This window comes from Ictidomys tridecemlineatus, chromosome 7 (assembly GCF_052094955.1).
Source record: "Ictidomys tridecemlineatus isolate mIctTri1 chromosome 7, mIctTri1.hap1, whole genome shotgun sequence".
Lineage (NCBI taxonomy): Eukaryota > Metazoa > Chordata > Mammalia > Rodentia > Sciuridae > Ictidomys > Ictidomys tridecemlineatus.
The window spans coordinates 138,706,002-139,697,959 of NC_135483.1; the positions used below are offsets into that span (position 1 = coordinate 138,706,002).

The window sequence follows — 991,958 nt, forward strand, 5'->3', positions numbered from 1 at the left end:
AACTGAGCTATCTCTCCAACCAACAGGCCCTACTTTTTACAGAAGGGACAAAGAACTTGACTGGCCCACAGTTGCACAGTTTTTACACAGGACCGATATTTGAAAGCAGACAGTCTGATTCCAGAGCCTCAGCACACACACACTCCATTGTTTTCTCAACTCCAGGATTCCACAAATCTTTGATTTTTAGAATTTTCGCTTACACGATGTAATTTAGATATACAAAAACAAGTTTTTTGAAAAAAATAAAAAGGCAAACGCTTCAAATGAATAGACAGCCATTGGAAAGGCTGGGATACAAATGCCATCCATAAATATTTAAACGTTTACCCCAACACGAACTACCAGCTATCCCTCAACACCCTGCGGAACGTTTTAACCCAATCTCCTTGGAGTGAGGGCGGGACTTTGCGGGCCGTGGGAGCCTGCGACCGTAGCGCATGCTCAGAGCCACGGCTCTAGCTCGCCCGAGGCCACGCCCACTCCGCCCGCAAGGGCTGCCGGGACGGCTCCCATCTTTGAGCGCTTTGAGCCAGCCGGCGGCGCTGCGAAGTGGAGACCTTCGGTCGTTGTTAGTGATCTTGTGGCGCGCTTACGGGGCCCGGATCTTAAAGGTGAGCTTTTCGATAGCTAATGGGAAGGTAAAAAAGAACCTGCATTACGTGATGCAAGACGGCGCGTCCTCCTTCCTTGCTGCCGCCCGCGGGACGCATGTACACCTCGCCTACTGCACGTTCGGGCGGAGCGCCGCGTGGGCCGCAGCCGGAGGCGGCGTGCTGTGCTACGAGTCGAGGGGGCGCGGGCCGCGACTAGGTTACCCTGCCGGCCCGGGCGAGGAATGCGGGCGCCTGGGGTTCCCCACGTGCCCAGGGGAGCCTGTGTTCCCGTGAGACGCGACTCTGGTGAGGTCTTTGAGTCGAGGCTACCCGCATACTCCCTGCGTTCTTTCGGTTTCTTATCTCCACCAGTTCTCAGTCCTGCCCAAGGCTGATGCTTCAGCCACCTCTGTAAATTTCTAGGTAGGTCGGTGTTGGGTAAAACACCAAAGGGTTCCATGGAGTCTGTGGGGACTGACTGGAAGCCAAAGAAGTTGGGGCCGCAGATGCAGCCTCGACCTGTGTCTCTTGGGCTTTAGGATCCTCCTTCCTTCCCAACAGAGCTGCTTCTGTGTGAAATGGGAGAGCGTGGGTAGTATCTCAGTTCTAGTTGTACGTTCTGGAAAAGTAGATCTGATGAAACGAAGTTCCACAATTGGGTAGGCCAAAGTAGCCTTGCAGGGACTAAATAAGTTCGTTTATCTCATCGTTTGCTTTTTTGAGAGGCCCTAGATCACGGTAATGTTAGTAACTTGACCATTGTAGGTGGTGGTATGCAAACCAGGGCATAATATCGCGTGAATTCTGTAGTGGGCCGTAAATATTCCCATTGCGTGATCTTTCATTGGGTACCCGGGTTATTGAATAACAAATTTAGTGTATCTGGTGATGTCTTCAAGAAGTATATCATCAGTAGCTCATTACTAGATTCAACGTAAAGTCAAAAGACTTGGTTTGTGATTTCTAGCAAATCACATCACATCCTTCTTTTTCCCCCCCTGTAATAATGTCAGGATGTGAAACAGGAAACTGATTGTAAAGTTAACTAATATGTTAGTGAATTGTAAGACACCACCTCTCATTCTTCACCCACCGCAAAGTGGTTATAGCGTATCCATGTTCTCAGATTTGCATACATTTCTTAATATAGTGTCTAATCTAACTCCCGATTTTAATATTTGAAAATTTTACCGTAAAGTTATGATATCTAACTTGCTGATAACGTTTTTATAAGTCATCCATGGCTAATTTTAAAAGAAGCTACACCAATCAAATAGCAAGGAGAGCCATAGTAATATACTGACAGATTAGCTGCATATACTGATCTGTTTAAAGCCATCAATGGTTGGGAATTTTCCATCTCTTATTCCAAAGTATAGCTTTGTTCAGATATTTGAGAATTGAGTAGAGAAATTGAACCTGTGAACTTGGAAAATTCTTGACTTTAAGAAAACAATGGCATATTAATTTTTAAACAATTTTTCTGGTCTTAAGTTTTATGTTAAAAGAAATAATCATTTCTGCCGATTTGGGAAAATTTACAGATAGCCACAATGGCTGAAAACGGTGATAATGAAAAAATGGCTGCCCTGGAAGCCAAAATCTGTCATCAAATCGAGGTATGATTCTTGTGCTATTAAACTGCAAAAATAAGTTCCTTAAAGGGAAATTTAGGGCCTGAAAATAACAAGAAGGATATTTAATTCAATACATGTCTTCTCTTTGATTCTTAGAATTAGATGAATGTACATTAGTGTGCAGTTTTATTTGGGTGAAGCCAGCTTAGGAAACCCAAGAATTACAAAAATTTCAAAACATAACATTATGGACTGGTGTTACTTAACCAATTTTTACTGGGAATAATAATAGTATCCTCCTCATAGGGTGTTAATCTTACCCTTTTGAAGTAATCAAGGTTAAAAGCCTTTGATATGGGTTTGGGTTTGTACTTCAGTGATAGATTGCTTGCCTAGCATGTGTGAAGCACTGGGTTCGAATCCCAGCACCACATATAAATAAATAAAATAAAATCCCATTACAACTAAAAAAAAAAAAGCCTTTGATACTTTGCTCCATACTCACAATAATGTAATGGGGAGCTGTGATGACTGGGGATTGAACTCAGGGGCACTCGACCACTGAGCCACACATCCCGGCCCTATTTTGTATTTTATTTAGAGATATGGTCTCACTGAGTTGCTTAGTGCATTGCCATTGCTGAAGCTGGCTCTGAACTTGCAATCCTGCTTTTGCCTTCCCCTGCCTCCGCCTCCCAAGCTGCTGGGATTACAGCCGGGTGCCACTGTTGCCCATCGAATGTAATTTTTTTAATGGACTTTAGAGCAATGTTAAGTTCACAGCAATTTGTATGAAAATACAGAGATTTCTCAAACATTCCCCACCGGTGTGGTACATAACTAACACAATTTTTATTTCCTTCCTTTTCCTCACACCAATCATGGGATGTGTTTTGGGGAATAAATTTTTTTATGCCATCAATATTTTATTATTCATTTCCCCTCCTTAATATGTAGGATCTTTCTAAATTTATAACATTTTTATGATTTTTTGTTTTGTTTGGCTGTAGATTGAACCAGGGTCTCAATGCAGGCTAGGCAAATGCTGTACCACTGAGCTATATCCCAGCCTTTGTAAATTTTGATTTTGAGATGAAGAGTTTTCTTGTGTTGCCCTGCTGGACTTTAATTTGTAATCTTTCTGCCTCAGTCTTCCCATTAGCTGGAATTAAGGCATGTGCCATTGTGCCTGTCATGCATATTCTTCATGTGAATCTTAGTAGACATGCTTACTGATTACTGTTAAGATGAAATTCCTATTTTTAAAAAAGTTTTAATATTTCCAGTTAACATCTCTACCAATGTTTAAACCAATGCTAGGTTTTCTTGGTTTTTTAGAATTTTATCCAGTTGGTGGCGGGGGAGAATTTTAATCAGTTTGTTAGGGGGGAAGTGCTATCTGTTTTTCATTTTGTTTCTTGGCTTTATAATGAGGTCGGCTTTTTTATGTTGTAATACATATGTACTTTTCTTTTTGGTTATACATGACAGTAGAGTGTTTTTTTGGGGGGGGGTTACTGGGAATTGAACTCTGGGGCACTCAACCCCTGAGTTGTATCCCCAGCCCTATTTTGTATTTTTATTTAGAGAAGGGTCTCAGTGAGTTGCTTAGCACCTCCTAAGCCACTGGGATTACAGGTGTGTGCCAAGACACCTTGCTAGAATGTATTTTGAGGTCTACATACATGGAGTCTAATTTTTTCCATTCTTGTGTACATGATGTGATATATATACTCTTTAAGTTGTAGATGGACACAATGCAATTATTTATTTATTTATTTTTAAAGGTTCTGTAGTTGTTGATAGACGTTTATTTTATTTATTTATTTATACGCAGTGCTGAGAATTGAACACAGTGCCTCACACTTGCCAGGCAAGTGCACTACTGCTGAACCACAGCCCCAGCTAAAGGTTTTTTGTTTTTTTTTTGTTTTTTTTTTTTTTTTAAGTTGTAGTTGGACACAATACCTTTATTTTACTTTATTTATTTTTATGTGGTACTAAGGATCGAACCCAGTGCCTCACACATGCTAGGCAAGCATTCTTCCACTGAACTACAACCCCAGCCCACTTTTTGTTATTTTTCTAATGTTGTTATTTCTCTATAACTGTTCATTTTTTTCACCACCATTCCCCTTAATTTATAAGAACCTTAAACTACTTTTTCTCTCATGCTACTTTTGACATTCCAAATAGCCATTACTGGGTATTTTTTTTGTTTCGTTTGGTACCAGGGATTAAACCCAGGGGTGCCCCACCTTTTTTATAAATATATATATATATATATTTTAGTTGTAGGTGTACATAATACCTTTATTTATTTTTATGTAGTGCTGAGGATCGAACCCAGTGCCTCACATATGCAAAGCAGGCACCCTGTCACTGAGCCACAACCCCAGCCAGTAATTGATACTTTTTAATTTTCTTTTTATTAATTTGTATTAAAACATTTCATTATTGTAAATTTAGGAAGAATGGTTGTTGCCCCTTTTAAGTTATGACATGCATTTTTAAAGAATGAAAGTTGGTAGTATAATGGTAGTTAAAAAAAAGATTCCAGGGTTGGATTAAGTATTATACAGTGCTCCAAAATCTAAAATGTATTATGATTATCTTACAGTATTATTTTGGAGACTTCAATTTGCCACGAGACAAATTTTTAAAGGAACAGATCAAATTGGACGAAGGCTGGGTACCTTTGGAAATAATGATAAAATTCAACAGGTAAAAAAAACCTTTTTGGTTTGTTTGCATTTTGGAGATTGAACCTAGAGCCTCCTACATGCTAGGCAAGCCCTCTATCACTGAGCTATTCCCTCAGCCCTAATGCCTTTTAAAAGTCATCTAGGTTCTCTGTTAGTAATGAGTGCTTCTACTAAATCTTAACGTTGTTATATATATATTCTTCAGGTTAAACCGCCTAACAACAGATTTTAATGTAATAGTGGAAGCTTTGAGCAAATCTAAGGCAGAACTTATGGAAATCAGTGAAGACAAAACTAAAATCAGAAGATCTCCAAGCAAACCCCTCCCAGAAGTAACCGATGAGTATAAAAATGATGTAAAAAACAGATCTGTTTATATTGTAAGTGGGTCTTAATGCATTTAATATAATACATTTATTTAGGAAGAAAACAGTGGTGTGGATAAGGGCTCAAGATTCAGTTACCTCACTTTCTGTATGTCCTTTGGCAGTGTTCTTAACCTCTCTCTACACCTTATTTTCATAAATATGGATAATAATTTCTACCTAATTGAAATATTGAGTTAAATAAAAAAAACTCATACATTCGATAAAATCTTTGACATATTCTAAGTGCCCAGTGCATATCATCAACTATTCTTACTTGTCAACACCTAAAATCTACAGCAACTTTCTTTAATATGTTGATTTTAAATACTTTATTCTGTAAATTTTCAGAAAGTTACAGAAGTAGCTTGAACAGTATAAAGTATAATGTACCATTATTGAAATTTAGCAGTACTTAACATATGAATAATGGTTGTTTTTTTTCCCTCTGTGCAAATTTAAAACCTATATCAGGTGAATCACTTTCATTGCACTGAGTAAGGCTCATTTGATTGAGACAGGAAGAGAAAGAGATAATGTGTATCCTTGCTTCATTACCAATCAAAATTTTGGGGGAATTGTTCACTTTTCACAGAAAGGCTTCCCAACTGATGCAACCCTTGATGACATAAAAGAATGGTTAGAAGATAAAGGTCAAGTGCTGAATATTCAAATGAGAAGAACATTGCACAAAGCTTTTAAGGTATGATTGTATGATGATAAGACTTCTAGTTGTAAAATATATGGGGCATAACTTTAAAAGAAATCTTTTTTTCCCTTTTATTTATTTTTTTTTTTAGGGATCAATATTTGCTGTGTTTGATAGCATTGACTCTGCTAAGAAGTTTGTAGAGACCCCTGGACAAAAGTACAAAGATACAGATCTGTTAATACTCTTTAAGTACGTAATTTCACTCTTTTTTCTTCTGGCTTCTCAGTTATTTAGAATTGATTGACAAACTAGGATAAGGATCATAACTAAAGTCCCCAGTTAATATTTGGTATTCTTGGGGCTGGGGATGTGGCTCAAGCGGTAGCGCGCTCGCCTGACATGCGTGCGGCCTGGGTTCGATCCTCAGCACCACATACCAACAAAGATGTTGTGTCCGCCGAGAACTAAACAATAAAACATTAAAAAAAATTCTCTCTCTCCTCTCTCACTCTCTCTTTAAAAAAAAAAAAAAAAAATTTGGTATTCTTGAGAATCCTTTGAGAAATGCCTAAATTTTTTTCAGTGAGAAGTACACTAGTCCTTTCAGAGTATAAGACTGTTTATTAGTACCTTTTCATTATTAGAAACTAATAAGGAAAGTTAACTTTTAGTACTTACTTTGCATCTAAAATTTATAATCAGGCTGAATACTAAATTTGGACTTTTTGTGTGAGTGAAGAGTAAATCACTGTTTTATATTTAATAGTTTGTATAAAAATATGTTTTTATAAGGAACAAAGGATAGAGACTTGAATCACGTTCTTGTGTATGTGCGCATGTCTTTAAAATGAGAATGAACCAGGGCATTTTCATGATAAAGTTGTAGGGCCATAGTGCCTTACTTTTGCATTACATAGTCTTCTAAATGCTGGTGTTAAACCTGATTGACTGAGATCCACTGTGATAAAGCATACTATCAGTGTTACATAGTCAAAATTAAATTTTTAACATGATTTTCATAATTGCTGGGTGTTGTTTTGGGGTACTGGGATTTTAGGTTTTTCGCCTTTTGTGAAATTAACACTACAGAAAACTGTGAAACATTATTTACATGACTTCTGATCTTTTTTTCTATTCATGGAGGGGTAAGTGAAAACCAACACAAGACAGGAGAGTGGGATATTGGGTTTCTTTGGGAGTCATGAAATGTCTAAAATTAGTGATGGTTGTAGAATTCTGAGTATGCTACTAAATCATTGAAGGTACACTTTCAAAGGGTTAATTTTATCATAGTAAAGCTGTTATTAAAAGAAATAAAACCTTCCTATACGTATTTTTAATTTTTAGATGATTACCTTGATAGAAAATGTTTGTGACATTCCTTGCTGTGCCATGTCTTAAATCATTCAAAATAATTTGCAGTCTTACCTTTGTTCTCATGACCTTAGCCTTTGTGTTATGTTCTTTAGGGAAGATTACTTTGCAAAAAAAAATGAAGAAAGAAAGCAAAATAAAGTGGAAGCTAAGTTAAGAGCTAAACAGTAAGTATGTTGAAGTATGACATATCTGAATTACTTAAAGCTTTAAAATAGGCTTGAAACACAGTTTAAGTGTCTTATTATATTGGAGGCCATATTACATTGTAGTCTAGCATTGGATAATCAGAAAACCTAAGGACCGGCTTTGGTAATCAAGTAGCTTAGTGGTCATGATTAGGTTATTCATTTTTAATTTTCTTATTATAGTGGGTGGGAAAATTATAATTAAATCATGTTTATTTGTAGAGAGCAAGAAGAAAAACAAAAGTTAGCAGAAGATGCTGAAATGGTAAGTGTAAAGTACTGATATTTAATATATCTACTAGTTAGAATAACTTTTAAAAGTCTTGAAAACGGTGTAAATGTGTGTGATGCTGGGGATTTAACAGGACATTGCACAATCTAAGCTCATGCTCTGCTACTGAGTTACCCACCATGTCTGAGGCTTTTTTAAAGAAAATATGTTTTGGTTATCATTAAAGTGATATAGAAATAATATTACCTAAAATTACTGTCCTGAGTTTAATAATCGGATTTATATAGTTTGCAGTTAAATGTCACTTATAGAAGAAATTAAATTAAAATCAGAAGCAATTTTAAAGAATAACAAAGGATGGGCTGGGGATGTGGCTCAAGCCGTAGCGCGCTCGCCTGGCGTGCGTGCGGCCTGGGTTCGATCCTCACCACCACATACCAACTGAGAACTAAAAAATAAATATTAAAAAAAATTTTAAAAAAAAGAATAACAAAGGAAAATACACTTAAACTACATTAAAACAGCATTTTGGTTTCTGTTGTAGGCATAGAGTGGTTTGAGCCATTTCTGATAGGTGGGTAAGAAACTTTTTTGATTGCCTTTTGTATTTCTTTAGAAATCTCTAGAAGAAAAGATTGGATGTTTGCTGAAATTTTCAGGTGACTTAGATGATCAGACCTGTAGAGAAGATCTGCACATCCTCTTTTCAAGTCACGGTGAAATAAAATGGATAGACTTTGTCAGAGGAGCAAAAGAGGTTTGGAGATATTCAAATACTTTTTGGTGCTCAGTGAAAGTCCATAGAAGATAAAGTTAATAGAAAACTATTTTTAAATTGTGTTGATTAAAATACTTAAATGATTTATTTTTCGTTTTGTTATTCCTATCAGTGATGTTATGTCTGATTTTTTTTTCTGAATAGCTTTTGGTTCAGTAAAATTCATTGAATTAGTAATGGCATAAAGGAATTACAGGGTAGGAAAAAGTTAGTATGAACAAAAAAATTTAATTAGGGGACAACAAACTAAGGGTGTGATTTTTATTTTCTGTACTTGGTTAGGGAATTATTCTCTTTAAAGAAAAAGCCAAGGAAGCACTGGAGAAAGCCAAAGATGCAAACAATGGTAACCTACAGTTAAGGAACAAAGAAGTGACTTGGGAAATACTTGAAGGAGAGGTGGAAAAAACAGCTTTGAAAAAAATCATAGAGGACCAACAGGAATCCCTAAACAAATGGAAGTCGAAAGGTTATTTATTCTGATATTTCCTTTAACAGTTTGGTTATTTTACTTATTTTAGTAAGTGTTCAAAAACACAACAGACTCAAATTATTTTCTTTACCAAGTTCTCAATTATGCCTCTACAGGTCGCAGATTTAAAGGAAAAGGAAAGGGTAATAAAGCTGCCCAGCCTGGTTCTAAAGGAAAAGTACAGTTTCAGGGCAAAAAAACGAAATTTGATAGTGATGATGACCGTGATGAAAATGGTGCAGCAGGTAAGTTTTTTCTAAGTCCTTTGGTAGTTCCATGAGAAATGTGTACTTTATGAGAAGTTACTTGTCAGAGATGTGGTTTTTTAACTTCTGTATGAGTGACATTTTTGAATTATGGTGTAACTCTGTCGTGCTGTTTTACAAGTAGGAGACAGGCTAGGATATTTTATTAATAATTGTGCTCAGCATTAAAACAGCAGTTGAATTTATTAAAAATTTCTTCTAATTATTTAGGAACAGTGAAAAGAGCAAGAGAAGAAACGGACAAAGAAGAGCCTGCATCAAAGCAACAGAAAACAGAAAATGGTGCCGGAGACCAGTAGTTCAGTGAATACATTTTTTTTTTTTTTTTTAATTCATTGTAGTCAGGTTTTAAGCTGCTTTTTGTCTTTGGAGGCTTTTAAAAAGAAAACCGAATTAGGTCCACTTCAATGTCCACCTGTAAAAAGAAAAATTTTTGTTGTTTAACTTGTCTTTTTTTTTTTGTTATCAAAGTGAGGTTTTTTTGTTTTTGTTTTTTTTTAAATGTATAGTTCTGTTTGTGTTCAGAGGATTCAAATATCAAATGGAAGATTCTTCCACTCAATTGCCTTTGTAATATGAAAATGTATTAGTACAAACTAATAAAATATATGCTATATAAAAAAGAACAAAAACTTGTTAGTTTTCCTTTTTGTATCCACAAAATGTTTGAGAAAGAACTTTAAAAAATTTGAGTATTGGCTGTTGGTTATGGGCCTTTCCCACAGTTAATTTATTTCTTAGGCTGGCTTTCTGTATTTACCCAGGCAACTTATATAACGGTGCAAACAATTACTTACTGCAAAGGTTTTTCCCTTCACTCTGTTGGTCTTTCTAGCCATCATCTTTCCTTCTTGCAGTGCTGGGGATCAAAGCGAGGACCTCATGCATGCTAGGCATTCACTCTATCTGATTGAGCCATTCATTGAGCTATACTCCCAGCCCTTCAAAGCTTTTCAATACTGTATGTAGATAGGACTGAATCAAGAGACTTACTGATTTCTTTTTATGAAAGTTGTATAGTGCTGGCAGGTCATATCGAAGTTCTAAAAAACAACAGGTAAAGATAAACATGTCATTTCCAAACATTTACCACCCTTAACTATAAGCAAAACTAAGAAAGTTCGAAATGCTGGTAAGCCTAATGACGTTACTTTAACTTCTCCATGTACTGAATTGATGTTTCCCCAAGAGTGACATGGCAAACTGGCCAAGGCATTTCTGGTGTTGTAACCCATTTGTACCACAATTTCATGTTAAAGGGGAAAGGTTAAAGAAATAACAAGTGGAAAATAAATATAGTTTCATAGATGACTGGGGCTAGGATTGTGGCTTAGCAGTAGAGCGCTCGCCTAGCACAAGCAGGACCCGGGTTCAATCCTCAGCACCACATAAAAATAAAGGCATTGTGTTGTGTCCATCTACTCCTAAAAAATATTTAAAAAAAAATCTATAGATGACTTAAGTCATCTCATAATGATGATGCTTAATTCAAAGTTTTCTTGTCTAGATTTTAGTAATGGCAGATATTTTTCTACTAATTTCTAAAGTACTCATATTTTTCATATTCTAAATAATTTAAACGGTACACTTACTACTGATCTGTTTTAGAAGGATGGGAATCAGTTACCTATCCTTCAAATTTTCCAATACATATTTTAACCCTAGAATCAGCTTTTTTGAGTTTTAATGTGCAATCAAAGCACTTGGGGATCTCATTAAAATGCAGATTCTAACTCAGTGGATCCTGAAATTTTTTTTTAGCTTTCAGGGATGTCAGTGCTGATGGTCTGAACACCAGGTGTGGAGCAGCAAGGCTCTGGCATATTAAAATACTGTGGCATAGGGGCTGGGGGTAGAGCACCTGCCTCACCACATAAAAATAAATATATTGTATCCACCTACAACTAAAAAAGTATATATATGTTACTATTTCAAAAATGCTCTATATTGTAATACCTTAAAACTTCATGAGGGACAATAATACCTAATATAGTAGGAAGACTGATCTTTTAATTATTTCATTACTAATTATAAACAGTAACATACCTAGTTAGATATTTTAATACCACAGGACCAATTCATGGTAAGTTTATTATTAGGGAAAAAACATGTTTCACTGAACTTTTATTTTGTGCTGGAGAGCCAACTAAGGGCTCTGCAGATGCTGGGCAAGAACTCTACCATTGCACCCAATGTAGTGAAAAATGTTATCAAAACAACTGAGCCAACCTCCTTGGCAACTTTTCTCAAAAAGGGATGGAGATGTAGCTCTGTGGTACTGGGTTCAAGCCCCAGTATTGCCAAATATTGCCAAAAAAAGAAGCATGAGCTCATGGTATAGATGTTTATAATCTATCTCCCACCAGAAAGAAAAAGGTCAATATTATCTTACTCTATGTAATTAGAAAATTAAAAAAAAAAAAGTTAACTAGGAAACAACCTGGTGGCAATTTCCACAAGTGGATTTCAAAAATTGGTTTTATCAACTCCAAGCCCATGTTTTTACCCACTGAATGATATAGTCTGTCTGGGCCTGGAGTTACAAATTACCTGAGGTCTAATAGAAATTTTCAGTAAAATGGATAAACTGTGACAGACAAAATCAATTACCAATCATTCATATTTTTCCACACAGAAAAACATTCTATAATATATTTCCTTAGCACCTGAATAAAAATTTTGGTTAGGTTATTGCATGTTGGCCCTTTTGGATAATCAGGGTTAAGATTCATCTTACCTGCAATGATATCTATCTTGATTTTCCATTCTGCAGCTTTCTTTTGAACATGCTAAACATAAATAACATTTTTATGTGGGCTTATTTTTAAGTAAGACTTAAAAACTGCTTGTTATTAATATTAGATTAAGTTTTAAGCTTAAAATTTCATTAGAAATTAGACTGAGGGCTGGGGATGTGGCTCAAGCGGTAGCGCACTGGCCTGGCATGCGTGCGGCCCGGGTTCGATCCTCAGCACCACATACCAACGGAGATGTTGTGTCCGCCGAGAACTAAAAAATAAATATTAAAAATTCTCTCTCTCTCTCTCTCTCTCTCTCTCTCTCTCTCTCTCTCTCTCTCTCCTCTCTCACTCTCTCTTAAAAAAAAAAGAAATTAGACTGAAAAGTTTCAACTAGATGAATATTTTGAAAATCAGTAATCAAGTCATTTCAATATATTTAACAATCAGCCAAATTACATAAATTCAAGTGAAAAACTTTAAGAAAAGCATCAGAATACGTGATACACTCATGATTTCTCATCATTGTCTCATCAATATAACTACTTATCCTGGAAACTATTCAGCAGAGAGGTCCATGTCCATGGGCAATTCAGTGGCAGTATGGCGTAATAGTTCAGAGCATGGTCTCTAGAACCAGGCTGCTTGCATTTAAACTACAGAACTACTACTTGCTAGCTATATAACCCTGAGCAAATTGCTCATTCTGTGCCTCAGTTTCCTCATTTGTTAACGAGGCTAGTGTTTTTTTGTTTTGTTTTTGTACTTGGGATTGGACGCAGGGATGCTGAAGCACTGAGCAACATACCCAGCCCCTTCTTACATTTTATTTAGAGGCAGGGTCTAAGTTGCTTGAGGTTAGTGTTTTGAACTGTAACAGATGTGTTAGAGCTTTATAGGTCTAAAATTCTTGAACCACTTCACAAAGAATTATTAATTTTTAGTTGCTAATTTACTATTTAAAACTGCTTTATTCAATTAAGGCTTTTTGGACACAATATGTATTGGCACTTGCTTTCATATATTGATTGAGATTTACCAGTAGATATGTTATATTCTGTTGACTGCTTACATGTACCACTGTTCATTGTTAGCAGTGTATTTCTGCTTGGCTGTCGGATGTTGTACTTTTAAAAAGGTTATTATGGGTTGAGGTTGTGGCTTAGTGGTAGAACGTGTGCCAAGCATGAGTGAGGCAGTGAGTTTGATTTTAGCACCACATAAAATAAAAAAGCATGGGGCTGGGATTGTGGCTCAGTGGTACAGCACTCTCCTAGCACGTGTGAGACCCTGGGTTTGACCCTCAGCACCACATAAAAATAAAAAAGATATTTTTTAAGTAAATAAAATAAAGGTATCGTGTACATCTACAACTAAAAAATATTTTTTAAAAATGGGGGGGCTGGGGTTGTCACTCAGCAGTAGAGCGCATGTGCAAAACCCTTGGTTCGATCCTCAGTACCACATAAAAATAAATAAAGGCATTGTGTTCAACTACAATTAAAAAATAAATATTTTTTAAAGAAGGGTTATTAGATTACTATGTCTCTAGAATTTTTTATTTTCAACTGGGTTCTTTTTTTTTTTTTAAGAGAGAGAGAGAGAGAGAGAGAGAGAGAAAGAGAGAGAATTTCAATATTTATTTTTCAGTTTTCGGTGGACACAACATCTTTGTTTGTATGTGGTGCTAAGGATCGAACCCGGGGCCGTACGCTTGCCAGGCGAGAGCCCTACCGCTTGAGCCACATCCCCAGCCTCAACTGGGTTCTTATGCACTGTTCATGACTAAAATATTTTTCCTACAAGGCTATTTTAAAATCTCTTCATAGAAACTATTTAAATAATAACAGCCAACACACAGCAATTAGATATGCAAGACTCTGATCTAAGTGCTTTGTAAATAGTAACTCATTTAATGTTCATAATTATACCAATTATAGCATACTGAGTTCTTTACACCAAAGAGTATAGGTCAGCATAGTTGAGAAAACAAGATCAAGTGGCTTTACCAAAAACATACTTAAGATGCAGCAGAACTTAGATTTGAATCCAGTCCAATCTGGTTCCAGAGTCTCAGTTTTTTCTTTTTCTTTTTTTTTTAATATATTTTTTCAGTTGTTGATAGACCTTTTTATTTTATTCATTTATTTATATGTGGTGCTGAGAATCGAACCCAGTGCCTCATACACATCAGGCAAGCGCTCTACAACTGAGCCACAATCGCAGCCCCTCAGTTTTTTTTTTTTTTTTTAAAAGAGAGAGAGAGAGAGAGAGAGAGAGAATTTTTTAATGTTTACTTTTTAGTTTTTTCGGTGGACACAACATCTTTGTTTGTATGTGGTGCTGAGGATCAAACCTGGGCCGCATGCATGCCAGGCAAGCGGGCTACCGCTTGAGCCACATCTCCAGCCCCCCTCAGTTCTTTCTTAATCACTAAGTTATATTGACAAGGAAAAAGGTACCGCCCCTCCCCCTAATTTCTGTAATACATCTTTCACACTCCCCACATTATGTATTGGCAAAAAGAATAGTGAAATATGTGGTTTCTGAACTCAGAATTCTTTTGCTTGAGGCTTACCATTTTTGAAACTAGTTATACCATACTTCTCCTTTAACTGCATGAGCCCACTGGGAGAAGAGGCATTAATCAACCAGAACGTACCCAGGCAAACCAGAACATATGGTAATCCTAGTTATACCATACTTCTCTACTCCCGAATTGTAGTACCTTTGCTAGTAACAGTCCTGTTTGAACAAATCTTTGATGAAAGAAGGTAGTAATAAATAATAGCTAATTAAAGGGAAAATTTAGTTACTAAGAGCTAAATGTCAAAAGGTCAGGAGAAACAGGCACTGTGGTAATTTAGCATCCACAGCAAGTCCTTAAAACACAATTTTTTAAAAAATGACCTAAAATATCATGGTGATGTGAACTTACCTCTCTAGTTGAAGATTTGTGTAAAGAATATACTGCTGTTCTTGCCATTTCCAAAGCAGTCTTTAGAAAAGCCATATCTGTTCCTATGAAAAGAAAAAGAAAAAAAAACCCTCTTATTTACATTTTGTACCTTTTATCAAAGCAGAAGATTAGACAAATAGAATTTAGAAACTTTTTCCTAAACTCCAAAACAGGCACTTGAAATTCTTTCTGCATCAAGTCAGGGTACAAATAAATATCAGAATATTTTATTAAAGTTGATAAAATAAAACCAGAATTATATTGTCTTGGCTAAAAAATAAAGCTAAAGTAAAATTTTAATATTATATCCCATTCTAATGAGTCAAAATCCAGAATCATCTTGGTGGGGTAGGGGTACTTTTTAAAGTATGCATGTGTTTTCCTTCTCTTATTGATTTCCTACCCTCCTTGCCCATAGTACACACAAAAACAGTGAGTCACTGTTATCAATGAGCACATTCTGAAACACTCATGTGTGTTTAAACATTAAAAACAGGTTTGAGGGCTGGGGATGTGGCTCAAGCAGTAGCGCACTCGCCTGGCATGCACGCAGCCCGAGTTCGATCCTCAGCACCACATACAAAGATGTTGTATCCGCCGAAAACTAAAAAATAAATATTAAAAAATTCTCTCTCTTGGGCTGGGGATGTGGCTCAAGCGGTAGCACGCTCGCCTGGTGTGCGTGCGGCCCGGGTTCGATCCTCAGCACCACATACCAACAAAGATGTTGTGTCCGCCGAGAACTAAAAAATAAATATTAAAATAATTCAAAAAAAAAAATTCTCTCTCTTTAAAAAAAAAAAAAAAAAGATTTTGAAGTAGACAATACAACTAAACTGTGCCTGATCTTCTGACCTACAGAAACTGTGAGTTAATCCACATGTGTTTGAGATAATGCATATTAAAAAAAAAAAACAAGTTTGAGGGCTGGGGCTATGGCTCAGCAGTAGCGCACTTGCCTGGCATGTGTGAGGCACTGGGTTTGATTCTCAGTACCGCATGTAAATAAATTTAAAAAGGTCTCTATTAACAACTAAAAAATATATATATTAAAAAGAAAAAAAAACAGGTTTGAGTGGCTGGAGTTATAGCTCAGTGATAAGAATGTGTGTTTAGGGATGGGGTTGTGGCTCAGCAGTAGAGCACTGGGTTCAATTCTCAACCACATAGAAATAAATAAGTAAAATAAAGGTATTTGTCCAACTACAACTAAAAAATACACATTAAAAAAAAAAAAAACACCAGAATGTGTGTTTACCATTGGTGAAGTTTTGTGATCAATTCCCAGCACTACCCCTGAAAAAAAAAAAAGGCAGATTCAAAAAGTACAAAATCCTTTATAAGTTTCAAAATCATTTTTAAGGGCCAGACAAATCATCCCAAATATTAATCATAAATGATGAAAATTTACTTAATACAAATTTGTAAAAATAAAGATTAAAAATTCAATTCCTAAATAAACTGAAATTTAAGTTATAATACCTATACAGGTAGAAGATTGGTTTATTTAATGATCAATGATAAAATCACTTAGTCCAGTTAATAGTAAAATGTTCTTTAAAACTTGCTTTCCTGTGAATACACTAGTACATCTAATTCTTGTTACTAACCTTTATTATTTTTGGTCCCAAACGGAGGATTCATTATTACTGTATCAAAAGACTTAGACATTCTGTTGGATAATGAGCATACATCACATTGAACTATATCCACATTTGTTAACTCAAACTCTTCCACATTCCTATTAAATATCTCCAATGCATCTTCATCTATGTCAAATCCAACACACAACCTATAAATGCAAAACACAAAGAATGGCATCTTACAACTGCCACAACAAAACAAAAAGTTTTTACTTATGCTTTTTAACTCAGTTAACAAAAGTTAAGAGTGGGTGTAGCTTTTCAACAGTATGATTTCCCAATGCAGCCAGGGTTGGAAACTCAGATGTATATAAAAGGGACTGCTGCTCTTATACTTTAAAAAAAAAATTATTCTAATTAGTTATACGTGATAGAAGAATGCATTTTGACACACTGTACACAAATGGAGCACAACTTCTCCTTCCTCTGGCTGAACATGGTGCAGAGTCACAGAGGTAGCGTAATCATACATATAGGATAATAATGTCCATCTCATTCCACCGTCCTCCCTAACCCCATACCCTTTCCCCTCCCCTCTGCACAATCCAAAGTTTGCTGTTATACTTTTTATTTATTTATTTTTTGGTACTGGGGATTGAAGACAGGATGCTCAACCACTGAGACACATCCCCAGCCCTTTTTAGAATTTTGAGACAGGGTCTAAGTTGCTGAGAACCTCACTAAATTGCTGAGGCTGGCACTGAACTTGCAATCTCCTGTCTCAGCCTCCTGAGCCTCTGGGATTCAACCATACTGCCTATATTTATTTACATCCTATAAACAAACAAATATATAGTTTTTATATTCTGTACATTCAAAATATACTCAGTATTAGATTATTGGTCCCCCATCTCATTGTTTAGAGTCCCATGAATATAATTCAGTTCATCTTATTTACACTTATTAAGGCTGCCCCATACCCAAATAGTATAAGTTGGATCACTTACCCTGCTCCTAACATTGCAGTTCCGATGCTAAGCACTCCACAACCACATCCTAGGTCTGCAACCACTTTATTTTCAATGTCATCATATGTGTTATGGATTGTATAAAGCATACATGCTAAAGAACAATTTTAAAACATATTAGGGAATAAGTAGGGTATGACTCATTTAATTTGTACAAATCAGTGTACCATGTTATTAAAAAAAAAAAAAAAGATTACTTAGTATGTAATAAAAAGCACCACAAAGGAGGATAACACTTATTAGAGGTTCCCAAAAAACTGTCTCTGGTAACAATGCCAAGAATGACAAAACTGTCACTAGTATCTCAAGTAAAATGAGAAAAATGCTTTATTTTTCCTCAGCCACCTATTCAAAACATTGTTCTGTGTGTGTATGTGTATCTATTAGTTTTTTTCTTTGATGCTGAAGTAGTTTATATAAAAGAATAGTACAAGTAAATAGAGTTATAAATATCCTTCCTTGTCAAAATGTAAGTTTGGCAGCCCTGTATCAGTCAGCTTTAAAAGTTTACTAATGTGGGAAGACTACAAGTCTAGGAACCAGTAATATCAAACAAGCATTAGCATTAAAGGGGCACAGAACTTTTTTGTAAAGTTTGTCATCAGAACACAGGTATCATAATCTCCCACATCCTATATATATGTGTGTGTGTAATGTTCACACATGTGTATACAGATATATATACACACACACATAGATATATATATATATCTTAAGACACATATCATAATCTACAAATGATAACTGATAAGAGAACTAAGGAACAGGGCAGAAGGTTGCTGAGAAAGAGGTTTTTCAAACACAAGGTTAACTGTAGGTTAAGCATGAATAATACCACTTATATCTCTCTGTGGATATCTGACCTCAGCAAGGGCTACTGGCAATCCCTAGTGGCTGAGGTTCCAGAGATTTTATTAAAAACACAATTATAGTGCTATTTCAGACTGAATGTGTAATTACTGATGTGGGTGTGATTACTTTGACGCTGGTTTCTGAAAAGAAGCACACCTGTGTGCATGCTACAAACTAGGTGTGAAATAACTTATTTTTAAAAAATTGCATTTCACAAAAAAACTAAAACCCTACAGAAGACTATAAGGAGTCATTATAAACTGAGAAAACTGATCTTAACCTAGACAGTTTAAATTAATTTGTATTGGCATATTATAATTTTACATGATAGTGGGATTCATTTTGACATATTTACATGCACAAAATGAAGAAATTTGGTCAATTTCATTCCCCAGTTTTGCACAAAAGTTTTGTGTGGATTTTTGGTTGGGACTATGCCAACATCTTAGAGTTAACTGCAGGTATGTATACATTCTTTATCCTTCTCATTGGCAGCTTAGAAATAACTATTTTGGAACTGGAAAATAGTCCCCCTTGCAAGTGTTCCCAGGAAATTAATTTTCCTAAGGTTTCCCCACCACTTTATTATATTATTATTAAATATGGATCTTTCTATATTCCCTTCTGTACTCTATGTCAACTGCTGGCATCAAGAAACAGTGCTAAGGGGCTGGGGATGTGGCTCAAGCACCACATACAAAACAAAGATGTTGTGTCTGCCGATAACTAAGAAATAAATATTAAAATTCTCTCTCTCTCTCACTCTCTCTTTAAAAAAAAAAAAAGCCACAGGAGGTCTTTGACCTCCATGGCTCTAAAAAAAGAAAAAAGAAACAGTGCTGATTCTCGAGTAATGTGTTAAAATTAAAACGTGTCCTCACCTCTTTATACAGTCATACTCTGATTTTGCTAAATTCAAGTCCTTCCACTACCAACTCTAGTATTCATTTGTAGGGCAGAGGATTGCATCAGAATCTTGCAATTCCAATCCCTGACAATTCATTCTAAGAGGAAAATGATCCTTACTTAGCAAATATTTACTGAGCTCCTAATTAGTACAGCAACTTTTTTTAGGCACTGGGAATTCGGGGGGGGGGGTGTGTGTGACAAGACTAAAAAATTCCTTTATGAAAGAAACAAACAGTGTTAAGAAGCACGCGGAAAACAAAACAGGAAAAAAGTGTGTGTTTAGGACCGGCAGGGGACTGTCTTTAACTGCGGTGTAAAGGCCTCTCTAAAGTGACACGCGATCTTAAGGCGGAATTTCTCCAGACAGTCCCTAACCAAATTACGTTTCTTTTTTTCATCAAGGAGTAAGCATGTAAGGCTAACCCCAGAAGCTAGGGCATGGTGAACCAGCCGCCCTACCTGCAATGTGCGGCCTGGTCGGATATTGTTCTAGAAGTAGCTTAGGCTTTTCGAATCCATCCACTTGTTGCAGGCGACTCTCTAGTTCCTTGAGCCTTAATTTCTTCATTTTTCCCCCCTCTCTTACATGTGGGCTTACAGGGTTCAACCACACCAGAACTGCAGGGAAATCTAACCCGGATCTTTCCTCCCGCCACACACTTTCTCAGTGTCACAAGCTGAGGGCGGGGCAGGAAACGCGGGACATAGGGCCAGCCTCCAACCCGCCTCCCGGGTGTCGCGCGCCGCCCTACAGCCTCTGAGAGCCGGCGGCGATAGCTGGAGCGCGCGTGCAAGATGCCTGGTGCAGCAGCGACCCTGCACCTCAGGAAGCGAACGGCGCCGGAAGCGACACCACGCACACGCGCACGCCTCCGTCATCCGGCGTCGGGTTGCAATCTCTGCCCAGCGTTGGGGTTCCGCTGGCGATCCTGCCTCTTCGGCCTCGGGAGAACCGAAGAACCACCTGAATTCGCATATCGCTAGTCAGTCCTCGCGTCTGTCGTGTGCTCAGAACCCTCAGGCTTTGCCTTGAGTACCTACCAGCCTCTAAAGATGTGGAAAGAGGGTGAAAGTGAAGCAGGACAGAGGGTGAAAGTCACAGTTACTTTGTGGCCCAGTGTGACCCTTTTGCTTGTTTTCTCCCAAGCTCCCTCTCAAAAAGCGGCAGTCTCCACTTCCGTTGCTTCCTTCTCCATTCACATGTCCTACTTTATTGTAGCGTTTCCCTCTTTTTAGGTCACCTGTGTCACTTATCTCAACCATCACAGGAGTGGTGATGTCAGAGAAGCCAAAGAAAGTTTAAATGAAGGAATAAGGTCGTGGTATCTTTTGCAGGAAAGAGGTCAGGTGTCTCACAGAAGGAGCAGAAACCACTTTGTAGTGGATTGTGAAGAGAATGGAAGTTTAGGAAGTAGAAGTTGTAAAGGTGAACAGTTCTTAAAAAGTGCACCCATGAAAAGGAGAGTGAAAATGGCTGACGCTTAGCAAGTTTGGGGAAAGGCTTTACTGGTGGTGTTAGTAGATAACTTTATTTACCTACTGGGTGTGCTGGGGTTCAACTCAAGAGCCTTACACTTGCTAGGCAAGCGATCTACCACTGAGCTACACCACCAACATTATTAGAGTTTCTCTAAAGATAGGAGAAGAAAGGAACATATCTAAATTCTAATAGAATAGGGACAATCGAAAGGGAGGGGATATTGGATGGAGTTGGGATTCTCAGATCCAGTGCTTAAATAAAAGGGTTGCCCCACTAGTGGAGTGACCCTGAATCTTGTACAACCAGAGGAATGAGAAGCTGTGCTCCATATGTGTACTGTATGTCAAAATGCATTCTACCGTAAAATTAATTAATTGATTGATTAAAAAAAAGGATTGCCCTTAGCCAATGGAATGACATTTTGTTATTAAAGGAAGAAAAAGGGAGTAAAGGGATGATGATTGAGTTGATAAATGGTGTCTGAGACTGCTACTTCCTATGAAAAGTAGAATTCAGTTACTGTTATGAGGATTAAATGAGTTTGTACATATAAAGTTCTTAGTAGATAAAGGCAATACACAAAGTTCTTTGTCATATAACAAACGCCCAATAAAATGTTAACTGTTTTTGCTCTTGGTGGTGTTTATTGATAGAATGGTGGTGGAGAAAGAGATAATTGAAGCTAGCCATATATTCAAAAGTAATGGGTCCCCCACTTTTTTTCTTTTGTTTATCCCAAAGATGCAGGTTGATTTGTTATTTTTTCTACATTTTTTATTGGTGCATCATAGTTATACATAATGATGGGATTTGTTGTTACATATCTGTACATGCACACAATATAAGAATATAATTTAGCCAGTATTATTCTCCTGCACTTCCCCCCTCCCTCCGCACTTATAATTCTTTTGGAGGTTAATTGCAATTTAGAATCTTAAACTACACCAATGAATCAATAACTTCTCATATTGTTACATTGCAATCCCTTAGTCTGTCTTGGTCTTTGAATAAATGTTTTACTCATACATGATTTGTAATATCATGTATTAGTCATTTGGGAAAAAAATTGGTTCCCTGAATTTTGAAAGTATTCCATCATGTTTCATTGTACAATACCAGAAAATCACATTTATTAATATCAATACTGATCTCCCCCAGAAAAGGCTTTAAATAGAGGGAAGACTGTTAAACTCAAGATGGAAGATACATTTTCCAAAACATTAATACAGCTTGAGGTTTTTTTTTCCATTGGCAAAAAATACAGTCTAGTGTTTTTCATGAAGTGACAGTTGTATTTATTCCACTTTTCAGAAAATGCCTGTCATATAGCAAGACTGAAAAAACATAGTTTGTCAGTCATGCTGCAAGGGTCCAGCGAACCTTGGAGGAAGAGACCACCAAGAGACTGACTCATGCAAACGCAGAAGGGGGTTTATTGATCCAGCGCGCTGGGGCTCCGTGCTCACTCAAGAAGGGAGAGTAGCCCAGAGCCCAGAGCAGGGGTTGAGTAGTGCTTAAGTACACTTTTTGGGGAGGGCGGGGACTTTACATATATCACAGTCTTCTTTAACAAATCACCATACACCGCGGGAAAATCAAACAACAATTCTTAGACTTGATTAGTACATTCATTGGTGGGAACAGGTCAGGCTGGAGTGATAGGTCATTCCTAAGGAAGGGGTTACATTCAAACTGATTGGTTCGGACCCTGAATGCCTACGTGCTAAGCTGCACAGGGTCCTAGGATATTAATCAACTAAATGGTCAGTGGGGCATTGTCTTAACTGCCAAGGTCTCGGCTTGGCACCAGAATCACGAGGCACTCACAGCTTTGTAGGTTCAAACAGCAATTCTTTATTCCAGCTCTCACACCACCTCCACACAGGTCCAGGGGCAAAACGCGTTCTGCTGTCTCCCGCACCAACAACCTACTCCACGAGGCTCTCTCCAAATCCCATTTTTATCTCACGAGAACTCAATGGGAACAAGCAGCAGGAACACCCTAATCCCAGCAATAATCTTCAACTGCCAACTTCCCTAAAACCCATTATCTTAAACTGGCAACGCCTTAAACTCAAGGAGCCGGTTACTTCCTCAAACCTGATCAGCTCTAAACCCGGATCTGCCTTGGTCCTTGAGCAAGGTCACCTTATTAAAGTATGCATGCAATGTCCCATCGAATGTCCTCTAAGCAGCATGGGGTACGCTTGGCAAGGAAATTTCGATGCGTCATTCCTACTTGGTAATGGCCCTCAGCACTTAACTGCCTCAGGAATTTCAGGTTCTGTGTGCAGTTCAGAAACTTTACAATACCTAGTCCTTTACATTTCAACTCATGCTTTGCAGCTTAGAAGCAGCTTTACAATGCCTGGTCCTTCACATTTTAACTCAGGCTTTGCAGCTTAGAAACTTTACCCTTTCAATGCTTTCAAATAAAATTGTGTTTCCTTAAAAAAAAAAAAAAGCCAACTCTAGTAAATGCTAAAGATTATACAGGCACACAACTTTTAGAATCGATCAAATTAATTAAATTATCAAATTTGCAGGATCCAAAACAAAAACTGGTTATGTTTCTACACATTAGCATTTAGCAATATGAAAAGAAAAGTAAGAAAACAATTCTATTTACAATAGCTTAAAAAAGAATAAAATACTTAGGTATAAGTTTAGCCAAGGAAGTGAAAGACTTGTGCACTAAAATCTACAAAACATTGCCAAGAAAAAAAAGAAGAAGAAGAAGAAGAAGACATGAATAAATGGAAAGATATCCCATATTTATGGATTGGAAGAGAATATTAAGATGCCATTACAACCCAAAGAACAGATTCGACACAATTCCTATCAAGATCCCATTGTTTTTGTTTTGTTTTGTTTTGTTTTTTTAGAAATGGAAACATTTGTCCCAAAATTTATATGGAATCCTTAATAGATCTGAAATAGCTAAAACAGTTTTGAAAAAGAAGAACAAAGATTGAAGACTTATACTTTTCTAAATTCAAAGCTTATTACAAAGCTACAATAATCAAACTAGTGCACTACTTGCATGAGAAGAATACATATATACCAGTAGAATAGGGAGTCCAGAAATAAACACTCATGTATTTGGTCAATTGATTTTTGACAAGGATGTCAAGACCATTCAATGGAGAAAGATAGTTTTTTCAACAAATGGTACTGGGAAAACTGGATAGCCACATGCAAAAGAATGATGTTGCATCTTTAACTTCCACCTCATGTAAAAGTTAACTCCAAATGATTGATGGGGCTGGAGTTGTGGCTCAGCACTGGGTTCGATTCTCAGCACCACATATAAATAAATTAATAAATAAAATAAAGATCCATTGACAATTTAAAAAATATTTTAAAAAGAATGGATTGATGACCTAAAGTAAAAAGGCAAAAGTATAAAATCTTTGAAGAAAACATAATGTTAAATCTTTATGAAACTGAAAATGACACTATTTCATGAACACAAAACCAAAAGCATAAATAACGAAAGAAAAAGTAGGTAAATTTGATTTTATCAAAATGAACAACTTCTGTACACCAAAGGACACTATCAAAAGAGTGAAAATACACCTCAAAGACTGGAAGAAAATTCTTGCAAATCACATGTAGTGCATATAAGTGATTGCTACCAAAATATGTAAAGAACTCCTGCAACTCAAAAACAAAAATACAACCTATATCCAAAATAGACAAGGAGATTGAATAGACATTTCTGCCAGGAAGATACACACATGGTCAATAAGCACATAAAAAGAATGCGCAACTTCATCAGTCATGAGGGAAATAGAAATTAAAATCACAATAAACTAACACCCACTAGAATGGTTATTATCAATAAAATGGAAAATAACAAGTGTTGGAAAGAATATGAAAAAACTGGAACTCTCATGCATGGCTGGATTATAAAATGCTGCAATTACTGTGAAAAACAGTTTGGTAGTTATTCATAAAGCTAAAGAGTATTATCATATGATTTAGCAATCCTACTTCTATGTATCTACCCCAAAGAACTGAAAGCAGAACTCGAACATACCAACACTCATAGCAGAATTATTCACAATAACCAAAAGGTGTAAACAACCAAAGTTGTGTATCACCAGATGGATGGATAAACAAATTGTGGTACTATATATACATAAAATAGAAATATTATTCTATTATAAGATGGAATGAAATTCATATACATGCTACAACATGGATAAATTTGTAAAATACTGTGCTAAGTGGAATAATAAACACAGAAGGACAGATATAATCATATATGATTATAATCATATAATATATGATTAAATGGAATCATATAATTATATTGTAAGGGTCCGGCGAAGTGTTGGAGGAAGAGACCACAAGAGACTGGCTTCATGCAACAGGCAGGAGGGAGTTTATCGGATCCTAATTCAGCACACTGAGGCCCAAGGCTCACTCAGGAAGGGAGAGTGGCCCAGAGCCCAGAGCAGTGGTCAAGCAGAGCTTAAGTACACTTTTTGGGGAGGGTGGGGGGCTTTGCATACATCAGAACAAATCATCATGAGGTGCAGGAAAATTGAACAACAACTCTGAGACATGATTAGTACATTCATTGGCAGGAACAGTCTGGGCAGGGGTGATTGGTCACTTCTAAGCGGGGTACACATTCAAACTGATTGTGAAAGGGTAAAGTTTCTAAGCTGGAAAGCTTGAATTAAAATGTAAAAGATTAGGTATTATTAAGTTCCTCTGTTACACCCAGAACCTGAAATTCCTGAGATAGTTAAGACAACACCCTACTGGCCATTTAGCCTAGGGCCCTGTACAGTTTGTCACAGGGCCGAACCAATCAGTTTGAATGTGTACCCTGCTTAGGAATGACCAATCATCCCCGCCTGCCCTGTTCCACCCAATGAATGTGCTAATCATGTCTCAGAGTTGTTGTTCAATTTTCCCGTGCCTCATGATGATTTGTTCTGATGTATGCAAAGCTCACCGCCCTCTCCAGAAAGTGTACTTAAGCTCTACTTTACCTCTGCTCTGGGCTCTGGGCTGCTCTCCCTTCTTGAGTGAGCACGGAGCCCCAGCGCGCTGGAATGGATCCCCAATAAATCCCCTTTTGCCAATTGCAAGGAGCCAGTCTCTTGTGTGGTCTCTTTCTCTAATGCCCCGCAGGTCCCTTACAATTGGTTTTAGGGCCTCAAGGACTACTTGACAAACTACGCAGAGTCCCAGGTTATTAGACAACCAGGGAGTCAATGAGAATATTTAATGGGCAGTTCCAGTATTGTCCTAACAGCTACAGGGATTACAAGTTCTGGGGGTAGCAGAGGAATTTTAACAATACCTAGTCTTTTACTTTTTAACCCAGGCCTTGCAGTTTAGAAACTTTACAATGCCCAGTCTTTTACACTTTAACTCAGGCTTTATGGCTTAGAATCAGCTTTGAAATTTTACCTTTACAATATGATTCCATTTATATGAAATACCTAGACTAGATAAATACATAGACAAAGTAGAATAGAGGTAGTCAGGGTTGAGAGTGAGTGGGTTGGGGAATCTATAATTATTGCTTAATAAGTAGAGAGTTTCTGTTTGAAATGATGAAAATGTTCTAGATATTGATGGTGATGATCATTACATAACATTGTGAATGTACTTAATGTCACTTAAATTGTGCATTTAAAATGATTAAAATGGTAAAGTGCCGCAGTCTGGCTGGGCACAAATCATGGAGCCGCCACAAAGCACTTGTGTGTTCAAACAGGAAACTTTATTGCCCGAACTCCACCAGCACTCCACACACTCTCCTCGGGAACTCTCTCAGCTCTCCCCAGGGCTCTGTCCCTACCCACTCAGACCCGCGAGAAATCCACAGGAACTCCAAAGTAGAGGGTGCCCGAGGCAGCAGGAACTACCCTATTCCCAGAGCCACCCTATTGCCAGACCAAGCAGGGGTCCATATACAACTGAATACACAGGTTAACATAACCATCATCATCTCAATGGCTTGCTGGGTCACCTCTCAATCACTCCCTTCTGGCAGAATGCCATATGTCATCCCGATTTGGCTGTGGCCCTCAACAGTAAAGTTTATGCTATGTATATTTTCCCACTGGGCTAAAAGTTTGTATCCCCTCAAAATTCATGTGCTGAAACCCTAGCACCCAAAGTGATAGTATTGGGTGGGGGGCTTTGGGAAGTAATTAGCTTAGATGGCTTAGATGAGGTCACAAAGTTGGTGACTGCCTGATGGGATTAGTGTCCTTAGGAGAGGAGAACTTCCTTTCCACCCTGCCCCTATCATGTAAGGACACAGGAAGAAGGAAGCCATCCAAAGCCAGGAAGAGGGCCTTCATCATACCTGAACCCTGATCTTGGACTTTCCAGCCTTCACAAGTGTGAGAAATAAATGTCTGTTGTGTAAATCACCCAGTCAACGGTATTTCGTTACAGCAGCTCCAGCTAACTAAGATGGTCAGAATTTAAAAATTTAAAGCTAATAGTTTAGTTTAGCACTTTGCCCATGTACTTTTTCCTGGAGACTTCTAAGATACTTCAGTTTATAAATGAAGAGCTTTATGGGCAATTACTAACTCATTACAAATATTAAGAGGGCTTGTTGTGCTCGAATTCAGGACCCCCAAAGACCACCAGAGACCCAAGATCGATGTAAGCAGCAAAGAGGTGTTTATTGCGAGCTAGCTTGGTCCTCTGCGTGTACACACAGCAACTGGTGATGCTGAGAGGCTCCGAGCGCAGGGTTTGCAGCATTTTTATACATTCTTTGGAGAGGGCAGGGACTTCACATACATCATAGCAAATCATCACACACCGGGGGAAAATCAAATAACAACTCTAAAACATGATTAGCACATTCACTGGCAGGAAAGAGTTGGGTAGGGTTGATTGGTCAGTATTCGTTTGAACTGATTGGTTTAAGCCAAGAGGGGTGTACGTGCTGAACTACATGGTTTCCCAACATGTTATCAACCACCATAAACTGGGAGGGTCATCAGGCATCCCAGGTATTTCCCTGTCTCATGCTGATTGGTGGCTGCTAGGGGGTTGCTATGGATCTCCACCTAGCCTGACTGAGTCAGGGACACCTGGGGCAGCAGATCTCTCCTGTTATTTGTAGATAAATAACTTAGCAGAGTGGGAATGTGCTTAGGAGTGCTCTGTGGTTTTTTCCAAGGACAAAGGTCATGTCCCTTTGTTGGACAGGCTTTGCTCTGAGATAGAGGAGAGGCTGGTTTTTCAGGCTGGGGTTATGGCTCAGTGGTAGAGCACTCGTCTCGCATGTGTGAGACCCTGGTTCGATCCTCAGCACCACATAAAAATAAATAAATAATACAGGGGCTGGGGATGTGGCTTAAGCAGTAACTCACTGGCCTGGCATGCGTGCGGCCAATGTTCGATCCTCAGCACCACATACAAACAAAGATGTTGTGTCTGCTGAAAACTAAAAAATAAAATAAAAAAATAAATATTAAAATTCTCTCTCTTTTAAAAAAATAAATAATACAATAACGATATTTAAAAAAATATTAAGAAGATGTGGGCTGGGACTGTAGCTCAGTGGCAGAGTGCTTGCCTAGCATGTGTGAAACACTGGATTCAATCCTTAACCCAACATAAAAATAAACAAAATAAAGGCATTCTGTCTATCTACAACTACAAAAAGCTTTTAAAAAATATTAAGAAGATGTGTCCTCATGGATTGAAATGCAATCAAATTAATATTTTTTTACTGTTTTATTGAGACCATTTTAAAGTGAAACTGCTTATTTTTCTTCCAGTATTTAGCAGACAAGTGTAAGGGACCGGCGAAGCGTCAGAGGAAGAGACCACCAAGAGACCACTCATGCAATTGGCAGAAGGGGATTTATTGATCCAGCATGCTGGGGCTCTGTGCCCACTCAGGAAGAGAGAGCAGCCCAGAGCCCCGGGCAGGGGTTGAGCAGTGCTTAAGTACACTTTTTGGGGAGGGCGGGGACTTTACACACATCATATGTAAAGGAAAAATTTCTAAGCTGATTCTAAGCTGCAAAGCCTGAGTTAAAGTGTAAAAGACCGAGCATTGTAAAGTTTCTAAATTGCAAGGCCTGAGTTAAAAAGTGAAAGAATAGGTATTGTTAAAATTCCTCTGCTACCCCCAGAATCTGTAATCCCTGTAGCTGTTAGGACAATACTGGAACTGCCCAGTAAATATTTCCACTGTTTTTCCACTGGTTGTCTAATAACCTGGGATTCTGTGTAGTATGTCACGTAGTCCTTGAGGCCCTAAAACCAATAAGTTTGAATGTGTACCCCGCTTAGAAGTGACCAATCACCCCTGCCCAGACTGTTCCTGCCAATGAATGTACGAATCATGTCTCAGAGTTGTTGTTCAATTTTCCTGTGCCTCATGATGATTTGTTCTGATGTATGCAAAGCCCCCCGCCCTCCCCAAAAAGTGTACTTAAGCTCTGCTTGACCACTGCTCTGGGCTCTGGGCTGCTCTGTCTTCCTGAGTGAGCCTTGAGCCCCAGCATGCTGGTTCAATAAACTCCCTCCTGCCAATTGCATGAACATGTCTCTTGTGTGGTCTCTTTCTCGGACACTTCACTGGACCCTTACACATAGTCTCCTTTAACAAATCACCATCCACCTCGGGAAAATCAAACAATAATTCTTAGACTTGATTAGTACATTCATTGGCCGGAACAGGGCGGGCGGGGGTGATTGGTCACTCCTAAGCGGGGTACACATTCAAACTGATTGGTTTTGGGCCCTGAATGCCTACGTGCCGGGCTACACAGGGTCTTAAGTTATTAAACAACCAGAGGATCAGGAGGAATATTTACTGGGCAGTTCGGGTATTGTCCTAACAGCTACAGGAATTTCAGGTTTTGGGTGTAGCGGAGGAATTTAACAATACCTGGTCCTTCACTTTTTAACTCAGGCCTTGCAGCTTAGACACTTTACAATGCCTGGTCTTTTACACTTTAACTTCAATTTCTTTTACTCTTACACATGTACAATGACAACTGCTGTTGCATTGATTCATACCATATTAAAAGCAGTTTTATTCAGCAGTGCTTTTGCAAAATCAGTGCAAGTGTCAATGCTATTGTTCCAAGATAAATCACAAGATTAAAAAAGGTATTCAGGGCTGGGGATGTGGCTCAAGTGGTAGCGCGCCCGGGTTCGATCTTCAGCACCACATACAAACAAAGATGTTGTGTCTGCCGAAAACTAAAAAAAAAAATATTAAAAAAAGTTATTCAATACTCTGAGCATTTCAGCATGAAATAAGTTTATTGCCAAGCATTCACATTTAAAAAAAGAACTGATACTTATTTGGTGCTGAATCTGGAGAAATAAGGAAAATTACAAGTTCAGCCATGTATTATAGGACTCATTCTTTTTCTTTTTTTTTTTTGTCATTTCAAGAGACTTGACTTTACTGGATCATGTATTATCAGTGAAGCCAGATTTGAGGATAGGTAGTTAGTGTAGCTAGGTCTAATATCGAGTAAGATAAATAAAATGGAGGCTATTATAGAGAATGGAATCCAAGAAACCAGAGCAGCACTTGGGGAAATTGAAATGTTAATGTCTCCAAGGCCTGGGAACCCAGCCTAAGGAACTGTTAATGAAACAGCTCCCAGCAAACAGGGAAGTGCTAATCAAAAGCTGCCCCAGGCCCTTCCTGCCCAGATTACTCCTCTGGCCAACCTATATACCACCTATTGGGTCTTCCCACCTGCATTCTATCACTGAAAGATAAAGGGAAACAAAGGACAGGAGTGTGACACAGCTGAAAGACCTTAGCTATGAAAAAGGGAAGACCTCCCCCTTCCAGAATTCTTCCTTTCGGGTCCTCGGGTCCTCGGGTCCTGGGGAGAAGTCTTTTCTGCTGTCCTTTAATAAAGGACACTTATTATTATTCCACTCTACACTTGTCTCTGAGTGCTTCTCTAGTTTTATACTTCAGCATTCAGGGAAGTAAGGACTCATCTCTGGTACAGCGGTAACATCAGTATAAATAAACGCTTTATAGACTCATATTCATTGCTATCTTAAATAAGGCAGTGCCTGGTCAATCACAAAACCCTGGCTTGGTTTCTGAGCATTTTACTGCTATATACAGCCTTTTCATGCAAGTTACACAATGAGTTTCTAAAGCTCTCACACTACGGGCATGCCCTTGCTACTGCCTGGAACAAGTTTACTGCCTTCAGCCCAAGATACTGGTTGAAGGACGATTTATTATTTTTATTTACAGAAATGCAAAAGAGTACATTTTCCCCAGTTTAATGGTGAGTTCTTTATTCTTTGTCTTTTCCAGCTTGGCAATGTTAGCCACAGATTTTGGACCCAGGATGTTGCCTCCCCTGTGGCAAGGATCTCTCTCATCATATCTGTCATTGTAGTTGGTTCTGATAGCTTCCACTAACTTAGCCAGAGCTCCTTTGTCTTCCGAGTTAACCTGTGTGAAGGCACGTCAGATGTCCCAGGCAGCCTAGCCTTCCTTGATGCTGCAGTAAGGGACTCCCTTCTTGAGACACAGGGCAGGCAGGAAGACAACCAGCTCTATGGGATCCACATCCTGTGTGATCACCACCAGCTGAGCCTTCTTGTTCTTCACCAAGGTGGTGATAGTATTGACCCCTGCTCAAAGGACAGGTGATCTCTTTGTGGGGACATTCCCTTTGCCAGCAGCCTTCTTTTAACCCGGGGCCAACAGCCTCTGCTTCTTTTCCTGCTTGGTCTCGGATTTGTAGTTGTGGGCAAGCTTAAGCAGCTGGGTGGCTGTTTGGCTGACCGAGGCCTGGGTGAATGTAGCTGGATGTAGCAGGGCTATTTCACAGAGCCGGTAAGGTCCCTTTTGGGCTGGATGTCCTGTTCGATGCCGAAGTTCTTTGGCCTCTTCTCCTACAGCGGGTTCACTACCTTCTTGGCCTCTTGCCTCTTGACCACAGTGGGGGCCGGGGACACCTTCTTCCCCTTGGCCTTCTTTCCCTTTGGCATCTTGAGCGACTGGAGGAGAGCCGAACTCATACTTAAATGTAAGAAATGTGAAAAAAAAAAAGCTATGAGTGAAAGAAAAGTGACCACAACACTCGGAGCAACCAAAAGATCTTTATTGCAGTAGTGCAACAAAGAGAAAAGAAAGAAGGAAAGAAGGAGAGAGAGAGAGAGAGAGAGAGAGAGAGAGAGAGAGAATAGGAGAGATGAAGAGGGAGAGAGCAAGAGCAAGAGAGAGAGCGTGCACAAGAAAGACAAAGAGAGAGACAGAGAGAGAGAGAGAGAGAGAGAGAGAGAGAGAGAGAGAGAGAGAGAGAAAGAGAGAGGGGGGGCCTGGCAGGAGGGAGTTTTTATAGCCCAAATCTAATGGGGCCTCTGGGTCTGCAAGCTGCGTTGTTGGCTCAAGGTGGGGCTTTGAGCGGGGTTGAATGTTCAGACTTGAGGCAAACAGGTGATAAAGGACCAGATAGAGGGGGGGTTTGAGTGCGTGGGCTATCTTGCAGTCAACATCTGTTCAGCCTGCCCTGCAGACCACACAGTTCAGCCTGCTCTGCACCCAACAATGAGTAAATTCTATTTTAGAATTAAGTATAAAATCCTTAACAGTTTTAAAAATAACATTTTAAATTAAAACCTTTAAAAATGTTTTCAAATTTAAATAATTACTACAAAATGATACAGATAGTATTTTTTTTTATATTTTTGCTAGTGGACAGTGAAAATTTGAGGATTTCAAAATAACAATTTAGTTTATGATAACAGCAGATATAACTGTATTGAACCAGTAAAAATATGATAGATATACTAAGAACAAACTGAATTCATCTCTAAAATTGCACACATTTAAACCCTAATCCTATTATTTATTACCTCAGTAAGGTCTAAAAACCACAAGGAAACAAAAGAAGCACTTTCTATTAATTGTGAGAATGATGATATTATTTTTTATTTTTTTATTTTTTTTTAAAGAGAGAGAGAAAGAGAGAATTTTTTAATATTTATTTTCTAGTTTTTGGCAGACACAACATCTCTGTTTGTATGTGGTGCTGAGGATCGAACCAAGCAAGCGAGCTACCGCCTGAGCCACATCCCCAGCCCGAGAATGATGATATTAAAACACATCATGTAGCATCTGGAAAACACTGTCTGCTTCCAAAATCATGAGAATAAAGAAAACAAATAAGGTTTTAATATGATTATGAAAATAATCCTGATTTGGGGGATTTCTAGAAAGGGATTTGGTCTAGAAAGGTCTGCAAACCATACTTTACAAAGTGGTTAATGAATATTCATATACAGAAATTCATATTTGAAATTTGTAAGATAGTGTATTAGGGACAAGAAAATAATTAAACACGTTTCAAGAAACTCAAAGTTATATTATTAAGTAGTATTTGATTAATTGTTCAATCAGTGTGACGGTGCATGAGCTGGGAGTCTGGAGAATTCTCTCAGGTACCCTTACAGCAGAAAACCCAGTGATCATTGCCCAAATATCCTCTATGTTTTTTTTAGCCTCTAGCCCCAGTTACTTGGGAGGCTGAGACAGAGGACTGTTTGACCCCAGGAGTTCAAGTCCAGAGTGGGCAACATAATGAAACCTGATCTCAAAAAAAGAAAAAGGTTTCTTCATTTCAAGATCATAAGTAAAGGGGCTGGGGATGTGGCTCAAGCGGTAGTTTGCTCCCCTGGCATGCGTACGGCCCGGGTTCCATCCTCAGCACCACATACAAAAAAAGATGTTGTGTCTGCCGAAAACTAAAAAATAAATATTAAAATTCTCTCTCTCTTAAAAAAAATTATAAGTAAAATAATGATAACAATATTATTATTGTTATCTAATGTATTTTTAGATTATTATACAATTAATAATATGCTTTCTCAATTTGTAGGCTACACGTCAAGAGTATTATATTTAATGTAAATGGTGCCCCCTGAATTCTTGTTCTTTTTTTTTTAATGTTTTATTAGTTGTTGATGAATTTTTATTTATTTATATGTGGTGCTGAGGATTGAACCCAGTTCCTCACACATGCTAGGCAAGCGCTGCACCACTGAGCCACAACCCCAGAATAGTGTTACCCCAGCCCTGAATTCTTGTTCTTATTCTTTTTTTGTGTGCTGGAGATTGGACTTAGGGATGTTTTACTGCTGGGTTACATCCCCAGTCCCTTTTTTTTTTTTTTTAAATTTTGAGACAGGTTCTCATTAAGTGGCTGAGGCTGGTCTTGAACTTGTGATCCTTCTACCTCAGCCTCTCAAATAGCTGGGATTACAGGCATGTGCTACGACACTCAGTGCCAGATGAGTTCTGCCATACCATGTTTCCCAATTTTGCCTGATCCACACACTCATAAATTTCTACAAAATTCCACCATTTGTCGTCAGTTTCTCCTCAACTCTGTAACAACACTGACAACAAAAAAAGTTTAAATACCATCCCTTTTTCAGTTGTAGTACATGTACAAAAAGCCAAACATTTGCCAGATTTCCTGCCTGTACTTCTCATGACCACATGGAACCTATTCAAAACTAAAGAATTATTAAATAGAACCAATAATAAAATGAATAAAAAAATCTAGATTGAATAATGGGCAAAAAATTGGATCAGTGCACACTGTATGCATATATGGAAATATCACATCGAACCCCATTAATAGTACATCAATATGTGTTAATAAAAAAATAAAAAATAAAATTCAAATATACTCAAAAACTAAAAAATGACAAAAATGTGAATAGATTTTTCCAAAGAAAATACATAAGCACCTATTAAACATATAAAAAGATGCATAATTAGTTATTAAAGAAAGGCAAATTAAAACTACAATGAGATACATACCATTAGAATGGCAATTAAAAAAAAAAAGAGAATAACAAATACTGGCAAGGTTACAGAAACCCAGGAACCCTTATACATCACCTGGGGAAATATAAAATGGTACAGACTATTTGTTAACCGTTTGGCAGTTTCTTAAAAAGTTAAAAATAAATTTACCACAGAGCCCTGCAATTCTAATCTTAGGTATCCACCCAAGATAAATTAAAGTCTATTTCCGTACAAAGACTTTCCACATAAAGACTGAATATTTACAAAAGCCCTTTGTTAATATTTATAGGTAAATATTCCTAGTAGCTTTATTCATAATTGAAAAAAATTGGAAATGACCCAAAAGCTTATCAACTTGTAGATGGCTAAACAAAATGTTGCATAGTCATCTGATAGACTACTATTCTACAATAGAAAATAACTTAATAATGATATATGCTACAATATGGATGATCTACAAAAATAGATAAGTGAAAGACTCATATATACTATATGAGTCCATGTACAAGAACTGTTCAAAAAAGCAAATCTATAGAAATTAGATTAGTGGTTTTCTGGGCTGGTGGGTGAGAAAAGGGAAAGACTGACTATAGTACTAGGGATTTTTTTTCTTTCCAGCATATTAATATTAGGCTCTTTTTTAAAAAATAACTTTATTTTGTTTATTTATTTTTATGTGGTGTTGAGGATCGAACCCCGGGGCCCTGCGTGTGCTAGGCAAGCACACTACCACTGAGACACAACCTCAGCCCCCAGGGATTATTTTAAAAAAGGTGATGGAAATGTCCTGAATTTGGATTGTGGTGATGGTTACAACTACTTAAGTTTACTGAAAAATCACTGAATTATCTAAAAGATGATATTATACTTCACTAAAACTAAATAATCAGAAATATTACTAAATAATTACTACCAAGAGATTATTTACTAGTGATTTTCTAATAATCACTCTTTACCAAATATTCACTAAATAATCAGAAATATTGCTTATTGTTTGAAATGAATGAAATAATCAACTTCTGTCCTGGTTAAAAAAATGTTACTGCTTTAACTTCCAAATTCAGTAAGACAGGCTCTCAAAGTTTTTTGCTTCTCCCAGGATTTGGGGGCTTCTATCATTTTTTAAAAAAATATTTATTCTTAAGTTATAGGTGAACACAATATCTTTATTTTACATTTATGTGGAACCCCCCCGGATCTTACCTGTGCTAGGCAAGCACTCTACCGCTGAGCCACAATCCCAGCCCAGGGTTTCTATCATTTGGACCCAGGAAGCCTGATAAATTTTTTTTTCAATGAATTGGTGCAACATAAAAACTATTGTAAATTACCAACCCCTCAAATCATTGTTCTGTGTCATGGGGAATTCCTAAAATGATCATATTTTCATGAAAGAAAGCCAGATTGAAATTCAACTGAAAACTCTGCACTGGTTTAAATGCTATACCTCATAAAATTATATTTAAGAATGCTACTACTAAAGACACTGTATAAATAATGATGCATTGCATGGCTGTTACAGAAAGCTACAAAATAATATCTAAATACTATATATTTGTATGTATTCCAATTTCATTAATATGGAGAAGAACCTTGTAAATATTTCCATGTTGGTTTTCCAAATTAAAATAAATCACACAGAGGAGATAAAAGTTACAAATGGCATATAATGTAATTTCTTGCAAAATTAGAATAAAGACCCTTAACAGAAAACATAAAGCAGGTCCAAAGTTGCTTTTGTATTCATTAGAACTCTGAGTTGCAAGAGACAAAAATCCAACTTCAACGAGTTTAAGTCAAAAAGAGGATCATATTCAATTACATAAAAAGCAAAGCAAGGGGGAGATGATTCCAGATACATCTCCATTTTGCTTTCACTAAGCATCTGTTTGTCTCCAGAACATCCTCTGTGCATGCACCTCTCCCAATCCTTGTTCTAGGCCAGGTCCCCCAGAACTTCACAAAGACAAGTTTTTTTTTCTCTGTCAGCTCCACTTAAAACTCTGGGGAAAAACTCTGGCCAATCCAGCTGGTGGCCCACGCCATCTCTATTACCAGAAGGGGGTGAAGTAGATAGCTGCTGAACACATAAATATACATGATGCTCACAACAGTATTAATTTCTAAATTTCTGTCTGGTTTCCAAATATAGATCACATCTTTTCCATGTGCATGGTAACCTTAACAATGGCAATTGTTGACATTCCTACCATATAAAATATTGTTCCTACTATGTACAAAGTATTTTGCCAGCTGATCACATTTAAGTTTCACAATAAATCTGACAGGTAATTATGATTATCCTAATTTTTCAGGCAACAGTGATAGCGTTTAAAAGAAAAGAAAGAATTGTGAAAGAAAATAAATTCATCGTTCCTGATTGCACCTGTTTCCCTCCCTCCCTTTTCCCCCTTTCTCTTCCTCTCCCTTTCAGTCCTTTAAGATCTCTAAACTATACTTACTGCAATTATCTCATTTGTTTAATATTGAAACAGGACATTTTTAGTAAGTTTCTCAACTCATGCTTTAGAAAGATTTTTGAGAAAAAAGCATGACAATGCATAAGGATTTGACCTATATTAACTCCTCTACAGACTAGACTAGTCTGTGCAACATATTCAAGATTATAAATGTTTAACAATCCTCTGGAAATTTTTTTTGGTAGTGGGGAATGAATTCAGGGGCGTTTAACCACTGAGCCAAGTCCCCAGCACTGCATCCCCTTTGTATTTTCTTTAGAGACAGGGTCTCACTGAGTTGCTTAGTGCCTGGTTAAGTTGCTGAGGCTGACTTTGATCCACAGGCCTCAGCCTCCAGAGCCATGGGGATTACAGGGATGCCCCACCACGATGACTGAAATATTTTTTTTTTATCATTTAATATCATCAAATTAGTTGTCCTAATTTTCTTTTCCTCTCTGTTTAAAACACACTAGGAATTTTTCTACTAAAGTTCAGAAGATTTCCATCTTATCTTATTCATGCAACAAATTGGTTTACCAAATGTTTGCTGGGCTGCTATCAATTGCTCCCTGTTGCAGCTGGAGATAGTACTGAACGTGTTGCTTACTGTGTTTTTGGGCACATAAGTCATCTCTTTAAGTTTTTGTTTCCTCTGAGAATACCCACTTCATAGGAGTATTGAGAGGATTTAAAATAAATAATATGGGCTGGGGATGTGGCTCAAGCGGTAGCGCGCTCGCCTGGCATGCGTGCGGCCCGGGTTGGATCCTTAGCACCACATACCAACAAAGATGTTGTGTCCCCCGAGAACTAAGAAAAAATAAATAAATATTAAAATTCTCTCTCTCTCTCTCTCTCTCTCTCTCTCTCTCTCTCTCTCACTCTCTCTTTAAAAAATAAATAAGTAAATAATATACAAGGAATTGGCAAATATTAGATATTCAAGAAGCATTATCTATTACTGTTCTCTTTTTATTTTATTTTATTTTTAAATTTTCAACGGATCTTTTATTTTATTTATTTATACTCAATGCTGAGGATCAAACCCAGGGCCTCACACATGCCAGGCAAGCACTCTACTACTCAACAACCCCAGCATCTGTAATTGTTCCCTTAAACAACTTTGATTAATATTTGAGCACTTATGGGCAATGATAATGAATATTCACTCTTTGCCTTCAAGAAATTTACCAGTTAGTGCACTGGGACTGACATTTTTACAGTTGAAGGCAGTTATATTATTAAAAAGAAAGTTAAGAGGTTTTTTGTTTTGTTTTTTTTTTTTTTTTTTATAAGAAAGGAAATGACCTGACCAATCATTGCCAAATTAGGGGAGGGGGTATAGATATAGGGTAGGAACCAGGAATGATAAGGACCCAGAGGAAGGATTTGGTAGTACATCTTCAAAAAATAGTCATCAGGCCCACTGTTCTCTTTACTATGATGAACCTGGAATACTATTAGCAGATAAGAATGGACATGTGAAATAAATATGAGATTGGAAGATATGTAATGATGGTGGGTTTTGAGAGATGATTTAAATTTGATTTTGGTTTCCATTAGAAATTTTGAACAAGAGAATGACAGCAATAATACTTTTTAGTTTTCTAAAGAATGCACTTCACAAGATTAACCTGGAAATAGTGTGAGGGTAAGAATTGATTCAGGCAATAATTAGGCGACTGCTTCAATAATAGTAGTCAACAGAAACTTAGGTTTTGCAAACGGTAATAAACATCACAAAACAATGCAGGTGCCTAAAATATATCCGGAAGGCATACATAATCTTAAGTAAATAGGAAAAATTTGCTTTTACTAAAGATTTTCTTTAATGTCAGTGCCTTATTTCAGCGACTTTCATCTTTGAAAGTTGAGAACCAAGAGACGTGGGAAGGAACCCAGGCGGAGCCCAGGAGAAAGGGGTGGGAAGAAGGGACCGTAACCTCAGGGGGTGTGTGCAGGGGCGGGGACCCAGGCGGAGGTGCGCGGCCGCTCCGGAATATCGCGAGAGTTGGGCGGGCCGAGCATTCGCAGCAGTCAATTCCCCCACCCTCCCGGGAGGAGCCGCCGGCCCTGGACTCTCCAAATTCTGAGCTCTCATCATGGCGGCGGCGGCGGCCGCGGCGGCCGTCGGGGGGCCGCAGCAGTCCCAGCCCGAGCTGCCCGCGCCGGGGCTGGCCTTAGATAAGGCGGCCACTGCAGCGCACCTCAAGGCTGCCCTCAGCCGCCCGGACAACCGCGCAGGTGCTGAGGAGCTGCAGGCGCTGCTGGAGCGAGTGCTGAGTGCCGAGCGGCCGCTGGCCGCGGCTGCGGGCGGTGAGGAGGCGGCGGCGGCGGCCGGCGGCGGGGGCGGTCCGGGGGCGGCCGAAGAGGAGGCCCTGGAGTGGTGTAAGTGCCTTCTGGCGGGCGGCGGCGGCTACGACGAGTTCTGCGCTGCGGTGCGGGCCTACGACCCCGCGGCGCTCTGCGGCCTGGTCTGGACAGCCAACTTCGTGGCCTACCGCTGCCGGACGTGCGGCATCTCCCCCTGCATGTCGCTGTGCGCTGAGTGTTTCCACCAGGGAGACCACACCGGACACGACTTCAACATGTTCCGCAGCCAGGCCGGAGGCGCCTGTGACTGCGGAGACAGCAACGTGATGCGGGAGAGTGGGTGAGTGGAGCCCTCCCCTTGGCGAGGCGACCCCAGGCGGGAGGCTCTGCTGGCAGCCCTGCTGGGGTCGGGGAAGGCCTGTAAGGGGGAATTGGGAGCCGACCCTGAGCTGTCAAGGCAAGGGTGTGGGGGAGGGCACAGCCACATGGGGTTGAGGTGACTGAGCTGTCAGTGGTGGAAAGGGGGTGGGGAGGAGGGGAGAGCATATTTAGAAAACCGGGCTGTGGATTTTCTGCAAGGGATAAGGAGAAAAGAGCCAGTACGTGAGGTAGAAGGGGAGGAAGAAAGAATGGATACTTGGGGAATCTGGTATGGAGCTGTCAATTATGTACTTGTGGGAAAGGCTGCAAAGCTGTCTGCCAGGTTCTTGAGAAGAGACTTAGGAAGTGATTTGGATTGACTGGGAAAGGGGTGATGTTGGGGACTGAATTGGGTCACAGGATGATGAGAGCTGGGGAGGTGGACTTGCAACTGCAGGAAAGGACGCGCGGGGAAAATCTTCTGAACTGTCAGTGTGTCTGTCAGTAACAGCGAAGGAGCTCTTGAGCTGATGGGGGTTGAAGGAGGAGGGAAGGGGAGGGGCCTGCATGAAAAGTGACTGTTGAGCTGTCAGTGGAGTATTTGTGTGCTGGAGTGACATCTAGAATTAGGGCTATTGAGCAGTCAGTTATTGAATACCCTTCATACCAGAAGAACAAACAAAACCTTGAGCAAATTAGGAATCAAGTGTTAACTCTTCCCCAGTTAAGGGCACTTTAATCACCAAGTAATTTATGAACGTCTGTCTAAAAGGAGATATTCGACAAATGCGTCTTTAATAGGATCATATATATTTGACAGGAGTTAGTGTTAGGTGCTGGGACTTGTGACACCACAACATTTCAAAGTTTGCAGTGAGTTGAAGAGTTAATACAAATAGGATTTTGGTGTGGGACATAATGTCAATGTCAGGAAAAATCCTGAGATAAAAGGAAAAACAGTGAAAAAGAGGAGATTTTGGCTGGGCAGCAGTTTAAAGAACATTATCAAATTAGTTATTCAAGTTTTTCAATTTTCAGGTCTTAATAGGCTGTTTTTTTTTTTTTTAAGAAATGTTCACTTTTTCTTCTTTGAAGTACTTGAAGTACTGTTATTCCAAAGTATTTTTACTTATTATGTGCAAGTTAGGCTCCTTGGATATTAAAAATGAGTGGAACACTGACTTACCCTTTAATCCACTTATACGTGAGCATAAAGTGATAAATTCCTTAAGTAGCAGCCTGGGAATTACAGGAGGAAGAGGAGACTTCGGTGTGGGTGTAAGAAAAAATCTTCAGAAAGGAGGTGTTTTGAGCTTGCTAACAAAAACAGCAACAACAACTACTGTTGAGCCAACATTTGAGGCCTGAAAATGTATGCCTGACACTCTAAAAACATTTTTAAAAGTTTAATGTTTGAGGGGCTGGGATTGTGGCTCAGAGGTAGAGCACTTGCCTAGCATGTGGGAGGCCCTGGGTTTGATCCTCAGCACCACATAAAAATAATAAAATAAAAGTATTGTGTTCAACTACAACTAAAAAATATTTTAAAAAAGTTTTAATATTTGAATAATATTGAATAAACTATTAACATAACTAAAAAAGTAAAAAGCAATACTGTAATAAAAATATACACAATTTGAAGTTTCCCTTCCATCTGATCTCCTATCTGCCCAGTTCCTTCTAATTATTATTAGATTGTCTTAGTGTAAAATGGAGATTAATGTTTCCTAATTTTGCTGTCATTTTTTATGGAAAGGGTTGTACTGTTCTACATCTTGCATTTTTACCTTTTTTTAAAACATGTCTTTTCATATTAGCAAATCAGTGTTCTCATTCTGTTCTGTAAAAACTGCTACATAGTGATCATGCCATGAATTTGCCACTCTTGATTTAGTCATCTCTCTTTTTTAAAATATTTTTTAGTTGTTGATGGACCTTTATTTTATTGACTTGTATGTGGTGCTGAGAACCCAGTGTCTCACTCATGCTAGGCAAGCGCTCTACCGTGGAGCTACAACCCCAGCCCCTAGTTATGTCTTTTGATGGCATTTGAGTTTCCAGTGTGAAATAAAAAATATGGTATGCCTGTCTTTTCCCACTTGTGCAAGAATATCAATGTGATAAATTCTCAAAAATGGGATTTCTAAATTGCTCTCCATGGGCTTATTACTAAGCAGTATATCAGGCTGTTTATTTTCCAGCAGCCTCATTAATAGATTGTTATTACACTTTTTAAAAAATCCATTTGTTTGTTTAAAAGTTGTCATATTTTAACTGCTTTATGTAATTTAATTCATTTTATCTTCAATTTTGAGACAATTGCTGTTATTATTCTCATTGTACAGAAGAGGAAAGTAAGGGCACAGCATTTAAAACTTGGACAAGATCATACGTTGGGGGCTTAGTGGTAGAGCACTTGTTTAGCATGTGTGAGGCACTGGTTTGATTCTCAGCACTGCATATGAGTTAAATAAAGGTCTATGAACAACTAAAAGTATATATGAAAATAATTAAAAAAAAAGATCATACATAGGTAGGAAAATAGATGTACTGGCTCTAGAGCCTGACTGCTCATTCACTTTTCTCTACTTTTTTTTGGGGGGTGGGTGAGTCAGGGGGTTCTGGGCTCTACCACTGAGCATACTGCCAGACCCTTTCTTATTGGTTCTTTTGTTCAATACTGCGCATTTAAAAAAAAATAAACCATTAATTTTAAAAAACCTTTCTTTTCTCCTCTTCATCTTCCTCCTTCCTCCTTCTCTTTTTAAAAGTTTAATGTTTGAGGGGCTGGGATTGTCAGAGGTAGAGTCTTCCTCCTTCCTCCTTCTCTTTGAGGAACATCAAAACATAGGAGTTGGAGCACTCCTTTACTGTTACTTGGACATTTTTACTTCTTACAATAGGTTAACATTTAGAAGACCCCCAAACAACATCACAGTAGGAAATAATATTGATTCTTTCTTGAATTTTGGAATATAGTGGTCATTATCAGGTTGTCTTAAATGATACTCTAATCTGATCTAATTCAGTGCAGGAATGGAAACATGTCACTGAGTTTCTTTTTCTTTCTATTTTCTTGTGGTGCTGGGGATTAAACCCAGGGCCTTGTGCATGTGAGGTAAGCACTCTACCAACTGAGCTATATCCCTGCCCTGTCTTTGAAGGTACTCATATAGGTTTAGGACATCCTGTAGATAGTTTACATCCTGAGCTCATGATAATTGCCTTACTGAGATTTCACAGAATTTATTTTTCCCTAACCTGTCAGCATTCTATGAGATGATAAATAGTATTTTATGATTTATTTTCTCCATCAGACATGTAGAGTTATTCCTCTGTATGCCAGTGTTTGCCATGTCTGATTTCAGAAAGGGCATGATTGAACAAAAAACAGTATTGTGGAACAATAAATAGTATTATGTGATTATGCAAAAGTTTTTCAGCTCCTTGGGTTGGATAGAGTAATTCTTCTATGCTGTACACCTAATCTGCTTTAAGAGGTAGATGGTGTTGGCCAAAAGTGCAAGGTAAAATGATGCTTCTGAAATCTTTTTAGAATTAGAAATTAATAAATTATCACTATTCTAGTAGGCTGAGGCAGGAGGATTGCAAGTTCAAGACTAGCTTCAGCAACTTATCAAGGCCCTAAGCAAGGCCCTAAGACCCTGTCTCAAAATAAAAAGATCTGGGATGTGGCTCAGAGGTTAAGTGCCCCTGAGTTTGATCCCTGGTACTCCCTCCCCCCCAAAAAATCAAATTATCACTGTTCATAGTAAGAAAAGTGGACTGCCCTGGCCTGGACAGATTTATTTAACTTTTTAAAAAAAGTTGCAGTATTCTACCTTTTTAAAAGGGCTATACTTTAAGTTTTTTCTTTTTAAAAAAAATTTGTGACAGGACCTTGATAAATTGCCCAGGCTGGCCTTAAACTTTGAATCCTCCTGCCTCAACTTCCCAGGTAGCTGGGATTATAGGCGTGCATCACCACACCAGGCTAATTTTCAAATGTTGATGCAAAATTTGACTATTTTCATATTCTGTCCTGTCATATAGATATTTTTTGCCTCCTTGCTCTTTAAAAAATAGGGACTGCCAAAGCCAGTGTAGTTTCTTGTGTTTAATAGATGCCAGTAAATGTTGAATCAAATTAGGCTATACCTAAAAAGTTGTTCTAAAATTACTTTGCTGTGGCTATTTGAGAGGAGGTATTAATTATCAAACTTGGGGCAACTTTTTTCTGAGCGCTTCAGGGATAATTTTGTTTTTTAATTTCGAAAGTAATACATTTTTGTAACAAAATAAGTGGATAAAATAAAAAAAAGTTTTTTTCTCTATTCTCCTTTTTTTAAAATTTTTTTTTAAAGAGAGAAAGAATTTTTTTTTTTTTTTTTTTTGTGGTGCTGGGGATTGAACCCAGGGTCTTATGCATGCTAGGCAAGCACTCTACCAACTGAGCTATATCCTCAGCCTGAGAAAGAATTTTTTAATATTTATTTTTTAGTTCTTCAGCAGACATAACATCTTTGTTTGTATGCGGTGCTGAGGATCGAACCTGGGCTGCACGCATGCCAGGCGAGCGCGCTACTGCTTGAGCCACATCCCCAGCCCTCTATTCTACTCCTTAATGACAGATTTTCTTTACTATCCTTTGAGCTTAGTTATGCATTAGAAGATGTTGATTAGAATTTATCCAGCATTTTAAGAGATTTTGCTTTTGTGGTGCTAGAGATTGAACCCAGAGCTTCAGGTATACTAAGCAAGCACTGTACCACTGACTTGCGTCCCCAGCCCTTGATGGTTTGTCATGGGAGGTTTTAGGTTGTTTGGTTTGTGACAGTGCTAGAAATGGACGTAGTGAATGTCTGGTTAGTGCCATTCTATTTAATATCTTGTTCTTGTCCTTTAACATATTTATTGGGCACTGTCTCATATTTGTACACATAGAATTGTTTCATTTTCCTTTTTAAAGTTACATAGTATTCCATTGCATTTATATTATTCTGTGATTTATGCATTCCTTCCCTACTGATAAGATATTTACATTGTTTTTAGTCTGGACCTTTGGTAAACATTGTTGTAGTTAATATCCCTGTATATGCTTCTTTGTTTGTATTTGTAAGCATATATGTGAGGATAAGTTCCCAGAAGTCAGATCTCAGTTAAGTAAAATGTGTACTTTAGCTGGGCTTGATATATACCTGTGATCCCAGCTGCTCAGGAAGTTGAGGCAGGAGACTCACAAGTTTGAGGTCACCCTGGGCAAGTTAGAGAGATCCTGTCTTAAAATAAAAAAAAGGACCAGACAGGTAGTTCAGTGGTAGAGTGCTTTCTTAGCATGTATGAGCCCCTGTATTCAATTCCCAATGCCACTTAAGGGAAAAAAAGAAAGAAAGAAATGGGGGTGGAGGAAGCGGAGGGGGGAGAGGGAGGAAATTGTTTATGTTAAACTTAAATAGAGTCCTCCAAAAAAGTTTACATTCTCTCCCACAAAGTATAAATTTGTTTCTTTAAATCTTGACCAATATATATGGTATTATCAGTGTTTTTTTTTTTTTTTTGTGTGTGTGTGTGTGTGTGGTGCTGGGGATTGAATCCAGGGCCTGTACATGCAAGGCAAGCACTGAGCTATATCCCCAGCCCTATCAGTGTTTCTTTGTAGGACAGTTTTTATTTTTCTGTATAGAAAACTCAACAGTGTATATATATAGTTTACTTTAATGGGAGGTTGTTTATCTTTTGCCTTTTCCAGCTTAACAGTGTGAGCCACAAATTTTGGGCCCAGGACATTGCTTCCCTAGCGATGGTAGATTTCATCATTATCCGTTATTATACTTGGTTCTTATAACTTCCATCAGTTTAGCCAGAGCTCCTTTGTCTCCTGAGTTAACTTGTATGAAGGCAAAGATGGTACGCATCTTGATATAAATAAGAAGTCCCAGTCTACCCTTCCTTTTGATGATGTAGTAGGAAGCTCCTGTCTTATAACACAGGAAGGCAGGAAGACAGCTAGCTCTACCAGGTTCAAGCTATGTGTAGTCAGCACCAGCTAAGCCTTCTCATTCTGCACTAAGGTGGGGAAGGACAGGTAGTCTCTTGGTTGGGACGTCCCTTTCGTCCACCGCTTCTCCTTAGCATGGCAAATGGTCTCTGCTTCTTCTCTTACTTTTTTTTTTTAATATTTAAAATATATTTTAGGGGCTGGGGATGTGGCTCAAGCGGTAGCTTGCTCGCCTGGCATGCGTGCGGCCCGGGTTCGATTCTCAGCACCACATACAAACAAAGATGTTGTGTCCGCCAATAACTAAAAAATAAATATTAAAATTCTCTCTTTCTCTCTCTCCCTCTCTCACTCTCTCTTTAAAAAAAAATATATATATATTTTAGATGGACACAATACCTTTATTTTATTAATTTATTTTTATGTGGTGCCTAGGATTGAACCTGGTGCCCCAAGTGTGCTAGGCAAGTGCTCTACCACTGAGCTCTAACCCCAGCCCCTCTTCTCTTACTTTTTATTTGGTCTGTAATTATGAGCTAATTTAAGCAGGTGAGTGTGTCCATCCAAAGCCTGGGTGAACTGGTTAATCTCCAGAGGCACTTTCAGCCTCTTATAGAAGATAGCCTTTGCTGCTGCAGCCAAATGTAGCAGGGTCATTTGAGAAATGGGCCCTTTTGAGTTGGATATCTTTTCCAATGCCACTTTTGGGCTTTTTATCAAATATGGGATTTACCACCTCTTGGCCTCCTGGTTCTTCATGACAGCAAAAGTGGGGCAACCTTTTCCTCCTTGACCTCCTTTCCTTTAGCATGTTAGGCATCTGGAGAAGGAGCTGATCTTCCTTAATCTCATAAGACAAAATGATATCTTGTTTCAACTATCACCCCCACCCCCATCTCTTCCCAGATTGGAGTATTTAGAAGCAAATATCATATATTGCATAATTTAATTTATAAATATTTCTCAGTAAAGGGATGTGAACTGTAAAATAAAACATGACTCATGTGTCCATTGATGAATGATAGAGAAAAGAAAATGGGATACACACACACACATACACATACACACACACACACACACACACACACACACACACACAGTGGAGTATTTATTCAGCCCCTAAAAAGGAACAAAATTCTTTGGTGCACACCTGTAATCCCAGCAACTCCTGGGGTAGGAGGACCACTAGGGATGAATGCCCCTGGGTTCAATCCACAGTATAGGGAGGGAAAAAAAAAAGGAACAAAATTCTGACAAATGCCATCCAATAGCATGCATAAACCTTGAAGACATTATTGTACCTGAAATAAACCAGTTGCAAGAGGACAGATATATGCTTCTATTTATATGAGGTAGCTGGGATAGTCAAAATTCATAGAGACAGAAAGAATAGTGATTATCAGGGGCTAGGGGACAGGGAGAAGAGGGAGTTATTTATTTTTATTATATGGTACTGAGGATGAACCTAGGAGTGCTCTATTATTGAGATACCCCCGACCCAATCCTTTTTTTAAATTTTGAGATAGGGTCTTACTTAGTTGTTGAGTCTGGTCTTGAATTTGCAATCCTTCTGCCACATTCTCCTGAGTTGCTGGGATCACAGATATGTGCCACCACACCCACTGGAAGTTATTGATATATTTTCTTAAAATAATCATAATTCTTTTTGCCTACTTGTCTTTTTTTCCTGTGGTTCTGGGGATCCATCCCAGGTCTTCATGCATGCTGGATAAGCACTCTTAACACTGAGCTACAACCTCAGCCCACAATTTATTCACTCATTCATTCTTTTCTTTTTTTGTCTTGAGCCTGGGATTGAACCCAAGGGTGTTTAACCATTGAGCAATATCCCCAGGCCTTTTAATTTTTTATATTTTGAGACAAGGTCTCCATAAGTTGTCCAGGCTGGCCTCAAACATACAGTCTTCTGTCTCAGCCTCTTGAGTCACTGTTATACAGGCATGTGCCACAAAACCTGGCCCACAGTCAGTTCTTCTTCTTCTTCTTTTTTTAATATTTGTTTTTTTAGTTGTAGTTGGACACAATACCTTTATTTTATTTATTTATTTTTATGTGGTGCTGAGGATTGAACCTAGGCCTTCGCAAGTGGTAGACGAGTGCTGTACCGCTGAGGTGAGTGCTCTACCGCTGAGCCACAACCCCAGCCTGCACAATCAGTTCTTATGTAATTTAATATCTAGTGAATGTTCAGATTTTCCCAGTAGTCTCATAATTGATTTCTCAGAGTTGATTTGTTAGAATCAGGATGTAGACAAGTCTTTTATTGTATTTGTTGTTATATCTCTTAACATTCTTCATTCATAAGTTTTCTCTCCATTTAAAAAAAATTCTCTGCAGTTAATTTGTTGAAGAAACCCACATTTTGTGTTTTACTGATTGTGTCTTCGTGATATTTAGGATATTCTTCTGCTTATTGTATCCTGCAAATCAATAGTTGAATTTAGAGACTTGATACAATTTCACATTCTTTTTTTTTATTTTAATTTTTTGGGTACTGGGAATTGAACTCAGGGGTGCTGAACCACTGAGCCACATCCCCAGCCCCATTTTGTATTTAGAGAGAGGGTCTCACTGAGTTGCGCAGTGTTTAGCTTTTGCTGAGGCTGGCTTTGAACTCTCGATCCTCCTGTCTCATTCTCCCAAAGCAGCTGGGGTTATAGGCATGTGTCACCGTGCCTGGCCAATTTCATGTTCTTTTCTTCTTTTTTTGTGAAAACACTTTTAGTAGTTTTAAAAAATATTTTTAGTTATGAATGAACACAATACCTTTATTTTATTCATTTATTTTTTTATGTGGTGCTGAGGATCGAACCCAGTGCCTCACACATACTAGACAAGTGCTCTACCACAGAGCCACATAACCTCAGTCCTTTTTAGTAGTGTTTTATACTTACATTCTATCATATTAAATGCTACATATTAAAAGTTTGTCTCAACTATAGTAGATGTTAGATTTGATCAGTGGGTTTTGGTTTGTTAACCTGATAAACATTTGTTACAAAGTTCCACATGATGATAAAAATTTTAGCAGTTATTAATTATCACTGTCCAGAATCCATTATTTTATTAGGGGTTTCAAAATGTGATTTTCTTTTTTTTTTTTTTTAATTATTATTATTTATTTATTATTATCTAGATGTAATTTATTTTTTTATTTTATTTTTTTTATTGATTGTTCAAAACATTACAGAGCTCAAGACATATCATCTTTCATACATTCAACTCAATTGGGTTTTGAACTCCCCAAATACATAATACAGACTCACTTCTGTTACATACTCACATTTTTACATAATGGCATATTAGTGACTGTTGTATTCTGCTACGTTTCCTATCCCTTACTATCCCCCCTCCCCTCCCCTCCCCTCCCATCTTCCCTCTCTACCTCCTCTGCTGTTGTTCAATTCTCTCCCCTTTTTTTCCCCCCACCCCCTTGAAAATGGTGATTTTCTAGTGGCTTCATATTTTAATAAGAATTCTTTCTAAAGGAACTCTATATTTAGTGTCAAGAATCACCTCTACTCATGTATCTCTAGACGTTTTGCAGAGATCTTTGGAAGGGGAGTACTGTGGTCAAACAAATTTGGGAAATTCTACATGCTGGTATCTTCATGGATCTCTGCAATGCAGACATCTTTAAGAAATCTTGTATCTGTAACTTTTTATAATCTAAGGTATGTTCATTAAATCCAAGCAACCACTGATTTCAAGTCATACCAACTTGGAACTTTTGTTTACCTGAGTATCTTGCTGTTTCCACAGTATCAGTATGTCTAAAGTTGAATCAATTATATATCTTTCAAAATAACTCTCTGTAGATTTTCTCTTCTTCTTAAAGACAAAATCACTGTCTTTCTTTTTTTATCTCATGACTTGGGGAAAACAGGAAAATGGATATTGGCTAGATATCTAACAACGGCTGCTTAGCGTCATTCTTAATTCTTTTCTTTATGCTTGCTTGTTATAAAAATCTATACTTTTGCCTCATATTTGTTCTTTTCATTCTCTGCTATTACCTTCATCCAGGACTTTATTCCATCATAGCGTATTCCTAAGTTGCTGTTTTTTTTTGTCACTCATATAAAATTGTGCTAGTTATGTATATATATTTTACTTAAAATAGCATTCCATTGTTTATAGTCTAAAGTTTAGAGCCCTTAACTAGGTGTCAAGGTTTTCCTCAACATGGTCAACTCTATTGCACCTCTGTTGCTCTGTGGAATCCTCTCCATTATTTTTTAGCTCAGCATGTATTCCTGCCTTTGAAGTCTCATGTTATATTTTGTTCTGTAAAGTGCAGTTTGAGTTTTACTTTTATTGAGAATGAAGTTCATCTGTAGAGGCAGCATTCCTATTGCACAAATATAGTATAAAACCACAGTGTAGTACTTTTTTCTGACCTAACATTTTTTTTCATTTGTCATTTATACTTTTACAAATAGTGAACTTTCAGTAAAGTGTTGGTAATGAAGACTTGTGGTTTGCCTACTCTCATTTTTATCCAATGAAGACCTGTGCTTTGCCTCTCTCATTTATATTCTCTTCACATGTATTGAGATTTCAACAAACTGGTCAATTCTGCCATATTTTGTGGTTATTAGTTTTATAGGGAGGGTGTTTCTTCCCCGTGAACCTGTAATTTTCTTTTTTTTTTTTTAAATAGCTAAATTTTTTTTTTTTTTTTTTTTTTTAGAGAGAGTGAGAGAGGGAATGGGAGAGGGAGAGAGAGAGAGAATTTTAATATTTATTTTTTAGTTATTGGCAGACACAACATCTTTGTTTTGTATGTGGTGCTGAGGATCGAACCCGGGCCGCACGCGTGCCAGGTGAGCGCACTACCACTTGAGCCACATCCCCAGCCCCTGTAATTTTCTTTACAGTAATATCCATCTAACTCTCAAGTCACCAATTCAAAGGAACATAACACTTCTTATGATGTAAGAACTTGGAGGAGGAAGAGCTGAAGAAAAATTCCCATTTCTCTTTTCATTATACTTTTTTCATTGTTAGTTTCATTGAAGACTGTACTTCAGCTGGCAGTATAATTTTAATCATCTTCATTATAATGAAGTTTCACTATAACAGAGTAAGTCTTGTTAGGCTGAATTATTGTTTTCTTATCTTTCATTAATATAAAACTACTAATTCTTAATTTTTATTGCTGTGCTGGAGATTGAACTCAGGACCTTATTCTAGGTAAATGCTCTGTCTCTGAGCTATATCCCCAGCCCTATAAATCTCTTTAAAACTGTTAAATGCCAGGTGGTAATCCCGGTGGCTTGGGAGGCTGAGATAGGAGGATTGCAAGTTCAAAGCCAGCCTCAGCAAAAGCGAGGCACTAAGCAACTCATTGAGACCCCGGGTCTAAATAAAATACCAAGTAAGGCTCTGGAGGTGGCCCAGTGGTCGGGTGTCCCCTGAGTTCAATCCCCAGTACCAAAACCAAAACCAAAACAAAACTGTTAAATTATGAAATGAATATATAGAAAAATTCAAACATAATGTAACTTATACATTTATAATTACCACTGAAATTTAATAGATTTAACCCTTTGCCATGTTTGTTTTAGAGCTGCTTTCAATTAAAATAAAAATAATTAAAGCCCAATCAGAGTTACCCTTCCTTTCTTTTTCTTTCCCCAGGAAATTTCATCATCCTGAAATTCCTATGTCATATCCATATGTGTTTTTGTGCTTTTACCACATGGAAACGATCCACATTAATTGTTTTATTGTTAAAATATTACATGAATGATTTTATATTATGTGAATCTTTTTACGATTTGCTTTTTTTCACTTACTATGTTGTTAATAATAGACAAGTTTCTTCATTTCTAACTACTCTTAAGTATTTAATGTTACGACTAAACCATAGTTATCTGTTTCTTTGTTGAGGGACAGTTAAGTACTTTTTTTTTTTTTTTTTTAAATTATTGCTTCCAAAAGGGCTCTACTGAACAACTTTGTATAGAAGCTCCGGTTAGATACGGACTGGAATCACATTGAATTTCAGGACAGGTGACATATATAAGGTTGTTGGAACACTATTTGAAACAGGGAAAAATTGGTAACATTGAGATTAGTGAACAGTGGTTTAATCATGCAATTGAATATAAAATATATAAATTGACATTTATTTTAGCTTGTGTTGCTATACCTCAATGCCCAAGGTGAGGTAATTTATATAGAACAGAATTTATATTTATTTCTTAGTAAGTGGAGTCTAGGCAGGCCAAGATCAAGGTGCTGGCATTTGGTGTCTGGTGAGGGTCTTCTTATTGCATCCTTATACATTGGAATGGGTAAAAAGTGTAAAAGGGTCCTATACTATTTCCCTCCAGCCTTTTTATAAGACTGAGACATCATGACTTAACCATTTCCCCCAAAGCCTTACCTTAATAATCACAATGGGGATCAAGTTTCAATATGAATTTTGGAGGAGACACGTATTAGTTCATAGCATTCTACTCCTGGCTCCCCCAAATTCATGTTCTTCTTAGTAGAATACACTTATTCCATTCCAACAACAACTCAAACAAGTTATATATTTCTGTCATACAATGGTGAAATAGACACAAGACAGACATTTTCAATCCAAAAGAGTCAAGAAGAAAGATCTAAAGTTGAGTCCAAAATTCAGCAAGGTAAACATTAAGTCTTAAGGCTTGAGAACAATCTTAACTCCTTGTTCTGCCTTTTGGACAGACAGGGGTAGAAGTTAGGTCCCCAATGCTCCTGGCAGCCCTACCCATGGCTTTTTTGGGTACAGTTCACACAGTTCTCTCATGGTTTGGGGTCAGGTATCTGTGTCTCTTCCAGGCTGGAGTTAAATACTGATGGAGAGAGCTTGCTTATGTTTTATTAACTTTTCTCTGTTCTCAATTTCATGGATATCTTTTGTTATGTTCATTCGTCATTTTGCTTTGGGTTTAATTTTCTCACCTTTTATAGTAGTTTCTTTTCTTTTCTTTTCTTTTGGTATTGGGGATTGAGCCCAGGGCTACTTTTCCATTGAGCTACATCCCAAACCTTTTTTTTTTTTTTTTTTGAGACAGGGCCTTGCTAAATTGTTAAAACTATCTTAGAATTTGTGAAATCCTCAGCCTCCCTGGTTGCTAGGATTACAGGTGTGCACCACCTTGCCTGGCTCTTTCTGGTTTCTTAAGGTGGCAGCTTAGATAATTTATTTGTGGTCTTTTTCTCTAGTAGATTTTAATGTTATAAATTTCCTTCTAAGCATAGTATGAGGCATCACATTTTTTAAATATGTTTTCACTTTTATCCAATTCAAAATAGTTTCTGTTTTCTGTGATTTCCTCTTTGGTACTTGGATTATTTAGATGTTTTGGGGATTTTACAGATTCTGTCTACTAGTAATTTCTAGTTTAAATTGGTTATTGTCAGAGAACATGCTTAAATGAATTCATTTAAAATTGTTAATGTTTCTTTTCTAGTTTAGAATATAGTCTGCCTTGATGAATAGTCCATATGCACTTGAAAAAAGTGTGTATTATTTTGTTGTGGATGTAGTGTTTTATAATAAAGTTGGTTGATAGTGTTGTTCAGGTCTAAATTTAGGAAGACTTTTTTTTTTTTTCCTCCTCAGTGCTAGGGATTGAACCCAAGGCCTTATATGCTAGGTAAGTACTCTACCACTGAACCCCTACATTCTGTTTTTCTTTTTTTTTAATATATATTTTTAGTTGTAGATGGACTCAATACTTTTATTTTGTTAATGTTTATATGTTGCTGAGGATCAAACCCAGTGCCTCACACATGCGAAAGGGGTACTCCACCACTGAGCCACAACCCCAGCCCTTTTCCTTCTTTTTCTTTTTTTCCCCCTGAAACAAACTTTTTTTTTTTTTAGTGATACATGACAGTAGAATGTATTTTAACATAAATACATGGAGTAAAACTTCCCATCTTGTGGTTGTACATCTCGTGGAGTCATACTGGTTGTGTATACATTTATAAGAACATAGGAAAGTTATGTCCGATTTCTTCTACTGTTTTTCCCATTCCCATACTCCTTCCTTCCCCACCCCCTCCAATCCAGTGAACCTCCACTTCCCCATTTCTCCATTGTGAGCAGTATCCGCATGTCAGTGACAAAATTCCACCTTTGGTTTTGGGGGATTGGCTTACTTCGCTTAGCATGGTAGCCTCCAGTTTCATCCATTTACTGGCAAAAAAATGCTGTAATTTCATTCTTACTGATGAGTAATATTCCATTGCATATATGGACCATATTTTCTTAATCCATTGTTCTGTTGAAGGGCACCTAGGTTGATTCCGTATCTTAGCTATTGTGAATTGAGTTTTTATGAGCATTGATGTCACTGTCATATGCTGATTTTAAGTCCTTTGGGTATAAACGAGGAGTGGGATAACTGGGTCAAATAGTGGTTTCAGTTCAAGTTTTCTGAGGAATCTTCATGCTGCTTTTCAGAGTGGTTGCACCAATTTGTAGTTCCACCAGCAATGTATAAGTGTACTTTCCCCCCTATATCCTCGCCAACATTTATTGTTACTTGTATTCTTTTTTTAAAAAATGTTTAGTTGTAGATGGACAAGATACTTTTATTTTATTTATTTATTTTTAATGTGGTGCTGAGGATCGAACCCAGTGCCTCACACATGACAGACACTCTACCACTGAGCCACAACCCCAGCGCTGTTACTTATATTCTTGATAACTGCCATTCTGACTGGAATGAGGAAAATCTCAGTGTAGTTTTAATTTGCATTTATCTAATTGCTATAGATGTTGAAAACATTTTTTCGTATATTTGTTGACCATTCATATTTCTTCTGTGAAGTGTCTGTTCAGTTCCTTAGACCATTTACTGATTGAATTATTTTGTTTTTTTTTGGTGTTAAGTTTTTTAGTTCTTTACATATAATGGAGATTAATGCTCTATTTGAGGTACAGGTGGCAAAGATTTTCTCTCATTCTCTAGGCTCTCTCTTCACATTCTTGATTGTTTCCTCTGCTGTGAAGAAGCTTTTTAATTTGATACAATCCCGTGTTTTTAAATTTTTTTTTTAGTTTTTTAGTTATAGTTGGATGCCATACCTTTATTTTATTTATTTTTATGTGGTGCTGAGAATTGAACACAGGGCCTCGCACATGCTAGGCAAATGCTTTACTGCTAAGCCACGACCCCAGCCCCTCCCCCACCCCGTGTTTTGATGATGGAGACTTCGGCCTACTTTTTCTTTTAGTAGGTGCAGGGTCTCTGATCTAATGCCTAGATCACTGATCCACTTAGAGTTGAGTTTTGTGCAGAGTGAGAGATAGTGGTTTAATTTAATTTCATTAAAACCATTTTATTACATATGGATTTCTAGTTTTCCCAGCATCATTTGTTGAAGAGGCTGTCTTCTCCAATGTATGTTTATGGTGCCTTTATCTAGTATGAAATAACTGTATTTTTGTGGATTTGTCTCTGTCTTCTATTCTGTACCATTGGTTTTCATGTCTGTTTTGGTGCCAATACCATGCTGCTTTTGTTACTGTAGCTCTGTAGTATAATTTAAGATCTGGTATTGTGATGCCTCCTGTTTCACTTTTGCTAAGGATTGCTTTGGCTATCCTGGGCCTCTTGTTTTTCCAAATGAATTTCATGACTGCTTTTTTGTATTTCTATAAAGAATGTCATCAGAACCTTAATAGGAATTGCACTGAATCTGTATAATGCTTTTGGTAGTATGGCCATTTAAAAAAATATTTTTATTAGTTGTTGATGGACCTTTATTTTATTCATTTATATGTGGTAATGAGACTTGAACTCAGTGCCTCACATATGCTAGGAAAGCATTCTGCCACTGAGCCACAGTATGGCCATTTAAAAAAAATTATTTTTATTTATTTTTTATTTTTTTAAAGAGAGAGAGAGAGAGAGAGAGAGAGAGAGAGAGAGAGAGAGAGAGAGAGAGAGAGAGAGAGAGAGAGAGAGAGAATTTTAATATTTATTTTTTTAGTTCTCGGTGGACACAACATCTTTGTTTGTATGTGGTGCTGAGGATAGAACCTGGGCCGCATGCATGCCAGGCGAGCGCGCTACCGCTTGAGCCACATCCCCAACCCTAAAAAAAATTATTTTTAGTTGCAGATGGGCATGATATCTTTATTTTATTTATATATGGTGCTGAGGATTGAACCCAGTTCCTTACACATGCTAGTCAAGTGCTCTACCACTGAGCTACAACCCCAGTCCAGTATGACCATTTTGACAATATTAATTCTGCCTATCCAAGAACATGGAAGATCTTTCCATCTTCTAAGGACTTCTTTAATATTTTTGTTTAGTGTTCTGTAGTCTTCAGTGTAGACATCTTTCACCTCTTTTATTTGATTGACTCCCAAGTATTTTATTTTTTTCCTTGAGGCTATTATGAATTGGGTAGTTTTCCTAATTTCTCTTTTAGTTGATTCATCACTGATATTTAAGAATGCAATTGACTTATGGGTGTTAGTTTCATATCCTGCTACTTTGCTGGATTCATTTATGAGTTCTAGAAGTTTTCTGGTGGAGTTTTTTTGGATCTTCTAAATATAGAATCATGTCATCAGCAAATGTGGTGCTGAGGATTGAACCCAGGGCCTCCCACCTGCTAGGTGTGAGCCATAATCCCAGCCTATGATGTTAAAAGTTTTTTGAGTTCTTTATGTATCCTGGAGACTAGAGCTCTGACTGAGGTGTGCGTGGTAAAGATTTTTTCCCATTCTGTAGGCTTTTTCATCATGTTATTAATTGTTTCCTTTGCTGAGAAGAAGCTTTTTGTTTGCATCCATCTCATTTATTGATTCTTGATTTTACTTTTTGTGCTTTAGGAGTCTTATTACTACATGATGAAGATTTGGGCATACTCTTTTTTCTATTGGTCTCAGGGTCTATGTTCTAGTGTCTAAGTCTTTGACCCACTTTAAGTTGATGTTTGTGCAGAATGAGGGATAGAGTTTCAATTTCATTCTGCTGCATATGGATTTTCAGTTTTCTTAGCAGTCCTTAGGAGCTCAGGAAGGCCCTGCCATACCTTGTGTCACTGCCACTTGCTGAGCACTGGGACACCACCACAGCATTAGCCACCAGCCACTACCCTTCATCACCCCAGAGATGTGGATTCCCACTCAAAAATGTAAAATTTTTAATAGATATATTTTTGACTTTACTGCCATCTTTTCTCTTATTATGTTAATGTAAACAGAACTAGCAGTCATGTAACCATTTAAATTCATTTGAAAGGTGAGAGGAAGGAATTATGTACAAATGCTTGAGAGAAGGGTACTCTCATTCATTAGCTCTAACAAAATACCCAGATTGGAAACAGGTAAACAAGGTTCATGGAGAAGAGCTGGGCAAGAGGCAGACAATTTTTGAGAACTTTCCATTTTGTTGAGCTGCCGCAGTCTGGCTGGGCACAAAATCATGAGCTACTCACAACCTTGTAGATTCAAACAGCAATTCTACACACATGTTCTGGGGAAATCCACACTTCCACTGGGCTCTGCATCCCAAAATACTCTGAATTCCGCGAGAACTCAAGGAGCGGGTGCCTAGAGGCAGCAGGATACTCCCTATTCCCAGCAGGGTCCACCTTAAACCTGTAACTGTCCTAAACCCAAGGAGAGGGATACTCCCTATTCCCAGCACAATACACCCTAAACCTGGACCCACCCTAATCCAGCAGGATCCTCCCTAAACCCGGATCCACCCTGGTACTTGAGCAGGGTCACCTTACTCAAACAAGCCCATTTCCACAATGGAGAGACCTCCCTCTAAGCAACATGGGGTAGGCTCACAAGGAAATTGACATGCGTCATTCTTACTTAGCTATGGCTCTCAGCATTTAGCATTGACTTGTTTATTATCTAACAGGTATTTTTGTCAGGGAGTTAGAAGATGTTAGTACATGTGTATACATGTTAGTGTGTGTGTGTTTTTTTCCCCTAAAAGTGACTTAGTTTTTTTGAAATCTACATTTTTGTGTATGTGTACAAGGAAAGGAATGATAAAGAAAAGAGAAAGACAAACCTGTATCAGAATTCTAGACAAAAAGATGCCCTGAGCATACATTGGTCGTTTATTTATTTATTTTTTTAGCAATGAAAAGCTATAAAGTACACATTCTTCTTTGTCTTTGAAACGATTAATGTGTTGCCATAATTTTGGTAATTATATTTTCCCTCAATTATCCATTCTATAATTACATATCTTTAAAAAAGAGGGTTAAATTTTTATAAACTGGAACTTTAAAACTGATAATTTTGACCCTTTTCTACTGAGAAAGTGGAAAAAGTTTATTTGTAAAGAATACATATAAACACACATGATATAAATATTCATGTTAGCTGAGCATGGTAGCACATGCCTGTAATCCCAGTGGCTCTGGAGGCTGAGGCAGGAGGATCACGAGTTCAAAACCAGCCTTAGTAACAGTGGGGCACTAAACAACTCAGTGACCCTGTCTCTAAATAAATACAAAATAGGGCTGGGGATATGGCTCAGTGATTGAGTGGCTTTGAGTTTAATCCCTGCCCCTCCCCCAAAATATGTAATAATGTAAGGGTCCGGCGGAGCGTCGGAGGAAGAGACCACACAAGAGACTGGCTTCATGCAATTGGCAAAGGGGATTTATTAATTCAGCATGCTGAGGTTCCAGGCTCACTCAGGAAGATAGAGCAGCCCAGATCCCAGAGCAGAGGTCAAGCAGAGCTTAAGTACACTTTTTGGGGAGGGCGGGGGGGGGGGGCTTTGCATACATCAGAACAAATCATCATGAGGCACAGGAAAATTGAACAACAACTCTGAGACATGATTAGTACATTCATTGGCGGGAACAGGCTGGGCAGGGGTGATTGGTCACTTCTAAGTGGGGTACACATTCAAACTGATTGATTGGTTTTGGGGCCTGGATGCCTATGTGCCGAGCTACTCAGAGCCCTTAGCTATTAAACAACCAGGGAATCAGTGGAAATATTTACTGGGCAGTTCCAGTATTGTCCTAACAGCTACAGGGATTACAGGTTCTGGGGGTAGCAGAGGAATTTTAACAATACCTAGTCTTTTACTTTTTAACTCAGGCCCTGCAGCTTGGAAACTTTACAATACCCGATCTCTTACACTTTAACTCAGGCTTTGCAGTTTAGAATCAGTTTAGAAATTTTACCCTTACAATAATACAAATTACATAAATATTTATATAATTTGTGTATGTGTTAGATGCTTTTCTGATTCTTGAAATATGTGGTTATTTTAGTTGTCCTCTCCTTGCCTTCCTATCTCCAAACATATCTCAGTAATTTTCAGTGGACCCCCAGAACCTCCCTTCCCCTGATTCATTTTGCCTCTGCTGTTCTTAGAGTCCAGGACATTTAAATTTGATACTAGTGAAGTCAGTAGGAGGGTTTTTGGAGGGCTGGTCATGTTCTATTTCTTGATCTTGAATCAGTGGTTACTTGGGTATGTTCATTTTCTGATACTTCATTGAGTTACACACTTACCTTTTGAAGATTTCATCAATTATGTTTCAGTGAAAAATTTTGAAAAGATAATTCAAACAAAATTTGGAGAGGCCATGTTATCTACTATTTCTTTCACTTCATTTGATCATCTGTAACATCCAACCCCATTAAGGAATATTTAACCTTTTTTAAAAAAATAATTTATTTCTTCTTTTTGTGTCTTGAGCCCACAAACATTGTTATTATATAAACTAGCAACGCAAGATTTTTGTATCAGATACAACTACAACTCAAGTTTAGGATCATCCTTATGGGACTAGGTGCTCCACACATAGAATTAAGAAAAGTGTCTCTTGCTTAGGGCCTTCCACACAGTAGGCACTCTATAAATGTGGAGGGAGAAGAGTGGATCTCAGACTTACCTGTCCAAGGTCACATGGACAATTCAGGACTTAAACCCAAGTCAGTTCTGAGGTAGGTCTGTTATTTACAGATTTATTTTAATTATTCAAGAAATATTTATGAACATCTGCTTTGGGACATCTGTGGTATTCCTCCTGGGTTCCAAGGCCCAGCACAACAAAATCAATATTTAACCTTCTTAATCTTGCAAAACTGTTAAGTATCCTTGAAGAAAGTATATGTGACCTCTGAACTACTAATGTTACCACACTACTTCCTATCACATTTTTTTTTTAGTTATACATGGACACAGTAGCTCTTTTTAATTGACTTCTTCTTTTTTTAATATCTTTATTTTATTTTTATGTGGTGTTGAGGATTGAACCTAGTACCCCGCACATGCCAGGCGAGTGTGCTACCGCTTGAGCCATATCCCCAGCCCTTGAATTGATTTCTTTCCTGTGCAGAAAGTGTACAAGTGAGCATTCTGTGTCTTCTCGTCTTTTCTGTTTACTTTCCTGTTTTTCAACTGTCAAATCTTTCATTGTATTTTTTTGTTTTTTTATGCCTAGTATGTTTCCCCATTCTTCTATTCTGACTTTCCTTCCTTCCATTTTTTGTCCTTCATATTTATGCTTATAAGGCTCTTTCCATTGTCAAAATTATCTTAGATCACCACTGGCTCACTAATCTATCTTACAGTTCAAGTTCTACTTTATCTTTGAGGACTTTTATAGAAATGGTAGCATTTAAAAAGTTCCCTTTCTTTTATTTAGATATTGTGTTTTCCAGGTAGAAGAAATTCTTAAATTCCCTTTACATCGTTTAGACTTTCAAGTGTAATGTTTTCTAAACTTTTTTGTAATATGGTGGATGTAGAAAATGATGTTTGGATCACCCTGGGACAACTGTGGAGGCTGCTTAGGCCCTGCTCCTTTATCTGGCTTGAAGACTATGGAAGTCTGTATCTACTGACCTAACAATTTGAAGCTCCACCTTAAGGGTTGATAGACTTCAGTGGAGTGTGAATACTTTGAATATTGTATTTTCCATGTATGTATATATTTTTCCTTGAGAAGGAATTATAATCTTCTTTTGATTCTCTTCTTCTTTCCTCTTCCCCCCTTTTTTTGTGGTCCTGGGGATTGAACCTAGGGCCTTGAAGTTGCTGGGCAAGTGCTCTACCACTCAGCCCTGGCCGCAGCCCCTTCATTAGATTTTTTTTTTTTTTTTAAAGAGAGAGTGAGAGAGAGAGGGGGACAGAGAGAGAGAATTTTAACATTTATTTATTTTTTCTTAGTTCTTGGTGGACACAACATCTTTGTTGGTATGTGGTGCTGAGGATCGAACCCGGGCCGCACGCACACCAGGCGAGCGCGCTACCGCTTGAGCCACATCCCCAGCCCTTCATTAGATTCTTAAAGTGGTCTGTGAACAAAAAAAAAAGTGTTAAGAATTTATACTTTGAACTTTGGAAGTAGAGCCACATGTATAGCACAACTTGTTTGTTTTGGTTTAAATTTTTCCTTTTTGATTAAAAATTATACATGTGCTTTGTTATATAAAACTCAAACATTACTCGTAGAATTAATGTAAAAAGTGAGCCATATCCCAGTTAATTTCCACCAAATCCCACACACATTTTCAAAATATTTTTCATTTTACATCCACTAACATTTTTCTTTGTCCTTCTTTCTTCAAAAGTTTCTTTATAAAAGATATTATAATGTATATACTACTTTACAACCCTTCTCAATTTATTTTGAATACTTCGGTGCTTGTTGATCTACCTCATTATTTTTAACAAGTGCAAAGTATTTATGGATCTACCATAGTTTGGTTAATTTTTCTTTTATCAATGAGCTCAGGAGTTGTTTCTGCCTTTTGTGTATTGTAGACTAGTATAATGAACATATTTTTTTAAGTATATTTTTGCAAATTTAGAAGTATTTCACTAAAATAAATTTCTATACGTAGAAATAGGTGGTTAATGTTATAAATATTTAAAAATTTGGCCAGGTATGGTGGCGCACACCTATAATCCCAGCAACTTGAGAGGCTGAGATAGGTGGATCCCAAGTTCAAGGTCAGTTTCAGCAATTTAGCAAGGCTCCAAGCAATTTAGTGAGACCCTGTATTAAGATAAAAAGGGCTGGATAGGTAGTGTAGCTCATTGGTAAAGTGTTTCTGAGTTCAATCCTCAGTACCTCCCAATTTTTTAAAAACATTTTTAAATTTTTTCTAGTTATACATGACCAAAAATTTTTTAAATAGACACTGTCAAATGTCTATTACAGTACTAAAAGAAGGACCTGTTTATATTCCCATGTATATTATAACAAAAATTTCTGAAGATGTTTTCCAGTCAAAGAATTAGGTAATTCTTTATTAACCCGCACGATGAAAGATATTCTTATGCTGTGAAAGATTTTAAACAGACATGATATTGAACCTTTACATATTCATCATCCAGGCTCAACATTTATCTAGATTTTTGCCTCATTTGCTTCAATTACCCTCTTTTCCTTCCTTCCTTCCTTCCTTCCTTCCTTCCTTCCTTCCTTCCTTCCTTCCTTCCTTCCTTCCTTCCTTCCTTCCTTCCCTTCCTCCTCTTCCTCATCGTCTTCCTCCTTGTTCTCTTCCTCTTCCTCCTCTTTTTTGGTGTTCTTGAGAGTTGAACTCAGTGCTTTACCACTGAGCTTCATCCTCAGACCTTTCATTTTTTTGAGACAAGAATTTTTCCAAGTTGCTTAGGTTCTCACTAAATTGCTGCAGCTGACTTCAAACTTATATTGTCCTGCCTCAGCCTCCCAAGTCATTACAGGTGGGCACGTCCTTTTTCCCTTTCAATAAAGTGTTTATTAATTTATTTATGGTACCAGGAATTGAACCCAGCAGCACTTAACCACTGAGCCACATCCTTAGGCCTTTTTTATATTGTATTTAGAGACATGGTCTCACTAAATTGCTTAGGGTCTCCCTAAATTGCTGAGGTTGGATTTGAACTTGGGATCATCTGGCCTCAGCCTCCAGAGCAGCTGGGATTACAGGTGTGTACCACCATGCTTGGTTCAATAGAGAGTTTTTTTTTTTTTTGAGAGAGAGAGAGGTTTTTTTAATATTTATTTTTTAGTTTTCGGCAGACACAACATCTTTGTTTGTATGTGGTGCTGAGGATCGAACCTGGGCCGCATGCATGCCAGGCGAGCCTGCTACCGCTTGAGCCACATTCCCCAGCCCTCAATAGAAAGTTTTAAAGCAAATCCCCCAACTCATGTTATACCATTTCAAAAAAAATTAGTTTTTTAGTTCAGACGATTTCAAACATATTTAAAAGCAGTAAACACAATCTGCCTATTGAGTATGGTCTTTGTAATATTCACCATTTTAGACTTAAAGCCAATTTTAAACTATACTCTTTTAAAATGATGCCCCTAAAAATCAGAAAGGAGTACTTTATTGATCTTAATATTGGCTCACATTCTGTTTAAGGAGCATGAGACAATGAAACATTTCAACAGTTAGTAATTCATAGCTGGTGTTGGTTTACTCTTACCTACTTCCCTTTATGTCACCAGATTATTTTGAAACAAGTTGAATATATTATAATACTTCATTTGTAAATATTTCTCTCCCTTTTTCTATAATTTAAAAGACAAGGACTTCCCTTTCAGTGACAATCACAGTGCTACCCTATTGTCACACTTGCACAAAATAATTTCTTAATGTCATTAAATATCTATGAACTTTTTTAATATAATCACAGTGCCACCATAATACCTAATAAAACCAAGTGTAATGAACTAGTGCCCTGTTCATAGTCAGATGTCCCTGACTGTCTAAAAAAATGCTTTTTAGAGTTGATTTGTTAGAATTGATTCATGCGTTGCATGCCATTATTGGATCTCTCAAGACTCTTTTTAACCTGGACTAGCCTTCCTACTCTAGTCCTCTGCCATTGACAGGTTGCAGAAACTGAGTCAGTTATCCTATATGTAATGTCTCACATTCTCTATTTGTATTTGTTCTTTTTTTCTTTTTTTTTTTGTAGTGTCATTTAATTTTCTGCTTTATCTCCCATATGTCTTGTAAGTGGAAGTTGGCTCTAGAGACTGGGTGTTATTCAAACTCAACTTGTTTGAGAAGAGTATTTATGTCATAAATGGTGCTGTGTGCTTCACGTGTCTCACAGTGTCTGATTTTTCACTTTTGGTGATAGTAAGATTGAGAAGGATATAATAATTTGATCTCTAAGTGGAAAATATCCCATCAAGAGTCATTTATTTTGGGCTGGGGTAGTAGCTCAGTGGTAGAGCGCTTGCCTTGCATGCATGGGGCACTGGGTTCCATCCTTAGCACCACATAAGAAAAATAAATAAAATATTGTGTCCATCTACAACTAAAAAATAATAAAAAAAGAGTCAGTTATTTCAGCAGATACCACAAGATGTTTTTTCCTAGTTATTCACTTTGTTTTAATAATAAAATTAATTGCCTTTATTAGAGAACTGGAACATCTTTTCATATGCTTATTGGCTAATCAGAATTTATTTTGTGAATTGTTCATGTCATTGTGTGATTTTTTTTTCTATTGAATTGCTTTTGTGTTCATTTTTTTTTGTGTGTGTATTTGTGTGTGTGTGTGTGTGGTGCCATTTTTGAGAGGTTTGTATCATAAATAATAATCTTTTGTCTGTTTTAGATAAGTATTTTTTCCTGTTTCTTATTGTTACATAGAAGCTTTTGATTTATATAGACAATTTTTGTTCTTTTATAGCTTTAGTTTCAAGTCTTACTTAGATATGCTTTCTCTGAGATAATGTAGGAGAATAGTTAATTTTCTTCCAGATTCCTTTCTTTACTTTTGATTTTTGTGTGAGTGGGGGTTGGGGTGCTGGGGATTGAACCAGAGCCTTGAATATGCTAGGCAAGCACTTTACCACTAAGTCACACCTCCAGTGTGATTTTTTCCACATTTGATTTTTAATGTATTTGAAATATATTTTGTATATGGTGTAACATAGTAATCAGATTTACTTCCTGTGTTTAAAAGTGAATTTTTCCTTAAGCAACTTTATTTATTTTTTAAAAGTACCAGCTTTTTGTCAGTTTTTTGAATTGTTTCTTTTGTTTCAATTTCATTAATTGAAGCCCTGATTTTAATTATTCCTGCCTTCTACTTTTGGTGTTGATTATTCTTCTTTTTCTAGGGCTTTAAGATGTAATGTCAGGTCATTTATTTGTAGATTTTTTATTCTTTTAATGAATGAGCTCAGTGCAATGAACCTTCCTCTTAACACAGTCTTCATAGTGTCCCAGAGATTTTGATATGTTGTATTAGAGTTCTCATTTACCTCTAAGAATTTTTTTTTATCTCCTCCCTGATGTCTTCTGTTATCCATGCTTCATTCAATAGTTATTGTTTAGTCTTCAGGTATTCGAGTAGCTTCTATTTTTTATTTTATCATTGAGTTCTAGTTTAATTTCATTATGGTCTGATAGAATGCAGGGTAGTATTTCTATTCTTTATGTTTGTATTGGCTAAGACTTGGTTTGTGGCATAACACGTGATCTATTTTATAGAAGGATCCATGTGTTGCTGAGAAAAAAGTGTATTTGCTTGTTGATGGATGAGATATTCTGGGGGCTGGGGATGTGGCTCAAGGGGCTGGGGATGTGGCTCAAGTGGTAGCGCACTCGCCTGGTATATGCACGGCCTGGGTTCGATCCTCAGCACCACATACAAACAAAGATGTTGTGTCCGCCGAAAACTAAAAAATAAATATTAAAAAAGAGAGATATTCTGTATATGTCCTTTAAGTCTAAATTATTGATTGTATTATTGAGTTCTGTGGTTTCTTTGTTTAGTTTTTGTTTGGAAGATCTATCCAGTGGTGAGAGAGGTGTGTTAAAGTCACAAGGCATACAGTTAAATGTCTGTTTTAACTTAAAAGATATAAATATATATGTTTATTTTTTATCTATTCATTAATACAATAAGTTAGAAGTAATTGATATATGAATTGAAAATGTAAATTCTTTGGAATGATCATTGTATTTTTATAGGTTATAAAGGAAAGAAGCAACAGTACTTGAAAGTAATAAATTGCAGTTCAAAATATAAATTCTGTGATGAGATTTTCTTTTGGAACATAACCAGTATCGTCTTAGGAAAAATATCCCTGAGTGCCATTTTTTTTTCTCAAGGCCAATTAGAACTATATTCTTTTGGGACCAGTGTGAGGCTCAGTTGTAGAGTGCTTGCCTATCATGCATGAGGCTCTGGGTTTGATCCTTAGCACTGCAAAAAGAAAAGGGAGCAACTTATTCTTTTAACTTGGTGCCTTAAAAATCATGAAGAAGGACCATATTGACTTTATTGGCCAGTATTTTGTTTATGAATATTGGGAATGGAAGTAATATATTGTTGACCAGTTGGATATCACTGTTAATTTTTTTCTTTTTTTTTTCATTACAGGTTTTGCAAAAGGCATCAGATTAAATCAAGTTCAAATATTCCCTGTGTTCCCAAAGACTTATTGATGATGTCTGAATTTGTTCTTCCAAGATTTATTTTTTGTCTTATTCAGTACTTAAGAGATGGCTATAATGAACCAGGTATGTTTCAAACTATTCCTTGCTAGTACTCTTTATAAGTTCCTAGTTCACAAAGTTTTACATGAATAATGTGATGAATTTTTTTAGACATTATTGTTTTTGTTTACCATTATAAAAGAGATGACTAAATACAGAGACTGAATAAAAACACTAGAATAAATGATATTACTATAGATACCTTGTAGTAGTCATGGTTTGGTGTCAAAATGTTTTTGATCAAACTTATTTGACCTTTTGCAAATGAAGAAGTAGTCTATTTTATGGGGTTAAATTCACTTTATTTGTAATCATATTAGGATAGAGCAGAATTAAGATGCCCTGGAAATGTTTGAATTTAATTTATATTTTTAGATGATAAAAGCATTGTATTTTTTTCTTTCTGGTAGAAGTCTATATATTGTAATTTTTATTCACCTTCATATATTTTATATAATAATTTATAAAAGGGTCACATTGCTCATTTCCATATTACTGGTAAAATGTGTGGGTATACGTATCATGTTAGTATTAAAAAGAGAAAAGAAACATTCAAATTATGGGTATTCATTAAAGATTTTTTGGGTGCTGGGAATTGAACTCAGAGGCACTCAACCACTGAGCCACATCCCAGCCCTATTTTGTATTTTATTTAGAGACAGGGTCTCACTGAGTTGTTTGGCACCTCACTTTTGGTGAGGCTGGCTTTGAACTCTCTATCCTCCTGTCTCAGCCTCCTGAGCCACTGGGATTGCAAGCGTGGGCCATCATACCTGGCTCTTTTTAAAAATATTTTTTTGGGTGTCAATGACCTTTATTTTATGCATTTATATGTGATGCTGAGAATTTAACCCAGTGCCTAACACATGATAGGTAAGAGCTCTACTACTGAGCTACAACCCCAGCCCGCTACAATCTTGATTAATACATTTTTGTTAAATATTTAGATTTTGTTATCTATTAAAGTTCTTAGTCTGATGTGAATTAGAGATTATCAGTGATGTAAAATGAATTTATTAACTTTTAATGTCTTTTATATACATTTTTTAAAATTAACTTTAACTTTTTTGTTTATTTTATTTGCTGTGCTGGGGATTGGACCCAGGACTGAGCCATATCCAACCCTTTTAATTTTATTTTGAGGCAAGGTTAGTAAGTTGGCCAGGCTGGCCTTGAACTTATTATCCTGCCTCAGCCTGTTGAGTCTCTGGGATTATAGGCATGTGCCACCATGCCTGGCTTGTTTTTCATTAAAAAATATATATTTTTTAATGAAAAAAATATTTTTTTTAATTGGTGCTGGGGATTGAACCAGGAGTATACAATCTTTTGTTAAGTACTTCTGCTTCTCTCAGAATATATATCTTATAATACAGAAAAATATTATTTTGATTTAGTCCCAGACTACTGTTTCTTTGAGGTAACAGAACCAGATACCAGCTACCAGCTGGGTTATTGAGATTTCCTTTATTTTTAATTTTTTTGATACTGGGAATTGAACCCAGGGGTGTGCTACCATTGAATTACATTCCCAGCTTTTTAAAATTTGAGATAGGTTATCACTAAGTTGCTTGCATTTTTCTCATAAACTAGTTAACAGATTTTTTTGGAATTTACCTTTTATATTACCAGTGTTCTATTTCGGAAATGTAATAGGTTTAAGTAATTATGAGAACCTTAAAATTTAGTTTAGTCAATGACTACTTCACATAAAAGTATACTATTGGTGATATTTAGCAGTTAAAAAGGTAGATCACATAAGTATATAGCTGTGATAATCATCTGTTACCATTATTTGAAAACACGAATGAGTAGGAACACTTTTTGTATAAAGATGAGGAAGAGCATGAGAAGAAGATTAACAGGGATGAGAGGTGGGAAGGAAAGGGAGAGAGAAGGGAAATTGCATGGAAATGGAAGGAGACCCTTCGGGTTATACAAAATTACATACAAGAGGAAGTGAGGGGAAAGGGAAAAAAAAAAAACAAAAACAAGGGGGAGAAATGAATTACAGTAGATGGGGTAGAGAGAGAAGAGGGGAGGGGAGGGGAGGGGAGGGGAGGGGGGATAGTAGAGGATAGGAAAGGCAGCAGAATACAACAGACACTAGTATGGCAATATGTAAATCAGTGGATGTGTAACCGATGTGATTCTGCAATCTGTATACGGGGTAAAAATGGGAGTTTATAACCCACTTGAATCAAAATGTGAAATATGATATATCAAGAACTATGTAATGTTTTGAACAACCAATAATAAAAATTACAAAAAAAGATGAGTTTCATAAATATGGGTTTGTGAAATTTTCCTCTATTTCCTCTTTGTACTCAGCATCAATTTCTGTATAACAAACAAACAAACAAACAAAAAAAAACCAAAAAAAAAAAAAAACCCAGAAAAAGCAAAACAACTCCATTATTTTGTATAGAGATCACTATAAATTAATAGAAGGTAATGGAAGTTAAAGGATCTTGTGGTTTTACAGTTGCTTTGAGTTCTTTTTCTCTTTTCACACCATAATCCTTTGACCATTGTTAGAGCTTGTGTCAGAGACTTTAGAAACCAAGAGCAAATATTAATTAAATATCTGTAAATATATATAAATCACTGGGGCTGAGTATGGTGGTGCATGCTGATAATCTTAGCAGCTCAGGAGGCCGAGACAGGAGGATCTAGAGTTCAAAGTCAGCCTCAGCAATGGGTGAGGTGCTAAGCAACTCAGTGAGACCCTGTCTATAAATAAAATACAAAATAGGACTGGAGGATGTGGCTCAGTGGTTGAGAGCTTCTGAGTTCGATCTCTGTTTCCCCCCACCTCCCCAAAAAAAGATCACTGGAAAGAGTATACAAATTAATAGTATACAATATTAGCTTCCCATTGAGAAAGTAAGGTTTTAGATGCTAAATAAAGAGTGAAATTAATGTCACCTTTCCTGGACATACAGGTGCTCCCTTAGCTTCCTTATATGTGTTCTTCTTTTAATCAATTATGGCTCAATGCTAAAGATTTCTATTTATTTCTTCCTTTTAGATATCAACTTCTCTAAAACATCTTTTCTTTTTATATTTAATATTCTGTGTCATTACTGTCTAAGATTTTTATCTCTCCCTTCAGCTATACTAGGCATTTTGCCTGCTGTGTTATATATATATATATATATATATATGTATATATATATATATATATGATATTTTTACACACATACACATATATGTACTTTTTTGGTGTGTGGTACTGGGTATTAAACACAGGGTTGTTTTCACTAAACAATATCCCCAGCCTTTTGTAGTTGCTGAGGCTGGCCTTGAACTTGTGATCCTTCTGCCTTAGCCTCCTGAGTCTCTGGGATTATAGGTATGTACCACCATGTTCTTCCTTTTGTTATCATTGATTGTACATATACATATACAAATTTTATATGTATACTTATATCTGTGCGTATATATGTATACACACATACACATATATACATTTTTTTTTTCCTTTTAGCAGCTGATGTATCATCAGAAAAAGACCTTAACAAAGTCCTTCAGCTTTTGGAACCTCAAATTTCCTTTTTAGAAGACCTAACTAAAATGGGAGGAGCAATGAGGTCTGTTCTTACCCAGGTTTTGACAAACCAACAAAACTACAAAGATCTAACTTCTGGTGAGTAAAATGTTAGATGAGAAATTTATAATTATGTTACTATAAGTATACATTTTATAACTTAAAAGCAAAATGTGGATTTTTCATAGAAAACTTGAAGTTAAGAGAATTCATAGATGAGGAAGTTGAGCTCCAGAAAAATTAAATGATCTATTAAAGATCTCACAACTAATTTATTTTGAGAAGCCCAAGTCTTTAAACATTTGATGTAACATATTTAAAAAAGAAACCTTTATTTTATTTATTCATTTTGTGTGTGTGTGTGTGTGTGTGTTGCTGAGAATTTAAACCAGTGCCTCACATGTGCAAGGCAAGCGCTCTGCCACTGAGCCCCTTGATGTAACATATTTATAATTATGCTTTACTGCCCTGTTTCCCAAAAGTAACAACCACTTTTATGTTTATAGTTTTGGTATTTTATTTTATTTATTTATTTGTTTTTTTTAGAGAGAGAGAATATTTTAATATTTATTTTTTAGTTTTCGGCAGACACAACATCTTTGTTTGTGGTGCTGAGGATTGAACCCGGGCTGTGCGCATGCCAGTCGAGCGCGCTACCGCTTGAGCCACATCCCCAGCCCCCTAGTTTTGGTATTTTAAATTTCTGGATTATATGGACTAGGATTTTATTATAATAAGGAGTTTAAATTATAAAACTTGGGATTACTGAATGTTTTATGTATCTGGTATACTGTAATAAGAATAGTTTAAACACCTTTAGTTTGCCCCAATTATTGTACAATAAATGCATCAATTATTTCAAAATCTTGTTATAAATATTTTAAACAGTGCTTTTTCTTACTGTTTGTGAACAACATAATTTGAAAATTAAAGTTCATCATGTTTTTTTAAGTGGTAAAATTTTCATGTGTATTGTTTACCATATTAGATGCTTATCTGATACACTTAATTCTTCAATACTTCCTTTTGACTGCTAGTACTGGGGATTGAATACTGGACCTTGTGCTCATGAGGCAAGCCCTCCACCACTGAGCTACACCCTCAACCCTTTAAATTTTTTTTTTTTTTTAAATTTGAGATAGGACCTTGCTAAGTTGCACAGATGGGCTTCAAAATTGCAATCCTCCTTCCTCATCCTCCCAGAAACTGGGATTACAGGTGGGGTGGCATCACTATGCCTGGCTAAGTCACAAAGTTCTTATTAGGCACCCACAAGGTGCTTGACTCTGGACCAGGCACTGGAGTGTGGGGTAGGGAAGGTAATAGTAAACTTTTATTATTCTATCCTTGCTCTTATAAAACTGTGGTCTAGTGAGTTAGGTTTCATTAATTAAACTAACCTCCTCTCTCAATTGTGTAATTATAAACTATAATAAGTGCTGTGAAAGTGTTGGGCAAGTAATCATGAAAGAAAGATCCAGTTTCACTGGTGGTAGAGGCGTGAAACATCACTGCGGAAGCAGTATTTAAAGTAAAACCTGATGGTTGAGAGGGAGTCATTTAACTAAAGGATGAGGGGAGTTGAGTATAAAGCCATGGAGTTGGAGTCCAGGTAGATGACATCTGTTTTTGGCTACTGGAATGGCTCTTATGTCATAACAACATAAAACTGGACAAATGATGAGGCAGCTGTTTTCAGGCTGTGGATAATAGGTAGCCCATGACTGTAAACTCAGAAGGGAAAAAAATGAGATGAGCCTCATGACAGCTCTGGGAATAACTTCCTGATTATAGAGAAACACTGGTATTGAAGCAGAGCATTGTGATCTTGTTAAGAATGCAGAGATTAAGGTGTAGGACAGCTGATGTCATTGGAAATTATGGAGTCTTGGGGTAGAATGCTGAGATATAGTGGGGGCAGACTTGTGAGGAAGTCCTGGAAGTGCTTAGCTAAAGACTGGATTGCATATTTACAGGATGAGACTACTTAAACCTACATTGATTACTATGGGATTAAAAGCAGAAAAGAGATAATAGAGGTCATGCAATGTTGGGGGACATTGGAGTTTCAGTTCAACCAGACCTCAGATATTTAGCAGAGTTACCAGTAGGCCAAACCTTGGTGTAAAGTCTGTTTTAGACAAGCCTTTAAGAAAGCCTATATTTAGCTGGGTGCAGTGGCGCATGCTTGTAACCCCAGCAGCTCAGGAGGCTGAGGCAGGAAGATCTAGAATTCAAAGCCAGCCTCAACAACGAGTGAGGTGCTAAGCAACTCAGTGAGACCCTGTCTCTAAATAAAATACAAAATAGAGCTGGGGATGTGGCTTAGTGCCCCTGAATTCAATCCCTGGGACCCTGCCTGCCCCCCCCCCCCCAAAAAAAAGAAAGCCTATAACTCTTATCAGGATTTGCAAGGAAGGAGGAGTTTAGAGGTGATTCCTGTGACTCAAGAGGGCCTTCTGAGCAATTAGGCTTTTCATAGGTCTGCTCCTTACTGAGCATGAAACCAAGCCTTCATGCATTTTTGGTATTCAATCTTAAACCTTACTACATTAATATAGTATGGGATTAAAAGCAGAAAAGAAATAATAGAGGTCATGCAATGTTGGGGACATTGGAGTTTCAGTTTTGTATTCAATCTGTGATTGAATTGTCTTCTAGAACAAAATTTAATATTCTTTAGAGGAAGGAAATAGAATCCAAAATGTTCTATAATGTGTCATGAGAATATCCAGAATATAATAAAAACTGATGAAAATATAGGAAAACAAACTGTGCTATAGGCAAGAAAAAAAAATAGCCACTAGAAATTGGGTTTATCTCATAAAGATATGTGAGCAATTATTACAAATATATTTACCTATTTTAAATATGTTCAAGATATTTAAGGAAAATATGTTCGAAGAATTAAAGGAAATGTGTAAATTAATGAGTGAAGTGATAGGAATCTTAGTACAGAATGTAAACAAAAAGAACCATTGGCTTAGTAGCAGCTTTGATAGGGTAGAGAAGTCAGTGAATTTCAAGATGAATCAATGGACTAGACAGAAAGAAAAATGATTAAAGAAAATATACAAATACAAAGAAAATCACATGTAGATCTTTCCTAGATTCCAGGCAAAAGGACGAGTGTCTGGAAATATCTATGAATGGAAATGAGCCTATTTTTAAGGGACTGTAAAGGCCAAAGTGGTTGATGTGAAATGAATAGGGGGGATAGTGTTGCAAATAAGACTCCTACATTAGACTAGATCCAGATCAGACAGGTTCTCATGGTCCATGTAACATTTTCTATTTTGTTCTGAATGTGGTGGGATGTCATGGAAATATTTTAACCTTAAGAGTGAGATGATCAGATATGTATTTTAAAAAGGTGACTTGTTTTGCCAACAATTAATTGGAAGGTATAAGAAAAGCAGCTCAAGGGGCAGAAGTCTAGGGTAAAGACGATGGTGGCTTGTGCTTGAGTTTTGGTGATGAAACTGGAGAGAGGTGAAGTTCATATCTGGACATCTGTTATTTCTTATCCTAGAAAATGGTTTGTTATTCAGAAATTATCAACTATTGAGAAAGAGAACAAACAGGTTGTTCTTAATCATTGGAGGAATGTATATTTTAGGAATATTTTGTGATAGTTTTCCTCTTTTGTTTAAACAATTTTTAAAAATATTGTTTTAGATATTGATGGAAAAAAGTATTCATTTATTTATATGTTGTACTGAGAATCGAACCCAGTGCCTCACACATTCTAGGCAAGTGTTCTATCATTGAGCCACAACCCCAGTCCTAAAACAATTTTTAAAAATTCTTATTTCCCAGGGGCTGGGGATGTGGCTCAAGTGGTAGGGCGCTGACCTGGCATGCGTGAGGCACTGGGTTCGATTCTCAGCACCACATAAAAATAAAAATGAAGATATTGTGTCCACCTAAAACTAAAAAATAAAATATAAAAAAATCTTATTTCCTGAAGTTAATAGCAACAATTCTTAACTTTTAATGATGGAAATCAAATTAGGTTTTAATTCAGAAGCTTTGAATTTGCAGTCTAGATTCCCTTCTGTGTGAAACTGGCTAGCTATATTATCTTTCTTTCTTTTTTTTTTTTTAAAAAGAGAGAGAGAGAGAGAGAGAATGTTTAATATTTATTTTTTAGTTTTTGGTGGACATAACATCTTTGTTTGTATGTGGTGCTGAGGATCGAACCTGGGCCGCACGCATGCCAGGCGAGCGCACTACCACTTGAGCCACATCCCCAGCCCCTATATTATCTTTTCTTTAAAAAATATTTTTTGTTATACAAGGGCACAATATCTTTGTTTTGTTTATTTATTTTTATGTGGTGCTGAGGATCGAACCCAGGGTCTCACACGTGCGAGGCGAGTGCTCTACCACTGAGCCATAACCCCAGCCCCACTATATTGTCTTTTTAAGCCTCAAGTTTCTTACTTAAAAAAAAATGGTGGTTATATATTTATTTTTCTCAGGGTTATTGTGAGGGATTGACTTAGATGAACATTTAGCATTATTGAAATCAATATGTGGCTTGTATTATACAGCAGATATTTAGTAATTTCTTTTTTTCCTATGAAGCTGGGGATCAAACCCAAGGCCTCACACATACTAGGCAAGTGCTTTACCTCTGACTGAGCTATACCCTCCAGGCCTGAATCATTTCTTATACAGAACTCTGAAAGTTCTTTGTTCTTTCTTTCTTTCTTTCTTTCTTTTTTAGTTATAGATGTATATATAATTTTATTTATTTTTATGTGCTGCTGAGGATCAAACCTAGTGCCTCACATGTGCAAGGCAGCAATCTGCCACTGAGACACAACCTCAGCCCAAGTTCTTTGTTTTTCATAAACTAATTCTTTATTCTTCATAAACTGGAATTGAAGGAAGAAATTCCCATTTGTTAAGTCTGTGTTGGAGTTTTAAAAAAAATTTTATTTTTTAATCAAGGGCAGACAGAGATTGAAAATTATAAAACAAAACAAGAATAAGGAAACCAAATAAAAGAGAAAAGCTCAGCAAATATTAAACTAATTTATATAATCAGAGAGACAGTTTAAGATGCATAATCTACTCTGAAGAGGTGAATGCCATGGAAATTTGCCTTGATGTAGAAAATAATTGCTTCACTTAAAAAACTCTTAATTATCAATCTGTTTTTCTTTTACTATTATTCCACCCTTCGTAATACATTAAAAAGCAAAAACAAAAGAAAAAATTGGCAATAATAAGCTGAAATGCTTAAATGAAAGTTTTGGGATTGTGTGATTGTAGAACTTAAACCTTTACGTATTTTTGGAAGTAAATTGTTTTTATTAATATTTCAATAGAAACTATACTTCTAATTCCTTAAATGTGATTGACACAGGAATTAGAATAATTTAATTTGTAGTATTTGAAAATTCCATTCAGGTATTATCTCTTCAAAAGAAAAGCTTTTTCTAGGTATTGTGCTTTGAATAAGTTTGAATGCTTGGAATTACAAGATCACAGATTGACAGACCATGTGGTGAAGTCTGCCACATAATTTTCATCTGTTGTATTATCTGCTTCTCTTCTCTCCTCGACTCGACTCTTCTCCTCTTCTTCTTCTTCTTCTTCTCCTCCTCCTCCTCCTCCTCCTCCTCCTCCTCCTCCTCCTCCTCCTCCTCCTCCTCCTCCTCCTCCTCCTTCCTCCTTCCTCCTCCTCCTTCCTCCTCCTCCTTCCTCCTCCTCTCTCTTTTACACTCTCTCTAAATATTGGTACTGGGGATAGAACCCAGGGGTGCTTTACCATTGAACTACATCCCCAGCACTTTTTATGTTTTATTTTTGAGACTGGGTCTCACCAAGTTTGCAGTGTTGGCCTTGAAATTGGGAATTCTCCTATCAGCCTCCTGAGTGGCTGGGATTATAGGCATGTGCCTGGCTGTTTATTTTTCTTTACCACTGATTTTAAAGTTCTTGGAGGTTAGAATCATGCTTCATTATTATTTTTTAAATTTTTTTATTCTAATTTGTTTTTAAAAAATTTTTTATTTTGCTATATATGACAGCAGAATGCATTACAATTCATATTACAATGTAGAGCACAATTTTTCATATCTGGTTGTATACAAAGTATATTCTCTCATTTATTTTGATGCCAGCTGCTATTTTCCTATTTGTTACAAGTATCCTGTGCCTTTTGGAATTATTAATAATAAACACAAGAACAAAAATATTATCTGAAGCTATTTTATATTGTTCCACTTCCAGTAGAATATTTTATCATGTGTATATTAATTAATGAGATGACTGTATTTAGATTTTAAATGGAATATATATACATATATATATATATATATATATATATATTTTTTTTTTTTTGTTTTAAATATTAGGTCCTGGAGAAAATGCTTGTGCAAAGAAAAGTCATGAAAAGTACCTTATCGCTTTGAAGAGCTCTGGACTCACATATCCTGAGGATAAGCTTGTATATGGTATTCAGGAGCCATCTGCTGGTACTAGCACTCTGGCAGTTCAAGGTTTGTATAAGTATTTAGTTTGAGCAGTAGTGACTTTTCTGTATTAAAACAAAAATAACAGTAATAAAACCCCTGAAATGTTCATTATTGAACAAATTTATTTTGAGCTAAAACAGTGTCATTTTTTTACAAGAAAACTATTATAAATTTAGAAGCAAGAAAGAATAAATTGGCTAAAGAAAAAAATTTTTCTTGAATGGAATTTGGTTACTTTTATAAGGTTCTGGTTCTAACTCATGAGAAATGTACCACTTGGTATTTAAGAGTGTCCCCAAACTTTATTGGCTTAGTATTTTAATAAATCATGGTTTAAAACTAAAAAAAAAAAAAAAACACCATTTGTAATTATTAAATCTGAGATTTTCCATTGAAGTATTAAACCTATTAGGCCCAAATTTATTTAAGATAAATGTTGACCTTTGCCAAGATAACTGTTAAAACGAGGTGTCTTAATACAACAAAACTTAGCTTTTTGATATTTATATGTCTCAAAATAATTTTAAAGTAAATCAATATATAACAACTATGAAGGGCAACTTTTTTTTCCTCCCTTCTAAAGGTTTTGCAGGTGCAACAGGAACATTGGGACAAGTAGATTCTTCAGATGAGGTGAGACTTAAAGTTTAAAAATTTAAAAAATAAAATGTAAAAAGTTATAGAAGTATAAAGATTTGTGTATATTATTTGATTTAAATCCCTCATTTGGTTAGACTAGAACATGGAACCTCAGAGTGATTTTTTAGGAAGCCTGACCATAAAATTACTTAGTAATAGGGCAAGGACTACAAGTAGAGTTTTATTTCTTGTTTCTAATTAATTTCTCTTTTTACAGTTTAAAAGTGGGAGATGTAAAGTAGAAGGAAGACCAGTTGAGTAGAGAAAGGGAATAAGGGGAAGGAGGAGGGAGGGAATAAGGAGGTACTGGGGAATGAAACAGACCAAATTTATATTGTTATATTGTGTGCATGTATGAATATGTAACAGTGAATCCCACTAATATGTATAATTATAATGCACCAATTAAAAAAAGAACCACCCTAAAATAAATAAAAGTAGGAGATGGATTTTTCTCCTAAGAAAATATCCCCAAATATATCTGTGTACAATGAATTTTGTATGTTCAATGAAATTGTCTTAAAAAATTTAAGTCTAGAATAAATTATTAAAAGAATATGAATTTGGGAAAAGGGAGGAACTATGGAATGAAATTTACAAAATTATGATATGTACATATATGAATATACCTCAAGTGAATTCCATCTATATGGATGTCTATAAAGCATCAGTTAAAAAAATAACACAAAACCAGTAGAATAGAGGAAGGTCAGTAGAGGAAGGGAAGAAGAGGGGGAAAGAGAAAACTACTGGGGACTGAAATGGAGCAAATTAGATTCTGTGCATGTATGATTATGTCAAAATGAACCCCACTATTACAAATAACTGTAATACACTAATAAAAACGTTTAAGAAACAGAATATGAATTGTAATCATTTTTCTAATCTTATAATAAAGGTAATGCCTTACATGAACGATTACTTAAAAAAAAGTGCTATATTTGGAAGTAGATCGTCAATTAAAAATTTTGGTTTTATATTGTTGGTTAATAAATATTTCTAATAAATCCTTTATTATCATCTCATTTTGTAAGTACATGAAAAAATTGCTTTATTACTTTTGTTTATAATCTGTATTCTTAAAAAATTATAAAGTTTATATATATTTCTATGGAATAATACTTTTAATGGCTAAAAATTAAAAAAATTACATTTAAGCACACACAAGTACACCAAATGCTTCTTTTGGAAGGATAGTTTCTGTTATAGAATCTTGTAATTAATTTAATGCCTAGGATTTAAATTTTATATGAATATTTTCTCTCAAAAAATCCTCCCCAAAATGCAACATTTGAAGCTTCAGTTTGGACAATTTTGAAGAATTTTCATCAGTTTGGACATGCAGTTAGTATGCCCTTAGGAATTTGATTTTGAAATTAGGCTTCCTGAGTTTGAATTCTGGCTTCTGTACTAATTAGTATTGTGATCTTGGGCAAGTGTCTTAACCTCTCCATGCTTAGATTTTCTCATCTGTAAAATGGAGATACTAGTTTTTAGTTCATAGGAATATTAAGAGGGTTGAATGGGTTAATACATTAACCATTTAGAGCTGGGCAAGATAGGGCATACCTGTAACTACAGCTTTTTGTAGTTTTTACATTTATCACGTTTTCCAATGGAATAAAAATGAAATCATTTGGACATTTGAAAATATAAGAATTTGAATCACCTGTAATCCCAGTGACTCAGGAGACTGAAGCAGGAAGATTGAAAGTTTGCGGCCAGCCTCAGCAATTTAGTAGGGTCCTAAGCTTTAACTTGGAAACCCTGTCTTAAAATGAAAATGGCTGCAGATGTAGCTCAGTGATAAAGTGTCCCTGGGTTCAGTCTTCATTACAAAAAAATAAAAATAAAAGGAAGAAGAATTTGAAGTACAGTATTTAACTGGAAGTTGATTGAAGGGACATGTACTTTATTTTTTATATTTTTTTAAGAGCATCATTAGGATCATCAATTTGTTTCCTTTTAGTGTGCAATTAGTTCTTCATGTATTCCTCAAGGCATTACAATATATACCCTGAAAAGAACTTGAGCTTTAGAGTCAAGAAGACTAAGTTTGAATTTTTGCTCATAATATCCCTATGATTTTTTGCAAAGTCATTTAACTTCTGAACATTAATTTCTTTGTTAAAAGACGGTAATTCTAATGTTAGCAATGGTCCCTGTTATTGACCAGGCATATATGTGGATTTTTATGTATGTTTTCTATCCTATTGTCTTTATGTATATAAGGGATTCAAATATTTGAATTTTTGAGTTATTATGGATCACACTATAGAAATTTCTGCTGATATTTCTTTTTTCTTTTTTTTTTTTTTTTAACATTTTTAGTTGTAGATGGACACAATACCTTTATTTTGTTTAGTTTTTTTTTATTGGTGCTGGGAAATGAACCCAGTGCCTCATCCATGCTAGGCAAGTGCTCTACCACTGAGCCACAACCCAAGCTCTGCTGATATTTTTAGGAACTAGTTACTAATGCATGGTTTAAAAACAATGAAGTTTGCTTCCAAATATAGATTAAAATTACTGATGTAATGTGAATACATTGTAGTTGTTTTGCTGGACAATTCAAATAAAAGTTTTTTCTCTACCCTTTCTAATAGAGGCCCCTCCTTTAGTTAATAGTTTGAATGTCTTTGACAGGCCCATTTCTATGTAGTTAAATAACTATTTTTACAAAAATGTATAGTGTGTGTGTGTGTGTGTGTGTGTGTATGTACATGCATGTGTGTAAGTAATACTGTAAAACAGTATATTGTTTTGTGACCTGCTTTTATTTACTATGTTATATAAATCCATCTTTGTATACTATTCTTTCTGTTTGCTAAATAACATTGTAAAATATGAATAAGCCACAACTTATCCATTTTCTTAATTTCCAATTTTCACAAAAAATATAATGCTTTAATTTCTTTTTGTGTAGATGTACAAATAGTTCTCTAAAATGTGAAATTGTAAGGTCATGGCATATAACATATCTTAAATTTTATTAGGTTATACTTTTTCTGATTATAAAAGTTACACATGCATTTAAAATGAAAAGTGAAAGACCAGTCATGTTTTAGTGACAATGTCAGGAAAATTTCTATTTTAAGATTATGGCTCCGCACAGTGGCAGCATACCTGTAATCCCAGGGGCTTGGGAGGCTGAGGCAGAAGGATCGAGAGTTCAAAGCCAGCTTTAGCAACAGTGAGGTGCTAAGCAACGAAGTGAGATCTTGTCTCTAAGTAAAATACAAAAAAGGGCTGGGAATGTGGCTCAGTGGTTGCGTGACCCTGAGTTCAATACCCAGTAAACACCCCCGCCCCCACAAAAAAAGATTGTGATCACAATTTTCTGTATAAAATATATATTCATGTTGTATTGATGTATATACTGCAAGATGTTTGCTTTATGGCAATCGTGTGATGTAATGAGCAAAAATGAGATTTAGGAGGAGCAATTAAAATGTTATAAAAATTATGAATGCTATAGTTAAAAGGGACCTGGAAATTTTTCATGTCTAATTTTCTTATGGATGAGGAAGCTGAATTCTTTAGAATTAATCAATTCACTCACATAGTGAATTTCATGTAGTGAGTGGTAGCACTGAAACTAGATACTAAATCTCCTAATTGCTGGTCTAGTGTTCTTTCTGAAAAGTGAGTCAATCACTGTTCATTTCTGTTACTATTAAAATAACTAGACTATTGTATGCAGTAAATTTTTTGAAAACTTTATGGCTTAAAATTATCATTTTATTTTGCTCATAATTTTATGACTTGGGAATTTGGGAAAGGCAGCTGGATAGTTCTCTCTTGGGATATCTTATGTGATTGCAGTTGGTTGTTGCCTGCATCTGTGATTATTTCAAGGCCAAACTCAGATGGAGGTCTAAGATAACTTACTCTCAGAGTTGACAGTCACTGCTGGCTGTCCAGAGGGAGCTCAGGTGACTATTCATCAGTGTTTACATCTGGCTTCTCCAGCATGGTAGTCTTAAATTAGATGTCTTTACATAGTGACTGACTTCTCCCAGAAAGATCAGCCCAAGACAAAACCTGTAGAGCCTTATCTAAACTAGCCCTGGAAGTTACATTGTGTTACTACACTGTATTCTATTAGTTATAAGTGACTACAGTTAGCCCAGATTTAGTGGGAGGATATATAGATCCTACTTGTAGATGGGAGGAGTGCCATAGAATTTGTAAACATGTTTTATAACTTCCACAATCACAGTGTGACATTAGCTATTCTTTTCATCAGATTCTCTTGATATCCAGTAATGTCTAGTGATTATAGCTAAGTAACATCCCAATGATTGATTTTCAATTATTCTATTTCAGGGGCATTTTTCTCCTGAGAAAAACTATACCTAATTATGAAATTATAATGTAGCGGGATGGGGTTGTAGCTCAGTGGTACAGCATTTGTCTAGCATGTGTGAGGCACTGGGTTCGATTCTCAGCACCACATAAAAATAAATAAATAAAAATAAAGGTCCATCAATAACAACAACAAAAATTAATTACTTGGGGCTGGGATTGTGGCTCAGCAGTAGAGCGCTTGCCTCGCATGTGGAGACCCTGGGTTCAATCCTCAGCACCACATAAAAAAATAAACAAGTGAAATAAAAGTGTTGTGTCCAACTACAACTAAAAAATAAATATAAAAAAATTTAAGAAAAAAAATTACTTAAAAAATAATGATGTAGCCATTAATATGGACATATAATGACTATTGAAGGATTTTAATGAAAAGAATAATGGCTGCTATTGTACATTGAGACAATGAAAACACATATTTCAGACTGAAAGATATTTAGGTAGTTTATTTTTACCATTGTAAAGTAAAAAAGGAATATTATAAAATTTTGCTGTGTTTATTGCAACTAAAGGAGTAAAACATACTTTTGAATTTAATAATGAAACTAACATTATGTGATTTGTCTACTTGTCATTGTTGGGGTCATCTGTTTCCTCTCAGCTTTTGTTTCTTATTTCTTAATGAGAGATATTATTTGATTAGGACTGATGGCCTACATGGAAAAGAAATTTCTATTTGGGTTAGGTATCATAAGCAAGAAGTGTGTTAATTGAGTATTTCCTGTAGAGGGAAACATAAAATTTGCCACTTAGCCAATTAAAAACTAATGACATTATTTTAAATTTGTATTGTACTTTTATTCTTTTCAAATATTTTTCACATGTATTACTTTAAAATGATCCTCAGCACCACATAAAAAAATAAACAAGTGAAATAAAGGTGTTCTGTCCAACTACAACTAAAAAATAAATATAAAAAAATTTTAAAAAAAATTACTTAAAAATAATAATGTAGCCATTATTAACTATTTAATAATACATTATTAAATATGTGATTTTTTATATTTAAATATGTAAAATGATTAAATATGTAAGCATCAATAAAGAATGGAGTATACAGATTAAGGAGAAAAAAGTTGAAGGGATAAGGTAGATAGAAAGATAAAACTATTTTATGTGATTTAAAAATTTCATTAAGGCTTTGAAGTCAGCCTGCCTGCCTGCCTCTCTCTCTTTCTGTGTTTCTTTTCAGACACTTGTAGGCACAAATGGCATGTTAGTATTTCTACTTGACATTTTTTGAAAAACTGGATATGACTTAAAGACTAGAATTTCTGCACCTTTACTGTGTAAGACCCATGGGATTATGAACCAAACCCTTTTTGTGTTTTTATATACTTGTAATTTAACAAGTAAATGAAGATAGGATGAGAAGAGGACAGCATCATCTTAATTGCTAAAAAAAAATGTAGAGGTAATTGTAATAATTAAAAAAGTATTTTAGGACCTAGGAATGTAGCTAAGTAGTAGATTACTTGTCCAGCGTGTGTAAGGCCCTGGGTTCCATCCCCAGTACCAAAACAACAACAACAACAACAAAACAACCCTCTCCCCCCCACCCCAAGCAAAGCAAACAAAAAACAAAAGAAAGAAAAAAAAAATAAGTTGGAATTTCGAATTGGAAGAGACTCTAGATATAATCTAATCCCAATACTTCATTTTTAAAATGAAGAAAGATTAGAAACTATTAACAATAGAAGATTTCTTTTTATTTTGCAGTTTTATTTGAAGGAGTATATATATCACAGTCTACTTAATTTTATTATACAAGTTGTGTCATCTATTGGTCTCTGCTGTCCCTAGAGGAAAAGAACATTATGTACTCAGCAGTGCTATTTATACACATTACATTCTTCATACGATTACTTCTTATTCTTTTTTTGTGTAGCTCATATGAAATAAGAGGAGAAAATATTTGTGTTGTGTGGAACCAGAAAGAAAATATACTAAGAGTACATCTTAACTATGTGAATTATTTTTAAGATTTAAATTTATATCCTTATTTGTTTTAATTTATAACCATAATCCAAATCAAAAGTAAATTACTTTATATATAAGTGGGTCTAATTAGAAAGTTTCTTAGAAGGAATAGGATCTTTTAGGTAAAGAACTTTTTTAAAAAATATTTTTGTAGTTGTAGATAGACACAATATTTTTATTTTTATTTATTTATATATGTAGATGTGGTGCTGAGGATTGAACCCAGGGTCTCATGCATGCGAGGCAAGCACTCTACCACTGAGCTATAACAATACCCAGCCCCTAGGTAAAGAACTTTTCAAGAGAAGATTATTCACTGTGATATTTTTCCTTTAGCAGTATCTATTTGTCTGTGTGCAATGACCAGATCATTAATTTCTGTAACTTTGATGTATTTAGCTATTAATATAAGTGAAATAATTTAAAACACTTTTCTCCTGGGGAACTAAGACCAGGTGAATGAATGTTCATTGTGAAAAAATTGAAAATATAAAAAAGTACAAGGAAGAAAACATTTACCTTCAGGCCTACCATACAGAAATAATCATTGTTTATTAATTTTGCTTGTTTACTTCTAGTCTTTTTTTCTTGCATACTTTCACATAATTGAGAGATAATCATTAGCAAAATAAAATAAGTCACTGTGTAGATATGCTCTGAATATTCTCACCTTTATTAAAGACAGAATCCAAAAGAACAATTAAAACAAATTTGCTAAATATTAGCGAAGGTAGGATTATTGAAATTGAAAATTGGAGATGTTTTTCATAAATGAATAAGAAATAAAATAGCTTTACTTCAAAAGATATAAGGTTAAATTTTAATTTGTAATCATAAATTACATTAATGGGGAGGGATGAGGTAGAAAATCACGTAAACTTTTGGTGAGAAAGGTCTTAGACATATCTGATATATTTCTTTTCCAGTGCAGGAATTGATTTTACAACATTCCTGACAATTGGTAAGCTTCTCTGTAAACAGTTCCAGTGGTAGTGAGCTTACCTAGTTTATGGGCCAATTTGTTCCTTTGTTTAACAGTTCTTATTATTAGTAATTTCTTATCAATATTATATAATTTCACACATTTTGTCCTCTAGAGAGATTTTTATTTTAATTGCCATATGATATCCCTTTAAATATCTACCTTTATTTAATATTCTCTGTTGTGCATAGCTTTTTCTTTTCATCTATTTATTTTTTCATCATTCATTTCCATTTAAAATCTATGATCTGGTTCTGTGCACAGTAAAGAGACATCTTTTGATAAGAATACTGTGCCTTCATTTAGGCCTAAAGTTTTTTGCTAGTCTGTTAGTAGCTATTTTAAACTGTTGGCAGGAGCCACAGTGGTCAAATAAAATGCCTAGGGTGTTCACTCCCCTCCCCTTCCAGTTTACAACTAACAAGTTAAAGCTTCCTTTGTTCTTGTAAAGTTGATTTTAAAGTCTCAGATTACAGTGGTTTACTTAAATCTTTTTTTTTTTTTTTTTTTTTTTTGTGGTGCTGGGGATTGAACTCATGGCCTTGTGCATGTGAGGGAAGCACTCTACCAACTGAGCTATATCCCCAGCCCCTTTACTTAAATCTTTAAGTTTTATTTTATTCCAGTTTTTCAAGATCTCTTTTGGATTTTATTTTTATTAAATAGTCTCATTTTTTTTGAGTATTATTTTAATCGGCTGTGAATTTACCTGACTTCTTTTTATGGGGTTTGTATTTTTCATTTGCCTAATAATTCATCAAAGAAAAAAAGGACTAATTTGAATTGAGAAACTCTTTATTGTGGTCATGATAACTGTTTTGCTATAATGAATATATTATATAGGGATTTTATAGACTGGTAGTTGAATATGTTTTTCTTGTCTCAGGTCTAATTGTCTCTTCTCTAAAATAATTTGCACCTATGTCCATAGTTTGTCCCAGAAACACTTGCAGCAATGGTGCCTTGCCCCCAGGGACTAGTAAAATTCTGGAAGGGGGCTGGGGTTATGGCTCAGCGGTAGAGCACTCTCCTTGTGTAGGCAAGGCCCTGGGTTTTAAGAGAAGATGAATAAGTAAATAAAGTATAGCATACCTGCTGTGTGTGTGTGTGTGTGTGTGTGTGTGTGTGTGTGTGTGTGTATATATATATATATAAAATTGTGTCCAACTACAACTACAAAAAATAAATATTAAAAAAAAAGTCTGGGGCCTGTACAAATGCTGAGTCAGGATTGTACGCATTTTATTTCGTCTTATCAGTTAGACCCTCTTTTCCCAGTGTCCTGTACTGTTTCCTCATAGATAAATGGGAAGAACTTCATTTCCCAATAATGAATTTGAAAGGATGGAAAATTGTGGTCATGATGACTTTTTTTGCTTTGATCTTCCTTAGTGTCTGAAATTCCAACCTTTGGGAGTTAATTCTGTTCTATCTCAAAATAAAAATATCATATTTAGATGGCACAGTAGTCCATCATCTTGAGTAGTTTGTTGTGATTGAGATTAGAAATCAAGGCAGTATTTCTTAATAAATATTTATTAACTTAAAACTACAACCCATATTGTTGAATAAATAGGAAATAAATATTTAAAAATGATGATAAAATGAGCTATAACTCTGTCACGTAGAGTAACTCATTATAAACATCTGCATTCTATTTTAAGTTCTTAAGGAAAAGTACATAAGGACTTATACCTTAATTTGTAGTCTAGAACATTTCACTGTGCACTCTGAACATCAGGCTAGGTGCTGTCACAGTATAACAGAATAAAGAATCCTGGCCAAGAGGGGACAAGATGTAGTCTACTCTCAGAGATACTCAAACCATTTTGGCAAAACCACATTTGTCACTTTGAAAGGGAAGACAATTAAAAATATTTCAGAGGTCAGCATATCAGAAGAACTTCATGAATATAAACAAACAAATAAATATATATATACACACACATACATACATACACACATATACACACATATATACATACATACATATATATATGTATATATATAAAACATTTGCATTCTAACAGATCTTAATACATAGACTATTTTAATGGTTTCATGCTGTAGTCTTGTATCATTTTTTTCCACCAATGATAATTTTGACTATAATGAATATGTTAACATTTTATTTGTGTAGATTACTTAAATGATTTCTTATTCCATATGTTATTTTACATAATATGCTTTTTTCACAGTAATGCTTTTTGAATGTCATCTGGTAACAATGAATATAGAGTTCTAGCATTGTTTTTTCTTTTATGGTGCAGGTGTGCTATATTTTATTTACTTATTCATCTTCTCTTAAAAGCCAGAGATTGTTTTCTTTTGCTTTTATACATAATATTGTTATGAATAGTCATGTACATACTTCCTATTCAATTGTCTCATTACTTTTTTAGGAAAAATTCTTAGAATTGGAATTTCTGTGTTAAAAAGGAGTTTTGACATATATTATCAACTTGTCATTCAGAAGTCTGTACTATATACTTTCACCATCAGTGTGCAAGAGTACTAATTTTTCCACCACCATAGATGAAGATAATCTATTGTCCTAGTTGTGTTTGCATACCATGATATTAAGTCCAATCCAGTGGTCCATGTCTCCAGATTTTTGTCTTTGTATCTTAGTTCATGCTCTTTCTCCTCTTTATCTTCTCTTCTTTCTCCTCTCCTATCCCCCCAGCCCGCATCCCCACCCCCCTATCCAGGGATTGGACCCTGGGGTGCTTAACCATTGAGCCACATCCCCTCTTTTTTTTTTTTTTTTTGATGGTAAGAACTGAATCCAGGGCCTTGTCTGTATTAGACAAGCAATATACCACAGGCAAAAAACTGCCATCTCTTTTCTTCTCGGAATGACTTTTCCTTCTTTTACTTGGCTACTTCTACTTGTTCTTTAAGACTAGAAGGCCAGAAAATTTATAAAACTTCATATTGCCATGGCCATTACTGGATTAAGGATACTTTTTACAAGGGAAGTTTATTTTTGAAATTTATGATGTGATTCTAACCTGGGACTTAACATATTTTTTCCAACTTTGTCTTTTGTCTCAGGTCTGGGAGAATAGTTTCATAAATTGCTATTAGTTGAAATCTTAAATCTGAATTCTTTGGGCCCTGTGGCATGATATTCACATTTTTCTGTCTGTCAAGAATCCAAATTTCATTCTGCTGAATTTCTCCTGGGGCAAGGTTAGAGTGGTAGAGGAGGTGGAGAGTGTAGTTTGATAGTCTTGCTGCCAGGTTGATAGCCATAGAGACTGGACAACGTGAGGGATTAACAGGGCAGGAATATTAAAGTGCTCAATAAATGCTGAATAAATAAGCTAAATGGTAGCTCCAGAAAACCTAGAGAATAACCCTGAGGAATGATGTTGGATTTGACAGAAACCCTCTTAAAGGATATGAAGTATAGGCCAAAGAAGCAACTCCAGTAAATCAAGCTGTAGCAGGAAGCTCAGACTACTTTTCTACTTTGGAGGTTTAATCAACTCTGATTGAGAAAGTATTTGGAAGTTTTTATTACAGTTCTAACCTGCCACCAGGTTAGAACTAAATCTATTCCAAAATATTAACACATATGTCTTATAATACCAGTTGACTGATATGCATTTGAAATATAGGGAAAGGAAGTATAAAATGAAAGTTTTTGTTTTATATGTAGAATTCCTGATTTAGGAGAGATGGAATATTGGGGTAGAATCATAACCTGTAGATGAAGAGGAAAATCCTGAGCTCTATTATAAAGATATTAGAAGCCTTTCCAATAACATTTTAAGAAAATTAGAAGTGAGCCCTTATACCTAGAACTACCTCCCTAAATAGGTGTACCGGTAGCTTTATATGATTTTCACAGTGGCAGGCTCCTGCATCTGCTTCTCTTCCTTATGTGTTGTCTCATCTGGCTGATGCCCATTTTGCTGTTGTGCAGTGTCAGCATCCTCTGAGACAGCCTGAACCATGTCAAGGTGTTTGCCTGGGCATACAAATGATCTCCCCAGGTACCAGTTATTGTTTCTATTATTTCTTTGGTTACAAACTTGAGTAGGTTGTGAGTGGTTTTCCCCTCACCCTTTTTTCTCCCATAATCCTTGTTATTTTAAGTGTGAGGTTTTTCAGGAATGCATGTATCACATGTGAACAAAAATGCCTATATTTCCTTCTTTGTTTTTTCCTAGGCGTATTTTGATTTATTATTATTATTCTATTATTTTTAAACTGTCAACTCCAGCTTATAATGCGTTGTGTTTTTTTCTTTCAGAATTTGATTTTTTGAATTCATTTTGTCTCAAACTCTTTGAAGCTTTTATCCTATTCATTACTTTAGTCCTCTCCCTTTTTCTCTTTCTTTCTATGGTAAACTTTCTCCCTATTCTCTTAACTTCTGAGTGTAATTATTGTCATGTATATGAGGTTAGGAAAATTTTTATTTTGGCATTTTGGGGTGCTTAAGAAGCTTCAGTTAGAAGCATAGGTTAAGTTTAAGAGCTTTTGTATTTTTAAAAAAATATTTATTTTTTAGTTGTAGTTGGACACAATACCTTTATTTTATTTATTTATTTTTATGTGGTGCTGAGGATCGTACCCAGGGCCTCACATGTGCTAAGCAAGTGCTCTACTGCTGAGCTACAACCTCAGCCCTAAGAGCTTTTGTATTTTAACACTAAGAATATTTCACTATATATTTAAATAAAATTAGCATAAAAAGATTTTTTATAGTAAATACATAAAAGTGAAATATGTTTAATAGTGTATAAGCATGCATTTATTATGTTTAATTATGTATGTGTATAAGCATGCAAATATTATGTTTTAAGCACATTTGTATTTATATAAAATGTATAAATTTATGAATATGACTATTTATAAATCTAATGCTTTTTTCCCCCTCCAGGAGGATCAGGATGGGAGTCAAGGCTTGGGCAAGAGAAAGAGGGTAAAACTGAGCAGTGGCACCAAAGGTATAAATAGAGTATAATTGGTATAAATTGAGAGAGTGTGTTTATGTGTGTGTGTATTCTGTTTTTTCCTTGAGCAAAATGCCCACCCCCCAAAAAAATCCTTAATCACTAAGAACACTTGATGGTTACTAGAGCCATAGTGACATCAAAGTTTTTTTTGAAGGGACAGTTATATTGTTAGATTTATTTAATGATGGAGGAAGTGTTATTAGGAGGTAGTTGCAGGGACCTCAAAAGCAAGTAAAACTCTATTAGGATTTAGTTCATTGTTTGTTATCATAAAACGAGCATTATGTGAGTCCCCAAATAGAAGGTTTTTTTTTTTCATTAATTAATTGATTTGGATCCAGTGTTTTTGGTGTAGAGTTTTAGTTTGGTTTTCATCTTTTTATAATCTGTAGTATGCATTTTCTAAAGTGGAAAGGAGGAGCAAAGGAGAAACGGGGGAGAAATACAGAAACACAATGTACAATGGCAATGAATGAATAGCATTAAACACATAGTAAAGGCTCATGAAAAACTAAACGTGTTTAGTCAAAGCAAGAGGTAGATATGCCTACAGTAAGGGAATAGATTAGTAGTAATAATGGGTAAAATATTTATTGGCTTTTCTTTTTTGGGGAGGTACTGGGGTTCAAACCCAGGAATGCCCTACCATTAGGTACATCCCTACCCCTTTTTATTTGAAACTAAGTTGCTGAGACTGTCCTAGAACTTGTGATCCTTCTGCCTTAGCTTTCCGAACTGCTGAGATTACAGGGTTACCATACTCATTAAATTGTTTTATATGTGCTAGATACAATGCTAAGCACTTTGTTGTATTATTTGACTTAATTTTCAAAGTAACCATTATGAAGTAGGTTTTAGTATTACTTCCATTTTATGAATGAGGAAATGGAGGTATGTTAGAGATCTCAGCTAATAAGAAATAAATCCTTAATTCAAATTCTAGAGCCTAAACTTTTAACCACTGTTTTTCTTGACTCATTAGTGGGTAACCTGTGCTTTGAATTTTTGCCAGGGATGTCTAAATTGTAATATGATCCATTTTCTGGGTTAATGCGGTCTATTATAGAGTCTCTAATGGTTAAAATATGATTTTGATGAAAAGAGTTCTTTCTTTTGCTGTTGATTAAGTGTATTGAGACATTTATAGGACTACCTGGAAAGGTGGAAGCAGTGGGCATTTTCATTATAGGCTCTTCTTCTGAAGAATGATTTCTGAAGTTTAGTGGGTAGTTTAGTTTTTATAAGAATTTGATTCAACATTTGCATGTGAACTGAAATAAAATATGTAAAGAAAGGCAAGAGGCCAAGTACTAAGTCACAGTCTATATTCATAGCCTGAGTTTTAAAGATGAAGAAACTGAAGCTTAGAATGTGTTAACTAACATGGTTAAGATTACTGAAAAAGAGTTAGTGAGGTTGCAGAGGTTGGATCCTCAGTCTAGTTAAGACCTTGCCTTACTTATGCATTTACACTGCACTGATTGTTTAGAAATATCTTTTTACATTTTAACTTAAGGCAGATTAGGCATTGTTAAAAGTCATGACAAGATTTTAAAAGTATATGATCAGATAAGTCATATAAGAATTTTTTCTTTTTAATATCTTTATTTTATTTATTTTTATGTGGTGCTAAGGATTGAATCCAGGGCCTTGCACGTGCTTGGTGAGCGCTCTTCCGCTGAGCCACAATTCCAGCCCCATCATAGAAGCGTTTCTAATCACATTCCATAATATTACACATAAAACATATAACACATGCTTTAAAATCTTGTGAGACAGACATCACCATTTTAAGAAAATCAACAAAGACATTGCATTTTTTTCCTTCCTGAAGATAAAGAAATTAAATTCCTCATAACTGCAGTTATTCTCATTTTAAGAGAAGTCAGAACTTTTTGGGGTGCATTCAGATTGATTGTTGATTTAAAACAAAGTTAATGTATTTTCCTTCTAAGTACATGCCAATTAGTAATGATGGTGGCTTCAGACTTTTCATTTGGCTAATGCAGGCTTGCAGACATAACTATGAATTCTAAGATTAATAGCACTAGTTGTGTTCAGCTTTGTGAATATGTTAAGGAGCATTTATTTAGGAATTTTTTTTTAATTTGGTAGTCTGAAATTTTTAGTCATGTAGGTGCTAAGTGAATTGTGGGAATTAAATAAGGTATTGAAATGTGCTGTTGATTATACTCTGTTTTTAAGTTATAATTCTTTTATTCCTGTTATCTGATTCTCTTAGGTCCTACTTTTATTACTTTTTAGCTTTGAGTCGTCAGTATAGATCCTTGAATATATTTTGCCTCATTTCTTGCAAGCTTAGTTTATTTCTGTTTTTAAATCATTATCACACCAATGGAATGAATGATGGTGTTTCAGGAGGAAAAGATTTCTGTTTTACAAGAAGAAAATTCTGAGTTTTGAAAAATAATTACAAAACTCTAATTGTATTTACACCTAATCCTTATTACATATTGCTTATACTGATTGTACCAGAGGAATTTATTTCCAGAACATACAAGATTTTTTTGGGATTTGTTTTCTTCTTTAGTTATTAATAAAGAAATAGGGGTAAAGTCATATCTAATATTAACCAATTCAAGATTTAGTAAACTCACTGTGTTTTATAAAAGAATCAAGTGATGGCATATTGAGCCTACATTGTTACTCTTTTAGACCTATTACCTGAGGAGATGTGGTGTGGACATTATTGTTTAATAATAGAACTATGAACTAAGATAGTGTTAATTGAGAAATTGCTACAAGGTTACCCTGTAAGATATTTGAACTGTGATGTATAGGACTATACTTGACTATTTTGAAGTGTATATTACTGACACCCCCACTGCCCCAATCTTCCATCTAATTCTGCACAGTTGACATTTGTTGTGTCCTTATCATTTTCAAGGAAAAAAATTAGCAAAAATATGAGTTAGAGAAAGTGAAAGAGATAGTAAAAGTATTAAAACTATCCAGTTCATCAAATACTTGTTGAGATTTTCTTTTGACTAAGCATGGCAAGGATGTAGAAATTTTTATTCATGTAGGTTGCTAAGTGAATTGTGAGAATTAAATAAGATACAGAAATGTGCTGTACCTAGACTTCATAGAGGGCCACTTGTTCTTAGAAATAGGCCTTCTATTTAATCTGCATTTGAATATCTTTATAAATAAAGGGCATCAGTTACCTTTTCCCCTGTATGTGAAGAAGAAAAGTACACATATCTAAAATTATTTATACGTTTTTGGATATATTCTTACCAGAGAAAAGTAATATACTAGAGGAAGCAGCACATAAGGAGTTTCCTTTAGTAGTGATATTAGTGTCTCATTTATGGGAATTCTTTTAAATAAATAGATGAATTATTGAATTTTATAAAGAAGATATATATCCTTTTTTTAGAAATGAAATATTTTGGTGTTATTATGTCCTAAGCAATATTTATTTTTAGCTTAAAATTATTACTATTATTTTAATTAAGTATTATTGAATAGTTACAGGCTGAATATCCCTTATTTGGATTCATTGGGACCAGTTTCAAATTTTGGTATTTTTCAGATTTTGGAATATTGGCATAAAATTTACTAGTTATATGCTAAAAAATGTGGAGCATTTTTAACTTTTTAATATTTTTTTCTTAGTTGTTGATAGATCTTTATTTTATTTATTTATGCATGTGGTGCTGATAATCAAACCCAGTGCCTCACACATGCTACTGCTGAGCCACTGTCCCAGCCCTAATTTTTGATGAGGAATGCTCAATATATATTTTGAATCTTTGTAGAAATTTTAGATAAATGGCCTGTGTTTAAGGACAATTAATACTTATTTTATTACTAATTTATATTAAAATAAAGAGATCAAGTGTTTTGTTATTTATATGATTATAGAAACTTAATATTGGTATTATCACTGCATTATTGAAAGGGTGTCCTTAATTTTTAGATACTTTCAGGTATTTGTGTTTGATGTGCTGTTAATTATAGTAAGGATTAAATGAATTTTCTTTTTGTTAAGCAGATCAATCCATAATGGATGTATTGAAGCATAAAAGTTTTCTAGAAGAACTTTTGTTTTGGACAATAAAGTATGAATTCCCTCAGAAGATGGTCACTTTCTTACTCAACATGCTTCCAGATCAAGAGTATAAGGTATCCATAATTTTTCTTTCTTTTCTAAACTTTGCTTTGTCATCATTAAATCTTTTTTTAAAAATATATTTCTCAGGTGAGACTTATTATATTATAGATCTAAGGATTGACATAACATAAGAAAACATTTGCTTATTCTCTTGCTACTACAGGGTCTGCACAAAACGCACACAGGACCTTAGGTTTCTTTTTAAAATTCAAAAAGTCTTTGTAGAACTTGAAGGGAATGCTGGGGGACAAACATTAAAAACACAAATGTAGAGGTAAATATGTAGTTAGAAATTATTCTAAATTCTCTGAAAGAAAGGTATAAAATGCTATGATAAAGTTTAATGGGGTAGCTGAATTTAGACTAGGAAAAGCACAAGGTTAATAGTTGGTGGCCACAGTTGTTAAAGAGAATAGTTACTGACTCAGGTATGAATGAAGGTAGAAGTTTTTAGTTCCAGAGGGTTTGAACTCATCATTTAGTATCGTGTGGATGGTAATGGCAAAGTTACATACCTCAATGTATTAAAAAAGAAAGCATGGTATAGTTGTTATGGTGTCTTTATTTCTTCTTAAAAATTATGACAGAGGAAATGTACATCCTGCATATGAAGGAAATAAAAGTAAACTAAATAGCACTTTAGACATTTAGTCAGATCATTTTCTGCTTTAATATCAAATAAAAGTTTTTACTTGTGTAGTAATCACACTGACTCACTTGTTTAATAGTATTAAATTCTCTATGTGGTTTGTGGCTGAGACTTTAGATTTTGTTGTCAAAGTAGGCAGCACATAGCAAAGACATATCCTTAGACCTTAGTAAATTGATACTTGTAAACAAAACGAAATTCTGTATTCTTAAACCATAGTGTTTGCAATTGCTTTAAAAATTAATTTTTTAACCATCAGAATATTTGCTGATATTTTGAAAAAGGGAAAATCTGACTTAGGACTACCATCATCATTGAATTATTTTTTAATTACCTTGGATTTCATCACAATTTAGTAATAGCTTTAAAATATTTTCAACATTATATTTGTATTTTAAATTCAGTTAAACTAATGTATTGTTTTCTTCCCTATTTACAGGTTGCTTTTACAAAAACTTTTGTTCAACATTATGCTTTCATTATGAAAACACTGAAGAAAAGTCATGAATCAGACACGATGTCTAATAGAATTGTGCATATTAGTGTTCAGTTGTTCAGCAATGAGGAGCTAGCTAGACAGGTAACAGAAGAATGTCAGCTCCTGGATATTATGGTCACTGTACTATTATACATGATGGAAAGTTGCCTTATTAAAAGTGAACTACAAGGTAAACTTCTTGACCTGTCATATATTTCTCTATCTCTGCCTGTTCTTTTTTTTAAACATTTATTTTATTTTTATGTGGTGCTGAGGATCGAACCCAGTACCTTATACATGCTAGGTGAGCGCTCTACCGCAGAGCCACAATCCCAGCCCTATCTTTGCCCATTCTTATTTCTCAGTGGTCCTTCATTTTAACTTCTCTTACATAATTTATATTACTTGAATATTTGTATGTACTGGGCACTGTGTTGAATATTCATATAATATCTCAGTTAAGCTTCTTAACAACTCTCTGAGATTGGCATTATTATCATCACTTTAAAGATAAGTACATTGAAGTTTAGGAAAATTAAGACATTTGCTATAGATTATACAGCTAGCAAATGACAGAGCCAAGGAAGATTTCTTGTTTCCTGAGGTGAGAACCTTTGCTTTTCACCTTGGCACAATCACATGAGAAGACGTTGTCTTCATTTATTTGTCCCTGGAGCTAAACTTAAAAACAAACAAATAATAAGCAATATCAGATTAAGTCATAGGACCCACCCATTCTTTGGGGAGGAGAGATTTTTTTTAGTTGAGCTTTGCCTTGTTCCACTGTTGTACCTTTGTTCATATTAGCTTCTATTTTCTCAATATTCTCACAGTCTGTATTCAGATATGACATTGTATCCTAAAAATTGATATATGCTCACTGTAAGACTTAATGCCTTATATGTAATAATAGCTGGCTAATTATGATAGCTACCATCTTTTGAACATTCTCCATCTGTCAGGCTCTTTTTTCAGTACTTTTATGCTTTATTTTGTTTAACTGTCATTAATTCTATGAAGCAAATATTGTTGACTCCATTTTATAGATGAGGCAACTGTGTCTTAGTGATTGAAGTCATGGTCTCTGTCATATAGTTCTAAGTGATAAGGTTGAGTGTCTGACTTAAAAGCCCATGCTCTTTCTACCCATGATATGATTTTGCCTTCTTTGTGCAGGTGTAGTGGGAACATAATGTATTGTTTATATTAAGCAATATACCTCTTTACTTTTTTAAAGAAAAATTTAAAAGCTACTTTACATTATAGTTTTTCTGACTTTATGTAGCATGACCTTTTCTTTCTTTCTTAGAGATTTAACTACATTTGTTGATTTTTCTTTTTGAAATAGTATCTGTCATTAATTGTATTAATGTTATATAGGATTATATTTAGAGAAAGGCTTCAAATATAGAATTTTTAATTCATAAACTAGAAAACTTTTAAAATAGAAGTATCTGCTCTTTAAAAATTTTATTGATATATTATAATTATGCATTATAGTGGGATTCTTTATGTCATCTATGTACCTGGACATAACATAATTTGATCAGTCTCACTTTTTACTATCTTCCCTTTCCATCCCCACCTCCTTCCTTCTGATCTACTGATCTTTCTTCTAGTATTATTTCAATCAATATATTATAATTATATATAAGTGAGGTTCATTGTGATGTATTCATATATGGACATAGCATACTTTGATAGATTTTCTTCCTCAGTACTTTCCATGCCCTCCTCATCCCTCTTTCTCATTCCCTTTTCTCTGTTGGTCTCCCATATGTTTTGTGAGGTCTCCTTTTTTCATTCCCTACCCTCACCACCTCTAGGTTCTTATAAGAGAAAACATTTGACCTTTGATGTTCTGAGCCTGGCTTATTTCACTTAGCATGATGTTCTCCAATTCTTTTCATTTACCACTAAATGATATAATTTCATTCTTCTTTGTGGCTGAGAAAACTCCATTATGTAAATATACCATGTTTGCTTTATTCATTTGTCTGTTGCTGGGCTCCTAGGCTGGTTCCATAACTTTGCTGTTGTGAAGTGTTCTGCTGTACACTTTGGAATGTGTGTATAACTATAGCATGCTAATTTTAGTTCTTTTTGATAAATACCAAGGAGTGGAATACCTGGGTCATATGGGTGGTTCCATTCCTAGTCTTTTGAGGAACATCAATACAGCTTTCCACAGTGGTTGTACCAATTTATAGTCTTACTCCCAATCTTTGCCAGCATTTATTGTTATTTGGATTCTTGATGATTGCTATTCTAACCAGAGTGAAGTATCTGCTTTTTAAAAAAAAACCTTTATTTTCTTTATTTATATGGGTGCCAAAGATTGAACCCAGTGTCTCATAGGTGCTAGGTGAGCACTGTACTGCTGAGCCACAACCCCAGTCTAGTATCTGCTGTTTTGAAAAGAATCTGAGTCTTTTTTTTTTTTGACTAAGTAATTTAGTTGTTCTTAAGTATGGTTTGCATTTGGTCTTTAAGGAAGTATGTTTGGGGAAAAGATGTGTGAGTTTGCTTCTTCTTCTTTTTTTTTTAAATCATCAGCTTTCCTGAGAAAGTTTTTTATATCTTTCAGACACTCATTAACCCATCTCAGTTTACCTACATCAATTTGGTGTTCACTCTCATCATTCTATTGAAATTGTTATGTACAAATATTGTCCAGGACTCAGGTGGTCACGTGTTAAATATATTACAGTAGATTACATTATCTCCAAGCCAGTGTCTAAAAACATCCTCAACATCCTTCAAACTTTGCTTTTTTTCTCTTTAAATAGTAGCATGGCATTTGATAATATATATGTATTGCTTTTCTAAAAGCACCATAAGTGTTCCCTATTTTTACATTAAGGATATCAGAATGATCCTCAAATATATTGTGTAGCTACAGATATTACAATAGGATTCCTGTTTTTTTTTTTTTGAGAGAGAGAGACAGAATTTTTTTTTAATATTTATTTTTTAGTTTTTTTGGTGGACACAACATGTTTATTTTATTTTTATGTGGTGCTGAGGAATGAACCCATTGCCCCACGGATGCCAAACGAGCTCACTACTGCTTGAGCCACATTCCCAGCCCCAGGATCTCTGTTTTTAACATTAAAAAAAATTTTCAATAGCTTCTTTGTAGACTTTGCTTAAAATGTGATTAGATAATGTTTTGTTTTGTTTTATTTTATATGATATAATATTATTTTAGATTTTATTTATTTTGCAGTGCTGAGGATTGAACCCAATACTAGGTAAATGCTCGACCACTGAGCTACATTCCTAGCCTCTAGGCAGTATTTGAACATTTGATCTATACTGTTAGTAAATATTGAGCTGATGCAATGAGAATTTACGTGACTATAGCAATAGCTAGACTAAAAGGAAAAAGCCTTCTAGTGGTACAGGATCCCTACTCACTGCCTTTACTTAGTTATATTAATTTTTATACTCCATGGTAATTGTGAATCCAACCATAACTCATGATTTGCCATGCCCCTGAATTTTACAATTTGTCTTATGAAACAGTTTGTATAAAATGTAATTTAAAACCATGCATCACATAACTATAGGAATATCTGTAGATACTGAAAATTCCAGATTGATCTTCTGTCTGGCTGATAAAACTAGTTGTTGGAATATTTTTGGATGTCTTTAAACACTTCAAATGCACAAACTAGTTATATCAAGCTTTTTTAAAAACACTTATTCTATGTGTATGTGCATGAACATATGAGTGTGTGTGTTTTTTTTTTACCACTGTTTAACCATCTAAAGATACCCTAAAAACCTGCAAGTCATCTTTACTTCTTTTTTATTTCTTGTAGATACAGCAAACATAATCAACTCTGTCATTTTAACTTTCTAAATATCTTTATAGCCACTTCCATTCATTTCTGTTTTTATACTACTGTTCCACAGTTCAAACCAGTGTCATCTCCAGATTTCTTTATTTCTACTCATCACCACTCTCCTGTAGTTCCTTTCGTGCTATGCAACTAAATCATGTTTTCTCTCTTACCCCCTCCCCAATGGCTTGCTGTTCTTGTCACGATTACTCCCAATGTTGCTGATGTGTCATTCTCTAGCCTCATTTATATTATCCCATCTTCTGCATGTTCAAATGATTCTACCCTTCTCTGAGATTATTGCTCCTTTACCTGAACACCATTTGTTCCTTTGTGTCTAGTTTAGTTGGCTCATCCTAATTCTTATTACATTTTATAGGTCTCAGTTTAAGCATCACATACTCAGGATAGTCTTTCTTGAATTGTATACTAGCTTTATTTGTTCTTGAGATTCTTGAATTTTCCCTTTAACATCCCTTACCACACACTTGTTTAGATGTTAAGCTCAGTGGACAAAGATGTAATATGTATCTTGATTTTTTTTGGCTTTATTCTTAGAGATTAGTAGAATACCTGACCCTTAGTAGTTTCTCAATAAATATTTGTTGATGAGTGAATTTCATTTAACACTGAATCATTGCTTTTATCTGTAGTGAGGAAAGTAACAATTTTGGTAAAAATAGAAGTTCTAATTATCTCATTATAAACCCAAAGGCGTTTTTCACAAGAACACAGGAGTATTTAAAGCAGTGTCAGGAGAATAGTGATTTTGATCAGTTATATTCTGCTTATTCATCTTCTGATTTCAATTACATAGGACAGTTATCTCTCTCTCTCTCTCTCTCTCTCTCTCTCTCTGTGTTAATCCCAACATCCTTTAGCACTGTCCCATCAATATCACTGATTCATTGGCTCAAAGTGGCAGTATAAGGAGGTTGCTTTTCAGAATCTCAGGTGTGGATAATTTGAGAAAGGGTCCTACCCTCACCCCTACCCCCTCCTTTATTTGTTAAATTACCTTTTTTCATTCATTGAGAAGTACTAAAAGATAGCATACTTCGCTTCACTGGATTTTGTTCTTCAATATTGTTTAATTTAAGGGCTGGATAAAACAATTCCATGGGCTAAAATATAAACTTAATGTGTAGAAATTAAGAAGTGCATTGGAGGACCTACTCACTGATGAGTTTGACAGTAGGTGGATAGTTGAAAAAGTTGGTTAAAGTGAGGAATCATTTAAAAATGACACACATGAAGCTGGTGTGGTGGCATGCTTTAATCTCAGCTTTTCTAGGAGGGTGAGACACGAGAATTGCAAGTTTAAGGCCAGCCTCAGAAATTTAATGAGACCCATCTCAAAATAAAACATAAAAAGGGCTGAGGTAAAATGTCCCTGGGTTAAATACCCAGTACAAAAAACAAAAGCAAACAAATAAAAATATGTACCTTAAACATCATATTTTAACTTGAAACACAGAAATGCATTGTTCTTTCTTCAGTCTTTTAAATTTGGACAAAACGTTTTCAGGATAGTTTCTTTGACTGGAGTTTTATCTCATCTTTTTTGTATGTACTATATCTGTATATCGTCATATGTGAATTCCAGTTTCAGTTCCTTAAAGTTAGAATGTAAAGGTCGTTGTGACGCAAACTGAGTGTAAAATACATCTAGGCTTTTATGATTTTTCTGCTATAAGGTTTTTTCCCCTCCCCCATACTTATTGCCTCTCAAAAACATGTGATCCAGTTTCTATAATACCTCTTAAAATGTATTTATTGATATTTCATTAGTTCATGCACTTTTGATTTAGATTTTATACTTATGACAAAAAGAATAGTTAGCACAAACAGAAATAAAAAAAACATTCCTCATTTTGTGGACTAGGAAATAGATAACTATTCTTGAGCCTTCTGTGTCTGATGTGTATTAGTATGTTTTATAGTGCTAATAAATTTTAATGATAAAGATTTTTGTGCAGTCTAGTTGTTTCCCACCGAAACAATGTATTTAAAGTTTGAGGATCTTTTTTTTTAAAGACTTGAGAGGTTTACAGATTTTTTGGTCTTTTATCTTTGAAAGATTGTTTGTTAAGAAAGTTGTATTTATGTATTCCTTGACTAGAAGAAAGCAAATATGTATCACTTGAATCATTTAGATTTGATTATTAAGGTAGAATGAGATTAATCTAGGGATAAAAATCTTATTGATAAGGGCTGAAAATATTATTAGAATAAAAAATATTTTATGAGCATATGGTTAGCTCAATATGCAATAATAATTACTATAAAAATGTACCAAGTTCTTTATGTTAACATCTCATTTAATCTTTTAAAATATATATTTTTTCCCATTTTACAAATGAGGAAGTTGGTTCAGAGAGTCCAACACACTTAGAGCTAAATAGGTACTAAATGGTAGGCTGGGATTTGAATTTAGATGCTTCTGATTCTAAGATGTGTAACATTCTGTATCATTGGCAATTTTTTTTAAAGTTATTTATTTTGGGGCTGTATGTGTCTTTTTTAGATGAAGAAAATAGTTTACATGTGGTGGTGAACTGTGGAGAAGCATTACTGAAGAATAACACTTATTGGCCTCTTGTTAGTGATTTTATTAATATTCTGTCTCATCAAAGTGTGGCGAAGAGATTTTTGGAGGACCATGGTCTGTTAGTTACGTGGATGAACTTTGTATCTTTCTTTCAAGGTATGAATTTAATCTTTTTGTTAAATTTTTTTTTTTTTGGTTCACAAATGTCTCATGCTAAACTATTAAATAGTATTTAACAATTGAAATGTCTCATTATTTTAATTGTTATTTATAAGAACTTTTATAAGTTCATAAAAACACCAGGGAGTTAAGAAAAAGTGTTGAATTATTAATAAGGAAACAATTAAAAAGGAAACTCTTTTTTTTTTTTTTTGTGGTGCTAAGGATCGAATCCAAGGTCTTCTATATGCTAGGCAATTCCTCTACCACTGAGTCACACCCTCGCCCAAGAGTGTAATTTTTTTTTAGCATCTCAAACCATTAATCTAGAAATGTGAAATTTAGTCTTCCATAAAAATTTCAACTAGCATCAGTTAAGATTCTTCCTTATTTAAAGATACCCATTTGTTATATGAGACATTCACAAAGTGTTGTCCAAGAAAACATAGTTTGTGAAAAAACTTTAAAGTTCTAGATTATTTCATTTTAAGTAATTTATTTCTGTATGTATTATGCAATTTTTGTAATTGTGTGTGTCAACTTGTGTTGGGTACTAGGAAATGTTTTACTTGCTTTTTAACCTGAATTCTTGCTTCTGTTTGATGAGACCTATGTATGCTTTAATTTTTGTAAGGTATGAACTTAAACAAGCGAGAACTGAATGAGCATGTGGAATTTGAATCTCAGACCTACTATGCTGCCTTTGCTGCTGAACTTGAGGCCTGTGCACAGCCAATGTGGGGGCTCTTATCACATTGTAAAATTAGGGTATGTTGGAAATATTTTTGGTAATTTCTGTATTTGTTTTAAAAATAACTGTATAAGAAAAAGATTTGTGAAAAAAATGGCATGTTTATTTGCATATAATGTACAGGGTTTAATTCTGTTTCAAGTTGAATTCGGCTTTGTGAAAGTTGACTTGAGACAATAATTTTTATTCTTAGGTTGAATTTAATTTATATTATCTGATCTTCTCAGCCTGCCCCTATTTTGAATAGTCTTTGAAACTTTGTAAGTCTCTACATTCACTTTTATTATTTCTTTTTTACTTATTATCAGCTGTCTAATGCTGCTTATCTTTCAAAGGGTAAGGATACTCCTTGGTAAAATTTACAATATTCAGATTCCAGGCACAAAAAAAATTTTACACAACTTCCAGTTGTTGATATTATATATCAAGTCACTGGTTTGACGGGTCCCCAGAATTCTTGAGTAATTCAGAAAAATGAAGTCTTCTAATCCTATTAAAATAAAGACTTGACTAAATATTTGATATATGATCCCATGAAGTCCAGCTTGTTAGCCTGTACTAGTAGCATGCTGGACAAGATTTCATAGTGGATATATTTTAAAACCCCTTGGTTCTAGTCTTGGTTTTGCCTCTTTCTACTTGTGTGATTTGGTCAACCCATTTAAAACTATTTGAACTTCTCAGTTTTCTTATCCTTTCAAAACAAAACAAAAGCAAATGGGACAAAAAGCCTGTTCTTCCTTATAGGTAATTATGAAGCTCTTTTTATCTATCTTTTAAATGTGTGTTTTCCTTCAAGAAGATTTATATTTTTCTCCCAGGAGTTCAGCTACTTTCTAAATACAAAAGTCTCACAACTTTGCAACAGTCTAATTAGATTCAAATTTCTAACAGGTTAGGTTATTCGTGTAGTTTTCCTAATAGGTACGTGAATTTTCTCAGATTCCAATTAACTTTTTTTTTTTTTTTTTTGCTGTTAGTAGGGATTGAATCCTGCGCCACATGCAAGCTAAACAGGTGCTCTATCACTGAGCTATATCCGTTGCGGTCCCCACCCCCATTAACTTTTTAAAACCATTTTTTCCATACTGTAGTTCCTTTTGTGTCCTTCATGTCCTTTGATGGAGTTGTTTGGTCTAGAAACCTCCCCTTGCTGTACTAGCTGTGTTCAACTTGTAGTCACATACCATGAATTCATTCTTTCCTTTCAGATGTATCTCCCTCTGCTTCTTTTTTGTTTTTATATTTTAAAAATTTAGGTTATTAAGATAATTTCTTACCTTGTTTCCTGCCTCTAGAGTCTTCCTACTGTTATTCATCCCAATATTTTTTTAAAAAATTTTTTAAGAATTTAATGTTAAATACAGAAAAAATAAACATTACAGCAACCAGGTTTGCTTGTTATAATAATTTTAAACACACATCACCAATAAGTATTTTGTGTTTATGTGTGTGTGTGTGTGTGTGTGTATGTATGTGTACATACATACACACACACACACACACACACACACATGTATATATTAAGCTATCTCTTGCCTTCCTGTGGAATAACTTCACAGTCTCAGATCTTCAACCAGAAAAAGATGATTTGTGCTGGTAAAGCAATATTCAGACCCTATCTGATCTCATGATTAGCATACTTTAAAATTGTAAAAAGTTGTTCCAAAGTGGGGAAATAAGTTTAAATGAGAGATGGCCAGGACCTCTCAAGAGTAAATCCCTGTCCAAAGGTGCTGGCCTAACTATCTTTAGGACTATAAAGACAACTATAAAGCTAGGAAAAGAAATACCTTTACCTTCAGTGTATTTGCTTGGTTCAAGCTTTGATCTGCACATTTATAATAAAGGAAGTAAACAAATATAGAAATAAGGTTTCTATAAACAAAATGGTATTTGGCTGTGGTACACCAAAGGAAGTGAGAATAAAACACCTAAGTTAATTATTCCCAAATGACAACTTTGCCATTATTACTAAAAACTTCATATGAGGTTTCTATTCTAATAGATTGCAGCTTTAAAGAAGCCTTATTCATATTTCCATTTAGAATCTTAAGATCTTTTGATACACTCTCTTAAGATCTTTTGATACACTCCTTTAATGAGAAGTCACATACTATGAGTACAGCATTAAACTAATAAGATGGGTTCTCATACCCATCTTGAATTATTTGAGGAAGTATTGTGATTGAAAATAATCTTTTTCCTGAGACAATCATGTTGCAAAATTGCACAAGACAATACAAATTTTCCCCATAAATGAAAGATGGGAAAACCTGATTATGAGGAAAACATTTGTTTCTCAAATGTTTTTCAGTCACTTTCTAAGCTTCAACTATTTAAAAGATAAGAATCAAATTTAAGATATGATCATTTATTTCTCTAAAGTAAGAGAATATAAACATGGTAAATTATGGTTAGTTTTAAACACTTTTTATAGGAAGTAATTTACAAGCGGAAAAACTAAGGCACAGAAAATTAATCAAGTTAAGTTTCACGGTTGAACTTAATATTACAGTAGAAATAAAATTTAGGGCTCTGATTCTCAGGTTAGTGGGTAATGAGTAATATCTTCCCAATAGGTAAAAATAAATTTTCTTTATTTCTTTTGGTGGGTAATGAGAAGTAGTCTTTTTTTGAAATCTATTATATGAATTTCCTTGAAAATCTTTGGCATATTTAAGTTTTTGGAGGCTGAGGTTTCTTGGAATTTTCTCCCCAGAATATAAAATGGCAGGGAGCTAGCTTTTAAGTTAAACAAAAAAGATTAATGACCTGAGTTAATTCTATATTATAATCAACTATACAGCCTTTGAGTCCTGTGAAGCATAATAGAGGCCACTACACTAGACCAAATTCACACTTATGCTTTCTACCATGAAATTTATATAACCAGGACTTATGTACTTAAGTAATAAACAAGATAGATGTTTCAGTCTAATTTTTCAAAAGCCCAACTATTTAAACATGTCAAACTTACTACAGAGGATCACTAACATGTTTTGTATGGTATGAAGTTAGCCCCAAATTCAAGTATTTATAATATTCATCCCAAATGAAAGCCTCTCTGTACTGGCTGACATGTGAAATGTGAAATTTAAATAGATCAGATTGACCTTTTTCCCTGCATGTATGTTTTTGAACATTAAACCTCCAATCTTATAAGTTTGTACTTTAAGAGCCCAGGCAGGTTTAAGGAGTCATAATGTAATAGTATAGAACATAGCACGTAAAAGATAATTTTCAAGTTTCTTTGTTTTTAAAGTGCTCCATGTGCTATATTAAATCATCTTCAGGTGATAGAAATCCATTACAACTAGTAATAATTTACAAAAAAGATCAGTTAAACAAGAATAAGTTGTTCAGGTATGTATGAATACATAGATTAAGACTGCAAAAACTCCTTAGCATAATCAAATCCAAATAATACAAAAATCCACTAACATACACAAGAGGGATGGCAAAGTTGTTAAGGAGGAATGTCAGAGTGTCAGATAAATTTTAAAAGGTAACTAATGTATAAAAGCAATTATGACTATTTCAGTAACAAATATTTGTCCAACAAAACATAAATCAAGTCTGTCCAACTGCTTAGAAGCTATATAATCATTAATTTTTTTCTTGAGAAATTTTATGGCTAATAGGTTGCTTCATCCATGTTGTCGTCACTTTCTGCACCAAAATCATCTCCATCTTCAAAATATGAATTAATGTAGCCATTTTCCTCCTCTTGCTCTTCTTTAGCATACTCCTCCTCTGCAGCATCCTCATTGTCATTGTCATCATCATCACCTTCTTTACTTTTCTCTTTGCTTCCTTCTTTTTCTTCATTTTCCTCATCTGATTTTTCACCATTACCTCTCTTTTCCAATTCCTCAATTTTTTTCAAAACATCTGCAGTATTAGCGAGTAAAGTACCTTTGTCAGTATCTTTTGCCTTTTTGGATTTTGGGTCTGCTTTTTTGCTTTTTTTCCTGGGCATCATCTCTCTTGGGAGTCTTCTCCAATCTGCTTTCCACTCTTCTTTGTATACCTTCATATACCTTTTACTATACCTTTCAATATCTTGTTTTTCTTCAGGTGTTTCAATAAAATAAAGCATTCTTTTCATTGTTTCTCTCAATTCCTGTTTCAAGGCCAGCATATAATCTTCCCCTTCTCCTGTTTTCGGTGGCACTGGTTTATAATCTGTATCAGGAAATAGTGGAGGTGGTTTCAACACTACATCAGGTAACTTTTCACCTCTGCTAAATCCAACAGCCTCAATATTAAAGGTATAGGCAGCGCGACCTCTTCCTTTATTCCCAGCCATCAGAACTAGTTATGCTACAAGAATGGCAAGCTGATCACTTGTTCTCGAGGTTTGGGCAAAACTGTGCGCCAAAGTGCGGGCCGGCAAGGAAGGGGTGCGGGTAGCGGACGCCAGCAGGTTCCACCTTGGAGAAGAGCACATCGGCCCATTCTGAGCCTACAGCTAGCTCCGCCCATCTATTCATCCCAATATTGAAGTTATTTTTCTAAGCTCTGCTTATCTCTCATTTGCTTAAAAGTCTTTCAGATTCTCATTTGTTTAGAGGGTAATGTCCTAAGGAGTCATTTAAGATCTTCCATAATTTACCCTCAGTTTACCTTTTTTTTTAAACATTTATTTTTAAGTTGTAGGTGGACACAATACCTTTTTTATTTTATTTTTTTGTGGTGCTGAGGATCGAACCCAGTGCCTCACGCATACTAGGCGAGTGCTGTACCCCTGAGCCATAACCCCACCCCTCAATTTATCTTTATAATTAATCTTATATCACTTCTTATTTATTTATTTATTTTTGTTGATTACTACTTATTTATTTATTTTTTTGTTGATTACTATTCTATTATGCAATGTCCTTTCTTGATTCCTGTGCTTTTGGTCAAGCTAGTCCCCCTTTATGCAATATGTTCGCTTATTTTTTTCCTTTGCCTAGTGCTTTTCTTGCATTAGAATTATCTGGGAAGCTTAAAAAAATACACATGCCTAAGACCCATTATTAGAGATTTTGATATGTTTCATATGCAGTGGGACCTGATAGTGATTCTAGCCAGAATGAAGTACCACTAGTGCTAGCTTTTCAGAAATTCTATTCATAAGACCCAGCTGCTCATTAGTCAGAGTTGTGATTCTATTCACAGTGTTTTCATAGTACCTCATTTAATCTCCACTGTAGCATTTATAAAACACTGTGAATTTGGTTTGTTCATTCTAAAAAATATTTATTGAATGTGATTCTATATTAGATACTTCTAGATACTTAAATTTTTGGTATTAATAGACATGGATCTTGGTTTTGTGAAGAAGTTTTTCGGGGAGGTAGACCTTAAGTAAAAAACACAGCTTTACTTTTTTTTTTTTTTTAAGTTGTAGATGGACACAATACCTTTATTTTATTTGTTTCTTTTTATGTGGTACCAGGGAATGAACCCAGTGCTTCACGCTTGCAATGCAAGCTTACTCTACCACTAAGCCCCAACCCCAGCCCACTGCTTTACTTTTATATGTACTTCTATAGGAAAATAACAGGTTGCTATGAGATAGAGAAATGGGTTAGGTCTGAGAGTTAGACAAAGCCTTTCTAAGGAAAGAAAGTGGCAGATCCAGCTTTGTGAAAATAAGTGAGGTTAGCGGTGGTAGTGGGGAAGGTAGAATAGAATAGCCTACCTCTAGTAGGAAAACGATTGATTCATATAAGGAGCTATATAATCTGTAACTACAGAATAGATAAAACAGTGATGGATAGGCAAGGACCAAGTTATTATTTTGGTCCTTGTAGATCATGTTGAAGAGTCTTTGATTTGGGGCTGGGGTTGTGGCTCGGTGGTAGAGTGCTTACCTTCCACATGTGAGGCACTGGGTTAGATTCTCAGTACCACATAAAAATGAAATAAGAGTCTTTGATTTAATTTTAAAGGGAAGCCTGTGCTTTTTTTTTTTTTTTTGGTGCTGGGATTGAATCCAGGGTCTTAAGCAGGCTGGACAAGTGCTCTACCACTAACCCACACCCTAGCCTATGAAGATTTCTTTCTTTTTTGTTTTTTAATATGGGGATCAAAAGGGTCACTTTACCATTAAGTTATATCCCTAGCCCTTTTAATTTAATTCTTTTTTTTTTTTTTTTAGTTGTAGATGGACACAACTTATTTATTTATTTTTTAATGTGCTGCTGAGAATTGAATCCAGTGCATCACACATGGGAGGCAATTGCTCATCCACTGAGCTACAACCTCAGTCCCTTTATTTTTTATTTTACGGGAGGGTCTTGCTATTTTGCTGAGGCTAGTCTCAAACTTGTGATCCTCCTGCCTCAGCCTCCTGTTACTGGGATTATAGACATGTATCACCCTTCCCTGGCGCCTGTGAAGGTTTTTAAGTAGGGGTTCACTGTGATCAAATTTATACTTAAAAAGTCATTCTGATTGCTGGTGAAGGTGGGGTTGGGAGAAAAGAGCAGTGGGTAGCAGGAACATTAGGAGTAACTGACCAATTAAGATGCTACGATAAATCCATCTCATTTATATGTGTAATCTAAGTAAGACTTAACGAAAGTGGAGAGTAAAATGGTGGTTACCAGAGGCTGGATGTAAGGGAGTGGGGAATGGGGGGATTTTTACCAAAGGGTACAAAGATTCAACTAGACCAGAGGAATAAATTTTTGAGATCTTTTGCACATCATGGGACCATAGTTAGTAATTAGGTGTGTTTCAGATTTTCTAAACAAATAGATTTTTATATGTTTTCAGTACAAAAATGTGTCTGAGATGTTAGATATGTTAATTAGGCTGATGTAATATTTCTATAGTGTACACATATATCCAAATATCACATTGTAGCTCCCCAAATGTATATATAATTATTATTTATTTAAAAGATGCCTGGTGGGCTGGGGATGTGGCTCAAGCGTAGCGCGCTTGCCTCGCATGCGTGCAGCCCGGGTCGATCCTCAGTACCACATACAAACAAAGATGTTGTGTCTGCCGATAACTAAAAAATAAATATTAAAAAAGAATTCTCTCTCTCTCTCTCCCTCTCTCCTTCTCTCTTAAAAAAATTAAATTAAAAAGATGCCTGGTAATAGTCTAAACATGAAATGTTAAACATAAACTTGAATATAAACATTGAGATTTGATTTCTTTTGAAAAGTTATAATTTGGAGGTAGGATCAATGAACTTGATGTGATGGGTTGTATGTTATTTATTGTTGAGGAAGAGAAACTTTTGGGTAACTATGTGTGGGGTAATGTTTGTAGAAGTAGAAGAGACTATTAGAAAAGAAAGTTTAGAGAGGTTCAAATTAATTTTAGATATGTTAAGTTTGAGAAGCCTGTGAAACATTCAAGTGGAAATTATGAAGTGACCATTGTAAGTCTCAAGCTCGAAAGATAAGTCTGGATTGTTTATAAATTCTAGATTCATTGATATATAGATGATATTTATCACTAGGGAATGGGATGAGATCAAGTAGGAAAAGAAGAGACATGAACTCTAAAGAAAAAATGACATTTAAATATCAGAGAGAGCTGGGAGCAGTGTGCAGGCCTCTAATCCCATTGGTTTAGGAGGCTGAGGCAGGAGGATAGTGAGTTCAAAGCCAGCCTCAGCAAAAGAGTGGCATTAAAGCAAGTCAGTGTGATCCTGTCTCTAAATAAAACACAAAAATAGGGCTGGGGGTGTGGCTCAGTGGATGAGTGCCCTTGAGTTCAATCCCAAGTACCCCCAAACAAACATACAAACAAATATTTATGGGAGAGGGATAGAAGAAAAATCAGAAGAATGCAGTATCCTGCATACCAATGGAAGACGATGATTCAGGAAGGTGGTTTGACATGATACTGATATAAAGAGATCACTATTTTAGGAAAATTATTCTGACAACTGTGTTTAGGATAAATTTGGATTGTGAAACTGGGATAATTTCTGATAATGAAAAACCATTATTTCCATGCAGTAGTTAATATTTCAGCTCTGAAGGCCCAGATTATAATGTGCTATGGTTCCCTTAACCTAAGAAGTTAAGAGGGCAGTGAGAAAACAGACTTATATTGTCCTGACAATATCTCAGAGAATAATTTCTTTGTGAAAGGAGCATCTAGATCCTAAAACAAACTTTCTCTTGAGCAGCACCCACACTATACCAGGCATTGTACTTGACACTTTACATATATTCTCTTCTAATCTTTACAGTATTTCATATGAAGTATGTACCATCATGCCTTTCTTTCAGAGGTAAGACAACTTGTCAAGTTCATATAGCTATAAGTGAAAGTTGAATTTGAAATCTGTCTGATTTCATTAACCACTTCGCTATACTTATTTTGTAAGCAAGAATTTCCAGAGCTTTTTAGAAATAGTGCTGACAGGTTTTAGAAATGAAAACTAGAAGGTTATTTAAAGTTTAAAATGTATTTTTCTGTTCATATTCTCCCCTGTAAAATATGAAACTAAAGGAATAAGCAACATAAAAGGAAATTTCATGTGATTAACTCTGTGCGATTGCCCTGAATACTATTTGAGTCTTAAAAACATTAAGTTCTAGTTAAAAAAGTAATAGTATCCAGGTATTTCAGTTGGTGGAGCATCACTTTTAATAACAGCCTAATAAAAGCATATTGACTAGAGCATGACACAGTTTTAGAATTTTATTAATTTTCTGATGGGAACAAATAAGTTGGAAAATCTCCATCTAGTGGCAACTTTCAGTTACTGCAGACTTTATAGACATCAAATACTGTCTTGACTTCTTGGAGCAGTTATCTACTTGGTATCTCATAGTGTTAAGATGTAACAGAATATTTAAAAATACTTTATTAGAGTATTATAATTATACATAGTATTTGGGTTCATTTTGACAAAATCATACGTGTGCAAGGAATTTGATTTCAACTTCCATCTCTCTTCCCATTTCCTCCCCTCCTCACTTCCTTTAGTCTGCCTTTCCACTCTACTGATTTCCTTTTACTTCTTTCTTCATTTATTTTTAATTGGTACTTTCTACATATACCTAAAGTGAAATTCACTTTGGTACAAATAATATGATTTTGTTAAATTCATTCCTTATTTCTTTCCCATTCCCTTTTTCCCTCCCTCCCTCTTGTTCTCCTACTCCACTGAACTCCCATGTGTTTTTATGATATCTATTCCCTCCCCAGTTACTTTTTTCCCATTGTTTTGCTTTAACTTCCACATGAGAGAAAACATTTTGGTTTTCTGAGTCTGACTTATGGCACTTAACATATTTTCTCCATTTCTAGCCATTTATTGGCGATGCTATCATTTCATTTTTCTTATGAAAAAAAAAACCACTGTTGTGGGTTGGGGTTATAGCTGAGTTGGTAGAGCGTTTGCCTTGCATGTGTGGGTTCAATCCTCAGCACCACATGAAAGCATATAAATAAAATAAAGGTATTATGTCTACCTACAACTAAAAAAAATATAAAAAACACTATTATGTATGTATAACACATTTTCTTGATTCATTCATCTATGATGGGCATCTGAGTTGATCCATAATTTGGCTATTGTGAATTGTGCTGCTATAAACATGGAAGTGGCTATATTGCTATATTATGCTGATTTTAGTTCTTTTGGATAAATACTGAGGAGTGGGATAGCTGGGTCATATGGTGGTTCTGTTCTAGTTTTTTTTTTTTTAAAGAAATCTCCATATTGCTTTCTAGATTGTACTAGTCTGAAGTCCCACCAACAATGTGCAAGTGTACCTTTCCCTCCCACACCCTCATGAGCATTTATTGCTATTCTTGCTCTTGATAATTGCCATTCTGATGGAGTGAAATGAAATCTTAGTCTAGTTTAAAATTTTTTTTTTTTTTTTTTAGTTTTAGATGGACACAATGCCTTTATTTTATTCGATTATTTCTATGTGGTGCTGAGGATTGAACCCAGTGCCTCACACATGCTGGGTACTCTACCACTGAGCTATAACCCTAGTCCCTTAGTCTAGTTTTGATTTGCATTTCCCTGATTACTAGAGATGTTGGGCATTTTTTCATGTATTTGTCTGCCAGTTGTGTTTCTTCTTTTGAAAAATTTCTGTATATATTTTTATTGATTTTATGCTTTGATGACCTGTCTTCTGGTGATAAGGGTGTGTTGAAATCACCCATTATTATTTTTTGGGTCTATCTAGGATTTAAAGTCAAGGAGTATTTTTTTTTTTAATAATGTAACTGGATGCATTGATATTTGAGGTACATGTAAGGTCAGACAGTGGTGACCAAAAGGACAGATTTAAAATGGCTGCTGAATGAGGCTTTATTGAGATTTTGCTCCCAGGCAAGACCCTTAGACCAACAGGGTGGGTCTGAGGAGAAGCACACTGGGCCTCTACTGGACTGGAATTTTTATTGGGCTTAGAGCAGGAAAGGAGGGCTTGGGACAGGAAAAGGGGTTTTTAGAGTCCCATGTCCTACTGGAGTTGTTGTTGGTGGGGGGCTGGCTAAGATCCAGGATTGGTCAGGAGACCCCGATGATTGATAGGTGGTTTTGTCAGCATCTGATTGGTGTTTCTGTGTCGCCCGGATTGCTTGGTGCTTTGTTCCTTAGCCATCTCCATTGACCTGACAGTATATATATTTGCTACTGTTTTATTTTCTTGTTAGATTGTTCCCTTTACCAGGATGTAATAGTCTTCTTTGTCACTTCTGATTAGTTTTTATTTGGAATTCAGCTTTGTCAGATATGAGAGTAACTATTCTAGCTTGTTTATGGACTCCATTTGTGTAGAATATTTTTTCCATCTTTTGGCCTTCAGCTGTGAATATCTTTGCCTATGAGATGAACACCTCTTGCAAATAGTGTATAGTTGAATCTTGTTTTTTGTTCCATTCTGCTAATCTATGTCTTTTAATTGGGAAGTTGAGACCATTTATATTCAGTGTTATTATGGATATGTGTTGTGATTTGCTGCCATTTTGATTATTTTATTTTGTTTTGATTTTTGTTTAGAAGATTAGTCTTCTCTTGATTTTTATCTATTTGGGAATATTGAGATTTTTTTTTTTTCTTTCCAAGCTCTCCTTGATTTTAGTGTCTGAGTTCAGAATCAGAAGTTAGCCTTGTTGGTTTGCCTCTAAATATTTCTCTCTGGCAGCTTTTAATATTCTTTCCTTATTTTCTATGCTGGACATTTTGATTATGATGTCTTGGAGATTTTTCTTCTGATCAGGTCTATTTGGAGTTTTATATGTTTCCTGTATGTGAATGTCATTTTTTTTCTGATATGGGGAAAATTTTTTTGTTATTATCTCATTGAAAATGTTCTTAATGACTTTAACCTGCATCTCCATGTTCTCTTCTATCCCAGTGATTCTCAGGTTTGGTCTCATGATGTTGTGCCAGAATTCTTGTATATTCTGGTCATATTCTATCATTTTTTTCTTTTGTTGTATTTTGTCTACTCAATCATATATTCTGTCTACAAGGCCTGAGGATCTATCTCAAGGTCTGAAGTTCTGTTTACATAATCTAATGTGTTAGTGATACTTTCAAGTGAATTTAAAAAAATTTTTTTAAAACATGTTGATGGACCTTTATTTTATTCATTTATTTATATGCAGTGCTGAGAATCGAACCCAGTGCCTCACACATACTAGGCAAGTGCTCTACCACTGAGCCACAACCCCAGCACTCAAGTGAATTTTTAATTTAAGTCATTGTGTCTTTCATTTTCAGGAGTTCTGATTGACATATATATATAATTTATTTATTTATTTTGGGTACCAGGCATTGAACTCAGGGGCACTTGATCACTGAGCCACATCCCCAGCCTTATTTTGTATTTTATTTAGAGACAGCATCTCTCATTGAGTTGCTTAGCAACTCGCCTTTCCTTTGCTGAGGCTGGTTTTTAATTCTCTTGATTGCCCTGTCTCAGACTCTCAAGCTGCTGGGATTACAGGTGTGCTTCACCCCTTCCGGCTTTCAGTATTTCTATTTCTTTAATGAAATGTCTTAGATCTTCTTTTACTTCATGGAATATTGTAATAATCAGTAATTTCCCCCCCCCTTCATTCAACATTTTAATAATCAGTTTTTTTAAAAATAATCTTTCTCTGGAATTTCATCCATTTCCATATCTGTAGGATTCTTTGTTGGGGGATTATTAATTTTGTGCGGAGATTTGTTTTCCTGTTTCCTTATGTAGGGTATTAATGTAGGTGAATTCTCCATCCTCTTTTATATGTTTGTCTTTATATTAGTAATAGTTCTTTTTTTATTCTAGGATTTCTCTATGCTTTTGGTATATGAGTAGATGTTGGCAGTTGGGGGAACCAGAAGTTCCCCTCTGATTGTTCCTTCTTGGAGCTTGGTTTTTGGTTTGAGGTATTTATCTCCCCAACTCTATGAGTTGAAGTAATGTTTAGTCTCAAGGGAGGCTAGATTATGTGTGGAGTAAGTTTGTCTGTTGTTTGGATTATGAGCATTTCTTGGTAGCAGGATCTTTATAATCTTGAAGTGTCTCAATCACTTTCCATCCCCTTTTAGAAGGAGGGTTAATCCAGGAATTATACTAAAGTTGGTAATAGATGTCCTTTTTTTTTTTTTTTTTTTGGGGTACTTAGGAGTGAACCCAGGGAAGCTTAACTACTGAACTACATCCCTAGCCCTTTTTATTTTTTGAGACAGGATCTCAATAAGTTACATACAGCGCGCTACCGCTTGAGCCTCATCCCCAGCCCCCAGACATAGAGTTTTAAGATAGATGTCTCCTCTTCAAGTTGCTGAGACTGGCTTTGAACTTGGGATTTTTCTGCCTTAGCCTCCTGAGATGCTAGGATTATAGCCATGTGCTAGTACACCTGGCCAGACATAGAATTTTTATTTATTTATTTATTTATTGTAGTTTTCAGTGGACACAACATCTTTGTTTTTATGTGGTGCTGAGGATCCAACCTGGGCCTCATGCATGCCAGGCGAGCGCGCTACCGCTTGAGCCTCATCCCCAGCCCCCAGACATAGAGTCTTAAGATAGATGTCTGATATTTACTTTGACATCTGTAATCTTAATTGTCTCCTATATAGGAAAGGTGAGGTCAGCATTTAACATCAGTGACAGCAATACACAACTATGAACCAGATCAGGTATTTAACATCAGGTATCTAATATGTTCTCTACTGTATTAATAATTACATCAACATCAATGGGGTATGATTTACATAAACCATGTGATTGTATTAGTTCGATCTCAGTTTCTTAAGAAAAGGAAAACAGGTGGAAAGGTGAGAAAAAGTTTGAAATATTAAAAAAAATGCTATTAGAGGAAAGGGAGGTAGTTAGCAGATGTTGGCTCACTGAGAAACAGTTTTCCTGTTTTGTAAGTCAAATACTGATGAGCTGCTGGAAAGTACATCCTTCCTCTAATGTGCTATCCTCTCTCTTCACAGAATATTTTTTATGGATCATTTCATTTGTATCTTTAGAATAGTGCTGGGAGGCAAGTAGTAGTATACCCATTTTTAATTTTGGAGAAACTGAGAATCATAAAATGTACATTTGCTAAAGGTCATAAAACTATTAAGTATAAGCCACCATTTTTTTTCCCCCAGGATTGGTGTGGTGGTAATGGGAAGTTGGGAGACATACTCTGAATGTAAAAATATACTATAGAAATGGAATTAACTGGTCATCTTAAAATAGTCTTGGTACCTACTTGTCCAATTGTTCTCCAAGTGGGTTGTACCAGTTCATACTTGTGCTAAGAGTGTAGAATGGAACACTGTTAACTCAAATCCTTGACATAATGGGAGAATATTTGGTGTTTTCTTCTTTCTTTTTTTTTTTAATCCATGAATGATTTGGCCCTTTAATTTGGTTAGGACAGATTATTTATGGTAACTTATAAGTACACTTAAATTTTTTAAATTGAGAGTTGGGGAATAGAATGTATAAAATAATATTTCTATGAAGATGAATTTCATACAGAATAGACTGAAACAGAGTGAGACTGTCAGCGTTGTGACCAGATAAGTGATGCTTGGTCTGGTTGGATACAGTAACAATAGTTGAGAACCTATATGATAATATTATGGAAGAATCAACAGGACATGGAACCAAGGGAGTAAACGAGAAGTAAAAAATGAACTTGAGGCCAGTGCAGTGGTGCATGCCTATAATCCCAGCTGCTTATTAGGAGGATGAGACAAGATGATTGAGAGTTCAAAGCCAGCCTCAGCAACCTCAAGGCACTAAGCAACTCAGTGAGACCCCCTGTCTCTAAATAAAATACAAAGTAGGGCTGGGGGTGTGGCTCAGTAGTTGAGTGCCCCTGAGTTCAATCCCTGGTACAAAAAAAAAAAAAAAAAGGTGAGTCTCAGTTTTTCTGTGTGTGGGTGTGAATAATTTACTTACATAGCCCATGAATTTAATGTGTTTGACACTACAATTTTATTTTATACATTGATGCCCCCCAAATACTTCAAAATAATTTTTAAAATTCGGATATAATTCATAAAAAATGCCATTTTAACCACTTTAAGCTATATAATTCAGTGGTTTCTAGTGTATTCCCAAAAGTGCGCAACCATTACTACTATTTTCATCATTTATATCACCCCCAAAAGAAACTTAATACTTCCCAATTCCAACCTCCTCTCATCCCCTGGAAACCATTTATCTACTTCTGTCGCTATGAATCTGCCTAATCAGGGCATTTCATGGGTGGCCTCTTGTGTCTGGGTATTACTTAGTGTAATTTTTTTAAAATCTTTTTTTTTTTATTGATTTGTTAAAAAATAAATAACAGCGGAATGCATTACAATTCTTATTACACATATATAGCACAATTTTCATATCTTTGGTTGTATATAAAGTATGTTGACACCAATTCGTGTCTTCATATATGTACTTTAGATAATGATGTCCATCACATACCACCATCTTTGCTAACCTACTCTTCCCCTCCCCTTCCCTCCCACCCCTCTCTGCCCTATCTAGATTTCCTCTGTTCCTCCGGTGCTCCCCCTCCTTACCCAACTATGAATCAGTCTCCTTATATCAGAGAAAACATTTGGCATTTTTTTGGGGGGGATTGGCTGACTTCACTTAGCATTATCTTCTCCAACACCATCCCCATCCATTTACCTGCAAATGCCATGATTTTATTCTCTTTTATTGCTGAGTAAAATTTTATTGTATATATATATGCCACATTTTTTTATCCATTCATGTATTGAAGTGAATCTGTGTTGGTTCCACAGTTTAGCTATTGTGAATTGTGCTGCTATAAACATTGATGTGTCTCTGTAGTACACTGATTTTTAGTCCTTTGGGTATAGACAGGGGAGAGGGATAGCTGGGTCAAATAGTGGTTCCATTCCCAGATTTCCAAGGAATCTCCATACTGCTTTCCATATTGGCTGCACCAATTTGCAGTTCCACCAGCAGTGTATGAAAACCTTTTTCCCCACATCCTCACCAACACTTATTGTTGTTTGTCTTCATAATAGCTGCCATTCTGACTGAAGTGAGATGATATCTTAGAGTAGTTTTGATTTGCATTTCTCTAATTGCTAGAGGTGATGAACATTTTTTTCATATGTTTGTTGATTGATTGTATATCCTCTTCTGAGAAGTGTCTGTTCAGTTCCTTGGCCCATTTACTTAGTGTAATGTTTTGAAGGTTCAACTATATTGCAGCATTATCAACAATACATTCCTTTTTATGGCTGAATAGTAGTCCATTATATGGATATTCCAGATTTTATTTGTCTATCAGTTGATAGACATTTGGATTTATTTTGCATTTTTGACTACTATGAATATAGCTTCTGTGAGCATTTGCATATAATTTTTATGTGAACATGTTTCCAGTTCTCTTAAGTATAGTATGTACCAATGGAATGCTTATTTATATGGCAACTCTTATATTTAACTTGCTGAAGAATTGCCAAAATTTTTTTTTTTAGCAGATGCACCATTTTATATTCTCATCAACAATGTATGAGTTTTCTAATTTCTCTACATTCTTATTAACACATAGTTTTTATTTTACATTTTAAAAATTATGGTCATCTTAGTGGGTATGAAGTGGTGTGTGTGTGTGTGTGTGTGTGTGTGTGTGTGTGTGTGTGTGTATTTGATACCAGGGATTGAACTCAGGGGCACTTTACTACTGAGCCACACCCCCAACCCTATTTTGTATTTTATTTAGAGGCAGGTTCTCACTGAGTTGCTTAGCACCTTGCCGTTGCTGAACTCTCAATCCTACTGTCTCAGCCTCCTCTGGGATTATAGGCATGTGCAACTGTGCCTGGCTTTTGGTTTTAATTCACAGTTTTCCATGGTTTTAAACATATTTTCATGTACTAATTAACTATTTGTATATCTTCTTGGGAGAAATGTCTATTCAAATCCTTTTCCTATTATTTATTTATTTGTCTATCTACCTATCTATCTATTTATTTATTTAGAGAGCCTTCTCTTGATTTATGTTTTCATTTAATTTAAAACTTTCTTATTTCAGTGGGTCCATTTTACCATAAAACATTGTAAGTGCCTTTCATAGTACCTTTATTTCTAATGGCTCATACCTATCATTTCTTCTTCCAAATTATGTTGTAAGCCAAGATATCACAGGCTAATTACAGTATTCATGTTTTGCTTTCCTTTTTTAATTTTATAAAATGTGCACTTTAACCATTTTTAGGTTTATAGTTCAAAGTATATTCACATTGAATAGTCATCACCGTTGGCTAGTTTCAGTACATTTTCATCGGCCCAAAAGAGACTCTCTGTCAATTGAACAATTACATTTACCAATTTGTTTTTTAAAAATATTTTTTATTTATATATGGACACAATATCTTTGTTTATTTATCTTTATATGGTGCTGAGATCGAATCCAGTGCCTACATGTTCGAGGCAAGTGTTCTGCCACTGAGCTACAACCCCAGCCCCATATTTACCAACTTGTACCATTATGGGGGTTTCTTAAAATAGAACCTAATTTGAGTCCATTTAAATTTTTTTTTATTTAACTGCAGGCTAAATTTACTTAAATCAGGACTGACAAAAACTATTCTGTCAGCCATCATGATCTGAATTCTGGTGTATGATAACAGTTAAATATGGTACACATTAAAAAGCCATGAGAAATTTCTGTTTTATGATAAATTTGGCAGTGGCTATTATTTATTAGTAACTTTTTGGAGGTAAGTTATTAAGTCTGCTTTTTCTCCTTTCTCCTTAATGCCAGTGAAGATAATTTTTGCTCCAGGGATGTACATTTTGGGATTCTCCGAATACTCCATCAGTGTATATCCTCTTTTCCTTTATTCTTATTGGTGGCTGAGTGAGAGAATCCAACAGCCTGACCTGTCTTCAGCCCAGACAGTTCATGGAGATTTGACACAGTGTTTTGCTTGACTCCCTTTTCTCTCAGAGTATCACTGGGCACACTTCTAAACAAAAATCTTCTTACTTCTCACCATCATCCATTTTTAATTCACTCTCTTGTCACTAGTGCACTGAAGGTTCCTGCTTGGAAGTCTAACGTCTTGCTTTCTCTGTTTATCAACTTTGACTCATTTTTAGGATATGTTATATAAAAGGAAGCAAAAATTGTATTCTTTAATTTTCATATTTGTCTTCACCCTCACTCCCAATCTCCTTTCTGAACCTTGGGCATGTAGGAGTGTGTATAAGTGTATTTATGAAGAGGAGTGGAATTGTCTTTTTTCTTTTCCTGTCATTATCTTTTGAAGGGATGATTTCTTGAATTGCCAAATATAATGGTTATCTTGAAAATATATGCATTTTACCATATCTGCAATGTATACCGTTATCATGCATTAAATATAATTTGGTATTGAAATATTTACATTTTATGTATTGTAAAATTTACATATTATTTTAGGAAACTCAAGAATATACCCGAAATGTTGTAAGATATTGCCTTGAAGCCCTTCAAGACTGGTTTGATGCGATAAACTTCGTAGATGAGGTATGTATATTTTTGATGTATGCAAAAGCATTTAAGAAAAATGTTAAATCTCCTTTCACATAAAAAATTAAGAATTTTTTAATGGAATAAGGAAAAGAAGTCAGAATTAACATAATATTATTTCTCTTTAAAAGGGGTAAATTAAAAGGGGATACTAGTTTTTGACGTTTAGAAAATTCCAGAATGTAGTATTTATGTCTGCTTCTTTCTTAGAACAGGCATGATTTCTTTTTATGTTATGTGTATGTGTGTCATTATTTCTCAGAAGTGAAGATTAATTTCAGTTGAAGAGATAAAAATGTCAGTGCAAATTTGAATAAGATAGAGGAGATAAAAAAATATTACTTTTAGTTGGACAGTATTCTTTTTAGAGGTTGAAAAGATACACTTGAACAAAGGTAATTTTTATTAATAATAGAGAAGAGTTGGCACAGGACATTTTATGTGTGAATTGAATAAGTGATTACTTTTATTAGTAAAGTTTACCAGGAGCCCCTTTTATTCATCTTATGAAGTAGGGTCAGAATATGTTATATACAGAGAAACAAATATGTTTAGACAGCACTGCCCCTCACCTCCCAATCTCCTTTCTGAACCTTGGCAAGTAGGGGTGTGTATATTTGTGTTTATGGAGAGGAGTAGAATTGTCTTTCTTTTTTTTCTTTTCCTTTTTTTTTTTTTTTAATTTTGACACAATCACAAATTTATTTGGAAGTTGATAGTGGAAATAGGTTTCTTTTATAGAATCATTGAACAATTAATTTGTTGACTTGACACCCTATGACTTCCAGGCACTTTAGTGTATATTTCCTACAAAGATATGTTCTTCTATAACCAGACTACAACTGTAAAATTCAGTACTATATTATTATCATCTAATCACTTATATTTTAGCAGTTGTTCAGTGATGTCCTTTATGGCAAAAGAATTTGGTTCAGAATCAAATTTTGCAATTTGATTTCCTGCCTCTGGTCTCTGGTCTCCTTCTGGAATACTTTCTCAGTTTTTCTTTTCCTTTTTGTTTCCTTCCTTCCTTCTCCTTCTCCTTCTTCTTCTTCTTCTTCCTCCTTTTTTTTTTTTTTTTTTCCACTTGTATCTAGGATTGAATCCAGGGGCACTTTACCATTGAGCTATATCTCTTCAGTCCTCTTTTTAAATTTTTTTTCTTTTAGTTGTAGTTGGACACAATATTTTATTTATTTATTTATTTATTTTTATGTGGTGCTGAGGATCGAACCTAGTACCTCACATGTGCTAGGTGAGTGCTCTACTGCTGAGCCACAACCCCAGCCCCTCAGTGCTTTTTTAATTTAAATTTTTTTTTTTTTTTTTTACACTCAGGACTGAATCCAACGGTGCTTAACCACTGTGCCACAACCCCCTTTCTAATATTTTATTTGGAGACAGGGTCTTGCTGAATTGCTTAGGACCTTATTAAATTGCTGAGGCTGGCTTTGAACTCACAATTCTCCTGCCCAAGCCTCCCAAGCTGCTGGGATTACAGGAGTGTGCCACTGTGTCTGGCCCTTTTTTAATTTTTTAAACTTTGAGACAGGTCTTGCTAAATTGTTTAGGGTCTTGCTAAAGTTGCTGAGACTGGGCCCAAATTTGCAATTATCCTGCCTCAGCCCCCCAAGTCAAGGAATACAGCTGTGCACCACCATGCCTATCCTGAACTGTGACATTTTAAAGAATGTAGATCAATCATTTTGTAGAATGTTCCTCAGTTTGGGTTTGTCTCATGATTAGATTCAGATTATATATCATTTTTAGAAATATGACATAGTGAAGTTGTAGTCTTTTAATTGTAACTGGTAACTTATGATTTATGTTAGTCCTGATGATGTTCTCTTTGATCACTTGATTAGAATGATGCCTTTGTCAGCATGAGGTTACCTTTTCTATTACTGTAATTATTTTATTTAATGGTTTTTAATCCATTAGTGTTATTATTTAATGCTGAAATTCTTTTAGATTTGGCCAGAAAAACCCCATTCAAGTTGGTTTCTGGGTCTGTTTGCTTGTTTCACAATTCTTTGAGTAATTACATTCTTTGTGTCACAAGATGTTTCAAGCGCACACTATAGATTCTATAACCCATTTCTGGAATAAGTAATTTATTTAAGGTTAACCTGATTACTTTTAGTGGAGAACAATATTTAAAAGCAAAAACTGGGTGCTAGATGTGCTCATTATTATTGGAGTGTCAGTCTTCTCAGGCTCTCATAGTAAGCCCCGGTTAGGAGTATGGTGTATATTATGTATACACACACATACATATATATTTACTTCTATATTTATTTTTCTATGTGCAGTAAATGTTATGAATTCAAACTGATACTTTATATCACTTTTTTGTTTGTTTTGGTATTAGGGATTCATCCAAGTGTTTTATTCATGCTAGATAAATAATCTGTCACTGAGCCCTCAAGCAGATATTTTAAATTTCAAAGGTGTGGGAAGGCTATACTTCATGGTAGGGTGGTTGCCTAGAAATGCACAAGACCCTGGGTTTAATCCCTAGTACCCACCCCACAATAAGCTAAATAAATAAATGGAAAATAAAATTCTACTATAATACCATAGACCTTTTTCTATTTATGCTCCAGCAATAAGAAACCTCACTTCCATCATCATGTATTCTCTCCTGGGGGTGTCGTATGACTTTATGACTATTCAGGTCTTACTTCCTATGTCAGGCCATACTCCATATGTTAATTAGCACCCCACCTCCCTTTTCATTCTAAGCAACCTCTGACATCTCAAGCCCTCTTCCTTTGCCTGCGTAGTTGTTCTGAACTTGGGCTCTGACGTCCCTCTTCAGGCTCCTCACCTATTCTGTCTATTTTGCCTGCCTGCAAAATATGCCTGTTTTGTCCTGCCCACTCTTAGCCTCCCAGTGGCATTAAGAGTATATTGTTTAGGAAGGAAAGAGCCCTCTTTATCTTTTACTCTGATCCTTCCTGCCCCAAATTACATTATCTTCCACCCCAATCCACCCTTCGTCTAATATTTGTGTTTACTCTTAACCTTCAGCATGGATCATCTGGATTTTGTCCTTTTGGATTCTGAGTCTCTCTTTATCACATTACCTTGATTCTTGCCCTTCAGTAATTGTTGCTCTTTTAAGTTTAAACTTTATTTCAGTAATAATGAGTGAATCTCCCTAGAACACTGTCTAGTTTCTAGAGAGCTTTATCCTTTTTTTTTTTTAATATTTATTTTTAGTTCTCGGCGGACACAACATCTTTGTTGGTATGTGGTGCTGAGGATCGAACCCGGTCCGCACGCATGCCAGGCGAGCGCGCTACCGCTTGAGCCACATCCCCAGCCCCAGCTTTATCCTTCTTTTAGCCTTCTGTATTCTTTATCTCTTTGTAGGATTAATCCCTCAGCTGAATTTTTGACTTTTTTCAACCTAGTTCTTACTGGTATTTGCAACTTTAGAAACTATTGTTGAAATGGCAATAACACTGAGACAATAGGAAGATTGAAGTGGGGGAAAGTTATATTATACACAGGATTATGTAGTAAATGACATGAAGTTAATTCATAGTTGGATTCAAGAGTGGAGTTAAGGATAATTAGAATGATTTGTGATATACAGTGTATCTGAATTCAAGGAAATAGTACATTTTTCACACAAATATTTTTAGGAAGATATTGAATGTAATAAAGAAATTAAATTGAATTTTAACAGAAGAGAAAATAAACATAGAACACAAGAGATCAAAAAATGAATTGTTTTCATATAATGTTTAAAAGCTTTTATTATCTCTCATTTGTAGGTATGTAGTGTAGATACAGAGATATTAAATGACTTGCCTATAGTTATGTAGTAAATTGCTAGTGGTCTTGGATCTAAACCTCATATTTCTTAATTGTTTGTTTAATAGTGTTTCAGGTATGCCAGTTTTTGAGAACAGGAAGGTTGGCATGTGAATTGTAGCTCTGCTGTATACAGTTCAGTTAGCTATGTGACCTTAAACACATTTTTAAAAATTTTGTTTTTTATGTGTATGTTTTTTAAAAAAATCTTTTTAACATTGCTCAGTTCATTTTTCTTATCTATTATCATAACATTAACCAATGAGGATTGACTAAGAGACATATTACATGTATGATAATTATTAGTTCTTCTGTCCTTGTGGATGGATGTCAGAAGTTATTATAGTTAAGACAGTAAAGATTAAGCAAAAATATATATTGAACTCAATAAGCTGAATCAAGTAATTGTATAGAAACAGGATAAAGTAATTTTTCCTATAAGGCAGACCATTTAAGAAACTTCAAATGTGAATATTATGTGGGGTGGTGATTATGAGTATGTAGCAGAGATGTGTGACTAGAGTCCTCTGATAGAAGGATATTAGAACATTTGTTTAGCAAGTATTTATTTAATGTTTGCTTTTTTGTAAACACTGGGAGACAGTGATGAAGCAGACCCTGATTTAAGTATATGGAACATAAGTAAGTGGTTAATTTGATTTGTGTTTATGTGAAGTTGTGAGCGGGTATTGTGGGAACAACAGAAGGGAGCTTCTGATTTACCTTGTAGGACTCAATAGCAAAATCTTAAAGATATGTTAATTCGGGGATGGGTTGGGAAGAAGGGCTATATAGCATTCAAGGCAGAGCAATAGCATAAACTAAGGAACAAAAGTGCTCTATGTGTGTAACAAGAATTGTAATGCATTCTGCTGTCATTTTTTTTTTTAAATATTTATTATTTATTTTTTTTAGTTTTTGGCGGACATAACATCTTTGTTTGTATGTGGTGCTGAGGATCGAACCCGGGCCGCACGCATGCCAGGCAAGCGCGCTACCGCTTGAGCCACATCCCCAGCCCCGTCATTTTTTTTTAAATCAATAAAAATTAGACAAAGGAACAAAATTGTGGTGACTTAGGCAGCACTGCTTATGGTACATAACTTTATGTGACATGAGATGAAACTGGGAAGGTAAGCTTTGTCTTCTCAGAATTTGGAAGGTTAGGGTTGGGGTTGTGGCTCAGAGGTAGATCACTCACCTACCATGTGTGAGGCCCTGGGTTTGATCCTCAGCACCACATGAAAATAAAATAAAGACATTGTGTCCACCTATAAGTCAAAAATAGATAATAATAAAAAAAGTATTTGGAAGGTTATCACAAGGCTAAAACATTAAGGAGTCACTAAAAGATTGTGAGCTGAAGTTCAATATTGAATTAATAAGACTACTTTCTGTCAGCATACACAGGTTTAACTAGAGAGAAGTTATGTTAGTCAAAGGATTCGTTTGAATGCAAAGATAATTTGAAGCAGCTTAAGTTAAAGGAGGGATAATTTATAATGAGTGCATAGGGGTGTCTCAGGGATCTTCGGGCCTCTGGAGCTCAGGAATGGATTGGAATGATGTATAGAAACCTCTTGCCTTTTCTTTGCTACATGCATCTGCTTCATTTTTTCCTCCCTCTCTGCTTCCATGTTCATGTGGTGAAATATTGTCTTCTTACATTTGCCTAATGTTGCAATTTCAGGTATATACTAAGGCTGTTTTGTGAATGTCTCTAGGTCCCAGTTCCAAAGTGTTTTAAGAGTGAGGGAAACTCATTATTCTGGTTGAATTGGGTGTCTTCTGCCTGTTTTGAGTTCAGTCAAATGTGGGTATTATAAATTTGACTTTCAGTCCCCAATTCCTGTATGTGCGGTCATGGAGACTGGGTAAAGGGGGTGTGGATATGTTTTGAAGAAGATGGGATGGATGGTCATGAGTAAAATAGACACCACAACAGATATCTTACAGAGGGTAAGAGTAGAAGCAGGAGCTACTGCTGAAATCTAGGCATGAAACATTGAGAGCTTAAGCTAAGGTTGATTAGATGCAGTGTAGAAAGAAGAGAAAGTGGATTTGTGAGATACTTTAAAAATCAAATAATCATAATTTGATGCCTTGAGGAGGAGGATTTTGAGAAGGAAGGAGTCTACTTTTTAGATTGTTATTACAGAGAATCTGGAGAAGAGACATTAAGTAGGATTGAGTTTTAGGGCAAAGATGCTGAGTTTGGTTTGGACACTGTATTTATAAACCCTATGGTATATTAAGTGTTGATTTCAATAGACACTTTATTGTGATTTCTGCTGAGACTTGGAAATTATCTGGGTAGATTTAGTGGTGAAAGCTTTGAATCTGGATAAAGTCATCTGTAACAAGAACAGTAGGAAGTGGAAAATGGAATTCAGGGACCACCCAGTATATATACTAGGGGTGAAAGAAAAGGAATTTATCAAGTGACCAATCTGACAAAGAGGGAGCATGAAATTTAACACTACAGAAAAATATGTTTACAATATGCTAAACCCCTCAAAGATAAAATAGAGTCCATGGTTCACAGCAGTGTGTATTAAGTACTGTGTCATTTTATTTCTTTCTTATAATCATTCTATTGTTTATTATTCCCACTTTACAGGCCAGGCAACTTATTAGGCACAGAGAAATTAAGTTGCTTGCTTATATTTTTGTGGCTCTAGGTGGTAGAGTTAGGGTTTGAATGTATACAGACTAGGCCTTAAGAGTGTTCTTAATGACTGTGCCTAAATGCCTTTAAAGAAAATTTTGGGAAATTTTGGTTTAACTAGTTAGTTTAGAATGTGTTACTAAAATAATTATGGTAATCAAGGGCAAATTTTTCTTTAAAAGAACACTTTTTTTATATCCTTCACATTTTGAAGAGCATGTTATTCTCATTAGTTTTAACAAAGATAATAATTTCATATTATGACTCTTTACAACATATATAATGTTATTTTATTGACACAATGTTCTGGATTTTTTTTTTTTTTTGGTATTGGGAATTGAACCCAGAGGCAATTTACCACTGAGCCATATTCTAAGACCTTTTTGTTTTTAATTTCGAGACAGAGTCTCACTAAGTTGCTGAGGCTGGCCTTGAACTTAAGATCCTCTTGCCTCTTGCCTCAGTCTTCCAAATTGCTGAGATTACAGGTGTGTGCCACTGTATCTGGCTCTGGGTAAAACTTTTTTTAAATAGGAAAATACTTAGTGAAAATTGATAAAAGCATTAAGAACAAATAATACCTTTTTAATTTTTCTTATTTGTATAAGAATGAAAAGTATGGTGTGCTTTTGCCCTTTAGTGATATCATGATCCATTGGAGTCACAGATTTAAAATAAAAATTTTATAATATTCACAGGCTGCCAAAAATTATTGACATATTATTTATCAAGTTTTGTTATGGAGGCTGATGTGTTTGACCTATATAAGGGTTGAACTGTACAAGGAGTGTCTCACCCAGCTGGTGAATAAGGAATCAAGGATACTCTGCATCTGTACTTCAGTTTAGAGTTATCTAGTCCCCTCCCCTCCCCTCCCCTTCCCTCCCTTCCTTCCTTCTCTCCCTCCCTCCCTCCCTCCCTCAAGGGCAATTGGCAACTGAGCCACATCCCTAGCCTTATTTTGTATTTTATTTAGAGACAGAGTCTCACTGAGTTGCTTAGCACCTCACTTTTGCTGAAGATGGCTTTTAACTTGTGATCCTCCTGTCTTAGCCTCCTTAGCCACTGAGGTTATAGGTGTGAGCCATTGTGCCCAGCTGTCCGGTCCACTTAATACTCTCTATAGCAGTGAGGTCCAGACTAGCTCCTCATTTTACCAGTTTTAAGCTTTAGGAAGTGACTTATATTTTCTAAGCTTGAATCCTCTATTGTTGAGTTGAAATATCAATAGTTCCTATTCTATAGGATTATTGTGAGAATTAAATGAGGTATTGTGGGTAAAGTTATTAGCATGGTGATGTAACATATAATAAGTGCTCAATGAATATTAATTGAGTATATTATTCTTATTACTATCAAGTTTATAATGCATGTAATTGAAGAGTCCCTAAATGGACTAATGTAGAAGGTAATCTGTTCCATTTCATTTTTATAATGATTATTTGCTTTAGCTTAGGTTAGAAAAAAATCTGTGATAGATGCTTCAGAAATTTCAAAGATGAATAATATATACTTTCTGTTAAGGACTTAGGTGTTTAAAATTGTAATAATTCTAACTGTAGTGACTTTTAAAGCAATAACTTCTAAAATTTTAAGTTTTGATAAAATTTAGGGATAAATTCAGTGAAAGTATGATTTTAACACTTTAAAACCTTCTTAGAACTTCTTTTAAACATTCTTTGACTTGAGGATTTTGTTCATTCCAGCCAGCACCTAACCAAGTCACTTTTCATCTGCCTCTACATCGTTACTATGCTATGTTTTTGAGTAAGGTAAGACTCCCATTAAACAAATTTGTTTTGTTTTAAAGTTGTTATTTTTGGAGAAATATTGAATTACTATTTTTTTTCTAAATAATTTTTAGGCTGTAAAATGTCAAGAACTAGATTTGGATTCTGTTTTACCAGATCAGGAGATGTTAATGAAACTAATGATTCACCCACTCCAAATTCAAGTATGTATTCAAAATTTTAAATATTTTTGAATTGGATTTTTGGGCTAAGTGATGCTTTTTCTTATTTTGTTAGTGTGCCTTTATCATTGTTACTATAGCCAAAATGTTTGAAAACATGAAAAAAAAAGAATTCTTGTGTTTTTGCCTAATTCAGATGTTTTTAAAATTTATTTTATGAGATGTAGCTTTAATTTCCCTAGGAGTTTTTTTCACTATATTTAACTACAGAGGAATTTAAACATATTTACCATTGTTTTGGAAGTCATGGGACCCAATAGGTTCTAACTTTTGGGATTCCTAACATTTTATTTTCTTCACAGTTTGGGGAAATTTCCTCACTCGCCTTCAGTTTCCTCATCTGTAAAATGAGATGAGAAAGAAGAAAGAAGTATTAGCTTTAGTAAGCAATAAGATTTCTTTGAGTTCTCACACTATAATTTTCTGGGCCAGTCTTTTATATACATTAGAGGGACTTGCATCTCAATTTATTTTTCCTAGCTATTGTAGATTGTTAATCATTGAATTTCAACTCCAGGGGTTAGGGACAGGTAAAAGGTGATGTTATGACTGATTAGTTTTAGTAAACATTGGAAATAAATATATGAGGAGTTTTGATATAGTTCAGTGAAAGTATGTTTTTGACACTTTAAGACCTTTTTAGAACTTCTTTTATACATTCTTTGACTCTAGGATTTTGTTTATTCTAGCTAGCACCTAACCAAGTCATATAAGGAATATAAGAAAGAAAATTTATTCTAATATCCTTTTATAAAAACCTCCAGTTATTTGGAAGATGAGTTGTTCAAAGGTTGAGTTAGGTTGAATTAAAGATGTAGGTTGTATTAGTTGATTTTTAAATAGCCAAGTTTCTTTTATGCTAATTCCATTGTGTTTCTCTGAGCTTCATGTATGTGTGCATTTTTTGAGGGAGAAATTAAGTGAAACTGAACATTAACTTCTCATGAAAGATTTCAGTGAAAATATTACAAATATATCTAGAAGTCATCTTTGAAAACTAACTCACATATAAGCTCCAAAAAAGGTGGCTATATAAAACATAATATTTATTTTAAAAAATTAAAAATATGTATTTGGGCTAAATAACTTTTTATCCAACAACTTTTTTTTTTGAGGGGGGATTTGTTTTTGTTTTCTGCCAGTACTGGATATGGAACCTAAGGTCTTGCACATTCTAGGCAAGCTCTGTGCCACTGAGCTGCATCCTCAGCCTTTAAACTGAATATCTTTAACCTTAGAATGCCAGGTTTATATTATGATTAAATCATAAAATATTTAAGAATGATTATTTAATATGATTTTATAAAGATTGAATTTAGGGCTGGAGATGTGGCTCAAGCGGTAGCGCGCTCGCCTGGCATGCGTGCGGCCCGGGTTCGATCCTCAGCACTACATACCAACAAAAATGTTGTGTCCGCCGAGAACTAAAAAATAAATATTAAAAATTCTCTCTCTCTCTCCTCTCTCACTCTCTCTTTAAAAAAAAAAAGATTGAATTTATGTGATTTATTTTCTAAAGTACTTATTTTTTATTTTATTAGGCAAGTCTTGCTGAAATCCACAGCAATATGTGGGTACGAAATGGCTTGCAAATCAAAGGACAAGCCATGACTTATGTCCAGTCTCATTTCTGTAATTCCATGATAGATCCTGACATTTACTTATTACAGGTAAAGTCACCTTGATAATAATATTGTGTTTTGAAGTGTCTAATTTATACCTGTGGAATTTTAATTTATAAAGGTAACAGAGTGATGATATGGAGAGGGCAGTACCAATGAAAGAAGTTATTACTTACATTTTTAAGGAAAGAGTTCATACCATACCACATGGGGCCACAAAGGAAAGCATCAGGTTTTGGTCAGGAGGTAGAGGCAGGAGTGAGAGGATCTAAGCCAGTGCCTTGTTTTGGTTTCTACAGGAAAGATAAGGCAGGGCAGGGAAAACGGTTTAGACTTGAATAGTTTGAATAATTCTGGTGGTTTTGTGGCATAGTGACTGTACTTGACTTGTATGTATTCAGCTCTGGGTTGTTTAGGGGAAAACCTGTGTTGGTGTGTAAGTTAGATAACGTGGGTTGGATGGCTTACATGAGGTATGTTAGCAAGTAAAGTCTTACTATGTTTAGGAATTATCCTTGGGAGGGGCACTCTCTTCCAGGTCAATAATTCCCCAAATTCCACAATGTCAAAACAGGGAAAAAAGAGTAAGAAGTACACAGTATATTAAGATATAAAGCTTTTTCTTTTTTTTTTTTTTTAAAGGTTTGTGCTTCTAGACTTGACCCAGATTATTTTATATCATCTGTCTTTGAACGGTAAGCATAATTTTATTAAAAAAATATTTAGAATATATGTTAATTTTGTTTTAACTTCTAAAAATTTATCTCAAATATTTATTTTTATAGATTTAAAGTGGTAGATTTATTGACAATGGCATCGCAACATCAAAATACAGTACTTGATGCAGAGCATGAAAGATCGATGCTAGAAGGAGCTCTTACATTTCTTGTGATTCTTTTGAGTCTTCGTTTACATTTAGGTAAAAACTACTAGTATTAGCAACACTTAAATTATTAGCTATTTTATTCCCTTTCCTTCCTTCTCCATGTGGTAATAATCAGCTTATGGAAAAAGGAAAGGATACAGATATGTTTAAACATACTTTCAAACTCTTGATATGTTGTACAATTGATATATCTTTTAGAATAGCCTTTAATAAATTCCTTTGGGGGCTGGAATTGTAACTCAGTGGTCCAGTGCTTACCTAACACATGTGAGGCACTGGGTTTGCGCCTCAGCACCACATAAAAATAAATAAATAAAGTAAAGGTATTGTGTCCATCTACAACTAAAAATATTTAAAAAAATTCCTTTGGTTAAGGAACTCCTTTGATTTGCAAATAGCAGGGTAGTTAAAATAGTTAAATTTGGGGCTTTGCATCCTTTACTCTTAATTTGAAGCATATTATATTTGGTAAAACATCTGGGTAAAATGTTTATTTTTTATTATTTACATTCAGATTTATTAATTCTATTTTTAATAATTTTAGGAATGTCTGATGATGAGATTCTCAGGGCAGAGATGGTAGCCCAGCTATGTATGAACGACAGGACACATAGTTCATTGTTGGACCTCATATCCTTTTAAAATGTTTAATGTTCTGTTAGTTGTATTTAAAATAAAAATTATTTTTTATGAATTAAAGATATATTAGTATTTTAATTAAAAATGCTTTTTTTGGAGTTGAAAAATGATATAGGAAAAGAAGGATTCCATTTGTTTGCTCAAGTATTTGTTCAGGGATGGTGACAGGTATTTTTAACCTATTATTACCTCTTAGGAGTCTTTCCTCAGTCTTTAGGATGGATCTTAGGGATAGTGGTTCTGGACTCTCCAGGAACTAACATTCTAGAATAGCATTAGGAAGCTGCGTATTTTTAAAAAGGTAGATAGTTAGCTTCATCAGTGTAGCCAGGCTGGAATTCTAGTTCACAGTGGTTTACTTTGTAATTAACCATTACCAGGGTTTCAAACATTCTGACTTTTTTTGGATTGTTGTTAGAATTCAATCGAAAAAGAAAAAAGATTTTCAAATCTGTATATTCTTGTCTGCAAACCAGAAATTTATGGTTGTTTGCATAGGACTGAGTATACAATCGGCACTTTTTTTTTTAAGTTAATGAACATTTAGACATAGATTATAATAATATTTTGTGAGGAAAATACTTGACTAAATTTAGTATTTTATCTTATGATTTTGTCTGGAAGAATTGATTGAAATTTTGGTTTTGTGAAATGATGCTTCCTTAGAATACTTATTTGATTTCTTTGATTTTCATAAGTAACATCAACTTGATATTTGATTTCATTCATCCATTGTAGACTGTGTATGTATCAGTACTAGTTCAGGGCAAAAACATTTTTTGTAACTTTGAATTTAAGAAAAATTATATACTTCAATATGAAACAAAAAGAATCTTTGTGTTTTACTGCTTTCCTTCTTTGATTAAACTTGCTTTTCATCTTTTTCCTTTGGGAAAATTTTGTGTTTTTAGAAAAATAATCTCTTTGCTCATAAAAATATTGATTAATATTTATAACATATTCTTTCTGGTTTCTAAGGAAAGGTATAATATTTGCAAAATGATGAAAATGGAGATCAATTAGATTTTTTTCTCACTCTTTGAAATTTGATGAATTTATTTGGGAGGAAATATACCTGGGAACTACTTCATCATGCAGTTTACTGTTTGGCTCTAGATTTAAAATATTAAAAAAAGAAATCACAATTAATAAAAATAAGTTGTTATTGGAAAGCTATGAAGCCCTCTTGTGGCCAATTTTATATATTGCAGCCAGTTATTTTCCATTGGAGTAAAATTAATTAGGAAACTATAGTATTTTGGAAAGGCTGTGAAGCTGGCTTTTTTGGATGAATTTTTTTTTCTTGACACATACATTATATTCCAGAAAATCCCAACCCCAAAAGTGGCATTATCCCAGGCAGTTACAGCTTTGAATCAGTTTTATCAGCTGTAGCTGATTTTAAGGCTCCTGTTTTTGAACCTGGAGGTTCTATGCAACAAGGCATGTATACTCCCAAAGGTATGTTTATATAGTATGTATATACATAAATTCCTTCAATTATCAATTCTCTGGAGGTAAATTCTTTTATGCACTGAAAGGAAATGTTTACCTTTTATTGATTCAGTTTTGGTTTTCTCAGCTTTCTTACGAAATTTGTGTATTTTATGGTAAAGGGTAATATTGTTTCCATTTATTTACAAATTTTTGGTTTTATGTTATAATCAGGCTTCTTAGATGACTCTTAAATTATAAAAGGAACTTTAGATATGAACTCTTTTTATAAGTGACTATAAGCAAAATTAAACAGAAATTATAAAATAAAAGTATATACTTAAAAATATCTTGAATGTTTTCTGATTATTTTGAAATTTTTCTTAGTTCCCAATTTTTAGTTTGAAACAGTTCAAATTAAAATCTATATAGAATGCTGATAAAATTGGCAAATTTGAACCTATATAAATATAGAAACTCTTTATTTACATGACTGGTTTTCTAAGGTTTTTCCGCTAGATTCACAGATGATATGCTTGACAAGAGCTTGACAGGTTAAGTTCTGACTCAGTGTTTTCTTCTTTTTTTTTTTTAACTTTCAGATTTTTGCTTATGTTAAAATTTTGAAGGGAGTAGCAGTTATATGCTCCTCAACATTCATTTTCTAAGTGAAAAAGCAAACTTTTTAAAAGTTTTACATAGTATATACTGTATTTGGCAAAGCAGCAGAAAAGCCTTGTAGTGAATTTTTTCAGAGTATACAAGAAACAAGAAGATTCTAGAGTCTGTGGTTGGAATGTATTCCATTAAAGAAAAAGCAGTAGTTATTTATAATAAAGAACTCTGTGTCATCCATTTAGGTGGATTCAGGAATAAAGTAGCATTTTGGTGTAGAGCAGTGCTTATGAAAGTGCAATATGTATATTACCTTTGCCAGCCTTATTTGCAGCCATTGTTAAAGACACAGGTTCCTGTATCTCATCCCCTATCTGCTTTCATCAGAATCTCTGGGGAAAGAACCTGAGAAACTGCTTTTTAAACATGCTCTGTAGATGGTTATAAATCCCACTTGAGTTTGAGACAAATTAGGGACAATGGTTAATAGTGTTAGAAAGTTGAAATTAGTTTAAGCTCTATGTCATGTTTTCAAGTGTTAAGAATTTTGTTAGATAGAATGAAAGGAAAAAAAATCTTAACTATGAAAGAGATACTCTCAAGGAAATGATTTCTGAAATTATTGTTTTCTTACATGTGTTAACTTTCTTTTTTAAACTTTACCTCATCCTAAACATGATGAGGTTATTAGTGAGGTTATAGGTTTTTATTGGCAGCTTGCAATTTTAATATACACTTTAAAAATAATTACATAATTATTAAAATAAAAGCCTTTATACACTTAACATTTGAAATCATCTTATATCCCACCAGTAGTACACATAAAACATATGGGACAATGGTTCATAATTATACAGAAGGTAAGGAGAAAACTATTAATTTTAGCAAAGGGACAGAAAATCTTTTATTAACAAAAAAGATAGATAAAATAAGAGTCTTGAAAATCAATAGCTCATTAACATTTTAATCTGATTTCATGGTTTTACCTTTGGGCACTTTTTAAGGTCTTTCTTTCTAATAGGCATCTTACAAACAACAACAACAACAACAACAAATGAACTAAACTTTTATGGTGGGGCATTGTTATATTGCAAAACTTTTGCTCACTAGTATTTGTAGAGCTTAAGAGAACATAATGCTGAAATTGTGATTTTTGACTTAGAGAACTAATTATAACATCAAGTTTATTAAGGCAAATAGTAAAATTGATCTATTTCATTTTTAAAAATTTAAAATATACTTAACAAATGTAAGAAGTCATTAGAAATTGACTTTATTTCTAAGAAATCAGTGTTCTGTTTCTACTTTTTTTGAAAAATAGCTGAAGTCTGGGATCAGGAGTTTGACCCTGTCATGGTCATTCTTCGAACAGTTTACCGTAGAGATGTGCAGTCTGCAATGGACAGATATACAGCATTGTAAGTCCATCAAATTGATTAGTCTCACAGTGGAATATTTTGTGTTTATCTGAAAAGATTTCAGTTATAACCCATATAATATATTCTCATTGAAGTATACTCTCAAATCTTAGAGGAGAAAAAATTTTAAGATTAAAAAAAATCAGACTGAGATTATGTTCTCAATGTTTGATGTTAATCTCTTCAATTTATAGAACATGATTAGTAAATAAAAATATTACATATTTAGTTGATTTTTGATTAGTAGATTTTGAGGTGTGGTTTTATGTTGTTCTATTTTGAACCAGTAGAGGAGGCACAAGTTAAGAAAATAAAATTGACATCAGAGATGATAATAGTTGTCTATGAAAAAGTGTGAAAATATTGCTATGTGTTTGACAACTGAGAAAACAGATAAAGCAAAATATATTTTACTTATACATTTTTAAAATAAAAGTTTAAAATGATGACTGCGGAAAATAAAATTTTGAAGAATATCTTTTTAAAATTTGATTTTATACTTTATTATAAACTGTAAACTATTTTTTTTAAAATTTTTTAAAGAGAGAGAGAGAGAGAGAGAGAGAGAGAGAGAGAGAATTTTTAATATTTATTTTTTGGTTTTTGGTGGACACAACATCTTTGTTGGTATGTGGTGCTGAGGATCGAACCCAGGCCACACACGCATGCCAGGCGAGCGTGCTACCGCTTGAGCCATATCCCCAGCCCTGTAAACTATTTTTAATGTATTATTTCTACCTCTTTTTAAATCTTAGTAGTTAATATTATTGCTCACCATCAGTGTCTTTTATCTGTGCTTTTCTAAAGCTTAAATTAAACATTTTTAAAAATAAGTTTAAAATTATGCAAATGTCTTTGATCTTGAGGAAATATTCAGATAACTATCAAAGTATCATCATAGATACTATATGTAATTGAAACTTCTCCTTTGCCAAGATTTGCAGTAATAGATATATGTTGAATTTCACAGACAACTAATCTGAAGAAAATTGTGGATTGTGGAATTTTACTGTGCTCCCCTTCCCTCTAAACAAAATGAGAAAACCTAACAAAACAAAACAGAAACAAAACTCAGCGTAGCCATCAACGTCTCTCTTTGCCTTTTCTAAAACCCTTTGGACAAGTTGTCCGAGTTCTCTCTTCTCTGCTCTCTTAGCCACTTCTTTTTATTCTTTTTTTATGTGGTTTGTTAATAATCTATTTGCTTCTAGGCTTTTACTAAATTCTTAAATCTTTGAGGGAAGTTATATCTCAGCACTGGCACATAGTAGGCATTTAGAGTTTATTTGTTGAGTGAAATAAATTTAAATAATATGAATGGAAAAATGAGTGGGAAGATGCTTTTGTGTTGAATACCTAAAGTAGATTTCAAAAATTCCTAAAGTGGACTTCATACACTTCTCAAGTTGCTCTGCCTTTTTTTCAGGTTATTGTTGTTGATTAGTCATTTTGAATATATAAATATAAAGCAAATTTAATATTATCTTTTACTTTGTAGCTAACAGAAATTTGAACTGGGTTTGGGCTGAAACTTCCAGTGCTTTGAAGGAATCATTAAATTATTAATATAAACAATTTTAAAGGAAAAATTTTATTTAACAATACCCATTTATTTATTGTTTATTATATGTCAGGCACTCTGAAAGGAAGACAATTTTATCTTTTATATTTTACTTAGCAAACTTTTCATTTTGTTCTGAGCAGTTTCTTTCTTTCGTGTAGAGTAGTGTTTCTGAAATAGTGACAATTTTTGTCTCCCAGGAAACACCGGCATTGCCTGAAGAATGGTAGAGTTGCTGCAGACAACTGGTAGAGGATAGGTCTACTCCACAATCAACCTTGCCTTAAATGTCATTAGTGCTAATATAGTTTAGATGTATGTTGTGTTTAGAGGAATTCTGTGCTTTCTAATCTGTTTTGTATTATTAGTTGTTAAAATCTATATCATATTTTGGTTTATAGCTACTTTACATAATCCGATAAAACTATATCCCCAAAGATGTTTTTAGTCCTTATTTTCTATGTTGTTCTTTGTGATTCTTATTTCTCTCAGTTCCCTCAATTAGGTCTTTGAGTTCTTGTTCAATTTTTTTTTTTTTTTGGTAATTTCTTAGAAGTGCTCTGTTTCTTAGCAATTTGGACATCTGTTATTTTTTAAAAGAACTGTGTATTGAAAGCAATAAAAATAGATGACAAAATATATTAACCTTTTAAATTCTATGTGAAAACCATTATATTCATCTAACAACATTTTATTTACTTATGTATATCCATGAAGGAAAATATTTCTTTCTATGTAAAACTTGAATTAAAAAAATATATATTTTTAGTTGTAGTTGGACACAATGCCTTTATTTTATTTATTTTTATGTGGTGCTGAGTATCGAACCTAGTGCCTTGCACGAGTTAGGCAAGCGCTCTAACACTGAGCCACATCCCTAGTCCAAAACTTTGAATTTTTAAAAATTGAATTTTCAAATATTTATTTTTATATGAAATATAAAATGTGATATTGTTGTTGTCTTATTGACTATTCATTTTTGAGTATCGAGATAAAAAGTTGCTTAATTGACTTTGCTGGGTTAGTCCTCTTTTATTTGCAAGAAGACAATAGAAAAACCTTTTGAAGAATACTAGTTTAAAATGGTTGAGTAGATTTAAACTATTGTATCCTTAGAATTTAAACTTTGTGCTAGGTAGTTTGTTGGCAGTCAGTAAATATTTATTAAGCGCACAAAAAGTAAATTTCTTTTTGTGCCGAGAGTTGAAATTAAAAACTGTTTGCCTTATGTGATATTTATGTGTTTAGAATCTTGGGGTCTTATTGTTGGGAATGGCCTTCAAGACCTAGTGCAGATTCCATAAAAGTGTTTTGTGAGCTCTGGCTGAAAGAGGGATGGGGCAATAACAAGAGAAGGCTCATCCTGCTTCCCTCATTGCTTACCAGATACCCTTTAATGTATAGTTAAGCTCTTAAAAAGAGAACAAGCAAGATAACAGCAAACAGCAACAAAGCAAAGCAACAAATGGAAAACTATCCCTACATTGTTATATTTTACGTTATAAGGCCATTGCAGCCCAGAGAAGTTCAATGAAATACGTTCATTAATGGCAATGTTAGAACTATGATCTAGGCCTTTTCAAAAAGATAAAAATGATTTTATACATGGACTGTCTTAAATTCAACTGGACAGTAATTTTTTTTATTCTATAATTTCTTTTGTTTTCCATTTCTCATCTTGAAGGTTAATGGCTACTGCCCCATGCTTGAAAGTATGATGTATGACTTTGTATATATCATTTTTGTCTCTAACTGGTCAATAATTAGGCTTTGGTTTGAATCACTTAATTTTTTTTCTGTCATGTAGCATATAATTTGCATTATTCCATTAATGCTTTTGAAAAGAGCAGTCAAAATGATGTATTACCTGCTCCTTGAAAAAATATATAACCTTTGTGTTTTAACACTTTAATAATCTAGTGCTGCATAAAATTTAGGAGCTTTAGTGCTTAAAGCAAACAAAGAAAATAAAAACTAGGAACTGCTTTTCTATGCTAAATGAAATACAGTAGTTAAAATATTTCATCACGAGATATTATAATTGTTTTGAAAATTATGCCTATATATGACCATTGTAACATTGTATAGAAAGGAGTTTTTTAAAAAAATGCAAAGTTAATTTTTTGGCGTCTAGTTTATGAACCATATATGTAATTGATTTCTCTGATACGAGAATGGTAGTTTTTAAAGATTTGTTTTTCTCCCACCTACATAGTGTTTCTTTCCTCAAAGACACATTATGTATTGTTTGCTCTCTAGTTTCCACATGAGAGGCATTAGTCAGAAGTCTGATAATTCTGGTGCTTGTTATTAAGAGCTGTTTGTGCTGGTCAAACTTGTAGAAGCTGAAATTTAATTTAGTGGGATTTAGTTATGCAGGTTTCTTGGGATCCCTTATGTTGTCTCTTTAGATCTTCTTGTTCTGGTCAGATTTCTCAGAGAAGTGTCTTAAAATATTTCCCAGAAGGTAATAGTTTGGCTATGTGTGTTTTGTGAACTGAATGGGAGATGAGGCCTTAGGTGGTCTGAATCAAATATGCATAGTATGATTTTAATCTTCCATCTTCATACCTATGTTTGGTGCTTTGTCCTCTTCAGAGACAAGTTGTCTAGGCAGAATTCTATTGCAGTGGTGGAGTGACAATTTGCATTCAATTCTTCTTATTTTTGCCCTTCCTCATCTCTCCATTTACACTTATCGAGGTACCAGGAGCTGCTGATTTCTTTGCCCATTTTTAAGTTGGATTGTCTTCTTATTACCGAGACTTAAAAACACTTCATGTATTCTGAATACTAGACTTAACCCGATATATATGATTTGCTGCTGTTTCCTACCATTTTGTGGATTGATATCTAAGGCTGTACATTTCTTTCCAAACACTTCTTTGGTCATATCTCATATTTTTTTTCTATATTGTTAGGTTCTACTTTATTCTTTTGAAAAATTATTCTCTATCCCCCAACCCCGACTTTGGTATTGGGGATTGAACCCAGGGGCGCTCTGTCATTGGACTACAACCCCACCCCCAATATATTTTTATTTTTTTTCCCTTTTTTTCCGGTTATTGGGTATTGGGGATTGAATTTAGGGGCATGTAACCACTGAACCACATCCCCAGGCCCCCCCCCCCTTTTTTTTTTTTTTTAATTTTTGGTTTTGAGACAGGGTCTTGCCAAGTTGCTGAGCTGGCATTGAACTTGTGATCCTCCTGCTTTATCCTCAGGAGTAGCTAGCATTACAGAGTTCTTAATTTTTAAAAGTTTCTGCTAGGATTTTTAACAACCTCTGAATTTCTAACCCATAGTGTTTTTTTGGGGTGGGGAGTGCTGGGGATTGAACTCAGGAGGCACTTGGCCGCTGAGCCACATCCCCAGCCCTATTTTGTATTTTATTTAGAGACAGGGTCTAACTGAGTTGCTTAGTGCCTCATTTTTGCTGAGGCTGGCTTTGAACTTCTGCCTCAGCCTTCTGAGCTGCTAGGATTACGTGAGTGTGCCACCATGCCTTGCACCCATAGTATTTTAAAATGTCTACATTTTTGTAGTTGTGGATTATCTTTTTAAGTTGGTTTCTAGTTTTATTTATTTTGTGACAAGTGATTGTGGTCTGTGTATCAGTTCTTTTAGTCATTGCTGAATTTACTGTGTACTCTGGCATTTAACAAATTTTTATAAATTTCCAAGTACACTTAAAATTATAAATATTCTAAATACATCTAATTGGTGAATGTTATTTATGTGTTCCTGCCTCATGTTTGTTGATTATATTGTTAAAATTTTTTACTAATTTGTTTTTATTGGCCTCTAGGCAGGAGTTAATATTCTCTAAAATAGTTGTGGGTTTGTTAGTTTCTCTGTGTCATTCACGTAGATTTTTCCTTTTGTGTTTTGAGTCTGTTGTTGTCTGCACACAAGTTTGCTAATTATTTTCTTCTTGGAGAGCCTATCATTCTTCTAGCCCAGAAGAGAAAAGATTCTTATTTCTCCTTGTGAGTTATCCTTTTCATTGAGGTTAAAGACTTCTTAGGATCTCTGCTTTGGGGGGAATCTCAGTTTCATCTCTGAGCTTGTGTGTACCCAACACTGATATCAGTAATGAGAATCAGGGCCAAGTCCAGTTTTCCTGATGTTGAAGATTGAACACCAGAGAAATGCCAGGCAATCACAGAAAGCAAGTTTTTTTTTAAAGGATAGAACAAAGATATACTTCACCAAAGAGAAGGGGATGGAGAGCTAGGTATCCAAGGAAGTAGGGGTGTCTTGCCCCTTTTATACATTTTAGATTTTCTTTGTTCTTGTGTTCTCTCCTCCCTCTATTCTGCCTACATGACCCAAAAGGTGATCCAGAGGCCTGAAGAAGAGGCTCTGGGGTAGAGGCAGGAAGGGAGTCACCCTGGGGCTACTCATTAATTTCTTACTGTGAGGAATAATTCTCTGGAGGCAGGTAACCCTGGCAACTGGTGGAAGAGGGGGAAGTGCTCAGGAGGTATTAACATTTTATTTCCTTTTGTCTGACCCCATCATTAATTACCTACAGTTCTTTTGCCTGTAGGCCTCAACACCTTGTTCTCTGCCTAATCAAGGACTTTAAAACCATTGGCACAATGGTAGTGCTTGTTGTTAATTCCTTCTTTTTTTTTTTTTTTTCCTGGTTTCTGGGAAGTTCCATTTTTTTTTTTTTTTTGGTGAGGTCTTAAATATATGTTCAAAAGAATACATTTTATATTTCATGCAGCTCTTCCAGCCAATGGGAGAGTCTTCAGGTTATCTATTTTGATTATTTGTTAGAACTGGAAATTTCTTTGTCTGAGTACTTTGCTTTGTCATCTTTTAGTTAGAATTCTTTTTTTTTTTTTTTTTTTTTGATACAGAGTCACACTGTTACCCAAGTGGTTGGTCTCAAGCTCCTGGGCTCAAGCCACTCTCAGTAGCTAAGACAACAGGCACATACCACTGTGCCCATTAACATTTTTGTATTCAAATTTCTTTCTAGTGTTTGGCTTAGCTCTTTCTATTCATTTTTATCCAATAAGAAAAGCAAATAGTAATGCTCATTGTGTGGAGATTAGATTTCTGTTTGGCATCTTAAAGCAATTATGATTAAAAATAGTACTGCATACAAAAAATGTGACAGATATTGATAAATCACTATTTAAACCACAGTTTAATTCTGAGTCTGTCATCTAATTTTGGTTTTATTTTTACAGTTTAAAACAGAGTGGGAAATTCCCTGGAAATCCCTGGCCACCTTATAAGAAAAGGTCATCACTTCATCCTAGCTATAAAGGTCTCATGAGACTTTTGCACTGTAAAACTTTACACATTGTGCTATTCACTCTACTTTACAAGGTACAGTAGTAATTTAAGATTACTTAATTAAGTAATTTAAGACTTAGGTTAGAATTTATTTTCATAATTTTTGAAAAAAAATACTGAAGGGTAATATTTAAATAAAAGTAACACTCATAAAGCAAAGCATATTGATGAGTATGATGTATGTAAAATGTATATGGGTATGTTATAATAGTATGTGTGTGAATTCGAAGTTGAAAATAATGAAATAGCTACACCATTTTTCGTGGTGTATTTAGCTTCAGGTATACTTATTTAGCTTCAAGTATAAGTGTTAGGTTTTAGCTTCTATAGAACAAGAAGTGAATGATGCAGAACAAAGAAATTATGGAATGAGCTAAGGAACCAAACAACCCATAAACCCACTAGAATGATGTAATTAAAAATGGCAATTACGTGGGCTAGTGACCTTAGTTTATGGTGCTTCTTTGTGTTTTTTTTTAACCTCTGATTAGGAGTATGATATAGAGGGATTTGAGTCATATCTCTGATGTTTCTGGTAGACATCTTAGCAACCTAAACTATGTTTTCATGTTATTTAGAATTTGTTTTATTCTAGGGTTTTCTTTTCTTTTCTTTTTTAATATTTATTTTTTAGTTGTAGTTGGACACAATATCTTTATTTATTTATTTATATGTGGTGCTGGGGAATGAACCCAAGGCCTTGCCCATGCTAGGCAAGCACTCTATGCTGAGCCACAACCCCAGCCCCTATTCTTGGGTTTTCTCTGGCACAACTGGCTGATTTATTTTACTAACATTTATTATGTACTAAAAAATTTTATGAAATGTGACATTTTTAGAAAGTTGTATATATATATATATATAAACACAAACAAATATATAACTTATGATCTAACTTAGATAAGAGATGAAAGAAAATAACTATCCCCAGCTTTTAGATAAAATAAGTATTAACATCTATAAAATATAACTGTAAACCATGATAAATGCTATGCAATTAGATAAAATGAAACCTATCATTGCTATTCCTATTTAAAATTTGAAAAATTAAAAATTTAAAGAAATTTAAAAGAAAACTACACATATTTGTAATATAGATTTCCAATTGCTTATGTACAAATATTTTTAATTAAGAAAGTATAAATTTAATTAGATATGTTAGTCTTTCTCCTAATGTTTGCTTTGCCCCTCGTTAAGTCTCACTCATGACCAATTTTTATTTTACTTTTAAAAGTTATGCTGCTTTCGGCTGGAGTTGTGGCTCAGTGGTAGAGCGCTTGCCTAGCATGTGGGAAGCCCTGGGTTCGATTCTCAGCACTGCATACAAATAAATGAGTAATAAAAGGTCTATTAACATCTAAAAAAATTTTTAAAAAAGTTATGCTGCTTTAATTAAGATTTTAAACTAGTGCTTCAATAAATGCCTGGAAAGGTTTATTTTAACTACTTCCCAAGAGGATTCTTCAGTAAAATGATTTAAAATCTCTTTTTCTTCATGAAAAAAACATTAAATATCTTTTATTGAAAAGCTATTTGTATTTATTTTACAAATAACATACATTATTTGAAGGTATTTTTTTAAAAATTAGTTTTTTTTACTTAGACAGGATAGCGGAATGTGTAACTCATATTACATATATAGAGCACATATTTTTTTATATCTCTGGTTGTATACAAAGTATATTCACCTCAATTCATGTCTTCATACATGTATTTTGGATAATAATGTCCATCACATTTCACCATCATTTCTAACCCCATGCCCCTCCCTTCCTTCCCACTCCTCTGACCTATCTAGAGTTCTCTATTCCTCCCATGCTCCTCCTCCCTACCCCACTATGAATCAGCCATCTGGTATCAGAGAAAACATTTGGCATTTGTTTTTTTTGGGGATTGGCTAACTTCACTTAGCATTATCTTCTCTAACTCTATCCATTTACCTGTAAATGCCATGATTTTATTCTCTTTTGTTGCTGAATAAAATTCCACTTTTTTTTTTTTTATCCATTCATCTATTGACGAGCATCTAAGTTGGTTCCACAGTTTAGCTATTGTTAATTCTTAGTGCTAGATTTTCTTTCAAGTACTTTAAATGTACTTGTAGACATAAATCTAGCAAAAATTCTTATGGTAAAAGTTCTGTTATTATTCATGTGTTTCAATATGATCACTGGGCTCAGAAGTTAAATAACTATTCCAAATGGAGAATTGAATACTCTTATCAATAATAATTAATAATTAATTTCACCTTACCGCAAGTAATTTATGTTCTTTTGAGTTAACATTTTTTCAACTTAAAAAATTTGATTAATGTAAATGTTTATTACAAAATAATAAGGTATTGCTTTAGTTTTCCAAGACTGTTATAAGCAAATTTAAAAAATTTTAAATGTATTTGTAATAGCTTTCCCGACTTCAGCAAGTATAATAAAAAAAATTTATCTGATATTACATTATCAAATCAAGTTTCTCTACATCAGTGATAGTAAACCACTTTCATTCCTTGCCATGTTTAATACTTACAATAAAGAAGAATAATCTTTTTTTTTGTAGCCCTTAGAAAATGAATTTCCTCCCTTAGTCTTTAAGTTATTCTTTTAAAACTGTAATACTGCAGAATTTCACGTCAAAATTCATTTGCATTTAGCTGTTTCATTACCAAGAGGAGGCAGTATAATAATGATAGGCAATGGCCTGGGAGTCTCAAATCTGTGTTCTCATGTTGCTTTCACTAGCTGGGTGTGTTGCTGTGTCTTGGTTTCCTCTCTACAATGTAGTGGTTTCGAAAGGATGACCTTATTGACTCCTAGCCTTCAGTCCCATCTTTTTCTGCTCCTGCTTCTCATACCATAGGTGCCACTCACCGACTATTTGTTGAACAATAATTGTTAGATACTATGCTAAGAAAATGACAGATGTTATTCATGTAATCTTCACAATATTTTCTGGACAATTTTTCCAGATTTAGAAATGAAAACTAAGGCCAGAATCTGTTGGTATAAGTCAAATAGTGATGGATAGAATTTGTGTTAAAAAATCAGTTTTTAAAAGCTTTTGAAAAAGCCTACGCTCTTCACCATTTATCACAACACAAGAGATGAATGGAAAAGCCCTCGCAGTAGTCAAAGTAAGCAGTAGAAAGTCAAAGCAGTAGAAAGTCTATTACAGTAGATTGGGTCTTAAGTGATGAAGTCCTCCTTTCCTAGTCCTTTCAGCTATTTGTGCAATTTCTGTGAGGCTCTGGTTACCCTGTCCTTTGCTGTCTCATTCACTGTTGACATTGGCACTCACTTCAGAAACTTTTTTTTTTCTGTTAGTATCTTTATTGTTTCCTTTTGTGTACATTCTATAGATTTAATTTGCAGTTCTTTTTATAATTTCTCAAGATAATTTTTAGCTTTTAAATTTACAACCTTAAAATATATTTATCATAACATTTAATACATTTAAAAAAATTGTTATTTTAGCTATATCCACAACATCTATTTATTTATTTGTTTATTTATCTATCCATCCATCCATCCATTCATCCATCCCTCCACCCATCCAGATATGTAATTAGAACAAAATGATAGCTACCAGCTCATTTTTGGGGTAGTATTTTAGTTGTTTTCTGATTAGTGGTCACTTATATCACATTAAGTTACTGATTGGTATGGCTAATCCTGAAATCTTGTGTCAGATATGTTAAGTCTTGTATAATTCATGTATAAGGTCTGACTTATCAGATTTTTCTCAGGGAAGCCTTTGTAACCACTCCCATTCCCTTTGTTTGTTTATTTATTTATTGTATTGGTGATTGAATTCAGGGGTGCTCTAGCTTTGAATTACATAACCAGCCCTTTTAATTTTTTGAGACAGGGTCTCACAAACTTGCTGAGGCTGGCCTTCAATTTGTGATCCTCCTGCTTCGGCTTTGCAAGTCACTGAGATTATATGTGTGTGCCTCCATGCCTGGCTTCCTTTTATCTTTCTCAACATATAAACCCCACATTGACATATGCATTTATACATCTCCACACAATACTCAGAGGTTCAGACCTTTAATTCTAAGAACATTAATGTTTCATAAGCATTTATTGTGCTCCCAATTATATGCTAGGTATTATGCTAAACACATTGGCATTTGCATAAATAATCTATTTAACAAATTTATTTATGTGATATCCTGGTCTTCAGGAAAAGAGTGTCAGAAAATTAGGATATTAAGTATTTTTGTTAAATTATTTTATTAAGCCAGGAGTGGTGGTGTCATCTATAACTCTAACTACTTGGGTGACTGAAGCAGGAGCCCATGAGTTCAAGACCAACCTAGGCAATATAGTAAGGCTACCATTTAAGAAAAATATTTTATTAAGTAATGGCATATGGATATTAGTGATTTTAGTGAGTTATTTAATGAGTTAATCTTTAATCTGCAAGATAGTGCTAAAGTACCGGGTATTCTATAGAGGAAATGGCTTTTTGATTTTAGCTTATTTTCTTACCAATGTGTAATATGTGTCTGATTTTATGTATTTAGTTATGTCATTTCATCTTTATTAAAATTTTTTGTCTTTATGTGAAATGTTCTGTGGAAAGAGACAATTTTGAGATAATTTTTTTCTTTTTTAAAGATTTTGATGGATCATCAAAATCTGTCAGAACATGTACTCTGCATGGTTTTATATCTGATTGAGTTAGGACTTGAAAATTCTACTGAAGATGAATCAGATGAAGAGGTAAGTAATTTCTTATATTTAAAAATTTTTAGATAGGAATAAACCTTTCTCCGGCTGTAGGTAATTGTTGCCAGGCCAGTGTTTAAATGAAGTATATTTATGAATTCCTTATACATAAATAAGATCTTCTGAAGAGCTACTTTTATAGAAAACACCTTTTGGATTTTCAAATGTATACTGTCTTTTAGTACTTTTGTTGATACTTATGGAAATACTTTCTTATGGAATTATTGGAATTGAAATTTTTCATTCATATCAAATTGGTTTATGTACTTTTGGTGTTATGGTGAGAAATTGGCTGCTGGGAAATAATCATTAAGTTAGAATTTCACTCTAGATAGTCTAATAATTTGATTAGGGATTATTTTTGAGAATAAAAGAGTTCACAATGGCCTAAAGTTATTCAAAGAGAGGTAGATGTGTATATTTGCATTAACTGGCAGCCTGGCTTTATAGAAAAGGGAAAACAAAAATCACTTTGAAGTATTTGGGTATGTGAGTATTTGATTAATCTGGTTAATTTAAAAAATTCCTTGTACTTTTTAAAAACAAGTAATTTAAGATTAATTTTAAAGAAAATTTGCATTATTGATTCTAATAAAATTATTAGCATAATTATTGTTGAGAACCGTATTATTTCTGAAAAGATATTAAGGTAAATTATTAAGTATACAAGTTGTTAATGTATTATTGGATTTTAGAATTATTTCCAACAAAGCAATTCTTACACAAATTATTTTTACAAACATAAAATGATGTAATTTTCCAAATGTAAAAGACAAAAATCTACCTCTCCACAGGAAAAATATAGCACAGCATAACAGCCTCTCTCCCAAAGTAAACTAAATAGTACTTTGTAGTCCAAGGGGAATCAACATATATTCTTTTGTGTGTATTAAAAGATCATTAAGATTCCTCTAAGACTATGCCATATTTTTGGTTAATGTTTTAGACGTTCTTCCATAATTAGTTCACGGTAGCATTTAATTGTATTATGAGTTATTACTAATGGGTGATGACAAATATTCTGAAATGTTAAGTGTTTCCAGATTGACAAATATTTTCTTTAAATAGTTTGCTGATTTCACTAGATTTAGCCCTATTAGTATTGAGAAATGTATTATTGTATTTCATGTTTCAATTTGGTTTTATTATTTAAATTTAAATTTATTCACTTTTTAATTTGTGGATTTAGGAGTTTGACAGACATGGATGATTATTTGGTCAGTTACATTTTTATTGTATCTTAGATCTGAAGTGACAAACATTCATATTCTTTATTTTTTATATTTTAGACATCAGTGGGTGGACCAGAGCGTTGTCATGACAGTTGGTTTCCTGGAAGTAACTTAGTATCTAACATGCGACACTTTATAAACTATGTTAGAGTGAGGGTTCCAGAGACTGCTCCTGAAGTGAAGAGAGATTCACCTGCAAGCACTAGCTCTGATAACTTGGGTTCTTTACAAGTAAGTGTGAAATTAAGGAGGTGGGTGGGAGAAAAGGAAAGGAAAAGTTTTATGTTTAAGTGTTAAGATATATTGTTTAGATCCCCTATGATGTTGAAAGAAAAAAAATGTAATTATAGGTAACTTTACATTGTCTTCTATTTCCTCTGATATATCTAAGCAAAGTCTGTCTCACTAGTCTTTTTCCTTTAACCTGCCAGAGTTCACGACGACCTAAAGTTCTTCAAAGAGAGGTAGATGTGTATGATATGTGTATTAACTAGCAACTTGGCTTTAACTGGAAATGGAAAAAATTCACATTGAAAGTATTTGTGTGTTTGTGTGTGTGTATTTGATTAATATGGTTAAATTTTTGAAAAGTTTCTTTGTGTGTGCTTTTTTAAAAAACTAAAGTAATTTAGGCTTTTTTTGAAAAAATTGATATTATTGATCTCAAAAATAAAATAATATTGAGCATTCAATAGTGTATTTTTCATATTAGTGTTAGACATGTTTTGAATTAATGATAGGCAGCATATTTGGGTCTGTATTACTAAGATCTTAAAAATGACTGTTTTCTAAAAAAATAAATTTAGTTTTTGGCAGCATGCCCATTTAAAAATATTTTTTTGGCTTCTATGAGAATTAATCAACTTTGATAAAATAAGTACATAAAATCTTAAACTAAATATATTGTATATTTAGATTCATTTTGAAATACAGCTGCCATTGCATGTAGCTTAATTAATTTTAAAGAGCAAAAAAAAAAAAGTCTTGAAATAACATGCCAAGTAACTAAACTTGAACAGTTACATTCCTTTAATCTAGATTTTTGTGAGAAGACAGCATTAAAACAGATATTTCTCAGAGTAGAGTCTAATTGTAAGAACTTTTTTTCATAGCATGTTTTTGCTGTGAGCATCATAAAGGATTTTAATTAAAACCATAAGAGTAAGCTTTTGCCCTCTAATGCTGGCAGGGAGTACTTTAACAAACAGCTTGGATGTTAAAAAATAATGTATACTATAATTTGACTTACAAAAATTCAACTGATATTGAAGCATCCTCTCTGTGCTCAGTTTAAAAAACTAATGAAGTCCATTAAACTGACTCATATCTTAATTAAAAGATGAGTTCTAAGAGCCCTAATGCAACTTGGGGTTTAGCAAAAAGACTGTTTAGAAGATAAGTAATTGAGAATAACACTTAGTTAAAAAAAACTTCAAATAATAAATCACAGTGATATTCAAATGTAAAACAAAATCAGTTTGATCTTTCATCCTTATATTGTAGTTTAATAACTTTAAGCATTTGTTAGAAGTAATTTTCAAATTTTTGAAGTTCCTTAAAAGTGAAATTAATTACCAGTTCAGATTCTTTAACTTAGAAAATTAAATTAACTTATAATTTTCTTAACTGGAAACTGTAGCAGTCTTCCAGAAGTTAGTAAAACATAATTTTCCTTATGAATGCTGAATAGAACAGATTTTCTTCCATTAAACAGGAGAAATTTAATTTATGATTTTTTTCTTTAACATGGGTATTGGTACTACTTAAGATTGTTTCCCCCCCACTGATTGATAGGCTAAGGAGGTTTAGAAAGTGATGTTATTTCTGATAAGTCTTCTTTTTTCTTTTCTTTTCTTTTCTTTTTTTTTTGAGAGAGAGAGAGAGAGAGAGAAAGAATTTTTTTAATATATATTTTTTTTAGTTTTCTATTTGTATGTGGTGCTGAGGATCGAACCCAGCGCCGCGTGCATGCCAGGCGAGCGCGCTACCGCTTGAGCCACATTCCCAGCCCAAGTCTTCTTTTTTCTTATTGGTGTTTCCAGATTGAGTGGAACTCAATTTATTTGAGAAAGAGAGGTGAAGAAGGATCAGATTTATTTAAGAGTTAATCAGTGTAATAAATCTCTTGATGAAACTTTGAGCATTCCCTTTGAAAAATATATTAATGTATTTTTAGAGTTGATACTGAATAACTTCTCTTGATTTTTCTTTTTTTCTCATGTCTACTGGTAGAATTCTGGTACAGCGCAAGTTTTCAGCTTAGTAGCAGAACGTAGAAAGAAATTTCAGGAGATCATCAATCGTAGTAACAGTGAAGCAAATCAGGTGGTTCGTCCCAAAACTTCAAGTAAATGGTCTGCTCCTGGTTCAGCTCCCCAGTTAACGACAGCCATTTTGGAAATTAAAGAAAGTATATTGTCTTTGCTAATTAAGCTTCATCACAAACTCTCAGGAAAACAAAACTCCTACTATCCTCCTTGGCTGGATGACATTGAAATTTTAATTCAGCCAGAAATTCCTAAATACAGTCATGGAGATGGTATAACTGCAGTAGAAAGAATTTTACTAAAAGCTGCATTGCAAAGCAGAATGAACAAACGTATCATTGAAGAGATATGTAGAAAAGTGACCCCACCTGTACCACCCAAAAAAATCACTGCAGCAGAGAAGAAAACCCTGGATAAAGAAGAAAGGTAACTTTTATTTTCAATGTTTTAAATATGTATGGTACAGTTGAAGATTTGATTGTTTTTTTCTCCTTTTACATCATCTGAGACCTGATTGTTTTAGCAATAACAATAATTGCTGATTAATTTGTAAGACAAATGAAATTGAACATAGCACTTATATGCGTAGTATGATGTGTTACTAGGGGGTGAGAAGATGAGTTTCTGACCCCACTATGAAATTACTACTTTAAACTTGTAGGCTTCTTCAGAAAAATTACTATAATTCTTATTGTTATAAGAATCTAATAATTCTGTTGGTATTGTGAGAAAGTATTATCAGTTCAGTGATAAATGAGAATAGAAAAAAATTGGAAGACTTTTAAACATTTCTCAAAATAATAAAAATCTAATTACTCTTGTTCCTTTATAATTTTTATCAATATATAACTACTATTTATTAAAAAGGTAATGTTTTTAAACACACTTATGCCTTAGCTTTTGGAGTTTTAGGTTGCTTCTAATTTGCTGTTGAGTCATAGTATTTATAAATCTTTTCCTTTTGCTTTATCTTTGACTTTCTTCCTTGGAATGATGTTTTTATAAGTGGAGTTTGTAGGTAATGAACTGTGGTATGGTTCTTGGCACATGCTTCTTGCTAAGAGCTATATTCAAGTTATGTTACTATGCATTATTACCAGCTGTTTTCCAACAGACTTGTTACCATTGCCTACCTTGTTTGTCAAAAACATGACAAATGACAAGATGAATCTTGAGAGATTGCAACTCAGTGTGATTGTCAATCCTTTAGACCGGATTAGTATTTATTAGAAAAACCAAAAAAACAAAAATAACTTCTAATGAATACAGAGAAGACTAAAAGGACCAGATTATTAAAACATTTTTTTAGATGAAATTCAAGATGCGATTGCTTACTTACTTTTTGAGCTTTTAAATAATATTCATTGGTTTAATTTCTCTAAAACAAATTTGTCTACTAAAGCAATAAAGCAAAAATTAAAAAAATAAGAAGAAAGCAACAAAGGAAAATTATAGGTGAAATATATACTTTCCTTTATAGAGTTGAAAAGGATCATCTCAATGTTATTTTATTTTAAAAAAATATTTATTTATTTTTTTTTAGTTATAGGTGGAACCAATGTCTTTATTTTACTTTATGTGGTGCTAAGGATCAAACCCAGTGCCTCATGCATGCCAGGTGTGCACTTTACCTCTGAGCCACAACCCTAGGCCTCAATGTTATTTTAATCAAGAACCTTGCACTTTTGTCATATCCTCTTTCATACAGATAAAAATCATTCTTGGCACATTGTTAAATGGACTACTGTTGTGAGCTACATGAGCAACACATTACTTTTTTTTAGTTGTAGATGAACACAATATCTTTATTTTTATTTTTTTATTTTATTTTTTTTATGTGGTTCTGATGATCGAATGCAGGGCCTCATGCGTGCAAGGCAAGCACCCTACCACTGAGCTACAACCTCAGTCCTCCTGCAATACATTTGATAGTTTGAAGTGTTTTTTAGAGGTATTTTCTGGAGTTATTTTCTCTTCTGATTACTTTAAAAATTAAATATAGATATTAGGGGTTGATTATCAGTGGAAGCCAGCCTCAGGTAGATTTTATACTAGTGATACATTTTCCATTCATCAAGTATCATTCAGGATCTTCTCTGGATAGGAACTATGTCCAACGTTGAACTCCCTGACCTTGAGGAATTAATACTATAGAGGGAGACAGACTAGTAAACAAATAGTTGTTAGTGTAATAAATACTGTGTTAGGTGTACAGGGTATTAATGGGAATAGCAGGATATAAAAAGCTAAGAAGGTAACCAGATATAATAATTAATTTGGTACTTAAGGTGTAAATGGTTACAGAGAAACCATTGAAAGATTTTTTTTTGTTTTTAATAAAGGAGTTAATTTTCTTTCAATCCTATATAAAACAATAGCAATTAAAAACTTCATTTTTGAAAGTAAAATATTTACATATGAACAAGTAACTGTGCAAAATTTACATGAAAAAATGGAAAGACAGGGATTTTCCTAAAAGATAAAATAAAAGGTGTAACCATTGAAAGATTTTAAAGAAGGGAATAATATGTAGTGTAATCCCGTGCAAATTGAGTTGAATGTGGTCAGACTGGAGATTGGGCTACAGAGCTATTTAAGAATCTAGGAGAGCAGGTGTAGTAAGGGTAAATATAAAAATAGGAGAAGATGTATATAAGCTATTTAGCAGCTTCAGATTGTTAGACTTTGTGATCAATTTGATGTGGGAGATGAGGGAAAATTTATGATTTATTCCTAGAGTTGTAACTTGGATGATGTTCCTGTTTACTATGATAAGGAGTTATAATAGAGTGCTAAAGCTTTGCTGTAACATTGATAATTCAGGTCATTACTGAGTTTAGGAAGACATCTGGGTGAAGATGCCTACTTAGATAAAGAGTTTGTGACTTAGGGGACAATTCTTATCTAGAGCTACAGATATTTTCATAGAGGTTAATAGTGGAAATCTTGTATATGGGAAAGAATGCATATAAAATAATAAAACTGAATGTCAAACTCAAGGAAAAAACATTAAAGCAAATGCTTGAGGAATGGGTACCTACAATGTGACTTAAAAGGGATGGCTAGAGTGAAGTGGTAGGAAAACTGGGATGAGTGGCATTAGAGAAGGCATCATAGGAGGAAGCTTAGAAAGAAGAAACTTAACAAGATTGTTTGCTGCTGCAAGAGGTCAGATAAGATTGGCAGCCCATTAGATTTGCTGATTAGGAGGTCATCCTTTGGATATTACATTAGGAGAAATATTAGTTATGTATGTAGTTGTACTTCATTTCTGATATTTTAAAAGTCAGTTACAGGGCTGGGGTTGTGGCTTAGAGGTAGAATGCTCACTTAGCATGCATGAGGCTTGATCCTTAGCACCACATAAAAATAAAGGTATTGTATCCACCTATAACTAAAAAAAAATTAAGTAAAAAAGTTACAGAAAATTCATATTAAGATATACATAGAAGTCTATAGGAGATTAAAAATTTAGAAGCTTTTCTGTTTCTTTTTCATAGAATTGTACTTTCAGATATGACTTATAAAGAACTAACATAGTTTAGGTGTCAGCTTACTACTTTTTGTATTAGTAACTGCCCAGAATTTAATACATAGCTACTGTTGATACAGTTAGAAGGTTGGAAACAAGGTTAAGGTTTTTTGTTTGATTTTTTTTTTTTTTTAACAGTACCAGGGATTGAGCCCAGAGGTGCTCTACCACCGATATACATCCCTAGCCTTTTCATTTTTTATTTTGAGACAGGGTCTCTCTAAGTTGCCCAGGCTGACCTCAAACCTGTGATCCTTCTGTCTCAGCTTCCCAAGTTGCTGAGATAACAGACATGCATCACCATGCTTAGCAAGACTTTTATTTTTGTTAACTTCTTCTAAATTAATGGTCTTTCCTTTCAATTATGTGATTTATTTGAACATTCAGTGGATCAGAGTTTATTTTATGTGGTTAATGGTATCTTGTAATTATTATTAATAATAGATGTAATATTGGAGGATATAATTTAGATACTATATGAGGCCCTAATGCTCTTGTATTAAATAATACTCAAAATTTTAGACTTTTTTTGTGATAGGTTTTGTTTCCTTTGAGCAGTAGTGATATTGACATGTACTTGAAATGAATTATGTAGCAGATAGAATGAAGATGAATTTGAATCTTGCTGTGCTTCTCATTTGTCCTTTCTCTATTTTGGATTATGTTTCACAATAAAGGCAGATCAGTTTATAAACACTTAATGATGATTCATTTCTATGTGCCTCATCTATAGACAAACTTGGCATCACTTTCATAATAGATTAACTCCTTAGAAAACAAGATACAAACCAGAAACTTTAGATGGTTGTAATAATATACACTTTCAGTGTCTTCATCTCCAGGATAATAATGGAAAATTTTGATGACGTAGGCAGTCTATCTTTTTGTTAATGGTCTTTATTTACATTTATGCTCAATTTTAGTAAGTAATAACCTAAATTAAGAAAAAAAATTATAGGGGCTGGAGTTGTAGCTCAGTAGTAGAGCAATTGCCTACATGTGTAAGGCACTGGGCTTGATCCTCAGTATCACATAAAAATAAACAAAATAAAGATATTATGTCCATTGGCAACTAGGAAAAAAAAAAGAAAGAAATTTACAACAGTGACATTCCATTTCTAGTTACAAAGCTGGTACAGAAATGCATTTTTAATTCTAATGCCAAGCAGTTATACTTGAGGTTTTTAAAATTTGATATATAGATTATTTTGTGGGGGGTGGTGGGTGGGTACTGAGGATTGAACTCAGAGGTACTCGGCCTCTGAGCTCCATACCCACCTCTATTTTGTATTTTATTTAGAGAAAGGGTCTTACTGAATTTCTTTGTGCCTTGATTTTGCTGAAGCTGGCTTTGAACTCTCGATCCTTCTGTCTTGGCCTCCCAAGCTTCTGGGATTACAGGCATGTGCCACCATGTCCTGCTTGATATATAGATTTGTTATTTGAAATATAGTGTTCTGAACATATTTATTCTAAATATAAATATCTTTCAGAATGCTGAACATCTATAGGACATTTTTTGTTTGTTGCAATTTCCTTTGTGGCAGATGTTTGAGGATGAAATTAATTTTTATGAATTTTTTATTTTAAAGTAATCTTAAACTTGAAATATTTCAGGGGAATTATAAGGAACTTCTTGAATCATTTCAGAATAAGTTGCTGGTGTGGTTCACCTTTATTGTGGAATATTTTACTATGCATTTCCTAGAAATAAGGACCTTTTCTTATATAACCAGGGCGACTATCAAAATGAGGAAATTAATCTGGGCACAGTGATGCCAGTTACTGTCCCAGTTACTTGGGAATTTGAGGCAGAGGGATTTCTTAAGCTCAGGAGTTTGAAACCAGCAAAGCAGCTTTGGCAACGTAGTAAGACCCTCATCTCAAGACAAAGCCAAGAAAAAAAAAGTTTGTGATTAAATCCTTAATTAAATTCTTTAATTGTATTATTTTTGTCTCCTTCAATGTGAAATAGTTTCCTCAGCCTTTCCTTAATTTTTGTTGACTATGACAGCTTTGAATATTACAGGGCAGTAGTAGCATTGTAGAATGTACCTCAGTTTAGGTATGCCATCCTTTATGTTGGATTTAGGTGGTGCCTATGTGGCAGGAATATCAATGAAGAATTGCTGTTTTGTTTTCATTGTATCCCATCAGGTGGTCCATGATTTCAGTTTGTTTCATTACTGATGATTACATTTGATTGTTTTAAGGGGTGTCTGCCAGAGTTCTTTACTGTTAAGTTACCCTTTGCCACCTTTGTAATTAATATGCAGTTTGTGGAGATATACTCTGAGATACTGTACTATCCCTTCTCTTATCAACTTTCAATATATGTACGTTTATTAGGGTTCCTGCTTTCTGTTTTATAATCTGATGTGCTCATATTCAGTTTGATGCTCAAATTGTCCCAGGTTTAGATCCTAGAAATTTCTTTAAGCTGGTTATATGCCCTTTTGATCTATAACTTTCACTCTTAGAGTATATTCTTATTTTTTTAATATTTATTTTTTAGTTGTAGTTGGACACAATATCTTTTGTTTTATTTATTTATTTTTATGTGGTGCTGAGGATTGAACCCAGGGCCTCGCATGCTAGGAGAGCGCTCTACCGCTGAGTCACAATCCTAGCCCGAGTATATTCTTATTTTGTGAGGCAATAAATTGTTCGAGGCTCATCTTGTACTTGAGGTCAGTCATTTGTCCAAAGAGTACTGGTTGCTTTTAGTAGAGAATGGTGTTTAGAAACCACAAGCCAATGTGTTTATTCTAATGAGGAATAGTTGTTTCGGGTCCTCTTAGTGGACAGAGCTGGGGAAAACTGTTTATTTGTATGTCTATGTGTGTGTGTGTGTGTGTGTGTGTGTGTGTTGGGAGCTGGAAGGAGGGGAGGAAGAATTATTCTTATGTCTGTTTATAATACTTAAAATTGCAATCTTGACACCATAGGAATCATTCTGTTTTTTCTCTTTCCATATTGTAATTCATTTCTACAGTGAGAAACCCAGCACCCATTATCCTCAATGTATATATTACTTTTTTGATAATTTCCCTTGTCTGTAATCAATTTCTTGCAATCTTTCCACACACCAATGCCCTCTTGTGCTAGGTTGTTGGATCCTGACACCCAGGGCTTGGTAACTCTAACCATTCTTTTTGTTTAGGAAAAAAGGGATATACTTAATGTTTTGAAATGATTAATGCCATTGAGAATTAAGTCTGATGAAGATGAATGATCAACTTTAATAATATTTTGACTCAAGAACAATGTAAAAGAGTTATAGCTATTATATAATAAAGCAAGTTTTCTCATGTGGATCCTAAATATCTATAAATGTTAGAAATGTTAAAAAATCTTTTGAACATTATTGGCAAAAGTATGTAACTTCTGATAAGATGGACCAACAGTACTTTATAGTTCCTGATTATCTCTTTTAATTTAATGGGAGCAGATGTGTGAATAATCTAAAAATCACTGTTTGCATTTTATTCCTTTAAATTCTATTATGTCTTTGAATATCTTTCAGATTTATAGAAAAATACTTTGAGGTTTTTCACAGAAATGACTATAGCATCTCCATCTAACATAATACTTTGTCTTTTATAGTGTACAGGAATCATAAAGGGCTATTAAAATAAATTATTTTAATTTAGTCTACTATGTTATTATGTTTTTTGTTTCATGGGCTGTGATCAGTTCCTCTTTGAGTTTCATTCAACTAAAATGTTATCTTTCCTAAGGAGTTAATATAAAACTTATTTTTTAAACTTTTTTCTGGGCCTGGGGATGTGGCTCAAGCGGTAGCGCGCTCGCCTAGCATGCATGCGTGCGGCCCGGGTTTGATCCTCAGCACCACATACAAACGAAGATGTTGTGTCCGCCAAGAACTAAGAAAAAATAAATAAATGTTAAAATTCTCTCTCTCTCTCTGTCCCCCTCTCTCTCTCACTCTCTCTTTAAAAAAAAAATAAAATAAACTTTTTTCTTTCCTCCTTCTTCCTCATTTCTTTTTAAATTACCATTTTAACCTTTTTTTATTGGGTATGAAATTTTATGTTCCCGGGGCTGGGTTTGTGGCTCTGTAGCAGAGAGCTTGCCTCTGACTTCTGGGGTACTGGGTTCGATTCTCAGCACCACATAAAAATAAATAAACAAAATAAAGATATTGTTGTGTCCTTATATAACTAAAAACAATTATTTTTATGTTGACTAGTATTGTTAGTGTTCAATTCTATCAGCTTTTTTTATTAGTTTACTTTCATTTTCTTATTTTTATGGTCCTATTGTATTACCTTTTTGTTTTGTTTTTGTAACCACTCTCAAATTAAAATATTCTTTAAAAGAAGATAAAAGTAGATAAGGTATAAATAATAAAGAGACCATAGTGAATTAATTCAAATGAATATTTATACTTGGGATATGTTTTTATTCTCTGTTGTGTTTGTTTCATATTCTTTTGCTTCATACAAACCAAATTAAACTTGGACTATGTCTTAGTAGAAACTAGGACATTTACTGGCTTTTGCTCATTCTCTATTAGGGGAAACCTATTTTTATGATAAAAATAAATCTGATTATTCTTATCCTTTAGATTTTGTTTATATATAAACCTCATAGCTTTTTATAGCAACTGATTTACTGTCATTTGTGCCTGAGGTTAAATTGCTAGTCCCTTGCTGAAAAAGACTCTTGCTCTTCCTATCATAATACATATACTTAGGACATTGTTTTGTTGGAAATCAAATTTTCTACCAACCTTAATTATTAGATCACATTTAACGGTAAATCTTGGCTTTTATTTTTACTTATTGAGTGAGTGAGTTTGAAGCCTAAAGCAGTAGAATCCTTGGGAGAGTCAAGTCTTACATGAAATTTAATGCATAATGTAGAAAATAGATTGTTCTCCATTATTTGCAAGGATCTTTTCAAACATTATATACTACTCAAAGATAGTAGATTAGTTTTAAGCACATTTGGTACTCATAATTTATTTCTGTTTAATCTAGGCGACAAAAGGCTAGAGAGAGACAACAGAAATTGCTTGCAGAATTTGCTTCACGACAGAAAAGCTTTATGGAAACTGCAATGGATGTTGGTAAGTCAAAACTTTTTAGGTTAGAACTCTCATAGTCATTACATTAGGGATGATCTTGACCAATCTTCCATAAGTTTTAAATATTACAGACAGATGATTTCTAGTCTTTATGTAAACAATATAATGATGGAGGATTGATCTCTATTATAGACAGTTCATTCTGTGGTTGAATTGCTGCCATTGTGAGGAAGACCTTCCTGTTGGTAGCAGTACATAGAGAGTATGTTCCCTCTTTTCTATTAAACTGTCCCTCAGATTTCTGAGATATTGCTACAGATAAGGCACACTTCTTATTTTTATTCAGATTAGCATTTAGATTTCTACAATAAGAAGGAATGCCATGTTTCTGTATGATGGTAGGTTGCTCTGAGTAACCTTTTACAAACATTGAAGGAATGGATTAAATTAACCTTCAGTTAACCAGGATACTCCTTTCCATGACTTTTTACATTACAGTGATTGTTTTGCTTTGCTTACTTACAAAGGTTCTTTGCAAGCTTCTTTCTTTTTCCTTTTCTTTTTAGACAAAATTGATGAAAGAAAATAAGTTGTGACAGGAAAACAAAATGTCAGCAACCTTAACAATTTAAAAGTAAATAAGTAACTAACAAGTAGGTTAGCTTTTTCACTGCTGTGACTAAAAGACCCAACCATAACAATTGTAGAGGAGGAAAAGTGTATTTGAGAGCTCATGGTTTCAGAGGTCTCAGACCTTTGACAGTCAGCAGACACCATTCCTTGGGAATTGAGGTGGAAGAGTATGTATGGTGGAGGGAAGCAGAGAGAGACTAAGCTCAGATCACCAAATATATACCTCAGAGCCATACCCCCAGTGACCCACCTCTTCCAGCACACCCTACCTACCTTCATTTACCACTCAGTTAATTCCTATCAGGGGATTAATTCACTGATTGGGTTAAGGCTCTCATAACCCAATAATTTCCCCTTTAAACCTTCTTGCATTGTCTCACACAGGAGCTTTTGTGGGACACTTCTAACTATAATAAATCCTTACAAATATGTGCATTCAAACATATGTTTACATTTCCATTCATTTTTTTTTTTTTTTTTGCCCCTAGAGGGATCTTTATTTATATACCTTTTTTACAGGTATTTTTTCAGGTAGTTAATGGATAGCTTCAAAGCCCAAAACTTCTTTGATTTACATAATTTTTAAGAGTTACAATCTTTTCTGACATACCTTGATTACCTAAGATATTGAGCACATTGTTCAAAATCTTTTTTCTATAACCTTAGCCAATCATGATTAAGCTTTTATGTTTTCACCTCAATCACTAGGTGCTAGGTGATGCAACTAGACTACATGTCTCCTGACCTATTATTCACTTCTAACTTTAAAGCATACCTATAGTTATTTCATTAACCTTTAACTTTAAAGCATACTTACGATTATTGGTAAGCTTTCTTATTTCTAAACTAAAATCCCAGTAAAACACACTTAAAATAGTGAAAGTCTGTTTCCATTCATTTTTGTACACATAAGCACATATCCAATGGCCAGAAGAGGTGTGAAGATGGGGTCAGTTCAGATGTAGCCAACTGTTTTCTAAATGATTGACATTGGGGTTTATGTTCAGGTCATAACTTTGATGGAAAGAATACTCGAATTCTGTTTGTGGAATTTACTTAGTATTAGTTGACTTTCTCATATGGAAGAAGAGGGTTTATCTATTTACAGTACTAACTTGATACCCTTTCATATAAAATGAACTAATAATCACTCCTATGCTTTTTTCATTTTTCCATTCCTCATCTCTATCTCTTGCTTTTTATCACCTACTTTTTAGTTACTTATTTACTTTTAAATTGTCAAGATTGCTGACATTTTGTTTTGCTGTCACAGACTTTGGATGGATAGAGTCTTCCATCCAAAGGTTGTCTCTAAAACAGTTAAGAGTATTTACATTAGTATGACTCTTTGGATGTTATTGAGTACAGGGTGAAGTAATACACTAGGATTTATTTACTGTTTTTGAATCCAAGTGGCTTGATTTAAGGAGACTGTCTTTAAAGTCCCTTTTCTTATAGGTCCTTGATTCCTAAACCCATATCAGCTAATGTTTGTATTTGGGCCAGGACTTTGTTATAGTGTCTTTTTTTTTTTAATCCTGGAGTTTCCAACTGCCCCTTTTGACTTTATTTTAAAAATTATAGCTGGATGCAGTGGTGCATGTCTATAATCCAGTGATTTGGGCGGCTGAGGCAGGAGGATTGCAGGTTTAGACTAGCCTCAAACTTAGCAAGACCCTGTCTCAAAAATTAAAAAGGACTGAGGATATAGTTCAGAGGTAAAGTGTCCTTGGGTTCAGTCCCGAATATCCAATCAATCAACTAACCAATCAATAAAATTATATTGTTCCAAGAACTGCACTATGTTTATTCTGTCTCTGTCATTCTGCCCACTTAGTCATTCTGCCCTTTGCATGAAATACTTTTCCAGTGGGGTCCATGGTATGCTACATAGCCATTACCTTGAGATTTTTCTTATTGTTGGATCAATTTAGGTTTTTCTGTCTCTCATCTCTTTTCTTGGTCATGTCTTATTGGAGTATAGCCTCAAGTATATTATTACAAATATTCTTATAGAGGCATTCTGATTCTTTATATCTTTGAAAGAGAATTTACTCTGCTGTCATACTTGATTATTCATTTGGATGGATATTGAATGCCAGGTTGATTTTCTGTCACAATTGAAGGCATCACTCTCTTGTCTTTTACTATTCATTTGATGAAAATTCTAGTGGGAATCTCATTCTTATATCTTTGTAGGTGAATATATATTTTTCTTTCCCCATGATCCTTTTATGATCATCTGATTCTGTTATTTTTTAAAATACATTTTTTTAGTTTTAGTTGGACATAATACCTGTATTTTATTCATTTATTTTTATGTGGTGCTGAGCATCAAACCCAGTTTCTTGTATGTGCTAGGCGAGTGCTCTACTGCTGGGCTACAACTTCAGCCCTGATCATCTGATTCTTTGAATCTGAAAATTTATGATTTGTTTCTATGTGATTTTGTTTTCTTCCTTCTTACAACTTTGTCTTTCCTCCTTAGTCTTTCCAGTCTGTAGATTCATATTTCTGAAGATCTGAGAAAAAATTTACTGTTATTTTTTGATCACTCATATAATCATCCTCTAGGATGGCCCTCAGTGACCCCCATCTCCTGGCATTTATGCCTTATGTAGTTTTCTTTATGACCACAAAGTGTGGCAGAAGAGATGGAATATTATTCCTAAAACTTGGGTATGAGAGACATTTCTGTCTTGATTGCTTTCTTTCTTTTATATTAATTGTTCTGGGGAATCCAGCTGCCATATCATAGCAGAACCACAAAGAGGAACTGAGGCCTCTTGCCAACAGCCACATCAGTGAGCTTGGATGTGAAGCTTCCTGTCCCAGTTAAGCCTTCAGGAGACTGTACTCAATTGACAGTTATTATTTTTGGTACCTTTGAATTGGACCCGGGGTCGCTTTACCATTGAGCTATGTCCAAGACCTGTTTTTATTTTTTATTTTGAGACAGGATTTCACTAAGTTGCTGAGGTTGGCCTCAAATTTGCGATCATCCTTTCTCATCCTCCTGAGTTGCTGGGATGATAGGTGTGTGTCACCAAGCCCAGCCCACACAATAGTTTGACAGCAGTTTGGGAGAGATCCTAACTGAACTAACACTATATAGTTAAGCTGCTTCTATACTTTCTTCCTCAAAAACTGTCAAATACATGTTATGTTTAGCCACTAAGCTTTGGGGTAATTTATTATAGAGAAATATTATAATACTTTTAAATTTTCTTTCTTTTGAGGGATTCTAGTTGGATGATGAATCTTTTAAATTTTTGTGTCTTATTATCATTTGTTCTTTTTGCTTTATACACTTAGAGATTTCCTTTCTTCAGTGCCTTCACTACCTTGTTTTTGTATGTGGAAGTCTTCTCTGAAATCTTCCTGAATGTGTTTGGGTTTTTCTTTTCTAAATTATCTTTTAGCTTTCTGAATTGCTTTTAAAATTTATATTGGTCTTTCATATTGTTAGTTTTCCTAATTTGCCTCATGATCCTTGAAAGATGGTCTGGGTAGCTGATGTGTGTTTATTTTAATGAAGTATGCCAGATTCTTTTCATAGAGTCTGTACTATTTTGTATTCCCACCAGCAATGTGTGAGTTTCTCTACATCCTTGTCATTAGCATGTGTTGTAATTTTGTAGGTGAAAGAAGTGGTATCTTGATTTAGTTTTAGTTGAGATGTCTCTTATTTTATGAAAGAGAATGATCTTTGGACCTTTAATTGCTTCTTATTTCCTGATGTATCTTTTAGCTACTTTGGGACACTTGGCTATGATTTTATACTTAATTAAGTTTTCTTTTATGTTTGTACACTTCCTTGGAATCAGTTATAGCTGTGAACTTTTTAGGTAGGATTGACTTACTTGTGGCATTGGAATGCATATAATGCATACTTCTATGAACCTGTGACTGTTGTTTATATGTTGTAAAAATGTTATTTTATAAAATATTTCAATGTAGTTTTGAATTTGGTTGTATTAATTTGCAAAATTCTTATTCTCATCACAAAGTAGAACTTATTTGAATAATTGTTTCACTGAAATTAGAGTGGGATAGAATAGTGTTTACATTGCTTGATTTTGAAATATAAAATTGCTAATTTTGAGGATTGGTGTTAATAGGTCTGCCATTTTAAGTCAGTCGTCTGTGATATAGTATATTCCAAAAAAATAGACCAATAAATAAAAAACAACGTTTTGGTTATTGTTCCACATATAAGATACACTCTAGTACCAAGCCAAAACAGTTTTAAAAAAGAAAAAAAAAACACCAAAAACCCCAACATAATATATCCTTAACATAGGTGAAATAAGATTATATAAAGGTATATGTGGGCAGAACTAATCATATCTTCCTGTTTTCCTTTTTAATCTTACTCTCTGAGATAAATCCTTGTAAACCTTTTTATTGCTTCATATGATTCTATACATAAATGGATTTTGTTTGTATTTATTTTTCCTGTAATGAAATCATACTGTACAAAAGCTGTGCCATTGTTTCCTTTTTAAAACCTTAAAGTATCATGAAAATCCTTGTATATAAATCTTTTTTAAATCCAAGATTTCATCTTCACACACATATAATATACAGGAATTAACATAAATGTTTCTAATTTGTGTTTTTTCTTCTTTTATAACTGGTAATTACACTTTGGTTTGTGTACTTGAGTGCTTTTATCTGTGTTCATATAATCATACAAATTCTCCCTTTTTTCTTTTTCTTGGGGCTAGGGTCATTGATTGCTTTACCAAATGAGATCACTCTTTACTTTTAACCTCAGTAATACTTTGCTTTAACTAAGTATGTGTCAGATATAATAATATGCCTTTTAAGACTAGACCTCTTTTTATTTTAACTCACTAATCTTATTTACGTAGATATGTGCTTTCTGGTTCTGATTCATTCGTGTTATTATTTTTTTCTCTAATTTCTCTTTTGGCTTATTTTCACTTCTGTCAATACTAGGCATCAACCAAAGATCTATTTTAGATTCCTACTTCTCTGATTCTAAATAAATATCAGATGTATGTTTACCTTCATGAATTATTATTAAAATATCAAAAGGACATTTTCCTTTTTCTATTTCTGTCATGTAGTTTTACATATTTATTTAGATATACATCTATCTTTTAAGAATTTAATAAAGCACTTCTGTGTCCTTGGTCTTCCCAATTCCCTCTACACATTTCTTTGCCACTATGGGCAGTTTCACTAATCAGGAATTTAAGTGCCTTCATTTGTAAATCATTATTGTGTAAATATTTTATTTCTTTTTGTTAATGACATTACATCACCAGAGGATTACTGATATTTTCTATAATAGTTTTGCTTTACTAATATATATTATGGTCATATGTAATGATTTCCCTGTATATTTTTATTTATGAGATACAATCACTAGAATTGGAGTAAGGAAGAAATAGTTTTTTAGCTCTCATCTTATTATAAATTCCCACCCTTAAGTGCCTCAAAGAAAATTAAAACAATCCTCCCCTTCTTTTCTTAAAATGCTATTTAAAAATTTTTTTGATACCAGTGTGTTTGCCTCTGGGTATTTGATATCAATTTTATCTATGAATGATATATCAGGTATATTTAGCCATATATTATTTGAAGTCTTTATATCAATTCTTTGTAATTTTTGCCTAAATTTTTCTGAGTATACATTTTACTTGAGAAAGATAATTTTTGGCATAATTTTATTACTATATAAATTTATTGGTATTGAAGCTAAAATTATTTTAAATGGATTTTTTCATTTTTTATTTAAATGAGCTTTTCTTCTTAGGAATTAGGAGTTTTAATTTGTTTTTCCTGCAGATTCTCCTGAAAATGATATTCCTATGGAGATCACCACAGCAGAACCACAGGTTTCTGAGGCAGTATATGATTGTGTTATCTGCGGACAAAGTGGCCCCTCCTCAGAAGACCGACCTACAGGATTGGTTGTATTGTTACAAGCATCATCAGGTAAACTCAGTTTTTTAGTGGGAACATTTTAGAGCCAAGGTATATACAAGAAATTAAAATTAAACAGATGAAAGTTATATCTTTTTCTAGTTAAAACTTCATCTAGCAGTATTGATTTGATCCAAATGACAAGCTTCTTTATCTGGTTTTATCTCAATTTTCTGGACATGAATGTTGGAAGACCTTAATAGAGAGGTCATAAAGAGATAGAGATTTTGAAAAAGAACCAATGGAAATAAAAGGCTTAATAAACCAAATTAAAAAGTCAGTGGAAGCATCACCAATAGATTATACCACTTCAAAGATAGATTTTCAATAATAATAGTAATCTTGAAGATAAAGTTGACCATAAAGAAAAGATGTTAAAAGATATTGACCAGAAGAATATTCAAGAAATCTGGGATTACATCAACATACAACATTTAAGAATTGTTGGGTAGATGAATGTTCCAAAATATAAACTAAAAGAATACACAATCTTTTCAATGAAATAATATTAGGAAAAATTTCCAAATATTAGAAATGAGATGGAAATTAAAATATAAGAGGCATATAGAACTCCAGATATACAGAATTGCAGTAGAACTACTCCAAGACACATATAATGAAAATGCCTAATATACAAAATAAGGATAGAATTATAAAAGCTTCAAGAGAAAAAATGACTGGTTTGATTTAGAGATAAGACAATTTGGATTTTTTTTTTATTGGTTGTTCAAAACATTACAAAGCTCTTGACATATCATATTTCGTACATTAGACAATATGGATTTAAACTGATTTCTCAACACAGACCTCAAAAGCCAGGAGGGCTTGCAATCATATATGCCAAGCTCTGAAAGAAAATGGGTGCCAACGAAGATTACTACAACTAGCAAAATTATCCTTCAGAATTGAAAATAAAAACCTTCTATGATAAACAGAAACTAAAAGAATTCATAACCACAAAGCCTGTACTACAAAACATACTCAATAAAATATTTCAGGAAGAAGAAATGGAAGATAAAAATGTAAACAAGCATAGGGAAGATGCATTATGTTAAATGCAGTTAAAGGAGAACCAAGTTTGAATTAAATATCACAAAATGAATAAAATTGCCAGGAAAAAAAAAATCTCTCTTTAAAAACATTGAATGTAAATGATCTTAACTCTTCAATTAAAAGACATAGATTGGGGGCTGGGGTTGTGGCTCAGTGGTAGAGTGCTCAACTAGCACGTGCGAGGCCCTGGGTTCGATCCTCAGCAACACATAAAAATAAGTAAATAAAATAAAGGTATTGTATCCAACTACAACTAAAAAATAAATACTAAAAAAAAAAAGACATAGATTGTCAGCTTCGATTAAAAACCAAGACCTAACAATATGTTGTTTGCAAGAGATACACCTTACAAAGATATCCACAGATTGAAGTTGAAAGGATGGCAAAAGATATGCCATGCAAATTAATATTACAAACAAGCAGGGTTAGCCATTCTCATATCAGACAAAGTGGACTTCAAGCTGAAATTAATCAGAAGGTCCCTTCATACTGGTTGATGGAATCATCTGACAATAAGATATAATGACTTCAAATATTTGTGCCCCAAGCAATATTGTTTATCCTTTCAAAAAAAAAAAAACACAACTCTTTGCTTTTGTTGACTTTGTATTTTCTTTTCTTCTCAATTACATTGATTTTCTGGTGTACTACTGACTTTGGTGTTGGTTTGTTCTTCTTAGAAGATGGAAAGACATCATATTCCTGGGTAGGCATAATTAATATTATCAAAATGTCCAGTCTGTCAAAAGTCTTATACAGATTCAGGGAAATCCCCATTAAAATACCAATGACATTCTTCACAGGACTAAAAAAAGCAGTTCTAAAGTTATTTTGGAAAAATAAGAGATCCAGAATAGCCAAAGCAGTCTGAGTGAAAAGATTGATGCAGGAGGCATCACAATACCAGACCTCAAATTAAACTAAAGAACTATAGTATAATTGAAAATAAAATAAAAATTGAAGATAAGAAGTATAGCATGGTACTGGCACCAAAACAAAAATGAAGACCAATGGAATAGAGTAGAATAGAATACACAGAGACAAACCACATAAATAAAGTAAGTTATCTGATACTAGATAAAGGTTCCCCAGCATATGTAATAGAAAACATAACTTTTTCAACAAATGATGCTAGAAAAACTGGAAATCCATATGTAGAAGAATGAAAGTTGACACTTTCTCTCACTCTGCACAAAAATTGACTCAAAGTGGATCAGAGACCTAAGAATTAGACCAGAAACTCTGCAACTGCTAGATTAAAACATAGGTCCAACACTTCACCATATTGACATAGGAACCAACTTCCTTAATAAGACTCCTACCCCAAAATTGATAAGTGGACTGGCATGAAATTATAAAGCTTCTGCACTGCAAAGGAAACCATTAAGAGCACAAAAAGAGAGCTTACAGAATGGGAGAAGATCTTTGTTACCTGCTCCTCGGACAGGACATTAATATCCTGAATATATAAAGAACTCAAAAAACTTAACACCAAAACCTCCCCAAATAATCCAGTTATTAAATGGACAAAATAACTGCATAGATGCTTCTCAAAAGAAGAAATACAAATGGCCAGCAAATGTATAAAAAAATGTTCAACATCTCTAGCAGTAAGGGAAATGCAAATCAAAGAGATTTCATTTCACTCCAGCCAGAATGGCAATTTTCAAGAATATAAATGATAATAAGTGTTAGAAAATGGAGGAAAAGGTTCACTCTTACATTGTTGGTGGGACTGTAAATTAGTGCAGCCACTCTAGAAAGCACTATGGAGATTCCTTAAAAAACTGGAGATGGAACCCTGATATGACCCATTCCTCAGTATATATCCAAAAGATCTAAAATAAGCATACTGTAGGGATATAGCCACCTCAATGTTTATAGCAGCCCAATTCACAGTAGTCAAGCTATGGAACCACCCTAGGTATCCTTTAGATGACTGGATAAAGAAAATGTGGTATATATACACAATTGAGTATTAACCACTAAAAAGGAATAATATGACATTTGATGGTAAATGTATGGAACTGGAGACTGTCATGCTATGTGAATTAATCCAGATTCAAATGTTGAAAAATTTTTCTAATATATGGAAGCAAATCCAAAATAAGAGGTGTGGGGTGGGGAGAGAGGGAAAGAGAAAGAGAAAGAGAAAGGGTATGGGGATTCTATCAAAATAGAAGAAAGAAAGTCAGTGGACTAGATGAAGGAGATTGAGGGAAAGGAAGAAAGGATTGGATAAAGGAAGAACAGTGGAATGAATCTAATATAACTTTCCTAAGCACATACATGAGTATACCATAGTGAATCTTACCATCATGTATATCCATAAGACACTGAGTAAACAACAGCAATAACAAGAATCCCTGAAAGTAAATGGCAGAAAGATCAGTAGAGGGAAGGGAACATGGAGAGTGTGGAGGGGAGGCAAAAGGGAAGTACTAGGGACTGAATTAGAGCAAATTATATTCTATATGCCTTTATAGTTATGTCAAAATATATCCCAATATTATGTATAATTTAGAAGAATCAATAAAATGGAAAAAAAACCCCAGAGATCTTATATATGTTACACAGTTTTTTTTTTTTTTGTTGTTGTTGTTGTTCATTTTTGTTAAGGTGGGATCATATATCACCAGTGCTATGTGTCCAATAACATGATCAGCTTTCTTGTTACTTTAATTGTTATAAAATTTGAAAGCTTTATAAATTCATAAATATTGTCAGTTTAAGTAATTTAATTATATCTGAAATGTTCTGAAAGTTTTCTTCTTGTTTGTTTCGCTACTAGAGCCAGTAATTTTTTCTTTGGTACTAGGATTGAACTCAGGGGTACTTAACCACTAAGCCATGTCCCTAGCTCTTTTTAATTTTGAGACAGGGTTTCACTAGGTTGCTTAGGGCCTTGCTAAGTTTTTGAGACTGGCTTTGAACTCATGATCCTCCTGCCTCAGCCTTCTGAGTCACTGGAATTACAGGCATGTACCACCATACCCAGATAGAGCCAGTTAATTGTGAAATAGCCTAAGGATATATACATTGCCAACCTGTCATTAAAAAATATTTTAAAAATTTGAAGTTTTTTTTAAGGATTTGTCTCGATATTACCCATCCTCTCCCATTTGAAGTATTTTGAAGTAATGATATTTCTTATGTAATTTAGTCCAATCCGTTTAATCTATCTTCTACAGGAGTTTACATGAAAAAACTAAATCTGAAAAGAACTGCATATCTAGATTTTCAAACTGAAAATCAGTGTTCTTGTTTGTAGAAAGGTGTAAGCAGTCAGAAAAAAACCATAAAGGGGAGGGTGGGTAGGGAATGGAGCTGTAAAGAAGGGTATTTTTTGTATACTGTTAAAACTAAGTAGATATTAGTTCATGATTGGCCTGAAGACTATCCTGCTAAATGAAATAAGCCAAAGGTAAAATGTTTTCTCTGACATGTGAATGGAAGCTAACTCACTATAAGAGGTGGCAGGAGAATAGAAGTTCAGTCATTTAGACAGTAGGGAATGGAGAGATGAGAAGAGGGGATAGGAAAAGGAAAGACAGCAAATGAATCTAACATAATTTTCCTATGTACATATATGAAAACATCATAGTGAATCGCACCATCAGGTACATCCACAAGAATGGAGTCCTAACTAGACTAAGATATATTCCATACTTGTATAATTATATCAAGATGGATTTACTAGCATGTGTAACTAAAAAGAACCAATAAATTAAAAATATAAAACAACTCATGCTGCCTTCTCACAAGATCAGAGAGCAGAAAAGTTAAATGGAAAATTTAAATATCATTACATTATTTATTATAATTTGCACACACATAACTCATAAACTGATATGACCCTAAAAAACCTAAGTAGATATTAATTGAAGTTTGATTGTTTCGACATGAAGATATGAATTGTATTCCCTAAGGTAGTCATAAAGAAAAACAATCTTAAAACACATCACATAAGTAAAAGAAATGAGAAAAGAATCAAAATAATGTACTAGAAAAATCTTAATCACAAAAGAAGGAAGTAATGAATGACTTACGAAATAAGAGAAAACAAATAACAAAATGGCAGAATTAAGTCCTTTCTTATCTGTGATCACTTGAAATAGAATGCATTACATTATCTAGGTAAAAGGCAGAGATGGACAGAATGGATGAAAAATTGTGATAACACTATATGCTCTCTACACTTTAGATCTAATGACATCAGTGGGTTGAAAGTGAAAGAATGGGAAGATATTTCATGCAAATAGTAACCCAAAGAAAGCTTTACTATATAAAGCTTTATACTAACATGAGACAAAATAAACAACACATTATAATTATTTGTAAGAAAAAAAGAAGGATTTTATATATTAATAAGCTAATCTTGTGCCATACAACAGAGCCCACAAATATATGAAGTAAAAAAATGAGAGAATCGAAGGAAGAAACACATCTCCAGTAATGTTTGGAGACCTTGGTGGATAGAATAGCTAGATAGAAGACCCAAAAGACAACTGAACACTTGAGCAACACTATAAAACAAACAAACCTAAGAGAATTTTATAGAATTCAACAATAGTAAGCATATATTTTTTACTGGTGAATTCTATCAACCACTTAAAGATTAATATTAATTCTTCTCAAACTAGTCCAAGTAGTAGAAAAGAAGGAACACTTCCTTAATCATTCCTATGATGCTAGCATTATCGTGACATCAAAACCAAATAAGGACATCACAAGAAGAACAAAGATAGATCAATAAATACTCTTTATGAATATAAGTTGCAGAGATCCTCAACAAAATCCTAACAAACTGAGACTATCAGTATAGTAAAGGATTATAAGTCATCTTGATTATATTTTAGCTGCTAGCATTCATCTGCTTCTGTTACTTTGTTGCTGCTGCTGGCGCTTCTACTGTAAATCCCTCCCAAAGTCATGGCCCACTATGGTTCACCTGATATTCTCTTCTCTAAGAACAGTTTTCCCCATGTTATTGATTTTAATAGTAACATGTGATACTGTTTATTTTTATTCTCACTCTTTTTTTGTGCTTTGATGTTTTATAATTATAAAATCTTAGCATTGTTTTCCCCTTATTTTGCTACCTACCTCTTTCTAGTTTCTCATTTTGAAAAATTTTGTCTCTAAGAAAGTTGAATACCCTTTACCTATAGTCACCAGTTGTTGCCATATTGCCATGATTTTTTTTTTTAGTATTCTGAGATACACCGACAGACACATACGCACACAAACACATTCCTTTTTAGAAGAAAATTGTTGACATCATAACATTATATCCCTAAATATTTCAGAATGTATCTCCTAAGAACAAGGATATTTTACATAGACGTAGCTCCATTATACCAAATAAGTTTTATATTAATAACAATGTACTGACTATTCAAATTCACTCAGTTGTCCAAATATTTTGTGTTTCTTATTTATTTGAAAAATAATAGGTCTTTATATTTATGTGGTACAGGGTGATGTTTTGATGTATGTATACATTGTAGGAGGAGTAACTCAAGCTAATTGACTTATCTGTTACATCACCTTTTGGCATTTCTTGTGAGAACCAATATTATTTTTATAACAGATATTCCTTTTCTTGATCCAGGATCTAATAAATGATCATGTATTGCTTTTTGTTGCCATTTCTTGTTAATCTCATTTAATTTTGAATAGTCTCTCTAGCCCTTTATTAAAATTTCAAAGAAGTCTCTCTAGCCCTTTATTAAAATTTCAAAGAATCCAGGTTGGTCGTTCCATAGATGTGTTATTATCTGGATTTGTGTGATTGTTTTCTCATTATTAGATTCAAGTTAAACATTTTTGGCAAAGGTATTACCTAAGTGATGTTCCTTCCATTGGTTTCACATTAGAAGGTACACAATGTCCACTTGTCCCATTTTTGGTGATGCCAACCAAATTTGATCCCTTCATTAAGGTGGCAAGTAATCAGTAGAATAATATTCTAAGACCTGTTTATCTTTTTACCATTTTACTTGGTGTTCCTTGCCTTAACCAAAGAATATGTCATCTATTAACTGTCATTATTCTTTTTTTTTTAGTCTTTTTTTTTAATTGGTTGTTCACAACATTACAAAGCTCTTGACATATCATATTTCATACATTAAATTGAAGTGGGTTATGAACTCCCAATTTTTACCCCAAATGCAGATTGCAGAATCACGTCGGTTACATATCCACAATTTTACGTAATGTCATTATTCTTATTGATACTTCGTTTTCTCAAATTTGACCTGTCTAAACTCTGTCTGGTTCTCATGAAACTGCCTTCTCAGTGTTCGAACCACTTCCTTGTTGTTCATAATTCTAGGCTTACTTTGAGCTTTTCCCCAATCCTGGACAAAGGCGCTTTCTCTAAAGATCTCTGCTTTATTTTTGTGAGAAATAGTGTATTTAGGAATTAAATTTGTTTAGGGTTTTTCAGTGGACATATACTTAAGAAACCATCTATCCATCCATACTTTTGTGTTATCTTGAAAAGTAAATATTGACATATTTGTATCTTTATTTACTCTGTAGAAGAAAACTCAAATGCCATTCTTTTTTAAGGTCCTAAGAGTATTTTAATAGTGGAAAATTTAGTGTAGTTTGTGGTAAATAATCTGACTTTTCTTGGAGAATCAGGTATGTTAGTTACTTAATGAGTTTTTTTTTTTTTTTAATCTATGTTGATGTAGTTTTGGGGCAGTGCCGTGATAATGTTGAACCAAAAAAATTGCCCATTACTGAAGAGGAGCAGATTTTCCCTTGGGACACATGTGCAGCAGTTCATGATGTGAGGCTTTCATTATTACAGCGTTATTTTAAGGATGTAAGTACTTTTTTGTTGAACAATATTTTAAACTGCAAAGTTGATGGTGATTTCCCTCCAGAGTTTTATTTTATATTTTCTATTTCTTTTTTCTTTTTAAAGAGAGAGAGAGAATTTTAATATTCACTTTTTAGTTTTCAGTAGACACAACATCTTTGTTTGTATGTGGTGCTGAGGATTGAACCCGGGCCGCATGCATGCCAGGCGAGCGTGCTACCGCTTGAGCCACATCCCCAGCCCAATATATTTTCTATTTCTAATGAAATGTCATTCTGATTTCAAATCTGAAAGTAGCTTACCAGAAAAAGTTAATATGTGACTAGAAATGAAAATCTGTTAATAAATAAAATTTCAAGCAATAAATGTGGTAGGTTTATTTTAAATGTTCATTGTAAAGTATTCATAGTTCAATTTAGTGGAAGAATGGGTATTAACTCTAAAAAAATTTAGATATATTGTGAATTAGATAAAGTGTGACTATTTTGCCAAGATTTTTGCCTCCTTTTACTTTCATTTAAAGATGTACAATAAAATCTCATTACAGTACTTCTAAAATATAATGGAGGAGTAGTCATGCCTTGTTGTGAACTTAGTAGGTTTTTTTTCCAGTTCTTGCATCTAGATGCTGTAGTACTCAGAAGTGTTTCAAGGCTTTGAAGATATAGTTTAACATCTTTAAAAAATTTTTTATATCATTGATGTTTCCTGAGTGAATTATCAAATGGAGTTTCCTTTCCTGTGCTATCGTTTTGAATCAACTGTGTCTTGTGATTTAAGTAAATGTATGATAAAAGCTTAAAATACTTAAAATATAAAACATTATTTTTTGTTAGGCTACATATAAGATGATTATCTAGAAAGATTTCCAGATAGAACTTTTTTCTTCCTTGTAAATCTGTTGGTTTAAACAGAAGAAACTATTAGAATAGGTAGGAGACAGAATACTTAATTAGAAAAAAACAGTAACTGACAGTAATGATAAGAGCTAGAATATAACGTGGTTCCATACTAAATTGGACTAAAGTTTATGGTGGTTTCTGGAGGTTCTAGTTAGGGAGGCATTGTGTAGAGTAGAAAGAGTCCTAGACCAGGAGGAAAAAAAAAAAAAAGAGATTTCATCCCAATTCTGCTGTTTCTAAGCTATGTAAGCTTGGCTAAATCCCTTAAAGTCCTCTAAAACTTGATTTTCTCATCTGTAGAGTTGAGAATGGTCTTTCCTGCAGTAACTCACCAGGTTGGAGGTTCTTTTAGATCACCTTTCCTGTAATACAGGTCAACAGAAATGTGAAATGATGTTTTTAATATTCACAGAAGCTTACTTAGGGGTTTAGATTAGGTTTTATAAGGCAGTTCAGTTGAGGAAATGAGGACCATGCTTCCATACATTTTCATAAGCTATAAAATTAAATTATGGTTAGTTTGTAAGTAACTTCTGTGCATATTGCACATGTGTGCACACACATTTTCACACTTTTGAAATTCCTTATTGTTGTTTGAAATTTTTACAGAGTACATATGTTACGTGACTAATCAAAGACTAATATTTTCTTCTTTCCTTCCTTCTTTCATACTGGAGATTGAATCCAGGGTGCTTAACCACTGAGCCACATCTGCAGCCTATTTTTTAATTTTTAATTTTGAAATAGGGTCTCACTAAATAGCTGAGACTAATCTCCAACTTGTGATCCTCCTGCCTTAGCCTCCCAAGTTGCTGAGATTACAGTGTGCACCAGCATGCCTTGTTAAAGACATTCTAAAATTATATTAAGTTCTGCTTTTGTGCAGTTTTGCTACATCTTTGGTTTGATTTTATATTTTGGTCATAATCCTGGTCTTAATTTTACCGTCTTGAGTCACTTTAAAGTAAATGGATAAAGATAAATGCCAAAGCCAAATAGAAAAACATTTTTTTTAAGAGAGAGAGAGAGAGAGAGAGAGAGAGAGCGAGAGAGAATTTTTAATATTTATTTTTCAGTTTTCGGTGGACACAACATCTTTGTTTGTATGTGGTGCTGAGGATCGAACCCGGGCTGCACGCATGCCAGGCGAGCGCACTACCGCTTGAGCCACATCCCCAGCCCTAGAAAAACATTTTTGATTCAATCAAAATATAGCCAAGACTTAAGAGCATAATAATTATGAGGGAATGGATGATTAAATAAAGGAGAGAAAGTCTGGGTATGTCTTAAAAGCCAGAGTAGTTATTAATTCTAGATAAAAGGTTCTGGTTTTTTTGGAAATAAAAGGTTACTCTGACCTGAAATTTGAAAATTTGAATGGACCTGAACTCTGATGTTTCTGTTAGTGATTATGAGATTTTTATTCCAAATCAGTACTTTTGTGTACTTTCATAATAGTTATTTTGTGTATATATGACATACTCCCCCTAAGGCCATTTCTTATATTGGTTTTATATCCTCTCAGAGGCTCGAACATACTCTGTGTTGTAGATGCTTCCCGATTTCTTACTGAATCACACTAAACAGAATGCCAGTTTTATAATTAGAATAGACTGTATAGAACAGAAGAGTAACTATTATTGGGCACTGGTATTGATTTTAGAATTAAACTGTAGATTCTGCTCTCTTTACATCAAATGCATGCATTTTACAGAGTTGACATGTAGAATTTAGTTATGTAAGACAGTACATTCACTATAGAAATTAGAAGTATTATATATGGATGATGTGACACATTAGAGGGATAGAACCTGAGCTTTGGAGTCAGGTAGACTTGTTTCATCTTGGGCTCTACTGCTTAGAGCTTATTTATCTTACTAAATTTTTCATTCTTCTCTTTTAAAAAGGGATAATTCCACCTACCCTAGGAAGTCTGAGTAAATACAGAAGTTGTCAAGATTTAGTGTTAAGTACCGATTACAGTGACAGGCAGGCACATAGTTGAAGTTTCTCTAAAATATTAGTCTCACACTAGTAAGTGCTTTCCTCTACTTCTGAATGTAGCAAATTCAGATAAAATATCTATCAGTTATATAAAATGACTACTATTTTCATTTTTAAAAGCTAACTACTTTTATTAAAAATATATTCATTACTTTGTTATAATATAGTGAGAGAGAGCAACTTGTTTGTTAACTGACTACTAACCATTCTAAAATAATCTAACACCCAAATCTGCTTAAATTTCAAGTAGCTCCAAAACATAAAACAGAGATGAGTAGGCCTTCTGATGTTTTTCTGATTTGTAACAGTAGAAGCTTGCTTACTTGCTGTGAGTATTTGATTTATGTCACTGCACATCTTTAAATCTGCTGGGAAGGCATTTTGCACTCTGAAATATTTTCAACTTTTACATACTTCTGAAGAGTTGTGATCTCAAATTGGAACTTTTCCACTATCAAGTTCATTTTGATTCGGCGTGATTTCAAGCATGGATGATCTAGCTGCTGGGGAAGCTGAGGCAGGAAGATTACAAGTTTGAGGATAGCCTGGGCCAACATTGTGAGACTGTGTCTCAATAACATGAAAAAATAAATAATTTGGTGATTTTACATATATAACTTTTTCTCTAAAATAAAAATAAAATTTAAAGGTTTAAATTTTATTTTAACATGTAAGAACATGCTTAAAAATTTGATTCGATAGCTTTCACGTCTTTCTTTCAAGTTACATCTAGGCCTTACATTGCTCTGGCCTGCCCATTTGTTTACTATAGGCTCTAGAGGGTAAATTAAAATTCATGCCCAAATGTTGTTTGACAGAGGCCAAATGGTGGAAATTCCAAGCAAGAGATTTTGAAAAATCTTAAGCTTGTCTATAGGTTGAGAAGAGGTTTGGAACCCAATGTTATGGTATACAGGTTAAAGATTGATGTAGAATGACTCTTATTTTTCTAACATGGTGACTAATTTGATTGTGGAGTTTTTAAACTGAGAGGAAGGGAAAGATTCATAGAAAAGATGCCATGTTAAGTTTTTGACAATGATTTTGTGTTAACTGAGGGACATCAAACTGGAAATTTCTGGTAGGCTGTTGAGATTTTGTTTCAAACAACCAGACAAGATATCCAGACTTACAGGGTAGTAATTTCAACTTACTAATTACTTGCTTAGGGAGAATGTTTTCATGAGAAGAATAGTAGCAATGAGTAAAAGAACTTTGAGGAGTAAAAACATTGAGGGGGCAGGTAAAGCAAAAGAGTCTTGGAAGAAGACCTAAGAAAAACAGTTAAAGAGAAAGGAAGAAAACCAAGAGAGTAGCTTTATGGATGCTAAAGGAAAGTAGGCATTTAAGGAAAGCAGTTGTTATGTCAGATATCACAGAAAGATTAAGTTCCATATAGAACATATAAAATAATCAACAATATAGTTTATAGTGAATATATACAATATTGAGAACTTCTCTCTTACAGGATGGAAAAAGGCTAGTTCATAATGTGTATTCTATTTCCTAATGAATGTAGATATTTGGGGCCTGAAACTTCATGGTATTCTGATTTTAAAGATAACTGGCTTAGGGCTGTCCAGTCAGGTTAGTCAGATATTTATTTATATCACAAAACTACAAATGCTACATCAGTATAACAATATGAAATCATGTAGAGGTTTGTGAGGATATATTTAAACATGTTTATACATCTTTAACTTTTTTTTTCTTTCTTTCTTTCTTTCTTTCTTTCTTTTTTTTTTTTTTTTAAGAGTTCTTGTCTTTTGGCAGTATCAATTGGCTGGGAAGGAGGTGTTTATGTACAAACCTGTGGCCACACATTACATATAGATTGTCATAAATCTTACATGGAATCATTACGGGTAAGTTTATTGGAAAAAAAAAATTAAAGGTGTGTGTATCTTTCCATCTTCATAACATGTGCATCCCAGTTCCACCTCTTCAACTTGAGTGATTTTTATTTTTTTACTTGACTTTAGCAATTGACTTCCCTGTTGCAACTGAGACTTTGGTATAATTACTTAGAAATATTAACCTTTTTAACATCCTGCCATATATCATCTTATTATATGATTCCTCAAATTCTCTTATTTTCACTCTCATTAGATTTTTTTTTTTTTTTTTGGCATCAAGGATTGAACTCAGGGGCACTTGACCATTGCGCCACAATCCCCAGCCCTATTTTGTTTTTAATTTAGAGACAGGGTCTCACTGAGTTGCTTATTGCCTCACTTTTGCTAACATTGGTTTTGAACTTTCGATCTTTCTGTATCAGCCTCCTGAGCTGCTGGGATTATATTGCGCCCAACTTCACTAGGATTTTTTTTTTTAATCTTCTTTACATTTTTCCTAGTAAATTACCTCTTGTATTACGCCTATTCTGACTTTACTAGTCATTTAATCTGTCTCCCCTGATTTTAGATCTGGGAGGCTTGCCCTGCTAGAAAAATCATAAAACTAATTGAACTGTTATCACAAATTTATGATTTCCTATAATAGTAAATATACATTTTAATTCAATTATCTGTCTTTGGTTGCTTTCTTCTCTTCTCCTCAGCATCTATTCTAAACCTTTGCCTCTCCCATCCCATTTTTTCCCTCTAAACTCCAAGATCTTTTTTCTCCCATTAGATTCTGTCTCATATTATGTCAACAGAAAAACTGTCTCTTTGTCATACATTTCCTTGGCTTCCTCACTTTTTAAAAATTCCATAATAAATGATTCCATATTTTAACTCATTATTTCTTTTCTATTCTTGGAGATAGTATTCTTTCTTCTGTTTAGGAATAACTTTTCTATGAAGGTACTCTATAATCTGAGCTTGCCTATTACATTATCTTTTATCAACTTAGCATTAATAAGTTCACTAATAGTTCCTTAATCACATTATACATTTTCCATACACCTATATTCAATTGTTCATTCAATAAATATTTGTTCAGTGTCTGTAATGTTCTGGTACTATGATAGTCATTGAAGATACAATAATGAATAAGACCTGTGTCCACAAACATTTGCAGTATATGTGCTAATTATTATGAGGCATATACAGGATCTTATTGGAACATCTGCTAGGTACCAGAATATCTAATGAAATAAGATAAATGAATTATGAGACATGAGCCTGGAAAGAGAATTGGGACCAGATTGTAAAGGACCTTGTGGCCCATGTAAAGAATTTTACATATAGATTCTTTAGAGAAAGTTATTAAGGGCTTTTAAATAGAAATATGAAATGTCCACAAAGGTCATTTGACAGTTGCATAAGAGAGGGGATTAAAGGGGCGTAAGAAGAAAATGTGATTATAACTATTTAGGAAGTAAATAATGGTGGCTTGGACTTGGTTATGTTAGTGGAGATGGAGAAGATGTTATAGATTTGCAATACATTTAAAAGGATACTCTTGTGGACTTGGTGAGAGATTACATATAGAACATAGGGAGAAGGAAGGAATCAGGATGAAAGATGATGGTGATCATTGAAAGATTTTGATTTGGAATAACAAGGTCTCACGTTAGGCGCTAGATACATTAGATCTTGTGTAGCAGTGTGGTTGGGAAGCTAATTAGGAAGATCAGCAACGAGGGTAGGAAGAATAAAGTGGCTGGGAGAAGAACTGAAGGGAAGGAGCTGGGGATATAGCTCAGTTGGTAGAGTGCTTGCCTTGCATGCACAAGGCCCTGGGTTCAATCCCCAGCACCCACCCACCCAGACACACACACACACACAAAAAAAAAAAAAAAAAAAACAACAACTGAAAAGACTTATTAATTATGTACTTTTAGTGGGAGAAGACAAGGAGCTGAAGGATTGCCATAACTCTTCTTTCTCAAAAGGGGGCAGTGGTAGGGTAGGTTAAGGAACTTCGAATTGGATATGAGAAGGCTTCCCAGAATGTTGGAGAAAGATTACTAGATAATATTTAGGACTCAGTTGAAGATGGAATCCATATGTGGCCAGAAGGTATTTTATTTTTCTTTATAGCATTCTGTTTGTATATAGAATTGGAGAAGCTATACTTTGCGTTAGTATTGTGTAAAGGTTTTGTTAGACGTGAAACATGGAAGGACATACGGAAGGGAGTGGGAAATATTACCAAGAGTTTTTGAAGTGATAGATCATAGTTTATAGGCAGAATAGGACAGGCCTTATCAAATAGAAGAAAAAGAAGGGAATAAGAAGTGGGATTTGGTGGTCAAAATATAAGAGATTTGAATTTAGTACTTCAGATAAGGAATAATTTTGGTTCACTATAGGACAGGCTGTGGTCATGGTAACAGGTGCTAGAGTAGAACAGAAGTCAAACCATAAAAGCTCTGAGGTCAAGGAGCTAAGGGACTAGGGTATAAGATTGGTTGTACATTTATTTACTAATGCTGAATGGAAGGGTGGCAGGGCTTGTAATGATTAGGTTTGATTTAGGTACCAGAGTCTTCAATGGTGAGGGTAGAGGGTGATAGTGAAAAGGAAGAAAAAGCATGGTATCATGGCTAAATGATGTAAGCCACAGATGAGCGTGCAGGAGTACCAGGCCAGCACTAGAGAGGATACTGAATTATGAGGGATGTTAGAGAATGAGGGAGAGGGCTTCTGAAGAGACTTCAGGAAAGAATCTAGTTTCAGTTATAGCAAGGAAGAGAATCTAGCATTCTTTGGATTTAAGGATATGAGAAAGGTTAATCCGGGATGCCCTTCTGTGATCAGGTTCCTTGCTTCAACCTTCTAGTGCATTCTTTGTGTCTTAAAAACAGCTCACAATTCTCCTTTTCTGGAAAGCCTTCTCTGTCACATTTCTCACAATATATTTTATTTGTTTAAATTTACTTTTAAGTTTTGAGTACCTTAAGAAGAGAAAATGTATCTTAACTATACTTACCATGGCACAGCATTTGACATGTATAGGAATTTAGTATTTATAGAATTAGACTAAGATATGTTGTTACATTTTTAAGGACTTAAAAATTAATTTCAAAAAGTGAAAAAATAGAATTCAGTTCTTTTATTTAAAATACTTGCATTGCAGGATACAGTGAAATGAGCATTAAGTCAGCTGTTCAGTTACTTGTGTTCAGCAGTTAGATACCTTAGAAGACACATCACACTATTTTTATGCTTAATTTACTTTCAAAAGTTATCTAACCTACATCAAAAAACATGAACATTGGATAAACTACTTCCTCCCTCCCTCCCTTCTTTCCACCAGGGATTGAACTCAGGGGCACTTGACTGAGCCACATCCCCAGCCTTATTTTGTATTTTATTTAGAGACAGGGTCTCACTGAGTTGCTTAGTGCCTTGCTTTTGCTGAGGCGGGCTTTGAATTTTTGATCCTCTTTGCTTAGCCTCCTTAGCCTCTGGGATTACATAGATCATAGTTTACAGGCAGAATAGGACAGGCCTTATCAACTAGAAGATGTACCACATGTACCACGGTGCCTGATTCCATTGTTTCTTATAAATTTTGAAAATCAGGGCTTGGAGAAAGTGGAAAGTGACTCACCTTATGTGGGTTTTTAAAAATCTTATATCCATATTTCAGATTGATTGAATAATTTTTTTCAGTGTTTCATACTGAGAGTGGAGTGAGATACTTAGGCAGTTCTTTGCTGAGGACAAGCTGTTACATAATTACTATGATGTAAGAAGTAATTTCCATAATTAAATAAGAGATTGTTTTTACATGACATATTTTAGAAATGTCTTTCTTTGAATGGTTCATTAGTTTACTAAACAATTTGGTGGTATAGTTTTTATTTTCTGTACATGTGTGCATTATATATCTATGTGTTTGTTTCATCTTTTAGAATGACCAGGTTCTTCAGGGTTTCTCAGTGGACAAAGGAGAATTCACGTGTCCCCTCTGTAGGCAGTTTGCTAACAGTGTTCTTCCTTGTTATCCTGGAAGCAATGTGGAAAATAACCTTTGGCAACGTCCTAGTAACAAAAGCATGCAAGATCTCATAAAGGAAGTGGAGGAACTGCAGGGACGGCCAGGAGCTTTCCCAGTAAGCATCAGTGTAAGGCAGAAATATCCTGGTTAACTTGGCTCTGCTATTCAGCTTTATTTTCTTTCCTTTTAAAATTTACTCTGTACTTGTATACATTTAGAAGAAATTGCTTTTAGAGGTTTTTCTCTTCTGTTTGAGCTTGCTGAAAAACAAAAATGAAAATAATTGAAGAAATTATCAATGAAGGCTAGACTTTTCCCTATCCTATAGCATTATAACTTTAATATACATCTTCCAGGTCATGATTTCCATTAGGTATAGATACGGTTAAGCCCTTTTAAAATGTTGAAATATTTAAAAACAAAGCAAAACAAATTATATAGAGACACATGTTGCTTAGCAATGGGGACATTATGAAAATTGTCAGTTGGTAATTTTGTCATTGTGTGAACATTGTAAGTGTACTTACATAAATTAATATGGTTATATAATCACTAAGCAATATAATTTTAAGGGACCACTATTGTACACATGGCTAATCATTGATTGAAACATCATTATATGGCACATGATGTTTAGATACATTGTAATATAATCATAAAAATATGCTCATTAGATGTATTAAGATTAAGGAGATATATCTACACATACACTCACACATTTATGCATTTACTCTGTGTGTGTGTATGTGTGTGTGTTAGAGACAATGTTGTGTGACCATAAGTCAGTCTACTTAACTGTGGGGTTCTGTGTAATTGAACCCATCTTGTACTTCATCTAGTAGGATTCATTTGGTTTAAATTCTTAAAGCATTTCACCTTCATTATAGATTTATGATGTGGTTTCTGAGAGAAATGACAACTGTGCCTGTTTTATGTAATAAATTTATGAAAACTGTGGATAATTACTGACTTTTGAAACAGAAATTCATATATTAAACCTACTCAGAAGGATTTACCTCCTAGCAATTTGCATTCACAAAACAAATTTTAGAATCTGTGATTATTTTTCTTTTGTAAATCCAAAGTTTTATATGTTTAAAGTATGCTTAAAGAGACATTGATGTTATTCTTTGAAAAATAAACTTAAATGCAAGTCAGATTTTCTGAAAACATGGAAATTTTATTCCAAAATAGTATTTTAATGATACCCACTTATTGGCTTAGAATATAGTTTGTGTGGATAATTCATATTTGGATTATAATATTATTGATAACAGTGTAGAATCAAAAGATTATAAGATAATCTATTTCTGATTGTTTTTATCTTTATACTTTAAATATATTTATAGTGAATAGATAATGTTAAATCTATTTTGCTTTTTAACTTTGATTTCCTTGTATGTTCATTTGATAAATATTCTAGTTTTAGGCTGTTATCTAAAAAAATGAATCTAAACTTTATATATATGTTTGCATTTATGTAGTCAGAAACCAACTTAAGTAAAGAAATGGAATCTGTAATGAAAGATATAAAAAATACTACTCAGAAGAAATATCGAGACTATAGCAAGACCCCAGGCTCACCAGACAATGATTTTCTCTTTATGTACTCAGTTGCTAGGTAGGTATATGTAGTATTAACTTTTTTATTTTCTTATTCACTGTATTTAGTTGTTCGTTTTATCACTCAGTGAATCTTTGTTTTATTTCCACTTAAATTTATTTAAGAAAAGGATGTATGTTTTTAATATTGGTTAAAATTATGGCTAATTTTAGAACCTCCTAGGAAGACTAGAGTTGTATACTTCTCTGTCTTTCCTAAAGAGTTTTTAATCTGAATGGAATGTTGGGAGAAAAGTATATTATTAATGTTTTGGGACAGATAAGTCCTGTAAAAAAAGTGGTAGTACTGAGAACTAGAACATTGTAATATGGTAAATATTTTTAATTTATGGAATAAAAAGAATAGTAAGAAACAAAAGAACTTTATTTGCATAAGTTTAGTGAAAAATCTAGCAAAGTCCTGAAAGATGACTGATAGTTTAGCAAACCTGATAAGGAAGAAGAAGGAAGACATCAGGCATGTTCTAAGCCTTTATCCACAGTAAGTAGGAGCTCAAGAAAGCAGTTAGAAATATGCTTTTCTTATCTTTCTGAGAGGATTGATTAGTCTAATTGACTGAATAGGTGCTTAGCACCCTAAGAAATAGACCTACACAGAAATTTTAGATAGTTTAGTTGAGCAAAAATGAAGAACGATAAAAGAAGTGAGAGGAGAAATAGACAAAGTTAGGGACTTGAAAGCACATTCTTGTAGACCCCTGAATATCTCTGGAAGCATACTTCATGTTTTGTCCAAGTAGTATTATACTAGGTAAGATTTAGGAGATCATGTGACTTGAAGGCATGTAGCAGGTTAGTGGCAGAGTAGGACTAAAACTGATCTCTTGAGTCAAGTTTAGTGTTTTTTCAATTACTCTTCTCTCTTTCCCTTTCTTATGCATGCAGTACATCATGGCCATTTTCTCTGATTTACTCTCAGAGCAGAGGATAACAAAAGAGTAAATGAACCATATGTAGCCTTTAGAACCCAGGGAAAATGGAACTAAGAAAAATTGCAGCAAGCAAGTTTGAGCTCAAGATAAGGAACATTAATTAGACTTGGTCTGAGAATGCAAATGCTGGACAGGGATTGATATAAAAAGATATAATGAATTAGAAAGTAATTTTCTAGTCTGCATATTCCTGGACAATTGTTATTTATGCAGCATGCTTTGGGGGAAAGTAGAATAGTTAAATGTTTTCTTTCCGGAATTACCAATTATTGCATACTTGCAATAAAATATTTGAACACTAAACTAAATATTATTTAGTTTAATTAGTTATTATTTAACTTCATTAAGGTTCCAGAATTATATAAAGCTTATGTATAATATTATAATTCTAGTATTAGAGAAGATTGGGTTGAATGAAGGTAGACCACTCTTATGCTTTATATATTTATATATAATATACACCTCTGTGTATATACACACACACATTATTTCATTCATATATTTATGTACTTATACCTTTCATTTTGTTAGAGTTGACCTTTATAAGAAAACTCTGTTGAATAAGAATGATCTATACATGCAATTTTCTTATAGTATGATAAATAATTTGATTTAGACATAATTTAGTTGAAATTTTAGATCCTTGTTTCTTGCTTTAAATAAATAAATAAATAATATATGGAATAAAGCTTGCAATGATAATATGAAACTGTTTGAATCAACACATTTTAGTTTTTCTGTTTTACAGAGAAGCAGGGATAATTGTTACATGCTTTACTAAGTATATAGGTAAACAAACAGAAAATATGTTATTCCCCCATCATTCTCCGATTTCTAATGAAGCAGCAAGACAATAATTCTGAAAGTGAAAATATATAATACGATTATCCTTTGGTTGGAATTACCCAAGACATTCATAGTGAGGTTGCAATGTCCTAAGTTTTACTTAGTTATTACAAAGAAAACAAACAAAAAACAAATTGACTCAAGATTAACAACACATGAATTGAAGGAAAAAAGTATGTTGTAACCTATGTGAACAGGATGTAATTTTCTCAAGATAGAATACTAGGTTTTTATAATTATCTTATGTCTAACACATAACTTACTCTATAAATATTTATTCCTAAAAGGTGAGCATTAAAATATTTAGTAGCATTTAAATATTTAAGTAAAATATTTAGTAATAAATTTACTTAAGTTGTTTAACTTTTAAATTAAAGTAACAATTCATATATATATGTATACACACATACACACACATATATAATGTTAGTTGTAGTCAGATACAATACCTTTATTTTATTTATTTATTTTTAATGTGGTGCTGAGGGCTGAACCTAGTGCCTTGCATGTGCTAGGTGAGCATTCAACTGCTGAGCCACAACCCCAGCCCCTCTTTTTTTTTTTAATGCTTTATTTTTCTTTTCTTTTTTATTTTTTTGGTGGTGGTGTTGGGAATTGAACTCAGGGCCTTGTGCACGCTAAGTGCTTTACCACTGAGCTACATCCCCATCCCTAAATGTAACAATCCATTAGAATTTGCAGGTTTATTTGTATTTGGCTTTGGTAATTTTAATGGAGTACAATCTTAGTTTCTCAGAGGTGAGTTTCTCTCAGTTGAATAAGTAATTTTGTTTGCTCTTCAGCAACTTAAATTTTGATGTTTAAAACCAATATTTTTGGTAACTAGCCTGGAAAATTTTTTTTTTTAATAATTGAGTTATATTTTTGAAAATTAGTACATAGTTGTTTTTATTTGCATAGTGAAACTTTGGAGGATTTTCTGAAGGCAAAAAAGAAGAGATTGCTAGAATATCTTTTAATTTAAAAATTAATCAAGATTACTTTATTCAAGTTTTAATGTATTTCCAAAATTTCCATTCTGTTGCAAATTTTAATCATTCAAATGGATTATTTTAATACCAACTCATAATTTCATTATTGAAACAATGAGTGACATGAATTTTAAGAATTGATTTTTCCAAGGATTTTTTGATCCAAGTTATATAGGGACTAGAGATATTAATGAGTAGCACTTGGCCTGTATATTGTGAGAAAAAAACAGAAATTGAAAGATGAAACATGAGTTTCTAAAATGTGTTGGACAGACATCTTTAAATCACAAATGGGTAAAGTACTCAGTATTCAAACATTTTTTAAATCCTTTTAAACATGACTTTTTTCCTCCTGAAATATTTTTTTTTTTTTTGGCAGTGGTTGGGGGTGGTTATTGCTGGTTTTAAGGAATATAAAAATCAGCAAGAGAAAGATAATTAACTGCAAGGAGTAATAAAAATCTTCTAATTGGATACATACCAAAACAAAGAAGTTCTTAATCCCTCAAATATTTTTAAGCACTTTGCTTACACACCATTGAGGGTTTAGAAGCTGTATATGAAGTGATCCTTCTTCAGGAATTTGCAGTTTATATAGAGAGACAAAACTAATAAACAACATTCTATATGAAGCAGAGTATAATTTTTTTTAAGTCATATAGAGAAATGCTATAGAATTTCAAAAGGAAAGATAAGCAAACTGAAATTCAAAGTATATGGAAGTGCTTCTTTCCTGTCTCAGAAAGACTTCCTGGAATAGCTAGAACTTGAGTCACAACTTTTACATAATGTAGCCTGGGGTGTGGATGAAGGTTTCTGTCCCCCACCACATACCCAGAAAAATTGACTCTCTTATTCAACCAGTGAAGTGATAGATTCAGGCCTTGAATCCAGATCTTTTTTCTGGGCCTTTCTCCCTTTCCACCAGACCAATGTGAGTTTGAGCATCTGTGTACATTATTTATTTATTTTCAAATTTTATAAAATAACAGCTAGTTCTGAAGGCTGGTAGAGAGGTGAAAAACGGTGGTCCTGCAAAAAGAAGCAGAGTACAGTTAGAGGGGTTTTATGTGGATATATGGTATATGTAGGTTGTTACTATGATGGGCTTTTAGCAGTCTTTCTTATCATTCTTCCAAATGTAGAGATTTTTCTCTTATTTTTTTCTCGCAAATTAATTTGAATATATTTGAGTTATAAAATATACAAAATAGAATTGACTTCTTCAAGAACAAAAGGGACATAAACCTCCCACTTTCAACATATCTTTATTTGTGCATCATCCATTCAGAAAGGAGAAACGGATTGTTGTGACTTTCAACCAGAGGAGTGATAGACAAGGGACACATGATTCCATTTGTGTGTTTTTCACTCTAGCAAGTCTTAAAGGGATGATTTTTATATAAATGAAGTAAGGAAAAGTTGATAGGGCTTCTGAAATCAATTTTTAAAATCCCAGATATTATTACATATTAACCCTTGACTGGGTACTTTTTGTTTTTTAACATGAAAGAAATGTTGTACAGGAGTTCTTCCAACCAAAATTTATTTCAGAAAATTAGATTTAGTAGTTTTATTTCAAGTATCCTTTAAAATGAAATTCCTAGTAACATGTTTATCATCCTTTAAAGTATCATATATGGTGATTGAATAAAAAGAATTGTTTTTATATTTATATATTAGTAAGTATTTTTGCAAATATGCTGAAAAAAATTGACATTCTGGTTCTGACATTCATTTGTGAGAATTGTTCATGTTTTTGGTTAGCATTTTTAAAAATACTATCTAGGAAATCAGTTTTTATAAGAGAATATAGCCATTAATTTTTTTCTACAGATAGGCAACAGAAGATTTGTGAAAACAAAATGTATTGATCTCATTTATATTCCCTTGATGAAGGAACACATGCTGGTCTCCGCTCGCTTTCTGTCCACTAATATGAAATCCTTGTCCCTGCTTCCTTGCTGGTAGGTTTTTAGAAGTTCAGTGAGCAATGCAAATCGCCTGAAGGGTGGAAAATTCCCTTGTCACACTGATGCCCTTATCAGCAGCAACCAGATGGAGCTGTGAGCAGGAACATTATCAGTGTTAAATTGCTTTCCCCCCACCCTGAGTAGAAGGATTAAAGCATTCCTTTAGAAATGGGTGGCAAATGTACATATTTAGGAATATTAATATTTTTAACAATTTGCATTTATAAGTAAATCTGTGAAAATACCATTTCAAGACATTGTGTTCAAAATTGTAACCAAATCCAGTTGAAAATATTTTGTTTTAAATAAAACAGGATATAATCTCTCTTGAATTCACTTGCAAAAAATAAGCTTGAAACTTGCCCCTCATCCCCATTTTAAGATGGGAAAATATCTTACTGCTAGAGTCAAATACATATCTTGGATATAAAGTAGTTAATTCAGTTTTAGTCATAGAAAAAAAGGTATATTTAAGTTTATAAATATTATTGAAATAAAACTCCATTTAATTTATAATGTAGAATTTTATTTGTTGTTTTGGCTTTTTTTGTTTTTACTGTTGTTGAGTAAATCTTTAGATTCTATGCAGTTTAATTTTCAAAATGTCAGTTTACTAATTACTACTCTATAAGTTAATAATTGCTGAATAGCTTTTAACTTCAGATCTTTATATGAATTAATACTGATGTTTAACAATGTTTATAGTTACACAATATATTTTAATTACTATATTTGTAGAAGTCCATAATTGAGACTGCTATTAATTATGTTTTTATTCATAGCCATTTAGATATCAATGATTTTGTTTCTTGATATTGATTTCCAGATACCATCTAAGCTTCATGAGTGATAATCTTTTCTCTAGCAGAAAAATTGGTATACCTTGTGTTTTATGTGACAATAACTACCCACCTAGTGGCTGACCGTTGGAGTACAAATTCTTTCATCAGATTCATATTGTAGGTTTATGAAATATGTTGCAGGTTGTCCCCCCCCCTTTAGTCCTAGTTTTTAGTATTTGCCAACATGTGGGACTTTGCAACAATGACATGGTAATGTGTACAATTTTTTTGCAGGTGTAAATATGAACATATAAGTAAGGATGTATAAGTTGTTTCCTTTTTAGTTCTGAATGTCAGATAAAATATAATTATTACTGATACTACTGATAATAAAGTTGAAGAACTTTATTATTTAGGTTGATTCAGACATGTCAATAAAGCAAATTAAAAAGGATCTCTTCAGCCTAGTCATGGAAATATATTTTAATGCTTTACTTATAGAACCAATTTGGAACTTGAATTGATTCATCGAGGAGGCAATTTATGTTCAGGTGGTGCAAGCACAGCTGGCAAGAGATCTTGTTTAAGTAAGTATTAAACAATGTTAAATTTTTAAAAATTTCTGTTTATATCATTTTTATAAGCACATTAGTCAAAGTGGTCTTTGGTGTATTTTCTATTTCTGTTTATGATAGATATGATCAATTTTGTTAATAATATAGTTATAAATAGTTAATCTTGAGGAGAGGAGGAAAAGGGAAATACCAAGTATTATTTGAAATACTGGGAAATGATATTGGCCAAATTACATTTTTATACCATGTGCATGTACAAATATGTAACAGTGAATCCCACTATTATGTATAATTCTAATGTACAAATAAAAATATGGACAAATTATGCCTCAGAGGCATAAAAATTGCATTAAAATAATTAATCCTGTACTTAGAAGAATCAAAAATATTTGGCTCTTTCTGTACTAAGATCGTACAGTTTATAAATACCATATTAAGTGATCATATTTACATTGGTTCAAAATTTTTAAAATGTATTATTCTCAGGTATAAAACATTATCCTCAAACTTAAATTCTTTTAAAGAAATTTTACATTGAGTTGATTTAAGAAGATATTTTTATAAAGAGGATTTATGTTGCCTATAGATTCTTACTATATTGTTATTCCTTATAATGAAGACTCTTGTTATATTTTGATGTATATATTAAAATATATCAAAATTGTGGATATAAAATATACCAGAATTTTAGATTTTTGCTTTTAATTATGTGTATATTTTATGTTATAAAACAAGAATGATTCTTCATTATTGTTTGTGAAAGTATATTTGAGAGAAAGTTAGTTTGTAACATAGTGGATTTTTCATGAGCATGTTTTCTTATGCTTATTAGTATGGTTTACTCATTGTTTAGAGAATTAATGTGAATACTGGGAGTAATTTTTTTTAATGTCACAGTGTAGCTAATTATTGACTCCAAATTACTGGAGTTGAAATATTGCCTAGCATGATGAGTATAGGAAATTAAACTGTTTAAAATATGTAATGAAGTTTGAAAAATGAATATATTTTCTCAAATACTAAAATAATAATTATTAATATTATCAGTTCATACTGGCTTTTAACAACATATACATGTTATTTAACAACAACAAAAAAAAGTCTATGTAATTTTGGACCAATTTTAAAGCAAAGAATTGACCAAAAGTAACTGAAAATTTCTAACATAAAGATATAGACATGAGGGGCTGGGGTTGTGGCTTAGTGGTAGAGCTTTTGCCTAGCATGTATGAGGCACTGGGTTTGATCTTCAGCACCACATAAAAATAAATAAATTGCAGTGGTTTAAAAAATATAGAGACATGAAATTTTCACAAAGTTAATCTTAAAATTTTTATTGTTATAGGTTTTGATATTTCGTTTTGGATTAGCACTGATTCCTTGAACTTAAACTTTTGGAAGTTATTTTTTAAATGAGTATTTAGTATATATTGACCCCTTGATGTATGTACCTATATCCTAATTATACTCTGCACTTTTGTAATAGGTCTTAAAGGGGAAATTGTTGCTATAAAGCGGTTTTAGATCTGTTTGAATTGGTAGGTACTGTCAATTCAATTAAATAAATGAATTTTTCATGTTAATTTATTCTTAATTGATGTTTGATATTGGATGATAATGTTCTAGAAATTGTTGTTAGAAAGTAGTTAGTAAAAAGATTTCAATATTTTAAAATTTCAATGTTTAAAAATATTGATTTCATTTCATTTTTTCCCTCTGAAGTGCTTATATTTATTCAGTGACTTGTAAATGATGCATTTTTCCAGAATTTTGAAAACAGTAATAAAATTCCAGTAGTATTCACTTCAGTGACTAGACTCAATTTTAGTTTAAATAATAAATTAATAGTAACAAACTCTTGTTTTCCCCTTTAGTGAATAAGAGATTGTAATGTGCCAGTACAGAAAAGGTCATGATTTAGTTCATCCTAAATATAAGTTAATATTGCTTTTAGTTTTCATATCATTTATTATTCAGTTACTTATTGTGTTATTTATGCTAATATTTATGAAAGCTTTTCTTCTAAGGCTTTTCTGTAACATATTTTATATTATATAAACCTCTCTATTTTGTATATATGTAAACTCAGTGTATTTGTTATTTACTCAAATCTAATTAAAATGTAGTTTAAATTGAGCATGAGGACTTAAATTGATGTTAGGAGGATCTTAGAGTATAAGTTCCCCCTGCCCCAATCTTCCAGTGGAATTTTAGTAATATTGTTAAGCAAGAATTCTGTCCTTTTCCTAAGGAATTCTCATTTGTCAGTATTTTCCTTTTCCTGTTCATGGCTCTTCACTACATTTTAAGTATCTCATTTTTAAAGTGTATTTTTTTCCATAATATCTTTTCATAGAGTAAGAGCTTCGTTAATTAAGCAAGTGATAAAAAGAACTTTTGTTTTTATCATTCTAAAAACACTACAATATGTAAAAATAAAGTAATAATACTATTAGAATATTGTTCCATCACAACTTCTTGGTGAAATTGAAGATTTTCTAGACTGGAATAACTTTTAATAAATTTTGTCTGGAAAGGATTGAGCAATGCATGATAAGAAATTATGGAGATACACGCATGTATGCACACTCGAGGACACCCCCTCCCCCCGAAACACAGTATTGGGAGGGCATTAGGAACTTAGAAAAGATTGATATTTTTACAGTAATTAAACCAGAAAATATTACTTGTTTCATTTATACTGAAGAATCAAATAAAAGTAAAACAAAGCCATTCAACACATACATCTTTAAACAAACTTTTAAATAGTTGAGGTAAAGTTACGAGTGTTTGGGAAATTTTTCACAATTAAAAAAATTAGCAAAATTAGTTCACATAGTAGCATACTATGGTATTTTAATAATACCTTACTTGAAGTTTTAGAGTTTATAAAGTGCTTTCACATAAATTATTAATCTTTAGAATGACAATGTGAAATAGGTGTTATCTCTTTTTCATAGAAAAGGAATCTGAAGTTCAGAGTGATTGCCTTGCCAAGTCTCACACAGCTGGAAAATGTCAGAGCTTGCACTTGAACCCAGCTCTTCTGACTCTAAATTCAGTTATGTAAGACATATTCCCTACTCTTAAGTGTTCCAAAGGGTATAGAACCTGTAAGACCTTTTATCCATGGGCTTAGTCAAAGACATTCTACTGCACACTGCTTCTTTGGGATCTTTCTTGATTCTGTGGTGCTAACCCTTTTGCCGTCTATTTTCTTTTGCTAGCCTTTCACTAAGAATCCTAGTTTTGTTTTGGGCTACCCCTTCAGACATTTTCTCAAGTCCTAAGTCCTCTGAACAGCAATTAGTTCTCCTTTATTTCTCACTAGTTTGCTTATTGATTCCCTCGAATCCTGCTGCAAGCTAGCTGTGTCAGCTTCCACATGGCACTGCTTCTAATTCCTGGGTCAGAGCTCTAGTCCTCCTTATTCACCAGGGAATGTCAGGCATTTACAACCTTACATCCAGTGGATTGGATTGGTCCTAGATCATTTGTTATAAGATAGAATTCTAATGATGCTATGGATAAAGTTCTAGGATATTTAAAAGATTTAGGATTATATCTAGCTGATGGAGTCAGTGAAGCTTTGGTAGGTATGTTATTTTAACAAGATTTTGAAAAATAAATGAGATTTAGGGTTTCTGTTAACAAGTTGCCATATATAGTGATAAGTACTATCAACTTGGCTAGCAACAGATGTAGGACCAAGCAGCTGTAAATATTGAAAACATAGCTTTTTATTTAAAAAAAAAAATGTTTTTGCTGGGTACAGTGGCACATGCCTGCAATCCAGTAGCTCAGGAGGCTGGGGCAGGAGGATTATAAGTTCAAAGCCAGTCTCAGCAACTTAACAAGACACTGTCTGAAAATAAAACATGAGAAGGGTGGGGGATGTGGTTCAGTGGTAAAGTTCCCCTGGGTTGGATCTGACACACACACACACACACACACACACACACACACACACACACACACACACACAATGTTTCATTAAGGTTACTCTGTTTATTTTTTCTTTCAAGTGATTTGAAAGTAGATATGAAATGCCATAGATTCTAGTGAAGTTCATAGGCTTTCAGCAACTTTTTGCCATGATATTTTTAGTGTATTTCTCAAAAAGAAATTGTTGAAACCATCAACAGGTATCATTTGATAAATTATTAACTTGGGAACATAATATAAAAAATATTTTGTTAGAACGACATTTTTCCATATGTTTAGGTATGAGACTTTCTGCTCATTACTATAGTTTAACTATAGTAACAAAGTTCACATCTCAAATGCATTCATTTATTTTATATAGAGATTAGAAACTAAACTTGAAGGCTGGAGATATAGATCACTGGTAGAGCTTTTACTTAGTATTCTCAAGGCCCTGGGTTCAACCCCAGCACTGCAAAAATACAACTGGCAAAAGCCAAACAATAGAAACAAAACAAAATAAAAACAGGAAAATCCTTTAACCTTAGAGAGGCTAAAGTAAACTCTTGTTTTGACACTTTCATTTGGGAAGTTCTGATTTACTTCATTTTGATGTAATTTATGATCTTATCAAGAAAGACCTTATCAAAATGGTTTAGGGCAAGTCATTTAACCTCTTGGTTCTATTTCTTATTATATCCAAACAGGATTATTTTAAGAATTCAAGTATTATAGATTCAAAATTTTGACATTAGTATTTTTACTACTGCAACACTGTCATCATTAAATTGGTGTGTGATAAGGAGACAGAGCAAAAATAACAGTAATTTTTAGCTCACTTTTCATATTAGTTCATTCAGACTGCATAGTGAAATAGGCTGGGAGGCTTATACATAACAGATTTACTTTTCACAGTTCTAGAGGGAGGTCCAAGATCAAAGTTCTAGTAGCTTCAGTGTCCAGTAAGAGCCTGCTTTCTTATAGACAGACATCCTCTTACTGTAACCTCACAAGGGAATGTAAGAGGATCCCCTTTGAGCCTTTTGTAAGGGCACTAATCCCTTTCATGACCTAATGACCTCAGTACCATCCATGACCTTTGGGGTTAGGATTTTAATGTATGAATTGGGGGCAGAGTTATAAACATGCAGTCCTGTGTAATTTTTTAAAAAATGTTTTAAGGCACGTAACAGTCTATTGATCAGTTAAGAGATAGGTTAGGAGGACAGGCTTGGATTTATTTCCATTACATAGTTTATCTATTGTGAATAAAATATTTTGTTAGTTTTTGGAGGTTGGGAGGTGAAAGGGGAGTAAGAATACAGCATGAAAATTTGAATTATATGGGTGGCTTTAACTATTCTTTTAAATCTTTCTGAAGGTTCTGTGATTTGTGGCCCAGGTAGCCAAAGCTTTGCACATTATAATTTGAGCATTCCAGGAACTGAGTACTACAACTAATAACTTCTGCAATCAAGACACAGGAATCCTCACATCTTACTTGGCTTAGGCCAGGGCAGCTCCTTTCTTCTGTAGTGTGATTGGACGCTTCTCACCCAGTTTTCAGTGAACTGCTTAAATAAGACACAAATTCATGGAGTGTGTCTTTTCCCATAAGGAGAAAATTAGGAGTTCTAAGAACTGATCTTTGTCATACCCTTCCTAGTACTGTGGAAGCAGTACTGTGCCCCTCTTACCCAATATGATGTTGTAAAGGTGAGAAGGGAGGCTATTAGATGGAGTACAGTTTGCTGAAGCTAATATTAATACATGTAATCCTTGAAGCAACCAGAGAAGGACAGCATAATTTGTCTGGAAGTGGAGGTATAGGAAATCCAGGAGACAGGAGAGGAACACAGTATAGGAAGTAGGAAAGTTCTAAAGATAACCTTTCCTTCAGTATATCCCCTCTTCCACTTGGAGGGAAAATACCTCTCTAAAGCAAGCAAAGCTTCCCTGTCCTACCCACAAACTCATGTGTCCCCTTATTGACTAGAGGCCACATAGAATACAGTGCTGGAAAGAACAGTGAGTTGGAGTTAGAAGACCTGGATTCTAGTCCTATTTGTTATCTGTTGACTTTAGGAAAGTCACGGAACTCCATTTCTTATTGTGGGAGTGGTGATGATGAAACCTGTGCTGATCTTCGGATATACATCTATCATGGTTAAATAAAGATCAAATGATACTGGATAAAGGAACTAAAGTATTTTTATATAATCTCTTATTTTGTTACATATGATAATAATTAAACTTTCCCTTTAACCCTTTAAAATTCTACTATAATTGCCACATTTCTTCCTGTCCTGCCTTGCCTGGAATGCTTAGGAGTGGCATAGGGAAAGGTGAGTTAACTCCTATCACCCCAGAACATTAGCCTCCTATCCCTTCTTTCTTCTTAGAGCTGTTCCCAGGCCTCATTTGAGGAGCTTACTCCTGTCTTTCCATGGCAGATGTCTCAGGGATGTATGGAGAAACCAGGGGAAACTGGCTATGTTGTGAGAGAAGTATATGTATACCTATTACATTCATCCTGTGTTAATTGGGTCAGAGCTGTTTCTTCATTTTGATTATTCAGTTACAGACAAATGGAGCTCCCTACCCTCTATGGTATTTCAAAGAGTCATTTGGCTAGTTGAGATTTTTTTTTCATTAACAATTATTTAATCGATGATGACTAGTGATGACTAGATTGGTAAAACTGCACTCTTGTTTAAAAATTATTTTTAGTTGTAGTTGTCAATACCTTTATTTATTTATTTATTTATTTATTTATTTATTTATTATGTGGTGCTGAGGATCGAACCTGGTGCCTTGCATATGCTAGGCAAGCACTCTACCACTGAGCCACAACCCCAGCCCCAAAACTGAAATCTTGAATGATCTGGAAAGAGAGACCCAGTTAAGTTTATCTTAGGTACATTTCAACAGTGGTATAATTTAAGATAGAACCAATTTATATACGTCTTCTCTTTAATATATATTTATGTCTTAATGGCTAGTGTGAGTTATACTAAGAAATAATCTACTAGTTTTAGATTTCTTGCATGTTTAATAACTGACAGACACAGAATTTCCAACTTGGTACTAAACTCAGTGAACATCTGTTTCAAAAGCATTTTGAAAGATTTTGACATACAACAATTTAAAAGAGTGTAGTTTTATTAAGTGGGTATCTCTGAGGTCATAAAAATTGGCATAATAGTGTTTTGTATATCTACATGCGTGTATGATATTCATAGTTTTACATGTAAAACTCTTAAGTATGCAATGAATTTACAGTTACTTTTTTTTTCTTTTTTTTTTTTGTGGTGCTGGGGATCGAACCAAGGACTTTGTGCATGCAAGGCAAGCACTCTACCATTTGAGCTATATCCCCAGCCCTACAGTTGTTTTATTTTACAGATTTTTTTTGTAAGAAAATCTTTCCTTGATGTTGATGAAGTTAGGAAGTATAATTAAATTTTATTTTTTAATTCTAGTTAAGAGTACGTAAAATTAAATCTCAAGTTTTCTTAAGGACAAATTGGTCTTTCAGTGTTGTTTTCTCAGTGTCAGTAATGATGTGTCTGTCTTGTGATTAGCACATTCTAATACCTTAGATTTGTCAGGTAGTAAAGAATTTGATTATCAGACATTACTGAAAGTGGAATTCTTTGTCTCAGGTGAGTTGTTGCTGCAGCCAGCGTGGGGAAGATGATAGGAACTAATAGGTCAAACACTGCTTTTGTGGTTAGAGTTTAGAGGTCAGTCTCTTTGGGGGCAGTGAAATTAGAGCTGATTAACTGGCCTACTTCTTGGTTACTGAACCCATATGCCATTATGACAGAAAGGGAAGAATATAAAGGCAAAACCACCATGAATTTTATACTTGTATTGATTTTTAGAAGAATATACATTTATTCATAAAATATTTAATCTAATTTGTAAAAATCCTACTATATGTCAAGCATTGTGCTACCTTGGAGATACAAATGTGAAAGACACAATTGTCCTCCTCAGGAAGCTCTTTCCTGAGAGAATAGGAGAGAAAAATGTGAGAAATAATTACAAGGTTGTTTAAGAAATGCTAAAATAGAGTTAGCTCAAGTTGCAGAGAGTACCTAAAACAAAGGATGATCAGACTCTTTTGAGGTATCAGAAAAGAAGAGCAAAGGGGCACATGAACTGGATCTTGAAAGATGAATTGAGTTTGCCTAGAGGACAAGAAGATGCTATTCTAGGCTGAGAGAGCAGCTTACAAAGACAGAACAAGACACCATGACACAATGGGAAATACTTAAAAAAGGGAAAGGGAGGAAGGAATGTTAAAAAATAAGACTAAAAAAGAAGAGAGGGGCTAGCTCATGAAGGGGTTTATATACCTATTCTTTCAGTAGTTCACCAATAAAATGTGAAATCTTGTCAATAGACTAACTGTTTAGAGGGATTGGGAAGAGTGAAACAAAGGGTGTTTTATTTAGTAAACTTTCTATTATGAAAACCAGGGGAGTAATGATGTAGTGATGGAGTGGAGCAGAAAAGTGTGAATCATAGGAGGAAGAACTAATAGGATTGACAATCAGTTGAAAATGGATATGGGAGATGACTTTAAGTTTTTCCTTGGATGTTTGAATGAAAGTGGTGTCATTCACTCAAATAGGGATTATAAAAGTAACAAAAATTGGAGCTGGGTTGAGCTATATAATCAAGTTAGTTTTTAATGTTTTGATTTTGAGGTACCTGTTGAACATCTGAAATTCTAGAGAGATTTGTGAATATAAACTTAAAGGGAGCTACAGAAGACATGGGCTTGGGTGAAGTATGATTCTTTTTCTTTCTTATGGAGAATGTTACCTTTAGGGTTTTAGTAGGGGAAGAAGAGCATGTTAACTGAGAAGGAACTGGAGAAGAACCAGGGGAGAGGGCTACCAAAATTTTAGAGGAGAAGAGAGTTAAGAATATGTGTTAATACTTACTGGTACAGTGGTAGATTTATACAGAAACCTTATGTTTCTAATGTGTCATAATCTGTAATTTTAGTAGTAAAAGTTTTAAAATTTGTTTTGTATTTAGAATTTATTTTTAGAAAGCTATGTATATGCATTTGTTTAAGCATATGGGTACTACAGACATATACATTGCTATAATTACTGTTGCCATATATCAGCCCAGAAGGGTGATAGTCTATTCATTCTATAGTTAATAAAACTAAATTTAGGTAATGTGTTTAAGGACATATGACTTCCTGGCTCCTACTAGACAGTGATGTCTGTATACATATATTGAAATGACAATAAATCTTTAACTTAACTTAATAATATTTCTCACTTCCAAACCCTTTTGTAAATGTAAATAAAACTTAACAATTTTAAAGTGTATCATACCATAAAAGGAGTTAATTATCTATTCATTTGTTATTATTTTCAAAATTCTAATATAATCTTTATAGATACAGTTATTTTTTAACTTTTTAAATTAAATGTCATGTACATCTCATGTTTAATTTTTTTTTTTTTAGTTTTGCCTTTTAAGTCATTTAATTATAGATTATCTTCCTCCTATGTCTTCAGTATTTGTCTGGCATTAGAGGTATATTCACTTCTAAATGAATAATAAAGTTTATTCTTTCTTGATAAGACTAAAATTTGAAAAGAGTACATTGGATAAATATAGTGAAATATATTAATGGTTATTTGGTCAATTCTCTGTTTCCTACAGAAATTATCTGTAATTCTCAGGTTGTTTTAGAAAGATAGGTATACTTCATTAGATGTGTTATTCTTCAGTTCTAGTTACAGCCAGTACTAAAAACTCTCATGATAAAATGTAGCTTCAGAACATGACCCAAGGTTATAATTGTAGTGTTTACAGAAATGGAAAGGAAGCTTGTGTATATGTGTGAGTGCTTTTTAAACTTTGCTTTTAATCGTAAAAATCCCTCGGAAAGCTGGGTATGGTGGTGCATGCCTGTAATCCCAGTGGCTTGGGAAGCTGAGGCAGAAGGATCACAAGTTCAAAGCCAGCCTCAGCAATTTAGCAAGGCACTAATTAACTCAGTGAGACCCTGTCCCTAAATAAAATATTAAAAAGTCTGGGAATATGGCTCAGTGGTTTAAGTTAGTCTCTGAGTTCAGTCTCTAGTACTTTATGGGGGAAAAATATCAAACTTCTAGGAAAAGTAGGATGGTATAAATAATTAGAAAGAAGCAAATTTTGAATTATATTCTTTGATTTTCCACTAATTATTAGGGTGACCTGGCAAGGTAACTTTTTGTAACTTCTGTAAAATGCAGAAATATTAGAAGATGAAAAAGTTTCCTTCTGATATTGAATTCTTTAATTATGGTAGGGATTAGGAAAATAGGCTGGTTGCAGCATTATTTCTGTGCTGGCCATGGTTTCAATGTAATGTGGTTATTAGAACCTTCATCTTGAAAAGAGATAATTAAAAGAGCTATTTGGCTGGGCATGGTGTTGCACACCTGTAATTCCAGTGACTGAGGAGGCCGAGGCAGGAGAATTCCAAGTTCAAGGCTAATGTGGGTAACTGGAAAGACCCTTAGTGAGATCCTGTCTCAAAATAAAAAATTAGTTGGGCGTGGTGGTGCATGACTGTAACCCCAGTGGCTGGGGAGGCTGAGACAGGACGATCATAAGTTCAAAGCCAGCCTGAGCAAAAGCGAGGTGCTAAGCAACTCAGCGAGATCCTGTCTCTAAATAAAATACATAATAGGGCTGGGGATGTGACTCAGTGGTAAAGTGCCCCTGGGCTCAATACCTGATAGGTAGATATATAGATAGATAGATAGATAGAAAGCTCTTTGACCCAGTTAACACCCATATAAAAGAAATTTGCAAAACTCCCCATACTGCAACTTGAGATAATATTTTTTTTCTACTGGAAGAAGTTAGTCTTTTAAACATTTTTAGGTTTTAGTCTTTAAAATGATTTCTTAAAATTACAGATAAAACCCTTATAATAATTGAATTGAAATAAAAGTTAATAATGTATCTCTTATCATGTTATTCCTCTGCTAAAAGTTCTGTTGTTCTCATTGTCATCCATGGAACCAGGAGGCTGTGGTGGAAAAACTGGAAAGCTGGGAAACTTACTTGTTTTAAAAATGGGATGATAATAATGTTAACCACTTAGTAGAATTTTTGTGAACATTAATTGAAGTGATGTAAAGTTACTGTGAAAATAGTGCTTGGCATGTAATAAGTAAGTAACTCAGCTAGTGTTAAAATTAATAGAATGAAGAAATTTTAACAGAAAATTAGACTTTACATTGACATAATTAGTAGAAGAAACTGAATAAGAAAAATTGATTTTTTTCTTTTGGTATAGAGAGATTAGATCGAAATTTGACAGAAATATTTTTCTCTTTTCTGCTGCACAGAGTAGAACATGTATTTTGCTTATATTCTAGCTCATGTCTTCATAGCTTCACTAAGCTACTATACACACTACCATCAACACCATGCCAGAGTTATATTAGTGGATCTTTGATAAATTAATCATAAAATATAGTTGATTTCTAAGTCTGTTGCTCAGAGAAAATGAAAGTCTGATGTAGGAAATCAGTGACAATAGGTTTATGTTATTCAGGTAAATTTTTTACCCAGTTTTAAGATTTAATTTTATTCATGTATCTAAAATTATTATCTGACTCTTCAGATTTTGACTTTGGATTGACAAATATTTTTCAGTATTTGTAGCAGAACCTTTTAATCCAGTGCTTGTCACATAACAAAAAGGGACATCTGATGCAAAAGCAAAACTTCGGATGTTTTCAATGAATAATTTAAAATTTTTAGACAAATATTTTAAATGTCATGAGCAGAATTTTGTTGAAAGCTAAGATTAGTGGATTATTTTTAATTCAGGTAGAATAAATTAAAATAGCTGGAATAGTATTCCTATATAATACAGTTATTTCAGTGATTGTTTCTTCATGTTGAACCAAAAGATGATGAATTCACTCTTCAGTCTAAACAAGATTTAGGGAATAATAATAATAATAATCTTTAGGGAAAGAAGAACTTCATCTAACAGTGAACTGTAAGGATATTACTCCATACTACCCAGGATTGGGAGCTGAAGTTAGTAGTAAGTTTTGGTTAGGAGGCAACCACAATAGAGCACAAATTGGCAAGCTGCAGCATAAAGTCAAGGCAAAGTATGAGATAAAGGGGGAAAAATTCCCAAGTTCAGATTGGCCATAAGGACAGTCTAGTGTCTAGTAGAAGTCATTTGGATATGTATTTTGGGGTTTACCTTAAAAGAGAATGTGAAGGGTTGGGTGATGTAGGTCAGTGGCAGAATGCTCACCTAGCACATTCAAGGGACTGGGTTCAAGCCTGAGCACTGCTAAATAAATAAGTAAATAATAGAGAATATAAAGTAATTGGGACTTGAACTTGATGAGCTATAATGATCAGGATAGGATTCAGATTTCTTTATGAAATAATTAAAACTTTGTTCAGGAAGAATTATGTGAACTTTCTATTTACACTTTCTTTACTTTTTTCAGATCAGCTGTTCCATGTATTAGCCTTGCACATGCGACTTTATAGCATTGACTCTGAGTATAATCCCTGGAAAAAGCTTACTCAGTTAGTAGAAGACATGAATTCACAGTAAGTATTATTGAAGGATTAAAATCAGTTGAAACTCTTTTTGAAAAAGTAGTTGTTAAATATAACAATGGGATTGAAATATAGGAATTTTTCTCACATTTTCTTTATGAAACATATATAATGCAAATTGAAAAACATACAATTATACTCTACATAAAAATTTCATAAAAATTCCTGTCAAGTGAGAAAATCTTTTTAAAGAATCTTATTGGTTTTCGTAACATTCAAATGGAACCCCATAACAGCTAGTTGTTCTATTTATGTCAGCATTGATTAGTGGGCTAATAGCCTTAGGTTAATTCCTCCCTTTTAACATTCCCTATTGGTCTTTCACCTAAGGGTTTTAGCAATCCTTGATGATTGTGGCTTCATTAGGTGCCACAAAATAGTAATTAAAAAAAAATCCTAAACAAAACAAAAAAATATTCTTCCTTCTGATTTATTAGCTACATTGTTTTTATAAAGAATTTTTATCATTTGTTGATATATAGTTTGGCAGGATGAAGGCTTGATTCATTCCTATTTTATAAATTTTCAATGCCTTAGTGACTTCTAATGAAGTTCAATAAATTGTAGTTATTTATGACCTCATGGATTTTTATTAATACGTTTCTTGCCATTTCAGTCCTTCTTTTCAATGCAAATCATTCTCTTTTAGTGTAGTGATAATCCTTCCAGGTTGGCTGTTGCATTTTTTACATGAGCCAAGTAGTGATGATATCCTTGCTCTCTGGTACAGCAAGTGTTCATTTTGAACGTATTCCACTTGGTAACTAGAGTCAGCTGTTTTTCCATGTAGTTCCCTATAATGGCAAATGATATTTAGAGACTATAGTCTGGGTTCTAGGGGGGCATATATAACTACTATGTTATCATTATTTGTAGACCATTTCAGTGATAGAGTTAAGATATATTATTTTTAAAAGGAAAAAAAAGATCTTGAGTTCTTACTGGTATTTATAATTCAAATATAAGATTGTAAGGTTTTAGTTTTATTTATTTATTTTTTTGCATATTTTTCAAAACACAAGACTAAATCAGTCAGGGTCACTCCAGGTGAACTGGGCTGGCACAAAATAATCACACAGAGACAGAGAAATACTTTTCTTTGGGTTCTGTGACAGCTCCTCTGACTCAGCTCCCACAAAAGAGGCAAGGCACGCAAGAAAAAGTGAAAGCATGCCTTGAACCTGGGTTTTATTGGGGGAGGCTCTTCCATGGAATAGTCTATCCCCAAAAGGGCAAAGGTATAGGATTACAAAGGAACAAGTGAGTGTAACTCAATCCCAGTGTGTAACACTTACTACTGGAACCACGCCTTGTTATCCTAGCTGGGGTAAAGCATGCAATAATTGTTCAGTACCCTGGTGCATCAGGACTTAAAGGCATCGTCTGCATCCAGGGCAGCTCCTGACACATCTTTTTTCTTTTATTCTGAAAATCTTTGTTAACATAATTATTTATTAACATAATTATTTATTTGTATAAGTAATTTTTTATAATATCAGTATTACTATTAGATAGAAGTTCTCTTTATTCATAACATATAATGTGTATCACTAGAAATATATGGTCAAAATACTATGTTTTCAATTAACTTGAAGTTACTTTTCTTGAGTGGTTATGCCTTCAACTTGATTCATTGTCAGGCTCATTTATTTCAGTTCTTTTTCCTCAGTATTTTATAATTTTTTCACTTTTATTTGTTTATTTTTATTATATAAGATAATTTTTTCCAAAGTTATAACTAGTTTTAAAAGTAAATTAAAGACCTCTATCTTCCATTTCTGTCTACTTGCATTTCTTTTTTGTGAAGTCTCTAATTATTTTGCCCATTTCTAAAAGTTTGGTTGTTGGCCTTTTCATTTACAAGGTATCCTTATGTATTATGGATATTAACTCTGTGTGTTATAAGTTGCAAATATATTTTACCATATTGTCAGATATCTTTTTATTTTATGATTTTTTGGTCAAAGATTTTAAAATTATAGTCGTTTATTAATTTTTTCATTTATTCTGGATTCTGAGTCATAAGCATATCTTCCCCCTACTCCTTAAGTATAAAGCAGTTCATCCATGGCTTCGTGTAGAATTTCTATGGTTTAAATTTTTACATTTAGTTTTCTAGGCTGTTTGGAATTTATCATGGCATAAGATGTAAGTATTGGACCCAATTTCATTTTTCCATATAGCTATCAAATGGCCTACTGCTTTGCCTTCATATAACAATAACATTAAAACAGATCTTAAAATAAAACAGAAGAAAGAGAAGAAGAGTGACAATATAAACATTAGTTTACAAATTAATGCTGTCAATGGAAGGAGTAAGGTAGAAAACTTAACCAATGAAACTTTATCCTAAATTATGTAGTATAATCAAACAAGATTATACAGAATTTTTAATTTTTCTTTGTTCAGAGGTTATGTGTTCTGTGTATTTTTGAAAAAGAAAACAGTTTAAATCCCACAAATTGACATTTTGTGTCAATCACTAGTGGACTAAGATTTTTTCCTCAGTAATCTCTGAAATTTGTTTTAAGTTTTATACTTAACACAGCACACAAACTATATTGTTTTTGTATGTAAGACTGATTTTGCCTAAAATGCTGTCATGAGTACTTGGGGCATTTATCTTCTACATGGTATTCTTAGAGGTAATAACATATAAACTTATTTCATAAACTCTTGAACTATGTATTTGACATGTAAAAAAATGTACAGTATTAATGTCAACCGTCCCTTAAAAGTTAGCCTATAAGTATTGTTGTATAATTTTCTTTGGTTAGAAACATTTTGGTCAAAGTAATGTCGTCAGAATTTTCTTCAGTGCCATTCAGCAAAACCATCTGTCTTTTAGCCTTTGCAACTACCAAAAATTTGTATGCTGCAGAGTACCTTATAGTTTTCATTTTTAAAATCGCTTCACTAATCTTGTGGAACCTGACCTAGAGGAAAGCTCCAAGGAAATTTACTTGAGAAAAGCCAACATTTCCAGGTGAAATAGTAGAATCTACTAAAGATAACCAATAGTGTCTACCATCCCAACTCTCCAAAGTTGAGATTGTTGATTGTGCTTATTTGTGGGATATTTGAATAAAATTGGACACCAAATTTTTCAGTTCCATGTCCCTCATGAAAAACAAGCAGTTACTTACATTGACTTGCAGACAAAGTAGAAACCGCACTGCATGTTTTTGTTTTTGTAAAGATTTTTCCATCCAAGTACGTGCAATCCAATTTCCTGTCTATCACACTATTGTATAAAGAGCAGCAAAAGTGGAGGGAAGAAGTGACTGCTATACACACTGAATCACTCTGCATAGTCTTATTTGAGACAATTGATATATGAATCTTGACTTTTTAATATTTGGAAACATCAAATAAAAATGGAAATGATAAAAAAAAGAAAAGGGGGAAGGTGTTTTTTGTTTACTGGCATAGAAAGATCACCACTAAAATATAATAATAAAAGATAAATAAATCCAGGAGAAGAAATGTGTAGTTATGCCAGTGTTTGTATAATAAAGTTGGGGGTGGGTGGGGATAAGAAAATAATTTGGTGCTTGTTAAAAAAATAAACCAATCCACAAGCATACATATCTGGATATTAGATTTACACCATAGATGATACTAAGGAGCATTACTTTTATTAAAAAAATATACTGAGTTAAATGGAACTTCATATGGGAAAGAATTAATATTTACCCCTATCTGTCACAGAATCCAAAGAAAAAGGTATTTCTTTGTCTCTGTGTGATTATTTCATGCCAGCCCAGTTCACCTGGAGTGACCATGACTGGTTTAGTCGTGTGTTTAGAAAAAGATGCAAATAACCAATAAATAAATAAGTAAATAAAACTAAAACTTATTCAAATTTTGTTAATTGTTTCAGTAAAATATATAGCAAAAGAAAATTCAAGATCATGCTTACATTTGTTGTCATGTATCTTTAATTTTCTTTAATATGAAATTGGTCCTGAGTTTTTCTTTGTATTTCGTAACATTGACATTTTTAAGAAAAGTTTAGGCAAGTTAGTTTGGTAGAAAGTCTTTTAATTTGCTTCTAGCCTACTGATGAGATTCCAGTTATACAATTGAGCAGAAATACTACATACTTACTTTGTGGTCTTTTTTTTTTTTTAATGGTACTGGGGATTGAACCCAGGGCCTTAAGCATACTAGGCAAGGGCTCTACCACTAAGCTACATCTCCAGCTACACTCTCAGCCCTTGTGTGTCATAAGAGGAGGCACATGCTGTTGATTTGTTTCTTATGATAACAACTCTGATTATGTAGCTAAGGAGGTATCTGCCAAGTGTCTCCCCTATAGAGTTATTATTTTACCTTTTATAATTAGTAAGTATTGTATGGGAAGACACTTTGAGACTATGTATGTATCCTGCTATACCTCATAACAAAGACAAAACTTTGGGTATGTGTTTTGTGCTTATAGACAAAATTAGCCAGCCATGAGTATTTTGCATGTTGTGATAAGGAAAATTGCTTTCCTTGATGTTAGTTAGTAAATTTCTAGCTAGATTTGAAAACTCAAGGGTGAAAATAGTGTAGAAATAAAAGATTAGAATTCCTGAATCTAAAAGATGTTCACCAAACAAAAAGTTTCTAAGCTTAGTGTTGGAAAATTAAAAGTTTATAGTACAGGGCTGGGGATGTGGCTCAAGCAGTAGTGCGCTTGCCTGGCATGCGTGTGTCCTGGGTTCGATCCTCAGCACCACATATAAACAAAGATGTGTCCACCGAAATCTAAAAAATAAATATTAAAATTCTCTCTCTTCCTCTCTCTCTCTCACTCTCTCTTAAAAAAAAAAGTTTATAGTACAGACATAGGTTCTTTGCTTTTCCTAATACTTAATGCCACATTATGTGGAGATTTTCTATCCATCCATGCATCCATCCATCCATCTGGAACATGAAACTGAGAAAAGTTAATCACATATACTTTTGGGGAACATAGCTGTTAAGGAATAGAGCTGTGATCTGAATCTAAATCTTCCTGATTTCAGAGACTAAGCTTTAACTATTATTCTATGCTTCCTTTCCTAGTATTAGGAGGTCTGAAGAATTTCTTGAAAATCTGGTTGTTTTCCCCACCTCATAGCCACATACACATATTTATTCTCTTTTTTTTATGATTCATTAGTTCATTACACTATAATACTCTAGTAAATTGTAATATGTCAAGTGTTTAATGTCTATGTATTTTTCAATTGAAATCTTTTTCTATTTTCTCACTTTAACATTTTTCCAGCACAAAATTCTAATATTGCATGTTTTACTATATATACTTTTTTATTAAATTTTTTTTTGTTGTTGATGAATACAATACCTTTACTTATTTGTTTTTTATGTGGTGCTGAGGATCGAACCCAGTGCCTTACACGTGCTGGGCAAGCACTGTACCACTGAGCTACAACCCCAGCCATACGCACACACACACACACAGACTTTTATTCATTGTCCTAATGAAAATTATTTTCTTTACTTTTAATTTCATTGTGTTGATGATAACTGAGTTATTTTTTAAGTGGGAAATTATTTCTGTTAACTATATTACTCCCAATTTTCTTGTTATCTGTAGAGGAAAGAGTAACACATAATTTTTATGATCTGGATTCAAAAGACTAAAAACTTTTGAGAGAAACAATCAAAAAGAAACACAGATTTTTTTAAAGGGTAGTTTTTAGGTGAAATTTAGAAAGGAAGGTGTAGATATTTCTCACATGCTTGTTGCCCTCATGCATGCACTGCCTCTCTATTACTTACCACCAGAGTAGTGTATTTGTTAAAACTGATGAGCCTGCATTGATACATCATAACCACCACATTAGGAAATGTAATTCACATTAGGTCTCACACTTAGATGTCTAATTTTAGTTTCTTTTGCCACTCTTTAATTTGTTTGTCCATTCATCATTTCATTAATTTTTCATTTGTTTATTTAGTCTGCTAAATAAACAAATTTTTAAATTTGTTTATTAACTCTTTGAATTCTGACATTGGGATATCATTGTAAAGGTGATATAGTTCTTGTGGAAGCTTTTCCCACATACTAACAATATAGAGGAAGAATTAGAAGAGTATAAATTTGGAGGAGATTGAATAATTGGAAGGCAGTGGCCATAGAGTGTCAAAGAGGGAGTGGAGATAAAGTCTTTAGGACTTAATTCCAATTAATTTTTTTGCTTAGTATTGGAAATTACACACAGGGGAGAGAAGACAGGTTTGGAATATCCCCAAATTTGTAGCTTATTTATTCATTATACTTTTATTATGTGAATATTATATATCAGGCATTGTGCTGAGTGCTGAAGGATGAAAGAAATATATAACATTTCAACTGTAAAATTATTAGAAGGGAGAACAGATTAATTGTGACTATTTGGGAGTGTATGTATGAAGTACGAGAAAAGATTGTGAATTCACTTTCAGACATGTTGAGTTTGAGCTGCCTGTTGGATATACATACAAGTGGAAATAATGAATATTCAGATACAGATTTAAGGAGAATCATGGATAGACATACAGACTTGGATGTCGTCAATGTATAGCTGATGACTGAGATCATGGGTTAGGCTACTAGGTCTTTCAAGAAGAGCCTTTGGTGTGAAAAGAAGGGAGAATTAGAACCATGGGGAAGGCTCTAGGTTGGTTAGAGAAAGAAGAGGAACCTGTGAAGACTGGTGTGGAGAAATTTGACATGTAAAAGAGAACCTACAGCAGTATGTAACAAAAGCCAAGAATATTCATTTGTATCAAAAGTCAAGTCATAGATCAATAAGATAAAGATTTAAAATATTGACTAAATTTTATAACTAGGAGATCATTTTTGATCATATGGAAAACTAGTTCTATGAGCTACTAAAATTGTAGAAATGGGTACCCCTCCAATATTGTCCTTCTTTCTTCTTTCAATTTTTAAGAACTTTGGTCTTGAAGATTGAGAGGCTAGAGAAGCTTGAGAGACAGGATAATAGTAGGTTTTGTTGTCTTGAAGAAGGAGACAATTATAGCACATTAAAAGACATTTATAAGTTGGGTGCATTGGCACATGCCTATAATCCCAGTGTTTTGGGAGACTGAGTCAAGAGGATCACAAATTTGGGGTCAGCCTCAGCAACTCAAAATAAAAAACAAAAAGGGCTAGGAATATAGCTCAGTGGTAAAGCTCCCCTGGATGTAATTGCCAATACTAAACAAAAAATAATAAAGAGATTCGTAGACAATGAAGAACTTCAAAGAGCTGTTTTCCTTTGGCAGTTTAAAGCCTCACAGCAGCAGGAACTGATTAATCTACCAATGTATATGTACCTAGTTAATAATAAGTAATCAGTAAATATTTATTGAATGAAGAAGCTTAATTTTTGCTTATTCCATGTCTAGTCAGAAGTGTAGTTTGAGAACTTAGCCAATTCTCTAGGTTCCTATTTACATTTTTTCCTCTGACATTAAAAATTAAACCTATAATAAAAAAATTTAACCTTCTAGGGCTGTGGGTGTAGATCAGTGTTAGAATGCTTGCCTCATAGATGTGAAGCCCTGGGTTCAATCTTCAGTATCACAAAAACTGAAACTAAATAATTAAAATAAAAATGTAACATTCTAAAGGTATTTTAAAAGTTCTTTTGGAATAAGCTCTACTTTATAATAGATTCTATGTTTTTCATAGTACTACACATTTGTAAGTTTTACTACACTGACTTTTATAGAAAATTTTAAGTTTTACTTTGGTTATTATCTTTTCTGAAACTTTGCAAATGTTAAAAATTCTATTTAAATTTTATGGTAGTCATAATGTTGAAACAGCTTTTTACTAAGAGATATTAACCAAGTTTTTTCAATATGACTTAACTTGTGAATTGTCCCTGTCTCGTTCTAGAATGAGAGCATTTATTCTTTTAGTGCTTTGTGATAATCATTTGCATGTCCCTCTCATTTCTCAGCCATGGCTATTAATTCAGAAGATACATGAGGAGGGATGATGAGGATGAGGAAAATACAAACAGACACTCATAGAGAGTAAAAGGTGGGGCCAACCCCTGATGGGGGAAGACTGACACCAGAGCTAGCTCAGCACATTTATTATATAGGTTTTATCATCAAAAGGTTAATTGTGGGGAAAGTTTCAGCAAAGCAGGCAATCTAAAGGATATAGGACTGGCAAGACATTGGGGTCATCTTGTTTTGCTCAAAATTCACTGTCCCTGTGAGTTGGTGTCTGAACTCAAGACCCAAACTGATAACTGCTGTGTGCCTTTGCACGTAGCACCCCCACATTACCCTCCTCATCACTATAGCAACTGGGCCATAATGACCTGCATTTTTGTACAGGCAGCTCCCAGCGCAAATATAGCCATGAGAGAGTCAGAGGCCATAATTTGTTTCAAATCACTGCTTCCACGGTGATTGTCCTATGAGCTACCCCATTTGTCCTAAAACAATTGTCTGTTCTAATTCTCTTATATTTCATTTAATGCTTCACTTAATTTCTATAATTTTAAGAGGTTAGAAAGACTCATAATTAAGTTAATGTATCCCAGTTGTTTACTTTGGTAAGATTTAGTAAAGTATCTATACAATTTTTTCAAATTAGGAAAAGGAAATTATGGGTCTAAAAAAATTTTAGGCAAAATATTCTTTTGAGATTTCTCACTTGTTTATAAAGATTTTATTTATGTTTCATAGACATATAGAATATACAGTGAATTAGAAAAGATGTACAATACTATTTAAAGTGATTATTCATTTTTCTTAAAATTTAGGTTGGGAAATGACGAACAGCCTGAGGTTCCAATTCTTTATCATGATGTAACATCCCTTTTGCTTATCCAAATCTTAATGATGCCACAACCTTTACACAAAGGTATGTCTTTATAATTCAAATTCTTTTATTATGTACTATATATTGTATTATGACTATTCTGGAGATTGATGGATCAATTAGAGCATTCAATCTGCTGGAAACTTTTGTGATAAAACATTTTTTATTAGTAGTAAATGATAATCATATGTAAGAAGATGACAGTGAAATAAAGGTAGTTATTTCATTTGAGTTTGTTTGCAGTATTGTAGTCAATAAGAGGTAAAGAATGAGAAAAGTATTCAGAAAACATTTTTAAAAAAATGGAATTGACAGTACAAAACCAAATTTGAAAAAAAGACAATCTGCCACTTTTAATGCCTCCACCTTAACTATGTAAATCCATAGTTCATATATAGTAATTATAAAGCTATAAAAAATGTGATGTCCTGTCATTTTAAGCTAGTGCTAATGTAATAACATTATTATATTAATTGTATTAATATTATATTAGCAACATTTTAATTATTGCTTAATAGTCTTCATAGTTTTCACTTGAAGACATTTAAAATATTCTCTCAGATAATTAATATTCTTCTGTGTTGGAGTAGTAATTGTGTTTTGTTCTGCTATTGTAAGTTATAGTAGAAGGAACATCTGTGGGTGCATAAAGGCATTCTTCCTGAAGAAGACATTCTTTGTACATCAATTTGATCATTAGATAAAAATCACTTACCTAAGGACATCAAGTGATCTTATTTTAAATATAGACAAATTATGATATTTCATTTAAATTATAATATTCTGTAAAGAGAAAATGTCCTCAAAAAGTGTCTTAGTCAACTTTTTGTTGCTGTGACCAAAATACCTGACATAAAAAACTTAAAGGGGGCCCAGGACCACCCCTGCCGCCATGTGGGAGCCCAGGCCCAGGTCTGGCCCAGGTCTGCCCCCACTGACCTGCTGACCTATGTTGGATACAGGCCCAGGCCTAGGCCCCTTTCTGTCTACCTGTGCAGGAGCCCAGACCCAGGGTAGGTCTGGGTTCTCACCACTGATTGGCAGGCCTATGCCAGAGACTAGGCCTAACCCAGAGACTAGGCCTAACCCACCTCTATCTTGGAACATTACAGCCATTGCCATAACTCTTCCCATGCAGTTTTGTAAACCCTGTGACAACAGACAGGTCCTGGAGGCAGCTGCATCTCCAAACAGGCGGCCCAAAGCCATTGTTAGGCCCATCCTTTCAGCCCCATTGCTGAAAGTGGTTGCATTCATCTTGGGGCACCCCCACTGATATCTCAAGTTACCTCTGCAATTGCTGCCACCACCTTTAGTCACAGTAGCATCCATTGCGGGACACTGGCAGGGTCTGGAAGCCCAACACCAAGGTGAGGTGCATACAGATACTCTGCACGGATACTACAAGATTATAGTGTAGAAACTGTAATACCTCAGATCTGCACTGCAAGAAAGGAAGACACATAGACAACATGAAAATAATCAGGGAATTTTGTGCCCCAAACAAACCAGGATCCTACAATAATAGAATCCATGACAGCACAGTTGATGAAATGGCAGAGAAGGAGTTCAGAATATACATAATTAAAATGACCTGTGAATTAAAGAATGACCTAAATGAGTAAATACAGGCAAAAATTGATCACTTCAACAAAGAGATAAGGGAGCAAATACAGGTAGCAAAAGGTTACTTCAAAAAAGAGAGATTTTGGAAAAAAAAATCGGAAATCCTCACGATGAAGGAAATAATAAACCAAATAAAAAACTCAATAGAAAACATCACCAAAAGAGTGGATCATTTGGAAGATAGAACGTCAGATAATAAAGACAGAGTATACAATCTGGAAAATAAAGTTGACTACTCAGTGAAGATGGTAAGAAACCATGAACAGAACATCCAAGAATTATGGGATAGCATCAAAAGACCAAATATAAGAGTTATCGGGATAGAGGAAGGCACAGAGATTCAAACCAAAGGAATGCACAATCTCTTCATTGAGTTAATATAAGAAAATTTCCCAAATATGAAGAATGAATTGGAAAATCAAATACAAGAGGCATACAGGACACCGGATATACAAAATTACAACAGATCTACACCAAGGCACATTATATTGGAAATGCCTAGCATACAGAATAGGGATAGAATCTTAAATGCCACAAGAGGAATCAACTCACATATAGGGGGAGACCAATTCGCGTATCAGCAAATTTTTCAACCCAGACCCTCAGGCCAGGAGGAGATCCTGGAACAACATATACCAAGCTCTGAAAGAAAATGGATGCCAACCAAGAATCTTATATCTAGCAAAATTAAGCTTCAGATTTGATGACAAAATAAAAACTTTTCATGATAAACAAAAATTAAAAGAATTTTCAGCAAAGAAAGCCTGCATAATAGAACATTCTTGGCAAAATATTCCACGAGGAGGAAATGAAAAGCAACAGTGAAAATCTATAAAGCTAAGAACTACACTAAAGGAAAGGCAAATCAAAGAGAAACCAAGTCAATTTAAGAACCAAAAATAACCAAAATGACTGGGAATATAAAATGTATTTCAGTTATAACCCTGAATGTGAATGGCCTAAACTCATCAATTAAAGACAGATTGGATTTTTAAAAAGACCCAACAATATGCTGCCTTCAAGAGACTCACCTCCCAGGAAAAGACATTCACAGACTGAAGATGAAAGGACGGGAGAAAAATGTATCACTCACATGGACTGTGTAAACAGGCAGGGGTTTCCATCCTCATATCAAATAAAGTGGATTTCAAACCAAAGTTAGTGAAAAGGGATAAAGAAGGACATTTCATACTACTCAAAGGAATCATACATCAATAAGACATAACAATTGTAAATATCTATACCCCAAACAATGGGGTATCTATATGTATATCAAACAAACCCTCTCAACTTTAAGAATCAAATAGACTACAACACAATAATGTTGACTTTAACATACTTCTCCCATCACTGGATAGATCTTTCAAAAAAAAAAAATAAAGAAACTATAGAACTCAGTAATACAGCCAATAATTTGGACTTAACAGACATATATAGAATACTTTATCAACAAGTGAATACACTTTTTTCACGGCAGCACATGGATCCTTCTCCAAAATAGATCATTTGATATGATTGCCACAAAGCAAGTCTTAGCAAATACAAAAAAGTAGAGATACTATCCTGCATTCTGTCTGACCATATAGAATGAAATTAGAAGTCAATGATAAAATTAAAAAGAGAAGCTACTCCAACACCTGGAGACTAAACAATATGCTATTGAATGACATGTGGATAACAGAAGACATCAGGGAGGAGATAAAAAAAATTCTTAGAGGCAAATGAGAACTTCAATACAACTTACCAAAAATCTCTGGGACATCATGAAAGCAGTGCTTAGAGAAAAGTTCATTGCATGGAGTTCATTCATTAAAAGAAGAAAAAGTCAACAAGTAAACGACCAGACAATACAGCTCAAAGCCCTAGAAAAAGAAAAATAAACAACACCAAAGTAGTAGAAGACAAGAAATAATTAAAATCAGGGCAGAAATCAATGAAATTGAAACAAAAGAAACAATTCAAAAAATTGACAAAACAAAACGCTGGTTGAAAATAAATAAAATTGACAAGCCATTAGACACCCCAACAAGAAGGAGGGAGAAAACTCAAATTACCAAAATTTGTGATGAAAAAGGAAATATGACATACACTATTGAAATACAGAAGATAATTAGAATCTGTTTTTGAAAATATATATTTCAATAAAATAGAAAACCTAGAAGATACCAACAAATTTCTAGATTCTTATGATTGACCCAAACTGAATCAAGAAGACATATACAATTTAAACAGATCAATTTCAAGCAATGAAATAGAAGACCCCATCAAAAGCCTACCAACTAAGGAAAGCCTGGAACCAGACAGATTCACAGCTGAGTTGTACAAGACCTACAAGGAAGAATTAATACTAATACTCTTCAAATTATTCTATGAAATAGGAAAGGAAGGAACCCTTGCAAACTCATTCTCCAAAGCTGGTATCATCCTGATACCAAAACCAGGAAGAGACACATCAAGGAAAGAAAATTTCAGACCAATATCCATGATGAACATTGATGCAAAAATTCTCAATAAAACTCTTGCATACAAAACATAAGGAAAAAAAATAGTGCTCCATGGTCAAGTGGGGTTTATCAAGGTTGGTTCAACATATGGACATCAATAAACATAATTCATCCCATCAGTAGACTTAGAGATAAGAATCATGTGATGATATCAATTGATAACAGAAAAAATGTTTGACAAAATACAGCACCCTTTCACGTTCAAAACACTAGAAAAACTAGGTACAGTAGGAACATACCTCAACATTGTAAAAGCTATCTGTGCTAAACCCAAGGCCAACATCATTCTAAATTGAGAAAAATTAGAAGCATTCCCACTAGAAACTGGAACAAGACAGGGATGCCCTCTTTCACCACTTCTGTTCAACATAGTTCTTAAAACTCTAGCCAGAGCAATTAGACAGACAGAAGAAATTAAAGGGATACAAATAGGTAAAGAAGAATTCAAACTATCATTACTTGCTGATGACATGATTCTATACTTAGAGGATCTAAAAACTCCATCAGAAAGCTTCTAGAATTAATTAATGAATCCAGCAAAGTAAAATCAGGACATAAAATCAATACCCATAAATCAAAGGCATTTCTGTACATCAGTGATGATTTTATATATCACTATATATAAAAATAAAGAGAAATTGGGAAAACAAAACAACCCCATTCACAATAGCTTCAAAAAAATCAACCAACCAAACAAACAAAAAAACCAACTTGGGAATCAACTTCAACTAAAGAGGCAAAAGATGTCTACAGTGAAAACTAAAGAACACTAAAGAAAGAAATTCAAGAAGACTTTAGAAGATGGAAAGATCTCCCTTGCTTTTGAATGGGCAAAATTAATATTGTCAAAATGGCCATACTACCCAAAGCACTATACAATTCAATGCAATTCCAATTCAAATCTCAATGTCATTCCTTATAGAAACAGGAAAAACAATCATGAAATTCATTTGGAAAAATAAAGGAACCCAGAATAGCCAAGGCAACAATAACCTTAAACCTTAAATAACCTTAAACTATACTACAAAGCTATAGTAACAAAAATGGCATGGTATTGGCACCAAAATGGACATGTAGACCAGTGGTACAGAATAGAAGACGCAGAGACAAACCCATATGAGTACCATTATCTCATACTAGACAAAGGCGCCAAAAATATACATTGGAGAAAAGATGCCTCTTCAACAAATGGTGCTGGGAAGACTAGAAATTCATATGCATCAGAATGAAACTAAACCCCTATCTCTCACCATGTGCAAAATTCAACTCGAATTGGATCAAGGACCTAGGAATTAGTCCAGCACTCTGCACCTAATAGAGGAAAAAGTAGGCCCAAATCTTTCTCACATTGGCATAGGCCCCGACTTCCTTAACAAGACTCTGAAACAAGAAATAAAATCAAGAATTAATAAATGGGTGTGGGCTCAAACTAAAAAGCTTCTTCTTAGCAAAAGAAACAATCAATGAGGTGAAGAGAGAGCCTACATTTTGGAAGCAAATTTTTGCCACATGCATGTCAGATAGGGCACTAATCTCCAGAATATATAAAAAACTCCAAAAACTTAACACCAAAATAACAACCCAATCAATAACTGGGCTTAGGAACTGAACAGATGCTTCTCAGAAGAAGATATATGTTCGATTAACAAATATATGAAAAAATGTTCAATGTCTTTAGTAACTAGAGAAATTTGCATCAAAACTGCTCTATGATTTCATCTCACTCCAGTCAGAATGGCAATGATCAAGAATACAAACAATAATGTGTTTATGGGGATGTGGGGAAAAAGGCACACTCATACATTGTTGGTGGGACTGCAAATTTGTGTAACTAATCTGGAAAGCAGTATGGAGATTCCTTAGAAAATTTGGAATGGAACCACCATTTGACCCAGCTATCCCACTCCTCAGTCTGTACCCAAAGGACTTAAAATCAGCAATTATAGTAACGCAGCCACATCAATGTTTATAGCAGCTCAATTCACAATAGCTAAACTGTAGAAGCAACCTTGATGCCCTTCAATAGTTGAATGGATAAAGAAACTGTGTTATATATACACAATGGAATATTACTCAGCATTAAAAGAAAATTATGACATTTGCAGGTAAATGGATGGAGTTGGAGAATATTATGCTAAGCAAAGTAAACTAATCCCCCCAAAACAAAGGCTAAATGTTCTTTCTGATAAGTAGATGCTGAATGGCAGGCAGGGCATGGGAAAAATGGAGGAACATTGATTGAGGAAAGGGGAAGGAAGGGAGAGAAGGGGGTATGTGGGCAGGAAAGATAGTGGAATGAGATGGGCATCATTACCCTAGGTGCATGTATGACTGCACATATGGTGTGATGCTATATCAAGTACAACAGAGAAATGTAAAGTTGTGCTGCAATTGTATACAATGAATCAAAATGCATTCTGCTGTCATATATACCCAATTAAAATAAATTAATTAATAAAAAATATTTTAAAAACCAAAAAATAGTATCATTATAAATACTATTATTATTAAAATGCAGATTTCAAATTACTGTATTGATAACCAAATGATCCCCCTTTAGCAGTCTGAAACAGCAATCTATTGTCCTCTTGGATTTTGTGCTTCAGGAATTTGGGCAGGACTCTACTGGAATGTCTTCTGTAGTACAGTTACATATCTGGTGAAGCTACAATAACCTGAAGACTATGTGAGCTGGACATCCATAATGGTGTTCTCACATGAGTGATGAATGACTCTTTCTGTAAGCCAGAAATTGCTCCAGCATGGCAGTCTCATAGCATGTGGATTTCACAAGCAATTTTTGGGATCTTTCATGAAAAGATAACTAAGCAGAAGCTATGTCTTTTTCTCCTAGTTTTTAAAACTTAAAGACCATAGTGTAGTCACAGACTTCCCAGAAACAAGAGGAGGTCATTCAGATGATCAGCTCTTTATAAGGTGAAAATTTACATTTTAGAGGTGTATGTGGAATCTGGGTATGATGGCACATGCCTGTGATTCCCAGCTACCCGGAAGTCTGAGGCTTAAAGATTGTGAATTGGAGACCAGAGTGGGCAACAAAGCAAGCCCCTGTCTCAAAAAAGGCAATATGTGGGCTAAAAAGAGAAGTGGACCAATTCTGTCTTTGAGATCATCTTTCAGGGAAGTTATATGTTTGATTCTGTTTTCTGACATGCTTGGAGAGTTAGAGGTCTCCAGATAAAACATGCCAGTGATTATTTTGTCACCTGTAGTACTAACTTGAGGATTAACTACATGGAATCAAAAAGTGAATTGTAGAGCATTTGCAGAAAAGCAGGTATAGTAGATTACTTTCCTGACAGGGTTGTCAATAAAAAGTACTAATAAATGAAGAAAGTGAAAGAACATTATAAGGAACATGTGTCAAAAATACTATTCAATTTTCCAAAAGAAAAAATATTAAAAATAATGTTTGAAACAATAAATTAACAGAACAAAAAACAAAATAATATAGGAAGGGAAAATATTTTTAAATGCTTACAAAAATTAGCAGAAAATGCATGAATTTTTCAAATAAAATTTTGATGTGAAAAAAAATAAAACTTAAAGAAAGAATGATGTATTCTCATGGTTTCAGTCTACCATCAATCAGCTCCATTTCTTTGGGCCTGTGATGAGGCAGAATGTCATGTCAGAGTACATGGCAGAGCAAACTGTTTACCTTATAACAGCTGAAAAGCAAAGAAAGAGAGAAACATAAAATACCTTCTTCCAACTAGGTCCTACCTTCTAAAGTTTCTACATCTCCCACTGATGTCATCAAATGGTTAGTCCATCAATAGATTAATCCCCTAATGAAATCAGATCACTCATGGCCCAATCCCCAAAAGCCCCACATCTGAACATTGCTGCACTGGGAACCAATCCTTCCAGATCTAAGCTATAACAATAAGCAAGCATAATATTTTATTTATACCAGCACTGTGAATTTTTAATTAATTTTTTAAAATTAAAGATGCATACAGGAGCTGGGGATGTAACTCAGTGGTAGAGTGCTTGCCCAGCATATGCAAGGCCCAATAAGCAATCACTCCCCATTTCTTCCTTCCTCTAACATTCGGATGTTTTTTCATATTACTTTTTTGGATTTGGCTGTGCCTATGAATTTAATCATTTATGTTTATAGACTTTAAAATCTAAACCCATCAAATAACTTCAATGTAATTAATCTCTTTGCCAAATCAGTTTTAAATTCTTTAGGGTTTCTTTTCCCCCCTCTTGTGTCACTTTGGTTAGTTTCTCTTAGTTTAGGGAAACAATTGTCTTGGAGTCGTGCCAGTTTACTCCTAATTGGCTATTCTAATTATACCACTCATTAAATTTTGAAGTATAAAAAGTTACTTTGTTTTACATCTTCAAATATTTATACATTTTATTTTAAATATTTTTTGTTTATAAGTATAGTTATTATGTAAACCTGAAAAACTAAAAGGGAAGAGACTTGACATAGGATTTTTAATTTTCATAATTAATATTTAATCTAAAGAGAAAAATATTTCAATTAAGAGTAGAGGACCTGTTGTTTGAGTGTCTAAGAGTTGTCATTGTTGTATCATTGTCACAGGAAACTGTTGGTAATAGTTTTCAACAGAAGGCGAAGCTAATGGTGAAAGGGGATTTAATTGAAACTATAGAATTTAATTTAGTAGAAACATCCTAAAATCGTGTTCTAAAATACATCAAGGAAATTAATCTGTTTAATATGTTGCTCACTGTCATTGTAGTGATGAATTGTTCTTAGAATTTATGGCTGGACCAAAAAACATAAAAATAAAAAAGCATTCTTTCTTTCTTTATTTTTTTAAGCACATTGAACATTGACTAGAAAGAGACCTTACTTTAACTACTAGGAAGCTCAAAGAGATAGAAGGTTGTTTAATTATATTCAGTAACTTGAATTTTCCTCAGATAGCTTTTGTGGGATGTGAAGAGTAATAGATAAAGAAGATAGAGTTGTTAATGTAAATTTTTCAGTTTGCCCTCTAATATTGACCTAATAGTTAATAACAGTTGGTAATCTTTAGTGTGTGTGCGCATGTGTGCATGTACGTGTACACATACGTGTGTTTGGTAATGGGGATAATGTCTGTTTTTGTTTTAGAAATGTATATATTTCTATAACTTTAGTTATTGGTTATTATTAGAAAAGGAAAAGAAGGAAAAATTTTACTGTTTACATGTACTAGGGTGGTAAATGCTTCTGGTGGTCTTATTTGAAAGTAGTTGAAGCAGAAATTTATCTGGACACCTTTTAAGCACTAGTTTCAGGTCAAAAGACCTTCTTCCGCCAGTTGTCTCATCAGAAGTTCAGACTAAATATATTAAAAGCAAGCATTTGTTTTCTTTGATCTTTTTTTACATCTGGGAATCTTATTTATCATAATACCCATTATTATGGCCTCCAAAGGATAAGTCTGGAAATAACTTATGACATTACTGGCCTCCAAAGGATAAGTCTGGAAATAACTTATGATAGATCACTTTCTTCACGTATTCATGTTTAGTTCTGTATGTTCAAGGGGAAAGACATTTTATTACAGAGGATCAGGTTTGGCTATATATTGCAGTGAGGAAACAAAAACCAACACAGTTTTAAGCTTAAATATTATTTTTAAGCTTAAATAAGATTGAAGCTAATTTCTCTTTCATGTAAAAAAAAAGTAGGCAGGTCTATTCTTCTACTTCACAGCACTAAATTTCTTATAGTTTGGGTTTCATCTTCCTAGAGTTCCAGCCATCACAGTTTAGTTCAGTAGAATGGAGAGTTGAGATAAGAACTTAACTCTGAGGCCATTTTAGGCTTAGGGAGCTGGCACACTACTGTAATCCCAGTGGCTCAGGAGGCTGAGGCAGGAGGATCACCAATTCAAAGCCAGCCTCATCAATTTAGTGAGGCTGCAAGCAACTTAGAAAGATCCTGTCTCAAAATAAAAAATAAAAAGGGCTGGGGATGTGGCTCAGTAGCTAAGTGCTCCTGTGTTCAATCCCTGGTTTTATTAAAAAAAAAAAAAAGCCATTTTAGAAGATCCACTCAGAACATAACAACTGTATGTCTTTGGCTAAAATTCTTCCTTCATTTTCAACCTCTTGAGTTTAAAGCTTAAAAACATTATCTTTTTAAGGAAGAGTCAATTACTTAGATCATGTTACTGTTTTTTCCCATCTTGCTGTTATTAAGGAGCTTCACAAATTTGTTCTAACTACGCTTTATAGGATAGTGATTCCAGGATTTTCTGGAGCATCTTCCTGGAGATTATTCTTACAAGATCCCATAAGCAAGGCCAAAAAAAAAGGAGATAGGACTTTGCTTTTATTATTTGCCATTCATTTTAAGAGAGAAAATGTCTCAGTTTTGCTTTGTTACATACCAGGGCTTTAAAAATAAATGACTATTTTAGAATATCTCAAACATACATAATGGTAAAAAGCAGAGTTTGATGGTCTTGTGTACCTACCAATTATCAATTCATGGCCAACCTTGTTTTTATTTATATCCTCAACTAGTCCTTCCTCTCTCCTATTCTTATTTTGAAGCAAATCCCAAACCTCATTTTTTATCCATATAGTCTTCATTATGTATCTCTAAAATATAATAATTCTTTAATAAACATAACCATACTACTATGAACAAATTTTAAAATGGAGTTATGTCTTAATATCATTAAATATCTAGTCAGTATTTAGGTTTCCATAGTTGGTTCTTATAATTGATTTCTTACAGTTGGTTTGTTTGACTTAGGATCCAAACAAGGTTGACACATTGGATTTGGTTGTAATATTTCTTCCCTTTCCCTCTAACATTTGTTGAAAATTTTTAGTCTTTTGTCCTTAGAGTTTTCCATAATTTAAATTTTGCTAATTGCATTCTTGTTGTTTAGCAATATGTTCTGTCCCTGTGTGTTTCCTACAAACTGGAAGATAGATTTAGAAATGTGGATTCAGTTTCTTTTTTTTTTTTCCTTTGTTCAGAGATACTTCATGGACAGTGTTAGAAACTTTAATCAGGAGAATAATATCAATTTGCCTTTCTGTAGGTGACATTCAAGAGTATTGTTGATTGTCTTGATTTATTCCTTAATTACTTTTCTTGTTTGGTGTACATTTTTTTTTTTGTATTAAACCCAGAGGTGCTTTACCACTGAGCCATATCCCAGCCATTTTTATTTTTTATTTTGAAACAAGGTCTCTTGTGATCCTCCTGCCTCAGCCTCCAGAGTTGCTTAAGGTCTCACTAAGTTGCTGAGGTTGATTTTGAACTTGTGACCCTCCTGCCTCAACCTCCAGAGTCACTGGGGTTACAAGTGTATGCCACCATGCCAGGAAAAATTATTATAAAAAGAAAGAAGTTTTTCCTATTACTTACCCATTGGTAAAGTTAATATAGGAAAGACTTTTTTTATTTACCAGTTTGCAGAAAGATTACTTTTATTTTTAGTATTTTCCAAAGTTGTTTTCATTTTTATTTTTCAGTACAATTGTAAACTCATGGATTTTAAAATATTTGATGTCTTTCAGTCTCACTGTGAATAATAACTTAAGATACTTAAATTTGGCTTAGGTTCTATTGATTTGACCTTGGCAGTCTTTGACAGTTTCTTCAGACCAAGGTTTTTTAATCTGTGGTTCTAGAGTTCATTAGTGGACTTCATGGAATCCATGAATCTTCTAAAATGTAGAAAATTTTGTATGTAAATGTACATTTTTTTCTAAAATAGTTCTATAGCTGTCAACAAATTTCCAAAACAGTCTTGATCCCTAAAAAGTCAAAAATCTCAGTGACTTGGGAGGCTGAGGCAGGAGGATCCCAAGTTCAAAGCCATCTTCAGCAACTTAGCAAAGCCCTAAGCAACTTGGCAAGACCCTGTCTCAAAAAATAAAAAGGGTTGGGGATGTGACTCAGTGGCTCAGTGTCCCTGGGTTCAGTTCCTGGTACAAAAAAAAAAAAAAAAAGATCAATTATTTATTAATTCTATTGAGAACTCCTGGCCATAGACAAAGAAATAGTTCTATAATAAGGAATAGCAGTAAGGAGATTGTGTTTGCAGTTTTAAAATCAATAGATTATAGTGGAGTGAGAAAACAGTCCACAGAGAATTATTAAGAGTTATTGGGGAGGGAGAAAACAGAAGCTATACATGGGTGTAATTCATAGGGGTAGCTTGTTGTTTGTTTTTAAGATAGGAGAGTTTTAAGCATGTTTAAATGTTTGCCATTTCTCTGTTTTTTTTTTTTTTCACTTAATAACTCCTGGTGGTCCTTTACTTGAATTGATACCTTCTCTTGGAAGTCTTTCTCTTATGTATCCCTTGTTCCGTTTCCCATAACAACTTACTCAGACTTCTCTTTTTATGCTTGTCTTATGTCATAATAGATTTTTAAAAATATATCCCTCTGTAAACTATCAGTTCCTCTAGGATAAGTATTATCTTATATATATATCCCTAATGCATAATGTATAATGTTCTCAGCAGGTATGGAATGTAATGGATGTGTTAAAAATCCATTGGTCTTATTTTGTGCTAAATTGCTTGTTTTCTATTTTGAAATTCAAGAAAGCTCTTACTTTCATTAAAATCTTTAGATTTTATTTTGTGATCACTTCCATGTCATGTTTGTGGAGAATGTTGGTAGTTTATTAGAACCAAAATTCAGTTGCCTAAAGTATGCCTAGGGGAACAGCATTAACTACCTTATTAGTTGTTGGATGGATTTGGGATCTTCTTTCTATCTTGATCAAGGCAAATGAAGTCTTTTAAACTGCGTTCTTCACTCATCAAATAGATTCTAGCTTATCACACAGAAAAACATATCATAAATTAATTTATGAGAGGATCAGAGCACATGTAATTAGTAACTCTAGATCATCAAAAGGGAGAATGAGATTTGATGTTCTCAAATGATCTGTACAAAGTACTGTTGGAAGCAGTGGAACAGTATATATTTTTAACAACTTTTTTGTGATTATTTTAGGAAAAGAATAAAATATATGATGCCATCTTCAGATCATGTCCTGTTTCTTGTATGTTTTTCCCTGAGAGGTTTTATGTTTTACATGTATTCTACGTTGTTCTAAAAGAAACTTGGAACATTTTGAATTATCTTAACTCTAAAACAATAAGGAACTTATGCAAACATTTGAATCCTGTTTGTCTTATTCATCACCTACACTAAGTCTGGTATTTGTAGGCAAGTCAGTGCATCTGTGGATATTTGTTGACCAACTCTGTTTCCCCAGGAGATTGCTGATTCCTTGAAAACCTCAACACCAGTCATAGAGTGGATACTCACTAAATACTCAATTTTTTGATTGTTGTCCATGTTTTTGTGCCTTACCCACTTAAAAAGAAAACAAAAAATAAAACTGTTGACATCATTCCAAAATTGGGCCCTTGTTCCAATTAATGTAGATATCCTTAGAACTATTTATTCCATTTCTGGTGTTGTGTCTTGATGGTGGTGCAGGGGGAGGAGAAGGAAAGAAACATGAGCAAGGATTTTCATATGAAGTTTAAGATGTTATTTTAATTTCATGAATTATGACATTTTAAATTTTTAAAAATGATAAATTACAGATAAATTACAAAATGATGACTTTATCTTCTGAAATAGATGTGGCATCTGTTTAGTAGCTTAGCCCACACAGTAATTAAGAATAGGAAATCAAGAATGTATATTACATTTGTAATTCTAAGGAAAATTCACTTCTTAAGTCCCAGGTTAAAATTTATCTTTACCACATTTGTTATCTATCTTATGTAATCAGTATAAATAAGCTTTTTTTAAAAAAAATTATCATTATTATGATTTGCTGTGCTGAGGCTTGAACCAAGGAAGCACCATATACCCAGCCCAGGAGCAAACTATTATTATTGAGCTGCCTTGAATTTAGATTTCTTTTCCTTCTATTTGCTCCCATACTATAAGTTCTTAATGCTATATCTATTGCAGGTGAGAGAAATTCATTTGAAGTCCACTGATGGACTCACATGAGCCTGTAGGAGCTGGGAGTAGTAGTCTTGGGGTCTTAGGGATAAACCAGAACCATAACTTTAAGTGCTGACAGATTCTTTCTATCATGCATCTCTCATTCTGCCATGAGTCCACTTTCGTCAGTCTTGTCACTTCATTCAGGCTCAGCTGTTGACCAGAGCATAGCCTCTGATATTTCTAAGCTCAATATTTACACTTTCCCTTCATCTCCAGTTATAAAAATCCCATAGATGCACCCTAACTAATATGGTTTATATCAAGTACCCACCCTAACTGATCAGCACGGATAAGAGCAGATATGTGGCACACATGTGTATACTCACACATTTTTAAATCAGGGAAGATTTTTTTTGGGAAGTGACTTTCAAGGTGTTATTTGACTGATTTTATGAGTTAGCCTACCTATGAGAAAGGAAGATTATTTCAGTTTGTAGACACCTAGGGGAAGGATGCCAAATATTTCTTTAAAAGATCATCAGTCTTCTTAATATCAGTAATCATCAGGGAACTGCAAATCAAAACTACAGTGAGATATTACCTCTAACTGGTTTGGAAGGTTTCTATCAAAAAATTACAAGTATTGGTGAGGATATGGAGAAAATAGAACCCTTATACCTTGTTGGAATGAATGTAAAATAGTTCAACCCTTATGGTAAAGATTGTGGAGGGTCCTCAGAAAATTAAAAATAGGACTATCATATGATACAGAGATCCTACTTCTGGGTGTAGAGCCAAAGGAAATGAAATCAGTGTCTTGAGATATCTGTATTCCCATGTTCCATTGCCTCATTGTTTATAATAGCTAGGATGTGGAAACAACCTAAATGTTAATGAGTGAATGAATACACACATACACATGTGTGCATGTGCACGCGCATATACACACATGCACACATATATACATGAAAGGTTATTTAGCCTTAAAAAGGAAGGAAATCTTGTTCCATTTGCAACAGTGAACCTGGAGGATATTATGTTACATGAAATAAGCCAGTCCCAGAGATAAATACAATTGTCCCCTGGTATTTTCTAGGGATTGGTTTCAGGATGCTGCATGTATTCCAAAATTTGAGGATGTTCAAGTCTCTTATATAAAGATGGCATGATATTTGCATATAATTTATACATGTCCTGTGGTAATACTTTAAATCTTTTCTAGTTTACTTATAAGACAATATTACTATATATTTTTTCTTTAATTTATATATTTATATATTTTTATATATATACACACACACAATAATACAAGGTACATTGTGTAATTCCTAATACAATGTAAATGCTATGTAAAATAGTTGTTATACTGTATTGTTTAATAAAGCCAGAAAGAAAACTGTGCATGTTCAATAAAGATAATTTTTTTTCAAATATTTTCTATCTGAAGTTGATTGACTCTGCAGATGTGGAAGCTGTGGACATAGAGGACCAGCTGTAATGCATTATCCCATTTATATGTAGAATTTAAAACATTCATACTCATAGAAACAGTAGAAATGTAGTTACCAGTGGTCAGGAGGGTGGGTGGGGAAGTGGGGAGATAATAGTCAAAGGTACAAGTGCCAAGAAAATAAGTTCTAGAATCTGCTCACACTATATCTACTAAATTAAGTATACTAACTGTATTTAATAAAACTTTGTTGTATACTTTGATTTGTTAAGAGAGTAGACATTAAGTATTCTAACCATATACACAGAAAGTGATAACTATATGAGGTGATGTATATGTTTACTTGAATGTGAATCATTTCAGAGTGTATGTTTATACCTTTAGTATTTACAATTTTCATCAATTATACCTCAGTGAAAAGGGGCAAACATCAGTCTAGCTACAGTAAAAAATAGATTGTAAGAATCTAAGAGGTGATACAGATAAACTACCATGTAGAAAAGAATTAACATAGAAGGCCTGCTTGTAAAGTTGGACCTTAACTAGCATCAGTGAACTTGGGCTTTGGAAGGAAACCCGTCATTTTCAGAACTGATAAGAATGCCAAATCTGTTTTGAGTAACAATGTGGTTCTTGCTGAATGCTTTTACTTTCTCCCTAGGAGTCTGGGATTTTGATATGTGCTAGGCAGAGACAGCCCTTTGGGTGCTGTCTCTTTCGTGAGATTTCTGAGCTGTCACAGCTTGTTGCTGGAGGAGATAAACACATCCAGTGTGACTCTAAAAATTTCCTTAGGACTTTACCCAATGGGCCTTTTCCCTTTGCTGATTTTAGTTTGTATTCTTATGCTGTCTTGAATCATAGTCATGAGTATGACTATAAGATTCAGTATAATCTTATGAGTTCTAGTGAATCATCAAACATGGAAATGATCAAGGATGTGACATAGTCACTTAGGTTGGAATTTTAGGTCTGGAAAAGAAACAATGGAAGTTTTGTCCAGGTTTTTTGAACTGACTTGGGACATATTTAAAAAATAGAATTGACAGGACTTGGTGATTATTTTAATGTGGGTAAGAAAGAGACAGAAAGTATCAAGGATGTCTATAAATTTCTCACTCCAGCAACTGATTACATAGAAATAAGCATTTGCTACCAAAGCAGCGTAGTATGATAGAAGGAACACAGATTTGAAGAAAAATTATCTATATGGATGCAAGTTTAGAATCCTAGGTGTGTAAGTTTATCTGTCTGAAACATTGATACCATTTTGAGGATTGAATAAGACATTTGAAAAGATTTTCTAAGTTATTCTGTAATGCAGATGTTAACTATGATTGTTAAGCTCCCATTTAATATAAAAGTACCTCATATATGTCCAAAGCTATCAGGCACTTTATGTATTATTTTTACTGTTTGATATTATATAGTTTTCACTGAATTCTGAAACTCAGCAACCTAAATACTAGAATGTCTTTTTTTTACTTTATAAAATACATATTTTATATTATACTATATTTATTTAATAAAAATATTTTTAAATTGCCAGTGGACCTTTATTTATTTATATGCAGTGCTGAGAATCAAGCCCAGTGCCTCACACATGCTAGGCAAGCGCTCTACTACTGAGCCACAACCCCAGCCCTCTTCTTTTTATTTATATATGACAGAGGAATGCATTACATTTCTAATTACACATATAGAGCACAATTTTTCATATCTCTGTATACACAGTACATTCACACCAATTTGTGTCTTTATACCTGTACTTTGGATAGTAATGATTATCACATTCTACCATCATTAATAATCCCATTCCCCCCTCCCTTCCCCTCCCACCCCTTTTTCCTATCTAGAATTTGTCTATTCCTCCCATGCTCCCACTCTTTATCCCACTATGAATCAGCCTCCTTATATCAAAGAAAACTTTCAGCACTTGGTTTTTTGGGATTGACTAACTTCACTTAGCATTATCTTCTCTAACTCCACCCATTTACCTGCAAATGCCATGATTTTATTCTCTTTTATTGCTGAGTTATATTCCCGTTGTGTATATATGCCACATTTTTTTTTTATCCATTCATCTATTGAAGGGCATCTAGGTTGGTTCCACAGTTTAGCTATTGTGAATTGTGCTGCTATAAACATTGATGTGGTTGTGTCTCTGTAGTATGCTGTTTTTAGTCCTTTGGGTATAGGCCGAGGAGAGGGATAACTGGGTCAAATGGTAGTTCCATTCCCAGTTTTCCAAGAAATCTCCATATTGCTATCTATATTGGCTGCACCAATTTGCAGTCCCACAGCAGTGTATGAGTGTACCTGTTTTTCCACATCCTCGCCAACACTTATTGTTGTTTGTGTGGATAATAGCTGCCATTCTGACTGGAGTGAGATGAAATCTTAAAGTGGTTTTGATTTGCATTTCTCTAATTACCAGTGATGATGAATATTTTTTCATGTATTGATTGATTGTACATTGTTTTCTGAGAAGTGTCTCTTAAGGTCCTTGGCTCGTTTATTGATTGGGTTATTTGGTTTTTTTTTGGTGTTTAGCTTTTTGAGTTCTTTATATAGCCTACTGATTAGTGCTCTATCTGATGTGCAAGGGGTTAAGATTTGTTCCCAAGAAATAGGCTCTCTATTCACTTTTTATTTATTTATATGCAGTGCTGAGGATTCAACCCAGGGCCTCATGCATGCCAGGCAAGTGTTCTACCACTGAGCCACAACTCCAGCCCTCTGGTTGTATTCTTAAGTCCTTGATTTATTTTGATTTGAGTTTTGTGCATGGTGAGAAATAGAGGTTTAATTTCATTTTTTTGCATATGAATTTCCAGTTTTCTCAGCACCATTTGTTGAAGAGGCTATCTTTTCTCCAATGCATGTTCTTGGCACCTTTGTCTAATATATGATAATTGTAGTGGTATGGGTTGGTCTCTGTGTCCTCTATTCTGTACCATTGATCTACCAGTCTATTTTGGTGCTGATACCATGCTGTTTTTGTTACTATTTTTCTGTAGTATAGTTTAAGGTCTGGTATAATAATGCCACCTGCTTCACTTTTCCTGCTAAGGATTGCTTTAGCTATTCTGGGCCTCTTATTTTTCCAGATGAATTTCATGATTGATTTTTCTGTTATTTTGAGGAATATCATTGGAATTTTGATTGGAATTGCATTAAATCTGTATAGTGCTTTTGGAAGTACGGTCATTTTGATGATATTAATTCTGCCTATCCAAGAGCTAGGTAGATCTTTCCATCTTCTGAGGTCTTCTTTGATTTCTTTCTTTAGGATTCTGTAATTTTCATTATATAGATCTTTTGTATTATACTATTCTTTATGAGCTCTTTTTTATAATAGAGGTAGGTAATATGTTGGTTTTAAACATTGAAACACATGAATGTTGTAATGAGCACCTGAAAACCAGCGAGGGTATTTGCCAAGGTTCTACAGGCTTCATTTCCAGGTTGAATGACGTTAACTTTTTGGTCTTCTTTCTTATGCTTCTTATCAACATATTCTGTGGATGTATAGAGGAACATTGTTTTTATAATTTTAGATCTTTTAGGCAACAAGTATAGCACATCATAATTTCATTTTATTAACTATATAAGTGTTGCACATGCAAGGAAAGCTGTATTTATGAAGGTAATAATGATATTCTTTTTCTCTTGTAGAACACTTCACCTGCATTGTGAAGGTGCTTTTTACCCTACTATATACACAGGCTCTTGCTGCACTTTCAGTTAAATGCAGTGAGGAAGATAGGTCAGCCTGGAAACACACGGGAGCTCTCAAAAAGGTTAGTCTCTTTTCTGAATTCATCACTTAGTAGTTTGGGGAACTCATTCAAATGAGGATATGAGTGAAGTTAAGTGTTTGAAAGACAAAATGAGTTAATGGTATTTTAATTGGAAGTGGAGTACCTTCAGGCTTTAAAAAAAAAAGAATTAAATGTCTCCTTACGTGATTAGACTTTCTGCATCTGTCTCTATACTTGGCCTTTATCCCCTTAAATTTGGACAGTTTTGTTTTGTAAATTTTGCTACAAACATTTATCTTAAGGAAGTTATAAAAAGGACTGGGGATGTAGCTCAGTGATAGAGCATTTTCCCAGCAAGCATGAGGTCTTGGGTTCAATCCCTAGTACCAAAAATAATAATAATAAAAAAAAACCTGTGACATTTCAGTGAAAATAGTAATTAAGTATCTGCAGATTTAAACTATTTATCTGTCATTTTTTCTCTATTCCTATTTCCTATTACAATCTGAAGTTTGCTTTTTGACTTACACTTCTTTTTTTTAAATATTTTTTTTGTTGTCAGTGGACCTTTATTATTTAATTTATTTATAAATTAATGGTGCTCAGAATTGAACCCAGTGTCTCACACATGCTAGCCAAGTGCTCTACCACTGAGCTACAACCCCAGCCCTTTGACTTACCACTTCTTTTTTTTTAATTAGTTGCTCAAGACAATACAATGATCTTGACATATCATACATTTGATTGAAATAGGGTATGTATTCTCATTTTTCCATGTGTACAGGTTGCAGGATCACATTGGTTATACAGCCATGTATATACATACAGCAATCCTAGTGTCAGTTGTATTCTGCTGCCCTCCCTATCCCCTCTCCTCCCCTCCCATCACCTTTCTCTACCCATCTACTGTGACACTTTTCTCTCTTTCTCTCTTTTTTTCCCCTTTCCCCTTACACCATTGTATATGTATTTTGTGAAACCATGAGGGTCTCCTTCCATCTTCCGTGCAATTCCCCTTCTCCCTCCCATTCCCTCCCACCTCTCTTCCTTGTTTAGTGTTAATCTTCTCATGTTCTTCCTCCCTACTCTGTTTTGAGTCACCTCCCTTATATCAGAGAAGACATTCGGCATTTGTTTTTTAGGGATTGGCTAACTTCGCTTAGCATAATCTGCTCTTTTTTTAATATTTATTTTTTGTGGTTGTAGTTGGACACAACACCTTAATTTTATTTATTTATTTATTTTTATGTGGTGTTGAGGATCCAACCTAGGGCCTTGTACATTTGAGCTGAGCACTTTACTGCTGAGCCATAACACCAGCCTACCACTTCTAAACTTAAAAAACCTAGACTTGCCTTGTCTTGCCTTCCCTTCCCTTCACTTTCCCTTTTTTCCCACGTCCTTGCCAACATTTATTGTTACTTGTGGTTCTTGATAATTGCCATTCTGACTGGAGAGAGATGGAATCTCAGTGTAGTTTCCAAAATTAGGTCTTAATGACAAAATTTAAACAATTGTAAATTTCTGATGAAAGGAACAGGATTTAAGTGGCTGTTTAGTCAGTATTCTTTGTTAATTTTATAATTGATAGCTTAAATTTTTTTTTTTTTAGTTATACATGGACACAGTATCTTTATTTTGTTTCTTTATTTTTATTTGGTGCTGAGGATCGAATCCAGTGCCTCACATATTCGAGGCAAGTGCTCTGCCACTTAGCCACAATCCCAGCCCTTGATAGCTGTTTTTAAAAAGTCTTAGTAAAACACTATGACACCTGTTATTAGAGCATAAATTAAAAATATGTTAGTTCATAGCCATATAAGTTAGTACTGAAAACAAAATCTGTCATGGTTGGTTTGCCACTCTACAATAGATATAAATATTTAGATATAGAAGTTGTAAATAATGACTATGAATGATGAAATGGATTGCTGTGTATGACTTAAATTCTGTGTAATTCCTTCTTTCTTTTTTTAATATACTTTCACTTCCCTCCCTTTTCACTCTCTTTTTCCTTTCTTTACTGGGTTTTACTCATTTCATCTCTATAATTCTTTATGCTTAGGTATGATAATTCTCACAAAAGCTTTCTTTTTTGGTCATATCTAATCTAGCCTGGGGCAATAAATATATAGGTATTACGTATTTTTGAAGGGGTTTGAGATTAACTTGATAATAAGGTTTATTTATGTTGGAAAAATCATTATCACTGTAAATTGCATTCCTTTGTTCTGTGGAATTTTTGCCAAGAGTCTTTTATACTAGAATTTCTTAAACCAAGATATTTGGGTAGATTCTGTTTTGTTTTGTTTTCTGGAAGTGGAAATGTGACATTCAGAATATACTTACAGGGCCTGTTGCCCCCCCAAAGTTTAGGAAGCACTGTAATTTAGACCAAGCATTATACTTAACACATCCCTCTGCATTCTACCTAACACATACCCTCTGCATCTCTTACATACCTCACTGCATCTCTCAAACCTTGATCCCTTCCTTCCTTTATTTAACCCACTTGTGTGTGTGTGTGTGTGTGTGTGTGTGTGTGTGTGTGGTGGTGGTGGTTCTGCAGATTGAACTCAGTGCCTTGTGCATGTGAGGCAGGCACTCTACAAACTGAGCTATGTCCCCAGCCCCCAACCCACTTATTTTTGGTAACTTTTCCTTAGTATTCTTCTGATCTGGAATTTAGATCTTTTGCCCATTTTCTCAGAAATTCTTTCTTAAGTTTCATGAGCCTGTTCTTTCGTTTATTCAAAGACTATTTAAAATATGCTTTCTTAAGACTTATATACATGTGAAATTCATTTTTTTTCATCCAATACTCCTCTGGTGAGAAGAGTGCTCAGTATAAACTAGTAAACATTATATTAACTGTCTGATTTAACATAGAATTCGGCATGTTCTTTATTTATGTAATACATGTTGATGTATTTGATTTATAAGCTAATTTCATTCAGTAATTTACTTGAGTGGTCTAAACATAAATATTATTCTTGAAATCATACTGAACAAAAAGTATTGTTCTTTGAAATAATACTGTTATTTTCTGTAACTCTAATTCAAAAGAGTACTAAATTTTGGAAGCTTTTGGCTGGGTTGTATATTTAAAGAATCTTAAATATGTCACATTTATTAGCAAGTAACAAATCTTTCATGGTTATATTTTTTTAAAGTTTTCTTCATTTTGCATTTAAGTAAACTCTGCCTTGTTTAAGAAATTATTTGATTAAGTTTTAATAATTTTTCTTGTTTGATATTCAGTGGTATATTGATTCTTGTGAAGTATATGTAACCTGTAGGTCATCATATTTAGTATGTGATCATCCTGTTGATTAAGCAAGCAAAGGTGGGTGAGTCACCTGGTATAACACCAGTTGCAGTCAAGGACGTTTTGGTGGGGGCCAGGTAACTGAGGATTAAATCCAGGGGTGCTTAACCATCGATCGACATTCCTATCCCTTTTTATTTTTTGAGAAAGCGTCTTGCTAAGTTCTCTAGGGCCTCGTTAAGTTGCTGAGGCTGGCTTTGAACTTGGGATTCTCCTGCTTCAGCCTCCTGAGCCACTTGGATTACAGGCATATGGCACCATACCCAAAAAGGACACTTTAATAGTTTAGAATCAGGACATAGTTCTACATGGCAGAGTGAATGCAGCAGAAGGCAGAGGACTAATTTAAAATAAGGCAAAGAACTGATTATCAAAAAAGGAATGCTCAGGCAAATTCTAGTGTCAGAAGCTCCAATATTATCAAATAAATTCTATTTGTTATGAGCAGATATTTATTATGAAAAGGTATTCCTGGAAAATAGCATAGTTTCTGATATTTTGGAATTTATAGTTTGACTGAAAAGAATACAATATCATGGAAGAAACAATTAGAAAATAGAAACAAGTATCATCAAATAAATCTGCAGTCCAGACTATAAGTACCTTAAAAGTTAAGAATAAACTTATATCCCATGGTGTTTACTCAATTCTTTTATTTTTCGTTTCAAAAATACAGTTAATGAGTAGCCTAAATGACATAATAGCAAAGTCATTACTTTATTCCAATTTATGTTTTACTATAATTTTCATGTTATACTTTTCTTTAATATTTTAATAAATATAAAAGAGGTACATTTCTTTATGAATAAAATATTTTATTGAAATAAATGTGAATTTATAAATAGCCATTATTTTACTTTCTTATAAAATTGGAAGCAGTAATTATGTTTTTGTTGTAGACCATTATTCAATATAGTTTTTGGACATTCTGTAATAAATATATTATTCTGTTTGATTTGTAAATAGTTTTAACAAATCCTCTTCAAGAAATTTAAGGAAAGTTTTTGTAAAATTTTTAAAAATGTGGCTCATGTTTTCTTCTAATACATGCATATATGATTTGTGCCACTACAGTGAGTGGTACAATATCTTTTATTTGGCTCTCTTCACATCATGAATATTTTCCACAAGTTTGAATTTATCATAATCACTGCCTATAAAATATTCTGTTAAGTTGATATTCCATAATTTAGGTAACTGCATCATTATTGTTGTTCATTTCTCTCTCTCTCTCTCTTTCTCTCTCTCTCTCTCCCTTTTTTTTTTTTTTTGGTATAGTGCTGCAATGACTATCCTCTGCATATAGCTTTTTAATATTTATTTTTTAGTTATAGGTGGACACAATATCTTTATTTTATTTTTATGTGGTGCTGAGGATCAAACCCAGTGCCTCACGCATGCTAGGCAAGTGTTCTACCTCTGGGCCACAACCCCAGCCCTGAATATAGCTTTTTTAAAAAAATTTCTTTTGGATTATTTTCTTTGGATGAATTCCAGAGTGGAAATCACTGGCTCAAAAGGCATGTTTTGCATGTGTTCATTTGCATCTACATTATACAATTTATATGCTGTCTTTTAAACAAATTTTGGAATAGTTTTGATTATCTGTTCAATTTCATTGTGTGTCCAAAGGCATATATGGTTGTATCCCAGTTTAGAAAAATTGAAGTTTCTATGCTTGAAGAATAATATAATCATAGTTTTGCTCATTAAAAAGTGTTATTTCCAACATAGATTTTTTTATATTTCATAATGACCAATGTAACTAATGTTAATTTTTTTCCAGAATACATGTGATGCAGAAAAGTCTTATGAAGTGTTATTGAGCTTTATTATAAATGAATTATCTAAAGGAAAGTTATACCATGAAGAAGGAACTCAGGAGTGTGTAATGGTATGTATTTGCTAAGATGAGACAGTAGTTATTGAGTAAAAGCTTAATATTTTGTTGCCATTATGAATATAATTTACTACATCAATTATACAATGAATTGTTCAAATTCTCTTTTTTAACTTTAGATTAGTCCTATTGCTTGGTCTCCTGAATCCATGGAAAAGTATTTACAGGACTTCTGCTTACCTTTCCTCAGAATCACCAGCCTTCTTCAGCACCACCTTTTTGGGGAAGATTTACCTAGTTGCCAGGTAAAATTTGGGGTAGTGGATAAGGAGCCTTATTTTTTTTTAATATTTATTTTTTACTTGTGGTTGGACACAATATCTTAATTTTGTATATTTATTTTTATGTGGTGCTGAGGATTGAACCTGGGGCCTCACGTATGCTAAGTGGGCACTCTACTCCTAAGCCACAACCCCAGCCCAGGAGCCTTATTTTTATAATAAGCTATTTTTTAAAATTATGCTAATGTATAATATAATATTTATGTCTACATATGTAATCCTGACCTAATAAGTATATGTTATTCTACCTCAAAGAATAAATATTTGCTATTTTGGTATTCACTAGCACTCACCTCTTTTTATAATATTACTAGTGTTGGATATTTGAGCAGTTTTGGATTGAATCAGTGATAATTCATTTCCAGTACTTAAATAGGTCATAGTATTTAGTTCATTGATTTATTTTTATCACTGATATCATTTGCTTTTTAAAAATTTTTTTTATTTGTTTTAATTAGTTATACATGACAATAGCATGCATTTATGCACTTTCATGTATCATACATAGATGGGATATAATTTCTCTTTTTTCTGAGTGTACATGTTGTAGAATCACATTGGTCATGCAGTTATATATATATATATATAAAGTAATAATGTCTGTTTTGTTCTATTATCATTCGTATCCCCACATCCCTTCCCCACCCCTCTAGAATCTCTTTCCTCTGCCTAATCTAAAGTAACTCTGTTTTTCTCTAGTGCTCCCCACCTATTGTGAATTAACATCCTCATATTAGAGAAAACATTCAGCCTTTGGTTTTTTTGGGATTGGCTTATTTCACTTAGCATGATATTCTTCAACTCTAGCATTTGCCATAATTTCATTCTTCTTTAAAGCTAAGTGAAATTCCATTGAAAAGATATATATATACCTACCACATTTTCTTTATTCATTCATCTATCGAAGGATGCCTAGGTTGGTTCCATAGTTTAGCTATTATGAATTGGGCTGCGATAAATATTGACATGGCTGTATTAGTGTAGTATGCTGATTATAAGTCCTTTGGGTATAAACCAAGGAGTTGGATAGCTGGGTGAAATGATGGTTCCATTCCAAGTTTTCTTAGGAATCTCCATACTGCTTTCCATAGTGGTTGTACCAATTTGCAGTCCCACGAGCAATGTATGAGTGTACCTTTTTTCCTACATCCTCACCAATATTTATTGTTGCCTGTATTCTTGATGATTGTCATTCTGAATGAAATGAAATGAAATCTCAGTAGTTTTGATTTTCATTTCTCTAATTGCCAGAGATGTTCACCACTTTTTCATATAGTTGTTGATCAATTGTATTTCTTCTGTGAAATATCTGTTCAGTTCCTTAGCCCATTTATTGATTGGGTTATTTTTATATATCCTAGAGATTAATGCTTTATTGGAGGTATATGTGGTAAAGATTTTCTCCCAAAATGTAGGCTGTCTCCTCACATTATTGATTGTTTCCTTTGCTGAGAAGAAACTTTTTAATTTGAATTCATCCCCTTTATTGATCCTTGATTTTACTTCTTGCGCATTATGGGTCTTGTTAAGAAAGTCAGATACTAGGCCAACATGATGAAGATCTGGGCCTACTTTTTCTTCTATTAGGCATAGGATCTCTGTTCTAGTGCCTAAATCTTTGATCCGCTTTGAGTTGATTTTTGTCAGGGTGAGAGATAGTAGTTTAATTTCATTTTGTTAAATATGAATTTCCAGTTTTGCCAGCACCATTTGTTGAAGAGGCTATCTTTTCTCCAATGCATGTTTTTAGTGCCTTTGCCTAGTATATGTTAATTGTATTTATGTGGGTTTATCTCTGTGTCCTCTATTCTGTACTATTAGTCTACAAGTCTATTTTGGTGCCAATATCATGCCATTTTTATTACTATAGCTTAATAGTATAGTTTAAGGTCTGATATTGTGATACCTCCTGCTTTACTCTTCTTGCTAAGGATTGCTTTGGCTATTCTGGGTCTCTTATTTTTCCAAATAAATTTCATGATTGCTTTTTCTATTTCTATGAAGAATGTCATTGGGATTTTAGTAGGAATTTCATTAAATCTGTATAATGCTTTGGGTAATATGGCCATTTTGACAATATTAATTCTGCCTATCCAGGAACATGGGAGATATTTCCATCTTCTGAAGTTTTCTTCAGATTTTTTCCTTAGTTTTCATTGTAGAGGTCTTTTACCTCATTTGTTAGATTGATTCCCAGGTATTTTATTTTATTTGAGGCTATTGTGACTGGGGTAGTTTTCCTAATTACTCTTTCAGCAGATTCATCGCTGACGTATAGGAATGCCTTTTATTTATGGGTGTTGATTTTATATCCTGCTATTTTGCTGAATTCATTTATTAGTTCTAGTGAACTTTTTTGGATCTTCTAGATATAGAATCATCCCATCAGCAAATAGTGATAGGTGAGTTCTGGAATAAATATAATCTCTCCTCAACTCTCCTATGTCTATATTTGGTACCAATTCTTTTAAAAAAAGAAAGATGAAAATGAGAAAATCAAACAAGTTTATAAACATGTGCAGTGCACATCACATTGGAGAAACCTCAGTGAAAGGTAACTTAAACAAATGACTTAAAATTCTGGCTTATAAAACATCTTCAACAACAAAATAAATTTTAAAGAAGTTACACGACAGAAGAAAGCAGTTTTAGACTTTTTAGAGGTAAGATATTGTAGGAAAGGAATAAATGAATGGAGTTGGGTTTGTTTGCATATTCCTCTGATACCATATCTGAGCTAATAAGAGTTGTCTCCAGTAAAGGAGAATTTGTATCCTGTCTTTAAATGGAAAGTAGGGCAGGATACAAAGAGTACAAAGAGTGATCTTCCTCAGTTTGCTTACTTCTTATTTGCCTTTAGCTCAAAAATATTTATGTCAAAAAAGCATATTTTGTAGTGACATTCAGTTTCCTTTACAAGTAAAAGAGAGGAAATAACAAAAATCAGAGTATAAATCAATGGAATTATAATGGAGAAACAATAGAGAAAATCAGTGACTTCAAAACCTGGTTCTTTGCAAAGATCAATAAAATGGATAAATTTAGATGTCAGGAGCTCAGATGAGCTAGGAGAGAACTGAGCTGCCATGTGTCAGAGTCACCAATTAAAGCAACAAATCAAGAGTGAGTTGTTTCTTCTCTTACGATGCTGTAAGCAGGAGGCTAAAACTTGAGAAAAAGCTAACTCTCCCAGTTCCCCAGTTCCCGAAAATGCCAACTCCACCTTTCCTTGTGGAATGGCACACTGGTCAAGGTTCTGGCAGTATTATGGACTAGTGGGTTGGAGTCAGTGGGGAAAGAACAGGATTAGAAAAGTTACTGGGGTACTAAATCATATTGGGGAAAAGTGTCTCCAAAGTTCTCCCTGTCCATCACCACATTAAGGTGGCCTTGGCAGAGGTACCTGAAGAGACTTTTGTCCAAGGCATTTACTCCAAGAAAATAGGAGTAAATGCACTGGGGCTAGGAATATTAAATATGTGAAAGAGTATAGGTAGCCAAGGTAGCCTGAGACCTTAACTGCGGTTCCTTTCAGAGACTGGAACAATGTGTAGGGAGGGCAGTTTTCTCTATGAGACTTGTCAGGAAAGCCTTTGTAATTCTCTGTGGTTAGATCTGAAAACCCATGCATAAATTTTTTATTTAGGAGCTAGACTTCTCACTGGATTGATATGGAAAAAGAGAAAGTAAGTTCAAATTACTAATTTCAGGAATGAAGGAGGAGACTTCTGTATAAACCCATTAAAATATTGTGAATAATACTTTGCCAATAAATTTGATAACTTAGGTGAAATAGACAAATTCATTGAAAGGTATAACTTGCTCAAGAAGAAATAGAAAATCTGAATGGAGTGATATTAAGAAAATTGATTTATTCAACCTATATAATTATTATTCTTTCAAAAAGAATAATCAACAATAAATTCTGTGAACATTTAAGGAAGAAATCTTATTAATACTATATAAACTTTTAGAGTAGAAGAAGATAGTACAATTCTAATCTCATTTTATGAGGACAGTTTTATCCTGACAGCCAGATTAGGCATCACAAGAAGAGAAAACTATATCTCCCTGAACACAGAAGCAAAAAGATTTACTGTAGTATTAACAATAAAAAGAAGAATACCTCATGACCAAATGGATTTTTCTCATCTTTATTGAGGTAAATTGACAAATAAGAATTATTTATTTATGGAGCACACTATGATATTTTGACACATGTATATTTTGTAAAATGATTACCACAATCAAGCTAATTAACATATCCACCATCTTACATAGTTATCTTATTTTTTCTGATGCGAACATTTAAGAACTACTCAACCAATTGTAAGTATACAATACAGCATTATTAATCATAATCATTATGTAATACATTAGCGCTCCAGAACTTATTCATCTTATGCCTGAAAGTTCATATCATTTGACCAACATCCCCCCATTTTTCCTATCTGCCTGTCCGCTGGTAACTACCAGTCTACTCTGCTTCTATGAGTTTGACTTTTTTAGATTGCATACATAGATGAGGATCAGTATCTGTTTTTCTGTGACCGGCTTATTTAATATAGCAGAAAGTCCCTGAAATGTATATGTATTGTAAATGACAGAATTTCTTTCTTTTTTAAGCCTGAATAATATTCTGGTATGTGTGTATCATATTTACTTTATTCATTCACCCATCGATGGACAGTTAGATTGACTTCATATCTTGGCTAAAGTGAATGTTTCAGCAAGTTTGGGCATGATCAAAAAGATTTATCCTGGGAATGCATAATTAGTTTAACAAAAGTTAATTAATTGAATATATTAATAGAATCAATGAAAAAATTGTATGTGATCGTCTTAGTAAAAAAAAAATAGAATTTGCCAAAATCTAACACCCTTTTTGGTAATTAAAAAACAACAACAACAACAACAAAAATACTTCAATAAACTAAGAATAGAAGAGAGTTTGCTCAGCCTATAAAAGGATATCTATAAAAAGGTACCTAGCTAACCTCATACAAATAATTAAAGACAGGAACAAGATTAGGAATCAGGCAAGGATATCTGTTCTCACCACTTTTTTTTTTTTTTGGTAACAGGGATTGAGCACTCGAACACTGAGCCACATCAGCCCAATTTTATATTTTATTTAGAGACAGGGTCTCACTGAGTTGCTTAGTGCCTCGTTTTTGCTGAGGTTGGGTTTGAATTTATGATCTACTTGTCTCAGCCTCCTCAGCAGCTGGATTATAGGCATGTGCCACCAGGACTGGCCACTTGTTTTTAATATTGTACTAGGTTTGCAACAAGGTATTTAGGCAAGAAAAATAAACAAAAGGTATCCAAATTGAAAAGGTAGAGATATAAAGGAAGAGGTAAAGCAATTTCTTCACAAATTAGGTAGTCTTCTATGTAGAAAATCATAAGGAGTCTTCAAAAAATTATTGGAGCTAAGTTCTATAAGATTGCAAGATAGGGGCCAGGGTTGTGGCTCAGCAGTAGAGTGCTTGCCTAGCATGTGTGAGGCACTGGGTTCGACCCTCAGCACCACATAAAAATAAATAAAATAAAAGTATTGTGTCCAACTACCACTAAAAAAAATACATATATTTTTAAAAAGATTGCAAGAAAAAAATAAAGGCATTAAAAATTCATTGTATTTCCATATATTAACAATGAGCAATCTGAAAATAATGTTAAGAAATAATTTTATTTATAATAGAGGATATGAAAATATATTGGAATTAGATTATGGCGGTATGCAGTTTGATTTATAAATATGCTAAAAACCACTGAATTGTACCTTTAAATAATGAGTTTTATGGTAAGTGAATGTTTTAAAAAAGTGTGTGACTAAGGACTTGTATCCAGCATATATCAAAATTCATCACTCAATAATAAAATAAGAAACCCAGCACAAAAATTTATAAAATATTTGAATAAACATTTCTTGAAAAAATGTATATGAATAGCCAACAAGGAGATGAAAAATGTTCAACATGTTCATTTAAAAAGTCTAAATTAATGTCACAAGTGATAATACCAAGTGTTGGTGAGGATTTAGAGTAGCTAAATGAGTAGAATTCTTATTTTTTAATGGTAGGAATGCAAAATGATATAGTCAATTGGAAAAAGTTTATTTAAAAGTTTCTTTTAAAAATAAGCAAATGCTTACTGTAAAACCCAACAATTCTATTCTTGTGTATCTTCCAAAAGAATAAAAACATATCCATATAAAGACTAAATAAATGTTTATAAAAGCCTAATTTATAGTGAAAAACTGACCTGAAAGTCCATGAATAAATGAATAAAATGTATTGTGTCTATACATTAGAAGACTACTCAGCAATTAAAAAGAATGTATATTGATATATATAATAACATGGATGAATATCAAAATATTATTCTAAGTGAAAGACCTGGCACAGACTACATACTGAATGATTCCATTTATATGAAAAGAAGATTAGAGCTAAAACTATAATGGCAGAAGGCAGGTTAGTGGATGCAGGAATAGGGATCAGGATCGACTTCCTGGAGCATGAGTGAATTTTTTGGGAGATTTTTCTAAAATTTTGTTGATTGTGGTGGTCACATTACTGCACATACACAAAAGTTAATCAAATTATACTTGAAATGGAATTTTATGGTATGTAAATTATGCCTCAGTAAAATGGTTTTTAAAAAATGTCTGTAGCTATATAAATGGAGAATATATAGCTTCATTTCTAGAGATTAAGATGTTGTTATCTTTCTCAACTTGCTTATAATTTTGATTTTTTATCTTTATTTTTCATTTCACATATTTTCAAATTTTGTATTTAATGTAAATAAGTCATTCACTTGTGTAAAGGTTTGTTAAATATCTGCTTTGTGCCAGACACTGGAAATATACAATTCCTACTTTCAAATAACTCACAATCTATAAAGAAAACTAATTTATGTTTAAAGTTATTAATAGAAAACATAAGCACAAGAATAGAAGTATTTACAAGATATGGAAGGATTTATTTTATCTGAATGGAGCTGGGTGGTTTAAGGTCTCATTAAATGGGGTCAGGTAAGGTTCCCTAGGGAGGTGGAGTTTGGAGGATAAGAGGAATTGACCCAATAGACAAGGGAGAATAAATAAGCACACCAGCTTCCTACATGGTCTTTTTTAAAAAAACATATTTATTTATTTTAATTAGATATATATGACAGCAAAATGCATTTTGATTCATCATATACAATTGCATCACAACTTTACATTTCTCTGGTTGTACACGATGTGGCATCACACCATATGTACAGTCATACATGTACCTAGGGTAATGATGTCCATCTCATTCTACTATCTTTCCTGTCCCCATACCCCCTCCCCACCTCTCCCTTCCCTTTACCCAAAGTTCCTCCATTTTTCCCATGCACCCTTCCTACCCCATTATGGCTCAGCATCCACTTATCAGAGAGAACATTTGGCCTTTGGGTTTTGGGGATTGGCTTACTTCACTTAGCATGATATTCCCCAACTCCATCCATTTATCTGCAAATGCCATAATTTTATTCTGTTTTAATGCTGAGTAATATTCCATTGTGTATATGTACAACAATTTCTTTATCTATTCATCTGTTGAAGAATATATTGGTTGCTTCTACAGTTTGACTGTTGTGAATTGAGCTGCTATACATTGATGTGGCTGCATTTCTATAATATGCTGTTTTTAAGCCCTTTGGTATAGACCGAGGAGTGGAATACCTGGGTCAAATGGTGGTTCCATTACAAGTTTTCTAAGGAATCTTCATACTGCTTTTCACAACAATTACATCAATTTGCAGTCCTACCAGCAATGTATAAGTGTACTTTTTCCTTCACATCCTTGCCAACACTTATTATTGTTTGTATTCTTGATAATTGCCATTCTGACTGGAGTGAGATGAAATCATAGAGCAGTTTTGATGCAAATTTCTCTAATTACTAAAGACATTGAACTTTTTTTTTTATATATTTGTTGATCGAATGTGTATCTTCTTCTGAGAAGCATCTGTTCAGTTCCTAAGCCCATTTATTGATTGGGTTGTTTGTTATTTTGGTGTTAAGTTTTTTGAGTTCTTTATATATCTTGAAGATTAGTGCTCTATCTGATGTGCAAAAATTTGCTCCCAAAATTTGCTCCTCATTGTTTCTTTTGCTGAGAAGAAGCTTTTTAGTTTGGGTCTATTCCATTTATTGTTCCTTGATTTTATTTCCATACATCAGTGATGAATCTTCTGAAAGAGAAATTAAGAAAACTACCCCATTCACAATAGCCTCAAAAAAAAAAAAAAAAAAACTTGGGAGTCAGCTTAACAAAAGTTGACCTCTACAATGAAAACTACAGAACACTAAAGAAAGAAATTCAAGAAGATCTTAGAAGATGGAAAGATCTCTCATGTTCTTGAATAGGCAAAATTAATATTGTCAAAATGGCCATACTATGCAAAGCGCTCTACAGATTCAGTGCGATTCAGTTAAAATCCCAACATCATTCCTTATAAAAATAGAAAAAGCAATCATGAAATTCATTTGGAAAAATAGGAGACCCAGAATAGCCAAAGCTATCCTTAGCAAGAGAGTGAAGCAGGAGTTATCACAATATCAAGACCTTAAACTATACTACAAAGCTATAGTAACAAAAATTGCATGGTATTGGTACCAAAATAGACATGTAGACCAATGGTACAGAATAGAAGACACAAGAGACAAACCCATATAAACAAAGTTATCTCATACTAGACAAAGGCACCAAAAATATGCACTAGAGAGAAAATAGCCTCTTCAACAAATTGTGCTAGGAAAACTGGAAATCCATATGTAACAAAATGAAACTAAACCCCTATCTCTCACCCTGCACAAAACGTAACTCAAAATGGATCAAGGTCCTAGGAATTAGACCAGAGAACTTGTGCCTAATAGAGAAAAAAGTAGACCCAAATCTTTTTCATGTCGGATTAGGCCCTGACTTTCTTGACAAGACTCCTAAAGCACAAGAAATAAAATGGTTTTTGATTAAATAAAGAGGAATTAGGGGATATATTTTTGTGTTTCTAAGAGTGACTAACTTCTTTAAAAATCAATTTTCAGGGTATATGTCCTTGGATCACTGATTTCTCTATTCTTTTATTAGTGAGTAGAGCTTCAGATTGCCTGCCTTTTAGATCTCTCAGGTTTTTTAAAATCCATCCCCTACTTTTTTAATGCACTTTGTTTTATACTCCTTGTGAGTCCAAGCAAATTATTTAGCATTGCTTTTCATGAATTCCACATTTTTACTGTTGTTCTTTATCTATATTGACCATATATATACTCTTTAAATCAAAGCAACATTCTTTTTGCCAAAAATTAACTTTGCTTTCATTGAGTAACTAGTTTCTGTAGATGGACTATTCATTATATATGTAAATATAATTATTAAAAAAAATAAATGTACAAAAGAAGCAGATGCTGTGACATTTATGAAAAATATTTGAGTATGTCTTGATATAACAGTGAGGAGCTGTTTCTTTTCTTCTTGTTCCTCCTGTTGCCCTTAGTTGACTCAGTTAAGAAAGTTTTCTTCCTGTCCCAAAGTAATTGATGAGGATGACACTTAAAATACCTATAATAGAAAATGTTCTTGATTAAATATCTTGAGAATTCTCTATTTTATGTCTAAAAGGAAGAAGAAGAATTCTCAGTTCTTGCCAGTTGCCTGGGACTTCTGCCAGCATTTTACCAAACAGAACATCCGTTCATCAGTGCCTCTTGTCTGGAATGGCCAGTTCCACCATTTGATATTATAACTCAGTGGTGTTTTGAGATAAAATCATTTACTGAAAGACATGCAGAACAAGGAAAGGTATGTAAAAAGAGTGGTATTCACTTGCCATAGAGGTGGTATGCTAATAGAAAATAAAGGACTTCAGGTCATCTGTTCTTGGCAACATTTGTTAGACTGGTTAAATTGAAAAGGTGGTTTACTCAAATAAATTGCATTTTAGAGTGTAAAATTTTAGAATGTACAAAGAAATAGTTTTTTTAATAAAGATAAAGTATTAGGTGTTATTTGGAGTTTGTTTTTGGTCAGCAGATTTTTATAGCACTAGACCTGAAAGATACAAAGGAATTTTAAGGTAAGCAGGGAACTTGTGTATTTATTTGAGGGGGAACTATCTTACATTTTAAAAAGAAAAAAAATGATTTAGACTAGCAAATCTAAAATATCATGAATAACTTGAAAATGTGCTGGGTCTCTGTTGCCAGCTCAGTGTATCAAAGGGTTTGCATTGGAGACAAGTGAGTTTAGAGCAGAGTTGGGGCAGTAGTGAGTAAGCTGTGAGTGCCTTGATTTTGTGCACAGACTTTTCTTCTATAGCTAGTATTATAGTTTGAGAAATGGAATAATATGATGAAAATAGTATTCTAGGGAAGTATTTCTAGTGTGTTTCTAGAGTAACTGGGATTACAAGGGAGTATCACCCACCCGCTCATCTTCATTTTATATCACTTCTCTGCCACAACCTTGCTTAAATCATAAAAGAATGTTTCTTAAATAAGTATTTCTTATTTAATTTTCTGACTGAAAATTAAAATAAGGAGAATAAAGAGAGAGGGAAGCAAGAAATTATTTAGGTGGTAAAAATCTCGTCTATTTTTTGATAGTTAAAAATTAGAAAGTAACTAATGCAAGAGACATTCAAGAGAAATATATAATATATATTATAGTATATACTTCCTTAGGTACTAAATTCACAGAAGACTCCAGTACAGCAGTGAAGCAAATTCTTTTTTCCTCTTCCCTCTATTCCTTCCTTCCTTTCTGTTTTTGTTGTGATGGGGATCAATCCCAGGGCATCATGCATGCTAGGCAGGTACCCTACCACTGAGCCATACTCCCAAACCAAAGCAGAAATTTAGGACTGAATTTTTAGTTAGAGGTAAGACGATGACTTTCCACCTCCTGTTTTCCATATCTATACATTCTAGCTGTGAGAAAGAAAGATCACTTATATATACTGATTGCTATTTAGAGCATATACTTCATTGTACAGGTGTTTTCTTCCAGCTAATAATCAGTTTAGTAGTTTATCATTTAGAAGAACAATAATTTCTTCAGATGATTGAGTATATATTAAGTTTCATGAATTCCGTGGACATCTATCTATTGTCTTACATCTTTCTTCATAAAGGAAATCCTTTGATTACATTATTGTATAAGCTACAAGGTAGTGCTCAAACAAATTGATAAAAGTGTTAAATTTGGGGGGAAACATTGCTGTCTCTTCTGCTTAATGGAAGGGTTCCAGTATAATCAATCCATTACAGAGTATGTCATCTTTGGGGCCTGGGTTAGGCACTGAGTATTGGCAAGTGAACTATTATAATCCCAGTTTTCCTTACTTGCATTCTTACTTTATCCATGAACTCATTGATAAATAACAACTTAGCCACTTGGTTACTCTACGGATTTAGTTGATTATGGCTGGCTGTAGATAATGTAAGATGAAGATCACATAAGTTGACAGTCATTCATACAGTTTCTTAAGATAATGGATTCACACACATTTGATCTACTGTAAGTGTGAATAGAGTAATACCTAGGAAAAATTGATGCTCTTGCCCATATTTTTCTACAACCCTAACTAAGCTCTCCCCCCCCACATATAAAGCAGGAAATTTATTAAAAGAATTGTAGCTCCCAGTACTGTGGATATAAATGATCTTAATAGTTTGAAGTATAACAAATTTTACATATTTTAGGAAGGAGATTCTAAGTTATGAAGTATTAAAATATAAAAAATGAGTTACAATTGTGAATTTCCTTAAAAAGGTCATGAATTGTTTGAAAATTAAAATAATAAAAATAGGGGAATCAATAGAGTAGAGCAAGCAGATTAGGGGAAGGGAGAGGCGCTAGAGAATGAGTTTGATTAAATTATGTGCATATATGAATATGGCATAACAAATCCCATTATTATATATAGTCATAATGTATCAATAAAAATAAATTATAACTGTTTAAAACTTTTGAATTAAACATGTTAAAAGACAAATATACCAAGATAAATAGTCATGCATGCTGGGAGATATTAATATTTCACTTTTAAAATAATAACAAGTTTATGTTATAAGGTGCTTAATCTAAAAAATTACATCTGTTATAAGTGAAATCTGCATGAAAATAGAGAATGGTAATTGTTGAAGTACTGTTTTTATCAATTGTAAAGTAGAAAAAAAGTATAGCAATAAATATTCACATTTTTGAAAGCAGATTTTCCTTTTTTTTTAAGCCCTTTTTTAAAAAAATGAACATTTTGTGTTAGCATCTTAAATACATAAGACTAATGACTATTCTTGGATGTTTTAGGCTTTGCTTATCCAAGAATCAAAATGGAAATTACCGCACCTGTTACAGTTACCTGAGAATTATAACACCATTTTTCAGTACTACCACAGAAAAACGTGTAGTGTCTGCACCAAGGTTCCTAAAGATCCTGCTGTTTGCCTTGTTTGTGGTACTTTTGTATGCCTAAAAGGACTTTGCTGCAAGCAACAAAGTTACTGTGAATGTGTATTGGTAAGCAGTAGTACAAAATTTATGAAAACTTAAATCTCATGAAAATTTGGTACATGGGGTCAAGTCAGCTCTTCAAATTTAACTAGTCTTTGAGTTAAACACAATATATATATAGAGAGATGGAATGTGTGTTTTGTTTTGTTGCTTTTTAATTCAGTATAAGAATAAAAAAAATCTTTAAGGCTTTAAGTGGGTAAAACCTTTCTTAAAAATAATTCCAGTTCTACTCCTTTCTCCTATTGTCTTTTTTAAAAATATACTTTTTAATTGTTGTTGGACCTTTATTTTATTTATGTGTATGTGGTTCTGAGAATCGAAGCCAGTGCCTAACACACATTAGGCAAGCGCTCTACCACTGAGCCACAACCCCAGCCCGCTCTCCTATTATCTTTTAATGTTACATTTATCTTTTAATGCTATGAAACAACATTCTTCTATGTTGTGGAGGATTCTGGCTTCTGAATTACGTTGGCTCTTAATTGCTTTCCTAGATAATCCTTACCCCAATTCTTCCTAATGTATTAATAATAATATATTGGGAATTGGGTTATAAATTTAAGATAGATGTGATCTTACTTAAAAAATTTAAATATCTTTGTGTTATTTAGAAAGCACTTAAAGACAGTCTTGATTTTGTTATAAAGTTCATTGATTATCAAATGAAATGATATATTTTAAAATTTTCAGCATTCTCAGAACTGTGGTGCTGGAACAGGCATTTTCCTTTTGATCAATGCATCAGTGATCATCATTATTCGAGGTCACCGCTTCTGCCTCTGGGGTTCCGTGTATTTGGATGCTCATGGAGAAGAAGACCGGGATCTTAGGTTAGATCTGCATTAATATATCCATTGTTTTGATGAAATTTGGTCAGTAAGAACCAAAGTGCCATTTCTGAATTTGTAAATATATATATATGTATTTTAAATTAAGAAGCTCCACAATCATTAATTTAGAATAATTTCTAGTTTTTGAGTTATTTTCCCTATCAATATGCTGAGGAAACACAAACCAAATCACTGAGATTTTTGCCATATCAAATCTATTAAAAGAAGAAATGCGTGTGAAATCTTCATTATATTGTATTTTAATACTTCTTTTTTCCTTCCCTAGGCGCGGCAAACCTCTCTACATTTGTAAGGAAAGATACAAAGTTCTTGAGCAGCAATGGATTTCTCATACTTTTGATCACATCAATAAAAGATGGGGTCCACATTATAATGGGCTATGACTCACCACCTCAGCATTGCATCATTTTCATTAAGAATTTATTTTATCAACAATAAGCTTTAACTTAATTTGGGGAGAGTAATGTTTTTGCTGAGGGGAAAAAAAGAATACATTATGAAGCCTTTCCAAAATTAGGTGCTTGGTAATCACTTAATGGAATAGTAATTTTTTTTTAAGTATCTGGAGAACATAATAAATCATTCTTTAGTGGTCATTTTTTTAAGTGCACAATTAATAAAAAGCACAACTTGTCCATAAAATCATTCAGAAGTTATTCTCCCAACAATGCATATCAGCTATTCATTGATACTTAGAATGGGTGTGATTTATTTGAAATTTTATTGCTCCTTTCTATCTGTGTTTTAATTTGCATCTGCTAAACATAATGCATCTTTTTCCTCTGCCATTCTTGTGTTAATTTGAAATTTTTGCTGTATGTAACTAGAAAAAATGTAAAACATGATTTATGTGAAATATTGTATAGTAAAAGTTAGTCTAATAGTAGAATCTTAATTTTTTTTTCTTATTGTGAGGAATCGTTAAAAGTTTAAGGCTTTGCTGAAAACTTAATTCATTCTCAGGAATTTCATAAATATTCTCCCCAGGTAAATGAAATAGTTGTAAAATAAGTAGATAGCGCTGTTAATATAAATACAGTACATTTTGAAGAGCATATGTGTGATTGAGGGGGGGGGTCCTTAATAATTAAAATTTGTGGACTGAAGGTGTAGCTCAGTGGTAAAGCGCTTGCCTAGCATGTGTGAGGCACTGAGTTCTATCCTGAGCACTGCAAAAGAAAAAAAGAGAAACCAAAAGATTTAAGAAAATCCACATGACAAATTTTGATCCTGTGCATGCCCACCTTTTATTACCAACCAAGTTTTTGTTTATATGATTGGATTGGAAATACTCTTACTTCCCAACTAATAAACCGAACCGTAAGTTTTGGAACTTTCTTATCAACTCAAGAGATTCAGCTACATTGTATTCATGCAGTGGAATCACTGCTATTTCTGCTTGGTTTACTATAAGGAGAAAAAAAGGCTCAGTGGTGATGAACCTCATGAATGAACAGTACATGAAAAGCAATTTTTGTTTGTAAGGGTTTTTAAATCAGTAAAAATGGGATGATTGAGCTACAACCTACTCTATAATAAGAAAAGTACATGGAAAGCATGTTATACATTGCTACTAAGATTTTTTCCAGATGACTCAGTAATTTGATGATTATTTCATATATTATGCTATTGAGCAATTCCTGGTACTTTGGAGTTTCATGGCTTGTTATATAAAATTACAATTTTACATGTAAAAATAAAATTTAAAACATCTAATGATAAAACGTAAAAATAACATCAGATTCATGTTCTAAAATTTTTTTGAATGATATGGCATTACTGAATATGAAAATGAACATTAAATGATGGCCTTGCATTATAATAGGGAAAGCAGAGTAGTACATATTCAACTGTGTTCAGAACATCAATAAATTACCTACAGCTCTACAAGAAAATACATGGAAATAGCCTGCTATTTTTATATACATTTCCAAAATATTCAGACAACTTTCTGTAAGACTAGAATGATTCTGTTTCACTAAATCACTATCCTTTCCAACACATTGCTACTTTTTTAAATACTGTATCATAAGTTCAGCCTGTCATATTTTTGCATTGGTCATTATGAATACCAGACCATTTGTAAGTGTGGTTGAAGAGCAAAATACTAATTCACATCACTAGTAAATACTGTTACAGGATTCATAAACTTGAATAATTCTACAGTTTGAAACTGATGCTATATATACCTGGTATAATGTATTCAGACTTTGATTACTACATATTTAAAATGGAATGTTTTATGGTTGTGCATATGGATGTGAAGTGAAAATATTAGCCTTAACTTTAAAATTTGGGTATTTGATAGTGTTTATTTTGATATTGGTGAATTAGTCACCAGTAAATTTAAAAAAAGCACTTGGTTGAAAATTGTACTTGAATACATACATGCATGCTGCTAAACTAGAACTTTAATTTTTTTCTCCATAACTTTTATAAGTCCCATTTATAAACCCACTTTTAAAAATAACAGGTCCAAGTTAGAGTGATGTGTGTATATTATTAAAAAAATGTACTGGTGTGATATCTTGTATGAATGATCATTTAAATACAGTACATTACTGTAGAAGCTAAAGCAGCCTTTATAATTAAGCAGAAATTACAAAACTAGGAATAACCAACATTGTAAGATATGTTAATAAAAACCTACTGTCATTTGGTTTGTGAAAGGTCCTTAAAATGTTTAATGCTAAATGTTTTTCTTTTTCCAAAGATATTGACAGTGATATATGTGAGTGGCCTAAAAGATCAAAGCATAATGTAACTAATAGTTTCCTTAAGGTGGAGTTTAATGTGAAGGGTTTGCCTCATATTTTGCCTTTTATTTGCAGAGCTAGATCCTGTTTCTTTTGTCCCGATCTCATATCCATTGTTAAATCTTTGCTAAATGTGTTGGGGTAGAGGAAGAGGGAAATGGGTGTATAGACCACTGCTATGGTCCCTGCTAGACTTCAGACTTTATGATGACATTTATTTTGAGTAGGTTATGATCTTGTCTGAATTGACAGTCCTCACCCTTCTACCACCCTGCTAAAACTCACCAGCTAGTCATCAGCTGGGGGTCCATTTATATTCTCAAGAGGTTTCATTTGATTTTATGCATTCTGATACTCATTGATTTCTGTGACTTATAGAAGAACTAAAAGCACTGAAAACAACAACAGTACAGAATACTCTGTATACCATTTCCAGGACTGCAATTGCAACTCTCAAATTCCTGTTGTTGACTTGTGTTTGAGGTCACATTGGGAAAAACAAAATGAAGAAAAGCATGGTTTTGACCACTAGAATTAGAGGCAAGGAACATTTACTGATGGTTATGCCAGATAGTTAACGGTTGTGAGAGAGCTAGTGATCTGTGACTGTTCCTCAGTCCCTCCCATTCATAGCACTTAGTCCTTTCCTCCAAGGCTTTGTGATCTGGCTGAGTGATATCAAACACTGCTTAGTTCAACATGAATGAGTTGAAATGAATAAAATAATGGCAGTATAATCACTTCTCTATGACCCTTCAAACTTTCTATTAATCACACATCAAGTATGGAAGTGCTGTCACCTGGTGATTTAGTGCATAATAACCAAGTAGCTTGGAATGACTGTGGCTCCAGCTGATACAACATAATGAAAAGGCACAATGGGAACTTGTATGGAGCTGCCTTTGTGAATTAATGTAAGGTGTGACAATACCAAATTGAGAAGGAAAACTCAAGAGCACACCAGGAGAATTTGGGTCAAGAGTAGGTTGCAAAGACTTCAGCTGCTGTAGAAGGAAAAAGTACAAGAGCAAAGAAGGTCTGGAGCAAAATAGGATTTGTATCTGAGTCCCTTGTATTTTGATGAGAGGAGTAGAATTATGTGTTGAGAATGAGTAGGTCTATCATAACTTAGGAACTGGAGGTAAGTGATAAAAAGTCCAGCCATATGCTAGGAGAGAGAATTTGCCTAAACAATGAAGCTATTTTGAGCTTCATTGGTGTTAGAAACCATGACTGTTTAATGCAACCAATTAGAAAGGTTCTGTGATCATGTGGAATCCTTGAGATCCAATCTAGGACCTGAAGGATAGAAGTGAGACTGCTAAATTAATTCATTGTTGATCAATGGAGAGGAGGATGCAATACATAAGGGTATGGTATAAGTTCCAAGAGAAATAGGTGTGCCGGTTGAAACAAGTGTGGGGTACGTGTTAGATTTGTAGGATGAATTGAGGGATTTGGATTAGAAGTGACTAAGATTCAGGGAGAAGATTTAATGGGAACTTGAAGTTTTCTTTTGAAAGTTTGAAAAATTGCTTCAGTGTTGAAGCATTTAGTTTCAATGACTTAGTAAATATTTATTGAGCTCCTCTTCTGAGCTAACCACTATGATAAATATTGGAAATGCAATAGAAATCAGATAGTCCCTTCTCTTACTTGGCTTCATGTGATATTAATGTTACAAATGAGAAGTTTGAGGGGCTCTGGAGTTGAGAGTACTATACAGTGGGGCCCTAAAACCAGACCTGGGTCATATGAGAGGTCTAGGATAATTCCTACCTGTGTAGATGTTATCAAGGTGAAAAAGGAGGTATAATTGTTTTAGGCATAGGGAAGACCATTTTCAAAGATCAGAGTTAAGAGAGCACTTTTAGCCAGGGACCTGATAGGGAATCATTCTGATTCTCTGCATAAGTGCTTTTGAAATGTAAGGAAAGTCTAAAATGACAAGAGTGTCGAAAGCTATTCTAAGGATTTTAGAGGTTCCTGCCCCCACCCCAGAACATAAGTATCTGTTGTGTGCCAGATACTAAGCAAAATGCTGGGGATAACACATTGAACAAGACGGAAAGGCTCAGTGTCTGCTCTCAATTTAATACAGAACAAAACATTATATAATCACAGGTCAATTTGATGGTGTCAGCAAGTTAGGCAGAGGATTATGGGAACCAGTGGACTCTTAGTTTGGGAAGTTCACAGAAGGCTGCATGGAAGAAATGATGTTGAAACTGTGACCTAAAAAAGGGCAGTGGTGAGCTAAGTGAAGGAGAAAGTAGGAGAAGGTATTTAAGAAGATTAGTACGTAAACCATGAAAAAGTGAATAGGTCTCCATAAACTGAAAGAAGTTTGAAAGCACTGTTGAAGCATAGAAAGCAGAAAGGAGTATGATTAGACATGATGCAGAAAAGATGGGAGGCAATCAGATGCAGTCTCTTGACCCCTAAAATGGCTTTTATTTTGGTTATAGTCTCAATTTAGAATAGAGGTCAGCAAGCCTTTTCTACAAAAGGGCCAGACAGTTCATATCATACTATTCAGCTCTGTCCTTATAAGGCAAAAGCATCCATACACAGTCCTTGATATAGAGAACGAAAGGAAGAGAACAGGGAAAACCATTTAGGAGTATAGTTCAGTAGCCAGAGGAGAAATGAAGACATTTTATACCAGGGCTGTGACAGAAACAACTTATATTCTGACCTGATGGTTGGTAGTGTTTTTTAAGTTAGGAAGCAGTGGTGGAGGATCAAGTATAAAATTGAATGTGATGTGCACAGATTTTGACATTAAGTGTGGGATTTCTCTGGGTTATCCATTTGGGTGGGTATGTAGTAGTTACTGTATTCAGGTATGCACTCAAGATAAAGTGCTGAAATGAAGACTTAGATTGGGGATTCCATTTACAAATTATATATGAAGTTGTGGGAGTGTGTCATCCAGAGAAGTCTGTGTAATACCTTAAGTTGTGTCTTCATTTAGTGGACCGGCAGAAGATGATGGACCTAATGATGAGACTGATAGGAGGAAGCAGTAGATAGGAGTTGGAATATAAAACTCTAGGAGGATGCATACTTCAGAAAAAAAGTCAACAATAGTCAAGTGTGATGGAGAGGCTAAGTGAGATAGAACCAGAGTACTCAATGGATTTCGTGACAAATGAAGTAATTATCTTTGATAAGGATAGTTTTGAGGTGGTAGAGGTAGAAGCTAAAATGTAGCCTCCAGAGGTGAGAGGGTAGGAAAGTTTGACAAATGTGGAGTTGTAGAATACAATTGTCTAACTCTCCCAGGACACTTAGCCATATGTGCATCAAAACTTACTTCCAATTAGCTTTTGTGTTTTATTTAGATAGTGATGGTTTCCATCTGAGTCTAGGGCTTGAAATTAGTAGACCAGGGTTCAAACTACTACTATTCACATCAGTATATTAGTCATGAATGAGCTTTGTTTCAAGCAAAAGAAAATCTGACTTAAGCCATAGCCAGGTGTTTATTTAAGGGGAAAGGAAGTCTGAAGGTGAGCAAACCAGGAAGTGGCAGCTGCTCAAAAAAATTATTACTGGCTTAGGCTCCTGCTATTTTCCTTTTTCACGTAGTTAGATTATAGTTTTCATTCTCATGATTGGAGGATGGCTGCTGATCTCCAGGCTGCCAGCGGATGAAAACAAGATGACACCTTGTCTGTATCCCTGTGGGTATGGTCAGGGCCATAGTCATCTGAGGCTTAACTGAGTCTAGAGGACCTGCTTCTAAACTCACATGGTTAGTGTCCAGCAGCTGATTTTCTCAGGAAGAAGTGATCACAGAGAGGGAGGGACAAAACACACAAAAGCATACCCATGATGACAGCTTCAGTGTTATTTGTAACCTAATCTTGGAAGTGGCATATAACTTCTTCTAAACATCCCAACCCTGATGGGAGGGAGTTACACTAGAGTGTAAATACACAGAGGAAGGCATCTTTAGGGGCTGATCTTACTGAAGAGAAATTGCCAAAAGAGTGGGCAGGATTTGCATAGTCTTAAAGTCTGTCCCCCAAAGTTTGCACTAATTACAAAGAGAAAGGTAGTAAGTTTCAGTGAGAAAACATGGTACACCATTTTTACCGAGTGATTAAAGCTGTCACCAGTACTAAAGTATATTAACTTCCCTTTATATGATGCAATGTCATTTCTGTCATATAACTGCAAAAACCTGGATAACTTCATGAAAATCATGCGAAAACATCAGACAAATCCAACTGAAGAACACTACAAAATAATTTACCATTACTCTTTGAAAGTGTAGATGAAGAACAACTTCAAATTGCAACAGACTGGAAGGGACTAAGGAGACATGACTACATGCAAGTGGAATCGTGGAGAAGAAACACCAAAAATAGCTGGCAAAATTCAAATAAGTCAGTAGTAGTAAACTAATGCTAGTTTTTTATTTTGATAATTGTGCTAAGGTTATGTGAGCTTTTAGTGTTGGGGGAGCAGAACAAAGGATATATAGAAACTGTTTGCACTGTCCATGCAACTCTTTTGTAAATCTAAAATTTGTTTTTAAATGGAGGGGGAAAAAAACACCTAAAGTCTAAGAATGCTTTCCTGAAATAAACTTCTGAGTTCATATTAAAAGAGCACACATAGTACCAGGAAAATTGACTATTGATAGTCAGCTAATTAAGACCTACCCTAGAAAAAAAATCTTACTATAAAGATATAAGTTCTCAGAGCTTACAAGAAAAAAAAATCACTGGAAAAGGCAAGAGAGTCAGACTAATGTTAAGAATTTATACAAACAACATACAATGCACGGCAAAGTTGAGCACAATTTAAAAAATTCTCAAAGTATAGCCCAATGATTTTACTTAAGGGCATGCTGACCTTAAAGTATCAAGATCATAAAAGATTATTTTAAGCCACGAAAATTCATTCTTTCTAGAGAAAATCTAAAGAATGTGTCATTCAATCACAAGTAGACTAAGGAACATTTATTGAAAAGCAAGAGTGGAGGTATTCATTGTGCTCTTGCTCTAGAACAAACTCAGGTCTTGGTCATGGATTGCTAATGATTTCCAGTCCTTGACAGAAAGATAAATATCCTCTGGAGGATGATGACATTATCAAAATTTTCAATTATTTCTGAAAGATTTCAAATAAAGTGAAAGAACATGAGGAGACAATGTAAATAAGCCAGAATTAATAGAAAGATAATAGAAGCAGACCACAGGAATTCTAGGTACTGAAATCATTTGATATTTACTGTAATTTTTTTTTTCATTTTAAAGTGAACCAATTAGTCTAAGGAACTGAGCAGACACTTCATAGAAGAAGATATACAGTCAATCAACAGACATGAAAAAACGTTCAACATCTCTAGCAATTAGAGAAATGAAAATCAACACTAAGATTTCATCTCACTACAGTCAAAATAGCAGTTATCAAGAATACAAGCAATAATAAGGGTTGGTGAGGATGTGGGGGAAAAGGTACACTCATACATTGCTGGTGGGACTGGAAATTGTTGCAACCACTGTGGAAAGCAGTATGGAGATTCCTTAGAAAACTTGGAATGGAACCACCATTTGACCACCTATCTCACTCCTCAACATAAATGCAAAGGACTTAATATCAATGTACTACAGAGCTGGGGATATAGCTCAGTTGGTAGAGTGCTTGCCTTGCATAAACAAGGCCCTGGGTTCGATCCCCAGCACCACACACACATTTAAAAAAAAAAAAGCATACTACAGTGACAGAGCCACACCAATATTAATAGCTGCTCAATTCACAATAGCTGCACTGTGGAACCAACCTAGGTGCCCTTCAACAGATGAATGAATAAAGAAACTTTGGTATATATACACAATGGAATATTAGTCTTAAAGAAGAATGAAATTATGGCATTTGCAGGTAAATGGACTGGAAAATATCACACTGAGCGAAGTAAGCCAAACCCAAAAAACCAAAAGCCGAATGTTCTCTCGATAAGTGAATGCTGATCCAAAATGGGAGAGGGACAAGGGAAGAATGGAGGAACTTTGGATGGGCAGAGGGGAGTGAGAAAAGGGGAGGGGGTCTAGGGTTGGGAAAGACGATGAAATGAGATAGACATTACACTATGTATGTGAATGATTGCATGAATGGTGTGACTCTGCATTGAGTATAAACAGAGAAAGGAAAAGCTGTGCTCCATTTGTGTTCAATGAGTCAAAATGCATTCTGTTGTCATGTATAACTAATTAGAACAAATTAAAAAAATAAAGAGAATCAAGTAGGAATTCTAATACTGAAACAAAAGCCAAAATTAAGAACTCAATGTAGTTGTTTAATACCAGATAAGATGCAGCTAAGGAAAGACTTAAGAAACTGGACAGTAAATTAGAAGGAACTACCTGGAATAGATAACAGAGACTAAAAGAGGGAAAATGAGAAAGAGAAGAAGACATAGCATAACTGTGAGACTATTCAAACACACCTCTCATTGGAGTCCCAGAAAATGAAGGGAAAGAGAATGTGGAGGATTTTCCTGAAGTTATGAATAACTGTGAACTGTAAATTCAAGAAGTTCAATAAATTCCAAGTAAGATAAATAGAAATGAATCCCAACTAGATATATCACAATGAAACTGAAGGGGGAAAAACAGGAAAGCTGCTTGGTGGAGAATAACTCTCAACCAAAGATTCTCTGTTCAGGTATTCTTCAAGAATGAAGACAAAGACATTAAAATGGAGAGAATTTAATAGCATTAAATCCTCACCAAGGGAGGAAAATCCAGAGGGAATTCCTCAGGCAGGAGAAAAATAAACCCTAATTGAATTTTGGCAGGAAACAAAATGAATTTGTAGTAATATATAAATATAGCTAAAAGGACACTTACAGCATATAATTATTATGCTAATGTATTATATGAAATTTCAGTCCATGTGAGTGTTTGACAACCATGGAATATAAGTTGGCAGAGGTAAATGAAATGAAAATGTTCCAAATTGTTGTATTAGCTCAGAAGAGATTAAAAGTTAAGATATTAACTGCAAATCTTTGTTACTTTAGATCAGGCAATAGTTTCCTAGATGACTCCTAAGCACAAGCAACTTTCCTTCCTTAAAAAAATTAATTGGACTTCACCAAGATTAAAGACTATGGTGCTACAAAGGACATTATCAAGAAAATGAAAAAGACAACCCACAGAATGGGAGAAAATATTTGCAAATCATTTATCTGATAAGGTTTAATATCTAGAATATATAACAACAAAAAGATAACTCAAATTTTTCTTTTGAAATTAAATTTATTTGTATACATAGACAAAAGTTACATCATCATCATCATCATCATCATCATAATAATAATAATAATAATTGTTTATTAAGCTCTTATTTTATAGAAGGCACTGTTCTATACCATACACATGTGTGAATTTATTAAAACAATTATCTGTCAAATGAATTGAACTGGAGGAAGTTTAAATAATGTTGGCCCACCTCTTTTCTATTATTTGAGGTTAACAGATCAAGAGAATGAAATTTCTCATCTGGCATGAAATTTTATATTTGAACAGCAATATCATCTTAAAGGTGTCTGGGTCAGTTTTATGATATAGTTCAATGATCCTTTTTTTAAATTAATTTATTTATTTTAAATAGGTATATATGAAAGCTGAATGCACTTTGATTCATTGTACACAATTGCAGCACAACTTTACATTTCTCTAGTTGTACAGTATGTATCATCACACCATATGTGCAGTCATACATGTACCTAGGGTAATTATGTCCATCTCATTTCACCATAATTCCTACCCCACACACCCTCCCAACTTTTCTCCCCTTTGCCCAAAGTTCCTCCATTTTCCCCGTGCCTCCCCAAGACAACTAAAAATTTTAATGGCAAATAAATAGGCTTTTCTCTGGAGAAGAAACACAAATAGCAAATTAGCATAAGAAAAAACACTTAAAATCAGGCAGAATGTAGCTCAGTGGTAAAGTGCTTTAAAGTGGGGTTATAGCTCAGGGATATAAGTGCTTTGTCTAGCATGTGTGAGACACTGGGTTTGATCCTCAGCACCACATAAAAATAAAGACATTTATTTATATCTATATATTTATTTATATTTATATCTACAACTAAAATTTTTTAATGTTCAACATATTAGTTATTAGGAAATATAAATCAAAACAAAAATTTGGAAAACCCCACAAAATGATGCTACTTCACACCCACTAGGATGGTATTAATCAAAAAGATGGCCAATAATAAGTGGTAAAAAGGATGTGGAGAAATTGGAACCCTCATAATTTGCTGGTGGGAATATAAAATGATTAATTCAGTGCTTGGTAGTTCCTAAGAAAATCAAACAGAATTACCACATGGCCCAGTGATTTCATTCCTAGTTATATACTCAAGAGAACAACAAAATATATGTTCACCCAAAAAATCCTATACAACTATTTCCAGTAGCATTATTTATAATAATAAAAATGTACATCAGCCAATCAATGGATAAACAGAAGGATATTCCTATCCATCCATAATGCGAAATATTATTCAATCATTAAAGGAATGAAGTATTAAGATATGGTATAATATGGCTGAACCTTAAAAATATTTTGCTAAGTAAAATAAACCAGACACAGGCTACATAAAAAGACTGCTTATATGATATATCTAGGATAGGCAAACCCATACAGAAAAAAAAAATTATTGGTCACCAGAGACTTGGGGGAAGGGAATGTGGGGAATGTCTGCTAGTGGGGACAGGGCTTTTTGTGGGGAGATGAAAATAATCTAGAATTAGTAATAATGGTTATATAGTCATATAGTCTTGTGAATATAATAAAACCACTCAATTTTTCACTTTCAAAGGATGAATTTGTGGCATGTGAATTAAAACTTTAATATCATTTATTCTTAAAGTACTAATGCATATTGCAATTATTCTAGCCTACATTTTGACAAATCTGCTAGGTAATAATGTCAGGAAAAATGCAGGCTTTGGAGACAGACAGTTCTGTGTTAAAATCCAGTGGCCATGTGATCCTGGGAACATCAATTAATCTCACTGAAATCAGTTTCTTCATCTGTATGGTGGAGATAAAGCTTCATTTTAAAGTTGTTGTGAACACAGGCATCATGGGTATAAAGATATTTGTAAAGATTTAGAGCAGCTCGATCCTCTGAATTGATTCAAGACCCAAAATAGTCAACTTGTTAACAACAAAAAAGATTGATGTAATAAATAGCTGACAGTCTCTACAATAAGGTTATAAAATATTTGGTTCTTTTTATAAACGTGATATTTATGTGATGGAAAAAAATCTCCCAAGTCTGAATTTAGAAGACTGGAAATTCTCAAGAAAAATAAAGAAGTTGGCTTAGACTTAAGTTCTTGAGCACCTGAGTCTGTGCTGCTTATTTTCCTAGCTTGTCGCTTTGACACAGAGATACTCAATACCTGTTAAATGAAAAAAGAAAATTAATATTATACCCTGGAAAATTTATTTCTAAGGACTTTTAAAAAAAATAGAGTAGAAAGAGGGCAAAAGTTCCAAACTAATATGTGAATGGAAATAGAATAATAAAAAGCAACCCAAAATAAGATACAGGAATTGAAAAGAAATAGAGTCAGTAGAGAATATAAGATGCATAAGAAGGTGGGCATTGAAGTTCATGCTTACAGCAATTACATTAAATTGCAAATAGTCTGGATTTCTAGTTAAAACACAAAGGTTGTTGGGCTGAATTAAATAGAAAACCAACATATGCTGTTCACAAGAGACGCATCTAAAGTAATTATGGTATATTTAAGAGTACTTTTCTAGTCACATTGAAACATAATAATAGTACAATGTCTGGGCTTGATTTTAGCATAATCTAGGGTGAGGGGGGGAAATGAGAAGATAGATATGTAGAAGAAGGTTGATTGGGTGCTCTTAATTAGTGAAGGTAGACAATGTTCACATGGGAATTATAACATTCACTTGGGTTTTACTTATATTTAAAATTTTCTATAACCAAGTTGGACTCATCTACCAAATAATGGGATGATGGCTTAACATCAACATAACAATGTGATATGTCACATTACATATAAAGGATAAAAATCAAAGGATTATCCAGTAGATGCAAAAATAAGGTGACAAAATTTAAAATGCCTTCATAGTTAAAATTGTTAACAAATTAGAAATAGAAGGTAATTTCCTTAATCTGATAAAGGTTAGCTACCAAAAAACTAGCTATAGCTACAGAAAATATCATTTAATGGTGAAACAATGGAAACTTTACTTTTCAGATTGGGAAAAAAATAAGATCCTCTATAACTACTCTGCTCGACATTGTTCTAGATGTCCTAATCAGTTTAATGAGGCAAGCAAAAGAAAAGTACAATAATTAGGGGCTGGGGATGTGGCTCAAGCGGTAGCGCGCTCGCCTGGCATGTGTGCGGCCCGGGTTCGATCCTCAGCACCACATACAAACAAAGATGTTGTGTCCGCCAAAAACTAACTAAATAAATAAATTTTTAAAAAAAGAAAAGTACAATAATTAAAAAAGAAATATTGTCATTCAGTGATGACAGTATTGTGTACCATGATGTGACTCTGAACACAGAAAATACACAAGAATCTACAGAAAAATTACTCCAATTAGAGTTTTCATAGGTTACTGGAAATAAAGTCAATATGTAAAAATCAATCAGGTACAGTGGCACATACCTGGAATCCCAGCAACTTGGGTGACTGAGATAGATCATAAGCTTGAGGCCAGCCTCAGTGATTTATTTAGCAAGACCTGTCTCAAAATAAAAAACAAAAGGGGCTAGAGATGTAACTCAGAGGTAGAGTGCCCCTGGGTTCAATTCCTAGGATTGCAAAACAAACAATAACAAAACATACGTATGCATAAATCAACTTCTATTTATTAGAATATGAAAAAGTTTGAAAAATACCATCTACAAACATACAAGTATCAAATACTAGAGTAACAGAAGATTTTCAAGTTTCCTTTGGATCAAACAAAATATTGAGAGGAATCAAAGAAGACCTAATTAAACAGATTTACATTTTATAAATTGATAGACTGATTCAGTTATAAAGATGTTATTTTTTTCTTAAATTGACCTATAATCATTGCCAATGCAGTCAAACTTCACAGATACAAACAAAATTCAAATATAATTCTAAATTTTACATGGAATTGCAGAGGTCAAAGTTAGGTCTAGACATTCTTAGACAAGAACTAGATGAAAAACTTGTTCTGTTATCAAGATGCTATAATTCAATAGCAATTATAATGTGCACTTGGTGCAAAGACAGATAAATAGTCCAAAAGAATGAGCAGAGAGCCCAGAAATAGTCATGTACATATGAATACTAATTTATGAAAAGAGCATCTCTGCTTCAGAGTGCCTGTTCTGTCAGCCTGGGTCCAGTTTGAGGACAAGACAGCCCTATGCTGTATAAGCAAAATAAACATGAACAAAAGTAAACCTGGGGTTTTAATTCAATAATATTCTTGGAATTGTTTGTTATTAAATCATAACCTAGGTTATCCTTACTGATAGAAAAACTGCTCCAAGAAATGGGATTATTTGTGGGGGAAAAAAAAGATTTATAAAACATGTGTCAGTGATTTAAGAGTTGGTATAGCAAGAAAAGCTGACACCGGAGGATGAAAGAGAGTGTGTTATCCAGGAGAAAAATATTTGTTAAGCTGTTGTCTGGAATCATATATAAGATGAACAACATAATTAATGAATTTATAGCTATAGAGGAAATGGGCTGGCCCAGTCCCCACCCCAAGATTGGGAAGAAACCACACTGAGCAGGGAGTTGTGTCAGCCGTGAAGCCGCAGCAGATCTCAGCTTTATTGTGTCAGGGACAAGGTGATATAAGGAGGGAGTAAGAAGAGAAAGTAGCGAAAACCAATAGGGGGCAGTTACGTTACTATCACTAGGGGCTTAGGCAGATTTCAGGTTAAACCATTAGGTGGGGCTAGGGTCAAAAGCCCGCACATGCCAATCCAGCCAGGTCACATATACAGAAATGCTCTAGAAGAGCCCATGAGGCCACCTCAGCCAACACCCAATAATGGCTGCAGTCCCAAAGGAGGTAAAAGGTTCCAATACTCAGATTGTTATATTAGAAGTTGTACTTTTGTAAGGCATTAATGGATAATACTTAAAGTTTACAAGAAAAATACAAAATGAAATTAACAAAAGTAAAAACACATTTAGTTTGTGTAATAGCTATAAACTAAGAAACATAATTTTTATAATCCCAAACCTTTACTCTCAATTTCAGTTCGAAAAGCACCAGCTTGGTAAAGTGTTCTAAACCTTACTTTAAAGAGTTGTATATTTGTATATTTATAAAATATATGAATACGTTTAGGAAAATAGAGAATCTGTAGTGTAGTGTAATACTCTAAAATAACAGTTGTTGTTTAACCCGAGCTGTACAAACCCTAATTTCTTCAAGACTATTTCCTATAAATAATAAAACTTAACAGACACAAAAAATTATCTTGATAGAAAGAGCATATTAATGTTTTAATAAATCCTTATTACTTCAACCTATAGAGTATTAAACTTTGGTTTATATTGGTTCATTAATATTTGACCTTATAAAAAAGGCTTTCTTGTTAAATTTATAAACTTTTCTAATTACTCTTCTTAATAAGATGAAGTGCTTCATACTATTTACAGTATTCTAATTGAAACACAGCTGAAACTTTTGGACTCTTTGCATACAGTATTGCACCTGTTTGAACTTTAACTCTTGGTAACCTTACTTTAGTAAAGACCCAGAAACAAAGCAATTTTAAACTCTTGTTTTTCATTTACCAATTTATAAAAACACATTTAGTGTTTAAATATATTACCATATTGAATTTAAGGAGTCAAGAATACATGATTTCATATTTAGCAGTTGATATTTTTAGCACTTTAACTTTGTAAATTAATCACATCTCCTCTAACAAACATATTTATGATTAATCCAACTGATGTTGATGTTAAATCTAATTTACTCATTGCTAACTGTAAAAACCAAGATTTTAGACAAGTGTAGTTAACAATGTAGCTATCTCTTTCTTGTTGAAGAAGAATCCTACAAACAATGGATATTATAGTCTAGAAATTTTATAGAAACCAACATTCTGTTAATTGTCTGACCACCTAGAAAAACTTGTGAGTTAGTAATTTTAAAAACATCTTTACTCTCATCTGTTTACCTAATTTAAATTCAACTTTTTTGGGGGTGGGTACCAGGGATTGAACTCAGGGGTACTAGACCACTGAGCCACATTCCCAGCCTTATTTTTATTTTATTTAAAGACAGGATCTCACTGAGTTGCTTAGTGCCTCTCCATTGCTGAGGCTGCCTTTGAAGTTGTGATCCTCCTGTCTCAAGCCTCCTGAGCCACTGGGATTATAGGCATGTGTCATATATACCTGGCTAAATTGAACTTTTTAAGTCATGTGAACTAAAAGATATTTGGATACATTTCTCTTCTAAACTTTAATTTATGAGTGCTCATTTATCTATATTCCAATTTTGATACAATGTACCTGATATATGGACACAAGCACAAGTGTAGGCACAACAACAATACACAGGTGTGCACACATACATAAAATAGATAGGAAACAGAAATCTTATAGCTACAAGATTTCCACAGATAAGAGGCAGACAGTATAGACAAAATTGGGGTAGATAGGTAGATCTCCATAGATAGGAGGCAATGCTACAGATGTTTATTAAAGCCTCTCTTAGATTTAAACTGTTAGAAATTAAAATTAAAATAATTAAACTTATTAGGCTTTCACATTAGACTTAAATACAGAGGTCAGTGCAGTTGGTGTATGCTAGGTGTATTTGAGAGCTAACCCTTGAAAATTTGTTCTCTGAACAAAGAAAAAGTATACAAACCTCTATGATTAAATAAAATAAGATGGATCAGAAAAATATTTTAATTTAGGCATGCAGAATCAAATGTGAATTCACCATAAAACCATGAGTTCAAAAATAAAGAATTTTTTAAAAAACAGTTCTAAAATAAATAAGTAAGTAAATAAATTAAAAAATTGATATGGCTATAATTAGTAAAGGAGCATTCAGAATACAATTTATCAGATCAGAGTGCACTTTTGGGTCAGATTAGAGTCAGTTCAGATATTGAAAGAATGAGAGAGCCCTGAAATTCTTGGTAGATATTTTCAAGGTACTGAAGACTTGTATATATGAGATCATTCCATCTCCCTTCCTGTGCTGTAGCGTTTAGGGAAGAACTTGTTAAGAAATTTGCATGGTAGATTGCCAAGAGGAGATAAGATAGCCAACAATTTAGGACCCACAAGTGACACTTTTTCCCCCGCTTTGATCTCAATCAGTTCTCTGCAAACCATGTAAATCTTACAAGCTCTGCAGTCTTTGTAAGCCATAGAGAGACAGAAATCTGGCAAAAACTAAGTAGTAAGAGAAGCTGCTGTTTTTGAGTAAAACCTTATGCATAGGGCATTTTAACTATATTTCATTTCCCTAGTTGGTAATCAGACCAGGTTTGGATGCAGAAAATCAAGATAGATTTTCTGGTCTTTTTCCTATCAGATGAGGGAAATACAAAAGAAAATGTGTCTTGTGAGAGTCTAGAGAATGTAGTCTAATTTTGAAGTCAGGAGAGCTCTGTCTTGAGAACCTCTCATAATGGGTCCCTGTTTAAGAGGCAGACAGTATGGACAGAATTGGGGTAGAAGCATTTCTGAACAGGGAGAGATTTCTTGGCTCACAGTCTGGAAATTAACGGGTCACCTCTTTCCCAAAGACATCAGATCAGACTGAGATTTCATCTTAGGATCCAAGATTCATTGGCTGAGGGTACCCTCCACCATCAGGACAAGTCAATCAGAAACAGAGACAGATGGTGGTCAATATTTGGTACCCCTGAGGGCTGTCAGGGTCAGGCTCAGGACATGACACCTTCATGCAGCACTGGAGAGTGGCCTCAGCCAACTGCCTTCAGTTGTCTCAAGCCTTCCTCTGTCCCATGCATCAAATTTCTCTCACAGAAAAGAGACTGAAGCAAGTCAGGACTGACTTTCCCAACACCTGTGTGAAAGGGGAATCCAACCCACCTCTTATCAACATTATTTTGGGTCTGCATTTCTCCTGTAGTGAACAGATAGTTTGCTAAAGAATGTGACATATCCTGTTCACATTCAGCCAGGAAGGGCTGCAGGTAAATTGCTTCTTAGAAAAGAAAGCATGTAGGAGCCAGTACAGTGGGGCCCATTTACTAGCAAATACAGAAACACAGATAAAATCTGCCTATGTGGGAGGTTAGAAAGAGTTGTCTATGAAACTTTCCTTTATAGCCTCCAGCTTTACTTACTTTTGGTGGGAGTTCATCTGCTATTTTGCGGGTAGTAAATGAAAAAGAGGGCTGGGGACCAGGACCTGATCTAGGGGACTTATGGAGCCAGGAGTTAGTGAGAATTAATTGTAGAGCAGAGCAAGGTTGGCATAATGAAGGCCTTGAGCAAAGGTAAAAGAAAGCTCGAAGGTAAGAAACCTCAGGCCATTTGCGTTTCATTTGAGGAAATTGTCTAAATTCTGGAGAATTTTTGGATTAAAGATCTCAAAATCCAAATTTAGTCTATTGGCTTAGGTTGTCAAACTTAGATCTGAGTACTAAGCCTAATGAGGCGTCTAATTTTAAGGTCTGTATGGAATTGGAGGTTCTTAAAATTATTTATGAGACAACCTAAGGGGAAGTTCTGACTGGGTAGTTCCCATGTTGGAAGTTTGACTGGGGTGGTGGTTGAGATCAAAGCATCCTTTGATGTCCCCCATTACTAGACAGAGTTTTACCAGAGAATGAGAGGGCAACCCCTTCTACAATCTCAATAGTGGGAGACCCCCTGGGGTCCAGATGAGCCAAAAGGTGGAGGTCTCAGGATACCTCTGCAGGAGACTGGAAGGAATCTTACCTCTCCAAAAAATGAGGTCAGTGTTGCATGCAGAAGCAAAATGGCAAAAAGTGGCCTCTGATCTGTAGGTCTAAGTGCAGGGAAGAATTGGAGAGGAGAGGATTAGAAGGAGGATGCCTCCAACATCAATAAAGGACCCAATACAGCTCCATCCATGTAGCAATGAGGCAGCCAAAACCTACCCAAGAACGGGGTTGGTTTCAGGTCACATACTAGCCACTGTTTAGCCAAAGTGAACTTGGAGGGTGTGAAAGTTGATTTTTGTGTAGGGTGAAAGAGGCTTAATTGAAATGAAATTAATGCAAGGCAAGTACTCTATCCACTAAGCTATATCCCCAGCCTGAAATTGGTGCTTTTAACCTAAAATATTTGCGAATTCTTACCTGAGGTCAAATATTATATTTCCATGTTATTTCATTGTTTATATTGGCCCATAGACTCTAACTAGTTTCCTTTAAAAATAGATTTTAGATCTTTTGCCAGTCATTTGCTGTTAAATTTTCTAAGTTATCAAAATTAGTTTTATCATATAGACGCTTTCAAAGAATTGTACTTATATAACTTTACCTTCAAGTTTCTCTTATATGACATTTGGGTTTCTTAAGCTTACATTGAGTTCATTGACCTTCACATTTCCTCAGATCAATGCTCTCCACTTCTGTTTTTCCAAAGGGTAAATACATGATGAAGAATTATGTAGAGATGATCCCATCACTGCGAAGACCCATCATGGGTTCATCATGGTCAAAGGCTGTGGAAGAGGAAAGTAGCTCAGGACCCAGGTCTACACAGATTAGCTGCTTGCCTGAAATGGATTCTATGGTCAAGCAATTTCTCTGAAATGTTCTCGATTATTTAAAGAAACAGTTGCATCAAGGTAATCACTTTCTCTGTACTTTTCAATCATTAAATTTTTCTTTTGAGGATCTCAGTATGTAGTCCATGCTGGGCTGGAAGTCCTGGGCTCAAGTAATCCTTCCTCCTCAGCTTCCAAGGAGCTGGGACAATAGGTGTGCACCACTGTGTCAGGATTCATCATTAATTATTTGTGAAATAAAAACCTATGGTTCTCAATTATGATAATATCACCTTTTGCTAACTCTACTGCTAATAAGCTTTATTATACATAATTTTATTTCTTTATAAAATGATATAAATTTGTTGGGAAAATTATACTTTTGGTTCTTCTATGTCTTTTCTCCTAACCTGTGCTTAGGGATACTGATTTGATTTTATAAAATAAGCCAAACCATAGGCTTCATGGTAACTAGCAGTTGTTATTAGGCATATTCCATCCCTGTTTTGTAAGCTCACTGATACTTAGTCTTTATAACACAAAGATATTTATCCTAATATTGATGTATTCTTCCCATATGTGTGTGTGTGTGTGTGTGTGTGTGTGTGTGTGTGTGTGTGTGTGTCCCCATGTCCACCTAGAGGGAATAGGAGGAGGGAGGGAGGGAGGAAGGGAGAGAGAGCATGTATGCAAGATCAAGATCAATACCCTGAATTGAGCTGGGCCAGATGGGGTTTGCCTGTAATCCCAGCAGCTCGGGAGGCTGAGGCAGGAGGATCACAAGTTCAAAGCCAGACTCAGAAATTCATCGAGAACCTCTCTCTAAATAAAATATAAAAAAGGGTTGGGGATATGGTTAAGCACCCTTGGGTTCAATCCCCGGCACTAGGGGGAAAAACAAAAACAAAAAAAAACCTGTATGGATGGGAAGAAAAAAGCTAAACATGTGAATTAATTATCTACCTGATTGAGGAAAGCATTTGTGAAAATACTTGTTTCTTTTGCAAGTAATATAAAATGGGTGGTTAAAGAGAATAGAGTGAAACGGCCTACTTCTTAGCACTTCTGACAAGATAGAAAAGTGAGAGCAGAGCATTTGATCATGTTGACATAACGTGCACAGATGTCTCAATAATAGTTTAAAGGTGCTGTTACGACTGGTGTTCCATAGGAAGTTAACCCAGCTTCCCAGGGGCCCCAATTTTGGGTTCTGCCTCCTGCAATTTAACCTTCTCTTTCTTTAATTTTTTTCCCTCCTGATTTCTTCTTTCTGGCTACCTCATGGCTCTAGCTCTACACACTTAGACCCTATTGATATAATTTTCTCCCGTCTATATTACAACTCGATCCAATAAATGTTTTTAAGAGCCTGCTGTTCGTAAACGATTTTCTTTAGATATTTGGAAGGATATAAAGTGAGAAGTGCGCTATCATGTTTTGGGTGCCTGCTACAAATAAGAAGACATCATCCTGCTTGGCCTTTTGTCAACATTCTCTTGTGTGATTCTTACAGCAACCCCATTGGGCAGACATTATTTCCACTGACTTTATGGATAAAGAAATTAGATCCAGAGGGATTAATTGGTGCAAGGTCACACAGTTAATAGCAGAGTTGGAATTTAATCATAAAACCTATCGTCTTTTTCAATATTTTGCTGTGTGAGAAGTGATGAAGATGGTTGAAAAGCTAGACACATCCTCAAGGCTGACTTAAAGTTGCTGAAGTGAAGTGCCACGGGAATGACAAGGAAGGTTAATTCCAGCTGAGTGATCAAGGCTCCATAGGAAGATGGCTTTGGAAAGTGGCCTTGAAAAATGCAGAAGATTTCACCCAATAGATGTAAGGTAAAGGAGACTCTGGGCTGCTGGAGGAGCAGCAGGAGCAAAGCAGGCTGGGTGGAGAGCACACACTGGTGGCCTTTAGATGCCACAAAAAAAGGACTTCTAACCAACCAGCCATCCCAGGAGTCTAAGCAGGGGAGTGATGTTCTTTTTGAGTTTTGAGGAAAAAAAATGTTGTAGCACTATGAAGAAAAGATTCAGTTATTTTGGTCCATATGGGAAATAATCAGGATCCAAGGCAAGTGGAGAAAAAACTAGCGATTGTTAAAAGATGGTGCTCAAAAACCCAATTAATTTGATGCTGGAGGTGAAGGGGAATGAGGGAATCGAGGGCCACTCAGCTTCTGATCTGGGTGAATGAGCTGGGAGTGAGTCTGGTTGCAACAATAGGGAGCATTGTTTTAGTCAGCTGTTTTGCTGCTGTGACCAAAAGACCTGACAAGAACAATTTTAGAGGAGTAAAAGTTTATTTGGTGCTCATGGTGTCATCATGGTCAAAGGCTGTGGAGGAGAAAAGCAGCTCAGGACACAACAAAAGCAGAGAGAGAGCTCCCCTCACACAGACAAAATATAAACCCAAAGGCGCGCCCCCAGTGACCCATTTCCTCCTGTCACACCCTACCTGCCTACAGTCACCACCCAGTTCATCCCCATTAGTGGATAAATGCACTGGTTAGGGGAAGGCTCTCAATCATTTCACCTCAGAACTCTAGATAGTAGGTTCAGCATCCTACAGTCCTGAAGAACCACTACCACTGGTTGATGCCAAGGTCGGCCACCATCTCCAGCAATAGCCAAGTCTTGAGGGACTCTGGCTGCAGCAGTCTCTGGGTGGCTGAACACAGTGAAAAAACTTCATAGGTCCCACTGGCCTCTGCTCAAAGGAATTTTTACTTTTACACCCTTGAGCCTGAGATGGGTGTGGGTCTTGCCAATTCCTGAGATGCCCTCAACCATCTTTTCCTATTGCTTCTAGATAAAGTGCTTAGCAGACCCCTTAGTGACTATAATATTTAACCACCATACCTTCCTTAGCCCAGTTTTACTCACACTTTTCTGACAGAACTTCAGGGTTTTTCCAATATTTCTGCTCTGTTTCCTGGTTGCCGCATCCTCATCTCCTTTCTTTGGCCACACTTTTCAACTGTGGTGTTCTGCCCCACCTAGGGGCCAGAGCAATGGAGCTGTGTGGACTGAGACTCTGAAATCGTGAGCTCCAAACAAACTTTTCCTCCTCTAAAATTCTTCTTGTTAGGTCTTTGGGTCACAGCAGCAAAAACAGCTGACTTAAACAAGTGTGGTGGAGGAAAATCTTCCCTGGAACATAGACTTGAGTTTGGGTTACTTCTGGGGTGCTGATGACTTACTAACCTTGCAGTAAATTGTCCGGAACTAGAGACACATGGGATGATTTCCATAAGATCATGGAAAAAAAATATATGAGAGAGGGCAGAAGACAGAGTCCTGGGGAATTCCTCCATTGAAGTGTGGCCACTATGATACCCTGTTCTGACTAAATTGAAGGTTGAGTCTCTTAGTGAACAAGAGGCCAGAGAGTGAGCAAATGAGCATGGTTGGGGGAGAGACAGGTTAGAAGATAAGGAGTTAGCAATATAATTGTGAACCACAAACACCTGTAAAGTAAAAGCTATGAATTTCTCAGATTTGGTGACTGATATTGACCTTGAAGGAATATTGACCTTGAAGAAGGGAAAAGGGAGCAAAAGATACAAGTGAAGGTGGGTAAGTGGAGGATTGGTGTTCTCAGTGTGCTGAAGAAAATGGAGGGGAGCCATTATGAGCTTAGGTTTTAAATTGGATAAATATCAGTTTAAACCTGTGTTCTATCTTTTAGTTTGGTCTTTGTCGAGTCCTTTGCCTCTCTGATCTCATCTATAAAATGGAACTCTGATGGACTTGGCTTCTGCACCACTGAAAGGATTAAGTAAGGTAGAATGGGAAGTCCCTTGATGCTGTAGTTGATCCAGGATCTTCTTCCCCAATTTGTTATCTATTTGTTTACTTTGAATTTGCTTATAGTGTCATTTATGGAAAAGAAGAGGTTATGTGGCGTCAAGTTTATCAACTGTGTACTTTATAATTTGTGCTTTGGAGAGACTTGTTTAAGTTAGTAAAAAGTACCTGGAACTCTTGCAGAAAAATGTGCAAAGGATATGAACAGACAACTGCAGAACCAAAAATCTATATAATGATTATGTCTATGAAAGAAGTCCTTAGCCTTTGAACAATCAGGGAAATACAGACTAAAAGCACAATGAAATATTGTTCTGGAGAGCATTCTAGCTATACCCAGTAAAGATTAATTATATATGCCTTATGGGCTAGGACCATAATCCCGAAAGACACATTATTGAAGGTCATAGTCCTACATGTTGAAATATTGAAAGAACAAAATCCAAAATATATAATTTTAGGAAAACAGTTTTTAAAATTCTTTAAAAGGTATTTAGATTGTTAAAGGAGGATTTACCCTGAGAAACATAAAAACATGACAGAACACTTCCTAGGCTACTTTACACATAAATGGGCAATAACATACATATTTTTTTCAAACATAGACATGCCAGTATATTAATGACAATCATGTAAGTGTAACATTTATAAGCAGGTGAGCCATATTCATTAAAAAAAATAGGTCAAAAAGTATAATGTACTGGGCATGGTGGCACACACCTGTAATGCCAGCAGCTGGGGAGGCTGAGGCAGGAGGATCATGAGTTCAAAGCCAGCCTCAGCAATTTACCGAAGCACTAAGCAACTCAGTGAGACCCTATCTCTAAATAAAATACAAAAAAGGACTGGGGGTGCTGGGATTGTGGCTCAGTGGTAGAGCGCTTGCCTAGCACGTGGGAGGCCCTGGGTTTGATCCTTAGCACCACATAAAAATAAATGAATAAAATAAATATATTGTGTCCAGTTACAACCAAAAAATAAATATTAAAAAAAGGATGGGGAATGTGGCTCAGTGGTTAAGTGCTCCTGAATTCAATCCCTAGTACCCCCCTCCAAAGACCCTAGTATAATGTATAAATGCATATTACCATCATTGGTAATTGTACACACCCAGCTTTTTCAGTCATCTGAAATACCTTGTTGGCTAACTTAAGCCTTTTGATAAGTGATCAAAATTCATTATGGGTCACCACCATATCTGCAGAGGCCCAAAGAACCAAAAATCTGAAGAAGTAATATATTTCACAAATGCGGCTATATGTAAAGGGCATATTTTCATTTACTGAGGGAGTTTCAACATTTTTACTTACACAACAATGCTTACTTATGCACAATGCTTACCTATGAAGTTCCACAAAGTTAATGGTGTAATATTTATACTCATGGAGTCAAATATGCAAAAATACATGTGAATCAGAACTCTTTAAAAAAAGTCTTTATACAATTTGTATCTTTAGTATCGCACATGATTTGAAAAACAGCATATATTTCAGCAGTGAATTATTTTAAAAAAATCCTGACAATTTAAGGGGAGGGGAAGCTAAAAAAGAAATAGCACATGAAAACTAAGGAGAAATTTTGACATATGAATAAGTGTATTATATGAGCAACTGCAGAGATGGACGAATAAGATGGTCAACTTTCACAATCATCAACAATATTTTGAAGTCTTATGTGGAAATGAATAGCTGGTCACTGTTTTTTGGGGGGAGTGTGTGTGTATGGGGTGCAAGGCTCTCTCCAAGGATATATTCACATTTAGTTTCTACCTAGTTGTAGGTGGACACAATACCTTTCTTTTGTTATTTTTATGTGATACCGAGGATCAAAACCAGTGCCTCACATGTGTGAGGCAAACTCTTTACTGCTGAGCCACAACCCCAGCCCCTGGTGCTGCTGTTTTGAAATTCTTCTGTACCTCAATGTACACTAATATGAGCATTCCCTCTTAAATCTTTCCATCTCCTGTGCGATGCTCTTTGTTGCTTTTAGTATGCAAAACTCTATTCCATTTGTACTCATATACAGACCACAAATTTGGCAGAAATACTACTGGTGATGAAGCAGCAACACCATTGTGTAAGTGTCTTCTTATCCTACCATGCACATAATTATTTTTGAACCAGTCAGTAACTTCACTACTGCTTCAGGCAAATGCGGATTTAATTCATTAAAAGCTCCTGGAATTTCGCCAGCTGGGATGAATCCCAAAGCAGACAAATGATGCATTTTTAAGCTGAAGTTTTCATTATTGTTGTATTGAGTGAATTCTTCAGAATTCAGCTTTCTAGTCCTCTTTTTTAGTTTTGGTAGAAGTGGGAATTGTGAGTTTAGGGATTTTAGCTTTAAGGGTTTCAACATTCAGGATGTTAATCTCTTTCAAGAATTGCTTTTTGGAGGTGGGGTTGTGGCTCAGTGGCAGAGCACTTGCCGAGCATGTGTGAGGCAACTAAAGGTACGTCAACAACTAGAAAATACTTTAAAAAAAATTGATTTGGGGGGGATTTTAGTTTTAGGGATTTTGATCTTTCTGGATTTCAGCATTCAGGATCATGGCATTTAGGATTGTGTCTTTAGGACTGAAGTGAACACTGATGCTTTATGACAAAGCTATCTCATAGCTTTGCCAGAGAAACTTTTTCACAAGCACTTAAATACATTGAAAACATATAATTTTAAAGAATACATTAACATCTACGGGAAGTCTCAAGAACATTCCCTTGGTACCCATGTTGGAGGCAAGGGGAAGACAGGGAGGGAAACAGAGGAACTCCAGATCCTAGAAGAAAACAAACAAGACCAAGGACACACTTTGTGCAGATATGGAATAGTTATCCCAGCACTTGACCCCAAGACCACTGCTTCCTAAATGAAAGCATCCATAATGCTTTATAAGGACCATCAATGTTAGCCACAGTGACAACAATTATTGACAATGAAAAGTAGTAATAGGTAAGAAAAATATGGGTGATACTGATGCCAATTTTATTAAACAAATACTTTATGAATAAAATATTCATAAAGGGCTAATGACATTTGTAAATTAGATAAGGTTAATCAATGTGTTTCTCAGATCTTTAGACTAGTGTTAACTGGTGAATGCCAAATGCCAACTGTAATTTCAAAATGCAGTTTCATCAATGTTTCAAGACATGATAGCACTTTCTATATTATTATTATTTTTTAAAATATTTTAAAACATATTAGATGTGCAACAAATTTTCAGAAAGTCATACAATTTGTAATTGTTTAATAAATTACCACAAAATAAACATGTCATCACCCAAGTCAAGAAACAGAATCCTAGCAGACATCAGAAGTTCCCCATGACCTGCCTCAGTACTGCTGCCACCTTTTCTCCTCCCCAAGCTAGTGCCAGTACTGTCTTCTCAATACCACAGCTTAATTTTGTCGGTTTAGACCTTTTAGAACTCTAAAATGCCTGAGTACTACAGGAATTCAGAAAACTAAGTCTGAAAATCAGATTTGTATCTGAGATCCTATAATTTTGTGAGTCAGTATGGTATCTTAAAACCTTATCAAACCTTATCAAACTCTATTAGAGGTAGAAGGTTTTTTGCTAGTTTTCTTGTCATCTTCCATGCAGACAACCATGTCATCTGTTAATAGGAACATTTTTCTGAATTACTTTTTCTTGTCTTATTGAGTTGGATAGAATGTCCAGTATATTAACTTACATTGGTAAGAGCACATTCTTCACTTCAAATTTTAGAGGAAAAGAAGCCAGTTAAGTAAGTTGTTTGCTATTTTTCTAGTTTGCTTAGAGTTTTAATGGTGAACAGATGTTGAATTTGTCAAATTCTTTTTCTGTATCAATTGATATTATCTTTATACTATTATTGAAATTAGCCTCATATTCCTAGGAGAATATATTGTTTTTCTGATTTCAATTTCACTCTACTTTGTGATAATGTCCTATTATTATTTTTTATCATGCTGGATTAAATTAACCAAAATTGTATTGATGGTTTTTGCATCTATAGTTTTGAGGGATATTGGTCTGTTGTTTTCTTATACTGTCTTTGTTGGTTTTGGTATTAGAGTATTGTTGGCAGCATAAAATGAGATGTTTCTGGAAGACACTGTATAAAATTGGTATTATTTCTTTAAAAATATATGGAATTTGGGCTGGGGATGTGGCTCAAATGGTAATGCGTTCACCTGGCATGTGCAGGGCACTGGGTATGATCCTCAGCACCACATAAAAAAAAATAAAGATGTTGTGTCCACCGAAACTAAAAATAAATATTAAAAAATTCTCTCTCTGTCTGTATATATATGTATACATATATATGTATTTTTTTATATATAAAATATATGGAATTTGCTAGTGAAACAATCTAGACTTCCAAATTCCTTTTCCAGAAAAATTTAAACTATGGACTATCATACTTGGTAGTTTCAGGACTACATAGGTAATTTATTTCATTTAGAGTGAGTTTTAATAGCTTGATGTTTTTGAGAAATGGTCTGTTTTACCTAATTTTTTTTTTGGTACTGGGTATTGATCTCAGGGGCACTTGACCACTGAACCACACTCCCAGCCTTATTTTGTATTTTATTTATAGGCAGGGTCCCCCTGAGTTGCTTATTGCCTTGCTTTTGCTGAGGCTGACTTTGAACTCATGATTCTGTGCCTCAGCCTCCTGAGTTGCTGCCATTTAACCTAATTTTTTAGTTTCTGAGCCTTTGGTTGTTCATAGTATCCACTTATTATCCCATTAATGGATATTGTTGATATCTCTTTCATTTCTGATATGGAAATTTGTGTCTTTTCTCCTTTTTCTTTTCAGTCTTCTAAAGTGTTTGCCAATTTTACAGTTATTTTTAAAGAACTAGCTTGTGGGGCTGGAGATACAGCCCAGTTGGTAGAGTGCTTGCCTTGCATGTCTATGTAGACTATATTTCCATATAATTAGATGTGGAAGGGAACTAAAGGCCTTGGGTTAAAAAAAAAAAAAAAGACTGAGCTTTTGATTTTGTTGAATTTTCCCTATTGTTTTGCTGATTTCAATTTCACTGAGTCCCACTCCCTTCTTCTTCTGTGTGGTTTACTTTACTGTCCTTTTCTGATTTCTTGAGGAAGATGAGATTATTGATTTGAGATTGTTTTTCTAATATAAGCATTTCATGTTTGGAGTTTTTCTTCTTTTTTCTTTTGAGTAATGATTTCTAATGTAATTCCACTATGATTGGAGAGCATATATTGTGTAATTTCAATTAATTTAAATTTGTTCAAGTTAATTTTATGAGCCAGGATGTAGTCTATCTTCGTGAGTGTTGTGTGTATACTGTAAAAGATTTCTGTTGTTGGGGAGAGTTTTCTAAAACTTTAACTTGGATGCTGCTAGCTGATGGTGTTGTTCAGTTCTTCTTATAACATTGTTGATTTTCTTTCTGTGTACTAGTTCTGTCAATAACTGAACAGAACGTGAAATCTTTAACTGGTAACTGCGGATTCATATGTCTCTCCTTTCAATTCTGTTAGTTTTTCCTTCATGTTTGAAACTCTGTTGTGAGGTACATACACACTTTGGATTATTAGGTCTTCTTGGTAAAATGGACATTGTATCATTATTGAGTGCCCTTCTTTATGACCTGCTCATTTTATTTGCTTGTAAATCAAACTTTGCCTGTTATTAATACAGCCACTAAGTTTTTTTAAAAAATTGTGTATGGTATATTTTGTCCCACCCTTTTACCTTATACTTTCCTCTATTATCACATATAACTTGAGTTTACTTGAGATAGTACATAGTTGGGGTATTAAGAAACTTTTGTTCTGACAATCTCTTTTTAACTTGTCTATGAAGACTATATTTAATGTAACTGTTAATATATTATATTTAGGTTTACAACTTTAATACTTGATCTTTTTTTTTTTTTTTGTGATGGTGCTGGGCATTGAAACCAGGGCCTTGTGCATGCTAGATAAGCACTCTACCAACTGAGCTATATCCCCAGCCCTTAGTATTTGATTTTTTGTTTGTGAATATTTGTTTCTGTTTTCAGCCTTGTGAGATCCTGGACAGAGAACCCAAGGAATCTTACCCAGACTTCTGATATATAGAATGATGAGATAACAAATTTGTGTAGTTTTTCTTTTCTTCTCTTTGGGTGTTTAACCAAGGGGTGCTTTTTACCACTGAGCTATATCCCTAGCCCTATTTATTTATTTATTGAGACAGAGTTTCACTAAGTTGCTTAGGACCTTACTAACTTGTTGAGGGGGGCTAGCCTTGAACTTGCAATCCTCCTGTCTTGGCCTCTGGAGTCATTGGAATTATAGACATGCACCATATACCCAGTTTGTGTAGCTTTAAGGTGCTGATTTTTTTTGTAATTTGTTTTGCAGCAATAGAAAATTAATACAGGTCTCTTCTCACATTGAATCAGTGCGGGCCTGGATGACCAATACAATATAGAGGAAACGACAATGTGTGACTTTGAAGACTAACTATGTCACACAGACATCATGGCAGTCCTATGAAGAGACTGATGTGGAAGGGAGCTAAGTCCTCCAGCCAATATCCAGCATCAGTGAGGGATGCGAGAGCCATGTTGAAAGTAGGTCCCTCAGTCCCAAACAAGTCTTCAGATGTTTGTAAGTAAAGCTGGCATCCAAATGAAACCTCATGAGAGACCCTCAGACCGAACACCTAGACACTCCTGAATTCTTGACCACACAAATAGTAGGAAAGAATAAATGATTATTTTCTGAGCCACTTAATTTGAGGGTACTTTGGAATACAGCCCTAGATAACTAGTACCTGGGAATATTGTATGCCTCCAGGCAAAGGAGATAGCAATGAAGAAAGCCAGGTGTTTGCTGTCATGGAGTTTATATTCTACTTTAAGGAAGGAAATAGAAACTGTACAAATAGTTTGTCAGAAGGTAATAAGTATTGAGGGAAAGTACATCAGAGCAGGAAGTTAAAAAGCAAGAATGGGGTCTCTATAATAAACAAAATATTTAGTAGTGACCCAAAGCGAGGGATTATGCCACTCAGATAAAAAGAACTTTGTAGCAGCAGGAACTTCAAGTGTAAAGACCGAGATCGGAATGTTCTTAGTGAGTATGAAGAATTGCCAAAGATATGAAGAAGAGTTCTCTATGAAGTTTTAATTGATATACTTCTACAATACTTAGAAGAAGGAATAAGGGTAGTCAGATTAAGTAAGGATGGACCTGTTAAATTTGAGTATCAGATAAACAACAGCCACAATTTTTTTTTTTTTTTGTACTGGGAATTGAAACCTGGGGAGCTTAACCATTGAGCCACATTCCCCCTCTCCCCATTTTAAAAATATTTTATTTTGAGACCAGATCTCACTGATTTGCTCAGGGTCTTGATAAGTTGCTGAGGCTGGCTTTGAACTTGTGATCCTTTGCCTCAGCTTCCTGAGCCACTGAGATTACAAATGTGCACCACCATGCCCAGTACAAAGTTTGTATAGTATGTCCCAAATATTTACTAAAAAGTTGTTAGTTTATCTGAAATTCAAATTTAACTGGGAAGTTTGTATTTTTTTTTTTGTTTTTTGAAGTTGTTATTTATTTGAAATTCAAATTTATTAGATATCTTGGAATTTTACTTGGTGAAGTAACTAGAATGATTACAGGAATAGAAACATGTATGTCTTTTTTAGAAGAATAATGAAGAATTTCATATGTATATTCTGGAACAGAAAAGTCCAGGAGGAGGCTCCCAGCCCCAACTCCAAATTAAGGCAACACAGTACAATAGAAAATGCACAGTGTAGGGGGCTCAGACAGTCCACTACCTGTTGGACAGCTTTCCTTGTATGTTTTGCAGGCAGTGGAACTCCTAACCCACTGAACATATGCATATCTGTAGGTGAGCATCCTCATGGGTTGACTAGACGAGTAGCGCCAGGTAATATCTGCATTCTCTTTTGGCCCCAACATTGTGATTCAATGAAGGGTTTGAAACTGCACACTATCTTGCTGTTTTTTCTTCTCCACAGAGAACAGAGCAGAAGTTGATGAGTCTTGCAATGAGAGAATTGATTAAATGTAAGGAAGAACATCTTAACTGAAGGGCAATTAAGCACTGGAATGGCCTTGCATGAGAGGCTTGGAATCTTACTCCCTTGTGTTTGTTAAAAAGAAGCAGCAGCTGCTGTGGGCACTGCACACTCACCCAGAGCATCCTGGAGTGGGAGGAATGAACAGGGCACTCTTGAGGGTCCAGGTCCTAAGGATGACTCCTTTCTGATATGTAGAAGTGGTCCTTGTGTACTGCAGTTTGAGAACCAGGGCCACTAAGGCTTTCTTCCTCTGCTGAGCATGGGCCTTTAATGGCTTGTACAGTCTGTCATTGGTGATGAAGGCCCCTGCCTAAGTTTATGTCCTATAGGGGAGGAGCATGGAACAGTGGAGGTGCTAAAGGAATTTAAAAGAGGTCTTTTGTCAGGATGTTTTAGGCCATGTAGAGGAAAGGAAGAGGAATTAGGATTTACTGGCTCCTACTGTTTACCAAATATTGCCATTACAATCTTATTGTCCTTATGTCTTGAAATTATTCTTGTCCCTCTTTGTTTTATTTCTTGAAGGTTTCTACCAAATATCTTTTTTTTAATATTTAGTTTTTAGTTATAGTTGGACATAATACCTTTATTTCACTTATTTATTTTTATGTTGTGCTGAGGATTGAACCCAGGGTCCCTCACATGCGAGGTGAGCGCTCTATTGCTGAGCCACCACCCAGCCCTCTGCCAAATATCTTTAAAGAAACAAACAAACAAAAAAAGAATTGTACCTTTATTAAGCCAAAAACAAGATTTTTTTTTTTTTTTTTTTTTAGATTCTACAATCAGGACAGATTGGGGACTCAATATCCTAAGCTACTATGGAGAAGAAAACTCTTAAAATATAGGGTTGAAGAGGGCTTGGGAATGCTGGATGCCTTGGTAATATTAGATGGCACTAAATTACTCCTAGCTGATCCTGAGCTCCTCTCCTCTATTGCATTTCCACCAGCTCCACTGATTCTTTCCAGAAACACTGAAAACAGATGATTGTCTGCTCTAACTTCTCTTCCCTCTGCAGGCTCTTGCCTCCTTTCAAGATGACACAGATGGACCTCCCTCACTTTTGTCTCTTCTGCCTGAGACACAGAACCTGATCCTGTCTCTGTGTGTATTTGACTTGGGGTCCAGGAAGTAGCCTGTTTATTGCAGACTCTGAACTGCAAAAGAAGCTGGTATTTACTGTTTGGGTATCTCAGAAAGCCATTTCAGTCCAAATTGGATAGCACCCCACACCATCCTGCCCCAAGCCCAGGTCCAGGAAAACTTCCCCAGAACAGGCTGCAGCTTCTCTTTGTTGACAGTGATTCCAAACTGATTCTAAACGTTTTTTTCCAGTAGATTCACACAAAATTAATTTTTCCTCTGGCAGGGCAGCTTGATTTGATTTGGGTTATTTGACTACAAAAGCCCAGAGGCCAAGCATTTTATTTAGAAATATTAGGAATCAGCAGCACAAATGAGTTTGAGTTTTTGTGAAAAGTTAAAGATTTCTCATTTAGGGAGGGAGTTCACAAAAGACCCCATTAGCCACGCCTCGACAGTAATTAGTCTGATTTCTCAGGCGAAAGGCAGGCTAATTGTGTACCATCCATTCCAAAAGGCCCAGAGACACTTTAAAATCTACCACCCATAGAAAAATATCTATAGAGAATCCCTGCTGTGTCTGAAGTCTTTTTCATTAACCGAATGTTCAAATCGAGATCAATATGTGAGCTTCTGAACAAAATGGATATAAGTGTGTGTGTGTGTGTGTGTGTGTGTGTGTGTGTTTTAACTGGCAAATTCTGGGCCTTGTACTTATGACCCTCAATTACGGAAGTGGTAAAGACCTGCAACACTGTGAGATACAAATTATTATCCAAGTTTAGTAGATGAGGTAACTGAGGTTCAAAGAAAGTAAATAACATTCCCAGAGTTGCACAATGAGTTAGTGTACAGCTGGGGTACAAATACAGTAGATCCAGGAAAAAAGCCACATTAAGGGAGGTGTTGGAGGCAAGCCTATTGACTATCGAGAACTGCAGGATAGGCTGATTGTAACCACGTGATCTCTCAGGGACAGAAGCCATTAACGAAGTGCTTATGATGAGACTAGTGTTGAAACCAGTGCAGCAGAACCAGCTGTGTCTGGCCTCTGCTTACCTGAGCATCTGGATGCTTACCTGAGCATTTGGCCTCAACTCACTGTATCCCAGGGACCATCTGGGATACATGCACACAGGGGTGGTCCCACAACAAAGTCCTCAGGAATGAGGCTGCAGTCGACCTTCACGTTCATGAAGACTGCAGTAGTACCAGTGCTGGACACTTTGGGAACATTTCTTACCATGGTGACACACTGACAGCTTTGGTGTGGACAGCTCACCATCTCAACTCCTATAAATGTCACAAATGCATCCAGTAGTCCCCAGGAAGACGTACAGATATGCTGGATTGGAAACACTGAACTCCTGACTTCTTTCCTCTTCCAGGCTCCTGTCCTGATGCTAGAGCTTGGGTCTCTTTGTCCCAGGTCATCCACTAGACATCTGCTGCTCGGTTCCAAGTTGTAATGGCCTTTGTTACTTCCTTCTGTCCTGTACCTCAGTTAACCTCAGTTGAGTGAAGGCTTTTCATCTTCTCTGTGTTCCCAAAGCCCCAGGCCTTCCAATTCTTAGGAATTTTTCATAGGCTCTGCCATTTTTATTATTTGCTTGATTGTTTGCAGTACTGAGGATTGAACCCAGGGCTGCTCTACCACTGAGCTACAACCACAGCCCCTTATATATGAGACAAGGTCTTACTGAATTGTCCAGACTGGCCACAAACTTGTAATCTCTCTGCTTCAGTCTCCCGAGTGCTGGTGGCATGTGCTACTGTGCCCAGCTTAAGCCTCTGTCATTTTATCAATATCTTCAGTCCTGTTGGCTCCTAGAAACTCCATAGAAAACATCCCCAGCAGGCCTGTGCCACTGACTGTTTAGAAATGCACATATATGTCAATTTTTTACTTTGGGGTATTTGACATCATTGTTAGAATGCAGATGCCTCATGCCCAGGGATTGGCAGGTCTGGCGTGGAGCCTGGATGCTGCAGTCTACTAAGCTGCTCAGGGATTCTTGCATTGAAGGTGCATTGAGAAACAGTCCAGGCCTTTGAGTTGTGCTTCCACCCTGCCCTGATGATCTGAGGTCATCTGTCTTGCTGGGTGCTGAGATCCTATTGAGCAGGGATGGTAGCTCATTCATCTCCACACGGTGATGTCTAGACTCACACCTGGCCCACAGTGGGGCATTGACAAATGTTCGTATCATGAATGAATGGAGTCATCATGTGAGGAGAACTTTCTTTACAAAATCAAAGAATTGGATGAGACGGCATGCTTGGTGCACTGTACTGTGGGAGGGCCAACCTGGTTCCCAGGTGCTGGGAGCAGACCTTAGGCAGAAGGTAAAGGGAAGAGAATATTAGAAACAGAACCAGCTCCAACAGGCAGTGTCCAGGCAATGAGCATGTGGAGCCCAAGTCAGAATCCTCAGGTGGCTCAGGTTAAATGTCTCTGAAGTTACAGTGGAGAAGCCATTGTGCAGCTCCAGAAAGGCGGGTGATAGCTATGGGTTGGTTAAGTGCTCCCCAAGGCCTCTGTGTTAAAGCTTTGGTACCTGGGGCGGAACCACTGGGAGGTGGAACCTTTAGGAGGTGGGGCCTTGTGGGATGCTGCAGTCTACTAAGGTCCTTAGGTCACAGTGATGGAAAGCTGACTAACTCAGTGATAGAGCCAGGCTGGAGGATGATTCTACAGAAGAAAAGGGGTGTCTTGCCCCCCCCCCACCACAACCAAAGACTGGTTTCTTCTAATATTCAAAGCTTTTTTTTCTACTTTTTAGAGTATTTATTGGAGGCTAAAAAGAATTGATCTAAAAGAAAGAATTGATAATTTCTCAAATCAGAGATTTGCCTTTTTGGTAAAAGTGTCCAACATGTCAAATAAAGTTCACTTTCATATGTGCTGTGTCCTTATGGCACAGTGGACAAAGACTGTAGTTGTGGCTATGGGCCAGGGAAGCTCTGCAGGGCAAATGCTGTCAGATGTGTAGGTGGTCTCCAGGCTTTCTTCTAGTGAGGCACCCTTCTTGGTCAAAAGCCCTGTCCCTAGCTCCACAGTCCCCTCACAGGGGCCTTTACAACCGCCTGCACCACAGAGTCAAGAAAGGACACATCCCTATACTCCCAGGAGCTGGAGCTGAGCTCTTATTAAGCCTGAGCTCCATACTCACCAAGCACCACTTCCCTCAGTCCTCAGCATGACCTTTGGGCATAGTTCTTCGACAGCAAAGGAAGCAGGGGCAGAGATAGGGGCAGGGAACTTGCCCCAGGGACCACAGCTGGTGGTGGGAGAGGCAGGATTTAGATCAGAGCCTCACTCAACCTCTGTGCTATTCTACATCTTGACTTTTTGCTCAAAAAATGAGCTTTCAAGTCAGATAAACTGTATTTTGTGGATAAGTCAGTCCTCACACCAGGGTGTTGTTCTCTGAATGGAACTTGGCCTGGGGAGGCATCTGGGGTTTGCCATCTCTGCATCCCTTGTCCTGGGCCTGGTATTGGGCAGAATGGAGCCACGGATCATCTTCCCTGTCTCACACCCGCCCGGCCTTCAGCCCTCTTTGGTCTGTTGTTGATGCCTTTCTCCCAGGGAGGCCCAGTGTCCCCAGGTGCGGTTGACGTCATGCAACATTTGCTTCAAAATCACAGGTAAGTTCAAAACACTCCCGGCTCAGGATACTTGATAAAGCTGAGTGGTGTCAAAGGGATGTGGCCTCATATGGCCCTTACCCTGGACAGCCTTTGTCCTTAGCATCAGACTCTAAGGATATATGAAAAGCAGAATAGCTACAACTGTATTTTTTAACTTTTTATTTGTGATTATTTAAAACTTATAAAAATTTCACAAAAATAAAGAAAATACAAGGATAACTTATCTTGTCATTGCTTTATGCCACTTGCTTTATTGTTTGCCTGTTCCTCCTCTCCTCCAAATACATTACAGTGTATTATTATATAATGTAATTTTTTCTGAATGTTATGTTACATGCCTCATGTCCCTTTACACTGAAATATTTCAGTATTTCCTAAGAAGAGGGATAATCATAATAGTTGGCAAAGTGCTTTATATAACTTACCTTCCATATGTCAGTTTCACATATGTTACTTCATTAATTGACCTATTAATGTCCTTTAAGTCCTGCTCTGCCTCCAGCACAGGTCTTGGGTCAGGTATTGCATTTTGTTGTCATATCTCTTTAGCCTTCTTTAATTCAGCTTTTATGATGTTGATCCCATTGTACCCACCCCCACCACTATATTTTTTAAATTTTCTCATTGTGGGTCATCTTCATGCAAGAGGTATGCCAATCTTCTCTGTATCGTCTCAATTTTAGTATATCTGCTGCCAAGGTGAGCATGACACACTGCTTTTGTTTGACTAGCATATTCCTTATTGGATGTCTTTTTGATGTTTCCTCATGGTTAGCTGCCTAGGTGATGGGGTATACTATCCGATGGAGCCACATAATATCACCTGTCCTGCAGAAATGAGGTTACTTTTAACCATCCAGTCGAGGAGTCAAGCATTATCTCCATTGTCTAGCTACTGCTTTAGGTTTTATTTTCTCCCTTGCAGCTAATAAGCAGCTAATGATATGTGGGGAGTCACTCAAGGACTAAGCAAGTATCCTAACCCAACTACTGCAAGAGCATTTTTCCTGTGCATTACAGACATGGCCTATTTTCCTGCTAGGGAGCCTCCTTCCACTTCTCCTGACCACAGCCTGTCTTCTCTTGGCTCAAAGCCCTCTTACCCTAAGAGAAGCAGGATCAGATCTGAGGTGCTAATGCTGTGATTAGGAAGCTGTAGATGGAACTGAAGCAGAGAAAAGAAGAAATGTTAATCAGGTGGTCCCACTGAGAGAAGGAAACTGTCCCCAGCAGCCTGGCTCATCTCCAGGAAAAAGAGAGAAAGACTGGAAGGCTGGAAGGTGGGGCTGGGATTGTGGCTCAGCGGTAGAGCACTCGCTTAGCACAGGCAGGACCCGGGTTCGATTCCCAGCACCACATAAAAATAAAGGCATTGTGTTGTATCCATCTACAAAAAAAAAAAAAAAAAAAAAAAAAAAGATTCTCTCTCTCTCTAAAAAAAAAAAAAAAAAAAAAAGACTGGAAGGTCTGGGAGATCCACGAAGTTACAGTTGCAGAAGCGTGGCCTGGTCCTGTGACATTGTCCCTGACTTCAGCACCTCGAGCTGTCTTTGCAGTATTCTCTGTGGGCAAAGGCATCCCAGAGGATCTGAGGCAGGATGCCCTCCAGAGCCTGGCCAGCAGCTGCCAAGGCTTTTAAAAAGCCCACAAAACCCAATGGCCTTATTGTTATGGGAAACAGACCTGGTAGAGAAGCAGCAAGCAGCACTCAGAGGAGGACTCCAAACTTTATTTTATGCAGGGGGAGTCGGGGTGGGGGGTGGGTTTGGTAGAGGAAAAGAAAACTCCAAATTCTGAGCCCTAATAATCACAGTTTCTTACATTTATAGGTTCTGTCATCTTAGACTCATCCTATCATTGGGGTTTTTTCCTCTCTTGAGAGATTTCCTAACCTGTGCGGCTGAAGGCCTTGCGCAGGTTCTCTAACAGGCTCACAGAAACAAATAAGAAAGGGCTCTTTTCACAGGCATCTGTTATATTTCAAGAGGGAGGAAGGAGTCAGGCTCTTAGGGCAGTTATTTACAAGCCAAAAGGTAGGGACCCAGGATTAACTAGGCTTTCTGGAGAAAGGCTGAGGGGCGTGGGAACTGACCCATTCCCCGGGCATTGGTTTCTTACCATAAGGTTTTTTATAATTTCATTTTACAATCAGGTCTGGTTTTGCCTACACATCACGACAAAGAAGAACAAGCTGAAACTTCAATTGCTTCAGAGCCCCACAGGAGCCATTTGAACTCCTGTTCAGACCCTAAACTGTTCACAGCTGTTCTGGAACCAAGTGGATGCCAAGGGGGCTGACCAAACAGAACTGTGCTGGAAACAGATGGTCCAACCATTCACTGAGAAGTTCCACCCAGGACCCAGGTAGCCAGCTCTTTTCATCCAGCTCTCCTGCAAAACAAGGAAGCAAATAAGAGTCTTTATTTACAAATTCTATTGAACCCTAAATAGGCTGAAGAGATGTTCCTTTGACTGGCAGGTCCCTGAAGAAAAGCTGCCCTGCAGCATCGTGAGGATTTTATGTCATGTTGGGAAGGTGTCCCAGAAGACAACAAAGCAGAACCGTTTTTTCCATCCATCTATTCATCCATCCATCCATCCATCCATCCATCCTTTGTCTCTCTCCTCTCTCTTTTTTTCCTCTCTCTCTTTGTAAGATGTTTTTTCCTAAGCTAGGTTTTTATCATAATGACCAAAATACCTAACCACAACAACTCAGAGGAGGAAAAGTTTATTTGGGCCTCAAGGTTTCAGAGGTTCAGTCCATGTATGGCTGACTCCATTTCTCTGGGGCCCATATCCATCCTTTCATTCATTTAGCCAATGACAATTTCTTGAATAGCAACTATGTGCCTAAAGACCCAGAATACTGAGCCAGAGAGGGAGAAAGGAAGAAACGCCCCAGTAATCAAAGGGAAAATAATAGTTCCATCCTGAAAGGGTGAATGGGGAATACCCTTAATTTCACTAAGAAAATGTATAGCCCCTAATGATATTTAAAATACAGAATCTAGAACCTACTGGAAGAAAAAGACTTTCTTTTCTTTTACTGAAGGAAAAAAAAACAAACAAGAAGCATAAGCTGATCATTCATTAGAATCAACCACAAACCTCTGAGGTATGGAGCTGCTAAAAGGTGGTATTTCACATTGACATTGGGCTTTATAACTGGGACACAACACAGAACCTAGAGCCGTTCAATACTTTTCTACACCCTCTGTAGATCTTGTAGAAAACAGGTCAGGTAAGTTGGAGCTGCGCAGAAGGAAATGGCTGGGAAGGCGAGCTTGCTACAGCGCGAGCAACTGCCTCTCCAGAGGCCTCCTGCAGCCCAGGGGAGAACCCGGGCTCCTGCAGTACCATGCCAGGGGATGTGGGGATAACGGAAGCAGCAGGGCTCTTTCTGAGCCAATGCACAGACTCCTGGGAACAGTTGAGATTTCTGCTGTTTAAGGAATTAAATGGTTGGAATTTCACTCACCCATTGAAAATGCTCCCAGGATGATACTGAAATGTCAGACAGGGGTTTTCTCTGAGAAATTCAGGGGCTGGAGGGTGTGCTGCCAGGGAAGCAGGCAGAGGAAGAAACCCTGCTTGGGAGCCATTTCTTCAGGGTCGGGAGCGTGGAGTCTGACAGCCCAAGGTCCCTTCATTGGCAATGAGCTGACTCAGGGTCAAGTCTAGGGAACAAAGTTTCCTCGGGCTGGGGTGAGACCTCATGCCTTTAATAATTCTTTGTAAGGAATGAAGACATTTTTATGAGGGCACCTTCTGCCTCCTATCACCGGTTAATCTTTCTGAGATATTTTGATTAGTTGCTAATCCAAGCAACTGATTATATTTCCACTCAAGAAATATGGTGGTGGTGCCTGTGATGATATAAAGAATGAAGGACACCTGAAGCCTAGTCCCCCCTGGTGGGAAACCTGCTGCTCACCAGCCTAAACAGTGTAGAACTCAACCAAGAACCAGAAAGTAAGAAAAGCCATACAAACCCAGAAAACATCTGAGAAGCCAGGACTGATGTCTCAAGATGTTCCACTTGTTTATTTGTACCCTATTAAAAAAAAAAAAGCATTGGAACAACTTTAGTTTATTCACATGTGAACTCTCTCAGGGCTCCATCTGGACTCATTTACATAAACTTTATATGTAGTACTGACAAATCATCTGAGTTCTCAGACAAAGCAAATAACTAAGTATGGGAGAAGCTTCTACAGGTAGACTAACTGTTAACAGCAAGAAATAGCAGATCCAACAAAAAGGGAGACAGAAACAGCAACTATTAATAGTCCCAAGAACTCAAAATCAACTCTCTGGGTCCATTGAGCACAGGGTTAAATAACCCTTGATCTTAAATCTATTTTAAATTGGGCCATTTACTGATATTTTTATTGATGACCCCGAGTCTCTATGAGAAGGTAAAATTATGTTCACTTTACCTTGTTAAAGAACTTAAAATGTAAATACATTTTTGTCTCCTATCACGAAATTTAAAAACTTTGAGCTTAAAATGATTAAACTTGCAAGAACTTAGAGACTTAGTCATCCAAAATGATTCTCAGTGCAAGGTTGATCTTGAAGACAGGTGTGTTTGGGGTTTACATTAGTCAAACTCTTGGTATGAATTATATTTCCCATCTTGAAAGGAATCATTTGGAACTTCACACAGACCTTTGAAAATAAGGTTAATATGATTCATACAGAAATGAATCAGGACCACAAGGACCAAGTTTTCACCTGGAATCCATGCTAGTTATGAATGAGGGACCAGAAATATTTGGTGCCTCTTAAAATTAATAAGGGAATTTAGAAATATAATTCAAAGTATTTGATCTAAATTCCAAGGTTACTAGTACAATTATACTTTTGGTTTGGTTGGTTGTGTCTTAGAACCTGGAATTGGCCCGGGGAGGGCACAGTGACCACTGTTTTGGCTTAGGATGGAACCCCGTGAGAGACCCCTACATAAATGATGACAGCAAAGGAAGAGTAGACCATAAAGGAAACAGAACAGTGGCCAAAGAATGGGAACCAAAAGAACAGGATATCCCAGAAAAAAAGTCAAACTTCCAAAGAAGGGAGAGATTAATAGGTTCCATGCCACTAAAGGTCAAAATGGAGACTTAAAGTGTCCATGGATTTGTCAATGGTCATAATTGATGTTGTAAAATGAGATATAAATGGTCTCTACCACATATGTTGGCAATGTGTAGTAAATGCTATAATTCATGCCAGTTCCTTAGCACAGTACTTGACATATCAAATGTTTGAAATACATAAGCTATTTGTATTACTATCATTATTGTCATTAAGTATATTTACCTTTTACATCACTGGAACCAGCCCTTTTCCTGCTCTAGTAGGTAATGTAGGGAAGATCTCTCTGGTCCTACTTGTCTACTTCCCTTGGCTCATCAACACTATACCTGAAGATATGGCACTAGGAGTCCTTCTTCTATAGAGTAAACACACACACAAACACCTCACACAATCCCATGCATATCACGGGCCATTCTATAAACTCCCTGGTTTTCCCTACCAAAGGCAGTCACATGCCACTACCCTAACGGTCCCTGCCAGACTTCACCAATGATTAGCACTCTCTGTGGGTTCAAAGGTCAAGCCAATCCTGGATCACATGCCAGCATCCCAACAGTGGTAAGAGAGATGTTTGGGTCCCTCTGGCTTCTACAGTGAGAGAGATAGAGATAGAGATAGAGAGATAGATAGATAGAGAGAGAGAGAGAGAGAGAGAGAGAGAGAGAGAGAGAGAGAGAGAGAGAGAACGCCCAGCTTTCCAGCAAGGGTCCCTCCAGGTAACAAGGGAGACTGATTCTCAGCAGTGACAAAGAAACTGGAACATAATATTACTCCATGTAAGTCAATTATTCCTAATTGAGCATCATCAATATCTAGGTAGTACTAAAAATACTTCAGAAACATTTCTAGGCTATAAAAGAAGGGAATCAAAGGTGGAACTTGGTGAGCTCCCCGAATCAAGATGGCTGAGTTGATGTGGGGAGCCCAATGCAGGTAGAATTCCCAGACCAAATACTGCAGAAGAGAGAGCTGCACAGGAGGCTACTTCCAGAGAACTTCAGAGGATTTCCTAAGTATTTGGCAGAGAACTCATAAAATGCCTGTATGTCCAGAAATTACACAAGGCTGGAGAAAGACCACTCAAAAAATTAGAAAGACAAGTATTATTGTCATTAATAGATAAGGTCAAAAATATTATCTTTCCCACCAGCCAAAATGGAAACCTCAGAATTCTTAAAGAATTTGGTAGAGTACTCAGATTATGGCTGCAGGGGTAGTAAATAAAAACTCTAGAGACTAGTCTGTTTCCACCTAAAAAAAAAAAATCTGAGGAAAACAAGACTAAATTGTTTCCTAACTGTGTCCTAGAACAAAGCCAAGAATATTATAACAATACAAAAATACTTAGCAACCCACAAGAAAAATTCAAAATGATTGACATTCAATAAAAAAAAATTATCAGGTGTACAAAGAAACAAGAAAATATGACCCACAGGAAGGAAAGAATCAATCACAATCAACCCCAAACTCAAAACAGATGTTAGAATTGGTAGGCAAAGATATAAAAACAGTTATTGTCACTGTACTACAAATATTTAAAATGGTAAACAGAGACACGTAAGATATAAAAAAGATCCAAACTGAATATCTAGAGATGAAAACTCCCATTTCTTTTTTACATCTGAAATTTAAAAAAAAATACATTAAGGGGAATTAATGACAAATTAGACATTGCAGAAGAAAAGAATAATGAACTTCAAGACAACAATAGAAACTATTAAAAAAAGAAAAAATAGTTGAAAAACAAGCCAGAGCATCTGTGTACTGAGTTTCAAGTAGCATAAAGTCTGAGAGAGCTTCTGAAAAGGTGGCGGGGAAAAAAACTATTTGAAGAATAATCATCCCCAAATTTCCAAATTTCTTTTTTTTCCTGCCATTTTCAATGCTTTTTCACTCAAATCATCCAATACAATTTTACTCTATAGGTTCTTAATCAAGGAACTGACAATCCTTAATGTTAGCACTTCAATAAACATAATCAACTCACAGCAAACAACTCTAGATTAATTTGAAGCACTAAAATCACACTTAATCCTGACATTCTCATGATAGAAATTCCCTCTGCCTGCTAAGCTCAAGAGTCAGATCAAAAGTCTCAAGCCTTGAGCTCTAAGTCCAGCAGATGCACACTTACTTTGACCACAGTGATCAGGTCAGAAACTAAGGCAGGCTTCTCCTGGGGTGGAGCTGATGGCTGGCTGAGGAGGTGGTCATAGGGAAAAGTCCTTTTCTCACTAGAGTAAAGAGGTTGCTGTAGAATTTGAGAGAAATGAGAACAAGGCAGGGGATCAGGCAGATGAGAAGAGTTGGGATGTCATTCTTGGTCCTCATTAGGCTCTCAGGCTTGTGTGAATCAGTGTCAGCTGGCTGAATGTCTGTTCATTTGCTCCATCATTTATACTAAATTTGGGGGCTTCTGACCACCCTTTCAATCCCTATCAGCTGCCACCTGATTTCTCAGTGACATCATTTGCTCTGGGGTTAAAGCATCTGGTCTGTTTTACCCCACCCTGATTTTCTTGCTTCTTGCTCTCATCAGAGTGAGTGCAACATTGGCTGATGAGTATTGTACTGAAAGGCATCCTCCAGGCTGGGGTTCCCTTCTATTCTGGGTTCCTCTGGGATGTAAGCCTCGGTTTTCAGCAGCTTTGAGGGATGAGCTGGGCTCTAAGAGGCAGCCTGAGTGTGTGTCTGTCCAATAGCCCAGGCACTGGCATCTCCTGGGAGGTTCAGGGCCCATTGGGCTGCACTGATGGTAGGGCTTGCCTCTTCTTGAGGTGATTGGACCTCTTGAGTGGATTCAGCCATTGGCTCTTGGATGCTCAGGTCTAGACCTCCTTTTTGGCCCCTCTCAACTCTCTGCTCCAAAAAATCCACATCTCCACAGCTCTGGAGGCACTGGCAGGAGTGGTGGCTCAGAGCAGGAAAATTATCCATTGCCCAGGCCCACTCCTGTTCTGGGTTCAGGCCTGGTGGCATGTTGGTCTTTGGACATGTCCTCCTGGGAGTCAGGGATCCTGAGGTTGACAGAGGGACTACAGAAGTTTCAGCTTCCCTACCAGGCCAAGGTGTGTTCCTGGACTTGGAAAAGGAGCAAATGATCAAAATTCCAAATTTCATCAAAACTATATGAAGTCAGGGCTGGGACTGTGCTTCAGTGGTAGAGCATTTGCCTAGCACATGAAAGGCACTGGGTTCGATCCTCAGCACCACATTAAAAAAAAAAATGAAGGTATTGTGTCCAACTACATCTAAAAATATATTAAAAACAAAACCTATATGAAGCCTAATGAAACTTGAGCAAAGGAAAAATGAAGAAAACAATATCAAGGCACATCAAACATCAAAATAATGCATAGTCTTTAGAGCAGTTAGGGGAAAATGACAGGTTATACTCAGAGGAACAAGAGTAAGAATATCAGGTTTCTCATCAGAAAACAAAATTTAAAAAAATTACAAATACAAGCCAAACACAGCCAGCAACATGTTTAAAGAACTGGAAGAAAGTACTACTAACTCAAGATTTAATGCCAGCAAAAAATATTTCAAAAAAAATGAAGTCAAAAACAAAGACTTTCTTACATATGCGGACTAAATTTATCACTAACAAACTTGGGGTACAGAACATGTTAAAGATCTTCGGGCAGAAACTTGGAATGGTCTCAGGTATCCCACTCCTCAATTTATACCCAAAGGACTTAAAAAACAGCATACTACAGTGACACAGCCATATCAATGTATATAGCAGCACAATTCACAATAGCTAAATTGTGGAACCAACCTAGATGCCCTTCAGTAGATGAATGGATAAAGAAATTGTGGTATATATACACAATGAAATATTTCTCAGCATCAAAAGAGAACAGAATCATGGCATTTTCTGGTAAATTGATGGAGATGGAGAATATCATGCTAAGTGAAGTAAGCCAATCCCCAAAACCCAAAGGCAGAATGTCTTCTCTGATAATTAGATGTTGATCCATAATAGGGTGGAGTAGGGAGCATGGGAGGAATGGAGGAATTTTGAATAAGGCAAAGAGAGGGAGAGGAAGAGAGGGACATGGGGCTAGGAAAAATGGTGGAATGAGATGGACTTTATTACCCTAGGTACAAGTATGAAGACACAAATGGTGTAACTCTACTCTGTACAACCAGAGAAATGAAAAATTGTGCTTCATTTGTGTACTATGAATCAAAATGCATTCTGCTGTCATGAAAAACAAATTAGAACAAATAAATTAAAACAAAAAGACCTTCAGGCAGGAAGAAACCAATATCATATTGAAATATGAGTTCAAAAGAAGAACTGAAGAGTATTGCAAGTAATAACTAAAGGGGTAAATACATAAGATTTTAATTATATGTTTAAATCTATTTAAAAGATAATTATCATTATTCATTAGGGGGAAATGTAAATCAAAACCATATGAAATATCACTTCATACTCATGAGGATGGCTTTACTGAAAAACAGACAATAACATGTGTTGGCAAGAAAGCAGAAAAATCAGAATCCTCATATACTGTTTGTGCCTAAGTTGGTGGCAATTAGACATTTTTCTTTGGTATCATCAAATGTCATCAGGATAAGGGGAATCAGACACTCTAAGATGTTATTTGCTGCACTGTGAAATCATGTTTTCATTTAAAGATGTGCTTGTTCTTTTTAATGCTGCTTTAGTTCTGTGCCCCACGTTAGTGGGGGAATGCTTAGTAAATTCTATTTTGTGCAATTCTCTTTGTATAAGCTGCATTTTTAAGCATAAATATTGAGGACCTGTTGGTACAAGGCACTATGCCAAGTGCTTCAGGTATAACAGTAAATGCAGTCATCAAAAAAATCCTGTCCTGGGCTGGGGTTGTAGCTCAGTGTCAGAGTGCTTGCCTGGGAGTGTGAGGCACTGGGTTCGATCCTCAACACGACATAAAAATAAATAAAATAGGGGCTAGGGTTGTGGCTTAGTGGTAGATCACTTGCCTAGTATGTGTGGGTTTGATCCTCCACACTATATAAAAGTAAATAAAATGAAGTATTATGTCCCACTACAATTAAAAAATAATTAAAAAAAAATCCTGTCCTTATGGAGCTAGCATTTTAAGAGTGGGAGATAGGAAGTAAAATAAAAAAATAAAAATAAATAGGGTGTTATGTTGTTGAGTGCTACTGTGAAAAATAAAGTAGGAAATGAGGTTGAAGTAAGTTTCATGGAGCATGGTCTGAAGAAATATCACTGAGAAAGTGACTTTTTAGAAAATATATGAAGAATTCTGAGAGCGAGTCATGGGAGTGTTCAGAGGGAGAATTTTCCATATAGTGCAAAGGCCTAAGCCTGGTGTGTGTGTAGAGAGAGCTGAGGAACAGAGCACCTGCTGGTGTGAGAAACCTGAGAGTAGCAGCAGAGGAAATCGGAGAGGTGAAATGGCCAGATTGTATAGGAGTGCAGTCTCCACCCGGGGTGAGACGGGACTGTTGGAGGATTTTGAGCAGAGGAATGATGTGATCTGGGTTCTAACCTGATCCACTGCCGAGGGTTGAAGGTGGCCCCTACAATCCCGTTATAAAACCCGTACCTGTGGATGTAACCGTATTTGGAGGCAGCAGGGTCTTTTGTAGGTGTAATTAAGTTAAGGATCTCATTTTGAGATCATACTAGATTGGGATGGACCTTAAATCCAATAACTAGTGTTCTTCTAAGGAGAGAAGTAGCTGCAGAAACATCCAGAAACACAGTGAAGGAGGCAATGAGAAGATAGTAAAGATAGAAGCAGACACTGGAGTGAGGCATCTGTAAGATAAGGGACTTCAAGGACTGCCAGCCACCCTCAGAAACTAGGGGAGACATGTGAAGCATCCAGCTTCTCCCTCAAAAACTCCCTCAGAAGGAGCCACCCTGATGAACCTTGATACAAAACTTCAGGCCTCCAGAACGACTGGAGAATTACATTTCGGTTGTTTTAATCCACCAAGGTTATGGTACAGTTGGCCTCCTGTATCTACAGGTTCAGCATCTGAAGATCCAACCAACCTAGGATGGAAAACATTCAGGAAAGAAATTCCTTCTGTACTAAACATGTACAGACTTTCTTCTTCATTGTTCCCTAAGCAATACACTATGACAACTATTTGCATATCATTTGCATTGTATTAGGTACTATATGTAATCTAGAGATGTAATGTACATAGGAAGTACATTTAAAGTACACAGGAAGATGTGTGCAGGTTGTATGCAGCTATATCAATGAACTTGAGCACTTGCAGATGTTGGTATCCACAGGGAGCCTGGGCCCAATTCCCACGGGATACTGAGGAATAGCTATAATTTGCTATGGCAGCTCTGATTAACTGATACTATCACGTTGGCTTCTGCATGGAGAATGGACTTTTGGGGAAGCAAAGGAAACCCTTCAGAAGAGTATTGCTGTATTCTGGGTGAGACTTGGTGTTTAGATCAGAACAGTGGCTGTGGAATGGTGAGGAAACAGTAAAACCCTGAAAATATTTTAAAGTTAGAACTGAGAGGATTTGTTGGAAAATTAGAGGTGGGGCTTAGCAGTGGTTTTGTAGAAAGCTTTGTGGAGCTGGGCACAATGGCGCATGCCTGTAATCCCATCAGCTCAGGAGGCTGAGGCAAAGGAATGCAAATTCAGGGCCAGCCTCAGCAGTTTAAGTTGCCCTAAAAAACTTAGTGAGACCCTGTCTCAAAATAAAAATTTAAAAAAGGACTGGAGATGTGACTCAGTGTTTAAGTGCCTCTGGGTTTAATCTTTGATACTAAAAGAAAGAAAGAAAGAAAGAAAGGTGTGCAGAGACTAAGTAGCCAAAGAGGTGGGCTTTGCAAATATTTCTCAGTCAGCTTTTCTCTACAAACCATCCCTCAGCTTTGCTAGCTAGCTCTTTGTTCAGCTCTCTTGAAAGGAGTTTCTGGAGAGAGATACAAGGAAAGGGAGAAGGCAGAAGGGACATGCTCCATGCTGCTGACTTCCTGTCCCAGGCTGCCACAGGCAGCAGCGCCGGTTTCAAGTTCTAGCTTTTCCCCCACACTTCCAGAACAGCCTCACTGGTCCCTCAGAAGTGCTAGCACCTGCTGGTTGTGGTTCCTCGGAGGTCTGGCCCAGCTCTGTGGGCCCCTCCTCAACACTGTAGGATCTCATAATGCTGGTCCTTCTAGGTTCTCCCAGCCCCGGGGGCAGGAGGCTGCTTTCAGCTGTTGCTACCTCCACACTTGACCTCAGTGGCGCCATTTTGCCTTCCAGACCTCTAATGCTGGTTATTAATTATTTGTATGAAACTCTCTGTTGGGATAACTGTGGTTTCTAGTTCCCAAACAGACTCCAATGAACACAGAAAGCACAATGATTCCAGGAAAACCCTGAGCAATGAGAAACAGAGCTGCCATTAGTTGAGATAGAGAAGGCTGTGGGAAGAGCAGGTTTGGATCCTGGTTTTGGATATTTTATGTTTAGATGCCTATTGGAATCCTGAGACATCCAAGAAAAATGGTGAGTGTACTATTGTGTGTGACAGGAAATTTAGGGGAGAAGCCTGGATTACAGAGAGCCATATGCAGGCCACTACTTATAGACAGGTGCTTCATGTCAGAGGACTGCAAGTCTGTCTGGACATGTTCTCAGTCTTTTTTTTTTTTTTTAAAGAGAGAGTGAGAGAGGGAGAGATTTTTAATATTTATTTTTTTTTAGTTTTCGACGGACACAACATCTTTGTTTGTATGTGGTGCTGAGGATCGAACCCGGGCCGAACGCATGCCAGGCAAGCGCGCTACCACTTGAGCCACATCCCCAGCCCCTCAGTCTTCTTTTTCTTTGCAGTCCCAGTGGAAGCATAGAGATAGTCTTCACAAATATTTGTTAAGGAAGGACACGTGGATAAGACACTTGGTGAATGGTATTAGTTATTGTGCTTATCATAGTAAACTGTTTGCAAAATAAACTCTCCTAGGAAAGAAACAAATAGGACAGAGAGGAACTTGGAGGGATTCCTCAAAACCCACTTGAAAGTCAAAGCAGATGCAGAAAACAGGGTGACCTGTCTCCAGAGGATGTTTTCTCTAACAGCAAATGACTCCTTTGAATTTTCTGGAACACAAGGCCTAGTTTTCCTCCACCTAAAACTAATAATTTGGACACATGAATAATTTACATCACATGAACATGATCACCCTCTCGCCCCCACCACAAGCTTCCTTAGGAAAAAAACCATGTCCTTTTCCACTTGGCACTTATTTCTTTTATTCACCTAGGCCTCCCACTTACCAGCCGCTTCAAGTTCAGGTGACTTATTCATTATTCATCTCTTCTGGTTCTTTTTCTCTGGAGCAGGACTTCCCTGGGCTTAGTCTCCTCTTTGGTCAGGGTTCAACAATGGCAGGTAAGGCCCTTCCAGCTCTGGCCAAAAGCTGAGCGAATGAAAAATAATTCCTGGACCCTGGCAGCTCAGGGGGTCCTAGGGGTCCCTAGGGCTGGTGGCAGCCAAGGACCTCAGGTATCAGATGACTGACACAATTCTCCTTTTTTGCTTGTTTGTTGCAGCAGCAGCATCGGAAGTGAGCAGTGAACAGATGGAAGGACACCAAACAGGGTAAGAGAGAGGATTCCCAGAGCCACATGCTTCTATCTCAGAGCGCTGGACCATGGGCAGAGGGCGCGCAGAGGGCGGCCTGGTCTTGGTTTTCATCCTGAAGAATTTTCCTTTAAAAAATATAGCTCTACCTGCTGGTCTGTGGTCATGATGACATCAGCTGTGGCACAGGAAGTTAAAAATCAGTGAGGTTTCAGGAAATTTGATTTAAAAGATGCTTGAAAATTTTTGTTGGGTACCCGCCTCCGCGTTTTTTTGGTTAATGTGTTCTTGGCAGAAAAAGTGTTAAGCAAGAGCTGTAAATTTGAGTGCAACTATGTGTGAATAGTAAACCGTTCGATTTTTACCTTCTAATTAGGTCTGTTGGTGAGAGAATCTGCTGCACCCTCTTGAGGTGCCTCACCTGCTTTCTGCCCTGTGAGGCGTCCTGCAGTTTGTCAGGTTCCCTTCCCCACAGCTGTGCACCATCTTCCTGTCTGCAAGTTGCCCAGAGTAGCCAGGTCCCAGAGAGGGTCACAAGGCAGGTAGAACCACAGGCAAATCTTTGCTGAGGGCACCCTTGGAAGCAGGCAGGACACTGTATTTCTCAGACCCATGAGTGTGTTTTTTTGTCAGAGTTTAGATGAAATAATCTGCCAGGTTTTCCCCCTGTAGTTCAAAAATCTTGATATGCAATTAGTCCTGGGGCATTTCTGAGCACTGGATAGGTGGTAAAAGAAAGGGGGTCTTATTTCCCTTTCTGCCCAGGGTAGGCTGGGCACGACTTTCTCCTGCCCCATCTCTTCCTGGAAAGAGGAATAGCTGACAGAAGGCCACATTGATATTTTTGAAAGATGGTGATGAGACCTGGAGAGGGAATAGACGCAGTGGTCTAAAATCAATTTCTGCCATTCTGTGGGCCGTGAAGCCAGGCAGGGGAGTCTTCACTGTCTTCAGACAGGAGGAGATGAGGGTGATCAGGAGGAGATGAGGGTGATCGGGAGGAGATGAGGGTGATCAGGAGGAGATGAGGGTGATCGAGAGGAGATGAGGGTGATCCGGAGAAGGAGTGATCAGGAATCTGCCGGCCCTCCCTGTGTGATGTTCAAATGCTCACACAGCCCACCAGCAGATGCCGTTGACCTTTTCTGAGAGCTGTGTTGTGGTTTTTGTGTGGCCACAGATGCCTCCAAGCTCTGCATGTTCCCCGTTGGTAATGCTTGACAGGAAGCTAATTGTCCAAATGTCCTCCCTTCCTCATGACAAGGCAAAAGGGGATTGAGATGAGCCCATTTTCTCTGGAGGCAGTGGGCATGGTGCAGGCTGGAATGGTGCTGGCTCCATTGCTGCCGGAATGGCCTGGAAACATCCGTGTTGTTTGTCAGGAGTGGCTGCTCCCAGGCAGATGTGCCTGCATGGGCAGAAAAACTGAGGTTGTCCCCACCACCCCATCCTGTGGGTCACCTTCTGAGGGCTTTGTGGCTGCACAATGGTGGTCTCTGTCTGCTTCAGGAGTAACTTCTCCGTATTGACAGGACTTCTGTTGGAAACATAAAGAGTGGGTGGATATCAGCACAGACAGGGGACCCTGGAATGGGGATCATTAAAGCGTCTGCTTTCCTTTCCTAACCAGAGTGAGGACATAACTATTGCCCATTTGTCATCAAAACCCCCACAAAAATAATGGGAATGAATTCAGTTCTCTGGCAGTTTTGCCTGATATCCTGACTCTGAAACATGAGTTGATTGTATTTTTAAATCAAAATCATTTTCTCTGAATACCCTCAATCTACTTTTCTACAGTACTAACCTTGGGCTCAACCAGAATCTTTTGCCAGATTGTAAACAGACTTTTTCTTGGCCTTTCTTTTTTTTAAGAAAATTTTTAATATATATTTTTAGTTGTTGATGAACCTTTATTTTATTTATTTATTTGTATGTGGTGCTGAGAATTGAACCCAATGCCTCCCACATGCAAGACAAGTGCTCTACCACTGAGCTATAATCCCAGCTCTTCTTTGCCTTTTTTGCTAAATAAACCCTTTTAATGTCAAAAAGGGAGAGGGAGTGACCAGGAATCTGCAGGCCCTCCCTGTGTGTGGAGAGGCAGGTTCATCAGCCACTGAGGTACAAGCAGAAATGGTAATTTTCAGTGGCCTTGTGCCTGTGGACAGGAAATTGCTGCAGGATGGGGTTAGTGTATAGACACAGGGTGCTTGGAAAGAGAAGGACAGAGGCTCATTAATTGACTAGTCCAGGACCCTGAGACTGGAAAGAGACCTAGAGTGATTTAAGGCCACCCTGCCTGCTTGCTATCTCTCTCCCCCTTTGTCTCTCTCCCCTCTCCGCTCTGCTTGCTTTAATCACTATTTCTTCCTGTTTGTTTCTCTCTCATCTTTCTTTCTTATACCTTCTCTCTCCATTAATGGAGTTTCTAAAAAATGAAATGTATGATTGTGCATATAAATACATTGAAAAAGTTCTGAAAAGATATGACTTCCCCCTCCCCATTTTAATGTAGTTAACCTCTGAGTGAGGGGATTACCGGTGATTTTGCTTGTCTTCTTCATGAATGTCAATATTTTTCAGTTTTTCCAGTGAATATATAGAAATCTATCTATGTATAAGTTTCATATTCAGAAAATCTTAACAACAACAAAAGTAGGACACTGAGTAATTGTCTCTTGTGAGAAGAGAGTAGAAGAGGAATGAGAGGAAGTAGGATAGGGTCTTGGTGCTTTGGTCTCCCCAGGCCTGGAGAAGTGGCTTCCACAGGGTGGGCTTTGATATGTGTCTGTGGAATGAGTAATTCGAGAAGGTTCTGTGGTGAAAAGAAGGCGATTTTGGAGGAGACAACTGTTCAATTTTCAAGTCATTGCTGTCAAAGATTCAGTCTATTCTACTTTAAGTGAAAAGAATAGGGGGTTAGAACTGAAAGTCTTATTGACTATAACTTAGGCAGAACCTAATAAAATTCTCACTTTAAACCCGGTTTCTTTTTTTTAATTAGAGAAACTATTATAGGTAGGTCCAGAAGTTGGTTCATGAACAAATAAATCTGACTTTTTTTTTTTTTTTTTTTTTTTTTTTTTTAGTAAGCAAAGGAGTCCCCTATGGGAATTCCAAATATTAGTATTTGGTCACTTGCTAAAAATATCTGTAATGCAAATTGTGGGATGCAGGGGAAGCTCCATCCTCTGTATCTAACAGGCCCATGTTGTCTGAGGAAAGATGTTAATGGATTTTTCTGGTGTGCCAGCCTGCTTGTAGGAGAGGAGCCCGACCTTACAGTCTCTCCATTCCACACAATCTGGGTGTTCAGTCAGCCGGCACCCATGGGCCTGGGTGCGAGGTGTCTCTCTGGCTCAGCAGCGTCCCTGGTTGGCAGCTCCCAACCTCCTGGAAGCAAGGATCTGCTCCAAGGATAACAGAAATGTAGTGAGTTCGTAAAACGCTAAGCTGTTTCCAACAGGAAGATTCTATTACTTTGATGGGTGAATTTAAAGCTGTGCTAAAGAAATCTTCCCAGAAATTCCATCTCTGCAGCTGAGCACTCTGGGATGTTGGTGGTGGGGAGTCCACATTCGTATTTTTTCCCCCAAATCACTTGTCTAACAGTCATATCTCCTCAGGGCTCCATTATATCACTCTGATGTTTGTAGAGTATTTTCTGCTGCGTGAATTTCTTAGGAAAAAAAATCAGCAATCAGTAATATCTAACAGTTTGTGCTGGTGATGATTATTTAAGGGTTTAAGGTGCAATTTCTGCTTATCAAGTAGTCACTTTACATATTTGGCAGGATGAAAACAATCTTATGAGGAAGTGATCTTTATTTTGTTCCTATAAAAAGATGTTGGATTTTTTTTAAAAGATAGAAAGGCCTTAAAATATATGCTTTGATGTCCAAATAATATGAAAAAAAAAAAGACTGGAATTTCAATGAGGGAATTTCTCAAGCACATTTTATGCTCAGCACCGACTGACATTTCCTTTTATATGGGCAGTCTGTGGATGGTTGTACATCTACTGTGTCAAACATCTCATCAGTGTTCATGGGAATGTCCCTGTGAATGGCCTTTCTCCTACAGATGGATACCTGCCTGGTGTAGACGGTTGACCCTGTGTGTCCCTCACACCTTCCTCGTGTGTCTACTGTGTCCTGCATGTCATTGTCTTGGGCCCATTTGAAAAGCTAGAGTCCCCAGAATAGAGAAAGATGACTCCAGGGACACTCTGACCCTTGAAAGCTTCAAGGCCACTCTGGACCTGCCAGGAATGGTGAAAGGACATCTATTCCTCTCCCCTGTTGCCTACATGCTTCCTATTTCTCCTCCTTCAAATATAAATTTGCTAAAATGGTTAGCAAGTAAGTAACCAAGTAAAAACAGCACTGCTTCCTAGGCAGAAATTCTAGGCTTGCCTTGATGGGGGCCATTTATTTATTAGACATTCTACTGCATATTATATTGTCTCTGCAGTATGCTGAGCCACCTTGATTGGATACTAGAAGGAAATTATTTCTTGATGTAATTTTATGCTTAATTTATAGATGTGATGCCTATGTTTTTAATCATTATTTCTGCTAGCTTTAAAAACTCTATTAATTCTTTAATTATGATTTTTTTTGTTTTTATTGCCTAAGGCTATTTGATGGGCAGACAGATTTTTATAAATTAAGTAGGTAGATGTGGTTCACTTACAGAGAAAAAGAAAATAATCAGAGAAAGTAAACTCTTGGGGGGGAATGACTGTTATCTTTCCCCTAATTTAAACAAAGATCTATACACAGTGCAGAGCTTTGGAAACTGGGCTAGACCACAGCTTCCTGAAATCACAGAATCTACCCCCAACACCCCCGCTTCAACTGTTCTTGCCCCAGAAACAAGAAAATTTTAACTATCATGTGAAAAGGGAAAATGCCAGTCTTGACTCTTACCGATTGGTTATATAAATTTGGGCAAGTGATTTATAATTCTCTGAGCCTCGTTTCCACATCTCTAAAAGGTGTTAATGATAATATCTATTTTGCCTGTTTTTATAGGGCTTTTATAAGAGAGAAATTACATAATGGATGAAAACCTGTTAAATTGTAATATGTTGTGCAACTAGAAGACAGAGGCCCCATGCTGGCAGCTCATGGGTCAAATACTGCACACACATTTTATTTAGCCTGCCCTGTATTTTAAAAAATAGAGCTAGCATTTAAAAATAGAATAATTTACATAAAATCTTGAATTTCTGACTTTTCTTGAAAAACCAGACCATGTGGGAACTTCTTCTCATTTCTGTGTGGTGACTGTTTCCCCAAGTTGAATTATGACCGCCCCTTGAGAGAGGGCACGTTGCATCGGGTTCCCTAATCTGCATCCTTCCCTGACAGCTTTACACAAGATAAGGACCTCAGCTTATGAACAACAGTGAGTAGCACATATATGTATGTGTTAATTAATGTATAATTATTTATAATCACACAATGCTTTATGTAGCAATCACCAAACCTCAGTGGCCTACATCAATAAACACTTATGCTTGCTTCTGAATTTATAGGTTGGATGGGTGGCTCTGCTGATCCTGGATGTGCTCCTTCACACCTCTAGGGGCCTTGGTGGAAACAGCTGTGCCAACTCAGCTCTGTTCCACGAGCCTCATCCTCCAGCAAGATAGTCTGGGTTTGTTCTCTGGGCAAAGTTAGAGGAGCAAGAGGAAGGGCAAAACTGTACAAGGGATTCTTCAAAAACAGCCTTGGCTTGTGCTGTGTTTGCTAATGTCCCAGGGATGGCAGCAAGTCACATGGCTGAACCCAGAGTCAAAGGTTGGGACATGAAAGCTGATCCATAGCAAGAAAGCCTCATGGTGTAGAAAAGACATTTGGAGAGGATTTGGAGAGGATGTGGGGCTGTTTGTCATGAATCTACCACTGCAGGGTGGGCTAACATGCTGACACATGTTCCAAACATAAAGTGGCTCAAATATAGTAGAAGTTCATTTGTTGATTATATCACAGTACAAATCCCCTTTGTTGTTGGAGAGGGGAGTCCTTCCATTTTGTACCTCCGTCCCCACGAAGGCCCATTACTGCTTGGATTGGAGGTTGATAAACTTCTTAAAATTCCAAGCTGTAAATATTTTAGGTTTTGAGGGCTGTGAGTTTTCTTTTGTAAATCCTCAGTGCTTCCATTATAGTGCAAAAGCATAGACATAAAGGGAATGAAAGCATGGCTAGTTCCAGGAAAACTCTATTACAAAAACAGACAGCAGGTTGAAAATTCTCCATGAATCATAATTGTCTGACCCCTCCCCCAGAGCTACAGGTATGGTGGATGTTGGGTTAAACCTGTAAGTTAACACAGAAGATAGTTTTATGAAGTACTTTGCCCAGAGGACTCTCCAGGTTTTCAGACTGCTATATCTGTTTCTTTGCTATTGGTGCCAAAGCAAATTCTCATATTATTAATCTACAATTTTCAGTCAGTAGTTCTCTACTTTAAGGCATTAATTTCTGTGCCGGTTAGAATTGCTTAACTGCAAAACACAAAAACAAAACAAAAACAAAACAAAACAAAAAACCTTTCCATGTGTAATGGCTCAAACATAATAGAAATGCAAGTATGTGATAGTAAATACAGGTGTTTCTACTCAGTGTGAGGCTCTCCCCCATATGGATTCAGGGGCCTGCTTCTTTTCCCACTTGTGGTCCTGCCACCCACTTAGTTTTGCTTGTACTGATGATTAGAAAAGGGAAGAGAACACGGAAAAACATATCTGTTCTTGGAAGCTTTGGTTATAAAAGCTTTGGCACATTATTCTCATTCTGCACTGGGGAAAAGGTAGACAAAGACCACATGTTGCCGCAGTGGGCTGGGAAGTCGGTCACACTGCTATGCCAAGAGCAGCACCAGATGGATAATTAGTGTTTTCTAACTCTTACAGGGTGATTCTTAGACCACAAATATCCCAGTAGCTTACACAGTGCCAGCTGTGGAGTGAATTTTTGAAGGAATGAAGGAGGAAAAGGGATACTTCAGTCCAGATGTGTGGCCTGCCTGTTTACAGACAGGACTGTCTCCAGAGCATCCTGCTTCCCCCATCTTGCCAGGGCTAAGCTCTTCAGTACGAAGTAGTTACTTGTGTCCCTTGGATTCTGTAAAGGGTGCTACAAAGTACACTTGTCTTCCATGACTTTCATAGACCTAGGGGGAGAGAGAGTTAAATATTATTCATTTTACTTAAGTAATTATCTCATTCATCTTGTCATATAAGTGTAAGTTGATGGAAAGAAACAAGAAAGAAACAGTATAAGAGAACGTGACACAATATCTCTAAGCATTTAGGGTCAGAGTTGTCACTCTGAGAGACACAATTGTCTCTCAGCGAAGTGAAAGAGCATGCCTGTGGTCTCCCCGACCCTACCATCCACCTTTACAGTATACCCAAATGAACTTTTTACTAAGGTCACCTCCATCACAGGACTTTGGAGTAGCTTCCAAATGCACTGTTCAGCTGCTGCCTGCACCTGGCTGAGGAGGAGGCCTCTGAACAGTTGTCCCTCTGGCCGCACATATGACACTTCTCTACTCAGTCACCTTTCACCACCCTTTGCTATTTCAGTGACTGTGTGAGTCCTTGTTGGAATCTCAAGTAGTCCTGGATCTTCACCAGTGAGGATAGGGCTAAGAGCCCAGGGACAGGGAGGGCTCCTTAGCACCATGCTGAACAGGGAGGCAGAGAAGACTAGAGCTTTTCCTTACTCCGAAGGAGGAAGAGAGAAGATGGGCTATTGATAGAACTCAGATTGATGGGGATTAGGAATGATACCTACTTTGGGGCCCTGCAGGACTGGCTCAGGTCTGCCGTGGTGCACCCTTCAAACTAGGGTCTGGACTGTTATTTTAATCTGACTTTCTCTCTTGGATTGACTTCCAGTGGTACATGGTATGGGCTGCTAGACTTGGTGAGGATTGACCAGCGGTGAAAGAGAGCTTGGTTGGAGTTCCCAGTGGTGAATTGGGATCACTTTCAAAAGCAGTGCAATAAGGCCCACCTCTGATCAGACTGCAAGAGTAGAGATAGGGAGGGAAAAATAAATTTTTTTTTAAAAAATGCAATTTCTGAATTATATCAAATAAAAATTCATCAATTACTTGAGAGAAATGATTTAGGAAATAATTTGATGCTTGTCAATCTGTAAAAGAAGAATTATTTTTGAGCATTTTGTCACTCTAACATTCTGGACTGAGTGGGAGCATTGGGCCACAATCTCTATTTTATTCCATTCCAACTCTTTTCATTCCATCCCATTTCACTATATCTTTTCCCCTTTCATAATATTAAATCGAAATCACCACTTCTCAGCCTGCTTGTGTTTTAGCACTTCTAATAGAATATTGGTTAAGTTTTAGTCCCTCTAGCAACTACTGGAAAAAGAAAACTATACAAACATATATAGTAAGAACATAAATAAATTTAAATGGAATACTAAAAAATGTTCAGCTAACCCAAAAGAAGGCAGAGAAGAGGAAACTAACTCCAGAAAATACTAATTAAAAGCAAAGTTAGGGAAAAATAATCCAACAGAGAAACAAGCAAACTCAAACAGAAAACAAATACTGAAAAAATAATAAAATGGCAGGTAGATCTACATCTGAACTTACCAATAATTATATTAAACGTGAATGGTCTAAACAAATCAGAGGCTGCCTACAAGAAACTCACTTTGAATACGGTTATACAGGCAGAAGATTGGGAAAAAAAGATTACTACTTTTCAATGCTATATGGTAGATGGTTTTAAATAGTGGCTTAAAACAATACATGTTTATTGTCTCAGAGTTCTTGTAGGTCAGAAGTCTGTGATGGCTTCTCTACTTTTGGGTCTTACCAGCTTACAACCAGGGTATTGTCTGGGGCCATCATCTCCTCAGAAACTCAATGGGAAAATCTGATTCCAAGCTTCCTCAGGTTGTTGGCACAGTTCATTTCCTTGAGGCTGCTAGACTGAGGCATTGGTTTCTTGTGTGTATAAATCTGTCAACTCAAATGAAATGGACCAATTCCTCAAAAAACCAGGAACTACTGAAACGAACCCAAAATGAAATAGAAAATCTGAGTAGTCTCATAATAATAAAAATAATTGAATCCATAAGTCAAAAACTAGAAAGTTTCATTGAGTCTATCAAATATTTAAAGAAGAAATCAATCCTACACAATGTCTTTCAGAAAGTAGAAGAGGAAGAAATACTTCCAAACTCATTTTCTGGGAACATCATTTACCTGAAACCAAAACTGAATAAAGACAGTACAAGAAAAGAAAATTACTAGACCAGTACTCTCATGTCCATAGACACAAAAATTCCCAACACACTACGCAGCAATACAAAAAGAAAAAAGAGGGGATGGGGCTGTAGCTCAGTGGTAGAGTGCCTGCCTAGCACATGTGAGGCACTGGGTTCGATCCTCGGCACCACATAGAAATAAATAAATAAAGATATTGTGTCCATCTACAGCTAAAAAAATTAAAAAGAAAAGAAAAAAGAATAGAATAGTACACAACAACCAGGCAGAGATTAATCTGCAATTGCAAGAGGGTTCCATGTGTTAAAACCAATCCATATAATGCACCCTATTAACAATCTAAAGAAAAAATGCTCCCAATGATATCAATTGACTCAGAAGCAGGATTTGAAAAAATTCCACGTTTATTCTTCAAAAACTCACAGCAAATTAGCAGGGAAAATCTTTGACAAGAGCCATGTTTGAAAGCCTTTGATGTGGCAAAACCAACAAAGACTGCTTATATTCCAGGCAACTTTGCACTGGGTGATTGCTTTCCTTGTTCGAACCTGGGCAACAGATAAAATCCCAGGCAACAATCATTCTCCAAATTGTGCCTATTATTCCTGATGATCTAGAGACCAGCAGTTGGTAAAAGTAAATACAGCAAAAGTGAGCTCTGGCTCTTTATTGCGTGGCCCTAGTTCAGGGCTATTTGTAGGGTGTCTCTACTGTGACAACATCGTGTAGGAACAAGATGCTGGAAAGAGCATTCTGCTGGCGGAAAAGCAGCTTGCTGAAGAAGGATAGAGGTTCTGATAACAAGGCTGTAGGGCAGGAAGTTCACAGTTAATCTGAGCTTGGGCGCCTCCCGGGAACCAGAGCCAGCAAACAACACCATGCAGGAAAACAGCAGGGGCCTGGAAATGAGATTTCTGAAAGTCAGAAAGTTGGCAGTTGAGTCAGAGCTGCAGAACCAACTGGAATGGAACCTCTAGCTATCAGAGCCAAGCAACAAACCACAAAGAAGAGCTTGCTGAAGAGACTGGGGAGAATGAGTCTTTTTTTTTCTTTTTTTCTTTCCTTTTTCCTTTCTTTCTTTAATGAAGGGACTCAGAAATAAAAAGATTTATTTAATTTAATTAATGTTGCACATTGCCAGAGATTTGAAATGGCAGGTCATAAAGAGAAATGTCTCATGAAGGTTATTCTCTCATGCAGGAGGGGGGACTTGAATCTGTGGTCAGGCCTTTCTGCTTTCAAGCTTATTTCTGTCAACCAGACTTCCCACCTTTTCTTCTTAATGATCTGGAACTTCTGACTTCCCCAAACTCTTCCATGTGAGGTTTGATTTCTGTGTCAGTTCAAGCAGGGGAGAAAAAAAATAATCAAAGAGTTCAATAACAAGGCAGAATTAGAAGTACAATTTGGGGGTTTCTAATCTTTAGCACCCACTCAGCTACTGGAATATGGTCTCTTTTTCTTTCCTGGTCTTTACTGGAATTGCTAATAGACTAGATCAAGGTAATTGCTCAAATTAGGTATCAGTTAAAGTCAAGCTTCTTGGCAGTTCTGAAGTTGAGCTGTGGTTCTCAGGGTGTCCTAAACAAGTGCAGAATTTTGCAAAGGTAGAGTGGTCTCTGAAACAAGCCAGCTCCTCCTGAAAGATCATTGAGCTCTCAGTGGCCAACAGAATCTTCCAAGTTTTGATTCACAACGTTTGGGGCATGTGGTATGATGGATGACATCTCCTTTGGGTACCCAGTGACTTGGCTTCAGATCCACACTTGGCCCTATGAAGTCCTGGTTATAGCAGTCGCTAGAATTAGGAAGTCTGAATTCAAAGCCTGGGTTCAAGGTCAGTTTGTGACTTTGAGTAACTTAGTTCATTGCTCTGTGACTCACTTTTGTCATCTGTAAAAACAGATTGCAACCAGAGAACTGAGTGGTTTTGTACTGGTTATGTTCCCAGCTCATAAGTGCCATATAAGAGTCTTCTGTAATTATACATATTACCTAGGTCACTTCTGGTTTCAGTTCTTCAACTGTAAAGCTAGAGTGAGGCTAGCTTAGTCCATATTTCTCAAATTGTGGTCTCGAAACTTCTATCATCAAAATAATACTGGGGACTAGTTCAAACAAAATCTCTTAAGAGTGGGATCTAGATGGTTTTTTCTTCTCTTTTCTTTCCCTCCTTCCCTCCATTTCTCCCTTCACTTCTCCCTCCTTCCCTCTTCTGCTGTGTCCCGCTGTCTTGCTTTCTCTCTCTCTCTCTCTTTCTCTCTCCCCCTCTTCCTTCTTCCCTCCCTCTTTCTCTCTCTGTTTGTTTCTCTCTTAAAACAAGGTCTTGCTGTCTTGCCCAGGCTGGTCTGGAACTCCTGACTCAAGTGATTCTCCCACCCCAGCCTCCCAAGTAGCTAGGACTACAGGTGTGTTGCTACTATGCCCAGCTTAGGTAGAGAGAATCTGGAAAGGGGCTTTAAAAAAATGCTTCTAAAGTGATTTGAATACATATTTACTTAATCACAGCAGAACCCACATAATTCAAAGAGTAACAGTTGGCATTGAGCTGCTTTGGGAGACAGAAGTCATGTCTGGCAAAGCCCAAGTACTGACTTTCTGACAAGTCAATGTGACAGACAGTTCATCCCTTTAGCAAGGGGGAAGCGTGGCCTGGACCTGGATGAACTTCTTTCTTCACAAATGTTCACACACAGGTCAAGGAGTTTCTCAATTGAAGTCCCCTTCCCAGTTGATGACCTCAGGGTGAGCTCTTGAATCTTTGTGACAATAAACGTTTTAAATAGTTACTAGTTGGAGGTCAGAAGAAACTGCTCCATCTCCTGTGCTCCCAAGCACAGTGCTTCTATTCTATTGTCACTTGCATCCTAGAGCATCACAGCAAAGTACCATGTCTCCCCTGGGAACAATGAGCAGCTTAAATTTAAGGTGAGTGTCTTGTGTCTTATTCATCTTGGTTTTCCTCCCCTCCTTCCTGGCCCTAGCACGGCAGCTAGATGATTTGCATGTGGTGGGCCTTGAACACATGAATGAATTGGCAGAGGACCCACTTCAAACTGACTCCCCAGGAGGGCGTTTACAACTCTGGGATCCAAACAGGGTTTGCTGTAATCGATGAGCCCCACTGAAAACAAAGGCAGTGGAAAAATCCAGTCTCCATCACAAAGGCCTTTGCAATATTAATACAGTGGAAGATATAAATCTTAATTAGTAGCAGGAAAAAGTGATGATGTATCAAGGTTCTCAAAATGTCAGCTGGTGGCTGGGCCATCAATTCATTTATAGCTGCAAACCATTGCACAGTGATACTGAAACCAATACTGCTAATTAAAGGTGCAATGACAATCAGCCAGCTCACTGCTAATTGATTCTTAATACTTCAATTACTTGTTTTAATGCCAGTCAAATTCAATCAAAAGGGGTCAGAGAGTCCTTACAAGACTTATAGTTTTAGAATGATTTGCATATATTAATTTTTATGTGCATCTTTTCACAGTCCAAGTGAAAGAGTACCTAGATTCATATATACTTACTAGCTCATTTGAGCTTTTGGAAAATGAAGCTAATCTTTGGTGACAAATAAGCATAAATACTTCATCAACAAGAGGAAAATTTTACTATACCTTAGACTTTGGTTCCAGATTCAGTTTCTTTATCCTTTGCTGGAAAATAACTCCAGGTTTTTTTATTCTAACTTCAGAGATCATGTGACCCCACTCTCCATCCTCTATTTTCCCCTTCCTGTCCTTCTCAAGTTTGGGAGGGGGAATGCTTTACCGTTCCTTTGTCCATCCCCCTGCAGCGTGGCTTCTGCCTCCACCGCATCTTTGAAATCCACTGTCACCCTCACCAGCTAATTCAATGACCTTTTTCGGTCCTGAGTTTTCTTTTAGCCTTCAGGACCATCCACCACTCTTTCTGCCCTCCTTGACTGGGATCCCCGCTAACCTCTCTGCCAGAAATGTTTCTAGAAGGGGGTTACCATAGCCTACTAAACAGGCAGGTGAGATGAAAGGGACACATAGGGTCTGCCCGGTTGAAGGAGACAAGGAAAACCCTAGGATATCCTTTCCCAGGAAAAGGCCAATGGCCAGTAGGTCAGAACATCTAGACCACAGGGAATAGACAACTCCAGTCCTATCCTGGACCCACATTGGTATTAAAGAGGGCAGACTGGGAACACATCTCTGGGAGGGTAGAGGACAGATGTGGGATTATAGATGTAGATCCAGGCTGTGTTTGCCAAGTTCTTTAGAGATAAGAAGAGGACCACCAGCTACATAACAAATAAATAAATTTCACCTAGACTGGTGGTCCTAAAATGTTGATTCTATTTGGGATTTTCCATAGAAACTTCTTAACCCTGAAGAATTGGATCGTGGCAGGATTATTTCAAACTATTCACTCAGCCCAACCCTGTAGATGTCCCTGAGAGATCCTCTGCTGGTCCTCAGTTGGGCTCTCTGGGTCTGAGCCTTGCACCCTTATGTCTGTTCCTTTCTTTCTCCTGTAGCTTGAACCTCCTCTCAGTCCCCCTCTAGATACCCTCCCCCAGCCCGTCTCCCAGCCCTCAGTGATGACCCCTGTCTGGTCTTAGGGTTTCTCACATTTCTTTTGTAATTTCCTGTGGCCTGCCTCATGATGTTTCTCATATTACATTCTTGTGTGTTTTTGTTTAACTTGTCAACATATGATGCTTTTTTAAAAATACAACTAAATTTTAAGCTCAATGCTAGTAACTCACCTTTGCTTCTTTGAATTCCCTGTTGCATCTGGGATAATATCTTGACATGGTAGATGAGTAAACATTAGTTGATGGAGTCATAAGCCACTTTAAAACAAAAAGAGCTAATGTGGGGCTAAAATAACAAAATTAAATGTTCCTTGTTTTCTTTTCCTTAGTGAAATTTTTGTTTTGTGGGACGTCTTTAATTAGGAATGTGCCTAACCCATATGATACTTTGAAAGAAATGATGTTGGAATTACAAAACTTTATCATTCTATTGAATGGTTAAATGGTGGGTGAATGGAATATTGCTTGACTAAACTACTTATATTTGGGTCTTTTAATGTTATTGGGAGTGATTTTGGGGACATGGCCAAAAGTCAAAGAAGAATAATATAAATTATCACCTAATTTAATTTTAAGATTAGCCAAACATTCAATAAACCTCAGCATGAGTTAGTTCTCCTTTCTTTGGAAAGAACCAGCAAACTAAGATTTATCCAGAGAATCTATGGGACCCTTTCTCCCTCCCTCCCTTCCTTTTTTCCTTCCTTCTGTGGCCTCTCTTTCTTGTCAGCCTACTCTAGTAACCATCTTAACTTCCAATATCTTCACTGAGTGAGAGAAAAGGAAGGAGGAAGGAAGTAAATTGTTATTTGTATTGTCCCTAAAGAAAGTGGAGACAGTAAAACATCATGTCCCTGAGTGTTCCTTTTCTGTTCCCCCAAATCTAGCCAAGTTAAGTAGACAATGAGAGCAAGCCTAGGCTGGAAATTACAGATATATTTTATCTTGAATATGGATACTGACTTCTCTATGGGCTCTGGGAACTAGGGCAAATTGGTGTTATCTGTAGAAAGCTACTTTCTTGCATGTACACCAGGACGGTTGCTCTTTGGGATGATGTCAGACAAGCAAACTAAGCAAGCTAGTACTGATGATGTCACTGCTCCTGCAGCCTACATAAAACCTCCCTCTGAGTGGGAAAGGGTTCAGAGTTAGGGCACTGTGGAAAGGATACATGTTACTGGTCCAGCTGGCTGCCACTAGACAAGACACCAGGAGAGAGAGGAGGGCATTGCTTGGCAAAATACTGTGAGGGAGGGAGGTGCGATCTGTTGACCTATCACCACTGAACTCTTGAACAGTCTCTGAACTCTTGTAAGCTTTCCTCCATAAATCATATGTTTTCCATGCTGTCTTTGGGAACACTGTTTTTTTCAACCTGGCCTGGCACAACTGGGCTGTGGATGAGACATTATTTTTATGTCTAGTCCAACTCTCTAATATTGCATATAGGAACTAAGTCACTTCTTCATACGAACCATTTATTTAATCTCCTTAATCCTTAATCTTTTCTTTAAGCTGAAAAAGTCTAGATTCTTTTTTTTTTTTTTTTTGGTACCAGGTATTGAACCCAGGGCACTTAACCACTGAGCCACATCCTCAGTCATTTTTTTTTTTAATGTTTTATGTTGAGACAGCATCTTGCTAAGTTGCTGAGGGCCTTGCTAAATTGCTAACGCTGGCCTTGAACTTGTGATGCTCCTGCTGCAGCCCCCACAAGCTGCTCAGATTACAGGCTATGCCACAATGCCAGGAAAGATTCTTGACCTTTTTTCAGGTACTTATTTCTGTGCATTTTTGAAGATGTTGTCTTTGTGGCTCTGTTGAATGCTTTCCAGTTTCACAATATAAATAATTAAATAAAGTTCTAGTGCCTTTTCTAAAGGGCACTTGCTTCATGGGAATCTATCTTCTTTCTCTTTCCCGTAGTGTAAAAAAGTAGTGTAGTATAAAGCTGTAGTGCAAATGTCATGAGGTTTTGTTCGTTATTCCTCACCTGGGGTGTCCTGTGTGTGTGTGTAGGAAAGTGCAGCTTTCCTTAAAAGACCAAATTTTCACCAATATCCATATGAGATGTCTCAACCCCTCTCCTGGACTGGGGCCTGGGGCTTTGGGAATCTGGCCTGGTGGAGAAGGTAGAGATGAAACCAGAGTTTGAGACACAACTGGATTCTCCACCTCTGTTGGTGAGTGGGTGCCGTAGTCTGGCTGGGCACAAATCACGAGCCACTAAAGCAGAAACAAACTTTATTTCTGAACTCCACCAGCACACTCCACACATGCTCCCCGGGGACTCTGCAGAATGCCATGCTGCTCCTCCAGGAACCACCAACTGGAACTCCCTCCTCCAGCACTTCCCCAACCAATGGGAACTCTCCAGGAATCCCCACGAGAACTCCAAAGTAGCAGGCCGAGGTGGAGAGCAATGGCTCGCCTCTCAACCAATACTATTGGCAAAATGCCAGGGGCTCTCAGCAGGTGGGGTCTGTTTAAGTTGCATGGCTTTGTCCCTGAGAAAGTCCCTTTTAGTGTGAGCTAATCCCCACAGGAGATGCCTGCTGCTCCAAGGGTCCAGCTGGCAAATTCTTCTCCACTACTCTCAAGTGGTGGGTGGAGTGTTGCAGCTCTTAATGGTGGACCCTAGCAGTTAACCACCAATTTCTTTCTGAGTTCTTGTCTCTCAGTCAAAGAATGAGATCCACAGACAAGGATGGAAGGCAAAAGTGAAAGAAGTAGGATTTATTTAAATGAGAAGAAAAGAGGTAGGACTCCCCAGGGTGAGAGGGGACCTGATAGCAGGTTACCCTTTAGGTGTGCTAGTCTAAGGGTTAATATAGTTAACCAGGGTAAGGATTTTGATCAAAATCTATGTTAAATAACTATTGGAAAAGTGCCAAATGGCTATTGGCTTGGCCATGACCTTCTTGGCTGTGCCCTTTTAACCCTGGAGTTTGAACTTTCCTGTAACTTCCATTTGGGTTGACCCCACTTCCATTTTCTGCCCTTAGGGACAAAGGCTTAACTAGAATATTTAGAATGTCTCCACAGATTATTTTCATCAAACAGTCTTTACTTTTGGAAAAAAAGAAAAGAAGAAGAAGAAATCTTAATTGGGACCCATTAACGATCCTATCTTATTCAGAAGGGGCTGATAGCACAGGATCTTAGGGCTCATTTGGTACAATCATCTCTAGTGGACATTTTTTTTTTAACTTTTCCTTTCTCCCACTCAACATCTTTTTTTCTTTCCTCTGGAAGTAGAAGTACTATTTCCTGTGGGAAGCCCATTCCTGGTGGCTTGAGCAGGGAATCAGGGTTCATCTCACAACACAGATGATTTAGACCTGGCCAATCAGAAAGCTCCATTTCCTGATGCATAAGGATTGATTCTTGATAGAAACATGACCCAAGCCATACCAGTCAGAGTTGTTTCTGAGCTATTTCTTTTGGAGCTGTTAGTCCACTTGGGGGAAATAACTTTACAAGCTATATACCTTGGGGTGCTAGTAGCTATCTTGTTTGACATGTGGAAAGATCTTGTTAGAAAGAGCAGAAGAGAGGGAAGAGAGGAAGGAGAGAGGAAAGGAGAGTGTGTGAGTGTTCCGATGAAATCCCGTGAATGAGCCTGGAAGTCAATCCATCCCTGTGCAATTCTGAAATATTGGCCAAGAAACCACATTAAAAAAAAAAAAGCTAGCTTAAGAAATATTTCTGCTGTGTATGAACAGCCTCTAACACATCCCTCATTTATAATGTCTTTATAGTGTCTGCAGTAGCCTCCTAAGTAGAATTTTTGTTGTCAGATGGAATGGCAACCCCTCCTCCACTTTCAGCCCACTGTCCCCCCCCCCCCCGTTCTCATGATGCCAGGGAACTTTCTAAACCACATACCTACGTGCCCTTATGCTGTGCTGACTCTCCAGCAACCTCTGTTGAATACTGAGTCCCAACCAGGGGCACGAGGCCTCAAGGTCCAGTCTGCCTGTGCTCCACCCTCTGCCTCTGCTCTCCTTGGGATGTATGCCTCAGCTGTCCTAAAACACTTGCAGGTTCCTAAGCATGCTGTGCCATTTTATGCTTCCTTATTTTGCTCTCTAGAATTCCTTGTCTGGAATATTTTTCATATCCTATGCAAGTTTTGAGCTTACTTGTCCTTCAAAATTTACCCAATGAAAGAAAAATCAATGCAGTCACCATCCTTCTCCCTAAAGGGGCTTTGAAACTAATTTGAATTCAAGTGGCTTCTGTGAGATGACTGGGCAGGTAGCCAGGAGTAGAATCCAAGTCTCCTGAATTCCAGCCCAGGGCCCTCCTTCTGCCCAGTGAAGGATTTGACCTGGAAAAGGTCCACCAGGCCCTTTATCCTACTCTGCTAACAGAAGTACATAGTCACACTGGGGCTGTGCCACTCTTATTCCCACCTTGGCATCTGGGATGGCAGCAGCAACCTTCAGTGTACAGAGTTTTAATGTGTACCAATTATGTGCTATCTTTCAGGTTATGTTCAGAGCATAAAATGGATGATGATGATCATTTTCCCTTAATCTGTTCAATATAGTGATAGCTCCTGGCTCTCAGCATCTGGCTTGCTAACTGCATAGTAAATAATAGTAACATGCTGCAAGTGTTAATGAACTACTTGTATAAAATCATCTCCATGTAATCAAAGTACTATTGTTGTTGCCAGTAATAATAGCCATTGTGGACAGATGCCTGAACCCTACTGAGTCCCAATTAAGAGATGTGAGACTGGGGCCAGGCCTTGTGCTTTTAAAAGTCCCTGTGGAGATTCCAAGGTGCAGCCAAGGCTGAGAACCACTGGGCTTGTCAGTTCCTCCTTGAGAGGAGATCTGGGCAGGATGTACAAAGGTTTTGAGCTATAGACAAGAATAAGGCCATAAGGGGAAAATGTGACTATTTTAACAGAGTTATAAAATGTATTTACTTTTTAATTGTTAAAACTAAAGGTTGTCTGTACCTCTAAACATTATTTTCTTTATTGTCATTTTTTTTTTCCTCATTAAAATATCACCATCAAGGGCTGCCTCACTGCCAGGGCCTTGGGAGAGACCACTACATGGGTTCAACCTTTCCTGAAGGCCTGGTTCTGCTCTATCACACTTTGTGTTCTTGTGCCTCTCATTCCTGCAGTGGGAAGAATCAAAAATTCTATAACAAAGTTCCTTGATCTTCTTCTCCCTCTTTTTCTTGTCTCTCCAAGGTCTCATTGGCTTGTACATTCTTGTCTAAATGTGTTAACTGAGCACTTTTTATTTCTACACCTAACTTCTTCTGAATAATAGATTTCTCCTATGGTTAAAGCAGCCTGTACTTTATTTTATAAAATTTTAAAACAGTTTAAACATCAGTGTTTAATATTTGCTTTGTGCCTGGTGCTAGCATCAGGCTCAAGATAACCAGCATGTTATTCTTGAAAGACAAATGTCTTGGCAAGTAGCAGCAGGGCTTTTTCTGGTTTGGGAACCCATGTCCCACTCTTCGGAGCTGCTGCTGTGTTTCTGAATGCTGCTGCGACACTGTCCTCTCTTTGAAAACATGCTTTGAGTCTTAATGAATTGCCTGAATAACATCATTTCTTTTCCCTTCTACTGGGAGTAGAAATTCTATTTTCTTTGGGGAGCCCATTCCATGTGGCTTAAGAGGGGCAGTCCCTGCCCCCATCTCACAGGAGAAAGTATTGACACAGCCCTGGCCCATCAGAGGATCCCTTTCCTGAGTTCAGTGATCTCAGTGATTCAGAGGGAGTGTTGATCATAGTGATTTGTAGACAGAGAGCTCCAGCTGAGCTCTCCTGGGTCCACCTCTCCATCTTTCTCTTGTGGTGGAGAAATGATCCGTGTTCTATCCCTGCCATCCCCACCCGTGGGCCTCAGTGTCCCGTAATACACTGTGGGCATTCTACGAAGGCTCACAGTACATGAATCTCCCCAGAATGAATTTAAATGAAATTAAGTAGACATAGTAAACGAAATTAAATAGACATAGCCCTTGTTTAGTGTCTGTAAAGAACAAAACAGGAGTTCATTTTAAAGGTCACTAAATCCGCGTAGCTTTTAACTCCAGATAGTGAAAGTACAGTTCTGCTAGGGTGAGGGGAGGTGGAGTGAAAAGGTCATGAAGTATTTGCTGGAAGTAGTGGGAACCATTGTCATAGCAGCTGGGATGCAGAGAGGGAAGGAGAGGCAGGGGCCCAGGGAAAAGATCAATCCTTTTTAGGGCTCTCCCTGTGACCTACTTCCTCCACCTAGGTCTCACCTCCCAGCAAGCCATCCAGTCACTAGTGGATTAATCCACTAATGAGGTCAGAGCCCTCATGCTTCAATCATTTTGTAAAAGCCCCAGCTCTGAACCTTTGAGCATTGGGGACCATGTTTTCAACACATGAGCCCTTTGGGGACGTTCCAGATCCAAGCCAAACAGGTACACAACACAAGGACTCAGCCCTGCAGTGACGCTCAAACATGGCTTTGTGCACCCCTGGGGAGAACATGTGAAATCTGAGGGTAGCATGTGACTAGAAAAAAAGCCACAGTGGTGATTCTCAGGTCTCCAAACCTGTTCGGAAGTTTGGGCAATGTGATTTGACGTTTTTGTTTTGTTTTTGGTACTGGAAATTGAACCCAGGGCCACTTAACCACTGAGCCACACCCCAAGCCCCTTTTTGTATTTTATTAGACACAGGGTCTTGCTGTGTTGCTTAGGGCCTTGCTTAAGTTGCTGAGGCTGGCTTTGAACTCACAATTCTCCTGCCTCAGCTTCCTGAGCTGCTGGGATTACAGATGTGCACCACCACGTCCAGCGGGGAATGTGAATTGAGAGTTTAAGGATAATTACTTACTAAAGGGCAGAACTAAAGCTTGGGTACTGTTTCGTTCCTCCATATGGCATTGTTTTATAGATTGTTCAATCTTGCTAGCTCTTTTAATCCATGAAAAGGAAAATTTATCTGCAGTAGTAAAAAAAGAAAAGTTCTTGGAGTTATTTCCATTTCAAATAGAATTTGCTTTCACAATACAAAATGGTTTTAAAAAATAATTTAAAATATAGCTATAAAATTTAACTAAATTAAGTACTTCAAAATTATAGGAAAAAACACAAAGTTTAAATTAATTCTCTGACAGAGAATGAAAGTAGAGCCTCTGATCCATTCATGGTACTCCTAGATTTTTACCCAAGAGAAAGAAAAACATGTGTCCACATAAAATGCACTCACAATAGCCCCAAACTGGAGGCAACCCAGCTGTCCATCAACAGGAGAGTGGATAAACTGGAATGGATACATAAAAGAAATGCTACTTACAGACTGGAGTTGTGGCTCAGTGGTAGAGTGCTTGCCTAGCATGTGCGAGGCCCTGGGTTCCATCTTCAGTACTACATAAACACAAAATAAATAAAATAAAGGTATTGTTTCCAAGCACAACTAAAAAAAATATTATTTTTTTTAAAAAAAAGCTACTTAGCAAAACAGATGACAACAAAAGAACTACTATAAATGCAACAATCATAGCAAAATATGCCGAATGATAGAAATTCAACACAAAAATACATGCATACTGTACGATTCCATTTACATGAAATTCTGAATTGAAAAATTAACTTACAGTGATGGAATTTGGTGGTTGCTTCTGAAAGGAGAGAGATTGACGGGGAATTTTTAAATTTTTAATCTTTCTGAGATGGTGGAAATTCTTATGATATGCATTTGACAAGATTAGATTAATGATACATATAAAATCTGATTTATTCTAAGTAATTTATATTTCAACAAAAAAAGGAAAAACTTAAGAGAGCAATTTTATAAAAGTGATGTTTCTGTATCTTTCTTCATTAGCTTGAGGGATGAAAACAAAATCTTACTCATTATTTTTTTCTTTTTATTTCAGTATTTACTCCAGAGTAAAGATAAATAAATGTCTGTTGAATAAATAAAGAATAATAATATTCTTTGTATAAATGGAACTTTCATATTTATGATCTCATTTAACCCCTGTAGTAACCCTGTGAGTTTACAGATGATGCCCAGAAAGGTAATGTGAACCATCAGAGGACACATAGCAGAAAGAGGTATAGGCAAAAATTGGGCACAAGTTTCCTAATATCGCCAACATCTAACTCAAATCTTCTATTTCTATGATGACCTAATTTATTACATTTGAACAATTATGTGTAATTTTTCTTCAATCTTATTAATTCACCATTATTACGCAGCTATAACTTCTAAATTTTAAAAAGTACAATAAAATTATTTAGAGGTAGAAAGTTAGTATTGTTTAATTGCCTTTAGTAAGAATTCCACCCCAAAGTGTCATTTTCTTTAGACTTCAAACATAAACTGGTAAACTGCTGTCAGAGATAAAGGCAAATCTTTTCCTTGTCTTAAGTCAGGCTGCCATTGAAGCTACTGAGCAGAGCAGCTTTTCAAGCCACACTGCTAATGCTTAAATGCTAATCTATCCATGTTCAACTTCTAGGCTAAAGAAAACCCCTCTTCAGTGAATTTAATGATAATTAACCTTGTGTTACATAATAATCGGAATGCACTTGGTAGCTGTCCCCTTACTCTAGGTGGAGCTGACTCTTGCTTATTCAACACCCACTGTACACAAGGACCAAGGTGCTTTATGTTTGCCCATTCCTTTGGTCCTTAAGACAAAAAATGAAGTGGGCGTTGTGGCCCGTTTTACAAGTTAAAAAACTGAGACTCAGAGAGTTTGAGTGTATTGGCCAAGGTCACATAACTAGCAAGTAGCCAAAATCAGGATTCAAATACTCGTCTCCCTTACTCTCCAAATGCGCTCCGTCCACCACTTCTGTGCTGAATGCCGACCACAGGTTTAGGAGATGAGAGAATAAGACCCCTGAGCCCTCCGCCCAAAGATGTCCACGTCCTAATCCCTGGAATCTGACTACGTGGTTAACTTTTGTGGCACCAAAGGTCTTTGCAGATGTGTTTAAATTAAGGATCTTGAGATGAGGAGATTACCCTGGGTTACCTGTAATCATTAGGGTCTTTGAGAGTGAGAGAGGAAGATGGGGCTGTCAGGCATCAGAGTCAGGGAGAGATTTGAAGGTGCTACACTGCTGACTTTTCAAGATGGAGAAGGAGTGCAGGTACTCGGGATGCTGGGAAAGCAATGCTGCAGATTCTCCACCAGGTCCTCCAGAAGGAACCCAGCCCTGTACAGCTCTGGTTAGCCCAGCCAGACCCATGTCAGACATTGGACCTCCAGAACTGGAAGGTAATAAGTCTGAGTTGGTTAAAGCTACAAAGCTTGTGTTCATTTATGCTGGTAAAAGGAAAGTAGTTTAGAAGGGATATCAGTTAGCCAATTCATTAATCATCTTGCTTCGGTAATTTAAAGAAACAAATTTAATTTTCTTTTTAAATAGCTTGTGTCTTGATTGGGAATCCTTACAACCAATACCAAACTAAAATATGCTTGTGTTATAAGAGTCTTAATTGGTGGAACCAATCTAGCCCTGTCTAGGGTTTTCTAAGGACATGATAATAAGGGAAGCTGCATTCAAATTCAGAGTACCCAAATAATTTGATAATTTATTATTTTCAGTACTACTGTGGACCTTATCTGACTTCCTGTGTTTATTCGCAAGATTTATTACATTTATTCATTATTCATTTTTGATGAGGTGCCTTCCATGCAGTGATAATCATACAAGTGTACTGATAAACAGATGCCTATGTAGACTCGGCAGTGCCTTAAGATTTTCATTTTCAGTTATTAGTTTACATTATTAGTTTGGATTAAGTGGGTGTATAAATGTTTAAGTTTATCAGACATCTGTTATAAGAGAATATAAATAATTCAGTACAGAAAATTGCCCCTTTAGAGTTGATAGAAGTGGCAAGTAATATTAAGTTTAATATAATATAAATGAGAAGTTTCAATCTTAACACTAAGTTGCTTTGATGATTAATCTTTTTTTTTCAAAGAAAAAAATTAGAACACTGTCAGAGAAAGAACACACTGACATCGATTAGATCTTACAAAAGTTTGATTTATTTCTTTCTATCAGAGTTTTGAAAGTTAGGGAGGAAAAATCTTGATGTTAAGAGATATGGGAAATTATTTAGTATAATATAATGACCCAGTCAGAATTCAAAGTCTCAATTAAATTGCAAAGTTGCTCATTTATCATTCGATTTGCTTAGCTGGGGACCTCCCATTGGTCCTGCAGGATGTGTGAGGGGCTGCTTAGGGCCTAGCATAATGCAAACTTAAATTTACATCTGAGTTGGTCCAAAGGGCTACTCTCAGTCAGTAATCTAGATGACCTCTCTGAGCCTTTTTCCTATTAAATGAGAAGGACGTGTTATTGGTATTCTCTTGGATTTTAAAATATTATTTGTTCCAAGATTCATGAATCGTAGCTCTAACAGGACCCCCCTGATAGTGGTCTTAATATAATTGTCAGTTACCAACTTAATCTAGTTAGCATAAGTTGATGGGGCATCTGCCATATTTAAGGCCACTGCTACCTTTGGTTGTAGAATATGAGTAGATGTAGGACACAGAGGCCCTGCCCAGTGCTTTTGTGTGAATTATGAAAAGCTGTATAACTTGATGAGAAGCTGAGCCTTTGTGACCATTAGAAAAAAGTTGCCCTTTTCTCTGGGCAGACAAAACCCTGCACCAGGGCACATGTGTTGGTGAGCACAGCATGGGCTGGATTTCAGCTTCTGGTTGCCTCCTTGGCTGGGTGACATTGGGCTATGCACAACTTATCTAACTGTAATCCAGTCCTCACATTGTAATTCAGTTGGGGAAATAGCAAGTGACTTTATATTCAATTCTTAGAAGTTCCTTCTGATGCATTGTTGATTCCTCTAATGGAATCACAGGAAGTAGGATATTTTCATTTTTTTAACAACTCTTGTGAGGAAACCACCATATGGCTGTTTGCAAACGGTTTTGTCAAGCTTGTTTTTAAATATTCAAAGTGCTTATGAATTTCACACGTCTTGCATACAAAAAAAGAGGCTGCTAATCTTATCTAGTCATCTGGAAAACATGTTTTTAGAACCCCTGCCAGCCACTGGGACATCAGCAGTTGATGGTAAGCACAGAGCCACCATCCCTGTTTGTGTAGAGAACCATTCCAGGTGGAGTTGGTGGCAATAGTAAAATAGGAACTCTCCAGATACTGGTAAAGAATCTTTTTCTTTGCTAATATGATGGCTTTACTGAGCAGGAGGAGTGGAAACAGTGGTGTAGATGGTTGCCCAGGAAACCTTTTCTGCTTGAAAAATAACAGGTGTGGGTCTGGGTGTGCAAACACACCTATCATCAGCTTAGTCTCTCAATTCTGGAAAGAAAAGATGCTCAAGGCTTCTCCTTGAAGAGACCAGGTGGGCAGTTACAGTGCCAGCGGTACTTAGGAGACTTGAGAAGGCTCTTTAAGGTCCTCCTGAGCCCACCCAGAACCTCTGCAGCCACGATGCAGGTAAATGCAAACACAGCCCTGGGAGCTGGGTGTGCAGAACCCTGAGTGCTGGACACCTGAGCGAGAAAGGGACAGGCCAGTTGTCAGTTACCTCGAAAGACCAGTGATTGAAAACGATTTGCTCGCTTAAAAGGTCTATTTATTTCAATCATTATCTGGTTATTCATAAGCCTTAAAAATGTCCGACTCCTCTTGTTCAGCAATCATACATCCAGGGCTTTAATCTAAAATCTTTAGGTATTAAGATGCTGATTGTAGTAGTTTTTAAATATGTAAAAATTGGAAGCAGCAAAATGTTCGTGGGGGGGGGGATTGATTAACTAAGCTTTGTTGTATCCACATAATGACAAAAGAAATGGTCTGTAACAATCCCATGTGGACTAGTGATGCCCACATGGGAGGCCCAGGGTGTTTTCACCCATCTGAGGAGCACCGACGCACGAGAAGTCTTAACTTGAGGGTGGAGGAAAAGAGGTGTAGTTTGGCAGGAAGATGTGACCTTCAAAAGCCTCTCTAGGTGATTCTGGTATCAGAAGAGTAGACATAACTCCATTAAGTGTCACTATTGTAAATGATATCTAAACTTAACCTAATGTAATATATTTTTTAAAAAAATCAAATATCATACAGTATGTAGTCAGCATTTGTTTAAAAAAAATGCATGTGCAATCGGATATCTCCTGACACCTACCCACATATAGATATATTTTATGTTTACATAAAAATCTGAAGGAAGGACATCAAAATATTGAGTGATTTCATTTTGAAGGCCAGATTATGGGTGATTTTATTTGATTTGTATCCTGTGTATTTCCCGCATCTTGCCTCCAAATGTACTACTTTAAGAGGAAACAACACATTCTTGAATTTAAAAGAATGCAAAGAACTATGCAAAGGTGTGTGTGCCCGTGATCCCAGCTACCTATCTGGGAAGATTGGGTAGGAGGACTGCTGGAGCCCAGGAGTTTGAAGTCAGCCTGGGCAACATAGTGAGACCCTAGCTCAATAAACAAAAAAAAAAAATTTAAAATAGTAGATAATACTTTCTGAAGAGTAATCTTGGCAAAGGGGGAAAAAAAAGAAAGAAGAAAATAAAAAGAAATAAATTTGAGTTGTTTATTACATGGCTTTGGTCTGTCAGTTATCCATAGATGAGGAAAGCCTGCCTGCTTTTTTGTTTAAGATGGAGCCAGTTCTGAACATTATTTGCCCCTTCACAGTTGCTACCTGAATTTCAGGTTCTGTGTTTAAGACAGTCATCTAGAATATGACAAAAAACAGTTTTATTCCAAACAACTTTATATTCTGGTTGAATATTTTTGAAAGTCAAATAGTCCTCCAACAGGCAGGATTCTCTGGCATATTTGCAGGTGACATGTGTACAAATGTCATGGCAGGTGTATATGCCATGACCAGTGTGGGAAATTGGCTTTCCCTCACTTCTCTCTTGGCCTCTCAGACAATTTCCTAGGGACAGGGTTTTCTACGGGGTAGGATTGACAGTTGGAGGATAAGGGGTTGAAGCAGATCACCAGATGCAGAGACCAAATGTGGGGGTCTAGGCCTGGCCCTAGTATTTGATCTCTTCTCCTTGTTGGTGGAACGAAGGTGGAGTGCCAGCTCTTCTGTTCCAGGATTTCTATAGGAATCGATGAGACAGAATTTGCAAGAGTATCATTAAATCTATAAAATATCACTTCTGAGTGGGGTGTCATTACTTTTCAATGATAAACCAGCCTGGATTTTTAATAGTCTGAGAGTTAATTGGCCTATTGATGGGCCAATGCTCCTGTGGCCGACCCCTCTTTTGCCTTCTATGGAGTAATTTCTTCCTTAGTTAAAACCAGAGCTGGCAGGACAGGACAGGTCCAGCCACAGATCTCTCAGAACATGTCTTGGGCTTGTGCTGTTTCTGGGCTTTCACATGGTGCTTCCTGTTGCCAGGAGGACTCGCCCCCTCCCTATCCTCATCTGACCCCTGGAGCACTGCTTCTTAAAGTGTGGTCTTGCATCACCTGGTAACTTCCTAGGAAAAAAAAACCTTCCAGGGCCCTAACTTCAACTGATGTCAGAAACCCTGGGTGCAGGCCCCAGCAATCTGTGTTGCACAAGCCCTCCAGGGGAGTCTGATGGATGCTCAGGTTTGAGGACCACTGCCCTACAGCAATGCTTCTCATTCTTGCTTATCTGGAAGCTTTAAAACTATAGGCCGCAGAACTATACTCCAGACCAATTAAATTGGACTTCTCCAGGGATGGGACCCAGTATTTTAAAATCTTCCCAGGTGGTTCCAATGTGCAGCCAAATTGGAGAACCACAATGGAGGCTGCATAACCTGTTTGTCCTGGGCTCCCATAGCACCTTGCTTGTGTCTTCTGTAACACTCATGTCATAGACCCCATGGGGACAAAGAGTCCACTTTGTCACTAGGAGCTGCCACACTGTAGGCACCACTGAATGTTGACAGACTGAATCACAATGTGTTTTGATGAGAGGGTGTGTTAGAAGAATTAGTTTAAAAATACTAGTTCCAAAACTATCTCAATAAGGCCTCATCCAAAATAATCAGGGAAATAACGTGGGAATATTGCAATAGTTTTATGGCATTCAAGATGATGGAAGATACACATCCTTTATGTAGAGGGGAGTATAAATGTACAGGAACAAACCCTAGGAAACGTGACCCCCGAAAAACCACAGGCCTTGGTCTGTCTCTCACCCTTCAGCCATTCTTTCTCTGTGTGCCTATCACCCTGTGCATGCATGTGCATACCATAAAACAGGTGAATGAAGATTCACACATTTGAAAAATCTCATACTGGATACATTGCTTGCTTTGTTTCTCATGGTAACTCTATTTGGAACAGATAATTAATCCAGAGGTCCTCCTCCTACCATTAAGATTTTTTTTAATAAAAAAGTCCCAGCTGATGACTTGTTAAGTTCTCATTGGACTTAGAGTGTCGTTTGAAATTGAAGGCTAAAACCCATGAAATGAAAATGTGGATATTAAAAATAGAGCAGAAAATGGATTATTTGGTCCTACTCAAAATGCATCTGTTTAGAGTAAAATGTAATAGGATGTTCTTTGGAAAAATTATTCAGGGAAAGAAACCCAAAAGTTAGCTCTTTCTTACCTTCCTTTGCAATTTTTCAGCCACTAGATGTCTGGTACTACATAAACGGATAAAGAACACTAAAAAGTTGAGCCATAGTCATTTATCTAAAAATATTATAAAATGATTTACTAGTTTTGAAATTATGACTTTTGGCATAATGAAGAATGGAAAATTAAAGTCATTTTTGGATGTATGCTTTCCTTCTGAAGCTATTTTTATTTTAATTGTGTAGGTATGTGCCTATGCATACAATATGTGGGTATGTAGGCTCTTGGGAAATGACTCTTTTGCATACATTTCTTAGGTGTATTAATTACCTGTGTTATGTGGACAAATCACATTCATTCATTCGTTCATTCACTTATCCAGCCATTTATTTCTTTCAGCCTTATATAGTCACATGCTATGCTTGTTAGGTGTGGAGTATATAATAGTGGACTTGAGAGGTTTGGTCCTGCCTTCACATTGTTGACCATGTTGTGTTCCCCATACTTGCAAAGGACATCTATGACAACATCATTTTGCTTCTGGGTTCTTGAATCATTCCTGACTTGTGTGTGTGTGTGTGTGTGTGTGTGTGTGTGTGTGTGTGTGTGTGCGTGCACACGCGCTTGTGCACGTGCTTGTGCAATGCTTGTCTTGTTATTGATATAAATTATCACTTTTTTCTGCCACTCTTAGATAATCATTCTAAACAAGTTGCTTTCCAACCTTATTGTATACCTTGTGTACTGCTCTGCACAAGTGAACATTTCAGAATAACTTAATTCTACAGTAACACAGATTCAGTGTTGTTTCCCCAAAATGTCTCATTAGAGAGAACAAATAATATATGACATGATTCATGAATTTGCAATCTTTATGGTGCTTTGGTAGTTAGCTCCATTAAAGATAGTAGCTTGAGCAAATTTAAAATTATAGATTTGCTTGTTGTTATTGTGAAGCTTGTTACATAAAAGAATTATGCAAATGGCTGTCACGCTGTTGCTGCTGCTGTCACCCTGAGAATGCATTTTTAACTTCATTCTAACATGGAAATGCTTATTGGGAGCAGATCAGATGCTTAGCCCTTTGCAGGAGCATGTCCCTTTCTTCCCTTTGAGCTAATAAGTACTGTCAAGGTTGAGGAGAGAGGTGGGAAGTTGGTAAAGGAAGGTAGAATAAATTTCTGAGGCTCTATCCTCTGGAAGGGCCCAGGGCCAATCCCTGTAAAGACAATTTAGCCAGCCTAGCACTGCTGGGGCAGCTGGTATTTTTGCCCTACAGCCTAAGCAGGCTGTTAGTGACCTTCCAGATTGTACAGGCTTTAACTCCTTGCTGAAGTGGGATCCCACTGGCTTTCCTGTTCTGTTCTCATCTGCAAAAACTGCTAGAGCAATCTTTCTTAAAGAAAATTTCCAACATCACTCCACTCCTGGTGTGGCTTCCTATCACTTTTGAGATAAAATTTCCACCTTGGGGTTTCCTGAAAGCTCTACCATCAACTGACTCTTGCGTACTGATGCAATATGGTCTCTTGATCATGTCTATGATCCTTCTGGAACTAGACTGATCTTTTTAATATCCTGTTTATTTATTCTTTAATTTATTCACTCAGCAAATAGGATGGTCAATAAATTCAGTCCAATTCTAAGAGTCTAGGATATATACTGTACCTGCTGTATGTAAACATTGTCGGGAATACTGGGATGTGTTTTTCCTCTTAAGAGTCTTAAAGATAGGGCAGGGGTTGTGGCTCAGTGGTAGAGTGCTCACCTAGCATGCATGAGGCACTGGGTTTGATCCTCAGCACCACATGAAAATAAAATACAGATATTGTGTCTACTTAAAACTAAAAAAAACAAATATTAAAAGAAAAAGATTCTTAAAGACAGTAAATGGAAACACAAAAGGCCATTATTGACCAGCAGTGGTAATATCTTTGTTCTCTAAATGACATTCTTATTTTCTGCATCTTTTGCATACTCTTTCTTGGCTCTTGATTTCAACTTTTTGACTTTTTTTTTTCAACACCATATCTAGATTCACCTGTTCCAGGAAGTTCTTCAACTAAGGTCTTGATCATGGGTTGAACCAATTCTTTTTCAGAATTCACAGATGTAGTGAATCAGCATTGTTCTGCCCTGGTTGCTGTGTTATAGTCTTCGGCTGTCTCACATGAGCCCATGAGTCATGTCACCCGCCAGAAGGGAAGCTCCCTGTAGACAAGCAGACCCTGCCTCCTGTTCCTTGCTTTCCCTGCTCCTCACACTCCAGTGCTCTGCACACAGCCTAGGGAGTCTGCTGAAGCTGTGGGACAGTCAGCTTTTCTTTTGTCAGGGATTCAGATCAGAAGCCCAGGTGTTCCCCTGGTGCACCTTCAGTTCAGAAGTGAACCCAAGCATAGTACATGCCATCAAGGAGCACTCCGCTCAGGAAAAAAAAAAAAAAAAGATTCATTTTGATAGCGCTGCATCAGAAACAAAGGGCCATTGCAACCTCTAGTTGGAAGAATGCAAAATTGGAACTGTGAAATGACATGCACATGGGACCTATGAGGATGGCTTGGACTGTGCTGCCTGTGCTGATAGGACTCACTAACTAGATTAGGTTCCCTCACTACCAATTAGCATCATGTTAATCTTGGCTAAAAGTGAAGCAAAGCTGCCAAGGATTTGGTGGATTTATCAGTCCCTCCCACATTGGTCATCTGAGACTAGCACCCCCTGGAACCTGGGTGGAGAAGAAAGTCCTTTCGTGACAATGTGTCATACGTTCTGGTCACTGCGCTCCTTAAAGTCACCATTTTTCTGGTCCTGCAGTGTTCTGCTATTTTTTTTTTGAAGGAATGAAAATTCAATCTCACTTAAGCCGGATTCAGAAAATAGGTCATCGATGTGAGTTGCAGTTATTTTCCTTCCAGCTTTCTTCTATGCTTGCTTTAGATTGCTTTTCTGCAAAGGGCAGATGCAGCTGCCCTGGCTGGTGGGCATTCAAGGGGGGTGGTGACAGGCATCACTCAGATTCCTGGGTCCTCATAGCTAGAGTTTGCTTTTTGTCTGGGCTGTTAAACTCCTGCTAAGGAACAGGAGAAATATCCTCCTTAAGCATTGTTTCTCTCTCTCTCTCTCTCTCTCTCTCTCTCTCTCTCTCACACACACACACACACACACACACACACACACACACACACACACAGCCCAGTTCATAGCCACTTGATTCACCACCCACAGTTTATAATAGAACCGATCCGTGGGGTTATAAACCACTTTATTTTTGCACAGAATTTCTCAGCTTGAGGCCAAGTTGAAGGGCATTAGTCATCAGTAATTTGCAGTTGCTTTTTTAAATGTATTTCACTTCGAGAAGGTTAAGACAGCTAAAGCTAAGATTTCCCCATGCTTTGGAAGGAAGTGAAAAATCTGATGATTTAGTTAATCATTGTCATAGCTGTGGGCATATGTTGTTCCTTAGTGACTGCCACATCATGGCTGATTTGTGAATGTGGTAACACATTGTTCTGCATTTTCTTTTGATTTCGAAAGAGATTAGACAGATTCCATTATGCCACATTTCTTTCTTTCTCTTAATATTTGTATATGTTTAAGATTTAAAATTCCTAGGACACGGGAGGAGGAAATTTAGAGATCAAGGTAGGGATCGTTGGTATCTCTGGAGCTCCCTCAAGTGTCTCCTGGGTGTCTCCCGGGAGATTCAAGGTCAACAACCCTGAGTTCCAACAAACCCTGGGTTTGTCCTTGAGAAACAGTGACTAGTTCAACCATCTCACTTTTCAAATGAGAAAACTGAGGCACAAGGAGGAGGTGAAGAGACTAGAAATTTGCCAAGATTGCAGAAGGACAATGTTAGGATGCTGGCCTCTCTCTGGCTTCCTTGCTGCCTTGTCACAGGGGGATGCCGCATGCCACCCCCTGTCTCCTCCCCTCAACAGGCTATTCATGATAAACAAGATGGTTCTAGAAACATCCTCTGAGGATGAGATAGATAAGCAGACCTGTTATGACGAGGCTGTGCACCTTTCGTGGGGCTATGTCTCCTTATAGTAGGGATGCCTTTCCTTAATTTGCCCAGTTGACTCCTTGAGGGCTTGCCGTGGCTCAGGGTGCCAGTGACGACAGGTACTTGGATCAGGAACATATTTTTAGAGTACAGCTGACAGGACTTACTATCTGCAAGAAGTGTTAATAAATTTGTGAAGTAATTTGGATGGGACTTGTTAGAATTCAGAAATCTTGTACATTTAAAAGAGTCCCCTCCTGTCCTTGCACAGGCTTCTGTGATCAAATCATCGTGCTTTCTCTTTTGATCTATGATATGGCTTGTGACGTTCCCGCCTGGAGCAGATATTTTCTCCACAGAAGATTGAATCGTTTCCCTAACTAGAATCAAGGATTTTGCAGAATGTGTTCTGTTTATTAATGCTTTTTTTTTCCAATAATTTTTTTTTGGGTAAAGTTTAGTCATTTCCACAAATGAAATCTATTTTTAGGTAGCTAAATGAGACTTTTTAATCTATAGAAGCTGTTTTGCAAAAGTTAGAGGCCAGCGTGACAAACCGTTTTATTACCAGCCCATGAAAACTATGACTTCTCTCTGATTTTTCTGTTAAGTCTTAAAAAAAAAAATGTTCAGACCATACCCATTTATCTTTCCCTGCCAACTCTGTGATCCCAGGAGGCCCTGCAGCTCAGGGCTGCACCCCAGGCTGAGCAACATGTGCTGGGGCCAGCCTGGTATCCACCCCCTTCCCTGGAGGCTCCTCAGGGATCTGGCGGCTCTTCTTTCCACACTTCTTTTGAAGACAAAATTCCAGACTTTTCCTAACTCCTCCTCCTCCTTAGCTGCTCAGGGGCATTGAGTCCCAATGTCTGCTCCCCGTCTACTTGAAGCTCCCTGGCCTCATCCTGTCTGTTGTCTCCCTACCTCCCTGTCAGCCCCTCCTCTGCTCCTCTTCCACATTCCTCATCCTCTCTGGATGTTCTATCCTTGCCAGCCCAAGCCTCTGCCTCAAGAGCCCCTCAGGGGCATGGGTAGCTGTGTCCTCTCTGCAGTATTCTTAGCTGGTCCTCCAGGCACCTTCTCCCTTCCAAGTTCCAGTTCTGCTTTCTTATAGCATCTCCTGTTTTCCACTGGAACCTCCAACTCAGTGAGTCCCAAATTGATCTTAGAGTCTCCTCCAAGCTGTGCCTCCTCTGTGCCCCCATTTCAGACAGGCATCCGGTCTCAACATTTTGCCATTGATTTTGGTTCTGCATTTTCTTTTGATTTCAAAATTCTGTTTTGAACCGAATCAATAGATTTCACTGTTAATAATTTTTTCTCTGCAATATCGCTCTCTCTTCTGAGGACTTGTGCCTTAGTTCAAGCCTTATAACTACCATAATCCCCAGTCAGCTTCCTGATTAGTGAGTGGTCCTGAGTCTCGCTGGGGCTCTGCTTGCCAAGCTGTGTACCTTTCATGGAGCCAAGTCCCCTTGCAGTAGAGGTACCTTTTTCTAATTTGCTCAAATGGTTTCTTGAGAGCTTATGGCGGTCCTGGGTGGCTGTGGTGACAGGTGCTTGGATATGGAATGTATTTTTAGCTCATCCTCTACACGCCTGTCAAGTGTAAGAGTTTCAGAAAAATATAAAAAATAAGAATATCTTCTCTAATACTAGTTTCTCCATTTATTCTATGGGTTGATGGAATAATCATGCAAACTTCTAAGCTTCTAAGACCCTACTCTTGGTTCATGGCAAACTCTCTGTAAATGCCTTGCTACCCTCCTTATGAGACATTTCTTACTTTCTACCTTGCAGAGCAGTGACTTGTTTTTGAGTTGTGTCTTTTTGGGGGTGAAGTGAGTTGAATGACATAGGCATGTGACCTAGCACAGGCTACTATATAAGGTTACTTGATATAAACACTGCAATCCTGACTGTCCATCTGATAGCTACTGCTAGGGGTGGATAGTGTATACAGTGTGGATACACTGGACAGAGAGATGATTGATGTCCCAAGTGAGATGGAGCAAGATGGCATGAGATTTCATTATGCTACTCAGAGTGGTGAATAGTTTAAAACTTATTATTTATTTCTGGAATTTTCCATTTAATATTTTTGGACTGTAATTCACCAAGGGTAATTGCAACTGAATAGAAAAAAAACTATAGATAAGGGAGGATTATTGTTATTTTGGGCAGGAGCTTCGGAGAGGAAATAGTGCTGGAGAGAGGAAGTTAAGACATGATGGTGAAAGTCTTAGGTACAATTGGCTCATTTGGAAGACAAGTGGAGAACTAAAGGCAGGGCTTTGATTGAGTGTCCACATTCATGAGGAGAATGGGGGTTGGCACAGGGGAGGCAGAAGAGGAACTAAGAAAGGAAGATGTAATGGAGACAAAGGTAAAGGAATGTTCTGGAAAGATGGAGATAGCGAACAATGGCTAATGCTGTAGGGGTGATGACAAGGCTTGAGTATGTGCACTATGTTTATGATGGATACAAACCTTCAAAACATCAATTTAGTAGCGATTGGGCTGGGAATCAGCTCTTCTGCCTTGTGAAACAAACATAGCTATATATGACTGTATATGCATGCACACATGCGTGTCTAAATGTTTATCATTAGTGATTACATTTAGATGGTGAGATTTTATGTGTTGTAATAATTTTCTTATTTCTCTTTATTTTCTTAATATTCTATGAAATCACAACTTTTTTTTCACTAGAAAACTGTCATGGTTTTTAAAGTTCTGGGTTTTATTGCTATACTGGACATTTATTGAGCACTTATAGAATGGATTTTGCCTATGAGAAAGAAAAAATTTACTATGCCATGGCCTCTGTCCTCAGGGAACTCAGTGGTGGAAAAGACCAACATGTGAACAACGGAATGTCAGGCAAGGTGCTCGCTGCTAGAAAAGAGGACCTGTTAAGAGGGAGCATAAAGGAAAGGTCATTTCCAATGGAAACACTGGGAAAGGCTCCTAGGAGAGCTGAAATCTGAGCCATACTCTCATCTGGGCCCTGTCTAGCATGCAGACAGCTTGTTTGTGAAGAAGACGGTTCCTACTCTGACCAGTCTTTACCATCACTTGCTTATATGTTGGTTTGGAATTATTCTCCACTTTTTCATAGTCATGTGGTTGTTTTCTTATTTTGTATATCTTTGGATATTTTCTAGTTTTTGTATTTAACATTTGTACAATTTTCCTATGCTTGGTTTTATGACTTCTTTCTAAGAGCTGTTCTCTAGATTTGGAAGCATTCTTCAATGATTTGTTTACATGTATACACACACATACACACATATATGTGTATACACACACACACACACACACACACACGATTCATACTATATTATCTAAAAGAAACATTCTCAAAAAGCATCCTCAGAAATGGAAGTCTTGGTCATGAATTTTCTCCTGAGTATAAAATGTTGCTGGACAAGTTTCTATTTAAATCACACTCGATGGGCTTGACTGACCACAGGAGCTCTCAGAGTGCAGGCTACAGGTTGCTTCACTTTCAGCAAGGTAAGGCTGTTCCTCCATTAAGGACTAATTTAGGGAATTTAACAAGGCTGGGCCCATTTGGAGTTGTTGAGGAACTGATACAGGCTTGTGAGAAACCCAAATCAGCTTGTGATAGGGGGCTTCTGAGAAGAGCACAGTAGGAAATCTTGTGGGATCCAAGGACTGACAAGAAAGCTCAGCAGACCTGAGAGGGCCAAAGAGAGAACTGGTTGTTGGTCTGCTCACCAGTCCTCTGTCTTGCTCCTTGCTGTTTCTTCTCAGGATGGGCTTCTACTGTTTCATGTGTTTTCTGCTCTTCCACGACTTAACTTCTGCAGGCATCTGGCCAAAATAATCCTCCATAGAAGTCTCTTACTCACACGAAAGAAAAAACGATTTATCTTTTAAAGTAGAATAATGGCACATCATCAAAAATATGACCAGTACAGAAACATACACAAATTTTAATAATTATTTTATTTTTCCTGTTTCCAATGTCTCTGACTCCTGGTAACTCTCTCTAAAGTTTAAGAATTTCTCTGGGGGCTTGGGATGTAGTTCAGTGGTAGGGCATGTGCTTAGAATGCATGAGATTCGATCCTCAGTACCAAAAAGACCAAAACAAAATAACAGAGTTTTCCATGTAGCCTTCTGCAAATACACACACACACACACACACACACACACACACACACACAAATGGCTATGAATGCAAATTTTGTTTTGTTGGTTTTTGGCACTGGGGATTAAGTCAGAGGTACTTAACCACTGAGCCACACCCCTAGCCCTTTTTATGTTTTATTTAGAGACAGGGCTTTGCTGAGTTTCTTAGGGTCTCTCTAAGTTGCTGAGGATGATTTTGAACTTGCAATCCTGCTGCCTCAGTCTCTCTAACTGCTGGGATTACAGGTGTGCATCGCTGCACCTGGCACAAATATTCTTTTATTTACACAAAAGTTATCCTTATACACTATTCATCACTTAAAAAAAAGCTTTAATTGTATGTTTGGCATTCTTTCCAGACTGACACAACATTTTCGTTCTTTCCATTTAGTGGTTATGTGTGGCTAGATAGTATTTCCTTTTATGTAATTATTATAACTTGTTGGATAATTTAAGTTGTATCCAGTTTTCTATTTCTATTTATTATAATAAATATCCTTGTATATCTATTTCCTAGAAGTTCAAAGTTTTAGTTCTTACACTTGTTCTATTAACTTCAAGTTAATTTTTATATGTGGCATAAGGACATATTCTCATATTTCTATACAATCTTCAGCATTGCTGAAAAGTTTCCTTTGTAAGATATACAAATATAATTGATTTTTAAATTTTAACTTTGTACCCTCTACTCATGATGAACTCATTAAATAGTTCCAGTAGTTTTTCAAATATATTGCATCAGATTTTTAAGACATATGTCATCTGCAAATAAAGTCCATTTTAATTTTTCCTCTTCACTCTGGATGCTTTTAATTTCCTTTTCTTGTTTGATTGCACTGGCTCCTCACAATACTGAATAAAACCATGAGAGCAGGCATCCTCGCTTTGTTCCTGATCTTAAAATGAATCATTCAGTTTTTCACCATTGAGTGTGGTGTTAACTCTAGGCTTTTCCTGGATGCTTGTGTTGGGTTAAAGAAATCCCTTCTATTTCTAGTGGATTGAGAGTGTTTTTTTTTTTTTTTTAACAATCCTGAGTGAACATTAAAGTTTTTCCAAGTGCTTCTTGTTGCATTTATTGAGATGATTGAATGTTTTGTTTTGGTGTTTTTACAGTCTGTTTATATGTTGAATCTAGTGTGCTTTTTTTTGGTTGTGTGCATAGGGTAAACAACCATAGAATTGTGGAATTACATAAGACAGAGGATATGGGCATTTGACAGATTTTGACCAGTTAATCCTCCAGATGATGCCAATTTACAGTCTCCTTTATGTTGTTCTATGGTGCTTATTTCTTCAGATTCTTCCCAATACTGATTATTATCAACTTTAAATATCTTGTCAGTCTGCTACGAGATAAATGGTTATCTCAATATTTTCATTTGCATTTTAACATTTCTGAGTAAGATTTAGCATCTTTTATACTTTACATTCCAATTTCTTATTCTATTAAGTTGTTCTTATTGTATGTACTTTTGATAAAATAAGAAAATTAACTTCTGATGCAAATATTTTTTCTTACTTTATTTTTCGCAAAGTTTTAGTACTTACACATTTTTTTCCTTATGGCCTTTGGGTTTTATATTCTGCTTGGAAAGATCTTTTGCCTATGCCAATATTATAATATACTTACCCATTTATTTAAAATATATATTGTTTGATCCATTCTAATCTATTTGGGTGAAAGGAGTCAGGTAGGGTTCTGGCCTAACTACTTTCTAAATAGTTGGCCAGCAAGTGAAGTCAGCACTATTTAGTGAATGGTTATTATTTAGTTCATTTTTTGCCCATTGATTCAAAATGTCATCCTCATCATAAACCTTCTCCCTGATGTATTGGAGTCTTCCTTTAGATTATATTCTGTTCTGTCGCATCTATTCCTGTAGCATAAAGCTTTGAGCATTGTTGCAGTATAGTATGTCTTGATATCTGTTCAGATTATGCTACCTGACCCCAGGCTTTTTTTCCAAATTTTTCATGTCTTCATGTATTGAATTTTCCAAATGAACTTTAATATCATTTTGTCAAATGATTGAATAGAATGTTTATTGATTTTATTTCTATTATTATTTGCTGGATAAAATGTTTAATGGTATGATTTTGCCTTGAGTCCAGTTTCCCAAAATTTTCTGTGAGGGTGTGAGTATGTTTATTATTGTCATTCAAAAACTATACAGATACTTTATAATTTCAGCTTTTACTTTTTCTTTTGCATCAAGATCTGAGAGTTAAAAGGTTTTTAGGTGGCTAGGTTTCTTCCTGTTAATGTTTATTTTTATTATAGTGTGGTCAGGGAAGATCATTCTAATTCCATCTTCCTGGATGTTTTGAGGCTTTACTTTGTGGACTAATGTATTCTCTTTTTTTTTTTTTTTAAGAGAGAGAGAGAATTTTTTAATATTTATTTTTATGTGGTGCTGAGGATGGAACCCAGCGCCCCGCGTATGCCAGGTGAGCGCGCTACCGCTTGAGCCACATCCCCAGCCCGCCTAATGTATTCTTTATTTTTTTAAATTAAAATATCCCACCAGTGCTTGAAAATGTGTTTTATGTTAAATAAGTATTTTGATATAGATTTACTGGGTTTAGTGATTATATTATATTTCTTAATACTTTGTCATCTTGTTCTGTCCTAGCTAACAATGCCTGTTAGTATTATTACGTTTTGTTGACTTCTTCTAGAATTTTATATTTTTATGGATTTTGACAGTTTTGGGTGCTGAAAGATTTATAATACTTACTTATAAACTCATTTTTGATGTAAACTCAGATCATTCTAACTGTGTAGAATAGTACTTGGGGCCTGGTAATTGCTATTATTGTTGAATATAAAACAACTCTTTTTTTTTTGTTGTTGTTGATAGTTTTTTATTTGATTTTACTCTTTTCAGATATTATGATTCTTTCTGTTTTGTTACCATTTATTTGATGTGTATCATCTATCTATCCAACTATCTTCATATACATACATACATACATACATATATTTTTAATCTTTCTGAGTCATAAGGAGACTATTGGACAGTTTTTAAAAATATTTTTATTAGTTGTTGATGAACCTTTATTTTATTTACTTATTTGCAGTGCTGAGAATTGAACCCAGTGCCTCACACATACTAAGCAAGTGCTCTACCACTGAGGCACAACTCTGGCCCTTGGACAGTTGGTTTTAGCTTTGGAATCTAAAGATTAGTTTTTCTTTTATATTTTGGCCTTCTAAAAGAATCCTATATTTATTAATATAATATATATTTTCAATCTTAATGATTTTAATTTGTGTTTTCTGGTTTTAATGCTTTCTCCCTTTCCTCCTCCCAGCCCCTGCCATCTCCTGCCCTATGGGTTATCTTTTCTTTGGTTATGTCTGTATGCTTCCTGGGGTAAGCATGATTTTTCTTGTAATAATATCAAAGATTTATGATCTATTTTTAGGTCTTCTAGAGATTTCTTTAACAACTCTATATAGTGGCTTTAGCTTCTATTTATTAATTATCTATTAACTACTTACTGAGATGGAAAAGAAGATTGACACATATATTTTATTAATACCATCATTTTGCTTTGCTAACTTAATAATTTCAAGTTAGATAATAATTAAATCTCACTTTCTTTTTTTAATGTTTTTTTTAGATGTACAGACCTTTATTTTATTCACTTACTTATATGTGGTGCTGAGAATCAAACCCAGTGCCTCAAAACAAATGCTAGACAAGCGCTCTACCACTGAGCCTCAGCCTCAGCCCCAAATCTCACTTTCTTAATTTCTTATCGTTAACAAGTCTAGAAATGTGAGAAAATTTCATCCTTATTTTCCCTTCTATCTTGCCTCAAATTGTTGGATGTGGTATGGTATTTTTTTTATTGTTGAAATGTATAACATTTCCCTTTTATAAACAATACTTCACACTGGTGATTGGCTTTATTTGTAAATATAAAAAGGTTTAGTTCTTTCTACTGGAACTCCACTTTAATATCTTGGTTTGCTAGATTTTAGACTTATGTGGTTCTTTAGGAAGGACCAATGGAGTCACTGAGCTTTTGCATGCCTGAAGGTGTCTGTTGTTTTTGTTCTTGAACAATTTGGGTAAATATAAAACTATTTGTTCATGCTCTCCCCACACAACATTATATGCATGGCTTACATAGTTTTCTGCTATTGTTAGTGTGGAAAGAAATCTGAGCTTTTGATCCTTTTTTTCTTTTTTTTTGTGTGTGTTTGGTTTTGAGAGGTGTGTGTGTGTGTGTGTGTGTGTGTGTGTGTGTGTGTGTGTGTGTGTTCTACATAACTGAAAATTTCTTTTTCTGCCTTGACACTCAGTGGTTTTACAAGGAACTGCCTGTCTTCTGAAAACTGTTCATCCCCCCCTGAGATCTATGAGTTCTGGACATTAGTGGCAGCGTTAGTTGATAAGTATCAACTGTGCTCTTCTTTCTGAAATGTTGTTTAAAGTGCTGGGGTCATTCCACCCTGTGAGCGTGGCTTTGGAAATGTTCCTTGTTGTAGAAGTCAGCCTAGTTATTTCTTTAACTTACCTTTTAAGAGCTTAGTGTTGAGTAACGAATATAAAAGGTTCTTATTGAATATGTGAATGAATGAGCCTGTACTTTTTTCCCTGCTGCTAACTCATCCTCTCTGTTTCTAAGTAGGGAAAGTTGCTGGGACTTTTTTCCACCCCTTTACTATCTCCCAAACTCCACCACATTCTGGGACAAGAGAGTGAGCTGGTTTGGGCATAACAGTGACTCCTGGGATCTTCTATCTCTCACTTCCCCTAAATGTTACTTTTTACAGATTAGGGCATGACCTTATGTCCCTTCTTGTGTTTGGTACTGCTAGTGCACTTTGTTTGTGTTGTTTGCTGGATTTCAAGTTTTTGTTACTAATGTTGTTCATTTATTTGGTTTTATGGAAAGGAGATTTCTGGCTTCACTTTGCTATCTTGCCCCAGAAGTCATAAGGATTTTCTAAACAAATTTGGAACCTTGGAAGCAGAACTTGCATTCTTCTTTCTAGTTTTATTTCTTGTAAAACCCAGTAAAACTGAAGACAACTGATTTTTTTTGCCTTCTTACTGAATGCATAAATAATATTTTATGTTAATATTGGCTGATTTATAACCTGCTATTGAAAGGATGGGAGAGGAAGTACCATCACCTTGGAGCAAGTATAGTTTTTGAGTCACTTGAAGAGGTGACAGGCAAAGCAGGAAGGAAACATCAGATTGTTGAAGAATAGGCCACACATCTGAAGGAGTGTGGTAATGCTCCCTGCAACCCTGGAAGAATTGGGCTCATGTACTGCTTTAGATCCAGTGTGGGAGATCAGCTCCCAGGGACTCTGAAGGGGCACAGGTGAACCAGTAGGGATTTATCAGGAGTACCTTCCTCCTTTGGGTTGATTTTCTTCCTTCATCACTAAGCAAATCAATTTTAAGAGCACTGTGTGAAATTTGTTTCTTAGATTCCTTTCACTGTTAAAGTGAAGGCTCATCTTAGACTATCCATTTTCTTCTTGAGCCTTTCACGGTCTGCTTTGAGGCTCTCCACCAGCTAGGTTCTCTTACGTGGCTCTTGTTCAGCTTTGAACACATTCACCTTCGGGCCCTTGGGCAGTTTCTTTTCAGGAACAAGATGAAAATGATTACAGTGCTTGGCGGTGATGAGTCTTTTTGATCTTCTCAGTTTCTGTGTATTGATGTTCTTTCTCTTTTCCTCCTTCAGGAAGAAAGAACAGGAGTCCAAAGGCAGAAGAAGGTCGCTTGCATTCTTCTCATTATTGATTTTCCTTGTGCCATTCAGCGGTTCATTAGTTTTTCCTAACTACAGCTCTGCATTTATCTGAGACATCAGGCCCAGTGGGGGACTGACGTGCCCCAGTAGGCGAGGGGTGGAGAGGGAAGGTGACACTCTGACAGTAGGAGTGTGGGTGCTGGAACAGTCTTTCTTTTCCTTCTCATTCCCTAATACAGACTGAGGGTGAAAAAGAAGAGCAGAAATAGAAGCCCTGTGCCTGGGTGCTCTTTGTTGGTATTCTTAGTGGCTTACTGTTCCCTGTGTGTAAGGTGCTTGCCCATACCAACTTTGACCCTTCTTGGAATTGTGCTGGGTGGTGGTGGGAAATACTTCAGGGAGATGGGATTTACCATGTGTATGAAAACCAGAATTGATGTATGTTACCTACACAGATTAAAAAAAAAAAAAAACAAAACAACTTTTTATTATAGAAATTGTAAAACCCACAGAAGTAAACAGAATATCATCATGCAACCCCACGTATGCAACGTAATACTTATTGGCCCCTGTAACCAACCTGATTTCACATATGCCCCTCAGTATTTTCTCTTCTATATTGTTCCAGACATAGAATTATTTCATTCATAAATATTTCAGAGTGTGTTACTAAAAGATAAGGAAGCTTTTTAAATACACCACCACAAAAATAAAGATAACAACTAGAATATAATTAACACTGCTCCCCAACATTGTCAATTAGCTGGTCAGAGTTCTATGGACCTCATAAACATTACAGTTTTTTTTTTAGCTTTTTGTATGAACCCACACTTTATTTCCCATTTGAAATGTATTTTAAACTTCTTTAATCCTAGAATTAATTTTCAATATATTTATTTTTATTTGCAACTCATTCGTTGAAGAAATGGGGTTTCCTTCATTCGTTGAAGAAATTGGGTTGTCTTGGAAAGTTTTTCACAATCTGGAACCAGCTTATCGTGCCTCTGTGGAGTTATTTAACATGCTCCCTGTCTTCTGTTATTTCTGTAAATTGGTCATCTGAAGCTTTGAAGCTTTGTCAGATTCAGGTTTACTTGTTCCGGCAACACGGTTTCTTAGGTAGTGGGGTGTTCTTCCATCCCATAGCATAATGCTTTAACTTCCTTTTTGCAATGCTCAAAGTTTAGGAAATGGAAATTTCTATGGCATAATGTTTGTCAAAAGCTAACCATAGAATATATTTTTTTCATGTTTGTTTTTTAAAGGTATGTCCCCGGCTGATAATTGAAACCAAAACTCCCAGGAAGTCTTTAAACATTCAATCTTGATAAGATAAAGCAGTAGCTGTGCTATTAGTTTATAGCCCTCTCCCAGTCCCATCATTGACACCCACTGTAAATGAATCTCTCCAGGTGGGTTCTGTTTGTTTCAGTGGAACAGAATTTTCTGGGTTTTTTTGGGGGGGGGGCAGGGTCTGAGAGGTTACTTAGTCTCCATGGGACTGGGATATTTTCTCCAGTGTATTTTTCACATGTGGGCAAGTCACCGGTCTCTTGTGAGCCAGGTCTTGGTGGCCCAAGACTGACCTCCTTGCTGAGAGTTACAAATAGAGGTGTTTAATGCTTGTGTTCTTTTCAATGGGAAGAATATTATTGAGTCTACTTTCTCAAATATCTTAAAAAGATATCATCTCTGCCTTTTAAGTTTGCCTTCTAAAAAGAAAAAAAAAGGATAAGAAAAAGACATTTGTTCTTAATTTCCAAGGAACTCTGTTAGTAGTCTTTTACTAAGTAAATAGCTGTCTATCTATTTACACAATGGCTTAGGTAGTGAGAAGTTTGGCTATTTCCTAGGTATTTGGTTGATAATGATGTATGGGAAAAGATTTAAAAAATATCCTGCATTAATATCTATTTTATCCTTATTTACTGAACAGGAATAGCTTTCCTAGGTGAGGTCTTTTTGCCTTGCTGATACCTTGGCTGCTCCTGATAGTTCAAGGATGTGGATGCTACAGAAATGTGGGGAACAATGGAATATTTCTGAGTAATGACTTTGGTAAAAACCATTTGTGGTGTGGACTTACATCATCCTACTACATGCAAAAGCTAGACATGTTCATCAAGTTTTCACTTGGGAGCAGCTGCACACAGACACATCCAGGCCAATAAGGCTTGCAGGCTGTCTCCCCAAACCCCTACGTGGACAAATACCATTATCTACTCTTCCTAGATAGACCTAAGTCCTTTATTTGTCTGTCAATGAATGTGACTTGTGTAACTTGAGTTTTCTAGCCTCCCAAGGTCACTCTTCCATATCATGTCTAAATAAATGCATGCAACCCCTATTTCTAGGACTGGTGTGGGGCCCTGCCTCTCAGGGTTCTGCAGAGGCCTGAAGTCCCAGGGGCATCCTTCTTACTACCCTTCCTTTGGTCAAACCCGGCTACTTCCATGTTACCCTCGAGGCTAGACAGCACTTTTGGCCCTAACTCTGCCATGCCCCAAACACAGATGTAGGCAAAGTGCAGTCTACCCTCAAGGTTAACATTCTGACCAGGAGTAGCTTTTGAGCTGTCAAAAGGGCTGCTCCAGCTACTCCTGGACCAGGGGATCAGTACCTTACAGGGGTGTATGAACTGCTGCTGTTTGGGCTGTTTAATCAGTAGCTTGAGAGTTTATAGAGTCAGGTATTGATTTTAAAAAGAGAAGACAGGTACTGCTGTCAGAGTGCACCTGTACTGTCGCACCTTCATTTAGCCCTGTCTGTGAATGCCGGACAGGGAATGGAACTCAAGTCCTCTGCCTTCTGCTTCCCTAGCACTGGCGTTCACTGTCAATGAATCGGTCTGGGTGAGTTGTGCTTATTTTCAGGGAGCAGAATTTGCTGCTCATTAGGACCGTGAGGCACTTAGAGTCCAAGGTGATTGGAATATTTCCCTCACAGAATTTTTCAATATTTGGCACAGTGGGACAGAAAGAATGACCATTGTTAACCAGCTGAGTCCCTTCTATTCTGTGGAACAAAGGTCAGAGGATTGGACCTAGGGAATCCTGGAATCCCATTCCTGCGCTGCCTCTGAACAGGGCACATCACCAAGTGAGCTTCAATTTCTTCATTTGTAAAATAGGGGAACATTGGTTTGCTAGGGCTGCCAAAACCAAGTACCAGAGGCTGGTACTAGGCTTAAAAAAACAGAATTATTTAACCAAGTGTCATGGTTCTGGAGGCTACAAGTCCAAGATCAAGGTGTCAGCAGAGTTCATTTCCTTGGAGGCCTCTCTCCTTGGCGTGTAGAGGTGTGTCTTCTCCCTGTGTCTCCCCTCTCTACTTGTCTGATTCCCAATCAACAGTCCTATTGTTCCCCTTTAAAGTTCCTATCTCCAAATACAGTCACATTCGGAGGCACTAGGGGTTAGGACTCATTAACTGGGAGGGGTACAGTTCAGTCATCAGGTGGGTGAGATGATGAGGGCCTTAATCAATGGTTTTTCTATTAATTCTCTCAGGAGGTGAATGCTCTCAGAAGACTCTAGGGGCTGGGGTAACAAATTGTACTGGTTGCTCTGTTTTGAGAGATTTCCCAGGTTGTGGGACTTTACATACTAAAAACAGAGGCAGGGCTGGGGTTGTGGCTCAGTTGGTAGAGCGCTTGCCTAGCATGTGTGAGACACTGGGTTCGATTCTCAGCACCACATATAAGTAAATAAATAAAGGTCAATCAACAACTAAAAAAAAATAATAATAATTAAAAAAAAAAAAAGAAAGGAAAATAGAGGCAGCCCCAGTCCCTCAGGACAGTTGGTCACCCTGTCAATTCCCATGAAGGGCACAGGGCAGGCACTTGGTTCTCCAGCTCACCTCAGTCAGAGCTATGCCCCTTCTCTCCGCCTCTGCATCAGCATCATAAGTGAGACGAATTTCACACAAGTGTTTTGTAGCCAAAAATCATTAGAAAATCACCTGTGTTGATGGCCCCGGTGCTTCTCTCTTGTTGCCACATTCTAATTCAAGTTCATTTGCACGCACCAAATTCCAGTCATTTGTCTGAAAACTAATAACGGATGGGAGCAAAAATTTATTTTGTTCTCATTTAGTTTGTGGTTGAAAATGAAATAAAACCGACTTGCAGGTTCTGAGGCAGACTGTGGTACTCTGCCATTGTGGTGACAGTGGACTCTTCCTCAGCCTTCCAGATGCTCACTGCCTTCTGTTTTCATCTCCTAACTGGAACAGCAGCTCTGTGAGGTAGTTCGCCTCCCACACCACAATGGCCACTGCCCCATGAGGCAGGTGAAGAAGCTGAGGTGCAAAGATGAGTCACTAGTTCATGTCTCACAGCTGGTCAGGACACAGGATTGTGCCAGCTGTTGGGCTTGAGCATTCCTGTGTCCTAGTACTGAGCCCAGACACAGGTGTCTGTGCTTATGAGGAACAGAGACTTCTAGTTAGTGCAAGGAATGACATCTCTGCTGTTGGAATCTTATCTGGGCACCCTCCCCAGCCTGCCAGGCCTCCCTCACCTGTTCCTTTTGTAGAAACCCACCCTAGAGCAATGTTTTCAGGTATCAGGGGTATGAAGATCTTTTAGTAAAGAACATTGAATCACATAATAACAGAGTCATTTCCTTGCTAATGAATTCTCCTTCAGCTTTTCTGATGACGTCAAGGGAAGTTTGTGCCAACCTTTAATTTCTCTCCATCCTTCAGTGATCTCCCTTTTTAATGATCAGCCTTCAGCAGAAGCCCAGGGGCGGTGGCATTTGGCTACACTTAAACATCTATTGTTTTTATTGGAATCATCTTTTTGCAGTTAACTTGGATATGTGGCACATGATATTCGTTTTACGTTTAGGGTAATGCTATAAAGTGCCTTTAGAGACATTCAAGGGAAAAAGCAAGTAATTTAAAAGTGTTTAGTAACTACAAGCACAGATGACGGACAGATATTGCAAAAATTGTGAACATCTGGTGAGAAAGATTGATTTTGTGAAGCACTGGAAGGGAGGAGAGGTTGCAGTTTCTGAGAGTCTTGAAACCAGCACATGAAAGGCTTGTTTGAACAGTGGACCTTTCAGGGTCAGTGCCTCAGCCCAGGGAGGCTTAGTCTAGGCCCTTGCAGTATTGCTTGTGGGCACCTTGGAAAGGAGTGTGCCCTTTTTTTCCCCCTAATTTTTATTTTTATTTTTTTAAGTTTGTTGTAGATGGACACAATACCTTTATTTTATTTATTTGTTTTTTATGTGGTTCTGAGAATTGAACCCAGGGCCTTGCACAAGCTAAGTGATTGCTCTACCTCTGAGCCACAACCCCAGCCCTAGTGTGCCTTTTTAAAAAATGTTTTTTATTAATTTTGAAAATCCCCCATTAGACAAGGTGGGGAAAAGAAAAAACAAACAAACAAACAAATAAACAAACAAAAAACTCCAGATTGAAGTTCTCAGTTTCTGGAAAATGCAGTCTAGAAAATCAAAATTGGAAATCCATATGCAACAAAATGAAGTTAAACCCCTATCTTTCACCAAGCACAAAACTGAACTCAAAATGGATCAAGGACTTAGGAATACAACCAGAGACTCTGCATCTAATAGGAGAAAAAATAGGCCCTAATCTTCATCATGTAGGATTAGGCCCCAACTTCCTTAATAAGACTCCTGTGGCACAAGAATTAAAACCAAGAATCAATAAATGGGATGGAATCAAACTAAAAAGTTTCTTCTCAGCAAAAGAAACAATCTGTGAGATGAATAGAGAGGCTGCATCTTGGGAGCAAATCTTTACGCCTCACACATCAGATAGAGCACCAATCACTAGGCTATATAAAGAACTCAAAAAGCTAAACACCAAAAAATCAAATAACCCAATCAATAAATGGGCCAAGGACCTGAAGAGACACTTCAGAAGAGGATGTACAATCAATCAACAAACACATGAAAAAATGTTCATCATCACTAGCAATTAGAAAAATGCAAATCAAAACCACTCTAAGATTTCATCTCACTTCAGTCAGAATGGCAGCTATTATCCATACAAACAACAATAAGTGTTGGCGAGGATGTGGGGGAAAAAGGCACACTCTTTCATTGCTAGTGGGACTGCAAATTGGTGCAGTCAATATGGAAAGCAGTATGGAGATTTCTTGGAAAATTGGGAATGGAACCACCATTTAACCCAGCTATCCCTCTCCTCTGTCTATACTCAAAGGACTTAAAAACAGCACACTGCAGTGATGCAGCCACATCAATGTTTATAGAAGCACAATTCACAATAGCTAAACTATGGAACCAATGCCCTTCTATAGATGAATAGATAAAAAAATGTGGCATATGTACACAATGGAATATTACTCAGCAATAAAAGAGAATAAAATCATGGCATTTGCAGGTAAATAGGTGGAGTTAGAAAAGATAATGCTAAGTGAAGTCAGCCAATCCCAAAAAACCAAATGCTGAGTGTTTTCTTTGATATAAGGAAGCTGATTCATAGTGGGATATGGAGAGGGAGCATGGGAGGAATAGACATACTTTAGATAGGGCAGAGGGGTGGGAGGGGAAGGGAGGGGGCATGAGGTAATTATTGATAGTAGAATGTGATGATCATTATTATTCAAAGTACATATGTGAAGACATGAATTGGTGTGAATATACTATGTATACAACCAGAGATATGAAAAATTGAGCTCTATATATGTAATAAGAATTATAATGTATACGGCTTTTGTGTATAAATAAAAAATAAATTAAAAAAAGAGTTTGAAAGCAAAAAAAGAAAAGAAAAGAAAAATCATTAGAAATGCAAACTGGGATCTCAGTAGGAGGCACCAAGCCAAAGAGTGGAGGTTGGTTGCCATGACTCTTGCTATTGGAGCCTGGGGATCCTGCCCATGGGATCTAAAGGCAGACCAGACTTAAGACCCTCACCCAGCCTTAGAGCAAGAAAACTTGAAGGGTTTTTTCCACAGGCTATATCTTGGGTGACTTTGCCTGTTGAGCTTGCTGTTGGTACTTAACTCTATGGAGCTATGTCCTTGGTAAACAGGGCACTGTCAACTAAGGCAGAGTGAGTTGACATGTCCTGTGAACCCCTCCCTGTGATTCATACATGAGGCTCTTGCTATATGAATGGGATCTGAGATTGGCTCATGTTCATAGACCCAAAGACCTACCAGCAATGGGTGTTATGTTATGTGTCTGGTACATCCAATAATTTTCTTTGACGTTGCACACAGAGGTTAGGCATTGGTTTCCAGTGTCCACCAGGGAACCCTGGTCAAGTTTACTGTATCCTCGGGACAAAGGTTTTTAGACTTGCAATTTTTATCTACTTTCCCGGGCAGCAGCCACCACTCACTGCCTAGCCAGACGACTGCCCAGACGTGATCAGTACCTCCTCGTTGGAACTTTTACTCTCTTCTGTAGCAGGTAGATCATCTCCACTTTGAGAGCTGTATTTTTAGGGTGTGTCAGAGCATTCTTAAGAATGCTTCCTATTGTGCTTTCAGTCTACTTAAAATAGGAAAGGGAAATAGAAAAGAAAAAGTAACAAAAATCACTGGTTAAGAAACAAATATTAGTATTTTCAAAGCCCACTGGCTCTGATCCTGTAATCAATTGTCGGAGGACATAACAAACTTTCTCTCCACCAGGAAACATCTATATGGATTATTTCATTACAACTCCATGATGCTTGGTCTTGAATCGCTTCCGGATCCCACAGACACCTGGGAAATTATAGAGACCATTGGTAAAGGCACATATGGCAAGGTCTATAAGGTCACTAATAAGAGAGATGGGAGCCTGGCTGCAGTGAAAATTCTGGACCCCATCAGTGTAAGTCACTGTACTAAGCTATAACCACAGTCTCGTGTTTCAGGCACATAGAGCTTTCTACTGATTTTAGGGATAGTTTTTATGAAAGCTGACAGGAAATCTTAAAATGGGTCATGATTTGTCAGCTCTTCTGAAGGAAGGGACTCTTCTTGGAGTTAAACTTTACTTGACTTTTGTTTCTTTCTGTTTGATAATTGGTTTGGTTTTGGCCCTCTGGGCTCTTCAAAAATTACTCTCTTGGAAAGAGTGATGTATTTCACTCCTAGTTTCCCTGTAGGTCCCAAAGTGACCTGGACTTGTGATATTCGATCATCCTAGGTTGACATCTTATTTCAGAGCACTGGAGTTAGAATGCTCCATGCCTTTTTGCACATTGAACTTGTGTGTGACCTATCCTGTGTCAGGTCCCTTCAAGATACTTCTGCTTAACTGCTTTAAAAATTTAGACGTTTTTCAATAAAAAAGATATTCATAATAGTATCGTTAAGAAAAAGAGAATGTCATAAAAATATTAATGAATTAATAACTGCAAGGTTTAAATCAGGATCTGAATCTCTGTTAGGTTTTTTGAAGATAAGATAATGATGACATTAAAAGTATACGTGTTTTATTAATCAATTCAGCATAATGCCAAACGTGGGTCTTTCTCTGCACTTTTGTCTTTATCCAATGTATGTGTTTTTCTTACTTCGTTTAGGATATGGATGAAGAAATTGAGGCAGAATACAACATTCTGCGGTTTCTTCCGAATCACCCCAATGTTGTAAAGTTTTATGGGATGTATTACAAGGCGGATCACTGTGTGGGAGGACAGCTATGGCTGGTCCTGGAGGTAAGAGGCTCCTGTTGGGTAACCATTGATTCAAACAGAATGCCAGGGGCAAGCAGATACTTCAATAATGTTTTACGGTACACGTTGGAGGAGCAGGTCTCTCCTGTGTGACACAGATACCTTACCTGATGTGGAATTCTCTCCAGTTCTCACAGGTAGGCTGCATACTGAGAAAATTTTTATTCTTGTTTCTCTCCTCAAAAGTTTAATCATCTTTTCATCTGCTAGAGAGCAAATACAGGAATCCAATTGGAAAAGATTATTTTGTTCCCTAGACTACAAACAATTCTTAGAATATTGTCCAATTAATTGCAACTCATTTTTAAAACTTATAAACCCAAGAGGTTCTTGGCTTACCATATTTGGATTGGCTCATCTGCATTCATTAGTCCTCCTCATAGATTGGATTTCCTGCAAACTGACTCTGAGAGTTGCATATAGAAGGCTTACTTGGAGAGTTCTGGAAGAGGGATAGGTTTGGAAGAAATCGTGGAAAGCAGATGTGACAAGATAGACATTGAATTGTAATGTGGTTGTAACTAAGGCCTCAGCAGATCCTCTGAGGAAGTGGAGAGTGGGGTCTTCGAAGAGTTGTCCTGAACTGTTCTCTCTGTGTTGGCCAGTCATTGGCTGCACCCTGCCCCTGGGAGGGAGCATGACCTTGGGGGAGGCAGTTAACTATACTTGGGGAGAATTTCTAGGAGGGGTGCATCTGGGAGCTGAGAGCAGGGAGCAGGAGATACTCCTACCAGCATCTGCTGTCAAGAGGGAATTTGAAGGGACAGCACTGTATCCACTAGAGCCCTCCATTTTCTCTCCTTTGTAGGCAGGAATGAATGTGTGTATCTGGATGCAAAAGGGTTAATTCCCCAAACTCCAATTCTCCGTGGGACTAAAATAACAAGGACAATGGGTCAGGCCTCTCACCTCATTCTCACCAGGCCCACCCTGATTTGATATGTTGCAGTCATAGCACCTCAGGTGTGGCCAAGGTAGCCAGGAAGGACCTTGGCAGATGAGAAGGCACTGTGAGAGAGTGCCCTGTGCTGGTGCCCCCCTGCCAGCTTCCTCTTGTTTTTTTCAGGGTGACCACAGGCAGATAATGAGGCTGCCCTGAGACACTGAATTCGTTATACTTTAGCAATCCAGTATGCTGACATTTATGACTTTTGCCAGTTGTTTTGGCTCATCCCAGAGCTGATAGATGGGATGCTGAATGTCTTCAGTCTTTTCTGTCCCGTGATGGGCCCTATAATCAGGTTGCTGGATGGTTGGGTATACCCAGAACCTCTGAGTCTTATACAAACACAAGATTTCTGGACTTCCAACACAGGCAGGAGCCTCAGATTTTCTTCAGTTCAGTCCTTTGGTGTTCAGTTCAGGGACAGAGGCCCAGGGAGCAGAGCAACATGCCTACAGTCACATAACCAGTTAGATGCCAGAACTGGAGGGAAAGCCTCTGTGTTAGTCAGTTTTTTGTTACTATAACAAAAGACCTCAGATACAGAAGCTTAAAAGAGGATAGGTTTATTTGGTCCACAGTTGTAGAGGTTTTAGTGTATGGCTGATCGGCCAGTTGCTTTTGGGCCTGTGAAGAGGCAGTACCTCATGGTGGGAGCACATGGTGGAGGAGGCTGCTCACCTATGGTTGCTGGGAAGAAAAAGAGAAAGAGGAAGGGCTATGGCCCCCAGTATCCCTTTGAGGGCATGCCTCCAACTAGGTCCCAGCTCCTACGGGTCCCACCAGCTCCAATAACACCAAGGGCTGGTGACCAAACTGTCAACATGTGGTTCTTTGGGGAAGGCTTCTGAGAACCATAGCACCACGCTCCAGCCTGCTCTGTCATCATGCCCTGTGCTGTCTGTGATGTTGGGGGGTATGGAAACACAGAATTGGGGTCTTGAGTTGGGATCGTGACATTTCCTGACCACACACACAGAGCTGTGTGACAGTGACAGGCCACAGAGAGCACCCTTGCTTGCTGTGTTGCTTCATTGCAGCTCTTTAAGGGGTGCTTTAGAAAATGCACACAACAAAATCACCATCTGTTAGTATTGTTCTCCTCATCCTGTGTATTGAGATTAAATTTATGTTGCCTTTGCTCTTTCCTTGCTGAATGTGGTGAAAGGAAGCTATTCTACATGGCAATTTTAGAGGATAGGAAAATGTTATTAATAACTCCTTAAATCACCTCTACTTTGAAAACAAAAGCAAATAAAAATGTCATTTCTGAAATTCATTCCTAATTTGTTAGTAGAAAGCAAATAAAAGCTCCCTTTCATGATAGACATCATATATTAGAAAGGCATGGAGAGAAAACATACATAATGCTGTGGAAAATTTGCGAGTGTTTTATGTTAAGTGAATATTAAATTCTTAAATGTCTGTGAGTCCTATTGTGTCTCACCTTAATAAAATGTAATAAGGAATTAAACCTTTAAGCAAAACACAATACTCAGAAAGAATATCTAATATGTACAAAGACATAAACTATATTTTCTCTTTCTCCTTTTAGAGTAATACCTTGACAGGTAGAAGCTATTCATTTTAGCATGAATCAAATGTTCAACTTAAAAGGTTGAGAGTGCTGTAAATAAGGCTGGAAAGAAAGAAAAGAAAAACTTTGTTTTTAAGCCAGGTTAAAAAAATTAGTTCTTAAAAATCTGACCCCCTTTCCTGAAATCTAAGTATAAACTTCAGTATCTAGGTATGTAGAGTCAAAGCTGGGGTGTGTGTCTGTTCAGTGTTTGCTTTTACATATAGCCCTAGAAAGTCCAGTCTAGGCTTGAATGTCATTGGAAGTGTTAGAAATCAAACCATTGTCACCCACTGATACAGTGACCTGGAAAGTCCAGAAGGTTAACAAATCAGGGTTTTAGCAGGATTCGAATGGGGGGAACAGGACTGGTAGGTTCTGATGGGCCAGAGACAGGAAGCACTAAAGTATTGAACCCCGACTTAGATAGTAGCTTCTGGCAAGTCTGGGATGAGAGTCACTGGAGATGGGGAGTCAAGATGATGGACAGAACACTTGGATGGAAGAAATGCGACAGAGTAGCATCCTGCATGCATTTTCTCTATGTGCTCATAAAAGATGGCTAAGAAGCTGAGGTGTGGCAGTGATCCTGCTCACTCATGACTGTACCCTACGTGTGCCAATGGAGGCTGAGATGGGAGGTGGGAGCTTCAGAGCCAACCTACCTCTTGTGGTATGAGCATCTCCCTCTGATGCAACTCTGATGCAACTCTAGGGTGTCAAGTGACATGGTTTTCATTTGTCTGCTTGCAAGCCAGTGACTACCTGGTACTCATGATCTATTCTCTCACAGGGGGAAAATGTGCTGCTCTGGACTGAGATAGGGATTGTGTCCAACATGACACTTCCTGAGTCATCTTCTAGGGTAGTTTTGACTCTGACGTTTGCTTTATGTTCTCTGTAGAACCTAATAGTCCTGAAAGACCTTGATCTTGACAGCCTAGTGAACAAAATAGCACTGAAAAGAAATTCTTTTTTTTTTTTTTTCTGCCATCTGACTGAGTCACATCAAATGGGTAGGCACAGAAGCTGCTTGACAGTTGGAGCCTGGGCTGGGACACAAGTCTGGAGATTGTGTGCACGGGCCATTCTTTAATGATGTAAAAGAGAGTTGATGGCTTATTGAGCAAGGAATATTTTATTGCTTGAAATTATGACTGTTCTAACAAATGCACATACTGTGATTGAATCAATATTCAACGTGTTTTGGAAAATAGACATGGAATGTAAATGATTTTTCTGGTTTTCTTGGTTTGGAGTAAAATGCTCATTAAATTCTAAATGCATCCAGCAGCCACATTTCTGAATGCTGAGGGCGTAGGGAGGAACCGCAGGGATGGAGACACACCTCTGTACTTGAATCTGATAGCTGGCAAAGTGGGTGGGAATGAAGGGCTTATGTGCCAACCCTCTGGGCTAGGGCAGGAGGCTTGGTTGCCTTCTTCCAACTCTAAAGGGATTTTTTTTATTTGGTGCATTTAAATATAATTCTTGTCATGTCCATTTCACTGAACACCTACTCTGGATAGATAATTATGAGTATGTACCTGCATACCTGCATTCTTTTTTTTTTTTTAATATCCAATTGACCGAAGTGTTTTTTCTATAACCCGCAGGCTGCACTTTAAAAACCTTGTTGGTGAGCTTGTCAACGTCACAGGACAGCTTCCTTTAAAGGTGCCCTGAGCAGTTTAATTATACGTTTCTGTGGATTCTGGGAAGTCAGATAGCTCTTAAACTCTGACATTTAGTGAACAAAAGGCACTGCCTGAGTAAGATCCCTTTGTTGTTTTGAAATCCACAGCTGAGTTTTGATCCTGCTGACAAATAACTGCTCTTAATCCCTTCATGGGTTCTAAGGCTCTGAGGAAAGTTTGTAAGTTGGCTACCATCTAAAATATGGCTCAAAAGGCCCTAAGTGGCAAATTCAGCCACACGTAGGGTAGGGAAGGAGAAAGGAGGAACAAGGGAAGATTATAGGCCTGCATTTAGCTTGGGTCTTTACCTAGCATTGAATTCAAATTTTCCCTTAGTAAAATTTTAATAGTGCATTTGTAATTCAAGGAAGTGTGTGCCTCCCCGAGATGGGAGTCAGGCTGGGGAGTGCCCTGACAAGGGCACCATCCTGTCTTGCATTCCTGTTACTCCTTTGCTCTGGAGGAGGAAAAGGTGTTGAGATTTCTCTCAGTCTCCCAGCATCTGCAGACTCTTGTCTCTTCTTCACCTTCCACATCCAGTGGATCAGAAATTTCTGTTCATTCCATCTCATAAGAGCCTCCCAAACCTGCCCTGTCCTTGTCATCCTCCTGACTTGACTTTTTGACCCTTCCTCCCTCAATGGCTTCAGCATCTCCTGATGGATACCCAGGTCTTTCTTCTTCCATCCATGCTCCAATCTACTGCCTGAGTCGTCTTTCTAGAATACAAATCTGAACATTAAGACCCTCTACCTAAAAGCTTACTTTCCTTATCTAATGATATGCCATGCTATTAAAAATAGATCTAGAATAATAAAGCTCCTAGTCCTTAGAAGGGCATTTCTGTCATTCATTCCTGTCCTCCACCTTCTTTCCCTATCTCCCTAACCCAGGAACCTTGCACCCTTTGTCCCAGGAATAGCAGTGTTTAGAATTCATGAGCACATGCATGCACACGCACGCACCCCCCACCACCACCACCACTTTCCTGTTTCCTTTATTTGTACGGGATGTTCCCAGACTTCTTTTCCTAGGGTACTCTTCTCTTTCTTACCTTTCTGCTCCAAATTCATTTGTCCTTCAGACTTACAAATGTTATGGCCTTCAGAAGAATTTCCCAGGCCAAACCCCTTGTGGTCACCCCTTATCAGAGTTCAGTCTTCCCTCTTTGGTGCCAACATGCTCCTAGGCACACCTGTCCTTCCTCAACTCATACCCAGTTTCTCATGTGTCCATTTCTAGGTGTCGAACCCTTTGAGGCTAGGGATTGTGCTGTATTTGTGATTGAGTAATAGCTTATAAACTGGCCAGTCACAGACTACTGGGAACAAAGAGGTGCACACTGAATGTTATTTGTCCTTTCAGAGTCATGGAAGGCAGCTAGAATTGAAAGAATACAGAGTTCCTCAGAAGGTGGCGTTACACTGTTGTTTTTTTTTTTTTTATTTTTGCCATTATAATAAAATACTTGAGATAACTAACTTATAAAGAAAAAACGGTTATTTGGGCTCACAGTTTTAGACGTTCCCATCCATGATTAGCTAGACCCATTGCCTTTAGGGTTCTGGTGGGGATGCAGGTTAGCAATGTGAGGAGCAGGTGACAGAGCACACACCCAAGTCATGGTTAAGGTAGCAAATGAGAAAAAGGAATGGAAAGGATCTACAATTGACACCCCCCTTTGCTGTGTGTGTGTGTGTGTCTGTGTCTTTATCTTCATTGACCTTAGGGCCTTTCCTCCTAAAGGTCCCCAGCACCTCCCAATAGCACCACCCTGGGGACCAAGCCTTTTGGGAGACATTCAACTTCTGAACAATTAGAGCAAAGATATGATGCTGGCACTCAGCATTAGGGACATTAGAGGCATCCTGTTAGTCTGACATTGCTAGACAGTAGATTCTAAGATCACTTCCTCTAATCCCAAACTGGACCATCATAGTCTTTAATGCATCTCATTGCTTTTAGGATCCCTCCTAAATAATTCCCAAGAGATGATAATTTTATGTTTGTTTTAAAGATTCCCTAATTCTATATTAGATTTGTAGTCACAATATGTCACTTATGAGCAATTTATGATGGCTTGTGCCAAACCCAAACCTGCACATTGACTTCTGGGGTTAGCAAAAATTATCCTTGAAAAACTCTTGAATTGCTGAGAAAGTACAATATACCTGCTTTTTTTCTGTACTCATACTTCACTGATACAAAAATAAGTCACAAAGTAAAATCTAATAGTGTTTTAAATTATAGGGACAGAGAGATGCTTAAAGTTGCTGAAAAGCTAAAGTTGAATACAAGAAGGCCAAGTGCACCTATGACATAACTCTGCCCCTATAAACCTGACACACATTGATTGGCACATCTAGAAAGAGCTACTGATCAGGCTTCTGATGTCTGCAGTGCATCACTGAAAATCACTGAAATTTATTTCCTGTTGGTTATCAAGGGCATCCATCTTGCCTCTTCCAGTCCTTCCTTATCCTCAAAATGCACATTTGAACAAAAAAAGAAAAAAGAATAATAGGCACATCAGATGAAAAATATCCAGTAAGCCACCATGATTTCTTAATAAGCTTTGCCCGCAAAAATTCTAAATCATAATTTGTGCTTTCATGTTTTACTTGACAATTAAAAAGTCAGCTTTTTTGGGTGAACACTTTGGCTCATAAATCCTTACCTTGAGTAAAGAACACAAGTGCACACAGAGCTAGATTTGACTGGCTATTGAAAAATTTGAAGTCTAATTACTCTAGGATGGAGTTTGTGATTGGCAATTTTACCATGTGAGTGAGTAACCAGTGGGATTCCTTCCTAATTGACATTTCTTTCTTTCTTTTTTTTTTCTACTCCTCCTTTCTGCCTGGCACCTCTCATCACAGCTGTGTAACGGGGGCTCTGTCACTGAGCTGGTCAAAGGCCTTCTCAGGTGCGGCCAGCGACTGGATGAAGCCATGATCTCCTACATCTTGTACGGGGCTCTCTTGGTAAGAATGTTCTTTGAGCTGGGGATGGCAGCTGATGGGACAAGTGGTCCATGGGTGGGGGGGTGCTCATTGTATCTTAATGACAGGGAAAGTGTCATTTAATATGCAAGGGATATTGACAAAAAGAAAATGGAGTCAAATGTGGACTTTGATTAGACTTTGTAATAGTGGGGTAATTGCTTTAAAATAAGCGTGTAACTCTCCCCTTCCTCTCTCCTGGTGGCCTTGCAGGGCCTTCAGCATTTGCACAACAACCAGATCATCCACCGGGATGTGAAGGGGAACAACATTCTTCTGACGGCAGAAGGAGGAGTCAAGCTCGTTGACTTTGGTAATGACCGTGTGTGTCATTTGTTTTCTTGATGTGTGCAGTTTAGCCAAAGGGGACAATTTACTGCAATCTCAGAAGACTGACGCCTCTCTGCTACACCACAGGCTGAAGGACTTCTCCAGTCTAACGCAGGCTGGGGAGTGGGGGGCTTACCAGATGGATCACCCTAGGAGATGCTGTTTGTTAATCGATTTTCAGCTTTAGTAGCAATTTTATTAAAGATAGAAAATAAAAGTGTTGCAAAAAAATAAATAAAAAGAACTTGCTGGGATAGTTTTTGGTTTTCTGCTAAGAATTTCACATCTCAGGGCAATTGTTTATAATTTGCATTTTTTGTCATCTCTTCTTTTGCATATGAAAAGAGAAAGCAGTTTGGTTTTTCAAAGGACTTTCACTAGCCTTAGGCATACTTATTCCCTGTGAGCAGAAGGTAGGATAGTCCTTTGGGCCTCAGAGCTAACATCTCTTTAAATTGTGATTATTGCTGGGACACATAAGGATGGTAGAACTGAAAACATTAAGGGGAAATGGAAGGATGGGAGGAAATGCAGACAATGTCACCTGAGGCCAGAGAACTGAAATATCTTTTCACAACATTTAGACGTTGATATTGGCAAACCAACAAACCATTTGGTTTTCCATTTTAGGTTTATGGGCTGGTTTATTCTTATAAATGAGTTCAATACTAGTTAGTTCCTTAGGGTCATTGCTACAAATGATGAAAAAAACATTTAGATAACATTTCAAAATGTTATCAATATCATCATAATAAAAACAAGACTAACAATTTTGAGTATTCATCATTTTATTGGTAAGAAAGAATTTGGCATAAAAATATGTCAGTGAATCATTTGCTTTTCAGAAGAAATTACTTAAAAGCATATGAAGTTCTTCCAGGTGTATTCATCTGTTTACAAAACAAATAAGCAAAGAAAAATAGCAGGGGAATACTTTGTACTTATGCTCCTCTCTAAATTGGAGGAATCGAGCTTCAACATTGCGCTGTGTGTAGCAGAGATATATTTTCCACGTGGTCCAGAGGGCAGTGCGTATATTGGGAGGGAAGTAGCATGCAAGGAGGCAGTTAAGGATGAATACTGATTTATCCACTCATAGAACTTTGCGATTTGCCCAAGGGAAACTCTTCTCAGTTTCTCCAGTAGAAGGTTTTTAATGTCCAATTGTGGCAAAACAAATTTCTAGAAATTGAAACCAGAAAGCCATAGTGGTTACTACCAAAATTGTTGTGGCAGTCTTAGTAAAGTGGGAAATTATCTGTCACAAATAGAGTTAAAAGAGCCTTCTTGCTGGGAGCACTGGTGCATGCCTGGAGGCCCAGCTTCTTAGAGGCTCAGGCCAGAGGAAAAGGTGAGCCCAGGAGTTCCAAGACCAACCTGGGCAATAAAGCAAGACCCCATCTTTTGGATATAGCAAGCAGCTATAACACGTGTCCTTGGAAAATCTAGGCCTCCCCCTCAGGGCTGTATCCTTCACTAATGAATACAGTCCACGTTCTGTCAGTGTCATCCCTTGTCGTTCTGTTTAGGGCTGTGTTAGACGTCTGCTGGTATAAAATAATACCTGACCATTGTGAACACACTGCACAATGGTCCTCTTATTTGGTCTTAAGAAGAACATTCTACGTCAGGTGTATCTGTTTGTTGTCATTATCCTGTATAAGGTTGAGACAACTGAGACTCAAGCTAAGGCAGTCCCACCTCAGTAAAAGGCATAATTGGGATAGAAAACGGGTCTCCCAACTCCTAACTCAGTGTACCTTTAATTTCTACCTTATGGTGTAGAGAAGAGAGTTAGAGGACATTGGAATTATATTAAAATTCAGGTCCTCAGCATTGAGCTTCGGATAATAACTTTACTGTCAATTTCTCTTTCCATTTGAAAAACATAACTTTCTTGCCAAGTTTCCAGGCTTCTAGGCAAGATAAAGCTCTGAAATCTTTTTATGTCTACACTGATGCTCTATTATAGATAATATATGCCAATCTTCTTCTTCCATAAAGTGAAGCACCTTATTAAAAAAGAAATCACCTGAACTGGGAAATATAATAGGAAGATATTTTGGGTTGATCCTAGATATTGATATTTTTCTTTTGATTCCAAATTTGCAATGATATGGTAGGAATATTCATTAGAAAAATGTCTGATGATTCTACCTAACGATAGTATGATAAATGCTCTAACCCAGGGCTTAGCAAACTATAGTTCATGGTCAAATAGGACCTACCTCCTATTTTTTTGTATGGCCCATGAGCTAAGAAAATGACTTTTTATATTTTTAACTAATTGGAAAAAAAGAATATATTGAGATATAAAAATTTCTGAAATTCAATTTTCAGCATCCATAAATAAAATTTTATTGGAGTGAAGCCAAACTCACCCAGCTACGTGTTTTGTGTGGCTCTTTAGCCTTCTAACAGCAGAACTGAATAGTAGTGATAGAGGTCAGATGGCCCATCGAACCTAAAATATTTACTATCTGGTCCTTCAAGAAACAATTGTCAATGCCTGATCTGGAATCATCATCTACTCACTGCCAAATTCTGATACCCGGTTTTTTAGGTGTCTCAGCTCAACTCACCAGCACACGATTAAGGAGAAACACATCAGTTGGCACCCCGTTCTGGATGGCCCCTGAGGTAAGCAAGGTGGATCTAGTTCTTTATGTTGTTGAGTGCCTGGATACTGTGGGTTTTTATGGGTGAGTTATATGTTCTCCAAAATTTTCAGGAAGAAGGAATTCCTGTATCTTCATAAAGAGTTGTAGTAAGTTCTAGTATTTCTGGTAAGAGTTCTATTTTTGGTGAGTGATGCTGATAAGGCTTGATCTCAGAAGCAAGATTAAGTCACAGCTAGCTCCTCAGGGACCTTCATGCAGTTAGAAGAAGGTGCCTCCTCCAGGAGATGCAGCCCGCTCCAGGGTCATGGCTGGGAAAGTCCATCCAATCTTTGTCTAAGAAAAGGTCACCTTCCCTGGATGGGAGCAGCCCCAGTGACCCATGGCTTGACAACAAGCCTCATTTCAGTGTCAACTGGTCTACGGAGCTCTAAGTAGTGGCCCTGGTTGTTTTCTGTTGCCAAGTACGTAGCAAATTCTCCTGCACTTTGTTAGTTCTCTGCACTAAAACATGGGATTTGGTCCTATCTCAGTTTTGGCCTCATCACAAAACTCTCTGGGAAATGACACAGGTGGAAGTTTGGGGAACCTTTGAGCTAGATAAGACACACCTTGAAATGCCGGTGTATTCTGCTTATCAGGTCAGTGTTTGATTCTAAAGTCCCTAGGCCTCCTCTGTGGAAGGAAGCAAAGGCTCTCTAAATACGAGGGTGCAGGCAGCCACCTCCCTAGATGTTTTTCCATCTCCTCTGTGCATTTGGACAGCCTTCTGTGTCACTGCCAAGGTGGTCTCCTCACTCAGGGATTGCTTCACACTGATCTCTGCTCAGATTCCTTCAGTGGTTCCCACTTGTCAGTGGCCTGTTTCAGGAGTGAGTAATGGGTCCAACCACCTGAAAAAGAAAACCCTGCATATTGCAGTGTTTACTACAATCTTCCGTGTTTCTCAGATAGGCTCGCTTCTTGTCACATACCTACAGAACTAGAAAACCCAAAGAAAAAAAGTATATTATAAAAAAACTACAAAGCCAGTGACATGACATTAATGAGACAAATGACACTGTTTGTAAATCTCTATTGTCTTTGACCATGTGATCACCTTTCAGAGCAGGACCCCGTGGGCTGAGTCTGGCAAACCTACTGTCGCCCACATGTGGTGACCAGCTGTGTTTAGCCAGTGTGATCTCTTTGTTCAAACTGCACCTCCTCTGACCTCCAACTGTTGCCAGATTAATAATAAACAATACAGGCACCAGAATTAAATGGCAAAGGATCTGGAGCGTGTTTTAACTCCTCCTCCCATTATCATTGTCAGTAGTAGTAGTAGTAACATAATGACTACTAAAATAGAAGTGGAGTTTTCATAGGGACTTGTGGATTCCACTTGGAGACACACTGTGGAATGAAGTCCAAGGCTGAGGCAGGAGGATCACAAGTTCAAAGCTAGCCTCAGCAATTTAGCGAGGCACTTAGCAACTCAGCAAGACCCCATTTCTAAAGAAAAAAAAAAATATATATATAGAGAGAGAGAGGCTGGGAATGTGGCTCAATGGTTAAGTGTTCCTGGGTTCAATCTCTGGTACCAAAACAATAATAACAACAACAAAACTTATTGGGATAGTAAACAAAGTCCTTCCTTCATATTCCAGCTCCTCTCTCTCTGTCCAGCTTCATGCTGAATTACTTTTCCCCAACTTTGTTGTTCTTAATACCCCAGCAGCAGTGAACAACAGATAATTCTCCAAATCCGTACTGATAAGTCATTCAATTGAGCCCTGGTGTACTGCTACATCATCACCCAGAATGACCCTCAGAGCTCTGGAAAATTCCTCCTTAATCTCCAAGTCTCAACTCAAGTGCCAATTTTCCTAGGAAATCTCCCCTAATCCCTGGATAGGCGCCAACACTGAAGCCTTTCACCCTCCATTAGTACACTGTTACCATGGCCCATAGCAGCAGGTGGGTGGACTGTCCATCTGGACGTTAAGCTCTGGCAGAGATTTGGGATGCCCAATTCTCCACACAGAGTAGGTGCTCATGTGAGGAGGGTTCCTCAGCTAGAGCATTAGTAAATTTCTCTGTGGATTTTGGTTGGTTTGTTCTGAAAGGAAAGCTTAGCCGAGGTCACTCAGCTCATATTCGGATGGCATAACATGACAGACAGTTCTTATCCATAGCAGACTGGTTCTCAGGAACACAAGACGTAATCAAGAAAGGCCTGAGTCTAGCTTCATACATTTATGAGGAGGTATTTGTGACTTTCTAGCTTCAGCTGGGTTGAACAACATGTGGAGTGCTTCCGTGAGGGGAAGTTTGGTGGTCCTCCGTGAGCTCCTGTTGCCCAGACTGCATGGAAGCAGTTCCCTTCTTGGCAGGGGAGAGCCAGCCACATCCTGCCTGCTGCAGTGAAGAGGAGGCAGTTCATGGTGTGGGGACCTTGTAGCACCTTTCAGAAGCAGGTGTCTGATCTCTTCCAGCAGGGTTCCAACAGGATGCATGCTCCTGTCCACTATGTTCCGGGACCCAGGCTTATATCATCCTCATGTTTTTATTTTCCAAATGAAGAATTGCTCTTTCCAACAAACTCTCTTTTTGCTCCATAATCCTCTGTTAGTCAGCATTCCGTACTGTGATACAATACCTGAGAAAAACAGCTTAAAGGAGGAAAGATTTACTTTGGCTCACAGTTTCAGAGGTTTTAGTCCATGGCGTGCTGCCTCTGACGTTTTTGGACTATGGGAGGCAGGACAGCATGGTGGCAGGATGTGGGGGGAGCAAAGCTGCTCACCTCATGGCAGCCAGGAAGCTGAAAGAGGGAGGGAGAGAGAGAGTGAGAGAGAGAAGGAGGGGGTCAGAGGCAAGATAAAACCCTTCAAGGACATGTCCTCAGTGACCTACTTTCTCCAACTAGGTCCTACCTCCCAGTCTCTAGGACCTTCCAGTAGTCCACTCAGCTGTCAATGGATTTATCCACTGATGATGTCAGAGCCCCCATGATCCAATCACTCCCCAGAAGTCCCACCTCTGAACACTGCTGTTTTGGGCAGCAAGCCTTCAACACATGAGGCTTTGGCAGACATTCCAGATCAAAACATCCACCATAGGAATGTCCACAGGAGAACCTTCCGTTGGTCAGTGCAATTCAACAGATGTTCCACTGTGAGCCATGCTTGTGATCAAATGCAATCCTAGAAAGTATAATTCATAATGGTTGAAATTAACTTTGTTTTCCTATGACAGCCTGCATAGTACATTGATCCGTAATACACATTCCCTTCTGTTTGTGTGAATGAGTGGATTTAGATTAAATGTAACAACAGTGCATTAAATACCAGTGCCAGTGGAATAAGCCCATTGCAGACAACCTGAGATTTTATTTTTAAGATGGAACTGAAAGATCCTTGATTCTGTTTTATTTTTGAGAAATTGAGCCACGTTTTTCTTTTTCCATTTTTATCCCCATTTCTATTTCACAAGCTTGAGTAGCCACAACAGTTAATTCAAATAGGCTGTACTACAACCCAGGTAGCTAATGAAATGTGACCACACCACAATCAAATGTTGACGAGCAGTCAAGATGCACAGTTCACTGGGGCAGCTCGAAGCTGCTGCACTAATCAACTGTCACATCCACATTCCCCACTGGTTTCCTCTCCCTGCCTGATTTGGACACTACTAAAGTTGAAAAATACTGGTGGAACAGTATCACCCTAGCAAGGTAGGAGAAGAATAACTATGGGAGACCAACCTTGCACGTGACTGAGTCACATTCCCCGACTGGGTGCTGAGGCTCTCAGTTGCCGAAATGTGGCAGAGCTTTCCCTCCCCTTCTTGGGTTTGAGGGTCAGTGTCTCGTGCATGGGTGTGTCTTGCTATAGCCCCATGGGTGAAGCTATGCTCACCTGTTCCTTTGTAATATAACCCCTTGCCCTGTTTAGGATAGAATCTTTCATGGAAGTGCCTTGTGTGTGTCCCCTTCTCTTACTGTGCCCTTGGGTGTGGCCTACCCAGGTGTCAATCAACCTGCTGACAGTGGACATCATGCAGATAGACTCAGCCCCTTGAACCTGACCCCTTGCCTCATTTGAATAGCTTCTAGAACTCAATAAAAGGGGTCAGCGCATGGTCTCGCTCTCTCTTTCTGCAGACCCATAAGGTCAGAGGAGCCATCACATCGACCCCAAGGAAAAAGGTATTTGTGTCTCTTGTGTGGTTAGTTCGTGCAGCCCAGTTAGCCCAGTTTAACTGGAGTGACCCCTGAGCCTTTTAGTCTCGAGAACAGAAACCTGGCAAATAACTATGGGGTACCCTTAGCATCTAGTATTTTGAAATGATATCATTGGGGAAATCAATTGTGTGGTAATCTAAAAGTCAAGACCAGTACTATGTTTTATAAGTGAAATATCTCAGCAACATACTATGATGACAGGAAAAAATGTCTTAAAAAGGAAAGAAAGAAGTTCAACATAGAAACTATGGTTTTAGCTGGGTGTGGTGGCACACACCTGTAATCAGAAGATTGAGACAGGAGGATGGAAAGTTTGAGGCCAGCCTGGGTGACTTAGTGAGACCCTGTTTCAAAATAAAAAAAATTAAATGGTGGGTAGCTCAGTGATAAAGGGCACTTGGGTTCCATCCCTAGGACCAAAACAAAACAAAACTATGTGTTGAGATTACTATGAGAAAATATTCAAATAATAGAAAATTATGTTTCATATAATTGGAGCAGAGGGAGGTAGATCCAGAGGCTGTTGATTAAGCAGCCCAATAAAGTCTTCAAAAACTCAATTCTTGACCAAGTGCAGTGGTGCACACCCATAGTCCCATCGGCTTGGGAGGCTGAGACAAAATTTCGAGTTCAAAACCAGCCTCAGCAATGGCGTGGCCCTAAGCAACTCTGTGAGACCCTGTCTTTAAATAAAAATATAAAAATAAAATAGGGCTGGGAATAGTTCAGTGACTGAGTGCCCCTAAATTCAATCCCTGGTATCCCTCTCAAAAAAACCTTCAAATTCTTAAAATCAGAACCCAGATTCTTTTTAAAAAAAAATATTTATTTTTCATTTGTAGTTGGATACAATATCTTTAATTAATTAATTTATTTTTATGTGGTGCTGAGGATGGAACCCAGGGCCTCGCCCATGCTAGGCTAGCACTCTACTGCTGACCACAACCCCAGCCCCCAGAACCCAGATTCTTCAACCTCTCTGGCTGTGACTGCTGAGAGCTGTGTGTTCATTGTTTAGGGACTATCTTAGGGACTATTGTGACCATGCTACCTGTGAATATCTGAGTGGCATTAGTGGCTCTAGCATTCCAACAGCCACAGGAGGAAACGTTCAGGGTGTGATCACACAGAAGAAAGCCGCCCACTGTTCCCACAGGACTGCTCTTGCAGCCAGTCACCATGTTAAATTGGAGTCTTCTCTTGTCCTGATCTGAAGCCTTGTCCACCCCTGTAATTTCCTTTGGATGCTCTAACCCAGTAGTAGAAACCAAGTGGCTTTAAACCCAGAGATTCATCATCTCACAGTTCTGCAGGCTGGACATCAGGAGCAGGATGTTGGCAGGTCCTGCTTCCTCTGCAGGTCCCAGGGTCTTTCCTTGTCTCTTGCTGGCTGCTGGAGGTTTGCTGGCAGTCCTGGTGCTTGTTGGTGTGCAGCTGCCCAACTCCAGCCTCTGCCTACCTGGTGTCTTGGTGTTCTGCCTGTGTGTCTCCATCCTCACATGGCCATCTTCCTAGAAGGAGTCCAGTCACGTTGGGTGAGGCATCCTTATAAGACCCCATTTTAACTAGTTTCAACAGCAACAACCCTATTTCCAGATAGGTTGACATGCTGAGGTCCTGGGAAATAGGACTTCAACTTAATTCAACACAGAGTGACCCCCCAATACCTTCCTTTGTAGTAAATCATTCAACTTTCCAAGGTAATCAGTCAGCCACTTGGTACCTGCAGGGCTGCTGGTTACTGGTCCTCGCTTAGAGTTCAGCTTTGCCTGTGCACATGAATGTATGTACATACACTCTCTCTCTCTCTCTCTCTCTCTCTCTCTCTCTCTCTCTCTCTCTCTCACACACACACACACACACACACACAGAGCTCACTCACTCTCTGCCTTAGGTGTTTGAGGCAAACACAGTTTTCTGGATGTGCCAGGCATACCAAATAGCTTTCCCATGTTGATTTCTCCACCTTCAGAGTTTTGTTTAGTCTACCTACATATTCTCATAGAGTATGTAGGACATAGAGTGGCTAGTTTTATTTTTTTTAATTATCTGCTTTCATATTTTCCAAGTCATAGCCACTTCCTTCAACCTGCTGTTTATTTTCTGGAGCTGGGGACATAGCTCAGTGGTAGAGCATGTGCTTAGCATGTGGCATGTGGGAGGCCCTGGGTTTCAACCCTAGCAACACACACACACATACACACACACACACACACACACACACACACACACACACACACATCCCTCTGGACTCCTGGCCTGTAGTGTTAACCTGTATCTTTTTTTTCAAAATAATCTTTCTGTTAACTATGTTTGTTTTCTTTTTTCTCCTCCACTCTTTCTTGTAATAAATAATATGAATAATACTATCCCACATATGCATCGACTTTTTACATATATTATTTTGTAAGTACTCACAATTACCTGTGAGCATGCCAATTAGGATGATTACATCAATATTACAGATGAAGAATGCAAAAGGCGGCCAGTCCAAGTGTCCATGGACATAGAGTGGCTAGGTGGGCCATGGTGACTAGAATCCATATTTTGTGACTTACTGAACTAAAGCATTTCCAACATAACCTATGCCCACTGTCAATATTAGCACTGCTCCACTAATATTTGCATCAAGAATATGTCAGGTAATGCCCTAGTTGATAGCCAAAAGCAGCAGATGCCTATTTTGGGTTTATTAATGGTGATAATGAGGGTTAAGGAGAGTTGATACCTGATCTATCATTCCCACTATCACATAAATGGTGGCCTCTGAGTGTCCATCATGGGGGAGGGGACAGATGAAATGAAGTTGGTCCCCACCTGGAATATTATCCCACCATGAGAAGCTCCAGATTACCAGGTGCACACACTTAAAGACAGCTGAAGGTTCAAACCCTTGAGAACACTGAAGTACTTTAGAAACGCATGTGCCGAGCAGGAAGAGTCAAGGAGTATATATGTAGACTCTTAAAAAATGCCTATATTTAGCTGGCATGTGCTGGTGAGTCCATGCTGATTATAAACACATAAACATTTCCCCATTCTGGATGGTATATGGCTGCCTTCCAGAGCCCCTTGAGTGTTCCTTAGCCACCAGAAGTGCCTTGTCTCTTTATCCAGGACATCTCTGACCTCCTAATGGCCCAGCAACTTCAGGGGGTGAAGTCTGTCTGGCAGGCAGAGAGCCTTCAGGGCCATCTCCAGTGGAGTTCCAAAGCCCAGTGGCCACATGCCTGCTGATGGTTAGATGTTTTGAATATGGTGGTTGCTAAGCAAATGTGCAGTGGACAGGAAGCCTGCACTTCCCGAGGACTGGCGCATCTACCAGGATAGGTGCCTTTTCATTTCATTCTTTTATTTTCATTCTTAATAGTAGCTACCATTTCACCTTTTTGCCACTGAGAAAAGTGGGGCTTTCAGAAGAGTCAATTCCCTTACCTAATAGGTGTTAAAGCTGTTTGGCTTTTCAGAGAGCATGAGAATGCAAACCCCATTTTGCAGGTGAAGAAACAGAGAGAGGCAGGGAAAGATTTCTTGTACTTATTCTCTTTACAGTGCATTCATGTAGGGTGCTCATTGTGGAAGGTGCGCTCCAGGCAGGTGTGTTAGCTCATACAACAGAGGAATCCAAAGATATGGTGGAAGGGTGCCCTGAAATTGGAATGAGAGGCTCATCATTTAAAAAGATACACATGAAGGAACTATCACCTATAATTTACAGCCTGACTACACTTTGCAATTCCAGCAATGCAGGAAAGCAGCCCTTGTAGTAAGGACCCTGTATACTTGAATCTTTTTAAAATAGCTAAAGGTCTGTTTCTGTACTGGAAAACAGACTTGTGGATAAAATAAACATTTGCTTCTTTTTAGAAAATTTTTTTTCCCTTTTTACTTCCATCTGCTCGTTGTTGCAAACAACAGCTAATCAGTTGAGCAGAGAAACAGATGTGCTGTGACGGCTCCCAAAATTGGTCTCTCTCTGTCTGGCAAAGGGTCGTTGACAGGGGATGGTTGCCATAACAACCAGCTTACACCAATGCAGAAATATCGCAAGCTTTTTGCAACCACTCTTGAGTTCATTAATTATGCCATTCTTAGCTAAATGATATGATAATGCTATTTCTTTTGGCACTGACAGGAATAGAGATGAAAAATGAGATTTTTTTTTTGTTGATGAAGGGTTAAGAAAGCCAGAGAAACACTACCGTACTGAAATAGTATCATTGTCATTATTACCATTTATTCCCTGAGCTTTAGCTAATGAGTTTGATTCCCAATTAGGAGTTGGCATTTATTGAGCGCTTACTATGTGCCAGGCACTGAGTGTTTAAATGTAGTAACTGATCCATAATTCTCAAAAAATCCTCATAAAGTCAGTGATACTACTAATCCAATGTTTTAGGTTAAGTACGTAAGTCATGGACAGTACCTATTCCTGACCTTGGACAAGTTATTAGGTGATGCCTCAGAATTTGAACCCAGATAATATAATTGGTTCTAAGACCCTCACTCTAAACCACTGTACTATAGTGAATTGTTGTTGTAACTACCCACATACTGGGCAAGCTGTGAATCTGTCTTCATTTTTTAAAAAATTATTTTTGATAAGAATTATTCTTCCTAGTGTCAGTCTAAAATGAGTAATAGAGAAACGAGTCTTTGTAGAGTTTGTGCAAAGAGAATATCAGATAACTTAAATTACAGATATGCATGTGTTTGAATGGGAGGGGTCCCCCTAAAGCTCATGTGTGAGAACATGCAAGAAAGTTCAAAGGAGAAATGATTGGGTTGTGAAAGTCTTAACCTAATCAGTGAATTCATCCCCTGATAGGGATGAACTGAGTGGTAACTGAAGTGGTAGGTTGTGGCTGAAGGAGGTGAGAGTTGGGGAGTGGCTTTGGGTATAGACATTTGTTTCTGGCAAGTGGAGCACTCTCTGCTTCCTGATCACGATGTGAGCTGCTTCCCTCTGCTACATTCTTCCGCCATGTTGTTCAGCCTCACCTCGAGGCCCGAGGAATGGAGTCTGCTGTCTATAGATGGAGACCTCTGAAATCATGAATCCTCAAATAAACTCTTCTTCCCTAAAGTTGTTCTGGTCAGATCCTTTAGTCACAGCAGTGAAAAAGCTGATGAAAACAGCAAGCTACAGCAAATTACAGGCACAGCCAAAGAGTTTGGTACTAGGGGAAGCTTAACAGACAAAAGAAAAAAAAGTACACATAAAATGTTTTGAAACTCTGGGACAGGGGCTTATCCCAGGAAGTGATGTCAGTCATTGGTGGAGATGGTGTGTGTCGGGCAAGTGTTCTTGTGCAAGTGACTCATTGTCCTTGTGTTAGCTGTCTCTGTGACTCATGTAGCAAGTTGCAGGATGGAGGAAATGTCCTTTGGTGTCTGTGGGTCCAGGCATAATGCTGAGTGCCTCTTCTTCATGGCTTCCTGGCTCCGTCTTACTGGGGTTAGACATAAGTGACTTTGTTCTGGTATTGATAACCTTCACACTAGTATGTGGAGGAAAATGCAATATTTCAACACAGCACTGAAAGCCAGCACAATTAAGGCTCAAAGAAAAATCTAGAAAAGGAGCATTCTTCAGGATTGAATTTAGGAGGCTTCAGTTTTTGTCTTAGCTCTGCCACTCATTTTTAAAGCATAGTTGTGAGGCTCAGTTATTTTACTTTTGTCTTTTTAAATTGATTTTTATTTGTGCATTATAATTATATATAATAGTGGGATTCATTATGACTTATTCATACATGCACAGAACATAATTTGGTCAGTTTCATTCCCCAGTGTTTCCCCTTCCCCTCCTCCCTCTCTTCCTCTGCTCCCCTTCCTCTACTCCTCTGGTCTCCCTTCTAATTTCATGAGCTGTCCCCCTCCCCCCCCCCACCTTTTGTTCCCTTTTTTTCCTCTTACATGAGAGAAAATAGATGATCCTTGACTTTCTGAGTCTGGCTTTTTTTACTTAACATAATAATATGGCTTCAGTTTAGATAAAAATAATTAAGTGCACAAATTGTGGAACATGATACATCTGGAAGCAAATTGTAGATACCTGCCTAGCCTTTTATTTATTAATTTTTTTGGTACTGGGGATTGAATTCAGGGGCACTTAACCACTGAGGCACATCCCTAGCCCAGCCTCATTTTGTATTTTATTTAGAGACAGGCTCTCACTGAGTTGCTTGGGGCCTTCCTAAGTTGCTGAGGCTGGCTTTGAACTCGCGATCCTCCTGTCTTGGCCTCCCGCGTCACTGGAATTTACAGGCGTGCACTTTGATACCTGGCACTTGTTAGCCTCTTAACCACAGACCTTGGGCAAGTTATTGAGTATTCCTAACCAGTTAAATGGAGAGACATTAAAAGGTAAAATGGGAATTGGGGGAAATTGCCTCAAAATAAAATAAAATAATGTATTAAAATTATTTGGGGCAGTACCTGGCCTAGTGCATGCTTTTAAAAAATGGTGGCGTTATTGTCCTAACTCTCACCCCTGCTGAACCTGTTGTCACCTTTTTAAAAAAGGGACTGATTTGGGTAATTCTGCTCCAAGGTCCTTCTATTTTTCAGAGAACATTGGCAGTTTTTAGGGGAAAAGCCTTTTCCAGCTCTCATGTCCTGTGGCCCTGGAGTTCCTTGAATAATAAGGGTGGACCTCACCATGCTCTTGGGAAGATGAACCAGATGACCATGGCTCAATTTTTGGGGTCCATGGTACCTGGTCCTTATATATTTAATTTAATTTAATTGATTTTTCAGTGATAGAGATTAAACCCAGGACCTTGCACATGTTAGGCAAGTGCTCAACTACTGAGCTACACCCCACCCACTTGGTCCTCTTTAAAAAGAGTGGGCAGGCCTGGGGTGTAGCTCAGGGGTAGATCTGCCAGGTCCTGGGAGCTCAAGAGATTCAAGTGAGATCTTTGAGACAGGGGTAGCGGCACACAGGCCTGTAATCCCAGGAGCTCTGGAGGCTGAGGCCGGAGGATCGCAAGATCAAGGCCAGCCTCAGCAATTTAGGGTGACCCTAAGAAACTTAATGACACCCTGTCTCCAAATAAAAACCAGAAATCCAAAATGGCTGGGATGTGGCTCAGTGGTTAAGCATTGCTGGGTTCAATCCTTAGTACCAAAAACAAAAACAAAATAAAAAATCTTTAGATCTTTGGCCAAAACCCCTGTGGTTTTCTCCAGCAGAATTCATCTCTAAGATCCTGTAGCTTTTGCTGTTCCCTGGTTCCCTCCAGGTGTCTTTTGACCGCCTGAGAGACAGATTCTTTCCCTTCTTGTTCTGGATAACAGAGCAGAAATCTCTGTCTTAAGAAACAGACAGATTCCCTCACTTCTAGCTCTGAGGCTGGCCCTGCCTGCACTCACAGAGTGGCTCTGCCTTCTAGGCCCAAGGTGCCACTCAGCCCTGGTGTCCGGCTGGTGAAGGGCCCATGGCAGGTGTGGATGATGGGATGTAGCCCACCTTCCCTCCCCAGCTCCAGCGATGGCTTCCCTTCGGCTGCAGCTCTACGGGGAAGTTGAGTCATAAATCACATGTCAGGGAGCGTGGAGGTGGGGGGCGGCCCTGTAGGCGGTGGTGACATGCCACCACCCTACTCTTGGCAGGTCTAAGTATAGGACCCCCGCTGAAGGCTTCAGGTCCCAGCTGGGCAGAAGCACGTGAGGCCCAAAGCAGAGGCCTGGCGTCTTCTCCACCCTGGGCTTGGCAGGAGGAGCAGCCTCCCTGAGCCCTTGGAACTTTCCAGGCGGTCCTCCCACTCTCTTCTGGGGAGGCAGGAGGGCCACATCTGCTGTTTCCCTTTCTTCATTTTTTTTCCTTCAGAAGCAGAAGCATTTGCTGAAGGAACATCAGAGCTGGCCTCCACTGTCCCTGGGCTTTGAGTCCCAAATTAACTGGCCTGGTCCCTGGCTGTCCAGGGACTTCGTGCCCAAGCAAACAGCGCCTCTGCTTCCTTGCCCGGTGATCTGTCAGGGGAAAGCCAAGGGGGGTGGCAGTCAGCGTTAGGAAGGGGACTCCAGAGCAGCCTTGGAGGAAGGCGACTCAGGAGCAGGTGGAGGTGGGGAGATGAGCGTGTGTGATGTTCTCCTCCTCTGTCCCAGGGATTTTCCACACCGTTTTTAGTTTTAGAAAATTAAACAGAATCACTCTCCGAGAGGAACGAGCGACATTCCCAAGGGCATCTTTATTTGGTGAGGACAGGAATAAGAGACTACTTGCAGATGGAGAGGCATGCCCCAGCAGGGACATTCAGATATTCCGTCTAATTTGCTTTCCTTCCTGTTTTTCAGATGCATCATGGAGGACAAAAACAGAACAAAACATTTTTTTTTTTTCCTTCTCACTAGCTTCTTGTTGTGAGCTCATGCTTCAGGTGTATTTGTCTCTTTGCTGTGTGACCTTGGACAGGTTCTCAACCTTTCTGAATCTGTCTTTTCACCTAAAGTAATAGTACCTGACCTAATAGGCCACACCGTGGCCTGAACTGGAGAGCCCCTCCTCACCCTGTCCTTGATGGTGTTTGGATGGAGGTGGGCCATAACTGGCAGAGTCAGGGGGGGGAGCAAAGAAGGAGGAGGGAAGGGCCGGAAAGTGAGCAGCAGCAGGAAATCCCTCTGCTTAATGCTTACCTGGACAGGCTCACAAGCTTGGAGTGTGGGAATTACTATGGCTGCATTTACCAAGGATTCAGTCTCTTTGGAGGTGGCTCCTGCGTTCATGATATAAGAATTCCGAGGACAGGGCTCTCTCCAGAAGGCAATGGGGAGCCATGGAGTTTGCTCCCACTCTGGTCTTGAATCAGCCGCGTGACTTTGCAACTCACTTTCCACTAAGAACCTCTGTCTCCTTTTCCTTAAGATAAAGGGATTGAATGAATGAGTCCTGAGGTCCCTTCAGCATCCAATGAGGAGCTGATGGACCAGGGGAGGGCAGGGGAGGCACTGGGCCTCCAAGCGAATGTGCTACTTCTGGAGTCCATGAAGTCTCGGGGCAGGACACAAGTTTTGAACCTGCTGGCTTACTTTTCACAGGGGAGGGTAGGGAGGATGGGAGTGAGTGTTGTCATAATTCTGAGGAGGACTTACCACACAAGGAAGGATGAATACTGTGTCCTCAGAGTTTTGGGGGAATTTAGGTGCAGACATCAGCTGTATGCTGGCCTCAAATCCAGAAAGAGTCCCCTGTACCCTCCCTTTGCTGCGGTGGGGGGTCTGTGATATGTGAGCTCACACCCTGTGTTTTTAATTTGAACCTGGGTTTATTTCTCTAAAGGCTTAAGCTGAATATTATGATCCTGGGGAAAAGACTTGTAGAACAGCACATTTTAATTAGAGACCCTTCATAAGAACACTCTAGTTTAAATTATTTCTGGCAATTTCTCTGTGTTCAGAATATAGATTCAATCCTATTCTTAATTTAAGTTTTATGAAAGAAACAACAACAAAAAAATCAATTCCAGTTCATTTAGTCCTCCTCCTTTTTGCGAAACAAACAAACAAACCCCCAAAGCTCCGATATATCCTCCCTTGAAGTTACATTTTGTTCTAGGGAAGAGATTTGGCTTGTTTATTCAAGTATCTTGGCTTGTAGCAGTTGAAGATGTTTGCATCTAAAACTATGAAATATTTTTACCACTGGAATATTTATCACTGCAATTTTTGATTCCAGAGAAGTTCTATTTTAGAAATCTTTGCAATCAATAACATTTATCAATTATGCTGGGTGAATGGTGTAAGCAAAATTAAGAATCCCATTTACCTACCTACCTCAGCCCATCTTATTTGCCAGTCTATTGCTTGCACGTTGGGGCTCAAGGTCAGCCAAGGATTAATAGCATTAGGTCTATTTACCTGGCCTCTTATTTAGCTGAATTTAGCTCTTGAGATAACAGCATTTTGCCTGTGTACTTGAATGAAATTTTAATCTCGATCTTTGGTTATTATTTTGCACTGCACAATCAATTCTAGTAAGGAGAGGAACAAGAATATAGAAGCCAAACTTAATTACATTTTAAATGACCTTTAGTAATATTAGTGGCAAAATAATAATATCTGAAAAGACCTTTTCTATTTTAAATTTGGTAAATTATTTTTTTAGGAGAGCAAAATGTATTATAATGTTATTTGTTTTGAAACATTGGTTAAAAATCACATTATTGAAAGAGATTTTGGCCCAGCAGCTATTTGATATATAATTCGATGAACGATTTAAGTTAAGTATCTTGGAGAAATCTAGGTTTCTGAACTCAGGACTATTTCTATTCCTTTTATTCCTAGTCAAAATCAGATGTCCATTTCAGATAGAGAGACCTTGAGATGACAGAGGCTCATGTCCTCATAGCCCAAGTCTTTCTGTAAGAGGCAGAGGACACCTCGCACCCTGTCTTGCGGGGGCCTTGTTAGTAAGTCCTACTCTTGGTCAAGATTGAAATGCACAGCTAGGCACGGTGGTGCATGCCTCTAATACCAGCAGCTTGAGAGGATGAGACAAGAGGATTGTGAGTTCAAAACCAGCCTCAGCAAATATGAGGCCTTTAGTAACTCAGTGAGACCCTGTCTCTAAATCAAATGCAAAATAGGGCTGGGGATGTGGCTCAGTGGTTGAGTGCCCCTGAGTTCAGTCCCCAGAACCCACCCACCCCCCGCCCCACAAAAATTGCTCCCTAAGCCTGTTGCGTGCAATAGAAAGTGTTCTCCCTGGGAAGGGAATTTCCGGCATTCTTCTTTTATCAATATCATGGGAACTTACTTTTATATCCACGGCCCTTTAACCTGACAACTTATAAAGAATTTCAACAGTCAACAAATACCCCCAAAGAAGGAAACCCACCCTTGAAAATCAAAGCAAACTTTTCAATATTTATACCCTTAAGATGAAAAATGAATGAAAACAAAACAAACAAACAAACAAAAAAATCAAACTTGCCCCTTTTCATCATTGAAATAGTTCATATTCCCTATAGACATTTTGGAAAATCCCAAAGATACTCAAGAAGTAAATAAAATAAATATAATCCAGACACAGATGACCCCTGGATAGCTACTACTGACATTTTGGTACCAGAGAAAGATACGAATAACTAGTATTTTCATAGGGAATACTTCAGACGAGGCTCATGAGAAGGGAGCTCTCAGTTGACATGAGAAGAGGAGGGACAGAGAGATGAATTATTTGGCCAAAAATCTCCCCGTGAGGAAAGCAGCAGAATCAAAAGGGAGTTGCGTGGCTTCAGAATTTTCCTCCTCTGGCAGAGGAGCAAGTCTCTCTAGGTCCCAAGGGCTGCTGACAACTGGTGACTCAGGACAGAGCTCAGCTGACCATGCTGAGGGAAACAAGATGGTTTGTTTCATCAGCTTTTATCCGTTGGTACATTCCCCCCACCCCCATAAGTTCCTGCAGGAGGAACAAGAGGGGTCCCATCTGTGGGCAGTACAGAGCCACTGGGGGTGCATTAAGGAGTCTGCAGCATGGAGATCGTTAGAAGGCTGGAAAGAACGGTTCCCTCCATCCGCGGAGACGGACAGCTAGCCCTTGCTCCAAAGACCAGTTTGAGCTCAGTCATCAGTGAAAACTTGTTTCTTTCGTCCTCATTCCTCACCAGAAAGAAAAGTTTGGGGAAGCCAAAGTGGTTATGACCAACATTTGGGGAACCTAAGCCCACCTCTGGGGTAAAATAGCTATTGGCATTGGGCTTAAAGGCTGCCCAGTACATAGATATTGCTAGTAATCTCGGCTTTAGTGTCTTTTCTCTTCCTAAAATAAGCAACAGAGAAGTCTAAGTGCACCAGAAGAGCCACAAGTTTGAATTTTAAGGTAGGAGCTTGGACATGCTCCATTAAGCAGCATCTAAACAATTGCTCTGTCCCTGACGCTTGTCGTCTTTAACGGAGGCATTAGCACAGCAGCCTGCATCTTTTCATAGACCTTAAGACCTTCTGCAAAATATTGCACTAAAATCCCCTCGAGTGTCCATTCACCATTCACTGTAGCTCATTTGCATGGAGATGTTAGCCTCTCGGTTTGAGATCCTTCCCCAAGATCTCTTACTTGGAAATTGTGAAGTCACTGAGTGTTAGAGCCCGAAGGGATGGCGGAGACCCTTGGTTCCCACCTTGCCACTCTGCAGATCAGGAGAGGTCCTGAGAACACAAGTGGTTTGTTTACACCTGCTTAGGGGGAGGTTCAGATCTTATCTGAACTACCTGGAAAACTGACTTTTTTTTCCCAACTTCCTTTTTGTAAATGGCACCATCATTGTCCTGGTCACCCAGGATTGACGTGTCCTCGCCTAACCTCCCCTGTTAAGTCACACTCCAGGTCCTGCTGGTCTTCTCTCAAACTCCCTCTCATGCCCTTTCTCTCCTTGCATCCCATGGGTGCCACCCCCTGTCACACTGCTGGGGTGGCAGCAAAGTCTCCAGGTCAGGGGCCTTGGGGGTGGAGGGAGAGAAAGGATGAGGTGTTTGGGTCCTGGCCCGGTGTCAACACTATCTCAACCTATTTCTGTCCATCCCCCTAGTATGACTTCAGGGACCCGCAAAGTCTGGTCTCAAGGGAGTGCACCCGCATGCCGTCACTGCTTTCCTGTCTCCGTGGAATCAAAAGCCACTGGATGATCTCAGCATCCTTAACTCAGCTTTCCTTTACCCAGAGACCAAGAGGATGCTGAGCTAAGACGAACGATTATACTCTTCTCTGAAAGAGATAATTGCACTCCGTGGTGTTAGATTGACGGGGAATACAAATTCAGGATGTACTGGCCTTCGGTCCCAGGTACTGACCTTCAGTCAGATGCATCCTCTTAAGAGTGCTTTTTCTAACCCCATCACACATGCTCCTTTGTCTACTCCTGGAAAGGAGCAGTCCTGACGGAGGAGTCTCCTCTGAGGAGGTGACAAAACCCTCAAAAAAATGGCGTTAGATTAGTCAAAATATGAAAGCAAAGCTGATAATTTTAATGGAATAGCCCTTTTTAGGTATACCACTTAATGCACAGTGATGACTTGCTCCTTAGTCCCTCGCCCTGCCTGGGTTCCAATCCCAGCATGACAATACCTAGCTGCATGACTCTGGGTAAGCTGCTCAACATGGCTGTGCCTCAGTTTCCATAGTGACTAAAGGAGATAATAGCATCTCCTTCATGAAATTATGATGGAGATTAAATTGCTTGTGAGACTTCTCCCCTCAGGACCTACTACCATGCCTGCATGGTAACAAAAGAATTATTTGTGAATTATTCTATTAGTGTGATTTTCTGTAAACTTCCTTGGAAGGCTGAGCTGAAAGGATACATGATGAGCTGAGTTTTGGGAGAAGAATTTGCCTGACAAGCGCTTTTCTATTAATCAGACTGAGCTGTAGATGGTGTTTTATTTGTCCAGGGAAGTTGAAACCAGATAAATGCTTTGAATATTTTATGACGACATTCAAAGAGTGTTAGGATGTCTCCAGCCCCACATTTAATGTGTTCTTGGAATGCCCAACATGGCTAGATGTGGATTTGAACTTCTCCCTGGGAGTCGTACTGTGGATATTGGACATTTTCATTGGGGTGCTTATCTGGAAGTGTCTCCCTTTAATTTCATGAGCATTTGAAGTCTGAATCCTTTATTGGACATGTTAGTACACACTGAGGACATTTATGGTTGTCATGGTCTGTCATTTAATTATTAGAGGTGCACTGTATATTCCAACTGGATGTAATGCCTGTTAGGAGAGGGGTAGAGTCTATTTCTCTTTCTCTCACAGGGCCCAATACAGTGTCACGAATGAGGACAGTGAACTGTCTGCTGATTGACAGCTCTAAAATGATGTTTGTCTCACACTTCTGAAAATGTCATTTCTGAAAGGGAAGGTGTTGAATAGCCTTATCTTGAGCTCTTTATAAATAGTGTAGGTTGTCACCTGATTGGGGTGAGAAAATTAAGGTCTTTGGGGGCAATGAAATGGCCTCTGTTTCCAAAATTGGAATTACTTGAACTTTAGTTGGAATGCACACTTGAAAATTATGTGTTGAAAGTATGACAGGATATTCTATGATAGGGCGTTCTATTTGAACAGAGGGGATGGGGCCAGGCCAAGAATGCCTGGATATGGAAAAACATTTTCCAGTTGAGAAGCCAGAAGAGAAGAAGAGTAGAGGGCAGTTGTGAGAGCAAGAGAACAAAGTTTAGAGCAAGATGGCCAACACGTTTCCCCAGGCCTTGCAAGTCTAAAGAACTGGATGGAAGACAGAAGGTGCACTAGTTTTCTCTCATTAACAATTCCCAAAATTTAGTGGCTTAAAACAACACACATCCCTTATTGTCTTAGTCCATTTTGTGCTGCATACCTATAAAGCAGAAAAATGTATTCCCACAGTCGGGAAATCCAAGATCAAGGTTCTGGCATATGCTTGGGCCTTTTTACTGTGTCTACACGTGGAGGAAAATGGAAGAGAGCTTTCCATTGCTGCAAGAGCTCTGTGTTTCATATTAATCCATTTATGAATGGAGCTTTGTCACCTAAACATTCCCCCAAAGGCCCTGTCTCCCAACTCTATTGCATGGGGACTGTTTCTAAAACATGAAGTTTTGGGTACACCTTTAGATCATAGGACTTATCTTCCAGTTCTCCAAGTCAGAAGTCCAGTAGGAATCTTAACATCAACTTCTCCATTTGGATGTCTCCCAGATATCTCAGGCTTAAAGCTCCCCAAACCTGCTTGCTCTTTTCCCTTCCCCATCTCAGGAAAAGCCAATTCTGGAAGTTGCTCAGGTCAAACACCTTGCAGTCATCCTCAACTCCTCTTTCTTATATGCCCCATTCTACCAATCCAGTTGGCTCTACCTTCAAAATTGCATCCCCAATCTGATAATTTGTCACCATGTCACACCTGGATTCCCGCAGCAGTCTTTTTAACTGGTTCTCATCTTCCTCTCATGTCCCACTTCAATCCACCTCCAACACAGCAGCCAGGGAAATCCCGCTGTCACATCTATGAGATCTGCCACTTCTCTGTTCACCATAGTCAACTGTCCGATCTCATTCAGAGCAAACGTCAAAGACATTTCAATGGGCTGAGAGGGAAGCCCTACCACCCTGGTCTACCAGATCACCACAATCAGTTGTGGGAAACTATAGTAAAGGGGGATTCTGGAAAACAGATTTCTGGTCAAATGGGGGCACCCAGTCCCTCCATGTCCTTTGGTCAATCTCACTTTCTCCTAACCCTGCTGTAATAGTCTGAGTGTAGGGACTTTCTCTGTCTGACTCAGAGAGTTAAGAGAAACAGATTCCTCTACAGGAGGTCCATGCTCCCCAACCCAGTGATGATCCCAGGATCATTTTCTGGGTCTGCTACTTCTGTACCCAGTCAGACCCATAACTGCAGAGGCAGTTGCAAACCAGATGCTGGGGTTTGAAGAGGGGGCAGATATTTCTAGATAAAGGGAACAGGAACAGCGGGTTTGTTTCTGCTTTATATTAACCGTTTCAGACACCCAGCATCTTCCCCTGGGTGGTTTACCCTGCTACGGATGTTGTACAGTAGTCAAGCATATGTGAGGACAACTGCTCCTTGTTGAATTCACTAGCTGGTAAGGAAGTGGACATATTTCCCTTGAAGGATAATAGTGTGGCCATCCTGTGGAATCCATTCAGTGCTTCCCCTTGCACTGCTTTTTAGTACTTGAATGGTTCAATGCATGTTTCTTGAATTAAACAGATACATTTGAAAAGTTGACGGACATATCAGTTGACAAATCAGTCACAAAAATAAGCCTTAGAATACATACATCTTATTTTCACTGGAATTTAATGTCTGCAGCTAAGGGAACCAAGAAGGGAGCTGAACTAGCCAAGGGACATTTTAGGACATTGGAGGTGGCAGGAGTTGATCTCTTTTTCCCTGATTTTGTCTCATAGGTCATTGCTTGTGAGCAGCAGTATGACTCTTCCTATGATGCTCGCTGTGACGTCTGGTCCTTAGGGATCACAGCCATTGAACTGGGGGATGGAGACCCTCCCCTCTTTGACATGCATCCTGTGAAAACTCTCTTTAAGATTCCGAGGTAGGACACAAGATGGCGCTCTTGACTCATTAGTGCTTTGTGAAAGCATCACTAGAGGGATAATAAAGAGTTTTTACGCAATTTCTCTCCAAACCTGAGAAAGCCTGATTGCAAAATATATTTCCTTTTGGGAGAGAAGAAACCAGCGGGGGAGGGGGACACAGAGAGGATGTTTTTGAAAGATAACATAACCCAAGGAATGACAGGACCTTGTAACAATTGCGTTATTTTCAGCACTCCGATGTTTCTGAGATGTTCGTTTTTTTGTGTTTTGCTTGAGAAGAATACAAATGCAATTCAGGATTAAGTAATCTGTTAAAACTCTGGTATTTTCTTTTTAATTTTATGCTTTCTCTGGTATTTTGGAAGTTTGGGGGGCTAAAAATGCATATTATATTGCTGTATCCACTCATGTCAGCAATGAAATGCATCAGAAAAAATGTTCTTTCAGTCATATGTTTTATTATTCATCCCTTAATTTCTGACTCAGTGGGAAGTCATGCTGAAAGGAGGTCTATTTAGAGGGTATTTAAATGCAAGTATATTTTCTCTTCTGTGTATTCATTAGGAGGTTTGGACAAGAGGTTTTGTTGTCTTTCACTGGATTGGGACTGATGGATGGCCACCTCAAGGTTCTAGTTAGGGAAAACTAAGTTATCCAGGGCTCCATCCGGGTCAGGGGGCAGATTAATAGATAATTTGTACTTTGCACATGCCCCATTCAAAGGCAGGCTCTGGGCAGGCTGGGGGGCATTAACTGATGTAACAATACAAGCATTGACCTTCCCTTATCTGCACAATCACACAGCTATCACAGCCTTTAAAAATTTCTCTTGATTGCAATTTGCATTTCTGATTAGTCCTATTTATATGCAGATGAGGCTCTCTGGCGTTCATCATCATAATGTTATCATTTTTAAACCTAATCCAGATGTGAACAAGCACCAACCACTATTCCAAAAATGGTTCCCACCCAAGTCCCGGTTAGTGTTTTTGTCTTTTCCAACATACAAAAACAGGTTATGATGATATGAGGAGCAGATGAAGCTCCCGACTTTTTAAATTAATAGTCTGGTGAGCGTTCAAAGGGATGTAAGAATGCAGGACCCAACGGCAGCATTGTGTACAGTAAGATGTCAGGAAACCAGAAACAGGGTCTGAAATTATTTGTGTGTGGCTTAATTTGTTGCAAATGGATTACCTCTTGCTGTTTATTTACTGTGGCAACATAATTGCCCAAGTATCAGGTTTAAGGTGTAGCTTCTGATTAGCAAGATGCGTATATGTGTATTTTTAATAAGCGATCATTTACTTTGGTATATATTTTTCTTTCCTGTTTTTAGTATGCATTTGTATACAGACCGACCATTCAAACGTTTTACGAGATGTTAAATGTGTGCACCGAGCATGTTTAAATAGACCCTTCATTTCTAATGACTCCACTTAGCTTGCTTCTGTGCCCAGCTAAGCCTCTGCTCTCTAATCATCTCTATTCTTTTGCTCCACTCATCTCTTCCGTTTTGGGAGAAGCCTCTAAATCTGGACACAAATAACTAAGCCCTTGCTCTCCTCCTCGGGTGGGAGGGTCCCAAGAGCAGGGCAATTGTAAGAAAAGGGTCCTTGTCCCAATTTAGGCAGAGGCTGCTTCTCTCCTGGTGAACTCCTGTCCTTTTTCCACCTTTTGATTTCTTGCAAAGTGATGGATCTGATGAAACCAGGGAATGTCGGCAATAATTGGTCAGCAGATTCTCAGTGCGACTGTGTGTGCTCAACATTTGCCATTGTCACAACCCTAATGGGCTGGCTTGACATTCTTGGACAGGAAGGAGGAAGATTTTTATTTTTTTAGTTAGCATATTTGTACATACTGTTTATAGTGTCCCCTCACCCCAACAAGGGGAAAACATGTTGGGCTCACCAAGTAATTTGCTTAAAAATTATCCTGTCAATTAGATTTGCATGGTTCTCTTTGAAGGTTGTGAATTGTCCAAGTATGTGTGTGCACAAATATGTGTGTGATTGAGTGTGCATTCATGAGTGTATTATTTTAATTTTGAATGCTAAAAATGTATCCTTTCCTCAGAAAAGCGCTTTGATGGAAAATGGAGATAATTAAGCATTTACATATTTTTAAAAGCCTCTCAGATGATTTATGCGGGGGGACTCTCTCTCTCTCTCTCTCTCTCTCTCTCTCTCTCTCTCTCTCTCTCTCTCTATCCCCTCTGTCCCCTCTTCCTCTTTTTTGTTTCCTAGTAGAGAAAAACAAATGACAAATAACGACAGAAATCTTTTGGTTTCATTTGGCTTCAGAATTATTTCTTTTCGTTTTGAATGTATTTTCAGTATTCTAGAATTCTTTTCAGTTAAACAATGGGGTCCATTTGGGGATATTCTGGGATCCAGAATCTGTGGTTTCCTTCTCTGGATTTCCTCACTGGTCTCTTCACTGCAACCCTTTTCTTACAGGAAAAAAAAAAATTGAGTATCACTTAAGGAGAAAAAAGAAAACCCTGATTGAGATGGGCAAGAAGTGACTTTCACAAGTTACAAAGGACTTAGGGGCTAATGAGGTGCCGGTTACCTGCGAGGCAAGAGCCTCAGATGTCAACAAAGCCAGCAATTACACAGTTCCCTGGGCAGTGCTGGGAAATAGGAAGCAAGACCTGCCTGGTTAATTTGCCTGCACACGGTCTCCTTGCGCATCCCCTCCCGCCTCCACCCGCCTCTCCTCTCCCCTGACCTTCACATTAGAAGATGACACACGAAGTAATCGTGACCTGTCTTTGAAATACTGTGTGACTCGCAATCTTTCCTCCGTTGCAAACACTCAGAAAGGATCTGCTGATTGGCACAGCCTTCAGTATTTGCTGAACCTGTCAGGATGTGTCATCTTGTCTAACGCCTTTGCTCCAAAAAAGTCACCCTCTCTGACTGCTGCTGCTCTGTCTGCTGCTGGTTTTCTCCAGGAGTTAGAAGAGAGGAAGAGAATGAAAACCATTTCTCTGAACATCAGTGGATTCGACTCTCTCATGACTCTGTTAAAATTCCAAAGGCTTAGGAGGGTCCTGCAATGACCCATGTACATTTTAATTTTTTATTTAAAAGGAGATCTGTTTTATAGATAGATTTCTAGAACCTGTAGAGTTAGGAGAATATACAATTATGTGGGTCCCTTAACAACTAGGCATATTTCCTTCTCTTAGAGTCTTGGATAATGACTCCTCTGCCCTCACAGAGGGGTGCAGGAAGGCCTTGTGGACCATGTGGTTATGTGTCCTGGATGGGCACTGAGCGCCTCCTGGCCTGCCCATTTTTTTAGTGCCAGATTGCAGCCAGGTTCTCATGGCACAATTACTGTTTCCGCTTCGTTCTTGGTGGGAAGATGCAGGCTATTTTCAAGATCCCCAGCAGATGCTCTTGGATGGAACTGGATGGGATGGGCTGGCTTGAACTTTGCAGTCCCTAAAGTCAGCCATTGCACCTTGCTGAGCAGAACTTTCCCTGCAGTGCCCAATCTAAGAAAAGGAGACGCGTGATAATCACCACTTCACATTTTGGCTTGTTTCCCTCACTAAATCTAGGTTGTTCAGAGTCATCTGTCCCTGACTTGGTAATTTTCTTGCAGATTACCAAAAACCAGGAGTCTTAACACAACAGTTCTCTAGGCCAGAAGTCACAGTGCAGGGGTCAGCAGGGCCACACTCCCTCCAAAGCCTCTGAGGAAGAACCCTCCCTTCCTCACCCCTGCACCCTCCTGTGGCTCCTGGTGTTCCTGGGCCTGTGGCTCTGTTTTCACATGGCCTTCTTCCCTGGGTCTCTGGCTTTTCGTTTTTGTCTATTCTATGACTTTGGGTTTAGGGCCCATCCTAATCCAGAATGAATCATCTCCCAGGTCTTGCCTTAATCAATGACATCTGCAGGGGCCCTCATTCCACCTGTGTGCAAATTCTCAGCTTCTGGGTAGATGTGTCTTCTGGGAGTTACAATTCAAGTCACTATACCAACCAACTTTCATGCATGCCAGGTTCCCTGAGGAACTAATTTGGGGGCAAAATACTAGACAATTAGCTAAATGATGGTGGGGATACTAATAATAGTGCTACCTATGGCAGGTACAGTGCTCCGTGTTTCACTGATGGGAAAGCATTTCATCCCCACAGCATCTAGGAGGGAGGTGCTGTCCGTGGCCACTTTTCTAGGTGAGAGAACCTGAAGCCAATGGAGGTTCAGCAGCTGGCCCCTGGCCCTGCATCTAGGGAGGAAAAATGATTTGCATCTGAGCAGTTTGACTCCAAAGCCCATACATTTTGATTCTATACTGAAAAGCTAAAACCCTTCCTTAAATTGTATTTATTAATTGGTGAATTATGTGCTGAGTACCGAGGGGACTGGAGTATATAGAGATGAATAGAACATAGACTGGCCTTGAGCAGCTACTCTCCTGTATCCTTCCCTGCTCCCCACTCTAAACTGTCATTGTCAATTTGAAGTTGGAATTTTTATTAGTATCAGTGGTTCTATCAGTCAGGGAACTGAGGCACAAAAATCAAGAGGGCCATTGTAGGTGAACATAGGATGTCCTTAGCTCAATTTATGACCCAGAACCCAGAAATTCTTTCCTTTTCCAAGTTCCCCTTCAAGCAACTGCCTTTTATTTCCTAATTTAGAACACTTACGACAAGTGTTTGAATTAGAGATTTGCAGAACATGTTACGTAAAAGCAGAGAGGTACTTCAGGGTAGCATTCTCAGACTCTAGACATTTCTGTCCATCTCATTCTCCTTGCAAACCCCTCCCTGCCAGGCCAGGGCTATTTCTGGTCTTTCTAGCATTGACTCCCCCTTTGCCTTCCTCTGTTTGTTCAAGGCCAACACTCTGGGTGTTGGGGGAGGTGGAAGGCTGTTTCTGCCATCCTGAATGGGAATGCATTTTCCCAAGAAACAGCAATTTAATTGGCTATTTAGGAGGAAGTGATATAATAGCTGATGTTCTCCACTTTGGGCACATTATTGGAATTTTTTTTTTCTAGTCTAAAGTTTTGTAGCCCAGTCTGAGAATTTAAACTGTATTGGAACTTTATGCATATGGGAAAAAAGTAGCTTGGTAGCTTCCCAAGTTTTTAAGCTACCCATCTACAAAGTGCTCCGGAACACAATCCATTGGGAATTTGGGAGTGTCCACATTCTTTACTCTAGGACATCCTTAACTTTGCTTATCCTAACTCAGGCTTTGGTTAGGTGTGTGAGTTACAAAGATGAACAAGATAGGGTTTTTGCACATATGAGCACATAGTTCTACTGTACCTGCCCTCCTCCCCCATTCATGGCAAAGGTGAAAGGGGCAGGATTTGGATGGAGAAAAAGAGAGTAAATCAGACTTTGGGAATCCTCTTGGATTGCCTGGGTCCTGTGGGTGGGAGCTCAGATAGGCAAGTCACCCCTTGGAACATTTCTGAGCCTGTCTGAAAGGTCTCCTTAGGGATTCATGCCTATGATTAGCTCGAATTCTGAAGCAGAATCCTTGAGCTGAATTTCCATCTGAAGTAGGCTTTTTTTTTTTTAAGGTAAAGATTCCTTTTGATTTTGATTTTCCTAATTCACAAACCAAGTCATTCCTACATGGGAAGCGCCACCCTGCCTGCTCCTCAGCTGTAGAGCATGGAGAGGCAGCAGGGAGCCCTGAGTCACCAGTAATTGTCTTACTATTACAGAATTGTCACAGGACATTTTCCCTCCAGGCTATGAAATACAAGGAAAAGAAATTAAAACTAAACTATTGTTGTGGAAGTGTAATGAGTGAGGGGTGGTGGGTGTTTAATGGCACAGTAAGGCTGGATCTGCCCTGGGGACTTTTGGTTTCTCTTCACCAACCTAGGTCACTTAGCTATTGGCCTTTTAAGCAATGAACCTACACAATCCCAGCTTCACTCATAAAGTAAGAAGTGCTAGGAGAATTAGCATCATTTAGCATTTATTGAGTGCCTAATAGCAAAAAAAAAAAAAAAAGTTTTGAAATACTCTGATAGAAAAACAATTATCTTTTATGAGTCTTTTTCTTTGGGAGGAAGATTTCTAATTCCATTGTTAGCAGACTGTGGTCCACCTCCCTCAGGATGCCTTCAGAGTGAGTTTCTGCCCCCACCCCTTGAGCCCCCTTACGATATATTCTGCACCAGGCCTTGACACTCCTTGGGAGTTACACTGATGGAGTCCCCTGGCAGGAGTGCCCCGGAAGGCTTCCACTCTGTGGAACATGTTTCCAAATTCCTTTTTAATTTGAGTGGAGCATTTGGGGCTGTTAGTTCCTGTGGAGGTACAGCTTGCTGCCCCCCTGAGTCCTGGCAGGCAGGGGCAGTTCAGTTTTGCAAGATTTCATTTGGGGATCAGGTGGCAAAGCAGGAGCATGCCCTCAGGGACAGCCGGTCCCCATTCGTTCTGAGCGAGAAGCCCAGCCTGCGAGAGGGGGAAAGACCAAAGTTGCGAGGTGCTGACTTCCAGCACAATCCTGTTTCTCCCTCATTACCCTGTTTCCATTAGGTTGGCACCATGCACTTTGGCTAATTCCAGTTTAGCTTCTAGATGATGGAGAGATGGGCAAAGAGGATAGGCAAGGAAACAGAGCTCAAAAAGGACGAAAGAGTTGAAGCACTCTGGTTTCTTTTCAAATCCAAAGTAAAAACTGAGGACTCAAGGTTTGAATGCCTTTATGAGCTGGTAGGGCTGGGGCAAGACAGTGATGGAGAGAGATGGGGTGGTAGCCTCAAGAAAAGCCCTACATGGCAGGATCTGTCCATTCCTGGAGAATCCTAGAGTGCAGCGAAGCCAGTTGTCATCACAAGGAAAACAGGGTAGTGACCCAGCTTGTGTTTATACCAGTTTTCTATGGGTGCCTAACAAATTGCCCCCAAACTCAGTTGCTTGGAGCAGCAATCGTTGATGATTCCTTGTGGATCTGTGGGTTCTCTGGGTGGTTCTGAAGCTCTTGGCTGGGCTTGCTTGTACGTCTGTGGTCTGCTGGGGATTTGGCAGGGGCTGGCTGGGGTAGGATGGCCTTGGATGGCATGACTTGGCTGCATTCCCTTGGTTTTTCATCTCCCAGCAGGCTAGCCAGGGTTGTTCTCATATTGGTGACAGGGTTCTGAGCATAGATAAAGGAAGGGGTAGGAAATTGGGCCAGTTTCATAATCGCTTTACTGCTGAGTTCCACAGTTGAACTGCCTGGGTTCAATCAGCAGCATTATATCTTCTAGCTGTGTGAGTTCAACCAAGTGACTTCATATCTCTGGGTCCCCGTGTCCTCCCCTAGGCAATGGGGATGTGAATAGCGTCAGCTTCATCGACTTGTTGAGAAGAGTTAATGAACGTAAAGTTCCCAGAATAGCACAGAGGAAGCAGTTTTTGCTAGGAAATACCAAAGAAAAGAGCTCTAGGGTACATTTATGTTATAAGGAATTTTTGTATCTTAAGAATTGAAAGCTTCCATTCAAAAAGAGCCACCCATGAGATCAATCATTTGAAATTTCAGCTAATTGACTGATTGATGATCATATGGGGGAATTATGAAGGAATGAGGTGGATTTTTCAATAAATCTTTACAACTTATCCTCCATCTGTCTGAAGGACTCTGACATTAATATCCATGGTATCAAGAGAGATGGACACCTCCCTGCCCCCCACTTTCCACACTTGAATGTTGGGTCAGGTACTGTTCATTGGGAAGCAGGGCTGGCCTTAGTCCCCATCACATGCCTATAATGTTATTCTCTGAAGCGGGGGGGGGGGTTCCTCTCAATTCTCTTCTGTGGTGGCTATAGGCTTGGTTGATGAGTTATGTGATGAGCACTTGGCTCCCTCCTTCTACAGGGTCCTTTCTGGCCCCTTGGTAGGTTCAACCTCCTCCAGAGTTCTAGAAATTTCTCATCCCCAGGTAAAGGGATAAGAGCAAGAGTCTAGACACAGGTTCATTGACTCAAAATTGAATCATTTTGCCCCCATTTCTTCTATCAAAGTTAATTTTTTTCCATCCTACCCCAGAAAGGCTAATCACATTGGAAGGAGGACACAGAAACCCTAGCCAGGTGAGAGGGTTGTAAGGAGAACACCTAGCTGCTCCATTTGAGTTTAGGTTTCTTGTCTGGGAGGAGCAGCGTCCAGATGCTGAGGGAATATACAGGTGAGAACACTGACCTGCTGCTAGTGATCTTAGAAGAATTCTGGAGAATAGGACCAGAATTAGAGGAGGGGAGAAGGGAGAAGGTGTTCCAGTTCTTTAGAAGAGGGAAGAAGGCAGAATCTGCCAAGTACCATCTGGTGAGCTTAACTTTTATCCTGAGACAAGTACTAAGATCTCCCCTTAAATAGTTCGTAAATTCTCAGAAGAAAAACCTGTGATCACTAGGAGTTATCATGGGTTCACAATAGAAACAAGCCATCTCAGACTCATTTTCTTGTTGGGTGTGATTGTAAGACTGGTATGAATGGGGACTGTTTTAAAACATAATATATTTGGATTTTTAGCCTTGGGTAAATTCTACTGTGACATCTTGATGGCCGAGATGGAGAAATGTGGGCAGGAGAATGGTAGCTGTGATGATTCATATCCCAGGAGGATTGTATGAAGGCGGGCGAGGTGTCGGTGTCAACACACCAGGTGGGCAGCATCCTGGAGGCCTGAGTCAGGACACCGTTGACTGCTCTGCCTGCTGAACATTTTCAAATATCTAATGAATTGGAGGACTTTGGTAGCCTGTCGTTCACTTTCATGGGAGGGGTAGTTGGTATTCTGGATGTCAGTCTTGGCATCCCAAAAGGTTGTAGTTGTCAAAGACAACGGGATTCTAACAAGCAATTAGAACCCTCAGAAACTCTAGCAAACTGCACAGGCTTAGAGAACTAGGAGTTAATAGTCCACAGATGAAAAAAAAAATGAGTTTAATTGTGCCTGTAGGCTCCATAGAGGTCAAACAGAAAGACAACTTTGCATGGTTAACATGAGGTTTGAAAGAGCAAATATCTACCCCAACCCCAAATTGGTTGTCTTAGTCACGGAGTACGATGACTTCGTCCTGGCGCCACACTCAAAATGCCATAAGGGGGCCTTCCTCCAGCAGAGCTCTACTGGATGCCAGCAGAATTGGCAGATATCAAACTGGGATTCAGACACCTAGGTACTGGTTCTGCTCCTGCTATGTCACTTCTTAGAGGACAAAATTGGCCACCACCACACACCTCCTGTATTAGTTTCCCATTGCTCTTGTAACAAAATTACCTCAAAATTTAGTGGTTATCTTATAGTTATGAAAGTCAGGTCTCCTTGAGCTGAAATCAAGGGGTTGCAGGGTTTTATGTTCCTTTCTGCATGTTCTGGGGGAGAATCTCTTTTTCCCTGATCCACCTTCTAGAGGCAGACTGCATGCCCTGGTGCATGGCCCCTTCCGTCTTCAAAGCCAGCAATGGTGGGTAGAGTCTTTCTCACATTGCATCACTCTGACACTGACTCTTCAGACCAACCCAGGCAATCCAGTAGAATATTCCTATTTTTAAGGTCAGTGGATTAATGACCATAACTCTTTGCTCTCTTGCTATGAAACATAACTTATTCACAGATGCTGGGGATTCAGATGCAGGCATCTTTGGACATCTTCCTATGATGGTGCCTCAAGTATTTCCCAGGAATCTTTAGAAATCAAGGATGTGTTCCTCATATGCCCATAGCCATTATGAGCCACCATCATTATATGACCTCTCTCCTGTTATTTCTCTCACATCTGACCCTTCTTCATCTGTATTTTCTGCCCATTCATTTACCCTCAGAATACTCTTCTGATGCCTGCTGGGGCTGCTGGTTCTAAGTACCCCCAAGCCTTCCGGTCCTAGGTGCCATGGTACTGAGTTCCAGTCAGAGGAAGGGAAGCAAACCTTCCCCTGAGCTCTGGGCTGTACTATACCACTGGGTCCCTGAACAATTTTTGTTCCCAAAGTCTCCCCATTATAGTCAGTTTCTGGCCTCTTGATGGAGTAGCATCAATTCCTCTAGAAAAACAGGCTTTTCCATTTTAATGCCCATTCTTTTAATGACTCGGAGAGGAGGAAAACCTACCCTACTTCTTCTAGCCTCCTTCCTATTTCTTCTGTCCAGAGCCTCACGCTTTGGGCCACTGTAGTTACTAAACAGGTGCTCTTATCCTACCAACATACACTGAAGAGAGGAGAGGAATAAGAGCGGTGCTGATGGTGCCTATGGTCTCCAAAGTGGAAACATGAAACTATCCCTCAGAGGGCAGAGAGAAAATACTAGGACTTCTATAGTTATGTATAGGTCATCTAAAAAACCAGAGGCAGAATATGCAAATATAAAGATGAGCCCTCCATGGCAGTGTTGTACGGTCCTGCCTGGGTTGGTTTACAGATGGATGAAGGATCGGCAGCAGAGGGGGCTGAAGAAGGCCTGTCGATGGGTTTGGTTGTCAAGTCTCGGAAAACACTTTCACTTAAGTGTGCCTCTCCAAGTGACTCTATGGAAAATTCTGCTGAGTTTGAACTAAATAGATCTTGGCAAAATGGACAGGTGACTTTAAAAGGTTTCCACAAAGACTAAATCTAATTCTAATGTGAGCATCAGTAAGCAACCCCCAAAATGGCTGAGATAAGGACACTTCTCCTAGGACAAAGCTCTTCATATGCCACATGAGTTTGAGAGCAAAGGCAAACTAATCATATCTGCCAGGACATCATTAAAAATACAAAATCACCATGAAGACAATTTGAGATGTGGATTTACATTCACTATTGTTAATGATGAGCCCTTTTTCTCTTCCTGAGTGTACTTTGTGCATGAAGTTATTTGTATGACATCATCAAGATTCATCAGCATTCAGAAGATAAACCTGTACAAATGCAAAACATACTGTTTATTTCACTTTATTCCATTTTAAAATTTAGTCACACGTTTATACAACCAATAAGGAAGGAAGTAGGTTGTACATTCAAAAGTTTCTTACAGGTAAAGTGTCACAATAAAAAATAAAACTCCTGTTCTACACCATGAGCTTTGGGCCCTAGTTCAGCCTGAATAGCTCTTTTACAATTGTTGGTCCCCTTACAATTTACAGTTACTGCTTTATACACAATGTCTTTGGGTCTCCACAGGAGACTCCACTTCATGTTAGAGTTGAGGACTCTACTCGGAGTCATGGTTTGCTCAAAGACACATAGTTAATAAAAGCTAGTGTCAGAGGGCAAGTTTCCAAGGGTCTATAAATTCCCCAAGATTAAATGCAAAACATACCATTAAAAAAAATTAGCTGTTATAGGTTGAATTGTGTTTCCCAAGAATGATGTTGAACCACCAGAAACTCAGAATGTGACCTTGTTTGGAAATAAGGGTTTTATAGAAGTGATCAAGTTAAAATGAGGCCATTTGTCTGTGCCTCATGAAAGGGGGGTTAATTTGGATACCAAGACAGACACATACAGAGGGAAGACAAGGACTCCATGGGCCGAGGGACACCTGGGCCACCAGAAGCTAGGGGAGGCAAGGAAGGTTTCAGAAGATGAGACCAGCCTCCGGAACTGTGAGGCCACGCATTTCTACAGTTCAAAGCCCTCCAGGTTTTGGTACTTTTTACAGTAGCCTGGGAAACAAGGGTCCATAGCTTTGTAAGGGGCCTATGACCTGAAGACATTTAAAACCACTGATATAATCCAGGGAAGCCCAGAGACTGGGAGTGAGGTGTTTTTTTTTTTTTTTTTTATCATTCCCATACATCCTGGCCCCCCAAGTTCAAGGTCAAGGCAGGGGAAGTAAATGTGAGGAAACTGATGGGTCTCCCTCCTCACTGGATTTGGTGTTGGTCCTGCTGGGTGGTTCTCTTTGACCTGGCAGAGCTCACCACTTTTCCAGGGACTTCAAAGGAACAAATGGAAAATGCGTTACATCTTCACCTTGATGAGGCGCATGGGTACCTGGAGATCACGGTCCTCCTCCTGGCTCCTCCTTTCCTTCCAAAGTTCATTGGTTGGCAGTTCCGTGACTATTTAAATGGAAAGAAAACTACCCAAATTTAACTAAATATGTCTACCAACAGAGAAATAGTTCAGTGGCTTGATAATAATACGTTTTCCAAATGGAACTAGATTTTAAAAAATCAGCGCACCTGGTATAAAATTACAAGTAAGGAATGAATAACCCCAGGGACAAAAGTTTGCCAAATGAATTTGGCAAAAAGCAAGAACTTCCTAATTAAAACTATTTCAGTCCTTTAGGAGCATATGTGTGAATAGTGACCGACCTACAAATGGACTGTAGGTTGATGCTGGGAAGTAATTTTTTCCCAGTCATCTGATAAATGTTTATCGGCATTTATTATGATCAGGCATTGTATCAGGTGCACAGTGAGCAAAACAAGGTCCCTGCCCTCATAGAGCTTATACTCCCAAGGGAGAGAAAAATAACATTTAAACATACAAACAAAAATCATAGGTGTTGATAGGTGACTGAAGGAAAAGAAGGTGGGACATAGAGGAAACAGGGAAATAGTGGCTAATTTGCCCAGGCTTTGGTGTTGTATAAGGTTCTGAGGGAAGGCTTTGCTCACAAAGAGAGACTTCTGGTGGGGGAGGTGGGTAAAGGATCAAGCCATTGTCTAGGGAAAAAGAACATGTAAAGGCCCTGGGGTGGGAGTGAAGTGGGCCCATGGTGAGCTCGTTTTAGAAATATCAAGGAAAGCAGGGTGGCTAGAGCACAGTGAGAGCCAGGGAGAGTGGTAGGAGATGATGCCAAAAGGGAGTGGGGGCAGATCACGTCGGGGCTTATAGGTCACTGTAATGATTTTGGATTTTTCGATGAATAAGATGGGAAGCTGGTTTGAATCAGGAAAAGTAACATGAAGTGATGTCTGTTTAAGGGAATTGTCTGGATGCTGGGTGGAAAATGGAATGCTAGAGAAGGTGCTGGTAAGAGTGGAAGCAGAGAGGCATGTTGTAAGTGAGGAAGAATGGCCCGGGGGACTAAGGTGGAAGGGGTGAGAGGTAGTAGGATTACGGCTATCATCGAAGAGCTGACTGGATTGCTTATGGATGAGATGTAGGGTATGAGAGGAGGAGAGGACCTACTGAAAATCTCAGTTTTGGGCTCTAGTAACTGCGTTGGCCTTTTCCAAGTTGGGGCTGGTTGTGGGTGGCGCTGCTGACTTGGTGGGGTGCTTCAGGAATCCAGGGCTCCACTTCAGACAATGAGTTTGAGATGCAAATTTGTCATCAGAGTCGACTGAGTAGGCAGTTGGCCCAGGAGTCTAGAGTTCAGCAGAGACATCTAGACTGGAGACATAAGTGTGGGAGTCATCAGAGTCTAGGTGGTATCGGCATCACGGATGAGTAGACTTCGCCTGTGTCGTGGGTATAGAGAAAGAAGACAAAGTCTATTGAGGGCAACTCAGGCAAGAAAGGTGAAGGAAGGAAAAAAAGGAGTTTGAGGAGTGGCCAAAGAGAAGAATTTAAAGAGGATCCTGTTCTAGAAGCCAAGGAAGAAAGGGCTGAGGGCAAGACAATAATCAGGTGTATCCAATGCTGCTAATCGAGTAAGGAGACGACTGAGATCTGATGAGATACAGGAAACTAGTGACCTGGCCAGAGCTGTTTTGATGGAGCTATTGGGATAAAAACCAAATTGGAGAGAGTTCCAGGGTGCTGGCAAGATCTCACGCTGTAATCTCAGCTATTGAGAAGAACTGAAGCAGGAGGATGGCATGTTGCAGCCTGGGCAGCAAGACTCTGTCTGAAAATAAGGCAGGCTAGGGATGGAGCTCAGTGGCATAGTACTTGTCTAGAATGTTCTAAGGCTAGGGGAGCAGAGGTTCAACCCCCAGAACTTCCTAAAAAATAACTCTATTTCTTTTCCAGAGGAGTGGTTATCCTAGTGTTAGATGGTATGTGATACATTTTATAATAAAAAGGTTGAGGGATAAAACCAGGAACTTTGGATAGTGAGTGGAGACCTGCTTATTAGGGAAGAAAAAGGGAATTGTAGCTGGAGGGGAAGATCAAGTATACATTTTCTAAGTTTCTGTGTGTATGAGTGTGTGTGTGTGTTTGTGTGTGTGTGTGTGTGTGTGTGGTACAAGTAGAGGGGCCGCCAGCACATATTTATAATACCATGCTGTGTTGGGTGTGCACACACATGCAGTCTTATTATGAGGTGCCTGCAGGATAAAGATATTCTAGAGAAGCCTGCACGGTTGAGGCAGGTGCTGTGTTTGGTATTGTTCCATGCCACACAGGATGATTTGAAGCTGGTTCTTTGGGACCAAGTGTACAAATGTCTAAGACCAATACAGAATAGGCATGCTTCAGAAATGGTTCAAGGCAGATATATAAAGGGTTAGGATGGGGTGCGTATGTCTGGGCACCTGCAGTGTATGCAGGGTGGCTCGAAGCTGGGGAGATGTAGAGATGGGTCAAGCAGAGCTTCTATCCTCTGGAGATCAGTTTATTTAAAACGCCATCAGGTAACCAAGTGTACATAGAGGGCAGGTGCAAAGAAAAAGCAGGTGTAAAAGCAAAGGGAAAGTGATTAATTTTGACCAAGGAGGTCCAGGAAGGCCTTGTACCTCATTGGAGCCCAATCTCCAAGGGGTAGAATTTCCTAGCATGGAGGGGGACGGTAAGTGACCCCCCTCCAGAGCTGAAGCTGTGCCAAGGCGAGTCCAGGCCTGGTGTTGCTGGGGTGTGTGACAGGGTGGAAAATTCCCTGGAGAACAGGATGCTGAGTGTTTTGGTGGCCACCAGGAGCCACTGGTTGAGATTCTAGGAAACTGGAAGTCATTAGCTGCTTTTGAGAACAATGACAAAAAATTTTACCTGGTCTTTTAGAAAGGATTCTCCAGAGACCGTGTGAGGGTAAATTGGAGGAAATGGAGACAGGAGGCCGGTCAAGCGGGAGGAGGTCGGGGCAGGGCAGGGGGAGGAGCCACGGCCCAGGGGGAGGTGGTTGGGTGGACTTGGCCTCCAGTCTGGGGCAGGGTCCGTGGGAGAAATTGAGGCGGAACTTGCTGTCATTAGGACCGGCAGGTTCCACCAACCATGCATTGAAACCACTCTCTAAACCTGGGGTCTGGGTCAGAACCCCAGGCTGCACTCTTCCTGTTCGGGTTCCTACCCCAGTTTCCACTTTTGTGTGTCTGGGGCGTTTCTTATTTGATTTTCCCACCCCTAAGCGTAAAGGCCTCTGAGTGCTAGGACTAGATCTTTCTGAATCTTTTAATCTGTCATGACACCTAGTTAATGAATACTGTGGGGTCAGAATGTTTTTAAACTTAATGGATGATTTCGAGGTGATTGAGGATGGTTGTGTCCTTAAATAGGTGTTAAAATAGAGCTGTTAAATTGGCTTATTGGAAATTAGTGAGGAGATGGTAAAAATCAGAGAGGTCAAGGGGTACCTGCTTTAAGCATCAGACTTTGGAGGGCCAGCATGCACCCAGCCTTGGGTTCAATCTCCAGTATTGCAAATAATAATAGCAATTAAAAAAGATTTTTGGTTACTTCTTGATATGTAGCAAGCAACCCAAGTAGGGGCTGGAATGACAAACTGATTTTTGTGAGTTGTGGGTCAAGAATCGAGGCAGGCAGGGCTGGAGGGTTTTTCTGAACCTACATGAATATTAGTTGCATTCATCATCTCCTCGGCATTCATTAGCCAGTAATTAGGCTGGGCTGGAAGGTCCAAGAGGGTCTCATTACATGTCCAGGTGCTCATCTGTGGGCCTTCTCCTGGGCTGGGCTTCCTCACAGCACCTCGGGCTCTGGTAGGTAGTTGGACTTTGTTCCAGAGGCTGCTTCCAGGAGGGAGTTGCCCAGGGCAGAGTTGCGGATCTCTAAGGCCCAGCCTTGGAAATCACACACACCACTTCTGCCTCATCCCACTGATAGGAACCATCACAGGTTCAAGGGGGAAGAAAGTGGACTCCACCTTTTCACCTGAGGAGTGGTAGACATTTGCCATCATCTTGCATCTACAGCCCTGGTATTCCTGAACTGGAATCCTGAATCCACCACATGCTGGGGGTGTGATTTGGAGCAAGTTATGTGAACTTTCCAAGTTGGCCTAATATTATTGGGTGCTGTGAGGGAGAGACATGGCAAAGCAAAGTACCCTGGCATGTAGTAGGTGCTCAATAAATAATTGCTATGATTATTGCTACTGTCAAATGCACTGTAAGGATAAATGCAATGAAAATTGGAAAGAAGATGCTTTTTGGATTTGCATGTAAGAGACCTTTGATGACGGGCAACCTTTGGGACACAGTAATAGCAGAGTAAAGAGCAAGAGCTCAAGGCAAAAGTTAAGCTGTAAGTGGATTTGAGGGCAATGAGTGCATGTTGGCCATGGAAGGGGGGAAATTGGCTGTCATGTAGGAAAGTCAGGTTAAGCAGAAGAGGCAAGTGGAAAATGAAGATGGGTGAGAAGAGATAATTGCTGAGGCTAGACCCCCACCCCCAAGGACTTGTTAAGATTTTATAGAATTCATGCTTTTATTATGGGACTTTTCTTACTTCTTGGTGCCAAGCTTTCTGGTCCTCACTTCCCAGAGTCTTTCCCTGTCCCCCTTGGCTAGAGATGGACACTTTCAGCACATGTATCTCCTCTAGATTTGCAAGTCGTGCTTGCTTTCAGGGCACCATGAATGCTCAGCTGTGAATCATGTGGCTGAGTGGAAGCAAGAGGTTGTGAAAGGATTTGGACATTTTTAAAGATTCTTAAAGAAAGCACTTTTCTGTAGAACTTGGAGATAAATGTAAGTACCTAATCATCTGTGAATGTGGGGGGTAATCCTAACATGGCTAGGCCAACACCAGCACATCAGGGTTATGAGGAACACAGCTAGGGACCCAGTTCTCTTGCCAAGGTGTGGGTAGACATGGAGACAGAGGCAGTCAGTGTCAGGCCAGGCAGGGGCCCAGGCCCCTGGCAGGCATGAGCCCTTGACAACAGTAAAGAAGCTGTCATGTCAGAGGGACTCAAAACCAGGAACTTCAAGATAGGCAGAGATGATGAAGTTGAAGGATGTTAGTTTCCAGGTTGAATTATAGTCCAGGTAAAACCAGATTCGCTGCTTGAAGCGGCTCTGTGGTCCTATAGAGAGTGTCCCATTAGCATCCAATCCTACACCTTGATCTTCTCTTCTCTCTAGTTAGATGTGTATCTCTCGTCACTTGGCTCATTCCTGAAAGTATTTAAAGCCACTTATAAAAGCACAGACTATAAACAAGGTGAAAACACGCAAGGGAAGGAATTTTGCGTGTATAGAAAACAAAGCTGGAGAAAATTAAGTGATAGGGAGGATGCCAAACCAAATGGACACCATGCTTTCCTATTCACTTGCTCCTGAGCTTTCTCGTTTCCAAGGCAAAAAGAAGAATATCCTGCAGTGTTCAGAGGATTAGCAACAAGCAGAATGCTCAGAATGGGTAACATAGTGAATGATGTGTTCACTAGCATCTTTAAGTCAATCCAACAGTTTTTTCATATACTTTAATACCGTGACGACAAAGAAAAATTCAGTTCAACTTAATAAGATACTGGGGTCCTCAGGTAGAGCTCTCTGGTGGCTTGGCCTAACCTAAGATTAATATTTGGATTTTGTAGCGTAATAAAGTGAGTGCCCACCTTGGTCATAAAATAGAGCACATCTAAACTCTACAGAGCATCTCATTTTAATTTTAAAGCTAACTTCTTATCATTTCCTGGTATGCTTCCTAAGTTAAAAAGAAATGAATTTCAAGGTTACCTATCAAGGTGGTAGTTGTTGGTTTTAAGCTAATTATATTTTTGTAGGATATCTGACAGAAATTATTCCTTTGGTTTTGGAAGACTCTGAAGTCGTCCTTTCTCTGGCTCATCTATTCCTTAACAGTTTGTGTTGAAAAGCTCAGAGCTCTGCGTACAGAAATGTGCCCATCAGCCTCTCCCTCTCAAGCCCGGGAGCAGGAGGATTCTGATACACTGAGAAGGAAATCCCAGCTTCTGTGTAGGTGCCAGAACCAGGAGTCTGTAATGAATTCCTGCCTCTTCATTCACCACCAATGCATGTCCATGGAGTCGGGAGTTAGTGGAAAGTCCAAAAACGCTGTAGACGGTCCTGTGTCATTGCTAACAGGTTCCTCTGATAGTAGATGGCGGAGAAATGACTGTGCCTAGGCCCTCTGCTCTGCTTGGGGGATATCAGCTAAAAATGACTAAACTTGCAATTTTCGAGAATGGATATTGTTGTATATTTTATCATTTTAAAAAACCTTTAAAAAGTGTACAATTCAAATGTATAAATAAATCAAATGGAGAAAAACCAAATACAACATCTGGTTAGTATCTTGGTATGTATTTCCTCAGATATTTTTCTAGGGATACATTTCTGTATCAGTTAGAGTCAGGAAAGCTAGTTCGAAATCCCCCAATTCTCAGTGGTTCATCAGATCAAAGTTTCCTTTTTGTTCACAGAAAGCTCACACAGCAGCAGGGAGGGCAGGCTCTGTCTAACACAGTCTTCAGGGGACCCAGGCAGAGGAGGTGCTGGCATATTTCACAAGTGAACCTTCGCTTCCTAGGGCCTTCTAGTCCTCTCCTGATGCTCTGCATTGGACTGACAGACACAGGGAGAAAAAAAATGAAGCATTCCACAACAATAGCATCCATTCCTTGCTGCAGTCTAGCTGGGCACAAATAACCGGGAGGTCACGAGCCACTTGTAGATTCAAGCAGGAACGAACTTTATTCCAGAACCCACTCGAACTCAATGGGAACTCAACGGGAACTCCGCCAGAACTCAAAAGTAACGGGCACCCGAGGTAGCAGGAGCCGCCTTATTGCCGGACAGCAGAGGTTTATATACACAACTGAATACACAGCTTGTTTCAATTTAGCATCATCCAGTTACAGCAATCAGTCATTATCTTAATAATTATATATAGCTTAACTTAATTATCATCATCTTAATGGCTCACTGGCGCTGCTACCCTTCAACCACTCCTTCTGGCAAAATGCCAGGCACCATCTTGACTTGGTTGTGGCTCTCAACAATTCCTGATGCTCAAATTCCATCGGTTAACAGTCTCAGGGTAACATCTACTTCTAAGACTATGGGCAGGAGGAAAGGGAATTGGTTTGGTGAACAACAAGTTGGTCTTTTCCACTCCAACACACATCTGATCTTCAAAAAAAAAAATAGTAATTGTGCAGCAGATACAGTTATGTATCTGCTCTTACCATGGGGACAAGAGGTAGAGGTTGGATCCTTTCGCAGGCCTTGAACTCTGTAAAATTATCCAATTCAAAGGTTGGTGCTGACTTGAAGTGGGAATTCCAAGAAAATCTAATTATCTGTGCCTTTAATTATGTTTAAGAACACAGATGATGAAATTTGAAGGCTTGGCGTGGAGACCCAGAGTGTGAAGTATTTAGATACCTAGTTGTGTAGGAGTTTAGGCTTCAAGAGAACCCAAGTTGGGAAGAAATGAATAAAGAAACTGCAGGATGCATAAAGAACTTTAAGGGAAAAAGAAAAACTCCAGAGAAAAAGGAAAACTCTGTAAAATTATCATCTTGTTGGTTGTGAGGAAAACAAGCTGAAATGATTGAGAAAAATGTCAAATTGATTAGACTTAGCTTTTGTGTTGGCTGTGGTAGTCTGTGTACAAGAAAGGATGGGCTAAAGTGCAGGAGTAGTCTGATACCAGGAACCCAATTTTTTATTAGTTTTTTATTTGTTCTTTTTAGATATACATGACAGGGGAGTATATTTTGACATATTATACATCCACGGAGTATAACTTATTCTAATTAGGATCCCATTCTTGCGGTTGTACATGATGTGGAGCTCCACTGGTCATCTATTCATATGTGAACACAGAAAAGTTATGTCTGATTCATTCTACTGTCTTTCTTATTCCCATCTCTTCTCCCTTCCCTTCATTCCCCTTTGTCTAATCCAATGAACTTCTATTCTTCCCTCTCTACCCCTTTATTGTGTGTTAGCATCCACGTATCAGAGAGAGAATTTGGCCTTTTTTTTTTTTTTTTTTGAGATTGGTGTATTTTGCTTAGCATGATAGTCTCTAGTTCCATCCATTTATCAGCAAATGCTATAATTCCATTCTTTATGGCTAAGTAATATTCCATTGTGTATATGTATCACTTTTTAAAAATCCATTCATCTCTTGAAGAGCACCTAGGTTGAAGAACCCGATTTAAAAATCTTAGAGGACAGAGTGATTGAAAGAAAGAATCCTAGTGGGAACGTGTCAAATTGTTAAATATTAAGTTATCTAGGCTTATGTGCTTACAACTTTGCTTTTCTATATAATTATTCAATTTATTGAACATTTTTTGTCTGCATATAACTCTACTATAAACCTGTTGCCAGGAGGGGATGAGGAGATACATGTATACATGTGACCATCTTCATTGACTGTTAGTCTTCTAGTTGGAAAGATTATATAAAACAGGTCAACAACACAACTAATGATGTGAGTATAAAAAGGAGTACCCAGGAGCTACTGTACGACAGGAAGAACAAATTTGCAACACATGATAGAAAATTAGTATCCATGCTATATAAAGAGCTCATCAAATAAAAGATAGTCCTACTGAGAAACAGGGCAAAGGAAAGAAATGAGCACTCAACAAAACTTACAAGGCCATTCAAAACATGAAAAATTGCTTAAACTGGTCAAATCGCTATATATAGAAATCAAGAAAATGTGAAAGAAAATAAAAGGACAAGCTTAAGCTGCATGATAGGTGCCTTCCAGTTATCTGAATTCAGCCTAGTAGGGGGCCCCGGTGGAGAACCCTTTCAAACCTGAGCTGTACCTCTCAGAATCCTCTCCTTACCTGAGGGAGCCTGCCACACACAGGGTGAGCCTGGTGGTTAAAGATGTGCACTGTTCATTGGACAGTGCCCCTAAACATTTCATCCAGAGCTCCAGAGACAGCCTAGGGTTGTCCTTATTTGGAGTGGGAGTGTTGGTCACTGAAACAGCCTGTTTCTAAGGAATCTTCAAAGATGAGTTTTAGTCTACGTGGTTTGCACCTTACCACTTTAGAATGTCCTAGGAGCATGAAATTATAATCCACCTTTTATTATTAGGCGTGGAAAGATTTCAAAAAAACAGAGGTCCTCAAACTTTAGTGTGCCTCAGAATCATAGGCTGGGCTTGTTAAAACTCAGATTGCTGGACTCCACCTCCAGTGTCTGATTCAGTAGATGGGGGTGGGGGTTGGGGGGAGGGAGGGCAGAAAGAATTTGTAATTCTGAACAGATCTCAGGTGATAATGATGCTGCTGGTCTGGGGTCCACGCATGGAGGACAACTGCTCCAAAACATGAAGCTCAATGAAAAAGAACAAGTTGCAGGTCGTTATATGCCGTATGGTCCTAGTTGTTATAAATCTCTGCAAATTTTAATAGACATAAACCCCTGTGAAAGTGCTCCAAAGGTGTGCACCAAACTGTTCACAGTGCTCCCCTCTGAGTGGGCAGGGCTTTTGCTTTTTTTGTACAGCGGTATCATTTACATCTTTTAAAACTGAGGGTGTATTTACATATTATGTTAAAAAGAGAAATGATGTTGGGTGTAGTGGCACACAACTGGAATCCCAGTGACGTGGGAGGATGAGACAGGAGGATCTCAAGTTCAAGTCTGGGTTACTGAGCAAGACCCTGTCTCAAAATACAAAATCAAAAAGCCTGGGGATGTAGTTCAGTGGGAAAACATCCCTGGGTGCAATCCCTCGTAATGCCAAAAGTAAATAAATAAGTCAAAGTAAAAGAGAAATGGCAAAAAGAGAACAGAAAAATGGCAAATACCTTTTGCTGCGTCTCAGAACCCGTCTGTTTGGCAGTTGTAAGAGACACTGGACTGGAGAGTGCATTGGAAGGACTGAGCATGATAGGATGGTAAAACAACAGAATTTAATGTTTTCACTTAGAAATGTGCTCGTCTCTCAGACTCTGGACACATAGCTGGCTTAGATCTGAGGTGGTCTTTATTTTTCTCTGAGTCTGTTCTCTCGGGTTTTGGGTTTGATTTTTTTTAGCCTTAACCCAAGGCTTTTAACCTTGTCCCATCCACCTCCTTGCAAGGTTCAGGCTCCTATCCTTGCTGGCCTGCCTTCTGGAAGCCCTCTATAGCAGGACAGTCACTGTTAGAGCCCGGCTGTGCTCTCACCTCCAATTGCTGCAAGGACCTCACAAGGGGGCGGGAGCTATGACCCCAGGGAAGGAGAGTACTCACCACCTGGGGAGTTGTAAGTCAAGGCTAGCCATCCCCCATCTTAGACCCTTGGTTCAAGTCTTTGTTGATTTCATCAGCCATTCTGTGGATGAATATGGTAAATGTGAGAGAAGAAAAAGAAAAATATTTTACTCCATCTACCACCCCTGCCAGTTTCTTGGCCACGGGGCTGTGTAAGCCTTCCCCATTTACATGGGGTATCCACGCATAGTATCTCAGAGAATTTTCAGCCCCTGCAAGGAAATGATATACCCATTTCTCACACGGGGGAAACTGAAGTCCATAAAGATGGCTACCAAGCAGCAACTTGAGCCTTCCCATCTGGGTTTTTAGCCTCAAAGGCAGTTGCCAAGGTTCAGAAATGAGAAAGATTTCTTTCTTCTGTCTTCGGGGTGTTGCTTCAGTATTTGTTAATGGGGTAGAAAAATGGGCACAGGCAATGTAAAAGTGGTGAGCATGTTTTAGCTCTAAAGCCTCTAATTGGAAAGTGGCATAATCTTAAAATAAATGTTATCATTTTGTTTCTCAATAATGCATACATTTCCTTTCAACAAAATGGAATCCTATAGGTAGCTCATAAATCTCTTGAATAGGGCCCTCTGGGGTCTCCAGATACAGATAAATCACACTGGGAGGACGCTGAAGCATGAAATGATTCTGTTAACATGTCATCTGTCTAGAATATATTTTCAAATCTCCAACAGAAGGATCTAAATTATGAAGGGAGGTGGCCTACCAAAGTTGATGCCCGGATACCTGATATTCTAACCCCTTCCATCTGCTGCCTCTGCCTCAGTGTAGTGCCGGGCCCAGGACAAAGAGCTATGTGGCCTGAGGCTGAGAGTCTTGTAATTAGCCATTCTAACAAATGCAGAACTTCCTTAAGCTGGGTGATCATGGGAGAGGTGGTGTATCAGCACTGCTTGCCTGGTCTTATGAAGAGGTTTTGAAAATTGCAAATAGTCATAATGAGAATTTTAACTACAGAGAAGCCAATTTAATGAGTTCTTGTTTTATGCCCAGTGCTGACTCTGAGACTACAATGAGACTTGGAAATTTTCCCTAAAATGGCTTTGGAACATAATCTCAGAATTTCAGGTAGAACTCGTAGGTTTCGTGGCCTGTTTGAACCTAAGTTTTAGTATAAAGCAAGGTGAAAATAGCTTCCTGTGTCTAGTAATCTTGCAGACACCAGCCAATAGGTGAGGGGCTATTATTTTTCTACATTTTATCTTAGACCCTTAGTATAAGTGACATCACAAAATGGGGCAGGAGAGAAACGCGTCCTTTTTGACTTGGTCCATGGGGAAGGCTAGCCAATGGTTCTCAAAAGCTAGGACCAGTAGAATTAGCGTGACTTAGGAATGTGCTAGAAATAATTCTCAGGCCCTACCACAAATTTACTGAGTTAGAAGTGCTATGAGCAGGACCCAGTGTTCTGTGTTTGAATAGTCCTGTGGGTGATTCTGAGGCTCAATTAGGCTTGAGGACACTGGGCAGCCAACTCATCAGCCCCTCACCAGGGCCATGGAAACAGCCCCCCACCTAGTCTCCTCTCTCCAGAATCAACCTCTCTGGTCCATTCTCCATAGCATTGTTTTCCTTCTTAATGAAACATCAACTTCTTGTCACACAACCCTCTGAAGGAAGCCCACGTCCCCCCTTCACCTGGCTCACCCACAGAGCGTAGGCTGAGGCACCAGGTGCAGCAGCCTATAGTGGTGATGGGGTGGGTTGAGGGTGGGGTGGTAACCATGATGGGAAGGAGCACTGGGGGAACTGCTTGCTCTCTTTCTTTGAGACAGGGGTGTTGTGTCTGTGTAAAAGTGGTGAGCATGTTTTATCTCTAAAGCCTCTAATTGGAAAGTGGCATAATCTTTTTTTTTAATATTTAGTTTTTAGTTTTCAGCGGACACAACATCTTTGTTTGTATGTGGTGCTGAGGATGGAACCCAGGTCGCACGCATGCCAAGCGAGCGCGCTACCACTTGAGCCACATCCCCAGCCCAAAAGTGGCATAATCTTAAAATAAATGTTACCATTTTGTTTCTCAATAATGCATACATTTCAGTTTCCTTCCAATCCCTTGGGATTGGTTTTAAGATAAGAGGGCCAAGATTCAAACTTGGGTCTCCAGGAAGGATCCAAGGAGGGCACTGAGCCTGCTCTGGTAAGCCTGAGGGCTACCTGGAGTCAAGCTGAAAGGGACCTTCTGGGCCCAGTCTGGCCCACTTCACCCAAAGGCTGTGTGAGGGGCCGAATTCAAAACCTCAGCTGACAAGAGCGATTTCGCTGGGGACCACCCTTCTGTCCCTCTCTTACGAACTGGAGACAAAGGTGGCACCTGAGGATTCTGGGACCTGAGCTCTTGCTCTCTATTTTCCCAATAAGTCTAGCCCCTTCCTTTTTCCTCAAGTCCCTGAATGACCCACAACTGTCCACAGAATGAAGTCCAGGTCTCTTGCTGCAGCCTACAGGCATTTCATGCTCTGGTTCCTACCGGTTTTCTCTGGACATTGCCCAGATGTCCTGCTCTCCAATGAAGCACCTTCACAAGACAAGTCTTCGTTGGTTCTTTCTAGTTTTCGCATAGTCTCCTCAGCCCGAAATGCTCATCTTCTCTGCTCTCCCAAATTCCATCTTCTTCCTGGACCCCGTCACTCTCTACATGACGAAGATCCTTCAAAACTCAGCTCATATGTCACTTCCTTTATGAAACCTTCTTCAAACCCATGAAGCAGGATTGGACCCTTGTGTACATTTCATAAATCCGTTTCCTGCCTTATTCCTAGATTAAGACATCACCAGGTTCAAAAAGATCCCGATTTCCTAGGTCATAACTGTTAACAGAAGCCTGGAGAGTCTACTTAAAATAGAAAGACAGGACAGCTGGGGATGCCATATATTATGGTGCTGGGCCAATATGATTTCCTCTCTTGGAAATTTTAGCTGAAACACAGAAGTTCAGCCAATTGGTAGTATGCACGTTAGCTGAGAGGTTGGAAAGAAAACTGGAGTTGAGATGGTCATGTTGGACCTATATCAGCATGGATACAAGCAGTGTGTGTGTGTGTGTGTGTGTGTGTGTGTGTGTGTGTGTGTGTGAGAGAGAGAGAGAGAGAGAGAGAGAGAGAGAGAGAGAGAGAGAGAGAGAGATATGAACTGAGACCAAGTTGATTTTAGAAGCTGGTGAGCCGATATGGTCCAGGCTATGATCAGTTTCCTGACTTGGTCCTTCCCTTCCCAGCCTGTTTCCTGAGGCCAGTTTGGATTTAATTTCGTGTTCTTAGATTCATCAAGGTTTGTTTCCTTAAACAAAACTCCTTTTAACTCCAGCTATTTGAAGTGAGTTTCTTTTCAATGCAACCAGGAGAGCTTTACCTAACATACCTTTGGGAGCCTTCCGAGAGAAGCCACAAGGCTTCTCTTTGTATCCCAGTGCCTGGTTTTAGTATGCATTCAATAAATACTGGATGAGTGAACTGCAGGGCACTAAGAATGCTGTAGAGGAAATTATCCTGCAGAATCAAGACCTGAAAGGCAGGGGGTGGGTGGGGGCTGACTACAAAGGAGCAGGGGCAACTGTTTAGTGTAACGGACACGTTCTATATCTTGATTCTGGCAGTGATTACATGACTTCATATGTTTATCAAAATACATGGAATTAAACACCTCAAAAGGGTGAGTTTTACTGTATATAAATGATAATTAAACAAACTTGACCTAAAAAAGAATCAATTAAAAAGGAGAAAAGCAAAGCAAAATAAGATTTCTCTCCACAACATATTAATTACCTAAAAAAAAAAAAAAAAAAAAAAAGAATCTCAGCACTATTTTGTTGTTGTTGTTGTGCTAGGGATCGAACCCAGGGTCTTGTGTTTGCTAGGCAAGTGGTCTACCCCTGAGTTATATCCTTAGCCACTCAACATTTTTATAATGTATAGTTTTACCTAATTCTCTTTTTGAAAATTCTGACCTTAAGATCCAGGTAGTAGGATTCTGATCGTGGAACAGATTGCTTTTTGCCAAGCTCGCTGAGAGAAGCCACTATTTCTCTACTTTCTAGTTTTAAGAAGTGATAGAAACATATTATTCAAAGAGAAGTAAGTTCGTACTCCTGAGCTCCAACTTCTACTAGGCTCTCATCTGATATTATTGCCTATTAACTATTTGATTTGGAAACTTTAAACAGTATTGATTATGCCGTCCTTAACAGGCTTCTCCCAGACTTAAAGCCTGGTTTGCAGGATGTTTAAAGAGGCTAATTGAAAACCACACAACAACTTAAGAAGGTTGCAGGATCAAATGCATTTGGGAAATTCTGATTTTAACAAAGGAAACAGGCCTCTTTATTTCAGCACTTCCTGATATCTTAGAATAGACCCTGAGTTTCATCCACAATTTCCAGAGTTGCCATTTTCTTTCCTATACCTTTGCTTTGGAACTTGATTTCATGAAATCATTACTGTTACGATGACATATTCCACACATACTATGTCCTGAATACTGGGTGGTTAGATTCATTTTATTTCATTTTATTTTAGAAAGACATGAAGCAAGGGCCTTTTGAACTTCTTATTTGTGTTTATGCTAAATACCACATACATTAGCTGCTCACCAGCTTACTTTAAAAATAAGTCTCTGGAACCTGTAAGAAAAACTCATTGTCAGAGCATGAATGGTTTCCCTGCCTTTTGTTTTGACTTCTAAGTCATGTTCCTTTATTAAGAAATTGTTTTATGCTTTGCAGAGAATACATAGTACCATAAAACCAGTAAAATCCATGCAGAAAAAAAAATTGAAGCAAAATAAATAGTTTAAACTACTTCCTTGGCATCCTGTGGGGTAAAGGAAGAATTTTTCACCTTAAATAATAGTGGCTTTGCTTTGTGTATGCAGGGGGGAACAAAGAAAAATCAGGCATCTCCAAGTGCTTCTGCATATAGTTACAGTGGTTGTGGACCTTTAAATCCTCTCCATCGGTTATGATTTTTTTTTAACAGCAGAATTTTGTAAACTTTACTAAATCTGAGCTGCCCTTCTCTCTGCAATGACCTTGGAGGTGCAGTTCTGTACTTTTCCATGCCAGCCAATGTCATTTCTTAGAAGGGATCATTCATAGATCATTTGTGAGGTTTACTTCTGGAATAGTGACAGTCACTCTAGACAAATGGAATCATGTAAAGGGCTGGTATAGATCTCCCACCTATAGCTGCTGTCACTGAAAGAGACTTTCACCCAGGTCAGCAGTGGGTGATATGGAAAGTGGGTTCCAATCCTGAGTGAATTATTCCTACAATGGCCCATTGAGATGGCAAATCAATGGGTCACTTAGGGAACCTTGGAGCAATATGAATAGATTCTCTGTTATTTATAGATTACTTATTCATAAACCTGATCCATATTCACCCTGATCTTGTGATGCTCTAAAGAATTTCCTAGTATAAAACTCATATACTTAATTATTATCCAAGAGCTTCCAAAATCCACCTTGGTAAAATGAGGAAACATTCTATACAGCAGGCAAACCTGTGGCTTAACAATCCTGTCATCTTAATGTATACTTTGCTGCTATAATGAGGTTGTAAATTTGTGGTTAGGCACCATCTGACCAATTATTGGAAGCACAAAAATAAACCACTGGAACCTAAAACGATGTCCATCATGGAGGCCGGTAGGAATATTAAGTACTCGGTTCTTCACAGGTGGATAAGGAAATGCTTGCCCAACAAAACCAATTGCCTTTCTTGTAAACATGATTCTTTGATCTCCATCATCTTTTGTAGCAGCAATTTCCAATGTAAATTTCACCAGCAGAAAAAGAATCAGGACCCTGTGGGACAAAGGGGAACTGTCTTTTGGCTTTAGAGTTTATTTATTTAGATTATAATTCTCATTTCTGGTCCCTGTGTATTCTAGTCTTCAAAGTTGAGGTGAGACTCCTCCAGATGTGGGCCATTTGGGGATTAGTGAGTGGCCTCCAAAGTTAAATTGTTATCATTCAAAACCAGCTGGTCAGGTGTGCAACGGGGCTGAGACACAGTGAGCATTGGCCCTGTTTTGCTACAGTGGAAAATGTCATGCTGACAAGGTCAATGGGGGGAGCCAGGGTCATCAAGCCGCACACCTGCACACCTGGGCAGGGCTGTCTGAAGGCGCCTACACGGTCTGCCATCGGTCAAGTGTAGTGTGAGACAAAGGGCTCCAGCTGCACCCAGAAGCCCAGTTTTGCAGTAGGAGTTCACAGACTCCATTCTAAAGACTGTTATTGTTAATCACATCATTACCACTTGTTTTTAGAGCATATTATGCTTTAAATAGGATTTCCCGAGCAGCTAAAATGCAATGGTGGTTTTTTTTTTTTTTTCCTCAATGACTGCAGCTGTCTGGCAGCAATCTCTTGGGCAGTCAACATTCTACAGCTGATACAAGAGGTCATTAGATCAAAACACACCAATCGCTGGTTTTGCAAAAAGCGTCTTGCTTTTTTGCATAATGCAACTTACGTAAGGACAACTGTATAGTGGCCGAGTGTGACTACACAAAGAACTTACTGGGCACTGTTTTTGTGCACAAAGCAGGTCAGAGGGAAATGTGTCCTTAATCAATGGCTTCATCTGTGCATTCAGCATTAGAAACCATTTCTCTTCTGATGATTTAAGGATAGTGCTGCTGAGGACAGGGATTTGTTTTTATCTGAACAATTTATTTGATTGCAAAAGTAACACACTGACTGCAAAAAGTCAAATATTACACAAATGTGTGTCTTCTGGAGAACGAAAACCCACTGAAACCCTCCTCCTCAGAGAGGACCACGGTCAACAGTTTGCTGCATGTTTATTTTCCATGCAGAATACATAAATGTACGTTTCTGCAATTTGCTTCCCTCCCCCTAGCATTTTAGGGGAAATGCATTTTAGAAGGAAATTTTCTGATACATGATAGAAACTAACTTTTCTATATATTAGCTTTTTCAAATTATGCTTGTGTGCTTGGAATAGGTTGAGATAGAAGCATTTTCAGTGCCTATTTATCTTCATAATTATCCAAAGTCCCTGAGAGGCCATGGATGGTTTATTAGATAGATTTAGAAAGAATAACTGCAGTACTAAGCTCTTTGCTACAGAGTGGGCTTCCAATGCACAGAGCATTACAATTATTTGGAGACAATCTGTAGCCTTGGAAACAATATGGCAGTAGTGACATCAGCAGCAATTATGTGTAATTTTTATCCCCAGTTTATCACCAAGGTAACCAGAGCAGGTTTCCCTGCTTGAAATGTTAAGAATGCCCTAGTCCTATATACAGCAAGGATGTAGAGAAAGATTATTCTCAGAATCCCTTCTATAATTCATTCCATTTCCTTTATGAAACAGACTTTTGGAATTCAAATAGCACACATCTATTTTTGGAGAAAGCTGCCGGTTTTTGAAGCTATTAAAGACGGTTCCAAATATCCTCAATATGAAAAAGAATTTATTGTAGTGTTTACAAAATTTTATGATGCTCTTTCCTGTTAGCATATCTCCCTTTGCTTTGGAAAGTGATTATGGTACATACCCCTGTACAGAAAGGAAAGAAGGGAGACAAGTAGAACACCTTAGGTCCTAGTAACACTCACACTGTGGCTCATTCCTGAGACCAGCTAACCTAAAGCTACAATCCACCAACAATAACCTTTTTTTTCTTATTATTCTTCCTGAGGTACTGGGGACTGAACCCAGGACCTTGCTCATACTAGGCAAGTGCTCTACCACTGAGCCACGTCCCCAGCCCCCCACTAATGACAACCTTAATGGCCTCTTCTTGAATTGAAAGATCTGGGGCAGCTCTGTGTGCAGGGTGAGATGTCAGAAGGCTGAAGGTAGGCAGTGGCACCTCCAGGTGAAAATGGCAGGGTGGCACCTTGTGTTTGGATTCACGGGTTGTTCCTGTTAAGTTGCATATTGATTCTGAGTGAATAAGTGGATGAAGGAAATAAATGATGCAAATACACACACCATTGTGCTCCTCAGATGTCCAAGCATCCTGTTTGCAGCTGAGCTGTTTTTGTGAGTTCTTCACTTACGTGTGCTACTTCTAGTCCCTTCCACAAGCAGAACTCTAGAATCTAAACAAAGACAATAGCAATGACCACAGCATAGTTCTTTGCTGATCTGGGGTGGAGAAACACCTATGCCATTTATCTATCCCTTAAATCCAGGAGAAAGAGTCAAGAAAAGGTGCAGATGAAATTTCCATCTTCATGGGATCAGTCCATCTCAATTCAGATGACCACTGAGCACCTATGAGAGCCAACCCTCTATAAGTGACTCAGATGCAAACACTTGGAGCACCCAGAGCCTGAGAGGAAAGACAGACATGTAAATGTGATTATTGGTTGAACTGTATGGCATCCCTGGGTTCAACTATTTTGACCTGCAAAAAAGCAGAGCTCTCTTGTGGGTGAGCCCCTTAGAGGTCAGTATAATAGCTGTGGTGACAGAGGCACACACATCCGATAGGTGCTCAGAGAAGGGAGGAGAAATAGGTAGCATGAGGAGTCCAGGAATTTTTTTTTCAGAGGAATTGGGGCTTACAAAGAATTCTGTGAATGCTTGGAAAGATAGAGAAATGAGAAAATAGAGAAGAAGAGACCTTTGGGGAAGATGTTTGTGATAAAAGAATTCCCTGAAGAGAAGGACCCACTTTGTTAAACTGACTTTATTGTTTAATGCTGAATAGTTAAAACATATTGAAAGACTTAAAAAAATAAAATGACCTCTGTTGTGGTTTAGATATGAGATGTTCCTCAAAAGTTTATGTGTCAGAAAATGCAAGAAAGTTTAGAGGTGAAATAATTGGGTTATGAGAGCCTTAATTCAATCAGTGCATTAATCCCCTGGTGGGGATTAAACTGGGTGGTAACTGTGGCAGGTAGAGTGTGCCTGGAGGAGGTGGGTCACTGGAGCGTGTCTTTGGGGTTTATATTTTGTCTGTGGTATGGGGGAGTTTTCTTTTTCTCTGCTTCCTGATTGTCATGTCCTGAGCAGTTTTCTTCTTCTACACACTCTCACCATGATGTTCTTACCTGACCTCAGGTGCTGAGGAATGGAGTCAGCCATCTGTGGACTGAGACTGTGGAAGACCAACTTACATGTGACTGAGTCACACTCCCCAGCTGGGTGCTGAGGAGCTCAGTTGCAGAAATGTGGAAGAACTTTCCCCACCCTTCTTGGGTTTGAGGGTCAGTGTCTCGTGCATGGGTGTGTCTTGCTACAGCCCCATGGGTGAAGCTATGCTCACCTGTTCCTTTGTAATATAACCCCTTGCCCTGTTTAGGATAGAATCTTCCATGGAAGTGCCTTGTGTGTGTCCCCTTCCCTTACTGTGCCCTTGGGTGTGGTCTACCCAGGTGTCAGTCAACTTGCCCTCAGTGGACATCATGAAGATAGACTCAGCCCCCTGAAACCTGACCCCTTGCCTCATTTAAATAGTTTCTCAATAAAAAGGGTCAGTGCGTGCTCTCTCTCTCTCTTTCTGTGGACCCTTAAGGTCAGAGGAGCCATCACAGCGACCCCAAAGAAAAAGGTAATTGTGTCTCTTGTGTGGTTATTTCGTGCAGCCCAATTAGCCCAGTTTAACTAGAGTGACCCCTGAGCCTTTTAGTCTCGAGAACAGAAACCTGGCGTGAGACTTTTGAAATCATGAGCCCCATATAAACTTCTCTTCCTCTAAAATTGTTCTTGTCAAGTCTTTTGGTCACAGTAGTGAAAAGCTGACTAAAACAACCTCCCATATATTCAAAATAATGTTTGGATTTCCATATTTGCTTCAATTTCTTTTTTATTCCCCACTCCAAAATATAATAATGGCAAAGCGCCTCTACCCATCTCATTTGTCTTTCTCCATTCATTGGAACAAAGTTTGTTCATTTTACCTGCTGGGTAAGTATTTCATTGTTGGACTATACACTACCTTAGCTATCCATGTCCATACTGAGAAGCATTTACATTGTTATTATTTGTCTTCTTATGGATTTGTATGAGGATTTCTCTGGAGGACATACTTAAAACTACCATATCAATTTAATCAGATATTACAAAATTATTCTAAACAGGATTTTGTTTTTGTCTTTTTAAATTTATAGGCACATTTTATGTATTCTGGACACTAATTTTTTATTTTTTTAACTTGTTGCGAATATCTTCTCTTAGACTGTGCCATATCTTTTTCACTTGTTTAAAACTGAAATCTTTTAATTTTAGTGTAATCAAGTTTCTCAATCATTTTGTCTTTGGTTGTGGTTTTTGTATTGCAGAAATCATTACCTACTTAGAAGTTGTATAGTTATTCTTCACTTTTTAAAAAATAAGTATTAAAGTTTTATTTTTCTTATTTAAGGTTTGATAATTCATCTAGAATTAAAAATTTTGTATATGATATGAGGGAGAAATCATTCTTTTTTATATTTTTATAAAGCCAATTATTACAATATCATCTATCAATTAGTATCTTACCTATTGAATCTACCATATAATTTAGATCTCATCTACGTGTAGATCTATTTCTGATTCTGTTTTTGGTTTCATTGATTTATTTCAAAACTCCAGTGTGAATATCACTCAATTTGTCATTATACTTTTTTTTTAAAGGAGAAAGGGGGGGGGAATTTTTTTTAATATTTATTTTTTAGTTTTCGGCGGACACAACATCTTTGTTTGTATGTGGTGCTGAGGATCGAACCCGGGCCGCATGCATGCCAGGCGAGCGCGCTACCGCTTGAGCCACATCCCCAGCCCTCATTATACTTTTTGATTTTTTTTGATACTGAGGATTAAACCCAGTGTGCTTAACTACTGAGCCACATCCCCAGCTATTTTATTTTTTATTTTGTACAGAGTCTTACTAAGTTGCTCAGAGCCTCACTAAATTGCTGAGACTGGCTTGAACTTGTGATCCTCCTGCCTCAGCCTCCCAATCTGGTGGTGTTACAGGCATGTGCCACCATGCCCAGCTGACTCATTATACTTTGAAATAATTCTTGGTATTGTAAAGCAAGCCCCCATTAATCAGCCAAATCATGGAGTCTGGACAGATGTGAGAATGGGTGAATTGAACTTTTGAAGCAGCTAATAAGTAATGCAAAAGAAATGGCTGGGCTCTTCAAATCTCAGTGAACTACATCTGAAGGTCAAAGTTCTTGGTAGCCCCTGCAGAGGTTAGATGCTTTCTAGATCGGATGAACCTAAAACCATGGGTATGAATAAATGTCAGTAATTTTTCTTCACCAGCCCTGGGGTCTAGCTGGGTCACTACTGGGGCAATTGGAGTCTACCTGTAAATGAACTGTGTGCTCTCAGACATTTCCCGTTTGCTTTTACCTAGAGATTTTCCCAGTTTGATCTAGTCATAACCATTATATTCTTTCTCTTTTTTTCCCCCTCCTTCTCAAAAATTATCATGGCTATTCTTGGCCTTTTACTTTTTAATATGAAATGTAGGACAGTATGTCAAGTTTTATCCTATTGGGAATTTATTTGGACTTGCATAAAGAATAATCAGGAAGAATCAACTTCTTGAATGTGTGAGTTTTACCATACATCAAAATGGCATAGCATTCCTTTAGTTTAGGTCTTTTATGTTCTCCAGTTAAATTTTATGCTTTTTCCATAAAAGTTTTACACATTAGAAAAAAAAAGATTTATTTTAGATGCTTATTTTTTGCTGTTACTATTACAATTGGTATATTTGCTTGTTAGTTCTAATATTTGTTTTTATTAGTTTTAATGCTTATTTCTTGTGTTATGCTGAACAAAGCAGTGCTTGCCATTGTAAGAGAATGCTTTCCTATATTTTGGGGAGTAATATTCTATTAAGCTGCAGATCTTCATGTCCTGCTTTCCAAGTCTCCCACACCCCATCTCCATGAGCTGGTTTCTTGAAGTCCCCCCCTTTTAGCCTTCCAGCAAAAAACCTGGGGATTCATTTACCCAGCTTCGTTACACACTTTCTATGACTGCACTTGTTTGTCAGGGGCCAAGTAGCTGCAGGATAGAGAAACCAGTGGGGGTTTACCCCACTGTTAGGGACACAAATCCTCCCTTCGCCTCCTTTAGAGTTTTAGGTGCCTATGGCTGCCAGGAAGCTCCTCTCAGTCAGAACTAAGGCATTCTCCTGGAGATTTCTGGGCTCAGGTTACCTTAAGGCCAGACTCGGGGATGTGGAAGAAAAAAAAATGATCACTATTGGCTGGGCAGTACTCAGGATTTTGGTCTTTTGCTCTCATCTGTCTGTTCCTACTTACTTTTCAGAGTTCTCCATAATTGCTCTATGCAATCTGTCCAGACTGAGTAGGTGCATTCAGTGGGAGAGAGGAAGCAGAGTGCATTTCCTTCATCTTGCCTAGAACTAGAACCTTTTGATTTTTTCAAGGAAACAACTTTTGGTTTGATCAATTTTATTCTATCTTCACCTCTACTTAACTGATATTCCATACATACTATTTTTCTTGAGCTTATTTTGTGATTCCCTCACTTCATCCCCAATCTTAAATTGAAGACAGCCTAGTCTTTCTCCCCTTGTTCCATATATACATAGAAATAATGTAATAAATATTTAAAATATTGGGGCTGGGGTTGTGGTTCAGCGGTAGAGCACTTGCCTAGCATGTGTGAGGTGCTGGGTTCAATCCTCAGCACCACATAAAATAATAAATAAAATAAAGGTATTGTGTCCAACTACAACTAAAAAAAATATTTAAAACAAATTTTAAAACATTGATTTTGGACAGGTTTTTTGTTTTTTTTCATGGTGAGTCCATTCTAAGTAGTTCCTAGTTTCTATGTTTATAATTTTCTTTGACTCTATTAGTTTCACTCTTTCAAGCAAATAGATTACTATATTTTTGAAAATTGATTTCTAGTTGTATTTCATTGTGATTATACACTGTGTAATTTTATAGGTACAATTTAATATTATTTATAAAAAAACCCCCTGTGATTCAGTTTATATTCAACTTTTAGATTCAAGGATCCTTAAAAGGAATGTGTGTTATTTAGTTATGAGTGGCAAAATCCTACATATCATCATCAAATTAATCTTGCTAAACCTTCTCACACTTGGTCAAACTACCCTGTGTAAATAACATAAGGGTGGACACATTTCACTATAAATTTGTCCAAACCCACAGAACATATGCCACCAAGAGTGAATCCTAAGTTAAACTTTGGGTAATAATGATGCATCCTAGGTTCAACTGCACCTTTCTGGTTGGAGATATGTATATTGGGAGTAAAAGGTATTAGGAAATCTCCATATCTTCTCCCTAATTTTTTGTGAAAATAAAATTATTGTAAAATATAAATTTATGAGATATTTTCATTACACTTATTATAGATTGATTACTTTCTTCTTGTAATTATTTATATTTTAACAATACAGAACTGGTATTTATTCCCGATTAATAGTTCCCTTTGTTGCTATGTAATCTCTTAGTTGTACCATAACAAATTTTTGCTAGTATCATCTTATATCTTATTAAGTCCTTTCAATTTTGTCTTGTTTTTATGTTTCAAGAATTTCTTGTAAATAACATATACTTAAATTTAAAAAAAATTCAACCTGAGGCTTTTTAGTTGGCTAGGTTTTTTTTCCCTGTTATATCATGATTTCTGGTCTCTTTGAATTTATTTCTAACATTTCATTTTTTATTTCTAATGCTTTTTTTGTACATTGTATTGGTTGAGTTTCTTTATTGTTTCCTTTTCCCCCTATCATTTGGAAATTGTACAATAGGTTCATATTATTTAGTGGATACTCTTAAATTCTTAATATACTATATTGATTTAACAAGGTCTAAATATATCCTATATCTTTATATATTTTTAATATAAAGAACTTAAAAGGCTTTAACTCTATACATCTCATAATTCTTCCATATGTTCTGATTACAGCTTGTTTTTAACATCTTCTGCCCCCCAATTAGTCTTTACTATGATCATTAAAAAAAAAAAACACTCCATATTTGCCAAACATCTTTGTTCAATATAGCCTCTAGTATTCAATTTTTTCATTCAGAATGAAAGGGATGAAAGTACAACTTTTAAAATTTCTTTCAGAGTCATTGAGTGATAAATTCTCTATCTTTGACTTTCTGAAAATATTGTTTCTTCTTCATTATAAAACGCCTTCACTTTTGATGAATAACTTAGCTGGGTATAGAATTCTACACTCAGTTATTTTCTCTCAACGTGTTGAAGATGTGATTCTATGGAATGCTGGCATCTGCTTCAGATCTCCCTATCTGAAGCCCACTCTGGATCTGCTAAAGCAGTTCACTTCATTTTCCTCCCAAAGGAACCACAGGATCCTGATGAAAATCATATAACTGTCTTCTAGAAAAATGGATAAAATGTTGCCCTATGAATTTGGAGGCTCTGACACTCACTCAGGATTCCAGGTGACAAATAGTTATAATAGGGCTTCCAAAGGTAGAAGGTCTTTCCAAGAAAGAGACAGACCCTACATTTTTTGGTGCAGAATTTGGCCCTAATGCTCTTTCTCTGATGAGCAGAGGACTAGACCATACATGGGCTGAGGGAGTTTCTTTTATCTTTCCAGCTAAAAGAGGTAGTAATAGAGAAAAGAAGCTGATTGAATGAAAAATGGATTGCGAAAGGGCTAACCATGGAGAAGCTGGAAATGAAGTACAAGTTGCTAGGATGTTATTAGTCTGTAGAAACGCTAGTGGCTAATGGTTAGCTATGCCCAATGGTACGTCATAAGAAGGGTGTCAGGGTGGATTCTCCACTCCAATAGGAACAAATTAGATTTCTCCAAGTCAGTGCAGTCAATAGAAGGTTCTTATCATCTAGACACTGGAAACTACAAAATGACATGATGTGGGGTTAGAAGGAGGCTATAGAACTGAGCAAAGTCCTGCCATGGAGAGGCCATGAGCCTATTCTTTTTAGTCCAAAGGAGAACAAAATCCTTTTACCAGTTGATTCTTTCACATATTGAATATGATATTTCTAGAAGGGAGCCAAGTGGAGTGGTGGTGGGGGATGGATTTGCAAGAAGATGCATAATTTCTTCTTTATCTTCAACAAATTGTATGTAACCTCCATTGTGACTGAGGCATGTCGCTAGGTGCTGAAATGTAGAAATTCACTGCAGGAAAAGATTCTTTTTCCTACTCCCCCTGCCGCATTTTAGAGGCCTGAGAAACAAAACCCCCCACTGCCACACACATCACATTGTTGCCACAGACTGTTAAGAATGTGTGGGTGTTCTCCTTCTACCTTTTTAAATGAATTGAGCTAAATTATAGCCTCCCATTTATAAAACAGTGGTAAGTCTAAAGCTGAAGAGTACAGAATTCAGACATTGCCATAGTAACTCTGCTTTTCTCAGGAAGTAATTGAAAAAAAGGCACTTTTTACAAAAATAGAATATTGATGTTCATATCTATAAAGGAATTAATTTACTGACTGATAGAGGGGAAAGAAGAAAGATGAGCCATCCAGCTGCATTTTAATGTGATTGTGATTATCCCCAGGGTGGCAGGCAGCTTAAACTCGCTCTTTTATTTTTGCAGCAAAGAGCACTTTTCTTTTCAGCTTGGTTTGTGTATGGAAATAGTTTCCAAAAATATATAGAGTAATAAGGAATTAGAGAGCACATTTAGTAAAACATTGAAAGGCTCCAATTTGTTTCTTGCCATTATCAATTTGATGAATGTTAAAATTGCTTGCAGGATATTTAATCGCTGTTCGTGATTAGGACAGCAGCAATACTATAGGAATTGCTGTGAATGTACCATTAGTAATTAGGGAACACTTGCCTATCACAGGTGCTGTCGTGAGACCAAAGACACAAATATATAAAGGAAAAAATGATTAGGCTAAGAAATAATAATGATGATAATCATATTCCAGAAGCACTACTTGGGGGGTTGTTAGAATTTTGATGAAGGCTTATATATGTGTATATTTATATATGTGCATATAAATATGTCATATTCTAGGGCTGCTTCTCTGGGAATTTTCTTCCAGAGAACCAGAATTATTCTCAACGTCATTTGTTTTATTTCCAAATAAGGTCCCAGCTGTCTAAGGAATGATCAAAATAAAGAAACATCAGATGTGAAATATTAGGCCCCATGGCAGGAACCGGGAGGAGAGCTGAAAGATATGGACCTCTCAAGGCACAAGACAGATCAGACCAGACCGTGGGTCCTCGCTGGAAGTGATGAGAATAATGTGGTTCTTCTCTCAGGGCTATTTTAACAAGAGAGAGAAATTCTTAAATTAGAGGATTAGAACTTGAGAGTCTTAGGTCCAGACAAATTGGCATGGAGGTTTTGGATGGGTGGTGACTGGGGACTACCTTGGGCCCTCCTTTGGATTTATATCTATGATGATGTTCCTTATCCTTGGGATCCCCATACTATTATGCCTGTGTCTCCCCTACTTGAATATGAGCTCATGGAGAAAGGTAGGGATCTTATCTTGATTATCTCTGGATCATAGAGCTGGCCCAGTTCCTGGAAAAGGCAGAGAGTGGTAAATGAATGCCCAACTGATTGATTGATTAAATGAATGAATCTACTGAGGGAGGCTTACATCTCATTTTCTACAGTTATCCCTGCTCCCTAGACATTGCCATTGGCTTGGCTGACATCACAGTTATTTTCTCTGCTATCATAGCCCTTAAAATAATTTTCTAGTAAATTTCTTCTTCTTTTTTTCCTGAAAAGAAAAAAGCCAAAATTTGTTGGTACTTGCTATGACCTATATTACTATCTATATTTAGTCTCTTCAAACGCCCTGGGAAGGTAAATATTATTTATACCCCCACTTTGCAGAGAAGAAAACGGAGGTCCATAAAGAATAAGTAACTTGGCTGAGATTTTGAAACTATCAAATGGAAAAGCCAGAATTAGAAACCAAACAATCTAGTTTCCTTTTTTCCCCCTTTGTTTCCAGACATTGAGTACAAATGGAAATAAACCCAATTCTTGAGTCTCCGAAATTGGGACAAAGATCTTTTAATTGTGAGCAAAGATGGTAAGGGGAAAAGATTGCATTTCTAGGTCACAGAAAGAGTTATATGGGATCTTTGATGAGATTGACACATCTGACATTTTCTGAGTATCAAGAAATGTTCATGTTTCTGTTGGGATGAAATTAAAACATCTTTGTGGGAAAGATCTTGAACATTCTCATTATTACTGTGGCACCTAGTAAAATAACTCAATATTGTCTAGGTCTTATAAAGAACTGTCACATTTGATCCTCACATCCTGAGGTAGGTAGGGACACTGTGACAATCAATAGAGCTGGTTAGCATTCTGGGTCCCTTCTTTGGGCACAGGGTGGATTGCACTTACCAAGTCCTTTGCATGGGTCTGACCTGTGAGCTGCTTTGGACAAGAAAATGAGAGCAGAGATAACAGGACACTTTTGGGTAGAAGCCTTTGAAGATAATTCACCATGGTCTCTTTCTTTTTTTTTTTTTTTTCAAAAAGGGGATGTTATTTTCTTTCCATTTTTTTTTTTTTTGGTACTGGAGATTGAACTCAGGGGTGCTTAGCCACTGAGACATATCTCTAGTCCATATATATCAATTTTATTTAGAGACAAGGTAGGGCTGAGTTGCTTAGGGCCTCACGAAATTGCTAAGGTTGGATTTGAGCTTGTGATCCTCATGCCACAGCCTCCCAAGCTGCTGGAATTACAGGCATATGCCACCATGGCTAGCAAGATTGTTATTTTCTAAATCCTTGTCATGTGTGTATTTTTCTTTAGTCTCTGCCCCTAAATGTCCCTTTAAGAAGTAATGTGGAGTAGGTTGGAGTTGGTGTTGTAGCTCAGTGGTAGAGTGCTTCCCTAGCATGTGCAAGGAACTAGGTTCAATTCTTAGCACCACATATAAAATAACATAAAGGTCCATTGACAACTAAAGAAACATAGAAGGAGGAGGAGGAGGAGGAGAAGAAGAAGAAATGTGGATAGCACTGGTCTCCCCGGGAAACTGGCAATCAGGTATAAGGGCACTTGGAGGCTGGAACAAGGTAGCAGAATAAAGAGTTTACTGATACAGATGCAAGAAAACCTACTTCTCTTTTTCTCTTCATGTTTGGGATTTAAAATGAGAAGGGTCAAGGATGGAGAGCAAACCACAGCAGTGTCCAACCTAGAATCCTGGTGACTATCTTCATCTTAGCATATCCAGCCTACAAGTAGCTTCAACTACTCACTACTCATGAAATAGACATCAGTTCGTTCGTTTGTTCGTTCGTTCGTTCGTTGGTTCCTTCCTTCCTTCCTTCCTTCCTTCCTTCCTTCCTTCCTTCCTTCCTTCCTTCCTTCCTAAACCTACCGGATTACATTACAAGTGACTTATTTAATAAGCCTTACATTTAGGGTTTGTTTTATTATTCCCCATCTCAAAATTAGCTAAGCATGAAGATGAAAAAGATTTCTATGTACCAGATCTCTTGGAAGGTCTCTTGGAGATTAAAAGCAATCTCAGGAAGAGGTACTGAATGATAAAGAGAGTTCTTTCAGTAAGTTGATGAATCACGGTGGGTGCCGGCTTGTGGACATTCCTGATTTTACAGGCTACAGCTGTGGAGGCCTCCCACTGGGGAAAGCTCCTCCACCAGAAGGAGGAGCCGAGCTCTGGCTGGGTGGCAGTGGGAGTCATTTCCTTGACTGTTAACCCAATCTACTAGTCCAGTGTGCTGATCATCCCTTGAACAGGGAAGGCCGCAAGCTCCTGAGTTATCTGTACCAGCTGTCCAACCAGGTTTTATTTGGATGTTCAAATCCTGGTTAAAAGTATCCTACATGATTAATGAAGATATTGTACACTGACATAAATAACTGAATCACAACAAATATATCGTATGTTAAGCCTGGAGAAGTTGATCATATTTTTGCTTACTTAGTACATCAAATGATTTACCTGAAATCAGGAAACAGCTACTTAGAATCATAGTACCTCAAATTGAATTAGTTGTTATAGATCATTCTACTTTTACTTTTATTTCTGGGCACAGAACACAGTCAAAATAAGGCAGGATGTTATAAAGATCTTTCTCTGCATTCAAACTCTTCTGCTAAATTCAATTTTTGTTTAAAATAGCCGGAAGAAGACACAGGTAGAATCCTTTAAGGAGGATGCCCTTAGCCACACGCCAGCATCCACCAGGCAAAACAAAACAATGATCAAGAGATGCTGAGGTGGCTTAATGACTAATTCTCCACAGCATATGTACAATGACAAATGATAGTTATTGTGAGTAATCATTTCCTGATGGTGACATAGGCAGGAGTGGGGACATGCTGGCCTTGTGTGCCAGGGCCTTTTTGTGTGCAGGGGCTGGTAAGATGAGAAAGCCCACAGGACATGGGCATCCTAGAGCTGCCACAGAGGCAGAGTGGAGGCAGGCTGCCGGATTTCCCCTGTCAGGCGCTGGCAAGATAATTAGAGCCAGCAGCAGGAGGCAGATTAAAGCTTCACTGGGTAATTCCAAATAGATAGGTGTTTGTGGGTTTTGGAGACTTCTCCAAAGCCTTAAAGCAAGACTGAAGTGCCGGAGCAGGCATCATCAAGTCTTCCCATCAAGCTGGGATGTATCCCTGAGCAGCTCTCAAAGTCCCTAAAATCCCTAATTCTGCCATAGGGAATGAGGTCTGCGTGACTTCTGGTTTTAGAAGGGGAGGGGCGCAGTGAGTAATAACAGTTGAGTTGAAATTCCATGACTCAGATTTTAACCTTGTGTGTGATCTTGTATTTCTTTAACCCTTACTCCACAAGGCCCTTAAAATTAACACATAAATCAACCTAATTAATTACCTACTTATCAGGATTAGGAATTTTAAAGATAGAAACAAACCCACAACATTGAAGGGAAGTATTTTTGTTAAAAATTTTGAGTGTATTTTTCCTCTCTTCCAAAGTTGGGATGGATTTGGCTGGTGTTGAACTGTGCAAGCTAACTAAAGCATCATTGCCTACTTGTGATGTATTAGTCATCTTTGAATCTCTGTCACCAACATACCCCACAAGAACAACTTAGAGGAGAAAAAGTTTATTTTGGCTCATAGTTTCAGAGGTTCAGCCCATGATTGGCCAACTCCATAAATCTTGGTCCAAAGTGAAGCAGAACATCATGGTGGAGGAGAGCTGCTCAGTTCATGACAGCCAGGAAGCAGAGAGAGAAGGCTTGAGTGAAAGGAGCCAGGGATAATATAATCCCCAAGGCATTTCCCCAGTGACCTACTTCCTCCAGCCATGCCCTACCTGCCTATAGTCACCACCCGTTAATCCATTCAAATGACCAATCCATCAACTGGATGAATTAAGTTACAGCTCTCATAATTTAATCATTTTCCCTCTGAACACTCCTGCATTGTCTCACACATGAGCTTTCAGGGTATACCTTACATCCAAACCATAACAAGTGACAGTGGCCTCCTCCTCATTTCCTCCTGCAGAGGCAATCCATTTCTGGATGAAGGAGCAACTAACTAGCCTGTTGTTAGAGCTGTGGGTCCAGCCTTCTTCATGCCAATAAACTCCTGAGGGCTGTAACATATTCCTGTTAGAAGGAGAGACTTCCTGGATTTGGGAAGTTCATGCTAATTAATAAAAGCCTCCCTGTACCATTGAGGAGTGGGAGGGGATGGAGCAGGTATGGCTTGACAAGTTTCACCTTCTTGCAATGAGATCACTGCTTTAGAGACTCGGTCCTGCAAAAACAACACACACGCTGGCTAATCTCTCTGGAGTTCAACATTTATTAGGAGAAAGAGCTGAAACATGGAGGTATTGGCCATGAGGAAAGGGTACAGCTGCACAGAGAAGATGGTGTTTGGCTATTTCTTTTATGCCACTTTATGCTTTGACTAGTTTTTCTACTGTAAAAGAACTGTGATAAGTCCTTGTTAGAAAAAAAAAAGATCACTCAATACAAAATACTTTTAATCTCTTTTCATTATATGAAGCCAATAACTACAACTTGGTTTATATTTTCCCAGGCATCTTCTCTATTCTGGTATATGAATGTATGGGTTTATGTACATTGTTTTTTCTTATGCACAGACTGACTTATGAATGCATGTACACACTCATTTGTAAATTTGCTTTTTTACCAAAATGTGATCATACCATCCATGTTTTGCTAATTCTCTTTATGTAGCAATTTTATTGAAGATATTGTTAATCATCAGTAATTATGCAGACCTACTTTATTCTTTTAAAAAGTATCTGGGCTATATTCTATTATAGATATTTCATGATGTACTTGACTATTCCCTTATAGATGGGCCTTTGTTCTATCTCTTCATAGCTATTCTAAACAAAGCTCCATTGTGTGTATATTTATTTGTATCTCCATGTGTCAATGTGAATGTTTCTATAGTACAATTAGTAGAAAATTGGATTTATGAGTCAAAAGATATACTTATTTTTAATATTGACTCATATTGATAAGTTGTTCTAAAAAATACTTGTGCCATTTATATTTTCCTCCAACAGTGTAAGAGAGAACACCTGTTTCTCTACATTTTTCCCCAATATTGGATAGTAGTAATTTTAAAAAAGCAAATTTTAATGAGGCGGGTAAAACTGCATCTCATCTCCATCACTTTGATGTTGTTGGAGTAGAGCATTATTCTTTATCATTGTTGCAATTGCACCTCATCTAAGCGAATTGCTTGTTCATCTAGGGATGTTTTAATCTACTTTTCTCTTGGAATTTTTATACTTTCTTAGTAAGATATTTTGATTCTTAGCTCTTTGACTCTATATATATATATATATATATATATATATATATATATATTCAAATATTTTTTCTGGCTTTCTTTTCACCTTCAATTTTGTTTAATGTATTATTTTCTGTATAGAATATGAAATTTTATGCATTTAAACCTATCACCTTTCCTTTTGATGTTTTTTGAATTTGTATCATGCATACGAATCTCTTTCCACTCTCAAGGTTTCAAAAGTATCTTTTATTTTATCATTTGAAGATTTGTATTTACATAATAAAAATACTTAAAGATTTTTGTGGCTGGGCATGGTGGCTCACACCTGTAATCCCAGCTTCTCAGGAGGTTGAGGCCGGAGGATCGCAGGTTTGAGATTAGCCTCAGCAACTTATCAAGACTCTGTCTCAAAATAAAAAATAAAAAGGGACTGAGGATGTAGTTCAGTGGTGAAACACATCTGGGTTCAATCCCCAGTATGGGAAACAAACAAACAACAGCAATAATAACAAAACCCAACAAGAAACAACTAAAAATATTTTGGGTATTTGGATTTTTAGTCTTTCTGGAACTTATTTTTCTGATTGATTCGAGGAGGAATATAATTATAACTTTTTATCCCAGTATCATAGGACACATCCTCCATTCTCCATTACTGTAAGGGATAGTTCTTCCTTGTCTGGGGATTTGAATATCTATTAACCACACACTAAAATCTCACATATATGTGGGTACGTGGGTCTGTTTCTGCCCTTATTGTTCTATTCTGATTAAAACAGATCGATGCTTTTCTTTGTTACTTTAAGGTGCATTTTCTTATCTGGAAGGATGAGTCTTTTTTATATATATATATATCTCTGGTTTTCCCTCATTTCCTCCTGCAGAGGCAATCCATTTCTGGTAGACAGTGATGGTCTCAGAGGTAGTTTCTCTGTGACTAGAAATAAACATTATTTAGTTGTGATGCAACCCTTACATTTCCAGTTTCTTGACCTGTTCCTAAGCATTTAAATCCGGAGTAATAACAAGGAGAAAGAGATACAGGCTTTTCTTTGCTATAATTAATGCCTTTTCAGGACACTTCCCCCTGTGCTCATCACTCAATAGTCCTGAGACTGTAAATTTTGTTCTATACGCCTATGGCTGCGTGACAAACAATCCCAAAATGTAGAGGGTTAAAACAACAAGAATTTGATCACATTTCATGATTTGGGGGTTGGGAATGTGGGCACTGCTTAACCAGGTTATTCTTTTCTCTTATGTGATATGACCTGGGTCACCCAAAGCTAATTTTCTGGAAACCAACTGGACCAGTCTGCAGCACCCAGGTTGGCTTCTCTCCCATGCCTGGTGCCTCGGTGGGAATGACGAGAGGCCTGGGCTCAGGGGACACCCCTCTCTCTGCAGGTGGTTGTCCCCCGAAGGATAGTTGGATTCATGGTTGTTCAGGGCTCTAAGGGCAGGCCTTCCCAGAGGTGGAGGGTAGAGGCTGCCATTCTTCTAAGGTCAGAATTTCCCAGCTGGTGCCATTTTGCTTCTGCAAGATTCTGTTGCTCAGAACAGTCCCAGAACTGCCAAGACTCAAGGGGTGAGGGCGTAAGCCCCACCTCTTAATGAGGAGTGTGTCAAATTTGCATGTGGCAGATTTTAGTGATTATTTTGAATATGCTTCCATAGCATGTAAAACCTAAAGTCTGAACCATGTGCAGTCTTTCTACATTGTTTAATGAGCTCTATAAATTGATGAGAGTGGTAGGGGTGGACATATGAGGAAATTTGAATTCAAACAACCTGATCCTTGAATGTAATTGGTCATCAGACAGTGCCTGGCAACTGGTCATTAGTTTGACTTGTGGCTTTCAAAATGTTCTTTTCAAGTAGAGATTTCCATTGGTGGGAGCACTGTGTGTGAGAGCCCAAACCTAGAGCAACAGCTCCCATGCAAGACAGGAAGACTCCTGTAATTCCGGTCCCAGTTAGCCTGTCTACATTACCTGTGTGGTTCCAAGTGACAACATATACAGATGAGTATTTTGAGGAAAAACAAAGCCAAGTCCTTCTGAAGCTGGGTCTGAGATGCCATTTTGGTGCATTAAAGTCATTAGGTATGGATTATGCATATGAGTATTTTGTATAATTGAATACTCTAGTAGAAATCTGTTTTTTATTATTAATATCATTTACAAGCAGCTTTGTGTATTCTCTGGCAAATGGAAATGGGGAAAACATTTCTTTCGCATGTTTTGCTCCTGTTCATCCAAAAGTGATAAAAATCTTTCTTTCATTTGAAAATCTGTGATTCATCGGGTCTTTTATTTTAGGTTGATCACAAGATTCTCTTTTTGTCTCTACCATCGACTTAAAATGGTACTTTCACCACAGAAAAGGTTCTCAGAAACAGATAGTGAACTGTACCTTTAACCTAAGAAAATTAAATTGCTCTACTCAGGGAGTCAAAGGTTTTCTGTGCACTTTTTTCACTATCGCAGTGTGACAGAGAATCTGCTGCACGTCAGTCATGTATGTGACCCTGTTAAGCTGTTAAATTGCATCTTAGCTGAGCTTCCCCAGCCTCCCACATGGCCTTTAAAACAAAGGCAAGACCCTTGGTGGCACCCATGGAAGGGATGGTTTGTCTTGGCTGAGCATGGGAAGTCACTCTTTTTTGTGTCTGGCCTGCTCTGGCTCAGTCATCGCTGGATGCATATTTAGCCAGTGAATGGCAGGGCAATGATTTGAACGTGCAGCCTCCTACTTTCAGCCTTTTGTTTGCCTTGTTGAACCCCATTGTCTCAGAACACACTGTGATAATAGTCTGCTCTGGGTTTCTGAGCTGATGTGAATGCTTAGTTCTAGCGACTTTGCAAGCTGCTGTTGTAATTGCCCCACGCAATGCCCTTTGGAGGCCTTCCTGGCCCACAGAAGCCTGAAAGCAAAAATTAAAGACATCACTGTCTTGGGTGATTATTTTTGTAGCCACATTGCTGAGAGATTGTGACACATGCAAATCCTTTCCCTTTCTTGGCACAAGGGCACCCTGTGGGCCTGGAGGAAATAGATGGCAATATCCCCGAGGATTTTATCAATGAATATGAAAGTCACTGGTCCTCTGTACCAATCTCGATTTATAGGAGGATGCTGCTGCCACGTCTTCCATCTCAGAGTATCTAGTGCTGGGCACACTGTCAGTGGCTGTGGGTCTCTGTGCTTTAAAATCCAAGAGGCTGGTTCCATACTGATGTAGATTTCACTTCCCACCCTTCTCTCAGGAATTCTTTTCATTTCTTGATATATTGAAAATACCAGCTGCATTCTGTATTACCAGAAAGATCCTTTCTCACATTCCTAAAGACATTCACCATTGAACTCAGCTCTTCTATTCCCAGGCTCAAGAAAGATCACACCCTCTAACAAAGGGAGCACAGAAATAAATGTAGTCAGAGGACAAACAGTAAAGAAAATGAGGGGAACATCTGAGTGAGAAATAAGACAATAGGAAGAGAAAGGGCCCAGGATTGGACTGGAGAGGTCAAGCCCTATCTTTAAAGGCATTTGAGATTTTTTTAATGCCATGTAGACTAAATATATATATATAGTGATTGATACATATATGTCACAACACATATCTTCTGCTAGATTTGAAGATGCACACTTAAAGATATCCATCCCCCTACTCCCCCCCACCACCAGTTATTTATTTGACCATAATGGGGATTAAACCTAGGGGCAGTTTACCACTGAGCTACATTCCCAGCCCTTGTTATTTTTTATTTTGAGACAGCATCTTTTTTTTCATGCCCCAATGTGACAGACAGAGCTGCAGTCTTCTGGAAAACTGAGGCAGCATGAAGATCCCCCCTCTTCAAACCCTGATTCTTGTGATCAAGTCAGAAAGATTTCAGACATGTCACTCCAGAGTAAAAATTATGAGTTTATTGAAGGGGGGATAGGAAAAGGGAAAGGGGACACTTTCAAGGGAGAGTGGGTCTTCTCAGAGAGGAGAGAGACAAGGTGCCTCTCCTGCACGCCAGTTTTATTGGGGGTCCCAGGGAAGTCTCCCGAGAGTCCCGCCCAGGTCCATCTTTTGACTTTTGATTGACAGTAGGATGACATCCGACTTTCAGGTACCTATTGCCATCACAATGCTAGGTTCCCTTGGCCCTTGCTGAGCAGTTCTAATTGGATTCTTCATCATTTTTACAAGTTTTGTGTTTAGGGGGAATTATCCTTATCTTCCAAAATCTGGTCTGTGAAAAGACCAAATATCTCTCTTTTCAAAATAACTTGGATTCCTCCTATCAATGTTATTTTCTGCCTGCATTTCCTTGCAGATGACAGGTAGTTTGCTGAGGAATGTGACATATCCTGTTCATTTAGCCCCAGCAGGGCTTGCAGGTAAATTGCTTTTTGGCAAAGAAAGCATATGGGGGTGAAGAAAGCAGATGAGAGTCAGCACAGTGGACCCATTTTATAGAATTATTCTCTTAACCTCATTTTCCCACCGTCCTCATCTGTCTGTGCCCTAACACTGAGGCCACCTCGAATTTATAATCTCCCTGCCTCAGCCTCCCAAATTGCTGGGATGACAGGTGTGCACACTGCACCAGACTCAGATTCATTCTATCAAGTTCATAATGAAGTAGGACAGAGGAGGCCGGATACCTGAGGGATTTTCAGGAAGCAGGTGTACTGACTTCAGGGTCCAGAGAGGTCTAGCGCCTAAAATCCTCTGAACAAAGATTCTGGAAATTCTTTGAACTTTAGTGGGAGGAGGGGCTTACATGACAAGCGCTTCTCGTTCCATCCTCTAGACCAGAGGTTTTACAAGTTTTCCTTCTGCAAACCTGGCATTCACAAAAAGAGTCAACTACCAACCACAATGCTGTCTGCAGAAGATTTTGCTGACAGCTGATATCCTATATCTGACAAGATGAGGAACTTATATGTTACAAATATGGTGGGGGTTTCTGATTAATTATGGAAAGGGTCTTCTGGGTGGGAGTCTCTGGCCTGCTTCAATAGGACACCAGATATTCTCACAGGGGACCTATCTGAGAGCTTAAAAAATCATGCATACCACCATGGCATGTAATTTCCACCATAGATACCACAAAGTGGGTGAAAATTTTAAGTGGTTCAAGAAAAAGGTCTGGGGATGTGGCTCAAGCAGTAACGCGCTTGCCTGGCATGCACGGGGTGCTGGGTTCGATCTTCAGCACCACATAAAATAAAATAAAGATGAAAAAAAAAAGAAAATTTTAAGTGGTCCTTTGAACACTAAATGAAAATATGATAGTGAAAACAGCAATGTTAGGTAGACCCACTGAGTTTATCAATTTGAATGAGTGTCTCTACATATTATAAAATACTGGGCACGAAAAATCCGAGATCTGCATGCAATAGTCCAAAGTACTACTGAAAAATCTTCCAAATGCCAAAGACAGCTGGCTTCCTTTTTTTTTTTTTTTTGCCTCTGCCATTAGATATTTGCACACATTTCCATTCTCTTCCCATTGTCCTGAACCCTCGTTGCCCTCTTCACTTATTGCTCCAACTTCTCTTTTCTATTTAAGCTCTTATATCTAGTCTGTGGATGATTGATTTTGAATTAATTTTATATATGGCGTAAGTTATGGTTCCAACTTTATCTTTGGCCTGTGTATATCCAGTTTTCCTAGCATCATTTGTTATAGAGACTGTTCCTTCTCAGTTGGATGGTCTTGGCACCCTTGTTGAAAATCTATCTGTTACAGATAAATGGAGTTATTTCTAGAGTCTTAATTCTATTCCATTGATCTACATGTCTGTTCTCCAGCCAGTTCCATACTGCTTTGATTGTTATTGCTTTGTAGTAAGTTTAGAATCAGGAAGTGTGGGTCTTTTACCTGTGTTCTTATTTGCCAGTGCTGTTTTGGCTCTTGGGCATTTTTCTCTGTAGCTCACATTACCTTGTGCCCTCTGAAGTGCTTCCTATTACTCATGCAGTCACATTTCCTGAGATGCATATTTCTTCAGTTTTTTTCACAGTCACAAATGTTTTCAGAGAATAGTTGAGGTTTGCTGAGATTGCATATGGATTTCTCCAAGACAGCTCTGGGATAGGATGAACCAAAGGGGGTGCCAAAATCTGACACAAGCATCCTTTTGACCCATCCAGCTGAGACTCTAGACAGCATTTTTTTTTTTTACAGGTGCATTTACTGATCCATGAGCAATTAGAGTATGAGGAGGGCACCCTGAGTATTTAATACAGCCCTTGGCCGTCAGGAGGGTCTTACTCTGCAAAGTTAGTATAGTACTCAACAAAGAGAGCCCTGACTAAATGTGGTAAAAATTGTCTCATGCCTGTGGAAGGGAAAGGGACCAGAATTGCTGCTGGTGATTAACAAACCAGTTCTTAGACTGTGAACAAAGTTTGACCTAAACCAATCGTTAAATGCCATAGTGATCTCTGTGTGGAAGAGTAGTGGGAAGGAGTGGAAATGTTTATTTAGCTACAGATAAGGAAGACTTTTGCTTGGCCCTGGGCATCATGCTGCTGACCACTGTCCCAGGAGGTGAGAGGCATGTATAAACACTTCCATCTGTTCACCAGGAAAAATGACACCTACTGCAACTTAGGGGTGGTGGTGCATTTACCTACAATTGTTTGAGTTCTGGCTGCATTTAATATAGTGAGCTTCTCGCATGGAGTGGGGATTTTCCACCACATACCTGCAAATGTCTCCAGGTTACAAAGAGAGGAGCTCTATATTCCATTGATGATGTCACCCTTGTGTTTTCTTAACCACTATGGACATGCAGGATCTAGACTACTGTTTTAGACAAGAGTAACCCATATGTTGGCATTTTCCTTTCCTCCACTCTCAGCAATTGGCATTCTTGATTTCCAAATTTGTAGTTCTTCAGTTGTGTTAGGAAGGGAAACATTAAAAGACATTTTGTAAATTCATTAAAAATAAAATCTCTCATTGCACTTCAGCATCTTTGATGCCTAATTTGCTCCACCTCTCTTGCTTTGACATGCCATTCAGGAATGACTGGAGGAGACCTTAGGGTCATACTGCATTTAGCTTGGCAAAGGGCCATTAGCCAGGAAGAGGCATTGCCTTTCCCCTCGGCTGTTATTTGCAATTTGAATGTTTCCTAAAGGTCCACATGTCAAAGGCTTAGTCTCCCAGGTGGTATTATTGAGTGGTAGAACCTTTAGGAGGTGGTTCCAGTGGGCGGCCTTTAGGTCATTAGGGCTGTGCCCCTGAAGGGGGTTGTGGGACCCACATATCTTCCTCTTTCCATTTGCTTTCTGTTTTATGATGTACGTTCTTTTGTTCTACCACATGCTCCCACCAGGATATGCTGCCTTGCCATAGGCCTATAGTGATGGGATCAACTATGGTATGCAACCTCTACACCTGTAAGCCAAAATAAACCTTTTCTCTTTATAAGTTAATTATCTCAGGTATTTTGTCATAGTAATGGAAAACTGACTAACATATCTATTTTACCTGTAAGTTTGTGGTGATATAGATCTACTTGAACTATTTAAGGGAAGCTGGAAATAGGATATAAATAAGGGGTTCTTGGTTAGGCCCCAGTGAACATGTGCTGGTTAGTCCCATAACTGGTAACTTACATACACACACACCAATGTGTCAGGGGAAAGACCAGATGAGCCAGTAGTTCCAAAGCAGGTTTTTTTTTTTTAAATCATTCTATTATCTATTTTCATGAATAGAAGGCTAAAATCCAGTTCTGTTAGGAGATATTCCAGAGAGTTTTAAGGGAGTTTTGTGAGGTCTAATATGATTGGAGGAGTGTATGGCAATTTCTTACACCTGTGCCCTGGTTTGTTAGAGACTGGAAACTCTCTGACTCTTTGAATAAATGTCACCTATAAATATGTGTATGGTATCTGTGTATTTGAAAAGGCTGCCCTGGCAATGACACTGTGGCTTAGACCGTGGAGCACACTCATGCTGCGCAGGCAGGGTGCCCTTGCCCACCTTCTTTAAAAGTGTTTAAGCCATCGGGGCAGAATTGCTGGGGTCTAAAATGAATGTGTCTGAGACTAGGACAATAGCTGAGTTAGGGCTGGTGGAGGCAAGTCAGGAAGCTGATTTGCAGCTCAGCATTGCTATTTTTTTTTCTGGAGAGCTGTGCCCCCGTGACTCTCCCACTTGTGACTGTCCCCTGACCTCCTCATGCAGCTTCTGCCTCCCGTCTTTCTGGGCCCTTCCCAGGCCATTCTCCAAGAACAATACCTGTGCACTGGGCCTCCCTTGTTCTCCTTGTTCCCAGGCAGGTGCCTGTTCTTGTGTCTCACACTGAGGCCAACTAATCCTTGATAATGGGATAATAGGTTTAACAATGGTTTTCAACGGCCTGTGAAGTCGTAATTCAGAGTACCCTGTGACCAGATGGAGGCACAGCATGGCACTGTGGGTGGGACACTTTGTAACTGCCTGGGTTACTCACCCTGACACTTTACATCCTTGAGTTAGTTATTTCACCTCTCTGAACTTTGCTTTCCTCCTCTGTAAATTGAGGGTTCTGATCTTTCCCTTGTGATGTGTGTGTGTGTGTGTGTGTGTGTGTGTGTGTGTGTAAGACAGTTATGGCCTAGGGCCAAGCATATAGTGCTCAGTAAGTGAATGAGAGTCCTCTTCCTTTTCACCTGGGCAGAGTAGAAGGGAATTTAGAAATCATCTTATCTAACTGGTTGAAAAACATAATAACTTTCACATAGCAAAGGGATTCCAGATGAAGGAAGAAGAACATTGCAACTGAAAACCCTTTGCTTCAGGGCTGAGGGCTGTACTCCTCCTCAGGGTCAGCCTTGGTCCAGTCTGATCTTGCTGCTGTCTGAGGCAGTGACCCTATCTTTGGACCTGAGCACCCAGAATGTTCCTAAAAGGAACAGCTATGCAACCAGCTGCCCGGACCTAATTTAGTTTTGCCATCAGCAACCCTGGCCTTTTAGAAATACCCCTTTGAGAATATACTGAATCCATTTTGATGGTTTCCCTCTCCTGATAGAACCTCTCTTCCTCTCTCCACGCCCACCCCTTGGCCACCCTCTTATCCCAGCAGCTGCAAGAAGATTTCTCTCCAGCTGCCCATCAAGTCTTCAAAAGCCAGCTGCAATGTGATTGTCATCTATTTTGCATCCCTCAATAGTGGTGGGTGAAGCGCGCACACACACACACACACACACACACACACACACATACACACACACACACTCTGCTCAAAATTGCAGGGAGACAGGAGCCAGAGCTGCCTTGTGACTCACACAGAGCCCCACGTGGATAATTACCGCCATTCATTACTTGCCCAGGAAAGAAAACAAGGGTCGGGTTGGGTTTCAGTGAACCAGAAGCCTGACGAATAAGAGGGGAGAGGGGAGAGCTGTGCTCCCCCCCTCCTCCATTTCCAGAAAAATAGCATCCTGCTGGCTACTCTACCCCCAGCTCACATCTTCATTAGGCTTATGTAGTGTGCAGTTTAGAATCCTGGTGTGGTCAAATTTTTCCAAGCACCTCTTTCCAGAAAGCCTCTGTGACCTTGAACTTGATTTTCCTGCTTTTCTGGATGAGGGCAAAGAGGCTCAGTAGCATTTGTTCATGCATGTCTTCAACCAGCAGCTATTGTGAGGTCACAGCAAGGAGCCATCTGTAGGAGATCCTGAAGGTGTTGTCACCCACAGGAAGGATATGCTTCCTGCCTAGTGTAACCCCTGCCTAGTGACACTTCTTGCAGGCAGGTTAGCGTGCCATTTATTGGCTCACCCCACTCAAGCATTCTCTCTCCCTCCTGGGCATTATCTTGGTTGTGTTGGTGTGTCATATTACCTTTCATTAGATCTTTAACTTGGTTAAGAAAGGGAGAGTATATATATATATATATATATATATATATATATATATATATATATATATATATATACCATGTGTTTTATATATATATATATATATATATATATATCATGGTTAAGAAACGGGGAGTATAGATAAAAACACATTGATATCAGTTCTCAGCACAGAGGTTTTTTTAAATTATTGTTTGTAGCAAATTCAATTAAGTATTAGTGAGTGAATGTATTTTGAACCAATGTCTTAGGGTGGCTGGTGGGGATGGGTTGACAAGTCCTAATGGAAGAGTAAGATTTGGGTGCGTCCATAGAGACGGGTGCTCCTTCTAGATTGGGAATTGTCTGAAGAAAAGCATCTCTTGCTGGTGCTGGGATTTTCTCTCTGGAGTTAGAATATATAAAAGAATTCATTAAAGGTATGTTACCCAACATTGTGTTACTCGGCCTTACTCAAGTTTGTCCCCCCTGTGTTCCTCGAGGGTAGTTCTTCAATTAGGGCATTGGCCATTCTTTGCAGAAGCTCATTAACTGTATAGAAATTGTAATTAAGACCTTTACTGATACTTTGGAGACTGTCAAGTTTTGCTTCAGAATCACATGCATCTTATTCTTGGTTTTATTCTGTTATTTGGGGGTTCTCAAAAAGAAGAAAACCCCCCTTTTCTTTTGCTTCTGAAAAGATAAACCTTCAGGAATTAAAAGTAGCATATAACTTATGATTCTGGTGAGTTTGCTTTATTTTGAAGACTGATTCCTTATAAAGTTTTCATACATTGTCAGGGATGACCTGGAGAATTAATGAAAGCGAAGAGACTCGTGATCTACTTACAGTTCTTGATAACAGGGACGATTTTAACTTATCCAATGTGTATTTCATGCTTGACATTGTGTTTAATGTTTTACACAAATCATTTTATTTAACATTCATTTGCTTTCTGTAAAAAAAAATAGGTATCATTGCGATCCTATTTTATATACGATGAAACTGAGGCTTAAAGGAAGTAAGAAATGGTGTAGGCTTATGCAGATAGCAAGCAGTAGAACTGGGGACTGAACACAGGCAGTCTGAGCTCACACTCTCAGGCTCTTCCAGCAGTTGCTTCTTTCTGTGCCTAGGACCTTGATCTTAAGAGACAGCTGGAAAGACTGAATTCTTTTTCTCCTAGGATCTAAGCAGGTCAATGCAAATGTGATCTCAAAATGACAGATGATTCCAAAGCTTGCTTAGTGGGTTGTTTATAGGTTGTTTATAGTGGTAACCACTGATTGTTACTGCATTTTTAGGTAAAATAATTTGCCAAGTACTCCATATTCATTATTCCTCAAGTGTTATTTTCTAAACTTCAGTCATATATGCAAATGTGCATGCACATCTATATATTCATATCGATCTCTTGAACTTTCTCCAAGGTACTCTGAAACCAAGTTATTCCTAGGAAAATCAATTGAAGTTCTTCAAATGATTTCTAAACGGATCATTTGCTCTTCCTGAACTTTTTTGTTGTTCCCAAGAAAAATCTTCCCTAAGTGCCTCTTTTGAAGACTCGGAAAATCTTCCTTCTGAAAGCTGTAAAGGTCATTTTTTGTCTACCCACCTGTGCCTGGGCAGGAAATCGTGGAGGGTCATATTTCTGTTTTGAATGGCCCATGGAGGATGCTGCACCGCCTATTGGCAGCTTGCCTTTCCTAATATTCTAGATCCTCAGTAGGTACTTCCTGGTGTGCAACCCAAAAGTCCCCCATGCTGCCTTGGCTCATTCCATTTGATTGTCATGGTACTGATGTTATCTTGTTCATGGTCTTTTTTCAAGACCAGGAAATCACAGCATTTATAACTGAGTCAATAGTTATGGTCACATTTCAATTTCCTTAAGTGTCTCCATCTTGAGCCGCCCTCTGAATCCCAATTTCTGTAATGTGACCGAGGAGCTGTGAGAATACCATCTGTTTGCACAATGGGGCCATTGGTCGCTGAACACTTGACTCTGAAGATGGAACTATTTGCTCAAATCAAGATCGGAGACCTATAAAAGCTGGCCCTGGACACGTAGGGAGAAGTGGCCATTTGAGGGTACTTGGATGGAAACATAATCCTGGAGTGGCATTTGTGTGGCATTTTTGTTTATGGAGTATAACTGCTGTACTCAGCTGTGTATAAAGCATGGGAGTAATAGGATCAAATTAAGAAAAGCTACTTAGAAGGAATAGCAGGGAAGTTTCCCTAATGAAGAGATCTGATAGACCATGGAATAGTCTTCCCCAGGAAAGCTGGTCTCATTGAGATGTGGTTATTTACCGAGGAACCAAATAGTCCCCTACTGGATGCATCTTGGGCCATTTTCATTTTAGTTTGAGACTTTGATTTAATTGGAAAAGTATCTCACATCTGTTGTTGACTACCTTAGGCTATGTTCCTCAAATTCTAGTCATATCAGAATCACTTAGTGAGATTGTTAAAGTGCAGATTCCCTGGTCCTATCCCCAGAGATTCTGTTTCCTTAGATCTGGCCATTGAGGCTGGTCATCTTCATGTTCTCCAAATTTCTTGAACATTATTCTGATGCAAATGTGCTGTAAACTCTGTTCTGAAAAACGCTAATAGGGCTACTTTGAGAAGGTTCCAGATCTTATAGTAAAGATATCTGCGTATTTTGATTTGTTCCTGCTTTGATCCATCACAAGTCCCTTTCTACCTGCATGCAGAAGGAAGTGTTTGGTGAAAAGCTGGAGGTTATCAGGAGAAGAGTTCTCCTCCAAGGAGCCTCTTCTTTATTCAACCTGGCATTCCTGGTGTATCCTATGAGGTGGTGTGATGTAGGACAGTGTTTTCCAAAATTCGAAGGCATGCTAACAGTTATTTTAAAAGGGGCAGGGGGTTCCGCGGTCAGATAAGTGTGGAAGACAAAGGCAACCAGGTTTATTTACTCCATGGGTCCTCAGAGTCTTCATCATGACAAAATCCTCACCGTTTCCTGAATTCTTTGGTTATAGAATTTCTCATGAGACTACTGATTTGTGGAACACACTGAGAAACTCAGTGACTTGAAAGCAAGAAACATTTGTTTGCAAACTTAGCTCTTTACCAAATAGCTGAGTGACTTGGTTGTATTTCTTGTTCCTTGAATTTATTCCCCATCTTTTAAATAGGAGTGATCCTGTCACCTAACCTAGGTCACAAGGTCATTTTGAGAATCATATGAAATACATTTGTGACATTGCTTTGTGAAGCAATGTTAGTTGTCATTGGAAAACTTATGAGTTGCATGCAAGTTTGAAGAATGGAGAGTGAGAGCTAGACAGTTTGTCTTTATCTTTGCTTAGACTTTCCTTAAATGGGACTGAAAAATCTGGTCTGCTTGGTTCACAAGGGTTTGTCTTAATCCCACGTTAATGATTAACTGTGAATTCTCAAAACTCCACTTTGTAAATCATTGCCAGGACACACTGATTTTACCGAATGTTATAGTCCTAGATTCTTTGCAGTCAATGCAGAACCAGGATTAGGAAGGAAAAACTGGCTCACAGTGAAGGAGACATTCAGAATCATGGGTCAATAGAAATGAATGGCTGGGACTGGGAAGAACTAGGACCCAGGGTGCTGATGTGGTTGTACCCACAGGACAAGTGATTCCAGACAAAATTTCATTGTCTCAAGGAGTTTGGACAAAATTTAGCTCAAGGTAAGAGCCACATACAAGAAATTCAAGGTAGTGGATGGCAAGGGCAGAGCCACCCACTAACTTGTTTCAACGCAGAGAATGTGCTTATCATCCAGTAGGTAGAGTGCTGTGATTCTGAGTTGCTAGTGTGGGTTAGAGCTTAAGGATCACTAGCACCTACAGGCATGAGAATCAAGGTCCACATCTTCCAGGGAGGAGGCATATTAGCTTTCCATCATTATAATACATACTGGAGATAAATCAGCTAATAAAAAGGAAAGGTTCATTTTGGCTCATAGTTTTGGAGGTTTCAGTCCATCATCAATTGACGTCATTGCCTTGGGCCTGTTGTAGTGTATCATGATGGGATCATGTGGCAGAGCAAAGCCATTCACCTCATGTCTTGGGAGTTAAAGAGAGAGAGAAAGGGAGGAGGCTGATAATCTCTCTGTACCCTTCTAGGATATACCCCCAGTGACCAATGACTTCCCACTAGGCCCCACCTCCTGAAAGTCCCACTACCTCCCAATAGTGCCACAGACTAGGACCAAACCTTTAACACATGGGCCTCTGGGGAACATTGTAGATCCAAACTCTGGCAAGAAGCTAGAAAAATCTACATCATGTGTCAAAAGCCCTCACCAAGTGAGCTTAGCATAGCCCTAGTGGTGTGGCTGGAGTATACTTTAGAGACAGCCAACGATACCAATGGAACAATGCAACTTGAGAAGAGAGGCTGGAAGGGTCACATTTGTGGGTCTTTTACACCAGTATTCAGATACAGGGAACAAAACTAACTCTAGTCCATATCTGCTAGTGATGACAAAATTTCTCTATCACCAGTCTTAATAGTATCAAAGAGTTATTGATTAGCTTCCTTGCTTTATGGAACTTTATTTTAAACACTTGACATATTACCTCAATTCTCAAGCTGCCCATTGAATTAGGCACTATTGGTATTCCCATTTTATGGATGAAGAATTTAAGGTAGAGAGAAGCCAAGTAAATTGTTTCAGTGTGTGCAGTTGATAAATGGTGGTTGCAGACTTGAATTCATGAAGCTAAATTTCATGAGCTATGCCCTTTTCAGATGCTATGCTTTCTCCATCCCACCACAATAACAGTTAAAAGTACAATCATTAAAATGAAAAAAAATTCACTCAAGAGCTCAGCAGATTTGAGGTGTTAAAAGAAAGACTTAAAGAACCTGAAAATAGATCTGTGGAAATTAACCAATCTCAAGAACACGGAGGAGAAAACAACAACAACAATACATTGAAGTGAAATGATCAGAGCTACAAAGACACATGAAACACAATCATGCATTCCAACACACAAATAAAGGCCTCCCAGAAGGAGATAAGAGGAAACACACACACACACACACACACACACACACACACACACACACACACTGGGTGAAAACCACCCAAATTTGATTAAAAAAAATCAGTCTATACAACTGAGATCAACAAACCTAAAGCACGATAAATATAAAGAGATTGACACCTGAACATATTATAGTCAACTGTTGAAAGAAGAAAAGAAAATCTTGAAATTGGCAAGGGAAAAGTACCTGGCCATGTACAGGGAGCATAAGTATGATTAATAACCGACTTTTCATTTGAAAGATGGAAGTCAGAAGGCAGTGCAATGACATATTCAAACTGCTTGGGGGGTGGGGATTGTTAACTGAGAATTTTACATCTAGCAAAACTATCCCTCAAAAAATGAAGGTACAATAAAGGCAATGTCAGATAAAGCAAATATGAATATGTTTTGTTGTTAGCTCAACTGTTGTACAAGAAATGCTAATGGTTTTCCATCAGGCTAAAAGGAAATGATGACAAAAGGTAACTTGAAGTCTATAGTAAAAAATCAAGAGAACAGGAAATGGGAAACTTGTGGGTTAAGATAGTCCTTTAATACAGTCTTCTCATTTTTTTTCTCAATTTCTTTAAAATATCCTGATTTTTATAAAGCAAAAATAGACAAATTTTTAACTAACCTAGTCCAGAAAAAAGGAGTAAATCTAAACATACAAAATAAGAAGAGGAAAGGAACGACAGTCAGGGGAAATTAAAAGAATTGTAGAGGACCACTTAGTTTAATAGGTAATATTGAACTCATGACAAAAACATTTAGTCCAAGAAGATACTTTTTTATAGATGTTATTTTAAAATAAAGATGATGTCAGATGCATATCTGTTTGTGGCATCACATTCATAAAACAGAAATTTCAGAAAGTATGAAGAGATTCACATTGGCTGCAGAGTTCATTTAATGAACGTATCTCATTCCATGAGAGAGATATTTTAACAATAGATTAAGAAAAGCAACAGTGTATGTTTTTGTTACTGTTTCATGGACACTTGGGAAGCACATTCTCTATTTTTAAGGGATAGAGTTTGTGATATCTATGTATCTATTATACTTGTTTTTATATAATTATATATTTACAAAGTATATTTACTATATATTACATATGAATATATTGCTTATGTTTAAATATGTTTTAAAGATCTATGTAACTCATATACATAAATATACATACATTACAAGAGCTACAAAGCCTATAAAAACATTCTCAAATTCCAAATTTATACGTAGTGCCAACAATATTCTCTGACCATAATGCAACAAAAATACAAACCAAAAATCCCACAGAAAGCAAAAAGTTCAGGCTAAGAAAATCTCAATGGAAACTGAGGTAGATAAATAGAAAATAGTAATGTTCAAAATATTGCATATCAGAATCAATACTGCACATTCAATTAATGGGAAATAGTTAAAGCAGAGATTAGAGGTAAATTCATAGTCCCAAACACTTGTATCAATAATCATGAACAAACAAGCATAAATGAATTAAGCTTCCAACTCAAGAAATTAGTTTTTTTTAAAGTAAAGCAAAATGAACGATTTAATAAAGTACAAGTGGAGATTAGTGAAACAATATAGAAGAAAACAGAACAGTAGAACTAACATGTAAATCACAAACTTTTTTGGATAAAAATAATAAAATAGATAAAATTTTAACTAACCTAGCCCAGGGAGGAAGAGAGAGAGAGAGAGAGAGAGAGAGAGAGAGAGAGAGAGAGAGAGAGAGAGAGAAAGTTTAAACATATAAAATAAGAAGAGGAAAGGAACCACAGTCATGGGAAATTAAAAGATTTGTAGAGGACCACTTAGCTTAATTCCTTGCAAATGAACTTGAACAACTGAATTGAAATGTCCTTTTTGCCGGACATGTAATTTAGAGAAAGGAGTGGTGTCAGGCAGACAGGATGAAGGATGCAGTGGGAGAGCCTATAGGACTCCCTCAAGGCTGGTCTGAGACTTTCTTGACAGAGGATGATTGGCACTTCTTATACTCAACATGTTTCTCACGACTTGATGTTTATGTAGCTGACTAATATGCAATATCCCATATGCTGAACCCGCTTGTGTAGCTGCACTTTCTGGCATTGTGTATTCTTGCTATATTACAGCACAGCCCTGCCTTGCCTACCCTACTCCTGCCCTAGGAGAAGGCAACAGATTGATTTTTGGAATAGGAATCTGGGAAATAAATACAAATTCACTCATCTGTAAGTCTCCAGCATCCCTCTCCCATATTTCTGTCCCTTTAAAGGGTTGCTAGGCAACCAGGCAGAAAAATGGCCGAAACCCTTGTAAAGAGAAGACATGCTTATAATGTCAGAAAAATAAATGTGGGCTTCCTCACTTGGGTCCCCTTTGAAAATTGCCAGGGTTTGTGGAATAATCTATTCAGTAGCAATTATTGCAATTGACCTTGAGGCTGGGGAAAACAATCGGCCGTAATCCGGCTCAGTGGAGTCATGACCCAAGCCACCCAGGGGTGAGAAGGGGTGCTGCTGGGCATCTTTTGCCCTTGAAAGGAGATGAACATTCAGTGGTTCCTGCCAGGGCTGGTTTCTCTGCCCAAGTCTGCAATCCCATTCTTACGTAGTTAGCACTGTTTCTACGAAGCCTTTTTAGAGCTTACTTTTGTTCATGCCCAATCTTTCTTAGGAATTGCTGCTACATCTCCCCTGGCATTTCCTACATCCACCTAATTTTAAATGGAGCCTGCCTGCCTATGCTTCTGTGGGCATTGGCATGTGTGCTGTCTCTGGTGGCCCAGGCTCAGATTGCTCTAAGGAACTGCACAGCCGTCCTACCTGGTGTGTGTGCCAGGGTCTGCTCATGGTGACAGGTGTTGATGTTCAGCTGCTAATTTTCCCCATTAGAGACAATGTGGTAGGATCTGATGATACAATCTGTTCATCTGAGGTCTGCCCTGATTTTTCCTGTCTAGAATCTATTGCTAACTTTATGGAAACAATAAAAGAAGGAATAGATGTGCAATCTGCCCTTTAAATGGTTTTGCTTTGCTAGGGAAAAAAATCCATAGCAGTCGATTCCTTTTTGTCTATTATAAATTTATTAACAGGGTGTTATAATTAGGTGCATGGTTTTGCCTTAGAGGACAAATGGTGCTTGGTGAACTGTGACATTGGTCTGATTGTGGTAAAATGATCCATTTGGTTTTACCAGCTGTGACTTTGGAGGGAGTTGAATGACAGAAAGCACATAAAACTTGACAGATGAAAACGTTCTCAGCTTATACTCCCTATTACTGATCATTCTGCATCCCAAATAAAATATGTGTTGGTGATCCAAGAGGACAAAATGTAACTTGATAGGAAGCCAGGAAGCTGACTAGCGTCCCACATCACATTCCTATTCCCATTAATATAGCACAAATTGCTCAATCTGAATCATGAATGGCATAATTTACAGATGCTGTGCTATCTTGTTAACCAACTGGGTGGGCTGGTGAGGTGGTTGCAAGTGAAGAGTTAGAGTTGGGTTGCCTGTATTTGAAGCCTGGCCACGATGTCACCAGACTCAGAATTTCTTGGATCTTGGTTTCCTTATCTATAAAATGGGGATTTTTAAAAAATATGCTTCATAGAGTTCATTCTTCATGCAGTATTTACATAGAGTAAGCTCTCAAGACATGTTAACCATGCTATTATCATCACTCAGTCTCCAGAAATAATATTAAACTCTGCAGAGAAACGGTCCAGTATATAGGGAAGTCTTGGGTTCCTGATTGGCCTGAGAGAGTAGGAGAAAGAACCATGATCTGCTTCCCTCAGCCTACTTCCTGTCAACCCAGCACTCCACTGATGTGATGGGGAATTGGGGCCCAGAAGAAAGAGGAGTTCCCTTTCTGTGGCCACAATCCTATTGCAAGAGTTTTGAATCACACAGACTTTTTTTTTTTTTGGTACCAGGGATTGCACTCAGAGGTATTCAACCACCAAGCCATCCCCGGCCCTATTTTGTATTTTATTTAGAGACAGGGGTTCACGGAGTTGCTTAGCACCTTGCTGTTGTTTAGACTTTGACTCGAGATCCTCCTGCCTCAGCCTCAAGCTGCTGGGATTACAAGAATGTGCCATTGCTCCTGGCCTACACAGACTTTTATTGACTTCTTTTGTCTTCCTATGATGGGATAAATCTTAGAAACAGAGGAACAGAAAGAGTAAAAAGAAGTGCCATGCCACCTGACCCTTCTTTTTTTTGGTGGGGGTAGGTACTGGGGACCAAATCTGGGGCAAAGGGGTTTACCACTGAACTACATTCCCAGCCCTTTATATTCTTGTATTTTGAGATAGGGTCTTGCTAATTTACCTAAACTGACCTGGGACTTATGGTTCTCCTGCCTCAGCCTCCCAATTAGCTGGGATGACAGGTGTGTGTCAATGTGCCTGACTCTAAGCCCCTTTTTTCTAAGCCCCTTTTTTCTTTTTTTTTTTAATTTATTTTTTATTTGTTCTAATCAGTTATACGTGACAGCAGAATGCCCTTCGATTTATTGTACACAAATGGAGCACAATTTTTCACTTCTCTGGTAAGTCTTCATTCTTGACTGTAATTTATCCCCAGGGACAGTTTTGGCCAGTAAAAGTTTATAATATGATACCTCCCATAACATTCCCAATTCAATAAGGAACTTCTCAGATGGAAAGCAAGGAGTCATATTGAGGGCATTTCATGCTCCATGGCAGACACACTTCTTAGGTAGAAGAGGAGGGTTTTCACCATCTCCTCAATACCTCTCACAGATCTCCAGCAATTGTTCTTACAATGTCACAGGAGACTGGACTCATTCAATGGGTAACTTGAAGTTGTCAGCCTGAAATTGAAAATTCTTAAAATCTGATGTTTCATCTCTTAAAATAAAAAAAAAAGAGGGAGCATCACGACACCCCTGCCTCTGTCTTCTCAGTCACATCATTCCTGTGCCAGCCATCAGCCTTTGGATGCCACATCTACCCTTAGCTCTGCTCTGTGGGCTTGGTGAACCTGTCTCCTTTGCCATGTGACAGATGCTAAGTTTTGCCAGTAGAGGGCACTGGAAGGCCACTGTAGGAGGAAGGGACACTGGTGTTGGTGTGCTTTTTCCTTCTTGCTTCAGTGGCCTTTGTCTCCCAGTGGCATTTGGGACACACAAGGCACTTGCCCTGCTGTGTCCCCTCCCCTCCGGCTGGTTTTACTAGCGCTCAAAAGGGGGGCTTCCCAGTGAGTCTCAAAAAATATCCCAGCAGGTGATCTCCTGCTCCCCAGCCCTCCCAAGGGTTTTTCACCACCAAGTGACATTATTATTACATTCTTTCCAGTGAAGTCGGACTCTCAGCCTTGTGTTTGGGGGTAGGCGTGCTTTGATGTGCTGCCTCTTGGGTACTGTATCTCAGCTCATATCTGTTATTCCTGATTTCTTTAGTTCTCTTTATTCCTCAGTTTCTAATCCTCTATCACATGCTAATAATTTTTATATCAAATTTTCCCCCACTAAAATTACTGGTGTGGTATCTATCTTCTGATTGTACCCACACTGACTGAATCCTAGTGTTACTGAAAGTTCGGTCCTTGTCCCTGATGCCAATTCATACCAAATTAATAATGAGGACATGATTTTGAGAAAGAGGAAATAGAAGGTTTATTGCTTTGCTAGTTAAGGAGAAGCACAGGGGACTCCAGGTCCAGAGGCCTTGGTTCTGCCCATCAGGAAGAACTGGGGTATTTTCTAAAGAAACTCCTAGAATGTTGCATTCCTGGTGTGCTCTGTCAGGCAGGGGTCCCAGGGCGCCCAGTGGTGTGTTAGGATTCACTTGTTAATTTGGGAGATATTCACTTCCCAGATCCTCTGCAGCCACCTCCTTCCTGTGGCTGGTGTGTTCAAGGACAATTAACTAGGGGAAGAAAAGACAACACTGTCTCCCTAATCTTGTTAGGGAGAGGGAGAGGGGAGAAGAGAGGAAAAAAACATGTCTTTTAAAAACAAGCCTCAGAGCAATAGGGGCTATATTCAGAAGGTAAAGTGGACTCTAGAGGTTCAGAAGTGAGTTTGGGGAGGAAAAGCACAGGCACAGCCCAGCTGGTCCCCTTCTCCTTTTTCTGGGGAGTCCGACTGCAGCTTGATTGCTCTCGGTATAGGAAACTCAGTGGCCAAAGCTCTGCCCTTCATGAGGGGCCTGTGGTGGTCCAGGGTATTATTTTAGACCCTACCTGCTGACTACTTAATCTTGTTTCCAAATTAGTGCAGGACCCAGACAAAGAGAAGTTTGGATTTTTATTGTTAACCATGGCCCCTGCCTTCCCTAGTGATTTTCGTATAAAAATACTCTAAATCACTTATCACCAGAGGAAAGTGATGGAAGCTCCAGGAAATCACAGCTGTTCAACCCCTGCCTTTGCTGTCCTCTGATCATCTACTGTACCATTGTGATTTTCATCCGCTACCTATAATTATTTTTTCCTTCATGAATTTTTTTTCCTTTATAATTTAAAAAATTTTTTCCTTTATGATTTTAAAATGCTAATCCAGGGCTGGGGTTGTGGCTCAGTGGTAGAGTGCTCGCCTAGCACGTGCGAGGCCCTGGGTTCGATTCTCAGCACCACATATAAATAAAGATATTGTGGTCAATTACAACTAAAAAATAAATATTGAGGAAAAAATGCTAATCCAGTTGCAGTGTTATTCTATATCTCCCCAATGTTCAGACAAGCTAGAGTGGTCATCCTAAAAGAGTACAATCCCAAAGATCTTGCATAAACGGTAATTTGATGATGGAGAAATATTTACAGAACATGATCTACTTGAAACATAGCTCTTTAAAGCCATGAAGTAAAGAAAAAAAAAATCATGCATTTCAAAATGTGTGAAAAAGAGGTTTGTAGTCTCCTCTCTGTGTGTGGAGGACCACAAAGGAAAAAGGTCATTAGTCAGCCCTGGGGCAAGGTCTACATCTTTGTCACATTAGACATTAACAGTTGGATTTGATGGTGCTTGTTCTTGTCAAGGGAGGGGATTAAGGAATGGTGCAGGGAGATGACCCTGTGGCTCAGGCAGAGAGCCACACATCCACTTGTTCCTCCATCATCTCCACTGGCATGGCACCTTTTCTTGCCCTTGACTTTCTCCTGCACTCTGCATGCCTGGCTGAGCTGCTTATGAATCCTGCATGTTTGCATAAGGAGAGGACAGTGGAGGAAAGGTGCCCCTGTGCTGTAGAGACTGGAGGGAGTGCAACTTTTGCCTTTTGTGAACATTGAAGTGTTGGGGTAGTGGCCAAGGATTGATGGTGCTTGATGACCCTCCCATCTTAGGTACAGGCCCGGGTAATAATAGCTGACATAGGGACATGTGAGCTTGAGATCCTGCAATGACCTTTGAAGCTGATTCCTGCTGAGCTGAAAAGTCAGAGGAAGCGGAATACTTTGTCACTTACTGACTGTAAATGGTTAAGGATGGGTTTATTATGAGCCATGTCATTTGATGTAGTGACTTTACATCTTAATGATTAGAGACTGACATTGCAGGTAACATTATATAAGTGACAGGATCAGAAAGATTAATCAGAATTAGAATCAAAAGAATCAACAAGCTTGAAGCTTAAGTATAAATCTTTGCTTTCTTCCTTATTGCCTTCCGTAATTTCTTCAGTTGTTGTGGAATAAAGTTTCCTAGGTATTGATCACGACCCTTTCCTTTCTTAGTGGCCATCAAAGGCTGAGACGTGACTTAGGTGCGTTTTGTTCTTGCATCCTTCCAGATACTTCCCTGTCTAGTGTCCTCCTTACAAATTTCTTCCTTTCCTGCTTTCCCCTACTTCAAAGGATTGACTCTGTTTGGAAGAAGCCTTTCTAATGGATGGAGCACGTAGCACAGGGTGCCTTTTACATGAAACAAGGGTGCAGTGAATAGCATCATGAAAGTGATTTCTATATTATTTTCATTTCATCTATTTTAGGATTTTAAAGAAATGTCTTCAGCTATTTCTTTATCTTTTTGAGATGTTTCCTCTTTGGCAGAATTGCGACATGTGTGTTCTGAATAGATCTTGGTCTGCATCATATATGTAAAGGTGGTTGCTCCAAGATACCCACCACTGGGGCCAGATTCTTGCAAGTGGCTGAATGGAACCCAGCAGTAGGGTTCCATGCTTGACATGGGTGGAGTTGAACAACTCAAGGTCACCCTCACAATGTGTTCAGTGGAATTGTGGCCCAGGGGTGCTATTCACAGCCCTGTGGGGCCATTTGCTATTCCTTCACTTCCTCCTGGGCTTCTCTCTGGGGTCCCCTCTGCTCTGAAATTGCTCAGGGAGCCATTTCAATCAATGGCCTGCTCTAGCTTTTAGGTTACTTGATAGAATCTGAAGTGTTCGCTGGCAAGAGCTGTTTGACACCAAAGAAATCTTTTAAAAGTTAAAAATCACATATGATTTCTAGACATGTAGTCTGAAAAATAGAAACAACCGAATGCCTACCAATAGATGAATGGAAAAAAATAAGTACCAGGGTGCTAATGTATGGTGTGGGATCTCACTTCTACTGCCCTAAACTGGAAAAGTTATATAAATTAATATGTTATAAAATTTATATCTTACTTATTATATACTTAACAGCACAGAAAAACAGTATATGTATTATATGTTAATAGCAATTGGAACAAATGGGTATAAAAGGTCTGAAAGCACACATGCCATACTGACCTGGGAGGAGACCTGGGTTAGGTGTTGGAGTGAAGAGGAATCTTGCTTTTTACTCTGTGTTCCTGTACTGGGAAATTTTTTACACCAAAATGGAATCCCATATTACTAATAAATATAAACACGTTTTAAATGATTGAACATGTAAGCTGTGACTTAGGAGAAAAGCCACTTTGGCTAGGCTGGGGCGTGATACTAAGGGACAGGACACAAGCACATGCCTGTTCAACTTCATTAATGTGATCCACTAATTGCAATCAGAATGGCAGCTCTGTGGCTGCGGTTAATACTTTCCAAACAGATAATTACACTCAAATGTCTTGCTTTATTGCTTTTATGAGTAAATAAGTAGAATTCCTGTTGAACACACTCCGAAGTGTTAAACTGTAGTATGTTAATGGTTATTAATGAGTAGGCTTTGGTCTCTATATCTTCCTCTCAGTTTTCTTCCTCTCCTTCCCTGACACCCTCCTCCCCTTGCCAACTGGTTTGTGTCCCCTCTGTTCAGGACCTGTCCCAGAGGCTCAGCTTCCAGGGAGTCTCTCTTAATTAACTTAGAGTCCTGGAGAAAGCTTTGCTCACATGGCTTTGGTGAGTGCTGGCATGTTTGAAGACTTCATTTTGCACCTTCTTGAGGTGTTGCTTGCTAATTGGTTTCTGTTGTTTTTTATACAAATGTGTTGTCTTAATTCATCTTCCAAAGAAATAGACTCTTCATGAGATTAACATAGAAAACAGGGACATGGGTGGAGATTGGAGAATGAAATATCTGAATTCAAAACCTGACTCTTCCACTTTTTGCTGGATGTTTTTGAGAATTTTTTTTCTTTTTAAGCTGCATTTTCACCATTCATGAAACTGGATTAAGTTCTTTTTTTAAAAAAAAAATATATTTTTTAAGCTATAGTTGGACACAATACCTTTATTTTATTTATTTATTTTTATGTGGTATGAGGATTGAAACCAGTGCCTTGTACATGCTAGGCAAGCGCTCTACCGCTAAACCACAACCTTAGCCCCAGGACTGAGTTCTTATTCCATAGGATTTCATGGGACTGTTGTGTGGGTTTTTGTTTTGTTTTGTTTTGTACCAGGTATTAAACCCAGAGGTGCTTAACCACTGAGCCACGCTACTGAGATGACAGGTGTGTTCCACTGTGCCCAGCTATTGTGGGGTTTGGCCTGTATGTGAAGCACTTGGCGTGGGGTTTGTGTAGGTAGTAAATGCTCAACCTGTGACACTTGTTGGTCTTCACCCCCTTCTATATCCAGCCTACCACGTGTATGTAATGTCCTGATATCCAAGAAGGTCTATAATGAGGCTTAAATCATGATTTGTTTGCTTCTTTAACTATATACATTTTGGGGACATTTGGGCTTTCTAAGTAGAAGGATGAGGGTTATATTATCAAATCCAGCCCAAGTCACCATTCCTTTGTTCCTCAAACCCTGCTTACTATGAATAATTTAGTTGGGATATACTCATATCCAAAAGGGCTATTCCATTTTTTATCTAATTTTTATGTTACATAGGAAGCCAAGTCATACTTGGTCCAGGCAACCTTTCTGACTTCCAACATGTTGTATGCTTCTGTGCATTAATTCATGTAGTCACTTAATTCAGCCAAAATTACTGAGTGCTGCCGTGCTTGGCACTATAGATACAAGGAGCAGTAGCAGGAGTAGGAGCCTGCCCAGTGGATAAAGTGGGAAGAACACTCTAAACTGAAGGTATGTCATGTGCAAAGTACCTGAAACAAAAAGAGCAGAACAGTTTTAGGACACTTTAGTTTTAGAACAGTTTAGAACACTTTCTGTGCGCTGTGGCTTTGGGTGAGCATGGAATATTGGGTGGACAGGTGGGCAAGACCATTCATATACCATGCAAAGGAGTTGGCATGTTATACAGATAGTATGGATCTGCTGAATTTTGAGCGAGGAAACAACAAGGTCATATTTGGTCATATTTGTATGTTATAAAGAAATTCTAGCTAACTAGTGCAAAATGGATTGGGGGAGGGAGAAGGGGTGTAGAGAAGGAGAAAAATAAGGAGGCTGGGATGTGACAGTGTAATGACAGAGGGATTTAGGAAGTAGAATTGAGAGCACTTGGACTTGATTGATGTATTTGCTCTCTATCATTGTCATAACAAATTGCCATGATTAGGGACTTAAAATAATACAAATTTCTCATCTTACATTTCTCTAGGTTGGAAATCTGACATGGCCTCACTGGGTAAAATCAAGGGGTTATCTGGGCTGTGCTCCTTTTTTAAGGCTTAATGGAGAATTTGTTCAATGCTCTTTCAGGTCCTTAGCAGAATGCAGTCCCACATGTTTGTAGAATTGAGGTCCCATTGTTGTTTGGTACACTTGAGACTCAGCATCTTCCAGGTGCTGCCTGCATTCCTTGGCTCATGGCCCACCTCCGTCTTCAAAGGCAGTGATGGAGGGTCCTGTTTTCTTCATACTTTGAATCTTTCCTGCCTCTTGTGTTTTCTTTATGCTCTCCTCTTCCACTTGAAAAGACTCAAGTGATTAAATCAGACCCATCCATATCCCAGGATAACCTCTCCATCTATAGGTTTTCCACCTTGACAGGTCAGCAAGGTCCCTGCTACCATGGACAGTAGCACAGTCACGGGTGCTGTGGGTTAGAAGGTGTATATCTTCAGGGCAGCCATTATATTTTCTCCAGTTGGTTGTGGGGTAAAAAGAGAATGTAGAATCCAGGTTTCTGACTTTGAGAACCAAGTTGAATGCAGTTTTAAGGAAGGAGTTGACTCTTGGCCTTTTCTTGGACATTGTGAAGTGTGTACTTGATTTGGTTTCTCACTGTGTCTTCTCACAAGACTTTCAGGGTCAGGTGATACTGGGCCAAAAACGAAAGCAAAATTGTCCCATTCCCCAGTGATTCAAATGAAAATTAATAATAAAATCAGATACAACTCCAAGGGGAGGAACATCAAGCTGGCTCTAGAAGGATTTACACATTTATGCTGTATCAAGGTTATGATCATCTTGTCATGTCAAGCTTAAAATGTCACCACTATCTGAACAGTTGAGAATATTTAACTAGGGATGTGATATTTCTTTAGTTTTGAAGGTGCTATTGCACTGGTTTTGGTTGGTTGTGTATTAAATATGTAAAAGTTCCAGAAAAAAATATTAGGGCTGGGGATCTACAGCTCAGTGGTAGAGGGCCTGCCTTGCATGCATGAGACCCTGGGTTTGATTCCCAGTACCTAAAAAGGAAGGAGTTGAGATTGTGAATATGTTGACTTTAAGATGTGTCCTAGGAACCAGCTAGGAAGTAGTCAGATGTACCACCCAAAAGACAGACAAGAAATCAAGGAGGGAGATGCTGGTCGGGCAGCTGTTAACATACAGCAAACCCTTGGTGAATGTGTGAAATGGGAAGAGAACAGGGCCACCAACAGAACCCTGGGGCTGCTAATATCAGGTGCATCAGAGGGAGAAGCACCTACCTGGTGTCTGTGCATTTGGGCAGGTTTCTTGCCTCCTCTCTACCCAGCCTGTTTTCTCCCCATGACTTGCGTCCAGCCTATGCATCATTTCTGCTGGATGCTGTGGCCTCTCTGTCTGCCTCTTCGGGGATATTGTGGTTTCCGTTTCTAAACAGCCTTATTCTGTTAGTATTTAAGGTTAATATATATATATATATATATATATATATATATATATGAATGAAAAAAAATATATATATATAAACCTTTGGAAGAGAATTGAGTGGTCCCAGCTTATCATACAGAGTCACTGTGGCACAAGTCATCAGATTCAGTTAAATGACCTGAGACCAGGTGCCCTCTATGGTCCAATGGGCTGTTTCTCTATTTCAGGGCCTAGGATGAATCCAGACTGATTGTTCCGGCTTTGGGGACAGGAGGGTTGACTTTACCAGCATTGTATTTGGGGAACACAGGATTCTGTCAAAATGGAAAGATTATAGGTTCACCTCTCACTGCTAGCCTCACGTGGCCCTGATGCTGTCTTGGGCAGGGGACCATCTTAATAGGAACTGAATTTTGGATCCCAACCACAGTTTTCCAGTCCAGGGGGGCAAAACTCACATGACTATAGTCGTCTTCCCTTAGGCCGACTGGCAGTCTCTGTGGTCTTGTGTTGCTCAACATGAGAGTTGGTCATTGGGCTGCGTGGGCCTTCCAGCCACTCATCCATCTGAAGGCCACCCTCATGCATGAGGAGTCCCTGGGTCACAGTCACTGGCTCTGGAAGTCGAGTCCGGCCTTCTCTTAAAGACAGACCCTCTGGGCAGGGCTGCACCTGCAGGGCTGGCAGAGCCGAGGAGGTGCCAGCATTACTACCTGGGGACCATCCTGGATTGTGAGAGAACTAGAAAGCACTGTCAACTCTCCAAATTCCTACTGGGTTTCCTTATACACAGACAAGAATCTTTCACAAGATTGCATTTTAAGAGCCACAGTGGGCTCCAGGAGAGGCGGGAATCCACAAGAGCCAATGGGCTTCTCTAACCCAAATCCAACAAAGCTCAGCTTCAGTGGAGATGTTTCCTTGTGTGGGTTCAGGAGAAGCCATGAGGGTGGGTGGGCTGAGTGGTGACCTGCTGCCGCTCTCCTGAGGCCAACACCTAGGTAGTGGCCCCTGCCCACGTTCCCTGCTGGGGAACAGGCTGAAAGCAGATAGGCGCGGTATTCCTGCGCCACAGTGGACCCTTGCCATTTGCTGCTCACTGGACCCTTGCCAGGGCGTTCTCAGCTGTGGCAGAGAGATGCCCCTCCTTGTGTAACTGGACAAAGCAAAACAGCCAGAACAATGCCCCAGACACCAAGAGGCTCCTGGTGAAAGGGAGACAGGCACATATTTGACCTAATTATTGGGGGACCCAGAGGGCGGCTGGCGTTGAGCCCATGACGTTGTTGCAGTTGAGTCTGTCCAGTCTGCCCAGAAAGGACTTCGTGGTCATGTGAGATGCTTGGGGGCAGGGGAAGCTCTGAGCAGTGGGCTGCTCCTGCAGCTCTCACCTGCAGAACTGACCTGGATGAGGACGGAGGGAGCAGAAGCCTGGAGACGATCGAGCAAACTGCAAGTCTAACCTCAAAATTACTCATCTTCTTCAAACCTGCCAGACTTTTTAAAATACCTCTGTGACTTGGTGCATGCTGCATTCTAACTCTGGAATGGCTTCCTTTGCCTTCTATAACTTGAAAAATCCAACATAATCTTCAGGGTCCAGCTCAGGTTCATCTTTATAAAGTCTCTGGAACTCCCCACATTGCATAAGCAGCCCTTTGTTATGCTTCTACACACCTTTGCACTTGTGCTTTTGTTACATGACTTCTCAAATTGTATTCTCAAATTGTATTGTACTCTTATGTAGGATAATATCCTGAAATAATATTTGGCTCAAAATTAGGCTCAGCCCTACAGAATGGGAGCAAGTTTTACCACACTCATATCTGATAGAGCACCAAACTCTGGATGTACAAAGAACTCAAAAATCTTAACACCAAAAACCAAATAATCCAACCAATAAATGGGCCAAGGACCTGAACAGACACTTCTCAGAAGAGGATATAAAATCAATCAGCAAATATACGAAACCATGTTCAACATCTCTAGCAATTAGAGAAATGCAAATCAAAACTACTCTAAGATTTCATCTCTAGTCAGAATGGCATTATTAGAATACAAACAACAATAAGTGTAGGTGAGGATGTGGGGAGAAAGACACACTCATACACTGCTGGTGGGACTGCAAATTGGTGCAGCCAATATGGAAAGCAGTATGGAGATTCCTTTGAAAGCTGGGAATGGAACCACCATTTGACCCAGCTATCCCTCTCCTCAATCTATACCCAAAGGACTTAAAAACTGCATACTATAGGGACACAGCCACATCAATTTTTATAGCAGTACAATTCACAATAGCTAAACTGTGGAACCAACCTAGATGCCCTTCAGTAGATGAATGGATAAAGAAAATGTGACACACACACACACACACACACACACACATACACACAATGGAATATTACTTAGCATTAAAGAGAAAATAAAATCATGGCACTTGCAGGTAAATGGATGGAATTGGAAAATATAATGCTAAGTGAAGTAAGCCAATCCCAAAACCCAAATGCTGAATGTCTTCTCTGACATAGTATGTGATTCATAATGGGGATGGGGGCAGAGCATGGGAGGATTAGATGAACTCTATATAGGGCAAAGGGGAGGGAGGGAAAGAGAGGGGGCATGGGGTAGGAAAACAGTGGAATGAGACAGACATCATTACCCTAAGTACATGTATGAAAACACAAATGGTGTGACTCTACTTTGTGTACAACCAGAGACATGAAGAATTGTGCTCTATTTGTGTAATATGAATTGAATTGCATTTTAGTTGTCATATATAACAAATTAGAATAAATAAAATTAAAAAATATTAGGCTCAGCTGTATATAACAACAGCTTAAAGGAGATAAAAGTTTTTTCTTTCTCCTATTTAAGGAGGTAAAAGCAATCAAGAGCTGGTATGGAAACTTTGTAATGACATCATGAATCCAGTTTCCTCCCTATCTTCTCTGCCAAACTCAGCTCAGAGCTTTTATTTTCAAGTTTGTCTTATGTCTACAATGACTGCTGTAGCTCCAGCCATCACTTCCATGCTCCAGAATGCAAGAAGAGGGAAGAAAAAGAATGAAATGTCTCTTTTCTTTTAAGGAGAGTTTCTGGAAATACTGCACAATAATTTTACTTCTATATTAGTCAGAACTCAGGTAGCCACATTTAGGGGAAAGCAACTAAAGAAATTATAGTCTTTTATGACAGCAATGTGTCAAAAATAAAAACTGTGCCATAAAGAGACTCCAGGCATGGTGGTACATGCCTATAATCCCTGCTACTCAGAAGACTGAGGCAGAAGGATCACATGTTTGAGCCAGCCTCAGCAACTTAGCAAGACTGTGTCTCAGAATGAAAAAAGGGCTGGGGATATAACTCAGTGGCAAAGTTCTCCTGGAATAAATTCCATCAACACACACACACATACACAATATGAGAAGAGACTAGATTCTGAGAGGCAAATCGGAATCACACTATTCTGATGCAGTTTTTTTTTTCCCCCTTTTTTGGTACTGAGCACATCCCTAGCCCTTTTTTGTATCTTATTTAGAGACAGGGTCTCATGAGTCCCTTACCGCCTCACTAAGTTGCTGAGGCTGGCTTTGAACTTTCGATCCTCTTGCCTCAGTCTCCTGAACCTCTGGGATTACAGGCGTGCACCACCATACCCGGCCTGACAGATTTTGTTCTGGCAATTCTTGGTGCTAACCATTCCTTTGCCTGCTGAAGCTGAGCACTCTGCAGCTTTGGGAAGCGGTTAGAATCCAGGAGAAAACACAGATTACACATATAATGGTTTAAAACTTGCAGTCATAATTTAAGTGTGCAGAAATTTTCCTTTCTTTATTTACTGAACTTGACTTGTCCACAAGCTCCTATTTCCATTAATGGCTAGAAAAAAAGTCATGCAGTCACTTGTATTTTAAAATTAAATCTCTTTGGGGTAAATATTCATCTATGTTCTGGGCTCTTCCTATTTTTTGCTTTCTCACCAGGAGGTGGTCTGGTTACCTGAGGGTCTTCCTGTGGTCCTCTCATTCTCTGGGATCTCCAATAATTAGAAAAAGAATATGTCAGTCTCCCTTTCTACCCAGGAGCCTCTTGGAATCTGGGATGTTCTTTTGACTGATCTGCTTTCTCCAGGGCCTACTGCAGAAGTTGGCGCAAGGAAATGGTTAAAAATGTGATGGATACATTTATGAGTATACTTTAGATGCATCCTATAATTAATTCAAATGGTACCATAATGATCTGGAAATCCTGTACAATTAAAAGTCTATTTCTCTAAAGCCCCTAGCACTATGTTTATAGCTTTCTCGTGGCCCTGGTAATCCTCTCTGTTCTAATGGCTGGTGCGTCTGCCTCACCCCTCATTAGAGTGTCCGCTGCTGAAGAATGTTCCTGAGCTGTGTAACTCTCACAGGTGCCGAAAAAGAGGGGGACATGGAAATGAGTGACCACAGGAGCAGGTGCTGGTACTTGATATGTTACCGCTAATGAGTGACTCCCACCCGGGAAGAAACAGAAGATTTTATTGCAGCCATTTAGAAGGACATCAGTAAAGACAAGTTGACATCTTGCCTTTTGCTGAAATTTAACTTTTTAAAAATTGCTTTTGTTTTTCAGAAATCCACCGCCTACCTTACTGCATCCAGAAAAATGGTGTGAGGAATTCAACCACTTTATTTCACAGTGAGTATTTCTTCCTCTGAACATTGCTTATTTAGCAAGGCCTTGGACGGTGATTGGGGAAATCCAAGCTGTGGAATTTACCGAGTGCTAGAAGTGGCTATGCCTAAGAGCACATTGGGATGTAGGATTTGTTCCAGTGAGTGACAGAGGATGCTTCTGCAGGATCTGAAAAATAAGGAGCTCCATTTGACTCGGTTAAAATCAGTCCCTTTGATCACATGGGTCACATCTATCTGAGAACCTGCTCTGTCATGAACCAAATATTATCACCATGTCATGTCCACTGAGGGAGGAGACTCAGCATCTTAAAAATCTGATGTTCACCCTGGTACCAGGACCAGAGAGAAGACAGAGGTGACAGTCTCTAGCAGGTGTTGCTGCTTGGGTGTTGGGCTTGGCTCTAGGGTCTTAATCATCTAGTTTCCAAGATGATCGGGGGACAAAGTAGGAACTTGGGCCTGGGACAGCACAGTGAGGCTCTCCAATCCAGGCTCAGGTTATAGAGAGAGAACAGGATGAGAATTGATCCAATGGTGTGATGTCAGCTATGCCACCAGGCAGGACTTCCTGAATCTAAGACACAGAACCTACAGTGACACCAGCAATCACCTACAGTGACATCCCCAATGCTGGGATCCTGGGCCTGGACTTGGAAGAGGACCACACTGGTTCCAAGTCTGCAGGAGATCCTAAGTCTGCTGGAGAGCTCCCAAGGTCCCAAGGTGGGGCCTGGTGAATCGTGGGGTAGGAATCTGGACAATCTACTGCAAGCCATTCCCAGATGCCCCCCCCACCCCCCCCCCCCCCCCGGGAAGAGGCGCCCCAGAGCTTAGTGTATCAAGCAAGCTCTTCAGAGGTCATGGAGGAGGACAGAAGTGACCAAATAACTGATAAACACGAAGTAGGGAAGGTCAACACACATTTTTCTCATTGATGCTGACGTGCAAACTTAGCTTCCGTCAAGCATCTGGGCAACAAAACAAACTGGGTGTCTTAATCATCTTCCTTAATCACAGTGTAGGTCTGTAATCCCTTCTCCACAATCCCCAAATCCAAAGAGCTCCGAAAAACCAAATCGCTTTCACAGTTGAGTCATTTAGCAGTAAAACCTGACCTTGTATGAACCGAGTTGGTGGCAACACATGACCCGAACTGATGTGAGGCTATTTATAGTCATTATTTGTCTTACTTAGTGTGAATATTCATGTGTTTTGCTGCAGATATATTAGTATTTGATTACAGTGTGCTGCCCCAGATCCTGCTGGGGGTGTTATGTAATATACAGTAAAATATACCCGTTTACTTATCTAAACTTTGATAAAATTTATTTGGCCCCAAAGGGTTTGGATAAGAGCTGTGGACCTGTATTTCATTTTCATTCCAAATGCAATACAGATCAGGGTCCCTGAAATTGTGGATGGTCTAGTCCCTCCTGGATTTGTGCCACATTCCTCAGGAGGGGTGAGTGGGAAAGAACTGTACCAAGAGAGGCTCTGTGGGAATGTGACTGTGAAGGTCAAGGCCAGGGGTGGAGGACCTGCTCTTGTCCTCTAACCCCACTCTGACAGTTTTGCTCTGACTGCAGAAGGTACAGCCACAGTCAGGGTGGGCATGCCAGGCCAGGGTGGGAGGGACATCAGATACCTGCAGTGGGGATGGTGCTCTCCAGGAGCAGAGGAAGGGCACCTTCCTGAGGTTTGGGAGTCTCAAGAGGAAGAGGGAACAGAGAGCTGAGGATATGCCCTGGGCTTGGGGGCCACATTTTTAGACCACCCCCAAGAAAGAAATCTGGGAGCTAAGGTTCCAGTGATTTTGTTGGCAAGGACCGATCCAAACATTTTTTCCTTTTCATTCCGTTGCTGTACACAGATACCCTTGATTGACCTTCCTAAGGTGTTGGCCTAGAAAAATCCATTACCCATTCACTGATGCACCTTCTCATTCCAAGTTTTCCTGATGCTTCTAAAATGTGATTTGACTCATAGAAATTTGGCTTCCGTATACTTTTTCAAGAGTAAGTTTGTGTTCTTAAAACAACCGTGGTATTGCTTGGATGGATTTGACAATAAAAGTACATCATTGACGACAGGGTTGGGGGCTTTTAGGGCTATACACAACATAGAAATTCTTCCCCACCCTGACATTTCCTTACAGCAAATCAATCTCCCTCTCCCTTTCCCTCTCTCCCTCCCCACTGCCCCCGCTCTTTCTCTCCTGTAGTATGGGGACTGAATTCAGGGGCACTCTAACACTGAGGTCCATCCTTTTTATTTATTATTTTGAGTTAGTCACTCAGGCTAGCCTTGAACCTGTGATCCTCCTGCCTTAGCCTCCTGAGTCACTGGGAAAACAGGTGTGCACCACCATGCCTGGCTCAATCTTCTCTTTCTTGAATAAGTTGTTTTTATTTTTTTTTTATTAGTGAATACGTTATATATTTATAGATGTTCATAGATTCTTTCTTGACCTCAGCTGCACAATCCTCTTTTTCCTATTAACATTTTAGATTTTTCAACCATGAATTCTCCTTCTAACAATAGTTTTAGGAATTTTCAAGACTGGGGACTGATCATGACATTTCATATCTTTAAGTCAAAAACCTGCCCACTATTTCCAAACAGTTATCCTTTGGTTTTGTAAATGAGGTGGCCTACCCTAAGCTGTAGTCACTCAACCTACCAAAAGTGATTTCGCTGTATTTATTCAATTCCCTAATTAAATATAAACAATGGCACTTCCTGGGTTTGAAATGTCTATTTAAAGAGAGAGCTTTGGTTTGCTTTTCTACTTACCTTGCTTGTACTGGAAAAGAAGGGTGGAGGATTAAGGTCTTCAGATTGTAAGCTTTCAATTATTGGAGGGACTGGGGCGGAGAAGATGATTGATTGATTAACTGGTAATTTTAGGAAAATTGTTTCTAGCCCGAGTTATTCAGATAATTGCTTCAGTTCCCTTTGCAGACCAAGTCACAGAGCATTGGATTCAGGTCAACAAAATGGATTCTCTCTAAAGAACAAATAGGACTAGAAATTGCTTAACAGTTTTAAAAACCTTGATACCTTGTCGCCATGTAAACTGCAGACCCATTATCCATTTGGTCATTTAGGGCTTTCTCAATTCATGCTGGTCACTCCTCTCCAAAGGACCTGTGGGACATCTCATTGGCTGCAGGGGTCTGAATGGGTCAGGTTGGCTGCAGCCTAGTGATCACAGCAGTGTGGACAGGGGATAGGCCATGTGAGCGCAGGCGCACAGGCATCCAGGAGGGCCAGCAAGGTAAGGCGGCAGCAACCCTGGATGTGGCCAAGTATTGTTCAGATTTGCTTCTCGCCTCCTTATTGGGAGACAGGAGATATATTTTTAAAGTCTAAAATCCTATTAGCAAACCTATCTTGGGGTTTAAAAGGAAAGAAAAAAAAAAGTTACCCTGTTTGGTTCTGAACCTTTGGTTGTTAGTGATAATTGACTCATTTATATGTGTTAGTTATGCATTTGTCAAAGCATGACTCCTGACAGCTTAGTTATGATAAATTAAACACGATGCTCACATAAATTCTGCACTGCTTTTATCCCTATGCTAGGACCCTGCCTGATGTTTTTGTCACCTCTATAAACGTGCAGTTGGCTTTGTAGCAATTTCATTATCAGCCCTTTCCCCTATGGCTAAAGCTATTTGCATAACAAGTTTATCTGGTTCAAGTACCAGCCAGACTTCTGCTTCGTCTGGGGGCTCCATTCAGAAGTGGCCTTTTGATAAGATAACAATAATTTTCATTTGTAAACTCCAACTTGGTCCCAATTGCCCACCTCCCCCCAACCCCTTTGTTAACTTCAAACTCATTTTAGGCCTTTGGACTAAACTATAAAAATTCTTTCCTAATCATGGGTCCAAAGGCAATGTGAGCTATACTCTGTTTTGCCTCCGAAACTTTTGGGGTTTTATGGAGAATTAGATTTAGGACTTCATCATCAATGGTTTTTGAGCTGATTATGGAGACAATAAAGATGGATTTCCCTTGGTCAAGGGCACATCCAGCAAGAGCATCACTCCAGCTCAGCTTTGGATTTAAGGATGACACTATATGATCATCCACACATAAACTGCTTTCTTGGGGTGACTCACTTGGGCAGCGTAGAGGAGAAAAAGTGGTATCTTTTCCTCACGTGTTGCGAGGTTCATGACTGATACCCCTATAACAAAAGACAGATTAACAAGAGAAAAGCCTAACAAATTTATTTATTGTAAGTTGGGTGACAAGGGAGCCTTCAGAAATGAAGGCCCAAGGACTTGGGGGGGGGTGGGGGGGTGGGGGGGTGGGCGGGGTGGGGGGGGTGGTGATACCTGTGTTATCATAGTCAGGTGTGATGAAGCTTAGACAGTAGCGCAGAGTATGACATAAAAAGGCTAATGTACTGGGGAGAACTTGGCACGACCTGCCTGTTCAGTTGTCTCTGGAACTCACGGTTAAGATTAAGGGCACAACTTGTGTCACATGAGGCTCTTCCTCAGACAGCAGGTGGGAGGTCAGAGGGGTCTGCCTCTGCAGTTTTCTTGATTTCCTTCATCTTGAAGTACTCAGAGGAGCCCTGTGTGGGGGTAGTGTTCCCTGTGCTCCTTCTGTGGCTGGTGCACAGGTCTCTCTGTCCCAGAGGGAGTTAGGTGAGTGCTGCAGTTAGTCACAAGATGTTGGGGCAGGCGTTCCTGTCCCTCCAGGTGACAACTACATGGGCCTAGACTTTGTGCTGAACGTGAGTGCTGAATTGTTAACCCAATGAGACCACTCTGAGCTGCAAACTTATGACATTTGCATGTGTTTAGTCCTTAAAAACCCAAACCCAGCTCAGGCTGGAACACTCGGGGGTTCTCTGTAGGACTGGTGCACCATTTGGGGCGACTATTTCTTTGACAAGGATTGTCCCTCAAGGCAACACTCCTCAGCTCTGCTCCCCACTCTGTGTTTCAAGGCTGCTTGATGCCACATGGGTCTATAAGGTCAGCAAACAACGGATTTGCACTGGAAAAAAAATCCTTACCCAGTCATTTATGAAGTCCCACAAATATTCTTGGCTTTTACATCCTCTGGGTTCTCAGGAGGCCATGCAAAGGGTTAATCCCTCCTGGAGTAGAAGAACACAATAACCTTTATTTACATTACCTCACAAATTGGTAATTTTAATTAAAATGAGCAGTGGTATCTCCAGTGACACACTCTCCATTTTAGATTTATTTAGCCAATGATTAGCTATTATGGCTTCTTGAATTAATTAGCATCTCTTGAGCTACAGGGAATTCGTGAATTAATAAAAACTCACAGAGAAGCTCAAAATTAAAAAAAAAAAATCTAAGTTCAAAACCCCCCAATTCTTCTCTCCCCTATGAACAGATATCGATCAGTACACTTATAAATGTAACTTGTCTCCTTTTTTTAAAAAAATTAGGATTTTTTTAAAAATCATTTTTAAAAATTAGAATTTTTTTTTTCTCTCTTCATGAGGACAAATAAAGCAATGAGTTTCAAGGTTACACCTCCCAGAAGAGCATCTAATTTAGATGAACTCATAGATCATCTGACCCACTGAGGGCTGGGCCTGATTTGATCTCACTTATACAGAGAGTATGATGTGATTTTCTCAGGGGGTAAACCAAGAAGTGACTCGGTACGACTTGAAGCTTATAATGGTGCAGTGTCTACATATTTCTAGAACATTCTGTCCTTTAAGGAACTGTAACATTGCCAGAGAAACAAGAGTTTTGGCCTCATCCAGAATACCTAAAAGAGTAAAATGAGGGCTTCGGACACCAGTCAGCCCATTGTTTGTTTCCTGGCAGGTGCTGGGTGGGGTCTTGTGAGAACCAGATCTGCAGCCCATGCAGATTTCACAGTAGTGTTCGCTGCTTGTTATGGTAGCTGACTTCTGTGGCTGTGCCGTGGGATCTGAAATGACATCGTGGAGCATTTCCCCATACTGGTTTTTCTTTCTTCTTTTTTAAAAAATTGCCCTTGATTTTCATAACGCACATCAGAAAGAGTCTGCATGGATATGAACAGTAGTGACCGTGACCTCTGCACTGTCTGTGTTTGCACACACAGGCCTGGTGGTACATGTGCGGCCCTCACTAGAGTGCCACCTGGGTCACCATCAGGGAGAGGCCTCTGTGCAAGGGTGGAGCTGTGGCATGTGGAGGGCTACTCAACCTCCTGATCCTCCAGTCCTCATTTGTCAACTTGGGGTTGAGAACAGGGTTTACGTGGGGATTAAATGATATCACAACCTGGCAACTAGCAATAGCATAAGTAACTTCCTGATGCCTGGTGCTGTTCTCTCCAGCCCCTACAAGTCACTGGGTTCTTACAAGTCCATGAGGTCCTTCTAATATTATCCCCATATGATATTAGCTGTATCCCAAGCTTAGATCAAGTCTGTATTGTGATAGAAAACCTCAAATAGCAGTGGCATAAAATAGATGGGGTTTTATTTTTCTCTCACATAAAGTAAATAAGGTGTTAGGCCACGTGTGGCCCACATAGCAGCCACTGGGCTCCTTCCGTCATGCGACAACACTCTAAATCTCCTTACTCTAAGACCCTCTGACAGTTTCACATAATGCATTATTGGCTACAGCCTATCACTTACAGATATGATCTTAATCCCAAGTGGCTATTATTATACATTTATTATTAGCCCCATTTTACAGATGAGAAAACTGAAGCTCAGAAAAGTTATGTAATTTGTTCAATGTCAAATATCTAAGAAGCACCCGGAGTGGTGGCACGTGCCTATAAACCCAGCTACTCATGAGGCTGAGATAGAGGAATAACAAGTTTGAGGCCAGCCTCAGCAATTTAGTGAGACTCTGTCTCTAAACAAAATATATGAAAGGCTTTTGGATGTAGCTCAGTAGTAGAGCACCCCTGGGTTTGATCCCTAGTACCATTAAAAAGAAATCTAAGTGACAGTCTGGAATACAGTCTGCCTCCAGATCCTGTGCTCTGAATCTCTGCAACATATATTCTCTGAAGAGCCTGAAATCGCTGGAGTTGGGTCTCACTCTTCCTCCTGGACCTCCCGTCTCTTTCCTCAGTTCCCAGCTCTGGGTGTTCTCCCTCCCAGGGTCCTGGCACCATTTCCTTCCCCACTGCTGCAGACAGACAGCATTCTGATTCAGGCCACTTGATGGGCAGGTGGGGGGGCAAGAATTAAGTGAGAGACAGGGTAAGGGTCCAACAGATGTTCACGATGAACATTTTATTATAAAATGGACATTCTCAAATGGTGATAATGACAAGCTCCCGATGGTGGTGCTATCCAAAAGAGACACGAGTAGGAAGGACAGCCTGGAGGGCCCACAGGGTGAAGAAGAGGGTCCTAAGGAGGGGCCGTCATGACCCCCGCCAAGGATGACCTGTGGCCTGGGAGAAACTGGCAGTAAGGACAAGGTGGAGTGTCTGTGTGGACATCTCTCCTGGGCTTCTCCTGAGAGCTTTGATGTTCTCCTGTTTCCATGGGACACCCCAGTCCTCTGCTCCCTGACTGCTGGAGTTTCCCAGGCTGCTTCCACAGATTGTGGAGCAGAAGGAAATCTGGCCCTGGGTCAGTTAGAATTTCAATTAAAAATGAAAATGTCAGGCTGGGGTTGTGGCTCAGTGGTAGAGTGCTCGCCTAGCATGCACGAGGCACTGGGTTCAATCCTCAGCACCATGTAAATGTAAAATAAAGATATTGTGTCCACCTAAAACTAAAAAATAAATATTTTTAAAAAATGAAAGTGTCAGCCCACATCACCAGTACTACATTCTTTCAGCCCACTGATCATTTCTGGTAGGGATAAAAATATCAGTTATAACCCTTTGGCTCTAATGAAGAAAGGAGTGTGTGTGTGTGTGTGTGTGTGTGTGTGTGTGTGTGTGTGTGTGTGTGTTAGATTCAAAATTTACAACAGCAGTTTTAAAAATAATAAGATGTCATAGAATCTCTGGGTCTTCTATTGACTTTTGGGTATGTGTGTGGTTCCTGTTCGTTTCTTAGTCTTTTAATTCAGAATTTCATAAGGTCATTCAATGCATGATATTTAGCTCTCATGTCAGGTTAATGCATGGGAAAATCATCATTGATATTTTTTATATGAAGGCTATACATTTTTTAAAAAAATTTTTGCTAAAAGGCAATATTTGAGTGAGTAATGGGAAATTCTTGCCTTTAAGAGAGTCTAGCAGTTTGAACCCTCAGGCTAAAACAATGTTTCACACACAGTAAAGCATAGAAAGCCTGGTTTTGATCACCCAAGTTATGGTTTGAACTGGGGCCTCTTAAAAATTCATATCTGAAGATTTAATCCTCAGTATCTCAGACTGTGACCTTATCTGGAAACAGGACCCTTGCAGATATAATTAGTTAAGATGAGGTCATACTGGTGTAGGGTGGGTTCCAATCCTATATGACTGGTGTCCTGATAAAAGGGGAAATTTGGTGCAGAAACACAGAGAGAACATCGTGTGATGACTGGTATCGCCAGGATGTATCCATCCAAGGGACCACAAGCAGCTAGGAGAGAGGCCTTGGCAGACCTTCCCCAATGCTTTCAGAGGAAACGTGCCCTGCTGACACCTAGATCTTGGACCTCCAGCCTCCAAACGCTCAGGTTGTGATAGATGATATGGCAGCCTAGGATCTCAGTACACGCATGACTGGGTGGTACAGCACCTTAAGTCATTAACTATTCCAAATCTTCTGTTTCCTACACTGTAGGTGAGGATAAAACCCACCTATCAGGGAGGCTCATACATACCTGTGAATGCTGTAGAGCTTCGGGGGAACATTAGGTAGTAGTATTGTACCTAAGGCCATTGTGTTCCTTCTTCCCATCCTTCTTTTCTTTTTTGTTTAAATATGTATACAATTTTAAAGGTTTATGCTAAATTCTCCCTTCAAAACATATTGCTCAATACTAAAATTGGGGAATTTCTGTCATGGCCAAAGATTTGCTGGCTTTAGAGAGGCTTCAGGAACTAAATATATGCTCACTACTGAGATTTATTGGTCACGTGTACCAATAAATGTTCCAAGAGGAACAAATTATTATGGGGAGGTAGCAGATGGGTGTCATCTTGCAACCCCACTCTGACCATCAGACCCCCTTCCTGGAACGCTGTGTGGAGGATTCTGAATCTGTGTCTAAGGAAGAGTCCATGAGTTCCCGTGCTATTTGCGGTGGGCATAGTCTAGTGTCACTCAGTGATACCTGCCATGGACTAATGTAGCTCATACTTTTGTGGATGTAGACTTCACATTTCTTTTTAATATTGACCAAGTTCTCTGAAATGTGAAAATTTCTGACAAAACTCACTTAGCTAAAGAAAGCCAATTAGCTGACATTCATCTAAATCAGGCATATCCTAAAAAATACTTGAGAGTTAAAATAAAAGTAGTTGAATAAATTTAGAGTTGTCTGTGAGGAGAATACAGATAATAATTTTAACAAGAAGCTTTTATTTTCCCCTCATGGCGCTGAGAATGGATCCAGGGCCTCGTGCATGCTAGGTAAGCACTCTACCATGCAGCTACATCACAGATCTAACAATATGCCTTACTTAGAGCTGTTGTTGGAGGTTGTGCATCTGACATAGTGAAATGCACTTTATTTGCATGATTTTAGTGAATTCAAGTCATACAAGGCAGGTTATTCCTCAGGATACTAAACTTATTAAAGGTTAGGTGACAGAGAGGCTTTAGGTCTCATAGCTGCATCCTGGCAGAGCTGGGATTCAAACCCAGGTCTGTGTCATATTGCAATATCTTTTCTTAGGCTCATGATGCTAGAATGTGTGTATGTGGGCTTAATTGAGGTGAAATTCACATAACATAATATTAACCTTTTTTTTTTTTTTGGTACTGAGGATTGAACTCAGGGGCACTCACCCACTGAGCCACACCCCCAGCCCTCTTTTGTATTTTATTTAGAGACAGGATCTCACTGGGTTGCTTAGAGCCTTGCTTTTGCTGAGGCTGGCTTTGAACTTGCCATCCTCCAGTCTCAGCCTCCCATGCTGCTGGGATTACAGGTATGCACCACAGCTCCTGGCTAATATTAGCCTTTTAAAATGAACAATTCAGTGGCATTTCAAACATTTACTATGTTATGCAACTGCCATTTCTGTCCAGTTCCAAAATATTTTCATCATTCCACACAGAAACCCCATACCTACCTAAGCAGTTTCTCTCCATTTCCCGTTCCCCTCTAGTCCCTGATCACCAGCCGATCTTTTTTCTGTCTCTTGAACTTCCCTGTTCTGTATATTTTATATAAATGGAGTAATACAATAGGAGACCTTTCATGTTTGACTCCTTTCATTTAGTACACAGTGTCCTGGTGATTTCAGGTAAAACTTCAGCTCTCTGCTCCAACTAGAGTAACAGCTTCTGTAATATCCCCCCAGCTCTGCAACTGCAGTCATTGCAAACCATCCTGAAAAACAGTCAGCATGATCTTTATTCCCAAACTGATCAAGTCCTCCTGGCTTGTAATCATTCTGTGGCTTTGTACTACTTATAGGATGTGCTAGGACTCAAACCACACAAGGTCATAAAGGATCTGGTCTCTGTGTCTATGCAGTGTCATGCTCTCCTCCAGGCTGCCTGCCCATCCCAGCAAACTGAACAGGTAGTGCTTCCTTTGACTGCCCCAGGAAGACTCAGGGGACCCTTCCCTCATGCTTTCATATCTGCATGGCGCCTTTTACAGGAGAGGAGAGGAGAGCAAACCATCCTGAAGCTGCTTGTTTGTTGTCTCCCCACTCAAACTGTGATGTCCTTGAGAGCAGAGAATGCACCTGTTCTGCTTTGTACCTAGTACCTAGCACAGTTCCAGCATGTGGCAGAAGCTCAATAAACATCAGTGTCATTTGAAGAACTGAAATTCTAGGAGAAAGTGACATCTTCCAACTTATGCACAGCATTTAATGGACCTGGTTAGAAATTGAATGTTAGAACATATGATTTTTGGACAATGACTCCTAACCACAAACACAAAATTGAAGAAGAGGAGGGGCTTTGCATACCCTGCCCCTCACCACCTTCCCAGAGCAAAAATGAACATTAAACTTCCAGAATCATCATAGGATTTTTAAAAAATGATTGATGAAAGCTGCAAGATTAGCTGTGGATTCTGTTTTAGTTCTTTGAATATATGGAAATGATGTCCAAACAATCCCCCCACCTCCCACCCCCCACCAATCTCCACGGTCATTCCTTTTTAACAACTCTGCCCACTTCTCTCCAATCCCCCACCTCCCACTTCCCTATTTTTGCCTTCCCCATCACCTTGTTTGGAGAGGGGGCCACTTCTGAACTCAGGATTAAGAGAAACAGTTGTTCTCGTGGCTCATGGTGTTTTAGGACCATGGTCACTGCCAGGACTCTACAAGATTGGTGTTTCCTTCTACCTTAATCACTGCCAGGCCAAGCCTGCTTTAGGACGGTGTGTAGTGTGATAGGTGGAAATCGAGGCGTGGAGAAGTTGGAGGTCATGACAAACTCTGCTTCCTTGCTATAGAAGGTCAACAGCACTTCTCATGGGTGCTAATCTTGGCCCTATATATTAATAGTTTAAACACTCTTCCTACCAGCGGATGAAGAAACATACCAAAGAAAAATAATTTAGGATGATAGTAAGCAGACAAAATGACAAGATTGATTTTGAAGGAGTTCTGCCTTTATGTGCTTCCATACAGGAAATTCTCTGTCCAAAGGGCTTTTAGATGTATACTTTTCTGAACATAACATTGACAAGATCCTAGGTGAAAAGAAAAGGCCAAAATCACATTGCTAAGGAAGGAAAAAAGGAGAAAAGCAAGGAAGGAATGGAGGAAAGGGACAGAGGGAAGGAACCTAAACTCTATGATGGATCAGAATGGAACAAAAACACAAAGTGCTCAACTAGACTGAGGCTGCCTGCAGGAGGAGCATCAGGGCTGGGAGTTTGGCTTCATTTGATAAATGGGACAAGGGGCAGGGTCTGGAGCTGGACTCTGCTCAAGAGTCTGGGGTTGGTCTCCTGGGCTGATAAAAGAGGCTGGGGAAAAAAAATAGGGTGGGGGAGGGGCCACATGAGCCCATGTTCTAAGCACCAAGGTTTCTTCCATTTTGTTCTCCTTCACCTGGGCCAGTGCTGACCATCATCTGGGACTATGGCTTTGAGCTGCCTTCTGGATAGAAGGATTGATAAGCAACCAGAACTTTTGTTGTCACAGTGATGGGCTTGTCCATATACCTAAGAGAATAGGATTTTTAAAAATGCTATTCTAATACCTGGCTCTGTGCTAGAGCCCCAGAGAGCTGGGCAGACATAACTTTAAAATTATTACACTAGGAGAGTGGACACAGGGGAAGAGAGAGGAGAAGGAAAAAGACCCCTTCTCCCCCAAATGAGCCTGTCAAATGAAGTTTTGAAACGCATTGAAGCTTCTAAGAAACTACCAAAAATAACAAGTGAAATATAAATTCATTTGAAATGAAGTTAATTTCATGTAACAGCCCGAAGGAGTGAAATAACTAACTATTAATTGTAAAGAAGGAAAACAATTTGGGATAAGATATATAAAAGCTAACACTAATCTTAAGCTTGGGGGAAAGGCACTGTTCAAGATGCATGTGGTTTAAGCATGCATAGATTTCTGTGCTCATAAAAGGACAGAATCCCAAAAGGAAGTCCTCATTCTGCAGCGATACACGCATACCCATGTTGATAGCAGTGCAATTCACAAAAGCCATGTTATGAAATCAGCCTAGGTGTCCATCCACAGATGAATGCATAAAGAAAATTGTATATATAAAATCAATGGAGTTTTACTCAGCCATAAAGAAGAACAAAATTATGTCATCTGCTGAAAACAGATGAGAGCATTATGCTGAGTGAGGTAATCCAGATTCAGAAGATCAAGGTTCATATATTTTTCTTTCATATGGGGGAGCTAGAGAGAAAAAAGGAAAGACAAGGGACTTCATGAAAATAGAAAAGAGACCAGTAGAAAAAAGGCAATCAGAGGAGAGAGAAAGGAAGGAAGATATAGGGAAATGAAGTAGAGCAATTGATACCAGGAGCATGTACAAATATATCACAAAGAATCCCAAGATTATGTATAATCATAATGCACCAATACAATAATTTATAAAAAGAAAGAGGGTAGAACTACTGGCAAATTTATAGTTCAGCATACATGTTAAGCCTGTAGGGCAATCCCCAACACTATAAAAAACAATATGTAGGGCGCTGAGGCCTGGCCCAGCCAAGATAGGGCTGGGGCCGCGCGTAGGGTGGGGCTGGGTAGTGTGGCCTCATTGTTCCCCGGAGTCTCTGGGACAGGACTCAGGCTGCCGGCACCATGAAGATGTGGACCTCGGCAGAGTTTGTCTTTGACCACCCATGGGAAACTGTTACAACAGCTGCAATGCAGAAATACCCAAACCCTATGGACCCGAGTGTGGTTGGAGTTGATGTGCTGGACAGGCATACAGATCCCTCTGGAAAGCTGCACAGCCAAAGACTTCTTAGCACAGAGTGGGGACTGCCTTCCATCATGAAGTCTCTTATTGGTTCAGCAAGAACCAAAACAAATGTGCAAGAACATTCTGTAGTTGATCCTGTAGAGAAAACAATGGAACCTAAATCATTAAAAACTTAATATTTCCTTTACAAATATGGTTTCAGGGAATGAGAGACTTATCTACAAACCACATCCTCAAGACCCAGAAAAGACTATTTTGACTCAGGAAGCCATCATCTCTGTGCAGGGAGTCAGCCTTCGCAGTTACCTGGAAGGACTGACGGCCTCCACGATATCTTCTAATGCTAGTAAAGGCCGAGAAGCAATGGAATGGGTAATACATAAATTAAAGGCTGAGACTGAAGAGTTGGTGGCTTCAGCAAGAGGAAGCTTGAGGACACCCATGGCGGTGGCGGCATTTGTAGAAAAAAGATGAAGCATTGGAACTGTACCTGACTTTGGTCCAACCCCAGAGCCAAGCAAGCAGAGCCCCTCCTCATACACACACACTCACCTTGCCAATACAGACTAGCACAGCCTGCATGGGGGAACTGACTCTAAAATGAGAACTTGTGTAGTTTTAAAAGACATTAAATTGTATAAAATAACTTGCTCTGCTAAAAACCACAGTGTTTTGATTTGGTATTTAAATGATATTTTTGGAGTAAAAATCATCACTAAGTCTAATATATGACTCCAACATAAATAAGATTTTATTGAGTTATAGAGTACTGTGTTGATTTGCCAAAGTTTTGTAACTTAGTAAAGGTAATACCTTCCTTGGACTTGTACTTTATGATTTAGCCTGCTGTACTGTGGGCTGGTTATGTTAACAAAAAGAAATAAAGTCATTACCTGAGGGAAAAGAAAAAAAAGAAAAACAATGTATAGTTTTTAAAACAACAGAAAGAAAAAAGGGTCTGTGGAAAATTTTCATCCTTCCAACAGAAGGCAGAAAGTGAAAAAGGAAAAAAGAATTAGAGGAAACGGGTAGTAAAAAGAGATTTGTACCCCTATAGGCTGTGCTTTGGAATGACCAGGCAGTCAGTTTTCCCTGAGACTTCCAGTACCCAAGCAGTGGTGTGCTCTGTAATATCCTGCTGGGCAGAGGTGAGGTGGGGTTGATTTATAGTGTTTACTGATTTCTGTGGTTTAAATATGCCCACCATGACCACCTTCCAGCTACCAATGTGATATCAGCTATTTCACAAAATTCCTGGAAAGGTAACAATGATACCCAGTGAGCTCGTGGCTGCTGGCTCTAACACATCACTGTTTGTTTGGGATGAACAGACCTTCCTCCATGGTCTTCATACTACCTGTAACTTTTTGGCAATAAAATTAAAATTAAACCAATGCAACAGCAGGGAGATATTACCATGAGAATGATCAAAATCTGAGACACTGACAATACCAGCTGCTGGCCAGGATGTGGAACAGCAGGAGCTCTTACTCATGGCTGGACAGAATGCAAAATGGTTCAGCCACTTAGGAAGATAGTTTGCAGTTTCTTACAAAATTAAATACGCTCTTACCATCCAACCCAGCAATCATACTCCTGGGCATTCCACCCAGATGTTTATAAAACACAGATGTTTATAAAATCTTTATAATTGCCAAAACTTGGAAGCAAGAGACCGTGAATGAATAAGTAAACTGTAATACATCCATGCAATGGAATATTATTTAGCACTCAAAAGAAAAGGAGCTATCAAGCTGCAAAAAGACATGCGAGGACCTCAAATGCACATTGTTGAATGAAGGAAGCCAACGTGAAGAGGCTCCATATATGATGATTACCATGTCAGAAGATAAAGAAGAAATTAGAGATGGCAGAAAGATCTGCAGTTGTCAGCAGGTGGGGTGGGGGTAGGGATGACTAGGCATAACAGGATTTAGGGCAATGAAAATATGCAGATGATAACATAGTAGTAGATACATGTCATTATAAATTTTTCCAAACTTATAAAATGAATGACACCAAGAGTGAACCTTAAGGTAAGCTGTGGACTTCAGGTAGTTCTGATTTCTGATCTGTCAGTGTAGGTTCACCAATTGTAATCAATGTCCTGCTGGGGGAGGTGATAATGGAGGAGCCTATGCCTGTGCAGGAGCTGGAAGTGGGAGGGGGCTCTCTGTCCCTTCCTCCTAATTTTGCTGTGAACCCAAAACTGCTCTAAAAATTAAAATCTATAGTAAAATAAAATAAACCCTGCATGTTTCTAACTGAAAACATAAGGGAATTTATTGGGAAAACAGTCGGTGGCATTGTGTTATTAGAGTATTTATCATACGATTGTGGAAGGCTAGTAATTTATGATCCTTGCTAGCAAAGCCAGATCAATACAGAGATAAATGTCCTCAGCACAATAGAATTTATATCCTCCACATGATAATTGACCGTCGTGTCATACATTCAATCATTCATCTCATTATCTGATACAACCAGCAGAAAGGCTGATGTGAATGTGATTTATTAAAGCACACCAAGTGAAACCCTCCAGCCAGCTTACCTGTTACCTGTCCTTGGCAACATAGCATCCAGTTGTCTACCTCTAGCAGCAGGATCCCATAAAAGAATCAACCTGGTTCCATGCTAGGCATCTCTTGTTGAGTTAGAAGTGATCCCATTCACGCCCAAGCTAGCGACCCACACCCCCTCTTTTTACCCAGCTGTGGATTCTGCCTCCTTTTCTATTTTCCCCAGAACACATGTGACCTGCCCTAGAGCAGATGTGGGTGTGTAAATGTTCTCTTTTTTTTTTTTTTAATTTATTTCTGTGTTCTCAATTCTATTGCCTGTGTGTCTGTTGCTATACCAATAACTGATTATCTTGATTACATTAGCTTTTTAATAAGTTTTGTGCTTTGGAAGCATTAATTATCAAACTTTTTCTCATGTAGTTTTGTTTAATATTGTAGCTCTCATGAAGAAAGAGTATTGTCAAAGGTTAACTAATTCCTTACTGTGTCATGATGAACTTCTTGAGTACTTCTAATGTTTATTTCTTTTTGAGAAAGCTTTCTGTTCCCATTTTTTCCTATTCCTATTTTAAGACAGCAGAATAATTGCAATATATTATTTTGGAGATAGAACTGATTTTTGACTTTTTTAAAAATATTTTTTTAGTTGTCCATGGATTTTTTTAAAAATAATTTATTTATTTATTTATTTATGTGAAGTGTTGAGGATCAAACCCAGGGCCTCACACATGCCAGGCAAGGGCTCTACTGTTGAGCCACAACTCCAGTCCTGGGTAAATGTTCTTAAAAGAGTCTTTATTGTCACTGATTTGCAGCTGTGGGTCTATTCTGTGACATGGAAGTTCCACATCACCTATCTAAGCACGTCACCGAGTATGTGGCTGGCTTGAAGCTCAGGACACACTACAGTACCAGGGAAGGGAATCAGCATGCTCTAGGGAGAGAGAATGGGGCAATGGGGAAGGAAAGCAGAAAGCTAACCATTCAGAAAACCTAGGCTTAGCGCTGGTTCCCTAACACTGCAGTGGAAACTGTTCCAAAGGCCTCCTCCTTCATTCTCAGCCCCTGGGAACATTTGTTGCCTGCAGTGCCTGTGCTTTGCTTTTCAAGGGTTAATCAGATGGCCTATTATTCAGCAAATTAATAGCTTGGCTGCCTGAGAGTTCCTTTCAGAGAGGATTAGGGCCTCTGATGAGGCTTTGATGTAATAGATGGAGCTGTACTGCTCCATCATGCTAATGGGGGAGTTTTAAGGACTCCCCAGACTCTCTTTGGCAGTCTGTGTCTTTATTCATTCCCTTGCCTAAAAAAGAAAAATATTGTATCTTACAAAATTTAGTGCTTGGACAAGGCACTGGATTGACATCCCTGGGGGGTGACGTATTCATTTCTCGGTCTAAAAGCACACACAGAAGCAATACTCACAGGCTTCCTTGGGTGGCCACTTCCTCAGGAAGAGTTCTCTTTCCAAGGGGCAGCAGCAGTACCAATCTGGGCCTTGTAGTTCATTGTCCTTTGAAACTTTCTGACTCAGAAGGGGGATAATGAGTGACAGAAACTGTGACAATTTGTGTCCTCAGGAACATGAACCAAGACAGTCCGTCAGTAGCTGTGTACGATCCAGAGTTGCATAAAACATTCACAACTCCATGTGATCTGATGAGATTTTTTTTCCAGGTTTTTCAGGAGTGGTGAGATTGTTAGGAAAGTCTGACTTGACTCATTGCCCCAGTGTGATGTTCATACCATCAACAATAGGCATGGAATTGGTGACCCACAGGGGAATGTTGAATCCACTTACGTCTATATCCAAAGAACACACATTGAGGGAAGGACACAAAGTGTGGGTGATAGCGACCCCAGGACACTTGTGAATATCTTATCCCCACCATGGATTCCAGCTTGAAATTCTTGCTGGAACCATTATCAGCATCATTTAGAGGCAAACTGACTGCCCTGTTGTTTCCACACCCACTTGGGATGCTCAGTCCTCTCCCCCTCCCCCAGCTCCCACAGTAGGGATAAAATTGCTCCTTCCTCTGGGCTGCTCTCAATTCAAGGAATAAACTTTCCCTGCAATCTTCTTCTTGGACTTTGTATAATCAGCACGTGTGCCGTGGCACCTGCCTTTCCTTCACTTGATGGCTGCCAGCGTGAGTGCTGCTTTCCACGCTATTAGGAATCAGGGGCCTGAGCCTGTAAAAGTTCACCAGGTCTCTTGTAGGGTTAGCCCTGGATTAAGATCAGAGGTCTGTGCCTCTTTGTATTGGCCACCCAGGATGAATTTTTTGCTAGATGATTCTTTGGTATTAGGCATTAGTTAGGATTGAAGAGCACTCTAAGAAACAACCCTATGAAAGGGACCAGGGGGAGGGAGGAGGAAAAGGAAAGGGGGAATACTACAAAATGATATTGACCAAATTACACTGTTATATTGTGTGCATGTATGAATATGTAGCAACAAATCCCATCATCATGTACAACGACAATGTACCAATTTTAAAAGAGGAAAAAAAAAATAGCTCTCTGACTGGAGAGGTGGCTCAGTGGTTAGAGTGTTTGCCTAGAATGCGTGATGACCTGGGTTCAATCCCCAGCACTGCTGGAAAGAAAGAAAAAAAGAAAGAAAGGAAGGAAGGAAGGAAGAAAGAAAAAAAAAATACTCTATGGAACTCATGGCCATGTTTACCAGAGAGAAACAGTATCCATTACATTACTTGCAGTCCTTTCTGTGAAAACCCAGGAGAGCTTATCTTTAGTCTCATTACCAATTATCACTGTTCTCTAAGCAGCTAGTCTGTTTGTCTAGAATGGATTTTAAGAAATAAAGACAGACATTTTTCCTTCCACATTGTCCGCTTGGAAGACTAGAGCCAAATTTGTGGACCTCTCTGACAAAGTCATTTATTTAGCATTCCAAATTCTATTTTTCTTCCCAAATTTACCATTTGCTTTATTTTTGCGTCATTACATATACCTTCATTGAAACACCTGTTATTGTAAGATGCCTGGAATTATTTCTGGAACAGGACAAAGTATTAAAAATCAATTGCATACCCTACTAGTGGGAATGTAAGACAACACAGCTGCTCTGGAAAACAGTCTGGTAGTTCTTCAAAAAGTAAACATAAAGCTATTCCACTCCTAGGAGTACATCCAGGAGAAATGAAAATATGTGCACACAAAAACACAGAAATGGGTATAACATTAATTTGTAATAGCTTAATAATAATCCCCCAAACCTATCAACTGATCAATGGATGAATAAAATGTGGTCTATCCATACAATGGAACATTTTTTAGTATTATAGAGGAATGAAATATTAATGTATGTTCTGATAGAGATGAACCTTGAAAACATGCTAAGTGAAAAAAACCAGTCACAGAAATGCCCATATAAGAAATGTCCAAATTAGGCAAATCTATAAAAATAGAAAAATAGATTAGTAGTTTCCTGAGATGGAGAAGGTCAAAGGGACATGGGGTGGGGAGTGAGTGCACAGAGGTACGGAGTTTCTTTTTGGAGTGATGAAAATGTTCTTAAGCTGATTGTGGTAAAGGTTGCACAACTGTGTAAATGGACAATGTGGAAGGAAAAATGTCTGTTCTTTATTTCTTAAAAAAGGGCTGTGAGCCAGTCTCAGCAAAAAGAGAGGCACTAAGCAACTCAGTGAGCTCCTGTTTCTAAATAAAATACCAAATCGGGCTGTGGATGTGGCTCAGTGGTCGAGTGTCCCTGAGTTCAATCAATCCCCAGTACCAAAAAAAAGGCTTTGAATTATACATTTTAAATGGGTGAACTGTATGGTATGTGAATTAATATCTCATTAAAACTGTTATAAAGATCATTTGCAATAATTAATCAGTTGTATTTACTCATTTTCTTATACTTGTAACTTTTACTTAGTGCCAAATATGCACTTTGAGTTAAACTCACTGGTTTTCAGTAGAATCTTCAGACTTGTTTGGGATTGTGAGTCCCCAAGGCTAGGGATGGCCTTCCCGGGTGATATGCAAATTTCTTGAAGATTGGTTAGCATATTTGATCCATTGGGCAAACTGAGTGGTGGCCCAGAAGCACGTTCCAAGCCTGTGGACACAAACACTTTCTATTCTATGCTCACTGCTCCTTGTCTCTGCATACTGCATCTCCTCTGCCCTTGTCCTTTGCTCTACCCAGCAATGAAAATAAATGAGCAAGAGCGGTCAAGAAGTAAGAGAATGACTGAGAGATGGAGCATTGCTGCCGTCTAGGAAAGAAAATGTTCAAGAAAGCAGGGCAGCTCAACAGCGGCCGTGAGCCAGGCCTGAGCAGAGCGCTTGAGCACAAAGAGAACTAAAAAGAGATCCTGGAATTGGCAACTTCAAGGTTTGGAGGTCCTTTGAGAGATGTTCCTGTGGATAGTGAAAGTGAAAGATACATGTATACAAAGATGTAGCTGCGGGTTCATCTATTAAATTGAAATTTGCCTCGGATTCCACCAGCAACTTTTTCCTCTTCTCTTTCTGTACTTTTGGCTTGTCTTCAGTTTCCAGAGCTACACCATCATCTTTCCCTCCCAGATCCTCTGTGCTGAATGGGTGTTTCCTAAAAGAACTCCCTTCCTTCCTCCATTTGACTCTGTAATTGGATGCCAGTTTTTAAAAAACATTTATTTTTTAGTTGTAGGTGGACACAATGTCTTTATTTCATTTTTATGGTGGTGCTGAGGATCGAACTCAGTGCCTCACACGTACTAGGTGAACGCTCTACCACTGAGCCACAACCCCAGCCCCACCAGTTTGTTTTAAAGGAAGATCTAATTGTGTAATCTTTCTGCTTAAAAACTCTCTTTCAGTATGGCTAAGATTAAGAAAGCAAACCCAAGCTCATTGCATAAGGCCTTTTAGGTTCCAGAAAAAAGTTCCAAGGCAGATTCTTACTCTTATCTATTACCTCTGCAGGATTCTGTTCTATTCTGTTCCCAGATTGAGTCTTGCATTTTATACCAATGGGCCTCCCCAAAGGGTTTCTGTACCCTTCACTTGAATGCTTCTCCCTGCACTTTCGATGTACCCTTTGTCCTTTAAGACCCAAGTATCATCTTTCCCGTAAAATACTTGTTCTCCTAGCTAGAATAATTTACTTTGCCTGAGTTATTCTAGTGCTTATTCATTTTATCCTTGAATTATGGTTATTTATGTCTGTATCTGTTCTGCTACTTTTTCCTAATTCTGCGAGAGCCAGTGTCTTACTCCAGGCGTGTTTCTTCCAAGCACTTGGTATAGTGCCATTCACAGCAAATACCTAATGTGTTTTTGAATGAATCAATAATTTCAATATCACCTTGTTCTCTAAATATTTTATATGTGTAAGTTCAGTATTACCCCAAAAGATGCTAAGTTTCTCATGGCACGAGCCATTCCACTGAGCTGAGGCAGCCCCTGCTGTCCTGTCTCACTTGCTGTCATGTTGGAGAGCTTTCAGACGAGTCACTCAGAATAGCGGCAGGAGTTTATTGAAGAGATAGGAAAGGGAAAAGGGGACACTCTTAAAAGAGAGGGTGGGTCATCTAAGAGAGGTGAAAGATGCATATCCCTCCTGCCCTCCAGTTTTATTGGGGGAGTTTCTCAAGGAAGTTTCCAGAGTCCAACACATATCTACCTCTTATCTTTTGATTGACAGTAGGATGACATCAGACTTTCAAGTCCCCCACCCCACCCGGCACATGACAACCTGTTTTTACAGATTTTATGATTAGTAGAAATTATCCTTATGTTCTTGAGTTCTGGGATCAGGTCTGCGTAAGGGTCACAAAAGTCTCCCCACTTTAGGGTAACCTGTGTTCTTTTTGTCTGCATTTTGGGTCTATATTTCTCCTGCAGATAACAGATTGTTTGCTAAGGAATGTTACCTATCCTATTGAATTATGTCAGGCAGGGCTGCAGGTTATATATATGTGTATGTGTGTAAACACACACACACACACACACACACACATTCATAGTTTAAGAAAGCATATGGAGTCAGCAAAGTGGGCCTAGTTTATAGAATTGTTCCCTTAACCTCCTGTTCCCACCACTCGTGTCTGTGTGTTCCCTATCAATATCTTTGTTTGTTTTGCACTCTCCTGGCCCCCACCCCAGTCCTGGGGTGGTCTTGAGCATGTAACAGTCATGCACTGTGGAACTGGTTGTTCAGTTCTTATGAGGAATGGCTGGGTACCATCCATTTCTTCCCTCTGTAAGGAGAAAATGCATACAAATGAAAATTATGGATTTAATTCTGGGCAGAGTGGCAAGCAGGATCAAGGGGAAAGAATACAATTCGTATGTCCCTGGGCACTTAAGCCTGGACTAAGAAGCAGACCATGACTGTTTGTCAAAATGGAAATTGATTTTTGAATCAAAGAAATTAGCCAGACATTCAAAAACAAGAGTACCCAAAGGCTTGAACTTGAAAATTCCCAAGGTCTTTGTTTTTGCTGAATTGTCAGACCCCTCAAAGCCCCCTCCCCAGACCCCCAGAACTTTGCAGAGTTTGATTAGGACATCTGTCAAACAGGAATTTTGTCCTTAGAGGTACGGATCCCACTAAGAGAAAGTGAATAATTTTTAAAATATTTTACTAGTTGTTGGTTGTCCTTTATTTATTTTTATGTGATGCTGAAAATCGAACCCAGTGCCTCATACATGCTAGGCAAGTGCTTTAACACTGAGCCACAACCCCAGCCCCGAGAAAGTGAATAATTAACAGGTATAGTATTATTCAAATCTAACTCAGGGAGCCATTGCATCTTTGTGTGTGTGTGTGTGTGTGTGTGTGTGTGTGTGTGTGTGTTACCAGTACTTTATTTCTTTATTTCTTTATTTTTTGAGCCATTGCATCTTGACATTGCTTTTTTGTGGTCTGACTGACCCCTCAGAAGTTCAGGTGCTGCCCATGTGCTATATTAGGCATATGGGCTATATTAGGAGGTGGGGCCTGCACAGAGCATTTAGTCAGGAGGGCGTGTCTCTCTCTCTCTCTCTCTCTCTCTCTCTCTGATTAGGTCCTCTTTTAACAGGGCTTAATGGAAGGAGTTCATTTCCTTTGTTCTTCCCCTCCCACCCAGTGAGGGCCCAACTTCTTCCCCTCAGGAAAAACCATTTTGGAAGCAGAGAGCAGTCCTTACCACACAACTGCACCTGCTGGTATTTGATCTTGGGCTTCACAGTCTCTGCAACTGAGAAATTAATTTCTGCTCATTTAAAATTACCCAGTTCCAGATATTCTGTTATAGCCACACCAATGGACTAAGACCCTTGTATGGTTCTCATCCTGCTCACTGGGTTATGCCACAACTATCTTCCTCTCAGGAGTTGATTTCTTGTATCCCCAGCACCTGAAGCAGGGTTTGCCCATATAGTTGGCATTAGTAAGTGGTCACTATGTACCAAGTGATGTATGTAGATTACCTTATTAACTCCCTATAACAACCTTTATGACCATTTTATAGATAAGTTTGAGGCTCAGTGAATTTAGGTAAAACTTGCCTTTCATCACATATGTCTAAGAGGAACTGCATTAGATATGTGTATAATTCTTTGCTCTTTTCAAAAAAAAAATTTTTTTTTAGTTGTAGTTGGACATAATACATTTTATTTATTTATTTATTTATTTATGCGGTGCTGAGGATTGGACCCAGTGCCTCACATGTGCTAGGCGAGCACTCTACTGCTGAGCCACAACCCCAGCACTCCCCCCATACCTTGCTCTTAATCCCTGTGTATTATTGCCCCAATATTTTTAAAATGAATGACTACATGTTTCATTTTTAGGAGAATAATGGTTTTGGTGATTGCTTATATTATTTAAATACATCAACAGACTATTTTAAGGATGATGTGTCTACAAAACAATTGTATCTTTAAAAAATGAATCTGCCACGGGGTGCTGTGGTGCATGCCTGTAGTCCCAGTGGCTCAGGAGTCTAAGGCAGGAGGATCATGAGTTCAAAGCCATTCACAGCAACTTAGCAAGGCCCTAAACAACTTAGTGAGACCCTGTCTCAAAATAAAAAGTAAAAAGGCTGGGGATGTGGCTTGGTGGTTAAGCATCCCTGAGTTCACTTCCTGCTAACTTCTGGATTATCTTGCCCCAACTCACACACATTTTCCATAAACACCCTCCTCTGGATGCACCTATCACTTTGCCCTTTGGTGCTCCTTATCTTCCTGGGCTACTTCATGAAAATATTTCTTTAATCTTCACCTTAAACAAAGACCTTTAAAAGAAGTCAAGGCTGATCTATGACCGATCTCATCCCTTGGAAAGGCCCAGGAGACAGTGGCTGGGGTGCTGCAGGAGATGCCTAGCTATGCTGGCAGTGGCAGTGCCTACCAGCTTCTGGGAAGCTGCCGTACTGTGGACTGAGAGATCCAGCAATTGGCAGGATTCTGAGTTGCAATAATCACACCTTCTCCAGCCCTTGGAACTACAGGGTGGAACTTGATCAGACCAACATCTCATAACCCAGCTGCTGGGGCTCCATCCTGAAGTACTGACACATGCTATCTGGTGCCTTGACTGTTCCACGTGCCTGGAGTTGCCTTGGAGAAATACCTGTTTAACGGCCAAGTGCTTTTCACAAAAACCCAACTAAGGAAGAGAAAAATGAAGAAAACAGAGGAAGTGTGAATCGGTGACTGGGGGCCACCAAGTACCATCCTAAAGACTACCTGAGTACTAGGACACAAAAATCAGGATGTCCCTGGGCTGCTATCATGTCCAGCAGAAGGCATGCTTGTAACCAGTCTTACAAATGCCATGGGACACTTGGGAAGAACAGCTTAAGTCCCATCAACAAATGATAAAGCAATACCTCCACCCTCAGGTCTTCCTCTGGCTTCTCCTTGGACTCGCCTCTCTTTACCCTGAACCTGTGCTTCGTCTTCATCTTCACCTGCTGCTTGACTCGGAGCTGTAGCATGTGAACTCTTCATCTCATTTGACTAACACTTCTACATGGTCCCCTGTTTTCTCCAGACTGATGTCTGTGTAAACTCTCCTTCCCATCTGTGGCCCTCAGGCTGTCCCCAGACAGGCAGTGCTTCAGGACCTAGAAGTGTCCTTCTCTAGGGACACAACCAGTTAATCTGGGCTTTTCTAATTATTTACAATGGCCCAAGGGATCAGAAACAGTGTGAAAGGAGTGTCGCTAGGTTTCACTCAGTTGGTACCACTGGGTCATTCTGGGGTTACACAGTGCAGCTGTGTGCCTCAGCCAGGCCTCTAGCCCCTTCTAAGAATTCCAGCTCCATTGGTGCACATTTCTTTACTCTCAAGGGAGATTCTGTGCTATTTGTTCATAGATTTGGTTGTTGGGTTTCAAACCACACCACATTTTTTCTCTCCTACCTGCTTTACCTTCTTTGAGTCTTCTTTACTGGGTGTGAAAAATGGTTCTTGTCCATCTCCCAGTTTCTTCCTTTTCCATTTCCTTTTCATCTGAGCTCACTCTGGACCCACGGTGCCGACAGCTCTGCCTGCAGGTACTAAGTACTAAGTACCTAGTACTAAGCTGAGTTGCTCTTCTTCCCAACCCTGCATTCAGGCCTCCCTCCTTGGGATCTCAGGCAAAATGGCAACTACCCTTCCTCTCTCTCCTATTTTGCAGGACAGAAGCTGTTCCTATTACCACTTCAAAGGCAGGCTGGGTTTTCTGTTCTAAAATCTTTCTTCCTACCTTCTCAGGCCTTTTTTTTTTTTTTTTTTTTTTTAAGTAAGTAGCATCTGTTCTTCTCTGATAACTGTAAAACTGCCTCATTGACTATGTCCTCCAGATCTCATTTACCTGTTCCAGGTGAGGACTCCTACCCTGCCAACTCCCCACCCCAGGTGTAAAGTTACCATGGAATTTCAGATCTTAATACACCACTTCCAAATACCATATTTGTAAATTTCAGGAAAACTGAAACATAGTTACCTATTCCACCAGAGAAATGGTGGTTTACTGAAATAACATAGGCAATGTCAAGATTCTCAGTCTGCCTTTTTATTTTCTTAAATTAAGGCATTAGTCATTTGGGGGGAAATGCCTGTGTTTGTCATAGTCTTGTCTTTCAGAATGGAAATTTTCTTCCAAGACAAAGTACCCCGGGCTCTGCTATTTAGCCTATAATTAGTCTATTCTCTGGAGGATTTTCTCCTCTTGATGTGAAGGCCTCTTTGTCAGTCAGGCTGCTGTTTGAGGATGATAGGAACCGCAGGGCAGCATGGTGAATCACGGGGCAGGGAAATGTTTGCTCAGATCAAAAACCATTTAGCTATTCTGTACCGACAGGGAACACTTAACCATCCGAGTAGCAAGCCTACAAGAAAATTGCAGAAAGTATGAAAGACAGAATGTTGATAAAGAAATGAGAAGAGACATAAATCCCAAGTTTTGATCTAGTGTTGCCCCGCTGTGTGGGACGAGATTGCCTTTCCTCACGCTTTTCTCATCAAGTTCACCAGTATTTTTAGTTTTTGCTTTTTCAGCTGCTCTATACCAAGAGCGTTTATTCACGGGTAAACATCAGCCTGTGACTCTTGATAAATAGCTCCCCCTTGCAGCATCCGGATTTTTGGTTATGAAATGGCAGTTTATACAGCGACAGTGCATTATGGTCTGCAAGGAGGGGGGCCCTCAGGCGCCTTCAGCTCCACTTGCTTCTTGCTAAAAAAAATGTCCCTTTTGCCTGTTTTGGGCATAAGCCAGGCTGGGAGATAGCTGCAAATGGTTGCAACAACCTGTGTTTAATGTGGTGACACTAATGAATTCTGAGAATTAATCTTCAGCCAAGAAAGCATGATGGAAAGTACTAGAATTTCAAATTAGGTAATGGATTGATTTCCTTCAAGGCTGAAATTTGCTCCTTTTTTCTTATGGTGGATTTTTCTATCATATTCAAACCACCCACCATGGCCTTGTAAATGCAGGGTCTCTTACCTATGTCTGACAGCATAATGTGTTTTTCTATTCTGTTGTTTTGTCTCTTAGCACATAGAAACTGATCTAGACCTAAATTTTATAAAAAGAGATTAAAAATTCAGCAAATGAAAGATTTACTTATGATTTAGGGGGACAAAAGCAATTTCCCTAAAGATAGTTCCTGTTTAATGTTCTATTTAGAATTAAAAAACTCTGGGAGGAATTGAGCTTGAGGATGTCCTTCCCTGTTTGAGACATTGTCTCAAATAACCCACAAGATGTACCATTAACTAAGGGCTCTGTGCCTCTCCCCTTCTTCCACTGAACTGAAGGCTCATTTCTGCCCCCATTCTAAAAGTACTCTACTAACACCGGCTGCAGAGCTTCTAAGGATGTCATTTGCTAAACCCATTGATGAAAAAATAAAAAAACAAGGTTCTGTGGTGGTCAAGTTTGAAACATGGTCTCAATCAAAATTAAGAGGCTTTTTTAACCTCAGTACTTGTGAGAACTTTTAAGATGCTTGTGTACATTATGAAACTCCAAACTCACTTTTTTTTTTTTTTTTTTAGAGGATCACCAATGTTTCTCAAACTTCTTTGACCAGGAAACGGGTTTGTTTCTTTCTGTCTCTCTTTTTCTTTTGCTGAATGCCTTGTCCAGCTAGACTCACATGGGTTGGCACCCATTCCCACAACTTTTATTTGCCCTTTATTTTATTCATCCTTTTGTAAAAATTTGCTCAGCCCCTGGTTGGGGAAGATATTCTGCATCTGAAATTTGCAATTTGTGGCTTAATTAGCAATTTTGAAATGAATACACATACTCCACTTTGTTTCTTTTGCGTTTGTTCTCCAAATCAGGTGAGCGGTTTCTATCTTGTTTTTAAAAAGAACAAGGAGGCTGTCCAGAGTTCTGATGATGCTGGTAGTCAGTTCTATCTTCATTCACTAAATCCCTGCCTGGAAGGAAAGTCAGATGCAAAGATGAACTGACACACTTAAACAGTAAGAGTTTGGGGCATCAAATTGCATAGTATTAAGCAATAAAGCAATAAAAAGTTAATCGAGGGACTAAAGCCAGTGATTACTCCTAGATGTTCCTAGGTGGCTGCATTGCTTTGTGCGATTCCTCCACTCTGACATGTCTTCTACCTTTTTTCCACCAATCTAATTTACATCAGTCCCCCCAGTCCTGGTTCCATTTTAACCAGCCTGACTGGAGCTCCCCTGACACAGCTCCACCCCCATATTGCTTTGCAGAGCAAGAGGGGTTCTCCCATGGGACTTGGAGCATTGGCTTTATCACTATCAGGACTTGACCTCAGTTCTCACCTCTTGAAACAGAGGATTAGAATAGAATATCTTGGTCCCTGTGTCTCTGAAATCCTGTTTTCATGTTATTAGTTCTCATCCTAAATATGTAAGCAAACACTGGCTTTTTTCTGTTTCCTATGCTTCTCTGATTCTTCTGTCTTTCCAATAAGATTATAGTTCCTTGAGGAAAAGGGTCATAATTTTTTTTAATGAATTAGTTTATTTTGACTAATTCTGGTGCTGTGGAATAAGTGTTTGCAGAGTAAATGAAGTAATACAATGCTGTTATCTAGTATGACTTTCAGCCATATCTGCTCCAAGAGGAGAACTTTCCTCTGTTAGTACAATAGTAATTCCACTTCAGTCTGGCTCTTTGCCCCCAGGCGGAAAAAGTACACAGGAGTGTCGTACCCTCAAGGCCTTCTTGCCCTTCCCCTAAAACCCTCCAGTGCAGTTGGATTGTCATACACTGCTTAGCGTTTGTCCCCCTACACACCAAGTTTCAGTTTTGCTGATTCCACGGTGTGACATTCAGCCCACTCTGTGCTTAGTAAGTAAGCATGGAGAACTGACAAATCCTCTTGATCATCCCTTCCAGTTTTTGGATCTCCACGAGACAACAGATTCACATGTGGGTTTCTTCCTTGTCTGATTCTCTCTTCATTATTCACACATTTCTCTTTCTCTGTGATCCAGAGTCTCTCCAACAAGCCAAATGACCTGGCAACAGCATTGGAAGCCTTGCTTGTCCAGTGGGTGCTAATATTGTGAAACAAGATACACTACCTGCAGCTGCATCCCTCCACCCAGCAGAGACCTATTCTCATAAGGCTGGGTGGAGTAGGGGATTCCTAGGTGCTCTCAAATTCTATTTAAGGAGTTTTCCTTATCAAAGTGCCTGGAAGGACCCGTCTTCAGTCCTCTCCTTGATGCTCCCAGGACGCCTGTCCCTGGAGGCTGCTTTGGTCCACTGTCCCCTTCACATGCTATGAATTTTTTTAAAAAATGGCTACTTGTCTCCCTTTCAGCCCCAGCTCTCTAAAAGTTTGTTCATTTGAAATGCTGGGCTAGGCACGGGGAAGGAGGCTGCCCCAGTCCTTTTGCTCTTTTTTCCCTTTTCAACAAGTACCTGCTGGTAGTTAGATGAAGCATCAAAGCTGATGCAGAAAGAAAGCAAAACCAGAAGTGTGAGTGAGTGCTGTTATGAGAGTTTTCTGTCCCTGTGCATAGGGATACTCCAGTCTGGGAACCTGTTTGATGTGACCTGCCCACTGTCCCTGGGCAGTTATAGCTGGGGATTCAGCAGATCCTGGGCTCCAGTTGTTCCTGCTGAGGCTCCAGGGGGTGTTGTGTAACCCCAGGTCTCTCTTCAGCAGAAACCCTCAGAGGACATGTGACCATTCTTATTTTAGAAGTTTTCATACACCATCTCTCCAGCCACGGAAACTGGCCATCATCCTTATCACTGATCAACTAGCTACCCCTGGGGTTCCTTCTCAGGAAACAGTGATTCACATTTATTTTCCTTCAGTGGTCACATAGACAGATGAATAGACATGGCATCAAGGGAAGACTGCTGATAAAAAAAGACAGGACCAGTCTTTTTTTAGGCCTGTGCATTGATTTTGTATTGTTGATAGGGAAAATAATAGGTTATTCAAAAGACTCTGAACCTATAAAAGTCAAATGATTGATTTTCTCTGATGGCAAGGTAGAGGTGGCATTTATAGTCCTGGGGGCAGAGGATGGGGATCCTCTAGGTGCTGTTTGCTCTTCTAGCTGCAAGCTCCAGCTGCAAGAGGCAGGGGGTCCTTGAGCCAATCCTCAGCCTGCTGGGAAAGTCACTGAATATCCTCCAGGACTAGAAGGTGAGGAATGTGAAAGAGTTTTGCGGTGAAAACTGCACAGATTAAAGTTCTTTTTGTAAATCCCAGGGTTGAGGATGGTTTTAGGAATCCTGCTTAAATGTTCTGAAAGGTGCTAGAGGGGATGCTGGACTTTTTGACCATTTGTGGATGCATTTAATTATTTAAAATATGTAGTGTTTTTTAGATGTCACTGGCATGCCACATTTGGGTAAACTGAAGCTGTTTATTTCAAGGAGTAGGCAGAATGGCCTCTAGTATTTATCCTAAGCCTTCAAGGTGAGCTAAAGACTGTTAGCTTAACAGGGCGAATGTTGAAATTTCTTCTGCTCACCAAGGGCAGCTCCTCAGAATAGAAATGCGATGGTAATTGGAGAGGTATTCATCAGATTCCATTTCATGAGGAATTTTCTTGTGTCAAAATCATTTTCAGTAACAAAGAACACACAGCAAAATGCACTAAGTCATTGTTTTCTTTGAAAAGGGCACTGAGTCTGAAACAGAAAGTGGTTACACTGGTGCGGTTTTAACCAATTAACCGCAGAGTTCAAATGCAACCCAATTTTTACCATTTTGAATGGATGTTTTGTTCCCTGTTTGCGCAATCCCATCCCAATTCATCTGAAGGATATGGTGGTCACTTCCTGTTCTGAGGTTGTTCTGCTTTTCAGAAGACGTTTGAAATCAAGCTGCTGGATTTTCTGTGTTTTAAGAGACGTTCCCTGCCTTACAAAGCCCTTGATGCATTTCCCTATCACCGAATAATGGATGTTTCATGTTTTAAAATTTAATTGAGGTGATGGTATTTAATTCTATATGCTTCTAAAATAAAATATATAGATTAATCAACTTGACTCCATCAAAAACACTTTTCTATAATGAAAAATCAGACAGAATATTGTCTGACATTTTTTTTAATGTTTTGAATACTTCAAAGCAAATTGATGGCAAAATTTGTGCTTTCGATACTAATTTTAAACAATCTAAAATAGATTTCTGATATATCAATTAACTCAACTAATATGAGAATATTAGCTGTTTTTTCTACTTTCTGGTCTACATTAATAAAGAAGGAGCTAGGTAAGGTCAGCGATCGACTTGTATAAATAAGGCCTTCTTGCCCCTTCTCTGCCACATTCACAGAGGAACAGAGTGTCTAACATTGTACTTTGGGTTGTTTGTTGATTTTTACAAACAGGTGTCTTATTAAGGATTTTGAAAAGAGACCTTCCGTCACGCATCTCCTCGACCATCCATTTATTAAGGGAGCTCATGGGAAGGTTTTATTCCTGCAAAAACGGCTGGCCAGGGTGCTCCAGGAGCAGAAGCAGCTAAACTCTGCTGCTAAAATCAGGTATGGTACTTCATGTCATTCTGCATCCTCCCTCCCGTTATTTAGAAAAACGGCATGTATTTTGATTTGCCCAGTGTTGTTATTGGTAATGATCACGTCCCTGCATTTTGGAAAGTTTCATTTATGTGACATTAAGCACTCCACGCCCAGTGGATGAGCAGGCAGGCTTGTGCTTTTGTGCTTGTGCTTTTTTGGCTAATTTCTCTCAAATAGCTGAAATCTCACTGCCCTCATGTTTGGTTTGCTCTCGCTAAAAACCAATAGATACATGTATATATTTGTATTTAATAAAAATGCAAATTTTTCTTTTGACCAATAAAGGAAAGCAGCCATGTCTGAGATTATGTGGAAAAATCTTTACTTGGCTGTCTTAGACTTGGGAACAGAAATATAGGCTATAAAGTGATTTTTGGAAATTTTACTCTTTAAATTCTAAACATTTTTTTCTTTAATGTGTTCTGAGACCTTTTCCCCTTTTGTTAAAGATCTCTTGGAGTGAATTGAGCATTTTAAAGTGATTTTTTAGCTAATGTTTATGTTATCAAAGTAACTGTGGTTCTCACCCCTCTTTCCCTCCCTTTTTTAAAGGGTAGATTTTTTTTTTAAATGTTATTTTCTGGGGCAAGTGCATAAAACAGTGTTCTTGGTGAGTCACTTAGAAATAGATCTTTAGTTTCTGTCCAGAGGGTGGCAGAATTTCTCTTTAAGGAAAAAAAAATGCAAATAAACCTACTTCCTCTGCTCAGCAATTATTTGATTTTATAAAACCAGCCAGGGTACAGATAAGCTTCAATCCATTATTATTAAAAGACATCCGAAGTACTGGAGGTGAAGAAAATGAAATAGCATCAGTCACAAGTTCTAGAAATATTCATATATTCTGCAGAAAACTGTTTACAAATCGAAAAGTCAAACATTGGCAACAGCTAGCCAGAGGCAGAGTTTCAAGGTAACTATATTTTGCTGATTTCCTCCAGCTAACACCAGATTCCATTTTGGATAAATTTTTCCTACTCTTTCCTCTTTTCTCTGCCATTTCTATTTCTGTGGCTTGCCTCTGGATAGAGAAACAGAACAATTCTTGTGCTTGGTGCCTTTTTGAAGCACTGGGAACTTGTGTTTAAGCCCCAGGGAACTGAAATCCTCTTTCTTCCCTCGCTTTTGTTCCTATACAGCAGGAATGGCCCCCTACCACCCACCTTCACAGACACAGCACAACCACCCCAAAGGAAAATGAAATACAATAAAACATAAACCAAGCCCCAAACAAAGCTAACACTTAAATACGGTAAGTCAAATCCAGTGTCTCCTCCTTGGCTTCCTGTTCTGAGATCTGCTGCAGAATAGTTTCTAAGACTCCTTTGGAAAGTTAACCAGCGTTGCGTGTTTGGGTGACTTGACCTGACCAGATCTATGTTCGCTTTTTAAAAACTCTTCTCCTTTCACCATAGAGAATTGTATCTCTCTCGTGCTCTCTCGTTTGCTTCCTCTAATTTCTCTTTATCTTTGTTAACTCCCTTTGATGTCCAAAGCCTCATAGGTGGCAGAGGCTTCTCATGGGGTCTTTATAATCTTGAGTTTCAGTCAGTAGTTTGGGTTTCTTTGAACAGTCACTTAAAAAAAATTACAACCTCACAAATAGGCATCAATACCTTAAACAGCCCTTTCCTTAGGAGGTAGAAAAATTAATTAATTCCAAAGGAAGCACGATGTGTGTAATTGACACTTACCCGGCTACCTTTCCCACATGGTGACTTCCTTTTAGCAACTGGCAAGGAGTTAGCCAAATAGATGTTTTTATGAGTTCACCAGGAAAAAATGTCAGGCATCATTTAATGTTGATAAATTGATATATTTAAATTTGTGAGTTTCCGGTAAAGGTGGAAAAACAAAGAATAATTAAGGTAACATAGAATAATTAAGGAGAAAACAAAGAATAATTGCTGAGTGAATCAAATGCCCATTAATTTTTTTTTTTTCTGCAAAAAGAGGGCTCTGCAGTAGGAAGATGTAGGAATCAAAACCACTAAGTCTGCCAGGCTTGAATCCCTGCTCACCCACTTACTGGATAAGTTAATTTTTCTTTTCTGAAGTTTCTTCTATAAAATGGGGATTATTTTAAGGGTTGAATCTTCATGTAAAATGCTTAGAATATTGCTGGGGATAGAGTTAAATGTCAACAAATGTTAGTAGTAGGAGTAGTGTACATGATCTATTTAACTCTTTTTAACACTAATTACCTCTTGCCCTTAATCCATGGAAAATTTCATCTTTTTACCATATAAAATCATGACAATATATAGAACTCAGGTGTATCAAATGTTAAAGATATCAATTTCTGTCTCTTATTCAAAATCTAATTTATTCATTTATTCTTTATAGAGACATTTATGTGTGTAGGCCCTATGCTAAACATGGGTACTACAAAGGGAAATTTGATGCAGTTCCTGATAAAAAGCTAATAGTCTGGTGTGTGATATGGATAGGAATCAGATAAGAGCAGCTTACATGAAAAATACCTGGATAAAGAATGCCTGGGGTGCCCCTAGCGCACCTGGGAAAAGACATCTAGCCAACCTGGGATAAGGATGCTTGGAGAAGGCCCCTGGAACCAGGGGAAGATGGTGCTTGCATTGTCCTGGAGAATGAATGGAAGAAAATTGGGGGAGGAGATTTTTCTGGGTTGAGGGGAAAGGATGAGCAAAGGGCAAAGAGCAAAGGAGAGAGAGCTGGAGAGAGGTTGGGCTTGGGGAATTGGGTGAACAATTGGTTGACATCACTGGATCTCAGTGTGGAACAGGTAGAAGCGGGAGCAGGTATGCAGGGTCAGGTCATGATGGACCTCAGGACCTTGGACCTGTTCCTGAGGCAGGGAAGCTCCTGAAGAGTTGGAGCAAGGTTGTGTTTCAGAAGGGCGTTCTGACAGCAGCGTGCAGCAGGGACCAGGTGACTGGGTGAGCTTTCATGGTGGGTGTAAGTGGCTGAAGGTGTTAAGGTGACAGTATTATCAGGACTTCATGATGATTGGTTAAGCAAGAGTAGGGACTGAGGAAAGTACATCAGAGCCTATCCAAATGGAGCTGCTTTCCTGTCCTCGTTCACACTGCAATCAAATACAAATGGCCCAACACTAAGAGATAAGTCAAAAAGACTGCTCCCTCTCCCTATCCCATCAAAGGCAATGCCTAGTACTTACAGACATTACACACAGCTTCCAGCTCTCTGCCCATTGCAAGATTCCCCAAAGGTTCAAACAGTCCTTCCCACGGCCCCTCTGCCAGAGTGAGTTAATTTTGAGAAGGGATCCAGTGGAGTGAAACCTACAGCCCCATGGAAGGCTGCTCCCCCAAAGGCAAAGAAGGTCCTGACCACTTTTTGCACTTTCTCTAGGGGAGAGAAAAGCCTATAACTGCAGGGAAGAAGGCAGGTTTAAAGGATGGGGAAGACTGCACAGGGGAAGGAAAAGGATCTTATGTAGACAGAGAGACTGAGACAGAAGAGAGGAGATAACAGAGGAAGCAAGAGGGAGTGGATCAAGGGTTCAAGCGGAAGGTTGGTTGGCCTTAGAGAGAAAAAACTGTACGTTGGGAACAATGAATAAAGGTTAGATAAAAATTCTCGGAAAATTTGAGGAGATAAAGGAGATACTATGAGGAAGTTCAAGTTGTAAGATCCTTATCTTTCCAAAACATGAAGCAAGGTGAACTCAGAATTGGGAGTGGGCTTTGGATTCCAGAAAGGTGTTAAACCTTTGAAATAGACATTATGAGGAATATAATAAAGAATTCATTCATGATAGAGATAACGATATAGAAACACAGGTGTGGTTGTGCGTGCTTGTAATCCTAACAGCTCAGGGAGCTCAGCAGGAGAATTGCAAGTTTGAGGCCAGCCTGGACAACTTAGTGAGACCCTGTCTCAGAATTTAAAAAAAATAAATCTAGAGGTGTAAACTCTGGTAAAGTGCCCCGAGGTTCAATCCCTAGTACTGAAAGAAAAGAAAACAAGAACCAATGTGGAAGGCAATTGAATAGCATTCCAGTATAGTGAAGTTATCAGTGTTTAAGATGATGCATGCAGGACAGTATCAGACACTAGAAACTCTAAGAAAATGTACCATCGCCAACACCACCATTCCCATCTGTCATCTGGGGTGACTTTTAGCAACAAGGAACAGGAATAGAGAAAGGGGTACTGCCTACATCCCGCAGGGGTGGTAGAATCGGGATCCCTCTGCAAGGTATGGGCTGGCAACAAAAAGACCACACAGACATGGAAGTATTTTTTTCACAAAACGGGGGTGGTGGGTGGTGTGGTGAGATGGCTCTGTGACCTTGAGCTTCCTCATAGTATCTCCTTTCTTTCCTCAAATTTTCTGAGTATTTTTATGCATCTTTCCCAACTCACAGGTTTTTTCTCTCTAAGGCCAACCAACCTTCCGCTTGGACCCTTGATCCACTCCCTCTTGCTTCCTCTGTTATCTCCTCTCTTCTGTCTCAGTGTCTCCTTCTACATAAGATCTTTTTCCTTCCCCTGTGCAGTCTTCCCCATCCTGCTATCATGCTAGAAGGCGAGAGAGCAAAGACAAAGCATACACCAGGAATCCCTTTATTTATGCAGAAATTGACAAAGAATTCTTAATAGAATGTTCTTCACCAAATTAGGAAGGGAATGGGCTGGTCTAGCCCCAACGGGTAATCCGTAAGTCCAGAGCCATGAAAAAGCAGACTTCTTTGTCAAGCAGAGGTGGAGGCCACCTGCATCATGCAGCCCACAGCATGCAATGCCAGACCCACACCCCCTTGGCTCAAGGCTGAGAGAGAATGCTTAGCATCGCTCATGGGTGGTCACCCACAAAAGGGATTGTGTGGTCTTCTCCAGGGTGGAGCTTGGCTTCAATGGACCTGATGCGTGGACAAAAGAAAGGCAGTCAAGCTGTTGTGGGGCAGGTCACTTAGAAAACACATCAAGTGCCAGTTTTGTCCACATTGAAGAGTCTTTATTTAGCCAGCCAGAGGGAGACTACTCCCTGCAGGACACATGGACACGTAACTATCTCTGCAAGGAACAGCCCTGAGCCTGAGCATTTTAGGATATTTAAAGGCAAATCTGCAAAAACCACATCTAGGTTGACATAGCTGCAAGCAAACAGATACAGAAGCTAAAAAATCTGTTAGCAGAACAACTCAGTCAACTACATCTTGGGTCTGAGCAGGTGCTAGACCACCATCCAGCAGGTGGTCAGTGGGGGCGAGAATCTACTTCAAAGACATATAGGTCACCAAGACCACCATATCCTGGGATGAGTACATTTTGTGGGGTACAAAGTACAGAAGACAATATATATTTTTTTTAATTTAGCTGAAAACAGCTTTCATTTTGTTTTCTCAGAAATGGGTCCCACAGCTGTCTCTTCACGGGAACAGTAACAGAAATATTAAGGTGGAGACTAGAACAGTTGAGATGGAGTCCCTACGGCCATGCCTGCTTGCTTGTATGGCCATACATGCTTGCTCATATAGCCATAGTGACTCTATTCTTGCTACTTCAGCAAGGAGGGAACTGTTACAAGTGATCAGGAAGTTTTACCACAGCAATTGCTATTTTGTGTTGCCAAGTATGCTATGCTTGGTAACTATTAATGGGTACAGAGGTGTGGCTTTCCCATGGGAGAAGCATTTCTTACATGATATGGAGTCTCAGGGTAAAATAGAGTCTGTTTGGTAACTACTCATATAGTCTGGCCTATAACAAAGCAAGGTTAGCAAACAATCCTTGTGGTCTCTAGAAGAACTGCGAAGAAGGCGAAGACAGGCTTATTGACTTTGAGGCTGAGCCCTGTCCTGGTACTTATGATTACCATGGAGACGAAGAGCCAAATCAGAGGTGGACGGTGAGAAATGGGAGAGTAGAACCGAGATCTTGGAAACGTTTGAGAGATACTTAGGAACTCGGCAAAGATGAGTTTATAGTCAGCTTCAGCATAGAAGAAATAAAAGTTTTTTAGGTGTTGACAAGTTGAGGAACCCTGAGATCAGAATGTGAGAAGAATGAGCAAAGCTATTGGTGGGAGATGAGAAAACCAAGGGTTGGAGCAGGGGAGGGGTAGAGAAGGGAAACTTGGGGCCAGGTGCCAAAGAGGATGACGTCAGAGGGCGATGGGAATGTTTTAAAAGGGAGAGACTGGATAGGGAGGACAGTGGTAGGCAGCCAGAGCAGGAAATGTACACCCCCTCAGTGAGCAGATGGGAGATAGTGCTAGACAGAAGCCAGACGGGAGATGGTGCTGGACAGTGTGGCCAATGAAATGCCATGAAATGGCACTCAAGAATACTCCAGACAAGGCTTGGAATCATGGGGAGTTTGAGCATGATACAGTAGAAGGTGCACCATGCCCGAAGGAAGGAGGGCTTATCCTAAGGCCCCAGCTCACCTCTTCTGGGTCTAAGCTTTTCTGAGTATAGCAGCTTTTTGGAAAACCTGGCTGAGATTCATTCCTGTTTCACTACATGTGTATCATAGGTGTGTGTGTGTGTGTGTGTGTGTGTGTGTGTGTGTGTGTGTGTGTGACTATATCTATGTAGCTCTATAGAGGCACCTATGGAAAAGTGATATTTGGCTATTCCCTGATGCTGATGATGGTATATGCATAACCCCACTGGAATTTAAATTTTTCTGGTAAATTTCATTTATTTGGTTTAGGTACAATAAAGCAGTTATGGATCCAAGGCTTATTCTCTTAAAGGAGGTTAAAAAGCTTTAAAATTCTGTGAACAATACTTGGAGGTTACCTTGTTACTTAATCTATTAGAGATGCTTTTAAACAATTTGGTCATTTCCTTGATGTCAGTTCCTATTTCCTTGACCTTCAAAAGGACTTCTTCCCCAAACTAGTTTTGCAAAACTCTGAATTCATTAATATTACCTGCTATATCATCTAACCATTAAAGTTTAGAGAAGCCGACTTGGAAACATGCATTTTATCACTTCATAAGAGTTCTTGAGAAAAGAGAAACCACTCTGTGGAATATGAATGGAGGCAGGGAAGGCCTGATTGGTTGTCATGACCATGAACTCAGCTGTGAGTCTCAGTAAAATGACAAGCATGTCATGCCCCTGCAGGTGACTTGGGGCTTGCTGGGACTGCAAATATTAAACCCTCAAATGCCAAGGGTCTACTGTAAGAATTACTTGGTAGAAGAATTGGTGCTGTTTTTTTTTCCCCCCCTGCTCTGTTTAATGGATTTTTGGTTCTGCCCTTGTAATTTGCCTGAGGCTGATTAAAACAATGACTTCAGTTATTTCTTTTCAACCTGCAGCAGTGACCTTTAAAAACAGATTTCTGACCGCTTGCTTGCTGAGCTTTCCCCAATCAGTCTTGCTCACTCACTTGCATCTACCTGCAAATGTGTGCACATGCACAGGCACACCCATGCATACACACACAAACATGCTATATTCTGTATGCTGAGGATTACTGGGTTCCCATGTACATGAATGACTCCCAGATGATCGCTTCATGATGTGCTGAAGTTCAACACATAGGAAGTTAAAGATCCTCCTGTTGCCCCAACAGAGAAGAAATAAGTCTGTATCCTGATATGATTAGGATCTGCTCTCGCTGTCTTTAACTGAGAGAATGAATTGATATTTAATTTTCTTCTTGTCACTGACTTTTGCTTCCTAGAGAAGGTGGGTATATTATCAAATCCTGTTTAATATAATGGATGATAAAATGCTGATTTATCATAATTCTGGCTACAAATGTGCTTAGATGAAAAATGGTGTTACTATAATGATTTCTATTTTTATATCTCTGTATTATAATGTTTGAGAGATATGATCTTAAGTTTGAGGTTAAGATATAGCTATTGTAGTTAAAAGTATCAGGGTGGTATTTCTGTCCATAGTTGACTGTCAGTAGCATAGTCACATGTAGATTATCTGTCATTGTCATTTTCTTCCTAGGTCCACAAATAATTTGGAAGAAGTATTCAACATCACTTACTGGGGTAGCAACTTTCCTCTATGCTCATTTTTGGTGTTCTCCTTCTGTATGCTGGGATTACAGGGTTAAGGGAATGGTCCCTGGGCTCTGTCCATGGCCATGAGCCTTTGTCTTAGAATCTTGAGGGCTACCCCCATTGAGCCTGAACCTTCTTCCTCGTTTCCTCTCTTCTTTATGCCCCTTTTTGCTCCAGCCTCCATAGAGGTTACTTCTTCTGTATCTGTCATGTGGTGGGAGAATTAGTCATTGTATTAGTCAGCTTTCCTCACTGTGACCAAAATATTTCACTGAGTGGTTTGAAGGAGGAAAGGCTGATTTTGACTTAGGGTTTCAGAGGTTTTAGTTCATGTTCAGCCAGCTCCACTGCTCTCGGATGAGGCAGAGCATCATGGCGGAAGTGTGTGGTGGAAGAAACGCTCAGCTCATGGCAGCCAGGAAGTCGGGAGTTGGGGAGCAGAGGAGAGCAAAGGTCCAGAGAGAAGACAAACCCTTCCAGAGCACAACCCCAGTGACCTTCTTCCTCTAACTAGGTCCCTGCCCCTAGTCCATTCAGCCATCCATGAATTAATCCACTGATGAGGTCAGAGCCCCCATGATTCCTTCACTTCCCCACAGGACCACCTCTGGACACGTGAGACTTGGGGACATTTCAGATCCAAACCATAACGGTCATTCTCCAGTCCTTCCAGTTCCACCTTTGGATGGGGGGGAGGGCTCTGAACTGGATTTGGAGCTTAGGCAGAGGTGACCTTCATGATCCTGCCACAGGGTGACTGCCTAAAAGACCACAGTGCGAAGAACAACTTCTCACTAGCATGTGGCTTAGGTTAGAAGAATTTGTTTCCCTCCCCTTGTTAAGTAATGATTTAGAGCACTTCCTCCATTGCTTTCTCCTCCATCATTATTGGGGAAGGAGAATACCATGTCCTGTCTGCCCTGTGTGGAACTCTTGCAGCCCTGTTTGTTCCTGCCTATAAGGGCATCTCCACATAGGTGGCAGACAGAGAGAAGCTAAGGGGTAAGGAGTCACTTGGGAGCAAAATCATTTATAGGACCAGCAGCTGGAAAAAAATACTGCCGGGCCCTCTGATGGGTTGTTGGAGACATTCACATAGTATTGGTTTAAGCATAGTGCAGGTGTAGAGATTGATCAATAGGGAAAGCTGCTGCACTTCAGGAATTCATTGCATGGAGTAGCTCCTCCAGTATTTGAACTAGTATGCTGCCCTCCAAAGCTCCTTTCCTACACATGGGCTGGGTCAAAGGCATTCCAGGAAAGACCCCCATCTCCTATGCCTGCTGTTATCTTAAGGGAACTCCAACTCTGGCTCTGTCTTCCCATTCTGTTCTTGCTCTCCACTCACTTCTTTGGATTTGATGTTTCATACTCACTTAGGCCATGGACTCAGACACCAGTTCCCCTTTTACTTGAGTCCTGAAACCTAAGTCAACCCCACTTTATACCCTGACCCGCCACTATTACACCAAACCCAAACTCCAGGTAATAGTCCAAGCCAGAGCTTATCCTTTAAGCTTCGACCCCCAAACTCCATTTATTATAGAAGCTGGGATTGACAGTCAGTAGGACCTCATAAACACAAGTAGGAAAAGGCAATAGACTTTCCTGGAAATTGAAAATAACTTCGGAGCCATTAAAACTATAATGCCTTACCATATACTCTTAATTTAACAGAATGTCTTTTGATCTTTATTTATCCATTTGTATATCCCTCTATATTTCTCCAAACTTTGAAATATTTAATCTAAGTATTTTTTTTTTTGTTGGTGCTCTATAATTTTTGCAATTTAAAGGAATTTCAGCAAGTCAGCAATAGATGCTATTCTCAAGTAAGGCACTAGGTGGTGCATGTGAATTTTAAGAAAGATTTAAGTTTGTAGTTACCAGTGACAATATTAATGCAGGAAAAATTTTAAAATCTTTCAACTAAAAATAGAGAAATATAAGCAACATAACAGCTTTATAAATATATGTAAAGTCCAAGATAAGGTTTTCCAAAAGAGATAAAAACTGGAATCAATAATGTTTTTTCTTTTCTGTAGACCCTCCAAATCATAGAAGAAGGAAGAAAATTAAAACTGGCAACAATTTTAGTGGAGACATCAGTTGTTGGTAAAGGTAGATAGGGATATATCTATATAGCTATATATATCTTTATATTTTATATGTATGTGTTCATATAGAGATAGATGGATTTTTTTTTTTCTGGTTGGAAAAGTAGTTGTCTGTCAGCCTGGAAATATCTTGCATCCTATATCAGTGTCTAGATTGCCAGCTTCAACTTGGGGAACAAATAAGTCTGAAGAATTTAACTTCCCATAAGCAGGGAAAGAGATCACACACTACTAAATCTGTGGGTAAAATATTTTAAATGCTATCTTTTATTTATAAAATATCATTTAGGAAGATTTTGGTGAGCATTGAGCTCAGATTTACAAAAAAGCATCTGCATGATTCTTGTAGTTATATTTGGCAGACAGACATAAAGATTGCTGTGGCACACAAGTAATCTGCTATGGGCCTCAAGGAGACCAATTTTGATCATGGTGATATTGGATTGTGTATGTTCACACTGAAAATCAACTTTCTACTAGAGTATTTTTATCTGCAAGATTTCAGATGAGATTTTGTTAGTGTTTCCACTTTAGTTGGCTATAAAAATATCTTTCAATATGAAGCCTGACCTTCCTGCATGCAGTTCAGGCTACTTTAAGTACAGGTCAGTAGTGATGGGAATGTTTTCCAAAACCCAGGGGTGTTTTCCAATGGCTCAGTGATATTTTGAATTCTGATTTCCTTTCTCAATCTGCCTGTTACTGTTTACCTCTGAGCAACCTGAGATGGCTGCTTCTTTATATTCCATCCAGGGTATTTATTTGCTCTTAGTGGAGAGATACATTAAGAGTGCCTACTCCATCTTGACTGGAACCAGATCTGTGGGCAATTTTAAAATTCCTATTTTTTTGGTCAAATTATATGCAAAATAAACTCTAACTTATTTCATATTTCTTAGCTTATTTCATATAATTATAAGATAAGAATTTATGAAGGAGATTAGCTAGCTGAATTTAATTTAATGCAAATTTAATCGCTCCATTAATAAATGTTGCATTATTTTGCTTTATGATAAAATTTATGCAAAAAAGAACTCAAATTTATGTGGAGGAGAGTTTGGACAGAAATGTGCACTCTCCTGTTGTCCTGATTAGCAAAATGGCTAGCCAGCAGGAGGAAGCAGCTCTGAATAATAGTGAAAATCTGTATTTAAAACCAATTTCGTTTCTCTTTATGTCACCAATATGCAAGGACATAGATCAATAAACTGTTCTGTTGATAATTTGAAAAATGCTTAGGTTATAAATTTGGTTTTATTAAACAAAATTGTCATTCTAATTTGTACCTTATATGAATTATCAGTAAAACCGGTTCTAATAATAGAAGTGACTAATAGCATGATTCAAATATGCCTTCTTTAAATGTATCAGTGATGGGGATTGGAAATTAAGATTTAATTTAAGAGGCTAGAAAAGAAAAAAGTCAATGTTCTATCTGCTCATTTTTATTGTGTTATAAGCCCAAGACTCAATATGTAGAGCTGATGAGTTTGCTTCTTCCTTTTAATTTTTTCCACCTACTTTTGTGAAATGCATGTAGCCAAGATTGAGGTACATGTTCCCATTCCATGACTTTCATGTGGCACTTACAGTGAAACAAAGCCAGCTTCTGGGTTCTGGTTAGATAAGATCATGTCCATGGGTGATATCTTCTTATGCTGTGATGATGATGGGCATGAAAGTTGGCTGGAAAGAACCCAGCCATGATCCTTCTCTACTGGTGGGACATGGAGGTTATTTTACATGTAATTTTGCTCAATTAATGGTGTTCTGAGTAATGTGTGGAGTTATGCAAATTTATTCCATATTTTTGACAAGGATGTAAGAATAGGCCTTGGTGCATTTTTTCAGCCTTTGTGCATCTTTTATATCCATGACTGACTGTAACTGTTTTTACAGACTCTGGGAGAGAGAGAGAGAGAGAGAGAGAGAGAGAGAGAGAGAGAGAGAGAGAGAGAGAGAGAGAAGGGAAACAACTCATGAACGATTCTATTTATAAATGAAGAAAATTGAGATGTGAATCATTAAGGGATTTGCTGAATATCCCGCACTCCATTACTCTCAAGCCTGAGACTAGGACCCAGAGCTCTTAACCTCTAGGCCAGTGCTCCCCCCAACACCACATGGAGTAGTGATAAGTTTATGAAGGGAATTATAGGAAGGCCCAATTTAACACTGAATTAATTTTAAACCCTGAAAAACTATATTTTGGTATGCTGAAGGCAATTGTTATTTATTACCAACCAAGTTTTTTAAATGCATGGTGAACAATGGCCCCAAGAGAAAAATCCCAACATATACACAAAAGGACATATTTAAGGAACAAAACAAAACATAATTTGTTTCTAGTAGGAAACAAAACAAAACAAAACAACAACAAAAAAAAACTGGAATCAGCCTAATATCGACTAATATAGGACTAGGTAAATGAGTTGGAATATTTATATGATTAGAGTGACCGGCTAGGTAGATAGTTTTAAAAATCATCGTGTTAAGTGAAAACAAGCCTGCAGAATGAAATCCACAATATGATATCATTTTTATAATGGAACAAAAGAAACTATATATTACTCATGAGTACATATATAAATTTTACCAATATTTAGAAATAGGCTGGGAAGATATCTACCAAACAGTGGCCACCTCACTGCAATGGGACAAAGGTCATAAAGGGGTCTCAAATAAGCGAATAAGATAAAATGTAAACTGATCAATTCTTTGGTTTTTACTGTATTCTCAGAAGTCTGCTTTAGAAATATCTAAGTTGGGGGTGGTGCTGGCAGAATAGATGAAGGGACCTGGAAGGAAGGGAAGACTTATGATTGTACCCCAGTGAAACTCGATGCCTGAAATGAAAACAGGATGCAGACTGCCATTCGTGAAATTCCTTCCTATTGACATCTCAGGATTTTCCATGACTTGGTTCTTTTTATATGAAATATTGCGCATGAGTTGATAGTGATCTTACCACACCAACCAGGAAAGGCATGTAGGAGTGGTTTATTCCTGGAAGTGCTGTGGTTAGATTTTAAGGAAAGTAAATATATGTGATGGGCGGCCATTTGGTAATGCTCACCACTTGGCAGGAGTGAGACCCAGCTTAGGTGCACACCTCCCACTGGTAGCTCCACAGGGAGAGCCTGGGCATCTGCACTTGGCTTGCATTTACTCTCTCCATCTCTGAAGTCTCTTCACGTGTCATGTGACAACATTGGGAATGAGCCATCCTCATTAAAATCTTCTGCTATGTTATTTACTGCCTGAATGCCAATACTCTCTTGATACATTTCTAGGCATGAGAGGATGCATACCAGGGGACCCTATCATGTGCAGGATGCTGAAAAATACTGCCTCGAGGATGATTTGGTCAATCTCGAGGTCCTGGATGAGGTACTGAATATTTAGTAGACAGTTCTCATTGGAGGCGTTTGTTGTATGTGAATGGTTTGACCTTTCTGTCGTAGACCATGTTCTTCTAAGGTCATTTGACAATTTAATTTTATAGCCATGGGGTGAAACTCAGGGAGCATTTGGTTGCTGTGACTATGATCCTGTTTGTTTTCATTTAGAGCCCCTATAGTGATGAAGAGAAAGAATTTAGATTTTTCCTATAAAGCCCATTATATGATAGGGCTAAATGATGGATTCTATCCCTGAAATTATTTTCTGCCTAATAAAAAATGGCAATTAACCCTCAAGATAGTTGTTTGTTCTTCATTAAGAGGCGCTTCATTTAGGGAAATAGTGAAGTTAATATAGCTCACATTCTAAAGCTGAATACTGTGATAATCCTCATTTAAAATATGCACATTTAATAGAGCCGTTAATTGTGCTGGACCTGCTTCTGCTGAGTCTAACTCTTGGGAGCTTTAATTTCAACGACTGAATCACTAATGCATAATGTCAAAGTGTTCAATTCCATATTCCTACCACCTAGATTTTAAGTGCAATGCTTTGAGAAATGAAATTAATATTTTGTCTGTACTTTACCATAGGAGTAGCCTAACTAAATTCTAAGTAGAATATTTTGATTGGGTAAGACAAGTTTTTTTCCCAATAACAAATAAAATTTTTGTTGACTATTTCAATATCCTTTAACAAGTCCTAATTTTTTCAGTATATCCCTATTTTTCTTCTTTCAAGACAAATATCTGTGCCATTTTAGTGACTTGAGATCAGTAGGATCATTGTATAATTTCAATGAACTACTTCAATCTTTTAGAGAATAATATTCTTATAGGAATAAATTCGTTGTTATTTTTAGAATCTCTGGCTTGGTTGAATATAATGTCTACTGCTCTCAATACCTCTTTTCTGCTTCTCAGGAAACAATTATTCATCACTTGCAGAAGCGTTATGCAGACTCACTGATTTACACATATGTTGGAGATATTCTAATTGCCTTAAACCCCTTCCAGAATCTAAGCATCTACTCTCCACAGGTAAGGAATACTTTAAGAGCATGTGTTAGTCAGTTTTTTTTTTCTGCTGTGACTAGAAGACCCACCAGAGCAATTGTAAAGGAGAAGATGTTTATTTGAGTGCTCACATTTTTAGAGGTCTTGTTCCATAGACAGCAGGCTCCATTCCTTAGGGCTCAAGGTGAGACCAAATATGATGGCAGAAGAGTGTAGTGGAGGGAAACAGCTCATATGATGATCAGAGAGCAGAGAGAGAAAGAGACTCCACTTGCCAGATACAAATATATGCCCCAAAGGCATACCCCTGGGACTCACTTCCTCTAGCCATATCCTACTGGCTTTCAGTTACCACTCAGTTAATCCATCAGGGGATTAATTTATTGATTGGGTAAACCTTCTTGCATTGCTTCAGACATGAGTTTTTGGGGGACAGCTCACACCTAAGCCATAACAGAGCATAAGTCTCCTTGAAGAAATTCAAAATTACTAAAGTTGGCCTGGGGTTGTTGCTTAGTGGTAGAGTGCCTGCCTAGCATGCATGAGGCCCTTGGTTCAATCCCCAAGGCTTCTATCAATTGGTCAATCAATCAAATTAATAATAAATAAAATCACACAAGCAAATGGAAAGAAAGATGATGTGGTAATAAAATCAAGCCACCCTAGAGGTATATATCCAAACTGCAAATAATAATGCAACATACTAGAAAGGTATGGAGGGTAACTTTTTAAAGCAAACTACAACAATAGCTAACAATTATCAAGTGCTTATGACATGCCAGGCACTGGGTTGTGATCATTTCCCACAACTCTGTGACATAGGTGCTATTAGTAAGCCTGTCTGGCAGATGAGGAGTCTTAGCACAAAGAAGTTAATGCCCTGGCATAGGCTCCCAAGAGCTGGAATTTGAACTCGGACGTGCAGACTGCAGAGCCTTCCTGAGACAGCAAGTTCCTACTTAAGTAATACAACCTTGGTTTCCTGGGCAGCAGATGGTGAAAGCATTAGATGGTCCACTGGACCCTTAGAAGTTTCCTTTAAATTAGTTACTGTTTTCTTCAGTTTTCCAGGCTCTATCATGGGGTGAAGCGCATCTCGAATCCCCCCCACATATTTGCATCAGCAGATGCTGCTTACCAGTGCTTGGTTACTTTCAGCAAAGACCAGGTAGGGACCCACCTTTCTTTCCTACCAGGTACCCTTCAGCTCCTGAGTCTTCCCGGAACCTTTCCCTTGTGCTGCTGAGGCTGCAGGAAATGGGAAATGAAATCGCAGCTCAGGGCAGCTGCAACACTGATAAGGCCACAATAGCAGGAGAAAGCAGAGCCCACTTGGAGAAATGTGAAACATTCACACCAAGAGCACTCACCTCTCATAATAAGTAATAAAGTTTCTAATACAAATACTATATTTCACCACATAATCATTGAAGATTTATGCCAAGGTGTGTGTGTGTGTGTGTGTGTGTGTGTGTGTGTGTGTTTTTCAAAAAGTTAGGATACAACCATTATGTGATTCTTTTTTTAAAAAAAAATTATGCCAGTATTACTCTAAATATAATTTATTATTAAACTGTCTTTCGTTTAAGATTAGGATGCACAGAATACTTGCAAATATACATTAAAATGGAATAGTCCAAATGGGTCATTTTTTCATGACAGTTTAATGAACTTTTTTTTTGTGTCTGGAAACAAAAGTTAACATTAATTGTTATTGATTTGTGCATTACAGTTGAAATATTACACTTGAGAAAATTTACTACAGCGTTGCAGAATATAAACTTAGAAAATTTAATTATCTGTGTCTAAAGATTCTGCACCGCTATCACTGGTTAATCTGATACCTCATCTTTGATATTGTTCATATAAGATGTGTTTACTATGAGTACTGCAGTGCTCTAAACCAACCACACAAGTTGAAAGTCACCTTTCAGAAATATACTGACAATGTGCATGCACTGCCCTGAGAATCCCAGGCTTCAGGCTCGCAGTGCATGAGAAGACAAACGTGCACCCATACACCACTGGTGAACACATTGCTCTCTTTACCTTTTAAACAACATGAGAAATAGAATTGTACCTCATGATGATTATGGAATGAAAGGTTCTAAAGTGTTTTTTTTTTTTTTTTTGTACCAGGGATTGAGTTCAGGGGCATTCAACCACTGAGCCACATCCCCAACCCTATTTTGTAATTTATTTAAAGACAGGGTCTCACTGAGTTGCTTAGCTCCTCACCATTGCTGAGGCTGGCTTTGAACTCAAGATCCTCCTGTCTCAGCCTCCTGAACCATTGGGATTATAGGCACGTACCACCCATAAAACAGTTTTTAGACTGAAAAAATAGGTGCAACAGTTATGTGGTAGTGATGATCATGTGGTGAAAAACGGTATAGTGAGAACATGATTACATGACAACGATAATAATAGTATGTAGAAGGGCATAAATGAAATTCCTTCCTATTCAGGTCTCAGAATTTTCATGACTTGGACCTTTTCACATGACATTTTGCACTTGGTTTGCCAGTGATCTTGCATCACACTGTTTAGCTGCTTAGAAATTGTGATGGGCTGGGCTAAGACTGAATGAGCTTTAAACTCAATGCCAGTTCACCACAGATTTTACTCACCCTTTAACCCTCCAGACTTCCCATTCATCGTAGTGATACATCCTACATTTGACCACTCCTTTACTCTCAACAGGTGTATTTTCTTTATTCTGTGTGCGTATATTTCCTAAGACCTGCAAAATCCGAACTTGGGGTTGTTGAGAAATAAATAAAATTACAACAATACAGGTTATAAAATGGAATGCATGGATTCATTGTAGGTTAGAAACTTGGTTTCTCCAGGTTCTTACTGCTCTCAGAGATTTGTGAAATGCCCATAGACTTGATGGAGAGGAAGTAAATGGAATGAGATAATGTAGTTTTCAAGTTAAGAAAAGTTACGCCCACTATTCTGTCTTTTTTTCTTTTTTACTGACACTAAATGTGTGTTTTCCAAACTAATCAGTTTTCCAGTTCTCTGATATCAACTGGGCATCCTACAATTCAATTCAATTCAATTCAGTTCTGACATTATCTGGATTTAGACTCTACAAGTTAAGGGCTCAATCCAACAAAACTTCCCTGATTCAGAAGCCAGCCACAAATGGAGTAGCCAGGCATCTTACAGTTCTACCAAACCAAATGCAAATTCAGGGGTCACCAGGACTCCCCTCAGGTTTGCTAATTCACTAGAACAATTCACAAGATTCAGGAAAATACTTAAGTTTGCTGTTGTATTATAAAGGGTACGACCTAGTACCAGATACATGGGAGAGATGCAGAGAGCAAGCTACGGAGGAGGCGCATCTGTTCTGGACAGCCCTCCCTATATTCCATGTGTTCACCATCTTAGAAGCTCATTGAAATCGTTGTTCAAGAGTCTTTATAACTCAATCTCCAACCTCGTTCCCCTTCCCGGAGTTTGGGAGGTAGGGCTGATGGTTCCCACCCTCTAATCACCTGCTTGGTCTTTCTGGTGACCAGTTCCCTCTAGAAGCAGCCTAGGTTCCTCACCTTGAACCACTTCATTAGTAAACTGAGGTGTGATTCAAAGGAGCTCCTTGTGAATAACAAAAATGCTCCTATCATTCTGGCCACTCAAGAGATTCCAAGGGTTTATGCCAGAAACCAGGGATGAAACCCAAACTTTTTATTATGCCACAGCCATTCATTTCCTTTATGCATGAAGAGTTCCTAGAAATGAATTATAAAAAGGTCAACAATGCAATAAAAAATAGGCAAAGGATATGGATAGGTTGTATAAGAAAAATACAAATGACCTTAAGCATATGGAGAGATGCCCAATATTACTCTAATAAAAGAAATGCAGATTAAAATTGCACTGAGATTTCATTTTTAACCTATCAGGATGGCAAAGATCTAATCTACTGTGTTAGTGAGGCTGTAGGAGGGCAGGCATTTTGATACATTGGTACAGTCCTTAAGAAAGCAATTTGGCGGTATCTATCAAATTTATAACGAATAACCCCACTTCTCAGCATTTATTCTGTAGATGAACCTGCATATAAATATAATGACCTGTGTATAGCATTAGTCATTGAAACATTGTTTGTAATGACAGAAGGAAAAAAAAAACCTCAAGTATATCAAGAAAAAGATTAACGTATGTCTGTACATTGAAATGATAAGTAGCTGTGCCCAAGGTTGAAGAAGCTCTCCATGTACTGAAATGGAAAGATTTGTAGGATAGATTTATTGCTTGGTGAAAAATCGAAGTATACAACAGAGGATGTAATATGAAGACCACGGCTGAATGTACAAGTTGTTTCATGGCCCTGAATTCTTCTCTCTATACTCCATTTCCCATGTCAGTGCATTGTCATCAGCGGAGAAAGTGGCTCAGGGAAGACGGAAAGCGCCCACCTGATTGTTCAGCATCTGACTTTCTTGGGAAAGGTATTGACTGACCTGATTTGTGTATCATGGCTAGGAGTTCCTGCAGAGCAGCTGCCTGTTTCATAAGTGATGGTAGTACTGCTTTTTATTAGGGGTTACATAAAAACATTCCATCTTTGTTACATTTGCCTCCTGGGAGCTCATCCTCTTAAGATGTCAGCATGCCAACCTTGTTTCACATAGGGAGGAAAATAATGAGAGTGCGAACTTGCCACATTATTGGCCATTAATTTTTCATGTTTTCAGTATAATAGAAACATGGAGCTATTAAATTGTAAAAGTGATTAAACACTATGAACATATCAGGGAGAGCTGCTACGGGAATGGGAGGGATGGAAAATGAACATCTTTGGCAAAAGTTAAGGGAAATGAACGTTTAAGTTTGGTGAAGTGGAGATTGAAGAAACAATTGCAGAATTAGCCTAGTGGTTGCTGATACTCAGAATTAATGTGTTATATAACTAAAGAATTTCAGGAATTTCAGGAATATATATATATATATATATATATATATAGTAGAAGAGGCTAAGTGAAGACTATAATGAATGACTGAGAAAAATTATGGCATATATCTATTTAAAGTTCTGTTTAAACTGTTTTGCATTTTACCTATCATCAAAGATTTTAAATGAGATACAGCAAGATTTAAAAGCTGCTGTCCTCACCTAGCCTAATCTGATTCATACCCACCTGGGGAGTTGCTCATTGGAGAAAGTGATGCAGGCAGTTGTTGCTAATCCCCCCAAATGGTGCTCTTTGGAAATAGTGTGAACTCTAGCAGCAAGAGAGGGCCCCCAGCAACTTTGCTGGAGTAATGCTTCTCTTGACTGTCCTCTGTCTGGCCCAGGCCAATAATCAGACCTTGCGAGAAAAAATTCTACAAGTCAACTCCCTGGTGGAAGCCTTTGGGAATGCATGCACGGCCATCAATGACAACTCAAGCCGTTTTGGAAAATATCTGGAAATGATGTTTACACCAACTGGAGCTGTGATGGGGGCAAGAATCTCAGAATATCTCCTTGAGAAATCCAGAGTTATAAAACAGGCAACGTGAGTGCACTACTTATCACTGTTTTTATTCTGCCATATAAATTTGGAGGCTTTGGGATTTTGTGTGTGTGTGTGTGTGTGCACATGTGTGCTAGGGATTGAACCCAGGGGCACTGTACCACTGAACTGCATCCCCAGCTCCTTTTTCTTTTTCCCCCCTCCCTTCCCTTCCTCCCTCCCTCCCTCTCTCCCTTTCTTCCTTCCTTCCTTCCTTCCTTCCTTCCTTCCTTCCTTCCTTCCCCTCCCTCCCTCCCTCCCTTCCCTCTCTCCCTCCTTCCTTCTTTTCCCTCCCCTCCCTCCCTCCCTTCTCTGTCTTTCTTTCTTTTGAGACAGGGTCTCACTAAGTTGCTGAGAGCTCCAGTTGCTGAGATCAGCCTTAGATTTGTGATTCTCAGGCCTCAGCCACTTGAGTTGTTGGGATTATAGGATTACTGTGTGAGCCATAGTGCCCAGTAGCTTTGAGAATTTTAATGGTTCCATCTTCATCCTTGCTCTTTCCCATTTCCCCAGCCTCCACAAGAGCAAGGAATTAATTGTTTAAGCAAAGGATCAGTGGTAATTTTTGACCAAAAAGATATGAAGGGGCACAATACAAAGGGTTGGCGTTAAAGTGCTTTTGGAATAGGTGTACTTGCTTTTCCTAAGCTGGCTGTATCAGTAGAATTTAAGAGTATTGCAGACACTTTTAAAATTCATTAGATCTGGGCTGGAGATGTGGCTCAATGATAGAGAGCTTGCCTTGCATGTTTGAGGTCCTGTGTTTAATTCTTGACACTACAAACATAATTTAAAAAAATCATTAGATCCCTTAAAGTTGAATTTGTCTATTTAAAAAAAAAGCAGAGGATATTCCATATGTTCATTTTTTTCCTCTCCATGAGAGAAAAATATTCACAATTATTCTGTCTTAAGAAAAACAGTATTAATAGGTAATCATAATTAGGGGCTGCGGTTATGGCTCAGTGGCAGAGGGCTTGCCTAGCATGTGTGAGCAACTGGGTTCAATTATTAGCATTGCATATAAAGAAATAAAATAAAAGTTCATTGACAACTAAAAAACATTTTAAAAAATAGGTAATTGTAATGGATAGCATGGGCTTTGTTCTGGGTTCAAATGCTAGTCCTGATACTGTGAGATCTTGGGCATATCACAACCCTTTCTATGCCTAATCTGTCAAATGAAGTTGCTGTTACTGCCAACCTTAGGGTTTGCTGGGAGGATTAATGAGTTCATTTATATAAATTACTTTAAATAATGTCTGATATGGTACATGCTCTCAGAGTGTTAGCCACTCTTGCCATTATTATCACTGCAGGACACCAGAGTTCCTCAGGAGTGTAGCTTCATCTGGACATAGACATACACTATTGAATGCCTGCTGTATACCAGTGCTGTGTTCTTTCCTGGGGCTGTAAGAGTCAACAAGACAGACAAGATTGCTGAATTTATAGAGCTTGAAGTACCATGGAAGAGATGGGCAGATCTTGGTTCTTAAACAAATAAATGCAAATGTAGAGCAAATGTGATAATTGCCAGAAAGCAATGTAAGGTTCTGGGAAAGTGAAACAGGAGAAAGGAAGACCACATCAGCTAGTCCTGGAGGAAAGAAGAGCTCCCCATATCAGACATTGAATATGAGATCTGAGGATCACTAGGAGTTAGCCAACAAGGTGGGGATGGGAGCAGGAATCAGAGAGTGGCAAAGATGAGACTAAGAGCAGTTTGTGCAGGGCTTTGGAGGCAGGCTGAGGACTTTGAACCTTTTTTGAAAACCACTCTTTGGCTGTGGAACATTTCCAAGAAGGGAGTCACAAAACCCAACTTGCATTTTGAAATGCTAACGCTAGTTTCAATGAATCAATGGAGATGAGAGAAGGCTTGTGCTGAAGAGTCAGGGGCTGTTGTTAAATCTACGTAGAGAATGTCAGCCTGGATGAGGTGTAGAGAGGGGGACCTTCCCCGGGCTGCTAGGCAAGGAGAACCCACAGGCCTGGGTTTAGCCTAAGAACCCAAGCACAGGGGTGGGGGTGGGGGTGGGGTGGGGGTAGGGTGGGGGGGTGCAGTGCTGGAGCACTTATCCGGCCTGGGCGGAGCCTGAGTAAATCCCTGGCACCATGGAAAACCAAAGCAAAACCTCAAGCGTCTTCCTCTACCATGCTCTTAGTTTCCTCACACAATGGAGGCTGGCGTGAACATTATTAAACAAGTGAACAGGAAATGGAGTGAGAAGCATTTATGTTTCTCTGTGGCGTCTTGATTTATTTTTATAAGGTTCCCTGCTTCTTTCTTTGTCCCCAAATTAGAATGATTTTAACCTGTAGGGAGCTACCTCTGACAGGATGGAGATTATCTTGTTCTGTGTTCACATGTAAAGTGCTCTTTTACAAAGCTAATGGGTGGAGTGTTCCTCTCACACCTGCACGGATTTCTGGGGAGTGTGGCTCCTCACTCTCCTCACCTGCAGCAAGGGCTTAATAATGCCAACTCCACAAGGCTCTTAGGAGAATTGAATGAGGTGAAGAGAAGGAAGAGCCTTACAAGTCCTGTTCATCCATGGTGGTTCTTATCACTTGTAAGCACTCTGTAGGATTCCCCTTCCTGGTCCCTGGGTTGCTGAGTGTGGTCTTATAGTCAGTTCTGGAAAATGGGCATTTACTGGTAACTCTCCAGAGGCTGGCAAAGAGTAAGATGGTGGCTGCCCCATGGGCTGGGCCACTCATAACTACAATGAACACAGCTTGACTGCTGATCCCCCATGGACAGGGACTCTGAGCAGAAAATAAGCCTTGGCTGAGATTAGGCACTAAGATCTCATGGTATTTACAATGGTGGCAAGACCTAGCCAATCCTGATAGATAAAGGGATGGAGATCAAACCGAATTAATGCTAGGGATGGATTTTGAGGGGAAACTTGAAAGAATTGAGAAACAGAGGTGTTTGCTAAAAAACTGTAGGAAAATACAATCAAGATGGGTCAGCCAAAGCCTTCACATTTAATGGAAGGTTAAGGAACAAGTGGTATTTGTGCCAGGTGTACCTCCTCCAGACCCAGTGCAGGCCCCATCCCTCCATGCTCAAGGTAGAAACCAGGAGGCAGACCCCAGCTTCCGTTCTCATTCCATCTATTAGGCTGTTCTTTTGGTTGTTTCTCCAAAGCATGTATTTGAGCCCACCCTCTCCATCACCTCTGCCATTCCTCTATCTAGGCCACATTGCTTTCTCACCTGGACCTCCCAATGCGTCTCTCTCTATGCATTGTGGTTTCTTACAATCTAGTCCCATGCTGTGGCTGGACAGTACTTTCACTATGGATCTGTTCACGGCACGTACTTCTAGTGCCTCCCAAGTCCCTGTGTGGGCTGGTGCTGCCTGCCTGTCCACTCCTTCTCACTGGCACCCTTTTCAACCTTCATGGGTGTTGTGCTCAGAGCCCTTGTGTATGTGTTGCTCCCTGTTTAGAAGCCTTCTTTCCCCTTCTCTTTGTAGCTCCTTCCAGCCCCTCTCCAGACATTAGGGCTTCACATTACCATGGTTTCCTCAGATAGGCCCTCCCCTGACTTGCCCCAGGTCATCCCTTTTCCCAGCACTCAACTCAGCCCCCTGCTCATTTCTTCCAAAGCCCTCATCTGGTGGGCATTTCTATTTGTTTCATCTAACCCATCTCCAGAAGGAATGCTCCAAAAGGCCATGAAGCTTCTTAGTCCTATGTCCCTGACACCCCACAGCACGGCACCTGCCTTGATCAGTACTCCATACATTTATTAGTTGAATAGTAGCCTTTTTATTATGTGTCCATATCCCATAACATCATATTGTATACCTCAAATATACACAATACAATTTATTTTAAAAGATAAAGATTGATTTTTAAAATTATTGAGTGAACAAATGAGTGAGGAATGGCAGATAAGGACATCTGGGATACAGAGCAGTGATAAGAACATTTCTCCTATCATAAACTGACTCCAGCTCCCAGGCTGTGCACATATCTAAAAAGGCCCTGACCAAAGTGGCCTAAAAGGGGTAGACAGCAGAAGACCAGAGAGACTGAGGAATGACATGTCCAGTCGTACCTGAGAGTACACCAACTTGGGAGCCTGCAGACCTCAGTTCTGGGACTAATCCTTCTCTGTAGGACCTGCAAGGGACTTCCTGCCTGAGGTTCCAGGAAAGGAGGAGTTTGACTGATCTAAGTTGAACCTCACTGTCTCTGAAGCAACAGGGGTTACTAACAGAAGGCATGTGACAGATGAATAGGTGTGGGGCTGGAAGTGAAAGAGCTCTAAATATGTGTAACCTGAGCACCTACCTGTTCCATTCTGTAAAACCTCCCTCTGCTTATAGTAAAGTGTGTTTAAATATGTAACATTGTGAGGATTACAGTATGAATCCTAACTCTATTACTATTCAGCAATTGGAGTGAAGTATATTTAATTAGCTAAGAATGAAAAATCACCATAGAATATTTTGCAACGAAAGAAAAATGATATAAATGACTTAGGATGGGGAATCCCAGAATATGGTATTAATAAAGTCTCTTTCTCTTTGTTTTAGGGGAGAGAAAAATTTTCACATATTTTACTATATTTATGCTGGTCTTTATCACCAAAAGAAACTTTCTGAGTTCAAACTTCCTGAGGAAAAACCTCCTAGGTAAGTATCAGGGATTTGGCTTGTTAATTTTGCATGAATGTACAATTAGCAACTGACAAATTCAGAAGTAAATAGATCTGCTTTCCTAACTGGAAACTCACAGCCTATTTAACTTAAATACATAGGAGGAAGTGGCCATTTGCATTTTCTAGAATATTCAAAAACTCAACTACAGCCATTTTACTCAGCCTTATACACCATTATTTCCCCACAGTGTTAGATGGTAAAGGAAATGACTTCCAAAGGAGCCAAAGTGGCACTTGTCCTGGAACCTGAGGTACCATTTTCCAAGTCAGTGCTCATGGTGTTTGGCCATATTCCATTTCATTTAGGTACATAGCTGATGAAACTGGAAGAGTCATGTATGACATAATTTCCAAGGAGTCTTACAGAAGCCAGTTTGAAGCAATTCAGCATTGTTTCAGGATTATTGGATTCTCTGAAAAGGTAAGTGATTGTCAGGAGAGAAACTCAAGAGTTACTATTCTTAAATGACCATGAGTGAAGACATGGATGTTCTAGCTTGGGGCAGGATACTTTCCATATCCTACAGTGGTCATCTGAGAAGGTCTTGCTACTCCAAGTGTGGTCTGAGGACCCAAACTGTTATCTCCTGAGAACTTATTCAAAATGCAGACTCTTGGGTCCATCCAAGAATGACTGAATCAGAATCTGCATTGTAGCAAGACACCCAATGGACATAAAGAAGAGAAGCACTGTTGTCAGGATCATGTATCTATGATTCTTATCACTATCATCAATTCATAATAGCTGAATAACAAGCACCAAGGCAAGAGTGTCCCTTTTTGAGTTGGAGTCATTCACCATGAAAGTGAATTGTGACTAGAGTATAGGCATGCACCCATACACCCAAGCTACAGAATTATTTTGATGAAGCGACTCTGTGCATGGAGACAAATTAATTAAAACCTTTTTAACTTTTTTGCTGTCACTTTCCTCTCCACGACACACAGCTGTACATTTTTAACTAGAGTTTTAAGTATTGCACTACTCTTATCACACAGATAAAGGTTGTCTCTATTAAATACATGCTAGGAGTGATAGACAATATTTATAACTGAAGGCTCAAATATTATTCAGAGATACATTATGTCATAGCATCAATTTTGCAAAACATAGTTTCTTTTGCTTTTCTAACAAAGGGAGTAAATGACTAGAAGGTAGGTAAGAGTGTTACATCTTAAGGAAATAGGTTACAAAACATTCCAGTCACCTTGGGACAGCCACTCGGAATAGTCTGCTTCAGTGAGTTTGGCTAGCCCTTCCCTCCTCCCCAGCGTGGTTGATTTTAGTCATAATAATACCTTTCTTTTTTCCATCCAGCTACTAATTTTCTCTGTTGGCCTCCCACTGACTTTAAACTGACAGACAGTGGAAAATCCCAAAGGTCAGATAAAAATAGAAATATATTTCCCTTGGCTCCTTAGAGGAGAGCAATTAAACAGGTTTCAACATTGTTAAAGGAGCTTTATGTTATTAATTTACAGAGCTGGTTTTTATCCAATAAGCATCACCAGAACACTCAAAGTGGAGTGGAGATGACAGTAGAGTCATTTCAAGTCACCTGGGTCATTCCAAAGTGTTTGGGGGCATATGTCCTTAAAAGCTACAGGAGTCATAGCAAAGTCAGCCCCTAAGGTTGATAGTATTTTACTCCTAGGGAATATACAGATGATTATAGAATGCTATGAAGAGACTGGCCCCAGCTCTAATAGAATGCATACAATAATGCTATTATAATAATCCTTTAAATACCCTGATAATAATCAAACAGATGATGTTTTAAGGTAACAAAATTAAAAACAGAAGAAATTAAGTATATGTCCTTGAAGTAAGCCATCCCTAGCCCCTGTGTAAAGAAAAGTCCAGTAGAAATGAATCAATGAATGAATGTATAAATAAATATGAAAAGAATTAAATAAAAATGTGAAAATTCTTAATTTGTGCCTGGTCTACACTGTTAAATGAATAACTGGAATGTGATGGCATGTCTCTGTATCTTTCCCATGTTCAATATTAATTCATACTTGAAATAAACCAAATTATGTCAGTTAGTAACTGTGGAAATTTGAAGAGGCTGGATCTTCTGTACCTGACATTAGATTTTGTGTTTATGTTTGTGCAGGAAACCTGTTTTGCTGGATTAACTCAGTTCACTTTGTGTTTATAAACTCACAGTAATGTGACTAAATTCAGAAAGATTCAGTTCAATGAAGTCAGGCAGCAGATGCCAAATGGCTGATGTAACAGAACTTTCTCTGAAGTTTTTTTGGCAGACATTTCTAGGCAGAACTTAAGTGAACTGGTCAATTCAATAAAAATTATGTTTCCTGTCCTTCTTGGAAGGTCATTAGTCCCCTGCAGAAATCCCTGAAGTTTTTCTCAAACCCTTAACAGCAAAATTATGAATAGCAAACCTAGGTGTGGACTCAGGAAGATGAATTTTAATTCTGGGACACTGGCCAAAAGTACTGCAAGGAACACTTGATTATGAGTTTATTGTAAAGAAACTTCTCTGGTGGAAGGAACTGTGTACTAATGATGATGGTGTCTTGCAAGGGTCTCAAGGGATCATTCCTAAAACCCTATCGTGAATACCAGTGCTTTCCAACTTTTACATCTGGAGCCAAACCATACTGTTTTATGTTTAATATTATGCTTGTCTTGCTGGTATGGGAATTATCATAACATATTTAACATATGGAGTTTTAAAATATGTTTATATTTAATACCACATGAAAACTTTTGGGGCTGATGGACTAGGTGATGGTCAAGATTAGATATATCCTGCAGATCCCTGGATGCAGAGGGTTAAGGAGAAGTCTTTGAGTTCAGAGCAGAATTTTTTCCCTTTATTCAAAATAGATATGAATCCAAAGAGTATTGCTGAAGAGATATTGAAGGGCTTTATGTTAAAATATAACTTGGGGGTCTTGAGATGGCCAATGTCTTAACTTAGACAATAGGGTACCATTGACTTTTAAGATGCCCACTTGTGAACCTCTGCCTAGGAGATGAGTAAGGTGCTGATAGAGCTTGTAGGGAGATGGCCCTGCAATGGTCCTAAGGCAGGGCTTGGGGCAGAACTGGTGAAAAACTAAAGGATTTATAGAAAAGAAAGAAGGCAAAGCAAGACTGATAGGAGAAGTAAATTCCTAAGGAGGCACAGGAGGACAACTGCCTGAAAAGCCTGGGAGCCAGGTTGAGGGAGAGTCCAGTAAATAAATCAGTGCTAGGTTCTTCTCAACTTTCAGCCTGGCCTCAGCTCTATCCGGAGAATGCTTACATCAGTAAAGAAATGCCTTCTGAGAAAAAGGGAGAGGCAGCAGAGACCGTGCATCCACAGTGGGGCTTTGACGGAGGACACTGTCCCCACTTTGGCCAGCTGATGGAGAGGCTGAGTTCACACTCATCCACAGTCCAGGAAGATGACTCAACTGGAGGACTTGTTAGTCTTCCTGATAACATTGCTTGTTCTCAGTGAAGTCATTTCATTTTTTTTTTCATATAGAAAGTTGGAGCCTGATGGGAAATAAAAGAGAGAGCAGTGAGATAGAGACAGAAAAGACAGAGGTTCCAGAAAAAGTGCCATAGTTGGAGATGAGGCAAGAGAAAATGACATGAGAGAGGTGCACAGGCTTCCCCAGGATGTCTGTGAGCAGAAATGAAGAGAACTTTGAACAAAGAGTGTGGGGGAAGGTGGAGTCATTTCACAGATGGACATACAACAGAATGAGCTCGCCATGACTGTATATGGGTGATGTTTGACGCAGACACAGTGGTGGATGTAGGTTCCTAGGTCATAAAGGAAGCATTGATTAATCCACATGTAGGGCTAAAGGAGCCAAGAGGGGGAATAGCCCAGAAATGTGCATAGGTAGCACCCTAAGGCTAATAACCCCTTAGTAAGGGAGCCTTGGATACTCCTTCCCTACTTCCTTGAACCAAGGAAGGAGACTCAAGCTACCATTAACTCTGGTGAGTCACACAGTGTTTGAACCTAAAAGTTTTCACTCAAGGTCATGGTAGCTTTCCACTTTTCTTGGCTGCCTGGGCATTGTATTGAAGAGATGCTTGCCAGAGAAGCAACAGGGCGGGATGCTGGTGTCAAGGGCATGATCTTTGATAACCATTTTCTTTGGCAATCATCATCCCAGGGGTGAAACACCTAGAAGCTTTATTTGGGGGAGGTTTTGAGCCTTGTACTACAACATATAAAAGGTAATAATGTTTAATTAGAGGAAGTACATTTTTTCCTCTAAGAGTATTCCCAAGTTTTAGATACCCTCCTGAGGTAACTGGATATAGAATAGCAGATGTAGGAGAATTCACTGCCTGAGACTCCTTCACCCCCTTGGATCTGCCTCCGAGGGAGTCAGGAGTCGCCTGATGCACTCAGCAAGCCTCACACTGTATTGATCAAGGTAATGAGGTGCTGTCATGTTAAATCCAAGCGAGTCCCAGAAAACCCATTTGGTAGGTGTTCTCCTTAGCCACTTTTAAGTCGTGTGATTAAACAGTGATTCTTGAAGTCAGAAACATGACATCTTGCCTTTGATTTAGAAGTTAGAAGAACAATATTTATCTGCAGGAGAAGCCAGCTTAGAGTCCTCATTTGTCTTTGTAGCATTATCAGGTATCCAGCAGATGTCACTGTTAAAGCCTGTGTTCAGTTTTTTTGGCTTTACTGAGTAATGTTTACAGGAAAGCTCAATTTGGGGGGCAATGCTTTATCAATGATGTAATGACAGTTTCTATTAGTTTGCTACTGTGTATAGTACTAAATCAAGTAACCTGCCTGAGTATTTTTGTGGAAGCATTTTTCTCCATCTATAAGCATAAAATGCAGAAATTTCCTAAGCATTTCATTGCTTCAAATACAGAAAATGTAAATTCTAAAATAAATAAATAAACTTTATTTTAAAAAACAAATAGTGCTACATAAATATTCAATTTTTAATATAAAAGATGACTGAAATCGTCTGAATTGTTTTTACTCACATTTCTGACATCAAATATGTGAGGTCTTTCCCCCTACACACACACACCAACTAATTCTCTGACACCAGCTGAATGGCCTACAATTCAATTCAATTCTATGTACCTGAAATTACCATCAGATCCCTTAAGACTGCCCCCACTTCAGGCAACAATTGCAAGTCCCAGGACTCCTGTGGTTTTGACGGACTGGTTATAAATTAGGGGTTATCATGAACCTCTCCCACGTTTGATTTGCTGCAATGATTTATAGAACTCAGGAAAACACTTTGCTTACTGTTACAGATTTAGAAGAAAAGATAAAACCCAGGAATAGCCAAAGAAAAAATGCAAAGGGAAACACTGGTATTAAAGGGCTCAGAGCTTCTGTGCCCTCTGGGCATGCCACTGTCCCTCACCTCCATGTAGTCACCAACTTGGAAGCTCTCAGAAGCCCATTTTTTAGGGGTTTCAATGGAAGTCCATTGCATATGCTTGATTGATGAAGTATTGGCCACTGTCGATAAACTCAATTTCTGGCCTTTCTCTCCTCCACAGTTTAGTGGGGTAGGGCCTGAAAGTTCTAGCCTCTAGGCACATTCCTTGGCCAACCAGCTCCTACCCTAAGTCTATCTAGAGACAAACTAAGTCACCTTATTAGCATAAACTCAGGTATGGTGCCAAAAACAAGATTTCTGTCACCCAGTGTAAAGGATTCTAACAGCTCTTGTGCCAATAACTGGTGACAAGGGCGAACTATTTATTTATTATTATATTACAATAACACAGATAATTCTAGTGAGTCCCAAAGTATTTCTTGATTTCATTCATAACCGTATGCTACATCATGTAACTTTGAGATATTCTAGTGAGCTATCATGGGATGTGCTCCCAACTCTGTCATAAAAGCTACACTCAAAAGAAGTGAAAGGAACATCTCTTTTGATTTGATGCCAGGACCATACCTGAATTTGGGAGCTGGCATTGGTTAGGGTACAAAGCTAAAAAGTGGCTTAAAGAACAAAGAAGGCAGTTCCCTCTTAGACCACTATTCCAGGGAAAGAGGGTCAGGTTGCAGAGCAATTCTGTTCCACGTGATCCATCATTGGTCTAAAAGTGTTCTCAGTGGCATGGTTGAGGCTGGTTGCTGGGTGTTCCAGTCAGCAATAATGAGGAAGAAAGTGTGGAGGGTGCATTCTCACCCCTAGAGAGCCTGGTCCTAGAAGAGGGCCTCATGATTCTGCCCATTCCATTGTTACCATTTAGTTAATTTCACCTCTAACTGCAAAGGAGGTCGGGAAATTTGTTCTGCCTAGGAAAGGGGTGGGGGATGATGGAAAACTAGCAGTTTCCACCAGAGAGCTAGTGACTCATTGGTTTGATTGGCAATGACCTTCAAATGCGGTTCTCCATGTCCTTTTCAGGAGGTGCACTCCGTGTACAGAATTCTGGCTGGGATTTTGAATATCGGGAACATTGAATTTGCAGCTATTTCCTCTCAACACCAAACTGATAAAAGTGAGGTGCCCAATCCTGAAGCTTTGGAAAATGGTAATTATTTGATGCTTCTGTGCTATGTTGCCAAGCAATATTTCTTTCACTGTGGTAATTTTACAAAATCTGTAGATTAAAATGCAGCTGTAGCTGATTCTACTGGCTCTGGATGTTTTCACTAAGCAGCATTTCCCTAAGGATATCCTATGGAGTATCAGTGTTCCTTCCATAGACTGCAAATAGGTATTCCACAGAAAAAAATTCCATGGCCAGTAACTTTGGGCAGTGGTTCTCAACCTTGGCGGCATTTGAAAATTATCTACAAATGTTTTGGGGGAAAAATGCAGGAATATTTTTTGGGAAAAAAATGATACTTCTGAGTAAGGGCTTATGGGATTCTACTGCCTAAAACAAGGAGGAGATTGGTCCTTACTGTGAACCTACTGAATCAGCATCTGCAGGAGAGAAAGCAGGTACCAATTTATTTTTAAAGATCTGTGGATAATTACGGTGGCACAAAGAATGAGAATTCTCAGTCATAAATAAGTGAGCTGATTTAAATACAGTGAAAAAAAACTTTCTGTGTTAAACTGCAGCATTTTTTAGGGCCTTTAATATACTAGAGTACTTTGTGACTCTCTAAGAGAAGAGAATACAGTCTATGACATTCCCTCCAACCACACCCTCCCTATCCCCCTTTTTTCCATCAAAAACTTATTTAAAATAAAAAAATAAATATATTGTTGTCTAGATAAAAAAAATAAAATATAAAAACACCTTGCTTTAGGTCTGGGAATGTAGCTCAGTGGTAGAGTGTTTGCCTACTATGCACCAAAAACAAACAAATAAACAAACAAAAAACGACATTAGTGTTACAGGTGATAACTGGAGCCCAAAGAAAGTGGCTCTCCCAGACACACAGGGAAGCCAGTGAAAGAGCTGAGAATATTATTCAAAAGTTCTAATTCCTGGCTGAGCTCTCTTTAAGTACAGCCAGGCATCATTCCTCAGTGATACCATCAAGTATCCAACTTCTAGGCTTCAAGGTGGGTGGGCCCTCTCCTATCTCCAAATCAGTGTATCAGAGTAAAAGACTTGGGGTCTGCCTCTAGGGCTCATTAGCTGTTCAGTTTTAGTGTCATGGAAAAAGTATGGGTCCAGAGAAGGCTCAGAAAACCTCTGGATGTGTGTGCACATGCACCTGCCTGCCCTGAGGAGTGCAGAATCCTGACTATCAGGCTAACAGCAGCTGATAGACAGGTGGACTCTTTCCATCCCATGAGAAATCTAGAAGAATCCTCACATTTCCATTATTTTAAAAGTAGCATGGTGTTTTATGCATGAATATGAATTAGTAATTTGTCAGAGACTTCTCTGGTGCTGGCTGTCTGCCTTTTTCTTCTGAAACTGTATTCTCTACTGAAATGTTCTATTCCCCCTTTGCACATGCCTTGTCCACTCCGATTTAACACAAGACAATTCTTTGTGATGCTATGTCTTTGGAAGCCATGTGGAATTCTTCTCAGATAATCCGAAATAAAAACCCACAATGCAAAAACAAAACAACAACAAAATACTTATAAAGAGCCTTCAGATCAGTTTGAGAGCCACTGTATACGTCTGAATGCTTTGTGGGGCTAGGGTCCCAGCTTGTTGATCTTGAAGTATCTAGGATTCAGGCTTGTACCTAGAAGGTGTTGAATAAATGCTGACCGATCGACTGAATGAAGGGATGGCCACATTCCCCAGTGTCATCCTTACTTTTTGTTCCAGCTGCTTCTATTCTCTGCATCAGCCCCAAAGAGCTGCTGAAGGCTCTCACATCCCACTGTGTGGTCACAAGGGGCGAGACCATCGTCCGCGCCAACCCTGTGGACAGGGCTGCGGATGTTCGGGATGCCATGTCGAAAGCTCTGTATGGGAGGCTCTTCAGCTGGATTGTGAATCGCATCAATACACTCCTGCAGCCAGAGAAAAACATATGGCAAGTGCCCCCAGAACAAGCAAAGACCTGGTGGCTCTTGGGGTCTACAAGAGGAAGCATTTTGCCCTCTCTGGGGTTTTCTTTAGCAGAGTGTTCAGGCTTTCTCCTTTAAAAGACAAAATAGAATCCAAAAGAATCAGAGTGTTTATACCAGGGAGGTGAATGATTGATGGAGCCATTCAAGTGAGTAGGCTTGGCTGGGAGCTGGGCAAACTGAGTTCACACAAGAGGTCTACAGCTTAATCAGCTCCATGTTCAAAGTCACAGTTTTCCCATCTGTAAGATGAGAATGATATATCAATCCTCCTCACTATGTTTTTGGAATCACATGGACATTTACGAAAAGTTTTAAAGTACAGCATCTTCCATTATTACTATGACAACCCCCCGCCCCTAAAGCATTGGCTATTAGTTGGTTTCTTATATTGTGCCTCCACTGTCATTGTTTCCTCAATGACAATTTTGAATTCTGAACAGCACTCTTCTGAACAAGCTTTGTATAATGCATATCCAGAGGCTATAGCCCCTGCATTTATGTAATAGATGGAGCTTCTGAGTAGGGGCTTGAAGGATTCTTGTACCTAAAAAAAATTTTAAAAATACTGTTGAAAAACCTAATGAACCGATGGTTGATGACATAAACTGTCCCTACCTTGGAGGTGGCAGCATGCAGCTTCTATCTGCATGTGGCTGGGCCCATGTGTTGATGGAAACTCGGGCACACATGTTCTCATGGTCTTGAGATGTTTCCTCCCTTGAAGGATTTTATTCATCTTTCTTGTGCAGTCATTCAGGTAATGGAATGAACGTGGGAATCTTGGACATTTTTGGATTTGAGAACTTTCAGAGAAATTCATTTGAGCAGCTCTGCATAAACATCGCCAATGAGCAAATCCAGTACTATTTCAATCAGCACGTCTTTGCTCTTGAGCAGGTAAGAGTGAACTCTGAAGTTACTAAACTCGATGGGAAAGGTGTCTCCAAACTTCCCATGATTTGAAGCAAAAACCCTATTAGGCTAAATGGTAAAAGACTTAAAATCACTGATGAGATGATCCTGTCAAAACAAACTATCTACATTTAGTATGAAAAAAAGAGATATTGATTTCTGTGGACACTCACATTTTCTCACTAGATTGGAGCTGGTGACAAGCCAATTACTTAAGTCTTGCTTCAAAATTCTTTCATGCATATTGCCTGAAATACTTTACTCTCTTCTGTTTGAACCCCAAATCTCTGATTGTGTCCAAAATGACATAAGATGATCTTGAATTCAGGTCATAGGTTTTTTTAAAAAAATATTTTTATTTTTTAGTTATGGATCGATACAGTGTCTTTATTTTGCTTTATGTGGTGCTGAGAATCGAACCCAGTGCCTCACGCATACTAAGCGTGTGCTCTACCTCTGAGCCAGCCCCAGGTCATAGGTTTTTAATAACTGCACTAGCCATCCCTATCTTCCATCTCCTCTGTACCAGATGCCTCAGTAACTGGAGGGAATTAAGGTCTGTTTGTGGATTTCTAGAAATAGAAGTCTTTCCTTTCTGAGCCCAGTGAGAAGTTCCATAGGGTGAGAAGCTTGTGGACCCTAGGGGTGCCCTTCTCCTGTAGCAACAGCCTGCATGGCAAAGCCTACTCCACACCAACCCTTACTTAAACCCCAAGCTTTCCTTTTGCATAAAAGAGACACAATAACAAATATTCTAAACAAGCCCTGTAAGTGCAGGGACAATTATTTTAATGCAACTATATGAGGACACAAGAACTCTGCTGTAATTAGATAAATACAGAGTCACCAAGTGAAAATACTGTGCCAATATTGGTTTTATCACGGCAGCTGGATAAATCTGCAGAGCATGCCTCACCAGCTCATCCTGCACACAAGTCAACTTGGCTTCCATCCATTTATCTCCCTGGGAAATCTGGAGTTTTTCTAGTTTTCTAGCCCAGAATGATTCCTTTTGTGTAGAATGTAGAAGTCTTCTTTCTTCCTGTTTTAAACCATATTTATCACCAAAATATTTTTTTCCGGTTTTACTTTGTGCATAAGTATCTAAATTAGGAGCCCCCAAGTCTGTGTTTGGGAGACAACTTTTGCTGGCTTGAGCTGCCTGCCACAGGCCACCTATAAGCCACACGTACGTAAACGTACAGCTGCAACAGGCCGGTATTCAGAAGATTCCTTTACTGCACACATCCAACACATCCTGTTTTCCATATGCATTCAAGTTTGCTAAATCTGGAAAGTTCAGGCCAAAGTATCCTGGTGGTATTGAGACAAGTTTCTGGCTAGAGAGATTCACAGTCCGATTCCCTCCAGATGGAGTACAAGAATGAGGGCATTGATGCCATGCCTGTGGAGTATGAGGACAATCGCCCACTCTTGGACATGTTCCTCCAGAAGCCCCTGGGCCTGCTTGCACTTTTAGATGAGGAGAGTCGGTTTCCCCAAGCAAGGGACCAGACCCTGGTTGGTAGGTATCTTGTGGAAAAAAAATGGCCACGTCTACTTCTAACAGAAATTGGTTTCATGACATCAAGTGAATGTGGGTTTTAAATTTTTTTTTTAAATTTGCTTTAATTAGTTATACATGACAGTAGAATGCATTTATGCACTTTGATATATCATACATAGATGAGATATAATTTCTCATTTTTCTGAGTGTACGTGTTGCAGAATCATATTGGTCATGCAGCCACACACACACACACACACACACACACACACACACACACACACATATATATACACACACACACACACACACACAGTAATAATATCTGTTTCATTCTACTATCTTTCCTATCCCCACATCCCCTCCTCTTCCCTCCCATCACTTCCCTGTACTTAATCTAAGATAACACTATTCTTTTCTACTGCCTAGCCACCTTATTGTGAATTAGCATCCGCATACTTTCGGTCTTTGGTTTTGTGGGATTGGCTTATTTTTCTTAGCATGATATTCTCCAGCTCCAACCATTGACTGGCAAATGCCATAATTTTACTCTTCTTTAAAGTTGAGTAATATTCCATTGAGTACATATACCACATTTTCTTTATCCATTCATCTATTGACTGACATCTAGGTTGATTCCGTAGTCTAGCTATTGTGAATTGAGCTGCTACAAACATTGATTTGGCTGCATCACTATAGTATGCTGATTTTAAGTCCTTTGAGTATAAACCAAGGAGTGGGATAGCTGGATCAAATGGTGATTCCATTTTCAATTTTCTGAGGAATCGCCATACTGCTTTCTATAGTAGTTGCATGAATTTTCAGTCCCACCAGCAGTGTACCTTTTCATCAGATCCTCACCAACATTTATTGTTGCTTGCATTCTTGATGATTGCCATTCTGAAGCTATATATGCTAAACTCAAGGCCAGCATCATTCTAAATGGAGAAAAATTGAAAGCTTTCCCACTAAAAACTGGAACAAGACAAGGATGCCCTTTTTTACCACTTCTATTCAACATCAACCTTGAAACTCTAGCCAGAGCAATTAGACAAAAGAAAGAAATTCAAGGAATACAAATAGGTAAAGAAGATCTCAAACTGTTACTATTTGCTGAGATATAATTCTGTATCTAGAAGATCAAAAAAAATTCCATCAGGAAACTTCTAGAACTAATAAATGAATTCAGCAAAGTAGTAGGATATAAAGTCAACACCCATAAATCAAATGCATTCTTATACATCAGTGAAGAATCCACTGAAAGAGAAATTAGGAAAACTACTCCATTCACAATAGCTTAATAAAATAAAATAAAATACCTGGGAACCAATCTAACAAAAGAGGTGAAAGACCTCTACAATGAAAACTACAGAACACTAAAGAAAGAAATTGAAGAAAACCTCAGAAGATGAAAGATCTCCCATGCTCCTGGATAGGCAGAATTAATACTGTCAAAATGGCCATACTACCAATCACATTCTTCATAGAAACAGAAAAAGCAATCGTGAAATTTATTTGGAAAAATAAGAGACCCAGAATAGCTAAAGCAATCTTTAGCAAGAAGAGTGAAGCAGGAGACATTACAATACAGACCTTAAACTCTATTACAGAGATATAGTACCAAAAACAGCATTTTGATATTGGCACCAAAATAAACTTGTAGACCAATGGGTATAGAATAAACGACACAGAGAAAAACCCACATAAATATGGTATGTCATACTAGACAAAGGTGCCAAAAACATTCACTGGAGAAAAGGTAGCCTATTCAACAAATGATGCTGGGAAAACTGGAAATCTGTATGTAGCAAAATGAAATTAAACCTCTATCTCTCACCCTGCACAAAAATCAACTCAAAATGGATCAAAGACTTAGGTACTAGAACAGAGGCCCTGTGCCTAACAGAAAAAAAAATAGGCCCAAATCTTCACCACATAGACCTAGGATCTGACTTCTTAACAAGATTCCTAAAGCGTAAGAAGTAAAATCAAGAATTAATAAATGGGATGGATTCAAATTAAAGAGCTTCTTCTCAGCAAAAGAAAGAATAAAATGAGAAGAAAGCCTACAGATTGGGAGAAAATCTTTACCACATGCACCTCCGATAAAGTATTAATCTCTAGCACATATAAAACATATAAAGAACTCAAAAAAGTTGACACCAAAAAACCCCAAACAATCTAATCAATAAAAGGGCTAAGGAACTGAACAGACACTTCACAGAAGAAGATATACAATCAATCAACAAATTTATGGATGTGTTTTAATGAGTATACCCTATGTATTTTGGCTACCTGGTGAAAAAGTATAAACTCCATTTTTAATTGAGTTGTGATGTCCTGGTAGAATATTTGTATCTTAAAGGAAACTCATCACCATCCCTATACCCTCCTGCCTTCCTATTTCCCGCCAACACAAATGCCATTACCCTTGCCCTCACTTACTCCCCTTCCTTTTTGTACCCCCATCTCATAGGTAGCACAGAAGCTTGTTCCAGACTCACACTTTCCCCTCCTGCCAGACAACCCGGCTCATTTCTAAAACCCCAGTTCCTTAAGCTGCTGGTGCCTACAGGTTGGAGATGGGGGCACTTCTTCCTGGCAGCTAAGACCCTCTATTCTTTCAGCCTTTTCCTTTTGACCTTTTCCTTCTTCTGGAATCTTTGGTTTCACATGAGCTTCACTCCTCACTAGATGGTGAGATGCCTGGGGCCCCAGGCCCCCGGTGCCTGTGTGCCTTTGGTCCTGAGCATGCATCCTCCCACAGAGCAGGCTCCCAGCTGCAACCACACGATGCAAAGGTACTTGTGAGGGAGGAACAGGAAGTTCAAGCCTTTTCCCCAGATGGAAAATTGATTTATGGGAGAGATTCACATCTAGAGGTTGAAATTTTCACCTCAGTGGTTTTCTTTTTTTTCCCATAATATTGTCATAATTTGCCAAGATGAGTCTACCTGCCTTCTGTGGGCTATCTGCAGGGCTGGCAGGCCTGGGATGTCCTCAGCATGCATGCCAGAGCCCTTAGGGACTGCAGGAAAACATGCCATCTTAGGGTAGAGCCTGACACTAAACACAACACTAATCAAATAAGCAAGGGCAAGGCAGGAAATGCCCATCATGTGCGTGATCCTTCTCCAGTCTTGTATATACAGTGGTAATACTGGGCTTGTCTGAAAGCCATTATTCTGGGTCTCTCGTGGCTTGGGGAACATGGTTTTGTTTGAAAGAACAAAGAGTTCATATTGTGATTTTTCTACATGAAAATCCATGCAGATAAATTTGAAAATAATTTACGATGCAAGTATTTCTGGAGGCCCAAAGGAGCGGCGCTGTGCTTCGGCATTTGGCATTACGCTGGAAAGGTGAGTCTATACCTGAGTGTCACGGAAGGTAAGTGCCCATGTTACCCTGTCAGTGCCACTGCTGAGATTGCTTGCAGATTTCATCCTCCTTTTAATTCTTGAACCCCAAATTGTCATCCTCAGACTCTCCCAGTGATGCCACTAACAGAAAGTTGCCTCTTGGCATAGAAGCAGTTTCTCGCTGGGGTGGCCCACAGAGCTGCCATCTGCTTCTCACCTGAAGGCTGGCCTAGGACTGACAGCTCTCCAGAGAGCAAACACATTACAGATTTCACAGTGTTTTGTAGTGAATGTTCACATTCTAAAGTCATTTGGAGACGCGTAGGTAGCGCAGGAGGGTTTATATCACAGTGGGGCTCAATTTTTAGCACTTTAAACATATGTCTACAGGCCACCAAAAAAGGTCCAGATGAAAGGGGAAATATTTCACTTCATCATCCAGATGTTAAGCTTTTACAACATTAACTGAAGTTTCCATTTCTCATATATTATGCCTCAGTCTCAATGTCGAGTTCCCGAAACAGATCAGTGACTGATTCGGGAAATTCTCCAGTCACGTAGCCAACAACTCATTGCTCATGTTACTTCCAAAGGAGCCAACTGAATTATGGCTAATTGGTTCCTGTGGGCTTCGTTGAGGCCCTGGATCCAGAAAATGGGTAGGAGTTCAATAAAAGGCATTTGGGATTATTTAGTTGATATAAAATGAATCAAAATTATCTTTCATATTCATATCATGACACTGAAACTAATTTTCCTGATTGGATATTGACCAAAAGGCAATTCTAATGCTAGGAGAGGGGACTGTGCTTTTCTCTACGTGGTCTTTTTATGCTGTCTTCTTTGGAACTCTGTTAGAAATTGTGGTCCAGTCTTTGCCCTTGAGTACTTCATTTACCTCCACACTGATGTCTGACTGCATATTAATGTCCTCTGAGTCTGAGATGTCAGCATCAACCCAGATCCTCCTCCCCATCCTCTCTGCCTCCTGTTCCTGTCCTCTTCCTGTCACCTCTTCTTTTTATCCACCTTTTCCATTTTCCCACTCTCCTTCCCCCTTTTTCCTCCTTTCCTTTCTAGGATCCTTTTCTCTCTGGGCTCTGTGTCCTTTGCTGAATTCAATTACCATTCAAAGCTCATTTATAGACTAGGGATGCTCTGGAATATTCCTTAAAATTTCTCTGGCCTGGATTCCCTTTCCTCTGAAACCCAAGAACTGCTCAGTGTCCTTGAGTGACGACTAAGGTCCTGTGAGTGCCTTGGGAGTCGGTGAGTGTGGTGGTTGTGAGCATGGAGACAAACTGCTCTAGTTTTTTTGTTTCTGTATGTTTGGTACAAGGGGTTGAACCCAGGGCCTCACACATGCCAAGCAAGTGCTCTACCACTGGGCTGCACCCTGGCTTGCCTGGGTTCGATGCCCGTCCCGTACTCATGTTATCCAGCTACTTCACTCTCTGCTTGCTTACCAGTAGAATGCAAATAACAATAGTGTTCACCTCATAGGGTGGATGCTTTGCACAGTGACCAATATATTTTCATTTTTATTCTGATATGATATACCTTTGATAAGACCTGTCTTTGGTCTTCAAAGACACAGGACAAGAAGCTAAGATAAATTGACCTATCAAAATCACAACTTTCCCCCTTTATCTGGTGCTTAGGATTTAAAAGCCTGACTATGTCAACAAGAGTTTCTATACAGAGGTCAATAAGGACTGACCAGACAGCTCCAGAGCTGGACAGTGGCCTCGGGTAACTTCCCATTTGCTGTTGGTGTTGCAGGTACTATATGATGCTTCTGGGGTTCTTGAGAAAAACAGAGACACCCTCCCTGCTGACGTGGTTATAGTCCTGAGAACATCAGAAAACAAGCTTCTTCAGCAACTCTTCTCCATCCCTTTGACCAAAACAGGTACCTGACACTCCCTGACAGCCCCAGTCCTTACACAAGCCCAGACGTCATTTTCTAGTTAGTGTTCAAACACTGCCATGTCTACACAACTAACACTGAATCTCTTCAAACAGGGTTTATTGAAATTCAAGAAAAAAACATTGATTTTTTTTTCTTCCATAATTTAACCATATAGCAAAAGAATACATGTTCTCTCTCTCTCTCTCTCTCTCTCTCTCTCTCTCTCTCTCTCTCTCTCTCTCTCTCTTCCATAACATCAACTCTTAGACTTCTCATTTTTCTCTGCCTATCTTTTCTTGTTTGTATGTTTGCAGTGCTGAGCATTGAACCCAGGGTCTTGCACGTGGCAAGTGAGTCCTGCTTCTTTTTAGTCTTCAAATCATAAAGCCATAAATTACCATTCACTCATGTTAAGCTTTCTAGGATAGTCTCTGTTGACCTAGAATTATTGGAAAGATGATTGCAGTTCATGAGTGATTCTAGGTGAAAGGAGTGTGTTTTATCAAAATCACTGATCATAGGATCCTCAGGCTTACACAGCCTAACTTGTAGCCCAGTCATCAACCCCACTCCATCTTTCTCCTAATCAACTGGAAAGTACACGGCCTTGCTGTCTGACAGTCGACTTCTGTTTAGTCTCTCAGTCAGCGCTCATGCCAAGAAGCAGGAAACCAGGGCCAAAGATAGGGACTCCCAGGTCTTTGCTGTTTTGCCAAATGGATTCTAACTGGATCAATTTGCTGGATCAATTTGATTTACCTGGGGTTTGCTGCCTTTGGCTGGGCAGCCAACAATCTTCTCACAGCTCTATTCTCAAGGGCTTTATGTTTATGAGGCTATGGAAATAGCTGAGGATATGCTTTTAAGAAAGAGAGGGAGAGACCTCTTAATCATCGCTCATCATTTCCTCTTCTTTCCATGTCCCTCTTAAAACTGTTGGCACTATGTCTAGCTTGGGACGTTTATATGCTGAAAGAGAGTCGCTGCCAGGTCTGGGAAGGAAAATCCTGGATAAGGAGGAAAAAAAATGCTGCAGTAGTCTACAAAGTTTGCTTTATCTTCTCCATCTTAACTTGGGAGGAAAGTTGAAATCAGGCTCTTTCTTCAGACATTCTCCTATAATCAAAACTAGTACCAGGGCGACCCTTAGAAAGCTGATCTCTAGCATCCTCTGCAGAGCCTCCTTGAGTACAGCCAGGATTTAATTTACTGTAGGCTCCTGGGACCTCAGGGCAGGTGTGTGCAGGGCTGGCCAGACACAGTGGTGTAGCTTCCTCCTAAGGCGATTTCTCTGTAGAATCAAGGACATGGCCATTATTAATAGGGGACATATTCTCTGAAACAAAATCTATCCCAATGACTCTCAAATGTGAGTAACGACTTGTCAAATCTGTTCACAACTTTGGAATTTCTGATTTCTTAAACGTTTGGAAAAATGAAAACAAGTTCGCAGCCCTGGACGCTAGGGGGCGCTATTCAGAAAGTAAGGCTCCGCAGCGAGCCTCCTGCTTTTGCCTGGAATCCTTTAAATGTCGGGAGGCAAAGGAACAAAGAGACAGCCTCAATTATTGCTTTTCTTTTTCTTTTTTTTCCTTTTCTTTTCTCCCAAAGAGCTTGTAGCATTTTCTGAATCTTGAATCTGCTTTCCTCATCACCTGGATGAAACAAAAATAGAAAGAAAAAAAAAAAAAGACTGGAAACAAACGTGATATTCTTTCAAGCGTCTTTGTATTCCTGACTTGCATATTATGCATAATAATTTCTTTTGAAATCCTAAGTTTGATTTTTCTCCATACTTTGAACATAATTAGGAAGCCACATATGAACATCAAATCTAGTAAGCATGATTCTATGTTCCTTTTCTGGAATTATTCATGTTAAAATGCATTCAACTAAACACTGAACAACTTTTGGTGACAAGGCACTGATGGTCAACAAAGGGGGCTTCAGAGATAATATCACTGTGCCATGAAGCATATAAAACTTTCTTTTACCTTCACTTTCTGCCTAGAATTGGACCCTAAGTTATTACCTTATGAAATAGTTGCCCTTACATCTGAGTTCCAAAGTGATTGTGCACCCTCTATTGAGTGCTAGCATGTTACGCTTTTACATTTAAAGCATCTATGGATAAGTTTTTTGGTTTTATTATATTACAGACTTTGAAGGTGGGAAAAACTCACTAGACCAAAATAGGTTGTCCTGTTTTTGCTAAAATTGCAGATATCTGTTTCAAGCATATGCCTGCCCCTTATGAAGGGGAAAGTAGTTGTACATTCCTGCTGGAAGTAAGATTCCACACATCCTAGTGTTTTGAAAAGAAATATGCTAACATTGTCCATGCATGAGAAACCAACTTTTGGTCATTTTTATTTTATCATCCTGCTTCAGAATCTGAATTGTATTATTAAAAGTAAACTGGGCCAGGTATGGTGGCTCATGCCTGTCATCCAGCAACTAGGGAGGCTGAGGCAGGAGGACCAAAAGTCTGAGACCAGCTTCAGCAATTTAGCAAGACCCTATCTTAAAATAAAAAGGATTCAGGATGTAGCTCTGTGGTTAAGCACCCCTGGATACAATCCCCAGGACCAAAAAGAAGTAAATTGAGCACTAGTTCAGTGAGCATAGATATTATGGGGAGTTAACTTTATAAGCCCCTTTGGAGAAGGAAAATATCAAAGTTGGAAGCTTTGGGGACTACTATCCCCAAACATAAAAAGAGGATTTCTCAATGTTGAGAGGAGAGATATCTGGTAAAAAGACTCATAAGGGATGTTGACAATGCTCTGATGCTCTGGCTCCTGATCTCAACAGTGTTTTCAAGGACATTTTCATTATAATAGTTATTATGCAGTATATTTATGCTTTGCATACTCTTTTGTATGTGCATTCTATTTCACAAAATTATGGGTGTTTTTCCACAAAATGAAAGAAAGGCCCCTTAAAATATAAACAATAACTTTAATTTCTTTATCAAAATTTTCCAGTTGAGATCTCCTAATATCTAGACTACTGCTGTCCTTTACTTTTAAGCAGAGGCATCAGAGAACACTGGATTGACATTTCTACCTCTTCAAGTTAGCATCCTGCCTGGGCTACTGGGTGGGAAACACTCCTTTCATTAGTAGATATAAAAAAGTATTGAGGCTTGGTTTAATTTCTTATCAAGATTGAGATGATCAACTTGTATGTCATGTGCAATTTTATTAGTTAGCTTTCCTTTACTATCACAACTACCTGAGATCACCAACTTATAAGGAGAAAAGGTTTGTCTTATAGTTTTAGAGATTTCAGTCCATGAACAGTTGGCCCTGTTGCTTTGGGCCTGTGGTAGCATATCATGGCAGGAGTGTGTGGCAGAGCAAAACCATTGACCTCAGGGCTGGAAAGTGAGAGAAAGAGGAAGAGACCAGGGTTCTCACTGTGAGGCCAAGTCCCCATGCCCTGAGGAGCTCCAACAGGCTCCAACTCTTAAAGGTTCTATCATCTCCCAGTAGTGCCAAGCTGGGGACCAATTCTTTAACACATGGGCCTTTGGGGAACATTCCAGATCTAAACTGTAGCAGGAAGCATAATAGAAAACTAGGGAGAGTAATCTGTGTGGCTTTTCCTATTTCCTGCCCACTCTTTCCTGCTTATGCTCTACATTCTAGATACTGAAATACTGCAGAGATTGAACATGTGAAGTGGCATCATGAGGCACAGGTTTACAGGTTCCTGCAACTCCCTCCCAGTGACCCCTTCTGCTGGTACAAGCTACATCTGGTGGTAGACATGCCAGAGCCTGAAGGGCACTCTCATTCCAAGGCTCTTGGTGACAACTGGGTAAATGGGGACAACTATTTAATATGGATGCTCTCTTTCTTCCCTTCCCATGCCAGCCCAACCATGCTTGTGCCTGCAGATAGGCCATTTCAGATTGATGAGGTTTTCTTTGCAATCCTTCCTATTGAGCAACAATTTTCTGGAGATTTTATGAATGAAAATTCAATATGGCACCATCACTACCATCTAACCCTGCAGCTGTGACTTTTCAATCTGAATGGTGTGGGTAGAAAAACACTAACAGGAAAGATGTTACACCAAGGTTTCATGGCATATTTTCCTGTTTGAAGAATGTTCAACTTGCTCCTAGTAAGCTAAAGTAATATTCAAAATGCTCAGGTGAGGGAGGAGAAGAAGTTTCAAAAAGAACTTGGAAAATTCATCTCTGTCTTTGAATCATAAATTCTGACTTCCAAATAGTAGTTTGGTGGGGGCGGAGGATGGGCAGGGTAAAGGAGTTAGGAACTTGGGAGAAACTAGAAGGAATACATACAAGTAGCACCAGAGGGAATGTTCTCTGAACTTCCAAGTCTGGTTTCACTTTAGAACCTGGAACTGAGTTTTACCTCTGTTGCCTTCTATCCAAGGACTCTCAGGTTTTCCCCTTGGAATTTGATACGCAGTGAAAATCAATAGTAATGATTCTCTTGACTTCCATTGTCTCCCCTTCTTATTTAGGGTACGGGTGACAAGATGACACTGTATCTTATAATATCTTTAAAGCACTTTAACACCATCTCTGCTGAAGTCCTTGATGTCAGTGACCCCATTCCTGATTAATGTTCCTTAAGGGCATTAAGCCCTCAAGAGGGTACCTTTTGGTAATTATCTCTGAGAGTTTCCATTTTCTCTTTATGGTTGTTCCAGTGTCCTAGCAATGTAGCAGAAGGGTCTGGTAGATGACCTGAATCTAAGTGACCAAGTTTAGGGCTACAGACATGGACAGTACCTAGTTCTTCCTGAAATGGAGGCTCAGATAACTCAATACCATCAGGGATCCTTAGGGAGTGAGTTTCTCTCCATATGAATCCTGCTTCTTTCTGTGTGAAGAGTGTATCTCACTCAACGGATAATTATGTATTTGGTATCTGCTGAGATATGGTGCTATGCATAGGTGTTTTATAGGAGCATAGAAGAAAGTCCTATCCAGAATGTTCAGAGACAAATATTGCCAAATCCAAAAATGCATAAAGGGTAACAAAAAAACATAAATTCTGAATAAGTATATAAACTGATAGTGGGTCAATATAAACATTAGGTTTATGCAAGTAAAAATAGAAGGTAGTCAAGGAAATGTGATGGGTGAACATGGGGAAAGGCTTCTTGTAATGAAGAAAGCCTTCTTGGGGAATTTTTTGTTTCCTTTTAAGTAGGAGGGTAAAGACTATTGGCATCCTGGAGTAATGCAGCATTCTAAGCCAGGATCTAAGCACTAGAAGGGAGGGGGAGGGGGAGGATGGAGTAGAGAGGACACTAAGGAAGGGATTTCCAAAGCAGAGGGAGGGTGTGAGGAGGAAGAAAGATGGGAAGGAAATGGCAGGCTGTAGTCAGTCAAGTGGGCCTCTGAACAGAACAGCTTCAGGATGAGACAGAAACATGTGAGCAGGGCTGTTAAAGACCACCTAATGAGAGCCAGGGTGAACACAGGCCTCTGTGTGTACAGTTGCATGTGAATAGATGCTCAACAAATTTTTTACCTTCTAGATTTATATATAAGGCTTAGTTTGAGTTAATTTTAGTATACAATGTGAGGTGGAGGGTCACTTCTTTCTCCATGTCTAGTTATTCCAAAATCATTTGTTGAAACAACTATTGCATTGGATTTGTACCTTTGTGAAAAAAAGTAATTATTATATGTGATTATTATATGTTTCATTATCTATGTATCTGTCTCTTCACCAAAACTACACTTCCTTGGCGATTTTAGTTTTGTAGTAGGTCTTATAATCAAGTAGAATGATTCCTCCCCCTTTATTCTTTTTCAGAATTGTTTGGGTTATTCCAGTTCCTTTGCTCTTCCATGTAAATTTTAAATTAAGCTTATCTGTATCTACAAGAAGTTCTGCTTAAATTTGACTAAAATTACATGGAATATATAGATCAATTTGGGAAGAATTGACATCATTGCCATGTTGAGTCTTCCAAGTCATAAACATGGTATATCTATTTATTTGGCTCTTCTTTGATTTCTTTAATCAGCATTTTGTATTTGCATATAAAAAGTTATGTCTCCTTAGGTTCATATCTAAATATCCCAATTTTCAGAACTAGCATACATTTTTAAAAAAATTTTATTTTTGCTGGACATGGTGGTGTAGGCCTGTAATCCTAGCAGCTTGGAAGGCTGAGGCAGGAGGATCACGGGTTCAAAGCCAACCTCAGCATCAGCGAGGCATAAAGCAACTCAGTGAGACCCTGTCTCTAAATAAAAAATACAAAATAGTGCTAGGGATGTGGCTCAGTGGTTAAGTGTCCCTGTGTTTAATCCCTAGTATCACCCTTAAAAAAATATGTTCTATTGTTCATTGCTGGTATATAAAAATGTAATTGATTTTTGTGTGTTGACCTTATTTCCCACAACCTTGCTAAATTCACTTATTTGCTCTAGGAAAGGCTTATTTTATTTTTTGTTTTCATTTCTGTAGATTCTTTGGGTTTTATTTTGTTTGTTTGTTTTGTACCAGGGATTGAACTTAGAGGTACTTAACCACTGAGAATTTGGCATTTGGAATTTCCCTTGAGTCATATCCTCAGCCCTATTTTGTATTTTATTTAGATACAGAGTCTCACTGAATTGCTTAGCACCTTGCTTGTGCTGAGGCTGGCTTTGAACTTGCAGTCCTCTTGCTGCCTCAGCCTCCCGAGTGGCTGGAATTACAGGCGTGCACCACCACACTTGGCTCTTTGGGATTTTTTTTTTTTTTAATGTTGAAAAATCATGTTGTCTGTAAATAAGGACTCTTTCATTTCTTCCTCTCCAATTTTATGCTTTATATGCCTTTATTCACTGTCTAGAACTTCAGTTACAATGTCAAATAGGTGGCACCAGACATACCTGCTTTGTTCCTGAACTTGGAGGGTAGGGGGAACTTTCCATCTTTCACCACTAAGTAAGGTGTTAGCTGTGGGTTTTTTAAACCTTCCCTTGCACTTGCTGTTTCCTCTATCTGGAACATTTCCCCTTAAAACATACCCATCGCTAATTTCTTTTTTTTCCTTCAGGTTTTTTCTCAGTCTCTACCTTACCTGGCTACCCCCAAAATTTCAACTTACTCAATATTTTATATCCCTGATGCTGTTAGTCTTAGTCCTTATTTTCTTAGTATTCTTCTCCTTAGCACTTATCACTACTTAATCTACTATCTGCATTTTACTTGTTTATTTTCAGTCAGTCTTTGCTATAATGGGAACTCCAAAAGGGTAGGGGATTTTTATCTGGTTTATCTATTGTGAGTCCTTGCAGCCTTGAACAATGCCTGGCATGTAGCAGGATCACCATTTGCTGAATAAATGAATAGAGGGGTAAATGAATCTACCCATACCTGGATCGACTTCTCTTTTTCTCTGTCCCTTCTCATCTGAAGGGCTGAACTGTCTCTGCTCTTACTACAGGACAGCTCTGTACTTATCTTCTTCATTCCTTCCTTTCACCTTCACATGGACTTTGATCTTGTAGTTCTCTTTCCTCTCGGCATGGCTATTAATTTCTCTCAATGTGGTCATTCTCATCAGTATAGAATCTCTCTTTTTTAGCTTTGTTGGGGTTGAATTGTGTCCTCTCTATAAAAGGTATATTGAAGTTCTAACCCGCAGTAACTCAGAATGTAGTCTCATTTGAAAATAGAGTATTTATAGAGGTAGGGAAGTTAAAATGAGGTCATTAGGTTGACCCCTTAATCCAATTTGATTAGTGTCCTTATAAAAAATGAAAATTTGGATCCACCCCGCCCCCTGCATACACACAGGAAAACCATGTGAAGGTGAAGGTATAGTTCAGATGGTTAACCTACAGCCTCTCTCACCTGTACCTCCTCACTGGGCTCTGGTTGTCCTCTTGCCTCTGATAGTCTAACAACTAAACTGTAGTCTTTTTAAAACTACAAATCAGGTCAGGTCTCTCACCTATCTAAAACTTCCAGTGGATCTTCATCACACCTAGAAGAGAATCTAACTCCTTCCTTGTCTCCAACTCCTGCATGGTCTGTCCCAGTCTCTCTGTTCTCCTTGAACTCTTCCATTTACTCTTTGTCCTCATTCTGCTCCTCAGATATTCCAAGCCCTTTCCTGACTCTTGCCCAGCTACTTGCTCTGTCTGGAACATTCTTTCTCCAGATCCTTAGAGGAGGTCCTTCTTTATCTTGTGATTCCGAATTTAGTTCAAATATCACCTTCAAAGAGGACCTTCTCTGTCCACCCAGTGGAAGGAAGCCCTGCACTTCCCCACTCTATCATATTACTTGTGTGTCTTCATCAGGTTCTGAAATGTGTCTCTCTCCATTACTTATCTGCAATATATATGCTAGTCTGCAAGCAACTTGATGGTAGAGTCCTTATGGATCCTGTTTACTACCGTATATCTGGAACTCAGAGCAATGCCCACAGCATAAAAGTACTCAATAAATCATTGTTAAAGCAGGTAGAGTTTCTGTAAGATGGAAACTTAAGTTGAAACCCACTCTTTACTTCTAATCTAAGGCCTATATTAGTTTTCTAGGGCTGCCTTATCAAAGTACCACCAACCAAGGTTCAACAACATAAACGTATTGTCTTATTCCAAGGGGAAGGCAGGGTTGGTTCCCTCTGGAAGGCTCTCAGGGTGGGTTTGTTCCAGGCCTCTCTCCTAGCTTCCAGTGGTTTTCTGACAATCTTTAGCATTCCTTGGCTTCTGTACAACCCTTATAACCCTTATATCTGCCTTCATCTTCTCGTGGTGGTCTTCCTATGAGTCTGTGTCCAAGTTTCCCCTATTTATAAGGACATTAGTCATTATTGGATTAGAGGCCCACTTATTTCAATATAACCTCAACTAAATTATTGATCTGTAAAACCCCTTTTTCCAAATAAGGTCACATTCTGAAGTACTTGGAGTTAGGACTTCAGCATATGGATCATGGGGTAGCAGAGACACAATTCAACCCACTCTTTCTGAGTAGTGGGTAGGAGGCTCAGAGAGTTTAGAGTCTTGGGTGCTAATGTTAGCAATCCAAGCCCCTTTTGCACCTTCTACCGCACAGAGTATTCCAATCATTGAAACAATAAATTCTCTAAAAAGTTAATTCACAAGGCAGTCAAGAGTAAAGAAATCTGTCCTGCTGGGGACAGGGTTTGGGGACTTTTATGGAGTTAGGCATGGGGAAGGGTGATTGGAGGTTAACTAAGAGCAGGTGAGGTGGGTTAAGTCTAGAGGGGTTTTTCAGAAACTAAAAGCAGGGTGTTGTTCGGGTCTTCCTGGGGGGTTTCACAGAGGCAGCACCATGAAGGGAAGAGGGCAGCCAGTCCTGGGCCTGGGTGGGCAAAGAAGCTCGCTCATGGGTTTGAATGGCTCAGCTGTGTGGGGGTGTGGAGGCTTTCCTGAGGTCAGACCTTGGACCTTTATATCACAAGCAGGGTTTTACCCTGAGAGAATCCGGGTTGCCCTCACTTGGGCCAAAAGAGGCAGGGAGCCCTTGTCCTTGACTGGGCATGGGGACTGTGTTCCTTTTCTACAGGACAGAGGGGGCTTCCCTGCCCCATCACCAATATCTCTTTGGCCTCCTATGTTATTTTCGGGTCTGGTAATGAAGCATGGTTGGTTGGTTTTTAAATAACTGTGCTATTGGGACACATCTTTTCATCACTAGAGGCATTACTGTATTAATATTGTCACCACGCACAGGCTTGGTCTGCCTACTGCTGCATGGCAGAAGCCGACTAGTTAAGAGGCCTGGCAGAAGTAGAGAAAGAACCACATTATAATAAGTTAGCTGACGGGAAGATGAAGGACCATCTTGTTCTGAAGGGCCCTCTTGCTAGGAGGTTGATTTGGGGTGGTTTGTGTAGGACAGAAGTGATCGCAGGCTGATGGGCACCTTCAAAGAGGGGAGGTTTGTGGCCAGATGACACACATTTTAATCGCCTAGTCATGAGATGTTTCTCAGTTCTGCAAATCTCAAGAACAAAGATCATTATTTTTGAAGGGTTTCTTGTCATGGATTTGCCTACTCAATGGGCTGGGTAGAGGAGCTCACTGACCAAGCACCAAACTGAAAAACTCAGGTGTTCTCTCCAGAGTGAGTGTGTGCAGCAGGATAAAAACAGGGGCTTGACCACCTAGAAATAAGGTCCATGGGTGAAACGAGAAGTCCCTGCATCCTACATTCTCAGTTCTGAGAAGGGTTGTTGCAAATTAGCTTCATCCCCTGGCTCTCATGGGGGCAAAAGAAGATATATTTTTCTCTCTCTCCCAATAGTGGTAAAAGGAATTCCCAAAAGAGTCATTAGGGAAACTTGGAGTCAATGATACATACATATATATATATATATATATATATATATATATATATATATATATAGAGAGAGAGAGAGAGAGAGAGAGAGAGAGAGAATAATCTCATTCCTTTGCTGTGCACCTACTTGGCTAATAAAATGCAATTAGCACTTTGTTGGGGGAAAAGCTAAGTGGAGAATGAATTAAATGATAATAGAAACTGCTCACCTTTGGGTTTTCCAGTTTTTCAGAAAAAAAAAAAAACAGAAGGATTTTTCATGAACCCATGGGACGTGGGAGAAATTGAGATCAGAGAGCAGAAAGGCTAAGAGATACACATGTGATGTGAATGCAGTGTGAGTGTCCAGCTCAGGGTGGGCTGGGAGACGTGGTCTCATCTGGCAAGGGAGATGAGATGTACTAGTCAGGGCTGCCATAACAAGTTCACATTGATGGGTGGTTTAAGCAATAGATGTTTCTCCACAGTTCCAGGAAGTCCAGGATCAGGGTGTAGCAGACTTGGTTTCTTCGGTGGCCTCTTTCCTTGGCTTGCAGATAGCCCTCCTCACTGTGTTCTCACATGGTCACCCCTTGGTCATGTCATCTGTGTCCCAATCTCCTCTTTTAACAACAATCAGATTGGATTAGGCTTCACTCTAACAGACTTATTTTAATTTTAAAGACCCTTTAAAATTAAAATAATTTCATTTCAATTTTAAAGATCCTTCATCCAGGTTGAGTCACAGTCTGAGGTACTCGGGGTTATAGAACTAAGACTTTTGAGAGGATACAACTCAGTCCTTAAAAGGTCACAAAGAGCTAGGTTAGCTGTTGAGTGTGAGTTCCTTAACTCTGTGGGGGGGGCTACCAGCTCTCCATATGAAGCACAAGGATCCTGGTGAGGAGCCAGAGAGGGCCTGTAGGGTCCCCTATCAGGGAAGGAGAGTTCTGCCCTCTCCTCCCTCCTCTGTTCCCCACACCCCAGGAGCTGGTCCATAGAAGAGCCAGTCTACAAGCCACTAAAGCCAGTACATCCAGCCTAGGGGAGGGGAGAGTAGGAAAAAGAGCTTTAAAGACAAATACAGTGGCTCATGCCTATAATCTCAGTGACTTGGGTGGCTGAGATAGGAGGATCTCAAGTTCAAGGCCAGCTGTGCAACTTACTGATAGCAACTTGTACAACTTGGTGTACATTTAGATATAGTCTCTTGATGAAAAGGGGAGGGGATATAGCTCAGTGGTTGAGTGTCCCTGGGTTCAATCCCCAGTACAAAACAAAACAACAACAACAACAACAACAAAAACCTTTGTGTTGATATATTAAAGGTTAAAAATAAGCAACAAGCCAGGTACAGTGGTGCACATCTGTAATCCCAGAAGCTCAGGAGGCTGAGGCAGGAGGATCAAAAGTTCAAAGTCAGCCTCAACAATTTAGCAAGTCCCTGAGCAACCTAGGGAGACCCTGTCTCAAAATAAAAAATAAAAAGGGCAAGGGACGTGTCTCAGTGATTATACCTGTAAATCTATGAAATGGGCCTGAGATATGGTTAAGGAGCTGCTCTTCTCACGGAAGTGGGAGAAATTAGAAACAACAGTGAAGCTGTTTCTTGTTTCTGTATTCTGATACCTGGGGATAAGCGTAGGTATCTGCAGTCACTGAGTTCATGTCCAAAGCACAGGCTGAGAACCAAAAAGTTTTCTGGGAGACTAGCAGTTTCCATCATTAGCTGAGGATTTTTTTTTTTTTTTTTTTTTTTTTTTTTTAGCACCTAGTCTACAGTGAGTAACAGTAAGATTCTTGTTCAGGAAATAGGCAATGACACTGAGGGTCAGGTCACTTGTGAATAATGAAATAGCATATGTTAATTACACAGTATCCTCCTCTGCAACAATCTACAGCTGAACCTGTGCCCCTCAGCACCTTGGTCTGCCCTGAGGTGCTGCTCTCTCATGTAACCAGCTTATTTTCTGTCTGCTAAGATGGCAAGCTCTGATGGGAATAGAGGTGGTGTCTTCTACTGCATTTATACAGTACATCTGGTCAGTACCATCACATTGCTTCACAACTCCATACTAATTCTGTTCTCTAGAGTGACTTCTGCTACTCCCCTCCACATTACCACACTTTCCATACCTGTCCACCCCCTCAAAACTCAGCCCTAGCACCACCTCCTCCAAGAATTCTGGGTTGGGTGAAACTCCTGGCGCCTCTGCAATCTAAGTCCTGGAGCACAAGGATTTCATGACTGTAGTGGGCTCCTGTTTTCAGCTCCTAGAGAGGAGCTGGCACGTCCGAGGTGGTCCGTGGAGCCTGAGAGTGGTTTGTGAACAGAATCTCCCGGTAGTCCGGAGAGTGCTTGAAGCACATCAGACATGTGGGCTGCAAGCCCTGCGGAGCCCGAGGTCTATTTTAACAAGCTGTGAACTTCAGAAGGAGCTCCAGACAGAACTCTGTATTCTGAATCTAGAGAGACAAGGATGAGGTCCTCATTAGGACTCCTGCGGGAGACTGCAGATGTGGCTTGCAGTAACTGCTGCCATCTGAAAGTGATTGCTGTCACCTTCCCCAGGCGAGTGGGCGGGGTGGGCTTTCCCAGAAACAGCGTTACATTCTTCTGATTAAAGGACAGAAGGTGCCAGGGAGCAGCTTCTCCCGCAGCCCTGAACCAGTGGACTCACGGCGCATCCCGCCTCACTGCTCAGCTGTGGGGCCGAAGTGGCTGGGGCTGAGGCTCCGCGGCTTCTGTGAACAGGCCGAAGGAGCAGCAGCCCTGGCAGAAACCATGCCTTCCTGGCTCCTTGGCCTCTTGTTCATGATTTTTGGCCCTTGTCCTTGAGACTCCCATTATCTTGACTAACTTGGTTAGGCTTGCTGAGGGCAGGATGAGTGTGTGGTGTGGCACAGAGTGAAGAGGGCATCTTTTGAAATTTTCCTTGTTCCCCAACCCAAGACACACTCCAGGATACCTTTAGGTTTTGAATTTGTATTCTCCAAGTGCCCTTTTCTTTTTGTTCAGATAGAAGCAGTTGAAATGCTTCTTTGTTTTTAGAAGTTCTGTCTGCAGTTTCTCCTACCCCACCAGCTGGGCTGGAATACAGAGATCGCAGGCTGAGATCTACCTGAACTTGGCTCTGACCACCTTCTCCACCTTCCCCGTCTATAAAGAAGGGTTTTAAGAAGAGTCTCCAGATAAGGGACCCCTAATAATCTCTAACTGAAATGTTGTTTTGAGTTGCAATGGTTTGAAAATTTCTCAATTGGCTCTTTTTGAAGAACCTTAGAGTATAATGCTGCCCAGTTACCTATTGGCCATATTTTAAAAAGTGAAAAGAAACAGGTGAAATCAATGTCAATATTACATCTTTAACTCATCAAATATATTATGGTTTTTTTTCTTTTGGAACCGGGAATTGAACTCAAGAGCACTCAACCACTGAGCCACATCCCCAGCCCTATTTTGTATTTGATTTAGAGACAGGGTCTCACTGAGTTGCTTAGCTCCTTGCCATTGATGAGGCTGGCTTTTAACTCAAGATCCTACTGACTCAGTCTCCTGAGCTGCTCTGATTATAGATGTGGGCCACAGCGCCAGCTCAAATTTATTATCATTTAACATGTAGTTAACATAAAATTATTGAGATATTTTACATCTTCCGTGCTGTCTTCAAAATCTGGTGTGTGCTTTATGTTTAGGGAACTTCTCAATTCAGACGAGCCACGTTTCGCTTACTAGTTGCTATATTGACTACTATGCAGAAATGTCATTATGCCCCTCATGATGGTCAACCCAAAGAGAATAACGCCAGGTGATAGGTGGATTCATCTCTTTCTTTCTTTTTTTTTTCCTTTTTCTTTCTCTTCCTTCCTCCTTTCCTCTCTCATTGAATACTTGAGATTGAACCCAAGACAGCACTTTTTTGTAAATTTTATTTTGAAACCAGTTCCCACTAAGTTGTCCAGACTGGCTTCAAACTTGCTCTCCACCTGCCTCAGCCTCTGGAGTAGCTAGGTTTAGAGTTGTGTCTCACCTTCTTAAACTAATGTTTTGTTATACGCAGGCTTAACTTCAGACTATTCTCAGTGTGTGAGAGAAGTTGTTGTTCTAATGTTGCACAGCCCCAACATAAGCTTTTCTTCAGTTCCTGTGGCTCTTTGCAGCCACAGAAAAGCCCAGTATTTTCAGTGTAGAGCCATGTTTTCCACCATGTGTTTCAGGAAACACTAGTCTTGTGGGGTGTGAAGAGATGTGAGGTGAATCATATTCTCATAATTGTCAAAAAGTATGAGAATATTGATTCTGAAAGTCCAATAGATATCTTTACTGCAGAAATGCTAAGACATGGCTTTCATGTTCAGGCTTATGAAACTAGCATAAGATCCTTTTTGTGAAAAACATCTTGAGGGTGGAGGATCATATGGGCCTCACTGAGGCACTGCAAATCCCAGGATTTTTCTCCTCAAGTCTTTCTCATCCAGAGAACCCTTCCAGTGTGGGGCTCAAATCCATTTCTCAAAGTTCCTCCTATTTTCCTAGCTCTAGGAGCTCTCTTGCTGTTTTGGCTTCAGGGAAAAAGAAAATAGATTTCAATAATGAGTTGTGGTAAAGAGTCTAATATTGGAAAAATTAGTATCTTGTAAATCAGATTCACCATCTCCCTCCAGCACATCTTAATAGTTCCTGCATAGCTCCTAAATATGATAACGACTGTGCATTTTGTTTTTAAGTGGCAGTTCAGCTCTTTTGTTTTATTTCTTTAATGATCCTGTCAAGTGTAGCAAATATAGCAGCTTTGATTTTCCCAATGGTCAGAAATGCAAGAAAATAGTCTACTTTTCTTTACCAGTATCCTTCTCATTTGTAGAAAAAGAAAATGTTCCTGTTTAATATTAAAGGTTTTTTCATTCCCATATCATTTCATATTTCAATAGTTTCTATTGGAGAACTCTCAAAGCCATTTACAGTTTATTAATTTATGCCACTATGAAATCTATAATGGAATTTTCAGGTCATTCATACCCATTCTTTCTTTCTCTCTCTCTCTCTCTCTCTCTCTCTCTCTCTCTCTCAATAACTCTAGGAACTTTAAATAAAATAAATTAGAAACAAAGCCATTATAATTATGATCACTTTATTTAGAAGTGATCCAAACTTAATAATATTTTTCCCCCAGGAATTTGGGTCATGTTAATAGAAACTATATTTTTCTCTTTAGAACAGCTCCTAATAGTCTGGTGCATATGTTAGAAGTATATAATAATCATTTGTTTTTGTGCCAACATGTTGTGCAAAGAGACTCTGTAAACCACAGCTATATGGAGCAACAATTTTGAACTTTATCCCACTGCACATGTGAGACATCAGTAAACTAAATTAAATATTGCCTAACTGAGCTGGAGAATTGGAGGTTGACAGGCAGGACTGCTAAGATTTTATTAAGGTTTAATCTTAGTATAAGTTGTTTCATTCTTTACTCTTCATAAGAGTAGTTCAAGTTGTATAAAAACCACATCAACTGTTTTCCAGATTATTAGGTTTGGCTTAGCCCTAGCAATGGTGACAGCTGGGTAGTCAATGGGACCCCTATTAAGTTGACTTGGTTTGGTGTATAAATGACGAAAAAAAAAAAAAACAAATCAGACCTCATATAAAATCAATGGGGTTCCATCAGCTTGGTCAGTCAGCAACCTCATCAATCACTCAATGGTCTGCCTTGGGTAGTCTAAACATCTCTGAAACAACCACAGTTTAATTAGCGCATCTTGATGAGCTCTCTCAGCATATCTGCTTAGTGCTCTGACCTTGGGGAAGGGGCTTGATCACCATTTGCCTCAGTTTCCTTTCTTTGTGGACAGATGGCATGGCTCACAGTGTTGTTGTATTAAGTAAGTCATTTTAAACACTTAGCATAGTACCTACTATATCATACATATTCAACAAATGTTAGTATCTATTCTGACCTGGAGCAGAGGAACAGATATGGGACAAAATAAATGGATTTCTACATTTATTTTCTTGATCTCTGATTTTTTAAAAAGCAATAGATAAAATTATACATTACTATGGGTCACTTTCCCCCTCACTCTTTGTTGATATTTTTATGATGTTCATGTCTTAATACCTTAAAAAGTCAGATATGGGGAGGGGCACACCTGTAATCCCAGCAACTCTGGAGGCTGAGGCAGGAGAATCAAAAGTTTGAGGCCAGCTTTAGCAACTTAGTAAGCCTTTGTCTCAAAATAAAATTAAACAAACAAAAAGGGTGAGGGCTGGCTATGCAGCTTAGTGGCAAAGGATCACTGGGTTCAAAATCCCCAGGATCACAGTTTATTAATTTATTAATATCTTAAGAAGATAAACAGGAAAAAATAAAACAAACTCTCAAGCCTTAAAGCCTCAATTTATTTACTTTTCCCTCTAGTCATCCAAATCAACATTTAATGAGACTCTAGGCAATAGAAAATTGGATAAGTCTGTAAAATCTCTGATTAACCAGAAACTTTAATTAATAGCAGTTTTTGTAAAGCCCAAAATATATGATGAAGGGATGGTCAGTAAGCAGAGTCAAGTGACTTAGCTTCAACTAGAATTCCTCCCAACCAAGATCTCCAGAGGTTCCACATGTCTCCAGGTAAATTCCCTGCACCATCAGCACCTGCATCTCCACTGCCACTGAAACTCTCTAACTATCAATTTAACAGAAACACTTGATTCCCCGAACTCAGTAAATATTCACCCAGCTCTCTGTGTCTGGGTGATGGAACCCAGACAGTAAGAAGGCAAATAAGTTGTCCAGGACTTCCTAACAAGTGGCAGAACTGAGACAAATCCCAGGTGTTTTGACTTCAAAATTCAAATTCTTTTTTTAAAATTTTTATTGTTGGTTGTTCAAAACATTACAGAGTTCTTGACATATCATATTTCACACTTTGATTCAAGTGGGTTATGAACACCCATTTTTACCCTGTATACAGATTGCAGAATCACATTGGCTACACATCCACTGATTTACATATTGCCATACTAGTGTCTGTTGTATTCTGCTGCCTTTCCTATCCTCTACTATCCCCCCTTCCCTCCCCTCCCCTCCCCTCCCATCTTCTCTCTCTACCCCATCTACTGTAATTCATTTCTCCCCCTTGTTTTTTTCCCTTTCCTCTCTCTTCCTCTTGTATGTAATTTTGTATAACCCTGAGGGTCTCCTTCCATTTCCATGCAATTTTCCCTTCTATCTCCCTTTCCCTCCCACCTCTTGTCCCTGTTTAATGTTAATCTTCTTCTCATGCTCTTCCTCCCTACTCTGTTCTTAGTTACTCTCCTTATATCAAAGAAGACATTTGGCATTTGTTTTTTAGGGATTGGCTAGCTTCACTTAGCATAATCTGCTCTAATGCCATCCATTTCTCTCCAAATTCTATGATTTTGTCATTTTTTAATGCAGAGTAATACTCCATTGTGTATAAATGCCACATTTTTTTTTTATCCATTCATCTATTGAAGGGCATCTAGGTTGGTTCCACAGTCTTGCTATTGTGAATTGTGCTGCTATGAACATCAATGTAGCAGTGTCCCTGTAGCATGCTCTTTTTAGGTCTTTAGGGAATAGACCGAGAAGGGGAATAGCTGGGTCATATGGTGGTTCCATTCCCAGCTTTCCAAGAAATCTCCATACTGCTTTCCAAATTGGCTGCACCAATTTGCAGTCCCACCAGCAATGAACAAGAGTGCCCTTTTCCCCGCATCCTCGCCAGCACTCGTTGTTGTTTGACTTCCAAATGGCTGCCAATCTTACTGGAGTGAGATGGTATCTTAGGGTGGTTTTGATTTGCATTTCTCTGACTACTAGAGATGGTGAGCATTTTTTCATGTACTTGTTGATTGATTGTATGTCCTCCTCTGAGAAGTGTCTGTTCAGGTCCTTGGCCCATTTGTTGATTGGGTTATTTGTTTTCTTATTGTCTAATTTGTTGAGTTCTTTGTATATTCTGGATATTAGGGCTCTATCTGAAGTGTGAGGAGTAAAGATTTGTTCCCAGGATGTAGGCTCCCTGTTTACCTCTATTATTGTTTCTCTTGCTGAGAAAAAAAACTTTTTAGTTTAAGTAAGTCCCATTTATTGATTCTAGTTCTTAACTCTTGTGCTATGGGTGTCCTATTGAGGAATTTGGAGCCTGACCCCACAGTATGTAGATTGTAGCCAACTTTTTCTTCTATCAGATGCCGTGTCTATGATTTGATATCAAGCTCCTTGATCCATTTTGAGTTAACTTTTGTGCATGGCGAGAGAAAGGGATTCAGTTTCATTTTGTTGCATATGGATTTCCAGTTTTCCCAGCACCATTTGTTAAAGATGCTATCCTTCCTCCATTCCATGCTTTTAGCCCCTTTATCAAATATAAGATAGTTGTAATTTTGTGGATTGGTCTCTGTGTCCTCTATTCTGTACCATTGGTCCACCTGCCTGTTTTGGTACCAGTACCATACTGTTTTTGTTACTATTGCTCTGTAGTATAGTTTGAAGTCTGGTATCGCTATACCTCCTGATTCACACTTCCTGCTTAAAGTTGTTTTTGCTATTCTGGGTCTTTTATTTTTCCATATGAATTTCATGATTGCTTTATCTATTTCTACAAGAAATGCTGTTCGATTTTGATTGGCATTGAATTGAACCTATAGAGAACTTTTGGTAATATCACCATTTTGATGATGTTAGTTCTGCCTATCCATGAACAGGGTATATTTTTCCATCTTCTAAGATCTTCTTCTGTTTCTCTCTTTAGGGTTCTGTAGTTTTCATTGTATAAGTCTTTCACCTCTTTTGTTAGGTTGATTCCCAAGTTTTTTTTTTTTTTTTGAGGATTTTGTGAATGAAGTGGTTGTCCTCATTTCCATTTCAGAGGATTTGTCGCTGATATACAGGAATGCCTTTGATTTATGCGTGTTGATTTTATATCCTGCCACTTTGCTGAATTCATTTATTAGCTCTAATAGTTTCTTTGTAAACCCTTTTGGGTCTGCTAGGTATAGAATCATGTCTTCTGCAAATAGTGATAATTTAAGTTCTTCTTTTCCTATCTTAATGCCTTTAATTTCTTTCATCTGTCTAATTGCTCTGGCCAGTGTTTTGAGAACTATGTTGAACAGAAGTGGTGAGAGAGGGCATCCCTGTCTTGTTCCAGATTTTATGAGGGAATGCCTTCAATTTTTCTCCATTCAGAATGATGCTAGCCTGAGGCTTAGCATAGCTTTTACAATATTAAGGTATGTTCCTGTTATCCCTAATTTTTCTAGAGTTTTGAACCTAAAGGGATGCTATACTTTGTCGAATGCTTTTTCTGCATCTATCGAGATGATCATATGGTTCTTATCTTTAAGTCTATTGGTGTGGTGAATAACATTTATTGATTTCCATATATTGAACCAGCCTTGCATCCCAGGGATGAATCCTACTTGATCATGATGCACGATCTTTTTGATATGTTTTTGTATCTGATTCACTAGAATTTTATTGAGGATTTTTGCATCTAGGTTCATTAGAGATATTGGTCTGTATTTTTCTTTCTTTGAAGTGTCTTTGTCTGGTTTCGGAATCAGGGTGATGTTGGCCTCGTAGAATGAATTTGGAAGTTCTCCCTCTTTTTCTGTTTCCTGAAATAGCTTGAAAATTATTGGTATTAGTTCTTCTTTAAAGGTTTTGTAAAACTCTGCTGTATACCCATCCAGTCCTGGGCTTTTCTTAGTTGGTAGTCTTTTTTTTTTTTTTATTGTTGGTCGTTCAAAACATTACATAGTTCTTAATACATCATATTTCACAGTTTGATTCAAGCGGGTTATGAACTCCCAACTTTACCCCGTATACAGATTGCTGTACCCCATCAGTTACCCTTCCATTGATTGACATATTGCCTTTCTAGTGTCTGATGTATTCTGCTGTCTATCCTATTCTCTACTATCCCCCCTCCCCTCCCCTCCCCTCCCCTCCCCTCCCCTTTTCTCTCTCTACCCCTTCTACTGTAAATCATTTCTTCCATTTATATTATCTTGTCTTACCCCTCCTTTCCTCTTATATATCATTTTGTATAACCCTGAGGATCACCTTCCATTTCCATGCGATTTCCCTTCTCACTCCCTTTCCCTCCCACCTTTCATCCCTGTTTAATGTAAATCTTCTTCTCAAGCTCTTCGTCCCTATCCTGTCCTTGTTTACTCCCCTTATATCAAAGGGGTCATTTGGTATTTGTTTTTTAAAGATTGACTAGCTTCACTTAGCATAATCTGCTCTAATGCCATCCATTTCCCTCCAAATTCTATGATTTTGTCATTTTTTAATGCAGAGTAATACTCCATTGTGTATAAATGCCACATTTTTTTTATCCATTCATCTATTGAAGGGCATCTAGGCTGATTCCATAATCTTGCTATAGTGAATTGTGCTGCTATGAACATCGTTGTAGCAGTGTCTCTGTAGCATGCTCTTATTAGGTCTTTAGGGAATAGACCGAGAAGGGGAATAGCTGGGTCATATGGTGGTTCCATTCCCAGCTTTCCAAGAAATCTCCATACTGCTTTCCAAATTGGCTGCACCAATTTGCAGTCCCACCAGCAATGAACAAGAGTGCCCTTTTCCCCGCATCCTCGCCAGCACTCGTTGTTGTTTGACTTCCAAATGGCTGCCAATCTTACTGGAGTGAGATGGTATCTTAGGGTGGTTTTGATTTGCATTTCTCTGACTACTAGAGATGGTGAGCATTTTTTCATGTACTTGTTGATTGATTGTATGTCCTCCTCTGAGAAGTGTCTGTTCAGGTCCTTGGCCCATTTGTTGATTGGGTTATTTGTTTTCTTATTGTCTAATTTGTTGAGTTCTTTGTATATTCTGGATATTAGGGCTCTATCTGAAGTGTGAGGAGTAAAGATTTGTTCCCAGGATGTAGGCTCCCTGTTTACCTCTATTATTGTTTCTCTTGCTGAGAAAAAAAACTTTTTAGTTTAAGTAAGTCCCATTTATTGATTCTAGTTCTTAACTCTTGTGCTATGGGTGTCCTATTGAGGAATTTGGAGCCTGACCCCACAGTATGTAGATTGTAGCCAACTTTTTCTTCTATCAGATGCCGTGTCTATGATTTGATATCAAGCTCCTTGATCCATTTTGAGTTAACTTTTGTGCATGGCGAGAGAAAGGGATTCAGTTTCATTTTGTTGCATATGGATTTCCAGTTTTCCCAGCACCATTTGTTAAAGATGCTATCCTTCCTCCATTCCATGCTTTTAGCCCCTTTATCAAATATAAGATAGTTGTAATTTTGTGGATTGGTCTCTGTGTCCTCTATTCTGTACCATTGGTCCACCTGCCTGTTTTGGTACCAGTACCATACTGTTTTTGTTACTATTGCTCTGTAGTATAGTTTGAAGTCTGGTATCGCTATACCTCCTGATTCACACTTCCTGCTTAAAGTTGTTTTTGCTATTCTGGGTCTTTTATTTTTCCATATGAATTTCATGATTGCTTTATCTATTTCTACAAGAAATGCTGTTCGATTTTGATTGGCATTGAATTGAACCTATAGAGAACTTTTGGTAATATCACCATTTTGATGATGTTAGTTCTGCCTATCCATGAACAGGGTATATTTTTCCATCTTCTAAGATCTTCTTCTGTTTCTCTCTTTAGGGTTCTGTAGTTTTCATTGTATAAGTCTTTCACCTCTTTTGTTAGGTTGATTCCCAAGTTTTTTTTTTTTTTTTGAGGATTTTGTGAATGAAGTGGTTGTCCTCATTTCCATTTCAGAGGATTTGTCGCTGATATACAGGAATGCCTTTGATTTATGCGTGTTGATTTTATATCCTGCCACTTTGCTGAATTCATTTATTAGCTCTAATAGTTTCTTTGTAAACCCTTTTGGGTCTGCTAGGTATAGAATCATGTCTTCTGCAAATAGTGATAATTTAAGTTCTTCTTTTCCTATCTTAATGCCTTTAATTTCTTTCATCTGTCTAATTGCTCTGGCCAGTGTTTTGAGAACTATGTTGAACAGAAGTGGTGAGAGAGGGCATCCCTGTCTTGTTCCAGATTTTATGAGGGAATGCCTTCAATTTTTCTCCATTCAGAATGATGCTAGCCTGAGGCTTAGCATAGCTTTTACAATATTAAGGTATGTTCCTGTTATCCCTAATTTTTCTAGAGTTTTGAACCTAAAGGGATGCTATACTTTGTCGAATGCTTTTTCTGCATCTATCGAGATGATCATATGGTTCTTATCTTTAAGTCTATTGGTGTGGTGAATAACATTTATTGATTTCCATATATTGAACCAGCCTTGCATCCCAGGGATGAATCCTACTTGATCATGATGCACGATCTTTTTGATATGTTTTTGTATCTGATTCACTAGAATTTTATTGAGGATTTTTGCATCTAGGTTCATTAGAGATATTGGTCTGTATTTTTCTTTCTTTGAAGTGTCTTTGTCTGGTTTCGGAATCAGGGTGATGTTGGCCTCGTAGAATGAATTTGGAAGTTCTCCCTCTTTTTCTGTTTCCTGAAATAGCTTGAAAATTATTGGTATTAGTTCTTCTTTAAAGGTTTTGTAAAACTCTGCTGTATACCCATCCAGTCCTGGGCTTTTCTTAGTTGGTAGTCTTTTTTTTTTTTTATTGTTGGTCGTTCAAAACATTACATAGTTCTTAATACATCATATTTCACAGTTTGATTCAAGCGGGTTATGAACTCCCAACTTTACCCCGTATACAGATTGCTGTACCCCATCAGTTACCCTTCCATTGATTGACATATTGCCTTTCTAGTGTCTGATGTATTCTGCTGTCTATCCTATTCTCTACTATCCCCCCTCCCCTCCCCTCCCCTCCCCTCCCCTCCCCTTTTCTCTCTCTACCCCTTCTACTGTAAATCATTTCTTCCATTTATATTATCTTGTCTTACCCCTCCTTTCCTCTTATATATCATTTTGTATAACCCTGAGGATCACCTTCCATTTCCATGCGATTTCCCTTCTCACTCCCTTTCCCTCCCACCTTTCATCCCTGTTTAATGTAAATCTTCTTCTCAAGCTCTTCGTCCCTATCCTGTCCTTGTTTACTCCCCTTATATCAAAGGGGTCATTTGGTATTTGTTTTTTAAAGATTGACTAGCTTCACTTAGCATAATCTGCTCTAATGCCATCCATTTCCCTCCAAATTCTATGATTTTGTCATTTTTTAATGCAGAGTAATACTCCATTGTGTATAAATGCCACATTTTTTTTATCCATTCATCTATTGAAGGGCATCTAGGCTGATTCCATAATCTTGCTATAGTGAATTGTGCTGCTATGAACATCGTTGTAGCAGTGTCTCTGTAGCATGCTCTTATTAGGTCTTTAGGGAATAGACCGAGAAGGGGAATAGCTGGGTCATATGGTGGTTCCATTCCCAGCTTTCCAAGAAATCTCCATACTGCTTTCCAAATTGGCTGCACCAATTTGCAGTCCCACCAGCAATGAACAAGAGTGCCCTTTTCCCCGCATCCTCGCCAGCACTCGTTGTTGTTTGACTTCCAAATGGCTGCCAATCTTACTGGAGTGAGATGGTATCTTAGGGTGGTTTTGATTTGCATTTCTCTGACTACTAGAGATGGTGAGCATTTTTTCATGTACTTGTTGATTGATTGTATGTCCTCCTCTGAGAAGTGTCTGTTCAGGTCCTTGGCCCATTTGTTGATTGGGTTATTTGTTTTCTTATTGTCTAATTTGTTGAGTTCTTTGTATATTCTGGATATTAGGGCTCTATCTGAAGTGTGAGGAGTAAAGATTTGTTCCCAGGATGTAGGCTCCCTGTTTACCTCTATTATTGTTTCTCTTGCTGAGAAAAAAAACTTTTTAGTTTAAGTAAGTCCCATTTATTGATTCTAGTTCTTAACTCTTGTGCTATGGGTGTCCTATTGAGGAATTTGGAGCCTGACCCCACAGTATGTAGATTGTAGCCAACTTTTTCTTCTATCAGATGCCGTGTCTATGATTTGATATCAAGCTCCTTGATCCATTTTGAGTTAACTTTTGTGCATGGCGAGAGAAAGGGATTCAGTTTCATTTTGTTGCATATGGATTTCCAGTTTTCCCAGCACCATTTGTTAAAGATGCTATCCTTCCTCCATTCCATGCTTTTAGCCCCTTTATCAAATATAAGATAGTTGTAATTTTGTGGATTGGTCTCTGTGTCCTCTATTCTGTACCATTGGTCCACCTGCCTGTTTTGGTACCAGTACCATACTGTTTTTGTTACTATTGCTCTGTAGTATAGTTTGAAGTCTGGTATCGCTATACCTCCTGATTCACACTTCCTGCTTAAAGTTGTTTTTGCTATTCTGGGTCTTTTATTTTTCCATATGAATTTCATGATTGCTTTATCTATTTCTACAAGAAATGCTGTTCGATTTTGATTGGCATTGAATTGAACCTATAGAGAACTTTTGGTAATATCACCATTTTGATGATGTTAGTTCTGCCTATCCATGAACAGGGTATATTTTTCCATCTTCTAAGATCTTCTTCTGTTTCTCTCTTTAGGGTTCTGTAGTTTTCATTGTATAAGTCTTTCACCTCTTTTGTTAGGTTGATTCCCAAGTTTTTTTTTTTTTTTTGAGGATTTTGTGAATGAAGTGGTTGTCCTCATTTCCATTTCAGAGGATTTGTCGCTGATATACAGGAATGCCTTTGATTTATGCGTGTTGATTTTATATCCTGCCACTTTGCTGAATTCATTTATTAGCTCTAATAGTTTCTTTGTAAACCCTTTTGGGTCTGCTAGGTATAGAATCATGTCTTCTGCAAATAGTGATAATTTAAGTTCTTCTTTTCCTATCTTAATGCCTTTAATTTCTTTCATCTGTCTAATTGCTCTGGCCAGTGTTTTGAGAACTATGTTGAACAGAAGTGGTGAGAGAGGGCATCCCTGTCTTGTTCCAGATTTTATGAGGGAATGCCTTCAATTTTTCTCCATTCAGAATGATGCTAGCCTGAGGCTTAGCATAGCTTTTACAATATTAAGGTATGTTCCTGTTATCCCTAATTTTTCTAGAGTTTTGAACCTAAAGGGATGCTATACTTTGTCGAATGCTTTTTCTGCATCTATCGAGATGATCATATGGTTCTTATCTTTAAGTCTATTGGTGTGGTGAATAACATTTATTGATTTCCATATATTGAACCAGCCTTGCATCCCAGGGATGAATCCTACTTGATCATGATGCACGATCTTTTTGATATGTTTTTGTATCTGATTCACTAGAATTTTATTGAGGATTTTTGCATCTAGGTTCATTAGAGATATTGGTCTGTATTTTTCTTTCTTTGAAGTGTCTTTGTCTGGTTTCGGAATCAGGGTGATGTTGGCCTCGTAGAATGAATTTGGAAGTTCTCCCTCTTTTTCTGTTTCCTGAAATAGCTTGAAAATTATTGGTATTAGTTCTTCTTTAAAGGTTTTGTAAAACTCTGCTGTATACCCATCCAGTCCTGGGCTTTTCTTAGTTGGTAGTCTTTTTTTTTTTTTTATTGTTGGTCGTTCAAAACATTACATAGTTCTTAATACATCATATTTCACAGTTTGATTCAAGCGGGTTATGAACTCCCAACTTTACCCCGTATACAGATTGCTGTACCCCATCAGTTACCCTTCCATTGATTGACATATTGCCTTTCTAGTGTCTGATGTATTCTGCTGTCTATCCTATTCTCTACTATCCCCCCTCCCCTCCCCTCCCCTCCCCTCCCCTCCCCTTTTCTCTCTCTACCCCTTCTACTGTAAATCATTTCTTCCATTTATATTATCTTGTCTTACCCCTCCTTTCCTCTTATATATCATTTTGTATAACCCTGAGGATCACCTTCCATTTCCATGCGATTTCCCTTCTCACTCCCTTTCCCTCCCACCTTTCATCCCTGTTTAATGTAAATCTTCTTCTCAAGCTCTTCGTCCCTATCCTGTCCTTGTTTACTCCCCTTATATCAAAGGGGTCATTTGGTATTTGTTTTTTAAAGATTGACTAGCTTCACTTAGCATAATCTGCTCTAATGCCATCCATTTCCCTCCAAATTCTATGATTTTGTCATTTTTTAATGCAGAGTAATACTCCATTGTGTATAAATGCCACATTTTTTTTATCCATTCATCTATTGAAGGGCATCTAGGCTGATTCCATAATCTTGCTATAGTGAATTGTGCTGCTATGAACATCGTTGTAGCAGTGTCTCTGTAGCATGCTCTTATTAGGTCTTTAGGGAATAGACCGAGAAGGGGAATAGCTGGGTCATATGGTGGTTCCATTCCCAGCTTTCCAAGAAATCTCCATACTGCTTTCCAAATTGGCTGCACCAATTTGCAGTCCCACCAGCAATGAACAAGAGTGCCCTTTTCCCCGCATCCTCGCCAGCACTCGTTGTTGTTTGACTTCCAAATGGCTGCCAATCTTACTGGAGTGAGATGGTATCTTAGGGTGGTTTTGATTTGCATTTCTCTGACTACTAGAGATGGTGAGCATTTTTTCATGTACTTGTTGATTGATTGTATGTCCTCCTCTGAGAAGTGTCTGTTCAGGTCCTTGGCCCATTTGTTGATTGGGTTATTTGTTTTCTTATTGTCTAATTTGTTGAGTTCTTTGTATATTCTGGATATTAGGGCTCTATCTGAAGTGTGAGGAGTAAAGATTTGTTCCCAGGATGTAGGCTCCCTGTTTACCTCTATTATTGTTTCTCTTGCTGAGAAAAAAAACTTTTTAGTTTAAGTAAGTCCCATTTATTGATTCTAGTTCTTAACTCTTGTGCTATGGGTGTCCTATTGAGGAATTTGGAGCCTGACCCCACAGTATGTAGATTGTAGCCAACTTTTTCTTCTATCAGATGCCGTGTCTATGATTTGATATCAAGCTCCTTGATCCATTTTGAGTTAACTTTTGTGCATGGCGAGAGAAAGGGATTCAGTTTCATTTTGTTGCATATGGATTTCCAGTTTTCCCAGCACCATTTGTTAAAGATGCTATCCTTCCTCCATTCCATGCTTTTAGCCCCTTTATCAAATATAAGATAGTTGTAATTTTGTGGATTGGTCTCTGTGTCCTCTATTCTGTACCATTGGTCCACCTGCCTGTTTTGGTACCAGTACCATACTGTTTTTGTTACTATTGCTCTGTAGTATAGTTTGAAGTCTGGTATCGCTATACCTCCTGATTCACACTTCCTGCTTAAAGTTGTTTTTGCTATTCTGGGTCTTTTATTTTTCCATATGAATTTCATGATTGCTTTATCTATTTCTACAAGAAATGCTGTTCGATTTTGATTGGCATTGAATTGAACCTATAGAGAACTTTTGGTAATATCACCATTTTGATGATGTTAGTTCTGCCTATCCATGAACAGGGTATATTTTTCCATCTTCTAAGATCTTCTTCTGTTTCTCTCTTTAGGGTTCTGTAGTTTTCATTGTATAAGTCTTTCACCTCTTTTGTTAGGTTGATTCCCAAGTTTTTTTTTTTTTTTTGAGGATTTTGTGAATGAAGTGGTTGTCCTCATTTCCATTTCAGAGGATTTGTCGCTGATATACAGGAATGCCTTTGATTTATGCGTGTTGATTTTATATCCTGCCACTTTGCTGAATTCATTTATTAGCTCTAATAGTTTCTTTGTAAACCCTTTTGGGTCTGCTAGGTATAGAATCATGTCTTCTGCAAATAGTGATAATTTAAGTTCTTCTTTTCCTATCTTAATGCCTTTAATTTCTTTCATCTGTCTAATTGCTCTGGCCAGTGTTTTGAGAACTATGTTGAACAGAAGTGGTGAGAGAGGGCATCCCTGTCTTGTTCCAGATTTTATGAGGGAATGCCTTCAATTTTTCTCCATTCAGAATGATGCTAGCCTGAGGCTTAGCATAGCTTTTACAATATTAAGGTATGTTCCTGTTATCCCTAATTTTTCTAGAGTTTTGAACCTAAAGGGATGCTATACTTTGTCGAATGCTTTTTCTGCATCTATCGAGATGATCATATGGTTCTTATCTTTAAGTCTATTGGTGTGGTGAATAACATTTATTGATTTCCATATATTGAACCAGCCTTGCATCCCAGGGATGAATCCTACTTGATCATGATGCACGATCTTTTTGATATGTTTTTGTATCTGATTCACTAGAATTTTATTGAGGATTTTTGCATCTAGGTTCATTAGAGATATTGGTCTGTATTTTTCTTTCTTTGAAGTGTCTTTGTCTGGTTTCGGAATCAGGGTGATGTTGGCCTCGTAGAATGAATTTGGAAGTTCTCCCTCTTTTTCTGTTTCCTGAAATAGCTTGAAAATTATTGGTATTAGTTCTTCTTTAAAGGTTTTGTAAAACTCTGCTGTATACCCATCCAGTCCTGGGCTTTTCTTAGTTGGTAGTCTTTTTTTTTTTTTTATTGTTGGTCGTTCAAAACATTACATAGTTCTTAATACATCATATTTCACAGTTTGATTCAAGCGGGTTATGAACTCCCAACTTTACCCCGTATACAGATTGCTGTACCCCATCAGTTACCCTTCCATTGATTGACATATTGCCTTTCTAGTGTCTGATGTATTCTGCTGTCTATCCTATTCTCTACTATCCCCCCTCCCCTCCCCTCCCCTCCCCTCCCCTCCCCTTTTCTCTCTCTACCCCTTCTACTGTAAATCATTTCTTCCATTTATATTATCTTGTCTTACCCCTCCTTTCCTCTTATATATCATTTTGTATAACCCTGAGGATCACCTTCCATTTCCATGCGATTTCCCTTCTCACTCCCTTTCCCTCCCACCTTTCATCCCTGTTTAATGTAAATCTTCTTCTCAAGCTCTTCGTCCCTATCCTGTCCTTGTTTACTCCCCTTATATCAAAGGGGTCATTTGGTATTTGTTTTTTAAAGATTGACTAGCTTCACTTAGCATAATCTGCTCTAATGCCATCCATTTCCCTCCAAATTCTATGATTTTGTCATTTTTTAATGCAGAGTAATACTCCATTGTGTATAAATGCCACATTTTTTTTATCCATTCATCTATTGAAGGGCATCTAGGCTGATTCCATAATCTTGCTATAGTGAATTGTGCTGCTATGAACATCGTTGTAGCAGTGTCTCTGTAGCATGCTCTTATTAGGTCTTTAGGGAATAGACCGAGAAGGGGAATAGCTGGGTCATATGGTGGTTCCATTCCCAGCTTTCCAAGAAATCTCCATACTGCTTTCCAAATTGGCTGCACCAATTTGCAGTCCCACCAGCAATGAACAAGAGTGCCCTTTTCCCCGCATCCTCGCCAGCACTCGTTGTTGTTTGACTTCCAAATGGCTGCCAATCTTACTGGAGTGAGATGGTATCTTAGGGTGGTTTTGATTTGCATTTCTCTGACTACTAGAGATGGTGAGCATTTTTTCATGTACTTGTTGATTGATTGTATGTCCTCCTCTGAGAAGTGTCTGTTCAGGTCCTTGGCCCATTTGTTGATTGGGTTATTTGTTTTCTTATTGTCTAATTTGTTGAGTTCTTTGTATATTCTGGATATTAGGGCTCTATCTGAAGTGTGAGGAGTAAAGATTTGTTCCCAGGATGTAGGCTCCCTGTTTACCTCTATTATTGTTTCTCTTGCTGAGAAAAAAAACTTTTTAGTTTAAGTAAGTCCCATTTATTGATTCTAGTTCTTAACTCTTGTGCTATGGGTGTCCTATTGAGGAATTTGGAGCCTGACCCCACAGTATGTAGATTGTAGCCAACTTTTTCTTCTATCAGATGCCGTGTCTATGATTTGATATCAAGCTCCTTGATCCATTTTGAGTTAACTTTTGTGCATGGCGAGAGAAAGGGATTCAGTTTCATTTTGTTGCATATGGATTTCCAGTTTTCCCAGCACCATTTGTTAAAGATGCTATCCTTCCTCCATTCCATGCTTTTAGCCCCTTTATCAAATATAAGATAGTTGTAATTTTGTGGATTGGTCTCTGTGTCCTCTATTCTGTACCATTGGTCCACCTGCCTGTTTTGGTACCAGTACCATACTGTTTTTGTTACTATTGCTCTGTAGTATAGTTTGAAGTCTGGTATCGCTATACCTCCTGATTCACACTTCCTGCTTAAAGTTGTTTTTGCTATTCTGGGTCTTTTATTTTTCCATATGAATTTCATGATTGCTTTATCTATTTCTACAAGAAATGCTGTTCGATTTTGATTGGCATTGAATTGAACCTATAGAGAACTTTTGGTAATATCACCATTTTGATGATGTTAGTTCTGCCTATCCATGAACAGGGTATATTTTTCCATCTTCTAAGATCTTCTTCTGTTTCTCTCTTTAGGGTTCTGTAGTTTTCATTGTATAAGTCTTTCACCTCTTTTGTTAGGTTGATTCCCAAGTTTTTTTTTTTTTTTTGAGGATTTTGTGAATGAAGTGGTTGTCCTCATTTCCATTTCAGAGGATTTGTCGCTGATATACAGGAATGCCTTTGATTTATGCGTGTTGATTTTATATCCTGCCACTTTGCTGAATTCATTTATTAGCTCTAATAGTTTCTTTGTAAACCCTTTTGGGTCTGCTAGGTATAGAATCATGTCTTCTGCAAATAGTGATAATTTAAGTTCTTCTTTTCCTATCTTAATGCCTTTAATTTCTTTCATCTGTCTAATTGCTCTGGCCAGTGTTTTGAGAACTATGTTGAACAGAAGTGGTGAGAGAGGGCATCCCTGTCTTGTTCCAGATTTTATGAGGGAATGCCTTCAATTTTTCTCCATTCAGAATGATGCTAGCCTGAGGCTTAGCATAGCTTTTACAATATTAAGGTATGTTCCTGTTATCCCTAATTTTTCTAGAGTTTTGAACCTAAAGGGATGCTATACTTTGTCGAATGCTTTTTCTGCATCTATCGAGATGATCATATGGTTCTTATCTTTAAGTCTATTGGTGTGGTGAATAACATTTATTGATTTCCATATATTGAACCAGCCTTGCATCCCAGGGATGAATCCTACTTGATCATGATGCACGATCTTTTTGATATGTTTTTGTATCTGATTCACTAGAATTTTATTGAGGATTTTTGCATCTAGGTTCATTAGAGATATTGGTCTGTATTTTTCTTTCTTTGAAGTGTCTTTGTCTGGTTTCGGAATCAGGGTGATGTTGGCCTCGTAGAATGAATTTGGAAGTTCTCCCTCTTTTTCTGTTTCCTGAAATAGCTTGAAAATTATTGGTATTAGTTCTTCTTTAAAGGTTTTGTAAAACTCTGCTGTATACCCATCCAGTCCTGGGCTTTTCTTAGTTGGTAGTCTTTTTTTTTTTTTTATTGTTGGTCGTTCAAAACATTACATAGTTCTTAATACATCATATTTCACAGTTTGATTCAAGCGGGTTATGAACTCCCAACTTTACCCCGTATACAGATTGCTGTACCCCATCAGTTACCCTTCCATTGATTGACATATTGCCTTTCTAGTGTCTGATGTATTCTGCTGTCTATCCTATTCTCTACTATCCCCCCTCCCCTCCCCTCCCCTCCCCTCCCCTCCCCTTTTCTCTCTCTACCCCTTCTACTGTAAATCATTTCTTCCATTTATATTATCTTGTCTTACCCCTCCTTTCCTCTTATATATCATTTTGTATAACCCTGAGGATCACCTTCCATTTCCATGCGATTTCCCTTCTCACTCCCTTTCCCTCCCACCTTTCATCCCTGTTTAATGTAAATCTTCTTCTCAAGCTCTTCGTCCCTATCCTGTCCTTGTTTACTCCCCTTATATCAAAGGGGTCATTTGGTATTTGTTTTTTAAAGATTGACTAGCTTCACTTAGCATAATCTGCTCTAATGCCATCCATTTCCCTCCAAATTCTATGATTTTGTCATTTTTTAATGCAGAGTAATACTCCATTGTGTATAAATGCCACATTTTTTTTATCCATTCATCTATTGAAGGGCATCTAGGCTGATTCCATAATCTTGCTATAGTGAATTGTGCTGCTATGAACATCGTTGTAGCAGTGTCTCTGTAGCATGCTCTTATTAGGTCTTTAGGGAATAGACCGAGAAGGGGAATAGCTGGGTCATATGGTGGTTCCATTCCCAGCTTTCCAAGAAATCTCCATACTGCTTTCCAAATTGGCTGCACCAATTTGCAGTCCCACCAGCAATGAACAAGAGTGCCCTTTTCCCCGCATCCTCGCCAGCACTTATTGTTGTTTGACTTCCAAATGGCTGCCAATCTTACTGGAGTGAGATGGTATCTTAGGGTAGTTTTGATTTGCATTTCTCTAACTGCTAGCGATGGTGAGCATTTTTTCATGTACTTATTGATTGATTGTATGTCCTCCTCTGAGAAATGTCTGTTCAGGTCCTTGGCCCATTTATTGATTGGGTTATTTGTTATCTTATTGTCTAATTTTTTGAGTTCTTTGTATATTCTGGTTATTAGGGCTCTATCTGAAGTGTGTGGATTAAAGATTTGTTCCCAGGATGTAGGCTCCCTGTTTATCTCTCTTATTGTTTCTCTTGCTGAGAAAAAACTTTTTAGTTTGAGTAAGTCCCATTTGTTGATTCTAGTTGTTAACTCTTGCGCTATGGGTGTCCTATTGAGGAATTTGGGGCCCGATCCCACAGTATGTAGATCATAACCAACTTTTTCTTCTATCAGATGCCGTGTCTCTGATTTAATATCAAGCTCCTTAATCCATTTTGAGTTAACTTTTGTGCATGGCGAGAGATAGGGATTCAGATTCATTTTGATGCAAATGGATTTCCAGTTTTCCCAGCACCATTTGTTGAAGATGCTATCCTTCCTCCATTGCATGCTTTTAGCCCCTTTATCAAATATAAGATAGTTATAGTTTTGTGGATTGGTCTCTGTGTCCTCTATTCTGTACCATTGGTCCACCCGCCTGTTTTGGTACCAGTACCATGCTGTTTTTGTTACTATTGCTCTGTAGTATAGTTTGAAGTCTGGTATCGCTATACCGCCTGATTCACACTTCCTGCTTAGCATTGTTTTTGCTATTCTGGGTCTTTTATTATTCCATATGAATTTCATGATTCTTTTATCTATTTCTACAAGAAATTCCGTTGGGATTTTGATTGGCATTGCATTGAACTTATAGAGAACTTTTGGTAATATCGCCATTTTGATGATGTTAGTTCTACCTATCCATGAGCAAGGTATATTTTTCCATCTTCTAAGGTCTTCTTCTATATCTTTCTTTAGGGTTCTATAATTTTCATTATATAAATCTTTCACCTCTTTTGTTAGGTTGATTCCCAAGTATTTTATTTTTTGGGGGGATATTGTGAATGGAGTAGTTGCCCTCATTTCCGTTTCAGAGGATTTGTCGCTGATATACAGGAATGCCTTTGATTTATGCGTGTTGATTTTATATCCTGCCACTTTGCTGAATTCATTTATTAGCTCTAATAGCATTTTTGTAGACCCTTTTGGGTCTGCTAGGTATAGGATCATATCATCTGCAAATAGTGATAATTTAAGTTCTTCTTTTCCTATTTTTATGCCTTTAATTTCTTTCGTCTGTCTAATTGCTTTGGCCAGTGTTTCGAGGACTATGTTGAACAGAAGTGGTGAGAGAGGGCATCCCTGTCTTGTACCAGATCTTAGAGGGAATGCCTTCAATTTTTCTCCATTCAGAATGATGCTGGCCTGTGGCTTATCGTAGATTGCTTTTACAATGTTGAGGTATGTTCCAGTTATCCCTAATTTTTCTAGAGTTTTGAACCTAAAGGGATGCTATACTTTGTCGAATGCTTTTTCTGCATCTATCGAGATGATCATATGGTTCTTATCTTTAAGTCTATTGGTGTGGTGAATAACATTTATTGATTTCCATATATTGAACCAGCCTTGCATCCCAGGGATGAATCCTACTTGATCATGATGCACGATCTTTTTGATATGTTTTTGTATCTGATTCACTAGAATTTTATTGAGGATTTTTGCATCTAGGTTCATTAGAGATATTGGTCTGTATTTTTCTTTCTTTGAAGTGTCTTTGTCTGGTTTCGGAATCAGGGTGATGTTGGCCTCGTAGAATGAATTTGGAAGTTCTCCCTCTTTTTCTGTTTCCTGAAATAGCTTGAAAATTATTGGTATTAGTTCTTCTTTAAAGGTTTTGTAAAACTCTGCTGTATACCCATCCAGTCCTGGGCTTTTCTTAGTTGGTAGTCTTTTTTTTTTTTTTATTGTTGGTCGTTCAAAACATTACATAGTTCTTAATACATCATATTTCACAGTTTGATTCAAGCGGGTTATGAACTCCCAACTTTACCCCGTATACAGATTGCTGTACCCCATCAGTTACCCTTCCATTGATTGACATATTGCCTTTCTAGTGTCTGATGTATTCTGCTGTCTATCCTATTCTCTACTATCCCCCCTCCCCTCCCCTCCCCTCCCCTCCCCTCCCCTTTTCTCTCTCTACCCCTTCTACTGTAAATCATTTCTTCCATTTATATTATCTTGTCTTACCCCTCCTTTCCTCTTATATATCATTTTGTATAACCCTGAGGATCACCTTCCATTTCCATGCGATTTCCCTTCTCACTCCCTTTCCCTCCCACCTTTCATCCCTGTTTAATGTAAATCTTCTTCTCAAGCTCTTCGTCCCTATCCTGTCCTTGTTTACTCCCCTTATATCAAAGGGGTCATTTGGTATTTGTTTTTTAAAGATTGACTAGCTTCACTTAGCATAATCTGCTCTAATGCCATCCATTTCCCTCCAAATTCTATGATTTTGTCATTTTTTAATGCAGAGTAATACTCCATTGTGTATAAATGCCACATTTTTTTTATCCATTCATCTATTGAAGGGCATCTAGGCTGATTCCATAATCTTGCTATAGTGAATTGTGCTGCTATGAACATCGTTGTAGCAGTGTCTCTGTAGCATGCTCTTATTAGGTCTTTAGGGAATAGACCGAGAAGGGGAATAGCTGGGTCATATGGTGGTTCCATTCCCAGCTTTCCAAGAAATCTCCATACTGCTTTCCAAATTGGCTGCACCAATTTGCAGTCCCACCAGCAATGAACAAGAGTGCCCTTTTCCCCGCATCCTCGCCAGCACTTATTGTTGTTTGACTTCCAAATGGCTGCCAATCTTACTGGAGTGAGATGGTATCTTAGGGTAGTTTTGATTTGCATTTCTCTAACTGCTAGCGATGGTGAGCATTTTTTCATGTACTTATTGATTGATTGTATGTCCTCCTCTGAGAAATGTCTGTTCAGGTCCTTGGCCCATTTATTGATTGGGTTATTTGTTATCTTATTGTCTAATTTTTTGAGTTCTTTGTATATTCTGGTTATTAGGGCTCTATCTGAAGTGTGTGGATTAAAGATTTGTTCCCAGGATGTAGGCTCCCTGTTTATCTCTCTTATTGTTTCTCTTGCTGAGAAAAAACTTTTTAGTTTGAGTAAGTCCCATTTGTTGATTCTAGTTGTTAACTCTTGCGCTATGGGTGTCCTATTGAGGAATTTGGGGCCCGATCCCACAGTATGTAGATCATAACCAACTTTTTCTTCTATCAGATGCCGTGTCTCTGATTTAATATCAAGCTCCTTAATCCATTTTGAGTTAACTTTTGTGCATGGCGAGAGATAGGGATTCAGATTCATTTTGATGCAAATGGATTTCCAGTTTTCCCAGCACCATTTGTTGAAGATGCTATCCTTCCTCCATTGCATGCTTTTAGCCCCTTTATCAAATATAAGATAGTTATAGTTTTGTGGATTGGTTTCTGTGTCCTCTATTCTGTACCATTGGTCCACCCGCCTGTTTTGGTACCAGTACCATGCTGTTTTTGTTACTATTGCTCTGTAGTATAGTTTGAAGTCTGGTATCGCTATACCGCCTGATTCACACTTCCTGCTTAGCATTGTTTTTGCTATTCTGGGTCTTTTATTATTCCATATGAATTTCATGATTCTTTTATCTATTTCTACAAGAAATTCCGTTGGGATTTTGATTGGCATTGCATTGAACTTATAGAGAACTTTTGGTAATATCGCCATTTTGATGATGTTAGTTCTACCTATCCATGAGCAAGGTATATTTTTCCATCTTCTAAGGTCTTCTTCTATATCTTTCTTTAGGGTTCTATAATTTTCATTATATAAATCTTTCACCTCTTTTGTTAGGTTGATTCCCAAGTATTTTATTTTTTGGGGGGATATTGTGAATGGAGTAGTTGCCCTCATTTCCGTTTCAGAGGATTTGTCGCTGATATACAGGAATGCCTTTGATTTATGCGTGTTGATTTTATATCCTGCCACTTTGCTGAATTCATTTATTAGCTCTAATAGCATTTTTGTAGACCCTTTTGGGTCTGCTAGGTATAGGATCATATCATCTGCAAATAGTGATAATTTAAGTTCTTCTTTTCCTATTTTTATGCCTTTAATTTCTTTCGTCTGTCTAATTGCTTTGGCCAGTGTTTCGAGGACTATGTTGAACAGAAGTGGTGAGAGAGGGCATCCCTGTCTTGTACCAGATCTTAGAGGGAATGCCTTCAATTTTTCTCCATTCAGAATGATGCTGGCCTGTGGCTTATCGTAGATTGCTTTTACAATGTTGAGGTATGTTCCAGTTATCCCTAATTTTTCTAGAATTTTGAACATAAAGGGATGCTGTACTTTGTCGAATGCTTTTTCTGCATCTATCGAGATGATCATATGGTTCTTATTTTTAAGTCTATTGATGTGGTGAATAACATTTATTGATTTCCGTATGTTGAACCAGCCTTGCATCCCAGGGATGAATCCTACTTGATCATGGTGTATAATTTTTTTGATATGTATTTGAATCCAATTCGCCAGAATTTTATTGAGGATTTTTGCGTCAAGGTTCATTAGAGATATTGGTCTGTATTTTTCTTTCTTTGAAGTGTCTCTGTCTGGTTTCGGAATCAGGGTGATGTTGGCCTCGTAGAATGAATTTGGAAGTTCTCCCTCTTTTTCTATTTCCTGAAATAGCTTGAAAAGTATTGGTGTTAGTTCCTCTTTAAAGGTTTTGTAAAACTCTGCTGTATACCCATCCGGTCCTTGGCTTTTCTTAGTTGGTAATCTTTTGATGGTTTCTTCTATTTCCTCTATTGTTATTGGTCTGTTTAGGTTGTCTATATCCTCCTGACTCAATCTGGGCAGGTCATAAGACTTAAGGAAGTTATCTATGCCTTCACTATCTTCTATTTTATTGGAGTATAAGGATTCAAAATAATTTCTGATTATCTTCTGTATTTCTGAAGTGTCTGTTGTGATATTACCTTTTTCATCCCGTATGTTAGTAATTTGAGTTCTCTCTCTTCTTCTCTTCGTTAGCATGGCTAAGGGTCTGTCATTTTTATTTATTTTTTCAAAGAACCAACTTTTAGTCTTGTCAATTTTTTCAATTGTTTCTTTTGTTTCAATTTCATTTATTTCAGCTCTGATTTTAATTATTTCTTGCCTTCTACTTCTTTTGCTGTTGTTTTGCTCTTCTTTTTCTAGGATTTTGAGATGAAGTATGAGATCATTTATTTGTTGGTTTTTTCTTTTTTTGAGGAATGAACTCCAAGCAATGAATTTTCCTCTTAGAACTGCTTTCAATGTGTGCCATAGATTCCGATATGTTGTGTCTGTGTTTTCATTTAACTCTAGGAATTTTTTAATTTCCTCCTTGATGTCTTCTAAAACCCATTGATCATTCAGCAACTTATTGTTCATTCTCCAAGTGATGCTTGATTTTTCCTTCCTTCTTTTATCATTGATTTTCAGTTTTATTCCATTATGATCAGATAAGATGCATGGTATTATCTCTACCCCTTTATATTGTCTGAGAGTTGCCCTGTGACATAATATATGGTCTATTCTTGAGAAGGTTCCATGTGCTGCTGAGAAAAAAGTGTAACTACTTGATTTTGGGTGGTATAGTCTATATATGTCAATTAAGTCTAGGTTGTTAATTGTGTTATTGAGTTCTATAGTTTCTTTATTTAACTTTTGTTTGTAAGATCTGTCCAGTGGTGAGAGAGGTGTGTTGAAGTCTCCCATGATTATTGTATGGTGGTCTATTAGACTCTTGAACTTGAGAAGAGTTTGCTTGATGAACACAGCTGCACCATTATTTGGGGCATATATATTTATGATTATTATGTCTTGTTGGTGTATGGTTCCCTTGAGCAGTATGAAGTGTCCTTCTTTATCCCTTTTGATTAACTTTGGCTTGAAATCTATTTTATTAGATATGAGTATGTACACTCCTGCTTGTTTCCGCATTCCATATGAGTGGTATGATTTTTCCCAACCTTTCACCTTCAGTCTATGAATATCTTTTTCTATCAGATGCGTCTCCTGTAGGCAGCATATTGTTGGGTCTTCTTTTGTGATCCATTCTACTAGCCCATGTCTCTTAATTGGTGAATTTAAGCCATTAACATTTAGGGTTATTATTGAGATATGATTTGTTCTTCCAGCCATATTTGTTTGTTGATGTTTCTAAACCTGATTTGTTATCCTCTTTGACTATTTTCCCCCCTTTACTGTCCTATCTCCCATTGTTGGTTTTCAATGTTATTTTCCATTTCCTCTTCCTGTAATGTTTTGCCAAGGATTTTTTGAAGAAATGGTTTTCTAGCTGCGAATTCTTTTAACTTTTGTTTATCGTGGAAGGTTTTAATTTCATCTTCTATCCTGAAGCTTAATTTCGCCGGATACACGATTCTTGGTTGGAACCCATTTTCTTTCAGTGTTTGAAATATGTTATTCCAGGATCTTCTAGCTTTCAGAGTCTGTATTGAGAGATCAGCTGTTATCCTGATTGGTTTGCCCCTAAATGTAATCTGCTTTCTTTCTCTTGCAGCTTTTAAAATTCTCTCCTTATTCTGTATGTTGGACATCTTCATTATAATGTGTCTAGGTGTGGATCTCTTATGATTTTGCACATTCGGCGTCCTGTAGGCTTCTAGGATTTGTGATTCTGTCTCATTCTTCAAGTCTGGGAAGTTTTCTTGTATAATCTCACTGAATAGTCTGTTTATTCCTTTAGTTTGGAGCTCTGTGCCTTCCTGTATCCCAATGACTCTTAAATTTGGTCTTTTGATATTGTCCCATAATTCTTGGATGTTCTGCTCATGGTTTCTTAGCAGACTTGATGAGCTGTCTATGTTCTTTTCCAGTTGAAATACTTTGTCTTCATTGTCTGATGTTCTCTCTTCTAAGTGATCTAATCTGCTGGTAGTATTCTCAATTGAGTTTTTAAGTTGGTTTAATGATTCCTGCATTTCTAGGATTTCAATTTGTTTGTTTTTTATTACCTCTATCTCCCTGTGAAATTGATCTTTTACTTCCTGGATTTGTTTGTCAATGTGATCTTTCATTGTCTGATTTTGCTGTCTCATGTCTTCCTTGAGACTCCATATCATCTGAAGCATATATATCCTGTACTCTTTATCTGACATTCCGTCTGTTGCAGCTATTATCTCTTCTAAAGTTGAGTTGACCTGCATTGCTTGTGGTCCTTTCTTCCCTTGTCTTTTCCTACTGCTCGCATTTCTTTCTGCTTGGTGCAACTGTTGTGTTTTTGAAATTTACCCTCTATTTGTTTATATTGCTCTTGTATAGTTGGGAAGTCTCCCTTGCAGGGCGGGTAGTGGCTGTGCTCCTCCTCTAATTAGGGTGGTCTGTCTACCACGCTAATTGGTCGCAGGTCTGCCCCCACTGCAGGCACTGGTGGCTGTTCTGCTCTGACCCCACTCCAATTGTGGTAACGTAACTACCACGCCCTGGGGTCGTTGGTCCTGATCTGGATGTGGGTGGCGGCTCTGCTGTGCCCCCACTCCAATTGGTGTGACGTGTCTACCATGCTGGCAGACCTCTAGGCCGGTGGGTCACAGTTCTGCACAGCCCCCACTCCCAATGGGGGTACCTGACTACCTCTCCAATGGGTCGCTGAGCCCCCTCCGGACCCGGGCGGCGACCCTGCTCCACCCCCACTCCAACCAGTGTGACACGACTGCCTCAGTGTTACGTGTCCACCACGTTGGCAAGCTACCTGGCCTGTCTTGCCAGTGGGTCGCTGGTCCTATTCTAGGCGTGGGCGGCTTCTCTCTTCAGCCCCAGCTGCATTTGGGGTTTCATGATACCATGCCGGCGGGTCACTTGGCCTGCTCTGGGCACAGGTGGAAGCTCCACTCTGCCCCCACAGCATCCAGCAGGACCCTGGCCGAGAAGCAGTCACCACCGGTTCCCTAGCCTTGGGCCAAAGCAGCTTAGGTATCAAGAACCCCGCCTTTCCGATCCCGATACACTCTCCGCTGGGAGCTGGCTCCAGTGAGCGACCCCCACGGGCTCCCCAGCCCCAGGCCAAAACTGTCCCGGGAGTCAGAACCCAGTCGCCCCAAGCTCAGCGCATGCTCCACTCGGAGCTGGCCTTCACAGGCAGTCTCTGCAGATTCCTCAGACCTGGGCCCGGTTAGCCCCGGGAACCCAAGTCCCGGGAACCCAAGTCCCGCTGCTCAGTGCCCGGCTCACGCCTTGCCAGGCACGAGCCTCCAAGAGTATTCTCCACAAGATCCCTAGTCCTGATCCTGAGCAAGAAATCTGTCTGCTAGACGCAGGCAAATACCAGCCTGAGTTCACCTGTTCTGTAGCTGAATGAGTTGAGATCAGCAGAACAATGGGATGATTACATCATCTCTCAGAGATGGCGGCCGCCATCCTCCTCAGTGGTCAGACCGGTGGCTGGAACCACCGCTTCTCTCCTCTGTCTCAAAACCGGAACTCAGCACCAAGCGCTGCCGATGTATCACTGGTGGGAGCCCCCCGAATCCGTATCGCTGTTCTCCCTCTCCTCGCTGTTCTCCCGCTCCAGCACCCTGCCGATCCCCAGCGCGCGCCACAGACAACCAGCCGCGGAGCGATCGGGCTATGCGACCCTCCGTGCGGAGAAATGGAGCTCCCACAGCCGAACCTCGCACGATGGAAACCTGTCCATTGGATTCTGCAGCGCCTCAATTTCACTGAAAATTCCCAACAAGAAATCCTTCAGCTGTTTCATATCGTCTTTCACTGGCTCAGTGACGCGGCACACTGGGGTGATGCACTCCCTTCGCCGCCATCTTCCCTTCCTTCTAGTTGGTAGTCTTTTGATGGCTTCTTCTATTTCCTCAATTGATATTGGTCTGTTTAGGTTGTGTATATCCTCCTGACTCAATCTGGGCAGATCATATGACTTAAGAAATTTATCTATGCCTTCACTATCTTCTATTTTAATGGAGTATAAGGATTCAAAATAATTTCTAATTATCTTCTGTATTTCTGAAGTGTCTGTTGTGATATTGCCTTTTTCATCCCGTGTGCTAGTAATTTGAGTTCTCTCTCTTCTTCTCTTTGTTAGCATGGCTAAGGGTCTGTCGATCTTATTTTTTCAAAGAACCAATTTTTAGTTTTGTCAATTTTTTCAATTGTTTCTTTTGTTTCAATTTCATTGATTTCAGCTCTGATTTTATTTATTTTATTTATTTATTTATTTATTTTTTTAAAGAGAGAGTGAGAGAGAGGGGAGCACAGAGAGAGAGAGAGAGAGAGAGAATTTTAACATTTATTTATTTTTTCTTAGTTCTCGGCGGACACAACATCTTTGTTGGTATGTGGTGCTGCTGAGGATCGAACCCGGGCCGCACGCATGCTAGGCGAGCGCGCTACCGCTTGAGCCACATCCCCAGCCCCAGCTCTGATTTTAATTATTTCTTGCCTTCTACTTCTTTTGCTGTTGTTTTGCTCTTCTTTTTCTAGGATTTTGAGATGAAGTGTGAGATCATTTATTTGTTGTTTTTTGCTTTTTTTAAGGAATGAACTCCAAGCAATGAATTTTCCTCTTAGAACTGCTTTCATTGTGTCCCATACATTCTGATATGTTGTGTCTGTGTTTTCATTTATCTCTAAGAATTTTTTAATTTCCTCCTTGATGTCTTCTATAACCCATTGATCATTCAGTAACCTATTGTTCATTCTCCAAGTGATGCATGATTTTTCCTTCCTTCTTTTATCATTGATTTCCAGTTTCATTCCATTATGATCAGATTGGATGCATGGTATTATCTCTACTCCTTTATAATTTTTAAGAGTTGCCCTATGACATAATATATGATCTATTTTTGAGATGGATCCATGTGCTGCTGAGATGTTGGATGGTATATTCTATGTATGTCAATTAAGTCTATGTTATTAATTGTATTATTGAATTCTATAGTTTCTTTATTCAACTTTTCTTTGGAAGATCTGTCCAGTGGTGAGAGAGGTGTGATGAAGTCTCCCATAATTATTATATGGTGGTCTATTAGACTCTTGAACTTGAGAAGAGTTTGTTTGATGAACATAGCTACACCATTGTTTGGGGCATATATATTTATGATTGTTATGTCTTGTTGGTGTATGGTTCCCTTGAGCAGTATGTAGTGTCCCTCTTTATCCCTTTTGATTATCTTTGGCTTGAAATCTATTTTATTTGATATGAATATGGATACTCCTGCTTATTTCCGAAGTCCATATGAGTGATATGATTTTTCCCAACCTTTCACCTTCAGTCTATATATGTCTTTTCCTATCAAATGCGTCTCCTGTAGGCAGCATATTGTTGGATCTTTTATTGATCCATTCTACTAGCCTGTGTCTCTTAATTGGTGAGTTTAAGGCATTAACATTTAAGGTTATTATTGAGATCTGGTTTGTTCTTCCAGCCATATTTGTTTATTTATGTTACTTAACATGTTTTGTTTTTCCTCTTTGATTATTTTTTCCCTTTACTGTACTACCTCCCACTGTTGGTTTTCATTGTTATTTTCTATTTCCTCTTTTTGTAATGTTTTGCCGAGGATGTTTTGAAGAGATGGTTTTCTAGCTGCAAATGCTTTTAACTTTTGTTTATCGTGGAGGGTTTTAATTTCATCTTCCATCCTAAAACTTAATTTCGCTGGATACACAATTCTTGGTTGGAACCCATTTTCTTTCAGTGTTTGAAATATGTTGTTCCAGGATCTTCTAGCTTTCAGAGTCTGTGTTGAAAGATCAGCTGTTATCCTGATTGGTTTGTCCCTAAATGTAACCTGCTTCCTTTCTCTTGTAGCTTTTAAAATTCTCTCCTTATTTTATATGTTGGGCATCTTCATTATAATGTGTCTAGGTGTGGATCTCTTATGATTTTGCACATTCGGCGTCCTGTAGGCTTCTAGGATTTGGGATTCTGTCTCATTCTTCAAGTCTGGGAAGTTTTCTCGTATTATTTCGTTGAACAGATTACTCATTCCTTTGGTTTGGACCTCTATACCTTCCTGTATGCCAATGACTCTTAAGTTTGGTCTCTTTATGTTATCCCATATTTCTTGGATGTTCTACTCATGGTTTCTTGACAGTCTTGCTGAGCTGTCTATGTTTTTTTCAAGTTGAAATACTTTGTCTTCATTGTCTGATGTTCTATCTTCTAAGTGTTCTACTCTGATGGTAGTATTCTCATTTGAGTTTTTAAGTTGGTTTATTGCTTCCTGCATTTCTAGGATTTCTGTTTGTTTGTTTTTTTATAACCTCTATCTCCCTGTATAGTTGATCTTTTGCTTCTTGGATTTGTTTATGTAATTCATTCTCGAAGTGATCTTTCATTGTCTGATTTCGCTGTCTAATGTCTTCCTTGAGACTCCAGATCATCTGAAGCATGTATATCCTGAATTCTTTATCTGACATTCCATCTGCTGCAGATATTACCTCTTCTATAGTTGCGTTGACCTGCATTGCTGTGGTCCTTTCTTGTCTTTTCATACTGCTCGCGTTTCTTTCTGCTTGGTGAAACTGTTGTGTTATTGAAATTTTCCCCTATATATTTATATTGCTCTTGTATAGTTGCAAAGTCTCCCTTGCAGGCGTGGGCGGCAGCTGTGGGGTGATCTGTCTATCATGCCGGCAGGCTGTTGGGCCCCTTCTCCGGGTCGCGCAGTCTGCCTACCTTGTGGGCGGCAGCTGGGCCCTTCCTCCAATTGGGGTGATGTGTGTACCACGCCGGCGGGCCGCTGGGCGTGTTCTGCCGGTCGGTCGCAGGTCTGCCTACCTTGCAGGCACAGGCGGCAGCTCTCAAAATTCAAATTCTTAATCACTCACTGCTCCTCTGCAATGTAGGCATCAAATACCTTGAGCCAAGAGTCTGAACTATGAAAGAATCAGAGCATGCCTAGAGATCAACTAAGAATTTAGGAAACATGAAGAAAAATGAGGTAAGCTAGTGCCTGCTCCTAGAGAGCTTTGGATGTCATGTTAAATAAAAATGTATTGCAACACAATTCATTGACTCATTTCTTGAATGCTTAGTACTAGGGACAGGTAAATAGAGTAGACTTAGTTCCTGTCCTTGGGACACTTAAGATCCAAGGGGGAGTCAAAGGCACAGTGTTAATAAGATTCATGGGTAGCTTTCAGTGTTGCATCATTTGGCTTTGATGAGACATTCTCTAGAAATATTTAAACCAGAAATGTATTACTCATCATGGTGTTGCACTAACTTTGCAAAATGGCTCACGATTGCTTACCTTCTCGGAATAATGAGCCATAAGTGTTCTTGGATGACTGAACGAAGAATCTGTCATACTGAAGTTTGTGAAGAGCTGGTAGATATGATCCATCTCTAGGAGGCAAGGGTAGAAATAATTTAAAAGATTCTTGGGCATCATAGTGTCTTCAATGAACTTTTTATTCTTTAGTGTCATGTTTAGTGCACACTGCAAGTCTTATAGCAGGTGCTGAAAGTTTGTTTTTGGTGGTGCTAGAGATTGAACCCAGGGCCTCAAGGATATTAGGCAAGTGCTTTACCACTAAGCTACATCCCCAGCCCTGAAGAAATATTTTTTAAAATTAATAAATGGGAAAAGAAATAGATACTTGGTGCCTGGCTTCAAAGAGCTTGTGACTTCTAAAAGGAATCCATGTACCATTTAGAGGTGAATACCAATATAAGGTAGCTTGACTTGAAAGGATCCAGACATTAGTGCATAGAGCTGCAGCTGGAGAATTAGCAGACAGTTGTGGTGCTTGTAGAATACTTTCTTCAGATAAATAATTTTTGCTGGCCTCAATAGGTTCTAATCAGAGACCCATGCAGTGACATACACCTATAGTCTCAGCTACTTGGGAGGCTGAGACAGCAGGATCGTTAAATTCATGGTCAGCCTATGCGTGATGTAAGATCCTGTCCCAAAATAAAATGGACTGGGGATATAGCTCAGAGGTGGAACACTTGCCTAGCATACACAAGGCCCAAGGGGTGGAGGGAGGGGCAGAGACAGTAATTAATTACAGTAAGTAATTACATCCCAAATCTGTAAGGTAAGACTTTAGGAAGTTTTAAAAATCGGCACCTGCTATAAGACTTGTGCTCTATACATCCTACACTGCCAGAGGTTTTCTGGACAGCCATGCACACACATTTCTCATACCTTATAGATATGAAGGGACAGAAGATAAGTTTTCTCGTATACTATATGTATGTACAGAGTGCATGTGTGTATCTATTTATCGATATATCACCCAGAAAGAGAGGGAAAGAGAGAGAGAAGTGTGTGTTTGGTTTTTTGTTTGTTTACCAATTCACAAAGTACCCAGAAAGTCTTCTTTCACTGAATCTTGTAGGTATGTTAGTGAATGAAGTGCAAGCAATGGTGTAAGACTGTAAACCCAGGAACTTTGAGGCTGGAGCCAGAGGATCACAAATTTGGGGCCAGCCTCAGCAACTTAGCAAGACTTAGTGACACCTGTCTCAAAATGAAAAATAAAAAAGGACTGGGAATGTAGCTCAGTGATAAAATGCCCCTGGGTTCAATTCTCAGTACCCTATCTGCGCCCCGCCCCACCAAAAAAAAAAAAAAGAAGAAAAAAAAAAGAAACCAAGTTAATGCAACTTTTTAAAAATATTTATTTTTATTTGTAGTTGGACACAATACTTTTCTTTTTATTTATTTATATGTGGTGTGAGGATCGAACCCAGGGCCTCGCATGCGCTAGGCGAATGATCTACCACTGAGCTACAACCCTCAGCCCAAGTTAATGTAACTTTTAAAAAATAAAAGTTACATTATTTCTCAAGTATGGGCTCACTTTTTTGAGAACTTGGTTTTATAGAATTGTGATATAGTATTCAGAATAACTGAGTTTTAAAATTTTCTAAAGTCTTATCTTATGGACTTAGGTTGTAATCGATTTTTTTTTCTCTCCTGGGCTTTGTGCATGCTAGACAAGTGTTCTAACTCTGAGCTATATCCCCAACCCTTTTTATTTTGAGACAGGGTCTTGCTAAGTTGCCTAGGCTGGCCATGAATTTAAAGATTCTCATGCCTTAGCCTCCCAAGTGAAAGGGAAAACCTCTGGCATTGTAGCTATGAATGATGCTGGTTAATTAGGCATGTTGCCAGTTTTGTTTTCCGTGGAATGCTGTCTTTCTCAGTATGCTACTTCTGACTTCTGGATTCTCAAGTTGCTGTAGTTTTTCTCAAGGATATACACCTGTATCTCATACTAGGCACTTTTATAAAGGAGTTAATGATAAGGAGTTGTCTTTCCTAGGTATGAAGCAGAAGAACTGATGAATGTTAAAATTAAACTTGATCTACAGATCAAAAGCTAATTTGGGCTGCTTTCAGGGATTCAGTAGAAAAAAGGGTCATATAATTGGCAGTTATCTTTGCATAAGTACCCAATTTTTCAAAATGGCTAATATTTGCTAATATCCAAATTGAAAGAGGCATAATTTTTACTAGGAGAATAGATACTATGAAGTATCTATTGTTGAAGATGCAAACCTTGAATTCATGTATCTTAAAAACATTTTTAAGAGGAAGCAAAAGCTAAACCTGTGTCCCCTTCCTCAAGTGCTAAGGAACAGGAAAGACATAAAAATTAGAAAGCTGAATAAATTCATTTTAGCCACCAGAGCAAAGTGAGGGACGAGGTATAATAGCCGGAGAGACCATAGAAACAGCATTACTGCTTGCTCCTGGTCAGCTGTGATGAGACCATTGACAAATCAAATATCCAGGCCTTGGTAAAACCATCTACATTTTCTCAGCAAAACCATTATCTGAGTTTTCTCAATTTATATAAGCCCCTCCCCTTCTATCACCTATCTAAAGGCTAAGAAATAATACATTCTGCAGATTTTAGTTTTATTTTCTCTATTTTTTCTTATTACCCTCATCTCAGGGGTCTTTCAGAATATTTTTAACAACCATAGATAGAATTTCAGAGCTGAATAGAAGCCTATCATTACTCCATTACTCAACTTTTTTTTTTAAATTCCAATTTGCATCCACAATTTTTGGGTTTTTTAGTACTGGGGATGGAACCCCGGGGTACTCTACTACTGAGCTACATATGCAGCCTTTTTTATTTTTTATTTTTTTGTTTTGAGACAGGCTCTCACTAAATTGCCCAGGCTGGCCTTGAACTGTCAATCCCCGGCCTCAGCCTTGCTGGGATTATGCATGTACTACTGTGCCCTGCGGCTCCAACAGTTATTACCCTCACTAGTTTGCTTGTTGTTCAGCATGATATTGCTTTTTCAGAAGCACTGTTTACTGCTGTAACTAACCCTCTCATTTACAACCAAGTAAAGCTCCCACATGTCCTGGCCTCAGGTGTTACACAATCTTTGTTTGACAGCAGAATGACCTTATGTTGTTCCTTGAAGTTCCCTCTAACAGATTCCACCCTTCTTGACACCATGCCCCCCAACCTTGATCTAGATGAATTTGTGCAGACCCAAAATGTGTGCACTCCGGCCACAAGGCAGAATGCTATGGTACATGAGCAGAAAACATCGATTTACTCAAACTCCCCTGTGACATGTAATACAAGCGGGACCTTAAGTTGATGGCAGGACTGAGATGAGAATCTGTTTCTCAGTTTCAAGTCTAGGGTTCTTTCCATTGCTTCCATGCTAAAGATGGAGGTCCAAGGTAGTGTTTACATTCCCAGGCACTGAATTGCCAACCTGCATAAAGGGAAGCTAACACTATCTTGTTCTCTGAAGCTTCATGTAGCTCTTGGTGTCTTAATTGAAAACATAGGATGCATAGGTATTTGGGGGAGTCATGGTATTCACCCCCCTCCCCCTATCAATAGGTAAGGTGTGTTAAGCAGAATTTTTAGGGATATATATATATATCCTATATATAATATTTATTCTCTCTTGCCTGGACATTTTATTTAGGATGCTAGTCTTGGGATATGAAATGTCGCTTCTTTATGTGTAACTACCTAACTCACAAGATTCGACGGAAGAATTTGAAGTCATCAGCACTGTATACAAATTAACTGGCACGAGTGCTCTAGTAGCTTTAGACAAATCACTTACCTTTAGCTACACAATGAATGGACATTGCGCCTAAAGGCCACTGGAAGAGTGAAGCAAAGCTTTTGTTCATGGTCCCACAAGTGATTTATGATGCCTAAGCAAACTCTTCCTTTTCTGTGGTTTCTGTGGTTTCCCCAAACTGCCCACTATTTTCATTGATAAGGAATTGCTTGTGTTTATGCTTAAAGGGTAAAATAATGAATGTTTTAATGTTATTATTAAATGTCTAGTTTTAAAATGAGATGCTTTCTGGGATTTTGCCATACAACCTCTCTGGAACCCTCTGGAACTTCCAGATTGTCACTCTGCATCTTTCTTGCTCAGGTCTTTCAAATAAAATCTATTCCCTCTCCTGTCAAACTCCTGTTAAGTCTTCAAAGTGTAGCTTTGTAGTCCACTGCCAACTCTTCAAGGTCTTTTCTCATTCTCTCAGGAAATCTTACCTTCTGTTGCGTCATTTTATTTAGAGTTTTATTAGAATACTTTCTGCTCCAAATTGCAATGAATTGTTTTAAAGTCCTGTCTCCTTCCCTTAACAGTTTCTCTAGGCTATCTCTCCCTGGCAGTGGTGGGGAACTATTTTATTCATCTTTGTAAGATCCACAGAAGCAGCTGGGTGTGGTGATACACACTTATAATTCCAGCTTCTCAGGAGACTGAGACATGAGGATTGCAAGTTTGAGGCCAGCCTGGGCAACTTAGCAAGGACCTGTCTTAAGATTAAAAAAAAAAAAAAAAACTTTAAATCAGTGGTAGAGTACCCCTAGGTTCAATTCCAGGAAAAAGAAGGACTCATAGGAGACCCTTAATATATTTTTTACAAATATTGTTGCTCTGACATTGGAATATGCCATTTGCATACCTCAGTGACACATGGATGATGACAGATATGGATATATGGATTTCTTTTCATTTGTTGGAATGTGTCAGGTCTTCTGGGTAGATGTTAGGCAGATGTCAGCAGTTTAGGCTATAGTACATTTGTGATCATCCATTATGTCCTGTGGCAGTCATGTTTTCCCAAGCAAACACCATCAAAATCAATCAATCAAGGGATGATCTAGGCATGGTGGTGCATGCCTGTAATTCAATTGATTTGGGAGACTGAGGCAGGAGGATTTTAAGTTCAAGGCCAGCCTTAGCGATTAATAAAGTCCCAGTAAGACCCTAGCTCAAAACAAAAAATAAAAAGACTGGAAATGTAGCTCAGTGGTAAAACAACTCTGGTTCCAATAATAGATTAAAACTAAAACTAAAATAAAACAAAACAATAAGATTAAAGAAGGGGATGAACTTCCTTCATTTGGTTCTAAGAGGAAATTCTTGTCATTAAGGCAGACTGAACTGGAAACTTCTGCTGTTGTAGCAAAAAGATACAGAAAACAGCAATTCACTATTTACTGTGTCAGGAAAGAAAACCTGCTTACCTCCTGGTAACAGTCTGGGACTAGACCAATTGTTTGCTGGGCTGACATCCTATTTATAAGTTTTAAGGCTTAAGGAGGGAGGAAAAAATCACTAGTTTTTCTCCAGCTTTGTAATTTGAGATTTCTGGGTCTCAAATCTTTTAAGATATTATTTATTTTCTTAATAATAATAATAATCCTTCAAGCAGATAGTTTGGATGTGGTAATTATGTAGCAATTCCTTACAACTGCCAATTAGAAAGCAATACCAAAATGGAGAAGGTGTTTCTTTGGTCTTTAAATTTCCCACGTGCATGATAAAAGCAAAGTTATGTATTTAGAAAAGAATGGACTTCTTATCTTGTGCATTTCTTCCTTTAATAGAACAGATGGGAGAAAGGGTTATTCCCCCTCCCCCACTGTGCTGAAGCTAGACCCCAGGACCCCTGGAACATGCCAGGCAAGCCTTCTACCACCAAGCTATATCACCAGCCCTCTTATGTATTCTTGATTCCTTCCTTCACAAAACCACAGCCCCTTTTCTCTGTATAAATCATCCCTGTTCTTGTCATGAGAGATTAGGCTGTGTCCATGTGGACTGGGAACTCTTCTACCCGGCTCTGCCCACTTATTAACATTAACCCTTAGAGCCACAGATAAGTGTCAGGAGGAAAAGTAAACACGGCAAGACAGAAATCTAACATCATACGTTTTCTTCCAGTTGGCCTCCTGCAGCTCTGTCATATTTTATGGCTATCTTAAGTTTCTTTAATATCAAATCTGAGCAAGTCCTTGTTATAGATTTAGGATAGATGGTTATGTAAAGATGAACTAAAAATTTTTTTTAACATGCAAAATTCTATAGTGTGATTTTGTTTTTTGGGTTTTTGTTTTGTTTTGTTTTGTTTTGGTACGGGAAATTGAACCAAGGGGCACTTAACCCCTGAGCCACATCTCCAAGTCCTTTTAATATTTTATTTACAGACAGGGTTTCGCTAAATTGTTAAGGCTGGCTTTGAGCTCATGGTCCTCCTGCCTTAGCTTCTGAGCTGCTGGGAACTGCCTGGCTCTATAATGTGTTTTAATAGAGCTATTGAATTAAACACCTTGCATTTTGCTAGCCACAATATTTCAACCACTGCAAGTATTATTATGGCATAGGTCTGTCCTAACCCAACCTCTCTATGAGACAAAGCACAGTTTTTTTGCTTACAGCAGCGAGGGAGACCACCTCTCAGACTTTTGCCAGTGCCTTGGAGAAAGGAAGCCAAAGTCAGAATTTTTTGAGAAATAAAACTACATTACCAACTCTCTCATATATTCTTGATTCCTTCCCTTCACAGCCTTTTGATTTAGGCAGGTCTTTCATAGTGAGCGCCTTTGATTAGGATTGAGTAAGGATCACACTATTGCAGTCCAGTATTGCTGGAATCAGGAAGGTGAGGGGTTTGAAAGAAGGATTTATAGAACCACAGTGCATCAACTAACAGTTGACACTTTCTTTTTCTTTTTTTTTAAAAAATTTTTAAGTCATAGATGACACTTTATATGAAAGAGTTGTTGAGTCTTTCAGGAAGTAAATAATCATTATTTGCCTGGGCAGGACACTCTCCCCCACCCCACGACTCCCCCCCCCCGTTCCCCCCCCCCCAAAAAAGTTCATGCTAATGATGCTAATGGAGGCAGGAGTAGTATTATAGTTATTATAATGTGGACAATAAGATATGATGTCCATTCTTGGCATCTAAGCTAACTGTGAGGTAAAAGTTTTAATCCTCCAGTCTACTTAGATGACTTAATCTTATAACATGACCTGAAGATTTGAATTTTTTTACAACTCCTTGTATTTGTAGCAATTTGAAACATCTTTTTTTTTTTGACATTTCAGCATTACTGTGCAATCATAAATTAGTATTTCTTGTTTGGAGAGAGAATAGGACTATTTCCCAAATGAATGTCTATCTACTCACCAGTGCCCTGCACCGAGTCAGGTCAGCCCAGAGGGGGCAGCAGAGGGAGACTAAAGTCAACCCTAGATTATTTAAAACAACAGTCCAACATTTGGGGGCAATTTTTAAGAAACAACTAAAGATGAAATGACGGTGCCAAGTGTTTCCCCAGAGATGAAAATCTTAGGAAGAAGGTGGGAAATTGCCATCTTTTAGAAGCACCAGCTCTGTCTTCAGATCCCCTATCTCTTTCCCTTTAAAATGGAAGCAGGGAAATCATGTGGGATTGCCTGTAAACTCCCTTTCAGATTCTCTCTTAACCCAGTTCCTTGCATAGGATGAAAATTCCACCAGAGGCCTCTGACTTCCGTGTTCTCTTTGCACAGATACAGTCACAATTTCTGAGAATTGGAAGAGGAGGGGGTTCTGGGCCAGGAGGAGTGCTTAGCCAGGAAGAGGCTATCTGGGGGTGAAGCAGGGAGGATGCTTAACATTTGAAAGGAGTGTGAACACTGTATTTACATTTAAATTAAAATGGAAACTTCTTATAGGTTATGTTTCTGGAAGGTGTGTGTGGCGCATCTGCTGAGGTCTATTGTTTATTCATGCTGTAAATCCTTTGAAATGTGTTAAAATGCTTCCCACTCATTATAGAGCTCCTGCCACCCCTGGATTACGACTTTGATGTCACCAATCCCGCTTCAAAGGGTTCTTTCTGGGCTATTAATCACAGTTTAGCCTCTGAAGATATCGCCAGAGAAAACATTTGGACATCTTTGTGCTAGACTCGCTAAAACTTTGAAATCTCGAGCATCTTGCATATGCACAAATTGCAGCATTTCCTTTCTTTGACAACTTTTTATTTTGCTTCAGAATCAAATGACACTGTGGGTAAAAATGCAAACAAATCTCTTCACACACTTGGTCTGATAAAGGGTAGGTGGTAGCCAGGAGGGGAGAAGAGAGTCTGAGAGGACATTCTGAGCCTTCAAAGGTAAAAGCAGCAGCACCCTTCATTTATTCTCTCTCTCTCTCTCTCTCTCTCTCTCTCTCTCTCTTCTTTTTTATTTGACTACTCGGTGAGATTCTCTGGCCTTCTCTTGCTTTCTATTCTTGCTTTGAGATCTATGTCAATTGATCACAACAAATAGTTGTATATAGATTGAATATCCCTTATCCAAAATGCTTGGGACCAGACATGTTTAAGATTTTGAATGTTTATTTTTTTAACTTGTGAATATTTGCATATGCATAATGAGATACCTTGGGCATGGGACCCAAGTCTAAAGACAAAATTCATTCATGTTTCACAAAACCTCATTCAAATGGTGTGGAGGTAATTTTATATTATGTATGTATATTTGTATGTCACATATACTTATATAATAATAAATTTATACTGATATATATCTAGGTATTAATATGAATGATATAAATATAGTGATATATATGTATTCATATATATATATAAACATATTCTACATTATATAAACATCTAATGTAGAATATGTTTATATGTTTATGATGAATATTTTACATATGTACATATATTTGTGTGTGTATATGTGTGTATATGTGTGTGTGTGTGTGTGTGTGTGTATGTGTGCGTGTGTGAGTGTATGGTGCAAGGGATTGAATCCAGAGTCTTGCACATGCTAGGCAAACACTCTACCTTTTGAATTCCAACCCCACCCTCTTTTTTACACAATAAATTTAAATAATTTTGTGCATGGGACTCAGTGGTAGAACCCATGCTTAACATTTGCCAGGCCCTGGTCTCAATCCCTGGCATCAGTAACAATAATAATAATCTCAACAACAACTTTGTGCATGGAACAAAGTTTAAGAGGGCAGATTCTCAACTTGTAGCATCAGATCAGCCTCAAAAATTTCAGGTTTAGGAGCATATGAATTTTGGAATTTCAGATTAGGTATGTTTGACCTACACTATTAGAGCATATTCTTTTTTCTATCATATTTCTTCACACTTTCTATTTCACTTCTTTATTAAGTCTCCCAGTGTTTTATAAAACTTATGTTAATTACATTTGCATGTTTTTCTTTTGTTCTGAGGGCCTCAGCCATGAAACTAGGATGGCTGAGGAGAAAAGTCTTTTTTCCTCCCCTACAGGACCCTTACTACTTCATCTGAGAATCAGTGCCCCTGTCTCAAATCTTCACAGTGGCCTTCCCTGTCAGCATCTTAATGGGAAAATTCCCACCAGCATCTTTTTTCTCCATATTCATATTCATATCATTCAATGAGTAGCCAGGCTCTGTTTTTTTTTTTTTTTGGTAGTAAAAATCACACAGCATGAAATCTCCCTTCCTAGCGTATTATTGAGTGTGCAATATCCTTAACCACATGTGTGTTGTTGTAAGCAGGTCTCTAAAACCTGCATGAATGTACTCTGTACTCAGCACACATCAATTCCCATTTCCTCTCGCCTTAGCCCCTGGCAGTCAGCATTCTATTCTCAGTTTTTGCGAGTTTGACGACCTCATATACCTCATCTGAGTGGAGTCATGAAATATTTGTTCTTCTGTGATGGGTTTATTTCACTGAAATAAATCTAAAGCTTTCAGATTTATCCATGTTTAACAGATGACAGTATTTCCTTCTTTTTTAAGACTGAATAATATTCCATTGTATGTATATGCCACATTTTCCTCTATCCATTCATTCATCTGATAAGGAACACTTATTTGTTTCCACCTCTGCATAATAGTGAATAATGGTGCAATGCATATGAAGTGTGAATCTCTCTTCAAGATCCTGTTCTCAATGATTTGAGATAAATATTCAAGTGAGATTTCTGGATGATTTGGTAGATCTCTTATTAAATTTTGAAAAACTGCCATAGTATGTTTTCTAAACCAATAGTGTAAAAGGTTCATTTTTTTCCCCACACCTTCAACATTTATAATTTTCTATTTTTTAAGCTTTATTTTTATAACTGGCTATCTTAACAGCCACAATGTAATATTTCATTGTGAATTGATTTTAATTTCCCTAGTATTAGGATATTGAACATCTTTTCACATACCTTTGAGGCCATATATGCTTTCTGTGGAGATATGTCTATGCAATTCCTTTGCCCATATTTTGATTGGGTTACCTTTTTTTTTTTTTTTTGCTATTGAATTGTAGGTGTGCCTATGTCTTTTGAATATTTACCCCAATCTGATATGTGGCTTGCAAATGTTTTCTCCCACCCTGTAGATTTTGCTTTGGCTGCACAAAAGCATTGCTTTCATGTAGCCTAACTCTTCTATTGTTGCTTGCGCTGTTAGTGTCATACCCAAAATCTCATCGCCAAGACCAGTGTCATGAGGCTTCTCTTCTTTATTTTCTTCTAGGAGTTTTATTGTGTCCAGCCTCATGCTTAAGTCTTTAATTCATTTTTAATTTATTTCTGTGTATAATATAAGAATTCATTTTCATTCTTTAGCATGCAGACTACAGTCTCAGCACCCTTGTCAAGGATCATAGATATGTGGTCATAGATATGTGAGTTTATTTCTGGGCACTCTGTTTCATTGGTCTATGTGTCTGTCTTTATGCTAGTACCATACTGTGTTGATTACTATTGCTTTGTAATGTGTTTTGAAGTCAGGAAATGTGAAGCCTCCAGTTTTTATCTTTCTCAAGATCATTTCAGCTTTTGAGACCCTTTGTGGTTCCAAAAAAATTGGGGGAATTTTTTTCTCTATTTCTGCAAAAATATCATTGAAGTTTTGATAGGGATCATATTGAATTTGCAGTTTGATTAAATTTATGCTTAAGTATTATATTCTTTTTTATGTTATTGTAAATTTAATTATTTTCTTAATTTTTTTCATTTAGTCTATTGTTATTGTAGAGCAATATGACTGATTTTTGTAGGCTGATTTTCTATAAAGCATATTTGTTAAATTCATTTATTAGTGCTGACATTATCTTCTTTTTTTTTAAAGGTGTTTCTGTCTCTGTTTTTTTTTTTAATATCTTTATTTTATTTTTATGTGGTGTTGAGGACTGAACCCAGCACCCTGCGCATGCCAGGCCATATGCTATACCGCCTGAGCCATATCCCCAGCCACATTATCTTCTTAATGTGGACTCTTCAGGGTTTCCATAAGATTATGCTATCTATGATGACATAATCTTGAATAATTTTACTTATTTTCTGATTTAGGTGATTTTCTTGTCTAATTCTTCTAGTGAGGACTTCTAGTATTTTGTTAAATAGAAATAGTGAGTGTACTACTTTAGACCTTCCTGATCTTAGAAGAAAAGCTGGCACTTTTTCACTGTTGAGCATGATATTAGGTGTAGGCTTTTCATACATATTCTTTATTTGTTGAAGTAATTTCCTTCTATGTTTGTAAATTAGATACTTTTTGTTGCTTGTAAAACTAATGTAAATGCAATTTATTTTATAAATTATTTAAAATTACTTACAGTCTAAAGGTAATTATTATAATTGATATAATTGATGTTACAAAATTCAAATTTTTTCAAATAGATCATTTGAAAAGTTTTTTTAAAAAAGATAAAAACACAAAGGGAGAATTCACTCATGATCGAGTTTCCTTAACTTTTCCTTCAATTTAAGTTTTTTATCTTTTTTTTTTGCTCAGGTAATTTGGCCCAGTCAAGAGCCAAGATAATAGCAGCCTCAAGATCTTTGCCTCCGCATTTCAGTTCTGGGAGAGCTAAGGTGAGCAGAAAATTCACACCAATGATGTGTGGGTGTGGGGGAGAGCGGTTGTTCCTACCCTGCAGAGAAAGCTGCCGTGGATGGCATTAGTTCCCTTCATTCAGCCCGCTGTCTGGGCGGTCTGGTAGTATGGTAGAGAGTTTGAATCTATATGGGAAATCAGGTATTAGGAAATTTGAAAAAAAAAAAAAAAGAACCTCATAGAATCTATATGATTCTGATTCTCAGAAAGACCACTTAAGATACAAGATAATGACAATTGAAAATAAAATCCACCTTGAAAGAGATAAAACACATGTCCTTGAGACTATCATCAGCCTGCAGAGGAGGATAACAGAGATAAAATAAAATCTGGAGGAAAAAAATCTAACTCTTTCCTATTGTTCTACTCTGCTCTCTGAAACATGAGTTGTATACTTTGTCTGGTTGTGTGTGTGTAAGGGGTTAGAGGGTTCATAAATATCCAGCTGTAAAGTATGTTTTTTTTTTTTTTTTTTTTTTAACAATTCTGCCCTACCAGCTAATGGTTAGCCAGGATATCCACGGCTGCCTGGTTGATATTCATTGCATATACAGTAATCCCCCTGATTTATGGTTTAGCTTTCCATGATTTCAGTTACTTTTAGTTAACCATGGTCAAAAAACATGAAATGGAGTATTCAGAAATGAACAATTCATAAGTGTTAAATTGTGCACCATTCTAAGCAGTAGGCCATCCCTCTTGGTTCTGCTCAGGATGTGAATCATCCCTTGGTCCAATGTTTCCATACAGTATGTTCTACTTGCACATTAGGTATTTGGTAGTTACCTCAGTTATCAGATCAATTGTCATGGTATCACAGTAATTGAATCAGGATTTGTGTTCAAGTAACCTTTATTTTAACCTAATAGCTCCAAAGCATGAGTAGTGGGATGTTTGTAATTTGAATATGCCCAGACCAGTGTCATGAGGCTTCTCTTGAAGCTGTAAAATACTTCCTTTAAGTGAAAAGACAGGAGTAATCATTTTTTAAAGTATATTGTCATAATTACTCAATTTTATTATTAATTATGGGTTTGTTATAGTTTGGATATGAGGTATCCCCCAAAAGCTCATGTGTGAGAAAATGCAAGAAGGTTCAGAGGAGAAATGGTTGGGTTATGAGAGCCTTAACCAATTAGTGAATTAATCACCTAATGGGATTAATTGGGTGGTAGTTGAAAGCAGGTAGGGTGTGGCTGGAGGAGGTGAGCATTGGGGTTCTGGCTTTGGGGTATATATTTGTGTCCGGCAAGTGGAGCTCTGGCTCTGCTTTCTCATCATCATGTGAGCTGCTTCCCTCTGCCACGCTCTTCCACCATGATGTTCAGCTTCACCTTGAATCCTGAGGAATGGAGCCTGCTGTCCATGGACTGAGACTTCTGAAACTGTGAGCCCCTAGTAAAACTTTTTCTCCTCTACAGTGACTAGATCTTTTAGTCACAGCAATGAAAAAGCTGACTAAAACAGGTTTAAATCTCTAAATGTGTCTAATAAATAAATTAAACTTAATCATAGTTTTGTATGTATAGGAAAAAGCATGATGTATGGGTTGTGGTAATATCTACAGTTTCAGGCATTCATTGGGGGGTTTTTGTATACATCCCCCAATGGTCAGAGAAGACTATGTATTAACCCCCAAAATAGTTACCTTGATAGAGAAAGATACAGGTCACATCTCTGAATTTCCTTATTTTTCACATAAAATATTAATTTTAATAAAGAATAAGCAATTCAACCACACATAATACTGTTGAATATTCTCCCTAAATTAATATAGATATATTTACGTATGTATATATTTATCCTTACTTTTCCTGAGAATAAAAGACTTACTTGCACATAGCAGGAAATCAAGAGATTTTTGTTAATAATAATTTTTGTACCCACATTGCTATTCTGATCCATTTTTATGTTCTACTTTTCAACCTTGCTACTTCATGAAAGAATATTATGTAACAGGGATTATGTGGACCCCTAGAAAGGACTTACATAATCTGAGTCATATCCTGTGCAGGACCAAGAAGGATGGCAATCTATTTATAATGGTGCACAATTGAAAACTTGTGAATTGTTTATTTCTGGAACTTTCTATTTCATATTTTTGAAACATGGAGGGGTTCTCAGAGTCTCCTGATCTTACACTTAAACTTTTGTTCATATTAAATGCAGCCAATTCTCAGTATTTCTGAAAGTCCTAGTCTGTAAGTTACTGCAGTCACTGAATCAGCAAACACTGACCCCATTGCTCCTTGGAAAAATAGAGGGTGAGGTTTCTGAGAGACACTGGTCAGAGTCAACAGGTCAATGCGTAATCTCATTTTCTATGTTTTGGTTTAATGCTATCTTCTTTATTATATACTTATGGTAAATAATTAATTATATCCAGCATTTCTTTTTTTAATATTTATTTTTTAATTGTAGTTGGACATAATATCTCCATTTATTTTTATGTGGTACTGAGGATCAAACCCAGAGCCTCCCACATGCTAGGCAAGCACTCTACCACTGAGCCACAATTCCAGTCCCGATATCCAACATTTCTTTATGTAAAAGAGCACTTCTATTGCAGCATTTGTGTCATGGAACTCAGCCAACTGCACAAAAACTCATGCCCAAGTAAAGCTCAAGGAACACGTACCTTTTTCCATGAGGCACCACGCAATCTTACTGTGCTTAGGAATGGTGAACAGGTGCTTCCATATTATACCTCGGGGGTCATTTCAAACAGCACCAACAAAACACAAATAAATGCAGAAGTGAGGCAGTTAAAAAGACATCAAAATTAGACATTCATTTATAGGAGCAGAGCTAAAACAAAAAAGGCTGAGCATCACCCTCTTTGATTTTAGTTGGAAACATGCATCTGGAGACTCAAAGTTTTTACTGCTTTGTGAGCATTGACTTATGGGGGTTACAAATCAATGTTAGCAAGGGGGCAAATTTGCAATTATAGAATGCACAAGAGATGAAGATGGACTGAAATGGGGTGGTTTTTGTTTATATGTTTATTTTGGAGTTATTGGCTGCCACCAGATTTTAAAAGAGATCATGACGCAAAAAGATTAAAGATTCCTGTACAGTATTCCTCTAGCCCAGATTCCCCTCTTTTCCCACATTTGATTTTTGACTGCGGGAGCCTGCCAGGACATTTCCCCTACCTTCCAAACCATCCAACTGTGTTTTCTCTCTTCCTGCACTATCCGCTGCTCTTCAGGCCCTGCCCAGATGAGAAGCATGCCTTCTAGGATATTTACATCATTAAAATAACAATAACATTATTATTATGTATAGGTAAGATGAAAATGACCATAGATTCATTTTTACTTGGAAAGGAAGTAAGTTGGAAGTTCAAATGAAGGCATCCCAAAATATGAAGGGCAATAATAATTTTAAAAACAACCTCTGATTGTCTTTATCTTATCCTTATCCAAGATAAAAGAGCAAAAAGCAGCCCTCGATGAAGCTGTGCTCTGTAAGGGAGAAAAAGTAATATCTTTTCCTCATTCGTCATAAGGTACACAACTGAGACCCTCATGACAAAGACAGATTGCTGAGAAAAAAACATGCACATTTATTTAATGTGAGTTTTACATGACAGAGAGCCTTCAGAAATGAAGTCCCAAAGCAACAATCTATATGTTTTTACAGAAAGTTGTGCAGAGGTATCATTGGAAGGCAAAAAGGTTGACTTGTGCTAATATACTAGGGGCAATTTATTTAGATCCTTCTTGGTGTCCCTGTGTGACATTGTTTCCTTCTGGTATAAGATAAGACACTGGTCATATGAAGGCCTTAGGGAAGACCGTGAGAGAGTGACCTTTATGGACTGCTTCAGAAAAGAAAAGCAAAAAACAAGGAGTAGCCTTCCTGTTTCTGCTCTTCCAAGCCAAGGTGCCATGTCCTGGTGGGGGGAGGGGTGTCCTGAGCCCAACCAGCTCCAACACAGGCAGCATGACTGCTCAGGCCTGTTTGCAATACCAGGCTTGCTTTCCTGTTCAGGGCCACAGGGGCTTTTGAGAGGGGTGATGCTGTAGGCACCCTTCTTAAGGGATGAATATATCACTTGGTAGCAGTAAAAATTCTTGACAAAAGGCCTTGTCAGGAAGATAATAAGTCTAAGCACTTCTGAGGTTTCAGAATGCAAATAGTGAGCACTTACTGAGACCTGGAGAAATTTTTTCAGGTTTTCTTTTTATTTTTTTGCCGAGATCTGGATGATTTACGGGACTTTTGGAGTCTATGTCTTTATCCTAGAGTAAATTCAGTTGACAGATGAGGCAAATCTTTTTAATAATACTATGCTTTAGACTTTGATTTTATAAGTTATATCAAACCACATAACTTGGTGGTATATAATGTTGAATGTTTGAGAAGTCACATTTAGGAATCAGAACTGCTAGTCTGCAAGACTCTGGAAAACTTACCCCAAATCTTCGAAATCTCTCAGTCTTCCTTTTCTCATATGTAGAATGGGACTAATAGCAGAACTTACTTCATATTGTCATTTTGAGAGTTCACTGACGTAATGTAGGTAAAGCGTTTAGTACAGGACAATGATCTCATACAGGGTTCACTCAATGCATGTTTTATTTCTCAAGTTTTGGTTGGCATCCCTGGAAACCTGCTCAGCTGTCATGGCTGGGGACCTGCAACACAATGTGCAAAGCTTATTCGTGGAACTTGGCTCCATTCACAAGGACTAGGCAGGACATTTGCCCTCTGGGCTAAAAAGTGAGCTTGCTCAGCTCCAGATGATTTATGTTATTGTGTAAATCAGTTTTATAGGAAGAAAGTGTCCTGAGTTAGGCAGACAGTGGTTTTATCTAGAATGTCCCTTTTACTGATTGTTTTAAGATTGGTTCCCTCTTTCGGATCCACTCTGTGTTCAGGAGAACCTTATGACTATGTAAATATACAAGAGACCTTTCATCAACCCGAGACTTATCTGAATTCTTAAATTAGAAAATATCTCAACGACTTATTATTTCTTCAGTAAAACACAGTGCTGAGTATGTAGGTGATGAATTACAGACAAACATTAGCATTTCCAGGTTATAGGTAACCAAGAACAGGTTTTCATTTCCTTTCCAAGAGTTACTCTATATGCGAAAGCAAGGACCGTCCTTTTGAAACAGAGTGGTGAGACTCAGATCCTACTTGCTGGGGCCTCCCTCCTGTCCATACCACCAGTTTTACAACTTTAGAAGTGCAAATTGGTGCTGCATTCTGTTTTTTTCTTCCCCCCTCTCCCCATTTTGCCACAGGTTACAAATCTGTGCTGAGCTAGAAAATAATATCTGCAATTCCTTTTAAACTGTGTCCCAGTAGCTGGGCCTGGTGGCATACATCTGTAGTCCCAGTTAATCTGGAGGCTGAGGCAGGAGGATCACTTGAACCCACAAGTTCAAGGCCAGCCTGCTGGCCCAAACAAGCTAACAAAATTGTGACTTGGCCATCAAGCATTTCTGGTCACTAAGCTCTTAAATTCTTGAATGCCAATGGTCTACTGTACCTTCTGAAGGGGGTAACAGGTCCACCCCTCACCACCTACGCAGGTTCAGGGAGGATCTCTAAATAAAAGGAAGTTGTTGGGGGCTGGGGATATAGCTCAGTAGGTAGAGTGCTTGCTTCACATGCACAGGCCCTGGGTTCAATCCCCAGCACTACACAAACACACACACACACACACACAAAAAAAAAAAAAAAAAAAGTGGTTTGGGGAAATTCCAGAGAGAGAGAGAGAGAGAGAGAGAGAGAGAGAGAGAGAGAGAGAGAGAGAGAAAGAAAGAGAGTGTGTGTAGGTCCGGTGACCGTCCTTGAATTCTCATAGAGAATAACTCTTGGAAAGGAAATGAAAACCTGTTCTTGTGTGTAAGCAGGGTGAGGGGAGAAAATACAGAGGAAAAAATGTTGAAAAAAAAAATCTCTGAATTTACCATTCAGCAAAAGGCTGATACCAGCCAAAATCTTCCCTTTGGTCCTAATTAGCTTACCCCAAACCTCACCAGCTCTGAGCTCTGTGCTCCAGTGGGGGTTGAGAGAGGGAAGAAACCCACAGTGTAGACCCATCAGTGTAGACCCATCTGAGCATGGTAGCATCTCCACAGGGGGCCCTGTGCCTTCCCTTTTTAGTATAGAGCATCCTCCCTTCCAAACACAGATGTTTTCCTTTCCTCCTTTTTTTCATTACAAATTTATAAAGAAGACAGGCAGGTGAGTCGCGGTTACAGCTGCATGTGGATAGACTGCTGGCACCCATACACAGTATGCAGCCCATAAAAGAGAAAGCTGCACAGCCCAGATGTGTCTTCACCTGGGTCATATTCCTGTTCCCTGTTTGGGTTGCTCTTCTAGTTTTTGATAACTCGTCCCTGTTTTTCCCCCTTCTTAAACAGACCTGTTTTCTTTTTCCAACCCAATTGAAGTGTTTCCTTCCATTTTTCTCAGTGGCCTGAACACCCCTCCAGGTGTACCTCATTATCCTCCCCTCCTAGCGCCCCCCACCACTGCTTTTAGCACCCATTTGTTGATTTCCTTGAACAAGGGCTGCAGATGTCCTCACCCCACGGGGAGGCTGCCTGGACAGCGGTCCACCTTGCAGAACGTGCTGACATTTCTGCCTCATACCCTGGCCACCTGATCAGGGTAGATGGGAAACTGCCACTCATGGACTCCACCCACCAAAGAAGGACTTTTGTTGTTGAGTTACAATAACGAAACACAGATGGCTTGTCATCCATTCTTTTTTTTTTTTTCCATCCAGAAATTCCTTCCATCAACCCAGGTAGTTGAAGAGATAATTGGGAACATGTGTCACCCACTGGGTTCCCTGGTGATTTGGTTACCCGAGCTCCTGCCTGCAGTGAGCACTTGGGAACTGTGGGAGGCAGGGGCATGTTGGGCATCAGTGTCTGATGGCCTGGAGGGTGACTGGTGCTGGCCTCATTCCCTATGGTTGGGATCTGTGTCCTTATAATCACCCAGCCTCAGGGGTCTTTCCAGTATTCTTGAAAAATGCATGTCCTTTTTCTTCTTTTAAAGTTCTCCCCACAGTGTACGCTGTATTTATCAAATAGCCTTTCAGATTTGGGAAAACCTGGAGAATGAAGGAAGTATCTGTATTCTCAAACCACTTCCCTCTCTCTGTGCTTCTAGGTGGACACCCTGGAGATGATGCGGCATCCGGAAGAAAGCACCAACATGAAGAGGCAAACCATGGCTTCTTACTTCCGGGTATGGGGTCTCGTTGATCTCTAGGAAGACTTTTTCCAGAAAGACCTTGCCAAGCCTTCCTACAAGAGGTTCAAAGTCATTGGAACAGGGCGAAGCTCAAGAGCCAGTTAAGAAAGTGGGGTGGTGGGAGTGGGGGCTGGGTACGTGTGGAGGTGGCAGCAGAGAGAACATTGGCACTCAGCCCTGTCCATTGGGCACCCTGATTCTGCTAGCCTTCTTGGCTTTGCAACTACAAGAGTCAGCCATTTCTTCAGCAAACAGTCATAGTTAATAAAATCCTCGAAGATAGCTTACCAAGTTCAGATACTGAGAAAAGTATGAGATTTATTGACCCATTGCAAAATCCATTTTCCTGAGCCTTATTATTTCCCACATCTGCCTCCTTTGGGTAAAAACATTTGTCTCTAGAAGGGCTCTGTGAAATGCCCATTATATAGCAAAGATAAGACACATGATCTCTTCCACCACTTTGCACAGATGCATTCATCTTCAGATTATTATAAAGCATAGAACTGGAAGCCTGTTAGAGATCAAGAGTCCTCGGGAGCTAAGGTGGGTAGACATCTGGGTAGCTTCATGGTGAAGATGCTCTTATGACAAAGTAGGAACCTGTCTCAGTGGGAGAAGAATAAGGTGGTATAATGGGGTTGACAGTGGAAGGGGTTCTACAGGGATGGATGATCAGGGGTAGGATGTGGCTCAAGAGCTGAAGGAACAGGTGGGCTGAAGGGCAGGACCTTCAGTGCTGAGAATGAGCTCTGTGGATAGAAGACTCCATGGAAGGCCAGTGGGTGCAAAAGGATCTAAGGCCACAAAGTCCAGCTGAAGCACTTGGGTTTCAGAGGCAGACTAAATTGAGCTCATGGTATGATCTTTCTCTCCAACACTCAACCCATGTGGTGATTCCTACATCTCTGGCAGATGGCTTTCAGTACCTGCTTGATCACTCTGGTGTTTGGACATTTCTAATTGTTACTTATTTCTTATCTTGAAATCCCCCTCTGGTCCTGTCCTCTCTAGCAGCCATATAATCATTCCCCTCGTAACCCTTGCTATGTGTGTACACGCACATGTACAAGTGTGTATGTTCGCATGGGATCTGGAGGCTCTTTGACCATGGGAAATCACCCTCAGGATCCCAAGCAACCCCCCCCCCCTTATTGAAGAAGCCTCTGGCTTATAGTTTTTCAGAATTATACCATGACAACATTTTTAATGTCCTTAAAATATAGTCCCTCAAAACTAAACTTATCATGATACCTTGATAAGCTAGACACGACCAATTTTCATCAGTAATGGGTGATCATAAAAGCATGGAACTGATTTCCTGTATGGTTCTAATTGCCCCTGAAGGGTTGCCTGGAAGAGGAGTTCCAGCAGTGCTTGGCCTGAGGAACAGCAGCAGCCTCCCCGCACAAGTACCCCTCTGGTTTCACATCTCCTTTCCTCCTCTCTCTACCAAGTATATGTTAGTTGATCATCATAATCTTCTTTTTCTATAATTTTTTTTGTGTGTGTTTTGTCTTTCTCTATTCTTTTTTGTTCCTCTTCCTTACTGCCATAAGGAATAGGTAGGATTCACTTAGACTCTCTGGTGGTTCTTAGGCTAAAGAAACAAACCTTTCCCTCAAAGTTGGGTATTTTACTTTATTTTTTAGTGGGGGAAGGAGTGCCAGGGATTGAACTCAGAGATACTTGACCACTGAGCCACATCCCCAGCCCTATCTTTGTATTTTATTTAGAGACAGGGTCTCACTGAATTGCTTAGTGCTTTGCTTTTGCTGAGACTGGATTTGATCGTGTGATCCTTCTGTCTCAGTCTCCTGAGCTGCTGGGATCACAGGCATGCACCACCCTTGGGTAATTTTTTTAGTATTTATTTTTTAGTTGAAGTTGGACATAATACATTTATTTTATTTATTTTTATGTGGTGCTAAGGATCAAACCCAGGGCCTCCCACTTCCTAGTCGAGTGCTCTACCGCTGAGCTACAATCCCAGCCGCACCCCTGGGTATTTTAACTTATGGTTTATTGACATGCATTTTGGATACCTGAGGGTATTCCAACTAGAGCGTGTTCTTAGGTTTCTGCCAGCGGGGATATTGCTTGGCACTAGGAGGTGATTAAAGAATGCTTTTGAATCTTCAGTTAGCTCTAAGGAGAACTTATATTGCCATCTGCTATTATTGATTTCATGTTCTGCTTCAAAGGTCTGTGAGTCATTCACAAATCCCAAACTGCTCTTAGAGGCCCCTCTGGGTCCACGCTGGTGCTAACCTCATTTTGTGTATGGTTTTCTCCCTGGTAGTATTCTCTGATGGACTTGCTCTCCAAAATGGTGATTGGACAGCCCCACTTTGTGCGTTGCATTAAACCCAATGATGACCGAGAGGCCCTGAAGTTCTCTCGAGAGAGGGTCCTCACCCAGCTCCGCTCCACGGGCATCCTGGAGACCGTCAACATCAGAAGGCAGGGTTATTCCCACCGCATCCTCTTCGAAGAGTTTGTGAAAAGGTCAGTATGGCATCTTAGGAAATGCATGTTATAGGGCTTGGGTGTAGCTCTGTGGTAGAATGCTTGTCTAGCATGCATGAAACCCTGGGTTCCATCCTCAGTCCTAGGGAGGGGAGGAGGAAATGTGTGTTGCAAATAGAGCTGTCCTCTGGTCATTCCTGTCCCCTGTGGTTGCTCCTCCTGCCCACTTCCCTCCAAACAGGTTACTGAATGGTTACCAGCTGCCATGTACTTGCTGAAATGTTGTATTTTTATTGTGTTCCAACTAAGCTGCAGTGATCCAGAGGACAGAATAAGCTTCCTTCTGATTACATTAAAAATAAATATACTTAGGCATTTTTCATGTTATAAATTCTTAGGTCTCAAATTATGCAGATATTTATGATGGATGTATCTCTTCATACATGGGCCAAAATTCTGGAGGATATGAATGTACCCAAGCAGCCATTCCTCTTCTAGGGTCTGACATGATATAACAGTGATAATGAACACTTACCTGGCACCTAAAAGTTCCTAAGAGTACAGGACATTTTAGGGCACTATTCTCAACTGTAAAATCTCATTTGATCCACAGAACAATACTAGAAGCTAGGCTCTATTATTATTCTCATTTTACAGGTGAGGACATCAGCTCACACAAAGAATTTATTTTTTATTTGTTCTTTTTAGGTATATGTGACAGTAGAGTGTATTTTGACATATGATACATACATGGTATATAACTTATTCTAATTAGGATCCTATGCTTGTGGTTGCACATGATGTGGAGTTACATATTCATGAATTCATATATGAACATAGGAGAGTTATGTCTGACTCATTCTACTGTCTTTCCTGTTCCCATCCCCACTTCCATCCCTTCATTTGCCTTTGACCAATCCACTGAATTTCTCTTCCCCTCACCCGATTGTTGTGTGTTAGCATCCACATATCAGAGAGAAAATTTAACTTTTGGTTTTTTGGGATTGGCTTATTTCACTTAGCTTGATAGTCTCCAGTTCCATCCATTTGCCGGAAAAAGTCATAAAGTCATTATTTTTTTTATGCCTGAGTAATAGGCCATTGAGGTGATACAAAGAATTTAAATGATTTTCCAAGGTCCCATGGTATAAACAATAGAGCCAGAACTTGAACCCAGTCTATTTTCAGCATCCACATAGTTAATCTGCATTTAATTGATGTTTATTGAACACATAAATTGCATAAGTAGCTTTCTAAACCTAAAAACTGCCTTTGGATGCAGTGCTGCTCTTTTCTGGACAATTGCCACAGGGATGCCTTGTGTGTGCATATGGTTTCAGGTAGGATTTACAGAATGTTCTGTGAAGAAATAAGGAACAACAGTAATCGAAAATCACCTCTGAGAAAGAAGCACTACACTCTGAGCATGCCCAGAGAGGAATATTATAATCCATTTTAAAATCTGCTTGCTGGCCACCATTAGTGCTTTTTCACTCCCATTCTAAAACAGGTGCCCAAGGTCATTTTTTTACCTTATTCTCAGGAGATAATGGATCTTAAATATGGCAGCGCTTGCTTCATCAAGTCTTCCAAATTCTGCTAAATTCCATGGGGATGGGAGAAGGAAGGATGAAAGAGTTTCTTACATCAAGAGCTTTTAAATTAAAAATAAGAATGAGATGGCTTAAATGTCTTTAAGCCTCTGTTTTCTCTCTCTCTTAAATTTGGAGGTGGAGCAACAACAACAAAAAAATAGCTCATAAATGTAACTAGTCAAGTATTTTTAGCCACAAAGTGTTAAATACAGAAAAATATTTAAGAAAACAGGTCAAATGCTAAACAGATTGGCACGTCTTTGTTCATAATCAGAAAGCCATTAGGCAAGTATGAACAAGAGTTTCAAAATGTCAGGAAATCTGAGGGTATCAAAGATTTCTGAGCCAGCAAGTTAATTGGTATTTTGATCCTTTTGAGCAACTTAACAACAAAATGGATGAGCGAGCAGTTTTCCCCCTTGATGTTATTCAACAAATAGGTGCTTCTTATCTTCCTGCTCAAGAGTGCTGTTTTGTAAACTTTTAGCAAGAAATATGCAGACAAAACAATCAAAGGCAGGGAACAAGCCATAGAGCCATTCAGGGTTTACCAAGCAGAGGCAAGTGAAAGGTAAAAGGCTGGTATGAGGTTGCTCTTTACCCTTTCCTGGTTTGTGGCATTCAGGACTGAAACCTGTAAGGTCGTGTTCTTGGGATTATATTGTCTCATCCAGAGTAGGGAAGAATTTCTCCAGTCCCCTGAGTCTGCAAACTTGACCACACCTCAAATGCTTCCTTGTTCTATTATCCTAGAATTTTCTTGCAAAATGACTTGGAAGTGCCCTTTCTTATGCTCTAGTCATGGGCCTTTGAGGAAAGGGGTGTCCTTTTGTCCCTTGCTCATCAACCATCAACACCCTCTCAATCCATGGGGCCAGGTGAACTAGAAGTCTTTTTCTGTTCACTAGTGCAAAAGAGGAACCCTGGTATGGCTGAGCAGGTATTGGAACCTCACCAAAGTCAGACTGTTGAGGGACACGATAAGAAAACCACTGTGGACATTCACTGTCTTCCTGGTCATAGTACTCTGAAGCAGGGTCCCTCGGAAGGTCTACACTAGGACTTCACGTATAACTGCATGTGTTGGGGTGTGTCCTAGCAAATGCCTAAAGGACAAGGACAAGGCTAATGTTTTGTTTAACTTTTATAGTCAATTGTGCAATTTAATAAGGAGACCTGGGTTCTAGTATCCTTTTAGACTTAGTATTTGGCAAGTAACCCAATATTTCTGTAAAGGATGTTTCTGATCTGCGTGACAAGAAGTCAGGCATGCACAGAGCCCACATCTTGAAAAATGTCAGTGATTTCATGCAGATTTCTGGACCTTACCTACTAGCCTCTAAGACTTCCAGAGATGCTTGCAGACTCCTAGTTGAGCTCATAGGATGTGAAACCTGCACCCAGTAGGACCCCATTCGTCACAGTTGTTAAATCAACCTCAGTTGATGGAAATGAAACTCTTCCCTCGTTTTTCCATCGGCATCTTGCGTTCTTCTCATGATGGCCTGGAGAGCCAAGGTGCTTTGGTATTGCCTGCATCTCATTCTCCCTTCTATTCTTCCACTTCCTCCCCATCAGAAATGAGGAGTCACTTTGACTTCTCTCTCCTTCACCTCCTTTAAACAGTACATGACGAGGCCCTGATACTTGGACCTGTGAAAAGTTTCTCCACAAAGTTTTCTTGAGATTCTCCCACTCTTTCTCCCAAGGCTTTAGTTCAGGCCTGTGTTATTGGGGTGGTTGTTATCAGCCTAATAAGTTATAACCAGGGTTCATGAAAGCCTACAATTCAATGGTTTTTAGTATATTCATGAAGTTGTACAGCCACCAATATCACCTAATCGTAGGATATTTTATTATCTAAAAAGAAACCATATACCCATTAGCAATCCTTCCCTTACTCTTCACCCCACCAGCCCTAGGAAACCAATAATCATCTAACTTTTGTCTCTCTAGATCTACCTATTCTGAAAAATTCATATAAATGAATCATACAATATGTGGTCTTTTGTGTCTGGCATTTTTCCTTTGGCATAATGTTTTCAACCGTCATTCATGATGTACAATGTATCAGTATTTTTCTTCCTTTTTATGGATGACTATTCCATTGTGTGGACATGCCATATTTTGTTTATTCACTCAGTTGGTAGCCTTTTGTATCACTTCTACTTCTCAGATAATGCTGTTGTGTATATTCATGCATAACTTTTGATGTAAACACATTTTTTTTCACTTAATTTGTGGTATTACCTGTAGGTTGAATTTCTGGGCATGGTAGCCCTAGGTTCAAAGTGGCAATATCAGTTTATACTCTGATAAGTGATGTTATGAGAGTTCTAATTTTTCTACACCCTCACCAACACTTGTTATTGACAGTCTTTTTATTTTAGCTAATCTAGTGGGTATGAAGTAGTATTTTATTGTAGTTTTGATTTGCATTTCTCCAATGACTAATAATGTTAGACAACTTTTCACGTATTTATTGGGCATTAGTGTATCTTCTTAGAGAAATGTGTTTCTAAACTCTGACGATTTTTATTGTTGATTTTTATGTATTCTGGAAACTAGTGCCTTATTGCAAATACTTTCTCTCATTCTGTGAGTTGTTTTTTCAGTTTCTTGGTGGTGTTTTTTGAAGCACAGCATTTTTAATTATTCTGAAGCCCTAGGTTGTCTTTCGTTGATTATGCTTTGGATGTCCTATCTAAGCAAACATCACTTGATCCAAGGTCACAAAGATTTACTCCTAAGTGTGTGTTGTATAATTATTAGTTCTTGTATTTTATATCTATGATCCATTTTGCATTCATTTTTGTGTATGGTAGGTAGGGGTCTAGCTTCATTTGTTCCTACGTGGATATCCAGCTGTCCCAGCACCATTTATTGAAAACATTTTCCCCATTGGATTGTCTTGGCATCTTTGGGGAACATCACTTGACCATTGTAATGGTTTATTTTGGATTCTGCATTTTATTCTATTCCATTGATCTATGACTGTTCTAGGCCTTTTAAAGCTATTTTGTCCACCTTCATGCCACAGCTTTCTTATTGGACTCAGTGACTGGGTAGGATTTATCTAAAATTCCCATCTGAGCCTGTTGCTTCTTTGATTAAAATAAGCATCCAAATGTGCACTGAGTAGATTTCGGCCCCAGTAGGGTAGTCTTCCTGATTTGGTCCTGTCTCCCTTTCAGTCTCTTCTCTTATCTCCCACTTCTCAGATCACACTTTAGCCAAAACTGTGCTAGCTCGAGCTCCCTAAACACCTCAGACTGTACCAGTCTTCTGTGTCTTTGCTCACACTATGTTGTCTGGATCCCCCTTCTCTCACCTCAGTCTGCTGACTTAATCAAGCCAACCCCTGCCCATTTCCTTAGGACTTTGAATAGGCAGAGTCTTCTCTGATGCCCTCTTTGACTTCCCCAGACTGGGTTAGGATCCCTCCAATGAGCTGCATTGTATAACACTGTATTGTACAGGAATGCTCTGCTTCTCACCTCAGCCTGAACTGTCTGGGAGGTAGATTATTTTTCAGCCTACTTTTTATCTATGTTGTCCAAGGCAGCACCTGCTACAAGTTACGGGGTGTTTAATAAATAGTGGTTGAGTTGAATCAACTCTTACCCTTTCTCCTTCATCTCTCTTTTCTTTGACCATCTCCTGACTCTGGTCCTTGCTCTTCTGAAGCTCATGACTGATCTTTGGAGCTGACTTTGTTGAGGTTAAGGTTCACTTGCACTATAATGGACAACCTAGATTGATGGGAATGTAAGATTTCAGGAAAGTCATGGTAACTCTTTATTAATAAGAGGTGAAACAAATTTGCCTTTCTTCTCTCTATAACTAAGAACAATTTTTCTGGGAATCCAATTTTTAAAAAGGCAAACTCAATAGGACAAGGGGCTCTGTTCTAGCTCCCATTCTAGCCTCTTTGATTTTCCCACCTCTCAGCTCACACTCAAGAAAAAAGAACCTTGGAGCTCCCCCACATAGCATGGCTACACCTTGTGAAGGCACTGTTCTGTGAAATAGGCTGCTTACTTGGCATACTAAGTCAACTCAAACTAGTTGAAACAAAAATGAAAAGGGAGTGATGTCTTGGTTTATAAAACTAGGAAGTCCAAACACTTGCTTGGATCCAGGACATCACACAAGTTCACCAAATCATTGGCTTTTTCCTTCGGTCTTCCTTGTTTTTCTCTCTTCTAATGAATTTCTTATCACTGGGCAGACCTCCTTACGTATTGACAAAGACCACCTTGGGAAGTTTGCCACAGAGGGTTTCTGAGAGTTCTCACACCATGAACTCTCTGTTCCAGTGTGGATCACATGCCCACTCTTAAACCAATCATAGTGCCCAAGGTCATGACCTTGCATCAATTGCTAGGGGTAGAGTCAGCGCCACTTGAACCATTGGCCCCAAGAGCTCCAAGGAATGGGTGTAGATAGGCTAAAACATCAGGCAGCTGCCTTTTATTTTGACCATTCAATGCCCTAGAACCAACTGTAACTATAGAAAGGTCCTCCCTACCCAGGTATCTACCTACCTATAGGAACCTTTTTTTAAAAAAACATAGAAACATTTATTAAAAAGATGCAAAGAAAATTTAGCAAAAATCACGGTGAGACACATTAACCTACCTATATTATTAGCCTTGATGACTCAATTAACAAAAATACAAATTAGTATGTAAGAAATACACAAAACACAAAATAGGGGGTATAGGGATAGGAAAGATGGTGGAATGAGATGGACATCACTTCCCTAAGTACATGTATGAAGATACAAATGGTGTGACTCTACTTTGTGTACAACCAGAGATATGAAAAACTGTGCTCCATATGTATACTATAAATTGTAATGCATTCTGCTGTCACATATAACAAATTAGAATTTTTTAAAAAGAAATACATAAAATATAAAAATGAATCAGCTGGACATGGTGCTGCACACCTATAATCCTGCTCAGGATGCTGAGGTAGGAGGATTGCAACTTCAAAGTTGGCCTCAGCCACATAATGAGACTCTTTCTCAAAATAAAAAATAAAAAAGGCTGGGAAAGTAGCTCAGTGGTAAAACACACCTGGGTGCAATTTCCTAGTACACTAAATATATATATATATATATATATATATATATATATATATATATATGTAAAAGTGCAAATTATTTGATCTCAATATAAAAAGTAAAAATCTTAGTAAGAAATGTTGGTCAAAAAGAACAACTTAAACTTCAAAAAAAATTACCTCCCAACTAAGAAGTGGCTAAAGAGAAATAAACATCATAATTACAATTTAGGAAAAAAGTAAGGAAAAATGTAAGAAAACATTGAGAATCACCAAATCTTGGCCGCAGACTTCAAATTGACTAAAATCTATTAATCAGCTTCATCTTCATCTTTGGACATATGGAAATCCAAATAGCTTATTTATATCTCATTTTTTAAATATTTAATTGATTTTATTTTTTAAATACATGACAGTGGAATGCATTACATTTGTTGTTACACATAAAGAGCACAACTTTTCATATTTGTACACAAAATATGTTCACACCAATTTGTGTCTTTATACATGTACTTTGGATAATGATGTCTATCACATTCCACCATCATTGCTAACCCCCTGTCCCCTCCCTTCCCTATCTAGAATTCATCTATTCCTCCCATGCTCCCCCTCCCTACTCCATTTTGGGTCAGTCACCTTATATCACAGAAAACATTCAACATTTGTTTTTTTTTTGGGGGGGGGATTGACTAACTTCACTTAGCATTATTTTCTCCAACACCATCCATTTACCTGCAAATGCCATGATTTTATTCTCTTTTATTGCTGAGTAAAATTCCATTGTGTATATATGCCATATTTTTAATCATTCATCTACTGAAGGGCATCTAGGTTGGTAACTAGTTTAGCTATTGTGAATTGTGCTGCTATAAACATTGATGTGGCTGTGTCCCTGTAGTATGCTGTTTTTAAGTTCTTTGGGTATAGACCAAGGAGTGGGATAGCTGGGTCAAATGATGGTTCCATTCCCAGTTTTCCAAGGACTCTCCATACTGCTTTCCATATTGGTGGCACCAATTTGCAATCCCACAAGGAATGTATGAGTGTACCTTTTTCCCCACATCCTTGCCAACACTTATTATTGTTTGTGTTCATAATAGCTGCCATTCTGACTGGAGTGAGATGATATCTTAGAGTAGTTATGATTTCCATTTCTCTAATTTCGAGAGATGATGAACATTTTTTTTTATATATTTGTTAATTGATATAGGAGCCTTTTAATTTGGAATTTTCTAAGAACAAAAAAATTATTGATAACGATTGAATGTTAATTCCAGAAAGTACTACATACAGCTTACTATATTATAACCTAATCATTGGTTTCTTACATACTATACAATGGGTTCTTGAAAACAGTTTCCAAATGTACTTAACTAAGGGGTTAGGGAAAACCCAGTCTGGCTGGGTTTTGAGTTCTGTCCCTGTTTGAATTCATCGTCTTAGAGTGGACATAATTCTCTGATCCTCTCAATGCAGTCCACGATGTTCCTGACCCATAATGTTCAAAAAACTTAAACTTCCACATGGGACTGTGTTGGATGTTACTTTCCTTTGTCAGGGTCTCTTTCCCAGACTCTGTTTGTGCTCTAAGCATAGTCTTTAATAGTTGCTATAGTTAAGGAGACATCTCTTTCCTGTTTATACTACAAATTTCTTACCATTACTTATAACGTGCTCCACAAAGCCTTCTTTTTGTTTCTGTGGGTCTGTAGTTTTTCCTTCTTCTTATACAATATCTGCATTAAGTTGTCGACCTGCTGTCTCTGGGTTTGGAATTCACCACCAGCTTTCTCCCCATTCCCTTTCACTTCATTGAGTCCTACATGGGGTCCAAGTTGAATCATATTCTTCCTCTGGGCAGAGTTGTAACCGTGTGGCATCTTCCCTGGGTGTAGAAGCTCAAATAGAGCATCTGATGGCCAGCTTCTCAAATGAATACAAAGTTCTCTCATGTTGATTCAATTCATTGACTGGTGTTTCCCTTCAGAAAATTCTGATAAACTAGTCTTCCACCTAGATCAGCTTCCAGAATTCTAGAGTCCAGTGAAAAAAGAAAGCTGGGAGTTTCAACGCTCAGTATGTAGAAGCATTCATCTACCCACTGTTTGGGTTTAGTATCACTCACCTCTGAGTGACTATAAACAGAAACCTTCTGTCTAGAAAATCTTCCTCTATAACTGGGGAGGAAAATCTGGTGATAAGGCTGCTTCTTCATTACTTGTACTTATTTATTTATTTTTGATACTAGAGATTGAACTCAAGGGCACTTTACCTCTGAGCTAGGCCTAGTCCGTTTTTGTTTTGTGTGTGTGTGTGTGTTTTTTTTTTTTAAGTACTAGGGATTGATCCCAGGGGTGCTTGATCACTGAGCCACATCTCCAGTCCCCTCAACCCTGTTTTTTAATTTTTATTTTGAGACAGGGTCTCACTAAGTTGCTTAGGACCTTTCTAAGTTGCTGAGGCTAGCCTTGAACTTTCAATCCTCCTGCCTCAGCCTCCCAAGTCACTAGGATTATAGGCAAGCAACACTATACCTGACCTTCTTCATTAATTTAAAAGAAATTTTCCTGTTTTAGATACTTCTTCTCCCATACTTCCAGAGGTGTCTGGGTCTATAAATTTCTAAGTCTCTGCAAAGAGGGTGTGTGTGTGTGTTACGGGGGATTCCTTTGGTACAAACCAGGTTGCCCTACAGCTGTCCTTGCTGCAGTTTAGGATTAATTTTCTTGCTAAATCTGTTACCGTTTCCCCATCTGCTTTCTTGTTACCAAAATCTTGTGATTATCTTCGCCCTCCCCCACCTTTGTCTTGAGTATTGGGGCTTGAACCCAGAGGTGCTTTACCATAGAGCTACAACTCCAGACCTTTTTAGTTTTTATTTTAAGACAGGGTCTCACTGAGTGGTCCAGCCTGGCCGTGAGCTCGCCATCCTCCTGCCTCAGCCTCCCAAGTTGCTGGATTATAAGCAAGTGCCACTGTGGCTTCTCACCCTTTTTTAACTTCTTTTCTCTTTCTGCTCACAAAGGACTTATGCCTTTAAAATATCCCTTACTGTCATTTTTATTGGTATTTCAGGAGTAAGAAGAATAAATGTATGTACTCAGTCCACCATTTTTACCTAGTCATGTTCTGAGTGAACATGACTAGGTAAAATCCAAGATTTAGCTGTCTAAAATATGAATGAATAAAATTAAGCAGTAAGAAAAATAAATACAAAAATAAGTTATTCAATATATGCCTTCTTTCTTGCAACTCATGTGCAATTTTTTTAAGGTTTATTTTTACTTCCCTGACCCAGAACATCATAGTTTTACATATCACAATGTAGGAAATTTCTGAGAAAGATCACTTCTCCTTTATGTGAGTTTTTTTTAATCTGTAATTCTGAGACTAAATTGATATCTACTGAAGTGAATATGAGCTTGATTTTTTTTCTTTTCAGTGGTTTAATATTTCTATTGTTCTTTTCCTATATCTTCCCTTTATGACTAAAAGGAAGTTAAGGAGGGTTATTATAGGCATGTACCCCCATACCCGGCTCCAGTCCTATTATTATTGTTATTATTATTATTATTTTATTTGTATTCCCTAGCAACATAAGGCCACATGCGATATAAAAGAGAAACTGCAAGTCTTTAGAGAAACTAGAGTCTAATTGTGTGGCTCCATGGAGTGAACAGGAGTTTCTCATATTCTTTTGGTGGAGTAATTATCTCAGCAACTTCAGAAACCATACTTTTCTTCCAGTGGTCCTGCTGTCATTCAAAATATTTTTTATTGATTACTTGGAGCTTTCTTCAGACCTATGCATACAATTATTTTATTTGATTCACAGAAATACTTGGTTTTACCATATTGTCTGTAAGAGTCAGCTCCAAATTTATTGTGGCTATTTAAAAGAATTAACACAAGATCCCCACAGTTGACCAATTGGTTTTCTTGGATTCTAGAATCATCCTTTGAGACCCAGATATTCTTGCCAGTAGAGGGTCTGGAATCACTTTGGACATAAGACATTTTTTTCAAGCTATTATTTTTATTATTTATTTATTTATTTTGGTATCAATGATTGAACTCAGGGACACTGAACCACTGAGCCATATCCCTGGCCCTATCTTGTATTTTATTTAGAGACAGGGTCTCACTGAGTTTCTTAGCACCTTGCTGTTGCTGAGGCTGGCTTTGAACTTGCAATCTTCCTGCCTCAGCCTCCCAAGCTACTGGGATTACAGGTGTGTGCCACTGTGCCTGGCTTGAGCTGACTATTATTTTTAAGGCCTTCATATTTGGACTTTTGATTGTTGGCTTTAACCTTCAGGCTTATCCCAGAGATGTCCCTATGGATGAATCCAAGATGCAGATGTAGGTATCTCACTACCAGATCAAGCCACCAACCTCAGGCTTTTTCGGTTCTTGATCATTGACACATCCTCCCTGTTAACAAGACAAAGTATATAATGAGGCTCTGTCAATAAGGCAAGCCCTGTACTGAGGTGCTGAGAACACAAGGAGAGAGAAGCACATTCTTGCCTTTAATATCACTCAGCCAATAGAAAATCATATAGGAAGGACTATAGAGGAACCCGACAAAGAACATCCTAAACATTTTTTCTCTTTTGACTATTCCCTACCATACCTTTGGAACACTAATATGTCTCTCAGTGGAATTTTTGCCTGGCCTTCGAGTGTACTTGGCATTCCTAACTCACTCATCTTTGCCCTGCCACGTGACTCTTTACACTGCCATCAGAGTGATGTTTATAAAACTTGTGGTTCTATCATCAAAACAGAGCTGTGCCTATTCCTCATCACCTAGATGAGAAGATCAGGGGGCAGGGCTTTCCATAACTGACCCCAATCTACTATTCTCATTTTTTCCCCTACTGCTTTCCCTCACCCACTCTAGACTAGTGCCTGCCTGACCTTGGGCCCTCCAGGCCATGCTCGATGGCTGTCTTCTCCCTGGGAAGCCTTCTGCATATGGAGGTCTCCCTTCCTCTCCATCTCTAGCCCAGCACCTTCCTGTGAAGGCTGCCTGGACACCAAGCTGGAGGCTGCTCCATCCTCTGCGTCCACACTGAACCAATGTTGATCTGCCTGCAGTTGGAATGTTCTCTTATTTTTATCCTAACATGTCTGTCTGCCCCACTAGACTATGAACTTTGGAGGAAATAGTAGGCGTTATTTGTTGTTGTATTTCTAACATCTCAGATGCATGGTATCTGGCCCATAGTGTGTGTACCTTGTTTTCTAAATGAAGGACTCTATTAGTCAGAAATGCACTTAACTGTGAGTAGCAGAGAAAGAAAGATTTTTAGTGGCTTCAACCAGAGTTTCTCAACCTTGCAACCTGATACTTGGATATTTTGGACCAGATAATTCTTTATTTCTGGTACACTGTCCTACATCTTATAAGATATTTAGCAGCTTCTTGCCTGGTTTCTACCTGCTAGACAATAATACCCACCGCTCCTCACTACCAGCTGTTGTGACAATCAAAATGTCTCTAGGGGGTTGGGGATAAAGTTCAGTGGTAGAATGCTTGCCTAGCATGTGAGTTGCCCTGGGTTTGATCCCCAACTCTGGAAAAAAAAACTCTAGATCTTCAAATATCTTCTTGGGGGCAACATTTTCCAAATTGATAACCACTGGCAAATGGGCTCATTGGTTTATTCTTTCATAACAAGGAATTTAGAGGTAAGCATGAGTTCAAGTACTAGCTAGAGATGGGAAGTCAACAGGGAATAAGGAATTAGGAAACCAATCCTTTGGGATAACCTGGGTCTTATTTCACCTGAAACTACATGGGTGAGAGTCTCACATAAACAGACCTCAATGTGCCATTCGGATAAGCTAGGTTTTCTGTGGCAAGGTGAACAAAACCCTCTGTTCCCTGGAAATTGACTTCGATGGTAGTGAGGGACATGTTAAGAGACAGTACTTCAGGGGAAAATGGACAGCTGGAACACTGTGAGGAAATTATGTCCATGCTTAAGTGAATAGTCCACAGGGCCCTCTGGGGCAGCAGTCTCATGGTGGCCGGCTCTGGGATGAGACCTCTAACTGCTGTCCTTGCAGGCTGCTCTTCCTGACTGCCTCCCTTTGGTTGTTAACCTCTCCAACTCTGTGTGTGTGTGTGTGTATGTGTGTTTTGACACCTTTTGGGTAGTTTATGTATTTGAGTATCAGGGAGGTAGGACTTCAGATGACTTCTTTTAACAGTTATGTCACCATTATTCTAATCTTGCAATAAACAAGCAAAAAAAAATTTTATAAGTGCCTTCTAGAATCATCAAAAGACTCTGAGGGATGGTCTGGTATAACCTCACTGACAGATAGTCTGAGGCCAGAGAAGTGAAGTAGCTTTCCTGAGGTCCCATCTCTAGGAGGTGGTGATTCATCCGCCTCTCCAGGTCACTAAAGACTGAAGAGAATTTTTGTGACCACCTCCAGCCATTCTTTGGGGGCAGGATGAGTTCAAAGTGTCCTTGCTACTGCTGAAAGCTTCTCAGCTTACCTCAGGGTATAGACAATTCAAAACCCAAAACAAATCATTTTGCTCTGGTTGCTGACAGCTGCCTTCACTTATTCGATTATCAGCAAAATCATCTTTGTCATTGATAGCTCTGCAAATTTAGCCAGGAATTTGTAGTGGTGATTTGAAAAGTGGATGCAAGAAGTGATATCAATCACATTGTTCTTCAAAGATACTGAGTGGTGGCGGTCAAAATACATTCAGGCTATCTTTCCTGATTTCCCTTATGTTCTGCATTATGAGCAGCTTCAGAAACTAACTCAGTCACAGAGAGCAATCTACTTATCCAAAGAAACACAGGGAGTCACTGCCAAGCTATGGAGTCAGTGTAAGAAGAAATATCAAAGGGGGGAAAAAAAGAAAAGATGTTGTGAAGGTATTGAACAATATCTATTCAGTTGAGAAGAGTCACTCAGGACATTCAAATCAAATTTCCAGGCTACCCTATAAAAATCCATGACTGAACAGGCATGATGACCCACATCTGTAATCCTAGTGACTCCTGAGACTAAGGCAGGAGAATCACAGATTTGACGCCAGCCTGAGCAACTTAGCAAGACCCTGTCTCAAAAATACAGCATCCCTGGGTTTGATACCCAGTACTCACCCCATAGCAAAAAAATCAAAAGCAGAAGCTGAGGTCAAACTCTCTTTCCTTTCCTGGGGATTCCTTAAGATAAATTTCAGTGAGGCTAATATATGGTAGGTAGTGATAATAATGAAGCAGAAAAATGAATGAAGATAATAAGGAACAAAAAGAAGAAAAGCGGGAGAGGAGAAAGAATAAAAGGAAACCTTCCAGCCCAGGGAAGATAAATACCTGGCCTGTGGCAGCACTTTGCTGTCTAGACCCAGCTGTGCACCAGGCTCCTCAATCAAGGCCTTTTTCCTTCAGAACTTGAATGTGACTTTGGAATTCTTCCCAACACCAGGCTCTGGGAAACTGCTGCCCAGACCATCAGCTGACCTGCATTGACCTCTACATTGACCTCTGCCTTATAGCTGAGCGCCATGCTTTCAGGTTGACTCAAAGGAAAGATGACTAGCTACTTTTCCTTACACATTTGGAAGAGGGAAGAGAAAAATGGATATTTGTCAAAGAAAGGAAGAGAAGAAGGGGGAGATTAATATTATATTGAGTATCTACTTATGACAGGCTTCATGCTAGGGTTTTACATATATCATTGCAACATTGGTATTAACCCTCCAAATAGATTAATATCATTCTGATTTTACAATTGGCTCAAAGTCACAGACAGTATGTGGTGGAGTCAAAAAGTGAAATGAGTTATTGAATTTCAAAGCCCATCTTCAAAGTAAATAGGACAGTTGTTGAAGTCAGTTTTTTCACATTTCCTCTAAAAATTTTAAGTATTATATAAAGACTATGATTTTTTTCCCACATTCTTAAAAAGACCCAAAAAGAATAATTTTAAAAGAGGAAAAGTTTATTTGGGGCTCATGGTTTCAGACGTCTCAGTCCATATATATCTGACTCCATTGCTTTGGGCCCAAGGTAAGGCAGAACATCATGGCAGAAGGGTGCAGCAGAGGAAAGCTGTTCAGGACATGGCAACAAAGAAGCAGCAAGCGAACTCAGCTCACCAGGGACAAAATGTATATCTCCAGTGGTCCACATCCTTTAGCTACACCATACCTCCTCTAACCACCCAGTGAATCCATTCAAGTGGATTAATGCACTGGTTAGGTTAAGGGTATCAAAACCCAATCATTTCACCTCTAAACTTCCTTGCATTGTCTTACATATGAGCTTCTGGGGGACACCTTGTATCTAAACCATAACAACAGTTGAACTCATCTGAATATTCACCGCCAAAGCAGTCTAAGGAACTCAATCAGAAAACATGTCCATTGATAATTTTCTAATTGTAAAATAGAGTCAGCAGTTTGAAGTTTAGCTTTTTATTACAAATTGATTGGTGAATAAACCCAGCCTCAATTTCCAATTCCAAGTTTAATTGTGGTTTTCTTCCCTTTATGTTATTAAATTTATAATGCAATAGCAACAGAAATATTTATTAAATGCCTATTGTATACAAAATGCTATAGTGAGTTGTACTGTATCAGAAGGAGTTTATAATCTCAGGGCTTCTGCAATCTAATAGTACAGATCAGTGTGACTTCTTGTCCTAAGGCCCAAATTTAGGAGTCTTCCTAAGGGTACAATGAATATAATGGCTTTTTTCCTCCCTGGCAACAGATGGTGGCCAGCTGTTGTCTTTTTACTCAAGGCCAAACATGAAGGGAAAAAATTAAAATAAAAAGGCTTATGGTAAATATAAGAACTTAATAAACTAAATCTGGAATGTTAAATACATGAAGGGAAATGGGCAATTGGGTAATTATCAAATTATCCAGACCAAAATAGCTCTGCTACTTCCATTTTCTAAACAAGAGAAAATTATTTATATTGATTGAATTATTCAGATAATTGTCCAGTATTTGGGGTTTCTGAACAGACAGTCTGGGTGGTCACTGATAGAGAGTGCAAATCCCTCAATGAATATTTAAAACAGGAAAACAGTTAAAGTTCTTTGCCACATGATAAGGGATATTCCTACTTAGATGCAAGTGATATTAGTTGAATTTTTTAAATCTATGCTTCTTTTGGCCAGGATTTGGGCCCATTATAATTAAACCATAATGATTTTTACCTAGTGTTTGAAATTAGTTTTTAAATACAAAAATAATGTATGAACACATTTCCTCTAAAAATTTTAAGTATTATATAAAGACTATGATTTTTTTCCCACATTCTAAATTTATTTCCCAGCCTCTGCCCAATCACTGCCCCTCGTTAAAGTTGCCACTGTTAACTCTTTAAGGAGTTTTACTTTCAGAATACACACGCACATGGAACTAGAGAGAGAGAAAGGGAAAATAAAGCTCTATATTTTTAGCTCAACTTGAATCACACGTCTTGTACCATTTGGCAACTTGTTTTTTCTATTTAACAATGTGTATTAGATACAAATTCATGTTGTTCCATCACTCTCACATGTTCTTCTCAACTCTTTCATTGAAATCCATGATATGCTTTTAGCCATTCCTCTATTGGTGGACGCTGAAATTGTTTCCAATTGTTTGTCAGCGATGCTCAATGACAAATCCTAAATATTATACACATGTGAGAATTTCGTCAGGGTAGATTCTGAGCAATCAGCCTTTTCCAAGGGAAAATGATGTGCTCCAGACACCCCATGTCATTGGAGTCTAACAAATAGAAAATATGACAGAGACCAGGCAGCCATTTTCTTTCCTCATGGAGACTGGGCACCAGACTGCCAGGGTTCTGTTTCTCTCAGTGGTTCTCCAGGTTTCTCACAGAGTCTCCTGAGGAGCTTATTAAAATGATTCCTGGGCCCAACCCCCAAAGGTTCTGATTCAGTAGGGGTTGGGGAAAGAGTGAGAGAGAGAGAGAGGAGAAAATTTGCATTTTTCTCAAATTTCCAGTTGGTGGTGCTACTGCTGACTGGGAGACTAGGCTGAGAACCAGGATTCTAGGTGGATGATGAGACTATCCTGTGAAAGACCGACTGTAGGTGAACTTCTAAGAGCCCCTAACAGACTATCTAGGGAAACTAGGAATCTTCCAATTTATTGTTCAAATAGAAAGCAGTAACTCAAGATTTGTTACCATAATAATATTGCATCAATGATAAACATCAGTTTTAAAATCACAGAAGCAATTCTTTGATCCCAGGAAGAAGTCAACACAATGTCTTTGTTAGAAGGAATCTCAAAAGGTCCAATTGCCTTACAAAACTACCTAGAAATCCTTTGGTAACGTTCTTAATCTTATGAACTTCCCACTGAATTTACTCCTTGGCCCCAAGACAGCCCATTCCATGTTTATAGACGTCTGATCACCACATGTCTGCCCTACACCTGAACAAAATCATCCTGTAGAAGCTTCTAAACTTCCATCCCAGTTCTTTCCTCTGGGCTTTACTGAACAGATCATCTCCCTTCTCCACTTGATGGCAGTCAATTATCATGTTCCCCTAAGCCAGAAGTTCTCAAACTAGAGTTGAATCTCCATATGAGCTTATTAAATCATAGATTCTTGAGGTCAACCCCAGAGACTCTGATTCTTGTCAAAAGAATCCTGTTTGGCTTAGAAATCCTCATCTTCTGTGAAGCCTCCAGGTGAATCTGATGCAGGTGGTGTGCACATGACTGTTGAAGAGCTCCTTCAGCAGCTCCACAGATGGCATGACTTGAATTCCCTTACTGACCCGGTTGCTTATGGCTGCCTGTCAGAATACCACGAAATATACTGTTTGAGTTTTCCCACCCCAATTTGTTATTCTTCACAGCACTTACCCCTACCTAAAATGATGTCCTTCATATTTTTGTTTAGTGTTTGTCTCCCGCGCTGGTATATAAGCTTCATGAGGACAGGGGAAATTGTCTACATTGCTCATTCATGTCTTGTAGCACTTCTGCTTGTGCTTGGTACATTAGGAGGTCCTACATTGCATTAGTCAGCTTTTTCATTGCTATAGCAAAATACTTGAGGCACATATGAAGAAAGGAGCTCATTTAGTTCACAGCTTTGGAAGTTCAAGGGCATGGTATGGCATTGGCTCAACTCTGGTGTGTGTTCTCTTTGGATGGGTCATTTCCTGGCCATTGGACAATGGCAGGAGCTTATATGTGAAAAAGAGCTCATCTCCTGAAATAGGAAGCCAGAGAGAGACTCAGGGATCAGTTTTGGACTTTCATAACAACTCACTTTTCTAAGAACTCACTTCAGGAGACCAGAACTCCCTTCCAAGGATAGTGACCCTAGGAAGATCCAAGGCCCTCCTGCCAATCTACCCCACTTAAAGTTTCCACACCTCCAAAAACACCAGCTTAGGGTTAAAGCCTCCAACACACAAACCTATGGGATAAAAACAACGACTAAGCCAGAGTATAAACTTTTATTTAAAGAACAAATGAATGGAGGTGAAAAGCCAGTTTAATATAGAAAATAGTCAGTGGGGACAACATTATACTACCCAGAATGTATATGTTTGTTTAAAGATTTTAGAAATATGAAAATAAAAATGATTCAGTCTATATAACAATCCTTGGAAAAAATTCTTAACTTAGGCCTCTGCGAATCTTCATTTAGAGGTACAGATGTTTTATATGCATTCAAATTGGAGGTATGAAATCCAAGCAGAGCTTCTTCATTGTGGGTTAGAATTTCAAAAGCATTTTAAAAAGATACAAATCTTTCCCAAACAACGTAAAAATGCAGATGTAGAAGGATCAAGGTGAGAGATGCAATTTAAAAGTGAGAGGGGTTCTAAAAAGTCAGTGCTCACCCATGTTAATTTTTTTATTTAAAATGAGTGATTCTTCTTTCTTTCCCTTCAGAAGTAAAAATAATCATTAGGAAAAAGTAGAGAAATTAATTTTTTGTGTGTGTATTGTTCATTGTCAGAGAATGCCATTGAGAACAAAAAGCCCAGCCTCACCAGTAATTAAGGAAATGCAAATTCAAACCACAATTCAGTAGTCAGCCTCTGAATCCATGGACTTTGCATCCAAGGATTTAACCAAACTTGGATTGAAAATTTAAAAAACAAAACTGCAGTGATACTGAACATGCACAGACTTTTTAGTTGTCATGATTCCCTACAATACAATATTTATACAATAATTATTTATATGATATTTATTTTGCACTAGGTATTATAAGTAATGTAGAGTTAATTTAAAGTATATAGGAGGATGTATGTAAGTTATATGCAAATACTACAGCATTTTAAATAAGGAACTTAAGTATCTGTGGAGTTTGATATCAATGAGGGTCCAGTGGATACCAAGGGACTACTCTACCATTTTACATCTTGCCTTTTTGGCAGTCAGTAAGTCTGATAATTCCTTAGACTCTCATGAACAGAGAGCAATCTCAGACTCTAGTGGTGAAGTCATCTCACTAGAAAATGGTTTGACTTTCTAAGTTCAACATGAACATATTCCACTAACAGTATTTTCCCTTCAAAAGTTGTAAGTAGAAAAGGGGCCCTATTTCTGAGCCCAGCAGGCCCTTTAGAACTGCTCAGTAGGATCAGGTCTACCCTGGTATGAAGACTTCTGCCTCCAGTGTGTAGCTCCTCTGCCTGGATATTTGTACTTCTTTCTTTCTTTTGTTAAAAGATAATGTGCAGAAGCCAGACATGGTGGCACATACCTGTGATCCCAGCAACTTGGGAGTCTGAAGACTACCAAGTTTGAGGCCAGCCTGGGCAACTTAGAGAAACCCTGCCTCAAAATAAAAAGGGCTGAGGATGTAGGCTCAATAGGGTTCTCCCCTAGTACCAAAACCCCAGTAAGGTTCTCCTCTAGTACCAAAAAGAAAAAAAAAAGCGCAGAAGAAGATAAAAATCATGACTGGGAAACAGAATAAAGATTTATGTGGTGTACATTAAAATAATTTATTCATGTGATATGAGAGAACCAGGCAGATGTTATAATCAGTTCAAAGGAAAAATCAAAACAGCACAGCTACAGCTTATATGAAACAAAGGAATGTTGAGATGCATAGTAAATGAAGACAAAACTGGTTTTCCACATGGGGAAGAAGTCAATTAAAATCATCACCAGGCTGGACAGAATTTATTTTTCTACCACTTAACTTGTGTTTAGAAAGAGTTGCAAAACAGCTCAAAGAGGATGAACAGCACTAGAATGTGATCACCCAGAGTGTGCGCTAAAGACGGAGCATGTGGCTTTCCACTGAAAAAAAAATGCCTACAGATGCCCCAGTCGGAGCAGAATGTTGGTTGGGTCCATCACACATGGTCAAGAAGATCGTGACAGCTGGTGCTCACATATAGGAAACCAACACTCCTAAGCCCAAAGCCTAAAATCCCAGATCCTATAGACAATTGCAAGTGCCAATGAGGCGAGAAGGGGTGCGGCATCAAAGTCCCCTGTTAGGGACACAGGAATACTACATGTGCCGTGCTGGGTGGACAGCAAGAGCCCAGGGGTGAGGAGCCCAGAGGAGCCTGGCCTTGGAGCTAGAAGACTGGGTGAACCTTTTACAAAATTCTAGACTTGAGCCAGATTTCTCTCTTCCTCCTCTGTTCAGAACTATATAAATAAACATGTATGTGTGTATATATGTATATATGTACATAGGTATGTGTGTGTGTGTGTGTGTGTGTGTGTGTGTGTGTTTAAATCAATGATTCTAAGTTTCCTTCCAGACCTAAGTGTTTCTTAGAAGGATCAGCTGGTCTCTTGAGCAGAAAGCCTTGTGAGAATGCTCAGGTATGGAATTTGAAACTGGACAAGGAAGACATGTTTACAAGCATGTGGAGGGATTAAGGTTCCTAGACCCCAAGTAGGTAAAACATCTGTGGGGAACCCCAAGGGAGAAGAAATGACAGAGGCGGGAGGAAGTTACCCAAAACAACCTTATGCCATCCCCTGGTTTTCACAGGACTTGCCTGTTAACACTCAGTGGTATTTTAAGAACTTCATCACCAAGGTTGTCTCTGTCTCCATTTGGTGTCTAAACAACAGCAAAAGGGACCAGAGCTGTATTAATCAGTGTTTTCCAGAGAACAGATAAGGTGTGTGTGTGTGTGTGTGTGTGTGTGTATGTGTGTGTGTAAAGAAACTTCTGTTAATTGATACTGAAATCTACTTTACCTTGTGTTGACACAGGTCGTCCGATTTTCATCTGACTAGTGTTGGCATGGTATATATCTTTTACTTTTAAATTATTTGTATCTTTGTTCATTTTTTTTGTCAGCAGCATATTGATGTTTTGCTCTTTCATGTAATCTGAAATTTTCTATCTCTAAACTGGAGGTGTTTTGACCATTTACATTTAACATTGTTATTCTTATGGCTAGGTTTAATCTATTAATTTACTATTTGTTTTTTATTGGTTAAGATTTTTTGAGGATTTTTTATTTCTTTTTATCTTTATTGACCTTCATTGACATAGCAATAGCACTTTGTTTTGTTATTTTAGGGGTTGCATTATGATTTATAGTACACATCTCTTACTTCTCCTAGCCTACCTTCAAATGATATTACATCCCTTTAGCTATAGTTAAGAAATCTTAAAATAGTTCATTTCAATTTATTTTCTCCTGATCTTTCTACTGTTGTGGTACCTTTCATTTCTCTATAAATTATAAACCCCATAATCAACTGCTATTATTTTTGTTCAGTCAAGTGTATCTTGAAGATATTTAAGTAATAAAAAAAAAACATTTTGGCTGATGCAGTGGCACATCTATGATCTGAGTGACTTGAGAAGCTGAGGCAGGAGGATGGCGAGTTTCAGGCCGTCTTGGCAACTTAGACACTGTCTCAAAATAAAATAAAAAATAAAAAGGTTTGGGGATATAGTTCAGGGGTAGAGTACCCCCGGATTCAATTGCCAGTACTGTAAAAAAGAAAAAAATAATTAAATATTTACTAACCAGTTCCCAGAAAGCATCCTTCATTCCTTCTTAGAAATACCTATTACCACCTCGTGTTATTGTCCTTCTGTGTGAAAGACTTCCTTGAACATTTCTTTTGATGTGAGTCTTCTGGTGAAAAATCCAGTTTTTGTGTGTCTGGAAGTCTTTATTTTGCCCCTGTTTTTGAAAGGTATTTTCACTGGGTACAGAATTTACTTCTTTTAGTAGATTAAAGATTTTATTCTATTGTCTTCCCACTTACTTTGTTTCTATTGAGAATTCTGCTATCACATTTATCTTTGCTCCTCTGTATGTAACTTATTCCCATACCCTCCTTAATTGTCTTCAAGGTTTTCTCTTTATCAATGTTTCTTGTTGTTTGTTTTTTTGGTACCAGGGATTGAACCCAGGGGTACTTAACCACCAAGCCACATCCCTAGTCCCTTTTTATATTTTATTTTGAGACAAAGTCTCACTAAGTTGCTTAGGGCTTCACTAAGTTGCTGAGGCTGGCTTTGAACTTATGATCCCCCTGTCTCAGCCTCCTGAGTTGCTGGGATTACAGTTGTGTACCAGCTTTTTATCACAGGTTTTAAGAAATTTGGATTAATTCCCTTTGGTGTGGTTATCTTTAACTTTTTTGTGGTTGGAACTTCTTGAATCTGTTGTTTACAGTTTTCATCAAATTTGGAAATGTTTTAGTCACTAATTCTTTGAATATTTTTTTCTAACCCCCTTTATTCTTTCTCCCCTCTAAATAGAGCTCAGCTCCAGTTACATGTATTAAGGTCACTTGAAATTGCCCTACTGTTCACCAATGCTGTTTTTATTTTTAAATTATTTTTCTATTTTATTTTTTGTAATTTTTTCTGTTGTCATGTCTTCAAGTTCACAAATCCTTGTTTCTGCAATCCCTCATCTGTTGCTGATTCTGTTATGTATATTTTTCATCTCAGACATCATGTAATTTTTATTTCTGAAAGTTCTTTTTAGATTTTTTTATACCTTCTGTTGTACTTAACTTTTTAAATATTTGGAATATAGTTAAAATAGCTATGTTAATGTCCTTATCTATAAATTTTAATACCTGTGTCTCTTCTGGATCCATTTCAATTGGTTGATTTTTCTTCTCACAATGGGTCATGTTTTCTTGCAGGTCTGGAATCTTGATTTGATGCCAAATATTGCCAATTTTATCTTTTTTGTATCGTTACAAATATCTTTGTGCTTTATTCTGGGATGCAATTAAATTACATGGAAATAATATTATTCATTTTTTCTTGCTTTTTAGATTTGTTAGGTGAAAACAGAGCTATGTTTATCACTAATATTTTCTCATTATTAAAGCAAAACCCTCTTGAGTACTTTCCGCATTGTCCTGTGAATTATGAGGTTAACTAAACTGGCTGGTAGAATAGGCACTATTGCCAGCCCTGTGTGAGCATTAGGCACAATTCCCTGTAATCCTTACTAATGGTTTTTTTCCTCAGATTTGGTAGTTCCCTCCTGTGCCAATCAATAGTCTGCTGAATACTTGAGGAGATCCTCCACAGATCTCCAGGGTTTTCTCTCTCTCTAGTTCTCTCCTAGTATTCTGTCTTGCAAATTCTAGGTGCTTTGATTTTAGCACCAAATGCATGGTGGTAGAGTCTGAAGTCTGATCAGTTAAGTTTAAGTTCAATTCTGCCCACATTGCATCTAGAAGAGCTCAGGTCCAGCTCTTATAAGAAAAAAATAACCTTGCTGATAACTGATCAGAAACACCCAAAGATTCCAAAATTTCCAAATATTTCTCTTCCTTTGTAATTTAAGTTTCCTTTCAGTAGATATAGAGTCCATCTTAAATAGAGTCCAAGTCCAAGGGCACCTTCCCTCTTGGCTCCTTCTCCGTGGCCCTTCAGTCTTTTCAACCTCCACCCAATCTTTAAAGTTCTGTTCCCTCTAGGGGAAAGCTTAGAAGTTCTTGGGAATCTGATATTCTTTGTTCTGTCTCCATTCTGGAAGGTTTTTATGTTCCTCACATTCTTATGAGTGGAACCATGATGAAGACCAAGAAGTCTTCCTCTTGCCTGAGACAGACCAGGTCTCAGAGGACAACTTCAGTGCATTTAACACAGTCTCTTTTTCTTTTCTCTGTCGTACCAAGGACTTTCTCCATTTGTACTAACTAACATAAGAAGGGAAAATGAGAAATAAAAGTTTCTTTCTCCTCAAAGGAAATATTCAAATTGATTAAATAGGCTTTGAAGTTTGGCCAAGAAATTTACCACCATTGATTTGGTAAGAGATGTCTACATTCCAAACAATTACATTTTGTTGGGGCCTCTTTATGGACTGCATAATAAAATGTAATAGATAAACAATGAAACTTTAAAAAATACCTCTTCTTTCCAAATTTTTCATTTTTTTTTTCATGTGGACAAATTTATCAGTCTTTTCTGGTGAGAAGCAACATTTAATTTTACCTTTTTGTTTATTTGTTTGTATCTTTCCTTTGCATCAAGAATCAAACTTCAGTAGTCAGATTCATGTCAGTTCTTTTATAAACTTAATACCTTAGAAGTCAGGCAACTTCAATAATAATTTAGCCTTTGTCATTTATTTTCTGTCACTTTGGATAAGTTACTTCACTTAACTGAAGGTGATTTTTATCATCAATAGAAAGAAGACTTGACATTCTTGAGATCCTTTGTGGTAGTTTAAAAAATATGTCCACAAATTATTTGATTCTCCTCCCTTTAAATGGTAGAATTTAAATTCTCATTGAGTATAAGTTGCACTTAGTGACTCACTTGTGGTGAATAGAAGCATATGGAAAACCGGGTTCTTATAACCAGGTTATAAGCCTGGGTTATAAAAGGCATTCCAAATTCCTCTCTGGGTCCCCTGTCTCTCCCATGGATCCCTTGATATGAGGAAAGCCATATTCTATGCGGTGAAGGTACTCAGGCAGCCTTCTGGAGAGGCCTATGTGGCCAGGAACTGAGGCCTCCTACAACAGCCACTGAGGAACTGAGTTCTCCTAACAACAAGCACAGAAGTGAGTCATCCTGGAAATGAATGCTCAAGTGCCAATCAAGCCTTTAGATGACTGCAGCCCTATGCAACATCTTGACTAAAATCTCATCAGAGACCCTGAGCCAAAATTCCCCGATAAGCTACTGCTGAGTTGTTGACTCTCAGAAATTGTGAGATCAGTTTTTAAAACAACACATATGTTTTTTTGAAGCATTAAGTTTGAGGTAATTTGTTATGTAATAATAGAAAACTAACATATCCTTGAACCTTACCAAACCTTCCAGTTTGTTTCCATAATTTTAACATAGAAGGATACATTACTCATATTTCACATGTTGCTTTGCCTATTATATTTTAAAACATATCCTCAAACAGCTTGCATTTCATATAACAAAACATTTTTGAAAACTAAACAACATTTTGAATAGCAATATTTTTTCAGCTGATAATTACTCTTTTGATGGCTTATATGTTTTAATAAAATGAGATGTTATGAAATTTATCACCTTCCATAGGGTTCTGGAGCAGGAAGAACTCTTAGGTCCTTAGAGGGCCATCAAAAGGGATGTGAAGCTCTTGACATTATATATGATGTGTTATGTTAAGAGCATTTTCTAAGATAGATATCTGTATCTTGTCCCAGATATTCATAGTCTTAAGCCCCTCATGCACCACCTTAAAAAAAAAAGAATTAAGAACCACTAATTTGATTCAGGAACACAAGTGAGTGATTTGCTCATAGAAGTTGTCTGACTCTTAACTCAGTGCTCAGACTCCAGCCTGTGAGGTCGATTCTACCTACAAGAGGCATCTTAGGGAAGAACTAGTTTTTATCAATGCTGTCATGTGTCAAGACCCTCAAAATAGACATGTACACTTAGTGCTTTCGCTACTGCCTACCCTCCTGCTTGTTCACTTGATCAAAAGAAAGAAGGTGGGATGGACCTCCCCCAAAAGACCCTCTTCCTGCCAGGCCTCATAGATTGGTTCCTTTTGTGTAGCCTTGACATTGAAGCCCTCAGGAGCTCAAAGTACTGCTTCACCATGCTGGAATCTGAACTCACTCCATGGAAGAAACACATTATGCTTCTCTAACTTGATTACTATACGTAAATCAGTTGTATCTACATTGGTTTTTGAAACTTCACCTCTTTGTAGTGTCGTTACTCATCTCTTTCTAAACTAAGTCAGATGTAAATATTATCAGCATAATAAATTAATAGATTTGGTTTCAAAAACTGAAAAATCCCAAAGTTAAGTCCTAATATTTATGTTACTTCACGATACATTCTCCCTGTTTAAAAATTAGCAGTTGCTAAGTAACATTCACAGATGCCTGAAAACTAAGTATAAATCCTTGGTTGGAGAACAGGAACATAACTTGCATTCCTCTTGCATGTTTCACAGTGCTAGTTAGTTTCTCTTTATTTTATTTTTTATCTTGTACCAAGCATTGAACTCAGGGACACTCGATCACTGAGCCACATCCCCAGCCCTATTTTTGTATTTATTTAGAGATAGGGTCTCACTGAGTTGCTTAGGGCCCTGCCATTACTGAGGCTGGCTTTGAACTAGTAATCTTCCTGTCACTGGGATTATAGGCATGTGCCACCATGCCCAGCTCATTAGGTTCTCTTTAAATACCTCATCACCAATGGCGCTGAGTACCCACAGTGCCCAAAACTGGGCTGCTAGAAGCTGAGGGAGCCCTTGTGACAAGTGGCCAGGGAGGAAAGTGCAGGAAATCCTGGTTTTACCACTGCCTGTTACAGCTTAAGCGCTCTGTACATCAGCTTTACCACGACCTCATACAAACCTTCCATCCATCCCATCAGCCTCATGAACACCAGGACAGTCTTTTTGCTGTGACCAAAGATAAGCCAGAGAAACCATAATGAAACTACAGTCCTGGAGAGAGTCAGGCTGAGGAATCTGTGCCATTGTCGTGAGCTGCCCACATAGGCCCAGGCTGGGCTCCTCCCACTGAGCTCTGGAGGACATCAGCTGTTAGCAGATCCTGGGCCAAAGGATCCACCAGCATTATCCGCCCCAGCCACTATCCTGGGTCTGAGGACACTTCTCCGACTCAAAGGGTGGGAACCCAAACTCAGAGCTGTGGAAACGGTCCCAGGATCTCTGAACGCAGAAGTATCCAGCAAATCCAGCCCTGTAGCCTAACTTATAAAACAATTTGTAGCACAAAAATAAAATTGACTCAAGTACTGGTCAGGTATATTGATTTTTCCATAAACCAAAAGATATGAGTCCTTTTGACCAGAAGAAGGGACATGTTTCCTATGTTGATGTTATTTTTTACGAAAATAAAAACAGTTATATATTTAAAAGTGATTTCAAACTAGCAGATTAACCTTGTCAGATGAAGAAGGAAAAAAAATCCTTTGACAAAGGAATAAAGTTTAAGCTTTCAGGAGGTTGAATTTAATAATAGATGGCAGCAAAGAGCAGAAAAAAGATCCTTGAAAGTTTTCTGAAGAAAAACTAAGGTAAGATTTTCTAAAGGGATAGTGTATATATAGCAGGTTATTTATTTTTAAAAACAGGGAGACTGAAGAAGAAAGGAGGGGCTAGGGGAGGTAGCTCCGTGGTAGAGTATGTGCTTAGCATGTGCAAGGGCCTGGGTTCAATCCTCAGCACCACCATGCCCCTTAATCACCACCCCTCCACCCCCAAAACAAAAAGAAGAAGAGGAGGAGGAGATGAAAGAGGAAGAGGGAGGAGAGAGGAGAAAAAGTCTTTTGATAGTAATGGCATTCAGGATATGCCACCTCAAAGCATGGTACCTTGTCATCTGAGAAAACTTCAGAGGCAGGAAGGTCACTCTGACCTTGTGTCCTGAGGCAGGTCACAAAACTTAGGGGGGATTTTCTAACTTTCCCTGAAACAAGTCATAGACTCTTATGTGAGAGAGATCTTCCCTATGCCCAGAGAAAAGGAAGGCTCTCATCTCTAAGAACACTGGAACATAGAGAAGAATCTGAAGAAATCCATAGGCCTTGGCAAATGCACCCCATTCACTGCCTCCCCAGTTCACTACCATTTGTCCATACCCTTTGGTCCAATCACAATATCCACTTCTTCATCAAACCTGCATAAAAATATACCAGAATAACTGTTTCTGAGGGTCTTTGTGTCCTTATGAAGGAAAGCTTCTTTGTCACATAAAACTTACTTTAAATAAAATTTGAATTTTTTCTCTTGTTAATCTGTCTTCTGTTATAAGGACCTCAGCTGTGAACTTAGGATGGGCTAGGAAAAGATCTTTTTCCTCCTCTACCGTGGTGTTCTTTGAATCTACCCAGAAACCCTTTCATCTGAAAGTTTAGAAGTTCACTAAAATGATGTCATTTAAGAAAACAAATGTGGTTTTGGTGATCACATCAAGAAAACATGCCTACTTTAGTCCTCGATTAAGACATGCAGCTCTGCCCAGAATTGGTTGTGTCAGGCTATGATCATTTGCTCGCCACAGATCACTTTAGAGGGGACTTTTCAAAGCAGAATCAGAATATGTACAATGGGATTTTAATTGTTTTTATAATAGGAATGCCAACGTTTAAAATTCTGAATTTCAATAGGAGATCCAAATGTCAGCTTTCTTAAATGATTAAGTATCTTGATTTTTGCATGCAAAACACACCAAGTATTCATTGAATGTGAATTAACAAAGCAAAATTAAAATGAAAATCTACACCACAGAAAATGTGAAAGAGCCAAGTTAGCAAATATAAATAGTGCATCTTTCACTATTGACTTTGCTATTCTTGTGCTCAAGACATAGTTACTATTAAAAAAACACTGCTGGCCAGTGAGTCCAGAGCAACTCTACTAAATCAAATAATGACTAAAAATGCTTCATTTTCCTCTTTTATTCGGTAGGTATTATTACTTGGCATTCAGAGCACATCAAACGCCTCCTGCTAGTAAAGAGAGCTGTGCTGCTATCTTGGAAAAGTCCAAATTGGATCACTGGGTACTGGGGAAAACAAAGGTAGTTCTTTCTTTATTGTTAAAATCATCCCTGTGTGCTGCTTTCCAGTGTGCCTGTATCACTTGTTCCTGGTATCTCTGGCAAGAATAGCTGTGTAAGGGGTGTAGCTTAGCAGGCAAAAGCCCAACCTAAAAAGAGTCTTTGCTGCTCTTGAGTCGGGAGCCCAGGCACCCCAGAGGCCAGAGGAGGAAAGTTGCCTCCTCTGTTCTGCATGTAATTTGAGAGTCACTTAGCATTTCTAGACTGACATGTTTGAGCTCCCTTTCAAATGTCCCCTTTTCAAGACTTTGTATTCTAGCACACATGCAAATATACAAATCATATTAATGGCAGTGATGAGTTTCCTTTGGAGTTCTGTTCATTTTTTCATTAGACTCATGTTGTGCTATTTATTGCCTACCCTGTTTATTAGTTTCATCGTGTGTAGGTTTTCATTTGGGAGAACATCACGCCCTTGCAGGATCCCAGGATTTTATAGCCCATCCTGAATTGCCCCACAAAGCCAGCTTTAGCCCAAGAGCTCATAGCAGCACCGTGCTCCTCAGCAGAAATTAGATCAGTGTGGGCCATACAGGTCCCTCTCCCTCTGACTTCTCCATGGGCCAATGGTCGGTCCTGTTGGTGGTACCTCCATTAGAGGCTGTGGGGAACAAGGAGAGAGAGCTCAGGCTGAGAAAGTGGAACCTCTGACTGACACAGGGCAGGCTGGTGAGTACCTGGGACCCATGACACCCCATGACATCATCATCTGTTTATATCAAGAACCAAGGCTTGGCTCAGCTTGAGAAGGAGACTTGTATTTGCCCCCAAGAAGTCAGTGACGTGAGAATGTGTCAAATCACTGTAAACGTTAATTAAATAATAGCTTTAGTAGTTACCTTAAGAATATATTGGAGTACAGTGGATTTCTGTTGGAAAGCCCATATATAATGCTAAAATTAATATATCCTTTCAGGTTTTTCTCAAATACTACCATGTCGAGCAATTAAATCTGCTACTGCAAGAAGTCATAGGCAGAGTGGTTATCCTACAGGCGTATACCAAGGGGTGGCTTGGAGCCAGGAGATACAAAAGAGTCAGAGAGAAGAGAGAGAAGGGTGCCATCACCATCCAGTCAGGTAAATGACCTGTTTTCATACAGTCTTCTGAGTACTCACCTTCTATTAGTACTGGGGCTTACCACCTGTACCAGGTGATAGGGATGTAGCCTTGAGAAAATGCCACAGTGCCTGAGTTTGCAGATGAGCACACAAGTCACTGTGACAAGACAGAGGCCATATGAGGGGCCCAATGGTGTCACATCCCAACCACACCCACACGTGCCCCGTCTCCCAGAATGACTAGTGCGACATACACTCAGGACCATGCATTCACATCACCCCATCAGAGGCTGGCTGGCTTTGCTAGCCCACTTGGAATGTGTAGACTAAGGAAACCGACCATCAGGCTCCTTTCCCTCTGCCCGGCCCTGTGAGTGCCTCCATGCACGTGTAGGAGTCACTGTACTATTAACAGCAGCTGAGCTTCTGTGCTATGGACAAGTGGTTGTAAAAATACCAGATCTTTTTCTTTTTCCTTTTTAAAAATTTGTTCTTTTTAAATATACATAGCAGTAGAATGTATTTTGACATATTATACATACATAGAGTATGATTTATTCTAATTAGGATCCCATTCTTATGGTTGTATATGTTGTGGAGTTACACTGGTTAAATAGTCATATATAAAGATGGGAAATTATGTCCAATTCATTCTACTGTCTTTCCTATTCTCATTCCCCCTCCCTCTCCTTCATTCCCCTTTGTATAATCCAATGAACTCTATTCTTCCCTTCCTGACCTTCCCTTGTTATAGATTAGCATCCACAGAGAGAATATTCGGCCTTTGGATTTGGGGGACTGGCTTATTTCACTCTTAGCATGATATTCTCCAGTTTCATCCATTTACCAGCAAATGCCATAATTTCATTCTTCTCTATGGCTGAGTAATATTCCATTGTGGATATATACCACATCTTCTTTATCCAGTCATCTGTTTTAGGGCATCTAGGTTGGTTCCCTAGCTTGGCTTTTGTAAATTGAGCTGCTGCAAACATTGATGTGGCTGTATCATTGTAGTATGCTGATTTTAAGTCCTTTGGGTATAGACCAAGGAGTGGGATAGCTGGGTCAAATGGTGGTTCCATTCCAAATTTTCTAAGGAATTTGCTGCCTTCCATAGTAGTTGCACCAATTTGCAGTCCCACCAGCAATGTATGAGTGTGCCTTTTCCCCCAACATCCTTGCCAGCATTTATTGTTACTTGTATTCTTGATAATTGCCATTCTGACTAGAGTGAGATGGAATTTCACTGTTGTTTTAATCTGCATTTCTCCTATTGCTAGAGATGTTGAACATTTTTTCATATTTTTTGGACCATTTGTATTTCTTCTGTGAAGTGCCTGTTCAGTTTCTTTGCCTGTTTATTGATTGTTGTTTTGTTGTTGTTGTTTTGTTTTGTTTTGGTATTAAGTTTTTTGAGTTCTTTGTATATCCTGGAGAGTAATGCTCTATCTGAGGTAAAGGTGGTAAAGATTTTTTCTTATTCTGTAGGCTCTCTCTTCACATTGTTGATTGTTTCCTTTCCTGTGAAAAAGCTTTTTAGTGTGATACCATCCCATTTATTGATTCTTGATTTTACGTCTTACGTTTTAGGAGTCTTATTGAGGAAGTTGGTTCCTAAGCCAACATGGTGGAGAATTGGGCCTACTTTTTCTTCCAGTAGGAGCAGGGTCTCTGGTCTAATGCCTAGGTCCTTGATCCACTTTGAGTTGAGTTTTTGGGCAGGGTGAGAGATAGGGGTTCGTCTTCATTCTACTACCTATGGATTTCCAGTTTTCCCAGCACCATTGGTTGAAGAAGCCATCTTTTCTCCATTATATGTTTTTGGCGCCTTTGTCTAGTAGGAGATCACTGTTTGTAAGCGGGTTTGTCTCTGGGTCTTTTATTCTGTTCCATTGGTCTTCATGTCTGCTTTTGAAAGCACCAGATCTTGACCATGGTGGATGACCTCCTTCACGCTCTCAGAACCCAGGACCACCATATACGGAAGAGTTGTGATGCTCAGGCGGAGGTCGGGTAGCAAAGAAGAGCTACTGCTGCTGCTATTGCTGGGTGGCTTCCTGCTTCAGTCTGCATCGGAAGGACTCACCCAGCCCCTTCCTCTGTCCTGTCCTCTTCAGCTGTCTTCCTTGCCTTTCCCCTTCCATGGCCACTTCCCCTCCCTGAGCACCCTCTTGCAGAGTGCTCCTTCTTATTTCCCTTATTCCCCTCTTTTCTTTCTCTCTCTCTCTCTCTCTCTCTCTCTCTCTCTCTCTCTCTCTTTCTCTCTTTCTCTCTCTCTCTCTGACTTTCATGTTTATATCTTTCTCCTAAATACAAAATATTAAAAGGACCAGTCTATTTCAGTTCTTCCACCACCCCTCCAGCCCCAGTTTCCCCCCATCCTCTCCATGACCCCAAGTCCTGAAGACAGGTTTTCCCCATGGATTGGAATGACAGGGAACCATCGCACCTGGTGTAGCTGACCCAAGTGATTCCTAAATAGAATTCAGCGTGCTGCGGAAACTCACTGCTTAAACAAACCAAAAATAAATGCCTCCTCAGAAGCATCTTGGAAGCCAAGCTGCCAGCACAGAGAGGCCCCACTTCCCCACCAGAGCTCACGTAGCTCTACTCATTTTGCTCAGTGAGAAAGCAAGAGGGAGGAGGAGAGGCATAATAGATTGGAGGGGGAAACAGCTTATATCAATTCTCTGGCACGTTCTTAAATTAATGTCATTCCTAGCACATGGTTTTATATTTTTAGCCTGGAGAGGATATGAAGCTCGGAGCAAATTTAAGAAAATAAGCAACAGAAGGAGTGAGTCTGCTGCTCATATTCAAGCAGGTAATTCAAACATCATTTTAACAGTGTCCACTTGAAAATATTCACATGCAAATATGTGTAGAAAGGCTGGAAAGCTAATAATAGGAGCCCTGGAGTAAACCAATGGTTCCAGTGTGGGGGGGTCCTCATGTTTGTTCCGACACCCCCACCCTCCTGGGTCACAGTGAGCATTTGCAGGTGCCAGGCTTGACTAAGGAGGCTCTGATGGTCCTGATTTTCTAGAGGAAGAAACTGAGGCACAGAGAGGTGAAGTTACTTGTCCACCATCTCACAGCTTGTAGATGGCATTTGAACCCAGGCATACTGCCAGCTGGACAAATCTCTTTCTCTCTTGGAGTCACAAGTCCCTCAACTGTGCAACCACAACACTGGTTTAGAAGGTCTCTGATTATTTGCAAGTCCTGTCTGTCTCTCAGCATTGAAGAGAAGGAATTTCACTCAGCCAACTTTCCCAGCCATCAGAGTTTCCCCAATCCAGGCCTGTATATAGCTCGTGTGGTCCTCTGGGCCCCACGAGGTGAGCACATGGTGACTCTCATGGCTCAGCTGACCCTTGGCAGCCTGAGAACCATGTGCTTTTGTTACTGGCTCATCTGTCCCCTCCCTGGCTCTCAGGTCACTCTGCTCTTCTGCAAATGGCATGTCCACTGTGGCTACTGGGCCAATCTCCCTTCCTCATTTGAAGCTGTATATTCCTAATTGAGGATCTGGAAGAAACAAGCTCCTATGTGTGCCAGGAGCTTCAGGAGCACAAGAAATTGGAGATGGAGTGAGAGAGTCAAGGCCAGTGAGCTCAGCAGTGGGGAGCAAGATAGGGTTTCAGAAAAATGCCAAGCTGGAAGCAAATTCTTGAATAAGACAGCTGCAACCTTTCAAACAGGTCCCTACACAAAACTCAGCTCCCAGGATACTTCTCCAAACTGTCTTAGACCCCAGTGGAGGCCTGAAATCTTCATTCAGAATGAAAATATTTTGGAAGCCATTTAAATGCAAATGTGTAACTTTTTAACATCATCCAGTACAGTTCTAAGCTCTACAACCTCAGAGTCTCAGGAAGAGAACAATTCACCTTGCAGCTTTTGTCTGCTTCCCCAACACACATCACACAACACACACACACACACACACACACACACACACACACAGTCTCCCATCAAAAGAGGATACCAGGCTGATTTCAGATCTTATGCTTTGGCCCAAATCTCAATACATTTAAAAATATAAACTTGGAGCTTGTACATTGGTTAACACAGAGTCCGGTATGTAAAGATCATAAATCCAGTTTTCCTTCTCTGAATATCATCTTGAGAGGCTCGCTGCTTTGCACTGAGTAATGCCAAATGAATGCTGCATCAAAGCAGAGACAGCTCTGCTGCATCATCATGGTCTCAGGACAGTGACCATCACATCCGCTCCATGTAGCACTGGCCTGCTGTGTGCCTTATGGAACTGGACAGGACTCGTTTCTTTAAAGTGCCTCCTCTTTTTTTTTTTTTTTTAATTCCCCAAAGCTTTGCAAACATCCCTCTTCCTTAGCCTCAGAGCCAGTGATCCCAACTATCCAGTGATGTGGGGACACGCATTAACCAACTCTGCAGGGGCTTAGGCAGGCATGAAGGTGACACCAATGCCACCACTTCCCTGGTGGCAGCCAAAGGGAAAGCAAACAATGTCTCTGCCCTTCAGCCAATTCCACAACAGGACCGGTATGCTGGTTTTGCATTCCAGAAAAAGGATGGCAGCATTTGCGATTTCATAGGCAGAATATTTGACTTAAGAATGTTTTCCTCAATAAGCTTAGATTCGAAGGCATTGTTATATTTACCTGAAAAGCAAAGCAACACATTTGGACTTTGTTTGGGCTCCGGATTTCCCAAAGCATGATCTTCTCATTACAAGCCCCTCCTGTTGCCACTAGGACATTTCCAGCATAGCCACCTCTATATCATTATTTTCTAAGATTACTCTCTAATTGATTATTTTTTCAATAAATCATTTTATTTGGAATTTAAATTCTGTGAAATGCATTTGTTGGTATTTCTAGTTCTGGATCATATAGTCATTTTTTAAAAAATGTTGTCACTAAGATATGTTATATTTTTTTTAAAAGAGCAGCCCTTGAAATTTAGGAAGCATTTGGCCTACATGTTGCTGCAGAGCAGCGCATATTGAAATTTGTTTTCCTTTCATCTCCTTCCCAATAAAGCAGCCGCGTGGCTGATCCCTTCAGCTTCCTCAGAACTTCCTCTCAGAATTCCCGATCTATTACTACACATTCACATACCAGCAACAAGCTGCCTTTTCATGCTGTCAACCTTTTTCATCTGAAATGTAAATTAATTCTTTCTGGTATGCCTTGACAGAGATCAAAGTCGGTATTAACCTTCCCGGGCTTTCTCCCTGTGAGGACTGGGCAGCCACTGGTAGGAGCCGGTGTCCCCACCATGGGGCCCTCCTCCAGGCAGCCCTCAGAGGAGGAACCTCTGTTTCAAAGGCTCAAGGTCCTTTTGTAAGTGGCTTCTTCAGGGGCTTTAAATTGGGGGTAAAACGATCTGCCTGGCTGATTCTTGAGAGATGAGCCTGCTCGGTTTAATTGTGGGCCCTTCCCTCGGATTCCCAGGCTTAGGTTAAGTGGAGTGATCTTGGTTTGATGGAGGGAGGGTCCCGAGCTCAGTGGGTCACTTCTTGCCTGTTAGTCTTTGAGGTAGGATGTATTTGCATTTTCAAAATAAACAGATGCCTTTTAAATACATGAGCTGGTGGTCTGGAGATCTCTGTGGGCCAAACAGTTCACCAGCCGATGATCAAATGCTGGAAGAGAAAACATGTGGATAAAACACCCCAGGTACAGGAGGGCACATTTCCTATGTGTCTAACCGTGCAGGTCATGAAGGGCCTTTGTGAGCTGTGGGGAGACCTGGGGTGAGGGAGCGTGGGCTCCTGTGCCAATGGGTTGTTCACCAGTTTCCTTTGGGGGCTGGGAGAACGACTTTGAATGTCACCTTGGCAAAAGTGGTATTTTTTTTTTTTTAATTATCGGTGAAGTTTGATAATACTCTCTTGTCATAGGAAAATGCATTCCTTTAAAATGCCAAAGAATTAAAAGGATGTCCTTTTTAAAATTGGTAAATAGATGAGTTATTCTAAGTAAAAATTAAGTTGTATTTACTCCATTACTAATCTATTATTTTTTTTTAAATCAGCTGTTACGTTTCACAGAGTGAATTTAACTACATTCATCTAACTAAAAAAAAAAAAGTGCATATTCCTCAGTGAATACTATCAAAACAAACTACCTACAGGGAATTTCTAAAAGATCTATATTGTCTCATTCTTTGATTTTTTTTTTATACCACCGACTTTAAAATCGTCCTCTAGTTCAGGATTCATTCTTTTTAAAGAGCAAAGTAGTGGACAATGCCCTCTGAGTAGGTGACCGTGGAGCCCTAAGAGCTGGGAACGGAATTTCAAAGTGTGTCTCCCAGAAGGGGCTGGCTTGTCTCCTTGCCTCCCTTCTCACACCTACACACACACACACACCTACACACACACACACACACACACACACACACACACACACACACAGAGGCAGGCAGGAGAGCCACTGGTTTACAGCACCTTTTCATCTCCTTGCTTCTGTAGAAACTGTTCTCCTCTCTGCGATTGCTCACTGCCTACACCCCTCCTGGGCCCTGCCAACAATACAGCCCTCACCAGAAGATAACAATAGCGCCCACATCAATGGCATTTCTCCTCCGATGCCCTCTGGGGGAATGCTTTTCTGGGTGTCAGCAGTGACACTGCAGAGGCCAAGGGGGCGCCTTGAGTCTGTGGTCAGGCTTTTTTAAACGGCCTGTGATTGGAACCCTGAGTGCTTTAAATGCTGCTTCTGGGAGGGAAAGCAAGCTCCACATGGAGATGGCCTGACTCTGCCAAAGTTTGTTTTTGTTTTTTTTTTTTTGTATTTGTAACTGTCTCAATGTTTAAGCTCTTTCAGGGTAGGGCTTTCTGCTAGCCTTTTCTAGCATAAAGTTAGCTTATTTCCTTCAGCATGTTTGGTGGATTGGTAAAAACTAGGTGAGTGTAACAATTTCCTGGAATCAGATTTCTGCAAGTATCTGTAGGCGTCCTGGACAACTTCATTTTAATCTGAGCATTTCTTTCATTCATTCATTTATTCAACTGGGCTTCATTTAAGCACAAGCTGTATGCTGGGGCCATTATGGTAAACAATAGGATTTGTTTGGGGGCTTCAAATTTTCTAACTCCAATGTAGAGAACTCTAAAAGGGACCCTGTTTGAATAAATGAGAAATCTCTATTGTGTCAATAGACATTGTAAAGAAGTTCTATAAAATCTAAAACAATGCAAAGGCAAGACCCATTTTATAACATAGCCCTGGTTATGCATTGAGATCGCTCATGCAGGTGGAGATGATCACGTAGATATTTTTCCATTTTGATGAAGTTGTGCATATGTGGGTTGTTGATCACAAACCAAACAGGAGTGCAAGAGGGATGTTGAGAGAAAGGTCCACATGGAACAAACCAGGCGCACAAGCATGGCTCTGTCCCTTCTTTCTGTGTCTCCTTTTGTTGTTCTACATCCACTCTATTTTTTCTTTACTCCATTTCTCTTTCTTAGAAAGATTCTTATTCAATTTTCACAAAAACTTAATTCTTCAAGCTTGAGTCCTTGTCAGAGGAAGCACAGGTGTGAGAGAAGACAAGTTCCAAATGCTTCTTGGCCACAGGGCAGGAGGCGGCCGCCTCCCCTTTCCTGGCATTTCTGGCTAGAATTCTCACATTAGCAAGGAAACATCTGGAGGAAAAAATTATGTAGTACACCTGGGCTTGAGAGGAGTTGCGAATTGCAAACTAGCTCCCCTGTATTAAAACCTTTGCTTCCCCGACGATAAGGTGCCCTTCAGGCTGAGGCCAGAGGTCCTACTCAGTCCACTGTCATGCTGTCTTTGTCTCTCCAGCTCTTAGTCAGTGAAGAGCTGGGGCTGATTTCTGACAGCTGTAGGCTTAACATTTTGGAGGGGGAAATGTCTGGACGGGGGGTGGCAAGCATCATGATTCACTTTGAGAAAATGTGCCTGCTGTGAGCATGGTCAGGACCCACAAAGAGCCATCAGAAGTGTGGCTCATAGCGAGTGGTTTACAGCAGGGAAAAGACCAGGCCTGTGGCTTCAGGGTATCTGTCAAGAAATGAGCCTTGCCAAATCTCTCTTTGGCACAAACAACAGAATTCTTTTCATGGCTTGGTTTGGAATGCAGAAGAATGTCCTTTGCTGTGTAACAAAATTATTGCTATGTTAGGATGGCACAAGCCAGAGGACAGACAGGGTGTTTCTCGTTCACCTAGTATATACACAGAAAGCTGCAAAGTCAGTGTGGGCTGGTGGCTTCATATGCTTGTCATTGACATGGCAGGGAAATGTGCTTACCATGGAACTCTGGTGTAGCATCTGGCATCCCCAGGATTTGAGATTAAAAGTTCAGGATGGGCCGAGCTGTAATCTCGGCTACTCAGGAAACTGAGGCAGGAGGATTACAAGTTGGAGGCCAACTTCAGAACCTTTTGAGACCCTGTCTCAAAATAAAATTTTTTTAAAAAGGAGGGAGAAGCTGGAGGATGTAGCCCAGAGGGAGAGTACTCTTGGGTTCAATCCTAAGTACCTATACCCAAACACAAAACAAACAAAACTTCAGAGGAAGTCAGTGGTCAGAGCCTCTTTAGTTCAGAATCTGTTCTCTCTGTTATGACCCTCAGATAGAATAGAAGGTCTTTGGGGGATAAAAAGACCGTGCCCAGATGCTACCCACCTATTGCCATATTATATCCGAGTTGGCGACCTGTGCTGGGTTCACAAACTCTGGACTACTTCAATAACTGAAGAAAATGGTGAAAAAAGCACACAACACACAGAAGTACCCTTACAAAATCCAGGCACGGCTCTCAACCTTAGGGGGTCCGTTGGAAAGAGAGTCACTTGAATCATTTATTCTTATATAGGGGACAAACAAGGGGAAGTTCCATGGAACATTCTATCCATAAAAGGTCAGGGGTAGTATTACAAAGGAACAAGAAAGTAGCCCACTCCATTGGGTGACGCCCACTCCCAAAGCTTTGCTCCTCTGCTGAGTGGAGATGGGGATTCACCTGCTTCCTGGTCAGGAAAGCCAGTCTCCACATTTCCATCACTCAAAGCTAGGGGGCGCTCAGCTCCTATGTGGCAGCTCCGGACACCCACACCCCCCACACCCTACCCCAGGGCATGGAATGGCAGGCAGCACTGCAAACTTTAAGCCATGCCTTCCATTTGTTACAGGAGAAGAATAAAACATGTTATTATATTTTGTAGCTTATTAGTTCTCTAAGCTTCAACCACACAATAGTGAAGAAACACCTAGAGGAAAAATTAACTGTTCTGTGGCAATAAAGATCAGCCTTCTCTTCAAAAGACTCTAGTGAATAGAAGACATCGCCCCTTCACAGATGAGACAGAAACACAGAGTTCCAATATATTATCTCCCCTTATGTATCCTGTGAGTTTAAGCATTCATTCAGAGACTTTTTCCAGTAGACCAGACTCTGCCATTGGTGGTCATCTTGGGCACGAACATAAGATACCAATCAAAGCTTTGGGAGGAGTTAATATTGCTATCCCACGCATGTGGAGTTTGAAGTCAAAGTAATGGGCTTTCAATCCTGGCTATGCCACCATTTGCCATTTAGTTTTAGGGGAAACTGCTTAACTTCTCAGCCTAAGTCTTGACAGCTGCAAAATGGGACCCACTAAGGCCTAATTCTGTGGATCGTGTGCAGACTATAGCAGATACTATATGCAAACCTTCCTACACAGTATCTGGCATGTGATAGATATTGAGTAAATGTTCCCTCTCTGTATCTCTTTCTAAATGTGAAATACTCTTCTAAGGTTAGCATAAGAATGCTGGAACTTCAAAAAGATGAAACCATATCTCTTACTTTCATAGAAAAATGTGCCTGTCAAGTCTTAGATACAGTTACAATAAAATCTTTATGAAAAAAGGAACTGTCCAAGTCTTCACTTATGTCTTGCTTAAGTCATATCTCAAATAGTTACAATAAAATCTTTATAAAAAGATAACTCTCCAAGTTTTAACTTGTGTCTTACTTGTCAGAGGAAAATTAGAACACAATAATAACAGGGGAAGCTGGTTTGGGTTTTGCCTTTGTTTTTGCAAAGAACTATGTTCCATGGTTCTGAAAGCTTGATTCAATTGTGTGGATAATTTTTTTTTTTAAATTCAAAGCTGCTAAGACTTAAGTGATAGATGATTGACACCATTTCCCCCCTCACTAGTTGGAGGCCCTTTTGCAACTTGTTCTGGAAGATAGCAAGTCTGTTCCTTTGCCCACGAAGCCAGAAATTCTGAAGTCCAGGAACTAAATATCATCCAGAGTTGTTGCTTGCTGGTGTGGAAAGAAAGTGGCCTTTTAGATTTCTGAGAAGTTGGAAGATCTTGGTGTGCCTATCAAGTTTAACCCACAGTGACGGGTGATTGGCAGCATAACAGCTGAGCTGCAGCCATTTGGCCAAGAGTTCAAACCCCAACACGAAGAGCCATAGCAGGATCTCAGTTTGATTTGCTGTGGCCATGAAGTCTGAATGGCCAAGTACAGAGGAGGAGGCAAGGGTGACAGCTGGTAGCCATTCTCGTCAATAAAGTTGTGACGGTTGAAAGGTACAAGCAACCAGAGCCTGCTAATTTCATAGACTCTGAGCCAAGTGCTTAGTGTCAAAACCAGCTAGGGTCAATGCTGCAAATGGTTGTGAAGGGTCCCCATCCACAGCAAGGCCCTCCCTTCATACCCTCTCCTGATGGGTGAAAGGCAGATTGGCCCTGCTTCCCAGGAATAGGCCCAGCTTAAAGAGAAGGAACCCTTTTTGTTATATTTTTTTCAAATTCAAGTAACTTTTTAAAAGTCAGGTTTAAAGGTATGATTTACATACAATACAATTCAAGTACTTTGATCAGATTGGTCCAACACGTTCTACCAGGTAACCTCCCTTCACAACTTTCCAAAAAGTTCCCTTATGGACCTCCTCCCTTACCCTCAGCCCCTAGTGACCACTGATGGGTTTTCTGTACCTATAGTTTTGGCTTTTCCAGAGAGTTCTATAAATGGAGTCATACAGTAGGTAGTCTGGCTCCTTGCACTTAGCATAATGCTTTGGAGATTCATCTGCATTGCTGTGTTTATCAGTAATTCATTCCTTTTCATTACTTAGCAGAATTCCAGTGTATGGCTATGCCATAATTTTATCATTTGGGTTGTTTTTCTTTCTTGGTGATATGAATAAAGCCACTATAAACAATTATAACTTTATCTTTTTAAGTAAAAGTTATAGGAAAATAAGTGACTTGCTTGGTAGGAAACCAGAACTCTCTGAGCAACAAGAATTCTAGAGTCAGGGATGTAGCTCAGTAGTACAATACTTGCCTAGCATATGTGAGGATCTGGGTTCAATTCCTAGCAACAGAAAAAATAAAAATGATCCAACAGGTAGGAGTTCTTTCTTGGTTAGTTGTTACTTTCCTACATCTTATACTTTTCCTAACATCTTATACTCTGCAATTTACAGTGAAAGCTCTTTTATACAAAGAGCTTTCCCTTGATTTGCTTGCAATAATTATCATTATAGTAACCTTGAGAAGTAGGCTAGGAATTCTACCCATTTTACATATGGTAGCAGGAACCTTCCTGTAATCAAGATTTCCTAACTCCCGATCTGCCGTTCTCCTCCCCATTTTCTCAGCATTCTGTCGGTGCAAAACATTCTGCTAGGTGCTTTTGGGGTGGTCACAAAAACAACATTAAAATTGTTTCCCCATCAAATGGGTACAGTTTCAACTGCCATCTGTGCCCCAGGCTTGAGAGGCATACCGTAATGGCCAATGAACAGAGCCTCAAGGAGCACAGGCTGTACGAAGCTACCTCTAATCCCATTTTGGAAGCAGGCAGGGCATAAATTACAAAAAAATAAATCCAGCTGGAGGCTGAATGAGAACACAGTGAATGGAATGACAGCCCCTAAATGTTCAGAGTGAAGGAACTTCCGCAGACAAGCAAGAAACTGATTCCTAGGATAAGGGGAAACCTCCCTCCTTCACTTCCAAGTTGGGGAAAGCAATTATTAGGCAAGATTTTCTTTGAACTCTGTGAAAGTTTAACTGGGATAATAACTGGAATTAAGTACTAGAGAATCAAAGTGGAAAATGCTCTCCTCGGCCTGAAAATTATTGCACTTGCCCTGTGTGTTGGAGATAGAGGCCAGGATTTTTTTTTTTTTTTTATTGGTTGTTCACAACATTACAAAGCTCTTGACATATCATATTTCATACATTAGATTGAAATGGGTTATGAACTCCCAATTTTAAATACGGTGTAGGAAGAAAAAAAAGTTGTTCACGAGACCCTGTTCTTCAAGAAAAGAATTTGTCTTTCTCGGTGTTGCTTTTGGTGGCATTTGCTTGTCAGACCTCCCACGAGGTGGGCTCTTCATGTTCTGATAGGATGGCTGCTGACCAGCTGTCACTTCGGCCAGAAACCACCCTGGCTCCTTATGAAATCTGCCAGCGGTGGTGAGAAGGGGAAGGCTGGGCTTTGGAGCCTCATCTTTATGCACTTTCTCTGCCAGGGCCATTAGGGGGGCAGGAAAGTTTACTCAGCCCAGATCACCAACCGGGAACCCTACCAAGACTCTGTCCCAGCTGAAACAGTGCTTGAGTCTTATCCTCTGGGTGGTCACCAAGCACTAGGCCAGGCCAGAAGTTCTGCCTGCAGCTGCTGACCTGTGGGAACTTCAGAGCTCCAGGAACATGAAAGAATTTGGGAAAGCCAGAATTTTTGCTTCCATATATAAAGGGGAAGGAGAGGGTGGGAGAGGGGAAGGAGGGAGAATGAGAGAGAGAGAGAGAGAGAGAGAGAGAGAGAGAGAGAGAGAGAGAGAGAGAGAGAAGGGATTAAGTAGGGATTATAATTTTAAATGTGGGGCTGCACTATATAATATTTAGGGATTCAGACTTTGGGGCAAAAGTATGTGAGTTTGAACCCTCATTCTGCCATTCTCCAGCTATGTGGCACTGGACAAGTCATTTAATCTGCCTTTGCCTCAATTTTCTCAGCTGCAAAATGCAAATAATAGTGGTCTGTGCCTTTTAGGGTTACTTTGAGGCTTAAATGAGTTAACTTTTGGTAAGGGTTAAGGCAACACGCAGAATATAATCATCCATACATTAATGTTTGTTTAAAAAAAAAAAGGAGCTTTCTCTATGTCTAATTTTTCTTCCCCAGCAGCCAAATCAAGTTGAATGTAGATTCCTGATCTTTTTTTTTTCTGTTTCTTTCTTCTAGTAATTTTAGTCCTTAACACCTGTCATGCCACCCCAGTCCCCACACTAGTTTCCTAGGGCAGCCATAGCAAATCATCACAGACTCTATAGCTTCAAACAACAGAAAGTTATTCTCTCACAGTTCTGGAGACCAGAAGTCCAAAATCAAGGTGTCAATGAGGCTGGTTTTAATGGACGCTCTGGGGACCTTCTGTCCCGTGTCTCTCTTCTACCTTCCTGAGGTTCTGCCCAGGTCCTCTGCAGGTGTTGTGAGGATCTTTAAGTGGGAAGGGCATTCTCTCATTCACTGCAGGCCTCCCCACTCCCCATCCTCCACTTGGTTTCCTGGGTGGATCCCAAAGCATTTGAATTTGCAACTAAGGGAGTTTTCTTTTCTTCCCCTGACCACCAAACAAACACTTGCCCATCTTATTTCAAATCAGTCTAGTGAAGACTCAGCTCATTTTTTGTTTCTGGAAAATATGAATAGCTTCTATTCTATAAGCTCTAAGATATAATATATATCTCTATAGTCAGATAGCGGAAGGGCTTCAACTCCTCTGGAGAACTCTACACCCCATTTTGCTTTACTTCTTGAAACCAGAAATCTTAGCCATCAACCTTCCCATCTCTGGAGAAGCCTCTATGTCCCTTGCTGGACATTCCCCAAGTTTGGCATTTTATGGACATTTCTGCCATTTAAGGTTAGAGTTTTATTTTTTAATCATGTGGCTGGCCTAAGTCCTTGAACCCCACCCATTCACTTAAAAGAAGTGAACCTTGTTTCTTTTGTTTCATTCTCCATATCTCTCTTTCTCTAATCTCCTTGTGCAGCGATTAATTTTCCAGAGAGACACGAGGTGATTCCAACTGTCACCAGGACACACTTACAAGTACTTGACAATTTTTGGATCCTGCTTTGAACTCAATGGATTGATAATCTCAATTTACTTAAGTTTATCTTTTTTAGTCTGACCTAAATCCCTCTCCCTGCTCTTCAGGCAAAGCTGGGGGATGGAGGCACAGACTTCCTCTAAGCTTTATGAAGAATATTCTGTAAGTTTTCTGTTTGGTTTTTGTACTTCAAATAACTCTTAAAATCAATATTTTGATGACTGAAGTGTAAATGAATAAGAAACATGGAATAAGTTTTCCCTTCAATTACATGAACAGAAATTCTATGTGTTTTTATTGGAAATGAAAACCAAGTAACTGGGGGTATTCTCTGAGCTCCAGGTAAAGATGTTGCTTCTTCCTCTTTTTCTGGTCTTGAACTCTCCCTCTTACGGAGAGTCCCATACCAAAAAGGGCTTTCTTTGTGCTTTTTACCTGTTTGGATTGCTATTGAACACTATTTTTCTTTTCTTTTTAAACTAAGGGTCTTGAAGTAGGTACAGACAAAAGCCTGCAGTCTCAGCTTTCCACAAGGGCAGTACCATTTGGGCTTTGATCAGTGGTAGCTCTTGGTGCTGCTGAATTGGGCCAGAAAACTAGGTTACAAATTAGTTGTGGCAATTTTCCTTCTTAATAAGGAAACAAAAATATTTGTGTCCCTGAAGTGGGCTCTTCTTCTTTTCCTCTTCTATCAGCTTTTGCTTTTATGTTGCTTATCACAACAAGTGAGCTGAGGCCGAACAATCAAGAGGGAGAAAGAAGACCGGCCTGGTGCTTTAACTGGAGTTTATCAATCATTAGACGGCAGGAGGGGGAAGTAGGGAATCAGCTAATGATATTCTGAAAGGCTGAGGCTGCCTTTCTAGCCTTTTCTTTCTTTTTTTTTTTCCAATTTTGTTTTCATTGCTGGTTATAATGCTTTTGGTATAATAATAAAAACATAAGAATGTTCCATTAACATTTTTTCTTTATCCTTTTGGTGTCTAAAGCAATAATAACAACAACAGATGGCTTGATCTACCACTAATAGCTCAAGGGATTACATTTCTTCTACACAGAGATATTTAGGTTTAAGGAACCAAAAGAACACTTCAAAATCAGAGTATACGTTTCCCAAAACAGACAACCCCAAACCATTGATTGCTACATTTTTTTCTTCTACTATACTTCTTTTCATATGTTCTATCATGATAATATTCAACTTTTTACATTACAAATTATGTCACAGTCGCCAAGTCTATAGATTATCTTTGTAGCTTATACTTTGATTTAGTCACTTCTAGATTATCTAAAATTAGGATGGTGAATAGGTGTGGACTCTCTTTCCTACCCCAACTGACTGGTAGTGACTATTTTAGAACTATGGTTCTAATCTCAGTGACTTGGGAGGCAGAGGAAGATTGCAAGTTCAAGGACAGGCTGGGCAAATTAGATCTTGCCTTAAAAAGAGCACCGTTGGGTTTAATCCCCAGTACTGCCAAATAATAATAATAATAATAATAATAATAATAATAATCTGGGGAGCTTTTACTAATATCAATTAGCAAAAGCCAGGTCAATTTAAGAATCTCTAGTGGTTGGGCTCAGGCATGTTAAAAATCATCCTGGGTGATTTTGATGAAATATCAGGATTAAGAATCATTGATCTGAGAACACTGTCTCTTACACTTTAACCTGGGGTCACCTGGAAAGCTTATTAAAAACAGGGATCCAACTAGAGGTATGAAAAGTTGGGCTCTATATGTGTAATAGGAATTGTAATGCATTCTGCTGTCATATATAACAAATTAGAATAAAAACTAGTAGGTCGAATGTGCTAGAAAAAAATGAACATGCCTGACAGAACAAATTAATAAACAAATACATCATTTTACTTTATTAAATTAAGAAGAAAAAAAAAACAGGGATAGCCAGGCTCACCCCCAGGGTTTCTTCTCATGCACTAGGTCCAGTGTAGGTCTCAAAAATTTGCATTTCCAACAAGTTTCCTGGTGATGCCGATGCTGCTAGCTGAGGGTCCATGCTTTGACAACCATTGATGTGTTATGTTGAGGAACTTGAAGCTGAATTAAGATTCAGAGGACAAGAGGGCCATGATCGATTAGTCATGGCAGACATAGTCGCCCAAAGAAACAATTGCATTTCTTGCCCTCACTCTTGGAAAACCTCATCAGTAAATTGCCCTCAGTAACAATTTAGAAGCCAGATACAGTGGCACATGCCTGTAATCCCAGCTACTCAGAAGGCTGAGGCAAGTTGGAGACTAGCTTCAGCAACTTAGCAAGACTCTGTCACAAAATAAAATTCAAAAAGGACTAGAAATGTAGCAGAGTGCAATCCCCAATAGGAAAAAGAAAAAATATGTAGAAATAGGTTACTTCTGAGATGATGATGCCCTACTACAGCTAATCCTACCACATTGTGAGAATTCATTCCTCCACCTCCTGCCCACATCAGTAGGCAGCCCAGACAGGACTAGCAGTGCTCTTCCAACTATTGCATGCTGCTTCTGCTGGGCCTGCCTCACCTAGAGGTCTCTAATCTCTGCCCACTATTTATATCCATCACCAGAGAGAAGTCGCATGAGTTATTTTATCCAACATGCTAGCTGGGACCTGGCATTGAGCAAGTCCCAGCATAGGTCAGGATTTTTTTTTTTTTTTTTTGGTTTGTTTTGTTTTTGCAGTCCTGGGGATTGAACACAGGTCAATTTTAATGACATATCCTAGAAAAAGGTTCCAGATGGTCAGGGAGTGGCATGAGAGCAGGGAGAGAGGAGCTTTAAGGTGCAGATGGCAACAAAATATAAACTCTCTGCTTCTGAACTTAGCTTTAAACCTCTAAGCACTCATTTGTTTTCTCTCAGGTCTGAGGGTGGCTCCTGATCTGAAAAGCCACCCAGAAGGAGACTATGACTATTCAGAGACTTCAAGCTACTTTCCTGATGTCACTAAGAAAAATTGGTGAGTACTCTCCATCCACACCAGTTTCCTGTTGTGAACTCAGGTGATCCACTCTAACTCTTTACATTTTAGTGTCTCCCATATTATGTCACAATTGCCAAGTCTATGGATTATCTTTGTCGGTTATACTTTGGTTGGGTCACTTCTAGATTTTCTAAAAATTAGGATGGTGAACACTAACTGGCAGTACAGCGTTCCTACCACTGTCATATTGGTGAATTGAAGAGAGTAGAGTCAAAACATGTTTCCCATTTGATTCGCACATATCATTATCCTGTGAGCACAAGTCTTAATTCTACAAGGGCAACCTGAACACTGTCCTGTTTGGGGGGGTTGTTGTCTAGTACTTGACTGCATTAGATCACAGCCATGCTTTTCAATTGGGGGCAACCCATCCCTCAGTCCCACCACCAGCCATCTGGTACTGTCTGAAGCCATTGTTGGTGGTTAGTCACACCTGTGAAAGGAAGGGTCGTGGTACAGGCATCTAGAAGGTAGCGACACTGCTAAGCATCCTGCAGCACATAACATGTCAACAAACCTGGCATGGACTCTAACTTCCTATTTACCCACAAATATTTGTTAAAGCTAACTCAAAAGGAATGGAGCCAGCCTGCCCAGGGCTCTAGTGCACTATTTTCAGCACTCGTCTGAGCCACTAAGGTTACAGAAGTAACCTAATGGTTACTGTGAGCTCAGGTCATGACACCAAGCCTTGGAAACCTAAGGAACTCTTAGGCCTGTTCTTCTGGGAAAAGAGCTAACTGACCTTCTCCCAGAAGAGGTTGCCAGGTCACCAGGAGGAGGACACAGCTTCAGGAAAAGAGTGGACTATGGAAAAGGGAAGGTCCAAAGGGGGAAGGAAGCTTGTCTTTTGTATTTTGCCCCAAATTGATTGTGGGAAACTTCATGAAGAGTTTAGTAAAGGATTTGTTGAAAGAAGCAGGTCATTACAGAGTTCTTTGCCTCTTTTCACAATGGAAAGAGAAGCTGTCATGGGTCACTTTTTTTTTTTAAGAGAGAGAGAGAGAGAGAGAGAGAGAGAGAGAGAGAGAGAATTTTTTAATATTTATTTTTCAGTTTTCGGTGGACACAACATCTTTATTTTTATATTTATATGGTGCTGAGGATCGAACCCAGCGCCCCATGCATGCCAGGTGAGCACACTACCGCTTGAGCCACGTCCCCAGCCCATTTCACAATTTTTTTAAAAAAATCTTAATTTTTGGAGACTTTTTAGTAGTTTAGAGACTTGAAAAGTTAAACTCTCAACCCAGTCCTTCCCTAGTGGTCTCAAATTGCCACTGGACTACTTTTTGAAGTAGACTACTCTAGCTACTTGTCCAAATAGAATGGCTCAATCAAGGGTAGTTGAGGAAAACACTTAACAGTACCTATTAGAATAACAAAATTTAGAATTCCCATGTGGCAGAATGATCACTGAATTTGGCAGGTGGAAGACTTGGGTTCTGATCTTAGTGCTAACATTTTTGCATTTGTTTGATCTTGGACGAGTCAGTGAACCAATTTTGAAAACGACTTCAACCCCAGCTTAACTCCCCTCAGGTTGATAACAGATAACTTCACTGAGCATATCTGAGCTCTTTGCACTGGCCTTGCCTGCACTGTATGATCTTTCCTTTCCTTCAGCCATCCTTTGTTCCCATTTCCCAGACCACAAATCTTTCTGGCACTGTGTCCCTGCCCTTGAGATCAGCACTATAGGAAAGATCAGACCTGCCCTCTGAATGTTCAATAACAGTCTAATGCAAATAAATGGGCAATAGACAGATAACCAGGAGAAAAGGCATACAAATTTATTAACATGCATGTGGGGGGGGGAGCCACACAAAATACGAAATGCAAAGAAAGCACAGATGCTTGAGACTTAAATACCCTCTTTGTGCAGGAGAGGGGACAGGGTCATTGGGCTGTGGGCAATTTTAGAAGAAGAATAAAGGATTCTTAGGGGACAGAATAAGCCCAGAGTACAGACAGCGGCCTGAGTTGAAGTTCTTCTGGGTTCTAAGTGGGATATTTGAATTATCCATCTCTCCCTCTGATATATACGACTAATAAAATTTCAAGAAGAAGATTGGAGGCAATTGTGTTCCTCTTTGGTGGGTCTGGTCTTTAGGCAGATAGGCAACTGCAGAGAAATCTCTTATTGCATTTGCAGCTTCCCAGGTACTCCCAGTTAGAAGTCTAAGAGACATATTTGGGGTCCTGTTTGCTGAGCTCCAGCTGCACTCACCTTGCTTCTGGATCTTTCTGCTCTGCTAGCTCTTTCCCTTTTGCTTAGGTCTGCTCCCACTCTAACAAAACCTCCTCTCAGCCCGGCTCCTCCCTTTTCCTACTTTTACCAGTGGATTTCAGGAGACTGACACCCAGATCTGCTGCATCATCCTTCACCAAACTGAGCCCTTGTTCCTTAATCCTGAAATCTGATTGGTGCCCCCACATTCCTGAAACCAGCCTCGGGAAGCTCTGCTCCCAGTTGCTAGAGCTTCATCTTCACCGACCCCTTGCAGCATTTAGCTCCATGAGCCAGATTTGCTTTGAATTGTCCTCTTCCACGTGAGTCTGCAGTACCATATTCTTCAGGTTCTTCCTCAGAGACATCCCCAGTCTCTGCTTTCTCTGGCTCCATCCTCCTCCTTCTACCTACCATTGGAAGGCAGGCAGTTCTCCAGGTCCTGAGCTCTCCTGTTTCTCTACTTCTCACCTGAGGGATGTCATCTCTTGATGGTATATTGTGGTATCAGGTCTCAAGCTATGTGAGTTTGAGTCCCAGATCTCTATTTTCACCTCCACAGTGCCACACCCCACTCCTGCCAGACATGTATTCTTTTTTTTTTTTTTAGTTGTAGATGGACACATACCTTTATTTTATTTTTATGTGGTGCTGAGGATCAAACCCCATGCCTCACATGTGCTAGGCAAGTGCTCTCCCACTGAGCCACAACCCCAGCCCAGACGTGTATTCTTAATTCCTGCACACCAGGCCTCAGTAGAAAGCCCCCACAAAAGCACCTACTCCTCCAGACCTTCCCACTTCTATGAGAAGCAAAAACACTGTCTTGTGATCTGGTCTTGAAACTTGACACTGTTCTTTTTGATCCGTACCTCTTACTTTACCCCACCTCCAACATCTTCTAAGCATCCTTCCCTGGTTCAGGTCTGCTATTACTTCTCATTCTTCCCTCTTTATGGACAAGCTTTCATTTCTGACATCTGATCAATTGTCCTACAACATATTCTGATTTGTTCAAAGAACTTTAATGGCTTCCCATTTTAGACCAAAAGAGGTTCAGACTTCCCAGTCTGTGGTGCCACACCTCTCACTTCCGACTCCAATTCATCCTCTGGGCTCACCTCCAGTTTCTCCTCACATCCACTCTAGGGCTAACTAGAGTCAGACTTATTGTTCTATCAATGCATCGGATTCTCTTCTCTCTGCCCATTCTTTTCTGTTCAACTCTTACCTTCTCATCCAAGTACATTGTCATGTCCTTTTTTCTTCCATGAAGACCTTTCTTCTCTTTAATACTCCTTGAACTATAGCCAGCCTTTGGCTGAACTTGTGCCAAGTTAAATCAATCCACTGCCTTCTCCACCAACAAACCTTTGCTACAAAAAATATCAGCTCAACTAAACAATAAACTTAGTGATGAATTGATTTATGTTTGGGCATGAGCTCCTTACGTCATTGTGAGTGGCGGCAGTTCAAAGACCGGCTTCAGACCACATTTTGGTTTGTCTCTCTCTCTGGTGCTGTTCATATTTTGTCCAGCGTTGTGATTAACCATGTGATAAAAATTTAACTTTTCAAGGGCAATGATTGAATTTTATTCTTTCTTATACCCAATATCAGTATACATAGTAGGTACTCAGTAAGTTTATGGAATTGACTTCCAAGGCCATTCCTTATTTATTAGGAAAATGTTCTTCTTGCTCAATACAAGGGTGGTGGCAGCGACAAGAAGGTCCAGAATAGTTCATCGGATAGTGTGTTATGGCAACCCCACCCCAGGGGCGGGGTCCCCTCTGTTTGATCACTAACTCGGTGTTCTGTGGATCAACGTGAGAGTTAATAGGAAGGAATTCTTAGGCCAGGATAGAGGGCTCAGAGGGTAGGTAGGATAAGACAGCTGACTTATCCTAATGATGATGTCCTCGGTGGCAAGTAACACACTTCCAACCAAAGATTTAAGGACATGATCTCTGAAGACAGAAGTTCTGGGGCTGGCTTACTTGGCCACTCAGGGATGTTGTCTAGGACACATGCCCCTTGCATCTCTGTTTTGCTGCTCTCTGCATGTCAGCAGTGTCCCTACTTACGTCCACAAGGTGACTGAACCAACACTAAGCATGATTTCCTCACATGTCAGTGTCTGACAAGGGGAGGAAAAGCTGAATGGGAAAGAGGCTCTCCTCAGGAGCCTCTTTCTGGACTTTTCTACAAGTCCCCCAGGAGACTCTCTTTGCATGTCACTAGCCAGAATTTGCAGTGGTGGCCTTGCAGGGAGCTGCAGTGGAGGCCTGGAAAGAGAGTATTGGCATTTTCAGTGTCTACAGGAGAGAGTAGGCAAAGAGGAAAGGGATTAGAGAAGCAACGAACGATATATGTTGTCAGAGTCCTGAGGGGACAATGATGGGGCTGGACAGGTACCAGGTAAGATGGAGGGAAGGGAAATCAGAGGAAGACTCAGCAAGGCAGACCCAGATATGACGAGGACTGCTGAGAATAGGAACAGGGGAGTGCTGAGGCCAACATTCGGATTCACCCAACCTTTATGGCTAGGCCAGGTCTTTTTCCACATTACCTCACATAATTCCTATACCAGTCTTTGGGTTGGCATTACCCACTCCATGTTATAGATGTGGAAACTGAACTTGGGGAGGCTAACTAGCTCCCAGGTGCCCAGCAACAGAATGTGCGTGGCCTTATGTTCATTCAACACTCAGGATGCAATAAAAGGAAGGAAGGAAGGAAACGGGGTAGTGCTGGATGTGTCAGGTTTACCAAGTGCTGCCTCCCGATCAGCTAGTCTGTACCTCCAGGGATCATACAGTATCATGCAGAGATAAATGGCAGGTCTGGGGTTTGAATCCAGATCTTCCCTCTCCAACAATAATAACAGGAGCTAATACTTGGTGTCTGTTAACAACTTCCTGGGCCCTGTAATAAGCATCGTATGTGCATTAAAGTATCTCATCTGTGGGAGATGAGCCCGTTCTATAATTACTGACGTTCAGAGATTACAAGTAACTTTCTAATGTCATTTAGTAAAGCAACAAGAGTTAGGATATGGATACAGGCCTTTCTGCTCCAGCACCCACGCTTTTAACTGGGACATTCTGCTGCTTCTGTAGGCTCCACATGGTTAGTGCAGGCCTGTTTCTGCTCCATCCGTGTGGTCCCCATCATAACTTAAATCTTAAATCATAATCAGCTAAGAAATGTGCCCTCATTGGCATAAAATTGTCTCCCTGTGATTGATGGAGGACAGTCCAGCATGCAGTCCTTGGGAGAAAGCCTACAGCCTCATAGGAGAGCTGCTCCCATCTGTGTGTGATGAAGTGGGGTCACTTGGCTGGGGGGACGCCAGCCTCAGGATGAAAGCAGAAGGCAGTGGTTGAGGTGACTGGTCCCCACTTCAATTCCTACGTGAGCCTGTGACCATGTACAGTGGGTGACGGCATGAAAATAGTCTTTTTGTATTATGGGGCTTTGCTTCCATGATGGTAATCCTCCATTTTAATGCTGATAAGTACAATGGTGAGGATTAGGCCCCTTAATTTAATTTGGTCTGCATATGGCAAAGCTCTCGCCAGGCTTTTTATGTGACATTCTCTAGCACAGCCAGCCTGTTGTTGTAAAAGGAGCCCATACGAAGGAGGCAAGAGATTGATAATTCTGGTGCAGATGTTTTCACACAGCAGTTTATAACCCATCCCCAGAGAAGCTACTTCCTAGGGGCTTGGTCAGTGAGGGTTCAGCCTCAGAGGGATGGGGACATGCATGACTCAGGCGACTTGAGGAGAGCTGGCACCTCACAAGAGGGGAAAGTGAGCACATATTTCTCCTGTGTGACACCCTTGTGGCTGTGGGGCTTGGAGCCAATTGGGCTAACCTCAGAATTGATGAGCCAGAGAAGCAATCTCCCAGTCAGCAGGGCCGACTGTGGGCCAGATTTTCATGTGGGCTGTGAAGTACAGATTGCCACGTATCTCGACAGACACTCTGTGGCGAGGCACTGCCGAAACACGCGGTGGTGCTGAGATGACACAACAGAACGAATCCTCTAGAAAACTCCCTACTTTGTGGTCCTGGGGATTGAATCCAGGGCTTCACATTTGCTAGGCAAGTACTCTACTACTGAGCTACATCCCCAGCCCTTTTTATTTTCTTTTGAGGCAGGGTCTCATTAAGTTGCCCAGGCTATCCTTAAACTTGTGATCCTCCTGTCTCCTGAGGAGCTGGGACTGCAGGCCAGGTGCTTATGAGATGGTAGACACTCCGTGTGTTATCTCACTGGGGTGGAAAAGGGATGGACTTTGGAGACAGACCTGGGTTTGAATCTTAGTTCAACTGCTTACAGATTGAGATATTGGGCAAGTTCCCTCCTCTGCTGAACCCTAGTATCCTAGACTGCAAAAAGGGAATAATTGGGATGATTGGAGATAATCTATACCAATGAGCTAGCACAGTTCCCAACATATAATAAGTGCTCAATGAGAGACAATGGGGAGTTGTTGTCATGGTGTGCATCAGTCAGCTTTGCTTCACTGTGATTAAAATACCTGGCAAGAACAACTTAGAGGAGGAGAAGGTCATTTCGGCTTACCATTTCAGAGGTCTCATATCCATTGCTCTGAGCCTGAGGTGAGGCTCATCATGGCGGAAGGTCAGGCAGAGGACAGCTGCTCAACTATGGTGGCCAGGATATGGGGCAGGATGGGCGGGGGGGAGGATCCAGGAGACAAGATATAATCTACAAAGGCATGTCCCCTGTGCACATTTCCTCCAGCCATTCCCCACCTGCCTATGTTTAGTCTCTTCAAATTATTAATCTATCATATGAATTAATCTATTGCCTAGGTTACAGCTCTCGTAATATAATCATTTCACCTCCTGCATTAACACAGGAGCCTTTTGGGGACACCTAATATCCAAAGTATAAAATGGTGATAAAAGTAGTAGTAGTTATGTTAGTCATGGGTAGTGGTATGTAAAAGTTTCCTATAAACCAACCTAGGTGCCCTTCAACAGATGAATGGATAAAGAAAATGTGGTATATATATATACAATATTACTCAGCCATAAAGAAGAATGAAATCATTTGCTGATAAATGGACGGAACTGGAGAATATCACGCTAAGCGAAATAAGCCAATCCCAAGGAACCAAAGGCTGAATGTTTTCTCTGATATGCAGATGCTAATTCACAAGAAAGGAGGGGGACTAGAGAAAAATAGAAGAACTTTGGATTAGACAGAGGGGAGTAAAAGAAGCAGAGGGGGTGTTGGGTTAGGAAGGATAGTAAAATGAATCAGACATTATTACCCTATATGTATATATGATTACAGGACCAGTATAACTCTCCATCATGTACAACTAGAAGAATGAGAAGTTATACTCCATTTATGTATGATGTGTCAAAATGAATTCTACTGTCATGAATGACTAATTAGAACAAATAAAATAAAATAAAAAGTTCCTAAAAAGCTAAATTCATAGTAAAGGTCCAGATCTCTCTAGTTTAGGTCTAGAAATGTACACTAAAATAAATACTTTTGAAAACTTAGAAATGCTGCATAATGTTAAGTCTATGCTTTAACATGAGAACTGAATTTTCCCTTGTGTTTCTGGCTCTTATCTTGGGTAGATCTGAGGTGGGCTTTGGGCCCCAGACTCACCATTACCAACGTCTCCAGGGTGCCACCAGCATACCCTCAGAGGACCACCTTCAGAGCTCAGTTGGTTGTTAGAGACTTCTTAGACTTCCTAGATTTTTAGACTATTAATTGGTCACATTTATTTTCAAGACCTTTTTGAAGCCAGAAACCTTATCACCAGTTAAAAGGAGCTTCAAGGAAAAATCTGTTTTGAGTTACAGTTTTCCTTGTGGATTTGCTTATGGCTGTACATAAATATTTATCTGAACTATTTCAACAAACCTTAAATCATCAGTGATCCTTATGCAAAGGACCCTTTTAGAAGATTTGTGTGTGTCAAGAATGTCAGCAATCTCTTTAAAGTACCAGATTCTAAGGACCAGAGTTCTCTTTTCAAGTACTTGAAGCTGTTTGGTGGTTTTCAACATGTCTTTTGTTTTCCAATTTCTATATATCTCTTCCTTCTGTTCCTTCTGGATAAAATTCCCTGACCAGTCCTTTCTTTACCTGCTGATGTTCTACCCACCCTTCCAGGTCCCACTCCTGTGGTGTCTCCCATAGAGCCCCGAGGCAGGCAGGGCAGGAGGAGTGCATCCCAGACTGAGCTGCACCCTGCAGTGAGATGTATAGGGACCAGTCTGTGGAGGGGGAGCTGCCCAGGAGGAGGAAGGCTAAGGGGGAAAGAAGTGAGGAAGGATAAAGCAGATGGAAGCCACAATATGGGAGACCCTAAGAACTGCATGAAATGTTTTAGATATTTTCTATAGACCAAAAGATCAAAAAAGTATTATTATTATTATTTTTTTGTATAATATGGTCTGCAGACAAATTCTGTTTGGCCTGTACACTATTTTTTTTTAACATTTCTTGATTTTTTAAAAAATTAATTAAAATAAAAAGATTCCACATGACAACTGAAATTCTGGTAGCTCTTGAAAAATTCCAGTATCTGGTAGCCATATCCTAGACTAAGTAGGAGCTATCCTCCAAAGATCCCTGCTGGCTCACCTGCTTAAATCATGGGCCTGGGCCTGCCAGCATCTGGGTTTGAATCCTGCTGTCTCTGTGTGCAGGGGCAACCTCCAGTCTACAGACTGTAGACTCTGTAGCCAGACTTTCTCTGTTCTAGGCTCAGGTCTCTGTCCAATCCGCTCAATGATCTGAGGCAAGTATGTTTCTCATAATGGTAACTACTTGATATGGCAATAGTGAGAATAAACCATAAAAAAAAATGAAGACTACCGACCATGTAGTTAAGTGAACAAAAATGTTAGCTGTTGGGATAATAAACTTGAGGGCTGAAACTGGTACTCATTTCTATATCACCCACAGAGCCTAGAATCTAGAATCTTTGGCCATTATAATACAAAATAGTTGATGAGTGAATACTATCCTTGTGACTCTTGAATTTTCATTTCTGTCCAAATGAAATGCTTTCTATTTTTCTTGGGTTTGATTTGGGTTTAATTTTCCATAAAGTTAGGAAGCTGTTGACTTTCTCAGAAAGCAAGGGATAACTAATGAAGTAAGCAAAGGGAGGGAGATGCGTTGACACTGTCATTTTCCCATCACAGATCTAATCCTGTCTAAAAAATAAATCCCATACTTGGGAAGATGCTTGATTGTCTCCTTTAGGAAATTCAGTTATTGGCCAGTAGTGTCTATCCTTAGTATTTCAGTTAAGGGTCAGTTGCTAGGAAGTAGGACCCAGCAAACTTCAGCAGAAATGATGCTGGACTGCATATTTGACTTTCTAATCCCCTATTCCCCCATGAGATCCACACTTCAGGACAATGTTTTTGCCTGGTGCCTAAGACAAAGATGATCCGTTAGCACAAGAACCAATTTTAGATTTTCCAACACATGTTATAAAGCTGAAGTCACAGCACCATCCCTCCAAGACCTGGTTATGTTAATCTATCACCAGACACCTTTACTATTGGCAGAGTTGCTCAGCAAAGTTGACCTGCAGGATTAGATTCACTCTCTTTCTAAAATATGTACACATTTACATAGCCACGTTTAATTCTACGTAGATGAACAGCACCTAAAACTGAAAGATGTTTTGAAGATTCAAAAATTTTGCTCTTTCATTTTGTTTAAGATGTCAGATGGCTCTCTTCTTTTTTATAAAAAAATCATTTTAAGGTAAAAGTACCTCTACATTTTCAAAAGAAATCTCAATCTCTCTTTAGCCCTCTTCTCTTCCTGTCTTCTTCTCTCTCCTCTCCCTCTCTCTCTCCTTATACAATTAATTCCCTATGTCTCTAAAATTCTGGTCTATAATTTAAAAGGCAAATTTAAAGTAATGACAAAATCTGTTAAGTTCTTGGACCATTTCTCCATCTCTTATCATGTTCCTCCATTACCCATTTCATAAGTGTAGGAAATTCTAGAAAGGTAGCACATTGCTGATGTCTGATTTATCTGTCTTCGTCAAAACCTTTACAGTATTCAGGCTCAGAATAAATTTCTGCCCCAAATACCATTGCATATTGAGTCAGTCTATTTTGAAGAGTTCAAGAAAAGAAAACATATTCAAGTGGACAGTATTACAGGAAACAATATTTTTCCTTTGTGTAAATATGAATTTTACATAACAGTGTTCAACACTTCAATATATCTATAGGAATAGGGCATCATGTAAAATTGTGGATGTGTAACCAACGTGATTCTGCAATCTGCATTTGGGGTAAAAATTTGGAGTTCATAACCCACTTGAATCTAATGTATGAAATATGATATGTCAAGAGCTGTGTAATGTTGTGAACAACCAATAAAAAAATATCTATCTATCTATCTATAGGATAACCTTATAGGTTGAAAAAAGATTGACTTCATACATTCCCACAATTTTACTAACTTTATTTCATTTTCTTTTTTGGATTAGAAGAAAAGAATATCAATACTTTATTACCAGGTCTGTTTTGTGAATTAAATAGCAGCTGACTCCTACCTGTAGGATGCAAATACATCAATATATTTTCTATTAGCATTGCCTTAGTCACTTTAAATTAAGGAGGAACCCGAGCAAGTGTTTGCTATCAAAGCTGTTAACAGCAGCAGTGTCACCGTCTCTGTGTGTGCATCACAGTAACTTCTCAGACTTGTCTCCTTGATCAGTAGACAAAACAGGGGGAGGAGTGGATTTGTTCCTTTCATCTGAGTGATAGAGGTTGGGAAGACAGAGCAATAGAGAACTCTGGCCAAACAGAGCTCTCACACTGCTGGGATTGGGAAATTAGATAATAAACACTCCCTGATACCAAAATTCTAGTGGCCCAAGATCAACACAGTCTGGAGACACAGGCAGGAGTGGCCTTCCGTGCTCCACTCCCGGGCCCTCCCCAGAGAGCCCTTTGTGTCAACAAGAACAGCCAGCGCTCCTGGCAGGCTCCCAGGACTCAGAGTGGGGCTATCATTTTTGTTTGCTTTGCAAATATCTTAATGGGAAGTGGCTCAACACCACCTATGGGTTAATCTGAAGGGCTCTGCCTGGCAGCTGTTGGCTCTGGGAACCACATGGCCACTCTCGTGGAGGGAGTCAGTCTGGCGTTAACTACCCAGCGCCAGGCGGAGGCATCCTCTTTGCTTATTGGATTTACCAACTGACAGGAAGCACCTTGTTGTCTTTTATTTTTAGTTTGTTCCTCCTGGGAGGGTAAGGATGTTCTTAGCAAATCCAACTGAGCTTTTTCCTTTAAGGCAGGGCACTTGTTTAAATTATTTTCACCAGCATGAAGCATCCTCTTCCACCTAAACTCATTTTTGGAGAAGCTGAAATTTGGTATTAAGGTGCAGTGATGGTGCAGGTGATGCTCTTGCTGGAGGAAGGTTCTAGTCTGTTAGCTTGCAGAGAGGACAATGGGAGCTACAGCCCTGTCTTCACCTGGGCTCTCAAGAATTGAGTGGATGGAGTTTCTTCAGAGTTCTTAATCTTCTCTTCTCTTAGTGTCCCCTTTCCTACCACCATCATGGCTACCCAAATGTGGCTTTCACATGTCCTGACCCTGAGTCAAGAAGGCTCCCTGGGTGATGTGACCATGTCATGCCTTTCTGGATCTGTCTGCAGACACTGACACAGATGACCTCGTGATCTGGGCTTTCCTCACTGGATTTTTGGGAAGGGCTGGACAGTTTCCACAAAGCAGGTTAGGGACGTCTCTGGAGTGATGTCAAGCTTGCAGGTCCCTTCCAAATGCTGCGTTTGTAAGAATGCAAAAAGTTCAGATTGGGAAAAATGACCAGCTACTCTCAGGAACAGTGCATCCCTGTTTCCAGAGCCTTGGTGTTTTGTTGGTTTTTTTGTTTTTATTTTATGGTACTAGGGATTGAACCCAGGGATGCTCTACCACTGAGCTCTATCCCCCAGGTCTTTTTATTTTTTATTTTGACATAAGATCTTGCTCAGTTGTCCCGACTGGCCTTGAACTTGAGATCCTCCTGCTTCAGCCTCCTGAATAGCTGGGATTACAGGAGTGTGCTACCATACCCAGCAAGCCTTGTTCTTTCCTGTTCTTCTCATGGTTGAGAGCAGGGGTCCTGGAGGCCACTTAGACTAGCTATTAGTAAGGGTAAGAACTTCCTGAACCCAGTCTTTTTCTCAGGGCCTCAGTTTTCTTCATGTTTAAATGAAAGATCAAATGGCATAATATCTTTCTCACCAAGTCCTGAAAGTTAAATGAGATAGCAGAGTACATAGCATCTCATCTGACACATTAAAAACACCCTTGAATAGCAGTAATAAGAACAGTTATTGTCATCTCAGAGCCACCTACTTTTCTTTATATAATCCTTACCATTGTGTATTTTTCTCAAGTGCTTTTCTGGAGTACATTATTTCCAGCCTTTTAAAATTAAGTCAGTGCCAAATTGAGAACGATTTGAGTATCAAAGTAAATAATGATGACAAAATTCAATTCATTGACTAACCTACGAATTCATGAGTCCACATTAATAGTAGGAAAGAAGGGATCATGGAAGAGAGGGAGGAATGAAGGAGGAAAGAAAGGAAGACCTTTCTTGAAATTAAAGTGTTAAATATTAAATGTAAATGAAATGATCCCTTTCCATACACACCTGAGCATCTATCCACATGTAATCCACTAATAATTGTTTCAGGCAAGAATAGTAGTCAAAAATTTAAGAATTAAGAAGTTCTTTTCTTTCTTTATTTTTTGGTACTGAGGATTGAACCAGGGGCACATAACCACTGCGCCACATCCCCAGTCCTTTTTTTTTTTTTTTTGATTTTATTTAGAGACAGGATCTCACTGAATTGCTTAGGGCCTCAGTAAGTTGCTGAGGCTGGGTTTGAACTTGAAATCCTCCTGCCTCATCCTCCTATGCTGCTGCGATTACAGGCATGAGCCACCGTGTCCACCTAAGAAGTAATTTTCACAGTCTCAGAGTAAATACCCATAGGAAACTTATTAATTATGGAAAGCATGGAGGAACTTGGCAGACGTTCTAAGAACCAAGGTCATCACCTTAGCCAAGTGATGACCATCAGCATCACCAGTCACTGAGCGGACAGGCAGCACATGCCTCCTGAGGTGATGCACCGGGAAGAAAGCAACCTTGCTTCTGTGCATTTCCTGCCAAATGTGCGTATCCTGAAATTAACCTGAGGAAACAGCAGACAAACCCAAAAGGAGGGGTCTTTTGCAAAATGACTGGCTTGTAGGCTTTAAAGTGAAATAGTGGAGGGCCAAGGAACATGATAGCAATGACAGCTGAATGCCATGTGTGATCCAGGGTTTCTTCTGCTACAGAAGGCATCACTGAAACATTAGGCAGAATCAGATACAGTCTTTAAACTGGAAAATATTTACACTAATACTATTAATTCTTGATTTTGATCATTATACTTTGGTCATGAACAAAAATGCCCTTCCACTTAAGAAACAGATCCTGAAGTACTTAGAGGCAAAGGTGTATCGGGTTTGCAATAACTCTCAAATGGTCCAGAGGGGGGAAAAATGTGTGTTTGTGTGCATAGATACATACTTATGTATGTCAGTACCTAGAGAAAGAGAGAGGACAAAGCATATATGTAAAATGTTAAGAATTAGAGAGTCTGCGGAGAAACAAACAGAATTTCTTAGACTCTTCTTGCATCTTATCTATAAATATGAATTAAATCAAAGTAAAAATTACAACAAAAATATAAAGTCAGTCCCACGTGCTGTCCTTGGCACAGGACAATCAAGCTGCCACTTTCTCTTTAGATTCCTGATCCCTTTCCATACACACCTGAGCATCTATCCACATCATCTTTGCCCTACTTGGTGACTGTCCTAAAGTTTCTCTACTGTGACATTGCTGACTAGTCACCAGCCATTGCACACAACCTTGTTTAGGCTTTTCATGTTTATAAATTCCCTGAAACATCCCTCTGTGCTCTCACACCCCTTCCTCACCTGTTTTTGGGCCCTGTCATTGAAGGCCACATCATTGAAGGCCACGCACATGATACACTTCATTTTAGCATCTCTTCACTTTCCTTTCCCCAAACTGAGCACAGCTTGCAGAATTAAAGGAGGAAAACTAGGTTCGATGCTATCTTTTGGGGGTGGGGTTTTTTAAAAGATCATCACCCAAGGAAGGTGGATGTTAGATTCATCTTTCTCTGGCTCATTCAGACAAGCCACATGACCCCTCTGGGCCTCAGTTTCTCCAGTTATAGCAAGACAAAGATATAGTAAATGGTCTCTGAAGTCTTCTTAGCTCCACAGTCTATGCCAAGGTCTGATTCAGTCTTAAGCTGAGTGTTAAAACTATAACTCAAAAGTGGCTTGACCCACACGTTACCTTAAGAGCCCTCCCAGGTTGGGCACAGTGGCATGACCCTGTGGTCCCAGCTACTCAGGAGCCTAAAACATGAGGATCACTTGAGGAGTTTGAAGCCAACCTGGGCAATATAGTGAGATCCTGGCTCAAGAAAAAAAAAAGAAAGAAAAAGAAAAAAAAGAAAAAGCCCAACCAAAGAGAAAAACAGAGATTATAGAAAGGAAGCCACTTGGACACCTCGTCACTGTCTTCTAAAGTCTCCATGTTTCGGGATTTGTCTTTTGGAAGTGCAAAGTCTTAATAAGTCTCATACTTTTGTTAAGTTTTTATTTTATTTCTAACCCTGACCCATTTACATCTCTTGATTTAATCCTTTTAGAATCCAATTTTTATTTTGTTCCGTCTGAAAGAACAAATGTAATCCTTTTCTACTAGCTCAGAAGTGGAGGTACTGATTTGCCCAAGTTAGAGTTATCCTAGTTGGTAAGTAAAAATGCAGGATACCCACTTAGATTTGAATTTTATATGAACAACAAATAAGATTTTTCATGTGTATCCTGAAAAATTTGAAAATTCTTTTTTTTAATTTTCTATTTTATTTTATTTTGGTACCAGGGATTGAACCCAGAGGCACTTAACCACTGAGCTACATCCCCAACCCTTTTTTAAAAAATATTTTTTTTAGTTGTAGATAGACACAATACCTTTATTTATATTTATGTGGTGCTGAGGATCAAACCCAGTGCTTCACACATTCAAGGTACATGCCCTTCCACTGAGCCACAACCTCAGCCCCCAGCCCCAGCCCTTTTTTATATTTTATTTAGAGACAGGGTTTTGCTGAGTTGCTTAGGGCTTCCCTAAGTTGCTGAGGCTGGCTTTGAACTCATGATCCTCTTGCTTCAGCCTCCATAGTTGCTAGCATTATAGGCATGCGCCATGGTACCTAGCTGAAAATTCTTGTACAGAAGAATTATTTGTTGTTTATCTGAAATTCGAATTTTACTGAGCATCCTGTGTTTTATCTGACAACTCTAGCCCAAGTTCTTTGGAACTAACATAACATAAATATGTATGTTTATAGCATCTTTCGACGTTTTACAAAGCGTTTACAGTGCTCCTCTGACCTCTACCTGCCATAACTGCTCGTTTTGACCTTTAGGAACTTTTGAAAACACATTCAAAAATATCAATTTCTATTGATTTAGTAAGGCAAGATATCACTTTCTATAGCCCCTTAATCTAAAACTTTTTTTTAGATGCTGCTTTGAACACTTTTTTTTAATCAGCTTTCTCTGCTTTAACTTTCTTCTTTGTCACTTCCTCTATTTAATATGCTAAATTTTAATATATTTGTTTCAATTATTGTGGGCCACTAGAGTGGAGTTCCCTAGCAGAAGACTCTCAATCTCCTTGTTCACTGCTCTAATCTGATGCCTCTAACAGGAGGAGACAAATTTAAAGTTGTGGGAAGAATGAATGATATTTGGGAGGCTATGGGGGAACTTAGATTGCACATTTCATACACATTGTTCTTATAATCATTCAGAATTTTAAGAAATCTTGCCACTAAATTAGAACCTGAAGTGTGTTGCAGTGTGTGTATCTTCGTATTGATCCGTGACACAAGGTAGTCACAGATCAGCAGGGATCTAGAGTACCTTGAGATGTAGTAGGACTTCATTCAATCTTCCTCCTGCAAATTTTCTAGAGCTAAATATTTGTCACCCCAGGTATCATACATTAAGATCCCAGCTATGGTTGTGTGATTAACTGGAAGAGTTGGTGGCAAATGGCTCTGGAGGTGAGAGCACAGCCCAGTGTCAGTCAGATTGGGTTGGATCTGGGTATGAACTGCCAGGGCTACTCAAACAGCCCAAGCTTCTGCTTCCTGGTCTATGACATGGGTACACGCGGGGGACCTAGCATACTAGAGTGAGATTAAATGGGATGATCTGCCCATGTCCTCAGCTCAGTGCTTGGCACTAAGGAAGCTGTTTCCACTGCTGCCCCCAGGGACACTCCAACCAATTCCACTGAAGCCAAGATGCCACTGTGTCCTTTGTCATTGCTGCTTCTTTCATCCCATCCTGGGCCTGAGGCCAGACTTTCTATCAGCTCTCTAGGTTACTGACAAAGAGCTGAAGGAAGCTTCCTAAGTGGCTCTCAGTGGAGTGTCCCTTTTTCTAATAATATGGCAAGCATTCTCAGCAGAATGAGAAAAAGCCTTCTGCTCCTCAGACTTTCCCAGGGACGGCTGCCTGCAGTAAAGCAGTGAGGGAGGGGGAAAGTGAAGTGAAATGAAAATGCAAGATCTGGCAAATTAAGACTGGGCTCTCGGTTGGGGAAAAGCAATGAGGCAAACAAATATGATCAAATTTAAAGGGCTCCGTGGGATTTGGGAAATTAACATAAGTACATAAATCTAGTACTAACTTAGAGCAATGGCCTTATGAAACATTTATCAGCCTTTTTGAGCCCTTCTGATGAATTTGACCTTGAGCCATGTTCTAAAATTTAAAATAATTGTGTGTTTTACAGGAAACATATATCCACATATTTAAGTATTACTCGCATATGCAACCCATTTAGCTACGATACCGATTGGGGTGGGACATGGGATCTGCATTCAAAATTGTTATAAAGGTTACCAAGTATCTTAAACTAACAAGGAAAAACATTAAAGCTGTGATGCTCGCTCTTGCTCATTTCCCCTTTTTTCTGCAATAATGGTGAACTTCTTTTGCACTCTTGTTGGTTTTTCTTCTCCTGTGTTCTTTGTATTTTCTTCATACCATACATTACAGCCCAGGAATAATGTTGGCCCTCTTTAGAAATCAAGAGATGCCAATTAAAAACAAAATGAAACCCCTACAGTTTTTTTGGCCAAAGATTAAAAAGATTGATAATACCCAGTGCATATTTTAGGAAATAGATCTTTTTATATGTTTGTGGCTATGACATTTGTGCATTTTAGAGGAGAATTTAATGATATAATTTAAAAAGTTTAAAATAGGAAAAAGATTTTCCTCCTTCTTGACCTAACATCCTTACCCCCATGAGATACATTATGGAAATAACTAGATAAGTATCCATAATGATACGCACTGAATATTTAAGGATCCCTTATTTATGATGTGAAAAAATTGAAAATAATTTAAATATTAAAAAATAAGTGATTATTGAAATCACAATAATCACTCAATGAAATACTATATGGCCATAAATATGATAATATACCTATACACTTGCATATGTATGTATTATACACTCACTTGCATATATGAAAAGATCCTCATATAAGGGAAGGTTAAAATGGTAAACATGTCCTGGGCCATTAGTTTTTAAATGTACGTTATATCTGGGCACTGTGGGACATGCCTGTAATCCCAGTGACTCTAGAGGCTAAGGCAGGAGAATCACAAGTTTGAGGCCAGTCTCAGCAGATGAGCAAGACCTTGCCTCAAAACAAAAAATTTAAAAAGGCTGGGGATTATAGTGCAGCATAGAATGCTTGCCTTGCATGTGCAAGGTCCTAGGTTCAACCCCCAGTACTACAAAAAAGAAAGTAAAAATAATGTGTGCACAGAGAAGTGTCTGAAAAGACATACATCAAGATAACTAATTATGGGGCTGGGGATTTGGCTCAAGCGGTAGCGCACTCGCCTGGCATGCATGCGGCCCAGGTTTGATCCTCAGCACCACATACAAACAAAGATGTTGTGTCCGCTGAAAACTAAAAAAAACTAAATAAATATTTTAAAAAATTCTCTCTGTCTCTCTCACTCTATCTTTAAAAAAAAAGGATAACTAATTATATATGGGTGTGGAAGTTATTCCTGACCTATGTAGTGAATTTATATTATTTTTATAAAAAATAATTTGAATTGGGGAAAAAAAGAGAAAGGGGCCAAATTTGCTGCCAGGTATTTTAAACACTTATTTTGGAGAGAAAGGATGGTATTACATTTTCATTGATTAGTAACTAGTGAATATTTAGATGACTTGAGAATTTGGAGCATGTTCATCTTCTGAAAAATAAAGAAAACCAATGAGCACAGCAATAAGGGCTCTGATGCTTCAAAACTTGAGCTTTTCCCTTTGATTGAAATTCCACAAAGCTCACCTGCAGCAGGTGATGTGCAGACACTTAATTGATCAGTATGTGGCACCAGAAAAATCCATTGCAGAATCAAATTTTCTGTGTGCTTATTCTCAGTCTATTGTGTGAATGAGGCAGACTTCCTCCAACTCTGCGTAGAGTGGAAGAGGTAGAGGATGAATATAGAGGCTGGGGCTTGAAAGACTTTTCAGAAGAGTTGATGCCTGAGCCAATGGATAAGAATGCAGTGGTCAGGTGGACAAGACAGGAGACAGCATGCAAAAGCATCTGGGAGACTTGGTGGATGCTTGACAAATGTTCATTGGCTGTGGCTATGGTGATAGTGAATTGGAAACAAAGCATTATGGAAATGCTAGATTTCTGGGTTTTGTAATAAATGATTCATTAACATACATTTTGGGTGCCTTTGAACTTAACACGAAAATTTGTGTTCTTCTGAAACCATTTTAATACCTTCTACTTCTGTGTCTTCAAAGCTACTTACATAAATACATCAGTAAGGAGAATATGCAGTAACAGCTAGCTGATGCAAATCAGGGACATGCTGGGGGATTCAGGTCTGGCCTTCTCCACATTTGTACTCTCAGCCTTAAAATGTTCCGATTTCACGTAAGAACTAATAGGAATGCTGGTGTTGCCAACGAGGGCTCAACCTGTAGCCAGTTCACTTGGAAATCAGGTTAATGCTAGAGTCAGCACACGTTCCTCAACAAAGGGCAGGCTTTTGTCTGATGTTGTTCCCTGAACATCTTCATTTACCTTTGAGCTAGTGTATCTTAAAACTATTTCTCTCATGGCAATAACTTCCATAAGGAAAGTTAAGATGGCTTTTTTTTTTTTTTTGTCTGAAACTTGCCTTCCTCAAGGTTCTTGGGGCCCTACTATGTTCAAATATTCTGGTCTCAGCACATCTTCTACAAGACAGTTTGAATGCTACTTCTAGAGAAGCAAGAAATGGACCTCTTATTAAGAGCTCTAGGTATAAAAGATTATTTGCTCAAAGTTACTGAAGAAGCAGAAACAAATTTAATTGGTCATGCTGATTAGCCTTTCTTCCAGGGCTACCAAGTGAGGCATAAACTTATGACAAGAAATACTCCCAAAATTTAGAAACAGCAGGACACTAAAGAAAAAAAAATCAAACCATGATGAATTTACTACAACCTATCTGGTTTTGAAATTAGAATATGCTTTCAAGTGTGAAGTGCTAATGGCTTTCTCGGTTTGTCTGGAAGTCATTCTAAGTTGTAATTGATAAAAGATAAGACATAATCTTAGAAACATAATCAAAATTAATAAAAAGTACACAAAGAAGGTAATTTACATGAAGCTTAGAAAATGGTGAATTGGAGGACAGCGGTGTGTCTCCACTCCTCATCTAAGAAAAAAGTTACCAATTCTACCCCCAATTACCAGAACAGACCAGTTACCAGACAAGCTTGATGGATCAGATACATCCTCAAAGAGCACCCTTCTTCCTCTGCTCTAACTCTATATGACATTTGGTCTCCAGAGTGTATCAGCCACCTAGAGAGAGAACAGGAATGGTACAGATCATACGGCTCCTTTTAAATCCAACACTAGCATTCTGGTTTTCAAACGTGGCTCTTCTGAGTTTGGTTAGTATAACTCAACTCCCCCCCAAATTATCCTTCCTCAGTGAACTGACAAATTGAATTTTGAAGCCTGTGAAGCTGAGGCCCAGTCTCTGGACCACAGCAACTTCACCCAGTGCTGCCAGCACGGCATGACAGAGCCAGCTGGCCTGGGGGCCTATGCTGCAGAAGAAGGGAGGTGCTGGCCAGCACTCAGTGGCAGCCTGAACCCTGCCCTTTGACCTGTCACATGGGGATGATAGTTTATGAGGGAATTAGGTGCAAGTTTTCCTTGCAGATTTTTTTCAAGGCAGATGCCTAGCATAAGGGTTCTCAATGGTGACCGAGAGTTTCCGGCTCCCCTAGAAGGAACAATTCAGTGAACTGGCTGCGGTGGAGCAGCTGAGCCCTGGAGGCAATCTGCTTGAGACTTTAGTTATGCTTTGGAGACACCAGTGAGCCCTAGAAATGTGCAATGAATTATACAGAGAGCGACAGCTACCTCCTATTCTCCTCCCTTTGATAACCAGATTCACTGCTTCTGCCATTTAGCATGTGATTCCTCACAGAGGCTCAGGACAGTGCTATTTCTTAAAGATTTCCTGCATATTTCAAAAACTATGTCACACTTTATAGAGAGGGAGGACATCTTAATATCATCTAATACCAATTCACAGTCAAATTTTCCCAGTTTTTCTAAGAATATCCTTTGCACCATTGACCAACCTAGGATGTTATATTGTACCAGGTTGTTATGGCCCTAAATCTCTTATTATAGAAGAATCCTTGTTTTTTTTTTTTTAAAGATCCAGCCAATTACCCCATAAAATAACTCACCTTCTGTATTGATGTACCTGCTTCCTTGAGGTCCCATTTATCTTGTGATTTGTGTTTTGTGTTTTGTGCGCACCCTAAAGCCTCAATTAGATTCAAGTCCAAAGGGAAAAAATATATATATAGGGAGCGATGTTGAATACTATGTGTTGTCTTGCATCCCAAGACAATGTTGTCCTGGCATCAGTGGTACTAAGTATGAGCACTGGATTAAAATGGTGATCTTCTGATTTCCCCCATGGACACTGCTCCTCTTGTGACCTGCAATAAGGAGTCTGTATGGTAGTGCCCTGGTCCCCATCAAGAATTCATCTATTTTATCAGCAGTCGCTAATCCTTGCCCCAATCAGTAATTTCCCTCTAGCATCTCCTTTTCCACAGTCAGCAGGTCTTATGCTGCATGCTCTCCAGTTATGATATGAAGCAAGACATTAGCTTCTTGATCCTAATTTCCTCGTCTGTAAAAACGAGGCTGGTCACGGCACCATCACACAGGATAACTCTGTATACAGGTTTTGCCTGGAGCCTGGTGCCACAGATGCTTAAATCAGCATTTCCGAAGGTGTGCTGTAAGAATTAATGGTCCCTCAGTGTTCTCTACAGAAGAAAGGTCCACTGTTAAAATGATGTCTAGGAAACATTTGTGCATATTATCTAATTAAAGTTTCTAGAAGTTTTCTCAGGAAAGAAATCTGCTTCCCTTTGTTTAATCAAGTGCTTTCTAATTTATTTGTACTCCGTCTCCCCAACCCTGCTTTTTAAAGCCAAGTAACACATATGAACTTTACATTAAATTGCCTTCAATTCTTCCAAAAGCTTCAATGGGGAGAGCGTCAAACTGATGAGCCAGCTACCTGTGGAGTGTTGAAAAGTGACTACACTGTCCTTTGGGTCCTGAAAAGCCACTCAAGTTAGAAGAGTTCTTAGGAGATTTAAATTTCTTTGTTGTGGCAAGAAAGGCAGAAATTGGGAACTGGGCAGTAATTCCAGAGACAAGATGTTTTCCCTAGATTTCCACCAAAGCTCACCAGGACTTGTCTTATAAGTGTCCCATAGCCACTAGGACTTGCCTAGGCTGACCATGAGTGAGTCCCTTGGACCAATACCCAGAGACTGGAGTGCAAAGAGAGCATCTTGGTTCAGTGGAAGAGCAGAGGATCTGGAGCCAGAACAAGTGTAAATGGTCTTAGATCTCCCAGGTATTCACCATGAAACCTGGGAAAATCCCTTAATCTCCCTGAACCTCAGTTTCTTCATCTATGTAATTGGTGCAATTAAACTGTTTAGCTTAATGGTTATGAAGCTGTCATTAGATACATTAGCATTTTTAAAACTATAGTAAGTCAAATTTCAATGTTGATATTATTCTTACTGATCCATTTTCTGGGTCCTCTCACCTCATCTAATATTTTTTGAACACTTACTATATACCAAGCACTGGGGTAGGTGCCTATACAGAATATAGAATAAAGCAGCTCTAGACCCTGAATTCATGGAGCTCACACTTCATGGTGGGAGTCAGAGGATAAATACACACACAAATGTTTCAAAAGTATAGTCCCTTCCTCCCAGTTACTGATGTGATATTTTTTGAATGTGCATCTCACTTACAATCCAGTGTAAGTAGATGCATTTCAAAGGTAATATTCACAGACAGTTCTCATATATTAAATGAATTTGTCAGTTTCAGTAAAGAATAAGGAATTTACCCATAATGATATTGTGTGTTTGTGTGTGTGTGGGTGTGTGTGTGTGGGTGGGTGGGTGGGTGGGTGTGTGCAGTGTGTAACCAGAGGTATTGAGGCAGGGTCAGAAAGCAGACTTCTCTTCCCTGTTCAGAGCCTCCCTCTTGCTGGGTTCCATCTGAAAAGCATCATCAGAGTGCTCCTGTTTTAATCATGTGTTATAATCACATATGTAATGGAGCACAATTGATTCTCCCAAACTTTGTTCCATGAAAAATTAAAATTTCACTAGATGTTAATAAGTCATCACTTTAAGCTTCTTGGTCTGATTACTTTAGGAACCCTGCATCAGCTCCCGTCTCCACTTTAGAGATCCAAAAATGTATATTGTGATTGTTAAAACATTATTCCTACAGTGAGGAAACCCTGTGAACTCATACCACCTGGCATTTCCCAAATTATAGAATTCTTTTAAATTCTTGAACAGTGAATGTGAATGTGCTGAATGGAAAGTGCAGCCTTACCATTAACTTGATTTTCTTCTTGCTAAAGTTTGTGAAAGCCTGGTAGTGCTCATTAACCCAAATTCAACCATGCAACTTTTTCAAAAAGCAGCTTCCTGGGCTTTAGGGCCTCAGGCAGACCCTGGATGTGTTGTGTTGTGTTGTATAGGGGCAACAGCTAGTGGGTTGTGTTTCCTTAAGCTGACCATGTCCTTTTAACCAGGGACCAGCATGGAAACAATAGAAGCTTAACGAATATGTTTCCATACCTCTTTGGAGGAAAACAATCCTCTTTATTTTTTTTTATGATCATTTTTCAAACCTTCTAAAAATTATTGTTGTTTTTATTTCTTTAGGCATTCACAGGCCCAGAGTTCTCCAAACGGGTATGATGTCTTCCAAAGACCTGCGAATAAGGTAGCTGGACATTTTGATTCTGAAATAACTGCATGTCCTTCCTTCAGACTCGACCAAGTCCGTGGGCTGGAGACCTGTCCGAGGCTGCTTGGCTGGGCCATCCAAACATGAAACTCTTAATGATATTTTGAAGTCTTTGAGACAAAAGCCCAGCCTGCTAAAGAACTTTGGTTCAGTAGAGAGACAGGGAGGTACAGGCAAGAGAGAATCAAAAGCCTGGAAATTCGCTGCTGAGAATAAATGCTCACTGCTCCCTGAGGTGATTTGTCTGAGCACTCCACTCTACAGATGGTAGAGCCTCTTTCTGAGTAAGGACCCGAGGTTCTTTGGTAGCACTTTGATATCCTGCTCGAATTCAATATGTGAAATGGAGGCGTCTCTCTGTGACTTGGAGCCCACAGCAGGCTTTGAAGTCTGATCCAATTTTTGCTGCCTACTATTTGATGTTGAAAGGATGAAATGAAGAAAATGTACAGTTTTTGCCAGTAACTCTGCTGAGCATATGTAAGATTAAAAAAACAAAATCCTTTGGATGATGTACTTAGAAATGTTAAGTAGATTAATACCTTCCTATAGGTTTTCTTGTTTCTTTCTTAAGGATAAAAATTAAGTAAAGGTGAAAATCAGCACATAGCTGTTTTTCTGTTCTGGACTATAATTAATTTAAGAAGGGGGCTAGGTTGACTTGTGCAGAAGATGCACTAAATTAATGAAGAAAAAGCATTGAGACTTTGCTTCTAATTGCCCCTAGGAGGGGACCTTCACTCAATTCTATGCAAGACAGAGGCAGCTTACAAATAGCACCAATATACTTAGTTTCTTCCCACCACGGTCAGGGTTAAGGGTCCCTTAGTTTAATGGAAGCCATGTCCTTAAGGCTGCTTTATCAGAAGATTAAAAAATAATGTTTCTCTCACTGGGTCTTTCTGAAGAATTCAATGGCTGGGACTAATGCACTGACTTCTTGGACACATCGTGCTACCCCAGATCACCAAGAACTGAGTCCCTGTGAAGCTCCTTGGAAACCTGGTAAGAAGGATATTTCAACTGCATGTTTCTCCTACCATTTGCATGTTTGTGTACTTCTTAGTGAGTTGTTTGTGCAGGACTTTCTACAAGGCAGGACTCAATTGGATGTTCTAATGACCTATTGTTAGAAAGTTCAGGTTTGGGAGGCTGTAAAGCCTGAAGTCAAAAACCCTATTAAAGGTGGAAGTTTAGTGCCTCCTCCTGCCACCCTACAGTTACATTTCCCAGGGAAGATAATGAATATCTAAGGCCATACTTTTCCCTTTACTTGCAAGAATCTCAAATTAGGAAACTTCCCCAACTTCACCTTGTTCAAGGAAAAAAACTAACAGCCTTCAGTGGAGTAGGTAGGTCCTTCAAGGTCACAATCTGGAGCTTGGGAAAGGATGTGGATTTAGGCAGCACTTCTACACTTTGGGGAAACACAACCATTCTTTCAGCAAGAAGACAGACATCTTGTCACATGCCTTTGAGAAATGACATATTCGATCCCTTTTCTAAATTCCTTGCTACTCAATACAGTAGAAGTCAGTTTTAGGCTTGTAGGTGAGTATGATCAGTACTTCTGGAAGATGAAATATAGAAATCAATTATAAAGAACATCTCTAAAACAGAAAATACGTACTCAGGATAATATGGCTCCTTCCAAAGGAAAAACTTTTGTCAACTTAATTAAGATATCCATGTTACTTAATGTCAGCCTCATCCATGTTTTGGAAAGATCCAGTAATTTCTCAGGACTCTCCAAATTTTTTCTTACTCTGTTTTTCAGTGACAAAACAGTGCAATGTGAAGTAGGAAATACATAATAAATGTGCTATGAACTTCAGTCCAAATGGAATTTAGACTCTTATAGAAAGACAAGAGAAGATGAGTCCATTATAGCAGAAACTTTTACAGGAAGTGATAAACCTGTCAAAGTCAATGTTACCCTAATAGTCAGATGGTGTTCAGGAATAAGGCCACAGTGAGGTAGGAGCAGGGCAACACAAAGAGGAGGATTTAGAGGAAAGACAGTGTGGTGGAGCACCATCCCTTATGCAAGAATTTGGTTGATATTTTTTCTCTATCCACATTGACAATCTCTACCTTTTAATTGGGGTGTGTAGCCCATTTATACTTAATGCAATGATTGACACATTTTGGCTTAAATCTATCACCCTCTGTGTATTTCTATTTGTCCCATCTGGTCTTTGTTCTATTTTGACATCATAAAACAAAAATTAAAGTATGGTTGGATAGCTAAAGGCACAGGTTCTGGAGCCTCATGTGTGCAGGACCCTAGGTTTGGTACCCAGCACTGGACTCAAATCTCCTGTGTAGCATCAGTGAAGTTACATAACAGCTTCCTGCCTGAGTACCAGTACTTAGAAACTACAGGAAACAGTAGTTTTCTCTGGGAGGGTTGTATCAGGATCAAGTGAACTAATACAGAGAAGGACACAGACTGGTACCTGCTTCATCAAAAGGGCTCAATAAATGTTGGCTGCTGCTGTGGTGGTTATTGTTAGTGTATATTATCACAAAATTAATCTATGAGTATGAACAGGTCAAGAAATAATGTCCTTATTTGTTGTAAGGCACTGGGTTGTGGTGGAAGAGTTCAGAGGGGTAAAAAAATATACTGTGTTTTGAATTAATAGAATTAATTTGAATTAATTGAATTAAAGAGAAAGACTTCTGGATCACAATCATTTTTTTTTCAGTCTTTGGAAAAATATCCCCCAGATCAAACTTAGTATGAATTACAAATCTATTTTTGTTTTTTGATACCAGGGATTGAACCCAAGGGTGCTTAACCACTGAGCCACATCCAGCCCTTTGTTGTATTTTATTAGAGACAGGGTCTCACTGAGTTGCTTAGGGCCTCGATAAGTTGCTGAGGCTGGGTTTGAACTTGTGATCCTCCTGCCTCAGCCTCCTGAGTGGCTTGGATTACAGGAGTGCACCACCTTGCCTGGCTATGAGTTACAAATCTGTTTGGCTGTAAATGGCTCTTATGTGTTTTGCTTTCAAAACTGTCCCTTTTAATCTGAATAACCTTTAGGGTGTCTATCACCATCGCCATCACTTCCCTTGCAGTCTTATAAGCCACCCAGAGTGGTTTCCCTGCCTCCATTCATTTCTTCCTTCATCCTCACTTATGCACAGAAGCCTAAGGAGCTTTTCTAAAGCACAACCCTCATTACAAGCTCCCTTCCTCCATACTCTTCAATGGCTCTCCAGGACCCCAGCACCAACTAGAAGCCTTTTGACATGACGTTCAGGCTTTCTCTGCTCTATGGTCTCAATCTTCCTTTCTAGCTCTAATTTCCACTGATGACTCTCATTCTATGTTCAGCATCTAAACTGAACATGCCCGATGTATTCTTTCCCTCCTTTGTGATTTTTGTCATGCTGTCCCCTCTATGTTCCTTTCCCCTCCCTCTCCATCCTCCAAGGTCCCAGACTCCCAGTCCTGTGCCCTTTGTACTTATTTTCATGCATTTAGATTTAAACTCCCTGGGATTGTATCTATGCCTTTAAAGATTCTCTCTGCATAACTCAGCCTCACATTTGCCTGTGCCCCACCACTGAGCTATACCCCAGCCCCTGCTCTGGTTCTTGAATTAAATTCTCCATCATCCAAAATCATAATGAAATATAATGGAAGTGGAAATGAAATGAAACTCTACTTGAGTAAGTGAGAGATAAGTGCTTAAAGATATTTCTAATAATCCTGGAATAAACTTAATGTCTCCCAGTTATCACCAAACAGATATGACATACTGGGAAAACAAGTTAAAATAATCCAAGTTGTTTCACTTTGCTGCTAATATTTTAGACAGGGCAAGAACGTTCTGGCTAGAAAAAGCATTATATATAAATCAAATTTCCCTTATCCTTAGCAAGCAATAAGGATGAATCAAAGAACAAAAAATTTACAGTTTTGTTTATAGTAGCAGTTGCAGGAATGAGAGTATATCTTCAAAAGGCAGTTTAACAAATTATACCTACATATTTAAATATACCTTTATATTCTTTGCCTTAAATGACTTACTCTTTCAACCCATGTTTTTGTGGGTGACTGAATAAAAATACTGTAACCTTTTTAGTTTAAAAAGTAGCATCCAACAGCATCCAACTTGCAGCAAGGACAGACTTCATTGCTCTGACCGGCTGGGGGTCCATCTAAAGCTCCTGATCCCAAGCTCTGCCACATAGAGAAGTCTGTAAAGGTGGGTCTAGGCCAAAGCTGCCCCTTAGTGAGAGAATCTAAGAAATATCACCAACTGGCCCATGTGCTCACATGGACAGAAAATCACAACACACCCAGAAAACATATAACACAAATCACTTTGCCACTAATCCAAACAGTTAAATTATTTAATGGGACCTACAGGAATGTATACAGACTTAATCTGATTTTCCTACATAAACATTTATTAAATATTCCTTAGGAATAAATGTTCTCCTCTTTGTTTATTCATTTATTTATTAAAAAATAATTATTAATACTCACTAAATGCCAGAGACTGTCCTTAGCCAGTACTTCTCAAATTGTTTTGAAAGACCATTTTTCCCAATCATTTTCCAATTTGCAGTCTGATACTTTTATGAGACACAACAAAAATAAATCACCAGCAAAACAGTCATGCATTTGGATATTGTGCCAACAGCAAATTGGTCTCAACTTCTCTAAATCTCTGACTCTACACCAACTCACTCTTTACTGAACTTTCTTTACTAATCTTGGTGGGGACCAGTAACAGGAGCCAGCCTGCGACCACATGACCACAAGTCAGTGAGCAACACAGGCACATTCCTGTTCACAAGATGCCACAGGCTAGCAGAGAGAAACAGGAAACAGCAAGCAGGATTAAAAAATGAAATAAAATAAAGAAGTCAGTGGAGTACTGGGGTAAGCACAGCAAGGGTGGCGAGGAGAAGCCCAAGTATGCAGGGTGGGGCTGGGGGTGGTAGGGCCTTAAATAGATGGTCTGGGTGGCTTCACTGCAGATTCCAGGTTTGAAGGCTTGAAGCTGGCAAGCCAGTGGCCTCTAGAAGAGCTCTTCAGGCAGGGAAACAGCCCGGGCAAAGCCCTGAGAGAGCCGGCAGGAGGGGTAGAGAGGCGCCTCTGTGATTGGAGCTGAGAGAGGAGAGGGGAGGAGAGTTGTAGGAAATGAGGAGCCAGACCACAGAGGGCAGCTCTTCAGAATCCTAGCCTCACCCTGGGAATCTGGTTAAAATGAAGTCTCTGAATCTGCAGCTCTGCAGGGCCTCTGACATTCTGTAACTCTCAGGAGCTTCCTGTGGGCTGCCTTTTTGGTCCCTGATCCACATTTTGAGTTGTGAGGGTGTCATCTCAGGGAAGGGGCTAGGCAGCACTTCCAGCACAGGAGGAGAAACGTCTCAATTGTGTTTTGCTTTTGTTTTTGTTTAACTTAAAAAACAAACAAAAAAACCCTTCTTCGTCTTCTAAGTTATATACACCAGGATCACAAAAGCGGGGAACAGAACCTGCTCCAATTCCATCCCCAGCACCCACCCTTCCCACTCCTCCACTGATCCCTCTTGAATCCATTTACAGTTTACTTTTTTTTTTTTTTAATTAGCGTTCTGTGCACACACCTGATCCAGGATCCACCGCACCCCATCCACGCCTGCTCATGAGAAAACTCGCTCAGATTCATTCCACTGTTTTCCCTGTCTCTTCTTTGTCCCCTTCAAATCCAATACTGATCTTTCCTCTCCTTTGATGAAATTCCCTCTCTCTTTTTTTGTCCAGTCTCTCTTTCTTTATTTTTGTTGTTGTTTTCTGGTTTTGTTTTGTTTTAAGCAAGCCCTCCAGCTTTGGGCTTAAGGATCAGTGGTAGATGTCATCAAGGAATGAGACAGTCTGCATGAGAGCCTTTTCCAGACAAAGACACTTTCTAAAACCTGTAACGGCTTTCACACTGAGTGTACCAAACACCATTCTCAGTGTCTCAGGACCTGATTATTAACAATTATCACACTGGGCCGTGATGCAGAGAGATGGCCAGAGACCATCATGAAATGGGGCCACCTGCCCTTAAATTAAATGACCCTCAGTCCTTATGATTTTTAGTTAATGTGCTGATTCCATCTTTTCTTTCTTCTCTCTCAACACAAAGCCTATTGTTAATGTGCTTTTCTTCCCTTCTTTCTTCCTTGACTTTCTTTGCTGTGGTCTAAAAAACAGGGTTGAACCATTTTTTTTTTTCCTTCTGCAGTAAGATAAATGGGTGTGAGTGGAGGATCTGAGGAAATCCGGCAGGAGTAGGACCTCCCCCACAGGAGGGACCTGCTGCAGGCACTAGGGGCTTTGCTCCCATTTGTAGACTTTAGTTTAACTCTGGGGACTCTGCCCACCCAGGTTCCCTGTGTACCTCACTTGTGGGAAATGTTCTCTTGCTATCTTCTCATCTACAGAGAATCTATTTTAATTGTAGTTCTTTTTAAGGTCACAAGATCATTGTACCTGTTAGGAGTAACTGCAATGACATCACACCTTCAATTTTATTATTATTTTTAAATTTTTTAGTTGTAGATAGACACTTCCTTTATTTGTTTTTATGTGATTGAACCCAGTGCCTCACATGTGCTAGGCAAGCACTCAGCCACTGAGCCATAACTCCAGCCCACACCTTCAATTTTTAGGGTGCTGAGGAGCACATGGCACTGTGCCAGCCTACAGGGGTGTAGGTGGCAGTGTGCAGCCTTGAGTTCTAGTAGAGCTACCAGAGAGCATCCAGGGCCTGGCCTCGGTCTTTGGTGATCTGATTTCAGAGCTTCCCTGGCCTGGTCACTGAACCGCTGCCAAGGAAATCACTCACATTCTTTCCCCAGCTTCTCCCTTAGCACCAGCTACTTCATTATTTTTCTTTACCTTTCTGGTTGCTTAACACTGAATATTTCTCACCCTTGGCAGCATTTCAGCTACCAGGAAGCAAAAAAAAAAAAAAAAAGCAAACTTGAGCTTCATTTTATCCCTAAAGCCCTTAATCCTTAGGGTAACCAAACATTTCAATTTTCCTGGGACTGAAGGATTCTAAGATACGGAGTCCCAGGTAAGGGACAGCGCCAGGCAAACTGGGACAAGTTGGTCACGCTATGATGATACAGGAGATTAAGCTTGGTTTGGGCAGGAACTTTTTTCTAAAATTAGATCCTTCTATCAGGCAAGACTCTGCCTTAGATCCACACTACAGAGTCACCCACCCTGGATCCTATGCATGGAAGGGGCTGCGAGCGGCTTGCTAGACAACACTGTACTCATCAAAGGCTCAGATGTCTCTGTTTGACAGGGAGAGTATGTCCCTATGACTTTGTCTCAGAGACCACATAATCTCTCTCGGGAAAGCACAAAGAAACCAGACCCCAAGTGGAGGAAAGCCTTCTGGACCTTTCTGTCCCATACCCACTTCCATTCCTGAATGCCACACACAAGTCAGCAAGCCCACTGTGTCTTCAGTTATGGGTCATCGCTGCAGTTCTGAATTCTTGTTCTTTTTGGCATTGTTGGGCTAAGAACATCTTTTCTTTTTACCAGAACAACATTGAATTCACCTTAAACCCTCATCAGTTAGACTTGGTAATATTGGAGTGAGGCTCAGTGGTAGAGTGTGTGTGTTTGAGTGGATAAGGCCCAGGGTTCCCTCCCCAGCACCAAAAAGAAAACATATACATGTGCATGTGTGTGCACACACATATATTAAACAAACAAACACATCAAATTTGGTAAAGTCTCAGTGTCAGAGTTTTCTCAGTGAGATGGCAAAGGAAGCACAGGAATTGGATTCTGACTTTTAGCATGCACAGTGGGAAAAATGTCCCTTCTAAAAGGATCTTTTAAGACCAGTGTTTCTCAACCATCAGCAGAAACCGTAATCACCCAAAGGATGTGTTTGATTGCTGAATTCAGCTCATAGTTTCTGACCTGCAGGTTTGGGGAGGGATCTACATTTTTTTCAAGTTCCACAGAGACTTTCCTTTGAGAACTCTGAGTGTTCCATCTGTATGAGACTACATTGACTCAAAGTAGGCATTACACAAGTGGTTTTCTACTCATTCAACAAACATTTATCGAGCACCTACTCTATATGTCAACCACAGAGCCAGAAAGTGAAAGAAGACACTTAGGAGACAAATGCTATTCAAATATGTTGTCTTTGCCACTGTTATTTTCTAGACCAGGTTTAAAGACTCACTGAGTATCTTCACTTATTTTAAGAGGTCACATTAAATTCTTAGGAAGTTGTCAAGGATAGGGTTACATTTACTTTTAACTTTACATACTGGAGGCAGAAGGGAGTATTCTTCACTCCCTTCTAAGAAGTTGATATTCAATTTCTAAAACTATTAGAAATTATCACCTTTAAAGGTTATTTTGAGTTTATAAACTGTAGCATCCGTGCTAACCTGGCCACTGTGTCTTCTCCTGCATGGCAAAATTCTTCTAAAACTCACCTCTCTGAATTTTTTCATAACCTCTAACATAGGCATCGTTGCCATTATGCTTGTGCTCTGGATATTTTGCAAAAGAAAGGAACAAGGCTAGCATAGGGAAGTATACTTCAGAGCTCATGGCGTTAGGGGAAAGGATGGAAGGAGGAGGAAGAGAGGGGAGTTCTACAAGTACCAGATTCAATTTAGCCCCGTTTCTATTAATCATGCACCTTTCCTATTTTGCATAAGACTTTTCTCATTTTTAATAGATCTGGGGTTTTCATTTGTCTGATTCTGTTTTGCTTTATTTTGTAATAGTGAGGGACACCAGAAGAATGCTTGGGACATCAGTTGTCATCCTAGTAGCTAATTCCAACCTAGGACTCTGCCTAAAACTGGGGCTCTTTAGATGCCCACCAAGAGGAAAAGATTCATCATGTGTTTTTGTAGTCTTTGAAATTTGAGGGGCATTTTCTGTGAAGGTTGGGGCTGTACCCACCGGCTCCTCAGTCAGCTGAGCTGATAGAGAGATGCTAACTCTGGAGAAGGAATTGGAGGCTAGAAGGAGAAGTGTCCACAGCTGTGGCAGTTAGAAGGCACAGAGGAAAGTCCTATGCCAGGCCACCATTCCTGAGGCCACATACCTCGGGAAAATCCGTTTGCAGCCTGTTCTCATTCCTGCAACTCATTAAAGCACATGACAGAGTTGGTTTTTTTGTGACATCATCTCTGCTTAGATTGTTCCCGCAAACATGTCCAAGAGAAGTTCCTGCTGAACTTTTCCAGGGCTTTCCTGCGTACATTAGGTTGAGATGCACTTTTTGCTGCCGCCAAGTTAGGTTCTGGCAGGGACCCAGGACATCAGGAGCGCAGCTGCCGGACAACACTAGGCGGGGCTGTGTGAGCCAAGTTATGTATTTGGCTTCCAGAATGGGATGTCGATGGCATGACTGTAAAATGTGCCTAGGGAAATTTTATTTTTAAATTATTTTCTTATTTGAAGTAATTGAAACAGTGCCTGCTCTAGAGACTGCCCTGTTAACCTTAGTGTGGAGTTCACTTCATTTTAAAGGATTCTTTCAACTTTAAAAATAAACATACTGTTATTTCATGAGAAGAGTGGAGTGCTTTTTCTTTTCTTCTTTTGACTTTTGTTTTCCAAGATTGAGCATATTAAAATTTATTTTTATTTTTTTCCATTAGACTTTGAGTAGATTTGGGTTCCCAGAAATATTGAGAGGAAAGTATAGAATTCTCATATTATTAATATCATGCAGGGGATGAGTTTCAGCTCCATGTAGGTGTGGGCTCAGCATGCAGGAGGCCCCATGTTCAATCCCCTGCACAAAAGAAGAAAAAAATCTTGCATTCCTGTGGCCCATTTGTTAGAATTGATAAGCCAGTATTGATCCATTATTATTAACCAAAGCTCCTATTTTACTTTAGGACTCACTCTTGGTGTTGTGCAGTCTATGAGTTTTGACAAATATGTAATAACATGCATCCTCCAATGTAGTATGAAATAGAACCGTTTAACCGACCTAAAACCCCCCTCTGTCCCCACCTATTCCCTCTTCCCTTTTCCCCAAGATTCTAGCAACCACTTATTTTTACATTTTTTTTACTGTCTCTGTCATTTTGCCTTTTGCAGAATGTCATATTGTTGGAATCACATAGGATATGGCTTTTTAAATTGGCTTCTTTCACTTAATAATATATACTTAAGATGCCTCCGTGTCTTTTCATGGCTTAATAGCTCATTTCCTTTTAGAGTTGAATAATATTGCATTATATGGATGTATCACAGTTTGTTTATCCATTCATCTATTGAAAGACATCTTGGATGTTTCCAAGTTTGGGCAATTATGAACAAAGATGTTATAAATGTTTGTGGACAGGTTTTAGTATAGATGTAGGTTTTCATCTCATTTGGGTTAATATGCCTGATTGTGTCTTAAGAGTCTATTTTGTAAGAAACTACCAAATTGTCTTCCAAAGGGACTTATTTCAGCAATGAATTGGAGTTCCTGTTGCTCCACATTCTCTCCAGCATTTGATGCTTGTCGATGTTTAGGATTTTTGTCATTTTAACAGGTGCATAGTAGCATCTCATGTGCAAGTCCCTGATGACATATGATGTTGGAGATTTTATCATTTACTCATTTGCCATCAACATATCAGCTTTGGTGAGGTGTCTATTCAGAGCTGCTGATTTTTTAAAATTGTGTTGTTTTCTTATTCTTGAATTTTAAGGGTTCTTGATATATTTTGGATACCAATCCATGGCAGATATGTGTTTTGTGTATATTTTCTTTCAGTCTCTGGTTTTTAATTCTCTCTTCTTTTGGGGGGATGGATAGAGGGTACTGGGGAATGAACTCAGGGACACTCAGCCATCGCCAGCCCTATATTGCATTTTATTTAGAGACAGGGTCTCACTGAACTGCTAAGCACCTTGCTATTGCTGAGTCTGGCTTTGAACTCACAATTCTCCTGTCTCAGCCACCCAAGCCTCTGGGATTACAGGCGTGCACCACCATACCTGACTCTTTTCATCTTTTAACTGTCTTTTGCAGAGCAATAATGAATTTTTTCATGAATGTAATTAATCAGGGAAAAAATGTTTTTAAATAAACCAGACTCCCACTTTGGCTTGGCACCTACTACCTACCCAAGAAAATAAGAACAGCTGAGAGGATCAGGGTAGTTAGTTAGCTGCATGGTAGTTGATAGATGAGAACCATGGCATAAGCAGGACTTCTCAATTGGATGTAAGCATTTTAACTGATGTAGGGAGAGCAAATAGATGTGACCCACAAATTAAATAATTTTAAAAAAGAAGCTTGATTGTAGAGCTATGTGTAGAACCCTAGAAAGATTTTTCTTTCAATTTTTAATTTTTTTAATCCTCTTGCTGTCCTCTCTATTTATGCCTCTTAAGTAAGAAGAAATCCCTGGGATGACTGGGAATCTCTGGTGTTGATTTCTTCCACTAAATACAAGATTTAGCAAGAGAGAAATTATTGCTTTAAATTCAAGGAGGGTTGGCAGTGTTTGATGACTGACTCACTTGGGTATCCATCCCACAGGTGTTTATTGAGCATGACAAGCTCTGTGTTTATTGCAGGTGATACACAGGGAACAAATCCAGGCTTGCTCTTGTGAAGTTTATATTTCAAGGGAGAAATGGACACATAAGTCTGAAATCAAATCTCTTTGACCAGGGCATCACAGAGCTCTAGGAAATACATAATGTATTTGGTGCTCCAGGGAGCAGAGTCCCCAAAGCTTATTCCAGAGCTAAGACCTGCAAGAGAAGGGTCAGGAATTGGCCAAAGAGTAAATAAAGAAAGATGTTTCCAGCCCTCTGCATATTGCCTTTCCATACTGGGAAAATCTCACATTTGAGACATACCAGGTAAAGATTGTTTCTGACTTTTAAAAAAATTCTTAAAATGTAACATGCCTACAGGAAAAAAAAAAGTTTAAAAGAGAGATGGACAGCATAATGAATTATCATAATGTAAGTACCCAGGCAAGCACAACCAAGATGTCCAGACAGAACTCACCCACAGCCGGAGCCTCATGTGTCCCGTCAGGATTGGGACTCTCATTCTTCTTCCTGCAGTAGCCACCTAGGCATACAGCCCTAAATACCATAATTTAATTTTGATTCTTCTTCTGTTTTTTCCCCCTTTAGCATTATATTGTTAAGATTTTTGAGGCTGAAGTTGTGGTTCAGTGGTAGAGTACTCACCTAGCACTTGTGAGGCCCTGGGTTCAATCCTTAGTACTACATAAAAATAAATAAAATAAAGGTATTGACAACTACAAGTAAAAAATAAATATTTTTTTAAAGATTTTTCACCATTCCATTTTAGAAACAGACCACCCTTCACAAATCCATCCTTCTCTTGATGGGCATCTGTTTTGTTCTCTTCTGTTGATGAGCCTCTGGAGCTCTTGAAAAGAACAAATGGTCCCATACCCTTGGCAGTGTGGCATAGCGGTCTTTGGAGTCAAGCTTAATTTATGCCCCCAGCGTGCCACTCTAACAGCTTTGTGACTTTGGGTAAGTTGCTTAACTTTCCTGTGCCTCTCTTTCTTAATGTCTGAAATAGGAATGATAAAAAGCACCTCCATCACAGGCTGTGCATAGAAAATGCTTAACACAGTACTCTTCATTTATAGTAAGCATTTGACAAAAAAAAAATGGTGACTGTGGGCTTCTGTTTATTACTCATGGGACTATTTCATTGTTCTTTGAGTAAGTTCTCTACCAAGTACATATGGCCTAGCCTTCCAGATTTTAGATCATAGAGGACTTTGAGATCCTTTGATTCAACTCATTTGGTAAATGAGGAAATTCCATCCTAGTAGGTCACCCAAGAGCTAACTGAATCCAGGCTGGGTTCTCAGGAGACCTAGAGGAAGGGATGCCTCTGGACTGGCCCAGGCTATTCTTGTGAGTCCTTTGGAAGGTCATCTTAGCTTGTTAAGTGTATTTTCCTCTTTGCTTTATAAAGGAACTGGGAGAATAAAGGCCTCAACGTGTTGACCTGCTAGTTCTATGTTTATCTGTAGACTGTGAATTCTGCTATATTTATATCCAAGTTATTTGATTGCTTCTTCATTGGTCACAAGATTTCAGGTGCTCTATTCTAATAAGGCTCCAAGGTGAGAGAACAAAATAAGGGACATAAAGCTATTGGGGGTGGGTCAGATTATTGGCTTTAGGTAGAGGCATGTGTTTAGTTTGGATTGTGGTTAGATTTAGAGTAACATTAATTGCAATGTTAAAAGCCATATATTTCTGTGCATATTATTGGGGCAAAGGCAGGAGGGAGAAATCCAGTGTAAACAAAGAGTATTAAATGAGCCTATATTTTTTCTCCCAACCAAGAGCAATTCACAGGCTAGGGATATAGCTCATTGGTAGGGTGTTTGCTTAGTAAGCACTAAGCACTCTGGGTTTAATTCTCATTACTATCAAAATATATACATACATACATATATATATATATATATATATATATATATATATATATATATATATATATATATATCACTGACTTCCTGGAATTCCACTTCAAGTCACACACTCAGTCCCAGGCCCAAGCTTTGCTTAAGCCTTTCCCATTACTGCCATCCACAAATCCCTCCAGTGCCACATCTTCCTTCTTTGTATTACAGTAAAATTCTCTGTTCCACGATCTATGTTCCTAGGTTCCGAGAGAGAGAGAGAGAGAGAGAGAGAGAGAGAGAGAGAGAGAGAGAGAGAGAGAGAGAGAGAAGACACAGTTTATGTGCATGTGTGATGTTGTAGCATCTCCAAGAGGGCACTGGGTCAGGACTGTCTTTCAAAACTAAGGCTCCAGATGAGGACTCACTGCAAGTTGATTAGAACCTGGTCCACAGTGAGCATCTAATAATGTTCAGCTGCTGCCTCTGCTATTTCTCACTCCTCTAATGAGAATCACATTTGTTTGGTTTTTGTTTTTCTTTTTGGTACCAAGGATTGAACCCAGGGGCCCTTAACATCCGCAGCCCTTTTTCATATTTTATTTAGAGATAGGGTCTCACTGAGTTTCCTTAGGGCCTCGCAAAGTTGCTGAGGCTGGTTTTGAACTTGTGATCCTCCTGCCTCAGCCTCCCAAGCCGCTGGGATTAAAGGCATGCTCTATCACGCCCCTTGAGAATCACTTTGGAGAGTAGCTAATTTCTAAATTAGCAGCCCCTTCTTCATTCCATCCAAATGGCCAAGCGTTCTGGCTTGTGCTAGGATTTCTTTTTACTTGGTTTTGCCTCCATGTCCCCATGGGTGTCACGAGTTGCCTCCATGTCCCCACGGGTGTCACCTTAAACCTTTTCTACACTGAAGAGTGGGATTGATTTGTGTAAGGGAAGGAGTTGTGTCGTATTAATCCACCTAAATGGCACAGGGTACATTTAGAGCCCCCACCGATTCCATCCCCATTCGAACTCACAGCCAGCAGTTGGAACAGCCAGCCTACCCAGCCATCAGGCCAGTGCGTCTGACCTAATACACATGAAGACCCAGCGTTCCCAGGGGGACTCTCCCTTTTTAAAAGGAAGAAACCAGTGATATCCCTTTTCATTCCATTGGTGCCAGGCATTTTCCCTAAGCAGCCTCTTTAAAAGAACAAATTCAAACAGGCCCGAGAAATAAATGCAAGAGATCTACAAAGCTCTTGGTGGATGAGTTTACACAGTATCCTAATTTCAGAGGAGACGTTTTTATGCCAGGGCACAATGGCTGGGTTCTCCCAGTGGGCACGCATCCACTTTAAATGTCCAGTTCTGCATTTGTGCAGAAATCAGATAAATGCAAAGAGCTCTAGGTTAGTTTCTGCTCTTAACTGATTGGTCCTCCAAAGGACAGTTTCCATGCTAACTCACTCCACAAGGTTGGAATGTTTGGGGTACCAGTGGGGGACAGAGCAAGCAAGGATCTATTCCAAATCTCCAAGGGTCGAATTACAAAGTGTCCCTTCTCTTTGTTCTTCACAGCTGCATTTACCGATGCACAGGGCAGTTCAGCTCAGAGCACCACACTATACTCTGCCTTCTGATTTTCATCTTGGCTGGCCATTTGGGGATCAGGGGACTTCCCATGTCTTGTAGTCTGCTCATTCTTTGCTGCAGACTTGCATCCTTTCATTGACTCCATTAGTGGAGGCCTCAAGTCAAGGAGCAGTTTCTGTGGGAAAGCACTGGGGGAAAAGAACATCACATTTCCTCTCCCCTTGAGAGGGGAGTTAGCATAGATGTCCCCTCTAACCCACGGCCCCGAGCAAATTGCCCATCGGAACATAGTGACAACTGGAAATAACTCCTGAGTTAGAGGATTAGAGGATCGAACACATACGGTTTTGCTCATGAGGGATCTTGACCCGGAGAATTCTAAACATTGACCTTAGGTGATTATCTTCCCTTGGGCACCCTGACGGAAAGGTCAGCCAGGCAGACTTCACACCTCCTTTTGCAAACCATCTCACCCTCTAGCCCCTCTAGGAAGCCAGTGGCATCCATGCATGCACAAATATTTACCAGCAACCTGTTGATCGTGATGCCAAGGACTTCCTTAACACTTCGCCTTCCCATCTGGGTCTGCATCCTGGTTAGGACTCCGGAGACCAATGAGAGGAACTGATTATTTTGAAGATGTTCAGTTTCATGGTTAGAAAGCTTGATGGATAGATATTTCTTCCTGCTTCCCACAGCTGAACAATTTTTTTAAAATGGCTGTTTCTTTTTTCATGTGGAAAATCTTCAAATATTTGTACATTGCTATGGCTTTTTCAGGTGGACTCCTCTTTGGGGGCTTTGTCTCTAAAAGTCATCAAATGACATGTAAGATGTGCCCAATCGCCAAAGCATCAGATACACGGCTTCTCAAAAGTGCCAAGACAGGCAGGTGGCTTCGGTCTTTTTCTTCTTCATTAAAAAAAAAGGAGGAGGAGGAGAGGAGGAGGAGGAGGAGGAGGAGGAAGAGGAGGAGGAGGAGCAGGAGGAGCAGGAGGAGGAGGAGGAAGAAAGAAATAAAAGTCAAATAGTTGTTCCTTACCAAAAAAAAAAAAAAAAACAACAGGAGTCTTCAAAAGACTAAAACATTGAGGAGGAGGAGGAGGAGGAGGGGAGGAGGAGGGGGAAGAGGAGGAGGAGGAGGGGAGGGAGGGAAGGAGGAGGGAGGAGGAGGGACAGAAGAAGAAGGAGCAGGAGGAGGGGGAGGGGAGGGGAGGAGAAGGGGGAGGGGGGAGGAGAAGGAGGAGCAGGAGGAGGAGGAAGAAAGAAAGTAAATAAGTTAGTTGTCCGTTACAAAAAAACAAAACAGGAGTCTTCAAAAGACTAAAACATGGAGCCCTATGTTTATTTTTTTCATCACTTTGTTTTTGTTCTAGGGATTAAACCTGGGGGGCGTTTAACCACTGAGCCAACCCTTTTTAAATGATTTTTATCATTAAAAAATTTAAAGTGCACATTGTGCACATCTTATCCCCAACCCTTTTTTAATGATTTTTAATTTTGTGACAGGGTCTTACTGAGTTGCTTAGGACCTCACTTACTTGGTGAGGCCTCAAACTTGATCCTCCTGCTTCAGCTTCCCAAGTCATTGGGATTAAGGGTATGCACCACCCCATCTAGCATCGCTCCTTTTGTAATTCAAATTGTTGCTTAACTCTTGCTCAGTTTTCCATATTTAATAAAGAAGGAGAATTCTTAGTGGAATTCTAGACTGAAAGTTAGAACATAAAGCTTGAGATAATATCACTTTACATTTTACTTTGAACTCCCTACAAAGTGGGGTTAATGTTTTCTGAGCCACTTTTATATGCTAAGATAATATATGCATAACATAAATTAGTGTTGTTGCTGTCCTTGAAAGCAGTTTTTCCCTGGTTCTCATTACTATCAGTTAGATGTTAACCCTATTTTGACTTCATAGGCCACTAATTTTATCAGAGTAATAATGGTCCTGGAGATCTCATATTTGGTGTTTTGGAGTTTTGACACTGTCTGTAGGCTAGTGTCAAAACTGTCTGTTTTCTTTCATTAAATTACCATGAGGTAAAATATAGAGAAGAATCAAGCTATAGGAAAAAAAACTCACAGAAAATAAAATAACAAAAGCTAGATTAAAAGTCTAGAGGTGAGGTGTTTACACTTGGTTTGAGGTAGTCAGTTAACTCTTCATGAAAACCAGGTAGATGGACCCCAGAGTTCCCTAGAGTTCCATGACTTTTTCTGGGAAAGATGCTGGGGTCAGGACCAAAGTCCTGTGTTTCAACAGATACTTAGTCATCCTTCTGTCTTCTGAAAAATGACTACAGTTTCTGTACTTACAAAAGCCACATCTGGAACCCAGAAGGAAAGAGTATGTGGGAACAGGAGTCTTAAGAAGAGAGATGACCTTCAGGCAAGGACACAGTCAACTCAAGACGACTCCACAGGAAGGAGAATATCATTCCTCCTTCTGTTCTTACTCTCTTCCTTTCCTCTGATCTGCTCAGGCTCTCCATTGGCCCAAATCGTGGAAAGTCAGAGTAGCCCATACAAGTCAGCCTCTGGGTCCAGAGGGAGGTAAAAAATGGATGAAGAGAGGATCCAGAAGGAAGGAACGCTACTTCTTTTAAAAGGACTCCATTTAACCTCAGTTACTCGTACAAGGCTCTCATCCTCTCTCCCAAAGTTGAAAAACACATCTTTGGAAGATATTTTTTAAACTAGTGCTTTAGGTAGTAGGAATTGTTTTCTGCTTCAGGAAGCATGTTTTGACGGGGCTTGGTGACATTCACCAAGAAATGTGCAATCCCAGTGGCTTGGGAGGCTGAGGGAGGAGGAGCTCAAGTTCCAAGCTAGCCTCGGCAACTTAGCAAGGACCTAAGCAACTTAGGGAGACCCTGTCTCAAAAAAAATAAATAAATAAAAAGCGTCTGGGGATATGGCTCAGTGGTTTAGCGCCCCTGAGTTCAATCCCTGGTGCAAAGAAAAGAAAAGAAACTTGTACTAGAATACCACTTTAACGGATAAATATTTATTTTTCTCATGTCACCAGAAGTCCAGGGATGGGCAATTTTCTGGCATTGGTTTAAAAGATCAAAAAATAACAAGCAAGGCCAATTTCTGCAATTTTCTTTATTTTCCTTGCATGCTCCCAAGACCAATAAAAATAGCGACTGCTAAATCTCCAGCTATCAAGGCTAGATATGTGTGTATGTGTGTGTGTGTGTGTGTGTATTTTTTTTTTCAAAAGAGCTAGAACAATTTTCCTGGAAGCCCCACCCAGTGAATTCTGTTCACATTTCAAGGGTTTCTTTTATCTGAGAAGCTGGGAGACATATCTGAGTTGATTACATTTTCTGCCTTCCATGTTGCGTGGACAGGCAGTGATGTCTACTCAAGGTAGCGTTTAACCAGTGGAGGTACATGGGCTCAGGGCATGGCACTGTTTCATGTCCATTTCCAAACTTGAGAATTTCCAAGTCATGTGAATCAGACCTTCCCTCTTGAATCATCAGATTTCCCATCAGGACCTCTTTCATGGAATATTGAGAATTGCAGGCAAGAAAAAGTCCACTTATATGCAAAAATCATAAAATCCCAAGGCAAATATTTAAGGCCTTGTGGAAACAGTTTGTGCCAATAAAATGCAGCTACTTCTGGTATAGTCTAGAAATAGAGCAAAGGAAAAAAATAGAAAAGACTTATTTTGGGAGTATGCTGGCAGAAGTGTAAAGGATATGATTTGTTGCTCAAGAATATTTCACAGTATGTATTGAGAATCTTAAAAAAAAGTTTAGATCCTTTATCTTGATAATTTACTCAGAATCTCTTTTTTTTTAAAAGTCTAGAAAAAAATAAGAAAGCAATAAAAGGAATTTGGTACTGCCACATGTTAGAATAAGATGAAACTATTAAAATTGACATTTATGAAGCATTTCAGGTAGTAAGGGAGAACTGTTTTATTTTCACAATAACCTTAGGTTCTGCTACAGCATTACATGAATAGTCCATTTCTCTAAGGTCTCCCTCTCCTTAAATACCCAAATGATATTTGGCTTGAGCCTCCATCCCACTCAACAGTAGAACTTCTACTCTATTCTTTGAGGTACTGTCACCCTCTTTCAGGAAAAACCCCAAACACTTTTTTAGAAAGGCATACAAAGAACTTTAAAGAATGATTCATAAAAGGAAATACAAATTGGCCTATGACTGCATGCAAAAATGTTAAATCTCAAAATTTAATGAGAAATGAAAATCATGGTTTTGTATATTTTAGACAAGAACAGAGCAAAAAGATAAATATGTAGGCTGTCAAGAATATAAGGAAATCATATGGTGGGCACACCTGTAATCCCAGCCTCTTAGGAGGCTGAGGCAGGAGGATGGCAAATTTGAGACTATCTTAGGCAATTTAGCAAGAATTTCTTTTAAAAAATATAAATAAATAAATAAAAAGGTCTATGGATGTGACTCAGTGATAGAGCACTTGCATAACATGCAGAAGGCCCCAGATTCAATCCCCAATACTGTTTTTTGTTTTTAAGGAAATGTGCATTTGTAATACTGTTTGTGGTAGAGCAGCAAAGATTTTGGAAAACAGTCTGTCAGTCTATCATTTGACCCAGCAATCTCTGCTGTATAAATTTATCTTCCACACATAATTAGATTAAGTTATGCATGATATTTTTATTACTGGTTGTTTTGAAGTATGGAAAGAACTCAATGGTGTTAATTATAGGTCACTGAGAATGATGGTTGATAAACAGAGAAACAAGGAAGTGCTTGACATGGTACCTAGTACACAGTAGGCACTACATAAGTATTTACTGAGTGATGAACTAATGAACTAATTCAGGGAGGTAGTACAATGGTTTGAACTAGTGTCAATAAAAGACCCATTTGTTAAAAGCTTGGTCTACAGAGTGATGCTAATGGGAATGCAATGAGCGTCTAATTGGAGGTCTTAAGTCCTTGGGGGGGGGTGTCCCCAAAGAGAACTGTGGGATCCTGGTGTTCTCTCTCTCTCTCTCTCTCTCTCTCTCTCTCTCTCTCTCTCTCTCTCTCTCTCTCTCTCTCTCTCTCTCTCTCCTCCCTGGCTTATTAGGTGAACAATTTTCTCTGCCATGCGCTCCCTGCTATTGCCATCTGCTATCCTCACCAGAGACCCAAAGCAATGGGGCTACCCAATCCCAATCTTGGACTGGAATCTTCATACATGAGTTAAAAAAAATTTTTTCTCTTTATAAGTTAATTGCCTCAGGTACTTCATTATAGTAAATGAGAAGCTGACTACTACAGGTAGTCCAAATGGTAAAATCAATTTCATTTCAAACATCATTTGCCAGATGTGAGAGACTGTTTGAAATGAAACATTTGTGGTCACTGGTTGTAGTCATGGGAGTGGAGCTTAGGAAATGGGTTACATTCATCTACTTGAATAGTAGGAGACTCTAAGGAATGGCATTTCTATTTGTCAGTTTGTTTTGTTATGAAAATGTTTTGTTATGAAAATGAATGAGGTCTCTAAGAAAGAATGGAAAAGGAGATTAACAGTGGGCCTTGGAAAAGTTTGTAAGGGTCAGGTTTGCTCTGTGGTTTATTTTGCTATATACAATTATTTGGTTGAGAGAAAGTAAGTGGGTTATCTGATTAAGCATAACCATTTTAGATACATTTGCATAGTCTAGAGGGAAGGTCTCAAGACCTTCTGAAAGGGGAGTGTAGTTTGCTTTCAAGTCTTTTCTCCTCCTCTCCTTACACTTCCCATAACACACCTCAAAAAATCCCCACACCTGTATTGCAAAAGAGTCTGGCACACAGTGATGACAACTTCGAATATTGGTCTTGATATCAGCGGGGAATAACATATTAAAATGCACTTGGATTTTAAAGATGAAAATATGTTGAATTTAAAATGATTATTATTTTCTTAGCAATTCCCAATAGATTGTATTCAAATCGCTTAATGTAAGAAAAGATCTAAAACAGGAGCCGAAGAGACTTATTCCTAGCCCTGTACGTTATAAAGGGAAGGATGAAGTCATATTGAAGGTCTCTTTGAGTTGAAAGTGAAGATTAGGTACATGGTGACATAGAGGAACAATGAGTTCTAAAATATGACTAACACATTATGATTCATTGATAGTAACCCCTCAGACTTTTTACCATGTGAACTGTGTGGGCAATAATGTTAAAATGGAGTTTATACTTAAGTCTCACTTTGAACATGCATTGCAGCTAGAATTCTGTCACCTGAGTTTCTCTGTGTTCCACTCACCCTAGCAACCAACAGGTATTTTTGATCTTGTATGGGGAGTTATGAGTGGCCAGTGGGAAAAATTCTAATTTTTTCAACAGCATTTTCACTGATCAACTTATTAAAATTATCCACACTAAACTTATTAAAATATTGAAATCTCTGGTTATGAGATCATGCTGGTAGAAGATAGTTCAAATTATGCAGCAAGTGTGAAAGCCTTCTGCAGTTTGAAGAGGGCGTCACTCTCAGTAAGTAAATCTTCTCTGCATAAATCTGAAGTTCAAATGTTTCTGATTAGTGCCCTGCTGTCTTCTGGTACCTCCTGCAAGGCAACAAGATTAGTGGAGTGTGTGAGTTCCTCATATCTTGTCATGATTGGGTCCAGGTTTAAGAACAGAGCAAGAGCACTAAGAAAGAACCACCATATTTTATGCCCAAGTCATAGACTCGAGCCTTAGGGCTTGAACATCGGTGTTTGTCAATCATCTAACCTAGAAAAATTTTCACATTTTTAAATAAGACAACTAACAAAAGTGGCATGTGAGAAACAGGTTGTAGAATTTTTATAAGCAATCTCTAGTTTAAACAATAACTTGAGCTATATCAATTGCAAACATTGTCACAAAGATCATTTCCTCTTGTCTTGCCAGTCTTTGCCCTAAGAGCAAAAATCAAATAATACAGTAGAAGAAAAGGAGGAAGTGATTGAGTCATGAACTTGATGCCTAAAGTAATAATGTGTTTGACTGAAACTGTCCTTCTCATCCGAAATTATAACTAGATGAATGTTGATGAAATGAACAAGGACATCAATGAGGTCTTTGTGAGCGTAAGATTCCCAATTGACTGTGTGAATTTTACCCTAAAATTTTAAGGGATGCTAATGAAAGTTGTGAGAGATCCAAAACAAAGGACTTACAGAATATTCAAAGCTCCCTTTGGACCTGAGAGTATGACATTACTTTCTATTATTATTAAAAAAAACTATAATGAAATGTTTAAGAAGTTAATAGGAACAGTTCCAACCAGAGCAGCAAAGAACAAAACTCTGCTTTGCATCCAGTCTACAGGAGATGGTTTGTTTGGCCTTTGGCTGAGGTTTGAAAAAGAGATGACCAATGAGCAGCTCTTCCCAAAATGTTGAGGCTCCAGGCAGGAAGCCCAATGGGGAAAAATAAAACACAGTGAGAATGACAAACTGAACATCACCTTGAGGAAAGCCACACCTCCCGTCGCTTCTCACAAGGACCAGAAATAACTACAAGTGTTTGGAAAGTTGCATCTCTAGTGATCTTAACACAGTCCCCCTCCCACCTGCCAAAAAACAGCTTGATGAGAATTAGGGTGGGGTGACCAAGAGTCATGCATATTTTTTGATGTCCTTTTAAGTAAAATTTCCATCTAGCAACTTTTTAAGGAAGTAATAGTTTTAACATCACCAAGGAAACACATGCATTTTACCATGAGCTTCACATGGTTACCAAGGACCAATGATGAATTGTGGCTAGGTTATGGGTTGTGCCACAGTATTGATGCTCTGGGCTCTCAGAGTAGCCAAGCAAGACAGGCATCAAAACAGGCATCAGGAACAGCCTGTTTACCTGGTGTCTGTTTACCAGTTCATATACATAGCATCACTTCTCTGTGTGCCATGACATGGCAAAGCCTGAAAAACCCTACTCTGTGGTCATACTTTGCAAAATATCTGAATTCCATAGGAAGGGATGTGTAAAATTATGAGTAAATAAATGAAGGCAGAAGAACGTGGAAGGAGGCCAGGACTTCAGGTCTGGGTACTGCTGCCTCCTTTGTTTGACCACACTGACTCTCTAACAATAAATAACTCAGAAATGTTCTAGCAAATGTTCAAGAGTGAGGGCATATGGAGCGTTTGATTTTGTTTGTGTTTAAAATATGATTTCCACGCAGATGGCATTGGTTTAGCTATTGCATGACTTTGTTTGGATCTTCTTTTGCTCAAGTAAGAGACGAGAAGCACAGCTCTTTGAAACCCAAGCTCCCGGGGTTGAATCCTGCAGTTTGCCTTATTATGTTCTACAGAGGTGCTGGCTCTTGTGCCTAAGATACTTTGCTTATCAGTGACAGCCCAGTGACTTTCTACAGTGGTTTCAGTTGGCTCTTGGAATATTAAAGTTAAGGTGTAAAAAAAAAGCCATGGAAATTGCACAGACATTCATTGCAGGTGTTGAGATATTTATAATTCCTGAGTGTGGTTACTGTAGCAGGAATTGGGCCACAATTCTAGGATTGACAAGCATTTTTTTTTTTAAAGGCTGAGTAATCTTCTTTAAAAATGTTCAAGGACAAAGTCTGCAAAAATGAAGCTGGATCATATGCCCTATTAGATAAATTGATATTTCTTATCCAAAGATATCTAGACATCCAGTCTCCCATTTTCCCCTTCTAACCTTGTTGGCTAGGGTGAGTGGGAAGAGAGAAAAACAAAGCGAAGTAACACCTGAAAATTCATAAGACTGGGGCTGGGGCTGGGTTTGTAGCTCAGTGGTAGAACGCTTGCCTAATATGATGGGGCACTGGGTTTGATTCTCACATATAAATAAGTAAATAAATGTCCATCAACAACTAAAAAAAATTTTTTTTAAAATCATAAGACCGTGAAGGTCTTATTTTTTATTTTAATTTTTTTGGTTTATCATCCTGCCTTACCTTTACCTGCAACCCCAGTATTTCTCTGGTGACCACCAGAGTGCCAGCTTTGTTTCTTCTTCGCTGTATTGGTCTTTTCTTAGGTGCATGCTTCATTCCTTGTCCCAAAAGTTAGCGGAAGTCAGTGTCTCACTCTTGCATTTCCCTAGGGCAAGGGGATACAGGCAACTTCCAAAGCAACCCAAGCGTCATGGTCTTCTCTTCACACTAGTGTGGTATCCTCAGTTATAACTAGAGTAAGATATCTGTTCAGTCACCAACAACCTCAGGAATCCATGAACCTGCCCTTGAATTGTGTCCTCATCCAAAGACAGAAGAGTCATTTCCTTCCTGGAACCTTATGTGAGAGAGAGACTGTGAAATCAGACAGTTATCTTCTCAAGCTTTATGTTTTGAGCTGTGATTCCTAGAAAACTGGGAATCCTGTTTAATATGGGTTGCTGTCTTATTCCCTAAATCCTAGAATTCAGATATTCTTTGCTGGCGCCTTCTGCAGGACCCGGTTCTTCCCACAAGGTCCTCATTATAAGGCAATATGGATTATTTGAACATGAAGGCATTTTCTTTACCTAAACCTAATTTAACTAGTTTGGAAGATGATTAAGGAGACTCAGACACTGGTATGGTTCTGGGGGAAGATCCAAGATTAAACTACCAACTTGCCAAAATTGTCATTTCAAATGTTGTGAAATCAGATTTAGATCTTGTACAAAAGTTCCTGACTAAAGAAAAAGAATTTCCAATTTTGAGAGAAAACCAACCTCTCCCAGCAGCTGTAACAGGGTCAGGCAAGTGGTGTTTAAAGGAAAAAAAGAACTGAATATAAATCACCATCAGGGTTGGATGGGGTTGGGCTGTTTGGTCTATTTTTTATTTAGGTCCTTCTCTTAAGTTAGTCTTATGTTACAAGACATATAATTAATGTTTTTTTTTATATTGGATCTTTGTGAACAAAATATCTCTTTTTCACATTGTCCACACTTATCTAGCCAGAAAGTGTCAAGGTGAGATTCAACCCAGGCTTTCCTTGCTCCATAGCCTGGGCTCTGGACCACTGTGTTGTTATTTTCCATGCAAACACATGCTACTCTTCTCAGTGGTATTAGACACCTAACCCTGCTTTTGGATGGTTTTCCTTAATCATTGTAAGACCCAGAGGGCTGATTTTATTTAGCAAATAACCATTCTGATTATTTGTTCTTGGAAAATGGCCATTTGTAGATTATTCCACTCTTGTTTTTGGATTTGGCTGAATTTTTCTCAGTGTGTTGTTGATCTCCAGGTTATTTTCAATTGTACAAATGTCAAAATACTTATTCTACCAATTAATGTGACCCCAGCAACCCCATCTGCAAATGTTAGGCAGAGCCTTTGAAATTCCTCTGGCCTTTTCCTTGGCCCTCTTGCTATCATTGTTGCTTGTGTGGTATAGAAATAAAGGTAGGTGTCCTGGTTTAGATAAGTATCCCCCAGAGATTCTCTGTGTTAAAGACTTGGTCCCCTGGGTGGTGCTAGTGGGGAAATGGTAGAACTCTTAGGAGATGGGACTTAGTGGGAAGTCCTTTCCTGTTTCTCTTTTGTCCCCTGACCATGAAGTGAGCAGTTTGCTCTGCCACACACTCCCTGCCATTTCCATCTGGCTAACCTACCACAGAGGCTCAAAGCAATGGGCCTGCCCAGCCACAGACCTTCAAAACTGTGATCCAAAATAAACCTTTTATCTTTGTAAGTTATTCTCAGGTATTTTGTTACAGTGGCAGAAAGCTAACCAGCACAATGGGATTCATTCTTTATGAAATAAATTAATCTATTCCATCATTCTAAAAGACTCAACAATAGTATCTCTTGGTGATTTAAGAATTACTTCTTAAAAGCACGCTGTTAACAAAACTTATGTTTCCTGAGTTAGACAGCATTTATGTAGATTTAATTCATCAGACTTGCTGGCTTTTACCTAGCAATGAGTGATTTCTGAAGGAGTAGGAGATATTAGTGGATGTTTTTGAGCAATAGCAACTAAAGTGGTTCTTTTTTATTCCTTGAATAGACATTCATTTGTTGTTTGCTATGATGTATGCCACTGAAATAGAAATGTGAATATGGTTCTGTACCTGTCCTCAGGTAGGATGATTGTTATTATGTTGTTACACACAAGATCAAACGGGAGCCAAACATAAGGACATTTAATGTGGACTCCAGACTTAGGGAAAACTTCCAGATGGGCCTATGGTGGTTCTTACAGGATTAGAGGACTGGGAGTTTGTGGTGTTGGAGCAGAGACTGAGCTCTGAGTAGAAGACAAGCTGAAGTGGTAAGGGATGTCAGATCAGGAAGGGCCTTGTGTGCCGAGCTGGACTGCCATCTGTCCTGAACATTATGGAGAGCCCTTGAAGATATTAAGCAGAGGAATGACATGCTCATCTAGACAGTGACCTCTGAGTTCCTTGGGGAGAGTAGGGATGATAGAGGCAAAACTAGAGATGAGATTGGCAGAGAGGTCATCACTCCAGTCCAGGCCAGAGGATAAAAGTGGGGCATGTCGGACGTGGGGACTGATGTCTGGTGGGAAGGGCAGAAGCAGGGATCTAGAATGAGGTGCTCATGTTTCTGATTTGAGTTCTCTCTAAACAGAATTCAGAAAATCAATGCCTTCTCAACAATTTTTTAAGGCCCTGAGTCTCCATGATAGCTGTGAGAATTATGATGAGAAGATCCTAGAGCAATAAGTGTGAAAACAAGGGTCAGCCTTTCAATGTGCTGATTGAAATATCAGTGGTTGGGCAGAAGAGGCGGCCTAAGGTCAGCAGCTCTTCCTCCTGCCCACCGCACAGCCCCATCCTCAAGGCCAAGGCTGGCCCCTTTGGATGTGATGCATGTCTTGTTCAACGTGGCAGGTGTTCTGCTGGGCTCTACTCTTTTTGAAATGATTTCAACAACAACAACAACAAAAATATATATATATATATTTACAAATATATTTCACTTAATTTGAGAAACAAATTCACAATGCAAACTGTGTTACAAATATATACTTGGTTTCTCATTTATTCTAGTCCAATCTATTATGAGAAATAACCTATGTCATGACTGTTTTTCCTCTGGGTATTCCTGAACCTCTTATCACTTCAGTAACCTGTCATATAAACTCCAATCTCCCGTGCTTGATATTTTGGCTGGGCCTTATAGTTTGTCTCTGTTTTAGTAATTGGGGTAGGGCTCCAATAATAGATATATTTGTGTATACACACACATATTCACACACACACATATATATCTTTTTAAAATACATATACAGATATTTTAATTACATGTAATCTCTCTATGGGAGAATTCTGTTATTCTAGAAATTGGACTGCTTCCAAGAGACACTCTCTATTCGATGTTGTGTCAGCAAGTTTAACTGAATTTAAAATCAGACTGCATCGAATCTAGTAATGAGCAGGATGTAAGGTGCTTGTGAGTCAAAGCACAAGAAGACAGTAGAGTGGCTACCTATATGAATTAAAAATGAGTTCTTCCCAAAAGAACTGTGTGTAGGTGTAAGAGCATAAGCCTATGGTCCAAAGATGGCTATTAACCTCATTGGAAAGTCTGGGTAGCTGTTTATTTTCCAAAGTAGAATGTATAACTGACAAAATACAAGTACTCTTATAAATAAAAGGAATATTTGTGGCATTTAGTGGCATGCAAATGCTACTTTAATTGACTAAAAATTTTCCTAAAATTTTGTACCATTATCAGAAAAGCTCTAATGGGAGGGAATAACTATTCCAGCACAAACTTGAAGAATTTCAAATTAAGAGGTAAAAACATAATGCTAATAAAAATTTCACAATACAATTTTAAAAAAAAGAGAAAGAGTTTTTATAAGACTGAATTGAGTTGTAAATAGAACATATAAATGGTCCAGTTCAAGATTAATTTTTATCAATCAATCATAGCTACTCTTTTCCTTCTCTATTCACTCCTGAGTTGATTATTAACTAAAATCCCTATTAATATTTAAAGTTCCTTAAAAAGGTGTTCTCGTTATTCTTTCTTATTAGTGCTTGGAATTACAATATCACCTGCTTAATCTACCCATTTTATAGGTAAGAAAGCTAAGGAACAAGAATGCACAATGATTTGCACCATTTCAAAGTAAATAAAAAAGACAACCCTCCTCCGGCCCACCATACACACACACCCTGCTCCTACCACTGAAGCGTTTCTTCCGAATTGTTGGCATTCACCAATCAGAAAAGCTTAATGTGTCCTATTTACACAAGTTGAGTGGATCACAAAGTCTTAGCTAGTTTTGCCCAGAAATGTGCCTATGACACAACATGGGCACATTATTTTGCTGGCATGGTGGGCCCCGCTGAACCTCTGTCAGGTTTAAGAAATACTGCATTCTAATTGGCTGTATTTGCAGCTGGCCATTATTTTATTTGTTGAGATTGACCAGTGTAATATATGGTTTTCAGGATTTCCACACATTTTGGGGATTTTTTGCAATGCAGATATTTTCCTTTTGCCCAAGGCAATAATAGACAGGGATGCAAACACTGCTTTAAAGAGGGTGTCTGCTGATTTACATATTTTAAAAGTATTAAGATCAAAGGTAATGAGAATCTAATCCATATGGCATGTAGAAGATAAATAAGAATATTAATACTGTATCAAATACTAATTAAAAGAAACACATGGATCTAATTTTAAGAATGTAACTCAAGGGTGAAATACTCTTTGTGAAGTTAAGACCTGATTCTCTTGTAAAAAGGACAGTTACAGTACAACTGGATTTTCCCCCCACAGAGTGAGAACTGGCTGATATATACACACACACCACACATAAACACACACACACACACACACACATGCACACACCACACATAAACACACACACACACACACACATGCACACACACACATATTCACACAGAGAGGGAGAATGTGTACTTTCACAGAATCAGGATAATTATGAGCACAGTTACTATACTGTAATAGTCAAGAGGTGCTTTTATATCTTTTTTTTTTTGATACTCAAAGCAAACCTGCTGTTTTGTTATTTATTTATTTTGCAATACTGAGGATCAAACCCAGCACCTTGAGCATGCACCTTGAGCAAGTCCTCCACCACTGAGTTACATCCCCCAGCCCCAAATCACTTAGTTCCTAGAACTCTTACCCCCATTTCATTGAAAAGGATATACACTCATAGAAGCAAACGAACATGCACTTAATCAGCCTCAATCTTAGTCTCCTTCTCCTTCTTCCTCTCTTCTTTCTCTCCTTCCCCTCCCCATCCCCTTATCATAATTACTCATATGGGTATAGGAAGATGAATACTGTCATTCACTTCGAATAATGGGAGTGCAAATTGGTGCAGTATTTTTAGTGTATCTATAGCTGTTCATATACTTTCTGATATTATCTCACTTCTAGGAATCTTAAGAAATAACCAAATATATAAATATTTATTCCTAAGGATTTTTGCAGCATTTCTAAGTGAAAACTTTTAATAAACCAAATACCCAACAAAAGAAGAATGTTTAAGTTATAACATATCTTAAAGGACATAACATTAGGGCACTATTGAAGCATAATTTTAAAAAATTTACAGCTACCATCAAGTGTTTGTACTTAAATGTTAAGAGAAAAAAGTAGAATAAAAAATATATAATGTAATTTTTCATACATACACATTTTTATTTATTTTATCAGGGGTCAACAAAAACTTCTTTTAGTAAGGAACCAGTATAAGTAGTTCGGGCTTTGTGGCCCTAAGGTTTCTGGTGCCATTGGAGGGTAAAGAGGCACAGGCAGCATGTAAATAAATAAGCATGACTGTGTTCCAATAAAACTTTATTGATGCACATTGAACTTTGAATTTAGGTAATTTTTATGGGCCACAAAATATTATTTTTATTTTGGATTTTTTTCAACCATTTAAAAATGTAAAAACCATTCCCAGATCATAGGCTTTATGAAAAAAAAAACAGTTGTATAGTTGTCTGTCAACCTCTGATCTGTATTATGAACAGAAATACACTGAAATAATCAGTAACCTCTGGATGATAGGAATGAGCAGTCCTTATTTTCTTCCTTAATATGCTTACCTATATTTTCTACATTTTCTCTCATATGCATTATATTCTTTAAAAACAGGAAGAAAATACTAAGCTTGTCTAAGATATGGTAAATGGCAGGACCAGGAGCAGGTTTTGAGTAGAAAAGTCCCTTTGGACCACGCCCATTGCCACCTGAGTCTCACAGCTGAAATGGTCTTTCCAGATCTCTGGAAATTCTGATGCTTTGTTTTTCAAAAGGAAATGAAAACTTCAAAGCAAATGACTTACCCCCAAATCACCCCCAGTTAGGAACAGAGTCCCAGCCAGCCCCAGTGCCCCCAATTCTCTGTCCAGTGCCCTTGTCACTTTCTCCCAGGGCTTCATTACATACACATAAGATCCACAGAGCCCATCTTTTCTTTCTTTTTTTTTTTTTAACTCCAAATTAATTCTATTTTATATGTTCCCTTCCATTCGTGGTTTCCTTCTTTGTGTCCCCACAGCCAATTTCCTTAGGCTCATGTATGAAAACACCAGAAGCCTAGAGAGGGTCCCCTGCGTGGCTGGAAGGGGAGAAAAATGGCAGGATAGTCAGCTTTGAAAGGAAGAGTCCACGTGTGAAGGCGTGCTTAGGTGGCAAACTGTCCCTAAGCAGCCCCTCCCGGGAAATGTCCCTGCTCCCTAATGCCTTCCGGGACCTTCTAGCCTCCTCTCACAGCCTCCCCCTGAAGCTTTATATCAGGGAAAGAGCACAAAATGGGAGTCACAAATCCTTAGTTCCTGTCCTAACTTCTGTCCCTCAGCTCTACAGCCCCAGCAATGTTGGAAAGTCACTCTGCTGGCGAGCTCTCGTCTTTCACTTTTCTTCATTAACCAACATCTACTGAGTATTAATAATGATGTTAACAGCACATTGCTAGGCTGATCTGGGGACAGTGACAGCCCTAACCCTCTGGGAGTGTCACTAAATGGCCATACCTCCCTTGCCTATGTCCCAGGGGGCTGGGTATCCAATTTAAACCATCTGTGTAAATTATTTTGAAAAATCTACAATGTGAGAAGAGATTTTTTGTTATTGGTCTCTTTGTTCCTCGCTACAAAATCAAAGGAGAAAAGCATGGGCATTCACGCCATTCAGATGGAGAACGGGCAGAGGCAGCCTCTGTGAGGGTCCCTGGATATAAAACAGTCCACCCACCAGTCCATTGCTCCTGCCTGGCCCACCCGCTACCAGCATAAGGAGGGCAAGGTAAAATTGAGGGAAGTCAAGTTGTTACAAGCCATGATTAATCTGAACTTAACGTGTGCTAGATGGACCTGAATTCATATTTTCAGGATATTAAAACTACCAATTGAAAAATGTAAAACAGACAGATGCCTATATCCTTATGATTGCAAAGAACAAGTTTGGGAAAACTGTTCCTATTCAGATAAAGGATTCAGGCATTTTCAAGGCGCAGAGGAGAAACTGTGTAAAAGGTGAATCTAGCTGAAGGGTCCAAAGTGAGGGAACTAGTCCTTTCCCCATCCTCATGGTGCACACCTCACATGGGAGATGCATTGTAGAGGAGGAAAGGTAGGACCTGGTCCTCACCTGTTGCCCAGCTCATGGCCTGAGGCCCCTATAACAAAAGACACGTTACCCAGAGAAAGTCATAAATTTATTTAATATAGATTTTAGGTGACACAGAACCTTCTAAATGAAGAACCAAAGAAACAGGAAAACCTGTGTGTTTTGTGCTAGGTCTAATGAAGAAGTGGACAGTTATAGAAAAGCATGATTGGACAAAAATGTGTGTGATCTAATGGCAATAAGCTGGAGGAACTTAGCTGGGCCTGTTTAAGATGCTTCTCTGTGTCTCCAAGTCTTTAGCTCCTTTTCTCCTGGTCTAGGCATCTGTTTCAAGGGAAGGTCAGAGAATTCTTTCATGTTCTGCTTCAGGGGAGAATGGCAGAGAAGGTCAGAGAGACCTTCCTGCTTCTGCTGTTTCCAAACACCACGGTGCCATATTTTGAGAGAGTGTGTCCTGAAGCCTATCAATGTTCTATGACTGTTTAATTTACGTGTACAATAATGCTGTCTCTTAATACAAAACAGCATGGCCTTTATAATAAGTTTGGTGACTTTATTATAAGTCTTTTGCTGGCAAGTAATTGCACACCTAACTCAAACCAGCTAAAACAATAAAGAAGATTTATTGACTCACTTAATTGCAATGTCCTGAGTACATGAGGCATGACTTCATCAGGACTTCACACTCTGTCCTTTACAATTCCCACAGCTCTGTCATCCTGCAGGATTAGCTTCACCCTCATTTTGGTTCCCCATTTAGTGGCTAAATGGCTGGAGCAGTTCTAGACTTTATATCTAAGCAAAACACTGTTCACAAGGAGCTGGAGCTTCCATGTCTCAGAACTGAATGAGACCTCCGCTAATTGAGCCTTCCAGCCAGGGGGATGCTATGGGCCATTTCTATGATGCCTGGGTTATCTGAACCAATCCCTTGTAAGAAAAGGAATGGAGTTACCCTGACTTAGGCCTACCAAGATCCATCTCTGGATCTGCGGGTGGACTCGATCTCTTCAAATGCATGACTGCTATGCACTGTGGAAGGAATAAGATGGGTAGTGGGAAGACAAGTGTTCATTTTATCAGTCAAGACCCAAATCAAGACACAGAAGAAACCATGCCAATTATTTTCACAGAGAGAATTTAACAATTCTTTTTTTGTTTTGGTTTTTGGTACCAGGGATTGAACCCAGGAGTGCTTAACCACTGAGCCACATCCCCAGCTCTTTTTATTGCTGAAGCTGGCTTTGAACGATCCTTCTGCTTCAGCCTCCCAAGATGCTGGGATTTCAGGCATGCACCCCATACCTGGCAAGATTTTAATAATTCTTTAACTGTTAATCGATATTAAACAATTGAGCTGGGTATAGTGGCTCAGATCTATAATCCCAGCAGCTCTGGAGGCTGAGGCAGGAGGATTGCAAGTTCAAAGCCAGCCTCAGCAAAAGCAAGGCACTAAGCAACTCAGTGAGACCCTGTCTCTAAATAAAATACAATGTTGGCCTGGGGATGTGGCTCAGTGTTTGAGTACCCCCGAGTTCAATCCCCAGTTACCGTCACCCCCCCCAACAAAAAAACAATTGCAAGGGCAAAAGGGAGACAGAGCAGTGTCCCAGAGACACACTTTAAGAAGTATCTACCACTCCTAAAACTTGAAGAACAAAAAGATGTGGTTGTTAGCTTGTAGCCTTGAAAGGGGTCTTATAAAATTGAAACCCAGACTTCTCAGTAATGTCACTGTCCAGCAAGTGATCTGAGGGGACCAATGTAGCTGGTTCTCATAGTGTGGGGACACTGTTACTGCTATAATCACCTGTTGTTGCAAGGATGAAGACCTGCTATCATGTGACATATAAAAGATGCAGCAGCCCTTCCTTCCCTGTGCTGCCTTGCAATCTTCCCCTAGCTCCCCCTGTTGACAGAGTCTAGCAGGGTGTCATGAGGCAAAGGAGATAAAAGATTTGCAAGATCCTATTCCAACATCACAGAGTGTGAAGCTGAGAGTAATAGTAATAACATTAGGACAAGAATGGAAGAATAAAGAAGTTAGCGTGCTTGTGTATACATGCTTGTGCATTTTTAAAAAAGCAAGAAGAAAATGTGCATGGCTGCTGTAATCCTTGTGAGTGGAAATGAAATGGTCACAAAGCCATAAAGTTGATGGTTATGGTTTCCTCATTCCATACTCTATGATCTCTCAGCAAGAACCTCAGCTGGCTGAGCTGCTTTTCCTGACAAAGCAACCCAAACCTCATAAGGATCTGATTCTTCAGTGGTTCTGCATATTTCTGCTGTTGTAGTTTTTATTAACTTTTACCATTAAACTTACAAGTGTTCAGAGATACCCAGAGAATCCTCTGATTGCAGACACACTCCTCTTTTCTCCCATTGTGTAAGTCCAGTTCCTAGCTGAAAGGGACCAATACGTCCTGTAGAGCAATCTCTTTTCTTTGCCTCTTGGTTCAGTAGCATGAAGAGCCCCAAAATGCCAACTGGCAATCTTGTTTTCTAATTCATGCGACCATTGTTGTGTTCCCTGTTGGAAGCATTCTTTTCTTGAATACCAAGACCTTCACTTGAACTCAAAACTATGGGAACAAAGTGCAAAATTTCTATATAAAACTATTTTAATTATTCAAACCAATAAAATTTCAGAGTAAACCCATTATCTTTGATTTATCACTTTCCTGAAAATATATTTTTACCTTTGACTTGAATTTCCTTGGGGGCAAAGTCTGAAGCTACCCATCTGCCTGCCCAGTGGGCCTTATTATAGCACCTGTTACCTACCTGGCAGATGAATGTTGGTAGAATGTACCCAGTAACCCCTAGGTTGATGGGTAGCTAGATATGGGCCAACTGGTTAGGATTGGAAGGCATCTATATTAGAAAAATATCTGTTTTTATTTTCATTTTCCTTGGTATCTCACACATGAAAGCTGGATTTCTTTGGTCTCTTGCCTTAGGAATAAACTCTAGTAATCTGTGACTCAGCAATTCCATTGATGAGCCTTTGGTTGATGATTTCAAGTATATAAATTCCTTGGAGGAGCTGGTGGGTCCCTACTTCCCTTTAGAGTATTCTAGCTTTGGGGTAGTGTTTAATCTTACTGTGCACTTTAAAAATAGAATATCTCCCACTTTAGAAGATTCATTTTCCCATGACTTTAACCAGGGAAACATTTCATTAGCTGCTCTTCCCACATCCTGAGGAGCTCCTAAAATGGAAGCCAACTTGTCTTGCACTGCCTGGAGCTCCTTCCCGACATCAAACGCCTAATGAAAGTGTTTTCCTCTGACCTCAAGCACTTCCAAATATTAAATGTGAAGAGGAAAGATTTTGCTTAAACTGCAAAGCGTTCTAGAAATTCAGGGGATGTAAGACTATGTGTGTACGTGTGCTTGCGTGTGTCTGCCCACACATGTGTGTTTTTCCTGTTTAATATTTTGGAAATAAATATAATAGTATGCCAAACCCTCTCTAAGTGAGGTTGTATAAATAAACTTATACCATTTTGACTTTTTTGGTCCCCAGTTTTTAACCTCCATGTTCATTAGGAAGGAGTAGGAGGGGCATAGGCTCATTCCACAACTCAGAAGAGCTGTCGGCCTGAGGGAAACAGGGCTCCCACAGACACCCACTGGCAGACACGGGCTCTGGGCATTGTGATGTCTGGGGACATGAAACTTAAGGAGGGTTGCTTGGAGGGAAGAGGCAGGGGTAGACAAAAGAGAGACAAGGCACATTCATTGTGATTATATCCTGGTACTGAAGTAGTTTTAGGGATGACCTGGACTTAAAACCAAGCAGCTGTTCCATATTAGAAGTGTCCCCCTCTCCTGAGCAGCTGTGAAGAATCTTTGTTTTTAAATAAATATCAAAAGTAGTTCCCAGGGAAGGGGTATTAGAAACTTAGTGTTTGCTTTCTGGTGAAACATTTTAAAATCATCCTAAGATAAACACATGGGCATTCTTAACTATTGCTCAAATTTGCATTTTGCATAATTTACGCTTTGTTAAAAGTGTGTTAAGTATCCTAGGCGGTTAATATATTCATTATATTATCCACAATTTGCAATCGTTTCTCTGAGCTAACACCTAGTTTATGTGTGAATCTTGCTGAGATGAGTAGATACTGTGTTCTGTGTGACCAGAGCCCCCAGGAATCCTGCCATTTCCAGCCCGTGACAGCCTTACGTGGCAGGCCTGAGCCCCTCACCCAAGCTTAGCTTTTAGCAGTTGCTCAAAAATGCTCAGCATTGTCTTAGAGAAATGAGTTGGTTTCCAAAAATTCTATACAGTGTGGGGATCAACGAGTTATTGTTTTTAAGAAATCCACGTTCTAATTAGTCTCTAGATCCCAGGCAAAGTAAAAGTCATGAATTGGATTTAATTTCAAAGCATGTTTGTGGAACACATCACTCCCTATAGTTGCTTCTAAGCAACCATTCATATAAAGGTATAAAAATATACTTCTTGATTCTATAACTAGTAAAATGGAAACCTATGGCCCGCAAAGAACTGGGGAATCAGATTTACCACATGTAAAGATTCATGTTCTGTAAACAATATACTTCTTTGGATGAGACTTTTTAACATGAACCATGCTCTCAGTTAGACTTTGTTTTTATTTTTAAAAATAATGATAAAATATTTCAATAACACAGAAGAAAAGAAAAAAATACAAAAATTACCCACAAATTTTAAAATTAAAATTTTACATTTTAAATCGGACATTTCAGATTTCTGACCTCAAGAATTATAACATAGGGGTGTTAGTGTTAAGGTTCTGGGATCAATCCCCAGCACAGGGGGTGGGGGAGGATTGTCATAAATCTTTTGTTGCTTTTAGCTACTCAGTTAGTGGTCATTTGTTGCAGCAGCACTCAGAAACTAGAACAATCTATAATAGAGATGGTTTAGAGATCAGGAGGGAAAGGATACAATAAGCAGAGTGGGACCAATCGGTTATCCATAGAGAAAAAAAAAAAGAAAATTAGATCACACACACACACACACACACACACACACACACACACACATATATATCATATACACAAAAAATTTTAAAAATTCTAAATCCCATCTTACCCTCTTAAAATCCCATCTTAACTTGTCCCAACCCTGTTTTTCTCTGAACCCTGTAGTAATCACTGTCCTGAATTCTCTTTTCATTCCCTTGTATTTACTTTTACTAAAAGTGTTGGTGGAGCCAGTTTTTCCTGAAGATAAGGAACCTTGGGCTGCATGGCTCAGAAACTGCAGAGCCAGTGGCCAGGTAGGAGCCCTCACCATGGGTTGCAGCCTCAAGTGCCACTCTAGTTGAGGGGGCAGCTCCAGGCCTGGAGTGGGTGGTCCAGGCACTGCCAGCTCTACCTCCACAACCTTCCAGTACCTAAGGAGAACTGCCCCTGGTAGATGCTCTGTGCCTCAATTCCCATGCTCCACCATTCGAGAAGGATCCGCTCCTGGCTCAGAGCCTACAGCCCGGCTGCCCTGAGAAGTCAGACAACCAACCTGTAGTGCAAGAAGGGCAGAAATTACAGAGTTTTGATGCTTAAAGGTTATTTTCTAAAGACCCATTTTCCCATTTGCTTGATTAATCATGCTAGAGAAAAGAGAGAAGTCTCCTTTAACTCTCTATAGAAAAGTTTATTACAACACTGGAATCAAAAGGAATGCAGCCAACAAATATAAGAACCATGGTGTTATAAAGGTATGTCTAATCATTAATCAGAGTATTACATTGTTTTTCTGGATTTTATTTTTTGTGGCATTTTTCAGCTTTAATTTATAATGTGTTGTGATTATTTTCTTATTCAAAATTAATATTCACATTTGCACTCAATTTAAAAATATAGCTTTATATTCTTTTTCTTAGTCCCTCAAATTGTATAAGCTTTGGTCCTGCAAAACCCTACATACATGAAAGCACAAACAGTATGTTTTAAAACTTTGTATAGATGCAGAATATATTTATCACTCTGTAGACCTGCTTTTTTTTCCCCGTAAAATGTTTTCAATATTTATTCATTTTGATGCAAGTAGAACTTGCTCATCCACTGTAAGAGCACAACACAATTCTGCTTTTCCATTGACATATAGGTTTTTCAAGATTTACAGTATTATAAATGATGCTGAGGGGCTGGGGTTGTAGCTCAACAGTAGAGCACTTGCCTCATATGTGTGAGGCATTGCGTTCAATTCCCAGCACCACATATACATAAGCAAAATAAAATAAAGGTCCATCGATAACTAAAAAAGTTATTTAAAATAAATAAATGAGGTTCTTGTACTTGCTTCCTCGTATATAAGGGCAAGAGATTCCTAGAAAGGAATTGCTCAGCCACCAGAATGTACACCTTCCACTGTTCAGAATATTCCTCTTTACAAAGGCAATAAGGATTTGTACCCTCACCTGCAGACTAAGAGCCTTTTTTTCCTCTGTGTCCTCACCAACTCCTGGAATGTTCAGATTTGAAAAAAAAAAAAAAAGTCAGAAACATAATGATATAGCAAAAAAAAGTGATAAGAGAGATAAGTACTTTATAATATGCTATTTGAATTTCTTCATATATATTTTTAATATATATTAATATATAATTTCTTCATATATTATATATAATATAATTTTCTTTTTTTTTCTATGGATAACCAATTGGTCCTACCCGCTTATTGCATCCTTTCCCTCCTGATTTGTAAACCATCTCTATTGTAGATTGTTCTAGTTTCTGATTGCTGCTATAACAAATGACCACTAACTTAGTAGCTAAAAGCAACACAAATTTACGACAATTCTCCTCCCCACATACCCCTTCCTCTGGTTCTGAGAATTGAACCCAGAACCTTAAACTAACACCCCTATGTTATAATTCTTGAGATCAGAAATCTGAAATGTCCAAAAAGGTGTTTTTAGGGCTGCATTCTTTCCAGAAGCCCTAGCAGAGAATCATTTCTTTGCTTTCTCCAGTTTTTAGATGCCTCCTGCATTCCTTGGCTCCATCTTCAAAATCAGCAGTGGTAGGCTAAGTCCTTCTCCTGAGGCTGTATTTTCAGCACCAACTTCTATCTCCACTTCCTATTTTAAGGGCCCATTGATTCCATTGATCCCACCTGGGTTACTTGGGCCCACCACCCTCCAGGCGAGGCTCCATATTCTAAGGTTAAGTCAGCTGGACTGGCAACAGACATTCCATCTGGAACATCAATTCCCTTTCACTGTGTAACCTAACATACTCATAGATCCAAAGGGCGAGGATGTGAATGTCTTTCCAGGGAAGAGGGAAGTGACCTTATTCTGCCCACCACATGGATGAAGATTCCTAATCCATTACAGGACTTCCTTCTTATTATATTCCATTGATTTGTCTGTCTATCTCTGTGCCAATGTCACACTGTCTTAATTATAGTAGCTGCATAATAAATTTTATATCTGGAAGACAAATCTCATCCCTTTCCACATATGTGGCATGCTTCATTTTTTTCCCCTCAATATCCCTGCTCTTGTGACCTTCCATATGAATTTTAGGATTCACTCATCAAGTTGCATAGGAAGTAGGTTTGGATTTTGCCCTAGATGTGTAGTTTAAATTGTTCATGTTTTTTAAATGTTTTTTCTTATGTCTTTCATAGATCTTTATTAATTTCTGTTAAAATTATTTATTTATTGCTGCAATACCACTCCCAAAACTTCGTGGTTAAGCAAAACAGACATTTATTATTTCTCAGTTTCTAAGGGCCAGAAGTTCAGAAGCAGCTGAGCTGTGTGATCCTAGCTTGGGATCCTTCCTGAGACAACCAGGGCTGCAGTCATCTGAAGGCCCAACTACAGCCAGGGGACCCAATTCCAATTCAGTTATTGGAAGGAAGTCTCAGTTCCTAACTAGCCGTTGGCAAGAGGCCTCAGTTCTTCACCCTGTGGGCCTCTGCTTCAGGTTGCTGCAGTGTCCTCATGACATGGTGGCTGCTTCTACCCACAAGATCCAAGAGGGAGACCTAAGCCATAATATCTTATATGACCCAACCTTGCAAATCACACACAGTTATTTCTGTGATCCCATTGATTACACATATCCGTCATATCAAATATAGGAGAGGAGTACAGAAATACTCCAGTGCCAAGAAGGTGGTGGGGGTAGGAGCATCATTGGGGATCACCTTGGAGACTAGTTACTCTGCTTACATTTTCTAGTGTTATTATAAATGGTTTTTTATTATATATTTAAATTGGTCATTGCTGGGATATAGAAACATTATTGGGTTTTGTATGCTTTTTTTTTCCCCTGGGGATTGAACCCAGGAATGCTTTACTGTTTATACCCTTGAGTTACATCCCAACCCCTTTGTTATTTTTGTATTTTGAGACAGGGTCTTGCTAAGTTACTTAGGCCTCACTAAGCTGCTGAGACTGGCTTCAAGTTTGCCATTCGCCATTCTTGTGCTTCAGCCTCCCAGGTCACTGGGATTGTAGGTATGCACCACCATGCCCATTATTGTATGTTGATTCTTTTTTTTAACATCAACTTTCTAGACTCTTAGTTTCATTGTAGATTGTCTCAGATTTCCTATATAGCCTATCATACTGTTACATAGAAACATGTATTTCTTTGTTTCCAATTATGCTCTTCTTATTTCTTGCTTTATCACATTGTCTAGAAGTATCAATACAACATTGAATATAAGCAAAATTAATGAGAATGGCTATTCAGCTCCTGATCTTAATTTTTTTTAAAAAAAAGACTTTAAAGTTTCACCATTAAATATGATTTTTTCTTGTAAAGCTTCAACAAATTAATTTTATAAGATAAAGTATGTTATCCTCTATTTCTTGTTTGATAATTCTTAAGAGCATTATATAATGTCAGAAGCTATTTCTGCATCTATTTAGATGAATGAACCACAAGACTAAAGTTTTACTTTAGACCTTATGGTTTTTTTCTTTAACTTTCTTTTTTTATTGGTTGTTCAAAACATTACAAAGCTCATGACATATCATCTTCCATACATTTGATTCAAGTGGGTTATGAACTCCCATTTTTTACCCCAAATACAAGTTGCAGAATCACATCGGTTACACATCCACATTTTTACATAATACCATATTAATGACTGTTGTATTCTGCTACCTTTCCTATCCCCTACTATCCCCCCTCCCCTTCCCTCTCATCTTCCCTCTCTACCCCATCTGCTGTTGTTTAATTCTCTCCCTTGTTTTTTTTTTTCCCTTTCCCCTCACAAACTCTTATATGTAATTTTGTGTAACAATGAGGGTCTCCTTCCATTTCCATACAGTTTCCCTTCTCTCTCCCTTTCGCCCACCCCACTCGTCTCTGTTTATTCTTTAACTTTCCAGTAGTGTGGCATATTAGTATTTACACATTAGTAGACTTTTTAAAAAATATATTTCTACGTTTCCATCTGTCTCTCACCGTTTGTACTTTTGTATTTCCCTATGAGATTGCTGCCTTTTTTTCTCTATTGAGCAGAGTCAGTCATCTGACTTTCCTGCAAGGAGTTCTGGAATTTTCCAGGAATGGCCAGACCTCCCTTTCTCTGCATATTAGAGCTGTAGCACTAGTATGAGGGACTCTGGGCACAGTTATAAGGCCTTGATTATTGATGAGGACTTGAACGAGCTTCAATATGTGGAATCTACTTTACAGGAAGTAGGATTTCCTCATAGAAGACCTTAGCAGGTGGAGGTATGAACCAAGAGAGGGAAGCAGACTGGCAAGGGAGGTTAGATGCCAGTCTTTGTTCCTCTACCCTTTCTTTTTTAGTATTTTGTGATACTGGAGATTGAATCCAGGGACACTCTACTACTGAGCTACATTCCCAGCCCTTTTTATTTTACTTTGACACAGGTTCTCACTAAGTTGCTGAGGCTGGCCTTGAACTTGCAATCCTCCTCCTTCCTGAGTCACTGGGACTACAGGCGTGGCTACCATACCCACATCAGTAGACTTTTTTAAAAAAAAGTTGAACCATCCTTTACATTCTGAAATAAATTCTACTGAATCAAAATGTATTTTTTTAGGGGCTGGGGATGTGGCTCAAGCGGTAGCGCGCTCGCCTAGCATGCGTGCGGCCCGGGTTCGATCCTCAGCAGCACCACATACCAACAAAGATGTTGTGTCCGCCGAGAACTAAGAAAAAATAAATAAATGTTAAAATTCTCTCTCTCTCTCTCTGTCCCCCCCTCTTCTCTCTCACTCTCTCTTTAAAAAAAAAATGTATTTTTTAGACCCTTCTGCATTTTACTTACGAATGATTTCCATAGTTTCTCCCCAGAGCTCAGCACAGTTCTGTAGCGTCAGAGACTTCAGTAAATATTTTACAGATTTTGTCTGTAGAACCCTGGCGGGCAGAGCTCTTGGGTTCTCTTTCACTCTGGTGCTTTCTTTCTGCCACAGCTAATGTTACTACTTCACTTAGTTATAACACCTTGAATAATTTGTCTATGCAGGAAAAACTGAAAAATAAAAAGTAAGCTTGATCTATGTATTAGTCAGCTCTGTATCACTGTGAACAAAATACGCCCCCCCCCAAAAAAAAACAACAACTTAGAGGGGGAAGAGTTTATTTTGGCTCACAGTTTCAGAAGTTTAGTCCATCATGGTCCATTGCTTTGTACCCAAGAGGAGGCAGAACACCATGGTGGAAGGGTGTGGTGGAGGAACACGGAGGCCAGAACACAAAGAGTCAGGAAGGGGTAACCCACCTCCACCAGCCACACCCCACCTGCCTACAGTTACCACCCAGTCAGTCCATTCAAATTAGGATGGACTAATTAGCTTGCATTTCTCATCAACCAATCGTTTTACCTCAGAATATTCCTGCATTGACACAGGAACTTGTGAGGAACACCTCATATTCAAAGGATAACAAGCTATATAGTGTAACCAGTAGCAAGTACTCAGAGACTGATTTTTTTTTACTCCTTCTCAGGGACAGGGGCTAAATATCTGCAACAGTAGCAATTAACATGACTAGAGATTTAAACCCACATGATATTCAGTATTAGGAAAATCAAAAACTGGCAAGTCTTGGTTTGAGGGGTGTGTGTGTTGTTTGGTTTAAATTTGGGGTACTTACATATGCACACACAGCTATTCAGTGGTCTCTATTATAAGATAATAGAGTGCCCTCCTATTATAGGATACATTATAGATCATTCTAAAAACTAAAAAGGAAACAAATATTATATGTTAGTCATGAAGTATTAGGCTATTTGAGACATAATCTGTAAATGAGATAGAAATAGTCTCTGCTCTCATGAAATGAGGAAAGGCTTTTAAGCCATGGTAATCATGAAAGGAGTGGCTTAAAAGGGGAAGTTTAGATTGCTACAGGAACATATAGCAAGGGAACATAGCCTAATCCCAGGACTCAGGAAGAGTGTCCTAGGAAAATCATAATGAAGTTCTATTATAATGAAGACTTGAAGGATGATTAGAAATTATTCTTATTCTTTACAGTGGGAAGTGTGTTCCAGGTTGAGGAATAGGTCCAGAAGCTAGAAGAAAAAAGCCAGTAGGGAATATACAAGGAAGTAGAAGGCCATCTGCCTGATATATAGTGTACCATATGCTTAGGAAGATAGGCAAGGGACAGAACTACCAACAGGCTAAGGATTTTGGATCTCATACTAAAGGCATTTTCCATGACACCTTAAAAGAACTTGTTAAAGTAAATATATTCAATGAAACTTGTTAAAGCATGGTAAATAAGACTTTATTCAGGATTATCACAATAGATATAGATACCACTGCAACAGGGTCATGCAATGAGGGAGAGAGAAAGGGCTCCACCCTGAATACAGGATAGGTGAGTGAGAATTTATAGCCAAGGAGCTGGGTGGGGTCAGTGGAGGGAAATTACTAAGGGGAAATATCAGGGGTGAGGGGGATTCTGGCTCAAGACAGGTCAGATGATCAGAAATCATCTGAAGATGAGGCACCAGGGCAGATGTCAGTATGGGAGGGTCTGGCTAAACTGACTTATCAGGGTTCTTTTCCTTTAACTGGATGTTTTTAAAGGAAGCACACAAATGGGCCTCGTAGAAGGATTGGAAGCCTAAATTCGGACAAGCAAAGAATCCTTGTCAGGCTCCTTGCTCATGGGTGGAAACTAATGTTTATTGAATGATTCCAAACAAAAGTCAAATGGATGTCTTTCTCTCTTATGTGTCTCCTCAGTCAGTGGAAAACTCCAAACACTGCTTCTCTACTAGCTGTGGGTGGTACCGACTCCAGAATCCCCACACAAACAGATGTTGGGGACTATGGCCTGGGGGGAGAAGTGCAGGAAGGCTGGCCTCGGAGCTGACACCACAGGCCACTGCTTTTCCTGAGACTGTGTGTTTATTTGGGGGGCCATGGAAGGGGTGCGGGTACTGATTATGAGAAGAGGTCCCAACAGTTTGGTATAGCTGCACTGAACCCACTGTGCCTTTTTCCTGGCTGCAGCCTTTTGTGCAAATTTGGCTCTTGCTCAACCCTCCCAGCTAATCAACTTAACCTCTATCTAATCTATTACAAAAGGTAATATTTACAATAATGCATACAACAGTAATGTTATCCTTATGGCGATGGTAATGTATACTAATGAGCTATCTTTTCAGGTAAGAATATTTTATGGCAGTTTTAACAAAATTTTTTTTAAAAGTGCAATGGAAAAGAACCAAAAAGTGTGTGTTACTTTTTAAAATTTTTTTATTTGTTCTAATTAGTTATACATAACAGTAGAATATATTTTAACACATTGTACACAAATGAAGCACAACTTCTCATTCCCCGGGCAGAACATGGTGCAGAGTCACACTGGTCTTGTAATCATACACATACCTAGGATAATAAGGTTCGTCTCTTTCCACCATCTTTCCCACCCCAACACCCCCTTCCCTCCCTTCCCTCCCCTCTGCCTGATGCAAAGTTCCTCCATTCTTCCCTACCCCCTTCCATTATGGATCAACATCCGCTTATCACAGAAAACATTCAAACTTTGTTTTGGGGGGTTTGGCTTATTTTGCTTAGCATGTTATTCTCTAGATCCATCTGTTTACCTGCAAATGCCATAATTTCATTCTTCTTTTAGGCTGAGTAATATTCAATTGTGTATATACACCACTTATTTTTTATCCATTCATCTGTTGAAGGAGTGTGTTATTATTAACCAATAAAAACCACCCAAAAAGTTGAGGATCATCTTAATCTAATGTAAACTATACCCCAAGATTGGACAGGCCAATAATTGGAATGCAGCATGTTAACTAATCTTACTTTCTACCCATTTTTCAAGAAAAGGTAAAATCTTTGCAGGGGCAAATAATTTTCCTTTAATATAACTCTGTGAAGAAGTAGTTCTAGGATGGTTATTAGATTCAAGTTCATGATAGATGAAGATGCCTTACCAGTAGGTCTAGAAAATTCCCTGGAAATGGGGGACCAGAGCTTCTGGGTTTTGATGTCACTCTGAGAAGCAGTTTGGGAAGGGTTTCAGGTGGAGAGGTGAAGTTCTTGTGAAGAAAACAGAATATAGGCATTAGGGGCAAATGTGTGGAGGTAGAGTCAGGCTTTAGAGGAGCAGCACAGATTTTGAGGGAGGATGATCTCTGCCCTCCTGTCCTATTCTGAGCTCAGTGCCAGTATTGCACATCCAACCTTACGTCTCTAGTGAGGGGCATCCTGCATGGTCACCAAGGAGGAAGCTCTGATGGGGCAGCCCCAATCTACCAGTACCCAGAAAGGACTTGCTCTCCCTCAAGCCCAGGAAGAAACCCAATTTCCTTAAGTGACCCCTAATTTCCCCTCCCTCACTTTGCCCCCTGCCTTCCTCTGCTCCCCCCCCCACCTACCCTGCTTTTTCTTTCAAAGTGAAAAAAAAAATCCCAGCAGGACTTAGGGTTCCTTGGTTCCCCTGAATAGTGAAATAAGTACTCAGCAACAGGCATTAAGTATTTAAACCTTTGTTAATTGGTTAAGAAAAACAATTGTCACGGTGGCCTTGCTCCTCTAGAGGCTGGGGAGAGAAACAATGGGGTGTTCTTTCACTCTCCCACAGAAGCCCCTCAGGAGACCTCTCTGGAGAGGGTAAGATTCTTTCCAACAAGGTTACTTCAAAGGGTGTAAAATCAGCAGCTGGGCTCAGAGACACCACAGAACCTAGCCAAGTGCCCCTTGCCTCTGCTTGGGCCGCCCCTGTCCTTGGATTACTGCCACACTGAGTCCATGCCCTGTATCCTCAGAGAACTCCATTGGACTTTAATTTTTTTAAGGGTATGGGTTGTATGTGTACGTGTGCCTCACACCTGCATCCCTTAACACACTGAGTCATCTTGAGAACAGGGACCTACACTAGTTCCAGCTCTGACCCGAGTGCTGATGCAGAGCAGGTGCTCAGGGAAGAGATCTCAACCTCCCTCACCTGCTCTCCAGGCAGAGGTTGGGCCTCTTCTGGCTGAGCCTTCTCCTCCAGGCCTTTGGGAGCACTTTTTCATTTCTGAGTTTGTCTCCGCCATTCCATTGGCCACAAAGTCTCCACGAGAGATGGGGATGTCAGGTCAAGGCCAGAGTAGTTTTTCTAAATTTCCATTTTGCCTGAGGCCACTTGTCTCAATGCAGCTGTGAGCCCAAGCCTTTGCACTAAGGGACTCATTTACACTAGCATTGTGTTTCTCAGTAGAAAAATCCATACTGGGGCTAGAATTGTCCATGCATAGTAAATAACAGCAATAATAACACATATTTCTTGAGCATTTTACTCTGTTCCTGCACCTGGGTTAAGTTGGGTTTTGTTGTTATTATTATTTGTTTTGTTTTGTTTTATACAATATCGTATTTAATCCTAACAACATCCTAGTAAGTAGGTACCATTCTTATTCCTTGATGAGGACACAGGTTTAGCACCTTGCCCACACATAGCTGGCCTGCAGATCAGCTGACTTCATGATGATGTTGGAGGCAGAAATAAGTTTTCTATACTGAAGATGTTGTTTTTCATATCTAGCAGTAATCTTTGGGAAAAAAACTAATTCTCAGCAAACAAAATAATTTACAAAAGACCTTTTCTATTTTCAAGTTATCCTGGCAAAGAGCTGGGATTTGACCTCTCCTGTCTTGTTTTCTTCTCCTCTTCCTATGGTTATGCCAAACTAATGGATCAAAACAAAAACCTGGTAACACACAAATTTAGAACATCTTGTGTACATGCTACTAGGTATCTAGCTAATTTTTTATTTGATTTTAAACTTTTCATCCAAGATTGTGGTCTCTCTGTAGGGCTCTATGTGTATAGCTTATCTCCCTCCAAAAAAAAAAGTAATATATTTTAAAATTGAACTGGATGAAGAATAAGCATCTGTACTAAAGCTATTTATCTAGCTTCCCTTCACCCCCTGCCTCCCATCCCCCTACCCCACTTTAAAAAGAAAAACAGAATCTGTACACCCGTCACCATTTTCATAAAGTATTTATTTACCAATTAGTCAGCACTGTGAACTGGTTGATTTAATGATCTCTCATATGATTTATGCATAACTTTTATTAATTGAGCCTGTGGAGATGAAGGGCAGATATAAATTAAAGTGGAAAATGTATCACTTGTGGTTCCTTTAAGGAAATTCAGTTCTCTTCAACCATCTGTGCCTTTTTGGTGGCGGTGGTAGATTTTTTTCTCCCATTAAAGGGTTTCTTGGATTTCAGGTAACAGGGTTATGTAAGTACCAGAGAATACCCACACAGGGTGGGCATTGGTTTGGACATTTCCCACTTGTTAGTATAATTAAAAAGAACTTTTATTGACCTGTAACTTGATTCTTGATAGTTACAGTATTTTAAAGAGAGAAGGCAATAAGCTTAAAAGGCAGCTTAGACTCTCCAGCCTTGCCATCAGCCAGGCAAACTGCTGCTATTTTTAGGCCATATCTGCTTTTGATTCAGACCCTTAGGAGGAAAACTGAAATAAGTTCTCAGCAGACATTAGGTCGTTACCCTACATACCTAGAACTCTTTTCAATAAATGCTCGTACCTGAAACTGCTTCCACCCTTCTGCACTCAGCTCCTGAGACCAAGGTCTGTAGTACTGACAAATTAGTCCTCCCATGTTCTTAACCTTGGCTGGCTGCACATTGAAGTTGCCAAGGGAGCTGTAAAAAAAAAAAATTAAAATTAAAAAAAAAAAGTTGATCTGCTTGGGTCTCAACTCCAGAGACCCTGAGTAATTGTTCTGGGGTGTGGCCTGGTCATTGGGATTATTTTAAGGTTTCCCAGATGACTCTAATGTGTAGCCAAGGTTGAAAATGACTGCTCTAGGGACATGCACAAAGAAGAAAACTAGTAATAAGTCACACAAATAAATTCCAACATCTCCTCCATTTTCAAATATTTCTACTTAGCCTGAATAATGTATCCCAGGTGAATAATGTATTCCTTGTTTCAGGAATCCCTTGAGCTTGTGTTTCTCTTATGGCGGGGGGGGACCAAAAGAATATCTGTTTCTACCCTGGCTCACGTCTGAAAACCCAGAACATTGTGGGAGGCTGAGTCCTATCACCTCTGAGCCCTGCCTACAGGATGGAGCCTGAGATCTCACCGAGCAATGTTCACGTTTTAGTCAGCTTTTTCCCAGCTCTGATTAAAAGACCCAACCAGAACAGCTGTAGAAGAGGAAAAGTTTATTTGAGGGCTCACAATTTCAGAGGTCTTAGTCCACAGAAGGCCGGCTCCATTCCTTGGGGCTCAAAGTGAGGCAGAACATCATGGCGGAAGAGTGTGGCAGAGGGAAGCAGCTCACATGGTGATCAGCAAAGAGAGAAAGAGTCTCCTCTCTCCAGATACAAAAAATATCCCATAGCCACGCCCCCAATGAACCACTTTCTCCAACCACATCCCACTTGCTTCCAGTTACCTTTCAATTAATCCCATCAGGGAATTAACCACTGATTAGATTAAAGCTATTACCCAATCATTTCTCCTCCAGATCATCTGGCATTCTCTCACACCTGAGCTTTTGGGGGGCCACCACAACCAAACCACAACACCTCAGTAGTGCACACCCCTTTGTGATTTTCCAGGAATGAACATGGAATCACACTGGTACTTCTCAGGCTAACCCCCTTGTAACATCTGTGAGATAACCAGCCAGCAACAGGGGCACCATTTGTGGGCAATAGAACAGCCCAGGTGCCACAGTTTGAGTGTGTCCCCCCAGTGTTCATGTGCTGGAAACTTAATCCCCTAATTCCTGTGTATTTGGAGATAGAACTTATGGGAGGTTATTACAAATAGATAAAGTCATAAGGGAGGGACCCAGTGGTAACTTTATAAGAAAAGGAAGCTTTATAAGTAAAGAAAGCAACTCCTGAGCTTAGAATTCTTTCTCTGTCTCACTATGTGATACCTTATCAGGTGCCAAGCAGAAGCGGCACCACACTTTGACTTCCCAGCCTCTAGGACTGTGAGCCAAATAAACTATCTTTATATATTACCCTGCCTCGAGTACTTTGTTATAGCAACAGAAAACAGACTAAGACACCAGGGGATCAGAAAAATTTAGAGCTGAAAGAAATAAGTAGTCACACCTCTTGGAGTTGGGAATCACGTCAAGAAACTACACAGTGTTTGTTCAAGAAGAAAAGGTTTTATTGTCTTCAGTTAGATAAGTGGCTCCTTTGGGGAAGTGAGTTTTCTAACCAGTGAACTGAAAACTAGGAACTAGAATACAAGTCATCCTCTAGTAAAGGCTCTATTTTTACCCAGGGGCACATCTCTACTCCTGTGTTTGGACTTATGTTGTGGCCTGTAGTCACTTGTGTTGCTTGCCTTACCTTGTGACCTAAAGTTCACAGACCTAGTCCTTTTGCAATTCCTCTGCACCAGACTCAACAGAAACATGAGGCTGAGAGCAGTAATTTTCACAGCAGCCTGGGCCTCGCCAACGTGATTTATGTGTTTTGACTTGAAGACTATATTTTAATGCTGAGATTTTTCTGATTATCTTTTTGTGTGCACCCGCTCACCACATGGGCTCTTAATTTAGAAAATATTCAGCAATTACATGTGGAATTGATACTTTACATAAAAGCAAAAATGGTGCCTCTTATGTATGTTACTGAAAAAAATTTTGATGTCTTTTATTTTTCTGGCAACAGAGATACATGACCCAAAGAAATGGCTCGTTATTTTTCCTTTTCTGTGAGATGAAATGTTCTTAATTCAAAAGTGGATCTGCCCCCTGAATGAAGGGCACATGGTGAAAGTTTGGGGTTCACGCTGTCCTGAAACCTTAATTGATGAACTTCCATTACTGACGGCTCTGAATCAAATCTGAATCAGACTTAAACTAAATCTAAAATTTTGTGAAATTAATTTGGATGTCAAAATCAGATATCTTGGCAGCTTCATAGAGCATGATTCTTCCAGGAATCACTACCTTGACAATTTATTACATAAATATTTAGCCGTGTGTATAAACAACACTCTAGTAAAAGCTTTGGAACTCTATTTGGGTGGATTTTTTTTTAAAAAAAATGAATGGGTATGTTGATTTCTTCTCTTGCCAAGTTTGTCTGATGCCAACAAAGCAAGAATTTTGGCATTTTTGCTAATCGGCCACTTTGTGATACAGAAAAGTAATGTCAACCAACTATAACAGAAAGGGTTGATATAACTTTTTACATCTGCCTTTGCAACTGTATACACCCTGGGTTTTTAGGAGTGTTTTGTTGAATTCACACTAACACAGGTACAGGAAGGAAAACAATATTCTCAAACATGAAACCATGGGGGATTTTCATCTTTATGAGCTTGGTTAAAATATATCTCAAACTTGTCACTTTCAATAGTTAATTTTTTTATTACAACCATTGTCCAAATTATGTACATACACATGTTCATATATAATAGGTATATATTCAAAGTCATTTATTTCCAATGTCCTTTGTGTGTGTATATTTTATGTGTGCTTAACAAAAATTAGAAATACATGTGTATGTGTGAATGTATATATAGATATATACGCACTGTTTTATGGGCTGCTAGAAGAAAAAAGGTCATGACACCACATTTGTTCTCCACATTTAAAAGTGAACTCTATCAAACTGGGCCTTTGGATACTTTATTACTTCTCCCTCCCTATTTGGAATCTTTTTTTTTGCCAGTAGCCTCAGGCATAGATAATTTTTTCTTTCTTTAGGAAAATCTATTGACATAATTATTAATTTAGGTTTTTGATTGCTCTCCTTTGAGCACCACCAGACTCCTGTGGACTTAAGAGCTTGTACAGTATCAATATGTGCCTGCAATTTTAGACCTTCACAGAGGCTCATCTCATTCCCAGGAAGCCTAGAACTCTTGAGTCCTGTGTTAAAGGTACAGAGGGCTTGTATCTCTCATGATTGTGCTAAATGAGTTCAAACCACTTTCTCTGAGATAAAAAATTTTAAAAATCAAAGCAATGCCAGGGTTGTAAACCACACCCTTTCATATTTCAGTAGACGAAAGAGATTTTCTATGAAAACATGAGGTTACTTATAACAAAGGGTGGATGACGTATTTGTCATTTGGCAGGCCTAATGTGGTACTGGAAGGAGAGGCAGAGCATAACAAAAATATTCTCTCTCTCTCTCTCTCTCTCTCTCTCTCTCTCTCTCTGTGTGTGTGTGTGTGTGTGTGTGTGTGTGTGTGTGTGTGTGTGTGTATCATGGGGAATTGAACCCAGTGACTTGCACATGCTAGGCAAGCTTTCCACCACTAAGCCAAAAATCCAACCCCATTTTTTTTCTTTTGGCAAATTCTCCCACAGATATTCTGACCCAGAATCATAGAACTTGAGGATTTAAAAAGATGTCTTAGAGACCATTTAGTTCAGCCCTCTTGTTCTGCAGGTGAGCACCTAAAGCCCAGAGCATGCATTTGGCCCCAGGCCATCATACTTGCAGGTTAACTTTCTTCAGGTCTCTTCCCCAGCATTCTGCTAGAATAGTAACATAACTACAAAATGCACTAATGGTTATGTGTTGGAATCTTTAAAAATACTTGAGTCTGATGGTAGAAATCTGGAACCAGCTGCAGGTGATTTCCTTCCTCATGTCTACTATTTGCAATGAGCATGCAGTTATCTTTCAACTCAAGGCATATGATCTCTAATGTATGTGGTAAAACTGCCCTTATATGTGTCCTTCTGTTGGTAGAAGTGCTTTCTGAAGATATTTCAGGTGCAACAAGGAAACTATCTCTAATATGCTTCATAATGGATTGATGGTGCAGGGTCAGCTTGGCAGGAATACTGAGATTCTCTTTAATTCTCTTTAACAAGCCCATTCCCCATGCCCTAGGTGACAAGGGGTGGGAACCAAAAATCTGCAGAATTTTAGACAAAGAGGGAACATTAAAAAGTCTCTCCAAACCCCTAAATCAACCTACAGGAACAATGAGGTTCAGAGGAATGAAAAGGCAGACCATCGTTTCTGCAATTTTAGAATTGCAGAAAATTTATAATTTTAGGTCAAGGTGAGTGTTTTAGTTCATTTAAGCTGTTATCACAGAGTATCTTGAACTTGGTATAAATTACTTGGTAATTTATAATAGACAGTAATTTATTGTTCACAGTTCTGGAGGCCAGGAAGTCCAAGATAAGGCATCAGCAGATCTGGTGTCCCATGATAACCTGTTCCTCATGGATGGCAGCTTCTGTGTGTTAAAAGGGGTGGGGTGGGGACAGTCCTCAAGATCTTTCATGAGGGCACTAATCCTGTTTTCAATGATATCATCACCTCCTGACCTAATCACCTCCCAAGAGTTCCTCTCTTGACATCATCACCTTGGGCATTAGGTGTCAAAGGGACACAAACATTCAGATTATAGAAATGAGTGAATGAATTGGCAGCGAAAGAAAAGAAAAGGCAAGGGCTGGGGTTGTGGCTCAGTGGTAGAGCACTTGCTTCACGTGTGTGAGGCAAAGGTTCAATTCTTAGCACCACATGTAAATAAATGAATAAGATTAAGATCCATCAACAACTAAAAAAATTTTAAAGAAAGAAAAGGGAAGGCAATTTATATTCATTGAGCACTTCCTGAGTACTTGGCTCTGGGCCAGGTGCTTTTTGAATATCTTATCCTTTCACCCGTCTCCCTCACAGACCATAAGGGTCACAAGGGTAGGATCATGTCCACACTGTTTCATGTTGCATCCTTGGCGGCTGTCCCACTGCTGTGGCAGATGCTCAGTAAATATGTCTGACTGTTTGAATACATTGAATGAGTGAATCCCTCACCAGCTTTCAGGAGAGTTAGCATCTTAGCATCTCCACTTTGGAAATGATAAAACTGAGGTGCAGTGACCCAAAGAGCTTAATCAAGATCACAGAGTTTACCAAAGTCATCTGACTCCAAACCCCACAACCCTTTGTACCCATTAGTACAGAAAAGGTACATCAGTAATGAGATCCTGAATTCTGACTTTTACTGACTCGTTCTCATCTCTTTGCAAGAACTGGAAAACAGTGACTTGAGTGAGATCTGTTATTCCTAACACATTATTATTCTCACAGAACATACTGAGATCCACTTACAGTATGCTGTGAAGTATCATAAGTAATTAAAAGAGAACTGCACATCTTAAAATAAATGAGCTCCATACACTTGAACGTGATGCATCCTTGGCTTTTCCTTGCTTTGTCTCCAGCTGTCTCTGATGTGCACCCTGGTAGTCATTAGTCAAGAGCATCTGTAAGATTTTCCTCTATCGTGAAACATCTGACCCTTTTTCGATGAGAATCCTTATTGTTTCGTGGAGCTAAGTGATGCTGTACAACCTGATGTGCACAGTGATACTGTCATGAGATTCTGATAGAGCTCACAGGCAAATTACACTGAACCCTGGCCTGCTCCATCAGAATCATTTATTCCCCTGGTCTCTGTGCTTGGGGGTGGAGTAAATACCTCATGTGGCCTATCTGAGGTTTATATATGACTCCCTCTCATCCCATCCCCACCCAAACCACATCCTCCTGCCCTACCACAGCCACGGCCACCTCCACAGCCAGAGAGAGAGAAAAGCTGTAGAGAGCACACTGTAGATAGACAGCATGGCTAATGTACAGGGAGGGAAGAGCTGAAAGACGGGGAGAGGAGAGATGGTGGGGTACAGGGATGCAGGAGAGGGGAAACCCAGGCTACATGGTTTTAGTCCCTAGAGTACCTGAGGCCAGATTCGCAGATTGCTGAACCAGATTTGCACACCTTCATTGTCACTTTGTTGTCTACTTTCCTGAAGGCCACATAGTACTGGGCAGTGATGGTGATTATTAAATCCTTATTGGCTGCACACGGCCTACCTAAGAGGGTGCTGTGGAGCCAGCCTAAAGACAGGGTCATATTGCAGGTTCCACAGAACCTGTACAGGAGAACAAGCCAGAAAGGACAGAGGCTCTGTTGTAGACTAGCCATGAGATGTTAGGCAAGTCCCTCATCCTCCCAGAATCTAAGTTTCAGTCTCTGAAAAGTAGGAAAAATAACCATCATTTTGTGGTTGTGGTGCAGAGTAAAGATAGTGTATGCCATTCATAAGGACAGTCATGCAGAACACGTCCAAAAACAGTACTAGTTCTTTCCTGATAGCCTTAACTAAAGATGGCCAGATGGTTAGAGGGGAAAATCTTATGGCCACTAGGGAGATGAATTGCCTGGTACAACTTTGGGACAGGCAAGACTAAATTATGATGAGGTAGAAGCCATTACATCTCTGCCACCTCTTAATTTTGTCCCTCTGCTCCTTATGTATTATTCCTAAGTGTTAAGGGTGTTCCCAGATATCCAGGGCCCCCATTGCAAAAGAACATGCCATCTGAGCCTTTGTAGGGTTCCCTTCTTACTCTTATCTTAACCCATCCTGTAAATCACTCCACTAATCCAGATAATGAATGAGGCTTCTATAGTCATTTTTGCTTTGAATCCATTTCTAATACAACTACATATTATTAGGGGACTTTTGCAGTCAAAATGCCTGAATCTAGATGTTTCCCACATTTTTGCCACCTATAAGACCTTTATTCTTCTTGCAGATGCTGCATTTTGACACTTAAATCTTTTCCCAATATTATAATTATTTTGTTCTAATTAGCCTGATTGTGATTCTGGCTGGATTTGTTGGGATATTACAAATAATCCCAGAAGCCTTATCACAATCTTTTGGAAGGGCAACCCTCCACTAAGCACTCCAAATGCTGTCATTTCCGGTATAAGGCCTGAGAGAGGGATGGCCCATGAGCCCCTCACATCTCATTCTGTAGGGCCTTCTGTTCACATTTACCATTCCCAGTCCCTCTGCCTTTTCTTACTCCAGCAGGCATTTACCTAAGTTCAGCTGGCCTCTGAGTACGACATAAATCGTGCAGAACGGTGTTTTTAAGTGTTCCACATACCTAAGCATTACCACACATTCCTAATTGGACTTGATTTGGCCATGAAATTCCTTAATTCTGACTGTATGTTTTCTCCTACCCATAGGGTTCATAGGGGGAAGAACACTTTTAAATAAGCATCTGTTCCTCTATTTTTTTTTTCCATCTTCTGCCCCCACCACCACTACCCCACACACTTCACTACCTTCCAGGGTCCAGAGCAGGCCCTGGGAAGGCGTTAAGGCCAACTGCGTGCTGATTAGGCTTGAGAAGCCATCGATCTCACTGCACACAGGCCTACAAGCTTTGAGTCCTTCAGAACCAAGTCCCTTATCTTGGTGGTTCCTGCTAACTAGGTGCTGGGCACTACTTCACCTCCCTTTGACCTGCCTGGGGTTGGTTTACTGTCTGCATATTTTTCTGCTTAGTCAGGAAAACATGGCTGAGCCAGGGGCTCTATTTTAAGAGTGTGGCAGAGGATCTTTGGCATTCCCGTGCCTCACTTTCAGCCATCCCATCTCTCTCAGAGGGATCTCCTCACTGTCCAGGCAGGATGTAGAGGCCATCCATCCCTCTTCTACTGCAGAGTCACCTCTGCCATGCTGCTTCTCCTCCCAGATTCATGAGCCAAACCAGGAAGGACATGAGGAGGTTAGAGCACAGCAGTGGGCAGGTTTGTCGTGGTTACCTGACCTTCCAGAGTACCCCTATTGTCCAAACTGGGTTCTCTACCATCAATCCTGTGAGTCCCTGATTCCCTCCCTTGAGTTCCCTTATTATTTAAGATGATCCCAGTTGGTTTCTGGTGACTACAACCAAGAACCTTCCCTGATTCTAGTATCAACATCCAGGTGAATGGATCTTTTGGCCAAGTAGATATAATAGCATCCATTACTGGTGGTTCTCTGGCCAGCACTTCCAGTTCTGTTGTTCAGCTGTTTGTAGCTCGTGTAACTAAAAGGTTGCATTCTAACACAGTGAATTAGAATAAGATGGCCAGAGAAATATCAGGACAACATTGGATCAGGGAACAAACAATTCTAAACGGGTCCAGTTGTGCAACCTATTTCTTAACATAGCATCTAAAATTCGTAATCGTAACATTTGGGGACATCTAAAATGACTGATTTTGCAGAAAATATTTGTTGTTTAATTACAGGATCATATGGGTCTTTTGGCAACCAACAGATGCCAAAACAGACTTTAAGCACCATCTTGAGAAACTTGTGATTTGCTTAGTGTGCTTTTAATTTAAAGCATATGGTTCCACATTCAACTGCAGTGTCCAAAATGAAGACATTAGCAATGAATCACTCTATTGGAGAAAACGCAGCGCTCCTGGACCAGGTCTTCTGGTCTGTGTACTCAAATGGTTCTGTTTAGAGGGATAAACACAAAGCTGCTCTCCCTGCCTCCACCCCGTGTTCCTGGGATGCATGTGACATCAAAGGGCCTCACGAATAAATTCCCCTGCAATGTACAGTGCTTGGCACCACGGCCCCCTCCATCTGAATAAACAGAGCGAAGTCTGGTCACTGGAAAGTAGGATTAGAGTGATCAGAAGGCTGAAAACATCATTTATTTTGTGGCAGCTCTTCCTTTTTCAGTCTCTTGGTCCCCTAGTCTAGCCTGATGCTTCACAGCTCCAGGAGAACCAGCCATCCTATGTGGAAACTCTGAACTGCAGTCTTTTGGCTAAGCCACACTCGTGGCTGCAAGCTGTGGGCCTGGGTCCCTCGAGGCCACATGCAGTGTGCCTGCTGGCAAGGGATGTCAAGTGGGTATAGCCGTGTGGTTAAGGATATGAGCCCTGGAGTTAAATGGCCCAAATTTTAATCACCCAGCCATTTCCTAGCTATGTAAACTTGGGTAAAGTGGTCTTGAGCCTCAGTTTCTGGATGTGTAAAATGGGGATTATACAAATCTTCCAGCATTACTGTGGGAATTCAATGAAATTACCAATGTCCAGAGGGGAACTGAGACTCTGGTACCTGATAAGCTAGCTATGCTGCTCCATTTTACTATTGTGTTATTAAATACAGGACCCATTCCACCTCCACCCCTTGGCCTCAAGTGCTTTCATGCCTCTTAAACTCAGTGACATTTACTCAAGTGCCAACTGTAGTTTGGGTTCTAGATGGTAAATGCTTTTAAGCCCCAGTGTGTTGAGGGACTGCAAAAATACTTTCTTATTTCTCTCTTCCTTTTCTTCTACATCCTGCCTGTACAAGATCACTGTAAAGACATTTCCCCTCACACCCTGGTCATGTCTTAGCCACCTCTGTCTACTCACTACCCAGGAGACTGGCCTAGATCAAGCGAAGGCACAGAATTCTATAAGGACTGGTACCACCTGTTTGGCCATTCTCTGGGCAGCTACATCAAAGGAGACAAGAATTCCAGAAAAGAGCTCTGGTAGAAAATCTCCTCTCCTCTCAATGATTTGTGAGCTCTTTACATATTAGACATGGTGTTCTGTTGTTTCATGTGACTCTTACAAATATTTTTTTCACTTCATCACTTGTCTTTTAACATTGCTTTTAGGTTCTTTTTGTTGTTGTTTGCCTGCTTGTTGGCACTGTTAAAGGGGTGTTTGGATTTGGGATGTGGGTTTTTTTTTTATTTTAATGTAGTCAGCTCCACATTTTAAAGTGCCTACCTTTGGTCTCATGCTTAGGGAGTTCATTCCTGCCCCTACGATTTTATATACAACTGTATTTCTTTTTATTTATTTTTGCAATGCTGGGGATCAAATCTTTTTATCGTTTCAAAACTGTTTTTTCATGTTGAAATTGAAGAATCCTTGAAATGTTTATCATGAAGTGATTTAGAATGTCCTTGCTCATATCATAAACTTTGTAAGTCAAGAATCATTGTTGATTATTGTCCCCACTTGGAGGTCTTGCAGTGCCGCTTTGCCACAGGCATGGCTCTTGGAAGTCACCAGTGACCATGCGTGAAGACTGTTCCTTGAACGCAAGCTACCAGGGAGTCCTGAAGACAATCTCTTGGTTATATATAGTTGAATGACTTGTTGCAATTCACTTTAATGGTTTAGTCTTTTAATTTGGATTTTCTGTTGCATTGCTAACAAAGTTTGGATAGAGTGGATCACTGCTGGTTAATGGGATTTGTCTTACTTCTCAAGGGCATTGGGGCAGAAGAAAGGTCAAATTCACTCTCGGGTCCTTTTCACTGTTTCTGCTGTTCCCACTCCAGCCAGCAATTTCGTCATCTCAACCTGGACCACGGCAATGTCCTTTCTGGTCCTCTCCCTTTCACAGCTTCTCTGATTTATTCTGCATGCCACTGTCAATTTCTATATGGCATTCTTCTGATCAGAGGCCTCAATGACTCCCCAGGGCCCCTGGGATAAAAGACAATATCTTTAAAAATTCACATTCACATTTTATTTCATCTCCAGCATAACATCACCACCTCCCCAGGTACACACGTACCTGTGGCTAGCCAGTGCTCAAGCCTCTGATTTTTATGGGTAGCTTCTAGGAAAACTTAGTCACCTCCAGGATTTTTCATCATCTCTCCTTAATAATTAATTCAGGCTTCTCCTTTTTTCCTCCTCTTCTCTTAGCCTCTTCTTAGCCATATTTTAAAGCACTTTGAGACTGTACCTGCTGTCTGTATTTCCTCTCCTGCAGAATCTTCTTAGCACCCCTCACACCTGAAACACATTGTCAGGGTCACTATAGATCCACCAGCCTTCTCTATCCTTTTCTTATTCCACCTGTCAGCAAGCAGCATGTGAGGAGGCTGACCTCTGTGGTCTTTTTAAACTGCATTCTTTTCTCATCTTCTGTGGAGACTCACCCTGCTGGCTCCCCGCAAAATATCATAGCTTCTCCCTATTTTCTATCAAATCCTCTAAACCCTGGAATGGAATTCTCCAGACATGAGAGAACCCCCACCCTCACCCCATCCACTCCACAAACTAAAGTTCCCTTGATGTGCTGATAACTCCCCAGTGCATGCACGCAGCCAGCTGGGTTCCCTGAATTCCAGAACTGCCCAGGGAATGTCCCACCCCACATCTCTTCTCAGATGTTTCCCAGGCATCCATACTTTGCTTGTCCAGAACTGAACACGATCTCCTCACATCTCAGGAACCTCAATCCTCCCTTGGTCTCCTCTGTTTCAGTAAATGGCGTCACCACCAACCAAGAATCCAAGCCAGAATTCTGGAAGTCATTCTTCTTATTTTTTAATCTTTTTTAAAAATTTGTTCTTTTTAGATATACATGACAGTAGAGTGTATTTTGACTAACACGTAGGTATACTTTGACACATGTATTTTATATATACATGGAGTATAACTTATACCTTCTAATTAGGATCCCATTCTTGTGGTTGTGCATGATGTGGAGTTACACTATTCATGCGTTCATATATGAATATAGGATAGTTATGTCCAATTCATTCTACTATCTTTCCTATTCCCATTCCCCATCTCTCTCTCCTCCATTCCCCTTTGTCTAATCAATAAACTTCTATTCTCCCCACCCCCAACTTGTTGTGTGTTAACATCCATAAATCATTTGGCCTTTGGTTTTTTTGAAATTGGCTTATTTCACTTAGCCTGATAGTCTCCAGATCCATCCATTTACTAGCAAAAGTCATAAAGTCATTCTTTTTTTGGCTGAGTAATACTCCATTGTGTATATGTACCACATTTTCTGTATCCATTCATCTGAGAAGGGCACCTAGGTTGGTTCCATAGCTTAGCTATTATGAGTTGAGCTTCTGTAAACATTGATGTGGCTGTGTCACTGTAGTATTCCTATTTTAAGTCCTTTAGGAATATGCCAAGGAGTGGGATTTAACTGGGTCAAATGGTGGTTCCATTCCAAGTTTTCTGAGGAATCTCCATACTGCTTTCCAGAGTGGTAGTACCAATTTGCAGCCCCACCAGCAATGAATGAGCATACTTTTCCCCAACATCCTCGCCAACATTTATTGTTACTTGTATTCTTGATAATTGCCATTCTGGAGTGAGATGGAATCTCAATTTAACCCCTAACTCTCACACTGCACAAAACTCAACTCAAAGAGGATCAAGGTCCTAGACATCAGACCAGAGACCCTGAGCTCACTAGAAGAAAATGTAGGCCCAAATTCCCATCATGTTAGCTTAGGAACCTACTTCTCAACACAACTCCTAAAGCACAAGAAGTAAAATCAAGAATCAATAAATGGGATAGAATGTAACTAAAAAGCTTCTTCACAGCAACAGAAACAATCAAGCACACGATGAGAGAGCCTACAGAATGGGAGAAAATTTTTGCCACCTGCTCCTCAGAGCATTAATCTCCAGGATAGATAAAGAACTCAAAAAACTTAACACCAAAAAATAAAAAATAACCTAATCAATAAATGGACAAAGGAACTGAACAGGCACTTCACAGAAGAAGAAATACAATCAATCAACAAATACATGAAGAAATGTTCAATATCTCTAGCTGTTAGAGAAATGGAAATCATTCTTGATCGTTCCTTTCCCCTCACATTGCACATCCAATCCATCAAGTTCTGTTTTGACCTTCTGCACCCATCTTGATTTTGTTCACCTCTCTGCACTGCCACCACCCTGGTCCAGATGACCATCACCTCTAAATTGCAGTCACTTCCTCACTCAACTCACTTCTGTTCTTGTTCACTGCATCTGTGGGATTCCCATCAGACAGAGTGATCTGCATTTAAAAAAAAAAATAATTCCTTAATGGCTTATTTTTCCTATTCTCCTTTAATAGCTTCCCATTGACTTAAAATAAAATCCAAAGCCAGTCACAGTGGTGCATGCCTGTAATCCCAGCAGCTTGGGAGGCTGAGATAGGAGAATCACAAGTTCAAATCCAGCAAAAGCAAGATGCTAAGGCACTCAGTGAGACCCTGTCTCTAAATAAAATACAAACTAGGGCTGGGGATATGGCTCAGTGGTAGAGTGTTCCTGAATTCAATCCCCAGTACTCCCCCCCCAAAATAAATAATTAATTAATTAAATCTAAACTTCCTATGTGGCTATTAGAGCCCTAAGTAACATGTCCACAACCTTTCTCGTGACTTCCTTGTTCACTACAGCCCAGTGACACTGCTCAGGCCTGATCTTCCTCAATGTCATACAAGTGCTATGTGCATACTCTATTCCCTCAGCCTAGAATGCACCTATATGCCCATGTCTGCCTCTCTTTATGTGACCAGATTCATCTCCTACCAACATTTACTTTAGTTCCCTTTGCTCTATAATTCTGACTTAAAACAACCTATTTGTTTCCTTTTCTGTGTAAATGTCATAATTTGTAATGATTGACCTGTTTATCGTTGAACTCCATTCAACACTAGGATGATTGAAGTCTCTATGAAAGTCTGAGTCATGTGTGTCTTGCTCCCAGAGCAGCCCTAGAAACTGACTCATGGAAGACAAGCTATGATGAATATAGCTCCGGGCTTAGTAGTGTGGGGCTGGGGTTGGGGGGTGTTTTCCAACCTAACTCTTCTATAATCTTCCTTAAAAAAAAAGAAAAGTCATAGTAAGTATTCTTTTCTCTTAATAAGCAATTATAGCTGGAAAGGAAAAGTATTCGTGAGTAGAAATTTATATTCCTACTTTTCTAAATTATAATAAGTTGAATTATATGATATTGTTGATTTAGTTTGTTACTATCCAATAATAATTTCTAGGTGCAAAGTAAAAACTAGTTCAAGAAAGTCTAAATATATAGTTGAAGCTACTGTCTCAGAATAAATACAATGATAATGCAGAAGCAATGCCTACAACTCACTGGCTTAAAACCATAGAGGTCTCTTTCTCCCTAGTGCTAGAGTTCATGGGCTGGCTATGGCTCTGCTCTGTCACCTTCCCTCCTGGTCCCAGCTCTGTTGGAGCAGTTTCTAGCCATATCCTCACTATGGCCAAGACTTGGCTAATAATATTCTAGTTTTTGCCTAGAAATGCCTACACCCTTTCACTGACTAAAGGAAGTCACATGAGCTCAGAGCTCAACAGGGTGGGGATGTGAATTTTTCTTCTGGGAGAAGCACTTGGGGAGTAGAACAGATATATTTAGCATAGCCAAGTATGGTAGTGGTGCATACCTGTAATCCCAGCAACTCAGGAACCTGAGGCAGGAGGATCTAAGTTCTAAATTCAAGGTCACCTGGGCAACTTAGCAATACCCTTAACTGTCTCAAAATAAAAATAAAAAGGGCTGGGGATGTAGCTCAGTGCTAAAGCACCCGTGGGTTCAATCTCCCAAAAAAGGAAGGAAGAAATATTTAGTGTAAAAGGAAGAATAAAGTCTATCCTAGTTATCTTGAACAGCTACTGCTTTCACCGGATAGTAGTAGCAATGTACATTTTAAATCTGTATCCCGGCATACATGGGACTAGGCTTATGCCATTTAGCTTATTTATATGTGCAATATTATTATTAAAAATATCAACATATGGGCTGGGGATGTGGCTCAAGCGGTAGCGTGCTCACCTGGCATGCATGCGGCCTGAGTTCGATCCTCAGCACCACATACAAAAATGTTGTGTCCGCCGAAAACTAAAAAATAAATATTAAAATACTCTCTCTCTCTCTCTCTCTCTCTCTCTCTCTCTCTCTCTCTCTCTCTCACTCTTTCTTTAAAAAAATATATATCAACATATGTTCTGACCTGTATTTAACATTTTACAAGTAATTGTAGGCTTTTTAAAAATTTACTAGAACTTCTAGTAAACAAAAATTATAGAAATCAGGAATTCTAAAAAGTGACATATTTCTCTACTTTGCTGATTCAAAATACTTGTTTTGTAAAGAGTAAATAATATCTGACTTTTGGTGTTCTGATTCAAACCTGTTTACTTTTAAAGTTACCTAAAGTTAAAATTCAAGGATGATTTAGGTTGCCTAAAATTTAGGCATCAGGGCATTTCTAGAGGATTACTATTCTACTATTCTACTAAGCTAATCTCATGAGGTAAAGAATAGTCACAGACATTAGGGAGGTTTGGGTACATATGGGTTCTGGGCTAATTACATCATTTATTTGCTTAACGTACTTTATCTTTCTATGAGATACTGATACTTATAATGTGCAAGCATCATAGACTTCTCAGTACAGTTAGAGACCACAAAAGAATTGGCAATCAGTTAATAGATAGGAAAAGGGTGGCATTTTGTAAATTTTACTTTGACTTTCTAATGGGATCCAAAACCCACCAAGAGAATCGTCCATCACTGCTAAACAGCATTTCTCATACCATCTCCTTTGCTTCTCCAGAATCAGTATTTAAGATTCAAAATGTCCTTTAAGTGGAAGCTTTCAGGACATAACTCATAGTGAACAGCACAAAACTTTCCTTTTGGTCTCAGTGTGTTCCAACTGGCTCATTCAAACCTGAAGAGTGTGTGTGTGTGTGTGTGTGTGTGTGTGTGTGTGTGAGAGAGAGAGAGAGAGAGAGAGATTTTTTCAAGCATTGCTAGGCTCTCATGAAATTAACCATTGATCTAAAAGTCAGAGATGCAAATCCTGAGAAAACTGGAAGCATTCCAGGGCCCACAATGAAAAGTTAATTACCTAAGGAAAACTACAAGAAAGACTTTTGTTTTCCACCAAAATCTCCTCCCCAGGCTGTTAGCTATGTCGTACATGGGCCCAATCGATATATAAGCGCTTGAGAACCAAAGTCCCTTGGAATAAATTAATCTGTCAGGGAAAGAAATAAACAAAGAACAAATTAACATGTTTTAAGACATTGCTTAAATTTTCATAAATATAGACCTTGAGATGGGATGATGAGTTCCCAGGAGCCAGAGCTAATATTTAGTTGTAATTAAGAGTTGCTCTTTCATGTTTCCTCTGATGTAGGTGGGAAATCACCCACGTGTTAGCTGAGTTCCTGGCTCATGCTTCCTCACAAATGCCACTGTTGACTTCCTTAATATTAAAACAATAAAACGCTGCACACATACACATACCATACAAACAGATCCTCCTGCAGGAACCTCATACCTTACCTTATTAGTGGCTCAAAAGGACCAAACAACCTAATATGTTATAGACTAGCCCACTCTAAGGGGCATTGCTGACAAAGGTCTCTGGCATGTCCCATACCACACTCCACAGTGTGCATATATGGAGTGTCATCACTGATGATTAGCAAGAAGGGCAATAATGATGGAAGTTACTCATTTTGTAAGGATGCATTTAGAAACAAGAACCAGAAACCCATCTCAAACTAGCTTAAGCCAAAATGCAATTGGGGAGGGCTCCAGCAACATTGCTAGGCTGCCATCTTGCTCTCCTCGTCACTCAGCACTGACTCTCAGCACCTGGCATCTTGAATGCTTATCAAGTGGCCCCCAAGAGTCCTGAGCCCAAACCACAAGGTAGAACTCAAGATCCCAAAGAACAAGGGGTCCTCTCTATTTTAATGTGCTGGGCCCTCTGCCCACTCCTGAGCTAACCACTTGCAGGCTAGGAACAGGGCCAGGCCTGGGGCTGTGTTAAGACTGACTTATGGGGAGCAGAGGGAAGGATCGGCCATATCCAAATACCAAATCCCTTTGGTAAACAGGAGACTCTCTTACAACAGCCGAGGGATGGAGAGGTTAGGCCAAAACAGCAACATCCACCTGAAAAACTTATTTCCAGCATATTCATTGTGCTCAACTGCTGAGTGCAGCTAATTCATGGAAGGGAAGGCCGAGACAGTGGCCTGGTGCACACAGTCAATCCAACTTGGTTGTCAAAATTGATCCCCTCTACCAGGTGGTCGAGTAATTTTCTATTAAGGTCTAAACATACACTCCCTGTGGGTCTTGAATAACAAAACTAAGAGGCCTAGTACATTCCTTCCCCCAGCTTTGGTAGCACTCTCAAATCCAAACAACTTCCTTCCTACTTTCCACTACTTTCTACTTTGTGGAATGCATTTGTGCTCAATATCTTATCACTTGCTATTACTAAGACATACTCAGGAAAAATAAACAGAGCACAGTACTTCTTATCAGTTGAGAACTTTTAAAATGCTAATTTCTGTGTTTGAACAATTTCATCACTCAGCACTCTGGAGGACGGTGCATTTGGGTAGTGGATAAAATCTGAATTGCATATTTTGATGTGAGATGCATGTTCTAATTAATGAGCAATTTATATATTGTGGAGTGAGGTTATAGATTTTTCACTATGTGAGACAGAGCTGAAAACACACACTCTGAAGCTATATTATCACAGAAAAGAGACTCAAGTCTCTGAACCAAATAGGGGTGGATCTGGGAGGCCCAAGGAGTTCCTGAGTCTCTTAGCTTTGTAGGGTAGCCCATACAAGCATGGCTTGTGCTTTATAAACCTCCATGGAAGATTGCAGATCCACCCCAAGTAACAGCATGGCAAATTCATCAGGACTACAAACAAACCATGTTCTGGAATGGATAGAATTAGCAGGCTAGCCTGAGGCAACTGGAAGGGTACCACCTAGATCCTTAGCAGGCAGAGATCTGGCTGATTAAAAACACTCCACTCATAATTACTTACATGACACTGCATAGAAGAAGTGCATTTAACCCATGGCTGGGATAACCTGTTTCAAGAGAGATTTTGTCAGCAAGTGATAAGTCTTGAATGATTCAAGGGGTTCATTCATTTATTTGTTTTAGAGCAAGGACCAAAGTCATTTAGCAAACTGATATCCCCAACAATGGGCCCCTAAAATAATGCTTATTGCAGCAATTTATAAGAAATGTATGTGAAAATAAAAACTGCACAAAACAGGGGTATTGGGGAACAGTGGAACCTCTGGGAACTTTACATGGGATTAGGAATAGTTCTCTATTTTTTTCCTTAAAGGTTACATTCCTGGGGATAGGAGAGGACAAGGCAGGAGAATTCAAAAGCCTCCTCCTGCTGCATTTGATAAAATAAATAAAAGACAGCATGTGGAAGAGACTAGCAATAACATGAGACAGATCTTTGAAAATCGCAATTACAGGTATAGCACAATTAATATCCATAACCCACCCCTTGTTCATAGGATGTCAAGTCCTCCCTCCCTGAAGCTTCAAGAAGGGTTTACAGATTTATTTTCCTGTGCTACAGAGAACATGTAGACCGAATTTGGGCTTCCCTCCTGTGTGTGGATCCCCAATCAAATGTGTGAATTTCATAAGTCAATGTTTTTTTTAAAGAGAGAGTGATAGAGGGAGAGAGAGAGAGAATTTTTTTAATATTTATTTTTTAGTTATTGGCAGACACAACATCGTTGTTTGTATGTGGTGCTGAGGATCGAACCCAGGCCGCACGCACGCGAGACGAGCGCGATACCGCTTGAGCCACATCCCCAGCCCCTCATAAGTCAATTTTTGAATCCACTACCTCCTTGGCCCAAGAATTCTTTTGGAAAAGTCTAAAATATGCTTAGCATCCTAGTGGGTCTCTAGGCCAGCTTTTAAGGACACTGGGTCTCACTGGTGCAGCAGCAGAGGGCTGCTGGGTCTCACCACCACTCTACACCTGGGCAGGACAGGAGATGGGCCCTTTTCCCTACGAAGCTGCCCTTGTGCCCATCAGCATGAAGAAATGCATTGTCTTGTCTGCCGCCCACTTTGATCCAGCCCCCATGAACCTAAATGTTTTCCAGAGAAGAACATAGGACTGTCCAGGCCCCAGCTGGTGGAGCAAGGGCCACACCGGGCATATGTTTGCAGCAAAGGGTTTGTGTTAGTGTCCCCAGGCCTTGAGAAGGAAATCCAGCAGTGCTGGTGCTCAGCACCTTAGGGACAGTGGGGCTAGTCCTGGTGCCCTGCCCTACTCTTCTTCCTTTTTTATTTATTTTTTTCTTTTTTCAATCATGTCCATCGATTTCTAACTTATTAAATTTCACATGCATTTTCCCTGGAGCTTATTGTATCTCGCCCCAGTGGCTGGTAAAGTTGTTGAGGGCAGAGACCTTTGCTCACTGCCACATCCCCAGTGTGTAGAACGAGGCCTGGTTCAGAGGAGCACTGAATAAAATCCAATACACAATAAGGGACAGACTGTACCATCAGAAAGAAAAGGAGTCTGTGGCGCTGACCCATACACTGCCATGGAGCCAGGGAGGCTCCGTTCTGGGTACAATGGGCCTGTCCCATGTCACCCAGCCTGGGGTAGATCGGGGGTAGCAGGGGAGGAAGAGCCATGTTGGTGAAGCAGGCAAGAGGCCTTGTTAACCTTCTCAACCCCCCAGGACACGAGCAGCCTTCCTCAGCAGAGCAGGACACAAGGTAGAATTCTTCTCACTTTAACAAAAAACTCAAACACCATCTTTTTAAGGACAGCTAGCCTCCATGGGCTGGAGCATCAGAAGGGATGTATCCTCTGGATGGGGAGAGGCCCAGGAAGAGCGGTTGGGACGAGGTCAGTTCTAGCCTAGTGGACTGACCAGCAGAGCAGGTGACTCTGGCAGTGGGGATTACAAACCAGCATCTGCCCTTCTACCTGGACCCCTTCAGTCACTTCCCAGCTGCCCTCCAACTCTCAGTACTAGTCTAGACACCAACACCAGATGGTCTCTATTAACCCCACCCCACCTTCAGTTTGGAGCACTGAACACCATTCAGCCCACTAGCCCCTGGCTCCCATACCTGCTGGGGATCTGAGTTCACACTGGCTCAGAGGGTCTCCCAGCAGAAGTCGTTCCACTGGATACTTTAAGCAACTTTCAACTCCGCCACACACCTCAGGCCTTCCACCTACTACCCAGAACACCAAGCTCAGGTTAATCCTTCCTCCTCTCCTCCTGCCCCTGAGCTCCCACAAGCTGTGGCTAAAAAGCACGTCAGTGCAGGGCAGGGGCCGGGGCTCAGTGGTAGAGCACTTGCCTGGTATGTGTGAGGCACTAGGTTCGATTCTCAGCACCGCATATAAATAAATAAAATAAAGGTCTATCAACAACTAAATATATATATATATATATATATATATATATATATATATAAATATATATACACATATATATTTATATTATGTATATATATATAATATATAATATATATACACATTGTATACATATGTGTGTATATATGCATATGTATATGTATATGTATACATATGTTAACAAGGCCTCTTGCCTGCTTCATCAACATATGATATATATACATATGTGTGTATATATATATCAATGGCACATCAGTGCAAATGGACACCACTCAAAATGATTACCTCCCATCCCAGCTGGGCCTGTAGCATCATCCCAAGAGCTAGTCCCAAGTATCTCCCCCATTCCCCTTGGCATTGATTTTAACCTTCTTCATATTAATGTTCTAGCTTGTTTTTGTGGACATTACATTTGAGAAACTCTGGTCTAGATCCCAGAGAAATGCTGGTGGGATGAGGGGGTGCAGCTCCTCTGTGAAAATGGGAGGGGCAGCTCCCATTTTCAATCTTCTTTCTCTTTTACTTCTCTTACCCTGGTTGTGCAAAGGAAATAATAGAGTATAACAGAAAAGGGGTGGGCTTTGGTAACAAATGAATCATGGCTTCTGCTCTGTGCTTCTTAGTTGAGTAAACCTGAGTGGTTTATCCTCTCTACAAAATGAGGATAATCTCATTCTCACCTTGTTGGAGGACTAAACGATCATTTGCACAAGATGGGATATCCCACCTGAGATGGCAGCTTGGTACACAACAGCTATGTACTTGGTGCTCTTCATCAGAGCCAGCTGACTCGCTGCCCTCCTGTATTCTCTTTGTAGTGAAGAGAGGTCACTAGACAGGATCCCCCCTTGCTTCCTGCGGGGATTTCTAGTTATTCGGTCCAGCTGCACCCATCATGAGCTGCCCCTCCCATTTTCCCAGAGGAGTTGCACCTCCTCATCCCACCAGCACTTCTCTGGGCTCTAGACCAGAGTTTCTCAAATGTAATGTCCACAAAAACAAGCTAGAACATTAATATGCAGATTCTGGTTCAGGGTATGCCAGACAGAGTGTGCCAGACTGAGATTCCCTATTCCCAAAAAGCTTCCAGGTAATGCCGATGCTTCTGGTTCACGGCTCACGTTTTAAGTAAAAGATTCCATATTGTATTCCCTCCTGATACACAGAGGAGACTCGGGCTCAGTCTCATACCTTTACAAGGTCCCCTCCCAACACCAACCCTTCACCTCTTTGTTCTTGTCCCTGCTCCTCAAAGCCAACCTCCTTGGCAGAATTGCTCATGCTCCTGGCCCTTGTTCACCTCCTACTCACTCCTTTTCTCACCCATTTGGCTTTGTCTCCCACACATTCTTGAAACTGCTGTTGGTAAATATCACAGTCCCTTTCTGGTTCTCGACTTGCCTCTACCTCTCTGCAGCATTCACGGCTGTGGAGCTCTTCTTTCATTTTGAAACCCACCCTCCCCTCACCACTTTTTTCTGTACTCCCACCTCAAAGATCCCATTCGCACTTGTTTCTGAACTTGCAACTCCCACAGGAACCCAAATCCAGAAATCCTGTTCCTGACTCATCTCCTTCCCTTCCCTACACATAAATGTTTACTCAGTGCTTGCAAGATGCCACACACAGTTCTAGACAATGTGGGGGCAAGTTGTGAAACAAACAGGCAAAAATCCCTGCCGCCTGGGGAGCTGACAGTGGAGGGAGAGAGACAGAAAATAAAATAACTTGTATATGAGAAGGTGGAAAATTATGCCACAAATCAGGAACACCAGACAGGGTGTGCCAGAAGCACAAAGATATCTGAGGGAAGAGCTTTCTATGAAGAGGGAATAGCCAGTGCAAAGGTCCTGAGGTGAGAACAAAACTGTTACATTCAAGAAACAGCAGGGGAGTCAGTATAGACTGAGGGAAGTGAATAAGGAGAGGAATAGTGGATAAGTTATACCAAACCTTACTGGCTTAAAACAGAACATATTTATTATATCAGTTTCTGTTTTGAGAATCTGGGAAAAGCCTAGCTGGGTACTTCTTGCTCATGGTCATGAGGTTGCAGCCAAGCTGCTGGCTACAGCTGAAGTCTTATCTAAAGTCTCAGGAGAGGAGCTGGGACCCCCTCCAAAGCTCACTCCCAATGCATCCTCTCACCACCACGGGCCTCTTCACAGCTGATTTACAAAATGGCAACTGTCCTTCCCCAGAGAGAGAGAGAGAAAGCACACAAGGCAGAAACCACAGTCTTTTTGAAACCTAATCTCTGCCCATCACTTCTGCCATGTCCTATTCATTAGAAATAGGGTGCTGGGCCCAAGGAGAGAGAATTTGTATGACACTAAGAGGTGGGACTCATTAGAGGGCCTCCTTAAAGGCTGTCCCCAGAATAGGAGGTGAGGCTTGTAAGGACTCTGTTGTTTTCTCCAAGTGAAATGAGAAATCTCTGGAGAGCTTCAAACAACCACACAATATGGTTTCTTTTGCTTTTGCCAAACCAAAGAGCAATTCTTCATAAGAATTTCATACCAACACCTCATTCTAACATTCAGGCAAGACTCCAGTTTGCTTCTCTGGACTGTACGTCTGTGATCCCACCACACATAACTCGGGCGGAGGCTGATTCATTATAACTCATTCTAGAGCTAGCATCTGAGTTGGAGTCTCAGCTAGCTCCTCTTCCTTTCATGAACTCTGTTAGGCAAGCCACCAAACTTCTCTCCGCCCGTTTCTCTCTCTGTAAGATGGGAACTGCAAAGGGTCTCAGATTTGTCCTGCCTACAGGCTAACAAATCAGCCTGCCATATTTTCTTAGAAATTGGCAAATGCCATGAAACTCTTAGGTCAGACACCAAGGACTTTATTACTAAGGACACCAGAGCATCACCACTTCATGATCACCCTCGTTCTCCTTGTCCCAAGTCCCATGTAGTAGATGGGAAATGGCCCAGGCGGATGTCATGCACACACAGGTGGATTTTGTCACGGCTTCAAAATGCCCAAGCTCCTAAAGAGATGCTGGCACACCTCCCCTACCTTTGGCCTAGAGGGACACACTTTCTTGATTTCCCTAGTCAAGAAATAACTCTGCACTAGAGGAAACACATCTCTGTTCTTGCAGGGTGTTTGCCATACAAATAGTTTTGGAAAGATAATCACCAAAAGTTGACACCAATGGGTAGAAAGTCAAGGAGAACTGCTCCCAGGTAAGTTACTTCAATAAGGGGGCTGGGGTGGAGCTCAGTAGTAGAACATGTGCTTAGCATGCCTGAAGCCCTGGGTTTGTTCCCTAGCACACATACAAAGAAGCAGTACATAAGTTAATCTGTGTTGAGTATCTGGTACCTAATAAGAGTTCAATATTCATTTTTTTTCTTGTACTGGGGATTAAATCCAAAGGTTCTTTGCCACTGAGCCACATCCCCAGCCCTTTTATTATTTTCATTTTGAGACAGTGCCTCACTGAGTTGCTTAGGGCTTCGCTAAACTGCTGTGGCTAGCCTCGAACTTACCATCCTCATTCCTCAGCCTCCCGAGTTGCCAGGATTACAGAAAGGCATGTGCCCTTCTGGTATAACACCTTCTCTCAGTCGAGGGTTTGACTTATAAGTTGCCTGTTTCTCCCACCTGGTACATATCCTTCAGGCTTCATCTTAAAATCACCTCTTACGTGAAACCTTTACTGATTCACTTACTAGAATTGACCTTTCTCACCTGAATCTTGTACCTGTCTTGAGGTACACACCACATTATGCCTTCTGTTATTGATTTACTTATGCCACCCATTCCGTGGATTTCAAATTCCTTGTATTTGCATTCAGCTGACCCTCAGGAAGTAGTCTTGGAACTTGAAATGGATAGACCTTGGTCTTAATTCCAAAAACCAACTAGGCCAATATTTCTAACTTTAAATTGGTCCTATACTTTTGAATACCCATTATCTGATTTTCATTTTCTTTCCTGGCATAGTTCTCAAAAGAAAATGCCCACATGTCAACATTCATATAAGAAAGCTTGTTCAGAAAATCAGTAATTTTTAGTGTTTCAGTGATAACTGATAAGTTTTCTGATCCTAATCTATCCTTATAATCCAGAGGCTAAAGATAATGCCTTAGTCCTTATAAAGTGACTTACTTTAAAATATCCTCAATCAATGTTTAATTGAATTAGAAAAGAATCAACATGCCGTTTTTGACCTGAAAAGAATCAGTTTTTTTAAACATATAATTAACTTATTTTTATCATGTAATCATTTTATTAGTACTATAATTAATATTTTTTCTTTTATTTTTTTATTGTTATTTTTAGTTATACATGACAGTGGGCTTCATTTTGATATAATTGTACAAGCATGGAACATAAATCACTTTTAAGTATCATGTACAGTGAGGCTGAGGACATAGCTCAGGGGTAGAGCCCTTGTTCTGCATGTGCAAGGACCTGGGTTTGATCCCCAGCACCACAGAGGGGGAAAAAGTCAGTATCATGTACAGTGATACATGTAAATGTGTAAAAAGCAAACAAAAATCTCAAATTAAACAAAAAAAAGGAATACAATGAAAACTACAATTCTTTCCCAAGTCTTTCCCAAGTCCCTATTAACAGTTTCTTATACTATTAATACACAAGAAAATACACATCTATATTCATATATTACTGTAAATCACATCCAAAGATTATAAAATCTATAGTTACTGCAGGTATTAAAGCCATCCTAGAAGTTCCTTTTACCAACGATGATCCACACTAACAGAAATCTTCAAATTTGGATATTTTTATTAAACAGCAGAGTGAATACAAAATAAACAAGGAACCCCTTAACTCTAATCATTGATGAGTTTCCATTACTTAAAACTCATGTTCATATAGTCCTATTTATATCCTAGGGTAACTGAAAGTTTCCATGAGAACCACGAAAATGAGAGGAAACCTCAAGGACAGAATCTGTGCCTTTTATTATGGCCACAGTGTTCCCTCTCTGAGACTTGGCATGTCTCTTTAAACAAGCTCTGTTCTTTATAACTGGACCTTTAATTAATATGCTATCTCTGACAGGCTGGCCAATTATGGATATAAATTGGGAAACAGTTAGCATAGGATGATTAAAAATGATCCAACTTCAACCCTCAGAATGTTGGGTTTCTGCTGGTTTGCAGTTACCTTGAGCATTCTGCCAAGCAGAGCTCCCAGTACCAGTGGATCAGCAGCCAGTATCGCCTGACCCAACAACCTCTCTGGGATCCTGTATCTCAGGATAGTGTTCATAGCCTTTCCTGTTACTCCTCCCCTATCCCAGCCATCTAGAACCTTCCTAAAGCTTCCTAAGGGTAATCACAGCAATAGCAGAAAAGTACTTTCCCATCTAAAAACAAATACAGCCTGGAGTCCTCTCTCTTACTCTGGCTGCTTTAACATCAGAACAAAAGATACACTGAGGGATAATGTTAAACCACGCTACAAGGAATTGGAATGCAAATTCTTTTTATGAATTCAACTATAATATTAGTTATTCTCACAATGAGGTTAGAAGCTTGTCTAAATAAGCTGTGTAATATTAGCTTAAGGATCACCTTATAAGTCATTTCCATTCTCGGTCTGACAAAGAAATAAAATCCTGTGTTCTAATACCTTTTTTGCTTTCCTACATGTTTATAAATAATAGGAATGGGAGAGGAGACCCAAAAGTCTAAAAGAAAAAGAGAAAGCACTGGAGGTGATGGCACATGCTTATAATCCCAGTGACCTGGGAGGCTGAGGCAGGAAGATTGCAAGTTCAAGGCCAGCCTCAGCAACTTAAGTGAAGCTTTAAGAAACTTAGCAAGACCCCATTTCAAAATAAAAAATAAAAAGGACAAGGGATGTGGTTCAGTGGTAATGGTAAAGCAGCTCTGGGTTCGATCACCAGTGCCAAAAAGAAAAGAAAAAAAAGAGAAAGCAATTTAATCAATAATGTAAACCAAGCCCATGATCAGATACACATGACATGCGACACCTTGACTACCATCTCCTCATTCAGATCACCTTGGATTTACCTGAGGAAATGAACAGCCTCTTGCTTGTTTTGAAATTTTCACTGCATCAAAAATGACAACTTAAATGATCCACTTGGACACAGCCTAAGTAAAGTTGTCTGGCTTTTTTCTTTTTGGTCCCAATGGTATTGTTGTATGGGGTATAGTTAAGTAGGTTTCTTTGTAGGAGCTCTGCCCACACTTCAGTCCTCACACATGCAGGTTACCTGGGTATTCAGTATGTGTGTTATGACCACTAACCACCAACATTAGCCACTGGCAAAGACTTAGGAGTTTCCTGACCAAACACTTGGTCCTGGACTGGTCCTAACCCAGGTGCCAGTAACTGGTTTATCATGGCCTGGGACTGACTTGAACATGTGGCTGATTGTCCCTACTCTCAAAAGTAGACAACTCACTGGGCACAGTGGCACACACCTGTAATCCCAGCAGCTTGGGAGTCTGAGGCAGGAGGATAGGGAGTTCAAAGCCAGCCTCAGCAAAAGTGAGACCCTGTCTCTAAATAAAATACAAAGTAGGGCTGAGGATGTGGCTCAGTGGTCGAGTGTCCCCCGGTACCTCCCTCCCCCCAAAAAAATAGACGACTCTGAAAATAATATAACTTTCAGTGAGGGACTTGTATTGGAAATGACAAGTGCTCATGTTCATATCTCTACACAGGGGCTTCCTTGAAGTCATTTTTATGTTTTTTTTTCCTCTCTCTCTCTTAAGCCAGTGTCCATCCTCCAGATGGTGCCTGGAATTGAGCCTGTCAGAGACCCTTAGTCTCCTGCTGCCTTTTAATGCTGGTCCTTGATTGCTAGTGACCCCTGGCTGGACTGGCTCCTCAACCCACTTAACCCCTCCCTGCTGGGTCCCTCTCTCACACAGGATGAGGCTGTAAGAACTGGAGGTAAGACGCTGCCAAGTCAGCCAGGGCTTCCCACCCCGTCAGAGCTGGTGGCCCATTTCCCAGTGCTGTCACTGATGTCCAAGATCGCTCCAGTGGAGAGCTCTTGTGAATACAATTTTCTCTTTATTGTCAGATAAATGATACCAGGCTTCTGGTTGTTAATATTTTATCTGACGAAATCAAGACAAACAAGTCCCTAAGAGAATGTTTCCTCTGGGATCAGGGCCACTCTTTTGAAGCTCCTGAAATAGGTTCCTTTGGAAACCTTAAATTGCACTGGAACTGTCTTTGAGTCTGGTCAAACTTAGCGACCAGAGCATTTCATGGAGTGTCCATATACAAAGTCAGGGCAAAGAAGCCTGAGGGAAGGCAATGATTAATGTCCTTGTCAAGGGCTACATGACTTGTCTAACACAGAAGATACCCAAGTATCCAAGTACACAGAGACTGGTAACAGCTGCAGTATTTCCTATGGTTAAGCTTGGCTTGTTTTGGGAGACAAAAACAGTGGAACATGCTTATAACTATATTGATCAGGTAAATGACTCAGAGAAAAAGGCTGATGACATTCATTTGTTGAGAATATTGAGTCGAGGGGAGAGGCTCAGGACTCACTAACTTCCTCAGTACATGGAGGTCACGGAGGCCAGATTTTTGTGTGTTGCTTCCATCATGATTTTCATTAACTTCATATCAGATGGTGAGAGAAAGATGCAAAGGAATTTAGGAGGTCAGTGTGACCCTGAAGAAATGAAGTCTAAATTCTTTGTTGGAGCAGAGAACTAAATGATCTGTACCCACTCTTTAAATGTTTACCAGAGAGTTGGACAAAATTGAATTTTATAATGTACTGAGGAAATTTGTCCCAACAGTCAGTCCAGGATAGGAAAATAATCCAATAACTATTTTCTATTTAACTCCCCCACCACCCAAAGACTATTTTCTTGGCTTTGAGATTAAGACTGAAAGAAGTACAAAAATGGGACTTTTCACTCCCAATTTTTTTTTAATGATTTCACTTGTGCATCTCATTTCTGCAAAATGAAAAGCACACCTGTGATTCTATTTGGGTCTATCAGTCACATTCTTTTCTATTTCAGATCAAGTGCTCTTTCTCTCTCTCTCTTTTTCACACACACACACACACACACACACACACCTGCTAGTCATTTGTGTGCATAACCTCCCCCAAGCCCTCATTCATACTAATGACTGCCCTTCCTTATGTGTGAAATAGTTAAGAATTTATGGACCTGGGTGGGTATTTGTACAGCTGTGAGGTATTAACCTGTACACAGCAGTCTTTGCTCACAGCTGGGCAAAGGCTGAGTAGGTAAGATTATCCTGAGGACTTTTAGTCCATCAGTAACCAAATGACCTGGAAAGGGGTTCAGAGGAGCCCACTTTGTGCAGCGTGCTCGTTGAATGAGTGACTCATGTTAGAAGGATATTCTGTTGTATTTGTGGTGAACATTTCCTTCTGAAGCCTGAACAAAGTTTGATTCATTGTCTTTAAATTCCAGCAAGCTGAGGGTCAAAAGCATTGATGTCCGTTTCACAGATGGGGCCCCACGAGGTTAAGTAGCTATTACTGTGCAGTTACAGCAACCTAAAGTTGGAAGGGACTTTTTAAAAGCCTCTCGGCTAATGGTTCTCTCCCTTTTCCCACCTTCACACACTTCTAGCAACAGATCTCCACCAGACGTGCCTCTCATAGCTCACAGACCCTCACACACCAAAAAGGAGCAAGACTCCAATGAGAACAGCTTAGGATCTCCAGATGAGAATGTGTAATTTGCCACATCACCATCCTTTGTTAAAAAAAAAAAAAAATCACTATACCACCAGTTCAACTCCCCTTGTTTTGCAGGCAACCCATGAGGAATAAGAGATTTGCCCGAAGTCATATACCAGTAAATGCCAAAACTTGAACTTGTATACTCAGGTCTTCTGACCACCCCCTCCATCCTGCCACCACGGCCTATGCTTTCACAACAGCTGACCAGGCTTTGCACACTATCAGCAGGAACCCAAACCAGGACAGTGAGGCAGAGCTGGGGATGAGGGCCCCAGAGTCCCCAGCCTTGGGGAATCAAAGACCCAGGCACAATTAGTTTAGTAAAACCAGCACTATCTAGTGTTCCATACCCTCAAGCATTTAAAATGTCATTCCAGCCTTCAAAGAGATTCTTTCATTCCATTTTTATCAGCTTTTACCCAGGACATTGTTTCCCAGCTCCTCCATAGTTCACTAGGTGATTTGCATCTCATTAGGAGATCTAGAAATGACACCTCCCAGATTGCTGCCTATTATGGGTCCACTAAGCATCAGACTCAGGTCTCAGAGTTTTCATGTTGACATTTTTCAAAAAGCTGAGTTAATGCTCTTTTCCTGCTGGGCACAGTTCGGGCTCCTTTTTCTCCTTAAATCCTGCCCTTCCTGTGACTGAGGTTAGGGAACAACCATCATCAAAGAAGGCACAGATGATGTCGGTCATCACCAACTGGAAGCACCTGATATAAGGGAAGGTGGCAAGGAAGGTCTCAGAATAAGCAATTTAAAAACTCCTAAAATAAAAGGTGTGACATGATGCAAATATTCTGAGTGCTATGCAAAAACAAAAAGAAAGAGGACCCAAAGCAAAACATGGCTGGCATCTGATTCTGATTGTCTTTTAAAACTTAGCTGGTTCTAACCTTCCTGAGACCCTCGACTTTTGCCCTAAATTTATATTTCACTGTGAAGAGTCTTTCTAAGTCAGAATGACTTTTCAGCTTTGTTCTGATTCACTACTACAACTTCCAGAAGAGCCCCCTAGGAGGGGGAACAGATAAGGAAAATGTCCATTGAAACCTAATCAAGCAAAACTAATACGGTAATCTGAGATGAGGAAATAAGGGAAGAGGATACAGATCTTGCCTTGAAAGGTACTGCTGATTCTCCTCAGGACCCACCCCACCACATCTCTTTGCTTTTGAAACTATAATGGGTGTTAAGTCCCACAGGCTCCAAAAGCAAGGTTTAAAGCGTGACCTTAAAGGAATTGAGCTGCACTTCAAAATAACTACAATATTTTTCCAATTTATACCAACAGAAATCCAGAGAACATGTGTGGAAATGGACAATAAGGATGTGGCATAATTGTGGAAGGAATATAGAGTTGGCTTGGGTTGAATTTATTGATATGGGACCATGAAGCAGAGATTCTAGATTCAATGCTGTAACTCAAAAGATTAGAAAGGGCTCTAACAGTCAGGTTGGTTGGCTGAAACATGGGCAAAATGGTAGACTAAATAAAGGTGAAATGCCAGCACTACTTTGGTGTACTATGGAGAAAAGTATCCATAGATGTTAAGCTGGATTTATCACATGAAGCCTGTGAGAAATAGACAAATTTGTGATGGGAACAAACCCAGCATCCTTGAAGAGCTCTGTGGTCTGTCTCTATAGATCAGGGACTAGAGTGGAAACTGCTGTCATCAAACTGAGATTCGGAAGAGAATCAGATAATTAGATCCCAGGGGGCAAGACCAAGTGATAGCGTTTAATCATCAAAGACACAATGGGTGTGGTTACCATGAGACTGAAGAGTCAAACAGTAATAAGAATAGTCTGACTCAGAGATCTGGAACACTGGCTAGAATGATCAAGGTGCCCCTAGATCTTCTTTAAGAAGCACAGAACCACCAGGCATGGTGGCACACTTCTGTAATCCCAGTAGCTCTGGAAGCTAAGGCAGGAGGATTACCAGGTTTGAAGCTAGCCTCAACAAGTTAGCGAGGCTATAGGCAATTTAGTTAGACCTTTTCTCAAAATTAAAAACAAAAAAGGCTAGAAATATGGTTAAGTGATAAAGTGCCCCTGGTTGGTTCATTCCCTAGTACCTCCACACACACACACACACAAAAAAAAAAAAGGAAGAAGAAGCCCAGAACTTTCTACAGGAATATTACATAGGCACAGTGATATTGTTTTGTTTTCATTTTATTTACTATGTGCTTGACTTCTAACTATGGCAAATGACTGAGGTGAATTTATAGAGATTCATAAAGTTTCATTTTAAAAGAAGCATATTTAACTAAAGAGGAAATTAGCTGGTATCAAAAATAATAATAATCATCATAATAATACAGGGAATGTTGAATAAAGTAAAAAACTGTTTGAGAGGTAGATTGATGACAGTGTACTCACCTACAACATGCTAATTTTTAAAATATCAATACCAGTTAGCCAAGGAGGCCACTCATCCATCATCCCACCACATAGGCAATGACCTGTTCCACCCACAGCCAACACTTATGAAGTTTGATGCTGCTTGCTCCTAGCTTCAGAGGAACCCTAGATCACAAATGATTAATAAATGTGATGGGCAGGGAATATTCAGCCTCTCAAGTCATCAATGAACAGCAAATAAAAATAGAAACATGTTGCTATTTTTGCAGCTACTGAATTACTAGATTTCTTTATATAGATCTGTCCCATGCTGGTGAGGACTGTCAAAACAGGTCATCTTAAAAGCAAGAGGCAGAATAATATTTTGCTACATACTTTCTGGATGACAAATGGAAAAACAAATCAAAAGTTTTAAATATATGCATCTTTCTTGGTCAATAGTTTTGCTTTTAGAAATTTATCTTAAGAAAGAATGCAGGTTTGTCAAAGATCAAACTATCAATACATTCCTCAAAGCATTGTTTATTTTAGAAAAATATTGGAAACAACTTCTATACCCAAAACAGGAAATTATATAAATCAATTATGATTCATCCATTAAACGAAATACCAATGAACCATTAGAAATTATGACATTTAAACTCTTTCTAGAAGACGTGAGAAACTTGTCCCAGCAGTTGCTACTATTTTGAAAAGAGAATCAGAGGGTCAAAAACATTGGACTTTTCATACTTCATTTATTTGAACATCATGTTCATTTATTAAGGTAAAAAATAAAATTCTAAAAGATACTATTTTAAAGAAGGCTAATAGCATGGAAAAATATTCATGATTTTATCATTAAGTGGGGGCAAAAGTTGTAACCCAAATTAAATGGATGGCTGATTTTTTGGTTCAAAATTGAATACATAGTCCAGAAAAATACCAAACAGACCTTTTTTTAAAAAAAAAAATACTAAAGATCTTTGCTTTTAAAAGGCTGATTTCATTTCCCTCTTTGGTATACTGCAAGTTCCTAAGGTGTCCCAGGATAGGAAAGGCCCTTTTCCTATTAGAAGCCTTGACAACAACATCCTGAGTCTGAGAATCAAAGGGTAGGCTGCAATAAATGGAAGAGACCTAAAGAAAAACGGGGAATAGTCACCATTCATTCACTCATTCATTCAATCATTCTTTGTTGAATGGGTACCAAGCCCTGAGCTATGAAACGGTTTTCTGAGAAAGTTCTTGCCACCTCCCTAACTAATTAGTAGAAAATTCCACATTGACAGTTTATAACTCCAACATCTTCCACAGGCACTAATTTAACTCAGGATTGTTTTCTTTGTAGCAATGCTGCAATTTTGAAGAAGATTGTTCATGACATAACATGGCAACTGGGAAAATTTGTAGCTTTCCTTTCATCTTAGAAAGCAAGATCTGAATTACATGCACCCCAAGAGAAAATCTGTCTTTCTGGTTGTGTATGTATGTTTGTGTGTGTGTGTGTGTGTGTTTTTTCCAGAAGCCCATTGAACAAACTCCTTAGTCCCCTGTGAAGTTAGACTTGGTGAGGTGAAAACTTCTGAGAAAGTCTCAGTAAAACAATATGCATTATAACAGAGGTATAGATCAGAGTTTTGAATCAGGAATCGTGAGCTCTAGCCCTGTCTTTGATGGGAGAAATGGAGGGACCTAAGCTTCCTAGTCCTCTTGTCCCTCCACAATGAAAGCAAGGGGCCAAACCCCAGAGGCTTATTCTCCCTATGTCATGACTTAAATTTAGAAATCTGATAATTCCCCCTCATCCTCCCTGTGAAGGCTCTGAAATAGCCCATGCCTCAAGGCCTATCAGAAACAAGTCGTGTTGCAACACATTGGAAAGATCCTTCCTTAGACTGCATTTGTAAAGTGGTATAGATTAGCACTGACTTTCTGCCAATTTGGTACTTACTGGGAAGGAAAGATTTAATATGGTCAACTACCATCATTCTCAAATCTGGTTGCCCATGAGAAGCACCTAAAGAGATTTTTTAATATAAAAATGTTGTTGTCCAAGCTTTGCTCTGGGCATTGGTATGTTAAAAGTTGAGTAACTGGTATGGTATAAAAGAAATCCTCCATTCAGATATTGAGAAACCTGAATTCCTAGTTGAGCTTTGCCTCTAACTTCTGTGTAATCTCTCAATCTCCTTATGCCTCTGTTATCTCAGGTTATTTGTCCTTCCCTAAATGAGATGAAGTAAAGAAAAAGATTCTTTACAAAACATGATTTGCTACCTCAAGACAAAATGATAGTGGAAAGAGGTACAGAGCCAGAAAAGACAAATCATCTGGAAGTTACTGGTGGAATCCTCTGGAGAACCATGTAGCATGGGCCGCTTTTTGGGGGGGCAGGGGGGGAGCCCAGCTGACAGCTGGGTTATTGTCACCTTCAAATGCCCTGAGAACCAGGGTCAGAGAAATTATGCACCTCCCTTTATGCAGAATCGGCAGAGCTCTGTGAATCAATTGCGTAACACTAATCCCATTTAATGCCCCAGGAGTATATCTGGTAACCCCTTATGGGATTTGCCATATGTAAATCTAGAACACTGAACACTCTGTTTGCTTCAAGGAGATGTTTTGCTTGGCAGGGGACCCTGGGAATGCCTCATCCACAAAGTGGCAATCAGATCAGCAGTTTTACTATCCAGAAGATATGCATGCCGATTGAAGATCCACAGCTGGTGCTAGGGATGGTGGCCCTCCCAGGGGTTCTCTCCTGCATCCCAGGACTCCTACTCACTACCTACTCATTTCTCAGAGACCAAGAACCCATACCGCCCCACCAAGCCAGGGAATGTTGGGCTGCATGTCCCATCCTGCTCGCCCTTATGACCTCTTGTACCTGCAATCTTGCTAAGAAACTTACCAAAACTGGTATATCTGTGCCAAGTAAAACATTCAGTTTTAGAGGACAGTGTAGGGGAGAGTACCTGTAGCCAAAATAGCTGTAACTCAGCAGTCAAAATGAAGCAGTGGAAGTCATTTTCTTAGGATCGTAGGAGAGAACAAAAAGCCTGAATTGTGGTTTAGAATTGTGCCTTTCAAGGTGCCAAATTTCTAGGTCTGAACCTTAGAAAAACAACCCATCCTCTTTTTTTAACATAAGTATATCTCAAATATGGCATGGGACATATTAAGACTATTAAAAAAAAAAAGCATCGTTGCTACCAAATTTAACTGGTTGTCCTGTGTTTTAAGTGGCAACTCTAGCTTGGATCTACCTGCATGTCCAATACAGAGAAAAGAAATATGGAAGTTCCAAACCCATTGTTTGAAGTTATATAACAAATTGACTGAATTCAGTTATTTATCTCTCACCAAAGCTTAGACAAGAGTGCAGTCACACAGTGTGAGGATTTGGGGTTTGGGAGTAGGGAGTATGAGTTACTCAGTGCTCTGAAATGTTGTTCAGATTTTTTTGCTTTTCTGGCAGTTTAGCTTTAGTTTTATGGTAAAAATCTATAACTCAGAAAAGAAGGATATGTTGAAGATTTCAAATATGAATTCAAAAGGCACAGGGATTCTTGAAAAAAAATAGACCTATATTAAGAACAAACTGAGATTCATGACATAATAAACTTTAAAAAGCTCAGTAGGGATGTAGCTACCTATGTATTACAAACTGGAGAGTTTGTTTTGGCTGAAAGACACTTATGAGAGATGGACAAGTTGCTTAGCTCTTGATATTTGTTGTGAAGTGTCACTTGGGGAGAGATGAAATCTGTGAATTCATGACTCACTGTTTACTGAGACCCGTCCCCCATTGTCTTTTGAACTTTGGAGCCATTAATAGAGAAGTAGTTGTAATTGTTTTCATTCAATTCTTTTTGGGGTCACTGAACATCATTCAGTATCTCATTTCCTAACTATAACTCAACATACAGTCATCCCTTGGCATCTGTGGGGGACTTCACTAAGACCCAACAAAAACTAAGTTCTGAGGATGCTCAAGTCATTTATATAAAATGCCATAGTATTTGCATATAACCTATGCAAGTCTTCCCGTACACCTTAAAGCATCTCTAGATTACTTATAACACCTAATCCAACATTAACTGCTTCCTAAATAGTTGTTATGCTATTTAGAGATTACTGCCAAGAAAAAAGTCTGTAAATGTTTAGTAATCTTTTTTTTTTTCAAATGTTTTTGAGGTTTTGGGTATAGCTCAGTGGTAGAACCTATGGTCAAGTGTGTGCTTAGCATACACAAGATCCTGGATTCAATCTCCAGTACCAAATATATGCCATATTATGTATATGGTATGTATTACATATTTCATATTTATATATATAATATACTATATGTGGAACATATTATATTTGGTTCTGGGAATTGAACCCAGGGCTTCACACACACACACACACACAAAAAAAAAAAAACACATATATTTATGATTCATGGATATGAAATCTGCAGATACAGAGATGATTATAAATGTTTCTCTGTCTCTTTTTTCAGACCATCTATATTATGGATTTAGATTTTTCTGGGTATTTATTTTAATTGTTTTTATCTTTCTGTTGCATTTCCTTTTATTTTAGTTGTACAACTGTTCATCATCTGGAATATTTGACTTTATATAATTGAACCCATCCTTTTCACTAATATCTCCTTCCACAGTGGAAATAAATAGTCTTTCTTTCTTTCTAAAGTTTATATGGGAATGTCTAAAATGTTTAACTGTAGAGCTCATCTGAAATTTTTTGCAGCATGTAAAAATCAAGAGGTTCGTTGAGAAAAATAAAGATTTAGAAATTTTTAAACAACTAATTTGGGTTCAGCAGCACTAGCGCTACCTTCTCAAGACTCGTGGTCCTCTACTAGAGTGAAAGCAGGGACTTTGTCTTATTTCCCTTTGTCTTCCCCCACGACATTCAGCAAAGTACCTTGCATATAGGATTAAGTGTTATCATATCTGAATTTAATTTATGTATTTTTCATACCAATATCAAATTGTTCCAACAGTATTTACTGTTTTAATTAATTTATTTTAATTTTATTTATTTATTTATCTATTTATTTTTGGTACAGGGAATTGAACCCAGAGGCACTTTACTACTGAGCCACATCCCTAGCACTTTTTATATTTTTATTTTGAGACAGGGTCTCACTAAGTTACATAGGACTTCATTAAGTTGCTGAGGCTGGCCTTAAGCTTGCAATCCTCCTGCCTCAACCTCCCAGGTCGCTGGGATTATAGGTGTGCACCACCAAGCCCAGCCCAACAGTATTTATTACATAATAACTTTTTTCCAATTATTTATTTGGTTGCTTAAAATTGATCATGTATCAGTGACACTTGGATTTTTTTTCCCAATGGCAAAGCACCTAGAAATTGCAGCACTCCTTGCAGAATGTCGTGCCATGGAGATATTGAACTTAAAAAAAAAATAAAATTAAAATCCAGTGCTAAACTAGGCAATCAGTTTTGCCAGATTCTAGTATAGTGTAGATGCCATATGATCACAATAGTTCTTTTTAATATATGTGAGATGTCTTAGAATTGATAAAATTCTAGCCAATAACTTAATTCCTTCCAACAATCAGGAGAATACTAGCCCATGGGAAGAGTAAAGTCATCCAGAGCAAAAGTTGAGAACCACATCTTATATTCAACTTTGCCACTTGAAAGAATATAAATAAAAACCTCTGATCAAGTGTAAACATTATATAAAGTCCAGCTGAACTGGGCTGAACTCCAGCTGAACCCAAAAACTATTTTAGATCAGTCTTTTGAATTGCCATGGATAGAATTCCAGCAATATTGGAAGGTCTAAGAAAGAGCAGATGTCAGACCTCTAGTGCCTGTTCACACCAGCAACCCGACCTCTGGAGACTTCTGTTCATTAATCTATAAATCAGAAAGGAGAGGACACAAGGGTTCTCACACCTATTCCCACACTACCACCCTTCAGAATATGAATGTTGCAAAGCTAACAGGAAATAGATGTGTTGGAACCATTAAAAGGAACCCATATTAGTTCTGACAAAGACTTCAACAGACAGGGCTCTGCATCGTGTTCCTGAAGACAGGAATGTTTGTGAAAGCTGTGGAAACTCTGGGAAAGCAAGGGGAGTTTGCTATGTTAATTAATATGTTTTCATGGAGCTTCTGTTTAGACTTTTGGCTTTAAAAGTTTCTTGTAAGACAATATGCTGAGGTTAAACACACACACACACACACACACACACATACATGAGGTGTAAGAGATCTAGGGTTGGGTCTTCACCTTGTCACTTGATCTAAAATGAGTCATTAAACATTTATGAGCCTCAGCCTTTCTGTTGAAAAAGAAAATGAGTAGTCAGATGAACAGCTTTTAAAATCTGTTGTCTTTTCCAGACAGATATGTTCAAATTCAAGAAAATCAAGGATTAATGTTGTCCAAATATATATATATATATATATATATATATTTATGTATATCATATACTAACTAGGCATGGTAGTGCATGTCTGTAATCCCTGTGGCTTGGGAGGCTGAGGCAGGAGATCACAAGTTCAAAGCCTACCTCAGCAACAGCAAGGTGCTAAGCAACTCAGTGAGACCTTGTCTCTAAATAAAATACAAAATAGGGCTGGGGATGTGGCTCAGACTCAGTGATTGAGTGCCTCTGAGTTTAATCTCCATACCTCCCCCAAAAAAAACTTCACTTAGAAAACAGATAATTTGCTATTTCCTATGGTCCTTGCCTAATAGCTCTCTATTTAAAAAATTCCCCCAAACATGAAAACAATGCTTCAGGACAGTGGAATGTGCAATGATTTTTTGAATAAAACTCTAGGAAGAAAAAAAAAAGCAAAAATAGACAAATGAGATTAAGCAAACTAAAAAGCTACAGTTCAGCAAAGGAAACAATCAGCCAAGCAAAGATACCACCTACAGAATGGAAGAAAATACTTGCAAACTATACATCTGACAAGGGGTTAGTGTCTGAAATATATAAGGAACTCAAAACACTCAATAGCAAAAAACAAAAAACAAAAAAACCTCACAAACCCGATTTTAAAATGGGCAATAGACTCAAATAGACATTTCTCAAAAGAAGATATAGAAAAGGTCACCAGGTATATAAAAAACTAAATCAACATTACCAATCATAAGAGAAATGCAAATTAAAACCACAATGAGATATCACTTCATTCAAGTAAGAATAGTGATTCTTTGAGATTTTTATTATGTTTTGGTTTGGGGTTTGGGTTTTTGGGCAATACTGAGATTGAGCCCAGGGGTGCTCTAACACTGAGTACACATCCACAGCCCTTTTTATTTATTTATTTTTTATTTTTAAGCAAGGTCTCACTAAGTTGCTGAAACTGGCCTTGAACTTGTGATCCTCCGGCTTCAAGCCTCCCCAAACTCTAGGATTACAAGCATGTGTTTCTGCCCTGCCGAGAATGGCTCTTCCTAAAAAGATAACAAGTGCTGTTGAGGATGTGGGAAGAAAGAAACACTAATACATTATTTGTAGGAATATAAATTAATGTGGTCATTTTGGAAAAGAGTATGGAGGTTCCTCAAAAAATTAAAAATAGAACTACCATGTGATTCAGTAATCCTATTATTTACCCAAAAGAAGTGGAATGAGTATGTTGAAGAGACATCTACCCTCCCATGTTCATGGTAACACTGTTCATTAAGCCAAGAAATGGAAACAACCTGAGCATCTTACCAACTGATGATTAGATAAAGAAGATGTGGAGGCCAGGTGCCAGGGCTCATAATTGTTTTTTTTTTTTTTAATATTTATTTATTTATTAGTTCTCAGAGGACACAACATCTTTGTTTGTATGTGGTGCTGAGGATCGAACCCGGGCCGCACGCATGCCAGACGAGCGCGCTACCGCTTGAGCAGGGCTCATAATTGTAATCCCAGCAACTCAAGAGGCCGAGGCAGGAGGATTGCAAATTCAAGATCAGAGAACAACTTAGACCCTGTCTCAAAATAAAAAAGGGCTGCGGATGTAGCTCGGTAGTAGAGCAGTTATCTAGTATGTGAAAGGTCCTTTTTTCAATCTCCAAGAAAAGAGGGGATAAAAGGAAGAGGAAGGAGTGGTACATAGTCACCTTGGAATACTGTTTAGTCATAACAAAGAATGAAATTCTGTCATTTGCAACAACACAGATGCAACTGGAGATAATTGTGCTAAGTGAAATAAGTCAGGAAGAGAAAGACAGGTACTGCATGATCTCACTCATATGCAGAATATAAAAATGTTGATCTCATTGAAGCTGAGAGTAGAATCTTGGTTACCAGAGGCTGGGAAGAATAGCAGGGAGTCAAAGATGGTAAAAGGTTGATCAATGGGTACTGAGTTATAGTTGGGAGTAAGATGTTCTGATTTGCCATCCCACAGTTGGAGGACTATAGGTAACAGTAATCTACTGTACATTTCATAAAGCCAGAAGAAACAAAGTTGACTCTTTACACCATAAAGAAAAAGAAATGATAAATGAAGAGATAGATATGTTTAACCAGATGGAAACATTACATGGTGTATATGCAAGTACGGAAATAGCCCATGGTACCCCATTAATATGTAAATTTTAATGGTTTTTTTGTAACTATTAAAAATAAATTTAAATTCCAAAACAGAGTATGTAAAATGTACAGGGAAAAGAATCCCCCAGAATTTCCTTCAGGAATGAAAATCTCTATTAAAACTTAAAAGTTAAGATTCAAAATACAGATCTCTAACTCTTTTTGATGAACAATTAGTTCATCATAAACACCCTGTTCAGGAAACACTCTCTTCCTCACGGTGCTAGGACGCCCGCAGACAATGTTCTGTGACAGTAGCTGTGAGTGTGAGTGTTGGCCAGCAGTTAGAACTGCTGGATCTGGATTCAGATATACGACCAAAAGGGCAGCAGAGTCCACAAAACTCATTCCCTTGGGAGGGGAATAAATCAGAAGTTCATCTGACACGTGGTTTCCTAATCTCCAGTGCACTCTTGGTCCAGGGTTCTTAAATCAAGACTAACAGGGAGAGGCTGCTCCATGACATGGGATCACCCTCCTTCCCCTCCTAGACACATTCTACAGAAACTGCATGGATCAGTGGTAGTGTTCAAAGCACTTTAGTAAATACTAGCTCAAGCTATTTTCCCCCAAAGTGTATCCCACCAAAAGATTCGCTTCTCATCTTCCCAAGAGTATGTGTGCTCCAGATGTCTTTGAACTCTCACTGTAGGATGTGGTGCAAACAATCCCAGATTGCCTTGGTCGTCCTAATGGAGTTATCGCACCCAAGGCGCTCTCCTTGGCAGAGGCTGACCACCAACCTCTCCCTCACCAGTAAGGACACACCAATTTGCTTTCTGTCACGCCAGACTGCTGATTCAGATCAGAAATATGAAGGCAAAGTTACAGACCGCAGCCGGTGTTTACACTTAGCGATTCCTGAGCGTGTGCTTTTCCGATGACATTTCTCCTAGTTGTTGCAAAGCTCCCCGCGCCCATTAAAACAGGTCTCGGCTCCTCCTGAGTGCATTTGTCTGAAAAGCCATTTTTCACTTAATTCTCCCCACACCTGGGACGGCTTACAGTCAAGTGTTGCTGTCTGGTTGCAGGTTCAGAAGACGGTCTTGCACAGAAGCAGCGAACACCTCGCCGACGCTATCAGCAGCCCAAAATGTTGAGTAGCCCTGAGGACACCATGTACTATAACCAGTTAAATGTGAGTTCAAAGTGGCCATAAAGCTGCTTCGCTGGCTTTGTTTCCAGTTAATAATTCTGTTATTAATACCTGTTCCAGCCCCTCCAGCCCCACCCCCACTCTCTTATGCTCTCCTCGTGAACATGTGCTTAGGCTCTTTATCTGTTGCTTTCATGTCAGGATGTCTGCCTTCACGGTGAATAATTGATGTGGTTTATCAAAGACGAGCAAGATGCATGCTTCATCAGGCTCACTTGAGCCCTTTGATCAAAAAAATTATGCTGTGACTTCTGATATTATCAGCATCTGCTTGCATTCAACACAAAATCACTTTGAATTAAAAATTAACGACTTGCTGCTTTGCTTTGACTGTGTGTTCTTGGCCCTCTCCACAGGGAACTCTAGAATATCAAGGGAGCAAGAGGAAGCCAAGAAAACTTGGGTAAATATCTGTCTTCTTAGTTCTAAGCAACTGTAAACAGAAGGGGTCCTTTGTGATATTACAGAAAAGGCAAAACTTTCCAGAGAGGCTTCTAAAAATATTCAATCCGGATATTGCCACTGTTATTGACATTGGAAACGACTTTTCACAGTAGCAAGTATACAAAACTTGAATCTATTTTGTCCGGAAAGGCTGAGATTGTCACCTAAGGGCAAATGTTATTTCTCCTAATTATTCTAGGGAATTGTACTTTCTTCATAATTGAAGACAGGTAGCGGGTTGTATTAAATTCTCTTTCCACAAATAAGAGGATTCTTCTGAGTGCAAATGGGCTGCTTCCTGCTCGCATTATCCTTACCCTGGGCCTTAAAACATGCACGAAAGAAAATTTCCCCCAATGGAGAAAGAGAGGACAGTAAGAAGTTAGCTTTAGCTCATCTGTTGTTAGCATCTCTACTGAGAATCGCAGGCAAGTAGATAATCGGTACTGTTTTGAGAACTGGGTGAGATCAGGAGGAGAATTTTTTCATCTAGAAGAAACCAGATGAAAATAAGCAATTTAATTACATAAATCAAGTTTCAAGATGATCGCAACGTCTAGATAATACTAAAATGGACCCCTTGTCAGTATGTGACCCAGAAACAGAGCCCCCTACCTCTGTGCTGTGAAACCTTGTGATACCTAAGTGCCCTCCCCTCCAGTGTTGGAACCCAATCCCATTCCAACTTCTCACACAACTTTGCTGCCTCCGGGAAGACTATGTCATTTGTTTGCTTTTTCTGATGAAAAAATCCTCTTCGTTTCTTTGTTGCAGCCATCTCAAAGTGCTGGATGGGGAAGACGAATACTACAAGTCTCTGTCCCCAGTGGCCGGTATCCCTGAGAACATCGCAGCCCACCTTTTCTTTTTTTCTTCATCCTCAAAGGGAAATTATTTTGCTCAACACTGAGTTGCACTTCCTGGCCCCAAATCTGCCCAAGGTAAAAAGAGTCGATAATTTATTGTTACCGAACATGAAGGCTTCTTTGGATGCACGGTCTGTGCTGAGCCTCGCTGAACCATTCGCATTCCTAAATATCTCCTTCTGTCTTTATGGTTCTCTCACATCTGTTGTGCAGCCTGAGCTGGGCAGTCCCTCCTTTTCTCATCCCGTGGGTCCCTGTGGGAGGCTGTGAACACTTGCACCACAGTAATGACAGTTCATGTCCCCAGCATCTAAGAAGGTAGCAAAGTCTTAAAGTAGGCCGATCATGCAGATAAGCTGCCTTTGATTTTTTCCCACCAAGTCACCTTTCAATCCATGTAGAATCCGCCCCTAGAGAGGTCTAGGAGTCCCCTTCCTGCTCTTGTCTCTACCCGCCCCCACGGGGCTTTTCCACTCCTCGTGCCTCCCCTGGGGCCAGGGCTCCACTTCTGAGGGCCCCACATCCTGGAGGAGTTCCCTGAGGTCTCCTAGCACAGAATGATTTTCTGTGTTTCAGCACAAAGGCCTGAATCAGATTCTTTCTACGAGGTAAATGAACACCTCTCTTGCTAATTGTGATGTTGAAAAGCCTTCCACTCTCTATTCCTCAATGCCAAGACACCCCCATCATTCAAATAGTGAAAGGGAAAGAAAACTTGGACCTGTCCAAGTCCGGGGCACATCATTTTGTAACTCCACTCACTGCTCAGCTGTCTCCACTTGGCTGGAGTGGCTGGGGGGGCAGGGATCTTGTCCATCTTTGTGGGCATAGGAACCCAGCACAGTGTCTGGCAGAATAGACACCAGTGCATGCAGAATAGATGGAGAGACTTCATTTGGTCACACAAACACATCTGACAGAACAGTTACTTTCAATTATATGGTATATGTGATTGATCCGTCTTACATCATAAGCTGTTCTTTTCACTCAATGTTGAGCTAGTCCTATTATAATGATATCATATGATATATTCTAATACTTAATATGATTCAGTATGACATGCTTTTTTGACCTCCTCTATGTGAAATAATATATAAGATTGCTGTGTGATAAAAAAAAAACCTATAGGATCCTTTCTCAGAGGTTCTTAGCTCTAAAATACTTAGCAGATAGTATGCATTGGGATATCTGGATTTTGAGGGGAAAAAAAGAAACCCTGAAAGATATAGAAAAAATTGTTATCAGAGTTTTTTAAAGAGAGGGTATTAATAAACATTTTATGAACAGAAATAGTGAAATGCCTTTTAAAGATCTCAGAAATTATAGTTTTAAAAGGAAAAGAAATTATAGTCAATTTTTCAATAGCTAAATTTTACATTTAAAAGATGAATCTTGGAGTTTTTTTTCAGCTCTTCACCCAAAAGGCAATGTTTATAAGAAACAAAACTACCTTTATTTCATTGTTTAAGAAATAATGCCTCAGGCAGGGTAATAAATGAATGCTTTTAGAAATTTCACTTTTAGCATTGATTAGTCTATTTGTGGGGGGTACTGGGGATTGAACTCAGGGCACTTAACCACTGAGCCACAGCCCCAGGCTCCTCCCCTGCCCCTTCATTTTTTTGTATTTTATTTAGAGATAGGGTCTCACCAAGTTGCTTAGGGCCTCACTAAAGTGGTGAGGCTAACTTTGAACTTGCAATCCTCCTGCGTCAGCCTCCTAAGCCACTGGGATAAAGTGTGCACCACCATGCCTGGTGACTGATTAGTCTACTTTCAATTTGATAAAACTAGTTGTTTTTCAGATGTTCATAACTTTCCACTTGTCCGTGTACAATGTAACTGTTAACCTGCTTGTTTCTAATTAAAATGTCTCTATAAATAAAGTTAAGAAGAAAGTAATTATAAGAAAGTAATTATAAAATCCTAATTGAGAAGCTCTGTAATAATTAAGCAGTGATACAGCTATAATTCCTGTGAGTAATTTGGAAACAGTGGTCACTATCGGCTGCAGCATAGATAAGACAGACTGTAGACATTATTCTTGGGTTATTCATAATGCCACAAACTCAAAAAGCAATTCCTAATTCAAGTAGATGAGAATAATACATCCTGGAAGCTCATAACTGTCTTACTAGATTTATCAAAGTAATACACACAAAAAGCAAAGGAAATAGTGGAAAGCAGTCTTCTCCACATTCCTCACCAGAAGCCACCATTTAAAAGATCATTTCTAATTCTAATTTTTCTAATGGTTTCCACCATATCTCTAAATGCAGTTATGTGCCATGTAATGACATTTTGGTCAACAATGGACTGTGCGCACCCCTGTGGAGCAATAGGCTATACCATAGAGCCTGGGTGTGCAGTAGGCTAGACCATCTAGGTTTGTATAAACACACTCAATGACATTCACACAACAAAATCAACTTATGACACATTTCTAAGAATATAACCCATTGTTAAATGATATGCAACTATAATTTGCTTCTACTTTCTTGTTTCATCATTAAATAACATTAATTCTCCCTCTTACGAATAATGTAGATTTTATTTCAGCCCCCCCTTATTTCTCCCAGTACTAATAATTTTAAATTGTTTTTGACTTTGACCTCTTAAACTTTAACTATATAATTATAATTTATGTTATTGTGCTGTCAACTTTCAATGGTATCTCTGTGAGGATACCTAACATGAAGAAAGTCAGCAGGCTGCAAGACCACTCAGGTCACACAAATAATTCTGGACATAGAACATTTTTTAAAAGCTTCACTGCAGACCCTTTGGTGCTCATGTTCTGAGCTACTCTTTTGTCCATTTGGCTCATCTACAGATACACTTCCATCCACTTTCATCTAAGTTTCTTTTAAAATATAATAAATATACCAAAAAAAAGGGTGGGGGGCACAAATCCTAAGATTCTGCTCCATGAATTATTACAGAGTGAGCATCTGTGTAACAGCCCTCCAGTCTAGAATAGACCACTCTGAGCACGCTAGAAGTCTCCCTGCTGATTTTTCCCAAACATTATTCCCACACCTCCCTCAAGGTAACCATTCTCCTGGCTTTAAGTGTAAACACTTCCTTGATTTTTCACACATACGTGCAGCTCTAAACACTATTTAGGTTTTGCCTCTTATAGTTAGGTTTTCAGGACTTCAGACAAATGAAATCATGCAGTGAAAGATTTTGTTAGTTCTTCTTTCTTTCATTCAATGTACTATTGGTGAAGTTCATCTATGTTGTGAAATGTAAATGTATTTCTTGTATTGTTCTAGACTATGAATATGAAAATTGATTTAGCTATTCTGCTTTTTTAAATAATTTTACCTCTTTTTCTTTGGTTTTTAATGCAGATCTCTGCAGTACAGCGTAATTTTTCTTTTTCTTTATTTTTATTTTGTTCTCTTTTTAATTAGCTATTCTACTTTTAATGAGGAAATGGTAATTGGTTCCAATTTGGGGCTATTTTGGAAATTACTTCCATAAGCATTATGTTTGTCTCTTAGTATTGGCATGGTTTTCTGTTGGCTACATACCTGGAATTAGAATTGCAGAATATAAGGTATGTGTTTCCCTACTTCAGTAGATAATGTCAAACTGTGTTCCAAAGTAACCCCACCAATGTATAATCCCACCAGTTCTGTAAGAGTCCAATCACTGATCCGCATTCTCCCCAATTCTTGCTATGACAAGTCCTTTATATCAAAGCACTCCGATGAGTATTTACTCAAATCTCACAGATTCTAGCTTACATATCCCTCATTAAGAGTGATATTGAGGGTATTTCATGGCCAGTTCAGATTACTTCTTTTGTCACATGTCTATTTTTAATTGGATTGACAATTTTTTTAATTAGAAGCAAGTATTTTATATTCTCAGTTATGCATATTGCAAATATTGTCTCTACTAGATAGACTGCCCTTTCAGTTTCTTAAAAAGTATCATTGATTTAAAAAAAAAAAGTGTGTGTGATTTTAAAATAATGCAATTTATCAATCATCTCCTTTTTGATTAGTGCTTTTTTTATGGCCAGTTAAGAAATCTTACTCTACCCCAATATCACAAAGATATTTTCCAATTCCAGAAGATCCTAAAGGAAAATATCTTTGGGATCTTCAACTTACCTAGACTGATTTTGTGAATGGTGTGCAATAAGGGTCAATTTTCATATTTTCTATATTCAACTATTCAGCCCCATTTAATGAGATTAATGTGATTCTATTCTACTGTTTTAAAATTCCATCATTATATAAATCAAGTGTTCATTCTCTTCTTTTTTTTAATATTTATTTTTTAGTTTTCGGTGGACACAACATCTTTGTATGTGGTGCTGAGGATCGAACCCGGGCTGCACACATGCCAGGCGAGCGCACTACCGCTTGAGCCACATCCCCAGCCCCAAGTGTTCATTCTCAATTCTCTATTTTATTCTGTTCTCAATTTAGTCTGTTCTCAATTCTCCATTTTATTCCACTGATTTCTTTTTTATCCTTGACTTAATTTCTATGCCCTTGTAATATAGGCCTCAGAATATGGCCCAGCAAGCGCCCCATCATTTTTGTTTTTGTTTTCTTCTCTAAGAAAGAGACTTTAAATATTATAGAATTAAAATAATGAAAAAAAAAAAGCTGTTGGAATTTCTTTGGTATTATCTTTCCAGTAATGCCTGGAAAGTCCATGAATATGGTATATCCTTCCATTTGTTTACTCCTTCTCTTCTCCCAAAAATGATATATAAATTGAAGAGATTCTGTTAGTTTCATTCCATGTACCACATGTAACTTGATGTTATTTAAAATGTTTTTAAAAGACTTTTATTTTCTCTTTTTTGCTGTTAATATGGAAATGCAATTGATATTTTCCATTTGAGATCCAGCAATTTTGCTAAATTAATTAATTCAAATAATATATCCATAGATAATGTTAGATTTATATATATACAATTATGCCATATTTAATAACTATGGGTTTTTTCTTCCTTTCCAATCTTTATACCTGTTTCCTCCTCCTCCTCCTCTTCTTCTTCTTCTTCTTCTTGTACTGGGGATCTAACTCAGGGCCTTGTGTATACAAGGCAAGCACTCTACCAACTGAGCTATATCCCCAGACTATACCTGTTTCTTCTTGACTTACTGCCTGTATCAGTTAGCTATTGTTGCTAGGTTGGATGAATATTTCTGCTAATTTTAGCTAATATAGCCAAAGGCTCACTTTTGTGTCTCAATTAGGTCAGCTCTGCTGCTTTGATGACTCTAGCTGATTCCTCTCATGTCTGGGGCCATAGCAGAGATAACTTAGCTAACTTGATTCTATTCTACTTGGTCTTATCCTCCAACTTGCTCTCTTACCCATGGCATTGGCAGAATCTCCTCAAGAAAAGGGGTGGTGTGGAGAGGGAGAGAAGAGTTGTCTCTTGAGGATCAGAGCTGATACATTGTCAATTCTAGTACATTCTTTATTTAACTTTTTAAATTTTTTTTAGATGTTGATGGGCCTTATTTATTTGACTGATTTATTTTTATGTGGTGCTGAGATTCTAACCCAGTGCCTGACACATTCTAGGCAAATGCTCTACCACTGAGCCACAACTCCAGCCCTCTAGTACATTCTTTAATCAAAGCAAATCACAAAGCCAGCCCAGATTCAAGAGATGGACAAATAGAATTCATTTCTTGAGGGGAGGAAATGCAAAGTCAGTTATATTGCAAAGAGCAGGACTACAGGGAAAGACAGAGCATTGGGACCATCATTGTAATCAATCTTCCACACTTACCTGGGTATGATTTCCAGGACACAGTTGATTGGGAAGGCTAATAGAAGACACTTTTGTCTTTTTCCTAGTCTCAAATGGAAAACTTTCAATATTGTACTAATAATTATGATATTTGGTTTTGTTTTCTATTCTTAAAAGGATTTTCTCCTTAAGAGTCATTGAATTTTATGAAATGCTGTTCTCTATATACTCAAATAATCCTATTATTTTCTCATTTGTTTTGTTAATGTAGTGAGTTACATTGAACTAACCTTGCATTCTTGCAATAAATCCAACTTTTTCATGTTTTATTATCCCTTTATAAATCATTGGAGTTATCTATGCTCGTGATGAGATTAACATATAAATTTATTTAATCTCTTATCTCAACTCATATCCCAATTTGTCTTTTGCTGGAAAAGTTTGTATAAAAATGACATTAATCCTTTCTTGAATTTTTTTAATTACTTGGGGAGTGATATGTGACTTCATTTTTAAAAGGCGCTGTTTTAATTATGATTAATAAATAACATTTAATAAGTTAAGATTTAATATACAGTTTTCATCTTACTAAGATTTCATGTTTACTAGTTCTTCTATTTGTTTTGATAAGTTTAATTTTTCTAGAAATATTTCCATTTCGTCTACATTTTCAAGTTTGTTTAGAATCATTTGAAATATCTCTTATGATATTTTTAATATTGTAGAACCTGTAGTGAGGTGCCCTTTTTAATTTGTGATACTGATTATCTCTTAACTTTTTGTTGTTCAGGTCTACCTTAAATGTCTATGGCCAGAAAACAAATTCAGTATAATTTTAAGCATTTGAAATTTGTTGAGATGACAGAGCAAATCATATAATAAACTTTGTAAATATACCCTACATAGTTAAAAATTAATTGTATTCTTCAGTCATCTACTACTAATATGTAGTGGGTTTATTGGCATCTCTATGCTTACTAGTTTTTGATTGCTTTTTCTATAAATCTCTTATTAAGAGAAGCATTTTGTTGTTGTTTGTATGTTTTGTAGTCCTGAGGATCAAAACCAGGGTCTCACACAGGCTAAACAGGTGCTTCACTGCTTAGCTAAATCCCCAGCCCAAGAGAGGTTGTTTAAATTTCTAATAGTGATTATAAATATGTCTATTTCTCCTTTTGTTCTGTCAGTTTTTCTTTCATGTATTTTAAGGCTACATTATTAGATTTATACTTGTATCATTCTCTCACGGCTATGTGTATGCTTGAAAATTTAATATTAGTTGGTACTTCTACTATCTTGCTAAACAATTAAAGAATCAGCACTATTTCTATGTTTGCGTGTGTGTGTGTGTGTGTGTGTGTGTGTGTGTGTGTGTGTGTGTGGTGCTGGGGATTGAATCCAGGGCCTTGCACATGGGAGGCAAGCACTCTACCAACTGAGCAATATCTCTAGCCCAATTGTGTTATATTTTAATTTTAAACAGATTTAAAATTTTACAAGAAATTATGATTACCATTTTTATTGTTCTCATTTCTTCTCACATCTCTGACTCCTATTCTGGGATCTGTTTTCTTCTGCCTACAGAGTGCTCTTTAGTGTTTCCTTTAGCATGAGTATGCTGCTCTAAATTTTTGTTTAATGAAAATATCTTTATTCAACCTTCATTCTTGAAAGATATTTTTGATTGGTACAGAATTCTATATTGGCAGTTATTTCTCTTAGAAAGTCAAAGGTAGTACTTCATTATCTACTGGTTCTCATTATCTCTGTTGAAAGATGAGTTGTAAATCAACTTGTTATGTCTTTGAATATAATTTGTCTTTTTCCCTGCCTTTTAAGGTTTTGTTTTTAGTAGTTTGACTACACTGTCGCTCTCTCTCATGTCTTTTCATTCCCTTGGTTATTTATTTATTGCATGTGGCAATTATATCTGCAAAATTATTTGTTAAAAAAAATAATTGGAGGCCCAGGATAACAGTCCTTTTCTCCATAAAACAGTTATATATGCCAGGGGAATAAGTAAGTGGGACCACTTTCATCCAGTGTCAGAGCTGGTGATGGGTTGAAATTGGCCTGCAGGGGCTGGGGGTGGGGCTCAGTGGTAGAGCACTTGCCTAGCATATGTGAGGTACTGGGTTCAATTCTCAGCACCACATACATACATACATGCATAATATTGTGTCCATCTATAGCTAAAAAATATAAGAAAGGAAGGAAGGAAGGGAGGGAAGAAGGAGGAGAGAGGGAGGGAGGGAGGGAGGATGGAAGGAAGGAAGGAAGGAAGGAAGGAAGGAAGGAAGGAAGGAAGGAAGGAAGGAAGGAAGGAAGGAAGGAAGGAAGGAATGAATTGGCCTGCAGTGCCTGTTAGGGCAGTCTGTGTTTGGTTCACTCTCTCTCAGAAAGCAGCACTTCATGATCCCTAGTCAAAATGTGTGTGTGTGTGTGTGTGTGTGTGTGTGTGTGTGTGTGTGTGTGTGTAAGAGACAGGTGTGTAAAACTCTCAATATTTGTTCCCTCAGCCCCACATGTCTCAGCCTCACAGCTTCTCAATGACCTCTTAGTTTTGGCTGGATGAAAAGTTTTGCAAATGCTAAATTCTCCTCTCTGAATTCAGTCCTTCTCTTTGACCTAGGTCTCGAGTGTTTCTTTACTCTCTCATAGCTCTCCAGTGCCTTCAATCAGGCAAGTTTAATTTTTATCCTAATTTCCTATTTTAGCATAAGGGGAGGGCAGTTTGAATTACCCAAAGCGATTATCTTCTTCCATCGTATTTTATCTTCCAGAAATACGTTAAAATTTCTCCTTCCTTATTGATTCCCTCTTGTAGTTTCATTGCCACTGAGCCTACTCTCTTTAATCTTTTTTTACTGTCATTTAAATAAGGTTTTAGGAAATAGTAGAAACAAATGCGAGTAAGTGTGTCATATCTTGTCTTTGTAGCAGGTCCTGCCTAAAATTATTTTTAAATAAATCATTTACAAATACAAGCATTTGAACTATTATTTTATAATAGTTTTATTGAGATATAATTCACATACCATACAATTCCCCTTTTTAAACTGAATAAGTCAATGTACTTGAACTATAATAAAGAGTAAATTATTTGTGCCACACCTGATGACAAATCTCCAGATACCACTGGTTTAAGATTCTATTGCTGGGCTCCTCTTGAGCTGACAACATTGAAGGGGAGAAGTGAGACATAGGTAGATTTTTACTATAGGAAATGCAAAGTAAGATCAGAGGAGGCCCAGGAAGGAATGTTTCATGAAAACATTAGTGTTTAACCAAAATCTTGAGTGGTCAGTAGAGTGGAAATGGACTGAGACAGGACAAACTGACAGCCTACCATGTGGGTGACAGGACTGTTGGTGTCATGCTGGACACAGGCCCCTTGGTATGGTTTAGAGATGGTGCCCCTTCCCCCACATTTCAAGCACCCTGGTGCAACCAGGCAACCAAGAGTGTTCTGATGGGCCCAATCAGACTGAAGCAGAAAATTCTGGCCCTGTTCTGGTTTGATTGAAGTTCAGACCTTAAATAAAAGGAAAAAATGGAGAAGTAGATTGTGGAGGAGTTTTAATTCTGTGCTAAGGAGTTGGGACTCTGCAGTAGGCAATGAGAAATCTCTAGGATTTTGTACAGAGGCTTACCATGAACAGAGCTGGGATTCGGAAAGAGCCTGTTGGCAGTAGTGTAAAGGAGAGAAGCAAGAGGCCAGGAGATTCACTGGAAGATTCACGTGATAGTTAAGCAAAAGGTAAGGAAAGGCTGAACTGGAGTGAAAGAATAGAGAGGGCACAAAGCCAATGCATCCTGGGAAAATATTCTTTACACATCAGGGTGCCAGGGCTGGAGAAGGGAGGTGGATGAACGACACATTAGGGTTGTCCCAGGCAAAAGAAACAGGTTAAGATCTGGCTCCACATTTTATTAACTGGGTGTTTGGCTCAGTCACTTCAGTTTCCTACAGCAGAAGACTACTGCTCCAGAAATTTGGAGGTAAAAGAAAGGAAAGGGTAGAAAGGCAATCCAAGGGGGTTGCAGGATTGGCCAAATTTTTAGGATGGAAATGAACAGAGATTAAAGAAAAGGATCAGGATTAAGATTTAAACTGCAAACTGGGTGCCATGGCGCACACCTGTAATCCCAGCAGCTCTGGAAGCTGAGGCAGGAGGATCACAGGTGCCAGGCCAGCCTCCGCCACTTAGTAAGGCCCCATCTCAAAATAAAAAAGACTTTGAGAATGAGAGGAACTAGTTTTTTTTTCTATTTTTAATGAAGTAGATAGAATTCAAAAGTGAAAAATTAGTCTACTATCTGGGCATTGGATTCTTGTTAATCATTAGTCATTGAAAGGTGGCTTGCTCAGGGCCATGTTTGCTAATGTTGATTCGTGGGATATCATAAGGTATTTATTACCAGTTTCCTAGTGACCGTTAACATAACCTCCAATAGAAAAGGATTGTCCTATCACCTACACCATTTTATAGACATTTCAAAGTTCAGAGACTATTTCTAAAGTAAATGTTTGGGGACTTCTTTTTTTTATTTATATAGGGTACCCCCTTTCTATGTAGAATAGATAGAATTGTATTCATTTTTTATCCTAAATTAAATCCTATGTAAAGTGGAAATGTTAAAAGGTTGTTGAGATTTTCTCCTAATTTTTTTTCTTGTTTGTGTCATGACTCATGCACCATACCATATCTACTCACACCCAGTAATTTGAGTCATTTGATTCATTGAGGACCTCTCAATAATGCCACCAAGTAGTTATTGACCAAGTCAATTGGTTGAATGACTGAATAGGTCATCAGCTCAAGATTGTCAATGTGTCAAAACCTTGGGACTGTTTGTCCTGTAGGCCCAGCCAGCTCAGGGGTTTGGGATGCTCATGTTGAAAATAGAGAAGAGTTTTGTGCATTTACCTTGACCTACACAAACCAGTGATAAGCAATGAATTCAAGGTAACTTGGAAGGATCTTCTACTTGCTTATCTGGGTAGTGCTTCCCACTTATAAGAACTTCTGGTATTCGCTGTTCTCCACACCAGTCCCTTGAACAATGACAGCCAAGAATGTTGGTCTTTTGAGTCACACAGGGTATTCTCTTCATTCACACATCTAGGGTTTTACTGGGCCACATACCATTCAAAACAAAAGGAGTAGAACGAAAACAACAACAAAACTCTTATTGCTACTCACCCCACAGTGTTTAAAGCAAAGAAAATACTTCTACCAACTAACCTTCCTTTGACAACACTGGATGGTTGGATGTCACTTGCCAGATCAGCTTAGGGATATAAATAATGGCACTGTCCTGAACTCAAAAGAGATTATATTTTAGAATAGAGATAACCTTTGGGAAACAGCTGGCCCAATCTACTCTTTACAGAGGACAAGACAGAGGCCCAGTGACTTGCCCCAGGGCCATGCAATGAGTGAATAACAGAGTTAAGACAAGACTTTAGGTCAGTTCATTCTGCATTCTGGGTTCTCTGTACCAACTACCAGATTCCCTCGTGACCTCATGCTATCCAGAACCAGCCTTGTCTCTACACAGAGCAGACATCAAACTGGTAGAGAAAGGAGATGTTCTTCTTTCCAAAACTATTTTCCAAATTCTTCTAACATGTAATTCTTCTAATATGTATCGACACCAAGCCTACTGCCTTGCAAGAACTTCCCAGATACTTATAGATATAATCTGAGGACATCAAGACCATTATTAGAAGTGAAATGTTTAACAAAAATGGGCAATTTCAGGCTGGAGTTGTGGCTCAGTGGCAGAGGGCTTGCCTGGCATGTGTGAGGCACTGGGTTCAATCCTTAGCACCACATAAAAATAAACAAATAAAATAAAGGTATGCTGTCTATCTACAACTACCAAAAATTTTTTTTAAATGGGCAATTTCACTAGTACTCTCTCCTGTACTATTCCCAGCTATGCTAAGTAGGCAAAAATACAGATGGTCAGCTCAGAGTGGTCATGTTACTGACCACACACAGCAAGCTGGCAGAGAGGAGCAAGTATACAAATCCAGGTATGTCAGTGTCCTACACCTTGCTCTTTCCAGGAGCTAGTAGCCTGCATTTCAGTGTCTTTAATGGTTGCTGATAGTGGACTGAAATCTGCCTGGGGCCAGAGTGACCAAAATGTAGTTCAATATAAAACATGCTGATGCTTTCATCTATTTTTTATCTGAGAATGGTAACAATTAACATGAATTAAGTACTTATTGTGTACCAAGGCCTGGCTTTTTCTCATTGATCCAGTTAACCTCCACAGTAACCTGTTGGATAAATGCCATCATGATTAGTACCATTTTTATAGGAAACTGAGGTGGGAGTCGTTCAGTAACTCATCCAAAAACACCCCCGCCCCCCAGACTGGAGTGAGGATTCGAGTCTGTACAGTTGGGCTCTAGAGCTTTCTGGGAAATAACTCTAGGCTCTGCAGGTTTGCTGTGGGGGTGTAGAATGCCTCCATCAAGAAAGTTGTGGGGAGTCCAGAATGGATTTCCAGAAGCTCCATGGAGGCAAAATTAGAAATGAACTTCAAGTTTCCAGAGTATTGGTTTATGAAACATGAAATGATTGGAGGTTTTGAGGCAGTGTGCAAGAATCTAGATGGGTTTGCAGAGAAATTTCTGACTCTTGGTGACAGTGAACAAAACAACAGGGAATGCAGGGTGAATACTCTGGGTCTCTCTGATTTCTTATTATTCAGCATCTTTAGTTTCTATGCATATAGCATGTCTGTGTGATTTGATAACTTTTCTTAGCCAATTCACATCTTTTCCCCAATACTAACACATACAAGTTATGATAAGAAACCATTTTCTCAAGCACCATAAGATCCCCAACTTCTCAAAGACCTCAGCAGATATTCTTAACAACTAACACAGACACTTGTATGGTTTTGGAGCAGCCAATCATTGTGCTTGCAACTCAGTGCTTATAGATTCTTTCCAATCATGTGACCAAATATCAATCCAATTGAGAGTTTAAAAACTGTCAGAGCTCTCTTAAAAAGTGTGATAGACATTATCTGTGTATCTCGTATTTTATATTATATAGCTTGAAATGGAGCTTGGATCTGTTAAAAAAAAATTCGTTTACTCAATAAGTATGTATAGAATGCCTATGTCTATGCCAGAGATTGGGTTAAACTCATACTCCACTATACATGGAACCCTTATATTATTTTATGTTTCTTTTCTTTCTGCATTCTTGCTATAAATAAGCCACACTAGACAATTCTCCCATTCTGCTGATAAATGCTGAGCTGTCCACTTGATAAGGTTTTCACACCAAGATCACAGGGAAAAAATCACTTCCTGCAAGGACCTCAGGGGTATTACCCACTTTCTCTTGATGGTTTTGGCTCCAGGGGGTCATATTGTCACATCACATTTAACCAATCCCATTTTCTCAGTGATGGTGCCCACTTTTTCCCATTCCATTTTTAGCTGGAAAGGAGCCTGCTATTTTCAGCTTTTAGGATATACAGGAAAGAACCAAAGGGGTTGAGGTCACAGAAGTCTGTCTGTCCCACTCAATTCCATAGGGCTGAGAGAGGTCTTGGGGACAAGATCCACCTCCTCTTCTTCAAAAGATGAGACAGGTGAAAGAAGATTCTGAGGCCTGCCCCAGCCCAGGACAGGTCAAGATAGTGACAGATAAACCAGTGTTTATCCAAGAGCCTCCTCATGGTATACCAGAGCCACCAGTCCTGCTTGGTGGAGACCTTTGCCTAGCCTACCATACGTCGTTGGCAATCAGAGCTCAGGAGGTAGGTAAGGGATCACCCCTCTCTTAGTGATTCCCTTGCACAACAGGTTTGAGAACTTCTGTTGCAAATCTTCATGGATAAATTTACACATTTTTAACTTTTAATGGACTAAAACATTGATTTAAGTACTGTGGGAAACATTGGGGTGGAGTTTATTAAAACTCAAGACCTTAAACTATCATGTTGAGTGCCAAAAATTTACCTTGGAGTGGGTCTGTGAATTTCTCTCTTCCCAAATTCTTCTCTCCAGCTCCCCTTTCTCTGGACAAAGGAATAGTCCCTTAGGGCTAAAAATTAATAGCAGCAGCAGTAAAGACTGCGGGTTAGATGCAGAGCAGGACTAGGCATTAGATCTAAGAAACTGTCCTTGAAAAGATCAAAGCAGAAGGCAAAATATTTAAGTTTCTGTTGTAAACATTTCCTCTCTATCTATCTATCTAAATCACCTATAATCTGTAGAGATTAACAAAACTGGAAAATTTAGCCCTGAAATAAGAATTTCCTTCTAAATTGTTCTGAAGTTAAGCTTCTTTATTTTTATTTATTTATTTTATACTACTAGAGATTGAATCCTTTTATTTTTTTTTATTTATTATTTTGAGACAGGGTCTCACTAAATTGCCCAGGTTGGCCTTGAACTTGCAGTCCTTCTGCCTCAGCCTCCCAAATCACTGAGATTACACGGTTGCATCACTGCACACTCCTAAACATCTTGAGGAGACTACAGATATGGCTGCTGTTTTCCCTATTACAAGAAGTAGGATTTTTCCTCAGTCTCTCTCTGCCACTTCTGGGAGCTGCCTAAACAGATTGACACTCTGTGTTCTCTTTTCTCCTCCTCCTGACTTTTGTCCCATATTAGCGACCCCACCATCATTGGCCAGGCTTACTATCTTACCTCTGATCCCTATGCTCCTTCCATACGCTCTGCCTGGATCTAGACACAGAGATGAATGTCCTTGCCCTCCAGCTTCGTGCCATTTGCAGGGGACAGCAGTTAAAGATATCTAAACCCCCTGTCTATTTCCAGTGGGATCTTCTTGGCCATGCCTCAGTGCCTTCTCTTTCTCCTCTCTGCCCACTGTGAACTCTGCAGTTTTTCTCCTGGGCCCTTTACTGTTTTCTGGGCACTGTTTTTCCCACACATTACTGAAAACATTTTGCAAAGGAGAAAGAGCTTCTTTGGTGGGGCATTAGATTAAAGAAAAGACATTTGATGAAGAAATCCTTTTAAATAAATTTTTAAACTATGTACAAGTTTTACTTCGACTTTGAAGAAAAAATATTGTTGGCTTCATGGTATTATTTTGAAGTAACTAAGGTAGCTTTTAATTACACAAAAATAAAGGGGAGGACTAGATGCGGTAGCACATGCCTGTAATCCCAGTGGCTCTAGAGGCTGAGGCAGGAGGATTGCGAGTTCAAATCCAGCCTCAGCAAAAGTGAGACACTAAGTAATTCAGTGAGACCCTGTCTCTTAACAAAATACAGAATAGGGCTGGGGATTTGGCTCAGTGGTCAAGTACCCCTAAGTTCAATTCCTGGTACCAAAAAACTAAAAATACAAAAGGGGAGAGATAAATAAGAGAACAATGTTAGAGTAGATATTTACCTCTTTCTGTTTTCTGGCACCAAACAGCTAAATCACAGTCTTACCTGGTTCCCTCCTGTACTAGAAAATACATGTTTGTGTTAAACCAGTTATATACATGTATATAAGTATAGTAAAGTGAGAAAATTAAGTAGAGATTATGCAGGAACTAATTGAGCATGAACTATTGGTTAATATCTGAGAGAGGAAATATTAGGAAGAAAATGAAATTAGACCATGCAGGAAAGCTGTCTTTAATTAATGTTTTAACTCATTCCCACCCCAAAAAATTACATGAAAAAATATTAAAATGTAAATAGAGAATTTTGCCTACTGAAAAGAGAAAACAGCCCTCCAGATGGACAGAAAGGACATACAAAGCCTAAACATGGAATATTACTCCAGAGTAAATCGGTCCCCTTTTACTATTCTTATGAAGGAAAATAGCAACACCATTTCTGCTAATATGGCCAGAGTGGCCACACCAAAAAAAAAAAAATAGTCTTAGTGTGAGACCTTGGAATATATGTGAGTCATTTATTTTATTTATTTGGTACTAGGGATTGAACCCAGGGGCACTCTACCACTGAACTAAATCTATAGTCCTTTTTATTTTTATTCTGAGACAGGGTCTTACTAAACTCCATAGGGCCTTGCTAAGTTGCTGAGGCTGGCCTCAAACTTGCCATCCTTCTGCCTTAGCCTCCTGAGTCACTGAAATTACACATGTTGCTAAATCATTCATTTTAACAAGGATAAGTGATCTGTCCTGGAAATTATCCAGATTTTAAACCAGATCATCAATTAACCAGGAAATATTTAACATGTTGTTGCTATGTGTGGAACATGTAACACAGCGCCTTGGCATGGCAAAGACTTGGCACTGTACGCGTAATTTAGAACATTCCATCACATATATCATCTTTTCCAAAATGATTTTTTTCCTCTTAGTCATTCAATGTCATTCATTTTTTAGGGGTATCTAGTAGTACAACAACAGTAGATTTTATGTCCAATCTATCAACAGGCACTGGTTTTAAAAAGCCATAGCACTAAGACATTTATAGAATCAGGTTGCAAATGAGTCAAATTCAGTATGCCCTAGTCTTGAGCTTTCCCTTTGATTGGTTTATTATTATAGTGAAGACACAGAGGCACATACTAGGTGTTCAGGACTTCAAAAGTATCAGAATGAAAAGTAAAATATTTAACCCATTATTGTCTCTTGTACTCCAGACTGGCTTTTTCCAAATGATGTTCACAGGTCCCCCAAGTATTGGGAGGACAGAGGAAGCAGACAGATCTCTACCTGTTATTCTTATGTGTCATAACTTAAACCATAACTCAGAGAAAAGAGGAAAAAGCCTTTAGTAAATAAGATAAAACCTGCTAAACTAGAATTCTTTAATTAGACAGAGCACATAAGACTTTCAGTGGTTTAAATAAAATTCCCTCTGAATCGTCTTGATCAATTCATGTGGTGATGGGGGGGTAGCTCGATGGTAGAGTGCTTGCCTAGCAAAAGCAAGGCCTGGTCCTCAGCAACACACACACACACACACACACACACACACACACACACACACACACACACAATCTTATTCATGAAGTCTGATAAACTTTCTCAGTTTTTCCAAATTAAGTTATCAGGAAAACAAGACCTGCCCTCAGAGGCTGAGTTTAGCAATTCTTTCTCATAAAGGGGTATATTTACTAGTTTGTAATTTAAGTCCACTATGAACTAAAACATTTTTATTAATCACTTAACTTCTTAGTAGTGTTCATTTTATATCAGATGATATAATTTTGATTAAATAAAGTATGCTTTTCTTTTAAAAAATTATTTGCCAGATGCTGTGGCACATACCTGTAATCCCAGCAACTCAGGAAACTGAGGCAGGAGGACTGCAAATTCAAAGCCAGCCCTAAGGGCCTTAGTGAGGCCCTAAGCCACTCACTGAGACCCTGTCGTGCCCCTGAGTTCAATCTCTAGTACCAAAAAAATAAAACATAAAAATAAAAAGTATATTACTTAGGCCTTAAACAATGTCAGCCTAACTGTCTACAGAGCACATACACACATTCTAAAATAATGGACTTCAACTAACCAGCATCGTTATAAAAGGTAGTACAAAATAACACAGGTGTTTTAGCAAGTATTTCATTAAAATCTGTCCATGGAAAATCTGAGAAAAAAAAGAAAATGGGTGTCTCTCCCTAATTCCCAACTGTGAGTGTCCTTCCTTTTGGATCTGTCTGTGTTATTAGATGAGGAGAGTCCAAGGTGAAAATAACAAGGAATAGTACCATCAAGGATGAAATGACAGAAAGTTTGCCAACCACCTGCCAGGTGGGAAAATCCTGACAGTTCATCCACTTCCGAAATGCCCAAGGTATTCTTTGCACAAAGACATACACAGAAGTTGTACATAGATGATAAATTGCCTGAGTCTCTGATTCACAAAATCTCTACGACCACCTAATGCTATTTTTAAAAATGTATGAATACATACATCTCCATTTTTACTTTATAATCTGAGCTAGAGAAAATTTACTGCAGCATTATCATCCAGGCCTCATTACCTCATGGTTAATTAGCTAACATTTGTAAAGCGCTTTGAAGATGAAAAGCATCATATAAATGCTAAGAATTATTAAATAATATGAGAGGAAAATCATAAAATAGATACATTGTTAACATTAATTTGTATTTTATCTTTGCTTATTATCTTTCCCCTAGTATCTGTCATTTAGGGCTGAACTATATATAAAGGCCGGGGGAAGTTTCCCTGCCTATCTCAGTTGTGACTCAGTATTGTGCTGGCCCCAAGTTAATATTTGCCAAATAACAAGTTCTCAGACTGAAACAAATTAACTGTCCACAGAGATCCCCACTTATACTAGGAAAAATGTTAAACTAGTTAAACAATTCACTCCCCCCCCCAACACATACACATACAGATAAAAGATGTATCAATTCAGAAGCAATTAACAAGCATTTCTGTTTTGTTCAAGACAATGCAAAATATACTAGCAAGATTAGCTGAATCATTTGGGTGAGAAACATATGATTCTACTTTGCTCCCACAGTATGGTTGCAGATCCGGCTGCTGAATAGGTTAGGACAGTATATTATGTGGTGTTGACTGTTCCCTACATTTTGCTGTCATCAAAGCAAGTTAAACAAACTTTTCTGAAGCCCTGTCATCCCACCTCCTCCTCCCCCAATCCTAAGTGGACAGAAGGACAGACAAGCAAACCTGCTTAAAAAAAATCTTTGGCAGCTTGCCAGGGATGACACAGGGAAGAGAAGAAAAGGAAGGCAGTGGTAAAATATTCTTAAAATATGTTCATGATGAAGGCTTTCAATGAAACAGGAAATAACAGATCAAGTGCATTCAAAGTATTTGCAAACTGTTTAATTGGGTAAAGGCAAGTCACCCTCTTCTGATCACAGCAACGTCTTTATTGTGAAGCGCTCTTCAGCGATACTAAAGTTAATCCCAAGTCCTGTTACAGGAAACTCATCCTTATTAAAGTAACATTAAGTGCTCCTTTTTTATTGATCTTCCCCTTCAGCTTAATGATAGAAACTTACTGATGTTTTAATAATAACCTCACAAGCTTTATCTCATTTTACTTTGCCTTGGTACTAAAAGATGCAGTGGAAACTAACTTAGCATAAACATTTTGCAGATGTCTTTAAAGGCCAGGGGGAGGTGGGGGGAAAAGATTCAATTGAGCTGCGTGTTAACAAAGATGGCTGAAAAACTAAAAGATAAAAGGGAGGCTCCAGTGTGAACATCAAAGAATTGTTAATGACAAGAAATACCATTAGGGTTAGCATCTCTTTTGTTTCAACCCTTTCACACCTGCAGCGTGTGGTGAGCTAAGCCTTTGTTCCAAAATCTGAATTACCTCCATTAGCACTTATAGAAAAAAAATGGTTGCAAAACAACAGAATCGTACTTTTGGCTCTCCCCTTTGGCTTGAAAAGTCAGAAATTAGTTAGGTATCTGTGGATTTCCTTCTAGTCACTGGTGTAACTATAGAGATTATAGAAGGGTAAGGTAATAGGTTGCAAATGAGTCGGGTTGAAATGTGAGAATAGCTTTGTAACTCAAAAAAGAGAGGTAATGTAAGCAATGTGGAGAAGCACGCATAAGAAGCTCCAACATTAGCAATAGCAAAATCAGAGCGTGAAATTCAGATTAGCCCTCCCCAGGCTGTGAGAGGAAGGGGGTATCACAAGACTTGGCATGGCGAAAGGTGTAACCTGTTTTATTTGGCCCCTGAAAAATCTTAACAGATGGTAGGACCAGCTGTCTTTTTCAGCCATTTAATAAACTCTTCGGTGGTAACAGTTTGGAAAGTGGGGGTTTTTCGTTTTAGGCCAGAGGAGAAAATAAAGAAATCTGTCCCGAGTTGTGTTTGCCAAGTAGTAAGGCCTGGAAACGTTAGGAAAAGTTAAAGTGGGAAGAATCTAGTCGACCATATTATAATTGTGTCTTTTTAGCGAGCAGCAACAAAAACAAATCCCTCCCTGCCAAGTGAGGTGACTAACTACTGGCAAAACGTGTTTTGTCTCACCATCTTTATCTGGGATTTTAATTTTGGTCTTTCAAAAAGAGATGCCTGGTTATTTGTTTAATGCTCATTGACAAAGCACTGTAAGGCAGCAGTTACAAAAGGAAACAAACTAAAGCTTCATTAGAATTTAGTACTCACAGAAGGGAAATACTTTGTTATAAAGAATGAAAGGGTAAATTCCTTCCAATTTACATAATTAGTCTAAAATGGCATAGAACCTTCCTAATCATGTCCTGTAAATTACAGAGCTCTGCTCCAGACCTCAGGGAATGGGAGAAATGCTCATGTCAAGTTATTTTCAGAAGAGGATCTAAGAGGTTTTGCTTTTGTGCCTAAAATGTTTCATAAAATTGGCAATGTTTTCCCACCAGTAAAATGGCAACCCTTGGTTATGGGAGAAAGAGTTTATTTGCAAAAAATTCTCCCCATGGCTACAAACACAACTCTTCCTTTTGAAAATGCCCTTGATTCCTGGTTGAGTGACAGCCACTTTCCTTTGACAAAGCTTTGTTCTGTCCACAGGCCCATTGTAGATATCAGATCTATATCACTGCAAGTAAATTACAATACTAATATGTAAACTCTTTTTAAATTAGATTAGAACATCTTTTTAGAGAACTAAAGCATATGCAGCTTTCATTATATCTCGTTAATCCCTTTTTTTTTTCTTAGTTCTAACCTCCCTCCTTTCTGGACTGTTGGTAATGTTTTGGCTCCTTAAAAAGGTAGCAAAGAAGCCAGGCAAGGTGGCGCATGCCTGTAATCCCAACAACTCAAAAGGATTGTAGGTTCAAAGTCAGCCTCTGCAACCTGGGAAGGCCCTGAACAGCTTAGCAAGACCCTGTCTCAAAATAAAATATATATATTTAAAAAGGGGGGGCTGGGGATGGGACTCAGTGGTTCAGAACCCCAGGTACCAGAAAAATAAAAATAAAAAAGATAGCAAAGTGTAGGTGGTCATAGAAGCATAAGGAATAATTCTACCTGGATTAAGTTAGTTCAGTCATCAAGGCTAGTTACCAAAATTAACAGAATGCCATTTCTAATTCTTTAATTACTATGATTTGTGACATGCCTTAGACAAATTACAGTCCTTCCTTCAGGGTATTTTTTCCAGTCTGTAACAAGGGAACACCATTCATTCAACATGTCCTTAATGAGTACCTACTCCACTCCAAGTACTGTGCCAAGAGCTGGAATAGCAAAGGGATAAAGATCCCTATTCCTTTGGAGCTTATATAGCCCCACATTGTCACTGGATAAACATTAGAGAAAGTTTACAAACATAAAACATCCACAGCAGAATGTTTAAGCTCCATCTATGCAACTTCAAAATTACCCACATGATGCAGATGGCTTTGACAATTAAATCTGGGGCAAGGGGACTTCCACGCTCAAGAATAAGGAAGCAACTTCAAAATTCATCCTGGCAACCCTTGGCAAAGAGTTGGTTTTTTGATGTGAATGTTTCTTTTCCAGTCACTGGTTTCAGAGATCATAAGCTCCTCACTAAAATGTGATTATCTAGAAGTTATCTGTATCTAGAAATTACATGTATTTTTTATCACACATGACAAAGTACTTTACTAAATTTGGAGAATAAATAGTTTCAATTAGAAAAAAATAAAGACATGGAGCCTTTATAGAAAGACTTTATAGAAAGACTTTATAGAAAGAGAAGTATTAAAACTATCTGAAAACTTGGTTTATCTTGTGCGTGGAAGATAGAAACTTTCAACTAAGTCTAGTCCCACCTCCAATATTTCAATACCTTCATTTCTGTATGAAGCACTTTCAGATTACCCTAGTCAAATTAAATACTGACACAAATTCTATCCAATTTTCCAGAATGTAAAAGTACAGTTCACCCTGAATACAAGAGAGAAATTAGAAATTCATGCAAAACCCAGATGAAACTGGGCCAGGTAATTCATTGTTTCTCTACAGAGTAGTAGGCCACTCTCAAGGGTGGCTGGCGATTTCACCTTCCCAGCCAAGGCCCCTGCCCAAGCAGTGACCAACTAAATAGCTCTCAGGGAAGGGCACCAAAAGCAGACGCCCCTAGGAATAAAGTCAGTGATACTTAAAGTACAGTTGTAGCAATAGACTAGGTCTAAACACTTATGCTGCTTCCTAATGCACTCTCATAAAAAAAAAAATGCTATATTTGACTTTTTGTTGTTGTTTTACTAGACTTCCCTTAGACAGCGAACTGCAACATTCCTAGCAAAGACAAAACACTAGCTTACACTCATGAAAATAAGGAGTGATGAAATAGTAAAGACCATAAAAAGGTGACAAATATTGACCTGTAACTCACCTTAGGATTGTTGGGAAATATTACTTTCAGAATTCTCCAAATATCCAGGAAACTCTGAAATAAGAGAAATGATATAAGAACTCTCATATCAGGCATTTTCTAATAGGATAAAATAATTTTTTTTGATCCAAGTGTATTTTATCTCTGAGCTATATCCCAGCCCTTTTTTTTTTTCTTTTGAGAAACAGCTTGCTAAGTTGCTAAGGCTAGCCTCTGACTTGCAATTCTCCTACCTCAACCTCCCCAGTCACTGGAATTGTAGGCATGTGCCATCATACCTGACTAAATTATTTTCTTACATTTGTAGCTCATGAGAAATCAAATTATTTCCAGTTTCATTGCTATAATGAATATAATCACAAACATCGAAAAGGAACTATTTCTCAATCTCATTAATATCACTCAAAAAATATTTATTGAATGTTCACTATGTGCCAGATACCTTTCTTCTGATGCAAAGAGCCCCAAAATATTACAGGGACAGGAAGAGGGGAAAAAGAAGAAATAAGGTGAAGGAAAATAAAGAAGAAACTATTTACTGGATGTTAAAATGTACTATAAAATTTATATATATATATTACTGTCTCCAGAATAGACAAATAGAAAAAAAATAGAACAACAAAAAAGATACAAAATAACCACAAGTATATCTAAATTTTTCTCTTAATTTTTATTTTAAATTGTAATTTTGTCTTTTTTCAAAATACCTTCATTTTGTTTATTTATTTATTTGGTGTTGAGTATAAAACCCAGTGTCTCACATGTGCTAGGCAAGCGCTCAACTACTGAGTTATACCCCCAGCCCTCATATCTAAGTGTTTCTTTATGATCCAGGTGAAATTTCAAATCAGTCAAGAAATGATTTGAAAATTAATTGAATTTTTGGAAAAAAAAAATTCAGTGTCATTCTCAAGATCTATGAACTACCTGCTTGCAAACCCCCAAGTTTGTCTGCCATTGGCTCACAGCAGAAGGCACAAAGTTGCCGGGTCCCAGACCACCGCAGCAGCAGTAGTAGCCAGAGAGTCAGCATTTGCACCTTTCTTCCAATCTCCCGTTCCCACAGACTGAAGCTGGGGCCAGCTGCTGCCTGCATGCAATGCCGGGGATACAGGAGAGGTACCCCAAGCTTAAGAAATCTAGTCTTTTTGTAATGGGCAGTAAGCCTGCCTGATCTTTGCCCCAGATGGAGGTATTATCTTTATTAATATTGCACAACCAAAAACCTGCCCCCTGCTCTTAAGGGGACATTGTCTCTACTTTCCAAGTCTGTTCACCACCACATAAACATCCTTGAAAAGTTAGCCGAGGATAATGGCAGTCTGCTCATGAGACATGCAGCAACATGACAGATATAGGAGAATGGTCTCCCAACAGGCATTAACTTTTGCTTGATTTTTAAAGAAATCTGGATAAAGAAAAGGATCAACGTAAAAAAAAAAAAAGAAAGAAAAGAAAAAAGAAAACAAGAAGAAATTATAACAAAGTAGGAGAAAATATATACGAATGTACCTTTCCACACATAATGTTAAAGACAACCTAATGGAAAAAGAATAATGGATTTACAATTTTTATAGTTTTATATCAGTTAAAAATTACATTTAATTTTCAAAAAATGGGTGTCACTACTTACAATTTTAAATTATAATCAAATTGCACGGGGGGAAGTAAAGTTATTTTCCATATGTACTGAACTTCTGTTTGGGAAGATGGTAAGGAGGTGGATGGTGGAGGTGGATGGTGGCAATGATTACACAACAAGTGTATTGAATGCCAATGAATTGTATAGCTAAAAATGTTTAAATGGTAAATTTTGTTATGTATATTTTAAAATATTAGGTTGCAAATATAATCTGAAAGATGATATTTGTGGCATAAAAACAATATTTTCACTTAATCTGTATGTATTGATTTCTATGATGCACTAAGAATACATGAAGATGTTACGGTCTTATCTTCATGGAAAGTAGTGTGTTCCTACAAACTATTAAGAAAAAGAAAATCATCCCAATAAAGACAGACAGCTCACACAAGTTGATAAATTATGAAAAAGTGTTGACCTCACTAATAATAAACTAGAAATTATAAATAGAGTATCATTTATTACTTTCAGAATGGCAATGTTTTCTTAATCGAAGTGTTATTTGTGAGCATATTAGAAAATGGGTACTCTCAAACTCTGCTCTTAGGGATATACATTGGCATCAAATCCCTGCCTGCAACTCCAGATATATCAGGAGCCTTAAAATTATGCTTACTTTTTGCTCAGCTGTTCCCCCAAAAGGGATATATCCTGAGAGACCAGTCTGAGAGATGTACAAAATATTGTTCTTTGCAGCATTGTATGTAATAGCAAAAACAATGAAACAAAACCCCATTGGAAGTCATTTAAATATTCACAAGTAGGGCATTGTAGTGTAACCATATAATGGAATACTATCTAGTCTTAAAATAGCTCAAAAAGGAGGAAAAAGAAGCCTGGTTATTAAAAACTGCAAAAAAAATTATAGCATACTCTTAAAAACAGTATAAATACTATTTTCAATTTTCAAACAGGCCTATGTAACCATGAAAACTATTAGGAAGACTTATACTAAAAGGTTGGCAATGTTGGTATTCCAGCATTGAATATTTAGTAGTCATTATTAGGTAAGAAATATTAAAGGGAAGAGAGTAGCTGACCCTTTTCCCTTCATTAGATGTATATTATTTATATTTGAAGAAACCTAACTATAATTTAATTCATTCTTGAATGTAGAATACTTTTCCATGTAATCTTTTTAATAGTATCTAATCCTGTTTTAAATCTTTCTGTTTCTTGTTAAAGGGTTCTAGGAATGGACTTGCCACCAGTCCTCCTGAGGAAAGGCCTTACAAACTGCATTTTTAGTCAATGAATAAATTTTGTCACATCATAATAATGGATTATTGTGTATCTGTTAGAAATTAAGATTTCGTTAACTATGTAAAACCAGGGAGAAATCTTTATGGTAAAAGAATATAAAAGGCTGTGCATGATGTACACTCTGGTTTCCATAGTTCAAGGACAGGTGTGGAGCGTGGCAGGTAATGGATAGACTTCCCACGGCGAGAAGATGGATTCCAACTCTTCTGTTTTCATTGGAACTTCTGAAAATTACAAAAAAAAAAAGGGGGGGCTGTGTGAGACTTGAGAGTGGACTGATGTGAGAGAGAAGCAAGAAGATTTAGACCAGAACACGTGGGGGCCTGTGCCTTTGTAGGGTGACCACCTTACCCACAGCGCAGCCTCAGCCTGGCACGCTTCAGGACTCAATTTCTTCAGCCTATCATGTGATATTCTGGCTCTGGAGGATTGATCAGTGCAATCTAAAAGTTTTCATCATGTTTTAAGTCAAAATCTTTTTCTTCCTGTGAATTGTGAGGAAAGCTCGGGAGAAAGTCTGTGAAACAGTTCTGCAGGGCCGAGCTGCTCCCATGGATTCTTCAACCCCTGATCCCTGAGATAGCTCTGCTGCCCTCCTGAGTTTTTAGGAGAGCTGAAACCTGTCTTTCTAATTTTTCAGATGATGAATGAATAAAACAGAAAGGGAATTTATTGTCAGTAGGAAAATCTAAGCACACTCCAAGTTAGGATGAGTGTTTGGAGAGGTTGAAGTCCATGAGGTAGAAGAGCCATAGGAAGGTTCTCAAAGTGCTGGCTGGGAGGCTCTGCATTACAGCCACCCAGGCCATGCATCGAAATGTTGAGTCCCAAGCCACTAGCCATGCTGACTAAACAGTGTTCAAGGCAGGCGCAGGCCTCTGCACTCTCAAGAGGTCCTGTCTGAAGTGAGCCAGTGTGCAGTTAGGATAACTGGGCATCTTCTCCATTGGCGGCTCTCTGCCCAGGGGAGTTTTCCTGAAGACAGAGAAAACCCTGCCTCAATCAGGCCAGCTGAGCATCATCTGCCGGTGACTGACAAATACTCCATCCTTCAAAATTCTTGCCCATTCTCTACCTCCATCACCACAATCCTCTGACCTTACAACAGTGTCTTAGGAAAAGCAAAACACCACTAATTAGAATCCTGTTCATCCTAGTTAGTCTTATCAGTCACATTTGCAAGTCATTTCTTATGGCAGTTTGAGAAATTTGCAAAGATACAACCATTTCATAAATATTTATATTTCAATTTCAGAGGAACTTACTTTCTTATTATGTTCCTAATTTTGCCTATATGCTCTACTTGAGTTCTGAAAAATCTCTATATATTAATAAAAATCAATAAAGTCAAAATTGAACTGCTCCTGGGCATGGTAATACATGCTTGTAGTCCCAGCAGCTTGGGAGGATCACAAGTTCAAAGCCAGCCTCAGCAACGGAAGGTGCTAAGCAACTCAGTGAGACCCTGTCTCTAAATAAAATACAAAATAGGGCTGGGGATGTGGCCCACTGGTCAAATGCCCCTGAGTTCAATCCCTAGTACTCGGCCCCCCCCCCAAAAAAAGAGATTGAATTCCTAATAGAAAACAAGAATAAAATACTTCAAAATTCCTTTCTTTTCTGGTATTCTCTTTTCTAACTCACATCAAAACTTCTAAGGAAAGGTAATGACCATGGTACTGATTTTTTATTTTGCTTCTGACAGTTAAATTCAGGGCCTAAAATTTTGCATTAATTACATTATTCTTTTGATAATAAGAGAGATGCGGCTGATTCTTTGAAACAGTTGTGGCCAGATGGAAGTATAATGCGAATATGACAGTATCTATGAAAGTCGTTGGATTGACTGCTCTGGGGACCAGAACTTGAGATTTCTCTGCAGAACAGAACATAAGCAAATGAAGGTTTTAGCTGTGGTTGCCCACACTCTGTCACTGAGCCTCAGCCCTGTCCTGCTGGGGCCACCAGCACCAGGTGGAAGAGCAATTTGGTCTCCTCTCGACTTAATCCGCGCCTGTCTGTGGAGACCTCACCGAGGTGCCAACTGTAAGGATGGCTCTGGGTTTCAAACACCTGTCCACTAGGAGCTGGACTTCTACCCCCAACTTCCTTTCAAGCAGCCACAAGGCAGACATCAGATGGTGGCAACTTCTGGTCCCTCCTGAGAGGATTGGTTCCATGGTGTCCCACGGCTCCTTGCTAACAGCTTCACCATTTTCTGGGTATTTATTCGAGTGTGTAATTTTGAATGTAGACTAAAAGCGCGAGCGAAATCTTCTTCGGAAAGCCATACATATGGACAACAGGGCTGCGCTTTCCTTCTGTCTGATCCCCACAGCCATCCTTTAACCTCTTGTATTTGGGTGGGTTTTTTCCTTTAATTTGATTAATATTAATTCTGTGCATCATCCTAAATATTTATGAACTATTTTAATCCTCATAACCGTAGAAAGTAAGTACTGTGATAACACACATCTTAGAGATGAAAAAATGAGGCATGGGGAGGTTAAGTGTCCAAAGTCACCAAGTAGTAAGTGGAGCAGCTGGGAGCCAGGCATTCTGACCCCAGAATCTGGGCCGAAGGTATTCTTTTCCACATTTTCCAGATAAATACTCCAAGGAGCTGGAAAGTACTTGGTCTACCACTTCACACTCTTGTCTCTTCTAATTGTGAGTCCTAATCTATTCGCTTTTACAGACTTCAGGATGACATGTGGCTGCCCTTGTTTGCATCCTCCCAGCCTGTGGTGTCTTACTCAAATGGAACTGAGAAAGCTCCTGAGGAAGCTAAGGGCCTTGCAACTCCCAGCAGGAGCAAGTCAGGGACTGACCCTGGGCTCCGCCTTCTGCAGAGGCTTCCTGAGCTTCACCACCCTGAATAAGCAGCAGATCAGGACCTCCCCGGGCACTCACCAGGCTTTAAATCCTTTCCTGCTACACACACTAATAGGACTCTGGTTTATTCATTTGTTCAACATATATTTAATGAAGTCCAAAAAGTACCATGCTAGGTACTAGAGATGCAGCGGCAAGCAAGACACCAAGCCCCTGCCTTTAAGGAGCTCTCATGTATAAACAGATGGAGGCAAACATATAAAAAGGCAATTCTATGTCCAGGAGAACTGGCATAACGGGCAAGCTAGCGTGTTGAGAAGCATAGGGAAGGGGCAAAACCAGTAGAAGGTTTTCAGGAGAAAGTGCCACCCATCCTTAGACCTTAGCACCATAGTAAGTCATCAACACAAGTTCTTGTAGGCTTATGTGCAGGATCTAGACATCCATTGTAATAGTCATTGAGGAGTTTTAAGCCAAGAATTGGCAATATCCAGTGTGATGATTAGCACCAATTTATTGAGCTGTGTATTAATCCTCTACGTGTCTTATGCATTCATTACATAATACATGTTAAAACACTGTGAGGTTGGTGTCACTGCCCCATTTTATAGATGAGATACTGAGGCATAGTAAGGTTAAGCCATTAGGTGGCAGGGCCAGGATTTGAGTCCAGGCAGCCTGACTCTGGCATCTGTGTTCTTATGCACACATAAGGTTGGTTCTGATACACAACCAACCTTGTCACAAAGAGAATTTAATAAATAGTTGAGACATTTGGTAGCCACTTTTTTATTTTCCCCTAGTCCTAGGGTTGCTAGCCTTGATTCTCATGGGAGTCACCTAGGAAGCTCTTATAAAAGTGAAATAAATGGAAAAAAATACACACACACACACACACACACACACACACACAGAGTACAAATATTTATAGAGACCTAATTTGTAATAGCCCCAAACTGGAAATAATCAAAAAGTCCTTTATTGGGTGAATCAATAAATAATGGTGTGTCCATACAATGGAATGCTAAGCAGCAATAAAAAGGAGCAACTAATACACACAACAATTTGAATGGCTCTCAAGGGGATTATTTTTAGTGAAAAAAAAAAAAAGCCGGTGTCAAAAGGTTACATGTTATACAATTTCATTTCCATAACATTCTCAAAATGATAAAATTGGAGAGATGAACAGATTAATGATTGCCAGGGGTTGGTGATAGAATGTGAAGTGTAGATTTGACTATAAAGGGGTAATAAATAGGAAGGAGTCTTGCAATAAAGCAATATTTCTGTGTCTTTATTTCAGCAGTGGTTACAAAAATCTATACATGTAATAAAATGACCTAGACTATACACATATATTAATGTCAATTTCCTGATTTTGATATTCACCTATAGTTAGATGTGATCATTGGGGGAGATTGGATGAGGGTACTTGGGACATGTCTGTATTTTATAACTTCCTGTGTATCTGTAATCACTTTAATGTAAGAGGTTGTTTTTGTGTGTGTGGTGCTGGGGATCAAACCTGGGGTCTTTGCATGTTAAACTTATACTCTACCACAAAGGAAACCTCCCAGACCTTCAATGTAAAAGTTTTAAAAGAAAAGAAAAAAAAAAAAGCCGTGCCTAGGCCTCACAGATTGTGATTTTCTTAGTATAAACGAGGCCTGGATTATTGATACCTTTGAAATCTCCCCAGTGATTTTCACCTGCAGCCAGATCTAAGCACCTCTGAGCCAGTGCCCAAAACCCCTAGGGTTGGAGGCACTCTTGGAGAGCCCTAGCTGCCAAATGGCAGAGGACAGGTCCCTGAGAGGCCAGGACACCAGACATATCCTCTACTTATGGGCAGTGGGGACTGATCTTAGGTATTCCTTCAACAAACAGCAGCCTAAATTCTCAAGTTGCTTGCTTCATTGGGCTCCTCGCAGGTTTTACTTCTGGAATGCTGGGCCTATTTGCCCACAGATGGATTCCAGCTCCTGCCTGAGGACGTATTTCCCTTCTGGAGGGCCGAGTTACTAGGTCCAGTTTCAGGGCATATTTATTTCATCTTTTACCATGGCCTCATTGGAAGGGGAGCTGAATCCCAGATGGTCAACAACAATTTACCCTGGCTGGATAAACTGTCCCCAGGACAGGTCTCATATAGAAAGGTGCCAAGAATGTTTTTAACACCTTGCACCCCAGTGTACATTTCCAAGCGAGTTATTAAATCGATATCAATTAAGAGCAGGTCGAGAGTATTCTGCTCATACCTAGCAGTTGGCAGGCTCATGTTTCAGCTGAGAGTCTCCAAAACCTCCAGAAAGGTTTCAGATCAAGGAAGGAAATAGCAATTGGGTGACTGAAGCCCCCCAGTTTCCCTGGGACCACTATCGAGATGGGTGCCATGTGTGCTCCTAAATTAACTCAGTGGCCACCCATGGAGCCTCTGGGCAGGCAGGGAGCAAGCCCTGGAATGTATTTTCTAGTAGCTGTGCGGGCTAAGTGGCAGACTTCCTGGTTGCACCTCCCTCTCTCCCTCCCCCCCCCTCTCTCTGTAGCTTTCTGGCTGTCAGTATGCAGAGATATTCAGGCAGCTGGGGACCTGCCTTTGGGGTCAGAGTCCTGAGGAACAGCTTTGTTCTCTTAAACACTATTGTCATCTGACTCACCTATTACTGTGAATAATTTGCTAATTTTGGCCATAAAAACAAGTTCTTAGACAATCTGCAGTAATGTGTCTTTTTATGTGGATCAGGGGAGTATTTTTCTGCCTCCTCTTTGTTTGATATGGAAATGAGGCTGATAGCTTTATAGCCAGCCAGGAATTGGAGCATGGGAGAAAAAGAAAATTGTGTCCACCATAAAGGTGGCTTAGCTCTCTTCGATAAGTCTTTGAAGAATTAGTTCTTGGAAAACAAAGTCTCTTGAAATAAATGAACATCAAATTAGAGTTCCCGTGGGTGGCAGGAATACATTCTGGGTGCCTATAAAACATACACATTATGTAATGTTTTGCCTTATACCACTATTAATGAATCATCTGAGACAAAACTTCTGGTGTAAGAAAAAATTAACTGGGTTGAGAAAGAAAAATCATCATAAATCAGGAGACTGTAGGAATTCACAGTCAGACTGTTCTGGTCAAGGCAGATTAACCACCAAATTCCCAAGTCCACAACTGCAGACAAATGAGGCCAAGATCAAGCAGAGGAGCACATGCATGAATCCCTCTTCTGGGTTTCCTTCCTGCTTCTGTTCTCTTCTGAGTATCACCCCTTACAGCCACCCCAGCAACCCAAGTATTCTATCCCAAACATGAAAGTTCCTGATGAAATTGCATCACACTTGTCAGAGTGTTGATTATGGTTTAATGGGCCAGAGTGTCAATCTGTTTCCCGAAGGAGGCATTTGCAAGCTAGGATTTTTCTCTGGGTGGCCTTAATGTCTTTGTCCTATTTTCAGGTATGCCAAGCATCTGTGGACAGGTGAGGGGAATCACTGAGAACTCCATGATTTCTTCACTAAACTTAGTGGAGGAGGTAGGCATGAAAAATACTTGATTTAGCTCCTAAAGGGTGGAGTTATTTGCATGTTTTTATTCACTAGCACCTTTCAAAGCCTGGTTCCTCCACCAAGGCTCAGTTCTCAGTGCCTGACGTGCCTTTCTCCTCTTGTGTCGCCTTCCCCTTCCCCATACTATTCTTCCATCCCTCCACCCCCACCTCAACATCCCACACCCCAACCCCAGCTGGGTCTGCCCTGCATTCCAGGTCCATGTGTCCTGCAGCCAAAGCTGTTTCCCATCTACCTCTTGTTATTTAAACCTGGTGACTCTTCTTAGAATTCTCCGGATGCAGCCCCAGCACTTCCTTTGGTAGAGGACTTGCATTTCCCAGAACCTGAGCTCTGACCCAAATTCCTCACCAACCTGCAGGATGAGCTCCTGTGAGTCGCTTACCTTCTTTGGGCTTCAACCTCCACGTGTGAAAATAATAGATTGGATTTCAAGGCCTGTTCTATCCTAAAACGTTACAGTCCTAGCTACCTTCAGAAATAAGTTTTCTTTTCCTTTTCCTTTGTTTTCCTTTCTCTTTTCTTCCTTCCTTCCTTCCTTCGGGTCATCACTTCAGCCTTAAAAAGGAAGGAGATTCTTACTTATGCTACTTGAAGACATTATGGTCTATGAAAGTAAGCCAGACAGAAAAGAATAAATACACATGATTCCATGTATATGAGAGATCTGGCAAAATGTTGCTTGCCAGGGGCTGGGGTTGAGGGGAAAATAGGGAGATATGATTTAATGAGAGTTTCAGTTTTGCAAGATGTGAAGATTATACAATACTCTGAATATACTTAACCACTACTCAAATGGTTAAGATGGTCAATTTCATTCTTTACCAAAATTAAAATTTTTTAAAAGGGGAAAAAAAAACCTTCTCCAATGTAACATATCAAAAACAAACAAAAAAGCATTGTTACTGTGTTGTTGGAATACAGAAAGGAAAAAAAAAGAGTGAGAATTAGTTCCTTGAGTGAAGAAAATTAGGCCCAGAATGGTTAAGAACCTTGCCTATAGACCACACAGCTATGACTGTGTACATGCACAGACTGGGTTCCTTAATGTTTGGATAGTTAAAAATAGGAACATGGATAGGTGGTGAGCTCAGTAGTAGAACACAAGTTTAACATGTGCCAGGTCTTGGGTTCAATCCCCAGCATCAAAAAAGAGGTAAATAAATAAATAGGGGAGAGTAATTTTAAAACTCTGTAGTTTCCCTATACTGCTTATAGAATAAAATTGTGTAACCCTTCATGTTTTGCCCAGAGAGCAGAGCAATTTATATTTTTGTCAATTATTAATTAGACTAATAAAGAATAATATACGTAGATATTTTACATAGATTTATATGTAAGCCATCTTATTCAAGTTGTTGGAGTCTGAAGAGTGATGTTGTCATTAAGGCATATGACATAGGCAGATATTAAAACACTCTTTTGTTCCTGGGATGAGAGTCCAGGGCACCACTGACTTGGCAGAGACTCCCAGGTAAAGACAGACAATGAAGGCACCCTGAGAAGGCACAAGGGGGCCTGGAGGTAGATTGGGGTCTATGGCTGACCTGCTTGAGCTACACTGAGATGCCCCAGGCTCAGACTTTGCCTCAGCCCCAAAAGCATTTCACTAAAATGCTTCATAATAATGATGAGACTTGAAAAGAACTTTCTAAAATATCAAGAAAAGTTCATGCTATCTGCATCTTAAAACTCATTCTAGGGTTGGGTTTGTAGCTCAGTGGTAGAGTGCTTGCCTAGAATGTGTGAGACACTATGTTCTACTCTCAGCAGCACATATAAATAATAAATAAATAAAATAAAGTTCCATCAGTGTCTAATTTATATATATATATATATATATATATATATAAAACTCATTCTAACTAAATAAGGACCAGATGTTGCCTATGTGATTGAAATGATAATTATTCTAAAGGGATAGCTGCGCTGAGGATGTAGCTCGGTGGTAGAGCTTGGCTTAGCATGCTTGAGGCCCTGGATTCAATCCCCAGCACTCCAAAAAAAAAAAAAAAGTATCTAAAGGGACAGCTGAGTTAGGCATGTAGCCCAAAATTATTCAAAAGTCATTGACTCTAAACCCAAAGTGCAATGCCCTAATTTTCAGCATTTCTTCCAGAAAAAGGTAAACAGATTCTCATTTATCATTGTCAAAACTGTCAAATAAGAGCAAAGTTATTGAGTAACTGAAAAGGGGCTATTGGTACAGAGTCCAGGATTTATGTTTAAAATAGAACGTTTAGATTAAATAAATATTAACCTCAAAAATGTCTCATTTTAATAGGAGTTTCACTCAGTGGTTAAGAGTGAAGGGAAATGATAACAATAAACACTGTAACAGGAACATGGTGTCATATAGAAACATCATCAAAGGGCACCTCTTTTATGAGGCTTGTAGAAGGCTGAGTCTGTGATTTACATGCCTAATAACTGTGCTTTACTATACAAGTAAAATTTAGATGGTTAACATTAGAATGATTAATTTTCCCTCTCTCATCCCTCTCTCTGTATACACACACACACACACACACACACAGACACACACACAACAAAGTAGTCTTGTAACATAGTACATGATTTTAGAGCTTAGTTTCATGTTCTTTATTTACATAAACTTAATAATTTAAAGATAAGTAATACCCTTTTCTTAAACTGGACATTTAAGAAAATGTCAGTTCAATAATGGACTATCCCCATGTCCTGCTTGGTCAGAGGAGGGACAGTGAGGACAGTGGACAGTGAGAAGAAAATTCCTCCTTAGCTTGATGCCACGTCAAGTTGGCAGGTGTTAAGATGTCATGACAACTAGGCAAAACTTGGCCTACTTTGAGAGAGAGTCTCTCTCTCTCTCTCTCTCTCTCTCTCTCTCTCTCTCTCTCTCTCTCTCTCTCTCTCTCTCTCTCCCCCCCCTAAAATAGCAACTAGAGAAACAGGAAAGGCTACACTGGGTGCCCTTCTCAAAAGACCCTCCTCCCAAATCATTAGTCAGCTGAGACCTAGCTTTCCTGGGAGAATATATTTTAGTGGAAAGATTCTAAGAGGTCATTTAATTCCTTAATACAGAGACTCGTCATTGCTTCCTGGCAACTTAATAAGTGTTGGAGCCACCTACAATTTACCAAGCAACACACCAAGAGAGTAGAAAGCCAAGATGCAGCTGTAATTTTACGACATTGGGTTATTATGAACTTCAATTTATCATTCAGATCAAAATTGCTAAAAAGGCATTTTTAAAGTTGTGTGGAAGAGATTAATTGAAAAGGGAAAGCACAAAAGACAGTGCTGTCCAGGGTGATGTGACTTCTGAGTCTGGTAATGTGGCCAGTGACACTGAGGAACTAAATTTTCAATTTAAATAGCCACATGTGGATCCTGGCTACTGGCTACCACACCCTCATTAAGGGGTACTAGCTGGCTACTAGCAGAGTCTTGGAGTGTTTATGGAAGTTCATGGAGGTAGGAAAGTGTCACTTAACACCAGGTAAAAATTTAATAACTCATAAGATTGAAATGAAAGGTGAGTAGTGGGCAGAAGTGAAAGATAAGGTAGAAGGATTCAAGATGAGGCATCTTGAATGCAAATCTGAAGAAGATACAACTAATCCCATGCTCCCTGGGGAGCCATTTAAGGCTTCTGAGCAGGGTGAAAATATGAGTTGCTTGGATTTTGGAAAGAGAGTCATTAGATAATAGGCAACATAGGTGTGGGGGCTGTTTTGATTCCCTCTAGCTATATAACAAACCATCCTACACTTAGTGTAGGAAAATCGGAGTTCTTTTACTGTACTCATGGATGTTCTGGGTCAAGGGTTTGGACCCAGCATAGAGAGGATGGCTCATCTCAGCTCCATGATGTCTGGCACCTCAGCCAGAGTGTTTCAATCAGCTGGAAGTAGAATCACTTCAAGGCTCCTTTGCTCACATGTTGGCTCCTGGGCTAGCATAGCTTGAAGGTTGAGTTCTGTTGGGACTCTTGGCCAAAGCACTGACAGATAGCCTCTTATGTGGCTTGGGTTTCTCCCACTAGATTCCAAGACAGAGTGTCCCTGGGAGAGCATCTGGAGAGTAAGCATTCCAGGAACACCAGGTAGAGAAGCCACTTGCCTTTACTGCCCCCAAAGTCACCTCTGCTGCATTGTATTGATTAGAAATGAGTCACCGAAGCTGGGCTAATTATGGGATGGGAGACACTATGGTCATCCCTGGGAAATACAGTCTGCCACAAGGACCTTGAAATGGGAGCTGAGAGATAAAGAAGGTTCCCACCACGAAAATGGAAGTGGGGGAACAAAGAAGCAAGAACTGAACAATCGCATGGAAGTAGAATTAGCAGTGATGGAAGTAGAGAGGGAAGAAGGAGGCAGTTCAGAGGAGTTTAACCTGAGCCAAGTTAAAATATCAATCAGAAACCTGGAGGAAATGAGGTGGTTTGGGAAATGGGAAGAGGGAACATGTTTCCTGGGATTGTACATGTTTTGTTTTGTTTCTTTGGGTTTTTGTTTGTTTGGAGGATACTGGGGATTGAACCCCAGGGCACTTTACCACTGAGCTTCATCACATGTCCTATTTATTAATTGATTAATTAATTGTATTTTGAGATAAGAACTAGCTAAATTGCTGAGGGTCTCACTGAATTGCTGAGGATGGCCTCAAACTTTCAATCCTCCTGCCTCAGTCTTCTGACTGGGATTACAGTTATGCACCACTGTACCTGCTGGGATGTACATATTTTGAAGATTTGATGTGGGTGTCCTGAGGCCATATCAGAGAGCTAGTAATTCAAGGCTGAAACTCTAGAGAAGGGTCAAGGTTAAAACGAGAAGCAACCTATGACCAAGGGGATGCACATGGTAGAAACTCAATAAAACATTGATTGGGTGGCACAACCCCACTGAGGCTAGGTATATTAGAGTGTTATCACTGCAACCAAAATACCTTGGGCTGTAGCTCAATGGTAGAGCACATGTGAGACACTCGGTTTGATCCTTAGCACCACATAAAAATAAATAAATAAAATAAAGGCATACAGTCCATCTATAACTACAAAAAAATTTTTTTAAAATACCTGACAAGAACAACTTATAGAAAAAAAATATTTACTTTGGCTCACAGTTTCAGAGATTCAGACCATGGTGGTTCAACTCCACTGCAGAAACATCATGGCAGAAGGATATGGTGAAGGAAAGCTGTTTAGCCAGCTCATGGCAACCAGGAAGGAAAGAGAGAGACTAGGAAAAGATACACTCTTCCAGGACATGCCCCCAGTGACCTACTTCCTCCAACGAGGTCACAACTCCCAGTAGTCTATTGAATGAATTAATCCACTGAGAAGGTCAGATCTAATCACCTTACCTCCTAATATTGCTGCATTGCCCAACACATGAGTTTTGTGGGAATATTCCAGATCTAAACCATAACACTGAACCATGATTTTTGTAATGAAAAGAAAGAACAGTTGGTTCTGGGGCAACTCCTTGGAGGAGAAGTAAGGGTCTAGGAATGGAAGCTAGGAATTAAAGTGAGCAACTGCATAGTCAGAAAACATAGCAGATACTTGGATTGGCTCATTTAATCACTATTTCAATCTCTAGGGCTTTTCTCTTTCTTTTCTAGAAAGCTAAAAATTATTTCCCAGATTCACTTGCAGCTAGGATTCCAGATATATGATTAGATTGTCTCGACCAGACATAGCATACCAAGTCTGGAAGGCAGAAGTAAATGCAGGAGTTCTTCATTTGCTGTTCCTACTAGTCATCATGGTGGTGGTACTCTTTGTATGACCACTATAACAGAAGTCCAAGTTCCTGCCCAATGGTCAGAGTTATCAAGAGACAAGATACAGATCACAGTAGAGGTGGCATGATTCTGAAGCTGGGCAGCTGTCAATGTGGCTTTCCAACAGGCAGGCAGCTCTGTTACTCCACAGCTCCTGATCTTGGAAGGGGCAGTGGCCCCTTGTCAACCTAGGTCTGTGGCATGACTTGGGCAGTCATTTCCAAAAGCTCAGTTGAGACTGTGTTTCTTCGGTCATTTGCCAGGAGATTGAATACCTTGTAATGGATCCCTTTTTACTTCAGTTGGGTAGGGTGAATCCTGTTCACTGTAACTGAATGCTAATGGAGATCCTGATGCAGATCTCGGGGACTTTTGCATCAACCACCTAGAATAACTTTTAAAAAATTACAGATGAGCAAGATGTCAAGGGGGAGAACAATTAAAGAGGGGGGATGGATGGTGGTATCCTGAAAGGGAGGACAAAATCTGAGTGACTTTGCAGAGAAAGACACAGGCTAAAGAAAACAGGTTTAACTCGAAACTAAACCCAATACTGGACCCAAATAAAAGGATCATGGCTTCCTCAAGACCAAAAGGCCCAAGGGTGACCTCTTGCCCATTCTAGAGGAAGGAGAGATGAACTTTTAAATGGAAAAGGGGACAGATAAAGACCTGATGCTTATATTAATCTGTCCCCAGTGTACCCCTAAAAGTACTGAATTAATAGTTACCTATCTCCTTAAAATCGGTACCTTAAAACTTTCAAGGTAAATACTGTAGCTGATTCTGTGTGCCCCCTGGTGGCATGGGGCAGGGGTAAAGAGGAAAAAGAAGACTCCAGAAATGAAAAGTCATGGATTGAGACTATAATCTTTGAGGTCAAGACCCATATTTCCCCTTGGGTAAATCCAGACAACTCACATAGGGTTGACATTTTTACCTCCCAGCAAATAATAACCTGTAACGTGGCCAATTCATTATCCCAGACTCCCTATTTAATAGTGTTGCATCACACACGTGAAGTTGTTTTTCCCATAATAGAAAGAAATTTGCATTCACCCAGGGAGGCATTCTACTGTGATGGTTAAAAAGTGCCTCTGGAGTAATATTACCTGGACTTGATCCAAATAACACAATGTGGGACCTTGACAAATTTACGTAACCACTCTGTGCTACACTTTCCCCCAACTAGGGTAGAAGAGAAGATTCTGCAAGATCCCACATTGTTGTGATGGGCAGTAACATCATGGCCCTCCAGCCACATGGTCACATAAGCACATTATGTGTGAAAGTTCCTGTGTGCGAACACGGAGAGTATTAAGTGTGGCCACCCAGCGGATTACTAATAGAAACCAGAGAAACCATGACATCACCAGCACCCCTTTCCCCAACCTGATTTAGCCAACTCCACCCCTCCCACCCAGGGGTGCTCAGCTTAAAGGGTTACAAACGGAGGACTCAGAATTTATTTGTATTTCTTGACACATGGACAGAATGTTTTTCATTAAAGGTTTATTAGGCTTGTACCCAAAGTAATTTTCCTACATATTAATGCATGTTTTTATTTTATTGCTATATCCAGACCAAGTTTCAAGAAAATTTGTTTTTTATCTGTAAAGTCATTACTTAGCTTCAAAGAACAACTAATCACTTTCATCTCTTTTCAGGGAATAAATGCCACCACAAATAGGTAATAGGACATGGAGAATCTTTTCCTTGATAAGGAACAAGATTTCCTTTATCAGCATTAGAAAAACATTATATTTATACCTCAGTTCTTTGTGCTTGGTAATTTCAGGAAGCCTCCTCACTTCTTTGGGTCTCAGTTTGTTCCTCAATCAAAGATGATTGGCAAGGCCCTTCCCGCCCTCAGTATTCTTCCCATGATCCTAGGACCCAATGGCTCCCTACAACCTCAATTTTCCTCAGGACTGGATTATCAATTCTGAGGCCAGGGTGTGTCCCCCTTTTATCACGGACTCTACAGTGCTCACATGGGCATATCCACACTGTACCCAGTAAAGATGTGGTTCCTTGTGCCAAGAAAGATAGAAGAGAGAACCACACAGTGATGACACTTTGAGCTTCTGCAGTCTCCTGCCATGACCTCCAGTCTGTGGATTTCTCGGTGCCTTTATTTCTTCTGGCATCACATGACACTTGGTGCAAGGTTACTTTACTTATATGGTAGTGGTTGACTAAACTAAGTAGAAAATGATATGCTTAACATAAGAACTTTGATACCATCTTTTCCTCCTGAGGTACGTCTTTTGGAACGTGGCCTTAGCAGTGCTGTTGAAAGTACTTTCAACACCTGCATGGGGAGGGAGGTAGTACCCCAGGGCTCTTCTCCCTGCCACACCGCACTGCCTCACAGCAGAACATTAATGCTGCCCCTCTCCTTGCCTTTCTGTCTAAGGGAACCAAATGAGAGCAAAGTGGAATAGAAGACAGGACTTACCTGCAAATGCCATCGACTTCAACAGCAAGGACAAAATTAATTTAAGTAGGCATAAGCATCCTCATCTGCCACCAGCTTCCTACCTTTTACTTTTTTTTTCTTTATCTCTCTCTCCCTCTCCCTCTTTCTTTTTCTTTTGAGACTGAGTGTCCCTAAGTTGCAGAGGCTTGCCTTGAACTTGCAGCCTCCTGCCTCAGCCTCCTCAAGAGTAGTGGGGATTACAGCTGATGTGCTTCTCCTTTTAATATGTGGCCACCTGTTTCACTCTCAGCAGTGACTGTACCTCATACTTTCAAAGAAAGTTCCCCCTGAGCTTTGTTTGGCATTCCCAAGTCAGAAGTTCCCTCCTGCAGAGACTCCCCTCCTCACCCAAGAAAACTCACACCTCCACTGCAAATTCCCCTTATCTAGAATCTCACCTACAACTGCCCCCTTTCTTAAAAAAAAAAAAAAAATATATATATATATATATATATATATATATATATATATATATATTTGGAAACATGTGGCTTCCAGTGATTAGAATTTAGTGACTAGCAAGTTCCAGCCTTATAAGAGACATCTAAGTACTACACTTAGGATGACTAATGTTAAGGATTTATATATAATACAGTGTTCCTTAGAGGAAACAATTTTACTTCCTAAGAAACATTCACTGATTTCAATGGCTGTACACTGTGTACCTCTGTGTCATACTTAGGACAAGTAAAGTACATTTCAAGTAAGAAACTACTCTTAACACAGTAATAACAGAAGATGTGTTCACATCCTATGCTGTGAGGCATGGTGGGCCACTCTCCCCATAGAGAACATTCTTTGCCACTGGTAGCTAATGTACTGTCACTATTTGAAGCACCAGTAAGAGGGATATACCTTGAAGACAACTTGGCTTTCAATTTCTGGATATTGATAAGTGGCATGAGAAAAATTAGAAACTCAGCAAAACAACATGGGAGAAGCTGCCTATTCAGGTATTCAAAGCCAACTTCATGGGTATTTTGGCGCCTGCAAAATACAGAATGAATCAACTGCCCCCTTTCTGACATTTCCTTTTTACTTCAGCCTAAAACACAACAAAACTTTCTTCCTTTCCCCTGCTATCTGTTCTTGCTTCTGCTTAAACTCAGGACTCGCCTTCTGTTCCCACCTCACTTCTGAAGGTGGCTGCTCAAAGCTCCCTGCTGAGGCAAACTTACTCTTCCTGTTTGTCACAGCCTGAGACCTCTCACCCTGAGACCCTCCCCAGCCTTGGACAAGCTGGTGGCCTTGTTTGCTCTCCCCTACTTCTACTTTGTTTCCTCCTGCCTCTCTTTTCCTTTTGTTGTTTTGATGGCTCATCTTCCTCTGTTTATCTTCTACTTGTGGTTTTCCTGCAAATTCTGTTGGAGCTTTTCTCTACCTGCATGATCTCCACTCACTCCTAGGAGCCCACTTATTATTCAGCATCCCTACTTAGTGAAAGTTCAGAATTCTTCTCTCTAGCCCTATCCTTTGCATGCATTGCCTACTCCCCACATTCTCAGCTTTCTGCAGGCATCTCCCAATAAGCAGCCAGGCAAAATCTCTGACTCAATAGCCCAAACCGAAATTCAGCCTTCTCTTTAACGCTAAACAGTCTCCTTTCCTTATTCTCCCACTTTTAATATATATATATATATTTAGTTATAGGTGGTCACAATATCCTTATTTCATTTTTAAAAATTTTTTATTTGTTTTAATTAGTTATACTCTTTATTTTTATGTGGTGCTGAGGATCAAACCCAGTGCCTCAAGCATGCTAGGCAAGCACTCTACCTCTGAGCCACAACCTCAGCCCCCTGTTCTCCCACTTTTGTCAGTAACTGAGTTGTTTATTCTTGTGCCTTGGGCCAAAACCTAAGGGTCCTTTTGATATTTTAAATAACAGCTTTATTGAGATATAATCACATATCATACAATTAATGCATTCCAAGTGTATGTTTCAGTGTTTTTTAGTACATTCACAGTTATGCAACTATCATCTCAATTTGAGAAAATGTTTCTCTCTACCAAAAAGCCTTTGAAGGTCAATTCGTTTTACTCTCCGCAGTGACTATGCCTTATACTTTCCAATGCATAAAAAGCTTCCCCTTGAGCTTTGTTTGGCATCTTCCAAGTCAGAAGTTCTCTCTGAAAGAGACTCCCCTCCTCACTAAATACCCACAGCTCCTTGCCCCTGTGTCACAAATAGGTATGAGCATTCTCATCTGCCCTCTTTTTTCAGACATTTTTAAGTAGCTGGTAACCACTAATGTGCTTTGTCTCTGGATCTTTCCATGCTCAACATTTTATGTAAGTAGAAACGCATGTGATCTTTTGTGATGAGCTTCCTTCGCTTAGCACAGGGTTTTAAGGGCTCCTCATGTTATAGTTGTATTTAAGACTTTATTCTTTTTTATGGATGGATAATATTTCATTGCATAGAAATATCACATTTGATCTGTTCATCATTTGATGGACATTTAGGTTGTTTCTATCCTTTGGCTATTATGAATAATGCTGCTATTGAACATTCATGTAAAAATTTTTGTGCAGATGTATGTTTTCACTGTTCTTTGGTATACACCTCAGAGTGGAATTATAATTCTATGTTTAAATATCATTTTGAGGAATTGCCAAATTGTTTTCCAAAAAGGCTATACCATTTTACTTTCCCACCAGCACTGCATGAGGGTTTCCATTTCTCCACATTCTATCCAATGCTTGTTATTATCTTTTTTTCTAATCTAGCCATCCTAGTAGGTATGAAGTCTTTCCTCATTGTGCATTTCAGGGGTACCTAATGATGTGGAGCATTTTCTCATGTGCCTATTGGCCACCTACATATCTTCTTTAGAGAAATGAAATTCTTTGTCCCTTTTTAAATTGAGTATTTTGTCTATTGTTGAGCTGTAAGACTTCTTTATGTACATGAATACAAGTCCCTTGTTAGTAATTTGCAAATTATTTCTCCCATTCTGTGAATTGTGTTTTTTTGTTTTTTTAATGTCATCCCTTGAAACACAAAAGTTGTAAATTTTGGCAAAATTCAATGTATCTATTTTTCTTCTGTCACTCAAGCTTTTGGTGTCTGGTTTAGTCAGCTTTTTTTTGTTGCTGTGACATAAAGACCCAACCAGTACAATTGTAGAGAAAGAAAAGTTTATTCAAGGGTTTACAGTTTCAGAGGCCTTAGTTCATAGAAAGGGGCTGCATTCTTCAGGGCCCAAGGTGAGGTTGAGCATCACAGTGGGAGAGTGTAGTGGAGGGAAGCAGCTCACATCATGCTGATCAAGAAGCAGAGAGAGGGCTGGGGATGTGGCTCAAGCGGTAGCGCGCTCTCCTGGCATGCGCGCGGCCCGGGTTCGACCCTCAGCACCACATACCAACAAAGATGTTGTGTCCGCCGAGAACTAAAAAATAAATATTAAAAAAAAAAAGAAGCAGAGAGAGAGAGACTCTGCTTGCCAAATACAAATATATACCCCAAAGCCATGCCCCAATTTCCACCCCTCCAGCCACACCCTACCACTTCAGTTACCATTCAATTAATCCCATCAGAGACTCGATCATTTCTCCTCTGAACCTTCTAGCATTATCTCACACCTGAGCTTTTGGGGAACACCTCATATCCAAATCATAACAGTGTCATACCTAAGGAGTCTTTGTATAATCTAAGGTCCTAAAGATTGACTTCTAAGAGTTTTAGAGTTTGACTCATATTAAGAACTATGATCAACTTGTGGTTAATTTTTCCTGTGTAAGGAAAAGGTCTCACCTTATCCTTTCTTTAAGCTTATAAATGATAGAAAATTTTAAATTGATAGTCATTGTATTTATTTAGGTACTGGGCATTGAACCCAGGGCCACTTTACCACTGAATTACTGAGTTACATTCAGCCTTTTTTTTTTTTTCTTGAGATAGGGTCTCACTAAATTGTTCAGGGTTTTGCTAAATTGATGAGGCTGGCTTTGAACTTGTGATCTTCCTCCCTCAGTCTCCCAAGTCCCTGGGATTACAGGCATGTGTAAATTATGAGGTACAGTGTGATATTTTGATATATGTATATGGTATGTAGTGATCAAGCCAGAATAAGTAACATATTCATCATCTCATTTATTATTTCTTTGTTTTGGGAACATCCAAAGTCTTCGAGGTATTTTGAGATATACAATAAATTATTGTTGACTATAGTCACTCTACTGTGCTACAGAACAGGACTTATTCCTTCTCTAACTGTAATTTTATACCCATTATCCAACCTCTCTTTATTCTTCCTCCACCCTACCCTTCACAGCTTCTGATAACTCTCTGAATCTATGAAATCCACTTTTTAGCTTCCACAGATGGGAAAGGACATGAGTTATTAGCTCTGTGGCACCAATCGTGATACAAGTGACATTGGAACACACAATTCCACTCTACCACTCACTACCAATAAGCATTTATTGAATATCAACTGAAGTTCACAGCACAAAATCAGGCAAATGCTTTTTCCTCTTGCCATCAAATGAAGTAGAATTAGACGAGATAATGCAGCACTCCTAGTTTTATGTCACTTACATAGTGATTATTTCAGCTTAAGCTTACAGTGAAATCAAGGTTTCTAGTTGGGGAAATATTCCCCTTTCCTTGGAAGAAAAAGTTTCCAAGGGAAAACTTGATTGCCAAGCCAGGTTCCCAGTGTGACAACTGCCTGCCACTGAATTCTTCATCGTATTAATGTTAAAGAGCCCCTACGTCAGTCATAGGCTTTGGGGCATCTGTGATTTGGTCTGCAGCTTAAACAGGGAGACAGCTCTAAATCCTCCAAGTTAACTTAGTATCAGATTGCAATCCCTCCACCCAACCGCCATTTAAAAGAAAAAAAAAATCTTTCAAATTGAAGAGGCAAAGTTTGATCCCTTCCATGTTGAGAGCTGAGAACAATAGAAGCTTTCTGCTATAGCACGACTTCAAAAGGCTGCCGAGGGACTGCTCTGAGAACGCTTGGTTGTAGATGACTAAAGAACGCATAGGCATCCCCCCGGCTGCTCAGAGCCCCATTAATGCACGAAGAAAAATCTTTCCCCTTCCCTCCCAGCACCTTTAATAAAGCAAGGACTGGTACTAACTAGGCAGATACAGGCAATTGGAAAGCTGGCAGGAGGGGGCCAGAACACTGCTCTCTGTAAAAGGCCAGTGAGTGAAGACTTTGTTGAGATAACCTAAATAATGTACAGTTAAAAAAAAAAAATCAAGTAGAGTGTATGGTTGGAGGTGTGGGTGTCCAGTTGCTGAAAGGAAACGCTCGAGGCAAAGTATCAGGCTTGGGCGCGAAGTAGCACCCACAGAGGTGATCCCACAGGGGATCCTACAGCGAGCAGAGCAGGGCCGCCCCTTACACAAGTGCCCAGGCACCAGCGCCCCTGCAGGTTCACCTACCCGCCTCTTTTCCCAGATTGCACCTGGTCGGCTCTTGCCGCCTGCCTGCCTGCGGAGAAACTGAGATGCAAACTTCCCAGCCTCGGAACCCCGCTGCTTGGAGAGCTGCTTGGAGAGCCGCTCCGCTGTGCCCGAGGCCGCAGGGAGACTGGTATTCAACCTCCCCGCCCCCGCCGCCGTGAAAGTTTGCTCCGGATTCGCGGCTCCCCCACCTCCGCCCCTAGGCGGGAGGACCGCATAGGAGTTCCTGGGTCCGTGGTGCACAAATACACCCACCAACAAAGGAAAGCCCATTAAATCTTCCCTCCTGTGAACTCACGCCCCAGCGGATACCTCTTTGAACTGACCCCCGCCCCCCGCAGCCTCCGCGCTGTTTGGGGCTCTCCTAGCCCTCCCGGGCTCGCTCCCTCCCTCCCGGCTGCGCACTTTTGCAGCGCGCTTGGTCTTTGATGTCTCTTTACATTATGGCAGAGCAGCCACACGCTCTTCCCCTGCGTGGGGCTTTGTGTAACGGAACTGACATTTGGCCTTGATACCTGTATCTCTTGGTGATTGCAACAAATTTCTAAAATAAATATTGTACTTTGATCTCCCGGCATTGCATTTTTAATGGACGCTCCAAACATTACTTCATTAGGAAGAAGTTTTTCTGGAGCTCCGGGTGCGAAAGGAGGGAGGTTAAACAAGCAGTTCAGCAAAATCTCTCTTCAAACTTCAGTTAGGGCCCGGGAGGGCTGGACTCCCCCGAGAGTTTTCACGAAGAAGAGCAAGACTGCGAACGCTCCAGAATGGTCCTACTGTGAGCCTGGGCACTGTCCTAAAGATACAGTGGCTCTTTTAAGCTCAAAATTACTCTACAGAGGCAGCACATTTACAGATGGGTAAACTGAGGCACTATAAGACTTATTAACATTAAGATCCCCAACTAGAAAGTGGCAAGGTGGGCTTCAGACTCTGAGCTTTCAATCATCTAGCCACCGCTCTTTCGCCACTAATGGTGACTTAATTGTCTAATGGGGTATCTTGGAAGAAAAGTTAACAGCTGTAACTAAGGAGATGTGAGTTGGTTCTTCTAGCCTTTTTGGTAAAATAGCTAACAGAAAGGAGGATGTTCTCAAGCCTGCTTAGCCCAACCTACCCACTTCCTGGATAAGGTGAGTTCCAAGGAGCAAGAGAAAAAAAAAAAAAAACACAAACTAAAGAATCAAACCGACTTGGAGGGTGTGGGCAATTGGAAAGCTGTCAGGAGGGGGCCGGAACAGTGCTGTCTGTAAAAGGCCAGTGAGTGAAGACTTTGTTGAGATAACCTAAACAATAAACGGATTTGGGAAAAAAAAGTAGAGTGTATGGTTGGAGGTGTGGGTGTCCAGTTGCTGAAAGGAAACACTCCAGGCAAAGTACCAGGCTTGGGCGCGAAGTAGCAACCACAGAGTGCCAGTGTGGGTGCGCATCACAAGGCTCCCTGACCTCTGGCTCCCACGGGTACCAGGTTTCTCAGGGACTCGATACCTTTCTTGGCCTGACTTGTGAAGGAAGGGGAAGGCCTGCCAAGCCCCAGGGCAAAACCACTAAGCCCTCTCCACTTCCGTTTCCAGAGCACCCCGACATCATTTTCAGGAGGAACAAGGCCGTGTTTCCGAGCTTAGAGTGATTGCTCACAGTTTCAGAAATGAGGTCTCCTTGGGGAAAAGGAGAAGAGGGTTCATCCTATTCGGGCCACAAAAGGCAGTAAGATCGTTCTAGTTCCCTGGCTCTCCGGACGTGGGGGAATGTGGGCTTTCCCGATGGCAAAGAGTCTACACACTTGATGGAATTGTGAAGGGTACCAATATACAGGCCAGACTCCGAAACCCTTGGAGTTAAGCTAACCTCTGGCACTGCACTGAGAATAAGGCTAGTTGGTCCTCTAAGGCCAGTCCTGGTCGCACTGTGGTCCCCAGAGGACAACACGCAGAAAGGCCGGGTGCCAGCTGCTCTGGTTCGGGTTTTCCCCAGGAGCTGGAGACTGGGGAGAAGAAACTGTCCTCCAGCTGGAGGATCAGGATACCAAAGCCCAGGCGGCCCACGTTGTTGTGCAGGCACGTGAAACGTGGCTCCGAGGCCTCAGAGGCGGTTCCTGGCGCCCAATAACACCGCTGTGGCGAGAACCCCGCAGGACCCCGCCAGCCTCTTCCTCTTTTGGCTTTCCGAGACCCAGTGTGTCGGATCTGGGTGTCCACCCCAGGAAGATGCACTCTGCGCCCCAAGGGAGGCAGACAGCCCGCCAATTGTACCTCCCTTGCTGGACATCGGTAGGTAGAAACGTTGGGGGGGGCGGGGTGGAGATGTCCCAAAGAGCGCTTCTCTGCACCAGGGAGAGAGAAGCACGCTCCGCACCTGAAAAACTTTCTTTTTTCCCACAAATGGAAGGAACAAGAGTTTGTATTGACTTTTCTTTCCCCTCCACGGGTGTCCCTTGTGTGATTTGTGATTTTTTTGAACCACCACCACCACAACAAAAAGGCTTTCTTGGCTGTGCCTTTTTCTGAGTACTTGATCTCCTTAGTCTGTTCAGCTTTCAACAATGTGTGCTCTCTTGGAGAAGCACGGGGAGAAATTGCTAGCATTGCTGTGGACTCACGGTGGGGCCTAATAACGGTCCGATGCAGCCCGGCCCTCCTCAGCATCCAGGGCAGTCTGCCTGGAGAGAGCGGGATGGTAAAGCGGAGTTGGTCTGGAGTCCTGCCAAACCCAGCTCTGCTAGTAAAGCGCGGCGCGGATTTTTTTTTCCCAGGCTCACTCTTTGCAAAAGTTGTGGCCTGAGGAAAACTTCCAGGTCGCCAGCAGTAACGTCATGAGAAAGCAAGTCTGGCTGGCGGCCCTGGAGCGTGCGCGCCACCCACTGCCGCCCTCGGCAGCTGCCTGGCCCCGCCCCGGGTCACGGCCCTGCCTGCGGCGGTCGCGGGGACACGCGGCCGACCGAGGGCGGTCGGTCCCACTCCCTGCCCCGGGAGTTTGCTCCGGTCCGCGGCAGGCGCGGGCGGGTGAGTGTGTTGTGCTGGTTCGGGGTAATTACCAGGAAGAGTTATCCTCATCCCGGTCTCAGAGTCCCGCGCCTGAAAGTTGAAGGCAGATTTTTCTAGAGATAACAAAGACACTTTGTCACTTTGGGCGCTGCCTCGGTGCAAATCTTTAATTGCAAGTGGGGGGCGGGGTGATCGAGTGTCTAGAGCAACCCAAGCGCGAGTCTCCAGGCGGCAAGGCCCCCTTTGATCAGGAAAATCCAATTATTTGTGTATATACATTTCCCACATAGTGATTACTTCATTAATTGTCCCGCCTTTATCTCCTCCCTTCCCATCCCCCCTAATAATCAGTTCTTTTATCCAGACCAACAAACACACCATAGGAGCTTTGTGGATTCAAAGGATTTGCTTTCGCTTCTGAAAGAGCCGCTATTCTTTGATGATTGGGTAGCGGCAAACTTCAAAGCCATAAATCTTCCCTCTGACTGGCTGGCGGCCCAGCAAAGTCCTTATCAAATTCTTGGAGGTGATCCTGAAGCGCTCAGACCGCGCGCGGGGCGAGCGAGCTGGCGCGGGCGGGGAGGGCCCCGGCACGCAAAGCGGACGCCGGGGAGGCACGCTGGGCGGCCGTTCGTCCTCGCCTTCGGGTGTCCATGCCTCGGCGGTGGCGCCCCGCTCCACAGCGAGCGGCCTCCAAGCTGTAGCCATGGCCGCCGTGGCTGTCCTCCGGAACGACTCGCTGCAGGCCTTCCTCCAGGTCAGGGACCGGCCGGGAGAGGGCGGGGACAGGTGGGAAGTGCCTTGCCCACCTTTCTGGATATTCTGTGCACCCTGAATCTCAAAGGGAGTCCCATCGGCGGGTGCACCTGGAGTCAGACCTAGAGATGCCCACATCAACTTCACACCTAACCTGGTATCAAGAATGTGGCTGGTGGGGGGGAGGCACGTGAATCTAGGGGTCCGGAGGTGCGCGAGTGACAGTGAACTGGGCCTCAGTTCACCCTGCTGGGCCCTCCTGCTGATTTCAGCCTAGGGCGGGCAGAGGAGGAGCGCCTGGGTAGCGCCAAAAAGAAAGCTCAAAAGATGCGAGAGCGGGAGGATGGGCCGCGGGACTGTGGGTGTTCCCAGACTCTTACTGACCCGGGAGCCGCCCGTCGGATCCCTCCGCCTCCTTATTTGCGCCTTCCTTAAAGGCTGGATGGCGTCTTTTTGCACCAAGTAGTTTAGCAGGAAGCGCTCGCGCGCCCCGCGTTCAGGTAGCGCAGGCACTAAAAGTTTCCCGGGACCGGTGGGTGTGCGCGTAAGGTACGGGGGAGGGTCGGCCGGGCGGAGGAGGGGCGGAGGTATAATAGCCGGGGTGGGGGTGGCGGGCCGGCCCAGAGTCCAGCGCTAGGAGCGCTAACCTTTTGTCTCTTCTCTGCCCTCCCCCGCCGCCGCCGCCCATGCAGGACCGCACCCCCAGCGCCTCCCCGGACCTGGGCAAGCACTCGCCCCTGGCGCTGCTGGCCGCCACCTGTAGCCGGATCGGCCAGCCAGGCACGGCAGCGGCCCCGGACTTCCTGCAGGTGCCCTACGACCCAGCGCTGGGCTCACCCTCCAGGCTCTTCCACCCCTGGACCGCGGACATGCCGGCGCATTCACCGGGCGCGCTGCCTCCCCCGCATCCCAGCCTTGGGCTGACGCCACAGAAAACGCACCTGCAGCCTTCTTTTGGGGCTGCACACGAGCTACCACTCACACCCCCAGCTGACCCCTCGTATCCCTACGAGTTCTCGCCGGTCAAGATGCTGCCCTCGAGCATGGCAGGTCTGCCTGCCAGCTGTGCACCGGCCTACGTGCCCTACGCTACGCAGGCTGCCCTACCGCCGGGGTACTCCAACCTCCTACCCCCGCCGCCGCCACCGCCTCCGCCGCCCACCTGCCGCCAGTTGTCCCCCAACCCGGCCCCCGACGACCTCCCGTGGTGGAGCATTCCTCAGTCGGGCGCTGGGCCAGGGGCCTCTGCGGTTCCGGGGGGCGGCCTCTCCAGCGCCTGTGCCGGGCCCCCCCATGCTCCGCGCTTCCCTTCCTCTGCTGCCGCTGCCGCTGCTGCGGCCGCCGCCTTGCAAAGGGGCCTGGTGTTAGGCCCGTCGGACTTTGCGCAGTACCAGAGCCAGATCGCCGCGTTGTTGCAGACCAAGGCCCCCCTGGCGGCCACGGCCAGGAGGTGCCGCCGCTGCCGTTGCCCCAACTGCCAGGCGGCGGGCGGCGCCCCTGAGGCGGAGCCGGGCAAGAAGAAGCAACACGTGTGCCACGTGCCGGGCTGCGGCAAGGTGTACGGGAAGACGTCGCATCTGAAAGCGCATCTGCGTTGGCACACGGGTGAGCGGCCCTTCGTGTGCAACTGGCTTTTTTGCGGCAAGAGCTTTACACGCTCAGACGAGTTGCAGCGGCACCTGCGGACTCACACCGGCGAGAAACGCTTCGCCTGTCCCGAGTGTGGCAAGCGCTTCATGCGGAGCGACCACCTTGCCAAGCACGTCAAGACGCACCAAAATAAGAAGCTCAAAGTTGCTGAGACCGGGGTTAAGCGGGAGAACCCGCGGGACCTGTGAGCCCATCCTGGCGTGCCCCGAGGTCACTCCCGCCTCAGCCCCCCTTCTCAGTACCTCTTGCGGAGGTCCCGGGGTCTATGGGCAGCAGACTTAGTAGATGAACTTCAGTTGTCCGCCTCTCAAAGTAGAGCCGGGCTCCCATTTTCCTTAGCCCTAGAATAGAGGGACAGTTGGGATCTGGGACTTGTTGGGTCATGGTTGGGATCTTGAGTTACCCCAGGAGTGGTTCTAAACTTTGAATCATTTCCACCATCTGGGAGACCTACAGTTGGGACGTAACACCCAGAGCTGGCCTTGTATATAGGAAACGCTGCTGAATGAAAGCGAAAGGACCTTGGGAGATTTTAAATATTGCTCGGGTTTTCGCTAGGATCCATTCGGACTTTGTACAGATTATTTAATAGCTTTGTTAAAGAATAATTATAATAATTATAACATTAATAAAATGTTTTCTTTGTCCTCAGCTACACGCAGAGCTACAGCATGATATGTCTCTGTAAAGCGACCAGCAGTTGCAGCGTGAAAATAAATACGTTAGGGTCACCTTAGGAAGACCCCGCAGAGTAGATCTCATTTGATCTTTTCTTCTTCCGGGAGGCTTTACAAAGCGGTCAGGTTTCACTGGGAATTTGATGGCTCCTGTGTGCTGCATGTGTCGGCGGCTTCTTTGGCTTGCGAAGTCATGGCAAGCACTGGGTGCATGGATAGAAGTAGGGCAAGGTCAGATTTGTAGTAGAGGCTAGGGTAAGATTTTCCCGTCAGTTTGAGTTTGTCCTGCGGCTTTAGGACTTCACTGTCAGGGTTGTGTTTGCAGAAACCTTTGCAAATAACAATAACCATTCTTTTTCTTAAGTGGCGAATTCCCTGAGGCTTTCCATTTGTTGGTACTCTCAGGACAGGTCACATACAGGTGCTCTATCTCCCTGGAGTTTGGTTGTACTGGGGTCAGGGAGACAGATTGTAAGAATAGATAGATGTAAGAATCTGTTCACAGGGTGAGATTTTGGAGTTAAAGGGAACAGAGAAACTGGGGACCCTAGTTATGGTTGTTCCTTGCCTGGAAGAGAACCAAAAATATAACCATTCCCAGGTGTCACTTCCATATTTCAGCCCAGTCAACATTTACAACTACTGTCTTGCTTGCTTCTTAATCTTTTTGCTATGGAAATATTAACAAGTCTTGTATCAAAGTAACTAACTAGAAATATCTGGTTAGGCCACGACATTTAATTCCATTTTGTATCTTGGGATTTTATTTTGTTTTTTAATCATCAGAGTAGACTAAGATTATTCTCAGGGAGGACCTTACAGCTTGGAAATGTGGAAACAGGATATTTTTTATCTCAACTTCTCTTTCTCTAAAATTTGAAATTTTAAAGTTTATAGTGTGTTTTTCAAGCGTCTCAACTAACTTATTGGTGTTTGCTAATATTTGAACTTTTACGCCTGAAACTTGAATCTTAATGAGCAGTTAAACCTTTTGATTTAGAATTAGCAAGAAGAGATAAAACAGAAAGGAAATGGCTTAATTTTTTTTAATATTTTAACATCATAAATGACAAATTTCAATAATCTTTTCATAATAGAGGTGTATGTAAATGGATAATATTTCACAACTTACAAATTACTGCTACCTTTGTATTTTGTTTGAAATCAAAGAGTAAATGCTTAAAAGTTACAGGGTTGGTCTTAAGACTTGCATTAAATAATATTCCAACATGAACATAATTGAGATGAAAATTACTTTTATACTCCTAAGAAATAGAATTTTACTATATAATGGACAAGATAACAAATGAATATTAGATTCTTTGTGGAAGTATGCCTTGGAGCCATTTACTTTCATTTTAGATTTTGGAACTATTTAATGACATAGGAATGTGAGTGGTTCTGTTTCTTCACCTAGGAGAGGCAATTTAAGCTTAATTTTCAAGGGTGTGGCAGTTTTGCAAGCAATAAGAATAAAGTTGCTAAACAGTAATATACATGTAAATGTGTATTCTTCATCTAGACCTATTCTAGTTAATCAGTTTAATCTTGATTTAGATGGAGAGTACACATTTACTTGTACAACTCAATGTGAGGAGTTACAGAAACTCTCACTCCATGCAGTTACAGAAAGTCTCACACCTGAAACATGCCCTAAGATCAACTTCAGAATCAGAAAACGTTTCTTGGCAGGTGATGGGGAAAGGAATCCTTGTGAGAGAGTGAAAAGACTAAGGGCTTTGAACTCAGGAAATTTGAAGTGATTATCACATATGAGAGAATGCCTTTGGTAGAAAAGAAAAACAGCAATTTTGAAATGAGTCTAATGGCTATTACTGACAGGTATGATTTATATAGTATTCAAAGGGATGAAGTGTTGAGAATAAAGTTCAGTGAAAATAGCTATAAAGTGTGGAATTTAAAATCTAAACCGATGAGGTATTGAAGATAGTTTTCTTATAACCATGTGTTTGTTTAAAGGACAAGGTAAAAGGTATGGAATTTACCAAAAATAAGGCACATACAATTTTAAAGCAAAACAAAGTCATTTATGGCAATAACTTTTTTTCTTATGGTTGAGCTTAATAGAACCTACAAATATTTTTAACTACAGTAAAATTCGTCTTTAACTTGATATAGCTGAAAACATGTTGCTCATTTACCACTGCAAATCTATACTCTAGTTAAGTCAGAAAAAATTATTTATGCCATTTTCCAAGTGGAAATCAAGAAGCCATAATAATGTGATATTACTATCCAAGCATGGTAAGGAATTTCATGTTGATACTGAAAATAAGATATTAAATGCTCAAATGCAAGTTTGAAATGTATTAGTTTATAAGCTGTTAAAATTTGAACTGCGGAGCTGTATGCTTTTTCAGAAAACTGCAATCAGAGTACAATTTAAAGCATGAAAATTATTTTTAAACATACCAGTATGCAAGAATTAATATTATACATAACATGCATAAGTATCATTGGAGCAGAAAAATTTAATGAAATTTAAATGAGAATTTTGGTAGCAAGCTACTATTAAATTCGACTAAATTTTTAAAATTGGGGTTTGCCAGCATCCAAAAACCAAGTTTAATTCACCAACTTTATTTGAGGCTTTACATAAAGATAGCACACAATTCAATTAAGTGTTAAAAATTAATTGAATATGCTAATATTGCCTAAAATGTCACTAGACTTTTTAGATTTTTAAAAGCAACTGTTTTGGTAGCATGCCAAATATAGAATGCCATATTTTAGAAAAATCTAAAAGTAGTGATATATTATTTTAAACTTTATACTCGTGAACCAGTGAAATCTTTTGATCAACAACATGGAAACAGAAATTGAGTTACCAGCAAATTAGGTAATTTGGAATGGTGTATTTATGAGCTTAACAGAGTTTTTTGCTTTTCTCAAGGGAAAATTATGTAAATATACCTTTAGCTAACCACTAATTTTTAATAGTTCTGGTAATGAATGAAAGTAAATTATGTTAAGGAAAATATAACTGTTATTCACCTCTATGTTAATCTTTTCTAGATTTATCTAGAGTTTAAATCTTTTTTGAGATGCTGAAGGTCAAACCCAGAGCCACAAGCATGCTAGGTAAGCACCAAGCAACATCCCCAACCCCTAGAGTTTAAATCTATAACTATGTGGCTTATATTGTTTGTTTGCCTTAAGTTAAACAAGACATGTCAATTAAAATATTAATCTTGCTGAAGCATGATTCTTGCAGAAACCTATTTCAAACAATGGCATTTATAGAAAAAGCAGTTTCGACCTCAGATTGCACTGTTTTGTAATACTATAGGTTTTTAAATCATCATTTTAAAGCAGCAGCATTTTTCATTTATTTTGGTTCTGTTGTGAGAGTTTCACAGAATGTTACAACAGAAGTAGCTAAGACTTCAAATTCACGCAAATACCTACCAAGTTATATAGGTTCTAAAATTGCAAATCTCTTTAACTTGCTTTAGCTCATCACATTACATAATGGCAAAGTTGACAGTGTCTCCTTAAGAAATGGTTTGTATTAAGGAATTAAATTCATACTTTAAGTAAATGTAACTATAGTTTAATTCCCAATTAAATATCATTACCTTCCTCCAGCTTAAATGACCCCCCTCCCCCATTACTGGGAATTGAACCCAAGGGTACTCTACCACTAAGCTACATCCCGAGTTCTTTTTTAGTGTGATACAGTGTCTTGCTCAGTTGCCAAAGGTGCTCTTGAACTGTGATCCTCCTACCTCAGCTCCCAAGTAACGAGTAGAGGAGAATTTTAAAGGAATTATGATAAAAAAGGAAAAAAGAGAAAGAATATAAGAACCAGGGCAGTTTTTAAAGTCTACAGGCCCATCATGGTTTGATAAAGTAGGAAAAATAAGGAAAACATCTGGATAGTTGCATGTTGGTAATGAGATATATATGTGTATGTGTGTATGTGTGGGTGTATGTTTACAAATACACATATACAAAATAATTTTTTTTTTAAATTGGGGTTTTCCAGCATCCAAAATATATATTTGTGTGTATATATACATATACATATATATGTGTGTGTTTAGATTAGTATAGCAAAAGGACATGTTTCATTACTAGGTCACTATAACCATGACCTGATTAAGGTAGCATTCAATATATGTAACTTAAACAGCAAATTCTTCTCTAGTGTTGTTCAGACTCTCTTTTATAAAGATCTTGATGTGAATTGCTTATCCCTTGATTTTTCTTAAAGAATCTGATGTTAGCAGAGACAACAATCTTTCAAGTCAATTTAGACTTTGTAAAATAATTTATATAATGTCCCTATTATAAAATGATATTTGTTCAACAAAGATAAGTCACATAGCTATGGACCATGACAACTTTTTTGGTTTGTCTCATAGTTGTTTTACTATTACAACTTATTACCGATTTGCACATTTATGATTGATATAGTATAATTCCATGCTGACATTTTAATTATTTCCCTTTCTAGACTTTTCCTTCCATATCTTTAATGATTATATAAAGCATTATTTTCATTGACGATTCATAATTCAGCCCATGCACATGAACTGCAGTAGTTTCTACACAATACGTAATAAACTACATTAACTAATTTTTTTTTTTTTTTTGTGCTGGGGATTGAACCCAGGGTCTTGTGCATGCTAGGCAAGCACTCTACCAACTGAGCTATATCCCCAGCCCAACTAATATTTTTTATTGTCTACCTAATACCAACATTCAACCCAAGGAAAATAAGTCTTTTGTTAAGTTTGATATCATATGGGAAATCTGCAGTTTTTACCCTTCAGAAAATTGTTTCTGGGTTATGAAGGTTGAGTTGCATATTATAAAATAAAAAATTTATTTCACAGTAAAACTTTTTTACTAGTTAAAATTTTGACATAAAAAATACATTAAAATTTTCTAAAGTCTAAGATGGTAGGTAATCTTCATGTCATCTGATTCTTTAAATATGTTAAACTACTCCATCATCTAGGTGTTTTCTAATGATTTTGTATTTAACATAATCTAAAACATAGATGGAAAACATCTGGTTCTCAGCTTAATGTCATCCAATTCACAAGGCAAGTATCTAGAGCTAACTCTTCATTTTTGCTTATGGTTGGGAAAATATGGCCTAATTTTAAAAGTATTTGGCAACAGTTTTATAAGAGGCTACATAAGATACTATGAAAACTTATTTTTATGTGAATTTTGTGTTTATATTCTGTGTACTGCTTTTTCCATTCGGTGTGTCTCTTGTGGATGTCATATTCTATCTGTCCATGTCCATCTCTTGAATGGGAATTGTTTTATGTGCCTTTCTTTCTCAAAGTACTTATGCCTGTTATGTGATGTGGCTCCCTGTGATACAGAACTCCAAAGGCTTCTGAACTGCAGTTAGGGGTGGGGATATAGCTTGCCTTGTGTGCATGAGACCCTAGCAACTCACATACACACACACACACACACACACACACACACACACACACACACATATCATTATTTTAAATCTGATGTATTTTTTACATTTGTATTTCTTGGTCTTAATTTTAGAAAGGGGTAAATTCAATGTATAATTTGTAGATTCAAGTCATGTTTTGCTTATGTTCTTGCCTGATGTTTCCTGTGGATTTATGAACATTAACAGTTAGAATCACCATTGAAATGGGAAAATACCACAATTGAAAGTAAAATTGTAACTAAGACTTTGGTTTCAGATAATCTCAGCTTGGATAGATTTTAATTAATAAAAACTATACTAAAGGAAATAGATTACCCAAATCTATAAATATAGCCCTTTACATGTTGAGTGGAAATTTTAATGAGGGAGATGTGGACTAACTAATATTTAGCTATTTTTTGGTCTTATAGAGTTTATTATATTTGATGGAGATGTTTCTCTCACAGCCTTTATTCTCCTGTTGATCCTTGAGGAAATCCATCCCATTTCTTGATAGTATACAGACAACTGCTAAGAAATTCATCATTGGTAACAAATTTTGTACTGAGCCTGGGTTTGAAGTATGAAGTTGCTATGCTGTTTTCTGAGGAGAAAGCACTCCCATCAATTACAGTTCAGACTTGTCGATAGCAAGCATGTATGTCTGGAACGGCCAGGAACCGGAAGTCGTGAGGCTTGAGCCACCCCATTTCTTCTCTTCCAGGTAGATCTAAAAATGAGGGAAAGGAAAACAAATCCTTGGGAATAAGAGACATGGGGAATATTCTGTCTACACAGAATATTGAAAGGGATTCATATAAAACCATTAGGTAGAAAACGGAAAGGCAAGGTTTGAACACCTTCTCAAACTTAGAATGGACCCCTAGGGAGGAAGGTGCTTCCCTCACCCCCAGGTTTAAGGGTTGTTTTATTTGTTTACTTTCTGTTTTGTTTTAAATCAAAGGTGAGTATGAATGGGCTGTAGAGGAGCTGTGGGCTTTGACTGAGGACCTTTGGACCTGCATGATCTTTATGGTCTCCTCCAAAGCTGAAATGCTTCAAACCTAAAATCTGTGAATGAGAAAGTTCAAAATAAATGATGACAGCTACTCACAATGCAACAGCTTGGCACTCTGGCGTCTGATATCAGAAGCCTAATTTTTAAAAAGTATAGTTCTTAGTCAAAGGCATTAAATGGGAACAAAAGTAATTTAGGATAAATCAGTATATTGAGACTTACCTATACTTTACTGACAATTAGCACAGTGAGTGCCACCAGGATGGCTGAGTAGAGGTGTGCAACCTTGCCACAGAGAACAATTAGGGCAGCAAAGAAAAACTATTTTGAGAGTGATTAAGGGAGAACTATGGAAATCAGCAAAATGGGGATCAGAATCCTAAACAGCATGGAGAGAAGGAAAGAACTGTTACCAAGCAAGGGCTTCTTACTGTCCACTGATAACACCATGGTATCAGGTTTTGCAAAAGGAAAAGACTTTATTACACAATCAACAAACAAGGTGACCAGGAGTTCAGATCTGCCTCCTTGATCAGTCCTCGGTAGCAGGGGAATATATGGGTAAGAGGGAGAAGCTGCTTGTTGTTTGGGTGGCTTGCTTCTTTATTGTCATGTGCTTTTCAGGAGTGAGTTATATTCTGCCTGGGGGTTTGAGCTTGTGATGTCATTGACAGACAGTTGGCTGCTACTACTTTTGTCCATACTTGAAAAACTGGTTCCAAACTATAAGAATTGTTAGTGGACAATCTGGATGCTTTTCCTGAAAGAGAAGTTTACTATTTAAGGAATTTATGTCTGGGTGTGACCAGCCCCCCCCTTCTTTGGGGGCCAGGGAATATTTGCTTTAAATGTTTCTTGTTAAACCATGTAATATGGGGTCTAAGTTTTGAATTGAGGAATGAGTCCCTTGGTTAGAGGAAGAATCATTAGTGGAAGGCCACCATCATATCTGGGCTATCAGTTACCTAGACTAAGAAACATTATAAACTAGGACTGAACATAGAAAGAAACTCAGCCCAATGGGAAGCTAAGATATCTGAAAATGGAAAGAGGGCCCAATCTAAAGTGCCAGGGAATGGGGATTCCCTTCAGTGACTTTGCGAGCTTTAATATCTTGTATATTTCTAATTCTACCTGTGGATGTGTTAATACATATGCAACAGCTAGTATTTACTATAGCATAGTCTCCACCTTGAGGGGCCAGTTAAAAAATAATAATAAAGCAAGTCTAGGGCAATTCTATTCAAGGATACACAGGCCATAGGTTCCATCATGACCTTGCGGGCCTTTTTATTTTCAGGACTGTTATGCCAACTGCATATTGGACCTCACTTTTGCCAGTTGTCAGGCTCAGTAGTCAGTGTGGATCAAGACTTTCCAGAAAATATGGACGGAGTGGAAAGCTTGTTCTTATTTTTCCTAAAATTTTCCTAAAAAGTAACTTAAGATCAGTTAACAGTTCACAAGAATATTTAAAATGAGATCACTTTCCAGTTTCCATAACTATCAGCCAGGTTTTACTTTTCCCCAAGTGTTAATATAAGTACAGTAAGTGGTGCATATGACTGTGCATATTCTTCCTTGCTTGGTTAGTAGGTAGTTGAGAATAACCTGGTTATTAAAGAACTACATGGACAAAGGAAAACTTTACAGACAAAAGTGAGGATTATATCAGATATTCCGAACAATAATCCCTGGCCCAGTGATTCATGAATGGTGTCAATCCAAGGTCGAACAATTACTGAGCAGATATACCTGTAGAATAACTTTCTGCATAAGGTTGTAGTGGCCTCTGCAAACTTGTGGTCTTGCAGAATCTTTCATGATAGTTATTATCAGATAATCACATGTAAGAACCTTCCTTCGTCACTTTCTGGATTTATTTACTTTTTGGTAGGGATACATAAGCAACTCCATTTTGATTCTGACAACTTTCACATACTGCCTCTTTTGTTCTCTTAAAGGTTTGCTGATTGACCATCCTATAGTTAGATTTTGATTGTCCCTCGGTGCTGGGATGGACCTGTCCCTCCTATGGTTCCATGTAAGAGGGAAAATGGTTGATGACGGGGAGTTAGTGTCATGACTCTTAGCCACACTGGAGCAGCAAAGAGTAAAGGCATGTTCCTCAGGCTTAGCTTACCTGGAATTCATTATGAACTGTCTATTCTGTAGATAATGCACTTCATTTCAAAGCACTGGGCCAGTACAAATTTATTAGAAATTATGCTTCTACAGGATTTTGACAGGCAATAACTACAAAAGTCTGAAAAGAAAAATATAAAACAAAAGAGGACAAGCAAAACAAATCCAGTTTGTATTACAGTTAACAAGCATAATTTTCTAGTCATGCCGTTTTATCAAAGACAATCAAAGAAAAATTTGATTATGAAATAAGTTTTATCAGAAAACTATATTTACAAGTACCTGATTAGCCCAGCATAGTGGCACAGACCTGCAGTCCCAGCAACTTAGGAGACTTAGGCAGAGGATTGCAGGTTCCAGGACATCCTGGGCAACTTAGCAAGGCCCTATTTCAAAACAAACAGACTTTGGTGTAGTTCAGTTGTAAAGCACCTTTGGGCTCAATCCCTGGGACCAGTAACAAACCATAAATCTGATCGCATATGCTTTAGAGAAAAAAAAAAATGGAAAACAGTTTCAGATAAGCCATGCTGAAATTTTTAAAAAATATTTTAAGTTGTATATGGACACAATACCTTTATTTATTTTTATTTAGCACTGAGGATCAAACCCAGCGTCTCACCTGTGCTAGGCAAGCACTCTACCACTGAGCTTCAACCCAAACCCCATGCTGAGAATTTTTTTTTTTTTAATGAGAGAGGAGAGAGAGAGAGAGAGAGAGAGAGAATTTATTTTTTAATATTTATTTTTTAGTTCTCGGCAGACACAACATCTTTGTTGGTATGTGGTGCTGAGGATCGAACCCGGGCCGCACACATGCCAGGCGAGCGCGCTACCGCTTGAGCCACATCCCCAGCCCCCCCATGCTGAGAATTTTGATGAGACTTCAGCAGTTCTCTCTCTCTCTCTCTCTCACACACACACACACACACACAAACAACCCTGCATACAGCATTTTAAGCTAACAATCATTAACTGATAACATTATACAAGAATCATCAGACTTTTACAAATTTTATTAAGAACAGGTCGATATTTTTAAGAAATCCTTGTTGCCTTAAATGTAGAAAATTGGATTCTGATTTTATATCCACATATAATGTGCAAATTTTTAAAAATATAATTTTAAAATTATATTTTCTGTGTGTTACTTGGAGTACATGATAGTGTCCATATGATAAAATATCCCAAGGAATTCTATTCAGGTTGGTTTATGATAGATGAGCACAAACTACTACCATACATTTCTAACTTGGTCACACACATTTTCTAAGATTTGCCTTTTATAAACCTCTGACCTGCTCAGGTTCTCTGTGATTTGCTTAAACCTCTAGTCTTGCCTTTTCATTTTCTTTCCATCTGAAACAATCCAGTCATTTTATTTTAAAAATATTTTTAATTGTAGATGGACACAGCACCTTTATTTTATTTATTTATTTTTAGTTGGTGCTGAAGATTGAACCCCAGTGCCTCACACATGCTAGGCAAGAGCTCTACCACTGAGTTCAACCAGTCATTTAATTCTAAGATAAATATTTTTATGCCACACCAAATCCCTTTTCATCTTAAATAATTTTTTATTTAATAAAATAATATATTTTATTCTTTCTTAGTTTATTATTAAAACACATTATTTGTGTGTCCTTTGCATATAGAATTACATATGTTAATTAGAATTAAACTCTTAGTAACTTTCATTAAGTCCTATGAAGAAAACAATCTTTCTTTGCCATACACCAAAAACTTATGAAAACACATTTATGGTCCATATGTATTATCCTGTTTTATAAAACTTAAGCAGTGAAGAAATGCTTAAACTTATATCTAATAATTGGTATTTCAGTACATTAACTTATTTAGAAGTGATTCAAATGTTTTATATTTATTAATATCTAACCAAGATAAATATAACACTATCCCACTAGCAAACCCAGGTAAAAATGTATGCTAATAACTTTGAACTAAAGACATTTGGATAATAGTTTTTTATGTACATTCACTTATCTATAAACCTGTTTGAATACAGGGAGATTTTAATCATGTAGACACTATATAACATGAACTCAAAGGTAACACACAGAAACATACATAAAAATAAAAGGTTTACAGCTTTCATTTTAGTCATGAGATAAATGTAGTAACAAATTTACCAGTTTATAAAAAGAGGTGAATCTAAATTATATTCATGACAAAATGAAACAAGTTCTTATGGCAAAAGTTTAAGTTAGCTTTGACCAAAATTTTCAGGTAAATAAATACCCCTAGCTTCTTATTTAAAACAACAGCAGCAAAAAGAACTTTACCTTTTCTTCCTCTTCTCAGTCCTCAATGAGTCTAGAAGTTAACTCTTAGATGTTTACGTTTTAGGTAGGACTGGCTGAAACTTCCAGACAACCTTGAATAATCAACACATTTAAAATAGGCAGAGAGGGGCTGGGGTTGTGGCTCAGTGGTAAAGCGTTTGCCTAGCATGCAAGAGGCACTGGGTTTGATCCTCAGCACCACATAAATGTAAAATAAAGGTACTGTGTAAAAAATAGGCATTTTTTAAAAAATAGACAGAGAAAAAGAAAATGCTAAAAGCCTTTACATATTTAACACTACAATTGCAGTTTAAAAATGAGCTTCAATTTTTTATCCATGAGATTTACCATGAGCTCAGTGAATTTAAAAGTACAAAAGAGTTTTCAATTAGGTATGCCACTCAAAACATTAGACTAGGTGTGCAGAACCGAAAGTGAATTCACTTTTTTATAAAAAGGCCATAAGATTTACCATGAGCTCAATGATGTTAAAAATACAAGAGAAAAACTCTGCCAAAAAGAAGAGAGCCACCATGAGAACCCCTGCAGAAGCTATTCCCAAGAATTCTGGGGAAGTTTACCTTGAAGTATTTGAGTTAAATTCTGCCCAGTACCACCTCAGTGTCTCAGGACCCTTTTGTGAGAGGCTTCCAAGAGCCAGTGCTCAGGCAATGTTTTGGGTTGGTAATGTGCTGCTTCAGGGTCTACCTTCCTAGAGTCATCAATGGGCTGGATATCCTTTTTTATGCATCTTTTTTTAAATACTTTTATTTTATTTTATTTATTTTTTTATCTGAGGATCCAACCCAGGGCCTCACACCTGCTAGGCGAGCACTCAATCACTGATCCACAACCCCAGCCCCCTTTTATGCATCTTAGCCCCAAACACTAAGGGGGTGTAGGGTAGCACAAGGTACAGGATGACCACTCCCTTATTGTACCTCCTAGATGGGATGTTCTTCTGAGATGGTTTCTTGTAAGACCACTTCACATCCTAGATAAGTTACTGACATCGTTGTAGAGTTTCTGGACACCTGAGGGATCCCAGATGGGATAGAGGGGGCATTTGTCTCTTTTTTAGTGTCCAAAAGACCCACCTGCAGATAGATTTCTAATAGGACTATTGCCAAAGCCACCAAATTTCTTAGTTTCTATCAATCCAATTATAAACAACCAAGAAAACAGATTAACTATAGACAAAAGAATGCATAAAATAATAGTTATATTAAATAAGAGTGCACTCCCAGATCAGAGCATATGACAGGTGAGCAGCCCCTGGGTGAAACATTCTGCCTCAAATCCCAGAGACCAGAATATAGCTGGTTTTCTGAAGGGATTATTTTACCCCCAAAATCAAAACCAGAGAGGCAGTTCAAGCAAAATCACCCTTAATAGGCTCACCCAAAGACATTTTGTTCTTGCGGCAGTGTCTTGTAGCAGTTTCTTTTTACAGAAAAGAAGTTGGAGCCAAGGGCCAGCAGCACAGCAGCAGGTTCAGAGTAACATTAGTCCAGGTAGCCACTGAAGGTCAGCATCCAGAGTCACTTCCTGCCAAGGGTGTCACAGAGAAACCAAGGACTCAAAATCCCATCTGAGTTGCCAGAGTTGATACTGTGCAATCATTTGGTGCCCAATGCACATAGAAGCCAATATACATGGCATCGGGATTTTGCAAAAACAAGAGAGGTTTGGGGCTAGGGTTGTGGCTCAGTAGCAGAATGCTTGCCTCACACATGTGAGGCACTGGGTTCAATCCTCAGCATCATATAAAAATAAATAAAATAAAGATATTGTGTCTATCTATAACTAAAAAATTAAAAAAAAAAAAAAAGAGACTTTATTGCACAGCCAACCAGTAAGCAGACCAGGAGCTAGAAGCTCAGATCTGCCTCTCCAATCAGTTGATACCAGGGGAATTTATGGGAAGGGAGAGGGGAGGAGAAGTTACTTGCTTGGATGGCATACCTCTGCACAGTTACTTTTTTTCCCCATGAGAAGTTATATTCTGTGCTCAGAGGTTTGAGCTTATGATGTCATTGACCAGATGATCTGACTTCTCATGTCCACTCTTGAAAAACTGGTTCCAAACTGTAAGTATCATTAGCAAGGTCTGGATGCTTTTCCTGAAAGACTATTTAAGGAATTTATGTCTGGGTGTATCCAAACCTTGACTGATTTCACAACTTAGAGAAATGAGCAAAGCAAATTCCAATTTCAACCCAGGTCCCTGGCTAGAAGTGAGGAACTCCACATTTCCAGCTTGCTCCACATGATGGAGGGACATTTCCAGCCATATCCTGCAGGTAAGCAGGTAAGTGCCAGCAACCCCCATCATGGCAGCAGATTGGCAGTCCTTACTGCTGAGAACACCACAGGTCCTTACTGACTTTAAATTCAGTTTGGGGAGAGGGCTGATCTGAGTGATTGCTGTACTCTAAAAGAGGAAATCACTTTGGGCCTTCTGAGCTCCCAGAATCAAAATTCCTACAACAGCCACTACTAGATGCCCTCTTGCTTTAGGGTTCAAAAGATGGTCTGATGCTGCCAGAGCCTTACACTGGTATGTGCTGCCCTGGATAGAAGATACCCCACTAGGAATTCTGCAGCTTCAGAACCAATGTCTGTAACAGTCACAAGTCCAAATCCTACCAGTATCTGTCCATTGGGAACTAGGGAAGATCTTGTCCCCAGTCCACAACCTTGGGACTGTAGTTACTATTGCACAGTCTCAGCTTTACCCACACCAGTTCTTTAGGAGCTGGGAAAGATCTTCACATTGCTCCAGGAGTATGGCTACTGATAGCCCCAACCACCACCACCACCACCATCTGCACTTGCCCTTTGGGAAGTAAGGAAGATCTCTTCCTCATTCCATAGCCCCAAGACTACAGGTGCAAAGTAGGAAAAGTCTCCTCCTTAATGCACAGCCTTGGGGCTATATCTCTTGGTGTGAAATCCCTGGCATCACCCAGGTTTGTACCTGGGAGCCTGGGAAAGGACTCATCTATGTCCTGCAACTCCAGGACTGGGGCTTCCAAGGCCACAAGCTTTGCCCTCAAGGTGCAGCTTGCTCCACATGATCGAGGGACATTTCTAGCCATACCCTGCACCTCCAAAACCATAGATATCAAAGCCACAAGACCTAGCATCATCCTTGCCCAACTCATGAAGGTCTCCTCCATTTCTTTCACCTCCAGCAGCATGAACACCAGCACCATAAACCCAAGCATTGCATGCATAAGCCCTAGGGGACTTAGGGAAGGTATTTTACACAGCCTTTGGACTTGGAACCTTATCTATTGGTGTCAAAAGCCCTGTTACCATTTGTACTTATCACCTGGGTCACACAGCTCCACAACAGCTGCTAATAGCATTACAAGTAGGAGTGACAACTGCAGTCACCCATGGGACCTAAGGAAGACCTGCTTTGTTCTTTTTTTTTTTTTGACTAATCATTCAAATATTTATTATGATGGCTTTTACTTTATTTATTTTCTTTTTTTATTGTTGGTTGTTCAAAACATTACATAGTTCTTGCTATATCATATTTCACACTTTGATTCAAGTGGGTTATGAACTCCCATTTTTACCCTGTGTACAGATTGCAGATTCACATCAGTTACACTTCCATTGATTTACATATTGCCATACTAGTGTCTGTTGTATTCTGCTGCCTTTCCTATCCTCTACTATCCCCCCTCCCCTCCCCTCCCCTCCCCTCTTCTCTCTCTACCCCCTCAACTGAATTCATTTCTCCTCCTTGTATTATTTTTCCCTTTTCCCTCACTTCCTCTTGTATGTAATTTTGTATAACCCTGAGGGTCTCCTTCCATTTCCATGCAATTTCCCTTCTCTCTCCCTTTCCCTCCCACCTCTCATCCCTGTTTAATGTTAGTTTTCTTCTCATGCTCTTCTTCCCTACTCTGTTCTTAGTTACTCTTCTTATATCAAAGAAGACATTTGGCATTTGTTTTTTAGGGATTGGCTAGCTTCACTTAGCATAATCTGCTCTAATGCCATCCATTTCCCTCCAAATTCTATGATTTTGTCATTTTTTAATGCAGAGTAATACTCCATTGTGTATAAATGCCATATTTTTTTTTTATCCATTCGTCTGTTGAAGGACATCTAGGTTGCTTCCACAGTCTTGTTATTGTGAATTGTGCTGCTATGAACATCGATGTAGCAGTGTCCCTGTAGCATGCTCTTTTTAGGTCTTTAGGGAATAGACCCAGAAGGGGAATAGCTGGGTCAAATGGTGGTTCCATTCCCAGCTTTCCAAGAAATCTCCATACTGCTTTCCAAATTGGCCGCACCAATTTGCAGTCCCACCAACAATGTACAAGTGTACCCTTTTCCCTACATCCTCGCCAGCACTTGTTGTTGTTTGACTTCATAATGGCTGCCAATCTTACTGGAGTGAGATGGTATCTTAGGGTGGTTTTGATTTGCATTTCTCTGACTGCTAGCGATGGTGAGCATTTTTTCATGTACTTGTTGATTGATTGTATGTCCTCCTCTGAGAAGTGTCTGTTCAGGTCCTTGGCCCATTTGTTGATTGGGTTATTTGTTATCTTATTAAGACCTGCTTTGTTCTACAACTCTGAGTCTGTGATTACCAATGCCATAGTCCCCAGAACACCTGTGTTCAACCTGGGGAAGGCCCCATCCCACCCTGTGGTTCTAGAACTGTGGCTGCTCATGCCACAGGCCCAGGTATCTCCCACATTCATCCTGAGAGTCTGGAGGAAGGTCTTCTTTACATCCTGCAGCTTGGGGACTATGGCTGCTAATGCCACAATCCTTGATGGGGTCTAGGGACAGTTCTCTCTTTGTCCTACACCAAGAGTGTGACAGCGGCCACCAGTGTCATTACTGCTCAACTCTGTTGAGCTTGAAGACACACACCTTTGGGGGCCTACTCCATCTGCAAAGTCATCCAAGAACCTTCCTGAACCTCCGTGTCTCCTTGTTGGAGGCACCAGACACTGCTGACATGAACAATGAAAGGCATCACGGTACCCTTTTGAGCTCCCCATAACCAAACCCAGCTGCTTCAGGTAACACTGATGAACTGTTTCATTCCACAAGTGGGCATTCTGCTTTCAAAAACAATCCACAAACTGCATCTGCAGTATTCAGAACCCAATTGGATTTTCACACAGAGCTGATGGTAAAGGAAAGCAGGGTCCCCAGATCAGCAGCATCAGCATCACTTGAGATCACTTGTTAGAAATCCAAATTGTGAGTTCAACCCCTAGACTGACTGAGAAACTCAGGGGGCCTAGAAGTCTGTCTTAAGTCTTCCAGGTATTCCAAGACACCCTACAGTTTGAGAACCACTGGCTTAAGACATTGCTTATTCTAATCATGTGTGAGATGGAAAATAAGCGAATCTAGCCTGAAACATTTCTTACAAGTTACTTTGGGGAAATAGAAATGGAGAAGCCATTTAACCAACATGCCCTCCAAATGAGAAAATTGGGCTCTAACTCCCAATTAGAAGACAATAATCATCTTATTAAAGATTTATTTTATTTATTTTTTGTGGTTCTGGGTATGAAACCTGATGCCTTGCACATGCTAGGCAAGTGCTCTACCATGAGCCATATCCCTGGCCCTTACAAAGTGATTCGTAACATGGATGTTATACAATAATGGAGACATGTCCTTTTATAGTATTTAATAGCAATGGAAGATTTACATTTTAAACAAAAAAATTTTAGTTGTAGATAGACACAATACCTTTATTTTTATGTGGTGCTGAAGGTGGAACCCAGGCCTTACACAGGCTAGGCAAGTGCTCTACCACTGAGCCATAACCCCAGCCCGAAGATTTACATTTTTTAATTATAAATCACATTTTTCTCTTTATTTTTAAAAATAAATCACATTTTACATGTTAGTGGATTTTTTTTCTCATAAATTAGAACAGTGACTTCTTAGCAACATCTGTTTTCTTAAAAGAAATACTTGGCTAACTCATCCAGCTCAGTGTCACTGGATGATTAATAACTAAATATCATAGGGCACATATAAACTCCACCAGTAAAATACACACGTACACCCTGTGCTGCAGAAATGCCACAGTGGCACTTCTAAAAGACAAGCACAGTTACAACAAGCCTCTCCTTTGCTTTTTAAAAACTTTTTTAAAACTCCCCAAGGGAGCTGCTGAGGCCTGGGGCTTTTCGGGAGCACTGCAAAAACTTAGGAGGTTGTAGATATTGATCTAATTTCAGACTCTTCCTCTGGTTTCATCTCAGTCATTAGCCTACTCTCCACTCTTTTCCATGAGACATTTCTTGTTCAAGATGCATCTCAGATGTTTCTCAGAAAAGAATGTGATTTGAGTAAAATAGGCTGTTGAAAAACAGCTTCTTCTGATCTTGGGAGTTATAGAAAGCTGCTGGGGAATTATCAGGCCTAGAGAAGTTTCTAACAAATAACACCAAAGGTTTTTTGTTTGTTTGTTTGTTTGTTTTGTAAATAGGCCCCTCTCTCTGTGTCCCTAAGTTAAAACTATCCCATCACCATTGCTCAGGGGTCCTTTAGGAGGATCCCTAGTGAATAACAAGAAGGTAGGTTGATGCTGTCTGTAGCATTTTCCCAAAATGTCCTGGAAACATTGGGAGATCAAAGGTGTTCTTGAAGACTAGATAAGTTCTATTACTATAAATTCTAGTTGGGAAGATTTAACATGCAGGAGCTAGAGATCTTAAAAACCATCTAGAATGACTCCTCATTTTATAGAGGAGAAAACGGAGAGCATCCTGGATCAAATGAAACAAGTATCATCTACAATGCACTAAAGAACAAGCACACCCATAGAACCCCAGCAGCCTAGAAAAGGGAGAAGTAGTTGGAGATCCTGGAGACCTGAAGAAGACTCATGGAAGCAGTATCAAGTTTGGCTTCTTTAGTAACTGAAGGACTGCAAACAGTGGCTCTCAACTTTTTATGTGTATGGAATTTTTTTTTCTTATACCAGGGATTGAACCCAGGGACACTTAACAACCACTGAGCCACATCCTCATCCCTTTTTTAAAATTTTATTTAGAGACAGAGTTTCACTGAGTTGCTTAGGGCCTCACGAAGTTGCTAAGGCTGGCTTCGAACTCGAAATCCTCCTGCCTTGCTGAGAGCCATAGCCAAGTAGGAATGATGCATGGCAATTTCCTTGTCAGCCTACCCAATGTTGCTTAGAGGGAGGACTCTCCATTGTGGAAATGGGCTTGCCTTGGACCCAGGTCATTTTCAGTGACATTGCATGAAAAGTGACCTTGCTCAGGGATTAGGGTGGCGGATTCGGGTTTAGGGTGATCCGGGTTTAGGGTGGATCCTGCTGGGAATAGGGCATATCCTGCTGCCTCAGGCGACGACTCCTTGAGTTCCCATTGAGTTCTGCAGGATTCAGAGGGTATTTGGTATGCAGAACCCGGTGGAGGGTGTGTATTTTCCCCAGAATGTGTGTGTAGAGTGCCGGTGAGAGTTCTGGAATAAAGAATTGCTGTTGGAATCTACAAGGCTTGTGTGGTGGCTCAGTGATTTTGTGCCCAGCCAGACTGTGGCATTTGGTGGCCCGTACGGGGAACGTCTGAAGCTTGGAGACAGACTGCAGCACTGCCTCAGCCTCTGTGCCTCTGGGATTACAAGCATGTGCCACCACACCCAGCTTGGGATGCTTATTTAAATGCAGAATCCTGAGTTACATCCCTAGAACTGCTGATTCATTAAGTCCATCGTGAGGCTCAGGAAGCTACCTTCATTATAACCATTTCCGAAATCTCCATAAAATAGGTGATTAGAAGACCATTATAAGAGAAACACTTCCTTACAAGAAAAAAAATCCGAGTGGAGAAATTTCTGAGCATTTTGATGATGGCAAGTCCTCAAATAATAAATCTATATCTTGCTGTGACAATTCAGAATCAAAGACTCATAAAAGTTTACAACCAAATGATCTTGGTTTACTCAACCAACCTCTTCATTGTACATATGAAGCAACCAATACCAATATCTGCAAAAGATAAACCAGCCAAGAGCCAGCAGCCCAGAGTTCTCACCTGTGTAATCCCACTGGTCTCCCAGCCGTGATGATTTACTTATTTTAATAGCAACATAGAACTCTTTTTTAAAAATATTTTGGTAGCTATAGATGGTCACAATGTCTTTATTTTATTTGTTTATATTTATGTGGTGCTGGGGATCAAACCCAGTGCCTCACACATACTAGGCAAGCGCTCTGCCGCTGAGCTACAGCCTCAGCCCACATAGAACTCTTAAAGGAAGAAATAATATAAGCATTTTAGGTTACCTTTGGAAATCCACTCTCTGAAAGTGGATATTTGCTTCTTCAGAATCAATCTGTGGAGTGCCTCCTAGGTGCCAGGCACTGTTTTGGACATAGGAGATATATAGTAGTCAACAAAACAAAACTCCAGTCCTCATAGAATTTGCACCCTAATGATACCACATTATTGTAATGTTTACTCTCTCCCTTGATGTGTTAGCTCCTTATTCTCATTTCCATTCATGTTCATTTATTCCATAAGTATCTATTAAATTTCTACAGATGGCAAAGATAAAGATTTAGAGACAGGGGCTCACTAAGTTGCTTAGTGTGTCACTTTGAACTGGCTTTGAACTTGAGATCCTCCTGCTTTCACCTCCAGAGCTTCTGGGATTACAGGTATGCAACCCTGCATCCAGCCTAATTTTTAAATCCTTTCAATAATATTCTGTTTCCATTACAAAATGTAAATGAAGTTCATCACTTTAACTGCATTATCCATTATCTGCATTTATCCTATATTTATCCCAGAGATTCACAGATATGAGGTTCATGAATGAGCACTGGATGCTGTTACAGACTGAATGTTTGTATTCCCCTAAAATTCCTTTGTTGAAACCTTGTGCCCAGTGATGGGAGGAAAAGGAACTCTTGGGAGATAATAAGATCACAAAAGTACAGCTGTCAAAAATGGGATTAGCTTCTGGGCTAGGAGACCCAGAGAGCTCTCTCTTGCCCTCTTTCCACTATGTGAGGCTATAACAAGTAGTTGGCAGTCTGAAACCCGGAAGTACACCCTCACTAAAACCCAACCATATTGTTACCCTTATCTTGACTTGCAGCTCCAAGTCTGGGAGGAATAAATTTGTTTATAAACCCAATTTATTGTATTTTGCTATTGCAGCCCAAGACTGATTAGGAAATATGAAAATTCTTTAATGTATGCATTTTTAAAAGTCTTTTTAGTTGTAAATGGACACATATCTTTTTATGTATTTATTTTTTAATGTGGTGCTGAGGATCGAACCCAGTGCCTCGCACTTTACCACTGAGCTACAGCCTTAGCCCTAACGTATGTATTTTTCTGGATCTAAAATTTAATTGAATTCTAAAAGAATTTACAATCCAAAGGTAGTTAAGAAAATGATTTAAATGAACTAATCCTTGATCTTAATCAGGTTAATTAATTTCACCTTCATTCTCTGATGTCTTCATCTCTGTGTTAGTTATATCATCTCTTTGTCTGTCTGAAAGTTTTCTATAAAACAAACAAAAACAGAAACATAGAACTCCAACAAACAGTATTACTGGGTTTAAAATGAAAGGCTCCAGCTTTGTTCCAGAATGTACTTCCAGCTCCTCAGTGGAACAGGACTGTCAAACATCTTAGGCACACTTGAGTACAAACAATCCCTAGTACCTTCCCAGCTTGGTCTTTAAAGTCTTAGTTTCTGTATTCCTTCCTCATGAAGCTTATTCCTTTTTCTTTGCAGAGTATGTCCTCATTTAGATTCCTCCCGCTTCATGTCTGTTCTAGATCCCTGCTCTTGAGAAGATACATATGCTCTGTTAAACACTTTAAGAAAACCCTTCACACACTCTCAATCCTACAATTTATAGTTGTTATCTAGGTACTCTAAATTTGTGATTTGAAAATATATTCTTTATTTTTTTTTACTTTATTGTGCATTACAATTATATATAATTGAGGGATTCATTGTGATATATTTGTATATGCACATAATTTGGTCAATTTCATTCCTCAGTCTCTCCCAACTCCCCCTTTTCCTCCCTAATCCTCTTCCTCTACTGATTTTCTTTATAGAAAAAGTATATTCTTTGAATATCAGTGATTTTTAAATGAAATTGTTATAGATAAGATCTTTAAAAGGGAAATTGCAACTGCCTATTTTGATTCTTGGGGATTTTGGTTCTGAGATCCATAGGAACAAAAAGACCATGTAGGAAATCTAGGAGGTGGGGGAAGATCAAATCTTTTCTGAGATTAATTTCCTCATCTATAATTGGGAAAGAGAGTAAGGAGATTTCCAAATGTAATTCCTTAGAAGCCCTGGTGATTGATGAGATGCCTCAGAAGTCTCCCAGTAGAGGGGGTGTTTTGCATCCCCATCTTCTCTGAAAACTACTGAACAGCTAGATGATTCCTTTCACTTCTGCTGAGTCTATATCCCATGAAGTACCAGCACAACTCATGTCTTTGGGGCCATGGGTTGATGTATAACATTTCAATGCACAGTACCTAAGGAAGGAAAAGTGGAAGAAAACAATGGAGAAGAGAAGTCACATAGAAGGAAGGAATAGAGACCAGGCAAGGCTGGGCAAAGAAAAAAAGAAGTTGGGCAGCCTAGTAATGTGAGGGCTGACTCTTCAGATGGGTTTTAGGGAAGCTTTGGTTTAAAGATTTACTCAAAACGAGACCCTTATCTTTGCAGACAGATGGAACTTTAGTGAAGGATCTATTCCTGCCAGAGCAATTGATGCCACTCCAGTTCACAGGAGTCTGCATGGTGGGCCTATCTGTACTGTAATGGCATAGCTTGGTCTGCTGCCAGGAATTTGCACATGTTAGGCAAGTCATGTACCTCTATGAAGTTCAGTTTCTTTATCTGAAAATTTGGAGAACAGGACTGAGTGATCTCTTGTGGTCCTTTTCTGCTTGAAAATAGTATGATTTTTATGAACATTTGTATACATAACGGTTCTGATTTATCTATTGCCAAATGGAACCATCCAACCTTCTATGGCATAAAATAACAATTACTGTATTATGCTCCTGTATTCTGCAGGACAGGATTTCCCAAAGGGCACAGTGGTGGTGACTTGTGTCTGGGGCCTCAATTGGGAGTAATTTAGTTAAGGGCAATTCATATGTTTAGGAGCTAGAATCACCTGGAGACTGCTTCACTTATGTATGTGTCACCTGAGCTAAAATGACTTGAAGTCTGAACTTAGTTGAGTCTGTCTACCAGAGCCTCTATTTGTTCCCCCTCCCCCCCCTCCCGTATTGATTGGGCTTCATATAACATGGCATCTGGATTCTAAGAGGGACTGTCTAGGGCCTGAACGTTGGAAGACTAGACATTCCAAAGCAGGCAAAAGCTACATGGTCTTTTTATACTTAGCCAAAGACATCACTTAGTGACAACCCTGGCATATTTTATTGATTAAAAGCAAATTACTAAGGCTAGCCCAGATTCAAGAAAATGAGTGGCAAGCTCATGCTGCAAACAAATCATCTTTATTGCTACCATTCTTTGGAAAAGTACTATCTGCCACAGTCTGCACTATTGCAACAATTCACACACATACAAAATATACTCATTCCTCTTTCAAGATCCCCAGAGTCTCATCCCACTACTGCATCAGCTCAAATTTCAAAATCCTGACATCTAATCAGATGACAGTACTGATGAGATTTCTTGGATACAGCCCTGCATTAGTCAGCTTTTCACCGCTATGACCAAAATGTCTGACAAAATGTCTGATAAGATTAGAAGAGGAAAAATGTATTTTTGGTTCATAGTTTCAGAAGTCTCGACCCATGTTGCGGCCAATTCCATTGCTCTGAGCCTGAAGTAAGGCAGAGCATCATGGCAGAAGGGCATAGCACAGGAAAGGTACTCAGCTCATGGCAGCCAGTAAGTGGAGAGTAACCGAGGAGCCAGGAACAAATGTAATCCCAAAGCCAGGACCCCAGTGATCCACTTCCTCCAGCCATGCCCCAGCTGTCCACAGTTGCCATCCAGTTATCCATTCACATTATTAATCCATAAAATGGATTAACCCATTAATTATGTTACAGCTCTCAAAATCTAGACATTTCACCTCTGAACAATCCTACATTACCTAATGTGAGTTTTTTTTTTTTTTGAGGGCGAGACACCTTATACCTAAACCATAATAATCCCCTTTAGTACAGTTCCTGGAAATCTCAAGACCTGTGAACTAAAATGACAAAAGGTTTCTTAAGATTCTTGAGCTAGGACAAGATGACTGAATAGAGGTACCTAGCACTCACTTCCTTTTCCAGAAAGAAGAGCTATAGTGACAGGCATTTACTGTGTTTAGCTGCATTTTCAGATGAGTGATGGTAGGAAAGCACTGGAAATCAACAGTTCCCATTATTACTATCCCCATACCTTTTCTGACAAAACCGTACTACTATCAGGACTGGATGTGAACACCAGAGAAGATTCTGCAGTTACTTCCACCTCCTTTCCCTGTACAGAATCTGGACCTACACAACTAGAGAACAAGTGTTTCAGGCCCCTTACAATTGCTGATGCTACCAATACCAGAGACCCTTGTTAGTAGCTGAGCCAGCATCAATAGTGTCTGAGGAAACTCCATTGACTGACAAAGGCCACCATCCCGTCATGAGAATAGCTATACAGTGAGCACCTTGCACCTACTGCTGTTTACCCACCTGCCTGAACTGCTAATGTGTCCCCCTCTTGCACTGCCCTCAGAGACAGTTGACACAGTATACACTGTGCCCAAACTCACTAATCATAGCCAAAGAAACAACAGGGAAACTATACTATAGCACCCAGCTGGAATCAAAGCCAACACTGCATAACAACCAATTCTCTAAGGTGTACCTTCAGGAGAAAGCTGCTTACTAAGAAGGCTACTCCATAAAAGTGGTAGGGATAGCTAATCCAAGAGATGCACAAACCTCAGCATAGGAACACAAGAAATATGAAAAACCAAATTAATATCATTCCTCCAAAGAACATAATAACTCTCTAGCAACAGATACTAAAGAAATCCAAGAGAATGAAATGCCTATAAAGAATTTAAAAGAGTGATTATTAAAAAGCTGAATGAGATCCAAGAGAATAAAGGTAAACAGATAAATGAAATTAAGAATACGGGGGAAAAGAATATGACTGAGGAATTCAGCAAAGAGATTTTCAAAAAGAACAAAACAGAAATGTTCAAAATGAAAAGAGCTCAATAAGTCAAAAGGTAGAGTTAAAAGCCCCAACAACAGACTAGATCAAGCAATAGAAAAAAAATTATCTGAATTTAAAGATAGGTCTTCTGAAACATCCTATTCAGGCAAAAAGAAAAAAGAGGGGAAAAACATAAAGAGAAAGAAATGAAGCAAGCAAGGAAAAAGTGGGTGGGGGGACAAACATCCACATTTTTGGAATAACTGAAGGTGATGAGATGAAAGTTAGGGCACACTTATTCAATGAAATAATAGCAGAAATTTTCCCTGACCTTGGGAAATATATAGATACCCATGTACAGAAGGCTTGTAGAACTTCAAATAAACATAACCAGGAAAAAATTTCACCATGGCATATTACAGTCAAATTATCAAAAGTATCTCATAAATAAATAAATATATAAATAAATAAGGAGTGGGACTTGAACCCAGAAGCACTCTACCATTGCACTGAATCCTCAGCCTCCCACTTCTTTTAATTTTTGAGATAGGGTCTCATTGAGGACAGCCTTGAATGCACCATATTCCTGCCTCTGCCTCTCAAGTAGCCAGGATTATGGGCATGTACCACCACACCCAACCAAGTGTTCTTAAATCTGCAGGAGAAAACCAGCAACTCACATTTAAGCATATCTCTCAGAAGAAACCCTATGGGCCAGGAGGGAATGGAACTATATATTCTAAGTCCTAAAAGAAAATAACCCCCAGTCAAGATAACTATCCACCCCCAACGCTATCTTCAGAAACAAAGAAGAAATAAAGCACAGCAAAAACTGAGGGAATTCATGACCACTAGCCTAGCCTTATAAAAGATCCTTAAGGGAGCCCTCCAGAAGTGAAAGATAAAGAACTACTATCATGAAAGCATGTGAATATAAATCCTAAGAGCAGATACACAAAAGAGAAAAAGAATGAAATATTGTCAGTATAGTAAACCAACAAGCCACACAGAAGAGGAAGAACAAAGAATATTTAAAACAACTAGAAGGAAAAAACCCAAAATAGTCCTTAATAACCTTGACTAAATTCTCCAATTAAAATACACAGACCAGGCTGGGGATGTGACTCCGTGATATAGTGCTTTGCTAGCATGCTCAAAGCTCTGGGTCCCATCCCCAGGACTGCAAATAAATAAATAAATAATACAGCCTGACCAAATGGATTAAAAAAAAAAACAAGGGCTCAGTGGAAGAGCACTTGCCTTGCACATGTGAGATGTGAGGCACTGAGTTGGATCCTCAGCACCACATAAAAATAAATGTACTATATCCATCTACAACTAAAACAATATTAAACAACAACAACAACAACAACAATATGCTATCAATAAGAAACTCACTTTGCAAGCAAAGATGCACACAGACTGCAAAGGGATCAATTCAAGAAAATAATAAACATATGTACCTAATGTCAAAGCACCCAATTTTAGTAAACAAACACTATTATACCTAAAGGGAGAAAGAGAGATTCCAATACAGTAATAGTAGGGGCTATCAACACCCATTTTCATCAATGATCATCCAGACAAAAATAAAACAAGAAGCATCATTTAAATTATACTGTAGATCAAAAAGACTTAACAGACATTTATAGTACATTTCATCCAACTGCTGCAGAATGAATACACATTCCCTTCCTCAGCACATGAAATTATCTGTAGGATAGAATATCTACTGGACCACAAAACAAGCCTTAAACTCAAAGCCATTGAAATCTTATCCTGTTATCTTTTCTGATGAAAATGGATGAAACTAGAAGTCAACAAGAGAAACTTTAGAAATGATACAAATATAGAGAGACTGAACAACACACTTTAAAATAGTGGATCATCAAGAAAGAAGTGGTTTTAAACTTTTTCAAAACAAAAACGGAAACACAATATAGCAAAACTTGTGAGATATAGTAAAAGCAATACTACAAGGGAAGTTCATGAAGCAATGGGTTTCTGTTGCCAAAAGCTTGATCCCTTGTCCCCGATGCCAATTCAATAATGAGGACATGGCTTTGAGAAAAATGAAAAAGAAGGTTTATTGCTTTGCTAGCAAAGGAGAAACACAGGAGACTCCAGTCCCGAAGGCTGTGATTCTGCCCATTAGCAGGAACAGAGGGCTTTTAAAGGGGTAAGTCAAAAGCTATATTCCAGTGTTCTCTGTGGGAGTTGTCATTCACTTGTTAATTTGGGAGATGGTCATTTCTGAGATCTTCTGGTGCCATCAATGTCCACCAGTCCTGCATCCTTCAGATTGCCTGCTTTGCCGAAACTTTCTCACAAATAACCTTTTGATGAAACCTATATAATAAATGTGCTGAGCTAGCTCTGAGTCAAACTCCATTAGAGTTTGGCTCCCCACCTGGCCATACCTTTTTCTCTCAGTGTGTGTATGTGTTTCTTTTCTTCATCCCTCATTGCCCTCATTCGATTTCTGAATTAACTGCCCAAGGCATGAGGCATAGGCACTAACAAATTGTAAAACTTAGAATAAATGGACAAATTTATAGACATATAGCATCTACCAGAAGTGAATCGTGGTGCTTACCTAGCATGTGGTCCTGGATTCAATCCCCAGCACCACACACAGACACACACACAGAACCACGAGAACATAAAATACCTGAATAGATCAATTAAAAAGTAATGAAATTGAATCAGTAATAAAAAGTTTCCCAACAAAGAAAAGTCCAGAGCCAGATACTTAACTACTGAAGTTTACAAAAAGAAATATTGCCAATTTTCTGTAGAATTCAAAGGGAAGAACCTTTTCAAACATATTCTATGAGACCAGAATTACTGGGTTATCAAAACTAAACAAGTATATAAGAAAACTGTAGAACAATATCCCTGATGAACATAGATGCAAAACTGCTCAATAAAATGCTAGCAAATAGAACTCAATAGCACATCAAAAAGACTTTTACCATGATCAAATTGGTTTCCCAAGGATGCAAGGGGGCTCAACATACGCAAATTCAAAAACCTAATATATCACATCAACAGAACGAAGGATAAAAAATACATGATCATCTCAGTAGAGGCAGAAAAAGCATTTGATAAAATTCATCATCTCCTTTATGATAAAAGCCCTGAATAAATTAGGTATAGAAGGATTGTACCTCAATATAACAAAGGCTATATATCATCAGTATATTGAACAGGAAAAGCTAAAAGCATTTCTTGTAAGATCAGGAGCAAGACAAGGTGTTTTAGTCAGCTTTTTTTTACCACCATGACCAAAAGGCCTGACAAGAACAATTTTAGATGAGGAAAAGTTTATTTGGTGCTCAGAGCACCAAAAAGTTTATTTGATGCTCTGAGTTCTCAGTCCATAGATGGCCACTCCATTGTTCTGTGCCAGAGGTGAGGCAGACCATCATCAGGGCAGAGGGTGTGACAGAGGAAAGTAGCTCAGGACGCGACAATCAGGAAGGAGAGAGGGAGAGAGGGAGGGAGGAGAGAGGAAGGAAGGGAAGGAGGGAGGGAGGGAGTGTCCTCTGCTCACCAGGGACAAAATATGAGATGGAAGAAAGACTCAGGGTCCAAGAAATAAAGGTCCAATATGAGCTGAAAGCAAGACAAAGCAGCTTGAAGGAAGCCAGCACAGCCCTGATATTCAGGGACCTTAGTTCAGATCTGAAACCCCCCAAATCAAAATGGGTATGAAGATAGAGTTGAATAGGAAGAATAACTTTTAATGTTCTATAGCACAGTAGGGAAATTACAGTTGACAACAATGATTGAATATTTCAAAATAGCTAGTAAAAAAGAGTTTGTTCCTCATCCCCACCAAAAAAAAAGAAAGAAAAATGTGTGAGATGATGGATATGCCAATTACCCTGATCTGATCTAACATATGTGTTGAAATGTCATATTTTACCCCATAAATTACTGTACAATTACCATGTGTCAGTTAACTGTGCCTTTTCCCTCAAATATTACATTTGTAGCAATTTATTACAAAAAAATACCATTATTTCACTGGTATTTGAATAGTAAATTTTTTAAAGATATTTTTTTAGTTGTTGATGGACTTTTCTTTTCTTTCTTTCTTTATATGTGATGCTGAGAATTGAACCCAGTGCCTCACACATGCTAAGCAAGCATTCGGCCACTGAGCTACAGCCCCTACCCCTTGAATAGTAATTTTTTTTTTTTTAAGAAATTGATGTTTATTTTCTGTAACCTTATTTCCATCTTGCTTATTATTTTTTTAAAGAGAGAGTGAGAGAGGAGAGAGAGAGAGAGAGAGAGAGAGAGAGAGAGAGAGAGAGAGAGAGAGAATTTTTAATATTTTTTAGTTCTCGGCGGACACAACATCTTTGTTTGTATGTGGTGCTGAGGATCGAACCCGGGCCGCACGCATGCCAGGCGAGCGCGCTACCGCTTGAGCCACATCCCCAGCCCTCTTGCTTATTATTAATACGTGTCTGCAGAACAGCTCAAGACCTCTCGGTAGTTGTTCCTACCCACTCAGTGGCCTGAGCAGTGGGAGCTGCAGACCAGTCTTCATTAGGGAACTGCTGGATAGGCACAGAGGACATCTGCACACCTTCAGACCAGTCTGCAACCTCAGGTTGAGTAGCAGTGAATTCAGGAGCTGGAGCAGTCCATTCACCCTGAAATTCCTCCTTGGTCACAGTTTTTTCAGCAGCAGCCTGCTCTTCCTTTTCAATCTCTACAGGATCTCTGTAGAAGTACAGATTAGGCATAACCTCCCATGGGTGCTCACAGGAAATGGTGCCATGCATGCGCAGAACTTCTGGGGCCAGCATCCACCACATCAGACCCACAGAATGAGCTCCCTTGTTGTTGCATGGAATGGCAATGTCCACACAGTGCAGAGGAGAATCTGTGTTACACAAAACAATAGTAGGCAGATTGACATAGGACGCTTCTGTAAGAGGCTGGTGGTCAGCCCTGGGATCAGTAACCACCGGAAAACGTGGCTCCCGGAAAGCTGCCTGGATCTGGTTAGTTAAAGTTCCAGGAGTGAAGCCATCAGCAATAGGGGTGGCTCAAGTGGCAGCAGCAAACTTTAGCACAGCCGGCTGGCCAGTATTCCTAGAGGATATGACACTGACATCAGCAGGATTTTCAATGGCAACAATGGCACGAGCTGCCAGCAGAAGCTTCTCCTGGTCCTCTTCAGATTTATGATGTAGATGCAATCGCTTTTCCTTTTGTAGATATACTTTTCCATCTGGAAATCAAGGTTGGTGCCACCTAAGTCGGTTCCTCCTGCAAGGAATTTGAGGACATCCTCCTCCTTCATTTGCAGGACATCAAGGGCTCTGGACATTGTGACAGTTTCCCTTTAAAGTTACGACGGGAATCAAGAACAATGCTGTATGGATCCCTCCCTGGGTAGCATGGGAAAAAGCTTGAATAGTAAATTTTTAATAGCAAAAAATGCAGTCTAAACCGGGCAAGGTGGCATACACCTATAATCCCAGCGGCTCAGGAGGATCACGAGTTCAAAGCCTAAACAATGGTGAGGTGCTAAGCAACTCAGTGAGCCTGTCTCTCAATAAAATAGTAAATAGGGCTTGGCATGTGGCTCAGTGATTGAGTGCCCCTGAGTTCAATCCCCAGTACCAAAAAAAAAAAAAAATAGAGAGTAACACTATTAACTTGCAGCATCTGAGAGCTAATATTCCCACTGGAAGTTGTGTGGTTTAACACATTTTAACTATCCTAAAAGCCATGGACATTGCTGAAGGATTTGAAGGATTAAAATTTAGTTTTTTTAAAGCAGTTTTTAATATACTTATGTGTTTAAAAAATCATAAAGAAAAACTAACAATAAACATTCTGATCTCCAACCTCTTTCCCATCCCCAGAGGCAACTATAACATTTTATTCTGCTAGTGGTTTTCTTCTTATCTCATATATGTGAGGTACACATGTATACATGCCTATGCATGCACATCCTATCTCTGTTTCTTGACTTATCAAGTTTGCACATTATAGTGGACACATCTGAACTGCTTGTTTAGATTCTCTCAGGCTTGCCTGTGTCCCTGCCTATCAATTTGCCAATCCCAGTGGGGATCAGATGCACCAAGTCTGAGAATATGGTCCCACTGGAGGAGTCATCAGGCTCCATGTCCAGATCCAACTTCCCCCATGGTTACCAAAGGGGCCAGGGGACACGACCTGGATTCTTGAGGGAGCCAGCTCCCAAGTGTCACATTTTGACAATGGAAGATAAAAGCAAGGGGAGCTTTCGGATACATTTTCTTTTGCCCTCGGATTGAAGAAGCAACAGCCAGAGACCGTTGCCTTCAAGGCTTCTATCTCAACAGGGAGAGGAATAATAAACAGGTATGCAGGACAATGGAAAATATTAAGAAGAAAATAAGGCAAAAACGGGAGAACAGGAAGAGTCTGATGATCTGGCGCAGGCAAGATACTGCCACTCAGCCTGTCCAGAGAGGTCCCTTATTTCTGAGAGTCACTTATGAGGAACCAGCTTGGCTTATTCCTGGCTCTCTGATACAATGGCCAGTCCAGTAACTCACCCCTTTGTATTTGCCTGCAGTCCTCCCGCCTCTCTTCTTGAGAGTCTTGCTGAGCTGAATTTGCATTAGCGCTCCAGCCTCACCTTGGGCTCTGTTCTTAGGACTCTCAGACAGACGTTGCCACTATTATTTATGGATTTCCAGATACCACATATAACATCACTCTCATTTACCTCCAGCTTCCCCCCATGTTCCTCTAGTTGACCGGTAATTTCTAGTTCTATTAGTTATGCTTGGAACATTAATTTCATATTTATAGCCATTTCATTCTCATGTTACCAGAAGTAGTATCCCTTGCCTCTGATATTTTTTTAATTTATATATAACAGTGGAATGCATTACAATTCTTATTACACATATAGAGCACAATTTTTCATATCTCTGGTTGTATACAAAATATATTCACACCAATTCGTGTCTTCATACATGTACTTTGGATAATAATGATCATCACATTCCACCATCATTAATTACCCTACGTCTCCTCTCTTCCCCTCCCACCCCTCTGCCCTTATCTAGAGTTCGTCCCAGGCTCTCTCTCCCTATCCCACTATGAATCAGCCTCCTTATATCAAAGAAAACATTCTGCATTTGGTTTTTTGTGATTTTGCCTCTGATATCTTGTAGGAAGAAGATACTGGTGTCCCTTCCCTCTTTCCTTCTCTCCTCCTTTCATCCCAAACCTCTGTCATCATAAGTCAATGTCACTTGCAATTCTCTTCTGTGATCATAATTGTCTTTCATTATTTTCCTGAGTGTTGATTCTAAATTTGAAAATGAATAAATAGCATCTTTACTACGATGACCAGTCATTGAACAATAGACATTTATTACGAGTTTGCTGTTTTTGGGGTGCTGTCCTCCAAACTTAGAGGTAAAACAGGGAACAAGAAAAAAACTCCCACCCCCATGGAGCTTTCATTTCAGTAGGGAGACAAACATTAAGAAGTTAAAGATGTAAAATATGAAGCATGCTAGACAATGGGAAGTACTAAGATGAAACTAAAGCAAGGACTGGGAATAGGAAGACCCAGGCCAAGGGGCTGACATTTCATGTAAGCTGAGCAGGGAAAGCTTTACTGGATATATTTTAAAGGTAGAACCAAAATGAATAGTTGGATGTGGGAGAAAAAGTGAGGTGCAGAATATCTACAAGTGTTTGTTTTTAATAGTGTTGGGGGTTGAACCCAGGGCCTTGTGTGTTCCAAAAGATTTTGACCCCAACAACTGGAAGAATGGAGTTAATCACCCAACAAAATGGAGAAGACTATGGGAAGAACAGTGTTTCTGGGAAAAATCCAGGAACATCGGTCAAAAATAAAGAAAGGATGATCAGCAAAGGGAGGAAAATAGGGGGAGGAAGAAAGAGATGGAAAGGGGGAAAATGGGACTGAAATGGAGTTAATGAAATTCCATGCACATATGATTTTGTCAAAATGAACACAATTATAACTATAATGATCTTTTAAAAAAAAAAAACCCAACTAAGTTTCTAGCCATTTTGAGTTGCTGTCTTAGTTATCTATTATTACAATCACTGTAAAACTTAGCATCTCAAAACATCAATGCCTAATTATCATCCCTCATGGTTTCTGTTGGTGAGGAATTGAGATAGGATTCTGCTGAGCAGGTGTCCCTTAATAGTGTCTCACTGAAACAAACCCAGTTGAGTACTAAAAGTCTTGTGTCCCAGAAAATCTTTCCAAGAACATGGAAAACTCTAGATTTGGGTGATGCTGTGGAAGATGGAAGAGAAAGTACAAAACCCATACAGTTACTCTCTCCCATTATAGGGCTAAAAGCAGTGCTATTTTTTTTTATTATTTGTTTTAGTTATACATGACAGTAGATATATCATACGTAGATGGGATATAATTTCTCATTTTTCTGAGTGTACATGTTGCAGAATCAATCATATTGGTCATGTAGTCATATGTGTGTGTGTGTGTGTGTGTTTAATGTCTGTTTCATTCTACTGTCTTTCCTATCCCCACATCCCCTCCCCTCCCCTCCCATCACTTCCCTCTACCTATTCTAAGGTAATGCTATTCTTCCCTAGTATCCCTGCCTTATTGTGAATTAGAATCCGCATATTAGAGGAAACATTCAGCCTTTGGTTTTCTGGGATTGGCTTATTTTGCTTAGTGTGATATTCTCCAACTCTAGCCTTTGACTGGCAAATGCCATAATTTTAGTCTTCTTTAAAGCTGAGTAATATTCCATTGAGTATATATACCTCATTTTCTTAATCCATTCATCTATTGAGGGACACCTAGTGCTATTTTTAATGTCCAGTTGATACAACATACACTATCTGCCTTTGGTGGTCACTGTTGCCAATGTAACCCTTGACCATTGATATTGGCAACTGAGGCTTGTGTTTAAAGTCATGGATCACCTATGTGGCATCATTTCAAGCGATGTATGCAACTTGAGTTGCATACATACAGGAGCTCCGAAACAGCTTGCGAGAACAGGGGATGGAGACCAGCTTGGTGTTTTTATGGTGCTTATGGGTGAGGGGGGGTGAGAGTTCCCCCTTGTGGAGAGGAGCTCAGGTGATGGGACTCTCTCACCAAACAAGAGTGCACCCATGGGGTGAGAAGGAGAGGGATGAGGAGGAGAGGGGTGAGGCTTGCTGCTGTCAGTAGTCAAACATCAAAAAATGGAGTCAGATTCCTCGCTATAGAGCTACTGCTAGTTTAATTTTTAAATCGCTAATATTGTGACAATGTTTTCTGAAAGTTCAGATTATGACAAAAAAGAACAACTGCAAAATCACCAGAATGACCCAGATATCACTGGTAAGGTGGACTGAATGACTGTTCCCCTAATGGAAAGAGGACATGAGCAACTGAATTAGGAAGGTAAATAACCAAAAGAGCCTGCTCTACAATGTGCAGAACACAATTTGGGATTGGCCATGGTGAAGGAGATGGTGAAGAGACCTATGGAGAATGGATCTCACAAGTCTGGGATTAGAAAGTGAAGTACTTTTAATTCAATCAAGTTTGTTTTGTCTCCCAAAGATACAATTTCAGTTGAAAATAGCTTGGGCTATAAATTAGCTTGGGCATACCCTATGAATAAATATAGTTTTTCCTCTACCACTGAGCTACATCCTCAGCCTTTTTGTTTTGAGGCCTGACCTAGAACTTTCAATCCTCCTGCCTCAGCCTCCCAAGCAGCTGAGATAACTGATGTGCACCATCATGCCTGGCCTGAATGAACACATCGTTTTTTTCACTCTAATGATGGCTCTGTGGAACTCAGTAAAGTTGCACTTCCTGATTCACATGTTAGAATTCAAAACCCTCTGGGCAAACAAAAGGGAGAACTTTGGTAACAGATATGTTGGCTCTTGTGTTAGGTTACCATAACCAAATACTACCAACCTGGTTCTTAACACAGCAGAAATCTCTACTCTCACAGTACTGAAAGCAGAAGTCTGAAATCAAAGTGTCAGCATTCTCCTTTTGTGGTTCTAGGGAAGAACTTGTTCTATGCCTCTTCTCCTAGCTTCTGAAGGCTGTGGTACTTTGCATGATGTAGATGCCTCACTCCACTATCTGCCTCCATCTGCAGATGGCCATCTTTCCTCATGGGTATATCTGTCTTTGTCCAAATTTCCCTCTTCTCAGAAGGACACCAGACATATCGAATTTAGGGTCCACCCTAAACCAGCATGATCTCAGCTTGATTACACCTGCAACTATCTATTTCTGAATAAGGTTATATTCACAGGTTCCCAGTGAAGGTAATGGAGGTGGGGGATGCTCTTCAACCCAATAGAGTCATAATAATGCAGAATTCATGCTATCAAATCTTACTCATAATCGTGCTTTCTCAAATAAATCAAATAATGCATTGAATTATAGCACTAAAACAATGTTCCCCTACTCTCAGATACTTAATTTTTAAAATAGAACTTCAAATAACTTTCTTGATTTCTGTGACGATTTTAATGAAATTGCAGAAAACAAAACATTGTTGATACTTTATTCAAATAAGAAATAGATTTTGTTATATTTGGTAGAGTACAAATGTAAATCTAGGAAATTCTATTCAGTCTATAAACTTCTTTGAAATAAACTTGATAATAACAGAGCTCCAAATCAAAGTGAATTTGCATCTCATTGTGTTCAGTTTTACCACTATATAAGACAGATGTCCTAAAGACTGCAGGCAATGCAGAGAAGTAGTATTAGAAAACGAGACAGAAAGAATGAAAATAACTTACCACATCGTAGGACAGAAGGAAACATGTTATTTTTATTTTTTTATTAAATATAGGTAATATTGAACCCAGATTTAAAGATAGGTAGTTAATGTAGTAATGTAAATCGGGTCTAAAATGAGTGCGATAAAGAAAATGGAGATATTATTGAGAATGGAGTCCAGGAAACCAGAAGAGCACCTGGGGAAATTGAAATGTGAATGTCCCCCCAAGACGTTCCCCAATGTCCCCAAGAACTGTTAATGAAGTAGCTCCCAGCAAACACCGAGGTGCTAATCAAACCACCCCAGGCCCTTCCTGCCCGGATTACTCCTCCCTGCCCCATCAGTCCACCTATCTCCCACCTTTTGGCCCTCCCACCTGCATTCTATCACTGCAGGATAGAGAAAAACAAAGGACAGGAATGTGGGAGGACTAAAAGAAGACCTTAGATATAAAAAAGAGAAGACCTCCCCCTTCCATGGAGTCCGCCTTTTGATCCCCTTCTTGGAGGATCTTTTCTGCTCTCCTTTAATAAAGCCTTCCACTTTAAAAATTCCACTCTAAATTTGCCTGGCGTGCTTCTCTGGTGTTCTACTTCAGCATTTGGGAAAGCAAGGACTCATCACTGGTAAACATCGGTAACAATATCTGCTTAATTAGTTATTTATATCCTCGTTTTAAAATACATTTGTTTATATATCTTAAAGGTACATAATAATAAGATCTAAAATTTTAAATATCCAAAAAAGAGCTAAAATAAATTTGTTATGTATCAAAGGACAAAAAAATTATGTTTAATTAGTGCTATTAACAACTTCTGATCAAATTATTAACTAATCCTATCAATGTTTATCAATATAATACAATATGTTGTTAAATAATAGTCTATTAGCCCACATAGTGCTATTATTTTTCAATAATTTAAATTATTTATTTAAGTGTATGTTTACATGAAAATGATTGCTGGTATCCTGCTTTTGAGAATGATTTAATAAATATTTGAATACAAATCAGAACTAATCCATTAATTTTATTATGCACCAAATCATAATTATATTTTTGTTTTAGAAAGTAGAAATGTATAGCCAGCTAAAAAACATTAGTTTGAAGGTAACAACCATTTCTTTATCAGGAGGTAGACAATATTAACATTTTCTAAGATGAGGATTGCCTGTAATTAAAATACGTATTTCATGGTATGATTTAATAAGTACTAACTACATTATTTAGTAATATATACTCAATCTGAAAGAAATCACATAGCAGTTTTAACTGTAGCTTTCATTTAATGTATCTTTTAAAAACTAGTAGTCCCAGAAATCATTCCAGGTACACTGCACTTAACACTGATTTGCTGTTCAAAGACTTTTCCTTCCACCTAATGATATGGCTCCAAGGATGAGTATTAAAAATAGTTTAAGAGATTTGCTAGTATTTACATATATTTGAAAAACCATTTTTCCCACCAATATTCAATAGTTCATCAATTAATATTCTCACCAATCCTCTCTTTGCTCTTTTGGACTCTTCGGGAAGAAAGATGTGTTCTTGAGAAAAGGCTGATGATGGAGACCAGGTCTTTCAGCAAAAATTATCATGAATTATCTATCATCCTGCCCTGTGATGTATCCAAATAGAAAATGTCCATGGAGTCACCCTATTTCCAATGCTGGCTTCACTTTAAGGAAAATACATGTAGAATGGAAAAGGGACAGGAAGTATAAAAGTCGAATATGCCTTGATCTACAGAAAAAAAGGAGTTGCCTTTTGATTTAGCCAGGAGGTATATACCCTGGGGCCATCTGTGAGACTGGAGATGGCAAAGGTTGCCTCTCTTTTGTAGAGAAATTTTCCATGTGAATGCAATTGTAGAAAATTGTAGGAACAAGCCCATGCAGATGTTGAGGATATGGTAACCAATTCCCTTAAACTATTTTCTTCTTGAAAAGCAAAACAAATTGAAGACCGCTGGTGTAGGAGAGTGACAGCAGAGGGACCAAGCTCTTGTAGTATGACAGCAGGGCGGTAAAGAGGGACTCCTGGAGGTTAGCCACAGTGAATGTGAAGTAAAGCTGCCTGTGTTTCCCCCAAGCCAGTCTGCTGCTTCAAGCAAGAAGAAGCTAAGAGATCTGCACTGGACCAGGCTGTGGTCAAATGGTTTTGGGAATTTAAAGATGTATAATGGCTGACAGTGAAAAGTGCAGGGGTGGGGACTGTACAAGAAAGGAAATGTAATCACAGCATACTACTAGATTCTGCCATGATACACTTTTATATAAATATTTAACTGCTAATACTCTCTAGAGCTGGTATGTCATAATTATCGACAATTCCTTACCCATGAGAAAGGAAAGTACATGCCAGGGAATGACTAAGATGATCAGATGATCAAGCACAGCATAAGCCAAGTCAGAAGGACTGTGAGGACCTGTGGGAAGGGAAGACGGCTCAATGAAAAGGTGAGGCATCAATGGATTCAAAGTCTGATAGTATTAAACAATTGTTAAATATGAGGTTCCTTAGGGAGTGTCTTCATCCTGTTGTTACATTAACTTAATATAGAATTCTCAGACCTTTGGAAGAATTCCTGTTTTCTAGTATTAAACATTGCTGATAAGAAGCCTGACTTTAGCCTTATTCTTTTGTAGGTGATAAAAAAAAAAAAAAGACCAAAATCCAGGCATAATGGTACATACCTGTACTAGCTACTCCCAGCTTCTCAGAAGGCTGAGGTAGGAAGATCACAAGTTCAAGGCCAGTCTCCACAAGACTCTGTCTTGAAATAAAAATAACTGGGGGTGACTTGTTTTACTTAGCATGAGGTCCTTAATACACCCAGATGTGGGATTGCTGGATCATATGGTAGTACTATTTTTAATTTTTTGAAGAACCTCCCTATTGTTTTCCATAGCAGCTGCACCATTTTGCATTCCCACAATGTGTGATGGTTCCAGTTTCTTCACATCCTTACCAATACTTGCTGTTTTAAATTTTTTAAATAGCCTCTCTGACAGATGTAAGGTGATATCTCACTGGGGTTTTGATTTACAGTTCCCTGTTGACTAATATTAATGAGCATTTTCTCTAGACCTGTTGGCCATTTGTATGTATTCAAATTTTTAATAAAATTCTTTAGCAGACACTATTTATAGTTTTTCAAGGACTGTTTTCTTATCTTTAGATTGATTACAATTTGTTATGGCATGCTGCTAGTCTTTAATGGATGCAATATATTGCTTTCTTGTATCACTTGTATCACTAGCATTTTTACTTGTTTTCTTTCATTCCCTTAATTACCTGTGTTTCCCCAAGCCAGTCTGCTGCTTCAAGCAAGAAGAAGCTAGAGATCTGCACTGGACCAAGCTGTGGTCAAATGGTTTTGGGAATTTAAAGAAGTGGTAATGGCTGACAATTTAATTTTTTATTAGTTTATCATGATTAGTTTATGATACGTTTTTGTCTTATCTCTAATATCTGGTAATCTTTGGTTGCTTGTTCATATTTAAGAGTGAGGCAATATGAAATCTGCTTTCAGCTAAGATGGAGTAATGGGAAGGAACTTACCCTCTAACCTGAAAAAATTAAAAAAAAAAAATTTATTCTAATGAATCTTAGTTTTCAAGATATTGTGTATCTGGCAACAACAAAAAAAAAAAAAGATCCCTAAAAGGCCAGAAACAAAAGCTAAGTCCTATACTGTCATGTATAACTAATTAAAAATAAAAAATAAATAAAAACATTAAGTCCTATAATATTCCAGTTTTTGCCTGGAAAGAATTTTTAGGCCATAGCAGAGGGGGGAGGAAACTGGAAGCTCAGATGTCTATCACCAGGTTAATGGATAAATTGTGGTATATGTATCGGCACAGAATGATACTTGGTAACAAAAGGAATGAACTATTGATACATGTAACAATATGAATAAATTCAAAATTATGGTACTAAGTAAAAGACTTCATACAAAGTAGATTACATAGTGTATGATTCCATTTATATAAAACTATAGAAAATTCAGACTTATCCTGATCAGCAGAAGGCAAGTCAGTGATTGCTCAGGGTGAGAGCAGGGACAGAAGGAAGTTAAATGAGGGAAGAGGTATGATTTTTTTTATCTTGATTGTAATGATGGACATATTAAATATATGTCAATGGAAAAGTTCATAAATTATGAATATGTTAGATTTATAATTAACAGCATAGGAATTAGTCTTTACTGTGGGGGAATCCCTTTATACCAGAGCTAAGAGGGATACACTTGGCAGGTGGGATGGCATATGTCTACAATCCCAGGAACTCAGGAGGCTGAGGCAAGAGGGTTGAAATTCCAAGGCCAGCCTCAGCAACTTAATGAGACTCTGTCTCAAAATTTAAAAAAAAAAAAAAATTAAAAATTGAAGGCTGGAGAGTTATGCTCTGGTATACCCATGCCCACACCAGCTACCCTACTTTTATTTCTTTTTTGATTGTGTTTTTGCATTCTGGGTAGGCAAGAACCTGATTTTCTTTAGAAAGTACATTTAATATCTTTACATATACACCTTCTCCTCCTCCTTTCTTTTCTTTTTCTCCTCCTCCCCTTCTTCATGTCCTTCTCATTCTTTCCCATCTTATCTCTCGATTTAGGAATCTGTGTTACCTCAAAAACTTAGGAGTCCTCCCTACACTACCTGCAGTGAAGAATAGTGGTGACAACACCAATTACCCGAGGAACCCCTTCATAACACCAGCGCGGTGGGGGCGGTGCTTAACAAAAGATTGGACCAAAGATAAAGATAGTTGAAGAGAGGGTCAGCCAGAGACAGTACTTCTATTAAGGTTAGCAAAAATTCTCTCTGTGAAGGAAGTGGTCATTTATTAGACACCTTCTTAAAAAGATGTAAATTGAAACAAGATCAAAGTGCCCTCTCTGTATGTCTGGAGGAAGCACTCAACTAAACCATGTTTATAAATTAAAACAAAAAATTGAAAATGATAACATATTTTGAAGTTCTGAAGAAAAAAATAATCGTGATATGATGTCATGGAAATGGAAGGGTGATCTATGTTACAGGCTGAAAAGGGGGACATTGTACAGTGCAAACGTGTCAACATGGCAATGTGCTATGTCTGACATTACTCAGATAGGAGCCCAGAAGAATAGGATTCCAGTTGATCCTATTGTGAACCCTTATGAAGTTCATCCTGCACTGGCAGTCAACTGCCTTCTCATTGTTTTCGAGTGATTATTTAAGCATAACCAACTTTAAAAAAAAAGTTGCTATTTTACATATATACTAGAATTTAAATTCACTCAGCTTCAAGAATCCAAAGACAATCATTTACATATCTACATTAACAATGTTTTGGCTCCAGGCTCCCTCTACTGTCTCCAAAAATAAACATTTTATGGCACCCTCTGGACTAGATTCAATTATTTATGAAAGTGAAAACAAACACAGTCTTCTGCAAGTAAAGGATATCCTCAGTATGGTAATCAGGAAGTTCAATATTTGGAGAAAGGTGAAAAATATATACCAATTCATGAAGTATTCGTATAAATAGAGCCATATGAAGTTGCCATCATTTGCCCATTTCTTATCCATATATGACAATTTCATATAGTTTGACCTAATATAAAAAAAAATTGTCAAAGAATAGAGTTTGGTGGGGGATAAGTGTGTATGTGTTGTAGGGGTGGCCATTGCTTTTAATAAATCATCTCTATTATGAAATTTTATTCCTAAATGTACTAGTTAATTTACCTATCTCTTGAGCAAAACTACACTAAGTTCAGTGCTTTATAGGATTAAACTTGGGTTTAAAAGAAAGAAATCTAGCCAGGTGCTGTGGTGCAAACCTATAAAAGTTAGAGGCCAGCCTCAGCAACTTAGTAAGACCCTATCTCAAAGTACAAAAGTAAAAAAAGAAGTTGGGATGTAGCTCAGTGATAAAGAGCTCCTGGATTCAATCCCCAGTATCAGGGGGGCAGGGGAGGGGGGGGGAGGGAGGAGAAGAAGAGGAAGGAAAGAAAGGGAGGGAGGTATCTGTCTTCAGTTTAATAAGTGTGAAGATAAAAAAAAATGCTTCACACAAAAAGATAAATGAAAGAAATGTAGAAAAGCCATATGTTTACAAGAGGCAAGCTGGAAATAAAATACTGTAGTTAACATTTTACTGTGAGTAGAGGAAGTAAGGCAATTTGCATAGACTTCAAACAATCTCACCCTATTGAGAAAACCAGCAAATCCTGAAAAGAATTAGAGGTAAAAGCCAAAGTCAATAGGCTTCAAATATTCTCTGTGTTTCACAGTAACTAACAAGAAAGCATCTTCTGGGTAAGTTCACACTTTGCACACAATCAATATCAATTTTGTAGCTGGTACTTTTCCAAAGAGTTAATATTTTACAGTTCAGAATTTTAGTTTGTTTGTCTTTGAAGCACAAAGAATGCCTTTTGAAGTTATGTTTTCATAGTCCTAAGAATTCAAAGAGTGAAAAATGCCATCAAAGATTTATTTACAAAGATGTTCGTCAAAACCTTATTTTTGATACAATAAATTATAGGACAAAAACTGGAAATTTCCAGTTGGGGACTGGTTGAATAAATTATGGATAAAGTGTGTTTTATATATTATGTAATATTATATGGCCATTAAAATGTTTTGAAGACGTAAAAGACATTGGGGAAATGTTCACGAGAGAATGTTAAGCAAAAAGGAATGCTAGTAATGTGTATACCATCAAATACAAATGTTATTAAGTAAAATATATATGTGCACAAAAAAAGTTAAAAGGAAAAATTGAAGTAGTAACTGAAGTTATTACTGGGTGATGGTATTCTGGGTGGTTTTTACTTATTTATTTTTCATGTGCTTTTCTTTATGTTACATATTGTCTAATATGAGCATGTGTTAGGTTTTTGGGTTTCGGGGGGTAGGTGTGGATTGCAGGTCTGGGGATTGAACCCAGAACCTTGTGCAGGCTAGACACTCTACCACTGAGCTGTACACCCTCCAGCCCCTGCATTGGTTTTATAATCAGAAAAACATTAAGTGCTATTTAAACATTTTTATATCATGCTCTGCTTATATTCAGATCTACTTAAAAAAATGAAACCATAGAATTTAATAAAAGCCAGTTGTTTTGGGGTGATGTAATATTTGCCTAAGAGCATTTGGCTTTTTCCCTTCATATTATTAGAACAAATCCTCACTAGATAGACACTTTTTGGTAATTTATTCAGTGGTTTGAATGTACAGGTTGGAGCTAAACTATGCTTTACTTTTGAGTATTACACCAATAATTTCTGCACTAAAATTATAGAGATAGGTGAATTATCTCTGAAGTCGTACAAATAAAGATGAAATGTAATGCCTTTTTATCAAAGTGAGGTAAAATAACCATGTGGATTTGAATAAGCACTGGGTCAGGCACTTTACCTAAATACAGCTACCCTGAAATAGGTACTTCTATTCACATTCACAGTGTAGTAGAAGTAGTAATGCTACCTAAGAGTTATTGATCAGATGCCATAGGCCAATCTCTGTCAACAGCTTTACTTTATTTTTTGTTTTAATCTCTGCTATGAGTCTACAGCACCAAGTTGTATATGCATCCCTGCTTGGCATTTGAAAACCCTGAGGTCCAAGGTGGGACCTAGCCCTAGGTAGAGAGAATACTTTAGTTCTCCAAGATCATTAATCTATTCTTGCCCTTTCTTTCAAGAACAATAAACTTAAAAAACCCTGAACTTGAGCTCTTCTGTGCGGAGGGAAGCAGGTCAGAAGAGAAAGTTTAATCAATTTGATGCTTTCTTATCCTTCCCAGTTACCTATTTATCAAGACTAAGCAAATTTAGCAAAACTATTGTTTTCAAAGGTGTTGATAGAAATAGATGAATAGCTGATAGAAATAGATAATAGTAGAAATGTCTTCCACTAAACTTCAGACATCAGCCTTTGTAAGGGTATTCCTGTAACAGGAATGTATTTGTCTATGACTTCATTGAGTTCTTAAATTTCATTCTGGCTTTTTATCTTTGCCTCTTTTCTATCATCTATGACTCACACAAGATTTAGAGAGTAAATATGGACAAATAATTAATAGAATTTCAAAATAATTAAATATATACATATATATATATATATTCTTGATTCCTGACTGGTCTAATTGATTCCATTTTAATAATAATAATAATAATAATAATAAACAATAATAGCCATAATTAAGTAACACTAACATATTTTTATCATATGAAGTTCATGACTATCTACCAGGTACATATCCCCAGAGGGTACCCAAACCCAGAGGTTAAATAGCGATTATACTTCATATTATGTGGCTACTACATGAAATACAAAGCCAGATTTGATTCCAATAAAGGGGCTTCCTTCAAAACACGTTGCCTAGCAACAAATAGAATCTAGTGACTTCCAAATCCCAAGTGCTGAAAACCCAGCAATTCTTTCCTAGAGGACAAGCCTGAGGGACAATTAGAATTTCTTAATAAAAAAGCTTTACCACACTTGAATCAAATGTATGAAATATGATATGTTAAGAACATTGTAATGTTTTGAACAACCAATAATAATAATAAAAAAAAAAGCTTTACCACACTCTTCCATAGCCAAAACAGTTATTTAAGCCCATAAATACCTCCTACTGGCCGGGATGGATAGCTGAGTAGCAGCCTCAGCACCAACCAGACTCATAACATGCCTCAGGCTGGCGGGAGAAGCAAGTCTCTGACCCCTTGAATCAGATTTCTGGGAGAACTGGCGCCCAGAGACCGCTCAAGAACCCCATAATTTGGGGGGCAATCACACGTTGGGGGACCAAATCCTGCATGGGACATTTGTCCTCCACATCCAGGGGTACCCATTCTTCCCAATTCAATACATCTTTTACTTCACCCACGAGGCCATCCCTCCTCTTTTCCTCTACTCCCTAGAATCAGGATCCGGTAAGGACACCCACATTTCAATCCCCCTCATTTCTGTCCTTCTCAAAGTAACCAGGGCGTGTGATCAAGTGGGACAGAGAGTTTGTGTACCCGAATTCACCTCGCAGTGGCAGCTCCGACACTAGGGACCCCCAGGATAACCCTGGCAGCTCGTCCGCCCTCTCCACGGTCCAGGCTCGCTCCGCCCCGCCCCGCCCCGCCCCTCCAACCTCCCAACCAATCCCGCTCCGGGGCCTTCACGTCACGCCCCCTCCGCCTCGCTCGCCACACCCCCAACTCCTCCGCTTCCTACTTCGGCTGCTTGCCGGGCTCCGGCCGCACTCGGTCCTGTCTCCATAGCAGCTTGGCGTCCCAAGCTCACTGCTCCCAACTCAGCGTCCGTAGCGAGCGGGGCCTGGAGTCTGCCCTTGTGATGAACGGTTTGAAAGGTCCACAAGCGGGTGAGAGGCGACGCGGTGATGGCCAGTTGCCCTCGCTTGGTCCCCGAATGCAGCTGGATCCAGCCTCATCTCGGACGTCCGCATACCCCGCTCCTGAATCCTCAAACTTCTCTGTCTCTCAAGGTTCGGACTCTGGGGCCCTAATGCTGCGGAGGCGCCACCGGAGAAGGTAGGATCCGTGAACCGCTGTAGTCAGGGCCCTGAGAGAGGTTTGTCTACTTGGTTGTGCCTGATAATTGGGCGGGACTGACAGGCGTGTCTACACCACGGTTCTACGACCTGACCTCTCCTCCTCTCCCCAAAGTGAAAATAGCCATGTTCCATCCCAGGGCTTCCTGCTCACTCCTCAGTCTTCTCCCTAGTCTCCAATTCCTTTGCTTATTTTACGGCTTAAATAAGCTTAATGGCTTATAGAAGCGAGCACCCCCTGGCTGTAGTTACATCCCTACTTGCTAAATATAACTTAGCTCACCATAAAATTGTCGGTGGAATTTGGACCTAATGGATCTGGTTTTCATCTTCTGGAAAAAGAAGGGTTCCGACAATGGCTTACCTCTAAGGTACAGCCTAGATGACTAGAGACGTCCAAAATCAATACTGTAGTTTTTGGACTATTCAACTACTCTACTCTGAGTCTCTGTAGCAATTGCAGTAGTAGCACGAAGCATAATGATCAATTTATCGCTTGGCTTCTAAATGAATTGCTGAAGCTATTTTACCCCAAGAGAGCCCCTGAAAGTATTTTTTTTAAGAGAGAGTGAGAGAGGAGAGAGAGAGAGAGAATTTTTAATATTTTTTTTTTTTTTTAGTTCTCGGCGGACACAACATCTTTGTTGGTATGTGGTGCTGAGGATCGAACCCCGGCCGGGTCGCATGCAAGGCAGGCGAGCGCGCTACCGCTTGAGCCACATCCCCAGCCCATGTGAAAGTATTTTTTAAAAATAAATCTGAGACTGGGCTCAGTGGTGCTGGTGTGTAGTCCCAACTACTCAGGGAGGCCAAGGCAAGAAATTTGCTTGAGCCAAGGTTCAAGAACCATTTGGGCAACAGGGAGGCATGCCAGATCAAATAAATAAATGAATGAATGAATGAATGAATGAATGAATGAATGAATGAATGAATGAATAAATAAATATCTTTTGATTTGTTTCTTCCTAAAAATCGAATACAATGATCCCAAAGTCCAGTTAAATAAATAAATGAATCTGAAAAATGTCTTTTGATTTCTTTCATTCTCCTAAAAATCAAATACAATGATCCCAAAATCCAGTTTATTAATTTTTTTCCTAATTGAAGTGGCTTGGGATTTTTTTTTAAATCTCCAGAGAACAATAGCAGCACTGCTTTTTAATTGTTAAGAATTTACCAAGGCATTGGTGGTTCAGTGGTAGAATTCTCGCCCGCCACGGGGGAGGCCCGGGTTCGATTCCCGGCCAATGCAAGCTTTTGGGGCTGGGGATGTGGCTGGCATGCGTGTGGTTCGGTTCTCAACACCACATACAAACAAAGATGTTGTGACCGCCAATAACTAAAGAATTTACCAGATCTGAGTTCCAACACCTTTGTAGGGGCTCCATTGCAATCATTCCAGAACTCTAAAGCTTTCTACGCACACCCTCTAATTAAGCTTCATCTCAGTGTTTCTCTCCATTCTTTGCCCTGTAGAGTGGCATTTGTGCCACTTAGAACTTGGAACTGGCTTCTTTTACCCAGTATACCTTCAGGACTATCCTTGCTGGGCTTTGGGTAATAACAACAGTAACAGAAGGAGTTGTAGTAATTATAATCCTACTAGGAGATAAGTGCTGCTATTATTTGTTATTAGCCATTCTATTATTTTGAATAATTACTCTATGAGGTAGGGGAGATTTTTTTCCTCAATTTATAGCTGAGGAACTGAATCAGAAAGCAGTTTAGAATATGCCTCAACATTATCCAGTCTGCTAAGATTTGAACATAGTTGGTCTGACTTTAAATTCTGGGTTCTAATATTATGTTGTTCTGTAAAGGAGAAAATATATAAAATTTATATCTAGCCACTTTTAAATGATTTTAAGTGATAGATGATCTTTCAAAACATTTTATACACAGTTGAGGCTATGCAATAAAATATTGTGCCTTCATCATGTTGTTTCTCCATTAAGTTCCTTCAGGATGAAGGATGATGATTAATGAGCTCATTCTCTTTTACCACAGTGCAGGGCCTGAACATGTAGCTGTCTAACTATGCATTCATTAGGTAGTTTATAAAAATGAAAAGTACAAAAGGATAGAATATTTTCATATTGAATCACATTGAACAGCAGAACTCCAGTTCAATTCTTTGCTTTCTCCTTTCCTTCTAATAGACAATACATGCAAAGTCCCTGTACTCATGAAACTCAGTCTAGTAAGGAAGGCAGGCAAAGAATGAATGAATACATGCATGCATATATGAAATTATGATAATCCCATGTTTGGCTTCATAAGAGACCTCCATTTTGCTTAAAGTGACTCAAGCTTATTTATTCTTTGTACCAAAACAACAATCAAACCCCAGCTGAACTAATAAGCCCTTTACTGGGATTTTTAGTTGTCAAGAAAGTACATTTTTCCTTAAAGCCTGGAATTATATCACATAAAACAAGAATTCTGGGAGCCATGTTTTGTACCATGTGTAGAAAACCTATCTGCAGTGAGAGAAGAATGAGGCCCACGTTCAGGAAGAAGCTGAGATAAACTAGGGGGAAAGGCTCCAGAGTCCTTGACACAGCTACATCCACTATGTCCTGTTCTCCACACAGCTTGAATGTTTAGCTCTTTCTTGGATTCTGTGAGAAAATGCTTTCCTTTGACTCAGATCAAGTCACTTTAAGAAAAATGGCTCCTATGAAGCCAAATATGGTATTGTCATAATTTCATTCATTCATGTCTATATTGATTCATTCCCTGTTTTCCTTACTAGACTGGTTTCATGAGTATAGAGACTTTGTATTTTTCATCTCCAGTGCTTGGTACCCTCAACATCACATAAGTTGCTGCTGTATAATTTGAGCATAGTTTCTGTGACTTACAACCTAAAGACCAGTCAATTAAATACAATTAACTAAAGAGTCAAGAACCAAGCATTTTTTCTTAGAAATAAGCCCATTCTGACTCCCACACAGCTATATCCTGATCCCCAAAGTACAATTTTTAATATAATGTACATTACTTATATAATGCCCAGAATATTTTAAAACATAATCACATAATTATGAATTTATAAATTATCTTGCTGTGTGTACTTTATATACTTATTGAATCAGATGTATTTATCTCCTGATTAATACTACCTATCTTTCTACATATGTCTTTTTTTAATATTTATTTTTTAGTTGTAGATGGACACAATATCTTTATGTATTTTTATGTGGTGCTGAGGATCGAACCCAGGGCCTCACACATTCGAGGCGAGTGCTCTACTGCTGAGCCATAACCCAGCTCCTCTACATATGTCTTTTAATATTTTTTATTCTTTATAAAAATAACTATCTCTGCTTTTCCCCAACTCCTTTCTCAGAATCATCCCTCCCAATTCTGTGGGCCTTTCTTTTTTAATTGTAAAAGCACTCTAAGGCAATCCGGCTATTTTATATCATTTAATAGCTTTATTCACTCAGTAATAACTGAGTGCCTTTGAAGTCATGTAGGATCCATACTCCTGAGTGAAAACCAATTTCTTCCCTTAAGAAACTTCTATCATGGTTATGGTCATTCTAACACTCTAGTCATAATCTGTCTACACACTTATTATGTGCTTTTCCTCTACCTGCTTTTTAGGTGTCACTTCCCAGGATTCTATCTTTGGCCTTATATTATTCCATATAGATGATGACAACCTTTCTCCCTTCATTTCTATATCCCCAGAGCTTAGCTCAGACATATTTCATACATAAGAAGTGCTCATCAAAACTTGTTTCTTTGTGTTAAGCATGCACTCTACCACTGAGCTACACCTCCAGCCCAAATGTTTGTTTGAATAGACATTGAATATTGCGTGAAAATTGGAAACTATCACAGTTTTTGTTTCCACTGTCACAGGAACTGTTGAAAGACATCAGGTGAGTCAACCCTATTCCAAAAGCTAGAGAGTGTACTTAGTAGAGATTCAAAGGGATAATTAAATGAGTGTCACGTTAACCATATCAATCAATAGTCATGAATATAGAGTGTACATCTTCAGACTGCTCTTTCTGGATACCATGTCTCCGATTTGAACAGTTCCAACTTGATGGAGAGGAGATTTAAGGTAACACAAGGCCAACATACTGCTCAAATGCCTGGAGGAGAAGAATAAACAGAGATGAAAATAATATTGCAAATTTTAAAATTTACCTGTATTTTGTGGCACACACTTGTAATTCCACAACTCTGGAGGCTGAGGCAGGAGGATCAAAAGTTTGAGGGCAGCCTCAGCAACATAGCAAGACCCTGACTCAAAACAAAAAAATAAAAAGTACTAAGTATGTAGCTCAGTGTCCCTGTCAATCCCCAGTACAAAAAAAAGAGTATTGTAAGTTACTGCATTTTCCCTGAAGTCAGTGAACTTTGTAAATAAGCATCAGCATTTGAGGGTTTATGTCATTTTTTAATTAATTAAAAGCCCTCATAAATAGTCCATCTCAGTCCCAGTGAGCTCTTATCAGCCTTAGAGGACATGTTGTCAGCTGTCCCTTTAGAAGAAACATCAATTCGTTTCTATAACATCCTTCCTAAGTGCCAGGCTCTGTGCTAAACTCTTTATCCAGATTACTCCAGTATATCTTTAAAGAAAAAAAAATATATATATATATATAAAATTTGTAGGTGAACACAATACCTTTATTTTTATGTGGTGCTGAGGATCAAATCCAATGCTTCCCACATGCTAGGCAAGTGCTCTACCGCTGAGCCACAACCCCAGCCCCTCTTCATTCAATCTTTATCTCCTTTGTGATCCCTATTTTTCAGATGGAAGAACTAAAGCTTAAAAAGGTTAACTAATTTTCTCAGACTCACTTGGGCCATGTGAAAACAGATTCTCTCACCAAGAGACAGAACTCTTGAGTATTATACTATTTTGCCTACCAAGGAATTCAGTATTAGGAAGAGAAGTTAAGGGGAAACTTCCCAAGTAATAAAGTGATAAAGCTGGTCTGTCTCCATCAAGGGTTGGGATCTCCCATCTAGATTTTCCTTTCCCCAGGTGCAAATTGGGTGGGGCATTGCAATCCACAAGGATCCCAGAGTTAAAAAGGAGAGGAGGGTTCTAAATATAAAGGTGATGTTCCCCCTGTCCTTCAGGTACCCCAGGACTATGGAAATTTGTGGAATGAAAGTACCTCTCAGGAGAGGTCATCTTAAATTTCCTTTATTAAGTCTCACCCACGTCCCACGCAGGCAGGCGATGGAAATGGGGTTCCTCTGGGTAGAATGGGCTGGCTGAGAAATAAAAGCTAGGAAAAATAGAACAACGAAAAAACTGCAGGACACAGAAAATATTTTCAAAAAGCAGGGGTGGAGTGGACTAGCCGATCATGTAGATCGAGCGTCTGTCTATATTAATGGCAAAAGGGAGCCTGCGCCTGCTTTATTTATATTGGGGGACATCAAAGGCCTTTCATAGAATGTTCTCCAAAAAAAGTTACAGGTGGGCTGTCCAGTTCCCAATGTGTTACGCCCATCTCCCCAGCGACCATGAGAGATCATTGTAGCAGAGGGAAGATAAAGGTCGTGCCAAAGATATAGTTCCCCAAGGTTCAACCTAAAATCTCCCTGGCTACATGCCAAGACAAGATCCTCATGTGTTTTCCACAGATGGCTCCCCACAGTTAAGGCCTATTTAATTCATTCTTTCATTTATCTTAGAATTTGGTTTTCCACAACTGGTTTCCCCAAAAGATGCCTCACTTTTCTGATAGACTTTGACTCTCTGTGAGCTTCTCAGGAGGAGAATCAAGTTAATAACAAACTGTCAGGGTTCCCCAAAAAGCAAAGCCTGAGACAAAAGTATATGTACTACTGCTTTATTCAGGAGCATAAGTCCATGTGAAGGAGACAGATTTTTAAAACCAGAAATATAAAATAATGAAGTTTGGCTCTTATTGTTCATAGTCTTGGCCCTGAATTTTGTATGTCAGAAATCCTTAGGTATGTAATTATAAAAATTTGAAACATCTAGCTTGGAATGTGGGGCCAAGTGTTAAGAGGAAGCAACAAGTGAGTTGTTACTTATGGAAAATTTAAATGTGACCTCTTCCATGTTTAAAAAACAAAACCCTTAAGGCCTTTTCTCTACAATTAGAATGGTATTTATCCAGATATTGCAGGAAATATCGTGTCTTATTCTTGGGTAGCTTAGAAAGGCAAAAATCATAGAGAAAACATTTTAACTTTCAAGCATTAATTAACACACAAGGGAATTTAATGAGTAAAAAACATACTTAAACATGTATCTTCAGGTAAAATCAAACATCAATTTATAGGTATTTGTTTAAATAATACTTTATTAAAATACCATATCTTGAAATTTCATATTGCTCTAAACTCACACTCTAGAAAGTATTGTTTTATGGCACCAATAATTGGAATGTAGCTGAGAGTTTGATTTATATATCATGTTTTATTTTGTTGAAGTAGGGGAGAAAAGTGGTTTTGTAAACATGAGCTAAGATGCACTTGATGATTTCCATGGTCAGCTCACCGGGAGAGGACAGTCCTCAGCCAGCTGCTGATCGGATTTGAATCTAGATCTAGAGTCCAAGTTAGGTGAAATCAAACATGTAAAAGAATTAGAGGGTTAGTTAATACCAGGCTTTTCTTCCATGGAAAATCTTTTCTCTTTTGGTACCAGGGATTGAACCTAGGGGTGTTTAACCACTGAGCTACATCCCTGGCCCTTTTTAAAATATTTTATTTAGAGATGGTCTCCCTGAGTTGCTTAGGGCCTTACTAAGTTGCTGAGGCTGGCTTTTGAACTTCAGATCCTCCTGCCTTAACCTCCTGAGCTGCTGGGATTATAGGCATGGGCCATCACCCCTGGCAGCAAAATCATTCCTATAGCTCTTTTTACATGAGAAAGGGAAGGAGTAATTTCTCTAGATTTTTCAAACTCCATATTGTAGTCCAGAAGAAAGAGGTTTTGTTAGGATGTAATTAATGCTAATAAATATAAAAACAAATAAACACTTAATAACCTACTGACAGACTGAGTTCAGTGTTTTTATTTCTATTTTAAATTTATACAAGTATTTAGAAACTTATGAAGTAAATATTTTATTTTGTGCAGGAATTACCTAGACAAGGCAGATGCTACAAAGGTAAGAATATAAAAACTTTTTAAAGAATGCTTTGGGTCTATTTTACCATCACTTTATATAGTTTTTAAATAATTGATTTTAGCATAAAATCACACTTTAGCATACATAATAGAAATATTTATGCAAATGCTCTTAAACTATTTTCAAACACCTCAAATTAAAATAATAATGATAATGCTAGTTTTTATTCCTGCTTCTATTTTAGGAACCAAAAAACAGACAGAATGGCAGATTGCTAGTGTTTGATCCAAATGGTAAATTATTTATTACTTCTAATGTGTTTGATCATGATTCTATCCTAAATATTAATTAATAATAAGAATATTGGAATGACTGAATGTGATTTTATGATTTAGTAATCAAATATTTTGTTATATTTCATCCAAAAAAATCTTAAATTTTGTTTCCCAATATGACATTTATATTTGCAGACATCACTGCTGGAAAAAATACAAGTTTTTTCTTCTCTTTCAGAAAAAGTGATGCTTGAACCAAAGGAAGCAATGTCAGAGTAAGAAGATGTCTTTGGTTGTGCAGCTGATCTGTCACATGCCTTTTAAGCAATTAGAACTAGATAATGCAACCATTTGTCACCTAATTAAATTTGAAAAGCCAGAAATGCATGGGTTAGCACTTTAGTTTTTGCTTCAGTCAAAGTAATTGTTACTTAAATCGAAAGATATGTAAAATTAAAAATGAATTTTGATAAAAATGTAGAGACATGGATAATAATCACTTCTATATTTTAATGCTTAAACATCATGTATTCTGTATTTTACTTTATAATTTCCATTGCTCATTCCAATTTCCCTGTGCTATTTGCTCATTTCTTTCAGAATATATCTGTAAGTAAATATTTAAACAGATTATTTTTATAACATGAATCATCATTACTAAAGGAAAAAATCAACTCAACTAGCTGGTGAAATTAGTATTAAAAATCATAGTATAATGTCAATTTAATTGCTAAATATTAAGTACCAGCTCTAGTCAAAGCATTGATTTTAAAAATTTTTTAATGCCCTTCTTGATTATGTTCATTTCCTAACTTTTGAAAAATATCTATTATTTATTCTATTAAAACTTATAGTTTGAAAGTTGATCATAAAACACAAGCATAAAGATTATTGACAAGTTGGTAGGTACATTGTGATGGGACTGTTATACCCAGATTCATATTATTGGGGCTGGGTGTAGCTCTTGAGGAATAATAGAGATGTAGCTAGGATTTTTGAGAACCTGGATTCAACCCCCAGCACTGGAAAAAAAAAAAAAAACTGACATTATTTTGGTTTATTCTGAATATTATTGCCTGAAGAAAACTTCACTTTTTGCATCATATATTTTATTTTTTACTTTTGGAGCTAAAAATATTCACCTTTGCTTATATTGCAAATTTTATATGTTATATACTTTTAATGCATATTTTATATTAAAGAGAAAGAAATGCATAGCAAATCAATACAGAGGATTTATATTCAATGTCAAGTTACAACCAACTGGAGGGGAAAAAAAGCCTTGTTAAAAGACTATTACTCGGGCTGGGGTTGTGGCTCAGCGGTAGAGCACGAGCGAGGCCCTGAATTCAATCCTCAGCACCATGTAAAAGTGACTAAATAAAAACAAAGGTGTACAAGTAAAAGAAATAAATTTTCTTTAAAAAAAGACTATTAGTCTACACATATAATTAATCATAAGTCATATACATCGTTGAAAACATTTAGATTTTAAAATTTAAGAAATATTTAGTTACTTTTGAGGGAAATATAAGATATAATTTTTGAAAATGATAATTAGAAGTTAATAGATTTTTGTTGAAAATTAATTACTATTGTGTCCATAAATCCCAAAATTCATAGATATGAACTGGAGCAGGGGTAGTCCACATCCCAAGGTAGATGAAGCACAGGGATAAATCAATGCAGTCTAGGTCAATATAGAAAAGCAGAGTGACCAGTTGTTCTCTTGATCTCAATAATAATTGCATTTAACTATCAAACTCCTTTTTACAAGAACAAAATGATCAATCACAAGGGAAAGGTGGTTAATGTAGCCAGTAAGTTTCACAAATATGTGGCCTTGCCACCTCTGTTACCTCACCCCAAAGTTAAAGGTGAAGGGATAGTCTTTGAAAAAAATAATCAAGTAATAAAATACTAAAATGTGGGGTGACCTTTGCTGTAAGAAGATTGTGACTGATCAGCAATGTTGATGAATTTTCTCAGTGGAGCTTCTATTACACTTTCTACCCCACATGGCTTCATTGTCTGACTAGATAAGTAGTATTTGCCAAAAGGTCCCACCTAGGTTGAATTAGGAAAAACTAAAAGTGTTCTCTCTTCACCAGATCTTTGCCCTAATCTGATTAAGACTCCAGTCCCAGCCACAGGGGAAATGACAAGCAAATTCATAGCACCCAACTCTTTGACTATAGTGGAAAAAAATTTTATCAATAGGGGTTTTTTTGTTATGTAATCATGTTTTATCATATTCTCTGAAATGAAAGACTATTTTTTATTTTAACTATTTTTTTTAATCCCCATTTTCCACTTTAAGTAAATGCCTTTATGGACGCAGACCAAGATTGGCAAGCAAACATTACACTTCACAAACACAGGTCTCTCAAAGTGTAGCTAAGACCTTCTCAGAAAAGTAAATTTTAGTTAATTTGGGGTTTTGGCACATGTTTGAGCAATATAAGTCTTTTTTAATTTTGTTTTTGCTTTTTCAGCAAGCTTTTCTTTATTTAATATAAAGCAGCAGAGTCAATCAGTCAAATCTCTGGCATGGCTCATTTTTAGGACTGAAAATGGCAATATAAATCATTTTAAGACCAAGTTTAACATATAAGTTAAAAGAGTATTAATTCCAATAGAAATTTGGGAACATTTTCTAAATGTACCCAAGTGTTCTTTACATACTAAGAAAAAAAAAATCTAAAACCTAGGATATCTACCTTCCAACATAACATGTTCCCATGGTACATCTAAGATAATTTACTCTGTATATAGATTTAATAATTACTAAACACCTCCCATTTCCAAAGGATATTATCACAGAGAGTAAAAATTTGAATCTTTTTTGGTTGTGACTATTTAATTTAATAAAAACTGATCTTTTGGGTCTGGGGTTGTGGATTAGAGGTAGAGTGCTTGCCTAGTTTGCATGAGACACTTGGTTCAATCCTCAGCACCACACAATAAAAAAATAAAGATATTATGTACACCCATAACTAAAAAATAAATTTTAAAAAGGAACAAAGTCCCCTGATCTTTTGGAGTACACTAGTTATCTAATTTTCTTAAATGTTTAGGGGCTTTAGTACCATAAATGTCATACTTTCTCACAGGGAAATCAATAGATTTTTGAATGAATTGAACAGAAAAGAGTTTTATACTTTACTGTTAAAGTCATGATTTGGCACAGTGGTGACACCTGTAAGGAAGGCTGAGACAGTGGATCACAAGTTCAAAGCCAGGCTCAGCAAAAGTGAGGCTAAGCAACTAAGTGAGTCCCTGTCTATAAATACAAAATAGGGCTGGGATGTGGCTCAGTGGTTGAGTGCCCCTGAGTTCAATCCCTGGTTTCAAATAAATAAATAAATAAAATCATGAATTGGTCCGTTCTCATGTAGGTGTTTTTTGTTTGTCAGAATCACTGCTTCCAAATACAATATACCATTTATTTTCAGGCTATTGAGTGTGTTGGTCACCTCTATGTGTGTTTCATTAGGGTTATTAAAGACATTGCCAATTATTCAAATACCCAGAACTATATTATTAAATTCCCTTACTTATGGATATAACTTAGTGACTATAGAAGTACCATAGATGTAAACATTCTTAGATCTTCTTTTTTTTTCATATTTTAACATCTCTTAAAATTGATGTCATTTTATACTTATGTTTGGCAGTATTTTTCCTTTCTTGGTGGTACATAAAGCAATGATATGTTGATAATAAATAGATGATATCTTAGATATCATGAATAAAATAGTATAATTCAGTGAAGAAAAAAATATCAAAGCCTTTTTATCTGCATTAGACATTAGAGCCTACAAATTCTAGTAATCACTTTTGGCATAACAGGAATCTCATATTCCAGAAATGGAATGTTTCAGTGAGTTTCCAACTTTTTATATGTAGAGTTTTCTCCTGGATACATTTGTAGACAATTAGAAAATCAAGGGGGCAGAGGCAAAACAAATGTAAATTATCTTTGCTGTATATGTTCATTTCCAGCAAAGGGTTTTGATTTAGATCCAGTATACTGAGGAAGTAAAGTTTCATTCCCTCCCATAATAAGGACTATAACAAACTGGTCAACCTACTTGCTAAATCAGAGCCTAAGACCACGAACTCAGCCACTAATGTTCTGGATTCATATTTCAACACAGAAAAAACAGAGCCACAATATTTTGGGGAAAATAATATTTTACATCTTCTTATATCGAGTTTGTTAAAACTTTTAAAAAAATATTTAGTTTTTGTAGTTGGACACAATACCTTTATTTTATTTATTTTATGTGGTGCTAAGGGTCGAACCCAGGGCCTTGCACGTGCTAGGTGAGCGCCTACCACTGAGCCACAACCCCAGCCCTTGTTAAAGCTTTTCAAGTGAGACAAAGACCTCAAAAAAGAAATGGAGAATGGGTAGTTTTTCACAAGCATGGGTGCTACCTTTGTGAACAGAGCACACCACATAAGAATCCCTTATCTCAGTGCATATTTATTGACATGGGTTTGGGCTTAAAAAAAGAAAGTTAATCTCTTTTTAGTTCAGCTCCCTGATGAAAAAAACAATTTTATATTATGATCAAGGGTTAATATTAGTGTTGGACTTCCTCCATAGTATAGCATATAGCAATGGCATGAATCTATTTATAAACATTTTTTTTAAAAAACTCAAGGTTAATTTTCTTAATTTTATACTATCATGACACAATGATGTACCAATGACATTTATATAACTAATTCCTATGTACTTTAACTCTGGAAGGATCCTAGGAATTGTTACATAGTAACAAATGCCAGGCAGAAATAGAACTTTTCTACAAAGAAGATATTACCTTTTAGCTATTTAAGGCTATTGCTGGAATATATATATTATATGCTTATATTAAATGTATGTTTATGAACCCATATAAAGTATTATACAGAATTCTGACTAGGAAAATTTTTTTTTACTATCTACTTTAACATGTAGGAAGAAAGTCTCTTCAAAAAAGATTGAAAATAAAGTCTCTTTAAAGAATGCTGAAAAAAGAGTATCTTCAAAAAATATTAAAAATAAAGATTTTTTAACAAATGTACAGTCTGACCAATGGCCATCTTCTTTCTTAAAAGAAAGTACAGGTAATAGCATTTGTCTTACTGAATTAAGTGATTGTAGCTTCTAATTTAAACCTCTTTCCAGGACCCTGGGGAGTTGACAACACTCTAGGTCTAAGGTGGGGCCTGGGAATTGATAGTTTTTCAAACTCAGGTACTTGGTGATTCTGATACGCAGTGAGATAGAGGATCCCTGAGTATACCTTATGAGATGATATTCTAAGGCATTCAATCCTTGCATGGATTTAAATACCTATGAGAGCATTAACAAGTTCTATTTGCTTAACCATGATTGAAAACCAGAGTGCCAGGCATTAATTTAGAAGCTGTGAATACAATAGTTGGCAAAATAGGCAAAGTTCCTACACTTATAAAGTTCACACTGTAGTGTAAGCATCCTTATGCTGGTGAGCTGTTATTCACTAGGGTGACATAAATAATGATAATGTACTATAAATTTCAAAAAGCTAAAAGGAATTTGAATATTTTCACCATAAATAAATAATAAATGTTTGAAGAGATATGTTTTACATGATTTAAACATTACACGATGTATACATGTACCTAAACATCACATGAAACCTCAAAAATATGTGCGATTTTGTCAGTTCAAAATAAATTTTAAAAAATAAGTAACAGTAAAAAACCACAAACATGCAAGATCATTTCAGGGTTTGATAGGTGCTACATTTAGATAAACAGTACCTGGGAGAGGATTATTTTAGATTTAGAGAACAGGAAACTTCCCCATAATAACTGAATTGAATGAGACAGTGCCTGTGACATCATAGGATGTCTTTAGTTCCTTATTATGACCTTCCTGATGACATCAGTGTGGTGAGCTGGTGCACATACTGGTGTATACTGGAAGATCAAGGTGGTTGTGAGCCAATGGAGACTATGAATGAAACAGAAGCAGGTTAGATGGACAGCTTGAATAACACCATTGTCATTCTCCTGGAAGGGCTTCATAGCCCTTTTCAGGATAGCACTCTTGGCTTAGGAGTCAGGAGTTTCATTTTATTTCATTTGGTCTGTGTTTTTCTAACCTATCTTCTCTGGAGCTCTCTTGGATTTCCTCCTTTTCTTCTTCCTGACATAGTGTTTATATAATTTTTTAGAAAGTAGCTCATGGCTACACTCCCATTAAAAAGGCCCTTTCCCAAGGTGTCCCAGGCACTCAAAATCTTACAAGAAAGGGGTGGGTGTAACACAAGATCAGTCTGAAACTGAAAGACTCCATAAAGCCAAAGGAGTCAGGCTCACTGTTTTTCAAGGAGCTATTTTAGGAAACACGTGGTAAACATTTTTAAAAATGAATACTAGTATATTTTAATATTTTTTGATGTACATTAGAAAGAAACATAAGACAGTTAAGAACATGGACTCTGGAGCTAAACTGACTCCCAGAAGAATAATTTATTTCACTCCTCTGTCCCCCAGTGTTTTCATCATTAAACAGGAACAAAAATTGTACTACCTCACTGGGATTTTTATATATATATATTTTCAGTTATAGGTGGACACAATATCTTTATTTTATTCTTATATGGTGCTGAGGATCAAACCCAGTGCCTCACGAATGCCAGGCAAGTGCTCGACCCCTGAGCCACACCACCAGCCCTCACTGGGATTTTGATAGATTAATATCTGTAGTGTTCAGAGGCTAGATTGTTGGTCATTATGATTGTTTTTGTTTGGTGATTATGTTAATTTAGTATATCAGTTTTATGGATGCTAATAGGGTCTGGCAAAATTTAACTTCTAAACTTTTCATTGTTTATTGCTTAAATTATATTCTGTTTTAGGTGAAGAGGGCAAAGACACAATTATTGCAAAGCAGGAGAAAAATAATGAACATTGTGTTCAGGGTATTGATAAGTTGTCGGAATCAACTGATGCTGATGGTGAGGATGATACCAGTGATGAAGATGATGAAGACAGTAACCCTAAAAAGGATACTCGTGCCCCATTAGAGTTGATGGCAGAAGTAAGTTTTACTTATGCATTACAATTTAAGAAACTTTAAAATGCTGAAATAACTAATGGTCTTATTACTAAGTAGATTAAGAAAATTAGTACGTATTCATCAAGTAAAGTTTTAAAAAATCAATAAAAAAGATCCTTGCCCAGATATAAATGCTCACCTCTTCATTGGGTTAGAAGTAAAAGAAGGTTCTGAAAGTGTTAGAAGTAAAAGAAGGTTCTGAAAGTGACATACAGTATTCTAGTGAGGCAGAGGCAGGAATAAGAGAAGTCATGGTGCCCTATAAGGACTGCTGGAAGGAATGTGTTCTACATACTGGGTACTATGCTAGTTGCTGGGCATATAGAAATAAATAAGAGAGAGACATTCTGTCCTTGAAAACAGGCACATTTAGAAATAGTTACAACACATTGAAACACATGCTAATGAAAGTGTTTATGAAGTTCCCTGGGAACAGGAAGACTTAAGTGACTGAGAAAAGAAGCAGGAAGAACAGGGATAAGAGAAGGATTTTTAAGAGGGAGAGACATGAGTGGAATCTTAGAAACTTAAAGAGGAGAATATAGAAAATCAACTGATAAACAAGATTTCAAAAATATGAACAACAGCTGCATATTATACTGATTACATTCTCTAACCATGATCAATGAAATTAGGCATTATAAACAAAACTAATAAAAATCACTTAAAATATATTCTTCTAAGTGACACTTGAATTAAAATGAGAAATCAAAAGTAAACTTAATAATTTGGAAAATAGTGATAACCACAACATTACATATTACTATTTTAAAAAGAGCTTAAGGTTTTAAATGCTTCAATGATGGTGATGATGATGATTAAACTAGTAAGAACAATAAAGGAACTGGGGCTGGGGATGTGGCTCAAGTGGTATCGAGCTCGCCTGGCATGCATGCAGCCCAGGTTCGATTCTCAGCACCATGTACAAAGATGTTGTGTCCGCCAAAAAAACTAAAAAAAAATAAAAAATAAAAATAAAAATAAAACAAACAAAAAAGGAACTAAATATCAATGCTAAAAACTAGAAAAATAGAAAACATAATAAAACATGAAAAAGAAAGAAAAATAATAATTCAAAGTAAAAATGAAATTAATATATCAAGAGCTAGGTATTTGAAAAAATAATGTACAGATAAACTGATAAATATCATAACTACAATGGAATAAAATCACAAATAGGAATGAAAATAAAAATATATTAGACAAGAATAGAATTTAAAATATAAGAATTCCATTGCATGAATCGATATAGTTTTTATTAATATGCAAATAAATGAGATTTTTGGTGAAATTAGTGAATAATAGAAAAATCTCTAGAATTGTTCTACTTATATCAGAAACATATTTTTAAAAACTTCAAGGGGGAAACTGAAAAAAGTAATAGAGAACTTCTTCTTAAAATGGTACCTGGGTATTCATCATGCATCTGGAAATGCCTGAGAAGTGTTTCTTAGTTCTCAGTGTCCCTGTCTCTTACTGAGTAAAATTCATGTACCTGCGTGTAGTCCAGATGTACCACACTCAAGCAGGAACAATTATCAAAAAGTATTAAGTTTTGTGGTTTTTTTGTTTTGTTTTGTTTTTTTAACTGGAAGCAGAGTAAAGAGCTGGGCATGGTGGCGCACACCTGTAATCCCAGCAGCTTAGGGAGGCTGAGGCAAGAGGATTTCCAGTTCAAAGTCAGCCTCAGTAATTTAGCAAGGTGCTAAGCAACTCAACAAGACCCTGTCTCTAAATAAAATCCCAAAAAAAAAAAAAAAGTGGGGAGGGGTGCTGGAGATGTGGCTCAGTGGTTAAGTGCCCCAGAGTTCAATTCCCAGGACCCCCCCCCAAAAAAAGTTAATGACAGGGGCCAAGGTTGTGGCTCAGTGGTAAAGCACTTGCCTAGCATGCATGAGGCACTGGGTTCAATCCTCAGCACTACATATAAATAAAAACAAATAAAATAAAAGTATTATGTACATCTACAACTTAAAAAAAGTTAATGACAAAAAAATTCATCTAGTAAATTGTAGGCTAAATAAGTAAAAAAAAATATGTAATATTTAATGCTAGACTGGGTGTGTAGCTCAGTGGTAGAACACATACTAAGCATGATAAGCATGAAAGAGACCCTGGGTTCAGTCTCCAGTTCTCCCCTCCCTACCAAAATAAGAATATTAATGCCATGGGGAAATAATTATTTATTAAATAATTACTGAATAATCCTAATTTTTATAAATATATATGTGTTTATTTATGGGCAAAACTAAAAGGATATACATGAAGATGTTAAACATCTCCAGATGGTAGAAATATACGTGCTTCTTAATAGAGAACATAATGTGTTAATTTAGCTTTTAAATTTCCTACATTACAAATGTGTATTACTTTAACAACAAAAATAGTATAAGCAAAACTAGATCGTATAGAAGCAGTGCTGGAAAATATTGAATGTACATAATTGTTAAGTCCATAATTATTCTTTTCAACTAAGAACTGTTATGTTGTTATGAACTACATTCACACATGAAATCTACATCTAAACCAAAGGAATATTCAGATAAAGTAATTGAAGTATTTACTATGTGTGCCAGTCAAATCAACCTATGTTTCTTAAATGACTCGGTAGTATGCACACAATGTGGCTGCAACAAAGCAGAGGTGGCACACTTATTCCAAGTTGCCCTGCCACCCAAGAGACTTACATATCCTCAATTAATTAATTGATTGTAGACTCACTCCTAGAAAAGTGTATGTGTTAAAAGCCAAACAACTAACCATTAATGGAGTATTTTCTAGGGAATTTATAATTGACAATTAAATTCTCTCTGAATCTACTTACATCCGACTAATTTAATGTTTTCCAGTTCCTGAGAGCAGAAATGGGCCGAGACTATCATCTTGCAAAAAAATTATGTCAGATGAGTAAGTACAAAATGCTTTCACATTTTCCAGTATTCCTTTTGTTTCTAAAAATAAATTCTATCATATGTAAGATGGTTCCATTATCCTAAGTCTAATTCCCTACTAGTGTCTCAGTGGCTCCTTTGTAGTGAATGGTTAATTAATATAAGGATTAATTTAGATTTCTAGAGTAACTTTTAGCGACATAAACTAATGTAGACTAATTATCACCACTGGAAAATAAATCAGAATCCTTACCATCATGATAAGGGAATAGTACCTTTATGCTTTTTGTTTCAAAGAAAAGTCAGGTGCTGTAGCTGTGGAGCTAGCCTATCTGAACATGCATTATTCCACCGATGTTGGAGAGCCTGGGTGTGCCAGGCACCATTCTAGACACTGGAAATAGAGCAGCCAACATGATGGAATAACAGTCCCACGTTTATGCCTACTGTTAGATAGATAATAACTAAATTGTGTGTCATAAATGCTAGATGCTTTGGAGAAAGACTAAGTTGGAAAGAGGGACTAGAAGGCATTGGGAGAAGACAAGGTAGTTTTCAGTAGGCTGGAAGGCCTCCCTGAAAGACTCGAAGTGGAGGAAAGAAGTGTGCATGTCAAACAGCACGCCTGCTGGCAGCAGCAAGAAGTCCTATGTACCTGCAGCAGAAGAGCAAGGAAGTGTGGCAGGTGCGGAGGTCAGAGAGATCAGAGAGGTTTGGCACAGACTATGCACACTGCATGGGACCATTTGTCAATTCAGAGACCTTGGCTTGTCGCTGAGTGAGATGGGAAAGCACTGGAGGCTTTTGATTCCAGGGGAAATGATCTGTCTTCTCTCTCTCTGGTTTTTAGTGGTTTGACTTGTTGAAGATAGTTGTGGTTCTGGACTGGGGTGGTAGCTCAGTGGTAGAACGCCTGCTTCACACCTGTGAGGCATTAGGTTTGATCCTTAGCACCACATAAAAATAAATAAATAGATATTGTGTCCATCTACAACTTAAAAAATTTTTTTAAAGGTATTTATGGTTTTCTTGGTATTTATCCTATTGGGAAGGTTTGCTGAGTTTTTAAATCTGTGGGTTGTTGTTTTCATCAACATTGAAAGGTGCTTGGCCATTACCTTTCCTCATACCACTTCCACCCTATTCTTTCTTTTTCTTCTCTTCCTGAGATTTCAGGAATTCAACTTTTTTTTTCATGAAATCCCACATGTATCTTTTACTTAGTTCTGTTTTGTTTTTATTTCTCCATATTTCTGTTCTTCAGTTTGTGTATTTTCTTTGTGTGTGTGTGTGTGTGTGTGTGTGTGTGTGTGTGGGTGTGTGTGTGTGTGTAAACACAATACCTTTATTTAGTATTTTTTTATGTGGTTCTGGGGATCGAACCCAGTGCCTCATGCATGGTAGGCAAGCACTCTACCACTGAGCCATAACCCCAGCCCAGTTTGTATATTTTCTATTGACCTTTTTTGGGGTTTACTTATCCTGTTTTATGCTGTGTCCAGTCTGCTATTAAAACTATCCAGTGGGCTAGGGATGTGGCTCAAGCGGTAGCGCGCTCGCCTGTCATGCATGCGGTCGGGGTTCGATCCTCAGCACCACATACAAACAAAGATGTAGTGTCTGCCAAAAACTAAAAAATAAATATTAAAAAATTCTCTCTCTCTCTCTCTCTAAAAAAAAACTATCTGGTGAGTTCTTAATGTCAAAGACTGTATTTTCCAACTTTTAAATGCCCATTTAATGATTGGAAAGATTTCAGCTCTATACTAACATACACCATCTTTCCAACTACTTTGTCCATATTTCCTCAAATATTTTAGTCAGAGTTATTTTATTATATATATATATTGATATAGGACCATTAACTAGCAGCTGACTTAAATTAAGTCAATAATAAATCCCTTGAAGTGAAAATGTAGTGCAGGGATTGTGAGGGTCTATCCTCACTTGCCTGAGTCCCCACTATGAACACAGAAGTAGATTGGCTAGTTTTAAAAATGGGTTTCTTGAATCCTTTAGCACTACTTATTTCATATCAGAAGTAAACAGCTTGTCCTGTTTAATCCTATAGAGTATTTTTAACCTATTTAATAAAATACTTTGATCAAAGCTATTTTTAGAGTCCCACAAACAGAATTTTCCAATCAGAAGGAATCTTCAGAGAAGATAATGTACAGTGACTTTCTATAGAAGAAGCTGAAGCAGAGAGGGGTAAACAACTGGCTTGGCACTACTCACGATGACAGTGACACAGACAGAATGGAAACCCAAGCCTGCTTTTCCTACACCTTTCTTTTCTCCAGTGGCTTATGTAAAACAGGGGACTCTGTTCCACTCATTCTCCATTCTATGAATTTTTTTCTGGAAACTAATTGTGGAAAATTTTATGTATTTTTTATTTCTCTATCCATCAGTCATTTTAGAAAGCTTCTGGCTAAAGTTTATAAAATATATGTACTGTCAGTCTGTTTTGGCTATGAGCCCTGCAGAATGCTACATAAACAGCAGGTGCTCAATAATTACTTGTCAGCCTGACTCAAACCAGTGATTGTACAATAAATACCAGGTCAATGGGGTTGAAACACTTCAAATTTATCTATGTTCATGGATATATCCCTTTAAAAATATCCTTCCTCCATTTCTCCCACTCTTTCTTCTTTCTTTCTTTCTCTCCTTCCAACAAGTACATATTGAGCACCTTCCTCCAACCCAGACATGCTGGGAGACGGAGAGAAAGCAGGAGCCAGGGCACACATAGCTCTCAATCCTCTGGGGAGTCACTTTAAACTTAACATGTCTATAGGCTCACACATTCACACTGTCCCCTCTTATAGGTCAGTGTCAAATAGTGGTGCCTCTAAAATTGAGGATTAGACTACAAGAAGAGTGGTTAAGGTCCCCACCAGACACCAGGATCTAGGGTGCCTGTAAGAACGCTGCTTCTAGGAGGAAGAAGGGTTGACTGGAAACATGGGCAAAGAGGCCCAGAAGTAGGGATGCATGGGTTCCCTCGCAGAACAGGATTGCCTGCTTCTGAGGCAGATTCCCAGCTGAGGGTGTGAAGTTAGGGAGGCCCAGAGTCTGCAGTGCCAAGCCAGGTCAAGGGAAGAACCGAGTTCTCAGGGAGAAAAAGCACTAGTTCTTTGCTGCTATTAGGAACATGTGATTGGGGGCTATTCCATAACTTTCTCTGTATTTATGGCTGCAGACAAAATGAATTGTTCTTATCCAGCATGGACCCCACATACTTTATATATAAATGCTTATAGTATAGATATTCTTGTCTGTCCCTTTTATCATATTCTAGCTTCCCTACAAAATACCTGCTTTGTGCTTGTGCTCTCCCTCTCTCTCTCTCCCTCTCTGTCTCTCTCTATGTATATATAGATAGATAAAGATAGATAGATAGATAGATAGAATTTGTATGTGTGTATTTTTATTTTTTATTTTAAAAATATTTTTGGTTGTAGATGGACACAATACCTTTAATTTATTTACTTACTTATTTATATGTGATGCTGAGGATCAAACCCAGTGCCTCGTATGTGCTAGGCAAGTGCTCTACCACTGAGCTACAACCCCAGCCCTGTATTTTTATTTTTAAATGTATAACCTTTGACATCTGTAAGTGTAGTTATATATTTACATATTTATGCATTTATATATATATATATGTGTGTGTGTGTGTTGAATACCTACTATAGGAACATTCTTGAAGAAACAGTGCTTAACACTCAAAACAGTTTTGTGAGAATCATTAACTCTACAGAGGAGGAAACTGAGGCAAAGCAAGACCTAATTCATACAAGGTCAAATGGCTCCTAAATAGTAGGATCATATTCTAAGTCTAACTCGAAAGTCTGTCATTTCCATACTCCATTTCAATTTTCTCATTTGGTTAATAAGCTTATTTTTCTGGTAAAGGAGGCAAAGGCTTGGAAAATAAATATTTTCATGGATCTGTTAGGCTAGAAATGGGTCCCATGATTGAGGAATATATATTTTTCTTTGTTTATACCAAGAACAATTTATATAAAATAATGCAACCTTATCCCTTCAAAAGTGTACACAAAACTCATTTTCTTGAAAGAAGCCCCTGGTTCCTGGGGTGGTCCCTTGAAGTCCAATTGCAAGCTAGTCTTATATGATTTTGTCTGACTGTAGGGCATCCCATCCAGCATCTAGGCACCCACAGCTTTTTTTCTCTTTGCCTGCCTTTTTAAAAATCTGTGTTGGGTTCCTTCAAAATATTGTATCTATCGACATAGGCTTGAATTTCTTCTGTCTTCCACACATTTTTTATATAGTCCTAATCGTTCCTCAATCATTTTCCTGCTGTCTCATGCAGAACTTATATTTCTGCTCCATTTCCTGTCAGGCAGCAGGGGCAACCTGGAAAAAAATGGTTTTTAAATGGGACTGGAAGTCAAGGGTCCAAAGTACTTTTCTTCATTCATTTCGTTCATGACTGCGGTTTTTGTGCCAATCAATCTCCCTATTTCTTGGTCACTTCACCTGTAAGTGAGAAAATTGCAGCTCAGTCTTCTCAGGACACATCAGTTCTGCTCACAAGTAGCTAGAGATTCTACACACAAAAAACAGGAAAGTGCTACAAGATCTATATCATGAGTTTATAACCATTGCAAATAGTAACAAACAATGGCTTGAAACCCAAACAGTTCTCATTATTGTAGCTCTATTTTGAATATAGATGTATCTTCAGAAAAGATGGTTCTTATAAAGCTGTTTGTTTTCAAGTAAAATAAATGATCCTTTTCTATTAGCCTACAGTATTACTTTATTTTGGGGTTAAAAAAAAAGCCTGCTTTGTTCTCATTTGTCTATATTCACTTATTCCCCTTTCTAATGTTTTGAAGGCTCCTGCTGCATAGCAAGCACTCTGCTGGGCATGCAACAGTAAACAAGACAAGTGTTTTCTGCCCTGAAATAGCTCCAATCTGTTCAGCCCCATAGCATTAGAAACCCCACTTCCCCACATGAGTCCTGCAGTCAGAAGAAGCACCCACTGAATGTTTGAAAAGATATCAAACAATCCTCTAGTCCAAGAACCATTCCAGGAAAACTAATAATAACCAATATTTATTCAGCACTTACCATGCACCAAGAACTGGACTGAGTACTTAATATTATCTGATTGATTCATCCAAATAGCCCAATATGGCAGATATTATTACAGAAAAGGAAATTGAAGTACAACCATATTAAATATGGTAGCAGGACCAGAATTCATATCGGGAAGTCTTTCTCCAGGATCCTTAGTGGGCAATGCTTCCATTATGGAGCCCAAGTTGGAAAACAACCCCTGGACAGAAACTGCATGTGCTAGATGCTAATCTCAACTCTTTACACACCCTTCTAGGCTGTGATGTAAGAATTTTTTTATCAATTTTTAGAATAGTTATTGCTGGGCCAAGTTTCAAACCAGATACCTTTCCCTCACTCTCTAAAAATTGATAAGTGCTAGCTAAACTTACACTCCACTCCAATCCCTGAAAAGAATCCAATTGCAACAATAATTTTCTAAACTAGTTCCAAGTAATAGCTTAGGGTTTATTAGTAAGTGTTCCACAAAAATGATTCCATTGTCAAATAAATTTGGATAAATCACATTTGCCTCTCTAATATTCATAGCAGTTTTGAACATCTGACTGGTTCTGTAAATTCCTGTGATTACTCCTTAGAGTAAGTTTTTCCTGATTAACTTTCTTTAACCTAGTATCCCAAATATGTATTAAGAATCTAGTATCCAAAGAAGCAAGTTGGAGAAATCCCACTCTAGAAAGAGGCTTAGCCTCAGAGAAAAATTTAGACTAATGATAAGTATATTTAATTTCAAGTTAAATGCATAATAAAGGTACCTTATTAGAAAGCTTATATGTATGTATAATAATTCATAAAATACCTGGGATCCTTAAAGGCAGTTTTTGACCAGGCATACAAAAATGTATGTTATATTAGTTGATTAGGAAATAAAGTCACTGGTTTGACATGTCAAGATGAAAGCCATGAGTCAATGGAGCCTTGAACCTTCCACAATTCTCTTTCTTTTAGCGAGATGAATAGCACACTTGATGTTTCAGTGCCCCCTGGGGGCCACCAAGATATTGCACAAGGAGTCATTCAATGGATGATACAGAAAGAAATAATGAATACTCCTCTAGGCATGTAGGAATAAGGAAGAGAGATTGAGCTGTAGAGAGATTTGAAAACCAGACACTAGAAAATTCTGGAAAGAAATCTGGTATCTAGCACATAGATAATATACCAACAAGCCTTAAAAAGTCCAAAGTATGGTCCAAAGGAAGGACAATAGTCACCTAAGGCAAAGGGAATAAATGGGGCTCAATGAAGAGGGGAGAGTACTGTTAAGCAGGTGATGACTGGTGAGTAGATTAAAGTTCTCAAATGAAGGGAAAGAAGCAGCGTCAGTTTTCCCTATGCAAAAGATGTTATTTAAAAGTGGCACCTCTACAGAAGGGGTCGCACAAAGAAAACTCCTTTCCTTTGTGCTACATGAGATCTTCAGCAAAGGATGTCATGCAGATACTGATGGATGAGATGAGGGATTACAGACATATAGGCACACTGTCTTTTCATTATCAAACTCTCCACATTTGCAGGATTTGTACACTCTTTGGAGAATGATTCTATTCATGAAACACTTTGGCTACTGGCCTATTAGGGAAGCCATATTAAAGTGATGGAGATTGTATTATTTGGTTAGGAGGTAGAAAAATATAATAAGGATAGTTTCTCCAATAAAGCACCAAATATAAGTGGAACATTTTCTCTATTTGTACCTGGATCTATCTGTGGTATAATTGTTGAAGTTTATTGCTTTGTACGTTTCTACCTGCTCTGACTGACAGTTTCAATCTCATTCTAAGGATCCTGTTTGTTGAAACACTGTGAACCTTAATAACACACATTCTGTTGTCCATTTTCAGTCCTAATCTATGAACCAGAAAATCCTGAGGCCAAGGAGTTTTTATCACTTATTGAAGAAATGTTGCTGATGGGTAATTTTTAAAATTGAAATTCCTTTTTTTCCCATAGAACTATGGGCAGTCAGTCTTTAAAAACCCATTATCTCAGGAAATTGTCAAAATGCATCATCAGAAGTGGTTAAGAAATAGCTAAATGGCCGAATCAAATGGTTTAGTAAAATCAGCTTGTCCTCTGTGGATAGAAAAGAGGACCCCTTTCTCACTATGGGGTGGAACTGCCAAGGCTCCCTGGCTGTGAGGCATTTGGTATAGGAAAGAGAACATGCTAACCACCTTCATGTGTTGAAGGGATGTACCATGATTTCCAGGAAAGCCAATAGCCTCTTAATTACCCTAGATCTCAGTCACTCTAATTCTATTTAAGAATTTCTTTGACAATAGTACAAATGATTTTATAGACCTATATTTTAACTTAACTTTAAACCTACAAACATCTTCATGCCAGTAATAGTATATTTCCCACTTGTTCTACTACTTTGATCCCCTATGTATGGTTAGTGAAGTTCAGCTTGATTCTTCTGTTCAGAAATACATATTTCTTGGTAGGGGGAGGGGTAAGGAGCATTATGGTTTATGTGTTTGTTTGTTTGACTGACAATATCAAGAAACATTTGAAGTACTTGCTTCCTTTCTATGGCAGAGAAAGCTCAGAATCTCAAGGAAGATGAGGAAGACAGCGAAGAGGACAGCAGTGGTGAGAGCGAGGGAGAAAGTAGCGAGGACTTGAGTGACGAGAGTTCTGATGAGTGTGAAGATGGATCATGAAGGTCACTGGGTGGCTTCAGCTTTGTGTATTTTCATTATTGTATACCATGCACATATAAAGAAGGAGAGCTGCATCTTTGTCTATTGGTTCTTTCTTTGGTATAGAGAGTTCTTTTCAGTTATCCATAATCTTAGTTGGAGCTCCTTCCTAATATTTAAGCCTTTATTCAATATGAATTAGGAAACAGTATGTGCCAGGTACTGTGTGCCCTGCACACATTAGTATTTAATTGAACAACTCCATGAACTTGACCCATTCTACAGATGAGAAAACTGAGATGAAGAGAGGGTAAGTAGCTTACCTAGCCTCTTGTGCACCTATTAATTTGTACAGCCTAGATGTAGATGTGGACATTATGACTCCAGAAGCTATATTTTCAGTCCCCCATGAAGGACCACCACATCAGGCACATTTATGTCATTTGTTTGGTTCTTTATGGCATATATCAACATCTGAAACACTTCATTTTTTGTTCTTCTTATCCTCTCCCTAACTGACATACAATGCAACGTCCATGAAGCAAGACTTTTTCTTTTTCACTATTGTATTCCTAGAAACTGGATAAATGTCTGGCAAATAATAAGCTTGGTATACACCAAGTGAATAAAAGAAGTTAAAGTTAAATGTTTATATTCTTTCATGAACCATTTACAAGGTTTTCCACTTCTTATAATAGTCAATTTACATCATTTTTCTGATTCTGTAATCCTTAATGGATCCCCGAGACTTTCAAATTTGGTTGTAAGGTAACAGAGGTAAAAGTAAGAAGAATGTTCCTAAGTAATTTGTTTATGATTTGCCAATCTTATTGGAAGATAAATATCTTGGCTCTTTGTTTTTATTTAGTAGTGTGTCATGATATTTGCAGCATAGTTTATTCTTTAGGCATTTTGTGGCTTTGATTATTCAGAGGGAGAAACTGAGCTACATCAATGGATAGAATAACTGAAATAAATGATGATAGGTAGCCTTCCTTGATTTACAATAAATTTTCAGGCTCTGGTACATCAATAACCAAATAGTATCAGAGTTCTACCTGACACACATCTCAGAAATGACCTATTTTCACTTCAGTTTGCATTGAACACTCCTCCTCACCATAGGAAAATCACCAGCTGTTAATCTGATGATGCTAACTTGATTATGGAGCCAGCCCTGCCCCATCAGAAGTTCACAAAATACTCAAATTGATGCTGAAAACTAAATGTGTTAAAATGCGATTTTTAGTTTTAAAGGAATGAAGTAATTCTAAGGAAGAAACTATTAATAAAAAGCCATAATATCACAGACCACATTACAACTAAATCTAAGAATTTATAAGACTTGCTCATCCAGTATGTCTCTCCCTCTTATTCATCCGACTTTCACTTTTTAATCAATGAAAAATGGGGCATTGGCATAGCCTGACCCTACGTCTGTATGTAGTAATAATAGCTAAAATGTAATCTACAAAGTATTTTTAAATTATTTAGCCCTTTATCTTCTCACAATAGTCTTATGAGCATGTTATTCTCTTTGATCATAAAAAAATTTGGGGTGATTAAAAACATATAAAGTTATATGTTAGCTAAATTATGGAAAGTCAGGTAAGGAAATAGAAACTTAGGGATGCCAAGTTACATCCTGGTTTTAGAGATCTAGTGAATCTTGAATCTGTTGTTTCATGCTGCCTCACATATAGCTAACTCTAGAGACTAAGTCAACCAACAAGTTGTATCTATATAGACAATTCAGTCCCAAACCCTTGCTTTCTTCCATAATGTAAAACACATTACATTTATGGTAAAGAACCCAAATATCACTGGGTGCAGTGGTGCATGCCTATAATCCCAGCAACTCCAGAGGCTGAGGCCAGCCTGGGCAACTTACTGAGATTCTGTCTCAAAATAAAAAAAAATAAAAAGAACTTGGGATCTGGTCAGTGGTTAAAGCACCCCTGGTTTCATCCCCCATTACCAAATATGTATATCCAACAATAAGAGAATATGTAAGAATGCCTGCTCAATAGACCTGATGGGAGTCCATTGAAAAAAGTTTCATTTGTTTATTCAATAGTTACTGATGGCCTAGTAGGTTTATTATGGGCTGCTGGTGGGGGTCCGGTCTCTGCTTTTAACCAGCACTGTTGCAATGCAGAGTGTTACACACTGCCACTGAGGAAGTCCAGGGTACTAAGGGAACACTCAAGAGGGACACCTAAGCCAGGCTAAGCATCAAGGGAAAACCTTCAAGAGGAAAAGTGAAATCTAAACTAAGAAGATAGAATGCATAGGAATTAGCTACAAGAAGAAGGTGTGTGGAAGACAGTGGTGGGGAGGTAACACAACTTGCAAAAGCCCAGAGATATATTGAGTCCAGAAAATAAGGTCAGATTGTAAAATGGACAGAATCAATGAGAGGTGATAAAAAAGGAAGTTCCAGGTATAAAAGGGCTGGGTAATGTGGGGTCTTAGAAGTCAAGGTAAAGTTTGAAATCTATCCTTAGAGTAGTGGGAGGTATTTGAAAGAAAATTATTGTACTTTAAAAAGATCAATCTGGAAGTCAGGAAGAAAAATATTTTCTCAAACTATAAATCATGATCCATTGGTAAATTGTGAGATCAATATAGTGAGTCACAAGTAGCTGAGATTTTAAAAAATTAAATACATGAAATAGAAAATAGTATATTCTACAAAAAAGCATAAGAAGTCTTAATTTGCCGGGCACAGTGATGCACACCGGTAATCCCAGCAGCTTGGGAGGCTGAAGCAGGAAGATATCAAGTTCAAAGCCAGTCATAGTAACTTAGCAAGGCCCTAAGCAACTGAGACCCTGTCTCAAAATAAAAAACTAAAAGGACTAGGGATATGGCTCAGTGGTTAAGCATCGCTGAATTCAATCCCTGATACCAAAAAAAAAAGTAGTAGTGCACTAAGAGAAGTGCACAAAGGAGACTGAGGAATCACCAGGAGGAAAATCAGAAAAGGAAATATGAAGAATACCATTGGTTGTCTACTTAGCATCCATTCCTTTCTGTTGCTTTGTAAAGAGAACCCTGGATCTGTTCACGTAGTCACTGCCCCCATCACCACCCCACTCCACACACACACAGCCATGAAGCTCCAGAAAGCTGACTCCATCTTTAGCCAATCCGTGCATGGCACTTCCCTGGTAACTCTGACTTACTCTCATGATTAGAAGAAATGTTCCTCCATTAGTCTGGGTAGGAACTAAGAAGGATGCTGCCCTGTCACTGCTGGCAATCATCTTATGATCAGGAGAACTAATCTAGCTAGGCACAGTGGTGCACAACTGTAATCCCAGTGGCTTGGGAAGCTAAAGCAGGAGGATAGCAAGTTCAAAGCCAGTTTCTGCAACTTAGGGAGGGCCTAAGAAACTTAGCGAGGCCCTAAGCAACTTAGAGAAACCATGTCTCAAAAATTTTTTTTAATTTTAAAAAGGGCTCAATCGTTAAGCACACCTGGCTTCAATCCCTGGTTCAAAAACAAACAAACAAAAACTTGGAATGAAGCAGATGCTGAAGATGAAAAAACAAGAACAAAAAGAACCTAGGTCCCTGATAACATTCAGCTGCTGCACCAACTCTCCGGGAGCCAGCCCCTGTTTGAGCTTACTGTTAAGGTACACTTATTGTTAAAGCCAGTTTGGGTCAAACTTTCTTGTACTTGCTCACAAATTCATCGTAGCTGATACAGATGTCACCACAGAAACCCAGAAAAGAGTTTCAAGGAAGATGGAAAGATCCATTTTGCCAAAAGTTGTAGAGATGACAAATAAGAACTAAAAAAGGTGACTGGATCACAACAAGAGGTGGATGGTGGTATTAGACAAAGTACCAGCTGCAGCCACATTTGGATGAATTTGAGTGCATTAGAGGTGAGAGAAGCAATAACAAGGAGTTTGAAGAAAAAAGATGGAGTATCATTAGATGACAAAAAGATCATAGTTGTGTGTCACTTAAAGATGGCACCTTCTGAGAAATGTGTCTTTAAGTGATTTTGTTATTCGGACATCATAGCATTTACTTACAAAAAGTAAGATGACGATGACATCACTAGGTGATGTAATCTTACGAGACCTCAGTTGGGTATGTTGTCAGTTGTTGACCAAAACGTTGTTATGAGCACCATCCGTGGGATAATAATATATACTAAGAGCTTGTGTTAGGCACCGTATTAACTCTTCCACAAGTAAATGTTTTTAATTCTCATAACACCTCTATAATGTAGACATTCTCCCCAACTTACATATGATAAAACTGAGACCTAGAGGAAAGAGAAGAAATATTAAAAATTTTATGTCACTAGGGACTGGGTTGTGGCTCAGGGGTATCACGCTTGCCTAGCATGTGTGAGGCACTGGGTTTGACTCTCAGCACCACACATAAATGAAATAAATGTCCATCAGCAACTAAAAAAATTTTTAAAACATCACATTAGCCTAACAGGGAGGAGCAGGGGCAACAGTTGACATTTATGGAACACCATCAACCAGGCACAGATGAACTTGGCTAGAAAGGGTTTTATGAACACCATAAAAGATAACTCACAGAGCTGGTATTAGTTTCCTGTTTTGCTGAAGAGAAAACTCAGAGCAGTTAAATGAGAATTGATAAGTAGAATCAAGATGTAAACTCAAGATTGACTGACTTCAGTGTTTTTACTTTTTTATTTTTTTAAATACCTTTATTTTATTCAATACTTTTATTTAGTTTATTTTTATATGGTGTCGAGGATTGAACCCAGGGCCTCACACATGCTAGGTGAGCACTCTACCGCTGAGCCACAACCCCAGACCCAGTGTTTTTACTTTTCTTAAAATATTTTTTTAGTTGTAGATGGACACAACATCTTTCCTTTTTATTTATTTGTTTTTATGTGTTGCTGAGGCGCAAACCCAGTGCCTCGTGCATGCTAGGCAAGCGCTGTACCACTGAGCCACAACCCCAGCCCTTGTTTTAACTTTTCCTCCAGTCAAAGCCACCTTGAAGAGCCCAAGAGATCTTTGAGTCCATAGCATTTACAACATGAGAAGATTCCCCAGTGAGAAGAGTCACAAAATATTATTTCAGAAGAATGAAGCCTGGTCTATTTACCTCTAACACTTTTATTATGGAAGCTCTGAGAGAGTAAGCAATTTTTCCAAGGTCAAATTGATATTTTGTGACAGAAGTAGAAGACCTCTCTTAGCAGTGCACAGAGCACTGTACCTGAAGGGAGAAAAAAGAATTTCCTGACCACTTCTCACCCACTTCCTATAACCTCTCTGGATTTAACTTTCCTCATCTATAAAACAGAGGACCTCAAGTGATAATTAAGTGAGATTTCATACAACAAACACACCACATGATTTCCATGAGACGTATTTCTAACTTCTAAAATAAGATCATTTCTGTTGCTAAAGAGAGACTGAGAGAAGGAGACAAAGATACAGATCTCTAGTACCCCAGACTGCCTCCACCACCTCCACCACCACACTGTCCCGCAGTAAGCAATCCTGGACAGCCTATGCCAACATGTTTCCCTGAGTCCACCTTGGTTCCCCTTGACCTTCTTGCTGTGGGATAGTATATTCATCAACTACTGCCATAATATTAATACATAACACATCACCCCCAAAACTCATGGGTTTGCAGGTTGGCTCCACTTCAGTGGCCAAACCCAACCTCAAGGGGATGGGAGAGAGAGATGTATTCTGTCCTGATCCAGGAAAAAGAAATTTCACGTCTCCCTATGCTGATGCTTTTCCATGGCTTGTTCCTGCTTATGAAATTGAGATAATATAACCATAACTCCAGGGAGAAGATGATTCCCGTTTAATCCTATGTTTAGATCCTGCTTGAGATCTAAGGTTAAATGGATCTAAAGGATCCTGGGCTCATCTGTGGCCAAAGAAAATAGGACCTTAGGCTGGCAACTGAGGGTAAAAAGAATGAGACCCTGGCTGTGTTGGGGAAAAACCCATGGTACTAATTTACAAAAAATTTCAGTGAGCTTTGCCACATAAGTTCTTTGCATTAAACAGACTGGGTTGAGCAGCTGTGATAAACCCCTCCTGTTAGGTTCCTGTTAAGCCCCTGAGTAACCTATCAGAATTAGGGTAACAGCCTGTCCTGAACTAGAAGTTTAAGTTAATAGACTATCCACAACCAAATCAGAACCATCCAAAACCTTCTCACAAACAATAGTCCCAAACACCACCTGAAAATGGGATTTAAACACCTATTATTTTAGAGTTCAAGAGCACTAAAAGTAATGGGTAAAATATTACAATCCCTAGTCTTTCATTCCATACACCATTTCATTACAGGAATCTCATGTTAGAAATCCCATGTTTTGGGTGAAAGACTGTTTTGGCTTAACTTTTATTGAGAGGACAGAACACAGGTATATCTTTAAAGCTCCCTGTCATAATTGAAATCCAGATCTGTCACTCCCTTGGTTTCCGGTTCTGTGATGAAACAGTTTCTTGCCTCCTATCAAACGGTTCACTTCTTAGGGGTACCTTCGGGATGCAGCTGTGGGAAAGTAATGAATGCCATGCATCCCCTTCTCTTTTGCCAACTGTACAGAGGACCCCGGTGTTTCAGGTCACCTTTGGAGTATCTCTCAACATTTCAAAAGGCTGTGCTTTGTGAAAAATGGCAGGGATGAGCATGACGTGGAAAGGCCTGCAGGCTTCCTTGAACAGCTCTCTCATGGGGCCCGGCTCAGAAGTTGTAATCTATCGCCACCTGGTGGTCACTCTGTGTTCGTGTTTGGAATAGTATGAATTGGGCGTTTTAAGATTTGCACAAGGAAATTTACCCATATACTACTCACCCAGTCCTCCTTAATTAATTATGTTAAAATATTTTTGCCTTCTAAATACCAAAGGGCAAGGACCATGAAGAATTTAGTTCTCTTCCTTGCGAGAAATCATTGTATATCCAGAGTCTTCTCCAGCGTTCTGACTAGAATTCTGCCTCCAACACCAAACTTTTAACCCTTTCCTGCCTCCCAAGAGTGGGGGTTTTGTGATCTGTTGGGATGATAGTGTGGATTTAGCTATGCCTCTCCAATGAGAGCCCACAATGATTCGAGAACTATCTTTGAAGTACACAAACAGCAAACGGACTTAAGCTTGGACTTAAAAAAATAAAAAAGCCGAAAGTGAGGTTAAGCAACACTTCCCCAGTCCTCATCTAGAGAGACCCATTTAAAGATGAGCACTGCGTTTTTGTTGTTATAAATTACCTGTTTAAAATAGATCTTAAAGTACCATCTGAAATGAGCCAACAACTTGACTCTAGATCACCTTTACTGGAGATTAAAAATGCTAAGTACATTTTCCAAAATTGTTGTTGTTTTTTTTATCTATTCACCTTGACAGGATCCCCCCACACACACACACACACGCACACACAAAGAAAGAAGAAAGGGGAGGGGACCTGGAAGCCCGTTTGGGCGTCCCTTTCTTCTTTTGCTGGAGTGTCTTTAAACCTGGGGGTGGGGAGGGCATTGTGAGAGGAGAGTCTTGTTCCCAAGTTCCAACCCTAGTTGAAAGGGATTTTGTATTTGGCAAACAGGATGGAATAGCCAGACCGCAAGTTCACAAAACCCAAAGCCCAGGAGAGAGAGACCGGAGGGAAAGCATCTTCGCCCCCTCCTTTTGTTGCCTTTAGGCGTCGCTTTCCCATTTCTTCAAAGTGCTAAACCTCAGATCAAATGCAAACGAAACAGCTGGGCGGACACCACTCCCTTCCGGGCCACCAGTTACCACCCGGTTGGAGTCTCTGGAGAGGATATCTTTCTTTTTCACAGCCCCATTATCCTAAGCAGTCACCCTTGGGAGTGTTAAGATTAAAAGAACAGTGAAAAACACAAATACAAATAAAGATTCTAAACGTTCTCAGGAGCCAAATAACAACCATAGCTACCCTCTATCCGAATTCTTACCAGAGAAGTGGGTGAAATATTCCACCTCTCTCAACCCCCAACCAGGCAAAATATACATGGCAATTACTACCAAAAGCAGGGGGCCGAAAAGATGAGCCCAGCGGGCTCATCCATGGAATGCCCACAAAATGCCGGATTATGGGGCGGGGCGGTGGGTGCTGTCCACGGTGCTGAAAGACCTGTGTGTGTGGGGGGGGGATGTCCCCCACCCCAACTTCAACACTTGATATATTGGAACTGGGTAGATTTCTGGGCCCTCAATTCCTTATCGTTCCTACTGAGCCCAAGCTCCGAGCTGTAGTGGAACACAACTGGGAATAAATCAAAGTCATGAATTCGTAAGTCTACTACTCTCCCTGGCTCATTGGAATGTCAATTCCATTAGTGCAAGGATAATATAAATTGAAAGGTCAACGTAAACTCCAGCAGATTAGTGCCTGTCACATTGGAAATCATTAATAGACATTCGTTTATTTAATTAAGTACTAATATTTTTTTTCAGATGGCACGATATCTTTATTTTATTTATTTTTATGTGGTACTGAGGATCGAACCCAGTGCCTCACATATGCAAGGCAAGCGCTCTACCGCTGAACTATAAACCAGCCCAGTACTAATATTCAATTCAACTTTTTTAAGATTAAGAATGAGCAGGAGACTTCATTCCTTCCCTCCCCACCATAAGGGAGAAAGAGATGTCCTCAAAGCTGGACAGAGCCGACTTTAATTTGCAATAGTCTTACAAGTTCTTTTTTCCAACACGATTATTTTCTTGACTGAAATGTTAAGGGTGTTTTGAATCCTGGGGTAGAAGGAGAAAGTGTTTGAGAAATTCTCAATCTAGTGCTAAGGCGAAGTAAATGAATCTTTCTTTCCAAGGAATTTCAGGTCTCCGGAGAAGGTCGAAGAGATAGAGGGCGAGCGGGCATCTAGGCAGGACTGTGGCCATCTAGGAGAACCGGGATTTGTTGCCACCTCCCTCCTCTGCCCAGTGCGTCTCGAATGATTTAGTACTGGCACCAGGCTCCCTGATTGGTGCAACCATATCGTTTAGACTGGAGAAGGGGGGTGTGGATGGAATTCCTAGTTCACCTCGCTGTAAACCGCGCATTTCAAGGGGCTCAGACAAGCTACCCGGTGTTTCCTACACGGAACAGGCACCCCTACATATACACCGTGCCCAACTGGGTGCACTAGTGCGGGGGACTGCTATTACCACGCGCTGTGCCTTTCACGATGCTTTTGTGCCCTTCAAAAATGCCCGGGCTTTTACTGTAAGGTGAAGAAGAGGCTACAGTAGTTTCTTTAATATTAAAAACAACGATGTTATTTCAAACTTCTCCGCAAATCCCTCTTGTTGATCGAACTCTATCTTCCCAAGGCGGAAGCTTCTATCTCTCTTATGGAATTTTAGATGACTTATAAGATTTGGGGAGTTTGTGGTGGTGAAAAGAAATAAGATATTCAGAGGAAGAGACAGGCCTCGGGTAAATCAGCGAAGCCCGAGACGTGCGAATAAATAATCCCTGCCTGCTGCATCTCAACTAGGGGGGTGGAGGGGGAGTCACCGGGAAAACGAGTAAAGCAATCACTGAGTGTATACACGGTGACACGGAGACAAGGACAAAGATCAACTTTGTTTTTTTGTTTTTTCCTAAAGAAAAAGAAAGTGAGTGATAAGAAAGAGGAGAAAGTAAACTAACGAGGAGAGTGGCTAAGAGAAGGTTTGAAGAGGCAGAGTTACAGAGCCTGGTCAGCCTCTCCAGGTGTTGGTTGAGGCGCGGGAGGAAAGGCCAGAAGAGCGCGGGGACTCTCTGTCTCCGGACGTTTGGCGCCCTCTGGTGGGAATTTTACCGTCAACGCCTTTTTACAGTGAGGGACTTGACCCTACGCAGCCAAGTCATTAAAGGTGCTTAAATACTGCAAAGGGAGAACCTTTTAAGCGCGTGAAATCGAAAGGAAATGAGGGGAGTGGGCCATAGCAAGCAGGGTAGGCCCACCCCTCCCAGGCCACCTCTGTGCTGGGGTTCCCCAAGCGTGTGGAGCGGCACTCGTGCGTGTTATTAACCTTCAGACGTGATCAATCAAGAGGACTTCTTTTCCCTTCGCCAAGGAAGTGAGCGTAGACAGAATGGGAAATGGGACCCTTTTCCTACCGGTGCCACCAGGTAGCTGTACTCAGATGAGGTAATTTGGGGATGCCTCAAGCTGAATTAGGAAACTGGAATGAGATGGAGACTCCTCCATGGTCTGAGTGGTCCCCTTTATCTCTGTCTTTACAGCAAATCCTGGCACAGGCAGAGAGCCAGTAAGGACATCCACCCAGAGCGATTTCGCTGGAGGAAGCGTTTTGGGACCTCAGATCCGGGGGAATCACGCGGAAAGAGATTGGGGAAAATCCACTGCCCTAGTCTCTTCTAAGATATAAGGGGTGGGGGAGGAAGGGAGTAAAGAAGGAACGCTCTGTGAGGCAGAAATCTTCGTAGGAATTATCTTTTCCCTCCTCTCGCACTGCCTAGTTCAAAAAATAGAGCGTGCTGAGTACGTTCTGGATTACTCATAGGACCTTTTTTTCTTTCTCGGTGCAAAATCGTGAGCTGGATTTATAATCGCCCTATAAAGCTCCAGAGGCGGTCAGGCACCTGCAAAGGAGCCCCGCTGCTCCACCGACGAGCTGCCCCCGCGAGCAGCAGCCTCGTGATTCCCCCGAGGAGCGGGTCCCCGCCTCCCCACTCCGCCCCCGCCTCCCCCAAGCCAAGCAGCCAACACTCCGGGTCTCTCTCTTCTCCTCCAGGCGCTCGCGTGCCGGACAAGAGTAGCGAAGGCGAGTTAGCAGCTGGAGGTGACGCCGGACGTATACGCCGGTAGCAGAGCCAAGCGAAGCCTGGTGGATCGTTGCACGCTGCGCAGAGGAGCAGCAGGAGTGTCCGGCCAGCAGTCGCTCGAGCCCAGGTGGGTAAACGCGCAACCACTGGGACTTCCCAGTGCCCAGCTTCCGCTGTTCAGCTGGGTTCTCTCGGCCCTCAGCTTCTCGTCAACCTCTACCCACTGCGCCCACCACCCACCCACCCTCCAGAGCCGAATGCTTCCCATCCACTCCAGTCCGTGTTCTCCGCTAGTGCGCGGCGCAAGGACTTCTGCCCTGCGCCTCTTCCTATTCTTACCCGCCGTTTTGTGCCCCAAGGTGGCACAGAGGCTTAGGTTCGCGCTGAAGTAGAAGGAGAGCGATTTTCCCTTGTGCCTCCAGACTGCGAGCGCCCGTCTTTTCAAAGGGCGCCTAGATAGCAACACCGGAAGGTGCGACTAGAAGCAATAACCTGTTACTTCCCCAGCATCAGCGTTCCACCTGCGCTCGCGTTGCTGTGAAAGCGCGCGCGCGCGCGGGGCTGTGTTGAACAGGAAAAAAGGGTGTGGAGGCGGTAGTTGGTGGGCTCTTCTCTTGGGGATCTTTGATCTATCCAGATCAGCCCGCATTCTCTCCGTCCCGGAGCCTTTGGACGCCATCGTGCCGGCGCGGAGCACCGGACGGGGACGCCAGGTACTGATCTTTGTCGGTCGCCTCTTGCGCTTTAGGCGCAAGTTCGTTTCCCGGGTGACGTTCGTTTCCCCCACCCTCTCGGGTTCTGTACTGCGAACTCTGGGGGGTTAGGTAGCGGAGAAGCACAGAAACTGGGACAGAGCCTCGCCCTAGGCTTCAAGATGGCTCAAAACCGGATAGAACAAGAAGCAGACGAGCAAGCGAGGTTCCGACCCGCTGCTTTCTGGAAGATTGGAGTGCAAGGTGACTCTATTTCTCACCCGGTCACGTCCAAGGGAGAAACGTAAAGACATGAACATTGTTTTCCTCTCACCTTATCTCACCAAAGTCCCCGGTCTCCGGAGCAGTTAGCCTCTCCTTCTTTCCAGGGAATTAGCCAGACACAACAAGGAGAACCAGACACCGAACCAGACGTGCCCGCCCCGTGCCTCCCCACCCCCCCGCCTTCCAGCACGTCGGCTGCCGAGAGCCCAATGGGGCTTGTCGCGGCTTGACTGAAAAATCTTTCACTGAGCGCTGCCTTGTGCTCCTAGCCCAGTCCCTCACACCCCCGCGTCCTGTACTGGCCTTGGTCCTCTCCTTGTCTCTGAGCTGCACTCCAGGTCGCCCGGCTGCGCCGCCAGACTGGAGAGCCGCCCAGGGCTACGTTGCCTGCGCCGGAGTCCCTGAGCTAGCGCTCACTTGTCCTCCGCCCCTCACCAACCGCGCACCCTGACCAGCCAGCTCGCTGCCTTTCCTCCCCGGCTCCCTCCCGCACCGAGACTTCAAGGGGAGTGTCTGCACACGCACACACACCCCACTCTGGCCTCTCTGACGCCTCCGGTACGCAGGACTCCAAAAGCCCTCGCCACATAGCTTTCGCTTGTCTTTGCAGCCTGTTCTCGCGCCCAGCACACCGAGGACCCCGGACAGTAGAGGCCCCGGGACAGCCGAGCTTATGGCGTCTTCGACTCCTTCTTCGTCCTCAACCTCCTCAAATGCAGGAGCGGATCCCAATACCACCAACCTGCGCCCCACAAGTAGGTCCTGCCCCAATTTCCTATCAAATGGACTGCAGGGAAGATGGGGGGCGCTGGGACTTCGGCAGACTGCGCTGGCGGAAAGGGAAAGGGGAGCTCGGAGATGATGGAGGCTGGGAAATAAATGGGGCTCTGGCCCAGGTTCCTGCCAGAGGTCATTTGACTGTCAGGGACGCTAGGTTACCCCCAGAGCATCCAAGAGCGAAAACCCCACAGGGTTCTAGCGGCGGCGATTGTTAGGGGCTTCTCATTGGGCTAGGGGCGCTCCAGGAGAGTGCTGTTTTTGTTGTGTGGTGTGGCTTCTTTGCTTGGTGGGACTACAAGGGTCAGAGCAGAGGGCAGTGTGAGGAGCCAGCGTCCTAACGGGAATAGAGTTTTCTGCCTCTGGCTTTCGTTAAGCGAAGATCTGACCTCCTCCTCCTCCTTTCCCCCTACGCTGTGCTCAAAGTCTATAATCAGCGGAAATTTCGACGTTAATTGCAGCTTTTAGAAAACTCAGGGTCCCTAATTGCTCCAAATTTGCGTCGAGCTATTGACAGTGAGGGAGAAGCCAGGGGCGGGAAAGGTGCATAAAACTGTTTTGAGACTGAGCCTCGACATTTCCTACACTTAATTACATCTCAGAGACAAAAAAGGGTGGGGGGCGGATGTTGAGCAACATTCTGAGTGGCAAGAGGTGCGGAAATGGAGGAAGCAAAAAGGTTTTCCAGGGCGGGAACCGAGAACACCTCTCTCCTTTCTCCCAGGGGAGATAACTTGTCAGCAGGTGACAAATGTTAGAAAAGGGGAACAGATTAAAAGGAGTGGGATTTATGTGTCCCTTTCCTAAATCCTACCAGTTCCTCAAACATTTGCAGAATCTTTCTATAATTCAGATTTTCTTCCTCTGTGTGAAGGCATGGGAATGAGGGATTGTTTATCTTTTTCCAAATTACAGTGAAGTGTCTCCTCATCCCACCCACCCTCCCAAATTTTTCAGCTTCAGACACCCCAGAATCACCCCCAGAATTTCTATTCAGAAGAGGCTCAGGGAGGACAATGTGGTTAGGAGTACTTATTGCTGAGCTTTAATGGCACTTTCTATAAGCTTGAGAAAATAATTGTCCTCAAGAAAGGTGGGAGGTGTTATTGGGAAAGCAAAGACCCTCTCCAAGGACTCTTTGGCACTCGCTCTGGCTCCTGGGCTGGAGGCCTTGTTTTGAGTCCTCAGGCGATGTTCCAGTTTCCTCTTCCCACCACCTAGGCAGGCTACAATTACCTACACAACAAAGAGGGGCTTGGGAGAGCCGCCAGCCCTGATGGCACGTGAGCCAGGCAGAGAAAGCAGAGCTGACCAAAGCAGGCCCAGAGGAAGGCGAGACTCAGGGCCTTTTGTCTGTTGCTTTGGCCTTGATAGATTTCTTTATTGGTCTTCCTCCTTACCCCCTTTCTATCCAGCAGGTTAAGGAAGCCCTTGAATTCATCCACCCCTATGTCCCTGCCCCTACTTCCCATCAGATGGTCACTGCACCCAGCTCCTGGTGCACGACCCAGCAGAAATGATGGCCTGAGTCCACATATGGCCTGGCATCCCTGAAAGCCATTGTAGTGGAGGCAAGAGAGCCAAAGACGCTGCCTAGGAAGAGCAAAAAGCTCCGGTCCCAGTAATCTTCCCTACTTATAATCTAGCTGTGTCAGAACCCTAGGCTGTTCTGGCAGGCACACTCCACTTTCATCCTCTTTTGGACACACCCTGGCACCCAGCTGGCTCCACTTCTCTGGCCCTTCAAGGTCTCCTGGGAGGTGTCCTGGCTCCACCTGTGCAACCTGTCTTACCCTCTCACTCCAGCAACCTCTGGCCAGGCCTGGAACCCTCCTTGTCCTCAAGCACTTGGTCTTCCCCACTTCTGCTACAGCAAAAGGGCTCTCTAGCTCCTGCTTTCCCTCTCCACCTATTTTGCTTTCAATTCTGAAAGGCAACACAATGTATTTGAAATCCAACCTCCCGGCGTAATGACCTTGGAAAACTCACTAACCCTCTCTGAGCTGCAATGTTTTTCTTTGTCAAATGAGTCTTAGATCAACATTCTACCTGCCTGTGTCGTAGGATTGTTTTAAGGTTAAGATGAAATGATGTTTAAAATGAAAGCACTTTATGGGGTGGAAATAGTTCTTTATGCCTCGCGCATATTATTATTAGGGTTTTGCTTTGCAACCGATCTCCTGTAAGTGGAATTTCATCCGTGACACGTTGTCTCCCAGACGGAAATCAGGCCATTTCTTCTCCCCACTAGGTCTGTGTTGTGCCTCGGTTTTAATGGATGTCACTCTGCTTATCGCAGCCAACACTCGCGCTGGCTGGAGGCTGGGGCTTGGGCTGGGGTAGGCTGGGGGATGGGAGTGATTGGAGGCGCCTTGCTTTGAGGAATCCGAGGGGATTTGGCGTTGGACCCATCTCACTGGCCTTTTAATTCCTTGATGGAAATTAACTGCAAAGGCAGGTAAACCCAGAGGGGTTTGAGAACCGCTTGGCGAAGAGGGAAAATCCGTGATCCTCTTGGTTGGCGGTTCAGACCCAAAGGAAGGGTACCTGATTCCGTTAGCCTTCGCTTGCTCCAGAGCCTAGGTGTCCGAGAATAGGGTTAATGAGGGTCGGGGGTGGGAAGAAGGACCAGGATGAAGACCCGAGGCCCACTATTGTCTTCCTGACTCCCTAGTCTGACTGAAGAGCAGCCATGCGGGCCCAATCATCTACTCAAATACTATTTTTCACCCAATTAATTCCTGAACTCTTCCGCGACCCCATTTCATGCCAGTTTATTTTAAGCTGCCACTCGGCTGGAGACCCGCCAAGAAATTATGAGATGTTTCGGTCCCAGATGCTTCTGTGTTCCCTTTCTGTGCTGATGTGGTCGCCCTTCGAGTCTGCGGGCCGAGACCAGAGGACTAGGCCTTTGGGTGCTGGGCAACTCGAGAGGTGGGGTCTGGCACTTTGCACTTGGCAGGTCAGCCTTCACCCCATCCGACCCAATCTTGGCGGCAGTCGGGTGTGGATCGCTTGGGGATCCTCGAACCCCTCCTTTCAAAGACACTATTGTGTATCTGAAGCCAAGAAGAGGAAGGGAGTGTGATTACGATTCTGCAGGGCATGAGTCTACCTGTCTGCCCACAGATCTGGCTTCTAGTACCTTTCAGAAAAGAGCTTTTAACCAGGACGTTGAAGACCTTCCCCTCCCCCCGCGAAAAAACTTTGCTCTCTACCCAGGTTCTGGCGGTTCAAGCCTGCCTAATCACACCCCTGTTGCTCTCTCTTGTCCTAGCCTACGACACCTGGTGCGGCGTGGCCCATGGATGCACCAGAAAACTGGGACTGAAGATCTGCGGTAAGCGAAAGGGCCGGCGGAAGCTTGGCAGAACCGGCGGGGAAGCTTGGCGCGCGGGCTTTGTAGGTTTGGAAGAATCAGATGCACGCGGAGGGGATCCTGACCCCTAGGTCTCCTTATCTAATGTAATTACAGCCCCGACATCCAATAAGGACATTCTTTTCGAGGTCCTGGCCCTCCTTTTCCCTCCCCTGACCCAACCCGAGGGGCCTTTTCCTTTGGGGTTCTTGCTCCTGGAGACCAGCTAGAAGGAACGCTGAGAGCACAGGAGTAGACGAGGAAAACGGAACACAGCGCCCCCACGCGGCACCCTCGCTCTCCCAGCCCTGTGCCCTGCCCCGGGGTCGCCCGCCGGGTGGGTGCACTATGCCCAAGAGTCTGGAAGGTCTTCTAGAAAAAGTGAACTGACCCGGCTTTCTTGGAGAGCAGACCAAAGAGTGCAGCATGTGCCTAAAGCTGCCGCTGAAAAGTACCCCTCCCTGTTATCATTGCCCGCCCACCCTTCACCAGTCACCCCAGGGCTTGGGAGCATTGAAGGTGGCATTTCCATCTTGAAGTTCGTGCCCAGAGATGTCATAATGGATTATTTCGTTCTTTGCGGCTCGGAGGCTAAGGGAAAGGATTGCTTGCAGCTCTCGGTGGCCTCCCTAGCGGAGGTGCTAGAAGCGCAGGCTCGAGTGTTTGCAGGGCATATCCTTGAAGGCGAGGAAGGAAGGGACCGGAGAGGAAGGGAACCCACAGGCAGGGAGGAGATGGTGTTGTCTGACAAAATAGGTCCAGAAGCTGGAGAGGAAAAAGAACTGCTCTCTGGAGAGTGAGGGTCTGAAATTAAAACGCCCTAGGGATGTAATTTTTTTTTTAAGGGAAAAAGGGAGATTTGTTCGAAGGGACACAGCTGAGCGGCTCCGGCTGAACAATGAGGACTTGGTTTCCTTGCTACATTTCACCGTCTAAAATTCTCCAGCCTTATCGGGCTAGAAAATACGGATGTCCCCGGGCAGGGGGTGGAGAGGCGGGGGAAGATTAACGAGGGGCTTATTAAAGAGCCATTCGTCAGCTGCTGCGCGCCCAAGATAGCGGCAGAGCAGGCACGCGGCTCGCCAGCCCCATCAGGCCCCAGGAGCCAGTGGGCGAGTGGGTGCTCTCTGGACCTGATCTTCCCGGCTTCCCTGGGCACCCGGTTCTGAGCGGGGTGGCAGTTAGGAGAACGCAGAGGGGTTATTTAGCAGCTTTTTGAAACCGCTATCCTTCCCCGCTTGGCTGCGCCACTCTCCTCTCTGCGTTTCTGGGGCTTGTCTCCTAGATTCCGGGGCCCAACATTTAAGGGGAAGACGGGGAGCTCAATTCCTAGACCCAGTCGTTTTCCAGGAAAAATCCAGCCCTGCTTCAGGGCTGCCTGGAGGTTGGCCCACTACCTAGCGCGCCAGGCTGGTGGGCGAAGCCAGGGCAGCGTCTCCGCGCGTTGGGGCAGCCAAGGGTCCAGCGCTTTGTTCTATTAATAGTCCCCTCCTCTCCAGCCATACCCCATCACGCCGCGGTTCTAAGCTTAATGGCGCGTTTCACTCCAGGTCCCTTCGGTGGCGGTGACGCTTGCCTTCTGCAGCCGTCATTGTCATGCAGCTGGGCAAGCAGAACGGAGCAAGCCTGGGCCTCTAGGGCAGCCCAGGACTGGATAGGGGTAGGCTCAGGGTGAAGGCTGCCTTTCCTGTGGTTCTGGTGGGCTTGCTGGGACTAGAAGGGCAGCCCTCACCCCCCCCCCCACACTCCCTGCTCCTGCTACTGGTCGGGTGGTGGGGGGCGGGGAAGAAAAGCTCTAAGCTCCCTTCTGGGGACATACCTTATTCCCTGAAAGAGTAAAGGGGCTGGATAAAGTTAAGCTTCCTTGAATCTAGGAATAGGGGACCCTAAGTTATCATTAACTTCCCTTTCCCTGATGCCAGCCAATGCCATGAGGAAGAGTTCTCTTGAGCATTTGAGGGCTACCATCCTCAGAGAGTTTCTTACCTGTTTCTTACCCCACCCCACAACCCACACTCACACTAATTTCTGGAAACTTGCAATCTGAGTGTCAGTAGGCAAGAAGACAGAGTAGTCTCTTGAGAGGAAATTCCCTTCTGCTAAAATGCTGTGCTTTTGGGGACCACAGGTTAGAAGACTCCCCTTTAGGTTTGATTGCAGGGTGGGAGAGCACCAGGTCAATTTATTTTTCATTCATTAAATTAACTCTGGTTTTCTTTTTTAATCTAGTGGAAGCAAAATGCAGTCTCCTTACTGCCCCCAAAACACACACCCCTGGGGCCTTGTACCTGCTAGGCTAGCTCTCTAGCACTGAGCCATATCCTCAGCCCCAGAATGTAGTCATCAGCTCTGGATCCACAGCATCCTCTATTGTCTCCCACCTCATACCCTGTCCCCATACATTTCCTTCATCCCAGACCTTCATATACCAGAGGGTGCCCTCTTAATCTGATACTAAGATTAGTTTGACTTTTCACCTTAAGGCAGCAGAGGTACTAGTGGCCCTCATCCCATTTTCTTCTCTACCCATTACCCTGGGTGACCTCCATTACACACACCCTCAGTGCCTGGCTAAGATTCAGCCCACGCCTACTCTCCTGTCCTCCTTCCCCTTAACCTGGGAATGAAGCTGTAAGGAAGGTTCTGGGTGCTACTGATAGTGCCCTTAGCTCTGGAAGCAGAATCCCCATGGGAGAGTAATCAGAAGTAACCCAGGGTCTTGCCAATAATTGGAAAGTGGCTCCAGGCCTGGTGGTGTGACCTAAATAAAATGAGTCTCGGGGATCCCTGAGTTCTGGCCCTGGGTTCTGCTAACTTTCCAGTGTGTCCTTGGGCTTCCATCATTATTTTATACAGAGATCCCAAACTTGCTGCCAATTAGAGCCCCTGAGCCATTTTATTTAGTCCACACAGTGTGTTTAATTATGTATTAGTCCCCAACTTTTAAAAACAGAGAGACCTCAAACATTCTGTGTTTCTGGTTTCTCTTGAAAAGAAGTGAGAGGAGATCTGGCAGTGTGCTGTTAGCCCATAAAAAAGTCAGAAGAGCCCCTTCCTCTAAGCAAAAGTAATTCTATGCCAACAGCTTGGTGAGCAGAGAATGTTCTAGGCTTAAGCCCCTACATGGCCTGTTGGCCACGAATCCTTATGCTGTGCACAGCTTGGGGCTCCACTTGGAAACAACTGGAGGAAGCCAGGTGCTCTCTGGTTCTACACAGCTCCCTGCCCTCCCCTTTCCCCAAGGGTTGGGAGAAGGAGTGGGGAACCAAAAGCAAGAACACCCCACCCAAGCTCACAGCCCAAAGACAGAATCCTTACAGGACTTCACTGTTCTCCCTTTAAGGCAAGCCAGCTATGACCTGCAGAAACACAACTGCTCCCTGGCTGTCCTTGGCTTTCCTATTTGCTCTCAGAATGTAGAGTTCCATGACAATTATCCACACATGGAGTGCAGAGTTGAGAGGGGGGATAGCCTATCCCAGTCTCAGGGACCCTGCTCCCAAGACTCCTTACTAGCCAGGGAAGTTGTCAAAGCCCCCACCTCCCTATCACCCTTCATCTCAGTGATCTCCTAGGACCTCTTGGGCCTAGAGAAACCTGCATTTACCTTTTTGAGGATCCCAGTATTTTAGAAAGACAATGCCTTCTTAAAGTGAAAGAAAGGACAGTCTACATTAAAAGTTTACATTAGCTTATTAATGGTTTTTCACACAAATTATAATTCAATGTAAGTGTGCTCTTCACAAGATAATTATGCAATCTAGAGAAAATTTGGGTTCCTAGATGTATAGTCCAGGAATAGGAAACAGGTTCAAAGTTATGTCATAATTGTCATCACTCAGCCCCATCAGGACATCTCTGGATGAGCCCATATGAAAGCCTTCTTTGGAGACAGTATCCAAAAGCCTAAACTGTGGCCCTGCTCCCAGTCACTGGTTTCCAAAGGAGTTTCAAGATGAGAATACTTAAGCCTTCCCAGGAGTAAGTCAAAAGACCAATAGAGATCTGAGAGTGCAGAGTGGGTTTCAGCTGGACAGGACCTCACCCGCATTGGCATATGGTCTCTCTACTCTGGCAAATTCCAAGGTCATTTTCTGGGACAAGAAAAGCAGTGTCAGGGTTCAGGAACTAGTTGACTCTGCATCCTCCCAGAAAATGAGTGCTGGCACCTGCATCTGGATACTGGGGATTTAGAAGAGGAAAAAAGTACAATAGAAGAGGGAAAAGATACAACTCCCATCTTCATATCCACATATGCAGCACCGTTACAGTGTATCTCCACCTTCTGATGTCCTTTGGGGCTTAGTAATGACTTTAAAATGTGCTAGGAACAGTGAAAGGCTTGTGTGGGGGAGGATTCTAATCCCCATGGCCTCCACTCCCCATCCCTCTTCCACTTATCACCATTGAATCCTCTTCCTAGGGAAATGAAGCTGAATTCCCAGATTAACTTGCCTTCCTTTACACCTCCTGGGACTTTCTCCCAAGCCTGTCTTGTGATGTCTGCAACTCCCCAAGGATCTTAGTATCCACAAAGACAGCTTTGGTGTCACCAAGAAGCTTAGCACTTTCTCCCTTTTTTTCAGTGTGATACCTCCTGGGCTCAGGCTGAGGCTGTACTGGGATAGGAGAGGCTGGGGGAAAGATGGGGCTTGTAGGAGGGAGCCCTGGAGGGCAGCTGAAGGAAGCATACCCCAGGTTGGCAGAGCCTTTTCGACTCAACCTGTTTCCCCTTTGCTGTTGCTATCATTTGCTCTGCTCACATCAGGTGGGAGATATTCTCCTGCCTCTAGGGAAAGAAGTGAGGGGCTATGAATCCACACTGGGCCCAGAGCTCTCTGTGGAGTTCTCAGATGGCTTTCTATCTCCATCACAACATTAGTTGTCATCTGCTAGACTGTAAGCCACAGTCTTCACCAGTTCCCACCCTAAATGCATCCCAAACTGCTCTTCCACAACAGGTGCCTTGTACACACTTACAAATTAAATGCCAAGGCCCATAAGATTTTAAATGTTCTTATCTTTCTACAAAACCTTTAACACAGAGTGGGTAGCACAGGAAAAGCTGAACTGCAGAAAAATGACACTGATATTCAATCCGGTGAGGGTTCCCTGGCATCAGAGGAAAGCATCTTCCATGATCCTCAGGATCTCACCCTCCTCCCTCTGCTGTCCTCATTCCTCCTCCTCCCTCTGATGTCCTCACCCTTCTCCTTCTGCTGTCCTTCCCGCTCCTCCTCCCTCTGCTGCTTTCACCCTCCTCCCTCTGCTGCCCCTACCCTCCTCCCTCTGCTGTCCTCATCCTTCCTCTTGTCTCTGATGGATCTCACCCTCTTCCCCTGTAGTCCTCTCCCTTCCTCTTCTCTCTTCTCCTTCCTCTGGTTGCCTGTAAACCTGAAGCTGGCAGCATCCTGTCTGATTGGGTCCCTTCCTTCAACACCCCCATCCTGAGGCTGGTTACTGGAGTGGAAGCTGTCCAGTTGACTTAGCTCTGAGTTCACTGTCACGTTCAGAGAGAAGCCTGAGCCTCACTTACTATTTTCTCTCTTGCATGACTGGGTCTTTGCCACTGATGGCACTTGGCATTGCCCCATCCCTTCCCTCCCTCCTGCCTCAAGGCTAGCCATGCCAGAACCACTATATATAAAACACAGATACTCAGCTTTTCTTCTTAGCAGAAGTGAGAGTCCTGCTTGAAGAGGGGACCTGGTCCAGAGTGGCTGGGTAGTTTCTAATTTCTCTGACCCAGCTTCTTATACCTTAGGATTCTTGCAGAGGACCAATAGCCTGGAAGAGAAGAGTCGTCTTGTGAGCGCCTTTAAGGAGAGGCAGTCCTCCAAGAACCTGATCTCCTGTGAAAACAGTGACCGGGATGCCCGCTTCCGACGCACAGAGACGGACTTCTCCAACCTGTTTGCTCGAGGTGGTCCCTCCCCTGGCTCTTAGCTCTAGCACTACTAGCCAGTTGATTCCTTACTTGGTGTCTTAACTTTTTCATGAAATTTTACTTCTTTTGCCAAGAAATGTCATTACTGTCTGTGAACTCTCTTGAAACTGCTTTTCTAACATTGGAGTTTAACAGACACTCTCTGTCCCTACTGCCAGGTAGCCCATCATTCTGGAAGGTAGATCAGTGAAGTCCATAAAACAGTCAACTTTAAAGACACATGCAGACACAAATATGGATTCATAAAATCTCAGAATTCAAAGGAATCTTGTATATAAGAAAATCTAGTGATTTCCTTAATCATATTTATCCTCTAACATTGCCAACTCCTCCCCAAAATAATCACCCTATGGGAAGTTGTTCAATTAGCCCTCATAACCTAAAGGACAACCCTAAAACTCACTGTCCTTCTGTAGATCCTTTACCAGTTCCTGTGCCCCCATAAATTTGTTCTCAGGAGATGTTCCACCACTGTTTCCTGAGTGGTTCAAAGGTGAATCCACCGCCATGCACTTCTATGAACTCCCCAGAATACCACAGAAGCCAGACCAGAACATTGACTAAAACCTTAGAGAGCATCTAGGAGTAGGCGCAGTGCAACCTGCTTTTTGAGCTGTGGCTGATCTCAGTGGGGGTCCCCACCATTCTTCTTGGCTAGCTCCCCACCCCACCCCCAACCCTCCCCTCCTGACTAGGCCCCAAAGGATGAGGTCAAGAGAAAAGCAGGAGTCCCTTCTATCACCTTCTTGAGGCCCCAATTTCAGTTCTAGTTTACTGTCTGAGGACAGCACAAAGGGACACCCTCTTCAGGAGGGACCTCATCCTCTACCAGCAGAGGCTTTACCCTCTGCCATCAACAGATCAAGCACATCATTAACATCAAACCAGATGTATAGGGACACTTGGTCCCCCAAGGGCCCATCAGAAATATCTTTGGTCACGCTGCTCACAAGTGCTCTTCAGACTCAAGTAGAGAACTGCAGTTGCTCGCTGCTTCTCAAAGCACACCAGCCCATGTACAAGCAGTCTGATGAGCAGAAAGTCTGTGAAACCCTGTAAAGTATATGCAAAATTTCTGTGTACATGCATACGGGCCTCCCTCTGGGGATGTCACCTCAGTGCATATACACATCCTGGAATGAAATTGGGCCTCATGGATATCATGGCTGATATTAGGGATCTCTGGATCAAGAGAAGCCAGGTACAAGGCAGGTGATAACCACCCATTGGCTTTCCATGTCAGATCTGCTTCCAGCTAAGAATGGGGAGGAGCAAACCGTGCAGTTCCTACTCGAAGTGGTGGACATACTCCTCAACTATGTTCGCAAAACATTCGATCGCTCCACCAAGGTACTGGACTTCCATCACCCACACCAGCTGCTGGAAGGCATGGAGGGCTTTAACTTGGAGCTCTCTGACCACCCGGAGTCCCTGGAGCAGATCCTGGTTGACTGCAGAGACACCCTGAAGTATGGGGTTCGCACAGGTAAGGGTGAGAGCCAGGTGAACACACAGAAGCAATGCTCTCCATGTCCCCTGGCCAGTTGTGAGGACAGCAAACTCCTGGTGAAGGAGAAACACACCCTGGTAAAGAAAGGCAAAGTGCTCAGTGGCCATAAAATTAACCCTCGCAAAAGCTCATCATCGAGCTGGGTACAGTGGCTCATGTCTCTGATACCAGCGGCTCAGGAGGCTGAGGCAGGAGGATCGTAACTGAGAGTTCAAAGCCAGCCTCATAGTGATGTCTTAAGCAACTCAGAGAGACCTTGTCTCTAAATAAAATATAAAAAAGGACTGAGGATGTGCTCAGTGGTTGAGCGCTCCCGGATTCAATCCTCGATACCAAAAAAAACCCCCAAAAACCCTCATCATTATTTCTTATAAAAATAAATTAAAAAGATACAGATACATGGTAATAGGTCAAGTTCATTTTGAGGTTCAGGCTATTCAGGACCTAGAGAGCAGGTTCCCATATTCTTTCTGCCTCCATTTTCATACCTGTTTTGTTCTGATAAATCTCACCTTCCTTGTCATGGACACCGTGGAGAATTTGGGCCTGTTTTCCTCCCTTTCTATATTAGTTTCATAGAGCTGTCATTACAAATTACTACCAACTAGGTGATTTGAAACAGTAGCAACTTATTCTCTTACAGTTTTGGAGGCTAAAAGTTCAAAATCAAGGTGTTGGTGGAACCATGATCTCTTTGAAGCTCTCAGAGAAAATCCATCCTTGCTTCCTCCAACTTCTGGTGTTGCAGGTGTTCCTCTACTTGTAGATACATGGCTCCCGTCTCTGCCTTGCCTTCACATGGCCTTCTCCCTGAGCACAGCTGTCCAAAGTTCTCTCTTCTGAAAAGGACACCAGCCTTTGGATTAGGGCCCACTCTAATCCAGCATGACCTCACTTTACGATTCCACTCACAAAGACCCTATTTCCAAGTAAAGTCACAGTTCACAGGAATAAGGGATTAGGATTTGAATGTGTAGAGATATAATTAGGATTTGAATTTGAGGGATGTAATTCAACCCACAGCACCATCTTATTGGATAGCCAAAAAGTCAGTCAGTCTCTCTCTCTCTCTCTCTCTCTCTCTCTCTCTCTCTCTCTCTCTTTCACACACACACACACACACACACACACACACACACACACACACCCTCTCTTCACATTCTCCAAGTCTCCAAATTCTGTTTCCAACTAGGAGACCTTAAGGTTCTCCTCTTGCCTCCCTTTCATTTTTCAGGGTCCTCTCTAATCAGTAATCCTGGCTAAAGTGATTTCTTTCCAATTTCCTCAGGTTCAAGGACGTTTTGGTCCTCTGAGCTGTTTCTTAGCACAGAAGTGAAGCAGCATTTTCTTTTTCCTTGTAACTCTCTTCCCTCTGCAGCTGACTTGGCTGAGTTCTTGGGCAGACAGCTCCTCAGGAATTAGCAGTCCTTAGCACGCTTGCCACCACATGGGGAAACCCCCAAGGGCACAACTGGCTGCCCACTGTTCTTTTTTGTTGTTGTTTTGTTTTTACTTCTTTCTCTTTTTCCTTTATTTTCCTTCTCACCCTTCTTAGTCATAAGAAGAGAGATTTAAGACCAAGACTGGGGAGGTTGGGGGAGATAGAGCAGAGCAGGGCTGTTATAATGAAATAATGAGGCTGGCCAAAGAAACTTTTCAAAATAAGGAATTCCAAATTACTTTTGAAGTCTGCCAATTCCACTAAATAACTTCTGAGTGAACCCGACTCAATTATATGTAGAAAGTCTGATAGTTAAATAGTTCAAGAAAACCACTCTAATAGATTTAGATGAATCTCTCTTTGGTCTGTTGGCCACCCAAGCCCTGTGGAGAACAAGAAGTGTTATTTGACTGGATTTAAAATGAGTCAGAATTCTCCATGTTTGTTTTAGCTTGACTTGTTTTGGTCCACTGTTTTTTCTTTTGTTCGTTCACTTTATACATACTTTCTCAGAGAAAGGAGGACTACATATTTTTATCATTAATAAACAGAAAAGAAAAATACATAATTTCATCATGATAGCACATCATATCATCTCAAAACTGAAGATGCTCAGAGAAAGCAGTCATTAGTACAACATATGAATCCATTTAGGTATTTAGTCTGCAGCCATCCATTTCTGTTGCCCTAGAAGCAGATACGCATTTACAGAATTCATAATCTTCCTAGCAATGTAAAGCTTTCCGTTGCATCTCAGGGAGTTGGCCCTCGCTAAGGTATACTGTTGCTACCATATCATAAACAGCTCCAGGTTGCTGGTCTTTGATTTAGGTGGCAATACAGAAGCAGTAGGGTAAACCTTGCAGGTAGCTACACACAGTGAAAAAAAATTTTTTTAAAGTGCATAAATAGCCAAAATAATGAATAGTTAAAACATACTAATTTTGTGAAGGGATGATGAAAGCATTTGGAAATTTCTGTATAAATTAACAAAAGACTGCTTCAGAAAAGGAACCAGCATCTATAGATTCTCTATGAACTGATGCAGGTACTCGTGAGGCTTCACTCATAGTAGCTAGTTAGGTGATTTATAGATACACTACATTTCTTTGATGATTGTTGTTGTTCATCTTCCTTCTTCCTTCTTATGATGGAATATTTTAAACTAAGCAAAAGTAGAATCATATGATGAACTCCATGTACCAACACCCTGCTTTAACTATTATCAACTCCTGACAACTTTATTTCACATGTACCTCTGCCACTGCTTCCCCCTTTTGTATTATATGGAAGCAAATCCTCAATTTAGTATTATTGCTTCCATACATATTCATCTTCAAAAACTTCGTTTTTTATGGGAAAAAACCCACAATGTCATTGTTTAAGCTAAACACATACACACACACACACACACACACACACAATTTCCAAGTGTCTCACCAATGTTGTAAATATTTTTTTTTATTTTGCTTTAATTCATTTGAATCGGGATCCAAATAAGTCCCTCACATTGCAGTCGGTTAATATGTCTCCTAACCGATAGATTTTCTACTCCATCCCTTTTATTTTCACTTGCAATTTTTATGTTGAAAAACTTTACTTGAAAAAAATAACCCTTTCTTTTTCCTGCTACATGACCTTAGGCTCTGTGCTGCTCAGTGTCTTATCTGTCATCTGTTATTTTTGTTGGATACAGAGAGTTGGAAATTGAAATGTAAACTAGGTTGTTGCTTGATAGAAATTCTGGTAGAAAATTTTGGAAGCATAAAGTTGTAACTATTTGCTAAAAGTAAGGTGGGGGGGACTCAGTGTGTTTTATATTTTAATGGGCAAAAAGATAATGTTTCACTCTGTATCAGCCTCTCTTTGTCCAACTTTTGCTTCTGCCATTCTGTGTGCTTTTGATGCATTATCAGATAAAGTGTGGTAGTACATATGTATGATTCAGTCCTGTTTAATATAACATTTAATATTTGTTGTTTAAAAGTTTTCAAATGAGTGTTGCATATATATTTTAAGTGCATATATATTTTATTTTCAACAAAAAAAATTTTGGTATCAGGAATTAAACCAGGGGTACTCAACCACTGAGCCACAATCTCCAGTCCTTTTGATTTTTTAAATTTTGAGACAGGATCTTGCTAACTTACTGAGGCTAGCTTTGATCCTCAGCCTCCCGGATTACAGATATGTGCCACTGCACCCAGCTCAACAAAATTCTTTAGATTCCAGGAGATCTCATAGATTCTGTTGGCACTGAACAGAATAGAGTAAATGCTATAGCTTAAACTATTCAGACGAGTCTACATGAACATCTGGAATCTGGCCCCATATGTACACTACATTTACTGTTTATGATTTTTTATTTTTTCAAAAAATCAGTATTATTTTTTGAGGGTTCTTGAGATGCAGAGATTGGTATCTTCTGACATAAGAAATCATAGTTCAGTTATTGTGAATGAGTCCCCCTCACAGCTAGGAAAGAGCAGACCATCTCAGGGAGGAGAGTTAAACCAGAAATATTTGAACACTAACTCTCTGACAGTTATTTCACAGGCAAAGGCAATTTCCACTGGAAACATAGTTGTCAGCAAGTTTCTAACACCAGTTCTTTGTCACACATCCCTAGATAATCTATTGTGTTGACTCCTCCGTGACAGCAAAACCAAGCCTGCTGATATGGAGTTGAATTTTTGGTGAATGCCAAGTTGGCAAAAATTTGGCCACAGTCCTGAATTTCTGAGGACAGGGCTGTTAAAGCATAGTGTGAGTTGCAGAGGGCTTCAGAGTTGAATAGCAATAACAATTACTGCACCAACAGCCCAATAAGTAAAGGAAGACTGTGTCTTCCTATTTCACAGAGGAGATGCTAGGTCAGCTCTGCAATCAAGTTAGTTATCAGGCACCTGGCTATATAAGGGCAAAATACATCAGCACTTGATGTCATGTTTGTCACAGCCACTCAAAGAATGATGGGATGACCTTAGTGTCAGCATCAGAGTAGGTACTTCCCCCAACCTTGGTTTAATCCAAGAGCTAAGAACCTTTTTTGAGGCCTCTTCTCCATAACAAAGTTTGATTTAGGAATTAAGATCCTTGGGATGTTGAATTATAAGTTGAAAAAGTTGAGAAAAACAATCAAGACTACCACATCCTCTAATTAAAAAATATGAAAGGAACTCAACTGAATGTCAATTAAAAATATTATAAAGCATGATTCGCTTTATGGTAGTCACCTTTTAAAAAATATTTAAAAACATGATGCTTTAGAAGCCCATAAGTTGGGGGGCATCTTTATTACTAACATTGGTATGGACTGGGTCAACCTGCCCTCCTTTCTCCAATATCCTTGGGTAGCCCAATTAGACAGACCACTGTGATGGGACTTCATTAATGTGATACAGTAGGACAGACCTTTTGCTTTGAAGATAGAGTGAAAAATCTGGGTTTGCCTTGATGCTTGCCTGTTATCTCTAGGTCATCCTCGATTTTTCAACCAGCTTTCCTCTGGATTGGATATCATTGGTTTAGCCGGTGAATGGCTGACATCAACTGCCAATACCAATATGTAAGTCTCATATATTCTTTTATATATATATATATATATATATATATATATATATATATACATATATATGTGTGTATATATATGTATATATATATTTATATGTAGTTGTAGATGGACACAATACCTTTATTTCATTGATTTATTTTTAAGTGGTGTTGAAGATTGAACCCAGTGCGTCACACATGCTAGGCAAGCACTCTACCACTGAGCCACAATTCCAGCCCCTCATATATTCTTTTCATATAAGCAACCATGATCTATGACTACAGTTTATTGCTTTAAAATTTCAATTTCAGTAGTTCTGTTTTATTCCCTGGTCATTTTTTCCCTTAAAATCTTTTAGATTTCTCACAGCCCTGGTTTAATAGTAGATACTTGATTAGTGTTTTTTTAATTGAGTAATGCAACTTAAGAGAATGGTCATGAGAATTCTAGCTTTCAAAATAAGTGTGAAATTTCCTGTTAGTAGACTCCATTATTCTTACTGGTATATCTTAAAAGGCTGTGTTTTGGGGTATGATCTTGGCTTCCTTTTCCCATTCATTGGTCCTTATCACTTAGGTAATATTTCTTCCATAATTAAAGCTGACATAAAGCCAATAGCCAATCTGATCAACATATTGCTTAATTAAAAATTCTAAAATGAAATTCAGCTGATACTGATACACTATACATTTCTTTCAAAATAACTAATCGTTTTGCTGAATTTGACATCTTCCCCACACTGGTTTATGTAGATAAAGCTTTCATTATTTCTAAATTCCTGTAAATTTACATGAAACTGACTCTAAGATCTTGGAGGTACAAGAACTACCTGGGTAGCCTTCTCGCAATCACCCTAAAGTTTCCTCTGCACACATGTGTCCTCTTTGGAGATAAGGACAGGAGTAATGGAGGGTCATCACAGCTTAGTAACTCCTGTCTTTTCTCTTGGCAACAATCACAGCGTTTCATCATGATCTATACAGCCAGACAACGGCACCACATTCCATTAATGTGTTCAGAGGAAAATAATGAAACAATTTTTTTACAATAATTTAAATAATAACTGTAGAAGAATTATAAGGGTGTTAGTTATTGTGGAAATATTCAGAAAGCTAATTACCCACTTATTTATTTATTTATTCATTTTGTGTGGTGCTGGGAAATAAGCCCAGGGCCTCGTGCATGCTAAGCATGTGCTTTATCACTGAGCTATACCCATACCCTCAGCCCCACTCCGACTCTAAGTTCATGGTAGAATAGATTCTGAAAAATGAATTTAGGTCAAAGAGTGGAACTGTTTAAAATGAGAAATTCCATTTGATATCAAGACAATGCAAATTATTAAAGCTCAAGGTATTCCATTTTTCTGAAATAAACTATAACCAACCACAAAACCAGACAGGCATTTTCAAATTACATATTGTTCATGTGCATTCCAAGGCTGTCTAATGCTATGACTCAAAATACTAAAACTACATTCAAGAAATGTTTCTATTAATTAAAGATTCCTGCTTTGTTTGCTAATGTTAAAAACACTGACATATTTTGTAAAGTAAATATGACAAGTGAAGCCTTCAGTGCCAAAAGGCATTAAAAAATCAACTGATTGAAAAATGAAAACGGTTTTCATGCTTTCTGCTCACAAGTCATGAGTAACTTCACAGAATGTCCACATTGGATCACAGAGACTTCAAAGGGCCAAGAGGAATTCAGGTCGAAGACAAAATTAGCTTGGATGATGGCCTCCACCCAAAAGCTCCCTTTTGCAATCTTTACTGTATTACGATTTGGGGGATAAAAATATTTCTGCAAGCACAGGCATCATAATATGCTAATTATAACTTGAAAAAAAATACACTAATGCTTAATTATAGCATATAACACTAGGCAACAATTTAAATTAGAAAACACTGTTTTTTAAGTCAATAATTTCAGAAAATAAATGAGAAAAGCAGATTGTAAGGTACATAGTCACTAAGGTACAAGTATCTATAGTAATGTAGGTACTGAATTTACCCACCATCTTTAAATACGTATTCTGCAGACCCTCAGCTGTGGCTTCTTAATATACCTAAGCCACTTTCAAGGTAAATAAAAGGGACTCACCCTTTTTAACCATTTATGACCAGACATTCTCCTAAAAAGACTTCTCTTCAACCAGAAAGATCCCACAAATTATTCTTTGTCTGTGTTCATAAAATCAAAATTCCTTACTTTTTTCTTACCTCCGCTCAGTCATGAAACACTAAAATATGTCCCAGCCATCTGAGGTCAAGGCCAGTCCAACTAAATGACACATAGTAATTGCCACTGTACCGAACAATAGATATTTATAAAATATGATCTGATTCCAGTAGATCGATAGAGGAGGCTATTTAAAATAGTGAAATAGTTTCTGTCAGTTTTGGAGAAAAGGCATTGTCTGAAGAAGTAATAACTATTATCTAGAAATCGTTCTAAGCCAGTTCCCCTGGAAGATCATGAAATGTGGCAGCACGGTAGGAGCTTAGGCAGCATTTGTTCCCTTGGGACAATTCCTTCTCCAGCTGGGAACAGCATTCAAAATATGTCTGGGGAAGAATGGCAAAAAGAATCTTTCATTGGCAGAGCATGATTTAATTAGTGATATCCCCTTTTCCCCACTTGGCCTTGCACTGAGTATGGGGGCAGTAGTGGTAGAGAATAATTACTATATTTCTCTGTACAGTCCCTTAAAAGAACTGTCTAATATTCTCATTCAAGTAGCAAAGGGTAAGGTGCCTCTTAGCAAAGAAAGAACATTTGAACATTTATGCTTATGCCTCTACACCTGCTTGTGCATGTAGCTTCGAGATCTGTTCTTCCACGCAAGGACCCAGTGAATCTTCAAAGAAAACTTGCAAATATGTAGTTGTCCTTGGCACATCCAGTTCTTTTCTTCCAAGAACAAATGTGCAGGTTGAGCAGTGCCCAAGTGTAAACGACAGCCTCTCTCAAACACCTGATGGCAATATATAATCTTAATGGCCAGCTCTATCACAACCCTTTGCTATGAGGTTATGATTTCAAGCATCTAGTGCTTTATTTTCATAGGAGTTACATAGGAGAAATTTCCTATGGGAGTTATCAGTCATCGAATACTACCAGGCAGGCTGTTAGAGAGGAGCCTGCAGTAAGCAGTTCTCATTTGTCACAAAAAAAAAAAAAAAAAAAAGCAGCTATGACATGAAAGTCTTGGGATTTGGGCTCTGAAAGACGCCAAAGTGAAATCTTAACCCAAGACATAGAATTTCTCTGAACATCGTTTGCTTCATCAGAAAAATGGGGGATGATAATATCCATCCTACAAAGTGGTTCTGAAAACTAAGAAAGGTTGCAGTCCTAAACGCCTAGTGGATACAAGATGCAGTGCACACACTTAGGAGAGGCAGCTACCTCACAGGTCACTGTTATCATTTGAGACCTCCCCATTCAGCTTTGTGGATTTTTCTTTTTTTTCTTTTTTCTTTTTTTTTTTCAGTCTGTCTTCAACTCTGGACAACAGAGGTTTCACTAAGCTCCCCTCAAACATATTACCTTTTAAGATTAACCCATAACTATAGAGTGAGGAATCTAAGAAATATCAAGATACATAGTCACCTTGTGTTTTAGTCAGTACTTTTGCTGCTGTGACTAAAAGATCTGACCAGAACAACTGTAAAAGAGAAAAAGTTTATATGGGGCTCACAGTTTCAGAGGTCTCAATCCATAGACCGTAGGCTCCATTCCTCAGGGCTCAGATGAAGCAGAACATCATGGTGGAAGAGTGTGACGAGGGAAGCAGCTCACATGATGATCAGGAAGCAGAGAGAAGTATTCTCTTACCAGATACAAACATAGACCTCAGAGCCACACCCCAATGCCCCACCTCCTCCAGCCACACCCCACCTGCCTTCAGTTACCATTCAGTTAATCCCATCAGAGGATTAATTCATTGATTGGGTTAAGACTCCCACGACCCAATCACTTCTCTGAACTTTCTTGCATTGTCTCACACATGAGCTTTTCTAGGACACCTCCCATCCAAACCATAACACCATGAAAGATTATTTCTTTCCTTCTTTAAAGAAGTCCTCATTTTGACAGTCACCAGGGATCCAGGTTCCTTGTGCCTTTTTGATCTATATTGTAGCATATGGCTCTCATCCATATGCTACATGTTGGCTTCTGGAATTCTAGCCAGTATTTCTATGTTCCAGAACACAGGAAGGAGGAAAGCAGGAAAGAGTGAAGGGCTAAGGAAAGGAGAAGGAGTAAGGAGGAGGGAAGGAGGAAGGAAAGGCAAGCAGGTAAAAAGGGAACACTCTCCCTACTACTAAAAAACCTCAAAAGTCACACACAGCATTTCCCATAGCAACAGTTTAGCCAGAACTTAGTCCCATGGGCACATTTAAGGAGGCCAGAAAACATAATCTTTGATCTGGGTGAATTGCAACCTTAAAAAAAAAATAATGAAGAAAGGGAAAATTGATATGGTTAGCAACTAGCAGACTCTGCCACAAGGGAACTACAGAGGTTTGACAATCAATTTGCCTTGGTCCTGAATAAATCCCACTAGGAAAGTGAGTTGTATCACTAAAAAGGAGCTGACTCACGTCCCTACTCAGAATTTAGAAAGGCTCAGAATTCTCCTTTAGTGCTAGTCTGTGAGTATCCCCATCTTACCGTTTAAATCCTTACTTCCAGTCCCATGTTCTCATGCTATGACCCAAAGTATTTTGCAGATTAGTGTCTTGTTCTCTGATTCTGAAATGTGATCTTGAACTCTGACGTAAGCATCTAACCAGCTGCTTCTGAATCCATATTTAACCTTGGATCTCTTTATTTCATCTGTTTTCATCTGTCATATAGGGAAAGAGTACCTAACCTGGGGTCCAGATTGTGTAAGAGGAGAATTTCCTATAATTATACACAAAATTATGTGCATAACTTTTTACCTAGAGATAGGGACCTAGCTTTCCTAGGATTCCCAAGGGAGTTTGTGACCCCCCCCCCCATTAAGTCAAGAACTTCTGCTCTATGGTAAACTTTAAGACCTTCTATAAGGCTTTGGGTGCAAGCATACTTCCCCCAAAACAATTATAAACATGACCTAGAATGGGAAGGCAGGGTCAGAAGTGACGTTAGGAATAGGGAACACCACGTTATCCCACTTGTCAGTTAGGAATAGGGAACACCATGTTATTCCATGGATCAACAGCCATGGGCCAGTCTCCCAGCTCATAGGAGAGGAAGAATGTCAGATTAAGGTCATGAGCCAGAATAAGTTTGTTGTTAGTTTGGGAAAATTGATCCTTCAGACCTAGGCAGGGACTGTCAAACAGGAGGTACCTTAGGTCAAGAGTCAGATGCTGGATTCCCCTAAGAAGCTTCCTCCTCAAGATTAGGAATTCTTCATCTCCTCCATGCATAGGATATTGCCTGGCACTTAGTAAGCATCGGATGAATAGAACTGAAAAAAGTTTAGGAATCAAGTGCCTGGCATAAATAACGAAATTGAGATAGATAAGGTCAGATAGCCTCATGATAGAACCTTCTTGACTTCCTATGGAACCTGAAAGTAATGGCCGTGTTACTGGTCTTAGGTAAGAACAATTCATGCAAACCTGAAGCCCAAGTAGATTGAAATCATGAAACTCAGAGCTGAACCAAGCCCCTGGTCTTTGGTACTGTGCCTTCTCCCTTCCCCATGCAGTTCGCATCTGGCTGTCTAACACCAACTTAATTCTAACTCAGCTTTCATACAATCCTTGATACGTTATAGTAAATGATTTCATTTGTTCCTTACCTTACCCCAGAGAGATTTCTTTGGTATTGTAAGATTCTAGCACACACACTTGCCATCTATATCTCTTCACCATGCAAACATTTTTGCCATTCCAACTTTTCCAAAAATCTGTGGAACCACTGATAATTCATTTGTTCAAGAATGGGTGGAAGCACATCATGAGTTTGCCTCTTGATACACTCAGCAGCACAGGCTAAACCAGGAATCCTTCTCTTCTTCTTCCTTTATCAGGCCATCAGACATGAGGGAGTGTTGGTTGCTACGGTGATGGGGCTCAGAGCAGAACCAAAGCATGATTGTGACCTCCAGAGGTGATGGTAACTGAACACATGGTTCCCAAGGGTCTTCCTCCTAAATTTCCAGGGGCCTCCCAAGGAAAATGGACATGTTCTTTTTGGAAACAAAATTCTTTTACCAACAGACATTTCCTGAGGATCCTCTTGGATCTTTTTGTCATCTTCTATTGTCGTGTGATTAATGTGACTGCTTTTTCCTCTATCATTAAAACTTAGTAGCTTCACCTATGTCTCATGTACAGCATGAGTTATCTCGTCCTTGCAAATAGCTTTTCTAAATCATTTAACAAGCAAGAATTCCCATTAGTCCTAGTCACTAGCACACCCTAACCAGTGACAATGCCTCCCCACATCACTTGACTGAGTCGGTCTAGGCATCTCTCTTCAGCCCAGCCCACAGACTCAGATGCTTAAGAAGTTCAAGCAGAACCAAGAAAGACAAAGAGCCTTAGAGCTTAGTAAATATCTTTTGGTCTTCTGGCTTAATTTTAGGTAGATGGACCTTCCTTCATTTGTCTTAGGCTCTATTTGGTGCATGATCTTGTTTCAATGACTGTTCTACTAGACTGTGCCTCTGCTTTGAATTGCTTTGAAAGAGCATGGCTTGCCACTTTCACATCAGTTTATTAGGAGACAAATGTAACCTGCCAGGAGATCTGATGCCCACAGTTAACTGTGTATGCCAGTTGACTATCTTCTTGTTATTTATAATTTGTAATTAGAAAGTCATCACTTATAATTATTCTTGACAGATATTGACCTCAGAGAATTATAGATACATAGCTGTCCTTGGGGAATATCAGTAGAAAAACCATGTAGATAATTATATTAAGGTCTTTAAAACATGGGTCAATATTTCCAATTATTTTCACAGTTAGCTCTCAGATGTTTACATTATTTGTAAAAAACAGACTTTGGCTCTGGTTTTTATAGATTCTACAAGTGTGAAACTGGCAGTCCTTTTTAGAAATGTTGCAAACCAATTTTCAGGAGAACTTAGAATATATTTTTTTCAATTAACATTTGCTCTGTCCCACACTAAGTCTTAGAGGTGAAAGGTAAAAACGACCCAGAAAAGTCATTACCTTTCCTTCTATTCCTCTGGGTGAACCATACCTAAGACTGATGAATCTGTTCTGCTGGTGAAGTACCACAGAGCACACCCTCCTACCACCACCACCTCTCTCCCTCTCTTGGTTATCCAGGCTGGTTTCTGACATTTTATGATTGGTGAGTTAATGCATTTCCAGGAAATGAATTGTTTTAGGGGTTTTGAACATCTGTTTAGAATCCAAGTTCTAAACCAATTGTCTGTGTTCCAAAAATAAGTGATTTCACTTCTTTATTTTCATCCTTTTTCTTAACATCTTTTCAGGTTTACATATGAAATTGCACCCGTGTTCGTCCTCATGGAGCAAATAACTCTTAAGAAGATGAGAGAGATGATTGGATGGTCAAGTAAAGATGGTGATGGGATATTTTCTCCTGGTAGGTTTCTCTGACTGTCCTCAAGGTTTTATAATATGGGTTCTTGGGATTCTTGGATGAAGGCTAGCAAGAATGCTACATTTTCTCTGAACTAAAAAAGGCTGTGCCTAAATCAGTACAAAGTAGTCATACTACACAAAGCTTCACTGTCAATAGCAGTTTGATGTGCTGGAGAATCAGTGTGTCAAGATTATTAATGAACTGATTAACTTCAGCCAAATTGTGTATCTACTTTGAATCTCTAGTTCAACGTAGACACAACAAGGCTGAGGCAGGAGGATGGTAAATTCGAGGCCCACCTGGATGAGTTAGTAAACTCCTTTCTCAAGATAAAAGTGAAAAGGGCTAAAAATGTAGCTCAGTAATCGCTTACCCCCAAATTTAATCCTCAGTACCACCAGGACAACAACAACAAAAAAAAGTATCAGTAATCTTCAAAACAAAGACAGGTATTCTTGGAGTAGGGAGGAGTTTTAGATGGTGTCAGAGAAAGTGTGATTGTGTGCAAGGTGGAGAGAAGAAAAAAAAAATGCAACTGTCCAGGCAATTCAAGCAGACCATGAATTTGCCCATTTCATTTCAGGTAACTGATGGAAAAGTGGCTAGTTTCCAGTGGCCATACATACCTCGATAGTTACCTCAATTCTCCTTGTGTCTTTGTCCAGTTAAAACATGAATTCATTTTTATTTAAGTAAACTTAAAGCTCTCCTAAATGACTCCAAAACCCAGTCACTAAACAATGTCACTATTTCCTTCTGTAGGTTTCATTACTCTCTCTTGCTCTCTCTTTCCCTCTCGTCTTTCTGGACTCAGGGAACAGATTCATTTTTGTTCAGTAAATAGATTGAACAGACAGTAGAAGCCGAAAGGTTGTAACTCACCCATCTCTTTGTAGCTACTGCTGCCACATCCTCTTGTATTTCTATCCAGGCTTCCTCTGGGAGGGGCACTGGAGTAAGTGAATCACCTCCAGCCAAATTGCCTACATGGCCTTGGAAGTGAGTGTGGCCACTTCTATCCCCAGGGACAAGGGTCCAGAGAGAGGCCCTGGCAATAGGGAAGCCCCAAAAACATATCAGGATATTATCCTTCCCCTTCCTGACCTCCTTTCTTTCTTGAGACACCAGCTCAGGCTTTGAGCTAGAAGCAATAATGAAAGAGCCCATATGTCTGCTTGCTGATAGGGGGAGCCATATCCAACATGTACGGCATCATGGCTGCTCGCTACAAGTACTTCCCGGAAGTTAAGACAAAGGGCATGGCCGCTGTGCCCAAACTGGTCCTCTTCACCTCAGAACACGTGAGTCAGGGGCTTTGGCACACGCATGCGGGTGTTTTCCAAGGCACTGTTAAACTTTTAACCTTAAGCCTCCATGTGTTGCAGAGTCACTATTCCATAAAGAAAGCTGGGGCCGCGCTTGGCTTTGGAACTGACAATGTGATTTTGATAAAGTGCAATGAAAGGTAGGCAGGGGAGAGTGAATATTAGGTTCTTGATGTATTAAATGTGTTCATCTGTTAAATTTGTTTTATTGTGCTTAAGGACTGGTGCAGTACAGTGTGCCAAGCTGCTAATGGTCTGTTGAAAATACCCGATTAAATTACTTTTTTTGCTGCTGCTATAAGTTTTTTCATGTGCAGTCTCATTGATTCTTCATTTTAATTTCCCTCCTTTTACAATAATTACAGGGGAAAGATAATTCCAGCTGATTTAGAGGCAAAGATTCTTGAAGCCAAGCAAAAGGTATGTACAATATAGTACACCTATACTCCAGTGACTATGAATTTTTTAAAATGCCCTATTTCTGATCCAGACAATGAAAATCTTTGACCCTGAGATAATTTTATGTGTTTCTAAAATTCTTTTCTCAGATATTTGCTTATTTGCAAATTATGAAATAATTTGGCCTCAAACGACTTGTAGATTGATGTCTACAAAATATTAGTTTTCTTTTTGAAAAATGAAAAATTTAGTCACTAAACCACTTGCCTTCTTTATGCAAAGTGATTAGTTTGATATTCTTCAATAAATCAACTCCCTGAGCATTAGGAAGATCCAGCCTAATTGGACTTGTTTCTTCTTAAGTATGACCTCATTTTATTAAGAACATTTTAGCTTTAGAATTGTGTTACACAAAGTGCTTTCATGCCCTAGCAGATGGCCAGGGGTATTTGGCAAATCCAGCCTCAACAAACTCTATTAAACAAATAAATTTCACAGAACAGATGTATCCTCAAGTCATTGCCAGGTAGCTGCCAGGCCATTTCCAACACATTGTTGTTTGGGTTATCTTTTTGTATCTCCTTCTCTAATTGTAGTTGTTTGCTGGGGTCTCTGCAGAGAAGGAAATGTTGCTAGGTCTGAGCAAGAAGGAGAGGTGAGAGACCTGAGCTTCAGAAGCACCTGAGATTCAGATTTCCCCAACCTGTTTTATCTTTATAATCCACTTCCTCATTTGCTTCTTGTTCACATCAAATTTCACCAGGTGTTACTGTGTTAGCTTCCACAGTGTATAGACCTATTCTAAATCACTGAACAATTTTGGTTCAATTGTTTATATCAATGAACTTAAAACAACACAACACCTACAAAAAAACAACATCCAGATGATATTCAGAAATGAAGTATTTGGAATTATACCTGCCCATCACTCCAAACCCCTGTCACATACATTTATTTATTTAGCCACAGAACTTACCACTAAATGTAGGGTGTATTTTGATTATTTAATTTTATGATCTGTCACTTTTCCCTCCTTCTAGAATGTAAACTTGGTGAATGCAGAATTTATCTACTCTGCTCACTGCTATAGTCCCATCATCTACAACAGGGCCTGGCACATAAAAGTTACTAAAAGTTGAATGAATGAGTGAATGAACCAACAAAGAATACTACCATACCAGCTCTGTTGATCACTGTTTGAAATAAATGCTATTACTTTCTTCCAATTCATATGAAAGTGGGAAAATGAGAAAGGTTAAAAGCACTAATCAGCTTTCTCTCTCTCTCTCTCTCCCTCCTCATAGGGATATGTTCCTCTTTATGTCAATGCAACTGCTGGCACAACTGTTTATGGCGCTTTTGATCCGATACAAGAGATTGCAGATATTTGTGAGAAATACAACCTTTGGCTCCATGTCGATGTAAGTGCTATAATTCACAGAGCAGCCCAGTCCGTTCAGGGAATGGAAGCAGCTCTGTTTTATGATTTGCTTCAAGCTGCTCCCAACACCCCAGCTGGCCTTTTCTGCACACCAAGGTAGTTTCAGCTCTTCCCTGGTCACTAGCCAGCTAATCAGGACTGATACCTACCAGAGACCTGGGACTCTTCCAGTTCCTTACTGTTCAGTTGCTATCCTCTGTGGTTCTTCCTAGAATATGGTTTCTATTGCCTTTCCAGGTTCCTTTGTTCAAACAAATGGCTACAGAGTACAATATAGCTGATTTCAAAGGGGGAAAAGTGTAGGACACCATATACAGAAAGTGACTACGAATGTGAACACTCAGCTATCTGCCTGAAGTCCAATCTTGGAAAACATTTTTCTAAAAAGAGTGCCTACCTGCTACATGCAGGAAAAATAAGGAAATATATAGAAGATGTTATCAACTAAGAGGTTTAGTCCCAAATTTCCCTGGCAATACAAAAGGTGCACTTTCACACGTGTGATTGGGTGTCTTTTTCCTTTGTTTCTGTCCATCCTTTGATGCATTTAACTTCTTACAACAGGACAATGGGGACATCTGCCCTGCTACTGAACAATAACTAACAAAAGCTGCTGTGTCGGATAACATGCCAAGCTATCTAGTAAACATGTATCAGTACCCACGAAAATGTCCTGCTGCTGCTGGAGCTTGGTGGGACCTCCAGACTGGTGGGAGTTGATGCTTTCTGATTTTCTCAGGAGCTTTTAGAATTCTATTCTAGGAAGAAGCAGACCACATGCCCCAGCCCTTGGGGTAGCTTCCAGGACCTCCTTAGGAGACTCACAGTATCCCTGGCTTTCCACAGTACTTTGGGTCTTGGATCCAAAAGACACCATAAGCTCAGACCTGGCTTATGGGTATCAGTCAGAGAGCTGACATTCAATTGGAAGAACTTTGTGTTTCTTTCTTTTTTTTTTTTGGTGATGCTAGAGATGGAACCCAGGGCCACCCACATGCTAGGCAAGTGCTCTACCATTGAGCTACATTCCCAGCCCAGAACTTCTGGTAAAGGAATGATCAATATTGAGGGTACTGGTTGAATGGGGTGGGCTCCTTTTATCAAAGAAGCTTGCTTTTCACCTTTTACGTTCTGCTGGTGTGTTCCTAGCGGTGTGGAGTGACTGGTCTTAGATCTCAATGTCGCTGCTCCTCTCCCTCCTTTCTCTGTCCTCACAGGCTGCCTGGGGCGGTGGGCTGCTCATGTCCAGGAAGCACCGCCATAAACTCAGCGGCATAGAAAGGTATGGGCCACACATGCTGGGCCTCCCTGCATCCAGAACACCAAACACGCTGTGCTCTGATGTCAGCCTGCCCTGATTGCCAACACCTTTTCTCTGACTTAGTTCACTCTTAGTTCAGCAGGCATTTATTGAGCACTTACTGTATGATTGATTTATTAGTCAAATGAGTCCTCTGTGCATTCACAAATTAGATCCCTAAACAAGCAATTATAACACTGTGTCATAAGTGTGACAGTAGATAAAATTGCAGGTGCCCAGGATGGAGAGAAGAGACACTAAATAGTGTGGGGATTTATTTGGAGGCTCAATCAGAGTTAGCCAAGGGTACAAGAAAGTCCAGCCATTCCATTTGTTTTTGATTTTATTTTTGTTTTTCCTCAGTAAACTGACTCCTGGGAAAATAACAAGATGCTCAGCTCCAGCTACCTTGTCTTAGCAGTACTGGGATAAAGGGAGACAGGAAGCAAGGATATGGGAAAGAGTGTTCTAGGCAGTGGGAATGGCAAGCACAAAGGCCCTGAGGTAGGACTGTTCTTGGCAAACTGAAGAACCAGCAGAGAAACCAGTGAGGCTGGAGCAAAGCAGTGGGGTGGGTTAAGAGCAGACTACAATGGGAGAGATGGATGTGGAGCAAGTACCAGGCAGCACACCATGATTTCTTTTCTAGCAAGAACTCTGGCTTTTGTTACCACTCCTCCCTTCTGTCTGTTTCAAAGTGCCAGTGTCAAGATGGGCGAGACTGCTGTTTGAAGCATGATTATATAGTCCTATAACTTGGAAAATAATATATGCAATGACCATGAGCCAGCCCAACTGGACATGAAATTTTTCAGGCAGTTTTCTCTTCCCATCTTTGACTCTAGGAAAACCTAAAATATTTTGTACCAGAATTTTTTTTAACATTTTAAATGTTAAAAAAATGTGTCTTTTAAATAAAACTGAATTCATACCCTGTCTTATTACTTTCCATTTATAGCAGTAAAAATAATAATAATTTACTTCAGACCTTCGAGATATTCAGAGAACCATTTAAGACATTTTATGAGATCTTAATATAATTTTTAAATGACTTGATAAATGACAGCAATGAGAAAACTGATCAAATTCACTACCTTTTAAATGTGGCTTCACATGAACGCTTTTTCGTGAGGTCAGAAGTTAATTAACTTGCCTTGGGCATACTCACAGGTTTCTTTCACAAGGTTTTCTTGCTTATGCACTTAGGGGGAAAGTACTTGAGGCCTTTCTCTCTTCTCCTTGAAATGCATGCACATATGCACTAAGTTATTCCCCCTCTAAAGGACTAAGAAAGATGAAGAGGTTAAAAATTCACAGCAAGGGTTTAGTGCGAAGAGTAGAGGCAGTATAATACCAAGGCAATTGCTCTGTCAAGGAAAAGCAGCTTTTCACAGGTATGAAAACACAGTGCTCAGCTGTGGGCCAGGCTATGGGGCAAGAAGTCTGTAACCCACTGAAGCAAGTTACCCAAGTTTTAATCAACATACATACTTGATTGTGTCTGTAATTCCTGGCCCATGTGCTCCTTCACCATCTAATTGTGTCTGATGGACTGATGCTGTTGCTAGGAGACAGTGCTTGTTGGGTTGGCATTGCAGCCCAAACTGGCAAAAATCATGCTCATTTAAACAGTGCTGCTAAAGTAAATTAATAAATAATAAATTTAGAAAATTTTTTAAAATAGGAGGAAAAATCAATGCAACTAGTTGGTCAAAGTCTAGAATAGTCTCACAGTTGATTTTTACTTTCAGGTGTCCTCTTTATTACTGCACCATACATAGGTAGGTTCCATGTCACCCATCCATTTTAAAAATAAGAACAGAAAGGCACAAAGAATCCAAGGTCTGGTGCCCAGAGGGAGACAGTCTAGTGGAGTGGGCATGAGCGCGGGCTCTACAGTTAGACTCCTGGATTTGAATCTTTGCACCAGTCCTTCCCAGCTGTGTGGCTTTAGGTAACACATTTAACCTTGTACATCAGTTTCTCCATCTAAATTAGGAGCAGTAATAGTACCTATATCATAGGGTTGTGTGGGAATTATGTGTTCCAGGCACTATTATAAGTATTTTATATTTATTAACTCATTTTATCCTTTATTTGATTCTATGAGGTAGACTTTCCATCTTACCGATGGGAACAGTGAGACCCAGAGGAGTTATGTAACCTGCCCAAGTTAGCAAATGTCAGAGCCAGGATTTAGACTTGGACAGGTTGGCTTCAAAATCTGAGCTCTTAACCACACTCCCATATCGATATATGCCTAAAGCTCAAAGAACAATCAAACACATAAATTCTCCATAAATGTTACCTATGATTAATAGCAGTTACTTAGCAGATGCACTCTGCAACGTAATACTCTGAAACTGCCCGCAAATTTAGGAGAATAGGCGGGGAAAGATTTCTGACTCAAGTGGAGACGGGTGGCGTTTTCATCCACAGGGCATTTGCCTCTCTCTCAACTCCTGCACCTTCTCCTCAAAGGATCATGTGCTTCTTTCAGGGCCAACTCAGTCACCTGGAACCCTCACAAACTGATGGGCGTGCTGCTACAGTGCTCTGCCATTCTCGTCAGGGAAAAGGTCTGTACTCCCTGCAGAGATTCGCTGACCGCCTGCAGGTCCATTTAAAGGCACAAGAAGGGAAAAGCGTGGGGTCCTTTCACATACTTGCCGGCTAACTCACAAGATTGGCAGCCCCATTGTGAGACTGTGGTTACTGTCCTTTCCTGCCCTTGTGGCTCACCTAGATTCTCCTCCAGGCTCTTGCATCGACTGCCTTTCCTCCTTGTTCAGTACCAACCTGTCAGGGAATTATTTGTGCATCCCTTCGTGTTTGCACAAATATGAGAGTGATCAGGTGAAGACAAAAGTGCTCACTGGAACAGACTTTGAGTTCTTAGTATGAATTCTTAGTATGAATGGCTGAAATAAGGAAAAAATCAGTTCTTGCCTAAGGTACAAGAACTACAAATACCAACACATAACAATAGGAGCCTGCCTTCCAAAGCATCTCTGCTTCCTAAAACTGCTGCACCCTAAGGCATCCTAGAAAGCCCAGCTTGAGAAACCTAGACCTGCATAGTCCTTGACTCCACTCAGACACCAAGTCCCTGTTAACTTCATAGCAGATCTTGAAAAAGTCAGAGGACTTTTGGGAGGCACTCTTGGGGAGAAGTTTTCTTCCCATCATGAAACTGTCCCACCCATTTAGGAAGTGTATATCCTTAATGCCTGCTCACTGAATGCCATAGCACTTCCCAGACTTTGAAACAACTCACAACACACACACACGCACACACACTCTCTCTCTTCCAAATGCACTGAGAGGGATAGGGCATCTGAGGAAAGAGATCATTTGCTCATCAATGACGGAGGGCAAAAGGGAAAAGTTTTTCCAAGAGTGGTTTTAGAGAAGGATATCAGAACAAGTATAAGCCCTCAGAAAGTCATCAGCAGAAAGACTGCATGTGACCCCCAGTCTCCTCTGTGCATCGACATCTCTAATCTGTGAATACAGATGCACGCACCTTGATTTCCTTGACAGGGTATACTCCAAGGATGCAACCAAATGTGCGCAGGGTACCTCTTCCAGCCGGACAAGCAATATGATGTCTCCTACGACACCGGGGACAAGGCAATTCAGTGTGGCCGCCATGTGGACATCTTCAAGTTCTGGCTGATGTGGAAAGCAAAGGTATGAAGGGGGACATTTGGGAAATAGAGCAGAAATGTAATTTGCACAGACCACCTGTGAAAGAGATGCCATGGTATATCACGGATAACTCACTATGTGTGTGATCAATACTTAGATAATTGAGTTAACTATATTTTCTTTGTGAATGAAATAAGTTTATCACTTAGGCCGAATTCTCTCTTCTTCCTTCAGTTCTGTATCCTCAGTTTGAATTATCATGAAGTTTTCTTATAACTTTCTCTTATAAAAACTAAAACTTGTGCTAAGATAAGGATTTCTACAGCAATCCATAGGGATGCTAAAATTACCTAGTGTAGACATAAAGAAAGAGGTAAAAGATAAAACAACTGCCTTACACTGAGAAGAACCCTAATTTCCTTTATGAGGCTTCTCATCAGGGAATATATATGACAGTTTCAAGTTCTATTTAAGAAATGCCTTCTCCATTATTTGTACTTTATACACTGTTCTAGAAACTACACAATGTGTGTGTGTGTGTGTGTGTGTGTTGCTGAGGATTGGAAACTGCATACTTTGAGAAATCCTGTACTAGACTGAAACATGCTGTTTTAGCCATCTTCAGGCTCTTGGGTTGCACTTCAGTTCGTGGGGGACAAAGCTTAACTATTAGAATTTCCCTAAAAATATGAGTAATGGAGAAGATTACTAGTAACTGTTTCAAAAGCTTTTTTTTTTTTTTTTTTTTTTTTTTTTGGTATCAGGGATTGAACCTAACCACTGAGCCACACACCCAGCCCTTTTGTATTTTATTTAGAGAAGGGTCTCTCTGAGTTGCTTAGGGCCTTGCTAAGTTGCAGAGGCTGGCTTTGAACTCCCATCCTCCTACCTCAGCCTCCTGAGCCACTGGGATTACAGGTTTGCACCACCACCCCCAGCTCAAAAGAATTTTTATATGATCAAGTAAAGGCAATTGATTTCACAACTGTATATCACATTAATTTTTTATTTACCTATTATAAGTTAATTTTAATAATTTCCGTGTTTAAGATGAGGACCACCTAATACCAAAACAACAAGGATTTCTAACAAAATATCAAGTTAGTGTGCCTTCACATAGAAAGAATCTGAATTTAATTTCTACCATAAAGAAAACAAAAGCCATATATTGCATTAAGAGAAAGAGCCCTATTATTTAGAAATACTGTAATGACCACATGGCCCATCTCAGTCATTTTGCCTAATGATAGCCTCTTGAACCGTCCTCAGGAAGGTTGGCTCATGGTGCATCATTTGCTGAGGTGGGATCCTGGTGGAGGCTTCATTCCCAGGGATCAGTCAGCAGTGACACTACTAGGAAGCTCAGGCTTTGCCAGCCTGTACTCTGCCCAGGCCCATCAGCCATCCACAAGCTAGCCTTGTGCATCTGCTCTCCTCGTTAACACCCACCCACTCAACAACCCTCGTGCTGCCTAGTAACCAGCTATGCTGGCTTTGGAAACTCACACTCATCCAGTTTGTCAATAGTTGGAGCTATTGCCATCTTAGGGCAGGAACTGAGACCAGGAACTGAGACCAATGACTTTCCCCATCCACTTTGCCTGCCTGCCTGTCACTGAAAAGGATTAATTCTGTGCTAGGTAAAAGGTAGCTTGCCTGCAAGAGTGTGGAATGTGTTTGGTCAGGACTTGGCTGGGGAAGATGGGTTCTAAGGTAGTAATCTTTTAAGAACTAGTTGTTTGTTTTGTAACCTATCATGAACTGTTACAATTAAGAATTGCTAGAGAATATCATGCTAAGTGAAATGAGCCAATCCTACAAAACTGAGGGCTGAGTGTTTTCTCTGATATGCGGTTGCTAATTCACAATAAGGGTTGGGGCTAGAGAAGAATAGAGTTATTTTAGATTAGGAGTGATGGGAGGGGAGGGGTATGGGGGTAAGAAGGATAGTAGAATGAATCAGACATTATTACCCTATGTACACTATAACTATACAACAGGTGGGATTCTACGTCATGTACAACCAGAGGAATGAGAAATTATACTCCATCTATGTATGATGTATCAAAGTGCATTCTACTGTCATGTGCAACTAATTAGAACAAATAAAAAAATAATTTCTGGAAAAATGAAATACAGAACATATAAAATATAAGCCAATATTTTCATTAGAGTCAATATGCATAAAATTACTCTGTTGAATGGCTTTAATAGTTTCTTAATGCCTAATCTCGATGTCTATAACTCATGTCATCCTGGACTAGTTATGGTTTGTGGACTGCCTCAGTCCAGGTATGACTCTTTGAGTAGCACTATCCTAAAGAAATGAGAAATGGGCATCAAGTTGAGGTTATGAATAACTAGCAGGAAGCTCAAAGCCCTATTGAGAATAACTTCCCAGAGATGAGAGTATCTTCAAGAGAGAAAACAAGCCCACTTCATCTTCCTGTCCTCAGAACTTTGAAAAAGCTGTACTTATTCAATTAGATGGTTTTTTTCTGACTATCTCCATCCAGGAACACTCCTTTTGATATTCCACATAGACAAGGACAGCACAGCCTTCCCAAATGCCCATCCCAGGGAAATACAACTTACCATCAACAACTATGACCTTTTTCTTTAAAAACAGGGCACAGTGGGATTTGAAAATCAAATCAACAAATGTCTAGAACTGGCTGAATATCTCTACACCAAGATTAAAAACAGAGAAGAATTTCAGATGGTTTTCGATGGTGAGGTAAGTTGTTATGGACCAATGCACAGCACTTACAGAAAACCACTGCAGGAATCTTCCAAAGCCATTATTCCCACATCACCATGAGCTGCTTCTGAATTTTCACTGTTCATTTAATTTCTCCACGTTCATGAACTTTTCTTCTGGTAGCACTGCACTGACTTTCCCCCCTTTACTTCATTTAAAATCCTGTCACTCTCAGCCAGCCCTTTGCATACTAGAGGTCTTTCCATAGAAGTCTGAATTTTTCATCATCCAGATGAAAATGTACTGGACCTCTATGATAAAGTGTTTCTCAATTCCAAGAAGCTTAGAATGGGATCTCTTAGGATGGGTATATGTTTACCCACCAGGACCAATTCTAAAATGAGATTCTATTTTATTCTATGTAGAATAAAGGATTCAGATAAAATTGTCTTTTCCCTGAGTTTATACCCCGACTTCACACAGTAAAGCATTTATCATACTAGTGTTTGCTGAGCTCCTACCACATTCCAGACCCATGCCAGGGACTGGATTATACAGTATTAGCCAAAACACATACTCTCTTCCCTAATGGAGCTCCCATTGAATAAAGAAAGATGAAATTGGAGCCAGTGCTTCGAAGAGAAAATCCACTCAGAACCCAGAGTATACAACATCACCTACATTTCACTTTTGCCTGTTTATCAGGCAACCTCAACTATCAGGAAAATATCCGAGAGTCTCCAAATGAGCACAGAAAGCTCTGAGCAGTTAAAATCAATGGTCTACTATTTGGGCATCTCACCCATGGGACCTTATTCTGATTCTTTGCATTATTTTAAACATTCTACTAGCAGATTGAAAACAACAAATGCAGTGTCTCAAGCCAGTCACTGGCAGATGTAGTGCTGGAAACGGCAACTAGGGAGGAAAGTGAAAGCATCAGAAACAAACTATTTAGTATCAATAAACTAAATTATTTTTCAAGGATCTTCTGTATGTGAGCCTCTCCAAATGGCAAGATGAATAGTAACCTTCTTTTTCAATTACCTTAATGTACTTAATTATTAATATTTCAGTGTTTAAAAGTGGTAACTAGAGTTATCTAGAAAATTGATTGTAGGGAGAAGCTCTGCTAAGAGATAGAATTGGATAAACCAGGCTTTTTCTGCCTCATATATGTAGAAGTAACAGGATCTTGAGACAGATATTTAGTCCTCGTTTTTTGGACTGAGAAACTTCCACTGAGGGTGCATATGGGCTTGGGAACAGTTTTCTTTCATTTTCTCTTAATTATCTTTTGTTTGCTAAAATCTTTGCAGCCTGAGCACACAAACGTATGTTTCTGGTATATTCCACAAAGCCTCAGAGGTGTTCCAGATAGCCCCGAGCGACAGGAAAAATTGCACAGGGTATGGACCTATTTTTTTTTGTCTCATCTAATTCTTTGCAGTTTCTCTGGTCAGGACATCCTCATTCTAATGTGCCTTTCTAATGAGAAAGAAATGAAAAATAAAGACTTGGGATGGGCTTCTAGTGATGGGTGTTGGTGAGCCATCTTGTTACATTGTTCTCAGGTCTAAATTGAGCCCTTGCTGCAGTTCAGATATAACAGGAAGCTCTAAAGAATGCATCCCACCTTAGGATGGCATTCTCTATTACAAGAACCCTATGCAGAGCAAGTGAATGATAGATATATTTCTAGGAACATTTGACATGAAACTATATCCATTATGATACCTTTTTACTAAGTCTAAGTCTACTCTAATGTTGATTCATTTCAACTGTTCATTTCTGTATTTATCTATTATCCAGAGCTGTTAGTAATATATTTATGTAATATTTTATTTATCCAACGATGGAGCAAATATGTGTTCAACCCAGTATCCTGAGCTCCTATGCAGAAGCCTTAATTTGTCTTTGTTTTTCTTTATTTTTATTTTTGTTGTTCCATGACTGACTTTCAAAATTCAGTCACCCCATACTTTCTGAGGGATCTTATGACTGACGAGGCAGGCTTAAATAGTCATTAGATATTAGCCACAAAACACACCTGATATAAAATATTTCTTTGTGCTTATATCAGTGTAGACACAAATAGTGAAAAGCCAATTGGTTTGAACTGTTAAGAAGAGAAGGTGTTAATATCGGGTTTGGGTTTTGTTTTGTTTTCCATTATAAGGTGGCTCCAAAGATCAAAGCCCTGATGATGGAGTCGGGCACAACCATGGTGGGCTACCAGCCTCAGGGGGACAAGGCCAACTTCTTCCGGATGGTCATTTCAAACCCAGGCGCCACCCAGTCAGACATCGACTTCCTCATTGAGGAGATAGAAAGACTGGGTCAGGATCTGTAATCACCCTCGAAGAACAGAAGTTGATGGGACTCCCTTTCCCCTCTGACTCTCTAGAACAAACCTCTATAAGTTGCTGAAACACATAGGTCATTTCATTGAAGGAAAATATAATATCTTGAAGATTACTTGTTACAACTTTAAGCTTGTTAGAGTTAGCAGGAAATAATGTTCTTTTTTTAAAAAAGTTGCACATTAGGAACACAGTATATATGTACAGTTATATATACTTCTCTCTCTCTACATATATATATATGTATAGTGAGTGTGGCTTAGTACTAGCACACAGCATGTCTCCTGCCCCAAGGAGAATTAACTTCACTTTCAGCAGTTACTGAGGAGTTAAACACATTGCAAACCAGCTTGCCCAACAATGGCAGGAAAGATGGTCTCCAAAATGCTGTATCATAGGGGCCAAAGGGAATGTTGGTGATGGGAGTTGACCTCCCTGTCAGAGTTTCTCCGACCTGAAAAATGATGGATGAGGAAAAAGCACTACTAGATGACAAGCATCACGCCCTCCCCATTAGTGTCCTGTTAGGGAAAAACAGTAGCAGTCATTGTTACAAGTGTACTATTGCTGCATTTTTAGAGATTGATTTGTGTAGATTGTGTATATTACCGTTGTCTGATCTTGGGTGGGGGGAACATATGTAATGATTCAATACTGTTTAACTGTACGTCAGTGAAATATTGCTTATTTATATTCAGAGATTTACCATGTTAAAGAGGCATCTTGTATTTTCTTTCCATTTGTAATGTATCTTATTTATATATTAATGAAGTAAGTTCTGAATACTGTTTATGGTATTTTCGTGCATTTGTGAGCCAAAGAGAAAAGATTGAAATTAGTGAGACATGTATTTATATTAGAGTGCCCTTAAAATAATGATTTATGCATAAGTGTACTGTCTGTAAAAGAATTCTGATACTGTACATAGAGTCATATATATTGATATCCTATTACTTCAAAAACATCTGCTCTTCTCTTGCCTTCTGTCTGGCTGTATGTCTGGTGTTCTCAATGCTTTTCTAGTAATTGCTGGAAATAACTAGATCTCCTGTAATTTTGTAGTAGTTCATGACCAATCTCTGTGACTCGCTTAGCTGAAACCTAAGGCAATGTTTCTGAAGAACTTCTGAAGATCTCTGATAAACTACCAGTTTCACAACTGTTTTTGAAGAAACGAAATCTACACTGTGCGTTTTAGAGTATGCAAGAAGAACGTAAATAAATATATTCTCCATGGAGAATTTGAAAAATATTTCTTCTCGCTTGTATTTCATATAAAGAAAGATTTTGAGTTATAATTTTACTTAGCCCATCCACTTTCCACTAGCTAAGTTTAGGTGATGCTCAGTGTCTTCATTAAGCTAAGATTCAACCTGTTGTCATAGATCCTGAGCCCCTCATCTATAAAAACAATCAATCATCTATATTGGTTTTAGTTAAATAAAATTTGGTGTTCAAGCCTTAAGAAAAGTTGATCCCACTTCTCATTTTCCTATTTATAGCTTGGAGTTCCATTCATTCAACAAGTATTTTCTTTCTCTATATCAGGCACCGTTCTGAGCACTGAGGTTACAGTGTTGTGCATGGCAGACACATATTCCTTCTAGTGAGGACCGTATATCATTTGGTGTCAGTGGTCTCTGAATGTGTGTAAGATCACAGACTCATACCTTCTTACTGCATTTTCTTGTATAATAGTCCTAATTCATTTCCTCAGGAAATGTATTTTGGAGTTGAATTATTAGAAAATAGGGCCAAATTTCTATGATATTCTATTAAGTGATAATAAATATTATCTTATTCATACAAATTCATATTCACTGCATACTAATGTCTTGTGTGAACAAAGGTTTCATTTGACTTGGGTAAATTGCCAAGTGTAGGATTCCTAGATTATATGGTAAGAGTATGTCTAACTTTATAAGGTACTGTTAAGCCATCTGCCAACGTGGCTGCACCATTTTGCATTCTCACTAACAATGCACACATTTTTCATTTACTACATATTCTTGCTGACATATGGTATTGTCAACTTTTTTTTTTTTAAAGAAATGAAGCACTCAGGCTGGGTTTGTGGCTCAGCAGTAAAGTGCTTGCCTAGCACGTGTGAGGCATTGGGTTTGATCCTCAGCACCACATAAAAATAAATAAATAAAATAAAGGTATCATGCCCAACTACAACATATATATATATATGAGAGAAATGAAATGAAACACTCTACAAATTGTAATGTATGGTTTTAGTTTACTTTGGCATGATGCACGTTGGAAGGATTCCACTGGAGTCCTTCACCTTGGATGCAGTCGAGGTCTCTCCTCTGGTGACCAGTTAGGACACAAACCCTTTGTCCTGAATCTGTAGCAGTCTCTGCTGTCCGGACCTTAGTTGGGAGTCCCTCCCCTTCAGGCACTTCTCTTGAGTGGGATCATTTTTATTTAAAATCATCCCAGATTATATAAGGAGGATTTTTTTAAACACACATACATAGGATAAAGAATAAAAATAATGTTATCTATCGCCATCTACCCTAGCTGCTGACTTAATGCTGGGCTCACAAAATCTGACTATTCCAATAACTTAAGAAAATGGCAAAGAAGAAAGCACACAAGCACACAGAAGTACCTTTTCAATAATCCAGGGACAGCTCTGAGACCTTCGAGGTCCATGGAAAGAGAGAGAGCCACTGGAATTCTTTATTCTTATATAGGAGACACACAAGGAGAGGTTCCATGGAACATTCTATCCCCAAAAGGGCAAAGGGGTAGGATTACAAAGGAGCAGGTGAGTGTAACTCAACCCCAGTGGGTGACGTCTAGTCCTGGAGCCACGCCTTATTATCCTAGCAGGGGTAATACCCAAGTTACTGCCACCTGGCTCTACCATGCCAGACTGAATGCAATAGTTGTTCAGAACCCCGTGCATCAGGACTTGAAGTCATCTGCATCCAGGGCAGCTCCCGAGTCCCCACTACTCAGCCTAAGATACAAAACATCAAAGTACCTTAGAGCTCTCCAACCCCATCTTGTACCCTTCCCTAATGGGATGGTACCCTCTCCCCAAGAAGTGATCACTAGTCTGAACTTTGTGCTATCACTCTTTTCTCTATGTAGTTTTACCACATATATAGACATTGTCGTTTAGTTTTGCTGGGTTTTGAACTTTATGGAAGTGAAATAAAACATAATTTATTACTTCTGTGACTTATCTTTCTATTCAACATTATAATTTTGCAAGTCCAGAGCTAATCCATAGAGACTTGGTGCAGTTAAAAAAAAAAAAAAAGGTACTCCTTCCTTCAAGAACAAGCTTCCCTGTGCCAGTGGGGGTGGAATAGATTTTAATGCCTACTCAGTCCATTGGCACAACCTGAATGCACAGCTGCATGTGGAAGCCCCATGTTTTCGGGATTCACTTTCAACAATTCAGTTTTATTGCTGTCATGCTATTGCAGTGCATGGGTACACTTCACTTTGTCCATTCTCTAAGGAGTGAATATATGAGGTTTTCCAGGTTTTTTGCCCTCAGGCACAATGATATTATGAGCATTCTTATATTTGTTTCCTGACAGCCATATACAAAAGATTTCTAAGCAGGGAAATGGTTGGGGCAGTGTTGTTGAACTTTATTGAACGAAGCCGAGCAGTCATACCAAGTGGCACTACACTCGGCAATGCAGTTGTTCCTCACCCTCACTTGGCCTTAAACTTTTCCCAATTTGGTGGGTATAAAATCATATCATATATGGATTTAGCTTGTTTTTTATTTTCTGATTACAAGTGAGGTTGAACATCCTTTCACATTATTATGTACTTTTGTTCTATAAGATGCATAGATCATACCCATTGTCCAATTTTCAATTGAATTATCTCTTCTGATTCTTTAACTCTTCTTTACATATTTCATATACTGATTTTTTTTAATTATGTGTTTGGTGAATTTCTTCTCCTAGTTTGGGACTTGCCTGTTTGCTCAACTAAAATGGTCTTTTAAAAACAAGTTCTTGCCTGGCATAGTGGCACATGCCTTTCATTCCAGTGACTTGGGAGGTTGAAAGCAGGAGGATGAAAGTTGGAAGTCAGCCCCAGCTACTTAGTGAGATTATGTCTCAAAATTCAAAATAAAAAGGACTGGGGATATAGATCAGTGGTAAAGCACTCCCGGGTTCAATCTTTAGTACCAAAAAACAGTTCCTAAATTAATATAGCCAAATTTATCAAAAAATTTCCTCAAGAAATTTTTCCCTGGCTGGGGATGTGGCTCAAGCGGTAGCGCGCTTGCCTGCCATGCGTGCGACCCGGGTTCGATCCTCAGTACCACATACCAACAAAGATGTTGTGTCCGCCGAGAACTAAAAAAAAAATCTCTCTCCTCTCCTCTCTCACTCTCTCTTAGAAAAAAAAAAAAAATCCAGAGGCAAAATAAACTTTAAAAAAAAAAAAAAAGAAATTTTTCCCTGGGCTGGGGATGTGGCTCAAGCGGTAGCGCGCTCACCTGGCATGCGTGCGGCCCGGGTTCGATCCTCAGCACCACATACAAACAAAGATGTTGTGTCCGCCAAGAACTAAAAAATAAATATTAAAAATTCTCTCTCTCTCTCTCTCTCTCTCTCTCTCTCTCTCTCTCTCTCTCTTTAAAAAAGAAAAAAAGAAATTTTTCCCTACATCAAATTATAAATGTAGTCCCATATATTGACTTCTAGGTTTTACGGATTTAATGCCTTTCACATTTAAGTCTTTAGTTTATCTTGAGTTGACTTTCCTATTTGGTTCTCCATTGAGAGTGAAAGGGCTATTATCATCCTTTTACTCTTCTACATAAATTTTGAGGTCAATTCATCAAGTTCCACAAAAACAAATTCTTTTGGAGTTTTTCTTAAAATTTCACTGAATGTGTGGATCAAGAACACTAATATCTTTTTAATATTGAATATAGCAACTAAAAGCATAGTATGTATCTCCATTTAATTAGGTCATCTGAAATGGCTTTTAATAAGCTTTCAAAATGGATATGTAAATTTTTTGATAGATTTATTCCTAGGTGAATTAGATAGATAGATAGATTTATTTTTTAACTGGGAATTGAATTCAAGGGCACTTAACTACTGAGCCATATCCCCAACCCTTTTTATTTTTTATTTTGAGACAAGGTCTTGCTAAATTGCTTAGGCCCTCACTAATTTGTCGAGGCTGGCTTTGAGATCCTCCTGCCTCAGAGTCCTGAGTTGCTGGGATTACCGGCACTTACCACCATGCCTGGCATATATTATTATTTTAAGTGGCATATTTTTTAAATTTCATTTTATAATTGATTGTTATTGATACATTGAAATGCCATTGCCTTTTTAAAAAAATATATTTCCAAAGATTTGGGCTTTTCTTTTTTAATATTTGTTTTGTTGTAGATGAACACACAGTATCTTTATTTTTATGTAGTGCTGAGGATCGAACCCAGTGCCACACACATGTGAGGCAAGTGCTTTACCACTGAATTACACCCCAGCACGGTCATTGCCTTTTTTAGAAATTAATTTATTGAAATATCATTGCTTTTAGGCAATGAGCAGTGATTTTGCACCTAGAAAGCTTACTCAAACTCAATTTTGTGCCATCTATAAATAATGACAATTTCGTCTATTCATTTTTTGATTCTTATGGGTTTTTTTTTTCCCTTTCCTTGATATGCTGCACAAACCAAACCAAAATATCCAATATAGTTGAATAAAGGAATGTTAGTAGGCATCCTTGCCTTACTCCTGATATTGGAGGAAATGTTTTCACCGGTCACCACTGATTTTGTTTCCTATTTTTTGTTTGTTTGTTTGTTTGTTTTTGTAGTTGTCCTTAATTGGGGTAAGGACATTGGTTTTCTGAGTTGGTTGTAAGTTTTTATAGTAAATATTTGTTTAATTTCATCAATAACATGTTCTGCACTTGTTGGAATGATCATGTCTCTTTTTTAAGCTATTAATATAGTGTTACTTGAATTGTTTTAAGTTTTCCATATTTTATTAAGTCAGTTTTTGCAGATTGTATATTTTTCCAGGAATTTACACATACTTTAAATTGTCATATTTGTTGGCATAAAATTGTCTGCAATTGCTTCTTCTTAAAATCTGTTTAATCTATATTTATATTCCCCATTGTTTCCTGATAGTCTTAACTTGTGTCTCCTCTTTTTTGCTATGATTACTCTTAACAGAGGTTTGTCATTTTCATTAAGCTTTTCAGAAAGTGTTTGTCAATACTCTCAATTATATGATTGCTTCTTACCTCATTAATTTCTCCTTCTATATTAATATATCCTTCCTTCTACTTAAAGATACTTTTTTAGCTTAATCTGCTTTTTCTTTTACTAACTTCTCAGATTGCATGCATAGGTCATTAATTTTGAGCTTTTCATCTTTTCTAAAGGAAGCAATTAAGAGTATATGTATTCCCTGCAAGGATCCCATTAGCTAGATACCACAAATTTGGGCACATAATATTGTGTTATTCTTCCAATCTATTTTTCTCTTTTAACAGAAGGATGTCATCCAATCACTTATTGTGATTACTGTCATATTTGGATTTCATTCTACCATTTTATTTTGTACAATGTGCTCTTCTCTCTCTCTCTCTCTCTCTCTCTCTCTCTCTCTCTCTCTCTCTCTCTCTCCCCCCCCTCTCTCTTAGGATTAATTGCTGTTTGTATTTTGTTTCTGTTATTTTATTCTTTTCCTTCTCTGCTCACAGGTCATATTTCGCTTTTCCACCATTTCACAATAATGTTATTCTCCTCACAAATCACATGGGAACCTTAGAATACTTTTACTCTGATCATCTCTTCCCCATTTTCATGCCAATATTATCCAGTATTTTAAATATCCTTTTGAACCTCACAATTTAAACAGTAATCATTTTATTCAGATGACTTTGGCTTAGATATGCCCATATATTTACCATTACATTGGTGCATGGTTCCTTCTTACATCTCAGACCTTCCATCTAGGTCATTTTCTTTTTCCTTGATCTGCATGTGTTTGAACTTTATTGAAGCCTGTTAATGGCCCCTCTTATAGAACAAGCTCTGTAACTTTGCTTCCCAGGCCTCATTTGTGAGGCTGGTTTGAAAGCACAGTGATGTGCTGCCTTGAGGATGAGAAAGGTAACTAGTGGTTAAACGGCACCGTTTCAGTCCTTCCACCTAGGCATTATGGGATTCTGTTATCTTTTACACAATAAAGGAAACCAAATACATGTATCATTTACCGGCCAGTAACAAACCCTTTGACCTGAGAAAATGATGTAAAGCAAATTAATAAAGGGGATCTCACTATGTTTGGGGCTAAAGAATGAATTTTTTTGTAATAAACATGGTATGCTAGGTTGCTTTAATATTCCAACAAAACCACTTCAAGACTCCTTTTCCTGGTTCCTCACTCTCCATAATGGATTTTCCTCCCTAAAGTCAAGGTGTTGGCAGAGCTGTGCTCCTTCTGCAGGCTCTATGGGAGACCTTGTTCTTTTTCCAGCTTCCAGAGTCTGCCGTATGCCTTGACTCAGGGCTCCATCTCACATCTCCATCTCTGACTCTCCTACTTCCTTCTTTCCATTATGAAGACCCTGACGCTTACATTGGGCTCACCCAGATAATCTTCCCATCTTAAAGTCATTTTTTGCCATGGAAGGTAACATATTTATAAGTCCAAGGGGCAATGGTATGGCCATCTTTAGGGACTATTACTCAGTCTACCTTAAGAAACTATGGGTAGGGTTGGGGCTGTGGCTAGTGGTAGAGCACTTGCCTAGCATATGTGAGGCACTGGGTTCAATTCTCAGCACCACATATAAATAAATGCATAAAATAAAAGTTCATTAACATCTAAAAATATTTTTAAAAAAGAAAAAAAGAACCTACAGGTAGCATCCAGCGTAAGTAAGAGCGCACAGGGGCCAAGGTACCTTCTGACACAAACCTCATCTGAGGAAAAGGCAAAACTGATGGTCCACAGATAATGAGAAGGTGTGAACAGGCAATCTGTTAAGTTGAGTTGGAAATGTCCTGCTGAGAGTATTTTTTTTATAGACAAAGACCTCAGATTATTCTTAAGAACTAGTGTCAGAGATCTATGAAAAGGGTTAGTGAGAAGGAAAGTTGTTTCACTATAACCTGAGAAATTTAGAGTGCAAGATGATATTTGGAGGCACATAACATAGTGGAATCCACAATGGGGGTGTGTGGGGAGAGTGCCAATGGCTTTGTGGAAAGGGCCAAGCCTTCTGCCAGGAACTCAAGTTAGTGGATTAAGTTTGGCAAAAACAAAGAGTTTAATGATGGTGGTTTCAAAGTAGTTAACCTTTTTTTTTTTTAACTTTTGTTTAAAATGGTTTTTTTTAGGTGTAGTTGGACACAATACCTTTATTTTATTTGTTTTTATGTGATGCTGGGGATGAACCCAGCGTCTCACATGTGCTAGGCAAGCGCTCTACCACTAAGCCACAACCCAGCCCCAACTTTTTTCTTTTGAAACAGGGGACTTTTATTTACTTTGTGTGTGTGTGTGTGTGTGTGTGTGTGTGTGTGTGTGTGAGTGTGTATGTGTGTGTTGCTGGGGATTGAACCCAGGGCCTTGTACATGGGAGGCAAGCACTCTACCAACTGAATTGTATTCCCAGCCCCAAAGTAGTTAACTGTTGAGGATGTTGTATCCCACCCATAAATATAATTTTAGGCCTAAAGGGAAGAGAAACAGGTGTACCCATGCCAGGACAATGTGGCCATGATGGAGCCCACCTGGTCACTCTAGCCGATGTGAGTAGAGAAACAGCAGGCAGATCTGCTGGCAGGAGGTATGGTGAGTTATCTTGGGCTCTTCTTGTGCCCCTGGTCCTCAATATACAGGTGTAGGGGAACAGAAGAGTATGTGAGCAATGGTTTTATACTCTGGAGCAGACTAATGGGTGAGGTTTTTCTCTTTGTCCCAAATTGATACTTGGGATCCATCATTGGAGACACGAAAGTGGTAAGTACTCCACATTCTAAAGGCAACTGCCAACCTTTGGGTCACTTATGGTTTACTGGGGGTCAGAGCTGGCCCTTTTAACTATAGCAAGTTAAACACAACCTCAAGACCTTCTCAGAGAAGAGAGAAGGTATTTGTCAGGGTCATAAGTTGGGGCTCAAGACCAGAGCATCTGGAGGCTGGAGAGGACACATCCCAGAGGAGATGCAAGCTTCCCCCACCCCACCCCATGGGTAATAAAGGAAGAGGAATAGAGCAGTCTACAGGCTGCTTCTACCACTTCACGTCAGCATAAGCCTAGCAAGATGGAAAACAGAGAACTTTGTAAAGTTGGAACATCTTTAATAATCAAGAGTGATCAGGAGTTTATAGAATCAAAGTTAACACCAAGGGTCCACTAACTGATGAGAAAGAGAGATTCAATAACTGGAACCAGAGACTGGAAGACAATACCAAATCATGGTTTACCCTACTCTGTTAGGCTTGTTCAAGATGTTCACAACTAATTTGCAATAATGGCAGAATAAGCACAAGCATTTTCCCCTGGTAGTATTCGGGCTGTGTTATCTTTCCTAAGAGGATAAGAGATTTCCCCAACAGCTTCAGAGAACAAAACCTAAGAAAGGGGCACAAAGCAGACTCGGTCATTTTATGAGCAAACAAAGACAAAGGACTTTGCCTGGGTTTCTTACATGCTTGCATGTTGGGAGGAGGGAACAAAAAGAAACTGTATGAAGTCCCATCAAGGAAAAGGCTCCATCGTGCCAGGCTGTAGGGAGTCCTTCCTTACTAGGCAAAGTGGTGTTTGGAGCATGCCTGCAGGCCCAGAGAACACGACTGGGAGCCACCAGGTGGACCTTGTCAGAATGCAGCTCAGCCTGTCTGGGTGAATTCCCCGGCATTTAAGGGGATACTTCTGTTACCGTCTAGGGGTGCTGGGTTCATTGTCTCCATTCAGCTAAGAATTGAAGAACAGGACACAGAGATAACAAGCAAGAAGTAGATTTATTGCAAAAGCAATAGAATTACAGAGATAGACTTCCCTGAAGAGAAGGGGCCCCAGAGCTGGGGATCTAGGGGAGGAGTTTTGGACTGTTCTTTTTATGGTCTCTGGAATTTTCTCCTTTCTTTATCTCCCCGCCTGTCCACACTCTCCACACTATTATTGATTGATACCCCCTCTGTCCATGTGTCAAAAATTTTTTTTCTATTGGATCCCCTGCTGAGGAGCACAGTACAGAAACATCTGTCTGATTGGGTCCCTGCTTATGTTCATGAGCACTTTTGTCAACCAGGAAGTTGACCTCATCAGAAGACCCTCTCCATGCTCCTTGTTCTGGCCCTGCCCCCAAACCCCTCACTCACCATCTTGCCCTGACTACCTAAGTCCTTCTGTATCTCCCTCACTTCCTCACCTGGGCCTTCTGAACTAGCTAGGAAGAATTTGAGCAGGCCTGGAGCTCCCCCAAATAACACTTGAGAGTAGCCCCAAAGAAATAGGGTTTTGCTACTAATGCTGTGACCATATTTTTACTCTCAAGCAGATATGGCCTGGGCAAAGGAATTCAGAGACCAAATTCCATCTTCTTTCTTTCCTTCAAATTGATCTAAAAAACTCACTTTCAATCCTCAAACTTCTCTGAATTCCTTGGAAATGTCAAGGTCTTTTATTGGCATAGCTTCAGTTTCATTTTGTCGGAGCAAATGGATGTAACCTCTCAGGCCAAATCACACCTCTGCCCACACGGACCCTCATGCACCACATTGCCGTTGCTGTCGTCAACTCCCACTTAGTGGATAAGAGATATTCCCCCCCCACACTTTCTTCCGTCCAAAGTAGGTTGAAAATGGAGAAAATTTGAAAGAAACAAAGAGACAAAGAGAAGGACAAAGAAACATCTGAAAGGGAAGCCTGGGGGCACACTTCTTAATTGCAGGGCCTTGGGAGAAAATCAGCTGGGAGGAAGGAATGGAATGAAGTGAGGGTTAGGGCGCTCAGTGGGCTTCAATTACAGCTTTAGAGCAAACTGGTTGGGCCATGGTTTCAGACATTAAATGAAAGAATAGCCTCTTGCCTTGCTCTAGCCAGAGGCACCTGAGAGGAGCTGGAACCCTCCTGGGAAGGAGAAGTAGAAAGGTGCCTTGTTTTAATGTTACTTTTAGGAGTGGGGTTGGGGTGGTGATGGTGATGGATGGAATAAATAGAAAGGGAAAAGAAAAGCAGAACCCTTCCTTTGTGCTTTTTTAACCGAAAAGCCCTCATTGTCTCTCCCCAGCCTCCACAGGTGCCACCTAGTGGACAAGCTGCTCATTCGCAGCTAGAACCTGCCTGCCAGGGTTGACATTGAATCCCTACCTTGCTTCACCTGCCAAATGCAGGAGCATAAAGGAGTTTTCACCTCTTAAAGGCTGCCCATTACATTGGGAAAGAGGCTGATCCGGGATTTTGGCAATGGCCTAGGAATGCCAGGGATCCCCAAGTGGTAGGACAGAGCAAATGGGAGTCTGTGACTGCTAGGTTCAAACAGAAGGCTGAAATTAGAAAGGTAGAAGACTGATCAGGGTTACAGCTGCCTGTGGACAGCAACAAGCAAGGATCCTGGAACTTCTGGCATCTGAGGAGGCAGGTTGGAACTCACTGTTGCTCAGGACAGCTCTGACATTTAGAAGGTAATTATTCAAGACAGTAACACCAGCCAACTGAAATGAGTGTTGAGTTTATTGTAGGTAGGGAATATCTGTCCTCTAATCCATACTACATTTTGTATCACTATGTATGAATTCTGAGCCTGAAGAAGACTTTAGGGGTCTGTGGGTGTCTGAAAATATGGAATATTTCAACAAGTCTGAAATAAGTTTATGATACAATCAAAAGATTCATAAGTAATATGGTTGCTCAGTCCTTTGCAAAGGACTATGGAAAGTGCCAGTGGTCAGAGATAAAGCAATAGTGGAGCAACAAACAGGAACCCTCTATCTATGTGCCTACCCACAATCCCTCCAAAGGGGTTAGTCCTGCCTCGGATATCTTGATGAAGTATGGAGTAGCAAAGTACAAGCCTTCTTTAGGAGGAAACCAGATACTCTTGAACAGTTACTCAGTCAACTACAGGCTGCCAATCCATAGGCAGGGAGGGGGACCAGATACATAGATTTGCGTAGTATTAAGAAATGATAACTGCTATAATCTACCAACCTCTAAATTGCAGGTGCTTAATGCAAGGGTGCTTATTTCTCTTTCACATTACAAATTTTGGGGGGCAGTTTTCTACTTGGTGATTCAGGATCCCAGTCTCCCACATGACTCCACCATTCCCTGTGACCTCCAGTCATCCTCCAGCTGGCATACAGGGAATGAAGGAAGGAGAAAAGAGAACAGGACTTTCTTAAAGGCCTTTAGTCCACAAGTGGCACTCCTATGTACAAGGTACACCACGAGATGCAGCCTCAGCCTGGACAGCTACCATACAATAAAAAAAGGAATAAAACCTCCGATGGAAACCGGCCATGTCTGTTGTTGGTATTAAAAGACAGAGCTAGGCAGATCTATTTTTCCCCTGGGAATTTCATCTAGCAAACATATGAGGAATTGTCCAGTTTGTGACTGAGCTATGGCTAAAGGAATAAATCCATTAGGATTGACATGAGGTGTGGGAGGAGGGGGGCAAGACATGAGCAACTTTAAAAAAGAAATATATTTCTTATGGGAAAAAGTCAAGAAATGAGCTGTCCAGTGTTGCTCTGTGTTGCTAGTCCTTAGGGATCCAGGCACCTTCTGTTTTGTTGCAATAGGCATGGCCTCCATTCTCAGGAATGGTTTCTTTCTATTCTCCCATAACTACTCAATGTCCAGTCATCTGTCCATAGTCTCACCAGCAAGGTGACTAATCAGTTGACCTTAAGATAGGGAGTCTAGTCTGGACAATCCAGGTGGGTCCACTGCAATCACCTGAGCCCTTAAAAGCAGAACTTGTGGCAAAACACAGTCATGGTGTTTTGAACATGGAGGTGATCATGTAAGAAGGAACTCTAGTAGCCACCAACTGACACCCAGCAAGGAAACTGGGACCTTGGACCTATAGTTGCTCTATCAACAACCTGAATAATCTAGAAAGTTGTTCTTTCCCAGAGCCTCCAAATAGGAACCCAGCCCACCCAACATCTTGAGCATGAAACTCCGAAGAGCCCAGACAAGCACACCCAAGCTCCTGACCTTCAGAACTGTGAGACAATAAATGGGTGTGTTGCAAGCTGCTAAGTTCATGAGACTCCACAATATAGCAACAGAAAACTAATTCCAAGACCAACTGAGTTAGCTGGAGCAGCAGGTCACTTAAAAGTCATGGGGTGTAACCATCTTATTAAGCACTCTTGACTCCATGAATCCAAACTTGACATAATCCTATTTTCCTCCAACCACTGCCTCCAACTGCTAAAATATACCTTACTGCCCATTGGATGAGAGGTCCTCTAACAGTATCATGGGTGATTTCTTCAATCTTTTGGTAATTTTTAGTTATTAAAAATCCACCTAATCTAAACTTCCAATATCATATTGGATTGACTGCATCCCTTCCATCATCATCTGATGGCTGTTACTCGGGGAAGCTCAAGTGGAGGAGAAGACACAGCTGCTCCTTCACTTTTTGTCCCCATCTCTCTATGCACCGCCTCTGCAACATTACCTTCCCTTTTCTCCTGTGGGCTGTAGCTCCTCTGGGGGAGGCAGGGAGAGGCAGAGGGAAAGGGACATGCATCTGCTCTTTATTGGCCACTAACTTGATCTTCCCTCCAGTAGCTATAGGCACAGGCTCTTGCATGCGGTTCACAAGGGGCTCGAGGCTGGAGCTGCACAGTTGCCCACATGGGCATTCCAGCATGGCTCAGCTTCTCCCAACCTCTCTCAGGCCTCTGTTAGGCCTCATGGTTCAACTTCATTTACCCCTTCAGGGTCCATTTGACCTGAGGAGTCCTTGCCACACTAACTGGTGAGAGTGAATCCTTCTGCTGGTGCCCTCTTCTCTTGGCCCTGCCCTCATGCTCCAATCCTCATTTGTTCTGCTCAGAAAGGTACAGGACAAATTCACATGTCTACTGCCTAACCAGACATCCAGTAAGACAGCAAAATACCGAAATCTCCCTTTTTCAAGTTTCCCACTCTCTGTGAGTGGATCTCCTGAAATTCTTCTCCCATCATCTAGCTTGGAAAAGGAAGGGCATTCCCTTCCCTCCCCCCCCCCTCACTAAAGCAGTGCTAAAGTGCTCCTTTAAAAATCACTGCATGGCCCACGGGACGTGAAATGGGTGGAGACCAGGACTGAGTGATAGATGCCAGTAAAAGAGCCAGTTAAGCCACAGTTTAATACAACCAAGAGAGGGATCTAGCCCAGTGGTTGATGGATCTCTTTAAAACATGAGGTACTTAACATTTCTTTGTCCTCATCTTTGAACTCCAGTCGACAATTCTTGGGCACCACAAATAATCTCACTCAACATCTGTTTCAACTGTAAAAAAAATATGAAAATTGTCAACATGACCAACTTCCTTCCTTCCTTCCTTCCTTCCTCCCTCCCTTCCCTCCTCCTCCCTAATTACACATGAAAAAGAAATAATATTAACAAGACTAGTATGTAGACTCAAACTAACTTTGAAATGCATCAGCTATATTAACACAGAATGAGGATGATGAGACTTAAAGATGTGCAAGTTAAAAGAAAAATAAGAATAATAAGAGATTTTAGGGACTGAGTTTCCAATGCAACTTGGCTTCCAGAGCACTTACTGAAATCTGTGGCTAGATGTATCGAAGTATATTGTCCAAAACAGGATGATAATAGCCTCATTGTCTTCCATCCTGCTTGGGCCACATCTAGAGAGCCATTGGTAATGGCCTGGGAAGGAGTGGCTAGTAAGTCAATATTGACAGAGTTCAGCAAGGAGCACCTGGATGGGAATGTGCTTTTATAAGGTGCCACTGGGGATGTGTCATTTGGACCTGACTTGAGAAGGGAGAGAGAATAATGACTGCTATTTGATGATGTTGGTAGTTCCAGAAAGCAGAATCGAAGCCAGGGCAAGCAAAGTTACAGAAAAGAACACAGCAACTCAATACATGATGAAATTTGATCATTGCCACTGAGTGTTGCCTAACTTGTGACATGTATGAGCTCATTCACCCCTCACAGAAACCTAGAAGGTGGGTACCATTATTATGTATAGTTAATAGATGAGGAGACTGGGTGGTACCAAGTTTAAGTAACTTGTCCAAGGTCACAAGCTCTTGAGTGTCAGAAACCCTCCACTACCATTCATTCCCTGGAGTGGGATGCTGTCCCTCCTCCCACTCCTTACAGGGAGTGGGCTGCCTTACAGGGTTCTGCACTGGGTGGAAAGTTTAACTAAGAGTTCTCCAGGAACTTTCTGAATTGCTATAGTAAACCAATTTGATTGTCATCCATGAAAATGATTTTTCACCTAACAGAATTCATTCATTCTTTCATCTAACAAATATATATTATTCATTTATTATGAGCCACACCCTGTGCATAATAGTATTCAGAGATGAAGCCCTTCAAAAAAAACAACTTCTCTTATGGATTTAAAACATGAATAACTATTTTGTTTATCTCAAAATTTTTAGAAGTGCATCTACAAAGGAAATACAGCTTATGCATGCCTTTCATTTTTGCAATGCTGATTTAGTTTATTCTATGTGCAGCTAAATATTTCATCCAAGATCAGCCAGCAGGAGTCATTATAGAGCCAGCTCTATGATCCATACCTTGCCAAAAATATGTTCATGGATTTTCTTAAACTACAGATTATTGATCAGTGCCCAGAAAAATTTATTCTATCTCATTAGAGACCACACAGTGGCCACATTTCCTAGCATCCCAGGCATGGAGCTGTTGTCTCTCCCAAGAGACTCAACTCATACTGAATACCTCTACAAAATGTGGAAGGCAGCATGTTCTGTTGTGAAGGTCAAAGTCTTAAGTCACTGGGAAATCGTTCCAGAAGGAATAAAAGACATTTCTATGTAACCAGTTTATGTTTATGTCCAAGCTAAGCACAAGAATATTTAAATGTGACAAAGCCAAATAAAACAGAAAAGGAGGACAGTTATTTTAAAAACTACCTGCAATTTGAGGAATTTGGTAGGGAGAGACTTTTTCCCTCAGAAAAATGGCCTAATGGATGAGATTGGTTACCAACAAGTAGGCTTCCAAAACAAAGTGCCACAAATGTAATGGTTTAAACCACAGAAATTTATTGTTTCACGTTTCTGGAGGCTAGAAGTCCAAGATCAAGGTGTTGATGAGGTTGATTCCTCTTGAGGGATATGAAGAGTCCTCTCTCCTTGGCTTGTAGATGGCCATCTTGTCCTGTGTCTCTTCTTATGGTCTTTCCTCTAGTGTATCTGTTTCTATGTCCAATTCCCCTTCTTATGAGGACATTAGTCATATCAAATTAGGATCAGCTCTAATGACCTCATTTGAATTTGATTACCCGTAAGATCTTATCTCTGAATAAGGTTGCTCTCTGAGGGACTGGGGGTTAGGTCTTCAACATAACATTTTTTGGGAGGACACAATTAAACCCTATAATAAATGATAAGGAGAAGCACGGTTGGAATAAATTCCCTGGGGAAGTATAGCAAGGACCTTTAAGTGTATCAATGTTCATAAAATGAATCAGACATATCTTTCCTATCCTTATATATGAATACACAACCAATGTAACTTCACATTGTATACAACCACAATAGAACAAGTTATTCTAGAACAAGTTATTCTAATTAGAACAAGTTATTCTATGTATGCATAGTATGTCAAAATATACTGTACTGTCATATACATCTAGAAAGAACAAATTTTAGAAAAAAAAGAATAGCAATGTCTAACATCCACTTTAAATATTCTATTCTGTAAATCCTTTCCATTATCAAACAACTTCAGTAAAAAGTCTGCCACGTATGAACAATGCTGAGATTCGGGTGCTTTGGAGAATGTGATTCTCTGTCTGAGGAAGAGCTCTCAACCTTCATTTCCCACTCTGCCCACTCGAAGAGCAAGCCTGGAGACTGAACGCCCCTAAAGGATTTCTAGCCAATGCTGGAAGAGGTGCTGATGGCTAAATGTCCTGATTTCCTTGCTTTCTACTTGAGATAACTCTAAAATATGTTCCTCACAGACTCCAGATTCCCAGTGGCTTCAAACTCTAGTTGCCCAAGGTGGTAACATTTTGTTCACTTCCTTCCCTTTCTGACATACTTCCCCACTCCCTACCACCTCCACGGGCTTCCTGGGATAACCTCACAAGCAAACTACTGTGGTCAGTCCCTAGTGTGAGGGTTTTCTACTAATGATCCTAAACCTGGACAATGACCCAAAATCTGCAAACTAAAACTAGAATCCCAAGAGCTTTCTTTGCTTAGTATGGGGGGGGGGTGCGAGAGTCCTAATATTAACTGTCTGCTACTGTCTTTGATAACCCACTGCCCTAGAAAACAATAATGTATCAAAGTCTCTTGTGTCATTCATGAGCTTTCAGCATTAAGTTTGAAAAGTTGGAAAACTACAAATAATTGTATTTTTAAGTTCAATTTCACTTTACTCCCTGCTAGCACCTTAAAACAGATGGTATCCATTCATATGAAAATGAGGTATAAAAGTGACTTTTATTAAGATTAACATTCAATTTAGGTTTTGCTTTATTATGCATATCACAAATAACTATGTGAGTTCCCTGAAAATAGGTTGTATATATGACATAATTCATAGTTATTCATGCTCTACCAATTGCACTGAAATTATGACTGGAGTTACCACAGAACCTCAATAATCATTACTCTGTAATTTGCAGTTTTCCAGATTGGGGAACTCTTTGGAAGATGCAAGTAACTAGCCAATTGTTTTTAGAGAGTACAGTAATGACTGTTATTACCGAGGAGTTGAATGAAGCTCCTTTTTATGCCCTGAAGATTACTTGATAATTACACTTGATGCTATCATTTTTTTAAAAAAAGTAACCAATAGATAAATAGACAGCAAACTAAGTATATAATGGTCCAATAATATGGGCCAATATTGTTGGCTGTGAAAATTAACACTATCTTCCATTGATTTTTATTTCTCTAATGGGAACACCTGCTTATACAAGTACACTTAATTAGATGGGTTGCCTCAGCTCATGAGTGGTATTAGAAAAACAAGTGAAATTAAAGGGAAGATTTCTGAGATTTGGTTTATAACATGAAAATACAATAAGCTGCAAAGATGACTCAAATTAGATCAGCTTCCTTCTCTACCTTAAAACAAACCCAGCTCTATCTTCTGAATCTGCCCAAATCCACTTCCGCTTCCTTTCAGCGATCTGATCCTGGACTAGAATTTATTACTACATCCCACTTCTCAGGAAATCTTTATTTTCTCTAGATGAGACCCATTAAGAGATTTCTACATTTAAGTACTGAAAGGCAATATTGCCTCTCTATTTTTTTTTCTTTGTGAACAAAGCCACAGTAGGCCTTCTTCAGACATGTTGTGCAGAGAAACATATTTCCTCCTTTGTGTTGCCCCAGGCCACAGTGCTCAGTGCCTAAAGATTGCTTTCAGTCCCAGTAACCTCCTTCTCCCAGCAACTCCCTCCACTCATCGTTAGACATTCAGAGCACATCAGAGCAAAGCCTGCATCTATAATGCCAATCCATGTGTAACCCTTCCCAGTGACAATTGCTCTGTCAAAACACTTCTCAGGAATAAATGATTTTCTCCCCATCTTAAAGTACCTCAGTCAGGGGTGCGGGGAAGGCATTTGGGGAGAGTCAAGTGATTTCTGAGTCTGATGTCACAGGCTGCACCTTGTCACATTACCTTCCTGCAACTATAGATAGAGTCAACAAAACTGCCCACTGTCCTGATCTCCCTGCCAGAGAAATGGAAGTCCTTGTCTGAAAGCAGCCACAATTACAGCATCAGGACTTAGTCTTTGATGCCCTCATTTTCTGCAGCAGCTATTCCAAAATAAAAGCTTCTGCCTTTCACTGGTAGGTTGCCCTGGGAACCGCTTTGATTTATTTACTGAGATCTTTGTTCATGCCCTGTCTCACAGCTAGTATTGGGCTCCTGTTTCTAATTTTAATAAGACTTACACTAGCCAGCTCATTGAAACAAGCCTCATATTTTTATTCAACTGATTAACTCCAACTGTTTTATGACTAAACCATTTTATTTAACAGTCTCCAAAAGCACCCCATAAAATGCTTCATGAGTCCTTTCTTGGGGCTATTTTAACAAGCAAGATCTACTACACTTTCAAAATTCCTGTGATCAAAGTCTTGTTCACGCCAATTGCTAGAAACACTACCTGTAGAGAATCTATTGTCTGTAAGCAATGAAATGATAAAGTGACAAGGTTGAAGTAGACACACTAAGTGCTGATCAGCACTCCCTTGCTCAGGAAACTCCCTTCCTCACTCCCTCCCACAGAGGGGGCCACTGGAAGCCATGTTTGTTCTATACATCCCACCACCCTGGCCACAGATGGATGGACCTGAGGGGAACACCTCACCAACATCTGACCAGTCCAAATCTCTGTTGCGGGAAATTGGAATTGAATCCAAGAACTTGGTCTGTGTATGTGTTGCGAGCTCAGGAGCAAGCAGTAAGGGTGGGGGACGTATGCTGCCATGTGGACAGGGGAAGCAAAAAAGTCAACCTGAAGAGAAAAGAAAAGAACAGGTGGAAAGAACCAGAGGTAAAGGGCAAAGTGTTCTGACTGCACCCCAGTCCCTGGGTCCAGCCCTTGCTGAGGTTCTGCTTCAATTGTGCCTGCCCTAGGGTTCCCTGAGACCCTGTAGCCTTCTAACAAAGCTCTCACTTCTTCTTTAACAGCCTCTTCCCAGGGCCTAGGTGATGCTTTTAAAATGTATCCACACATTCTTTGACTCTCTTCCCTTTAAATGGTGAAGACTAAGGTGAAGACTAACTTCCCTCCACCCAGAATGTGGGCTAGACTAACAGAATTAGAATTGATGAAATTGATGGTATGACTCCTCATGCTATTTCATAAAAGCTACTGCCACTCACCTTTCTGTCTTGTACCTCACCTACTCAGGAGTGACCTAGTAGCCATGACCTGAGGATGGGTTATGGAGAGGCCAAGTTGAGAGGCACCAGGGCCTCTTGTCAGACACATGAACCATCCACCTTGAAGTGGATCCTCCAGCCCCAGTCAAGCCTTCAGATTTGGCTAAAAGCTAATGAGAAACTAAGCCAGAGAGTATTCAGCTAAGCAGCTCCCAAACTCCTGGCCACAGAAACTTCAGGATAATGTTATTTTAATCCTCCAAGTTTTGGGGTGTTTTGCTATGAAGCAGTCTTTAAGACTTCATGTAATGAGCCCCTTTTTAATTATAATTTCTGGCTTCTGCTCTCCTTGCTCATTAAGCCCTGACCTGTGTGTTTTCCTTCTTACAGCCATACCACAAGGTATTCCCACGACCTAAAGTCCCCTTCCCCCAAATAGCACCTCCTTATCTTTTAAGTTTTAGCTTAAATGTGTATATTTCATAGACCTTACCTAGCCTCCCTGTCTAAACCTTGTTCTTCCTCTCCACCCCACTATTTTATCACAATATCCTGTTCTTATTCTTTGTAGATTTAACGGCAACTTATAATTATGAATTTATTTGGTTGGGGTTTTCTTGTTTATATTGGTCTTTACCCTAGAACTACAGAGCCAAGCACTCTCAATAATATTTGTGGAATAAATTCTGTAAGTGAAGTGGTTTCCATTAGTGCCAAACAGAATCATAACTAATGACCAAACACAAAAACATAGGGCCAAGTAACCCAGATTCCATTTCCTTATTTGCATTAAGCTGAATGCCCTTTCCAAATGTGTTTTTTCTTCCCTCTCTCTCTTCAAAGAGATCTGTAGGACAGGTAGATGTTTACCTATGAAGATGGTCCCTGCACCCTGGTGATTTGATGGTCAGAGGCAAATTAAGGGACCATGAACAAGCCAACTTGCCAGTGACTGAGAATCACAGTCACCTGCTCACAGGCCACTCTGCCTCCATAGAGTTGGCATACCTTGTTTTCCAACCCTTTCTGCAATGGCAGAATTTATCCTAACTGCAGAGTAATAGAAAAATCATGCATCTGGTAGACAGTCTCTAGTTCCTTCTCTTGTGCTAGAAGTGCTTCACTCTTCTGCTGTCTTCTCATATGACACTGAGGGGTCCTTCTCCTCTCCCTCTCATTCCAGCCCCATCCTGTCCAGCTCATTCAACTTTCCTCCTCCCTGAAAGCCTCCTGGCCCACTGCCTTCTCACACTCCATTTGGTACCAACAGCACTGAGCTCAATTCCTTCCTCAAGTCTGTAGTATACCTCTCAGGACACCCACAGCCTTGAGAACCCCCATCCCTAGGGTCACCATTAGTAGGATGACTTTTCCTCACACCTGAATCTGGGAGACACAGGTAAATTTTCAGAGTAGCCTTCCGTGGGCACAGCCCAGGGTTTTACATGGCTGAATAGACAGATAGCCATAGCGCACTCCCCTCCCCTTTTCTTTCAAAACACCACAAGTCTTATCAAATCGGTGTCTATTTCAACATATTTTATTCCTTCTCGACCAGCCTTCTCCTTGCTTACTTATACAAGAAATGGAGGCTATGCGCCATCTCTCCAGAACTATATGCCATAGAACCACAAGATACTGGGATTGTCCTCTCTGTATTTTACTTCTAATTCCTAAGATAGCGTCTGAGAAGTTCAAGTTTTCTTGTGGCCAAGTGATGTCAATCAGGACCCCTGACCAATGGTCTGGGGTCTAAGAGGCTGGGAACAAGGTCCTCAGCAGGATATGGGAGGAACTCTTCCAGGCGGGTTCAGGGTAGGCCTCCCAAAGTGACACTGCTCCACAGAGACCTACCTCTCAGGTTAAGTGTGCTTTAAGGGTCACCAAACAACTTACACATCTCCTCCATCAACCCTTGGCATATGAGGAATTATTCAGAAAAATCCTACTACTAGAAAATACGTTTCAAGCACAGCTTGAAGTCATAAAATAGGATGTTAGAGACCATCTAGTACAAGAATAGCAAACTTGACTGGCGGTCTCACACCAGCTCTGCCTGCCTACAGAATCCTGTGGTAGAAAGCGTACCTGCTCATTCTGTGATGTTTGAATGTGAGGATTTACTGGGTATTTGCCTGAACATGTTGAGTCAACTGGCATAACTTCCTTGGGGGAAGCGTCCCTTCTCCACTCCGTATGGTCAACTGGAGTGTACCTGATGGTATCCTGTTCCTTCCATCCTCAGTAGTAGATACATGATCCAGGCTGAGTCAATTATGGTACACCATCTCTGGCCTCAGTGATTGTTGCAGAGAGAATGTGTGACTCCCATAGGATTAGAGTCTTTTCTATGATATGCATGTTAAGCTAGCAAGCTGAGGCTGCCAATGACCTCTTCTCTGTGACATAAGGAAGCCTGTAGGCAGCCTGAAGACAAGTCCTATAGAAGTGGGGGAGCAGAGGGAGGGAAAAATTTAAACAATAGAGTTTGATCTACTGGTTCCAGCTATACCCAAAGAAACCAATAAATTCCTTTTTTTTCCTCTCAAACTGAGCTTTTTATTTGTTTTTGTTTGTTTGTTTGTTTGTTTTTCACCACTGAATCCAGGAAAGTGCTCTACAGCTGAGGTACTTCCCTAATCCCCCAAATTTCCTTTTTATTTTTATGTTTGTTTGTTTGTTTGTTTTTTAAGACAATGTCTCCCTAAGTTGCTCAGGTTGGGCTTCAATGTGTGATCTTCTGGCCTCCATGTCCCAAGCCAAGACCAATGCAGCCTGTTGTGGCTTAGATGTGAGGTGTCCCCCGCACAGGTTCCAGTGCTAGTACTGGAATATTTAGAAGTGAAACAGTGGAATTAGGAGAGCTGTAACCTTATCAGTCATCTACATTGAATGGACTGACTGACTGATTACTGTAGGCAGGTGGGACTTGGTTTGAAGAGGTGGGTCCCTGGGGCCATGCTCTGGAAGGGTGCCTCCTCACTGTGACCCTTGCCCCACCCTCTTTCTGTCTCTGGCTCTCCCTCTGCCTCTTTGCTGCCCTCCAGTAAGCAGCTTTCCTCTTCTGGGCTCTTCCTCCATGATGGGCTGACTCACCTTGGGCCCAGAGAAATTGGGTTGGCCATCTATGATCTGATCCATGATCCCCAGGTAAATGTTTCCTCCTCTAGGTTGTTCTTGTCGGGTTTCATGACCACTGTGATGGAAAAGCTCATCGAAACACTGCCATACAGCCAGGAGAGGTGGCTCATGCTTGTAACCCCAAAAGGTCGAGAGGCTGAGGCAGGAGAATCATGAGTACAAATGCACTCTCAGCAGGCACTTAGCAACTCAGCGAAACCTGTCTCTAATAAAATATATATAAAAAGTCTGGAGATGTGGCTCAGAGGTTAAGCACACCTGGGGGGCTGGGGATGTGGCTCAAGCGGTAGCGCGCTCGCCTGGCATGCGTGCGGCCCGGGTTCCATCCTCAGCACCACATACCAACAAAGATGTTGTGTCCGCCGAGAACTAAAAAATAAATATTAAAAAAAATTCTCTCTCTCTCTCTCTCCTCTCTCACTCTCTCTTTAAAAAAAAAAAAAAAAAAAAAAAAAAAGCACACCTGGGTTCAGTCCCCAGGACAAAAAAAAAAAAAAAAAAAAAAAAAATACTGCCATATGCCACCATGCCCAGCTTGACAATTATAATTGTGTGTTTGTGGGGAGGTGGGGTGCTCGGTTGTGAACCAGGCCCTTGCCCATGTAGGAGAAGCACTCTTTAGATACACATTCCATCCCTAGGGCTGGAGCCTCATAGTCTCACCACCTCCTCAAGGCTCATCTCTCAATACTGTTATCCTGAGATTGAAGTGTCAACAGGTACTTGGAGAGACACACATTTCAACCACAGAACCTGATAAACAACTGATAGACCCAACCTGATCTTTTCTTAAAATTGGGAGCCATCTTGCCACAAAGCCATGAAAAGATAATTTTGGCTTTACTATAAATTACTGCAAATTCTGAACCTGCTTGGAATGCCTGCCTGTGCCTTGAACTCACCCATGCCTGGCTCTCTGACCAGATAGCAGCCCTCTCTGAAACTTAGTGACACCTCAAAAATATTGGCCTTCCCTGGCCAGACAATGACCCTCTCTGAGGCTCAAATGGTCCTCATAAATTCTGATGTCGGGGCCAGCAAAAAATGTAAACTACCATTAGTGTGATGCTTGTCAAGAGTTCTGTTATCTGTAACCCCCCTTTGTGTAACTTTCTGGGCTATAAAGCTGGGCTAAAGGAAAGCTGGGGTTGCTGTCTTGTTCCCGCCATTTTGGGAGGGAGAGACAGCCTGGCTGGTGGAAATAATAAGCTTGCTTTAATTTGATTTTAATTGGAGTCAGTGGTCTTTTCTTGCGTCCTGGTCTAACACAACAACCCAGGGAGTTGGTCCCCACTAGATGTGCCCTATGTAAGGTGAGTCCTTCAGGTTGACCTGAAAAACAACAGATTAGGAATTCAGATCTCCATGCAGGTAGAAAGATTTCTGCTAAAACCAATTCATGACAATTATAAAAGCTAGTTCCACTTTTGTTTTCTACAAGATATGAGATTCATGTGAGAAACTGATGTGACTCCATTTTTGAAAATAGCTTCTACCTCAAGGCCTGTCCAGAGGGAGGGGGCATGACCCTTGTCCTTGGAAAAACCCACAGAACACTCCTAGGCAGATAGCCACCCTACTGAGTTGTTTGTAAAAAACGGGAGAGATCTGCAGAGCCAGGTGTCCCTGACTCAGGCTAGGTTAGGACCCATAGCAATCCCCTAGCAACCACCAATCAGCATGAGACAAGGAAAATACCTGGATGCCAGATGACCCCCCAGTAGTTTATGGTGATTGATAACATGTTAGGAAACCATGTAGTTTAGCAAATACACCCCTCACGGATTAAACCAATCAGTTCAAATGAATCCCCCTCTTGAACTAACCAATCACCGCTGTCTGGCTGGGCACAAATAACCAAGCCACCACAAAGCCTTGTAGATTTAAACAGCAACTCTTTATTCCCCAACTCTCACCGGCACTGCACACACCACACGGGAACACACTCCCTCCACCAGGCTCCATCCAATCTTCCCGAACCCCTCGTGAACTCACAGGAACTCCAAAGACAGCAAGAGCTGCCCTATTGCCCTACAGTAAAGGTCAAATATACAATACAATCAATCCAGCATCACAGCAATTATATATAGCTTAACTCAAATCATCATCTCAATGGTTCGCTGGTGCTGGCATCACTTTTCAACCATTACCTCTGGCAAATACCAGGCATCATTCTGACTGGGCTGTGGCTCTCAACATCTTCCCCCTTCTGTTTAATTAAACAACGAGCATGTGGCTTAGGGACCATGCCTGTCTTAGGTTGGTACCATTGCAATTGACTCTTACCCATCATTGACTACCGGTCCAGCATACAGCCATACTTGTGGATAGGCCTTTGCACCAGTGTGGTGGGGGTGAGGTTCTTTGCCTCACCTCTGTTGGCCCCCAAATTTTAGACTATCACAAGCAGAAGGGAGGAGGATGTAAAATGCCACGACACCAAGCCAAATGACGGCTCTTTTTGGAAAAATTGTACCACTGATGACACCATCAGCAAAGATGCCCCAGCACCACCACAATCTGCTGCACCAACATATAGTTCACAATGCATACAAGTGATACATAGTCCAGGCAAGTTCTGCAAGTAGTTCAAAGCAGAGGAATCCATCAATATGTCCATTTCCTCCCAAAGTAAATTGACTCCTTGATTGAGCATCACTTGTTGAGTTATTATTCATTGATGCATCAGTTTATATAGTTTACTGTGATAGCTATCGAAGAAGCTGTAGTTTAGTTTTATTTTTGTCTTCACTGGCACTGGAATGAAGATAGGAATTCTGGCAATTATGGCTAAAGAGAAATTATGTAACATTCCATCAGGCACTAAGAAAACAATTTTCTGAACAATTTACATTATCCTGAACAGAATTATTAAATATAATGAAAAGGAAAGGTGAAGGTAAACAAACAGATCTGTTAACCTCCTTTTTTGTTCACATATTAAAACAATCCTCAACAGCTATTTACCCAATTTAAATTGAACCATTTAAATCACGTGAATAAAAAAAAATATTTGGATTCATTTTTTCACAAGTGCTCCTCATATATGATATATGACATACGCACATACAGACATACAACACAAAACAGAAGTGTGCACACATAACACAATACATACAACTCATAACATAATAGTAAAGGCCTTGTAGCTTTTCACAGGTGAAATCTCCATTGCATTGTTTAAAAACTCCACAGTCAAAAAATAGAACTGATCAAAAAAACATTAACCTAGGTCTGTATGAGCTCAAAAAATAAAATAGAACTTTATGATGTGGGAAAGGGCAATAATAAAATAGATATTGAAAAAAAGCATCCTGGTTACCATCTAGGTTTGACTCTTCTTTTGATATCCCATCCTTCTTCCTGTAACTTGCATATGGGTCTGAAGGTATTCCCATAAGCAAGCCTCAAGGTTTTTTACATTTGAAATACGCCTTAATGGTGTTTATTATTCATTAGCCTCCAGGTGTGGGAGAATCACTATGGCAGATGTAAGAATAGCCAAGCTGGAGCTCTGGATATCAGCTGTTATGGATTTGAGTCAAATCATCTTCTTTTTGGTCTGTAGAAATCACTTTGGTTAGTCTCTCTGGAATCCAAATCGGCTGCTGTTCTCCCTGTGGAAACACAAACAGAACTCTGACTCCAGACAATCACTGGGTCAGGACCTTTCCATTGTCCTGTTAAAATATCCTTCCAAAGTACCTTAGGCTTATGTACATTTTTTGGATACATATGCCTTTCTGCAGCACTAAGCCCTGATGAATCCAAATTTTAAAAGTTTAGAGTAAAAAGGGTTATTTTAAGTTTATCTTTGGGGGATATATACCCCTTTCCAATTCCCTTTTTTTGCTTTAATAAGTACATTTTAATAGTTTGATGAGCTCTTTCAACTATGTCTTGTCCCTGTGGATTGTATGGGATTAGTTTTTTCTCCGGCATGAAGGGAGCCCATCAAAAATCTGGAAGAAGTAATGCTTTTAAGATTAACTAGGCTTCGAATGACACAGTCTTTCCTCCACCATGAAGGCATCTTAACCACCTTTAATTTAACCTTTTAAAGCCTTTTGCAAATTACTTAGACATATTACAACTTTTTACTTTATCACGCAAAGATTATCTCATTTAGAAACATTTCTTTTTCCTTTAACCTTCCATATTAAAATATATTTCCACATCTTGAATCTTTTTATATCTCTTTTCTAGCCGTTAACCCTTATAAAATTTCTGATTTAGACAAATTACTCCACTTTAATAAGATGAAATACTTTCATGTTTTTTATGGTACTATAATACTATAATTGAAACCCAACTGAAACTTCTTATACTCTTTGTATATAAGTTACACCTGATAGAATCTTAACTCTTAGTAACCTTGTTTCAGCAAAAACACAGACACAAAGCAATATTAAACTTTTTTCCATTTACCAATTTATGAAAACACACATAATGTTTAAATATATTACCTTATGGAACTTAATAAGTAAAGAGCACTTGATTTTATATTTAGTGATTGATATTTTAGTACTTTAGCTTTGTAAATTAATCAGATGTCTGTAAAAACCAAGATCTTAGACAAGTGTAGTAAACAAAATTAGCCATCTCCTTCTTGTTGAAAAAAAATCTTTTTACAGGATACCATGATGGTCCCATTGTGATATATTTAACAACTCCTCTTTAAAAAGCCATGGGCTACATTTTTGTATTGTATCAATATATGTCCTAACTGTTTTTGGTCTTACTGGGGTGCCTCCTTCCTCTAACACTTTCTCTTCCTCGGGGGCGAACAACTTCAAACCTTGAGCCAACCATTTTCCCCAGTTTGCCTGAGAAAGTTCTAGGGACAGGCAACTTGAAATAAAAACAAAATAAATCAAAACAAGAACACGTTGTTTTTTGAAATGGTCACCCATTCTCTCGCTCTTCCTCAGGGGCGAGCAATTTCACTTACCTCCAAGCTTCAAGGAGTTCCCCGCACGGGCCACCAAATGCCACAGTCTGACTGGGCACAAATAACCAAGCCGCCACAAAGCCTTGTAGATTTAAACAGCAACTCTTTATTCCCCAACTCTCACCGGCACTGCACACACCACATGGGAACACACTCCCTCCACCGGGCTCTGTCCAATCTTCCCGATTTGCTTTGGGTTTTGTTTTGTGTTCTTTGGACACAATGGCCATTGAACCCAGGGCCTTGGGCATGTCAGGAAACTGCTTTACAGCTGAAGTACTAGCCCACCAACTTACTGGGATTCTTTTTTGTTTTGGTTTGGGTTTTGGTTGCCGTTGTTTCTTGTAAGAGAGTGTCTCACTAAGTTTCTCAGGTCACTGAAGCTCTACTCATTAAAAGAAAAAGCAGCAACACCGTGTGTGTGTGTGTGTGTGTGTGTGTGTGTGTGTGTGTGTGTGTGTATGTGTGTGTGGTTCAGCACATTTCCCAGGCAGCGTGCATGCCATTGGCGGGAGTTTCAGAAATAAAATTTGTTCCTGCTTGAGTAGCTCGTGATTTTGTGCCCAGCCAGACTGCGGCAAGGTACATTACTTTTAATTTTTTACTTTTGAGACAGGGACTCACTAAGTTTCCCAGACTGGCCTCAAACTTGTGATCCTCCTGCCTCAGCCTTCTAAGTCACTGTAATCACAGGTATGAGCCACTTAACCCAGTGCCTTTTAAAAGTTTCTCTCACTTCCCGTTCTTGTCTCACAGACATTTCTCTCACCTCCCATTCTTTTTTTTAAAAAAAACATTTTTTTGTAGTTGTAGATGGACAGAATGCCTTTATTTTATTTGTTTATTTTTATGTGGTGCTGAGGATCAAAACCAATACCTCACGCATGCTAGGCAAGTGCTCTGCTGCTGAGCTCCAACTCCAGTCCTCACCTCCCATTCTTTTAATTTTTTTTTTTAGTGGTTGATAGACCTTTATTTTATTTACTTATATGTGGTGCTGAGAATTGAACCCAGTGCCTCACACATTTTAAGCAAGTGCGCTACCACTGAGCCCCAGCCCCAGCCGCTCACCTCCCATTCTTGATAGAGCACCTTATTGTAGTCTTGAAGCAATTATAATCAGGATTATCTCAGAATATCATTAGCCTGTCTGTAGAAATGCAGGCTAGCATTCCTCCAATCCATTCTAAAGTACCACATTTTCAGAAATGCCAGAGCAAAATGATCCCTGAAGAAAAAGAATTTTATTCCTCCTCCCCCTACTTTTTTAAAAAATTGTAACTTCACTGATAAAGAATCTTAGAGATGGAGAGACTTCCCTTTCCCTCACATGTTAAGAATTCCCTACATCTAATTTAAATTTCTGAAATATGAATCAGACACATTTTATGTCTTACCATCCTTGAAAATGGAGACATGTGGAAGTCTTATGTTTCAGAAAGAAAAAAAAAGGTACTTTGGTTAACAAGTGGGTATGGTAGATTTATTTAGATTTTTCCTCATGGGGAGAGGGTTGCAAGGAGTTACAGTATTTAAAATTTGTTCAGCAAGCAGAAGAACATGTTGGAAATACAGTGATCCATTAAATACTGTACTCCCATCACTCAAAAACTCATGGAAATATTCATGAATGTCAGAGCCAGATCTTATAGTCCTGACAGGGATAGACAGCCTGCTTTAAGGTCAAGGGGATATAGCAGACCTAGGAATCAGGGAAAGAAATTCCATGCCTGGTCTTCTCTATCAGCAAAGAAAACTCAAATTTTTCTACATCTGAAGCAACTTTGTATGAACCTAAGTTTTTAATTTTAAAAACCCTTATAAGCAAATTGAAGAACAACAACAACAATCAGAACCTCAGGTCACCCAGGATACACAGTGTAAGTGAACCTGAAGACCAGTCAACAGAGTTTGCACAAAGCAAAAAAACAGAGAGAAGAAAGAGTTTTGTTGTTGCTACTACTGCTGCTGTTTCTTTTAATGAGTAGAGCTTCAGTGACCTGAGCAACTTAGTGAGACACTCTCTTACAAGAAACAACAGCAACCAAAACCCAAACCAAAACAAAAAAGAATCCCAGTAAGTTGGTGGTCTAGTACTTCAGCTGTAAAGCAGTTTCCTGACATGCCCAAGGCCCTGGGTTCAATGGCCATTGTGTCCAAAGAACACAAAACAAAACCCAAAGCAAATCAAGAAAAGGGCCTCTTGAGAGAAGGTGGTCAGCCCTTCTGCCCCTCCCATCATGAGGATTCAGCAACAAGGCACTTTGACCTTGGACTTGCCAGTCTTCAGAACTGTGGGAAGTGAATTTCTATTGTTAATAATCTATCCAGTCTGAGGGGTTTTGCTAACAGCAGCAGGAAGGGACCCAGTGTGTAGAAATGCCTCCATTTCTTCCCCCCAGTGGGAAGGAAAATTTTGCTGGTTCTAGGATTGTTGGCTTCCATATTTGATCTCTCATCACTTTGAGCATATCAACCCACCGCCTTTTGCATTCCAGGGTTTCTATCAGGAAATCTAATGAGAACCTTGTGGGGAAATGATGATGAATGCTCCCTTCCTCTCAACCCCACAGGTGTGAATGTCTAGCTCTAGAGCATCTTAGGGAGCAGAGTGTTTTTGTTATAGCATCACTATGTGAGTGAAGTGCTACCATCCCTTGGATCTGAATCATTGTGAGTTGGAAGAAAGGGGAATTGAATACTTTGAGTGTAGATATGATGAGGTCTTTAAAAGCTGAGAGTTATTATGGATTTTTAGACTCCCAAGTGAAAAGACCACTGAAGTATCCTACTGGTTTTCATCTCTAAACAGGTAAATATCAGTCTCCATAACAAAAAGCTTCCGGGGTCCTTTCCTATCCTTATCTTGAAAGTCATAAAGGTCGTGGAGGAACCAAAGCGTTCTCCCGGCCACACTCCCCAACAGGAAATCCCTCCTCCGGAATTCCCTCCTACTGCACTTCCCCAATCAATGGGAACTCTCCAGGAGTCCCTTAGCAGGCCGAGGTGGACAGCAGGGGTCTAATATCCATTTGAATGCAGATCTTAACATAATCATATCATCTCAATGGCTTGCTGCTGTCACCTTTCAACCAAAAATGCCATGCATCATTATTACTTGGCTATGGCTCTTAGCAGTACCTCAGTAGTGCCCCTGGGTTCAATCTCTAGGGCCACCAAAAAAGGGAAAAAAAAGTTAAAAGGCAAGAGAAACACATTCTGGATTAGAGTAGGAAGAGAAAAGCCACATGCGGGGGGATGTTGTAGCTTGCCTGTGAGATCTGCTTCTCTAGTCCCTTAGTGGTGATCGCACTGAATGGCTTTTTCCCTGTCAGCATAAAATATAGAGTGAATCCCAGGCTCCAGACACCCTCCAGGGGATCCTTGAAGTCCCTCTGGATGATTTCAGGGGCACAGTACAGGAGAGTGCCCCCTGAACTCATCCAGATTGCCTCTCACTTAGCAAGTGTCCATCACAGCTTGTTTTAATGTAATTTATGCTCTTCCTCCTTCCTGCTTCCTGGAATGTGTTGAGATAGTTGGAGCTCTCTCAGCTATCTTGGATCATGAGATGACCTTGAGAATAGAAGTCACTTTACTGAAGTGACTGTGATCCTCTGGCCTCAGTCTCCCAAGATAGAAACTCAAAAGTATAGCCGGCTAAATTTCTGATGACACAGGAAAGATGCTCTAACACTGGACACTTACTTCCAGACAAGAAATTAGTCTCAATTTCAGCTAGATATTATGCATTCTTCTGTTACATGCAGCCCAAACTAATTCAAACTAATGAAACCAGGGTTCACTGTTTGGATAAGTTTCCCAAATATAACAACTTGAGCCCTCCTAGGCCAGGGACCCCTGGAAAATGAGGAGAAAAGATCAATTCAAGGAAAAAATACAAAAGACCAGTTCAAGAAAACAAAAATATAGCTATCAGGTCAGCTCAGTCACTGAGAGTGTTATGGTTACCAAATGGAAAATATTTCTTTAACCAGCCCAAAGATGGTAAGATGACCATTTGCCAGACCAGAATGAAATAATTTTAAATTTTACTGGGTTTCAGTCCAAGTCCCTAGAGGAAGCATAAGAGAGACTAGGAGTACTGTTAAAGGTGAAAGCTGGGTGGAGGGAAGGTGGGTAAGGCCAACTGTCTCAGGGCTTTAGGTGTACACAGGCTAATTGTCTCCTATATAGATGTCAAGATTCAGGGATCAATGTGCCGTGTCATCCAGATCCTAAAGCTGAACCAGTGAGGCCTCTCCAATATCACCTGAGAAGTAACCTCCTGGCAAGGACAGCACATATGAGTAAGAATATCAAATTACTTTTTCCTTTTATTGATCTCAGCTGATCTATTCATCTGGGCCAGCCTGTATGAAAAAGAGGCTGGTCCTATTAGTGTCGTCTGGAATATAGGGCTTGTTTAATTATGCTTGGCATCTAGATTGCCTTAGAACTTTCCTCATGAAAGATGTTATTGACACTCTCAAGAAGGGAGTTATTTATAACACAGTATTTTCTGGAGAGAATTTCATCTGCCAAATGGGAAAACACAGCTTGTCAGGCAGACTTGTGGAGCATTTTTCATGCTCCATGAGGTTTCTCTCAGCTGGCTGTGATCTGGGCCATTTTCAAGATCTCTTGAGAGCCAAGGAATGATGCCCACACACCAAGATGCACATGCCAGCCCTCCTAGCAACACCTCTGTGCTTGGGCCCCTTTGGCTCTTCAGAGGTACAACAGGGTTTTAGAAAGAGCAATGGGCTTCTGATGTAGGTACAAATTCTGACTCTGCCTGACTTTCACATGGCCACAGTAATATTTACTGTAGATCAGTTAACTTCCCAGGCCTTCAGTACACTTATTTGTAAAGTAAAGGACTCAAGTATTCTTTTTGTTTTTTTCTTTTGCAGTATTGGGGATTGAACCTAGGGGTATTTAACCACTGAGCCACATCCCCAGTACTTACATTTTTTATTTTGAGATAGGGTCTCACTAAGTTGCTGAGGATGGCTTTGAACATGTGATCCTCTGGCCTCAGAGGATTACAGGCATGCACCACCACACTCAGCTCAAGTGTTCTTTTAAAATGCTTTCTGCTTTAAAATATTATAATTTTATGGGGTTTCTTATCTGGAATAAAAAATGGAAATTCATCTATGTTTTTCCTTTGAACATGAGCAAGTATTTTTTCCTGCTTTTTTGAGTCATAATTGACAAAATTCAATAAATCAAAGGTACATAAGGTAATGATTTGATATGAATATTTATTGTGAAATGATTATCACAACCAAGTTAGTTGACATATCTATCACCTCACTTAGTTACTGTTAAGAGGGTAAAGACATTTGATCTAAGAAAATTTCAAGTATTCAGTGCAGTATTATCATTTATAGTGATTATTTCTTATTACTCTAATAATCCACATACTTTAACCAAAAATACAAATACATATTAGCAGTAAGATTAAAAAGTATATCTTCCATAATCCCACCACTTAATGTTAATAATATATATATATATCCTTTCAGACTTATCTAAGTATGATTGTATTAGAAATATTTTTACAAAAACATTTCACATCTAGCCTGGTGCTGTGGCAGAGGATGAGGAAGGAGGATCGTGAGTTCAAAGCCAGCCTCAACAAATGCAAGTCATTAAGCAACTCAGTGAGACGCTGTCTCTAAATACAATACAAAATAGGGTGGGGGATGTGGCTCAGTGGTCAAGTGCCCCTTAGTTCAGTCCCCAGAACCAAAAAAAAAAAAATCACATCCTATCAACTGTTCTGTAAGCCTCTTTTTCATTGAACACATTGAAAATGTGTGTGTGTGTGTATGCATGTACATATGCATATATCATGTTAAATGATAACACAGTATTCTAAGAATATACTAAAATTTATTTCACCAAACTGCTTGTTTTTACTATTATAAATATTGCCCTATTGAACAACCAGACATAAATCTTGTCTAATTTTTTTTAAATTTCCTTGGGGAAAATTCCTAGATGTAAAATTCCTGAATTAGCAGTATTCTCTTTACAAGGATTTTATACAAACTGCCTTCCAATGAGTTGTATGAATTGACATTACCTACAATAGTGTGTAAGGATGTGTTCCAGGCATGGCAGCTACTCAGGTAGACTGAGGCAGACAGATTGCCAAGTTCAAAGCCAGCCTTGGCAACTTAGCAAGATTCTGTCTCAAAATAAAAAGACAGGGATGTAGCTCAGTGGTAGAGCACTCTGGGTTCAGTACCACAAAAAATGTAAATAAAAAGGAATGCCTTTCTCTCATTCCCTCCCTCATTCCCTTTACTTTTTCTCATTCTGATAAGTCTGTTTTACTACTTTTAATTTTTCATTTTTAAATAACCACTGGGATGTATTCTTTTTAATTTTTATTGCAGATTTGTATATTTTCCCTAGAAAACTGTTCGTTCATGTCCAGTGTCCATTTTTCAGTTGGGACTGTTGTAGGGCTCTTTGGTAGAGGTAGTGCTGCCACCTTAAATATGACAGATGGAGGAGATTTGACAGAAGCAAGGATGAAGAAGAACTCCAACAGTACCCTGGGTAATCAGAACTCTGGAGCAGGGGAATAGGCCCACGTGCACCCTGCCTCTCCATCCTGCATTTTTATCCCCTAGTAACCCACTCCAGAGGACAGAGAGGAGAGAGACATAGAACTTGTGTCCCTAAGGATGTTGCAAGAGCTAAAGCAACCTTTCAGGTGACTCCCTGAACCTTAGCTTCACAGCAGGTCAGGCACAGGGAGATGCAGAGCAGCCCAGGAGCTGTCAATCAGAAAAATTGACTAAAAGACAAACTATGAGTGATAGCATGAGGATAAGGGTTGTTTTCAAAACGTCCAGCTGCTCCACTTATATTGATCCCACATTTATGCTTTTTGTGTTTTTAACAAATATTTCTGGAGTATTTTCCATGAGCCATGGACTGTACTTACCAAAATAAATAAGTACACTATAGTAAATTGTCACTTACGTAATGCTTTGGTTTTTGTTCCTTCAAAAGGATTCCATTCTCAGGGTTCAGCATTCAGATGACTGTGTGTATTTACTCTGGAATAGTTTGGAAACCCAGAGCACTCAACCGAAAAGGCTCTGAAGGCACAGAATGGAAAACTGCCTCCAAATGATATGTTGCTTCTGTAGAGCTGTGAGATTAGACAGGACCTGGAAGCAACACGTGCAACTGCAACACTACCCTAAATTGTTTCTTTGAGGGTGGGAGAATTGATAGAACCCAATTTACTGCCAACTTATGTTGTAGGAATGTGTTCTCCCAAAAGGCAAATTCATCAAGACCTTGTACTCAGTAATGATGATGGTGGAATTAGTAGTGGTAGTAGAGCATCAGATCATTTTTACAATTATATGTAACAGTTTAATGCCAAAATCTCCAGACTGTTGCCTTGAGAGAAATGGCAACTTCTGCAGATGACCCCTTGGCAGGTATTCAGTAATTCACTACAGCTGACTCAGAAGATTTCAAAATCAGTAGAGTCCAGCCCCTCTTCTTTGTCTGCCCCCAAATACCACTTTCTGCAGAGTAAAATCAAAATCAATAGTTCAGTCATGTGTATCATCTGGAAGCTATGAGATAAGACAATAAATAAGGTGCTCCTTCTTTATTACTTCCCCGTTCTGTAGCTGACTCTGTATTTGTAGGCAGTTTTCACATTTCATACCACTGGCCCAGCCGGTTTCACCTTTCTGAGCTTTGTTTCATCAGACCAGAGGCTAAATAACACAGCTTGCAGCTTCCAGACACAGGATGGGGAGCAGGGGATATTCTGCACCGTCTCTACGTCAATCTTCCAAATGGATAATCATTCAGGAACACAGACCGTTGTTTCAGTGGTTCGGGAGAATTCATTCTCAGTAGAGAAAACTCATTTGCTCATGGCAGTGATTCAAGCTGCTAACTTCACAGAGAATATTGCTGGAGCCAAATCCTTTCTCAGTTATGGAGGTCAGAGGTGAGGCAACTGTGCTTACAGGGCAAAGCTCTTTTATGGATTCCCTTGGCTTTCTGTTCTCTTCTTTACAGCTGATTAACACCGAATGGCCATTTCTTTTTTTAAAAAAAAAAAAAGAAAAATTCAATCTCTCGATTTAATTAACTTCCCTATCACAGTGTTTACCACAGCCTGCCGGAATCTAGACAATGACTTGAGACTTTATAATACTTGATTTCTGTTCAATGTAATTCACTGTTGCAGCTCACTAAACTCCCAAGTATTATCTCAGCAATGTGTGGTCAAAATAAGGCCCGGACTTAACCCTTGACTAACACAGGAAGACTCTTGAAGGCTGAGCTAGCATACCCATTGTAGCTGACTGGCCAACCTGAAACTCTTGGCTCAGTGTGACACTTTGCCTCCACTCCACAGTCAGCTTCTAAAACTGGTTTTCCATCCTTCTGCCAACTCCAGACATACTGATAGTCTGAATTTTATTATTGCGATTTTAACAAACTGTGGGGTCCTTCTTTCTGCTTCATTCTTTGAGCAATCAGCCAACAAGTGTTTGGGAATCCAGAGAGCAGGTTTTCTTTTCTACATTCACTGACTGCCTATAGATATACACCATCATATGCATTTTTGCTCTTCAGTGCAGTCAGGTGGAAGCAATGCAGTAGAGTGCTTAAGAGCTGCACCAAATTGCCTGCGTTCAGATCTACCTCTGACATCGAGCTATTATGTGATCCTGGGCAAGTTAACTGATTGCTCCATACCTCATTGTCCTCATATATGAAATGAGGAGAATAGCATATCTACCTTGAGGCTGCTATATAGAAAATTAGTTAACAAATATAAAACAATTAGAATGTTTGGGCCCACGGTGGCCCTCATAGTACTCACTCACAGTGAGGCTTTATTAAGGATGTCCTTACTGAAAGATCATTATTTCATTGAGGGGTGGAACTGTCAGTTATTTATGACTGTCATGTCAACTCTCATTCACCTGTTACCTCTCTGTGGGGACTAGTGAGTGATCAAGCCACAAAGGCGAAGCCTCCACCAATTCTACTCTCAATTGTCTTGAGAATTTGGCACATAAGTCATGATCACGTGATGAGCTGCTGCACGAAGAAGTCACCTTGCAATAGCCTGACTCTGACGGAGTCAGGGCCCCATATACCATAGGATCATATGAAGTGTCCCAAGAATCTGATGTTCAATTCATTATTTCCTTTAGGCCTTTCTAAATTACATGCCTCACTATTGTCTGTGATCTCTGTTCCTGAAAAAACCCAGAACACAAGAAAGGAAATAATTCTGTCTCCTTTAAAACAACAACAACAACAACTAAAGAATGCGTTATTATTTATTATTCATGTAAAATGCATTTTTTCTCTAAGTTGGGGGTCTCACTATGTTGCCTATTCTCATCTCAAATCCCTGGACTCAAGCAATCCTCCCTCCTCCTCAGCTTCCTATGTAGCAGGGGCTACAGTAGGTATATGCTCAGCTTCTAAGGCATATATTTGTTTTCATCTGTTTACTTCTTCAAAATTGGATGCAGCAACAAAGTTTTGCCATTGCCCACATATGAGCAAACATGGTCACAGCCCCTCACCTGTTCCTGCATTTGAGTGATGGGCATTGTGTGTAGCACAAGATTTGAGATTTACCATTATTAAAGTGGTGCACACCTATAATCCCAGCTGCTTGAGAGGCTGAGGCAGAAGGATCACAAATTCAAAGCCAGCCTCAGCAACAGCAAGATGCTAAGCAACTCAGTGAAACCCTGTCTCTAAATAAAATACAAAATAGGTCTGGGGATGTGGCTCAGTGGTGGAGTGCCCCTGAGTTCAATCCCTGGTACAAAAAAAAAAAAAAAGATTACACTGTGATTCAGAACACAATAAAAAGATATTATACATACAGAAAGGCACATAAACAAAAAAGTGCAATAGGTGATAAAAAAAAATTATGCCTAGTCAGTCTAAAAGAGTGCTTTCATTAAACATAAAAAAAAAAAACGACTCTAAGTGCTAAGAAAGCATTGTGACAGTTTAGTTGGCAGCATTTTCTTGTTTCTTCATGGTACATAAAATAATGACTCATTTTATAAAATTAAAAGCTTCTTAGATGTAATAAAAATACAGTACATTTTAAAGTGCTAGTAACAATTAGGAGATTCTAATTCAGTTACCTTGAAATTTTCTTTAATACTCCAAATCTTCAATTTATAGCTGAGCCAACTTCCACCTGCCTTAAAATTTAATTAGTTTTACAACTCATCTCATTTTTAAATCTAAATATGTTTTGAAAAAAATACATTATTATAAGCTGAAGCTTTTGATGTGCTAGTCAAATTATTTTAATATCAAGTAAAATAAATCCATTGCCATTAAGATAAATGAAAAAAAAGTTTGACTACCACATAAAATCATCTTATAGTAGAATGCAGATGTGATTTAGATGATGTCCTACCTTCTCAAATACATCACTTTCTCCCAGCCACAGAGGCAGGTCCTTCATGTTTGCAGATTCTCTTTGCATTTGTCTTCAAGAAATTCCCACTGAAAAGGCCTGTACGAGCTGAACTCACAGAGAGTTAGCTGCCAATTTAGGGTTCAACTCATCCATACTCATAATCTCCAAGCTCATTTTTCTTGCTTAGGATTGCAAAATTCGGTGCCCTACTTTGGTTGTGAAGACTGACTCTCTGGAGTTCACAAACCTCTTGGAATACTTTGCCATTAATTCTTACCAACATTTTGTAAGAATAATTTTGAAAGTTTAGGGAAGAGTCTGATATTAGCCTAGGGAAATCATTTTCAAGATTGGTACTCATCCTTCAATTTACTTTCAACTTGTAAACCCAGTCATATGTCTTCTTTGACTCAATAGAGCATTACTGTCACATATGGGCAGGATTCTTGTAGCAACAAGATGAGGAAATGCTGTTTATCAGCAAGTGACACTTTCTCCACTTTGCACTTCTCACTAATTATGGCTGTTAAGTTTTCCAGGTCCTATCACAAAGACCAGCTCATTAACTTTAATTATTTTTGAAATTCATTGGCTCCATTGCAGAATGAAGCTGGCAGGTGCCAGAGGGTTACTATTGCAGAAATTAATTAACAAGTGAGTGAAAGCTCTTACTAGCGGATACTTGTTACTATCTCTTTTTTTTCCCCTGTTAAACCAGTTCAGAGTGTGCCTAAGACCTCACAAATTGGAGGCAGAGGAAAGTGAGAGCTAAGTGTTCAAGACAAAAGAAATCCAAGTCTCAGGTCCTGGCTAGGGGCAGAGCTCCTTTTCCAACATTTTTGCAACTAAATCTCTATAAGGTTTGGATTTAGAAAAGTCACAGATCAGTCAGTTCCCAAATCACCTCTGGCTGGTGTCTACATTTAGTGATGTAGAAGCTGTCACTTCAAAGCTGGACTAGAATCCTTCTGCATGGCAACCTGTTAAAATTAGATTTCAATGGCTTACAAAATTCCTCTGTTCTGTGAAGACGTGACACTTTGCTGGTATTCTTTAATCATCAAACTAGTTAGAATATACTGTTGCAGATTTCACTATGAAGTCCACATTTGTTCCAATTTCTCTTTTTGAAAGTACCTTTCTGATATGGAAAAGTAGTCTCTCATGCTGCTAGAGGCATTATAAATTGGTAGAACTTTTCCCCACTCTTTCCTGTCCCTCCCCGCCTTAAAAACAAGCTAACTGTAAGTTTTAGGTGTCATGAAATGCCTATAACCATTTAACCAAGACTTCCACAAGTATTTTGTCCAAGGAAATAAGAAAAAATGTGGGCAAAGATTTATCAACAAGGATTCACTGCAGCCTTAACTCTAGTCATAAAATATTAGAAGAACCTAAATATTCCAAATAGGCAGTTTGTTAAATAAATTCTAGGACATCTACTTGAATATTAGGCAATCAATAGCTGTGAGGTCTTAGAACATATGACAGAGGAAAATGTATACTATATTTTGTGAACTGAAAGAATCATGTTGCAAAACTACACATAGTATCATGATTTTAAATGTTTAGATACATTTATAACAGTTGAATGGAAGAATTACAACAAAATTTAATTTTTACATTGTATGTATTTAACAATTACTACTCTTATAATCAGAGAAGGAATATCACATGATTTTTAGAAAAGTTCCTAAAGAAGAAGACAATGATTTGTTGAAGGATTGTCATGTGCCATGTACTGGGCCAGCATATTTTGCATATGTTATTCCAATTAATAATCACAATGATTCTGTAAGGTAGATACTATTATTATTTTTAATACTTTATTTTTAGTTACATACAGTAGATGTATTTAGACATGTCATACATACATGGAATATAGGTTCTCATTTTTGTGATTGTACATGATATGGGAGTTACACTGCTCATATATTCATGTATGAACATAGCAAAGCTGGGTCCAATTCATTCTACTCTCTTTCCCATTCCAAATCTCCCACTTCCTCCACTCCCCCATCCAGTCTGGTGAATCTCCCCTCCTTTCTCCCTCCTGCCTACTGTGAGTCAGAATCCACTACCAGAAAGAACATTTGGCCTTTGTTTTTTGGGGAACTGGCTTATTTCACTTAGCATGATGGTTTCCTTTTTCATCTATTTACTGGAAAATGCCATAAGTTTGTTCTTTATGGCTGAGTAGAACTCCATTGTATATATGTATTAATTTCTTTTAGCCATTCATCTGTTGATGGGCACCTAGGTTGGTTCCATAGCTTGGCTATTGTGAATTGAGCTGCTATAAACATTGATGACACTATTATTCTTTTTCTTAATTATTTTTTTAAATTTATATGCGACAGCAGAATGCATTCCAATTCTTATCATACATATAGAGCACAATTTTTCATATCTCTGGTTCTATACAAAGTGTAGTCACACCAATTTGTGTCTTCATACATGTACTTTGGATAATAATGTCCATCACATTCCACCATCATTTATAACCCTTTATATTTTCCCTTCCCCTCCAACAACTCTGCCCTATATAGAGTTCATCTATTCCTCCCATACTCCCCCTTCCTACCCCACTATGAATCAGCCTCCTTATATCAGAGAAAACATTCAGCATTTGGTTTTTTGGGATTGGCTAACTTCACTTAGCATTATCTTATCTAATTCTATCCATTTACCTGCAAATGCCATGATTTTATTTTCTTTTATTGCTGAGTAATATCCCATTATGTATATATGCCACATTTTTTTATCCATTCATATATTGAAGGGCATCTAGGTTGGTTCCACAGTTTAGCTATTGTGAATTGTGCTGCTATAAATATTGATGTGAATGTGTCCCTGTAGTATGCTGTTTTTAAGTCCTTTGGGTATAGACCGAGGAGAGAGATAGCTGGTCAAATGGTGGTTCCATTCCCAATTTTCCAAGAAATCTCCATACTGCTTTCCATATTGGCTGCACCAATTTGCAGTCCCACCATCAATGTATGAGTGTACCTTTTTCCCCACATCCTCACCAACACTTACTGTTGTTCATCTTCATCATAGCTGCCATTCTGACTGGAATGAGATGAAATCTGAGTATTTTGATTTGCATTTCTCTAATTGCTAGTGATGATGAACATTTTTTTCATGTGTTTGTTGATTGTATATCATCTTCTGAGAAGTGTCTGTTCAGGTCCTTGGCCCATTTATTGATTGGGTTATTTGGGGTTTTTTGGTGTTTAGCTTTTTGAGCTCTTTATATACCCTAGAGATTAGTGCTCTATCTGATGTGTGAGGGGTAAAGATTTGCTCCCAAGATGTAGGCTCTCTATTTACCTCTTCTTTTTCTGAGAAGAAACTTTTTAGTTTGAGTCCATCCCATTTATTGATTCTTGATTTTAATTCTTGAGCCAAAGGAGTCTTAAGGAGTTGGGGCCTAATCCCACATGATGAAGATTAGAGCCAATCTTTTTTTCTATTAGACACAGAGTCTCTTGTTTTATTCCTAAGTCCTTGATCCATTTTGAATTGAGTTTTGTGCATGGTGAAAGATAGGAGTTTAATTTCATTTTGTTGCAAATGGTTTTCCAGTTTTCCCAGCACCATTTGTTGAAGAGGTTATCTTTTCTCCAATGCATGTTTTTGGCAACTTTGTCTAATATAAGATAATTGTAATTCTGTGGGTTAGTCTCTGTGTTCTTTATTCTGTATCATTGGTCTACCCGTCTATTTTGGTGCCAATACCATGCTGTTTTTGTTACTATTGCTCTGTAGTATAGTTTAAAGTCTGGTATAGTGATGCCACCTGCTTCACCCTTCCTGCTAAGGATTGCTAATATCAAAGACATTGACAAATTTCTAGAGTCATATAATTTGCCCAAATCGAATCAGGATGTTATACACAATTTAAACAGATCAATTTCAAGTGATGAAATAGCAGTCACCATAAAAAATCTACCAACCAAGAAAAGCCCAGGACCGGATGGATACACAGCCAAGTTCTACAAGACCTTTAAAGAAGAACTAATACCAATACTCATCAATTTACTTCAGGAAATAGAAAAAGAGGGAGCGCTTTCAAACTCATGCTATGAGGCCAATATCACCCTGATTCCAAATTCAGGCAAAGACACATCAAAAAAAGAAAACTCCAGACCAATATCTCTAATGAACATAAATGCAAAAATTCTCAATAAAATTCTGGCAAATCGAATACAAAAATGTATCAAAAAGATAGTGCACCATGATCAAGTGGGATTTATCCCAGGGATGCAAGGTTGGCTCAACATACAAAAATCAATAAATGTAATTCACCACATCAATAGACTTAAAGATAATAATCATATGATCATCTCAATAGATGCATAAAAAGCATTTGACAAAATACAGCACCCCTTTATGTTCAAAACTAGAAAAACTAGGGATAACAGAAACATAGAAAAACTAGGGATAACAGGAACATATCTCAACATCATAAAGGCTATCTATGCTAAGCCCCAGGCCAACATCATTCTAAATGGAGAAAAATCGAAGGCATTCCCTCTAAAAACTGGAACAAGACACAGATGCCCTCTTTCACCACTTCTATTAAACATAGGTCTTGAAACACTGACCAAAGCAATTAGATAGATGAAAGAAATTAAAGGGATACACATAGGAAAAGAAGAACTGAAACTGGCACTATTTGCTGATGATATGATTCTATACCTAGAAGACCCTAAAAGTTCCACCAGAAAACTTCTATAACTAGTAAATGAATTCAGCAAAGTAGCAGAATGTAAAATCAACACCCATAAATCAAAGGCATTTCTGTATATCAGTGACAAATCCTCAGAAAGGGAAATGAGGAAAACTACCCCATTTACAATAGCCTCAAAAAATAAAATAAAATACTTGGGAATTAATGAAAGAAGTAAAAGATCTATATAATGAAAATTACAGAACCCTAAAGAAAGAAGTCAAAGAAGACCTTAGAAGATGGAAAGATCTATTTTGCTCTTGGATACGACAGAATTAATATTATCAAAATGACCATACTACCAAAAGCACTATACAGATTTAATGCAATTCCAATCAAAATCCCAATGACATTTCTCATAGAAAAAGAAAAAGCAGTCATAAAATTTACTATTATTCTTATCTCTGTGGATGAGTTGCTTAACTTGTCTCAACTGAAACAACTATTAAATTACAGTCAAAATTCACTCAGGTTTCATTCATTTGTTCATTTGTTGATTTATTCATATATTTATACACATACATAGATTTGAAGATGATTAAATAGTCCTTGCAAATTAAAATATAGAGACTAAAATAATAGAATAACATAAAAATATCCATATATTTACCTGCCAAGTTGAGAAAAAAAATATTTCAGATACAGATAATGTCCCCTATATGCTTGTCCCCAATTCCATTCTGTTGTCTTCTATCCAGAGGTAAACATTACCTTGAAGGTGATATTTATTATTCCTAAAGAAGTAATTATTTTTGCTACACATATTTGTAACCACAAACTACAACAAACTCATCAGTATCCAATCAGAAAAGTAAAAACCACTCTATGTATTTCACACAAAGGAGAATTTAGTACTGTGAATTGATTACAAAGGTATAGAAAGTTCCGCAGAAGCAAATGGAATAAGGGGGTTATGTTCAATCCCATCCATTTGTTCTTCAGATCAATTCTCAACCTTTCTTTGGGCTGAGTAGTATAGATGGCCTCATTGGACTCCCTTGACATCTGGCTTCTGGTTGGTTTTGGTTGGTCTTGGCCAGTGGGAAGCACTGGCAAGAGGTCGAGGGAAAAGAAGAGGATGGGGTCAGAGTACTGCTCACTTGACTTCTTCCCTGTTGGTATGCCATGCCCGACAGTGCCCTTAGTCACTGACATTACTGAAATGCTGCTCTTCAGTCACCTCCTACTACTGTGATGCTCTCATTGTTAGAAGAACTGCCAGAAAAAGAAAGTAAAAAGCATTTCCCTTTCTTCTGTTTTCTAACCTCAAGCCAGTGCCTTGCATTGGAAAAAATTAACCAGAAACCAAGTGACAAGGGAATCTGCAACTGTATGTTCACAGGTTTCTCGCCCTTGAAATAAGGAGAGTACACAGAAAAGTTTCAGTGAACAGGATGTAAACTACACAAGTGACTAGTATTATTTGCATTCAAAAAAATTATATAAATAGTATCATGCCATACATATTTGTGTTAATCAGCTTTCTGATACTGTAACAAAACACCTGAGTTAGTAAACATAAAAAGGGAAAAAATTGCCAGGAGCAGTGGCACATGCCTGAAATCCCAGCCACTTGGGAGGCTGAGGAGGCAGGATGATAGCAAGTTCAAGGCTAGCCTTAGCAACTTAGCAAGGCCTTAAGCCACTGAGCTGCATCCCCAGTCCTTTTTATTTGGGGTTTAATCTCCCCCAATGCTTACAGTGTTGGAGGTTTCAGTCCATGGTCCATTGGCACCATTGCTTTGGGGCCTGTGGTGAGGCAGCACATCATGGCAGGAGCATACAGTAAAGCAAAGCATTTGCCCCAGAACAAGGACATGAAAGACAGAGAAATCACCATCCCCTTCAAGGGCCTACCTAAAGTGGCCTAAGACTTCCTACTAGGTCCTGCCTCTTAAACCACCTTTTGAAGACTTCCCTCACATTTCAATAGCACCAAACTGTGGACTATGTATGTATGTATGTATTTTTATAGTACTGGAGATTAAACCTGGGGTACTTTACCACTGAGCTACATCCCCAGCCCTTTTTATTTTGAGACAGGTTCTGGCTAAGTTGTAGAGACTGATCTCAAACTTGTCATCCTCCTCCCTCAGCTGGGTTTATAGGTGTGTGCCACCACACCCAGCAGAAGCAAAAATTTAACACATGGGCCTTAGGGGGACACTCATCCAAACCATACCAATATCCTGCTGATCTGTTTAATTTTATACTTTTGAAATCTACCTGTGTTCATACAAGTGGCTTTAATATATTCATTTAACTATAATAGTGCACCCCATAATGGCATTACTATAAGGGAACTAGTGAAGAGAGAAACATAAACACAACTGGCATTGGAACAGAGAGAGTATAAAGATAATACACAGCAAACCACAAACAGTAGGTCAAATTGAAAGAAAACATTCCTAAACTCTGTTCATTTAACACAGACTCATTGAACTTCTACCACGTCTTAAGCATTGTGTTTGACACAAAGGGCAGAAAATCCAACATGACCTGGTCTCTGCACTCCAGCTGCCAACAACCAATCAGATATCCAGTTCCCATCAGAGAAATGAGTTCCATGAGAGAGTCATGACTAGGGCACTATGGAGGCTGAGATGGAAGGAAGGAAGGAGGGACAGAGGGACGGAGGGAGGGAGGGAGGGAAACAACAGAGCAATTTCAATTGTAAATATAAGTAAAAGACTGTATTACAAATGAGATCCAGCAGATAGTGAAATAAATAATACCATGACCAAAAGGTCTTATTTCCAGAATGCAAAATAGTTCATCGTTCTTTTTAAAAAAAAAAAAATCTATAAACATAACAAGCAAAATGAGAAAAGCCATGGATTAAGTGGAAATATGTCAAAAAGTCATTTGAGAAAATTCAGCAGCTTTCCTAGCAAGAAACTATCTTCACATGATAAAGACTAGTTAACAGAAACCTCAAGCAAGCATCATATTAAGTAATGAATTATTAAATACATTTCCATTTAAATCAGGAATTAAGATACCACTAGTAATCATTTTGGAATTCTTAATACAGCAAGTTCAAGGGAGGAAATAAAAAATAGGCATTGTAACTAGTGTCAAATCATGTACTAGAATATAGTTACACTAGTACTTAAGAATTGTTAAGGCATTTCCGTCAGGAATATTTGGCCTGCAATTTGAATAAGTTGCCATTAAATTAGTGGCTCTTGGTTCAAAAGTTGTATCACTGCTACCTGTCATTGTCTAAGAAAAATAGATGAGCCTACATTAGCATTCATTCAATTCTTTGTCTTTAAAAAAAAAAAAAGAAACTCTATGACTAATGGTAAAATAAACATTAAAGAAGGTTGTATTTAATTGAATATTATATTTAGAAGATTTTTTAAAAATATGACCCATGAACTACAATTGCATCTCTCACTAATCTGGTGTTACCACTTACCATGTATCTACTTTTTCTGCAAGATTGAGTGGAATGAATTCTGGAAATTTGCAACAGTTTAAATTCCCTCCAGCAGTGTGTACATGCTTTTTTGCAAACATTGGGTTTCATCATGTTTTTTAAAAACCCTTGCTAAACCAGCTAGCAAAAATGGTATTATATATTTTTTTATTTTATTGTGATTACATTTACATAATTTACCACTTAAAACATTTTAAGTGAACAATTTAGTGGTCTCACTTACATTAACAATGCTATGCAATCCTAGTGTTACCTATTCTCAAAAACCCCCTCCTTGCCTAGGCAGAAACTCAGTAACCTTTAAGCAGAGACCCCATGTTCTCTGTTCTCCCAGACTTCTGATTACTACTTTTTTTTTTCCTGTGGTGCTGGGGATTGAACCCAGGGCCTTTGTGCATGCAAGGCAAGCACTCTATAAACTGAGCTATATCCCCAGCCCACATTTTTTTTGGGGGGGGGGAGAAGGGTGTATCAGAGATTGAACTCAGGGGCACTCAACCACTGAGCCATATCCCCAGCTCTATTATGTATTTTATTTAGAGACAAGGTAAGAGTTGCTTAGCGTTTCACTGTTGCTGAGGCTTGCTTTGAACTCACAATCCTCCTACCTCAACCTCCCAAGCCGCTGGTATTATAGGCATGCACCACCTCACCCGGCTTGATTACTTCTAATCTACTTTCTGCCCCTATAAATCTGCCAATTCTGAATACTTCACATAAGTGGGGTTATATAAAATTCATCTTTTTGCGTCTGGATTATCTCACATAGCATGTCTTTTTTAAAAAATATTTTTTATGTGTTCTAATTAGTTATACATGACAGTAGAATGCATTTTGACACATCATACATAAATGGAGTATAATGTCTTATTATACAACATTCTGGTTGTATGTGATGTGGAATCACACCAGTCATACAGTCATATACGCACATGGGATAATAATGTCCAATTCATTCTACTAACCTTCCTACCCCCATACCCTCTCCCATCCATTCACTCCCTTCTGCCTAGTCCAAAGTACCTCTATTTTCCTTAACCCCTCCCCTGCCTATTGTGAGTCAGCATCCCATATCAGAGAGAACATTGGACCTTTGGTTTTTTAGGATTGGCTTATTTCACTTAGCATGATAGCCTCCAGATCCATCCATTTACCAGTTAATACCATGATTGCACTTGTCTTTATGGCTGAGTAATATTCCATTGTGTATATACACCACATTTTCTTTATCCATTCATCTGTTGAAGGGCATTTAGGTTGGTTCCATAGTTTGGCTGTTGTGAATTGAGCTTCTATAACATTGATGTGGCTGAGTCACTGTGGTATGATAATTAAGTCTTTGTATATAAACCCAGGAACCATAGGTATGAAAAATTGTGCTCTTTATGTGTAATATGAATTGTAGTGCATTCCACTGTCATATATAAATTTAAAAAAATTTTTAAAAGAATACAAGTGACAATAAATTTTGGCAAAGACATGAGGAAAAAGGTATACTCATACATTGCTGGTGGGACTGCAAATTGGTGCAACCACTATGGAAAGCAGTACAGCTATCCCACAGTATGTCTTTAAGGCTTATGCATGTTGTAGCATGTCTCCAAATTTCATTCATTTTTTGTGGTTGACTGAAATTCCAAGATGTGTGTGTGTGTGTGTGTGTATACATATATATTCTGATATAAATATATATTCTAATAAAAACATTTCAATATGTGTATGTGTATGTGTGTATGTATGTGTATACATATATACACACTCTGCTGATGGGTAGTTGGATTGTTCCCATTTCCTGGCTTTATAAATAATGCTGTTGTCAACATTCATATACAAGTATTTGTTCGAGTCCCTGGCTTCAGATCTCTTGAGTTTTTAATAGAAGTAGAATTGCTAGGGTATGTGATAATTCTGTTTAATTTTTTTCTCCCAAGGAACTGCCCAAGTGCTTTCCATGTTCACTATACCATTTTACATTCCCACTAGCAACTCATGAGAGTTTCAGTTTCTCCACGCCCTCAACACTTGTTTGTTTGGTGTTGTTTTGGGGTGATTCCTTTCTTAAATAGGTAATCATTCAATTGAGAGAGAAGTGGTATTTTACTGTGGTTTGAGTTAGCATTTCCCTAATGACTAATGTTAAGCATTTTTTCTTGTGTTTATCGGCCATTTATATTTCTTCTTCAGAGAAATGTCTACTCAAGCTCCTTCTTCATCTTTTTATTGGATTGTTTTGTCTTTTAGTTGTTAAGCTGTAAAAAGTTCTTTATATATTTTGGATATTAAGCTTTTTATTAGATATATGATTTATAAATATTTTCACACATTTTGTAGGTCGTCTCTTCACTTACTTGATAATGCTCTTTGATACACAAAATCTTTTCATTTTGATAAAGTCCAATATAACTTTTCTTGTTGTTGTGTTGTTCATGCTTTTGGCACCACAGTCAAGAATCCACTGCTGTCACACATCATGTATAACCACAAGAATGGGAAGTTATACTCCATGTATCTATAATATGTCAAAATATACTCTACTGTCATTTATATCTAAAAAGGAGAGAGAGAGAGAGAGAGAGAGAGAGAGAGAGAGAGAGAGAGAGAGAGAGAGAGAGAGGTATCTTTTGTCAAGTCCAAGGTCACAAAGGTTTTCCACTGTTTTCTTTTGGCAATTTTATTGTTTTTAGCTCTTCTTTTTAGGCTGTTATTATTCCATTTTTAGTTAATTTTCACATGTAGAGAGAGGTAGAAATCCAAATACATTGCTTTTCATGTGGTTATCAGCACCATTTGAAGAGATTATTCTTTCTGTCATTGAATGAGCTTAGCACCCTGGTAAAAGTCAATTGGTGCCAGGCAACAGTGGCACACGCCTGTAATCCCAGAGGCTGCAGAGGCTGAGGCAGGAGGATTACCAGTTCAAAGCCAGCCTCAGCAACAGCAAAGCGCTAAGCAATTCAGTGAGACCCTGTCTCTAAATAAAATACAAAATAGGATTGGGGATGTAGCTCAGTGGTCAAGTGCCTCTGAGTTCAATTCCCAGTAACCCACCACCCCCCAAAAAAGTCAGTTAGTGGGGCTGGGTTTGTAACTTAATGGTAGAGCATTGGGTTCTATCCTCAGCACCACATAAAAATAAATAAATAAAGTTATTGTGATCATCTACAACTAAAATAATAAATTTTAAAGTCAATTGGCCATGGATGTATGGGTTTATTTCTGGACTCTCCATTCTGTTCCTTTGGTTTATATGTCTAGCCATATATTGGTATCACACTATTTTGATTACTGTAAGTAAGCTTTGAAATCAAATATAAATTCTCCATCTTTGTTCCTCTCCACTCTACACCAACCTAAAGATTATCTGGTTATTTGGAGCCACTTGCAATTACATGTGATTTGAGGATCAATTTTTCCAATCTGAAAAAAAAAAGACTTGGAATTTTGATAGGAATTATATTGAAGTTTTAGATCATCTTGAATGTACTGTCATATTAACAATATTAAATCTTCAAATCTATAAACATTCGATTAGGTCTTCTTAAATTTCTTTAAGCAATATTTTGTAATTGTCAATGTGAGTACTGCCTTAATTGTCTTTTAGAAAATTTCTGGAAGTATTTGACTTTTTCATATTTCCATGGACTATCTGATTTTATCTTCTATAATTACTTGTTTATATTGTTTGCTTTATTGCCTCTTGGTACAATAATTTTTTCCTTATTAATTTGTCTGGTTTTTACATTTTGAGTCATTAATTGTTTATTATCTATGAGTCTCATATATGTATTGAGAATATTTTCTCCCATTCTGTTGCTGGCCTTTTCTTTTCTCTAATAATTATCTTTTGAATAGAAAAAAAAGTTTTAAATTTTGATAAATACAATTTATTGTGCTCTTTGAGTTCTTTTTGCAAATCTTTGCCAAATTCAAGTTTCAAAGACGTTCCATTTTCTTCTTGTAGCATTATAGCTTTTGTTCTTAATCTTGAGTAAGAAAATGGTTTAGAACCTATTTCAAGTTAACTTTTATATGATGTGAGAAGAGTTGGGGTTTATATTTTGCATTTTAATATCCAATTTTCCAGGAGGATTTGTAAAAATAAAAAATAAATGAAAATTCCATAAAATTGCTTTGTCACCATCCTGGCACAATTGGGAGGAAGGCACCAAGGTTACCCTCCCCAAAGAGATTGATGACCAGTGTTATGGTTTGAATTTAGAATGTTCCCCAAAGTTTTATGTGTTTAGAGGTGGGACTTTTGAGAAATTATTGGATCAAGAGGCTTTAACCTCATACGTGTATTAATCCAATGATGGCTGAAAGGACTACAGGTAAGTGGTCCTTACACTTAACCCGTGGAGGAAGTAGGTCACTGGGGGAATTCCCTCAAATGGTTTATCTTCTCTCTGGTCCCTTTTCCTCACTCCCCTCTCTGCTTTTTGCCTGCCATGAGCTAAGCATCTCTCCTCTGCTACGTCCTTCTGCAATGAAGTTCTGTCTCACCTCAGGCCCAAAGCAATGGCGCCAGCCGACCATGGACGGAATTCTTGAAACCATGAGACAAAACAAATCTTTTTCTCCTCTAAGTTGTTCTTGTCTGGTATTTTAGTCACTGTGATAAAAAGCTAACGTATCCAGCTCCACAAGATTCCTGCAGACATTATTGTAAATGCTACGTTCCACTGAGATGGCACCAGGATGTCCTACAGTGTCCTGATCAGCCTCAAGGAGACAGGACCTGAGATGGCCCGGACATTTCCATTCTTTCCCAACAACTAGATAATTCTTTCCCTTTACTAGTCCATTGTTGTTATTGTTATTAATCCATTCTTTTTCCTTCTTTTTCCATCACTTTATTCCAACCTTGCCTTCATGGCTGTACCATGAATATTTCTACCATAAAAGGTCAAGTGATACCTTTGCCCTGCAATGATGTGTTCAAGTCAGGCACCATGAAGAGGTGAGGAGGGTCTTCCCTTTTCCAAGACATCCACTCAGTAAGGATATCTCATGGTTAGAGTTCAAAGCACATTTTAGACAGATTCACAACAAACATATGATAAAACTGCTAAAAACATTTATGTATAGTTTTTTTTAGGGTTTTTGTTTTTTGTTTTGGTTTGGTTTTTGGTTTTCATTACTGGGAATCAAGCCTCATTGTTTCCCAGATTGGCCTTCAACTTGTGATCGTCCTGCTCCTGCCTCAGTCTCCCAAGTCACTGGGATTACATTGAATTACTAGGATATTTCTCTGTGCTGAGCTATGAAAAGGTTTTTGTACTGGATATTTTGTATAGACATTAATCTTCAGTAAATTTATCTAAGAGTGAGATCATTGACTCACATAGTGTTTAGTCTGATAATAAACTGCCAAACTCTTCTTCAAAGTGGCTGTACCATTTCATATTTCCACAAGTTTTGAGCATCCTAAGTGCCTCATACTCTTGCTAGTGCTTCTCAACTATTTTTATTTTAGCAGTTCCAATAATTATGTAGTGTTCTCTCATTGTGGATTTAATTCCTATTTACCTAAAGCTCATAATGGTAAGCATCTTTTCATGGCCTCTTTCATTGTCATCTCTACATCATTTTTTGTGTGTATGAAATGACTATTAAGCCTTTGTTCATTTTCAAAATTGGGCTATTTGCCCATTTTCAAAATATATATTTCTTAGATATATGTTTTCCAAATATTTTCTTCCAGTATGTAGCTTAACCTTTTATTTTCTTAATAGCATTTTCTGAACAGTCAAAATTTCAAACTTGGACAAAGTGTTGTATATTAATTATTCTTTTATAGCTTATGCTTTTTGTGTTCTATATTTTTAAATGTCCTGTATTTAGGTATATTATCTGAGTTATTAGTTTTTGAGATGGGGTTTCACTATGTTGCCAGGCTGGTCAAAAACTCATGGGCTTGAGCCTCCCTCAGTCACCCAAGTAGCTGGGACTACAGGTGTGTCATTCAGTATCTAGCTTTCTTTTCTTTTCTTTTTTTTAGCTAATTTTTGTGAGATATAGACTGAAATTACCTTCCTTCCCTATTTCTTTCACTGTCCTCTCCTGTCTCTTCTTTTGTATATGGATGTCCAATTGCCAAGCACCATTTGATGAAAAAACTATTCTTTCTCCATTGAATTGCCTGGGTAATTTGCCTTCATAAAAAATCAATTGACCATGTATTAGTCCATTTTTCATTATTACAATGAAATATAAGTCAAGAAAAGAAGTTTATTTAGCTCACAGTTTTAGAGATTCAAGGACATAGTGCTGGCATTGACTCCCTGTATTGAGGGCCTTCTTGGCAGATGGCAATATATGGGAGGAAGGACACATCCTGAAAACACAAGCCAGCCAGTGGCTGGGTGGGTCAGGCTTAGGTTCTTAACAGAATCTTTGCTTGAGTACTACCTTAACCCCTTCCAAGTCCACCATGCGGCCAGCGCAATGGTTTCATTAATGAGGTTCTTGGCATAAAAGTTAGCTAGCAGAGATCGAAATAAAACACACAGACTCAGTTACCTTTTTCTATGGCCAGGTCCCAGACGGCTCCCCTCTCTGGTTCTCACTTCTAACCGCCCGGCAGGGCAGCAAGGATTACTCGGGGCTAGCAGGAGAGAGAGAGAGTGAGCACTCCAGGGAGTAGCCTTTTATTGGGGAACAAGAAATTCAGGGGAGAATTCCATCCAATGAAGGTTGAGGGGGGCCACACTCCAAGGTCAGGGTCAGTGATTGGGCCCCCGGGGTCAGTGGTCAGTCACACCCCTACACAGACGGGTTCTCTAATCAGGAGAGGGCCGGGAAAGTTCCGACACAGCCAGAACGCCTCTGACCCAAACTGGGAATCGCCCAGTCACGTGTGAGAATGGCTCCCCACATCCAAGGTCATGTCCGTAGTCGACCTAAGGAGCTCTCTCTAAGCCCTACTTAAAGGTCTCACCGTCTCAATATTGCCACAGAGAGGACCTAGACGGAATGGGGACAAACCACATCCAAACCATAGCAGGCCACACATTATATATCTGTTCTGTTTCATAGCAGTCTACACTGTATCCAGTATCAGTCTGGCTTGATTTCTAAAGCTTTAAAAGTGATTCATGGGCCCCTCCCTAGTCCCTGGGGTAAGTGTCAATTTTGTCTAACTCAAGTCTGGTAATTCTATTCCCTTTGACAGAGCCTGATTAGGCATGAACATATGATACAACCTTGGCTGATAAAACATAAAAGTTCCGAAAAGCTTCTAAGACAGTTTCCCTTGATCTTAAAAAAAGATACAAAGTCAAAAATGTATTCTCTTCTCATGTGCTATCATTTGACAATGTTTAGAGCTACTGTAGCCATTTTATTCTCATGCATGAAAAGATAAAAGAAACTAACTCCCCTTATATCTCTGAGACTCTGAAATTTCTATCTCCAAACTTCTTTCTATGTGAAGTACAGTTTCTTCAATTTATAAACCACTTTTAACTGGCTTATATTACTTGTGACTGAAAGCATTTCATTACAGCCCATACTGAAGGCAACACAAAGAACAGACTCACTCAAAACACCACAAGAGTCACAAAGAACAAGATTAAGAAAAGCAAGAAAAATGAAGAAAAGATGAACAGAGATAAAAAGGATTAAGAGAATATTTTTTAGTTGTAGATGGACACAATATCTTTATTTTTATTTGTTTATTTTTATGTGGTGCTGGGGACCAAACCCAGGGCCTCACACATGCAAAGCAAGCACTCTACCACTAAGCTACAATCCCAGCACAGATTAAGAGAATATTATTGATAGAGAAAATAATCAAGGAATATCTCAACATGCACACATGTAGTGCCTTAATGGCTAGGATACAAATATTAAAGATGAACATATCTTTGAATATATAGGGTAAATTTTTTATATACTACTAAGGGCACCAAATGAGCTTTAACTCAATGAAAAGTATTTCCTGTTCTAAGATAGAAAGACTAAAAATCATAAAAGTGTCAATTTTCTCTAATTAATCTATAAATTTGACAAACTCCTCCCCCACCAAAAAAAAAAAAAAAAACACCAAGAATTATTTTCTTATTTAGGAAAATGAATTTGTCCAATGTGGTGTTAAACAGATTACAGCCAATGTGCCAAGTCCAGCATATCCTGTTTTCATAAATGAAGTTTTATTGGAACACAGCCACACACACTCATTTACTTATTGTTTACTCTTGCTTACACAGTACGATGGCAGAATTAAGTAATTGCTACAGAGATCTAGGACAGAAAGGCCTAAAAATATTTGCTTTTTGGCCTTTTACAAAAAATAATTAGCTAATTTTTAATCTGGTTCACATGTAAAAACGTGCAGACAAAAGTGGAAAGAAAATTCTGAAAAGAAAAAATAAAAAGTGGCAAGTTAAAATATATTATAGTATAGTATATTTATAAAATGTGATATTGGTTCATGAATTAACAAAATACAAAGACCATATATAGAATCAAATACATATGGGTATTTTGTAATGGGTAAAGATGGGATTTTAAATCTATTTCCTCTGGGAAAAGTTTGATAATTCATTAAATCATTTTAGAACAAACAGGTGACCATTTGGGCAAAAATTAGGTTAAATCTGTACACATCAAAATAAATCACACTAGGGGTTGGGGATGTAGTTCAGTGGTATGGTATTAGCCTAGCATGCTTGAAGTCCTGGGTTGGATCCCCAGCATCACAAAGGTAAGTTAATAAATAACACTGGGCTGGTGATGTAACTCAGCAGTAGAGTGTTTGCCTAATATGCACAGGGCCTGTGTTCAATCCCCAGTACCAAAAAAAGAAAGCATATTCAGTGATTCTAATGGGACACACAATGGTTGCCTCCAGTACAGGGAATTGCATCAGCCAGTCAATTATTTTTTAATAATTCACTTATTTTTTTAAAAATCACTTATTTATTTTTTGTGTGTGCTGGGGATTGAACCCAAGACCTTATGCATGCAAGACAAGCACTCTACCAACTGAGCTATATCCCTGAACTCTAATAACTCACTCTTTTAAATCTGTTGGATCTTGTTCCAAATGTATGTATTACCAAAAACTGACAAATAAAAGTTACGTTTTAAAGTAATAAGATCCAAAATAACACAAGATAAATAATAGTTTGAAAGCCCCAAACCCTCACAGTTTTATATCTCTAAAAATTAATAACACATTTAAAATTTTATAATTATTTAATATCATCAAATATCTAGTCAGTGTTCAAATTGTCATGATTATCTCATGTTTTAACAATTAGCTTTTGCAGCCTGGCATGGTGGTGCACGCCTGTCATCCCCGAGACTCGGGAAGCTGAAGCAGAGGATCTCAAAAGCCAGTTTCAGCAATTTAGCAAGGACCTAAGTAACTTAGTGAGACCCTGTCTCAAAATAAAATATAAGAAGGGCTGGGGATGTGGCTCAGTGTGGTTAAATGCCCCTGGGTTCAATCTCTGATACAAAAAACAAAACCAAAAAATGTAATTAGTTTTTGCATATCGAGTCACATCTTGTATTTTGTTGATATGCCTCTAAAGTTTTTCTTTTTTTGTTAAACTACAGGCTCCCACTTCCTTTTCTTTCCCTTACATCTTATTGCTAAATAAACTAGATTGTTTGTGCTGTAGTTTCCCTATGATACCCCCCATGGTATTGTTTAAACATGCTCTTGTACACTATGTTTACTAACAACTTGTAGTTAGATTTTAGAGGCTTGATCAGATTTGTGGATTTTTTTTTCACAATTTCTTAGAAACACCATTGTAGCAACATTACTATTAATATTTTCTGACTGAAACCTCTGGAATTTTGAGTCAAAGAGGTCTCTCCAGACAGCTCAGGAATTTTAAGAATGCTAATAGGTCCCTACTCTGCTGCATACAGAACAGAACCTACAGGCTGCCTCAGTATTTTCTTCCCCCTGGGCTGGATTCTTCCTCCTCCAGTTTAGCAGGAGAGGTGAGGTATAAATGTAGTCACAACCTTTAGTTCCATTTCCATTCAAGGGAGAGGCAGGATGGGGTGTAGCCAAAGAACATGAACTTTGGGATCAATTGGCCATTTACTAGTTGTGGATTCTTGGGAAAGTCATTCAACCACTCTGGGTTTCAGATCCTACATCTATAAAATGAAGTTAATACTACCTACCCAGAATTTATTGACGATTTATTGACGATTAGAAATAATGCATACAAACAGTATCAAGGGAGATAGTTATGATAGCCATTAAAAAATAGAAGCTAATATTATTGCATTAATTATTAATGTAGTAGGAAGATCTGAACTTATGGTCAGAGGCTTTAGTGCCACCTCTAGTTCTGCCACATGCCAGTTGCTATGATTAAAGCACGTCATCACCTTTCTCTTCTTCCACTTAAAAAAATAAGAATAAAAATCATTGCCATAGGTCAAATAAGATATTTGGCATTGCATCATAAATGCCAATACCCTTTAATGGAATCTAAGACTGTTATTCTATTTGTTAAGGTAAACTAACATTTATTGGCACAGATTTGTATATTGTCTAAATCAGAGATCACAAACTGAATTATCTATGAATACTTCTCTCTAAACATATTCATTATTTTGGCACACAAAGTATTATTTTTAAAAAGATACTAATTAAAAACTAACATTAAATAAAATTGGTTGATTTCATAAGAAAATGCTGTTTCTAACCTCTTTTGCAAATCACTTTGGTGATACAGGACCCTAAATGTCTTCAGTGGGGCAGAAATGAGCCACTAGCCCATTTAGAAGGACTTGAGATATCTTATTCCCATGGCCCACATTATTTCCACTTTTCTCATACTCAGCCCTATTCATTCCCTCTGTGGATACATGAGCTTGTGATCCCTGGTTACATTAGTAATATATTGCTACAAATAATGCATCAACACTGTGAATGACATTTTATCCATATTAGAGCAGGTTCAAGGTTTTCCTGTAACAATATCACTCTTACTAGTTACATTTCAATATACTTTCTTAGGGAAGGACTTGAGTTACAGTTATCAGACTGAGAATTTTACATAATCTTAGCTATGTCCCAGGTTGTCCTCCAAGTGAAAATCATTTGTTAATGGTGTCATAGGGGAAAGCGAATTTATCTTAACATGAAATAGAGCAATCTCCTTGGAATAATATCCAGGAGGAATGAGGAATAATATGTTATCAAGCCCTTTGTAAGTCCCTGAAAGCCTCTTGACACACTGTGACCTAAAGACAGCAATCATCTCTTAACATCACAATACAAGGTGTGCTTTAGCCATATGCTTGAAGTTGTCCCATAATATAGAAAAGAGGCCACATAGAAATGAATTGCCTGAGATGGCAAGATAAGCTCCTCTCTGTCACCCAGAACCATATAGAGACTTTGCCAACTTCTTAGTGCACCACATGGGTTTCCATTTCTCTACTACATCAAATAAAAAGAACTCATCAGGCAAGTGAGGTGGGTATCAGAAGTCAATGGAGTTCTCGCTGCACTAATTACTGGGCTCTCCCAGGATCTTTCATCTTCAAAGGACTCACAGGTAATAATCAATGCAACCAGTCTTTGCCTAAAATCAGGCACCTGCAAAGGTTGCTAGAAGAACTCAGCTGCCAGGAGATAGTTGAAAGAGACAGTCCAGGGAGGACTGCTAAGCAGATTCTTTTATTTGTGAAAAAAAAAAAAAAACAGGCTACTTTGAGTAACCAAAGTTTCAGGTAAAGATAGATGTACTAATAAAAATGATAGACATGTCAAAGAAATGCAAAAGTATCTGTACAATTTGGACCTTGTCAAGTTTGTTTGCTGGGATGATTTCACCCAGCTTTAGAGACTCACTTTGACAAAATTGTTAAAAGACAATTCATGGAAAAGGATAGTCTTTTAAACATACAATAGTGAGACAATTGGATATTCATATGTAAAAGAAATGAGCTTCAATACATTTCTTACTCCTTGTACAAAAATTAATTCAAAATGGATCATAGACCTAATTGTAAAATGTAAAACTACAGAAATTCTAGAAGAAAACTTAGTAGAAAATATGCATGACCTTGGGTTTGGTGATAATTTTAAAATGCAATACCAAAAGTGTGACCCTATTTTTTAAAAAATGGATAAATTGGACTTCATCAAAATTCAAAACTTGTGCTCTGTGTTTGATATTGTTAAGATAACAAACACTACCAAGCTGAAAACTGGGGGAAATTTTTGTAAATCACATATCTGTTAAGGACTCATACCCAAAACATAGGAGGAAAAAAACTCTTAAAACTCAATAATACAAAAATAAACAACCTAATTTAAAAATGGGCAAAAGATCTGGAAAAACACATCCACAAGAAAGATATATGGATAGTATCTAAGCATAATGAAAAGCTGTTCAAGAGCATTTTTCACTAGGGAAATGAACATTGAAACCATAATTGGATGTCACTGCACATCTAAGAGAGAGGTTAAAATAAAAAACTAGGGCTGGGATTGTGGCTCAGGGCTGGGATTGTGGCTCAGGGGTTGGGATTGTGGCTCAAGGCTGGGATTATGGCTCAGTGGGCTGGGATTGTGGCTCAGCGGTAGAGCACTCACATAGTACAGGCAGGACCCGGGTTCGATCCTCAGCACCACATAAAAATAAAGGCATTGTGTTGTGTCCATCTACACCTAAAAATAAATATTTAAAAAAAACTGACAACATCTATAGGAATTGATTCAGTTATTGCTGGTGAGACTGCAAAACAGTTTTGGCAGTTGCTTATAAAGCCAAACATAAACTTAACCACATAACCCAACAAATCTACTCTAGGTATTTACTCAAGTGACTAAAAAGTTATGTCCACATAAAACTTGTACATGTTTGTTTATAGCAGCTTTATTAACAATTGCCCCAAACTGGAAACAACCATCACATCTGTTCAACAGGTAAACAGAAAAACAAAGTATGACACATTCATACAATGGAATACTATTCAGTAATAAAAATGCTATCAGTCATACAGTATACATGAATCTTAAGTACATTTTCCTAAGTCAAAGAAACCAGACCCAAAAGTCTATATATTGTATAATTCTATTCATATGACATTCTGGAAGATGCAAAACTATAAGGAAGGAAAAATGTTTAACGGTTGCCAGTGTTACAGGAAGAAGGAGTGGTTTATGAGGAGACACAGGTACAATTTAAGCAGTAAAAGACATCATTTTGCATTCCTACCAGTAATGAATAACACAGTATAACCAAAAGTATAAAATAAATATACATGGGGCTGGGTTTGTGGCTCAGTGGTGGAGCCTGGTACATGTGAGACAATGGGTTCAATCCTCAGCACCACATAAAAATAAATAAATAAAATAAAGTTATTGTGTACATCTACAACTAAAAAAATTTAAAAAAAGATTTATACATAAATAAATGTACATGAACCCAAATTGATATGAATAAATGACTTAATAAGTAAATAAGTAGGAGAGAAGGGGAAAAATTCCTTATTTAAGAAGTCCAAGTTATTTTATGTAATAATTCCTCTCCAGGAAATGGAGCTTAAGACCTGTCCCCCTTGCCCACAGATATCCCCTACCCATACCCCACAAGATGTCTAGACATAGTAATTTGCTTACTTAGAGAAAGAGGGATATAGTAACTTTACTATCAAGGAAAATAGCATCTTAAACAAGTGATTGAAGTGAACACCAGTAAAACCATATATTTAATAGCACATAACCCTGATATGATATGATGCAAATGCCTCCTCTCTGGGCATTCTTCCCTGAAATCCATAACCCCAGTCTAATCATGAGAAAAATAATAGTGTTATGGTTTAGATGTGAAGTGTACCCCAAAAGCTTATGTGTGAGACAATGCAAGGAGGTTTAGAGGAGAAATGATTGGTTTATAGCTTTCACCTAGTCAGTGAATTATTCCCTGAAGATTCGAATTAACTGGTAACTGGAGGAAGTGGTTCATTGGGGGTATATATTGGGCTATATATTTGTATCTGGCAATCGGAGACCTCTCTTTCTGATCATCATGTGAGCTGCTTCCCTGTGCCACACTCTTCCAGCATGATGTTCAGCTTCACCTTGAGCACTGAGGAATGGAGCCTGCTGTATGTAGACTGAGACCTCTGAAACCATAGCCTACAAATAAACTTTTCTTCCTCTACAACTGTGCTGGTCGGGTCTCTCAGCACATGGAAAAAGCTGACTAAAATAAGTAGATACACCTAAAGTGAAGTATATTCTTTAAAATACCTGAACAGTACTCTGTGAAACTTTCAAGGTCATGAAAAACAGAAAAGGATGGAGACACTGTCACAAACCAGAGAAGACAAAGGAGACGTGATAAATAACCGTGATGCAGGATTTCAGATTGAATCCTGGAATGGAAAAAGAACATTAGTGGAAAGACTTGTGAAGTTTGAATAAATTTTAGAGTTTAGTTAATGATGTGCAAATTGTTGGTTTCCTGGTTTTGACAAATGTACCATGGTTGATATAAGATGTTAATAACAGAAAAAACTGCGTGAAGAGCATATGGGAACTCTCTGTACTATCTGCAACTTTTCTGCAAATCGCAAATTGTTCCCAAGATATGTTCCTTAAAAATAAATAAATAAAAAGAAAATTTGACAATAGAGATGATAGGTACATCAAAGAAATAAAAGAACAATTTGGATTTTGTGGCCATTTGATTTCTGAGAGGATCCCTCCTAGCTCAAGAGTCTCCTAGATTATCTGATTATCCACAAAACAGCATGGATTTATTAGGCATTGCTCTAGTGTGGGAATTCTCAAGAGGTGTGTCATCAAAATCACCCAGAAACTAATGAAGACATTGAGACCCAGGCTCAGTGAAGTAGGCTAGCACTTGAACTTCTGTATTTTTATAAAGTTCCATGGATTCATACCCAAGCTAGAGAACCATTGCTCTAGTGCTTTCTATTATCATGACTACTAACACGATCATTTATTCATTCATTCAACAACCATTTATCAAGCAACTTTTCTATGACAGTCCTTAGTCAGCAGGACTCATACAGTAGTAAACAACACAGGCAAAGACTATCCCTGATAAGAGTTTACATTCTAATATGCAAATAAATGCACACTGAGTCTCTCCTGTACTTTCCAGTTCCAAGTCCCCACAGAGAAAATCGGACTGGTCTGGCTATCACTATCATCTACTTTAGGGAGTAGAACTTTTCCTAAAAGGCCTCTTCATGGGTTACTACTATTCAGTGTAGGTAATGGTACAGTCAGCAGTGGTTGAGATTCCATGGCACATAACATGACTCCTTCGCAAAACAAACTAGGTTAGAAAAGGGCCATGCCACAGGGGGCCCCCTTGTCTGACCTATCCAGTGACTGGGTCCCCATCCAAATTCAGCAGGAGCCCAACTTTCCCAGGTTAGTCTAAAGGCAAAGGCAAAAAAGATAGGCTTAACTAGCCAATATGATTAAAATGACCCTTCCATCATCAACCACTTATTTATGAGAACTCAGAATTAATGAAACCTATAAAAACACACAAATGCTTGTTCCAGAAGTATAAATTCTTCTGGTTTGATTTTTTGTTTGTTTTTGGTTTTGTTTTTTGGCCTGTAGGTACTCGCTTTTTTCTGGATTTTGATTTTCCTGCTGACTATGATGCTTCAAAATGCCAACTTGCCTACAGCAGATTCCTACTCCAATTGAGACTGACTTAGACAATAATTTCTCATGTGCCCACTCCATCATGTTGTATTTATTTATGCTAGCTTTAGCAATATCCTTGGGATTTTCTTGTTTGCCCTCTGTTTGAGCATAATGAAGACAATTGGTATTAGGAACCGGTTATCTCAATTTTTTTCATTCCCAAATCAGGCAGGCCCCATAATACACTCTCTACCCATTGCCATTGAAGAAATAACACACATTTTGATGAGGCACAAATAGTAGCCACAGAAGTAACTTGTTAACTGAGTTGGAAAAGGAAAAAAACCAAAAGCTTGAAAGCCATTGATTACACATATTCAATTCAAATCAATAAATATTACTACCATATTACCAACCACAAACTTGGGATCTAAAGAAGAAAATACATGATTCTTACACTGAATGAATGGTAGAAGACAGGCCTGTGATGATGACAGTGATGTTACCAGAAAGAAGGAACTAAGTGGTCCAGATACTCAGGATGAGAAGAAACTCACATTTAAGATGGGCCTTTGATGATAGTCAGACTTTTTCTAAGTAGATACTGTAGGAAAGAGCATCTGAGACATGGGAATTATCATCAATAAAGTTAAGAGGATAAGAAAGTAGAGGGCTTATTGGGAATAGCAAGTGGAATAACTGCTTTAGTGAAAGCAGCTGAAACACACAGCACAGTTCTAAGAAAGGGTATACTTCATTATGGACTACCAAAGACCCACTGCCTGGGTTCTGCAAGACATCTGGGGGAAAATAGGTCCAAAAATTTTGGCCCCTGAACATAGCAATAGATTATGAAATAATCACAAAGAATATTATTAATTACCAAGCAGAACAAGAATATATCTTCAAATCTATTTATTATATTTATTCTCTTGCATTAAATTCATGAATTTGTTGAATTAGCTGCCAGGCACACTGGTAAGCGTTAGGAACACAAAGCCAACTCCACTGTAGTCCCTGCCCTTGAAAAGCCTAATAACTGGAGATTTCTTTCTTTCTTTCTTTCTTTATTAGACTTTCTAAAACCTGATAATGGCATATCAGCAGCAAAGATAAATGGTTTTTTAAGATTTAAATAAACTTTTGTTATTAAAAGGAAGTCCATGACCATTATAGAATACAAAACCAGTAAGAATAAAATAAAACATGCTTGTCACCACCCAGAGATCACCACTGTAACCCTTGGTTCATATCCTTGCACACATATATATTAATATGTATTTTAAGGAAATGTTTTCTTGTCCTATAAGTAGCTTTGTATTTTCAGTCAATAATTTCTACTTCTCCATGTGAATAAATGCTTCTCTTCTCAAATTCAGTACATATTCAAATTTCTCCAACTGAGTCAAAATGATCTTTACAAGTTGGGCACAGTTATACTAGGTATATAGTTCCAGCTACTGGACAGGCTAAGGCCGGAAGATCACTTGAACCCAGAAATTCAAGATGTGCCTGGGCAACAGAGCAAGAACCCATCTTAAGACAAATGAAAAAAAAAAGTCCTACAGCAAACATGCTAATTTCTCCAAATTGTCCTCATGTTGGTCTGCTTTTTGTCACTGCGACAAAATACCTGAGATAAATCAACTCAAAGGAGGAAAAGCTTATTTTGGCTCACAGTTTCAGAGGTTTCAAACCACAACCAGTTTGCTCAGTTGCTTTTCAGCTTGTATGGAGGCAGAATATCAGGCTGGGAGCATCAAGACTGAGCAAAGCTGCTCACCTCATGGCATCTGGGAAGCAAAGAAAGAAAGGAAGGGGAGGGGTTCAAATATGAACTTCAAGGCCATACCTCCAAGACCCAACTTCCTCCCACCAGGCTCCACTTTTTAAGGTTCCATCCCTCCCAATACCCATAGGTTGGTGACTAAGTCTTTAGCACATGTGCCTTTGGAGGGACATTGCAAATTCAAGCTATAGCAAGACCCAAATGCAAGACTTTCAATGCATGTCTTAGTTTTCTCTTAATGTCGTTTTAATACAACATACCTCCATTCATATGATTCTGACTTAATAAAGAGAATTGGCCAGTTGTCCTGAAGAAAGGCCCACATCCTGTATTTACCTTCATCCTTAGGATGTGATTTACTTGCTGGTCTGTCCTCTGTATTTATTGTAAACTAGAGGTTCTAAGTAAAGATGGGCTAGAAGTATGACCAACATTTGGAGCTAGAATACTTCATAGGTGATAACACATATTTCACATTGCAAAACATCAGAAAATAGATAACAGCTGGTTGACTCACCATTTGTGATGGTCAGATTGACCACTGGATAATGGCATAGGGAGTACATGGAAGGAGCAAAAGGAGCAACAGAGTAGGATCAACACAGTGTGAATCAAACTTGGCTACTCAAAGGAGCTAAAATGGAGAATTCAGAGCAGGTAGAATTGAAAGACCAAGGAAATCCAATCAATCAAATTTCCCAGCCTGGTGTATCCCTGTGTTATAGGACTGGGGTCTTCCAGGAAACTGAGGCAGCACAAAGAGTGTTCTCCTCTTCAAACTCTGATTCTTGAGATCAAGTCAGAAAGATTTTAGGCATGTTGCTCAGAGTAACAGTCATGATTGATTGAAGGATAAGCAAAGGGGCTCTCTCAAGGAAAAGTGGATCCTCCCAGAGAGAGGAGGACAGCATGTCTGTCCTGCACTCCAGTTTTTTTATTTATATATGACAGCAGAATGCATTACAATTCTTATTACACATATCTCTGGTTCTATACAAAGTATATTCACACCAATTTGTGTCTTCATACATGTACTTTGGAGAATAATGACCACCACATTCCATCATCATTTATAACCCCATGACCCCTCCCTTCCCCTCCAACAACTCTGCCCTATCTAGTGTTCCTCTATTCCTCCCATGTTCTCTCTCCCTATCCCATTATGAATCAGCCTCCTTATATCACAAAAAACATTCAACATTTGGCTTTTGGGGATTGGCTAACTTCACTTAGCATTATCTTCTCTAACTCCATCCATTTACTTGCAAATGCCATGATTTTATTCTCTTTTATTGCTGAGTAATATTCCATTGTGTAAGTATGCCACATTTTTTTTTATCCATTCATCTATTGAGTGCACTCCAGTTTTATTGGAAATCCCAGAGAAGTTTCTGGAGAGTACCACCCAGGTCCACCTCTTAACTTTTGACTGACGTCAAGACGACCTCAAACTTTCAAGTCCTCACTGCCATGACAACTCTAGGTCACTTTGATCTCATTCTAATTGAATTTTTAACCATAAATTCTTACAAATTTTATGGTTAGGAGGAATTATACTTATCTCTCTGAGTTTCAGGATCTGGTTTATGAAAAGGGTCACAAAAGTCTTCCCCTTCTGGGTAAAGTTTCCTCTTATGAACATTACTTTTGACCTTGCATTTCTCCTGCGATAACAGGTAGTTTGCTGGGGAATGTGACATATCCTGTCCACTTAACCCACCAGGGCTGCAGGTAAATTGCTTCTTGGAAAAGAAAGTGTGTGTGTGTGTGTGTGTGTGTGTGTGTGTGTGTGTGTGTGTGTTGGGGGGTCAGCACAGTGTGCCCATTTTATAAGCTTATTCCCCTCAACTTATTTTCCCACCACTTGCACCTCTGATCTTGTTCTCAC

General features: G+C 38.8%; 8 protein-coding genes, 2 long non-coding RNA genes, 2 other non-coding genes and 4 pseudogenes across 44 annotated transcripts; 8 read left to right on the forward strand and 8 right to left on the reverse strand.

The window, feature by feature from the left end:
- The first annotated feature begins 457 nt into the window (after window positions 1–457).
- Ssb (small RNA binding exonuclease protection factor La) lies at window positions 458–9,837 on the forward strand. 2 transcript variants are annotated; one of them, XM_005324572.3, is made up of 12 exons: window positions 458–614; window positions 2,141–2,215; window positions 4,794–4,897; window positions 5,084–5,258; window positions 5,839–5,946; window positions 6,044–6,144; window positions 7,365–7,436; window positions 7,680–7,722; window positions 8,306–8,446; window positions 8,750–8,936; window positions 9,056–9,184; window positions 9,416–9,837. In XM_005324572.3, the coding sequence occupies exons 2-12, from the start codon at window positions 2,150–2,152 to the stop codon at window positions 9,502–9,504; spliced, it is 1,215 nt and encodes a 404-aa protein (XP_005324629.1). In that variant the 5' UTR covers window positions 458–614; window positions 2,141–2,149; the 3' UTR covers window positions 9,505–9,837. The 2 variants fall into 2 exon arrangements, with proteins under 2 accessions (XP_005324629.1, XP_077873675.1); XM_078017549.1 differs by lacking the exon at window positions 4,794–4,897 and having other exon boundaries at window positions 476–614.
- Mettl5 (methyltransferase 5, N6-adenosine) lies at window positions 9,370–20,108 on the reverse strand. Of its 3 annotated transcripts, XM_005324571.5 has the most exons (7): window positions 19,734–20,107; window positions 17,493–17,607; window positions 16,513–16,694; window positions 14,882–14,964; window positions 11,943–11,994; window positions 10,199–10,248; window positions 9,370–9,620 (listed from the first exon to the last, which is right to left on the reverse strand). In XM_005324571.5, the coding sequence occupies exons 1-7, from the start codon at window positions 19,840–19,842 to the stop codon at window positions 9,582–9,584; spliced, it is 630 nt and encodes a 209-aa protein (XP_005324628.2). In that variant the 5' UTR covers window positions 19,843–20,107; the 3' UTR covers window positions 9,370–9,581. The 3 variants fall into 3 exon arrangements, with proteins under 3 accessions (XP_005324628.2, XP_013213770.2, XP_077873676.1); XM_013358316.4 differs by lacking the exon at window positions 11,943–11,994; XM_078017550.1 differs by lacking the exons at window positions 9,370–9,620; window positions 10,199–10,248 and having other exon boundaries at window positions 11,964–12,214; window positions 19,734–20,108.
- Window positions 20,109–30,997: 10,889 nt separating this feature from the next.
- Window positions 30,998–31,755, reverse strand: LOC101954634 (large ribosomal subunit protein eL8 pseudogene; annotated as a pseudogene).
- Window positions 31,756–39,058: 7,303 nt separating this feature from the next.
- Ubr3 (ubiquitin protein ligase E3 component n-recognin 3) lies at window positions 39,059–251,767 on the forward strand. Of its 15 annotated transcripts, none has more exons than XM_078017552.1 (41): window positions 39,061–39,691; window positions 66,082–66,221; window positions 69,688–69,846; window positions 76,119–76,262; window positions 76,822–76,871; window positions 89,105–89,171; window positions 93,199–93,332; window positions 94,410–94,638; window positions 100,824–101,003; window positions 101,641–101,774; window positions 119,659–119,745; window positions 127,948–128,013; window positions 128,106–128,195; window positions 129,755–129,883; window positions 130,478–130,530; window positions 130,621–130,754; window positions 131,266–131,351; window positions 132,680–132,821; window positions 134,731–134,827; window positions 141,596–141,737; window positions 146,321–146,425; window positions 147,721–147,894; window positions 149,896–150,356; window positions 158,469–158,557; window positions 164,969–165,118; window positions 172,864–172,997; window positions 177,655–177,765; window positions 181,710–181,922; window positions 183,280–183,416; window positions 189,445–189,530; window positions 192,479–192,584; window positions 195,771–195,787; window positions 201,959–202,064; window positions 210,845–210,945; window positions 230,110–230,234; window positions 235,310–235,417; window positions 235,543–235,668; window positions 245,367–245,546; window positions 248,055–248,264; window positions 248,952–249,091; window positions 249,378–251,767. In XM_078017552.1, the coding sequence occupies exons 1-41, from the start codon at window positions 39,141–39,143 to the stop codon at window positions 249,493–249,495; spliced, it is 5,811 nt and encodes a 1,936-aa protein (XP_077873678.1). In that variant the 5' UTR covers window positions 39,061–39,140; the 3' UTR covers window positions 249,496–251,767. The 15 variants fall into 15 exon arrangements, 11 of the variants coding, with proteins under 11 accessions (XP_077873684.1, XP_077873678.1, XP_077873681.1 ...); XM_078017555.1 differs by having other exon boundaries at window positions 181,710–181,910; XM_040268121.2 differs by having other exon boundaries at window positions 93,202–93,332.
- Window positions 105,377–106,140, reverse strand: LOC110598084 (DNA-directed RNA polymerase III subunit RPC7). Its single transcript, XM_040294444.2, has one exon. It carries the CDS (start codon window positions 106,067–106,069, stop codon window positions 105,395–105,397), a length of 675 nt encoding a protein of 224 aa, XP_040150378.1. The 5' UTR covers window positions 106,070–106,140; the 3' UTR covers window positions 105,377–105,394.
- LOC101977917 (cytochrome c pseudogene) lies at window positions 118,931–119,233 on the reverse strand (annotated as a pseudogene).
- A 34,101-nt stretch (window positions 251,768–285,868) lies between the features above and the next one.
- LOC120883785 (U6 spliceosomal RNA) lies at window positions 285,869–285,972 on the reverse strand. Its single transcript, XR_005725984.2, has one exon. It is a non-coding gene; the product is annotated as a U6 spliceosomal RNA (small nuclear RNA).
- A 44,118-nt stretch (window positions 285,973–330,090) lies between these two features.
- Window positions 330,091–835,619, forward strand: Myo3b (myosin IIIB). 9 transcript variants are annotated; one of them, XM_078017565.1, is made up of 35 exons: window positions 330,092–330,285; window positions 348,945–349,128; window positions 349,826–349,960; window positions 357,074–357,178; window positions 357,410–357,509; window positions 360,090–360,166; window positions 380,292–380,437; window positions 456,331–456,396; window positions 487,735–487,890; window positions 501,325–501,421; window positions 502,357–502,473; window positions 503,513–503,617; window positions 506,832–506,915; window positions 507,763–507,965; window positions 512,521–512,619; window positions 512,952–513,066; window positions 519,042–519,168; window positions 520,885–521,095; window positions 521,882–522,029; window positions 523,416–523,569; window positions 526,825–526,913; window positions 528,696–528,825; window positions 585,487–585,566; window positions 592,744–592,821; window positions 595,130–595,335; window positions 623,859–623,970; window positions 624,926–625,088; window positions 627,817–627,897; window positions 642,046–642,142; window positions 665,932–665,992; window positions 666,925–667,021; window positions 754,573–754,679; window positions 755,054–755,100; window positions 755,916–756,082; window positions 835,557–835,619. In XM_078017565.1, coding segments are annotated over exons 1-34 (3,915 nt in total). In that variant the 5' UTR covers window positions 330,092–330,283; the 3' UTR covers window positions 756,052–756,082; window positions 835,557–835,619. The 9 variants fall into 9 exon arrangements, with proteins under 9 accessions (XP_077873695.1, XP_077873691.1, XP_077873689.1 ...); XM_078017563.1 differs by lacking the exon at window positions 835,557–835,619 and adding an exon at window positions 801,021–801,592; XM_040294448.2 differs by lacking the exon at window positions 835,557–835,619 and adding an exon at window positions 780,870–782,558.
- Window positions 469,722–470,500, forward strand: LOC101972855 (PRELI domain containing protein 3B pseudogene; annotated as a pseudogene).
- On the reverse strand, window positions 722,093–737,529 carry LOC144365561 (uncharacterized). The gene is made up of 3 exons (XR_013424138.1): window positions 737,384–737,529; window positions 724,424–724,647; window positions 722,093–724,332 (listed from the first exon to the last, which is right to left on the reverse strand). It is a non-coding gene; the product is annotated as an uncharacterized LOC144365561 (long non-coding RNA).
- On the reverse strand, window positions 798,725–801,112 carry LOC144365560 (uncharacterized). The gene is made up of 2 exons (XR_013424137.1): window positions 801,005–801,112; window positions 798,725–798,992 (listed from the first exon to the last, which is right to left on the reverse strand). It is a non-coding gene; the product is annotated as an uncharacterized LOC144365560 (long non-coding RNA).
- Window positions 803,930–807,070, forward strand: Sp5 (Sp5 transcription factor). Of its 5 annotated transcripts, none has more exons than XM_078017574.1 (2): window positions 803,930–804,027; window positions 805,458–807,070. In XM_078017574.1, exon 2 carries the CDS (start codon window positions 805,635–805,637, stop codon window positions 806,601–806,603), a length of 969 nt encoding a protein of 322 aa, XP_077873700.1. In that variant the 5' UTR covers window positions 803,930–804,027; window positions 805,458–805,634; the 3' UTR covers window positions 806,604–807,070. The 5 variants fall into 5 exon arrangements, with proteins under 5 accessions (XP_077873700.1, XP_005324632.1, XP_077873699.1 ...); XM_005324575.4 differs by lacking the exon at window positions 803,930–804,027 and adding an exon at window positions 804,038–804,766; XM_078017573.1 differs by lacking the exon at window positions 803,930–804,027 and adding an exon at window positions 804,165–804,922.
- LOC101973432 (small ribosomal subunit protein uS2 pseudogene) lies at window positions 835,527–836,796 on the reverse strand (annotated as a pseudogene).
- Window positions 836,797–851,179: 14,383 nt separating this feature from the next.
- Erich2 (glutamate rich 2) lies at window positions 851,180–876,794 on the forward strand. The gene is made up of 9 exons (XM_040294452.2): window positions 851,180–851,548; window positions 858,668–858,698; window positions 858,904–858,952; window positions 859,173–859,209; window positions 863,904–864,052; window positions 865,837–866,018; window positions 868,886–868,943; window positions 875,896–875,967; window positions 876,596–876,794. Exons 1-9 carry the CDS (start codon window positions 851,352–851,354, stop codon window positions 876,718–876,720), a joined length of 900 nt encoding a protein of 299 aa, XP_040150386.1. The 5' UTR covers window positions 851,180–851,351; the 3' UTR covers window positions 876,721–876,794.
- Window positions 852,750–852,820, forward strand: Trnag-gcc (transfer RNA glycine (anticodon GCC)). Its single transcript has one exon. It is a non-coding gene; the product is annotated as a tRNA-Gly (tRNA).
- Window positions 876,795–886,829: 10,035 nt separating the features above from the next.
- Gad1 (glutamate decarboxylase 1) lies at window positions 886,830–927,069 on the forward strand. Of its 4 annotated transcripts, XM_021725912.3 has the most exons (18): window positions 886,830–886,846; window positions 887,454–887,611; window positions 889,072–889,216; window positions 892,516–892,578; window positions 898,361–898,519; window positions 899,787–900,029; window positions 904,972–905,062; window positions 912,525–912,637; window positions 913,823–913,938; window positions 914,023–914,102; window positions 914,328–914,382; window positions 915,666–915,782; window positions 917,020–917,084; window positions 919,603–919,681; window positions 920,646–920,795; window positions 923,383–923,490; window positions 924,774–924,863; window positions 925,634–927,069. In XM_021725912.3, the coding sequence occupies exons 3-18, from the start codon at window positions 889,135–889,137 to the stop codon at window positions 925,805–925,807; spliced, it is 1,785 nt and encodes a 594-aa protein (XP_021581587.1). In that variant the 5' UTR covers window positions 886,830–886,846; window positions 887,454–887,611; window positions 889,072–889,134; the 3' UTR covers window positions 925,808–927,069. The 4 variants fall into 4 exon arrangements, with proteins under 4 accessions (XP_021581587.1, XP_005324633.1, XP_040150388.1 ...); XM_005324576.4 differs by lacking the exon at window positions 886,830–886,846 and having other exon boundaries at window positions 887,390–887,611; XM_040294454.2 differs by lacking the exons at window positions 886,830–886,846; window positions 887,454–887,611 and adding an exon at window positions 888,177–888,197.
- Window positions 927,070–991,958: the final 64,889 nt, after the last annotated feature.

What these genes read in the sequence shown, in the direction of transcription:
- Sp5 (XM_005324575.4), top strand. Translation starts at nt 804,716, where the DNA reads ATGGCCGCCGTGGCTGTCCTCCGGAACGACTCGCTGCAGGCCTTCCTC. An exon ending in CGCTGCAGGCCTTCCTCCAG is followed by an intron (nt 804,767 to 805,457) that starts GTCAGGGACCGG and finishes CCGCCCATGCAG; the next exon opens with GACCGCACCCCCAGCGCCTC.
- LOC110598084 (XM_040294444.2), bottom strand. Translation starts at nt 106,069, where the DNA reads ATGGCTGGGAATAAAGGAAGAGGTCGCGCTGCCTATACCTTTAATATT.
- Ssb (XM_005324572.3), top strand. Translation starts at nt 2,150, where the DNA reads ATGGCTGAAAACGGTGATAATGAAAAAATGGCTGCCCTGGAAGCCAAA. An exon ending in ATAATGATAAAATTCAACAG is followed by an intron (nt 4,898 to 5,083) that starts GTAAAAAAAACC and finishes TATATTCTTCAG; the next exon opens with GTTAAACCGCCTAACAACAG. An exon ending in TTGTCAGAGGAGCAAAAGAG is followed by an intron (nt 8,447 to 8,749) that starts GTTTGGAGATAT and finishes GTACTTGGTTAG; the next exon opens with GGAATTATTCTCTTTAAAGA.
- Mettl5 (XM_005324571.5), bottom strand. Translation starts at nt 19,842, where the DNA reads ATGAAGAAATTAAGGCTCAAGGAACTAGAGAGTCGCCTGCAACAAGTG. An exon ending in ACTGCAATGTTAGGAGCAGG is followed by an intron (nt 16,695 to 17,492) that starts GTAAGTGATCCA and finishes TTGCATTTATAG; the next exon opens with GTTGTGTGTTGGATTTGACA. An exon ending in ACAAATCTTCAACTAGAGAG is followed by an intron (nt 11,995 to 14,881) that starts GTAAGTTCACAT and finishes ATTTATGTTTAG; the next exon opens with CATGTTCAAAAGAAAGCTGC.
- Gad1 (XM_021725912.3), top strand. Translation starts at nt 889,135, where the DNA reads ATGGCGTCTTCGACTCCTTCTTCGTCCTCAACCTCCTCAAATGCAGGA. An exon ending in GAAGTATGGGGTTCGCACAG is followed by an intron (nt 900,030 to 904,971) that starts GTAAGGGTGAGA and finishes TGTTATCTCTAG; the next exon opens with GTCATCCTCGATTTTTCAAC. An exon ending in TTCTTGAAGCCAAGCAAAAG is followed by an intron (nt 914,383 to 915,665) that starts GTATGTACAATA and finishes CCCTCCTCATAG; the next exon opens with GGATATGTTCCTCTTTATGT.
- Erich2 (XM_040294452.2), top strand. Translation starts at nt 851,352, where the DNA reads ATGAACGGTTTGAAAGGTCCACAAGCGGGTGAGAGGCGACGCGGTGAT. An exon ending in GCTAGTGTTTGATCCAAATG is followed by an intron (nt 858,953 to 859,172) that starts GTAAATTATTTA and finishes CTTCTCTTTCAG; the next exon opens with AAAAAGTGATGCTTGAACCA. An exon ending in TTTCTTAAAAGAAAGTACAG is followed by an intron (nt 864,053 to 865,836) that starts GTAATAGCATTT and finishes ATTCTGTTTTAG; the next exon opens with GTGAAGAGGGCAAAGACACA.
- Ubr3 (XM_078017552.1), top strand. Translation starts at nt 39,141, where the DNA reads ATGGCGGCGGCGGCGGCCGCGGCGGCCGTCGGGGGGCCGCAGCAGTCC. An exon ending in AAGTAGATTCTTCAGATGAG is followed by an intron (nt 76,872 to 89,104) that starts GTGAGACTTAAA and finishes TTCCCCCTCCAG; the next exon opens with GAGGATCAGGATGGGAGTCA. An exon ending in ATATCATCTGTCTTTGAACG is followed by an intron (nt 130,531 to 130,620) that starts GTAAGCATAATT and finishes TTATTTTTATAG; the next exon opens with ATTTAAAGTGGTAGATTTAT.
- Myo3b (XM_078017565.1), top strand. An exon ending in TTCAACCACTTTATTTCACA is followed by an intron (nt 456,397 to 487,734) that starts GTGAGTATTTCT and finishes TTTTACAAACAG; the next exon opens with GTGTCTTATTAAGGATTTTG. An exon ending in TTCGAAGAGTTTGTGAAAAG is followed by an intron (nt 595,336 to 623,858) that starts GTCAGTATGGCA and finishes TTTATTCGGTAG; the next exon opens with GTATTATTACTTGGCATTCA.